This window comes from Pholcus phalangioides, unplaced genomic scaffold, assembly GCF_987345545.1.
Source record: "Pholcus phalangioides strain wild (caught in Gottingen) unplaced genomic scaffold, Ppha-v1.0 ptg000015l_1, whole genome shotgun sequence".
In the NCBI taxonomy this organism is placed as follows: Eukaryota; Metazoa; Arthropoda; class Arachnida; order Araneae; family Pholcidae; genus Pholcus; species Pholcus phalangioides.
The window spans coordinates 30,026,746-31,180,178 of NW_028301608.1; the positions used below are offsets into that span (position 1 = coordinate 30,026,746).

The following is a 1,153,433-nucleotide window of genomic DNA, read 5'->3' on the forward strand; positions in this document are numbered from 1 at the left end:
AACTAATATCATTTAGTGTTATGCGTTCACGCATTCAAAACACGTTATTCGCATATCTTATAAATATAGTATACAAAGAAACCGCAGCAAGAAAAATAAAAAAAGTGTAAGATGAAAATATATTGTCATAAAAACTATGAAACAACTATGCTGATTGAAAAAAAGTTCTTTAAAAAAATTGTTGGAACACTATGCATACAGGGTGTAAAGTTAAGTCCTTATAAACGAGTTAATTTTTGGAACCGTTGGTTATAGAAACACTTTCAATTAAAAAAGTATTCACATATACCGTGCCTATTTTATTTACGTCAGCCGTATATGTACTGAAATTCAAAATTTAATGTTTTATACGATCTCCCTGTTTTTCCTCTAATTATGGTTCCCTAATGTCCAACTAAAAACTTGTCCTATCTCTACTGCGCCCAACAATAAAAAATTCCACGTTTCTAAATGCAATATTCACCGAGATATTCCTATTTGAAAGTTAAGAACACATCTCAAAAAAAAATGTATAAAAGTTTTAATGCAGTAAACTGTAATTTTAAAAATATTTCGAATTTTGTGGTCTTCCCTCCCGGAAGTTTTTTGTCCCTTAAAATATTATGCTGACGAGGCGACCGTATGAAGAAATTAAATTTTGTATCTCGGTGCATGTACGACCTCTAGCAAAATGAATTTCATACCTAAAAGAGCTGGTTATTTGAAAACTTTTTTGTAATCGGAACTGTTTCCAAAACTAACAGTTGCAAAAATAAAATATGAATGAGGACATTACACTTTCAACCCTTTTTACAGGGTGATTCCGAATTCATGGAACAAACTTTGAAGGTGATATAAGATACCTAAACAAGCATTTTTGGTCACAATGTGTGGTCGAATCGCAATCTCAAAGGCGGTAGAGGGTGCTTTTAGAGTGCACAATAACACTTCACCATAAGCAAATATCATATTTTTCTGACGGATTTGCTGCAATAAGTGCAATCAACCATTCGAAAATATAGGGGGGGGGGGGGTTTAACATGGTAAGCTTCCTCATAGTGCGACCTGGGTAACGTAAAATCTACCGCAAATCATTGTACCGCCTATCACAGCAAGGTTCCAGAGAAGAGTGATGGATGTGATCACTCCTCCCAAGAGCTGAATAATGTGGAAAAAATTGCTGTCTCGTACTTTACAGAGCAATCAAACGAAGATGGTAGTTGACAGCACACATCACGACAAATACGTCAGAAGATGTTATTTTCTTTTGATGAAATGCTGTTGTGCACTCCCTAAAAACACCCTCTACCAGGTTTGGTATTGCAATTCGACCACACATTCTATGACCAAAAATGCTTGTTCAGGTGTCTTATATCACCTCTTAAAGTTTGTCCCACGAAGTTAGAACCACCCTGTATATAAAAACATTTGTTTGAGTAAGTCAAAATTTCCTATTGCAGAATATTGTGAATGACTATGACCTGTGATGCAGGCTGTTCGTGAACCTTTTCCCTGTCCATCATGGGAATCGGTTGCAAACCTTGTGCTTTCTCCACGTCACCCTTAGATAAACAAATAACTCGTAAGTTTTTCAAAATGAGTTGATTCACTTTATGCGATTATCAGAAAACTTCTAATAATTTGTATCAGTTATGTATCTAACGTTTTCGTTTCTATCAAAAATGCGATATAGAATGATTCATTGCTTCTTTTTTTTAATTGAATTCATGGTGATATAGGATGGCAAGTGACTCTCACCTGGTCGTAGAATTCTTGGAAAATGATCTTGACTGTCTCTTTCTGTTGTTCCCAACTTTTCGTGCTGGCACATAAGTCACAGGCTGTCATCAGAATCGCCTGGAGCAATTGCCTTTTTATTCCCACCAACGTGAATAAGAAGAAGAATGATGAGTGAAAACGCGTATACGTAATTATTAGAGCTTAGATTATATGCAAATGAATATGCACATATGCATTTGCATATTTTGGCCTTTTTAGCGTTAATACATATAAATGCATAAAATCAAAGGATTTTCAGAACAAGTGCATATTTCTGAAGGCTTATTAAAAAGCTCAATCACTTTTTTTAAATAATTTTCCAATTTTTTTCCTCACAGGTGGAACTTAGTGAATTAATAGAGAAGAGAAGATTGCAATATTTTCCAAATATCAAACTGATTTGTTATAACGCTATTTCTAGAGACAGCGTCAAAAGTGTTCAATTTTTTTTAGAAACCGTCGAAATTCTTTTGTCACTGGTATTTCGTTACTGAGCAACTACGACTAACTGAAAATTAAAAATGCTTAAATAAACATATGTAGAAGTTATTTGCATATGCAGTATATACGTAAGTAGGCATATTTTTTTTTTGTTAATGTGAATATGCACTAAAAAATTTAAAATATACATTTAAAAACATACCAGCTTTTTGTTTGCACATTATTTTCATAACACATTTTCTCATTTTCTGTTGTTTTTTTAGAATTTTCAACTTTTTCAGGATTTTAAGCGCATATTCTGTGGTTTTTTTAATGCATTAGCATTTTAAGTGTATGTTGGCATGTTTTTAGAGCATATTTCGCCACTTTTTTAGTGCATATAATAAGGGATCTAGTAACTATTACATGCATATATATTTTTTTTTCATTGTATGCAGTAAATCATAAATTTGTAATTTTTTTATGAACTCAAAAAACTAAATTTGAATTCTTTGAATCCTCATTAATTAAATTAGCTGATACTAACTTTCTCTTGTAAACACACGATGGGTGTCAATTTGACTCCACATACAGAGTGATTGAACTGTTTTTGTGAATGTAAAATTTTGCAAAATTTTTTTACGTTTTTTTTGTAACTGAAGCACGATTTTTTAAAATCATTATTCATTTGAACAAAAAATATTGAAGCACGATATTGTAATGACTCTGTTGAAACTACTAACGTTTAAAACGGCTTCAGAAATATATTCGGCATCCGTAGATGAAGATTACATACAAACATAACACGTGGATAATCATTAAAATGGAAAATTCACGCTTTTCATATGAAGCCCGCGTGTATGAGTTCTTTTTTAAGGTGAACATTTATGAAAATCTTACCGATGCTCCAGCGAACTCCAGTCGAATTTCTCATTCTTTACTATTTCTGCCAACTTCGCTTTGTAAGGGAAAAACTTCGCCAGATCCGTCGCTAAAATGCAATGTTTGATGTTACTGAGAACCTGAAAATGTGTAAACGAATGAAAGTTTCTCTGGTGGCAAATATGATAATGTTATCGTAGATGACAGCAAAACGTTTCAAAGATATCCCCATCTCATTTCATAAGTAACGAAAAAGTGCCAACGTATATAACGTTATCAATTGCGATAGCTTTCTTTTATGGAAAAAGAATTATATTCTCAGAATATATTTGTTATAAGTATATAATCGTCAAAGAGCTAATTATTTTCCTTTCAGGATTGCTCGGGTGAATCAGATTTGAAAGAATATTTTGAGAATCTGACCAGGTGATTCGAGAGGTGTTCTTGATCTATCAAACAATACAAAAAATACAGTGAAATTTCCCATAACGGTAACCTCTGAGTAACGACGACATATTCTTGGAACAGAACGTCCCATTGAATTAACATTAAGGTTAATCTCCGAATAATGGCTATTTTTGGACATGAAAATAGAAGAAAAATGACGTATATCATAGGAAAAATAATCCTTAATATTTGCTAAGAAGTTTTCTCTCCTCGAACTATAGGAATATTTAAATTAAGGAATTGGGTTCTACGTCAGTGGTTTTCAAAATATGGTAGTATATGGAGTTCCATAAGTAGCAGCTAGCGGATGCGCAAATCTTCATTCAAAATTTATGCATCTTGAATGCAAAACAAATGTCATGCACTGGCCAACCGAACGACGGCCAAGTCCACATTTCAAAATGTCATGTGCTGCAAAACAGCTTCTTTTAAAAAGTTAGAGCAGTGTGCACAGCGACTCCCCGGAGTGACAGTAAACATTGTGAGGGGAGCCGCGGTGAGCTGTCCTTATTAATGTGTGCCTATTCAATTCCATGAAGTGGTTCATAGACTATTCGCAAGGGAACCGCGGAAGACAAAAGTTAGAGAGAGAACCACTGAGTTACAGTATGGATTATACAGTGAAACCCCCTAGATGCGGTCACTCCCTCTTTGAAGGCCAAAATATAATTAGGTTTTTATCAAAACTCTTCAATAACAAACTTCCTTCTTTTACTGACTTTTTTTTGTCTCACTGGTGTCTGCAACATAGGGGATTTACTGCAATTTCACGTGCAATCAAAAAATTGTAATTTTTTTTTCTTCAGAAATACTGAACCTCTTGATAACGGTAAACTCTCAATAACAGTCATATTTTCTCGGTCCGTTGTTTAGGAGGTGTAATTGTATTTTTAAGTTACACTATATACAGTCGAATCCAGTTATAGCGAACTCCAAGAGACCGGAGAAATCACTTCGTTAAAATGAAATTTCGTTATAAAGGAATTCCATGTTTTTGCATTGTTTTTATGTAAACTTATCTGAAGGATTATAAAAGTGTTCGTTAAAACGAGAGTTTCGCTATAACAGTATTCGTTAAAACTAGATTCGACTGTATTAAACTATCTTCAGTTTTCCGATGAAAAGCGGAACTGAACAAAACTGAACTTAATTTTATGATAGGAAGAGAAATGAATTTTCGGACGTATGTATGTATGTAAAGCCTTTCATTTGGTGGTTCGACCATAAAACTAATCGCCTATTTGCCCCCCAAACTCATTAGTGAAAATTCGTCTTTTCTCTCAGGAAGATAAACATCAGACAAGACAGTGATCCTTGAGAAATGTTGAAAAATCGTGACTAAGCATAAAGGCATCTCTAGACTATTTCCGGTTTCGTCGTAGAAAGAAATTAGTAATAAATATTCTAGAAATAAGAACATTTTTACCAATCTCGGCGAAGAAAGTTATCACATGTGAGTGGGATTTCGTACCACAAAACTGAATAAATTGCTCACTTGCTTATAATCAGCAGATGTCAGATTTTTCAGAATGTTGTGTCCTTCATTCTAAATTTATAAAGATAAAATATAAATGTTCTTTTCTCAAACCAAGTTTACAACCGCATTCAACATCACAGTCAATGGATCTAAAAATCGAGTGTACCTGCAATATAGAGACTGTCATATTGAAATGATGATGTTCTAAAGTTGATGTCGTGTAAATAGCCGCTAGTGGTGAAGCAGACGTAGCGAGAAACTGGTTCGTCTTTCCTCGATGATCCAAATCGTGGCACAGGCATGCAACGAACAAAGCCAACTCCTATCGAACATAGATAAAAAGTACACACCTCATCGATTTAAGGTTATTTCGACCACAAAGGACACGTTTGAATCTTTATTTCAGTTTGCATTTCGATAGCGTTTGATTCTTTAGAGCTGGACTGTACAACCCTTTCAGTCCGCGGACCGGATATGCGATATTTCTACTGCTTTTGAGGACCAGAAACTTGTATATGTATGGTGACCAAATGGCATATATTTTACGGGGCATCACCATAATTTTGGTTGTCCCAATTTTTTTCATAAAAAAATGTCCCGTTTTTTTCTTTATTTTCAATGAAGCTTACTAGAATTTTTCAAATTAAGATTAATTTCATGACTCATATAGAATCTATCATGATTAATTATAGTTTTATAACTATTGTATATTCATCTTACATATTTGTCAAAAATGTAAGTTTTTTCTGTGAATTACATTTTTACCCATTGCGACTTACAGTAGCTCTCTCATTCCCACCAGTTGCGATTTTTCAGCAATTTTGGCGGTAGTTGGCAACTTTAATTGATTTGAAAATTCTTTTGGTTGCAATTGGTAACCTTAATTGACTTCGACTATTTTTTTGCTGTGATCGGAGACTTGATTTGCATTTGAAAATTTTTCTGGCTGTGATTGGCACCTTTACTTCCATTTGATAATTACTATTTGGTGATAATGGAAAATATCCCATATGGATCCCGATTCCTCCTTCCGGTAGAAAACTATTGATACACACAATACGATAAATACCTAAGCTGACCATATTTCTTTCATAAAAATACGAGTGTTATGTTTATTAATAGTTTTTTACCGGAACACTTTTCGCGGACTGGGTGGAACCCCTTGGCAGGTCACATTTGGTCCGCGGGCCGGAGGTTGTGCATCCCTGCACTAGAGAGTAATGAATTATTGATGATGATCACACATGGCTTACCTCAATCGGAGCGAATACGCCACTGCAATGTTTGAGCAGAGCGTACATAGAGTTTGCCACAGCGAATCCGTGCGCCCAGTTGTGGTACGGTACTCGCCTGTAATTCTTGCGTACCGTCAGCACGAACCGCACTAACGACTCCGCGTCGATTTTGACAGCACTTATGAAAGACAGTGAAAAGTTCTACTGCAGTAAAAACAGACAGGAATATATCTCAGGTAAAATACAGAAGACTGGATACGATGCGGAAATTAATTTTGGAAAAAAAATTCATATTCTTCCACATCCTGGAGCAGAGGACTCATAGGCTAGGATCTTCGGCGGGCCCGCAAGCCAAATTTTTCACAGGCCCCTTGCATAGTGAATTTATAGCATTGAAAACAAAAAAATGATGATAATTGCCTCTAACCCCAGGGCTGGAGCCCTGTCAAATCCACCCTTGAAGGGGAGGGCATGCATAGGCCTCGGCGGGGCATCGAATCACCATTCCCCCCGCATTTTGAGCGAGTGAGCTAAACCACTACCTCCTTATCAGATGTCTTCAACCCTTTTCTAGTCGCGAGCATTGCCTGTACCCATCATCAAAAGAGCAGCACCCTTAAGGCAAGTTTGATATACGAATGCATATAAAATCAGGATAATTTTAATCCTTGAATATAATTTGTACGAGGTGGTTTTAATCGGGAGGCTGATTAATGAGCTCACTGCTCAAGAGCACTAAATTAGAAAATTAGACACGGGCGTACCGTGGTGCTCGCGCGCAACAGGTTGAAGATGCCTGTCCTATATTCTGAGTCCTATTCTAGAATACAGGAGGTAGTGTCACTACGCAACAGGAAGCTGGTGTATTTCCCCTCCTTAGGGTCTATGAGAAGATATTGTGTGCATCTAGATCTTTTCGAATAGTTACAATTTCGATGCGGCATATGAGAAATACTACAATTTGCAAGGCTAGGTCAATTTGCATTGAACGCGATGTTAGTCGATTCATTCCATATTTCCATAAGACCATCTACTAGTAATGTTATATTTGAAAACAATGAAATAGCAAAATATAACCACTTTAAGGACATGAAATTACCTCTTATAGGAAAATAAATCAGTGGCCATCAAAATTGATGCGGTTACTTTCTCGTCTGAGCTTAATATAGATGGCGAGAAGTTGAAACTGAAAGAGAAAAAAAATTCAATAAGTGGAAATTATTCATTTAATCAATCAAATCATTCATCCACGAAGAGCTTGGTTGCACTTTCATTGCGAGAAAGAGAAAAAACACAATGAAAACAAAATAAAAAGGAACATAACAACAACTTCAATGCATGTGCAATAAATTAGAATGGGTAATCTTATTAACCCTTTACAGCGGCATTGACGAGATATCTCACCTAACTTAATGTCTTCTATTTCTACGATTCCAATATATCCTCCTCCTTAAAACCCTCTTATTTCTGCAATGACAAGCTCAGGTAGTGCGTTCTGGTTTTTTTACTGCCAAACATGTTTTCCATCTCCCCTTCCTCAACCTGTCAGATCAGCAGCCAATGGACAGAATCAGTTTTTGTTCAAAGTTTGATAACAGAAGGAAAGAGACGGTATTTTTTTTTCTTCCCCTTTGGGTTAATATAGTGATGTAGATGCAGTATAAATAACAGAAGAAGCCAGATTATTTCTCTTCCCCGGTTTTTTTCATAATTCTCGGTGTTTGGGAGGGGGGGGGGCAGGCACTATGAACTGCATCAAATCCTGAAAAAAAATTTCCTCTTAGAAAAAGGTAGGGAATTTCACACAGGGTTTAGTAATTTCCACTGTGCCAATTATAATCGTGGATCGAGGAAATTTCAAATGCTACTTAAAGGGTTAAGAAATTTTTAAAAGGCTTGATATATTTTAGTGCATGCGCCGGAGTACCAATCAAGTCTGATGGAAGGCGATTCCAAGTTATACCAACAATATACAATGGATCCAGTTTATAACGTTTTTCAAAAAACCGCCATAAAAAAAACGTTGTGAGCAAGGATACACTCCCCACTGAAATGATCTTCGATACGGGAAGGGGGGAGGGTGCTCCGTGACATCAAAAAGATTGAGAAACATTGATTTTAGGATAACATTACGAAAGGGGACATACTCTTGAAGTGCCTCCGGACGAATTGATGATAATTTGACATTCTTTATGGACTCGATTTCGTCTTCGGTGCTGGTGTTGTGGTAAGACAATATTTCCAGAGCAACTTTGTACTTTTGCTCTGACCGCCTTATCTTGTCGTACAGCTAAAAACAAGAAAACAAAATAGCAATGAAAGTACATTCGTTGAGCCTAAGATTAAATAAGTGAGTGCTTTTTTGTCCGCAACAGTTCCCAATCAAGGTTTTGTAAATTTTCCTTGCTCCTGAGATCAAATGTGGAATTCTTCTGCAAATTTTGTGTTTCACCGTGTCATATCACAATCGTGTGTATGTTGTTATAACTTTCATTTCCATAAGCAAAGGTTAGGTTCAAATATATTGTATATTTCAACAACAAAAAATTTTTTTTTGAAATTCAAGTAAAAATAGATGACAAGTTTTATGCTTCTAATTACCAAGTTTGTCAAATCAAGTTCTTTACTTTAAGCCTTTGACATACTGACGGTATCTGCATATTTAAATACAAATATACAAATACAAGGCTGTGTATATATTGTTTATAATTTGTGTTAATTGCATTTTTAATTGGGTTGCTGTATTTTTGAAATATATCACAACCATATTTTTATGGGCATCTTTTTATCAGCCACCTCGTTGGGCATTTTGTCTGTTGTGGCGTTGTATTTGTATTTGTACAACAGGCAAAATGCCCAACGAGGTGGCTGAAAAAAAGATGCTCATAACAAATATGGATATACAGCAACCCAATTGAAATGAATTATAGAAACTAAAAACAATATATATATAACATGATAAAATATTATACAATGCCCATAAAAAATATTTATGGTTGTCTTATTCTCTCTCTCTAAGTATAGATAACTTCTCGATCTACTCAACATGTTTTTCGTATTTCTTTTTAAACGTGTCAAAATTTACTTCCCCCGTGGATAAGCTATTTCATACATTAACAATCCTATTGGAGAAAAATTACCTGCCACTTCACAACCTAGAATTGTCCCTTACCAATCGATACTACTACTTTACCGCTCATCAACTCCAGTTATATACCACCATACGGCAATTTCCAACCAGTGGAGTTGGAACTTGCTTCTGTGCCCGGATTCGAACCCGTGAACTACCAATCGATACCGGTGTCCCCTTGTCAAAGCAGTCGATTGACGGCGCATTAACGTTTAAAGTACCACTTTCTTTTTAACCCCCGTTAAGACGCCTTTATATAAATGATACGTGTATATAGGGGTTCTAATCCCTGTAACACATCCCTTACGCACGCTGTTGGGTGTAGGTATTTTGAAGTATATAGGCTGTATAAACTTTACGATTGCCAGCGCAAGTGTGAGACAACAAGTTTTGTGTTAATTAATAAAATTCAGTTAGATGTGCTGCCTCAGTAAAAGTGTTTACCGCATTTGTATACTCTGCACTCCCTAACACACGTATGAAAGAAATTATAGTTTTCAGTGTATTAAAATAAATAAATATTCAAAATTATGTATCATTCAACATATTTGAATTGGTATTTTTCATTTTCATTGCAAGCGTATAGTACTGACGGTACTTCAAAGTACCAGGTTAATTAATTCATTGTGTACTAAATAATTTTTTAGACTTTAATTAGAACTAAATGGACAACCAAAACTCTTTTACGTTTTAATTATTTCATTTTTACATAATGTGACAGTTAAAGGATTAGATTTAGTAAGAAAAAAAAAATCTTACTCCTCTATAGCACTCACCTTTGCGTGATGCAAAGCCAAACCGCAGTACACTGCAAAAGTAGCGAAAGCCTCTTCGTCGTGCTTCGTAAATGAACCCAAGGATTTGTTAACCATCTCTACCACTCCAATAACGCTGGAAATAATCCACATACATTATAACAATGTTTACTGACGTCCGACTTTAGTACAGACTGTCTGTGTTTCGAATGTCCGTAAAATAAGCGAATTTCAATCTTAAATATCATTATCTGGAGTTTGAAAATAAAAACTACAATTTTAGTATAAATTCTAATGTTACATGACACAAAGCCAGATAAGGAGAAGCTACTACTATATGTTATCCTAAAATCAGCCAGTCCCATTTTGTCTAAAATTGAACATCTGTCTTCACGCAATTATTTTACTTTGGGTCATAGTGATGTGCGCAAATCGATGGATTTAAGGCGGAGGTTCTTAACCTTTTTCAGCCGCGACCCAACATCAACTTCGCGACCCATGGGACTGTTTGTTTTCAAAATTAGTATAACCAGTGACGCGATAAGTGCATTTTTAAAACAGGACTGTTAGTGGATTTGTACGACCTATCTCGGAAGTCCCTGTGAATCACGTTTGAATCGTGATTTATAGTTCAAGAATCCTTGAATTTAAGTGGCCGACCACTTCTGAGACCCCCCACCAAAGTTTGGATCATGACGCATAGTTTGAGAATTCTTGATTTAAGGTATCACTTACTTTCCTCGAATGAATATTGGCATGCATAAAAGATTCCTCGTTATGTAGCCAGTCTGTTGATCCACGCACCTAAACTTACGAAGCAGTGGATAGAGAATGGAAAGAAAAATTAATTAGTATAATTAAGTATATACTCGTAATCAAGATCTTGAGGAAAAAATATATTATCTTATCATTTGTAAAATAAGATTAAAGTACATACTAACATGAAAGTTTGAAGAAAGAACTAAATTGAGTCTTTTCCAAACCTATCTAATTTGGAATGTGGTTGAAATGTATTGCTAGTTTTTAGGGATATCTCTTCTACAGGGTTGTTTAAATGCATGGACTCACCCGGGCAATGCCCCGGGACCTCTTTGTGCAGAAGGAGCCTCAGATGAAATTTCAAAGCAATCACCATCAATTATCCAACTTGTAGAGGGACTAAGTGCATGGCTTGGCCCGATGGGGGTGCATGATGCTATTAATATGCCCCTGTTTTCGCGGCTAGGATAGGACATTTATGTGGGCCGCATTCAGCCTACGTACCGGAGACTGAGCAACCCTGCTGCAGGAAGTATTGGTAAAACTCGGATTGAATTTTTCCATGTATTGGCCGGCACTACTATTATTGGAACCAGTTTTTTGATCAAAATTATTCGTTTTACACACCAATATATACAGTACTTGTTTTTTTTTTTTCCTTTTAAATATTAGCGGAACTTCCCAGGTTTTTTTACAATGCAAATATTGAAAAACTTGAAAACATTAACAAACTATTGAATAGGGATCCATACAGTGCATTCAATTTGAAATTGAAACGATTTAATTCACCACCATTGGCAAATACCTAATTGATTTTTTTTATGTTATAAACGATCACAAAGACATATCTATTACAGATCATGTGTTTTTCACTGATGCAGCACAGCTTGATCTCAATGGGTAAGTCGGTAGGCAAAATAACCGAACAACACACATGAAACTCTGAAAATGCCCAGGACAACGGGCATTTTTAGAGACATAACTGACAACGCTTCTTTCCTCATTTATGCCGTTCTTTCCCAACTTTTCTCCAATTTTTGAATTCAGTTACCTCAGTGAATATTGCACTTAGAAACTGGAATTTTTTTATTGACCTCGAAAGAGACAGGGACAACAACATTCTAATTGGGTTTTTTTAGAACAGGGTGTCTATATAAAAATTTATATTGTTTATTTTTTGGCACTATATTTTCTTTTCAAAACTGGTAAAAGGTAATTTCTAAACACTTTGAGCACTTTTTAAATTGGAACTATACCTCTACGACGAACAGTTGATGAGATAAAGGCCGCATTAGGACTTATATGTATGCTATGCTTATCTTTTTTTATATATACTTCTAAGAAATTAACGATAAAAATTTTATCACCTGTTGAAACGTTCATCGTTGTACGCATCCGGAATATTCAGAGATTCACCTGTCATAGCAACATAACCTGCGATCCCTTTGCCAATTGGAAATCTGAAAGACACGTTTGAGTATTAACGATTTATATCCTACGCGTATACTCAAATTTATAGTTGATGGTGTAATAAAAGTGAACCCTCCTATATTATTCGAAGTAAACTTAATGTCTAAGTTATAGAACCTTGTTTTCCACAAGGTAAGCTACATTATTTATTAGATGCTACGTTCAATGTTTGTTTGATTTCAATGAGGCTGCTGATATAAACTCAAAGTACAAATTCTCCAAAGACTATTTCTATGTATGTATAATGAAGCAATATTACGTATTTGAAAATCTGTTTAGGTTCATTGAAACGGACGAACACAAAGGTTCCGCAATAGCCTCATAACCAAAGCCCGGCTGTTGTTGCCCTTAAAAAACTTTACAAAAAGCCCTAAAAACTTGATAAAATGCTTTAAAAATTGGGAAAAAATTCCATCAAATAACAACGCAAAGTTCTCTTGAAAAATCGGTTATGTTCGAATGTAGAAAGAAAGAGTTTTGACAGCATCAAAATCGTGCGTAAATTTTTTGTATCTTAATTTGTACTGCTCGGGAATTTTTGACATTTTCACGATATTTTTTCACTTTTCAAATTTTTTGGCTATGGAAAAGATTGAGAAAACTATATTAATACTAATTGCATTGAGCACTTATGAAAAAATATGCTTTTTGGCTTCTTAACCATAGGCATACACGAAATTGTCTCGGGGGAAGGGGGATTCATTTTCCGCTTTTTACTGGAAAAAACCTTATTCCCCCTCCCTCAGTCATGGCCCTCACATCTAGCAATAGGGCCCTCCGGTCAGATTCTTCACGGACCTCTCAATGGTGAATTTCTTGTGAAAAAAACAAGAAAAATATGATGAGAATCGTCTCAGGCCCCCAAGCCGGAGCCCTGTCAGCGAAACACCGGTTGAAAATCTGTGATGCATAACGTCAGTTTTAAATGGAACCTTTAAATCACCTTTCTGAATTTCGTAAAACATCAGAAAAAGAAAAGATTTCTTCTCGTTCGTCGCGTGTAACCCAAATTACGACCATCTGTTTTCATTTCACACGCATGGGTTGGAAAACCACACGTTGATTTATAATTGGATGTACGCGATCAATACGTGACCGATCCATCTTCCGCAATCAATACGTCAAAAAATGAGTAATTAGTATGCTATTAAATAATTTATTTCTTACGACAGGAATTTCAACTCCACCCCCATAAATATTATTGCTGTTTCGAACTGTTATGAGAAAATGAAGTTCAGTTTGGTTGGAGTAACAGTTGGCTAATAGAATTTGTGAAGTGCTCGTAAAATGGTCATCCTCGAATCAATAAAATATGTCTGGCTTTTTGTCTTTCTTTTTTTCCCTCTAAACACTAAAAATCAAATAAAGTGTATTCTTGAGTTTCTGGAACGGCACAATTTAGAACGATTTTAAAGTTATTTTTAAGTTTGTGAATCGTGCGTCAATAACGTTGATGTCTTTACCCCAAAGTGTTCTTTATTGTGTTTAATCCTCTAAACTAGCGTTTCTCAAGCTTTCTGGCCAGTAAAAAGTCAGAAACAACATGACAGACATATTACTTTCAGAATTACGGGGCATTCCTGTATTTTTGGTCGTTCCGATTTTTTTTATGCATCTGTCCCGTTTTTATAACGGTGCTTATTTGTGATATTTAATAAAAACGTGAATAAACAACATTTTCATAACTTGTAAATTATTTTATAATAATTATGGCTTTGAATGTAAGTATTCATCTCACATATTTGTCAAGTTCAACGTTATTTCCGCAATTTTTTAAAAAATTAGTTGGCGATTTTGCAAACTTCGGACATCTTTTTTGATGATAATTATTCATGTCCCGTATTTTACGATACTTAAAATTGTAGTTCCCCGTATTTTTCTCAATAAAATATGTGATCACCGTTCATTTAATTTTTTTTTTCGCCAAATACATTTTGGTTATTGCAATTTGTGTGTAGCTGCCCTTTATATTTCACACCCTTTAGCAATTGCAGCAGCGATTAGCAAATTTCTAGTTTATTGCATTTTTTATCTACAATTAGTGATACTGTATCTCGTATTTAGGATCGCAATTTTCCGCATTCTCCTCGATGAAGAATGACTAACTCAAGTATGAAGGTACCTATAGTTTTTGTTCCATATGAATGTTACTAATATATATCTCACAATTACAACTATTGAATATTTTTTTATTCACAGTTAGAATTAAATTACAAAATCTGCCTGCGGACTACCTATGCCATAGTCGTGGACCATAGGTTGAGAAACGCAGGTCTAAGAAACATTGGCGTGATATCTTTCCTCCTAAAAAGCCTCTTATTCGACAAGCCCAGATATTTTGTACAGTTTATTTCTTAATGGAAAATTACAGTTTGCACCTGCTGAGAAAACTTTCCACACTACCCCTTAGTTTACACCTGTTGAAATTCGGAAAAAGGCCTACTACATTGAAAAATATATGGAATTTTACAGAAGATTCAGTGATTTCTGTTAATCAGTGATTTCACAGTTAATCTATAATAGAAGATTTTGAGGGGGAGAACCTTATTTCCTCAGAAGTTTTCACGTCCTTTTCGGATTCCTCAGAAGCTTCTTGATCACTAACGTCGAATATGCGTGCGAACAGTTCGCCGGATTTGCCATCCACCAAGAAGAGAGAAGCCCTATCCGCTTCTACCAATTTCCTTGCAAACATCTTTAAGAAAAGAAGAGAAACTTTGCAACACTAATTCAATGGAAATTTCAGAGTAAAGATCATGTAGAGCAGCTGAGGTGAATCGTTAAATGATAGAATGCAAGTAAAAACTGGAAAGAACTCGGTGATGGAAATCAATAATACCATGATCTTTATGATGAGAGTGTCCATACTGACCATGTCTTGAAATATCGATCTGAGAAAGAAGTTCAAATAGAAGATTCAAATAGTTTTTATTCAGTTGATTGATACTGCACACACACATGTTAATGGACTTGATAAGTCATCTAATGATCACAATTTCAGAGTTTGTAACTTAACATTCAAAAGATATATTGAAGATACATGTACTTTAAAAATTTAGATATGACTTACTTCACCACATTCAACAAAAAACTGTTCAGTTCCCTTTGTCTTATCATGCTTCCGTACAACTGAAATTTAAAATATATAAAAAAGTTTCATCTCATAGGCAGTCAAACCGATGTTTTTACGGATAGTGTCAATGTGTCTGCATCGAATCAGGGGCGTTTATACGAAGAAAGCATTGGTGAGGAAAGCTATTGTTGCCAGGAGTTCCCTACATAGGCTGTTTCAAATTGTTTCCACAGGAGAAATCTGTGCGGCCGTTGTCTTTAGAAACATACTTCCATTTACATTTTTTTTTTTTCAAATGACCTGTGGTTACTTGAAATGTCTTAAATTTTCCTAGGGGTCATATACGTAAAAAAAATTGATAAATTTTTATGTGGACCTTGTGTGTGCTAAAACTTCCGATTAGCGAAATATGAATCCAGCTATGAAAAGTAATTTACAAGAACTCCATATTTTTAAATGTGATGTTTATCAAGGTATTGAAGAGGAAAAAATTACTATTTTTTGGTGATTTATTGCTGTGTTGATGGGTTTGAATTGGCTCAAAAATATTCATTTTTAGGAACTGTACACAAATGGAATTAAATCAAAGTATTCGTTTCTGTTCCATTTAGATTATTTTGTTGTGTTCGCTCACTGTCACAAACTTCTCATCTTTATTGAACATAGTTGTGAAATTAATTTTCCAACCTTTTGATGACCAAGAATTGAAAAAAAATGTTATAAAAAACCCATCTGTTGTAAATCTCTTCAGCAAATAAAAGCAAATGCAGAAATCATTGACAGTTCCAACTTGAAACCACTAGTCACCACAGGAGCAAAAATAAAGAGATGGTTGTGGAACAACTTGACCAGAAAGTCTTCATTATTAAAATTATTAAAGCATGAAGCCATTTTATTTTCAATTTTCAACACAAAATGTGTTCAAAAATCCCTCAGTTCCAGTTTCGAGAGTGAAAATACAGTCGTGTAAAAAAATAAAAATTCTAAATTTTTATATGATTTCCCCCCTCCGTCCTCTAACTTCCAATTAGAAATTTGTTGCCTTGTCTCAGATCTTAGCCCAACAAAAGAAATTCCATGTTTCCAAGTGCAATATACACTGAGGTATTTGAATTCAAAAATCGGAGAAAAGTTGGGGAAAACATCATAAACGAAGAAAAGAAGAGTTTTCCCTTAGTTTATGCTGTTCTTCACACCTTTTCTCCAATTTTTGAATTCAAATATCTCAGCGAATATTGCACATACTAACGTGAAAAAGTTTTTGTTGGCCTCAGGAGAGACCGGGTAACAACTTTCTAATTGGGAGTTACAGTATAAAAATTCAGATTTTTTTTTATTTTATGGCACACTCTATTTTCAGTCTTAAAATTTATGAAGACTGCTTCTTGAACAAATTTCGAGCACTTTTTAAATTAAAACCATACCTCAATTACGAACGGTTGATGACATAAAGGATGAATTAGGACTTACAGGACACTTCGTATAGTTCCATGCGTTGGATTGTATATGCGGTATTCATGAATCAATCGTTTCTCACTAAGTTTATCGGGGGAGCCTCAAGTAGCCTGCTTCTCCCAGATTCAATCATATATGATTTAAAATTATATCATATAAAATAATTATGAATTAAAAACTGTCTGAGAAAGAAAGAGAGAAGTGAGAGTTCCGTTAATTTTTGTTGGCTTCCTAAAGGTCATTCAACGCAAGATCGAAAAAGGGCAAAAAAGCTTTTAAAAATAGATGGAAGAGACCGATAAAAAAACGGAACACTCTTGAATATCGATCTGCGTTATAACGAGCCATCCTTAAATTACGTGAACCTGGTTGCATCGATTTGGATCCTTGATCACTAGTTTTCAAAGTTTAGTTATTTTTAGATTGTTTAAAAATAAATTCGACTTCCGCTGACTGATATCTTGTTTTTAGAAATCAGATATTTCCTCTTCTAATACGTTTATTCTGTTGTCGTCAAGTTTGAGTTTCCAAAATTTGTAGAAAGAAATAAAAAAACTAAATATTAATATCTCACCTCTGCGTAGTGGAGGGCTATTCCACCCCAAACTAAATAGCTGTTGACTATCTGCAAATAAACCCAATGAGTTGATTGTAGTTGATACGTATTTTGGCCAAAAAGTCAATAAAATGTATGCATGCACATTGTATACATATTTGTACTTGTGATATGCAGTACAGAGTGCTTATACACTTGATGTTCCCTTGTTCTAAGCTGGCTACAAACGTAACTTTCCATCAGTAAGCTATGAAACTTTGGGAACGTCTTAATGAAGTATAGAGAAGAAATGAATAGGAAAAATAAAAACCTCTTTCCTAAATTCACCACTAAAGGAAATTTAATTATGCAGTGTGAGAATAGGTGCTGATTTTTGCAACAATGGGTCACATGGGTGCAAGAAAAGCAACATCTGTGGAACCATTTGACCAATCTCGTCAAGCTTCATCATAAGAAGGTACTATTTAAACATCTTTCGCAGAACCGTTTCTATTCTTGTTTGTCACCAATAATTGTATTATGGCTTATTCGAAAGGTAATTACAGTTAAAATATTTCCATAGTATAGATGTGCAGAGTGTTCCATGAATTCAGAAGTAGTTTAAAAATTCATAAAAACTGAAGGGACTTGTTTCTTTCAATGCGGTTTACGAAGAAATTTATTCTCACGGTGGGGATTTTTTTTTTTTTTTTGGTATAGGAAAAAAAAGTTCAATTTTTCGTCGATCGATGGTGTGGCATAAAAGAAAACTACAGCATCTTTGAACTGAACGCTTCTTCAATCTCCTTTGTGTCCAAAGTGTTTGTAAAGCTTAAGCAAGAGACTCGTGGCTGAGATAAAACAACTTCACAAATAGTGTTTTATCCACCAATCTCAACATCTAGTGAAAACCTTATATAAGCGCCAATAACAGGAAAAATCATAAATGAGCTATTGGTCATACACTCTGCATTTTATAGGACTCTGATTTGCATACTTCCAGCAATTCGCTTCCTTTCAACAAGTGTCCGCTATCAACAAAAATTCGAGAAAAAAAATTGTATGTATCCAAAAAAAAAAAAACCTCCTTCTATGGGAATAACTTTTTGCACAAGCTGCATTCAAATTTATACCCATTTTTATGAATTTTTAAACTATTTACAAATTCATGGGACACGACAACCTGTATATAATTCACGAAAATTTAGAACCCGCAATACATTTTTTCAGTTTATTATTGACGGAAATTCGTCGATGAATTTTCCAAACAAAAAAAGTCTCAAATCCCCATTCGTATGATGGATTTTCACGACATTCCGTTTTCTTTAACTCTTTGCATACTACTTCGAGTTCACCTCAACGTAGGACCGCATCAGGAAACGGTAGTTCATTGTTATAACAACCCCATTATAATCAAGGAAGGCCCCTATGAATTCGACGTTTTAGCAAAACTCATAAGCTATACAAAGAACTGAAAAAAGAGGGAGAAACATCCACAGAAGCCATCCTCATTGCGGGGGTGGTTCTATGTAGTACAAACTGTACCAGCGAAGTGCAGAAAGAACCTCTGGATGCAAAAGGTTAAACTATTTTTATTGAGAACAGCTTCAAATGAAAAAAATAAATCACCTCCTCGTCCTCCTCATGGAATTCAGAATCAGTCTTGTTTCTATAAAGCTCTAAAACACCTGCGGGAAAAAACATAACCGTTTTTTAATAAAGCATCAGCCCTGTAATTATCATGATAAATACTGAAAGCTAATCTACACATACTGTCGTACCAGATAATTCTCCATCGGGCTGTAGGATCGGGTGGCAGAGTACGAAAGCACCATCGTCACAATTCATCGATATACCATCGGGAAATATCGAATCCTGCAGGTAAAATAAGTTGGTTTTTACTCCCGTATTTGAGTTTTAAATATGACGACCATTTCATTTCACTTCAGTGACAGAACCAACGTTGGTAAGGGGGGGGGAGATGTGCGACAGGTGCGGCCGCACCACACTTTGAAAGGCCTACACTTACGGTAACAGAAGTAAAAAATATAAGATTCTCTCGTTAACATTATTTTTCTTGTCTGGGCTAGAAACCTGTCGGTCTCTCCCTTGTGGAGGCAGACAACGGTAGAAAGCAGCAAAATGTTTTTCGCAACATTTTCGGACTCGGATCACAAAAAAGCTTAAGCCCGAGCCTAATAAAAAGTTGATAAATATTTTAATTACATTTTCGGCAGACTTGGTTCGAACAGTTTCCTTGGTCCTCGCGACGTAAGCTGATAAGCTGGCCGTTTCCCCTACTGGCAAATTCTGCATTTCATTACGTGAGCTACAAAGAAATCCACATTTAACGGTATAACACAAAAATTTGTTTACATTTATTTATCTCGTTAGAAATAACACTTACTTTCAATTTACCCTCTCTGTATCTCTTATTTACTATTATTAATCATTTATCACTGATTAATTATTTTTCTTTTGATCCGTATACTTACTTGAATTCGTTTACATCTTGATCGAGAGTAACCAGATCCTAGAACGAAACAAGAATGAAAATGAATTATGCAGCTTGGACCTTCTCCGAATCGGGTTGGTCATTAAATTGCAAATCTCTCCACCGACTAGATATTGTTAAATACTGACAGTTGAAGCCGGCTATAACGACCTTAGTTGTAACGACACCTTGGTTATAACGTCAATAATTGGCGGTTGTGACTAATTCTCATAGAGAGATTTAATGAACCTTGCTTATAACGTCAATGCAGACCCAACGTCCTCGGATATAATGATACATTTTAAGATGATAATACAACACGGCAACGGAAAATTTCGTAGTTTGACCTTTTTTTGATTTTTCTAATTGAAAAGAACCCCTTCTTTTCAATGAAGCTTACTTTTATTCATAACCATTAATGAAATCGGAGATGAATGATGATGCATCATTTGTGGATAATATTATGGTAATTATGATATAACTGTGAATATCTCACATATTTGCCATGTCTTGACCACTGCCGTCTTGACATGTGGGCTCACCCTGCCATGGTCCGGGGGAAGGGGGGGAACTCAAGTGCTTCAGAAAATGAGATGTGGTCAGATTTTCGACTGTGAGTATTAAAACGTTTTTAGTAAGTATTTTTAAACAAGTAGGGGGCAGAAAAATCGCTTTACCCTAAGGCCTGTGATGCAGTTAAGGTGGCCGTGGCAATGTTCAATTTCTTTTTTTCGTGAAATGCATTTTAAATCCCTGGCATACTTGCTGTACAACTGCGTTATTTACCAAAAGTTACTCATAAGAAATAGTTAGCGATTTGGCCGACAATTGGCAACATTTTTGATGAGAATCGGCGATGATCCGTGTTTATATGATACCGATTTCTCGTATTTTTCCTGATCAAATATGGTGACCTTAATTATAAAAAATAACAACTTCATACACACTATGTGATTGTACCTGATCATATTTTGTGTTCTTGAAGGTTGGGAAAAAGGCAATCTTCGTTATAATGGCACCTCGATTATAACAGCAAAATTTCGGGGAATCTTCGATGTCGTTATAACCAAGTTTGACTGTAGAAGCAAAAATCTCCAACAGGAAAAACTAAATATCTCATAAGGCGATTTTTATCAGATTTCAAAACTTTTTTCTTTAAAATTTAAGTTGATCGTCTCCTATTTTTTGAATTTCATCGATTTATTGAATAAATGAGTCTGTAGTTGACAATTATTGTGTACAGTGAGTAAATTTACTGTACTTACCCGAGAGTCAGAGTCATAAAGATAGAGAGTCCAGTTGGTGGCACCAACAGATGACGCAACTGTCCTCGAAAGCTCACTGAGGACGTGGGCCTTACTTGGACTGCTGTAAAGGCTATTGGTCAACTCTTGTAGCATCTCTCTCTTGTCGGCGTGAACGCAAAACTAATATTTATGCAAAAACAAAAACTACTTTAATGTGAATGATTCATATATTAGTTTAGTTTTCCTTGTCTTGAATTAACAGCAAACTTTTGATACAGTTTATTTAATAGCAACATTCGCAGTAATTTAATAGCATGGTTTTTTTAATATTGTGTGTGGGGGGGGGGGGAATCGAAATAACACGAAAAAATGAAATTTACCTTCCACCTCGACAAACTGAGCTTTTCCGCTTTCTCGTCTGTATTAAGAATAAATGATACATAAATTTCAAATATGTATAAATCAGACACATACATTTTTAAATTACGAAAAATAAGACAAATTTTAAAAATGGAGAAATCAGACAAAATTTAAGTATTGATAAGTCAGACATAAATTTCAAATAAAAATAAATCCGATGTAAATTTTAAATATAGAAAAATAAGACACAAATTTTTCAAATATGGAGAAATAAGATTTAAAATATGGAGAAATTAGGCGCGCCCGCGTGTGTGTGTGTGTGTAAATTTTAAAAGTGGAAAAACCAGACTTAATTAAACAGTTATTTCCTGGATATTATGTTGAGGTGAACTCGGAAAGAAAAGTCATCACGCCTCCGCCGGGACTCGAACCCAGGTCCTCTTGCATACCGGGCAGGTATGCTACCATCTACACCACTGGAGACATGGCCCTGCCTTCCTCATTTCACGCACTGTGGCGTGAGACACTGAAGTAGAGACGTACATGGTAGCATGCTTGCCCGGTATGCAAGAGGGCCTGGGTTCGAGTCCCGATGGCGACGTGATGACATTTCTTTCCGAGTTCACCTCAGCATAACATCCGGAAAATAACTGTTTCCTTGATATCTTGGGCTGAGAAAAAAAAAGCCATCTATCTCTCTCTAAATCAGATTTAAGTTTTAAAAATAGAGAAATCAGACTTAAATTTCAAGTATAGGTAATAGCATATTCATGTCAAAGAAACTTTCTGGAAATTATGCGAGGTGAGCGTTGGAAAGAAAAGTTGGTAAAATCTCCTCCAGAAAGAGAGAACCGAAGCAAATCCAATGGAATCCGGGCAATTGCACTGATCATTTGGCACGAAGTGATTTTAAATTTCATTTCACCTCGGCAAAATATCCACAATAATCTCTTTGATGCGTTGCATGGACTGAGAAAATCATCTTTATGCAGAATATGAATATTCTTGCTCACCTTCGATCGACTGGTCGATTTTGGATTTCCTCTGCATTTTCCGAATAAGCCATCTTTCGAGCAGCTGCAGGTCCACCTTAGACAGAATGTAGTCTTCGAGGAACTCCACGTTCGAGTCCAGGAACCCTTCGACTTCATTAGCACCCAACTTCCACGTCACTTTAGCTATAGGGTTCCCCATCAAAACAATTAAATTTAAGAAAATTATAAGAGATAAATTTTGTACATACGTAATTTACAGGGTGTTCCATAAATTCGTAAATAATTTTAAAATTCATTAAAATTAGAGGGAAAAAATTTATATATTCCTTCAAATACATCCTGGTATATTTTTGAATGTGGTTTGCAAAAAATTTTATTTTCACGCAGGGGGGTGATTTTTTGGTCAAGAAAAAATTTAGTTCAAATTTTTGTTGATAGAGGGCACGAAACTAAAGCAAATCAAGTTTGATTAAACCTGAACCTTTCTTCGATCTCTTCTGTGTCCGGAAGGTTCGAAAGCTTCAGCCGGTGATTCGTGGCTGAAGTAAGCCAACTTACAGCATAACAATGAAAACCTTATGTAAACGCCTGTAAAAATCTAAAAATAGGCTATTAATTGTACACCCTGCCCTGATTTGTATACTTCCCCAGTGAGTTGCTTTCGTCTAGTGCCCTCCATCGACAAAAATTCAAAATAAATTTTTCTATAGCAAAAAAAAATCCCTCTGTAATACTTTCAATACAAATAGTGTTCAAATGACACGCAGTTATTTAAAATCTCAAAATTCGTTTGAGGGGTCGTATACATAAAAAAAAATAAAGAAATTAACATTCTATACAGTCCCCGTGTGCTAAAAGTTCTCTCTAGTTATAGAAATGTAGATCCCTCTTCGAAAAGTCACTTGCAGAATATTTCATATTTCAAGTGCAATAGCCTTATTAATCGAGATATTAACCCTTTAAACGGTTTTTAAAGTTTTCCGCATCCGCATCATGACTGCCACATTGGAAATCACTGAGCCTTCTATAAATTGCTCTCTACCTTATTTTTAAAAATATTTTTTCCTGATCGCGAGCTGATAAATGCTTTCCCCCTCCTCCCCAACAAGAAAACTGACTCCGCCCATCACTTTTATTTCCCTCACTATGATACAAAGACACCTGTTGAAGTGTGCGGTTTTCTAAGAAGAAAAATACTTTTTTAGGAAAAAAAATTTTTTTTTTTGTATAATTTATATGGAGTGTATATTTCTTTACTATGCTGAAAGAAAGAGGGAAAAACACGTCTCTTTTTCTTTTTCTCTCCTTCTATTATTTAACTTCGAACAAAAGCTGACTCCGCCCACTAGCAGTTGATCGATTGGAGGAGGGTTGGAAACGTGTTTGCCTGTAAAAACAACTTCAACGCCTATTTAGGCTCGTCGATGCTAAAATAAAAGGGTTTCACGCTAGGGCGTAGCGAGGGGGGGGGAGGGCTTGGGGGTCTGGTCCCCCCCCCCCGAAATGTGAGAAAATGACCGAAAAAAGGGAAAAAGATGGCCAAATCCATTGTTCTGTCACTTTGGTCCCCCCCGAAATGAAAGTGGTCCCCCCCCCCCGAACGAAATTTCTGGCTACGCCCCTGGTTTCACGAACCCGAAATATTTCGGGGTGACTGAAATAAAGCAGATCAAGTTTAACGATATATCTCGGGATGCCACTGTGTACGGGTTAAATAAGCAAAATCACTATATTTTGCAACTTATCACTGTGTTGGCAAGTTTTCATTAGCTCAAAAGTTGCCAATTTTTAGGGACTGTACAGAAATAGAAGGAGCTCAACCATTTTGTATTATTTTATTCCACAGTAAATAGCAAATACATTTTTAGACAACTATTTTGACTGTTACAGAATTTTTGCAACTTTGAATTTAATTTAATTTTGGCAATTTGTAAACTATATCTTTAATCATTGGCAACAAATGCTAAAAACTTTGAGGTCAAATATCTCCGTTAATACTGCATTTAAAAATATGAATTTTTTTTGTATATGAGAGAGCCGCATGTATGTTTCACTAGTTGGAAGTTTTAGCATACAGGTTGTACATAAAAATTAATTTTTCATATATTTTTATGAACATGACCCCCTTGGAAAATTGGGCATTTAGAGTAACCGCTCATCATTTTTGAAAACTTTTTGTACTTAAAAGTATATTTCCTAAAATCCCTGTTGCGGAGATATCCGCTGTGCAAACAATTTAGGCCAGCATAACTGGTAACTCCTTGTCCAGTTGGTTGGATGCATTGAGATAAGGAAACGTACCTGTCTGGCGCCCCATTTTAGGGGACTTGAGGTCCCTTGTACGCTTAAAGTATGCGTCCAAGTAACCACCGGGTCCAGGTGAAGGCGGTCTGTCCGAATGGAAGCAATTCTTATGGTAGCGGCTGCATATCCGAGGACTGGACCTGATGAAATTCGAAGATGAATCTCTCGCTTCTTTCGGGCTGACGGACAGCAAAGGAGGTAGTCTCCGACCTGTAGACTTATACCTGGACATTGCCTGAAAATTTATGAGAAAAAAAATTTATGCCTAGTAGAATCAAATGAAATTATACAATTTAAAAAAATATTATAGCAATTATTTTCATGCGCACATTTTCTACAATCAAATCTCATCCGATTAAACGGGCAAAAAAAAAGGGATTATACCTATATGTACGACTCGATGCGATTGAGAAATTGATTGACAATTGCTGAGAATTTCGAACTCGTTAGAATACACTCAAGACACGAACGTCTCTGAACGTTTCGTAACGAAATGACACTTTTTCCTTTCTACTGGAACCACATGTTGCTCTTTTTCACCACTTTTGTTCATTTTCCCTTTTTTTTTTCCTTTCAATATTACGTATATTAAAAAAGAATACCTTGTCTTTTCTCGTGATGAATTTTTTCTTTATATTGGATAAGATTGAGCTCGTCACGCATATTATTCGAACAGAGAAAATCGATAAAGTGAAGTAAACAATCGAACAGATTGGACATGTACTTGTGCTCCACAACCTTCCTCTTCTTCTTCTTCTCTATGTTTCTTAAAACCTGCTATGATACACATTAAAGCTCTGTTATATAGCAAGGGCCTTAAAATAATAGCGAAGGTCTGGAGATTTTTGGCAATTTCGATGTCCCAAAATGTTTGAGACCATTTTTAGCCCGATTTCATGTATTTTGTGGAAAAGGGAATCGACATATGAGAATTAGTGTATCATTACTGAACATACAGGAATGCTGAACAATATTCATACAAAAAAAATTTAAACCCACAATTAAATGTAAATCAAAAGTTAATGGACATTTCAAATTATTAAAAATTCAGCACTGAAGATAATTCTAAATTATTGAAAGAAACAATTCCAAAAAACTAATGGCAACTTAAAGTTGATCAATTAAGAATAAAAAAAGAGAAATGATTTAACAATACTTAAAATTTCATTCAAAGGCCGTTTAATTAATTTAAAGAAATAATTCCGGAATTTTGATGAAAATTCAGAACTAGTGGCAGAAATTAATGGAAGAAGTAATTCCGCACCCCTGTGGAACACCCAGAGTGGCTCTGTTGTAACGACATCGAAGATTCCTCGAAATTTTATCGTTATGACCGAGCCGTCGTTTCAACGAAGATTTCAAGACCATTTTTTTTTGGAAAATTTAATCAGATGCAAATGCAATCAAATGCAGTATGAAGTTGTTTCATGATGAATAGAGTTAGTGGTTGGCTGAAGGTGGTTTTCTGTGGTTCCCAACTTCAAGGCGCGAATGCGAGCCGATCTCCCCTTTAAAAAGTCCCGCCACAGAGAGCAACATACCTACAAACAGTACAAATGTAATTCAATCATAACACATCACTCACTTCACTTCTAAAATATAGATGGCAGCACTAAAAAATCAAACAACACACTCACTCAGACGGTTAGGTACACATACAGTTACACTTCCTGCACAGCTCACTAGGTAGTAAATCACCCATAGATGGTGATAGACCTGAGTTGTGCTCGGTTTGAAAGAAAGAAAAATGAATAGAGTGACTATATTCATTTATGGAAAATGTAAGCAATTGAGATCATAAATACAGGAAATCGTCACTTCTCGCCAAAAAATGTTGCCAATTGTAAACGAAATCACCAAATATTTCTTTAAATAACCCTTTGGGGAAAAAATACAGTGCTGCAGAAAGTATGCAATGATTTAAAATAACGTTCACTGAGAAAACATTTTGAGCATTTCAAATATGTGAGATCAATATATATAGTTACATTCATTGTAATACAATTTATGAATAATGAAAACTATCTCCTTTCACCGTATTGAAATCAGCTTTGTTGAAAAACGGGGCGTTTTTTTGTAAGACAAAAGTCGGAAGTGCAGAATTACAGAAAAAAAATCAGGAAAAAAATAAACCAATCATATATTAAGTTGAGGTGTCAACACGTAATAAATCTTACTTTTAACGCCATGTATAATAAAACAACATGTCCTTAATGTGATGAGCTCGAATTCTAGGAATTCATTGGGAAAACGGAAGCAAAAACTCAATGAGATAAATGGCGTTATATCCGAAGCCATTGTGTTTCCATTGACTTTATAAGCAAGGTTCATTGACATTTCCACCATTTCATGTTTTTGAAATGGTGGAAACATGGAATGGTGAATATGGAAATGCTAATTCATTAACATTTCATGTTCACTAACATGATTCATTAACTTTTTCCACTCATGGCTCCCCAACGATGCACTCATCGTCGCAGATCATGTACATCTATGAATATTTATTGCCCTTTTATATTTGTTCTCTTGTTAAAGGGATGACGTGATCCGAGCATGTGCAGAGTCTGAAGTTCTTATCCACTACAAAGGGTCACAACGTGGCGATCACCGAGTTTGACGAATTCCGAAACCGTGGTAATACCGAGGTATGACTATTTCTAATAAGGGGAGAGCAGACCCGCCCTTACGGGGTGTGTGACCGGTGCAGTCGCATAGGGGCCCCGGAATCACGGTAACAATAATTCCTATCATAAATTCTGAATTTTAATCAATTTTCTGGAAATCTGCATTTTCATATTTCAAGAAATAATTCTGGATTCAGTATTTAAAGAAATAATTCTGGATTCAGTATTTAAAGAAATAATTCTGGATTCAGTATTTCAAGAAATAATTCTGGATTCAGTATTTAAAGAAATAATTCTGGATTCAGTATTTCAAGAAATAATTCTGGATTCAGTATTTAAAGAAATTATTCTGGATTCAGTATTTAGAAATAAGTCTTTAATTCCGCATTTTCATTTAGAAAAAAATAATTCAGGAATTATTTCTTTCATAAATTCTGAATTTTCATCAATTCTGAAATTATGTTTTATTTATTTTCTGAATTTTCTCCGATTCTGAAATAATTTCTTTCCGAATTTTCATGGTTTTCATTTTGTGAATTTTCGATTCCTCTTTCTCACAGGAAAAAAAATCTGGGGCTAAGCGGGACCGCTATTATTTTTTTGCACCGAGTCCCGCGTCTTTTAAGGCCCCCGGCCTGGGGGGGGGGGGGGGCAAGAGGTAGGGATAACTCTAATTTTTCCAAAATAATTACTGAAACTCCAAACGGTGTAGTGTAGAACCCTGGGATACTGTATTTTTTTTTTGGGGGGGGGATAAAATTATACCGAACTTATTAATAAGGCTATGGCCATCAAATAGCGTTTCACTGCACTTTAAGTGCATATTGTACCAAAATGAGGCAGAGATGCCATTATTCATAATTCTAATCTCATTCTCAGGTGTAACCTCGAGTGCAAAAAGTTTTAGAATGTTTGTACTTCAGGTATTTCCAATTCTTTTAAAGAAATAATCGAGAACAGCATTTCCGCTAATGTAAAATAAAATTCAACACAGTTAACGATAACAAGCGATTGCGTGATGACAAGATATCACTCTTTAAGTTCTCACGCCCATTCTCTACTCGACTATTGTATAGCATGAGTGAGCGAGAGGAAACCTTACGTCTCTCATATATTTTCGCTTCTCTTTTTTTGAGTAAACGATCCTTTTATTATTATTGATTCGCGTGTGACTCGATCATTTACGAGAAGATGGTTTCTTTTGAAAGTCACCTTCTCACTTTTTGCCTTGCTCACAATCCTTGAACATAATGAAGACAATCACGAACCGAACCCCCAACAAACCGATAACACAGATATTTTTTTATATTGCACCGCCAATTAGAAATATTTCACCACTTCTGATACCTCTGAACCCCCAGAAAACCAGTCGCGGAACACCGATAATATAGATGCCAGCACTGAATGCCGCTGTGCGGTCGTGTGGGCATCGTGCTGGACTCTTGTCCCGAGGATCCAGGTTCGAACCCCGTTGACGGCACAGTGGTGGTCGTCTGAAGTTGGTTTTCCAGCTTCAGGGCACGAATGTGAGCCGATCTCCATTTGAAAAAGTCTCTCCGCAGAGAGCAGGAAGACAGCCATACAACACGATACTCACAACACATGAAAATTCAAGCATTTCCATCCTTACTCCAGAAAATGGAAGCCAGTGGCAGCATGAACACGAAACAAGCGCAACTCGACAACATAAATACGTTAGGGCCAAGCATACACTCAGAACACACATTCCGGCACGTGCCGATTCGTTAGATCCGTTCGTTCGATTGTGATCGTCCCTGGGGGGGGGGGAGAGGTGTGCCCCCTACGCCATTAAAGAGTGGCCCGTGGAACGTGACAAATGTTTTATGTGGCCCTCGAGCGTAAAACGTTGACGACCCCTACTCTAAGCCACCGTCAAATAGAGTTCACTTTTGTAAAAATGAACTAAGCGGCACATTTACAGATCGTTTAAGTGACCCGTGGCACAATTCCAGAGCATTTAATCAGCCCGAGGCACATTCACACGCACAGAACACTTATACATAGAATATGCCAAGCGATCCATGGCATATTTAGAGATCTCTTGAATGAGACATGTGACACAGCTTTAGAGCACTTAAGAGGCCCCCCCAGTGCGGTTCCACATCACTCAAGTTACCCACGGCACAGTCCCAGATTACATAAATGATGCGTGGCACAGTTCCAGAGCACTTAAGTGGCCTGGACACATTTCCAGATCACTTGGATCCGCGAAATACTTAAAAGGCGTCTTATGAAGGCGCCTTAGCAAAACCCATGGGGGAAAGAATAACGTATGTAACGTAAATGTATTCTTTCCTCCATGAGCAAAACCAGTCATTCCCAAATGGTGTTGAAATCTGCGACAAAAGGCTTTATCGATCAATTACATTTACAATACATCTGGAATGTACAGTGCATATTAAAGGGGGGGAAAACACTAGCTCTCTGCTTCCTTAACAGATGAAACAAGTACAACTGCACTGTGTGCAAATATTCTTAGTTTTTTTTTTTTCGCCCATAGGCACGGATATTTACGAAGGCTTTATTGGGAAAAGGGTTCCCTGTTTTCGAAAACTTATTTTTTTTCCCTCGTTCTCTTATCGCCCCCCTTATGCCCATGGCCCCCACATCCTGGAGCGGGGCTCCTAGGCTGGGATCTTTTGCGGAGCTCCCGGTCAGACTTTTCATGGGTCCCTTCTGTAGTTAATTTATAGCGTGAAAAATCAAAAAATGGTGAGAACTGTTCCGGGCCCCAGGGCTAGAGCCCTGTCAGCCCCCCCCCACTTTGTGTGCCATTCTTATGCTCATTCGTAGCCCCCAATCACGTCTGTAGCTGGTATCGCCCCCTTGAATAGTCCCATCACCCACTTTGGGAAACACTGGAAAAGAAGAAAAATTGTCAACAAGATTAACTCGTGAGCTAACGCTCCTGTAAAGGGTGTTTCCAGCAGCTCTAGCAATATCACACCAGAAACCAGACTCGAACTTCGGGTGGGTGACGTCACAAACGGTCCTGAGCATGGCCCCCACAAGGGGTGGGCTGACAAGGCTCCAGTGCTGGGGCCCGTGAGGATTTTAATCATTTTTTTGTTTTTTCATGCTATAAATTCATCATAAAGGGGGCCCCGTGAAAGTCTGGGAGGTGGGCCCGTAAAAGATCCCAGCCTAGGGGCCCTGCTTCAGAATGTGGGGGGGGGGCCATGGTCCTGAGGCTTTGTATATAGGAGGTAGTGGCAGTGAGCAACCGGAGCTCCTTATCTAGTCGCCTTACTCCAGCCTAGTTACTGGCCTGAATGTTGCTCACCATCAGATATCGCAACGAAGAACACGCCATGCCTGGAAATTTGAACAGAGATCACACGAGAGCTTTTTTCTGCTGTAAATTGAGTAAATTGGAAGTTGCGGAAAAGAGAGAAGAGAGAAAGAGTGATTGAAAAAAGGGGAAAAAAGAAAAAATTTAATCTGATAATGATTTATTTTTTTTATCAGATATGAGTTAATTTAGACTTTTAACATTCTAATATGTGTCTAAAAGAAAATCTCAGTTTTTATATTCATTTAACGATGGCACATATGTACCAGTTCACGGTTAGTAATACATATTAGGCAGTAGACATTTAATAAGTTCGACTCGAATTTCATAAGCAATATCTACTTGGGACAAAAATATATTAGGCCGATCGATGAACCGTTCAGCTGATCCTGCGGCACTAGAAATGACGAGAAAACGGTGTAGCAGTAGTTAATTAATCCTCGAATGGAATACTTGTAACCAATTCTTATCAAGCTAATAGCTAGAGCCAGACTGAGTTCCGCGATCTATCCTTCGTACATAAAAGCTGTCATAGCTGTGACCACATCAGAGCCGAATTCATTCTCCTGAATGACTAGTGGTGGATCAGACAACAAGTCAGCGAAAACGTTTGACCACCCTGTCAAAATCATCTTGTGTACGGGAATATCGGTTTCACCACACCTCATCACGGCATCCCGATCTGTCCTGTCGATCAAGTTTTTTAGCAATTCGGACTTAAGCTTTCAGGACTGACTGCGGGAAATTTTTTCTCCCTGTCGACGACATCATAATTTTACTTTTAGCTTTAATGACAAGACGGTTGTCATTCTCCACCGCTGTTCTCAAAGCATTGTAGAGGTGTTGCGGACCACTGAACGGACTGTGACAGATGTACGGTGCCCAGTCGTGGTGTTTTTCGCTTATCACAAAGCCATCACTTCTTCAGTATGAGATCGATACCATAGCGAAAACACTCTTATCTACGTTCCTCGTCTTCAAATAGCAGCACGTCGTCGTCTGTTGAGGATCGGCTCCATTTGTTCCCGGAAATAACAGCATAAATGACTGGAGATGAGGTAGACCGTCAGGTATGAAAATCCTGCTGGAACACGACTTTTTGTGAGTTGTATCCAGTCGTGTAAAAGTTTTGATTTCCCATGTGAAATAGAAATTTCCTCCATAACAGCCTCGATCGTACTGTAACTTATAAGTTTTCATGTACTTATCGTTCATCTCGATTCACCTCAGATCATTCATGTCCCAACCAACGGAAAGAGCTATTTCGATACGCGTTTTTCGATAGATTTTGGCCCTATTATGTATCCGTGATTGATTAGCTAACGTAATTTCTATGGTAACGTGGCTTCGAATTAGAGGCTTTTTAACAGCTCCAAGCAGAGCCAGATCTAGAATCATGCGAAATACGCGGCCACAGAAGCCGCCACCTGAAGGGGGCTAACTTTTTAGGGTGCCAAACAGGGCCGTCATTTCAACTTTTCCCGCGGGGGGCAAAGCACATGTACTCAATGTATGTATATATACATATATAATTTTTAGAGTATTTTCAAAAGCGCCCCCCCCCCAGATGACGGGCCTGGTGCCAACTGAAAGGGAGAGGCGATTTTTTTATCACCATAATTTTTTTCGTTTACACTTGAAAAATGTCTAGAACCGGCCCTGGCTTCAAGTATGCGATGCGTTGCCGCTGTGGTGATCGAGTAGTCATAGTGACGGACTCGCGACGCAACCTGGGTTCAAACCTCCATCGCCACAGTGGTGGTCTCTCTGAAGTTGGTTTTCTGTGGTTCCCAACTTCGAGACGCAAATGAGAGCCAATCTCCCCGTTAAAGGTCTCGGGACCGAGAGCAACAGGCCTACAGCGGTACAATAATTCAATTATTACACTTCACTCATAGTTAGAAAAACTAATGATAGATGGCAGTACTACACATAACAAGCATTACGCAGAAACAAACTTCACGCTAGATTCAATGACACGTACACGCACATTCCAAAATGTACCGATTCACTAGAAGTTCCGCAGAGGAATATAGACGAGGCGTATGCGTGGTTTAGTAGTAGTATGCGATGCATTAAAGATACTTTGTGCATTACGATGTTTACAGACATTAAAAATCATTTCGACCACCGAGAGAAAGTAACACCGTAAAAAAATCTAAGAAATGTTTTACTAGGGCTTGAATTTTTGTGACCTAAAAAAAAAAATTATGACTTTAAAATTTAAAAATATGACATTTCATTTCTTTAGTCATTGCTTCTTGTCTTATTGATTTAAAAAATAAACATATAAAATACATCAATTTATCATTTGGATTAAAATTATCTCAGCAGATTCGAATGAAAACCACGGCTACCTTAAGCACAATAACTGTTTTTCGATACGTTCTAGAATCGCATATGTTTAAAAAAGTGTTGTTTAGTTTCTTCTAAAAAATATTTGAGGAAATTACTTTGCTAAGGTGCGTGTGTGTTTTTTTAATTTGATAAAAATCACCAGATGGATCAATATTCGAAGGTTTTTCTTAAAGCAGACGTCTAGTTACTGCAATCGCGGTGATTGTTCCTTAAGCTGAATTGTGATGTTGCTGTATATAAAATCGGTTTTGTGCTGGAACTTTTAACACACATTCAGAAAAATAAAATAAAGTTGGTAAGAACTAACCGGCATTCTGTCATTGGGAAATTTAGTGCCATTTCATCTGCTTTCAGATGTGAGTTTAGCCAGAAGTGTGCGCATGTTTTATATCTGACTGATACCTAATATGCCTCATCGTCTGCGTGCATTCTTGTGTCGTGCGTGAAGTTAGAACTGCCATCTGTATTTCGAATTGTAAGTGAAGTGTAATGCTTGAATATTTGTACAGTTGTAGGCAAGGCCGCATCTAGGGAACATGTGGGGCATAGGCGGAGATTGACTTGGAAGTCTGGGGGGGGGGCAAGGTCACTATTGCTGGGGGGGGCACGATGATGATGATGTCAATTCATCTATACATATATACATTAGATCAGTTGACTCCACGTTTGACTCTGGGCAGCCCCCCCCCCCCGTATCTCTGTCCACACTGTGGGGGGGGGGGGGCGAGCGCTGGACAGGAAGGACACTAAAAGTTTGCTTTTTGTTCGTTCAAAACTACGAAGATGGGATGCCCCGCAAAATCGGTACCTACTTGCCCGGGGTGTCAGTGTCAATTTTTTTTTTCGGTTACGACCATGGTTTTAGGATCTGTTGCGAGACTTTTCAACAGAGAGATATCTATTCACATTTCCGTCTGACCTGGAAAATGACAGAAAAACCAACTTCAGCCAGCCATCGCTGCACCACCGGTGAAGTTTTTTTGATGCGAATCATTTCATTATGCGCTCATGACCGCACAGCGGCTACCATCAGTGCTGGAAATATTCTTTCCCCAAAGCCATGGAAAAAATCCGAACTTATTCTGAACAAGGAAGGATATTTCCTGGATATTATACTGAGGTGAACTCTGAAAGTAAAGTCATCTTGTTTCCCACCGGGACTCAAACCCAGGCCCACTTGTATACCAGACAAGCCTGCTTCCATCTACACCACTGGAGACACGAACTTGCCTTCCTTACTTCACGCGCCTAAATACCCTTTAACGTGATCATGAGTAGCTCATAAGTACTCTTTAACGAAAGCTGTTTGACTCATCGACATGACTTGAACATGCAATCATTTTATGTCTCTATGATCATTTTATATTTCTATAATCATTTGCGTTATATACATAGGCGAACAGAGGGAAAAGCGGGGGTGGGGGCACCAGGGAAAAAGTTTTATTGGCATAGGCGGAAGTGGGTTCCCCCTTCACTGTACATATATGTATACCTTGGTCTCTCTGGGTGGCAGGGGCGTCGGAAATGTTTCGAACCTGTGGGTGCTCGTCTTTAGTTTTATATCGGAAATTTTAATTTCGGAATTAATTCTGGGGGTGCTCGGATCCATGCCACAAATTACCGTGGGTGCTTGAGCACCCACAGCACCCCCGGCTCCGACGCCACTGCTGGGTGGTCAGCGGTTATGTCTGTCTGTATAACTTGATGTACATATACATGTACTTGGTGATTTACCCAACCCGTTCGAGGAGCCTGTAATTATATCTATGTAATGATTTGCAATTTCTATATGTAATATTTAGAAATATATATATATAAATTTTTGACCCAACCTTCACGGCAGATATTACTCTTCAGTGACACGTCAGGATTGGGCTGGGTTTTCGAAGTTGAAATTGTAAGTATCGCTGTTAATCGAGCTGATGAATGGCCGCCTCAGCATCCCTTTCCAGAGAAATACCACGATTTTTTTTCTTTAAATTAAATAAAAGGCTATTGATACATTTCATGTAAAACGAATCATACAAAAAAGGGGGGACAAAACGTAATGTATGTTTCCATCAGACATGTGAGGACCAACGGTAGCTAGAGCAATGGTTTTAATGTGGTGACCACTAGGTGCAATTTGAGAATGAGTTTTTTCTGTGGAGGCTTGAACTTTTTCAGAACAGCCAACACTTTCATTTCAAATTCATACATTTTAAATGAATTTTAAGTGACTTCTTTCTCAGTACTTTAACACTGCCCTTTCGTTATTTTATTTTCCTCTTTCAGTGTGCATGTTTCTTAGAAAAATTAGAGCAAGTAAACTGCATTTTTGGCTTTCTCCATGTTAACTTTTGTTCACTTTTTGAATAATAAAATTTATGAGTCATGGGGGAAAAGGGGCGGGATCAGAATTTTACAGATGCTTGTGTTGCAGCATGGTTGAAAAAGTTGGGAAATACTGTATTAAACCGTGAATATACCAGCATTTCTCAAAACAGTTATGGAAAAAGATGACAAATATGGAAAGCTGTGGCAGATGAACCGTATAGATGAAAAGCGTGGCAGTCAGTATTAGTGTTATTGCTTGTTAGTATTTCATAAAAAAGTTCAAGAAAATTAGAGTAGAATGGAAGAAGGGCGACAAAACCATGAATTCATTTCTGGCTAGAGAGCAAAGGACAGGTAAAATGAGCAACTAAAAGCCAGATCTAGAAAGTGTGCACAAGTATGTGTATCAATATTTTGTACAGCTAAATTCTCGTGGCCTCCAAGCATTGTGTTCCACTGTTTATCTTTGGTTTATTGTTTCGTATCAGGTTGAGAGAGATGCTGTTTAACTGAGGGGGAACTCATCTGCCAGGTAGCTTGTTCTTTCTTTCTATCAAACCGAACACAAATCAGGTCTATTACCAACTATAGGCGATTTACTACCTAGTGAGCTGTGCCGGAAGTGTAACTGTGGGTGTACCTAACAGTCTGAGTGCGTATATGGTGTTATGTTTGATTTTTCAGTGCTGTCATCTAAATTTCAGGAGGGAAGTGAGTGATGTGTTATAATTGAATTACATTTGTGCTGTTTGCAGGTCTGTTGCTCTCTGTGGCGAGACTTTTTAAAGGGGAAATCGGCTCGCATTCGCACCTTGAAGTTAGGAACCACTGAAAACCAACTTCAGCCGACCACCACTGTGGTGACGGTGGGGTTCACCATCACTATGGGCCCGAACCTCGCGAAGCGAGTCCGTCACTATGACCACTCGACCACCACAGCGGGTCACTAGCTGGAATTTTTCCAGATACAATCACGTCCTACAGGACATTGTGCTAAAATCATTTTGATGACAGAGCCTGCTTCTGTTCGGTTTACCATGTTTAGCCCCCCCCCCTCCTCTAAAGGTGAAAATCAACGTCAATGCTCGCCTCATGGTGGCGACCAGGTGTTTGAGAGTGGAAACAGATTTTTTGCTCTAGTCACCACCAGTTTTCTTTCTGTATATGTAGCAATTGTACCCACATACAGGCTGTTGGCATGTGGTAAGATGCCGTCTTCCACCATAAATGTTCCCGTCAGGTCCAATCCCGGGAAATATAGATAACAATGTATTTTCTCTAACAAGTTTGAGGTGACCACCTATAGTAGATGGCACCTTCATTTCCAACCCAACTCGTTAATGGCAGTAAATTGCATATAGTGAGATGGCCAAAGTTGGTGTGTGGTGAAGTAGTTGTATTTGAAGTATCAGCAATAAATCTGAAAAAAAAAAAACTGGTTTCCCTGTTGGCATGTTAGCTCTTTCTTACATATATAGTAGAAAGATACATTATATGTGGAAGAAAAAATCACTAAACAGGAACAAATCGTTAAAAAATAAAATAAAAAACAGTTTCCGTTCATAGGGTTTTATTGAACCTTCACAATGATAAAGAAAGAGGTAAAAAACAGTGAGAGCTGGAATGAATTTCTTCCCTTTTGCCCTGGAACGAGATATCTCGTCCCTGACCGTTAATGTGTTAAAATAATTTTCTATAGTATAGTGTTTTTGGGAGAAAAGAAAGGCATTTGCTGAAAATAGGTTTTAACCAGTGAGTTAATGGAGATTCCTCACGTCACCCCCACCTAGGGTTGGCAGGTTTTGACACATGGAAGTTTTTGATGGTTTAAACTGTGGTTTAAAATGTAATTTCAAAATCCTTCCATCACAAAAATTTTCATCAAAAACTGTCAAAAACCTCAAATATTGCTTTTCAATGTAAAAGTTTGGATTCCACCCACATATTAATTAAATGTGATGTTTAAAGTGACTATGTTTTATGCTAAGAACCAATAGTTAATATGATTGTGAAATAATTTTATACTCTCTACAGAATTGTTTTGTGTGGGCAATATATGGGTTTTTTTTCCTTATAAAATATACAATTTGAATAAAGCATAACCGCTGAAGGGAAAATTATGGAATGATTTGATATTGTTCAATTCAAGATGATTCTTGACCTTCCAAAATTTCTTATATGCACAGCTTATATGTGTGTATTAATGTTAACATCTGCTGTACTATTTTTATAACAGGTATTAGGTATTGCAATAGGTATATATTTATATATTAGGTATTACATAATAGGTATTTATAAAAAGTTCTTTTACATCATATATGTAAGGTTGATTTATTACAAATTATCTAGATATTCACCGATTCTTAAAACAATGCCCTTGTTGCGCATAACATTAGAATATATCTAGCAATCAAAATACTAAATTATAGGACTAAAATGTCCTTTAATTTGGCAGTGGACTGACTTATTCTTAGTGTCAAAAGTAAGAATAACTAAGTTTGACTATGATATGGTGTATTGATGATTGTGCAAAAAAGCAATCATTGCAGTTTAGAAAATAAATCTTTTAGTTTTATTCCAAATTTAAAAAACAGCAAAATAAGTGCCATACTTTTGTATATAGAAAGAGTTAATTCATTGTTTGTGTTATTTCCAAGACCTGCTGAAATTTTAGGTGTTCAAAGTTTTATAAAATCATACCAAATTGAGGGAATAGAAAATAAAACTTAAGGTAACAGCTGTTTAATTTTGCTGAGTAAGCTTTTATCCGTCCACAGATTACAGGAAGATACAGGCAAACTGTATATTTTATCCTTAATTGGCCATTGTAACTATTAAAAAAAATCCCCTAATCAATTAATCAATTAAGTTGCTATATTAATGCATTGTTTCCATTAAAAATATGCTAACAGCACCAATTTACATATTTATTTGTAAAAGTGAATAAATTTCAATACATTTTCATGGGGGGGGGGGTGGACCATAAAGCATTAAACCAATTTTTATAGGAACTATAGTGAGAAGGTTAAACATACAGTATTATGAAAGTTCACAGGACACAAAATATACAGTTAAACTAGCTATAGTAAAAATTATAAAGAATAGAAAAACTAGAGCATAACAAATATAACTGAAAAAAAAAACCATTTATTAGAAATAAAAAAGAGCTGATGAGAGAGTATAGTAACATATATTCACAAATACAACTAAGGTTTGCAGTTTTGAAAAACTGTTTAATATGCTCAGTTCATATAACCAAGTCAAATATTACACAGAGCACTTCAAAAAAATATATTTGATCACTGAAGAAAAATATTTAATGTTAAGCACAATAGTTGCCAAAAGCATTGGTTATGCATTGACTAGAAATGCAGAAAAGCGTGATATATCTTTTCCCATATACACACATATATATACAAAATAAAACTACATGAATTTACAAGTAATTCTGGGGGAATATGCATAATGCTATATACAATACATGTAAAAAATACATTATATATTTAGTCACAATAATGATATAAAATCATTCTCTAAGGGATAAGTGGCTGGACATCAGAATCACTGTCTTCAAAATCATCACGATCCACAGCTTCAGATATGGATGAACGTTTATTTTTCACTATAGAAATGAAAAAGCTGAGAACCACCATCTATAAAATAAAAGACCATGATTTGAAAAATGAATTTATAATAGCAAAAAAAAAATTTTTTTCGTTGATTTTTTTTATTTTATTTTAGATAAAATTTATATATATATAATTTTTGTATCTCATTGATTTCAAAAACTTTTAAACCATTAATTTCTTTTGTATATAATAATTAAAATCTTGGATTTTCTTTCCTTTGAAATTCACTTATTCAATTTAGAAATTCTAGTCCTAATGTCTACCACATTATGAAAAATAGAATAAGAAGAAAATGAGATAATATAAATAAAAATATAAATACACTGATAATAATAAACAATTACCAAGCAAAGTATTTAGTAGGTAATTTTTTATGTTCTAATTTATGACAAAAAAAATAAATAAAAAATACTGTTTTTCACACAATTATTTGGTACATAACAAATTATCTAACCTGTTACATTAAAGTACTTACCATCAGTAGATAAAGGTTTAATGTGAAATAATTTAGAGTATGAAATATTGCACAGAGAGTTAGAATAGCAGAGAATTGCATAATATTCAGATATGAATTTATATACCTAACAGCTGTTAATTCACAGACACTGTGTATAGCTTGGGTAATTAAATATCACACATACAAGGAAAAATGTTTGATCCTCAATTAGCTAATCAGTATTTTGAACTGGACAATTCTGAGAACAAAGTGCTTGTCTACATTATTTTCTGCGGTTGTTTTGAATACCATTATAAGAATGAAATTTCTCTTATTCAAAAATTCACTCAATGAACTTGCCATTGCAAGCAAAAAGAAATCTTTGCATTCTAACTTATAAAGCATAGGTTATATTCTAAATTGGAAAGCAGATGATAGCATATGCAAAAAACTCACATGTATAAAACTCACAAGCTATCTACAAATACTAACAAGGCTCGACTTTTACATTGAGTGGCCCTGGACAAAAGCAAGAATCAGGGGAGGCTCCTGCCACTACGATAGATGATGTTGGATTTGTCTGTGAATATAGATTGTTTCAATCTTGGAGCCTTGGGCAAATGCCCGACTTGGCCATTCTGTAATCAGTGCTAGTATCTCAGATATATATAAACATAGTAGTATAACTAGTATATATAAACATATCCGAAAACTAATGATGCACGAGCGTGTGTGTGCATGTGATTCCTATATTTTTTCAACTACTTCATTCAACTTGTGTTGAAAAGTGCTTTTCAATAGAACTTTTATTTGAAAGTGAAACTTTACACAGAGATTTCACTGCTAATATGTCCGATGACCACATGCATAACTGTTTTAACTATAAATATTTTTTTTTCATAATTCTTTTTCATCACTAAAGTCATATTTTATGCGATTTAGTTTTGAAATTCACATATTCAACTTCCTTTTCTAATTTTACAGACAGACCTAAAAAAATACAAACTATGCCACACTAGCCTCTCAAATATTCTTTTTAACCTCATACAAATATATCATTCTTTCTATGAATGTATATCATAAATATTATATGATAGATGAGAAATTATTACCAAAAGAAATGCCCAGGTCATCCAATAGTAACAGAGTCCAAAAAACCAAGAATTGACAGCAAAGGCATAATTCAGCAAGAAAGTGCTTGCTCTAGTCATCACACATAAATCTGTATAAACAAAAAATTTTCACATGTACTAAAGAGGCAATTCTTTTTGGCAATATAAAAATAAGAATCATAATAAAAATGAAATTATAATTAACAAGAAAAAAAATAAAGCACAATAAATACAGGGTGGTCATGAATGGTACTTGTAGAACCATAAATGTTGGCACTGGGCGCAGACAAAGAAAAGAGATTTCACCAAGGGGGCTGGTGAGCTAACCTTCAGAGGGAAAATTCCAGCCGCAGAAATCTGATATGCAATGGCTGTTTCCACATGTTTCATTGTCTGCATTATGAGCCAGAGTTTATTTATGTTGCTACAGGTACCGTACCGTTCCAATGGTCTTCATGGTTTTTTACTGTGCCGATCACTTCACAATACATAAAAATGAGTGCTGTCATTTTAATTTTTGAAATTTTTTGCTCTGACTGTAACCGTAGCCGTGAGAACTAGGGTTTTGTTTTTCTCTTCATTCTTGAGCACATACTTTGATCCACCTATATCTCCAATTTAATTCACATTCCTTGGTTTATGCAGCTGGTAGGAGGCTTATAATTGGCAAAGATATTTAATGACCAACCTGTATATGCATTTGACAATTCTCAATTAATTAATTTGAAACAAACGTTTCCATTAATTTTAAGCAAAAATAATTAAAGTCAAAGAAATTGTTATAATATAAGCCTCATTGAGATTTTTCAGCGAATGAAATTAAGTTACATCGACAGCAATACTACAGCTACTAAACCACACATGCATCTCACAAGCATTCGTCAAATTAGTACATGTCGGAATGTGCTATGCATGTGTTGCATACCTAACATTTAATTTTTTTCTGAGAAATACTTGTTATACGTTCAAGAAATGCTACCATCTGCCTTTTGATTTCAAAAACAATTCAACTGCTTTTGATTGCCACACTCTGCAGGTTATTTTGCCTGTTCTATACATGAATTTTCATTGTTGTGTGCCTGATCACTCTCTATGGAGAGACTTTTTTGAATGGGAAATTGGCTCGCATTCATGCCTCAAAATTGGGAAAGCACAGAAAACCAACTTAAGCCGACCATCACTAAACCATCAGTAAGTTCCAACCTGAGTCCTTACGATGCCCACCAACAGCAATCCTGAAAATCATCAGCCAACAAATGAGCTACGTTTTAAAAACTCGATTATTTCTCAGGAAAAAAATTAAATTAAGCCTCTTTCTTCGAACACTAAAATTGCTTCATTTTTCCATATTTAGAGAATGAGGAAGCAAAAGAAATTCAGAAAATGTTTCCAATTATGTAAATTTTACACCAAAGATTGAAGTCTGTTTTTTAACTCTTAAATTGTTATCACTAACATGAGTTACCTTGAGATGCATCCAAAATGCATAATTAAATGACCAAAATAATTATATTGCTCATCAATTTGTTAATTTGTCCCAATAAATGAAAAATTACCTTTCGACACTGCAGGAGTACATTTAATAACTTCTACTGTTCCAATAGTTTCATTGTACTATAAAATAGAAAAGAATATTTAAAAAAACATTAGTTTTTATAATTTCAATTCAAGAACACTGTATTTCAATTAATGCAAAAACACTATTGTGGATAACCAGTCTATTTCAACATAAAAATACAAATGGAATCAAAATATTTTAAAATTAAAAATTTTCTCCAGTAAGAAAAAATAATACTCATTTGTTAAAATCTTCATATTCTAGATGGGGAAACACAGAGAGTAATGAAGAAAGACTACTGAGAAAATATTATACCACAAAAATATTAATTCACAAGGTAATTCTGGTAAGCATAATAATCAAATGAAATTTTAATGAATAAATATTACAATATCAATCAACTACTAAACCACACATGCACCTCGTAAACATTTGTTTGACAAATTTCTAGCAACTGATGCATGCCAGAAAGTTATGTATATGTATTGTGCACCTATAATGAATATGATTGTTTTTGAGGAATGCATGTTGTGTGTTCAAAAAGTGTATGTCTTACAAATTTAGAAGCAACAATTTGGCAATGTTATTTTGCCTATACATATTTTGCATGAATTTCAAATGTTGTTGGTCTGATTACTTTCCGTGTAGAGAATTTTTTAAATGGGAGACCTTGCATTCGTGCCCTAAAGTTGAAAAAACCACAGGAAACCAACTTCAGCTGATCACTATTGTGCTGTCTATGAGGATCAAACCTGGCTCCCAAAAAAAACATTTTTGACCATTGCCAACACCACTGACCAAGTTCTAAGACTATAAATTGACATCAAGTTTTGTGATAAAAATTAATTATTTTGTTTGAGTATGAGTTATCAAAGTGTGACTACTTGTATCAATAGAGATATTCTTAGATTAATCAATGTATCATGGCAACAAGGACAATACATAAAAATTTGCAACCTTAACATATTTCTGGTTTCCAAACATCATATACTGTGGAAGTGCGGCGTTTATGAGTACATTAAGAGCCAGAACAGTGAACATCACGATTGCACACAACATGATTAAGCCTTGTGGCTGAGTCTTGTGAGGCCGGATCTTGAACAACTGCAAAAAGAATAGCATTTTGATGATGAGAATGAATTCAAAACATTTATTGACCTTGAATTGTTAAAATATTGATGAAATAAATCATTTGGATGGCATTAAGTTCCATAAAGTAAAAATAAATCAAATAAAAGGAAAGTTTGATGGATAGACAGGTTTCAATTTGTGTGATTAAAAAATACTTCACGTTCTTTAATATCTCCCAAAGCATAGGATAAATGGAACTTACAACAATCCTTTTTTGGTAAACATAAAAGTCAACATACCCTAATGCAGAAGCACCATATTCCAATATGACGAACACCTGCTATTGTGCATGCAACCAAGAAAACAATCACCCCAAAGAACATGATGTAATCCAAGGGAAAAACCTGAGATGATAATGGTATAAATACAAATTCATTTTAAAAGAATGAGTTTGCTAAAAACAATAAAAATAATAATAATTCAGATTAAAGTCCAAAGTTTTCATAATCATTGTAAAAACTTCTGACTTTAAATCTGAATTATGATTAATGACATGATTAAAATTTTGGCATGATCATAAATTTAAAATTTCTTGAAAATAAAGTTATAATTATTTAAAAAATCCATAAATTATTTTTTAAGAAAATTATTTCTTCTTTCTTTATAGCCATCTTATTTTCAAACAAAAAGTACAGTAAAACCTTGGTATAACGTCATCTAGTCTGTACAATGTCGCTTTTAATGGCATTGCAGGCCAGTACAAGATTCCAGACAGCATAATCAGCGAATTGGGGGTTTACTTATTATTAAGTCATTGAAGTCATTTTTATTCGACTCCCAGAAATAGCACTATTACTGAGGTCTGACTGTACCTAATTTCATAATACATTTGAAAATCTCATTTTACAGTAAAATTATACAAAAGCTAATGTAAGAAATTTCACTATATTAGTTAATTCCTGCGAAAGAGATTGCAGTATTTGATATTCACATACCTAACAGTTTGTTAGATTTACCTTTCATGCATGATCTATTTAACATTATTTTTCCAAAGCAGTGTTACTAAATATGGCTGTAAAAAAGCCTTATATGCTTTATATAAACTCTTTTTTTTATCTTTGGCAACCAAAAAAATAGTTGATCAACAAACTGAAATTCTATATTTCACAATGAAAACTTACTGCATTTATACTTACTTTTTGAAGACGAACCATCATCCAATCTAAAGGATTCAGAATGTGGAATTCAGAAGCTATGTACCCATTTTTATATCCAAAAGAATACAGCAATTTGTTGATACTGAAGAACAAAACAATGTAATCACATATTACAGAGAAAATACAATATATAACCATAAAATGTTAAGCAAATCTTAAAAAAATCTGAATGCATTAGTATCTGATTTAAAATATTTTTTCAGAATTCTTGAAATATAAGATTATTTTCATTGAATGGAAGGGGGGGGGGGGACAATCTAACTTTTCTCTGCTGTGCATTCAGTTTAAAATTGTATCATGCTATATCCCAAGGTTTTTTAAACTTTTTTCATCCAGTGTGCCCTTTCCCTATTTAGCGCTCATCTGCAGCTCCCCAGAGCTGTTTAGCAAAGAATCTCTTCGAAAAACTTTTGTCCAAACCGCCACTTCATGGCACCCTTGACAAAGGTTGGATGAGCACCAGGGCGTAGCGCAGCACAGTTTGAGAACCCCTGCTATATGCAAAACATTCTTAAAGGGAAGAGAAAGCTTTTCTGCAATTTAAAGTTGGAAGCATATTTTCTTCTTTGAATCCTACAAATATAACAGTAAGTATGGGTTCTTCCCTAAGTCACAAGACTTTTTTTAGTATCATATGTATTCCACAATCCCCAAAGCAGAATGTTCTGCATTGTTATGCAACAAGCTCTCGGCTGACTGGAAATGTTCTACGGTAAAAATTCCCGTAATAGTATTTTCTACATTTTTCTTAAAATTCTTCCAGATTGTTCTGCAGTAGAACTGATTGTTTCTGTGATGTATGTTGCAGATTTCGAAATATTCTGCTTTGGGGTCCACAATCATATGCTTGCAACATTTTGAATGTAAAAAAAATATTGGAAGATAGTAAAAATTGTATTTAAAACTGAATTTGAGCTAGATGTTGAAAAAGAAAGCAAATTACGATATTAGAAATATACTTATATTCTAGTTTTTGAATTGTGTGCACTAGTTATAAAAATAATTTTTTTACAATAAGTTTTTAGCAAGGGTAAACAATTGTAGGTTGAAAATAATCAATTATATTTCTAGAATTGATTATGAATGACATTCTGTTCAAGCTGTTCCTAATTTTTAGTACTAATGCTAAAAGACCATGAAAATTACTAAAACTTACTTTGCTAGGAGAATGGACAGCCATATCATAAATCCCAGAATAATTCCAACAATGCCAATCAAAACACCAAAAAAACGGGTAAAATATCTGAGCTTGTACAAAGGGCTAGACAACTCTTTGTTTAATTCACCTTCCATTAATGTTATCAAACGTTCTTCTTCTTGCAATTTGGAAAGTGTTCTTCTATCTTTAGATGTCATACGACTTTCCTATATGAGAATCAAAATAAAAAAATTGTATGGAGTAACTCACCTCAAACTATTACCTATAAACATACAAAGATAACCATTATGAGAGAATTCAATGAAAACAGTGCTTAAGCGAACTTCAGAAATACACAAAAAAAATATTATATAGAAAGATAAATAACATATATCACAGGAAATCTTGGTGGGAATGACATGGCTGAACACATAATGGAGAGAAAAGCAATGGTTAAAAATATAATTACAATCAAATAAATTCCCATCACACACATACATGCATAGTGGTGTACAGTGTACAAAGCAAGAATCAACAATGCTATAAAAGACTAGGAGAGCAGAGGTTCCAAACAGTTATTGTTCAAAATGCAAATTTTCTGCAGACTTTAAACAGAGAGAAGTTGTAAAAAGTGGTTATTTTACATGAATTTTGTCACCACTGACCACCACCTACAAAATTGATTAGCATGTTCTGATTCCCACAAAGACAAAGATACAAACTTTTGTCAAAAAAATTTATCAAAAACTTCAAAAATACTAAATAACTTCATGTCTATATCACAATATCTATATACACTGGTGAAATAAATTAAGAGAATTTGCATATTTTATCGAATTTCCCGAAAAGAACTGAACTGAATGTAAAACCACTGCTTCTAGACAAAAATGCAAATCTTGTATGTCAAATACGTAAGCGTACACATGTGTATAGGCGGAGCCAGTAGAGAAACAGGCTTTATAAGCGTGCGTAAGTTAAGACGCATTTCGTTCACTAGCACACCTTTGCAAATTTCTTGGTGTTATTTTGCAGCAATCTGTTCATTTCAAATTGTAACAGTAAAATGAGTAACCACCATTTAGATGATGGAATGAGGTGGCGAATTGTGGGGAGGCTAGAAGCAGGCCAATCTCAAGACCAGATTTGTAGAGAGTTCAATTTAATGCCCAGCGTCGTGTGTAACTTATAGAAACAGTTCCAGGATACCGGATCCATTGAGAGAAAGCCTGGGCAAGGTCGTCCAAGAGCCACGACGGCCAGAGAAGATCGCCATTTGTCGATTATACAGGAGTGCTACAGCTTCTCAGCTCTCTCCTGATTTGTATGCAGCCACAGGAACCCATGTATCAAGGGTGACTGTTTCCAAAAGACTTCATGAGAGAGGGTTGTTTGCAAGAAGACCTGATGTTTGCATCCCGCTCACTTCTACGAACAGGAGAATCCGTTTATCATGGTGCAGAGAGCATAGAGATTGCAGTATGGATCAATGGGCGACCGTTCTCTTCACTGATGAGTCCCGGTTCAGCCTGAGCACCGATTCTCGCCGTACATTCATATGGAGAGAACCAGGGAAACCGCTACCTACCCTCCAATGTCCGCGAAATCTACCATTATGGCGGGGGAGGTTTAATGGTCTGAGCAGACATCATGTTGGATGGCCGCACACCTCTCCATGTCTTTGAAAGAGGCACTGTGACTGGTGTGAGGTATAGGGATGAGGTCTAAGAGCCCTATGTTTCCCGTTTCAGGGGTTCATTTTAATGGACGATAACGCGAGGCCACATAGAGCTCTTCTGCTGGACGATTTTTTAGAGAGTGAGGATATTCGGCGGATGGATTGGCCAGCCAGATCTCCAGACCTTAACCCTATAGAGCATGTCTGGGATGCTCTGGGGTGGGCAATTGCAACTCGCAACCCGCCTCCGGGAACCATCCAGGGAATGAAAACAGCGTTGCTGAACGAGTGGGACCAATTGACACAGGAAATGATAAACTGCCTTATTTCAAGTGTGAAATCACACTGTGAGACCTGTATATCTGTAATAAGGGACCATACCCCCTATTAAAACCCTTTGAGGGGCACTATATATAAAAAAAAATTTTTGGATGAACTAACTTCATATACTTGATACATAGGACTCATATAAATATGTTTTGCAACTATTATTTTATTTTTATCAAAATCCAGCAAATAACAGGTGGTCGCACAGTGGGGACACCGCACACCTAGAACACTGAAAGCTTCCCTAGGGTGTAATGCAGGAAAAGCAACATTTTGTTTGAAAAATTCCCTTTCTACCGATTTTGTAGGCCAAAATGATCAACATAAGCATATTGATAGCTGGTAAATCTTTTTCTATGAGATGGCAGTGTAAATTTTCCTTCTTGAGTGGCATATAAATTTATTCGAAATGCCAAATTTTCCATCAGTGGCACTGAAAAAAACAATAAGAACATCAAGATTGGCGATGTATCCGGCATTGGTAGAATTTACTGAGATGGTCCCACTTCTTCCTTGAAATCTGGGTTTTGGTTTTTTCTCCTGAACCATATGAAATTGTCGAGAGGATCCAGGCATTGGGCAGCGTATACATCAGCATCATTTTCGTGATAATCCATGCAGTAAGCTTTGTTTTATTTTCTTTATCTGGTGTATCATCAGATGCATTAGACTCCAGATCAGAGAGAGGCTCTGAAATTAGCATAATATTGCTTCAACTGTACTTAGGAATTTTATAGGCATTTCACCACCAATAAAAGTAATAAATTCCCAATAATCAGTTGTGAAGAGGGGCTCTTCATAAGAAGAACTACTCAAGGCAAAATAAATGCCAGAAAATAAAATTAAAGCAGTAGAGAGAGCATAGAAAGTAGTCGTCAAAAGAAAAAGCTGCTCTAAAACCACTAGAATGAAAGAATGGTTATGCGTGGGACAAAAAATAACATGTTGTGTCTTCCATTCTAACCTCCGAAATTTCCACCACAAATACACATCTGAGATGTTTCAACACCATTGCTGCTGTCACCCATTTTCTAATAAACAAGAAAGAGGGGAGAAAATGAAGAAAAACAAGGTCGCTTCGTCTCAAGAGAGGTGGTTTCACACTGACGTCACTTGGTGTATCTCATTGCTCTAGGTGTGCGGTGTCCTCAGTATGGAACCACCTTTTTAAAACTTTCATAATTTGATTTGAAACTATTCTTAAGTTTATTGAATGGCTTGATTTCAACAAATAGGGCAAAATCTATAAAAAACCATTACCAATTTTTGAAAAAAAATTTTTTTTTATTAGGAAATAAATTTTAAAACAAGTACCATAAAAATAGAGAAAATGGCGGATTATTTTACCAATTGCAAAACAAAACCAGTATGATGCTGCCATCTCTGACAGAAAATCTAAATCTTAAGCTATTTAATAAGATTTAAATGATTACTGTGCGAAAAGTAGTTATTTTTTGATGGAATTTTGAAAAGGTGGTTTCGCTATGGGGACACCGTGCCGGAAAGGGTTAACCCATCTATTAACCCATTTTTTTGTTTATTCTGCAACCGCTGTTTCATACCTTCTGACTCCAACGAGTGTTACGCACGATCATAGGTGTGTATTACAATTATTGAATGGTTATTTGTTTTGTATTGTATCAATGTATGTACATATCAAATTTCATTAAAATCGGTACAGTAGTTCTAGAGATAATCGACCAAGTCTGCAAATTCTCTTAATTTCTTACACCAGTGTATAATATCTATGTTTGTCCATTACTTCACAATTATCTTTTTTAGAGTAAAGATTAATGAATGCAATATTAACCTTCGCTTGCAACCTTGCTATACGAGATTCAATGTCATTTCTTCGAGTACTGATTCTTTCCCGCTCATCTGTCAAGCTACGCCAGCCTCTGATGCAGTTAACAGGATACACGGACAACCCCACACCCTAAAATTTTGATCAGGAAACAATAAAAACAATTAGTATATTATGCTTTTGTTTAATTAACACTATTAAAACAGAATAATAGAAATCCTCATACAAATAAATTCAAAGAGAATTCTCAAGATAAAGGGTTGTTATCGGTACAAGTTAATTTTCTTGTCATTGTTATCCCAAAGGTTGGAATTTCAATCAAATATAAATATATGTTTAGACCAGAGCATTCTTTTTTTTTTTTGAATTTTTAAGATGTTTTTGCATTGCTGATATTAAAAAAAATAAAAACTTAAATTTCAACAAATATTTATTTATTTTTTTCAAATTTTATCGAAAATACAGGACATAGACAAATGTGTAAAAATGTCACATGGTGTAACACTGATAAAAGCAGTTTGATTCTTAGCTCAATCATAAATTCATGTTCCATTTTTGGCATCTCGTCCTTCTCTTACAGCCTATATGTCTAAAACACCTAGCTAATATGAGATCATCTACAATAGCCCAATGATTAAAATTTACCTTTCTCTGCCAGCACAATTTTTATTCTGGGGTATTTAAAACAGCCTATCACTATGTGGAATCCGCGTTTTTTTTAAAATTCCATCTGTATTTCATGTCGTTCGATCATAAGTTTTTCGAATCAAATGCTATTCCTCTGTAAACTACAAGGAATGTAAACTGTTTTCAATCTTAGGATGCAAAAACTGTTCTGTAATTGAAAAAAATATATATCACCATCAAAAACTGCTGATCAGAAAGTTCAAAAACAGTTGCACTTCTGGCATAAAAATACAAAATTTAGCCCTTTGTGCATGTCGAAGTCTTGAGCTTTATAAATGAAGAAGGAATCATTTGGTTCAAATTTATGCAGCTAAGACGATACAGGACATATTATTAACAACCAATTATTTTACAGAATTTTATTGATAAATTTTATGTAATACATCACACTAAACCAGAGGCAATCTTGAAAAAACAGCAAGTTCAACTTTAAGTGCTTCACTCTGATGGAAGCCCCAAGGTTACAGTTCATATGTACCGTGTTTCTAACTCAAAACACCCATCTAAGTCAGAGCTTAAAGGACGTTAAAAAATATTTGGTGAGAGAAATCTTTAGTGAGAAAAATCGAAAAACATTCCCCCCCCCCCCACTCCCCAAATTGTACCAATAGGGCCTGAAAGGGTAATGGGGAAATGAACCATTTATGCTAAAATTTTAAGTGGGTTTTTTTGGATATTTCAATGATATTTGCTTATTCGTCACATTGAACTTCAAAAATTATTGAGAAATATTTCATTAATAAAAAGAATGCTATAGCATAGACAGCATAAATATATAAAATATTATTCAAAGGATATTATTATTTGTATTTTTGAATGATAAATCAATAATAATAGAATTGCAATAGGTTATTTCCTACCAGATAAATCACAAGACAAATTGTTCCGATAAATATCAGTATATTTAGCACAAACAAGAGACCAACAATAAAACCTGTAAGAAAAAATTCATATACAATCATTAATTACATAGTCATTTATACGTACAGAGAGCTAAACAATTAAAAATATTATAATTTCAATATAAAATAGCGATATAAAACAGGGGTTGGTAAACAAACTTAACTAGCAAGCTACTTGATGAGATTTTTTACACTTGATTCCAATATGTGAAGTGATTCCCCCAATATTTCCTCCTCCAATACATTATAATCAAAATAACTTAATTACTTAGCATTTTGTCTGACATGATGTGCCCATTGTAACCCACTTTTTGATTAAACTGAAAATATCTCTATGATTTATGGCTCATAAATTTTTATTGCAAAGATTTTCGAAGAAAAATTAACACTAAAAAATGGTGCTGTGATTAACTGGTTGTCGATCACTAGCATAAACCACTAGTAACCACATAGTATCAGAAATCACAATGAAGAGAAAGAAATATAAAATTCACACGTTTTTGTAACATCTAATGATACAATTTATCAGGTGGCATAAAAAAATAATGTTTTGTGAATTTAAACTCTATTGATGATTTATTACAAGTAAATAAGCAATGAGATTGGTTGAACAATTCTTTTTATGGTCAAAATGCATGAAATTGCAGTCTCAAAATTTCCATGTTCTGTATATATATTGATTCAAACAAATAAATATGGAATTGAAGTATGCAAATACAAAGCTACATACTGTCATTGTACATGCGCTCAAAGATATGATAGATTTCATCAGTCCATTTTGATACATCATCAGGTTTGGCTATTTTCTTGTATGGAATCAGTGCTCTATAAATCAAGAAAAGGTGCATCAAGTCAACTATCGAATTTTCAGAGTAAAAACAAAACAAAAAATCTTAAAGCAAGAAATTTTTGGTATGAAATAATTAAACTTTTGCTGGATAGCTTACTTTCATCTATGCAGGAGTAAAGCTTATAAGTACAAATTAACTGATAAAAGTGTTTAAATTTTTAAAAGAGATCTGAAATGGGAAGTTAAGCCATATTGTATGAGTGTTTAAGTTAAATAATAATAAATTAAATATTAATAAATAATAAAGTTAATTATAAACAGTCTTATCATACGGAAGAAAGTTGCAATGAATATAAAAAATTCATTCTATAATATACTAATTACATATATTCTATTACATAAACTACAGAAACAAAATGTACTTTTGAATTCATAGAATGGTAAAAGAACTCAGTGAATTCTAAGTATGCAGGGTTCAAGGAAAAGTTTGAATTCCCCCCTTCTACTTCTAAAGAAGTTCCTGTTGGGTAGGTCCATCTGTAATAAGTAAACACATCGTTTTTTGACATTCGTGGGGGAGGGGGCAGTGCTCTTAATACAAAAATCAACTACAGTATCTAACTTGGTAAGGAATTAAAGTAAAAAAATATATAAATCTCAAAGTTGAAGAAGTCCCAAATCCCAAAATTGCATCAAGAGAGTAATTTTGAAGGGAAAAAAATAATTCTTTTATTTGAACAACAATAGTCAATTTCTTCCTAATCGAGAGTTTGTAATTTATGTAATCACTAGCCCGGCGATGTTATCCACCCTGCAAAAAATTTATGTATGTATAGCTTATTAATTATTATAGCTTATCAATTATAATATTTAATATAATATTATATTATTATAATTATTAAATTATTATTTATTACTTAATCAAAAACAATTCTGCATCAAGTAAGAAAAAATTTCTTTTATTTTTAAATGTTTTAATTAAAAACTTCAGGCAGTCGCTTGTGGATACACAATATATTTGTTTTTCCCTCTGGTGTGTAGATTTACAATTTTTTAGGATTACCAACGCGTGACCAGGCGACGAAAAGCTGTCCATGAGAAACACAGGTCTCAAGTAGGTTGATACCTGCCACTGCTAACGACTGGCCTTGCGCTCTGTTGATTGTCATGGCAAAAGATAAATGAATCGGGAACTGTAATCGCTTGAAAGTGAATGGCATTTCTTCAGTGATAATTGAGATACATGGAATGAAGACGTCTTCTCCTTTGGCACAAATCCAGTCAGAATCGTTGCTTCAATGATGTAATTGTGCAATTTCTTCACGCAGAGTCTGGTGCCACTACAGAGTCTCAGTGTCTCTAAATTTTCTTAAAAGCATTATAGGTGCTCCGACTTTGAGGATCAAGTTGTGTGGTGGCACACCCAAAATATGCAAAGAGTTCAGAAATTTTGAAGGATACAGAACTGTCTGCGCTGTGTCTGTGACAGTATCAACTGATTTGTAAGATGTGGAATCTCCTGAAATAATTTTTAGGATTTTTCGTTGATCTTGTTCACACTGTCATTTTTTCAGTGCCAGAATCACTCTCACAAAGCCACTCATGGTTTCGGTAATTTTGTTGAATGTTTGGGAAGACTTTGTCTGCAAAGTTCTTCAACTGAGTTTAAAAAACTGGCAAAATCCATTTGGGAACGTAATTAGTCCAGTGCTTGGGTCTACAGGAATTCTTCCATTGCTAAGTTTGATCAACTGATGTGAAAATGATAGCAGTGCTGAGTCATTTTGCAGTTGAACTCGCATGTTGGTGGATAATGATAATTTTTTTTAACTTTGTGCCAGAGTGTTGATGAGCCCGAGTGGCATGGTGGTAAGATGCTCGTCTACCATCGTGAAGGTTGTTGTCAGGGTCCCGGGTTCGAACCCAAGGGAGGATATCGATAAGATATTTTCCCTAACGAACTCGAGGCGACCACTGATAGACAGCACCTTCGCTTCCAGCCCATCTCACTAATGGCAGTAAATTGCAATATATATACCGATATGGCCAGAGTTGGTGTTTGGTTAAGTAGTAGTAGAGTGTTGATGATTTGAGGCAAGCATTGAGTTCACCAGCTGGCATTGAACATTTTTATTCTCTGTTTTGTCATCGTAGTTGTTGTTCTCTGTTGTTAGTGATGTGATATGTCCAGCTTATGCAGCAAATATTATTCAAATACCTTTTAAGCATTTTTTAAATTGAAACTATGCCTCTACGATGGGCGGTTGATGAGGTAAAGGCTGCATTAGCACTTACAGGACACCCTGTATATAAGATAACAAAAATACCCAGTGCTTCTCGGGTTTTCTTCAATTACTGGGAGGATTGGAAAAGTGACAAACCATTATAACGAAATAAACTGTTATAATAGAAGCATTGAAGATGTGACAAACCATTATAAAGGCATAGACACGTCTGAAACACATTGCTAGGGAACCACAGTAACCAAAGTAAACATTCTGAAAGCGATTATTGAGGCCCAAAAACCATTGTTACCCATTTGGGGCATTTGCCCTGCTCTGATAAAATTTTAAATTAGCCTATGGTTCATTCCCGTTCCTGTTTGGTATATATGCAAAATCTGGCGACAATCGGTCTAAAACTGTAGATTTGTATAAAGAACAGACATACATACTTTCACATTTATATATAAGATATTATAAAAATATAGTCTTTTGCTGAACATAATCTACAATAATTCATGCCATTTTAGTTCAGTAAAAGAAAAATCTTGCAATCATTTCTTTTTTTGCATCAAGTGACTCTGAATACCATAACAAACATTAGTTTCATTTCCCAGAATTTATGTTTAAAATCCCATTTGTTTAAATGTAGCCTACACCTCAAACAAAAAATAAATAGTTAACTTATTCCTACTTACCCAACAATGAAAAGCAGTATACATGCAATAACAAAAACTATTGTGAACTTCAATGCTGACAGGAAACGCTATTGAAAAAAAAAAATTTTTAGCTTTGTTAAAATGAATAGATTAAGAAAGCAAATCAGAAAATATATTGATTTCATAAAAATAACATTCTTAACTATAATTATCGTGCTAGAAAAAGGATAAAATCAGCTGCCACAGGAAATTGATTACCTTAGCATTATATAGTTGGGTATCATCTTGCTCTTCATGAGCGAAATACACCAAAGGAAGAAGAAAAAATACGAAAATGCAGATGATTCCATAAAAGGCTAAAAACAAAAAATAAAAAAATTAAATCACAATTCAAGCAATACAACATTTTCTAATCTAAATGGCATTCTTTATGATTTCTAAAATAACATTACCAAATATTTAGAAACTTTAATATATATAATAGTAAGGGGGTCTCATCCCTTTGAAGTTGCTCTTGTCGTCTTGGCTCAGTGGGTGTGGTTGCAAATCAGGTGTGTGATGTTACTGTGCACTAGTACTTTTTAATCGAAGCACAACTCTTGAAATACCAGGGTAGCAAATGGCAATTAACCAGTTCTGTCAGGCCAATGACATCAGCAGGTACTTCCAGTTGTATCATGAAACTGCTCTTATTATAAGACATTGGAATATACCACATTCCCTGCTTTAGTTGGCGTATCACAAAAATCAAGGGATACTAGCTTTTTGAATGTTTCAGTCTAGTTCATTCCCAGCATGCCAGGATAAATAACGTTTAATAAGGATCACAGAATACATTCAAGACTGATATCAATTTAAGAATAAAATAATATTTCACTATAGAAAACATGTTTTGCCCATAAATTGGATAGCAATAGTAAAAAAATTTAGCACATTTACTTATTGCTCTGATTTAAATATCAACACCCTAATATGAAATGCAGATACTGTATTTTGCGCATTTTTACACATGTTGAAAGATTGTGCCAAGATACATGGTGTCACTTTTATATTAAATCATCGTGTTCTTTGCAGTATGGTTCTTCAATTTTTCACTCTATTTATTCCAATTTTACACACAATATCAAGTACTGCAGTCTACTTATACTTCCATTCGACTTATCCAATCCACGCAAAGGAATATTATTCATATCCAATATTTTTAATAAATCAAGATTTCTAGTAGCAAAAGCAAACATAAAGCTGGAATTATCAGAACACAGTTGTGAAACAAAAGGATCTCAAAAAAACTGACAAGGTTCAAATCAGCCAATTCAATGAGTTCTTATAGTCCAGGTATTTAAAAATTTCCTGGAATCTATGACTTGAATATCCTGGCATGCCAGAAAATATGTGTATTCCCGGTATGCTGGTCTCTATCACTGTTTTTGAATATGTCAGCTAATGCAGGGGGAACGTGGGTAATATGAACTGATGCCTCATACTATATTGGCTCTATGTAAGTAACTGTAAATAACTTAACACTGTATTGCTTGGAATAAGAGTCGCAGTGTGAAAAAAAAATTAAACACTTTTTTCCTACACATTAACCAGCATACCAGGAAACATGAAGGGAGAGCAGCATGTTGGGAATACCCATATTTTCTGGAATGCTGAAAAATTTGAGTTAAAGATTCCTAAAAATTCTCACACTAGAATATATATCAATAATACAGCATTATATAGAGATGATATAACAAATAATTTAATAAAAACGAAAAATGATCTCAGAAATATTAATCTGTGGATGACAAAAAAATAAACTTAAACTGAACTTAGTAAAACAAAATATCAATGCATAAAAACACGATGCATTCATCATGGCACTGACATTCACATTAAAATCCATCACTGTCACCCACAGGAACAACATAACTGTAATTGTGAAGTCATCAAAAGAGTCTACGAATATGAATATTTAGGAATAATAATTCAAGATGATCTAAAATGGAGCGCTCATTGCACCAAACTTGTCAAAAAAACTCTGATTTCACACCGTCATGATAAATAGATTGAAGTACCTAATAGAAGCAGATTTTCTAAAAGATATTTGCTATGCTTGGGTCTTTTCCATAATAACCTATAGCTTATGTGCTTGGGGAGGGGCATACCAAACTAACATTGAAAAACTAAACAACATATATAATAAAATAAGATGTATGGTAATGGATACATATCGTGAAAACAATAATAATATAAATAGTCATACTTTTAACATCAGACAGTTATATATTTACAGAATGATTAACTTCTTAACAAGAAACACTGAATGGTTACAGAGAAAAACAAATAGAACTGTGATAAGATTTAAACATGGATATCAAATACCAAAAACTAAAAACATCTCTTCCAAAAAGGTTTTTCCTTCAATGCACATAAAATAATGAATTTTTTCCAATCAGAGTACCAAACAACTAACAACACTAACAAAAAGTATGAAATATATCAATATGTAAAAATGTCTGAAATAATGAAAATATTCCCCCAGTATTATGAAATATTTTGATTGTTTTATTTCATTTTCACATGTCCTGTTAATAGCATACCTAGACACTATCACATAAATTATGTCTTGCACACTGAATCACCTACAATATATAGAATTTTGAACTTTTTGCAAAACCCCCCCACTTTTTGCATAGGCAATTGTAAAATTACAATTGCCTATTTTATATTTTTTTCTGATCAATTTCATCTCATTACTATATGTCTTCATGCAAATAGAAAACCTAATAACATTTTAATGTACTTTGGTTCAAATTGGCGGCTAAGCAAATAGAAATATTCGAAAGGAAAAAATATGTATATATATGTATCACTTATTATATATATATATATATATATATATATTTTTTTTTTTTTTTTTTTTTTTTTAATTTAATTATTATTTTTTTCTATATATCTTATTTTTATTCTCTTGCTCATGTAAACAGAGAAGATATCAACCTTGTAGGCTTCCTGGAAGGACAATTGTCCCTTGGAGCCACATAGATGTCATTTTTGTGTGTGCACTCAATTTCATGCATATTTGTGTATTGTTTCAATAAGGAAAAAAATTTTCTGCAGGTTGAATCTGCTAATTTGAAACTAGTCTGCTCTTTGCATTTCTGGAGCAACATTGCACGTTTGCTACAGTGAAAGCTATAATTTCATTCCAATTAGCATATTTCTTTCTTCTTTCTCTCAAACTGAGCACAATTCTAGTCTATTGCCATGGGAAATGTTATGTTCTTCGAGTAGTGAGCACTCACCATGACAAACATAAACAGGAATTTATTAATAAAAAAATTCAAATAAGAACGTAAACATGAGACAACGCTCCTACTCGATCGCTTTCACACACCCTTCTCCCTCCCTTTTTATTTTATAATGTCCATTTTTGTTTTTGCAAGCTCCCGTCTCCTGAGGCTTTTTTTCTTATTGTGCTCTGGAGCCTTATACCATATTGTTACGTCAGGGTTTTAACTGAGATGTACTGGATGTGTCCCATCTCATGGTGAATAGTGATGAAATCATCCTCTGTTCTGTCTGTAAACACTTTGATCCAGAAGTCCAATCCATAGGACAATTCGTGGGCAGACACGTTGCAAACCATCTTCCTGTCTTTGGATCTGTTGAATATAGACATCTTCCAGAAGACCTTCGTCATTGACTTCAATTTCAGTGAAATGAAAAACTCTTCAGCCGTCTTCATTTTCAACATCATCATATATTTCACTTTTAATGCCGGAGCGACGTTCACAGATGGCTTCTCTGTAAATTGCTTCACGTGGCCCATAATGCTACCCCATTGCTGGGCCCACGTCTCCTAAAATGCGCAGGAATGGGTCTGCGTTCTTGAATTTTGTCCCTACCATAACAGTTCCAGGGTTTGCACTGAACATAAACTTGGATTTGCTTGTACGCCGGCTTCACCTGATTCCACAGCTTGGACATGGTGTCTTCGAGTATGTCACACTCATATCTATCCTGCCACATAGATCTGGTGTCTTCAAAGTCATTGAGTTTCGTGGTTTCATTGCTGAGCTTCTCAAATTCCTAGAAATGTTTCCTGATGGGTTTACCGGTGATGTCTCTCCAAAATGTCCACAAATATGCCATTTCATCATAGTCGCGAGCTTCCACTATGATCCTTCTTAGATCCAGTTCCATTTGTAGGTTACGCTCTTTCGATTTGCTTCTGCTATCAGTTGTACTGCGATGGTGAGTTTCCCTGACCTTCTTGCATTTGAATTCACAGATTTTGGTGGTGGCGAAATACTCAGTCATGTCATTCACCAGCTTTGTCTATCTTTTGTATTTGTCCTCAGGCAAGGATGACATCTTGTTAGCTCTATCACAGGAGACTTGTGCTCTTCCCTTCCAGTGGGGAAGGACAATCGCTTATCTTCGTGTCAGAGGCCTTGCAAAGTAATCCATATACATTTGGTGGAATAATGCACTGTTCTCGAATTTTATCTGTTACTACAGTGAAAATTTTAACAGGATTACAAAAATCTTCGTTATTTCCTACTTTCAACAAAGCACTAATATTCACAAGTGATGCTCCAGTTCTTTCTCGAAATGCACTCACTAAGATGATTTTCTCTTTCTTAATTATTGGTTCCTGTATACAATCAGAATGAATCACTGGAATTTGACAACCAGAATCCACCAAGCTTCTGATTTTTCTATTATCTACGCAAATATCAACATAACGTAAAGGGTTCAAATCCAGATTCGATTCACTCGAATTAAATAATTCCGATTGAATTTCTGTGATCAAAATGTCATCTTCCGATTTCTCTTTTGTATTAGCCTTATATCTTTTGTCACAATCTCGAGCGAAATGGCTCAAACCACAGATGTAACACTTCTTTAGGGTTTTTCTGATATTCGTGTTTTTGGTCTTGTTCCAGACCTTATCGCTACGTTTCCGAGTTGTTGGTTGATATGTGTTCTTGTCGATGATCCTCGTCCTTCTCCATAACTGAAGTGTTGTTGCTGTGGTGATGACCTTTTTTTGAAGAAATTCTTCTGAATCTTGCCGATGTCTGCCCTGACGTTCTCTTAGTCGTCCAATTTATTAGCAAGGACAATTCTATGTCGGATCGCTTGAATTGAGACCACTCGTCAATAAAATGGTCTCGAATCTCTGACGGTACTTTCCGTTTTATCTGATCTGTAATGATCAGACAGTTCTTCAACTGTGGTCATCTCCAGGCCTCGGATCCATTCAGCAAAGTAGTTTCTGAGTTCATAAGCAAAATCACACTACGTTGCTTCCGATCATTTACTGTGCTTCCGATCATTTACTGTGCTTCATGAACATCTGTCGAAACCTCCCAGGAGTAAGCTTATATCTCTTCAGCAAAATGGATTTGACTTGGTCATAGTCATCTGTTGTTTCTTCATTTTCTCTAATTATGACTTGCGCCACATCATAAGGTAATAGTCCAATCAGATATGAAACCCAGAGTTCCCTTTTTATTTTTGCTCTTTCCGCTTGCCTCTCAAACAGCACTAAGTAGAGGCTGATCTCGTTGCTCTTTGGATCAAAATTTTGCAAAATGTTCTGTAGCTCTAGCCTTGCCATTGAGTTAATTGGGATTCACCTGCCGCACCAATGCGAATCCTTTCATTTTCTAGTTGCATTTTTCTGAGTTTGAACTCCATTCGTCTCTCCTCACTTGCTTCCGTCTCTTTCCATTTTCTCTTCTCAATTACGGTGTTAAAAAACTGTTCGATGAACTCTTTGTCATAGCATTCTACCTCCGTTATTGCGGATTTGAGTTGAAATACCTTCATATCCATAACATTTTCAAGTCCCATTTCCACAGTGACTTGCTGTAAGTCCTCTTTTTTGCCTCTAGCTAAGAAAGCCATAATTCCCTCAAAGAAAAGAAAAACTGTAAATTTTCTTATAAAAAAAACGCTCACCGCACTTCCCCCCTTCTTCCAACACTCTTCAAGTGCTCCCCGTATCACCTTCTCACGACGAAATTTCTCAACTTGCCTCCTCACGATGAAAGTTCTCCACTTTTCACGTCGCCTTCTCATGACGAAAGTTTTTCCATTAAATATTGTCTAATCTATTGCTCACTATCCTACCAGCTGCGCCAATGTAGTGGCCTTATGTTCTTCGAATAGTGAGCACTCATCACAACAAAAAATAAACAGGAATTTGTTAATAAAAAAATAGAATAAGAACGTAAACATGATCCTACTCGATCGCTTTCACACACCCTTCTCCCTCTCTTTGCATTTTCGAATGTGCATTTTTGTTTTCGCAAGCTCCCATCTCCTGAGGCTTTTCTTCTTCTTGTGCTCTGGAGCCTTTTATACAATATTGTTATGTCAAGGTTTTAACTGAGAGACGTGCATACTACAGGCAATTTACTACCAATTGAGTTGTGCCGTAAGTTTGTGCGTGCGTGTGTAGGTACCTAACCATCTGAGTGCTTATCTAGTTGTGTATTTGACATTTCATTGCTGATCTACATGTGAAGTGTAATAATTGAATATTTGTACCATTGTAGGCCTGTTGCTTTCTGTGGTGAGATGTTTTATACTACAGCACATGTAGATGACAACCCTACTCAAAGATTGACATCTAAAAATTCTACAGAAGCCATTTCTGGTTTAGAAATGAACTCTTGAAATTGATGTATTTTATTACCTCTGTGGGTGTTTTTGTTTTTCACCTTATATTATTGACTTTATATTGTTATATTCATGCAAACGATTCTTTTGTAATCGATTATTTAAATTGCAGTTTAATGTAAAAGCTATAATGTTTCAACTTTTTTTTTCAAATATGTCCTAATATTTGGTTGTCCTCAATTGAGGACACTGGGCACCCAGGACCCATGCTGCCTGTTGATTTATTTTAAAAAATCTCTTGCAATATTCTGAAGTTGTACACAATTTCAACAAAATATCCCAATATCAATATAGAATTCAAAGTGCATCAAGATGGGGGACATAAATGAGTTAACGCAAATGTAAAAAAAAAACGAAATACCAAAATATGCATAGGACACGCTCTGTTCAATAGCATCTCTTGTTGTATTTAGTTGAGCCCAGTCCTACAAATATAATAAAAAATTATGCATGAAAAATTTAAAAAGTTTCTTTTAACAAAAGGAAAAAAGAAAAGTTAATGCATCAATATCATAACAAAAAAAATCACCAAAATTTTGTTAAAGAATTAATATTATTGCACACTTCACTCAATAAATTTACAATAAAAACTTTGTTTTATCAGACAATCTTTACATTTTTCCAATTAACTCACTTCGGTAAGCTTAGTCACATACAGTTCAATATAATTTTTAACAGTCAATTTTAACCAAAAAGTCTGTAAGCAAATATGAAATCTGCACATAAAAATGTTGGGTTAACACAAAACAATAAAAGAATCAACAAGAACATATGCGATTTCCCTAATAGGATTTACATATTTAGCATTAATTGCATAATGCAATCAATACTGAAATAAATTTAATCGATTATTTCATGGCTGGCTCAAGATTAGAAATGAACTCTAGAGGATTTTGTGCCAAAGAAAAATGGTCTGTTAAAATTTTAACAGAAAGGGACGAAAAGATTTAAGAGTGCTTGCTGAACACTTGACTGAAAGCAAAGCTGCCATACTCTCTCTATTAAAAACTGATTTTTACCTCAACTGATTGGTCCATAGCCAGACATGAGCATGATGTAACTAAAATCTGACTTTTAGGGTACAGTAGCTTAGGTCAATAAGAAACTGGCCTAAAGTATGAAAAAGGATGTTTAGAGGTGTCACGAGTCCGATACCCGGTTCGTCCTTGCAGAAAACTCCTGACACAGGGGTACAACAGCAACGGTGACATGCCAACACAAAAGATTGCTACCACAGTGAGTCTCACATCGAGGGGTTAGTGCACTAATCTCTCTGTGAATATAAAAACAAGCCTGCCATTCAGAATCGGCAATAAATTGTAGGTGCCGGTCTAGTTAGTCCTCGTGTGCAGAAAATGACTGTGGTGCGACAAAAATGATCAAATCTGACTTTTCCTCAAACACTAATACCACTACAGCTTCTGCCATTTCTAGACACTTTAGAAAATCTCATAGACTAGGTTTTCATATCCACTGAGGATTTCATCACAAAATGAGGATGAAATGCAAGGACATTCCCTCCATGTCAAAACTTTTCAACCAAGAATCTTCTAATTTTAAAATACATTGTTCATTAAATTCTCAAAAATAAATTCTGAAATTACATCAGACTTAAGTATATTGTCTAAGAGACGTTACCTTAAATGTCCCATTCTCAGTCTTCATAAAAGATACGAGAAATACATCCACAGGCAAGAGGAAAGCTGTCAGCATAGCGATCCATAATCCAAAAGTTGCTACAAAAGCTGCAGGACGATCATATTCACGTGATTTCCAGAAGTATCGAATAAACAACACTGAAGCAATGAAGCTAAGCTAAAAAATGAAACACATTTACCATAAAGATATACGTAAATAATTAAAAATTTTTGATGGAAGATGTCATTATCGAAAAACGCTAAATAAAAAATTGATTAAATAAGATTAAAAACTGATAAAATCATGATGTGAAAAAAATATATATGTCCTGTTAATAAAATAAAAATTTAAATGTTGTTAATTAATAGTGATAGCATGTGATTTTGTTAATATAACCATCACTAAAGTCATAGATCATCAAAATTCATCTTCAGCCTGATATTTTTATGCAATGTTCACTTTAAGCTATGCAAGGAAATGCTTGTGCACATCTAAAATCAGCAAATGAAACCCTAATCTGTCATCATAAAATATATTTACAGTTTTTGAGCAATAATTCCCACCCACCTATTCTCTGGAATTTTTTTGAGATTTCCCATTAATGAAATCCTGATAAAAATTCCCGGGTGATCGTGGAAATTACTGTTGTGGCACATTAATATGGAAATAGAATATAACTGATTTTTTTTTTTAAATCGATGGGAATATTTGTTAGAAATTTAATTTTTTATACCTATTACATAGCATTGCTTGGGAAAAACTAGGGGGGGGGGAATAATAGAAAGATTGAGTAAAAAAACGTGGGGGTAAGGGGCTTCCAGTTTGTGTAAACTATACTAGTAACCCTGCCTACTATAAAATCCTAAACTACTGTTACGGGAAACACGAGAGATAAACAGAGATGAGATCTAAAAAATTCACATGGTTATGATTTCTAAATATGCAATAGCCTCAATAGCTACCTGAATTATTTTATACGTGGGGTACGTCCATTTCTGAAAAAGAGGGAAGCTCCCTAAGTCACATTCTAAGTCAAACATACATAATACTGTTATATTTTCCTCACTCATCAGCACCCCTTACTTTACGGCTTTACCTAAAGGCCCCCTTTTTTCTTGGAGAATAATTGTGTAATACGCTCCAATATTTTCTTACCTTTTTTACTCCCCCCCCCCCCGAAAAAAAAAATTTGATACTTAAAAACTTATATCCCTTTTGTCCTTTTCCTCTAACCACCTGCAAGTGATTGAGAAAAGAAGTCTTATGGATTTACACTGACCAATTTCATGCATGTGAATCCCTACTCTGGGAAAATTTGCCGTTCACAACCAAAGATGCATTAAGAGTAACTTAACTTCCAAGCAGCTTTGTTCTCAACTGACCCCTGTTTTTTAAGCAAACCTACATGAAAATAAAAAAGTGATTGTGTGGTGCTTTTTTCCTTCTTAATTTCAAGAGGGGCAATCACAATCGGCTTTTCAATCTGAATGGCTTCAAATGAGAAAAAATGTACACAAAAAATTACTTTGTACATTTAAAGCTACAAATCTCAACTGTTTGGAAGCAGTTTAAAACGTAGAATTCTAGAATGTTTATTTTGTGTTGATGGGTATGAATTATATTTATCAGTACTGATTAAGAGTGATGTGTAAGCATATGTGATCAGCATAATTGGAATGAAGCCATCTTAGTACTGCATAGGCAAGTTGGAATTTAAACTATACAAAAGGTAAGAGGTCCCCCTCCATTGCTAACTGTGGGAAAATGAGAGAAAATAAAATTTCATGCTGCGTACATTTAATTTAATCTGCAAGAGAAAAAGTATGAAATTGTATGTCTTTCGGAGCCAGGCCAAAGTACAATGAAATTTAGGACCTGGTGCTAGGCCCGTTACCAGGAGTCTTGAGTGCACAAGAACAAGTGCCAATTCACCCCTTTTAAAGCAAAGATTTCTAAACCATTTATGTTTACTGCATGGGGGGGGGGGGGTCCATCAATATTATAATAATAAAAGGATAATAATAATATAATAATATATAATCAATTGATTATAAAATTTAGGATTCGTGCCATGAAAAAATCATGTAATTGAAGTTGTACAGGACAAAAATGAAATATTTTAACTTAAAAAAATATAAAGAGTAATTGAAAAAGAAAAAAATGTCATAAATGTAGAGAGTCGGGTAAACGGGTGTTCACTGCAAATAAACGATTTTGGGAATTCCAAATAATTCTGGGGAAATATGATTTCCCGTTCCTGATGGCCTCAAAATGTCCCTAAACATATTTACAGAAATGTTTCACTTTTTAAAGAGGTGGAACAGCTTTCATTTGTTCTAAAAAAATAGAAAACTGGTTTAAACTCATCACACCTTAATAAATCACCTTATTTAAAGCTCGTTTCAATGATTTGGCTCTACCCAAAGACAGTCACTTTTATTTCCCTGTACAGTGATACCTTGGCTAATGAAGATGATTTGTTCTGTAATGTAATTGCATTCGTTACCCGAAATCTTTGTTAGCCGAAAAGTGATTTCTCGTAGGTTTCTATATAAAATTGTTATTTGTTTCAAATATAGCCCGAAATTCAAAGATAAGTTGCTTTTTTTTAAATACTAAGGAGTGCTATAAAAAAGACAAAAACTGACATAAGGCTAAGCTTCAAAATCGGATGAGAGAGAATTTTTACAGGAAGATGAGATACTGAAGATCATTTAAATTTAAACTATGTTACAACACAAACACCAGCTTTAGTCAACTAATAACTACATAGCTTCAGTCTACTGAAGTTGGTCCCACAACCAGTGCCATCTTAACGAATGGCTCTACCCGGGTCCTCAGAAAAATAAGTAGTTGAATTGCTTGAGAATTTGATAGGTAGGGCCTCAGCAAAATCACTTTCCTAGGGGACCTATGATGCTCTTAAGACGGCCCTGCACATAACCCAGTCAAGTTCATAGGTGTCGAATACTATTTGTGATTTGGTCAGCTCATTTCAGTGTCTGATACATGCAAATGGAATGGTGTTGTTACGGCCCAATGCCATACCAAACACTGCATTTCAATGTAAATGTTGTTTTTGAATAGGGGACTTGAATTTCACCATGTGATAATGTGCGACACTGACTCTTTCACCATTGTATGAGGTGAACCTTTTATTTTTCTTGAATTATGTGTTAAACACCAGTACGCAAAAACAAATAGAAAATTCCGTTTATAAGCTAACAGTAACTTCGAGGTAAGCATCACGCATATGATCACGATGCATAATTTTCATTACCCAATTTATAAAGAGTAACATTCATGTCCATGTTATCTAAATTAACAGAAATTAATTGGCAATTGATAAAATTTAGTGAATGAATTATATTTATTTCTCTATTACGTTATGAAATCGATAGAGAACGTGTCAAGGTTTTTATAAGGGTTCACAAGAAATCAAATATGAGTGAAAAACTCACAACAAATGCTACAATGGATGGAATTGCACCGAAAGCTGATACTTCTCCGGGGATATGCATTTCGATGGCTAATCGTTTCAATAACGACCCAAATGTTTCGTCACTATCCGAGGACGTCGTCATCAGACCTATTTATGACATCAAAACAAAACAACTCTTCAAAACTGTCAACAAATAATCTTGTGATAACTTTTTGTTGCCACTCAATGGAAAAATAAAATATCATTACTTTGATGGAATTCCATCGTTATTCAACATGAAAATATATTTACTTACTCACATTTCATAAAATTTTCTCAGATATTTTTCAATGAAAATCATATTTTTTATCGAATTTATTCCCACATGTGATTGATCAGGTATTGGAATGGGACCACCATCACTGATATTCTTACTAGAAATTTTCAAAGTGAAGCAAGTTGCGCGGGTAAATGCTTTTTGTAACGCTGGCTGTGTGTTGTTTATTAATTATTTAAAGCTATTTGTGTATTGTATGACTTTTGTCAAGTGAACTGCTGTGATTTAGTGAGTATTAGATTGAAATGTATGTTTTATCGATTAGATCCACAGAAAATATTTGTGGATTCTTAAAATTTTCGATGTTTAAATAGAGTAAAACCTCTCTTTGTGGACACCGGTGAAACAAAAACAATTCGTCTTTAAAAAAAGGGGGTGACCGTTGGAACAGCAACGTTATTGGTCATCGCCTGGCGATTTTTAGCGCCAAACACGTCCGACGGCCCGATGAAAGTTCGCCAAGACCGTCAGGAATAAATATCACCAGCTTAGAAAACATAACAATGATGAAAACTAACAAGCATATTAATAAGAATATCACTATCTAGACCAGTGATTCCCAACGTAAGTGTTAACGCCCCTTGGAGGCGATGGAATGTTCCAGGGGGGCGGTAGAAGCTACGAGTATAGCATAGGATTCTATGGGTTAGATTGCGTTGGGGGGCGCTGGAAGGAAAAATTTGTGAAGAAGGGGGTGATGGGACAAGAAAGGTTAGAAAACTATGATCTAGACCAAACATCAAAACAATAAGGTATCCGACTTGCGAATGACTTGCAAAGGGTTTCCGGGTTATTAGGGCATGGTCTAGGAGATTTTCTTCCTGGCGTTTTGCCCACATCTGTGGCAGGCATCATCTGAGGTTATTTGTATGTAAGTCTCCGTGGCAAGCAAGAAAGGCTTCGTACATCTATTGTCATTGTATGGGCGGAGATAGCGTGGGGGGCATTGCCCCCGAGTCAACTGATCTAATGTATATATGAAATGACATCATCATCGTGCCCCCCCCCCCTATACTTCCAAGTCAATCTCCGCCTATGTGTCATTGACTTTTTCTCTACATGCACCTCCGAGACCCGATTAGCCGCAGAAGAACCACACCGGTCAGCCAGTGTGGATGTATTGTGCGCTGATTGGCTGTCGAGGTCATTAAGGTATCCATTCTTTTTAATTAACAATGGTCCATCTGATTAGGGCATAAAAGTCTGAGTTCAGTCAGTAAAATAAATATCGAAGGTACGACCTGATAGAGCGATATCCAAACCACATACTCGCTGCATATGTATACTGTACGCACAGAAGGAAAGTGGGAAGGAAAGAAAAAACGTTTTTTTTAAATCATTCAAATGACCGCGGGAAAAGGGTGACATCATTTGTAAGAAAAGAGAAAGAGCTGAGAGGTGGCTCTTAGAAAGCCAAAGAGGAAACAGTAACTAGCGCCATTTGGATAAGGAACAGATAGGGCAACCCAGTGCCATTATTTCGGCTTTGGCTACTTATCGTCGGAAAAGAGTCTCCAAGGGAAGTGGTGACCAATATCGAAGCTGTTCTTGATGTTAATCAGGGGTTTGAAATGCAATCTAAGATTCCGTAAGCAGGGTTATGCCAAATTTTGTGATTTCAGTTTTCATGGTTTTGCACCTTGTCGACATAGATTTTTTTGCTTGCATAATATCACCATCGTGAAAATTAAAAATGCTGACAAAAATATAATTGCCAAAAAAAGGTTGTCTTTTTTGCACGCTATTACATTGCGAGGAAAAAAATTCTGGAACCATAAGAGAACCCATTGGTCATAGGATTTGCACTAACCTATTATGTTTGGATTTTGTGTTCCTATTTTAGCAAACCCAATGCCTACAGAATGTCTTGGCACAGTCACTGTTCTGAACCATGCTAAGGGCACATTTTGGACCAAAAAGACTATAGTTTATTTCGCTGGTATCACACCTACTTCTATCAAAAACGAAAGCGCCTAACTGAAGAATGTCATGGAAACGTTCAAAAACTCACAAGCAAAAAATGCATGATGATGATGATGAACAAAGCTTCAGCCTATGCTCACTAAATTTCAATGATAACAAACACGATGAGACCTAAGATGCTCATGATAACAGTGATGCTGGCGACAATAAGAAATGAAAATGATGGTAAAATAGATAAGGATAGCATGTTGAATGGAAGTGAGTTATTGTCGCTAATCAAAAATTTTGAAAGAGCCAAAGCAGCAAGGTAATCAGTTGGCAGCAAATAATAATCACCAAATTTGGTGTGACCCTGCTTATAGAATCATGGCCAAAATGCATGCATCTATTATAAGGGGAAATTATTGTTTATCCATAAAAGTGGTAAAACAACCAACAAAGTGGAAAAAACCAATATATTTTTGTAGGCTGGAATATATGTACCTTCGTAGAAGTCTAAATCAGTCATGTTTTCAGTCACATTATGGAAAACTACTGCTTTCTGAAATTTGGATCTATGGCTTTCTTGCCAGCAGTGAGCAGCAATGGTAAACGACAATGAATCAACAATCAACAACTCCCAATCACAACGCCATAGCTAAAGTTCATTGCGAGCAGGAATTGTAAGAAAATTCAAATAGACCAATCAGATAGCTCCATTTCACAAGCAGCCAATCAGGATGGTAGATAAGACCTGCCTGCAGGCTCTCAGCTTCATTTTGATCACAGCGTTTGATGTGAGCAGACGTATATTTTTCGTTCTGCTGAGCAGCAGAGAATTAAGGTTTGGTATTCAGTCCAAGCGGGACCCTCGGTAAGCAAGAAAGTTTATCCTCTGAGAACAACGCCCATAGCATGTCAAAATGCATAAGATGTTTTCGTAACTTCCTGTATTTGCCTTTTTCGTTGGTGAATTTTTTTTAGTGTTATTAGGCAAAGTATATTTATTCTTCCATAAAAGAAGTCTAATCCAAAATTAAGTATTCTGTCAACGTACTCCCAGGAGTAACTGAACTCAGTGAAGCTACACTGAAATTCTCAAAAGCTCCTCTAATAGCTGTTCTCTCAAATAGTGTTATAAGCAAGAAACAAGTTAGTGAAACTGTTTGACAACAAATGACTGCAGTTGTTTTATTTTGAATTAAGTTCAAAAAGTCGGGGGACAGCAAGTTGCCAAAAAATAAAATTATTTTCAAATGAAGGTCACTAAAAAAAATTCTTCTCAATAGATCACGCTCCAATAAAGCTTGCGAACCCACTACTATAAATCATCAGAATCAGGACACTTGCCATTCAGTGTCCAGATGGTCGAGATGTTGTTCTCAAGTTATTTGTTTTCCCTTTAGCTGCAGCAATTGATTAGTTCGATTTTATGGGCAGTAATCACAGACTATAACTTCTTTATTTTATGGAAACCCCCCCCACCCCAATAATATGAACAAACTGATCACACACACACATACAGAATGATTGATAGACATGGACCCCATTGAGCATGTATGGGAGGGGCATACTGGAAAAAATGCTTGTAGAGGCCTACATTAATCAATTAATCATCACTGTTATGGATTGTCCAAATGCTGTAAACTGCTTTTATTTAGAGATGAAGCAAATTCCCTCAAACCCCCCTCCCCCAAGTTGCTATACTTATCAAGTGCGTGTCTCAAGGTTTGTGCATGTCTCAGCATTGCCGTCTTTCAGAGGAAATGATTGACCATATCAAAAACGTTTTTCTGTTAATGTTACAATAAAATTATCAATTATATTTCTTTTCTGTTATTTGGTATGTATAGGAATGAACATTTAAAGTTTTCCCCACGAAAATTACTAAACTTTGATTAATGGCTATGCAAGCCATCTTCCTCTTTCTGCATACCTTATGATGTCCGTGGTTTTGGCAATGAAAATGTTCTTAAAACCACAGTTTTCATTAAATAAAATACTCTATCCCCTAATTTTTTCAGCAGGGTATTTTTTAAGATTTTGCAATATGAACCCCAGGAAGCAAGTAATTTTGGATCCATATTTAACAAAAATTTTTGTTAGTCTAGTTTGTTAGAACAAGATCTGACTCTATTTCAACATATAGGAGCTGGGTGTATGAGAGAGAAAAAATTGTCCACTTGATAATTGTATTTTAAAATTAGTGTTGAACACAAAATACAAAAGTAAGATCTGGAGTAAAAAAGGTAAAAATCTGTTTTGAATCGGTTTTTTTTTTCCCTTAGAATGCTAAACTTTATGATATATGGAAGTGAAATGTTTTACAGCCAAACCCTGATTTAACAAATAGGAAAAACAATTTTATTCGTTAAATTGGTGTCAAATAGATCAAGAGCGTAAGCACACTCGAAACTGCAAATTATAAAAGCTACTTACTTTTGAAAGAAAGTAAATGTAAAGAATTCTGTAAAAAAAAACTTGAATAAAGTCAGAATGTGCATGAAAAAACTGAGATAGAAATTTGTTTGATATGTCACAAATTTTTGTCAAAATCTAAACATGCAGGCAATGTTTTATGGTATTGGAAGACACTGATTGCTGAGACCTTTCCCACGTACACTCTGAATAGCTTTATTATATCCTTTACTCAAAAAGGAGCAGATTCCTGCAGGACTGGACAAATCACAGGTGCCAGGTCACCATCACGACTAAAAAAATTTTATTGGCACCCAAAATTTTCTTTGTGTAGTTACTAAATTGCAAGTTGATAGCAACACAAAATGTTTGGAATTTGTAACATTATATCTGCCACCATAAAAGAGGGTCACTATGCACTGAAAAGTCAAAAGAAATACTATTTTTACCTTTTTCTTCGGGTAAAAATATTTTTGACGCATAAAAAAATTTTTCTGGTGCCTAGATCTTTTTCTGATTTATCCAGCCTTGGATTCTTATACCCCCTTTTTTTTGTTTGTTGCTAAATGACGACTGAAAGTTAATGTCTTTGAAGTCAAATTTGATTATGGTTTTGAGTGATGAGAAATAAGAAAAAAAAATTGCATAGTAAAAAAAAATATTTGTTACATCGAGGCTTTTTTATTTATTAAATAGGAGTTTTACCAATATTTTCTCCTGAATTTCAGAAAAAAATTTATTAAATTGGGGTCAGACTTTTTTTTTTTTAAATATGCATCATGTATATATTATCAGGCCTGTCATATCTTGATTTTCAGCTATCATTTGAAAAATCAGCTAAATTTCATTTACCTTGATTGAGCATGAGTAGTCAAACAAAATTATAGACTAAGAAACTAAAATGTCTTTGTAACACCATGATATCTTTGTGCTTTTTAATAAACATGAATTATTTTTAACAGAATTTATTTAAAAAGTCTGTTAGATATTTATCTGTACAATATGTTTTAAGATGCATTCATGTTTAATCATTGTATTTTATTTTTAACCACAGATTTAGTAAGATGCTATTAAGTTCAGGTATCAGGAGGAAACGAGCCAGATTAACAGGAGAGCGTAATTTTGATTTCTATCCACATGGTCTTCAACTATACAAATATGCACCTGAGGGAGTGATCAGCTTGGAGGGGTTTGAGAAGCTAGCTTTGGAACGTTTGCTAGGTATTAAAAGAAACCAAGACATTACTGCTGTAAAATCTTTGATCGAATGAATGTGTTATGATGTAATGTCATAAAAAAGTCACTCAGAAAAATAATTCACACATTCTAACACTTCATTAAAGTAAAGTAAATTGAATTCAACATGTAAATCATAGGGATGGGGGTTGGTTTCCTTCTGAAGGATTAAAAAAGTTGAACCTAACAGCAAAGGAACTTTTTTTAATGAATTAATAATTCAAACTTTTGAATAAATTCCATGAATTTAGCCAATATTAATGAATTGAATTGATACCCTTTTACTTCAGTACTTCTGATGAATTCTAGTGAGTATGGATATTTTCTTTAATAAAAAGCCTATTATGATAGGCTAATAACTCTTTATTAAAACAGTTGAGATTTGACAAACAGCATTTTTTGCCTCCTTATAAAAACTTTTGTTGCGAAGTCAGAGAATTTTGCATATTTCTCTCAAATATAAAATTTCTAGTGTTACTGGAAGCGCTTTTTTTGATTAAATCTGTCATGGCATTGTTAATGTATTACCAAACGTTGTTTATCAGTGAGATCTGGTGAGTTGTATCAGTATTTGACTTGGCTACGTCATAAAATTTGTTGTATTTCTTTGTCAAAGGATTTGACTATGTTATATCTTCAATTTGCAAGCCCATTTCCAGGATTGTAATTAAATTCCAAGCTGAATTTTGCAAGCTGGAATTCCTAAAATTCCAACTTTTAAAAATTGTATGAATAAATATAACAAAGTTGTATAAAGCAAGGGATACCTGTAGTTTTAATGATTTAATTACTAAAAAAGGCAAAACTATTTATTGCAAAATTATGATAAAAAAACAACATTCCTGAAACAAAATTATAATTATAAAATGTTTTTTTTTTGTTTTTTTTTGGACTCCTTCAGAAATAATTTAGTCTCGATTTCTTTTAAAAATTGTGGAGATTACACACCTACTATCCTCTAATGTCCCATCAGTTAAAAAACCCCAATCTAAATGATACCTTATGATAATATTTCACAATTTGAGATCAATAAATCTATTTTAAATATACTATAGTTTCAAAGAAACAATATCTATTGGTGGATAAACAATCATTAAATACTACATCTTAACTGTGCATGTACCTCATACACATTCCTCTACGGAATTTCTAATGAAATGATACATGCCGGAATGTGTGTACTTGTTGTGAACCTTATATGAAGTTTGTTTCTGTGTAATGCTTGTTATATATGTGTAGTACTGCTATCCGCCATCAGTTTTTCTATGAGTGAAGCGTAATAATTGAATAATTGAACGTTGTAGGCCTGGTGCTCTCTGCAGTGAGACTTTTTAAAAAATCATTAAATACACTGGCACATGACTGAGTTGACATGATTTTGCCACTACATTGTATTACTGATTCTGAATCAGCAAAATAGAAACAGCCCTGGATCATAACACTCAATCCCTTTTCAGGCTTTCATTGTTGGAAAAAAGGTAGACTACACTGTACAATATATACTGTAACGTTTTTTGGAAATACCATTTATGCCGGTCATTTTCCTTTTCTTTCTTTTTTTTCTGCTCATTCATGTTTTCTGAATTTATTTTCTAACATTGAAAAACCTCCTGTACATTTTTTGTCATAGAATTTGGCGTGAAGAGGCTCATATTTTTTATCTTTGGTTGCTCAATTTGTTTTATTACTCTATTTCTCAGCTTATCTACTATGACCCAGATTCAAGGGCATAGCGGGGCCCCCGAAATGTGAGAAAATAACCGAAAAAAGGGAAAAAGATGGCCAAATCTAATTGTTCTATCACTTCCCCCCCCCCCCCCTCCAAACGAAATTTCCAGCTATGGGCTTGCCCTGATTCCTCTGTGGTGTCAATGACAATTTTTTCTTTTAACAAACACAATCTTTAAGAAATTGACTGAACATCATTATACAATATTTAACACTAGAAAGACGGATCGCGAGAGTATACCTAGAAAGACGGGATGGGGACAAAATGACCCCCCATAGTTTTTTGCAATTTTCGGATACCTTAATGTTTCAAATCACGGTATATCATTTTTAAAACATAAATAGAGTTATAACACAAAAAACAAAAGTCTGGCCTGTTAATATATTTTGATTTTATCTAGCACTCAAAGCATTCTGTACAAATCACCTCTCTCGATGCACATTTGCTGCACACTGGTTTTTTGCATTGCGTACAAGATTGAAGTGTTTTATTGAGTGTGCAGTTCCTTCTCACTGGGCATTTCTGTCATTTTTTGTCTCCATCAATAGGTGTTTTGCATCTTATCATATTTTGAATTGTAGTTTTCAAGTTGAAATACTCAGTACAGAGTTCTTCACATAACTGTAATATGTAAGTTCTCTGAGTGATTTTTTTCTTGTGACTTGTTTGTACAAAATTCAAGCATTTATCGCTGGCATATCCAAAATGTTAGAAAATACATGCATTGTCCACAGACGACTTCCAGTCTTGGTCGTGTATAATCGTAGCATTTGATCCACGATGTCGACTCCATATTTAGTTTCAGTATTATAGGCAACTGTTTCTGGGGTCTTTTTTTCGACAAGGTATCATTTCTCACGATTTTACGTTTCTTATTTCTCAATGGCGTTCTATTTTGTATCAATTGGATGCAGCATTGGAGAAATAATTTTATTTAGATTTAAATCTTCGTCATCAGAACCGCTACTTGCTTCTCCACAGTTCGGCATAGGGTAGATCTCATGCTCTACTGCACTTTCATCATCACTGCTTCTAGAGTTTCTCTCATCTAATCTTTGCAACTCCTGGAGTAGTTCTTCAGTAAATATGTTTTCTCACCATTTTTAAACTGTTTGAAATGATCACGTGCACACAAATTTTCTACGTCCCAGGACAAAATATTTATCAGATACTATGGAAAGAATGCTTGACAAAAACCAAAAATTACACACCTGTGACAGACACTTGCAGATAAGAATGGGAGGAAAAGAAAGGTCACACGGAAGGTCAAATGCAAAAAAAGAATTTCAGAAGGATTATAACCTACTTAAAAATATCTATTGTGACGATGACATCAGTATTTACCGCATAATGTGCTAGGATATAAGGAAGGGTCAAAATGACCCCCTTCCATCTTTCTAGGTATTATTCGCTCGTATCTTCGTTGTTAAAAAAGATAACGAAAAAAACTTTCGCATACAATAAGAACATGCTAATTCAGGAAAAGCCAGGTGGTTTGGTGTATTCTTAGCAAAAATATGCAAGCTTAAACAGTGTGCAGGGTCATAATGACCCCCGTCCGTCTTTCTAGTGTTAAATTTTATCTGAGCTATTCAGAAACGTTTTTGAGCATTTTGTCATTTATTTTGCAAATAGCCTACCATCTTGCAAAAAAAATAGTAATTACATAAATGTTTAATTTTTCCTTCCTGGAAAGGTGATGCCCTTACACTGATGCAGCTCATACACTAAAAAAACATTTTTTTTTATGCTGTAGTGCTTTCGACTATGCAAAAAATTCGCCAAGAAATACAGTGTATTTTTATTTCAATTTTCTAATTTTTTTCCAGCTCTTCGTATAATAGAAAAAGCTGGCGTCAAACATATGAAGCATTCTGATGATTATAAACAAGCCATAGTATCTGACCTGAAAAAGCAGAACTTGCCATTCTTTTTCAAGTTGGTAAGTTTTAACTACCATATTTATTTGAATCAAACATGTACCTTATTCAAATTTCTCCAATGCAAAAATACATTTTCTTTCTTTTTTTTATTTTTGTGTATTTCCACCAGTTCTAATGCACACCTGTATAAACAGGTTCACTTTTTGGATGGGAAAATGTGCTTTTGTTTCAAGTAAATATATATAATATTTTTTTTCCATTGGCAACACATAATTATGTAAATGTCTTCTATAAATAAAATAAAAATTTTGATACCTGAATGAGACAACATCTGTTATAATAACGAGTAAACTTGTTATTTTTCATTGTTTGTTAAAATTATTCTTATGATTAAAGTGATGTTAATTCTAAAATATTTGCATGATCAGTTAAACTTGTTTTCTCACCATAATTATTTTTTTAATAGAATGTCAGTGCAGAAAATGTCACAGATCAAATCTATGATGAAAGGAAGCGAGATCACATATCCCATTTCATCCTGAGGCTAGCTTATTGTAAAAAGTAATAATCTTTTACATACATTTTTTTAAAATCTTTTTTTCATTTTCATTCATGAAAAAAGTATACAAAACTTTAAATGTATTTCCTCGTTTCAAGTCAACATTGGTGTTGTATGGGAATTCTCATAAAAAGAAAATCAAGGTTTCAGTTCCCCCTTTTTTTTTTAAGCAAGAGCTTATCTTTTTGTGTATAGGTTATTGTTTTTTATAAATACTTAAAAATACACATTAAGTTTTTGATAAAGTTACTCAATATATTCAAAATTTTGTGTATTCTAAAATTTCCTGTTTTACTGTCGACTTGTGTTTAAATTAATATTAAGTAACATCATGCAAAATTACCAGTTATGCATGTAATTACCTTATATTGCATATAATGTATCTTCCTATTTGCTCATGCTGAAGGATCGATCCTTGGTACCAAATAAATCAAGAATGCCTGCACTATGTAATATTGTGTTGCTGGTGACTATAACTTCCCTTGTAAATGAAAATGTCTGCCCGATCTAGACACAAAACAATATCGGGACAGTTGACTTAACTGGCATAAAATTTCTCTGATCAAGCCACACTTTGGTTTGGCCAGGAAGAGATTAACCAAATTTGTCATTACAGCACTTGTAAGAAACTAATAGTTTTTAATGCAATCAAATAATAAGCCAGAGATATGGTTTCAGAAATGGTTGTACTAGCTGAGATCTGATATTAAATAAGTTTAAGTAGCTTTATGTTCTCATTCCATTTTATGGCTTAGCGAAAGTCTCAATACTATCATAATATAATTTTTTCCTCTCATTCCAGTGATGTATTGCGCAATTGGTTTCTCACTCAAGAAGTGGACTTATTCAAACTTCGTTTCTCATCTGAAACTACTGAAAACCGAAAGAATTTCATGGACCTCAATGATTTAAAATATAAACCAGTGAGTCTGCACTAATTTATATTTTGTTTGAACAGTTCTCTGAGGATAGCAGGGTCCATGACTTTATGGGGCTTTTTCTCCATACTCCCTACACATCCGTCAGCCCAATACAACAGAATCCTATGATCCATCTCATGGAGGCAAACCACTAAGCCATGCTCAAGAACACTCAAATTGTGATAATCTGTCATTATAGGGGCAGAAATCGATCTAACAGCTTCCCTACATATCCATTGTTTTATATAGGCACTGCTGACTACATCAAGTTATATTGATTGCTTGAATTTCTCCCTTATTCGCATACCTTCATCTGTACCAGTATGACCGCATCATAGAAAATTTCCATGGTCTGCCTGCGGTCCCATTTGTGTATCAATTTTTTTCCTCCATTGTGGCCTAAATCAGAGCATGGCCCTACTTCACACTTACAGTACAGCTAGATTAGTTGAATAAAAAACAATTCAAATTCCCAAATGATTTATATACTTGAATACATGTTTACATGATGCATATATCAACAGTAAAATAGATGCCTGTTTTAATAAGCCACACCATATTGAATTAGATCTACCTAGTGGGACGTGTATGTTCTCACTGTGCCCCCAGTAGCTGATCTGTTTGGAAATCAGTGGTTTAACTTATTTGCTCTTATTATTTTTTAAAAAATGAATGTCATTAACAACTTGACGGATACTCATGCCTTTGATTTTTCTTAGTGGAATTGTGTTGAGTTTTAAAATGTTATTTTTCAGATAGAAAATTCCGAGAAGATTAACCATTTGCATCAGCTGTCTGCCTGTACATACAAAATTACAGCTTCAAAAGTTGAAACAATGAATTATTACAAGGTAAACAAACTGAACCCATTGAATTTAGTTTTGCTGCACAATTCTGGACTTTTTAAAAAATTTCTTTCTACCAACTATTGGGGAAAAAAACTCTTCAAAAGCTACTATTTTGAGCAGTAAAAAAAAAACTTTTTAATCACTAGAAGAATCAAATTTTAGTTTTTTTATCTTTTAGAATTTAATGTGACTTATTTTAATTTTAGGTGCCCTTTACAGAAGTCTTGGACCTTGTTAAACCTAGAAAAGTGTACCTGAAGAAAGGTTTTGCTTACATTAGTGAACCTGATCTTGTGTCTCTTGTTGTGTCGGTTTACAGATGTCATCTTTCGCAAGCTTTGGCGGTAATTTTCAGTAATTTAAAATAAAAACATCAAATTCATTCTAGCCATCATATGTATTTTTATTCTACATGAACATGTGCTATTATGTGTTAAATAATTTTTTTTCACATGACACTGCACTTACAAACTTCTGTAACTGAAATTTTTTACATTTCCAATCGATTTTAATATTCCATACAGTAAAACCTCTTTTGCGGACAATTTTATTATACAAGGGGGGAAAATATTATTTGGCCGTAAAAGGGGGGTAACCACATGTGAGGGGTGTCTGTTAAGAGTGGTTTTACTGTATCTTCTATAAATTGAAATTCCAGAATCATTTCAAGATACTAAAGTTTGACTAATTTTGAACCACTTTGACAATTTTTGCATGCTATGTAGGAATTCTCACATTCTGTAGCTTTTTAAAAAAATAGATAAAACTTGCCTAAAGAATCTTGAGAAAGAACTACTCCACACCTATATGGCTTTTAAAATGACATTTGTGATGTTAAACGTTTTTTTTTTTTTTTTTTTTAAATTTTATTTTAAATAATGTTTATCAGCTGATTTTTTTTAAACTTAGCTCTGTTTAGATTAATTTCCAATTCTTATTAAAGTAACTTTTGTTTTCTTTCATTTCCCAAAGATAACTTCTAGGGCATTACCTCAACTCCAAGAAGATAAAAGACTTTTGAACATACTGAATACAATCCATCAACGTTATGTGGTTGCTGATTTCAATAGAAGAAAAATGAATTTCACCGGTGATGTGCATCCAGAAATGCTTGATGAAGTAAATTTGATAGTTTTATTTGCTTTTTTTAAAGTGATTTTTTTAATGAGAGGTTTCTTCATCTCTCTTCAATTTATCATATTTCAACATGTATAAGGAACCCCTTTTTACCAAAAATTGGATCCCAAAAATAGGAGTTTTTCATACATGGATAATGTTAAATATACATCTTTTCAACTTTTTTCCAAATTTTAAACCCAAAAAATCAGGAGGCTCTTTATACATGTTAAAATATGTGCATATATGTTACAGCCAAAGTATGATCGGTTTGCGAAGTGGATAGGAAGTGGCCAGATACTTTGCAAATTGCCCAGATTTCAGGCATTGACTGTAACATAAACATTACGCTCGCTTTCACTTTATTAAACTAAATTTCTTGCAGTGAACTGTAAATCAATAGAAACAAGTCCATGTTATTGTATCATCGTTGTTTAATATGCATGGGTCCCTCACTTTACATGATTAATTAGTTCTGCAAAACAGTCCCGTAAGATGAAATCATGTAAATTAAGTTAAATTTAACGTGGGAAAAGATAGGCGGGTTGGTTTTTTCAGAAGGATTAAGAAAATTGAACCCAACAGAGCAAAAGGGGCCCTTTTTTAGATAAATTTCAATTATTCAAACTCATTAATAAATCGAGTGAATTTAGCCAGTATGAATGATTTAAATTAATACTACTTCTGTTTTTACTATACTTCTCATTTATAATACCTCTGCTACTTCCTTGATTGGCACTGTGGTGCATATCAATAAAATACCTACTTATTACTACTTCTCATTGATTCTAGTGAGTGTGGATGTTTTCTTTCCTGAAAAGCCTGTTATGATAGGCTGATAACTCAAAACAGTCAAGATTCAGCTGACAAGCAGCATTTTTTGCCTCCTTACTTTTATTGCAAAGCCAGACAATTTTGCATATTTCTTTCAAATATAAAAACTCTAGTTTTACTAAAACCACTTTTTTTGATTGAATTTCTCAAAGCATTGTCAATGTGTTACTAAACGTTGTTTATAAGTGAGATCTGGCGACTTGTATCAGACATCTCTCATATCTGTCTCCACTACATCATCAAGTCCAACGTATTTCGTCATCAAAGAGTTTAATTATGTTGTCTTAAATTTGCAAGCCCATTTCCAGGATTAAAGTTGAAATCCTAACCGAATTTTGAAGGTTGGAATTTCTAAAATCAACTTTTAAAAAGTTTTATTATAGCAAAATTGCATAAAGCAAGAGATGCCTTAATTCATTCTTATTTTTTCATGTACATGGTTAATTTTTAGAATAATTTGCATATGAGAACTTTTGTCAGTTTGAATTACAATAGAAGGTTTCATGAATGCTGTTTTTTAATTAACATGATAAATCTTTGACATTTTCATGTATCAGATTTGTCTTCAAGTTTTTTTTTATTTTTTTTTTCAGCTTTCAAAAACATCTTTTCCACTATGCATGCAAAGTTTGCATGAAACACTTCGTAAAACACATCATCTGAAATATTTTGGAAGACTTCAGTATGGGTTGTATCTGAAAGGAATTGGGTTGACGCTTGATGATTCTATGAGATTCTGGAGGGAAGAATTTACAAAAACCATGGATCTTGACAAGGTATTTTAGTTATCCGTGTGTATGCATTTATCTAGGACTATTTGCAAAACATTGAGTTCTCAAGGAAGTTTAAACTGTTTTAGGGTATTTTTGGATTGCTAATTTCAAAACTGGTGTTACTTTTGCTGGGTTGGCTCTAGTTTTTAAATAATGCATATGCTTCACTATTTCAATATAGTCTGTATTATTATTGAAATTTGATTTTCACTTTATCTCAAAAACTGAAGCCAATCTGACAAAATAGGAATCAGCATCCCAAAATCACTTTTAATAAATAATAAATAATTTAAGAAAAAAAATCAGTGTTAGTAATATTTGATATCAGGCTTATCACTTGGCATCTCTTAAAATTGATGGTAGATGGCAGCACTACACAGAAACGAACTTCACGTTCGGTTCACAACACGTAGACATACATTCCAGCATGTACCAATTCATTAGAAATTCTGTAGATGAATGTGTATGCATGTGCAATTAAGCAATAGTAGTGTTATTGATTGCAGTTAAAAAATTTAGATGAGATAATTGACTTGATCACTCCGATTAACATTCAATTAAATAATTTTCATAAAAAATTTGTAATTTAACTGCATTTGCTTAACAAAGACTAGATATCTTAGAGTTCAGTGGAAGTTTCAGAAGATAGAACCAAAATTTATTGCTACAACTGTGAGGCTATTAAGTAATTTCCCTGTTGTGGCCCTGTTGTATTTGTATGAGCAGTAGTTTTTGCATCAGCATACAAGCACATCAGCATATTGCATGCATCAGCTCTTATCATCACATGTACCATTTGGAAGGAGTTTCTATGTAGGAAAACGAGCAACAGTATAATCAGAAGTAGTTTCGAAATCTGTGACTAACATAAAAGAACTGATTATTTTTTAAAAAAATTACAAGATCCAAGTGAAGTATTCAGCATATTAAATATCTTTAAGCGGGCAGCCTTAATTTTCTTAATTATATTGATTCCTATATTTGTTTACATGGAAAATGAATAAAATATATTTTTATAGCATCAATTAACCTTATATTGGTATGAAAAACATTAAATTAATCTGTTAAACATTTTAGATTAACCAGTTGAAAATTTTATTCGTTTCCCAGTTCTATCAGATAATAGTAAGACAACCATAAGTATTCTTTATGGGCATTGTATAATATTTTATCATGTGTATATATTGATTATAATTTTTGTTAATTGCATTTTTAATTAGGTTGCTATATTTTTGAAATGTATGACATCCATATTTTTATGGGTATCTTTTTCTCAGCCACCTCATTGGGCATTTTGCCTGTTGTGGCGTTGTATTTGTATAGTGCCCGAGTGGCGTGGTGGTAAATGCTCGTCTACCACCATGAATGTTGATTTTATGATCCCGGGTTCAAACCCAAGAGAGGATATACATAAGATATTTTCCCTAATGAACTTGAGGCAACCATCAATAGACAGTGCCTTTGCTTCCAACCCATCTCATTAATGGCAGTAAATTGCAATATAACGATGTGGCCAGAGTTGGTGTTTGGTGATGTAGCCCTATCAAATACATATAGATATAAAATTCCACATGTACTTTATAGAAAGTATCAAAAGGTTATATTTATTTATTTATTTAAAAAATGTCCTTAGAATCACGTACATACTTAAATAATGTTTTAATGGACTTTATACACATCTTATGCTTTCTGTTAAAAAAAAGTTTTGTTATACACTAGAAGATTCTGAGCAGTAGTTTTCATGTAAAAGACTTACTTCATGTTAAAAAAAAAATTGTTTTTAACTACTTTTGATTTATTGTGTCAGAAATTTTATAACTTCAGTTTTATTTTCTGCACAGTTCGAAAGGCAATATGCATATGGAGTGAGATACAATTATGGCAAAGAAGGGAAGCGGACAAACTTCACTCCTTACAGTTGTATGAAGATCATAACATCAAATCAGCCTGGTCCTATGGATTGTCATGGTAGGTAAACCTCTTCTACTGAGTATTATTTTTAAACACTGCATACTGAAGTTTATTATGCAAAATTATGCACCATTCAGTAGATATACATAACATTACAAGGGTAATAAAAACCATTTAGGAAAGAATTTTTGGGGAAAATATATGTAAAATATAATGACACTGGAGTAGCATAATTATTATAGAAGTGTGTAAATATTATAATTTTGAGTATTTTTAATGCTAAAACATTGATATCTCATCAAAATGTATAGCTGCCAACCTTGGAGAATATAAATTGGAGGAGATTTTTTTCATGCAGATCTGAATTACTTACAGAAAATCTTCCCAGACAAACAGTGAATCTACTTAATACAACAATATTCTGCAGACATGAGAAAAATATCATTGTAGAAGGCCTATATCGAGAGGCATCATAATCTCACCGTGCCACAGTTTTTCATCAGTATCATCAAAAATGTATTCATGAGCTCTTACTTTGCCCAATATCGATCTATTAATTAATTATAATCTATATATATAAAATTGATTTTCTGTGTATGTGTATGTTCTCTATACAAATCTACAATTTCAGATCGATCGTCACCAAATTTTGCACATATACCGTCAAACCAAAAGATACCCAGGCCACATCGCCATATTCATATATATCATTCAAGTATTACGTCAGCATCAAGGAGGGGGGGTTTCGGATTTGATGACAAGGGGGAGGGGAGGTTTGAAGATTGCTTATGTCATCAACCACCCTTTTTGAAGATATGAAATATTCTAAGCTGCTGACGAAATTTTGATGACAAGGGGGGTGAGGGGGTCAAAAATTGCTAAAAATCTGCTTACGCAATACTTGAATGGCCCCTTATTTATATCCTCTCAATCATGAAAATTAATGTCTCCGTATTGTCTTTTAATTTATTCATTTCTACGTTTCTTTAAATCTAGATTTGTTTCTGTCATGAGTCGCGCAGGAAGTCCTCATATTGGTTACCTTAGACACAGTTTGTATGTCCCTCAAACAGGGGGATATCACGTGATCCAAAAAGCCTCATTGAAGAAACCCGGGCAGCGCCGGGTATTATAGCTAGTTAAGTATATTTCTGATGAGATACTGACTGAAAAACTGAAATAACTGTGGCACGGTGAGATTGTGATGTTTCTCGATATAACAATATAATCCTTCTACAATGATATTTTTCTCTATATATTTTCTATTCTGTCTATCTTTTAAATTTTTAATATTAGTAAAAATTATGTAGGTAGAATTTTTTCGGGGGGAGGGTGTTCATTTGTTTTGTTACTACTTTCATTTTTTAAAGTGTCCGGTAAAGGGAGTCAAAAAACCCACATACAACTACAGTAACAAACAGTCAGATAGTGCTGCCATTCTCAAATAATGAAGTCTTCTCTGCATGCGGGACAGACAATACCCAAAGAGAATTTTTGGTAATACCAAAAAGAAGGTTGTTCAAAGAGCTAACTAATACTAATCTGTGGGAGTAGTCAGAAGTATAAAGGGGGGGGGGGGTGCAGAAGGTGAAAAAAGTCTGATAACACACCACAACAAGCATTCGGGAGAAGAAAACAGAAAAAAAAACGAGTTCCATAGAGACTCGTTAAAGAAAAGAGCTAAAAAATATATATATGAAAAATATCGTTATAGAGGTAGTTATCGTAGTTGAGGATATCATTGTACCAAGAAGAGTTTAACCCAATTATCACAAACAACTGCAAATTACCATCCAGAAGTTGGTCAAATTTTATGTTATTAAACTCAAACCAAATGAGCAAAAAGCGGAACCTGTGGTCATGTACATTTACAAGTCATATTGCCAATTTGGCTGTCAAGTGACTAAATGGGCATTGGCTTTTTGGCAAATTTGATTTTCTTTCACTATACTTGAATGCTGGTTATCACCATGATCCTATGACTTCTGAGAACAAAGATTGCATAATTGTGAATTTGATGTAATTTTGAGATTGAAAAAAAAAAAAGTGGCAACACGTTTTCTCTAAAGGTAAAGATTTTTTGCAGTTATGGTGAAAATTCAGGAGATATAAAAGTGTTTGGAAGTATGGGAGAGCTGATATTCAGGAGTCTCCTAGAAAATCCTGGAGGGTTTGCAGCTGGGATAAAGGGTATTAATATTGTAGGGGGAAATTTTTGTAACAAGGGACTGAAATCAATATTCTTAAGTATTGTATTATTAAATGTGATACATGCATTTTATTTTTCAAAGGTTGTCCTTTCAAGCACAATGATAGCTCTCACCTAAGGCAGAAGCTTGAAAGGTTACGCATTGGCAACACTGCATCCACAGAGGTAAGAGTTTGATGAATTTGACTTTAACATAAATTTAAACAATATGGAATCATTCATATTGGTGTTACACATTTAACATGTGAAAATCATAAATCTCAAAATGTTTGGAGAACTTATAGCTTCAACTGAAATTTGATTATCAGTATTTTAATATGCAACCATCCTGAAAATATTTCAGAGAAGTGTTTGTATGAAATGTATTCTACATCAATTCTATGAAATCTCATATTTAACAAAATGTTGCAATAAAGAAAACAAAAATAAGTGATTTTTATGGAAATCATCAAAAAGGTAAATGAATAACTTATTTTTTATTTCCTGTAATTTTTCATTGCATCTCCCATTTATGGACTTTTGATTTTATGAACTAATTATCAGAACAGGTTTGTAGAAATGAATGTCGACTGTATATAGTTTTTATAAGTTTTCATTTTTACTCAGCAAACTTAAATCCTGTATGTTGGAAAGTTTTCTGGACAAAAGGCTGTCTGCTGTCATCGGTATGAATTTGTTTCCCCTACACCAACCATTGACATCATCAGGAGGTGTCTAAGTCATGTAACTGAGTACTCAATTAGAAAGGTTTTTTTTTGTATCCAGAAGTCCAAGGGGCTTTTCAACAACTGACCAACCACTGATCATAGCGTGTACTCATTTTTTTTAGCCTGTCAGGCTGCTTGTTCTGATTGTCAAAGTAAATATTATATTGATGTCCCATGAGTGGAATCTTTATTTAAAAAAAAAAAAAAAATGTGATTAGACAAGAAGTCCCGAGCAATCCGATTAGTTATCTCTCTTATTTTATTGATGGCCACAGAAACCTTCTCAGTTATTGGTTCCTGTTTATTTATTTACAGATTATTGACCTGGCATCAAAAGGACACTATCAGTTAGCTTGCACACGATACTTTGAAGTCACCCATAATGAAGTGACTGTTGATGAAGGCATTAACCATCCGAACCAGTATTTTGAACGTAGTCGGAAAATAATAAAAGGCGAAGCTCCAAAAACTGTCAAGAGTGAGTAAAATTCTGCATCTCTTGTGGCTGTTGTCACCGACAGAGTTTAACTGCAATCCCAAGTCAAAAGATTAGAGATCTCAAACGGATTGGTTAAATTCTGCATTTTAACCAATCATTGTCTATCACTAAACCTTTAACCTGTGATTGCAGTTAAACTCTGATGGTGAATACGGCCATAAGGAACATGTTCTGCATGCGAAAATTAAATATTTAAAATATAAAGAAGTATAAAATTATTTCTTCGTGAATATTTTCTCACGGAAACTGTTAGTACCAAAATAATATAAAATATTTTTAGTTTTAACTTCACACATTTATTAATTTAATGAATAAATGTATTTTATATTACTGTATTTACTCACGTATAAGATGAAGTTTTTATCACGTTTATATCCTATGTATTTTAAGTTATATAGGATCAATTTTCACTGCTTCGAAAACTTCTATTTCAAGCACATTCTATATGTCCAAACGAAGGATTTGTTGCCTTTTTTAGTGCACAGCGCTTAATGTGATCACATTGGGACTCGAAGTCACATTTCAAATGCACTCAACGGATTGGAGAACAATGCTTTATGGAGTGGGAATGGAAAAAAAAAAAAAAGAGTTTTAATGAAACTTTCGAAGTAAGAGTCCACGTAGATGTGTGTGAAAGATGATAGCATTAAGAAAATGTGGTTAATTGCCTCAATACATGCATTTTATGTTATCTGAGAATAAACAAAAAGAGGAGTTATATTAATACACTCATTGCCATAAAAATTTGCGCACCCAGAAGTCGTCGAAATGAAACGAAATTTTACACATGTAAGTACTATGTTGATATAAGTAAGTGATTAGAAAATCCAAGAAAAAGGATCATTTATTGCAGAAAAAAAGTACAGGTGAACAGAAGTTTTAGTACTCTGTTGGACCCCCTCTAGCGTGAATGCACAATGCGATACGAGCGGGCATTGAGGCATACAAGTTCCGTATGATGTCCTGAGACATCTCGTTCCACAGTTGCTGTAAATGCGCCTCTAGTTCGACCAACCTCGTAGGGTGTCCAACTTGCCGTCCCAAATGATCCCAGATATGCTCGATTGGTGACAAATCTGGGGATGGAGCAGGCCAGGGAAGGGTGGTAATGTGGCGGAGGCAGTCTTGTGACATCCTTGCTGTGTGTGGCCTAGCATTGTCTTGTTGAAAAATGGCTCCTGGGAGCCCTGCCATGAGTGGCAACACATGTGGCTGAAGGATGTTATGGACGTACCGCTGGGCTGTCATTGTGCCATGGATCAATATTAGGGGTGACTGTGTATCGTAAGCAATGGCACCCCATACCATGACACCAGCTGTGGGAGCGGTGTGTCGCTGTAAAGCGAAGGCAGGATTGAAGCGTTCACCACGGGGCCTCCACACACGAACACGATTGTCATCACTGCTCAAGTTTAATCTCGATTCGTTGCTGAAGACGACCTGGTTCCATTCCGTTGCAGTCCAATCCCGTCGTGCTCAACGCCACTCCAAACGGAGGCGTTGGTGGGTGGGTGTCATTGGCAGCACACGTAATGGGCGCCACGATACCAGATGTCCTTCAGCCAGGCGCCTTGCGATGGTTCGGGAAGACACAGGGGCCCGTAGTGAAGCTGCTGCCTGTGTCTGGATAGCGGCCAATGAGGCAGTTGGCTCTACGCGTGCGTTTCAGATGATGTGACGGTCTTCTCGACGACTGGTCTGTCGAGGGCGTCCTGAACCAGGTCGCCGTGTAAATGACGTCTCTTCTGCCCACTGGTCCCAACACCTCCTCACAGTAAAATCAGAACGGCCTAGTTGACGAGCTACTCGCCGAGCTGACCACCCAGCTTCCATCATCCCGATGATTCTTCTCCTATCGAACTCTGACAACTGCTCATATGGTCTTCGATGGCGGGGTAATGGCATGTCTACCTCAGCATTTCCTTTGCAAACGATTAAATACACTCCAGCAAGCTCTGCTTACCTGTTTTATACTCCAAGGAGAACAAAGTTCAACGCCCTCTAGTAGCATTACGCAATGCACAATCACGCTGCATTTCTAATCATTTGCATATCTGCCGACATGTACCTTCAGGCCAACTTTCGTTTCGATCCCACAATTATTTCTTGGTGCGCAAATTTTTATGGCAATGAGTGTAAATTAATAATAATTAGTCTCTATTATTTTGATCTCTAAAATCATGATTTGTCCTATATGCAAGTAAATTTGATTTTGATTCTTTACAGTTTCCGTGAGAAATCAATGATTTTTATACTTTGTTTGCAATCTTTAATTTTAACATTACAAGTTACAGAAAAATTTGCATCAATTTTATTTCATTCACGAAATTTTCAAGAAATTATTCTTCACACTATAGAAAAGTAAGCCAAATAAGTTTAGGAACCCCTGTCTTGAATCGTTATTATCTTCATCGTTGCTTAAAATTGTAAGTTATACATAAGACATCTTATAATTTAATCTGTCAAGTTGAAATTGCAGCTACATTCAAGTCAAATCTTCATTAACCATTTAGAAAATGTATATGTAATCTTTATGTTGGACAGAAAGGGCACTTATGTCCATTTTCATAAATATTGGGATTACGCTATTAATTTGCATTAATTACACTACACATAGGCATAGGACATTAAGTCCTTTATTTCAATAAATATAACAGATATTGACTTTATAAAACAGGCTGGCTATGTGGAAAGACATTCTTAAAAAACCTTAACTTTCCCGTAAAATCCCTATTATGTAATGTACCCTTTACCTCCATCATACAGTCTGACCCCGATTTAACAAATTCTGATTCCACAAATTCATTCAGAATCATTCCTGGATTTATTTATTTTTTTGAAATTCTGGTAAAAATATAAGTAAAAACCACTAAATGAATTTAAAGTCTCGATATAACAAGTATTTTTCAACTGCCTAAAAAAAGTTCTATTCCTCATTACCCAAAACCACAAACTGAAGATTTGACTTTTCAGGAATTGACCTCCAGCCTTTCTTAAGAGGCAGACAAAAAAAAGGGAGGAACAAGAATCTGTTCCTTTCTGAATGAAGGTGAAAATAAAAAGCCATTCTCAGAATGTGGTTTCAGCAATTGGTGTAACACCAATACCATAAAGCATTATGCTGTCCGCTTCTTTAGATTCCAGTAAAAAAAATTAAGTTACTTTTAAAGTTTATGCCCTGTCTTGACAAGTAAAGAATGGGGGGTCATTGAAGAGAAAACGTTTTTCGATTAGTGAAAAAAAATTACAATTTCGAAACAGAATTTGATAAAAATGTTGCATGTATCAAACTTCTATCAAGCAATTTTTTCATACATCGTGTTCTTCACTTTATGGGGTTTTTTTTTCAATTGTTGTCGGAAATAAGTTGTAACAACAACCCCCCCAAAGTAAGTAGCTTTTAAATTTTGCTGTTTCTAGTATGTTTATACTCCTGATCAATTTGACCCTAATTTAACGAATACAATTTTTTTCTTCCAATTTGTTAAATCTGGGTCAACTGTATGTGTAAGATTTAGGAGACATAAAAAGCAGAACCTTCTGGAGAAATTGAGATCTTGTTTAGATATTTGATAATTGATCAGTTTTGGAAGAGTTCCATGTGAATTTTTTGACCGGGATACACACATAATGGCTTACCCTATGAATAATGAAAGTGTCGTTCTTTTAGACTTCGTGTAACTTGAGTTATTTCATTCTGAAATTGTATTATCGTAAAGGATGTAACTACGGATTGGAAGCAGGGAATTATTACTGGCGCAGATCCACAGGATCAGTTGTGCTGTTTCAAGACTCAGGGAAAACAAGTCCTCTGGTCATTGAGTGTAAGAGGGTGGTCCTTTGTAAAAATTTGAGCTGTGTGGCCCTGACACGAAAAAAAAATAATAGTGTGGTTGCAGTCAAACTACTATGTTGTACTCGATGAACAGCCTCAAACAGGACCTAGATATTAGGAGAGGAGTTGGGCTTGGATACATGGCTGGAAGACAAGATCATACTCTTGAAAAAACTATACTAGCACGGGAGGGATATGCCAAAGAAGTATTCAGGGAGATAGTGAACACACATGATCATGTAACTTGAGTGATACAACTCGAACCGTCTTGAGAGAAATAGCTGAGTTTTCTTTTTACCCTAGAATTTGTCTTTCCTTTTACTTCTATTATCAATTTTACATCACTTTTTTCAGGCTCTCAAAGGGGTGACAGTATAAAGAAATTTCAGTGTATTAGACAATGATCTGTAGGGCAGGTTACGAGTTCTGTGAATTTTATATGTATATTATTACAGTAACAGACCTGCCAACTTTCTGGATTTAGCCAGGTGATGTCGGATTTCACCATGTTTATGGGGCTTCTGAACTCATATAGCCGGGTTTCAATTATTACATTCAACTTTAATAAAAACTGACGAAAAGAAATATTGAATTCGCTATTTTCCTCTGTAACTATTTCTTTTTTAATTCTTAACAAGTTAAAAATTGCAGGTAGGGGGAATTGGGGGGCTTCTATAAACATCTGTTAATTAGAATGATTTCACGGAAAAAAACTAACATAACGATGTCCAGTAAATATAGAAATTTAAGGAATCTTCATTGAAAAAAAAAAAAAGAGCATTTCTTTAGAATAGTTCGACAGCAAATGATGAAAAATATTGGAATGTCCCGAAAAATATAGGTAATGTGATCACCTTATGTTCTTATTATGGCCATAAAGTAATTTGTATGCAAAGTACGTTTGCCAGATTTTTTTGTAAAGAAGTTTAGGATTTTTACTTTCTGAAGGTTGGCGGGTCTGCAGTGTTATGCTTGACCACAGATCACGTAGCCAAAGAAAATGGCAACGCTAAAAGGAATAGAAAAATGGGATAAAACCATTTGAGTATGCAAATTAGCTTAGTAACTCTACATCAGCCCATTTGCTTTGTGAATAAAATGGGCTGATATGGTTGTAGCCTAAGCCCAGTTTTTTTCCCCCCCCCCCCCTTCCCTTTTTCCTTCAAATGGCCGTGGTGGTTGAGACATGCAGCCGAGTTCATACAATGTTGATTTTCCAGATTACCAAGTCATCATGGTGGTCTATCGAACATTTTTTTTTAAAGGAAAAAAAATTAACATATCTAGAGGAAAAGAAAAAAAAATGTTGGCATTAACTACAACCATCTCGGTCATAAAGTTAATGGATAGTTATGTATGGGTGCTAATTTGCATACTCCAATTGGTTTGATCATATTTTCTTCTCTCCTTTTCATTTCATTGTTACTATTTTTTTTTTGGGCTAAGCAATCCAAAGTCTAGCATAACAGCAGTAACCCCCACATTTTATTGTGATGTTTGTAGACAATGAAAAGCCACGATATATTTCCATCAGTGATTGAAAAGTTTAAAAAAAAAATAGCAAAAAACTCCACAGGTAATAAAATTAATATGTTTGACCTTTTTTTTTCTTTTTTGCCATGAAGGTCAAAACATTGTTACGAAAAAGTCAGTATTGTATGAAAGCAGTAGTCAAGCTTCATCTATGACTGTTGCAGACAGTGAGGTTGCTGATATTGACATGGAGGACATTGAAGATTTATTGAAAGGGATCTGACGGACTGAAAAATTAATTTTATTTCATCTTAGAGTGCAGAGCATTACATGCATTACTCTGATTTGGCTTGCGCAAATAAAATTGTTGTGCCAAAAAGCTGCTCTTCTGTTCGTTGGCAACTTAATTTGAGGTACATTTTTTTGCTTATAACTAATTTTTAAACCCTTTCCACACAGGCATTTAGCGACAATTCAAACAATGTATAGCTGAACTACCAGTGTCTTTCTTAACATTTAGGAAATCAAAGAAGTGGATGTTTTCTATTCATACTATCCGATTTTGTTACAGTATTTCTTCCATCTCTGGCTGAAACATCTTGCCCTTGTACTGGAAGAGGTTAAATGAACTAATGTGCTTAAATACTAAAATTTGTCGTAATTTTTTTTTATAGAATCCACACTTTGATCCTTTGTGATTTTTAGTCAGTTATGCACTTAAAGTGCAACAAGGGCCTCATACAAATGATATCTGGTCAAATTTTTGGCAGCAGGTATTTTTAGCCAGGTAGAAGGGTCCCGATAAAAAAATCACTTTGCCCGAGGGGGGTCTCTGATTCAGTTAAGACAGCCATGTTTTATTTCCTTCCATCTGTGTTTTTCTATTTTAGCAAAAATTAGCAGCTATGATGATATCTGAAGTGAGCACAGTGGCTAAGTCTCCCGAATTTTTCGGGAATCTCCCGAATTTTATCTTCATCGCTCGATCTCCCGAAAAGTTCTTAAATCTCCCGAATTTTTACGAAAATCACAAAAATCCCTAATTGTCCCTAAAAATTCCCTACTTCATTAAAAAATCCCCGCTTATGAAAACAATCCCTAAGGAATTTCTTGTGGGGCATGAAGCCTCTTTTTTTTCCCTTTCGAAATGACGTCACACGTCGTAAATGGGGAAATTCCCTTTTTAAGGAAGTTTTACAAACCCTCTGATGGTAACAAGAAAGTTGTTTGTCTTATCGTGCAGGGAAATGGCTTAGCAGCCAATAGTCCTGGATAATAATTGAAGATTATGGTGATGCACATGTGGTCAAAATTACTTTTGTTGAAGTTACGTACGTGCGATATAACAAAGCATGAATAATGATAAGCAAAAACATATTTAATCAATTTTAAAGATACTTATTCCGATGAATTTCCTTTCATCAAACGTTCCAGAAGAGGGCCGACTTTTCCTTTTTGTACAAGTTGTGTTACGGACATAAACATCGGTCATGGAAAGACTGCCATCATCAGTCGTGAAGTGAAAAAAAAACATCAAGCAAGTGTCACAAAAAGTCAGTGTTCTTAAAAAATTGACGGTGTTTTCCTTCATCTTCCGATGATTTTGGGGTCATTCGCGCAGAATGTTTGTTCACAGCGTTTCTGATTGAACACAATATTTATTTTTACATCATTGAAGTTTTGGCCTCCAATTTCACTTGTTTTTTGAATTTTATTCCCTACGCTTTAACTTTTATGTTTGGAAAATCCCTATTTTATTTGGAAAAATCCCTATAGGGAGTGGTTTTAGCATAAAATACGGGTTTGCGCGAAAATCTCCCGAATTTTCATTTTCAAAAGTTGGCAGCTATGGATATCATATTTAACATAGATCGTTCCTCTAATACTTGAAAAATTCTAATTTCCATATTTTTCTGAGAAAATGTGGTCAGCCTGGGATTGCAATGACGGTATTTTCGTTCAAGTGAAGCAATATTTTTAGCTATTTTTCTATGAAGACAAAAAATTAGAAGAATCTGGTTTCCGACCAAAATATTTTAATAAGGCTAAAAAAAAATTGGAAGCATTAGTGCCTATGCAATTGCAACAGGACTTGACAAATTGAAAAAAGCATTAGGTCAGGATTACACTGTGAAAGTTTGATACCAATAAACCTATTGGTTACATTCACTCCAATACAACTGATAAGATTATTGGTTGTGCTTTTCAAGTTTTATAGAGTGATCCTGGCCGAAATAATTTTTCTAGACTTTTACAGGCCTTGTTGATGGGAACACACAAAGAATTTTTTTTGTTTTCCTGAACTTGCAATTTAGTCATTATGCATGTAAAATTTGAGCTGATTTTTTAATCCCCATGGCAACCTGGAATTTGTCAAACTCTGAAATACTTTATATATTCATCACCATATTTTATGTGTACAATACGACGTTTTACACAAAGGCAACTCAACATGTTTGAAACAAATTTGAACAGCGTTTTTATTTTGGGAACGGCTTGAACATTTCCAGGTAACACTAAGAGTATTTACAAAATTGATTTTTTTTCTTCTTTTTTTCGGCGATGAATTTCATTACTCCAAGAAAGAACACATGCAATGTTAAATGAAATGATGAATTGCTGTGGGAGAAAACCTAACAAAACTGAAAGAAAAAAGAAAGTTATATTCTAGCATATTGAAAAAAATATATTTATAATCCAAACCTTCAACATTGTGAAGTAATTTTTATAATTCTAAGCTATATTTATTTCAGGACACATTTTGAGACACCAAAGTTTGACTATATGTAACATCTTTCAAATATATATTCGCTTGCATGTTCAACACCAGGGCTGGACAAATCTCCAAAAATTTACATGCCCAGTCGGGCACGTGACTAAATAATACATGCCCAAAAAATGCTCCAAAATTACTTCATTATTAAAAAAAATTCACAAAATAGCTTCAAATAATAGTTATTCACATAATCTTAAAAAAAAAATCATAGTAAACACAAAATTATCTGTGACTGTTGATATGATAAGTAGAGTTTCCCCAAATCTTACTGCCTCATTTATCGGATTGTTTTTAGATTTAGGTCCCAAAGCAGAATATTTAACACTGTTCTGCGACGAGCCCTCAGCTAACTGGAAATTTTCTGCGGTAAAAATCCCTATTCAGGTAATAGTGTTTTTTGCACTTTTTCTTAAAATTGTTCTGTGACGTATGTCACAGATTTTGGCACATTCTGCTTTGGGGGATTTAGGGTCAATTTCTAGACTATCAATACTGATCCTCATAAAAATTTGTGCGGTCACCAATTGAAAATCTAAGATCAGTCAATTATTTCCCGTGCTGTTGGTGTCTGAAAAGAAGTCTTGAGTTACTGTTCAGTTTGCTTGTAGAATCATGACTGATTTGCGTTCCAGGACAGGTGCGAGGAACTGGAGCAACACAGGCTGTATAATATTTAGGGCCATAAAAATAAGAGATTTAAAATGCATTGACTATATAATCCACTGCAACCACCTAGCTGGAAATAAAATAACTATATTAGCTCCCAACAAACTTTATTACACGGCATGTCCAGGACATCCTTATTTAAGTCTTTTTCTTCTCAACCAGTTATTAAAACATACCTTCAATTGAAAAGGGTTCAAATGATGTACTCATCCTACATATGACATGCATTACTATCTCCCCCCCCCCCCCCCAATAAGCTTTCTAATCATGTTCTATTTGTATCCATAAGAACCCTCATATTTGCCTTATTATGCACCCATACAGTTGTTGTGGAGAGTCGTAAAATGATTGACCTTGCATCACCACCAATAAAAACACTGAAATGCTCGCATCAGGCATATAGGTTGAAAAAAAATACATGCCTGGTAGGAATTTTTTACATGCCTCGGGCAATAGATTTGTCCAGCCCTGGTATATACATTAGGAGACGTTCTCAACCTACATATACAAACTAAAGCATTGAAAAGTAGGAATCAATGCTAAAAGAAAGATTAAATAATTCTCACATAGGAACTGAAATTCTGAAAAGATATATACAGTGAATGTTAATTAATATGGTCATATCAGGGCTTCTTGGTTTCTTTCGAACATATTTATTCATGACCGGAACAGTTCATATAAAACTGATTGTAAAATTTTCAATTGTGCCACTACATCCACTGATTCTTTTGTTATTATTATACTGTTCTTAAATTAGTTTTTTTTTTAATCTTAAGCTAATGTCATGCCTGTTTTAATTGCGAGGAGTTAAAACAGAACTGTCTAATGTAGATTATGTGCATACATGTATCTGTAAAAACCACTGATCCTTTGAGGCAGCTTTCAATTGAGGAATTGTGGTTCTGGTCAAATGACAGAAACTGAAGGAAGAGGGGGGTGTTACCATACATATGCTCTCTATAGGAAGTCCATTGCAAAAGCTGCTCCACATGTACAGGGATCATAGCGGCTACTATGGCACATGATTAGGGCATAGTGAAATGAGTACAGAAATGTTTGTCAGTAAAGACCATCTGACCTCCTACAGTCTTGCAGACTGATAATGACGACTTATTGGAGCAAAAATTTCTGGTTCTATTTTACTTAGCATCAAAATATTCAAAAATAAAAGATAAAACAAACTGAAATTCAGAAAACTAACAGTTTTTGTTTGATACTTTGCAAAAGTGATATAACATCTGTTATTCTAATAAGTGGTTTAAGCTAGATAAAAAATTTCTTTAGCAAAAATGAAAAAAAAAAGGTTTAGCAAACATGCCAACATTGGCTTAAAGCTTGTCAGTAGTGATAAATGTTCAGCTTTGCCATGTGAAGGGAGGGCGTACCCCTCTAAGACATCATAATTATTTTTTATTGCACTCTCATTTTTTTTTCATTGAAAGTTCATTAAAAACAGCACCTCATTGGCACTAGAACCTAAAAGGCTCAGACCACATGTCCTCCCGAGGTCGCCAAGTTGATTAATATTTCATGTATATTCAATGCAATCCCAACCTGCATACGCCCTTGTGGGCTGTATATATAGACTGGACGTCTTGCAACCCTAGATACCATATATCTTCTTCTTAAGCGTGATCTACTTGATTCTACTAACCCTAGACCCACCTCCCAGTTTTGTTTTTTTTTATTGGAGCTCATGGCACCTATGATGAAACATCTTTTGCCACACAAGTTCACTTCACCATTTCGAAACCTCTCAAAACCTTGTTTTCATGAGGTGGTTTTGACAGAAAACAGGTTTTTGCGCAGTTGGGCATCGAATAGAGCGGCCAGTTAAGGTGCGGCTTTAAAGATTGCATACTGCACACAGACAAAACAGATCGGTTTCAAGTTTGTCTTCTCTCAAACTCTCCCATGTGTGCATATGAATTCATTGCTATGGTAAAGATAGATGAAATCTAAAAAAAATTATAAAAATAGGGGTAAAACACCACAAGAAATTCAAAAACCCGATTTTTTTTAAAATCAGATTTCTGTAGTATTGAGAGTGACTCCCTTAGCTTTGTACCGTAGCAGTTGGCAACTCTGAAAATGCTAATGATTGATGGATGGATGTCTACCCGTTTCTTACCTCCTGTAGGCATTTTTTTGCAAAAGTGGCTACTATTTCCATCGCATTCTAAGATTTTCTTTCACATTTTGTGAAAAATGCAACCGTAGCTTAAACCCTGCATCTACTGTATGTAAGCACAAAATTTAAGAAATTAATAAGTATTTCATGTGAATGGGTCAAATTGCAAAAAATATGAAATAGATTTTTTTGAATGGAGGTTTGCCTCCCCTACTATTTCTATAAATTTTTAACCATTTTGTAGAAAAGAATTATTTTCTAAAAATGGTTAGAAATGTTTTGATGTTTTTGTGTTAATACTCACCTGCTGAGCTAAAAGGTACTCAGATTCGTTGCGAGTGTATTACCCGATAAGTCCTCGTCAGAATCTTCTCTGACACATGAAGGCCCCCCGCCCCACAAACAGGAATTATTGCCCCAACTTCTCAAAAAATATATAAAGAAATATCGAACACTGTTGTTTGTGGGTGCAGAAAATCACCACAGTAAGATGAAAATAATGAACAAAATAATGATAAGACCCACAATATGATAAGCCTCTTATCACCTTCATTATATTTAGTACAATAATCTTAGCCGGTATGCAGTTGTGTGGGCATTATCATAGACTCCCATCACGAGGGCCCAGGTTTGAACCTTACTGAGGGCATAGTGGTGGTCGGCTGAAATTGACTGTGGTTTTCATCTTTGAGGCGCGAATCTCCTATTTAAGAAGCCTCTCCATAGAGAGCAATCAGGCCTACAACATTTAAAAAATTCATCCATGACACAAACAAAAAACAATCAGCTAATTTTCTGCTTCCAAATTCAGATGGTAGCACTTTTCAAGCAACACATACATGCACATTCACATTCCCATACATACCTATTCATTAGCCGTTCAGTAGAGGAATATGGAGAAGGTGCATGTGCAATTTCGTAGTACAGCAATCTCAGACTCTTAAAAATTTTATACCATCTTGGGTAATTAGATTGTTGTCATATCATGTACAACCCCAAAGCAGAATATTTTCTGTTCTGCAACAAGCCCTGGACAGACTGGAAGTATTTGGCAATAAAAATCCCCCATGATTCTACACTTTGTTTTAAATTCTTCCCCAACATGTTCTGCAGCAGCACTGGTTGTTTCCGTAATGTGTGTAGCAGTTTTCGGCACATTGGGGAAGTACATATAAGCTACTTAAATTAGATCAAGATCTACACTTGAAACAATTTGAATAGCTGTACAAAAGCCTCAATATCATTAGATGGGTTTTAAACAAATCAAAACATTTCCTACTTGAAGAATCCTATTGAGCATTTTTAGAGTTTGCATTAGAAAATTGCTATTCTAATTTATAGCAATTGATGCTAATTAATTTCTGATGTGTTTGTGATTTTAAGAGAAAACAATTCAGGCAAGAATTATTATTGAAAAATTCTGTAACATTGTGATAGCATGACATCAAAAATTATGTTATCATGTTAATTATTTGTAATATAGTGCTATGAATGATTGTGATAGTGTCACAACAGATAGAAAAGCGAGAGATAAATGCAAATTTTTTAAAATCCATTTCTTATTCTGCAGTACCGTCTAAATTGAAAAACACTCACTTTCCATCTGTGCCCACACTCATTACAGTATACAAAAGTTGTCATGGGTTCATCAGCACTCCTTGTTTGGACCTGAAAGAAATGCACATTGAAAATAATAAGAGAGCTCAATTGAAATGTAAACTGAAGAGCCAAAAAAACTGATACAGGCGTGCATATGCAAATAAAGAGATATGGAACCAATCAGAGTTCGGCGCTGCGGTCGACAATACCTATATAACACAACAAGTGTCTGGCAATAGTTGTTAGATCGGTTACTGCTGCTAAAATGGCAGGTTATAGAGATTTAACTGAGTTTGAACGTGGTGTTATAGTCGGCACACAAGAGATGGGACATAGCATCTCCGAGGTAGCAATGAAATTTGGATTTTCACGTACGGCCATTTCACAAGTGTACCGTGAATATCTGGAATCTGATAAAAAATTAAATCTACGACATCGCTGCAGCCAGAAAAAGATCATGCAAGAACGGGACCAACAATGACTGACGAGAATCATTAAACGTGACAGACGTGCAACCCTTACGCAAATTGCTGCAGATTGCCATCAACAAGTGTCAGCGTGCGAACCATTCAACAAAACATCATCGATATGGGCTTTCGGAGCTGAAGGCCCACTCGTGTACCATTGATGACTGCACGACACAAAGCTTTACGCCTCACCTGGGCCCGACAACACCCACATTGGACTGTTGAAGACTGGAAGCACGTTGCCTGGTCTGATGAGTCTCGGTTCCAATTGCTTCGAGCTGATGGACGTGTACGGGTATGGAGACAACCTCATGAATCCATGGACCCTACATGTCAACAGGGGACTGTTCAAGCTGGTGGAGGCTCTGTGATGGTATGGGGCGTGTGCAGTTGGCGTGATATGGGACCCCTGCTGTGCTGTGGTTGCAAATGTAAACACACGCTTCCAGGAAAATAGAAAACGAATATATGAGTCACAATTGCATTCTTATGTACATAGTTTTGTAAATAATTAGTTTGTACAACCCATGCTGGACAAGAGAGGGTACTGTTGCACTTGGGTCTGGAACAGAAACAAAAGCTTTTGAGAAAATGAAAATCTGTCAGTCACAATTCTGTCTGCACTCAACGATGTCATACATAGTAAAACCCCATTTTGCAGATACTCATGGGACTAAAAAAAGGATGACTATATCGGGGGGGGGGGGGTTCCCTGTTTAAACAGTGTTCTGTGTATGTTCTATCTTAACGATAACTGAAATGGTTCTTTATTTAAATATGAATGAAATTCTGACAATATGAAATGCATTTGAAGACATGAAAATACATAATTATTGCTCAGATAAACAATCAGTATTACAAAAAGATATATCATAGAAAGTATACATACCGAATTTAGATCTTTTAGAAAAAATGATCAATTGATGTTTAGTGGATTTTGTGATATGATTATTTCAACTCCTTCCAAATGTATTTTAAGTTGGGAGACTAAATCCAATCACTTTCTGTCATTGTATTTACAGGAAAATGTATTTAGTCAATGCATTTTTGAATTCATTTGCCAGAGCATGAACACGTATATTACATTTTTCACTGTGTACTTGATGACAGTTTTTTTTCTTAGTTATGGAGGGCAATGATTACTACAGCTGGCCACATTAAACAGCACAGAATAATGTAAAATATACGAGCACAACCAGCGATGCGTGATGTGACTATCTTCTTTTGCTATTTGCTGGTGTTGTATTTGTATTTGTTTATTTTTATAGTGTTTTGTGAATCTATATATATATATATAAAAGCTCAGATTTTCTCAATTAAATAGTCTAGATAAGAATTCTGAAAGATGCATTTTCATAAGATACAATTCAACCCTTAAAACAATCAGTAGAATTAAAAAAAAATAAATCTAATTACAATACAAAGAAAATTAAAAAACAGTCCACATTTGTTATAAGAAAGTATATAGTAATATATACTTTTAAAGTATATAGTATATAGAAAGTATATAGTATATATACTATAAGTTTATAGTAATCACCCTTGATCCCAGGAAAACAGGCATCATATTTATTGGGAGATTATATCGAGGCATTTAAAAAAAACTAGATTGTCAAGAAGACATATATATTTGGACGCAATAAAGAATTATATTCATATATTTGCTGCAATGTAACCAGTTGTAGTGAAGTGGTGCATCAGGTTAGAGAATAATAAAATTTTAGCAATTACATGAATGCACCTATGTGATTTCTTTCCTACTGATCTCGACAAAGTCAAACACGATTTTGGCAAACGAAAACACAGAATTTTTACTTTTTGTGTTGCAAAAAAGCACCAGGGCAGAGCTAAAATTAATTGCATTGAATGGCCTTTGAAGGCCAGTATTCTGGATAAAGAGTAACGTTGGGTGAATAGGAAAAAAATTGGGACTTTGTCATACCCATTGTTATAATGGTATGGTCGACTGTAGTAGCAGCAAGATAATCGTACCTGATTGTATGTGCAGTTGCTCTTTTTGCACTTGCCACATTTCAGAAGATCTGTCTTGGTGCCGCCAGTAACTGCCATTTGGTGGTCATTAATTGCCTCTTTAGTAAATTTCTGTCTCAAAGTCTTCATTTCATCACTGGCCATTTCCTTATAAAATACAAAATTTCACATCACATTTTCATTACAATCTCGATGAGCTTAAACTTAGCATAAATATTCAAGAAAAACATTTGGGAAATTAACAATAGGATAAATCATTCTAGCAATAAAAGCACTCTTCATATTCATGGGAATTACTAAATCCCTAAAGCGTGAATAAATCAAAGGGGCCAAGTAAGATAGGTGATCTATGTTACTTGTCCCCCCTCACAATGAAGTTCAGTGGGAGAGAGAAAACAATTTCATCATTAAATTGAGGAAATAATTGAATAACTGGAAATAACAAAACTGAGGTTTCACTGTAGGCTGTTCAAGGAATTATATCATGAGGCAGATATTTTCATTCTAGGTAAACAATTGTTAACTGCAATTAACAGAACAGGATACAAAAAAAACAGCATTTGACAACCTGAATGCCAATGACAGATCTGAAGTCATGCAGAGTAGTAGTTTTGTAACACAACTAAAAATGATGCTTGTAACAAACCCTTCTCCCCTGAAATGGTATTTACTCAGGTATTCTGCTACTGATACATGTATACACACTGTACTATAGTTTCCACACTGTACTGCCACATTTTTTCCCTCATACTTCTGACAGGTTACTGCAACTCATAAAATGAGAACTGATAACATAGCCATATGAACTGATAAATTTTCACATGAATTACAGGCAAGCAAAGTATGTGATGATTTTTAAAATGATTAAAATAATGATTTCATTCACAGTTTGCTCAAAATTTACATGAAGTAAATAGAAAATACTTTTTAATTTTTTTTGTTAAAACTATGCTCAAAATTAATGTATGACTGTGAATCTGTTGTTTCTACTAAAATGTGCATTGACAAATTAACTCTACTTTCATTTCTTACCTCAGCTGTCATTACAGCAATTTTCGAAGGTTCAATAATGCCTTTTAGCACGTTAAATTTCAAGCTTGGATTTTTTGAGTCCTTTAGATTTGATACTCTGCTTCGAATCCTGTTTTTATATTTCATGTTTGTGTCCTTGAACTCTTGGTAAATATGTACCATTGTTAAGATGAATAAAATAATTTCTAAACATAAAAAAAAAAACCATGCTGAAAACTTACATACATATACAAAAAAAAAATTATACTTCATTTTGTTGAATAATTTCTAACTGAATACTTGAGAAGAAAATGTGAAAACAATAAATTTCCTTCTAAAAATAAACAGATTCATTATGATTTTAAAATAATGTACAGCAGTTATGAAAAAATTTATTGTAAAAAGAGCTTGAAGATTAGACATAATGTTGAATCTGTGGATGAATTTTGAAATACTTGCTTCCAAAACATGGTGGAGCTACACAGTTTAGTAATTTTATTTTTTTTTTATCATTAATTTTTTTAATGTAAAAATAGCATTATATATGAGAAATTTGACTTCTTTCCAATGAATCATAATGATCATTTTTGTCGCACCACTGTTATTTTCTGCACATGAGGGCTAATTAGACCAGGACCTACAATTTATTGCCAATTCTGAACGGCAGCCTTTTTTTTTAAATACTCACTGAGAGGTTGGTATGCTAACCCCTCGGTACAGGACTCCCTACTATGGCAATCTTTCTTCATGGTCATATTGTTGTTACTGTGGTACTCCTGCATCAAGATACCTGTTTCTGACAAGGACAACTCAGGTATCAAACTCGCGACACCACTAAACAGCCTTTGGTACTTTAGGCAAATATCTTATCAACCTGGGCTACCTCGCCCTAAATCGCAATGAACAAACAAATCATATTAATTAAAATGCATGGATAATTATAACATGGTGAATGCATAAACTACGCATTCATTGATCAAAATAATAATGAAACAAAGAAAGGAAAATTATTAGCTCATAGAAAATTACACCCTTAATGAATTGCTAATTTGAGCCAACAATTTTCAAAAAGACTGAAGAAAATTAGCCTTATAAAGCATTTGCCGTTACAGTGGAATCAGATTTTATGTACACCATCACTATAAGAAAATTTCATGGATGAAAGAGTAATATTATCATATGGCTGTTTCACAGCAATATACCAACTCACTTAAGTTTAAAAAAAGTAAAAGTAGTTTCTGAACAAAAATGAAGGATATATTCTTCTATCTTGGCTGCGAGATCCTCTGGTTCACCAAAATCACTTTCAATTTCAGATGCTAAATTGTGACCCACATGAAAAAAGAAAGATAAAGCTCTGCTTAGTTTTAACTATGGGAAAAAATAAAATCACATTTTACAACATATTTTAACTCTACGTAAGCAAGAAAAACATATTGTGAGCAGATATTCTACTAGTGTATAGCACCACTACTTTGCACCACTTGTCACACATAGTGATATTGTATGCACTTCAACAAACTTTATAATGAAACTGTTAATGTGTATTAGTCTACATTAAATACACATTTTATTTAAAACAATGATGATGTAAAAAAAAAATTATACAATGAAAAAAAATGTATATTTTAATAACTACATTGTGATTGATAGAGAATATCAGTTTGTGCATCCAAAAATATATCTATCAGAATACGTCAATTTAAATCACTTTCTGGTTTAAATGATATTTGCATGTCATTGACATGTTGGTAAAGTTATTCATTAAAAGTAAGTATAGAAGATCTTTGGTAAATATAGATTCGAATTTAATTCAGATAATGCAGAAAGAAAGCTGTTCTGTTTCTAAATATTGTGCATGGAAAAATTGCATAAAAATATAGGGAGCTAAACTTAGATATAACTGTACTAAATATTTGCAATGCATTACAATGGAGGACTAAGGTTCTCCTGATTGAAAAAAAACAGAAAAATTAGTTTTTATTTAAAGCCTTAAATTCTATGCCCTGAAATTGCTGATTCAAAATAATAACAGATGCTGTACCAACATAAATATTGTCAGACTTTGCAATTTTTCACTTTTTGCATTAAAATTTCGAGTTCGCTCGTTTGATTAACCAAAACTCATTAACACTACAAAGACAGACTGGGTCTGTGTGACTCCCGCGCACTCTTTCTCTCCCCATATCTCAAGTAAGAATAAACCAAAACATTAGAAACTTCTTGAAATTTTCTGAATTATCATGTTCTTATTGTATGTACACTAGAGCTTTTTTTCAGCAATGGAGATACGAACGGATATACCTAAAAAGATGGAAGAGAGGTAACACTGACCCTCCCATATATTTTAGAACATGTTCATCATATAATACAACCAAAATTGCCACAATTGATTTCGCAAGGCCAAAAGTCTTCTGATAGTCTCTCTAACATGGTGAAATCCCCACTTCATGAGCCTCTTACCTTCATTCTTAACTGTGGGTGTCTGTCAGCAGGAGTCTCAGCTTTTGTTGTCAAGTACTTTTGTATATAAAAAGTATTTTGTCTGATAAATTGTTTGTTCTACAAAGTTGAAATATTCTGTGTTGATAATTTGTTGCATAAATTGAAAAAAGATGCAGATTCACCAAAGAGAAAACATTTCAGAAGTTGGCAAAGATTTCGTAAGAAAAATCCAGAAGCAGTGGTACTGGTGATGAGAATTCAGAGGAGAATGAAAACTACCCCAAGTAAAATGATTGTGAAGTAAGCAATAGTATTGAATATGGATGTGTGAATCAGAATGAAATTATACCTCAAACAATGCCTCAGCTGATACATAATGAAATTCTACTAGAAACAGTAAATGCAAACCACATTGAAGTCATCAATGAAAACCTTGTCCTATACCCAAATGTGAATTAATTCTCATAAAAATCTGAGATTTCAATAATATTCCATCTATCGGTTGTGAAAAAATTGCTGAAGATAAAAATGTATGAAATATTGTGAAACCTTCCTCATCACAATAGGATATCAAGGATTCCAAAATATTTTACAAGAAACTCTTCTTTACAGCTACTGATCTCACATTTCTGAAATTATGTGAATTTTTTCAAATCGAAATCAATCAACTTGGTTAAAACCCTTCGGAAGAACGTCGTCAGGTGCTTCCAGCTGCCAAAAAATGAAGCATGATCACACTCGTTGATCCTATTCAAAACCTAGAGGCGATGTAACACTATGTGAAATCCTATCGGGATTATAGAAAATAAACAAATCCCCCAGTCTCAAGTTTCCTTTACACTGACGCACATCTAGAGAGGTTGTTTGCAACATTCAAATTTCAAAAATGGCCAAAAACAGGTATGAGGTCACACAGATCCCCGCTCGTCTTTCTAGGTATAGTCCCCTGACCAGTCTTTCTAGTGTTAAATCTGTGAAAGAATAAAAATGTGTAAATTATAAAGCAACATTATACAAGTCCGAAACACATCACAATAAATGCATTCATCAATTGCACGAGAAACAATCTTGTCAAAAAGATTGTTTTTTTAGTTAATGGCCCTTTGATTGTACATGGAGTGAATCAAAAAACCCTGCACTATATGTGATACTGAGTTGGCACTACGCATTCATTTTAATGGGGTGGCTCATGAATAAAAAAGCACTTTTCTCGAAGAAAAATTATGATCCATGAAGCTACTCTGGGATCAGCGACCTTTCATGTTTTACATAAACACAGATTTTTGGTTTCATATTTTTTGCTTGTAGTTCATTTGTAGTTTATTCATTGATGCAGAATCAAATTTCTGACATTAAGTGAAAAAAACAGGTAAGTTATATGAAAATATGCATTCTTAATGATTAACAAGATTTGTTTTAATTAATAAGCAGTCAATTAATTAAAATTAATCTGATTTACATCTAAAAAATCTGATTTTTTCATACCCTGACATCCATGTAATTATTGGCAGTATAATTTCAAAAATATTTGCCTCAAAAATATAAGCAGGTATATGACTGTAAAATGAAAAACCCCAATCCGCATTGACACAGCAAAATAATCTAAATCTAATTATAATCTCTACAAAAAGCCAATGGTTGCTGGTTGCTAACAGTATGACTGCTAAAGGGCATGAATGATGCATGAGAAAGAAAAAACTAGCAGCAATATGGCAAAAACAGTCAAGGAAACTTTCAAGCAAGAACTTTTAAAAGATCTCACCATCCATCTTCATAGCACTAGCCAACATTTCTCGACATTTCAAGCGGACAGTATTTGTTGTGTCGGAGGGAAAAGTGGTTTGTTTGATTGGAGTAGATTTTTCTGCTGTCGAAGCAGTAGGCTTTGATGATGAATCTCTGTTTGAGCTTTTTGGAATACTCGCTGAACTGTTGCTTGTAGCGTTCTCTGACTTTTCACGACCCTGTGAGCCATTTCCATCATTTCTGTTTGCTGGAGCATCTGCGAGATAAATAAAGCATACAGATCAATGAGTCATTATCTGAACATAATAAAACTAAAACATAGTGTCTACCACATACAGAAAAATTTGAGTCCTGGACCCTTTTCTTCACAGAAAAAAATGTTTTCAAGCAGAAAACTTCCGAAACAGTCTTTCCGGAAAGTGAAATGCAGTAGAACGGTAGAAAAAGACATATCAAGTAATACATTGATTGATTCATGGGCATTATCACCCAGGTGGTGCTACCATCCATTTTTACGGTAAGAGTCAGTGTAGACACTCAGTAGAGAGGATATACAACTTGTGGCCTAGACGACAGCAGACCTATGACTACTGAAGACCAATGCTGACAATCGAACTGATGTGGAAGCTAGACAATGTTAAAACATGGATGACTGTGATTAGCTGATCCACTGCAATTTGAAATTTTATATTCATTATTGACAATCATTAGATATAGATTATTGACAATCATTCGATTAACTGACGATTGCTAGATTCTTTACGAGATGGACTACATACCATCATCTTGTTTATAATTTTGATTGCCCATTGGCATTTGTTGTTTAGATTTTAATTATCTGTTATATGATTTCAGATTGACGATCGTTTATATGCATATATTATTTTTTGTTGCCTTCATCTGAGGCGAATATGTTTTGTCATATATAATAAAACTTTCCGGATACTTTCCTTCGGAAACACTTGAATATCTCTGAGATGGGAAGCAGGGTTTGTCCAGTCTTCAAAGGTATGAGTCAGTGAGTATTGTGTAGACACCTGTACATCCAACACAGCACTGTGCCCTCTATTTGACTGATACCAAAGTTAGGTGCAAAGAGCACTCATATGTTCCTTCCCAGGGTTTAAGCTACGGTTGCATTTTTCATCAAATGCGAAAGCAGCAGTAGCCACTTTTGCAAAAATGCGTACAGGAAGTACGAAATGAATAGACATCAAACCATCAATCATTAGCATTGTAGCATTTTGCTAAAGTTTTTCCTCTCATTTTTGCTAAAGGAATTTTTTATCTAGCATAAACCCTGTTCCTCCCTCATAATTTGGTATGGTGAAGTATTGCTTCTCAAATAGTGTGGAAACCACAGTTTCTGAAGACTAGCCAGGGGTACAGCAATGTATTTGAGAAATTCTAATGTAGCATGAACATTGAAAGTTGGAAAAAATCAATATAGTAAGATTATCTAGCAAAGTGGTTCTTAATCTTTAGAATCCTACTGCCCAGTTGAATTGTTTTTTGAGTGTAAGGCAATTACACTCAATGCATTTTAATATGAATTACTCGGGTCTGGTACCTGTAAGAAGCCTCAGACGTAAACCAAAGTTCTACAATGTTGTTGCAAAGAGGATCAAAATCTCATTTTACAACTCAAAAGTATATCAGATGAGTTTTCATGCACGCTTATTGCAGTGCAAAAGAAACAGTGAACGGTATCACTAATCCGACCTTCAAACAGCTGAGTACATTATTACAGTGATACACATGAAAAATAACAGACTTTTCTCTGCAAAAGATGCTAAAACAACACCGAACTGCTACATGAACATACAGCAACCTTTTTTCTCTTTTTGTAACCTTCTCTTGCCTTCCGCGATCCTTCTATAATTTCGCGACTCTTTCTTGAATTTCACAAACTTTCCCTCCCTTTGCGACTGTTCTGGAACACCGTGACCTTTTCGTGTTTGCCGATATGCTGTAGAATGAAGACAGGATTTGAAACAAGGATGATCACAGAGTTTACAAACATTACTGATAACTATCATCATTCAGTACTTTACTTATCACCAATCAAGTCAAGCTAAGACTGCATAGAATCCTTGTTTGTATAATTTCAAGTCTATTGGGTTTGGGTTAGCTCCAGGGTTCAAGCTACGGTCACATTTTTCGCAAAACGCGAAAGAAAATCGTAGAATGCTAAAAAAGTAGTAGCCACTTTCGCAAAAATGCGTACAGGAGCTACGCAACGAGTAGACATCCAACCATCAATCATTACATTAGGGGTCATTCAAGTATTACGTCAGCATCGGGGGGGGGGGATTTCAGATTTGCTGACTTTTGATGACGGGGGGGGGGGGGGGGTTACGTCATCAACCACCCTTTTTGAAGATATGAAATATTCTAAGCTGACTGACTAAATTTTGCTGACAATGGGTGGAGGGGGTCAGTGTTTTGCTGACAGGGGGGGGGGTCAAAAATGGCTAAAAATCTGCTGACGTAATACTTGAATGGCCCCTTAGCATCGTAGCATTTTGCTAAAGCTTTTCTGCCCATTTTCGATTTTTTGCGAAAGGAATTTTTTATCCAGCTTAAACACTGGTTAGCTCTTACTCGTGCCACCATGAGTTACAGTAGAATACAGGCCTACCTTTAGTCACAGTGTTGGGTTAATTGAAACCATCCACACCCATATCTAAATTCATCTAAGAGTATGCCAAGAATGATTGAATTGTACCCCACTAAGCTAAGTATGGAATTTCGGGAAACATCTGTAGCAGCTGTTCTCAATCTTTTTTGACTTGTGGAGCCCTTTTTCTGGTATATAATTTCTATTGTGGAACCCTGTAGGCCCATTTTTTTAATTTATTCATCAAAGTTACTGATTTATTTTTATTATTAAAAAATATTCATAATTACTATTTTTTAATTTTCTTCGAACAGTTGCAGAACCCCTGGCGAGTGCACACAGAGTCCCAAGGGCTCCGCAGTGCCCAGGTTGAGAACCACTAATCTATAGGATACATATTCTTACATTAAGATCAATACTGTTTTTCATAAAGCTGGCCCAATTAATTAATCAATTGTTAATCACAGTAAAACATTTCAGTCGAGTTAATCAACTTGATCAACCTGATTAGAATTCAATTAAAAGTTTTGTTAAAAATTTATGAATTCACTTAATTTGTTTGAATAAAAACAATTAGATATCTCACAAATTATGTTCCTATGCATAAAATTTTGGATCTTTCAAGTGGCCATATTTAAAACTATTTGAATTGACATTTTGATCAAATTTTTTTGACAAATCAGTTCAATGAAAACTGATGATTTCAGTTTCAAATTGAGTTTGATGGGAGTCTTAGAAGACAAGACCAAAATTTATTGTCTCCATTATATAAACAGTAGTTTTTGTATTTTTGGAAATGTCAGCTCCTCTCCTCACAAGTACCATTTGGCTCATACAACACCGTTTAATGTTATACGGTCACAAAAAATATTTGATTAAAATTGGATTAACCAGTCAATTAAATGATTACAGCATTAAACATTTTTTGATTGATCAGTTAAAAATTTTAATTGATTCCCAGCCCTAGTTTATATAATTGAAATTATAGATAAATATAGAATATTTCACTGATGCGGCATACCTCCGGGTAGAAGCTTCTTCCAAGATTTTATGAGGCTTTTAGACAATGTTATAACCTCATCATCGCTTGTGGATTTGCGTAGAGAGTTCACACTCATGCCAATACGTGTTTTCTACGGGAGGAAAAATTTTCCTGTTTGGTTATTCAACACACTCATTTGCACAAGTGATAGTTATATCAAGAAAATTGTATAAAATATAGACATTTAACAGCGTTCATCAGAATCACAGATAATACAGTGAAACTCTTATTAAAGAGATGATCAAGGGACCAGAGAAAAACATTGTTGTACAGGATTTTTGTGCTATAAAACAGAGTATATACAGCAGGGCTCAAAAAATTAGAAAAAGTAGGATGGGAGAGGGTACCCCCCTTGGACAACATAATCATAGCGTTTAATTTAAAAAATCCCTAAAAAAAATTTCTCTTTAAATTTAAAAAAACAATTTTTTTTCATAGCAAACTATTTCAGTATCCTGTAAGATTGACCCAAGCCAAAGCAAAATGCAGAAATGACGGTAACAAAAACAATTTTTGGCCAAAATAGGGTACTAGCAACTACAGATAATTTTTCTGTCTCCCCTAACAATATATATTATATATATTTTTTTTTTTTTTGGTCTTCTACAATCCAGTCTGTCATATGTCTCTTCGACAATGTACAGCAAATTATGAAGACATACGCTTTTTAAGAATGATGCTCCTTTGGGACCACTTCCAAAAGCACACACTGCGAAATGTGTAAATTACAAGGTCCAATGTAAATAAGTCAAGGTGGACCAGATAGTTTTACCGCATTGTCCATCCCTTTTTTAAAAGGATTTGTTTAAATTTTAGTGCTCAATGCCAGTGTAATCGTTTTTGATAAATGAAGCACTTTTATCTCTAGGTCTTTGCTGAGCATTGTAAATATTGTTTATGCCCCTGCATGCCCTAAAAATACAGAAGGCAAAGAAATGTTATTGGGTATCAGTCATAAACCTAGAATAGGCCTATGTATCCAACTGCTCTGTAATGCAAACTGTTGTGTCACCTATACACAAAATTTGCACCATAATTTTGAATGATGAATGTTACTACCCATGACCATGAAAAGTAGTAAGTACAAAAATTTTTTTTCAACCAGGTATAGAAGTTTTTAATCACTACTTTATTTACTCAACCCTCAAACTAAGCAAATGAAAAATTAATAAACCCGCAATTGGTCCTTATACAACCCCCCCCCCCCTAAATACCCTAAAAAACAATACAATTTCTGCTTTGGCAGAATCATTAATTACAATCTACATCATTTGTATTATTTGGCATTATATCAATGATTCCCTCCTCAATTAAAATCAATTATATGAATTTTGTTGATAGGATTTGGTAAAAAAAAAATAGGAAAAGTAGGACAAAAACTAGAAAGTAGGACATTTTACCAAAAGTAGAAAAGTAGGATGAGTGGGAGCCCTGATATAGTCAAATCTTGATAAGTCGAATGTGCAGCAGCCGACAAAAACTTAGAGCTATCGTTAGTTCGACTTATCAAAAATTTCATGTTCAGCCATGTCTCTAAACGGGTTTTTGTTCAGTTCGGTGTGGCACTGCATTGCTGCTCTGGGCCAGGCTTAAGCAACACACACTATATTAGGAATTGAGAGAATTATTTCTACGTTATTTTTTTTTCAGAATGTTATACAGTACAAAAAGAAAAGCACTAATTTTGCTTTTCTTAATTTTTAATTAATTTTGCATGATAAATGTGAATAATATACAATTTACAAAAAAATTTCGATATGAGGTATGAGCACCAACATATTATTTTATGAAATCTAAGTAGGATTTGATGGGTGAAATTTTTTTCCGCATAACACACAATAATATCCACAGCTCACCTGTAATATATCTAGCGTAATTGGAAGATCTTTCAAAGTTTTCAAAAGATCCAAAGCTTGTTCTTGGCCCTATTACAAAAAAGAGAAAAATGTATTTACATCAATAACACTATGCAACAATAAAAAAAACCTTTTTGTCATTGGATAAAAATTGCAATTTCTGTGTTTGCTCTGCCTGAATAATCATGAAAATGGTGATTATTTCCCTCAAACTTTGCTTTTGTGGTGGGGAGATCGATATTTGTGAATTGGTCATTTACCATTGGCTGATTCGGTGACTGGAAATATTGAAAATGACAGAATAAAAACTTTCAGCACTAATAAAAATTTTAAAAAACTGAAAAAACGTTTAGAATATGAGTCACATACCTGGACTTTTCACAGAAAATAAAATAACAAATTTTAAAAATAATGGAACTTTTTAGATTTTTATTCCCATACACATTTCATCTTCACAGTTTAATTATCCCAGAAGTAATCTCCATGATATTTTTGATGTTTTCTCCCTTATATATATGCTCCAAACAGGGCCATAGCATGTCTTTTCCAGGACCCCAGGGGGGCAGACTTTTTCTTGGGGCTCCTCGAAAGGGTTATTATGTAAAAATAAGTGTATATTATTCTGCCCCCCCCCTTCAAATCAAGGCCCCAGTTGCCACAGCGTAGTTACGAACCTGGCTCCACGCCTATAATTCCTTAGTGACGGCACTCTTTTGAGTAAGCTCCCATGCTTTCTTTGCATTTTTTAAGATGAGCATGGAGGATGTGAAGTGCCATTTAGAAAAACATTGGACATTTAATTTTTTTGTGTATAGATTTTTACACTAGCTCAAAACGGTTTTTGATCCAGCGATTACCTAGGAAGCTGTTAAGCATGCAGACATAGATATTTCAAGCTTTTTTATCAGCTTTGACTTTTAATTTCTTGATAAAAACCCTTTTAGTCTTTGTCATAGAAAACCTAGGGAACATGCTGTAGTTGTTATAATGCTGCTGATTTTTTTACATACAACTGTGATTAATTGTAACACAATTGACACGTTTAAAAAGAAATACGATAAACATGTTGGGGTGAATCGAGAAGCTATCCATACTTAGAATAAGACAACCATTATGGGCGTTGTATAGTATTTTATCATGTGTATATATTGTTTATAATTTTAGTTTTTAATTGGGTTGCTGTATTTTTGAAATATATGACATCCATATTTGTTATGGGCATCTTTTTCTCAGCCACCTCGTTGGGCATTTTGCCTGTTGTGGCGTAGTATTTGTATTTGATAAACAATTTAATGTGACAAATTTTTTACTTAATTTACTTTACTTAATTTTTTACTTAAAATTATAATGGTGGCATTAATAATTTTTTGGAAATCAGTCATGTAAAATAACGAAAAATGTTAGTATTTTGTAAAATTTTAATATTGAAATGCCGACTGAAAAAAGACTATGACTGCAATTAGTATTGGATAGAGATGTAAAATTCTCGAGAATAATCTTTAGGAGAATATTCTCTGGAAGAACTATTATTATAAATAACTTGAGAATATTTTTATTATTCTTAATGAGAATATTCTCCTGTTATTTAGAATATAAATATATATAATATCCTTGATAATATTCTCTGGAAGGACTATTACAAATTACTGGGGAATATTTTTATCAAAAATGGTAAGGATTATTCTCAAATTATTTATAATAGTCCTTCCAGAGAATATTCTCCTCGAGAATATTATTGTTATTTATAATAGTAGTCCTTCCAGGGAGCATTTTCAAGAATATTTGTAATGACATACATTCTAATAAATAATCTCTATAGATAACTTGAGAATAATTCTTATTATTTTACGATAAGCATATTCTCTGGTAATTTATAATAGTAGTCCTTTGAGAGAATATTCTCTATTCTTCATCTCTCTTCCCGTCAAGAATACAGGGAATATTGAAGTTTTGTAGGCCACAAAATTGAAGTTTGAAAGCAAGAAAATGAAACCAACGTGGCTGAATTGCACAACTTGCAAAGAAATGTGAGTGATACAGAATTTAAGTGTATGTGCATTGAAGAAAACAACGGTTCTGTATCTTCTTAGAATTAAGGTAATTGTATAAGAATTATATATCTATAATTATATAATATAATATATAATTAATATATATATAATATATATATATAATAATAATAATATATTAATATATATATATTAATATATATATATTATATAATATAATTATATATCTATAAATATCCTTTGTCAATCAACTTTGAGTTTTACTCTTTGCTTTGAACTAATTTCTGAAAAAATTTATCTTATTTTAAATAACTTCTTAAAGTTTTAATCGCAAGGTTACTAAAGTCTTCATAGCCAAACTTTTAAACCCTCTCATCATAGGCATGAGAGGTTGGTAACTAAACAACAACTAAAAGTTGTCATTGGGGGATGATTATACCAAAAATTATTTTGTTGTAAATGTTTAAGGCAATGAAAAAAAAACTGATTTATATTTCATAATAAAAACAAAATTAGTAAAAAAATTTTAATTATTTAAGAGAAAAATGAATATTCTCGTTTATTCTCAAATTTTTACATCCAGGAGAATATTCTCATCTCTAGTATTGGACATATGTATCTGCAGTTTCGATCTCAAATTCCCAATTTTTTCTTTGATGCATCTTTGGTTTTGGTAATGATAGGTTATTAGACCTTTCTTGATGATTGATTGGTGGCGATTGCTATACGTCTCTATAGTTTCAATGAAATGTGATCACTTTTGGGTATCAAAGATTTGCAAGATTAATAACTGACAATTCTAGGGAAAAAACTACTATTTATCGCACAATATTTTCATGACATTTCCTTACAGTGCAGTCTTGCCTTTAAGGTATTTCATCTCCCAAGATAACAAAAATTTTGTCCCCCAGAATGCAAAAGCAAAGTTTAAAGCATTAAAAAAAAACGTATTCAGTCTTTTTTAAGTCATAAGCCATTGAGAAATGTGATCTGCCAACTAAGAACAAAAATTGTATATACATAGCAATAATAAAAGTGAGGTAAAAACATTCCATATCGAGTTATTCGAACATATTGCACCAAAAGGAAGACTGGATGACATTCACACCATAAAGTTAATTTTTTATCGTTGTCACGGTTGAACAGGGTTTGAGCACGTTTTCTTCTTTGAGGGTCTTGATTACCCTTTTTTCTATTAGTTAACATGTATTCAAATTAAAAGAAAAAAAAATTTTTTTTCACCCTCAGATTTCAACTGAATAACCACATGGGAAATTTTTGGTGTCACTTCTAAAGCCACATCTGCAGTGCAATACTCGTTTTTCAGGAGATGTGGAAGGGATAATAAATAAAAGCACCTGCCTTTGGCTCTTCTTTGTTTTTTTCATTCAGTCCAAGAGCTTCAGCCTACCGAGCCTGGGGTGACCACAAATAGATGGCACCTTCATTTGCCACCTAACTCACTGGTTGGAAATTGCTGCGTGGGGATATGACAGGAGTTGGTGTGTGGTATGATAGTTTTTTTTCCCATACATTGAAGTAGAATTGTTCGTCACTGAACAATTCCGGGAAGAATTTTGAGAAAAAAACATTTCTGTATAGAAAACATGGAACAGCTTTTTTTTCCTCTTTGGCGATTTCTTTTCGAGTCTGTTGGTGCTTTTTTGTTCCTCGTCGGCAACAATGTTCCCTCCCCTATTCACAAAACATACACACTCAGTGATTGCCCCCTTCCTCCTACAAGGAGCCTGCATCTGCTTATGGTCAGGGTGGCATATCAACATATCATTATATCAGGGTTTTGTAACCCTTCTCTCGTTTTACTCTAATATTCATTATTACTCATTCCTCAAATTTGCTGTCCATTTTTAGCCCTGCTCTAAATACCCCTGTGTGATAATACAAATATGATTATGTGCCATAATCAACAACTTTGGATACAGTGAAACCAAGCTTCAGCGATACTCAATAACGATAAATCCCTCTACAACGATGTTTCATCAAGGAATATGTGGAAATGTCAAGACTACCGCCTCTCGATATAACGATGGTCCCTGTACAACGATATTTTTTCTTCTCCTTAGTACGCAGAAAATCGTTATATCGAGATTTCACTGCATTTATTTCGTTTAAAAAATCACATGCGCACAAACTCATTTACAAAAAAGAAAAATTCTATTGTGTGATATCCACAATCTCCAAATTACGTAATGCTTTTATTCTCCTCTTGGAAATTTTTTTAAATATTTATAGTTATAAGCTTAGTGCACGTTAAAACAATGAATCATCAATGATATCAACAAGCTCTGGAAATACCTTTCTTCCCTACAACAATGATAAGTTTACCTGAGACCCGCTCGTAACCATCTTGTCCAACTTCTTGGCGATTTTCATCACTTCTTCTTCGCAACCCATGGCTTTTGTTTCTTCTCTCTTTCCCTCCAACTTTTATTTATTTCTTTTCAATTACAGGTTTCAAAAATATCGCTTTTCACCGTCGTGCGAATATCGCGTCACACTCACAACGGCCATCCGAATAACAGCCGAACGGTCGCACAGTTACGGTTTCGAAGCTTCTGTTTATTTACTAAACATTGAAAAAAAACGTGAAACATGATTGATTGATAACTAATTGAGAAAGGATGGATCTGAGAGCTATATAAATAAAAAATTTTATCATCTTCTTTTTTTCCGTTTTTTCTTTTTTCTTTCGAGTTTTTCTTTTTCAATCATTATCATCTAAGATCTGACCATATGACCCGTATTCCTCAGGACATTTTTCCCATTTTAATTTTTTTTTTTTTTTTTTTCTGTAAGTTTTGCCGTATTTCTTTTCTTTAAAACCGAACACAACTTAGATTTATCACCATGGGGAATTTACTATCTAGTAAATTGTGCCCTTGGTTCAGGGCCATAACTAGGCTGAGCAACCGAGGCACTACCCCTGGGCCCGGGGGCCTCAAGAGAAGAGGGGTCTCAGAAAAATAAGTAGTTGGATTTTTCGAGAATTTGCCAGGTAGATCCTCAGAAAAAGCACTTGGCCCGGGGGCCCGTGATACTCTTGAGACCGCCCTGGGTATAACCCCGCTCTTCTCTAAGCGATCCGTGGCACATTAGAGATCCCTTGAGTGACATGTGGACAGATTTAGAACACTTAAGCGGCACCCAGTGCGGTTCTACATCACTCAAGCTACCCGCGGCCCATTCCCAGATTACTTAAGTGATCCGCGGCATAATTACGGATCACTTGAGTGATGCGTGACTCAGTTCCAGAGTGCTTGAGCGGCCCGGACACATTTCCAGATCACTTGGATTCGCTAAACATTAAAGGCGCGTATCACTAGCGCGCCGATTGCATGATCCGCGCGCTAGTGTATACGCACCTTTAGAGATCACTAAAGTAGGGGACTTCTCAATAGGGAGAAAATTAGTTCAGGTGCCCATAAACACACCAGCGAAAGGGCGAAAGGTTTTCTCATTTTTGACACACCGAGTAAGATGTCATTAAGACTATTTCATATTTTCATGAAGTTGATGACGTAAGCATATTCCAACCCCCCCCCCCCCCCCCATCAGCAAATCAGAACCCCCCCCCCCCCATCGATGCTGACATAATACTTGAATGACCACTAACGTCCTATACTGAAATAGACATACTTGCTTACTTTTCGGTTCTAGACCGGACAATACCTACCCACCCCCACTATTTTTTCCGCGCTGACTATATTATTATGATGTTCATGTTAAAAATATCATCTTGTTGCACAGAACGACTTGGGAGGAATGATATTTGTGGCAGGGACGAGACGATGATTCACCAGGACCGGTTGTTTATTTACTTGAGAACCAGCGCAGTTCAAAAGAAACGCGACAGAACACAATAATACTAAATGCCTACAGCATCACATTGTTCACACGCAATTTGCTGCAATTAGCGATTTTAAAGGCCCATGTAAATTATTTTACATGTTATTTTATATAAAAAAAATTCGCATTAGTACAAAACCGGCATTTTTTTGTCACCCTCTCAGAGCTGGTACCCGGTGCAGGCCTCACCGCCTACCTATATCAGTGGGTGGGGGAGGTTCAGAGTTAGGATGTTTGGCGGGCCCTTACTGCAGTGAAATTATAGCGTGAAAAATAAAACATATCAAGAATCGTCTCGGGGACCCCCACTGCTAAAATGCTATTAGAAGAATCTCTTGTGGTGCCATGATTTCAATATATTTGGTAACTTTGCTGTTTTTTGGCATAATTTTTAGCGACAATTGTCGTTTTCTGCATTTGGATATCTTCATTTCAGTACTTTTCCGAGGAAAATATGGTTTCATTTCATGATAGGTGTAAGGATGATCTCGTTACTCATTAATTAAATTGTGACAATTACAAATGAGAATAAATAATCATCTTGCATATTTATTGTCAAATTCGAAGTTTTCTTTTCCAGAAATGCATTTTTGTTTACTGCAGTTTGCAACCGTCCTCTATTTCATTTCAATTTTGTGTTTAGATCAATAGATATTTCCTTTATTTAAAATTTTGAAACACAGTTACAAAATTTTTTATTTTAATTCAATTTAAGTCATAATTGCATGGGTGGAGATATAGGGAGCGTGCCTCCCCCCCCCCCCCAGCGTCAAAGGTGGAGTCGACTGATTCGATGTATGAATGTATATATGAATTGATATCATCATCATCATCATCGTGCCGCCTCCCCTCCCGACTTCCAAGTTTATTGCGCCTATGAGTGCACCCATCACCCACTAATAAGTGGGTGAAGTCACGTAATATTTTCGCATGATTTCTTCCATATCTTTCATACTTATCAACTTCAGTCGGGAATTACGCATAATTAACGGTGAAACTGACAAATGTAGGAAAATGTATCAAACTGCGGAATGTGAGAATTCTATGCCCAGTCCTGCCCTCAAGGCGATAACAGCGGCTTCCAAGGGGCTATCAGGCTGATGAATATATGTATCAAACTTGCCGAAGCGATTGGTGGTTATGTTGGCGGAAAGGGGGAGTAGGAGGATGACGGGCAAAAAGCTATACAATAGAACAAAACCATGAACCTCTCTGCTAATTGTACGAAGTACAGATTACTGGATACCAAGCGAAGATGATTGAAAAGTCATATTCCGCTGCGGGGAATCGGACCACCAACGTCGCACGTTCCGGGCGCGTGCTCTACCATTAAACTAGCGAGGACAGATATTTTCTTTCCTAAGAACACTGTATTCCTTTGTGCTGAACGGGACTGCACAATAGACAGCCTCCTAATGTGATTTTTCTTTCCAATTATCTTCGCTTGGTATTCAGTCATCTGTACTTCGCAAGCTATACAACAGTCTTGAAACATTTTGACATATGTCTAGCACAGACATTATGAATTGGAACAAAAAAAAAAAAATAGTAACGATCCGTCTCACCTTACTTATGAATTTAGCTTACCTTCTAGTCAGTTTTATTACTTCACCTGGAGCAGAGAGAGAAGGGGGGGGGGTTCTTTCTATACCCTCGAAAGTTTTTGTTTTATCTCTTTTTTTTGTTAAAGAGTTTTCTCTTTCTTTTTGTCAGACGAATCAGCATTGAGGGTTGTTTGCATCCTATTTTCCTTATTTATACACCGACTAGTTACCAACCATTTTTGCGTAAGGACAAATTTTCTAAAACGTAAGAGGAAGCTTAAAATGACACAAAAATGAGGACGGATGGTAACCGTAAACTAGAGCCCGAAAGTTGAGACCCCTAAATACGCAGACAAAAAGACACTAAAAATACTGAATTAGGCACTAAAAAGACATTTATAATTAATAGAAGAAAGAAAAAATTACTAAAAGCTTAAACATCATGAAAGCCGGAAACCGGCTGAAAAATCACTTGTAAGTACTCCATTCATCTACTGTTACGAGTATCGAGTAATTGTAATTATAATGGTTCAACTTGTAGGATAATGCAATTATTTATCATAAATTGTTTCCATGCCGAAAATGAAGTGTATTTGTGGTTCCTGAGTATTAGGTCGATTCCAGGACCACCGTTATCGGACACTGATGCAGTTGACCAATGGTTTCCAAAGTTTAGGTCACGACCCATATTGCCCGTCGTTCTTGGCGATAATTGGTGATGTCCCGTATTTGGAATCCCAATTTCACGTATTTATTTTGGGAAAATATGGTCGGCTTAGATATCCCGTGTCTAAAAGGCTTTTTCTTAGAATAAATATGGTAATCGAAAATTATCTGAAATCTCTTGTCAGGAGTCAATCCAAACAGCTATAACCCTGTATAATTGAATTCATGCTTAATGTTTGTTTGTTTGTTTACATTCTGCAGCACTAGAGCCATGAGTAAAGTGGGACAATTTCTGTTCGTCTTAGGCAAATGCGTAACCCCAGACTTACCGAACGCCGTGAAAGTCCGCGTTAGGCAGCCAGTGCTCGACCAACGCTTGTTGATGTACTTCACGGAGCACTTCATGTTCTACGCTTCGGATCCCAGCGGCCAATGCGAACCGGGCGACTATGTGCTGTTGAGGAGGAAAGAGGTCGGGGACAAAAAGAAAATCACGCACGCCGTCGAGAAATTGGTCTGCAAGCGTGGTTATTTCGTGGATCCGTTGACGGGGAGAAAGTGCGCGGCCACCGAATACATCGACGAAATCGAGAGAACCAGCGCCATATTCGGCATGAAACCTCCTTTCCTGGCTGCGGCTGCTGAACAATCGGATCACAGTAATAATAATGTTACCACGGATAAAAACAATTAGCCTTATTTATAGCCGTTTAAGACGTTGGAGATGTTATTTGCTGTGGATATTGCCAATGCATTTGTCAGAATGTAATAAATCCATGTTTGATTCAGGATCTATTTAAATGCGCTGTGAAACCTCTTCATAGTGTCATTCCTTTAATAGCACCCAACGAAATTGAAATACTTATCCAAGATTTGGTGATATTTGGCGTTTTATTTCCAACCAACACCATTCTTGTCAACCAAAATTTGGCGAAGTATTTAACCAACACAATTCCAGACAACCCAAACTACTTTTAGCGCAAACATTTGTTCTTATTAAGAAATTTTTTTTATTTAAATAATTTAAAGATACACGCTATCAAAAGTCTGTCCAAACTACCTGCAACATGTAAACCTTTTTTGTGAAAAGTAATAAGGGGCCATTTCCCAATCAAAGTTTCTTGCAGTGCAGTTTCACACTAAAGTGACTCGCAGCACACTTTAAGATCACCTAAGTGGCTTGCAGCACATTTACTTGAGTGGCCTATGGTACATTGTCAGATCACTTAAGTGGTTTGGGGCACATTTCAAGATCACATAAATTGCTTGCGGCACATTTGTATATCACTTAAGTGGCCCATTGTCAGATACACTACCCTTGCATCGAACAAAGCAGTTGACTGAAATATTTTCTTGTTCTTTGGGAATGAAAGACAGTTGATGAATAACGGTTCAAAATTTGCTCATTCCAACGAAGTGGGCATTAAACACATCAGTGCTATTTTCAGCTTCTTATCTTTTGTTCAAGGCTATCCATTAGTTGTGTGTGCTTCCATATTTGTTATTGATAAGCAGCATCTGAAGGAAAAGCGACCAGCGCAGTCATTCATGTTCCCTTCTTGAATGACTATATGATACATAGCCAACCCCCAAGTTAGTTTAGCATGAAATCAACTCTGCTCAGGGAGCCGTTGAATAAATATGGCCACAGATAATCAACACTGGCCACCGAACTTGACCAGCGAACTGTTAAAGACTTTTCCACTTGCCCAAGGTTGACTCTGATGTTGATGCAAAGCACTTTGATATTTTGTCTTTCTATGCGTTATCACAAAATCAGTTCAAAAAATATTTTGCATTCTTTTTAAAGAGTGAAACAAACCTGCCTGTTAAGTATATATATAACTACAAAAATCCTCATAATTTACACACATTTGCATTCTCTATTTTTTATACATGAAAGGTTGAAGTATATCTAGCTTCCCCCACCCCCCGAGATTTTCGAGTCCATCTTTGCCTGTGAGCGCCTTATTTCCCGCCATTTAGAAATTTTTATTTTAGAAATTTCAGTCGTAATTAGTGATTTTGTTCAACTTTGTCATTATTTTTGGCTACAAGTGACAATTTCTCGTGTTTCCCCCATTTGAGATTTCGAATTCCCGTACGTTTCGTGGTCAACTCAGTAATGCATATACTGCAGTTCTGACTGCCATCTATCCAGAAATTCGTGAACTACATTAATGAATTAAAAACCAGAAAATAGGACTGGTGCTGCTATCTACTATTTAGAAAGCAAACGAAAAACTATACATTAGTACTATTTCTAAACTATAGATGACAGCAAATTCATGTATATATTTTTTTTAACGCTGGTCAAAGCCGTCTATATTTTCATATGTCAACAAATGGGGCGGCCCGCAGGGGACGGTCATAGTAGCCAAAAGCCCTGTATAACTATTATTGTATTGTGTGGCGTTGAAATTTTAGCTGGAAGATGATCGAATTTTTCTGACGATATTGCTGCTACAAGGAACAGTCGGTTAAACAAAACTCTCCCTAAAAAGCGGCAGATAGGAAAAAAACTCTCATCTAACTCTAAAATAATCAAACATCTAATTTATTTACATAACTGATGTAAATATGATGGTGTTGACCAAAGCGCTTGAAGAGTTGACTTCAAGTTTGGTGTTGACTTCCTTAGTTTTTTAGCGAAAGCTGTACGGCTGTGATCTATATTATAACTTTATAGTGTAAAAAATATTTCGTTGATAGAGTGTTGTGGTACTGCCATCTAACTTTGAAGGATGGTACTTAATGTCTATGGTTTTCAAAATATAAATAATAGATGGCAGCAGCTGTTCCATAATCCGTCCATTTTCTCATGTTTTTAGTCTGTTGTTAGATGGAACCACAAAGTTCAGTTGTTGAAATATTCAAGAACTGAGCGAAAAGAAATTGTAGAATATTTGTAGAATGGCTGCTGGCACAAGGTGGGGGGTTGTGTTAGCTAAAATGCAAACTTTTATAGTAAATTATCAAAATACAGTTTAAATGACAAACAAAGCTTTGGCCAAATAGCACAACCATCAATGGTTCTTGAACTTTTTTTTCACGCTTGATTAGTTCAAGATTCATCTGCAGCTTCCACGCATAATCAAACTCCAGGCCGAATTTTGCAACTTGCAGTTTTTAAAATCTTTTTTAAATCGTGTAAATTGAGAGATTTCTGTAATGATGAACAGACTGTAAGAAATTCCGGTACTGGCATAAGCTAGATACTGTTATAAAAATTTTGTGAAAGCTGAAATTGGTTGGAAATTTTTTTCCTGGTGTAATGTCAATGAAACTGACTTATTCTCAATCTAAAGAAGGAATTCACACCTTCAAATGTTACAGATCAACGTTTTAAAAAATTTCAGACATTTTTCACTTCACACAGTATAAAATTGATCTCACACATACAGCAATGATGTATATGCGGGAGTCTGTTCAGCCTTTATTTCATATATATATAGGATCCCGTTTTTGTAAAAATCGTCTCTATTTTTGTGACAATGATCCTTAATTTTGTGAAAACGAAAAAAATTAGTTAATTTTGTGCAAAATAAACAAAATTTTCTAGTGATGGTTTTGTATATACAGGGTAATTGATTATAATTACAGTCCATTTTTACTCTGAGTATTTTTCTCAAAAAACTACTCATCCGAATACAGCAAAATTTTTTAGGATATGTTGATGAGAGATATTTATGCAATAAAAAAAACAGTTCAATTTTTGACTACCAGGTAAAAAGTTAGTGCTTTTTCATTTTTTCGCATGGTCCATATAGTTTATATACCAAGTTTCAATGAAATAGTCCCAGAATGGGCGCTACATAGGTGTGATCTTTGTGAGTATACTGATGGGTGTTACATTGGTCTGAGCAGTGTCAGAATATTGAAACTACTCAGACATATGTAGCGCCCATTCTGGTGGACATATTCCATTAAAACTTGGTATATATGCTAAATGGACCATGGGAAAAAATTAAATACAATAAAAAGTGCCAACATTTCACTTGGTAATCAAAAATTGAACTATTTTTTAATTGCATAAATCTCTCCCATTGCCTCGTTAAGATATCCTGAAAATTTTGCTGTATTCAGATGAGTAGTTTTTGAGAAAAAATAATTTATAAGTAGTTTTTGAGAAAAACTACTTATAAATTATGGGCACTTTAATTATAATCGCCCTGTATATAATAGGCTCATTTTTTCAGATCTACTATTAGGAAAAGGTCTAGAAAACAGACTCAAATTTAGGTTGGACATTTCCTGATATTGTGATTTTTTTTATATGCGCTGAGGCATTTCCACCTGGCACGCAATCACGAACATCACAAGCATTCAATGTCAATGTATCTCTCATGACAATATTTAGATAACAACTAGTAAAACTGATGTTTGCAAGCAATTATGAATCATTCAGCTAATCTTGGTAATAATTTTCCCATTATTAATTGATATATCTTTTCAACAATATGATAAATCATGTGGAAGTGTCCTGGCATTCTCGTTATTAGCTGCAAGAAATTAACTGAAGAATTACTGCATAAATGAATATTTTATTTCCTTGGAGTGTGGGGAGGGCTAAAATTAATTATTGGCTTCAAACTTATTATATTCAGCTAAAAGAGTATCATGTTATCTAAAATTCAAAATTGAAATTGCGTTATATTTCACTTTATAGAATAATTGAGAAAAACTCCACAGGTCTTTCATGTGAAGGGTGTATGTATAAGGGCTATATTAGCATGAGCCAACTTTGTTTTGACAATTCAAAGTAAATAGAAGCTACTTATTCTTCAAAAGTTTTTATTTTAAAAACAATAAATTTGATATTATATTTATAGAATTACTGTTGATTTTTTTCAACGTTATGAAGCAGTTATGCTTTGGGTGCAATAAAAACATCTTAAAAAATTTTAAATTTTAATATTAAAATTAACCGTAATATTCAATTCATGACAGATTTCCAGCTCAAAAATCTGCTATATTTGTAGGTGAAATATATTTATCTTACCCTTCTGGACAACAGTATAGCGACGCAGAAAAATAAACCATTGTGCATGGTATTACAGGCCATGAGAAAAGCTCATGTCTATACCTTTTATTGCCTTAAAGTAAGATGCACTAGATGGTTCAATATCCCGATTTTGTTTAATTAATGGGGGGAAAACTTTCATTCAGCACCAGTTTAAGCAGATAGCACTTGGCTGTGATGAAAATTTCAACAAATCCCATTCATATAATTTCCACAAAACACTTGCTTTTTTGATTTAGTTTTTGGTTGTTTATTTACATTTTTTGGAATATAATAGCACTGTGCTTATGTTTTCAAATACATAATTCTAGAGCTTGTGGCAGTTATTAAAATTATTTTTATATGCCCCCTTCTGCTGTATACTTATCTCACTATATTGGATAATAATAGTTTACTTTCGTTTTAATTTTAAAAATCTGAATTTACTAAGACAATCCTAAAGATAATTATTACTATCATCATGTTAATTTCAAATACCAGTTCTTTGATACACGATATATATTTATCATTTATTGAATCACTTGTGATAAGTACCCATTTTTAGATAAGAAGAAAGTTAAACATAACATCGAAGACTGTGGTTCATAACCCAATGCCGCTGATTGCATCATTATATTAAGCTCATTATACTAATTTCAACTGTATTTACTTTTTGTGGTGGTTTTTTCCAATAAATACGAGTACTATGATCCTTGAAAATTTTTCTTCCATCAACAATATTTTCAAAATCGAGAAAAAAAGAAGTGATGGATATGCTCAAATAACAAGAGACTAAAACATACATTCATTAAAACCGTTTTAAAAGTAAATGAAATATATGAAATTTCCGGACACACACACACACAATTAAGCTCAATATTAACATCCTGAAGATTTGCCCACATCTGTGGTGGGCATCTTTGACGATTCAATAATTCAAAAGTCTCTGTAGCAAGTAAGAAAAGCTTAAGTTCCAACTTGTTTCTTATGTGCATATCCGAGGTTTTGATCGAGTGCATGAGAGTTGCATTCGCTGGTTTGGCTAGATACATCCGGTTTTGATTGGGTGCCTGTTATGTCTGGTGGTGATGAGTTATTTAAGTCATTGTCTCACTGGTTCTGACCCCAATAGAAAAAATTTCATGCTCGTCCAACATCGAGCAGTCATGTAGTCAATATGTACAACCTCTGACAATAAAGTTCGGTGAATAGCCCTGTAACATTAATGTAGATGAAATGTTAACGAAAGTTATCTTACTGTCCTTCGAAATAGTCACCTCCCATTACTATGCACAGCTGAGATCTCCTATACATGTCCTGGAAACTTTGCAAGAAGTCTTCTTTTGGGATGGAGTTCAAAAGCCTCGTCACGTTTCGTTGGATGTCAGGAATATCGTCAAATTTCTTTCCTTTCAAAGCGAGTTTGAGTCGTGGGAATAGGAAGAAGTCTGGAGGATTGAGATCTGGCGAGTATGGTGGATGTTCAATTTGCACCACCTCCTTTTTTGCCAGGAACTGTTTGACGATATTGGCTGTGTGAGGGCGAGCATTGTCGTGAACAAGAAACCATGAACCTTGTTGTGCGTACTGAGGTCATACCCTGCGTAGACGTTTCATTAAATGGGCCAAAATTTCAATGTACCTTGCAGCATTCATCGTCGTTCCCTCAGGTACTTTAAATTGATCTTTTGTTCGTTCATTTTCCTGTTCTCAGTAAGAACCAAGCAACTAAACAAGCACTTTGTAAAACAAGTCTTCCACGGAACACAAACGACGCTCAACTGAACAACGGTGGCGGCAGATGGTCAGCACCTGCCGCTACGCATGTGCAGCGGTTTGCTTCATCAGTGTTGCCAGATCGGCCGTTCTGACTTCATTCACCGAACTTTATTGTCAGAGGTTGTATTTATCTATAAGTTAATGACTATTTATATTATTTTCTCAAAACATGTCTGATTTCAGAACTTGACGAATTTTAATTATAAAAATAACCAACAAAAAATTACAGAAATCGGACTGTCCGTTGGCAGTGAATTCAAATTGTGCAAAATATAAAAAGCATATCCAAACAACAACAATAACATCACATATAATAAACAAATAAAATAAAACCTTGCAGCATTATACATTTTTTCACTTAAATGACTGGTTTTAGTACCGGGTGAAGATCGACCCTGTTGTACTTTAAACTGGCGATGAATGAAACACAAAAGGAATGTGATCCAACAGTGTTCTATCTACAAATGAACAAATAAATAACTATACACAACTAGTTGGAGAAGAAAAAAACATGAGTTTTCCTTTCCACTGTGGAAACTAGAAAGTAGGACATGAATTTGGCAGAACATTGAGACGAGCAGCCATATCAATCCAATCAACTCTGCGATCATTTATAGCAATGTTTCGTATACATCCCAGGAAATTATCTCGAACATTTAAGACTCCTTTTGGTGCATCCTCTAAAAAAATAGACAAATAAATGTCAGTTGTATGTTAATATGTAATGGCAGATACAATATCTTTAATGTGCTACAGATAAGCTATGAATGCTGAGTAATTTACAGTACATATATGAAATAATGTACTGTAAATGACAGTAAATTATACTGAATATAATTTATAACTTCACAAAAGCTGTACAAAGTTGAATTCTGCGAAAAAAGGACAATAATTTTCTCAATTTCTTGTATGCTTAACTACTCATCTGGACAGTTAATTTCTTCTTTTTCTTTCTCTTGCCTTTGTTTTTGGCAGTTTGAAGCTAATAAAATATATTTTTTGATTAAATTTTTTATGAATACAGTAGACTGGACTATCCAGCATAATGTGGCGGAAAAGCAGGCCAGATAACAGAAAAGCTGGATAGACCAGAGTTCTATAAATACTCACTTGTCTTTCTCCTACCCCCCACCCCCTACCCCCCAGCTAGAGGGGGGTAGCTCAGCTTCTAAGTTTTTATTGAAATACTTTTGTTAGACTTTTGAACATAACCGGTTTTCAAGAACTTCATATTGTTATTTTGACGTATATTGCCATTTTTAGGAAATTCCTTTGGAGTTTTTAGGGCATTTTTATAGTCATTTTGTAGGTAGACAACATCCAGGCCTTGCTGATGATTATGGACATCTTACCTGCCTCCAGAGAATTCACATCACCTCATCGTTACATTATTTTGATTTGTTTCTGACAAATCCAGACAATCTGTGAATATCCACTGGGTCCTCACACGCATTTAAGGTATTATAATACAAAGTGCACTTCACAATTGGTGAGATTCTGAATCACAGCGGCCATTATAAACTCTTGCTACTTAAGCCAGACTCAGCATAGCAAATGGCAAAAACCATGAGGGGAAAACTATAAGATCATGGTCAGAGTCAGTGTCGCCAATTTACAAAATAAACATTACTTTGCTACAAATACATTATGCACACATCATCCCTTTTTGAATAAATCTCGTATACGAGGCATTTGTTTCATGAAAGGTCAGGCATTTTATCTATGGAATAAGTGAATTTACATGGAATAAAGAAAAGATAGATACAAAATGCATACCCGGTAATCCTCCAATATACAATGGATTAGAAGTCACAGGCTCTAAAGGAATATTCTCACTGAGTCCATATGACACATCAAACATGTCAACCTTTAAAGTTACTGTCTTATGAGCATACTGAGCTGTAACTGTATGCCAACGTCCATCACACATCTCATATTTTGAATCAAATGATCGTGTGGCCCTGAAAGGTTTCAAGGGCTTCTCACCATCTGTGAGAGCCACAGACACAATGACCTAAAAATATTATATAATATATAGGTATAATTTGACTGGTTACAATAAATTGTAGCACAAGTTTCAAAAATTAAACTTCGAATAATGATATACAGAAAAGTGATGGATTCTTATAGCACAAAAAAAAAACATTTTTTCCCATGGAATATTCATCATGAAAAGTGATTATACTCACACTTCCATTATACAACTCTAGTCCAATAGATGGCACTCCTGAGCTTGAGCTCATACTTAATAAGACACCATTTAATCTTGTTGTTTTGAACTCCATCTGTATATCCAGTTTTATCCCCAGGTCGAACTTGGTATCTGGAAGAAATAAAAGATATGGGGCACCACATATTGATGATTATGAGCAATTTTTCTACCTCCACCCATTCATTTATTTCTGTGCATTTATTAGTTTAAAAAAACTTTTAGAGGCAATAAAATTTAACAGTAATTAGCATACAGTTCCATAAAATATTTTTTACATTGGTTACTTTACTTAACTGAGATAAATTGCAAAAAAAAAAATGTAAAAAGAAAAATATTCTGGTTCCAAATGAAACTTGTTTACGTATCAGTGCCATACGAATTTATTACACACCATAAACAGCATATGCATCTCCGCCAAAAAATGCACCAACTTCTATGGTTGCAAAGCAGTGACTGACATTATGCAGTTCTCCACTGGCTAGGTCCAAGTAAACATCATTGAGATGATAATTTCTAATGCACCCTTTAAAGCTTTCAAGTACCTGAAAAATAGAATAATGCATAAATTCTGAAACTCAATTTTATGTACTTGGTAAGTTCATTAATCACATATTAATTACTTCTTGAGGAACATAATGTTTAGAAATTCTACTCTTGCAAAATTTCTTTATAAGCATATATATATTTCTTTATATTTTTGTTTTTAATTTATATACAGCAATGAACAAGTAACCGAAAGCCATCAATATCATCAATACACTACCATAATACAATAAAGATGTGCATACCACAGTACTAATAGTTTCAGTTTCTTCAGGGACACCTCCAACAAACAAGGGAGACCTAAGAGCTATTTTCCTTCGCACTTTCAAATGGGCTGCTCTTTTCTTATCGATCTTCAACACCATGTTTCGACCAGTTTTTTTAATGAATACCTATAAAAAGTGAATTATGGTTCACTTATGATACGTTTCCTATCATTTATACAGACTACAAAAGGTTTAAAGATGCATCATAGCATAGTAATAAATGAGCTCATAAATAACACTTTTTTACATAAACATTAATACATGACAGTAACAGAAAATTCAAATACACACATGCATATATACGAATGAAAGATATGCAACCTACATTGTGCCAGTTGTGATCATTAAGAGGAATCTGGCTAGTAGCTCGTCGTGCTTTTCTATCATAGGCATCAATAACTACTCGACCTTTCAATAGCATAACGGCAAAATGAGAAACTCCCAAGCCATTTGTCACCAAAGTCAAAAGTCCATTTGGGTATGTGGTTCGGAAGTCAAAGCTCACATTGAAACTGAAAAAAAAAATTTGGGGATTCTCTTTGAATGATAAAATAAAATTTTGCACATGTACACTGTGCTTGAATTAAAAACAAGATAACACTAGCTATTTTGCAATAAAACACTATAAGTAACACTCACTCATGGACAAAGTGTTTCCGACCAATCGTAAGTTTTGCATAACTATAAAGTTCATCACCAAAATTGACAGCTCGTTTTTCCAAAACGTAAGATGCCATTTCAGCACATCTTTCTAGAGGTTGAGTTACACCCATATACGGTTCTTCGGGCTTGAACCAATGTTTCTGACTTCGACCTATTCCTACTCCAATGAATTCAACTGGATGATTGAAATGAAGTAGCCTGAAGAGATAAGTTTAAAAAAAATTCAACTACTGTAAAACACCAATATGACGACTCTCAGGGAACTAGAGGTAACATATTGCTATAAAGGAGTTATGTTTATAGATGGAATATATTAACATTATGAAAAGTGCATCAAGACCAAAGAGTAATGTTATTATATAAGCGATTTATCATTATACAGGGTACGTTACATGATACATTATACTGTATTCAAATAAGAAAAATTGGTATAAAGTGGGTCTGCTATTACTACAACCTATATCAAAATGACCAGGTTCATTATTCTGTAACTTATTCACGTATATTTACATTCAGTTTAGCAGAACAATAAAAAACTTTTGACCTACTTATTATCAAAAATTACATCTTTTATTGTTCCAACCAGCTTCTCTTTGGTTGCAATCATTGCACCAGGGTATATGTTGTCTTTGAATCCACCGAAAAACAACCCTCTTTTATTGGGTGCATCAATATCTTTGGAACCTTTTGGCAAACGAGTGAATCCCACTTCTGTGTCATCAACTCTCATAGTAAGCCTGGAATCGAAAACAATAATTATGGAAAATATGAACATTACAAAATATCTTTAAATGAAAGCCTGAGCCTGTTTTAGACACATTTATTTTACTGAATTTTGCCACCTATATTTATCAATTTACTGAAACAACTTGAATTTTTTTTTTTAAATTTACAGTTCAGTTATCGCAAAAGATTGCTTAAACCAGAAATGCATAAACTCTAACCCACAAAAAGTGATTGTAAAAAAAAGTAATAATCCATACATGATAATACTAGTATGTGACCTGTGAGTACCCGTGTCCCATATCTGGCTTACTAGCTAAAAACATTGTGCACCCCTGATTTAATCTGAGTCACATATTAGAATTTTGGGGTTTGGTATTTAGCCCAGATAAGATACTCGCTCACAGTAACGAAAGATGCTGAGAAGTGTCAAAAGTTTCATATCTCACTATTCCTTGTCAGAATGTTTCCTGACATGAAGGTACAATAGAAACTGTAATAACATGGCTATAGAATGCATTGCTACTGCAGGGAAGTCCTCCAATTAAAGATTAGCACATCAAATTCTGAGAAAGACATGTGTATTTTTTTTAATGCCACCGTTCATAACCAGCAATAAACTGTAGGTCCTGGTTTAATTAACCCTTGCATGCTTGAAATGACAGTGCGACAAAAAGATAAAATATTAGAACTTTTTTTCATGCACCATGAAACATACGCCTTTGAAATAGTATCATTATTTCATTTACTTTTGTCTTTTTAATGATGACACAATCATGGCCTGTTCCTCATAAGTTTGGGCCCTGGGAAAATGTGAATTTCGGGGGGGGGGGGCTTATAAGTAGTCTTCTTAAAGCTTTTTTTAATGCATTAACTGGTGGGGTTTTTGGTAAGAGAAAAATGTTTCAGTAAAGAGAAAAAAGGTGATCTATTTTATTTCCGTCAATGATTATGATGTCACATTGTTGAATGCCCTTTCTTCAGATTCAGAGTGGTCCACCAGTTTGGATCTTAATAAAATGTCATGGTCAGAGGCATACACATTGCATTGGAGAACCGGTAACACCTGCTTCACATCTTTAAGAGGAGATTTTGAAGCATACACAGGGTAAAGGGGAATTTGCACAATGCCTAAAATACAAAAGGCTACCAATTTTTGGGCCCTGAAAATTTGTGAGCTCTAGGTCCATGCCCTCTTTGCAAATGTGAGAAATGAGCCCTGGATACAATAACTTAAAAAAATTCTGAATATAATACACATATAATGTTTATTATTAATTATATGAATATTATTACATATCCATGAAAAATTATGGATTCACTCACTTTCGATATTTTTTCAAGATCACCACAATATGATATAAATCATCATTTACTAGGACAGAAGAAGTGACGATTGCATCACCATTTCCACCATTAAACCTTGCCTCTAGACGTCCTCCCATAATTGCTACTGAGTAATAATCCTGGAAAAGTATTGAAAGATATGTTAAAAAATAATCTAAGCATCGCTGGAATTTTTTTACAATAACATTGCGAAAAGCTGTGTGAAACTATTTTTTTGTTCTCTTAAATAAGGATAATTACCTTTGATTTCCAATATTTTTTCTGAGCAGCAGAAAAATGAAATAAATGAGAGCCAATATGAGCAAAAACAAGTGTATAGATACAAACTTTGGCATGCACACTGATTTCTATAAAGGTATATATCAAGTCTTTTCAATGTATAAAATTTTAGGAGAAATTTCAAAGAAAATCTTACTTTCTTTGCTGCTTCACCTGATTTCCCAGTTTCAAATGTAGATAAAAGAAGAACAGCATTTTCTTGTTCAGATTTGAAAGTAAAACCAAAGCTGCTCTCGATCAAAAGAGGATGACTGCCTATTTCCAAGTATCCTTCACCAAGGAAACTTGTCACTTTAATGGGCTGTAAAAAATGAGAAAATTCATGGAAAAATAAGCATTAAATACAAAAATTAAAAAGGATTCGATTTCACAATAGAAAAAGAACTTCACTTTTACAAAAAAAAGTGAAAAAAAATTACACGTACGTCATCTTTGCAACCTGGCTCAACTCCATAAAAGCTATTTTTCAAGAGATCAATGGGCGTGGAATCTATTTGTATGTCTTTCATACATCCAAGAAACTTCTGAAATACTATCCCACTCCATCTAAGGAATGCAGAAATGTATGAAAGAAACCAAATCAGATTGTGATTTGATTTGGAAAACAAATACTACATTCATAGTACAAATTAATCATGTTGCAAAAGAATTGGATTTGCAATCTTCAGAATCACAAAATATACTGAGCAAACTTTGCAAAACATGACTTCTTTTTCACTGAATTTTTTAATATATTTTTTTTATAAGTTTTTCATTTGTATGTATATTTTATTTAGTTTAAGCCAAGCAATTTTAAGCCATAAATTTGAATAATCAAATAATTTACAATACCATAATTGCTACTTATAACTGAAAAACAACCTTTTTAATTCCTTTTAGGCTTACAATGAATGAATGAACGCCAGGGTCTCTGCCACCGGACTTATCCCGTTGCCGAGATCTCTTCCAGCCCAGCTTCGTGGCAGAGTCTGGAACAAAGTGAGTGTGTACACCTAACAGTCTGAGTGCGTTAGCTAGTGTTGTGTATGATATTTCAGTGCTGCCATCTATACTTCAAATTGTGAGTGAAGTGTAATGATTGAATATTTGTAACGTTCTAGGCCTTTTAGGCTTACAGCATCAATTGTCATTATAAAAAATATAGCATTCCATGCTTCAAGTTCTTGTAGAATGATGTTGTTGATAAAGTTGTAAAAAAATTATAAATAAAATTCCCATATGTTCAAACAATAAGAAGAAAAGTATGTGTCTTAAAATTTTGTAAATGTTCCGTACTAAAAAAAAACAAATCTTCTTTTCAAGAATTTTCTACGAAAACCTATTCGGAAACTTTAAGTATGAGCTCAAAATAAAATTAGAGACAGCTTTATGCTATTCTATAAAATAATTTAGATATCATTTATCTGAATAAATAAAAAAATCGGGGAAAAATTTATACGCACAAAGAATGGGTGAAATTAGGAGGAACACCTCCAAAATAGACAGAGCTTTTCTGAATCTCCATTTTTGTTGGACTTCCAACTGGCAATTGACCTTCTAAAAATTCTTCTTCAACAGACAACTGACCTTTGTATAAAAAGAATAATAGTTATGGGAATATGCTGTGAAAAACATTAGTGTGATACATAGTAAATCTGTATAATATCATAAAAAGATATGAAAAGATCATATATGGTGGACGCTTGATTTTACAAACTGCACGATTTTACAAATTAATCTGCTAGTCTCAAACAATGCACTATATACAGTGGAATCTCAGTAACTCGACACGTAGATAACTCAACATCTATTATTCCCTTGTGTTTGGCACAATACTAATTTCAATGTAGGGAAAAATCTTTAACTCAACACATGTTTGGTTTAACTCGGCTTAAGTCGAACTGAATCAAGGAATTACCCTAAGTATGAAAACTTTTTACAGAAAATTAGACAAAAAAAATTTGTGGATGTTGGAATGGATGCACAAAAATTCTGTTTTGGATGCTGTTGAAATGATTGATTTTACATGGAAGTCAGCCACAATTTGGAACTGCTTCCGTCATGTTGGTTTTTGTTCTGAGTCTGGAAAATGAAATTTCTCTGAAGATTCCTCTCAGATTGCATGTGGAGAAAGCATAAATAATGCTATAACGTTACAGGTGATTGTATCAAGGATGAATTTGTGAACATTGACTCTGATCTTGTAACTTCAGGACTTTTAGAAGACGACGATATTCTATAATCAATCAACCAAAAAACAAGTGCTTCATGTTCCGAAGAATTAGAATCACACAGAAAGTTCAGATGAAGTACAGTCGAATCCAATTATAACGAACTCCAAGAGACCAGAGAAATCACTTTGTTATAATGAAATTTTGTTATAAAGGAATCCTAGGTTTTTGAATTATTCCTATGTAAAATTATCTGGGGGATTAGAAAAGTGTTTGTTAAAACAAGATATTTGCTATAATGGTATTCATTAAAACAGGATTTGACTGTATCTGCACCATCTCGCCATGATGCATTAAAAGCTATAGATGTGATATGTCAATTCCTACACACTCAGGAAAAGCCAAACAATCGCTGGATAAACTGAATAGTATAGAAGAATTTTTGTTTTCTCTTCGGAAAGAAAAGCTAACAAATGTACTTGATTATTTTTCATGGTTAATTTTTTTTTATATGTTTTGATTTTATTATGAAACAACCCTGAATTAAAATTAATAAGAATTAGCACTTTATTTAATGGAATAGTTCGAATGTATATAATTACGTACACAAAAACGATCAAACAAAAATTTAGAGTGAAAACCAGCTAACTTGACATCAGCTTAAGTCAACATGTTTGTCGATACTTTTAGGGTGTTGAGTTACTGAGAGTCTACAGTATATTCCTTTAAATGTCTTTCCCATTACAAACTTTCGATCTTGTGAACTAGTTTTTCCCATCTGTACAGGTTTGTAGAAATGAGTATCAACTGTAGGTTTAAGATATGATAATCATATGATTATATAAAGATTTTGCCCAATAAATTACAGAAAATAATCATTAGGAAAGACTTGCACATACAGCTACTTCCCAATTTAGGAACAAGCAGAGTTCATACCTAGCGTAATTGGTAGATTCAAACTTTCATAAGTTGAAAGTGTGCCAAGGTTGCTAATTAAATGTATGATGGATTAAATGTAGACAAAAAATGTATCTTTATGAATGATTATGGTTTACGTTCTCATTCTCTGCTTTCAAGTTAAACTCTTTTGCCATATTCACAAGTTCCTCAGTGATTTCTCAAAATCACGTTTTCCCTGAAGCTCTTCAAAACCATTTACAGATTGTTTGAGAACTATTTCCACATAATATTCTCGCAATACTCAGTCACTTTAAATCATTCAAATGCTATGGTATGAATTGAATACAATACATTATACTCAATTTAAAATGTTTGTGTATAATTTTCTGTTGCTGCTATAGCCATACCAAAGGTGTTTCAAAGACGGTATGCTTGGAAATTTTTAAACTCACATAAAATATTGTAAATGTGTAAATAAATTTTATATCTATTCTTTAAATATCTAAACTTCTGAAATGGGCTGCAACTAGAGCCAAACAGGTCTGATAAAGAGATGTTGCAACAAAGTGACAAACTAGGACTTGCCAAGACGTAAATATTGTGGTTCATATTGATATAGCAAACAATTAGATATATTGCTTCCTTTTTAATTATGCTGATTTGAATTTTTATAATCGTCTTAGATGAAATCATGAATTTCAAAAGGGAATGTTAGATTAAGTTTAGCATAGAGTTAATGTTAATGAAAAAGTCTTGAAAATTGGAATATAATTTTTGTTTACACACAGGGAAGAAGAGATGAATGAATTGATATTTCGTTTTTTATCAACCAACTCTGTGCTTTCAAAACATTAACCATACTTCTTTTATCTCTTTTTTGTTATGGACATCTCAAACAATATTTTTCTGTAAGAGAAGGAAAAAAAATTCACACAACCTTGCAGTTTTTCCCTTGCAGCAGCAAGTCTAATCCAATTACCAGTGTTGTACTTTTTTGTGGTTTTCAGCATGGATCTCGAATGACTTCCCAGATGAAACTGGTAAACAACATAACCCTCTCTCAGCTCTATTGATACAAAGTCTCTCTGGATTTAAGCAGGAAAAAAATTTCATAATTAGTTATCAAGATGAAAAATCATGCTATTGTGGTACAGAACATCAGAATAGAAATAAACGTTAATTCATGAATTTTAGCTCCAAATGATGAAAAAAATTGTTATGCAATGCAAGATATTTTGAAATAAAACTATTCAGAAGGTAAAAGAATTTTAAGAAGGAAATCATTTAATCAAGTTTGAGATAAACAAACATATACACACAATAAGGCCAAAAATACAAAAATCATAATAAAGCAGGGTGTACAGTCAATTCATGATAAGTCAGATATCTGTCCAAAAATAATAATTTATAGCCACATGTAACTTGCAGTCAAGAGTGAATTTTGTTTATTTGTTAGTTGAGTACTACTGCATCAAAAAATAGCTGAGACAAAAACTTACTTCCAATTGCAAAAAATCGAGATGTAAAAAAAACTTTTTTTTGATGATCTACCATGAATATTAAATAAATGAGGCTGCATACTTAATTGATAGACACTGTGATATTTGACTATGTGTTTCCAATATAGTGCAGTATGGTTACTTATTTTAATTTTTACATTTTCATATTCTTTCACATAATATTAAACATGATTTTTTTTTTTCACTCCTTAGAGTTTGAAATCATTGGTGGTCCACTGGTCCGAGAACACTGAGAAAAAAAATTGTAGTGATCCATGGGACTAGTAGCAAAAAACTCTTTCCCCCCCCCCCCCTCTGCGCTGTGATATGTTGATCATGGGAGAATCACTGATGAACAGTGGACCAATAAGTTCTTTTATTGGTTATTAAATTTTATTTTTCAATTCTAACGCTACTCCTCTTTTAAAATGTATGTATGACTGAGCTGAACTGTACTACATCTAAGCAAGCTGTTCAGTTATTTGGATTTTTTATGGATAGGTATGAAGGGGTAAAAAAAAATTTTCAGTTCATTTTTCCTCTAAATATTTTTGAATGAAAAAAAAAATGCAGAAGCAATAAGTTTTCATAAAAAATAAAACAGCTCAAGTGAAAACTAATGAACTTACATTTTCAAAACTAGGGGCAAAGAATATCAATGAATTTTCATCATATGTCTTGAAACGAAGAGTGACAAGATAAGAAGTCTTTTTGTAACGTTTGATTTGAGGGAGAATTGCATAGCCATCACTTCTAAACTTATATGATGAGAAATCAGCTTCCTCTGTTGCTCTACAAAAAACAAAAGACAAACATGAACTTCCAACGAATTCCCAAAGCAAAAGGGCCGGAAAAACATTCAACCTTCATTTCTGATTTCATGTATGAAATAAAATATATATATATTGTGTCCAATTTTATTTAAATGATCTTTTGAGTTGACAAACTATTTCAAACTATAAAAATACTAGCAGTTCCAGTTCGAAATTATTGTATATACAGTAAATACATACATTTCTATACATTGTAATACATGCGTATAAATGGAAGAAAAGTATGTAAATCATTTTTTCACATGCAAAGTTAAACCTCAATTTAATGAATCCAATAAAAGACTGACATTTTTATTCATTAAATTGAGAAAAATTGTTACATCAGGGTTGAGATTAACACAAATATATACAGGAACTTCCAAAATATTTGTGAAATTAAAGTTTGTTATATCGGGGTCAGGCTGTATTTCACAGCAAGCGCACGAGTGCGCACACACACACACAAAATACTTTGTTATAAGTCTTTAGATTAATCAAATTTAATTGCAGCATCTACTAAACTCTTTATCAGATTTTCAGTTATAACCTTGAAAAATTATATGCTGAAAATATCACAAAAATTTAGTGTTTCTGAAAAACATTTAAATGAACTTACCCCTCCTTGCAGCCACTGCAACCTTGATTGGTTACAAAGTTCCATAAGCCAACTTTCTTGCCATCGAGTACTATTTCATATAAGCAACCAGCAAAATTTCTAGCTTTCATTTCTCGAGGAACCTGCAGATACATGGCACATCAATAATCAAGAGTATAATTTTTGCGATATTTGAAACTGTGATGAAACTGCAAATAACAGTACCACCTAATAGTATTGAACCCTGGGCATTTCTAGGATAATAAGGTGCAACACAATCTTTAGAGTTTAAAAATAAATATTTGATGTCTTTATTACATAGTTTTACTTGGGCACTTTTAATAGAATATTAAATTTCTGATGTGAAAATGCTTTGACTAAAAAATTTGAATTCTTCACTTTATTATTATTTTTATTACTTTATTGCTTTATGCTAGTATAGAAGTTTTTTTTCTCAAATCAGTGTTTAAACCCAATTATGAGTTTGAAAGAGGACATGAAATGAGATTTACTTTTTCTTTGTCTAAGCCATTTTAATTAATGAAGTTAAAACTGCTAGAGTTCCCATAAAAAATTTGCAAAACTCACCCTGTAGCCTTTAGGTGTACCTCCTACATAGAAAAATGAAGTTGAATCCAAATCCATTCTTGAATATCCAGCTGGAGAAGCATTGGTGACTTCATCTGGATCAGCTTTTTGACCAAATCGTGTTGGGCGAACACTCAGAGTAGCAACATTCCCAAATCTGATTAATAAAAAAAAATTAAATATTGACTCGCACATGACTGTGAATTTTCAGCTGAAATTTAATTGTATATAAACAATGAGAGACAGATAAAACTGAAATTAGAAAGTCCCATACAGAGAGAGAGAAATACAAAATAGAAAAAATTTCGAAGTTTACCTTCTGACTTCAATTTTGTACCATTTTTCATTTCTTAGCAATTGCTCATCATTATTCTCAATAACCAAGCTATGCTCAATGACCTGAGTACCTCCACCAACATTCCACAGGAAACGGATCTTGCGATTCACCATCTCAATTATCATGAAGTCTTCCTGTGAGGAGAGTAGAAAACTATTAGAATCAGTTTTGAAGAAATGATCATTGAACATACCATCGACAGATTAAAAAAAAATAGAGAATATTTTATAAAACATTTTTGAATTAAAACAATGTTCATAATCATGATAACTGTTTATGACAACACTAGTGAAAAGATGTAATAATATATTATACAGTCGACTCCCGTTTTAACAAATACCGTTATAGCGAAAATCTCATTTTATAACGAACATTTTTCTAATCCCCCAGATAAGTTTGAATAGAAACAATGCAAATACCTGGAATTCCTTTATAACGAAATTTCGTTACAGCGAAATCATTTCTCTGGTCTATTGGAGTTTGTTATAACGGGATTCGACTGTATTTGTATTTTTTGAGTAATTTTATAGAAATGAAATTACATAAATATTAAAAAATAAAAAAAATAAATAAAGGCATACTTAATACTTACTGGTTCATCCTTCCTAGAAATCTAAGTAGCATGTATAAAAAAAATATATATATAAGATATACACTAATTTATAATGAAATAGGTAAAAAAAGTTTGACCGCATTGATAAAAAACTAATTTTTTAGTTCTAAAACACTAATAAATATTTTTTTTTTTTGCCTGATTGAAATACTTTACTCTTGAACTGTGATAATAAATGTGCACAAGAGAAAAATTTGTTAATTTTTTCCCGATTCTCAAATTATCAATAAACTATTCAGAAGCCCACTAAGCTCATTATTTGTCATGGAAACAGTTTGGGGGTTTAAATACATCTTGGTACTTGTATCTCATAACATAGAAAAGTTGATTACTATATTAGCAATCTATAAAAAACTACTACTACTTAACCGTACATGCACCTTTAACACATTCCTCTATGGAATTTCTAACGAATTGGTATGCTGGAATGTGTATGTGCATGTTGTGAACATTATGTGAAGTTTGTTTCTGTGTTATGCCTGTTAGTGAAGTGCTGCCATCGATTTTTCTAACCATGAGTGAAGTATAATGAATATGAAGTGATTAATTGCACTGTTGTAGGTCTGTTCCTCTCTTTGGCGAGACTTTTTAACAGGGAGATCGGCTCACATTCATGCCTCAAAGTTGGGAGCCAAACAAAAAATTACTAAAGAAATGATTTTGATAGGCATAAGTGAACATTATTATGATTCAAAAAGCAATAAATTATTCTGGAAAATGCTTCCACATTTTATTGATACAGAAATTAATAAAGTGTTACATAATTACAGTAAATTGAAAAACAGATTTTTAAATTTAACTGAATTAATTTAATGAAAGCATTATTTGTCGTACAATAAAAGAACATGGAATGGTAATCACTTACAGTCACAGAATTGGCCAAGAAAAAAAGAAGGCTGTCTCTTTCATTGGTATTTATTGCATAATTAAGAACTATGTGATTAGTAGTGGATGGTTCAATATCTGGGACAAAAGAACGCACACAGATGCCAGCTCTATCTGCACTAAGAGACACTCTAACCTGAAATCCATAAAAATATATTAACTACATACAATTTCAACAGAGGCCTTATACATTTTAAGAAATTTCTAAGTTTAAGTGTATAATTAAAATGCATAATTACAAATAAATAGACAAATGTAAGTTATATATATGCTAGAAATGGAAAAAATTAAATTAAAAAAAAATTTTAAACAAGTTTTACAACCAGTTTTTAAACAATTTTAGACTAGTTTAAGCAATAAAAATGAGAGAAGTACCTCAAAAATTTCCCCTCATCTGTTGAAATACATTTGCACGCATTTTTATATTAATTTAACGAACTCACATTAGACGCTTTTTGTCGAGCTAATAAAATCTTGTTCTTCAAATTCCTGAGGCTTGCTTGCATATCATCATTCAGTTCTTTAACTCTTTCTACTCTGGACTCAGTGGCTTCTGCTTTACGAACTGCTGCTTTTGTGGTCAATTTGGCAGTATCAACTAAAAATTTGAAAAATATATAATAATCTTCTTCACTCACATGAATAACAGAGCACACCAATAAAATAATTATGCACATCAATACAAATGCATTTTAGAATATATGAATAACTTTTTTGTGTTTACCCACAACCCAAAAAATTACATTATTACACATCCACCCATTTGTCAATTTGTCTGCTGATCTGTATGCTGAGGCTTTTCTTAAGAGAAGGGTAACTCGTATTCATAGCTGAGAATTAAAAATCACAGAAAATCAACTTTAGCCAACACTAACTTTGCGAAGCCACAAGCTGTATAGCCTAACTGGTAATCAAGCCACACATTCACTCTTATGAGATAACTGAATAAAAACTAAAAGAAAGTGTTAAGTAAACAATAAATAAAAAAAATCAGTAAAATAATGCATTCTTAAAAAAAAAAGGTAATTTGCCATATTCTTTGTTTTTGTACATCTAAAAAATTTGAATAAATAAATAAAAGGAATACACAAATTACTTGTTTTGGCAATGGATGACAATCCAGCTGTTGATCCAACTTTTAAACGATCAAGCTTAGGATAAAGGTTGCTGTTAATCATATAAGTCATCTCATCAATGTTCTCGCTAACAAACTGCATATTTTCTTTAGTCTTTTTATGCTCGTCTTCAATATCATGCAATTTATCCCCAATATCTATAGACATACAGAAAAATAATCAGGTTATATTTTCAAGAAATTTAAACATCCCATGCAAACTTACTGTATACAAAAACACATGCAAGTCACCATAATTACTATAAATGAATATATGAATAGCTCACTTCGGGGAAGAACATTTATTTCATTGTTTATGGTTTTAAGAGTCTCTAGTCCATTACTAATATTTGACACAATGTTATTCAATAGAGTTCTTTTTTTCTTCAAGAAATCTTGCATTGCTGTAAAAACAAGAGTAGTAAAATATATATTGTTCAATATAATTATGTGACATAATATAATTTGAGAATTATTTGGATTCTTTTATGATCTTCGAAGCATCATAAATGATATGTGAATACTGACACTTCTAAATGACAAAAAACCTTTTTTCTTAAGTGAGTCTGATGTCACATACTTCAGATCATACCAGTGCAACATATCAAGCACACCGTAACACCATTTTTTTCAAGTAAAGGAAAGTTTCCTAGTTCATCATACCAGTGTGGGGGAAAAACATTCCAAAGACTTATTTCTAAATATAAAAAAGATTTCATACTAACAAAGTTTATTTTAGTTATTTGTAACATTTCCTTTTCTTTTCGCAATCTTTCACATACTCTAAAAAATCTTTTTTTTCAATGGTAATAATTTGATTGTTTCATGTCACATCACTGTCATTTTTTGCACATGACAACTAATCAGACCCAGATATACAGCAATGTGTAGTGAAATTGTTTTAAACAATAAAATAATCCAAGCAAAGAAGGACTGAAATCTTTCCCTACTCAACTATTCAATTAATCACGTTAAGTCCAAATTTTGAAACCTTTTCCCTTCTAATACATATAATGACCCTCATTCAGTTTAAAATCTACGGAAAACTCTCATAAAAATTCACCTATAAACTTACTGCACCTTGAACATCAAGCATTCTCTCCACAGCATCATCTCTTAAACCTTCACTCCTGCTCTTCATCCATGTGGCTTGCTTTGTCAAAGAATCATCTCTGTCAGGTTGTACCTTAAAAAGAAAAAACTATACGATATAGCCATATGTTCACATCACTTCAATAATTTTAGTTAATTTTGAAGCCATTAAGAGTTTACCCAAGCTTAAGTTCCTCCATCAACAAATATAATTATTGGAGAAGGAAAACATGAATAAGCAATAAATTACAAGCGAGTTGAAAATTTCTGACAACTTTTCCTTATAAATCGGGGGGGGGGGGGGGTTGCACAACATTTCCACTACACAGCAAGATATGCAAGATGGCTATTTTTTGAAAAGTTGATAAATCTCAACTCAAAATTATGTATGCACATAAAATACAAATGTATAAAGGACACAAATTCATGGTACATCGAAAGCAAACATATTTAATATGAAAAAAAATTATTTCACATTCACCTCATAAAAAGCTCGATCAGCAGCATCATAAGCCTGATTAGAGACTTGCTTAGCGATTTCTATCGTTTCAACAATATTATCATAAACTTTAGCAGCTTGTAGAGGAAACTGAGATGCATTGCGTGCACCATCTAATAAGCTTCAAGGGATAAAAATAACAAATTATTCAAACTGATTGCAGATGCATAGTTTTTTTTGTTATGATTATTTCAAACAAAAAAAATCTCAGAACAAAATCAACTTGGTTATTGAAAGAAAAAGAATCAACCCAAACAAATGAAACAAAACCTTATGGCTGTATTCACAGACAGAGTTTAAACTACAATAGCAGGTTAAAGTATTAGCGGTCAACACAGATTGGTTAAAATCCTCAATTTAACCAATCCATTTCGATCTTCAATCCTTTCACCTGCAATTGCAGTTTAAACTGTGTTGGTGAATACGGCCACTAATATTTCAATGAAAATAATATTAAAAATAAAAAGTACTGTTATACTTATATAAAAATTAATTTTATATGATATGATTAGAGGAGTGATAGGGTATTAATGATAATATGGGTTTAATATTTCTTGCATTGTCACATATGAGGAATATGTGACAAATAATTTTACATCATTTTCTGAAGTTGTTAACAATAAGAATTTTTCACAGTCTTATTGAAAAGATTTTATCCCTAATAAATATAAATAAAAAAACAAATATAAAATTCTAAAATTAACACACACAAAAATCAGTATCAAGTTGAAAAATTAATAAAACCTGAAAGAGAAGGTGTTTACAATACTAGAAAAAATATCTTTTGCTTCTCCGATTCTCTGCACCAACTTCTACAATTAAATCAAAATATACAAATAAAGTAACAGCTCAACTGCTTCAGAGAGAGAAAATTTTGAAAGAAAATGTGTATAAAAAAAATGATATACATATATTTGATTAAAATATTAGATTAAATATATGGTAGTATAAAAAAATTATACAACTCCCCACAAAATTTCATTTAAGTGACTATGAGCTTTTTCTGCAGCTCAAGCTGAAATTCTTGTTATAAGTACGATATAATCTCTCTCATCTTGACTCCAGGACCTAGGTGATTCCAGATTAGGGAATTTTTTGGATTATGGATCAAGTTTTGTTTATTTCCCAAGTTTTCATACTTAAAGCAGTAATGTGCCTCTTTAAACACTTTGATTAATGTTTTCATTTTAGAGAATCCACAAAGCAATATGTATGCATATGACAACAGCTAATTTGATTTGAAACCATAATTTATAACTTAAATATTGTTACAAGTTATCCATAGGAAAAAAATCTCTCTTTCTTTGCTTATTCTTTAAAAAAATTTGTTGGCATTGCTTGGATCTGAAAAAAAAACTGACAAAAAATTTGTTTCTTAAAATTTTAAATGGTAGATTTTTTTATTCCAATATTCTTCACACAACATTGGTTCTGCGTTCTAGCTTTTAAAGTCTAACTTTCTCACATATACACTTGAAGCATTATGCTTCTTTTTACAGCTTGTACCTCACACATCACTTGCCGTTTTTGTCATGTTTGTAAATACACTTGGATAATCACAAAAAATAATAAAGTGTTGGACAAGTTCTAACACTGAGGTTAACTGTACAGGGCAGAGAAATGAAATGAAGAAAAATAAGTTCTTCTGGTCAAAGATGACTTTTTGACTGAGGACATTCATTGAGACATGTAGGTGCCTTCATTCTTTATATTTTCCCAGAAGCCTGAAAAACAGAGTTGACACCAACAATACATTGGGGGTGGGGTGTAAGGATGGTACAAAAAATTAAAGTACTGATGGTAGAAAAAGCCAAAGCAGAATTTGGTTAAATAAAACCACTTAAGTCCCTGGTTGAGATTTAAAAATTGGCTGAAATATCTGAGTTATGGATCAGTCCAGATTATGAGTGTTTGGATTAGAGAGGTTCTATTGTAATTATATTGACATATGAAACTGATAAATAACCTAATAATTGTATTCTGAAAACATACCTGATTAAATACATAGATTGCTTGGAGAGATAATTAGCATGTTCTTTAGCTGGTATGACAAATTTCTGTATGTATCGCGGATTCAGTCTAGATAAAATCCCTCTGTGATATTCAACTTGCTCTGTGAGATTCAACAGCATAGCCTGAAGTGGGGGCAGCTCCTATTTTTGACGGTAAGAAGACACTCATTATTTATTATATTACATAATAGCTCACTTAGATAATTAACCATTAACAGAAATTCAAAAAGAAAACATTAAAAAAATTAAAATAAAAGGTCAAGTTGTAACTTTAACACTCTATTGTTATTTTTTTTAAACATTTAAACAACACCAAAAGTTTTAAATAATATTGATAATATCAAAATTGGTTTTTTTTAAATAAGAGAGACGAAGGATACATAAATGCAATATTGTGTTGTAATGGTAGGAAATACTAAAAACTGTAGCAAATTTTTTTGATGGAAAATAAGGTGCACAGAAAAAAAATTAATTATAATTAAAAGAAATACAAACTATGAGAGAACTTGAAGCATTTGCAATGATAAGTTCAGCCTTCTTCAATAGATCTTCAGCACTGATTAATGTTTCATTAGCAGCAACATTTGCTTCAGATGTGTTTGACATATAATCCTAAAAGAAGGAAAAGACAATTTTGAGTTTCACAACTACTGTTTCAGAAACCGATTAGCTCATTAACTGAATAGATTATTACGATTACTTTGGATTGGGAGAATAAATGGGAAAAAAATAAAAATTGCAGGTAGTTCCTTTCACGCACCTGGGTGACTTCCTCTTTAAAAAGATGAAAGTTATTTTGGTTTCTCATTTCTATTTCATTGAATATTCTACCTTATCACAGTTAATGTTGCAGTTGAAGTTGGTTTTCTGTGGTTCCCAACTTCAAGACGCAAATGCGAGCCGATCTCCCCGTTAAAAAGTCTCGCCACAGAGAGCAACAGGCCTACAACGTTACAAATATTCAATCATTACACTTCACTCACAATTTGAAGTATAGATGACAGCACTGAAATATCATACACAACACTAGCTACACACTCAGACTGTTAGGTGCACTCACTTTGTTCCAGACTCTGCCACGGAGCTGAGCTGGAAGAGATCTCGGCAACGGGATAAGTCTGGTGGCAGAGACACTGGCGTTCATTCAGTTAATGTTGCAGTTCATTTTTATATTTATAAATGCTGTTGCAGTGTGTGACATAACAGATTGTTTTAAAAAAAACGAAATTCTGTTTGTTCAAATCCTCCCAATATATTTGTTGATGATTCTGTAATTAAGGAGCAACTACAACTTATGAAACCTGAGAAACAGTTTCCCCATCTTGATAAAAGAAAAAAAAAATCATGTATTGTACAACATACAGTCAAACCTCGTTAATGAGTCACTCTTGGGAGAGCAAAAATATGACTTGATAAGCGGAGTGACTCGTTAAACGGAGTAAGCCATAGCTGTGCCAATTCCTGCATGAAGATAATTGGGACTTCCAAAAAGTGATCCGGTAAGCAGAGTGACGTGTTAACCAGGTGAAGCACTAACGAGGTTTGACTGTATAACATTGTACAACACGTTTAACTCAATAGGCTCAGAATTTACAAAATTTTGCACACAGAAAATTTTGATTACTTAAATGTAAAATTTTGCATACATACATATATTTGCTGTTCAGTAAGTCTTCCTTCTGCCGTGATATTTTCTGAAAGGACTGCTATACGTCTGATATTCCTCTCAATTAGTTTAACAACTTCACTCAATACATGATTGAGATGATCTACTCTGTTTCGTTGTCCAACAAATAAGCTGTGATCCATCAAAGCTGTTCTGATTGCATTAAGTATGTTAGTAGCTTTCCTAAATAGAAATAGAAATATCAATAAATCTTTCATAAGTTGAAATAATTGAGTTACTTGTGATAAAAAAAAAGCAAATAACCATTAACTTTGTTATTGAATGAAATGATACATATTTACCATTTGGGATATTTCATGGACAAAATCATAGAGTTCTCTCAAAATGTTTTTACCAATTATTTCATAACTACCACATTTTCCAAACAAACCGAAATAAAGTTAGCAGCATTGAATAAAATTTCTTTTATTTCATTGACCAGATAATAAAATGTTTACAGCGTCTGAGAAGACATATTTTTGTTATTATGAAAATGTAAAGCATAAGATTTTCAATTTGCTGTTTTAAAAGATTGTATTTTATCATTAAGATATTTAACATTGCATAGCAGAAGAAAAAGGTACCTCATTTCTCTTTCTGCTTCCTGTCTGAGATTGTTGAGGTCTCTCCTCTTTATCTCTTCTAAAATTTTTTCTGCTGTGCTAATTTTTACCTCAACTGCTTTCGATGAAAAAGTCAAGTTATTTCCTTGATTTTGTAACGTGTTCACAGAATCTGAAAAAGAACCAAAATAATTTTCTGATATTTTGATTGCATATATAATTATTTATATATTAATAATTTTTGATAACTATAGTAGCACATGGAAAATGTAATAATGTGGACATTTATTGAACAGAAATGAAAAACATGTATAACCCAGCATACAACACATAACAATACACAAATTGAATTCAAGATTCTGATCTCCCAAGGGCTATGTCTACCCATGTCTGGATCTACCCAGGAGAGATCCATGTAAATTTCACTGCAGAATTTATAATTTTATAAATTAATATAAAAAATGTGATGACACTGTTTCAAGGGATGATTTTAGGAGTTTTCAGGAAGTTTTTTTGTCATAAAAAATTATAGTATAAACTAAATTACCCAATGCGAATGAGAACTTTGCGAAGCTTTCTGAATGTCAAATATGCACCAATTTAAAGGTCCAGGGCACCATCAATACTAATTTTAATCAAATATACATTTGATAGGTATAGACAATTTAGTGATCCTTTGTTTGCTGCTGTTCCACAAAGCTTTGCAATATTATTTTCTTGCTGTCAGGAAAGGAGCAGGTTTCAAAATGTAAAAAGCTACCATTCCCTGAATTTTATAGCATGCTGGTAATATAGAGGAATGCACTTTGTTTAGAACTCTTTATTTTTTTATTCTCAAATAGTCAATTGAAAGGCTGAATATTTTTCTCAATTATTGTTTCTTCACTGAAGATATTTTGTGTTTTGGGAGAAATACTATTGCAAATTATGTTCTGATGCATTAAAAAGCAATGCTTAATGGTATTTTTCTTTTTTTAACAAGATTAATTTCTGTGGTAAATTATCTGATTTCACCAGATAATTTATCACATTATAAAACATAAGAACTCGTATTATAAAACAAATCATTATTATGATATGTTTTATATCATATCCATAAGAACTCAAATGTAATCAGTTTTTAAAATACAGTACAGAAATATAAATATATATCGCAAATGAATATCCATCACAATAGTGGACACGTTAACATACCACAAATATGTTTCCATGTTTTATCCAAAGTAGTCAAAAACACTTCAGCATCTTCTTTTGCTTCTAAAGCTTGAAATGCCATAGGACCAACTTTGATGTTGATATCTCTGGCCTGAAAAATATTGACAAGTATTACTTAAATGAAAAATATTGACAAGTATTACTTAAATGAAAAATATTGACAAGTATTACTTAAATGAAAAATATTGACAAGTATTACTTAAATGAAAAATATTGACAAGTATTACTTAAATGAAAAATATTGACAAGTATTACTTAAATGAAAAATATTTTATTATCTATCGAGATTACTGCAAGACTGAAAACTAAACATTCTTCCTATTTACATATTTTTAAGCATACTTATAAGAAGAGCAACAAATTCTTAAACAAAGGTTACAGAAAATCACTGTTAGAAAGACCTGAGTGCGTGTAGTAGAAAAATTATGAATAATCTACAAGGCACAAAAATACACATCTTTAGGAAAAGACTACTTACCCTGAGGTACATGAAATCAGAACGGGTTTCAAAATCATACTGGGTATTGAAGCATTCTGATATATTGAATGCTGCTGTTAATACATCTTTGTATCGCAAAACTGCATTCTGTAATACATACACATATATCAAATATAGCCATTAAGTTTATTCTAAAACTGTTGTGTCCATCATTTTTAATTCAATATACTTCGTTGAAAATATACAGTAAAAATACATTTTGCATAATGATCTCTCAAAGGACTAAACAAAAATATTGCTACTGTGACGTCCATCGAATCCTACCCCTTGAACTTATGTGGACTGCCCCGGCGGGTGCAGTAAAAACATATGCCGGTTGTAAACACCTGCTCCTGTAGAGGTAGTACGCCGTCGTCTAACGAGAGATAAGAACTTTTGAGAGAGAGAGAGACGAACCGAGATAGTGAATGGATGTGCGACCAACGTGGTCGACACTAAAGTATTTTAACTAAAATGTAGAATGTACATATATTGTTATTTAAAATTAAAAATCATTTAATCAAGAATAATGATTTGTTATCTCATTGGCAAAAATGAGTTCACCACTACGCTACAGCTAAAAATTTGGTGGCAGCGGTGGGATGTGTTTCACGTCGTTCTGATGTTCCTCTTCGTAAAAGTTTTTGACTGTTGATGTCTCCAACAGGAGTTTCGAATTCGGCCATCCGTGCAGTAGGGAAAGATTCGGCCATCCGTGCCATCGAAAGATTCAGCCATCAGTGCCATTGAGAGATGTGGTCATCAGTGCCATTGAGAGATCCGGCCATCCGTGCCGTGGAGAGATTTGGCCATCCGTGCCATTGAAAGATTCGGCCACCCGTGCCGTCGAAAGATTTGGTCATCAGTGCCATTGAGAGATCCGGCCATCCGTGCCGTGGAGAGATTCGGCCATCCGTGCCGTCTGGATAAATCTCGGAACTCTGGAGGAATTGGGTCATCAGCTCCGTCAGGAGAACAATAAGTGCCTTGAAGTAGAGTAGTGTGTAAACAGCAGTTTCACCCAGTGACTTTTGCGACAGTGATAGTTATTGTTGGGATCATCAGATCATCTCGTTAGGTTCTAAGTCTCTCCGAAGTCCGAAGGGGTAAGTGCCATGATTAAGGCAAAATTTTTTTTTTGAGGCACAGTATTGTTTAAAATGTACCACAGTTGATTTTATTTATTTGTGATAGATTGTATATTTTGATTATTCTTGAAAAATAGCTGAATTACTTTTATTTTGAAGTTAGTTTGTATAACTAATATTATCAGCTATGGCATTCCTTGCAAAAGCTAGAAAAGAAGATTTGAGGTTGTTAGCGGAAGAGTTGGGGGAGAATGTGAATGATAGAATGAGAATTTTGGATCTAAAAAGACTGATTATGAATTCAGCTGATTTTGAAGAAGAGTTTGTTAAGGGGCAATTTTTTAATATTGTCGAAGAGCGAGAGGCTAGGGAGGAATTAGCTAAGAGAAAACTTCAGGAAGAAATAGAAGAGAAACAGAAAAAGGAAGAATTCGCGAGAAAACAAATGGAGGAAGAGGCAGAAGAAAAAAGAAAAAGGGAAGAAAGGGAGTTTGAATTAGAGAAACTACGCTTAGAAGCAGCAATAAAAAACGAGGGTCGAGGTTGTTTGGATTTCGATATAAGAAGCGGTGGGGGAAGTTATGAGCTGACAAAGCTTGTCCCCAAGTTCGATGAAAAGGAAATGGATATCGCGTTGTTTCTTGCTTTATTTGAAAGGCAAGCCAAAAGAGTGGGAGTAGAAAAAAAAAGGTGGGTATCAGCCATGTTGGCTCTTTTACCACCCGACGTGGTACAACTTATAGCAAAGGAATCAGAAGAAAATTTTGATAACTTTGAACACATCAAAATGGTTCTCCTAAACAGGTTCAAAATGACCCCAGAAAATTTTCGTTTAAAATTTGTCAAACATCAGAGAAATTCAGCCAAGCCGTGGCGGGATTTCGTTTTTGAACTTTCTAAATATTTTGATGAGTGGGTGGAAGGGTTGCAAGTGACTGATTTTGAAGGGTTAAAAAAATTGATGGTCACAGATCAAATAAAAAGGCGCGTTCCACCGGAAATAAGAGAGCATTATATTGATGAGTGGGCGAAAATTATCACTCCCTATGATTTGGCCGAAAAATTGGATGCTTACGAGAATGTTAGAGAAGAGTCGAAAAACCCTCAGGACAAAAAGTATAGCAATAATAGATGGCAATATGCAGATAAAAAGTTCCCTAATAAATCTGCTCACTACGAGAAAAAAGACCTACAAAAACAAGAACATAGAGAATTTGAGAAACGTAGGTCCCTTAAATGCTATCAATGTGGTTCGCCATCGCATTTACGTCCGAACTGCCCAAAATTGAAGCGAACATCAGAGGGTACAGTTAATTATGTTAATGATGGGTCAAAAGATCTTTTAGACCCATATACAACCCTTGGTAGAGTAAATGGCATTCCTATGAAAATTTTGAGGGATTCGGGGGCCACAATAGATATAGTTTGTGAGAAGCTTATCACTCCTGATATGTTGACAGGTGAAAACATATGGCTTAAAACGCCGTTAGATCCTGATCCCAAGTGCCTACCCTTGGCACATGTTGAATTATGCAGTAGTTTTGGAAAAATATGTACCAAAGCAGCAGTCATTAGAAACGAATTAGATCAGGGGCGGTATCTCTTACGAAACCGTACGGCGGAATTATTGGAAGGGTGTGAGAAGCCTTGTCTTTTGTCCCCAGAGGCGTTGAATGCCGTAGAAACAAGGGCTCAAACGAAAGCAAAGTTTAATAAGGGGATCATCCCAGAAGAGAAAAATGTTGAAGTTCTCGGGGAGAGTTGTTTAGGCGCGCAAGAAAATGAAGAGGCAGGTGATGATCGTCTGTTATCAGATATTATTGTTGACGAAAGTGATAATCTTCAATTGCCAGAAATCAGTGAAGGGGCTGAGGAATTGTCTTTGTTGAAGGTTAGTTCTAAGAAACTATCTAAAATGCAGCAGGACTGTCAATCCTTAAGGGAATTAATGGCATTAGCCCAAAAGCCTGTAAATCCTACTGCGAAGAAACCATATGTTTTTGAAAACAATCTGTTGTTTAAGATGCATGAGGACCACCTCGGAAACATAATAAAACTACTACTAGTACCGATAGAACTCAGAAATAGTGTTAAGGCACTTTGCTATGAAAGTACTTCGGCTCATGTAGGAGTTACAAAATCAAAAGATAAGCTTTTGAGATATTTCTTTTGGCCTGGATGTTATAAAGAAATGGAGGAATATGTGCGTACTTGTGACCAATGTCAAAGAGCGGGAAAACCTAACGAAAAAAAGAAGGCACCTCTCAAATTGGTTCCCATTATTCAGGAAGTATTTTCAAAAATTAACATAGACGCTTGTGGACCTCTTCCAGAGACCCCAACTGGGAAACGGTACATCATTACAGCCATGTGTCTATCTTCTAAATACCCAGAAGCTATACCGATCGTTGATATTAAATCAGTGAGTGTGGTCAATGCACTACTCGAGATATTTAGCAGGACAGGTTTCCTGAAAGAAGTACAGTGTGATCAAGGGACGTCGTTCACGAGTGCTCTCACTTCGGAATTCTTTCAGAGATTTGGGGTTAAGGTGAGTCACAGCTCCGTGTATCACCCACAGTCCAACCCTGTGGAACGGTTTCACAGAACCATTAAACGTTTGTTGCGGTGTCTGTGTGAAGAATCTGGGCCCGATTGGGAAAAACACCTTCCGCTAGCATTGTTAGCGTTACGTACAGTTACACACGAAAGTACAGGGTTCACTCCTTCAGAACTAGTTCACGGGAAGAATCTAAGAACTCCAGAAACATTAGTGTATGAACAGTGGACACAGTCAGGGGATGAGGAAAGTCCTGTTACAGAATATGTTCTTAAACTCATAAATAGGATGAAAAGGTGTCAGGACTTGGCAGTTAGCAAAATGGAAGAATTACAGGTAACTAGAAAAAAATGGTATGATAAAAATTCTGTAAAAAGGGAATTTAAGCAAGGTGACGAAGTACTCATTTTTGCAATTTCTAAACCGAATAAGTTAGCAGTTCAGTGGACTGGTCCCGGTGTAATTCAAAATAGACTGTCCGAGACGAATTACATTGTTAAGCTTCCGGATAGAAAAGAACAAATATATCATGTAAATATGCTAAAACCGTATTACAAAAGACCCGAGAGCATTAATTTCTTGGATTGTGTAGGAAATGATGGGTACACGGACAATGATATAGATTTTCCCCATTTGGATACCAATCCAAATATTTTCAATTTTGAAGACATTGTCCAGAAAAGCAACTTGCTTGAACATATAGATCCCCAAAGAATTGAACAATTGCATAAACTGTTGAATAAATATTCTGAGATATTTTCTAACGAGCCAGGGATGACCCATCTGGTTGAACATGATATCACGTTGATAAATGATAAGCCCGTCAGAGCTAGGCCGTATAAGATTTCTCAACGACAGAATGGTATTTTAAAAACTGAAATTCAACGAATGTTAGATTTGAAAATAATTGAAGTAGGGGAATCAGATTATACCTCACCAATGATCTTAGCTGAAGCAACACATAAGGATCCCAGACCTTGTATTGATTATCGCCGGTTAAATGAGGTGATACGCACCGAATTTTTTCCATTGCCAAATATCAAAGAAAGGCTTGAATTAGTTTCATCAGCAAAATTTATTACCTTGTTAGATTTATCCAAAGGATACTGGCAGATTCCATTGAGTCCCACAGCTCAAAGATTTGCCGCTTTTGTTACCAGTTTCGGAATGTACAGGCCACTACGCATGCCATTTGGTCTGAAAAATGCTCCATATTTCTTTGGTAAACTTATGGCAGAATTACTAAGAGAATATGAAAATTTCGCTGTACCATACCTCGATGATATAGCTATATTTTCTGAGTCATGGGAGACACACCTGAAACATGTCGAATTAGTGTTAGAACGCTTGAAGGGAGCTAAATTAACACTAAAACCATCAAAATGTCGTTTCGCCCAAGATCATGTCAAATATTTGGGTCATATAGTTGGGCAAGGGTATAGGAAACCATGTGAAGCGAAAATTGAGGCCATTGAAAAGTTTCCTACTCCAGAAACCAAAACTGAAATCAGAGCTTTTTTAGGATTGGTAGGGTATTATAGTCATTGCATTCCTATGTTTTCGGTATTGGCTGCACCGTTATCAGAAGCTTTAAAAGGGAAAGAAAAGAAAGGAGAAATCATCTGGACTCCTGAGTGTAATGCGAGTTTCACTTGTTTGAAAAACAAGTTAATTAGTCAACCAGTGCTATATGCACCAGATTTCTCTAAGCAATTTATTGTGCAGACTGATGCGTCAAATATGGGAATGGGTGTAATTTTAGCTCAAGAGGATAGTGCAGGAGAAGAACATCCTATACTTTTTCTCAGCAAAAAGTTTTCTCAGGTAGAAAGAAACTACACTACTACTGAGAAGGAATGTCTGAGCATTGTTTTTGCTGTTAAACGTTTACACTATTATCTAGATGGTCAAAAATTCTTGATTGTCACTGATCATAATCCTCTCGTGTGGTTACAGAGGAATTGTAGCACAAACCAGCATCTGATGCGTTGGGCATTGTCACTCCAACAATATGACTTTCAGATACAGCACAGACCTGGTCGCAAAAATAGGAATGCTGATGTGCTAAGTCGTAATATTCCCGAATGACCTGCAATTTGTTGAATGTTTCGAAAATTATATGTATGACTGCTTTAATTTTTCTTGTTATTTTTTGTGTTATATTATTCCATTATAATTGCAGAGTTTAATGAAGAATTGTGTTTTTTTTGTGTGTTTTTCAAAAATTATTTTGAATTCGGTTATATATAAACCCAGAAAATTCTACGTATCATATTATTTTTTTTTTATTTTTCAAATTTACTTTTCTGTGATTTAATTGCAATGTATCGCGAAAAATGTTTTTTTTTAAATTTTTTTTTTGTGCCTCAATTTGCCTGACATGGTACTTCAGTGGTAATATACCCCTATATAAGTGTTAATATAATTTTATTGTAATCTTCTTATAAGCTTATTTGTGGTTAATTTAGATTGTGAAAATCCCAATGGAAATTTCTTTAAGGGGGGAGGAAGCTGTGACGTCCATCGAATCCTACCCCTTGAACTTATGTGGACTGCCCCGGCGGGTGCAGTCAAAACATATGCCGGTTGTAAACACCTGCTCCTGTAGAGGTAGTACGCCGTCGTCTAACGAGAGATAAGAACTTTTGAGAGAGAGAGAGAGACGAACCGAGATAGTGAATGGATGTGCGACCAACGTGGTCGACACTAAAGTATTTTAACTAAAATGTAGAATGTACATATATTGTTATTTAAAATTAAAAATAATTTAATCAAGAATAATGATTTGTTATCTCATTGGCAAAAATAGAGTTCACCACTACGCTACACTACCCAAGATTTATCATTATAGATGGAGTACATTAACACAATAGAAGTACGCAGTACTGGAGAGTGATATCATTATACAGGCGATTATTGTTATGAATGGACATTATTGTTTATACAAAATTTTCACTGCATATTTAGAATGAATTTGTGAGGCATTAAGTAAAATACAATTTTCATTCAAATATTAATCTATTTATAGTAATATCAGTGAATTATATCATTGGAGATCTGTCTTAATAAAAAGTTAGAACTTAAGTTATATTTTACAACTGAAGCATAGTGCAGTTTGAAAAAAAGGTTGAATTTTCCCATCAAAACCCAATAACTTCTTGTAAATAAGATGCTGGGATGTATAGGCAACATTCAGAAAAGTGGCTAGAGAAAAGAAAGTTTCATGGAAACACTCCAGCTTTACAGCATTCATGAAACTTTACAGCAGAAAACAAAACAGAATTTTTATTCAAGAGCTTATACAAAAATTGGATAAAACTCAATTTTATGTATTATTTCTATTGCACATGCCTTCTTCGAGAATTTTATGTTGCTGGATAAACATTATCCTGGAATAAATTATGTTCATAAAACTTCATTAGAATCTCTCTGAGTTAAAATGTCAGGGGAAAAAAGTTATTGGATAGGTCACAGTTTTGAATTGGTCACAAGTGTTAAACTTTAAAAGCTTCAAAGGCAGTGGCTTTATTTCAGGAGATTATGGTAACTAATATTCACAATATTGTTACAGCACTGTTGGGCCTCCATCATTGAAAGGTAATACAATAAAAATTTGTTTACAAAAATTTCCACACACCACATAAATTTATTTTAATCAGTCAGACAATATTTCATCTTAATCTAATGCACTCAATTCATATACATCATTATTTATCTCAGTGAATAATCACTATGCCATGTTTCCTAGATAAGCTGATTGAGCTGTTCTATACTATAATGTGAGAGCTTTAGCCACATATATTCATGTGAAAGAAATATTAATTATTTTGAAAAAAATTCTAAAATTATTAATGAACATTATCTCTCTTCTTACTTTCAACTATCAATTCAATTTAAAACATCATCTGAATTGCAATTTGGTATTCAGAATCAAAACTAATCATTCAACCCTTTAAGTGGTTTTTTAAATTTTCCTGATCCACATTATGACTGCTACATTGGAAATCACTAAACCTTCTACAAATTGCCACTTATTATCAAAAGTAATTTTTTCTCAATTGTAAGCTGTGATAAATGCTTCCCCCCCCTCCCAACAAGAAACCAAGAAAACTGACTCCCCCCCCATCACTTTTATTTCTCCACTATGATACAAAGACACCTGCCATGAAGTGAGTGGCTTTCTAGGAAGAGAGATACTTTTTTTTGGAAAACAATCTTTTTGTATTATTTATACTAAGTTTATATTTTTTTACTGTGCTGAAAAAAAGTGGGAAAACACAGTCTCTCTCTCCTTCTGTTATCTAACTTTGAACAAAAGCTGACTTATCCCACTATTTCACCAAATACCAACTCTGGCCAAATCGCTATGTTGTAATTTACCGCCATTAATTTTATATTATTTTTTATAATATTTTAATATAATAGAATTTTTTTTTTGACACAAAATAAAGCGTTCCGGAATCTGACATGAAGCTGGGCTGGAAGAAATCTCGGCGACGGGATAAGTCCAGTGACAAAGTTCTGGCAGTCATTCATGCCATTGATGAGATGGGTTGGAAATGAAGGTGCTATATATATTCTCCCTCGGGTTGGAACCTGGAACCAACCCTGATGACAATCTTCACAGTGGTCGACGAGCATCTTACCACCAAGCCACTCAGGAGCTGGACTTTGCCCACATGATCGATTGGAGGGAGAATGAAAAACATGTTTGAATGTAAAAACAACTTCAATGCCTATTTGGGCTTCTCAATGCCAAAATAAAAGCGTTTTAAGAACTCGAGATATTTCAGTGACTCAAATAAAGCATATCAAGTTTGACAAGATATCTCAGAATTGCTGCTATAAGGGTTAATATAATTTACCTGTTTGCAAAATTTAAAAAAAAAACTGATGCTATCTTAAAGTTAAGCTTTATCTAGGGAAGGTGAAACCCATATGTAAATCTCACAAATATTTTAAACAAATTTTTCTCAGAGTGGCACACACAAGTATGTGCCATCTATTTTGAGGAAACACTATACATTAACAAAGGTTCTTGCTTTTTTATTCATAGTAGCAGTTTTGCTGAATTTTGAAATTCATATCAGAATTATACAAACTGAAAATTATGGTACTTAAATCAGCTTGATCATAAATTCGAAAAAATTTCACATCTTACAAGTGAACATTTGTTACACTATAAACTTAAATTGTCAGTACCTGTAGTTGACATGTCTGGTTATCTAGTGTAAGCAACGGTATCCATGGTGGGGGATAAAAATTGGTCAGGTTTGCTCTTTCAACCATTGTAGTTAAATAATCAACATCATCTAGAAGTGGCGCTGTACAATTGTTTTCACAGCCTGAAAAAAAAATGAATAGAAGTTTTAATAAGCATTCATTATTCTTTGATACATTGATTACTCTAACATGGTTTAATGTGTACTAAATAAACGACTGCAAGTCTCTTGATTTGAAATACACTGTCAACCCTTCCCCCCCCCCTTCAAGATGAGTTTGAAAAATATATATAAAATATTTTTTACTAACCAAATTTCATATTAACAAATACAACAGCGGTTTGATAATGAAAAAATACTTGAAACACAGTATGAAGTTAAAGGATGTTCATATTCAGTGCCGTAACTAGGCAGGTGCAACGGGTGCACCCGCATACAGCTCACTTGGAAGGGAGGGGGCCCCAGAGAATGGACCATTCTGGACCCAAGAAGGGGCCCAAATGCAAATTCTTGCATAGGGCACAGGAATCTCTATAGATTAAATTAAAAAATAATAATAATTTCGAAAATTTGGAAATAATTTTTATGTTTAATGAATTTTTATTATTTAATTTTTAACCGTTAGAATTTCCTGCTAATGCCAAGAATCTTCTCCCATATTTTTGGCTTACATAATTCATAATTTATCTCCTCTTTAACTTCGATTAAAATATCATATAATCGATATTTACAACTTAGAAGAGAAATAGAGAAATCTTATATTTCTTCTCGATGACTTACATAAGTTTATATGTTGTGTATTCTTTTTTCCCCTCTTGGGAAAGTGAATAAATTTATATTCTTTAAAAAAAATATCATATAATGTGGCTCTGATCACAGTATTCGTAAGTTCTACCTGATCATCTTCATCCATCGTTACGAAAGCTATGAGCTTCAAAAAAAGCACTTCTCTGAATGCCAGATAAATAAAAACTTATTACTATTATTCTCCCGCGCGTTGTGCGTCTCTCTCTCTCCGTGGATTTGAGTAGACTGAAGCGCGCATGCGCTAACTGCACTCACCACCGTAAAAATTATCCAATGAGCGTCTACTTACCACTTATCGTGTGGACACTTTCAAGAAGAATCGGTAAAATAAAATTAAGTTACCAACTGAAGCACTTGTCTCGTGTAAACGGGCCTCAAGTCTATGTTCCTCTGTGGGTATGTGGTCTCCAAAACCTTACAGCATACTCCAGTCTAGGATAAACTAAGCCTCGAAAAAGCAGAAGAATAACTATAGGAGAACACGAAGAGACCTTTTTGAAAATGAAACTGAGCATTCTATTCAATTTTTTGACCACTGCTGAACAATGTTCAGAAAACCTAAGCCGCTCATCAATGAGAATTCCCAAATCAGTGACCCTAGTTGCATCCGGGATAGCGACACCATTCAACTCGTAAGAGAACCATGGGTTGTTCGAACCAAAATGAGCAACCATGTACTTGTCAACGCTAAACTTCATGCTCCATTCATTTGCCCATGTTCCAATCCTGTTTATTTGGGTCTGAAGCAACTCCCTATCGCTTTGGTTCCCAACTACTCCCATTAGCTCCATGTCATCTGTGAATTTGCTAACAATCCCATCGATATCCCGATCGAGTTTATCAATAATAAGTGAAAAAAGTATGGGGCCCCGGACAATTCCTTAAGGAACTCCACTAGTGACACCTATCCAATCAGAGAATTCTCCGTTCACCATAACCTGTTGTGATCTATCTCTCAACCACGATTCTATCCAATTCAGCTAGTTACCCCCAATCTCGTGTAAACGCTACAAGAGTTTATCATGTTGAACCCGATCGAATGCCTTCCGGAAATTAAGGTAAACTGCATCTACATTTTTGCCCTTACCCAAAGCCTTATTCACGTGATCATAGAAGCAAAGGGGGTTAGTCACACATGACTTCCCCTTCTTGAACCTATGCTGATTATCTGACAATACATCTATCATCTATCATTTTCATCTATCCACTTTACCAACTGCCTTTGATAGTAATTTCCAAAATTTTTGAGAGAGAGCTCGTCAAACTCATTGGATGATAATTGGACACAGCTTCTTTACTACCCTTTTTAAATATGGGAGCAACATTAGCAAGTTCCCAATCCCTTGGGACGATACCCTCAGCAACCTTACTCCTGTAAATCTGTGCAACTAGCCCCAACAATTCATTAGCACATTCCCTGAGGACCCTGGGATAGATATCATCTGGTCCTGGTGCCTTGCTTTTTTTAATTTTATTAAAACAAAAGGCAAGACAAAATCAAAAACATACAAGACAGAAAGACAAAAAGAAAACTACAAAACAAACACTATTCATCATGAAGTTTGGCGATGTAGTTTGGATGCCTATTCTCAGTGATTGTAACAAACCCCTATAAGTTTATGACGCATTTTGTTTTCAAGCTTAACCCCCATATATTTTCAATATCACTTCTCTGCACGTTACTCTCTAGCCTTCAAACATGATTTCATGTACATCAAGACTCCACCCTCTTTCTTACCCAATCCATTTCTTAAAAAAAGTATAGTATCTTGAGATGTGTAAGAAAGATTCATCCCCATCGTTTGTCCAAGATTCTGTAATGGCTCTAAGATCCAGGCCCTCCACAGCTATCATAGTTTCTAAAAATTCTTTCTTATTATCCAAGCTCCTGGAATTAATTAGCACACATTTTAATTTGCCTGGTGATTTAGTGTCAATCGAGAAGCCATCCAAGTCAGAGGTGGGCAATTCCCCGTCAGTACTGTTGTGATTATCATTAACTAACCCACATTCCCGACTACGTGGTCTAGAACTGACAAACCTGACCTGAGATTATCATAAACCTTCCAGACCCCACTCCTATTCAGATGAATCCCATCCCAACGAAGACACCTGTCGGTAAATGTGGGAAGCTCCAAGAATGTGACCCCAAGTGAGGAGCAAATGTCCTTTTTGCCTAAATTGAATTGGTGGATTCTACTCCTATACCCCCACCACCCCTTGGTAGTAGTGGAATCACTGCCACATCTGAACCCCCTTCCTGAGTGGATAATAGTAAGTCCTGGTACTCTGACAGAGACTCACTAGTATTCTCTCCAACCTGATTTGTTCCCACCCACAGGATTACCTGCAAAGGCAACTTTTGGCGATGAAAAAAATCTCAAACGATGCTAATCCCCCCCCCAGGAAGAGACAACAGTGCTCGGAACCCCAAAAATCCCTACCACTCTGTTCCCTAACTATAGAATCGTCGATGTGATTAAACCCCTATCACTATCCCCCTCTACCTCATCCTCGACCACCCATTTGCCCTCTAAACTGTCGTTGTTCGTGGAGATTACTTCTTCATCAACAGGTGGTTCAACGACAAGTGGCTCCGTTATAACCAGGCCCCCTAAAACCCTAACTCTTTCCCATAATGCATCGACCTTGAGTTCCAACCCTGCCCTATCCAAAAACTCCTTACACCTGAAACTATCAGCTACTACCTCTCAGATCAGGGAAACCTTCCATCACAAGTGCTACACAACACTAGTCAAGCCACCAATTTATATAGAAGAAGCGGGAAAAACACGAAAATGGTGAAAAATAAAGAACCAGATATTCCCTCCTTTATGAGCGTGTGAGCAAAGAAATTGATTATCGACAAAGAAAAAGTGATCACAAACGTGGTGAAAGTACAATGAAAACTAAAGAGAGAGAAAAAAAAGTTGATCGAAAATACACAAAGAAAAATTGTTTTAAACCAGGTTTTTTTTGTTTTAAATAGCATTAACATTAAAAACAATAAAATTTCTGAAAAATCATTCAAACTTTTAATAATTAAAATAAAATGTTTATTAATGTAATTAATACTTTATTCCCATATTTTAATTAATCAATAAATATTTCTTACATTTTAACAAAAACCAACTTTTGCAATTTAATTATTTTTGGCTCAATTCAATGGATTACTTCGTGTTTGAGAAAATTCTTTTAATATTATTAATCATATAATATAAAGATGTTTTCTCCAGTTACTTTCAGTATGCTTAATTAGGAAGCTATTTTGCAAAATCTATAATAAAAATTAGGTGAATATAATGTATTTAATGAAGCATAAATAATGCCGATTAATTAACGATGATTTATGATATACAGGGTGATTATAACTAAGGTTCTGATTTCAAAACACTGTAAAGAAAAGAAAAATTGTCAGAATGACTTGAAAATTGTCAGAATGACTTGAAAATTGACATGAATATTCCTGAAGAAATGGAATTTTATTTGGTAAAGGGGGAAAAAGTACTTAAAAATGGAAAATTAATGACATCATCCAACTCGTGGGGAATTTGCTCGCAGAATGGAAACAATAGTCAATCATAGCAAAATAACTTAATTATAGCATTGCACAATTTCATAATTCATGGAACATAACAAAAAATGAAATAATTGAACAAATAACTACAACTTACTCAAGAAATGTTAAATATGTTGTCCACCGTGTTCTGGCTATCAGGTGAAAGCACAAAAATTCTTGTTCAACAACAGATCAGAGTATACCATGGTCATGATGTGTATGCACTTGCAATTTACCTTTATTAAACCAAACGTGCCCCCACGTTAATATTCCTGAGGAACTTCTAACATATAAGGGATGCACTGGAGCTTGCAATTCACTAAAGTTTGCAATCCGACTACTGTTCATAACATTTTGAGGTACTCCCCCTCCCCCAGCCAGAAGTTGCAAGAATTAAAATCAGGTGAACTGATGGCCAACCAGGTGTTGTGCCATCATGTTATTGTCAAAATGGGTCTTCAGCAGCTGCTTTGCTGGTATTCCAACGTGCATCTTGATAGAAGTTGTTCTATCCACACACTGATGCTGTGGAAGTGCCAAAATGATGTGGTTGCACAAATCAGATTACACTGCTGGCCAAGTACAGCATCATCTACTTGCACATTTTGCACTATTTGCACTTTTTTTTTCTTTTGTGAAAGAAATTTTCATTGCTTCAGGAGTATCCATGCAAAGTCATTCTGACCAGTACTTATTGTATAGTTTTGGAATCAAAACTTTAATTCTAATCACCTTGTATATAGCTGATTATTTTTCATAAATCTGTTACTACTATACAGTAGAACCTTGATTAACTGGGCTTAACCATGAAAGTATAAAAAAAAACTATTGAATATTAAGACGGAGATATACAATATGAGATGTGCTACTTCATATGGGAAAAAATTAAAATGTCCGAGATAATGTAACTATACACACTAGCCTTTGTACTTCAAGGACAGCTGGTGTCTTTAATGGATTATAGAACCCCCTGCCCCTAGCATGATGGTGTCACTACCATAGCTGCCAAGTCTCCCGAATTTTTCGGGAATCACCCGAATTTTATCTTTATCGCTCGATCTCCCGAAAAGTTCTTAAATCTCCCGAATTTTTACGAAAATCACAAAAATCCCTAATTGTCCCTAAAAATTCCCTACTTCATTAAAAAAATCCCCGCTTATGAAAACAATCCCTAAGAAATTTCTTGTAGGGCATGAAGCCTCTTTTTTTTCCCTTTCGAAATGACGTCACACGTCGTAAATGGGGAAATTCCCTTTTTAAGGAAGTTTTACAAACCCTCTGATGGTAACAAGAAAGTTGTTTGTCTTATCGTGCAGGGAAATGGCTTAGCAGCCAATAGTCCTGGATAATAATTGAAGATTATGGTGATGCACATGTGGTCAAAATTTCTTTTGTTGAAGTTACGTACGTGCGATATAACAAAGCATGAATAATGATAAGCAAAAACATATTTAATCAATTTTAAAGATACTTATTCCGATGAATTTCCTTTCATCAAACGTTCCAGAAGAGGGCTGACTTTTTCTTTTTGTACAAGTTGTGTTACGGACATAAACATCGGTCATGGAAAGACTGCCATCATCAGTCGTGAAAAAGAACCATCAAGCAAGTGTCACAAAAAGTCAGTGTTCTTCAAAAATGGACGGTGTTTTCCTTAATCTTCCGATGATTTTGGGGTCATTCGCTCAGAATGTTTGTTCACAGCGTTTCTGATTGAACACAATATTTATTTTTACATCATTGAAGTTTTGGCCTCCAATTTCACTTGTTTTTTGCGTAGGAATTTTATTCCCAAGGGTTTAACTTCCATTTGTGTAAAATCCCTATTTTAATTTGACTTCAGTTTTTGAGTAGGGATTTTATTCCCTACGCTTTAACTTTTATGTTTGAAAAATCCCTATTTTATTTGGAAAAATCCCTATTGTATTTATTAGGGAGTGGTTTTAGCGTAAAATACGGGTGTGCGCGAAAATCTCCCGAATTTTCATTTTCAAAAGTTGGCAGCTATGCACTACTGTTGTTTCTTTGTGAAGGGAAAAAGAAACCCTGCGAGATAATACACCACTACATTTAGATGTGTGATGCAATCCTTATTCATGAATTTGATTAAGATAGAGCATATCAGAATGTAGCCAAAGGTTAAAAAATGGGGTAAGAATGAGAAATTTTGGCTTCTGTATATAACTTTAAATAACTAAGATACTTCATATGAAAAAAAAAATATATATATTCAGGCCACTTTTATGAGACTTTTTGAAAAAAAAACCACATATACGATCTTATGCCATTTAAAGATATACCATCAGAATGTACCCCAAGAATATAAAATGTGGTAAATATGAAAATTTTTGGCTAATAATGAACCAATATGATATTTTTCAAGGAAAAATTATATTTAGGCCACTTTTATTTGATTTTTTTGAAATAAAAAAAACCACTTGGTTTAAACCTATAAAAGTCAAGATCTATATAAAAGATATTATAAACTAACTCATGCATCCATTTTCTGTCAATATGTGTCGAGGAAGACACTGAGTGCAATCTCTTCCACCGATTCCCCTTCTGCAATGGCATTGTCCAGTCATTCTATCACATATTCTATCCAGAGATCCAAAAGGACTGCAATCACAGGGTCTGCACCTTCCTCCAGGAAAATTTGGATTCCCATAATAACCTCGACTACACCTGCCATGAATTTTAAGGAAAATAGAAAATTATTTATCTTTGAAAAAAGTAATCAGTTGTAATAAGCAATAGAAATATTTACAAAAGTCATAATCTTGTATTAATCACAACAAAAGAAATGTTGATATTGTCACCTTATAATAAAAATCTTGTACATCACAATTTTCTTTTTCTTTTTTGAAAATGACTTTTTGACAGTTTTTTTAGATAGAGAACATCATATCCCATCTATTACACCTTTTGAAAAAAAAAATGGCAATGATCTGTTCTCTATAGAGAAAAAAAATGAATCCCTTTGGTGTGTTATTCACTGGGCATCCCCATTCTTTTTTTTTCCTTTTTGTGCTCTTTCTGTAAAGTTAGGAATTTTTTATGTACAGAGGTTTCCATTATAAGGTGACAACGTGGTACAAGTGAATTGAATCAATATTGCTATAAATTATCAAAGAATAGGAATGTATCAAATGATTCATTTCAGAAAAAAATTTTTAAATGCAATGTGCTCTCTCTAAATATACAGTCAAGTACACTGACTCGGATATAACATGCTCCGTGGATATAATATATGGTTGTTTAATCCTTGGAATTTGGTCCATTTATTTTGGTCTATATATTTTTACCTCTGTTATAACACACCTTGCTTAAAACATACACTGTAGATGCAACATACCAAAAGAATGGTCTTACCAAGAAAATAATTCAGATATACTGCAATAACCTAGAAAAATATAGTCAAAAATATAGACTTTTTTGTACAACATTCATTGTATGTGAGTGATATCTTGACATTTTCTCACAAAAAGACTTAAATTTTTTAGATAAACGAGAAATTGCATTGCCAAAATAGTTATATTTCTCATCAACCAATAACACAATAATTTTTCAACTTTAGTGCTACCTGTCAGTAACAAATGTAATATTGGAACAATAAAATTTTTGCCATTTAATAACATCCTATTTTTCTGTACAAACTGCATCATCTATGCTTTTTGGCTTATTGAATTTTTACTTGTTTTTGGGACTTTGTAATCACTTTATGGATGATGGCGATAAAAGAACAATTCTTAAGTTAATTATTATTGGTCACTGGAAATTGCTTCATCATTTACTGCATTGTTGTCTTTCAGAATTTTACTGCCCGAACTTCTCACGACTCTCAGAAAGACTCAATCAGATTCTGCCATTATACGAACAAGTAAAACCTGTGATTCATTTCAAAAAAATCATGAGGGAAACATTTATGAGGATAACATTTATATTAAATTTTTTTTTTTTTTTCTAGACCACACCTTATTTTCCTTATCAAATTTTTTTTAAACCGAAATAACATTGTTTTAGTGGCATTATGAAGATAATAACCTCAAACTCAGCTGCTGAAAGAATGAAGCTACCAGGTGTGGGTTGAGAGAACAAGTCCACTATATAAGGAATGAGTCAGTTAGATCTCATGCGTATGGTACCAGGTTAACATATCTCACTTTATGATTTTTATTTTATGATTTCAGTGATGATATCTTAAGACAGGACCCCTTGTAAAACAATTTTTTATCGACAAGGTTTAATGTGATTGCTAAAAAACTTGCCTTTCACAGTTTTTCCCTTCATATCCTTCCTGGCAGTTTGTACATGCATGATCATTGATGTCCCCTTCACATGTATCACTGAAACTAAAAATTATTAATGTAATTATTATAGGATAATTGATTTAGAAAATTTACATTTTTGGTGCTAACAATGAACACATACAAATTATCAATATACATTTCACATATTTATAAAGTCATAACTTATTTTGTTTTTCTTTCAATCTCTAGAAAAATCACAATTTAACCTACCTATTTGTTATAAGAGGACAGGCACATGGTCGACAGGGACCCATGGCCGGATCTCCAAAGAAACCTTTTGCACAGAACTCACAAAATGCTCCAGAAGTGTTATTCCTACAGTTCTGAAGAAGAAATTTGATTTTAGAAGATTCATTCTATTCTTTTTTTTAATATTGTTCAAACTTCTTTTATTTTATTTAGATCAGCGATTCTCAACCTTTTTGACTCGCGGAGCCCTTTCAAATAAAAAGTTCTATGGCGGAGCCCCGTAGACCATTTTTTTAATTATTCATCAAAGTTACTGACTTATTTTTACTATTTAAAAATACTTATAACTATTTTTTTAAATTTTACCGATTCTTTTTAGTTTTCTTGATCGACCTTGGAGCCCCTGGAGAGTGCACAAGGAGCCCCAAGTGTTCCACGGAGCACCTGTTGAGAACCGCTGATCTAGACTATTCTATTTTTTTCTTTCCATTAATTATAAATTTAATAAAAATTTTTTTTTTCTTAATCTTGTTTCAATTTTCTAAAGTATTTCCACATGTTTGTGATTTAAAATATTTCTCGTGCTTGGTTTGCAGTATTTGAATAGGGGGAAAGTAAAGCATATATCATAAAGATAAAATCAAATATGATAAAAAAAATACATTCTAAATCCTGCACACACATTTATAAAAATAAAAGAGTACTACAAGGAAAGTGGTAATTACCATCTTATGGATAAACCATTTTAATTTCATAACTCACATGGCAGTGGCCAGTTTCTGGATCACACTGTTCACTTCTGTTGTTGCATGGACAGGGTGAAGCATAACCAACGACATCAACCAAGTCTGTGCTTTCCAAAAAGTTCGGCTTGAATTTTCTATAATATCCTTTCCCCGGATTCTAAAATTGATTAAACATGATGGCAATTAAATTAAAAAAGAAGCTTTCATTAAATCAAAGATAAAACTGTTATTAAAAATGTGAGGAGATTTCCATTGAATTGAAATTTAACAGAAATCAACATATTTAAACATTGAGTACTTCAAGAGAATTAGTCAAACGGGGCAAGCCAAATAGTGCTTTGAAGCTGTCCTTCAGAATAATTTAATTCAATAAAAGTTTTTTTTTGCAATTTATTACTTTGAATTATCATTCTCAGCTTACCAACTGGTTTCCTCATGGTAAATGGTTGCAATGAATTTGAAAGGTAGTGTCAACACACATTTTGAACTATTGGGGGGAAGGTTGTCTACAATCAAACGTTATTATTTATTGTCTCTCAAAAATATTTTACATAAACGAATCATACCTGACAAGATGTTCCTGAATATTCTGTAGGGCACTCACACAGCTCTACTCCCACAGCAACATAAGGCGAAGCTGGTGTAGGTGATACGGGCACAGCAGTTTCCAAGCTCACTTCACTGATCCTAGATGCACAAAAAAAATTTACATTACAGAGAAAGTGAATAAATACAAGAAATCTACTGTAACCAAGAATTTATTTGAAAATGGCTAAAATTAGAGTTTTAAGGCAAAAACTTTTATTCCAAATATGATCATATATATTTAACAAACTATATGGCACACAGTGCTCATTAACTGCAGTTAGTTTTCTGTGACTCCCCAAATATGAGCTCACTGCTTATTAAAGAAATTCGGATTTCTAACATTATTTTAAAAAACACATTAATCAAAATACTGTATTATATTCACTTATATTCTATTCAAAAAATAGATGAAAGGCAAACTTATGACCTATACAGAGGCGGATTTATTTTTGCTGCCTGTGGGTTATACGCACACATTTTGCACTTTACTTCCAGTCTAGACTAATTTTATATTGTCCACAAATTCCCCAAATTTTTCACAAGTTGAAACTTGCTACCCAGGACTTATAGCCCACTTTACACTTTACTTCCCCCCCCCCTCCGCTCATGTAAATGCGCCTTTGAACACACACAACACACACTTCTAAGCTGTACCTATTAAAACTTGAATGCTTCACCACTTAAGACACTTAGACAGCGGGAGTAAAACATTAATGAATCACTACATGCATCTCAACACAATGGGTTGTAAGCAGCTGGGAAAAAAAATTAAATTTGAAAATATTTTATCAACTATGCATATCTCTCAATCATTAATGTAAAACTATATAAACTAGATTTAAAAGTCTTACCTCAGTAAATTCCCACTTTGAATAAAATAAAATAAAAGAAATAAGCCTTTAATTTCACAAAGTATCAAAACATTCACAAAACTGTGTTCAGGATTATTTTATATACATATACATAAAATCTGCAGGCACTGAATTACTGACCTTGCTATTTTAACATCTGCTCCTTCTGTAGCCCGAATCATGATGTTCTGCACTTTCTGCAAAGCAACCATCATTGTTTTTCTTGAAATAGGCACTTGTGGATTTTCTAATTGTCGCCACTCATCCTGATGAAGTAAAGTCAAAGAAAATACTTTTAAGAATTGAGTAATATGAAGCAATTATGTCATTCTTGAATTGTTCATACAAAGTAGGAAATATATGATACCAAGCGGAGATGAAGTTTGGGTAGAAAATTCACATGCCACTGGAATCGAAGAGCACTAGCCCAGACTGAGAGAGGTTGGTGGTTCGATTCCCTACAGGAAGCATGTGAATTTTTTTTCCAAACTTCATTTACATCTCTGCTTGGAAATCCCAAAGACTTACTGCTCATAGAAGTAAAAATTTTAAGATGAATTCTTTGTTATTTCTATTAGATGAAAGGATATTAAATTATTTTAGGTGAACCTGAGATAACACAAACAATGACAAATCTAAAATCTATATCAACATAATACATTGAAGTATCTCAATATGATGTACCGAGATGAATTAGTGAGATGCTTACATGATGTAGTGAAATATAGTATATTTCACTGGGATTTATAAATATCATCCTTACAAAATTTTGCTTAAATAAACATACAGACATGCTTTATTTAGTCACACTAATGAACACTTTTCAATATATTTACCAGTATTATAACTAGTTAAAAACTATATAAATTCGATTTACTAGTTATAAAACTTTACCTCATGCATTTTTATGCTGTACGAGCCAGAAGATGAGGGCAAAAAAGGTGAATGAACGAGAACAATACGATGATTTCCTTGTAAAATGACTAGAGGATATTTGAGAAGCAAAGGATCAGGATAATCCCTAGCACTATGACTTTCGATATGGAATTGCAAAACTCCATTATAGGACTTGACCTTGAAGAGATAGGAATAATGAATCATTTGAAAAAAAAATTAAACCAAAAGATGTCAGTGATAAACTACAAAACTAAGTGTTGAAAAAAAAACTGTGGTCAACATATTTACATAATTAAAAAATCCTCTACCTTATCACCAAGAAACTGTCGAGGAAGCATCCAGTATACAGGTTTATCTATCACATATGGAATTCCTAGCTTCACATTTCCAGACTGTCCTGGAATCAAAATGAAGTTATGCATAGAAGCAAGTGGTGTGTTGCCCAGTTCAAAATGTACCTCTCTGATAGGCATGGTGATCTAAAAAAAAGAAAATTTGTAAATCCAGTCATCTCACAACTTGACAATCAGAAATTATTCTTTAATAGTTGGAAAAAAAATCCAAATTTTTTTAGAAATAACTTCAATTTTTGCTTAAATGTTTTTGTCAGAAAAATGAGATATTTCCAATATTTCTTAAAAACAAAAACTAAAATTAAATTCACTTATATTTCACGAGGGAAAACAAAGTTTGCTGAAACATAGATAGTCAAGTTTTTGATATACTATCAAATGTATATGGTTATAAATTTATTTGTACAATAATGTACATAAATTACTTTTTTTTTTTCATTTCAATTGTTTTACTTTTTCTCATATTAAATACAGAAGTCTACCTTTAAGAAAAAGAAAAAATATTAAGTTTACCTGAGACCAAACCATCTGAGCTTGCTCACATGATATTGATCTTCCAAAGCAGAAACATTCAAAACAACCTTTTGGATTCTCAAGAGTCATTCCAAAAGTTCCTGGGTTACATCGATCACACTTCAAGCCTTCCACATTGTCCTTCAGAAGAAAAATCATATAAGGTATAATAAAAGTTTGTTATATAACATTAGCTCACAATGATAGGGAAAAATGCTGTTATAAAAGGCTTCTTGTAATAAGCAATGGGTATCTTCAACATTAGCTCTTTGTCAATCACTTGCAAATCACTGAATAGTAAGATGCTAGTAATAAGTTGTATTCTTTATTCAGGTTTTTTACTATACATTGGTTTCTTTTCCTTTATTAGCAGTATTATTCACTAGAAATTATACTTCTCATATATTCACATTATCCGAAAACTTTCTTAGTACAAACTATTTTGATTTTTGTTGAATACATTGTTCTTCTTGATTCATAACCAATCAGTTGCTATAGCTCTGACAGAATCATTTCTATGATTTAACAGCTAATTATTGCTATTTTATGATAAGCTAAATCTATGAACTCTTACCTTGCAAGGGCATTGGCCGTTGTTGTCACATTGACAATGACCTTCAGCTGTACACTGAGATAATATTGTGCCATCATGACGACAACCACACTTACGGCATATGGGGAACTGGAAATGTGCAAAACGGCATTTGTCACACTGCCGACCTTCGTACCCTTCAAGGCAAAGACAATTACCATTGTCAACATCACAAACATCACTGGGTGAGCCTTGAAAGTTACAGTTACATGGCTAAAAGGATACATTAAAAACGATCAATTGTGAAAAATACTGAACAGTTACTCCCATTAAAAAAAACAGCAATGATAAAAATATGACAAAATCTTGATAGTACTATACTATATAAAATTTGGATTCTAACCCCCATGATTGTTTTGTTTTCAAAATGTGAAAAAAAAAAATTAAATTAAATGTTTGACATTTATCACAGCACAATGCTTTAGTTTAGTTTTCTTGATAGATGGGGGTACCAAAAGATATATGAAAGAAATAAAAAATTAATTTTCTAACCTTGCACCCATGAGAAGGATCATAACCCCATGATGAATGTGTACATCTTTGGCAAAATTCTCCTTCTGTATTCAGTGGACATACACAACTTCCTGTTATGTTATCGCATATGTGCCCAGAATCAAGACATGGCTCACATTCTATTAAAAAAAAGTTAACAAAACCAAAAACATTGATGACAGTATACAATGGAATGATACTATAATCGATTCATTACTATGATTAACACAACTATCATTTATAATCCTATTTAGCTCCCTATAAATTTAAATTCACTCCTCAAGACACAGAATAAGACACTTTGGTAACTTGGCACAAAGATTAATATGCAAAATGGCTGATAAAACTAGTAGATCCTATGAACTTTCTTTCATGTCTTAAGGTAGTTAGGGTCCCAGATGTCTAAAACAAGCAGTTTAGGGGGTGGTGGGCAGCAGTGGACAGGTACAAGCAGTGGAGGGGCATATGCAGAATCAATCTTAGAAGGGGGCACAAAATTTTCTTTCAGAGAAATGTGGAGTTACTACCCTTCAAAAAGCATTTAAACTAACAAAAACTGGTTAATACTATATAAAAGGTGTTTTCTTTCTATATTTTTAATTTTTTCGCAGAAATATTTTAAAAAAATTTAATTTTTGGTCGGCTTGGAGGAGGGGGGGGGAAACGAGCCCCCTTCTCCCCTGTGTATTCCTCTGGATGTGTGTGTTGTGCCAGTTGCAAGGTAGGTCACAAATATAACACAACTTGCAAAAAAGAGTGATTACATAGGGATGTTCAAAAGGTTTTTTTAAAGTGTGGGAATTGACTTTATCAATTTGCTGGTGTGTCATACAGTATTGGGTCAAGCCCCCAACACAGAATGTTTTGTGAGTTTTAGTGCTTCCTACACAGAAAAAAGTTTTTCTTTCCTTAAAATTTTTATCAAGATTGTTCTACAATGTACAATGACGTTTAGTAGTATTGGAGACCTTAGACGTTTTGTAGTATATAATGCTTGGGAAATGGGTTGTCAAGTATTTTATTCAACAGTGCAGACAAGAAAAGATTCTCACAGACAGAAATTGTTACTTAATATAGTGCTTAGCAAGTATTAATCGAATTGCAACATTGTAAATCTGCAGATCATCAATAATGAACATAAATAAATTCATAAAGTTCATAAATTTTAAATTGAACATTCTAAGAGGCAGAATTAGGATACATTCGGTTAGATTTTGAATAAGGCATTTTTTTTATTCAATGAGTGTACTTAATAATTTCTTACTTAATAACTTGATATAATAACTTAATACTTAATAATTTCTTAAGTACTTAAGACTTTCAATAATTATATAAAGTATATATTGCTTAATATATTTACATACTTTTGCATCCTTCCATAGACAGACCATAGTAACCTGGTAAGCAATGGTCACATTTATCACCACCAACACCTGGCCTACAACTGCACTGCCCATATAATTCATCACACAAGTTTATACTGACAGAACCAATTGGGTCACAGTCACACTCTTCACAACCTTTACCAGAGAGGAGGTTCCAATATCCAGGCTATAAGAAATTTTAATTTTAAATTAAAAATTTTTTTACAATTCATTTTTTTGGAAACACTTTTTGTTCTTAAGTTCTGTCGAATCAAAAGAACAGCTTCAGTGACTTCATGCATAAAACATTTGATTTTTTGTGATTTTTTTCCCCCTTTTTTAATATACAGAGATCCCTCAGTTCAACAAATTTTATTCTACAGACCTTAGATTCAACAGATAAAATTTCTGGAATTTTTTTTTGCTTATCGAAATGAAATCCAAAAAAAAAAGTTGTGTTATATATAGTATTAAGCTCTCAGAAGTGTTATTAACCTTTAATAATATAATGAGGTTCAGTGAAAAAAAAATCAATTACTACACAAGTGAAGATTCTGATATTGTATAAATGCTCACTTCACATTCACTGCATTTAATTCCAACCACATGTGGCTTGCAAATACAAGATCCTGAAGAATTACATTGGAGACTTGATGCACCATTCACATCACAACCACACCCTATGATTAAAAAAAAATTTCAATTTAAAATTCTGTGCTCAGATGGCAAAATGTAATAAGTCACTTTTTCAAAATTTCATGAGGACAAATTTGTAAACAATATTTTGTAAAGATGTGATATTGTGGCTTTTTGACTTATTGCAATTTGCCTCCATTTGTTTCTCATAAATCGAAAGAGGCGGACAAAATTTTGTCACCTTTCAAAAAATTTTCTTTACAAAATTCATCCATAAATATTTTCTTTCATCATTTGATTCATGATGATGTTGAGTTGTTGATACAATTATTTTGAATAATCTGAAATAACTGTAAAGGTCAATATAGTTATAAAGAGGAAATTTAAATGTAAATAAAGCTTTACACTTACATTTGCATCCACTATCAGAGAAACTGTAATAACCCTCCAGACAAGTATCACATTTAAGACCAAACACACCAGCTTTACAAGGACATTGGCCCGATATTGGATCACAACGTTTAGCTGTAGAACCTGTTTCATTGCATCGACATGGAACACACCCAAGCTCTACATTTCCGTGGCCATCCTAATGAAAAGGTAATTAAATAAATAAAAATATTCATATTATTTTACCTTACAACAATAAATATGAAAAAAATATATATATTTGTAAGTACTCATAAGAAATCCACCTCATGGAATTAAATCAGTTAATAAAGAAAACTCAATGTTACAACTGAAGAAAAGTTAACAAGACGCGTCAAATCCAGAACCAACATGAGTAAAGGAGGAAAAAATGTTTTCCTCCCGCTATTTGGAAATTATGAAAAAAAACTATGTGTATCTAAATTTAAACTACACGGGTTGAGCATATTTCTAACTATCAAAACAATTTTGAAACTGCGATAAAAGTGGCATAAAACTAGTTACTTGAATGTAATTTTCTACATAAATTTCAAACATCTGTTTTTTTTTCCTACAAAAAAGCTGCAGTTTATATTGCTTCAACACTTTTTGCTTTTGAGTCTAAATTCAAAAAGCCCACTGGCTTTCAAAACATTTTCAATTTTTGATTATAGATAAGTTAGTCAGCAAGGTGCTGAAACAGACCAGTAAGGAGGGGGGGGGGGGTGACTATGGGTATATAGCAGATTGAACGAGATACTAAAATTGTTTTTTTAAAAAGAGGGGTAGCAGGGCAAATACATGCTTTGGCCTAGAACAAGATTTTTGTTTAGTCAAAGAGAACTGACCTATTGCAATGACATTTTAAAAGTTTTCAAATCTCTCATGTATGATATGTTGCAAGATGGACAGTGGCATTTTTATGACTGATTTTCATATGGTGGTCAGTTTTCAATTCAGATTTTTTTTTGTATTAGGATTGGGTTGTGGCTTAAATGGGAATCGTCCAACAAACATTTGTCAAAGCACTTAGAGGACATAAAGACACATGCATTGATGGATATCGGGGCAGGAAGAAGCTATATTATTAAGGGCTGTTTATATCTGTCTACAAGATTGTCTATATCTTCCTCCACAAACAAAAAAATTTTATATTCTCCAAGAATGAGATTGTTTGCCATTCAGTAAATGTCTTTAAGAGCACATGACCATTCGCATTGCATAGATCTTACAGCTATAGTTGTATCATTCCGCTTATTTCTCTGTTATATTAATTTAATCTCTGTAATATCAACATTTTTACTTTGAAACTTACCTGTGAAAAAAAAAAGAGAAAAAATTAATGCAAAAGTTGTATGCAAAGTTTTAAACTGATAGTATGTGAGTAAGCACAATAAGTAGAGTACTGTTATACTGGAGTAGAGCTGTTGTTTAAGAAATTGATGTTGACAACATTTAATTTCATGTGTGTTTAATTCTTGAATGAAAATTATGCGCAGCGTAAATGAGTGAATGAAGCCTCTGCATTTCTATAAAAAAAAATTTCAGCCATCTTTCTGGAGAGAGAGATCTGGCTTAATTACCAGAAATTACAAAATACAATGAAGCCTTGCTACAATGATACTCGATATAATAGTAAATCCCTCAACAACTATATTTTTTCAAGTCTTGTTTGGAAATGTATATACTCTAATGTTAAACAGCTGCCAATTGATACAATGATAATCCCTCTATAAAGTTATTTTCTCTTAGTCCGCAAAAGTATTGTATCAGGGTTTCAATGTGTGTGTATATATACGAACTAACTATACTGGGGGGAGGCATAGCTTTATTAGAGCATAAACTTTATAAATAACATTGGTGTTTAAAAATTGATAAGCTTTTTTTTAATTTCCCAGATTTCAGCCATCTTGTTAAACCACCTTGGAGGCCACCATTTCGCCTGTTATGGCCTTCATCTCTTCATTTGTGTATACTGTATTATGCTGTTTAAATGACTTCAAGTATCATGCATTAATAGGTATTGTAAAACATTATATTTTATATGGGTACATTTAATGCAAATATTTATATATATGTTGTATAAATTCTCTTACTATACATCGATCACAATTTTTCCCAGTATATTTCAGTTTGCATTCGCATACTCCAGTTGCTGGATCACAGATGGAGCTTTCAGATCCAACGGGACTGCACCCACAGGCTGAAAGGAACCAATGAGATGTTCTCATCTGCAAACTGTCATAATTTAAAATTACCATCATAAGGCTGAGTTTCCTATCAGCAAAATTACCATGAAAAAAAAAGCAGCTCAAAATAAAAGCAACATAATAAAAAAAGCAAATTCACAGCATGTCTTAAAACATGAAATACTCGGCAGTTTATTTCATTTCTATTCTCAGCCTGATGGTCCTATCTTTACAGTGATTAATCAAAGAACAAGACAGAATATATAAATCAGTGTCCATAAAAGTTTTTTTTTTAATCATGAATCGCAATTGAAGTGGAATGTTTTTGCAACTAAAATTGAATATATTTTACACATTTTTTATATGCTTGGAATTTTCAAACCTTTCCTTCTTACTAAAAAATATGCATTGATATGAAATAAATATAAACAGTAAACCTCATTTAATTGGCATTTATTAGGATAAGCCAGCTGAGAGATTATCTGATTCAACTGATAATCTTGAAATCATTGCAAAATTAATTATGTGATTATGTATGTACTATAGTATGTTAAGATACTTCATAATGAAATACCAGCCCCCTGTAATGTCAATTTTCAACTCTAACCACACAATTCATCAAGAGCATCACTCAAAAGAATCATTGTTTTTTTATTTGCACTAGCTTTGCCTTCAGTAACATTTTATCAGTGGGAAAAATTCCAGACACACTTCTGGGATTTTCTCATCACTAAAAAACTCATAGCTGAGGAAACTCATCTTTTGATTGACATAAATTTTCCAGATAAGAGAGAGTCAACTACTTGACTTGACATGCACATCAGCGGAATTTCTAAAGATTTGTTACATGCACAAAACTGTGTTGCGTGTGTGTATATATATGCATGACTGTGACGTATCTGTGTTTTTAGAATTAAGTTTGTTTCGTGTTATACTGGGTTGCCATTTATGTCCCATTTTTTGAAGTGAAAATGGCAACTGCCAGAATTTTCATGTTATACAAGTATTGTGTTGAAGGTTTGCCTGATCAGAGAAGATCAGATAATCAAGATTGTGCTGGATTTAAATAATTCTGTTCAAGACTATTATTTGAAGATAAGTAAATTACAATTAAAAATTAGGTAAACTGTCTTTTATAAAGCAAATTAGAACTTAGCGAATACAAATTTTTAAATACATAATGTAGAAGCATAATAAGATTACTTACAGCATCAAGTGAAGAATTGGATATATTAAGGCCAGATAAAAGAGGTTATACTGTACATATGAAAATAGTAATGACAGCAAGAAACAAATAAGCTGCCTATCCCTCTATGTATATATGTGAAAACAAATTGCTCCTCATATTATAAAAAAAAATGTTTAAAATATTGTTCAATAATTTTTATTTAGGGAAAAATAAATTTCATTAATTACAGTGATCTTTCACTTATAAACCCTCTCACTTAGACGTTTCTTTCACTTATAAAAGATGATTTACTGCGCTCATGGTCAAAGATATAGGTAAATAATGCTATTCACTTATAGGCCTCTCTCATTTATGCAACTTTTTTTCTTGTTCCCTTGCACCGATACATAAGTGAGAGATCACTGTAATATTAATCCATATTTATAGGGGTTTTTTTTTTTTGATGTGATAACATTCTTTTTACTGGCATAAACATATATATTTTTAACTGATTTAATACAAAACAAGTTTACTCGAGAAAGACCTAGAAAAAATTTTGACAACAATAATTTCAGAAAACTCTCATCAAACACCCCCATGATCACACATACACCCAAAAATAAATAAAATAAATAAAAATAGACTTCTTTAAAATAATTAAATTGAAGTTCCTAAGATTCCCTACTTACGCCTGCAGTCATGATGATATGCATTGCCATAATGTCCAACAAGACATTCATTACAGTTCCATCCCCCAGTATTAGCAATGCAATCCAAACATTGGCCAGTGACATGATGGCAATAATCAGGGTTTGTCATATTGGCATTTTCTGTGCAATTACAAGGCTGACAATATCCTCCACGGACTCCAGGAGTTCCAAAATATCCACTGTCACATCTGAGAAAACGAAAAATAAAAAAATAAATAAAAAATAAAATATCACTTTAACATAACAAATACAGTCAAATCTTGATCGGTTGAATATGCAGCAGTCGATGAAGAACGTCGAGTTATTAGTCCAACGTATTGGAAACTTTGATTTTAAGGAGGGTGTATTTGTTAAAATAGCAATGGTATTTATGAATATTGGATTAGTAAACAAGGTTAAACTATTGGAGATAAAGATATTGACATGGATGAATTCAATGCAACCATATTCAATTGCAGTGTTGATTGAGATTATTTTTAAAAAAACTGGTATTTATGCTATGTTATGAGTATGGTTGCACACAGTACTTGTGTAAATAAAATGTATAAAAAAATAAAAGACAATTTTTTTTTCTATTTTAAAAAAAATTCTGTAATTTTATATTGAATTTCATTTCATTTCCATTTGAAAAGAGGCTTGCTTTTAAAACCATTCATTGGGTATTAGAGTACTTTGTGAGATTTGAATAACTTTTACATTTCATCACTAATTTGCTGTTTTTCTTTCAAGTCAAGACTTCTACCTTTCGCTTAAACATTTTTTAAAAATGTATGCATAATCAAGATTTGTAATGACATTTGAACACTACATTCATTCAAAAATGAAAGGGAAATGGCCATTTTAATGTGACTAGCGTGAGCAAAATATTCGCCAGCACAAGTGCCCAAGTTGATTGCCATGGGTTAGTTTCTTTTTTTTGGAAAAGCGGAGGAATGAAGGAAAAGCACTTTCGTGAATTATGTATGCCATACCTTTAATTCTCCATTGGGAAGGTAAACTATATTCTTCAAAATTCATCTAGTACTTGAAAACATCAACTTAAAAGGGAAAAACTTCAAGTTAAGGAGAAATTTTAACATTAAAATGATGTTGAAGGTTTTTGAGCTGAAAGAAAACTTAAGACTTAGATATTTCACTCATCAGAGTTTGATTTATAGTTATTTGACAGCAGTTTGTGAGTTTTTTAAATTTTATTACTTTTGTTTACACAATAACAATTATATTAAAAAACTAAAACCAAATATTTAGTTTTGCCAGAAAGAATATAAGATAACTGATAAGAGTATAGGGAAGAAATTTTCAATTGTTTTCTGATTTCGTGTAAATTCTGTGAACTTAAATAGGCATGAAAGTCTGAAAGAGCTATCTTGTATTACCTTTCACATTTTTTTCCAGTATAACCTTCAGCACAATCAGTACACATGTAATCTTTGGAACTATCAGATTTTATCACCAGCTCACAAGTAGGAGAAAAGTTGTTTTCTTTGTCAGTTAAGGGGCAAGCACATAGCTTACAATCTTCTGTGGTCCCTTGCCTTGGGTCACCATAAAAACCTCGCTTACAGCTCTGACAAAATATACCTGTTGTGTTGTGTTGACAGTCCTGAAAAAATAAAGGTCAGAAAATGATTAGTTGAAATAAGATGGAAAACAAAAAAAAAAATTGTCACATCAAAAATAAACATATTGATTTATAAAATTAGACATTTCAAAAAGTAAAGATTTTCCGTGGATTTCCATCAAAGTAATTACCATTTCATGAAAAATTTATGTATAACTTAAATATAACATAATGTATAACTTAAATATAACATAATGTATAACTTAAATATAACATAATGTATAACTTAAATATAACATAATGTATAACTTAAATATAACATAATGTATAACTTAAATATAACATAATGTATAACTTAAATATAACATAATGTATAACTTAAATATAACATAATGTATAACTTAATAACGTAATATGTAACTTAATAACGTAATATGTAACTTAATAACGTAATATGTAACTTGATAACGTAGTATGTAAGTAATATGTAATTTAATACATAAATATGTATAACTTAAATAAATTATACATATAAGTTATGTATAACCAAATTTATGTATTTTTCATCAGAAAAAACTCGATGTTTCAGACATGGGAATTTTATTATAATGTTATCAGGCTGACTAATGTGAGACATTATACACAGGTTGTATAAAATTATTTGTACATTTACAGGGTTTATCAAAATATTAAGCTATTAAAAGAGCAAAGAAAAAATTGTCAATTGTTTACAGGAAATTCAGAAAAAACTGATTTCATCTATAGATGCAATGTTCAAACATTCCTTTACTCACCTGGCAAAAGCCTGTAAAGGGATTACACGAAGCTGCATGGCTATTGCACCTGCAAGGTTCACATACCCCATTATGTAAAGTATTATTCACTCTCCTGTGCTTAGGCTCACACATCTGTAAATGGCGGAAACAAACTTTAGAAACAAAATTAATAAAATAAATTTACTACATGATTCATGTACTGATAGCTATTAAACAAAAACCTCATCCCCCCCATCAATAGGAAAATTAAAAAAAAAAATTGATAAGAGGATGAAGATTGATACAAGGTAAAGTGTTCTAAATCAAGACATTGGTATGATTTGATGGTAGTTATTGTCAATTTTCCATTAGGAATTCATACAAAAAGTTTAGGTTTAGAGATAACTTCTTGGTACCAAAACTGTTTAAGTTTGATTTTCCAGAAAAATTCATTATCACTTTTTTAATATCTGAGAGAGACTGATTTTTATCTAGAGGAATGAATGAATTCAAAGTGAATTAAACATACTTCACATGACAAGCCTGCATAACCAAGGGGACAGCTACATTTCTCTACAGATGACATCACTTTCAAGCTCTTTGATTCTGCCTTGGCAACTTCCATTTCTACATTGTAGAGACTAGAAGAATTCACAAATTTTGTGATATAACCCAATGAATAAAATTACAAGATGTGACTTTAACACTAAACAATGAAAGACAATCTACAATCAAAATTTGTTTTCTACTCTTTTCATAATTACACAAATTTTACTATACTATAAAATATCAGAAAATTATCTCATCCTGCACAGATTTATGTATTTGATGAAACTTTAATTTGATAAAATTATTAAGAAATGTTGAAGTTTGTCACAGTTGTTGAATATTGTTTAAACTTACACTCCAACTACCTGGTCTGAATTATATTTTGCCCGTATCATTAGACGAGTTACATTATTCATCACTCGTGCAAAAGTTTCTCTCGAAACGGCACGACTTCTCTTGCCTGCAGCTGTCACAAAGGACCACAATCGCTCCTGTAGTGGTAGCACAACTGAAACATTTCCTTCTAGTTGACGAGTACCAAAGTAATGCCCAATACGAGTATCATCCCCCTAAAAATAAGAAATATGAGCCAACTATTTCACTTTATAAGTGAAACAAACTTGGAGAAAAGTAGTAGAAAAAAATTTTCAATAGGGATACTCAGAGAATTTACAGTATCTTACATTATAAATTGACTACAATTACGACAGAGGAAAAACATCAGATTTAAAGTTAAGATGAACAATAAATGTATGTCCTCTTACTTCTACAACTATGCCAGGTGATAAATTCTGTTCCAAATCACCATCATCATCACCTATCACTGAATAGCCTAGAACATACCTTAATTCTCCTCCATATGAATACATCTGAAAAACATACAATAAATATATTTAAAAAAGTCCACAAATATAATGTATTATGATAAAAAAAAAATTCACTTGATATTCAAGTGATTGTAATCATAATTTCTACACTCATCCGGAGTATAAGCAGCATCATTAAAAGCCATCCTGAAAACTTGAAACTGTATACCCAGCTAGATAAAATGCATCAAAAATTAGTTTTCATCAGAGAATTGTTCTATTCAATATATTCATAATATGAATTTCGCAGAAAAAAATGTTTATTCTAAACTTTTTCCTATCATCCCTGCTTTAGCACCACTCATATAGCAGCCACACCCCTATACTACTTCTGATATAGACTCCTGTAGCCACATGGGTTGCATAGTCCTAGAGCTGCCCCTGTATGTAAAATGATATACATTTATACTGGGTACTTGCTCCCACTGTTGTTTGAAAGCTAATTCTGTAATCATGTCTTAGAGAAAACTTTAATTGCGAATAAAATTTCAAATGCTGTCGGACATGATTTTAGAAGCTGTTACAAAAAAATTATTTCTTGAGAAGTTGTGAAATTTAATTTTTTATATGGTACCTTGGTCTAAAAAGTCATGTCGAGTAAAATAATTTTTATAGACTGACATGCAGAACAACAAAAATTAATTTCATCTTAATACTAATTCCAATATTCTCTTGACTAAAATGAATCAAGTTACGAAACATTCACACACGGTTTTGTAAATAACAGACAAATTCTTCATCAGAAAGTCTAATAACAAGAATAATTTTATTAAGATTTCCTTCAATAGCATAACAAGGGATTTAAGCGCTTTGGGGCCTATCTCAGCTTATTGGAATCGCAGAAGGTGCAGTTTCTCTCCACCCCTCCCCCACCATTGACAAACATTTCCATAATCAGTTTACAATGTCCTAATTTGGTTGCAGTCACGGAGCTATGACCCATGTGCGTGTGGGCTGATTTTCCAATGAACTCCCTACAGTGAAGACAAAAAAATGTAATATTAAAAAAAATAATTAAAAAAAACTTCCAGCTTTTGGTCAGTTTCTTTCAGTTGGCTAGATTCACAGTTTTCTCCTGAAAGACTTTCTTAAGGGATCTATAGAAAGTACCTTACATTAAAAAATGTACATACCATAATTCATGAAACATTAAGCAGTTCCATTCTAACTTCTCACAATGGCTGAATAAAAATAAAATGTAGGAATTTAGCTTTAAGGGGGGGGGGGGAATATTGTTTTAGAACAACATGCAAAAGAGAAAAAAAAAACAAACAGACAAGACCAAATTGGTTTTACAATTAGTATTGTAGAAAAAGAAAGACAGAGCTGCCCCATTTTCATATGTCCTGTTCAACCAAAAAGGATGTATAGCCATTGTATTTGCTTCCAGATTTGTTTCGGATATAGTCATCAATCACTTATTGTTAACAGAAACTTTGGGTACCGATCTGATCATATTAAGCAGTGTGTACTGTATATGTATAAACAGTACACACAGCTTAATGTGATAGGTGTGTAGTGTATATGCATAAATTTATGACAAATAAAACTAACTTTTTTGCCGAGATAATCACGGGGAGCCACCCAATAATATATATCAAAGCCGAGCATAGCTTCATCTGTTATTGTCAGAGCACCATCTTCTGCCTCTGGTTCGGCAACATGATGACCATAGAAATCACTGACAGTCCATCCCTTTATGGAACTTATCTGCGACAAAAATCATGAAATGAATAAACTATCTCTTGAGAAAATATTTTAAGCATAATTTCATCGAAAATTGAATGTCAAGATCTTTCCTATAATGTCATTTTAGAATTGTAATTGTTTCTACCAAAATTATTTGACTGTAATTAAATTAAAATAAGAGTTTTCAGAAGTTAATTAAAGTGTTGATAAATGACGAAAATGCTGCAAAATTTGATGCTTCATTCAAAAATGTTAATTTTTAGCTGAAAGACATGCAGGGAACTTTTGCGTTTCGAGTAGGAATCAAATATCTGGTATAATCATTTCAAAGTATGTGAATACTAGGGTAAATTTTCCCATAAATACCATGCCATTCTCTTTGAGACCTTGTCACAGATACCCACAAATTTTGTTATGCATTAATTTAACTGTGTTATCTAAAGTGTTAAGTTGATTTTCATTAAAAATTTAAAACAAACATTTTAATTTTAAAAACATTGTTTATAAAAAATTGATTATGAACTTTTTGTAAACAATGTTAAATTTTTCAGTAATCCATGTATGTTGGGAGCATGGGCGGAGATACCGGGGGGGGCCCAGCGTCGAAGGTGGAGTCGACTGATCTAATGTATATATGTATATATGAGCTGACATCATCATCATTGTGCCCCCCCCCAGCAATAATGACCTTGCCCCCCCCCCAGACTTCCAAGTCAATCTCCGCCTATGGTTGGGAGGCAAAGGAGAAGCATGATATAATCAAGGACATTATCTAAAGTCTAATTTTTATTAAAAGTTCTCAACAGCGGGTCAAGTAAAACTTTTGAAATATATATTTAAACGAATACTAAAATCAAGAACTACTGTATCAACTAATTAAATGGCATTCAGTCATTCAGAATTTGTTCTGAATATTTTGCAAATATTTTATTTTAAATATATCTGACTGAAGAACATAAGAGAATAGTATTTACATGAAGGTATTAGATTCATGGAAGAGAACAGTATTTACATGAAGATTAGATTAATTTTCTAAAAAAGGTGGCAAATACAAAGATGTAATGCTTGTATTATGTCCACAAATATATGTTTTCCCCCCCACTATAGCACATATGCTCTTACGATGCTTATTTTAGAAAATACAGCATATTTTTGCTGTAAAAGATGGGAAATGAGTGAAATTACATTTACTCAAGTTATTTGACATGTATGTCATAGTAGAGGTAAGCTTGTAATACAGAACCTAGAAAGGTAAAATAAAATGCTAAAAAAATTTACACTATACAGTCAGCACTTGTTATAATGACCCCTCATTAAGGGGGCAGCATATTATTTGATCATTTTTGTCACACCACCGTCACTTTCTGCACACGAGGGCTAATTAGACCAGGATCTATAATTTATTGTCGATTCCAAACGGCAGTCTTTTTTTTATACTCATCGAGAGGCTGGTGCGCTAACCCCTCGATGGGGGATTCCCTGTGGTAGCAATTTTTTTTTCCGGCCATGTCGCCATTTCTGTTGTACCAGCGTCAGGAAAGTTTTCTGACAAAGACAAACCGGGTATCAGCATATTATTATCATTAATTAGCAACCATTCTAATACAAAGAAAGGTAAAATAAGTCCCGAATATTTTCATAGAATGATTATCATACATGTTTTACTTTTGATATAATGACCCTCTCAATACGATGACCATTTTCGAAGGGGATGTGGGGGTTATATTGAGTGTCTATTGTATATAATAATATTCATCACACACCCGACCCAGACCTTTTTTATACTGTACATATATAAAATGTATATCCCATACAGATATATTCATATATTCTGTAAAGGTTCCATACAGGTATATTCAGTAAATCGTACGCCACCATCCTACGCAGTACAGATCTGACTGGACGAAATGGAAATAGATCCTGAGTTGAGAGCCAGCAGAGCCAGATTCGAGGGGGTGGGTGCCACTCCTGTTAATGTCTGTCATGTGGTTTTTAGCTATAGCTACAAAGCTAAAGCCGCTGACCCCAGGGATCAGTACGACATACAACAAGAAGATTCATCACATCATATCAATCCAGAGAATCCTGGCCTGTCAACAGTAGGGTAAAACAAACCAGTCTCACGACAGTAAAAGTGTATATAATAATATGCAGTAATAATATTTTTTTGAACAAGCAATGAATTATTACATAATTTGTTTTCTCACCAACTTGGTTCCCCAATCACTAGGCTGGCATTTGTCTGTTATACCTGAACAGTAGCAAGGAGTGCAGCCATCTGGATTTTCTACATCTAAGTTGTAATGACCATGTTTACATTGATCACATCCAACTCCTTCAACATTGGCCTGAAATTTGCAAAAAAAATATATCCCTATTTTTAGTGCCCATTGAATTCATGCATGCACACATGCAATGGTTTTTTAAAAAAGGTACATGAATATTACAGCAAGCATTAGGTTGTTGTTGTGTGTTTTCTCTTTTTATTATGCGAAAGTTTATTTATATACTTGATCACAATCAAATATTGCGTTTATACACCATGAACATTATTTACTTAGTACATATTCTGCTTCAAGTCTTTTTACATGATCAAATCACTGTTTTGTGTTTTGTCAGTTAATACAAAATTTGGATAGTGCAAAATATTTTCAGTGTTTTGAATTCATCATAACAAGGTTCAACTGCGCTAACAACACAGCTGCCATGCTGCTTCACGAATCAAATAATGCATAAAAATTATTGTTGACTACAATCTTTTTGTTAGGTTCCCTTACTACCAATAACAAAATTGATTACTAGAATTAAAAAAAGTTAAGAATGATTTCAGCTGTTAAGAAGTTTCAGCATGATGAAGATATTTTTTCGATGAAATTACTATCAACTTTATATAGACCAGCAGGATAGAACATTCAAAATATTACTTTTTACTTTTCTTAATTTTCAGACACAAATTTATATGTAAACAGCAATGGTACTAATTGTATAAAATTAGATATATATCTAATACTAACCTTACAAATACATTGGCCTTCACAAGTAGTTCCTCCTTCTGTCCCAGCCCGATTACATGGACAGGGCTCACATACTGGATAATGTTTGAATCCTGGAGCACAATGATCACATTTACTGCCAGCAAATCCTTCTTTGCAGATACAGTCACCAGGATACTGTATAAATTTGAGAAAAGCCATAACAAGTTAGAAAATAGAGAAATAAGATTTTTTACATAATATTTTGTATGTTAGAATCACATAGGGACTGTTCAAGTGTTATGTCAGCATTAAGAGGAGAGGGAACGGTTTCTTGGATTTTCAGACTTAGGTGTTAAGGGGGAAGGGTGTTTGGATGATTACATCACCAACCATCCTTTATGAAAATATGGCATCTTAACTTAATGCTTGAAACTGAAAAGACAAGCTAAAAATATAGTGTGTTCAGTCTGTAATCATGTGAAAAATGATTCCTGTGCATAAATAGCAAAGTTCACTGCAGCAGGGTTAGACAGTTGTGATAATACTCATTATGTGTATTGCTGAAGAATCAGCCCCCCCCCCATGGCAATGGGGGGAGGGGGTACACAGGTAAAAACCTTTGGGGGGCACAAAAGGCTTTGGTGGGAGTGTGGAGCACAAGGAATTTATTAAAGCGAAATTTTGTTATTGGCCTTCAAATACCATTGAAATTAAAAGAAATTGATTATAATAAAATATTGTAAGAAAATACCTTTATATGTTAATTTAAAAAAAAAAATATTTTTTTCTGCAACAAAAATAAATTATTGATAGTCTTGGGGGAGGGGAGAGAATTTTAGCCACCTCCCCTTCCTAGGAATACACCTCTGATCCCAAAATGCGGTAGGAGGGGGGGGGGCAGAGCTTTCTTTGGCTGACAAAGGTGGGAGCTGTTCAAAAATGGCTAAAAATTCGCTGATGTAATACCTGAATGATCCCCCCTTAACAGCATTAGTGAGTTCGTAAAGACAAAAAAGAAAATTTGGACACATTTATTTTTGCTATTTAATGATGTTATACACCAAACCATGACCCCTCATATATGATGGAGCAGGGACCTTAGGGTGGAATCGTTAGTGCACCCCCCCCCCCCAAATAAGACTGTTCACTGGTCCTTCTAAAGTAAATTTATAGGATGAAAAAACAAAAAAAGGATGGTAATTGTCTCAGGTCTAGAGCCCATCAGCCCCACCCTTATAGGAGCCATGCACAGAACTTTAGAAGTTTTCTGATATGTAGGTTTTATTTTTTTGAAGTTACATTCTTTCCATTAATGTGAAGGAGAAAAACTCTGCAGAATACTTACCAGACCTTCATGGATATATGACTCATCTTTGAAACAAAATCCAGTTACACCTGGTCCTGCACATTTACATCGTCTACATGGATCAGGATCTTCACGTTTCACTCCTAGTGGCCTGTAATAACCATCCTCACATTGCTCACAATTGATTCCAGTAGTATGATGCTGTGAAAATGAATTCATCACAGTTCTTAAGAATGGAAATGGTCTTATTAAATCACTGTAACTAAAATTTATATATATCTATTGTTATGCGAAAACAGAAGTTTTGAAATAAATAAACTGTGTTTGACCATGCATTACATTAATGGAAAAAGTGTGTGCTAAATGCACCCTTTTTTGTAGACATGAAACAGTACTGGCATAGGCCTACACAAATTCTTTTTTTTCATTACTAATTTTTTTAGTGGAAAAAGTGTGTCACATGCTGGCAAATGCAGTTCCAAATAAGTGCTTTCGCTTCTTCTAGCTTTTCGCTAGAAGCTGCTTCTCTTCTAGCGAAAGAGAAGCTTTGCCCACTCTTTCACTTCTTTCTTTTTGCTTGTCCACTATCATCAATACAGAGATAAAGTTACAGCAGAACTACGGTGCAATGATGGTTATCGTAATAACTAATCAATCATTAAAAGTTCATTACAAAATTCATTTATTTGTCTATACTTATAACAATAATTTTCTTAATATATGTTTATTATTCTTTTTTTTACAGAGCTGCTATGCATTGTTGTAAGCAATCTTAATGAAAGCTACAATAATTTTTTTTGAAATCCTTCTCAAAAAATTGATTTCAATTTAAAGTATGTAACTCAATATGTAAAAAGTGGATTGATTATGTAGTTGAGCATTTCATGCTTGCAAATAAAGTTCACCAACATAAAAAAAAAATCGGAATTTATTAGTACAGATTTTTGACCATTGTATATTATTACTATTATTTGAAACTTTTTCAGAAAGGTTAGAATTAAAATAAATAATTTCAAAAAAATAATTTACACAAAATAATTCTTCTAAGTATCCGTAAAAAAGTGTCAATAACAGCCCCTGCTATCCTGTAACAAATCAAAAGGGGGGGAGGGACTGATATTTCAGTCAAATCTTGTCTGACTACTACTAAACCAGACATGCACCTCGTCCATATTCCTGTGGAACTTCTAACGAATTGGTACAGGTTGCAATGTGTGTGGATGCATTATAAACCTAATGTGTCAGTTTGTTTCTGTGTAATGCTGGCTATGTAAGTACTGCCATTAATTTTTCTAACTATGAGTGAAGTGTAATGATTGAATAATTGCGCCGCTGCAGGCCTGATGATCTCTGTGGTGAGATTTTTAGTGGGGAGATAGGCTCACATTGACATCTCGAAGTTGAAAACAAAACTTTTCCCTACACTCCTTAGTTGCCATCTGTTGAAAATTGGAAGAAAACCTACTTCATTAAAAAGAAATGGCATTTTGAGGGGGGGTTTAGTGACTTCTAATTGCTGCTTAAAGGGTTAAACTCGTACATGAAAGTAAAATTTCAGAGATATGTTTGTATTGCTTCAAAACTTACTCTGCATTTTACACAAACTCCACCGCCTTCATATTCACCATAGATATTCAAACTTGCTTTCTTGTCAGCAACAGTTTGGTCATAAAAGCAAGCATCAGCATGTCCATAACATTGGCACTCTTTAAGTAAAACAAGATTTTTTTCAATGCATATTTAGATATTTTAGAATTCCAACATTTGAGAAACATTCATAAGTTTCAGACAGATAATGGAAAAAATTCACACCAGATAACAAAAGGATTCAGTAATTTAATTCATTGTTTCTTGTAAGTGACAACTTTTAAACCGCCATCTGATTTATTTACGATCAAAGGGTTCAATGGATATTACACAACATTTCCTACCCCCATGCTATGATGAAAAACCAAAACGATCAATTATAAATATTGAAAAAGTATTTTTTTATGATAGTATTCAGTAGCATAAAAAAGGCAAAAAATATGTTTAAACTGATGAATAAAACATGAGGGGAAAAACAAGTTTCATACTTTCACACACAGCACCATCATTGTTGGTACCAGGCTTCCATAGTTTCTGCTGATACAGAGGACAACATTGCTCACAGGTTTCACCACAAGTGTTGTGTTCACATCTGCACTGGAGTAGCTAAAAGATAATTTTATAAATATAAGCTAAATAATCATTAAAAATTTCTAAACAATACAAATACATAATCTAAGCCAAAATAGGAGGCTGAAAGTATTCTTCAGCAAAAATGGGAGTCAAACTTGTCCTTGGGGAGAAATATCTTGTGCCAATCCATATGTTTATCAACTAAGTTATAATACCATTGTAATAGCAACCAATGCACTAAATCTTTGGTGGACAATCAGCAACTAGTTGGGACCTATTGGGATTAAGTCACCTCATTGGGCGTTTTGTCTGTTGTGTCCTTTGTATTTGAACATTAAGCTTCGAACATTCTCACCTAAAACTTTCGTTGATTTTTTATCGATTTGATATTTATTCTTTCGAAATGCAGTCTGCGCGTGTCTTTTTTTGAGGTCTTTGCATGACGTCACTTCGTACTCAATAAGATAATGGAATTTAAAGAAATCTTTGAACAAAAAAGTTTAAAAAAAAAACCAGACTTCCATAGTTTTTCACGATTCACCATGGTTCCATATTTTATAGTAGAAATTTGTAGAAACTATGGAAATTCCATAGAAGTTGGCAAGTATGCTAATGAATCCCCAACCAAATTTAATAAAAACAATAGTTTTGTAAAACTAAAAAAATAATAAAAATTAATTTGAAAAGTTAGGTAATATATATGTACAATACACTTTATCTAACACTCTTGTTTTAAGGAAATCAAAAAGATATGAAATCATTTTTCATTAAAAAAACAGTTTTAACATTATTCCATTCTTTTGTATCACCTGAGAATTTATCAGCTTAGTAGTGAAAACATGAAACAAAGAATTTGGGGGAAAAAATACAACAATCATGCTAAGCTGTAAACAAGAATCAAGAGTCAGAATTCACTTACTCTTGTTTCAGTGTTTAGAAGACAATCTTTGGCATGACCGAAACAAACACATTGTCCTCCGATGGAGATATCTTTCACCGAGTAGAAATACTGAAATAAAATGAACAAAATTATTTAATGTACACTAATCCACTAAAAATAGAAATTGCACATTTGTTGATACCACTAAACTGCACATACATCTCGTAAACATTCCCCTCAGGAATTTTTAAGATATTGGCATATGACTGGATGTGCTATAAGTATTTGTATGCTCATAACATTTATATTTTCTGAGATGTGTATAAGTCATAAGATCAGCATGTTATATTTGAACTACAACCATATATGGTACACATACACAGTAAAAATGTAATACCTAGTTCTTGTAATACCTAAAGTCTTGTGTTTTCCAAGTATCACATTGGACATTCTCTGTGGAGAAATTTACTTTGAATCTGAGAAAAACTAGTATTTTTGTGCCTCAAGTTGCAAAATCAACTCAAGTTGACCATGGGTCCAGTGCTAACATGCTTGACTACCACTGTGAGATTCAAATCTAGATTCTTATGATGAGAGACCGTCGCACTACCCACATGATTATTGGCACTAATGGTCATGCTGATCATTGATGACCATATTAGATTATTTTCTCATGAATAGTGTAATAGTAAAGGATTACAAAACTTGATTACAGTGTGTAAAAATGAACTGAATAAAAATGCAATACCCTTCTAGTTGTTGACTTGTCTATCTTATGAGGATCATCAGTTTGCAGAGTCATAAGATCAGCATTCAATGTTCTTATTTTCTGTAACCTTAAACGCACATACCTTGCAGTAGTGAATTCCTACACAGAACATAATGAGAGACTTTCAAGGAGAGTAAATTTTCAATGTTTATAATTTAAAAAATGTATAATTTTGATCAAATGAGTTTGACTATATTTATTACAATATATATGAACAATTTGAAAAACTACAACTGACAATGTTATAGTTTTGCAAATGAGTTGGTGCAATTGATGCAATGAGATGGAAATTTAGAAGCTTCTGTTATAGCATCAACAACACCAATTTCTCTTATAGATCTATTTAGAGAAACTGAACTATTCTTATGTATTAATAATAACTTTATATACAAGATCTTGTATTAACAAGTGGAGAGCGACATTCATGTCATAATAACTTTATAATTGCACATGCTCCTTGTAAACATTTTTCTCAGTTTTTTTCCTCTCAAACATTTCTCTAAAACATTTTTTTAATAAAGGACACAGAAAAGTCCCATTTTCTTGTCTCTTTTTTCTTATTCTTATGCTTTACCAATATATGCAAAGGACAAATGACTTTCAACTTTTGTTAATGTCGGATCCTGTTTGGTATATAAATATATATATATATATATATATATATATATATGCAAAATTTTGCAAAGATTGTGCCAAAATTACAGAGAGAGCACAGACACATGCAGACAGAAAATTAATTTTATATATAAAGACATAGATATGTGCATGTTTCCAGTTTTAAAAATATGCTACATGAATTACCATTAAATGATTAACCATTTCATTCATTGAGCGATATCACTGTATTGATATACAAATAAAATTTTTAGTTATGCTGTTCAAAGCGAGTTGGACTGTGTTTGTCAGTGTATGGCCTATTTTTCTTTGCACGTGAAGTAACACCATACATAAATGCACTAAGCTTACCCCAGATTACTTTTCAATAAGAATTAAAAATGAAAACATTGATGAGTTCAACATTAAAAAAATTATGCTGCAACAGAAACTAGATCAAATTTCAGAAACTCAAAAGAAACTTACCCTAAGAGTATCACTGGGACCCTCAGCACCGGGACGACCATTGACTAGAGAGGTGTGGATCTGAATAGAAAAGCAAACATATTAAATTGCTTTGAAAGTTGATATAACTAAGCTGTAATTTTATATCAAACTATCTGTAAATAGCAGCATTGAGAATGAATTTTATTTAAGTTGTTTACTTTAATGAATTTACTTCAGAAATTTTTTTCTCATTTATGTATTTCAAGTGGCATAAGAAACTTATACCTTATCTATTCAGAGTACGGAAATTTTCTCCAGTCTAATCTAATGAAAGAGCAGTGCTAGGATCATAGAAAGGATTATAATAATGACCTATGAAGAACTATCACTTTACCTTATATCTGAATGAAATTTTCATTACAAGAATCAGTTTGTAAGTAGTTAGATAAAGAATGTTCTTTGTCACTTATAAGCAGATCCTGAATATGGCGTGAAGACGACCTTGGATAAAAGAGGTATCAGGGATCTTTGTGATTAGGGTCAAAGATAGATATTCGATTAGTTCAGTGATTCTCAAAAGGCCTGTTTATTTTGCACATGTAAACAGGCCAAAAGTGTGCATTGTGGCTCCTAGAGGCATCACCAAGAATTGGTCTATTGATCTGTGCTCATTCAATGCTTTGAAGTGATTATTTTCTAAACTATTCTGGAGAGTCACGGATAAAAATTGGCAAGGCCAAAGGAGCTGTCAGCAGTAAAGGCTTGAGAAGCACTGAATTAATATATCATCCCTCGGATTCGAACCCAGGACCGTGACAGCAACCTTCACAGTGGGAGATGAGCATCTTACCATCATGCCACTCGGGAGCTAATACATGAACTGACATCATCATGTCATGATGATTCCCAGCAATCATCATTGTGCCCCCGCCCCCCTACAGACTTACAAGTCTATCTTTGCCTATGATCATACATTTCTTTTATCGATTTTCTTTATGCCCCAATCCTCATCATATAGCACATGGATACTTTTCCATGATAACAACATGAAAGGAAATCAAAAATATAATGCTGATTAAGAATAAGGAAAGTGTTTCTATTCAAAAAAGTTCAAGCAACTTTTGTTATAAAAAAGGGAGAGTACATAACCATTAGGATATGGGTTAAGAATAGAATGCCATAAGTTCAACGTAAATCTTTCATCACCTCAGCGTCTTCCAAAGGATTAAGTTTTGAATAATGAGATGTACAGATTATTTCATCATCACTCCTATATCGAGGTTTTCCGACAGTTGGGGGTATTCCATACACTTCCCAACATTCAGCGTCACTCAAGGCATAATATTGCCATGGTTTATAAGAAAGTCCATCTCTCGAATGTTCTAGAATCCAGTTTCCTGGACGAGGTGATATTGCAGTCTTTACAATAATATAGGCTATTTGGAAAATCTGGAATAAATAACAGCATGACCATAAATGTCAAATTACTGGATAAACTGGAATTATAGGATGATTTTTTTTATAAAATATATCAAGCTGATGAAAGAATAACAGTTGCATACCTGCCTCAAGTCCAACGTTATTGTCACCCATTCATAATTCTTTCCATTTTGTAGAGTAGGACTTTGCCACCATGAATTTGTTCCATCTATTGCATTAGTTATAGGGTGTCTCTGATCTGAGTTTGGACTTAATGCATCACAGCGTCCACATTGAGGTTCTCTAAATAAAACAAGCTTATAAAATTGAATTCAATTTAAACTGTGTGTGTGTGTGCTGTAAATGAAAAATGAAAGTTAAGCGTATGTGTGTGTGTTTTTTTAATTTCGATTTGTGAAGAAGCATCTCAGATAGGAAATTTAAGGACATTATGCACATGGCCCCTTGGATATTCTTTAGATGGATGAGATCCACTTTTACCCTGAGTGTTTTGGGAATGTTCAAGTTCCGAGGAACTTCGCTTGATGACATGGTATTTTCAGCAAGCTGATTTGCTGAAAGTCCCATTAAGGAAGAACTAATAAGGGTTTTGCTTCTCTGGACCCACACTCTGAATTTAGATTTTAAATTTGTAATATTTGTGTGTGTAAAATTACAGTTAGACTGGACCACTGTCCTTTATATTATATGTGTATGTTGTAGAAATTACAATTGTATTGTAATTACTCATTGATACTTCGTGTTCATCGGTACAGATCCACGGGATCTCTTGGTGAATTTGTTTTATTATTTTGTGCTATTTCATCGTGTTAAATAAAGTTCAAAAAAGAAATTATTTGAAGTAAATTATTTTTTTGATTGGATAGCATTTGTTCCAGATTATAAAATTGGTATCATTGAAATATTTTTCTTTTTTACTATTATATTAATGCAACTAAGGAGTTCTGTAAAAATTTCACAATGCAATTGTAATGATTTAATGATAAAATTTAAGTTGACTGTGAAAAAAAACATACTCTATGCATAAACTTTCATTTTCATAGACAGAAATTTAAATTGAATTCAAGACTGTATAAATAACCAATAATTATTTACACAGAATAATTTTGGATAATTTATATATATGGTTTTTCTCTTATAAAATATACTATTTGAATAAAGCATAGCATAGCATAAACACTGAAAGGAAAACTGCTGATTCAAGATGATTCTTGACCTTCCAAAATTTCTTCAACTGCTTATATATGTGCTGTGATATAAACCATCTGCTGTACTGTTTTTACAACAGATAAGTGTTTAAAAAAGTTTATTGCATCATATATGTAATGTTTATTTCTGTTATTAAATTATCTCTAGATAATCACTGATACTTAAAACGATACTCTTATTGTGCATAATATTGAGATGGATCTACCAATCAAAATACTAAATTGTAGGACTAAAATGTCATTTAATTTGCTGATGCTAATAGCTTGCATATGAATGATGCTAATAGCTTGTATATGAATGATGCTAATAGCTTGTATATGAATGATGCTAATAGCTTGTATATGAATGATGCTAATAGCTTGTATATGAATGATGCTAATAGCTTGTATATGAATGATGCTAATAGCTTGTATCTTCTCCAGTGGTGTAGATGGTAATACACTTGTTCAGTTTGCAAGAGAACCTGGGTTCAATTCCCGGCGGAGACCAGATGAGTTTTCTTTCCGAGTTCACCTAAGAATAATATTCAGAAAAGGTCTATTTCCTTAATGAAAATTAGTTTCATTTATTATTACTTTCAGATAAGAAATAAGACATTACCTCATAAGCACATGTTCAACTAATTTACAATATGTCTCTGGCCTCGTCTCACCACATGTGGCATTTGCACTGATTATTGCATTGGTTGCTAAATTGAACACAGATGGGAAAAGACCTCTTTCTATAATATAAAAAAATAAGGAAACATCACTTGAGTGAACAAAATCAGCATTAAAAGAAAAAAAGATTATCATCCATTGAATATAAAAGAATCACACAACCTTAAAATTCTTTCATACACACACACAACTGTTATTTTCTCTCTCTTATAAAAACAATGCAATTGATACCTAATACAAACTCATCCCTCCTGACAGAGATCCTAGTTACTTGTCTGGGCGTTCGGCTTCAGCGTTAGACATAAAACAAAATAATTTGTTTATTTTTAATCTGGGAGGGCTTTGCCCCATGATAATAAAATTCTATGGCCTGGTTTCAACTATGCCTCTGGTGCAGTACTAGGTTTGCATATAAGTAAAACTTCTATGAGGCTGTTTACCATTTTGCTCATTTTTTAATTTTAGAAAACAGGCATAACACTACACTAAACAAGAGGCTAACACCATCAGGTAACTTTAAATAGTAATTAAACACTACACTAACAGGCTAGCATTAAACAGGAGGTATAAAATTAAAGATTGTGATGCATGACTCCAAAAAATTTGCCAAGCCAAAAAAAGCGCCAAGTGGTATGGTTATAACGGAAGAGTATCTGAGTCAAGTCAAAAGAATGGAAAGGGATGACTTCAATGTCCCCACTACTTTAGTCTGCTGTACCAGACACCTCCAAAATGTTTTCCCCCAACCTAGTTTCAACTCTGCCCAATTCTGATCATTTTCATGATCATCATCATCATGACCAAATCAATTAGGGCGTATTCTACGTATAAATTCTATGTATAGTAAATTAAATTAAAAAATGGACATATACGTACAAGAGTAAAATTTGAAGGACATTTTTTATCCATTGAGATGCAATACTCCCCTCCCCCAAGGGTGAGGCTAACAGGGCTACACTCAGGGAAATCCCAGACAATCCTTAATTTTTTTTTGCACAGTAATTTCACTATACAGACTGAGACAGATTTATGGTTTTTTACGCCTGTGAACGACACAAATTTTGTCGTCTTTCTACCCTATTAATAAATTTGTTTTGACCTAGGCTATAGCCCACTTCCCTCCAGCCCTGTAAATGTATTTCAGCCTCCAGAGGTACATTTACAGTTATGCTGCCTGTCGGCTACATGAATTTTGCCAACGTTCTCTCCCATTCTGGACTACTCTTTCCTTGACTTTGCCATTTTGTGCTATAACTATAACCTGCTTGGCTTCCTTCTCCCCTCCTGCAAGTACACCCGTGTCTCTAAAGTCACTCTTTTAGTCATTCACATGCTTGTACATTGTTTTAGTCATTGGCGCTTCTGGCTATTCACTAATTTTGTCTCCCCTCTCCTCAGATCACTCTTTTGGTCACTCACATGCTTGCAAACATTCTATATCACTCATATGTTTGCATACTTTCTTGGCCATTCACTGATCTAGTCCCTCGCTTTCTTGGCAGAGGTGAATTACCTAATTTTGTTGCCCTTCTTCCATTCCACTATAAGTTTCTTTGCCACTCATTCCTTAAATTTGCCACCAGCTACGCTTCTGCATACAGGGGCTCTATCAAAAATCTCAGCCTGGGGGGGGGGGGGGCGGCATGCAATACTCATATTTAACTGCAGTTGAAGGAAAGAAACATTCAAATCCGCATATTTCATTGCAACACACACACGGGAACGGATTCGAAAATTTCAAATCCAGATATGAATGATTTCGAACTCCCAAGAGATTCAAAATTTGATCGGCATTCAACGGTATAAAATTGGTATGCAAGATGCAAAGCATTAATAATTTTTTTGCCAGTTTTAAATCCCGTTTAAATGTCTACAAAAACCAGGCCCATAACTAGGCTAGGGGTAGCAGCCTCTCAAAAAAATGTACACTTGTTCGGCATAACAATAACTTTTTCAGGTAGGGCTCCCCCCAAAGAAAAAATCTGCCCCAGAGCAGCAAACCTAGAGCACTGTTTGCCATAAACGTAATTTAGACTACCTAGCTAGTTTGCCACATTTTTAAACACAGCATCCTATTTGCTTTCTTCTTATTTTGGCGTAGAATCTTCCTGATTAGCTCACAAATACCGCATAGCAGGGGCGTAGCCAGAAATTTCGTTCGGGGGGGGGGGGACCACTTTCATTTCGGGGGGGGACCAAAGTGACAGAACAATGGATTTGGCCATCTTTTTCCCTTTTTTCGGTCATTTTCTCACATTTCGGGGGGGGGCCAGACCCCCAAGTCTCCCCCCCCCCCTGGCTACGCCCTTGCCGCATAGTGATTGGATGTGGGGCATAGAAATCGCCAATTCTGAGCCCGATCATTTCTTTTCCTCACAACGATGATAGTAGCACAAGCAGGGAATTTTTTTCCCCTAAATATTCTGAGGGAAAAAGGACTACTTACTGACGTCACAAGCAGACTGCAGAGGCCTTCTATCTCTAGGAGGTGCTCAAAGAGCTGCCCGGAGCCCCGAGGAGGCACGCTACGGCTTTAAAAACCTTTGTTTACACGTGAATGGAAGGCGCCATGGGGAAAAGAATACATTTACTATTCTTATTATCTAAGAATACGTTTATTATTCTTTCCTCCATGGGAAGGCGCGCCTTTTGTTTCGAATTATAGGGACGGCCTTAGCTCCTAAATTGATAAAATATGAAAAATTGCGGAACAGAAAACTTCCGGTAACTATCCGTCTCTATTTATTATTTCTGTAGCTCTTGTCGTTTGTAGTTTCTAGCAACGCTGGTAGATGGCAGCATAAGTCATCGTGTTAAAGCGCTAATTTTGAAATTTATTTATTTACACACCTCAACAGGCTGAGTACAATTACAGAGACGGGAAAAGTAATGGAAATCAATAGAAAAGCAAATAATAATAATAATTTACACGTTAAAGAAAAAATCATCAACAAATGTATAATACAAATATATGCGCAACGGAAGCAAACATTGTGAATTCAATATGAGGAAGACAAAACGACCAAAATAGATGAGAAAACATAAAATACATACAAATTCATATAGTACCTAGTAGAACACGGAATCCCTGTGAAATATATCAGGGAATTCACCCGTATTATAATGCTTGCATGCTCGCAAAATTGGAGAAGCATTTAAAATGTTCGTGCGTGCACGAGGTAAATAAAAAAAAACATTTCGGGAACTATGAACCCGTCACTCCCGAGGTAGCACGGAGATATTAATTAGGTTCGTCAAATAATAGTCGTCGATTCTGCCGTGAAGAACTTTGTGAAGGAATGATAGATGATCTCGCTTAGTACGTCTGCTATCGCGAGATGTCATCTTGAAAAAAAAAGAGAAGATCCGAAGTAGGCGCATCTGGGACGTACTCACCAAAAGTCTTTCGGAATAATGACCTCAAAAACTTTTTCTGTACACGTTCAATACGTACGTTCATCACTGCAGGAATATGGCCCCATATCACTGCGCCATACTCAAGTGAGGGCAAGACATACGCGAAATACAGCCGTACCATCGCTGGAACTGAGGTGAATGGCCCAGACGACCTTACGCGAAAGCCAAGTGACTTGTTGGACTTCGACAAGACACTTTCCGCGTGAGCGCTAAAGTTCAAATCACTCTTGAAAATTAAACCTAAATCCATTACCATGCTCTTTCTTTCTATAGCTGCTGTATCTACGGTGTAATCGTAATGTAATGGATGTAATTTTCGCGGAAATGAAACGACACTGCACTTTGAAACAACAGCCCAAGGTTGTTGTCACGACACCAATCATTCAGATGCAATATATCAGTTTGAAGAGCCAAGCAGTCTTCTATGGACTGAATTGATCGATGAAATTTTAGGTCATCAGCAAACATGAGGCAGCGGCTATTTTGAAGAGACAACGGTAAGTCATTTACAAAGATGAGGAAAAGTAACGGACCAAGATTGGACCCCTGAGGAACACCAGACGTGCTTGTATATGGTTTAGAAAGATGTCCTGATGGTAGCCTAACGATGTTTGTTCTGTCACTCAGATAGGAAGCGAACCAAGTTATAGATTCATTTGACAAACAAAGTTGCGAGCGTAATTTTGTTAAGAGTACATGATGATCTACGCGATCGAAAGCCTTTTCAAAATCTGTGTATATGGTGTCTATCAGTTCCCCATTGTCAAGAGCAACCGACAGATCATGGGTGAAGTTTGCAAGGTTGGTTACAGTTGAGCGTTTGCGAACAAAACCATGTTGAAACGGACTCAACGAAGGCGCAAAGTGATTATACAGTTTTTCATAAATCAATGATTCTAGAATTTTGACGAATGAACTTAGAATCGAAACTGGTCTGTAGTTAGTTACATTGGATGGGTCGCCCTTTTTATGAATGGGAACTATACTTGCCAATTTTCACGACGAAGGGAAGCAACCTGTACTCAATGACTTATTAAATATAATTGTTAACGGACGTGCCAGTAATTCACCACAACCTTTGACTACGTAAGCCGGAATACCATCTGGTCCGATGGCCCTGGATGACTTGAGCTTCCTTATAGCGCATAAGACGTCAGCTTCCCTAAACTGCATATGGGCGAGATGGAAGAGGTTAGTTTCAGTCAAAAACTGCCCTTGTGAAATCGACTGTAAAGAAATATTTCTATTCGTAAACACAGATTCAAAGTAATCCGCGAAGGCATTAGCGGTTTCTTGGCCAGTTGAAGCAGTGGAGCCATTAAAGTGCATAGTGCTTGAAATGACAATTTTATGTTAAAAAGGAGACAAATTAAAATGTTAAAAAGGAGACAAATTAAAATAATTTTTTTTCGCAATCACAAAAAAAGAAAAAACTAGTGATAAACACATTCATTTTTTCCCTGAATGCATTTGATTTAATAAATAATTTATTTATTATTTATGTATGTATTTATTTTCTCCATTTATTTTATTATTAATTACTAGAGCCCGGATTATATGCACTAAAAAGTGCCGAAATATGCAAACATGCACTTAAAAATGTAAAACATGCCCTTAAAATTCCGAAACATACATGAAAAAATTCAAACTATGCTTAAAAAAACCCAAAGTATGCACTAAAAAATCCCGAAAAAGTCAACAATTCTGAAATATGTACCAAACATGAGAAAATATATGCATTAAAAAATCACCATGCAAAAAAAAGCAGATATGTTTTTAAAATGAACATTTTCTATTTCTTAGTGCAAATATCCCTACATATTATGTATGTATACTTCCATAACATGCAAGGAACTACAGCCGCTCAGTAACGAAATATCAGTAACTTTTTTAAACTAAATTGCCTTTTAAACCTTCATTGATATTATATGATACTGAAGTGTCATTAAAGCATGTTAGCAAGATATATACACAGTAATAAGGAATTTTCATTTGAACGTCCCATTGTCCCCTTAATTCACTAAATCCCACCTGGGGGAAAAAGCGATGTTATGAAAATATTACATATAAGGAGTATTTATATTTGAAAAATTATATTAAAAAAAGTGATTTTGAGCTTAAAATAAAGATTCAAAAATATGCACTTAATCTACAAATTCTTTGATTTTATGCATTTATATGCATTAATGCTTAATAAGGCCAAAATATGCAAATGCATATGCACATGCATATAATCCGGGCTCTATTAATTACCATATATAAATTAAATTAATTGAAAATTTAGTTAGTTTAGCACTACAAAATACTTGAGAATCACACTTATAAACATAGGAATTATATAAATCCTGTAACTGAATGATTCTGTATTGCGTTAAAGAATTAATCAACATGTCACAAAGAAAAATTCAAAGGTTACTGTGTTCACGGCTTTTTTCTTTAAACCAGGCAAAGTTTTGCGCCTCGAGGAAAAAAACTACTCTGACAGCGATAGTTCTTATTTTGGCGAAAACCTTAGCTACGCGCATTATTATAAACACGATAAAATCACGTACAAATTGAAATTAAAAACGTCCGCGTTACCATCATTCTATATTATATCAGTGTTCTTCAGCTTTTTACACCTGCGAACCGAAGAAAATAAGTGAAAATTTTCGCACACCGATGGAATTAAGAGAAATAGTTTGCGGACCACAAAAAAATAAATAAATATGAGAAATAATTTAAGGATGGGTAAAAAAAAAGAATACATAACTAAGAGAAATAATTTTCTTACGAGTGAAAATGCTCAAATAGCGGAAACAATTTTCAAACCGACAAAAAGGACATTAATCAGAAAAATAATTCACAGACTGGAAAAAAAAAAACAACAATAACAAAAAACATCACAAATAGAAGAAATTATTGAAGAACAGTATGCGGACCAGTGCTGGGCAAATCTATTTGCCAGCCCTGGCAAAAAGTTTTGACCGGATGTGTATTTTTTTATATGCTCGACGCAGGCACATGAAAAAGAAGAAAAAGACTGAAAATTTTCGTTTTGTAAATTTTTTTAATCGTTCCTACACACATGCGGGAAAGTTCACAGAAATTCTTTCTTTGGAAGCCATAATGCAAATCTGTGGTCAACGTATTTTGATCTATTTTCAGAGTCCTGATATTTAGCTGCCCGGTAAGATCATGGGCTCTCATATACTGCACTGAAGCTCAAAATGGAATCATCTACTGCAATTTGGCTATTCTGGAAAATGGAAAGTCTCACTTCAGTACAGCGAAATAAAAAATCCTCGGTCGTTTGATCAGATCACTCTACCCTTGGTTAGAACTCCTTAATACATGAAGGCGTCTTACCCTTGGTCCGCACCTGCCGTCTCCGTATATCGGCTATGATTCTATAAGCGAGGTGAATTGTGACTTATTTTCCGACACCAATAGAGCAGAAAACTAATTAAAAAAAAAATTAAATAAACTAAAAAATAATAATTTATCACTCTCTATATTTTTTACGCAAATAAAATCAATTTGTTTTTAAAATTTTCTAAAGTAAATCCAGTGATAATATTTCTCGGTCATATAGATTCGGCCATTAGGGGTAGCACGACCTTCTCACAAGTCGAATTTTCAAAAAAAAGACTAAAAAATATTTCATTCAATTGCAAATAAAGTACTAAAAATTTCCTGTCAAACGGTTAATTTGTTCTTTGAAAATAAAAGAAAGAACTAATGAATTTAGTGTAAATTAATACAAGAAAAAACACTTAGAACGCGATGTTCTCAGATTGCAGTTTTTGAGCTCATTCGTAAGTTAAAAAAAACTACTGCATTAAACATCTGAAATGTTTATTCGACATGTGTTAGTAAAATGAATCACAGATTTATCAATTGACTAATGTGAAGTATTTTTTAAAAATGTTGAATTTTAATTTTTGAAATTTATATATATTTTTTCAAATTTGAAAAATTCATAAAATTCTAACGAAAATCTCAAAGAACGAGGTCTATTTTTCTAACACATATTGAATAAACATTTCTGCAAAATTTCAGAATTTTTGGTGTAGTAGTTTTTAATCGAAATTAACCGATTGAAGCGAAATTTTGTGCATTTTATTTACATTTGAATGAAATATTTTTTGAAATCAGTTTTGAAAATTTTTCTTCAAGGTCGTGACAACCCTTAAGTTACATGCCCGACTGGGCATGTACATTTTTGATTTTTCCAACTTTGTGATGTGTGGAATACATTTTATTTATTAATTCTAAAATTATATAGCGGCTACATGAACAAAGCGGAATGTTTGGTGGACCTCTGCGGTTGAAGACCACCGCATTACATAATCAGATATATAGTTCAGTGTCTATTCCGTACAGCAAAGTTCATGCCTGAATTCCTAGTTTTAGTTGATATTTTTTCGATATTATATTCTACGATCTTCTTTTAAATTTTTTTTTTAAAGCCATGTTATCATTTATTTTTATGCATCTTTAAAAAGAAGTTTCGTGTAAACGAAACAAATCTAAGTTTCGGGAAAAACAAATTGTCTCTTTTGCGATGCCGATCGTATTTTGGGTGTAACTGTTTCACACAAAATATGGTCTTTAATCATTCCTAAGGAAGACGCTTATTCCCCCCCCCCCTTCTTATACTTTAATGCAAGAGTATTTTATAACCTGTGATGTCGTTAGAGAGACCCGTTAATTTGTATATCATGGCGGCGTTGCCTTTCACGACTAGATATCCCTTGATGAGTATAATTGAGCACGATTTTCGGAACGAATGGCTGGTTGATTGGTTGGGCAGCGTGATTTACACTGGAAACTTGTATGTGGGTATTCATTTATCATCTCGAGTGTGAGACGATAGAGAGAGAGCAATAAAGGGAAAAGCGCTTCGAGAAAGTGCGAAGGCTAGTGATATAAAGGGGAAAATAAGTAGATCGAAAATACGCTAGGAATTCAAGGGAATGCTGTCATAGACAAAGAAAAATCCGACGGCTCTTCTCTCTAACTAGAGGCACCAAATAGCTCACTGTTCAGAGGGTGAGATAATTATACTTTGAAGTTTTATGGAAGATTTATTTTTATTAATTTTTTTTCCTGGCACAAAGGGAGGGAGAGAGACAGGATCAATTTTGAGGTATTTAAAATTACGATCGCAAGGTACATGGATTTTCTGTAGTTCCTGGGGTTGGGTTCTCAGATGGTCAAATGCTCAACATGATCGAAAAAAAAAATTGATAATCATCATCGCATGTTCTGAAATTCAGACATCATCACATCGCATTTCATGTTATCTTAGAAATTCACCCTGACATCACCTCTTCCACAGAAATTGATATACGTCACACAAAATAAAATATAATCAGCAAATTTTTAATTTATGGGAAAAATTCCAATTGACATAATTTTTTAAGTAATTAGTTTGTTGCGCATATATATTTATTTATACACAAAAAAGCATTATTCAGCCGAACCGAATATTCGGCAAAAGAGTCGAATAGGTCGAATACTGAACAGCAACCAAATATTCGTCCTATCTATAATTCCAAATAGCAATCGATGGAGGCAACAATATTTGGTCTAATTGTCTCGAATAGTATCATTCGAAATGCGCCACTATTGCAGACCGTAAGTCATTTTCAGAAATTCGACAAATACCACGTGTTAAATTCAAGAAACATCGCATGTCAAAAAAAAAAATCATGAATACACACAAATCGAGGAAGCCGTAAAAAATGATAATTTCGAAATTTATAAAAATGAATTATTTGCATTTATGCTTCAAAAAGTGACAAAATCCCAGAAAAAAAAATTCGCTGATTTAAAATCCCTGAATTTGCTTATTTAATATTGTTTCCGTTTTGTGTCATTCAACAATAAATTGACATCATTCTCTAGACTTGGTTAGTGGGAAAATAAAAGAAATGTAATCTTCATTTCACATGGGCGTTCCGTGATGTTCCAAATGAGACGTCTCTTCACGCGTAATTCTAAGAAGGGGTTATTGACTGGTGGCATCGTGGATAGTACGAGCGAAGATACCCATCCCATACATATGACATGGTGTTGCAATGGACACTAGCTCATATATATATTCAGCTGCCTTTCCCCAATCTCCAGACCAGTTCGGGGGGACGCTCTTTTCCTCACCTAAGATTACTCAAAGGCCATCGATAGGTTTACGATCGGCTCACACCTGCATATAACTAATTTTTCACGGTCATCTACGTTGAATGGAAGTGATGAGTTGACGTGGCAGGCTTTTTTCAACGCTTCTTTTTCTTCTGATGTTCCTGGAAAAACTGACAGTATGTTCTCTTAGACTGTAAATCAGATCCAAAAGATCAAGAAAAATAAATTGTATACAAGGCACAAAAAAAATTGTTTGTGGGAACTGGCATTACGCCGATTAGTGATTTTCACACAAGAAATAAAAAATGATGCCGTGGGGGGGGGGAGAGAGTGACATTTTTATGTTCATCACTTCAGGGAGCATAAGGGTAATAAAATGTTAATTTTTTTTATTGCTACCACGAATATGCCAGAAATGATATAAATGACATAGCTAAATAATTTTTCATGAAAGACGGTGTAATATCTCAAACTAGAAAGGCTGAAATTCAAATTAGCATTTTTGTAACATTGAGTGCAAATACGCATGAAGAATTATTAATAAGTTCAATTCATTCTAGTAAATTTTAGTAGTGAAATTCTTGTGGGAAGTATGTGATACGATTAACGCAATACACTGTGGTGTGGTCCTTAAGGTATCCGACAGCCTTTCTTGTCACTTTTCTTTAAAATGGTACTAGAGTGAAATTTAATAACATTTCTTTGGTAGAAAGTACCCCAAAATGATGAAAGCAATAATAAATTTTTCGCTACTTATGTTATTTTTCTATGAAAAAAGTCATTTTCATGTCAAATTTTAAGCAAAATTCATGTGATATTCCAAATAAGATTGCAAAAAATTCTATTAATGGAATGTTTTGTTATTTTCACAGTACATTCAGCTAGTGATGGTGCAGGTTATGAACTTAAATTTAAAAGATATGATATGCATGATATGCTTATAAGAGTAACATTCGAATATGTTGATGTACGTGTGAATTTTTAGAAATTTCATTCCTCATTTCGATATAAAACATTGCAATTAGACAAATACATATATTTGTTTAATTATAGACCTTAGATTTTAGTTCGAAACCTCGGCAATATATATCTAAGAGAATATCATATTAAAGTTGTATAATGATACAAAATGAATAGATTTTTAGAAATCGTGTTTCAAACTCAAGTAAAATGCCGAAAATAGCATTCTTTCTTAAAAGTGTTCAAAGTTTTTATTCACGCATTACTTGTACTTAAAAAGGCAACACTAAAATGGACGCAACTTCGTTTCTGAGCGTTATATAAACAAAACAAGGCATGTTTTAGAATCACAAAGAATAGAGCTTTAAAAAAAATAAAAAATAAAAATCGATTTTTTTCTTTCCCCTTCTAAAATGACGTTTTTAACGTAGTCGGATATCTTAAGAAATGAAAATTGGTTTTTTTCCAGAGTAACGTCTAATTAATTAGACTTCTAGAAAAGGAACAAAAATTATCGATGAAACGGAGAGAATAAAAAATAAAATAATGCAAATAAAATAAATGCATAAAAATGAAAATGCAATCAGAAAAAAACGCCACTTTTTTCACCTGGATTACGATATTCGTGAATGGCTCTCTTTATTATTAATACTTTTAATCTTTTTCTTAAGTACTTCTCTGAAACCAGAATTTCCGATAAGTCGAACTAACGATAAGTTTTTCGTCGGCCGCTGCACATTCGGCATTTGACTGTACATCGCGTATCAATAGTCATATCAATTTACATAAAATGATTATTATGCCTAACCTTTTAAAACACCTTATTCTGGCATTTTTATAAATTAAGCGCACTCTGTCGTATTTCTCCCCAAAGCAGAATGTTTTGCATTGCTTTGCATCGGCTAACTGGAAATGTTCTGCGGTAAAAATCCCCGTAAAAAAATAGTGTGTTTTCTACACTTTTCTTAAAATTTTTCCAGATTGTTCTACGATGTACTTCACAAATTTCGGCATATTTTGGTTTAGGGGAAATTTCTTCGATCTGACATGAATTGTACTTTTCTTTTTTGTCTTTTGCTTTTTTTCTGTTGAAATTTGAAAGCTTTTTAAGTTCAATATAGTCTTCCAGAAAATCAAATTTTCATACTGTGCCTAAAATTTTGGAACAGACTGTATTGCACCGAAATAGATTTTTATATTCAACTACTGTATATACAACGTTGTATGTAGGTCTATATGTTTCGGTAAATGTGATAAATCTGGTTATTATGCATAGTAGTCAGGCTCGTCACTGGGCTGGGACAATCGAAGCACTGTCCCAGGGCCCCCGAGCAGAGCGAGGGTTCCACAAAAATGTGCACTTATATTTTGCATAATAATCATCCTTTCAAGCGGGCTCCCAAGAGAAAGGTTACTCCGGGCCCCCGAGAAGGCATGTTACCGACCATTTCATTACCGACCATTTCGGAAAGTTTGATAAGTTTTCTCAAATTTATCACTTTTACCAGCAATTATGCATAATACCCACAAGCGTCGTTAGTAAACATGATAAATCAAACTAAATTCATCAAATTTGATGGTTATTATGCATAATTGCCATTTCGTATTAGTAAATATGATAAATCGGGCCATATTGCTGCGGAACAGACAGTATTGCACCGAAATAGATTTCTACATTTATTATTTAGATGACCGCACTTATGAGCCAGAATGAGAACCGGATATAGTAAACTTATTTAAAAAAACGTACTAAAAATTTTCGAAAGAGCCCCGAAATAACTCGTAAATATTCGTTAAATCGAAGAATTTGTTAAATGAAACTTCGTTATATAAGAGTATGTTGAGAAGACACCAACGAATAAGGCGAATACACGAAAATAAAAAGTCCTAATGCATTTCAACACCAATGGGTGTCGTCTTCAGAGGAAAATTTAACCACTGGTCACGCTGACCGAGTTTCCCACTTGGGTTGGTATTCAACCCAAGATCGTAAAATAGTTTAAATAGCAGTTTATTGTATCGGGGGTATGTTTGTAAAACTTGTTAAATGAGATATCATTACATCGGAGTACGACCGTAAAATTTGTTAAATAGGAATTTTTTACATAGAGGTCTGATTTTAGAATACGTCAAATAGGAGTTAATTTTAGAAATTCCGCAAAGAAATTCTTCCGAGGTGCATGTACGGTTAAGTAGTAGCAGTGCCGTCTTAACGCATGGGCCCACCCGGCACGGCCCGGGGGCCTCAAGCGAAAAGGGGTCTCAGAAAAACGAGAAGTAGTTGAATTTTTCAGGTAGTGCCTCAGAGAAATCATTTGGCCCGGGGGGGGGGGGCACGATGCTCTTAAGACGGCCCTGGGCAGTAATAGTTAATACTAGTTCACAAAAAATCAGCAGTCTTACCAATTTGGTACATTGGTATTCCCACCAATGCGCCAATATTGCATTTCTGTTCACAATTGACTCTTCTCCAGTAGTACGTACAGATACTAACCGAGACTTTCAGAACGCATATTTTCCATCTCAAAATAGGACTTATCTACCCATGTACGAAAATGTAGTCGTACTCGTTGGAAGACTTCACCGATGTAACCGATCCCTCATTTCTTCAAGGCTCACATAATTTAATTGAATATATTCAGGGAGCAGCCTATTTCTCTTTTTTGCCCCCCCCCCCCCATCTTTATCCAAATGTAATCGATGGTACCAGATACCACGATCCGAACGGAAATAATTTTGCTCTTGTCATTCCACTCCCTTAGAAGTTCTGAGTCATTTCCAGACATGCCTAGGTAAAAGTCCATGAAATAGCTTGTCTAACGAGTCGAGGAATACGCATCTTACTAAACATATAACGTAGGTTTTTCTTTATGCCGGTTCTTTTTACGTGTTGTTTGCTTGAGCTAGAAATAAATGCTCTTGTTCGACACGTTCGTTTGAATACGACTAGAAGTGGACATGAAAAGAAAAACAAATAAAAAAAAGAGGAACATGGAAAGGAAATGATGGCCTTGAGATGAGAATATGACTCCCCTCTCAGATATTTCATCAGATAGCCATCAATTCCCTGTACTTTTGATGACATTGGCCGGCCCTTGACAGCTTCTACCCACGAGACGTCGCTGGAAAATATAAAAAAATTCTGCACCTGCTCACCAAATGGCCCTTAAATTTTGTTTCATGAGCGGTAATGACTTTCATCAAAGAAAAAAGAAAATTTATTCGTCATGTTATCGAACTAATTTAGTTTCATGTTCCTTCCTGATGGTCGAACACGTATGTCGGGGAAAAAAACTCCAGTCACGATATAAAGCAATGAAACTAATTTTCAGTACCTTAGGCCTCCGATATTAATATCCTCAATTAGGATATGGTAATTTATCACTCATTCCTAATAGTTCATCTTCAATCTTTTGGAGTATAGTATATGATTCAGTAAATCTGCTAAATCGACGATTATCCGTGATTGCCGATTATGCATAATAACCAGTCTCGGCAAGTCTGATAAATTTATCATTTTTACCGGTGATTTTTCATAACACTCAAGCGTTGTTGGTAAATTTTGTTAATGCAAAACATTTTCCCTTTTAGCGGCGATTTTGCATAATACCCAAGGGTCGTTGGTAAATTAGATAAATGTGATTGTAGAATTCGTTAAATAGAGGAGTCTGTTACATGGGGGTCTGATTGCATACGCACAAAAACTTGTAAAAATAAGTTCACCAACTAAAGGATGTATCTAGACAACATATTGTAGCAGCTGTAGCATACGTATTGAGCAGCTGATAGAGGCAAAATACATCTGAAGAGCAAGAAACAAAAAAATAACTCGTAAATTATATGATGCATTGATGACAAATAATGGTTGACATTTTCTTAATTAGATGTAAATTGTAACACGTGTTAAAAAAATTTGTAAGTAATATTAAAATACGATATATCATAGCTGAATTTTAGTTTTAGTATCATGGCAATATAAAAATCTTTCAATCACCAGATTTTTCAATATTTATTTAAATGATAAATTGTACAATTAAAATTCTTTTTCAATCATTTAAAAAAAAATACCAATAATTTTATTTATATAATTGTGATGAAAACTGACGTTTGGCCACCGAATATTCGGTTTATTCGGCCGAATCACTAATCGTCCGATCCCTAAATAATATAATTTCTATTGGGAATACACTTATTTTTCTGTATCATATTCGCATTTTCGGGTCAGAGTATAACTTTGAAAACGATGCAATTTACTCTATTTCATATTTATAATAATGGCCATACGCGTTCACAAAACATGGATTTCATATGATCTGAACTGGTTTTTCGAGCTTCCTCGCATAAAAGCTCGTTATACGATACTAAATTATTATCTTTATTTGAAGGATAAAAAAACAACTGAAGTGCTTTATTCATGTCTAATGGTTTAAAAGACTCTCCTCATGAATTTTATCGAAAAAAGAAGAATGGTTGGAGAGAAATGGTATTCAGAGCTCCACCCTACCATTTTTTTTTTTTTTTTAATTTTATTGGCCAAACAATTTCAACTGTGGTACGTACGAGGAATATAAAAAAAAACGCCTACACATGAGAAATTAACGCCAATGTTTTATTAGCACAAAATCCCAATAAATAAACGTCTAATTGAATAATGAAGGGGGGGGGATAAGAAATATCGGAAGGCGAAATGAAAAAAACATAAGATGAACACCATTAACACAGGTGTATGTATCCATCTTTTTTTAGGCGTGGTCAGCACCCCACCCTGGCTAGAAATCCTAAAATTAACTATGAAAAACTGTCACGTGACACTCAGAAGCTATTAGTTAACTTTAATGCGATACTCCTCCGTGTCTCGTTATATACGGGAGAATCCCCTCCTTTACATGATGCCACCTAATTAATGTTAATGACAACTGTAAGAATTCGAGGAAAGAACAACTAGTCCCTGTTGATTTAGTGATTAGGAAGTGAATAATTTTGTCATAACCGAATGGTTATGTTAGGACATCGTGTACATGTTCAATCTCTTTGGCAAGTACACAAAAGTTTATCAACGTGGAATAAAATTCAAACTTATGCTGAACCGAAGTTCATTATGTGATGATTGATGAAAATCTCGAAACTAAGATGTCACCGATCAATTTATGTCTTTCTGGTTTCTTCTTCTAAGATACAACCACACAAATAACCCTTTACTGGGGTATTTTATGATTATTTAATGTTTTTCAGACGTGTCCAGTTCAACATGAACAGAAATTGGTTTTCTACGTACGCGGATTGAAAAATCCAAGGTCCCTTCAAGGTCTGTACGTACCGTCGGCTGCAGGAAGCCCACCTAGGGGAAGATTTATATTCGGGACACTGATACGTACTAATTTTTTCTGCATCCGATTAGATTAGCTTTCGGTCCCCCTGAAGCTCGAGGAATAAGTGAATTGTCATGGTTGTACCTGCATAAATACGGCCCCGGGTTTTTGCTGAATGGAGTATTTGAGCTATTGTATATTCTGGGACATGACCACCCTTACCGGACGCGGCCACTTTTCGGACAGTGGCGTCTTAACGGATAAGCCAACATCTGATGGGCCACAGGGCTCTGAATTAAACGAGGCTCCAAAATTTTTTTTTATGTGATTATCACATATTCCCAAGAGATCTTTACAATCTGTCCAGGGAATTTGTTAGTGCTAGTAGACATTCATGATCGAACCGGGATTCGAACCCAGACCTGCAGTGAGAAGCTAGCTACTTAACCACTGGACTGCCAGGCAGCAAATTAAGATTTTAATTAACTAAAATTATTGTAGGATTTCCACCAATTATAAAACTATTTCTTTCTCAAATTCTGAAATTATTTCTTTCTCAAATTCTGGAACTATTTCTTTCTCAAATTCTGGAACTATTTCTTTCTCAAATTCTGGAACTATTTCTTTCCCAAATTCTGGATCTATTTCTTTCTTGATGTCTGGAATTATCAAGCTCATTAACGTTTTAACGGCTAGAATTCTCGATTGGGAACATCGGATTTATTAGTTAGAGAAAAATATATATTTGTTAATGAGAAAGTACTTGATTTTTCTTCCTGAAATGTGAGATTCTCCAAACATTTTTTTTAATTCACAAAAAAAAATTTCATTTATTTCAGCACTTATGTCATAGATTTAATTTTTTTAAAAGATTTTAAAGGGAAGATTATTTTAAAGGAAGAATAAAATTTATTTTTTTTGTCTTAAGTTTTAATGTCGTTCCTATGAACACAGGCAAGTCCAGAAAAGATGCTGGGAGATTTTTTTCATGAATTTTTTGGATATCTCTAAGCTGAAAGGTCAGAAACAGTGTTATCAGAAAAAATAATTTTGTAATTTCACTCCCCTAAAAAATTTTAAGGGGTTAATTCTATGAAAATAGGGGTTTTTTTTAATGAAAAACAGAGAAATAACTGTATTAAAAATATTCCAATATTTGAAGAAGTATTTTCACTCCTCAACAAAATTTGGAGGAGTAAAATTGAATTTTAATGCGTGAATCACGCATCTAGATGCGTATTGGTGAACACCGGTCGGAAAAGGATACAAATGAAAAATTAAAATCAATTCAAATCTGAATTCACCTTGTGTAAGGTTAATTTTTCAATTATTATTATTATTATTTTTTTTGCAAATTTTCGACTTTTTTATTAATTCCGAATTTATATTAATTCTAAATTTTAATTAGTTCTTGAATTACTTCTTTCATTAAATTTGGATTTCCCGTCAATTCTGTATTTTGATTAGCATCAATGCTAATTTCAACTTCCGTGTATGATTCCATTAAAGCGGGACCCTCTTGAGAGCGGGGCTTGTGCAGCCGAATCTGTCGCACACCCGCTAAAGACGGCTCTGAGGAATAAAATTATGTTCACTCAATTTTATATAGCAAAATGCGGGCCATTTCGCGAACTGGCCAAACTATACATCTGATATTGACCTTCATATAGCAAATACAGGACTGTATTTCTATGTTATAGGAATCCGTGACTTATTAAAAAGTAAAAATCCAAGAACCTTTTAGTTTAGAAAACATTAAATACTGTAGTAACATACTTTCCATATGCATAAAAAAAATATTGGTTAAATGTTATAGTGGTGCATCAAGGATATGCAGTAAAACCTCTCCTTTACGGACACGGGACAAAGAAATTCCGTAAACTCCCGTTAATAGGGTGTTTAATCAGAAATGCACACTTTTATTATACAAGTGGAAATTATTATTTGGCCGTAAAAGAGGGGTGACAGCATCTGAGCGGGTGTCCGTTAAGAGGGGTTTCACCGTAATGCTGATATAGGTTTGCAAAATATCTGAGATACGAGCTCTACTTTGGAAGTGTTGAAATTATTTGTTTTTCAATTTTTCTTTGTGTAAAATTTGCTTATAACATTGTATTCGAAACTTGGAGATTTTGTGGATTTCTGGGGAATTGTGGATTTGGGGACTTTCTACAGATTTTTCTACAAGGCCGAGCAGCGATTCCCAAAGGGTGTGTTGGGGAAAAGTTACGCAAGCTTACCCCCCCCCCCCCCCCACTCACCCAAGGCGATCAAAAATTAATCATTTTATTTGAAATTATGGGAAATGAAATTGAAATGATTGTCTTTTATTAAAAAATACTTTTTTTCAGGTTATTACTGTATGTATTCCAAAATATCTCGGGGAAAGAGACTTCTCTCACTTCAATATCTACCAACCCGTTCGCTCATGAACTGATGTACGTACTTATCGTGCGTGGATTGTTGCTCTTTTTTTTTTTCTAACGCCTTCCACGCACGGCCGTCTTAATGCCTGAGCTCACCTGGGAAGTTCCGGAGGGCCTCTTGGTCCGTGAGGCGCCTTAGATGTCTTTGCATAGCAATTACCATCAATTTTGTCCAACTTGTAGGGGGTGTCAGAACATTTCTCGGCGCGGGAGCCCGCATGATGTGCGTGATCCAGGTGAACTCTCTTTGTGGGGAGAAATTAGTGACCCCCCAGCTTTAGGGGTAGAGGGTGTTGATAAATCTCAGATTGAATTTTTTCTCCTCAAAACCTGACCTGTAATTCTGGGCTTACCTCCCCCTCTCCCCCCCCCCACCACCAATATAGGAACGGATTTTGAACAAAAATACAGGGTTCTATCCTATTATACAGTATATTACATATTTTTCATATTATACACTTTTATCACGTAGTTTTGTTCCCAAGAGTGTCAAAAACCCAAAATTTTCCAAATATCTGCCATAAAATATTTTCTGATCCTTAATACTTGACAGAATATGGGAAAAAAAGTCAAGCAGAGAAGTAACTACAGTAGTAAATGTCGAATACATGTAATAATAAGTATGTGAATAGCTATTCAAAATTTTGAATTGGTAAATAGAAGATTTAACATACATCTATACCGGACGCGAGTGGCGTAGTGACCGATAGACTTATGGTTATCAGTAATCTCATACGAAATTTAATTATAATCATAATCTCATGAAATTACACAGTATTGAATTAAAAAAATATTCGATACGTATTTTCATTGCTATGAAGTTATGCTATATTGCTATATTGTTAGATCTTCTCTTTTTTCGCTAATAGTTCCAAAGACTTCACTGTAGCCCGCTATTCTCAAAAAATTATTTTTTTTTAGAATAAAAATATTGAGCATGGAGATTGTAACTTGGTCAAAAAAGATACAGGTACGTACACGTAACGTGAGAGTATATGTTCATGTTCATAAATCTCACCTTTTGCAATAAAAAAAAAATTCTCCACCTTTCTCCCTAATTAACAATATTTAGACAAATCGCTAAAATAACCAAAGCATTGAACAGTGATTTTGCTCATATTTAACTCTCTGCAGTACTGCGTATATTTGCATATACATTGCAAGTAAATAGTCATTATACCAATTTCTTTTCTAATTTTTTTTTCGGTATTTTAGAAAGCACATCTTTTAGTCTCATTTTTTTTAAATCTGCTGAAATTTTACGTGCTCAGAGATTTATAAAATCGCATAAAATTGGGGGAATTTCAATTAAAATTCAAAGCAAAAATTATTCAACTTTATGAAGCAAGATTTCTTCTGCTTATAGGTGACATTAAAATCAACACAAACTATGTTTTACTCTTAATTAACCATTTAGCTACTTAAAAAGTTCACTCTAATTAATTAAATTGCTGTGTTGATGCATAATATTAATTAGGGATGAATAGTGATTTGGCCGAATAATCGAATACCGAATATTCTGCTAATCATTTGACCGAATATCAATTTTCTTAAAATTAATCACAATTATAAACTGAAGAGCCAAAAAAACTGGTACGGGCATGCGTATGCAAATAAATAGATATGGAACCAATCAGAGTACGGCGCTGCGATCGGCAACGCCTATATAACACAACAAGTGTCTGGCATAGTTGTTAGATCGGTTACTGCTGCTACAATGGCAGGTTATCGAGATTTAACTTAGTTTGAACGTGGTGTTATAGTCGGCGCTCGAGAGATGGGACATAGCATCTCCGAGGTAGCGATGAAATTTGGATTTTCACGTACGACCATTTCACGAGTGTACCGTGACTATCGGGAATCCGGTAAAAAATTAAATCTACGACATCGCTGCGGCCGGAAAAAGATCATGCAAGAACGGGACCAACGACGACTGACGAGAATCATTAAACGTGACATACGTGCAACCCTTCCGCAAATTGCTGCAGATTTCAATGCTGGTCCATCAACAAGTGTCAGCGTGCGAACCATTCAACGAAACATCATCGATATGGGCTTTCGGAGCCGAAGGCCCACTCGTGTACCCTTGATGACTGCACGACACAAAGATTTACGTCTCGCCTGGGCCCGACAACACCGACATTGGACTGTTGAGGACTGGAAACACGTTGCCTGGTCTGCCGAGTCTCGGTACCAATTGCTTCGAGCTGATGGACGTGTACGGGTATGGAGACAACCTCATGAATCCATGGACCCTACATGTCAACAGGGGACTGTTCAAGCTGGTGGAGGCTCTGTGATGGTATGGGGCATGTGCAGTTGGCGTGATATGGGACCCCTGATACGTCTAGATACGACTCTGACAGGTGACGGATACGTAAGCATCCTGTCTGATCACCTGCACTCATTCATGTCCATTGGGCATTCCGACGGACTTGGACAATTTCAGCAGGGCAATGCGACACCCCACACTTCCAGAATTACTACAAAGTGGCTCCAGGAACACTCTTCTGACTTTAGACACTTCCGCTGGCCACCTAAATCCCCAGACATGAACATTATTGAACATATCTGGGATGCCTTGCAACGTGCTGTTCAGACGAGATCTCCACCCCCTCTTACTTCTACGGATTTATGGACAGCCCTGCAGGATGCATGGTGTCAATTACCTCCAGCACTACTTCAAACATAAGTCGAGTCCATGCCACGTCGTGTTGCGGCACTTCTACGTGCTCGCGGGGGCCCTTCACGATATTAGGCAGGTTACCAGTTGTTTTGGCTCTTCAGTGTAAAAAAATTGGTGCTTTGAATTAAAAATAAAAGTACTGGTAATTAATAAATGATTCATATTGAATTTTGACTATGCAATTTAATATTTAAATAAATATTTAAAAAAAAACTTTTTCTTTAAAATCATTCATTATCTGAAAGATTTTTTCAGTTGCCATGATAACAATGGTTGAAATTTTCTTAATTAGGTGCAAAATTGTAACAAGTGTTAAAAAAATTTTATTCCGTAATACAATATTAAAATACAGTATATCATCGTTAAATTTGATCGTAAGCAAAGATAGACGGCTTTTCTCAGCCCAATATATCAGGGAAAACAGATATTTTCTGGATTTTATGCCGAGGTGAACCATTAACTCCTAGATGTATCTAGGAGGTAATGAGTGAACTCCGAAAGAAAAGTCATTTGGCCTCCACCGTCCTAGAGATACAAGGTCTCCACACGGGTTGCCAAGATGGCTGTCTTCATGGGGAGAATGACGCGAGTGATTCGATACATGCGAGCACGGGGCAAAAAAAAAGGGGGCCACCTATAAATCTTTACTAACTTTTTCCGACACAACTCTGCCTCTTTTGAGGTAACGGAAGTAAGGCGCTTTGCATCAGTCCGGGGTGCGTAATTACAATCCCTACTTTCTTAGCAACACAGGAAGCATTAGCACGCCGGTGATTGGATACTGCGAGCAAAAAAGCCAGCAAGACGTGACGGGAGGCGGAGTAACTGACTTTCAAAGTTCATTAACGAACAATGAAAGCATTTTTTATTGAATCAGCAAATGATAGCTGGACGCTCGCTTCACGAGCCGTTACTATTGTCTTCTCGATGCACGTGAACCGCATTTGATTAAATCAGAAACAAAAATGGAAACATTTCTTAGTAAATCAGTAAATGATAGCAAAGGGGCCGTTCAAGTATTACGTAAGCAAATTTTTAGCCATTTTTGACCCCCCTCCCCCTTGTCAGCAAAATTTCGTCATCAGCTCTGCCCCTCTGAATCCTAACTCATATAATAAATTAAAATAATTTTCATAAAGGGTGGTTGATGACGTAAGCATTATCCAAACCCCCCCTCCCCCCTTGTCATCAAAAGTCAGCAAATCGGAAACCCCCCCCCCCCCCCCCCCCCCATCGATGATGACGTAATACTGGAACGGCCCCAATGATGGAAGAATGGGGAAAAAAAATTTGGATGGGTTTCAGACCGAATCGAACACACAACTTTCGATACGTGAGTCTCGTACAATTAAATGTACCTATTGTTAAAAGACGCCAGCAAAAACTTCATGAGTGACGTAATGGTTCATCACTCATTTCGGCAAATCACGATGCGCAAAATTTCTACAATGTAGCTAGAAGTGTAGGGATTGTTTATAAGCGTCCAGGGAGTTGTGAGCAGTTCTGTCTATCTATATATCTAGGGACTTCTACATATAGGAGGTGCTACTCGAACCCAGGCCCTCTTGCATTCCGGGCAATCATGCTACCATCTACACCACTGGAGATACGACCCAGCCTTCCTTATTTCACTCACTGTGCCGTGAGGCGCTGAAGTAGAGGCAGGGACATAACTAGGATTTTTGCCGCCCGGGGCAGACATGATTCAGTTGCTCTCCCCCCCCCAACTTTAAAATTCAATAATTTTATAACGGTGTTCTTTGTTCCCACCTAAAATTGCTGTCCCCCTAAATTTTGCTGCCCAGCCCCTCGTAGTTCCGTTCCTGAGTAGAGGCATTAGTAGCCTCTCTTTAACTTCAGCAAATGTCTCCCCAGGTGAGACGGTAGAAATAAAAATAGACGGCTTTTTCCTTAACCCATTTTATATAACGGAAATAGATAATTTCTGGATTTTATGCAGAGGTGAACTTGGAAAGAAAAGTCATCTGATCTCCGCCGGGACTCAAACAAATTTAAGTTACCAATAAATATGTTATTAGTTGAGAGTAAATTTTACTCCCAACTAGTAATGCATCACAAAATTTACGATTTATTTTCTTATTTTTCCACTCTTTAGATGTCCTTTGCCTCTTTCAGTAGCTCAATACATATCAATAATCAATACTTGTGAAATACTTATTATTGTATTGTGTTATTCATGCTCACTTCCACCTTATTGCTGTAGGATTCTATTTTCAATTTCACATTTTCCTTATCCTCGAAATTCACCCTGATATAATCTCTTTCACAAGGGGGGGGGGGAGAATATACACCATACAATAAAATATTGAAATATATAAAAACATAATTAAATATGGTCATTAAGTTTTTAATTCATGAGATATTCAAATTAATATGTATAATTCTTTAAAATTAGTTTTTGTGCCTAATAGCAGCCGAACATTCGTCCCATCTCTAATTGCAATTCTATATATGCTAACAGCACCAATTTACATCCGTTTGGGTAAAGTGAAAAATCAATGTTTTTATCGGGGGGGTGAGCTATACAGAGTTAAAACAAAAATGAAATATACTTTTCAAAGATCTTACCGAAATCGTAATCGTAATCCCAGTGTGATCTCCAGTCGTTCAACATGGTCCGGTTGTCGGAAAAGCGAGCGCAACCGATGCGTACATTTGCTATCAACAAACACGCGACCATCATGGACGATCGTGAGAAATAAATACGGGAAATTTTCATTTGCATCAAAAAAACTTTTTTCCTTCTTCTTTCGTTTGGCTTCAAACAAACTCCAGCAGAACAAAAAAATAATAATAATGAGCAAGTTTTCACAATAAGTTCAAGAGCTTCGTTGAATACACCAAGCGTATCCGGGTAAACTTCATGTCAAAACATTTAGACATTTTTCTTTCGAACTAACACGGTAACTATATCACCAACAACCGTTGCCTCACTGACAGCAACATCTGATGTAAAATCCCAGGTACCATTTGAAGAGTTAAAAAACAAAAATTCTTCACATAATCGAATAAATATTTGGATGCTGTAGACTAGTATCAAAAATGAGATTTAACCTGTTTTAAGTCATTTAATTATGGAATCGACTCGTGTAAATCCGATTAGTGAAAGTTGGCTAACAATAACACTCTCACTAACCGCTCATAACATCTCTTTTCCAAGTTTCAGTGATCAGAGCACAAACGTCCGCGTACGTTATCCATTGATAGATAAGCTAGGATTACGGCGGGAAACCGACAAAGCGCTACCGCCGATTTGCCTTCGCGTGTTCTGCAGCAGCAAGGTTAGGCCATGAGCCTGGACTGAATCCCTTTTAACTTCTCAAGGGATTTTTTGTGTCCTCTCTTTTTCCTCTATAATCGTCGATTACTAGGACGTTGAGCAAAAAAAAGTAGGTAGGGAATTTGGTTTTCTCTTTAGGGAAAATCTCGAGTGGACCAGAACGTTTAACATTTTCCCCTCATTTGGTCTCTTCTACCAGTTTTTTCAGCCTTGCTTTGAGAAAAAAAAAATTGCTTTCTATTTATTTATTTGAAAGCAGAGCACTTGAAATATCTAATGTTTTGCTAGACTAGGATGGAGTATTATATTATACAAGATGTCCGATTCGAATGCTCCTATTTTTTAAACAGTTCCTACACTTCCAAGAGCTTGAGCACCAACAGGCTTGAAACATTTCCGACGCTCCGAATCCTTCGAGAAACATTGATAATGCATCATTCTGAATATCTTATAGGAGGAATAAAGGTGCTTAAAGGTTATGACCCTTCTCTGCACGTGCACACATACAGAAGGCCATCACATTAGGGACGTACAGGGTTTTAAAGAGATTCTCTCTCTCTCCTTGAATGTTCAAAGTAGAATGTCATCCAGGCACTTGTCCGATTGGTCCGTGTTGAGGTAGAACAAAAAGATTGTGCAAGAAAAATTTTGAAATAATTTTTTACTATTTATTTATGATTGCTTTTTTCCGTTTGTTGATATTTTCAATTTTTTAAACATATTAATAATATATTTCTCCTCTAGCAAATAATACCCGTCGCTGTCAGGGTTTTCTCCATGTACTGGGAGCATTGAGATATTCTCATTAAAAAATTAAAAAATCTCTGAAAATGAGGGAAAGAACCACATAAACTAACGAACAAGTCCTTTCTACGCTTCACATGATTTCTTTCTCTTGTATTCAGTAGTTCTTTGAATTGAAATATCTCTCAGTGGATGTTACACTTAAAAGATGGAATTTCTTTTGTTGGCTCAGGAGAGACGGGATAACGACTTTCTAATTTGAAGATGGAGGACAGGGGACTGTATAAAAAATTAAATTTTTTGTATCACGGAACATACACGATCTATAATAAAGTGAATGATGTATCTAAAATGGAGACAATGTTTGAATACGTTTTCCAGTTGAAAGTATGTTTCTAAAACCGACGGTTTACGAATTATTTGAGGTGAAAAGGACAAATTTTCAGCGTGTGTAGGGATTTTGTAAAATTGTCTGGAAATGATCAAATCTAAGAGTGAATCTACAATATCTTCATACCAAGTGCGGATCTAGGGACGGGTGATATGGGGGAGGGGCAGGGCCGCAACTAGGAGGGGGGGAATCAGGTGGATCTCGTGCCCCGGGCGCTGTACCCGAGGGGGCGCAAATTTCATTCTGAAACCTCTCCTTCAACATTACAAGGGGGCGTCAAAATGCGTGCTCGCCCCGGGTGACCGAGCTTTCAGTTGCGGCCCTGGGGAGGGTGTGATCGCCTCTCTTAAGAACCGAATAATATGAGAAAAACTTGTCTGTCCCGTAAAATACGGGATTATCTGATGCACCTACACTATAAGTCGCTTCTCCGACGTATCACCCTGGATCAGCCTACCTGCACTCCATTAACCGCCTAAGATGCCCACCTCGGCATCATTCGTAGCTGAAGGCGTCTAGCTCAGCTTCATTCGCAGCTGAAGATATCTGCCTCTTCTTCATTCGCAGCTGAAGCATTTGTTGTGTGTCACGCGGATTCATAAGGGAGCGTTAGGAACGACCACCCCTTACTAAGAGCCGAATAATATGGGAAAATTTGCCTGTCCTGTAAAATACGGGACGATCAAACGAAGTTATACAATTGTCCCCTCCCATCACATCATCCTGGATTCGTGCCTGCTTCATACATGAAACGTTTAACAAATTTGGATCCCTGCATTGTCCCCTTTAGCCCAATGTGTATAAAAAATCTTGTACTGCATACGAGTGGTAATGAAAAATCTTACACAATTTTAGGCTGGCGTGTGACTCGGATAGATAGGTTGGCTCATCCGATCAGACACCATTTTTTGAATGCAAACATTTCTAATTTATACCAACATCATTCCCATTACAATCTTCATTTTTATTTTTTTTCAATTAAAAGTTTCAAAAATTTTTCATCAATAACCGGTATTAATTATTCAAAATTTAAAATGTCACAGTGCAATGCAAGAAACACAACGTTTTTTTTTCAAAAGCTTGTTTTTTTTATTCATTGATTTCGCAAAAAAACCAGTTTCCACCAGTGTGTATGTATAGGCTCAAAATCTTTTCATGTTCATTCATGCACCCCAAAAACACGTCGATACAACAGTAAAGATTGTATGCTCAGTATACAGGCTACACACAAGTCATGTTCCTGACGGCGTGCAAATACTCATGCTGAGAAGAAATTATAGTAAATGAATTTATAGGATATACACAATATATACGAACAAGTCACTTTCTATTATGGAAGAACGGAATGACGGAAACGTACTAAAAATTATTCGTGTATACACAATATAAAGCAATTTTAAATGAACAGAAAAATTGAATTTTTTTTTTGAGATTTCAAATCAGTGACATGATTAACTGTATGTAATTATTCAACACAGAATGAAATGAAATTGTACAGGTTGAATCGTTTATATGTAGAGAAGTAGTACGTAATAATGGGGGATAAATAAAATTCCACCAAACAGAATGCAATAAACCGGAGGAATAATTTGAGAACGTGCAAAAAATGCATAAAATAAGAGAAAGGATTTGAGAGCCGGCAAGAAATACATAAATAGGAAAAAAATAAATTGCGGACCAGGCAAAAATAGTTGACAAGAAATAAATTGCCCCACTACAAACAGGGTCTCAACTGGGGAGAGCAGGCGGGACTGGTGCCCCGGGCTCCCTACCAGAGGAGGCGCGAATTTCATCCTTTCACCTCTCCTTCAACATCACAAGGGGACGCCCAAATACGTGCTTGCGACGGCTGACCAAGCATCTATAGTTGCGGCCCTGCGTACTACTACTACTCTTGCATATTCCTCTGCGGAATTTCTAACGAATCGGTACACGCCGGAATGTGTGTTAGCCCTAACATATTTATGTGGTCAGAGTTGTGCTTAGAATGCCGCCTGCGTCTAAAAATCAGTTGGGTGAGAATGGCGCAGTGATTAGATGCTCGTCTACCACCTTGAAGGCTACCGTCAGGTCTGTGGGTTCGATCCCGGGAAAAGACATACAGTAGATAATTTCTATCCCTACCGAATTCGGAGTGACGACAAGCGATAGAGGGTGCTTTCTCAATATGCCCTCACAAACTCCCCCTCTATGTTCAAGACGAGTACAGAAGCATATCATGACGTTCTCTGAAAGGAAAGATTTGCGATCTTTACATATATCAGAGTCAGCTCTCCTCTTTGAATTACCCCCTTTTTTAAGTTGGCCCACTAGAGTATGAATTTATTATAAAATCAATTTTTATAGAATTATTAATATTTTGGGATCATGTAACAAATTAACGGGGGTCTCCATTATTTTATACGAGAAAATGTGCTTCGAGATGACTCTCACGAACGAATTTATCATTAAGTTGGTATTGTACTGAGTAGACTGAAGGATCTTAAATCCATGGCCCGCCGACGAAATTTTAGCTTCAAGACACCGAGTAGTTGAAAGTTAAATCAGCATTCCACTAGAGAAACTATGATAGCAATTCTTATTGATTTTGGGCATTCCTTCCATTGTGCGAACCATTGGTACACCTCCAGGTAAATTAAATTTTGACTAGAGTTCTTAATAAGCAGTTTCCACTTAAAATCAGTAAGAAAATAATTTATTAACAAGAATAAATTTGTTGAAGAATTTACTGTTTCAAGTTGAAAGATGGCGAGTTTTTTTTTCCCCATCAGACTAACTAATCCAGAGTGTTATTGTATAAAACTCTCAGGGTGAGTGAACTCTAAATTTGTCAAATTAATAAATAATTATCCTAAGAATTAATTATTGCTTATTGATTTATCATTGATAACTTTTTACTATTTTGTTTTTTCGCAAAATAAATTCACAAATTTCATCATGACAACCATAATTTTTCCATTGCATGGGTCACCGGGGGGAAGCCCAAATTCCCAACTAGTGAATGTGTCCCGCGTAACTTCACGAATCTATTGAAGCGGATGTGAAACGTTGAAGAACCCGAGAATAGACTGTCCACTTGAGCTTCAGCTGAAGGACATTTCTTCAATTTGAATGGCCGTCCGTGAATGGATATTGAGTTTGAAGATTTTATTCTCCTAGTATATTCATGGCGGAATATTTTCAATTACAGGCTGATTTTGATTTTGATATATTGCCTTTTCGTGTCCCACGATAACAAAATCTAAGGGAATAAATCAGTCATCATCAATCACGCGATGTATCCTGATTCAAATCGCGTTTTTTTTCCCTTCTCCATTCTCGCTCTATATAAACAAACACAAAATTCTTCTACACACTCGGGAAAGTTCTGAAATTGCACATTTAATTGCATTTATAGATAAATTAAACAAAAATAAGGAATTAAAATATTTAAGCAAAATTTCGGAAACCTTTCTTATGCACTATTTCCCAGCTGTACGTCGTACAGTCAAACTCGGTTATAACGGCATCGAAGATTCCGCGAATTTTTGCAGAGATTTGAAAGTATTTCAGGCTGGAAAAAAAAAAATTTAACACGGCAAATATGCGAGATGAATATTTAGTCATAATCATTATAACGCAACTCATAAATTACGAAAATTACCTCAATCGCCGATTCTAGTAAAAATTGAGAATTAAAAGTGAAAGCTTCGTTTAAAAAAAACAACCAGCAAAACGGTATATTTTCGCAAAAGAAAAAGTCGTAAATGCATGAAATAACGGAGGGGGGAGGGTAATGGGGTAATTTCCCGTATGTGGGACATGTCAACGAGAATCAAGTCGGGAAGTCAAACATGTAATAAGCTTTTTTTCAACATTAAGCGTCAATAGAACAATATACGAGCATTTTCTTAATGTGATAAGCTGTAACTCCGGGAATTTCTTGGGGAAACGCCATAAAAAACGGAAGCGAAAGTGACGAAAAATGTGTCGTTATATCCTAGTTAGTGTTTATTTCATCGACGTTGTAAGAGAGATTCCCTGACATTATTCTCTTCGGGAACCAGTCCGGATTATTGACTTTATAGCCGATGGGTCGTTACAACCAAGGTCATCATAACCGAATATTCTTCATTCTGAATATTTTTCGAACGGACCACGTACTATGAAAATAAAAAAATGAGATTATATTCTGCGTGTGTAGAAGGAAAACACCCAAAAAAGTGGTTGGAGATAAGAAAAATAGTTTACAGAAGTTTATGAAAAAAGAGGGCATTGTTAGTACACAGTTATCTCTCCACCTTTCCAAAAACCACTCTTGCCTTAGTTTAAAGACATAGAGCGAGTGAATGAGTGAGTGCACTCTTCTCTTCTCCCGGATTTTAAGAAATATGAAGGGAGCATCACGAACTTTACCACCCAACTCGAGGAAACCCAGGGAGTTATTTCAAGTTTTTATTGTAAACATTCCTCCCAACGTTGTTTACTTTAAAAAAAAGGGTGATATCTTCCATGCACAAAATTTTGAGGCGTGAGCAAGCCTTAAGTGATTTTCTGCTCCGACACGTATAGCTTCCATAGTATAACCATGATCGAAGAATGGCCCTTAACTGACGGAAGTAAAATTAATAACTATGCGTGGGCAGCAGTTTTGCAAGAAAAAAATACGCATATGTTACGGTAAATGTAATAAATTCGGTGATTATGCGAAGTCGCCGGTTATTATGCATAATCATCTAGAATTTTTATAAGTTTGATAAGTTTTGCGAATTTATCGCATTTACCGGTGATTATGTATAACCTTGTTCAGATCGTATTGATAAATACGATAAATCGTGAATGAATTATTTAAATTTACCACAGACATTCTGCTCAAACTTCAGTCTAGGATTGATGGATTCGATCCTCGATCGGTGATGTTGATTATGTTTAAAAATGTGGATAAATGGAAAGAAATTTAACATTACAAGATCGATAATAATCCATGTTTTTATCCTTATAACACTTATTTTAATTTAATTTTTATGGCAAAATATATGTGGAGTGCACCCATCTCGTACGGGAAAAACTGATAAAATTTGTTGATTTGCAAGTGGTAATTCCGTATGATTTCTTTCACATATTGATCATACTTACCAACTTCGTTCGGGAATTATGCATATTTAGCAGTAAAAGTGACGAATGTGAAAAATTTATCAAACTTGCCGAGACTATTGGTTGCTTATCATAATAACCGGAGATTATGGATAATCACCGATTTATCGCATTTTCCGTAACATATACACATAACGCGGATATACAGGGTGTTCTGTTAATGGACCGACAAACTCAGAGGGTTGTTAGTAGACATCAAGAAGAACTAAAGAGTTGCAATGGAACATGGTGTCGCCAACCACGCTGAGAGGATGAAAATCGCGAAAAACGCATGCGGGTTTCGACGTCACGCTGGAACGACAAAAAGTACAATAATAACTACAAAAAGTTTCATTTGATTAATTATTACAAGAGTTGTTGGAAGTGGCGGCCGCTGACGTCATTGCACAGCCTACACGACGTAAAAACGATTCCCAGCGTTAATTTACGTCGTCCGCAGCGCGAGATCCTACCCCAGCACACGTGACGCTGATTACGTCAGATATGGTGAGCGAACCCAGGAACGCATTCAGCGATCAACTGACATCCAACTCTCGTCTCCTCTGGACTCGGAGCCTGCACACGTTTTTCGCGATTTTCACCCTCTCAATGTGGTTTGCGACATCAGTTCCATTGCAATTTTGATGCCTACTAACTACCCTCTAAGTTTGTCGGTCCATTAACAGAACACCCTGTATAAATAAGATGGGTTGACGTTGAATAGATGGGACTTTGTTAGAAGTGATACACTCCAATAACTCTACCAGTCTATGACGATGAATATTGACCATATTTCTGGTTTGTACAAGAACAGGGCTGCCTGAATGCGTGGGCTCGTCCAGGCACGGTACTGGAAGGCCCTCTTGACGCATACACTATTGTTTAGCAATTAACATCAATTACAACAGGCGCCCGGAGCCCCGGTACACTACTCTACTCAGCAGGACAGGACAACTATTGTATATTCTTTTCCAGTCACATGCCCGACGTTGGCATATAAATTATTGATTCGGGGCATGCGTTATTTCAAGTCGGGCATGTAATTTATTAATATAAGTTCATAAAATATGGACATTTAGATTCTGAGAATGACCGAGAATGAGAGTACTTCCGTGTACACGGAGTTTCTGCTGCGCAGAAAAGAAATTTCTTATATTGTATGAGGATGTATGATCTTTTTTTTCATTCCACTCAGATATCGAAATTCTGTGCGCAGGGAAACAACAGGTCTGTGCAGGTCAAATTAAAGAGAATGTGCCACTATATGGAAAATAAAAAGGATCCTTTTTATTTTCCGGAAAAGAAAGAAAAATAGTTATTCAGTTCGGCAATATTTTTTCCTCATTTCAACCCCATTTTTCCACGAAATTCGAGCAATTGACAAGGACCACATAATTTTAAGCCCTCCGATGAAGGCTTTGCCCCCTTCCCCCTCAGGATGCGGATTTATCGTTTTGTGGCCTGTGGGCAATGCAAATTTTTCTGCAATTCATTCGTCCATTCTAGTCGTTTTTTTGACTAAGCATTCCCTCAAATGAGTCACCCTGGACTATAGCCTGCTTAGCAGCCCCCATGCTGTATATATGCCTGTGCGCCGCTCTCTTTCGCTTGTTCACATGCTTTCACAACCTCTAGGTCACTGTTTTCGTCCCTCGCTCACCAGGTCACTCACATACTTGAGCACTGTTTTGGTCACTCACATACTTGAGCATTGTTTTGGTCACTCACATACTTGAGCACTGTTTTGGTCACTCACATACTTGAGCACTGTTTTGGTCACTCACATACTTGAGCACTGTTTTGGTCACTCACATACTTGTGCATTATTTTGGTCACTCACATACTTGCACATTGTTTTGGTCATTCACATGCTTCTACATTATATACCTTAGACCAAGTGGTCTGGATTTTTTTTAACTCAACACTATCTCGTTAAAATTCAAAACAAAGAGCAGCTTTGCGAACATCGGCAACAAGAACGTTTTCTTCTTTGAAAGCTCTCCGGGATTTTTCATGATTCGTAGCATTTGATCATGCAGAACCCCCAAAACCTGTCACGGAACACCAGTTGGAAACGTCGTGAATGTACTTCGGAACGGAAACGGTCCCTGGTAAAATGAAAGACACATCTAAAATGTGCACATCATTTGGATACTTTTTCAATTGACAGTATGTTTCTATAACCAACGGTTGAGAAGAAAAAGACCTGAATAAGGTCTTTTTGGGCACACTGTATACACATTACATGTATCAATGACAAATGACCACTCGAAGTTTGCTTTAAATTTTCCGACTTCACATCAGAATGCCACCTGTTTAAGTGTATCCGCCTCATGAACTTCAAGAAGTTTCGACCAGCAGCGAGTCTTGCCCCTCTCTCTCTCTCTCTCTCTCTCACTGGTAGAAGGTCAACGGCATTGGCTTCTATAGAAGCAGGGTTAACCTCGTTGCTAAAGAATAAAGAAAGTGGAACGCCTACCCATGATGTAATGCGATCCGCGACACAAAATCCATCAGTGTAGATCAACTCTTTGAAAAGTGCGAAAGGAGATATACACTTCTCATCTTCTCTCTCTTCTCCTCTTTTAAAAATCACTGATTTCACAGAAAAAAAATATAAGGTAAAAATATTCCCACGAAGTAGCCGTTATCTCTGCCCGTAGTCTGTTACAAGGGCGAGGAAAAACTCATCGGAAGCTCAAAACAATTCTGATAGAAACAAGATGCTATATTTTCGTTCCAAGCGGGGAGGAGATGCGAGAAGTTTAACAGGACTATGGTATATATCTGACTTCTGCGGGAACACCTTGCTAAAGTACACCAATATTTTGATGGATGAAGTTTTCTAAAGCTTTTGTCTGAGCCGAGGATATTGTTCGAAGATACTTCAAAAAAAGCCATTCTCTAAATTTCCCACACGCATTAAGAAAAATGTTGAAACCAGATCGAATGTGCACGATCGACGCTTTGAGTAAACGTGATAACGAAGAGCCTAGAGGAAGCTTGTCGGCCTCTTCTCAAGTCAGACAAGTACTTTGGGGGTATCCTTATGGTGAGAAGAATGATTAATTAGATCAACGAGTAGATAATAAATTGCTAATGGAATCTGAGGCTGCAAAAAAAAAAAAACTTATTCCATAAAAAACGAGTTTTTTTCCCCTAGCTTTAGCCTGAATCTGAAGCTTTGGTGATTTCGTGACAACCGTATATTGTTATTATTATTTTTTTCATGGGAACCGAAGATATCGGAGGGGATGTATTAATTAAATGTTTTAGAAGAAATTACTTCCCATTGTCATAACCAAGGTCGGACAAATCTCAAAAAAATCTAGTCGCAGGAATAGAATTTTTAGGCTCCAAACTATGTTTACCCAAAGAAAAAGGTCCAAAATAGTGCTACTTTTTTTTGCATTTCATAGTGATCCTCTTTCATGTTGGTAGATATGTTGCTGTAAATTCCAAACATTTTGTGCTGCTCTCAGACTGCAATTTAGTAACTATAAAAAGGAAATTTTAGGCACCAATACTAATTTTTTAGTCACCATGGTGACCTGGAACCTGGGATTTCTCCCAAGCTTTCAGGATTTTTCCCCCATCACCTCCCTCAACTAAAGCCAGTCCATCTGATCTGAGAGAAACCCCCGTAACTTCTAGAGCTGTGCAGATCATTCCAGATAGATCATCATTAACAATACGAAAAAAGCACAGCTCTAACAACATAAATACGTTAGGGCCATGCATATACATACTCATACAAATGTTCCGACATGTACCGATTCGTTAGAAATTCCTCAGAGGAATGTGTACGAGGTGCATGTTCGGTTAAGTAGTGGTAGTAGATAATTCCCCCCCCCCCCTTCCTAGGGGCGATATTGTCCACTTTAGAAAACTCTACTCGAATGTACAACCGTAATTTTCAGTAAATAAGCCACAGAGATGTATAAGCCGAATTGAGAAAAATGGTCTAAGAAGGAATAATGTCGTAGAAAAACGCCACTGTATAAATCACACGTAATTTTCATTCAAGAACTAAAAAAAAAAACATTACGCCATCCAAATAAAATTAAACGTTACGGGATAAACTTCGATGTTTTTTTTGGGAATTTGCATAGTATCGCTTATTATAGTAATTGCGCATTATCCTGGAGTAAAAATTAAATTTTTAACTGCATCAGGGAAGAAAAATATGAAAAGCATTAGGCTCAGAAAAATTCCTTAGAATTCAGTCCAGCTAGAACATCTGGAAAAATGTATTTGAAACGGTTTTAAACTAGCCGCAAGAAGCTTAAAAATTAATCTTCAGAGTTTTTCAAATCGAGGCTTTATTACGGGAAATTACGGGAAATAACTAAGCCCAAATATATTTCTCCAGATCGAACTTGGACGGGGAGAAGGGCAAAGCAGCACCAAGTCGCAAAATACTAAGGGTTGCAAAACAGGACTAATATATAATCAAACTCGGTTATAACGAGAACGAAAATTCCACCGAATTTTGACGTTGTAACTGAAGTTGTGTTACAATCGAGGTTGACATTTTCAAGACATTTTATGGCCAAAAATATAATACCAGGGGCAATCAAATATTGCGCGTGAACGAAGTTTTTATTTTTAGGTTGACCATATTTGATCGGGAAAAATACGGGACATCGCACCAAGCATGCAAAGGCTTTTGCAATTCTCACCAAGCATGTTGCCGAATGTCGGCGAAAGTGCCAAATATTACTTATAAATAACCCTTGGCAAGTAATACAGCACTATAGCAAGTCCGCTAAAATATATCTCACGGGGAAAAATGAATTTCGCAAATATGTGACTTGAATATTTATGGTCATATTCACATTATAACACAATTTATAAATTATGCAAATCACCTCCAATCTTCATTCTAATAATTGGAAATTAAAGTGAGCTTCGTTGAAAAAATGGGACATTAATTAGGGAAAAAGTTGGGAAGGGCATTTGACAATTACCCTTCTGAAATTCCATCAGGGTAATTGCTAGTTTTCGAAGAATGCATAATTAGTGATCTGATCTGATCATATTTAGTGGTTAGTCGTAATCAATTTACCTCGCTCTTATGGCTTTTATTCGTTTCCTGAAAGTGACGTTATACCGAGGTCTGATTGTATATAGTGAATTTTCTTCCTGAAAATCGTTTGCAATGTTTTATTGCTCTTGATAAAAAAAACTATCAGAATGACCCTTAACGTTTGGCTTCCATGAACGGCCTTCATACAATATGGCTTCTCCAGACAGATTTGTGGACTGTTTTTAGAGCATTTAAAACGTTTTGGAAACGTGACGGGGTTTCTACTTACCCTATTAATTTTTTTTTTCTTCTTCTGATTCTGTTGCAAGAAAGATTGATTGACAGCAGTTAGCGAAACTCTCCAAGGGCGGAAACATTTACGGTACATGACCCGAAAAAAATTTAAAAATTCTGCTACTCCACTAACTTTTCTGGAGATCGGTTTGTAGATTTATGGGAACAGATTTAACAGGAAAAAAAACCTTTCAAAAAAATTTCTTAGCTTTATCTTCCATCTTTATGTCTAATTGGAAAATAAGTGCAATATTTCTACATAAGATAAAGGTATAAGACGAATTTCTCTCTCTCTCTCTCTCTCCGAAAATGTTTTTTATTAGAGGGGAAAATTTCGTGTTATTGCGATAGATAGTGAGTTAGAGATATCAAAAAACCTTCAAAACCAATATTGACTTTGAAACAATCTTTAATCTCTGTTGTTCATAAAATTTTAATTACTTAATTGTAAATCTCGGTACATTATTTTTTCGCACACATATACAGGAAGGTTACCAGAGATTAAATTCAAACTGACTTTTGAAGTTTTTGGAAGAAACATGACTACTTAAGATAAATCAAAAAACTTTTATATAAATACACTCCACCCCGCTTAATATGATCACATCGAGACTCGGATTTTTCTGATAACAATAACCGGATGATAACTGTATCCAAAAAGTCCCGTTTACAATTACGGTGACCACATATTCCTTTTGGTCGAACGGGACGTATGATAAACGGGTATTGGTAATGCAGGTCAACCATTTTCCTTTCCCACATAAATGGTTGAAAAACGTTCAATCGTCAATTTTTTCCCCATTCTAAAACGGGACCTCTTTCTTTTTTTAACTAAAAATATCTAAAATTTTGCATTTTTGTTAATCAGCCATGCGAGCCGTTAGAATGAAACTGTCTAATGTACAGTAAAACCTCTCTTTTTTGCGGACACCAGGGGGAACAAAAAACACATCGTTCGTGAAAGAGTGGTGGCCGTTAATCAGGGATTTAAAAAACAGTTTTATTATTACGCATGGGGGAAATTATCATTTTGCCGTAAAAGAGGAGTGATCGTATCTGAGGGGTGTCCGTTAAGAGAGGTTTTACTGTATATCACAAATTACGATATTTTTTTTATTTACAAAATACGTCTCATAGATCCCTTGGAAAAGAAATTTGAATCTGGTCAACACTAAAAGAATTGATCAAGAACCGAAGGAAGACACTTCACTATAGGAAGGCCTTTACAAAAGCAGCTCAACAAGTAAATGGTTCACAGCGAATACTATGGGCTGATTACGACATTAAGTACGGAAATGTTTGTAAAAAACGAAGGGGGAAAAGAATGAGCACCTTTTCTAGCCTCCTACGTACTCTTGCAGCCTGACAACAATAACTTACAGTAAAAAATTAAGTTTGGTTAAACTTTACCTTAAGAATGCGCAAAAAGAATTTCGTGCGGAAAAAAAATTGATAGCATTATCCGAAATCCCGATAAGGTGAACGAATTTTTCCCATGTTGTGGTATGGGTCAATTCGTTCCATGCAGAAGTGATAACAATATCCGAATGATCACATTATCTGTGATTTTAATAAGCGCAGTTACACGCACCTTGAACACACTCTTTTGTGGAATTTTTAACGAATTGTTGGTTACATACAAGAACGTGTTGCGTGTGTATATGCGGGGTTTCAAGGTATTTATGTTATTCATGTTGTGAAGTGAGAGTAACTGATCTGTTTAATGTACCGTAGGTCACTCAAATGATCCGGGAATGTGCCTCGAGCCACTTGGGGAACGATCTTGGCCTCAAATGAGGAAAATATCTTTCCTTTAAGGAACATTTAAAATTTTTCTATTCACTTTAGGCACTCAATTTTTGTTCTCAAATTCTATGCAATCTTTATACAATTTAACGAGAACATTTATGATTTTTGGTTATTTTTTTTCCCGAAAAATCACTGAAATTTATCCCTACTTTATGTAAAATGTCTTTAAATCATTTTGATAAGAAGTACTTAAAGTATGTAACACCTTAGTGTTGAGAGACACGCAAGCCATTTGAACAAGTGGTGATTGGAAAAATGTTACTTGTTACTTATCTGACGAAACACCCAGTTTTGAGAAAAAAAACATTTTAATGAAAAACATTAGCATACATAATGCTTGCCAGCAGTTTATATTAAAATTTGTTAAAAATGCTTCTGGTGCAGGTAGAGCAAAAACTCGAACACAGTAAGACTTAAAAATTTTTATAGTAGGCTACTTGAAAATTTTAAAATTCGAAAATATGTTTTTTAGAAAATTTGCGTGCACAGACCCCCTCCCCCCCAAACCATTCTCGACTGCATTTGCGCAACGCTTGGTTTTAATTTTTTTCCAATTAATTTTCTTACACATTTTTAAAGAAATTAACATTTTCGGAAATTAAAAGAGAGAAAGAGAGAATGAAAGAATGAGAGAGAGAGAGAGAGTCATAGTATTTGTAAAAAATGTGTTCCCACGTAGAAATTAGATTTTTTATGACTTTTCAAAAATTTTATCCCAATTTTCAATACAGTCGAATTTCATTATAACGGACACCAAGAGACCGGAGAAATCACTTCCTTATAATGAAATTTCGCTATAAAGGAATTCCATTGTTTCTATGCAATCTTATCTGGGGGTTTAGAAAAGTGTTCGTTGCAACGGAATTTTCGCTATAACGGTATTCGTTAAAACGAGATTCGACTGTATTTCTTTTTCCTTTTTTTTTGTCATGACCATGAACACAAATAACTTTTTTTTTTTAAATAAAGAAAAAAAATAGTTTTTCTTCTTTTTTTTTTTTTTGTCGCTTGTGTCCCGTCGGCTGAGGAAACACTGTCCTAATAAAAAGGGTTCTCAAACTGTGCATCGGGGACTGCCAAGAGATTTTGTGTTAAACTGCTCTGGGGAACTGCGGATAAGCGTTGGTTAGGGAAAGAGGCCCTCAAGGATGGAAAAAAAGTTTGAGGACCCCTGTTCTAACATATGGAAGTTGCCGAAAAAATGAATTCATGGTCGATACTACTACTTTTTCCTATTCAGAAAAAAAAGAAGTCCTAACATTTATCTATCATTACCTTACAAATTTATTCATTTTCATACATACTCAATTGAATTCTAGGTAAATAATTATCGATGCTGTCCCAGTATTTCCATGCAGTCACAAAATATGACCCAAAGACGTCACGCTGCTACTTTAATGTCATATACTGTATATGTCGTAGCGATTAGAAACCAGTCGGGATCCCTCCTGCCTATTCTTTATGCTGTAAATCTTGGAGATCTTATCGTTCGGCATGTGGAAGTGGTGGACTGCTGCTGACGAAAGTTTGTTTAAGATCAACACCGTTTTTGCCGTTTCATGAATAACACGGTTCTGAAGTGTTGATGTTTATCATTTTGAGCTTCTTTTGGAGGCCCTCAAGTAGCGAAAATAACAGGTGAGAGTCACCACTGGACTTTTTTTTTCTTCTCAAATCGGTACGGAGGAAATCAACGAAAATTGTAGGGTACGGGGCGAACTCGTGCAAGGGTCAAAGCTCAGGAGCTCGAATCAGGTTATAGGGGATATACATAATGGACAGGAAGAACAACAGCAAGAGTAGCAAACGCTGATTAATAGCTTCGCTTATTTTTTTTTTATTATCACATAGATTATTGCTCAAAGGAAGAGGCGGATTCGGTTTTCGGTTGAAAGTGTGTTGTTTTTTTTAACCGCAAAAGTTTTTCTCATTCCTCACGGAAATTTTCATAAAAGATTGGGAACGAAAACGAGTCTATATACAGGGTGTCCGAGATAAAGGTGCTAAAAAAAACGAGAAAAAGTAACGGCTTATAGTTAGAGAACCCCACATAATTAGTTATAAATTCAAGTTGCATCGAAGAGAGCAACTCCTCAAGTTTATTTGCGGGTTAATGAAGCCCAATTTGAGCACCATTGTGGCCAAGTGTTACTATTTAGTGGTATGTCGAGATTGGGTTCGGTTTTCAAAGTCGAAGCCAAGTCTTTAACAGCATTTGAGGCTTTATTAACTATTATGAGTGGACTTTAAAATTTTCCCTGATCTACATTATATCTGTCACAGTGGAAAACATTAAAAACTGCAAAATGCGATTTTTTTTTCAAGAAAAATACTGTACTTTCTTCCGATTTCATGCGAGTGCAAATGCTTTCCCTCCCTATTTAAATAGTAATATAAAATAAACTCCGAGGAAGAGAAATACACATACACGCACTCTGGTCTTTTCTATTATTTATACTGTACGCATATTCTTATGCTACCCCGAAGGGGAAAGAAAAGGAGCACCGTCTCTCTCTCCTTCCGCTATCAAAACCTTTGAATAAAAACTGACTCTGCCCACTGGTAGTTGATCAGACAGATTGGGAAAGGAGGATGGGAAAAAATTATCAGGGGAAGAAAATTTATAACACCAGGGCTCGGCATTGTCGGAATAAGACGTTATAAGGAAGCGAGATACCTCGAAATTTCCGAAATACACAGGTTTGACGAGATATCTCGTCATTGCCGTTGTACGGGTTAAATCAACTATTGCACACGCTGTTTTAAATCATGTGGGAAGTTTCACATTTCACTCAGTTCATACACGGCGTTAAACCACTACCTCCTATATACAGTATGTATATAGGAGGTAGTGGTTAAACTCGCTTCCCTGGTATTAAATTCAGCTAGGCTTATTGAACCTTATGTTATAGCGTCCACATGCTACTTACTACTACCACTTAACCATACAATACACTTTGTCCCTCTGGACGAATTGGTTACATGCAGGAACATGTTTTGAGTGCATATGCGTCGCCATAACTTATTTATGTTGTCAGAGTTTAGCTCGTTTCGTAATCTACTAGTGCTGCCATCTGAATTTTCATGTGTAAATATTGTGTTGAATGCATGCCTATTCTTTGCGGAAAGACCTTTTTTATGCAATAATTACTAAACCACGAGCATGTACCTCATAAACTGAGAAATTTCTAATGAGTTGGTACATGTCGGAATCAGCTATGTAGCATCATCGAGTTTGTCTCTGAGAAGTGCCTGTCATTTGTTCCAGAAGTGCTACCATCTACCTTCCGAACTCGGAAGCAAACAATATGGCAAGCTTGTTTGCCTGAGTATTAAATGTTGTAGTCCCGATTGCTACCCATGAAAAAAAATTTTACTTGAAATTTGCTCTCATTGGCTCCTTAAAGTTGAAAAACCACAGAAAACCACCTTCAGCCGACCATGGCGTCCCCATTCTGGCAATCAGCGCAACTACTCAGAGAGCAGAAATCGATAGTGCTCATGAGCGAACCTGGATAAAAAACTTGAAGCATTCCTCTATCGACGACACATCAATTTCGTAACTGAGCACGTGAAGTTCTCTCGGTATAAGCCATTACTTTCGATTTACCTTTAGCCCGGACACCTGTGTAGAAAGTGTGTCATGTCATCGTTCACCACACATGCAAGAAAATTTTCGTTATAAAATTGTTGTTATGTGCAATGCTGCCATCTGCCGTCAATTTGTCTAACTGTGAGTGAAGTGCAATGATTGAATAATTGTACCGTTGTAGGCCTGTTGCTCTCTGTGTCGAGACTTTTTAAGGGGGAGATCGGCTCGCGTTCGCGCCTCGAAGTTGGGAACCACAGAAAGCCAACTTCAGCCGACCGCATCTGTGGCGACGGTGGGGTTTGTACCCGGAGTGCCTACAGGCTATGATGTCAACCTCTACCCCCATGGCATTTTAGCTATGAAAAAAATTTTCAACATATACACAGGGCCGCAACTGAATACTTTGTCAGCCGGGCATTTTGGCACCCCAATCAATGTATAAGGAGCAGTTAGAATTCGGTGCCCCCTCTGGTTCAGTGCCCGGTACACCAGATTCTTCTGCTTCCCCCCCCCCCAGTTGTGGCCGTGCATGTATATACAGGATAATGCCTATAGTCCCTTGACCGCAAATCACTGGTGAACTGTTAATCTTAGAGGTATACTTCCAAAATTGAAAAAAGTATCCGAATAACACGAAAATTTAAGATACGACATTCATATCGCAAGGATTTGTATAGTTATTAAAATAAAAAAAATAGCAGTATTATGAGCTTTTCCGTTAGTGTAATAATACACTTACGGATATTAATACAATAATCGCATACATATGCGATTTTTTCCCTTATTTTCAGCGATTTTTGAATTCAAATATTGCACTTGGAAGCAGAAAAAAATTTTTGGTAACGAAATTAAAGGCAGAGCAACAACTTTATAATTGGGTTATTTTAAAACAGAGTGACCTGATAAGAAGTTAATTTTTTCATTTCAATAACTATGCAACCCAAACCCCTGGCAATATAAATGACGTATCTGAAATCTATACTTTATCTGGATAATTTTTCTTTGGTAGTGTGCCTCTAGGATCAGCGGTTCGCCAGTAATTCGCGGCCAAGGGAAACAACCTGTATATTACGATTAAATAATCGACGTTTGGGTTTACCCAACATTCCAAAACTAACACGGCTTTAGGAATTTTGGGTAAACCCAAACGTCGATTATTTAATCGTATTATCAAACCCAAAAGGTAATTTCTAACCTGTATATTGCTACAATGTGTGAATTTCCTACCATTGTGCTCATGTCGGCACTCAAAAGTGCTCAATGCTAATGTTCGAATTTATGATCACGAATCATTGATCCAACTCACCATTTAAACTCAATTCAAGCTGCATTCAATGAATAGCGTTAATGTTAACTTGAGTTAAAACACGACAGAGATGTTATATGAATGTTTTTTCCATGATCCTGAACGGAAAAAGCGCCCGTGACTCGAAAACTGTTGAAGACAACTATTGTAATTACGATACTGTCACTTGAACAACTGAAACTTTATTGAACATGGTGTAAATAGATTGCATTACATCAATTCTATCTGATCCAGTTCATAATTCTGAGAGTTCTGATTGACACGTACACGGTTCTGTGCTTGCCATCACCTATTTCTCATCTGTCCCTTCTTTTTCTTCAAAGCATTTGTTTCGCAGACCACGCACTTTCCAGTTTCATTTATCTTGATCCATTCTTCAAGACAATCGTCGTGCACGAAATTATTCTCCTCCGACCAAGTGACTTGCAATTTTTTGTTGCTTTTCTTGCAATTCTTTGCTTGTTGCTGCGCCGCCAGCTCTGCTTTTCTCGAATAGGCATAAATGCCTTGTCGACTTTCACCGTGACTGTATATGGACTTCGACGTATCGAATCCTTTATACAGCTGTTTAACCACTGGATACTCTTCAACAAACACTGAACGTCCTAGTGGTAACCAACGTTCTACTTGTTGGGGTTTTCTTAAACGAATGGGCTCAAGTGCATATTTCATGGGATCAAGTACATATTTCAACCTTTCCTGCTCTCTTTCGGCCACTGTTTGATGCATGTTTTCCATCCGTTGTTCTGCGTTCTTCATTTGCTCGTGATAATCGGCCAATTGTGTGTCCAAAATTTGGTGTTCCGCTTTGGTCATCATCTGTGGTATCACTGACGGGTCAGCTTCCACAACTAATTTACACTCAATCGTAGAGGCGGAATCCAGCTGTTGATTATCAGCCACTATGCGAAGTCTATCGCTCCTAGGCTGTTCCGTGTTTCGCACAGGCTCGTAACCATCAGTAGGATTTATCGCAGCAATCGGATGCTGTGTTACGGCCATCAGCTGTGGAGAAATCTCAGATGCATCTGTTTCTACAGTTGAAGGATGTTCATGTAGTGCCAATGCGTAATTCACACACTCTACTTGCTGCTCCGTTTCGGCCACTGTTTGATGTATGTTTTTCATGGGTTCATCGTTCCTCTCGTGATTATCGGTCAATTGTGTGTCCAAAATTGGGTGTTTCGCTTTAGTCATCATCTGTGGCATCACTGTCTGGTCAGCTTCCACAATTAATTTACACTCAATCGTAGAGGCGGAATCCAGCTGTTGATTATCATCCACTATGGGAAGTGTGCTACTCAGTTCTGAAGTACTCACCGACACATCAGCTTCCAGGACAAGTTCATTTTCACTTGGCATTGAGACAGAATTCGACTCTTGCTGCTGTGTTTCGGCAAGTATATGACGTGTTTCGATCATCGGTTCTTCTATTTTCTGCATTTGCCCATGATAATTTTCAAGTTGGGGTTCAATAACAATTTCAATCTCTTCCTTATCTCTTGAGAGCTTCTTTTCATTGGTCGTTCTATCGCCTATTAAAACCGATAGATGATCTGTGTCGGTGATCTCAACCGTGTCTTCTGCTTCGAACATTTTTGTTGCGTAGTGTTGTAAATGCCTTGTAAGCTTGTTAGTGGATACGACAACCCGAGTACTCTCAAAAATATTACGATCTCGAAAACAACTTCTTACTACTTTGACCTAATTTTGTTTTCCTGAAAATTTTAAAATTTAAAACTTGTATAAATGTACTAAACATTTAATTTTTTTTTATTTAGCTTTGTTATTCCCATTCACTTGCAATGTGTAGTTGCTGCAACAGAAAAGCTATTCCTATCATACGTCGAAGCAGTGCAGGTACTGGGGGGGGGGGGGCGGGGAGTAAGCAACTGCCCTGGTGGCGACAAATTTCAGGTGGAAACAAAGAACACATTACAACATTATCAAATTTTAACTTGGTGATGGCCGCAAAAAATTCTAGTTATGGCCCTGCGTCGAAGGGTTCAAGAAAGTTTCTAATTCTCTGATGATTAGTCATGTCTAAGCAGGTGTGTATATGCGACAATCGTAACAGAAGGATCAGGCAAATACTTATGCAGGAAGACCGGACTAAAATGGATGAACCGCCCAAAAATATGTTCAAATCCTTTCTACACGCTGATTCTTAGAACATAAAATGTACTTTTATTTTGAAATGACGTTGAGATTTGGCTGGAGTATGCTGTAAAGTTTTGGAGACCATACCTACAGAGGGACATAGACTTGGTTGAAGGGGTGCAGAGAAGAGCTACGCGTGCCCTTGTTGGCACACGGGGCTTGGGTTATGAAGAGAGACTTCTTTTTTTTCTGAACATGTTCACGTTGGATGAACGCAGGTGTCGGGGAGATATGATTGAAGTGTTCAAAATTTTTAACGGGATGGATAGGATGGACCATGAATTATTAATACGCCGTCAATCGACTACTTGACAAGGGGGACACTAGTATCGATTGGTGAGGGACAATTCTAGGTTATGGTGTCGCAGGGAATTTTTCTCTAGTAGTGTTGTTAATAAATAGAATAGCTTACCCCCGGAGGTAGTAAATTCTAACAGAATTAAGACGTTTGTAAATAAATACGATAAACGTGTTGGGGTAAATCGAGATCCATCCCAGCCACCTCGTTGGGCATTTTGCCTGTTGTGGCCTTGCATTTGTGTTTGTATTTACATTATATAATCAATATATAATCAATTGAACGGTATCACTCCGATCATGTGAACCAAAGAAGTAATTAGCGCGCAAATAATCTTTTTTCGCCAATCGGACTGAAATTCTTGGGATGTGAAAAAAGAATTGAAAGCAAATGTTGATAAATTTTGTTCATCTATGTTTTGATACTTTGCAGAAAACCTTTCGTCTTGTGCCGTGTTTTCACATTTTTCTGTATCCCAATGGAGCTCTGACGAGAAAGCTCTTGAGCTTTGACGGTTAATGGTTTTAAATGCGTTTTTTTTTATAATCGAAGTATATTGAATGCTTGCAGATCCCAGATTTTTTTATTTAAAAAAAAAACAACTAGTAAATCTTGGCTATTTACTGAATATCATTGTTTATATTCACGGGTCATTGTGTCACAGGTCTGTCGGTTCGCCACCAAAACTAAAAATGTCCTCTGTGTAGAAGAAATCAAGGCCGTAGAGAGAAGGGGGGGATTAGGGGGTACGGTCAACCCTTCCCCCGAAACACCAGTTATCCTCCTCCAGAATAAATTTCTGGCAACGGGCAGTCGCATTTATGGGTTTGCCGCCTGTGGGCTATACGAATTCTGCCGCCCTTCTCCCATTCTAGTCTGATTTCATTGACCACTCTTTCCTCGAATTCCGCACCCTGCACCATAACCCGCTTGCCCCCCCCCTCCCCACTCCTGCACTTACATCTGTGTCTCTGAAGTCACTCTTTTAGTCACTCACATGCTTGCACTCTGTTTTAGTCACTCACACACTTGCACACTGTTATAGTCACTCACATGCTTGCACACTGTTTTAGTCACTCACATGCTTGCACACTGTTTTGGTCACTACCATGCTTGCACACTGTTTGGTCACTCCCATTCTTGAACATTGCTTTTGTCACTCACATACTTGCACACGCTCTAGGCCACTCACTGGCCTGGTCCCTAGCTCTGTAGGTCACTCGTTTGGTCATTCACATGCTTGCTCAAGCCCTGAGTCACTCTTTTGCTCACTTATGTTCTTGCAAACTTTCTAGGTCACTTTTTTTGTCACTCACTGACCTAGTCTCTTGCTGTATGGGCAGAGGTGGATATATTGAAGGTTATAAGAATTTCGTCACCCTTCTCCCATTCTACTAATTTTCTTAGCCACTTATTTCTCAAATTTGCCGCTCATCTGAACTTGCCACTCTCGGCTATAAAGGCTGAAAAGGTCAACGACCAAAAACAAATGACACCGAAAAATGGGGAGTGTCTTGAGCATCACTTCGACAGTGGTGAATAACATTTTCCAACTTTATATTTTCCTTTTATTTGGGGGGGGGGGGGATCACTCATTGATGGATACGTTTATGGATATTTTAGGATGAAGAAATGTGACAACTAGTGCTTCAAAACGTGTCTATAAAAAAAACATATAGAACATCACAGGAGATGAAACTTATCCCTCAAGACAATCCACTTACCAGGACAAGTTTTGCTTTTCGCAATGCATGGGAAAGGCATGCGCTCTTAAAGTATACGTCTCCTAACGGTAGTTTTCTTCGATTGGAAAAAAAGTAGGCATTCAGACTATTTGAAAAGAAGGCCTCTGTCGAATGAAAGAAAAGCAATTAATGCCTTATGGTGCAAATCTATTTTCTTCCGGGCCATTATTTTCCCTAGATTTGTGAGCGGTGTCCAAAGACAAAGAGCCATTCTCCTTCATCATGACAATGCCTTTGTCGTGATGCAATGTCGAGCCAGAGCAGCCTTTACGGGTGTGTGACAGGTGCGGTCGCACCGGGCCTCGTGTTTTTTTTTTGGGGGGGGGGGGTCCCGTAAATTCTGAAAGTTCATAAATTCTGAATTTTTATCTATTATGGAATTCTGCATTTTCTAGCGAGAAATAATTCTGGAGTTCTTTATTTTACAAATTCTGAACTTCCACCACATCTGGAATCATTTTTTTAGATAAATTTTGAATTTTCATCAATTCTGAAACTATTTCTTTCATTATTTTGAATTTTCATTAATTCTATAGAAGTATATATATATATATATATCTTTAATTTTTTTCCCCATTCATTCATTTTCATCCACGTTTCTGCGAGAGCATATGCTCAAATGGTATCACATCCAAGGCCACAACTTGGGGAACGCGTGGGGGGGGGGGGCGGCTTGTCTCATGCTGGACCAGGAAGCGGAGCTGATTTTACTCTTTTTCCATTCAAAACTATAGGGATATGAGTGCCAAAATTGATACTTGCCCCGAATGACAGAGGGAATTTTCGTTTCCCGTTGCGTCCCTGATCACATCCCAGGCCATTTCATAACTGTTGGCCCACAAAAGGTTATTCAAAGAGAATTGGATTCCAGCACGCTCGTAAAAATGTGAAGGGCAAGCGAAAATTTGTCCAATGGCCTTTCTATCTCTTAACTGGTAGGCCAAACAGAAAGGCTAGCGGGCAAAAATTTCTCATCTAAACGGTACTCTGCGGTTAAGACTTGGACTTTTCGTTAACGAAAGAGTTTTTGAAAGGCAGACGCTTATGCATCCCATAAGATATTAATGCTCATACTGCTTTGCTTATGGACTTTAGGAAAAAGAATTGTAGACTCACTGATTTAATTCTTGGTTTTTTCACCATCTGTATCGAAATTTCGAGAAAATGAAGCGAAAAAAGGCACACAAGTACATAGTGTTTGCTTTTTTTTATTTGTTTTTCGGAAATTTTCAGGATGACCCTCGGAACTTGTTCCTCAACGATCTCTCGGAAAATGTTCTCCTAGTACTTATAAATGAGTTTCTGGATTACGTAAGGGTGGTATGCTGTTATTTATTCAACGGTTCTCATCAACACCTCCTAGAGATAGAAGGCCTCCGCACTCTGCTTGTGACGCCAGTAAGCAGTTCATTTTCCCTCAGAATATTCAGGGAAAAAAGTCCCTGCTCGTGCCAGTATCTGAGCTGAGCTGAATTGTGCTTAATTCGCCGGTCCCGCAGCACGATTTTTCATGGCCGTTCTACCGGACTTAATAAGGGGCCACTTAAGTAAGTGACCTATTTTGTCTTGTGTGCATGCGTGTAACTTAACGTGCGTGTAATGTAGTGTAGAAAAATTTGGACAAAATTGGGATTAAGAGCTCATTTCTCTGTTTTCTGCAGGTAAAATGCCGTTGTCTTCTGAAACAACAACTAAAGTGAGTCACGTGATCATACGCTTATCAAAGTGGTCAGGATGAGTCGTTCTGAAGCAGTCTGATGTTATATAAGAGGAAAAACATTAGTCTCGTGCTAGTATCATCGTAGTGAGGAAAAGAAATGATCGGGCTCAGAATTGGCGATTTCTATGCCCTACATCCAATCACTATGCGGTATTTGTGAACCAATCAGGAAGATTCTACGCCAAAATAAGAAAAAACAAAATAAGATGCTGTGTTTCAAAATGTGGCAAACTTGCCAGGTAGTCTGAATGACGTTTATGGCAAACAGTGCAGAGGCCTTCTATCTCTAGGAGGTGCTGTTCTCATAGCCTTCCATTCACACACCACTAGACATTCGCTCAAGTATCTAATTCTCACATCTTGAAAGTGAATCGCAGACATTTGTGATAATTAATGCTGGTGATTATACTCTCGCTCGTGAAGTCACCATATCAAACAGTCGAGTTGTATGAAATGAATGTATGAGAAAAGAGGAAAGATGATCTGATCGCATAAAGTAGTTTCTATACTGACGAAAAATTCTGAATTAAAATTTAACTGAAATCCGTTTCCTCTTTACTCCGTGTGCGTAATTCTTAACGGTTTTAAAGGTTTTTAATGATTCTTTTGACCTTAGAAATAGTTTTAGTAAAGATGTTGATCCTAATTAATTAATTATTATTTTTTTTCATTTTTAAAGAAAACTTTGCCATACAGTTAACACAAATCAATCGGATTTTTTTTTTTAATTGCCAGTTTCGGCTCAGATGTGAAGAGGTTAAGACACACGCCTGTAATAAGTACAGCATGCTTTAATATGGCTGCAATATTTATCATCGAATGTGTGCCCCGTACACGTTACTTATCCCAGGAGTGCACAACCTTTTCAGTTCACGGGCCAGATATGCAGTATTTCTGCCGCTTGCGAGCCAGAAACTTGTTTATATAGGGTGACTATATCACCCGTGATTTACGGGACCTTCCTGTAATTTTGGCCATCCTAAATTTTTTGAATTTCTCTGAATGCAATTAATTGGCATTTTTAATTGCCTTTACCATTTTTTTGGCTGCAATTTACAACTTTACTGGCGTTTGACAATTGTTTTTTTTTTGGTAATTGACAACTTTACTTACCTGTGACAATTTTTTGCGATACATAATTACTGATATCACGTATGGATCTTGATTTCCCGTATATACATACATGAAGGGAATATGGTTAGACTAAGCATTTATCGTGTTATGTGTATTGATACTGTCATACCGGAAGACTGGAGATTATGCACCCCTGACTTATCCCTTATACCGATAGCATCCACCCCTTCCCCATTCGCACTGCTTGAGAAATGCTAAGGAACAGTTACAAATACAAATACAACGCCACAACAGGCAAATTGCCCAACGAGGTGGCTGACTTAAGAACATCATGGATCCCCGAGCCCCTACCTACTACTGCTACACCACACATGCACCCCCCCGGAACCCCCCAACGAATCGGTACATGCGGGAATGTGCGTGTACGTGTAGTGCAACCTGACGTAAAGTTTTGTTTCTGTGTAATGCTTGTTATGTGTAGTGCTGTCATCTGCCCCCAATTTTACTAACTATGAGTGAAGTGTTATGATTGAATGATTTATCGTTGTAGGACTGTTGCTCTCTGTGGCGAGACTTTTTAACGGGGGATCGGCTCGCATTTGCGCCTTGAAGTTGGAAACCACAGAAAACCAACTTCAGCCGACCACCACTGTGGGGTTCGAACCCAGATCCTCGCATCACGAGTCCGGCATTATAACCACTCGACCACCACAGCGGCGTTATTTTTCACCATACCTAATATAATAGACATTCTTTTAAAAAATGAAACTTGACACATGTTTAAAATAGACATCCGGAAATATCTTTATTTTCAAAAATGGAACAGATATCGCCACATGGAAAAACAAGATAAGCATGCTTTCCCAGATATTCTGCTGATGGTAATGAGTTCCCTGGTTTCTGCACAATAGCTCCTCCCGGAGTTCCCGCCGACGTCAGCGAAATCGGTTACGTTACTGCACCGGAGGCCCCACTTTCCGTGTCCCGGTAGGGGGAATATTAATCCTTTTCTCCTTTCGGTCGCAGCGGGGCAGACCGGCTGCTAGAATGCACCGCTTCGGAACGGCTTTCGCCGATCCTCAAGGACCCATGTTCAACTGCTGTTCACATGGCACCCTACCCCCACTTGTATTTGCTAACTACCACCAATAAACTGTACAATAGCTGCTACCCAAGTCCAGAATCATTGATGATGCTGAAGAGTGATTCATCAGAGATCATGAACCGGGACAAATGCTGCTGATTCCAACGAATATGCTCATTACACCAACGTAATCTTTCTCGACGATGGCTCGAAGCAGAATGCATTTTATAGGCTTCCGTGCATATAATCGAGCATTGTTTGCATCAGGAGAAATGGTTCTCGCATATACGTGAGTGCCAGTAACGTTACGCAAATGCATTTCGTACATACGCGAATGCCAGTAATCTGTGGCCATTTTCCTTTTCTGCACTGCATATCCATCCTTTTGAAGTGTGGTGATCCTCCTCCGGCTTCCAGGATGCTTGATCAGCCGTTGTGCGGTCATGTGGGTATCGTGCTGAACTCACGTCCTGAGAATACAGGTTCGAACCCCGTTGACGGCACTGTACTAGTCGGCTGAAGCTGGTTTGTTTTCCAGCTTCGAGGCGCGAATGCGAGCTGGTCTCCCATTTCAAAAAGTCTCTCCGCAGAGAGCAGGCAGACGTACAACACGATAAGGATGAAACATGAAAATTCAAGGATTTCCATCTTTATGTCCAGAAAATGAAAGACAGATGGCAGCATGAACACGAAACAAGCGCAACTCGACAACATAAATACGTTAGGGTCACACTCAGAACACACATTCCGGCATGTGCCGATTCGTTAGAAATTCCGTAGAGTATTGTGTACGAGGTGCATGTACGGTTTAGTAGTAGCATGCTTGATTACACTCTCCAACATGCCCATTGCTGTGGCAACTTCAGTGACACTTTTCCTTGCCTTGAGACATCCAACTGCTAGACCACGATCGTATGCACCATCTTGACAAAGAACGTGTTTTAATCGATTACTACTTACCATCACAACCCATGAACGAAAAATATCAAAATTTGGGCTTCCATGCTCAACGCGGGCAAAGAGTGAGAAAGAGAATCGTCTGCACGGACAGAGAGACCCAGCGAAGGAGAAAAAAAACCGGAGCTAGAGATGGCGTGGAAAAAGTAAACCATCCTGAGTATGCGCAGATAATACAAGACGCGTATATTCCCAATCCAAGCGAAATCATCGCGATTCGTTGCTTGTCTGCTGATATCGCTTTCTCAAAATCATTTTCAGTGGATGAAGTTCTCTTACTTTCTGTGTCAGTCTTGTGGATGAGTACAACTGCGCGCGACTAGTTTATCGCTTCAAGTCGCTGCCAGTGGAAGACAGGCCTTATACTGATAACGGACCTTGCTCTACAGCTCCCTCTGCAGTTGCTTTTACTGCCGCTGTGGTGGTAGAGTGGCCATAGTGACGGACTCGCACCGCGAGGATCCGGGTTCGAACCCCACCGTCACCGCCGCAGTGGTGGTCCGCTGAAGTTGGTTTTCTGTGGTTCTCAACTTCGAGGCGCTAATGCGCGAGCTGATCTTCCCATTAAACATTCTCGCCACAAAGAGTAAAAGGCCTACAACGGTCCAATTATTCAATCATTGCACTTCACTCATAGTTGGAAAAAACTGGTGGCAGATGGCAGCACTACACATAAGGGGTCATTCAAGTATTACGTCAGCATCTGGGGGGGAGGGGTTTCGGATTTGCTGACTTTTGATGACAAGGGGGTTGAAGGTTGCTTACGTCATCCACCACCCCTTTTTGAAGATATGAAATATTCTAAGCTGCTGACGAAATTTTGCTGACAAGGGGAGAGCGCGGAAAATCTGATCATCAAAAATGGCGGAAAATCTGCTTAAGTAAAACTTGAATGGCTCCTAATAAGCATTACACAGAAACAAACTTCACGTCAGTTTTCACTACACGTACACATACATTCCAACATGTACCAATTCGTTAGAGGTTCCGCAGAGGAATAGGAAACGAGGTACACGTATGGGTTAGTAGTAGTAGTTGCTTTTACTGCGGTTACGAGGCTGTATGAAACGCAGTTTTGGATAAATTGGTTATTCCTTAGCATTTGTCAAACAGTGTACTTATCTCTCATCAACCGATAACACAACCAGCTCCCCCCTTCTATTTATATCGCTTATTATGCAATCAACTTCACTTCATTATAAGAAGTATGGAAGACACTTATTTTTGGATTTAAAATTTTTTTTAATTATTATATTTTTTTTGTAAAATAAAAATAGATTATTCCACAGAAGGGCTCAAACGCAAATCAAGAGCGACTCAAACACTTTGCCCCAGTAAACTCGGGATGAAATGGTTAGTTAGAGTGAAAAATATATTTTGTCTAATCAAATCAAAAAAAAAAACCAATGAAATCTCCAAACTCACCTGCATTTGGCTACCAAAATGAGCGAATTCCTAACTAACGCGTTAAACCAGGACCGACGAAATCAAGATTCTATGCTATTGCTTCACTGTAATGAACTATATTTTGGAGAATGGGTCTTTATTCAAGATATCAAACTCATTTTCTCTGTTGTATGATCAGCGGAGATATTGTTGATGGAAAGACATTGTTTTAGTTCATTCAGTTTATTGAACAGTCATGAAATTCTGACTTTTCATTAGAGACCATACTATGAGACCCGCTAGCTGTTCTGTTCATTCGGCAATTTTTTTCTGGTCCCGCAAAGCAATTTTTTAACTATGATTCTTTGAGAGTAATATTGTAGGATAACAGTGCTAAACCTTCAGGAGAGTGCCGGCCACTTCAGCGGTTTGAAAACGTGTGTCGCGGGCCACGTAATTAAGTGATGTGCAACAGCCGCACAGGTCACTTAAGGGATCTGTAGGTGTACGTCGGTCCGCTTGAGTGATCTGGAACTGTGCCGCGGGTCACTTAGGGGCCGTTCACGTATTACGTCATCATCGATGGTGGGGGGGGGGGGGTTCCGATTTGCTGACTTTGATGACAAGGGGGGGGGGGGTTGGATAATGCTTACGTCATCAACCACCCTTTATGAAAATATGAAATATTTTTCATAGCATCTTACTCGGTACGCCAAAAACGAGAAAAACCTTTCGGTAGTTTGTGGGCACTTGAACTAACATCCCCCCTATTGATAAGTGCCCTACAGAGCCACTTTAATGATCTGTAAAAGTTTCGCGGATCCAAGTGATGTGGAAATGTGTCCGGGCCACTTTAGTGCTCTGGAACTGTGCACGCATCACTCAAGTGATCCGTAATTATATGCCGCGTTTCACTTAAATAATCTGAGAATGTGCCGCGGGTAACATGAATGATGTAGAACCGCACTGGGGGCCACTTAAATGCTCTAAAACTACGTCACATGTCACTCAAGGGATCTCTAAATGTGTCACGGATCGCTTAAGTATTCTGGAACTGCGTCCAGGTCATTTAAGTGATCTGAAAATGCGCCACGGGCCGCTTAAGCGATCTGTAAATGTGCCGATTAGTTCATTTTTTTTTACAAAATTAGGTTTGAGGACGGCAGGCCGCATCAGATAATCCCTCGGGCCATATTTGGTCCGCGGGACAATGAAATTTATCATTGTATGGCTTAGATGGCAGGTCGCAATGAATTTATTAAAGATAAATTTTGCGATCATAGCCTTCAAATAACATTGAAATTAACAGAAATTGATTATAATAACATATAAATGTATTTTGTTAAATTTCAATTTAAAAAAATGTTTTTTTTGCATTAAAAAATAAATTTTTGATCGTGGGGGGTGGGGGCACGAGCCCCCTATGCCCCCCGTGTACGTCTCTGATCCCCCAATATGCGTTAGGATTCAGAGAGGCAGAGCTGATGACGAAATTTTGTGACAAGGGGGGGAAGGGGGGTCAGAGTTTTGCTGACTTTTGCTGACAAAGGGGGTCACAAATGGCTAAAAATTTGCTTAAGTAATACTTGAATGGCCCCTTATGTCGGGGGGGGGGGGGTCTTCAACCCATGCCCGCAGGCCAAATGTGGCTCACTGGCTATTTTGAGACAATAGCTATTTAACATTTTAAAAAAAATTGCAAAATTCGGCATCCAAAAAGCATAAATACTAATAATTACAGAATTTAAAAAATGCTGCAAAAAAAAATTAACGACGAAAATAATTTTATAATTGATGAAAATTTATGAGCAATGAAAAAACAGTTACGAAATTAACGAAAGAAATTCGAAATTTTACAATCATATTGAGAGGAATTTCAGAATTTTTAAAAGCAATAATTCATGAAAAAATTAACAATTCTTTTAAGAATTGGCGAGAGAAATAATTTCATAGTTAATGAAAATCTTTAATTAAAGGAAAAATACACAATTATCGGGACAAATTTCAGAATTATTATAAGAAATAATTAATAAAAAAAAAATAATCGATGAAAAATTTATTTCAAAATAAATAAAAATTCAAATTTAATGAAAAGAATAATGTCAGAGCGAATAAAAGTGTTCAATAAAGTTGGTTTAACCGGCGGTTTAACCGTTTCACCTTCCCCCACCCGATAATCGAAGCGCCGAATAATCGAAGATCTACTGTAATTGACAAATTTCTTGGAATATGGACTGGGTCGCAGTTCGGTTAGGAGATGTAACTAACAAAAAAACAACAGAAGTGGGCATTTTTTCTCTTAACTGGTGGGCCAAATAGAAAGGCTGGTGAACCAAAAACTCCACCACATAATATGTTAGAAAAAGTTTTGATGAAAGTTCAACCAAAAATAAACTCGTAGCATAGTTTTTTTTTTTTCTCAATGATTAAATACATACTACATTTATCATTTATGGTGGAATGTTCAAGTATGTGTATATGAAAAGGGTTTTTGCTATGGTTTCATTGACTTTTTTTACTTTGAATCAGCACACAGATGACATCTCAGAAGTGCTCTTTCACTCTCTCTTCAAAGAAATAATATTATAGATTTGGCATTTGTCCTGCTAAACAACAGCAACAAAAAAAGCTCTGCGGAAGTTGTGTTTGGATAAGAGAAGAAAAACTGTCCTTGGAAAAAAAAGGCAGACTGTCCCTATTCAATGGCGTCCCGGATACGAAGACCGGCCTTTATAAAATAAAAAAGTACAAGCCTGTCGATAAGACAACGCTAAAACGTTGTGTGGTGGCTGTAACGATAGTTAATGTTGTTAAAGACGAGATGAATGAAAGAAAGCCACTAAATTAATATCTGTTGGCATACATGCTTGTTTTTTCTTCTTCTAAAAACATATTTCCGATAACATCCATATCAATGAGATATAGAATTCACAGGGGAGAGATAAAATGGATCATGCCATGTGCTTTTTTGATCGTTTCCGGGGGAAGGTCACTGAACCATGTGTATCAATGTCAGAAGAAAAAGAATTATCATGCTAAATAGCAATGGAAACGATGATTATGTACTTTGTTAATACAACGGTTGATTTCGATGTGCGATTATGATTTCGATTTTTGATGGGCTATCTAGTAATAGTAGTGTGCATGAAAACACGTGGTATGTAAATTTTTTCTCAAATGAATCTTAGGCCGATCTGAAAAATTTTAATGTTTCTGCTGAGAAAATCCGATCTTACATGATAAAGATGAATCACACGGTGAACAAAGTTTTTACCAAAATAGTTTCTTAAATCCTGAAGGAGAATGAGGATATTGTAACCTTTAGGGTAGGTCTTATTCTAACCTTTAAATAATTTACATGTTTTTAGGGATACCTTTTGAAAGCATCTTCTTTGAGAGATCCCCTTTGATACATGGTCAAATTGAAATTATATCCATATTTCAGAGGACCCTTGAAAAGTTACATATATGATATTTAGAGAACCCTTGAGAGAAGTTACTCGATACCTAGAGAGATTGAGTTGATACTTAGAGAGGCTTTGAGAAGTTACACACAGGCTCTACAAATTACCTGAAAAATGTCCATGATCTAGGACAGAGGTTTCCTAAGTTTATGTTTCAATGGTAACGAGTTGTTCCACATCTAGCCGAACATGAGTATTTCGCTAATATAGGAATTGCGTAATGCAAAAAACAGCATTAGTCGCGCAGAATAATTTTCAGAAAACAACACGAAGCAGTGCAAAAACAATTTTCTAGCCTTTTTCTGAACAATTGTGAAAACTTTGCAATAGATGTCTTGCACCAGATACAAAAGAAGGATGGTTTTTTCCTACCAACGATCAACGACGCACCAAAGTGTAAACTGAAATTGTAAATGCCAAACATTCAAAAGGGTAAACCGTCGATTTTCTTTTTGCTAAATTTTTGGCATTTTCCATTTCAGTTTTTACTTTTAAAAAAGGCAAAACATACGCAAGACGCCAAAGCATAAACTGAAATAGGGAATATCAAAGTTTTTGAAAGAAAGAAAAAATAACTTATGTCTTAATGGACTTTTTGCATAAAGCAATTCAGAAGGTTTGTTTTTACGGCAACATCTTCGTTGTGAAGGTATAGCTCAAAAAAGAGTGACGGCGCTGTGGTACCTTTTTATTATTATTTAAACTCACTCTGGTTTTTATTCTTCAAAATTTTAAAAATTTTTGTGTCTAAACACAAAAGTCCAGGCAGCTGATCCTTACAACTTGCCGCCCGGGAGCATCGCATCCTTTGCACCCTAGTACAAGCCAGGGCCGTAACTAGGATTTTTTCCTCCTGGGACAAACATTATTTTGACGCCCCCCCCCCCAACTTCAAAAATCGATAATTTTATAACGGTGTTCTTTGTTCCCACCTAAAATTGCCCCCCCCCCTAAATTTTGCCGCTTGCGGGCGGCCACTCAATTGTGGAACTGGAATGCGGATCACTTTTCTGGATGTGTGAAATGTGCCGTTTAGTTCATTTTTACAAAATTAGGTTTGAGGTCACTGGTCGCATCAGATGACCCCGAGGGCCATATTCGACTCGCTGGCATTGGTTGAGCATATATGATTCAAATGCTCTATTTTACATCTGCTTCTGATCGATATGAAATACGTTATCGTTTCACGTTTCACGCAACATTGTTTTATTGATATATGTACTGCTTGACATGGTTATAGTATGTATAGTATATGCTTCCTTGACATGGAAGAGAACAAATTTTATTTTATTTTTGTGTGGTCATTTGTTTTGGCGCAGTTTCACCTAATTGGTCCTTACGCCAATAAAACCAAAATCCAATCCAATCCAATCGATATGGAATATAAAATTTGCAGCAACAGCAAGTGTAGTGCCAAAATGGAAAAATATTCGCTGTATCCCAATATTCCAGTTTGAAAAACACGGGTTCGTTCAACTCCTACTCAACAACTTTCCCCTTTATTTTCGCTCAGGAAAAACAAACCCTTCGCTTCTTGCTTACAAAACACTTCTCACATCATATCCTGCAAAATGTTCTTTTATTTTGTTTCCAGCAGAAGTAGGCTGCAGAGGTGTCTGTGCACACTCTGGACGAAAACACAAAGAACTCCTTCTTTTCTTATAATCGCCAGCGGAGAACTGAACTCTTCCGTTGTTCCGTGGAAGCTATTTCAATCGGAATCTTATCTCTAAAAAAAGAAAATGAAAGTGGTATTTTTTTCATTTTCTTCCATTTCCCCTTCCCTTCTTCCATAAAGACCCCGAGATCCGATGAAAGATAGTACTGTGGCCACTGAAGGGTCAAAAGTCGTAACGAGATTGAACAAATACAGAGCGCGTTCGTCTGGTAAATAAACCTACTCTTTTTTTTTCAATTTTATTTTGGTAGAGACCACCTCGGTACTTGCGATTCTGCAATGGATTCAGCAAGAGTTCCTTGTTCCGTTCATTCAACAAGACTCTTCACCCCATGTTGATGAATTACTTTGCTGGCTTGAACAAGCACTAGCTTCTGAGAACAGCAAACACATACACCAACTATGATACCATTTTTTTAAAACCTCTAATTTTTACAGTTGTTTATTTTCAATCATTTTTCTGCTCGTTGAAGAATCGTCTATTTTTTTTCTTCTTCTTCCATCTTCCACTTCCTTCCATTAAGTTTATTATTTTAGGGACAGTTTACAATTCGTCTTGTAAGCAAACCAATTTATGATTTGTTAAGTTATTGAATGGAATTTTTGCGCATACCAGGCCGATGAAGAGATTAGGAGTAGGCCTTTTTTTTTTTCAGCGTTTCCTCGAGGGAGTCATAAACTGAGAGATGGAAGGATGTTTATCGAAGAAAAACCCCATAGGAGTGGCACTTGTTGCAGAAGATTCTCTGGATTATTATTAGTAGAAGTTGTGGAGTCTTTTTTGTATTTCGAGAAGAGCGTATCTCAATTTGACCACATGGTCATGTTTTTCATGCTTCATTCTTGGTATTAGGACAGAGTTGAATAAACTATGTACTTTATAACTCTTTCTACACGGGAATATAAATTCGTGGGCGGTTTCGTGTAAACTCGGAAAAAAAATATTTTTATCTATCATCTGCAAACAAAATTGCATGCCAGAATTCCATCAATGTTATGCTGAACTATAGCCATTCGATATGGCTGAGCAAGTTGAAGTCCCAAACCAAATGATTTATGATGAGTGTCCTACTTATGGTTTTGTGGAAAATTAGTTGAAGAATGTGTCCTGTCATTTGGTAATTTTTCAGTCTCCTTCATTGGTGTTTTTAGAAAACGAATGATGTTTCTGGTCAAGCGGAACCCCTGACGGTTATGAAGCTGTTCGAATTAACAAATATGAATATCTCTTTCGCAAAAATTATGAAAATTTCGATAGAGCTTTCAAATACATTTACAACGCGGAACTCCAGGAGTTCCTAAGTCATAACATGAATAAAGCCAGAGATCTACAACGTACGGTCCGCGGAACAGATGTAACTTCTTGGTCCTTTTTACCGTGGTCCAACGACCATTTTTAGAAAATGACTATAAACGTTGAAAGACGATTAAATTAAAAGGAAATAATTTTATTTCGCCAGCAGGCTACTAACAGTTATACGGTAATATTTAGAATTGCGAGATGTTTTCCATATTCACCAGTAACGCTGCGAATTTGATATTAGGACCATCTTAACAAGTTGAGGGACCCTATATTTAAAATTTCAAAAATCGACTAAAGCAATCCGATTAAAATTTTTATTAAAAGTTTATAATTTATATTGATTTGTTTGACGAAACCAATTAGTCTTAAATTAATATTCCCAGACATAACATTTCAGATAAATGACCATATTTAAAAATATTTTAATCAATATTTTGATGAAACGCTTCGACATGAAGAAAATACAGTCAAATCCCGTTTTAACGAATGCCATTATAGCAAAAAAAAAAAAAAAAAAATCACGTTTTAACGAATACTTTTCTAATACCCCAGATAAGTTTATATAAGAACAATGCAAAAACCTGGAATTCCTTTATAACGAAGTGATTTTTCCGATCTCTTGGAGTTATAACGGGATTCGACTGTAGAAGTTTGAAAACTGGTGATTATTTCAGTTTTAAATTAGGTTTGATGAAAGTCTTAGACGACAAGACCAAACTTTGTCTCCTACGCGCACAGCAGTTTTCGTATTCGGGAAAAATCACCCCCACCCCCTTCCCCATTACTATTTGGGAGCAATTTCTAGTGAAAAAGTGCCAGTCAAAAATTGTTACGAAACCAGTGACCAATCAAAAGTGATTGATTTTCTAAAAAATGATAAAATCCTAGTGAAGAAATTTCATGATCTGGCAAAAATGTTCAGCATTGCTTTCAAGCCTGCAGGCTTCAATCTATTCTAATCTTTACACTTAGCGAATAATCGAGTGAAAAGAACAAAATATATTTTTCGTAGCATCAATTAATAAAAAAAAATTACCTAATCAAGCGTGTTATAAAGTAATAACATTTGAAAACATTCGATTAATCAGTCGATCGATTAAAATTTTTTGATTAACCAGTTGAAAAATTTAATCGATTCCCAGTCCTAGAAATGCACGATAATTACCATTGGGATGTGTGTGTATGGTTTCCGAAACAAAAACTAATGTATATCAGCTGAAAGCCCAGAATTGCGATATTAGAGCGGTTATGGGGTACTCGTGTTAAATGTTCGAATCGCATCAAGATCCTTGGAACGGATCCCGATTCCTGTCGTGGTTATCTTCAACCCGATTGTACAATACATCTGAAATCTTGACCCGGATAGAAATCCCGTGAATCTTCTCAACAGTATCCCAAAAAAAGTTGCGGCCAATCGATAGCGGCGTCTCCGGCTCGACGCGCCCGAATGTCGCGTCAGTATGTCTCTCGAACCATCGTGTCCGATCTTTTATATGCTTGTGAAAAGACGTGTATCTCTTTTTCGGGAACGTTTTCTTATATCTAATACTCTTATATTTGGATAAATAAATATATATATGTATAAATGGGACCGCGTGTTATCAAAATGTGTATAAATTTCAAAACCTATTAAGATCAATCTCACGCGATACCGTCTAATGTCCTCCTCTTCTTATCAGTAGCGTTAATTATTCAGTTTTCTTTCGCCCCCGAAGAATTTTGCAGAAGCATCAATTGATATCCATATTGAATCTCAAGTGGCTGGTAAAGAATTTCCGTTAAGTTGTTTATCTGTTAATGAATGAGCCGTAGCTGACATGGCTCTTTGTGTGTATTTCTTGTTCTTTCAAACTTTCGTGTCCCCATTTTTTCATATCTACGTCCATTTATTTCATCGAGACGCTTCTTTGTATTTTCAAACAGTTTTAACAACTGTAATTTTGAAATTAAATAGTCATTGTATGCTGAGCTGTCTTGACCCTTTAAATGGCAATGACGAGATATCTCGCCTCTATAAAAGCCTGTTATTTTAGCATTGACTAGCCCAGATATTTTGCAAAGCTGATTTATCAATGGAAAACTTTTTCCCCATATTCCTCCTGAAAATCAGAAAAGAAACTACGTCATTAAATTTAAAGATATGACAATTTGAAAGGGATTTAGTGATTTCTAATTTGCCGCTTAAAGGGAGGTGTTAAAAGCACCATGGATCCTGGCGCAAAGTGGTGTTCTGGTGACCCTTAATCTACCTGGAAATAGCTGCCTACCAATATGCAGTCATACCTTCGTTTAAGAAACCATGAATGAGGGAAATCCCCTCTATTTAAAAAACCGATGTCCCTTTGAATAAGGTCATTTACCTCTGAATAAAGGCACCTCTTTTCTCTCTTTTAAGGGGTCATGGAAGTCCCTTATTAAGAGATTTCACTGTACACATCTCGAAAATCATAATACCGAATTTCATTATCGCGGGGCTTCCTACGTTATTGAGGATCTTGGGACGTGCTAAATGCATTAAGACGTTCTGCAGTGGAAAAACTCGTGACGGCCACGTCGATTCATGTTATGTGTCGCTCAGACTTGCATTCCACGAGAACTAATTTGTGGAGCGTTTCTTTTTATATCTGCAACACATTATTTTTGATACAATACGCTCTAATATCAACGGGAAAATTAGTAAAATCACTTGAGTTGGAAATGTAGTCTTAGAGAGTTCAAATATCTAACATCAGACGTCTGCCACTGATACTTCCAATGTGGAAGACAGATGGCATCAATTCTTGAACACGAAACGCGCAATAACTCCGACAATCATAAATACGTTTATGACATACACTTTCCGGCATGCACATGTTTATTAGAAATGCTTAAGCCATGACCCGCTCGCAAAATGTCCCCTAAGTCCTATGATTTGGCTCGCGACCTCCAACTTAATTATGGTTTAAATGAACTCTCTCTGAGTGATTATTTATACTAGTACAGTTTGGCCATTTTATGATTACTCATTAGCCTGATTTTGGTGCTGCATCTGATTTTTGTTTAAATTTCGTGGTCAAACTCTACATCTAAGATAAATATTACAAAACCTGCAAGTTTTAGGAGGGTCAAATTTATTTACAGACATACATGTGTGATAGAACTTCACATTAACGTAGAGCAGTGTTTCTCAAGCTTTTGTCACCGGCTGCTCCCTGAAAAATTCATGATTTATCCTCGGCTTCCCAGAATGGTTTGGTATTTTCCTATATAAAGAGCCACTTTAATGCGTAAATAGGCTCAGAAATCAATATATCCAGCTCGACGACTTTGAGAAATTCTAACGGAGAGGTATTTAAAATATTAGCAGGGAGCCCTCCAACTCAATTCTATTTATTTACTACACATTAATTACTATTACTGTTATTTCTGCTACATATTTCTACCTAACAGGTATTGTGGAGATAGTGGGGCAAATTTCGGGGAAACATGTTCGTGGGTAAAATACAAGTTTACGCCTAAGCATCGCACATGCAATACTTTTAATCGCGAAATCAAAAGTACCTACTTCATGTGAAAAAAATCTATATATATAAAATTGATTTTCTGTCTGTGTGTCTGTGTGTTCTCAATACAAATCTACAATTTTAGATCGATCGCCACCAAATTTTGCATATATACCAAATGGGACCCGACTTGAACGATGGGGTACTTTAAAATTTTGTCAGAGCAGGGCAAATGTCCCAAATGGGCAAAAAACTGTCGGGCAACAATGGTTTTCTGGCCTTAACAATCACTTTCCGAACGTTTACTTTGGTTACCGTGGTTCCCTAGCAATGCGTTTCAGACGTTCATATGCCTTTACGATGGTTTGTCATTTCTTCAACGCTCTCAGTATATGTATAATATTTATGCCTTTATAATGGTTTGCCACATTTTCAATACTCCCAGTAATGAGGTTTTTGAATGACGTTATAATCATCATCAGCATCACTTTGAGGGGCAGGAAAACGGTGATCCTCATAGAAATCAGTGTTAAAATTGCCGATTTTACTGTAGAAATTCGGAAATTTGGTGGGGTTTTCTGTCACATTAATAACTTTAAAAATTGTATTGAATTCTCGATTTTTGAAATATTGAGTTCGCTTAGAGATATACGAAGCCCAGGAGATTAAATATGAAGTAATTAGCCGGACCTACTTTTGAGTTGGATATCCATGCAACACATTGATTTCAACTTTTTATTTATATCTTCTCAAGCATGAAAATTAATGTCTCCGTATTGTCTTTTGATATTCAACTGCATAAATTCATGTGGGTTAGGATATTTTAAAATTAATTATGGGCCCGTAAAAAGTACATCGACAATTCCACAACTTTAATTAAGCATTTTTGGAAGCTGAAAAATAGGCAGATGGATAACTTGAAGTTCAGGGGGGGGGGAGATCGAAATTCTTAGCGCCCTTGAAAAAGGAAAAAAATATTTTTTCATTTCTACGTTTCTTTAAATCTAGATTTGTTTTTTTTCCATATTGGTTAACTTAGACACGGTTTGCATGGCATGTCCCTCAAAGAAAGAGGGAGATATCACGTGATCCAAAAAAGCCTTATTAAAGAAAACCTGGGCAGCGCCGGGTATTATAGCTAGTAAATAAATAAAATGACTAGGCGAATATCTCCATGGCATTTTAGGCCGGATATAAATAAATAAATCAGCTGGATTTTTATTTCCCTCTCAATTGACACACATGACTTGAACACTGAGCAAATAATAGCCTATTTCAGCTTTCAAACTACAATGTTTTTCTAAATTTTCCGTTCTGAAATAAGTTCGTGTAATCTTGAGATATTGCTCTATATATATTATATATATATATAGCTACGTAATTATTTTACGAGCCAAAAGAAAAAATAGTGAGAGACGAAACCCTTTTTTCCTACAATTTTTTTCTATACTCATTCGCATCAATTACTAGCCCCGCCCTCGATTTCCAGTATCTGTTTAAGCTTCTTGCATGGAGAAAGGGTAGAAAGTCATTTCGTTCATCTCTCACGGATAACGAGATGATTCATCACGAAAGCATCGCTGTAATAATGATAATAATAATAATAATAAAATTAAAAAAAATAAAAGAAGATATGAGCTTTATGCAGAAAACAACTAAAAACGAATGGAGTCACGATCAGAGTTGATTATCAACACTTCCGGTGCCTCTCTATAAGAGAGAATATCTCTCGTTATTGGAACGAGGAAAATACTGAAAATAATGATAAATTTCCAACGACATAAAATGTGAGAGAGGAAAAATAATAATAATAAAATAATGAATGGGGTAATTCATTTCCATGTTTGGACAGAATTTTGCCGCAATTCTACTTTCACATCAATTCGATCTTAAAGTGAATTGCACTCGATAGATAAGTGGGGGTTGAAAGGACTTCAAATGTAGGCCTATACGGGGAAATAAAAAGAGTATCATATATTATGTTTGTATTCAATATTTGTTAGCTCAATACAATAAAAGACATTGTTCCATGACCTGTTACAAGTAAACGTTCTCGCAGCCTGTTTCGAGTACCGCGGATTTCTCCTCCCGGAAGGTCAAACATCTTATTACCAATGTGTACTATTTGTCTCAATATATGAGTACGTATCATAATATAAATAGCCTCTCTTAAATTGTTCACCCTCATGGAAACGTATTGAAAAAATACTAATTTTTTTTGCAAATACGGATGTTTGCATGTTTTTAATTGAAACAACACATCAACACAGCAATTTAATTACAGTGAATTTTTTTTATTTAGTAACAATGACCCCAATTAATGGTAAACTATACAGTTCGCCTTGATAATTATGTTGTCTATAAACAGATAAAGTGTTGCTTAGAAAAATTTAATAGGTGTTACCATGAATTTCATTTGCCAATTTCCTTAATTTGGCGTGATCATATAAATCACTGAAAACACATAAAATTTTTGTGGCTGTCAAAAAATGAAACCGACAAGGAATCAAGTCTTTTTAGATTTAAAAAAAAGTACTGTTTTTATATACAGGCTTTCTCAAATTGTTTGCACGGAGGATATCTTTGTAACCGTTGACTTCAGAGAAACACACTTTCAATAAAAAAAAGTTTTCCAGTGACTTGCGGTCATACAAAATTTCCCATGGGATCTCTATGCCCCCCTCCCCCATCCAATGTCTATTCACTGAGAAGAAGAAAATGGATTTTTCTGTCCAAAATGTGTCTCTAGAAAAAAACTAACGGACAACGCTTCTCTACCTCTTGTTTACGCTCTTCTTTCCCAATGTATCCCCAATTTTTGACTTTGAATATCTCAATGGACATTGAACTTGTAAACGTGGAATTATTTTGTTGGCCTCAAATAGACAGGGCAACAACTTTCTAATTGCCTAAAAGGACAGGGAGTCCGTATAAAAAGTTAGTTTTTGTATTTTAATAACTATACCACTCCTTGCAATGTGAATGACTTATCTGAGTTCTACACATTATTTGGAGTTTTTCTAATTCAAGGTAAGCCTCTAAGATCAACGGTTGGAAAGTAAAATGTGGCCGGGGGTGGGGGGGACTTTCCTTACTTATAAACATTCCTCTAGGTAATTTCTAACGAATTTGTCACATGCAAGAACGTGTGTGTGTGTACGGGGTGATTATAAAAAAACTATCCCGACATATGGGCCCCTAACAGTTACGGTTACAGTGAGAAAATTTCGAAAATATCAAATGGCAACACCAAGTTTTTTGTATTGGAATGCGATCTCCATACTGAAAAACACTAAATAGCGTTGGAATGGCACCTGTAGCACGAAAATTCCCGGAGCTAGGCAAGGAAAAAGTAAAAAGGACTTTTCCGTGCACCAGAGCATTAATGTTCGTTTCATTCGTCACACCGTTTCTTCGGCTGAGATCCCAGCCTGATTAGTCCTCCACAAGGTCGTGTGGAAAATTTGTGAAACACAATAAAATGCTTTATTTTATGCTGCTTCTCTGTCCTTATTGGTTGTCCTCACTTTTAGCCTATCTACCGCCGGTGATTTTCATGCTACAGTTGCCGTTCGAACGCTATTTAGGGTTTTTCACAATGAGATCACATTCCAATACAAAAAACTTGGTGTTGCCATTTGATATTTTCAAAATTTTCTCACTGTAACCGTAACTGTTAGAGTGACACTGTTGTTTTCCATGTCATTCGTGAGCGCATACATCAAAATACCTTATGCCAAAATTTCATTCAGTTTCTGTGAATGGTATGATAGTTAGGGGCCCATATGTCGGGATAGTTTTTTTATAATCACCCTGTATGTGCGGCCCTAATGTATTTATGTTGGCATCAAATATTTTACAATTGAAAGAGATTTTAAATTACAGCAGTGAGAGAAAACTCTCAAAAAAATATTCAAGAATTATGATCGTTAAAGATGTATTAATTAATTTCCATTATTCAAAAAGATATCAAATAAAGTACTTCATACGTCATTAATTAACGAAACCCGAGCTATAAATTTGAGATAAGATATAAACATAAAAATATCGATTTTATTTTCGTCGCTGGTGGCCATAAATCTTGTAGTTTATTTCCTGAGTATTAAAAGAACTACAGTATCTCGAATTCCATTTATTCTTTAATTCGACGAAAATTCGATAGAGACTCTTTATTTTGTTCCCGCCATTAATGAGCTCACGCAGTTCGATGTAATCGAATCTTAACTTCTTTCGATTGAACAAATACGATTCGGAAGTTGTCACCGATTAACACCGTAGAGATAAATATATAAGATAGAAAAAGAGAAGAGTTAAAAAAAAAAAAAAGGGAGGCACATGCCAGAAAAATTAATAGTGCAGTTGACAGCCTGACAAGCGCTTCGAAATCATTTCTTGCTAAGGACGGATCAGCAAAAAAACTGTCTCGTAAGATAGACGGAGGGAATGAGGGGACATTTCAATGGAGAAGTTCATTTTCTGTCTAGCTTTTTAAAAATAATTTATTTCCCGTAACTAACCTATTCTTGGAAGTTTCAAAAGAAAGAAAAAAAAAGAAAAGAAAGAGTAATAATTGAGCAAAAACGCAAGTCCGCCATCTTTATTTGAAAATGAGGACTTCTACGAAATCTTAGACGATATCTTTGCGATACCAGGAAAGGCCACACGCGCGTCTTTTTTGAAGGCTCGAGTTTAAGAGATTAAAAAACAAAAAACTAACTAAATGTTTCTTTTAGATGTACTAGTTCTGTTATCGAGACATTAATTTTGGCCCTTTTTTTCTTTTCTTTTCTGAAATGATGTTTATATCGGCAGTGACAGTTATTTGATGAGAGCGAGGGAGGGGGGTTTCTATTCTTGGCGACGTGAAAAACGATCGCTGAAATCAAATTCCGACTTGTCTGGAGGTCTGTCTTAGTAGAAGTTTAACGGCAAGGTTAAGCTGTGAACCAAGAAGAATCATCACCTCCCAGATACACCAGGAAGTAATGAAAGAGTGCCGTAGAACCTCTCCATAACGGACATCGGACCAAAAATTTTGTCCCTTTTTGTAACGGGGAGTGTCCGCTAATGGTAAGGTATGATATACAGTGGAACCTCGTTTGAACGACTTTCACATTCATACGACGTTTGAGTTGGTCGCAATTGTGGTTCCTATATACTACTACTCCACCAAACCCCAACTATACCTACCAACATCGTTATACTTCAATTTACTGCCATTAACGAGTTTGATTGGAAATGAAGGAGTCATCTATCAGTGGTCGCCTCAAGCTCGATAGGGAAAATATCTTGTTCTATACTCTTTTCCCGGTTCGAACTTGGGACCTAACAGCAACATTCACGGGGATAGATGAGTATCTTTAATTTGTTCCTGTACTGTGAAAGTGATACACCGGTGTTATGCATAGTCATCAACGTCTCGATATAAAGAAACTTTCGTTAAACTTCACTACACTTATTTTTTACTGGCGATTATGCATAGATCCCAAATAAAGTTGGAAAGTCTGATAAAAAAATGGGAAAAAATTATAACCATTCTTATCTTCACTTAAATCAATTGATTATTTTTACCGTACATGGTACGTGCATTACAAATATTTGTAATAAATATAAAATGAATGTGAAGCAGATGAAAACGTACATAGCAACATTATCAGTATTGTAAAATGTTGGCTTTATTCTCCCCATGTTATCAACAAACAAAACCAACAATACCATTCGAATTCGCCATCCTGGATCACAGTTATGTTCAGTTAATGAAGTAATTACTTGCAGATTTATCATAATTACCTCCATGAGATGGTGAGACGCCGTAATAGGCGATATCTCGAGTTTATGTGGAAATCATTAGGGTGGCCATATGCCTCGGTTTTTTTTAACATAGCGTTCGTACGTGTTTTCTAATTAAGAAAAATTTTAATCATTGCCTAACAAACATATACAGTGGATCCCGCTCTTACAACATCCAAACACACACGCTTTTCAAAAAACCATCATGAAAAACGTTGTAAGCGAGAAAACGCTTCAAACAGAAAATCTTAATGAGAATTGGTTAAAGTTGGGTCCACGAAAATAAGTTGTGCCAGGCGACAAAACGTTATAAGTGGGAACGTTGTAAGCGGGATTAACTGTATATAGACTGCATATATACAGCATCCTATAAGTCCTAATTCGGCCTTTATCGCAACAACCGTTCGTCGTAGAGGTATGGTTCTCATTTCAAAAATGCTCAAAATGTGTTCAGAAATCACTCTCTACCAGTTTGAGGGCGCGAGGGTGTTTTTTGGGAACGAAGATACATTGTGCCATAAAATAAAAAATCTAAATTTTTATCGATCTCTCGCCCTTTAATTTCCAATCAGAAAGTTGTTGGCATGTCGCTTCTGAGGCCAAAAAAAAATCCATGTTTCTAAGTGCAATATTCGCTGAGCTATTTTTTGAATTAGAAAATTTTTTATTAAGTAATCGGAAGAGTAAGTTTTACCGAAGTAACCGGCCCCGTTGCGAATTCACCAATTTCGAGCTTTGGCAGTACGGGGCCGTTCAAGTATTACGTCATCATCGATGGGGGGGGGGTTCCCGATTTGCTAACTTTTGATGACAAGGGGGGAGAGAGGAGGGTTTGAATAATGCTTACGTCATCAACCACCCTTTATGAAAATATGAATTACGATTCAGAGGGACAGAGCTGATGACGAAATTTTGCTAACAGCGGCGGGGGGGGTCAATGTTTTGCTGACTTTTGCTGACAAGGGGGGTCAAAAATGGCTAAAAATTTGCTTACATAATACTTGAACGGTCCCTAAGATATACATTTCAGTATAACAAGTACACAAGCCAAATTTCATTCAAATCCAATGTTTCCTTCTTGTGATGCGTTATTTGTTTATTCTATTTTTTTCACCGAGAGTAAGCAGGGTGTCCTGTAAGTCATAATTCGGACTTCAGCCGCCGCCCCCCCCCCCGTCCTCTAACCAATAACAAAGTTGTTGCCCTGTCTCTCCTTGGGACATCAAAAAAAAATTCCATGTCTCTAAGTGCAATATTCACAGAGACATTCACATTTGAAAAATTCAAAAATCGGAAAAAAGTTGGGGAAAGAACGGCATAAACTAACGGGAAAGCTCATTATACTGTTCCTTCCCAACTTTTTCCCGAATTTTGACTTCAAATATCTCAGCGAATATTGCACTTAGATATAATATTGCACAAACGGATAACGCTCCTTTCCCCCATTTAGGCTGTTCTTTCCCAACTTTTCTCCGATATTTGAAATCAAATACCAAGTGAATATCGCAGTTGGAAACATAGAAACATAGACCTCAGGAGAGACAGGGCAACAGCTTTCTAATTGGAAACTGCAGGACAGGAGGACCGCATGAAAATGTAGATTTTTTTTTCATTTATTTTATGATACACTGTATTTTCACTCTCGAAACTGGTACAGAGTGATTTTCGAACATATTTTGAGCATCTTTTGAATCGGAACCATTCCTGTAAGATGAACGATTGATGAGATAAAGGCCACATTGGGACTTGCAGGACACCCTGTATAAAAAAATAAAAAATATTGTCAGTCTTATATAATTTTGGCTATTTTGACATATATCAACATGTGCAAACAAAACCAACATTACCGATTTAACCCGTCATCCTATACTGAATTTTATGCATAGTGTGTACGGTAAATGTAATTTCATTGACGATTCATCATATTTACCAATACCAGCTGCGGATTATACATCGTCACCGGTGAATGCAATGCAATAAATTCGCAATGTATGAACAAAATTTATCAAATTTAAGGGGAGGGGGGCTGGGCGAATACCTCCTCATCCTAAGTGGAAATCAAGTCCACCTCACGTAAGATGTTCCCAGAAATTAACAGCGATATTCGAAGCATTTTTTTTATAGGTCTTTCTACTAATTAGTTGTTCAATGTGAGTCCTAGAAGAGTTGGAGTTAATATGTCTGTCTAAATTTAGTATCCTTATTGAAATGAATGGAATTCCTCTACTGGAATACAAATTGGGTCTCTCATGGGATTTCTTAAAGCTATAATAGTTGATGCACCGTGGTTCCACTAATTGGCAAAAAAACATTAATTTCAATTCTCTCTGAGTCGTATTCTTTGTTGAGAAACACACACAAAGAGTTAATTCTTAGGCCACGCAAGGATGTCTGAAAAGATGAACTCTATGCATGCGCATTGGGAGATGAAATACTATCAAAGGAAGTTTATTATGTGTCCGACAGAAAGAGAGGCTTTTTATTCGTTTTTCATGGAGAGACGTGACGTGAATATGTAATGCTAAACTTTTTATTTATTGGACGGGTATAAATCAATCTATCTTCAAAATCTAGGAATTTAACGCAGAATTCGATCACGAAATCTAGTTCGTTTGCGTGAAGCCCACGTGAAACTGTCAGAGTTGCAAAGACGACCACCTGGACGCTATCACTCTTTATAATGACTAAAATCGTAAAATTGTAATACTCGTGTGGAATCTCTGCCCTTTTTTTACTGCTGTTTTAGTACAGTATTTATACCAGTTTGTGAGGGTTCCCCCTACGAGTTTCTCCTATTTGTTTCTCTTTCTCTCCCTGCGAGCTTCAAAAAAGAGAAGAAATATACGTATAATATAACAATCTTATGTCAATGAAAAGAAAAAATCGAGATCAAAGGGACATTGAAAATATTTGATCATTTTTGTCGCACCACGGCCATTTTCTGCACACGAGGGCTAATTAGACAGGGGCCTACAATTTATTGCCGATTCCGAACGGCAGCCTTTTTTTTTATACTCACCGAGAGATTGGTGTGTTAACCCTGCGGTAGCAATCTTTTTCTGTGGTTATGTCACCGTTTCTGTTGTACTCCTGCGTCAGGAAAGTTTTCTGACAAGGACGAACCGGGTATCGAACTCGCAACTCTTCCAAACATCCTTTGGTACTTTAGGCGAGTATCTTATCGACCTGGGCTACCACCGCCCGTTGAAAATATTGGTAGGTTGCTTCAGTACATGTCACCGTCAAAAAGAAATACAGAAATGTATTAAATTTAATCAACAGTGGCTTTTTCGGCGAATAACAGTTGATTCCCTTGCGGTTTCCATATCCAGCAAGGCTCCCAAGCTGTGGGTCGCGACTCCCTGGCGGACAGCCTAAATGAGCTGGGCGGGGGTCACGCGAAAGATTTTCTAAAATTCAAACGTGCTGAAATAAATTTATTTTGTATATGCTTTCGCAACGTAAATAAATATATCTTGAAAAAATACACCTTAACACACCTTATCTGTTAGCTGAGCTAATTATTATCCATTTACTGACGTATCTGGATGTGCGTGCGTGCGCGCGCGCGTGCGTGTGTGTGGGTGTGTGTGTGTGTGAACGTCGGTTTTTCTAAAAATTCGAAAAATGCAGAATTGTTTATGAACATATGAATAGTATCGGTGCAGAGACATCTATCCATTAAATTTTGACTAAAGTTGAAAAAAGGGGGAGGGGTAGTCGAAAAAATTCTTGTTAAAAGGGGGTCGCGCTCCAAAAAGTTTGGGAACCTCTAATATATAGACTTACATGGTTGTCACCGATTCCACCAATTGCGTAACTTCTGGGTATTACTGCTGCACTGTCAAGCTCGGTTAAAAAGGCATTGAAGAATCAACGAAATTTTGTCGTTGTATCCGAGTTGGCAAGGTCAACGTTTTGTAGACCTATTTTTAACGAAAAATGCAAAGACAATCAAATACTGAATATTTTATCACACATATTTGTCATACTTTTTTTTTCGCGGAACTGCATTTCAACTGCAATTTCCAATATCACCCTCGATTACTGTTCTGTTGGGGATTTTTCAATAATTTCAACAATATAACTGGTGGTTTTGCTTTCTCATACCAACGTATTTTGCAACATTCAAGATCCCAGTTTTCCATATTTTTCCTTAATGAAGTGTAACTACCAGACAAAAAGATATTTTAACATTTTTGTCGTGAGAAATATTTTTTTTACTGCGATTTGCAACAATCGTTAATTTCAGCAACTTCAGCGGTAATTGGCAATTACATTAAGAATTGAATGATTTCGTCAACAATTAACGATATCCCGTGTATACGATCGTGATTCCCCGCATTTTTCTTGATGAAATATCGTCATCTTAAGATTGAGTCTAGTTCTTATATTTCAACCTAAGAAGGTATTACTCATATCAGTTTCACAATCGATAATTTTTCATTCAATTTGAATAATATTATCAAATCTGCTTGCACCTGTACCATCGTCATGGACCACCTCTGGTCCGCGAACCATAGGTTGAGAAACGCTGCATTACGGCAACGGTTCTCAAAGTGTACGCCACGGCTCGTTGGAGGATCTCCAACCTTTGCCGAGGAGAATATGCGATGTTGATGTGTACCTGTTCAGTTCTTTGAATTGATTCTGCATTATTTTTTATAAGGCGTAATATATAATTATTACGCTTTATTAAAACGCTCCACGATAGAATCTGAGAATACATTCACATTAATACAATATCTTATACATCGGGCTTAACGACACCTCAGTTACGAAGATAGTTTTATTGAATGTCATTATAACCGAGTTTACCTGTATTTAAAATTTGAAATGCTCAAAAAAACCAGTTAATATCGGAATCGATTCCAATCAAGAATCAGAATTTTCTGTATAGATAACGAATATATTTTGGATTCTCGCCAATATCTGGTGAAAGTTTCTAAAGCTCGTATTACATTCTCTCTCTATTCTTTATTCTCTTCTCTCTTTTTTTTTTATCACTCAGCCATTCTCTGTAATCCATCAGGTCAATTAAGTTGACATGGACCTGTTACTCCATTCTCCCTCTTCATCTTCCATGAAATTCTGAAATCTCTTAGCCTATTATTAGTAGTAGGAGATCCGGGAGAGGAAACCTACTCGAGTGAAAATTCGGTAGTGACATTGACTGAATACCTCAACAAGTCTAAATGAATTTGGGAGGATGATTAATTTTTTTTTTTCGAAAGAAAAATAAAGAAGACACACTCAATGCGAGTCAGATTACATGTTATGTCTTTTAATATCTTTTAATATATACAAGTCTAGAAGACCATTTCTGTGAAACAAGGGACATGGGAACTCATAGGGAGAATATATGTCGACTTATATAAAGACGTCCTCTAGTGAAAGAATTCAATCGATTTTGCTTCAACAAACGGATAAACGGATAACAGCGTAACTCAACATGACATTGAACTCTGTTTTTTTGTTCTCTTTAAAACTCTATAAGTTGTTTTTTCAATCTATGGTCGGCCCAGTGCAGGGACGTACGCGGAATCAACTTTTGGGGGGGGGGGCACAAAAAAATTTCCCCGAGAAATTTTGAGTTAGCACCCTTTAAAAAAAAGCATTTAAATTAATAGAAATTGATTAATATACATATAAAGCAGTGTTTACCAAAGTGGGCGATGGAATGGTCCAAGGGGGCGATAGAATCAACTAATTTAACATAGGATCCTATGGGTTTATTTGAGTTAAGGGGCGATGAGAGAAAAAAAAATTTGAAGAAGGGGGCGAGATGGAACAAAAAGTTTGGGAGACTATGATATAAAGGGTATTTTCTTTTGATATGTCAATTTTTTCTGAAATATTCGCCCCCCTCATTTTTAGCGTGATCGCGGGGGGGGGGGGAGGGCACGGGCGTCCTGAGCACCTCCCTAGGTACGGGGCTGGCCCAGTGTGACCACACCTGTCACACACCCCCTATGGATGGCTTTGTTCTTTTTCTACATTTATATGACCCATATTTTACGCGACACAGGGTCGCATTACTCATGCTGTATGTTAATGGTCCGTCGAATTATTTCAGACATTTTACTAGGCCTCGGGTTCAGAATGAGAAACACTGCTTTATTCTGTACTACTATTATTATCATTCTGAAAGTTCCATTCAATTTGTACTTCTACCTAGTAATTTTCGGCAACACGTTCCTCATAACCAGCTCATTAAGTTATAGGATCAGCCCTGTCTGGTCGTGTGAAAAAATGGACGTTTGTAACAAGATGAGGGAAAACACGCAAATCAAATGTCTTCTCATCAAGGTAACTCGAAATACATACTATTGTCCTACAGTTTACGGCCCAACTAAGAAAGAAAAAAATTGGCTATAAATGAGAGGTCTGGGAAAAATAGACAAAAGAAAGATGAAGGAGGCCAAATTAAGGTTGGGGCTAAACTATGGTCCCTTCAAGTGACCTTCTTCAAGAGCCGTATCTTGCAAGACTGTGAGAGAATAGGGAACGAGAGGAGAGAGAGCGAGAGATGTATATAAAAAAAGAGTTTCTTGTCAATGTATTATGTAAGGCATAAGAACTAATGGCAAGAATGCCAATGAGAGAAAAAATAAGAAGAGAAAGTTCAAAGCATGATAGAAAATTCTCTCTTGAAAAATAGAGATAGAAAGAAAAGAAATACCTGGTTGCAATGCCCTTTGTGAAGTTTATCACCTTCGAGAGCAAGTTGATTTTCTCCGGGGTCAGCGAAAAATGCGCAAAACAGACCCCACGCATTGCCCAAAGAATCTGACGGCGATACCTTTTTCCTAATTCCAGTTTGTCTCGTGAATCGATACTTCACAAGAATGCACGTATTATCACGAAATTTATTTCTCACTATATTAAATAATGATGAAGAGATCAGAGATGAGCAGGGCCGTAGCGAGTGGGGGTCGATTTTCTAACCCCCCCCCCCCCCACCCGAGATGTTAGAAAATCGCTGATTTTTATCGAATGACATGGTTAACATGAGTGAACCATCATGAATAACATCAGTTCCCCCCCACCCCCGAAAGAAGTTTCCGGCAACGGCTCTGGAGATGAGTACTGGTGCAACATAAGACTATTGACAAAAAATTAATCAATTTGTCAAAATGCGATGCTCATTGCCCAGATATTATACTCTTAACGGAAGAAACAAATTCTGAAGTAAGGGGTCCTTCAAGTATTACGTCATCATCGGGGGGGGGGGGGGGGGTTTCGGATTTGCTGATTTGTTGACAGGGTGGGGGGGGGTTTGAAGGTTGCTTACGTCATCAACCACCCCTTTTTGAAGATATATATTCTAAGCTGCTGACAAAATTTTGCTGACGGGGGGGGGGGGGGTCGAAAATGATTGAAAATCTGCTTGCGTAATACTTGAATGGCCCCTAAGTAAATAAGTCGCCGGTTAGGCGACAGATACGCACAACGTGTCTTTTCCCCATAAGTGTAATTTGAGGACATTACACACATTTTCCGCACAACCAAGCCCTTCTTAAATGTATTTCATTCCATCTCTACCCCTACTTTCTTTCATTCCCTTCCCTTAAGTGGATAGAAGTTGTATTGGGACTGCATTCATATCACATTGAAAAACTTGTTCAGCTTTTTTTTAGAGAAATTAACCGAACTTTAGTTTGCATCATATCCACTGTAAAATTGATACTTTCCACAATAAAACGAGTTCGTTCCACTTTGAAAATACTGTACTAAATCCAACCGTGTTTTTGCAACGATTGATTATCATTATTATCAATGTTTAATTACTTAATTAACGATTAATTAATTTATATAATAGCATAACACACATAAGTTTTCTCTCCCAAATTTGAAAAAAAAACGATTACCGCATCGTGACCGCGATATTTGTTTCTTATATGAATCGATTTAACGTAAAGCTGAGGCCGCTTACTCCCGTACTCCCATCTCACCACGTTCGTGGTTGGGAGACGACCTCCCAAACTCCTCCAACTAATAGTACGATAGTATACGTTTATAAGAACGGCAAGAAAGAATTGACTCAACTCTTTCAGTTTCAGCGGCAAAATTTAATGAGGATACACAACCCTTATAACTTCAGGCCATTTATGGTAGAGAAGAAAAGGAGAAGGAATACACGTATAGGGAGAAAAACAGAAAAAGAAAGGCCTATGTTTAGCGGAAGTATCCCCGAAATTCCCCAAGTGCGAAAATACACCGTGCGGATCTGTCTATACACCTAAAATATTATATATAAGTTAAATTACCAGTTATAGAAACAGTTCCAAACTAGTCAAACAGTTATCCAAAGGCCTGTTGACTAAGGGTTGCCACCCCTCTGATTATTGATATATTGCTTAGGGCTGGTCTGATTAATCGATCAATTGTTAATCGTAGTTAAAAATTTCAGTTGAGTTAATCGACTCGATTAAAATTCAATTAAAATTTTTGTTAAAAGTTTGTGAATTGACTTGATTTGTTTGAAAAAACCGATACGATATGGGTTATAAATCATATTCTATACAGAATTTTGAATAAGTGGCAATATTGAAAAATATTTGAATAAATATTTTGATCAAATTCGATTCAACGAAAACTGATGATTTCAATTTCAAATTGAGTTTGATTGGAGTTTCGGAGAACAAGACAAAAATCTATTACCTGCACTACGAACAGTAGTTTTTTGTATTCTTGGAAGCATCAGCTCATCTCCTCGCAAGTAGAATTCGAGAGGAGTTTCTGGTAAAACAAGCAACACACGCACGTGCGCATGCACATACACGAAAGATAAAAGTGAAAAAATTACAAGTTTTGGCAATTATTATGTGTTCAGCATATATATATATATATATTAAATTGCTTGAAGCGGGCAGCCCTAATGTCTTTGGTCGCCAGAAGATGTTTTTCTGAGGTTCCCAACTTCAGGGCGCAAATGGCGGATGGCAGCACTACACATAATAAGCATTACACACATACAAACTTCACCTTAGGTTCACAACACGTACACGCATATTCCAGCATGTGCCAATTCGTTACGAATTTCTGTAGAGCAATTGTACGAGGTGCATGTACGGTCAGGTAGTAGTAACAGTAATTTCTCTTAATCAGTTCCCATATTTGTTAACATCTACCGAATAGGTAGAATAGAATAAATTAATAAAAATAGTGAAATGAATAAATTATATTTTTACAGCATCTATTAATATTATATGGTCACAAAAAATATTCGATTAAAATTCAATTCCACTATCTGTCCAAACCGGAGGGGGGGGGACAAAATTAAAGTGGTGTCGTTATGCTATAAAAGCTGTCACGTACTTAACTTTTGGAAGTCAGTGTATATGAAGAAATGTTCCTTATGCACAGAAAAACCTAATTAATGAAACAGTATTTTTTCCCCACTCTTATAATTGAGCTCAGTCAAAAATCTGAAAAAAATTAAGCTCAAGTAAGCGCGTAAAAACATTATGTCGAAAAATAAGATTGTGGTAATGAAACTGATGGTTTACATCAGATGGAGGCAAGTGAATTTTTTTTTCGAACCTCTATGGTTGGCAAAGCCTGAGTAATGGTCACTATTTCTAATCGCTAGAGGGAGATTAACGTAAGCTTGGAATATAATAAAAATACATGATTGCGTGCATTGTGTATTTGTATTCTGTTTGACCTGTCACGTAAGGCAGGGAAATGGTGATAAGGATAACATTATGAAAAAAAAAGGTGTAACTGCAATTTCTTATGGCGGATTAAATTCCCTAATTCTGTATCGAAATCAAAGAATAGGGCAAATGAAGATAAATTGAAAGGCCTCGGTACATCATTAAAAATTATATTGTATTCGTGTTTTTTTTTTTTTTGGTTTTTTTTATTAGGTGCATGTGTGATTTAGTAGTAGTGGTATGTCTTCATTAACACACTAATTGATAATTTTTAAGGAATAATTCGTGATTTTTCTGACTTATGACAACGTTTTTTGGTTGAAATCGCCAATGCTCCGAATTGTACCGTTTAACCACTTCAAGATCAAGGACGTAATATTGCGTCAAAATGCCAGAAATAAATTCAAACAAGTTTTCTATGTTTTCTTCCTTTTTTAATCATGAAGTTTTGTGTAACTCTATGAAAAAATTTGTTCTTTTTACCTCCGTTTATCTCTATACTCCTATTAGAGATTTTGTTTTACTCAAATGATGTATCCTTCTACTATATACATATAAGGGTGAAAAAGAACAAGTAGGGTGAGGATGAAAAAGAAGTCTGCTACCTACTCTCTTATCTTCTTATCTATATTATACTGTTTTCCTTTCTTTTCTTCTACTTTTTTTCATCTCTTTCTTCTCCTTTTCTAAAGTGTGGTTAGGTTATGACAAAGTTACCATATTCATCACCGATTCGTCAAATAGAGATCACTGTAATTTCTTGCCAATAGCTTGTAAGGGAGGGGGTTGAAATCCGAATTTCCCGTATTATTAGAAATAAAATATGGTCATGATAGACTTTTTTTCTCGTGAAATACATTTTTGTTTACTGCAATTTGCAGCAGCTCTTTACTTCGTCGCCCTTCAGGAATTTCATCAGTAACTAGCAAATTACATTTTTTGGCTACAATTAGCGATCTTTGTACTTAGGATATAATTTCACGTATTTTTTTCGTTGAGTTATCCTAAGGACGAAGGTCTAATTTTCTATTTTAAACCATAACAATATTACTATACTTATTTCTCAGTTACGGTAATTGAACAATTTATCATTCCAGTTAGAATTAAATTACCAAGTCTGCCTGTAGACCAGGGCGAAACGAGGAAAAAATCTCCATCCGAGCGGGATCCTATTTTCGGCTTACCCGACCACGTTGTTTTGGTCGACGAAGCTTTTTTTCGCATTTTCAACTTAGGTTTGTATCCCCCGTTCGGCATAAAAAGTGCTTCTGCTGGTTCCGAAATATTTATCTTTCATTTTGTTTTGTAAAACAAACATCTTTTATCTAAAATAAATGTCTTTCATCTCGAAATATAGTATTATGTTATTTGAAGGCATGGAAAAATTTTATCTGACTGACACTGAAAAAGGACTTTATATCGGAGAATCCTAAGCGCCCTTTGGCCCTTATTTTCTTCTCTGTGAATGGGACGGGCTCGTGAAGAACGGAGAAAACTCAAAGTTTGTGTTTGTTCTTTAAGGCCGGGATTACACTATAAAAGTTTGATAAAAGTAATTTTATAAAACTTGTAAAATGCCACCAATAAGATTATCAGTTTCATTTGCTCGAATGTAACCTATGAACTTTATTGGTTGAATTTTTTGTTTTATACAAGAGATTTTATCAAACTTTTACAGTGTAATACCGGCCTAAGACAGTAATTTTAAAACTAATACATAGTACCATACGAGAATGGTACCAATAGTACCATTTGGAATATGGAATATGGCACCAAGTACCAAGTGGAGCATCATTCGTAAGTTTTCGATTATTTTACAGGAAAAATTCCGCCACAACATGTCTCCAACACTGTATGCAGATAAATAAATATTCCCGCCACAAAATAAAAGACGAGATAATGAGTTTAGAGCCATCTTGTGGCAATCAGCATAAATATAAACTCTCACGTTTCAAAAACATTTTGCTGGCATTGATGTATTTTACGTCTAATTATCTGAAGGATGAAAAAGTACAGATACTAGAATCTCTGTATGGTGTGATATAAAAATCGCAAGACAGAAAAAATAAAATGTGCTTCATTTTTAAAGTAAAAAATTGTTTTGGTTCGATGAGAGAGAATCCAGCACTCTCTAAGTCCTCTACATTTATCCTATAACAAGCTTGACTCACTTTTTTTATTTACTGACAGAGAGTCATTTTGACGATGAAATATTAATGTTGATATGAATCTGTTATCATGCATTTCTTTATGCCCGTATAGAAGTGAAAGCTTTACATTCCTCTTACAAGGTCTTTTTTTTTCTAAATCAGAGAGAGTTTATGATGGGGATAAATGCTGATGCTTTTACTTTTTTTTGAATTTAGGACATGACAGATTCAAGCAAGAAAATAACATCGAAAGCATTCCGTGTTTCCTTATTTTTATTTTTTCCTCTCATGATAACTTTTGAATTTATTTTTTATTAACCACAAAATTAAAATGCCAGTAATTTTTTTTTCAATTTAGCTGGTAAGCACAACTTTTTAGTTTAAAAAACTTATTAATTTTCCGAGATTCGCTGTAGAATGTATAATACTAAAATTCAAAGTGAAGACTGTGTCACCAACACTCTCTGGATTACTTCATATTCTCAACTAAATATGCAATTGTGCTTTTTTTTTTCATCACCTACAGCTGCATGTGGATAAGTTTAAAATGCATTTTGATATTTATGACATGAATGTCTTGTGACATGACCAATCAATCTTGTATTTTGATATTCTTTGTATTTACAGTAATAATAATATGAATTTTTTTTTTAAAAAGTTTTCAGTATGAGGAGTAAAATTTTGAACATAAAGAGGTCAAAAAATGAGAAACAATAAATAATCGGAAAACTCAGATATACATAAGTATTTTATAATTTTTTTTTTTAATTTTGGTCACTTAAAACCATAGTATTTGAAATTAATATGAGAATTTTTTTTCAAATTTATTTTCTAACTTTAAAAAAAATTAGTGAAATATATATTTTTACTTTTCAATTTTTTTAGTTTAATTTTATTCATTCAACTTTTTCTTTGCTTGCAGACTCGAGAAATACATATCCGAGATGAAAGCATGGGAAAATGTTTGTTCACAAGACTCTACCATGCTTTTATATCTAAATTTATAATATTTACATTTTTTTATATAGTAATTGAAATAAAAAAAATACGAATTCTGATTTTTAGAAAACGCTTTCTACCTCTTTCGAACTACTGTTCAAAACACTGAAGATGACCGCAATATTTTCTCAAGTTCGTACAAAACGTACGATTATTGATAATATAATAGTCAAAGCTTTTTAATGCCTATCAAAAATCATAATGATTTTACAACACTTATCTAAAACACTCAACTCCTAGATCAAAATTTACTTTATCTACAAGACCCTTCTCTATGATAAACGTATCAGAATATAAAAAAACATACACTTCATAGAAATATATTTCTTTTCCCATATCTTATTCCCCTAATCTAAAATCCCTAATACTAAAATAAATTTCAAAATGAAATAATACAAAAATTATTGTTAGGAAAAATCTTTTTTCGTTCAAAGCAAGTAAGTGAATTTAAATTTCCCAATTTAATATAAATCTTCACTTAATATAATTTTCATAGCTTTTTAATGCTTTCAAAAATTATAATGGATTTGGGACATTTGCGTAACACTTATGTAAACACTCAACTCCTGCATTAAAAGTTGTTTCCTCTACGGAACTCCTCTCTATGATTAAGATTATTAGACTATAAACATACATCATATAAAATTTTTTCTAATATCTAATTCTAAAATAAATTTCAAAACTGAAAGTAATTTTAAAATTATTGTTGGAAAAAGTCTTTTTCTTCGCTAAAACAGACAAGTTAACTTAAAAATTAACTTAAAGTTCATAGATAGACACGAACATAAAAATTGTACCATAGAAATGATCTTACGAACCATGATCTTCCTCAGGTTCATATTAAACCTTCACTTTTTAATACTTACCGAAAAAAAATAATAATGGTTTTACAGCACTTAAGTAACCTAAGTATCTAAATACTGAACTCCTCGATCTAAAGTTATTTTTCTCCACGGAACTTTTCTCTTTGATTAAGATTATAAACATACAATAATAGAAATTATATTCCTTGTCCCTCGTCAAATTCTAAAATAAATTTCAAAATGAGTGGAAAAAAGTGATTCGAAAAAAGTTTTTTTGCTGAAAACAGCCATGTGAAATGAAAAAAAAAAAATTGGACAAAAATTCCGGTAACTTCTTAAAACGTAATTATAAATTAAAATTTGTGTGACAATATAATCGTTACCTTTTCCGAAGACAGCGCTTATTCCAAGTAGAAAAATAATAGCAGTACCGCGGCTGGTCCAGATCATGACTATATCTGTTCCGTGATCAGATTCACATCTTGAAGATGATAAAAGAAGATGCTCTTGATCAAAGGAATCAGAAGCGGCATCTACTCGTGTCCGTTTCACTGCATGACAATGGCATGAACAAGAGTTGGACTACAAACTGATGGACGACAGCGGCAGCGGCGGCAATGCGCGAGCCGCGTGCTTATTTCTTTTAATAAGAGAGAGAAATATCATCTCTATTTCTCTATCTTCCACGCCATCTTTCTCTTTCTCTGTCTGTATGACTATCTCTTTTCTTTTTATGGATGTTCCGTCTCTTGCACCCTTCCCTGAAAATGCAGTTTCCTGTGGAGTTGATGAGGAGGAAAGAAAAACTGAAATTTTTCTGATTTCAAGTATGAAAAAAAAAAAAACACCTTCCCTTAAAGACCCAGGAGAAGGAAGAAGACCGACTGTCGACATCCGTTGATCCTAAAATAGTTCTTGGGTTGACATTTATGGTAAAATGTTTAAAACTAAAGAACGACTTGCGAACCTTCTTTAGATGTTTAACGTTGACAAGACAATACTTCTTGAAACATGATTAATCGACTGAAGATAATGAAAAATGCTAATGTGAAATTTAAAACAAAGTACTATACGCAGTCGACGCCACTTATTCGTTTATAGTTGTACTCGGGGAGGTACTTTTTCAATGGCCTTCCTATTGTGAAGGCAAATGAATAACAAAAAATAAAGCCCTTCCCTTCAGATCTTGATCGGTTTCTTTCCGTTGATTAGATTCAATTTTCTTTTTTCCGAAAGATTTTCTAAAGCGATATATGAAACATATCGTACATTAAAAAAGTAATTCACAATATTCAGTTTCATTCTAACGCCTCACAATGGCTGAATAAAAAAAATGCAGAATTTTAGCTTAAAGGAGAAAAAAATAAGTCCCGTTTTAGAATTTATAAAAAAAAAACAGAACGATTGAACATTTTGCAACCAATTATGTAGGAAACAAAACCGATTTGCCACGTATCACCAATATTTGTTTTTGTTTACCATACGTCCCATTTGATCAAACGGGATGCATGACCACCGTAATTGCAAACGAGATTTTTTTCTGATATATTTATCGGTTATTGTTATCAGAAACCCGGAGTTCGGTATGATCGCATTAAGTGGCATGGACGGTATCTATGAAAAAACTCAATTTTTAAATATGATTTAGAAATACTTTATTTCAATTTTAATTTTATTTATATTTGTATGATCAGTTAATTTAATAGCGATGGAATTTATATCTAGCAATGGAAACTAGCATTAGAGTAAGTATCATGCGCAATCACGTTAAAATATTATTAGTGAAGAAATCCGATGGTATTGGTGAATTCAAATGAACGAAAAAATTTTCGTCATTAATGCATGAAAAAAATAATTTCATTTGAATTTAAAACAATCAGAATTATCCAAAAGATAGAAGATATAACGTATTTTCTTTGCTGAATGATGTGTGATTTAATATTATCCACGGGGGAAAAAAAAAGCGACCAGCCAAATAGTTTTCTCTTATTTCCACTGCTTGAATTCAACCTTGAATGGGCTCCATCCTAATGTACAATAAGGATATTATTATTAACCTTGAATTTCCGATATTTAAATCAATATGGAATGAAGTTTCTTTTTTATAAAAATGCTAATTTATATCCAAAACCTATCCAATGTAATGACTCAAATATTGTGTGATAAATTCTTTGGAAATTTAGTTCGTAATTTAAAGAGTGATAGTAGAAAAAAAATAAACAAAGAAATAAATATAGAAAGAAAATACAGTGAAGGCCAACGAAGATTATTCGTTCCGGAATCATTCCTTAGCCGAAATGCGATTTCCCCTATGGAAAATAGTCTAATTCGTTCTAGGTACTGCTCAAAATTTAAAGATAAGTCTTTTAATACACTGAATGCTGAAGGATCGGACACACCCCGCTTCCCATCTCAAAGAGATATCGAAGCGTTTCTGGAGGATGGGTGGATCCAGAAGTTTTTATTAATTTATGTGAAAAAACAAACAATGCATTTCATGTATACAAAAATATCCTATTTTCGGACAAAGACATTCAAAATCGTCATGGCTTTCCATTCTATTTGGTATTCACACATGGTCCCCAGGACCGAAAGGTGGCCATATGACCCTTGGTTGAGAAACACTGATTTATTGTATTCGTAGCTTCTACCACTCCCTTGGTAAGTTCCATTGTTTTCCTAAAGTGAGTTTTTTTTTTTTGTGTGTACGTGCGATAACCCCCCCCCCCAAAAGAGGGAAGGCTGACGGGTGTAGGTCGATTGCCCTCACAATGAGTCCCCTAAATGATTCATCAGTAAAATTAGTGACGGCGCGTTATTGCCCTCGCCCAACAAAAAAGCCATTTGCTCTCATCCTAATTTCTTAACACGGAGGGTAAACCCCGTGTCTAACTTAGTTCAGCCAGACTATCCTTACTCGGAGTCGGACAGCAAACGAAACCGTTTCAATCCCCTTTCCCCCCCCCCCCCATTATTATAATATGTGACAGATGGTAAAGATAGTGATCTGGACTAGTTTCATCCGAAATTATATATAATCGGAGAAGAGACATTGTTTTCTCCGATACTTCACTATATCCGATTATTTTATAAGTGGGCTGACTTATCAAAATAATTAAGCATTCCGAAAAAAATTAAGAGAAATTAGTTTTTTTTGGATGAAAGAAACGATAGAAAATAAAAAGGTATCGCCAAAATCCATGCGTGTGATATCAAAAAGTGTCATTTCAAGTCAAAACTGTAGATGACGCTGAAAAACTATCTTGATACCTTTCCTTCTTAAGGTTCACAAAGTTGGTAGGGAAAATCGTATTAACCGATATTTCAGTGCATCCAATTTTGTTGCAAGTGGGCTCAACTTACAAATTTCTGAAATAATAAATTGCAATACATATTTAAAAAAAAAATAAATTGCTTTTTAGAAAAAAAATATCGTTCACGTACACATGCAATCAGAAAGTATTATCTAAAATTGACAATAGATGCCTCTAGTGAAGCCGAAACTAATTTTGATTGGAACGCGTAATTGCAGAAACCGAAACTTAAAACAGACATTATCACAGTGATAATGATTCAGTGAATTAGATTCAGAACAAAATAAATAAAAGTTATTTTAACAGATATTTCACTCCATCAAATTTCACTCTGAGTTTGCTCAAATAAAACATATTTTATTAAAATAATAACTTTGGATGTAAATTTTTTCAAAAAAAGAACTAAACGTATTGACAGAATGTGTATCAATTCATAAATCAGTGTTATAAACCAACAGCAGATGATTCTAGAAAAACATTTTTTTCATGTCCATGCGCATCAGCATATTTTGTTTTATTTTAATCGTTCTAAGTTTTTAACCAAATTGCACATGATTTTCAGATATGATTACTCAAATGGTATGTCTGAGAAATTTCAAAATCGCCCCCCCCCCCCATCACCTACGAAGACGAAAATCAGACCGAGGGCAATCAATCTGTAGCGGGAGCATTTGGTTCCTTGAGTCGTGCTCAGGCCCATCAGTTGAGAAGAGGAGGTCACAGCCCCCTTCCCCCCGGCTTTAAAAAACACACCAGAGAAATGGTATATATATATATACCCTAATTCAAAACTCAACGTACGAACTTTTAGGAGAGGTAGAAAACAAAAAACAAAACAGCATCACATAGGAATGTATGATCGGAAATCCCAACCTGATAAACTGGGGCATAAACGAAGATGCAGAAATGACAAGCCAATAATAGGTGGAAAAACTCTTTATTTAGTGATCCTATAAACGAGGGCAGTACGTGTACACGTTGTTTCACAACAAGTGCTCAAAGTTCTTACCGTCCACGTCACAAAAATCTCCGTGGCAGCTGCAAACGTCCGCGAAGTGCTGGATATTTTTGAAAGGGTTCGACAATCAATGCATCGCCGTTGTGAGGCGTGCATAACTGTGGATGGTAAGAACTTTGAGCACTTGTTGGGAAACTTAACGTGTACACGTACTGTCCTCGTGTAAAGTATCGCTAAATAAAGATTTTTTTTCTACCCAATATTGACTTGTCATTTCTACATCTTCGTTTATCCTCCAGCTGATCAAGTTGGAATTTCCGGTCATACATTTCTATGATTCTGCTTTGCATTTGCGTTTTCTGCCTCCCCTAAAAGTTTTTACGATCATCCTGTGATATATATACACTATGTATATATGCACACACACATTGAGTACATGTTCTTTGCCCCCCCCCCCCCCGGCTTGGTCGTGCTGTAGTTGCCTGCGGGAATTCCTGGACGGACTGATGCTGAAAGGTTATTCCAGCGTGGTCTATCCAACTCTATCCAACTATCCATCAGGGCCATGTTCTGGTCTGGTGTTGTGGCGGAAACGCATCGAAAATTCAAAGCTATTCATTTTGAGGGCAATCGACCTAGCCTGTCCGATGAATAATATCCATTATCTAGAAGATAATGATATTTTTTAGTACAACACTTTATTTAACATGATAATTTTAAACATTTAAAACCATAAAATTTAATAACTTGATATTTTAATAATAATTATTAAATGATTATTAATGATTAAATACGTGAATAATAATTCTTTAATTTAAATAGATAATTTCATACCTGACCAAAATCAAATTTTTTCCTATCATACCCGGCTATAACAGTTGATGGTGGGATTACAAATGGGCCGAGACAGGTCTATGAAGAAGAAAAGAGTAGACCATACATGCTGAATCTATATCTCGTAGGCAGGGCCGGACTTAAGCAGGTGCGAAGGGTGCAGTCGCACCGGGCCGCTAAATTTTAGGGGCCGCAAAACGAATTAAAAATACTTTGTTTACAATGAAGCAAATACGTTGATTGCATTGAGTTACATTTTGACTTCTTATCAAAGCAATATCTTAAGATTCTGTCCAAGACAAGGGACCCTCGAGATCTTGGATTTTGACAACCCCCCCCCCCCCCCTCCCGAACCCACGACCTGCAGTTCACGTCCTAGGCAAGAACTATTTTTGGGCGGCTCTTCTTTGAGGCAGAGACGTTGGGGAGGATATTGCCTGCAATGCAAAAAGCAGCCAAATTCTGCACCCGGCAAATTTTTGGGCACGTGCCCCATTTGCTCGGGGGCGATGGACAAGAAAGAGCACTGAATTCTCACTCTAACGACGTACTTATTTAAAACTACAGCGGGGTTGCGGTGAGGCAAAATGCGTGCTTTTCACAGCTGAAAGCGTATTTAGTTGTAACTCTGGGCATTTAATCCGTCGTCTAGCCCTAACAGCCCTTCCATTGTGATGCACTGTGTACAGATGTTGTAGAGATGGCACCCGCATTTTACAGCAGAATGGGTCCAATGCCTATATTAATCTCTGGCATAGGCATCGGAACCTGGGGGCTGAGTCTTATTTCAGCCCCCTCAAGGACCTTCAAAAATAATTTCGGAGGGCCGCAAAGCAGCTGTTTTCGCACCGGGCCACAAAATGGTTAAGCCCGTCCCTAGGTCAAATGTAACCCTAGAAGTCATTTGGTGCGGCCCGCAACCTCAAAACTAATCTTGTAAAAATGAACTAAGCGGCACGTTCTCAGATCACTTCAATGACGTGCAACATATTTTCAGAAAACTTAAGTGGCTTGTGCCACATTTTCGGAAAATTTAAGCGTCCTGTGGCCGTTCTCAGATAACTCAAATGACCATTGGGGCTGCTTCATATCACTTAAGTGTACCGCGACACATTTCCAGATCTCTCAAGTGACCCCGTGGTACATTCTCCGATCATTTAAGAGATCCACGGCACAGCTCCAAAGCACTTGAAGGATACCCTGCGGCACATTTTGAGATCACTTAAGTGACCCTTGACACCATGGGCGGAGATACGGGGGTGCGTGGGGGGGGCATTGCCATCCCCCCCCCCAACGTCAAAGGTGGAGTCGACTGATCTAATGTATAAATGTATATACGAATTGACATCATCATCGTGCCCCCCCCAGACTTCCAAGTCTATCTCCTCCTATGCTTGACACAGTTCCAGAACACTAACGCGGCCCGCAGGGAAAACATCCAATCTGGCAACCCTTAAACCGGGTTTTCCTAGGAGCAGATTTCCTGTGCCGCGCGCAACGTGATTCGCTCAGCGCGACACGCCGTCCACTCACCAATAAGAAAAGCAGTATGACGGTTTTCCTACAGAGCGCAATACGGCTCACGACAGCGCTTTACGTCGGGCGTGATTGGCCGACTGCTTCTGGAGGAGTCAAATGCGTCGTGCGCCGCGGTTTTGCCGATATTCTCTTCACTCTCTCTTGTGTGTTTTCTTTCCCTTCCCTTCAAACCGGAGCATGCAGACGACAGAGTAGCTGATGTCAAGGCCATATACTATAATATAACCGCCTTGATCTGATGCGCCGCGCTAGGAAATCACAAACGCGTAGCGTAATTATGTAACAAATGGTCTAATTCGGTTCACGCGGCGCAAGAAACCTATTCCTAGGAAAACCCGGCTTTATCTGATCAAGTTTTAACTGTTTCGCCATCTATCGGGACGCTTAAAACAACTCCAGTATTCTTCATTTGATAGCAGCAGCTTCGGATTTCTATTTCACCTAGCCGTTACAAAGCCTAAATACGTCGCCTACTCTCTCGCCTGAAAATTCGTCTTTTTTTTATTATTTTTTTTCAGTTCGCTCCGAATTTTTTTGGCCTTTACGTTCAAAGTGCGGTTTGGTTCCCACGATTTTTTTGTTTTAAATAATCGAAATTCGTTTATTCAACCTCGCATAAATCGAAATGGGAGTCCAAGTCGAAACAATAAAACCCGGTGATGGTATGTTTGTTAAAATTGCATTATTGGAATAATCCTTTATTAGGTAAAAAAGCCCTGTGCGTTGGCCTTTTCGCCCCCTCTTTTAACTGATATTATTCAATATCTGTTATATCGAAGTTTTAATATTTTTTATAAAGGGGCTAATTTGACCTTTTTATTTTCGGCAAGGGGGCACGCTTTGTGTATTGCTTTTATTGTTAATTTATATTTACAAATGCATTCGTTATAAAAATGCGGGCGTTTGCAGTGAAACGCCGGATAATTTAGGAGTGGCTCCAATTGCGGTTATTTCCTAAAATAATCGATTGCACTGACAATTGAGTAAGTATAGCCCAGTGTTTCTCAACCTTTTTTAGCCCATGCCCCCCCCCTCCCTCTTCTATTTTTTTTCTGGTGGCCTTCCTGTCTTATCCAGGACCCCCCTACCCTCATTCAGCAGCTAGACTCTTCTATAGTTATTTGAGTTTGGTCAAATATAAATTTATAATGAATAAAATAAATTTTTTATGCATAAAATAATAAATCCCCAAATTGAATCTCTGAAATCCTGTGCTGGGCACGGATCCAGGAGGGCATGGCCCTCACTGGGTGGCATGGGTCCACCCTGGCTGTGCCGCAAGAAAAGAGGTGCCTCAAAAAAACAAGTAGTAGAATTTTTTGACATTTTTCCAGGTAGCGGCTCAGAAAAATCATGGCGCATGATGCTTTTAAGATGGCCATGCACCATGGGCGGAGGCCCCCCCCCCCCCCCGTCAAAGGTGGAGTCGACTGATCTAATGTATATATGATATATATGAGCTGACATCATCATGTCCCCCCCAGCAATAATGACCTTGCCTCCCCCCCCGACTTCTAAGTCAATCTCAGCCTATGCCTTGCACTCCCCAAGAGCCAAATTATATGGTAAAAGAAATGGGCCAGTGTAAAATTACAATCCGAAGAACCTGCACGATAAATCACAAATCTCAACACATCACCCTGGGTCACGCCTACCCCGGGATTGAGTAAGCTTTCTTGTGGGCATGGCCACCTCAACATCGTGGGTTCCCCATACTTAGCTGGAAGAACAACTATTTACTTTGCCCATACCCCCCTCAAGTTATTTATACTATTTTCTTTGGTCTTCAGAGAGTGGAAAGGCTATAGTATAATCTCTTTTTGGCAATGTGTTTTACTTTTTTTTCTTCTTGACGGTATGAAAGAAAGCTAGATAAATATAAAATTGAATTTTTTTTTACATATTACTGCTTGAAATTATATATTTTATGTGTATTAATGTTGTACCCAGAATATACTCTCATTATCTTGTTTAAATTTCACTAAATATGGATTGTCATTTTACACTGAACTGTTATGCATCATGTCCTAAATTTCGGAACAGCTGCTGTATGGTCCTTCACTTGGTGGCTTTTGTTTTCGGCGCCAAACATATCTGATGGCCAGACGAAAACTCACCAAGGCCATCAGACACTACGGACGCCGAAAAAAAAAATCATTGGCGTGCAAAATATAATAGAAACCACCAAACATAATAGCAAAAAAAAACAGTATGAAACATTAAAACCCGGACACTTTTTTTAACAGATCGGAACATAAGGAATTCTGGGCATGAAAAATTTTCTGGGTTCATTTTAAATAAACTGATAAGACACAAGATATGACAATGGATGAGTAAGTAATAAATATAATGAAATAATAAAACTGTATGATACAACCTGACTAGTAGATAATAATCCAAATGACACAAGCTACAGGGGATAGAAGGAATAATTCAAGTGGCGCGCTGGAAATGGAAAAACGGCTGTTTTGAATTTTTGAAAAAATGCAGTGAACAGAAGAAAAATCCTGTTTGGCAAAGCTAGTGTCACCTGGTATCTCCCAGTAAAAACTGGAAAGATGTTGAAAAATACAGCAACCCATATCCCCATTTTAATGGTTTTGGCGACTTTTAAAAAGTTGCCAAAGCTGTTGCGGACCATACTGCATCTGTTCCGATACCTGGGCCGCATGGTGAGGTGATTTTTGCATTCCTTAAATTTTGTTCCATTCACACCTATATCTTTTGAAAAAAGGAATAAAAAGGGGAAGGGCATAAATTCCCACTTTTTTGAATGCATCAAATCATTGTCTGTTGTCTATTATGTTAATTTGAAAGCGTGGATGATAAAAAATGTAAGAAGTTTGATTTTTGGTTTTTTTGTACTGGGAGGCTGCAATTACGGCTGCTTTAAATAAAAAGTATTGTCATAAACCCAGCAGAACAATATATTGCGTTATTCTGCAGTAAAAATTCTGTAATGTTTTGCTCAAATAATATTTCCTACACTTTTCTTAAAATTTTTCCAGAGTTTTCTGCAGTACTACTGATTGTTCTGCAATGTATGTCACAGATTCCAGCATATTCTGCTTCGGCTTAGGGCATAAACTCATATGAGTAAAATCAATCCCATTTTAATTATGTGTTTATGTAATATATTCATAAATCGGATACATGCTCTTTAAACGAGGGTGAACCTCTGGTAGTGTGTATAGTGAATGAGGGAATGTTTGTTTCCGCCTAGGTCAGTAAAACAATTTCTTCACTGAACATAGGGCTCCCTCTATATTTGTCTATATGCATACATGTTCTGTATCTGCAGATATAGATTTTAACGGCCAGAGGGAAAGTGGCATGATGTCAGTACATTTTTTTCTTTTTTTGTTTATCCGTTTATTGTCCTTGAAATTGAATTGTAATTACTTGTCGATACTTCGTGTTCATCAGTACAGATCCACGGGATATCTTGATGAATTAGTTTCTTGCATTATTATGTACTATTTCATCATGTTATATAAACTTTTTAAAAAAATCAACGAATACGTATGAAATTTGAGATATAGGTGTTTAAAATTATGTTTTCAAGAGTGAATAGAAAAACAAAACTGTAGCTCAGAACACCTATAAAACACTTATACCTGGAATTTCATTTACATCCATCAATTTTCATAGTACACTAGGCGCTCGTATATCATCGGTTATTTTATGACCATCCTGTATGTATGTGAATATACAGTCGACTAGGGATAGGATAAATATCGATTTGGCTGAATTGACAAATATTCTGCTAATGTTTTGACCGAATATAAAATTGGTATTTTCATTGAAAATAGTTATTGATTTCATTCTGACGGCATGAAAATTTTTAACTCGCAATGCAGCAGTTTTATGAGAGCTAATGCATCCGTATCAACTAAAATATTTGTCAGCCAAATCTGCATTTTTTAGCTGAGGTATCAAAATATCTTGTCTAGATACATCCTTCAATAATGAATTTATTTAATTCATTCACGCTCATTTTCACCTTATTGCTGAAGGATTTAATTTTCAGCTTTACATATGAATTCCTATCACATATAAAGCTTTATATAATTCCTCCTGGAAATTCACCCTCACATAACCTCACGTTATACACCACACAACAAAGTAAACTTCAAATTCAAGCAAAAAATTCCAGTTAATATAATTTTTTAAAATTAGTTTAATGTATTCAGATTTACAGATATTAGTCTGGAAATTCGTCCCATGTCTACAGTCGGCCTACTTTTTTACGAACCCGTACGGACGTGAGAAGTAGTTCGTAAAATCAAAAGTTCACAAATGAATAAGACTTTTAAAGGAATAGTCTATTTTCCTGGACCAGAAGATTAGTTTCATAAAAACTTGTAGTTTGTAAATTGGAAATTTATTAAATCAAGTGTTGATTGCAATTGTAATCACAATCAATTATTCAATACTATCAGTTCCATCATTATGCTGGGAGGGGGCGCTTACCCACGAGTTTCCCCCCCCCCCCCATTCTTTTGCCCATGACATCTCTTCAGATTCCTGCAAAGATTTATTCAAACTAAAACTTCTCATGTTCATAGGAAAAACAAAACACATTCTTTGGAGGAAAACCAGGTTTCATGGGGATTTTGTAAAATTTTTGTATCTCGTCATCTGGAAACTTAGATCCTTAAATAGCCAACATTTGTTTAAAATAGGGGTGCATGTCCCAGTTTGGTCTCATTGTTATCTATCCACCCAAGTGATAAGTAAAATTTGAAACAAAATTATACTCCATTAAATTTTTTATTTTTATATACAGGGTGTTTCAAAAAAGAATCGTATGATTTTTAAAAAATATTAACTATTCAGCTTTTAATCTGTTTTGATCAAATAATGTATAGGTAGAAAGAGGGAAATCTTGAGTTTCACGCAGTTGCTGACAGGTAGCGCTAATGCACTTCCTTCGGCCGCCACTTCAGTGTTTGTCAAGATAGCGACTGCATAATAGAAATCATTTTGTTCTAACCTTCACGAAGTGTGAGTCTCTAACAACTGATCATCGTGCTTTTCGTCTACAACACCCTGATTTTTAACTATTTATTGCTCAAGAGCATTAGGCGATGATGTAAACAATTCCAAGATACAGGTTGTCTGTGTAAAGGGAAATCCCCTGGCCGTTCTTGCATGTCAGATGAAAATGTGGAGTGCATCTGACAGTTTTGCGCGTAGTCCATAAAAATCCACTTGCAGTGGATGCAAACATGTTCGCGAAAGTTTGGAACGGCATATATAGGCATATGCCATGCATCCCAAGGTGGACATATTGGCACCTTTAATTTGGTTTGTAAAAAAACTTTGATTAGCCATGTAATATAAAATTAATTTTAAGTGTATGTTCAGTATTTTTTGTAATATGCACATTTCAAATCTGGTGATTCTTTTTGAAACACCCTGTATTTCATTTGCATGTTAACATAAGTATCCTCAGTCTTTCATTTCTTTGTCTGATGTATCTTTTTGTTGTTGACAGGTCAAACTTTTCCCAAGACTGGGCAAATTGTAGTGGTTCATTATACAGGTAATTGTGCAATAAATTTATAGTAGGTTCTATGTATCAATATATATATACTGTTTTGCTTTATACAAAATTAATGAAAATGTTTTTTAACACGAGGATTCTCTCTGTAAAATAAGTATGGACATACCTCAGTTAACTTCAACTGGTCCTTTGAGCATGTAAATGTAAAATTTTTATCAGCAGGCTTACGGTGAGCCGAACACTTCATGGTCATGTGGCCATCGTGATGGATTTGCCTTGTTAGAGCCTGTGCTTGATCTCTGCATGTGGCACAGTGGTGGTCGCCTAAAATTTGTTTTTTATGGTTTCTTAACTCTTTGAGTTGCAAATGAGAGTCAGTCTTCTCATTAAAAAAATCTTGCCACAGGCAGTGCCGTCTTAAGGCATGGGGCCCACCCGGGCACGGCCCGGGGGCCTCAAGAGAAAAGAGGGCCTCACAAAAATGAGATCTGGTTGAGATTTTCGAAAATTTGCCTGGTGGGGCCTCAGAAAAATGATTTGGCCCGGGGCCCACGATGCTCTTAAGACGGCCCTGGCCACAGCTAAAAAGACAGCAAAATTTGAAAGTTGTAATCATTACTATATTCTTTTGTTGCCAGTATGGTCTTTAAAAGATGGGTGATAGCACCAGAGCACAAATACAGTAGGTCTCAATCTGATATGAATGAAGCTGAGGCCACTTCGGATTATCAAAAAACTCGAACTATCCAAAAACAATACACTATGATTTAAATGGTGGTTTTACTTTAAAAAAAAGACGAGCACATATGAGCAGTACTAGCGTACTTACTGTATTTGTAACATTTTTAATTGTTTCACTTCTGTCTAGTCTTTTTGTAGTTTCAAACTTAATTAGCATAGAAACAAACCTCCTTTTACTTTTATTTTTTGAAGTCATTTTGCATCATGTCAACAATTACAAATTAGTTATTGAGACAAATTAATTATTAATTGAGATTACAAACAGTAGAGTAGAGATCTTAGATGTGTATATATATAATGATAATCTTAAATTTAAATATTTCACATTTAAAATTGTCCTTTTTTCTTGGCTATTTGTCTCTGAGCAGGTGTTTGACCCCATCCCCACTGTCTACTCCTCTCCGATGGATACCTCTCTAAGTTGCAGCTGCCCTTTGTTTAGCCAATCTCAATTAATCCATCTGCCTCTTGTACACCTACATTTTCACATCTATCCTTTATCGAGATATGTAGGTTATGTAATTCACTTTTATTACAGTCACCATGTAATAAAGTCATCCATTCGCTTGCTGCTCCTGATATCCATTGTCTTTTGCTTCAACCTACTGCAAATCAATTATCAAAATGTGTGAATGGGAAATATATATACGCGATGTGTTTCAAAAAATGACTAATGTGAAAAGAGCGCAAAGATAAGAGAGTGATTGAGAAAAGTTATGGGTGGGACTGATGGTGAATGATGCAGGCACACTGATTATTTTCAACTGTCTTTCCAAGGATTTTACATAATTGCAATTAGAGGACAAAGCCGTTTCATGGGCTTTGTCCTCTAATTTTTTTCTTTTTTTTCTGATTTTTTTTCTTTTCTTCGTTTGCAAAGAATCTCGTTACCACTGAGAATTTAACAAATGTAATAAATCTAAAACAAATATACAGTTTATCCCCACTTATAACGTTCCCATTTAGAATGTTATAGTATGACTTATTTTTGTGGTCCCAACTCTAAGTAATTGTCATTAAGATTTTCCCACTTGCATTTTTATGGTTTTTTTAAAACGTTATAAGTTGGATCCACTATAATTAGAAGTTAAGCACACACATTTATATATCTACTACTAAATCAATCTATAAATTCCCTTCTGATTGTTTTCGATTTCATTATAAAAACTTCAGCTATTTCAACAATATCTTGTGATCAAATTTAAAGCAAATAAGATTTTTGGCAATTATCTTCTGATTCCCCTTATCGTATAAATCCTTGCGAAGCATTTTCCTGGTGGAATGATTTTTTCTCTTTCTAATGGTCCACCACTCTGATCTGTCACTTTAACTGCGACATATTTTCACACCTGAATGTGGGAGCTGTGTGCTTGTGTGCGTGGGCCCAGCATTTGGTGTGTTTTTATGTTCCGTAGGTGGTGCCATCTATCCAGGGCTGCAACTAGATACTTTCTCAAACAGGGCAAGCACGTATTTTGGCAACCCTGTGTAATGCAGAAGAAGCAGTTTGAATTCTGCGTCCCCTCTAGTCCAGAGGCTAGGGCACCAGACCTACCTGCATCTATCCTCTAAATTTGTTATGCGTGGATTTTAAATTTAATGTATACATAATCCTTTTGCAGGTCTGTGTGATCGTGTCTACCTGGGCTTTTTTTCAAAGGAATGGCCAACTCAAAATTAGTAAACCTTAGAAAATCATATTTTCAGCAGATTACCATTGCACTATCGCGGGTTCCAAACACGGATTTTCACAAAGGTGAGATCTGAGAATTATTTTTTGAGTGAACCACAATATCTGTGGAAGAAATCCTTGTGCCCTCCAAAAGCCGCTTCGGTGTACAAACCTGCAATGCAAAACGAATACCGCATAACACGGCATTTTCAACCCATTGCTCACGAGCATCACAGTGCTCCTTGAAGCACTTAGTACTCAATGCTCATGTTCGATTTCATGCTCACGAGAACTTGATCAACGTTCCAATTAAAAACCATGTAAAAATTATATTCAAGGACTGAAATTATCCTGATTTCATGCATTTGTATGGCAAACTTGCCAAAGTGCTCTTTTTTTGATGATGGGTACAGGCAGTGTCCGCGACCAAAAAAAGGTTAAAGACCTCTGGCATAGCAGCTAGAGATGACAAAACTGTGGATATTCAAGTTAGAGATTTTACAGATTTGGGTGTTTTTTTTTCTTCAATGATCTCTGAAAATTGTTTACAATTTGAATGGGGATCTTTTGATTAAAAAAAAAAATTGCATTCGCAATTGTGTAGTAACAAAGCAAATTTATGCCATTTAGACGTCTTTTGAATGCCGGTAGATAGCCGCAAAAGTACTGTAATTTCCGGTATGCAACAGGAAGGGAGAAAACCAGCAGGGAAATAGAAACCCTATAATTTTAAAATTCTGTATACAGTTCCTCATTCAGGAATGCAACCAGATATCCCTCATCTTATTCTTCAACAATCTGTGTGCATATCAATACAATACAGTAAAATGCTTCAATCATGATAGACGGTAGAAAGAAAAAAAAAGAAAGGAGAAACAGTTGCAGAGTTTCTCTTATTTTCTTCTTGGAACTAGGAAAGAACATATCCCGGGGGACATGCGAACCAAATTTTTATTAGTCTTTTTCTGACAGGGTATTTGAGGCACTATAGCGCATCAGTGGAAGACTGGTAAGAAAACTAATCCAACTGGTGATTTGCAAATATTTTGGGTGCAGTAGCCCAGGTCGATAAGATACTCACCTAAAGTACCAAAAGATGTTTAAAGGTGTCACGAGTTCGATACCTGGTTTGTCCTTGTCAGAAAACTTTCCTGACACGGGTACCACAGACAGTGACATAACCGCAGAAAAAATTGCTACCGCAGGGAGTCCCCTATTGAGGGGTTAGCGCATCAGCCTATCTGAGTACAAAATCAAGCCTGCCATTCGGAATCGGCAATAAATTGTAAGTCCCGGTCTAATTGGCCCTCGTGTGCAGAAAATGACAGTGGTGCGACAAAAATGATCAAATGAACATATATTTTCTGTGGTTCTTACATGTATCATTTATTGAAGTTCAAGTTTGTAAATAAATTTACTGTACTTTTCTGTTATTGCCATGCCACATATTTTCAACACCAAATCCGTGCATTTTGGCTTATTTCTTCTTACGTGTCTTGTTAAAAAATCGATGGACATCACATTAAAGAAAATATTTAACACTAAGCAAGAGGCATAAATTCGAAGAAAACTTGCCAAAACAAAAAAGGTGCAACCAAACGGAAGAGTAAGAAAGTTACCTGTGATCTTAGCACACTCATTTTTCATATTTGCCGGAATCACTTAGTAACCAAGAATCTTGTTATCCAAGTTGACGAGGTCCTATTTACATCATTGAAATTAGTCTTTTAAGATCACGGGTAAATTTGTTACTCTTCCGTTTGGTGGCACCTTTTTGTTTTGGCAAATTTTTTTTTAATTCATGTCTCTAATTTAGTGTTAAATATTTTCTTTAGTGTAATGTCCTTGAATTAGTTTTTTTTTTCCAAACAAGGCGTTTGGAAAGAAGCTAAAATCTAGTTATTTGGCATGCGATTTTGTATGAAAGGTAGAGAATGTGAGAGGAAGAATGTAGTCGCTATAGAAAAAATGGATATAGGTAAGTGCATGAAACCACTGTATTCATCCTGTAAGCAATGCTGACAGCTTGGGTTCTTTTTTCTGTGAATTTAGATAATGATTTGTTAAAGCATGTGAATGTGCAAAAAAAACACACTGAAAAGATTTTTCCTCATTGTAATTATCCCATAGCGAAGAAAAAAAAAATTTTCCATTTATATGAATATTTATGAACTTTATATATATATATATATTTGTCTTTTTTGAAATCTATTTTTTATTTATGAACTCTATAAATGATTAAAAAATGCATTACAACTACCTATGAGGGTGCTTGAAATAACATTAAAAAAAAGGATGTTTGGTAGCCCTCCCTGGTTTATTGAAATTTAGGAAAATCTAACTTAAAAATATAGCTTGTAAAAACAATTTTTCAACTTTTTTCCCCATATATTTACAAAGCAGCAATTTGGCTGTGTTAATTCAAAAATATTTTATTTTTGTAGGCACTTTAGAAGATGGTTCAAAGTTTGATTCTTCGCGTGATAGGGGAAAGCCTTTCAAGTTTCGTATTGGAAAAGGTGAAGTGATTAAAGGATGGGACCATGGTGTTGCTCAGGTATTCATATTAATCATTTTTGTGTGTACGTGTGCAAAATATTCCTGAAAACAATTTGAATTTTATATTTAAAATAGTGCTGAAACTTTTTCTTTCATATTCTTTCAATTTAAAATGGTTTTTTCAGAGGAAAAGTAATATTAAGTAATATAACCGTACATTGAAGAGTTCATATAAATCATGTATTGAAATACAAAATATCAAAATAATGACACAAATATGATCATTAATATATATATAAAACTATATAACAATAATGGAGGTAGGAATGTATTCAGTCTATATTGATGTAATGCATAACTACTCTTTATTATACTTGTAGAAAGAAAAATTGTCTAAATTTCTTTAGTTCTGGCAGTTCCTTTGATGTGCTAGGTGATTGCATTAGATACAACATCTGTGACGTTAATATTTGCTATATCTCAACAGGGTTCTTAAATATGATATTTTCAATTATTTCTATCAATAGAATAGTCTTCATATTTTTGATTATGAACAATTTGAGGCTTGATGTAAAGTAATAGTTAGAACATATCCCTTAACCTAAAAACATTTATCTGATATTTTCGATAAAATAATCAAGCTATTATATATTATGAATGTCTTCACAAATGGTGTAAACTATAAAATTTAGAACATTTCCAACTTTACATCAAGATTTACATTTTATAATTATTAATAAGATATTTTAAACCCTTTTTCACTCAACTGGAGAAGCAGGTTTTGTAAATATGATATTTCTGAAAATATCTATACTTTCCTGACTGAAAATATCAGGTGATTCTCGACTGAAATATCAGCCTATTTGTGGCTGAAAATATCAAACCATTCTCGGCTCAAAAAAATGAAACCATCCTAGGCCGAAAATAGCAAACCATTCTCAATTGAAAATATCAACCCACTTTTGACTGAAAATATAAAGCATCAGGCTGAAAATATATCAAACCATCCTCGACTGAAAATATCTGCCCATTTATAACTGAAGGCATGAGACTAAAATTTCAAGCTATTCTGGACTGAAAATATTAGCCCAGGGATTCTTAAATTATGCACCGCAGTGCCCTGGCGTGCCACTAACCTTTGTCAGTTGGTGCCATGGAGTGGTGGCCCTGACAAAGGTTTTACAAAGACTCTTTGTTAAATTGCTATGGGAAGCGTTAGGAAATGGAATTAAGAAAGATTAGTGAAAGGGCACTATATATGGGTGGAAAAGGTTTGAGAACACTTGAAAAGTTCATTGACTGAAAATATCAGACCATTCTCAACTGAAACTATTGTCCTAATGAACTAATTTATAATTGAAGAATTTATTTACCCATTAAAATATCAAATCATTTTTCCCTGAAAATATAAAAAATGTCATGATATTATGAAAATAAATATTAAATATATATCACTATCAATTGATTTATATCAACAAACCATGCTGATGAACAATGAAAAATATTTTCTCACCTCTCTTCCTAAAGAAATTCACTTAGTAAATACTTTTGTTGGATCCATCCCACACATTAAACTTTTTTCCCAACAAATTTGACTAAGAAATAACCAAATGTGAATGGAAGAGAAAAAAAATTGATATAGCTGAAATTTTTATAGGAAAAAAAATATAGAACTAAAATTCAAAATATAATTTAAAAGTAAAAAAGGAAGTATTAAAAATTAATGCAAGTTGAGTATTCCATGGTAAACTAAGAAAATTTCAAGTTTTATACTGTACCAACCAGGGTTGTTTGGTTTAAACCACGTTGTTTTTAACCAAGTGGGGTTTTTTTTTAAATCGCATAAAAGGAGCCTAAATATAATTTTTTCCCTTGAAAAATATCATATTGGCTCATTATTAATCAAAATCATTCATTCTTACCACATTTTATATTTTTGGGTATATTCTGACAGTACATCTTTGAATGGTGTTAGATGATATGAGTAGTTTTTTTTCAAAAAAATCTCTTAAAAGTGGCCTGAATATGAATTTTTTTTATATTAAGTGTCTTGGTTGCTTAAAGTTATATATAAAAGTCAAAATTTCTCATTCTGCCACATTTTCTATCTATTGGCTACATTCTGATGCTCTGTCTTTAGCAAATTCATGAATAAGGATTGCATTATACATCTTGATGTAGTGGTGTATTATCTCACAGGGTTGTTTTTGTTTTATCCTTCACAAAGAAGCAGCAACAGTAGTGACATCATTATGCTAGGGAACACAGGTGGTCTTATAATCCAATAAAGATACCAGCTGCCCCTAAAGGACAAAGACCAGTGTACTAGTAGTTACATTACCTCACACATTTTCATTTTCTTTCCCTTAAGAAGTAGCACATCTCTGAACATATATCACCCAGTTACCATATGCCACCATCAGTTCAACAGCATCAGTGTGTGGATAGCACAACTTTTATCAAGATGCACATCACAATACTAGCAAAGCAGCTGCTGAAGACCCATTTTGACAATAACAGGATGGTAGGACACCTGGCCGGCCATCAATTCACCTGACCCTTAACCCTTGCAACTTCTGGCTGTGGCGGAGGGGGGGGGGTAACCTCAAAATCTTATGAACAGAGGTTGAATTGCAAACATTGGTGAATTGCTATCACATCATGACCATGACATAGTCTGATTTATTGTTGAACAAGCATTTTTGTGCTTTCACCTCATTGCCAGATTATGATAGACAATATATTTAACATTTCTTGAGTAAGTTATAGTTATTTGTTCAATTACTTCACTTTTGTGATGTTTCCATGAATTATGAAATTGTACAATTGCTAACTAAGTTATCATTTTGCCCTGAATGGCCATCGTTCCCATTCTGCAAGTAAATTTGAGTAGGATGAGTACAGTGTTGTTAATTTCCCATTTTTAAGTGTTTTGTCCCCTTTTGCCATATAAAATTCCAGGCCTGCCAACTCTCCCGATTTAAGCGGGAGAATCCGGATTTTTCATCCTTCCTTCCACTCTCCAGATTTGTTAAAATTTCTCCGGATTGTGGCAGAAGATTAGATTTTACGAGAGCTTTCACGTTGTCGTGGTGTCAATAATTACCATGGTCGTTAGGGGAATCACCCATAGAGGACAGCCGTAGTCATTTCCATTGAGCAGCCGTAAGAAAAAGTCTCTGTGACCGCATTTAAGCAACTGGCAAAGACACGACTTTGTTTTCGTAGCATTTATCGGCAATCATTTATCAGGGGGAAGCCCTTGGTTGCCGAAATTTCTGTATAATCGTTATTGTATTCCATTAACAGCCGTGCGGTAAACATGTTTTTTCGTCCGCAGCTTTGTAATTCGAATTTTTTTAAATCGTTTCTTCCGATTAAACATCTTCAGAAAGAAAATATAAAACTTTAAGCTATATACAGCTAAATATAAAGCTTTTAAGAATTCATATACTCAAGATTATCAATCACTGATAGCATCCACAAAAGGAAACACATACTTTATAAACAGTATGTAGATGTGATTTCTCTATTCTGCATGGAAAGACTGGCATGGAATTATATTCTCAGGGGCAATGCAGAACCTGCCTTGAGGGGGGGGGGAGAATGTAACTTTTTCTTAATTTATTAAAAAAAAATTATTTTAAAAATTTTTTATGAACTGTCTGAAATTCCATTGCTTCAGGAATATTCATGTAAATTTTCAAGTCATTCTGACAATGGCTCTTCTACAGTGTTTTAAATCAGAACTTTAGTTATATATAATCACCCTGTATATCGTAAATCATTGCTAATTAATCTGCATTATTTATGCTTCATTAAATACATTATATTCACCTAATTTTTATCACAATTTTTTGTAAAATAGCTTTCTAATTAAGTATACTGAAAGTAACTGGAGAGAAAACACCCCTTTATATTATATGATTAATAGTAACATAAACTATTTTCAAGCACAGTAATTCATTGAGTTCAGCAAAAAATAATTAAATTGCAAAAGTTGGTTTTTATTAAAATGTAATAAATACGGGAATAGTGTTAATTGCATTAATAAACCTTAAATAAATTTTTATTATTAGAAGTTTAAATGATTTTTCAGAAATTTTATTGTTTTTAATGTTAATGCTATTTAAACCAAAAAAAAATCCAGTTTTTGGGTTTTTTACCAACCCTGGTACCAACGATCTTTTTTATTTCAATGTGCACAATGCTCCATTTTTTGTGAAAAATATTAACTTTTTCATAATGCTTGGTATTATTGAACGCTTAGTACGATTTATCAAGAGAATGTATAGATTATAATTATTAAATATAGTCCACTAAACTTGAAACGTTAAGAAACACTGCAAATATAAGAATGCTGTTATTTTACTTTGTGCCTACTTGCAAAATCTTTGTCAATGCCATAGACAAAGAGCTGAAACCATGTTAAGTTGTAAGGTTATGCGTTTTTAATCTCTTGCACTCCAAAAATATCAGCTATAAAGCAATACTGTCAAAACTATTTCAAGTGTTTCAAGGTTTACTGTGGTCAAGGGATACTACAGTTTCCCTTATTTCTGATATCATTCCTTTTGGGATCAATTTGATAGTAAATGATTCAAAAGTAGTGAAAACATTTTGTTGAAAAATATTTATCACGTATTTACATCATTTTATTTTCCTTGTATTAAATTTTTATATTTTGCAGATGAGTGTTGGACAGCGAGCAAAGCTCATCTGTTCTCCTGATTATGCTTATGGTTCCATAGGACATCCAGGAATATATCCTTACTTACATGGTTTTTTTTTAATTTTGCATGTAAATATTTTTGTGTATATGTGTATGTATATTATGTCATGTCTCAGCAAATTCTCGGCTTTTTTAATTGTTTTATATGGCATTCTGTCTGCATCTGAGGTAGATGCAAGGAGTAGATCAAACTATTGAAAAAATTCTGATACACAGCGACCTGCAAAGTCAGAGAAATGAAAACTCAGGGTAAAAGACAAACTCAAACAACTACCCACTGTATATATTAAAAAATCTAATAAAAGTTACACTTATTGAAGGATAGCCACATTACAAATGTACTAGATTTCATTGATGGCAGAAATACAGTAGGGCCTTCATTATCTGGGCTAATGTTGGGGAAGGTTATCACAGGTAACAAAACACTGTCATCTTTTTCCTGTCAGCCATTCTACACAGTTATAAAATGTACTACATGAATAACAAAAACAAGAAATAGCGCTGGTGCAGCTGATAAGCCATGTGGTCATGTGACAGATTCTAAGTTACGTCATTCTTGTACCTTATATCTCAGTTTTAATCCTAATATTGATTCATCAGTGAAGGTCAGTGTGAGAAAGGATTTTTCCTCCCGCTGGGAGGACCTGTGTTCTTTCCCCCCCCCCCCCATATTGCTGGGGGGAGAGGCATTAACAAGCTGGTTTTGTAATGGCAGTATTTTCCAGATAGTTCTGATTGTAGTATTCAACGTACAAGTTTACTGCAGGCTGCAAGCATGGCCATTTTTAGTACAAACTGTTATATATTGCAGGCATCACTTTTTGAGATTGATTTGTTCAACAAAATAGTCGCATAAGGCAAAATTGCATGAGGTGTTGAATATAACATGGGAAGATAAGAGATGGGGGATTGGTTTTCTTCAGATGGGTTAGAAGAATTGAACCCAACAGTGTCAAGTAACAAGTAACTTTTTTAATCAATTATTCTCTTTCTCCCAAACTTATGAATAAATCCATCCAAAATTCTGAGTGTATGTTGTCTTTTTTGAAGAGTCTGGCATGTTATAGGTTGTTAATTCTTTTTTTTATGAAACAGTCGAGATTCGACTGACAAGCACCATTTTTCATTTCCTTATAAAAATTTGGCAAACAAAGCCAGCCAGAGAATTCTACATTCTTGATTAAATTTCTCATGACATTGTCAGTGTGTTACCAAACGTTGTGCATCAGTGAGATCTAGAATTTGTCATATTTACCTCAACTATGTCATCAAATCCAACATATTTATTAATGAAAGGATTTAATTATGCTATATTTTCATTTTGCAAGCCCATTTTCAGGATTAAAGTTAAAACTCCAAGCCAAATTTTGCAGGTTGCAATTCCTAAAATCAACTTTTAAAAATTGTGTTATAGCAAAATCGCACAATGCAAGGGATTCATGGCAGAAAAATTTCATCAAGAAGAAAAACAGTACCGGTTCCTGAACTGGTAACACCCAGGAAAAAAGATTGCAATCACAAAGTTTATACATTGCTCACTCTCCGTAATAGTTATTTTAAGGTAGCGTGATAATTCTTGGTAAGTGTAATGAGTTTTCTATCTTAATATTCTTGGGCTAAGTTGATCAACTCTTCTATAGCTTTCTATCTCCTTGTGATTACAGATATGCGTCGAGCCCGGGGCGAATCTTCAACTACTCCAATTCTGATATTTTTCGTAACATAGCGCACTGTACTTATAGTACAGTTAAACAATCCTGGACTGGAACCTTCCTTTGAGGAACTGTCTTCCAACATGAAAATTGTTAGCTTTTGATATCACCAGAAAGATATCTTTCGGGAGTCATCTCCTAGCTTTTCATAGGTGGTTATAATGATGAAAACTCCATTGCATTTAGTTTTTATATATTGTCTTGTTTTTCCCTGCAACTGTGCAAACATTATTTTATTTATATATTTTGAGCCAACACATTTTTTTTTTAAACAGTGATGAACATTTTTTTCCCGTGTGTTGCCAGTTTTTCATTTATTCTGTATTTAATATGACTGTTTTCACTCGAAGAAAAAATTTTTTGCGTTTCAAAAACACACCATTGCTAGTGTTTTATGATCAACACTTTCTGCCAGAGGTAGTACTTTACTTTAAGGCTAGTCACACCAAGCATTCTGAATCTGTTTTCATTCATTTTATTTCTGAGTTATATTTCCTTTGCCATGTTTGTTTAAAGTATGCTCTTTAACTTGTCTCACTATTCCGCCAAATGCAACTCTAACTTTTGATGTGGAGCTCCTAAGATTGGAGTGATCAACTTCGAGGGAAGTTATAAGATCAACAGATACTGTCTTCTACATACCTGGAAAACCCATATGGAAATACATATTGTTTTGTCTGTGTCCTTCCTTTGTTCACGTTTCGGAGACTTTCTGTTCCATTCTGGTTTTGATTGTAGGCTAACTGGAGGCACATTGTTGTTACATATGCAAAGTCTAAAGATTGTTAATATTGAGAAAAAAGTAACTTATAAAAGCTTTTTTTTTTATTTTCTAATAAAATAAAACAAGAAATAACATAAATTATCTTATTTTTTGTAATCTTTGTTCGGCAGTCTTTCTGTTTGTCTCAGGTCTTAATGCACAGAGTGCTTCCTCACTGATTTGATTAACTTATGGTTTCCTTGTTTTGGACAAGTAATTAAGCAGTGTAATGTTTTAAAAGTGGAAATGGCTCAATACTGAATTGTAATTGTGATTGGTTATAGAAATATCATGGCTCAATATCAAGTTTTTTAAATTTATCTTTTGAGTAAAAGCATTTGTATATATGTATGTGTCTTCAGTTAGCTTCCACACGATGAAAAGTTATGTTGTGCTTTAATCTTGTTCGTGGTGCACTGAAACCGTAACTTTAACTGTAACCTGTCCATTTTTTGGTGATAATGCATGATGTCATTTGCCATTTACTGTAATAATGTAATAGTTTACTTTAAAGCTGGGGGAGTACATTGCTTCTCTTGCACGACAGTATGGATATGATTGCACTACAATCTTGAAAGATCTATGTTGTGTATACATATTATTATAGAAATAGATGTTTTCTCCCCCTTCCCCCCATATGTCAGAGGCTTACACATTCTATTATTGCACATGTGTTTTGAGTACGGGTTAGATGAAACGACGGTAAAAAAAAAAAAAAACTGCCGCTGTTTTCTGATTAAATGGCAATGCAGAAGGGGGGTATCTCTGAAAGCATTATGGCTTGGTTGTGTATTCATTCGGGTACAAATCATGATACACAAAATCTCGGCCTCTGTGGATTCATCTTCAGTCCTGCAAGTGTTATGATGTATTCGACCAGCTGATTGTTGTGTAGTTAAGGAATTCTTTTTCGGTTGATTTCCAACAAAGGACAATGTGATATATAAATATGAAACCTCCTTTCTCTGGGGCAGGAATGGAAATTCAACTATGCATCATTTACTACTGGTATTTATAGCGCTGTATATTTTTTAAATATCTGTACCTGGCTTTAGGTGTAGGTGTAAAAGTGTCTGAAAGAAATGCATAGCTTTCCCCGCTTTTATTCCCTTTTCTCCCATTCACCCACCCATTTGCTAAAAGTCAGTTTAATAAATGCAAGATGATTATTTCTTTCGAAATCGCTATTATGTAAATTTAATTACTTTTGTTGTTTTTGCTTATATTACTGTTTCAAACCCTGCATTCCGTTTAAATCAAACCAATCAATGCAGATTTTTTCTTATGTGCGGTGTGTGTGTATTTGTGTACAATGTAATATTGCTTAGCAGAGGTAGGAATAACCTTGTATGTTGTAGTTCGTAACTGCTGTACTCTGATGTGTGTATGTGATTACTTTGTGCTCTGTACCCTGCACATGCTCATTTTACAAACCAGCACTTCCAATCCTGTTGTAACTTGTTGCTTTTTATCTCCGTGTTTAATAAAAAAATTTTTATTATATATTTGAAAATTTTGACTGAGGAAAGAAGAAAAAACTTTTTTTTTCTAATGATGGATCATGTAATTTTTTTTTCATATGTTGCATCTTTTACATAAACTCGGTTCTTACAGTATTTTTTTGTCCTGCATTCTAAATAAAATATATCTAGTACAGTTTAGAGCAGTGTTTTTTTTTATAATCCCTAGGATGATTTTTGATTAGCTATGCTGGGTAATTTCATGCTAATTGTGCCAGAGCCTCCTTTGCGGGTGTGCAACAAGTGGTGTCACATTGGACCCTGCACTCATGTTAATAGAAGTGAAAAAAATTTATACCATTTTTGAAATATTGCAAAATTAACTCTTGTCATTTAAAATAGAGGGACCACAAAATAGATGCTTGCTCCAGGCACATAGATATAATATAACCATAGATCGCGCATGCAAGGTTGCTTTGTTTCCTTGTTTACCTAACCACGGGACGAGTAGGTACTTTCACGTGTGGTAAGAAATTCCTTGTTATTTCAAAAAATGGCCACTCCTTAGGTAGACACCGTGAGTGTGTAAGAAATCGCTTGATATGCCGAAATCCTGTTGTGCTTTTGGCTGCAATGTATCATTTATTAAAGGTGATACTACTACCTTCTACAGGCGAGTTTTCCTTTTGTATTAATATTTATTAATTTGATATTTTGTTCCGCGAAGTGTCCCACCGATAGAGGATATCGGCGCGAAATTTCGTTTCCGATGAAGCTTTTTTTTGCTTTGTTATACGTTAAAATACATCTAAATAAGAATGTTTTGCCATTTCATATTGATATAAAATGAATATATTACGATTAACATTTTTTAAAATTGATAATTTTGTCTTCTAATGAGATGTTTCGCGCTCAAAGTTGACGAGATTTTGATAGTTCATCAAATGTGTATATTCCGGGTATGGAATGTCCATGAAAAAATTAAATATTCAGCTCTTACGGCAAATTCATAGCCGTGGTTCGTCCTATTTTGATGTTCCGGCCATGGCCCGCAGGGTTTCAGTCCGGGAACCAGGAACATAATCTACATTTTTTTCTCACTTAAAATCACAAAACAGGGACTCATAAAAAAAATCTGGCCTAAGACCCCGGGGGTGTCATCGGAGGCTCTTGCCCCCAAGCCAACCAAAAATTAGAAAAAGGAAATATTTCGATTAAAAATATCGAAAACCTATGCTTTTAACAAATTTCTATTTAAATGCATTTCGAAGGGTGGTAGCTCTCAAAATGTCTAGGGAAGAAAATTTGCCCTTTCCAAAGGTTGATCCTTGTGTATTGGGAACCATGAAAAAAGGGAAAATTTTATATCACACAAAAAATAGAATTGCCGCATTAATTTTGATTAGGTGTTTCATCTGTGAAAGTTAGGTAGCGTATACTTATTGCTCTTGTATATCAAAATGTTTATTTCCGCTTTTAAATAAAGCCACGACTAACCTGAATCTAAATTTTCTTCACATTACAACGAATGTGTCGCCAAGTTATAGATACGGCAAATGCGCTTCTGACTGAACATCAAAATTACTCTCAATCTTCAAACCTAAATTTCTCGTTTGGTTTTAAATAGAAAAACTCAGGATGTGTGTGTGAAAAAACTTTAATTTGGAACTACCTTAGCACGAGTTTCGGAATTACTAATCAGGAAATACAAAATCATGAAATACAAATACGCAGAATACTGAATGGTAAATCGGGCTTTAGCGAGTAAGAAGTCAAAATATGAGAAATGATTTTATAAATATTAAAATATAACATTATTGTGAAGAAGTTATAAACAAATAGACTGTTTTCGATGACAAGAAATAATTTGGGTACTAGTTCATGTACGTAGTTGAGAATAATTTAAGAGAAAAAATTTGCATAGTGAAATTCTGATGATGACCAAAAAATCATAAGAAGCCGTTAGCCTCACCCAGGGAAGCAAGTTCAAAGGGGGGGGGGGGGTGAAATGAAGAGTGATTGCCCAAGAAAATTTGGAGAAGGGTGGCAAAATTTGAATGACCCTTAATAAATCCACCTCTGCCTAGATTGATAGCGGCTAGGTCAGTGAGTGGCCAAAAAGTGGTCTAGACAATTTGTAAGTGAAAAGAGTTACCTAGAGTGCGTGCAAGCATGTGAATAACCAAAAACGTGACCTAGAGAGTGTGGAAAAATGTCAATGACCAAAAGAGTGATCTAGAGCATGTGCAAACCTGTTAATTACCAAAATAGTGACATAGAGTTTGTGCATCAAGCATACCGATGACCAAAAGAATGACCTACAGAGAGGGACTAGGTCAGTGAGTGACGTGTGAAAGCTTTCGAATGACCAAAACAGTGACCTAGAGAGTTGAAAGCATGTCAATGACCAAAAGAGTAATCTGGAGCATGTGCAAGCTTGTGAATGACCATAGGAATAACCTAAAGCCTGTTTAAATGATCAAAAGAGTAGCCCAGCTAGGAACCATGTCAGTGAGCAATGAAAAAAGCGACTTAAAGCATGTGAGTGACTTAAAGAGTGTGAGTGAGCATGGGAGTGACGAAATAGTGGCTTAGAATCACAGGTGTACTCAGCGCCGGTCTTAGACCTGGTGGCGCCCGGTGCAAAAAACAGTAGTCAGCCCCATGCGCGAATCCAGAGTGATGTGTCAGAGGAGGCATTTTCTTCTAGTCATTACTGTCCCGTATTTTACGGGACAGATTCATTCTACCATATTATCAGACTCTTGGTGTGGTGATCGTCCCCCATCCCCCCCCCCCACACCTCTTGGTTGGATATTAAGGGACGAAGAATTCTGAAAACTTCTAGAATGAGATTACTGCTATTTAACTTGTAAACAAGCATAACCTCCCCCCCCCCCCTCCGTCAGCAAAATTTCGCCAGCAGCTTAGAATATTTCATATCTTCAAAAAGGGGTAGGTGAATACGTAACCAACCTTCAAACCTCCCTCCCCCTTTGTCATCAAAAGTCAGCAAATCCGAAACCCCCTCGATGCTGACGTAATACTTGAATAACCCCGAAGGTAAGGCGACTGGATAGGGACCCCTATTGTAGTGGCTATACCCAAAGGGAGTTCTAGCGCTATATAAACTGAAGAGCGAAAAAACTGGCACAGGCATGCGTATGCAAATAAAGAGATATGGAACCAATCAGAGTACGGCGCTGCGGTCGGCAATGCCTACATAACACAACAAGTGTCTGGCATAGTTGTTAGATCGGTTACTGCTACTACAATGGCAGGTTATCGAGATTTAAGTGAGTTTGGACGTGGTGTTATAGTCGGCGCACGAGAGATGGGACATGGAGTAGCGATGAAATTTGGATTTTCACGTACGGCCATTTCACAAGTGTACCGTGAATATCTGGAATCTGATAAAAAATTAAATCTACGACATCGCTGCGGCCAGAAAAAGATCATGCAAGAACGGGACCAACGACGACTGACGAGAATCATTAAACGTGACAGACGTGCAACCCTTCCGCAAGTTGCTGTAGATTGTCATCAACAAGTGTCAGCGTGCGAACCATTCAACGAAACATCATCGATATGGGCTTTCGGAGCCGAAGGCCCACTTGTGTACCCTTGATGAATGCACGACACAAAGCTTTACGCCTCGCCTGGGCCCAACACCGACACTGGACTGTTGAGGACTGGAAACACGTTGCCTAGTCTGACGAGTTTCGGTTCCAATTGCTTCGAGCTGATGGACGTGTACGGGTATGGAGACAACCTCATGAATCCATGGACCCTACATGTCAACAGGGGACTGTTCAAGCTGATGGAGGCTCTGTGATGGTATGGGGCGTGTGCAGTTGGCGTGATATGGGACCCCTGATACGTCTAGATACGACTCTGACAGGTGACCAGGGCCGTCTTAAGAGCATCATGGGCCCCCGGGCCAATTGGTTTTTCTGAGGCCCTACTTAGAAAATTCTCGAAAAATTCAATTAGTCCTTATTTTTGTGAGGCCCCTCTTCTCTTGAGGCCCCCGGGCCGTGCCCGGGTGGGCCCATGCGTTAAGACGGCACTGCAGGTGACAGGTACGTAAGCATCCTGTCTGATCACCTGGACCCATTCATGTCCATTGTGCATTCCGACGGATTTGGGCAATTTCAGCAGGGCAATGCGACACCCCACACGTTCAGAATTGCTACAAAGTGGCTCCAGAAACACTCTTCTGACTTTAGACACTTCCGCTGCCACCAAAATCCCCAGACATGAACATTATTGAACATATCTGGGATGGCTTGCAACGTGCTGTTCAGAAGAGATCTCCACCCCCTCTTACTCCTACGGATTTATGGACAGTCCTGCAGGATTCATGGTGTCAATTACCCCCAGCACTACTTCAGACATTAGTCGAGTCCATGCCACGTCGTGTTGCGGCACTTCTGCGGGGGCCCTACACGATATTAGGCAGGTGGACCAGTTTTTTTGGCTCTTCAGTGTATATAGCTGTGAAAATCGGGAAAAGGGACATTATTAAAGCTGCGCACAGGCATTCTATTTTTTTTTGAGTTTTCAAATATGGTAACACTGTGCCAGACACCTATCCATTTGTTATGTCATTGCTCGAAATCTATATTTCAAAAAGTTCAATGATTCTGGCTGCAAGGTTTAATTTTATTTTTGATCAAAATTTAGAGTAAGTATTTTAAGTAAATTTGAAGTATTTTAATTACTACCCCAAAAAAAAGTATTAAAAAAAAATTTGACTGGGGTTTTTTTTTTTTCATAATTTTATAAAACATATCTGGCAGCACTAATTTGAAAGCGTTTGTTTATTTTTTTTTCTCAATCGTCTGCTGTTGGTGCGAGAGTGAGCGAGAGAGTGTGTGTGTGTTTTCATTCATACGATTGTACGTAAAAAAATGTCAATTTTTTTTGCACATTTCATATTCTTCCCCCGATGAAATATTGATCTCCATTACGCATCATATCGACCAGTTATTGATTCGAAATTTAATTTTTAATTACTTATTAATCAATTTCAAATGACCACAAGTTTTTAACTGACATTGGCCGAATCTCTGAACCTTAAAAAAAAAAAAATAATCCTAGGGTAGAGCAAGATTAGAAAAAAAAAAATTGGTTATTTCATTGTCTTAACTCTGTTAATCGTTTTCGTTTTAAAATAATTTAAAGTTCCTCATGTGTTTTTTTTAAATATTTTCATTTATGTTATTTCTATAAATTTATTTATAATTACTGTATTCTTAAATTAGGTTTGCAAGTTAGATCATGGATTTAGATATTTTCCTTGTTTATGGTGTCTGAAATCTTTTTTGTTTTGACTTAATAATCTATAATTGATCAATTATCAGCACATATATTTTAATCCCATGCTTTGTAAAAAAAAAGATGAATTAAGTAATAAATCTAATAATAACAATCTAAATTAAGTCATTACAGAATGTAAATTTGTTTTGTACCTCAATGATTCATATGAAAATCAATCACAACGCAAAACCAGAGAATGCTTCAACACATTGTGTTCATTTTTGATATACAGTAATACCTCTCTTTTGCGGATATGCATGAATGGGACAAAAATTTGCCTATGAACGAGAGGATGACCATCAATCAGGGGTTTCAAATTAATACTTTTATTATGCAAGTGTAAATTATTATTTGAATGTAAAAGAAGAGGGTGACTGTATAATTACAGTGGAAAAAGGGTGACTGTTTAGATACACAGTAGACTCCTGCTGATTCGGCACATATCCGACCAGGGTGTGCCAGATTACTGAAATTGCTGGGTTACTGGAAATTTATTGAAAACGTCTATTTGAAAGACATAAAGAAATAGCTATACTATAATCCCTTATGGCAATTTTTTTCCTTTGGTGAGAAAAATGTTCGAAAGCATGATGAGTAAGTTGCCAAGATTGAAATGGAATCATGGTTTTGGTCATTTTTCTTGTAGAAGAAAAAAAATCTGCAACACATCATCAAAATGGAATAACACTAAACAATAACATTAATGGGTTTAAAAAAAAAAAACAATAAAAGCAATAACATTCTCAGTACATATAACATTCACAATATAGATTTGGCAAATGAACATTTTCAGTGATTTGCATGCGTTGACAAGAGACGGCTGCATTATAAGCTAAATTTTTATGACAATAATCATCAGAATTACAGGAGACGCTTCATAACCTGGTTTTGTGCTAATTCAGTGTTTTTATGGGGGTTCTCTTTGAGCATTTGCGAAGAAAAACAAGTCGGGGGAATCGAGATTAAAAGTACAACATTTCAGACCAGATACGGGACAAAAAAAAAAAAGTAAGGACTGTCCTGTGAATAATACAGCCATCCCTCCTGATGTATGAATAAATATTCTCTGGAACATAAATATAAACCCAAATTTTCTTTTAATTACAACTCAAGGTAAAAAAATCCCTCTTGGTTGAATAAAAATCTGATTGTGGGACCATTCTAATAGTTAGTATTCAAAAAGAGGTCCTTAGAAGACATATCCTGATATTCTTGACCTCACTAAACACAGAAGGCATGATAAAAAACTATAAAAAAGAACGATTCAATCTTACCTGACGATGATGGAGAAGGGTACACCACGGCTACTCATGCTAAAGCAGAACAGAGAAATAGAAGACCATTTTTAAACAATGCAGAGTAAACAAAGGATGGTCAAGGTTGGCACCATCTACAGTCTGCTTAACCTAAGCTTAATGACAGAGAAGAACTCATTTGAAAACCCCATGGTTATGGAAGAAGTATTCATACTAGCATCCCCTGCATCACAGATGGAAGGAAAGACATTTCTAGAAGGAAAGAAAGGAAACAGCAACCCAACACCAATAGAGGACTGGAGAAAAAAACGCCAGCGTTCCAATAAAGAACTCACCAAAAGACAAATAAGACAAAGATTAAAGTTGTTCCGGCATATACTTCTGCTCACAGACAGCAGTGACAAGTTTTTCTCTTCTATGCTCGGAAAAAACCTGTCTAAAAACGGTGAATGGATTACTGGAGGTACCACACAGCCGGGCGCACCACACTTAGAGCACAGCTGGGTTATCAAGAGTCTACTGTATGAGCAAATTTTGACTCAATAAATAAGTGACAATTCGCAATATGAGCAAAAATTTTGCTCTTTATTCTGGATCACAACTGAGCCAATGGTTCTTCTGAAGATGATACCACTCTCTATTATTAATACAAAGTGTTTTCAACATCTGGCTGATGTGAAGATGAATTCAGGAAAAAAAATTCAACTGCCTCTGCGGGAAACCAAACCCACATCCTCTGACATGCCAGGTGAGCATCCTAAACCATTACGCTACAAAGGCAAAAAATCTATTTCTGTAGAGTTTGTATGTGTTAAATGAGACTGTGTACATGTGGGCAGTCAAACATAACTCAACTCACAGCTCGCAGTTATTGACATTGTCATGGGACGACAACTTATCTGAGGATGATGCGAGAGACCGTATGTTCCATTTCCAGCAGAAGCAGTTGATTTTTCTGTCCTGAATTCATCTTCACATCAATCATATGTTAAAAACCTTCAATGATTTTTCACTTTCCATCCACACACACACATACTGTGTAATTATGCACAATATTCAGAAAACAACAAATCTCAACCTCCGAGAGTTTTGGATAAGTCATTTCATATTCATGCATTGTTTCAAGATTGATAAATCCTGCAATGACATCACCAAGAGTACCCAGAATTCTGCTTAGAGGGAACTGTTGGCCGATTGCATTATTTGACACGACTTTGAGGGGCTAGCTTGTGAATAGAAGCCACCATTTGGCAAAGAGATTGTATCCTTGAGGATGACCATGGGGACTGGAGGTGATTGAAGATGACATTCAATAACTAGTGGAAAAACATGGTTATTGATTTATTTTACCTGGCGAAACAATTGCTTGTTTAAAGGCCTGCTTGCATGCATTAAGTGATTTAGTAGTTAACTAAGTTTTAAGTTGAGTGCTCTTAAATCTGTCTCAACTTAAGTAAAATGAAATAATGAATACTCGTTGAATAATAAGAGACTACAACTGCCGGCACATGTGCATTGTGCCTACGTAATCAAAAAATAGCTTGGACCCACTAAACCTGTGTATATGGCCCATAACGTCTACATACATTTTAAAGTACTTGACAACGTAAAATTTAGTTAACTACTAAATCACTCGCTGCGTTGTAAACAGGCCTTCAAGTTTTGACGCTTGATATACTTTTATTATGTAGTGCCGTGTGATTACTCATATCATAATTCGCTACCCCCGCCGATTGAAAATGGGGTTCTGCCCTTTTTTTGGCTGATTTTTTTAATGTGTCCTTAATTATTTAAATTTCATTTATTTCATTGTGAAACCAGTGTGGTTTTTTTTTATTGAAATTGAATGTTGAACTTGCATCTTTATGGTTTCATGCAGAACCGATGGGCAATCATGGCTGTACCTATAGTAAGGAGAAAATTCATTGATATAGGGGCCAATTTAACAGGTGAATCATTTTTGCTCTTAAAGTACTAAATTGTCTTAAAGTACTAAATTGTATGACTGTTTGGCTCATATATTTTCCATTATTTTACAAAATATTGCACAAAATTTGCAAAATATTGCAAAGTACCTCCATGATTTTATTTTATACTAGTCGGTTATCAAGACAACAGCCAATTGGCAATGAAAAAAAAAAACAGCTGCACATTATGTGGGAATGGTTTGATGATTAAAAAAAAAAGCATTCTTGAATCACAAGTATGAATAAAAATGCCAGGCTTTTATGAAAATTGAAAAGCTTTCTAAATCTTGTCAATGTTGAAAAGTGTGTCAATGGTAGTCTGATAACTGATCAGTACATAACTATTTTTCTTATATTTTATGTTATCAGTTCTTGGTTTTATTAAGAACAACACTGTTTAATGCAATCACCCCCCCCCCCCTCCACAGCAGAATATGCAGAAAACTGTGGCATACGTCGCAGAGCAATCTCAGGAAAAACTTTGGGAAATAAATAGAAATCACTACATGGGAATATTTGCTGCAGAACATTTCCCATTAGCCTGCAAAACATTCTGCTTTGTAGGTGATCACATTGGGATTCTGGGTTTCTGATGATAATAACTAATTGATAACTATACCCGAAAGAAACCCAGAAGTAAATGTAATGACCCTGTATGAAAATGTGACAACTCTGTTTTTCCCTCCCCCCGCATAACTGGTTAAAAAATGTGCTATTGTGAAGTTTTTCACAATGTTCTAAAACAGGATATTTTTTCTTCAAGCTAAAATCCTGGGTTTAAAAAAAAAAAATAAATAAATATTCAGCCATTGTGAGGAGTTTGAATGGAACCTGTCTAATTTGTATTAGCGATAATTCTTTTAATGCATTGTACATTCATTAGATTCTTTGAGAAATTCTTTTGGCCGAGTAACTGTGAATCTGCTCAACTGAAAGAAACTGACAAAAAACTGAAGGGAAGGGCAGTTCTTTATATTTTGCTTTTGGCTCCACTGTAGAAAGGCAGTTACAAAAGCAACTGCACACGTACATGCATCATCGTGGCTAACTACAGCCCAATTAGGATACTGTGAACTGAGTATGGAAATGTTTGAAAACAAAAGAGAGAGGTGTCAAACTCAATTGGACCTTAGGCCATTTGCTTCAAAATTATATCTCAAGTAGGCTGCCAATTTTAAAATTAAAAATATATATTATTTAATAATGAAAATTTGTCAGTTAGTAATAAAAATGCTTGTAAACGTATTATTAACTGTTTAATTGCAATATAAACAAACCATAATATTAATTCTGGTAATTATCAACCAAGATTTTTATTGATCAACCTGCTACACATAGAAAAATTATGAAAAATATTCTCCTCTAAATGACTTTTGTGAGCAAATCCAGTTTACACCTAGAACTTGTCAATGTATCATGCATATGTGTTATTAAGTTATCTTTCACTTGAAGATTGTTAGTTAAGACAACGAAACAAATTTCTATGTGATGAAGTAGCACATCAAACTTGTTCTCCAAGTTTTCAAGAAATTGCAGGAATAAACGCTGCTTGAGGCCCCTGGATCAGGTGAAGTTCAAAGTATTCGTCACAGGCTTGAGAACACTGCTTATTTCCAGCTCTTTGCAGCAAAAACCTACTGATAAATGATGCAATGGAAAGATTGCAGTTTATAAGAATGCCGAATACATTTCCTTCAGTTTTGCTTGGAGTCTTGAAGCAAAATTTGTATTTTTTCCAGATATTGCTGGCATACCACTCTTTCTCACTGCTGCAAGTTTGTTCATAGGAAGTTAGTATTTTTCCTAAGTTAATAATTTGATACATTTTGCCACAACCTCCCCTGGTGCAGTTTCATGAATAGAAGAGGTTTCAAAAACTTCAGTGATGTACATATTGCTATCCCAAGCTTGAAAAAACAGTCATTTGAGCCATGTGTTGAACATCTGAATTTAAGTTGAGTGCTTTCAAAAAACCACTGTACATTTGAGGATATTACTTCCAACTGGTCACCAAATTATCACCTATGTCGAACCTTTCTTTCAAACACAATGCATCTTCAGTATAGAAAATATCATGAAACGCTCAAACGTATTTAAGACAGACATTTTCTCCAGCATTTATCATCCATTCCTTAACCAAGGAATTATCACTAAAAAGCTTGGAATTTTTTGTGAATATGTAGCTGATTTCATGTATTTAGTGGCTCTCACTGCTGATTCATTCTGTTTCATAATTTTTTGACATGAATTCTTCATGCTTTTTATTTAAAAAACTAATTTTTTTTAAATTAAATAAAATCTTTTTTGTTGGGACATTGTAGGCTCCTTTGGGGGTCACATGCGGGCAGCAAGTTTGATACCCCTACCTTAGAGCTTCAAGATGCTCAAAAACGGAGAAAAAAAATTGATAGCATAAACGAAAGTCCTGATAAATATAAACAAATTTTTCCCCCATGTTATGTTATTGGTCCTTACTTTGCAAAGACGATAACAATACTGAATGATAACATTATCCTGATTCCAACAAGTGGCGTCTGCTGTAGTAGATATTTGTGACTCAGGAGCAATAGTATATATTATGTTAGTGGTGAGTGGGGGCGAAGAGTGTTATAGGCCAAAAGGCAGAAAGTTCAGATTGGGTGACAAATTTTTTGAGACATGGCAAATAAATTTGAGTAGAGCAGGAGGAGGAAGGTGGCTACAGGTGCCCAAATACCAACAAATCTCTCTCAGGGTAAACCTTAGAGGTAATGTGTGTAGACATGTTTTTGGCCTGTGGGTGCTTTGCTCGAGCTTTGTGGTGTGATTTCGATTGCTGAATTTGTTATGAGAGAGTGCTCAGCACGATGCTAGCTCTCCAGCATCTGATTATTCACTGTTGTAGATGAAGTGATAAGTTTTGAACATGAAAATCCAAAAGACTGTCATGACAGGTTTTAGTGACATTTTTTTGAACATGAATCATAGATTAGTTGAGAGGATAATTAAGTTATACAAATAGCAATTAAAATTTGATGTCACTAAAATATTTGATATACTGTAATTTCCAGTAAGTAAGCCACTGGGATGAAGTCACACCAAGAAAAATAAGCAAAGGGGGAAAAATAGTTTGCATAGCAACAATAACTTCAATCATTTTATGCTGCTGAGATTAAAATAAATTTTTTGCAAAAAGCAGATATGCTGCTTTGTGGTCATGTGGCCTTCAGGATGGATTCTCTTCAGACCCTCTTTTTATGCAAACGCGAATACAAGGTCACAACACACAAAATGCCCAACAGGGTGTCTGAAAAAAAAAAGATGGCCATAACAAATATAGATGTCATATATTTCTGAAATACAGTAACCCAATTAAAAGTTCTAAATTTTTAACTATAAACTATATATACATGATAAAATGTAGTACACTGCCCATAAAAAATATTTATTGTCTTATCTAAGAATGGGTAGCTTCTTGATTTACTCAAATACGTTTACCGTATTTCTTTTCAAACATGTAAATTGTGGTATAATTCACTACCCCCGGGGGTAAGCTATTCCATTTACTCACAACCAATATAATATGACTATATAATAACTATACTATATGTAACTATATAATAACTAATATAATATAACTATTAGAGAAAAATTCCCTATGACACCACAACCTTGAGTTGTCCCATTCCAATCGATACTGGTGTCCTTCTTCCCTTGTCAACGCAGTCTATTGATGGCATAATTCATGGTTCATCTATCAATCCTGTTTAAAATTTTAAACACTTATCTCCTCCCGACACATGCTTTCTTTCAATGAAAACATTCAAGAAATCAGGTCTGTCTTCATATCTCAAGACTTGTTCAGGTTTCTGCACTCCCTCAACCAAGTCTATATCACTCTGTAGGTAAGGTCTCCAAACCCTTATGGCATACTCCAGTTCAGGACAAACTAAGCCCCGGAAAAGTGGAAGAATCGCTTTAGGAGAACGTGAAGACAACTTCTCTTAAGAATGAAATCGAGCATTTAAGAATGAAATCGAGCATTCTGTTTGTTGAACCCCCATTGTGAAACAGTGTTGAGAAAACCTAAGCCACTCATCAATAAGAATTCCCAGATCAGTGATCCTAGTTGCATCCGGAATAATAGCACCATTCAACTCATAAGTTAAATGTGGGTTGTTCGGACCAAAATCAGCAACCACGTACTTGTCAACACTGATCATCATGCTCCATGCATTTGCCCATGCTGCAATCCTTTTAAGTTGGTCTTTAGCAACTCCCTATTGCTTTGATTCCCAACTTCCCCCTTTAGCTTTATGTCATCTGTGAATTTGCTAAAAATCCCATTGATACACTGATCGAGTTTATCGATAAAAAGTGAAAAAAGTATGCGGCCATGAACACTTCCTTGAGGGGCTCCACCAATCAAACTGAAAACTGTATACTCATTTCCATACACAAAACAATTTTGTAATTCACAGGAGTTATAATATTCTGCCTGACAGTACTCCCAAAGGAATTTTTCTCATTTCATTGTATAATGAGACAGATCAATCTAGAATCACTGTCCTCTCTGAATTTACGCACACAAATGCCAATAGCATGGATGGCTCAGTTTATGTTTTTGCTTGATCATTGTCTTTCATTTCTAACTATTTCCATTGTTGAATTAATTTGAACAACACCATGCACTATTGAAAAATTCATTGATGAAAAACTGATGTCTTTCTATCATTTTTTTATACATTTCAAACATTCTGTTGGATGGGATATTTGTGCTTCACTGTTTAGAAAAAAAACATTTAAAAATTCATGTCTGCACATGTTTTTCTGTTCTTGCAATTACGGCCAAAACATCTTTTGGGTCCAGTTTATATAATTAAAGATTTTGTATATTTTTTTATAAATAAAACATGCAGTAATTTGGTACTGGACTCGCATTCCTGGACAGGCACAGCGGTGGTTGGCTGAAGTCAGTTTTCGGTGGTTTTCCAAATTTGTGGAGGGAATGTGAGCCCCCCCCCCTCCTCTATTTAAAAAAGCCTCTCCACAAAGAGCAGGCAGACCTTTAACATGATACTTACAAAAAAATGAAAATTCAGAAATTCAGTTCACGGTATGCCCCTTTCACTTCTAATGTAGGGGACAGATTGCAACACATCTCTAACACTGAACACCAAATTATGCTATCATGAATACATTAGGGGACACATATAATGTGAACACAAAACTTTCCATCATGCACTAATTCTTTATATATTCACCAAAGAAATGTTTACAAGGTGCATGTCCGGTGTAGTGGTCGTAGTTGTTGAGCTTTTAAATTAAAACCTTATATTCAACATTAGAACAGACACAGATTCAGGGGTCCACCCTCTAAGAGCTAAATAATATAGGAAAAATTTGTTTCTCCCATAAAACATAGGACTATTCAATGAACCCACACAATAAATCACCTCTCCCGACACATTGTCCTTGATCTGCACCTTCATAAGAAAAGATTTAATTTTCATTGGATCATCTGTGGTTTTTCCCATACTACTGTTATGAATAGAGACATTGACATTCTTAGCGATCACATCATTTTTATGTTGTTCCGGTATGTAAGAACTGACAATTGTCTTGACCAGGCAGACAATGCATTTTTCCACACAAATTGAGCTGTTATAAAGACTTGGGCATGAAACTATACTTTTGGCCTACTTTGGAGTCCTGAGCTCAACCCCATGGAGTATATGTGGGAGATGCATTGGAACAGAGATTGAAGTTCAAATCAACACACCCTGAGCTCAGCAACTGAATTTTTTCTTTATTATTCCTAATGTCTCCAAAAAAAAAAATTGATTTACCCAGGGACTAATTCATCTCTTGCTCATAATCTTGCTTCTCACCAAATGCATTTTTGCACTTCCATTTAAAACAGTTCAAAAAGTAATTTAGTTCATTTTAATGTTTTGACATTGACAATAAAAAGCTATTTTGAAAGATTTTTGAAATTATACAGATGATAGAGTGGATCGACTTTGCCAAAGAACATTAAGAAGTCACCAACGAATAAGGCAAATACACGAAAATACATAAAACTCCTAATGCATTTCGACACACAGTGGGTGTTGTCTTCAGAGGAAGTACTTATGTAGCAAGAGCATTAACATCTGCTCAGATCAGCACATGTTAGATCGTGAACTTGAAACCATCAACATTAAGATCATTGATAAAATAAGTAGAAAACTTGAAACCGGCATGAGGTACCACTTTGGTAAACATTATCGAGGCCACTCAAAGAAAGTGTAGTCATACCCTACGATCAGATATTCTCACTAAAGATCAAACTGATTCTCAATAAGTTTAACTTAACAACCATAAATGTGCCTACTAAAAATGTAGGTTTCATGCCCCCCAAAGATACTATACCACAGAATAAAAAAATTAACAATGGGGCATTTATTGCATTCCATGTGGTGATTGCCCTCTTCGTTATATAGGGCAGACAAGGAGACACATAAAAGCAAGATTAAATGAGCATGCTCACAGTGTTAAGAATCAGAAATGTGAAAAATCAACCGTTGCCACTCACTGTTGGCAAAAGAGCCATAGATTTAAATTTCAGGAAGTGAGAGTTTTTCACAAAGTCAAGTCCACAGGTGATTTAGATTTCTACAAAGGCATGCATATAATAGGGCCTTCAAAAATATATTGTTAAACGACAATAAATCTATATCATCGATCGCAACAACATGGGTTAAATTCATTACAAGCGGGAAGTCTAAGAAAATTTTTGTAGACCAATCGGGTAGCTCCATTCCACAATCGTCAAATCAGGACCCTGCATTAGTATCATATGCAGGCTCTCAGCTTCATTCTGACCACGACATTTGAAGTGAACAAACATACTTTTTTTTTCCGCTGAGCAACTGAGTTAAGATTTGGTATTCAACCAAAGTGGGATCCTCCGTGGGTTAAATTTCAACGTGATTAGTGGTTAAATATTTGTTCCTCTGAAGATGACACCCACAGTTTGTAGAAATGGATTAGGAGTTTTTGTATTTTTTGTTTATTTGCCTTATTCATTGGTGACTTCTTAATATAAAGGTGGTGCTTTATCACATGTAACAAAGCAAAAGGCTACTCAGATGCCATAATTGTCCATACCTTTTTGTTGGGTCTTATATAAGCAGTGGGTAGTTTTGGATTGGGTAATTCTTGCTGGGATTTCTCTTTCTCTAAAACAGAATCTGTTCGAGGGATGAACAATAAATTACACAATAAATTTATCTATAAATAGTTTTTTTAATGTCTGGATTCACTACCAGGTAAAACCCTGATAAATCTGCTGATGATAAATTTTACTACTGCACTTAAAACATAGTATGTTGAGTGTTTTTTTGTAGCAATGTCCATTATCTTTGGTCAGAAGTGAGAGAGAAATCAATCTACATAATTATAATTGCAATTAATTGGTAATACTATAAAATTTTCTCTTGATTTTGTGTGATTTGATCCATGTTTTCATATTATATTGGATGAAACGAACCAAATGATTGGTCTCTTGAAGTTCATTATATCAGGTTTTGATTGGATCATCCCATATTTTATGGGATGAATAAATTTTTCTTGTCCCACAGTAGTATTCAGCTCCTGGGAAGGGAGAAGGTTTGAAGGGTTGGATTTTCTTGAGTGAAAGAGTGAGTGCCTAGGATTCACTAGGGTGGGGATAACTGACAGGGCTCCTGCCTGGAGGAGGGATCTAGAATGAATTGTTTAGGTTTTCTACATTGTGAATCTTTTGTTGTGTAGCCCATGAAAAATCTTGGCTTGAGGATGTGGATCCAGCATGTGTGGAACCCGGAGCGGTTCTGTGTTGGAATAGGCATAGTCTGTCTATCTTCCCACAAAGTATATAAGATTTACAGTTATCCAAAGTTGTTAGTCATATTTTCTCAGTAGGTGGATTAAAAATTTAAAAAGAATCTTTAAGGAGTGCGGAAATACAGTCTACTCTTGTTTTTATGAACCCATACAGACTTAGAAAAATAGTTCGTAAAATTGAAAGTTTGCAAATGGGAAGGACATTTTAAGGCCTAGTATATTGTTTGGGCTAGAAGATTAGTTTATAAGAATGTACAGTTATAAATTGGAGGTTTGTAAAATCAGCGCCTTGTTTATCAATTTTCACCACCAGAAAATATAGATATAATATTTTATGCAGAGTTATATGTATGTTTATGGCTATGCACTGTTATATGTAATTTGGAAATCTTTATACCCCTATGGTGCTGTTATTATTATAACAATATTTTTCTGTGTAGATCCCATGTTCAGAGGCATATACAATGGAACTCGTAAACATGTTGATGATCTTCATGAGGTTTTGAGACGTGCAGTTGCCAATGGACTTGAACGAGTGAGTGCCTAATATTAATTCTTTAATTAGCAACCATTTAAATACCTAGAGGAGAAAAAGTTTGAGGGGCTTTATCAGGGTTGGCAGGTTTTTGACACATTTCAGTTTTTGACGGTTTAAACTATCATGTCAAAATCTGTCAAAACCTTAAATATTGCTTTTCAATATAAAAATTTCTGTTGAAAATACACACATTCATTGCATGTAATGTTTAAAGTCACTATGTTATACAAAGAATAAATACTTAATATGATTGTAAACTAATTTTCTGCTCTTTACAGAATTATTTTGGACAAAACATGTGTATTTTTTTCTTATAAAATATGCAATCTGAATAGAGCATAACATAAAAGCTGAAGGGAAAACTATGAAACTATTTGATATTCTTCAATTCGACATAATTCTCGACTTTCCAAAATTTTTTCACCTGCTTATATATGTGTATTGATATAAATCATCAGCTGTAATCTTTTCATAACAGATAGGTGTTTAAAAAAAAACTTCTTTTATGCCATATATGCAATGTTGATTTCTGTTATTATTAAATTATCTAGATAACCACAAAACGATACCCTTATTGTGCATAACATTAGAGTATAGCTAGCAATAAAAATACTAAAGTGTAGGATTAAAATGTCCTTTAATTTAGCAGTGCTGATTGCATGTGATGCTCAAAAAAGCTCCTATAACTTATTCTAAGTACAAAAGTAAGAATAATAACATTTGGACAATAAATTTTTGACTTTTAATTAGAGATGTAAAATTCTTGAGAATAATCTTTAGGAGAATATTCTTATTGAAAATAATAAGAATTATTCTAAAGTTATTAATAATAGTCCTTCCAGAGAATATTCTTCAGTTATAGAAATATTTTCAGGGAGTATTCTCAAGAATATTTGTAATAACATGTTTTATAATAAATAATCTCTATAAATGAGAATAATTCCTATTACTTTTGGTAAGAATATTCTCTAGTAATTTATAACAGTAGTCCTTTGAGAGAATATTCTTTGTCCCGGTCTCTCTTCCATCAAGAGGACAGGAATATTGAAGTTTGTAGCTGACAATTTTAAAGTTTGAAAGCAAGAAAATGAAACCAACATGGCTGAATTGCACAACTTTTAAAGAAACATCAGTGATACAGAATTTAAGTGTATACGCATTGAAGAAAACAACAGTTCTGTATCTTCTTAGAATGAATGTGATTATATAAGAATAGCTTCCTTTATCAATCAACTTTGGTTTAATTTCTTTTGTTTTGAACTCACTTCTGAAAATTTATCTAATTTTAAAATAATTCAAGGTTTTGATCTTAAGGTTTCTAAAATCTTCATAATCAAACTTTTAAAACCTCTCATCATGACCAAGAGAATAGAATATTCTCGAACTAAAAGTTGTCATTGGGGGGATGAATATGTCAAAAATTGCTTTGTTTTAAATGTTTCAGGTAATGAAAACTGATTTATATTTCACAATATAAACAAAATTAGTAAAAAATAACTTTAATTAGTATTAAAGCAAGAGATGCAAGATGTGAAAAAAAATGTGTCAAAAACCTTTTTGACATGACTTCAAGGAACTGCACTTCAAAGAACATACTATATTTATATGATTTACATAGATGTGAATAGTTTAAAAATGTGCCATTTATTGTTTGCCAACTTACTTTTCTATCATTGTTGAAGAATGTACAGCAACGTCTCCTCTACACATGGTATTTTCTTCCACAATGCCAGGGTCAAAAACCGTTCTTGCTTGGCTTGTCAAAAAATAGCAGACATGCATACCTTTGAGCTATTCCGCTGGTAATTATAGAAACTTCATAAACAGCTCACAAGTAAAAATTAGATGTTTAGGAGTTGCTTAGAAACATCAATTCCAAAGATAACTCAAAATATAAAATGCCTTTTTTCAAAAATATGAAAAACCATATTCCAAACCATATTCCAAAAACCATTCTTGAGAGCAACACAGCCAAATAAAGGGATAACTTTAAAGCATTGTGTGATTATTATTATTATTTTCATTTTTGAGTGTGTGTATAGTATGATGTAACTCATGTGTTTGTTTATTTGTTTGTGTACTGATATTTTATGCAGCCAATGCATACATATTGGCAACTTTTCCCATTGTTGAAATAAAATATATTAGTGCTTTGAAATTCTAATTGCCAGTTTCTCAAATGTAAATTATTTAATCATTATAATTTATCATTAACAACTCAAGAGCAAAAATAATTCAGAAATTTTGTTTAAAAAATCAATTAATTTAAATAACTTGCTGAGGCAGTTCAGCTGAGTCAACAAATTGCTCCACTACCTCTTTTTTTTCCTATGTAGTATAGCCATAAATTCCATCCCAAGCACCCTGGTCTTGAGCTTTTGTTGTAGGCAATAAGAAACAAGATTTTAAAAAAATAAACTAGAAAAAATACATATTTTGAGAACTTGTGTGTGTTTTACTGACTTTTAAAGATTCAATACGAATTTTATTGCAATGGTGGTTATATTGGAGAAAATAATTGTTGTCATAAAATATATAAATGATAGGAGCCCACTTCACACATACATATATATGCTAGTAAAATCCTCAGAAACATTTGCATTCTTTTATGAGATGAAATAAGGTTTGTTAACTGCACCATGTAAACCTATCTTCCAGTGCTGTGATAAATCATAATACAATACTTAAAAAAAAACAATTATCTCTTTGTTGTGTGTCCTAACCTTTTTATTCCATTAAAATTCTCTGATTTGCAGATATTTGTAACAGGGGGCAGTTTGGAAGATAGCAGAACTGCACTTGAACTCGCCAAATCATGTGGTAAATGCCATTTTATATTGAGTATTTAAATCTTCATTTCCTTGCTTTCTTATTTTTTTCTTAACCACTAGCATTAATACATTTTGATGTACTTGCAGGAGAGCTAGTTTTATTCATAATATAAAATGATCTATTTTATTTTTACTGTAATGCAGATATGCTGTACTGCACAGTAGGTTGCCATCCAACCAGGTGCTTGGAGTTTGAAGCGTGTGGAGATCCAGGTGGATATTTACAGCAGCTCAAGCTTCTAGCCCTTGAGAATCGTCAGAAAGTTGTTGCTGTTGGTGAATGTGGACTTGGTTAGTTGCATTCGTGTTTTTTTCCTTTAGTTCTCTCTCATTTTTTATTATTTCGTACATTTATTTAATTTTATTTCCAGGCTTCTTTTATTTAAATAAGCTGCTGGGATGTAGCTTTTTTTGGAAAACTCTGTTGAGGGGATAATTCTCATATCGAACAAAATATAAAATATAAGTTGTACATGTTAAATAAAGGTTTAAAAAATCTCCCTCTTTAACATTTTTCTTGGTGCTTCTAACAATATTTTTACAAGACTGTTCTTTAAATGTTTCCAAAACTTAAAATCTTCCAGGGAAAATTCAAAATATTGACAAAAGTTAGCTTCATTGCTGCGGTTTTTCCTGTTACGGCATCAATGAGTCTACAGTCAAGTATATCAAGAAAAAAAAAAACTAAAATTCTATCAGCCGTTGTTGTAGATACACCTACTACTACTACAGCCCTTGATCCACATGTCTCTCATGTAGGGTGTTTTTTTTTTCTGTAGGTTTGTTAAAAATGGTATGCAAGAGAGAGTTATGTATTGCATAACTTGCACACTATAGCTATCATTATTTAATTTTCAAATCAGTGAGGTATTATGAAAAGAATAAGTCACATCTTTTAGTATTTTTTATGAACAGTGAAAAAGCTTGGACTACAAAAACACTTTATCTGAATTTTTAATGGAGAAGAATTCACTAATGTAGAAATTAGAGAATTAATTAGTAGAGAAATTCAGAAATCTACAGTGGTGAGATTAATCGAGCTGACTGCTTCTGAAACTGAAGCGATGCCTTATGAAAATGATCAAGATTGAGAATTAGAAGACAAGTTCACTATGAGCAACATGGCAGAGGTTTTGTAAGTTGAAATTGGCAATGGATTGTTTCCATGAAATATACCCATTTGTGGTACATTTTTCACATGTGAAAAAAAAAATCCGTAAAGGAGGCCTTGTTGCTATACTCTAACAAATTAACTTCAGCGGTGCTTATTTTGCTTCTTTATCAGAGAATTGGGACTCATTTCTATCCAAGGAAATATCCATGGAGAGTAACATGCTTGCACCATTAACTGACTCCGTCGAGCCTCCAGGAGGTACGGCATGATTGTTGGCTGGCTCTCACAGCTCCACGCCAAGAACCTATAGACCAGTGTTTGGGAGGACACTCAAAACAACCAATTAACTGGAATTTAGAAGAAATGAATAACAGACATTATGGTGTTTTTTCCATAAAGCATCGCCTGGGATCACTGGACCCCTCTTCCTCACTTCTTTTGCACAAAGCAGATACAATAAAAATGAGATACTTAAAAAACAAAATTTTAGGGTTTCCGTTATTAGCAGATTTTTCATATTCACGGTCATCTATAGAGCGTAACTCCTGTGAATACAGAGGGATGACTGTACATTTTTTGATGTAATAAATTTATTTTGATTTCTTAGACTTGACATACATTGTAGGTTAGGTCTATCTCACATTTATTGATCCATATCATTTTTAATTTTTATTCATAAATTCTTGATCAAATGCATATAATGCAATGTTATTTTTATTAAAATTCATGAGACATATTGTATATCTTTATTTTTAAATAGATTATGAAAGGTTAGAGTTCTGTCCTAAAGAAACCCAGTTGAGGTAAGTGTTTTTTGAGGGTTAAATATATGTGATCTTAAATAAGTTAGTCATGTGTACTTTAAAGTTATCTGATACAGTAAAACCTTTCTTTTGTGGACACCAGTGGGGGAAAAAAATTGTCTGTGAAACATGGGAGACCAATGATCATGGGTTTGGATTACATACATTTATCATACTGGGGAAAATTATTATTTGGTCGCAAAAGAGGGGTGACCACATCTGAGGGTTGTTCGTTAAGGAAGGTTTTACTGTATTAACATACCAAATAGTAATTGTAAGTTGCACATGTCAAACATTTCAAACCATACACATTCATTTGCAGAGAATCTTTTAAGCAGCATCTGTTGCAACATTTTATTGGCAAAAACGTTAGAACAATACTCTATGGTTGAAAAAATAATCTCTCCACCCTAATGTGGTAGGAAAAATTGAAGTTTAATTTCATGACCCTAAAATAATTCTGATTGAGAGATAGATTTTCATATACATTTAAAAATCAACTTCGAATGAAATTCTGCTTATGAAATGCATAAAATGACTAATTTAATAAAATAAACCAATGGTATATTGGCTAATTTTTCTTAAGATTTTTATAATACTGATATCTCAAAACGGAATTTTGAGATGTTGCCATCTTGACCCAGCCCATCAATATGCATTAATTCCTTTTCTGTCGCCATCTTTTTTTTTTCAGTCATTATAATCCTATGATATTTACAGGTATTTTGAATGCCAATTTGACATAGCAGAAGCAACACGGTTACCTATGTTCCTGCACTGCCGCAATGCCTGCAATGACCTGACAACAATCGTGCGACGAAATCGCGACCGTTTTCCTACTGGTGTTGTAAGTTTTGGGACATTTTTCTATATTATTATTGTGGGAAAAAATCTGTTTAAAATTAAACACTTTATTAAAGTTACACATTTTTTAAATTTTTTTCCCATAGGTACACTCCTTTGATGGCACAAAAGAAAATGCTAAAGCAATACTTGATTTAGGGCTGTATATAGGAATAAATGGATGGTTAGTAATTGAAAATTATTAATTTTTATGAATACAGTCAAACTGGGTTAATTTGAAGTGCTAAAGAGTCCCCGGGAAAAAGTTTTGATAATTTATAATTATAATGACTGATCTTGGCTGCTACATTATTTATTCCAGTGTTCTGGAATCAGAATCACGCAGCAATCAGCATTCATGTAGAATTTATTGGCCATGTTCAAAGCCTGATTTATGGAAACAGTTCTTGATCATTCGTTACAAAATTAACGAATTACAATCTGAACTTTCCGATACTTTCCATACTCTTAATGATGAAAGAAAGATTCAGATTTTTAATGTTACACTTTGATCCTATAGGTTGAAAAGTATAATCAGTATTAAGTGGTACAAAGTCTTGATACACTCCAGCTGAACAATGTTAAAATGGGCATTAAATTATTTAAAAAAAAGTTAGGAAGAGAAACCAAAAATTTCTAACTCAGTCTTTAAAACTTTGTTTAACAACTTGGTCGAAAAACGAAACTAAATAAGATCATACAAAAATCATATTTTTTCCCTCCAACTTTGAAGTATTCATAAAATTAAAAAGTTTTAATTAAACAATAAATTTTAACATTAAATTAGTTAGAAAACTCAAGGAGAGTTTGTAAAAGTTTGAATTATCCAAAATTCAAATTAACCAAGTTCTTACTGTATTTATTTCTTATTTTATCACATTTAATTCAATTCTATTTATTTATGTACATGAAAAATTTGCAAAGCATAACAACTGATATAACTGCAGATACGAGCAAGAGCATTAAACAATATAATATGAATTTATACATGCATGTACAGTTGTACCACAAAGAAAAGGACATATAATACGAGCTTGGTAGACGATATGGAGGGTTGGCAAAAAACAATTAGGAAAGATAAATATTTGTGTTGAAAAAATGTAATTTTTACAACACAAATCTTAAAATCCTTTATCAAAAAATGTAATTTTTACAACACAAATCTTAAAATCCTTTATCAAAAAATGTAATTTTTTTCAATAAATTACTAAATTTTATGAAAAAATTTAAAAAAAAATACCAATCAAAAAATTTGAAGTTTTGAAATTTCACCAATTTCTCTTTCAGTTCTCTGAAAACTAGAGAAAACTTAGATGTTGTTGCTTCTCTTCCTGCTGAAAGACTGATGATTGAAACAGGTACAGACTGACTCTGCTATTTTTTTTTCATATATACTTATTATTATTCTCATGTAGCCTTATAATTTTTTTTTAATTGTACATCATTTTGTATTTTATTTTACAATACCTTAATTTAAATTCTTTTTATTCAAGTAAAATATTTAATAGTAGTGTAGCCTATTGGTTTGAATAAAACAAGCATTTTAATTTTTGTTAGATACTGATTAAACCCTTATATTTTAGGCTGAATTCTCTGCATCGTCCTGCAAAATCATTCGGAATATGTTAATTCTTTTCCATCCAGAAAAATTTCCATTGATGATTTTTCCATTTGTTTTAAATTTAAAACTGGATACATTATAATCATCTCTGATTCATGTCTATAATAATTAGCCTGTGCAAGCAGAAAAATAACACAAAAATATTTTAATTTACCTATACTATCAATCTTCTGTGGTGGTGGTGTCATTTTGATGAATTCCCATAATAATTGGATGATGAGAGTGGGATCTTCAGTTTAATGTATTTAACATTCTAGTTTATTTGTGTTTTTGTCTTCTAAGTATCTATAGTCCGTTTCAGGTTAACTTTGCAGTGCAGAGAAAGGTAGAGAGTGTATTCCTTCGCCGCAAAATATAGTTCCCATATATCGGAGGCTTACAATGATCATTTATGCAGAATATTTCAATTTTTTGAATGATTGAAAATGAATACTGAAAAAATAGTGTTCTGAATCAATCTTTATTCGTTTAAGAATTTTAAAATAGAAAAAAAATGATCACCATTATGCATAAAAAAAAGATTTTTCTCAGTGAGATTGGCGAGAATCAGCTATACCTTACCGCAACTGCACATCGATACATTGGTTGAAAGGCTTTCGTTGTCATAGCAACGTGTGATGCGGTTCCCTCGTAGCTTCCCTTTCACTGCAAAGTTAACCTGAAACGAACTATAGCATAGCTGCCAACTTTTGAAAATGAAAATTCGGGAGATTTTCACGCACACCCGTATTTTATGCTAAAACCACTCCCTAATAAATACAATAGGGATTTTTACAAATAAAATAGGGATTTTCCAAATACAAAAGTTAGAGCGTAGGGAATAAAATACCTACTCAAAAACTGAAGTCAAATTAAAATAGGGATTTTACACACATGGAAGTTAAACCCTTGGGAATAAAATTCCTACGCAAAAAACAAGTGAAATTGGAGGCCAAAACTTCAATGATGTAAAAATAAATATTCTGTTCAATCAGAAACGCCGTGAACAAACATTCTGAGCGAATGACCCCAAAATCATCGGAAGATGAAGGAAAACACCGTCAATTTTTGAAGAACACTGACTTTTTGTGACACTTGCTTGATGTTTTTTTTTCACTTCATGACTGATGATGGCAGTCTTTCCATGACCGACGTTTATGTCCGTAACACAACTTGTACAAAAAGGAAAAGTCGGCCCTCTTCTGGAACGTTTGATGGAAGGAAATTCATCGGAATAAGTATCTTTAAAATTGATTAAATGTGTTTTTGCTTATCAGTATTCGTGTTTTGTTATATCGCATGTTATAACAAAAGAAATTTTGACCACATGCGCGTGACTATAATCTTCAATAATTATCCAGGACTATTGGCTGCTAAGTCATTTCCTTGCACGATAAGACAAACAACTTTCTTGTTACCATCAGAGGGTTTGTAAAACTTCCTTAAAAAGGGAATTTCCCCATTTACGACGTGTGACATCATTTCGAAAGGGAAAAAAAGATGCCCCACAAGAAATTCCTTAGGGATTGTTTTCATAAGCGGGGATTTTTTTAATGAAGTACGGAATTTTAAGGGACAATTAGGGATTTTTGTGATTTTCGTAAAAATTCGGGAGATTTAAGAACTTTTCGGGATGTCGAGCGATGAAGGTAAAATTCTGGAGATTCCCGAAAAATTCGGGAGACTTGGCAGCTATGCTATAGGATTGTTACTTGTTGCTACTTGTGCAGAATCAAAATGACATTTCTAATGTCTGTATGCATTTGTTTAGTGATATCAATGAACAGAGAAAAAATTTTGGTCTTTTCACTCTGGTGTAACTTTGGAATAACTCTAGTGATGTCAATGAAAGAAGGGGTTTTTTTTTGGTAGTTAAACTTTTTCTCATGCAATCGTGTGATGGAAATATTTGAGAAAATAATCCAAAAAGAAAGGATTTCAGTCTATTTTCAATGCTGATGAAATTCGATCCTGAAAAGATCCTTTATATTCATAAGGGGTAACTAACGTTTATTTTTTTTAAGTCTACTTTTTTTTAAAAATTCCAACAAAACCATTGTCATTCGTGCAAAATCTCGAATTTTTAATAAATATAATCACTTGTTGTTTGAATTGTAGATTCTCCATGGTGTGAAATTCGGTCAACACATGCTGGTGCTAAACTAGTCAAAACTACTTTTCCTGGAAAAAAGAAAGAGCGGTTTGAATTTGGCTTCCAAGTCAAGAGCAGAAATGAACCTGCCAATATTGTGTATGTACATCAATGTATTCAACTATTGATGTCAATTTCAGAAAGTTTTTTATCTTTTCATTTCAATTTTCTTTAATTCCCACAAATTAATCATTTTAATTATTCTAATCTGTGAATGGTGTGAAAATTGCCTGAATTTCTTTCTTCTATAGTGTTGATGTACAGTCAAATGATAGCAAAAATATGTCTCCCTAAGCAGAGTAAGCCATGGCATCACTACCTCCTCTTCCCACTGATGAATTCCTGCACTAAAACATAAAACAAACTTAGAAATGCCTAACAGTGACACTATGAGAACCTGTCTCGATCGGAATAAAAATATAGTCTATTCAATGATTAGTGCTTTGATTGTCACCTTTATAAAATGTAAATATGTTTAAAACGGAATATTATTTCAGTCTCTTGACGTTCCGTCTTGTACAGGTTTCACTGTATCAAGGAGAGAGACTTCACTGGCTATTATGCTGAGGGCTAAAAAAAATCTGCTCTTTATACTGTTGCCACCTGGAGGCCATTTTCTGAAGTTGGGGAGGCTGTAAAAAGTTTCTACTTTATCGCTTCATGCTACAGTGTGTGACATAAAAAAAGCAGAGTTGTGTTTCTCATAGTGCATAAGGTAGTGCACTTGCCAGGATTCCAAAAGCACCAGAGTTAAATTCTCCGTGGAGCAGGAAAGCTTTTTTTTCCCCAAGTTCACCTTGGCATAATATATAAAAAACCTCTATCTTCGATGTATTATGGGTTTAGGAAAATCATCTCTCTATACTATATCTGTATACTTCCTTTAGCTCTATCTGGAACATAAAATGTATTGAATTCTATGTCAAAACTATATAAGTGTGTTCAAAAAAATCCATTCTCTCTAGAAAAATGTTTTTCCCCCCCTCTAGCCAAGTCCTAGAGATCATGTCGACCGTCAGAGGAGAAGACATCAGCGAATTGGCAAACGTATTGTATGAAAACACATGTAGAGTATTCTTCCCAAGGGGTAAATAATCTCATCCATTTTCTTCGTACTCGTAGTGGTACACTTACTAAAGAACTTGAGCAAATATGTTTGAGTCTCATTTCTGCTATGCAATTCGGTGTACTTGTTTAAAAAAAAAAAAAAAATCAACATTCAGTTTTATGTACATTCATAGTGCTGTGCAAAAAAAAAGAAAAAAAAAAGTCATTGTGTGCAAAAGCCCAAATTTTACAATAAACTATTGAAAAACCATTTTGTTGTATGTGATGACTGGACTATTATACAGTAGAACTTCTCTAATCTGGACACTTCTGTGAACTTTTTTTCTTTGCCAAAATTCTGTTTTTACTTTTTCTTTTTTGCACCACATTTTCCAAGTGTGTTTTTTGTGTCCATTGTGATTTTCAGATGTCTGGGAAAATAAAAACAATGGTAGGCACCTGCGTGTCTTGATGAATATGATTATTTCGAAATGCCAGCTTTGGTCAAAAGAACTTTTCTTTCTTCATCTCATTTCTCAGTACTGTACCTTCGTGTTTTAGAACTTTTCCAGAGCTCTCTATTATTTTGTGTGATTATCTAATTGAATTTTCAAATCATATGAAAAACATCAAATGTAGGGGGTTTGTGGCATGTATAATCTGCTAAATGGCAACATAACACTTCAAGTATATGTGAGAAAACTTAATTTTTGAAAAAACTAGGACATGAACATCAGTACAAATTTTGTGTGAAGAATATGGAATCAAAAATACCATCTTTTACAATCTTTGGGGGGGGGGGAAATAATGTTTTTTTGTTTTTTCGGATCTGTAGAAGGCCTATAGAAAATATGTTTAAAGAATAAATGAGATTTTTTACTAGTAATGCTATATACAGTCAAACCTTGATTTAAACGAATCAGAAGAAACCCACAATTTTAGTCGTTGAATCGAGGAAATCATTAAATCGGGGTCAAATTGATCAGGAGCATAAACACACTCGATACGTAACGTTTTAAAGGCTTCTTATACTTTGGAGTTGCTTCTGCAACTTATTTCTGACAAAAATTAAAAAAAAAAAACAACTCCAGAATAAAGTCAGGATGCATGAAAAAATTGTTTGATAGAAGTTTGTTTGGCATGTCCAATATTTTTATCAAATTCTGTCGAAATCGCCTTTGATTGGCTAACCAAAAAAAAAAATACTTTACTCTTCAGCAACTTACCATTCTTTGCTTGTCAAAACAGAGCACAAACTTGAAGTAACTTTATTTTTTTACTGAAAATCTAAACATGAACAGCACAATGTTTTACAGTATCATTGTATTGTAGGATAGGCTGCTGAAACCTTCCCAAACACACACTAAATGCCTTTATTGCCTCCTTTATTTAAAAAGGAACAGATTCATTCTCCTTTTTTTTTTGCTTGTCCTTAAAGAAGAGCTGAAGGTCAAACCCTGAGAAGTCAAATTTTCAGATTGTGGATTTGAAGGATGAGAAATATATAAGAAGAAAAAATCATTATATTCAGGGTTTTTATTCGTTAAGTAGGGGGTTTGACCTTTATTTTCATCACAATTTAAGAAAGAAATCATTAAATTGAGGGAGTCGTTGAATCAGAATTTGTTTTATTGGGGGGGGGGGGGCGGCTCAACTGTAATTTAGAAATTTCATATTCCCTTTAAAAGAAAATTAATAAGACAATATCTATGCATATAATAATTTAATTACAAACCATATTAAAATGCTCAAAGCAACACAACACATTACTGCTCCAAATAAAAAAAAACATGGGAAATAAACAAAAACTTGATCCATAATCTAGAATCTCCTAGGTCCTGAGGAGTCCAGATTAGAGAGGTTCTACTGTATTAATAATCATCTTTTCAGTTTCAAATTAAATGATACTGAAATGTGAATTATAATCTTATGAAAATGTCCCTTTTTTTTCATATGATGAAAATAAATGAGATTTATTAGAAGAAAAAAGTCAGTGTTTGGTAATTGAACTTTATGATGAATTCTGGGGACGACGACATTTTCTTTGAATTTCTTCATTTTTATAAAAGCTATCTCCAGATAGAGGCAGAAAAGAGTTTAAGTTAAGAACGATTATTCATAGCCTAATAATTTGAAAGGTTTGCCTTTATTCTACATGCAGGTGAATCTTGTTTATTCAAGAATTTCATTAGACTAGAGAAATTTAAGAAAAGTTCCATTGTTTTAAAATATGGAAAATGCATATATTTAAAGATGTGGGAACTCTGTCCAATAGTGTACTTTCATATTTTTCTGCGCCAAATAGCCAAAATACAGAATTTTGCTTCAGTATGCCCGGAATTTCAGGAAGAACGCCAAAATGTTTTTGTTCCTGCTTGCCGCGAAACGATTCTTTCCGAGAGAAGAGCGTGTTTTATATTCCTCTGTACTTAAATTATCGACCCCTCATCGGGCTTTCCATCGCGAAATCCCAATAATATCCGTGATCGTGAAACAGAAGATGGTTTGCAATGGTCTTTCAGCTTTAAAGCGCAAATGTGAGTCAGTTTCCGTTTTCAAAAAAAAAGAAAGAAAAAAAGTCGCCTCTGGGGAAGCAGCAGAAATTACTGTAGTCAATCGTCATTGCGCCAGATCCCGATGTTTCGTGGAAAAAATTTTCATTCCGGGGGTAAAAGAGCTTGTCCGCCGAATTACGAATGCTAATTTAGAAACTAATAAGAACCGAATAACAAGCGTTAAATCGCCAATGTTGCCAAATTACCAGTGTCAAATTGCCAATCTCGCCAAACAACGAGTTGATTGTTCCGAAATTCTCTCCCATTTTGCAACTATTTCTTTCCTAGTATAAAAAAAATTGAAAACTTACAGAAAATTTTAAGCCCATTTGAACTGCTACTGCTCCAGACAGCAAATAGTGCCCTTAGTAAGCAAAAATCACCTTCAATAGACTGGTGTGAAAAATTTTATGACAGCACCTGAAACACCAAAAACAAAACAAGCTGATAAAAAGATGTTTGATAACAAAAGACAGTGCAGTTGTTTTATTTTGATAAGGGGGGGGGGGCACTTTGTCACTTCCCACCCCTGTATATTGGTAGTAGAATCAGGGTTATTTCCAAATATTAATGTTCATGTACACCTCTGAATCAATTAACAGTGTGTCTGTTGTGCTGGGCAAGAATATGGTATAGAGAAGTTATCTCTGTTTATGTGAGCTCAAATCTCAGAATAAAAGAAAAAAATGGTTTCCCTGCATGATCTTTTTCTCCCCTCATCTTTTGTCAGAGAGAGTAGAAATTTGATACATTTGATTGACTTGATATTGATAGACTCTCTCTCAAAAGATTCCACTTTTGGCAACTTGAAAACATTCATGTAAAATAAAAATAGGTATATACACACACAACTGTATTTAACCACTTGTGACTTTCATGTTTTCCCCAAAGTACTGTTGAATATATTTTGCTCCAAATTTTAATTACTTCAAGAGAGAGGAAAAAATTATCAAAAAACCCTTGCCTTTTTCCAAGTAAGAGAAAAAAAATTTAAAAGTAGTACAAACATGTTTTGCAATCCAATTTTACTGGACCACTAGAACCATCTTTTAGAACTATTTGAACTGAGTGTGCAATACAATTTTACTGGACCACTAGAGCCATCTTTTAGAAAAATATAGGTATCCCCTGAGCATTGCAAAAATAATTTTGTGTTGAATATGTTCCTGTGTGTTTGTAGAAAGCACCAAAGTTGATACCCTTATAGTTAACACTGTCAAAAATATTGCTATAAGAAAACTTTAAAGAACTAAGTTTATGTATATAACCCCAGAGGTTCACTACTTGATATAATTTTTAAAAAAATAAGGGAAATACATTGTGATGCACACCTAATGTATCCTGACCTTAATACAAAACATGTATGATATTCTAAGGATTGAAAATTTTCAGTATGAAAAAATTTCTATAGATATAATCATAATTTTCAGGGCTTGCTATATAAATTACTATATTTTAATCGATTGGATGCCACTAGATCAGGGCTTGACAAATCCTAGGTGCCAGATCGCCATGGTGACTATAAAATCTTGATATTTTCTATATGCGATAGAGCTAAATTAGAGCCAGGATAACACTAAAAACAATTGACTTGATTACATCTTTTAATGATGGGAAGAAGTTATGTTCCTTCCCGATGAGTGGAAAAAAGAAATTTAGGACAGTCTTTTGAGCAAAAACTGCTTGGCTCTTAAGAAATTAAATTTGGCTGGTGTCTAAATATTTTTTTGATGTCAAGCTATGAACTATATATTCTATCATGCCAGAGGTTTGAAAAAAATACGCAAGCCTATTGCCTCGATTTTCAAACAGTTCAGGCATTTAGAATTGTTAAAAAGTTTTCTGGGTTTTTGGCTGACGTGTAGTGGTGTTTGTCTTTTGATGTTTCGTTGGCCACTCATGCGAACGAAACGACAAACTGTACTTCACGTTGGCCAAAAAACCCAAAAACTTAATTCGAATTTACAGGATTGCCACGAAAGCCTTTTGTTTCAGCTTCGGCATTTGCTAAAACTTTAACCACTTATCTATTGAAACACTGCATGTTAAAACTTTTGTCATTTAACAAAATTTTAATTGGAATAAGTTTTCTTTTTATTCAATAAGAGGGACTGATTTTTTGTTGTTAGTGGATAACAAAAGAACTGACATTCAATTCATATCTTTTCAAGTATTTTCAAAAATTAGTCTTTGCAAACTTAATGCTAGTAGGTCAGCTATAAATTATCCCAATTTTTCAACAAAAATCTGAGTGTAAAGGTTGAAATGGCCACCCGCCGTCAGAGAAGAGTCTATTCTGATATGGTTAGCCCCTTTATGTCATCCTTCAGAGATTTTACAATGTGTTAGTCTATATGCTATTCTAGCATTTTATTCTTGATTTACATGTATATGGTTGCATTTCTAATGATTGAATAACAACAAAGCCATCAAGAGATATACAGGTAAAAAAAAATCTAGATATGTTTTTATTTGACACACACAATGCATATTTCTTTTAAAATCCAAAATTTTATTTACAAAAAAAAAATCGACAATAAAACCAAAATGTCCAAAAGGCAATAGAGTTTAATTCAGTGAAAAAAAACAAGAAAATAACAGACAATGTAGCTTCCAGCGCTTAAATGGTATAAGTGCAATCAACAGTTAAGTGTGTTTATTTGTTTATATGTGTATAATTGGCATAGAGTTCATTCATCTTTTGGCATAGACTGCTGCAATGCTTTCGCTGATCCAGTTGTATGTTGTCATGGTATATTGCTGAAAAGCATCGACAGCATTTCCGGCAAATTTCTGCAAATTCTCGGCTGACAATGAACCCCTAAAAGAAGAAATTCAAAATTTATTTCAGTTTTTTTAGAAATTTAAGGTATAAAATATTTCAATTAGTGCAAATTCAAAGTTTTGAGAAACAACATTGAAACTAAGTACAATCTAGTGGTGGAGTTTATGTTTTCGGATAGATATCGAGCAGTTATGAAATAAAAATTTTCAAAATACTCTAGTGAGTGATATATGGGACAAAATTTGGAGAGCAGAACACATTTTTTTTAATCTTTTTTTCTGTTCTAAATCAGCAAAAAAACGAGGTCCCAGTCTAATTAGCACTCACATGCAGAAAATGACTGGCACAACAGAAATGATCAAATGAACATGCATATGCATGGATTTCTAAAAATAAAAAGCCAGTATCAGATTCCGCCTAGAGTTGAGTTGTTTACAAATATGCATTAATTTTCCTAATTCCTGCTCTAAAGCAGTTCAGTAAACGGTTCCATCAATGCTATTGGGCATTCTAATATGCTCCATAACTTTGTGGTGGCACAACTGTTGAAAAAAAAAAAGACTTTCCATATAAAAATTTGAGATACAGTATGTTATATACAACCTTTCTCTGACAGCAAGGTCAAGTTTTTCCATAGGATGACCAATGAGATCACCTGATCTCAATCCTTGGAATTTTTGGCATGAAGATTTCAGACATGTTCCTGATTTCATAATACTGATCACCCTCATTATGATGACAATGTTTTCTGAAAGGGTCGTTTCATTTACTAGTCAACACTTGCATTTTACAAACCTCTAATGAACATGTTCTTTATTACGAACTGGTCCTCTGTCCCAAACAACATGCCATAGAGATAATGTTGAAATCCTCTCTATTTTGGATACCCTCATTTCTATCAACGCTCTATTTTATGAACTCATTTTTCTTCCGCTATTCATTTTCCTGTTATTTTATTATTAAAGAGTTCACCAATTTGCCATTTACAAAATGAAAATCCACATTTAATAATTTGCAAGGTTGACCATACGAAGCTGAAGATACGTGTTAACGTAATTCACCCTTTTCTGCATAATAAAGTGAATAAACTGGAGGTTTGAGAAATGGTACAATATATGATGTATGACTGCTTTCTCCATCACAATTTCAACAAAACGGAAAACATTGTGATTGATGGTAGATGAAATTTTTTTACAAAATTAATATGCAAACCAAGACAGAAATTGTCAAAACGTACGATATCTCAAAAAATGCACTAAGAACTCTAATCAAAGACCATTTCTGGGACAAGTGCATCCAGTAACGTTCCGGAATCCCAAAAATATTTCAGAAAATCAAAATTTCTGAAGTTCGAAAAGCTACTGGTTGAAAAAGACACCGTTTGAATTTTCAGATATTACGCGAAGAAAGTGCAGCTGTGGATGTAACTGTCACCAGTAAATAGAAAGAAGGGAAGCTAAAATCATTGATTACTGAAATAACTGCTAAATATTACAATGAAACAAACAAAAATAAGTGATTTTTTTGGAAATTATGAGTAACCAACTCATTTATTTCTCATTTTTTTTAATTGTCTCTCCCATTTATGAACTAATTATAGAGTCTGCACAGGTTTGTAAAAACGAACATCAACTGTACTAGTTTTTGGAAAATTACCATTATTTTAAATTATCTAAATAAGTATTTACAGTAAAACCACTTCTAATGGCCACATTTTTTGTTAAAATCGAACACGTCCCACAGACTTAACATTACTGGTAACCTCCAAACAACAATTTCCGAACAATGACCACTTTTTACATGGAGTCTGGAAAAAAATATACATACTTTATTATGCAGAAAAATCTTCAAAAGATTCTTCTCTCTCCCCCCCCCCCCACCCCGAACTCTATGGAGAAAAAATTATGTATGCTTTCTTTTCCTGGTTATAAATGTTAGATAGGTACATTGAAGCAATGGGGGGGGGGGGGGAAGAGCCACTGAAGTGATCTATAGTTGTGCCACAGGCCACTCAAGTGATCTTTAAATGCACTGCAGGGTCACTTGAGTGATCCTAAATGTGCTGCAGGTCGCTGATATAATCTGAGAATGTGCCACGAGTCACTGATGTGATAAAAGAGAATGTGGCGCAAGTCAATGACGTGATCCGACAATGTGACGCGACAGAGGCGTAGCCAGAAATTTTGTTCGGGGGAACCAAAGTAATAGAATAGAGATTTGGCCTCCTTTTTCCCTTTTTCGGTCATTTCCTCGCATTTCGGGGGAGGGGGGAACCAGACCCCCAAGTCTCCCCCCCCCCCTGCTACACCCTTGTGCTGTGAGTCACTGATGTGATCTGAAAATGTGACTTAGTTCTTACACAATTCGATTTGAGATCACACAGGTTACATCAGATGATGTCAAGGGTCAAAAAATTTGATGCGTACGGGGGGGGGGGGGACATGCATGGTGCATATTAGTGATGGGCAAAGTACAGTTTGCCTAAAAAAATTCAATTAGAGGTTATTATCTGGCCCGCTACAAAATCTGCGGCACTTCACTTCTAAGTATAAAAATTTCAATGCAAAAATTTGTCCGGCCCCGCCAATTTTTTTTTTTCTGCTCCTAAAACTGTTTGCCCATCACTGATTGTGAGTGGGAATAGATAACTATTCAGGAATTGCTGGAACACTGTCTTAGTCCATATACAAGTCGTTTCTGTTGTGTTCTATCTCATCACTGCACATTAAAGATGCCAAATTTTAAGATGTCAAAATAACGATGTAGATCAATAAACAAGGCAATTATACAATTATGGTAATATATAATATATTGCATAACCAATTATGTAAATTATTCTCATTAATTATGGAACAGATTATCATGTTACATAGATAAATTCTAGTTTTTCAGAAATAAAATGGTCACTTTCCATAGCGACCACTTTTTCATGGTGCAGTTAGTGGATGTTGTTGGGAGGTTTTACTGTATTTAGTTTCCGTGGCTTTTTGTTGTGTGTGTGATCAGTTAAGCAGACCTCCCACCAGTCATTTGAACATTTAAAAACATTTTAATCATATTTTTTAAAACAATTATGTCTACCATTAACTTACGTAAGAACATTTTTGTGCATCCACGCAATAACTGCAGACGAATAGTATTCAGTGAATTTCAGGACAGAGTTCAGAAAGGTAACCAAATTCATCAGTATTCCTTCCATAGACATCGACAATGTCTGTGCATAGCCAGGCAGTTTATCACTGATCTGTGTGTGAACCAAATAAAACAACTATTTAACTTCAAAATCTTGCCTTTTCACATAAATGAAAATAATAACATTATACAGAGAAAACCCCATGAAACAATACCCTTTATAATGATAATAGCTTATACAGGTTGATTCAAATTGTTTGTCCATAGGACTAACTGTTGATTTCAGAAGAGTACTTCCAATTACAAAATGTTTAAATGATGTGCATTTTTTTAAATGCTGATTTTTTTTCCTTCGTGGGATTGATTGTACACATAAAAAAATAAAAACCAACTTTTTATATAGTTTCCATTGCAACCCAATTAAAAAGTTTTTGCCCTGTCCCTCCTGAAGTAAAAAAAAATGCATGTTTTTAAGTGCAATATTTGGATTCGAATATTGGAGGAAAGTTGAAGAACAGCATGAAGTAATGAGAATATGCTCCTTTCCCTTACTTATGCTGTTTTTCTCTAATTTTGAACACAAATATCTCAGCAAACATTGCACTTGACAACGTGGAATGTTTTTTTGTTTACCTCAACAGAGACAGGGAAACAACTTTCTAATTGGGTTGCAACAGGAACCAAATAAAAAGTTAATGTTCTTATTGGGTTGCAACAGGAACCAAATAAAAAGTTAATGTTTTTATTTTTTTAGAGATATCAATTCCTCAAAAAAAACCGCACATCATTTGAAAATTTTTTGTAATTGGAAGTACACTTCTGAAGTCGACTGTTACAGAGTTAGTCCTAAAAACTATTTGAATCACTCTGTATAATGATATTACTCCTAGTCCTGATGCACTTTTCATGGTGTTAATATGCTGATAACTTGGCTAATGAATGCCTCAGCTTAGGACTTTTTCGGCTAACAAACATTTTTGTTGATATGGATACACGAGTATATAAAACAGAGCTGTGTCGTGAGCTAAGTTTTCATGTCAGTCAAAATGATAAGTAACTATTCCTTGAGCTAGATTAATTTATTTCTATCTCAGAATCACTGTCCAGTCCTCTCTCTCTCACTTTCTGAAATATTTTGAGCCCACATGCATGATTAAGTTAAAAGAACACACATTAAAAAACCTCAGAATTGTATGAATGGTTTCAGTTGATACAGTAAGACTCCTAATACCAAACTGAACAGTCTGGATATTCTAGGAACTTATTCTTTCCATCTGCATGTGTGTGGGAGAGAAATGAGTTGACTATATCACATATATATAGCACACCACCTCCCACTTTTTTTTTCATTATGGCTCATGAACCTGACTGTATAATGTAAAATAAAAATATGTTCAGTTTTTCTCATCTTCCTTTGAATTCTCCTTTCACCCAATTGTCAAGTTATCTCAGTCAATTTGTATTTTTTTGCAGTTGTTCTTGGAGTCATATGAAAGTTACTTTGTAATTTTTAGGCAGTTCCTAGAACAAATTAAATGAATTTCCATAGAAACCTATGGAAAATTGTGTTTCGTCTAACAAATATTTCAGCTAATGAATGTAATTCTGGAACGAATTATCTTTGTTAGCCAAAATAGAGTTTATTTCATCTATATATGATAACTCCTTTATAATGGCACATTTCTCTGGTCCCTTGCATATCATTATATAGGCGTTCCACTGTATCTAAAAATACAGAAGAAAATTTTCACCTGTTTCAGAATGGGTGGAATATTTGTGTTTGCCCATGATCGCACGAACAGCGTACTGTCCCATAAGTAGACACACAGAGAAAATAACTGCTCCCAGAACATCTCTAGGTATGGACCAAAAGTCTGGCACACCCATGAGTTAAAAACTGGGATGTTGACTTCCAACCACCTGTAAAATAAAAGTAACTCAGCATCACGAGTTAAGGAATAAGAATCAAAACATCACTTGTCCATATTCGATTAGAATGTGTTACATATTCTTTTAAATGTAAGATGAACGCAAGTCTTAATTTGAGCTGTCTGGGAGGTCCATAGGACATTGATTCAGAACAGAGCCCAAATTAAAATATAGACAGTGACTATAGCATATGGGAGGCCTTGAATAATGTCCTTCAGTTTTATAGACTTTTGCAGATTGAATAATTTAGAAAAGAAAATCCTACTCATTAATAACTACAATTATTTTACCTAAATTTTGTTTATTCTTTATTGCACATATTTTTTCTCACCACTCATACCTATTAGTAAGATAAGTGAAAATGCAAAATAACATACTATACTCTATAGGGGGGACTTAGGGTATGAACATACTGCAACAGGCTTTCTGATTCTGAAAGTCTGTCTTCACAGATTGGTTTTATAATACATTCACTTTCAGAATCAGAAAACCTGCTGCATTATGTTCATACCCTGAGACAAATACAAAGAAACCTGTATGATAAATCAAGAGACAAACCTGTCCCTAGACATTGTAGGATACAGCTCTTTGCATCGGGGGGGGGCTGAATTACTGATATGTATGGTGAACCGGGAGGATCTTCCCCCCACCCCCCGATATCTCTACCCATGTTTTTCATCTGCAGTTGAATATATGAAATTTTAATGAAAAATATGTAAGCATACTTGATAGTTTTGCCACTAAAAACTGTTATTTTGCCCCAGGCTTGCTCGCATATTGCTAAAACACCAGCACTTTTCATAAAATCTGCAGTTTTTGAACCTGTAAATACAAGTTTTAAAATTTAAATGTTAGTTTAAACAGAACGGTGAAAGACAATGTCAAAATGCTTAAAACTTCAGTCCAAAAAAGACTTTCGATTTTCGTAATGACAACATTCATTAATACCATACGTGCATTAAACAGACTTTTAACACTTCACTGTCATAAAAAATCATATCACTCACTGATTTACATATCAATGAAACATTGTAAAAACTTAAAACATATGATAGGGGGTTATTAACAAAGATGAGTACTAACTTCCAAAAGAGCCATGTTGGTGGATATCACACGCCAAAATAGCACTAACCACAACCATTAAAGAAAATAAGAGTTTCATCCACGGAAATCTTTGAGCATTCATTTTATTTATAAGAGCCTGTGAAAAAAATGAAAAGTTATAGCTAATTTAAAGAGAATAATTAAAAACATCACACAGATAATAAATGGATGCAAATGTCAAACATTTCAGAATTTGTGTCACAAAACCAACAAAAATATCCATTTGCTTGGGCATTGAAGTTATCATTCTAAAATTTAAATACCTTTGAGGCTTTGATTTTATGAACCAACATTTTATGGACTAGTTCTCTGATCCCAAACCATGTTATTTTTTTAACATCTTTTCCCATTAATTAGTTCATAAAGTCAAAGGTTTTTGAGTTAATAAAAAACGCTAAATATATACACATATACTTTTGGTTTCATGGTGAAATAGATTATCCACTCTTGAAGTTAGCAGCCTCAGTAAAAATATGAATATTAGGAAGATAAGTAAATTTGGGCACGTTAGTACAGGTAGGTCCCTCAAGGGACAAGAGTCCGGGTCTTGTCTGGTAGTACAGGTAGATAAGATACTCGCCTAAAGAACCGAAGAATGTTTAGAGGTGTTGCGAGTTTGACACCCGATTCGTCCTTGTCAGAAATTTTCCTGATGCAGCGGTACAACAGATATAGCAACATCACCACAGAATGAGATCACTACTGTAGCGAGTTCCACACCGAGGGATTAACACACTAACTTCTCAGAGAGTATAAAAAGGCAAAATGTTAAGTGCTGCCATTTGGAATCAGCAATAAATTGTAGGGCATGGTTTAATTAGCTCGCATGCATAAAATAACTGTGGTTCCGATTGACAAAAAAAATTTCAAAACTGCAAAAAAAAAAATAATTTAATTTTCAAGGTAGAAAACACCAATTGGTGTTACAAGTTAAAAATTACATATGAAAATGAAGTATGTCATGGAACGAATACCCAACTTGCTAACTCGAAAATCTGAGGAACTACAAAAAGCAAAGCACAGTTCAGCATGTGCTTCATTATATTACAATTAGGCAACTCTCATCCAAACAGTTACTTTGGATAATAATCTCTTTAATAATAAACAATGTAAAAATATACTTTGTTCACTGTTAAAAGAAGTTTTCCCTCCACTAAAAAAAAACAAAAATGGGAAAACTCGTAACTATGAAGATGTATAAAATAAAAAAATGATTTAGAGCCAATTTCCGATGACAAGACCAGACTTGCATTTATTTCACAAATTGGTTAACTTACTATCTGTAACAGCTATGGTGATGGCCTTTTTTTCTCTATATACACGAGTTAATAAATAAGGCTCTCTATATAAAGGCAAAGAGGCAATTTACTACCACCTTACATCCTGCAAGTTAGAATTATTGTGAAACATAATTGCATTTTTTTTGCTTGGCTGCTTCAATAATATTGTGTTAGCATTGCGAAATATTTGGTACTCGGCAAACACATGGAGAATACAAAAACAAAAATTCTTATATTTAATACAAATTTTAATGTTCAACAAACTAAACAACTTTCTAAAAAACTTTCAAGATAAAAAATAGGGAGAAGCTATCAATTATTAATATGAACATTAGAAACAGCACAGCTTATATTAAACATTGCAAAAAAGTAAAACTTTATAACTTGACTATCTTTACGATAAAAATAATTGACACACAATGGATCAAACTTTCAAAAAACTTCATATGCTAAACCCTAAATTACTTCTTACTTTAAAACCAAGAATAACCATAATAGTGGAGAAAAACAATAAATTAAACAAAACGTACACCTTTTCACAGTTGGCCCTATCATTGCAATAAACAATTATTTGTTCGATCAAAATTTGATTAAAATATTCTGATTGAAACATGACTAGCTTTACGAGTATGAAAATCCAGTATAAGCTTTAAAATAAAAATAGCTTTCATGGCTGCTTATATAAAACAAATCATAAGGATTAATATTAAATTAAACCTCTGAAAATTGGATCTAACATTAATTAAAACAGTCAACTTTCATTTCAAATTTGAAAGATTTTTAGGTAAACAAAAATACTTTAAAATATTTAGAAAAACAACTGTGCCGAGTAACTTTTCTAAGCCGACATTCATAAAACAAAGGTTCTTCAAGGACGAAAAAAATCCACATCAACAGTCCAATTCAATTAGCTGTATTTTATCCACAGGCTTCTTAACATGCGATAGACATAAATCATTCTGCAGTTTCCCAGTTGAGTCGACAGGGATTAATTCGCGCAATATTTGTATTTCGTCGTCGATTTCTTTCTCGACAATCTCCACAGTTCCACGCTGATTCGAGGTCCCAGTGGTCCACGAACCGTCCTTGTCGAACTGTACCGTCGTGCACCAGCTGGACGTCTTCCTCAGCACCATCCGAAACAGGGAATCCACTTGCAGGTTCTCAAACCTCGCGGGTTTTTCGCAGATGGGGCAGTGCCACTTCGTCAAACTGCAACTCGTTTCTTCGGTCTTTAAGTACGTCGAAGCATCGAAACACTGGAGATGATTGCAGTGCACGGACCGGCAAGGCAACTTGATACGAACTTTACCGATAGGACAGAGCAGCGAAGCCCTTAGTACATCCACGAAGATACCATCATCTTCCCACTCCGCGAACTTTTCACGTACGATGGCCTTGGAGTGGTCCATATCTGATGTCGGTATATCTTTGCAATTATACTGCAGCGGTGCGCTATCAACGGGGACACTTGACATACTATTAATTTATGTATGAATCCAAAAATTAGTCAAACGTTCGCACAAGTGCAAAGCTGCGGAAGAAGTAGGCCCATTTCCAAGAGGGGTGGGAGCAACGAGCTTCTATATTACAATTAAGAACATCACATTATTCAAGAACAACAGCAGAACTCGATCGGAGGCGCTGAAGATTCGCTAATAATTTGCATATACAATCTGAATTTCAATTGGCTTTTACCTCTAGTAAGTCGACCTATGAACTCTCGCGATTCCCTTAACCCATTCCTGTTTTCTCCACACACACGTATTACATAAGATACCTTATTTTTGATTTTAAAAACTCGAATCCAATTATCCGCCATTATCTCTTGAATCGAATCTAACTAAAATCTGATTTTCTCTAACGAATTAAATCCCGATTAAAACATCAGCCTTAGAAATCAAAATGCATGTTAGAGACGTTTTAAAAAACTTTGCCAGGAAAAGTGGGGAGGGGGGGGGGATTATTAAACACTTGTTTTTTCATTCGGAATTTTCGTTAACTTTTCTCCAAATGTGAGCCTATTTTTGTATAGGTATTCTGTATATTTCAAATGTATACGTATACATATAGAATTTTTCCGTGTAGCTACATAAAATCGGATCTAAAGGGCCTCCAAACGCCTACAGACAACTCCGATGTTACTCGCTAACCTCGCGATTTTCTTAGCAGGCAATCGTATTACATGGATCCCGCTTTTTATACAAAAAAAAAACGTCATAAAAACGTTGTATGCGGGAGATCTTGATGACCATTAGTAGAAAATGGGACTAAGAATGATTTTCCGGTTAGTACGCCTAGTTTTCAAAAAGGGGACGTTATGTGCAGGATCCACTGTACTCAGGGCCGCAACTAAATGCTTGGTCACTCGGGGCAAGTGCGCATTTTGGCGCCCCTTTGTAATGTTGAAGGAGAGGTTTGAGAAAATTTGCGCCCTGTGGGCCGGGGCACAAGACCTGCTTGCTCTCCCCTAGTTACGGCCCTGACTGTACTCATGAATTGAGGTTTCCGGATTTTTCTTCAGTGGATATAGCACAGTCCATCCTCACAATTCGTGTTTTGAGGAAACTGAAATGATCGATTTCTACCTTTTCAGCATCCCCATCTCCTATAGCTTTGGAAAATTTCTTCGCCACCTCGGACCACGACGAGTCGCGATAAAAACACACTTCCTCGCAAAGCGAAGAACATTTCCTTAGTACGTCCGAAAACATCGAATCTATATACAAATCACGGAACTCGGATCGTTTCCCGCAAATGGGACAGAACCATTCGACATAGTGTTCGACCAGACCGAGGTATTTCACAGCGTCGAAGCATCGCAAGTGTGAGCACTCCACCGATCGACAAGGCACGTCGATACGAGCCTGTGAAACCGGACAGATCAGAGACACTTTCAAAATTGCCGCGGTGATGTCCTCGTCATCTGATTGCTCGAACACTTTCCGTATCATGGATTTGGACGAATCGGCCGAATTCGTTGGCAAGGCTTTGGCGTCGCGCCGCTGTATTCTGTAACTGGAAACCGGCATGACGGAACTTGCAACTCTATGTATATCAACCACAAAACAAATATGTATCTAGAAGACCGACGAAAACACTATCGTCTCATCTCAAGCAGCACAGAATTGGGTGTCGATTTGCAAATAAATCTCTTTCAAACCGGTTTGACCTTGAAAGTTTCAACACAATCGTTTGTTTACAACACGAGCTCACAAAGAGTGGAAAAGTTTTCACTGCTATTTCGTGACTCGGGTAATACGTATTTAAAAGTGTATATATGTTACACATATTAACTCTTTATACAGCACAGCAGAAATCACTAAACCCTCTTCAAAGTGCCGTGGTAAGAAGTAGGGTTTTTCTCTTCAGATTTTCAGCAGGTGCAAACTAAGGGATATAGGGGAAAAGCATTCCATTGCGAAATCAACGTTACAAAATATCTGAGTTTGTGAATGATAAAATAGGAGGCCCTTTAAGAAGGCGAGATATCTCGTCAATGCCACTTAAAGGGTTAAATACGCCATTTCGGGATCCAATCCTACATATTTCGAATCGGATGATGGTTTGCAAACCACTCTTATTTGCGATTTGGTTTCAAGAAATAAAATATAGTTAAAGCTGTTAATAATAAATAAAAATAAATAGATCAGCACATGACAATTTGTAGAGAAGTGCGTGGAAAGTGTAAGCTTCAGATTATCAAACATGCGTTTGAATATGTTAAACCATAAGCCCCCCCCCCCCCCCCACAAAGGAAAACGATGCTTGGTTGTGTGTGGGCTCGAAAATCAACCAACCTTATTTAAAAAATATAAATTTACAAGCCAGCGGAGATACGGGGGTCAAAGGTGGAGTCGACTGATCTAATGTATATATGAGCTGACATCATCATCATCGTGCCCCCCCCCCCCCAGACGTCCAAGTCAATCTCCGCCTATGCAGCGAAGTTCCACAGTTTAGACGGCGTATGATGGTCACGGGACTGTTCCAAAATCAAGCAAAAAACGAATATTTTTCCGAAATATTTTTTATCGCAAAATTTTATTACACTAATGACAATTCTACATCTTCTCAGTGCTCCGAAGAGTACACGAGTTGGAAACTTACGCCGTAGCTTCTCCTAAGCCTACCCACGTTGTCTATAGACTAACGAAACTACGAAATTATAATCCGCCATCTAGCTCCGCGTATTCTTTCAAAAATCTCCGATCGAACTCGAGCAACGATTTCGCACATGCCAATCACTCATAAATAAAACCCATGCATTTGGCCCAATCAATCATGCAACCTGTCAAAAAGACAGCGAGAGCAAAAAGATTTGGACGTCAAACAAGAGAATCTATCCCACTCATTGCTCAGCTTTTAACAAGGTTACGGTTTCCTTAAATATCATTACGATCAAGTAAGCACTTGTAAAACACGGGCATGGCCAATGATTGAAAAACATCCCTTATACATACCTTGATAAGGAGAGAAAATTTTGAGAATTCACGTGAGTAAGAATTTTTTTGAGCAGCAGTTTTTTCAACCCGCGAAGTGATGACGCGTACTCCTAGCACTCGCACTTATCGGCGCCATTACTGGTAAAACTCTAGAAAAATAGTTTGAATGAAGGTCAGCCGCCTCTGACAGATCGATACAGAGCAAGCGCACATGAACATCATCTTCACGGGGAACGTAAGCCACGTTTTCGTAACAGGAGAGGGGCTCCCCCATATGCAAGCGTATTATATAACACCGGTACCGCGAGGGGGGGGGGGGAGAGAAGAGAACTATTCTTGCATATGAGTTCATCACCAGATGCATACTTTCACAACTGAGGGGCACGAATCCGGATAAAATGTAGAATTTCATTCTTGAGCAGTTCTTTTCTCCAACAGCAATTGGTTCCGATTGGCAATAAGGTTCTGATTAAAAAACTTCTTTATACGACTTACACGGTACCTCAATTTTTTTGGAAAATAAAAAATTCCAGTTAGTGGGGAACCCTGTATTTAGGTAGGATTCTGTTTCAAGAGGTTTTCTTCGGGCAACTAGGACAAGTGGTTTGTGTGAACTACGATTTTACATCATTTTCACACTTTCTTTTTTCAAGTGCACGTGTGTACATTCTAAAATACCCGCCGAGTTGGATCACTTACGTCAACACACGGGTACGGTAGACTCTCGGTAATCCGGGCGTGCACTAGTCCGGCCCGTCCAGTAATCTGGCGATTTCGCTAATCCGGCACACCCTGGTCTGATATGCACCGGATTAGCGAGAGTCTACGTCTACTGTATTTGCCGGGCTTTGCTCTCCTATCCCCAGATAGCCCACCATACATTTCAATATAAAATTTAAATAATTAATTAGAAGAAAATAATATTGATCAACCGTCGGTGCGAAGTCATTCATGCTAAAGAGGTTGACTTCAAAGATAAATAATATATATTCATTCACTTACAACCGCGACTTTTTTTTTCCGAGCAACATAATAGGCCAACCGTAACAAACTTCTATACAGTCAAATTCATCTTACACATCATCCGAAACATTTTTTTCAAATATAACTTCTAAAAGAGTATTCCAAAAGAATATCAATGTAATACATTTTGCAATAAATTAACGCTAACATTCAACCATAACGAGGAACGATCCATGTTCATCATTCGAAGAATAGCATCCACAAGGCAACTTTGACATGTGCTCAGACTTAAATGTAAGAATAGAAGGGGCGTGATTAAATTATTAATCGTGAAAATTTCTGGAGGAAAGCATCGAGCGCTGCACTCCAGGGTGCTTCAGCGAGCATTGCGATGCCCGCGAGCGACGGGACGAAGGTATCAAATTTAAGCGATGAAAAAAAAATTATATGAAAACTTATAAAAGAAATAAATTGATATAAACCCTAATTTTTAAACCGGAATCGGGCAACGATTCAAAATTTCAAATAGTTTTTTTTTTCAAATTAAAAATACTTTTAATTGCATTAAAAATAAAATGAAATATTAACATTTTAAATTCGAGTTTAAAAAAAAAAAAAGTGAAAGAACACTTTCAGATTCTGGAAAAAATACCTTTTTATCTAAAAAATATTTAAATTATCAAAATCCCTCATTTTTTTGTACAAGGATAGGCTAATTTCACGAGAGCCATTTATCAATTCATGAATGAAAGAGATAAGGCAAGCAACAAACGTAATTTTTCAAAAATGAATTTTAGTATGGGTATGGTGTATACAAAGAAAAAAAAAATCGCCTTACTTCAACTATCGGATCATTATGTACTTATATTTGGCAGCGACGCTAAGCGAAACCCATGACTTTTCTGGAGATATTTACTTAAGCGTACATGTTGGAGAAAACATGAAAAGAAGAGATAAGCAAAGTAGAAAAAACTTCAGGCTAAAGAGCACAGCGCCAAGTAGTCGAACGGAAAAATGCTCGGAAAACGAGCGGCGACGAATAACGCCAAACTAAAAGCCTACAACATTCCGAAGAGCTTTAGCAACATTCACGCACACTTCTTCCCGCAAAATAATACGGGAAATTAACAGCAGCCCGAACGAAACAATGACAATTCAAAGCGTTTTTTTTTTTCAAGGATATCAGGAAGTAGTGAAGAAAGACTTTTTTTGAGAGAAGAAACTAAACTATAAAAAATAACTAAATCGCGTCGGAAACACGCGTGTGCAGTGTGATAGAGAACACACGTTCATCATTATTGTCTTTACGAAATAGGTGACAGCAATCACGAGAAAACGTGATAAGATCTGCTTTAAAGAAAAGTATCTCGATACCTTTCGATATTAAGATTAGGCAGAGAAGTCGGAAGTGTTTGCACTTGTGGGTGTTCGTCTTGAGCTTTATAAAAGAAATTGATCTCTGAATAGATTTATGGGGAAAGGGGGGGAGGGTGCAACTTCACTGATATAAAATACTGTTGTTACTCGAGCAATCCACGGTATCCCCCCGACCTCACTGATGTTCTGTGACAACATGCATCTGTCATTTAAGAAGTTAATTCACATGTGAAATTGATGGCAAGCTGCCGGATATCGACAGTGCGGATTAAAGTCGGTTGAGGCCCTAGGCGTAAAAGAAAATATTAGGCCCCCTTAAATTAGAAAAAAAGTGTGAAGTTTGGATTTTTGGGGCCCTTTCGAAGGCGGACGCCCCCCCCCCCGGCGTGCGCCCGGTGGTCTCGCCGTTAAATCCGCCTCTGACTATATATAAATCAGTGTGATTGTAAAACCTTTCCCCAATAAATGGGTCTTGTGATTTTCTTTATGAATTGATACCTGTTCTTGATAAAAGTATTTCATTTACGTAAGGCCATATTTAACGAGTTCGCGGGTATCAGTTTTATTTTATTGAGGTGGGGGCTTTCAACTTCCGTAAAAAATATCTTAAGCCGCAGAGGCGTATGCAGAGAGGAGCTCATGCCATACATTTTATGGACAGCTTTTGCAGTATAAGAGTTACCACGAGTCTCAACTAAAATGCGTCACGTAAATAACGCTTGATTGTGAAAAAAATTAAAATTTATGCTTTCTTATTTGTAGTTTCCATTAAAATAATAGAAGATTTTCACGTAGTTTTCAACATACTCTTACCCCGTTCATATTCACTGGTCAAATGCCAGAAAAAAACAGTTACCAGAATGCGAAGAAACTCAGCAGAAAAAGCAGTGGGTTAGTGAAAAAAAAGGATTCACGAGTTACTTTTTTTTCCTCTCCCCTCCTCTCTATTCTCATAAAGCTTACGTTATGGGTCATTATGACTTCAAAAAATGCTGATAGAATCGCATGATGAGGCTGTTCGTTTAAGCTTTAAATCATAATGTTCTTTAAAAAGTTTGAATCTCGATATTTGCGAAAGGTAACGTTCTAGTTACTCAACAAGTATAAATGCTTGAAAGAACTTCCCCCTGAGCTTTCTTTAGATCACTTTTCGGTAAACACACAATCGCATTCCTCTCTCTTGAGAGCGGCTGAAAACGGAACAGCCACGACTGCCATTTTTGCTGCAGTTTCAAGGTCTAGCGTTTTTAGAGGACAAAGAAAAGAAAAAATTCCAATAAAATCGAAGCATTTTTTAAAAGAATATTTTTGAAACTAATGATTCAATTTCATTCGGTCAGCAAATCAAATTCGTAAATTTACATTCATATCCATCCATTACTCACTGCTGAACACAAAAAAATACAAATACGGCATTAACGTTAACTAAAAGAAATTCTGGACCAATCGCATCCCCCCTTCAGTTATAAAATGGTAGGGGCACAAGAACAGCCGCCTTGAAAACCTCTTTGTAACAATGCGGCTATCGAATAAATGTAGCGCGTGATACGTGAGCCTGAAATGATATAATCCCGATTAATGTCACTCATCATGCTGCTTCATGACGATCATCCCCTCCCCCTTTTAGTGAAAAAGTTGTATTATTAGTGAAGGCCAGGCCATTTTATAAGAAATTTTAACTGGTGGGCCCCTCTGAAAAAAAAAAGACACTCAAAGACACGGGTTTCCGCGGGATGGGGGGGGGGGGGGTAAAACCTATTTCCCTCAAGCCGGCAAAAAACTTAATTTTTTTAAATGTTCTTGGATGATGGAGCCAACTGATATAATATACATTTTACGTTCGATTTTACGAACCTGCCATTCACGAACTAATTTTCTGGTCCGGAAAAATATACCATTCCTTTAAACGCTTTTTCTATTCACGAACTTTCGAGTTTACGAAATTTTTCTTAAAAAATGATTTTTTTTGAAGGCTGGTAACAAGAATTTTTTTCTCTCAAAGAAGTCACTTGTACCCCCCCCCCCCCAACCCAAAGGGCGATCCTGCGTACGCGCCTCAAAGAGGAATATACTTTATTCTTGTTATTGTAATGGAATAAGACATACATTCTTGTGAAAATTTGGAGTTTTAGGCAAGTACACGCCTTGACTAGTATCCCCGATTTTTTCAAAATTCTATTTCTCATATAATACTACACTCACATGCAAACTGATTTACTAAAACAGCCTACCCCAAGGATGTTCAACCTTTAGGAGAATGCGGGCCACTTTATTGATTTGAAAACGTATCGCGGGCCACTTTATTGATTTGAAAACGTATCGCGGGCCACTTTATTGATTTGAAAACGTATCGCGGGCCACTTAATTATATGATTTGGAACTGCACTTTGGTCAATTAAGTGGATCTGGAAATTTGTCACACAAGTCACTTATGTGATCTGGAATTTGCCCCGTGGGTCTTTCAGATGATCTATAAATGTGCCGCGGGTCGCTTGAGTGATCTGGAACTGTGTGCCAAGGGTAACTTAAGTGATCTCAAAATGTGCCGCAGGTCACTCAAGTGATTTGCAAATATATATATGCTGCAGATCTTTCAATTGATCTGGGAATTGTACCAAGGATCACTTGAAAGATCTGGAAATGTGTCGTAGTACACTGAAGTGATATAAAACAGCATCACATTGGTCATTTGAGTTACCTGAAAATGTGCTGCAAGACGTTTAAATTATCTGAAAATGTGGCAGAAGTGCCACACGAGCAGTGCTCTGAAACTATGCAGCATGTCATTGAAGTGATCCGAAAATGTGTCGCTTAATTCATTTTTAAAAAATTAGTTTTGAGGTTGTGGGCCACATCAAATGACTTCAAGGGCCACATTTGGCCCGCAGGCCATAGGTTGTGCATATATAGTCTACTCTTTTCTTCTTCACAGGCCTGTCTGGACCCGTTTGTAATCCCACCATCAGCCCTTATTGTTGGGCATGATGGGCAACAATTTGATTCTGATCGAATCAGAAATTTTAAATGATCTATTTCTAAATTAAAAAATTATTATTTAAATTAAAAAATTATTATTTAAATTAAAAAATTATTATTTAAATTAAAAAATTATTATTCACATATTAAAAGTATAACTCAACTCTAGGTTGACATTAAGTTATTAAGATCTCTAATAATTATTATTAAAGTATCAGGTTATTAATTTTACAGTTTTAAATATTTTAATTAAAATTATTGTTGTGCGAAAAAAAATTATTAGGTGAATCTCTGTACCTTGGGCTAGATATCCCTCAGACTAAGGCTCAGTCGACTGCCGTCAAAATGGATGGCTGTGAATTTTCAACGAAGCACCACCAGACCAGAACATGTCCCCCCCCCCCCCCCAAGCGGTTTAAACAGTTGGATAGACCATGCTGTGACACCAGCCCAAGAATTCCCACTTGCAACTACAGCATGGCTGAAGGAACTAAATGCTCCCGCTACAGATTGATTGCCCTCAGTTTGATTTACGTTATTGTAGGTAATGGTGGTGGTGGGGGGGGGGGGGATTCAAAATTTCTCAGACATACATATATCATTTGAGTAACTAGTAATTGGTTGAGAATTGAGAGCGATTAAAAATATGCTGATGTCCATGAATAGAAAAAAATTCTTTTTTTTACCAACTTTTTTTTACCTTTTTTTTTGCTGGAGATTTATGAATTGATGCACATTTTAGCAATAGGTTTGAGCACTTCTTTGGGAGCAATTTACATTGCAAGTTATTATTTTAATGAAATTTCAATTGAGAAAACCCAGAGTGAAATTTGATAAAGTCAAATATCTGTTAAAATAACTTTTATTTATTTTGTTCTCATGGATCTGAATCATTATCACTATGATAACCTCTGTTTTAAGTTCCGGTTTCATTAATTACGCGTTCCAATCAAAATCGGTTTCGGTTTTACTAGAGGCATCTATTGTCAATTTTAGATAATATGTACTTTCTGATTGTATGTGTACATAAATATATTTTTTTCTGAAAACAATTTATTTTTTTAAAATATGTACTGCAATTTATTAGAGATGACGTCACTCTCCGCTATCCATACAAAGGTTTTTTCAACAACTGGCTGATGCAAAGAATATATCTTTGCATCAGCCAGCTGTTAAAAACCTTTGTATAGATAACGGAGAGTGACGTCATCCTAGAATAAGTCCCTATCTGGTGGCATCGTCAGCGATTATGAGCTTTGGAATGAAATGTGTCCGACTGTCCATGTACGGTCCTGTTCAGTGCACACTAGCTCCAAGGAAAGATTGAGATGTTCATTGCCCGTGGTCTAGGCGTTCACCAGAAAGCGAAAGGATGTGGGTTCGATTTCCCACACAGGGGCAGTTGAATTTCCTCCTTCCAAAATATATCTTCGCATCAGCCAGATGTTAAAAACCTTTGTATGCAATTTATTATTTCAACAATATTTAAGTAAGTTGAGCCATCTTACAACAAAATCGGATGCACTGAAATATCGGTTAATACGATTTTCTCTTCCAACTTCGTGAACTTCAAGCCATGAAACCTGTCAGTGTCATTTATATCTTTGACTTGAAATGACACTTTCTAATATCACACATATGAATTTTGGCGATATATTTTTACTTTTAATTCTTTCTTTTTATCCGAAAAAATAATATCCCAAAAAATTTTCAAAATACATGACTATTTTGATAAGCCACGCCCACTTATAAAATAATCAAATACAGTGAGATATCATTTCTGAAAAATATCTTCTCTGGTTAATTTCGGATGAAACTAGTTCTGATCACTACTTTTACCAACTGTTGCATATTATAATAGGGAAAACAGCGATGAAAATGGTTTTGCTTGCTGTCCAAGTAAGGATAATCTGGCTAAAATGATTTAAATATAAGGTTCACACCTTCCATGTTGCGAAATTAGGGTGGGGGTGAGGGCAAACGACCTGCTTTTCATAAAATTGGGGTGAGGGCAATTGCGCGGGTTGTGACTAATTTTTCTCCCGCATGATTAATTGTGAAGACAATCGACCTACACCAGTCAGCCTCCCCCTTTTGGAGTTTTACCACACTCACAAAAAAAAAAAAAAACTCACTTTTGGAAAACAATGGAACTTAGCAAGGGAATGGTGGAAACTACGAATGCAATAAAAGCAGTATTTCTCAACCAAGGGTCATATGACCCTTTGCAGTTCTGGGGACCATGTGGGAACACCAAATGGAAGGAGAGCCATGATGATTTTGAATGGCTTTGTCCGAAAATAGGATGTTTCACACCCCATGTCCCCTGGCTGACGAATCCCATTCACTTTGTTTCGGGACTCAGAAAAGTCAATTGGCCCATGGGCCCATGATGCTCTTAAGATGGCCCTGGGAGTAACATACCAATAGAATAATAATAATGCTACATGTTACTGGGCAATCTAAAAAGTCTATTGGCAGGGACAGTATGTATCCACAATCAAAACAATATATTTGAGGCTCAACCTTTGGAGCCTCACAGCCCGGTAAATCTTTTGTGTAAGCCTGGTCATACCCACAACTAATGAGAAATTAATGAGTAAAATTAAACCGCGAATCACTCACGGCCCGGTGTGACTAGTGTTAGGGCCCAGTACTGAGCCGCAGCCCAGCGGATGAGAAACACTGCTATATATCATATAGCTATAGCCTCTTCTGCTATCAAAGTTCAGGAAACTTTTTGTTTGATCCTTCACCTGGCAAGCTCATTTTTTGTTTTAGTTTGACATTTCATAACCCTTCATGCTACCATCTTCTTTGAAAGCGTCCTAAGAAACATAGGTTCATTCACAGTGTGTAGAAATGGCTCTTAGAGGAAGGATGTATTGGAACAAAATAATGATATTTTATCAGTACTAAATGATATTTCCATACAATAAATCTGAAGCTGAGGAGACATAATCTTGGTTGTCAGTTTGCATTGTAATTTCCTGCTATATCTACCTAAGAGAAAGCAGTGATTCCAGAAGTGGCTGGTCTGAATCAAATAATACTGATGAAAAATAATAAAGATGTATTTTTTTAATTGTGTACTCTTTATAAATTAATTTGTAGTATATTTTTAATAGTGCCCCAGTTTTTCCTCAATAGTGTGAATTTACAGTGGCATAACAATATATGCTATCCATAGCCTGCGTGGACAACTAAAAAGTGTGAATAAAAAAGATTGGAATATACATATAAGGTGGTGTACATCATCAGAATGGAGCAATGTATGATGTGATGTAGATGCAATATTTATGTATCTTCTTTTCATGGTAAATTTTGTCCACAGTTGCCCTCTAAATTTTCATATTTAAAGTTGGAAAGGCATTTTATGGACACCCTGTATGCTTAAGAAAAGGTAAATTTCTTCAAAATTAAAAAATTAACCATGTGGGATAAAGCTTGTTATTTTTTATTGTAAAAATTTAGTGAGATTAAATACACTGCACTGAAAAGAAGCAGCAGTCAAACTAGCTGCCAATGGCCCTTCTAGGTATAGCGTATAATTCGGCCCTTCCAGTGTTAACTCTCCGTCACATTATTTGGGTTTGAGATTGAAGCCTATTGACAAAAATTATAGAAAAAAGGCAGTGGCCCACCAGTTAACATGTAATAAAAAGGCTTGGCAAAGGTGGATATTCACACCACCCCTCTGTTCAATATACACTCTCTGTGATTTGTCCCGCCCTGCACTAGGAGTATGTTCCGCTTATGGAAATTTTTCTACCGCGTTTCTGGGTATTGCAAGATGTAAACGCCACATGAATTTCCTATTCAGTGCACCAGTGGTTCTCAACCCCAACAGTTTTCGACCCAGGTTATTTCTTTTTTTGTGAGTGGAAGGTCCTGCCATTCACAAGACTAATGAAAAATAAATGGGTAAAAATGAAACAAACCACTCACAGCCCAGCGGTTGAGAAACACTGCAGTAGACGGTATGGCAGTGCAGTTACATGGGTATCTTGATGGCCTTTCATCACAACAGCTTGGACTTAACCCTGTAGATAGCACTGCAGCAGTCGGCTAAACTCTGGGGGTTGTTTTCTTGGTTGTTCTTAAACTTCGAGGAGCAAATGCGAGCTAATTTACCCTTCAAAAAAAAATTTTCACGAGAGCAGGCAGAACCTCAAATACGATTATTAAAATCTCAAAACTTCATACACTTGTTCCTTTTATTTCTAATTTGCACACCAAACACTAAAAAGATACCATATTTATACACTTTTTGATAGGCGCCAATTCATCAGAAATTACTCAAAGGAATCTTAACAAGACGCAAATGTGGGCTTGAAGAAGTAGTTGATGTGATGCTCATTGCAGGTTGCTGTGCATAGAGATTGATGCTGAAAACCATTTGTCACCAGATAATGATCCCTAAGACCGCACGTAAGTCTCTAACAGGAAACTTCACTGTGTTACTTGGATTGGGCCACACACTTATTGTTGAATATGGCCTGCCTTTCATCTCTGATACATCAGCAATCTTCCTCATCCAGCAGTGGTTCTCAAACTTATTTCACCCGCTGTTCTCTTGACCTAGTCAATGTTGAAGTGTGGTTTCCCAGAATAGTCTAACAATGAACTGCTTCAAAGCACCAAACAGGCAAGCATCAATATCATAGCTCACCACGATGCACACATTTTGAGAATCATTGCCATGCAGAATTTTGATATCTTGGCATTTTTGGAACAACCTGAAAGGGATGCTGGAAAAACCGGACACTCGTCTATAATTTTCTCTAGCTGCCTATCTCTCAATTGTCTTATTGAATGTAATCCTCTAACTTAATACGAGTTCACAGCAACCGTTCTGTAAAAGAATGGCTTCAATTTAAAAAATGCTCAAAATGTATTTATAAATCACTCTCTACCAGTTTCAGGAGTGAAAATACAGTGTCATAAAATAAGAAATCTAAGTTTTTATACGCCCCCCCCTTTAATTTCCAATTACAAAGTTGTGCAATGTTACAAAATGTTACCCTGTTTCTTTTGAGGCCAACAAAAAAGTTCCATGTTTAAAATTACAACATTCACTGAGATATTTGAATTCACAAACGAGAAAAAGTTAAGAAGAACAGCATAAACTAATGAACAATGCTTCTTTCCCGCATTTATGTTGTTCTTTACAAACTTTTCTCCGATTTTTGAATTCAAATATCTTTGATTTAAGCGGAAGATTTTTTTCAGCCCCACGACACATTAAATCATGAGACTTTCTGGGGTATTGTGGCAAGGTGAACTTGGGAAGAAAAGTTGGAGTGCGCTTGCCCGATTTTCAAGAGGCCCAGGATTCACTTCCTAGCAGTGACAACTAACTCCCCCCCCCCTCCCCAAGTTCCTCTCAGCATAATACAAAGAAAGTTTCATGATTTGATGACACCATCTAATTGTTAAAAATAATAATACTTTGAGCAATAAGGAGAGAAAATAGTTAGAATTAGTTGAACTTGCTTCAGGAAAAATTTCAACTGAAACTGTAAAATCAATATATTTGTTTGTTTGATATGCAAGCAATATCAAACTAAACTAAAATCAAAATTGCATAGGTTTTGATAGTAATTAGAAAGTACTGAATTTGCAAAATTTTAATTACCCTGCAAGCAGTAACACAGCTGTCAATTTCAGGTGTTCCCTTCTTTTGTCCTTTAAGCTCCTCATTTGTTACTTGGAATGCACACAGTGTCTCTTGCAAAAGTTTACGTGGAAATGTTGATGGCAGGCGATTCCATTCATCATGAAGATGAGTTATTAAAATACTGTAAGAAAAAGAAACACCAATGTGATTTGTAACATACAGGACACTGATCAGCTGTCTTACAAAATGTTATACATATTAAAATGATTAACTTCAAACAGAATTACAAGTGAGCAAATAATAACAAAAAAAAAAACAAATTGACAAATTGTTTCTTACCTGGATTGGATCAGATGCTTAGTGTAAAATTGTCTCCAAACACTATAACTCAAGTTATCTATTGCTAAGCATTCTACAAGACTGGACAGAACCTTTGATAGCAAATGAAATAAAAAGGTTTGACATCCTCAGAAAATAAGCATAATTACATTTTTAAGTACAATAAAAGTACATACAGTAGACTTCTGCTAATTCGGCACATAGCAGACCAGAGTATACCAGTGTCGGATTACCAAAATCACTGTATTACTGGGAGTTGGTTAATTGAAAAAAAATCTATTTAAATAATATAAACTTCTGCACACAGACATATTGCGACATGCTTTCCTATTATGTGATTGAAGAAACCACCCTAAAAACGTCAGATTACTGGACAGGACGGACTAGTGTGAGGCTGAGTTATCAAGTTCCTTCTTAAGTTTTTTTTTTCATGTAAGGTTTAATTTCCATGGCCCCATCTTTTTTTTGGCATGTAATAACTTTATTTGTTAAAGAAATTTTACTACTGATACCTTTATATTTCACTGTCTCTACAACCATGTATCAAGCGGGATCAACTGAGGTTTTTAAGTTATTCAAAAATGTTTTAGTTATAGAATTTTGATTTATGGGTATTTCACCACATGGATGACTAAAATTATGTCAATTTATAGAAGTTTGTATTTATTCGATATGTTAATATATACAGTATACTCTTTTTGAATAGGATCTACTATATTGATTTCTGAGAACTCTTTCAGATATCAAAGCTTGACTGTAAAAGTACAGAATAAGAATGCTTACTTCATTTTTCATAGCAGGGGAGCAACCAGGTTCTAATCGGCGAAGATAAGATGGGAAATAATTTCTCAATATGCTAGGTGGATCAGGTCCATAACTTAATGCCTTCATATAAAAAGATAGAAATTACCAGAAATGTTAAAAACAAATTCACAAAATTACATACATATGAATTAAAAATTAAATAAATCAAACAACCTCAGAAACATAATTTTCTCAGCACATATAATAATTAAAGCATTATATACAAGCCTTAGTATTATTAAAAAAATTTTCCCATTTCATTCTAACGTTTTCATTAGCATGCACAACTAATTTTCCTCTATATGAAGCTGATAAAAAGTTCAAAAAAGCCACAATTAAATATATACAAAAGTATCAAATTTCGAAGGAGATTGAAAGTTAATGTACCTTCAGCCTAGGATAAAGTGCTAGTAATTGCTTTTGGATGATTCCGGGCAAGCCACTAGGGGAGTGAACATGATCGAGAATCGGGAAAAGGTCTTTCACTGAAAGAATCGCCTTGTTTATTTTCTTAGGTTTGTGGCACCTGAAAGAAATATATATATAATTAGTTTTTTGATTTAATTGAATGATAATTGATTTCAAGTACCAAAGTTTGGTGGTCTTTTGCAAGAGATTTTTTTTATTTAAGCAATTTTATGGTGAGAAAATTCTTCTCACTGAGATGAAATAAATAAAATAAACAATAAAACAATAAATAAACATTATATTTTACACACATAAATAGATTTTGAAATATTTCCTATAGAATATATCTCCAGTAATATATATCCTGGATAACATATCCAATGTTGACACTTTTTTGTTGTCAGAAAAAAGTTTCACAGAAAAATTAAAAGTATGTACTGTCAATGTCACACGAGGATCCAAATGGGGGTGATCGCCCCTCCCAAGAGCTATGAATAAAAGGGCAAAATTTTGTGTCCCATAAATGTGGGATGATACAACACACCTGCACAATACATCGCCCCTCCTGACACATTGGGGGCCGTTCAAGTATTACATCAGCAGATTTTTAGCCATTTTTGCCCCTCCCATCAGCAAAACTCTGTTGTCCCCTTGTTTCCCCCTTGTCAGCGAAATTTCATTAGCTCTGCCCCCCCCTCCTTACGCATATTGGGATCACGGATGTACCAGGGTGGCATAAGAAAGATTGTGCCCCCAGATGATGAAAATTTATTTTTGATGGGGAAAAAAAAAAAGTTACTAAAAATTAAAATTTTGGAAGAAAATACCTTCATATATAAGTATAATCAATTTCTTTTAATTTCAATGCTATTTAAAGGCTAAGAACTCAAAATTCATTTTTAAGAAATTAACTGCGACTCACCCTCTAAGCCATGACCCGCAGACCAAATTTGGCCCTCAGGGTTATCTGATGTGGCCAGCCACCTCAACCTAATTTTGTAAAAATGAACTAAATAAACTGCACATTTACAGAACTCTTAAGTGACCTGTGGCACAATTCCACAGCATTTAAGCAGCCTGTGAAACATTTTCAGATCACCCAAGTAGGCCCATGGTACATTCACATGTGGCATGTGAATGTGCAAATTTAATGCAAAAATATTTTGTTAAATTAAAATTTTGAAAGAAAATACCTTTATATGTTATTATAATCAATTTCAATGCTATTTGCAGGTAAGAACTCTAAATTTCTTTTTAAGAAATTCATTGCGACCCACCCTCTAAGCAGTAGCGGATTAAAGTCGGTCAGGGCCCCGGGCACAAAAGAAAATATTGGGTCCCCTAAATTAGAAAAAAGTGAAGTTTGTGTTTTTCGGGGCCCTGGGCGCACGCCCACCATTAAATCCGCCTCTGCCTCTAAGCCATATATATATAAACCCTTGGTTTGCAGACCAAATGCAGCCCTGGAAGTTATCTGATATGGCCTGCTCCCCTCAAACCTAATTTTGTAAATGAACTAAAAGCGACACATTCACAGATCACTCAAGTGACTTGTGACATGTTCCAGAACACTTAAGCGGTCCACAGCACATTAGAGATCCCTTCAGTGACTTGTGGCACTGTTTTAGAGCACTTAAGCAGCCCCAATGCAGTTCTACATCACTCAAGTTACCAGCAGCACATTCCCAGATTACTTAAGTGATCGGCAGCATGATTACGAAGCACTTAAGCAAGATTCATAGGGGGAGGGGTAATGGGGGCGATTGCCCCTCCCAAGAGTTGAATAATATAAGAGAAATTTGTCTGTACCATAAATTACAGACTTACCCAATGCTCCTACACAATAAGTAAACACATTACCCTGGATACAGAATAAGTAATTTTTCTGACATATTGCCCTGGATCCGCCTGCCTTTGTGTAACATGACGACCTGGGATCCTTCACAAATTCCTTCATTTCAATATAATTCTAGTTTAGGCCTCAGGGACCTCTCAGTTACTGGAAAACACCTGAGGTACCGCTGGCATTACGGCTCGGGCCAGTTATGTTCACTAAGTCTGGCAGTCAGGGGACAGGGTCTCGTGCCTGGGACCAGAGGTCACGCTACCGATGTCCCACATAAATTCTGTTTACCCCCATGTGATGGATCCTGGAGCTTGTCATATCACTTTCCTCTCCCGATCTTAGGGTCCCACGGATCGCTGGTGGGAATCCTGCAGAGTCATCGTCTAACTCCGCAAAATGAAAATATTATTGTGCAATATCAAATTGTGATAAATGTTTTGCAATGTAATTATACAAGAATAATATGCAATGTTTTACCTTCATGCCATCTGTGGGCTGCGGAGCACTTCACAGTCAATAATTTCATGAGAATTTCAATGTGCAATAGGCCTATTGTTGCGGACCCTGGCCAGGTCTTCAATGTTTACCTTTTCTATGTTGCCAACTTCCATATGTCAAAAGTTCAAAACAGTGTTTTATTCTGTATGATATGTAAATGAGTTTTACTGTTTAGTATGTTAAGTTTTTACAGGCTATTGATTCTGCTGTCTGATTGGTTCTTGGAATATAGAGGTTTTTCCTTAAAAGCCACCACTGTGCAGAGAAAAACGTAGCTCTAAACAAACATACAAAGTTCAGCACTTAGCAAGGTGTCTCGCCTCGTGCAGAGTACGTCTTTATGTTCTGGTGAATCTACAGTCCAACTAGGGTGGACCAGCAGTCGTGGGATGATGAAAGATGGAACATTAGCTTTCTCTTCGGGACGTCAACTCTTCACTGACACATGGTCTAGTGTGCCTCACATGGAGAAGGGAGACCTCAACGGGGACAGCGGAACAGGGCTGATGTCATCATAGAACCTCCATCACATGAGATGCTGAGCGGACATCGTCTTGGGACTCGACTATTTGGAATACTGTCCAATGACGTCCACACAGTTAGAGAAGCTGACGCATAGGTGCAATGAACTCCGTCTTACAGATTGACAGATCGGTGAGACCAAATTCATTTTGATGTTCAATATTTACTAAAGCTAAAACTCTAAAAAATTGTTATTTATGTTTAATCCTTTTAACTGGTTAAAGCTTCAAGAAGTGTTAAAAAACTTTAATGTTAATAAATAATATTAGTGGAAAAAATATTGTTTCACTGTTGTCATTTGCAAAAGCTGATTTTATGTTGGGGAAAGATAAAAACAGAATCCAGGATGTAACATCGGCCAGTAGGTTACACTTGCTCCATTTGAAGCTGAAGAAATCCACCTCTGCTTCATTTGCAATCGAGAAAGCCTGTCTGGGCTTCATATGCAGTTAAAAAGTATTTGTAAAAGTAAAGTAATGTCTCATTAGTAGCTGAAGAAGCCTGCCTCTGCTCCATTCGCAGCCAAAGATGTCTGCCTTCGCTAAGGCATGGTTCCGGGAAGGGGTGGGGGTGATGGGAATGATCGTCCCTCCCAAGAGCTGAATAAACCATGAAAATTTGTCTGTTCTGTAAAATACAGGACGTTTCAACAAACTTGCACTATTTGCCTCTCCTGACACATTGTCTTGGATCCATGCATGCACTTAAATGATGTGCAGCACAGTTACAGAGTACGTAAGCGGACTGAAATACATTTCTAGCATACTTAAGCAGCATGCAACACACTTCTAGATCACTTAAAGGATCGGTGGAACATTTAGAGATCACTAAAGTGGCTCCATACAGGACTTATCAATAGGGTAAATGTTAGTTCAGGTGCCAACAAACTAGGGAAAGGTTTTTCTCAGTTTTTAGCACACTCAGTAAAGATGACGTAAGCATAATTCAATCCTCCTCAAATCCATGCTGACGTAATATTTGAATGACCCTTTACCCTGGATCCGGGCTTGGTCAACGCTCGATTTTACAAACTGCATGTTTTTATGAACCAATTTTCTGGTCCCAAACAATATATTATTTCTTAAAACGTCTTTCCCATTCACGAACTTTTAATTTTATGAACAAATTTTTCACATCCCTACAGGTTCGTAAGAACAAGCATTGACCGTAATAATATCTATTTTTCGGGCTTTTTTGCTGTTACCCCCCAGATCAGAGGACGAACAAATTTTTGTCATTTTCATTAAAAAATTCCTAGCAAACACTTCATGGTTGCAATTTCAATGATTCATGATACAAAAGCATTTAGTATGCTGCCTCTGGGTTGAGATAAATGCAGGATTTTGTCTCATTTATTGAAAATTTTTTAATGGCAAGTGAAGAAAAACCCCACTAGTCTTTTTTCAACAATACATAAAATTTCAGGAAACAAGTTTGCATAACAATCTTCTAATTTTTTGTAGATGAACAGTTAAAATTTTGGTTACAAATCATTTAGAAGAAATTAAGTAAAATGTCTGCTGCAAGATGAATTTCACAGTGTTTGTGCATGTATAGGTGGATAAAATGGGTCTATCTGAAAATATAATGGCACTCATTACTGAGAACTTCAAAGGGAAACTTTTTTAACTAAATTCAAAACATATTTTAATAGTAAAAAGGTTTTAACAAAGTGTAAAAGAATGTAAATTTTTTATGAGTCATCAGAATACTCAATGCATATATAGCTGTTAAATTACTTGACACACTGTAATTTGACTAACAGAAATTTGAGTAGTAGTAGTAAGTTAGTATGTTGGAGATCGCGTTTCATGAAACAAAAATTAACATATGTATCAAGCCTCAAAAATTATATTTATTCCTTAAGCACAGCAGTAGAGACCAAGAAATACTTTGTCATCTGTAGCTAAAATGCTAAAACTCACCAATGAGACAAAGCATATTTCTTTACACCACTCACAGTCACAGAACTTCAGAATATAACTTGATTCATACAAAAACAATAGGCCTACCATATAATTTTTTTGAATCTATTAGGCCATTCTACATCACAAGAAAACCAATGTTTTCCAGATAAAAATCTTCCTTTTTCAGAAATTTTGTCTACATTATCCAATGAGAAGCATGCACTAAACAAAGTTGTCAACATTAATGGGCAATACATAACACAAACAGGGGAGAATATAATTGTCCTTACTAACCATATTATGAAATATCCACACATTAAACAAAGATGCAGCAATGAGTGCTCACTGTATATGAGATATTGTCTACTATGTGCCATTTTAGTTATTGCATTTACATAGTTTTCAAACATTCATGAAATTCTTCCAAATTCTTCCAAATTCTTCCAATTTCTCCCTATTGCTTCAAAATATAGAGAAATTTAAAATTTCAAATGTACTCACCCTAAAAACTTCTCTAGATACTCAACCACATACTTCGAATACGCTTTAGTCCCCAACATAGGAAACATCACTTCTGCCCAAACTGTAAGAATTAAAAAAAAACCATAATTTTTATTGAAGAAATAAAAAACTATTGAGGAAAAGTGTTATCTATATTGTTGAACAAAAAATGTTTATTATAACTAGCAACCACATGCAAAAAAAAAAAAGAAGAGATATATGTGGAATCTTGCAATGTGTATAATCCAAATAGAATTCATATTAAATGTACATACCTCTAACACCGATTTCCAAATTCTTGAAGCCTGCTTGGCCAATGGCCCACAATACAGACAAGCAAACATTTTGTCGGTTTTGATGTGAATTACGAAGTTCAACGGCCTGCATACATAGAAAAAGAATGATCATGCTCATGAGTTACTATGAGCATTTTATGCGAATACATCTGAATGGTTTAAAAAGACATACATATCCACAATAACATGAAAAAAATTGTTTACCCTTGGAATGGATGTAATTACAGTGGATGGTTTTCCCTGAGCAAGGCACTGAATGCATATTCGATAACCCATGGTATTCAAACCTAACAAACAATGAATAGATCATTCTAAACATTTGAATTAATGCCTAGAAACGTTCAAATGATACTTAAATATGAAATCAAAATTTATGTTAGAAAAACCAAAATAATAAGTTTTGTGACACTTATGTGTTTGAATTTTCATGATGGACCAAACCTTTTAGTGAATCATACACCATGGATATCAGGCAAAAATCAAAGAAATCTTCTAACACTTGGGTTGAGCATTTATTGAACACTGTAAGTAGCAACTCTGTGATTTCTGGATTGAGCAATGAAATGGGATAGTCTAGAGAGAGAAAGAAAATTTATGCAAATGCTGCATTTTATAAATTAGAAAAATTAAATATCATAAATACATTCAACAAAATTTGTCATTTTAGAGAATATTTTAACCAGTCTAACCAATTAATTTTCCCTTCATGCTACCATGACAGAATTACATGTTATGGCAAGATTACTGGTTAATAAAGGAAAGGATTATTAAAAATGAAAATTTCTAACAGAATTATTTTCATGAACTGTTTTATACCTGTGGGTTTTGTAGAAAAAACTGGGTCTGCCAACTCTACATCCAGCTTCAAGTTCATTAGTGATGCAAGATCTTTCAACCAGTACATCGGTATATCAGGAAAACGGGCCTCACCAGTAGCAAAGCGATTTTTCATTTCTTCTCCATCCAGCTGCAATGAAAGAATTTACATAAAAATGCAAAATATACTACTGCTAGTGTTTTAATACAGAAATATAAAATTTTATGGTAAGATCAAATTATTCGCTAAGTAACATACAAATGAATAATGAGGATAAAAATGTATTTACTCACATTTTTAATGGCTTCCTCAAATGGAACAGCCTTGGGCTGAATCTTTTTCTTGTCTGGATGTTTTTTCTTTTGTTGATTTGAACTGTTTTTTGCTTTGTTAGCTATCCCATTGGCTTTGTTATCATTTTGCACCTGGCTCTTTTTATTCTTATCTTTGTCCTTTTCAATGAAAGCATCAAACATAGTTTGACTCTCTTGTATGGGAGCTAAAATAAATGACCAGTAATAATGACCAGTATTAAATAGTATAATGTCTTTGATTTCAAGATTCATAATACATGTGTTCAAGTTATTCAGCACTTATATGGGAAAATCGGATGAAACAAGGACTTCTCCTTGTCATACAGCTATTTGCCAATTCCCAACTTTGAGGCGCAAATGCAAGCCGATCCCTCCGTTAAAAAGCCTCGCCACAGAGAACAACAGGCCTACAACAATACAGTTATTCAATTATTACATTTCACTCATAGTTAGAAAAATTGATGGCAGGTGGAAGCACTACACACAAGCATTATTCAGAAACAAACTTCATGTCAGGTTCACTACACATACACACATTATATAAGTACCATGCGCCAATTTGTTAGAAGTTTTGCCGAGGAATATAGATGGGGTGCATGTATGGTTCAGTAGCAGCTATTCGCTAAAAACTTCTCGAAGCCCAGGGACCAACTCACAGAATTTTCCTACGTATAATCCATAGATTAACATTATAAAACGCTTCTAAACATGAAACACAAACTTCTGCTCTAAACCGCTGTTAGTTATTTAGTGATACAGTTGACTTCTGATTTGATACAGTTCTGAAACACATTTAGTCATTGTTTTTCTTTACACATTTTGGGTTTAATATCACCCATTAAGTAATTTATTTCTATCCTCTTACTGGTAATTGATGAGAAATATAGCTAAATGTGATGAATTATATTTCAGTATCATCAACATATCTTATTTCCTAGTTACTGGAGAAACTGTGAGACAGCCAGGCTCTGTTGCAAGAAGCAACATAAGCACTTCCGCCCTCCCGGGGGGGACCCAGGCATCTGCCAAGCCTGGGTCGTGTCTGTTTTGACAGGCATCTCCCAAGCTTCCTAGTTACTCAGGGGTAATGCTGTAAGGCCTCAAGCTTCCTGCCCTGCCATCTAACTGGGCATTAGAACTAACTCACTCATGGAGAGACCCTGTAAATATAAATTAACATCTCAAATACTAAATATCTTCACAACATCCAGTCTTCTGTATATCTTGTATAAATAGTATGATTATAAGAAGAAAAATTACACGTCAATTTATCCTGAAACCTATACAGTTTGCAGTACACCCTCTACTTAGAAGGCTCATATTTCAGCGATGATGAGCCCAGATTTTTTGATAAAACATTTTCCCCCCCTATTCTTCCTGCAATGCTGAAAAGATCATAATAAAGCCTATTTTTATGGAGGGAATGCTGCTCTTTACAGAGGCTTTAGCAATTTCTACCCGTTTTCCAATGTGGACCTATGAAATGAATTGTCAAAGAAAGGGTTCTTAAACCAGTTGTTTTTACATTATTCATGAAGCACTTTGTTTGATTCAAGCCATATTAGACAAGTTTCCAATTAGTAAAATTGCTCCATGGCAGCAACATCATGACACGTCACATCAGATGATTTTATTCAATTATTTTAAGTGAAGTGATTGTGCATCAAAAATAGCTAGTCAGCGACTGAGCTATTATGTTTCACTAGTCCTTCTAGAAAATAATAAAATTGTTCGACGTGACATAGTAAGCCACATCTATACAAAGTGGTGTAACAATTTAAGAACTCAATTCAGCAGTCACATGCTCCTCTATAATGAAAATTAAAAATAAATCAATGATTTTAGTGTTAATCTTATACACTGGAGTGAGATATATGTTACTATGAAGAGAATAATAGATTAATGTTTATAAAGGACTGAAATTCTACACTCTGGCAATATTCGATAAATATTTTAATTCAAACAAAGAAAAAATTTGGTGAGGCATTGATAGAAAAACGCCCTTAAAATGTACTAAAATGGCTAAGAATTTTGAAATTAATGGCTACAAAATGAAGTGCTTCAAGTGGTGTAATCAGCGATGAAATACCAAGCTGGAATACCCAGTCGCAAGTCATTAACAATGATTTGCATATTGTAACATTAATATTTAGGCCCTCGCAGAAATGGTCCTTATTTCTAGTCATTTTTTTGGATTTTATATTGTCTCACCTTTTTTGTTTCTGGGATCGATCGGCACGATTAAGATCTGTCGCCGATCGGCTTCAATGTTTACTCCTTCTATGTTGCCAACTTCCATAGGTCAGAAGTTGAAATAATGTTTTATTCCGTATGATATGCAAATGAGTTTTACTATTAGTTTTACTATTACTTATTTTATGTGGTGGAGTGCTGGTCCTCTTGCCCGGACATCTACCTCTTTTCCATCCGGAAACCTGGTCTTGTATGGTTCACGTGGGATCTCCCTCACAATAGCCTAGCTGAGCTGATGCCATCTCGGAGCTCGACCACCTGGGACACACAGTGGTAATACTTGTGCAGTAGAAGGAAGGAGGTACAGCTGACATGGAAATACTCGTGCAATAGAAAAAAGGTGCTGCTGACATGCAAAATGTGATTCTCATCTGACTGACAGATAGATGAGATCTTATTAATTTAATATGCAATATTTACTAAAGTTAAAAACTTAAAAAATTAGCCTATTGTATTTATGTTTATTTTTTTTAACTGGTTAAAAGTTCTAAAAAATGTTAAAAACTTTAATGTTGTAATAAATCTTATTAGTGGAAAGAAAACTGTTTCATTGTTGTCATTTGCAAATACTAGTTCTATGTTGGGAAAGATAAAAATAGAATCCGGGATGTAACGACAGCTAAGCAAGCAAGTACAGTTTGTTCAATATGAATATACTATACAATAACTTTGAAAGATTTAAAAAGAAGTTGTATTATTAAAACATCAAATAACAATAATATGAATTATTATTTAGAACCCGTATCCTCAATCAATACATTCAGCCACGTCATACATATAACAATTAAACAAAATCTTTTTAGGAGAGCATTTAGGTCATTCAATTCAAGTCACATGCTCCTATATAATGCAATTAACAATAAATCAATGACTCTAGTGTTGATCTTGTGCACTAGAGTAGTGTTTCGCAACCTTTATGTTGGGGACCCCCCCTTCATAATGAAGGTCAATGCCCCATGGAAAGAAGATTAATTTCGAATAACCCCCTTTGCCTATTACATCCAAAATGTTTTGTTTTCATAATTTGCATATCATATAAAATTGAAATAAATTACAATTTCACAACACTAAATTTGTCATCCATACAATGGTATAGTAAGTGAAAATGATCCTGCCCACCCCCTTACAAACTTCTCACTGCCCGGCAGAGGTCGGTGGACCACAGGTTGAAACACACTGCATTAGAACAAGACTTATCCATTATTACAGTCGACTCTCATTATAAAATGACTCCCATTATACCATCAAAAATAGACTTTATACTGGGTGGTCATTATATTATAATCATAATAATACAGTTAGATCCACTTATAATGAAGTCGGTAAAAACAGCAAAAAACTGTTCATCCTATGCAAACTTCAATATATCCGTACTAGCTTAAAAAAAACAGTGTTTGAGCAAAATGAAATATAATTTCAGTGCACGATACACATTTTTCAATAATCTGAGCATTCTAAAAATAGAGATTGATCTAATCAAAAGCGGTCAAAATTTTAATCAAAATCTTACATAATTAAATACATAAATTAAATTTTTTTATTTTATTTTTCCACATGATATGATTGCGAATGTTAAACACTTTGCGTTAAAATAGATTTTGCTTAATAATGCCTACATTTTTCTTATAACGTGCCCCAAAGCAGAATATTTTGTGTTGTTCTGCAATGAGCCCTTGGCTGACTTGATATGTTCTGAAGTAAAAATTCCCAACACAGTGTTCTTCGTGTTCTGAATCACAGATTTCAGCATATTATACTTTGGGGATAACATGCAAGATATGATTTTTCTTTTTACAAAGAGCCTGGTCGTTTCTTCGTCCCTTATTTTTGAACCATTTAAAAAAGGCTTCCTCTACGAATCCTTTTTTGTAGATTTGCAGTTTACCATCCAAAAACTTTTCCCTTCAATTCCTCTTTGTTCTTCAAAATCATGGATAGCAAACTTTAAGGAAACCTGAATTTTTGATACATAAGTTTTTTTCCATTTTTGGCTCCTAAACAACAGTGGGGCTTCAATTTTTGAAGCAACAGACGGTGTTTCTTTGCTTGAAATTCACAAACAAAGTCCAAATCTAGTTAAATTTGGTAAATGTGCACTAAAGGTGTTTTAGAGGTAAGATTCTTGGGAATCTAAACTCCGTATTTTTATTTCTGATAATGTTTTCTGCGAACAAAACAGGGTTTAACAGAAAAAAGTAAACAAAAAGTGAAGCATGAGATGAAAGAGGATTTCGGTTCTCAAAAATGTTCCACTAGAATTTTAGGGAAATAAAAGGGACATTATTAGTTATACCTACACATTTCAGAAAGGTAAATTTACCAATAATAAGATTAAAGTTTCCTAAGAGCAGGTTTTTCTACAGCGTTATTTCCCGTCATCAGAAACATGTAACTTTATCATGCCACGCATCTGTGTCATCCTGGTGTGACACATCATCTGTTATGTCTAAATATCCATGTATTTTTGCACAATAAAAGAGGAAGACAGAAAGAAAGGAAAAGAAAATGCAACGAAAACGAAGAGAAGATCCACAAAATGTGCTGCGCATGAGTCATTTGACTCTTCCAGAAGCAGTCAGCAAATCATGCCAGATATGAAGTCTTGGAGTGAGGCGTGTTGTACTCTATAGAAAAACAGTCACACCCCTTTTTCCTATTGGTGGGTGGACGGTATATCGTGCTGAGCACAGAAAACCTTCTCCTAAGAAAACCCGGCTTTAGATAAGATTACAAAGAAATTAGTCTTTGAAAACAGGTTAAAAATTTGTTATAACCATAGTTTGCTGAAATCTGTGTTTGTTATAAGCAATCAAAATAACATAGATAATCAATACGAAATTCACGGGACATGTGAAAACTTCATTATATGCAAAAATTTGTAGCATCTGTGTTCGTTATAAGCAAGTCCAACTGGAAAATGATTACCCTATGTTTTTGATATAGCATATTCATATTACAAAAACATTTGAGACTTATCCCATTGGTTGTTGTAATGAAACAGGGTCGCTGTAATGTGTGGTCATTATAACGAGCATCAACTGGTGCAAAAAGAATACTAGATCCACGTTTACAGAGGAATGAAATTTCACACTCTGGTGACATTCGATGAATAATTCCACCCATTACATTCATTCAAATATAAATTTTGGTGAGGCATTAATAGCAAAGTAAATGTACTAAAATAGCTGGAAATTATAAATGGCTAAAAAATTAAGTGCTCTAAGTGATCTAATCTGCTATGAAACACGAACTGGATCACATAGTCGCAAGAAATTAACAAATATTCGCGCATGAATATGGTATATAGTAACTTTGAAAGATTTTTAGTAAAGATTTATCATTAAAAAAAAATCAAATAACAAATGCAAATTTTTATTTTGAACACGTATCCTCAATGATATCATTCGCCACGTCATACATGTAACAATTCAAAAAACATATATATATATATATAACTTTTTAATATATCATACCAATCTCTTCTAATTTCGGCATGTTGTCGATATTCTTCTTGTTGAGTTTATTCGGTTTTTTGGAAGCATCTCCACTTTTTTTCTTCCTGTTAACAACTTCCCAACCCGACATTTCAAAATAGCGTTATTATTATTATTTCTTTCCCCTGGAGTAAACTATCGCTCTGGCAGAACAAACCAGATCTGGACGGCCGTAACCCTCATCATTCATTAAAGACGTTATCAAATAATAATAATAATTGGCATTCAATAATTATTTGATTCAACACTTAAAAATGATATATTAATTCGAATAAAAATGATTAAATAATAACATTCCTATTGTGAACAAAACTTTAAAATATGCTACTATTTGATTTTATCCAATGACACTCTGATCATTTTCAAAAATTTCTCCAAATTTTTTTACAATTTCTCACGTATTTTAAAAAGATTAATTAAATTTTTGGGAATTATAATTACTGTTTTTAAATTTCTTTGCGCTTAACGTTAATTTACCGTTCCCGATCCACGGCTTTCATGTTTGACACCCGATATGTGTTTTCCAAGAAATAATCAATAATTCTTTAATTATAATAACGTTGTTATACTACACATATAATACAAAGTCTCATTTTATCTCTCTTAATTATAATTATTTTTTAGGTTTGTTAGGCGTATCTAAATAATAAAATAAATGATAATTTTTATGTCCTTTTTAGCGATTAACCCCGTGAAGTCGCTCCGTGAATTCAACGGTGCAATAACCGTTGTTTAAAAGTATGGGGGATTGTTTTGTGTATACTTTAATGCGATCCCTGGGTTTGGATGCTTTTTCATTTCGGATCGTTGTTAAATTGTGCACCGGATAACCGCGAGGCCTCGGGTAAGTTGGGGGAAAGAGAGAAATAAATAAGTCCCGGGACTCATTTCGATGTAGTACTTTTAATATAATATATTTTTTTCGCTGCTGGAGTCTCGGTGTATAACCAAGACCCGAATTCCTACCCAAGATGGCGACTAGCGAGGAGAGCTGTGACAGTAATCCTAATTTCGCCGTTATTTGCTCTTTCATCACGAAATTCGGGCCCGAATGCGGCGTCAACGTGAGCATATCGTCTCTGCAGCAAATGCTGGAGGATACGAAAAACGGTGAGTTGTGTTATTTGTTTAATGTGAACTCTATTATTGCGGGTGCTTGTGTGTGTCAAAAAATTCAATTGTTGTAATAAAAATGCTTTGTTGTTGTTGTGGAGTGAAAAATTAATGTTGGCTCAGTATTTAGCGTAGTCATCTTGTTGACATTGTATAGATTTTTTTATGGCGCACTCCGTGTGTAATTAATGCCCCCGCGCATTCGTTGGCTTGAGTCGCTGCTGGTGTTTACCACCTTGATTGGCGGTTAAAGTGATATACCAGGATAAACAAACAAATCTTAAAACTGTTGCTCGTGAGGAGTGGTGTATTTACGTGGGGGGGGGGGCGAAAGCCCAGGATGTCATATTTTAGGAATGAGTGGTTAAGAAAATTAATATATAATCAGGGAAGGGTAGCGAAATTTTACAGCCCACCATGAATCCGCCTCTGCTCAGAGAGCGAGAGACTAGTTCTAGAGTTCTCAAGCATATGAGTGTGCGACAAGAGAGTGTGCACGCACGTGGGTGAGCAGAAAGAGTGACCTAAAGTAGGGGTTTGCTGGATAAAAAATTCCTTTCGCAAAAACGCAAAAATTGGGGAAAGAGCTTTAGCAAAATGCTACAATGCTAATGTAATGATTGATGGTTGGATGTCTACTCGTTTTGTACCTCCTGTATGCATTTTTGCGAAAGTGGCTACTACTTCTTTCGCATTCTATGATTTTCTTTCACATTTTGCGAAAAATGCGACCATAGCTTAAACCCTGACCTAGAGTGCGTGCAAGCATGTGAATGACTGAAAGAGTGTGTGCAAGCGTGTGAGTGAACAAAAGAATGTGTGCAAGTGCGTGAGTGAACAAAAGAGTGTGTGCATGTGCGTGAGTGAACAAAAGAGTTACCTAGAGTGTGTGCAAGCATGTGAGTGGCTGAAAGAGTGACCTATAGCTTATAAAAGCATGTGAGTGACAGAAAGAGTGACCTATAGCTTATAAAAGCATATGAGTGACAGAAAGAGTAACTTATAGCATGTGAAAGATTGACCTAGAGTGTGTGCAAGTATGAAGAATGGCTGAAAGAGAGAGTGTGTAGAAACATGTGAGTGAGCAAAAGAGTATGTGAATGACTGAAAGAGTGACCTATAGCTTATAAAAGCATATGAGTGACAGAAAGAGTAACTTAGAGCATGTAAAAGATTGACCTAGAGTGTGTGCAAGTATTAAGAATGGCTGAAAGAAAGAGTGTGTAGAAACATGTGAGTGAGCAAAAGAGTGACCTATAGCGTGCACAATCATGTGAATGATCAGAACAGTGTGCAAGCATGTGAATGAGGGGGGGGGGGGCAAGCATGCTATAGCACAGGCCGACAAATGGGTGATCAAGAAAATTAGACTAGAATGAAGAAGGGCGACATAATTTGTGTACCTCATAGGTGACAAAACTGTAAATCCACCTGTGTCCGCAAGCACCATGGCGTTTATTGAAGCCCATAGTTTTCCTTTGTCTGTGTTCAATTTGGTGCTCACGAGCACTTGATCAACATCCCAATTAAATACTTTGTACAAATGCATTCCAGGATTAAAATCATCCTGATTTATCATATATTTGCATGTCAAACTTGCTTTAAAGCCAGGGTTTTTCCTAGGAGTAGGTTTTTTATGCTGCATGCAGCATGAAGGTGGGGATTGGTTAAAAACTTGAGATTCAGGTTTAACATATCAGCATTTTCAGGTTGCACACTGTGAAGAAAACCTTCTTTTAGGAAAATCGAGCCTAACGGTGCTCTTCTTTTCTTCTTGGGTGCTGGCAGTGCTCTTGACTAGAAAAAGGTTGAAGGCTTCTGGGATGCATCGTGGATGAAGTTCATATTATCTTTGCAGCCAAATCTGTAGTCCAAGATGGGGCTGTCAATAACTCAAACATTAGAAGTTCATAACCTGGGAAAAAATAATTGCAGTTAAACCTCGATATAACGATACTCTGTGGACCAAGAAAAAAATATAGCTGTAGTGGGATTTATCATTGTATAGAGAATCATTGTAGTGAGGTTTCCCTCTGAAACTGTCCCTATGGGGAAAGGATATAAGCACAAAACTGAAATGTTTCACTATGTGATTTCTTGGAATCCCCTTACATCAGTGGCATTGGAACCGGGCAGTGCTGTGGGTGGGTTTTCAAACACCCAATGGTAATTTTTAGCATGGGTTCAAGCCAGGCGTATTTCTTTTGTACTAGTAATCACTCTTACTTTGTGGTAAAAATTTTATTTGTCAATATCAATTTCTTAGTCATATCGACCTGGTGCTTGGGATTTATCAAACCCTCATCCAAGCACACCCAGAGTTGAATCAGAAATCTAAACTTCCTATATAGAAATAAAGACGAACACCTGTAGGTTTGAAACACTTCAGACTGCCTTCCTTGCACTGATTTTCTAGTGAAAAATTCGTAAATATAAGCATAAATGTCACGCTATTCTAAGTTCCTGAAGCCAAGTGGAACAATCTGCTTATCAAACCCTTAAGCTGTGCAAATTCAGTTGAATTTTTGTATATAACATCTTCTATAACAGTGTTTCTCAACCAACAGGCCACTCTTCCGTCAGGCCCTGACACAAGTCCAACTAGGCCATGAGTGATTGATGATTGGGCTTTCCGGTCACAATTTTTTTTTCTTTTTTCAAGATTTGTCATGTTTATTTCAAAATATGAAAGACAGATGGCAGCACCCGCAAGAACAAGAAAGTTAGAAAAATTCGAAAGTTCTCATGTCTGTCCCCACACACATAAAATATAAATTTAAAGAAAATTATGCGCATGGTGCTTTCAGTTCAAGTCTGAAGAGATATCCCCCTACCCATAGGAAAATTCATAGTTTGCCAAAATTAGTTTTAAAATGTAGAGAGAGAGAGAGATCTCTATGTAGATCTAAATGTAGAGAGAAAAAGACATAGCACTGCTTCTTTGAAGAATTTTTAGAGAGAGATCTTTCTCTATCTCTCTGAAATTCTTCAAAGAAGCAGTGCTATGTCTTTTTTCACTGGCATAAATAATTAGTAAGAGAGAGAGAGATCTCTCTCTCTTACTTCTCAAATAACTTATTCCATAATAAGCAAAAATTATTTATGCCAGTGAAAAAAGACATAGCACTGCTTCTTTGAAGAATTTTTCTCTACTGAAGGAAGTAAACTATAAGTGCCAAAAGCGAAAACATTGGGAAATTTCAAAAAATTGTTTTTTGCAGTCTGTGGAGACATTCATATTTACAACCTCTTTTTGTGTTCTTTTGAACCACTTAGAGGACTACCAGGCATTTTTCAACCTTGACAACATTATAAAGCTTATTTATTTGACACTTCAATGCGGAAAACAGGTTTGAAGCTTTTTTGGCACTTACAGCATTTACCATTTTTACCCTTCAACTCCTTTTCAATATTATTGTCCCTTCGCTTATGTTTTCAGCTTAACATTCCTTGAGTTGCTTTGTAATAGGTCTTTATTATATTACTACTGATGTTAATGTTGTATAATTTAAGCAATAGTCATTTTTCTTTTTTTCAAGTTTCTGAAGAGCTGAAAGAATTGCACATTCATTTACTCCGTAAAGGAAAGAAAAGAGTGAATAAAGAAAAATGGGAAAAATCACTCATAAAAGTAAGTTTTTCTGTAAAGTCATGTTCAAACTTCCACAGCTGGAGTCCTCACACAACCACATAATCCTTTTGGGATGCAATCCAAAAGAATTGTATTGTGAAATTTTCCTACATCAAACACTGTGCTTTATACACCTTTTTTTTTATCCAAGTAGCATTCTTTACTAATATTTTGAAAAAGATCAGTGTAAAAATTTGATACAGAAATTTCATGATTGATTCAATCTTTTGTACCTTCATCTCATTAAGTTTTCTTTATACAGTTCTGTCATGAATACAGCAGCGTTGATGCATGGGAACTAGAGAGGTTTGGTTATAAGAAAGCAAAGCTTTCAGTGAAACTTGAAATAATTAAAGTAAGTTCAAAATTATAACATTCATTCACAGATATGTTTCACTCTTTAATTTAATTTTTTTTTCAGATGCTTTACATTGATATTTGTTTTTAATTATCTCTTGTAATTACTGTGTTTTGAAAGGGAAAAAAACCAAATGTTTGTTGAATTTCTAGAGAAATGCTTTATGTGTGGGCTAAAACTTCTCTGAGAGCTATCAACTATAATGATCCAGAGCTTTCTAATTTTTGTGAATTGTTATTAATTTATCAGTTTGTAAGCTGGTCCGAAAAATTATGTTATGCCAACTAAACTACTAAACCAGACATGCACCTTGTCCATATTTCTCTGCGGAACCTCTAACGAATTGGTACATGTTGGAATATACATGTAGTAAAATCTGGCGTGAAGTTTGTTTCTGTGTAATGCTTGTTATGTGTAGTGCTGCCATCTGCCACCAGTTTTTCTAACTATGAGTGAAGTGGAATGATTGAATGATTTATCGTTGTAGGCCTGTTGCTCTCTGTGGCGAGACTTTTTAATGGGGATATCGGCTCACATTTTGCACCTCAAAGTTGGGAACCACAGGAAATACCAACTAAACTACATAACATTCATAAAAACGAGAAAACAATCCAGGCTTTTCAAACACTAGGTACTAGGTCGCCATGGCAACTATAACAATTAATTTGCACCTAAAATTTATTTTCTGTGTATGATTATTAAATTGGAGTCTTATGGATGAGACAAAATTTCCTAATTTAATGACATTTCTTTTAGTATAAAAAAGATATACAGTTATTTTTCTTGAAATTGAAATCATTCTTGGCTCCTAAGAAATTTGGCTGGTGCCTAAAATGTTATTTTTTTTTATTTGTAAAGCCCTGAATGCAATACTATATGAGGAAAAAAAATTACCAAACAGCCAACTTGGCTCTCACCGTCACACCAGAGAAGACCCAGCCTCTGTTCCATCTGGGATGTTAGCCTTTTACCCGGTTGGGTTGAACCATGCTGGGCAAGTACTTGGCTCTCACTGGCAATCGCAAAAATGTCGAATAAGATGCATTGATTAGGTAATTCATCACAATTATAACAATCAATAATTATAATAAATGAAAGGGGAAAACCCCATTAAAAAAACACAAGCTTCTATACTGAAATTTGACTGTAACAGATGCTGCAAAGGAAGGATATTGCTGTGTACTTTATTATTTTATTACAATGTACAGTAGACTCGCTAATCCGGCACATATCGGACCATAGTGTGCCAGATTATTAAAATCTTTGGATTACTGGAAGTCAATTGAAAAATCCCATTTAAATAATATAAACTTCTTTGAAAAACATGTAGTGACTAGGGATGGGACAAATAATAATTTGGCAGAATAGCCAAACACCAGATATTCAGCTAATGTTTTGGCCAAATATCAATTTTCTTAAAATTCATCACAATTATAAATAAAATTGCCATTTTTAATTGAAAAGTTATTGGTAATTTCAAATGATTGATACTGAATTTTAATATATACAAATACAATGCCACAACAGGCAAAATGCCCAACAAGGTGGCTGAGAAAAAGATGCCCATAAAAATATGGATGTCATATACACTGCTGGCCACCCAAATTGCAACACCAAGAAAGACAAGAGATATCGCAACAATATTTATTTTGTAGATAACATGTTGACCAAGCATCAAATGATTAAATTTATAGACTTCTGTGAAGTGTGGTTCCTGCCAAAATCAGTAGCCAGAGTAGCCGCCATTGTTGGAGATCACCGCTGCCACACGCCTCGGTATTGATTCAAAGAGACTTTGGATGTGTTCTTGGGGTACATCAGACCAAGCAGCTTCCACGCGTTGCCAAAGTTGATCTGGTGTGGCAGCTGGGGATGTAATCTGGGTCAATTGTTGAGCAACCATGGACCACATGTTTTCTATCGGCGAAAGATCCGGAGAGCGAGCTGGCCAGGGAAGCAATTCAATCTGGCGATTGAGGAAGAACCTTTGGACAATGCGTGCCACGTGTGGTCGCGCATTATCCTGTTGAAATATGGCTGTGGGCAAGCCCTGAAGGTAAGGAAGGACAACTGGCTCCAACACCTCGGAGATGTAGTGCTGGCTTTTTAAAGTACCGGCAATGCATACTAGAGGAGTGCGAGAGTGATATCCAATACCGCCCCATACCATAATACCCGGTGCAGGACCAGTGTGGCGGTGCATAACGCAGCTGTTCAGCATCCTCTCTCCACGGTGTCTCCAGACTCGAATCCGACCATCGTGGTGTTGCAGACAGAAGCGTGACTCGTCAGTAAAGACAATTTCATTCCATTGTGCCGTCCACATCCTTCTTTCATCGCACCATTTTCGGTGGAGACGTCTGTGGTTCTGCGTCAAGGGTAGACAAAGCAATGGACGTCTTGCGGACAGACCACTCTGCTGTAAACGGCGTCGAATGGTACGCGCAGACACTGGATGATGCGGTACAGACTGAATGTGCTGTGCTATGGTTCGTGATGTGGCTGAGCGATCCGTCACTGCCATACGCACAATACGCCTGTCATCACGTGAAGTGGTGCACTGAGGTGGATGCGATCGAACACGTCGGTCCGTCGTACCCTCCTGCATCCAACGATCACATATCCGCATTACAGTTGTTTGGTTTCGTCCAACACGACTACCGATTTCCCTGAAAGATAATCCACAACCTCGGTAGGCCACTATCCTTCCTCTGTCGAACTCGGATACTTGATCAAAAGATGATCGCTGTTTTCTACGAGGCATAATTGATCGTTTTTTTGAAAAAACCACAAGAAAAACACAATTGCCGTACTTCAAATCGTCGAAATCTCCAAGCCTTAAATAGCGCTTTGAAGTGGCGCCACAGGCGCGCGTGATGTGCGTTTGCGCTGAAATTCTAATCATTTGCATATCTCACCTCCGCTAATGCATGTTGTAAATTTCATATTATTTGCATGCTTCCTTCAGGGTGTTGCATTTACGGTGGCCAGCAGTGTATTTCAAAAAAAAACAAAACAGCAACCCAATTAAAAATGCAATTAATAAAAATTATAAGCAATATATACACGTGATAATATATTATACAATGCCCATAAAGAATACTTATGGTTGTCTTATTCTAAGTATGGATAGCTTCTCGATTTACCCCAACATGTTTATCGTATTTCTTTTTAAACGTGTCAACTGTGTTACAATATACTACCTCCGGGGGTAAGCTATTCCATTTATTAACAACCCTATTAGAGAAAAATTCCCTGAGACACCATAACCTTGCATTGTCCCTCACCAATCAATACTGGTCTCCACTTCAGGGTTCGCACATCCTTACAAACTCCTTAAATACTCCTAACTTTTCATTTCCTTCTGGAAGGGCCCTTATAACTCCTTACTTTTTGCAGCCACGCCTGAAAAAAGTCTTTTTCTTTTTTTTTTTCTCTGAAGGGATGATCTTTCTTAGAATAGGCATTCCCCATGGTGATGAATAGCAAGCATTGCCTAGAAAAATGAGAGGAAGCTTCCCCGGAATATAAAGAGGAAGAAAAGAGAGAAAAAAAAACGCTCTCTCCCTTTGTAATAGGAAATGTGAAAGCAGGGGATGGGATTGGAACATCTAATGGTTGTGCATACCTGCCAACCGTTACGATTTTGTCGTATTTAGTAAATTAATACGATTATACGCTTTTGCTTCTAAAAATACGATTTTATACCGAATCGCTAGTTTTGACGTGTTTTCCTGCCTATGTCGCAAATTGGTCAGCGTTGGAAATCGATGGTCCGTAGAACGACATCACTTCGCTGAACCAGTAGCCGAAAATTCCCCCATGCCCAGTGGTGAGAAAGTTTTTACTAAATGCGGCGAAACGATGTCTCGAACCTCCTATATTACTGAGCAGTATACTGAGTGCAGACCTCGCAGCTTTCCTATTTTTACTACTATTTTCGTACTTTCGCCGCAATCGTCTTTTTTTTTACTGCAATTCTCTCCTACTATTCCTATTTTATCCCTCCTTCCCATTTGCTTACAGCCAATATCTCACTACGAAAATTCCGAGAAACCGCGAAATGTCATTGCTTTCACAGTTTTTTTTGACGTGTTTTATTCACATTACAACTCGATGCTGAAAAGAAATGAGTTACATAATGACGTTACGCATTTGCGTTTACCAAGCGTGGCGCATCGGCTCAGGACAGCTATATAGTATATGACCCTGGCGTCATATACTCTATCGGCTGCATGCTCCGGTTTAAAGGGAAGATACACAACACGAAAATGAAGGGAAGATCGCTGAAACGCGCGGCACACGACGCTTAACTCCTCCAGAAGCAGTCTGCCAATCACGCCCGACGTAAAGCGCTGTCGTGAGCCGTATTGCGCTCTGTAGGAAAACAGTCGTACTGCTTTTCATATTGATGAATAGACGGCGTGTCGCGCTGGGTGATTCACGTTGCGCGCGGCATAGAAAACCGGCTTTTAAAAGTGACAGCCACGTCTGGTTTTACGGGGGGGGCGGGCGATCAGCCGCTATAGCTGAACCCACTTTGTTTTTAGCTTCAGAAAATAACTTTCGGGTATCTTTATGTTAGGGGTCATTCAAGTATTACGTCAGCATGGATGGGGGATTTTCGATTTGCTGACTTGATGACGTGGAGGGGGGGGGGGGTGGATGATTCTTACGTCATCAACCACCCTTTATAGAAAATATGAAATATTCTTAATGGCGTCTTACTCGGTGCTCGAAAAACGAGTAAAACTTTTCGCTAGTTTGTGGGCACCTGAACTAACATTCTCCCTATTGAGTCCCCTACAGAGCCACTCTAGTGATCTTCAAATACTTAGCGGATCCAAATGCTCTGGAGCTGTGCCGCGCGTCATATAAGTGATCCGTGATTATGCCGCAGATCACTTAAGTAATCTGGGAATGTGCCGCGGATAACTTGAGTGATGTAGAACCGCACTGGTGGCAGGACCAATGCTCTAAAACTTTGTCACATGTCACTCAAGGGATCACTTAATGTGCCACGAGTCACTTAAGCGATCTGTAAATGTGTCACTTGGTTCATTGTTACAAAAATAGATTTAGGGACAGGCCACATTTGGTCCACACAGGCCGAATGTTTACCACGGGTCAAGGGCTTAGAGAGGTAGGGTCGCAATGAATTTTTTGAGCAATTTTGGGTTCTTAGCCTTCAAATACAAAAATATTTTTTGGATTAAAAAAATAAATTTTTGATCATCTGGGGGGAAGCCCCCAATTCAGATTCAGATTCCACCAATAAGCGTTAGGAGGAAGGAGGCAGAGCGCTGACAGGGGGAGGGTGAGAGTTTTGCTGACTTTTTCTGACAAGAGGGGAGAGTCAAAAATTGCTGAAAATTTGCTGTTGTAATACTTGAACAGCCCCTTATTTTAAAGCATACATGTGCTCAACACATGGCCTAAATGTGGCCTGCCTCAAGTGGCTCGTGGCAAATTCTTACTTCAATTGAGCGGCCCGCGGCACATTCCCAGATTGTTTGAGAGTGATTTCCGGGGGGGGGGGCTTTCTTTCAAACCAAGCACAACTCAGGTCTATTACCATCTATGGGCAATTTACTATCTAGGAAGTTGTGCTGGAAGTGTGAGTGTGTGTGCCTAGAGTTGCTGCAAATATAAATAATTTTGTAAGAAAAATCTTTGTCGGCTGTGGTTTTTATTTTGAATAATTGGAGGGGAAATGAATATCACTTTTAGAATTTTTATAATTTATGTGATGCTGTTATGAGTTATATTTTTGACTAATACTTGAAGGTTTTAGAACACTTTGGTGATGACAGAAAGCATGTATGTGGATTGATTATTTTATGAATTCTTATGATGCTGGGTAACAAATCAAAACTTGTAATTTTTGAACCACTTCTACATCTATATTTTTGAGAAGAGGGAAAGTTTGTTTGCAAATTAAAAATAAATTTGCGTATGTGCCCCGCCCCTTTTTTGCCGTAAAACTTGTAAGTTATGAAGTTTGCCATGACTCCTTAAAAACCGCTTGAAACTCCTTAAAAAGTCCTTAAAAACTCCTTACTTTTCATTTTGAAAATTTTGTATGAACCCTGCACTTGTAAAAGCTGTCGATTGGCGGTGTACTAAAAGTTCATGGTCCATCCTATCCAACCCATTGAAAATTTTGAACAGTTTGATCATATCTCCTCGACATCTGCGTTCATCCAATATAAACACATCCAAAAAATGAAGTCTTTCTTCATAAGCCCAGTGTGCCAATAAGGACACGCGTAGCTCTTCTCTGCACCCCTTCAACCAAGTCTATGTCCCTCTGTAGGTATAATATTACACAATTTATAATTTAAAAAAATATTAAAAACTTTTTCTCTTTTCTTTTTCAAACTGAGCACAACTCAGGTCTATTACCATAGGCAATTTACTACCTAGTGAGTTGTGCTGGAATTGTAAGTGTGTGTACCTAACAGTCTGAGTGCGTATCTAGAGTTGTGTATGATTTTTCAGTGCTGCCATCTATATCTCAGGGATACAGATTACTGGGATCACTTTTCTTAGCCGAAACATGATTTCCCCCATAGGCTTCTATGGAAAATTATTGGATTTGTTTCAGCTTCTGCTCAAAATTTAAAGATAAGTTTTTAAAACACAAAGAAATGTTATAAAAAAGACAAACTGATTAAAGGCTAAAATGAACAGCTTCAAAATGGTAAAATAAATACGAATATACAGGAAGGTGAGAGATACTGAAGATCTCTATTTTCCTGTATGTACCCAACCAACACCGGCTTTAGTCTTCTATAAAGCTCATGTTGACACAACCCAATCTAGGTCATAAGTGTTCCCATCCATTTGTGATTTGGTCAGCTCATTTCTGTGTCTGATACATGGAGAAGATAATCTCCCAGACTTTTCAGCTTGATTCTAAAAGTCTTGCACTGAAAGACCACATGCTCTGAAAACATAGGCTACCTTTTTTTTAAAATGCATTTTTCTGTTTTGGCTGAATCTTTCATCTGATATGAAATGATTCAAAAAATTTCCGGAAGAGTGTAGGTATATCTGAAAAAAGAAAAAAAAAATTCTGAGATGGACATGAGTTAACCGGGCCCTAGTGACAGTAATTCTGATGGTGCCCGAGTGGCATGGTGGTAAGATACTCGTCTACCATCGTGAAGGTTGTTGTCTGGGTCCCGGGTTCGAACCCAAGGGAGGATATAGAAAAGATATTTTCCCTAACGAACTCGAGGCGACCACCGATAGACAGCGCCTTCACTTCCAACCCATCTCACTAATGGCAGTAAATTGCAATATAGCGATATGGCCAGAGTTGGTGTTTGGTGAAGTAGAAGTAATTCTGATGATGATTGGTGCAAAAATTCAGCTCACGATGCAGCTATTTTATGTTAGTGCGTGCATCATATCATCAAAAATGCTCTTTAGCTGAATCTGTATTCATTAGCTGAAGCAGAAGAATCATGGAAAAATCTTCATTAGCCAGAAAATTCGTAAACTGAGGCATTCGTTACAGTCGAGGTATCACTTCAACAATTGTTATGATTTTACATCTCATTAAGAAAATGCCAATCGTTAGTTACTCTCAAGTATTAGGGCATTATAAAATTTACAACTTATTTTCCCACTCTAGATGTTCTTTATCCCTTTCAGTAGCTCAATAAATTTCTTGTCTCAGTACATCCTTCAGTTAGTGAACGTGTGTAATTCATGCTCACTTCCACATTATTGCAGTAAAATTCTATTTTCAGTATTATACTTTCCTTATCCTAGAAATTTACCCTGACATAACCTCTTACACAGAAAGGGATGTAGTATAGGTATACATCACAAAATATAATCAGTAAATTGTTAATTTATGTGAAAAATTACAATTAGTATAATTTTGTGAAATTTGTTTGTTGTGCTTAGATTTACACAGATATTAAGCAGAACCAAATATTTGGCAAAAGGGCTAAGTACAGAATAGTAGTCAAATATTCATCCCATCTCTAGTAGTGACATGTTTTTCCTCTTCTATGCTTGATGGAAACCCACCTAAAAAAAGCCAGATTAGCTCACAGCTGCATTACAGAGAGTCTACTGTACTATATTTCTTCCCCTGTCATGGATGGAAAACAACTAATTTTAGTACCAAAAGTTATGTCGTAAGAAAATGAATATGACTTTCATTTGTAGTTTTTAATTTAAGAATTGATGTTTGCTTAAATTAAGTATGAGCTCTATGTGTTGGTAATGATTTTTCTTTCTTCTTATTTGGCTTTTCAAATTTTTTGAGATATTTGCAAACTTTTCAATTCTAAGTTCTATGTTTTTCCATATTTTTAGCGCCTTCTGGAAATGCAATTCGATGGAAATGCAAAATTCAAAGCCGAGGTGAACAAACTTGATGCAGCTAGTTTGAGAGTTCTTCCAATTGGAAGGGACATAGAAGGGAATTTTTATTGGTATCAGCTGGATTACGACTGCAATATGCGGCTCTATAAACAAGATGCAGAGGATGAAAGTTCTTGGCATCTTTTGTGTTCGTAAGTAAGAGTTTTGTTTTTTCCAAATCTATCTTCACCGGCATGTTTGGTACTACAGGTGATACTTATAAACCTCTAATTTACAAATTGTAGTCCTCTGGTCCCAAATAATGCACCATTTCTTTGGATGCCTTTCTTATTTGAGGAGCTTATTTTCAAAAGCTAACATTTTTACTTTTGCTAAATTTACAGAAGTTTGTCTTACAAAAGTAGGAAATAGCCCAACAGGTAGCATATAGGAATGGCAGAAGAATATTTAAATACTATGTTTCGTGATTGATCAACATTGAAGGCAGTTATCTACACTTGAATTTTGGAAATGTTTCGTTTTGAAAGAAAATTAGGGGAAATGTTACCTTTTGATTAAAATTAGAGCTGGTGAAGTTTGGAAAATTAGAATTTTTTATGTCACCTGTTGATTCCAGGTGGTTTGACCTAGCTCAGGAAGGTACCCTTACTGGCCTCTCATCATTAACATAAGAAACAGGATCATTCTACAATGGAACCTCTCATAACAGACACCCCCAGTAACACACCTCCACTAATGGACGTTTTTTTAATTGTGTCGATAGGACTCAATGTATTTTACTTTACATTTACAGACACTCCTTGTTAGTGGACAAAATTTTTGATCCCATGGGTGACCATTATCAAGAGGTTCTACCAAAAAATACTGAAGTGAGCGAATGAGGTGGATATGTTTCCTTTTTTGGTAGAAATGGCTAAATTTACTTTGTAAGTTTTACGAAAAAATTTTGCATTGAAATAAATCCTATTATATGATCCGATAGAGCTCATTCCAATGATGCTGAAACTGTTACAAAAATAAATTTCAAAGAAAAAAAAAAGTGGAAATGTTCTCTTTTAAAAATAAGCTTTTCATTTGCAGACTAACTGTTCAAGTCCATATCAGTTTAAAAAAACAAGCATCAACAGTATATTCTTTCAGTTACATGGCATATGTGTAAGGAGCAAAAGCTATTGTTTGCAAATAATTTTTCATAGATAAAACACTCCTTTGTCATTTTATCTTTTGACTAAAAATGTTCATGATATTTTTCACTGTTATAAAATACTAAAAAATATAAAAAGATGAAAAAAATCAAATAATAGTTGTATCTTTTGAAAAAAATTTCCATTATATATATATATCAAAACAGTTCTATAAACATTCTCAATCATTGCATTGTTCTTGATAGCATATCTCTCTAATCTTGTTTTGTATTTAGTTGGATGAGAATTGTTGCCTGAAACAAAGTTTTTCTTTGTACTTTCTGATATTTTGTTTTGCAAAATAGTTTTGAAATTCCAGTTTGCTTGCTTCCCTCAATGATAATCAAATGAGGATAATTAAGATTAGATCAAGAAATTACTCAATATAAATAATGAAATTAATGAACCTTCAAGTTTCAAAATAAATCAAATTTCAATTTCCCATGTGTATTAAACATGTTTAGTAAGTCGGTAATAGAATTTATTAACATTATCTACCAATTTTCAATGTGAATCCTCACAATCTAAAGTTTGATGTTAGTTCACAGTCCAGGTTTTTTTACCTCTTTTTCAAATTCCATATTTGAAATTTATTCATCATTGTGAAAGTGCTGCAAACAGAAGCAATTTAAACTCAAAAGTAGTCCTCAAAGTATCACTTGGAATTGATCACAAACTGGTTATAGATGTGTTGTGTCATGTGCAGAATTCCACTGAATTACATGAGAATCGACTCACTCTCCAACAACTCACATTATCAATCAGTTCTTAATATGTCACTCTGTGTAAGCAGCCTTATTCGCAGAGAGCAGGCAGGCCTACAACACCGAAACTGACAAAACATGAAAATTCAAGCATTTCCATCTTCAGAAAATGGAAGCCAGGTGGCAGCATGAACATGAAACAAGCATAACTCAACAACATAAATGTGCTAGGCCAAGCATACACTCAGAACACACATTCCAGCATGTGTTGATTCATTAGAAATTCCATAGAGAAATGTGTATGTTCAGTTAAGTAGTAGTAGACTTATCACAACAAAGATATCATTTTGTTTTTAATCATACCTGGTGGTGAATAATGTATGACACATTCTATTGTTTTAACAATATTCCTAGTTCTATGACAAGTTTATGAATGTCCATTTCTTTTTGAGTTTTCTGTGGGAAATAGATTTTCTGATTGAAAAAAAAATTTAATTCTAGAAATTGTCAATTTAATCTTTCTAGCCAGTAACCAAAAATCATATTCAAGCAATTGAAGAAAAAGTTGTTAAAATCAAAAAGTAGTGCATATTGGCATGATTTGAAATTATTTTTGCTAAATTAATTTTTGATTGTATATACTTGATTTTCACAGCACCAAAGAGAGTTTGCGAGATCTTGTGTCAAGTTTAGTTAAAAAGTCCACAAAAGATATAGAAGAATTAGCAAAACTCAAATTTGAATCATTGTCCGATGGAAATGAAGTGCCTGTAAATATAGAAGATATTAAAAAAGAAGAAGTAAAAACAGAAACAGGTAAACATGAATTTCAATTTTAGCAAGCTAGTTCTGTAGTGGAAGAGTAGATATATATATAAACTTTGCCAAATAATACTCAGAAAATCATCAACAAATAAGACAAATACAAGGAAAATACAAAACTCCTAATGCATTTCGTCAAGCTATGGGTGTCGTCTGCAGAGGATAAAAAATATGCTCACTGAGGATCCCGCTTAGATTGATTACCAAATCATGTCATAATATTAAATGTTGTGACCGTCATGATATTTGACTCAGACAGACGTATATTTTTTCTTTCTGCTGAGCAGCAGAGAGTTAAGATTTGGTAATCAATCCTAGTGGGATCCTCGGTCAGCAAGATATTTTTTATCCTCTGAAGATGACACCCATAACGTGTCGAAATGCATTAGGAGTTTTGTATTTTCCTTGAAATGGCCTTATTCATTGATGATTTTTTGAGTAGTTCTGTAATGATAATTATTACTATAATAAATAATCAGTGTTATTTTTCTCCTTTAAATTGTTCATGCGTCGTCAAAGGTTTTTTTTTCTCTCCTTGGGATATATTTCCAGTGTCAGTTTTTTCCTTCAAATTTTCAAATTTAGACTTTGATGAAAGGTTAGTTGTGTGTTTAAAAAATACAGTTGGCGAGATTGAAATGAATTTGAATACTCTCTAGCAGCTAACCTGCTTATACATCATTTTTTGGTTATATAAGTCAAATTTTGAACCAGCTTTTTTGATTGTTCTTGAACCATTCAGAACCAACCAATTGTTGGTCTGAGGCCAGGTTTTCACTATAAAAGCTTGATGAAAGATCTTTTATAAACCTTGAAAAACAATCAATAAGACTTATTGTTCATATTCGCTCAAATGTATCCGATAAGCTTTTTGGTTGAATTTTTCTAGTGCAATTTTTCTTATTTGCAAAAGAGAACTTTAATAAAACTTTTATAGTGTAATCTCAGCCTAAGGTTTTCCCCACACAAGTTTGTCATAACTTGCCCTCTTGGGAGTGGAACATCAGGAAATTACAGCAGTAGACCAAGTTTTGCAATAGTTGGATGAGGTAAAATCTTGATCTAATTAGCACCTAAACCTGCCCTTATGACGTATTAAAATTAACATCTGGATATGGCAAAGTAAGTTAAAGAATACAAAATGCGTTCTAATTGGAAAGCATACATAAATATCAATAATAGACTGATTGTATTATATATGATGATTCTATTTCTAAAAGCACAAGCTTGTCTGGAAAAAGATTGTGGAACCAAAATAACTAGCAATACACATCTTGGCACCAAAATCTCTCGATCTAACACTTAGTTTTCTTTTTTGGCACTCCTATAGAAGAACAAATTATAGTGGGACCAAGGTTGTCAGAGTTAATGTAGACCAAACCTACCTTAGTTTATTGAAACTTTGATAAAACAATTTAGACATTACAAAATTTCAAGGTTAAATGAATTAGAAAATAAAAAATAGAAAAGCTGTAAAAATGGTAGATATTATATTTGCACAAAAGTTATTTTTAATGACTATAATTCAATAAAAATATCAAATAAAAAGAATTATAAGTTACATTAAAAGTAAATTGTTGTGGTGCATTTACAGCTTACAAAATTTCAAAGGTTATTTTACATTCAGGGCTTTGAAAAATAGTTTTTCTGTGATTCATATCGCAAATTAGTGTTTCAGTAGGAAAAATATATGATTTTGTAAGATCTTGTTATAAAAAAAACAATATTTTTATGGTCAGGTTTGGATTTGAAACATTTAAAACTTTTCCTTTTACACAAGCATTTTAAAACTTATTTATGCAAACAAGAATAAAAATAAATTTTACCTGAAGAAATTGTTTTCTTTAATCCTGGAATGCTACCCCAAACCACAGGTGGTTCCTCAACAAAGCATAATATTAAATATGAAAGAAAAAAATATTTATACTATTCATTAAAATCTAGGATATAAAATCTACTATAATTGTTTTAGCTTCAGAACAAATAAATCTCTTGCACATCACTATAATAAAAGAATTCTCATAGAAATCAAAAACGAGTCTCAATATGCTGCATGAAATACTGAGTTACCAGAATAGTCAATAAATCAACTACATGATGGCTGCACAATGCATTTTCATGCCTAATTTTGAATTTCCAGTTGACACTCAATTTTCCGAAATTCACAATCTACACATTTTTTGCGAACTAATCTTCTGGTTCCAAACTTTTGATTTTAAAAATTAGTTTTCACGTCTGTTTGGGTTCATAAAAACAAATGTCGGCTGTATTATTTAGAGTAATTTTGTTTTAAAACAATAATACATATTTTGCTACCATGAGATGCAGAATAAGAACTGTAGAATTTAGATTTGCCCAGGGTCATTTCGAGACTACCAAAGAAAGACTTTTAGAGAGGAAAGCAAAGAAATATTTCACTTTGCCCTAAACACTTGAAGCTTTCGTCACTTCATGAAATGAAGGTGTACCTCATTTGCATGACAGAGTTAAGTTCAATGTTGACACTTATCCCAAGAATATTATACATGTTTTATTTAATTTTTTGGATGATGCTGTAACTGCAGTTTTGCAAAGTTACTTCTTCATATTGATAAATGATTTTAATCTTCGGTTTGGCGCAATACAACTCATAACATGTTCGGGTGCAGCTGACTCATCTGTGAGATTAAAAATTTATTTTTTGCTTTTTCTTCAGGGAAAGCTTGTCAAACTAAACTCATCACTCAAACAAGGTTATATTTGAGTGAGGATTTGTCTATAATTGTATGTGATGTTGTATCACAAAATATATTAATATATAATGTTTTGTTTGTCTAGATGAAGAGGCAGTAAAGGAACATGAAGACTTGACGGCTTCCCTTTCTTTAACAAAACCATGTGCAATCATAATCAAAACCGAAAAGAAAGACAGTTCATCAAGTTCAAAAGAATCCCAGATAGAGGAGAAAATGGTTGTTAAAGCGCCTGCTGGCAAGGACGTTTTATCAGCTGAACAAAGTGATAAAACTCATGTGGACAATGATTTAAAAAATAGAACTGCATTAATCAAAACTATTGAACCTATGGAAGTGGAAATTCCTAAAGAACTTCCATCCGTTACAAGTGAAAAGTCCAAATTGTGTAAGTCACCAAGGAACTCTGTTACAGCTACCGACTTGTCTTCTAGCAAATGTGATAGTGATCCATCTGTTAAAAAACTGGCTGAGCAACAGGATCAGACTGTAACCAGATCAGATAACATTGATTGTCCAGTAAAGTGTGAATTATTATGTGAGAAAGCGTCTACTAATAAATCTGAAATAAAAGTGAAGACTTTGCCGTCAAAGCCTGCTGAAAAAGAGCCTTTGGTTTCTGTGTCTAAAATGGAAGTTGATGATAAAGAACCATCGATTGCTGTTACTAGACATGATCTAGAGCCTCATAGTTCTGAGCGTCATCGTGAGAAGCAGTCTAGCTTAATGCCATCTCCTCTTACCCAGAAAGATTTGATGAAAGGAAATCCATGTTCTTTATCCCAAGAAAATAGTGATTTCTCTGACATAAAATTCAAAGGAAGCAAAATAAAATTGTATCAGAAATGGCATGATGAGAAGAAAAAACTTGCTACCCAGAAATATGAAACAGATCCTATCTTCCAAGGACAGGATAACAAGTTGAATTTATCTCTTAGCATCAAGCCAAGTCAATCATCATCTTTGGAGAGCTTGCAGTCATTTGTAAATCAATTGCCAAAAAGAAACAATGAGGCAAAAATATCACCTGGGGAAAGTATTCTTTACAAGTCTGTCATCATGTCCAATTGCGGTGGTCTCCAAGTTGCTCACCAGCCCTCTGAAGATCTTGAAACCCCGATGGATCTAAGCACTGCCCACAGAAGTGTTAAAGCACCAGAGTATGCTGGACCGAATGTAAACAAAAGTTGCTATGCTGCAGATAAAAATGGTCCCAATGATATGCAAGATCTGAAACGCCAAGAAACTGATGAAAAAAGGTGCGATACAAGTATGAAAAAGAAAGTATCCTGTTCTGGAAATTCTATGCCTTTCAAAAAGAAACGTCAATATATTGAGGAATCCGAAAAACATTTTACTGAACAAAACCGCCACTCGGTTATTTGTGAGATCAAAAGTAGTAGACATTTATCTGCTAGTTCACTTGATACTGCCTTCACTGAGGGTTCTACACCAACAGAACAGTCTCTTGCTGTTTCTAATACCAACACTGCTCATAAGAAAGAAAATGACCTTTGCAGAGCAGTCAAAACGGAAGTAACCAAACACCAGACTGGTTCTTCTGAAATACCTACAGTGCAGAGGTTACCTGCATGCCATAAGCACACTTCATCAGTTTTAGCAAACAGTCCTGAGAAAGAAGTCAGTTCTGAGAAGTCTTTCTCTAACTGCTCAAGAGAACAAAATGAAAGTAATATTATGCACACCACTCTATATGACTCTGAGAAAGAAGCCACTAGTAGTGTTGTGCGTAGTAAGTTAAAAAGTGGAGAAGAAATGGGCTGTAAAGTGCTAGCTGAAAGTAAACATTCTGTTAAGCCATTTGTATCAAGTTTTCAACAAGATTCTGAGGGAAAAGATAGAATTTCAAAAAAAGAAGATACTCTTTCAGTTGATGATCAGAATAAAGCAAAAGTTTGTTTGCAATCAGAAATGAAAGTGCTTTCTGAAAACAAACCAGATATGAAAAAGCTTGCTGAAAATAAATCTGAAATGAAAAAGCCTGTTGAAAATAAATCTGGAATTGGAAAAATTGCTGAAAATAGATCTGGAAGTGGAAAAATTGCTGAAAATAGATCTGGAATAAAAAAAATTGCTGAAAATAAATCTGGAATAAAAAAAATTGCTGAAAATAAATCTGGAATAAAAAAAATTGCTGAAAATAAATCTGAAATGAAAGAACATTCTGAAAATAAACATGAGATGAAAGAACATTCTGAAAATAAACATGAGATGAAAGAACATTCTGATAATAAACATGAGATGAAAGAACATTCTGAAAATAAACATGAGATGAAAGAACATTCTGAAAATAAACATGAGATGAAAGAACATTCTGAAAATAAACATGAGATGAAAGAACATTCTGAAAATAAACATGAGATGAAAGAACATTCTGAAAATAAACATGAGATGAAAGAACATTCTGAAAATAAACATGAGATGAAAGAACATTCTGAAAATAAACATGAGATGAAAGAACATTCTGGACATGAAGGTGAAGTAAAAAAACATTCTGAACATGAAGGTGAAGTAAAAAAACATTCTGAACATGAAGGTGAAGTAAAAGAACATTCTGAAAATAAAGGTGAAGTAAAAGAACGTTCTGAAAATAAAGGTGAAGTGAAAGAACGTTCTGAAAATAAAGGTGAAGTGAAAGAACATTCTGAAAATAAAGGTGAAGTAAAAGAACATTCTGAAAATAAAGGTAAAGTAAAAGAACATTCTGAAAATAAAGGTAAAGTAAAAGAACATTCTGAAAATAAAGGTAAAGTAAAAGAACAGTCTGAAAATAAATGTGACATGGAACAACAATCTGAAAACAAAAGTGAAATGAGACATGCTGAAAATAAGTTGGAAATAACAAAATATGCTAAAGATAAATCAAAAATAAAAGAGCATGCTGAAAGCAAATCAGAAATAAAGGATTATGCTGAAGGCAATTCAGAAATAAAGGATCATGCTGAAGACAAATTGGGAATGAAAGACCATGCTGAAGACAAATTGGGAATGAAAGACCATGCTAAAAACCAATTAGAAATAGAGAAATGTGCTGATGGAAAATCAGAGATAAAGAAATGTTCTGAAGTTGAATCAGAGATAAAGAAATGTTCTGAAGTTGAATCAGAGATAAAGAAATGTTCTGAAGCTAAATCAGAGATAAAGAAATGTTCTGAAGGCAAATCAGGGATAAAGAAATGTTTTGAAGGCAAATCAGAGATAAAGAAATGTTCTAAAGGCAAATCAGATATAAAGGAGCACACCGAAAACAAATCAGAAATAAAGAAACATGCTAAAAGTGAACCTGAAGTGAAAGATCATGTTGAAAATAAATCTAAAACGAAAGAGCCTGAACCTGAATCTGTTTCATTGCAAGAGGAGGTAGAAAGTAGCAAAGTAAAAAAAGATAGGCAGTTAAATGAATCAGAGGAGAAGTCCAGTCAAGAAATAAAAAATTCTCAAAATTGTATTAAAGGAAACTCTGATATTTCTTCTGATACTTCAACCAAAGATCCTGTTTCCGTTGATAAAGATCTTGAAGAAAACACCAAAAATACCAATTTATATGAGGCAACCAGTGTTACAGAACAGCATGAAGTCACAGAAGAAATTTCCATTGAAAATAAGCATGATCAGAATGGGTCTGAATTATTTGTCAAAGAACCACTCACACTAATGAAAAAGATTTCACCTGAGTCAGTTCCTTTGCCATGTGAGAACAAGTCTCTGGATACAAATCTGTCAAAAAGTACTTCTTCAGAGATTGACAATGTAAATGAAGACACCATATGCCCTGAGAAAAAGGAAATTACTTCTGCAGACATAAAAAATGAAGAAATCATTGATTTAAAGAAATCTGAAGTTGAAACATCAAATGATAAGGATGAAGCAGAGCATGGCTTGAAAGAGATTAACAGTTGCTCGAAAATCACCAGTGATAGTGTGAAAAAGTACTTTTTGCCTTCTTGTGATGAAAAACACCCAGATAATAAAGATGACTCTTTAGTTGTCAGATCAGGTAATGAACCAATTAACATAGTTACTAAACTCCCTACACGAATTTCAAAAACGGAAAAACCCAAGAAAAATGAAGAACAAGGTACCTCAGAAATGAAACCAGTTAAAGAGGATCTAGTGAATGATTGTAATGATATTAAACCAAAATCATCTAAAAAAGTTCCTATCAAGCAATGCAAGAAAGATATTGAATCTTATCCAAATGAATCTGCTGTATCAAATTCAGCTGAAAATAAAATGATACCCCAACCAGTTGAAAAATCCAAAGACTCACTGACAACAGAACATTCAAGAAAAGCAGACAGTGTTACTCTGAAAGTTCCAAAAGAGAGCAAACTGGACCATAAAAAGAAAATCTACAGTTCTGATTCCAAGAGGAACAAGTCAGACGAATTTCAAGAAAATACCACTACTCACAACACTGATTTTCCTAAAAATGTTCAAGCTTTTGAAAATGCTGCAGTTCTTGAACCGTCAGGGACTTCATCTCTCGTTGACTCTGAAATAGTACTAATTATGAAGGATATCACCCAGAAAATTGAACATGAAATTTCTTTTGTTGAAAGTCATACTGGAGAGAAATCTTCCACCCAAGACAGCAGTCCAAAAAGTAACTCTACCTTGAAATCTGGAAAGACAAAAGCCACATCAAAGAAATCTTCAAATTCCGTGAATCTGCTCTCAGATACTGAAAAAAATGAAGTGAAACCAAGTAAAAAAAAGACTTTGGCAGCTATCAAGTGTAAAAATAGTGTTAAAGAAGTTAAAGATTCTAAAAAAGAAAATAGTGATGTAAAATCTCAACAAAAAGAGCTTGAATCTAATGGTCCTGATTCTATTACACATTGTCCAGCGATCCAGTCTGATGTATCTAAAATCGCTGACAAAAATAAAACATCAAATGAATCAGAAATTCCTCCAACTTCAATCAATGTAGAAGATGCCAAAGAAGCAGCTCCAAAGAGTATCGAGGCTGATCCCAATCCCCCAACCATCTTGGGATTGAAGTTCGATTATGAACCAGATTTTGAAGAAAACACCATGGAAGATAAAATAGAGGCTACAAAAATAAGTCTAGCTTCATATAAGGAGAATCGAGAGCTAACTGAAAATTTCAACTTAAGATATGTGCACAGCTGTTGTGAGACAAAATATGGCTATTTCATGCCTGCTTCAAAAAACAACTATTCTTATAAGCTAGCCCACTACCGCAGACTTGGCTTAAGCCTACCAACTACTCTACCAGTAGAGTCCATTCTGACAACTCTACCCGAAACTAGTCGGAAAGAATTGTCAGATGCTGAAATTGAAAGTCGTAAAACTAGAGCGAGAATGAGAAGTAGTGATGTTTCTAAAGAAATTTCTGACAAGAAAAATTTACCAGTTCCAAAGAGTAAGCCTGTACCTGCTGGCAAAGATAAAATTTCTTCTGCCGCAAAGAAAGGTGGTGGTAAAGTTTCATCTGCAGCAAAAAAAGAAAATGAATCTCAGCTACTCACTTCCAAACCTGGAAAAAATAAAGGTGTTCAACCTGTTAAGAAAAATAAAACCCAACAAGAAACATCTACACCAGCTAAGAACAAGTCAAATGCTGCAAAAAAGAAGGATATTTTATCCAAAGATAGCAAGAGTCCAGTAGAAGGTGGAAAATCACTTAAGACCAAGATTTCTGTAAAAAATAAACATAGTTCTGGTCCTTCTAAGGATAAGAAAGATTCTGACTCTGCATTGTCTCCTGCTATCGGTCGTTCAGATAAGGACAAAAATAAATCTTCAAATGCAAAAACTTCTTTTTCTGGTGAGAATTTAGTGACTGAGAATGCAAGCAGTAATAGTCAGATTTCACAATCATCCAGGGGTCGTGGTAGGCCAGCAAGGAAAAGAAAAGGATTGCAGAGAGGAGCAGCCACTGCAAAAAGTGTTGTCACTAGTGATTTCCCATTGCCTGAGAGTTTCTTGGAAATTTTGGACAGTAATAGTAAAGGAAATGAAAGAGGACCTGAAAAATCGGTTGGCAAAACTCCTGTTAGAGGAAAGGGTAGGAGCAGAGGACGGTCTGATGCTAAGTTATCTTTGCAGAGCAGTGAGAGCGAGTCTTTTCAATCATCCCCGGTGAAAAGAAGCAGGAGAATTCAAGAACAGCATCAGAAGAAAATGACAGAACTTGCTGAAGAGATGGAAAAAGAACACAGACGCCTGGAACAATTGGCTAGTAAAAAAACCGTTGCGTCACCAAAAAATAGTGTAAGTTTATTTTTACATTTCTACATTTATTACATGCCATAAGTGTGGATATTTTTTAAATAAGTAGAAGTGCTTTATGTTTGTAACATGGGAATGACAACTGAGAAAAAGAACAGGTGAACATTTATTATTGAAACTTCATGGCATAACACGGTGAAGTATTTTGATGAAACCAAAGATTTTGTATCAATAGTTTTAGAATCATATAATCACAAGTTTATCATCATCTCCTAAAGTAATCCTTCCACTTTTCAGAGGCTTAGTTCCTTCTTCACATGAATCACACGGTGGTGTGGTGATAAGGTTTGGAGACTAAACCTGTGCAGAGGGACATAGACTTGGTTAAGGGGATGCAGTGAAGAGCCAGGCGTGCACGCTCTTGTTGGTACACTGGGCTTGAGCCATGAAGAGATACTTGATTTTCTAAATGTTTTTACATTGGAAGAGTGCAGGTGTCGGGGGGGGGGATAATTTTTCAATCGGATTGATAGGATGGACCATGGGTTACTAATACATTGTTAATCAAGTGTTTTGACAGAGGACACCAGTATTCATTAGATCTCCAGTATTTATTATAGAATGTATTATTATGTACTAGAAAAGTAAGGGACAACTTTTCAAATGGTGGTGTCTCAAGGAACTTTTCTGTAACAGGTGTGACTAAGTGGAATAGTTTCTCCTCAGTAGTTGTGAATTCTGTACCACAACTGACATGTTTAAAAACAAATACGATAAGCATATTGGGGGTGAATCAAGAAGCTTACATACTTAGATAAGACAACCATAGTTTTTTATGGGCAGTAAATTTTATTTTATTGTAATCAGTAATTTTGTATTAGTTTTATTTTAGTGTGTATTAGTTTTTTCATGAATTGCTCATCAGTCATCAATCGACTCTTATTTTGGGTTGCTGTATTTTAGTGATATTTGACATTGTTCATAGGGATGGTAATATATATATATATGCAAATTTAGCATGAACCATATGGTATAATGACATTGAATTTCTGCAGGATTCATGTTGTTGTTTGTTTGGAATTCTATACTTTTGGGGTAAACTATGGGTGAACCAGACCAGGGTCAAAACAAGGATTTTCTGGGGGTGGGGCGTAATTTTTTTTAGCTGCCCCATTTGCTGCAAAACTTTGCTTTTACTACATTTTTCATGACAGGGTGTGTTTTTTTTTTTTTTTTAAAGTTATAAGCACGATCCACATTTTTTGGTCTTTATGAGTTTATCAGTAATTATGCTGTACTCTTTGTGAATTGTTTGGATTTTTTTTAACCTTTTCATGTGTGAACTAAAAACCTATAAAATATAAGAAGATATTCAGTTTATTTAAATTTAATTACAGCAAACTAAGCCAAAGAAACAGCCTCAAACAAGTTTTACACCACCTGATGAAGAAGATGCGTGCATGGAACCAACTGTGGAGGGCAAAAGAAAGCGTAGAACTCGAACAGCTGTGAATATGGCAAAACTGGTAAACTTTCTTCTTCTTTAACTGATGTTTTCACATTCATCGTCAATTAAAAGAGAGTTCGGGACAAATAGATATAGTTGGCACAAGTTCATTTTAATTCTAGTTTTCACAGTGCTAATGGTTGTTGTTAGTAAAGTTGTATTACTGAATTAGAAGGCTTAGACTAGGACTTATTAAACACTAAAACGTAGTATTCAGTAATGCAACAGCGATGATGCTGACATTTATCATTGAAGCATTGAGCAAATGAACTTGTACTAGTGCAAGTTTTTCGTCCCAAGAAACATTAAAAATTTTCTTTACTATAACTTTAGTAAGTGCTTTAGTAATGCTTCAGAAAATTGGATTTGTAGTATTGCCAAAACTCTGAAATCTTGTCTTTAAGTTTTTATTTAAGTCTAATTACTGTGATTTCCAGAATTATGTTGTGTATAGATATTATTAAATGTAAGCTAATCACACAAAAACAACCTTTTTCCAATTACTGCTGGATATATAATTTCTCCACTTGCAATATTTCTATATATATATATAAAATTGATTTTCTTTCTGTGTGTATGTTCTCCTCCATAGAAATATAAAATTTTAGACCGATCATCACTAAATTTTGCTCCAAATATACGAAACAGGACCCGACTTGAACGATAGGCTACTTTAAAAGTTCGTCAGAGCTAGGCAAAAAACTGTTAAGCAACAATGGTTTCTGAGCCTCAACAATGACTTTTGGAATGTTTACTTTGGTTACCGTGATTTCTTGAGCCCGGGGGAGATTTAAATGCAATTGCTAGTTTTCACAGATGTTTAGTAAAAAAAAAAAAAGTAACTTTTAAACTAATCATTGAATTAATTTGAAAATTTTTATGTTTACAAAATAACATCTTGTCTATAATACTTTACATATATATTGTATCACTTCTATTGTCTAAAAATTTATATTTCTAAAAAATTATATTGTTTTTCGGTGAAATTGTTTTTTCCACTGCCAAAAATCGGATTTATAACTTAGCCTCATTGCTGTAACAAAAACTACTATTTCAATTATACAGGGCATTTTAGTTCAACTGAGCTAAAACGTGCTCTTTACAATAATAGTTATACAGAATGTTTTTTAGCTCAATGGACTAAAACATGCTCTTTGTGATAATACCTTGGATCCCCACATGTTAAGCAGCAAACGTTCGTCACTCACAATAAAATATGGTAAATAAAAATATTATAACAGTTATGATTGTACAAAGTCATTCATATTCCTCTTTGCCACATTATTCCTCACAATGATACCAAACATGCAGAGATTATGAGATGATATAATGGGTTAAAAAATTAAGATGTGTAGTTGGCTTCCGCGAGATACTGAGTATCTACGATGGCAGCATAGTATGATGTGTGTGCTGGGTACGTAGGATGGCACAGCGGTTAACAATGTGTTTCAGAGATGTATATGCCTTTACAATGGTTTGTAGTCTTTAATGCTGCCAGTATACAGCTGGAGAAAAAACCCTGGGCAGTGCCGGGTGCTATAGCTAGTTCACTGTTAAAGAGTGGGTAAATAATTTGTATAAAATTTTTTACTCTTTTGAAAATATATTACCTGATTTTTTTTAAACTTTTAATATTTGAAAATCAATAAATTCTTTTGACATATGACAGATTGATGTTTAGGAAAAATATCAACAAAATAGATAAATATTCTACTTGCTTTCAACCCATCATGAAAATCTGATCATTTCTAATTAGATAAAATTTACAAGTGGCATAAAGAAATTTTGATTTTCATATTTAGCATGGATGTTGAGTTCATCAAAAAAAAACCGAAGTAGTTGAAAGACATTATTTCTATGTGGGCTACACGCGCACGTTTGTGTTTGCTTACACGTCTGACTTCACTGAATCAACATTTGCAAAAAGTATGCTGCATGTTCTATAGTGCATGCTACCCGGTCATGTTTTCTTGCTGCTGTTGATGTAGTTTGACTTTGATCTTTTTTTTTACACAATGTTACATTCATGTGACAAATCTGATTGTTTTTTGTCTGTACAGTTTCTCTTATTTAAGAGTATTTGTTTTATAACATAATGAAAACAATAATAAAGGGGACTTTTTTTCAGGCTTTGATGTATGATGAAGGCTCAAAAGATAGTGAACATTCCACATCAAGATCAACCGAGAAGTCGAGGCGCAAAAGAGGTGCTAAAGGAAAGAAAAAAGGTTATAAACCCTGGGATCTTTCATCAGAATCTTCCACAACTGTTGAAGAAATAAGTGAAGAAGAGGAGGAGGAAGAGGAACCTGAAGAGGAGCTTCTCGTTTTCACTGTGAATGAGGATGAGTTTGCATGTGAAGAGGTTGAAGAAGATGCAGAACCTGTGATAGTTAGACGAGCTAGAACAGCAAAGAAAGGTTTGCAATGAAAACTTGCATATTTATTTCAGAAACGTTGGTTAGTTGAGTTTAAGTTATGGTATAAAAAAAATAAAAACAAGAAAATTTTTTTTATAGATTAAATTTTTATATGAATGCGTGGGAAGGCCATTTTGTTAATACAAACTATGTTAAAATATGTAGTTTTTCTAAAGGAAATTTAATTTGTAGTTCCATAATTGATGGAACTTATCAGTGAATCTGAATTAATCTTTTATCAGCCGAATCAAGATTTGAATTGATTTTCTAATTTTTTTTTTCTGTTATTTCCTGTCCTGATCCTTTAGTTTAGAGATATCAACCATAAAGTTCATGAAAAAAAATTTTCTTGTATGTTTTCTGGACTTTCCCATGTCCATAGAAACAACATTAAAATCAAAGCAAAAAATTAAATTTTATTCTTCTATAAAAATTGCTGATTTAAAAATTGCAAATTTATGGATAAGTGCGGAAATGCATGAAATTTTTGTTTTGTAAAATAAGTTTGGAATCTAGTGCATTCAGGGGAAAAAAATCAAGTGCTTTCCTGTAAGAAAAATAATTGTTTTCAATTAATAAAACTGATGTTCCCAATTGTGAACATTGATGGTGAAAAAGTTAATGGATAACATTTTCATCCCTAAAAACTTGGTGTCATAATCAAAATAAATAAGTTAATAATTTAGTTAGTAGAAATAGAGTTAAGAGAAATAAGAGGCGTGATATTTTTTTGGTTGGTTTTGTAATAGAATGTTTTACAAACTTAGAGATGGTCATGGATTTGTTTGATTTACAGAAGATGATGGAAAAGAGTGTGTTGTAGATGATAAGCCTTGCTCAAAATGTGGGAAACATGATCGGCCTGAATGGGTAAGTTCTTAAGAACATTATTTTTTCAAAATTTATTAAGTTATTTAACAATAAAGTTTCTTCTTTCATGGTAAACTAAAATAGTTGCAGTTAAAAAACTTTATGAAAGTATTTGTTGTGTTCAAGTTGCATTCAAACACATCTTTGTCTTGTGGTGATATTTCATAACTTTACTCATATTTTGAAGTATTTGATAAGCTTATTTATCTAATTTAAGTTAATGATAATCCTTCTTATTTTATCTGAGTTAAGTAATGATTTCTCCTTTTTTTAAGAATACCTTGTTTCCATTTGATAAAAAATTCCTTAAACTTATTTTTACCATCAACCTGTGGTCCCTGAAAAGCTGAAATGTATAAACACTCAAATATTCCTGTGATTGTATATTTGCTAAGTTGTGGGAATATACAGTGAAATTTGTACGAAACAGAATGTCAACAGATTCCGTTTTAGACCGTTTTCCATTTTATAAAGCTGCAAATAAAAGCACTAATCATTGAACAGACTATATTTTGATTCCGTTAAAGACAGGTTTCACTGTGTATGTATATATTATGCTGGTACTTGAGAACTGGGCAGTTCTTGTCCATGGTTTTTTCAAATTAAGTTTTTCAAAATCAAACATGCAAATTGAAAGGGAAAGAATTTGAAGACAAATAATAGAACAATTTATTTTGAATGGCGCTCCACATCAGTTATTTTTGGATGCAAAGATTCTCTTAGAAGCCAAGCTCTCATAGCATATCACAAATTTCTTATCTAATTTTTCTGTTTTATGTCTAATAAAACAAGTGTTCTCATGAAAGATTTTCCCTGACTTGGTGATAGGAAAAAACATCATGGAGCTTATGAGCAGAATATGGTGAAAATGCTTACATATTGCAACTCATCAAAGGTGGGCAGTAAATTAAAATTGACAGTTTGTCCAAGTTACTTTTTTCAAAGCTGAGGATGTTATGAAATAGATTTTAAAATGTAATAACTATCTATTATCTTAATCAACGCATTTTAAGATAGCATCTTCGTGGTGTGAAAGGGGGACAGAGACAATAGACAGAGATAGAAATAAAAACTGGAGAAGACAGAGCTCTCTCTCTCTTCACTATCAAGATTTTCCTGTGTGTACTAGATGTACAGTTTGTTCAGTAGTGTTTAGTTTTGCTTTGTGAATAAATTGGTGTTGTCGTGTATTTAATCTTCATACCTTTACCTCATTTTGAGGACTTGGTTGCAAAGTTATTTGTAAAAACAGTTTTTATTAATATTCACTTATTTGTAGGAAAATTTAAATGAGGAGTCATACCCATTTCTATTGTACATATGCTGTGCATGTAATGTTTTCTTCACACATATTGTTATGTGAGTTAGCCTTTAAGGGAAATAAATTGACTTGCTCACTGAGTATTCTGCAGTTGTGATCTGACAAAAACAAATGTGATGTCATTGTTGTACTTTTTCATAAAAATTAAAAAAGACAAATTATGAATTTTATTGCTTTAATTTGATCACTCATTTTTTTGTATGTGTAACTGATCAATTTTTGTTTTTATGTATCCCACTTTATTTCTCAGAATAAATACTACATGAGCATTATCAGAACATACAGTAGCACTCAAAAGTCTTTTGACAAATGCAGTAATGTTTGTAATGCCAACTTATTTGAATGCACTGCCCTGACCTTGACATTTAAAGCAGAAGGAAGATATTTATCGACACTTGTAGCTGAAATTTGTTTGATTGGAATTAGTGAGCTTTTATTGTCTAATTTCTGTTTTTAGGTGGATCAAAAGTGTTTTGACAAATATAGTTTAATCACATATACAATAATTAATTCTTATTTAATATGAATTTACGGTAGGATTTTTTATGCATAACACACCGGGTTTTTGGACAGGACACACGGGATAAACTGTGTGAAACTGTCCAAAACCTCCAAGTTTCAAAATGTTATGTTGAAACATATAGATTTTCTTTTCATGATACTAAGATGTTTAAAAAAATACTAGCTGAGTATAAAGCGGTTTAACTAAATCAAAACTCTTTCAAATGGTGGTATTTGATTTTTTTTTATTTTAAAGTTAACTATTTCATTAATTCGATGGTTTTAACCCTTTACTGGTGTTGTAAAAATTCTGTGCATAACTGACAAAATACAATACTTTCTGAAAAAAACACAAGGACAGGTTTCATTGTAAAATTGTTATTTTATAACCACATGTTGTCTTTTATGAGGTGACACACAGCGTTATCATTGATATTCCAGCACAACCATGGCAGTAAATATAGCTCAAAATTTATTAGACATTACCCAAAGACAACAAAATTAGAGTTTTGTTGGTGGTGAAGTCAGTTATAACTGGAATGCCATCAAGTATTTAAGGACTGAGTTTGATAGATGAATCAGAGCCAGAAATTACTTGAATTAGATGATTTTTCAGTTTTTTGAAAAAAGAATGGGAAAAAATACCCACTGAGAGACCACACACATGGGACAAACTTATTGAGTCCATACTAAAACAGCAAATAGTTTTACAATCAAAAAGTTTTCCAATGAAGAGTTGACTTATTATACATGTCCATGACATGTCAAATTTGACTATTTATTAATTATTTGCTTTCTTTGTTTGTGTCGAAAGACTTTTGATCCACCATAAAAAGTGATTAAATTTTTTTCTGATTTTACAAAGTGTCGATAGACATTTTTTTGGTCATAATAGTTTGTAATGAGATTCAGAGTTTATTTTTCATAGCTCATTAAAAAATTCAATTACAAAATTTCCAGACAAATTTATTGTTGTCAAAAGACTTTTGAGTGTTACTGTAGCTTCCAAAATAAAACAAATTTTATCTTGTAATTTTTAGTCTGAAAGAAATCTATTTTCTTGTAGATTCTGCTCTGTGACAAGTGTGATGATGGGTATCATACAAGTTGTCTTATGCCTCCTTTGATGGCTATTCCTGATGGAGATTGGTTTTGTCAGCCTTGTGAACATGTAAGAAATCTTCTATATACATACGTGTTATAGCCTATATGCGAAGATCCGATACTTTTTATATTGTCCGTAAAATTATTCATAATGCACATACATGTACATTGTTTGACAAAAAGTAAAACATTGATATACACATTCCAAAAAAGATTGTGATGAAACATTAAAATTACATGTGAATTATGTTTATGGTAAAAAAACTTACAGCCAATCAAAACACACCAACACTACTAAACATCAGAACTTAGTTTCAGCAACACGGGATATAATTTCTTAGTATTAAAAAAATGTGATTGTAATCCTTATTGTATAATCAGTATAGATTAGCTGGGATTCCTTGGTGGATTTCATTCCTTGCTCCTTTTTTTAAGAATTATTTAGATCAAGTGAATAAATGTAAATGTGTGTGTGTGTGCGTGTGCACTGAAGAGCCAAAAAAACTGGTACACCTGCCTAATATCGTGTAGGGCCCCCGCAAGCCCGCAGAAGTGCCGCAACATGGCGTGGCATGGATGTCGACTAATGTCTGAAGTAGTGATCACGAGGGGGTGGAGATCTCTTCTGAACACCACGTTGCAAGGCATCCCAGATATGTTCAATAATATTCATGTTTGGGGATTTAGGTGGCCAGCGGAATTGTCTAAAGTCAGAATAGTGTTCCTGAAGCCACTTTGTAGCAATTCTGGACGTGTGGGGTGTCGCATTGTCCTGCTGAAATTGTCCAAGTCCTTCGGAATGCACAATGGACATGAATGGGTGCAGGTGATCAGACAGGATGCTTACGTACCTGTCACCTGTCAGAGTCGTATCTAGATGTATCAGGGGTCCCATATTATGCCAACTGCACACGCCCCATACCATCACAGAACCTCCACCAGCTTGAACAGTCCCCTGTTGACATGTAGGGTCCATGGATTCATGAGGTTGTCTCCATACCCATACACGTCCATCAGCTCGAAGCAATTGGAACCGAGACTCGTCAGACCAGGCAACGTGTTTCCAGTCCTCAACAGTCCAATGTTAGTGTTGTCGGGCCCAGTCGAGGCGTAAAGCTTTAGTCATCAAGGGTACACGGGTGGGCCTTCGGCTCTGAAAGCCCATATCGATGATGTTTCGTTGAATGGTTCGCACGCTGACACTTGTTGATGACAATCTGCAGCAATTTGCGTAAGGGTTGCACGTCTGTCACGTTTAATGATTCTCGTCAGTCGAAGTTGGTCCCGTTCTTGCATGATCTTTTTCCTGCCGCAGCGATGTCATAGATTTAATTTTTTACCGGATTCCCGATATTCAGGGTACACTCGTGAAATGGTTGTACGTGAAAATCCAAATTTCATCGCTACCTCGAAGATGCTATGTCCCATCTCTCGTGCGCCGACTATAACACCACGTTCAAACTCACTTAAATCTCGATAACCTGCCATTGTAGCAGCAGTAACCGATCTAACAACTAAGCCAGACACTTGTTGTGTTATATAGGCGTTGCCAACCGCAGCGCCGTACTCTGATTGGTTCCATATCTCTTTATTTGCATACGCATGCCTGCACCAGTTTTTTTTTACCAGGAGTGCTGTATTGAATTCCTGTTTATTATTACAAATGTGTCCGAATCTACAAATTTGCAAAATGAGTGTGTTGCTGAATATTTTGGTGTTGATGTTTGAATGCCAGTATCTTAAACTGTTAACAGAAAATCAAAGTCTTCTCTTTTGTCATAAACAACTGTTTCCCATTTATTGTTATTTTTGTATATTTTTATATCCAGGAACATTATTGTATTCTTTTGTGGTTTCCTTCAGAGAAAGCTCTTCAGGGTAGATATGGGGGAAAATGCTGTTAAAATTGCATTTGTTGAAAATGAATAGATCATCAATTTAATGGAAACCAACAAAGGGGGCTTTGACAGTAACACACAAAGTTTGCAAAGTGACCAAGAGTTTTGGCCTAAGTGTAAATTCGCTGCCTAAGTATGAAGTGATTCTGACTTTGGCTGGCCGTTTTGTGAAGTGGCTGGAGATCCCTGGTCAAAGCTTGATGTGCTGATGTAAGACGCCCAGTAGGAGCCAAATCCATTTTTTTAATCCCCAACGTGTGATATATTTCTATACAAAGCAGCTGTATTTCATTTGCACCGTGTGACGAGAGAAAAAGAGCAAAATTGAAGGGAAACTATAAAAATAACTATATAAACATAGTTTTTCTGCCAAATTTTGGAGAAAAAAAATGATTACAGCATTGTAATGGGCTGCTATAACTAACATGGACATAATTATGATGAAAAAACTTGCCTACTTGATGATGATCCCAAATCGTGTCCTTTGTTATTGGACTTTTGCCAGAGATCACTGACCACTTCTCGAACTGGCCAATTTTGGGCTTTGGCAGTAACATATATTTGTACAAATATATATTATATTTTCAAGCAGGTTATTCTCGAGGGTCTCCTTGGCATCAGAGTTTTGACGACCAATTTCAAAAGTTAAGGAAACCTGGCCATAAAAACCTGCCCATAATGTTATTCACCTTGCTATCTGATGAAAAAAGTTCTTGGTTCTTTCCTTATTTTGAGCCAGTAATTAACAATGTTTTAAAATGTTTCAGGCAATGAAAACTGAATTATGTTTCATAATATAAAAAAAAAAAAAAAAGAATATTCTTGATTATTCTCCAATTTCTACTCCAATATTCTTGTTCTCCGAGAATATTCTCACCTCACTTTCAGTTGGCACCTAAAGTTCTTTTTCAGTTGCCAAGTTTTGTGCTTCACATGAATCAGTGCATTAAGTAACAGCTTGTATCCAAGTCAAATATAGATGAACACTTTTGCATCATTTTGATTTTTTACTCTTACACGTTCATAATTTTTGCAGGTGTTTCTGTGCCATTGTCTTAATAAAGAGCTTTCAAAATTGGACCAGCTTTTGAAACAAAAAGAAAGAGAGGAATTAAGGTCTGTTAAATTTTGTATTGCACTATAAAAAGTTTTATAAAAGTTTTCTTATAAAACTAGAAAAATGCAACCAATAAGTTTATCAGATACATTCAAGCGAATGTAACCAATAAGCTTATTGGTTGATTTTTCAAGTTTTGTTTTATTTTAAAATGTCAAATATTGTGCAAAAAGATTCTAAAAAAATCACTTTGAAGCACAATGGGTAGATAAATACCTCAGTATGTCCAGTTTAAAATTGTACAGCACTTTACATTAGTGGTTTTTAACCTGGGCCAAAATGTGGCCTCAGGATATTATAAGGAGCTACGGGTGAAAATCGGGTAAAGGGAAGCTGAGAAAGGTAGTTAATCTTTTAAGAGACAAGATATCTCATCTCCTTAAAAGCTGCTTATTTGAGAATTGACAAGCTCAGATGTTTGAGAAGTTTATCTCTCAGCGGAACACTTTTCCCTATACCCTGTACTTTTCATCTGCTGAAAATCAGAAGTAAACTTACTTCATTAAAAAAGATATGGCATTGTGAAGGGGAGGGGAGTTACTGATTTCTGCTGTGCTTCCTTGCTTAAATGGTCCACAGAGAGCTGTGAAAAAAAATTAGGGTCCGAAGAAATAAAGCTCCCAAGGGAAGTATGATGGGAAAAAATGTGATCACTTTCAGAATCCAGCAGAGCTGCCCATAGAGACTGGATCATCTTAATGACTGGGGACGTCATGCTCATAGAAAGCTATGATGAGATCTGGTACTATGAACTCTGCGGAGTAGGCAAATTTTTTAAATGTTACTTCCAACTTAAGTACGTGGCTTCAGAACATCACTTTGCTCGGGAACCCCTATGTTGAGACAGCCCTGCCCAGAACTGCCACAAAATGCCAAAAGCAAGGCCACTGCACAAGGTGGGAACTGATTAAGAATCATATGTTGAGAGAAGCAATTCATTGTGTAGGTTTTTTGGATCTTTCATCCTATATTTTACAGGACAGACCTATTTTTCACATTTAAATTCAGCTCTTGGGAGGGTGATCGCTCCTTTCCCTCTGGATCATCTGTACTTGGCCCAGGGATCCAGATCGACCTTATTATTCATAGTTTTGTTGATTATAAATTTAATTTTTATTAAATTCAATTATAAGGAATATATAATGAATAAAAAAATTTAGTTTTGACTAAATTCAATGAGTAGAAAGAGTCTTCTAGATTAGAAGGAAGAGAGAGAATAACAAGAAGTTAAGAAACACAGATGCATATAATGCTTTTCTGGTGAGTACAGTTTAAAACGTGAAGCCATGTATTACATAATGCTCTGAGACCATCCAACCTTTGGGTAAGAGCACAAAGGTGATCTCTCTGGGTAGTCGGTGGCCACGCCTGTCTGTATTATATAATTAATGTGTAGTTGTAATTGTTGGTAAGTAGTGTAAGTTTTGGAAATAAAATAATTTTCATGAGAACCATTTTTTTTCTCCCTAGTCTTATTTAAAATATTAAAATACAATTTGTATGATTTTATATTGAGAAATATATAAAATTTACTTTATTTTCAGAAAGCAACGTTTAGCATATGTTGGCATAAGTCTGGATAATGTCTTGAAACCAGTAAGTAATCAGTTTTCCTTTCTTTGAAAATTACTTTTTAAAGATTTAAAATAGTGAGTGATAGTTGTTAAATCTGGGAGTTCATTGTTCTTTCTCACAGAAAATTGAATACAATTTTACATTTATTTATGAGTATTCCTCATTCAAGTAATCCTGCCACAAGTTATATCCCTTTCAAGCTTGTTAATCAAGCAAGTAAGAAAAACTCGTTAAAAGTCCCCAAGTTTTTATATATTTAATAAGTTGAAGTCAATAGCATAATAAGAGAGCATAAAATTTTGTGCAAAGTTTTGATACCTGCGTAAATGAAATAATATTTTTTTTCCTATTCATTTTCAAACTATTTATTTGTTACTACCAATTAAATTTTTTTAGGATAAGAAAGAATCTGACGATACTGAACAAGAGGAAGATGATGCAGATGAGGAAGAAGAAGAGGAAGACAGTGCTAGTGACCACAGACGTAAAGAGAGAAAAGTTCAAAAAGCTCTCAAAAAGAGGACAAAAGAAGAAAGAGCAGAAGAAGAATACAATGAAAAAATTTACAGTAAACGTTCCTCAAGGACACGTAGAAATGTGAATTATCAGTTCAAGGAGTATGATGAGCTCATAGCATCAGCTATTGGTGATGATTTGATGGACTACAAATGTAATTGTTTCACATATTTCATATTTTTTTAAATAACGTGATTTTCACATATTCCCAAGAGATCATTACGATCTGTCCAGGGAATTTGTTAGTGTTAGTCGACATCTATGCCCGAACCCAGACCTGCACAGTCAGAGACTTGTTCTCCTAACCACTGTACTGCCAGGTGGCCATAGGAAGAAAAGAGATAATTATATATTTTCATAATTTCGCCATTGATCATATTTGCAATACTGTTCGTGATTCTTTTTCATGTGAATACAAGCCAGTTTCTGATTTGAAAAAGACTGTAGAGAGCAGTCAGACCTTCAACATGATGCTTAAATAACAGTAAAATTCGAACACTTGCCATTTTCACTTTAAAATATAAAAGTGAGATGGCAGCATCAAAATATAACATTTAACAAGCATAACTATAACATAAATATGTGAAGGCCACGCATGTACACAACACATTCCTGCATGTACCAACTCATTGGAAATTCTGCAGAGGAATGAGTAGGAGGTGCATGTATGGTTGAGTAGTAAAAGTGTAAAAGTGTTCTGTGATTTCTTTCATACTATTTATGTATGACTAGCCCCATGTACATTGGGGGGTCACTTTGGTGATTATTATCTGCATGGCAACTTTTTTCCTCATGGAGAAAAAAGGAGGGACAGAGATCCCTCAAAAGAGGCCCATCTTTTTTGCGGAATAATGGTGGGCACTTTTGTTCAGCCCACGTGACTAGTGATGATTTTTGAAAAGGGGGGTAGAAAGAATACAGGCATAACCTAAATGCTATTAAACGGGTTCCAGCAAAAATCACTATTACCAGTAACTTCCCAGGATGCATAATTTTCCATGTAAATGGGGCTTATGAGCAAAGATTTGGGTTGAAATTATAACATCTTTTGTTAGAATAATTTAGGTTTTTTTTTTGGTCTGTTGAAAATGATGATTTGAACAACTGGAAAGATCCCATCGATTCTCATTCCCCCATCTCTGCTGAAGATGTCTACCATATATGTGATTAAATGTTTGAAACTGAAATTTCTTCTGGATATATAGTCTCTCTTTTCCTTGAAATCATTCTACCAATTTCATTTGCACTAGCTTATCTCTGATTATTCCTCATGCTCATTATATAAATTTAATCAAATCTGAGAAAATTGAAGCAGTATAAAAATTTCTAGCTGATTTGTAAAGCAATTTTTTCACCAATCAGATTTAAAGAAACATTCTTATTTCACGGAATTCTCGTGCTTGGTGAAAGTCTAGCTCTTTTGGCAGTTTGTACAGTGAATATTTAGGAAATTGTGGGCCAAAGTTTTAATTGGATTTAAAAAATATGAGACTTGAAAAGTAAAATGGTTTATTCATTATTTATTATTTATTTTCAGTTGAGGAAGAAGCCCCAGCTTTTGAAGCAGCAGCAAAAAGTGATGCTGACTCTTATGAAGCTCCCATTAGTTTTAGGAGGAAGAGACGATCAAGGAAATTGAATGATTTGGATTATAGTGATGATGATAGTGGTGAAGAGTACAAAGGCTTAAGGTAATAAATAATTGAGTGAAATTTGTAATTTCATGTTTGGGATAGTTTAATTTTTAAATTACAGAATTATGTTCAAAAAGTTATGTGTCAATTTTTATGAAACTTTGCTAAAGTATGTACAGTCAAGCTTCTATAGTTTAAATGTATGTGTGTGGAATTTATGAGTTGAATGTAAATATATGGAATTTATGAGTTGAATGTAAATATATGGAATTTATTAAAGGGTAAAGTATCTTCAATATAGAGTGTAATTATCCCCAAACAGTGATACAGCTTCTACAGTGTTGTTCGTTGCTGTTAATGATGACAATTGAAAGCCTACAAAAGATCTCTCAAACATGCTTGATGGGAGCATAAAAATAGGTGATAAATGATAGGTGCACAAAAATCTAGCTAGAGAGGCCAGTCTGTCCCATTCAAAGATTTTGTCAAAATTTAAGAAATATTAAAGTATGACATTGGACATAAACTCAACTTTAATATAATATGCATAAGAAATAGGTTTGTGCGTGAACAGCTAACATCAATTAAAAAAGGCCTGCCCTATTACACAAATCAAAGCAAGTCAGTTATATCATGCTGATTTCATTAGTTTTGCTCGTTCTGATTTTGCCCTGATAAAAAGTATTTTAAATCATACAGTAATCATTTGTGAAATATGGCCCACAAGCAAGAAAGTTTGTCGATTCATTGAGATTATAAAGGGATGGAAAAGAAATAGAAGGACCTGTTTTCATTGAAAAAATAATGCCTACATCAGGGGTAAAGGTCAAAGGTAAAGGTTTGTTTCCTAAGAATATGAAAGTCATTTGTGCTTTGGTTTTTAATGAAATAGTCAATGACTTTTACAGACCATTTTAAGACAGGAAAAAAAACCTAAAAAAACTGCCAATAGGTGGTGCTGGTGCCAGCGACTTTGATGGAAATATGCAAATGAGATGGTTATATGAACTTGCCCTCCTAATCCACAACCACTTCATCATTGCAAACCGTGTATGTAAACCTGAGTGTGAAGGATAAAGCTTTGTTGGTGAAGTTGTTTTACATGAACCAGGAATCAGCGACCATTGCCTTGCATAAATTCTGAGTTCAGAAGAATGCGAGAATTGGAAAAGGGCCTTTAACAGCAATGGGCCTCATAAAGCTTGTTCAGCAGTTTGAGGAAACTGGAACGCTGGAGGATCGTGTAAGAGCTGGACTACCATGTTTAAGGAAGGCAACGTTTGCCATGTGTTGCAGCTGAAATGGAAGTGGAGAACTGCCAGACGCTTGCGCTTACCACCATCCTCGGTACACAATATTCTTCATGAAATTCTTGATCTGTACCCATACAGATTGCAGTCGGGCCATGAACTTTTACCAGCGGATACCGTACATAGGGAAGCATTTGCGAGGTGGGCTTTCTCCAAAATCGAACAGAATTCCACTGCGGTCTTTGACATCTTGTGGACAGATGAAGCTCATTTTTTACCTCATGGCGACGTTAATACCCATAACTGTTGCATCTGGGCGACGTCTAATCTATGTGAGTGCACACAGAAACCATTGCATTCCCCAAAAGTGACTATGTGGTATGGGTTCACAGGTTCATTCATCATAGGACCCTTCTTCTTTGAAACGCAGTGGGTGGAAAATGGCTACGGTGAATGCGTTGTTTAATGCTTCGGCACGAGAAGGTTGTGCCATGTTTGCATGAAAGAGATGCTCTTTCTACCGTCACATTTATGCAAGATGGAGCAACTAGTCACACTGCCTTCCAGTGAAGGCATTCCTGATACAGACGTTTGGGGAAGACAAAATCATTAGCAGGTGTTTCGGGTTCCCATGGCTTGCTCAGTCTCCAGATTTTACACTGTCAGACTTCTGGTTATGGGGATATTTGAAATCCCAGGTATATCGATCCTGTCCATCCAATCTGTCGAAACTGAAAGATGTGATCCACCTAGAAGTGACATGTATACATTTGGACCTGCTGCACTCTACCGTTGCTGAATTTGTGACTCGCCTGTGTGTTATCCCCTGTGGTGGTGGTCATGTGGAACACATATTACTGTAATGATTTGGAGTCATTCTGTTATTTGCATATCTTTTCTTTAACTCGTGCACGCCAGCGCCATCTATCGGCTGCATTTTGAGTTTTTTCTGTCTTAAAAAAATTAAAGGGACCTAGCGATGTTAACCCTGCAAACCGTTTTATTATTTTGGTTATTTTTCCAGTTTTTATGAATTTTTAAAGTTTCTACAGACTTTTTGCCCACCCTGCATATCGCAAACATATCCTTTCTTAGATTAATTTCCACTTCAGAAACTATATGCAAAAACAATCCATTGTTTGCATTTTAGCTATTTATTTTTAATTTTTATTTCTTAAATAGTACTGATACTGAACATACGCCTTCGGAAAATACTCCGCCTTCAGTGTCTGAAAGTGAGGCTGGATCTGGTGCTGAATGGAAAGTAGCCAAATCAAAACCCAAACGTAAGCCTAGAATTTCTCAGAAACGGAAAAGAGGAAAATTTTCAAGCTCAGGTGATTTAAAAAAAAATTTTGTGTGTGTTTATATAATGAACTTCAAATATGAATCTCTTCATTTTTCGTTGTAGTGTACTATAATAATTGAAACTACCCTTTTTTTTATTAGTTAGAGGTACTATTCCAAGAGAAAAATATCTGCATTTTATAAATTTAATTATCTTGTGCACTATGATTGATTTCCTCCCAAGTGTGCGGGAGATATTTTAAATGTGATTAAATTTTAAGTAAATATAAATATACTTTTTGTTTATTAAGTGAGCAAATTGAGAATTTATTTGAAATTAAATTCATGTGTTGAATTTAATTTCAAATGTATTAATTTCAAGATAAGTATAAAATAAAGTGATTGAAAATGATTGTTTTAAAAAAAATTATTTTTTTAATTATGTGTTTGTCTAGTTCAAAGTTTTTTTTTATTTTTTTGTGAATGGGGCAATTGTGCACAGTGATATTATTAAATACAACTATATTAAAGTGTGGGTCTAATTTTTGTAATTACTGAAAAACGGGTTCTGATTGAATGAGAAGGATTCCAGTTTTATCAGCTCAAACAATTTGCAATGAATTTTGAAATTCCATTGAACACAGTGGAACACTTAAGAGTTAGAATATAAGAGATCATTTCCAAATACAAGATGACAAAAAATAAGTGTGTGCAAATTTTCTGACGCTCTGACTGGCAAAAGTTCAGATAAAAAAAATAACTATTGCCATAATATTACAAAGGACATATTTTTAAATATAATTTGTGTTCTTTCTTTAATTTGCTGCGTGTTTTACTTTTTGCTCGTTCACTTGTTTCAAGGGCAGTAAGTGATTTAAAGAGCTAGCTTAGCATGAAGATGACTATCCGGGTCAAGGAGGAAAACACACTGTCAACTCAACTGAGAACTACGAGCTCATAAAAAAAGGGTCATTCAAAATATAAGAGTCTCTATGAGAAAGTTCACCTGTAAAATTAGTATTAACCGAGAATCTGTGTGTATGATAGCAAAACAAAAGCTTGGACTGATGGCTTACAGATTATGAAAGTGTCAACAACTTGCTGATGGAAGTAAGTGAGTATGGTTAAAAAAATGTAGTGCAGTATATGTCAGACCACTGGTAGCCAATGGGAGAACATACTTTTCACAGATGGAAAGCTTTTCATGATGGAGCAAGCGCCCTATCATCAAAACGATAGACACTGGTCTTCAGATATTCCAGGACCATCAACCATTGTTCAATGATGTCAAAACTTTGAATCCGGAATCGTTTGGAGTGGAATTTGGCCGATGGAAAGACGACTCTCATTTTTGTAGGGAGGGGGTGGTGGATCAACATGTTTACCGGAAAGATATTTTGCAAAGCTGTTGTGTTTCGATGGTCTCAAAAGCATTTTGTAAAAGATGTTTGGACATTCCAACAGGATTCGGCTTCAGAGCAAAGGTTACCCATCAGTGGTGTAAGGCCCATTTTCCTTATTTCATCACATCTGCTGAATGGCCACTATATTCCCCCCTGGTCTCAATCTGATGGATTACAGCATATGTTCATTCATTTTGAAGAACAGGGTTTGTGCTAAGAGCTATCAAATTTTGGCATCTCTGAAAAAAGCTCTGAGTCGGGAATTGGATGAACTTTCCAGTGAAGAGGTGCGGCGTATAGCTAAACATTTTACAACACATTTTGAAGCTTTGTATCACAGCTAAAGGTGTCTACTTTTTATTCAAGTGAATGTGATTGTTAACAAATGTATTTGTTTGCATAAGGAATAGTCAATTTTTTTTTAAATTTTAATAAAAAGATTATATGGGAAAAATGTTGTATACAGTTATTTTTTGTCACCCTGTATCAGCTAATAAAGATAATGGAACATATGTACATAAAGTTCAGTTGAATGCTTCACATATAAGCAAACTTCAGGACCAGAAAAAAAATGGGTCATGTAGAGGTATTGCTCCAAAGAGATTTTACTATGATTTACAAAAGAAAAGTTATTGAGAAGTTAAACTTTTTCAACATTTCCAATCATTAAAGCAATAAGAAATATTTATGTGAGATCATGGAAATGATGGGGTAGAAGAGAAAAACTTGACTTTAGCTTTTAAAAATATTGCAAGAAAACTCATCTTTTGAGTTTAGGTAGGTTTCAATATGAAATTCTAAGTATGAATGTTGCACAGTTGTGTCAAATCTCTGCAAATTATTGATTGTTGGACAAATATATGAAGAAATTGTTAGAAAAATATTTTGAAGTAATTTAGCCATGTTACTAATAAGTAGGGCTAGGATTTTTGAGTTCTAAAAACTTCTCTATAAATATGCATTTATGCTCTTAAAAAACTGCATATATATGCCCTATAAAACGGAAAATATGTCCTAAAAATTTTTTCATTCTTATCTCAAATAACACTAGTTTTAGCAAAATAATAGGATAATGAGAAGTGTTGATGCATTCTAAACTATTTTGAACCATTACTTATTGTATGAACAGAAATTCTTCGTTCTACTAACCTCATCGAGACAAAATTTCCCTTTTTAGCAAGTTTTTTCCCTCCAAATTCAGAATTAATGTGCTATTATCTATAGGTAAAAATACCTAGCCAAGTGGTGTATTTAGCTTTAGAAAAGCACAAATATATATATATGTATATATATATATATATATATACACTGCTGGCCACTCAAATTGCAACACCAAGAAAGACAAGAGATATCGCAACAATATTTATTTTGTAGATAACATGTTGACCAAGCATCAAATGATTAAATTTATAGACTTCTGTGAAGTGTGGTTCCTGCCAAAATCAGTAGCCAGAGTAGCCGCCATTGTTGGAGATCACCGCTGCCACACGCCTCGGCATTGATTTAAAGAGACTTTGGATGTGTTCTTGGGGTACAGCAGACCAAGCAGCTTCCACGCGTTGCCAAAGTTGATCTGGTGTGGCAGCTGGGGATGTAATCTGGGTCAATCGTTGAGCAACCATGGACCACATGTTTTCTATCGGCGAAAGATCCGGAGAGCGAGCTGGCCAGGGAAGCAATTCAATCTGGCGATTGAGGAAGAACCTTTGGACAATGCGTGCCACGTGTGGTCGCGCATTATCCTGTTGAAATATGGCTGTGGGCAAGCCCTGAAGGTAAGGAAGGGCAACTGGCTCCAACACCTCGGAGATGTAGCGCTGGCTTTTTAAAGTACCGGCAATGCATACTAGAGGAGTGCGAGAGTGATATCCAATACCGCCCCATACCATAATACCCGGTGCAGGACCAGTGTGGTGGTGCATAACGCAGCTGTTCAGCATCCTCACTCCACGGTGTCTCCAGACTCGAATCCGACCATCGTGGTGTTGCAGACAGAAGCGTGACTCGTCAGTAAAGACAATTTCATTCCATTGTGCCGTCCACATCCTTCTTTCATCGCACCATTGGCGGCGGAGACGTCTGTGGTTCTGCGTCAAGGGTAGACGAAGCAATGGACGTCTTCCGGACAGACCACTCTGCTGTAAACGGCGTCGAATGGTACGCGCAGACACTGGATGATGCGGTACAGACTGAATGTGCTGTGCTATGGTTCGTGATGTGGCTGAGCGATCCGTCACTGCCATACGCACAATACGCCTGTCATCACGTGAAGTGGTGCACTGAGGTGGATGCGATCGAACACGTCGGTCCGTCGTACCCTCCTGCATCCAACGATCACATATCCGCATTACAGTTGTTTGGTTTCGTCCAACACGACTACCGATTTCCCTGAAAGATAATCCACAATCTCGGTAGGCCACTATCCTTCCTCTGTCGAACTCGGATACTTGATCAAAAGATGATCGCTGTTTTCTACGAGGCATAATTGATCGTTTTTTTGAAAAAACCACAAGAAAAACACAATTGCCGTACTTCAAATCGTCGAAATCTCCAAGCCTTAAATAGCGCTTTGAAGTGGCGCCACAGGCGCGCGTGATGTGCGTCTGTACTGAAATTCTAATCATTTGCATATCTCACCTCCGCTAATGCATGTTGTAAATTTCATATTATTTGCATGCTTCCTTCAGGGTGTTGCATTTACGGTGGCCAGCAGGGTATTTTAAATTTGATAAAAACTTAAAATTTCCCACAAATGTTAAAAATTCCCTCACCCCCTTTACTGATTTTAGCCAATTTTTCCCATCAGTTACCATTATGACACCGATTCAGATGATTAATCTATTTACAAGCACACACCAGTATTGTTAAAGGCTAGTATTTTTATGCTCTAATAATTGAATGGCATTTCTGATTGGTTGAAAGACTTGAATTTCAGGACTTTTTACCAATCAGCAATGATGTTCCATTTTTAGTGCATAAAAATCCTAGCCCTAAGAGCTCTCGTTAGAGGTGGGAACTGCAAAAACCTGTCTTAAGCAGAATTGGAATAATGAGAAAATAATTTACTTTTTATCATCATTAAATATTCAAAACATGCTATATCACATAAAAATAGCGAAATATGCAAAAAAATATGCAGAGACATAGAAATCCGATCCTTACTGGTAAGTATGTTTACCTTACTGATATCTGGATACATACTGATTAGTGTCAGATATCAAGTTTTTGAAGATTCTATCTTATTTATCAAACAAATGCTAATAATAAATTGTAGCATATAGGAATGAGAAGGTTAAAGTATATTGTTTGACGTTGTGTGCACTTATTGACAGCTTATTAGAATTTTTTATAAAATCATATTTTCTCTTGCTAATGAAAATAATAATTGTATATAATCAATATACAGTAAACTCTCTTGATATATATATAATGTGGCCCATCCAGTAATCCAGCATTTTTAGGTGGGTTTTTTTTCAGACATAGAGGAGCAGAAAACATGTCACTGTATGTCTGTGCTCAGAATTTTTTTTTATTCAAATGGGATTTTTACCCTAACTTCCAGTGAAATCTTACACATGCTGGTTTGAAAGCTGCTGGATTAGCGAAAGTCTGCTGTACCTTGATGAAACGTCAGAATGTATTGAAGTTTAATTCTATAATTTCATAATGTAAAATTAGTTGGTGTTAATGCAAACTTCATTGCGGTTTTTCGATTTTTCTAGAAGAGGAAGAACTAAGTGATGCTAGCAGTTATCGTCCAACCACAAGAAGAGCAGCCCAGAAAGCCATCAGTTACAAAGAAATATCATCGGAAGAAGAGTGGGGTGAAACTCCCAAAAAGTTAGTTATCTACTGTATATATTTTTAGATACAGGGTGCATAGGAATTTTTCTAACAGGTCGTATGGAATTTTATTGGTAAACCGTTGGTCCTAGAGGCATACTTCCAGTTAGATAAAGTATTGAAATAACATGTAGCACTCGGATATGTTATTCATGTTACAAAAGGTTGTATAGTTATGGTATAAAAAATTTACTTTTTATACCATTCCCGTGTGCCCAAAAGCCCAATTAGAAAGTTGCCCTGTCTCCAGGCCTGTCATTTAGGGGGGGGGCAGGGGGCCCGTTGCCTCCCCCGGCTTTCGAAAATACACTAAAAATGATATATATATATATATATATTATATATATGATATATATATATATATATAGATATATGATATATATATATATATAGATATATGATATATATAGATATATGATATATATAGATATATGATATATATAGATATATGATATATATAAATATATATATATATTTTTTAGTTGGCATCGAGAGAGACAACATTCTAATTGGTTTTTCGGTACATGAGGACCATAGGTGGAGATAGACTTGGAGGTCTGGGGGAGGCAAGGGGCACGATGATAATGATGTCAGTTCATATATACATCAGATCAGTCAACTTCATCTTTGACGCTGGGGAGGCACTGCCCCCCCCCCCCCCCCCGTATCTCCACCCATGATGAGGAAAGTGTAAAAGTTTTTTTTATTTTATTTTAAGAACTATACAACCCCTTACAACATGAATAACATATTTGAATACTACACGTTATTTGGATACTTTTTCTAATTGGAAGTATGCCTCTAGGACCAACGGTTTGCCAGTAAAATGTCATATGCCCTGTTACCCATGCATCCTGTATATAATATACTTATACAATAATAACAAATCTATTTTATTCAGTATGGACATTTTTCCTAACTCTCTGTGGCATTATACCGCATAATGTGTTTTGTTTGTTTATACGTTGTTAAAAGAAGGTGAAAGAGAAAATCTATCTTCCAAGAGAAGAGAGCGTGAGTTGGAATGTGGCTTCCATCCTGAAAGGCTGTCTGTTTTGAGTGTGCTTTGAAATAAAGTCGTCTTCGTTAAGGTCCATAGTTTTGTGTGTTAATTGGAAACCCCTCCAATATCAAGTGTCTAGGAATATTCCGCCTCCTCATTTAAAAGATACGCATTTCCACCCAACATTGGTTACAATATCTTATTTCTTGAAACATGCCAAAATTGAAGACATACATTTGTGAGCTTAATGTAAACACTGCATTGGCTATCTACTGCACCTTTTCCAAATGAAATTTAACTTTTATGTAAATACTATACTGTTTTCTTGTGTTCTACAAACAAATTTTTTTTGAAAATGTTTGCTATATGCTTAGAATTGATTCTGAATAGTTTATATGGAGTTTAATAAGTTGATACTTGAATGTTATACACTAGTCAATTTTTAAATTTTTTTTCAAAACAAAAGTTAGTGTGGGCAGCGCAAGCTTCTGAAATTATATTTTTAACCAATTTGGCTGCACAAATAGTTCGAATTATGCCTTTCTGTATGCGTAAGGAGAAACAAAGGGAATCATAAGAAAGAGGATTGAGAAAACTACTACACCCTTTATTTATAGACTCTATACATGATGGGAGGGGTTCAAGGGTTAAAAATATGAGTACTGCAGTAGATAAGCCAGAAATTACATTTTTTTTTTCAGTGAAAATATCTTATTTTTATAATAAAATAATATTAAAATAATATGATGCATATATGCGTAATGTTAAAATAACATTAAAATACTCAACATTAAAAAATATAGAAATCAGTGATAGGATAGACCAGCAGTTTTCAAACTTTTTTGACTCACAGAGCCTTTTTTAGTCTATAATTTCTATGACTGAGTCCTAGAAATTGATGGGCAAATATTTTCGGGTAAATGCAACACATTGTGATATAGCTCTATTTTTTTATTTATTTATCAAATTCGTAGGTTTATTTCACTATCCCGGAGTGGCCCCTTGAAGGTGCACAGGTAGTTCTTAGACCTTCACGGTGCACAGGTTGAGAATCTCTGGGATATACAATTACATTAGCATTACATAAATACACTACATGAATTATTAAATAATGATATCCAAGAAACACATTGAATATGAATTAGTGTGCTTGTATTCGTGGCATTATAATTACATGTTATACAATAGTCAATTTTTAATTTTTTTTTTCAAAACAAAAGTTAGTGTGGGAAAGTGCAAGCTTATGAAATTATATTTTTAACTCTTTGGCTGCACAAATAGTTCAGATTATGCCTTTCTATATGCGCAAGGGGAAATTGATTATTTATTGACAATGTTATGTTGTTATGATTAATCATTAAATAGATTATATGATCAGTAAGTGCAGGGTTTTCTGCATCAAAATGAGACATTTGTGATCTAAACTGGATGGACAATAACTTTCTTACATTAATTCCTTTAACTAATCAGTAACAACAATTGCCATCTTAGTATTGTCTATCCGGTGAAGATCCCAGATGTCTCATTTTGATTTTTTTTCGATTCTGACAGGACATTTGTTTTCAATACATGCATTTTTAAATAGTGTAATGGTATTCTCAAAGGCTGTAGTTTTCAATCTGTAAGGCACATTTCCTTGGGAAGCCATTTAAGTTTCATGAGGGAGATGTGAGAACTTCTAAATTTTCAAAGCTACCTATTTTAATGAACTTTAATTTTTATTGTTGTAAATTTTTTAATGAATTGAAAGTTTTATTTCATTACTTTATTTCTATTATGCGCAGGTCAGAGAAGAGGAAGAAGAAAAAAGATACTTCATCCGAATCTAGTGAAGCTTCATTTAAAGAACAGAAATCAAAGAAGAAAGCCAGGATCACTTCCAAATGGAAAGATTCCTCATCTGAATCAGCAGAATTCACCAGTGAATATGATTCAGCTGCCAGCGAAAGCAGCAAAGAGTCTGGTGGACAGTGGAAGATTGACAAAAAGAGTTCAGAAGGAGGTCGAATCAAACTTAATATCAATAAGAAACTTCTGGAAAGTGATAGCGAAGGCTCAGAAAAGAAAGAGGAGAAACCTCGAAAACGACCAAATAGGCTCGTATCTGATGATAGTGATGAAGAAGATGAAGAGGAAGATGATGAAAATGAACAAGACAGTGATGATGACGATGAAGAAGATGACGATGAATCAGGTTCTGGTTCTGAATCATCTGAAGAATCAGATTCTCAAAATTCTAATGTTCCTGATAGACCAAAAACTGAACCAGCAAAGAAAATTCCAGAGAAACCTGTGCAGAATGGGGCTAAAAATGCTAGTTTAAAAGAAAAAACTGATGAAAAAGATGTCAGTAATCAAAAACCTAGTACAGTTGTCAAGAGTACTGGCAGTGATGTTAAGCCTAAAGTTATTCCAGTGAAGAACCCAGAGGCTTCATCAAAAACTTTGCCAAGTGTCATTAAGACATCTGAAAAGTTACCTCCAAATGTTACGCCTGTGAGGGTAAAAAATCTTCCAGAAGATGTTGCTGCAGTATGCCGAGCCGTAGCCTTGAATCGTGAACATGCTTCTAGCAGTCAGATCGTTGTCAAAACTGTTGTGGTCAAATCTGTTCCCAAAGGAGCCATCAAAGAAATTAAAATGGTGCCTTCAAAGATACCGTACAAGGATAAAATAGATGGTAATGAAGCTGAAAACAAGAAACCCATATCAAATGTTAAGGATTCACCTAAGCGAGAGTCAACATCATCACCTGGTAATGGTAATGGTGGTGGTGTAGCAAAAGCGACTCCAATTCAAGCCACAAAAAATCCTGGACAATCTGTTCAGACGGCTTTGAAAGCTGCTCTTGTGAGAGGTCCAGCACCTATTCCAGTACAAGCTCCCTCTACTGCTGGGAAAACACCATATATATCTGCTACCAATGTACCATCCCCATCATCTCCAGTGCACCCGATTGCAGGGCCAATGAGAGCAGGTGTCTCTGCCAGACCATTTCAGGGTAACCTTACTCGACCACCACACCATCAGCCACAAATCTCGATGCGTGGTGCCCATCCAGTTGCACCTTTTCACGGCGCAGCCATGGATCCCATAGTGCGACCAGCTATTCCACAGCATATGATGGCACTTAGGGGCAACTCGCCACATCAGATGTATCCCATGATGGATCATCAAAATATTGGAGCCATTCCACCAAAGCATCATCCTAATACTCGCCTGCCATACCCAGAGCCACCAGCTAATGCTGCTGCTGCAGCTTCCGTGTCTCAGCCAGTTCCTGTTGCAAGAATATCTTCACCACATCCTGTCCCTCCAACAGGTATGCCACCATTGCGACCTCCAGGTGTGACAGCTAATGCCCCAGTTCCTCCACCTGTCGCAACTTCGAAATTGCAACCACCACAGTGTGGATCTCCCATGTCTCAGCCATCACCACAGTCTACACGGTCATCATATACAGGTTCTATTGTCGAACCCTTCAGCACTGCAGATATAGACCAAGGTTCAGATTCAAGAGACGAAATACCATTAGAACCTATTCCATGTGAAAGTGAAAGTGTACCATCTAGTACATTTCCTGGTAAGAGCACTCCCTATGACAAGGAAGATGAGTATCGACCCGCTAAAGAATCTACTAGCTTTCCTTACAGCGGCTTACAGGAAGAGAAGGGCTTCCCCAATTCTTATTCTCCATTGTCATCCCTACAAGAGTTCACATCACGGCCAAGCCCCTTAAAACCATCTCTTGTGGAAACTTATTCTGGAAATTCCAGTCCTACCAGGCTAACACCTTTAGACAGCTATTCTAGAAGTAACAGCCCGAAAGGTTTCATTTCCTTGGACTCTTATCCACAACCACGTAGGAAAGGCACTTTTGAACCTGAAATTCCTTCCAGGCCTGGGCAGTCATCTGAACCATATCAAGGTGAGAGTAGGTTCCCGGCTGAACCATTTTCACCCAGCAGTAGTTTCCCAAGACGATCTCCTACTGCTCCACCAAGAGACCCAGGTACACCTCCGAGATTGTACTCTCAGTTTTCAGATACTTACGCCCCTCCAAGATCTCCAGAGTTCTACCAGAATCAGCAGTTCTACCAAGATGAAGGTTCGCGACCAAACTACCAACCGAATTACACTCCCCCCGACCATGTCCAGTCATACACGTACATGCCAAATGCCATGCAACAGCATAATGATGGTTTCATGATCGACACTATATTGAGGGCTCGTAATGAGGAAGATGAGCTGGGCAACGTATCCGGCATTGTACAATATATAACGCAGCAGTAGAATGTATGTACATTACTTAATTTTAAACCTTTTTTTGCTTGCTTCAAAATTTTCTGTGGATGAAGCAAATATGACCAAGTTATTTATTTGAGTTGTTTGCAACTGGTTTATTGTTTTTTAGATTTAAATTTTATTGTTTCATGCTTTTTTAAATTATATGTTAATTTTTGGCTCTTTAAAACACTCACTGATATTTAAAATAAATTTATGCTGCGACAAATGAAATGGGAACTTTCAAACCTTCATTTCTTATGTGCTGAAAATTTTATTTGTAAGGTTGATTGTTAAATTATTTTATTTTTTCATATGTATTTTGCAGTAGAACCTCTTATCTGGCTTTCCCTTAACCAGCCTTAAAAATACTTAATGTTCTGATCTTCTTATGTATGACTCAGATATTAATGTATGACCTTATGTTACTATAGCAGGTCTATGCACAATATACTCTGTATAACAGAGGCTTTGAACTTTTAATTGTAATTTATTAGTTTTTGAATAGTATTCATATGATACAGTGTTTCTTGATGGAGTACCCAATTGACTTAATATAAAATTCATACATAATTAATTTTTCACTAGTTTTTTCCATCTTCTTCGATAGACCAGATTTTCTTTAAAAGTGCTGACACTTATCCCAGTTAGGTCGAGGTTTTACTGTACTTCTATCAACAATTGACGCATTTCATCAAATACAATTCGTAAAATGAAAAAAAAAGTTTAAGTATAGAATATGATAGTGCTATTGGTTTGATGCATTGTGCTTGTTTAAATTTAGAATTTTTTACCATTTTATTTATATGCGATATCATGTTCTCTAACATGAGATAGGGAAACGTAAGAATTTGTGTTACAAAATATTGTGCATTATCACATCTTGCCAACTGAAACAAAATATTTTCTTTCTCCCATTGTTAAGAACTAAAAACATATTTTTCAATAATTTTTCATTAAAAAAGTATTACAGATTTTTCTTCCGTACTGACCTGGTTATATTTTTTTTGTTAGACAATGAAGAGCATTATGGATATAGCTATTCAAGAATAGGAACTTAACCATTTTTCTTCATGAAAGTTCCATTTATTATGTAACTTGGACATGTAGAATTCAGCACTGGGATATACTATTTCACATTTAAAATTTTTGTAATAATTATCTGCCTATAACATAAAAAAATACACATTTTAAAAAAAATCTAAATTTTTCAGATTGGACCACTGATTATTACCTATCATTTTCTGGGGAAGGTTAAAACAAAAATAATTCTCAAAAAATAATTTCATCAAGGTATGAATTTGGGTAGAAAAATCCTAAGTTTTTGTAAAAAAAGATGTAGCCAACAAGCACTTCTATTCTTTAACATTTTAGTAGCGGTGGTACAGGTAACCAAACTAGATATTTTTTCATATGTAGTTTATATGCCACTGCATATTATAAGATAAAGTTTGTTTCTCAAAGTAGCAAAATTTGCATATGTGGATTATTGGCAGCTCAAACGTTTCACGAATGTTTTTTTATTGACTTTCTCAAGAAGCTACAATTCTGTGTTGATTTTTTTTAAAAAATGAATATTACCAAAAAATAAAGCTTAAATTGTATGTTATGCTCCAAACCGGTGATAGTTTTCTCTTTTATAAAATACAATATACTCTTTTTTCCATTGATAGTTACTAGTAAAATAATTGCATTCATAAAAGTATAGTCATTGAGTGTGCTTTCTATTCTCAAAGTCAATACTAAACATTCCTAGCAAAGGAAGTTCAAAATGTTTTTCGATCCAAGAAAATATTCTTAAACAAGATGTAGGCATTGCATATCTATTTTAAAGAAAATTGATTGAAATATTTGATTTTTTTTTCTTCTCAGTGTTGTAAACTAAATGTTAAATGACTTCAAATTATTGAACTCTTATTTAGAATGATATTTTACCAAAAACAGGAGTGCACTGATATGCATGTATGAATTTAAAAAAATGAATAAACTCTGTGATGAGGTGTTAATTTTATTATAAGTGACTTTCATATTTAAAATTTGAAGTTCAGTTTCATATATCTTTCAGATGTTTGTATTAATAAGTGAAAATCCTCTTGCATTTTTATCTTAGCATTTTCTTGTTGCAAGTGAAAGAAAAAAACTTGAAATGATGTTCCCTTCCCCCTAATTATTTTGTCTGTAGATTGTAGTTTTGTTTGATATTGTAGATTGTGTGCTAAAGACTTTTTCAATAGTATTTACAGAAAGCAAAAACAAATGCAGTGATTGTATGAAAGGGAAGAGGAAGGGGTAATTATATATATATTAACTAATTTATTTGCGCAGTATCGTAAAAGTTGCAGTTGTATATATATGCTGTTGAATTGCTAAAATTCAAACGTGTGCTGACTATCGCTTGTCTTTCTAGTAAAAAAATTTAGTAGCAAATTGTAACAAAGAGTTTACGCAGAAAATGGAGAGGTGTGAATTTTTGTATCATGGGCGTGTGTAAGTTTGTACAAATGTTGAGATTGGAATTGTATTTTCACGTTGACAGAAGAAAGGAAAAAGATGTGAATTTTATTTGTCTCTCGTGTATAGAAATTCACTTTCTTTGTGTTTTAATTTCCTCATTTGATATATATTTTTTGTCGTCAGATATTATGTCTGGCTCCGAAAAATATGGACATTGGTGTATTTAAATGTACTGTTTATCACAAATTCTTCATTGGTACTTTCATAAATACTCCAAAAAAGATGAAGAAAAATAAGCATTTGTAAAATATGTGGCATCATTCATCAAAAAAAAAGGAGAGAGATGTATACTATTTTCTCTTGTTATTAAAAGAAGAAAATGGTTCTCTTATGGACAATTGGTTTTTTTAATGTGCATGAGTGTAAGTTATTCCTTGTGTTTTTGGGGGGGGGGGGGGGAAAGAAGTATTTTTTCAGTATTTTTAAGATGTTTGGAAATGCAGTATAACATTAAAATATAGATTGAGATTCAACTGTTCCTGAAATTCAAAAGAATTCTTCTGAAAACTCATATTTTGAAGTAATTTTTAAAGTCATTTGTAAGTAAGATTTAATTCGTATGTGATTTTAATTCAATGTGTGTTACTTTCTTTTATTTATTTACACATCTCAACAGGCTGAGCCCAATTACAGAGATGGGAAACACACGGACATAAGAATACAAAAATACAAGTAATGAAAATTAATAGAAAAACAATAATTCATCAAATTTACACGTTAAAAATAAAATCAACAAACTTAAAAAAACAAAAGCATATACGCGCAACGGAAGCACACATTGAGAATTCAGCATGAGGAAGAAACAAATGAGAAAACAAGAAAATATATACAAATTCATAAAGCACCTAGTAGAGCATGGAATCCTTGTGAAAAATATCTGAGAATTCACCTGTATTATAATTTTTGCATGCACACAAAATTGTTGAAGCATGTAAAATGTTCATGCGTGCATGAGGTAAATAAAAAACATTTCAGGAACTATGAACCCGTTACTCGAGAGATGGCACAGAGATATTAATTAGGCTTGTGAGATAATAGTCATCGGTTCTGCCGTGAAGAACTTTGTGAAGGAATGATAGATCTCGCTTTGTACGTCTGCTATCGAGAGATGTCATTGAAAAAGGGAGAAGATTCAAAGTAGGCACATCTGGGATATATACACACCAAAATTTCTTTCAAACCGAGCACAACTCAGGTCTAGCACCATCTATGGGTGATTTATATGTGTGTTACTGTTAGGGCATAAAAAATTTAGCTTTAAGCAATTGCAGTAATCACTTCGAGTTAAAAACTTTGAGATTTAAGTGGGACAAAGTTTGGCTTAAAATAATCATTGTCTCTCTTGGTGTGGTTCTTATAAATACAAACGCCTAGAGATGTGATGCGAGAATATTCTCCTGGATGTAAAAATTGGAGAATAATCAAGAATATTCTTTTTTTTCTTTTATGTAATGGAAACTAATTTTACAAATTATGTTTACATTATTAAATATAACTTGGTTTTTATAGCCTAAAACATTTTGAACACAACAATTTTTGGCATAATCACCTCGTAATGACAAGTTTTAGTTCTAGAATATTCTGAGAATATTCTTGATCATGGTGAGAGCCTCCAAAAGTTTTTATAATTAAGATTTTGGAACCTCAAGATTTTAAAGATTAAAATTAGATAAATTTTCAGAAATTAATTCTAAACAAAATATAAAACCAATGTTAATTCACAAATAGAAACATTCTTATTATCACCTTCATTCTAAAGAAGATAGAGAACTGTGTGTGTCATTTTCATGAACATACTCTCAAATTTTTTATCACTCGCATTTCTTTGCAAGTTGTTCAATTCACCATGTTGTTTTTACTCTCTTGCTTAAGAAGTTTAATATTGTGGGCTGCATACTTTAATTTTCCTCTTCTTTCTGTTGACAATTCCTTTATGCTGTATGTATAAGGTTCTGAAAGCTCTTGCAACAATTTTAGAATGCAACTTCTGTCAAACTTATTCCAATACATGTTCCTTTCCACCACATAACAGCAACCCCCCCCCCCCCCATATCTCCACTCATGCCACTGATGGTACTTTGAAGTACCATGTTAGCTAATTTGTCATGTGCGAAGAACATGTGCCCTGAATCCTATGGGAATGGGGATATTTTTTGTATTGTTCCTTTATTTTTTTTTTTGCAGGAAAATAACAAAATACAGCTTCTCCCTCTTTCACAAATGTAAATACAATCAATTTATCATTATATTTGCTATTATATATATTAATTCATAAAAATGTAGCATATTATAAACATGTATATATTTCTTAATTTTTGAGACATTTATTACGAAGTAAAATAAGGTGAAGTTATTTATTGTAATTTCTTCCAAGAATATTCCCGAGAATCTTTTAAAAGATTATTAGAGAATTTTACATCTATAAAAATAACTGGAAAATATTCTCATTATGTTATTTAAATAATAACCGCCTTTCAGAGAATATTCTTTAGTATTCTCCTCTATGAGAATATTCTTAAGCTATTTTTTATAAAGAATATTCATTATAATATGCATTAAATATTCTTGAGAATCTTCTCTAAAACGGCTATTATAAATAACTGGAGAATATATTCTCAAGTTATTTATAATAGTGGTAGTCCTCACAGAGAGAAATATTCTCCTAAAGATTCTGGAGAATTTATTTTACATCTCTACAAATGCCACAGCAGGCAAATTGCCTGTGAGGTGGCTGAAATCCCCCCATAAAAATATGGATGTGAATAAAAATCATAGTCGGAATCATAGTCGTTATCAAGGGCGCAAACTTATATTGGGATGAGCACCCCCCCCCCCCTCCCAAGTATTTAAAATGACTTCTATGGTCGTTATGCTTCAGTTTAGACAGAAAAAAACACTTTTATTTGTTTAGTTACAAAGGTGAACTATACACACGAACACCAGGACTTCTAGAATTTTGTCTTATACTTTCCAAGACATAAGTGGATCATCAGGGCTTGTGTTCGTGGCCTTACATCTGAGGTAGCAGAATTCTCGGCTGATCATCAGTTTCTTTGACCAAAAAGAAAAATTCTATATTCTGAGCGTAAAAGAACTGCAAAAAAAGGACCGTATATAAATAATTTTATAATATTGATTCATTTTTGCATAACAAATTTACGTGTTGTCTTCATAAAGATTAATTTGATATCCAATTAGAAATATGAAAAGATATAATTGATTTCTAAAATTGAAAACAAAATGGCATATAACTCATTTTAAATTAATATGAAAACTCAAAAATCACGTGAAAGCTCCTATTGTGAAATATACGATAAATTCTCGAATTATTTTCGAAAATGTGTTGTTACATAACGCCATGGTGATCCAAAAGTCAATTAACATTTGAAAGTTAAATAATTTATAGATGTACGTGGAGGGAAGAAAACTGACACATGGAGTTTTATTGTACTTAAAAAATAATTACAAAAATTATCAATAGGCGGCGCTTCATCTGATAACAAAGGCAAAAATTAGCATTGCAATGTATCTCATTTAGGGAAGATTATTTTTTTCAATAAAAGATAGATTAAAAATCTCTCCTCAAGCGCCATCCTGTTGGCCGTTATTGGAATTATGATTTTAAGGTTTCAATAAAGCCCCATATCGTTTCCAGTGTTTTGTGTGTCAATTTTTATTATTCTGTAAATTATCGAACTTTCAAATGTGTTAACTGACATAGATCACTGTATATCGCTCTCGAAGCATTGAATTTACGAATGTTTTTCTTACCTCGAAAACTGCGGGATATTCGTAAGGCAATGTTGGAATTCATCCGCGGATAGCATGCCGTCGTTGTCGATGTCGGCTTCCTTGAGGATTTTCATGGCCAACTCGGATACCTCTCGAGAGTTCAATGTGTTGGATCCCACGAGAACTCTTATTAAATTGCTCAAGTCATTATGAGACAGGAAACCGTCTTCGTCGTAGTCTGAAAAAAATTGTACAACTATGGTGATCTATTTCTTTTATATATTTAGTAAAAATACCTGTTCCATATTTTGAAACAGAGCCGCCCTCAGGGGAAGTGCGATCGCACTTACGGTAACAATAATTTCTTTCACAAATTCTCGAATTCTGCTGTGTTCCATCTAGGAAGAAATAATTCTGGAACTCAAGGAAACAGTTATTTTTCGGATATTTTTGCTGAGGCGAACTCGGAAGAAAAGTCATCACGTCTCCGCCGGGACTCGAACCCAGGCCCTCTTGCATAGCGGGCAAGCATGTTACCATCTACACCACTGGAGGGTGGCTTTTTCTCAGCCGGAGATCTCGGGCTGAGAAAAAGCTATCTGTCTCACTAAACCGTCCCACTCGGGGGCCATTTTCTGAAGTTGAGGCTACTGCCTCTACTTCAGTGCCTCACGCCACAGTGCGTGAAATAAATTTCAAATTGAATTTAAACTTACCGTAAATTCTAAAAGCATACTCGGCCTTCTTTTTAACTGGCGTTTTCTCGTTAAAGACGGACACCATGTCCAAGAAATCGTCGAATGACCAACTGCCGTCATCTTCAGACGAAAATACTTTACCGATTCGGTCGACGAATGGATTGCTCTGGATGGAATATGAAATCAAAACTAGTTATATAAGATATCGTTCCTGACACTGGTAGTGAGGAATATTTTATATTTAACAATTGCAAGATCTCTTTATTAAAATTGTTAATTGCAATATAAAACGCACAGGTCCATCATTTCAACTTTTTCCAGGGGGGGGGGCGGTAAAGAACATACTCAGTATATGTAGATATATATGTTTCACTTTTCTTTTGTCTATTTCTATTGTATTCTTTAAAGTCCTTCCTGACCCCCCTCCCCTTCCCAACAGACGGACCTGAAAAAGCATTCTTTCTTGTTTTGTTGAAGGTAAGTCTACTTCAGGGGTTTTCAAACCTTTTCCTGTAGCAGCTTCCCTGAGCTACCACATTCTATACACGAGTCCCTTGAGCTTCCTGTATGTGTTCGCAACCCCTCCCCCCCTACCCCTGCCTTATTTTTTTAAATCAACGTACAGACAAATCTCGATGAGTCGAATGTGCAGCGGCCGAGAGAAAACGTTTTAAGTCTTAGTTCGCTATCAGAAATTCCAAGTTCAGAGTGTGTGTGTGTGTGTGTGTGGGGGGGGGGGGGGAGATTTAATAAAATGACAGCGGTATTTTCGAATGCCGTATTAGTAAAACTACTGGAGATGAAGGAATTCGAGACGATACATATATATAAGTTATTCCAGTTTAATCATATATTTAATTAGTGAATGAGAAATACAAATACAACGCCACAACAGGCAAATTGCCCAACGAGGTGGCTGACTTAAGAACATCATGGATCCCCACCAAGCCATTTTTTTTTTGGAGGCCCTACCTACTACTGCTACACCACACATGCACCCCGCCCGCGGAACCCCCAACGAATCGGTACATGCGGGAATGTGCGTGTAGTGAAACCTGACATGAAGTTTTTTGTTTCTCTGTAATGCTTGTTATGTGTAGTGCTGCCATCTGCCACCAGTTTTTCTAACTATGAGTGAAGTGTTATGATTGAATGATTTATCGTTGTAGGACTGTTGCTCTCTGTGGCGAGACTTTTTAACGGGGAGATCGGCTCGCATTTGCGCCTTGAAGTTGGGAACCACAGAAAAACAACTTCAGCCGACCACCACTGTGGGGTTCGAACCCGGATCCTCGCATCGCAAGTCCGTCACTAACCACTCGACCACCACAGCGGCTAGAAACTAGCGTTAAAAACTAACTAAGTGCGTACATACTGTGAACGCGATGAACCACTCCGCTAATTATATAAAGTACAATGACTGTAATTAAGAGTCGACTTGGAAATAGCTTTCTGTGAGTAGTTTAAACAATTTGAAAGTTCTCAAGCCTCTGTTTGAAATCTCTGATGGATACAGTACTGGAATATGTCACCATTTTATTTGTAGCTTTCTGAAAATGTAATTTCTCACTAGGGCGGGCCGGTTCTGGACGTTTTTCAAGTGTAGGCCCCCCCCCTCTCCTCTTCAACTGGCACCCTAAAAATCTCCCTCCTTCAGGTGACCCTAAAAAATTGGCACCTTTCAGTTGGTGCCTTCTGTGGCTGCGTAGTTCCCAGGATTTAAAATCCGGCCCTGTTTCTCACCTAAGCTTAAAAAATAAATTTTGATATTCATATAATACAGTAAATATCCATTTCAATTCCGTTTTTAATAAGTTTTAATTCGAGACCCCTATTTTATTTTTTATATAAACGGAAAACTTCCCATGCAAGAAGTTTTCCGGCTTAATAAGTGTAAGTTCCGTGGAGACGATTGATTTTCAGTGGGATCCATTTGTTCTAAGAAATTGCTGATACGACATACCATAAACTACAGATATATACTACTCTATGCGACGTACCTGTAATTCCGGGATGCTTTTAATGGTTGGAAATGGTATCCTAGCTAACTTATCGAAGTTTAGTTGATCCGGAGAAACATCCTTGAACCTGGAAAAAGCGCTGCAAAATAAATTACTCTTATTAGTCATTAACAACTTTTTATTTGACACGTTTGTGCATTTTTTCCCCTCCGTTTGCTCTCACGAAATTGCAAATAAATGTCCAGATCACTAAAATATTTTAGAGCAGAGATGCCCAACCTTCTTGGTTTACGTGAGATGTAAGTGATGGCTTCTCCAAACTACAAACTGGTGCACTTATGTATATAGACTGATATTTTATTTTAGGAACATCTTCATGGGCCGCATTTGCTCCGTAGACAGATAATAAATTTTATTTTGTTCTTTCTCTGTGGTGGACTCGGAGATTGCGCACCTCTGCTTAAGAGTGATAAAATGTGCACTTGAACGACATAATTGTTTTCAACCATAGTATATTTATAGATTTTTTTAACTTCGTTTTTTTATAGTGATCTCAATTTAGATTCTTCTACACCTGAAACACATAACGTATTTGTAATTGAGATATTATAAGAAATATATTTATGCTGTTATAAAATTCCTTATGACAATTTTAATAGTCGAATTTCTGTTTCAACAAGGTTTAACTTTTAAATCACACTGATGTATGAACAAGACTTACTGTATAATTTCGCTCTTCGTCAGATAAGTAAGTTCCTGCATAAAATGAAAACAGGACTTCATAATTGATCATTATTTTCAAGCATTATAATGTTATTATGATAAAGCATCACTTTATTTTGCCAATTCTAATCTCCTAGTTAAGAGTGAAGTAAAGAGGTATATCAAAAGTCTGAAAATTTTAAAAATTGATTCAAGAAAAATGATGCGGCTTAATAAGTTTGGAGTTTAGGCCCCCTTTGAGAGTAAAGATTTCATATACAGTCAAACCTCTCTATCTCGAAACTGACGGGATAGAAAAAAATTTCGAGATAGAGAATTTTCGAGAAAGAGTTTTTTTTAGTTAGAAAGAAAAAAAACACCAAAAAGGGCGAAAAATTCGACTGATAAAAACTAAAAAATACCGTACTACATTTACTACATACTAAAGAAATTTATCGGTTAAGTTTCACAACCAATGTTCAATCACACTATATGCAAATATACTGAAATACTTTCGATTTTTTTTTGTTCAATTCAATCTTATTTACGTATCTTATTTGAAATAACCTGTAAACTTTTATAGGGATTGATGCATATTTTTTCTGTTTGAGCCTTCAAAATTTCATCTATGCTAGCAAGAGAGCTGTAAATATTTTGGGCCCTATCTGCTCAGTTTCCTCTAGAAAAAAGCATGTGTTCAAGCATATTTCGCTGTTAATTTTTTTCTAATTCCTCTGCAGCATCTTCTGCAGTATTTTCGTCACCAGAGTCGTCTATAAATATTATTATAATTGTTTTCAGCAATAATTTCGGTATCAGTCAAGGTGCTCCAAGTTCGTAGTGAAATTTCCATTTCCACAAAATCGGGAAATGAAATTTCTAGCTTCCAGTGCTTTTTAGTGATGTTCTGAAATTCCATCTTAAACATTGTTCTGAGGTTCGTTGAAATTTGAGCGAACCACCAGATCTGATCCTTCATCACCTAGATAACTGGGTTCCAAACCTCGCAGCTTTCTTTCTTAAAGCAGTTTCGAATTGTCTGTTGGCTGATTTTTTGTCATGCTGAATAAAGCATGCACATTACGTCCACCTGTTCATTGCGTCCACGTCAATCATAGTATCCGCCTATGATTGATCCATAGCGACAAGATCCATCAGCACACAATGGGCGAATATAATACGAATAATCCTTTCTTATCAGTTTCATTTAACCACGGAGAAAAGCCAGATTTACGCGAAAGAAAAGCAATTTCCGTGTTTTCTTTTTACTATCATTGGGCTTGGCCTTCGAGATAGCGAGATTTTCGAACATTATTTCGGGACAGAGAGGTTAAAATGCATTGATTTAGAACAGTTAAATGCAAGGATTTTTTTATTTTTCACCATAAAGGTTTTTTCGAGAAATAGAGTTTACTAAAAAGAGAGGTTTGACTGTATTCTTAAGAATGGAAGTAGGCATCCAAGTGGTCATACTGAATGTATAGAAACGCTTAAAAATACCTGCACAAAAATGTACTCACACTAAATAATAATTAATGAAAATTCCGGATTAAAAGCGAATAAATAATTTCAGAATTGAAAAATTTCAGAAATAACGAAAGTCTTCAATGATATGGAGCCCATGTGCGAGGTCACCGTAACTATCGTCGTATGAATTTAGACTGATTTACTTTCGAAGAATACGCAGTGACATCGTGTAAACACCATTCTCGGCGCGAATCGCGCACTATTGATATCATTTTATTCATTTGTTATCAAATCTTTTACAAAATTTTAACATATTAAGTAAAAAAGAAAGTTTTCTTTGTTTCATTACTCCAAACGGGAATGGAACTTAAATAAATTTCATTGAATCATTCAAATTAAATATTTCATTATTGTTAAAAAACTACAGTATTTCGTATTTCCATAATCGGAAAAAGAACACAAACTATTTGTATATTCAGATAACACAGAGATTTCTGGAGTTTTACGTAACCGTGGGTGATTGGCTTGATTCTATATGGCAAATATCTATATGATTTCTGAATGAATTCTGGTGTTCAGACCGGTGGTGAATACTGTGGGTGCTCGAGCAATCCCGGCTCCAACAGTAATGATTACAAATGAATGGTAAAAAACTTGAAAAAATAGAAATTTCATCTATTTCAAGTTCTATCCATTTTCAAGTTAGCTGATCATTAAAAAATCGATAGCTCTTTAATTGTATTTTTTTTTTTACATAAATAGAGCACTTACCATATAATCGTACAATTCTTTTTTTGTGATTTCAGAACGGCTCGATGAGTTTCCCATGACTTGTCTCTTCAAATAATATCATTTCTATGTGAGTAGAGAAAAAAAACATCAACACAAACTCCTTACGTTGAAAACAACGAAAAATGTTCTCTTACAGCATTAAGAAAATGTTAGGATGACAGATATTGTTCTTTATTACATAGGGATTTCTTTTTGGAACACAGGATAGCTACGCATCGTACATTCAACTGTAGAGGTTTGTATAGTAGCAGCTGCTTCTGTGTGAGAAAATGAAAAGAGACGAGTTCTATTTCATTAGCGTCATGCCATTTCAAGAAGAGTGACAACCGTGTGTATGTGAAATTTCTATCACTCTCCGCAAAGTTATCGAGCTGTGGATGAATGATGCACATCCGAGGAACGAGAAAGGAATCCAACTCAGCTGCTGGTCAATTTTTTTTCTTTTTTGATTCTGAATTTTTTCTCAAACACATTAAATGACTTCAATTAAAGGAGGCTCACATTTCCGAAGGGCCAGTTTCTTTGACGGACGAAGGGTGGCCCTACTAGAGAGGTTTAACCCTTAAATGCGTAGCTTTGCGTATGTGCAAAGGGTTCTTTAAACGTTCATTACTGCAGTTAGTTTGAAGACAAAAATTCAGAATCGTCTTTGCGCATAAGGTGAGGTCATATTTTTATCCATTTTATAATTTGAATTGGCTGGTAGATGACCCAATTAATGACAACAGTGCTTTGTTTGTTGCAAAGTATGTAAGGCTGTGATTTCGCTAATTTGTCAGACTGTTTTGTTTGCATTTCTTTTTATTTTATCGTCAAGTTTGCAGCAAGAATTTTTTTCTTACTCTAGTCTGAATCGCAAAGAAGATAGTTTTATTTGAAACTAATATTACTTTAATACATTTATTTTATGTGCAATTTTTGACTCTTTGCACTACCAACGAGGCCCTATATAAATAGATTTTTTTGAATGATATTTCCGGATTTATATACGTGCCATTAACTATGAAAAAAATGACCAACTCGAAAAAAAAATTGGACAATTAAGAGTTAACTGTGATTCATATCAAATCCTGTTTTTTAGTGTAGTAGTATTTTAGCAGCATAGTGTAGTAGTTAAAGATCTCTCCACAGAGAGCAGGCAGGACCACGCATTTACACATGTAACAACACGTTCTCTGCGTATACCAATTTATTAGAAACTCTTCAGAGCAACGGTTCTCAACTGGTGCTCCGCGGCCGCTCGAGGAAAATAAAAAGAAACCAGTAAATTGGAAAAAAATATTTATTAATATTTTTGAATAATATAAATAAGTCAGAAACTTTGATGAATAAATAAAAAATAGGCCTCCGGGCTCCGCCATAGAAATTACATTCTGGAAAGGGCTCCGTGGGTCAAAAAGGTTGAGAACCGTTGCTCCAGAGGAATATTTACGAGATGCATGCACGATTATGAAGTAGTATTTAAAGAAAAATATGGATATATAAATACCGATATTGTGATTCCATTTACGTATATCAGTCATTTTCCAACATTTTGGGGTGGGGTACCTGGAGGTCCCCCCCCCCCCCCCCTCTGACTGCGAAATCGGTTGGTAGACCCATCGGAACCCTACTGATAATATTACGGAATAGAAATTACATTTATTTGTTACCTATCGGAGAGTCGGAATAGTGCTAAAAGTCATGTAAATTTTTGTACAGTTATAGGCTATATCTGCTATAACACTTACCAATGGTCTTTCAATACAATAATATTATAAAATATATTTATTTGATTCATAAAAGTTTTAATACAGCAGTTTCTCACCTTTCTGTTGTTTGGCGCTTTTCGGATCGCTTCAATGCAGAATTATTGGACATTATGTGTCCGGATTGAGAAACACACGCACCGTACGCCGAGGAGGTCAATACACCAATATCCAGAACCAGACCTACGTCTACAGTACTATAAAAAAAAAGAAATCAATTCACTAGATGCATAACGGAAAATAAAAATAATGATAAATAAGGGCACAGGAAACGGAAGAGATACCCGCTGTCCTTTCCGTAGTCGGGAAAAAGGTCTGCTTTCCCTAATGAGATACCAGATAATAATAATATCACTAAATAGACTAAACTGCGGGAATCTCGGTATGTATTAGAGATTATGGCTGAGCTGGAAACGTTTTTCGCCGCTGTGCCGGGTGAAGTGTGTGTGTGTGTGTGACGTTGCTCAAGATAAAAGTACGATAAATAAGATTTTATATCATTTGGTTGCAGTGTTATTACACGAAGGAAGGGAGAAAAAAATCATTTTACAAGGAGATCTTTGTAGTTCGCTTCTTCAGCGCATTTTCTCTCGTCGCCAACGAGCGAAAGTCGGGAAAGCCTTCACCCTGACAGAGGCCCGTTGTCGAAATGCCGGGCCTTGAAAAAAAAAAGACCCGAAACGTAAGACTTATCACTTTATGAATGATCTTTTTGAGCACAAATAAACGATGTAAAACAATTTTTTTTAGCAATTACCATTTTTATGCCCTCCTGTGAACAAATTTGTAATTTGGACAACTACGGGTGCATTTTAATTGCAGAGAAAAGGCAGACCTTCCACACGATACTTATAAATAATGTGAAAATTCAAGCATCTGCCGCTCTTGCTTCAAAATATCAAAGGCAGGTGGCAGCACCAGTGTAACACGAAACAAGCATAACTCTAACATTAATTTCGTTAGGACCACGCATATACAACACGCACAATACGTTGCGGCATGTACCAGTTCGTTAGAAATTCCCGAAAGGAATGTTTACTAGTTGCATGTGTGGTCAAGTGGTAGTACATTTTTAACCCCGTCACGATCACTGGTGAAATATCTCGTCCAAACACTAGTGGAAAAAACTTACTCATTCCAGCTATCCTCTGTATCCCTTATGTCTTTTCTTATCATCGCGAAATTTCGTTATAACCCCTTATTGAACGAGTTGTGTTGTTTTTTCTATCTTTCTATACTCCTGTTTTTCCTTTCCAATTATAAATTGTAATGCATCTCTATATATAAATGAGAGCGAAAAACAAGGAAAGAAACAATTGTATACATTCTGTCGAAATACTGGTGAATGAGAAAGAAGAGAGGGGAAGGACGAAAGGGAAACATTTTCCTTCTTCTATTTCCGAAATACAAGCAAGAGAACTAGTTTTATCACTGATACTTCTGATATAGATCATCCAAATTTGTTGCCAAACTGGTGTTCCGCGGAATCCTGCGATTCCGTGACAGTTTCTTTGGGGTTCCGCATGATCAAACGCCAGGGAATCTTTAAAAAAATTCGGGATCCTGGAGAGCTTTCAAAGAAGAAAACTTTCTTTTTATGCGCTGATATTCGCAAAGCTGTTCTTTGTTTTGAATTTTAACGAGATAGGGTCATGTTTAAAAAAAATCCAGACCACTTTGACGACCTAGAGAATGTGAAAACATGTGAGTGATCAAAACAGTGTTCAAGTATGTGAGTGTCCATAAGAATGACCTGGTGAGCAAGGGACGAAAACAGCGACCCAGTGTGTGTGAAAGCATATGAGCCACTGAAAGATAGTGACACAAAGACATATTACAGTATGGGGGGGGGGGGGGAGCTATGCAGGCTATAGTCCGAGGTGGGTAATTTTGAGGAATCAATAGTTGAGAAAATTAGACTAGAAAAGGGGTGAATAAATGGCGGCAAAATTTGTAAAGCCAACAGGCCATAAAGCGATGAACCCGCATCCGGAGGGTTAGGGGGGGGGGAAGCAAAGCACTCATCGGAGGGCCTAAATTTATGTGACCCTTGTTAGTTGGTCGAATTTCGTGGAAAAAAGAGGCAAGAAATCCTGCTGACACGAATAAAAATGTTTATTTCGGTGGTATCAAGGATCATTTTCATCTTCCAGATTGTGGCACATTCTATTTAATTTCACCTGCTTGTCTGTGCAGGTGAAATTCTCTGCGCACAGAATTTCGATGTCTGTACGGAATGAAAAATATATCATACTACTTCACATACAATACAGGGAATTTTTTTCTGCGCAGCAGAAACTATGTACATGGAAGTACTCTCATTCTTAGTCATTCTCAGACTCTAAACGTCCAAAATTTGTAAACCATTTATTAACCATGAAAAAATATTGCCTTTCTTTGTTACTTTCATCCATAACCAAAAAAAAAAAAAAAAAAAATGGGTAAAAAGAAAATTTTATCAGCCAAAATATCCCTTTCAGAAAACAACTATAGAGTACAGAATGTATTACATGGAGAAACATCATTGAACTAGAACCCCTCCTGCCACCTATCGAATAAAAAACACAACTGTTAACGGTCCTTTAATAAAAATTAGTAAAGAATGATGTCCCGCATATATATATATATATAAAACAATGGATACGTATCTTGATATTAATAAATATTTTCTAAGCAATAATATAAATTGAATTATCAAGTTTGCTACAAAACTTTAACAGTTCATGTTTGTATAAATCAAAAGCACGTTAGTAACACTTGCAGCATATTCTCGTGGTGATTATTGAATTTTGTATATACACATATATTTCCCAATTGAACTTGACCTGCATATGATGTACATTTGAAAAAGGTGTAAAAAAAAAAAAGAGCGAGAAGACTCTTTTTGAACTTTGGATTGTTTTGCTTACATAAAATTTGTCAATAGTAAATCCCCATTAATTTCTGATGCACTGAGTTGAAACAGAACTTTATTACCTATATTGCATTTTTGATGTTACAGCTGGGGTTTTTGCGTCACGACTCCCATGTGATGTTTTTTCCCCATTCCACTTCGAATATATGTTGCTAGCTGCAGATTGTGTGACCTGCTTCTGTGATGACATTTGCCTGCTTCTGTGAACTGTGATGACATTTGCCTGCTTATAGCCAGATCATGACTTTTCACCAATTTGACCAGTTCTTTTTACATACACTACACATTCATGCAAACACATATCTATCTACAAACATGTACACATTTTCTTCTTCACAGGCCTTCTTGGCCAGTTTTTATGCCGGCAGTTGGCCCTCGCGGGCTGGGAATCGGCTTAAAGTTCAATTCTGGTCTGGTCTGGTCTCGTGGTGATTACAATCGGAAAAAGTATAAAATCAAAACGAATTTTCACACATTCCGGTTTTACACGCTTTTCGATTATAATCGCATAAAACATAACATTTGCGAATGTTACTAACGTTATTTTACTGTACGCAAACATCAACTGTTGAAATTTCGAAGCACACTTAACAATTTAAATAATATTATTGCTCATAAAATATTTACTAATATTATATTACATTGTTTTTCTTCATGCGGCTCAGCAGTCAAAAACCGGTCACCCACTTCCAAATCGAATAATGAAAGTAGTTGTGTTTTTTATTTGATAGGTGGCAGAAGGGGTTCCAGTTTAGTGATGTGTTTCTCAATATAACACATCCTGTACTGTATAGTTATTTTCTAAAAGGGATATTTTGGCTGATAAAATTTTATTTTTACCCCTTTGGTGGTTATGGACAAACGTAACTAAGACAGGCACCATTTTTTCGTGGTTAATAAGTTTGCAAAATATGGACGTTTAAAGTCTGGGAATGACTAAGAACGAGGGTACTTCTGTGTACTCAGAGGTTTCTGCTGCGCAAAATAAAATTCCCTATGTGTATAAGATAGCATGTTATTTTGTCAATCTGCACAGATATCGAAATTCTATGCACATAGAAACAGGTCAGTGAAAATGAAATAAAAGATAATGTGCCCTCATCCGAAAGAAAACAGAGTTAGAGGCACATTTCATCGGTATTAAAATTTTTCCTTTCCCACGAGCACCTCTGTGCTCATCATGCCTCCCACCTCCTGGAGCCCCGGGACGGAGCGCTGCCAGTCCCACCCACTTGCAGGGGCCCATGCTGGGACCTCAGCTGAATAGGGGAGGGGTTCAACGATAAGATCTGACACAATAAATATGTATATTAAGAGCAGAGACCCCTACGCATGAGTTGGGGGGGGGGGGTGTTAGAGAGACCGTACGCCCTCTCAAGCCGACCAAAAACTAAAAAAAAGTTCAATATGTCTGTTAAAAAAATTAAAATATCGAAAGAAACATACCTTTAATGTGCTATTTTAACCAATTTATGTTAATTTTAATGCTTTTTGAAGGGTGGTAACTCAAAATTTCTTGGGAAGACAATTTTTGTACCCGCAAGTCTTTTGTGCCCCCTTAAAAGGTGGATCCTGCGTACGCCCTGATTAAGAGGTGGTGTCTAAAGTCCTCTTTCATTTTGCCCTGGGCCTATGATGCTGTTGAGACGGCAGTAGGGACAAACTTTTTTTTTGGATAAATATTCAAAAATTTATTTAAGCTCTGCTGAACAGTCTCATTATTTACAAGGGTTCCGCTGAATAATATAACCATCAAGGGTTATGCGAGAAACTGTACGTTAGAAACCTCTGCATTAGACTATAGACAGTTACAGTTCCAAACAAGATTTGAAAAAATATCATTGTAGGCGGATTTATCGCTATATCGAGTATCGTTGTAGTGAGGTTTCACTGTAAACGTGTTTTATGAGGGTGCTATCAACGCCTATTTAGAAGAGATGCCAAAAACAGCATAATTTTGAGAGCGCTGTTGATAATTCTACCTCTCAATATAACGATAACCCATAGGAGGAGTTGGAATTGAAAGTTTCTTTCATGCAATAACAGTAAATGCAAATGATTCCACGGACCTACGGATTTCTGGTGAAAAATACGACTACTACTAAACCACACATGCATCTCATCTACATTCAATGTGCGTGTACGTGTTGGGAATCTGATGTGAAGTTTGTTACTGTGTAATGTTTGTTATATGTAGCGCTGCCATCTCCCATAACTTTTTCTAACTACGAGTGAAGTGCAATGATTGAATAATTGTATCTCTGTAGAGGCATGTTGCTCTCTGTGACGAGACTTTTTAAAGAGGATATCGGCTCGCATTCGCGCCTAGAAGTTAGGAACCACGGAAAACCAACGGAACCCCCAACGAATCGGTACATGCGGGAATGTGCGTGTACGTGTAGTGAAACCTGACGTGAAGTTTTTTGTTTCTCTGTAATGCTTGTTATGTGTAGTGCTGCCATCTGCCACCAGTTTTTCTAACTATGAGTGAAGTGTTATGATTGAACGATTTATCCTTGGTCAACAACTGTTGCTCTCTGTGGCGAGACTTTTTAACGGGGAGATCGGCTCGCATTTGCGCCTTGAAGTTGGGAACCACAGAAAAATTAGATGTAGGCTCCATACGCCTGGAAACGGATGCATACATAATTAAATATGAAAGTATATTGTTCCTTACATGTTTCCACAACTTCTTGGTCACTATTTTTCATGGTCACAAGTAGCTTGCTTTTTTTAGTCACACTTTTTGGTCACTCCCATGCTTACACATTCCATTCTCTAGGTCTCGCCCGTGCTCACACTCTCCAGTTAATATTTTGGTCTCTCACCGAGCTGGTCCGTCTCTCTCTAAATCACTCTTTTGGCCATTCACATGCTTGCACACTGTTTTGGTTGGTCACTTTACTCTAGGTCACTCTTTCGGTCTCCGCATTCTCACTCTCCAGGTCACTCTTTTGGTCGTTAACATGCTTGCACACTGTTTTAGTCACTTATATGCTTGGAAATTCTCTAGGTCATTCTTCTGGTCACTCACATGCTTGCAAACTCTGAAGATCACCCATTTGATCACCCATCCCGTATAAATATGAAAGAATTATAAATAAAATCTACACAAGATTCTTTCTGTCAAAAACTGCAGTGATTTTTGACTGTCTCTGTCTTCTTTGATCTTCTTTCGTGAGAAAATCATTCACTTTTTGCAAGCAGGGAAATGAACCTGTCGAACTCTATTGCTAAATGCTGAACTTCATTGCTAAATGCTAGATTACCTGATTATGGATAAAATTTAGCGGCCGCACACAGACTTTTAAAAATGACTTTAATTCACATTTTGACTGAACAAAGCAATAGCTTGAAATATTGCCGAAGACTTGAAATTCAGAAACCCAAGATCTAAAATTTAGACATCTGAGATCCAAAATTATGTGTGTGTGTGAGACATCTAAGACCTGAAGTTCAGACATTGAACCCTCTGGCCTACGGTATTGACAGAAGCTGTTTTAGAGGGCCACAAAGCTGTTTTTGTACTGGATATGCAAAATACTTAAGCCCGTCCCTAGCTATCCGACATTTCTTTAATCCGGCCTGTCCTTCCACAACATTTTAGGCCAGGCATCTCCAAACCGTTGCTCGCGAGCACCACGGTGCCCCGTGAAGCACCCAGAGTGCTCGATGCTCGTTTCCGATTTTGTGCTCGCGAAAACTTGATCGATATTGTAATTTCATGCTTTGCACAAATTGCATTCAGGGATTGAAATCACCCTGATTTCATGCATTCACATGCAGTGCCGTTCTAACGTATGGGCCCACCTAGGAATAGCCCGGAGGCTTCAAGCATAGGCGGAGATAGACTTGGAAGTCTGGGGAGGCACGATGATGATGATGATGTCAATTCATATACACACATATACATTAGATCATTGGTTCTCAACCCGAGGCCATATGGCCTCCTGGTGCTACTGGGATACTTCAAGGGGGCCACAGAAGAAAATTGAGAAAGAGGCCATGGCAGGTGGTTTGGAGGGTTGCGCAGAGCTGAGAAGAAAAATTAAGATGTGAAGAAATAAAGCTTTTATATTAGTGACTGGACACTTATACAGAATCCAACAAAACTACCCATAAAACCCAGGGCATTTTATGGCATGGACCCACCCGGGACTCACCGCCTACATTCTGCAGCAGGTTCCCTAGGATGGGGTTTTTTCGCAAGGCCCCTCTAGATTAAAATTATAGTGTGAAAAAACAAAAAATGATGCAAACCATATCAGGCCCCCCAGGCTGCAGCTCTGTCAGTCCCACTCTTGTGAAGGGGTCATGCCCGTGGGTCTCAGGTCCATAAGTCACCCCACATCATGATATTTTGTATAGTACAATATTAATTTTGAAAATAAGTAGGAATATGTAGGTTGTTTATTTCCACCTAAGTGTGGGACTACCATAGCATCATTTTAGCTAGGGGGCCCATGATGTTGAGACGGCCCTGAATAGAACTCGGACTAGCGGGGAGCTCAATAAATTCTAACCCAGTGATTCGGAGTGATTGCAAAATTTTCGTTCAGTATAAATTCAATGAAAAAATCTAATACGTATAAAGGATCTTACTTCTAGATGAGGGTCGAAGACTCTGGGTAAGACACGGGAGCCAAGAGAAAAAAATGTGGTTCATAGGGGGCCACGGGCAAAAAAAGGTTAAGAAACAGTGCATTAGATCTGCCCACACCACTTTTGACGCTGCCCCCCCCCCGTATCTCCGCCCATGGCCTCAAGAGAAGGAGCCTCACAAAAAGGAAATCTGGTTGAAATTTTCAAGACTTTGCCAGGTAGGGCCACGGCCCCCCTATCCTGAAGCAGGGCCCCTAGGCTGGGATCTTTTACGGGCCCCTTTTATGATGAATTTATAGCGTGAAAAAACAAAAAAATGATTAAAATTCTCCCGGGCCCCAGGGCTGGAGCTTTGTCAGCCCATCCCTTGTGGGAGCCATGGGTAGGGCCTCAGAAAAATCATTTGGGCTGGGGTCCATTATGCTCTTTAAGACAGCCCTGTTCATATGTCAAACTTGCCTTCTTTTCATGATGGGTACAAGCAGCGTTCGCGACTAGAAAAAAGATTGAAGACACCTCTGTTTTTAGGCAGTATCGAGTATCCCGAAAGCAACAGCAGTTTATGAAGAGTTAATTTGTTTGTCTCAACTTCACTAGATGGCGCCACTGTTCCCGAAAGATGTTGTGAGAGAGAGAGAGAGAGAGACTGTGCATCCTGCATCAGCTTTTGGAAGGGGCTTCATTTTAAATGAGCAGCCAGAAACCGGCAAAAGAAGAAGGAGGAGGCCGCAGCGCGTCCCTCGCTTGCTTGCATTGTTGTTGTTGTTGTGATGACATGACGTCAGATTGCACTTGCGTCGCATCATCAACGTACGTTGTGCCGTGTCAATAATTTTACGGGCTCTTTTCACAATTCATTTTTGTTTTGTTTTTCTCTTATTTTTTTTTTGTAATTGTTGGTGCTTTTATTGTTGGACGTCGTGAGTGCTGTTCGTTCGCGGTCAATAATTGAATTGTGTGTTAACGATTTCCTCCGGGGGGGAGGAAAAAAAAGAAGTGCAACTGTCAATTCAACAGACCCTACCCAAGGGATCCATTCCCCCCACTTCTCTCTTCCGTCGAGAACCGGATATGTTTTGATCAAAATCTCAGCTAGAAAAGAAAAATATATATATACTTAATATATATATTTCTCCACCAGGAGGGGCTCCCGTATCTTCCAAACTGAAGAAATAAATCACAGAAAAGGTAAGGATTATTTTATGTGTCACAAACCGGCTAATTACTCATGATTTCCCGGGCCGGAAACATTTCCGAATCATACCATGTATTTATCATTGTTTCTCTGCGTATGGTTGTGTTTTGCACGTAAATAAGTGCGAAATATTTATCTAAGGTAGCCATTCGGTAGGGCTCCTAGGCCACAGGGCCACCTTAATAGCGGCATAGGCAGAGTCCGACTTGATGGGGCCCTGGGCAGAGGCGGAATTATGGTTTCGCCGCCTGTCGGCTATAAACAAAATTTTCCACCCTTCTCCCATCCTAGACCAATTTGCTTGACCACTCATTCCTTATATTTGCGGTCCTAGGCTATAGCCGGCTTAGTTCCAGTTCTTGTTAATACCCCTCTCCTTTGCCCTCTAAGTAATTTTTTGGTCGATGCCATGCTTGTGCGCACTCTTGGTAAATTTTTTGGTTTGTTCGCTGACCAGATTCCTCGCTTTCGTGGTCACTCCTATGCTTACGAACTCTCTATGCCAGCCCCATGCTCACATACTCTCTAGGTTCCTGTACTGGTAACTAGAGAGGTTTGGTTGCTCAGTGATCTGTTCCTTGCAGTTGCACTCTTCTGATCACTTGCACGCACTCTAAGTCACTCTTTGGCCCTTACATGTTTCCATAACTTTTTGGTCACTATTTCGGATGGTCACTGTCCAAATCCCTTGCTCTGTTAGTCACACTTTTTGGTTACTCCCATGCTTACACATTCTCTAGGTCTCTCCTGTGCTCTCAGTTAATTTTTTGGTCACACACCAAGCTGGTCCGTTGCTCTCTAAATCACTTTTGGTCATTCACATGCTTGCACACTATTTTGGTTGGTCACATGCTTGCACATGCTCTAGGTCACACTTTCAGTCTCTCCCATGCTCACACACTCTCTGGGTCACTCACGTACTTGCAAATTCTGTAGGTCACCCGTTTTGATAAATAAGTGATCTAGTTCCTTGATCCTAAGCAAATGCATGTTTATGGTTTCCTCTCCCATGACCTATAAAAATTTTACTGCCTTTCTCCTAGTCTACTAATTTTCTTGACCTCTCATCCCTCAAATTTGCCGCCCTCCTCAAACATTTTGCCCTGGGCTGTAGCTCGCCAAGCCTCCCTGTAAATAATATTCTGACCCTAGGCAAAAGAGGTATTGGGAAGGCTGCCTCTCCACTTGCCTGTGGTCGAAGAGGTTCGGAGCATTAGCAAATACACAGTACATGTTGTTTGTTAACAAATAAGGAAAAAAAAAGATGTTCAGTATTATAAATGGGAAATGTGAAATTCCCCATCTGAAATATTCTATAATAAACATTTTTTTCGCACTCTAAAATTAGCAAAATCATTGATAATGTCATCAAAATCTAATTTTTGAGTTATCTCAGCTTCGATACATAATAAAGCTTAAGATAGCAGTTTTTCCTGTAAAAGACTTGAGCGAACTGATGATTTTATCTTTTTTAATGAGAAGAATGATCTTTCTCTAGATCAGTTTCATATTGTCATCATTTGTCAATGATGATTCAATGCTTTCTTAACATTTGGATAAACGTCTCTTCGAAAGCTCTAGTGTTAATTTATTTAACATACATGGCATATTGTGTCACCAACCTGAACTAAGGATGAAAATTGTTGCAGTTCATCTGGAAAAGGTGTTTGCAAGATTCAAATGCATAAAGTTTTTGCAATTTGCAAAATATACATGAAGATTAAAGGATTTCACGGTGATCAAATTATGGAAACTTTCTTGTCATCGTCTCATAAATCATTACATACTTTTGTCGTGGAGTTAATATTGTAATATAGGTGCATTGTAAAGTCTATTATTGATTGGTATGATATTAAAATATATATTTGATAGGATTTGCTAATAATGGGCACTTTGGAAATAGCATGATGTGATTTAGGGGAAATTCTTTGATTTACTAAAATTGTACAAATTAAATTTATAAAAATTTGAGAGCCCTGTTCAAATGTCCATGCTTCCCACGTGGAAATTGGGCTCTGGTTGTAGCCCTCTGGGCAAAGCAGTGGCATCTTGGACAAAGGGCGTGGCGTGTTTTCTCACATTTCGGGGGGGGGGGGGACCAGACCCCCCAAGTCTCCCCCCCCCCGAAATGTGAGAAAATGACCAAAAAAAATGGAAAAAGATGGCCAAATCTATTGTACTATCACTTTGGTCCCCCCCGAAATGAAAGTGGTGCCCCCCCCCCAAACGAAATTTCTGGCTATGCCCCTGTCTTGGACCCACTCACAGGCATGGTCAAGGGGCCTCATGAAAATGAGATCTGACTGAAAATTTCAAGCGAGCGAATGTAAATTTGCAGGCAGATATTCTTAGCCAGGTAAGGGGGGGGGACTTTGAAGAGAGGGCCCACAAAGTTTTTAGCCATTTATCAGCCTGAAAACCCTTATTTTAGCTATTTTGGAACTATTTTTGCTTGACAGAGATATTTATTCATACAAGAAATAGGATCAGCCTTCTTTATTTCAGGTAAGAAAAGTTTTCTACTGACTTTGCGTACCGATATATCTTGCCATCCTCAAGGCAGAATATATGAAAAACTGTGATGTATAATACAGACCTGGGATGAATTTTTGGAGAACTCTTCTGTGTAGAAAACACCATTGTAGGATTTTTCACTGCTGAACATTTTCAGTCAGCCGAAGACTCATTGCATAATAATACAAAAACTTCTGCTTTGGGGCTTGTCATGCAACAAGTGGCAATTGCTATCATCAGTGATTTGTAATGTTTATTACAAATGTTGTTATTTCAATGTGGGTGCCAAAATTTTCAGCTGAATTCCCCTTGATTACACACCCTTATATAGCACACAACAATTCCAGCAAATACTGTCTAGTATTTTATATGGTACTATTCATATGCATAAAAATTTGGTGTGAACGTAATAAAATGTATTTGGTACCATTTGATCTTTAGTGTAATGAATTAAAAACATCAATGGGCTCTCTCACACTATTTTAACTGTTCTTGGATCATAGTGTAAAATATGCCATGAGATTCATGAATCAAATTTCAATGCCTCTTTTTTCTGAAATTTTGGGTATTGGTACTGTTATATCAAATCACTGAGCATGTTAATACTTTTGTGTGTAGAATGTGATATCCCCCCCCCCCCCAAAGCAGAATTTGCCAAAAACTGTGACATATGTCGCAGAACAACCTGGAAGAAATTTAAGAAAAGTGTAGAAAACACTATTATGAGTATTTTTGCTGCAGAACATTTCTAGTCAGCTGAGAGCTTGTTGCAGAACAATGCAAAACATTCTGCTTTGTGAATGATATGGGAAAATTATGAAGTAAAATGCAAACCTCATAATGAATGTATAATTTGAGATTATTTCTTTTAAGAAGCTGAAAATCTTCTCCGATAGGATAGAATATATGTCCTGAAATCAGAACTTACTGAGAGCATATATTACAGCATATATGTAACAGTAATTATTTTTAAACTATTTGTGCAAATAAAATTTTCCAAGTAGACTGTGGTAGCAGTCATCTGAGAGCATATAGTTGCACAACTCAGTAAGTTCAGATTTCAGAATATATTCTATCTGAGATTTTCAGCTTAAAAATAAATAATCTCGAATTACACATCCATTATGAGGTTTACAAGTGGAAAAAATTGTAGTCTTTGTTCATATATATTCATATAACATCTCAACAAGCAGGTATTGCTCAATTACAGAGATGGTAAAGAAATACAAATAAGAGCAATAAATATAAATACACTAAGACAAGCAAAAAATCATTAAAAAATGTAAATAACATGATACATAAAATAATACATAATTTGATCATGTAACTGTAATTCCATACAATAAAACATGATAAGCTAAAGAGATATATGCTGATACATATTTAACCAGTCATCTGACCAATAAATTTCTCCTTTTTCTTCGTTTTAAAAGTTCGAAGCTAATAAAATATATTTTCCTGATTAAAATTGCTTATGAATACATTGAAACTGACTTCACACACCATGTTCTCAATTGCATTTTTACAAAGTGTTAATCATTGGTTAATCATTGGCAAGAAAAAATTATAATAATTGCAGTAATTACTAATTATTTTAAAATTCAAATAATTTGACCAAAACTTATTTAGTTCCTCTGAGGAATTTAGAATTAATTGGTGCATGTAGGAATGTGTGTGTGTGCATGGCCCTAATGCCTGAGTTATGCTTGTTTCGTGTTATACTAGTGCCACTTTCATATTTTGAAGTGATAATGGCAAATGCCTGAATTTTCATACAGTATTGTGTTAAAGCCTGTTCTCAGCGGAGAAACTTTCTCAAAAGGGGAGACTGGCTTACATGCGTGCCTCAATGTTGGAAAACTGCAGAAAACCAACTAATCACACTGTGCTGCCAACAGAGTTTAAACCTGAATCCTCATAATGAAAGTCCAACATTATGCTCATACAACTGCACAGCATTTAAATTTCTGACTCTTATTTTAATGTGAAAAAATAAAACATTAATTTGAATACTTTCTTTAGAGAAGAAATTAGGGTTAAGTTGAAAGGATAATAATTATTTAATATTTATTCATTTCTCCATAATAAGAATGGGTTTCCTTTATCACGCTAAGTTTTACTGCAGCTATTACTGATATTTTGGTATTGTTAATCAAATGCAGGCTGGCATTTGATACTGGTGATAAAAATTTAAATTTTGTTAATAAAATGGCTTTCTTTTAAACAAACATATTAGTTTAATATACAAGGGAAACAACATTCGATAAACCCAAAATAAGAAGAAAACAACTAGACGTATTTCGGAATTGTATGAAGTTCAGAAACTTATAGCTGTTGTTTTCTTCTCTTATTTTGGATTGATCGAAGGGTTTTGGTTTATTTATTTTTTTTTTTGTGTCGTTAATAGACTTCAATTTAGCAATTATATAAAGAAAATTGTTGACGTCGATGCCAATTCTCTAGCCGTCGTAGTGACCTGGCGCCTAGGATTTGTAAAGCGCTGATGTAAAAGGGTTACTGAATCCCAGAATAGATTATTTTGAATCGTTTTCTCTGAAGAAAATAGGATTAGCTACTAAAGAATTAATTTGATTGTTCTCCCCATTTTTTCCCCCGATTTGTCAAACCTTGATATTTTCGATGTGAGGGTAAGGCATTTTTATGGCAGGATTCTCCCAGCGTTGGACCATCATAGAAAGTGAAGGAAAATGTTAACAAAAGTAAGGGAATGTGCACACATTTAATTAAAAGTCAGAGAAATATTATTTAAAAGAAAAAATGTTGGAAGATTAAGATTTTGAATCATTTTTCTTACTTCCGGAGTTTTGGTAAGGGAAAAAGTCGAAAAATTTCCTAGTTTTATCGGAGAGATGATCGAGTAGATTTTACTTGGAATCCTGTATAGTTTTAAAATTGCATGAAATTCATTTTTACCTTTGCCATTCGATACTTGTATGATGTTCTTTCAATGTCTTCAAATCAAAATAATTCCCGATGTAACTCCTGTAAATTTCGACTTCATGACTAAAACTGTAAAAAATGCATGTTTTACTCTTTTACGATTTGAGTGCAGCTTTTCACTCAACCATTTCTTTTATGTGTTCTTTTCTTTTACTACAATTAATTCTTTGCAGGAGTTGTCCAACCTATAGCAAGAAAAATTTTTTGCGGTCGTGTGTCATAAAACCTCACGTCGTAAAATATCATTTTATGACTCGGGAAATTAGTGGTTTCTTGTCGCTGTTATTATTTGATATAAAACTGGGTTTCTTTACTTTATGCTCATAATTTACTTTATGATCATTATTTTTTCTATTTTATTTTCCTGTTGGAAAAAAATACGCTATAGCGTGATCTCGCGTTTCCTGCTGCCCTTCTTATATATAAAGTGAACCACTTAACTTACATTGTACATTGGAGAGTTTTTTCCCACTGAGGGTCCCCTTTTCCTGTAGTGTGTGTTTGCCTACTCCCCGCGTATTATTTGGCGTCGTTCCCAGCCCATTGAATCATACCCCCCATACCGATCGATGATGATAAAAGAAATATAGAAAAAATTATAATAATCGGGAACATCTCTTACTAAGTCTATAAAAAAAGAAGTGTTTTTTGTTAAATTAAAATTTTGAACAAACTATGTCTGCAAATTCAGTAGCGCCATATAAATCTGACACGGTGCATAGAAAATTTTAACCCATATCCGGAACAACCAAAATAATTTTTCGTACGTGCTTGTTTCAAATGCGGTTCAGCGCTGCTAGGGCTCAATGTCAGTGGCATTTCGAGGTAATTCCTCTTAAGGTGATTTTGTTGGTTCATTTTGTTATATTTATGTGCAATTGCATAGCATTGTAAGACAAGTCAATTTTCACAAGGTTTAATCGTAATAATAAGTTATCGCTTATTAAAGAAACATTGTCTTGTCGGCCAATTTTTCTCTTTGCCTCTTATTTTATCATTTCGCTGATTAAGAAAACGGGGCAGTTTCAAGAACATCATGGGGGGAGGGGTGGATTGGCAAAGTGATGTTTGGGAGCACTCCCCCCCCCCCTCCCGAAAAATCATAGTACCAGATATCACTATCATGGGCCGCCAACGCACTCGATGCCCCCCATAGCACGGCTCCAGTGAGCCCGCGTGTTAAGTTTGAGACGGCTCCACCGGAGGTTTGTTGATTGAAAGAAATTGCATTTTTGTCCAGTGACATACAGGACTTGTGACGGTTACTCCCACTAGTCACCTGGGATCGCGATCGGTTTGGTATATCTAGGAAGTCGTGCTTGAGTCCGACCAAAGCTGCATTAAGAGTTCTTTCAAGCGGCTTTGGGTCCGACCGTTAAAGTTTCTAGGAGGCCCCAAAGGAGAATATGGTGAAATCTGCGACGTACGTCGCTGAACAATGTGTGCAACTGGGAGAATTTTAAGAAAAATGTAGAAAACGCTATTGTGAGAATTTTTACTGCAGACAATTTTCAATCAGCCAAGGGCTCGTTGCAGAACAATGCAAAACATTCTGCTTTGGGGCTAGGAGGTTCCTAGAGATTGTATCTAGGAGGTAATGGTCCCGTTCTGCTTTCACAGCTAGGACACCTTCCTTCGCTTTTGTCCGAAAGTATACGGGTTGGGTCTGTGAGACCTAACCCGTGCACTCACGGAACATTTTTTCACCCGTGCACTGGAGAGTTAAAACTACGTTTCTGGACTCTTGGAAAACTACGGGGTGCCTTTAATTTTTTTATTTTACTAGTGATAGTCCTATTCTCAAGACATAAGACTTCATTCATTGAGAGCAGTAGACGCTATGACTCCAGCTGGTGATGGACTTGACCCTCCTTGCATGATCCTCCAATTTTCTGCTTGTAAAAAATGTAAGACCTATGAATAGCTTATTATATCCCGCTGAAATATTTATGAATTCCATTGTATGTGACAATAAACGGTGCCAGCAAAACCATATACGTGTCTATAAAATATTCATGGAATATCAGGGGAGGAAATAAATGTAAAAAAAAAAGTGACGAAACGATGAATTTCAACTAAAAATCTCGGTAAATTAAATTGAATTTTTCAGATTTCTTGTCTTAAAGTATTTCACTGCTATATGAATGAAATGCGTGTAATTTTTTTTTTGAATTAGGAGAGTGCTTTCCAGATTATTATATCTTCAGTGATTTATAAAGTCTTTTTCGCAATCTAGCGATAATTATAATACGCAAATGAAATAGAGAAACATGCGTATTAGGTTTGTTTTGTTTTCGTTTTGTAAATAAAAGAAGAGATAAAATAATCTTTTATCCCAGTGCTGTCTTAACCCATTTTTGACTGACTTTGCATTTGCAAATACTTTTCATTACAATTTTTGCTTGAAATGAACATTTCGGGAAGTAAAAGGTCTAATGAGTGTCGTAGCATTTTTTAAAATTTGTTTACAATGAAGTTTGATTTTTTGTGATTTTTTAAAAATGAAATTTCAGAAATTTTATTCCTGACCATGAACAAAAATAATTTTTTTAAAAATAGAAAAAAAAATTTCAATTTTTTTGTCACATGGTACACGAGGTTTACCAAAATTCTAATTAATTATTTGATTGAACTAAGATAATTTACATTAATTAGAAAGTTAATTAATTAGAAATTTACATTATTTACAAAGAAAAACATGTTAAACTGATGTTCAATTTCTTGAAACTTCGAAAATATGTTATTTAAGTAGCCAGTCATCATATTTTTTGTGCGCCAAATATAAAATTGTGCGCCATTTAGACAGGAATTGTAAGAGTGATTAAAACTGTCTTAAAGCATGGCCCTTAAGTGCATAGGATTTACGTAAAATTCATCCCCACGCAGTTCACCGATAGAAAAATCCAACGCTGGGAAAATTTACCTACTGACAACAGTTCGTCACCAGTGAGTGAGAGAGTGATAGTATGAGTGATTAAGTAAGTGAATAACCATATTGGTAATCGAGCGAGTGGGAGAGTTCATAGGCGCAGATAGATTTGGAAGTCTGGGGGGGGGGCAAGATGATGATGTAAATTCATATATACATTAGATCAGTCGACTCCACCTTTGACGCTGGGGGGGGGCGTATCTCCACCCATGGGATAGTTACCAACCGAGTGAGTGACTTAAATGAATTGGTAAGTGAGCGATTGAGTGACCATATGAGTGAATGGGTGAAAGCCCAAGTGAATGACAGTGTGGAACTCTGAGTCACAGAGTGAGTCAGTGAGTGTCTCATTCACACGCTTGCTCAGCTACTCACTCATTACTGCCAGTACTTCACCGCATAACAACTCCAGTCATATCGCTACATAGCAATTCACCACCGATAGAGTTGAGGCGGAAAATGAAGGCGTCATCTATTGGTGGTTGCCCCATGTTCGTGGGGAAAGTTGCTCTCTCACTAACTCACTATCCTACTCATCCATTCAATCACTATATCACTTTGTCGATGAATTTTCCTAGCGGTGAATTGCGTTATGCTGAATTTTCCTTTCGGGGAATTTTTGTCTGTGAATTTTTCGGCTGTGAATTGTATGCAATGAATTTTCCGTACGAGTGCAGAGGGGCCAATTTCATGAAAATGAGATCCGGTTAATATTTTCGAGTATAAGCGTGTAAATTGAAAAGGAAAAAACCTATAGCCTGGTTGGGACCTCAGAAAAATTACTTAACCCGGGAGGGGGTGGGCATGATTCTCTTAAGATGGCCCTGCCATTGACTAACATTTCTGCTTACTGTAAACTTAGCACAGCATTGTTCACAAAGGCAATCAATTGCATTTTACGATACTGCTGAGTAATAAAAAAGACTGACTGACTTGTCAGCGTGTTTTTCATTTCGTGCTGGCGTATCTACGGCAATAAGCCCAGACGTGATCTTTTTCATTGACGGATGCGTATAAAAAAAAGTGGATGGTAAAATTGCGTGTCATTCACCTCAGGCTGAAATCCATTAAGAAAAAGGGGCGACAATTTTCCATGATATCTAATGCTACGGTGGCGACATGACATTTCTCTCTTCCCCCATCCCCAAACTTCATACATGCCTACCGAAAGCGAACTGTAGTTCTCAATGTTATCAGGCTATAAGACTCAGCAAATCGATAGGTCTAATATAGAGACACGTGGACAAGTAGATAAACACATTCTCCCGGTCCTTAATGAGGGCAGGAAAAGATATGACAGAGTGCAGAAAATGTGCGCTGTGTACACACACTGTTCGATTTTTCGCTGACTAGGTATACTCTTATTGGTTTTTTCCATGACGAGGTTTTTGCAAAAATCATTTTTTCGCTACATCCGTAGACATGTTTATATTTTATGCCTCAGATTCTCGGATCTAAGTACCTACATGTCCGAAATCATATTATCTTACAGGGAAAATGTTTTATGTGATCCTGCTCTCAATGTTCGCCTAGGCTGGAAATGTGAGCCTTGTTTTCTCCTCGTTAATCACAGTAATAGCGAAGAGTAAAGTTTTTTAATCAATGAGATTCGCAGAAAAATAATCAGTTTTCTATTTTTTCCCCTTCATTCGAATGGTCAGTTTGAACTTGAATCATTCAAGCGAATTTGACACTCTAAGACGACTAGATGTTTAAATGGATTTTCTGAAATTGTTAAGGGGCCTTGTGTGCGCAACGCTTGTTGCAGAACAATGCAAATTCTGCTTTCATTCGCACTTATGTGAATATAGTATCCGCGGAATATGCTTTTAAAAACTTTAATTAAAATTCAATTTTCAAGTGTGCTTGCGGGCCACCTAAAGCCGTCTTCTTGGATCGCAGGTTGAGGAAAAGTGAGGTACAAGAATTTGCCTTGAAAATAAGTATCAGATTGATCAGATAATCAGTTTTCCCAATTTTTTTATGTATATTATGTTTAATTAGACTCACACTTGGCAACAGGTGTACTCGCACTTACAGTTATAATAATTTTTTTCCATACACTCTGAATTTTCATCAATTCTAAAGGTATTTTTTCTCCCATTTTTTCTGAGTTTTCATCAATTCCGAAATGGGACGCTTTAGTCCAGGTCGATAAGATACTCGCCTGAAGTTCCAAGGGATGTTTAGAAAGTGTCGCAAGTTCGATTCCTGGTTCATTCTTGTCAGAAACTTTCCTGACTCGGGGGTACCACAGAAAAAGATTACTATCGCAGGGAGTCCCACACCAACCTCAGGACGAGTATAGGGGAAAAACCCATTCGGAATCGGCAGTAAATTGTAGGTCCCGGTATAATTAATCCTCATGTGCACAAAATGACCGTGGTGCGACAAAAAATATCAGATCAATTCTGTAATTATTTCTTTCCTTTATTCTAAATTGTCACGGGTGCTGGAAGTATCTCTGTCAGTTATTTTCATATTTTTCATTCATCAATTCTGGATTTATATTATTTTACAGACAATTCATTTCATTAGACCTTAATTTTAATTGGTTTTGGAATTATTTCTACCATCAAATCAAAAAAAATTTCAGTTCGACATTTTCATTAGTTTTTTTTTTTTTGTTAATGTACATTTAATTGTGTCTATTTTTTTGTGTATGTATTCCCCGGTCTTACAGAATATGTGAAATCGGGCTGAGAGGGCCCCTGAAATTATTGACTCCTCTCTGGCCTCGTTATTTTTGCACCGAGCCCCGCGTTTGGTGAGGGGGGGCCCTGATTAGACTGAGATTCAAAGTTCAAATTCGATTTTGGAACAGCGATTCTTCTATGCCGCACTATGGGGACTTAAATGAGCCTTAATGACGGACAACGACTTATTTTTTCAATAGTTTTTTTTACAACCATTTTGCGAATGTTTTAAAACCATCACTTCTTTTCAATGTGAGAATTGATAGCTATAACTTGCGAGAGCTCTGTTGATTCGGTAGGGGGGGGGGGGGGGGAAAGAGGAAAGGTAAATTCCCATGCGTTTTTTCACGTAACACGCATTTATTATGTTCGATTCCCTAGATGCGTGGGAAATTCTCGCGTGGTCAAAGGGAATTTTTCCTTTTTTTCCCGGTGATAAGGAAGATTTACCACCATTCAGTCTGATTCTTAGGTAGTGGGGGAAAAAACGGAGCCAATTTATTTATTTATTTTTTCCTCTCTGTGGGATTTCTCCACTAGCAGCTCCACCTTGGAGCGATAATTAGGCGTAAATCTGCCGTGAAGAAGACAACGGATGAAAGCGGGGCGAATGATTAATTTGAAACGTCCTTTCAACTCCCAGATACTGCCCGAACTCCGGCAAATAAGCCCTTGGTAATTAATTATATTTATGTCCCTCCCTCCACCCTAGCTGCCTAATGATCAGTTTTTGGATTGCGGAGTTAGTAGTTAACGTGGAAAGCAAGTGGCTTCCAAGTCCATACTTGATCATCGATTCCTAAAGGACTTTAAGAGACTAATTGCTGCCGCGCTAATTTGACTTCCTGCCAAATATCTCATTGGATTATGTAAGTGTTCGCTCTGGTGCATAGCGTAATTTTAATCCCTATGATTGTCATGTTCATGTGCGAAGAAATTATCGTATCCCACTTGTTTAGAGTTGGTTGGGAATTTCGTCACGAATAGGCCCGCTGCTAAGCAAATAAACTAAAAAAAAGGTCTTCTAGAGCCTTATCGGGCAATTTTCATTTGTGCATCTTTTATTAGCGAGACGGCCACAGAGTTAGATAATGAGGTCCTCTCCTCATTTCTATTAGTGGGTGGGCCCTCAACATGCGGATGTTCTAGGAAGATGAACAGGGAAGAGCGTACTTTTTTACACCTGCCTTCTAGAAAACTGGTTATATTTTTTATTTGTAACTGTCAGAGGCGTGAAGAAGTTATTCGATTAAATTCGCAAGTCGGGACATTCCAAGCAGCTGCTAGTTAGTTTAAATTAGCAATATGATTCCGTTTTCTTGAATTTCTTTTTTTTTTTGTTTTGTTTACAGGGCCGCTAGCGGGAGTCAATGACCCCTAATTGTCTAGATTGAATTCAAAATGATTCTCGTTGTGTGTGTGCTTCAACTTGGTAAGAACCGCTGCTGATCGAGTTTCTTAAACACGTCAACAATCAGACGTAGTGTGAGACATTTCACCTTATGAGTCGCACCTTAAATGCATCAAACGTTCTGGAATGTCAGGAGAGTGGGGGGAGAGGGGTAACTTATGCACGATAGATGCCCGACCAAATCTGTCTCAGCAGTCAACCGATATTCTCGCGGAGTTTCGCTGGGAAGTACTATAACACTTGTCCCACATTCCAGATTTACATCCGCTGTGCGGTCATTTGGGTATCGTCAGGTATCAAGGCCCCAAAGCAGAATAAGCTAAATATTGCGTAAAGTTCAGCTTGAGGCGAAACATCTTCACCAATACTTCTTTATCCACCAGTGTCAACATCACAATGAAAACCTTACTTAATCGGAGTAAGTAACAGGAAATTCAGAAATGAGCGTTTTATCATACACCCTGCATTCTATAGAACCAATAGATTTGTATTTTTTGAGATTTATTTTCGGCAGTCCCCTCTATCGAGGGAAAAATGAACTTTTTTTTCCTATGTCGTATTGTGCCATATTGGATTTTGGGTGTGTTGATTAGCGTTTTACTCGCTTTGAACATGGTCGAAAATAAATCTGGTGTTGTATTGTTATGGCGTAGTTCATTTTCTTTCCTGTTTACCGTAGTTGTCTGATTGATAGACGGTGGGCTAAAATTTGATACCGTTCTGTAAGTGTTTGAAATGCAACTAATGGCGATGATGTCGGGCAGGAATTGGGGTACATGTACGCCTTTTATATGCATTGAATAGGAGAGAGAGAGAAAAGTGGGGAATGTGCTCCTCTCCATTTTATGTCTGGTCTTGGCAACAACACCCAAGGCTCGTGTTTCTTCCCACCTTTTCCCCTAACCAAGAGCTCCTCTTCTCGATCTAAATTCACGCTTTTCTGGAGCATTTTTGATGGTCTTGGGTGTGGTCTCGTTTGCGCATTACTTCAGCCGAGAAAAAGCAATCTTGTCTGTTTCTGGCAAAAGTGCTGTAATGAAGTGTTTGCTTAGCACTTCTCTACCTTCACCTGTTTTTTTCAGGTGTGATGATTGTAGGTTTTACACTTGACCACCACACGTTTGATTTTTAATAATAGTTATGTGTGTTTTCATTTCCATATGCGTGAATGTGTTTTTCCCCACCAGAGTAGTTCATTAATGATTTTTAATTTCCACTGAAATTCTCGGAGAAAGGTTCAAGTCATCAGAATTCATACAGCGAGAACACTTCGGCTAGTCTCATGATTACATAGGGTCATGAAACTAGCAGAAATCACCCAATGGCTAATTCTCAGACTTCATTTCCAAACACAAAAATATTTCGAATTTTGACACGTTTGTTTGGTCTCTGAAACTACTTTCAGGGAGGGGGGTTGTCCACTTGAAGCGATAAACAAGCCGCGCACAGTGTATTCGCAAGACTGATTAATTTAGAAAAAGGACGAGATCGTCGTCCACTAGAAACGATCTTTTCGGTGACGGTAGCAGACACCCGATTAAATCCGAATAGAATGGGATCATACACGTCTTTGCCTTATCTGCGCTGGGGCGCAGTACTGTTTACTTTTTTTTCGCACCACTCCATTTTTTTTTTCTTTTTTGGTCGGTCTCTATCTACCTCTGCCCCTCTTTTCTCGCGTAAACATGAAAACTATAAATTTGATAATTGCCGTTTATGGGTTGTATGGTAAGTATTAATCCATGAAATATTATTAATTCACAACACGAATGCCTTCTCCGAGTTTGTGACAGATGTCTCAAGTATGTCAAACATCGAAAATGAAATGAAAATTATATTTAATTACAATGATCACAGTACTTAAGATATTTACTTTTCATTAGGAAATTTTGCGCCTTCTATTTGCTCAGCATAGAATAAAAATAAAGTAATTAAATGTACGTATTGAAATTCTCAAACGTATTTTTTTTTTTAATCTGAACGTAGTGTAACATCTTTTCCATTAATTCAAAATGTTTCATTCATTAAAAATTTGATGTGTAGGGGTTGATGTGTATTAATAGCTGACGTGTGAAGCGTAATATTCGATTAAACGGGAGAAAAGTCGTTGAAATTATCATTTTTACTAGGAGGTAATGCTCTATGGGGGAAATTTTGGTGCTGGAGGATTTCACCGGTTTAAGTGGAGTATCCTTTATCTCATGGGTTCTCAAACTGTGCGTCGCGGTGCGCTGTTGTACCTCCAATCGTTGTCAGGGGTGCCGTGAACACCCTGACAAAGGCTTTTCGAAGAGATTCTTTGTGGAACATCTCTGGGGAGCCAGCGGAGTTCGCGGATAAGCATTGTTTGAATAGGGGGAAGGGGCGTCGTGGGTGGAAAAAGTTTGAAAATCCCTTGCGTTATCCGATTAAGTGGGTCCGACTGTATTAGATAATTCAGTGTCTAGTCTGTCAACTTCCAGCATTTTCAGAGATAACGGTGAGGAACCTCCACCTATTTATCTATCCTACTTGGAAATCTTTATCGAGTTGCCGGCCGGTGTCTCTCCATCACCTCATTTCGAAAAATCTGGTTGAAACCAGTCACAGAGAAGGAACCTCGTGTCTTGCACAATCCGCCAGTGTTTAGTATTACGGACACGCAACACATGCGTATAAAAAAATTACTTTATAGAAGCTATTATGGAATGTTTCAGTCTCTTACTTATTATACGTATCACTTGCGTGTTTTAGGGTCTACTTTTTTTCCCCTTTTACTTTTTATCATTAGGCTGCGCTCAGAGAGGGTAGGCGCACACGCGACTTGGAGGAAAAAGATAAGGGAAGGTAAAAAAAGAGGCAAGATTCAAGATGTGGTCTAAGACTGAAATGCTGTCTCAATTCCCAAAGAAGAAAAATGCCTCCTCCCCACCACCAAATCTCGGTTTGTGTGGCTCCTCAACATTATTATGGTCCATTAGTCATCGAATTCAAAATTCTTTACGAATGAGAGCGGACGCATTGCTCTGCTGGTTTTTCTTTTCACCACTTTCGCTATTCACTTGCAAAATTAAGCTAATGTAAATACGGAGACTATATTTTTGCTTTTCAAATGAGAGATCATACTGATTGTTTTCTTTCTTGTGAAAATATAGACATGTTGGATACGAACCACTTCTTTACAAGATTGCTTTTGCGAATAATACAGTCAGCCCCCATGGATATCACCGGTTCCAGCACATAATATCCGATTAAGCGGAAAACAATTGTCATTTTACACCATTAATATAATTTTTAAAATGTCTTATATTTTGCAATGTCTTAATCCTCAAATTGTTCCTTTACTACCATCTGTGTAACCATCCTTTTGAAGCAGAAAAATTTTCGCAGTTTTCAAAATCGTTGACGATTTCCTCTGCTTTTTACCTAATCATTGCTCCGTTGATTAATGCATTTGTGGCTCAGCTTGGGTCTTTTCCGTTTTCCTGATCTAGCTTCATTTCTTTTGATAATCTCCTTTACTTTCATCAGAATTTTTCTTAATGCGTGACACCCGAGATTGAGAAATTCCATACTCTTTTGCCAGTTGCAGTTCTTTATATTGCATCCAAAACTTTAAATTTGTTGCACAAACAGAAATCCTTTCTTTTCGTGATCATTTTTTTAATTTGAAGACATTGCGTGAAGCCATGGCGTTGGTGCAGATTTTTACTTTTATTGAAAATGTTAGCGTCCTCTGTATATGGGCTCAACAGACAAAAACAAAATACAATAATTAAATGTACTGAAGACACTCGAAGCCCCGAGTATAGGTTTTCTATAATTCTCAACCGGTAACATAACTCCCGATATTCATCTAATAAAAATACGTATGTAGTGGTTAATTAATACTTGCAGTTGCCGTGTGAATCCCAATATTCGATTAGCGGAAAAATTTGCTAATATTCTGTTGAGTGGGGGAACTCGTCTCTATGGAACAAATTTTGGTTCCTGAGGATTCGTTTAAGCCGGGCTGACTGTGTATTCGATGATGCTGGTTTTGAATCGGTACCATTTTGTCATTCGTGGTTCCTTTGTCTTAGTTCCACTGCCTATCCGTGGTCCCCTAAAATATTCTAAAAACACTCGAATGCCCCGAACAGGAACTCATCAGTGGTGAATATTGATGCGAATATAAAATCAAGACTTGTTCTTGATTTTATGTATTACCTTATATTATATATGTATCTTATCTGCGTATATCTACGCTGATTGTAAATTGTGAGAATGGATTAAAAGCCGACACGGCCGCACCCTCAGGGCAATGTGCTTAAATTGCGCAAGCGACAGAGCCTGGCCGTATTCGGTAAGTAAGCAAGCTAGCTGGTAATTTCGACGTTCACTTTAAAAACCACTGACATAACGCATGGGGTCGTTCCGAAAGTCCTGGGTGTTTGTTGTTGGCACATATTTCCACTGCTGAGCTGTCTGTTTGTTAAATTAAGATAAACATTTTGTGAAAACTCAGGGAAGTCTCTCTAAAAGATACTTGCAGTCAATTTAAAAAAAAAATTGTAATCAGTATATTTTGATAAATTTCTATTGCGTGTTCAACCGAACAACGGCCCACTTCATATTCCAAGGAATTTCCGATTGATAGGCCCCCGGTTCTCTCTCTCAACATGGCTGAGAATTGTCATTTCAGCTTTTTGATGCTGCTCATACAATGGATATTCATGATGTCTATAGAGATAATGTGAATCAAAAATTCATCCGGGAATTTCAATCTAGAAGATGAGGATCGGAGTGGTTCAGACGAATTTGAATGTAATTGCAGCTTGGGCTAATGAATGTACTATGACCTTTAGTGACGTGCATGATGAATGCATGGTCGCTCATTTTGCTTCGAACAACCCACGTTTCACTTACTAGTTGAATGGTGGTGCCATTTTGGATTTAATTAGGGTCACTGATTTGGGAATTATCACTGACGAACGGCTTAGGTTTTCTGAACATTGCTTATCGGTGGTCAAAAAAGCTAATAGAATGTTCGGTTTCATTCTTAAAAGGTCACTTCGCGCTGTCCTAAACTAATTCTTTCACTTTTCTGAGGGACTTGGTTGACAGGGTGCATAGAAGAGCTACGCATGCTCGTGTTGGCACACAAGGCTTGAGCTAGAAGAAATATTCGATTTTTTGAATAGGTTTACATTCGAGGAACGCATTTGTCTTGGGTGGGGGATATGATCGAAGTGTTTAAAATTTTCAACGGGATGAGTACGATGGACCGAGTTATTAATACACCGTTGATCAACCGCTTCCAAAAGAGGACACCTGTATCGTTTAGTAAGGGACAATTCCAGGTTGGGGTGTCGCTGGGGTTTTTTCTTCAACAGGGGGGTTGTCGATGAATGGAATAGCTTACCTCCTTGGGTCGTGAAATCTAAAATAATTGACTCGTTTAAAAAGAAGTACGATGGACATAGTGGGATATAAATCGAGAAGCTATCATACTTAGATAAGACAACCGTAATCTTTGTTATGGGCAGTGTATTGTATAGTATTAATTATCAGTTTTTTCTCGTGATACATGCTCTTGTATTAGGTTGCCGTATTTTAGTTATATTTGACATCCATATTTTATGGGCATCTTTCTTCAGCCATCTCGTTGTGCAACTGACTGTTGTGGCCTTTGATTTTGTACATGTTAAGGTTAGGAATATGGCGAATAGTGATTTTGCCGAATAACCGAATATTCCGCTAAAGTTTTGGCCGAATGTCAATATTCTTAAAATGCATTGCAATTACAAATAAAATTAATGTTTTTAATTGAAAGTAAAATTATTGGTAATTTCAAATGATTAATATTGAATTTTAATTATGAAACTAATTATTTAAATAAATATTAAAAACTGGTAATTGGAAGATTTCTATTTCCACGGTTCTGACAATCAAATTTAACGAACGATGATATATTGTATTTCAATAATACTTTTTTTTTAATAATGCATTTTTTTTCACACGTTTTTTCATTAATATCCTTATTTACCCGCGGGGCGCGGTAGCCCGGTCGATAAGATGCTCGCCTAAAGTACCAAAGGATGTTTAGAGGTGTCGCGAGTTCGATACCCGGTTCGTCCTTGTCAGAAAACTTTCCTGACACAGGGGTACAACAAAAAACGGCGACTTGACCGCAGCAAAAATTGCTACCGCAGGGAGTCCCCCATCGAGGGGTTAGCGCACCAACCCCTCGACGAGTATAAAAAACAAGCCTGCCGTTCGGAATCGGCAATAAATTGTAGGTCCCGGTCTAATTAGCCCTCGTGTGCAGAAAATGACCGTGGTGCGACAAAAATGATCAACTTATTTACCCGCATACTTGAGTATGACATTGTAAAACATAGTGATGCTACTAAATGCAAATTGACATGAGAATAAGCTATTATATTGCCATCCTTACTGTGTAAAATATAGCATAAAAATAATAATTCTTATTTATCATGGATTAAAGTATCGCATTTTTATTTCTTATTTATCATGCATTACTCGCTAACAGAACAGAATTTAATTTATTTCGTCGTTTCCCAGCCCAGTGAGGCTGTCTGACGACTTACAAATAGCCTTTCTCAGGCGTTGTGAAGAAGAAAGACTAGTTTGTACATGTATATGTAAAGCATGAGTGTGTGTTTGTGTAGAGTAAACAAAAATCAAGTCCAACGTCATGTCCACAGTACAAATGCAGTATGTGCTCCGAAAGACCACAATTAGGGAAAAGATTACATACAAAACGTATCTATATATTATAGCGCATACAACATATATAAGATATAGAGATAACACATACGGATATAAGGTGAGTACCATATACTAGTGGCAAAGTAGATAAAATAGGATATTAATATATAAAATAGGATATTAATATGTAAAATAGGATATTAATATATAAAATAGGATATTAATATATAAAATAGTAGATAAAAATAGGATATCAATGTATATACGTTATATACGTTATGCAAATACGTTAAAAGGAACTTATTTTATATATTGTAATCTAATTTATAATTGTATTCTAACTTATACAGAACAATAGAAATGCACAATACTGTATATGTATACATTTTCTTTTTTTTTTTTTTTTTTTTTATTTCCAAATATTTATTTGTTTCCAAAGTTAAATAATACATGAAACAGTATTATTTAATTAATTTAATTTAATTTAATTTAATTATTTAATTCCCACTTTATCTTTTTTCCTATTCTTTTTTTTCCATATTCCTTTTTTTTCATTTTTCTCGAAAACATTTCTAACAAAATCAATATTAATAGAATACATAATTCTCTTTATAAGTTCAGTAGACCGTCCAGTCAGTATGCAATACCCTTTTTGGTCTACGGTATATGGTTCTTTGCTATGGGTCGTAATCATATAGATCAAAGATATATACTGCTATTATTACTCTATAGTCGTAATCCACTATCCCATTGAGATGGCCATATTCGGAGTTCTGTAGATTGTCATAGTGGGTTGTAGATAGCTCCTTGATGAAGTCCAGTACAAGGGGGTATACCCAGGTCTTTCCTGATGTCAGCTCCACGTATAAATTTAGTAGCCCTCACAAGAGACCTTATGATCTTGTTTTGCTGAGATTGTAGCTTTTTGCATGTTGTTACTATGACTTGCGTAGTCCAGACCGGTGCTGCATATGTCATAATTGATCGAAGTATAGATTTATATAGTATGACTTTATTCTTTAAGGAGAGACAAGCTTGAGGAAATGTCATTTTGGACAGCATGCCTAGAGCTTGGGTGGCTTTGTTCCTGACATAGTCATTCTCGCTTAATCCGAACAACTTTTTGATCAGAAATAAATATCATAGAATTTAGTTGACGATATTCTGCTGTTTAATTGTGATTTTTTTTTATATACAGGGTGTCCCATAAATTCCTAAATAGTTAAAAAATTCATAAAAAGAAGGGAAGGAATTGGTGTCTTTGAACTCGGCTTACGAAAAAGTCGAGGGATTTTGTTCAGGGAAGAAAATTAGTTCGAATTTGTCGATAGAGGGCATTGCACAAAACATCACAGATTTTCATAGAAAACTTGAAGCTCTTCTGTGTCCGAAACGTTCGTAAATCTTCAGTCGGTGATTCGTGGCTGAGGCAGTTTTAATTTTTATGAATTTTTAAACTACTCTAAATTTATTGTACACCCGGTATAATGCTCGTATGCTTGATGCTGGAATATATTTGGTCCCATTTGCTGCATATAATTTTTTAAATGCTTAAATAGTTGAATAATTTGTTGATTCTGTTATCCTCGGAATTTTTATAGATGGCTCACACTTAACGTTATCATACTAACTGTGTTATCAGTCATCTTTGATAAACGATGCAAGCTTACGCTATTTTTCGAGACGCTGCCTACCTGAGAGGGAATTTTTTAGTTTACGTAATGATGCGTCTTGTCGCACTACAAATTTTGTACAGCTGCGAATGGCTTCTGTGGGAAGTCAGTGTTTGGGATGCCATGCTGTATTTCTGAGTGTGTTAAGGGGTCTAGGACGTTCGTGTGTACGATGTTCGTCAGTAAGTAATATTTATATAACATTTATACAATATTGGATATAATATTATATCGCATTTCATAAGCAGAGAGGGATTTTTTTTCGGGCTGCAGTTTTGGGTGCTGTTGCAAGTGTAAAGAAATCATCTGTGTTGGAATAAATGGTTTTTGTAAGAATATTTCTTTCTGTTTTTGTCATTTTTGACGTAAAATCATCGTTTTCATATTTATGAGGTGTTTTTTGGACGTGCTGTCTTCTGGTGTGTGTATACATAGAAAACAATGATAATTTTTTTTTTAAATACTATATTTAAAATCATATATAGTATCATTTATAACTAATATGGTAATACGTACTGCATATAAATTCTACAGTTTTACAAATAAATAATTTAAAAATGACATTTTGTAGAATTATTCTATTGTTGATGTTTTATATGAGTAAATAAAATCATATATTTAGGCTAAATGTGAAATTCAAAATCCCTTTCCCCACAGAAAGAATTATGGTTGCGTTTCTTACTGTACCTCAGGCTGCGAAAGATTAGAGAAAGATAAGAGATTCATAGTGAAGCGAAGAGGTACGAATTGCAACGGAAGAAAAAATGCGTAGGAGTGGAGGAGGAGGATAGAGAGAGAGAAAATAGCAGGAGTGATTCTGAAATATGTAAGGGTAAGATGATGATTCCTCCGCAGAAGAGGGAAAGGAAAAAAAATGTGAGAAATGGATCTATCAGCAGATCGAGGTGAAAGCGAACAAGTTTGTTCGACTCTTGCACCTCGTTGAGTGGCCTCTTTCTCTCTTTTGTCTCGTTCCTCGAGTATGTGCCGTGTACAATATAGCAATACAGTTTTTTCGTCGGGCGCAGTAGCCCAGGTCGATAAGATACTCGCCTAAAGTACCAAAGGATGTTTAGAGGTGTCGCGAGTTCGATACCCGGTTCGCCCTTGTCAGAAAAATTTCCTGACACAGGGGTATAACAAAAAATGGCGACATGGCCACAGAAAAAATTGCTACCGCAGGGAGTCCCCCATCGAGGGGTTTAATATTATTTACCTTTTTCATTTTGATTCTAATAAGAAAGGCAAGTGGTAAACTGTTGTACGGAATAAACTTGAAATTTCATATGCGTAAATGTGTGTGGTTAACTACAGTATATTAATATAATCGAATCAAGAACAGGTTGGATATACCTAGTCCGTGGAGCAGACTATCTGCAGTCGTATTTACCGGTTGGGGGGTAGCCTTGGCAGGGGCGTAGCCAGAAATTTCGTTCATTGGGGGGAGGGGGGGGAACCAAAGTGATAGAACAATAGATTTGGCCATCTTTTTCCCTTTTTTCGGTGATTTTCTCACATTTCGGGGGGGGGCAGACCCCCCCAAGTCCCCCCACCCCTCGCTACGGCCTTAAGCGCAAAGTTCAGAGGAACGGTAAATTTAGAGACAAATCGAGATAAATTAGTAGATAGGGTGGCAAAACTTGTATACCCCCACAGTTAAAATCATTAATCCGCGTCTATCTGGAAAGCTGGGAGAGGGGTGCAGTAAGTAAATGACAAAACAAATGACCTAGTAAGTTTGCAAAAATGTGAGTGAACAAATGAGTGACCTAGAGAGCAAGAGATGAGGCCAGTGAGCAACCAAAAGAGTGACGTAAAGAATTTGCAAGGATGTGAGTGATTTAAAAAATTTGCAAACATACGAGTGACCGAGAGCAAGGGAGCACGTGAGTGATCAAAAGAGCATTAAAAAAGAGTCATCATCGACCTAGAGCATTTGCGAGTATGTGAGTCACTAAAACAGTATGCATTCATGTGAATGACGAAAGAGTGACCGACTAGTAGAGTTTGCAAGCGTGTGAGTGAACAAAACAGTATGCAAGCACGTGAATGACCTAGAGAACAACAGACCAAGTCAGTGGGTGACCAAAAGAGTGAACTAGAGTGTATGCAAGCATGTGAGTTACAAAACAGTGTTGAAAAATTTGAAAAAAAAAAAAAAAATTTAATATTTTTGAATAATAAAAATAAGTCAGTAACTTAGATGAATAAATAAAAAATAGGCCTACGGGACTCCGCCAAAGTAATATATACCGGAAAGGGCTCCGTGGGTCAAGAAAGGTTGAGAACCGCTAACCTAGAGAGAATGTGAGCATGGGATTGACCAAGAAAGTGACTTAACGAGCGAGGGACGAGGTCAGTGAGCGACCAAAAGATTTTCCTCGAAAGTATTTGAGTGGGCAAAACAGTGAAAAACTAAAATCATCTCGTTTTACACGAAAATACTGTGTGTAACGAAATAAAAAGTCTAAATTTTTATACGGTCCGCCTATGCTCTAACTTCCAATTAGAAAGTTGTTGACATGGGGTCACGACCCAAACTTGATTCTCAGGGGCTTCCGAAATAGGTAGTAGAAATCCACTTACAGCTAGGAATGGGTCGCTGTACAAACCTCTAGCGATTTCCTAAATGAGTCGTACAAATCCGCTAACAAGCCTTTAATAAATGCACTTATTGCGTCACTGGTTTCACAAATTTCGAAAAGTAAAGTCCCGTGGGTTGCTGATTTTGTTGTTGGTTTTGGGTCGCAGCTAAAAAAGGACAAGACACCCTGAATTAGCAATAGCTGAATGTTGTAAGATACCACGGCCAAAAAAAATGGAAGATACCATTTTCGGCGAAGGTAAGGTCCGAATTTTTTCATCTGAATTGGAGGTGGTGGTGGTATAGTGTTAATAAGATACAGCAGTTTGAGGTCATAAGCATGCATCGTGTGTGCATATCTCCATTTGATTCTGTTAATCTCAATACATATGACTGAAAAAAAAAGAAGAAAATAATAATGGAAATAAGTAGATAAAGTATTTGATCACGAGAGCGTGACCTCAACCAATGTTTCGACCACCTTCATCCTCACCGTATTACCGCCGGCGGAAGTCAACTCCCTCCTATCTCCCACTATCACGGTCATCCGAAGGGGGCAGTCACGGAAGCCCAATGTGGTGACCTCAACAGGTGCAATTGTTGCTCATAGTCGTGCTCGTGTCCATATTTTGTGGGTATTTTGTATAATTCTTGTTTTGCATGTATCGTCCGGCCATTGTAGTGATCTTGTTCTGGAGAGGTGAAAAAAGTACTGTATGTATGCCCCCCCCCCCCCCACCAATCTTATTAATTGTTGTTGATTTACCTTTACCCTCCATTCTAACGAAAATCGTGTAAGCTTTTCATCACCTACGGAATATCGGTATTTACATCAATACTCATCATTGCTCAGGCTGTTGCTCTTTTTCCGGACCATGATTCAATGATTCACCAATGAAGTCTTTTCACAAATCTTACATGCGGTAAAAAAAGCAGGAAATATATATGTTACGTAAATGTGATAAATCGGTTATTTTACATAATGATACTTACCTTGGTTAATAAATTTATCGCTTTTACCGGCGAATATGCAAAAATACCCATTTTGAAGTGGAAAATGGTAAATGTGCTTGAATTTTCTTGTTATGTAAGTATCATGTTGAAAGTCTGCCTGCTCTCTGCGAAGAGACTTTTTCAAATGGAAGACCGGGGCTTACTCTCGCACCTTGAAGTTAGTAGTAAAGGGAACTGCGAAATTTATCGTAAAAAACTTTGTGTCGTTAAAACCGAGATTGAAATTTTCCAGACATTGGTTTGAAACATACGGGGGTCCCATAAATTCGTAGATGGTGTAAACTTTCATAAAAATTGAAGCAATTGGTATATTTGAATGCGCCTTGCAAAACAGTTAGTCTCACGAAGGGGGAGGGATATTTTTTTTGGTTTAAAAAAATCCAGTTCAACTTTCTGCCGATAGAAGGCGCTGCACGAAAGCAAAACTAAGTCCTTTAAAATGCAGGGTGTACGATTAGCAGCTCATTTTTTAATCTTCCTGTTACTAGCGCTTGGATAAAGTTTTCATTGCGATGTTGACATTGGTAGATAAAGCACTATTGGTGAATTTGTTTCATTTCAGCCACGAATCGTCAGTTGAAGCTTTACGAACGTTTCAGACACAGAAGAGATTGAAGAAAGGTTTAAGTCCAGAAGTATGCCAATTTTCTTTCGTGCAGTGTGCTCTATCGCCCGAAATTGCAGCTACCCCTTTTTTTTACTCAAAAATACCCTTCGTGAGAATAATTCTTTCGCAAATTGCATTCGAATGTACGAATTCCTTCAATTTTTATGCATTTTCAAACTATTTAGGAATTTATTGGACAGCCTATATGCTATGGATACTCAAAAGCAGAGCTTTAAGAAAAAAAATTAGGTGCTAGTCAAATTTCTTACGAAAAACGAATCAATAATCATTTCTTTTCCTGAACTTAGTAAGCCTTTTCCATGTTAATAGACACGCTGACACGACTATATAAGTTTCAAATATTGTTTAAGACGGTTCCTTATTCGTTGCAATCCTGACTGAAAAAAAATATGACTGAAAAAAATATGACGCTTTGGTTATGTAGGCTACCTTTTTCTTTTATAATGCTTGTTTTCGTTTCTAAACTGTTGAGCTATTGTCTTGTTAAAAGACATCCGAGACTTCTATTTTGATGAGCGAATTCGTTATCCTCCAAAGCGCTTTCATTGAATTCTCTTCCATTCACTTTTCTTTTTTAAAACGTTACACCAGTCATCGCTATTTGTTGTCTTTGTTAATGTCTCGTCTTGAGGGCAATTACAGCAGATAATTGCGTGGTTTTGATGTCCTTCATTTGGAAAGAACAATCGTAAGAAAGTAAAAAAAAGAGAAAGAGGAAAACAGCATTCTCTCTGCTTTTCATCTTCCCTGTCATTTGCATCATCATCATTCCGCCCACGGGTCTGTGGAATTGATGCCGTCCTCCAAAGCTCGCTCGTGTACATTTCGTTTCATGCCGAGAGGAACTTATTGAGTTTTTGCCTCTTCTCCTTAGTGATGTGAATGTGTGCCGGGGGAGCAATTAGAACATAATAGCGGCTACACCTTTTTTTTTTTGTTCCAATACTCTTATCAGAATTTTTTCCTCATTTCAATACCGGACACGAGTTTATTTTCCATTTATAATCTGGATGTTTCCTCTGCTGATGTCTGTGTGTGTGTGTGTGTGATGCGTTGTCCTTCAACTCGCGGATGGTTTAATTAAATAACAATGGGATCAGTGGTGTAGGCGGTTGAATCTCTTTTGTTAGACGGGATGTCGGGGGACTTTTTTTCTTCCCTTTCTCGCTACTTTTAGCATGCTTCCAATCATGTTCTGACGAGTTTTGAATCTTTATTTTGTAGTAAATAATAAAATTATTTTTTGTGTGTTTGAGGGTTTGTTTGCCTAACTTTAGCACAGTTTCCAAAACTTTTTGTTCCATCGCTTCCTTCAACATTTTTTTTTTCATCTTGCCCCCAACCCATAGGATCCGATACTAAACCCATTGCCGCCCCCCTTGGAACAACAGTGCTTTAGAAAAATAAATAGAATTTTTTTCTGTCGTATATACAAGTCGAAGAATTTTGTTAACTTTTTAAGAACAATGCGCAGTGTGTCCCATAAATTCGTAAACAGTTCAAAAATTCATAAAATTTGAAGAAATCGGTATACATATTTGAATGCGGTTTGCGAAAATTTTCTCGTGAAGGTGTATTTTTATTTATTTATTTATTATTCTGATATAAAAATTTAGTTTAAATTTTTGCCGATAGAGAGCACTGAGCGGAAGTTAATTAGGAGTGATTAGACCTGAGCCGTTATCCGATCTAATCGGTGTCCGAAACGTTCGTAAAGCTGCAGCCGGTGATCCGTGGCTGAGGTACAACAACTTTAGTCATTTATTCACCAATGTCAACATCACAATGAAAACCTTATGAAGTGCCAGCAACAGGACAAATTCAGAACTGAGCTGTTAATCGTACACTCTACATTTTATAGATTTCTGATTTGCATATATCCGATGATTTACTTTTTCCTTCGTGCAACGCTCACTATTGAAAAAAATTTGAACTAATTCTTTTTCTTTCAAAAAAAATCTCTATTCATGAGAATGACTTTTTCGCAAACAGAACTCAAATATATCAATTCCTTCAATTTTTTGCGAATTTTTATATTATTTACGAATTTATGGGGCACCCTGTACATTTTTGTAAATCGTCATTGCTTTAAATATGTTACTTCCCTCCATATTTTTTTTTTATCACTCCCTTTTTTTTTCATTCTCCCTCCCATTCATACGTATCGGTCTTACTAAAGTATGTTATATAGCAGGAGTGGCCAACAGCTGACCAGGTGATTTTGTGCGGCCCCCGACAAGGTAAAAATAAATTATCAAATTAAAGTTAATAATTTACGAGGTGTTAAATCAAATTTGTTATCATTATTTGAGTTCTCGTTCCGTCAGCTGAAAATTACTTGCAACCATACTGCCTTTTAAAACATAAATTGCTCATAAAATTTGTCATGGTTTTTCTCCTATTTTTTCCGACACCTCGTTTGGAAAATTGCCTATCTTGCCAAAATAATAATTGAAGAAAAATTGGAATAAATGCTGCATTTGTAAAATTCCAACCAAGAATGGATTGGATGGAATAATTTGCAGAAGAAACTAATTTTTGATGTGTCACATCTGGCTGGGAACGCAACCAGGTAAACCATGGGTATGTTTATGAAGATAAAAGGGAATACAATGCCCACAGTGTAAAAATTTAGCGACCGACTAAATTACCCGTGTTTACCATATTACTTATGGCGTATACAATGTGCGGGTCATTTTACTGGTGCAGCTTATACACCGGAGTGACACCCATAATGCGGCCAGCGGCGCTGCAGCTGACCGTTGTGTTTGCTTGAACGGAAAAAAGTTGGCCACCCCTGTTACATAATATTTTCTTTTAAAATTTTTCCTTATTTCATTTTCGCAACACATCTGTCTGGCCAGACTTCTGATTTATTTGAATTCTTTTATCAGAAAACTTTAAAAAAGTCATTTTAAGAGACATTCTATTTTACTAATTTTAACCTTATTCTAATTTTATCGCCTATCCACAATGACTTTTTATATAAATACCTTGATGTATGGGTATTAACTTTTGAAAAATTTTATGACTACTTCAAAATTTAATTTTTTTGTTTGAAATAGGATTTTTTCTCCCCCACATGGTTTAAAACTCTTTTCACTGAGCTCAGTGGGTTACTCGGACGCAGCTTCCACCGCTCCCTTATTGGGAAGGCTTTATTAGATTTCGATGTCATCCTGTTGTTGAGATTTATGACTGTCCTCTACTGGATTCGATTAGTATTTTGATTTACGTTCCTATTTTTACCTATCAGGGGGTTCCTGGGTTTTGTACGAACCGCTATTTTTTATTCATCTAATGCTGTGGTCGGGATGGAATTTCAAATATTTCATTCGTAATGATACCGCTATGGGCCATCTGCGGTATTTAATATATATATATATATATATATGTATTTTTTTCAATTCATCTTATTTTCCTTCTCTTTTTTTTATGCGCACGAATTTGTTGCACCGCATTGAGACTGGGAAGCGTTATTCCGCTGTTTATCATTCATCTCCAGCGTTATTTCAGTTCATGAGCAAGCATTCCAATACCCGTAGTAGTCCTGATATCCTAAGTGAATACAGATTTCTCGAACGGCGTGGGGGGCGATTGCCCACCTCCGCCCTTGCCAATAATACAGTACAACTTTTCCACTTAACGGTAGGGGGGGAGGGAATCTGCATCTGCCTATGTATGATATAATTAACATTGCCGAAGGGTCTGGAGATACCATTTAACTAAAGAGCCTTCGATTAATGAATGATCTGGCATCATATTCAGAGTAAAAATAAATTGATTTTATAATTTGAAATTTTTTTTTAATATATACTACACTATTTTATGCAATTATTTTTCTGTTTTCTTAGAACATTTTCTTTATTCTTTTTCGCAGTCGAATTTGAATAATTCTTGATCATAGAAAGCTATTATATATATTTCTAAATTCCTTTGTTTACAAAAAGGAAAGGTCGAAAATGAATAATTTTACAGGCGTCCATAGCTTTATGCGATTAATCGCGGAAAGCTATGAAAGTGAATTTAAGATGGGAAAGGGGTAGGAGTAGGAATTTGGTTTTCTTCAAAAAAGGTTTAAAAAATGTATCCAACTTCTTTCTCTGGCAGCAAATTAATTGTTTTTAATGAATTGATCATTTTGACTTTTAAACAAATCTCGTAATTTAAGTTATATGGAATAAATTCAATTAATACTTTTTGCTTCTGTCTTCACTAGTTCTAATTAATTCTAGTGTGTGGATGCTTCCTTTCCTGAAGAGAAGAGCCCTATTGGTTGCGTTTTTCAAGTTTTGTAAAAGATCTTTTGTCAAACTTTTGTAGTGTAATCCCCGCCATAAGCTGATAACTTTTTTTTAATGAAAAATTCGAGATTCAGTTGAAAAGCAGCATTCTTTGTTAATGCTTTTAATAATTTGAAAACCTCATTAGCAAGAGAATTGCTGGAGAATTCTAAACATCCCTCACAAATATGGCAATTTTACTTTACCACATATTTCATTAGATTCTTTTTCTTTGATTAAAATTCTGATAGCATTGCCGATGTCATTGTTACATTCAAGCGAATGTAACCAATAGGCTTATTGGTTATTTTTTTTTTCAAGTTTTTTAAAGGATCTTTCTCAAACTTTTATAGTGTAATCCTGGCCATAGGAATTGTAAATAGGCCAATTCCATCTATGGAATTAGATTTGAGCATTTTGTTTCACATTTGTCTCATCCAGTGTTCGCCAATGCGTGATTCACGCATAAAAATTCAATTTACTTCTCCAAATTTCGTTGAGAAGTGAAAATACTCCATCAAATTTTAGCTAATTTTTTTTAATAGTTATTTTTCTGCTTTTAATGGAAAAATGCACCCTCTTTTTACAAAATTACCCCTTAAAATTTTAGAGAGGAGTGAAATTATTCTCTAAAATTGTTTTTTTTTTTTTTTTGGATAACACTAGTCTGATATCAATAATGTGGATAATCCAACGGATTTTGTCATTTTAACCACGTCATATCTTTAATTTGCAAGTCTATTTTCAAGATTAATATCAAGATGGTTGGCAAAATCTTGTAGGTAACGATTTCTGAAATCAACTTTTCAAAATCGCGTAACTAAAGTAAGAACGCGTAAAGCGAGGGAAACCTGTATTTTTCGGATTTAAAAAAAAAGAAAGATGATATGAATTAACATTCTACAGTACTTATTTAGTTCTCTTGCGCCCGTTATATTAATTTTAATGTTTTTTCTTCATTCCTTTTTTTGGGGGGGGGGGGAGTCTGTGTCAATCTCGTGTTTCAGATCATTAAGTTTCGGTCCATGTGTTTTTAATGAATACATCAGTGAAAAGAATTTCGTCTCCTCATCACCATCGGAGCTATTTTCATGGTTTGGGATATGAATTCTAAATGAATTTTCAGACGGAATTTCAGCTTTTCTCTTCTCTCCCTCCCTTCATATACGACCATTCCCTGTTATTGGTGTCAAACTTTGTTCATTTTTCCTGGGATATTTGTGAGGGTTAAAGGAAAGGTGACTCGGGCGTTGTCTTTTGTCCGTCCGTCCGTCGTTCGTAGATAGATTCCTAACACTCTGTCCACCGCCCCGAGATCGTTCATCAACCTCTCTGTCTGTATCTCGGCTAGTATTTCTTCTTTTTTTATCCATCCCTAGAATTCGGTTTCGTGAGTGCAATTTTAAGGGATGGCTGATTCTGTAAATAATAGCCTCTCCATCCCCTTTAAACTCATTTTATACGGCACGCGAACGATTTAGACGCATTAATCCGCTGGCCGGGCTTGTTTCTTCGAAGCATTTTGTGGTCTTGTAGGCCTGGGGTTGATGCCATTTGAAATTGACGCACGGAGAGGATTCCTCTGTGGAAATGGATTGGAATAGTAATGGGTTTGTGCAGTTCCTGTTTTTATGCATTTTTATGGCTGTTTGATGGCTCTGTTTATTACCTACAACACCCTTTCCACTGCCTATTAAAAGCTCTCTCTCTCTCTCTCTCTAGGTATACATATAAATTTGGATTTTTTTCGCTTGCACCGAAGATGATCACAGTTATTGGTAGCCTGTATTTATTTCATGTAGACCGGCTGGTTTTACAGATCACACTCAACCAAGCCATGTCTCATTAATAAAAGTTTTCCCGCTGCTTTCACAGAGAATGAGGGTAAAGAAAAACCTTAATGAATCTGACTCCAGGTTTCTGGCCTTTTGGCCGATGAAAATTAATTGTTGTATATCATGCAACATCCTTTGAATCACAAGACTAGTTTTTTGATAACTGCTCTTGATAAACGCTATTTAGTGCTCTCTGGAAAAGATTGGCGTTAAGATATGGAATTGTCTATAGATTAAAAAATGAGACCTCATTTCGAAGCCAAATACCACTCCCTATTTCTGTGTGTGTTCTGTGAAAAGAAGAGAAATATTTGGCCCCGGAGTAATTTAAAGTTCCTTAATATTTTATGATAGGCATCATTACGATGCAAAATTTAAACGAGAATGCACAAATTTCTGTCCCTACGTCATTTCTTCAATTGTAGCGTGTTGCCACCGTTATTTTCTGCTGCACATGCGAATTTCACTACTCTGAGAGGAAAAAAAAATTAACTCATCCGATGGCACATAATTAGCACATACATACATACATATTTCTGGTCATTATCTGTATTTCCCCTAATTAAATTTCTGGAAATGAAACAAATCAAGTATTTTCGAGAAAGAATGTTGATCGTCATCTGTTATTTCTAAAAAAATTATTCTTCATGAATTAATTTCAAAAATATTAATTTTTATTCTAACCCCTCTCTCAAAAAAGTTTCAGATAATGGTATTATCCTCACCGAAAATTCGGGTATATGCTAGCCTATGGACTATATACAGGAAATTACAGCATTTTACCTTTCATCTACTTTTTGCGGATCTCAAATTATCTTGTTTATATTACTTCAGTAAGGAAACAACAGTACCTGATGGTAATCAATGAGATATGTAAAATAAGTCGCCTAAAAATGATAGAAAATGCTTGTCGGTTCTTTTCTGTACAAGATTTCCCAAAAAGAATGATGTAGTGAAGTTTCACAATTAATTAATTATGAATGAATTGATGAATTTACTCTATTGTGAGTGATAACGAGAAATGAAAAATTTACATAATTTCTAATGTCATCACAAAAATGTATTTAAACCTATTTTCTTGAGATGAAATGATGTTTAGAGATTTTTTTTTTTCTGGAGCAAACATGTGATAGGAAAGACGACTCTTGTTTTTCACCATAAAAATATTCATTTTCCTTCATTCATAGATGATGCTGGCAGATGAACGCACTTATCCTCCAGACACCTCATTACCAGTGACGGAGAGTGGAGCTGTGCTGCATAATGGTTTTGATTCGCCCTATGATACTGGCCGGAGAAACAAGAAGATGGATAGAGCTAGAAGTAAAGTAGTTCCTTGTAGAGTTCGTATGCTTGATGGCACCGACTTTGAATGTGATGTTGAGGTAAGGGAGTGTTTTCTTCAGCTCAGTCCCGATTCAAATAATTTTTTTTTTCTCCAGCTGTGCTAGTATTTGATATTTCTTATTTATAACATGGTATACCAATGGGGGGAGGGGGAGAGAATTAGCGATCAACTAACAAGCAATTCTGATTTTCTTGTCATGGTGCTTGTCGTTTATTGCCAACAACTCTTTGTAATTTCTTTTATTTCAGAGGCGAGCTAAAGGTTGTGATCTGTTCAATAGGGTTGCCGAATTCTTGAATTTGCTTGAGCGAGATTATTTCGGGTTGACTTTCCCTGACACTGATGGGAGTAGGGTATGTATTCATTTTTTTACATTTATAACAAGGTAATTTTTTTTTTGATATAGTAAAGTCATATCAAAATCGGAACTTTTTTATGCATAATTATGCTGAAAAACTAGTTTTATGGATCAAGTGTTCGTATGAGGTGTCCCTTATGAAAATAGTAAATGCCATATTTCTTAGAATAAGTATCTCATGGGCATATCTGCCACAGCGCGGAAAAAAAACAAGAAGGAGGTACTGTTTGAGTTGCGGGCTTAGCATTTGCACATCAGTGTCGTATCCGCTGCACCTTTCTGGGATAAAATTGGATTTCCCATGTAATTCTTTTCTTCTTATACTCCTTAAACGAGCAGTTAATAGGTAATGCTTGCTAAATGCTCCTAATCAGTTCTGAATAGTTCAAATGTAATTGCTAATACTTTCTATTATACACTAATAATCATAGTCAATATCTTGGAAATTGTGTTTTTTTTAAACAGGAGTCAATGTAAGCATAGCATTAGTGTAAATATTGCAAGTCTCCAAAGTAAAGTTTCACACAACGTGAGCACCAATGCGGATAGACCACAAAGTATGGCATCACCAGTAAAGTTATTATCGGTTTCAAACTGCCTAGTTTTGATAACTTTTTTTTTACTATCTTAATATACATACAGTGGATCCCATATATAATATAAAAAAAAAAAACCCGTCATGAAAAAACGTAAGCAGGAAAACGCGTTGAACAGGAAATCTTGATAAGTACTATTAAGAATTGGAACCCTGGTAATATAAGTTGTGCTAAACTAGGGAAATGCTCTGACTCGCCTCAAAGCAGAATGCTTTGCATTGTTCTGCACGAGCCCTCAGCTGACTGGAAATGTTCTGTGGTAAAAATTTCCATAATAATCCCAATAATATCCGTAAAAATTCTATTCTGTGTTTTCTACACTTTTCTTAAAATTCTTCCAGATTGTTCTGCGACGTACATCGCATATTTCAGTGTATTCTGCTTTGGGGCTAACTGGGAGCGTTATATAAGTAAAATCCGGAAGTTTGCCTTCAGGCAAAATGACATATACATAGTTGCCAACTGCTAAGGATTGTCCGTAGTTTTTACGGACGGCCGCAATGAACTACAGAGTTACGGGAGACACTCTCAATACTACGGAAATCTGTTTGAAAAAATCGGGTTTTCTAGTTTCTTGTGGGGTTTTAATTATTTTTTATAAAATTGTGTGTGTATCGATCTTTACCGTAACGATGAATTTGTGTACGCATGTGAGAGAGTTCGAGAGAAGACAAACTCGGAGCCGATCTGTTGTGTCTGTGCGTGGAAGGCAATCTATAAAGCCGCGTCTAAACCTGCCGCTCTACCAACACTTTCTATAGCAGAAAGCCTCCGGTCGAAGCTCGTGACGTCACCGAAGTCATCCATTTTACCTATAGTCATTGCATATACTGCAAAAAAGGTTAAGATTTCGCATACGTTGGCCTGCTTTATCCAATGGTTGCTGGTGAAATGGACGACTTCAGTGACGTCAAAGCTTCGTGCGAAGGCTTTCTGTTGTAGAAGGTGTTAGCTCTACACTCTATGTCCAAACGCGCAGAAACTTGTTTTCCGTCAAAACCGTCCCACGCTGTGGGATAAAAACAGGTTTTTGAATGGTTCAGCGTGGACACGGCTTCATTTGCATAATGCATGGTCGAGCTCGCGGAGGTTGTGTCGGAAAGAATGTTTCATCGTAGGTGCCGTGGGAGCTTTGATACGAAGAAAACGGATATGGGGGTGTCTGGGGTTGCTAGACGTCCGTATATACGGCCAACAAGGGCTTATGCAAGTTGGGATCGCATTGAATATTCATGAATTATTAAGGGACTTGGCGACCTCGGACCGTTGTTTCGGGAGTTGGGGGGGGGGCTCATGTTACCTGAACCCTCTAGGTTCCAGTGTCACTCAGGTACTGTATTTAATGAACTTTGAATTAAAATTAAAAAAATTTTAAATTTTGAGGGATTTTTTAAATTGTTCTATGATTACTTTGTCTTGGGGGGGGGGGGGGCGCCCATGGCAAAGTTGAACATTCATCATTGCTGACGAGCTTTAATCCAATGTTGGCATGACTGCATATATGCCTTTTTTAAACTTTTTCCGTCATAAATGCCTATTTTAACATAATTTTAAGTCTATTGGTACATTTCAGAGGTCATTAAAAAATTGCCAACTCCCAGTATTAATTTTCATCAGAAAGTCCCCCCCCCTCCCCAGCTCTAGTTAAATGTGAATAAGTGATCTGAGAGATTCTGAACTTGGAATTCTCATGAGTTAACTTTGTCTTCACCGGATGGTGTTAGTATGACCCCCACATCCCACAGCAGAGCCCCTAGGCTGGGATCTTTTAGCTACTTTTTGGACCCTTAATACCTTTCTAGTCATATTTTCTTCCTTCTATGAATTATAAATGCCTTTTTAAGTGCCTATTTTAGGTATTTTTAGTTCCTTTTTCCCTGCCTATGTCAACCATTTTTAGTGCCTGAACTTCCGGGTTCTAGTTATAAACATGATCCATTGTATACTTTTTGTCACCATTTTCTGACAATTCCCTTCTTTGCTGACTAGCCATGCTACAAATCCAGTCAGATCTCTTTCAGGCAATTAGTTGCTGATAGAGTTAGATGGGAAAGTTGAGTAGTAGCAGCATGAATATGTCTACAGGACATAGAAAAATAATTTCCAAGTTATAAATTGCTCCAAAAATTTGCATGAAAAATTACAAACATATTATGATGCAAATCAAAGTGAATGTATTGAATACAATTAGAAGTGCAGGGTAGATGATCAAAATGTTTTGGGTTGAAAAATAATGAAATAAATATTTACAGATGTGGTTAAAACATATAGTGCATGCCTCTAGCTATCCGGAAATATAGGAATAATTAAATGATATAATTGATGATAAATGAAATTCACCTTGTTTGTTTTATTAAATATATTACATTTTGATAGCTCTGTATTTTTTGTGTGGTTGTTTAGAACTGGCTGAATAATGAAAAGAGAATAAGCAAGCAAGCTAAAGGTATAAATAATTTTTTAAATCCATCATATGCCTGTTATTTATTTTAAGGCAATGTTATTGCCCTTAAGGGTTAACCCTAAAATGCTCAATATTTTTTTTCGAGCAGATAATTCTTTTCATACTTAATGACTCGTATTGAATGATGGAAAAAAGTACATTTTGAATTGTAATGTGTATACAGGGCCTTATTGAAAAGGTGCAAAGCCTCAAAAATCACACATGAAATAAATGAATTGAAGTAATGTTACTTTAAAAATATATGAATACCTTCTTTGTGATTCAAAATTTAGTAAGAAAAGAAATCTGGATTGCAAACTTGAAGATACAACAAAAAAGAAATACAATAAAACATTTTAACAAATTAGTGAAATCACAGCCACACATGCTCTGCAACAAAGAGTTGTCATTGTTAATTGGGACATCTACCAGCAAATTCAAAGCATAAAATGGAAAGAAAATGATCGACCTCACCTTATGTTGCAAATACGATTCTGAATTTTTATCTTCAAACTGGCTGCAGTAATGAACGTTTAAAGAACCCTTTGCACATATTCAAAGCTACACATTTAAAGGTTAATATTCAGAAACAGAATATATATACAGTATATTAATAACTGTTTTATTATTACAGTCAATATTTAAAACATGTGTTTTTTTGTACAGTTCAGAAATATGCTTTGGAATAAGAAAATAAATATTTATTTAGTTGTTATGAACCATTTGTGTAGGAATAGGAAAATTAAATCACTAAATTAAAAAAAAAAAATGTGATGTATAGCTGAGTGCAACGAAATTACAATATTTCATTCATTCCATAAAGATGTATTTGAAAAACGTATGCAGCCTCTCTCAAAATTTTTTTGGGAAGATTTTTCCTGAATTAATTTCTTTCTAAGAATTTCAGTTTATATAGTTTAGTGCAATAATTTTTCTTTTTCTTTGCACTTACAATTATTTGCTAAATCTCTGTGGAATGAACCAAACATTCTTTGGTGTTAATGTTTAATCATAATAGAAATTTGAACTTTTCAGGACCTTTATGGGAATTTGGGTTTGAAGTAAAATTTTACCCACCAGATCCATCACAACTTCAAGAAGATATTACAAGGTATTAAACAGCAGTTTTATCCTCACTTAAATACTACATAAATAATTATTTTTTATTTTTGTTAAACTGGAAAAACTTGCTTTAATAAGCATGCATATTTATAAATGTCTATGTAAAATCATGATGTGTTTTTTTCCAGGTATCAGCTGTGCCTGCAAATTAGAAATGACATTTTGTCTGGGAAGTGAGTACTTTTATTTTCAAAAACAAATTATTCGCATCCCTGCAAACTATATAATTATATACTGAAATCATGTTGCATTGTGACTGGAATATTTAAATTTCCAATAAAAACTATTACAGTGTACATTTGAATGGAATTTTAATTTTAGGTTGCCTTGCTCTTTTGTGACTCATGCCTTACTCGGGTCATATTTGGTTCAGTCAGAGCTTGGGGATTATGACCCAGAAGAACATGCAAGCAATTACCTTTCAAACTTCAAATTTGCACCAAACCAAACTGTAGAGCTCGAAGAGAAAGTAGCTGAACTACATCGGCAACATAAGTAAGCTTAAATGTAGTTTTGTGGTTCGTCCCTTGATTTTCTCATCAGTTTTGATGGATCTTTTTCAATTTGTTTACCTTTAAAGCCATATCCTAGACATGTACTTGTAATTTCACATACTACACATAAGTTCATTTAACTGAAATACTGTATTCGCATTGCTGAAGTGTCTAATGCTTATCTAATCTGTGAACAATTCTGATTATTTCTATCATGGAATGCCATTTATAATTGAAGTAATTTAAATGTGTTTTTCCCCTTCTTTCAATGTACAGGGGTCAAACACCAGCAGAGGCAGAGCTTCACTACTTAGAAAATGCCAAGAAACTTGCCATGTATGGAGTAGATTTGCACAAAGCAAAGGATTCTGAAGGTGTTGAAATAATGTTGGGTGTATGCGCATCTGGTCTGTTGGTTTTTCGTGATCGGCTTCGCATAAATCGGTTTGCCTGGCCTAAAATATTAAAGATATCTTACAAACGTAACAATTTCTACATCAAGATAAGACCAGGAGAGGTAACCTCTTTAAGGCATTTAAGATATTTATGCACCATGTATACAGTGATACCTGGATAACGAATGCCTCAGCTTACAGATTTTTTTTTTACTAATAAATTTTTTTTAGTTTTTCTCAGTCAGCTAATGAATATGGATTTGGCTAATGAACGTGTTAGTAGAAATAAATGCATGCACTAACGTAAAACCATCTGTGTTGTGAACTAAATTTTTGTGCCAATTAAAATGAATCCAATCCAATGAGTAACTGTCACTTGAAATCAGTTTTCAGATACACCTCTCTTTCTCTTTCAGAAAGATTTTAAGCCATTTCATGTAAAATGAACGATTAAACGAAGAGAAAATGCATTTAAAAAATAGCCTTAGAGTTGAATGATTTCAGTACATACAGTAAAACACTCAATAATCATCAATTATCAATAATCCCAGGCTGGAAGCAGATTAATAGCCTGCTTTAGGGGTCCAGGCATCAGTATAAAAATTCACATTCTCGACTCTTAATATCAAACTGAACAGACTGGACATTCTAGGAACTTATCTTTTCTATCTGCATATGACTGGGAGAGAAATGACCTGACTATATCACATAGCAATCCACCTCACACTTTTTGTTTTCACTGTGGCTCATAAACCCGACTGTTTTGTGTACATAGTGTAGAATAAAAAATTTCCAGTTTTTGATCATCCTTTAAATTCTCCTTCATCCAATTGAGGGGCCATTCAAGTATTACAGATTTTTAGCCATTTTTGACTCCCCCCCCCCCTTGTCAGCAAAACACTGACTCCCCCTGTCAGCAAAATTTCGTCAGCAGCTTAGAATATTTCATATCTTCAAAAAGGGGTGGTTGATGACATAAGCAACCTTCGAACCCCCTCCCCCCCCCCTTGTCATCAAAAGTCAGCAAATCCGAAACACCCTCCCCCTTTGATACTGACGTAATACTTGACGAATGACCCCTAAGAAGTTGTTTATCTTGGCCTTCAGTTAGTTTCTAATTTTTTATAGTAGTTCTTACTGTTTTATGAAAGTTACTTTAAAATTTTTGGCAGTTTTTAAAACAAATTAAACAATTTTCCATAGAAACTGAAGCCAAAATGTGATTTTTGATAGTTTCTGTGGAAAATTAGCCAAAATCGCATTTTAGCTGAAGAATGTGATTCTGTAACAAATTATCTTTGTTAGCCAAGGTATCACTGTGTATAAAAATATATTGCATTAACTTTTATATACAAATGAAACAATATTTTCAGGAAAGAAGAAAAAGAATGGTTAAAAAAAGCAAATTTATTTTATGTATCAATATTTTGTAACAACTTCTTCAGCGGCATTCATGAGATCTTTCCTCATTTGATGCTTTGTATTTTGGCAGTTCTGAGATATCTTGCCGCCTCAAAACTCTCTTATTTTGGTAATGACGTGCCTAGAGAGTTTTAATATTGTCTTTACTCGAACATGTTTTCCATTTCCCCCCCCCCCCCCTAAACAGTCGATCAACTTCCAGTAGGCAGAGACAGCTTTTATTTTACATTTTTCTAACAGAAGGAAATAGCCGGTGTTTGTAGGGAAGTTCTTCCCTTCCTTGGTTTATTGTTCTTGGATCAGGGGATGGGGAAAGCATTATCACCTGCAGAAAATCGGAAGAAAGTCATCTTTGTGAAAAAAGATGTGGCATTTTACAGACAGTTTTGTGATATTCACTTTGTGATTCATAATGCAGAGCAGTGAAATTTATAAAAAAAAACTGTTTGAAGGGTTAAAATTTTGTTGTCATTAAAATAATACCAGTTTTTCTATATCTTGATATTCAAAGCTATACAATAGAATGAAATTCTGAGTCACAACTATCAAAACATTCATTACAACCAAGTCAAGAAAAAAGAATTAAATCAATTTTCTCTTGATCTTTATCCTGCTTGTAGAAAAAGACTTAATATGCCTTTTATTAATTGTTATCCAACTTGGTTATAACTTTGGAAATTTATTGTACTAGCAATTGTATTATAAAATTTAAAAAATTTTTTTCTTTAGTTTGAACAATTTGAGAGCACAATTGGTTTCAAACTGGCAAATCATAGGGCAGCAAAGCGACTTTGGAAAGTTTGTGTTGAGCATCACACATTTTTCAGGTAATATATTTTCAACTTATACACTCATATAAGCTTATTCATTTATATTTATACAACAATATAACTGTTTATTTTATTAAGTTTTCATCACTGGTTCCATCAGATCAGACTGGTTCCCTAACAGTTTTATGTGGTCTGCCCAAAAATTCTGGCACATTTTAGTGTACTGTAATGGCCACTGTGTGGTCGTGTGGGCATTGTGCTAGACTATTTTTCTGAGGATTCAGATTGTTGACAGCACAGTGGTGGTTGACTGAAGTTGGTTTTCTGCAGTTTTCCAGCTTGGAGGCGCAAGTACACACAAGCCGGTCTCCCATTTGAAAAAGTCTCTCCACAAAGAGCAGGCAGACGTAGAACACAATACTGACATAACATGAAAAATTCAAGCAGATGGCAGCATGAACATGAAACAAGTTCAACTCGACAACATAAATATGTTAACGCCACATATACACTCAGAACACACATTCTCCTGCATGTACCAATTCGTTAGAAATTCCATAGACGAATGTGTATGAGGTACATGTATGGTTAAGGAGTAGTAGTAGTATAATGCAATGAACATGTTATCATATGTGAGAGGAACACATAGTCTAGAACAAGGGTTTCCAGTGTAAAACTTCTCATGGAACCCTTGATAGATATAAGGGTGTTCCCCCAGAACCCTTGATGATATAATGAGGCTTTTCTACAGAACTCAGATTTTTGAATATTTGTCTAAAAAAACATATTTTTTTCAACTTATAATTATCTGATGAAACAGAAAAAGACATTCATGAATTTCTGCTTCAAAAATTTGATGTGGAAAGCTCTCCGGTTTTTTGGGATTTTTAAAGGTTCTGTGGCTTTTGATCATGAGGAACCCCAAAAAATCTGTCACTGGATCTTGTCTGGTTCCGCAACACCAGTTGAAGCCCATGGTCTAGAAAGAAAATTTTTAACAATGTTAAACAACCTATGTTGCTATACTTCGATTTTTTTCCCTAACATCTTTTGATGGTAATTTGCAATACATGAAATAGAATTTCTTTCATAATTATTAAGAAATTGAAAATTTTCTTTACATGTTATTGTTGCAGATTAATGATGCCAGAACCTCCTCCTAAACCAAAATTGTTCCTACCTCGATTCGGATCAAAATTTCGTTATTCTGGTCGGACCCAGTATCAGACGAGAATGGCAAGTGCTCTTATTGACAGGCCCCCACCTCACTTTGAGAGAACTCTCAGTAGCAAGAGGTTTGCTTCTCGAAGTATGGATGGAGGAATGTCCAGTGAGTGTTTTGGTTTTTTTTCCATCTGATATACAGACATAAATAAATCACTTGTATATGCATAAAATCTTTATTTCTACCATGCTATAACGTTTTCCCTACCATGTGAACATTTTGTTTTTACTATATTTACTGATCAGACTTGTCTATTTCAGTGAGTTGGAGTAATTTTTTTTAATAGACATGAATCATTTGTGTAACTCTTGATATGATAGAAAATTTTTACTTCTAACATTCGGAACTTTCTCCAGTAAATATTCACAGTACTGTTTTCAAGTATGCTATTTGATGGTGAGTTTTAGGAAACCTGAACCAAACATCAAGCATATTTGATTTCAGAGCATATAACTTGCATATTAATATCTTCTGTTCAGCCATTTTTAATGTCTCTAAACTGTGAGTTCTAGTTTAATCAGCTAATTTAATCAGTGCTTTGTGCATGTATGGTTTATTAGTTTAATCAGCTAAGCATAGTGATATTGCTATTAGTGCAAAATGGACATGGCAAAATTGATAAATGGTAAAAGTTAAAATAACTAGATTGTTTGTACTATCAGGAATACATAATATTTTATGGAATTTCTAGGCAAGAACCAGGGCTGTCTTAAGAGCATCATGGGTCCCCGGGCCAAATGATTTTTCGGAGACCCTATTGGCAAATTGTTGAAAATTGCTACCGGTTCTCATTTTTGTGATGCCCCTTCTCTTGAGGCCCCTTGGACTGTGTCCGGTTGGCCCATGCATTAAGATGACACTGGCAATAACATTTTGACAACTCTTTTGAAATACTAACAATGAAATAAAGGCTTCCGCGTAAAATCACAAATTTTCTTATTCATGAAACACCTATGATTAGTCATTAAATTTTTTCTCCCGCCTAATTTTCATGTTGATCATGAAAGTTATTAATATCTCCAGTATCATAGTCATTGTTATTTTAGCTCCCTACATGATACTTTCTAAGTATATAGTACTGTGAATCAAGAGTAAATAAACAATGAGTCTTACACCAGTGTATCTTAACCATGGGTCATTGGAGTGGTTTTATGAGAGGTCTGTGAGTTTGGAAGAGAAAGCAATCAACTTATTTTTGTACATAATTATGTGATAAATATATATTAATCTGTAAAAGGGTTCCTTGACTGTTATCACATTGGCAGACCTTCATCTTATTGACATAAAGGGTCTGCGGAACCAAAAAATTTGAGAAACGCCCTAACAAACACAACCTCTCTAAGAACACAAAAGAAATATTGCAACTTCCTTCAGCCTTGAGTTATTGAATGAATTTATTTTATTGATACTAACCGGTTCAACTTGTGATAAAGCTAATCAAGGATAACAAGAAAAAAAGGAACATAGCGAATGCTGAAGAATAAATTTGAATGTTTTTAATTCATTGTTTACCAACCTAAAGTTTTTGTAAACTCTCCCCTCCCTATAAAGGATGAACAGAGTATATTATTTTTTGCATTTAGCTAATATCAAAAATAAGAACAGTTGTTTTAGAGCTTATTTATTCAACCAAGATTTATTGACCTTACCTGTTTTGGTGCATTTTTTTGGGCCATGTATTTTAAATTTTGAATACTAGACTTATTATGTTCAGTAAAATAAATATCTCCCTCTGTAATAATGTTGCATCTGTCTTTCAGGTGTTGGTTATAGGAACAGAACAATGTCAGAATCTCGAGCTGACTCCCATAAAAGACATACCTTAGCCCATCCTCCGAGTCGTCATCCTTTAAGCGATGACTTTATGAATAATAGAGAACAGAGGTCATCATCTCCTCCTTCAAAACATTATGAAAAAGACAGGGATCAAAATGAGTATGAGAAGGTAATACAGAATATAGTAATGGAATGTGATGCGTGTAAAAAAGTAAAGTTCGACTTTTTCCATTAGGCAGAGTAATTTCTAACAAATTGTTGCCCAGGAAAATGTGTCTCGCTAATGTATTTATGATGTCAGTCAGTATTGTGCATATTTCATGTTCGAGAAGTGCTCCCATCTGTCTCCCATATTAAAACACTTAATGCACTGCATCTCAGGAAGGCTAGTGACATCCTGTTACAGCATTAGTTTGGTATTATGTTAATGATAAAATTTCTTTTTTATTGTGTTATCCCTATCATAATTTTTGACGTGTCTCTCTTTTGTCATTTTTTTCTCCTGTTTATATTATATAGCATCCTATTGGAGGCATTCCAGTTTTTCCTACTTCAGAGCACATTAGGCGAGAACAAAGACCACATTCAACCATTGAATTTACTGCTAGTTCCACAAGTATACCAGATCCCAGACTTGGCAAAGACCCTACCATTAGAAAAATTGAAGAGGTAATGGAACAATTTGAAATTTTTTTTATTCAGGTGCAAAGATATGGGTATCAAGAAAAGTGTTTCATTGAAAGATCAACTTTACAAAATATCTGGGTTTGTCAATGGGCCTTCTAGGAGGCGAGATATCTGGCCAGTTCTGCTTAAAGGGTTAAAAGTTACTGACCTGGCAAATTATTATAGATGAACATCACATTTAACAATTTTTTTAAGGCTGGCAATAACATTGGACTGCAAGTATGAAACTGTAATCAGTCTGCAAAAATGACAAATACAACACCAAGAGAGCTTTGGAATAACTTCTCTGAAAATCACAGCAAAGTTCTCGTCTTTGGCAACTTCCTCAGCTTATACTGTAGCTTCTCAAAAATCAATGTTGTTTAGTACATATACTGTTCTGATTAACCAAACAATTGCTACTTGATTATAATCCAATTATTGCTACCAGTTCAGCAATTATCCTGTGATTATGTCTGAACTTAAGAAATGTGCAATTTTCACAAAAAAAAATTGCATAACTGGGTTCATGTAACTCGAGGTATTTATTGTATTTCTATTTAATACAGTTAAAAATACCAATTTTTAACTACAGAATTAAGCCTAACTTCTAATCAATAATATTATGGAGCTTTCAAAGAAAGTACAAAATTCATTTTTTATTCAACTTTTAGTATTTTTTAGTTTTTGAATGGAAACTATGTAAGAATGTCTTATACAAAGTTTTGGTTTGTAAAAAACCACACAGTTCTACAAATTTTCTTCTCCCGTCATTTTTCTAGATATGTCTTATTTACTGGAAATTACAGTAAGTTTGGAATAAACTGGTTTAAGTAAACCAGGATTAGTACAATGAAGTAAAATGAAAAATCATGTGTGTCATTTCATCTGGCTGCAAAAAGTTTTAGCACACGTTATTTCAGCTTGAGGTGACTGAGTATGAATCCAAGCTATAGGATGTATGTGTTTGTCTATCAATTTAAGTGATATTCATGTCTCTATTTCTAACTGTGGCTTCAGTATATAAAATTATGATTGATGTGACATATATATAATCAAAATACAAACAATAAAAATCCACAGTTCAATTTATTGCAGAGAATGGGAGAAAAAATTGATTTTAGAGAAAAGAAATGTATAATGATTTTGCATGAAATAGCTGAAAATTGTATCATTCAGTATCAGCTGAATATTTTTGCATCAAGAACCTCATGAATGAATGAAGCTTAAAAGGCATTATAATTAACCATTGAATTTCTGGTTGCATATTTGGACTCCAACAAATAGCAGATGAATACTAAGATATGTTCTTATTATACATTATCATAATGTATAATAAGACCATATTATACATTATGATATGTCTACTATGCATCAATTATGAGCATAAAATATGTCCAAGTGAATCAGACTTTTCATTTCTATTCCGAACAACACAAAAAAAGATGTTTTTTACTCACAACAAGGATGGATCCTTCAGATATTTCACTTGAGTTGCATATAGCTAAAGATCAAGCTTGTGATGTACACCAGATTCAAAATAAGTCTTGTATGTTAGAAGTATCATGTTCAATTATAAATCATACCACTCATTTTGTTGCATCGATACCATTAATTCAACAGCTGCTTCTATCAAATATGATGAACCAAAATCGATTAAGGTGATAAGCCAAAATGGTCAGATGTGTAAGATAAGAATTTGGATATTACTTGGTGGCCACATATTCCGGTGATCTCTCTGAGTATGAAATAAATCATAAAGCTTCACATTTAACTGATCACAAACATTTCACTTTTAAGTCATGACTTTTTTTTTACTGTTTATACATAGTCACTAAAAAGAGAAAATGTTATTTTAAAATTGATCCTTTGGATCATTTTTTATTCATACAGTGATACCTTGGCTAATGAGTACCTAAGATTAAAATTTTTTCAATGATGAATTCTGTCATGGCTTTTGGACCCCTCTCTATTCCATAAGGAATACTAATGTGGGTATCTGTCTGGTTTTTCAAGCCTCTAAAGCTAAAAAAATTTTGGTTGATATGGATGCATGTTCTAACAGAACACAGGCACATTTCGAGCTGAATTTTTACAGCATTCATCGTCAGAACTGTCACTAAATTTATATCCGCCTTGGAATCACTCTCAAAATGTACCTCTATTCCCCCTTCCAGAATGCTTTTGATTTCATATAAAATGGAGGAAGCTAAGAGGAAACACATTAAAAAAAAAGCCTGGACTTCTTGAATGCTTTCATTGCAAATGTTAAGACTCTTATCACTGAACTGAACAGTTTAGAAATTCTAAGAGCTTATCTTTTCATTCATGTATGAGAGAGAAATGAGTTGACCAAATCTACTCCAAAAGGATACCTACGAACCTGTCTTGTTTATGTACATGGCATGAAATAAAAAACATCTCCAGTATTTGCTTTCTTTTAAATTCTCCTTCATCCAATTGTGAAGTCACTCTTCTCAGCCTTCAGTTCTTCATCTTTTTCTTTAGTGTTCCATAAAACTTGTCTCCAAATTTTGGCAGTGTCTAGAGCAAATTGAATTATTTTCCATAGAAACCTATGGGGAAATTGTGTTTCCTTAATGAATGTGATTCTATAAGTACAAAGAATTATCTTTGTTAGCTGCGGTATCGCTGTACTGTTGTTTCTAATTAGTCTTAGTAGAAGTGGTATTGTCTAACAATATTGCAATTGTTGTGAATGAATTATTATTTTGTGTTGTCACTGAGATGGAAGTGTTCATGCGTTTTATAATACTCATGGATCATTTCTTCCAAAATTGTGTGCATGGGGAAATATAGTAATTTTCTAACATTAACTGTTAGTGCTAAATTAGAGAGATTCATCCTTTTCTTTCTCTTATTCTTTATTTAAAGATTCTATTTTTTTACGGTTGTGGTCTTTTTTTTTTCTTTCTTTGCATGTGTTCTTTTGGGTATGGCCTGCTGCTTGCATGCACCTGCGGTGTCTGAAAATGCCTTTACCATTGCTTTGCCAATCTGACTTGTAAAGGAAGATGAGGTTGAGGAGTACCAAAAATTCTGGCCCTGTGATAAAATAGGACCAGTCACCAGCACACCATGCCTTGATGGTCCCCCATCTTCCTTACCGTTTGGTTCAACAGCAGAAGTACTGAAACCTGCAGAAGGATTTGAAGATTGCAATGGCATCAGTAAAGGTCAAAATGGCGAAATACTTTCACCAAGTACTCATGTCATCACAGCACCTATTCAACAAGAAGCCGTTTTGTTTTCTGGTATCTCTGTGCCAGATTCTCAGGGCCATGAGCAACAATATTATGTAGCTTGCAGTAGGAGTCAACCAAATGCATCCAAGTCTGCCTCAAGTTCATCATCTTTATCATCTGACGGGAGTATGAATGAATATGGTATCGACAGCCCTGCACGAAAATCAACTATGAGTGCTCCAGCTGTCAGTCAGGCTTCCGGCTTTTCTCAGAATAATCCTTTCAAAGGAATATCCACTCGAAAGGTGATCATAACATCCGATGGCACAGTTACTGAAGTCAATGATTTAGCCGAAGTCTCTTCTGAGAACACAACTAGCAGCGATTCTCCAATATCACAAGTTGATAGATTTGAAGGAAACTTATCCCCTTCATCAAGTAACAAGGTTCTCTTCTCTTTACCTGTATTTCTTACTTTGACTTTGTTTTATATAGAGATTCTGTTCATATTGAAGACTGTACTAGTGTAATATTCATTTATTTGATCCTCATTCGAATATTAGTCATAGTGTCTCTCCAGTCATATAAATGCATGAAAATTGAATATGCTTCAGTTTCTATTTTATAAATAGGTTGTTAGAGGAAAAAAAGGAATGTGTTAGAAATAAACTGGATGACGATGATAGTTAATCACAGAATCGTTAGAGATGTATTTTGTGTGTGTGACAAATTGATTTTGAATGATTTATAATTGTTGAGCATGCATCAAATATTGAATCTTAATGCATGAACTTTATGTAAAATACACGCTTTAAATTATTAAATTACTTGAAAATAGTTTATTTTTTTACTGCAGCTGGCTGTTGTAAATATTAACTATTTTGAAAGTATCAAATTTAGTCCACTTTGTTAATCTAACATTTTTCTTCAAATATTTAAGTATATTCAAAGGAAAATGACTGCCATTTTTGTGAAGCATGCACTTACACATGATTAACTATAAATACTACACTGATAATTTAATATTCATTTTATGCACTCTAATGGAAATGAAGTATTAGTTCAAAAATTGAAAGATTTTAAATGGGAGGTATATGTTTAAAGACACATGGCGTATTGTTCAGGACCAGAGAATTAGTTCATAAAAATTTGCTGGTTTGTGCAGGCGTTCTGTTTTTGTTTTCTTATTATTACTTTTTGAAAGGACAAATTGAGTAGTTTCTTATGAAATATGGGATGGTTCATTTTATAACCATAAATACAGATTGAATTTGACTTCATTTTCAGTAATCTACTACCATGAAGGTTGCTGTCATGGTCCTGGGTTCAAACCCCAGGGAGGATATAGATAAGATATTTTCCCTAACGAGCTTGAGGCGACCACTGATAGACAGCACCTGCATTTCCAACCCATCTCATTAATGGCAATAAATTGCAATATAGTGATATGGCCAGAGTTGGTGTTTGGTGAAGTAGTCCAAGTTATTAAGATAGATTTATATATAACATGATATCACTCTCCACTTGCTTATGCAAGATATACAGAAAACTGTATGTTGTGTGAAGATGCTTATTATTATTTTTTGGAAAGATTTTTATTTTTTAAAAAACCAACTTTCCAAACAAAAGTATCTTCTCACAACATCCAGTTTTCTATAGGCCTATAACTTGCATAAGATAGATTTCTTTTCCTCTTTCCCTTCCAGAATACTTTGAATGTGAAAAGATTGAGAATCTCTGCTTTAGACAATTTTTGTTATATTCAAAACTTCTTGTCTTTCTTCAAAATACTGCACTCAAGATCTTAGCAAGTTTTCATCTTAGTATTATATATTTTTTAATAGTCATTATTCAGTCTCACATCCTCACAAATACTTGTTTCATGCTCTGAATTACAGTCTGTATTTGAAAAAAAAATTTTTTTCCTTGCATGCAATAAAATCATTTTTCTGTTTCTTCAATTACTTATTTTTGTTTATTTAATTATACCATACATTGGTTGCAAACACAAGCACCCATTTTGAATAAATGCTGTTGGTATTCTAATAAAAAATAATTAAAGGGAAGAGAATAAGAAAGTGAAGACACTTTTTTAAAAGTGGATAGAGATTAAAAAATATTTCAATATAGAGTGCCTGAGAAATAATATTTTTTTTACAATTAACTCTGTTGAATTGACAATAAAAACTGATAAAATATATTTACTCTAACAAATTTCATATAAAAATGTTTTTCTTTACTTAGATTTTCATTCCTTTTGGACATATTTGTCTTGGATATTGCTGCGAAATCAATCTGTTCACAATTGATTCGCATTGTCAATTTTTTGATTAATCTGAGTGAATTCTTTTGTCCTATTCAAATATATCAGAATTTTCTTCAGTTAAAAAAAATAGGAAATTTTCTACAGAACTAACTAAGCTAAAAAGAATGTAGTTTTTTGTTTTTTAAGGAAACACAAGTACTAGAGTGTGTTATTTGAAATTAAATTTTTTTATAGATCACAGAAAACGCAAAAGAAGAATTATAAAGAGTGGAGAAGTCCTGGACACATTTTAAAAATTAGTGACAAATCAACCAACTGACATATAAAGGTGTGATCAGTGCTAAAATATTTTTCATGGCATAAAATTTCTTTTGATAAATTAATCAAATTTCACACTCACAGCTGGCTTTGAATTATTTCGTGTAAAACAAAAAACTCAGCATAAAATGCAACACAAACAGTGCATAATTAATGTTTATGGTAATGTTATGGTAATACATAAAACTACCATATTTCTCTCTCAACATGAGCACCCTTTCACCCATTCAGAAGTCAGCTCGAGGTAAAAAGGGCTCTCCTATTGAAATGTAATAGTTTTATGTAATACAAATTGTCATAAACATTAATTATGCACTGTTTGCACCATTTGTGTTGCAATTTATGTGTTATTCAATTTTTCTACTTTACTGTTCCTGCCACCTGTGAGTGAAATTTAATTTGAACTTTTTTTTAATTTATCAAAAAAAAAACTTCAGGCCATGTTAAGTATTTTAGTACAAGCTGCACCTTTTTTATGTCATATTATATTATACTCTCTTCTATATGCGTATATTCTTCAAACTACTATAGTAGTCTGAAATGAGACATGGAAAGACAAATGACAGCATCTCTTGAACATGAAACATTCACAGCTCTGATACATTATAAGTACATTAAATATTGACATATACACACACAATGTATTATGACATGCACAAATTCATTAAATTTCCCAGAGGAATGTTTACAAGGTGCAAGTATGGTTCATTTGTTTGTCGGAAATAAGATAATACACACGACTGCACAAGGAACCTTACTGTTGGAGAAAATAGCTGCAGAAAGCATATTTGATTAACTGGAATGGGATGAAATGACTAAAATTGCAGATCATTTTTCACAACAGCACATTATAAAATAAATGTATTATAAATTATGATTAGGCTCAGCCTGTTTAGATGTGAACAAATAAATTGAACTATGAAAAATAGGGAATGTGTCAGTGAGAAATGAACTGCTAAAACTACTTCATGAAGACACTGAATGATTTATAGTAGTGTTTTCCAACCTGTGCCCTGCAAGGCCTTTCAGTTCAGGAAAATAAAATAAATCAGTAAATTTGGTGAATAAAGAAAGAAAAAGGTTTAAGGGGCTCTGTGAGTCAAAAAGGGTGGGAACCACTGATTTATAGGATACCAAATGGTTGTGTGAATGCACCTATTCATATAGGAACAAAATAAAATAACATCTTTTCATAGTTATATCTGATAATGATACATAAAATGCATTTATTGTATAGAATAAAATATATATGCCACTGGAGCAAAGTGAAATCTTGTATTCTGTGGAATACCCCATGGTTTTAGACAATGTGCAATGCAATGTTTGTGTTTCAACACAAAATTTGTGATTTGTGTGTTATGTGATCAACCAGTTACTTATATACTATACACATATTAACAGTAAATAATGATAATAAGATGTACAGTAAATAACATTGGAAATCAGGCATTCTATATAATTGCTGGTAATATGTAGATTATTTTTCACTTCAGTTTATCATTTGTTTGTTTGAACAAATTTTTTTTCTGGTATATAGTTTTTTGTAGTAATTATTATCCAAGGAATGTTGGATCACGTCTCCTTTCATGTTTCAGAAGCTTTCAACTGAACCGGTGGTTTCGGAATCCACATCGACATATACCACCATTACCACCACAGAGAGCGTAGAAGAACCAGATCCTAAATCCCCAGACAGAACATTTACAAAAAGGACGAGCACAACTAGCGAACAAAAGACAACAACGCAGCAAGTTTCTAAAAGCACAAGAATCATAACCTGCCCAATAGAAGATATACAGGTCAATAAGCATTCATTTTAAAAAAACACATAAGACTGATATGGTGTATTATTTCACAGCTGTTTTGGACCTTATTAGTAGAAGGCCAAATGTGAAACTAAAACTAGTTGCTTTTGAGAGACAGCATTATTCTTACTTGTTTTGAATCATTACACTATTTTCCTCGAAAATAAATCTGCTGCATAACTCAAAAAACACATCTATAAGGATTCTTCGACAATAAAAGGCTGAAAGATAAAGAGAATTATAATTTTCTTCAAATTCTGCTTAAACTTCATTAAATTGTTTAATACCCAGGTTATATTAAACCTGCGATTATTAACCTAATTATCAAATTGATACCCAGGTTTACCAGTATTAATTTGATAATATTTTTGTATATTTTTTATATTGATAATAGAATTGTATAAATATTTAATAATATTTTTTCAAATTTAAAAATACATAGTCAGCAAGAATATTAAACATTTGGAATAATTATTGTGCTTACAGCCAGCCATCGTGAAAACAGAAACAGTTAAATATAGTCCTAACCACAGGCCTGCAAGTCCTCTTAGTACGAATTTGGTTCCAGTTGTAGAAACAGAAACACGCAAAGTGTACTACGCTGCAGAACATCCTCATTCACCTAGTGCTTTCAGCAGAGCTTCTTCAGCATCTCCATCGGCGATGAATTCTTCATTTTTGAGTGAGGATCTCGGGAATGTTACACCAGTTTCCAGTAAAACTAGAACAGTTGAAACCATCACAGTAAGTTTTTTTTGGTAGATTTTATCAGTCATAAAGTTTGTCAATGCTTTATCTGATGAAACGTCTTTTCAGCAGTTTTTTTTTACAGAAAAATTAAAAAAAAAAAAATTGATTTCTAGTATAAAACGGAGAAAGATGGAGTTGTTGAGACGAGGGTAGAAAAAAAGATAACCATTCATAGTGATGGTGATCCAATTGACCATGATCAAGCACTTGCCGAAGCCATACAGGAGGCTACGATGATGAACCCCAATCTTACAGTTGAGAAAATTGAAATACAACAGACACCGCCTCCTAAATAAAATTAAAACATGAGAGATTGTATTTTTCTATGTTCAGGTGAGTATTATTTTTGAATCTATTGAATTGGAATCTCATTTTCCTCATTTAAAATTTTTATAGCATATTTATTTACAAAATAATTTAAGTAAGCCGTAGAGAATTTTAACTAATATCTTCTATGAAATTACCTTTTTTTCATGAAAATACCTAATACTTACTATAAATTACACATTTTATAAAAACAAACCAATACCAAATTGTTTTTTTTTTTTTTTTTGGCACAAATGCGTTGCATTTTTAAACCTGTAAAGCTCTACTACATTATAAAGTTAGCCTCCATACAAAAAAGGGTATTTTGCTTGCATTAAAAAATTCCTTTTCTATCAATTTATTTTGATGAAGTTTGTTTTGCAATGTCCATAAAAAGACATCAATATTTTTCATGGGCATCTTTTTTCACCCACTTCGTTGGGCAATTCCCCTGTTGTGGCCTTTTTATTTGTATTTATGAATTCTTCAGTAGAGCCTCTTTATACCATCACTACTTGGGGATCGGAAAGTGATGGTGAATGAAAGAGGAGTGACTGAAGATGGAAGTGAAGAAAGGAATTGGTAAAGAAATATGATTTTAAGAATGGAAAAATTTAGCATCAATTTTTGAGGTCTTATCTCTCAAGATGGTTCACTTGCTTATTAATTTGTGACAGGTTTCCATTTCTTTTGTTGTTACAATTATTAACCTGATCTCAAGATGGTAATAAATTTCTTTAAATAATGTTCTAGGAATGAATTTTTTTTTAGCAAATGCTGTCTTATCTATTCTGATTTTTTTTCAATAAATTTTTCGGTATGTAAAAAGTTTCTCGTCTTGATGTTGCAAGTCTTTTGTAAGCTGCTAATCAGAAACTGCTAATCAGGGGGAAAAAAGTGATGACAGCAACAGAAGCAGAACCATAATTAGCAGAAGTCTGAAAAAGGGAGTCTTTTCTTGCACATGAAATGGGATGTAGGCCATTCTATTTGTACTTGGGTTTTTTTTCAAGTATCGTTACCAATCAAAAACCCAGAATTGTGATGTGATTGCATGATGATTGCCATCTGACATCATTTCAACCATCAGTCTTCATTCTCATAGAAAACTAGTCAAATCTTACTTCCTTTCAACATCTGGCATTGAACAATATTACTGATTTTCGGAGATGTTTCATCCCCTCCCTATAATTAAGAAAAAGTCCAGTTTCAGAACAGAAAAAGGAAAAAAAGTTCAACCTACTATGTGGAAATAAAAAAAACAGTTGTCTCATTTTACTAACATTCTGTGTTACCATGTATCCTGTTTTACCAAACCAGATGTATGGTCACTGTACTTACAAATGGGACATTTTTGGGATATATAGTTATTATTCAGTTATTGTTATCAGGAACCATAAGTCCAGATGTGATGACATGAACGACATGAACTGTGTATTGAAAACTGATGAAGGATCCATATTAATAAAGCTTCTAGAATAAATCAGACATCGAAAATGAAATTTTTTTAAAATTACAGTTATCGCAATAGCTAAGATTTTTACTTTTCATTAGGAAAGTTAGACCCTCTATTGGCTTAACAAAGAACAAAAGTAAAATAAGTAAATGCATGCATTGTAGGCAACTTGAATACTTGGAGGACAGTACCTGCTCTCAAATGTATTTATCTTAACCTAGTAACTATTTTCCATTAATTTCAAGTGTGTCATTTAATAAAAACATTATGTGTATAGTGGTAGATGTGTATGAACAGTTGACATGTGAAGTGTAATACTCAATTAAATGGAGAAAAGTTGTTGGAATTATCATATTAAACGGGGAGCTTTAGCATTGTCGCTATGGGAAAAATTTTGGTGTCTGAGGATTTTATCTGTTTAAGTGAGTATTCGTTTACCCGATTAAGCATGACCAACTGTAATGCACAGGTCATAAAATCTTGAAACTGCTCTATTTGTTAACACACTGTTTTTTAAAATGTGTTTGCATTGACCTTTTATTTGAAAAATCCATTTTCTGATTTCAGTTTGATTAAATGCACATTTCTTCTTTTTTACTTCTAGGTGCTTGATGTTGCATGACTAATGAACAATGCAGTGCTATTCATAAAAATAAGAAACATTTTTCTATTCCCTGTGGCGCAAGGGCTTCTTTGTGACAAAAGCCTTTCATTTTTCTTGACGATTTCATTGATGTTATTCTTTGTCTGTTATTTCCAGAATATTTCACTGCCTTTTTTTTCCTTCATTATTTTTTACTTTCATTTTGACACCTGTGAAAAGTTTTATTTATTAGTTTTTTTGCAATGCTTTGTTTTTGGCCTGAAACTTTTGAACAAGTTACTTTCATGTTTGTTCTTTTATATATGTGTGTGTGTTTTCATGTGTTTATTGCATTATGTGTTGTTTCTCAGTGTTTAATGTTTAAAAAAAAAAACTAAATCGTTGTAATTGTGTTGCCACATGAAAATTTCAGGGTATTTTTCCTCATCTGTATATTTGTTGGTAAAGCCACTAATAATACGTAATTCATAAAGTTCATTATGCACTTTTTTTTTGATTAAGTGTTTTTACACTTCAATGACTTCTCATCTAGATACTATGGAATCTCTCTTCATTTTTAGCCATGATATGTTGAGCATTGGGGTGTGGCACCACCGAGTTTTAAAATATTGTTCGATAGAAAATGCAAAAGTTTATAGGCATAGTTTAAATTGTTTTTTTTAAACCACTGTTATATTGGAGGATTGCTAACAGTATTACTTGTATCTAAACATTATTTGTGTGTTTTCGTTCTCCATTCACTGAGAGAGTAATAAATAATTATCAAAAACAAGGGTTTCTTATTCTAATCACATTAAACTTTGTGAGTCATTGAGAAGTTATAACTTAATTTTTTAAGTTATCATGGTTAAAATTATTTTCTGAATGTGTGATTTTTTTATTATTATCTCAAAAATATTGAAGCAATCACTTAGGCGAGGCAGATATCAGAATACTATATATCATATACCTAGAGGAATAGGATTTGTATATGAACCCATATCTGGAAACGTTATCATAAGCTGATAGGTGGTGCTGTTCATCAGTGTTTATAGGAAAAATTCCTGGTTTTCACACTTGACTGGTAGTCACCACCTAGAAAAGCTTGCATTGGTATACAAACATGGAGCTGGCAGACATATGTCCATGGTATAGAATGGCTGAGCTCAACGGATAAGCTGCACAATTAATTCACTGAGAATGCCTCCATATAGACATGTACCCAGATACCATTTGTTTGCATCTGTGTAATTATGGGCCCTCAGAGGTATCTAATACTCCATTTGCACGTGCTATAATTATGTTCAATAAATGTTTTCTCACTAAGCACTGTGTTGTGTAATTTCAACTTCTTGTGCCTGTGCTACCATATGCCCAGTTTACCAGGACATTCTTGATTTTTTGTTAATGAATGTGCTTCAATTATGTTATCAGTGATGAATGATACAAATTATTTTTTGATATTTGATTATCAGAACTGTTTCATTATGAGATTGAAAACTAATCTCCCGCCCCATACTTTTTAGCTTTGAATCTTGTGGATGGTGTCATCAACACATCCACAAGTTAGGACGGAATGCCTATTTTGCAGTTGTGATGGCACAGAGTGGGCAACCAAACTCAGGGTCACCATTACCAAAAACGCAGGGCTCAGTGCAAGAATATTTTCTGATTCCTTCATAGTTGTGGCCCAACCCCCCTTGCTTTAAAACACAAATTATTTTTCAACTACAGGGTGGGGAAAGTATTTTCTATTATAGCAAGTACCCAGTGTACTCACCATAATAATTTTAACTGCCGCCCACAATATTTTCAATGACTTTACTTCTTCATAGAAAAAGATTTGTAAACAACACAATAGCATCATGAATTGCTCATAATATAAAATGTAGACATTTCTCCTATACACACATTCACATACTATTCATCTCATTCTGTGTTTTTAATTTTTAAAAATATTTTAAAATCGGTTGATTCTTTGTGGATCCCCTCTAAAGATTTTTACTTGATCTATTGATTATCGTACATGTAGACTTTGATAAATATTTTTATATGATACATGTATGGTAAGTAGCTGTTCAGCTGTGTTGAGGCATTTTTAAGTTTTGATATATTTTTACTTACAGAGCAAAAATAAATTTCTCATTCAGATTTTTTTTCTCATTCAGTTTTCATTTTAAAGAATTTCTCGCGACGTGATTCCCCTCCCCAGTTCATCAACACTGGGGGAGGTGGGGTGGAGGTCGTGGCTCACACTATGGGAACCACTGCTTTAGATGATATCTTATCTCTCCTATACGCTCATCTCAATGTTTTCGAGACACTCTGTATGTATTTAGTTTTATATGAATACAAAGACCACTGTTGGAAAAAAATTCCAACGAAGATGATGATTTCTACAAAAATGCATTATAAATTCTTTGAAAATGGTTGTTTTACGTATGCAGGAATTTCAACTGAGAATATGTTACCAATGTGATCTGACGCAACATTTTATCTGAATGATGTAAATGTTTAATTTTTTTTCATATGTATCCTCTTGAAAGAAACATTATTGAAAACAAAATTTTTTAGACTTGTAAACTTTTTTTATGAACGTGAACTGAAAGGAATAATCATCATATATCCTGTGTACACACTGTACAGTATGCACAGTGATCAATCAATTATACATGTGTTGTAAAAATTCTGAAATTAATTTTCATTCTGTATGAGAAAGATTTTATTGTCTCTTTTGTTGTGCAGTCAATTCTCAATATTTTTGTTTTTAAAGAAAGGAAATTAATTAAAAAAAAACTGTCATAAAAAGTGACTTTCAGACAATAGCCACTAAAGGTGTTGACTTTACTTAACTTGAATTTAAATATTCCTTTCAGACCCAAGTATTCATTTTTTGGAGTTTTCGAGATGTTTTTGTATTTTTGATACTCAAAAAAAAAACAAAAAAAAAACAAACAAACAACATTAAAAACATAAATGTCAGCAAATTCTTATTTTTCAAATTTTCATTTATTTATTTTTTTTTGTGAAGAAATAATCCATTTTATTCAAATGTTTTTCAGCCAAGATGATGCAAGGTATATTCATCTTCCCCTATAGTTTTTTTTTCAGAACTTTATTGAAATTTTATGTAACAAATCACGTTTTTCCTGGACGCACTTTCTTCCCTCTTGAAGCCATCTTAAAATCCCCCCTGAAAGTTTAATTTTAAGTGCTGCCCTCTGATAAAATCTCCCACCAAAAATCATATTCACCATATTTCTGACTCAAAACTTGAACAGTCCTTTAAGTCAAAGCTTAACTCCTTGATGTTGAAAAAAAAAAATTCTCTACAATGAGAAAAGCAACCACCACATTTGTGGATGCAGGGTCTGAAAGGGCTATGAAACAAAACTCAACTTATTTGAAATTTTTTGTATTTATAAAATAGTGAGCTATACTATTCTTTGAAATGTGTTGATGACATTCATTGCTTTCTCAGATTTTAGTGCTGTCACTTTTTATGTTTTCTACCTCACTTGAAAGGTTTCCTCGAACTGCAATTTGTTGAATAATTTCGTTGGATTTCTGTAATTTTGAGAAACAAATGTATCCACTTCCCTTTTTTTTCTCCTGATGGTATATGAGAAAAAAAAATAATAATAATAAAAAAATAATAATAGGTGCCAGAATTTTAAAAGTGCCTTGATTTTAAGATTTCTGGAGCTCTGGTTGTGCTTTGTTTGTTTTTACCTTCTGCTCTACAAAGAGAAATACTTGTGTTCTTTGATGATAAAGTAAACCACACTCTTTCTCTATAGCAAGTTATTAGATGTTGAATAATTTATGCATTTTTGTGTGAAATGTTGTACAAGGTTGCATTTTGCCTTGCAATTAGATTATTTTTTCCACATGCTGGTTATTTTGTTCCTGAGAGTTAATTAAAAACTAATAATACAGTTTTATAGATGAACCTGAATATTTTTCACATCTCTCTAAGAGGTTTATGCTCTAACTTCTCTGTGTGAGGACACAATATACATTTGTTTCTGGGCTCACAGCAGTCTCTCTGCAGGAAGCATGCAGACCTTACGCAACACAAAAATTTGGACATCAGCAGTTTTCAATTCTATTATTCAAGACAGATGGCAGCACCATGATCAGGAAACATGCATAATTCTGACAGCATAAACACAATATGCCCACACATATACACACACACGTGCAACATGTTCTAGCATGTTCCAAATCATTATAAAAAATTCGGAAGAATTTTTATGTAGTGATGTGTAATTCATTCTTAAGTAGTGGTGTTTGTCAGGGCTTGCCACAGAGAGCTATCTGGCCAACAACATTACAACATTTACAATTCATGCCAAATACATAAGACAATAATCTGCGGCCTCGTTGCTTCCAAATTTGAAAGGCAGATGGCAGCTGTTCTAGAACATAGCAAACACACACATATTCATCAACAATCAACCATCATTACATAAACGTTTAAAAAAACTTTAATGTAAAGAAAGAATGTTTATAAAGAACCTCGTAAAGAATGTTTATGAGGTTCATGCGTGGATTATATATAGTAGTAGTTGTGACCCGATTTTCAAAAGTAAAACCAATACCTCTGGTCAGAACACACTTTCCACCATGTACGGATTCATTAGAAATTCTGCCGAGGAATGTGTCCAAGTTGCATGTTCAATATAAAAGTAGCAGCAGTACCTTTGGTCAGGAAAAGAATTTAACTAGTTCTGAGGGGACTTGCTACTCCTCATTTCAGAGAAACGTTAAAATGTGAAAAAAAAAAACAACTTCTCCTGGGTTAAAACTTCTACTTAGAGAAATGATTTTGGTTAATAAAAATTATATTAGTTGCTGGTCAACATTTACATCGATATGAGATTTTTTTTTTCAATTAAGTTTCAATGAAAACAAATATATAATGACTTTTTTTAAATGCAAACATGAAACACTATTGAGAGTTAATGTAATTTAAAGTTTGAAAATTATAAATTTTTGACTTTGAATGCCTGTGTGTAGGTCTGCAATTAATGAATGTTTCTAAATGCATATGCCATTTTTTTTGAAAGTTTTGTCATGATTTTTGATACTGCAATATTTCAATCAGGTTAAAAAACATATTTTTTCTATACATTTCTTGTTTTTTTTTTCGGGCTGGTGCATTATGATGATTTCATGACATAATATTTTTTATTTCAGAATGTTATTAATTATATCATTGCAAACCTCCCTAGTGAGCAAAAATTTAGATCTTAATACAATAACACAGTACATACCTGGGATTACTGTTACTCTAATGTTTCTATTAGGAACCACACTTTGAAATTTTCCTTTAGAAATTGGAATCCACATTTTCATACCATGAATTCAAATTTATCTCTTTTCATATTGTACAGTGCAACCTTGATAACTTGACATGCAGATAACTCGACATTTATTATTCTCATGGTTGACACAGTACTAAATTCAAGTGGGGGAAAACCTCTCAAACTCATGATGATCACATTCCGTTCAAGTTGGCTACCATTTATACTAAGCTATCACAACTCTTTTTCAGAAATCGCCCACGTGTTGAAAATGTGTCAGAAATCGCCATCCAAAACATTTTACAACATTACTCATGTGTGTTTTAAAAATTCTGGTTTATTGTTTCTTCCCTTTGTTTGTTGATTGATGCATCCTAGATTCTTCCTTTACACCTTTCGATAGGGTTACTTTCTGTTATTCCTCTTTTTGGAACCTTTTGGAAACTAAACTTGTAGACTACGAAGCCACAGATGGATGTGAATGATTTCTGACATTTTTGAGCGAGTGATGGTCAAGAGAGCTAGATCTCGAAATGCTCAAAGAGGGAGGAGGAAAGCTATTCTGTACAACTGCACTGCTCATTCAAAATAACAGATCTTCAGGCAATTGTATTTTCATAAAACAAAAAAAAAATATTCTTTCACCTAAAATTCATTCTTTTTTCACCTAATTCAGAATGTTATTCGCCATACAAAAACTTTTCACAGAAAATTGCTGATCAAAACATTTATGAATTTGTAGGTGATAGAGTAGCTGAATTATTCAACAATATACAAGCAGTTATACGTACATACATAAACACTTTTTAAAAATTGTTAAAGATAAATTAATAAAAAAAATCTAACTAACTTGACATCTGCTTAAGTCAATATGTTTTTCATTCTCCTCGGGGCATCGAGGTTCCACTGTATTATTATTCGTTTTTTACATGACAAAGTATGATTTATCAGGATCGCTGGCTCCCCTTGTCATTTTTACTTGAAGGGAAGTAAAAATATAACTTTCTAATGCATTTATAAAAACCAGATACATTTGTTCTCTCTTGTTTTTTTGAAAATATATCTTATCAAGGTTAAAATTATTGAGAGTTGACTGTTTTATTCTTCCATCAACATTTGTATTTGCGATCATTGAGAAAATGTTTTTGTTATTTAATCATTCAATTTCTTGATTTCAGACATTAATGTTGATTTTTCTTCATGAATTCCCTCAAATTGCATGATATGAATGTCTTTTGTTTTTATGTTTGCAATGCTCTTTTTGTGCCATGACATGAAATCTCATTGAAATTCTCGATATTCTTCAGCAGGGACAAGAACAATTTTATGTGATCTGAATATGGTGTTTCATGTTGTTTTAATGTTCGTGAATGTGCATGTTTTTTGAAGCTCTTTGCAGCAAGTATATGTATGTTTGTCTTTACTATTACTATACATGTAGAGTGGAATATATGTTGGTTCATTTTATGCTCTTTTTTTTAGTATTTTTACTTATACATTCCATGTATTTTATTGTTGAAGTATTTTTAAGTACTTGTAGATATTATTTCGTATGTAAGTGTACACACTGTTTAATCCCTGGTGCACTTTTCTACCTATTCGTAGAGATAGATGTCCTCCCTTAATCGCAATGAAAGAAGTAGTTTAATGCCATGGAATGTGGCTCTCTTCAAAAGCATTATTTGCATTGCCTATGGAATTTAAGAATGACCATTTATTTGTACCACATTTGTGGAGCATAATTAACTTTTCAAAAATTAGGTGTGAGCAATGAATATTTTTGTGCTAGATTTTTTTATAAAAATTAAATTAAAAAAAATTGAAAATTTGTTGAGTGCAAGGCCAAAAAGTGTGATTATAATGCCATATTTTCAGAGCAGTGTAAAGTAGTGCTATGATAAATAAATATAAATATATGCATAATATAAATATAAAATATATATTAAAAAATTATATTTGAAATGTGAAATTACATAAAAAAATATGAATTTATTACTATTTAGCAATTATATTTGAAAATAAAAAGTCTTATGTAGCCCTAGGAAAGATGTTTTAGATATTCTTTGCGATAAAAAGGAATCAAACAGAAAATGTCAGTAATACATTGTTGATGCGCAAAAACATTTTTAATTTGCTAAACATGCAAATGCTGTTTTTCATTTCTGAAGCACGAAAGATTATAAATGAGAATTGCCATTCAGTATGGTTTGCCAATGTGTACATACATAATAACCTAAAAACAGTATATGCCAGGGTATATAAATTTTTTCTTCATTAATTTACTAAAATAATGGGCGACTTGTTACATGAGCTACAGATGAAATTCATGTGAATTGATAAATCTGATTCTACAGTATATGGAGACATATGTTGAAAATATTCCGGAACTAAGAATCAATTTGTGGTCAACAATATGTTAATTTAGGCAAAACAAGGATATTTGACTATCCATAGATGACAATGTTACATTCCATTGTGATGAACGACTTATATTGTGAAGAATACGACTTTGCTTGTAAACGATATTATAAATTTATCCTAAAATTTTTCTCAAACTCAATAGAATTAAGACATTACAGTTGCAGTAAAATTTAGAGATTTAGAAATGTCATAATCCAGTTTTCACATTAAATATGGGAATACCAAACCAATGATGATTTCGAATTCATTGATGCTTATCAATTTGGAGCTAATGATGAGTTTATAGATTTAAAATTTTTTATTCATTTCTCTTTCTGAAAAATTCCTAATAAGACAAAAAGAAAAAAAATTCTTGTTAAATGCATAATGTTATTTTTTGCTCTTACTATTTATTTATTTTTATACATCGTGGTACCTCAACCTGTGTGATTGATTGATTCCTAAAATTTACATTAAAAAAATATATTCAAAATCAAATTTTTCCCATATATATGAAGCTATTAAATTCTAGTTAATTTGTCTCTGAGCTAAATTTTTGTGAAATTGAATCAGTTCTTTTTATGAAGTATTTTACGTCGTCAAATTATATAAAATTACAAGATGGATAGAGTAAATTCTTGTTTTAACTGTTCAAAGCTCTTGAGTTTTTATATGTTTAACACTTCATGACTGCTTTTCCTATGTTCCATGGTCGCCAATTCAGTATTTGCTTGCAAGTTTGTAGATTTTTAGGAAATCTTTTGTTTCTTGCAATTTGAATTACTTATAGGAAGAGACAGTTTCTTATGTTGAGGTTCCACCATACCTGACATGTTAGAATTGAGATATTACAAACATCATGCTCAGTTTGTGAAAATATTTAATAAAATGAATAAGAGTGAAGTTGAAATTGATCATTTTAAGTCTTTAATACTATGTTTGATATTAATTAATTCATTTCTTTTTCTGCAAGTAGAAAATATTTGTATCCACTATCCTTTCTTTTTACCAAATTTTTTATCTCAAAATTCATGAGAGATTTCACTAGGTGGTGATGTCCCATATGTTGTTTATCCATATGATTGTTAGATATGATCTAAACGATTTTTGAAAATGTTTATTCATTACTCTTACATTAATGTGTTATCTGCATAATCATAAAAATTTTTTACACAGAGTTATGATTTGGTTTCTCTCATTCTCTCAAACTGTTCACTTCAAGAGAATCAAAACTTTCTCTCAGAATCATACTTATTTAACAGATACAGTATTTATGTAAATAAAAAAAAAATTCTGAACTATCAGAATTTCTTTTTTTGTTATTGATGCTTGTGAAAGAGATTGCCATTTTCAATTTACTTTATGAATGCAATTTAAAATAAAGATCAGACTTCGCAAAACAATTTCTGGCATGCATGTATTTTTTTCATTATTTACTTGTGAACCAGTGTTTTCAATCAGAAAAGTATTTCTCTCATGAATCGGGAAACAAAAATGTTTTGGGAAAATATTTTCCAAATGAAATAACTTTTGCTGGTAACTTTTTATTAATGTTGCAAGAATTTTATAAGGGCTTATGAATAATCACTTTTATAATCATTTCAAGTGTCATTATTTTTAAATATATTTCCCAAAATTATTTTAAAACTGGGTTTCATTAAAAAAAAAATCAATAAAATCCCCCACTGAGTTCAATAGAGACTCAGTTTGTTCATAGTCTTTTTTGTGACCATTAATATTTATCATCACTTTTAATTTACCTTGGATCATTATACATACGAGTGTATAATAAGAGTGTTTTAGTGTTAACTTTTTAAGCATTATTTATTGTAATTTATTATTATTTTGCATACTTTTGTAATGACTATAGTGTGAAAAAATGAAACATAATAGACAAACAAGCTTCAGCAACTTCTATCAATAAAACATTGAATCAAAAAGTTTATTTTAATATAAAACTATATCAACAGGTATATGAATTAAATACATATCTATATTTAATCCATCATATGGTTATGTAACTATATAATTTGCACATTCTTTGCATTTAAAGTCCTTTGAGAATCGTCATCTTTCTCCAACCACAAACTCAAGTCAAAAATCTATGTTGAATGGATAATACGGGTGGTTTTTCATCCTAAAAAATTCAAAATTCATTAACATTCAATTAGGGATGAGACGAATAGTGATTTAACCAAATATTGAATATTCAGCTAATGTTTTGGCTCGAATATAGAATATTTGGCAGCTGAACAGAAAGAAAATGCCATGAAACTATTTTTTGTTTTATGTTTTCCATATTCTAGAAATTCATCGTGACACAGCCTTTTCAGAGAAAGGGATTCACACATCACACAACAAAATATAATCAGTAAATTTTTTATTATGACTAATTTTATATTTTATTTATGACTAATTTTCTTATTTTTTCCTCTTTGGCTTTACTTTACCCTTTTGTCTCTTTCAGTAGCTCAGTACGTTTCTTGTCTATGCATTATCCCGTTAGTGAACTTGTGTAACATATACAGCGTCCACAGGTAAAATAGGTAGGCATATGACATTTTACTGGCGAATGGTTGATCCTAGAGGCATACCTCCAATTAGAAAAGTATCCAAATAGCAAGTAGTATTCAGATATGTTATTCACATGTTTCAAGGGGTTGTATAATTACAGTCAAATCCTGTTAAAACGAACTCCAAGAGACCTGAGAAATCACTTCGTTATAAAGGGATTCCAGATATTTGCACATTGTTCTTATCTAAGCTTATCTGTGGTACTAGAAAAGTGTTCGTTAAAACGGGATTCGACTGTATTGCAATTAAATGCGGGTAAACCATTTTTAATGCTGTTTATTCCCAACTTTTCTCAGTTTCTTTGAATATCTTTGTGAATAATGCACTTAGAAACGTGTAATTTTTTTTGTTGGAAAAGGAGAGTCAGGGCAACAACTTCTTAATTGGGTTTTGGGGACACACAGTGACTGTATAAAGCCCCTTTTTTATTTTAATAACTATATTATTAAATATATTATTATATTATAACATATACTATATTATTTATATTAAACCATGAATAACATATCTGAGTAGTGCATGTTATTTGGATACTTTTTCCTAACTGGAATTATGCCTCTTAAGATCAACAGTTTGCCAGTAAAATGTGTGTCATACACCCTGTATATTCATGCTTACTTCCTCCTTATTGCAGTAGGATTCTGTTTTCAGTTTCATGTTTCCCTTATTTTAGAAGTTCATCCTGAAATAGCCTTTTTCAGAGAAAGGGATTCGCACATCGACGCAACAAAATATAATCAGTAAATTTTCTCTACCTCTAAGCTATAAGCTATGGAAGCAGATAGAATATTTATGTTGAATGGCTCCATATGTAGTGGACGGCAGCATCATTCCGCTAATACTTCGCAAATGGCATCAAGGCCACTAGATGGTGACGTATATGTAGAGAAAAAGACGTTCTCTCCTTTATTAATTGAATTTTTATGGAAAACTTTTTTTGAAGAAAACATCAATATCTCTTCACACAGCCAGTTTTCCGTACATATTGAATTAACAAAGGAGAAGACGTCTTTTTCTACGTATTTCTTAACATTGTTAACGATATTAACGAAAATATTGTCTTTGTATAGCGATAACTTTAATCATTTTCTTTAAGAAAAACTATCAAGAGAAAAATGTTCCCTTAGGGGCTCTGAATCAAAAAATCTCGTTCGGTTTGATGTCTGTATGACCCATGGAGGAAATATAAGTTATACTTTCAGACTTCTTTATATTGCCTCATAAAGCACTTATATTGAAAACTAACGATTCGTTGTCGTTCATGCAGTACTGACTGTAAACAAAACAAAGAGAAAAATAGCAACTGACTGTCGCAAAAATTTGGTTTTCGGTTCATATTCCACATTTGGTTACTATGAGATGTGAATTTCGTGATATTTACCTGCTTTTAACGAAGTAACGATGCTGAGGTCCGAAATTACTCAATAATTCCATTTCTTCATCTGTCATTTCAAAATGAAATAACTGAAAGGGAAATCAGAATTGTAATTTTTTTTCTTTTTCTCTCAGAAAACTCACAAGAATAGTAAAAGCAAACGATAATTGTAAGAGCTTTATGGAATCAAAAACAAATCTGTTCATGTGTTGGAGAAATGCAATACAGTGAAACTTCGCTACAACGATCAACCCCTCTGCAACAGACATCTTCAACGTGTTCCTCGCGAGCACCACGGTGCCCACTGAAGCACTCAGAGAGCTCGATGCTCGTGTCCGATGTTGTGCTCGCGAGCACTTGGTCAACGCCTCAATTAAATTACCTTGTACAAATTGCATTCGAGGATTAAAATCATTCAGATTTCATGCATACGTATGCCAAACTTGCCGTAAGGGTGCAATTCTTTTGATTTGAGAGGCAGTACTCGTGACTAGAAAAAGGTTGAAGACCTCTGTTCTACAACAATATTACGTAAAATCTTATATGGTAGTATATTTTCTTGGCTGTAGTCTAATGTTAAACTCCTCTCAATACACACAATGATATCCTTTACTACTGTAAATCCCTTCTATAACGGTATTTATTGTACCTTCTATAACGGTATTTACCCCCCACCCCACTCCCACAGACCAGATCGGCTCTGCTATTATTTTTCGCAATGGGCAATATCTACTGTCCGAAAGTGTCCGTGAAGATACTTCTGCGCAATGCACAAAAGTGATGTGAAGTAAACCACTTTATAGTGTGCTATAACTGAAATTCCGCAGCGGAATGTATACGAGTTACATGTGTGGCAGTGCTGTCTTAAGGCATGGGCCCACCCGGGGGCCTCAAGTGAAGAGGGGCCTCACAAAGATGAGATCTGGTTGAAATTTTCGCGAATTTGTTTGGTAGGGCCTCAGAAAAATCAATTGGCCCGGGGGCCCATGATACTCTTGAGACGGCCCTGATGTGTGGTCGAGTAATGGAAGAAATTGAATGTTACAACACTAACTGAATTTCATTAATTAATACAATTATAACAATTATAACTTTTTGTTGCGAATAAATGCCTATAAATGCATGGTGATATGGTAATACGAACAACGCCAATTCAGAAGAGATGTCAACAACAGCGTAAATTTGGTGGCGACTGATGATGCTAAATCTCGATATAACGCGATAACCTCTCTACAACAATATTTTTTCTTGGTCCGCACAGTATCGTTATATCGAGGTTTTACTGTATAATTGTACCGATTACGCAAAAAAAAATATATATTTTCTTCTTTTCACTGTGATTTGGGCGGTTTCATATCTCCCATTCATATAGTTGGAAAACGAAGAATATCGATTAATCTTACCTGTATATTTTTCTCGATCCTCTCCTTCGTGATACTTTTTGGAATGACGGCAACCCCTCTTTGGACCTGATATCTCAATAATATCTAGATAATACACATAGAAAACGAATTTGAAAAATCCAATTGATTTCGTGTGTGCGGCAAGAGTAATAAATCACCATCATAAACTAATATGCATAAAAAACCCGGTTATTAACAAACATGATAACTAGAAATAACTATTTTAAATAATATGATTTGCCACACTACTGTTTATCACTAATAAGAAACATGAATAGAGACTCACCTGAGCTGGTGTAACGTGATATTTGCTGGCCATTTCTTTCACTCTCGGATCATCTATCACGACTGGTCCACAATTTTCTGGGCTGCGCCAAAAAACACAATAAATTTCGAATAAGCGATGCTAAGTGTTATAAATATCTGCATTCTTGCTGCAAGTGTATCTGTCAATTACTTTACAGCCAGTTTAATTGAACAAATATTATTTTTGCTTTGTCATTATAGGGGAAGCCCACTAAATATCTCAGTCCAGGGCTCTAGATTGTGATGGTAGATGCTCACTCATGAAAAATGAGGGAAAAGAAAATTTTTATTCCTACACATGAAATGTTGCCCTCTAACTTTTTTTCCTTCCAGATAGTGGGTGTATTCTTTTTTATTTCACATACACAGACCTGTTGTTTCTCGGCACAGAATCTCAATATCTGCGCTATATGGCAAAATAAAATGCTACCTTATACAATTATAGGGAATTTTAATCTCCTCAACAAACCTCCCTGTGTACAGGGAAACATTCTCAGACTCTAAACGTCCATACTTTGCAAACTTATTCAAAGCCAAGGGAGAGTATGTTTTCACTTGCAAAAAATGGTGCCTTTCTTTGTTCAGTAAAAAAATGTGCATTCTAGAAAATATTGAAAATAACTAAACACAGTAAAGTATTACATGTACAAAACACCATTGAACTGGAATTACTGCTGTCACCTATCAGATAAAAACAACACAATTGTTGTGATTCTTCGATTGAAGTTGATGACCGGTTTTTTGATTGATGTACCGAATTGAAAAAGTCAATATAACATGATACTGATAAAATTTTTCAGATAATAATATTAGTTGAATTGTCGAATTTGCTTCAAAATTTGAACAGTTGTTGTTTATGTGCGGTAAATTAACATTAGTAAGATGCGCAAAAAAAGAAAGAGCAAAAAAAAAAAAAATATATATATATAAAGTCAGGTTCAATTCACGTCTGGGTAATATCCCCTTTCGATTATAATTACAAAAGCCGAAGGAGAGTATGTTCTTACCTGTTACTAATGTTAATTTACCGCACATAAACAACAACTGTTAAAATTTTGAAGCAAATTCGACAATCAACTAATATTATTACTCAAAAAATATTGCCCTGTGCCTCAGGAGGGACAGGTCAATATCTTTCCAATTAGAAGTCATAGGACAGGGAAGACTGTATAAAAATTTAGGCATTTTTATTTTGTGACACACACTGTATTTTCACTCTCGAAACTGGTATAGAGTGGTTCCTGAACACATTCTGAGCCTTTTTTTTTTTAAATTTGAACCATACCTATATTACAAACGGTTGATGAGATAAAGGCAACGTTACAGGACACCCTGTTTATGTAAATATACTTTAAAAATAAATGTATTATTTTTACACTCGCGTAGAATTAAAAATCTACTGACAGTTATCGAACTGACTCACTTTGGCCTTCCAGGAGATCCAAGAGGAGCAAATGCCGTCATTTGAATGCTGCGTTGACGGCAGAAATTCAACAGTTCCTTCTGGTTTAAGAGAGGATGACTTTCAACCTATAAAATTCAATCGATCGACAGTAAATATAACAATGGTTTTTACCAATAATATTATTAGTATTATTGTTTACCATAAAAGCAGTTTTTAGAAAGCTGCGGACATGATTCATGCCTAAATTATAATTATGCATGGCGATAGATATTAAGCTCTTTCACCTTCACGATGCAGAGAGAGAGAGATTCAAAAGCGTTAACTAACCGCTATTACAATACAGGTCGAGAGAAGGTCCTGGGCGCATTTTAAAAATAAATAACAAATCAACCAATTGACAAAAAAAAGAAGCGCAATTTATACAAAATATACTTATCATAGTATTTTAAACTTATTTAAAAATTAGAGGTACACACTTTATAGTTTAAAAAGTACCACTAATTTTTAACCCCCGTAACACCCCTTACATACGTTGGTGGCAGTTGGGATTTTGGGAAGTATGAAAGCTTTGTGTTTGCCTTATTCGTTGGGGATTTTTTGAGTATTATTAGGCAATGTTTACCTACTCATCCATATGATAGCCGTATAACTATTTTACGATTACCAGATCACAGAGGCATGGCCCCCACAAGGGGTGGGTTGGCGAGGCTCCAGCCCTGGGCCCGGGACGATTTTCATTATTTTTTGTTTTTTCACGCTATAAATCCATCATAAAGGGGCCCTACTCCAGGATGTGGGGGCCCAGTTCGATAAGATACTCGCCTTTAAAGTACCAAAGGATGTGTAGAGGTGTCGCAAATTCGATACCCGGTTCGTCCTTGCCAGAAACAGGGGTGTTTTTTTTTAACAACGTTTTTAACAACTTAAACAACTTTCCTGACACAGGGGTGGATCAGAAACGGCGACATGTCGACCGAAAAAGATTACGTCCCACACTGAGAGGTTAGCTCACCTACCTCTCATTGAGTATAAAAAAAGCTGCCGTTCAGAATCGGTAGTGAATTGTCGGTCCCGGTCTAATTAGCCCCCCGTGTAGAGAAAATGACAGTAGTGCGACGAAAATGTTCAAATGACCAGATCACAGCAAACGTTTTTTTTTTTAATTTGACGAAGATTTATGAATAATCACTCGCGGTCACATCATTGCAAGCAATTAGAGTTGCAACTTCGCAGAGGCGTAATACTAAGCAAATGCTTGCGGAATGCATATAATATTGTTTTTCCACTACTTCATTATTGATTCATATTTCGGTTCATGTCACCATTTTTCTAAAATAATGTGTGTGTGTACCTATGTTTTTCTTTTCAAATAACAATCAAATTTGTGTAACTGGTACTTATAAGTACCATTGGTACATGGTGAGATCGATTGTATGTAAACAATGGTGAACTCAGATGCAATTACAATTATAATTTTTCCTTTTTCTATATATATAAAATTGATTTTCTGTCTGTCTGTCTGTTTGTGTGTATGTTCTCTATACAAATCTACAATTTTAGATCAATCGTCACCAAATTTTGCATATACACCAAATGGGACCTGACTTGAACGATAGGCTACTTTAAAATTTCGTCAGAGCAGAGCAAATACCCCAAACGGGCAAAAAACTGACGGGCAACAATGGTTTTTGGGCATCAACAATCACTTTCCGAACGTTTACTTTGGTTACCGTGGTTCCCTAGCAATGCATTTCAGACGTGTGTATGCCTTTACAATGGTTTGTCACTTCTTTAATTCTGTTAGTATATGCATATATATATATATATATATATATAATAGTTTATGCCTTTATAACGGTTTGATACATTTTCAATCCTGCCAGTAACGAGGCTTTTTGAATAGACGTCATAATCATCATCAGCATCGCTTTGAGGGTCAAGAAAAGGGTGATCCTCATAGAAATCAGTGTTAAAATTGCCGATTTTACTGTAGAAATGCTGAAATTTTGTGGAGTTTTCTGTCACATCAATACTTTTAAAAATTGTATTGAATTCTAGATTTCTGAAATATTGAGTTCGATTAGAGATATACGAAGCCCGGGAGATTAAATATTAAGTAACTAACTGGACCTACTTTTGAGTTGGACATTCATGCAATAACATTGATTTCAACTTTTTATTTATATCTTCTCAAGCATAAAAATTAATGTCTCCGTATTGTGTCTTTTGATATTCAACTGCATAAATTCATATGGTTTAGGATGTTTTAAAATTAATTATGGGCCCGTAAAGTACATCGAAGAAATTCCACAGCTTCAATTAAGCATTTTTGAAAGCTGAAACAGGCATATGGATAACTTAAAGTTCAGGGGGGGGGGATCGAAATACCTAGCGCCCCTCAAAAAAAGGGAAAAAATATATATTCGTTTCGATGTTTCTTTAAATCTAGATTTGTTTATTTCATGAAGTCGCGCAGGAAGTCGCCATATTGGTTAACTTAGACACGGTTTGCATGTCACTCAAAGAAAGAAGGAGATATCACGTGATCCAAACAGCCTCATTGAAGAAAACCCGGGCAGCGCCGGGTATTATAGCTAGTTATATATATTTTTAGAAATAATAAATGAGATTTCGATATAAGGATACTCTGTGGGCTAAAAGAAAATCCTAAAAAAACTCAAAAAAAAAAAAAAAAATAATAATAGGGATTATCGTTGTATTGGGAGGCAGACCATCATCATCATCATCATGGTGCACCACCAGATTTATACTGTTCTTGATATATTTTCCAAATCGAAGTTATTAGTATCACCGTTGGTATTTATTTGCGACCAAATAAAAATATTATTAATATAGATTCACATTAATAAAATTCAAATAGATGTTTCAGCCGTGCTGCATTACACTTAGGTGTAATAACATACATACCCCCAAAATGTGTCCCCTTACAAATTTAAAAATGAATCAAATATTATGGTTTGCTTCGCGTGGTGAAATGAATAAATATTCCTGAAACCGCATAATTCAACATGTTTGAATTTTCATTTTTTATTTTTATTGTAAGCGTAGAGTGCGACGGTACTTTAATGTACTACGTCAACTAACTTACTGTGTACTAACTAACTAACTAACTAATTTTTGTAAATATATATTTTTTTGATTTCTAGGGCTTAGTCAGAACTGAAACGACCCATCAAAAAAATTACAGGATAATTATTTCATTTTTACATAATGTGGTACTGAAAAGGGTTGAAAAAAAGTTCAAAATTTCACGCATAAGTGGCGCTATAAAACGAAAAATTCGACATTATACATAAAATGCAACACATTCAATGCATACTTAATTAATTAACTATCACATTTCAATAACCATTTTAAGAATAGGGTTACATCTAAAGAGGTGAAAGAGTGCTCATGTTGAAATATGACAGTTTTATGAAACGCAAACTGTCATGAACATTGATAATAGGGGATTATCGTTAAATACACTGTTTGTGTTCCATTTTATGCATTATGCCGAGAGTTTTTCGTTTAACAGTGCCACCTGTGAGTGAGATTTGAAATTTTTTTTTAAAATTCATCAAAAAGAAATCTAGGCCATGATAAGTATTTTGTGCAAATCACACCTTTTTATGCCAATTTGCTGATTTGTTATTAATTTTTTAAATGTGTCCAAGATTTCTCGTCTGCCCTGTATGATAATCACCATTTGATTCACACTGTTAAAAAGCAACACTTACTTGCAAAACCGAGGGCCTGATTTCACAAGTATCGAGTATCCGTTGGATCTGTTCGCTGTTGAAGTTAGAAATTCCAATGGACTTGACGAGTCCCTGCTTCACGCAGTCTTCCATACCCTGTTGAAGATAATAAAAATTGATAAACAAAAAAAAAAAAAAGATTCAAAATCAATCGAATCTTAGAATTCTTAATTTTTTTTAATAAAAGCGAGCTCTCCCAGAACAAGTAAAAAGAGATTTTCACACTCACTTTCATTCAACAAACATCACACTCTTCTTCTCTTTTTAGAAAAATCTTAATCATATCTCTAAATCATTCATTGAAATTGATGTTTAATGTCAACTTACCTGTAGAAAGTTTAAATATAAGTTCCTAAATCCTGAAAATATCAAATTAGTACGCTATTAAATACTATAGAATAGTGTTATGCCCAGCATTTTAACACGAATATTTTTACTATCAATATTCAGTTAGTCAAATTTTAGGGGGGGAGGATAAGGCTCCCCAAAGCACCACTATCAGTTGAGCGGCCCATAAAAGACGTCTTTCTAGGCACTCCTTTTCTCAAAGAATAAACATTTTCTACCTCTTAACCTTCCAAAGTTGATAATTATGAAGATTAAATATATATGGGAGTAAACGCACGTATATGCGGGATATTTCACGAAGAATGTCCGAAACGAACAAAAATTCTTCGGTTGATTCCGAAATTAAAAAAAAAAGAGAAAATATCAACGATAAGAGTGAGCTGGGGTACAATAATTAGAAAAAAATTGTATGGCTTAATCAAAAAATAATCAATTTAGTAAAAATTTTTCCTTTTTTTACTGCATAAAAAACAAAGTCTATCCGTGACATTTGGCAAAAATTCACTGCGATGTAAATGATTGAAATTATTGATTTTCACACATATTTTACGTTTTTCTTATTTTTCGGACTTTCTTCGTGAAACATCTCGTGTAAGCAATTTTTGTACGGATTTGTTTCAATATTTTGTATGAGAGAGAGAGAGAGAGAGAAACGAATAAACGTCCATCATACTTTCCATGTTTCAACGTAGTCTGTGTATCCTGGAATGTACTGTCCATTTTCATCTGTTGGATATATGACGTCACCTTCCTTTCAAAAAAATTAAAACAAAGTACAGTTAGTATGCAAGTACGTAAGTAAGTAACACTACTGACGGGATTCATCTTTATTTTTATTTTTTTCAGTGATACAAATACAATGTTATGGTGGTAAGATGCTCGTCTACCATCGTGAAGGTTGTTGTCAGGGTCCCGGGTTCGAACCCAAAGGAGGATATAGATAGGATATTTTCCCTAACGGACTGGAGGCGACCACCTATAGACAGCACCTTCACTTCCAACCCATCTCACTAATGGCAGTAAATTGCAATATAGCGATATGGCCAGAGTTGGTGTTTGGTGAAGTAGCCCTGTGAATTTATTTCAGCGTGCAACCGTTCTAACAGTTGTAACGTACGGGATAATAGCACACTTTAGTAATACTGAGTTCGCGCCTTTGATTCACTGTGACGCAGATTTGCGTACGGTTTCTTCTTCTTCCCCAGGTTACATTTGCATGCATGGTGTTCTTTTTCTCCCGATGTATTTCAACAGGAATGCCGTTTTAACGTTTGCGGAGCGGCCGTTTCGAACCACGCTAGCGTGTTTGCGTTTCATGTTAGACCATGCATTCCTTGATGACAATTCTTTGTATTGGTGTGTACTATCATCTCTTAAAGTTTCACCCATCTTTTCTGAATCACTCTGTATAATGTGAATTCTTTAAAAATGTGATAAATCCTGTTAATGTGCATAATAACAGGTTTTGCCTAATCTCCGACCGTTTCGGTAAGTTTTATAAATTTATCTCTTTTATCGGTGATAATGAAAAAAACTCAAGTGACTTTGGTAGATTTGATAAATACTAAAAAAAATCACCACTCTTATCGGCGATTGTGCACAATAACCAAGCGTCGTTGACAAATATGATAAACCGTATTAATTTCAGCACAATCGATAAATTTCAAGAGTACTGTATTTATCAAATTAATTAGGTACGCTTGGTATTATGTAGCACAGGTGAAAATGATGTAATTTTTTAGTATTTATCAAATTTTTAACAAAGACGCTGGCGTGCATTGTACATAATCACCGGTAAAAGTGGAGAAAAATTATCGATCTTTTACTGAGGTGATCAGCAAATAAATCGCAATTAAAATTAATTATGCACAATAACAGATTTATTACATTTATTTAACATTATATACTAAAACATTTTAAGTCCTTTGCCTCTTCAGCCCCGCTTTCTCCTTTAGTGACGTACGTCACTAAAAGGAGACGTGATAGTGATCTATGCCTATGAGCGCAACGCCATGTAAAAATCCTATGTATAGGATGGAATAACGCACCCGGACACGGCCCGAGGGCCTCAAGAGAAGAGGGGTGCCTCACACAAATGAGATCTGGTTGAAATATTCGAGAATTTGCCTAATAGAGCCTCAGAAAAATCATTTGATCCGGAGGGGGGGGGGGAAGGGGGGTCCATGATGCTTTTGAGACGGCCCTGACTACACTATGTTCTAATTATTACGTAAGAGATGTTGAAAGTCACTGCGTATGAGCGAAATTACGAACTCTCGCGTTTGAATGGTAGATTAAGGTAACTTTATGCAGTAAATGTGATAAATCGGCCATTATGCTTAATCAATAATGGTCTTGGAAAGTTTGACAAATTTCACAACATCTATCACTTTTACCGGAGATAATGCATAATTCCCGCATGAAATAAGTAAGTTTGATAAATATGGAAGAAACCACATGGAAATATAATTTTAATTTAACTATTTATCGGTTTTTGTGCCGTACGGCACACACACACACACACACGCGCGCGCGCGCACGCACGCACGTATTTCGCCGCAAAACACATTCCGTCCGTCAAGTAAGGGGTTTCCCATGCCTTTGAAGTTGCTCTTGCCATTGGCTGCCCTAGTATTCAAGCGTGAGCTTGAAATACTAGGGTAGCCAATGGCAATCAACTGATTCTGTCAGGGCGATGACACAAGCTTTTACCAACTCCGGCCACTACGTCCTATAGGTTATATAACCTATAATATTTATAATAGGAGGTCGCGTGATTCGTTACTATATGGCAGTGGTTCAAGCATGCACGAAAGTGTAGAGTGAACCTTTACTTCAAAAAATATCTCTGGTTCATATTTCGTATTAAGTATAGCCAGGTATGGTTTTGAAAAAAAACTATGAATGCCTTTTTAATATTCATAATTTTGGTATCTCTTAATATGGTTAAGGTATCACATTTATTCGAGTTACATACCTGGTACGAATAAGGCCAGTGTATTAGGTACAGATCCAAATAATCTAACCCTAATTCCTCCAAAGATCTTCGGCAACATTTCGGCACTCGGTCACGATGATGATATGTATTCCACAGCTGAAATGCAAGACCAATATTATGTGGGAACATAAGTGAAGAAATTTGAAACAACGTATCGTATATAGTCTGATACTGGATTAATTATTGTTGGGAAGATTTTTGAGCTCCATAATTAGGGTAACCCCTTCACATACAAGTTTTTGGCAACAAATTTGTAGTAATGGTGATACATTAAAAAAAGTTTCCTTATTCGCGGATGTTGGAAAAAAAAGGAAGGAGGGGGAAAGAAAGAAATAGAAGGGAGAAGTCTTGCACCCCACCATCCCCATGTGTTCTCCCTCTATCTCTAGTATACAATATATGTATAAGAAAAAGATACATTGTATGAGGGGGGGGGGATCACTAAACAGAAGTATATTGAAAGAACGGGTAGGAAAAAACATGACTTTTTCCGTTCATAGGATTACAATGATGAAAAAAGAGGTAAAAAAAACAAGTACACACACACACACACACACACACACATATATAGCTAGAATGGATTTCCTTTACATGCGTTTGGACGAGATATCTCGTCTGTAATCGTTAAGAGGTTAGGGTATAAGGTAAGATGTTTTCAGGTAATAGTAACTATTTAATTGAATTGGATCTCAAAATCTGTCAAAAGTCAGTTACTTTGCTGGTAATGAAGAGTTCTTTTCTGGTGACATCACCGATGGCGATCTTCTCTCTTATGCCATCACCAACCTCATTTTCATTCTGGTAGCACAGAGCGCAGTCGAAATGTCTGTAGCCACAGTCTATGGCGGTTTTGACGGCTTCTCTAAGTTTGCCTTCGTTACCCTGGTCAGAGAAACGAAAAAAAAAAAAAAAAAAAAAAATATATATATATATAATACGTATATAAATAAAATATAAACATATATATCTTTCATATCGATATTTTATTGTTAATCCAGTTGCAAACTATTAATATTGATAAATTTATGCTTCACGTTTCTATAAAAATGAATGACTTTCACGCTTTAAATGTAAATTTCAGTCAGGAAGTGAATCTTACCAACCAAGTTCCAAGTCCTACTATAGGAATTTCATGCCCATCGTTTAGTTTCAGTTTCGGAACCTGAACGGACATGCTCCGTAAAACTTTAGAAAAGAGAAATAATAGAACGGAATGAACATTGATTAATGAACACGTTTGGAAAAAAAAACGGGAATATTACGAGTACAATGAAAATTGTAGAAGACTGTAGAAGACAAAAATTTCTTGTCATCAATTCACTTGGATCTTGAGGTCTTAGAAAAGTTAGTAATTTTATATTTATTTTCGCTGATTTCGAAACTACTTTTGGACTTCATACTGCAGCTTGTTTTATTTAGAAACTACAAAAATATCTAATTGTGGGTGTCACGCTTAAATGGTACTGACGAGCTTCCTGACCACAAAAACCGATGTTCACAGTGAAGACCAGAAATTTTTGTCTTGTCTTTTACAATTTTCATTATACTTAATTTAAACAATTTAGCATTGGTATCACCATTAGTTTTCGTTGAATCTAGTTGTATTTCCCCATGCTGAAAAATTTGATCAAAATATTGATTCACGCACCATTTCTTTTTGTGATATTCATTAATGATCTATGTAATTTGGAATTTTACGGTTCAATGATCACTTATGCCGATGATTCTGTATTAATGCATTCATGTGATTATCTTCACAGTCTTAAGAATCATATTAACCACGATTTGATATTAATTCGAAAATGGTTCTATGCTTATACTTTAAAATTAAATTTACAAAAAACAAAGTACGTTAATTTTAAACTCATGGAAAACAGGGTTCCATCTTAATCTTAAATTTTACACAATGGCTTGTGATTTGCAACCTCAATGTAATTGTGATTCAATTTCTCAAGAAGTAAATAGCATTAAATACTTGGGTTTGAATGTAGACAGCAATTTGAAGTGGAAATCCCATGTTCAGGAATTACTTAAAAAACTTCGTTTTGTTTTATATAATTTTTATGATATAAGTAATGAAGTTTCCGCTAATTTTTTAAGAAAAGAGCATTTATGGTGCAAAGCTAGATTAAGATTTCTATAAATTGTAGAAGATTGAGACTGTGTGCGTGAGACCCCGACTCAAATTTTTGAAAACTCTTTGGATTGAAAATAAAAGCAATGAAATAGTTATATATATATATATATATATAATCCTCACCCCATATAATTGCACAGCAAATCACGAGAGAATAAAACCATGCATAGTACAGGGGTTTTACATCGTAAAGGCCATAAAGGCTTACACAATTTAAAGGATAATGCATCCGAGCGAGCGAAGACCTCATTATTTACCGTATACCTATTTTTAGGAAAGAAATTGTTCGCAAGTATTTTTATTATTTAGCTCCGAAATTACATAATTCAATACCATTAGAAATACAGAGTATACCTACACACGTGGCATTTAAAAAAAACGTTATTTAATCTATTAATTGCAATAGAGGATGTAGACCAGTGGTTCCTAACCAGTGGACAATAGGCCTACAACGATAAACTATTCAATCATTACACTTCACTCATAGTTATAAAAACTGGTGGCAGATGGCGGCACTACACAGAAACAAACTTCACGTCAGGTTTCACTACACGTACACGCACATTACCGCATGTACCAATTCGTTACAGGTTCCGCAGATTATTAATTTCTATGAATTATTTTACTTATTGTTAAATGTCTTTTTGGCTATGGCTGTTATTAACTTTGGCTTCATTATTTTTGATAATTAATACAAAAACGAAATTTAAAAAAGTTCACTGTTTGAAGCGAATGTTTACCCGTTTACGATGTTGTTTTAGTGTCAACGACGTGCACGTTTGGTATTTTGGTAATTCGTTTTGGTGATTCTTACGTTAATTTGTGATAAACACAGATATGTGTTGTTGTGTGATTACCAGGCCCGTCTTGACATATGGGTCCGCTAAAGATGTTCCTGACGAATGATACCTAATCGTAAAACACAACAGATACACCACTTTCTCGCTGAGCGCAGATCTGGACGATATGTCGGAATGATTATTTACCAGTCTTTCTATCTGTTGATGGAGAGAGGGGCATTTCTCTCCTCCTCCCCGAATCCCTGCCTATTTCTGGGCTGCGAATGATTTCCATATCACACATCTGGTATTAATAAAGTCAACGTTTCTAAAAGTCATCAAATAAAACCAGGAAGACTACTAAAAATTATCACAAATTTCAAAAGATAATTCAAATTGTCTATCTCGAGTTGGCTTTCAAATCAACTCAATAAAATTAAACTAATGTTCGTATTTCAGTTGAAATGGATCCGAGAAAAGTATTCTTAGTGGAAGTGACATAGAAAAAATAACGAAGTTTCTTAATATAAATTTTTAAATTGAAAGATGTAATTCAATGAATATTCAGATACTAATCACAATAATCGAAAAGATAATTTTAGAAATCGTTCCGTAAAATGGGCAGTAATGCAAACTGCTTTTGTAATTAACAAGTTAGCAAATCGGGCGCATTCGGTTCTGTCAAAGCAGAGACGTTCACGAATTACATCAGCTGGTACCCACTCCGGAACGTCATGAGACAGACCTTATTATATAGTCCTGGGCTTATCCCAGCTGACAAAGTATATACAACAGTTACGACCCTATTCAAAGGCTCTACTGAAGCTTATTAATGAATTCTCAGGAACTTTATTCCAGCCTACAACAATACTTTCTGTGATCACGTTCTTTCTTTTGTAGTGAAAACGAACGTCATTTCATTTTAAGCGAAATTCAATACAGTCCCACGAAATATTACTTCAAGACAGTCAGTTAGTTATTTGGGCACCGTATGATACGGCGTCTCCCTTTATCTCTCTCTCTCGAGTTCTCTTCCTTTACAACCAACAATGCCTATTTTTAACTATCTACCTTTTCCCTGCTCGTGTAAATACTGTGGTGGATAAAGGAATAAAAAGGAGAGAGAAGAGTCAGAAATTATATAACATGGACATAGATGTTTGGCTCTGAGCATCCACTATAATAAGAAAACTGCTGATATGTCAGCTCCCTCGTGTATCATTAACCTGGATGATGAGTTCAACAAAAAAAAAAAAAATTCTGTTCTTACCTATTCTAAACTCGTTAGTCGAATGGTGTGAGTCTTCCCTATACGTTTTTCAAAGTTTTATGGAATCCGCACACGGAAATGGAATTATTGTTCTGTTCCGAGTGTGTGTTGAGATGGATATTTGTTGATGCAACTCACCCACCAAAGAACACTTTTCTACTCCCGTGTCCGTGAAATCTAAAAAAAGTCTTTATGGCATTTTCTTTCTTTTCCTTCTCATCGCTTCGAAGTGTTTTTCAGTTACTGTTACACGCGCTTAAACTTGGCGTTGGACGAACTCCATGTTTTCTAATGATACGCCTCCTGGCGGAAATTTTAAAAGCTTAGAATTACTTTTCTTCAGTGTTTTGTGTTCCCTTTGAAGAACATGCCTAACATTCTCCTTACATGTAAAAGTGTTTTAGTCTTGAAAATTTTGCTGTACTAAAACATCCCAAATGCTGACTTTCGACACTTGTAATTTAATGGGTGATCAGAAAATATCATATATCGTATTTCATCGAATAAAGAAAAATATTTTTTTTATTCATAAATAAAAGCATCATTCGTGAACCATATTTTTCCTTCCGTAAAAAACTCTGTCACAGTGATCCGCCAACGGTATGCAAGCACCATTTAGGTGTGGCACGAGTTGTTTTTGGGAATAAAAGTACACTCACAATAATAAATAATACGGTGAAATTCTCGTAACCAGTGCATCGTCAAAAATTTGTTTGCTAGAGACGGGGCCGCAACTAGATGCTTGGTCAGCCGGGGCAAGCACGCATTTTGACGTTCCCTTGTAATGTTGAAAGTGAGGTTAAAGGGTGGAATTTACGCCCTTCTGGTCCAGCGCTCGGGGCACCAGACAGTGCCGTCTTAAGGCATGAGCCCACCCGGGCACGGCCCGGGGGCCTCGAGCGAAGAAGGGCCTCACAAAAATGAGATCTGGTTGAAATTTTCGACAAGTTGTTTGCTAGGGAATCAGAAAAACCAATTGGCCCGGGGGCCCATGATACTCTTAAGACGGCCCTGGCACCAGACCCGCCTGCTCCCCCCCCACTTAGTTGTGGTCCTATATACACTCATGTCCATAAATTAAGGATAATTCAAAATCACACGGAAATCGAAATCTAAAGTAAAAATTTCACCTGTAGAATTATCACACACATCTGCAAGAATGATATGCAAATTTCAGGAGCCACCAGATGATGCCGATAGTACGTCACAATGACGAGAGTGTAAGGGGGGGGGGTATATAAGGAATGGTGGCAAAGAAGTAAAATTGTTCACAAGAGTTTTGTAAGGCGCTCAGTGCCATAAGCGAATAGTTATGACACAGAGGACGCATGTGGATGATTTTTTTACGTGGTAGAATTATCGGCCGCCTGGAATGTGGGCGTACTTAGATGGAAGTATCCGAGGAACTTGGAATTGCCTAAAGTGTCATCTCTAGGCTTTGGCAACGATTCCAAGATAACGGAAATGTCAGTAGACGTTACAGTACAGGTCACCCCCGAGTTACAACGCCGAATGAAGACCGGTATTTGGTAGTTACTGCCAAAAGAAGCAGACGGAGCACAGCATCCGACCTGTCTCGTCAGCTATCTGCAGCCACGGGTACCACAGTTTCAAGGCAAACCGTGTACAGACGTTTGGGAGATATTGGTCTATATGCTCGCAGGCCTCTCAGATGTGTTCCGCTCACGGCAACTCACTGTCTGCAGCGATTAACCTGGAATAGAGAACATGCAATGTGGACATCGTCACTTGGGGCTTGTGTGATGTTTTCCGACGAGTCCAGGTTTAGCTTGCAGTCTGATTGACGTCGGACTTTCATATGGAGAACGCCAGGTACCCGTTACCATCAAGACAACATCATTGAACGACACCGTTACGGTGGTGCAGCATTGCTCGTTTGGGGTGGAATTATACTGGGTTCCAGAACAGATCTGCATGTTCAAACAGGAACCATGAAAGCCCAAATTTATCGGGACATCATTCTGGAACAACATGTACGTTTGTTTAGGGGTGCCATGGGCGCAGAATTTGTGTTTATGGATGACAATGCCCGTCCTCACCGAGCAAACATCGTAAACGAATGCCTTGAATCTGAGGATATAACCCGTATGGAATGGCCAGCATTCTCACCTGACTTGAATCCGATAGAGCATGTGTGGGACATGCTTGGCCGACGAGTTGCAGCCCGTCAACTACCTCCTACATGTGTACCAGAACTTCGGAGAGCATTGCTTGCTGAGTGGAGTGATCTTCCCCAAGATCAGATCGATAATTTGATACTCAGCATGCCTAGGCGTTGTACGGACTGTATGTCATCGCATGGGAGACATACAATGTATTAACCATCATACCAACCATGTAATAGTAAGTGTTTGTAAAGGAGATATTTTTTACAATTGCTCCAGGGAGCAAAAATCGTAGTTTTTATGAATGGTATCATACATACACCATCGTTTTTGTTCTTTATCTTTTGTTTAATAAATGGGCTTTATGAATAAGTAACGTTTGTTTTGTTTCTGAACCTTTATGTGCCGGAGCTGGCATTATCCTTAATTTATGGACATGAGTGTAGAAATGGGATATTGGCGAAGGTGCCATGAGTGCGAAAGTAAAATGTTTCGAGAATTCCTAAAATCGGTGTTTTTTAAAATGTGCGTCATGGCTTCACTAGGGGAAGGGAGGGAGGTCGCCAACCTTTGAACGGTGAACTAGAGATATTGATTTGTGTGCCTATTTATGCTTTGATGTGGTTCTTTTATAAGGAAAAATATCTAACAAACTATTCTGGGTAGCCGTAGATGAACCATGAATTCGACAAATCGGGAGTGACAGAAGTTTGAGAACCCCTGCTCTACACAGATAAGGAGCCGTTCAAGTATTACATAAGCAAATTTTTAGCCATTTTTGACCTCCTCCCCCCCCTTGTCAGCAAAATTTCGTCATCAGCTCTGCCCCTCTGAATCCTAACTCATATTTTCATAAAGGGTGGTTGCTGACGTAAGCGCTATCCAACCCCCCCCCCTCCTTGTCATCAAAAGTCAGCAAATCGAGAAACCCCCCCCCCCCATCGACGATGACGTAATACTTGAACGGCCCCTAACGTTTCACTTTAAACTGTCCTGTTTCTATTCTTCGGTAGGAAACAAAAGGCTTCATAAAACTTTCGATAGAGGACGTGAAAGCCATTCACGTAGTGCAGAGCCGACACCCTTAGATAAGACCACAGTGTGGCTGAATAATTCTTTAAACAGCTTTGGACATAAGAAAGGCCATCTAACCTAGAAACCATCCCTAACATAAGACTAACGCCGATTTATAGGTATGACAACGGCTATAAAAGCATCATGGACCCTATATCTAGTTGGACGTACCTGCCTACAAATTTATAAATATAAAATGTTTGTACCTGACCCCTCGTTATCATGAGGTAAACCTATCCTTGAGACGACTCTGGATAACACTATAGCTGCATTTTAGAATAAACTAAAGCTGGCGTTGTTCCGTCTTTAGTTTATACCCATTTACTGAATGCCCCTTTGATGATCCACGCTATATCACGGCAATTGTACTTTATTTTCTATTTAACTGTTTGCCTCTCCCCACTCCGGGAGGGATGGGGGGCTCAAATGTAAATTGGTCCTCATGATAATGAGATTTAGTAAATAGGGACTTTTATTATAGGTAGGAGCCCCAGAACATAGTCCAAGGTGCTCTTTTAGAATGGCCCTGTGTATATAGAGTATTTTCATAAAATATATTTCCTCTTTTCTTGTACGGTTTAAGCTCTTTGGATTGAATTTAATTGGGAGCGTGAGTTTGTACTTATATATAATTCAAAGAATTATTCTTTCCATTTCGTACTGAAGCAATTATTATTATTATTTTGAAACTTTCCGATGTTTTAACAGCTCTAATTCCAGGCGTCTGAAGGATGGATGATGATGCACGTGCTTGGGGAAACACGAATTTCCTGTTTAAGATTATTTTAGATGAAAAACAACGATAATCTTCTTTAATGAATGACAAACAGAAATAAAGTGTAAACAATGTAACACATATACAATTGTGGTGTTTACGTACCCGTTTATAAGCTATCCCTGTCTGCATGTTTCTTTAATTCAAGGCCATGGAGTCGTTGACATGTTCTAAAATTGCCAGGTCTCCCCCTAAATCCTTCGGCGAGTTGCTTGATCAGAGCCCGCTGGACAGGGCTGAAGCGTACCTTCTTGGGTGGGGGAAGGGAACCCATAAAAAGGAAAAAATTATGCAAAATAAGAGTACATTTTTTATGAGGCCCCGGTTGCCCCAAATCTAGTTACGACCCTGCCACTGGACCTTACTATTTCTTTACGACAATTTTCTATTTTGATTTATTGATTTTGTGGTAAATATATTGTATAAGAAATAAAGAAAGAAAAAGTGGATCTCTCTCTCTCTCTCGGAGTAAAGGCTAGATTCCCGTAGGCCTATATCTTGAAAAGGTGGGTGATCTGTGAATGTTTCTCTTCAGCCATTTAGATCAGTTTTCTCAAATTTTGTATCTTAATTTTGACAAGGACGTCGCGTCGACCTGGAGATATTCATTTGCGTGCCTATTTATGCATTAAAGTGGTTCTCTTATAAGTTTGTGTGAATATTTGTATTAAACTATTTTGGGGAGCCGGACATGCACATGAATTGGGCAAGGGAGCCGCGGGAGGCAAAAATTTGAGAGCCACTGTTATTTATATATACATATATATACGGGTAAAACCCGGTGGCCAGTGTTGCCAACTTAAGTCATTTTCCAACTATAACTGCTATTTTTTTTCGGCCATTTAGTTGGAAAAAAAACACCCATCTAGTTGTTTTTCTAATCTTTTTCAAATAATTTTCCTGTGAACCAGTAGTCAATTATTAATTACATGAAAATGAGGGAATGTCCCGGGAAATACAGGACGTTTAATTTTGGTTATTTATGCCCAGTTTCTGGTTTTTGATGAAGAATCTGGTTGGGAAATTTTTTGACTGTTGGCAACACTGCCGGTGGCGCAAACTTTCCTGCTCGAAGGTCTATATTTCTCTCTGGCGGCTCTCTCGTACAGTGAAGGAAGCCCCCCCCTCCTGATTATTTCCGTTTGCTGGCCCGTGTCTGGTATGGGTGGTGCCTGGATACATGCCCTAATCGCCAAGACTCGAAATAGAAGATGGAATCTGCGATAAGCAGATTTTTTGCGCTTTCAGAAATTTGGGTGGGGGAAAACGATGATGGAGCATATATTCTTAAAACGAAGTCCTAATCAGTTACACAGTTGCTAAATTTTTCAAGTCATTGCTAGATTATAGGACAAGGCCGAAAATAATGTCTATTTGAAAAACCATGTCTTTTGTAACTATGAAGGGATGTTCGTAGACTCTGAGAAAGCATGATTTTTCTACTTAAAAAAAAATCCAACCTAAACTTAGTCATACCTTGTGCTACCCAAAATAAATAAAATAATTTAATACGAAATCTCCAGACGAACGTAAATCCAATGGTAATCAGATTTAAAAATCTGTAAATGTACTGGATCTACTATTTTCTATAGCATTTTTAAGTAGCATAACCCTATTTGTTTTAATTTAGGAATGAGGATTAGAGGGCTACATCTAAATTAGTAACAAAATTATTTTATTTTAATCAAAAACTGCCTACAAAAGTGACTGCGAATTCAAGAACGACATCAAAAAATTTTTTTTTCTTCCATTAAACGACTTATGTAACTTTCTGTGTGACCACTATTACCACTCACGTAAATCTTATCAAATTATTTGAGAACTTCCTATGAACATCTTAAAACACCAAGGTCATCTATCGCTTTTTTTAGAGCTAATATGTTTTTGCTAAAATACTATCTACAGTTAGAGCCGATTTCGGATTTTACATATAGACAGAACCATCTTAATTATGGGACCCCGAGACGAGCGAGCACTGGAATACCTACAATTATTACACCGTGCACGGGTGAGCCTATGCGGAAAGACGACACTGTACAAAAATATTCATAACTCAATAAAAGTAGAGTCGCACCTCCACAAGTACCGTTTTAACTCATAGGGAGAGTTAAGACCTCATAATAATGAGATCTGGTTAATAATTTCGACACTAAGCAGGTGAATTGGTAGGCAGAGGTATTTTTTCTAGTCAGATAGAAGCCCCATCAGGCTCGTCATTTGGGGGGGGGGGGCGTTGTCTCCCTGGCTTTTGAAAATACACTAAAAATGGTATATATATATATATAAAATTATAAATACATTTTGAGAGTACATGTTCTTCGCCCCCCCTCCCAGAAAAAGTTGAAATGACGTCCCTGGGGGGCCCCATGATGCTCTTAAGACGACCCAGACCTGTCGAATCGACGGTTACTTCAGAATGTATATTTTAGATTCTAAAAAAGCCACCAAAAATAATTTAACCACTCGCCCGTGTGCATGATACAGTGAAACAAACTATTTTCAACTAATTATTGATATATTTCATTATTGATTAATAATTATCGACCATGGTCACTATTGAGGGAAAACTCACCTTCCTGACGAGCCATTTCGCAATCTTCGAGGCAAAGTATTAATTCACACCTGTGTAGTAAATGTGTGACAACTCGGAAGTGAAGACTTCCTGGGACACTCAGGACGTTTTCTCTCTCGTTCTTGTTAAACACCAATTAAGGCAGAATCTCTTTTATTGATTCAGGTGTGAAAAAACCTCTAGAAAACAGACTTACACGATTCGAGCATTTATGAAGAAAACATTGTAGACTAAAATAATTTCGGTTTCTTTTTTTTTTTTGGAAAAGGATGTCGAGGAAACCGTTAAATTGCATACAATGTGCAAGATGGTCAACTAATTGTTTTTCTCTGTTCTGCTCGTAATATCAACTAATGGTTAGACAGATTATTTTAAGATTCGAGAAGAGTCGTCAACACCATTCCAGATGCGTAAACACATCCCTCATACCCAGGGTACAAATACATTGGCAAACGCTGTTCTTAATGAACTACTATATTCATTTGATCATTTTTCTGCACAAGGGAGTTAATTAGATCGGGACCAAAGGTTAACTGCTGAATCCGAAAGGCGCGGCGTTCGTTCTTTTTCCCAAATATCTCGCCGAGAGGTTGGTCAACACCTTCTAAAGGAGATTCTGCTTAAGGTGTTGGGTTGGTGCGCTAACCCTTCAGTGGTCGACTTCTCATCTTACCGGCATTTCCGTTGTTTCGCGTTGAAAGAGATACAAACGAGGACAAATCGGGTATCTAACTCATGAACATCCTTTGGCACATTACGAGAGTATCTGATCAATCTGGGCTACTGCGACCTAGTTGTTACATAACTAATTCATTAAATACACGGGAGTGGAAATTTGGTGAGACACTATTTGAATGAATTGATGTGCTTGGAAGAGAATTAGATTTCTACGACAAGCAGCACTTAATTTAACCATTTTACGATCAAGGACGTAATATTGCGCGTCTGCCTGTCTCTCTCTTTTTTTTTTCCTTCCTTTTCCTAACATGCCATTACGTCAGAACAAGGTTACCAAAACTTGTATTTATCGCTGATTCGTCAAGCGCTTGTGAGCGAAGCGGTTAACTCTAAGAGGGGTACTTTTCAATTTTTCGACAATATTTAATATGAATTTTCTACAATATTTATTTGATAAATGTAATGACTGGGCCTTATGAATGTGAAATTTGGTGAGAAATCTTTCTTTGCATCCCTCAGAATGGAGGTGGGTGGTGGTTTAGCTGAGTAACCACTGCCCCTGTATAACATGATATTGATGAATTTTCAAGATGTGTTTTACATCAAAATGATGCATCATCTATCATTAAAAGAGGGGATGATTATCATTTTAATAAAATACCAATAAAAACGAAATTTCCAAAATCTTTTACGTTATAAAAAAAAATGTAATGATAAATCTGGGATTTATTTTATTTTGCACAATTTTGTGTTTGAAAACCAGTACTCAGCATGAAAAAAAGTGTGCAAAATAAAATCATAACTTACAGAAACTTATCTAGAATTATTCAATGCAAATTTGTGTATAAAAAATTCATATTTTTCTATTCTTACTTTTATAAATCATGAATTTCTGAAAACCCATGTGCTTAATCTGTATAATCACATACAACATATATCATCATGTCTTAAAAATATATGTACTATATCTAGTAATTGTTCAGTGGGCATTTTCTTTGGTACTGCAAAAGCCACATCTTTGTGATGCACACTTACTGGTATATGGATGTTACCATTTCTCTCTTTACAAAAGGGCAAGGATACCAACCTCCCAAAGATATACTTGTGGGGAAACTGAAATGTGTATCATATTACACTTTAGAAACACCTAAATGAGGAAATGTTATGCTTCTTAGCTCTAAGTCACAGTGGTTTATCCCTGTGAAACCATCTAAAAACTTAGAGTATAAATTTACTGAAAAATATAGAAATTACCAATAATTTTTCTTGGTCTTATATTTAGCAAATATGAGAGTATGTAGCTGAAAAATGTTTTGTCCAAGTAATTGATTATACCTCTTTTACATAAAATTAGAAAAACAATTAATTTTTATCTTCCTGCAGTCAAGTTCGTTCTGTATGCTAAAGTTTGTTCACATACGTCAATTTAAAAACTATTTTTTGGTCTGTCATTTAATAGCTTTATTGAATGTTAGAAAACATTTTTTCTACATTGACCATGTGTAAATCACCACCCGTCAGAGGAAAATATTTTTGAACTACATACAAGGAAGTGTCCTTGGCCCCATACTTTTTATCGATAAACTCGATCAGGGTATCAATGGGATTTTTAGCAAATTCACAGATGACGTGGAACTAATGGGAGTAGTTGGAAATCAAAGCGATAGGGAGTTGCTTCAGACCCAACTGAACAGGATTGGAACATGGGCAAATGAATGGAGCATGAAGTTTAGCGTTGACAACTACATGGTCGCTCACTTTGATTCGAACAACCCATGGTTCTCTTACGAGTTGAATGGTGTCGCTATCCTGGATGCAACTAGGGTCACGGATTTGGGAATTCTTACTGACGAGTGGCTTAAGTTTTCTGAACATTGTGCAGCAGTGGTCAAAAAATCGAATAGAATGCTCGGTTTCATTTTCAAAAAGGTCTCTTTGCGTTCCCCTAAAGTCATTCTTCTGCTTTTTCGAGGCTTAGTTCATCCTAGACTGAAGTATGCTGTAAGGTTTCGGAGACCACATGCCCACAGAGGAACATAGACTTGGTTAAAAGGATGCAGAGAAGAGCCACACGTGCCCTTATTGGCAGACGGAGCTTGAGTTATGAAGAGAGACTTCATTTTTTGAATATGTTTACATTAGATGGCTGCAGGTGTCAGGGAGATATGATCGAAGTGTTAAAAATTTTCAATGGGATGGACCATGAATTATTAGTACACCATCAATCGACTGCTTTTACAAGGGGACACCAGTACAGATTGGTGAGGGACAATGCAAGGTTATCGTGCCGCAGGGAATTTTTCTCTAATAGGGTTGTTAATAAATGGAATAGCTTACCCCCGAAGGTAATAAATTGTCACACGATATTGACACATTTAAAAAGAAATACGATGAACATGTTGGGGTTAATTGAGAAGCTATCCATACTTAGATTAAGGCAACCATAAGTATTCTTTATGGGCACTGTATAATATTTTATCATGTGTATAGATTTTTTATAATTTTTGTTAATTGCATTTTTAATTGGGTTGCTGTATTTTTGAAATATATGACATCCATATTTTTATGGGCATCTTTTTCTCAGCCACCTCGTTGGGCATTTTGCCTGTTGTGGCATTGTATTTGTATTTGAAATATATGACATCCATATTTCAAATACAAATGAAATATGGATGTCAGGAGTGTGACAGGAGTGGAGATCTAGGGGTCCTTCAACAAAATGTTATAAAATGGAGGAATCACATCATTAATCTTGCCCTAGGCACCCTAACCGGGGGGAAAAATTGAAGGGGAAATTTTAATTTGTATTAATTTACATATATTTGCACAGCCATCCCAAAATGAAAAGTTCAAAGCAGCACCTTGTTTGGTTCTGTGTAGGTACTGTGATGGCTTTATACTTCGAAAGCCCATCCATCATGACTTTACAGTGGTTGTCGACTGATTTTATAGCACTGGGTGTGTTCTGCAGATCTTGTTTTAGTTATTACAGAAAAAGTGATGAAGGGATATAACACATAATGACATTTCAACAATTTATTGCAAATTCTTTTTTTCAAATGAAAAACAAATATTTCTTGTAAACTTCGTAACAGAAAAAGTAGTTCAAAATGAACACGAGGACAAAATTCTCCAAAAAGAAGAAATTGAATGCATTCCAGAATTTAAAATTCCAAGTGGAAAGGATAATGCGGATGGTGCTTCAACCTGGAAAGAAACATTTTGGAATCGCATTATACATAAATAAATTCACTTATGTGAGTCAAATGAAAACTTTAAACACATGTACCATCATTTTCATTAAATTCATTACTTATACGCATATAATTGTGCATCCTTTTTGAACAGATAGCCTTATATGTACCTTTCTAAACAATTTATAGAAAATTCACTGCCACATAATTCATGATAGAAAAATTCACAAATAAAAATTACAGCCAAAAAATTCACTGACAACATAATAAGTCATTGACCAAGCAATTGAGCAAGTGCATGAATGTGTGAGTGACGGACCAAATAAGTAAATAAGTTGGTGAATGAATGAAATAAGTTGGCCATACGAGTGGTTTATTTACTCACTTGCTCACTTTGCCACTAAGTTTTTCCTAGCAGTGATTTGTCACTTCAGTGAATTGTGTGGAAGGGGGGAAATCACCATTTTAGTGAATTCCCCCCCGCTGCATATATTGGCAGTCAAAATATTAATACTTCCAATTTTTTTCAGTGTTCTATAATAACTAAACATAACGTCAGAATTGAATTTTTGTTTGCACATTTAAATGAGTAGAATTAGTAGCAATTTTTTCAAAATCCTTAGAAGACGTCATCTTGGACCCTTTCCCTGTAAGATTAAACATAAGGAAGAAAGAATGTAATAAAACACTTATTTTCATTTCTGTTGGTTCTTAAATTTTTATTCCTCTATTTTTAAATATTTTATTATTTTATAATTTCCTTCTAATTAAAGAGTCATGACTAAAAAATTTTGAATACGAGACTTACATCACCTCACATTTAATAACTTGGCTAATGAAGGTAATTCATTCCAAAATCACATCCATTAACTGAAACACAATTTTCCACAGATTTTTATGGAAAACTGTTACAGGAACTGTACGTAATTTTATAAAACAGTAAGAAGCACTATAAAAAAAAAAAATCGAACTAGAAACTGACTAAAGGCAGAGATAAACACCTTTACAATTGGATGATGAATTTAAAGGAAGATGCAAAAAACTGCAGCTTTTTATTTTACACCATATAAGTTAGGCAGTCATTTGTGAATCATAGTGAAAAGTTCCTTAGTAGTGTTGGTTCTTTCTCAAACACACACATGCAGATGGAAAAGACAAATTCCTAGAATGTCCAGACTGTTCAGGTAAGGCATTAGATGTCTTACCTTATTGCACTGAAACCCAGTTTCATAACTAGGCAGGGGGTAACCGAGGCACTGCCCTGGGACCCACTAGAAAGCATACTATAGCTTTGCTGAATCCCCTTCCCCCAAATAAAATACATTTTAAGCAAAAAATTCCTTCTCTTAGCTTAATCATTTATTTTACATAAAATGGCAAAAAAATATTTCTGAGAGAGATATCTGAAAAGCGATTCCGAGGTAGAAATAAATTATTCTGGTGTGAGTGATTTGGGGCTGGATTCAATTCCTTCATTGGATTCAATTTGGTTAGGATAAAAATTTAGCTCAAAATGCAGCTGTTTTATATTGGTGCATGCATCCATATCAATAAAATGTTTGTTAGCCGAGGCAGAAAAATCGTAAAAATACTTGTGGAGGGTGTAACGTCAAGTGAGACAAAAAAGACAATAAAAAGTAGAAAAATATTTTCTTGACAGCATGATTACAACACAGCCTGTGGTGTACAAAAAAAAAAGAAAAAAAAAAGTAAAAAATAAAGAAAGTAAAATAAATAAGTAATAAATCTATTTACTTGACAGCATGATTACTAGAGCCCGAATTATATGCAAATGCATATGTGCATATGCATTTGCATATTTTGGCCTTTTTTAGCATTAATGCATATAAATGCATAAAATCAAAGAATTTTCAGTATAAATGCATATTTTTGAAGGTTTGTTTAAGCTCACTCAATTTCCTTCATAATTTTTCAAATAAATATTGTTCATAACATTGGTTTTTTCCCGCAGGTGAAATTTAGTGAATGAATACATTTATAAAGTATTTTACAAATATTAACCACTTTAAGGAAATAGTTATTTTCCGGATTTTATTCTGAGGACGGTTATTCTGATACTCGGAAAGAAAAGTCATCATGTCTCCACCGGGACTCGAACCAAGACCCTCTTGCACACCGGGCAAGCATGCTACCATCTACACCACTGGAGACATGACCCGGTTTTCCTTATTTCACGCATGGTGGCGTGAGGCGCTCAAGTAAAGACTAGTAGCCTCTCAACTTCAGGAAATGGCCGCCGGGTGGGACTGTTTGGAGAGAAATAGATGACTTTTTTAAGAAAGGCAGGGTCATGTCTCCAGTCAGTGGTGTAGATGGTAGCATGCTTGCCCGGTAAGAAAGAGGGCCTGGGTTCGAGTCCCGGTAGAGACGTGATGACTTTTCTTTCCGAGTTCACCACAGCATAAAATCCGGAAAATAACTATTTCCTTAATATCTTGGGCTCAGAAAAAAAAGCCATCTATTTCTCTCTACTAAACATTTTATTGTAAGGCTATTTCTAGAGATATGTCAGTGTTAAATTTTTTTTAGAGATAGTGTCGAAATTCTTTTGTTACTGGTATTTTCGTCATCGCGAGCAGCTACAACAAACTGAAAATTAAAAAATGGCTGAATAAAAAATATGCAGAAGTTATTATACACTGCTGGCCACCGTAAATGCAACACCCTGAAGGAAGCATGCAAATAATATGAAATTTACAACATGCATTAGTGGAGGTGAGATATGCAAATGATTAGAATTTCAGCGCAGACGCACATCACGCGCGCCTGTGGCGCCACTTCAAAGCGCTATTTAAGGCTTGGAGATTTCGACGATTTGAAGTACAGCAATTGTGTTTTTCTTGTGGTTTTTTTAAAAAAAACGATCAATTTTGCCTCGTAGAAAACAGCGATCATCTTTTGATCAAGTATCCGAGTTCGACAGAGGAAGGATAGTGGCCTACCGAGATTGTGGATTATCTTTCAGGGAAATCGGTAGTCGTGTTGGACGAAACCAAACAACTGTAATGCGGATATGTTATCGTTGGATGCAGGAGGGTACGACGGACAGACGTGTTCGATCGCATCCATCTCAGTGCACCACTTCACGTGATGACAGGTGTATTGTGCGTATGGCAGTGACGGATCGCTCAGCCACATCACGAACCATAGCACAGCACATTCAGTCTGTACCGCATCATCCAGTGTCTGCGCGTACCATTCGACGCCGTTTACAGCAGAGTGGTCTGTCCGGAAGACGTCCATTGCTTCGTCTACCCTTGACGCAGAACCACAGACGTCTCCGCCGCCAATGGTGCGATGAAAGAAGGATGTGGACGGCACAATGGAATGAAATTGTCTTTACTGACGAGTCACGCTTCTGTCTGCAACACCACGATGGTCGGATTCAAGTCTGGAGACACCGTGGAGAGGGGATGCTGAACAGCTGCGTTATGCACCGCCACACTGGTCCTGCACCGGTATTGGATATCACTCTCGCACTCCTCTAGTACGCATTGCCGGTACTTTAAAAAGCCAGCGCTACATCTCCGAGGTGTTGGAGCCACTTGTCTTTCCTTACCTTCAGGGCTTGCCCACAGCCATATTTCAACAGGATAATGCGCGACCACACGTGGCACGCATTGTCCAAAGGTTCTTCGTCAATCGCCAGATTGAATTGCTTCCCTGGCCAGCTCGCTCTCCAGACCTTTCGCCGATAGAAAACATGTGGTCCATGGTTGCTCAACGATTGACCCAGATTACATCCCCAGCTGCCACACCAGATCAACTTTGGCAACGCGTGGAAGCTGCTTGGTCTGCTGTACCCCAAGAACACATCCAAAGTCTCTTTGAATCAATGCCGAGGCGTGTGGCAGCGGTGATCTTCAACAATGGCGGCTACTCTGGCTACTGATTTTGGCAGGAACCACACTTCACAGAAGTCTATAAATTTAATCATTTGATGCTTGGTCAACAGGTTATCTACAAAATAAATATTGTTGCGATATCTCTTGTCTTTCTTGGTGTTGCAATTTGGGTGGCCAGCAGTGTATATAACATATATATTACTCTCTTACATACATATATATATATATATATATATGAGAGAATATTTTTTTAAATGTGAAATACATATGCATTTAAGGAATAGAAAAGATGCATTTTAAAAAACATCTGCTTTTTTTTGCGTGGTGATTTTTTTAATGCATATTTTCTCATCTTTTGTGCATATTTCGGAATTTTGGCCTTTTTCAAGATTTTTAGAACAAATTGAATGTTTAATGCACATTTTGGGATTTTAAATATATATTTTGTATTTTAAACTCTTATTTTTGCATTTTAAGTGCATATTTTTGCATTTTTAAGTGCATATTTTTGCATTTTTAAGTGCATATTTTTGCATTTTTAAGTGCATATTTGCATATTTTTAGAGCATATTTTGCCACCTTTTTAGTGCATATAATCCGGGCTCTAATGATTACAATATAGCCTGTGCAGCACAGTTCAATGCCAGAAAGTAGAGAAAGAGAAATTATTACAGGAGTTGACACCACAGGCTGTTGTAATCATGCTGTCAAATAAATGTTTTTTCTACTTATTACTGGCCTTTCTGCCCCACTCAACGTCACACCCTTCATAAATATTTTTGCAATTTTCTCCGACTAAGCATAGTTTGCGATACCATGTTCTATGGAAATTTTTGTTCCTCTTGATGCCTAATATTACCCTTCTGAGGTTGTCTCCACTTCAAGGCAACACCCTGTACACATCCCTTTCCAAGAGTTAGTAAAAATATAAAAAGGTTATGTGTAACAAACATTTTCATGGTTCTTCATGGATTTCATTGCAAGTTCAAGAGTAAATCAAGTCAATTATGCAAAATCGCCAGATGAAAGTTCTAATTATTAAAGCACAAAAAACCACATTAAAACTAATAACAAAAAATATATAGGTGATGTAGCATTATGATGTGAAAAATGAAGAAAGAAAATGAGGAATATAATTTCAGCATACCAATTCAGATGGCAATAACGGTAAGTTACACCAAAATTGTTCAGAAGATCCATTTCTTCTTTGGTGAGCTCGAAATCAAAAAGCTAAAATTAATGGAAGAAGAAAACTTATAATCCAGTGAGCAGCTGATATAAATTGCTTCATTTCATCTTCAAATTATATTGACAAAAAATCATAAACTAAAAATGTTTACCAGAAAGAAATTTCCCATAAATTACAAATCTGACAGTATTTGAGAAAAGGTGCATGTATGGTGTAATAGTAGAAGAGTTTGATAGATACAGAGTGGCTTTCCTTTCAATTCAATCTGGCTACTAAAAATTAGAGAAATCGCTACTGATTCTTCCAAGATACAATGGGGTCTCTTAATTAACTGTTCATGCTTAAAATTTCCAGATAGTAGAGACATAAAGGCTTAGTAGAAATTACAAAAGTAAAAAACTTTGTATTTTGCTAAACATTTGGGAAAACGTATCAAAGTCACAAGTCATTGCACCAGTTTCATGTTCACCAAAACTTTCCGATTTGGTATTGTGCTACAATCTACATACATTGATTTTTGAACCATACAATACTTATTGAAATTCAGAAGAATATGGTGATGCAAATTGAATATGAATAAAAAAATAAAAAATAGATATGTTTCCAGATTGACCAATCACTAGCTGAATTCAGTCATGAATATGCTTCCAATAATAATACCCACCCATGCAGCAATCTGTTTTCCAGATTATCAGTAAAAATCAACATGAAGCATTGACAGGAAGCCTTTTAGCTGAAACTTGCTTTGGTTCTATGGTATCTTTTATGACATTAAATTAGACCTCAAATTTTTTAAGGAGACGCATGCTTCCACACTAGCAAAAGGAACCACCTAAATACTCAATGAGCACAGGTGGAGATAGACTTGAAAGTCGGAGGTGGGGGGGGGCATGATGTCAATTCATATATGTGCATGAAGCTAACTGATCTAATGTATATATACAAAAGAACAGTTGGCTTCACCTTTGATGCTGGCATCTCTGCCCATGTTCATACGGTATATAACAAGAAATGACATCACAATGTTAATGTTAATAAGAAAACTAACCTCAATATTCTTTTTGATTCTTTCTTCAGTAACACTTTTTGGTATGACAATAACACCTCTTTGGACTTGATATTTCAATAAAATCTGTTAATGTAAAAATTGAAAAATTAACAAAAATATTTCTTTATACATTTGAATGGTATGAAATGATTAAAACAGTGTATATGTATCAGTCAAAAGTCACTAACTTTTCTGGACAAAAATTAATAAAACAACAATGTCCTTACTGAGTAGAAGTGATGATTAGTACCCATATTGTAGTATTAGTATTTATAATATTTACTAATGAACGTATGAATTTTAACAGACCATTTTCTGAAATTCTGAGTATTTGAAGTGATATATATTTGATGTTATATTATGTCAGTGACTTCACTGTGTATATGTTACTGCCAGAAATTGACCAATTCACGAATTGGCCAATTTTGTTGTAAATTGACCCAGCCAATGTCAGAATTTTGACTTTGGCCAGCCAGTTCAGTGGTTCCTCCAGTGGCTGAAGATCCCTGGCCAAAGTCCAAAAAAGGGAAGATTCAGGGATGGGGGGTCATTGCCGTTTGAAATTTTCTCATGATAATTATGTCCACATTAGCTATGGCAACCCATCATATCGCAGTCATGATGAGGTAATCATTCTCTCCGCCCCCAAACTTTGATCGAAAAACTGTCTATTATTATATATATATATAATAGACAGTTATATAGTTCATCTCTCATGTCTTTTTTTTCCTCTCTGGTATAGTAGCATAGAACTAATCCAATAAAGCTACTGTATATAGAAACCAAACATTGGCAATGAGAAAAAAAAAATTGGATTCAGCGCCTACTGGATCATTTTGTACCAGCACATCAAATATTGGTCAGTGGATCTCCAGCCACTTCATGAATTGGCTGGTCAAAGTCTGAATCATTTCTGCAAATCAGACTTTGGGTCAAAACTGCCAGTCAATTTGTGAAAATTGTGGCAGCATTTCAAGCTTTGGCAGTAACATACAACATTACTACAGAAAGGAACAAACAGTATACAAACACGAAAAAAAAAAAAAAAAAAATTAAAAACACATTCCGTTGTTAATCCCATAAAAACTTCACATAATTTAAGGAGAAAATTGTGATATATTATACTATAATATTAATGTTTTGCATATTGTGCTGCCTAACATTAACATACCTGAGCAGGAGTAACATTGTATTTCTCTGCAAGACCAGTAACATGTTTATCTTCCATAAGAGATGGCTCATCATGTTTCACCCTGAAGGGGGAAAAACAAAAAACATTGAAACATGGAAGTGGAAATCAATAATAAACTTAATCTCAAAAAATAAAGACCACTGATGCCTGATTCTGATAGAGATGCAATAATATACTGAATAAAATAGGAAAATGAAAAATTAGAAGTAAAAATTTGATGCAAAAATTAGTGGCTGCACACTGTATTGAAATGTTGGAAGTGTGCATAATCTTAAAAACTATAGCCAATTTGGCAGAACCAACACGTTTTAAAATCAGCAGCCTCAATATATCCTAAAATTGTTAAAATTTCCTTGGGAACATAATTTTTCTTTTGTTGAGCAGTGTTATTGTTCAAATAATTCAAAACAAATGGTTTGAAAATGTTGACATGGATACTTCTTTAAACTATTCTCAGTGTTTAACAATAATCTCCTGCAGTGAAAAGCAGCATATCAAGAGAAAAAACTGAATATCAAGAGAAACATTGCGATCAGATTATGTGCAAAACAGATTATTTCACACAAGCTTTGATATCTCATAATGCTTCCAGCAATTAATATAACTGAGTTATTGATACATTAACTTTAAAAAAATGTATATATATCACATACTGTAATTTTGGTTGCGTAACTTATGCAGCGGTTTCAATAAAGTTTTTTTTTAAATGTTCTGTAGGCAATAGAATGAGGTAGGCATGATACTTGTTATGAGAAGGGCATGCAGATTGCATTAAAAAAATCATTGGTTTGAATCAAAAAATTTAAAATTCACTTTTTCTTTGTTTAACTTCAAGGATAATGAGGTGAAAATAACCTATTATGATATGTATACCTAGTATGAAGCGTTATTGAAATGTTTCAAACTTCTAGGTTAAAAGAAATATAGATGATCTCATAAATTTTGACTTGAACGTAATTCCTAGATATAGTGCAGAAAGATGGCTATTCTGTTTCTAGATTTTGTGCATGGAAAAATTGCCGAAAAATATAGGGAGCTAAAGTTAGATACAGCTGCACCAAGTATTTGCAATGTATGACAATGGGAAACTAGGGTTCCCCCGATACAAAAAAAAAATTACTTTTTGTATAACGCCTTGAATTCTATACTCTAATTGATGATTTAATATTAGATGTTGCTCCAACATAAATACTGTTGGACTTGAAATTTGAATTCAAAAAGTGAAAAGTCTAGAGCTTGCTCGTTTTTTCACCAACTAATTAAATCTGTGAAGGAATAAAAATGTATAAATTACTAAGCAACATCATGCAAGTTGGAAGATCATAATAAATGCACCCATCAATTGTGCAAGAAAATCTTATCAATGTGTTTTTCATTTAGTTGATGCTAAATGACCCTTTGGTTGTACATCGAATGAATCAAGAGACCTAAACTACATGTGTGATACTGAATTGCCATCAAACATTTACTTCAAAACGGGGAGCCCTCATGAACAAAAACACTTTTTTCTACAAGAAAAATGTTAATCCACAACGTTAATTTGGGATCAACAACCTTTCATGTTACATAGATTTTTGATGTTCATATTTCTTTTTTGTAGTTCATTTGTTTATTTTTTATATTTTATTGCTCATTTGTTTGTATATTCATTAATGTTGAATGAAATTTGAGAGATTAGGTTGAAAAAATATGCATTCTTAATGATTAACAAGATTTGTTTCAATTAATAAGCAGTCAGCTAATTTAAATGAAAAAAAAAAATCATGATTTTTTCATACTCTGGTTACGAGACTACTATTGAACCCTACATGCAACTTGTCCATATTACTCTATGGAATGTCTAATGAATGAGTACATGTTGCAATGTGTGTGTACGTGTTGCGATCCTAACGTGAAGTATGTTTCAATGCTTGTGATTACCAAAAAGTGCTCCCATGTGTCTTTCAAATTCTAAAGCAGACAACTTGGATGGTTTATTGTTTTTTGCTTCTTGTGTCAAGCATGAATTTTTAAATGCTGTTAGGCCTGATTGCTGTTTGTAGTGAGACTTTTTAATATCTGTTCTGAGACTGGATAACAATTTTCAACAGATACATAATTTAATTTTTGCTTTACTTTTGTTGTCATATCCCTAGAACTCGTTTGGAAGAAATGGTAGATGTCTTACTGATATTACTTCACATTCTCACCCATCCACCCTCATTTCCCCCTGGAAAAGTTAAATCAACAAAACTATATCGCAAAAAAAAAAAAGATTCTCAACCAACCTATAATATACGGCAGTTTGACTGTATGTACCATAATTTTTTTGCATATAGCTTTGTTCCTTCAACTCTTCCAGAAATTGTTTTTCCTGCCAAGATTTCCAGGGGGGAGGGACAATGAAGTCACACACAAGTAAACATACTTGGGAACCACTGTCTTACAGACATACATCCACATACGCTGCTTTTGTGGTGTTGAAGATCTTTATTATCTGCAGCTAGACCTCACAAGTGGGTAGAAACAAGAAGCATTTATCACTGTTTATAAGCTTTAAGAAATCAGTAAACTTCACATCTCCCATTATGCATTCCTTGTCCCGCTAGTGTGATAATAATAAAAATTAAAGTTATCAGGGGAATTTGAAGATCAATCCTCTTATTTAAAAAAAATTTAAATACTATTTTCTTTATTATTTCATGTCCGGAGATCCAAGTTAAAAGGGTCAGACTCAATGAGGTTCTACTGTACTTGGAAAATAGCAATTTGATATTAAAGGGAAAAACACTCAAACTTAAGACTAACATGCATCAGATAAAAAATTAATCTGGTTAGTCGAGTTTGATGACAAAAGTATCACATTATAGTTGTATTAACTTATGTCATTTGTAAATTTTTAAAGAAATGAATTTCACATTGATCATTTGAGTCGCACCATGGTCATTTTTTGCACACGAGGAATAATTTGACCGGGACCTACAATTTATCGCCGATTCCGAATGGCAGGCTTATTTTTATACTCATCGAGAGGTTGGTGTGCTAACCCCTCGATGGGTTATTTTTTTCGAATTTTTTCAGTGGTAATGTGGCTGTTTCTGTTGTACCCGTGTCAGGAAAGTTTTCTGACAAGGACAAACCAGGTATCGAACTTGCAACACATCTAAACACCCCTTGGAACTTTTAGTATCTTATCGACGGCCGCTGTAACTCAGGTCGATAAGATACTCATCTAAAGTACCAAAGGGTGTTTAGAGGCGTTGCAAGTTCGATACCCGGTTTGTCCTTGTCAGAAAACTTTCCTGACACAGGGGGTACAACAGAAACGGCGACTTGACCACAGCAAAAAATTGCTAGCGCCAGGAGTTCCCCATCGAGGGGTTAGCGTACCGATCTATAGATGAGTACAAAAAAAACAAGCCTGCTGTTCGGAATCGGCAATAAATTGTAGGTTCCGGTCTAATTAGCCCTCGTGTGCAGAAAATGACAGTGGTGCAACAAAAATGGTCAAATGGTCTTATCGACCTGGACTACAGTGCCTCTGAATTTCACATGTGTATAAGTTACAATTGTTTATTACAATAGGACAATTGGCATATTGTTACTAGTTATCCACAGAAAAAAAAAATCTTTATTCTTCAAACATTTTTTGCAGTCCTCGCTCAGATCATAAAAAAACTTGAATACTTTTTGTCTGAGGATCGTAAAAAAGGTAGGTTTTCCCTTTCCTCCACACAATATTCATACTGCTGTTTCATGTTCTAGCTTTTCAAAAGGTGAACTTTCTCACATATACAGATTTAAAACATTGTTTTCTTTTCAGCTTGTACCTGCCAATCACTTGATGCTTGCAGCATGTTTAAAAATTAACTTAGATAATCATAGGAAAATAGAGTGCTGAACAAGTTCTAAAACACAGGTTATTTCTACAGCGTTGAAAATGAAATTAGAAAAGAAAAGCTCTTTTGATAAAAGCAGACTTTCTGACTAATCACATCCACTGAGACACATGGTTGCCATTGTTGTTTCCCAGAAGCCTGAAAATCACAGAGGACCCCAACGATAAGTGGTACAAAAAAAAGAAATACAATAATTGATTTATTTGAAAAGGCTAAAAGAGAATTTAGACAAAGAAAAAACATCAAAGTCCCCAGTTGGAAACAAATAATTTGGCAGATGTGTCCAGATTTGGGTATACAGTTTTACTGTACAATGTTTATACTTATATACCATATAATATCACAAAACTGTCAATTTTATAGTGAATAAATAATATTTCAGTGAATTTGTGAGAGTCTAGTATATCCCATTCATGAATTTTTCTCAGTTCAATAAGTCTTATAACAAAGTTTTTATTTCCCCCCTCCCATCTGACTATTACACACTTAAGAATTTCACCAGCTTAATATTGTTTGGTCCCACTGATGGTGCACTGAACGTGATGCACTTCATCAATGCAATTGATTCAAACAATTCAATCAAAACTAGCATAAATGTGAAAAAACTTACCAAGGTCTGTCAGGTGAGCCAAGAGGACTATATGCAGTGATTGCGATTCCATGGCCTTTACAGAAGTCTATGAGCTTATTCTGATTGAGATAAGGATGGCATTCAACCTAAAAAAATAGAAAATTATAAAAGAAATAATTGAATATTAAAAATAAATTATATCTGTACAATTATAAAAAAAAAATTTCGAAGCTGCTAAAAATTTCGAAGCAGCAAAAAATTTTAGAACCAAAAACAATCATTAAATGTAGTCAGTAATAATTTTTTCCCCTTCCATTTGGGGAGCCTGTATCCGCTTATGCTCTTCTGATGCTCATATTCCAATAACAATCAATCACATATTGCCTGTACTCAACAGATAAAAAGTAACAGACCTGTATGCTTGTCATCAAGTCCACAATTGGATATGCAAGAAACACGGTTTCCTGGTGACTGACCTATCAATTATTGCCTGCAAGCACCAACAGTGAACTTTGGGCTGGATCGAATCCTGAGAAGCAATAGCCTTGAGACAACCCTTTCAGACCTAAGCATTCATTTTTTAGAATTTTCCAAATGTTTTTGCATTTCAATACTCAAAAAATGCATTACTAAACATAAATGTCAAATCTTTATTTTTTCAAAGTTTTATTTTTTATTTTTTGTGAAGAAATAATTCACTTTGTTCAAATTTTTTCAGCCAAGATCATGCAAGGTATATTAATCTTAACATACAATTTTTCCAGAATTGTATTGCTAAATTTTAAGTAATAAATCCCACTTTTTTCCGGAGGCGCTTTCTCCTGGAAGCAATCTTAAAATTCTCTGAAAGTAAGACTAAGTGAAGGCCTCTGATGAAAGGCCTACAAAGTTCATATTTACCATATTTCTAACTCAAAACTTGCACAATCCTTTAAGTCAGAGCTAACTCTTTGAGGTCAAGGGAAAAAAAATTCTACATTGAGAAGAAACAACTCACATTTGCAGCACCAGGGTCTGAAATAATGGAAGATCTCTTATTGCTGCTTGTGATGGTTTCACAAAAAAACTACATGCAACGTGACTGTACATTGCCATGAATCTTTAATTTATTTATATGAACAGAAGAAACACGCTCAGTCAATTATCATTCAAATTCAACATCACGTTCAATTCGTTCAATTTTCACAAGCATGAAGAAATTTGCCATATTATGACAAATAGAAAATAAAAAAAAAAAAAAATTCTTTTCTGAGATTCTACTTTATTGAAGAAAAAAATGATAACCATGCTATTAAAAAAAATTGAGAAAAATGCAAAAAAAAAAAAAAACAACAAAAAAACATGCAAAGCAAAATCAAAAATTCAATTGTTGTTAGCCTGTGAAACAAATGAATACAGATTATTTTTTTCATAGGATGTCTAAATGAGCCATACAAAACAGTGTAAAGTATTTCTCTTCACATTGCTAAGTGTATTTCATTGTTAAAAGCATTAGAAGCAAATACAGTATTTTGTTGAAACTAGGGATTAAGATTACATAGAATCTCCATGGTATGAAATATAATCTTACGTGATGAACATTTAAAATATAAAGCAGTAGATCCAATGGCGAACATGACACATAAATGTTTTTTCATACTAGAAGAAATTGAGATAAGCGTAAAAAAAAGAAAAGAAATTGCATGAAACAGGAGAAAATTTATACAAAAATTCATGAACAAAATTCATGCACACAATTTATTTCCTACAAAATCATTTCACTTCAATGATAGCAGTGATTAGAGGTCTATGCAGAAAGGGGCACGGGGATCTCCCTACAAGCCACCCAAAAATAAAAAAAATGTTTTAGTAAAAAAATTTTTTATATGCCATTTTAACCAATTTCTGTCAATTTAAACACCTTTTGAAAGGCGGTAACTCAAAATTTGTTCCCACAAGCCTTTTGTGCATTCTCCAATGGTCAATTGTGCATACGTCCCAGCCAGTGATACTATAATATTTATAATACACTGAATCCCATCACAAGCATATGGTTTTCAAAGAATTTTTTTACTCTCAAACCATTCGAATCAAAAATCATGTCCATATGAATATCTAACAAAACCGATACAAACCACTTCATTCATAAAAATTTATCACATTTTGTAATAACCATGAAATAATGAATTAATTACCTGTAACATGACTGGTTTTATTTTAGAAATGTCAAGAATTCGCTTGATCTGCTCACTGTTGAAATTCGACAGGCCAATTGAATGCACCAAACCTTTTTCATAGCACTCTTCCATACCCTGAAAAATTATTTTCATAAGTATTTTCATTCGTTACACAATATTTATGCAGAAGCAGTTAGATAACAATTGAATCTGTTATACATCTGTATTTTTCCACATACAAAACTGACAATGTTCATACTAAAAGAATACTATAGTGGAACATGCTAATACCTTCCAAAATCTTTGAGAAAATGAGAGAGAGACAACTGATTAATTACAGATAATTTACATGGACTTACCCTCCAAGCATCCAGAAAATCAATGTCACTTATCAGCATCTCTCCCTTTTCATTTTTAGGAAACAACTCTTCTCCTTCCTATTGAAATCATAAATTGAAAAGAAAAACTGAAAATTTGAATTTATCAGGCCTGTGCTCACTGTGAACTGTTATAAACTAAAAATGGCACAAAATACATACTTAGTCTGGCAGTACAAAAATTTATAATCATTTTAGAACAGGGTTACCAGAAACTCTGAAATGCAGACGCATGCTCATGCCGTCATATCAACAACTTACTTCTATGACAGATGGTGAGCCACTGTTTTTGGTTAAATAACTAGTTGTTCAGAAGCGTCATAAAATTTTTTTGGCCTTTGACATCAAAATCACACCCACCACAGCCACATTGTTCATAAATTCATCTCTTATGCTTGAAAATTATGATCCACAATTTTCATCTTTTCTACTCCTTAATCTTCAGTTTAAGAAAATTTCGAAATATTATTAGTTGTAAAAGTGAAGGAACATTCAAAGTGTTGATAAATTAGATTTCAAGTTATCCAAAAGTGGTATAATGTACAGTTGAGTGAACAATGGTATTCTCAAGATAGAGATAATACGGATGATTTATGATAAATTTGTCATAGTGAAGGAGTTTTTTTATACTTTCCGCTAAATTTTAATATTTTTGTTGACAAATTTGGATTTTTATAAATTAAATTTTTACCCAATTAGTTTTTAGTCTGCTTTTTTCATTAAAAAAAAAAGATCTATTGGTTTATATGTATTGGTTTCCTGACATTTTCAGGTTTTGGACAGTTTAGTACAGTAAAATCCCCCAACCCTAATAAAAAGTATTAAAAATGCAAAAAAAGGTCTTTCAAAAAAAAGGGTAGATAATGACAAAAGCAAAAAAATATGGCATACACCAACTGAAAGACAAGGCTGTTGGCAAGAAAACTTACTTGATATGCCAAAGGCCAATGTATGAGGTAAAGATCCAGATAATCAAGACCAAGGGCGTCCAGAGACCTTTGACAACATTCAAGAACTTTTTCACGCCTATGATATGTGTTCCACAGCTGAAAGAAAAAATATGGTCAAATGAAAGAATACAAATATCAAAATTGAAGCAAGTACCTGTGAAAAAAAACAAAAAATAAACTTTCTCAGCAAAAAAAAAAAAAAACTGATCTTACTTTGCTGGTGACAAATATATCTTTCCTGGCAATAGCACCAGAGTCTATCTTCTCCTTGATGGCTTCCCCAACTTCATTCTCATTCTGATAGGCTAGAGCGCAATCAATGTGTCGGTAGCCACAGTCGATCGCTATCTTCACAGCATCTCTCACCTGGCCAGGTTTGGACTAAAGCATAGATAGAGAACTTAAAACTAAGTTCACACTCTCAAATTCTAATTTATCATAGGCTACTAATTTCTGAAACTATAAAAATATTTCTTGAAATCAGAAATCGGGGGAATTTTATTTGCAAATATAAACATACTTTTCACTGAGGAAAAAGTTTCGGCAAAAATTACGAATTTATCAACCTTTCCATCAGGAGAATTTTTCTTTGTTTAAAAGATCCTAGGTGCTTATTTTCAGACTTAATCAGTAGTTTGTCCCAGGATGAAACATTTCGTTGTGATGAAAACACGTTTTGCAAATAAAAGGTTGAACTGGGAATTTTTCAATGCGACCAAATGACTCATTTTCCCAGAGCATTCCTGTATTTCCTTTGGATCTCCTAACTTTTTTCCTTTTAAAAAACTGCTCTTTTCCATTCCATATTTTCAACAAAGCCTACTTGAATTTTTATTCTTCACTGAAATCAAGCTAATTATTACTACGAATATTCATCGCACACATTCGTCATATTGAAGGTCTATATACACAGACATCAGTCATGGCTCATCTTAGTCTCAAGGCAGTTTGAAAAATATTATTCTCCCCTACTGCTAATAAGTGTAGTAGTAGACGGAAATAGTAGAACGAAGAATATTTTTTTTGAACTGACATGAGACTAATGTGTGAGAATAGACCTTATACAAATAAATTTTTTTTTTTTGTGAAACTTTATCCATTTCCTGCCATTGACATTTTCTTTGGAGATTTTAACATTGATTGGAAACTGCTCAGTTTTGATATATTTGATGCCAATTAGTATTCTCCTGTATTTTTCTCGAGTCATGGCCAGTTTAGGACTAAGGAATTTTTTAATCTCTTTAAAGCACAATTTGAGGATTTTTTTCATAAAAATACAGAAAAGTTTGTTTTCGGCCTGGAAAATTTTGACAACGCTGAAAAATTAGAAGACTTCTGGGTATATTGGAAGCATTGGCACCTATAAGAGAATATATAGAAAACATTTTTCATGCAGTTCAGAATATATTCAGAGACGAACGAATGAAAGAGAAGAATTAACAAACCTTCCATGTTCCAAGGCCAACAATAGGCACTTCTTTGTCATTACTGAGTTTCACAGTGGGAGTTTTGGTAGACATTCTGTATCAGGAAGAGGAATATAAAATAAAGCTTGAATGTATTTGAAACTTGACAAATTGAATATAAATAAATTCGAAAAAATTTAGCCATCAACTGAATGATGGGCACTCATTATGTAAATTGAAATAATCTTCAAAGATTATTCAAACTTTCAAGTGAATTTCATTCCATTAATGAAAAACTAGATAAGCAAATATCTGTGGTGTTTTGACTTTTTTCTATGGAGAGATTTACCCCTATCCAAAATCCCAGGGGTGGCTTAAGTGAGGGTGCAAGGGGTTGGTGAAGTACACATAAACTGCCTGGGTGGCAGGTTGTAAGGGGTGGCGGCTTGGGCTTCAGGACACTAAAACTTTTAGATGTTTCAAATAGTAAAATCGCGCATGACAATGCTTTTGAGCCATCTTTGAGAAAATTTGAGGGAACAGACAGGTCCTGGGCTTATAATACAAGAAACAAGAATTTATTTTTTCACAGGGGGGGGGGGGGGGAAGGGCAAAATGTGAATCTTGATGTTCCCCATCCCGTAATTTTGCCGGAGCAGTCAAATAAAGGCAAAGAAAAAAAATTAGGTGTAAGTAATGATCATGGCACTCACAAGGACAGGGCTGACAGGACTCCGGCCCCGGAAAATTCTCATCATTTTTTTTGTTTTTTCACGCTATAAATTTACTATACAGACCTGCCTAGGGACTCTGCTGCAGGTCGCGAGGGCTATGGTAATAATGGGTCATCACTAACAGCTGTAATGTGGATCAAATTATCTGGTGTAATTAAGAATGGTAAAATAATCTTGGACGGAAATGTAGTCAGTTCCTTTAAAAGCGGGATGCATGGTCAAAGACTATTTGCTCAGTAAACAATGATGTCTGGCTTTGTACTTGAAAGAAAAAAAAAAAAAAATCAGGTTTGACCATGGTCACCTAGGCTAATGCCCTGTCAGTCTTCTGCCAGGTCATCTTTAGGGGCACCATATGAGACACTGCACTCAGGCGGCAGGTGAGCCTGAGCTGTCTCTGGTTAATCTTCTAAATTTTGAATAGGTTCTACCTTTGAAGACCGGACACACCCTGCAATTCCCATCTCATAGAGATATCGAAGCATTCCCGGAGGATGGGTGTATAATAGGTTCTACCATATATTCAGGAATGCCTCAATGTTAGGGTCCAACTGGGAATGGCCTGAAGGGTTTCAAGTACACAATTTACTCCACTAGGGCAGTTACCCCACTCTTAGCCTTGCTTCATACACAGGAAAACGTCTCAAGTGAGGAATTTCTGAACTCTTTTAATTTTGCCATGATATTGAACAATCTGTTGTTCGCCCAAATTATGTTTTACCAATGGTGCCAAACAGAACGCAGGCCTTGAGGCAAACAAGATATCGTCCAATTTGCGCATAGGATTTTAAAAATGTAAACTGAGCTGAAGGAGAAACTAATCCAGGAACGACTTAAAAACCTCACGAGTCCCTGGGCAAAACAATTTTTCTGAAGCGCTATCTGACTAGGAACGCTTTCCCACCAATTTACATGCTCACGCTATAAAATTTTAACCAGATCTCATTTTTATGAGGTCACTTTGCTTGCGAGGTCCCCAGGGCTGTATGTTAACTGCCTTAATTCTACTGCATTAACATGGCTCTGCATTTTACAGTTGACTCGCAACTATCCGGCCTAGATTAAAAATAATTATGTTTTGTTCATTTTGAAAGTTGAAGCAAGTACTGTATTTACAGTGAACTCTGTCTTTTTTTGTTATCTCGCCCCCACATTAGGCCGGACAGTCTGGAGTCTAATCTAACTAATCTGCTAGATATCACGAACTTCCAGAGAAGAGAGGACCATGTTGTGAATATTATATATAAATATTTAATTCTGATTTGGTTTTGTACATCCCAAGCCTTTTCTAGAAAATTCTTGAATCTTTCTTCCAAGTCATTTGAGGTATCTCTGATAAGAGATGACCTTGAAGAGCTACACACTACAACCACATGGCCTTTGAGCTCCCTTGTGATAAGATACTTCAAGGACAAAATTTCACTGTCTACACAGATAACTGGCACGAGAAAACTATCAACTCATATGCAACTTTTCTTGCCCCGTTTCTTAGAATTGAAGATTTTAGGAAACGGCTACAGTATAATATATAACCCCCCTTTTTCCTTCAAATAACTTCATGGACAAATTTGTGAAATCATCTCCCATGCCTTCCACCCTGGAGCCGGTCCCACGGCACCCATAAGGGTGGGGCTACAGCCTTGGGGGGGGGGGGAAGAATTATATATTTTTTTATGCTATAAATTTACTATAGAAGGGCCCGTGAAAAGTCAGGCTTGGGTGCCCACTCTGAATGTGAGCAGTGCCGTCTTATAAGAATTTCAATACTTATCTATTTCTTTAATTACGTTAACAGCCTAACAAATGAAATATTTTGCGTGAATGAAAAGAATATATTGAGAACTGGGGAGGGTTAACAAAATTCAAACACTCACCTATAAATTTTATTTTAAAAATAAAATTCTTAGGCAATTTCCAGAGAGTGAGGAATGTGCAGACGCCCCGCCGGTAACGTGAGGAGAAAAGAAATAAGAAGTTTTACACAGTAGTGATTCTTCTCTTTCTCCACAGAAAGTGTCAGATTACTTTGTTTACATTGCACTGTACAAAAATTCTCCATAGATGGCGCGAGTGACGGACTTTGAGTTCATTATATATATTTTTTTCATGCCCTTATAATGCTGCCATCTGTCGAATCACATGAGAACATCAAAATGACCAAATGAAAAGCAAGTTATAATAGAACTGCTATCGCCATCTGATGGATGTATTTGCAGTTTTTAGTCTTAATGTGGTTTTTTTTTCTAATGTTACGCAAGAGATGTGGATCAGAAAAATTTTAAAACCTTTTAAAGGGGTAAGAAACATTATGGTATTTAATTAATTAAAAAATTATAAAAAATAATTATTATAGCAACTTAATACTTAGCACGCCTTCACCCAGTGTCACGGACCTCAAATGCGAAGTAAGGCGTCATGATGATCAGATCTGGTTACAATTTTCTAGAGTATGTAAATCGGCAGATAGGTATTTCGCCTGGAAGCTGGCGTGGATCTAAATAAGCGATATGTTGTTTAGGTTCCTTGAATCATCCCGTATTTTACGGAACAGCATGGGTGAAGATACGGACGGACGGACGGACGGGGGGGGCGTCAAAGGTGGACCCTACTGATCTAATGTATATGTGAATTGACATCATCACCATGTTCTCCCAGCCATGGTCCCCACATTCTGATGCGGAGCCCCTAGGATGGGACCTTTGGCGGGCTCCCAGACCAGACTTTTCACGGGCCCCTTTATAGTGAATTTATGGCGTGAAAAAACAAAAAAATGATGAGAATCCACCCGGGCCCTGTCAGCCTCCCCCTTGTGGGGGCATGCTCCCAGCAATCGTCATCGTGCCGCCCCACCCTTAATCTTTTACGTCTATCTTTACCTATGCGGAACAGATAAGTTTTCCCCCTTCATTTTTTTGGCTGTTGTTCCTCATAAGCTCGGGCCTTGGGCAAACACAGTATTTTGAGGCCTTTATATTCTTTGAGGCGGAGGCGTACGCAGGGGTAGACGGGCATGGAGGGTTCGATGTCACTCAGGGCCGTCTTAAGGGCCATTCGTTAAGATGGCCCTGTTGTAACTATGTGAACAGAATTGTGACATCTGTGTGGAATGACAAGACTAAAACATACAGGGAAATTCTTCTGCGTGTAGGAACATCCATGAACATTGAAGTTACATTTCTATCGTGCATAGCTTGGAAGGAACATTGCTGCTGCTGCTGCCTATGAAAAACAATTGAAACTTAATTTGATGTTTTTGTTATGCTTTATTAAATGGCAGATCAACACCAATCATTCAGAACCTTTCATTTCTTATACAGGGTGTCCTGTAAGTGCTAACGTAGCCTTTATCTCATCAACCGCCGGTTGTAGAGGTATAATTCCAATTTAAAAAAATGTTCAAAAGGTTTTCAAAATTACCCTGTACCAATTTTAAGAGTGACACTACAGCATGTCACAAGATAAAATAATCTAAATTTTTATGTGCTCCCCTTGCTATCCAAATTCCAATTAGAAAGTTTCTGGCCTGTCTTTTCTGAGCCCCCCCCCCCCACATTTTTCACTGCAATATTCACTGAGATATTTTATTTCAAAAATCGGTGAAAAGTAGGGAAACAACAGTTGAAAGTAACGGACATCCTCCATTCATGTTTTTTTTAAACCGAGCGCAGCTCAGGTCTGTCACCACGGGCAATTTACCACCGAGTGAGTTGTGCCGTAAGTGTAAGCGGGTGTACCTAACAGTCTGATTGCGTATGTAGTATTGTGTATGATTTTTCAGTGCTGTCATCTATATTTCAGAAGTGAAGTGAGTGAAGTGTAATGTCTGAATACTTTTATTGTTTGTAGGACCATTGCTCTCTGTGGCAAGACTTTTTAAAGGGAGATCGGCTCGCATTTGTGGAAACCAACTTCAGCCGACAACACTCATTTGTGCTGTTCTTTCCCAACTTATCTCCGATTTTTGAATTCACTGAATATCTCAGTGAATGTTACACTTAGAAATTTGGAAGTTTTTGTTGGCCCCAGTGGGGAGACAGGCAAACAACTTTCTAATTGGAAGATAGAGGACAGGGGGACCGGATAAAAATGTAGATTTTTTTATTATGTGACGCACAGTATTTTAACTCTCAAAACTGACACAGGATAACTTTGAACGCATTGTGAGCATTTTTTAAATTGAAACCATACCATTACGACTCACTGAGGAGATAAAGGCCGCATTAACACATACAGGACACAATGTATAGTGTACTTAGCTCATGTGAAGTATTAGTGTATGTGGGACATTTTCAAGGGGAAGTGGGGGATAATTTACATATTTTTCTTTCAGGGGGCGTGTATGACCAAAGCCTCCTAGAAGTACAATAACAAGTAGCAATAAAAAAAATCGTCAATTTTTCTTTCCAATTGTAAAAAAATACATGTTGGTTGCGTGTTTTAAATGCGAAGCGTGTAGGCGGTAGGACCCGGGTTGTGACGTCACGAAAAACGAAAATATGTTTCAGGCTTGTAGTATCTAGGAGGTTTGGTATGACAGTGTTTATATGTGTGTGTGTGTGTGAAATGGTAAATTTTCAATATTCCTTAAAATCGAATCAAGGGCCGGCTATTTTTCAATATCTCCTCAAACATCACACTGACATGAGGTACAGGCAACCGCGGCTTCAGAATAGGGGGGGGGGGAGCGAATGGCCAGAAATAAAATGGAAAATAACAGTCGTGTAAAATACGGAGACTCTTGTGCCCCCCTTGCTCCAACTAACTTTGCCGCACAAATTTTGTTACAATTAAGAACTAAATTCTTTAATAAATTCAATAATTTTGCAGTTGCGCGACAAGCTGCTGTGCGGTCACGTGGGATTCGTGCTGGACTCTCATCGTAAGGATCCAGCTTCGAACCCCGTTTACAGCACGATTTTAGTCGGCTGAAGTTGGTTTTCTGAGGGTTTTCCAACTTTAAGGAGTGAATGCGAGCCGGTCTTACATTTGGAAGATTCTTTTCCCAGAGAGCAGCAGCCCTTCAACATGACACTTAGATAAAACGAGAATTCAAGTACCACCATCTATGTTTCAAAATACGGAATACCGATGGCAGCACCAGCAAGACCGCAGAAAAAGAACAACTCTGGCATCATAAATACGTTGGAGACCACATATACACTCAAAAACACATTCCGGCATACACCGATTTATTAGAAATTTCTCAGAGGAATGTGTACAAGGTGCATATGGGCAGTAGCCGATGTTACATACGTATGTAATGCTGTTAATGAACAAAAAAAAAAGTTCGCTGCTAGAAAATACTGATAGAAAATGAAAAAAAAAATCTAGATATCCACGAGTATCTCGATTATTATTGATATTCTTGAAATGAGGAAAAAAATGGTTTTCTTATATAGAGAGACCAATATATATCTTTGATTCTCAGAATATTGGAAGGAGTCAAAAATATACGACAGATTTATTTTTGGATTCAAAATCCAGAAGAAAAATCAAGGATAAACGTCGATTTTCTCCAGAGCCTCTAAATTCTGTACTCTTTTTCCCGCTACGATGCCGACAGCTAATCGTAGTAGTCGGTAACTATCTTCACACGACTCCAAATTGAACCGTCCGCAGAGACGCTGTATAGCATTCAGAGACCGTACGTGTTCAGAATACACGATAACCCATGTTGTGATATATATGTTCTATAGGAGAAATATATTTCATATATATATATATATATATTTCCCATTTTTTCATTCTTGCTTCTTACCATTGTCTTCTTTCTTGGTGACGGCCAGGAAATTCGGGCAAAAATCTTGCTGAGTCTCGAGAATGAAGAAGTAGTATGAGGATCTGTTCACGTGATCTAATTAAGGAGTTCGAAAAATGTAACTAGTTAATTTTGGGCTGTTTAATTATATTAATTAATTAATTAATATAATTAATTAATAAAATTTTTTTAAATTCCTTCGAATGGGTATGCAAGATCTTCATTTTCGTCATACTCGTAAAATATGGAGTTGAGGGCTGGTATCTCTCATATTAAATGAAAAGAAGCTTGGTATGATAATTCTTACACAGTTCTTTTGTTTTACAAATATGATCATTTATATTTTTCATTTTTTTAATAAAGGGTCCCGCCCTTCTATAGTGGCAATGGCTAAAATTGGCTAAAGGTGATAGAGGCTGGGCCATGTTCGGTTTGAAAGAGAGAATCTCAGTTTATTATATGCTTCATCTCATTTTCGAAATTCAAAATTTAGTCCCACCAGAGAAAAAAACCAGTCTGTGCGATTGTTACACGAAAGCTCATACTTTCAGATAGTAAATTTAACTATCTTGCTTCGCACCATAATGTTTTCACAGGGTATCGATGGGATTGTTAACAAATCCGCAGGTCACGTGAAGCTGAGTGGCGGATTAAAGTCGGTCAAGGCCCCGGGTGCATAAGAAAATATTGGGCCCCCTTAAATTAAATTATAAAAATGTGTGAAGTTTTTTTTTTAGGGCCCTTTAAAAGTCGAGTCCCTGGGCGCGCACCCGGTGCGCCCGTCGTTAAATCCGCCTCTGGTGAAGCTCTAATGGGGTAGTTGGGAATCAAAGCGATAGGGAGTTGCTCCAGATCCACTTGAACATGATTGGAACATGGACAAATGAATGGAGAAAGTTTAGCGTTGCCAAGTGCATGGTCGCTCATTTTGGTTCGTACAACCCACGTTTCTCTTACGAGTTGAATGGTGTCACTATCCCGGATGCAACTAGGGTCACCGATTTGGGAATTCTCATTGACGAGAGGCTTTGGCTTTTCTGAACATTTTTCAGCGGTGGTCAAAAAATCGAATAGAATAGATTGGTTTCATTTTTAAATTCTTCGCGTTCTCCTAAAGTCATTCTTTCGCTTTTCCGAGGCTTAGTTCGTCCTGGACTGGAGTATGCTGTAAGATTTTGGAGATCATACCTATGGTGGGACATAGACTTGATTGCAGAGAAGAGCTACGCGTGTCCTCGCTGGCACATGCAGCTTGAGTTATGAAGAGAGACTTCATTTTTTGAATTGGATTCATGCTTACATTGGATGAATGAAGATGTCGGGGAGATATGATTAAAGTGTTCAAAATTTTCAATGGTATGGATAGGATGGACCATGATTTATTAATTCACCATCAATAAACTGTTTTTACAAGGGGACACCAGTATCGATTGGTGAGGGGCAATGCAAGGCTATGGTGCCGCAGGGAATTTTTTCTAATAGGGTTGTTAATAAATGGAATAGCTTACTCCCGGAAGTAGTAAATTCTAACGCAATTGACACGTTTAAAAAAAAATACGGTAAACATGTTGGGGTAAATCGAGAAGCTATCCATTCTTAGAATAAGACAACCATAAGTATTCTTTATGGGCATTGTATAGTATTTCATCATGTATATATATTGTTTGTAATTGCATTTTTAATTGGGTTGCTGTATCTTTGAAATATATGGCATCCATATTTATTATGGGAATCTTTTTCTCAGCCACCTCGTTGGGCATTTCGCCTGTTGTGGCGTTGTATTTGTATTTAATTATTGTCTTTATTATTATTTTTTCCAATGTTCCAGATCTATTTTTAACATTAAATATAGGCAATATATCATTGTAGTAATATCGTGTCACAAGTAAGAACTTAATTCTTTTTCAGTAATTTTGCAAATGATGTGATATATATAATGCTGTTGATAAATAAAAGAAACTTCGCTGTTAGAAAATGCTGAATATATAGAAAAGAAAAAAATCTAGATCTTCTTCCCCTGAAATATGTATTTATTATTTTTAAAAAAATGAATTTTTCCTGTAGAAACCAATTTCTAGGGTTCCCAGAATATCGGGAAAAGTCAAAAATATACGAGAGATTTATTTTTGGATTCTAATCCAAAAGGCTTTGCATTTTTAAGGATAACCGTCGATTTTCTCCTGAGCCACTAAATTCTGTACCTTTTTTGCCCGCTACGATGCCGTCAGGTAATCGCTTCTCAGATAGTAGTCGGTAACTTTCATCACGGGACTCTAAATTGAACCGTCCTCAGAGACGCTGTATTGCCCTCAGAGACCGTACGTGCTCGGAATACACGATGGCCCAGTTGTGCTGTTCTGTTCCACAGGAATTTTTTTTCTTTTCCATTTTCATTCTTGCTTCCTGCCATTGTCATTCTTCTTTCTTGGTGACGGGCGGAAAATTCGGGCTAAAATCTTGCTGAGCCTCAGGAATGAAGAAGTATTATGAGGACATAGAACGGGGGTAAAGAGACGTAAGAAGAACGAGTGAAGTCTACCCACCACCAATGGGATATAGGAAGCGACGTCCGAATTTTTCTTTTTTGATGTTATTTCTAGGAGAAACCATAGAAGAAAATACGTTGAGTGACACACCAATTTTCCCTTTAGGGAATTTTTTTCGTGAAAGAAATATCAATTCCCTTTTTTTTTCCTTTCGGAATCTTTCCCAAAGGCTTTCACCAACGGCCAAAACGCTCCTATTTTATTTCTTATTTCTTGTCTTGATATCTTAAACGTTCCACAGGATAGGAACGTTGTCAGAAATAACGGGAAAAAAAAAAGAATGAAATTATATACGTCTTTTGTTCTGTTTTTCGACTTTTTTTTCCTTCTGGTCTAGGGCGATATGAAAAGAAGATAGAGGGAAAAATAAATTGGGATATTGATTGCAAAAGCTCCTCGTCAAAATCGGCGAAATGCCAAAATGATTCGATAAAAAAGGGTTTAATCCGACACAAGAAGACGATATACAATTTCTCTCGATGTCATAAAGTTGTGGACATAGAAAAGCTTCATTTTGAGAAATTCATTTACTCGCAGCGAAGGGGTATATAAAAGAACTCTGTTTTTTCGGTGCACTTTGCACTTTTATTAAATGTAATAAATGTTAGGGTGCAACATTGAATGTTTTTTTGCTCGAAATTCAATAACACAGTAATTGACTGTCCGAAAGAACGGACAATCGATGTTACTTGTCTGTCTAAAAATACAGTAATTTAGGTAGCTTCGCCTGGGATTGAGTAACTGATACCAGGCCATTTCATATGAAATTCAAACTGGTGAACAACTTTGAGGAAAGGGCAACCAACAGTGTGATGGGAGTCATAATCATTGACAGATAGGAGCATCGGAAGTGTTTCTAGCTTGTGGGGGCTAGTCTTGATTTTCGCGCAGGAAATTTCGATTTCTGAATCGATTCAGTGGGTGCTCAGACACCGCACCCATAGTATCCCCGGCTCTGACGCCACTGTTGACAGAAAAGCAATAGGTCATAGCCCACCAGTGAACATATTTTCTCTCTACTGATGGGCCAATTACCCTACCAGTCAACGTGTTAAGGGGAATAACCTTGGCTGATACTTTCGAAGTCGAATTGTTTGGTCTAGTACATATAATAGTTTGAGTTGAATTAAAAAACTTGAAGGGACGTCAGACTACTCTATATAAAGCAATTTTTCTCAACCTGTTTGAATCCATGACCGCTATTGTATCATATTTTCTTCTTGTGCTCCCCTGTCTTATCCAGCCCCCCCCCCACCCTCATCCAAGAGCGAGACTCTCTACTTTACGAATTGAATTTAATCGAAGTTAAATTTGTAATGAACAAGAATTTTTTTTATAAATAAGATCGATAGCTAGAAGTCTGAGCCAGACACGGATCCAGAAAATGGATCCGTGTCTCCCTCTCAAGAGCAGAATTATATAGGTAAAATAGGTCTGCGTTAAACACGGGACGATCCAACGAACCTATTGCACAATAAACCGACCCTTCCGATACAAGTCACTTGGGGTCCGCATGGCTCCCCACATCCTGGAGCGGGGCCCCTAGGCTGGGATCTTTTGCGGGCCCCTTCTGTAGTTAATTTATAGCGTGAAAAAGCAAACAATTATGAGAACTGTCCCGGGCCCCAGGACTAGAGCCCTGTCAGCCCCCCCCCCTTTGTGGGGGCCATGGGGGTCCGCACCTACTCGGGCCTGAATTTAGTTTGCTTCCTTCTTGTTGGTGGGAAGGGGGGGGGGTGTTCATACCGCTTTATTTGAAAAAGTAGCCACATTTCCCCCTTCATATTTCACTTGAAAGTTTATTTGCTTTAAAGCTTATTTCTCTCCAAAAGTACAGAGGTAATGCATTTTTAGTTCTATTTTTGCTGGGAATGGATGCTACACGTGCCGAAACGAAGAGCACTTCTCTTCTCGGTAATTCAATATCAACATTGTTCATTATACGTGGATAGAAAAACACCCATTGTGTAGGTGTGGATCTGCCTCGCCATTGAAGACACCTTCCAACTCTTTCAAACTACACATTTGTAGCTATGTAACAAGAAGTTCGTTTCCTGAATCCAAAATGGATTTGATTTAAAAGAACTGGATACATATAAATACTTTTATTACTAAGCTTTAATGGAAGCTCTGTAGTTGGGATTCATACTGTGTTTCGCTTATAGAAATCAATCTCTTTATTAATGTGAAGCAGAGGCGTACGCAGGAAGAGGGAGACATAAGGGGGCTCGTGTCACTCAAAAACGATCAAAAATCAATAACATTTTAAAATATTTTTGCAAAAAAATTCAAATATCGGAAGAAAAAATACCCTTATATGCATTTCTGTTAATTAAATGCTTTTTGAAGATAATTATAGTAATTCAAAATTTCTCTGGAGCAGATCCCATGTGCCAAAAGTCGTTTTGTGTACACCGTGATTTTGTAGCACCATGTGAGGGAGAGCGGACAACTCGAGTCACCCAGTCTCTTGGTATTTAGGCTACTGGAGATAGATCTGAGTATCCCCGTGTGAGGCGACCGCAGTTTTCCTTCATACTAATTTGCAATTAGTTAAAGGCCTTTATACTTATCTTACTACTGTTTCGTAAGTGAATGTAAGTCGTTTGGAGCCCTTGATGGCACTATGGTACTACTAAACCATACATACACCTCGTCCACATTCCTCTACGGCAGCGGTTCTCAACCTTTTTTGACTCGCGGAGAACTTTTAAGTAAAAAAAATTCTACGGCGGAGCCCCGGAGGCCAATTTTTTAATTATTCGTCAAAGTTACTGATTTATTTTACTATTTAAAAATATTTGTAATTATTTTTTTAAAAATTTTACTGTTTGTTTTTATTTTCCTCGAATGGCCGCGGAACCCCTGGAGAGTGCACAAGGAGCCCCAAAGGCTCCGCGGAGCACCGGTTGAGAACCACTGCTCTACGGAATTTCTAACGAATTGGTACATGATCAAATGTGCGTGTGCGAATTGTGAACCTAACGTGCTGCCATCTGCCATTAATTTTTCTGACTATGAGTGGAGTGCAGTTATTGAATAATGCACTATGGTACTGCATAACCTCTCGCATATTCAATTGTCATACAGCATTGAAACCGTTGTGATCGCACTACATTAGATCGCTCATAATAGAATTTGTTCTTTTCATTGCTCATGTGTCGGGAAGGAAAAGTCTATTTGCTTTGTAATAAGCTAGATATAAGATGCTCTGCGTGCGTCTGCTCTCATCGAGCTGGACTCTCATCGAGAGAATCCAGATTTGGATCCCGTTGGCGGCACAGTGGTGATCGACTGAAGTTGGTTTTCTGTGGTTTTTCAATTTTAAGGTGTGAATGCGAGCCGGTCCCCCATCCGAATAAGTCTCTCAGCAGAGAGCAGGCAGACTTTCAACATGATACTTACATGATATGGAAATTCAAGCATTTACCATCATCACTTCATAATGTAGAAGTTAGATGGCAGCTCCACAAGAAACCAAAACAAGTACAACTCTGACACATACGTTTGGGCAGTGGTTCCAAATTTTTTGAAGCGTGACTGCCATAGACAAGAATTTCATCGGCGACTGCCCTACATGGAATGACCATGTGTCTCGTCCGCCGCCATTTAAACTTTTTCGGGGGGGGGGGGCAAAGCACATGTACTCAATGTATGTATATACGGGGTGATTATAAAAAAACTATCCCGACATATGGGCCCCTAACTATCATACCATTCACAGAAACTGAATGAAATTTTCGCATAAGGTATTTTGATGTATGCGCTCAAGAATGACATGGAAAACAACAGTGTCACTCTAACAGTTACGGTTACTGTGAGAAAATTTCGAAAATATCAAATGGCAACACCAAGTTTTTTGTATTGGAATGCGATCTCCATACTGAAAAACACTAAATAGCGTTGGAATGGCACCTGTAGCACAAAAATCCCCGGAGCTAGGCAAGGAAAAAGTAAAAAGGACTTTGCCGTGCACCAGAGCATTAATGTTCGTTTCATTCGTCACACCGTTTCTTCGGCTGAGATCCCAGCCTGATTAGTCCTCCACAAGGTCATGTGGAAAATTTGTGGAACACAATAAAATGCTTTATTTTATGCTGCTTCTCTGTCCTTATTGGTTGTCCTCACTTTTAGCCTATCTACCGAAGGTGATTTTCATGCTACAGTTGCCGTTCGAACGCTATTCAGGATTTTTCACAATAGAGATCACATTCCAATACAAAAAACTTGGTGTTGCCATTTGATATTTTCGAAATTTTCTCACTGTAACCGTAACTGTTAGAGTGACACTGTTGTTTTCCATATCATTCTTGAGCGCATACATCAAAATACCTTATGCCAAAATTTCATTCAGTTTCTGTGAATGGTATGATAGTTAGGGGCCCATATGTCGGGATAGTTTTTTTATAATCACCCTGTATATTTGTATATATATACCATTTCTAGTGTACTTTCAAAAGCCGGGGGGTGGGGGGGGGCTGCTCCAGTACATTCTTTTCTTTTTTGTTAATGAACATACTTCAATTTTCGTAATGAAGAATGAATGAAATGAAATTATTTTTCGATATTTAGTTGGGAGAACTGTTTCATTATGAGAATTCAACCATAATGCTTTTTAGCTTTGAATCCGGTGGACGATGCCATCAACACAGCCGCAGGTTAGGATGGCAACCATTGCGATTCGTAAGTTATCTTGCGCTTCGTAATGGCGCAGATTGGATAATTTGGCAAACCAAACTCACGGTCACCATTACCAAACGCAGGGCCTAGTGCAAAAAAGATTTTCGAAAAGAGGAACGCGTACGAGTTGCATCTACGGTTAAGTAGCAGTAGTAATAGTATAGACCAGTGTTTCCCAAAGTGGGCAATATCGCCCCCTGGTGGGCGATGGAATGGTCCAGGGGGGGGGGGAGGGGGGGGCGATAGAAGCTACGGATTTAACATAGGATCCTATGGGTTCACTTGAGTTTGGGGGGCGATGAGAGAAAAATATTTCTGAAGAAGGGGGCGATGGAATGAAAAGTTTGGGAAACTATGGTATAGACATATAACTAATCCGTGGTACAAATGACACACTGCTTTGTGTGGCATTTCTATAGTCATGTTGTCACTGTAAAAGGAAAAAAAAAAAAAAATCAATCCTCATGTATGTGGATTCACCTTTTTCTTGCGACCTTCTCAGAAAATTAACGTCAATGTCATTCAATCAGGATTCTTTTTTATTCCCCCACGTCTGCGAGGATCTATCTACACAAGAAGAGCACGATTTCCTTAAAATGCTGCATTCAATTTTCGGAACGAGTGTACAGTGTTTCCATATTCGGAGCATGTCCCTCGACACGAATTAAGTCAGCGTGTGTGAGTATCAAAGATATACTCTCTCACTTCTTTTTCGAAAAAATAGACGTGTCGGGAATAGGCCCATTATTCGTTTCGAGGCGCGTGACACACACACATACACAACAGAAGAAGAAGACTTGCAAAAAAGCGCGATCAGGTTAACATTCAGAGCATCGCCATCACTGGGACACGCCCAACTCATGTTATCATCGCCGATGTACGATAACACCATAAATTATGTCGACGAAAAGCTAAATAATTATAGCTACTTCTCATTTTTTTTTGGGGTTATAAAAATTTTTTTTTTTGCTAAAAAATTGGATTTTGTCGCTGACATTGTGCATATTATATTTAAAAAAAAGGAAAACACATCCGGGTATCACTGGTAAAGGCGGAGTTAATATTTCCTGAGTGAGTTTTGATAGATACCTTCCCGGATTTTATTCCACGTTTTCATGGGAAACGGCTACGACAATCAAACGATGGTGTTTACAAGGGATTTGTGTTACACGGCTTCAATGGGAACTTGCCATTAGAAGTCACGTTACGGAAAAACCGTTCCATCATTCCGAACGTTACTGACATTTCATTCGAAAAAAACCCCAGAAAATTGCCTGAGGTATTTTGGGTGCAATAAATTTTGGTATCGACGTTAATGATTCGGAAACACTTGAATATGGAAACTATTAAATTATGGATATAATCTACGTTGCTTCATAAAAACACATAATTAAGTAAAATAGCAAAGATACAAGATAAGAACAATAAAAACCTGAATAATTAAAATAATTAATAGAACATTATTCCTAATTTATTGTGATTTCACAACAGTAACGGAAGTACCCAAACCAAATAAAACTTGTTTTCAAAATTTTTTCTTGTATTCAGCTCCTAAAATATTTAATTTACTTCCGCAATTAATAATTGAACAATCTTCATGCACGTCTTTTTTTTTAATATAAACTTAAAATCATGGTTCATGGTTGTTAACTAAAGAAAATTTAAACTATGTGTTTGATAATATATAATATAATCATTAATGTTCATGAAACTGTATCGCACAATATATATGAATTTTTTTTCCTTTCCTTTTTTTGTATTATTATTTGACCGCCATATATATAACGATTATTATTACTCGCAAAATAGCTTAGCTTCAAAATGTTATGTGTCTGTGTTTTAATTGAATGAATAAAAATAAAATTATCTTACCTTAAAATTATCTTACCTGAATAAAGAGTTGAAAGTTTGGTATTAAAGGTATGAAAGTTTTTAAATCTAAATTTGATTGCAAAGGAATTCAATAACATTTTGTTGATTTTTATTAGATTTATGAATTGAATAGCATTTTAATTCCGTACAAAGAGCCTCCCATAACGTACATTCACTATTAGCGTACATCCCCGGAATAGAGCAGGACAGTGAACGGATACACCTCATTAGTGTTTTGCTTATTTTTTTTACATAAAATTTCTTGGTCCCAATGAATGTCCGTAATCGAGAGGTTCCACTACGGCAGCACTTGGGGCTCCGTGTGAACTCCTCATGGGCTCCACGGCAGAAAAATACAAAAACCCAATAAATTCGGAAAAAATAATTTTGAGTATTTTTGAATAATAAATAATCAAACAGTGACTTCGATGAATAAATATAAAATAGGCCTAACACGGGGCTCCTCCATAGAAATTATATACTACTAGAAAGGCTCCGTGAGTAAAAAAAAGGTTGAGAACGGCTGCACTACGGTATGCAGTATAAAGCAAAAAAATATGAATCTAACCACTTATCATTACTCGACGTCTTTCAAATAACTTTGTTCATTTTTTTCGTTTGTTTGATACTGTATGTTGCTGTGACACTGTTTTCTGCGCATTGAAATTATAGGTTTTAAGGTTTAAGATACAGTAAATATTTTTTGAAATATGTTAATTCTCGTGGAACAATAAGACGGGATTAAAAAAAATGAACATTTTTTATTTGGACAGCTTAAAATAATGAATTCTTAAATTACATCAAAGTTTTTAGTTTATTGCATGAAAGCCAGTATTGTTTGAAACACTGTTGAAATACTGCGTGAAGATAGCTTTCATATTTTCTGAAATATTATGTTTTGGATGCTCTGAAATGACAACAAACACAAATATTCAGAAAATGTCTTTGAAAAATTTTTCATACCCATTAAAACCACTACTTTAGCCATACTAATGTAGCTATAATTTCTATCCTACTAATTACATGTACACAAGATAAAAAATTTAGATTTTGTGAATAATATTCTTTCAAATAAGCTAAAGAAAAAAAACAAATTTTTAGAAAATTTGTCATTTGAAGTTAGCCTCATGTACACAAGTATGATGTAAACAACATGAGTTTCATTAAAAACCAAGATTGATGTAATCATCAAGAAATGGCGAACACAAATGTTATCAGAAATGATAAATGCATAAATATCAAAGAGAACTGAATTGATAACGCTCGAATTTGTTCGTTTATCAAAACTCTGTCGCTCCATTCAACGAATGAACACGTGTTCTTCTTTTTGTTCATTGAATATTCAACAGCATCTCATGCAATCGAGGAAACAAAAGCTCGAAATAACACAACGTACAAAATACATATTTCAAAGCTCTTCATTGTTCTGTTTGTTCCCTCCCCGACAAACCAAACAACACGAGAGGAGAAAAATCTTTAAGGAATTGAACCACACAAAAGAATCTTTTGCTGAATTTTTATATTATCCTCAAGAAGAAAAGGTTATCATTCTTCTTTTTTGTTTCTTAAGGAAATCATTCTTTGATCTTAATAAAGGAAAACTGATATTGGAAGCGAGAGAGAGAGAGATGGAGATATATTTTACCTCCCACATGCACATGCATACACACGCTTTTACTCTTTCTTTTCTGAGCATGTCAACACACGCTGTCGTTAATGGCACCACCCCTTACCACCACTTGACATAGAATAGCGTAAATGGGGGGGGGGGGAGAGTTATAATGGTTATTATTAATGAGCTTCATAAGAAAAAACAATAACAAAAAAAAAATACACGTGATTTTGTTGTTGCCGTCAAGTGAGCTTGTCAGCGATAGTTATTCAAAACCTTGAGGTAATTTGTTTCATATTTTTCCTCTTTTTTTTTTAAATAATTTTTCTCCGTTCACGCAACTTTGGCTCGTAATTTGCTCTTTTTCCTTTTTAAACGTTGTAATTATCATATCAAAAGAAGAGGATAGAACTTTGGCAATACATAGTGTTGTCCGATACACCATTCAGGATCTAACTTCTTGATCATATCTGTATATAACGTCTGTTGGTTTCTGAAGATCACTTCCGGGTGCCATAAAAATATTATAAATATTTCTTGAGAGGTACTTAAGTATTTGTAAAAAGCTAATAGATCGTGTTGAAGATATTAGGTGAGATTACTACTCATGGTACATAACCTTTTTCCAGCCGTGACACAAAATCAACAACACGACCAGCTTTGCAACACATCCGTACATTTTTTAATCAGAAAAATATTATTTCCATTCAAAATCCTTGATTAAAAAATCGGCTTCTATTAGGCCCCCATATTATTACAATATATATTACATATTTCAATAATACGAAAATAATTTCTTTCATTAATTCTGGTTTCCCTTCGATTTTCATTAATTCTGGAATCATTTTTTTTATTAATTTTATATTATTCTCATTACGAAACAACGTCTTACCAGGTGGGACAGCAAGGCCTAAGTTTAGGGTCCCGAACGAAACACGAGACCTCAAATTATTGAAAGCTTCCAGTAATAGTGAAATAATTTCTTTCATAAATTTTGAAATTATTTTTCATTAATTATGGAAATGCTTTTCGTTAAAACTATTTCTCTCATAGATTCTGAATTTTCATTAATTTCTGTTCAGCGGGTTCATATTTTCGTATAGATATTTTTCATCATTCCTTTGAATTATGTGACAATGTTAGTTTTTTTTAGAGGCCGAATTCTCTCAAGAAATATTGCATATGAAATGATGAGGAAGAGGCCCTAAAATTTCTAGCCACCGAAATCGCGAAGACCTCCTTGAAACCAGTTGAGCAACAAATAGGTTTATAAAGGGAAGATATGTGGAGTTGTACGACCCATCTCAGAAGATCCTGCGACCCAAGTTAGGGTCACGACACACAGGTTAAGAACCTCTTGTGTATAGGTATACTAAATCCGGGCATTACAGTGAAACATCTTAACGGTATGGCTGCAAAAGGGGGGGGGCCTGCAGAACGTATTAGATAACGGTTAACCGCAGATGGGGTTAACGCTTTTTTACGGCGAAAAAATAATGATTAAGTTTTATTTTAAAGGCGCTCTTTAAGAACCCCCTCTTTTACTTTTGTATGGACAATTTTTTTCCCACCCGTGTCAAAAGAAGGATTTCACTGTCCTAGGGATCTGAACCTGAAAAACCAGACACATCCTGTGAGTGTGTAATCGTCCGGGAAAGTGATTGGGCACACACTGGGACAGCATTTCAGATGGCTCAAGAAAAGGTTCCGTAGGGTCTGAACGGAAACTAAAAATTGTTTATTATTCAACCCAAGAAGGGTTTTGGAATGAATTGTTCTGTAAATACAGAATACAGCAGCGGCAGAGTGGTTTGCAAGTCATTGTCTATCCACCATGGTTTTAACACTCAGAAAACTTCGCACAAAGTCGAAGCTCAACATGGCAATTGTAATGTACTACGTAATACGTATGAACAGTCTAAAAATAATGAATCGCTAAAAGTTGAAAATCACTTTGTGCTTTCATTTACTGAAAAAGAAAGCTGAAATTCTTGTCAGAATGAAATCGATCCCTAACTAGCTGTTTTCACAAGTTTCAAAACGCTCCTAGTGCCCTATTCACAATACGGATCGTGAGTGCTGCAGTAGTAAGATGCTCGTCTACCACCACCATGAAGGCTACCGCCAGGTCCACGGGTTCAATCTCGGAAAGGAACATAGATGTGATAAGTTCTTCTTCTACCGAGCCTGAGGCGACCATTGATAGATGGTACCTCAATGTGCTCTCGTCAGAAGACTCCCCTCTGTCCAAAACGAGGATAGAAGTACAGTATCCACTTTTGCCGACACCGGTGAGACAAAAAAGTTCTTCCGTAAAAGAGGGGAGGACCGCATTTGAGAGGTTTCCCTTAAGAGGGTTTTTACTGTATAACATAAATTTATTTAGATAGAAAGATTTCCGAACCAATTTGATCAGCAGTAAATTGCTGTATGGCGATATGACCGGAATTGGTGCGGGGTTAAGTAGTAGCAGTGCTCTATTTATAGGTATTTCATACATTTCAAAATTACCAGGAAGCAACTTTCAATACTAAACTTGGAGCGCTTTGGAAATCTTATCAATCTTTTTGTTGAAGTAAAGATGGAAGACATATGGCAGCAAGCACGAACACGCAACACGCACAGCTCGATAACATAAATATATTAGGGCCACACACACACACACACTTAGAAAACACATTCCGGCATGTGGCGATTCGTTAGAAATTCCGTAGAAGAATATGTAGGAGATGCATGTACTGTTAAGTAGTAGTAGTGTTTTTGTTGTGAACTTGAATTCTCACTTATAGCATCGAATTCATACTCGCATTTAAGAAAACACAACCAGGAAAGGAACGTCCAGCGTAAAGGTAATTATCTCAAAAACCAACCGCTATTAAGCAATTAGACTGGGTTATAAATTGTGCACACATACTACAAGCGGCTGCTATCATCGCAGAAACACCACCTTCCTACTCTCGACGAAGTCCTCTTTTATTCTCGAGGTACAATAAATAAACATATATATATATCAAGCGACTTACACGTGTGTTCAAGAGATTAGAGCACTGGAGCACTTTCAACGCATAGGCCGACATCAAAATTTCCAGCACTTCCCTGTTTCAGAACAGTTCTATTCCATCATCCTTGTTCCCTCGCGACTGGTGTGCCATCATTTCAAGTTGCATATACAGTACTGTATTATCCCATCCATCCCTTCCGTGTGTGTTCTTCTTCTTCTTCCACTCAATAACTCAATAACTAATTTCCGGAGTATTACCTGGAAGTTTTCCTAATCAAGTTTTGAATCAATGCTGTGATGACAAGAGCCGCTGTCGGAGAACTGCCTTTCCACTACCCTACCGGCCTCGGGTAATTTTGGTTGGCATCGCGGGGGGGGGGGGGAGGGATATTTGAGGGAGGTCATCATCATCACCATCATTCTTCTTTTGATGTGATTACACTTGATTAAGGGCGGAATACTCCATTCCATCCAATGATTATGGAGAGATAATTGAACATTGATTACGGGGCACAACGGAGATCATGATCATGACATCACGGTGGAAGGGAAGGAGGGTGAAGTTTTTCCTTTGGACAAATCCTCCTCAACCTCTTCTCATGTACTGCTTGATGGAGTTGGTACGAATTCTATCCCCCCACGCACTGCATTTCCCAACCATCCACTTTTCCTCATCTTTTCATCCGGTACCTTCATCTCTATAGAATATTACGGGAAGCGTCTTCGCTGAAGCCAACGATTCCGTAAATTTCAGTGATCGATAATAATTCGTGTTCGAAGGTTTAATAAGTTGGTTCTTTGAGAGTTGTAGATTGCAAGGGAGATATATCACTCACGCACTTGCAGATCGACCATCTACCGAGGAGGGGAAAGTCACTGGGATTCGTCACACACACGGAAACTTTCAAATAGCAAGAATTATTGATTTCCCACAAGATACTCGATGGGGTCATACTTATTGCATTTGGATCGATCGCAAAATCTATATGGTGGAAAAAGTTATTCATTTCTATTTCCTTCGATCAGAAACGTGTTGCATAAAAGATTTTATTTTACTTGAATGATGTAGATTGTAGAAATATATCCAGAAATAAATGTGCATCTCCGATGCAGTGTTAACGACCTCGTTGGCCTTGATGGGTCCAAACAAGTTAGGAATCTTGCAGGTCCGTAACTAGGGTTATTGTAAGGAGGGGGAATTTACGGAAAATTCAACTGCAACAATTCACCAAAATTCACTGACAAACAATTATCCGACGAAAAGGTCACCGTTAGGAAAATTAATAAAGTAAATTAAATAACTAAGTGAGTGACCGAGTGATTGAGCGAGTGAATGAATATGAGAGCGAGTCAGAGACTGGATGAGTTGGTTATTCAATTGCTTTGCAATCGAATTTAGATACATCAAACTTTCATACCACTTTATTGAAAAATTAAGCTAAGATAATTTTATTTTTATACCCTGTGTACAATCTTACCGTTTTCTGGCAGATACATTTGAAACTCCTCTTTACGGACCCCCTTTTTTGCGGTCAAATAATAATTTCCCCTTGTATAATAAAAGTATGCATTCAAACCCCTGATTAATAGTTAGCCCCTCTTTTACGGACGATTTCTTTTGTCCCGCTGGTGTCCGCAAAAGAGAGGCTTCTTTGCAAATCCTAAACGGTAGTTAGTTTTTTTTAGAGGTAACTTCCTATTACATGAAATGTTTTCATTGTTTCTCGTTTTTTCGGAATTTTTGATAGCCAATCAAATTAAAAAGTTACTTTCTTTCAAACTGAGCACAACTCAGGTCTATTGCCATGGGGAATTTACTATCTAGTGAGATGTTCCGGAAGTGTAAGTACTCGGGTCCTCGCAATGTGAGTCTGTCACTATGACTACTCGACCATCACACCGGCCAAAAAAGTTACTGAGAAAGTTACGAAAAATTTCAATTTTTATTACTATTCTCCCTGACTTTCACAAGTCTACTTGGTTAATTTTTCAAAGATTTGTGAGACCCCGGTCCAAGTCATTAATTACTGCTTATTCCATTAAAGATGATACATACGAAAACAAAAAATAATGCACGTAAATGTTTATTGAAAAAAAAAATTTGGTGTTTATAATAAACGCTTATTGGAAAGTTACTATCATTTTTGGAATCATCTCCAAAATCGGGATTACATTGTAAAAGTTCCATTAAAATTCAATAATAAAACTTGAAAAATTCAACCAATAAAATTATTGGTTACATTGTAGGAAATGCAACCGATAGTCCTTATTGGTTACATTTTTCGTTTTATAAATTAACTTTTATGGAACTTTTATTGTGTAATCTTGGCCTAAAAGGAATTTGATGAATTTTATTCGAATTTTTAGAATTTTATTATATCCGCGATTTTATTGTTCTACAGAACACACACATTGAGCCAAATTTCACAACACCTAGATAATATAATCACGAGATAAATCATTTGCAATAATTTCACAATATGGCTCTGTATGAAAATAACCTAGCGGCACTTTCGCCAGATGATACATAATTTTCCCACCGAGATTCTTTTTATTGCTCAATTTAAAAAAAAAATATACAATATTTATGATTTTTCTTGTTTCTTAAGAGCTTGTTTCTTGAATAATCACCTAGAACAGCAATGTTTCTTAACCTTTCTAAATCCAAGGACCGACCAGTAAAATATCTCAAACAATTCGACGGATCATTTCTATTCCCTATTACGGGGCATTCCAGTATTTTCAGTTGCTCCGAATTGTTTTACACATACGTCCGATTTTTTCAACGATGCTTGTTTAAATTTGTAATGCTTACTAAAACTGTGAATAAACAGCGCTTTCATAATTATCATGATAATTACGGCTATAAATACAAATATTCGTCTCACGTATTTTTCCTCAATTTTTCAGCGATTTGAATTACAATTAGAGTTTTTGCCAAATTGTGACAATATTTCTGATAACAATTGGCGACGTCTCGTATTTTATCGTAATTAAAAATCTCTCTCTCTCGGTTCCCCTTATTTTTCCTCAATGAAATGGTTATCCATTTATTTGAATGTTTTTTTTTTTCGTCAAATATATTTCATTTTGTAGCAGCCCTTCATCCATTTTTGCATTAATTAGTGAATTTGTCATAAATTACATCTTTTGGCTACAACCAGTGATATCCCGTATTTAGGATCGCAATTTCCTCGATGAGGTATGGTGAACATAAGGTACAATTTTCAGATATGGTTTTGAACCCATATGGATGGTTAGTAATATAAATTACAATTCATAACTTTTCATTCAGCTAGAGTTGAATTGTCAAATTCGTCTGCTGACCACCTCTGGACCCAGGTTGAGAAACACTGATTTTGGAGATACAGTATAAGCTTATAACTTTAAGTAGTATTTAAACGTATTTTACTCAATGTTTTTTTATATAAAAATATTTTCAAAAAAATTATTAATTACAGTATATATTTTTTGATCAATTTAGCAACAAATATATATACAGTATAGGAAATGATTTTGAATATACATTTTTTTGCTAACGAAAATTTCTAGCTTTTAACATGAAAAACAAACCAACCCCCCCAGAAAAATTTCACCATGTAAGGGGGGGGGGCAATTTAGTAAGTAACAAATTTGAAATTTAAATCAGCGATATTTTGCTCACCCGTGAAGTTTTTTATAACTGAACAGTCAGAGAAACTATATTATTTATCAGAAGCTTTTTTGAATTTCCAAATCAAATACAATAGTTTCCAAATACCTTCATAGATGGCGCCACTTATACCATTCACGCATTTCGCCATACGTGGTACACGGTATATCTTCATGTTCTATGCCAAATGTTATAAATGCAAAAACGAATATGATAATTTTTCAAGATAATAGGCACAGTATAATGCTTCCTCAGTCACAAATTACAAACTTGAAACTTTTGGCGAATATTGTAGAAATGCAATTTTTTTTATTAAAGGCAAGCACTCTATTCAGAAGAGTATAAAGAAGAAGAGCAATCAAATACACATACGAGAAATGAGAATACGTTGAATACAGTCAAAGCCCGTTATAGCAGTGCCATCATCTTAATACATGGTCCCACCCGGGCACAGCCCGGGGGCCTCAATAGAAGAGGGGCCTCATAAAAATGAGATCCGGTTGAAATTTTCTAGAATTTACCAGGTAGGACCTCAGAAAAGCCACTTGGCCCGGGGGCCCATGATGCTCTTAAGACGGCCCTGCGTTATAGCACCCCCCCCCCCCGTTATAATGCAAACCTCGTTTGGCACCACGAATTTTTAGTGAATAATAATTTTTTTTATTTTTTCTTGAAATTAGAATTTTGAGAATAATTTTTAGTACAAGTTGATTTTTTTCAATAAAAAATGGTTTCGGAATTTATAAATAGTTAAATTTTTAACTGCTGAAATTACAGTTTAGTAAATAAATACAGCAGTAAATTTCTTGGTAAATTCTAAATGGTAATCTTATTTAATGCATACGATTACCTTTCTACGAAGAAAAACGTACGTGGATATTAAAACATGAATTATAAATATATATATACAATATAAGGAATCAAATGAAGAGTAACCAAATATTTATACACAAAATATTATTTTCAGTTAAGGTTTTAAACACACGTGCTACGTAAATACATTTATAAAATACATCGAATCATTAATCTAGATTTTTAAACAGCATGTTAGGCAACATCAGAAATATTATTTCTATTTCGATGAAAAAGAATCTACCGTGAATTCTAAAAATATAGGCATCATCCTAAGTTTCGTTTTACGTTTCTGGTTTCAAATTAAACACGAAAGATATTGTTTTCCCTAAAGATAAATATTCCCCGAGCAATAAATTAAATTCAAAATTGGTCAAAATAAAGGAAAAAAAAAATGTATTCATGTATATTTTTAAAAGTAGTTTCCTTTTTCATATGCTGGTGGGGAAATAAATCCGAGAGGGGGAAAAAAATGAAATAGAAATTTCTTCATTTTTTTTTTGTAGATTACTTCGTGGAATTTGATTCTGAACATAATAAACAAAAATTCCAAGTCAAACAATCATCGGAATATGCATTTTAAATTAAAATATTTTTCCCCCTTTCTCTACCTTGTTACGAAAGACATGTAGAATTAAATTTAGCTTAATTTCAGTTTCAACGAAATCTTTTCATTTTATACTCTGTTGTGTTCCTAATACTCATCGTAGATGAGTCTGTCTTTATATATATATATATATAATTTTAATATTCCAAGTTATTTTATTTTTTTGGAAAAAGTAGAGTATAAGACAACTAGAGAAATGTAGATGATGTTTATTCAGGGTGGTGGAAGAGATGTTAGATATCAGAATTTCGTGGAAATTTTTTTTTTTTGATTTGAAGCTACCCTTATAAGATTCATGGGAAAAAGAAAGATATCAACCTAATTAAAGTTCGCTGATTAAAAAAAAGAACAAAAGGGGGAAAAAAGGTGAATGAAGTTGCTATTTTTTGTAATTTATTCCTAAAAAGAATAATAATATTATTTTTTCTCCTTGAAATCGATTGATAGAAGATGAAAGCAATCCTTTTCCAAAGAGATTTTTCCACTATTGTGTGAGTGGGATTAAGTAAACTATGATTCCGTTTTTTTTCCTTCCAATGCAAATTTAAAAGTATATCGTCAGAATAAATTCTGATTAAAAGAAAATTTTATTTTGATCGGAATTATATTTTGATCGAAGTTTCATTTTCGTTAACTTAGAGTAGAGAAAAATAGGTTCATTATTAGCATTTTTATTCACATTAAAATTTTTATGATACATGCTCTTGTGATAACTGTACATGGCAATTGTTGTCTTTTTTTTGTATTATAATATTTTATTTACCAAAGAAAAAAAAAAAATCAGTTATTATTTTTAGGAAATTATAAGTTTGTTTTCGAGCTTTAGCATGTTGCAATTTTTTCTGCATTCTGCGTATATGTTGTTTTTAGTTATTATAAGAAGCGAGGCATTAATCTAAGGTTCTTTAAGTTTCTGGCTTTGGGCAGTGAGAAACTCTAGACGAAATAATTTTTAGTAAGTGACAGTATATCACTGACCGAGCGAGTGAGCAATTGAGTGACCGTATGATGATCAAGTAAGGTTAGCGATTGAGTGATTGACTGTATGAGTGGTGAAGTGAGTGATCGTATGAGTTATCAAGTGAGTGGGTTAGTGACTAAATGAGTGAATAACCATATGAATGGGTTGAGCGAGAGTCGAGTGAGTGACCGTATGAGGGAGTGGCTGAGTGACCGAGTGAGTGAACGATTGAACGAGTCAGTGACCGAGTGAGTAGGTGAGTGCTAGTGGGAGTGATAGAGTGCGAGAACTATTAAGTGAGTGACCATATGAGTGACCCAGCCACTTGCTCATTCTATAACTCACTCGATTTTTTACTCTCTCACTCACTCACTTATTTGTTCATTAACTCTCTTATTTTCTCACCTACTCATTCACTAACGCAGTACTCACTATCTAATTCCTAATTGCTAAGAGCTTAGGCTCGTTTAAATTGAATGTATTGAGAAGGAAAGGTGATCTCTGCTGAATTTAGAATATGTTCACTTTTACGAACGTTTCATTGAACATCTAGTTTCAAATTGCCAAACATATTGATTTTTATTTTGCTTGAAGTTGAAATAACAAAAACAAACACGTTACAAAAACACTTCACACTGAAAACATCCCATCAAGTGAATGATATGCTCATCGGTAGAAACATTAACAGCATCCTAGACTCTCAATCAGATAATTGTAAAATTAACTTCGAAATCCGAAGTTCATTTTATTAAACATGGCGAGTAACACATTTCAGCAAAATTTCAGAATTTACGGGGTGGCGGTAGCTTTTTTTAATCTTATGGATGAACTCAAAAACATTGCAACCTTATAAAATCGTAATATAATTAACACCCACTTAAAAATTTGAAAAGTGTACACACAACAACAAAAGATGGAAAAAAAACTGGTTTACTTTCTCGATTGCATAGGGTTATATCATTGTGCAGATTAAAAAAACGCCAAGTTATACATTTGGTGTACGTTTGGTGAATTTGGTCGGATTTTTAAGTGACGTCATCAATTTTTAAAGCGTTATAACTCATTAATTATGGGTGAGATCAAAAAACGGTAAACACTTTTCCATATTAGTTTTTCACAAAAAATGTGTAATTATAGGGCGGTCGATAGTTACCACCCTGTGTATACGTAGATTATCCTTTGTTACACGATCCGTGACTTTTAACCTGGGGCCTCAAGACAGCAGTACCATGTACACAAATACTGTATCTCAGGCCTTTATTTGCAATAGAATAGCTTAGCATCCCACTTTTATTATTATTATACGAGGTAATACAATTAAAAATATAAACATGTTCTTAATTATGCAAGACATACCGTTGTAAAAATCATTAAATTAACATCCCATGAAGCCAATCTATTCAATATTTTTTCTATTCTTTTACTACTTTTACCTTTTCTTTCCTCTATAATAAAAACTATTTTAATAAGTTAATGCAATGTTATGATGAGTTTGACAATTATTATGGCAATACCTATGAATTATTATTATATTATACTGATGAATTTGATATTCAACAAAACACAGCTAATTTGATGTATTAATGTCATTATGCCGAATAATTTTTATAGAATCGCGTAATTTTCCAAGAAAATGTCAAATTCACGATAATCTACTAATTACAAACGCTCTCTAAGGTTAGTTGACTGAATATTTTATTTTCTATAAAAACACATCATTCATTAATGAAGAAAGAGAAAATAACTGAGAAAATACTGATTTTACACATTCACATTCTTTATTAAAATATCAAGTACTTCAGAATTCATTACGAATTTAAAATTCCGAAATTTTATTCTACCGAGACAGGATTTCGGTATTGAATATTTAATGAGATATGAAAGTCCATGCAAAATTTATGAGTGGGAGCTTGGTACTGGAAATTTTGGTTTGCCATGTTAAAGCTCATTCATTTTTAGGAGTCAGAGGGAAACTAAGTTTATCCTGAAATATTTCTCTTCGATCTCTTGCATAAAAAAAAAAGAATAAAGAAAATCAACAGAAAATACTAGCAATATTATGCAAATTACACCATACCCATGATTGTATTCTCGTTCTCCACGTGAAATTCGAAACAAAAACGCTCTCTTTCTATATATATATTTCGATTTCTGTTTTCACTTATCAAAGATTCATCTTTCTCTGATTCCGTATACATTTTTCAAAATCAATTTCATCTATGGTATGTATTAAAATTTAGCGATTCGCCGAAACTGAATTTTCTTCTCGAATACATATCGAATACAAATGGAATAGAAACAAAAAAAAAAAGCATTCCATATCGAGAATTTCACGGAAAATTAAAATTTTACGATGATCTCATGAATATTTGTTATTCAAAGTAACTGTATTTTCATCACGGAAGCGATATGACTTGCTAATCAAGTAAAAATGTATATTTTAAATAAATTAAAAGTTTTCAAAAGTATAATTTCGATGACAATTTTTAATTAAAGAAATGACATATTACTCACTTGATATGATAATTTCTCGAGCTATAATTTTCATATGCGATTACGTATGAGTTACGAAGAAAGTTATTCAGTCATGTCATAATCTTTTCCGAACTAGAAGACTTTGTTCGCTTGAAACAAATGTCATCCTGTGAACTTGCTTACATAAATAACATTTCTTAAATTGTTACAATATTAGGGATTACAATCGAACTCAATGAAAAGTTCATCGCAGCAACATCATCATGAACTTAGTTTGAAGTAAATAATAAACTCGACAGGCAAGAATGGTCTGACTTCATGAGTTAATGTACAATAACACTCCAGGTTTTGGTGATGATGCATCGAAAACAAGTTTGATGAAATAGACATGAACTTTAGTATGAAGCTTAAAACTTAAATAAGATTTCATACCTATCTACTGGGTTTCCTGTAAGTACAAATTCGGTCTTTGTCTCATCAATCGTTTGTCGTAGAGGTATAGTTCCAATTTAAAAAATGCTCAAATTGTGATCGAGCATCATTCTGTACTAGTTTCGAGAGTGTGCCAAAATATAGTGCGTCATAAAATAAAATAAAAAATCCAAAATTTTATACGGTCCTCTTTTCGATTAACATCCAGTTAGAAAGTTGTGGTCCTGGGTAAAAAAGGCAAACAAACAAAATGAATGGACAACGTTTCTTACCCTCATTTATGCTTTTCTTTCCCAACTTCTCAGACTTTTGATTTCAAATATCTCAGCGAATATTGCGTTTAGAAACGTGGGCATTTTTTTGTTGGCTTCAGGAGTTAGACAGGGCACCAAATTTCTAATTGAAAGTTAGAGGGAACCATAAAAAAAATTTAGATCTTTATTATATGACACACTATATTTTCACTGTCGAGACTGGTACACAGAGTGATTCTTAAACACATTTTGAGCATTTTGTTAACTGGAACAGAAACAAAAACCTCTGGGACTAACGGTCACTGAGATAAAAGCCGTTGAGGACTTACAAAACACCCTGTATATAATGCTTACAGTATTAAAGTCTAATTCAGGAATTTACCATTTTCTTCTCAATGTTTATGTGGGCATCTTCTGAACTCTCATCGTTAGGATTCAGATTCAAACCCTGTTGGCGGCACAGGGATGGTCAGCTGAAGTTGGTTTCCTGCGGTTTTCCAACTTCGAGGAGTAGATGCAAGCCGGTCTATCATTCGAAATAGTCTCTCCGCAAAGAGCGAGCTCCTGTTATGTCACGTTAGTGACATAGACCTCCAACATGATACTTACATAACATGATTAATCAAGCGTTTACCATCTTTACTTCAAAATATGGAAGCCAGGAGGCAGAACCAGCAGGAACAAACCTGCACAACTCTCCCAACATGAATATACGTTAGGGCCACACAAACACTTACAACAGACGTTTTGCATTCGTTAGAAATTCCGCATAGGAATGTGTACTAGGTGCATGTATGCTCAAATGGTAGTAATAGTGCATGAAATAAAAAATTCTGATAACACCAGGGTTGGCAAAAGCCCGGGTTCTTTCAGGATTTTTTGGTTTATTTCAGGGTCTTGGGTTTTTTTTTTAGGTTTATGATAATAGAGCACGAGGAAAACAAGTTGTATATGCTGTAGCGTACATAAATGTAATAGAACTAGTAATGTGTGGAAATTGTTATGTCAGTGGTGACTCATTACAGAAAATTCTGAAGGGAAGAAAATCATTTTGTATCTTATTATGACAAAGGGTTTATGAAATGGGGTATTCCAAGGGTTTCCTCTAACCGTATAATCTAAATTGCATTGAATACATAGATTTATTAAAGTATTTCCTCTTCAGAGAGAGAGTGTGACACTTCAATAACACCATTAGAAAGCAAAATGTTTGCGAAAAAGTGTAGTTTTGAGGTGTAATTTTTAGTTTTTTTTTTAGTTTTTCGGGTTGGGAAAAATCAGACCAAACCTGGATAACATAAATACGGGACGGTAATGCGCACGCACGCACGCACGCGCGCGTTTATATTTTTCTCACCTCTAAGTAGGTACAGGTGAGTACTTCATAAATGTTTGTTAGGTACTGAACTATTTGTACGCTTTAAAAATTACTTGATTAATGAATTAATCAAGAATAAAAATATTCGATATATTTTATTTTTTAGGATGAATTCATTTACGTATATCTTGATTGAAGGAAACATATAGTCACGAAGAATTTACAATATGATCACATACCGTACGCTTTTAAAACAAACAAAACGTTAGCGCAAAACGTAAGTTAAATTCTCACAAAAATTATTTAAACTTGTTTCACTTTTCATTCATAAATGATAACGAAAGTGTTACAAGGTAGATCCATGATGGAGTGGAAACTCAAAGTTTTTGGTTTTTTAAAAGTCCTTGATGTAGACGACTGATGGCTTCTGTCTTCTTAGCCCTCTTCCGCGATGCAAGGCCCCCTCTTATGTTCCTCCACTTACCGCTGCCAGAAAAGTAGCAACTCAGAGGCCCCCCGCGAGCGGAAAGCTGCCACATTTTGATAACGAGTGACAATAGACTGTCTGGGAAAATTATGCACATCACAGTTCAGAATTCGAGTTGTCAGTTATTGTCTGAATTGCAGTTACTAAATGCTTCCGCTGTGGTGGTCGAGTGGTCATAGTGACGGACTCGCATCTCGAGGATCCGGGTTCAAACCCCACCTTTGCCGCAGTGGTGGTCGGCTGAAGTTGATTTTCTGCAGTTCACAACTTTGAGGCGCGAATGCGAGCCGATCTCCCCGTTAAAAAGTCTTGCCGCAGAGAGCAACAGAAACAATTACAACGGTAGAATTATTCATTCACTCACTATGAGTTGAGAAAAACTCATAGTTTAAAAAAATTGATTGCAGATGGCAGCACTACACATAACGAGCATTACGCAGAAACAAACTTCACGAAATGTTCACTATACATACACACGCATCCCAACATGTACCAATTCCGCAGAGGTATATGGACGAGGTGCATGTGTGGTTTAGTAGTAGTTAATAAGTATTGGGGTTCGAGTGACAAATTACTCACCTGCTAGTGTCATGTTCGCAGGTTTTGATTCTGGGGATTAACAAAGAAAAGTTCATCCCTTATCGGACCTGAAGTGACAGATACCGATACATGGTGCCAATCTCAATTGATGCTCTTGCCGAAAGTCTCGTCCACGGTTAACACGAGGACGAAAGTATAACATGACTTTCTCAAGAGAGAAAGATTTTCGACCGAACTCGAACGTAGGGCTCCACGAAACCCCAGACTGACCCCCCCCCCACCGTGTTTGAGTGAAGTGTGGCGTTATATTATCACTATCGTCAATCGTTGTTCCCTATCCTGCTTTTCTTAACGATTAGACACCGCTTGGATCGACAAAACCTGTTTTTACTTCCGATAGAACAGTGGTTCTGATCATATCAACTAACCCAGATAGATAGAATAAATTAACTCATAAAAATAAAGACAAAATTCACTCATTCTTGTTCCCTCATCTTCATTTAATGGCGGTCCATCCGCTTAAAATTGAATTGATGAATTTGACACTGTAAATTACATTTCCGAATTTGAGAGGCGGTGAGTGAGGGGGGGGGGAGAGATAAAGCTACTTAGAGCAGGAAAGACTTTCTTGTTCGAGCACTCACACTACTGTGACCTCTGACTCCTATATATATTCTAGAAACCTTGCTACTCTGAAGCGGTCTCGGTGAGAACCGGTCTCATTAACCGGCACGCCACCAACACTACATGTTCTTCACCGAGTTATCTCCCCAATTTGTGTGGTTCTGGCGCGAATGTCTTTTGCGTGATCACGTGATCGGAGTCCTCTGTATCACTTCTAAAATGGAAGAGGATGAGTTCGTCGTTTTTTCTATGCTCCTTATTCGATCGATAGTAAATTGCTATGTGGTGATATGACCGGAGTCGGTGTGAGTTTGGAAGGTTAAAAATACGAGTAGAGTAACAGTCAAAAAGAATATACAAAAAATATATCGACATAAAAACAGTTCTTATACTCACAATAAAATTAAGCTTTCATGTTTTTGTGGTTGCTTATATTCTCCAAGGAAACATCTGTTAGATGAATGCCCAGAAACAAATTTTGAATGATTGAAATGGAATTAGGAGTATTTGAATGCTATAAACCTCGTTGGGCATTTTGCCTGTTGTGGCGTTATATTTGCATTTGTATAATATTCAATAGGTTTGATGGTCAACGTCTTGGATATTGTGTTTTTTTTAATAGTAAAAGTTAGAATAATCACCTCTAGCCTTCAGAATTTTGTTTTCAAAACGCAAGCTTTGTAGTGGATAGGCCATGCGCATAGACAGATAGGACAGTGTATAAAAAGACAAAAATAATAAACCTTCTGATCACTTGCTTTGAAGCTAAAAAGTCTGTTAAAGACTTTTTCAGTTTGAAATGGCAGTTAATAAAAATGCCTTCTTGGGCTAGGCTATTTGCGAGCTGTTCTTGACATGTCAATGCTTTTATGAATGAAAGATGATAAATATTAATCCCCCCCCCCCCCCAACCCCTTAACGATAAGGGACAAACGCAAGTGGAAGAAGCTCTCCAGCTGTTGCAGCTATTTCAGCTCCCCTTGTCTTTTTTTATTTTCTCAGAAGCTTTATTTTCTGCCACTCCCATTCTTCTTATACCTCTGTTTAAGTGATCTCCCCCATGATGTACATTTCTGCTAGTGTATATCAGGGGCCCTGAGGTTGTCGAGTGGTCGTAGTGGCGAACTCACATCGCGAGGACGTGGGTTCGAATCCCAGCGTTGCTAGAGTGGTGGTGGTCGGCTGAAATTGGTTTTATGTGTGTTTCCCCACTTCATTATACTTCATTCATGGTTCACACATAACAAGCATTACACAGAAACAAACTTCACGCCAGGTTCACTACAAGTACGCGAACATTTCAACATATACCAATTCGTTAGAAGAGTTTCCGCATAGGAATGCGGACGATGTGCATGTGTGGTTTATTAGCATTAGTATATATATATATATATATATATATCAGGGGCATATAAAACACATATACTTGACCTTGCACTTATACCCTTTGCGCTTTAGATCCCTTCATATATGAGAGGGAGAGAAAGAGAACAAACACAAAGGGGGGAGTGAGGAGAAAAGAGACATACTGCATTCTCTCACTTATACTGTTTTCCCGCTTCTATTTCTTTTCTTTCTTCTTTTATTCCTTTCTTTTTCTCCCCTTCTTACTTTTTCTAACATGTGACAAGGAAACCAGTGTTTTGAATTTTCACCGATAGTCCAAATTTGTTGCCGTACGTGAAGGGGGTTAACTCATTAAAAAGTAATAGAAATATTATAAAAAATCCAAACATTTGTTTAGAACATCACCAACTACTCTATTTAAAGTGACAACATTTCAACGATAGAGCGAAAAAAAAAAGCTTGATGTTTTCCGATATCGTAACTACAAAATGAAGTCAAAATTTGAAGAATAAATGGGAAATTTCATGTCTCGATACACAGGAAACCATAAAAAATTGCTCATATCAGATAGATTTTTCACTCGTGTGACACAGACATTTTTGTCTCCTTTATGGCACAACAGAAACTGCTGAGGTAGTCTGTGCAGTCGATTTCTTTATAAAACCCTCAAGATGGAGGCTGTTACGGTTTTTTTTTTGACTGTTCTTCACTGGAGCGGGGAAATAGAGTCTGAAAGGCAGGGAAAAATTCACGTGGAAAAGAAAATCTTTGGAATAAAGTTTAAGGGGTCAAAGCAAAGGTGAGAGAAAAATTCCCCTCTGTCTTTTCCATTTTTCAATTCAGCAACTCTCAAGTTGCCTCACATCTTGTTCCTTTAACACGGAGGGGGAACAACCCCAACTCCCCATAAAAACAGGGAGCGGCGGAATTCAATCTCGTGCCGTTTTTTTTTTACAGGCTGTGCCTACCTGCCAAGACGAAGGAATGGAACTGACGGCAAATTTCACGCGCCATTTACGAAGATGCTCTCCTACAAAATGAACTACATTCGCTTGGATGGTGATAATAATAATAATAAGAAAAAAGTAGAAATTTTTTGATACCGAAAAATAACATCGCGTCTAGTTATTGCCGTATAATCTCTTCTCGGTGGGGCTTAATATCACTCCTACGAAATCTGAAACAATGTTATCAAGCAATGAACCCTAAACGCCGCTCCATCATGCATTTAATAAATATTTTGAAAATTCTTGAATTGACTGGTTTTGCATGAAATAATATTTAAGATGTGAAAAAATATTTCGAACTATATCTACAAGGGGTTAATAAAAATTATAAATATACTATATTTTATAATATCGCTATTAAACGTTGAATATCACGGGAATTGTATAAAAGTTGTACATTATCTGAAACGATATGAGTAATGGACAAACTGTACATTTAAAAATGGATGTAAATTTTTTTATTGTTAAATAATAATTATACAGTCAACTCCGCTCATTAGAATCGCGGATAATGTTATCATTTGGGTATTGTCATCCCTCACCGTCTCCATAGGTGGTCGGCTGCAGTTTGTCTTCTGTGGTTCCTGATTTCGAGGAGCGAATGCGAGCTGATCTCCCCGTTAAAAAGTCTCGCCACAGACAGCAGCAGGCCTACAACGATAGTATACAATTATGCAATCATTAATCATTTGATCATTTTTGTCGCACCACGGTCATTTTTTTGCACACGAGGACTAATCAGACCGGGACCTACAATTTATTAGCGGTTCCGAACGGCACAACGTGGTTTTTTTATACTCACCGACAAGTTGGTGTGCTAACCCCTGGATGTGGGACTCCCTGCGATAGCAATCTTTTTCTGTGGTCATGTCGCCGTTTCTGTTGTTCAGTAAAGCTTCTGACAAGGACGAGCCAGGTATCGAACTCGCGACATCTCTAAACATCCTTTGGTACTTTAGGCGAGTATCTAATCGCCCTGGGCTACCTCGCCCTTCAATCATTACATTTCACCCATACTTTAAAAAATTGACGGCCGATGCCAGCACTCTAACAAGCATTACACATAAACAAGGTTCACGATAGGTTTATAACATATACACGCACATTTCCCAGCCTGGCCCAGGTCTTTGACCACCTGCTGAAATCCCTCCATTGAGACAGAATGGCGGACTATGATCTTGTCAGTAGGAGGAGGTATTGTTGTCACTTCTGCAAGGAACTAACCAATATCAAAATATGGGGAAAAATCCATTAGTTATCGGGTTTTCGGATAATGTTATAATTTGTTTTCTGTAGAAAGTTTATTGTGAACATTCTGGAGTTAAGGTTTAACCAAAGTTAACTTTTTTCTTGTAAGTTATCGTTATCAGGCTGAAGGTTATGTATGAGGTAAAAATATGTTCCCCCTTCCCTTGTTGACAAACATTTCCGTACTTAAGGTCGTAATCGGGCCGTAGTATTCGCTGTAATTCATATAGGTGTGGAGCTTCTTTTGCAATGGTTTTTCTATAGTATATGACGTAAAAAAAAAGCTTCTTATTCAGTTCTAAATAACTTATTTTGTGGTTGACTGTATTTCAAGTTTATTTTTGAGAGGGAATTGCTCGAGGGATCTGTGAAACATATTGTGTACTTGAAAAACATACCGTAATTTGTGATAAACGTTAGACAGTTCCATTCTAACGCTTCACAATGGTTGAATAACAAAAATACAATATTTTAGCTTAAAATAAAGAAAAGGGGTCCTAATATATATATATATATTTTTGTGTGGAGTAGAATAGTAATAATAAAAAAATGGAACGAATTTTGAATATTATTGTGACCCATTATGTGGGAAAGAATAACAGCTTGTCCCATTTTACCAATACCTATTCACCATACGTTCCGCTCGACTAAACGGGATGTATGATCACCGTACTTGCAAACGGGACTATTTCGGATAGTTATCATCCGGTTATTGTTATCAGAAAATTCGTGTCCCGATACGATCACATTAAGCGACGCGGACTGTACTAACAAAAATAATGAAAAATACAAACAGAACAAACAGTCCTGAAGTTCGTATAGAAGAAGAATCTAATTTCACTTTTACAGTACGACAACTATTTTCCATTTTAACTCGATAATTGAAAATTCGCATCTTGACGCAAATTTCGTTATGTTTAAAATAACGAAGAGTTCTCTTCAATTCATTCCACGTCCTCACAAGATTTAAAAAAAAATTCAATTAGCTTGGTACAGTCACGTGTATGCTGCGCAAAATAAAAATAGTTTTCCTCAAAAGACAGTGCATGATACAGTCAGACGCGATCAATGCTGGTTTCAACTAAATCAAAACACTCAACCTTTCGAGCCGCAATCTATTTTTCGCATGTCTTTTAAGCTCATAAATAGAATTGAATTAAATTTAATTATACATTTTGCTCAAAACTTGAATTATTTGTAAGTCGAGGTGCTCGCATCTTGAGGTTCACCGAATTGAGGTTCATATTGAATTAACTTTTTATAACGCGCATACCGATGTACTGAAATGTGTAAGACCGCATATTTCATTAAGGGTAAGCAGATGGGTATAGTATACAGCAGTGTTCTTCAATCCTTTTACAACTGCGGACCGGTGAAAATGGGAGAAATAATTTGCGGATCGGCAAAGAAGAAAATAAGGTAAAGGAAACCATTTTATGCATCGGAAAAAAAAAATATTAAAAAATATGTGAATGCGAGAAATAATTCGCGTGGACCGGCAAAAATTAAATACGTTGGTGAAAAAAGTTGTTTGAGGAGTGAAAAAAAATTAACAAATAAGAGAAACTATTTTTGCGGACGGGCAAAAATAAAATGGGGTAAATAATTCGCGATGGCTGAGACAGTAATCAGAATATAGAGACAGTATGGTATTTAACAAATTTTTAAAATTCTTTAGTGCCTTCATGAATTTGTCGAAATCTTCCATGGACCGACAAGAATTTTTCAAGGACTGGCACTAGTCCCAGAACCAGCTGTTGAAGAACACTGGTATGTATGTATGCCGTGTTCATTCTGGAGGTGTACGACATTTTTAACTGTTTTAAATTGATTTAAAAGGTTTCAATAATCCTTTTTTGAAGTTTAGAACTGAGGTACATATATTTATACCTAACACAAATGGTCAACTATTGGTCTTATAAAATATTAATAACAATAGATAAATTATTTATTTAATTATTATTTTTTAAAGTGCATTTCGACATACAATAAACACAAATTCAATCAAAAAAAGGTTTTTTTCAATAGTTGGTTTTGGCTCAGGTGGGAAGAGGTTACAGCTTGCATGACGCTGTTTTCACCACAATACTAGTTGTATTGCAGCAAAATTCTTCGCCCATCATTACAAGACATTATAATGTTATTCTAATGATACTGAAAAATTTCCCAGCTGCACAGTCTGACTGGAAATTTGAGAAAAATTTAACACTAAAAAAATCTGAGACAAATAAACAGTTTTGCGATTTGGGTCGGATAAGGGCCATTTGAAAATGAGAGGAAAGTTTTTATGACGGCTTTATAAACGAACTAAACAAAAACCATCGTGAAATACCCTGCCAATATAAGTACAGTATTTTAGTCTGAGCGTAGCCATGATTGAAAGCATCTCTTAAATAAGAGAACGAGTTAATGTGGGAGTGACGAGCGTAAGTAATTACAAGTCTCTTTCTCTCTGTAGTCTCACTCCTCTTTCAAGATACTTCATCTTGAATTCTTGAGAAGCTCTCTGTAGGTAAACAGCCTTCAGTCATTTCTTGGAATGAACCAACTTACGTTCATCGGCAAACTTGAATGCAAAAAAAAAAAAAAACCCAAAAAAATAGTGGGAGTAGAAGTGAAAGCGGGGATAGTCTCGGGTAAAAAGGGAGAGGGATAGAGACTATTAAATTGAGTTACATTAACTTCCCCGAAGGCCACTAAAAAAAAATGGAGACATAGAAGGAAACTCTTCCCATTGTTTGCGCCCGAGCTTTACTAAATGCGAACCAGAAGCCCAAACTTCCCATTTCTCCCGTTCAATAGTACAACGTGTGTAGTACTATTTTTTTTTTGCAACTGCAACATTCCACATTGCCTCTCACTTCTCTTCCGCGTTCCCCTCGCTTTTGTTAGAAAAATGGACTGAATTTACAGAAAGGCGTCCAGAAAAGTTAATAATAATAATAAAAAAAATATTGAAAGGAAAGATAGGAAAAAAAAGTGAATGTGGATGTGAACACTAACAGCTTTGGAAAAGGGTGAGTATAAAGTTTTCTTTTCCAATTTTCTATTTTTTTTCCCAGTGTTGTATTCGGAGGAAAGAGATGTTGCACAAAGCATTGTAAATGGATTTTCGTTCTCATCGTCATTACACTATTAAGCCTTAACATCAGGCTTTTGTGCTTTCGGTTTTAACGTTGTTAGGAGATACTATGTCCGCCTGACAATTTGATTAAGAACTAGGAAAGGTTTTTTTTTTCTTGAACTTTTTTTTTTTTCAATTCTTTCCAAGATACAAAGTCATCTTGTATTCAATCTCACTTTCTCTCAAACTTCATTAAAACAAGAATGTGTGAGAGCTTTTCCATCTACATTTTTTTTTCCGGAAAAAAAATTACAACCATAGAGTGAAAGAAACTGCAAGAAAAAGCCTGAGAATAGTTAGGAAGAGTATTAAAAAATGGTAAAACAAATGCTCAGGAGAGAAAAGATTTCACAAAAAATATTATTTAAACATACACTAGGGGGGAATCGAAAAGTAGTTGGAATGACAGAATAATAGCCGAATCAACAGAAGAGGGAGACATTTTATTGGATTACTCGATAGAATTCATTAAAAATTATTCATTCATTCATTCATTCATTATATTGTTTTGTTTTAGAAGTCACCATCAGATCAGGTGGAATCAAGTATAATGACTGATAACTATGCATTTCTTTTGAGTATGAAGCCTAAATGTTAATATACAACTATATAAAAAAACTCTTATTCGTTCAAGCAAATGTAACAAAAAAAATCCGAAATTTTTGTAGCATATACTTTATATACATAACAATTTTATTGTATTCTTTCATAAGGCCGGGACTACCGTATAAAAGTTAGATAAGAGAGTCTTTTAAAAAACTTAAAAAAACAACCAATAAACTTATTGGTTTCATCCGCTCGGATATAACCGATACGCTTTTATTGGTTGCATTTTCAACTTTTATAGTGTAACGCCGGTTTAAAAGATTTGTAAAACATGCAAATTTATTTTAGGATGGCATACTTTTATGTGAATATTCTTTCTCTCTATATCATTGGACGGGTAAAGAGTGTTGTAAGTCAACAATCCTCATTTTCTTTTAAATTTAAACAAACAAACAACAAATTACAAAACACAAACTAATACAAAATATAATATATAAATGCAAACATAAGTTACACAAAGAGAACGACAAAAAATACACATATATATGTTACATGCACTATTTAGCTCCAAGGGCATATTTCGAGAAAAAAGGTGACTCACTTTGAGAAAAATGTTTTAATAGAATTGGTGGGGGTCATAAGGGTTTCCATAAGTAAGTTTTAAGTTATTTAATTGTCAAAAAAGTAATTTTTTTTATTGTCAATAAAAACTAAAAACTTTTAGTTCATTATTCTATATTTTGTGTACTGTTCTTAAAAATAACAACTTTTGAGCCTAAGGAAATTCACCAACACAATGATAAGTTGCCATGACACGTATGCGTTATATGTTTGTATGCATTTATCTCGATAAATTTAAAAATATGAAGTTATTTGCAAAAACTATTTTTTAGAACAGGATATATAAGTATATTTTGATAATTGGGAGTTTTATCGCACGCGGACTCTATAAAAAGTCAATTTCTTTATTTTTTTAATGTATACTACCCCTCAGACAAATTTTGAGATTCTAAGTAACTGCACTTGATTTGAAAATATTTTATAATCGAAAGAGTATGTTTCTAAAGCCAACAGTGGCAGAGATATATGCTGTGCGAACAATTTAGGACATCCAGTATTACTTCCGATTTACAAATATTATGAGTCTGAGCAAGGCCGTAATTACACTATAAAAGTTAGAAAAAAGTTATATAAAACTTTTATATTGCGATTACGGTCAAAAACAAATAAAATTAGTTACACAATGTTTAATCACTGAAAAATTTATTTTCTCAAGTATATCTTTATATGCGTGAGGTTGCCGCAAAAGAATAGCGGTTAAACCACAAATGCTTGTTTTTTTTAACGCTACGGAAAAATCATTTCTCCTACATTTTCCAGAGTTAAAAAAACAACAACTGTTGAATTCCGGTAACAATGGTGTAAATGCAAGGAAAATAGTAATGCAGATAAAAAAAAAGAGATAAGAGAGATAAGGAGAAAATGGCAAAAGATGATTTGCGCAACCCACAGGAATAGGACTTGACAGTTTCTCATCGTGATCCTCATCTTCTGTCTGGCGACAACGTGACTTGAGTACAAGTACTCATCATTTACTGGATACAATTCACCTTTACTTTTATTTTTTTCTTTGACGACGACACTATCTCGAACGTAGACGTTTATATTTTGTGATTCTTCGTTGAACTAGTAGTGTATGTATGTGGATGCTTTTTCGTGTGCAGTTAAGTATTGCTATTCGAAACAGAATACAACCAGAGAACGAAAGCGGGTGGGGGGAAAAAAAGAAACATGTTCAGGAATATAAGTTTTACTTATTTTTTTTTTAGTGTTTTTCTTTGGAGGTCTTACTTTCGCTACGGGGTTGGTTCATGTCTGTTGAGCTCAATTTAAAAGTCACGCTAGTTCGAAAAGAAAAAGTTTTCTTCTTTTCCAACTTTGACTATTTCTGAATTTTTTCACATTCTTTTTTTTTGTCTCAGCATTTTTCTACATGATTCCATCCACGTTTTCTTCTAAAGAAGCTGTCGTTCGGCAGAATCTTTTCTTTTTTTTTTTCATTTCTGGTGTATTTAAAGTTGGGAAAAATCAAAATAACAGTAATAAAGAAACATAGAATATCATCTGTATTTGTAGCTTTTCCACAGAATTCCCTGTTCCGATTTGTTTCCAGTTGAGCGTACTTATCTCCACTGCACGACGCCTCGTAATTTTTACTTGGATATTTTTGAATGAGTTCTTGCGCCGCCAGAATATTTGAAGATCCATTTCCGGCTTCAAAAATTATTTGTATTGAGTGTGATATGAATTTGAATTCCGTGAAACCTCGCTGCAACGATGCTCAATACAACGATAAGTATAGTCAAATGTTAAACTCCTCCCGATACAACGATATCATTTATCACGATAAATGTCTATAACGACATTTTTTTGAGGTGATTTCGAAACCGCTGAAACGATATTTTTACATTTTGCTCAAAATAACCTTCAATATATTTTTTATTCCTCACCAGTTTTTGTTCCTTTGAAAGAGGTGTATAAAAGCAAAACGGCATTTTGCATCATCTACCCTGAAGCCCCGTTTATATGTATAAGATTGACATATATGTATAATAAGACACTTTGGTGATTATTACCTGCATGACAACTTTTTTCCTCATGGGGGAAAAAAAGGAGGGACGAAGATCCGTCTCAAAAGAGTCCCATCTTTGTTGCGGAATAATGGTGGGTGACTCCTCTCCCATAATCTCTTGTGCCGCGAAAACCACTGTAAGCTCCTTCGTCAGCCATCTTAAACCAATCACTTCCGTTCAACCCAGTGACGACTTCCGGAAAGAAGGGGGGGGGGGAACACCGGCAGGTATAAACTAAACGCCATGTAAACGGGTTGTAGTGAAAATCCCTGTTAGGGTAACTTCCCGGGATATTTTATTGCACATGTAAACGGGGCTTGAGAAAGTGTTAATGAACTTGACGTGAAGCTACTTTCTGTGCAGTACAAAAAAAGTATGAAAGAGTAAACTACTTTACTGGATCAAACAACTGACCGAATTATAATCATCAACAAATCAATTACAATTTTTGGCTGTGCAGAAACACTCACAAATGCATTTTATGCTGGTACTAACAACGCCAATTCAGAAGAGATGCCACCAACAGCATAAATTTGGCGGCATCTGATGATAATGATACCTCTCGAAGTAATCGAGAACCTCTCTACGACGATATTTTTTCTTGGTCCGCCGAGTATCGTGATATCGAGGTTTCACTGTAATTCATGTTTTGAGAAAGTGGAGAATATTTTTACACACGTTTCTTTTCAACAGGATACAGATCATCTGATGTGAAGTACAGAATACGTAACGGTGTTAAATAATTTAAACAAATTCCTAATTTTTTATGTGCCATAAATACAGTCGGCTGCACTTAATCGAGTAACGGATAATCCGATACCCCATTTACAGCGGTATTCACCGACATGGTTTAAACCATAGTTTCCCAACCTTTCTTGTCCCATCGCCCCCTTCTTCAGAAATTTTTTCTCCGAGCGCAATCCAACTCATAGGATCCTATGCTATACCCGTAGCTTCTACCACCCTCCTGGAACATTCCATCGTCCACGTTGGGAATCACTGGTTTAAACTATAGTCATAACAAGAGATCGACACGGATTGGCTGAATTCAAGTTCTTAATCAATCTAAATTGATCTCTTATCCAAAAATTGTAACTACAGTTTAAACCATGTCGGCGAATACTGCATTTACAGAACTAAATTATTAAACATGTATATATTTTTTTACTGATGTTATAATTTATAAACACAAATACATATTACGTATGTGAATACATATCAACTACTGCGTATATAATACTTGTAATGAATAAAGCATTTGAAATTAACATAAAATACATCAACAGTTAAAATTTATGAAAAATCTAGAATTTCGATAACCTATAATGTTCAGTACATTTGATTATTTTATAATATTTCTGTTCTTATTTAGCCCGTAGAGGGCGGTAACTTTTCAAATAAAAGAAAAATTCTTAAAAAATCTGCACAAACACCATGGTTCCATGTGATGTGTCTTAAAATTAGAGAAAAAATACGCAAAAAGAAATAATTTCTTTTTGTGAAACACATTGAAAGTTTTGAATGCAATAGTAATTTTATATATATCGGCGGTGTGTGTGTGGGGGGGGGGGGGAGGGGAATGATCGAAGTGCTTGAAATTTTCAACGGGATAGATAAAATGGTCCATGAGTTATTAGCCGTCAGTCGACTGTTTTGAAAACGGGACACCAGTATCGATCGGTAAGGGACAATTCTGTGGCGTCGCAGCAAGTTTTCCTCTAATCGGGTTGTGAACAAATGGAATAGCTTACCTCCGGGGGTCGTGAATTCTAACACGATTGACACGTTTAAAAAGAAATGCGATAAACATATTGAGATAAATCGAGAAGCAATCCATTCTTGAGATGAGACAACAACCATAATTTTTTATGGGCAGAAGAATATTAATATTTTATCATAATTATTGATTTCTTATTACTCCTATTGGGTTGCTGTATTTTTGATATAGTTTAGATATGTATTCGATATGTATATTTTTTATGGACATCTTTTTCCAGCTGGGCGTTTTGTTAGTTGTGGCCTTTGTATTTGTATAATAATATTAATGAATAATAATAATAAAAAAAAAAAACTCAAACTGAAATCGCCAAAGAGCATGGAATTTCTAAAGCTCGGATATGAAACATTACAAAACAATGTGGGTGAAATTGAAGAGGATTTTCGACAGAACGGAAACTTTTGATCGGGAAACGGGAAAAAAAATCTGATTTCACTCGATGGTGACGACTAATTTCTGTTGTGATGGTTTTACGTTGAAAATCCAAAAATTTACCAATCATCCTCTTCATGATTAGGTAAAAAACCACAGGGGAAATCGCCGAAGATTTTGAAAACTTTCAAAATATAGAAACATATAATATGATAAATATAATTTAAATTTGAAATTTCATTTCTGCTGATTTGTTCTCTCGGCATTGGTCTAATTTGCTTTTTGAATTCATTTCGTTCTATATATACAGTCAAACCTCCCTCTTAATGGCCACCCCCTAATAATTAATAAATTATAAAATAAATAAATTATAAAATTATTTCCTATTTAAATAATATATTTAAAACCCTTGTTGAACAATGCCCTTCAGATACGGTAACGGACACCATTTTCATCATCATTCGTTGCATTAGACCAGCGGTTCTCAACAGGTGCTCCGCGGAGCCCTTGGGGTTCCTTATGAACTCTTCAGGAGATCCGCGGGCGGTCGAGAAAAATTAAAAAAAACCAGCAAAATCTTAAAAATGTATTATAGATATTTTTGAATAATAAAAATAAATCAATAACTTTGATGAATAATTAAAAAATTGGCCTACGGGACTCTGCCATAGAATTTTTTTACTAAAAAGGGCTCCACCAGTCAAAAAAGGTTGAAAAACGCTGCATTAAACCAAAACATCTATACGAATACCAATAGTTGAAATTTTGGTTTGAATTATGGCCAATAGACGGCAGCAAAATTTGAATATTTGATCAACTTTTTTATATTTGGCTACTTTTGAATGAATTTTTGGCTTGAAGTTTGTTAATGTTTGGCACCTGTGATGTTTGTTTCGAATCTGAAATCATGTGTTGCTGATTGTTCTCCTATATTTTACATTATTGTCCGCTGTTTAATATGGCCAGCTCTGGTATGATAGTCGCTCTCTATCACTGAGAGAAAAAATTGATTGATCGTTGAAAAGATCTCAAATACAGTGAAAAACGGGGAATTGGAGTTCGTGCTCTAGCAAATGAATCCAATTCATCGATTAAATACATTTTCCTGTAAACGTAATCCCGAGGTTATTGGATTTAATCTTTCAGCTTAAAATACATTACGAAGGAGTCGAAATACTCAGCAAAATCCACCATATTGCGATTGAACAGTTTTTCAGAAAGATGTTTATTTAGTAGTACGTAAATTTTGTATAATATCTGAGTACTACACGTTATTTGGAAACTTTTAATAATTGGAAGTATGCCGCTTGCATCAACGGTTCACCAGTAAAATGCCATACCCTCGATTTGCTAAGCACCCTGTATATTCTAGCTGCCTTTAGTGCTGATATTAATATGCTATTATGAATACTGAACTTAAAATCTCATATATTTCTCTCAGACATAATGTGATAATTATATATACAATATATTCTTTTCAATATAAAATCTATACTATATGGAACTGCAATCTAATTATTCCCCGCATAATCGGATATTATGTGCCGGAATCGTTGATAATCGTTTAGGCGGGACCGACTGTATCTGAAATGACCTGTATAATTTTAATAAAAAAATGTATTTAACTTTGTTATTTTGAACTACCAAGTTCCTATGACTAATGCTATAAGTAATGAAATTCCATTCTGACGATTTTTTTCCTTTTAATAGAAGTGAATTCAAAATAAATTTAATATCTAAATATTTCTTTTATTCAAGACACAATTCAAAATCGATACGTGTTTTGTACATTCTGTACTCTATCTACAGCATTTATTTTGAATTTAATTATCAGAAAGGGCGAGAAAGAAAGAAATTGACAATACTGTGAGTTAAATGAGAATTGAATTAGAAATTAAAATGTTATTTCAAGAATATAAACTAATTACTTTTAGTTCTTCTTTTAATACTCGTAAGTTTAGGAGAGGCAAAGTAAAAATCGAATCAAAAACATGCCTATGTTAAAGGTTATTAACTTAATAGTTAAAGAAGTAGTGAAAAAATACTTAAACATCTATTTTAAATTCTGAAATGATTTTATTTCAGTAGGATAAAAAAAACAAATTTTTATAGCAATTATGAAATAACGTATTTAATAAGATAATATCTGCGGCTTGAAAGTTAACATATTAAAGCACAAAGACATATAACCTTCGTCTGGAAAAGCTTTATGCGTGATGCGAGTTAAAACTACATGCAAAATGAACTGGAAAAGAAATACATTGAACATTGAAGGACCGGACACACCCCGCTTCCCATCTCAGAGAGATATCGAAGCTTTCCTGGGGGATGGATGTATCCGGAAATTTATTAATTTATGTAAAAATAACAAACGACGATATACATATATACAATAAAGAATCTAGAGTAAAAATTGTGATCATAGCATCATCCACAGATAATCAGTCCGTAATGATAACGATACGGACTAATATTTAAATAATGAAAGAATAATTTTGTCTTGTATGCGGTAGAATCTAGAATTAAGTTTATCCAATCTAGAATATACCAATCTCATCAATCAAGCTGTAATAAGATATAAATGGACGTCTATATGGCCGGCATCTCCATTTCATTCACACCGGGGCGTAAATTATATCGATTATTATCGATAATTATAAAAGGAATATAGTATATGCAAAAGAAAGAAAATCGGTAAAACATTTGAATGTTTAAAGGACGACTTTAAAATATATTTTACTAAACTTTTATCATTTTGCATTTCAATACAAATCCAGTACAGTAAAGTATTTTCGTTCTCTATAGCTTCCACGACATATTTTAGATTCACTTATACTGATAATTAATATCCATACAAAATAAGATGCCCTGAAGAAATAAAAAATTTATGCTGTTGATATTTTTTCATGTTTATTTTAATTTTAGAACCAAAAAATTGTAGAACTTCGATTCTTTACGAACACTCCCAGTGATAAAGCCCCAAATATATCTATGGATAAAATTGTATTTTTACTAATTATGAAATAACTAATTTAACATGGTGATAGCTGGTGCTTGAAAATTAATATACAAAAATACAAGCAAATATACAACTTTTGTCTGAAGAAGATTTATGCGGGATGTGAATCAAAAATTACGTACAAAACAAACGTATGCAATGAAACGCTTTAATGAGAAAAAAGTACTTAAATTTAAACAATTAATTAATATGCAAAATGCTGAGTTTTTTCAAATATTTTAAACTTGTTCTTTAAACATTCTAAAGAGCTTTGCCGATTTTCTTTCTTGCATATTCTTTCTTGCCTCCTATTTCGCATAAATCTTCTTCAGATAAAAGTTGTATATTTGCTTGTATAGAAAAGTTGCACAGAAGAAGAAATATTATTTCTTCTCCTATGCAAGAAAGAAAATCGGCAAAGCTCTTTAGAATGTTTAAAGAACAAGTTTAAAATATTTGGAAAAACTCAGCATTTTGCATATTAATTCAAATTGCTTAAATTTAAGTACTTTTTTCTCATTAAAACGTTCACGATGCACATTCTTTTTCCGATAAGACATGCAGATGAAAAAAAGAGTAATACAAGACCAAAAGAAACGATGAGGTGATATATAGTTTGAGGTAGTATAAAATCCGTTAATTACATATCCGAGTTTAGAATAAATACGGTGTGTATCATTCTAGAAACCAATGTTATGTTCGGTCACCGACACACAGGATTTCAAATCGTCTTCATAAATTCGCTACCCATCGGAGATTATTCAAAACTTTATTTTAGTTGGGAACAAAAAAAATTACTACATTCATCAATGACCTTAAAGAGAAAACACAAAGTAATGTTGAAAGGTATTTAGAAAAATCATGTTATGGCATATATGGAATTAAATACTGCATATTATGACTTTCATTTCTTATTGAAAGTACATTAACGTGAATAAAAGAAACCTGTGAAATTTTTTCTTTCAATATTAATTCGAATTCACTCAACGACAAGATACGCAGATGAGAATGAAAACAAAAAACGAGAAATATGCTAGATCAAATAAAACGATGGGATGATACATGGTTTGATGATAATTACATTACAGTGTTTAGAATGAATATGGAGCATGTGTGATTTCCATTTCAGATTCAAATCAATGAAACTCCCAGGGTTGATGAAAACTCCTTGTTCTTCGAAAAGAAACTTCTTCTATGGATGAAAAGATGAAATCGTGTTTTTAAATTGATGTAAACGATTGCATTTATTTCAGAAACTAATGTAATATACACCGGATTTCAAATCGTCTTCATGAATTCACCCTCACATGGGAGATTATTCGAAATTATATTCTAATGGGAATGAAAGAAAATTACTACACATTCAGCGATGACCTTAAAGAGAAAACACAAAGTAATGTTGAAAACGATTCAAAAATCTCATGTTATGGACATCTACGGAATTAAACTGCATATTATGACTTCATTTTTTATTGAAAATACATAACGGGAATATAAAAACAGAACCGACGGAATTTTTTTTCTTTCAATATTAGCTCAAAGGCGCACTCAACGACAAGACACGCAGATAAAAAAATGAGTAAAATAAGACCAAAAGAAACGACGAGCTGACATATGGTTTTAGGTAGTGAAATCTGTTAATTATATATGAGAATTTAGAATAAATATGGTGTATATGTGATTTTAATTTCAGATTCGAATCGATGAAAACTCCTGTTGTTGATGGAATTTCCTTGTTCTTCCTCAGGACACTTCTTATATCTCTATATAGGGTGATTCCATAACTTCCCCTTTGCTGCATTTTACTGATGAATGTTGATCCTACAGGTATATTTCCAATTAGAAAACGTAACAAAATATCGTGTAGAAATCAGATAAGTTATTCATGGTGCAAGGGATTGCATAGTTATTACAATATTAAAATTAACCTTTCCACAGACACACTGTCCTCAAGAAGAAAGTTGTTGCTCTGTCTCTTCTGAGGCCAACAAAAAAAAAAATCCACGTGTTTAAGTGCAATATTCGCTGAGGTATTTTTAAATTAAAAAATCGGAGGAAAGGAGTTAAAAGAAGCGTCCGTTAGTTCATGCTGATTTTCTCATTTTTTCCCCTTTTTGAATTAAAATATTTCAGAGAAATTTAAAAAACTTAAAAATGTGGAATTTTTTACTTAGTTTCAGGAGAGACAGGGCAACAACTATCTAACTAGGGTTTTTGGGAACAGGGTGTCCGTATGGAAAGTTAATTTTTATATTTTAATAACTGTATAACCCCTTGAAGCATGAATGATATATCTGAGTCGTACACGTTATTTGGATATTTCTTCTAATCGGAAACATGCCTCTAGAATCAGCGATTCGTCAGTAAAATGTTGCAAGGGGAATCACGGAATCCCCCGTAGATAAAATAGTATTTTCCTCCATCGATGCTAACGACTTCATTCATTTCAGAAACCAATGTAATATTTGATCTCCGACACACAGGATTACAAATCCGTCTTCATAAATTCACTTCCACACAGAAGATTACGTATTCGAAACAACATTCTAGAGAAATGAAAGAAAATCCTACATTCAGCGGTGACGATAAAGAGCAGACAAAGCAATGTTGAAAGCGATTTGAAAGTCTTACGTTATGGGCATCTACAGAATTAATCTACATTATAAGAATTTCATTTCTTATTGAAAATACATAACGGGGATAATAAAAAAACCAAAAAACTCGGTGGAATTTTTTTTCTTTCAATATTAGCTCGAAGGCACTCAACGACAAGACATATGAAAAGTTCTTAGGTCGTAAGGGATTATTTCTGGACAGCCTTTCGATTGAAAAATCCCTCGATTTTTTTTTTGGCTGAAGTGTCCGGGAAGCGGAAGTTACGGAGTTTACTCGACAGATTAAACGGCCCGGAATGACTTTGAAAAGAAAAAAAAAAGAAGGAAAATCTTTTTTTAACGACACACAGCCTACAAGAAAAGAAAAAATTGTTCTAATTTTTTTCTCTTTCCTCTTAAAATTTTATTTCATTCGGCGGAAACTACTTGTTTTTTAAATATAAATTCTTGATCCCAACTTGTGTCCACAAACGCAGGTATTTTATTATTATTATTGCTTGTGTTTTTCTTTTGAGAGAATCTCGTTTTTTTTTTTTGGAAGATGGAGCATTATATGAATCTGAGTTTCTTGAAAAGAAATTTATGAATTTCTTATACGTTATGAAAAGAAAATCGGATGAGTTTTGGAACTTGAGTTTTTGTTAAAGTCTGTTGTAATTTTTTTTTTATACGCCTTTAGTGGGGTTGAATACGAAAAATATATTGCATTTTTTGGTAGGTTATTATTTTACAGGAAATTGTTTCATCATTTTGAAAGTGTATGTTGATATCAAGATCCAAAAGAGTAGACTAAAACTATTTTTTAATAATGAGATATTTTTTCTGCGATATGTATGCAATAATGCAAGTAGTTATTTCAGAGATTGGGTACATTAACTTATAAGTAGAATAGTGACCTTTGTTTTCTTTTGCAATTAACATACCTGTATTTTTCGTCCGAAGAGTAAAAAACAAACCACAGTTATGCCTAAGACCAGATAGACCTACCCAGGGAAGGATGAAATGCTCCATAGTTCAGCGGAGCTTGAGGTCAAATTGCCTACCATCCAGTATATGAGCATTATTAAATTTTTCATTTACTTTGAAAAAGCGGTGGTGAGGAACAAACTGAGAAGAGAGTCCCTGCCGCAGTATCTTAAGAATATATAAGGCCGTTATATTCTTTGTGAACAGATGCCTTGAAATAAACACACAAAACTGAGAATTTTATTTATTGAGAAATTTATATCCCCCCCCCCCCCGAAACGGTGTTTTTCACTGAATTTAATTCATGCAACCTGGATTCCTGCAGTAACCTGAGGGAATATTTTCAGAGGAAGGTGCATATAGCAAGGAAATTGAAACTTGATGACAACCTTTTCATCGACGGCCTGACTGATGGGTTGTCAGAAACCATGAGACCATTTCTGGTGCTAAATCCTCCTTCCAGCATGCGCGAATGGTTAATCAATGCCTCGAAACTGAAGATGAGAAAGGCATATGTGCAGAGAGTAACCCAGGCGGTCAGTATGCTGCCACCTAGAATGCGTCAGCCAGTATTTAATATAAGGAGAAAGGAAGAGGTAGATTTCATTGTATTATTCGAATGTACAATTGATCTAAAATGAACGATTTCATCTTGTTTTGTAAAATGAAGATATTAAAAGAAACTATTTCAAGTGATTCAGTAGATGAATTTCCCATAAATAAATAAGGTTACTAAAACGTTCTGAAGCAAAACTGTGGATGTTAGAAAAGAATAAGAATCACTATTTTGAAAGGAATATTTATTTCAATTCAGCGGCGTAAAAAAATTTGAAGCTTTAATTGTGAGTTGTAGTTAGAGAGAGAGAGAGAGAGAGTAGAAATGGAGATATATATAATTCTTCTAATTTAATCTTTTCATGAACATACTATAGTGCATGCCGCTTAATGTGATTACATAGGGAGTCGAAGTTTCTGATAATAATAACCGATTGACAGCTACAATACAAGCCACTTACTGCGATCACGTCGGGATTCGAGGTTTCTGATAATAATAACTGATTGATAACTATCAGAATTGATAAAAAATTCCGATTGTAAGCTCGATAACTATACGTCACGTTTTCTCGAACGGGATAAGTTCGTTTTTTTCCTACGTCACTGGTTTCAAAATGTTAAATCATGCACTTTTTAAAAATTGATGCTGAAATTGTGTGTGTATTACGAATTAAAATAACTTCTTTTAATGTATAGTATGCTCCATAAGTCCCTCGAGAAAGTCTCTCCGCCGAGGAACACTGTGAACGTGACCAGTTGGAAGAATCTGACCAAGAACTGAAGAAACGGACTTTTTTTTATCTTACACTTCTTCACTTCGTAATGAAATTGCAAAAGAAGCGTTACACGTATGTAGATCATAGCAGCTATTATGGCCCAATTAGGACATTGTGAACTGAATACGGAAATTTTCGCCTACAAGGGAGCCTTCTGACAACACCATCTATAGCAGAAGGCCTCCACGCAAAGCTCGTGACGTCACTGAAGTAGCTCATTTCACCTATAGCCATTGGATATTTGCTACAAAAAAGGGTAAAAATGACGAATGCTTCGGCCTGCTATATCCAATGGCTATAAGTGAGATGACGTTCTTCAGTGACATCACGAGCTTCGAGCGGACACCTCCTGCTATAGATGGTGTTGCTTCTGACCACCTAAAGGTTTATCGCCCCTTACCCAAGACAATTTTTTTTTCATTCATAAATTGTGAGTTAAAATGGGACTGTGTAATATGCATAACGAATTACAATATTACGACAATTTTCATAACGTACAGTACATTTCCATTTCATAGATCCCTTGTGAAAGTCTTTCGGCCGAGAAACGGTGATTGTGGTCAATTGAAAGAAACTGACCATGAACTGAAAAAAGGGACTTCATTTTTATTGTATGTGGATATACGATAAAAATGAATCACTATAAAAAAGCAATTGCAAAAACAGCGCTACACGTAGACAGATCAAATCGGCTATTACGGCCAGATTAGAATATTGCGAACTGAGTATGCAAAAAGTTTTGTTAATAAAGGCGCCTTTTGACATCCTAAATAGTCTTGCAAATTGGTAACAATAACTTATAGAAAAAAATGAGTTTGGATCAATACATTAGCTTCAAAATATGCAAGAAGAAAAAAAACTGGACCAAAAACAAAAATTTACACATAAACCGATGTTCTAATAAGTATAAACGAGCTTCTTTCCGTATTATGATATTGGTACCTTCCGCACTTGGCGAAAGTGATAACAATACCCTAATAATACTATCCGTGATTTCAATGAGCGGTGTTCACTGTATAAGCCTATATATACACTGCTGGCCACCCAAATTGCAACACCAAGAAAGACAAGAGATATCGCAACAATATTTATTTTGTAGATAACATGTTGACCAAGCATCAAATGATTAAATTTATAGACTTCTGTGAAGTGTGGTTCCTGCCAAAATCAGTAGCCAGAGTAGCCGCCATTGTTGGAGATCACCGCTGCCACACGCCTCGGCATTGATTCAAAGAGACTTTGGATGTGTTCTTGGGGTACAGCAGACCAAGCAGCTTCCACGCGTTGCCAAAGTTGATCTGGTGTGGCAGCTGGGGATGTAATCTGGGTCAATCGTTGAGCAACCATGGACCACATGTTTTCTATCGGCGAAAGATCCGGAGAGCGAGCTGGCCAGGGAAGCAATTCAATCTGGCGATTGACGAAGAACCTTTGGACAATGCGTGCCACGTGTGGTCGCGCATTATCCTGTTGAAATATGGCTGTGGGCAAGCCCTGAAGGTAAGGAAGGTCAACTGGCTCCAACACCTCGGAGATGTAGCGCTGGCTTTTTAAACTACCGGCAATGCGTACTAGAGGAGTGCGAGAGTGATATCCAATACCGCCCCATACCATAATACCCGGTGCAGGACCAGTGTGGCGGTGCATAAAGCAGCTGTTCAGCATCCTCTCTCCACGGTGTCTCCAGACTCGAATCCGACCATCGTGGTGTTGCAGACAGAAGCGTGACTCGTCAGTAAAGACAATTTCATTCCATTGTGCCGTCCACATCCTTCTTTCATCGCACCATTGGCGGCGGAGACGTCTGTGGTTCTGCGTCAAGGGTAGACGAAGCAATGGACGTCTTGCGGACAGACCACTCTGCTGTAAACGGCGTCGAATGGTACGCGCAGACACTGGATGATGCGGTACAGACTGAATGTGCTGCGCTATGGTTCGTGATGTGGCTGAGCGATCCGTCACTACCATACGCACAATACGCCTGTCATCACGTGAAGTGGTGCACTGAGGTGGATGCGATAGAACACGTCGGTCCGTCGTACCCTCCTGCATCCAACGATCACATATCCGCATTACAATTGTTTGGTTTCGTCCAACACGACTACCGATTTCCCTGAAAGATAATCCACAATCTCGGTAGGCCACTATCCTTCCTCTGTCGAACTCGGACACTTGATCAAAAGATGATCGCTGTTTTCTACGAAGCATAATTGATCGTTTTTTTGAAAAAACCACAAGAAAAACACAATTGCCGTACTTCAAATCGTCGAAATCTCCAAGCCTTAAATAGCGCTTTGAAGTGGCGCCACAGGCGCGCGTGATGTGCGTCTGCGCTGAAATTCTAATCATTTGCATATCTCACCTCCGCTAATGCATGTTGTAAATTTCATATTATTTGCATGCTTCCTTCAGGGTGTTGCATTTACGGTGGCCAGCAGTGTAGTTGAATGTGTGCCCTTGATATTCAATATCATGAAAAGAGCAGCACTATCTAACCAAATAGCTATATTTTTTTATCTATTATTTCTAGTGTTCTGAGTATTGAATTTTCACATACAGTTGAGTAACACGAATGCATCGTTTATCTTACTAACTATACTGGACCACAATGAAATTCCGTTCGACATGAAAATGTAAAATCCCCATTGATTTTGATCTGCTGAACATGAATATTACAGTGGAAAAGCTTTATTGGCTCTTGTTTTTGAGATATTAGCATGTATAGGGTGAAAAAAGCACTTTACGAGTGGCATCCGTGGACAAAAAAATGCGTCTGATATGAAAATACATGATTCTGAATGGTTTTGACCTGCTGAGCACGAGTCGAGTATCACTATGAAAAAGTTTTATCGCCCTTTTTTATCGGAGATATTACCATATTAAGAATGAATGAACTGTGATGATTTAATATATTTGTGTTCCTATGACTTTTTGTTTCTGTTTTCATATATTTTTGTTGTGCTTTTTTATGCATATTAATGTATTGTATCTCTATATACTTGGGAGGAGGTTTCTACATGCATTTATGTTGTTTTGTTACATATTTGTTGTTTTTTCTATTGTGTTTCTATGAATGTGTATTGTATGCATATACACGATCAAATTTTGAAAAATTCACTTCACTTTTTTTTCGGAGATAATCAGAGCGGGATTAGGTTGTCTTCAGAATGCAATTATCTTACATGCCTTACATGATTGTCACTAAATCCTTTAAATTCTATGGTAGTTTTTTCCTTTTAAAATAGCTGAAATACAATGAATTAAAACTTATTTTCAAATAAAAATAAAATGATAGAAAAAAAAATACTAACTCTTAAAACTGATAAAACACCGATGCAATTATTGAATTTCTTCCTATAAAAGCAATGAAAAAAAAAAACTACTTTTTTTCAGCTTCTCTGTTTTTTCTTTATGAACATAAATTTAACAAATAAAGATTTCAAATAAGTGTTTGAAATAAAACACCGCTTTTCTAAAGAACAAGTAACCAATTAGCGGATGGAGCTTTTAAACTTAGTTATGATGTCTAGAGACTTGGAAAATATAATATAAAAAATACAAAAAGTGAATTAAAAAAATTCATTAAAAAATGGGGTGCTATGAAATGCATTTTTTTTGTGTGCTTAAGTTATTCATTCATTTTTAAAAAGCATTTTAAATGGATTTTTTAAAGTATCTTTTTATCGAATATTTTTTTTTCTGTTTTGTTTCCCTGGTTTAATATCATTAGCCGGTACCACTTTACTGGCAATTTTATTAGGAGAGGCTTTGAAACAAAAGTAGTGTTGTTTTCATTTTGTTGGAGCTCATTAACAACAACAACAACCGTACGTTTATTTCTTAGTGACGCACAATTGATAAAGAAGAGAAAACAGAATGGCTAGCCATAAAAATCTTAATATGACGAGGCGTAATAGGAATTATTAAAAACAAAACAAGAGGAAGAGTGGCTTTGGAAAAAGCTAAGGAAAAACTTATTAAGTCTGTGTTTTTCTTTACTTTTACGTGAAGGTTATTAAAAGAAATCGAATTTCCCCTAATTTATTGAAGAGGAAGAAAAAACAACTTGGAATTTCGATAGTCAATGCTCTCTTTTGATAGGATGCTCGCTTTATACTTTGTTCTTCTCTTATAGATTATAAAACGCTCCAAAATTCTTTTAAAAATAAATTTTTGATAGGGAAAAACGTAATAATAATAAAAATTTCTGATGTTTGTTTTTACGATTTTTGCTTGAAGACAATAAATAAAGTCAGACAGATAAGATTATTATCACTTTTGTTTTATCTTTATAATTATTATGTTCTAGCATTTTTTTCCTGATTTATTAATAAAATATTTTATAGTTTAGCAAAACTTTGAGTAAGTAAAAAACAATCTATTTTATTACAAGATTAAAATGAGATAATTGAATGTTAGTGTAAAAGTGCAATGAAGTGCCGCTGAATCAGGGATAACTTCACTTCAAAGAGAGTGGGACCACAGATCGTGTCTTGATAACGGCTGACACACTGTCAGTTATGGACTGAAATAGCTAGAGTTCAGAAACGTGCCGGCTGTATTGTTTGCCAAATATCAGCTGCAGATGTTCATAATTCAGGCAGAATCACGGTTGTTGGAAGACGTACCGTAAACAAGGGGTTTCGTTGCACCGTTTTTGAGAGTTTATTAGGAAAAACCCATGATAGGCATAGCAAATATGTAAAATGATTCTGGAAAATGCTGATATATTCTAAGATGATGTGAGGATAGGTCGATTGGCATAAAAAAAAATCACTATTTTTTGAATTTGTTTTTATGAATTTTTCAAAATTGGTGCAAAGTACTCCATAGGAGCAGGTTACTTTGCCCAACCTTATATTATATTGATTATTTCTTACCAAGAGAATGTTTTGGAGCACTGTCGACCCATTTAAAATTGGTTGTGTTACCACATAGTATTACGGGAAACTCACAGGAAATGTTTTTTTTTATCTTGAATGGAAAAATTATCAAAACTCACAAAAATGCAACTCATTTCTTTTAACATGTGAAAAAAAGCAACTAACATGAATGAAGTTCGCTATTGTTTTGGAAAAAAAAAAGATACAAGAAAATTCGTTTTGAACGTAATAACATTGCTACTGAGCTGAATTAAGCCTAAAACGAAGTAAAAAAACTACTTTGGGTTTGCTTTACACGAATTTTTTTTTAGGTGGTGCAAAGTAGCCCCAGTTTTACTCAAAGCATTACCATCAAATTATTATCGAGCATATCATGACAAATAACAGAATAACAGTGAATTACAACTTAATAGGCATGATTAAAAAAAAGACAATTGTTTTCTACATATAAATAAGCAGAATTTATTTTTTTATCAAGTTGTTTTCATTGACAGAAAAATGTAACTTTTTCTTCACGAAAATTCCAGATGAAATCAACTCGCACAGATATGTTTTGCAAACTATATCCAAAATAGTGGTTTTTATCAAGTGTGCCTGCGGACCATAGGTTGAGAATACTGGTATAGTAGATATTTTTGGCGATACATAAAAGAAGCACTTGTTAGTATAAATAGGCACACAAATCAATATCTCCAGCTCGTCGCGATACCCCAGTAAAAGTGCTTCTACGCACACAATTTATGAAATTAATCATGAAAATTTCAGGAGAAAAATCTTTCCGAGGATTCGAAAAAAAGAGTCAGCGGGTGAAAATTTGAAATGTTCTCTCGACAACAAAACTATTTTTCTTTTTACATATGCACATATTTTACCTCGTTCGATATTTCCGTCAGGGAGAGTGAGAACGATAGGCATCTAGAATACACGCATTACTTCCATAAATATTAAAATTTTCGTGAATAAATACATTTGGGGTGAACCGAAAATAAATAAATAACCATCGATGGCGACGTTAAATCTAAAGCCTCTCATATTGAAAATAATCTATAAATATCTCTAAACGAAAAAAAACACACACACACACAAAGAGGAACGTATACACACAGAAGACATATAATATTCAATTTTATATATTACATTTTATAATACTATATACGTGTAAGCTGATTTCGTTAAGTGCATTTCATGATTTATGATTGTTGGGAAAATAAAACCATTAGAAGAATTCCATCAATATTCTGCTATTTATTTATATGAGTTTTAGTTTCGTTTAGTCTTCTCATTTTTTCATTTATTAATGAATACGCTATGTAACGATGACTTTCAGTTTTTATTTTTCACGCTATAATTGCATTTTTTATGGGAATTTGAAATTCAGTTATGAGTTTAATCTTTCTCAAATCTATATATAGGGCCATCAAAAACATTAACACAGTTAATTTATTACTTACTACTTTATATACGCTAAGATAATGTTAAAAATAATAAACATAATTAATATTATAAATCTTAAGTAATTAATAGAGAATGTAATCTGTAATTATACAAGTTGCTAATTGGCTATTCTGAAAAACGAAAGTGGTGGGATGATCGATCATGAAAGAGAAATATATCAAGTATGAAAAACCCAAATTTGTGAAGTTTCTGGGAGACCTATTGTAAACTAAACATATTTTGAATAAACAGAAAACAAATCCTATAAGGTGACACGATATACTGCACCTGGATTTATTGGCGAGTTACAAACGCTGAAAGATCGGAGATGTTCAAAATCGAATTGTTGCTGAAATTTTTAAGCGCTCTTCTAGCCACAATCTGCCAAGTTCCCCAAACCTTGTCCATTGCACCAGCTTTCGAAAGAGCCTACAGTAAACCAAATTGGTCATCTACTTCAGGAGAAATTTACTCGTTTGTTTGAAATACATCACTTAAATCAAGTAAATTTTGTAGGTTTTGGCAACAATTCGAATTTTCACTTCACCGACCTCACCGAGCACTTGTAGCTCGCCATTAAATACGGATATCCTATAGATAGAAGTAGCGTCACCTTATATAGGATATGTAGGATTTTTTGTGAAAAATCAAATTGTCGCCAAAATCTGTAACCTACAGTTCAGAATTTTTGTCGAATTTCTACTTCCAAAAACGCTGATTTCAGTGATGCATTGCAAACAAAAGACTAAATTTCTCATGAATTAGAACACCGATATGGTTCATTATAGGCTCTTTCGAAAGCTGGTGCAATGGAAAAGGTTTTGGAGAATGTGACTGATTGTATCTGCAAGGGAATTTAAGGAATTGTCGATAAAATTTTAGCGAAAATTCGATGTTGAATATTGCCAATCTTTCAGTGCTTGTAGTTCGCCATTAAATCCAGATATTCTGATAAAAATGGTCACAAATTATACGATTTTTCTGCTATTTCCAAATATGTTCTTTGTTTCTGCGTTAAATCTCAAAAATTTGTGTTTCTCAGGATTCATGCATTTTTCTTCCACAACCGATTATACACCATAACTTGAAAACGGTTCGAGATAGGATAGGGTTCGTAGGATGTTCCATGTTCCACTTCAGCTCGTCTATAACCCCCCTTTCGTTTGGCAGAATATCTCATGTACGACCTGTATACTATATTTTTATATATTTCTCACAGTATTTTTCAACCTGGAAAGAATTTTTAGAATTTGTTTCAATTCGATGAAATAACGGGGGATTCAATTAAATTTCTCATGAATTTGAATTTTTTTAAAATTGATATAAACTGAAAACTACATGAAAAACCATTCACGACGCACCATTTAATTCTGGAAAAACATCGTTTTTTTTAATGCTGAAACAATTATAAATTTTCATAGAGTTTTTATATTTCTGAATCTCCGTCCAAAGCTAAATTATGCATTTTTAAAGCGTTGGAAATTTCTAAATACTCCGACTAAGAAGATTCTATTCTGAAAAAGGATTTCAAACATTTCATGCACACAGCAACTTTGAGAATTTTCGATATCTGAATGCATCTTGGTACGATTTCGAGGAATTTCGAGGAACACAGCTCTATTACTACGTTTTATAGAAGTCTATTCTATATAAAATATTTCGTGAAAATGATTCATTGTGATTCAGTCCTCAGTGCGTTCTAAAATACCGGAACACACCATTTGGGAATAACTGCTCCAAATTTTTAGTGGAAATACATTAAAAGGAAAATAAACTGATTTTTCTTTCAAAAATACCTTATGCATCAAACTCCACTAATTAATAATCCTTTGTAATAACTTAAAATACACCTTGAAATACCAATACCACAAGCGAAAGATATCGCTTTGTTTAATACAAGGGTGCTCAAGCTTTCCAGTCAGTGGGCCAGATATGAGGTAATTCTGCCGTTCGCGGGCCAGAAACTTCTATACGTAGAGTGACCATACGACCTGTAATTTACGGGACATGCCTGTTCGTCACTGCTCTTTTTTATAAAAAAGTGTCCAGTTTTTTCCTTTATTTTCAATGACGCTTAATTTAGGCTTAAGCTAGTTTTTGAAATTAAGAATTGAGATTATTTTTTGATAACTTATGAATTTTTGAGAAATTTTTTGCGAGTCACAAATCCAGCAACGGCAGAGTGCAGCAGGTCCGGATGACACCTCTAGGCGGATTGCATCTTTCAGTTCTGACAGATTGGATGGACCGGATGGATACACTTTTCTTTGACATGTCTACGTCAGCGCTACCTATCGACTGTTTTTTGAGTTAATTGTTTCCCCGTCAAAAAAATTCCCATGACCTAGCGATGCTAACCTTGCAAACCGTTTTATTTTTCCAGTTATTATGCATTTTTAAAGTTTCTACGGACATTTTGCCCACCATGTATGTGTATAAGAAGAAGCTAAAATGGCTTGAAGCTACTCTATGTGTGAAATCCAATTAAGTTTTATGTACTCTGCGAATCGGGGGGAAACAAAGTGGTTTAAGCTGCTAGTGCATCTACCCCCAACGTCATTGCAATAACATAGAGGCTTCAACTTTTTTTATTCTTTTAAAGCAAATAAAATCAGTTCAAATTTACGTGTTTCGTAAAGAGTCTGGGTTAATAGAAAAGCCGCTATGATAAAGAATGGGTTTGAAGAGAAAGTTTTTAAGTGTTCGGGGTAGATATCCATCTCTAAGAGCACTATATAGTAAAAGAATCTCTCTTTATCCATTTTGGCTACTCCCTCTAGAGGAGAAAACAACAGAAGGGAACTGTGTAAATGGATTTGGTGCTTTATACCGTAAGCCCATTAAACATCTGATACAATTTTATTACTATTATTATTTTTTGGTTTTTTTCTTCGAACACTGTTTGATTTCACACGGCACTTAAATTTATCAAGATAATAGAAAATTTCGCGACAAAAAGAAATAGTAAAAAATCCAGTTTTTCCCCTATTTTATGAATTTTCATTGATGAAACGACTATTTCCGGCCACTGAAAGATTGTGAATAATAGATACTGTGGGTTTGTACATTATATTACGAACACGTCACAGCCGCTGTAAATTTGAGAATCAAAAGTTGATTTCGACTGTTAGGAAAACAAATTACCGTTACTAACACACGCAAGTTAGTCAAAAACGATATCTTAATTCTGTAACACACAGACATTAATATGTGAAAATAATGTGTAATACCAATGTACGTAAATGTGCCAAAAATAATCTGAATATTCTGTCAATAATGTGAATCTATTAAGAATAATCTGAATATTCTGTCAATAATGTGAATCTATTAAAAATAATCTGAATATTCTGTCAATAATGTGAATCTATTAAAAATAATCTGAATATTCTGTCATTAATGTGAATCTATTAAAAATAATCTGAATATCCTGTCAATAATGTGAATCTATTAAAAATAATCTGAATATTCTGTCAATAATGTGAATCTATTAAAAATAAGCTGACACAGAGTTAAGGTATGCTGCTCATAGAATATTCAGATTATTTTTAGCAGAGTAAAAGGTATCTTAAAAACAATCTGAATATTCTGTCATTAACGTACGCGAAGTTGTCAAAAATAATCTAAAAATTCTGTTACACTAACGTACGCGAGCTGTCAAAAATAATCTGTAAATTGTGAAGTTGACATGCGTTGACTTTCCAAAAAAAATCTGTAAATTCTGTCCATAGCATACGTTAATCTGTCATACGTAAATTTTGTTCAAAATAATCTGTAAATTCTATTATATACATACATAGCCTGATTACGTAAAAAAACTTTGGGTTCTTAAGGAGAGTTGATACCTTTAACATGATGAAAAACTATGTTTTAACAGAAATATCATTAAAAAAATACTCTATTTAAAAGCAATGCTTCATTTCAATTTTTTTACACATGTTCTTGATTGTATGTGCTATCCTATGCGAATATGCTGGTATGAAGTTTTACATATCTTATGATACTTAACTTTTTGTAAATTTTCACAAAAATGCATTAAAAACAGCTTGCGCACATGATAAAATACCATGACATCAATGTAATTGAATAAAAATTGATTCGAAATAAAGAAAACTGTTCAGTTCGTGAAATAAAGCAAAAGGTTGACATTTCATTGATTCTCAATGTTATTTAGAATTAAATTTAAAAGTTTTGAAATTTAAAATATTTTAATTTGCCAATTTTTTGGCTGTAAACGACAATTTTACTTGCTCTTTGCCGTTTTTTTACCTGTAACCACCAGCTTTACTTGTATTTGACAATTTTGTTGGTGATATGGCAGCAATTTTGTGAAAGAAATAAGTTCAGTTTAGATATTTATCGTGTTGTGTGCATCTATACTTTTATACCGAAAGAACGTGAGTGCGCTGTATGGAACACCTTAGCGAGCCACATTTGGCCCACTGCTCTATAATTTCCTTGCTGTATTACTTAAAATTTACCGTGGCTAGCACCATCAGAGAATACTTTAATTATCATTTAATAAAAGTCTTAACTTTTAATATACTTCAACACACATACAAGGAACTCGCCAAGAAACTGATAAAAATCCTCCACCCCCTTATGTTCCAGTCAAACCAAGTGAACAATCAAGTGTGAAACGATATAGCAATTGACTATACACAACGAGCTATTCTAGAACCGATACTTTGAGACACGAGCAGAGGACGCTAAAACGAATCAAAAGTTAATTAATTACTCCGAGAGAAATGGAGCATACAAAACTCCTACAAAGCGTCTTGTCGTTGTTTCGAAATTTATATCGGTTCCCTTCAAATACATCCGGGTTATTTAATACTGGCTCAATGCAGTTCAGCGTGTGTAACCCTATTCCCGTCTTGATTTATAGGGAAAACCGAGGTTTATCGAGGCACAGATCAGATCATTTGTTTGCCTTATCTATCACGGCATATCAAGGGCATTAAATATGCCCGGGTTATTAAGTTTCCCCTGATACTTCCATTCTGTTAACCCAGAGATTCAATGTCTGTATAACAGAGGAACCCGTTTAAAAATTGCTTCAGTTTATTGATTAAACGATTAAGAAGCGACCAGGATGGACGATCAGACATCGGGGTGAGATGGGCACGGAAGAAAGAGGGATGCAGAGTCTAAAGACGTTGCGAGGGAAAGAAAGAGGCCCAATATCCAACACATTGTTCGCTGTCCTTAAAACATTTCCTTAAAAGTCGGGGGAAAAGTGCGCTCAAAAGCCGACAGCCGGAGGTCGACACGTCATTAACCTCCTCCAGCCGGACATTTTTCAGCCAGCTTTCGTTGCCCTTTCGTGTTACAACAGCTGGGGCATTAGGAAATCTATCTAAAACTTAACGGTTCTCTCTCACATCTTTCAGTTACCCCGCTCAAGAGACATTAAGAAAAGATAAAAATCAAGATTATTAGGTATATATATAAAAGAAACTAATTTTTGACAATATGTGTGTGTGTGATACAGTTTGTTTCAGTCGTAGTATGATAAGAAAGAAATTTAACATCTGATGGTGATTTGAAAACGTTTAACGTTCAAAAAAAAAATGGAAGAAAGAAAGAAAATGAGGAATTTTGCTGAATATATACGATCAGCTCAAACGCATATCAAACGTGTACCTTGAAAAGTGTTCTGGACTTTTTCTGAAAATGAATGTATTTTAATACAGTCGATCCCGCTCATTATGTTCCCACTTAGAACGTTTTTCCGCTTAGTACGACTTATTTTCATGGTCTGATTTCTAACTAACCCTCGTTAAAATTTCCCGCTTATAACGTTTTTTTAATGATGGTTTTTTTTTGAAAAACACTATAAGCGGGATCCACTGTATTTTTTTTTTTGTTTAACTTGAGAAAAAATTTTTGATTTTCCTTGCAGTGGTCGATCTTTTACAACAACGTAATCAATAAAATGTCCCTGGGAGGTAATGCAAAAGTCTACTTCTGCATTACCTCCATTAGATTAATTTACATTTAAAGAATTTCGCTGAAAGAAATATTGGTTGAAAAGGAAGAAAATGCACAAAATAAACTCATAGCTTGCGGGCGAAATGTGGCCCTTGACGTCATCTGATGTGGCCCACATTTCCAGACCACTCAAGTGGCTCACGACACATTTAAACACCATTTAAGGTATCCGACTACGTTGGAGAGCATTTTTATATAAAATGGTACAAGAGAGTGAACTCTAATAACAATGTTTGATAGAAAAGGTCCCGAAATGGTGAAAAAACTAATAAATTTCGGACTACCTAATGACATTTTCTATGAAAAAGTCATTTTTATGTCACCCTTGCAATAGGCATTTTATAACAAATTCATCCGTACTTAAATGAAGTTACTCTTTCTCAGTAATTATTTTCATAATCTATAGTTCCCTGTCCAAATTTGTGGAAAGGAAATACTCAAGGAACCGACAGAAGTACCAATCAAGGAAGTAACAATTTTCTCTTCTTTTCTGAATTCAAATATCTCAGAGAATATTGCATTTAAAAAACTTGAATTTTTTTTGTTGCACCACAGGAGAGACAGGACAACAACTTTCTAATTGAAAGTTAGAGAACAGGGAGACGGTGCAAATTTTTTTTTTTCATTTTATTATACTCTGTAATTTCACTCTCATAACTGGTAAAGGTTAATTTTTGAACACCTTTTGAGTATTTTTTTAAAATTAAAACTATACCTCTACCACGGACGGTTGAAGAGTATAAACGTCGCATCAGCACTTACAGGACACCCTGTATAGGGTGAACGTGACCTATTCTGCCCAACGAAAGAGGGTGAAAGAGGGGGGATAATATAAGAAATTTTAAGTGGTGGGCCACTCGGAAAAAATGGCACTCAAAGATAGAGGCGTCCGAAGGGGGGGGGGGGAAACGGAGAAAAACGAGCTTCCTATCCCCAAGCCGATAAAAAATTTAATTCGTTTAAAAATAAAAATACGTCGAAAGAAAATGCTCTTTATGTGCAATTTCAACCAGTTTTTATTAATTTAGATGCTTTTTTGAAGGTTAAATTCCTTGTTGCAAGGACCGTCTCTCTGTGGTATAAGAGGCCATTCAAGTATTACGTCAGCAGATTTTTAGTAATTTTTGACCCCCCCCCCTGTCAGCAAACGTCATCACAACACTGATCCCCTGCTCCCCCTTGTCAGCAAAATTTCGTCAGCAGCTTAGAATATTTCATATCTTCAAAAAAGGGGTGGTTGATGACGTAAGCAACCTTCAAACCCTCATCATCAACCCGTCAGCAAATCGGAAACACCCTTCCCCCCTCAATGATGATGTAATACTTGAATGACCCCTAATGGTCAGTGTGCCAGCCCAATACGCAAGAGATCTTGAGTTCGATTCTTGGCGGAGAGGGCTGTGTTTTTTCAAATCGGCATAATATCCAGATAGAGTTTATTGATTTCATGTTTATCTTGGCGGAGCAAAAATCCTCATCCATTTCTAAAGCACATCAACCCTTTAAACGTTTTAAAATTTTTCTGGTCCACAATATATCTATCACATTGGAAATAAAAGCGTTTTTAAGAACCCGAGGTATTTAGGGGGTGATCGAAGTAACGCAGATCACGTTTGACGAGATATCTCGGTATTGCCGCTGTAATAGTTAAACTGCGCAAGTGAATCTGAACAGAAATCTCCATGATGAGACTTAACACCGGTCGTCATCATACAAGGAAAAAATGATCTATTTCACGAAATCGAAAGGGAAAATCCGATAAATAAAATCATTCTCCTTTATTAACACCAGGAAAAACTTTGCGAGAAAGATATTCATATCAGTAATAACTCCATCACTATTCACGGATCATATGCATTAAAAACGAATGGAAGAAACGCTAGGGGTAAAAAAACCTATAGCAGTAATAACAATAATAAAAGTGAAAAATATATCTACCCTCTTTTCACAGATGTATGTGCATAAGAAAGGATATTATTTATTTATGCGCATATTTTTGTCTAGCTGGATTTATTTTAGCGGGTGAAAGTGATACGGGAAAGATCCACGAAACACTGGAAACATGTCTGCCGCTATAGATATTCAAATTACTCATGTAAATCTGGAACGTGAATACATAAGTGACCCTCTCCCTCTGTACGCGCTTGTGAAGAGAGGTTTAGAATCTGAATCTACAATTTTTTTTGTACTGTATAGCTTGAAAAAGAACCGCAGGATTTTTTTTAGAGGTTGTGAGGTGGTTGGATTCCTGTAAAACCATGTGTATGATCATTCTCATCATCACATGCTCCTAGTGATAGAATTTGCATGAATCAGTAATTTCTGCGTAATGTTGGGATATTTTCTTCATTCTCATGATAATAGCGGAAGACATTTACTTTCCCTACATCATTTCTGGGAAGGTACCAACCTTTGAATATCATGGTAAAAAAACAACGATACTGTATTTATAGAATTCTTCCTTTTTAAGTTATTTATAGAGAAAACTCAAGCAATTGAAACCTAACAATTTTGTTCCATGAAAATTAAAATTTATATTAAATTTACAACATTCCCACACTGTGAAAGGAAAAGAAAAATGCTAGAAAATTCTAAGATATACAGTCGGCCCTTCATATACGGATAAAATTTTCTTGAGAACCAAAGTTTTTCCCTTAGGCTGCCATTACGCTATAAAAGGTTTAGGAAGTTCTTTTATAAAACTTGAAAAATTCAATTAATGAGCGTATTGGTTACATTCGAGCGAATATAATCAATAGCTTATTGGTTGCTTTCTTCAACTTTTGTAAAATAATTTTTCTAAAACTTTTATAGTGTAATCCCGACCTTGGGCTGGATTATGCTATGTGAAAAATTACTAAAAATTCTCTTATGCAAACGCATCAAATAAGCTTATCGGATGCATTTTCTAACTTTTATAAAGTAATTCTATTTCACCGACATTGCTAAACTCTTACCGAAAGAGCTATATTTTGTTAGGGAGTGCCGGGCCACTAATGGCCTCCCCAGTCCGGGTGGTGGAAAAATAGATTGTGTGAGTGTGAGAGGATAGAAATAGATTTTAAAATTTACAAAGAAGTTATTGTTTTACACTGGGGGACAAAAATTTTGTTGCATTTATACAAAAAAATTTCATAATTTTTTTAAGCATTGAATAATATTTTATCATGTGTATGTATTGTTTATAATTTTTGTTAATTGAATTTTTAATTGGGTTGCTGTATTTTTGAAATATATGACATCCATAGCATGGATCCATGGGCATCTTTTTCTCAGCCACCTCGTTGGGCATTTTGCCTGTTGTGGCGTTGTATTTGAATTTGTATTAGATCATACCTAATTCCAGTATGATGATTTCAAATCTGAATTTAGTTTTTCCCTGTAAGCTCTAGAATTTTTTATAGCATTTTTAGTTTTTTTCTGAATTTATTTTTTTCTGGTGCCTTGCAGGCAAGAATTTGCTCTTAGATCAGCAATAAGAAAATAACTTGGATCAGTTGAAAAATCTCATGCAACAGAAAACGAATAAAAAAGTTCCCCAGTGTCATTATTAGTCTAAAATCTCATTATACTGCATACTTCTTTTTTCGTTTTCTGTGTTCATGAGCGTTTTCAACTGATCCAAGTTATTTTATTATCACTGATTTCAAATCTGAAATCGATTTCTCTCTGCAAGCTCTAGTTTTATGCAGTTTGATATTATATAGGCCTACTGATACATGGCCAAAGGTCCCTCGGGCTATCGACCAATGACTTACAGTAGCTTAGTTGTTTCAGTTTAGTTGTACCTCTATATAGATTCACTAGTGTGTCAATTTATCTCAGCCTGTAGCATGTTTTATAAATTTACCGTACTTCCAGTCTCTACTAGAAGGCAGCATTTTTCTAGCATGTAGGGCGTGGCGTCAGGAAAACGCCATTTCAGTTGCGATAAGAAAATGTCATATTCTTTTTTGATACATTATATATATATATATATATCTAAATTTTTGTTACACGGAGCATGTGAATGAAACATGACCGTTTGCTAGGAGATCTAACAGAACCTGTAATTTTTATTTTTTGTCTGATCTAAACTCTAAAGCCAAAGCCATAATTCGTTTGACCGAGGAACCGCGGTGATCTTGTGGCACATTATAAACTCTACCGATTGTTTTTGCAGTTGTGCAGAAATTGCCATGGTGTGTGTAAAAAAGTTATTTTGCAATATTGCTGAGCGCCATCTAATGGCGAGTTTACACGTGAAAAAGTAGATAGGAAAGGGACCGGCCTATTGTCTCGAAGAAGGCGTATCCAGCTTCACCTCGTGAGGGAAGTGACCTAAGGCTGTGTACCCTTGAAAAAACAGCCTGATCATGTGATGCAATAAGAGGATAAGGAGGAGGGGGTGAATGATGGGGGGCCCTTATTTATGATGATGAATAAAGGATATGAAAAATTTTATGAGGTATGTGCCACTTCCAAAATGATAAGTACATACAATCTCAAATCAATTAATTATTTTCATTTTTTTTTCTTTTTAAAGGGTATTTTGACGTACAATAAACACAAATCAATCTTTTTTAACTAGAAATCTCTGATTGCACAGGATTAAAACTATAATAATAATTTAACATACATCTCCATTTCTTATAACAGAAAAGAAATTAGATCGAATAGTGGAACCAAAACCTTTCCCAAAATTATATATATAATAAAGCCATTCGCAGAAACTCCTGTTCAATTATATTTTCAACGTTCAATAAATTTCTCATTGTTCTTTATAATGTCAAACACTCGTCGTGGCATCGATTCAACAAATTTTTTTGGCAGTGCAACGGAGGAATATCTTGCCACACTTTGAAGATCGTTCGTTCGAGGTCTGAAACATTGTTGTATTGCCTGCCATTCCCATAAACTTTACGTGCCGCTGTAGCCCACGTGTTTTAATTCTATTGAGGTCTGGAGAACATACGGGTCAGTCCATCACTGGAATCCCATTTGCAAGGAACTATTTCCAGGTTGAATTTGCACTGGGGAAGGGTGCATTGTCCTGTTGAAATTCACGAGCCGCCCCTGGGTGTCATATATGTGAGTAATTGAAATGTGAATACCCAGCACTGCAGACGGAGGATTTGTTTCTTCGTTTCCCGTCACAGTGGAGGCGCTGTATATATATTTTGTATACATTGTGTATTTTGACCATTCTCAAATCTCCCCCACTTCAACATGCCAACTTCTTCTTCTTACTTGCCCGCAACTCTTTTCCAACACACTTCTTTCGAAATGCCAGGCTGCTGTCTCCGGCCCTTATGTGCCATTGGGCACACGTGCAATTTTTCTCCCTAATCACTGGGATTAGTTATACGTTTTAGTGAAATGGCTTGTACGTTGTATCGAGTTAATGGCTGTCTTCATAGGGAGAACGACGCGAGTGATTCGATACTTGCGAGCACGAGGCAAGGGGAGCCATCACTATAAATCTTTGCTAATTTTTCCGACACAACCCTGCTTCTTTTGAGGTAATGGAAGTAAGGTGCTTTGCATCAGTGCGTTGCTATGAGCGGTTCTATCTATCCTGGCTGCCCCTTTAATTTCAAATAATCAGAAACTACTGCTCGGGATCGGCAAATTGACTTTGCAATTGCTTGAAACGACAGCTTATTCCAATCCAATTCATCAATTTTATTTCGTTTTCGATCAGTTAAAGATATTCCTCTACCCATTATGAAAAAGACGCAAAATTAAATTCGACACAGAAAACTACGCATTTGCAGATAGAATAAAACCGGATTTTTTTTGTCCTCGCGTCTAGTCTAGCAGCGGACTCACTGCATAAACGCGGAGAAATTTGTATGATGGTGCGATAAACCTAGGTGGCATTTTTGGGACACTCTTTAAGAGAGAGAACATTCGTTAATTTTTTTTCACCCTTCGAAATTTCAACAGAAACGGAAAAAATTTAAGGCAACAGAAAATTGTCATGCATACAGGTGGATCCACTTTGGAACACACTTTATGAACATTACTATTGGCGACATTACAAACTATCTCTTTTCAGAACAGAACAGAATCAAATTGTTACCCCCCATGCCCAGCTCTTGGCTGATTGTGGGGTTACGAACGGGCCCAGTAAGGCCTATGAAGAAGGGGGAAAAAAATAGACTGTCAGTTTTGTAAGATAATTAGTGTGTGTGCATGTATGTGTTTTGTGTGGGAAAGAAAGCATAGTCAAATCCAGGTCACGGTCATAGCTATACAGAATTTAGCCTAAATGCAGATAAATCACTAAGAAAATGCCACCACAACTCTTCGATGACACGTCACTGCCGGATGGAGAGAGGCCCAACCCACATATTTATCTTAGTGGTAACTGCATGCGTCAAAGTGAACTCAATCAGAATAAAAGAATGGTGGTTATAATCCAAAGCTTTAATTTATACACTCGTCAAATTAAATGCCATTCGTCCGGGTGGCTTTTTATTATTTTTTTTCCAAGTTCCAATATATGTGCCTTATAGTAATTTCCATATGTACAAGGTGTTAATTAAATACGATAATTAGATGCGGAAAAAAGTGAATAAATAGGTGCCAAATAGATAAATGCGATTAAAATAGGTGCCACATAGATAAATGCGTTTAAAATAGGGGCCACATTAGTAGAGAATAAGCGTATATATATAATATTTACAGTCCTAATTATAGCCTAGGAGGCTTCCAAGTTATTCCTGCATTATCCAATCTCCTCCCAAGGGAGGTGGAAAATCTGCTGGGGTCTCCTATACACTGTTCGAGCCGATGTTTTTGGTGTAGGTGCTGAACTATAATCAACCAAGTCTTTGATATGTTGATGGCTGGAATTTTTCATTCTCTCAAATTGATTTTTATTAATTTCTTTGATATATTTGAATATATGAGGAATGCCCAGATCTTGGCGAATATTAATATTTCTGATGAACCAAGGTGCATTCAAAAATCTCCTTAGAATTTTATTTTGTTCAGTTTGCAAGATTTTAATATTGGTTTTGCATGCATGGGCCCATGCAGGTGAGGCATAAAGCATCGTAGGGCGAAGTATTGACTTAAATAAAAGAATTTTATTTTTAATTGATAGCTTAGCCTGGGGAAATGAAATTTTGTTAAGAGCACCCATTACATTGTTTGTTTTATTACGTACATAATTAATGTGCGGTAAAAATGACATTGTTTTATTTAAAATGCATCCCAGGTATTTTATTTTTCTAACCGGACTGATCTGGTGATTACCTATATATAAATGCCTATCCGGTATACCATGTTTCCTAGTAAACCATATAAATTGTGTTTTTTCACGGTTCAATACAATGTCCGACCTCTTGCACCAGTCCATAATTCCTTCTGTGGTTTCCTGCAGATTTTCCAGGGCCTTGGAGGGGTCTCGGTTATCACATAGTACAGCCGCATCATCGGCAAACAAGGCAAGTATACCCACTTGAGGAGCTGGAAAATCATTGATGTATATTAAAAACAACTGTGGACCCAAAACACTACCCTGTGGTACTGATGCTTTGATGTTCTTAACAGATGAATTAAAGTCCCCTATTTTTACCTGGAATGTTCTGCCGTTCAAATAACTGTAGAAGAAAAGTATAAAGTGTGGGGGAAAATTGAGATCAATCATTTTGGCTAATAAAGTGGGGTGGTCACATTTATCGAAGGCCTTTTTAATATCCAAAAAGGCGGCCACCACATAATCAGAATGGTTGAATGCATCGATTATATATTCAGTCACCCTAATCAATTGAGTGACACAGGAATGTTCCTGTCTAAAGCCATGTTGTTCTTTTCGAATTATGTTATTGTCATCCAGATATTTTTGAAATCTAGGAGCTAAAATCCTCTCGAAGACTTTCGAACAATTAGATAAAAGGCTAATGGGCCTGAACGATTCAGGAAGTAACGGGTCAGTTCCTGATTTGGGTATTGTTCTAATGAGTGAATGTTTCCATATCTTTGGAAAGTGGTTAAATTTTAATGCTGCGTTAATAATGTTCGTGAATGTCAAAATAATATGACAAGGCAGATTTTTGAGAGCTTTGTTACTTATACCATCATAGCCACTAGCTTTTCTGTTGTTTAATTTGTTTATAATGTCAGTGACTTCAGCCAAGTCTGTGGGTTCAAAGCTGGAAATATTATTATTAATGTGAACGTGTATATAACGAGCAACTCTACGACGGAGCTCAACTTGAGTCGTTAACGGTTGTACGTGATTGGGTGTAAATTGCTTTTCATAGGCGGTAGCAAAGGTTTCAGCTATTTCTTCTGCTGAAAAAACCAGACCATTGGGGCCTTGTATTTTATTGATTATACGAGTACCACCAGGTTTGCAAAGATTCCATGCTTTCCATATGTTTCCATTTTCTGAGGTAGCATTCTCTACAAATTCGGTAAACCTACCATTTACAAAATTTTGCACTTCTTCTTTAATCTCACGATTGAGACGATTTAGTGTAATTTTGTCTGAACGTCTACGAAAGCGTTGCCAATTACTACGTATTTTGTTTTTGTGTCTAATCTTTTGCATGATTTCTCTAGAAAGTCCATATTTATTTTCAGGCTGTAGCACTTCTGTAGATGAATCATTTAATGCAGCTTGTATTATTTGTGTTAAATGTGATACCGCCTCATCTATATCCTGAGCGTTGTTCAGTGTCAGCCCTGCTGTTTGATTTGTTTCCAAAATTTGTCTATACATGTCCCAATTAATACGTTTAATTGTTCTCCTGGTGCAAGAGCGAAGAAAATCCATAATAAAAAATACTGGATTGTGCGGTGAGCTGAGAATTGACTTTGTGTAAGTTTGAACGTCAAAGAGAATGTTTTTGGAGATGCTATGGTTGATATCTATTTTGAGGTGGTACATGTGTTGGTGTAGTGGATGAATGTATATTTAGGAAATTATCAAGGCAGAATTTTCTTAACACTCGACCACATCTGTTGGATTTTTTACTAAAGAATAGATCGTTTTTACTATTCCAATCGCCTCCTACAAAAATTGGAAGCCCTGTTCTGAATAAGTGTTTTAGTAAGGAAATATCTATGCAATTATTGGGGGGCTTATACATTGCACAGAAAGAAATGGGTGTTCTACCTATGTAAACAGTGACAGCAGTAGCTTCCATTTGAGTGGAAGGTGGAAGTTGTAGTTCTTGAAATGGAATATCAGACTTCACAAATACAGCTACTCCTCCCCCCCTACCATGTAATCGGTCTTTTCTGACGCCAGTGTAACCATTAATTTTGATTTTTTGTGAGGGCAATAACCATGTTTCTGATAGAAGTAAGATATCCACTTGATAATTGAATAATTCTTCTTTTAATTCCCTTAAGTTGTCTTTGAGACCATTAGCATTCCAGGCCATAATATGTAATGGCCTGGTATAGATATTTCTTGTTGTGCTAATTGTTGGGCTGTGAAAGAATGTCAATCAAAGCTTTATTTATTTGACTTATTTTGTCACTAGATATTCCAGCGGCACTCAAAACAGTGTTGAGTAGGTCATTAAATTGTAAAATTTCAGGCAGAACAGCTGATGAGTTGGAATTATTGTTACCCTTTGGTAAATTTGACTTACTCAAGGACTTTACCTCATCAATAGACTTAATTGTGTATGTGTTATTTGTGTTTGATTCCGCGTTCAGAGGATTGTTATACAGTTCTTCATTTACCTCTGTTTCTGTATTATTTCTGTTATCCATTACATCAACATATAGTTCAGAGTCAGAAGTAATATTGTGTCTATAAGTTTGTGTAATCAATTGATGTAACACATTCCTATAAATTAATCGTGAATGTGCTTCAATAAGATCCAATTTAATTTCTGCAGTTGTTGGGATATTGCCCTTATTTTTTGCAAATGGATGAGTTCCTTTCCTAATTGTGTTGTGTAGAATTGTTTGTTTTTCCAAATTCTCATTTTGAGATTGCTCATCAGAAATATTGTTATTTATAGTAATGTTCCATGATTTTTTAGTTGCTTGTGGAGTAATTGTAATTGGACCTATCCCTGTGTCCAAATTATCAACATCTTCATCTTCAGTGCGAAGATTTTTCTCAGTCAAAGGCACTCTCCTAATAGGAGATCCTTGCAGCCCTGGCGGAATTGTAGGAAGGAATAATCTTCCTCTATTTTTATTTAATGCTGGCCGGGCTTTACATCCAGAGAACGTCGATGTGTGAGGACCCCCACAGTGACAACATTTAATCATCCTTGAGTTACCTTTAACTCTACAATCTCTGGTCTCATGTGATCCGGCACAAAATGCACAGGTAGGTGTATTTTTACATCTATATGAACTGTGCCCATATAATTGACAGACCCTACATTGAATGGGTCCTTGAGCGCCTCTGTATCTTTCTATTTCTATTGGAATTTCAGCTATTTCCATAATATTAGCAATGTTTTTGTCAGCAATAGGTACCTCAACTAAGAAAAGGGGAAGACATCTACCAGTATGGTAATTTTTCATGTTTGACACCTTAACCGGCTTAAATTGTTTTTTTTCCAAATCAGCAATAATTTCCAACGGGTTCACATTCGTTGGAAGTCCCCTAATTACAAACTTTAGTGTTCGTTCCGAATGAGTGTTATATGTAAAGTATCGAAATTTTTTGTCATCAAAAAATTTTGTAATTTGTCGATGGTCTTTCTCAGTGAAGACCGGAAATACAATTGTGTTTTCCGTTGCTTTAAATTGTGGAGGTATTTCGCATATTTTCTTGGCAGCTGCAAAGTCAGAAATCCAGCTTCCACCCCATTCTGTGAGAATAATGGACGGAATATTAATTTTACGTGAGAAGTTAGGGGCATTTCCAGTTGGGTTAGAGATTGATATGTTTCCGTTGTTTGTCCCTTTATTAATGTCAATGTTGTAATTATGTGTCTTAGTTTTTTTCCGAGTAACAACCTTGAATCCCTTATCATCACTTGATTTATCAGATGCATTACTTATACAAGCGTTTCCCGGTGCGATTTTTTTTGCAGCATTCGTGAGCATATGCGCTTCAATGGGGTCCTGAGTGGTCTTATTATGTGTATTAGATGCATTTGTTTGTCCGGAAGTGCAAGGCCCAAGATTAACCGGGAAGACCTCGTTACTTGTTGTAATTTTATATTCGTGAGTGTTGGAGGGTGTTACCTGTTTCTTATTCAAATTACTTTCTTGTTTCTCCTGTGATATTACCGTTTGTGTAATTTCTACATCCTTGTTACCGCAAGAAGTAATATTTTTAGGGAATTTTGGTACAACATCAAGCTGTGTTTCGAAGGAACCATTCACAGTTTCTATCGTTAAACTGCAATCACTTATGGTACCAGTAGAAGTCGACTCATTACTACTATCACGATGGTTCAAATTTTGAGTAGATGATCCCGAAGTTGACTCGTTAGAAGTATTTAAGGAGTCACTAGATTTAACGTTTTTATCTTGTACAGGATTTTCATCCTCCCTACATCGACCAATTTTGGAGATGTTTCTATCAAAAGATTTACATAATTGAAAGTTGGAATTTCCATCATTGTGAATGTTTTTGGTCCTAATTTTCTTCTTTTTTCCCTTCTTCCCATTATTACTTGCACCCCCACTAACTGGAGTGGAAGTCACAGCATCTTTCCTGAACGTGAGTGACATTGCATGTCGACAAGAATCAAAATTTAGGGCGTCAAAAAAAGTAATTGAATTCATTACAAAAGATTCAAAAAATGTTTCCTTCTGCTTTGACACTGCATTTTCCCAGTTAATGAAATCAGCTAACACAATGAGATCGAATTCTCGAGCCAGAGTACACTTATCACTCGCATGGCTCAGGTTATCTCCCAAACGTTTTTTTTCCCCAACAAAGTCAACCAGTAATTTTTCAAACTTCTCTCTAGTGACACTACATTCTAAGGCATTACTAGCCCATACACACAAATTCTTAACCACCACCTGATTTGAGTTCACAAAAGGGCAAGTACGACCCATTTTAGACGCATACAATACCACTTACCTTGAAATCCAGTAATTTAGCAGCTAAATAGCCACAGAGATTGCACTCAAAAAAAAAAATTAAAAAGAGGGCAGACGTAACACAATTAGCAAGCGAAGACTCCAGATGACCGTTATGCCGCATTGCAGACATCCATTAGGCCAACGGTTGGTCGTTGCCGTAGACTTCCGTTATACTACTGACGGAGAGAAAACTATATGCGACCGATCGTGACGAAATCTCTGAATTTTTCTGGTTCTAAGTGGCTCATGTCACCGTAGGCATTTCAACTATCTCTTTTACAATCGAATATTACTATCAATATATGATTGCTTTTAATACAAATTAACAACTTTTGAATAATATTTTCATTAGACATACTATTTGAAATTAAGAGCGAATATATTCCCCAGTTAAGAATTGAAAAAAACTTAGACTTAAGATGGGGTATTAGTCTAGATGTATTCAAGTTTTCTTCAGTACTTTTAATTGTTTTTGTTCTCTGCCAAGCTCATAGAGGACGCTAACTTTCTCAATGAAAATTAAAAATCTTGGGTATTGCGATCACTGTGTGATTCAATATAATTTTCATTTCATTGTGATGTCTGATTTATTCCAGAGCCTTTACTCTCTAATATGTTGATCCATCATCAGTTTTCTATATACAAACTATGTTAATGGCGTTAAACAGTAAATGCATTGTTCTCCGTATAATCGAATACCCCGCCTAATAAGATATTATGCGCTGGAACTGTTGGTATCTCTCTCTCTCCGTTTAAGCGGGGTCGATTGTAATTATCTCGAATCTCGAAACATCCTTGGTCTGTTGAGGTAACCACAATGCGATGTTCGCATTACATACCCTTCTTATACAGCTTTCACCATCTACTGGTGCAAATATGCTATTTAAGACGACTTTTATGCAGATTTATGAAACTTTTGCTTCCATTTTTCAAAGCTCACACCCAAAGGGCTTAAAGAATTTAAAGTGCACTGTGTGTGTGTGTGTGTGTGATAGCCATGACAACGTGGGATCGTGCCTTCCCAGTATCAACACATCAACAAGATTTTTCTATATCATAACATTTTTTTTGTCTACATTTTTTCATTTACTAGATGTTCAGCATTATATTCACATACCAACATGTACTGTGTGTCTTACTCATATGAGACTCAGAACTCCAGGATCATTCACTTTTATCCTATAACTCCCAAGAAAACCGAAAAGAAAAGAAGCTTCTTATCAAAAGGAATCTTATCAGGGGCCCATTCGTAATATGTGATAACATATTTTTAAACATATTCCTAATTTTTAAATTATATAAAATATCTTGCTATTTATTAATATCTTATATTTACATCATTGCATACACATATTAATTATATTTTTAATACGATCATATTTCTATTTTAAGTGTATAAAACGACTCTTATCCGACTCCCTCAAACGACTCCCTCAACGACTCTTATCCCATATTATTCTTTTCACCCTTTGTGATGCTATTGTGAATCTTCTCACTACCTCATTGCATTGAGGTTTGAGTAAGTGTTTTCCATCAAGAATAACACTGAGATATTTTGCGTTTTCCACAGGAGCAATTCTAATGCCATTAACCTCCAGTGAGGCAAATTCTGGCATTTCATGTTTTGTTTAAAATCCACATGAAAATAGTTTTTCCAGCATTTAACTTGACTTTGCTATTCAAACACCATCTTTCAGTGCCCCTGGTGCATTGCTGAAGGCTGTCAAGCACCAAAGGGTTACTATGATTTTGAGCAACCACTCTGTCATCAGCATAAAAGGCCGTAAGGCCCCGAGCTCTTATTGAAGTTGTTCATATGATAGTTATGTAGGGCTGGGCCCAGAACGCTTCCTTGAGCAATAGAGGCTCTTATATGCCCCTCACTCGAAAGAGTGATTAATTTTGACCTGAAGGTCCTGCCTTCAAGATAACTTTTTACGAAGTGAATCAAGTTAGGAGGCAGATTCACGCTAATAAGCTTTAGCAAAACCCCATTGTGCCAGACTTTATCAAAACTTTTGGAGAGATCAAACATGGCTAATGCTACTGATTCTCGATTAGTTTTCGCCCTTTGTAAGTATTCGACAACCCTCAGCAATCGCGTGGTTGTGGAGTGTTTGCTTTTGAATCCATGTTGTTCAGGGATAATTATGATATGATTGTCATTATAGTGATGCAGTCTCTGGATAACTACTCTTTCATATACCTTCCCAAGAGAACTCAATAATGATATTGGTTTCCATAACAAGGCAAAAGTCAAGTTTGTCCTGCTTTTGGAACTAAAATATCACTATAGCAAATTTACATATTTTTGGATAGTGTTTGATTTACATTAATTTATTAAAAATTAGAGTCAGATAGTGTGTGATGTTTCACTTATGGGAAACTATAGTATTTGCCTAAGACTTCATGATTTTGGAAGGTCTTTAAAATTAAAATATATATACAGAGTGTCCTGTACACTTACGCATTTTATTACGATACGGCTTTTATTTCATCAGCCGTCCGCGTAGAAATATGATTCCAATTTAAAATGTGCTCAGCAGGCATTCAACTCTCACCTCCAATTGGAAAATGGCTGCCCTGCCTCTCCTAAAAAAGTTCATGTCTTTAAGTACATTATTCACTGAGACATTTGAATTCGAAAAACGGAGGAAATTTGGGAAGGAACACCGTTGCATGCGGAAAAACCGTTTTACCCGCATTTAACGCTGTTCTTTCATAACTTTTCTCCGATTATAGAAACATGGATTTTTTTTCTGTCGTCATCAATCAGGAAGAGAGCAACAACTTTCTAGCTGGAAGTTAGTTCTAGCTGGTTAGAAGTTAGTTTCTAGCTGGAGTACAGGGGGATCGTATAAAAATTTAGATTTTTTTATTTTGTTACTTACTGTATTTTCACTATTAAAATTGGTACAGTATAATTTTTGAACGTTTGTTGAGAATTTTTTAAACTGGAATCGTACCTTTACGGTGGAAAGTTGATGAGATAAGGGCTGTTTTAGTACTTACAGGACACCCTGTATATTCTCTGCTATTTTTCCTTAGTTGCTATTGATTTCTGCTTTGCCTTGGTAAAATGCTTTGCTCACGGCAAATCCTGTTTTTCATGATGTCTTTCGTAATAAAAGATATCGCTGTATCGGAAGGAGTTAAACATTGGAATATAAGCGATTCTGCTTTTCCAAAACAAGATTTGAAAAAAAAAAATATCGCTGTAGAGGAATTTATAGTTATATCGAGTATCGTTGTAACGAGATATCACTGCATTTAAATAATTCTTCCTTTCATAAGTTATTTATACGAAAAATTATTGATTGAAACTAACAATTTTATTTTTCACGAAAACTAACATTTATATCAAATTCACAACATCCCCATACTGAAAGAAAAAATATTATAGAAAATTCTGTAAGATATAATTCTGAACAGCATATTTTTCTACGGAATGTAAAACGCTGAACATACAAGTATAATCAGTGGAATTAAGAAGCGTCTCAGATAAAATTAAGAAAAATATTAGTGGAAAGAAAAACTTTACTAACAAAAATATATGAAAAGTTTGTAATATTTAATTACAATTTTCAGGAGCTCATATTTCTCAGATTCTTGGGAATCGCCTATTCCCTAGCACCGAATTTTTAAAAATATTTTTCCCGATAAGTCCGTTCAGGGAACATGAAATGTATATATGTTATAATTTTATCTAAAGGGGGAAAAATCACACGAATTTAATGGAATTCCTGCGATGTAATTTTAATTTTCCATTCCTTATATGTCATTATAAAATTCAAAAATATTAGCGTATAAGTTAAAAAATTTTATCTAGAGAAAAAAGACCTGAAATTAAAGTCGTGTTGATTATAAAAATGAAGTGAAAAATGTTCTTTAATTCTGTTCCATTAATTTGGATGAAATTTTAAGAGAAAATGGTGTTATTATTCATTATCATGAAATATTGAAACTATCGATTCATAACATTAATAGTTAGTGGAGGATTCTCTCTCAAATATAATTGCGAAGCATAGTTTTTTCCGCATATATCAAAATCATAGTAAATCATATACGGGGAACAAGAAATGCTTTCGCAATATTCGATATCCGTTATAACCGATACCCGATAAATACTCTAGTTTAATGAGAGGCATTCACTTGAAGCAGCATTTCTAAACCTATGGGTCCGTGAACTAGAGGTGGTTTTCGAAGATGGGAGTGGTAGGCCTTAGACTGACTTGAAAATTTAATTATAATTGAAATAATTATTTACACATATGTCCAGTCTAGTAAATTTGAATAAAAAAAATTAGACCTATATAACTGCGTCAGTGAGTTCTCAAAGTGTTCGCCACGGCTAATAGCAAGCGTCGCCAACCTATGTCAGAGGGAAGTTGTCAATATTTATGTTTCCCTGTTCAGGGCTTTAACCCTTTCACACAGTACTGCATTACAAAAAAAATTAAACTAATTATCATGAAAAGTTTTTGGTGGGCCCTTTTAGCTCTAAAATTAAGGCCTAAATAAATAAATAAATAAATAAATAAATAAATAAATAAATATATATATATATACACAGTCGAATCCCGTTATAACGAATACTGTTATAGCGAAAAAAATCTCGTTTTAATGAACACTTTTCTAATCTCCAAGATAAGTTTACATAGGAATAATGCAAAAACGTGGAATTTTTTTAAAACGAAATTTCGTTATAAGGAAGTGATTTCTCCGGTCTCTTGGAGTTCATTATAACGGGATTCGACTGTATAAATACATTTTTTTAGGAAAAAATATTTAGCACACAACGATTTAGTTAACCTAATAATAATGTATACATAATAAATAATGATGTATACATAATTACATAATGATGTATACATGATTACATAATGATGTATACATGATTACATAATGATGTATACATGATTACATAATGATGTATACATGATTACATAATGATGTATACATAATACATAATGATTTATATAAAAATATAAGACTAGAAACCACAACACAGGCAAATTGCTCAACAAAGTGACTGGAAAAAGGAAAAAAATAAAAATAAATACAGTAAAACTCCCTCTTAATGGACATCCCTCAGATGCGGTCACCCCTCTTTTACGGCCGAATAATAATTTCCAGTTGTATAATAAAAGTATTTATTTCAAACCCCTGATTAACGGTCACCCTTCGTTTAAGGACGAAGTTTTTTGTCCCGTCGGTATCCGCAAAAGAGAGGTTTTACTGTAGTACTAGAATAACACCCATAAAATTATGGCTGTTTATAGGTCTAAATACGGTTACCTAAAAATAATAAGCCAGAAAAAGTAACTATACAACTAAAATATCTGCCCATAGAAATAATAGTTGTCATTCGTTAAATATGGATAGCTTCTCGACTGCATCTTCCTCTTGAATATGTCGATGATGGGGGAATTCACGACATCAAAAGATAAGCTGTTTCACGCATTTACAACCTGTTGGAAAAAAACTTCCTTTGAGACATCATTGAAAAAACAACTTTCTTTAAAAATAATGAATATATAATTTTTTTTATTTTACCACGAAAAGAAAGCCATAAATATACATGGATAACGTGATAAATCTCGTACTCGAGTTTAATGAGAGGAATTAACTTGAAGCAGTATTTCTCAACCTATGGCCCGCGGACTAGAGGTGTTCCACAAAAATGGAAGAAATATATACAACACAGATTTACAAAAAAAAAAAAAAAAAAAAAAAAACCCGATCTATATACAGTAGGGATGGCATTTACGTTGATCCTAGTGGTATACTTCCAGTTAAAAAAAGTTTCCAAATTAAGTGCAGTACTCAGACATGCATCCATGTTGCAAGGGATTGTTTAGTTATTAAAAAACCCTTTTTATACAGTCCCCATGTGACCATAACCCAATAAGATATTGTTGCCCTGTCTCTTTTTATGCCAATTGAAAAATTCCATGTTTCTAAGGGAAATATTCACTGAGAAAAACCAGCTTTGAATATAAGGAAAAATCCTTTTAACCGCATTTAACACTGTTTCCCCCTGCCCCCCAAATTTCCATATCTCAGTGAATATTGCACTTAGAAACATGAAGTTTTCTTTGTTGGCATAAGGAAAGACAGGGCAACAGTTTTCTTATTGGGTTTTTGGCACATGGGGACTGTATGAAAAGTTTTTTAAAATAACTAAATAATCCCTTGAAACACATGAATGACATATCTGAGTACTGCACGTTATTTGAAAATTGTTTTTAATTGGAAGTATGTCCCTAGCATCAACGGTTCGCCAGTAAAATTCCATAACCCCCTGTTTGCTATGTATCCTGTATATTCTGTACACGGTGACGGGGGGAACGTTTATGAGTGTGTATTTGGTGAATTTATAATTTCTGCCGAGCTTGAAAGTTTCATGAAACGTCAGTTTTTTGTAAGCACGCATATAATCGAAGACTAGAATAATTTTCTCTCAGCATGGATTTGTGTTGGAGACCTGGTGTAGGCATTTACCTACAAAGGCTAAATATTTAGTACCATTTATGTGATCTTTTTTTTAGTGAAGAGTGTAATTTTGACTTTCATCTATTAGTTTTGATAAGAGCTTTCAGATTCCCGCGCTATGTATACCAGTATAAATCAGACGCAACTGGACGCCCTTTCAGACGCGGTACTCTTTTGACGATACGAATAGTTTTCTCTACCTTATACAGTAAAAATTTCCATGATGATCATTTTTTCAGGTCCGTAAAATAGTGTTTTTAGTGACGTGGGATCACGTCACATCATAGTAGTGCGTAAGCGGCCATTACATTATGTCAAAAACGAACAACAGTTATTGCCATCGCCATTATTCAAGAAAATAACGACTTATATTTGATTTCATATAGGCCCTCCTATGATTCCTGATCAGAAAATCAAACGTAAGAAAAATTCATTGGCATGTTCGTGTCTTTTCTCCACGAATTTATTTTAAAATATCATACGAAAGGTTTCAGGATTGCTTAGTTAGGCACACCCGTGAAGCATAACAATAGCCACAAAATAACGGTATTTCTATTTCTTCCATCTAACTCATAGTTTCCCCAACCTTTTTTGTCCCATCGCCCCCAACGCAATCCAACCCATAGGATCCTATGCTATACCCGTAGCTTCTACCGCCCCACAGGGGGCGTTAACGCCCACGTTGGGAATCACTGCTGACCCGTCAGTGGTTTGACGCGTTAAGGAGTTTGCTTGGAAATGAAGGCACAATCTCTCGGTGGTCACCTCACGTTCGTTAGCGAACACATTTTGTTATCTATACTCTTCTCCCGGATCGAACTTGGGACTTGACGGCAACCTTCACGGTGGTAGTATATGAGCTTACCACCACGTCAGCCGGGCACCTATGAACGCCACGAGGATGGACATCGGCGCCACCAAGCCGGAGGAGTGGTGGTCCAGCACCTGGGCTGGCCACGAGGATGGACATCGGCGCCACCAAGCCGGAGAAGTGGTGGTCCAGCACCTGGGCTGGCCACGAGGATGGATAGCGGCTCACCAAGCCGGAGAAGTGGTGGTCCAGCACCTGGGCTGGCCACGAGGATGGACATCGGCACCACCAAGCCGGAGAAGAGGTGGTCCAGCACCTGGGCTGGCCACGAGGATGGACAGCGGCTCACCAAAGCCACCAAGACGGAGAAGTGGTGGTCCAGTACCTGGGCTGGCCACGAGGATGGACAGCGGCTCACCAAAGCCACCAAGCCGGAGAAGTGGTGGTCCAGCACCTGGGCTGGCCACGAGGATGGATAGCGGCTCACCAAAGCCACCAAGCCGGAGAAGTGCTGGCCCAGCACCTGGGCTGGCCACGAGGATGGACATCGGCGCCACCAAGCCGAAGAAGAGGTGGTCCAGCACCTGGGCTGGCCACGAGGATGGACAGCGGCTCGCCAAAGCCACCAAGCCGGAGAAGTGGTGGTCCAGCACCTGGGCTGGCCACGAGGATGGACAGCGGCTCACCAAAGCCACCAAGCCGGAGAAGTGGTGGTCCAGCACCTGGGCTGGCCACGAGGATGGACATCGGCGCCACCAAGCCGGAGGAGTGGTGGTCCAGCACCTGGGCTGGCCACGAGGATGGACATCGGCGCCACCAAGCCGGAGGAGTGGTGGTTCAGCACCTGGGCTGGCCACAAGGATGGACAGCGGCTCACCAAAGCCACCAAGCCGGAGAAGCGGTGGTCCAGCACCTGGGCTGGCCACGAGGACGGACATCGGCGCCACCAAGCCGGAGGAGTGGTGGTCCAGCACCTGGGCTGGCCACGAAGACAGGAAAGCAAAACCGCGCCCCAGATGTAAATATCGCGAGAGCGGTTGTGGGGTAAAATTATGTACATAAATGTAAAAACTTAATTCTTTGAATAAACAATTTTCCGGGGGATTCTTGGGATCGGGTCTCGGTGGTTTGGGTGGGGGCGTCCCGGGCCGTCGCTCGTGCCTGTGGGCTCCTCCTGGGGGTGGGAGGTCTGCCCGGGTGGGGGAGATGCTGCCGCAGATATCGCAGGAAACCCTGAAGACCAGGCCTTGCGCTTGCAGCAAGGGTCTTAGACAGAGGGTTGGGGGTGCCGGGGGGGGGCGCCTTCCGGACAACCTCCGGTGGGCGTCCTGGCCCGGCTCCCCTGACTCTACCCAGCGCGACCCAACCCGCAAGGGTAAAAGGCTTACATCCCTGGAGGGACAGAGTCTGGGCCGTGACTGGTTTGTCAGGGCACCTATGAACGGAACAGTTTCTTTTATTTTGTATCCGTTTTGATTCATTTACATTGACGTAATGCTATTGTGCATGCACAAAAAAATGACAATAATGTTTTTTTTTATTTCTTGAAAATTGCAAAACAAATATGCATTGAAGACATGTAAAACATTCTATTGAACAATAGGATAGCATATGCAATCAAAAATATCGTACCAAATTTGAAGTAAATCAATGGATAAATAACATTTTCAATAATATTTATACAACTGCACATAGATTTTTCACCCTGTTTTGAGAGGTAGGCGACCCAATAATAAATATTTTTGCTGTCATTCCAGACACGAAAAGTAGAAAACAGGGCATAGAATAACACGCTGCTCATCGTCGAACTGTCGGAAACTTACAGACAAGAAGTACTCGTATGTAAACAAGAAAAAAAGAGTGATTTTCTTTGCATATAGAGTAACATGAATCGAAGAAAAGAATTTTTTTTTCCTGAGAGATGCTCCTGTGTGTGCGTCTCAGTTTTTGTCACTTGAGGGTGCAGTGAATATCATCCGCACTATGCCAGCAGATTTTCATTCGTCTGGAACATGTTCCGCTTTTGAATGTTGGGAAAGAAAGCCAGAGTACAATATGCACCGAAAACAAAAATCAGTTCTCGAATATCGAGGCGGAAAACACCTATATGTGCTCTTGTATGGAAAAGTAAAGAGTAGTATATATTGAAGAAAGATTTCAAGACGGAATCCTCAAGATCTTATTCGTATTCCGTATTTTCTGTCTATCAAACATACTAGAACAGATAGATACTGCTCATAGACTGAATGTATGCTGCAGATTTTGGAAATTTATCCCACTATAATAATAATTACCGTTATCTCCTACAGTAGAGCCGTGGCTTATACAGCTTAAATTAAGGGTTCCCTTAACATGGTGAAAAAAAATCAATGATCTAGTACAAGGGTGCTCAAACTTTTGGAAAGGGCGGGAGACTTCATGGGTTTGAAAATGTGTCGCGGGCCACTTGAGTAATCTGTAAATATGTTGTGGTCCGCTTGAGTGATCTGGGAATATGCCACGGGTCACTAAAGTCACGTGGAAGTGTACCGTGGGCCGCTGGAGTGTTCTGGAACTGTGGCGCGGGTTACTTAAGTGATGTGGAAAAGCACCACGATTCTGTGGAACCATGTCACACGTCAGTGTAAATGTGTCACGGGTGACTTTAGTGGACTAACTACCATCACTATCACGGACCGCTTAAGTGCTCCGGAAATGTGTCGCGGAGCACTTAACTTATCTAGAAATGTGTCCCGAGTCACTCGATGATCTGTAAATATGCTACGGGGATTACTTACAGCATAGTTTTTCCCCATTTTAAAAGATACGAGACCCTTCAAAAGTTATTTTTTAGCTTTTGCGGCTAATTCAAAGCCGAAGTTATTCAATAATTTTTTCCCCGATATTTTCACTCTTCCGGAATTTTAACAAGTTTCTAATACAATTAAAGAATAAATAAAATCAGTATTATCCAATTCTCAAATTTTTATTGAAAAAGCGAATTTATTTTGATGCGGTTCGTGCATCCCATATGTTTATTTACCAGAACATACAGTTAAAAAACGAAAATACATGATTTTAACTGAAAAGAAAAAAAAAAATATTGGCATCTGAAGAGCGCTTTTGAAATTTAACAATTTAATTTTAGCATTGGCATAGTAATAAACATTTGAAATTGGTATAATGCTATTTACTCCAACGAAATTAATTAGTTCCAAGTAAATCAAATTCATTCGAATGCAGTTACGAAAAGTCAAGAGAAACGATATTCTTAGAATAAATTTATACGCATGCAAATTAGAAAGAGAAGTACGTTAGACTGGAAAGGAAAAAAAAAACTATGCATTAATTTAGAGGAAAATGTTACATTCATTAAGAATTTATTTATTAATCGAAAAGCACCTGAGATGAAACTTAATGAGCTGAATCTTTAACATCGCGTAAAATAGAAAATGAAAAATGAAAAGGAAAAAATAAAGAAAGCAGTTTCAACGTAGGCAGTTCACATAAACAAGGCTAAAGACGATTAATATTTGTGCCCGAATCATATAAAAATGCTCTGCTTTGTTTTCTCTCTGGAAGAAGCAAAATTAATTATTCAGGAAAATTTCCGTAAAAGCTTTGTTTTATGCTGGTTTATTTTTAATTAATATCTGAGAAAAAGCCTTTATTCATTTCTGCAACGTGTACACGCATTAATGCTTTTTCATATACATTTCCTGTAAAATGATAGTGCTATTGATTATACATTTTTGTAAGAAGCTAAGTTTTTAGCGTTTTTTGAGGAAAAAAATATTCTGTTGCCTTGAAGAATTCAATATTTTCTCGATTTATTATTTTAAAGATAGAGTAAATGTCTGAATCGATGTTTTCAGAACAGAGATATCTTTGATTTTATGATTTGAAAAGAACATGCTAGATATATAATTGAAAGAAATGTTTTTATGTAAATTATGATAGTCACACATTAAGCTGTAAAAAAATTACACAGTTATAATAGTTTCTCAGAATTGTGAAGTTCCTTTGTGTCATTTCATTGTTTGCGTAGCCCCGAGCATTTCTGCACAGTTGGAGGATCTGCTCTACCTAAACCAAAGATATACGTCTTCTCTTGAACGATCGGCTATTTAGATTGGATTGGCCTATCCGCTCTTGTATAAGATAATTTGTGCTTGTTGGATTTTTATCAGAGGAGAAATATCTTTGGCGAATTGTCACCTGGCAGTCCAGTGATTAGGGAGCTAGCTACAGATAAATTTAGCCATCCGCGAAATACAGTAGTATATAGCCAGTTTCAGATCACTCAAGTGTTTCACGCCACCATCGCAGAACACTTACGCGACCATGGCATATTTATAGATCACAGCGACACAGTTTCAGAACACTTAAAAGTGATCTGTGGCATATTTACAGGTCACAGTGGCACACAATTCCAGATCGCTTGAGCAACATTTACAACACATCTACACACAAATCATTTAAATAACCTGCGGCGCTGTTCCAGCTTATTTGATTAAGTGGCCCACGACACGTTAGAAAATCAGTGAAGTGGGCCACTCTCTGTCGTAAAGGGTGGGCACCCTTATAGATCACTTAAGTGACTCATGGGAGAGCTCCAGATCACTCAAGCGACCCACGGCGATGTTCTAGAATCTAGATCATTTAAGTGGCCCACGACGCGTTTGCAATGCAAAGAAGCAGTTCGCACTCTACTAAAGGTTGAGAAATCTTAATCTAAACGAAAGATGTAAGTATATCTTAAGTATATCAAGTCTTCTTGGATCAGTTATTTAGTTTAGTTTCAGCTTCGAAGCGCAAATGCGAGACCTCCCCATTGAAAAGTCTCGCTACAGAGAGAAAGGAGTCTACAACCATGTGATTAATCAATCGTTACACTTCGCTCATTATTAGAAAAATTGACGGCAGATGGCTCTACTACACATAACAAGTATTACACAAAAACAAACTTCACGTTAGGTTCACAACACATACAAACACACATTCCGGCATGTACCAATTCATTAGAAAATCCTTAGAGAAATGTGTAAGAAGTGCATGTTTGGTTAAAAAAGTAGTAGTAGTATTTAGCGTAGTTTGACCTTTTAATCATTTTTTTTATGTATAAGACAATTTGCTTATTCTAAGCATGCTATTTGTGCTTGTTGCATTTTTATCAGGGAGGAATCATTTTCTCTGGAGAACTTTTCTATATAATATCGAGTTGGAATCATGTCCCATGTGACATGGGCCATGTCTGTCCCTTTTCATTAAGTGGAAAACCTATTATCACTAACTCAAAATACGTTAAGTTTGGTTATCAACAGTTTATCATAATTCGTGACCAGCTAAAAATAAATACAGGTATATCAATGACATGATAGATAAAACTCATTTTTACATGATTATTGACCAAAACAGACTGATCTATACCAACACCTTCTACAGCAGAAAGGCTCCGTGCAAAGCTTTGACTTCACTGACGTCGTCTATTTCACCTGTAGCCATTGGATAGAGCAGTCCGACGTATGCGAAATCTTCAGCTTTATTTGCAGTACATTCAGTGACTGTAGGTGAAATGGAGAACTTCAGTGACGTCACGAACTTCGCGCGAAGGCTTTCTGCTATAGACGGTGTTGGCTGTACCAGATGATCCCTGAACTATAAAAAAAAAGTGACTAATGGTAAGATTAAAGGTTTGTGCGTGTGTTCAAATAAGTAATGAAGAATAATGTATACATAAGAAAAGAAAATTGCAAATAATAAATAAATAGTTTTAAATGATAGGAAATCAATGAAAAATTAATTGTAAATAATAAAAGAATGGTATAGAAAGTTTTTAAATGCTGGAAAATATGTAAACAATTAATTGCAAGTATTAATAATAGTTTGTCAATGAAAAAAACAGTGAAATGTGAAGAATATGTGATTCAGACATTTAAAAAAAAAAAAAGGAAGAGTAAGAGTTTATTTTTTACTTAATACTAACATCAATCTTATAAATATGATAATCATCACACTATCAGGCATCGAACCAGAATTTCCTTAAAGTAAAATGAAAATATTTTTCTTCCCAATCTTGAATAAAATTTTGAAACAATCTTTTTTACAATAGTCTAGTTTAAAATGGACCGATTTTTTTGGGGCAAAACAAAATGGAATTCGGTTTACAAATTGAATAATATAGGAGCAAGAACAAGAAAACCCTAATTAATTGGAAAATTTTCTCATTCAATGACGGTTTTCTAAAAGAACATTATTAATGACTTTAATATCATAATTTTCATTCAGAATTATGAATTTATGGAGTAACATTTTTATATTAAATTCCATATATTTAATTTATGTATAATTAATATATTTTGTATTTTGATTATAATTAATATATTTTGTATTTTGATTATAATTAATATATTTTGTATTTTGATTATAATTAATATATTTTGTATTTTGATTATAATTAATATATTTTGTATTTTGATTATAATTAATATATTTTGTATTTTGATTATAATTAATATATTTTGTATTTTGATTATAATTAACTTACATTCATTTTTATATAGTAATTAAATGCATCATTATTTAGTGAAATTTATGAATTTAAGATTTAAGATGATGAAATTATGACGGAAAAAAAATGCATAATGCAGTTTAAAAGTATTTTTCAGCTCAAAATGTTTTCTTGGAAAGACAATATCAATGGGATTGTGAATTACTTTCTGCGTTTTTTTTTTGAAAAAAAAATTAAAAACCACTTTTATTATATTTTATAACAAATCAAATGTAAATTTGATTAAAGCCTGCAATCAAACATAATTTCAGCATCATTTTTTTTACATAGTAACAGTAAACCAACACAACTGCCTTTCACCCTTTGAAGGGTGGCGGTTTCGCTGCAAAACCACCAAAAACTTTGCCTCAGCCGAGCGATGGTTTAGAGGTGTTCGATTCGGAAAAAAATATGTTTTCTATGATTCAATAAAGCTATTATTGAATGAAGCTGTTATTAGATGGCAGCGCAAAATTATTTACATTTTTTATTGATATATGGGAACGAAACTTAGTTACAGGAAGATGAAAAGTTTCGGTTTTTCTCATTTAGACTCCGAAAGATGTGATCAATGATTTGAACAAAACTTACAAAATTTTGAGCTATATATATTCTTTAAATTTGCTAAAATCATAGAATCATAAAACCAAAAAAAAAATATTGGTAATTTCTATATCCATTTTTTTGAAGTTTTAAGTGGTTTCATGGGCGAATCCCCGCCTACTTAGATCTAAGAAGTGTGACAGTCTCTTATTGCTAGGCTATAATATGATATGCTTGAAAGTAGGGAGTCTGAATTATGTTTTTAAAAAGAGAGAGAGAGAGAGGTAGGATAGTCTTCTTCCTTTTCTGAAAAGAACAAGATGTAACATCCATGTATATATCATTAAAATGTTTTCCCCTTCTTAGTGCCAGATAGAAGCCCCACTGAACAAGTTCAGCACTGTGTGCAGTACTTTTGAAGCACCACTGCGTTTTTATCAGAGTGGTGTCGTACGTTTCACGATTTGTCAAAGTAAGTTAGATGAAATGTGTAATATGAATGAATTTTGTATACAAATTTTTATTGAATAATTCTCGATTTAACTTCCCGGTCTTTATGATTTTATTTCACACATTTTTTAATGTTCAGTATTGGTTGATACAAAATCGTACGAAATAAAATCAGAATAAGTACTAGATTTGTAATTATATTTTTTAATAACCTAAACTTTTTCGTAAATTTTCAGTTTTTATTAATACTTGTGTGGGCCAGTAAAATAATGAATAATTATCACTGTATTTATCCTTTTGATGGGAAACTAACATCTTGAAAGTTCATCAATATCATATTATACAGGGGCGTTGATTACCCACTAAACCACTAAACACCTTCCCTGACAGGTGTGGAAAAAATAAATATTCACATCATATGTTAGTTAATGATAATCACAACAGTACTGACGGGGAATTACCCACCTCTGACTTGGATGGCTTCTCGATTGACAACAAACCACCGGGCAAATTAAAATGTGTGTTAATAAATGCCAGGAGCTTGGGTAACAAGAAAGATTTTTTAGAAACTATGATAGTTGTGGAGGACTTGGATCTTATAGCCATTACAGAATCTTGGGCAAGCGATGGGGATGAATCTTTCTTACACATCTCCGGATACGATACTTTTTTGAGAAATAGATCTGATAGGAAAGGGGGTGGAGTGTTGATATACGTGAAATCATGTTTGAAGGCTAGAGAGTGTAACGTGCAGAGAAGTGATATTGAAACCATATGGGTTGAACTTGAGAACAAAAGACGTCATAAGCTTATTGTTGGGGTTTGTTACAATCCACCGAATAGGGATCAAAATTATATCGCCAAAATGCATGATGAAATTTCCTACATGTGTAAGCGAAAGAGGGTTCTCATACTAGGGGATTTCAATTACCCGGGTATTGATTGGGAGAACCTTTCATCTGGAAATCAGTATGAAAGAGACTTTCTTAAGTTGGTGCTCGAAAATTTTTTGTATCAGCATGTATCAGAAGCCACTAGGGGTACTGCTATTTTGGATTTAGTTCTTACTAGTTCTGAGGATCTAGTTGAACATGTTTCGGTGGGGGAAGAGTTTTCTTCCAGTGATCATCGTATCGTCAGATTTCTCTGTAACTTTTCCTCGGGTAAGGTTGATAACAAAAGACTGGTTCCTTGTTTTCGGAGAACTAACTTTGATGTTTTGCGAAGAAGATTAGCGGAAGTTTTCAAAGACCGGTTGGAATCAGTAGGGGTGGTAAGTCAATGGGAAGAATTTAGTACGAAGCTGTCCTCTGTTTTGCACGACGTCATACCCTTTGTTCGAAAAAAGCGTGTTTGTACATCACACCCTCTATGGTTCACGGATAGCGTGCGGAACCTTTATCTTGAAAAGAAAAGAGCATTCAGAGAGTATAAAAGTGGACGAGGTGACCTATCATTGTTTACTGATAAAAGAAGACTGTTGAAGAAAGCGATAAGGGATAGTAAAAAGCAAGTTGAATCTAGGTTGGCAGATAACATTGGCTCTGACCCAAAATCATTTTTTCGATACGTCAATAATGGATGTAAGGGGACAGTTGGCCCCCTCTCGATAGGAGGCTCAAAAGTAGAGAGCAATGTAGGCATGTGTAGTGCTTTCAATGACTTTTTCGCGTCGGTTTTTAATGGAGATAATGATATTCGATATACGGGTGTTGCATGGGGTAATAAAACGCTCAACGATATTCAAGTGGAAGACGTGGAGGTCCTAAATCTTCTAAGAAATGTATGTGCAAGCAAAGCACCAGGACCAGATGATATCTATCCCAGGGTTCTCAGGGAAGGTGCTAATGAATTGTTGGGGCCAGTCGCACAGATATACAGGAGTAGTGTTGCTGAGGGTATCGTCCCGAGAGATTGGAAACTGGCTAACGTTGTTCCTATATTTAAGAAGGGTAGTAGAGAAGTGGTGTCTAATTATCGTCCAGTGAGTTTGACGAGCTCCCTCGCGAAAATTTTGGAAATTATCATCAAAAGGCAGTTTGTGAAGTGGATAGACGAGAATAATGTATTGTCGGATAATCAGCATGGGTTCAGGAAGGGGAAGTCATGTGTAACTAACCTCCTTTGCTTCTATGATTACGTGACTAAGGCTTTGGGTAAGAGCAAAAATGTCGACGTGGTTTACCTTGATTTCCAGAAGGCATTCGATCGGGTCCAACATGGCAAACTCTTGAAGCGTTTACACGAGATTGGAATAGGGGGCAACTTGCTGAATTGGATAGAATCGTGGTTAAGAGATAGGTCGCAACGAGTTATGGTGAACGGGGAATTCTCTGGTTGGACAGACGTCACAAGTGGAGTTCCTCAGGGAAGTGTCCTTGGCCCCATACTTTTTTCACTTTTTATCGATAAACTCGATCAGGGTATCGATGGAATTACTAGCAAATTCGCAGATGATGTGAAGCTAATGGGGGTAATCGGGAATGAAAGCGATAGGGAGTTGCTCCAGACCAACTTAAACAAGATTGCAGCATGGGCAAATGAATGGAGCATGACGTTTAGCGTAGATAAGTGCATGGTCGCTCATTTTGGTTCGAACAACCCACGGTTCTCTTACGGGTTGAATGGTGTCACTATCCCGGATGCAACTAGAGTCACCGATTTGGGAATTCTCATTGACGAGCGACTTAAGTTTTCTGAACATTGTTCAGCGGTTGTCAAAAAATCGAATAGAATGCTTGGTCTCATTTTCAAAAAGGTCTCTTCGCGTTCTCCTAAAGTCATTCTTCCGCTTTTTCGAGGCTTAGTTCGTCCTGGACTGGAGTATGCTGTAAGGTTTTGGAGACCATACCTACAGAGGGACATAGACTTGGTTGAAGGGGTGCAGAGAAGAGCTACGCGTGTCCTTATTGGCACACAGGGCTTGAGTTATGAAGAAAGACTTCATTTTTTGAATATGTTTACATTGGATGAACGCAGGTGTCGAGGAGATATGATCGAAGTGTTCAAAATTTTCAATGGGATGGATAGGATGGACCATGAACTTTTAGTACACCGCCAATCGACTGCTTTTACAAGGGGACACCAGTATCGATTGGTGAGGGACAATGCAAGGTTATGGTGTCGCAGGGAATTTTTCTCCAATAGGGTTGTTAATAAATGGAATAGCTTACCCCCGGAGGTAGTAAATTGTAACACAATTGACACGTTTAAAAAGAAATACGATAAACATGTTGGGGTAAATCGGGAAGCTATCCATTCTTAGAATAAGACAACCATAAGTATTCTTTATGGGCATTGTATAATATTTTATCATGTGTATATATTGTTTGTAATTTGTGTTAATTGCATTTTTAATTGGGTTGCTGTATTTTTGAAACATATGACAACCATATTTTTATGGGCATCTTTTTATCAGCCACCTCGTTGGGCATTTTGCCTGTTGTGGTGTTGTATTTGTATTTGTATTTGTATTTGTATATATATATTTCATATCGGGCGCGGTAGCCCGTGTCGATAAGATACTCGCCTCAAGTACCAAAGGATGTGCAGAGGTGTCGCAAGTTCGATACCCGGTTCGTCCTTGTCAGAAAGCTTTCCTGACATAGGGGTACAACAGAAACGGCGACATGGCCACAGAAAACATTGCTACCGCATGGAGTCCCCCATCGAGGGGTTAGCGTACCAACCCCTCGACGAGTATAAAAAACAAGCCTGCCGTTCGGAGTAGGCAATAAATTGTAGGTCCCGGTCTAGTTAGCCCTCGTGTGCAGAAAATGACCGTGGTGCGACAAAAATGATCAAATATATTTCACATTAAAGAGAATAAAATTCACATTCATACGAATAAAAAATTACATTTATATCAAGTAATATCATTAAATAAACTGTAGAAAATAAAAAACTCCTATCAAAAGGGTTTAACAGGAGATAGAATGTAATAATAATTTTGCATGTGTGTGTGTGTGGATTTGGTTTTATATGATTATTTTAACTAATGTATATGTGGCAGTAATTTTTAAGGTAATAATAATCAAATAAATTGTATTTGGCGCAATCTATTTTGTGACCATAAAAATTGACCTAAAACTAAAAATGGACTGAAATGAACATCACGTTAATGAAATTCTATTAGAACCTAATGTAAGAACTGCTTAAAAATTTTAATGTTCCTGCTTTCAGAAATTTTTAAGGGAATGAAGAGGAAAAAAAACGAGTCATCCAAACTTTTACGCAACATATCGACAGTAAAGGAATAAGTAGAATTTTCTGGAAGACTCAGAAATGTGTGTGAAAATTACTTCACATAAGCTATTCACTAACATAACGTCTTCAATTAATGTGAAATGCCAGTACTTTTCTTGGCTGGTAATGGATCCGAGGCGATCGCTTTTAATGTCCGTCGTCTTTGTCGAACGCGTTCTTATTCTAATAGAGTGTGGCGAAGGGCTAAAAGCTCCTTTTTCCATTTACTTGGGACGACATCTTTACACGTCATTTGCATAATGTCATCCACGTCGACATCCAACACCGGGTAATGACGATTCATGGCGTATGAAATTTCGCGAATGAAGAGTCAAGATTCTCGAAGCTGATGCCGAGACGTGTTTTATTGGACGAGGAAAGACATCATAGGTGAAAAAAAAAATGAATACGGAGAGGAAACTCGTTACAAAATTCTGACATTTACATTTCATAGAATTTATGAATACACGGCCTTGACAGGTTATCTTTTACGTGTATTTGTTATGACAAAGACACGAAAATATACACTACATTACCGAGAGTGAAAGTGACTCACAGAATTTACGGCTGAATGTTTCAAATAAGTATACCACTCGGAATATTTGAAATTCAACAGAATGCAATGAGTAATTTTTTTCAATTTATAATTTTTATTTCAATAACAAATTTCAATTTATAACGCAGAGGAAATCGGTATGCAAATTGAAATTTTAGGAATTCTCTCTCACGTTTTGTAAACTAAATTAAATTCCAAATTAATATGAGCGTCTTTCTCAAAGATTTAGGACACCCCAGAAATTTATGAGAGCAGTTCATGAAACTTTCAATCTGGGAAGCCCAAATTAAGGATACGCGCGTGTGTATATATGTGTATATATATATATAAGGTGGGGTGCTCCTGTTATGGTCATGTTCCTGATATGACCACTCCCATAACTATGAATCAGCTAACCAAAAAATCCGCTGGATGATGTCAACATCCAGTGAGAGGGTCTCCTAGAGTGTCACTTGTTCATTTCCCATCCATCCATGCCGAGCAATGTGGCGTCAATTGCTGTTCTGTGTTTTTCATGAAACACTTCTTGATTTTCTCCGGCAAGTCTCCTTTGTTTTATGCACGTTTTTCAATGACTTTTTTCATGAAAACCACCCTACTCTATGCAGTTGTTAATGCTCATGCGATTGGTGTTGTGGTTGATGGTGCATCTTTTAAGAGTTGCTCATAATCAAACGTTGTTCGTAAAACTGACCATATCAGTTGTTCCTGGCCATATCAGGAGCAGGTCAGCTTTTCATCATCGTCTGATCCAGATGATTCTCTTGACGTTGGTGCTCTGTGTATGAATGGAGATGACCCTCTTGACGTTGGTGCTCTGTGTATGAATGGAGATGACCCTCTTGACGTTGGTGCTCTGTGTATGAATGGAGATGACCCTCTTGACGTTGGTGCTCTGTGTATGAATGGAGATGACTCTCTTGACGTTGGTGCTCTGTGTATGAATGGAGATGACCCTCTTGACGTTGGTGCTCTGTGTATGAATGGAGATGACCCTCTTGACGTTGGTGCTCTGTGTATGAATGGAGATGACCCTCTTGACGTTGGTGCTCTGTGTATGAATGGAGATGACCCTCTTGACGTTGGTGCTCTGTGTATGAATGGAGATGACCCTCTGTGCCAGGCATTGAATCATGCAGCAGCAAATCTTCCAGCTTTAATACACTTCTTCAAACGCCAAAAAAGAAAGAAAAAACACAAGGGTCATAAGACAAGCCATGAATGCGTGGGATCAAGTTGAAAAAAAAATATTCTCCAGCCAACTGAAGCTCAGCCGTCTGAACCGGAAAGTGGGCCAACCACGAAACAGCCGTTGACCAACAAGCCAAAGAACAAACAGCAGCAACTCAGCAAGAACAATACTAAAAAAAAAACCACTGAAGCTTAAAGTTGGTACTGTAGTCTTTGTCAGGCGGACGAAGTCAGGGACATGCGACTCTGCGTAGTCCGCGGGATTTTCTACCACGAAGAGTGTGTTGGCCTCATTGCTGCTGACAAAGACATTTTCATCTATCCCAATTGCGATAAATAATTTGTTTTAACAATCTCATTTTTGTCTTGCACTCATCTTTTGCATGATTTAGCTGACATCCATATTTTTATGGGCATCTTTTTCTCAGCCACCTCGTTGGGCATTTTGCCTGTTGTGGCGTTGTATTTGTATTTCACGACTTTGTTTTTAAAATGAATTGTTAACTTTTTTTAATGGAATATCTTGTATTGAATCCAATTTTGACTAACGAAAAGAATTATTTAGTATCAGGTTCACACAAAACTTATTTAGTTTCAGCAAAACTGCCCTATGAAATTTAAAAAAGTCACGATTCGTAGAGCCTCGAACAAGGGTGGCCATATCATGTGCATATGCTCCAGATATAACCACTTGGTAGACTACAGGATTTTCGGTTTTTGGACTAGTAAAACCATTTTCTTGGGGAATGTAAAATTTATTTTATGAAAGTCCATTAACTTGAGCACGATACAAAAAAATTTGGTTTTGATTTTTTTCGAAACGGCGTCTAGAAAAATTTTCAAACCTTAGCATGGCCATATCAAAGACCTTATATATATATGATTTGCATTTTCATCTTCCACGAAGTTTTTCTTGATAATATCGGTGGCAAAAAAATTGCATAGATTGAATGTTTCTTAACGTAGAAGAGTTGATCCACTTTGCCCAAGAATATTTAGAAGACACCAACGAATAAGACAAATACACAAAAAATAATAAAAGTCCTAATGCATTTCAACACCAATGGGTGCCGTCTTCAGAGGAAACATTTAACCACTAGCGTGTCAAATTACTTTTTCCTCTTTGTTTCAAATATTTAGAACACCACTAAAATAGTGACGAAGAAATTCATGGTTGAGGCCTGATCCAGATCTTCGCTAGATTCTTATAAATTCAATGTCTTGATGAATAAAATCCATGGACAAGGCCAGAGATGACCACAGTATAATGTATTCACATGGTATCAACAAGCGTTTCCTCATACTGTCCTAGCAAATACGGGTGTAATTTTGCGTTTGCAGAAATGCCCCGTTATTCTACCCGTATAGCAAACATTGAACGATTCTGGGTTTACATGAACAACGAGGAGACATAATACACGAATTCGATGGACGTAAATTTGTATGAAAATATTCATTTGATAATGCGTTTTAGTCAGATGTTCTAGTTTTTAGAAACAAAGAGGAAAAAGTCATTTGATACTTTAAGGAACATTCCATCTACTGTATGTGATTTTTTTTTCTGACGATATACTCAAGAAGAAACTCGTAGAAGATGAAAATACAACTGAAAGGCACAAATTACAACCGTAACGTTAATTTCAGCTTTCCAGCTTAAGCATTTGATGAACTGTTCTTGTAAATTTCCCGGGTGTTCTAATTTTTTTTGAAAAGACGTATGTAGGAGAATTTGTTGTACCCCCCCCCCCCGACCATAGTAAACCTTGAAACACTTGAATTTGTTTTGATAGTATTGCATTCTAGCTTATGTTTTTGGAGTACAAGAGATTAAAAATACATAACCCCACAACTAACTGTTGTTTCAGCTTTTGTCCGTGACTTTGAGAGAGATCTTGCAAGTAGTTATTTTTGGTAACAAAATTGTTTGCCGTTAATTCCCACCATTGCAAAAAAAAGTTTAGTGAGCTATAATAATTATATAATCTATGCAATCACGTGATGAACAAATCATACCAGCACTATGAATAAACTTATTGATATTTTTCACAACCTGTGGAACATCGTAAACCTTGAAAAAAAATAGCGTACCTTGAAACAGCATAAAATTTGAAAGTTTCCTGGTTTACTTTCGAATACTGAAAATGCCTCTAATTTTTAATACTTCTTCTTTTGCGTTCAAATGCAATTTATACTATATTTCTATAGTTTCTATATTTCTATATTTCTAGTTCTATATTTCTTTCCGACATAATCTCCACCAACCTGCAATTGCTCCTCTTCCATCCTCCTCTGGTCACTTCTTGATCAAATTTGTTGGGGAAAAACAAAAAATTTTGCAGTTGTACGTCCAATAAAACTTTTGGAAACCAAGTGAATTTTTTTAGGAGAAGTGAGAAATTACAGAGCTTGAACAAATGAATGACACGTTTTTAAAAACTTATATCTTTAAAACTATTTCACATAATATAATCTGTGATACATAAAAATAAAGAAAAAACATTCAAAGGTTTTTCAACATCGCTCAATAGATGGCAGCTCTTCCAGAGAACGCAGTGACAAATTGACTGAACTGTAAAAAAACTGTTTTTTTCAGTTAGAAATTTCTGAATGCATGCTGCACAGAAGTAGCAGAAAAAATCCTTGCACACACACATATTCTAATACACAATTTTTTTTTTGTCTGATTGTCACCATTTTTAACTTCAGACAGTGCATTTTACAAAAGTTATACACCTATTGAGCGATATGGAGAAGAAATAACTGAATGGTTTTGTTGGTTCTTATGCATCACAGATATAAATATACTTTCAAAATTGTGCCTTTCATTTGCACAAACCCTGCATTTTACTGTTCATCAGTGACATATATAGCAAATCTTGATATCTCGCATATGTTGTATCTTTATGAAAATCACCTAGCATCAAAGGAACTAACGGAACTAGGATTACTACTAATTAGGAACTAGGAACTAACGGATTTAAAAACATTCAATTTTCCTTCTACAAGTATAATGTAGAATAATTATGCATTTCATCTGCATAAATAAGTTCCTATCTCCACTATTGTTACTTTTAATGTATATATTAGTAAACATGTTTCATTATTTCAATATTTGTTATTTCAATGCATGATTTATATAAAAAAATACTCATTATATTATTTTTCTAGTAATATTTGTATTTTTTTGGTTTTGTAAATTCTCCCCGTTTCAAGGCACCAGATACAATCTATTGTACTTTGCTTATACAAATGTATTTATTATACAATGCTTATTTGTACTTTGGAACATTTTAACCCTCTCTAAAACGCATATCCTATGTTTATAGTAGAAGAGAAAGGTAGTTAGATTAAATACCACCTGATGTTTCATACAGTATACACATACTAAAAATGTATTAAGTGAAATTTAACGGTAAAAACTGACTTGGAGAAAAAATACACTCAGAATATTTTATCAATTAAAATGTTAAAAAAAATCGCAATTAAATCTAAATTATAGTTCCCCATATTGTTTTGAGCAGTGAATAAAAAGAAGTATGGGGCATTTAAATCATTATTAAAAGGTTAACCTAATTAATTTAACTGAATCCATGCAGAGAATAACTGAAATTTTTGATATCAGACTGTACAAATAACTTGGAAAATATTCGTTGCACGTTTTCACATTAAATGAGTACATGAAAATGAAAGTAATGGAAAAATGACACTCTCTTTCCAGAGAAGAAAGGGGAGGAAAAAAAGAAGAAAAAAAACAACACAATGTTATTTTTTAATACTCTTTGGTGACAAACGAAACCAATGAAATTTCCAAAAGTTAGTGACAAACTTATTACTCAAGTACATTCTATCGCTTTGAATTATTCAAACACCGATGTTTCAGAATCTGTGAAAAGAGCTTTTTCTATTCCTCGGTATAGAAACATAAAAGCAGCATGGTCTACTGGAAATGAAAGCAACGCGCACAAAAGTAAAATGATAACACGAAACAGGAAAAAAAAAGTGTTGAAATAAGCATGAGGGTTGGAGCTAAACTTTATTGTCTGAACTAGTAATAATAATAATAAAAGAAATGAAAGCAAAGGAAAGCAAAATCACCCTCGGGAAATTCTTGGAGGTGCCTGGCAAAAATGTTGTTTTAGCCGGAAGCGGAACCGAATAGTCTCGAGTGACTTCCGATATTCTCAGCAACGAATGCTTCATTTCAGTAGGAAAAACAAAAATTTTTCCTCCTCTTTCCTTTCACATTTTCCTCCTCATTTTCCATTTCTTATCCCTTATTTTTGTTGAAAAGAAGGAGAGAAAAAAAGGGGAATTTTAAACATTTTTGTTAAAAGTGCGATTTCGAGGAAACTGTTACGTTAGTTGATGGGAAAATCCGCAACATTTCGAATTTCTGCTCCTTTATTTTAAGTTTCCTTCCTAAATTTCGCTTTTCCTACTCCTTTTTATTCTTTATTTTCAATTCTTTGGTTAATTTCGCGTCTGAGAAAAACACATCTCGGTTATCGTTCGGACGCGTTTTTCCTGGTGCTCCTGAGTGGTTTTTTTTCGTGATTTTTCCCCACTTTTAAGTTTTCTATTTTTATTTTAAACGATCTAAGATTTTACTAGGTGCTTCATAATTTGTAACTATTTTTATCGATGAAAAGAGCGAAAAAATTAACAAAACGAATTATAATAGTTGTAACTGACATTTTCCAGAAACGTTGCACATAGTGGTATTTTTCCAATCTAGCTGGTAAAAAGTTCGCTTTAGAAAACGTAGTTGAGGCGGAAAAAATTAACTAGCAGTGAGAAACAAATAGTGAAAAAATTAACTTTCGCCATATATCGTATCTCTGTGTGATATAACAAGAACCAGACAAGTTCGAACTCTCTTGTAGCAGTAAACGTTTTATCTCTAGTATCAATTTGACTTTGTGACTGCATTATTTCAGTGTTATTTTCTGAGTTATAAATTATTGCAGATACTGAATAATTATAAATTGTAAAAGCCCACATATGTATTTAACATGAATTTGTTTATGTAAAATATAAGATCTCGTGACATGAAGGATACCGAATATTTTTTGTCAATTTTTATTGCTGATTCAATACGATAAGGAAGTTGATATACTTTCCGATGAGTCCGTTGATTTTCTTTACTGTAATTGAGCGCTCAAGTTATGTAGTAAATAACTTTGAAAAAATTTGCCGCGGAAAACAGCGGTTCTTAAAGATACGCAAATCTCTGTATTTCTATGAAGGATAACATTTTTCGGAGATTCTGAAAAAAAGTATAAATTTTTAACTTTTTTTATTTCCGGTCGTACATTCCTACGTGTTTCTGTTTTGTTTTTGTGTTTTCTACCTCCCCTGAAAGTTTGCACGTAGAGTTTTGAATTACCTTGCATACAGATTCATATGAATTTGATGTAAGGTACAGTGGCGTGTTATAACGGATCGGCAAACGGGCCCCAAATTAGTGAAGAACTTATTCTGAAATTTATTGAGAATTCAATTCGGATTTTTATTCTTATTTTCTTTTTGAAAATATTTATTTCATTAAATATTAATTTTCAATAATTCTGAAATTGTTTCTCTCACCAATTCTGGATTTTTCTCTCTTCTGTTACGTAATTCTAAAATTACTCATGAAACGAGAATATTTATAATTATGAAATTTGTTCTCTCACAAAAACTCTGAAATTATTTATAAAAGTAATTATGAAATTATTTTTTTCAAGAAATAAACTCTGAAATAAATTCTAAAAGTTATTATGAGATAATTTCTAGAAGTAATCGTGAAATCATTTCTAGAAGTTATTTATTATGAGACTGTTTCTTCACAGAGTTCTGAATCTATTGCTAAAAAAGCCAGAAATTATTCTATTAAAAATTGCTTTCAAGTCAGAAATTAATTTTTTCAATAACTCTAAGATTTGTCCTTGAAATTAAATACAAAATCATTTCTTCCAATAATCCTGAAATTATTTCTTTCCGCAGTAATATCTGGAATACTTCGGAAGTAGTTCTAAAAATACAGTAGAACCTCTCTTTTGGAGACAAAAAAATTTATCCGTGAAAGAGGGGTGACTTTTAATCAGGGGTTTGAAATGCATATTTTTATTATAAAAGTGGAAATTATTATTTGGCCGAAAAAGGGGGGGGGGATGACCGCATCTGGGGGGGGGGTATCTATTAAGAGAAAAGTTTCACTGTATTTATTTTAAAAAGTATGTCTGAAGTTATTGGAAATACAATAATTCTCTGAAATCAATCCTTCAAACAAGTAGTTCTGTTGTAATTGATTCTTAATTCTCAGTAATTCTGTTGTTGTTTAAACCATTTGGATGCTGGATTTTCCTCCCGAAATAATGTATGAAATCCGGGGTCCTCAAAAGTGTTTGGGGCCCCGAGCCCTCAGAATTCATTAGAACGGCGCTCTTAGTGAAGTGATCAAAAGCATATGTATTACTAAGTGATCAAAAGCATATGTATTACTAAGTGATCAAAAGCATATGTATTGCTAAGTGATCAAAAGCATATGTATTACTAAGTGATCAAAAGCATATGTATTACTAAGTGATCAAAAGCATATGTATTACTAAGTGATCAAAAGCATATGTATTACTAAGTGATCAAAAGCATATGTATTACTAAGTGATCAAAAGCATATGTATTACTAAGTGATCAAAAGCATATGTATTACTAAGTGATCAAAAGCATATGTATTACTATCATTTTTTTCACAAAATACGGAACGAACCAATGTCATAACTTGGGAAATATTCGTTCGGTGTTATCAGTTCTTCTCTGTTTATGTTATTAATTTTTTTCATTGGAAGTTTTTGTCGTGCACGTTTGAAAAATAAGGTTGATCAACCCGTTTTTTTCCTTATAAGTTATCGTTACCAACCTGCAAGACTGTGTACGAGGTCAGAAGGCTCTTTTGTTGATAAAAATTTGCATTCACAGTTCACATTATTCTAATCGGGTGAATTCACAATACTCTAAGCTAGCTGCTAATCTATGGTAAAAACTGCCATGACCCATATACGTGTAGTGCTGCTTTTGCAAAGGTTTTCCTATAGTGAAGTCTTGTGTAAGGTAAAAAGAAAAAAAAAAGTCTCTTTAGGTCTTGGTCAGTTTCTTTCAATTGACCATATTCACAATACCTCGGCCGTTAGACTTTCCTAAGGGTTCAATGGTACCTACCGTACATTTTGAAAAAAGTATAGCATTTTTGTGATACACATCAGACAATTTCATTCTGATTTCTCACAAATTCTCAATTAAAAAAAAAAAAGGATTTATAGCTTACTAGTTGTGTTACCTGCGGCTTCGCTCGCCTGGAATTTGCAATCTAATAATTGCCCCATGATTTCTTTTAGGGATTCATTTGAAACAACTCCTTTTAGGGATTCAATTCCTATTTTTAGCAGGGCTTGATTTTCGCATGGGCACAGTGGGCATTTCCGCAGGGCCCCGATGATTTAAGGGAGACCCAAATTTGAAATAGCATAGATCTTACACAATTTTTTTTATAAATTTTATTTGCTAAAAATCTGAAAAGTCAAAGAATTTTCCCTAGATCCCATAATACTATTTCCAAAGTGCCTATCATCAGCAAACCTCCTATTAAATATCAATTTCAATACTATGCCAATCAGTAATAGACTTTACACAGCATGTACATGCACCTATTGCAACATTAACTCCACGACAAGAAATGTTTCAATGTGTCACGGTTTTTTTTTTCGATTCCTCAATTTCACATCTTTTGACCTTGAAATGACGTATGAAACAATGACAACAAAGTTTGCATATTCCATCAACATGAAATCCTCAAATCCTCACGAAGATTTTGTATATTTGCAAAACGTTATGCATATCAATCTTGCAAATAATTCTCTGCATTCGATCTGCAACAATATTTGCATTCTTAGTTTAGGTTCAAGACACAACGCCAGAAATGTTAAATAACGTTAGACATTTAGAAGAGATGTTTCCAAATGTTGTGAGACAGCATTAAATTCTCACTGCTTCACCAAACATCAACTCTGACTTTGGTGAAGCAGTGTTGATAGCAATCTTTCATAAATGTCATTGAGGTGGGTTGGAAATGAAGATGCCATCTATCGACGGTGACCTCAAGCTCGTTAGGAAAAACATTTTATCTATGGTATCCGTCGTGTTTTGAACCCGAGACCGTGAAGGCAACCTTCATGGCCGTAGAATAGTATCTTACTACTACAAACACATCGAATCATCACTGGCAACATATCACCAATATAAAGCTATTTTAGAGAAAGATAAGTTTTATTTAGAAAATAAAATAATCAGTTTAAGTTAAGGATTTTCGATGATATCAATGATTTCGTACATACGATAGTGCCTAAAAAGGCATTTATTGCAAGATATTATATAACATTTCTCGTTCAAAATAATAGTGCATATCCTTTTTTTATGAGTTTACAAACAATATGTGCCTGTATTTGCTGACGTACCAAGAAATACACCGCAGGGGAGGGGGCCCAATATTTCTTTGCCCAGGGTTCCCATCAAGTCAAAGTCGGGCACAGCAGTGTCAGTCCCTACGTTATAAAATAAAACGGCCAATTTTTTTATATTCTGACGGTGGATGGGATGTATACGGAGCGCGAATATGGGAAATTTCTTTATTCTACATCAGCGATTTCAGCTCGGCGATGATGAATCAGTGAATCTGTCAGTCAGGACATGCTTTTTAAAAAGAGCATATGGTCATTGTACTTACAGTAGTAATCAATCGGTCGTTATCAGAAATTCCGAATCTAGATGTTCACATTGAGTGATCATATTAAGTAACGTGACTGGTTTAGTACGTGGAACTTGAATACCATAACCACATGATCACGCTATATCAGGGATTATGCAAAAACGTATTATGGAGAATGGCTTCTACCACTAACCATAATCTTCGATGCAGTACCGGGTATAAAAGAACTAAAACTATTTTTTTTTCCGAGAAATCACCGGAAATACAGCTATTTGTAATAACGCTTCCCATTCCCCGAATCCTCCCAATTATTTGAGCTAGCGCGAAGGATACGAATGAAAAATGTTTCAAATATGAAATTTGGAAAACTATTGATACTTTCACATTCCTGAAACAAAATGAATCGTAAATAAGTTATTTACGGGTTTAATTTCATCACGAATCGCAGCTGAAGCATTATATAGTACTACTATAACTCAACCAGCCCACACGAGACGCACTAAGCGTTTTTACATATATTGTGCACGACTTTCACACTAGTTAAAGATTTCATAATATATATGATGTCCATGAAAACGCGCAATCAAGTGCAGGTTTTTATAAACCTTGCGTAAAGGTGACTTAAGAAAACTTTATTTTCTTAAAAATCCTTTCTAACAAATAGCTTATATGTATAGCTGTGCATCGATCCCAGCCCTCATCCTCCCGGCAGTACACGCGAGAGCGCGTTTAGCACGGTGCAGACAACACCAGCCTTGGAGCACTCCACCTTCAGTGGAGCACCGTGCTCTTCACAGATAAATCGAGATTCAGCCTAGACATTGATTCTCGAAGTACACTCATCTGGAAAGAGCTTGGTATACGATACCATCCCTTCTACATCAGGGAAATGGATCACTATGGTGGTAGAGGTGTTATGGTCTGGGCAGGCATCATGTTGGAACCCATTCATGTGTTTGGCAGAGGGTCCGTGACTACTAGGAGGTATATAGAGGTCTTAGAGCCCTATGTTCGAACTTTTCAGGGGCGGAGTTGGCCCTCGGTTCCTGTTCATGGACGACAAACTCGTCCACATCGGGATCACCTGGTCAACGATTATCTGGAAAGTGAGAATATTTGGCGTATGGATTGGTCAGTCAGATCTCCTGACCTAAACCCTATAAAACATGTCCGGGACGCTCTTGGGAGGGCAATTGTATCTCGCCACCCCCCCCCCCCCGAGAACCATCCCGGAACTGAAAACTGCGTTGTTGCAGGAGTGGGACCGATTGCCACAGGGACTCCTCCACTGCCTCGTGTCCAGCACGCCGCCGCGCTGTGCGACTTGCCTGCCCGTGAGAGGGGACCATACCTCCATATTAGACTCATTTTCGGTTTGATCTCGCAACGTGGATTTTGGACATTCCCGCAATGATGAGCTTTGCTGACAATCATGCGTGCGTTCTATGACTTTTGTATAGAACATCTCTTTCTCTGTTATAACTGTGTATTCGTACCAAATTTGATTAAAATCTGTCCACTAATTCTCATAAATTCGACATAATGTGCAAATTCTCTTAATTTTGCACACGAGTGTATATTTCCTGTTGAATAATTATCATTGTGATTGCACAATATTACCGATAATATCGACAAGTATTGAGCGACATTCAAATGGGTTAGCGCATTGTCTTTTCATCCCTCACTCACACATGCCACTCTTTGTATCGATATCTGAAGTACACTGGTGAAATAAATTAAGAGAATTTGCATATTTTATCGAATTTCATGAACAGAACTGAACTGAATGTAAAATCACTGCTTCTAGACAAAAATGCAAATCTTCTTCTTAATACATAAGCGTACACGTGTGTGTAGGCGGAATCAGTAGAAAAACAGGCTTTATGAGCGCGCGTAAGTTAAGACGCATTTCGTTCGCTAGCACACCTCGGCGAATTTCTTAGTGTTATTTTGCAGCAATCGGTTAATTTCAAATTGTAACAGTAAAAATGAGTAACCACCAACGTTTAGATGATGGAATGAGGTGGCGAATTGTGGGGAGGCTAGAAGCAGGCCAATCTCAAGTCCAGATTTGTAGAGAGTTCAATTTAACGCCCAGCGACGCGTGTAACTTATGGAAACAGATCCAGGATACCGGATCCATCGAGAGAAAGCATGGACAAGGTCGTCCAAGAGCCACGACGGCCAGAGAAGATCGCCATTTGCCGATTATAGCGAGGCGTAACAGGAGTGCTACAGCTGCTCAGCTCTCTCGTGACTTGTATGCAGACACAGGAACCCGTGTATCAAGGGTGACTGTTTCCAAAAGACTTCATGAGAGAGGGTTGTTTGCAAGAAGACCTGCTGTTTGCGTCCCGCTCACTTCTACGAACAAGAGAATCCGTTTATCATGGTGCAGAGAGCATAGAGTTTGGAGTATGGATCAATGGGCGACCGTTCTCTTCACTGATGAGTCCCGATTCGGCCTAAGCACCGATTCTCGCCGTACGTTCATATGGAGAGAACCAGGGACCCGCTACCTACCCTCCAATGTCCGCGAAATCGACCATTACGGCGGATGAGGTTTAATGGTCTGGGCAGACATCATGTTGGATGGCCGCACACCTCTCCATGTCTTTGAAAGAGGCACTGTGACTGGTGTGAGGTATAGGGGTGAGGTCTTGGAGCCCTATGTTCGCCTTTTCAGGGGTGCAGTTGGCCCTGAGTTCATTTTAATGGACGATAACGCGAGGCCACACATAGAGCTCTTCTGCTCGACGATTTTCTAGAGAGTGAGGATATTCGCCGGAAGGATTGACCAGCCAGATCTCCAGACCTTAACCCTATAGAGCATGTCTGGGACACTCTGGGGAGGGAAATTGCAACTCGCAACCCCCTTCCGGGAACCATCGAGGGAATGAAAACAGCGTTGCTGAACGAGTGGGACCAATTGCCACAGGAAATGATAAACTGCCTTATTTCAAGTATGAAATCACGCTGCGAGACCTGTATATCTGTAAGAGGGGGTCCATACCCCCTATTAACCCATTTTTTTGTTTATTCTGCAACCGCTGTTTCATACCTTCCGACTCCAACGAGTGTTACGCACGATCATTCGTGTGTATTACAATTATTCAATAGTTATTTGCTTTGTATTGTATCAATGTAGTACATATCAAATTTCATTAAAATCGGTACAGTAGCTCTAGAGATAATCGACCAAGTCTGCAAATTCTCTTAATTTCTTACACCAGTGTATGAATGAACAATAGAGAAATAAGTTGAAAAATCCACAGTTCTATATACGTACATGTCTTATGTTGCTACTTCAAAATCCCGAAGATATACACATATATGTAATATTATATTTTTAATCGCAATAAAATGGTGGTTATCAGCCCATTTCGCTGGAGCCAGTTTATGGTTTTCATCAAATACAATTTTTTAAGAAACAAATACCGCATAAACAAATACACGAATTTTCAGACCAAAGACATTTAATTCGGAAGAGAAACATTTATAATCATCTGTTCTGTTAATTTCATGTAAATGATTAGCAATATTACAGCCACTTATGAAAAACAACACGAGGAGTGATGTCTTGGAATATAAATTGTATGGATGATGAAAAAAATGAATCACAAAAACTGTTGTACTATGAATGTTGTAAAAAAAACATGAAACAAATTCAACTGTGAAACAACGATCAAATATAGGGAGTTCCGTGAAGTATCATAAACAAAGTGTGCTGGTCATGATACGACAGTCAAAGCTGAAAAAGCACGACTGCCACTTGGTCGAATTTTTGTTCAAGTAGCCCAGAGGTGAGAGTAACTAGAAATCTGAAACAATAGCTTTTCAGGCCAAGTATGTCGTATTTATGCGCTATTTGAATCAGGCCCTTTGCGAGCTTAAGGCTTAACTTGACCAGGGTGCCTTAATATAGGAAATCTATCATGGACTTTACAATGCCGTACTCGAAATCGTTTTCTTCGATAACATTAATGGGATTGTGAAGGATTTTTCTGCCAGTATCTTCGACCCCCCAATTAGGACCGCTCTATGAACGTTGATGTCGATCCCGTTTTACCTGATTACCGAGTCTGGGTCCGTCCTTGCGATGATGTTTTGTAGTACGTCTACACGAAACGCCTCCGGACAGACGAACGAGAATCTCTTGTCCATTTCCATGACTTTCACGGTGCTGTGAGCGTACGTCACAGTCGTCTTGATGACTAAGATGTCGTCCAGAGCTACTTCATGCACTAAGACGTCTCTTTGCAGACCAAGCGTGTCCCCGTACCTGTTAGTATAATTGTAGAGAGCCCAGTCTTGTTCCAACTGTCTAATGATGAACCCATCGGACTTGCAGATAGAGATAATTACATTCGCATAGCAATTTTTTTTGGGGTTTCGGCACATTAGGAAGCAGGCAGTTTGTTGCTGGTGCTCGGCATCTTCTCCTCCGGGAAAGAGCACCATACTGGCGTCTAGATATGGTCGCCCTTCAACAAGACGATAGCACTTGCTGCGGCACGCCTTTTTCGGAGTCGCATCCACTCCTGATAAGTGCTTCAGTCTCCAGGCGGTGGAGAAAGATCCATACACTGCATCCTGCTGTTCGTGACGATAGTCAATCAGTTCCAAATGTCGAAAGTCCTAACATCAAAAATCCAAATTCGAACTGTGAACTAATCGAAAATTGTCCCTATATTTTCCACAAACGAACTCACTTAACTGTAGATTCGCAGCTGCGTGAGAAGATTGGCGAAAACGTTGTATAATGCGTGCGGGGATGAGTTATATCTAAGACGATTAAAGACTTTTTAATTGCTTCAAGTCTAGGCTAAACTCAATTTTTTTACGACATCGAAGATTCTGAGAAATTTTTTCGTTGTAACCGAAATGCCGTAATATCTAATTGACGTTTTCAAAATCTTTTTTTTTTTTACCAAGAATATAATCAAATATAATCTGCAATCAAATACTGTGCATGAAGTTGTTATTTCATTATCGTTACAGTCATAATTACAGTCATAAACGTATATAGACTGTATACCTATGATTAGAGTGACCATATTTGATCGATAAAAATACGGAAAATTGTTATCATACATACGGGACGTGGGCTGTTCTCCCTAAAAATGTTGAGAGGTGTCGGCGAAATTGCTAAACATTGCACTGTTCAACACTGATTTTGTTCTCAAAGATATTTCAGTGATTTTAGGCTGCTGATTCTGAATCTGTCTTTGGTTTTGCCAGATGAGCTCTAATTTTTGAGATGAAGTGAAAATTAAATTTCAGTAGTAATACCATAAGCAGCATACGAATCACACTAAAACTACTACTACTACTAGTCTGCACACGCACCTCGTACACATTACCCGACGGAATTTCTAATGAATCGGTACATGTTAGAATGTGCGTTTCCGTGTTGTGAACCTAACGTGAAGTTTGTTATGTGCAGTGACACCATCTGCCATCAATTTTTCTAAACATGAATGAAGGGCAATGATTAAATTATTCTACCGTTGTAGATTTGTTGCTTTCTGTGATCACATTTAAACTGCGTTGTGAAGAAATACAGTAAATTGAGAAAATATATTTCAGTGATTTTCGGGCGATTTTGGGGTGCTGAATCTGAATCCCATTGGTTTTGTTAGATTGGCTCTAGTTTCTGAGATGAAGTGCAAAAATGTAAAAATGAAAAGCAGCATAAATTAATGTCTTCAGACTACATTGCAATTTATTTATTTATTTAAAACCCAAAGTAACAGATTGAAACCCAATTACAGCTTGCAGCAGAAATAAAAATGAGCACAGAATACAAATAAATAATAAAATACCTAAAATACAGGTAAGGTAATGAAAACTAAAGAAAATACAAGATCTCTACACAAAGATATATACAACGCAATCGCAACAAAAATCTTCTAAAGTCGGTAGCAGAAGAATAAAAAACACCCAGTTGTTCAGACTAGCGATTACATAGAAGATATCTAGAAATAGTGAAGAATATGCATAATTTCAAAAAATAGAGTCAGTCCAGCAAAAGTAACACCAGTTTTGAAATCATCACCCCAAAAATGCCCTAAAACAGTTTTTTTTAAGCAGAGTTACTTATAAACAATCCTTGACAAGAAATACAGTGTCACAGCCAGCCCGTCGTGACTTAACCCTATTATTCAATTCAATTATTAACGCGATTATTTCTCTCCAGTTACTTCCGGTTTTTCAATTTTTCTGTAAAAACTCGTGGGGTATTTTTATCCGCTATGTATACAGAAGGATACAGCGTAAGTAATACGTGAAATGCGGTACACCACTAATAGTTGGAATAACTGATGACAGATGGCAGCACTAAACATAACAAGCATTATACACAAATAATCTTCACAACACTTGCACGCACATTCCAACATGTACCAACTCGTTAGAAATTCCGCAGGTGAATGTAGACGAGGTGCATGTCTGGTTTAGTAGTAGTAGTAGTGCACCCAAGAAGTCGCTATTCTTTGAAAGCACCGGGAGACAGATACCAAATAGATTATATTCTTGTAAATGTATCCAACTTATGTATCCTACGTTACCGAAATCACACACACAAATCTAGGTGCTACCCGGGGGCCGATGCAGATTCGGACCACTCACTGGCTATAAAGAGGTTCCAACTAAAACTCAGAAAACCTATAACAACAGGAAAAACAGCCAAGTGTAACGTAGAGAAATTACGAGACCCAGAGAAGCATAGAGAAATTCGATAACGGAGAAATGATCTGAGAATGTATCTGACACGGGAGAGGGGGGGGGGGAACTCGAAGAGTTCGGCTGAAAAAGGGGACGGGAAGGAAAAAGGGTATCAAAACAGCAAAACAGGGTATCAAAAACAGAAAAAGGGTATCAAGACGCACTAAGAGAGAAGCACACAAACCATGGATCACAGAAGAAATACTAAACTGGATGGATGAAAAGAGGATATACAAAAACAACAGAACAGACAGAGGCCAAGAAAAATATAGGACACTTCGTAACAATATTGAATGGGAATGCCCAAAAACGGGGGGGGGGCAAGGAACAGTGTAGGAAATAGAGACTCTTGACGGCCACGTACGCAGTTATCCAGCGTATAAATAGATCAAGACAACAACTCATAGAAGGAAAAAGAATGGAAAACTGGTTGACAAGCAGGAATAAAAATATCTGAGGCTCAGCTAAAGCTGAAACTTGGCACCGTTATGTGGGGAAAAGCTTTATGGTGACTCGTATGCTCAACAGATTAATATCGAGGTCCCCCGCCCACATCAATATTAGAACTAACCGATCTTGCAAAGTGAGTTCAAAGATGGAATAATATATGCATAGATGAAGATGTAATACCAAAACCGTGAAAGCGACAGAATTGGATTGCATTCCCGCGGAACAATAAGAAGAACGTGGAGACACTGTCAGAAGTCAGCTCTTTGAACTTGTTGACAATATCTATGAAACGGGCAAATGGTCTGAAGCACATTGCACGGCAGTTACCATACCAACACCAAAGAAATCCTCTGCTAAGAGGTGCAACGAACACAGACCAATCGGCCTTATCGATCACATCTCGAAAGTACTACTCCATATCATACGGAAACATGTGGGAAACTACAGAGAAAAATACGTAAATGATTCGTTATTCGGCTTTAGGAAGAAATTGGCGACAAGAGATTAACAGTGATAGCCGAGCACCTGAACACGGTGGGAAAAAGGTTGTATGTCTGTTATTACTTATGACAAGGCGTTCGATCTCTCATGTCAATTGGAGCGAATTATTCACAATATTACAAAACATTGGATGTCCAGAAAAATATTAAACCTAATTCGTGACCTATGTATAAGACAAAAGACAATTATAAGGTTAGAGAAGAATGTGACACCAAACTAGCTTGCATCTGTCGCGGTGTCCGACAAGGATGATTCCTACTATCACCAGGGTTATTTGATGTTTTTTGAGAAGCATTAATTCAGCAATTTCGATGAAATCAATGCTGGTATCCGAATAGGGAGCCGGATAGTGAAAACGATAAAGTTGCGGATGACTTTGCTCTATTGGCAGGATGCCCGGCAACGTTGACTAGATTACTCTACCGCAAGGTGCAGAAGTACGGGCTGAAAATAAATGTCGATGGGCAAGAAAACTCATCGCTTCACAACAAAAATTAAAGGTCAACAACTACAACTACAACAACAAGTAACATCGTTTAAGTAACTTGGGGAGCTTGATCACGGAAGATGGATACTGCAGCAATGACACAAGATCTAGAATCACCTTTGTAGAAGACTTCTTGTAGAATTTTTCCAAATTAAGTTTCCTTGTACATAAATCATGACTTTTTTCTTCAACTTCGAAATATCTCGGAAATTTGAAAAAAGATTTGAATTAAACAAGAAATTTTAGCATTAAACTAGATAGAAAAACCAAGGGAGAGTCCGTGAAAGTTCGAATTTCCCAAGTGCTACTGTACTTTCCTTTTTACGGCTACTGTTAACTTTAATTTTTTGCTTAACTTTTCTTTTTAAAAATAAACTCTAAAACTAAACTAAAAAAGCTATTGATTGATATTTTCCAAAATTAGGGAAAAATATTTAATGAATTGTTCTTCACTTATTGATTCTGCCGGTAGAACAATATAGATGATATGTAAGTCCTAATGTGGTCTTTATCTCATCAACCGTTCGTCGTTTAGTATGGTTTCAATTTTAAAAATGCTCAAAATGTGATCAGAAATCACTCTGTACCAGTCCACAGTGTGGAAATACAGTGTGCCATAAAAAAAAAAAAAATCGAAATTTCCATACGGGCTTTTTCATTTTCTGATATAAAGTTGTTACCCTGTCTCTTGTGGAGCTAAGGAAAAAAAATTCCAAGTGCATTATTCACTGAGATATTTGAATTAAAATATCTGAGAAATCTCAGTTTATGCTGTTTTTCCCAACTTTCCTCTGATGGCGAATATTGCACTTGCAAATATGGATTTTTTCGCCTCAGAACAGACCCGACAAGATTTTCCTAACTGAAAATTAAAGACCCAGTTTAGAAGTTTAGAAATTTTGAATCTTTATATTGTGACACACTGTATTTTCACTCCCAAAACCTTTAGAGAGTGATTTCTGAATACATTTTGGGAATTTTTTAAATTAGAACCATACTTATAAGGTGAACGATTGTTGTGACAAAGGCCGAATGTAGACTTACAAGACACCCTGTGCATATGTATGCTTCCCGTTCGATTAAAATTTCTGGCTTTTTTCTCCTGAGTAAAATACTCACGATAGTATCAAGACTCTGAGGAGATGTTAATAACCAGAAATACGAATGTTAACATCATTTCAATTTATCATCATATCAATTTTCCTGAATAATCTGTCAGCACCTGTCATAGTTTCCCCCCCTCCGTCTCTCTGGGTATAGGCAGCCCCCGGTTAAAGACCACTGGTTTAAAACGTACATGCTAATCCCATGATGCACGGGCAATTGTAGCCCTTAGAGTCATCTGATGTGGATCGTAACCTCGAACCTAATTTTGTAAAAATAAACGAAACGGCACATTCACAAGTCACTCCGGTGACAACGCAGTGCAATTCCACATCACTTGAGTGGCCTGTGGCACATTCCGACATCCCTTAAGGGAGCTCAGATCACTTGAGTGACCCACGACAGAGTTTCAGATCACTCAAGCAGTCACGATACACCTATAGGCTACTCGAGTGACCCACGGCATAATTGCAGAGCAATCAAGCGGACCACGGCACATTTACAGAACACTTTAAAATTGAAATTAAAAATTTTCATTCATCCCGTTCGTTAAGAGACCAAATAAAAATAATTGTGTTTGGTACATGGTAGATATGATTTATGTGCTTTTTTATGTTAATGGGTCATCCTTCCTTTTTATGAAAAAATAAAAACAAGGTGGGCAAAGTCACCCAGCACATAATGGGGTGCCCACCACTTGCGATAGGTATATATTACACTGAGTGTATTTAGGGCAACGTAACTAACACGAGGAGTCGAGTGAACCACAATGACATCAAAAATAACGCAAAAAAATGTAATTAAATTTTATTTTTAAAAAATATGGCTCAATTATGATTCTTCCTTAATGCAGATACACTAAATATTACGACGGAATTTAAAAACGCACACGTTAGAGTTCAAATTTGGTACATTATATATATATATATATATATATATATATATGTGTGTGTGTGTGCTATATAAGTTTATTCGTTTTCTTATCATAACGAATGGATTTTTAATGTATGTGAGATTTCTAGAAGATAGGAAATTTAAAATTAGAATTTCAAAGACAACGAAGAAAAAAAATCGAACGAACCAATGGTTTCACTGTAATATGAGTTACTATACACAAAAAACAACGTAACATGAGTCTAAACTACAAAAGCACCTATTATCTTTAGAAAATACACTAAATCTAATATTATAAGAGTTGGAAAGACAACCGGAATCGAAAGGAAAACATACAAGTTAAGGCAATAAAAGTTACAGGTTTAATGCTTCCCACAGAAATTTCACGAGTCCGTCCTGGAACAAATCATGAATAAAGTCAGACTATTTTCTGTTAATATTTGTTCTCGTAAGAGTCGTGTTTGAAATAAACTTCTGGTTCTTTTTTCAAGCGTTTCAATAGTTTCAATTCATATTTAAATTATAAGATTTCATCCATTTAATAACTTTAAAGTTGGTCCTCTGAGACAAGATGAGAGAATTATAGAAAGTGGGCAAAGTGACCCCTAATTTCCTGCAGAAACTGAGGCGACATTGCCGACTGAAATAAAGGTCCTCCGGTAAGGTGCAAAACCAAAACTCCAATTGCTTTATAATATTTATTACCTCTACTAATATTAATAACAACTGATGGGACTCGCCATTGAAAAGGCTGCACATATGAAAGTTTGAGGTTATTAAAATTTTTCTCGACATTGAATCTCATCGAAAACCGGCCTATTACCGATATCATTCATCAGGAAACGCCTCGAAACCTCAGGCCGTCTCATTTACAGGTAAATGAAATGTCTTGACTACGGCATCGCTGCAAAAAAACCAACAAAGTTTTATTTACATCGTCAGAAAACGTTTTTTTTTTCAGAACTGGGAAAAGTCACCCAGTTGACGGTAGTGCTGTTGGTCGATTTCAGTGTGTCTGATATTACAAAGGTTTTTAACAGCTGGCTGATGCAAAGATATATTTTGTTTGATATTAGCATTTTGGAAACAGGCATGATTGATGATTTATCATAAAATAGAGAAAATTATCAGATTACAGCCATTTTATCTAAAGTTATTTTATCATAAGTATTTATTAACCATGGAATTTTCGGAAATGTACAGTTAAACTCAGTAACAACGACACCTCGCCTATAAAAGTCAGTAATCAGTTTTCTGGGCTGATTCCCAAACATAACGACACATTATTCGTCGTTGTTGTTACCGTTTAAATGGCGTTATTCCAAGAAATTCACAAAATTATCGCGCGCATCATCATCATCATCAGCATTAATTTATAACACTGAGGAAATGTTTGGTCTTTGCTCTGTTGATACTTAAGGTGAAAAAAGTTTAAGGCTGCTGACCTTAAGGTTGTACTTGAAATTGAACACAAATACAACTTGAAATTGAACACAAATACAACTTGACTTGAAATTGAACACAAATACAACTTGACTTGAAATTGAACACAAATACAACTTGACTTGAAATTGAACACAAATACAACTTGACTTGAAATTGAACACAAATACAACTTGACTTGAAATTGAACACAAATACAACTTGACTTGAAATTGAACACAAATACAACTTGACTTGAAATTGAACACAAATACAACTTGACTTGAAATTGAACACAAATACAACTTGACTTGAAATTGAACACAAATACAACTTGAAATTGAACACAAATACAACTTGAAATTGAACACAAATACAACTTGAAATTGAACACAAATACAACTTGAAATTGAACACAAATACAACTTGACTTGAAATTGAACACAAATACAACTTGACTTGAAATTGAACACAAATACAACTTGACTTGAAATTGAACACATATACAACTTGAAATTGAACACAAATACAACTTGAAATTGAACACAAATACAACTTGAAATTGAACACAAATACAACTTGAAATTGAACACAAATACAACTTGACTTGAAATTGAACACAAATACAACTTGAAGTTGAACACAAATACAGCTTGAAATTGAACACAAATACAGCTTGAAATTGAACACGGTTTTTGCTGCCGTCTATCCTGGAAAGTCGTTTATTCCATTTGCACGACTGAAAATTAGCTGTTAAAAATTACGAAGAAATTCTACCTCTTCTAAAACCTTCGCATTAAATTTTTTTAAACTATCCTCGCATTGATCTTTATAAGTGGAATGTTCACTGAGATATTTGAACTCAAAAAATGAGAAAAAGTTTGAAAAGAACAGAATGAACTAACGGACACTCCCCCTCTCTCATTTATGCTGTTCTTTTCCTAATTTTTCTTCATTTTCTAGAATTAAAAAAATATTTCAGTGCAGTGTACGTAGAAACGTGGATTTTTTTGTTTGCCTCAGAAAAGACAGGGCAACGATACTAATTGAGTTTTTGAGCACAGGGTGTCCGTATAAAAAATAAGTTTTTATATGTTAATATCTAAATACAAATACAAAGGCTGCAACAGGCAAATTGCCCGACGAGGTGGCTGAAAAAAAGATGCTCATAAAAATATGGATGTCGAATATTACCAAAATACAGCAACCCCGTATAAAAGCATCTTATATATAAATGTGAAAGTATGTATGTATGTATGTATGCTCTTTATACAAATCTACAGTTTTAGACCGATCGTCGCCAGATTTTGCATATATACCAAACAGGTCCGGGATTGAACCGTAGGATACTTTAAAACTTCGTCAGAGCTGGGCAAATGCCCGAAATGGGCGAAAAACTGTCGGGCAACAATGGTTGTGGGGCCTCAACAATCACTTTTGGAACGTTTACTTTGGTTACCGTGGTTCCCAACAATGCGTTTTAGACGTGTATATATGCCTTTACAATGGTTTGTCACACCTTTAATTCTGCCATTATAACAGTTTATTCCTTTGTAATGGTTTGTCACTTTTCCAATTCTCCCAGTAATTGAAGAAAACCCTGGAAGCGCCGGGTATTTCTGGTACAGGACACCCTGTAAGTGCTAATGCGGCCTTTATCGTATACCGCCCATCGTAAAGTTATAGTTTCAATTTAAAAAATGCTTTAAAGACGTCTGAATAATATTCGCTGCACAAGCTGGACATATGACGTCGCTAACAACAGAGAACAACAACTACGACGACAAAACTGGGAATAAAAATGTTCAACGCCAGCTGATCAACTCAATGCTTGCCTCAAATCATCAACACTCTGGCACGAAGTTAAAAAATTATTATCATCCAAAAATATGCGAGTTCAACTGCAAAATGACTCAGCACTGCTATCATTTTTACATCAGTTGATCAAACTTGGCAATGGAAGAATTCCCGTAGACCGAAGCACTGGGCTGATTACGTTCCCAAGTGGATTTTGCCAGTTGTTAAACTCAGTTCAAGAACTTGCAGACAAAGTCTTCCCAAACATTCAACAAAATCACCGAAAAAATGAGTGGCTTTGTGAGAGAGCGGTTCTGGCAACGAAAAATGACAGTGTGAACAAGATCAACGAGAAAATCCTAAAAATTATTCCGGAAGACTCCACATCTTATAAATCGCTTGACACTGTCACAGACAAAGCGCAGACAGTTCTGTATCCTGCAGAATTTATAATCTCTTTGGATATTCCGGGTGAGCCACCACACAATTTGACCCTCAAAGTCGGAGCACCTATAATGCTTTTAAGAAATTTGGAGACACCGAGACTATGCAATGGCACCAGACTCTTCGTGAAGAAATTGCACAATTACATCATCGAAGCAATGATTCTAACTGGATGTGGCAAAGGGGAAGACGTCTTTATTCAACGTATCCCAATTATCACTGAAGAAATGCCATTCACTTTCAAGCGATTACAGTTCCCGATTCGTTTAGTTTTTTCCATGACAATCAACAAAGCCCGAGGCCAGTCGTTAGCAGTGGCAGGTATTAACCTACTTGAGCCCTGAATTTCTCACGGACAGCTTTTCGTCGCCTGTTCGCGTGTTGGAAATCCCAAAAATTTGTACATCTACACACCAGATGGAAAAACAAAACATACCGTGTATTATCCACAAGCGATTGCCTGAAGTTTTTGATTATAATATTTAAAAATAAAAGTAATTTTTTCTTACTTGATGCAGAAATTTTTGTGATTAAGAAATAATTAATAAGCTATACATATATTAATTTTTTACGGGGCGGGCAACGTCGCCGGGTATCAGCTAGTATATCATAAAAGATAAAGAAAGACGTATAATAAGTGATATTAATAAAGAACATAGTACGTAATATTACAACAAATATATAGAACCTCTTGCAATATGAACGACGTGTCTCAGTTCTACACGTTATTTTTGATGTTTTTTCTGATTGGAAGAAAACTTTGGGATCACCGGTTCGCTAGTAAAAGGGAGCAAGTTGGATTTAAGGAATCACCCTGTATACATACGTATGTATAAATACAGCTGTCGGTTTGCCAAGAGAGGAGGAATCACCCCCCACCTCTTTTCTGTCCCATTCGTAACCAAGGAAAAGAGTTCGAAATATTTCGGAAATAAATTTTCGCTATCTTCGGTTGGAATATATTACCACCCATTGATTTTCCTGTCGACTCGTGCGTGAGAAAGCAGCATTAAAACTGAGACGAAGCATAACAACATGGCCGCTAGTGAACTGCAAAAGAGTTCTTCGGTGGTAAAAGGGGAAGGTGGATGGCCCGAAAGAGAATATTCAGCGAAAGGCCATCCAAGTAAATGTCCTTATTTTAGTCTCTGCGTATGTGTACATGCCTCTTTCGCTCTCCCTCTTCCATGTGCAAATACATACATACATAGCGATCCAGACCCACGCCTCCCACCGAAAACATTTCCAATTTTGCGACATGGCGTTCACTTCGTTTGTCAGAAGCTCGCTCGAAGATACTACAGACGTAGAAGAATGGTTGGTTGGGAGAACGAAGAAATAGAGGTAGGAAGTAAAGCGTTTGTGAGGGACGAGTTACATTTATGGCCGCCAGGCACGATATGAGCATTAAAGGTGTGCTCGCCAAATGTTGCCATCTACTAGGAATAGCCCCCCCATCTTCCCACTTCTAGAGTGTGGGTGCCATCCTCACACTCTCCACGACTACTTTTAACGTGAAGGAGAGCAATATGTGCGAGTGAGATATGCATCGGGAAATCTCGATGATTCCGGATTCCTTAGAGCTTGTTTCGTAATTTATGCACTGGATGTTCGAAGCCCAGCAAGATTTCTAGCATTGGCTTTTGCACGTACGTATATATATATACATATGCGGTGCATATACTCGTACATAACTTCTCATTTCTCATCCAAACCTAGGTGATCTGTTTCGAAACGTTTATGATTTTGCTGCACGATGATGATGGCTGTCGGTTCTTTATCAATTCATGCGGAATGACTGGGGGATATACGAAATCTAAATCCCGCTATCGTGACAGCAAAACACATTCCGCGTGATTCAATGCGATGGCTATTTCTCCGTTACTTTTACGGGCTGGTTTCTTGCGTAACTTATTATATAGTAGTATATTGGAATGAATAGTTGCGAAAGTTGAGGTGGGAGTTGACCGACTCTGACGAAATTCGCTATGGATTATCAATCGATGGATCTTTTGGTCTCGTAAACTAAATCGAGAAGATGAGGCAACTTTACATTTGTGACGTTTATTGTTTATTCAGTCCAGGGCCGCTCTAAAGTGTGTGCGACAGATGCAGTCACGGTAGTGGAAATGTACATATATATATAGTAGAATCCGACTATTTGTCTCACGACTGTCCGGCCTAGTCTCTTGGCGCCATGACGCCGCCAAATCATCGGAGCTGTCATGAAATTTCGCTAAGCTTGTTGCAAATTTGGCGATCTTTACAGAGGAATGCGATAATTTTCATTTTTGCATTGGGTAATGAATATTTACAGGCAAAGCGTGGCATAAGAAATGATAAATAAAACTATTTGCGAAATTTTTGTAACAATATTTATATTCTTGGACTTCCTTTTTCTGAAATAAATTTTTCAAACATAAAATACAGTACATAACAAACATTTAAATTGTAATAAAATGTATGTATAAAGTGCTGATCTGTAACAAGAGCCCACAAAATATGAATAAGAGCGGTTTTTGGTATTAAAATGGTGTTTTTGATGGTATTGGTGGGAATAGAGGAAGTGAGCATTTATAGAACTCTGGCTTATCCGGATTTTCTGTTATCCGGCCTGCTTTTCCACCACATAGGCCGGATAGCTCAGATTCTACTGTATATTAGTATACGTATATAACAAATATTTTTTCTAGAAAATAATGTGTCTGAGCTTCAACTGATTTTATTCTCGAATTTTCATCAATTCTGGAATTACTTGCTGCGTGAATTCTTAATTTCAATACGTTCTAAGATTATTACTCTCATTAACTCATTTTCATCAATTCTGCTGTTTTTTTTTCATTAAAGCTAAAATTTTATCAATAATGGTATTTTTTCTTTGACTAATCCCGAATTTTCATTGGTATTTTATTATGAGAATTACGACAATTATTTCTCATTTTTTATTCATCAATTCAAATTTTCATTAGTTTTGAAATATTTTCATAATTTCAAAACATTCTTTAGCTCTGAATTTTCATCCATTCAAAATTTTCATTAATTTGAATCGATGAAATCTAGAAATTCATTAATTCGAATTTTTAAGTGGATACTTTTCAGCATTCCTGAATACAAATACAACGCCACAACAGGCAAATTGCCCAACGAGGTGGCTGACTTAAGAACATCATCGATCCCCGAGCCATTTTTTGGAGGCCCTACCTACTGCTGCTACACCACACATGCACCCCGCCCACATCCCCCCCCCGTGGAGCCCCCAACGAATCGGTACATGCCGGAATGTGCGTGTACGTGTAGTGAAACCTGACGTGAAGTTTTTTTGTTTCTCTGTAATGCTTGTTATGTGTAGTGCTGTCATCTGCCCCCAGTTTTACTAACTATGAGCGAAGTGTTATGATTGAATGATTTATCGTTGTAGGACTGTTGCTCTCTGTGGCGAGACTTTTTTAACGGGGAGATCGGCTCTCATTTGCGCCTTGAAGTTGGGAACCACAGAGAACCAACTTCAGCCGACCACCACTGTGGGGTTCGAACTCGGATCCTCGCATCGCGAGTTCGTCACTATAACCACTCGACCACCACAGCGGCGATAATGCATGCCACTCTCTGATAATGCATGAATCTATGGATGCCGATTCTCCTCCCCACAAAATATATGAAATCGGGGCTAAGAAGCCATGAAATTATTTTCGAACCAGACCCCGCGTCTTGTAAGGGCAGGGACAGCCCTGATTCAGTCTCGTACTTCAGAGCTAAATGACAAGATTTTTTTAGCTAGCTCAATTAGTAGTTAAGGTAAAGAGTAGTTAACTCAAATATAAAAATTTTCATAGCTGAGCATTTTTTATTTTGCCTTTCTTTCACTGTGTAATGTTTGAAACATCATAGTTTTGTACGAAAATCAGCTCGAACCATTCAAATCCCTAAACTAAGCTTCAGTTTTCAGTTTTGTAAGGTATAAGTGACTCAGCGACCAGGCCGGCTCAAAACAAAATATTCTAATATTCTCACACCGTACAAGAAATTTTTCCGGTGGCTAGGACCTGTTCCTCATAAGTTTGGGTCGTGCGGAAATATGAATTTTCGGGGCTCCTTACATGTTGTCTTCTTTTGGGCATGGGCAGAGGCATATACACATATACAGAGGAAAGGGCAAGTAGGTTGTGTCTAAATAAAAAAAATCAGCCAATTTTAGGGCGCGTAAAATTTGTGAGCCCTAGTGACGTGCTCCGTTTATTCATGCAGGAAACAGACCCTGCCGATGCTCTTTGGCGTATAAGCCGGGCCGGCAAATTGAGGTATTATAGACTTCAATAAAAACTCCATGAAATAGGAAAAAATCGCGAGTTTGTATACACTGTGTGTAGGTTAATGCTATGAACCATAACACAAGCAATTTTTCTCATCGTGCTCACAAATGGTTCTTACAATAAGTTCTTGCAATTGACCCCCCATTCATTTCTTCATAAACTGACAAACATTTATATCTAGTCGGTGTTCCCAGCTAGATGCAATGCATAAAAAAACTACAACTTTATCTGCAAGTTATTTCAGCCAGCACATTTATAGTTTGGATTTTTGCAGACGAAACGTTTTTAAAATTTTTTTATCTAAAATTATTTCTTTTTTCTCTTACCCCTGATTTGGCACCCTTCTTGTAGCGGCATCCCGTTCAGTTGCACAGCACCAGAACTCAACGAATTTGTATACCATATTCCTCATAGAAAATATTGTATAAATGGAATTCATTGTTTCTACGATATTAGTCATGTTTTTTTTTTTCCAAGATCAAATTCAGATTCTTTTCTTTTGTTGTTGAAGATTTGAATCATGAGACCACCATCCAATATTCAGTTATTTCTGCTCTTGGTGCGATTTCATTCATAGTCTCATTCAAGTCTTTATCCAATTGTCTTTGTCTCTTGGCCAATTGGCACATTTCTATTTCGGCAATCCAGTTTCACTTCAGGGTCTTGAATATTTTTATTGTAGTTGGAGGTATCTTTGGAATAGGTTCAGCGGTGTATGAACACATTTAAATATTTCGATTTCTTTCGCCTTCCTTTTTCGGACTTCCTTCTAATCCTAGATGGCATTCTGATATCTTTTTATGTGACTTTACATATTCGTCGTTGCCTTTGTTGTTCTCTGTCTAGATAGTCTTTCGCTATTTCTCGATGGTGTCACTGTTCAGCTCCAGGGTCATATGCTAATGACTGTTTTGTGACGCGGTGGAGTTGGTACAAGCTGACGTCATTGCTCAAAGAGTACTGAGTGCGCCCACTTTGATACCTTGTCAATTACGGTAGTTTGCATAATCCGCTGTACTGCCCATTTTACTGAATTCTTTTCAAAATTACCTTTCCGATTATTGTCATTAGTATTTGTATATTTATTAGCATGCTTCTTTCAACCATTAAGACATTTCAAATTAGAAATTTTGCATTTGCTTATGAGGTAACTTTCACTGAGAATATTTTTCTCATATCTATTTCAGTAGAATCATGTGCTTTAACTTTTATTTTGTTGATTGAAAGCCAACTTGAGACAGATAGTTTCAATTATCTTTGAAATTTCTGATAATTTTGAATTATCTTTTTTGTTTTCATTTGGTTTGAGTGCAGCTTTTTTAAAAGCCTTGGTCTTCGTTATTACCGATATAACTGCAGCATAAAAACATCGGAAGCAAATATAAAAAAAAACTCGAGATATACAAATTTTATATAGACATTTAATGTTTGAAGTCATTATTTTTGTCATTTTGAATGCTAATATAAAAAAAAAACCATCATTACTTACCAACTGTTTCTTGGATTCAATCCATTTCTTAGCTTATAGATTGTAAAAAGAGTATAAGAATACCCCACGTGCATATTTGTGACACTATAACAACAGCATAAACGGGAGATCACTAACTTAAAATAAGAAATTTATGTGAAAAATGTCACGTCAATTCACGTGTGCCGATGTCGTCAGCTAAAAAAATGTTTAGGCAGTGACGTCACGCAGTAGCTCCGAGACTAGGCCCACCGAACCAAAGTGGCAAGTGTGGTTTCAAAGGGATGAAATAACCCTTAATATAATAATGTCTTTATTGTGCATTAGGCCGGAGCCCACAGTGCAAAAAAGCTATTACAAAAGAGTAACGCTTGGTTGGACAACACAGGCGAACACCTAGATGCAGAATGTAATATAAATGCTTAAAAAAATACAGAGCAGGAAAAAACAAGAATCAGAATATGAATACGAGATGAACCATTGATATTTCTCATTTTGTGGCAAGTTTTAGTGTGGTTGTAACTCAGTTAAGATTACATAAAAAAAAAAAACTGATTAATGAGTTCCTTCCATCTTGTAAAATATTGGATAAATCACACAACGATAATGACTGAGAGCCAAAAACTGTGAAACGTTGGCCAGCAAAATGACTGCCGTTTGCAATGACGTGTACGGAATCAATTTCCCCATGATAATCACACCATTGACATCGGTTAGAGAAACGATTTAGGCCCCTAATAAAATTACAATGAGGTTGTAGTAAAATAGTCTGATATGCGGGATTCCTTTGAAAGTTCAAGAACTCCTCGGAAAGAAACTTTTAATATGTTTATAATATGGGTTAAAATTGCTTTCTTTAATCCTATTTCAAAAACTGTTAACAAGGGATGCCAACAAAATTTTCCGCGATTGTGTATGTGACAGATTTGAAATTGACATTGGACCACTCGGAGAAAGATGTAGATCAACCAAGGTTATTTATGACATTCAGAAGGACTTCAACGCGGTGTCCCCAACCCATCTTATGGTTAACACCGGGGCCCTGGTCTGTACAGTAGACGATGATTCTCGTCAATATGGAGTGAAGCATATCTTTGACGAAAGAAAAATCAACCATCAAAGTTCGATTCATCCAATAAAGAATGTTTGCTTCCTGAAGATTCAGGTTCGCAGCCCGTTGATGGGACAGTGGTGGTCGGATGAAGTTGGTTTTCTGAGGTTTTCCAGCTTTGAGGCCCGAATGCGAGCCGGTTGAAAAAGTCTCCCATTTGAAAAAGTCTCTCTACAGGGAGCAAGCAAGCACATCTACAACACGATACTGGCATGATATGAAAATTCAAGCATTTCCATCTTTACTTCAGAAAATGGAAGCCGGATGGCAGTATGGGCATGAAACTTGCGCAAATCGACAACATAAATACGTTAAGGCCACACACACTCTCAGAACACACATTCCAGCATGTGCCGATTTGTTAGAAATTCCATAGAGGAATGTGTACGAGGTGCATGTACGGTTAAGTAGTGGTAGTAGAGAATATTTAATAATTCAATTATATTACTTTCCCATTGCATGATATTCATGATCTTAAACAGTGCAAAAGCTTGTATCTACTGCTTTTGAATTTCGCTGGTTGTTTTCTATTAACATTGATTATTGAATTTTTGTATTATGTGAATGAAATTTTTGAAATGAAAAACAAGCGTATACATAATAACGTATAGAGCAGTGTCTCACAAAGTGTTGCCCCCAGGGGGGAGATGGAATGGTCCAGAGGGGCGGTAGAAGCTACGGATTTAACACATGATGCTATGGGTTCATTTGAGTCGGGGGACGATGAGAGAAAAAAATTCTGATGTAAGGGGCGATAGAACCAAAAGTTTGGGAAACTATGAACAAGAGGAATAAAAAAAAACCAGTGAAATAGTTGTAGGGTGATATAAAAATTGATATTTTTATACTGCCCTAATCATAAACATACATAACTAAAATTTTCTCCTTTCTTCATTGTATTGAAAAGATTTATCTCGTAACATTTGGATGGAAATTCATTGAGGTATCTTGATTTATATTTTAGCAATATGTTTCATGCATTAAAATAATTTAAAAAAATTAATACGTTGGAAAAGGGAAAAGAGGAAAGAAAATTTACAGTATTAGGCCGTATAAAAATTTCTAATTTTTATAACATTTTTCTATGGAGGAGCCACTCTCATAGTAATTTTTTTTTCTTATAATTTCTTATTTTATTTTTTATAATTCCCATTTTTATTTTAAAATCTACGAAAACTTTGAACCACTAATGGAAAAAATACTTTTGCAGAGTTGGATAAATTTTTCTACTGATAGTTTGTGTGTGTGTGTTGTTAGGTAAAAATCTACATTCAATCAACTTTAGTATTTACTTGAAAAAATACATCATCGGAAAAAAGTCATCAAATCACACCACAATACCTTGTGTGGAGGAATCAAGTACTAAGAAATTAAAATATTATTTCTTAATATAACGCTCCAGTTTCCTGCGTATACTGAAAAAAAAAAAAAGCCAAAAATACAGTATTTACTCGCTTAGAGGACGATCTCGCATATAGAACGAGGTATGATTTTAGAGGTGAAAATAAAGAAAACGATATATTTACTAACGCTATTCCTTATTTCGTTTATTCGCCGATAAGAGCATACAATGCACGCATTAAAACAAACATCCAGGTTTTACTAAACCTTACACGATATTGACACCATTGACATCCCGCCGAACTTGATGCTTTATATTTCGGCAGTTACGAGATATCTCACCTCCTCAAAACACTTGTATTTCAGCAATGACGAGACCAGCTATCTTTTTGAGACAGGTTTTATTCGCAAACGTGCTTTCCATCCTTCTTCAACCTGTGAGATCACCTGCCAGGAGTTGGAGTCAATATTTCCTCAAAGTTTGGTAGCAGAATAAGAGAGAGACGGTGTTTTTTCCTTCCCTTCAGGGTAGTATGGAATATGTGTATTGTACAGATAATAGAAAAGGCTAGAGTGTTTTTCTAGCCTTCTGGTGAGAAGTACTATCACCTTCTTAAAATCGGGAAAGAATTATTCTTGAAAAAAAGGTGTATCATTTTACAGGTGGTGTAGTGATTTCTACTGGCTTTTGAGGTAACGGAAGTAAGGTGCTTTGCATCAGTCCGGGGCTGTGAGCGGTTCTATCTATCTATCTATCTACTGGCTTTGGAGTTTCTTTAAGATATACCTATCAATCGGGTATTTTTATCATAAACTGCTATTTCTGATGTGATCATATTAAACGGCGTGCACCGTACTAAAAAAAAACGTGACGTATCCTTCGTTCGCGTATACGTATAGGACGACCTAAGGTTTTGAAGCAGTGAAAATTGAATGAAAACCTCATCTTATACGCGAGTAAATACGATATTAAATTGACTTCTAATAGTATATATAATTATTATTTTACAATATTTATATGCTCGAATTTCACGGGATAAATATAATTTAATTGGTAGAAACGTCTAATTTTATAGCGATATTAAATCAACAATTTCCTATTTATCAGAAGAAAACCTGAAATAAATAAAGAAAATCCGCTAATCATCAAAATAATAAGAAATAATAGGGGAAAAACATGTTATACATTAGCAAGTATATTTGTTCATCATGCAATTATTTTTCCGTAATTTTTTTCAAGATTTGTAGCCTTGAAAACATAGGGAGTTTTTCATAACAAAAAACACCACATTTGGGATAATCTGGAAATCCCTCAGATCTTGATAATATATTCTACACAGTAAAAGAGAACATTCTTTATTTAAAAAAATGCAATATATGCATTATATCTTAATTAATTACACATGACAAAAAATACTACGGGAAGGTGACACCAAACCAACATTATACACATGCACTTGTACAGAAGACGGTAGGATAAATGAACAAGTATTTTTTTTCCTCTGTCTAATCTAAGTATCATGCCTCATACCAATTAATTTTTTTCGTCTAATTTCTAGAAATTCTAATTTCCCGAAGGATTTCTAACAATCTAATTACTCACCGACGTAAGCTTGATCGGACTTTCATTAACCTAATTGTGTTTCATGATTTCAGTGTTTTGTAATTAACTTGCTATATACATCACCACATAAGATTTTAATGGAGCAGAAATGCATGTGTATAAAAGAAAGATTGGATTTAATTGGTGATCATTTTTAGTTTAATCGAATAAGAAGGTACCTTAGAAACGTTGGGACATGAATCCAATTACCATGGGTGAGGGAACAGTAGCGAACGGTTTTGTTTTTGAGAGTTTTTAAAATATGTTTCGAAAATTCTCTATTTATACATGAATTAATAACATGTGAATTAATATGATAAATATTTTTTTTTGAAATACTGCATTAAAAATAGTTGTTTGAAGTACTTATTATTTTCGAGTTTTGTACTTTTGTACTTATTATTTGAGTTTTGCACTTATTTATTTGATTTTCGTACTTATTGATTGAGAGTTTCGTGCTTATTTTATTTCAGTTTCGCACTTATTATGTGAGTTTAGTACTGTAAAATAAAATGCATCTCATCTTTATTTTTTTCCTCTTCCTCTATTTTTTTACGATTGTTTGTCACAGTCATAGCTTATTATATTTATTTTTCATTTTAAAATCATCGAAATCTTAACGTATCTGTTATTATCTCCCTTTTGGGTACGGATTTCTAACAGGGATTTCGTGACAGTTTTTTTTGGAGTTCCGCATGATCAAACGCCACGAAACCGTAAAAATATCCCAGAACCAGGAGATTTTTCAAAGAAGATAACTTTCTTCTTACTGATACTCGCAAAGCAGTTCTTTGATTACAATTTGAAAGCGACAGTGTCGTATAAAAAATCCAGTCTAATTTAATGACTAACCTATAGAATGCTCAAGCATGTGAGTGACCCAAAAAGATCACTCGGTGAGAGAGGGGGTGAAAACAGTGAACTAGAGGGTGTGAAAACATGTGAACGATAGAAAGAGTGAGGGACCAGAGACACATTTATGGTGTGGGAGGGAGCCAAATATAGTCCAGGGTGGCAAATTTCGAGGATGGAGTAGTCAAGAAAACTAGATCAGAGTGGGTGAAGGACGGTGAAATTTGCAGAGCCCACAAGCGATAAAATAATAAATTGTCTTCGGGACGGGAGAGGGGGGAGCCCTGACAAATCCCTCATCGGAGGGCCCTAAAATTATGTGGCTCTTGCAATTGCTCGAATTTTCATGTGGAAAAATGAGGCTTTTGCATATTGACACCTACTATAAATCATCTTAAAAATACAAGTACAAAGGTCACAATAGACAAAATTCCGAACGAGGTGGCTGGAAAAAGATGCCCAGAAAAAATATGGATGTCGGAATATACATATCTATGCTACATTAAAAATACAGCAACTCAATAAGAGGAATAAAAAATCAATAATTATGGTAAAATATAAATGTACTGCCCATAAAAAGAAATTATGATTGTCTCATCTAAGTATGGATAGCTTCTCGATTTATTTCAATATGTTTACAAAATATATCGATATGTTTACAAATATATTATCTATCCCAATTATTGTGGAGTGCCTCTATACACCCGAGCAGGTCCTCCGGGCAAATGGGTCAAGTTAGACGGCCCTGTGGTAGTTTGTTAAAGAATCAGGCAATATCTTCTTCTGTAATTGAGAAACAAACAAATACAAATACAACACCACAACAGGCAAAATGCCCAACGAAATGCCAAAAAAGTGGTTGGAAGAACGCTCGATACCGAATAAACAAACACTCCACGTTTGAAAGCGCCATCGTTAAAATGTATGCATATTATAAAAATCGTTCTGTTTTGGTTGGAAAACAAGTGTTGTTTATTGTTGGTGTAGTGAACACCATTTGTTGTAACACTTGCAAATAACATAGCCAAAGATGCTGGTGCATGCGCCCTCATGAACAAGTTTATGAATGTCTGGCAACCCTACTTAACGGTCTCAATCGCATGTTTAGTAAGTAAATAATATTGTTACGTTGGAACACTCTTGCTCTGTCATCTATTAAATATAAAAAGTACTAAACAACAGCCTGCTTAAAAAATAATGCTGAGCTGAATGAAAATTTTACTTTGGTTTTACCTTGGATCTCCTCACCTGCACATAACTGTTTCTTTGCTCACAGAATGTAGATATCTGTGCGGAATGAAAAAAATAACATGCTTTTCAATTTGGGAATCTTTTTCTGAACATTAAAAAATATCTGTGTACACAGAACCATTCCGTCTGTAAAAATCCTTATTTTGTAAACTTATTCACCATGAAAAAATGATGCCCCTCTGAGTTGCTTTTGCTCATAACCAATAAACGGGCAGAAATAAATTTTTATCAGCAAATAAAAATTATGCCTTCTAAAAATATTGAAGACGTCAATGAACTGGAACTTCATTTCTGCCATCTATCGAAAAAAAACTGTTTTAAATCTTCAGTTGGAATATGCGATTGGTTTTGATGAATGTGCTCTATGGAAAAAAAAATATGGTACGATATTAATTATATATATATACACTGAAGAGCCAAAAAAACTGGTTCACCTGCCTAATATCGTGTAGGACCCCCGCGAGCCCGCAGAAGTGCCGCAACACGACGTGGCATGGACTCGACTAATGTCTGAAGTAGTGCTGGAGGTAATTGACACCATGAATCCTGCAGGGCTGTCCATAAATCCGTAGGAGTAAGAGGGGATAGAGATCTCTTCTGAACAGCACGTTGCAAGGCATCCCAGATATGTTCAATAATGTTCACGTCTGGGGATTTAGGTGGCCAGCGGAAGTGTATAAAGTCAGAAGAGTGTTTCTGGAGCCACTTTGTAGCAATTCTGGACGTGTGGGGTGTCGCAGTGTCCTGCTGAAATTGTCCAAGTCCGTCGGAATGCACAATGGACATGAATGGGTGCAGGTGATCAGACAGGATGCTTACGTACCTGTCACCTGTCAGAGTCGTATCTAGACGTATCAGGGGTCCCATATCACGCCAACTGCACACGCCCCATACCATCACAGAGCCTCCACCAGCTTGAACAGTCCACTGTTGACATGTAGGGTCCATGGATTCATGAGGTTGTCTCCATACCCGTCCATCAGCTCGAAGCAATTGGAACCGAGACTCGTCAGACCAGTCAACGTGTTTCCAGTCCTCAACAGTCCAATGTCGGTGTTGTCGGGCCCAGGCGAGGCGTAAAGCTTTGTGTCGTGCAGTCATCAAGGGTACACGAGTGGGCATTCGGCTCCGAAAGCCCATATCGATGATGTTTCGTTGAATGGTTCGCACGCTGACACTTGTTGATGGCCCAACATTGAAATCTGCAGCAATTTGCGGAAGGGTTGCACGTCTGTCACGTTTAATGATTCTCGTCAGTCCCGTTCTTGCATGATCTTTTTCCGGCAGCAGCGATGTCGTAGATTTAATTTTTAACCGGATTCCCGATATTCACGGTACACTCGTGAAATGGTCGTACGTGAAAATCCAAATTCCATCGCTACCTCGGAGATGCTATGTCCCATCTCTCGTGCGCCGACTATAACACCACGTTCAAACTCACTTAAATCTCGATAACCTGCCATTGTAGCAGCAGTAACCGATCTAACAACTATGCCAGACACTTGTTGTGTTATATAGGCGTTGCCGACCGCAGCGCCGTACTCTGATTGGTTCCATATCTCTTTATTTGCATACGCATGCCTGTGCCAGTTTTTTTGGCGCTTCAAGTTTATATATATATAGTATTTTAAAAACACACAATATTAGTCACATTCACTTCAAAATTTCAACAGTTGTTATTTATGACAAGCAAAATAACATCAGTAAAACCGAATACTTTACACAAGATGCATTACAATTTTATTTCACAAATCGTACAAGTATTATTTTACCGTATTCGAATAGCAACTGTTAAAATGTCGAGGAAAATTTGATAATAAAAACTAATAATATTGCTTATAAAATATTAACTAATATCATTAAATTGTTTTTTTGATGTGGGGGCACATTAATCAAAAACCGGTTGCTAATTTAAATTGGAGAATTAAAAGTTTTATTCGATAGATGGCGAAAGGACTTCCAGTTAATGGATGTTTCTTACATGTAATATATAATAATGTACTATATAATGCTTTCATTATTTTCTAGAAGGCATATTTTTTTGCTGATAAAATTTTACTTTTACAGCTTTAATGTTTCTAGACAAAAGTAACAAAGAAAGGTGCCATTTTTTTCATGTTGTGAATAAGTTTACAAAATATGAACATTTAGAGTCTGGCTTCCGTGTATAAAAGTTTTTTTTTTTACTGTGCAGAAAAAAAATTCCCCATATCGTATGAGGAATTATTTTGTCATTCCCCAGACATCGGAATTCTGTGAGCAGAGAAACAGGTCTGCGCAGGTGAAATAAAAGAATGTGTCACTCGATCCCCAGAAAAAAAAGTTAGAGCGCACATTTTATGTCAGGCATATGTTAAGAATATAATTTTTTCTTTTCCCACGAACATTTCGATGCCCATCATGCCCCTTACATCCTGGACCAACCCCCCCTCCCAAGGCTGAGATCTTTGGTGGGGTCTCCCCTATAGCACATTTTTAGTGAGAAAAAAACTAAAAACACAATAAGATTTGTCCCGAGCTCCGCCAGCCCTACCCTTGGTAGATTGAGGCGACCATCGATAGACGGCGCCTTCATTTCTGGCTCATCTCATTAACGGCAGTAAATTGCAATATAGCCTTGGGGGAGGGGAAGGGTCGGATAATTGTGCTCACTTAAACTATTGAGGATAGATTCTCGATTTCGTACTTAAGATATATTCACAGACAACTCCGATGAACACCTTATGATTGAATGATTAGCATCACGAATCACAGGGTGATTCATTTCATGTTGAAGAATATATGTCAGAGTTCTTTACGGGAGCTTTTTCCTTCTGGTCTTCATTCAACATGAAATGAATCACCCTGCGATTCATGATGCTAATCATTCAATCAAAAGGTGTTTATGTGAGTTGTCTGTGAATATATTTTAAATAAGAAATCAAGCATCTACCCTCAATTAGTTTAAGTGAGCACAATTACCCGAGCCCCCCAAGGCTAGGGCTACTACTACACCAAACACCAACTCTGGCCATATCACTGCACTGCAATTTACTGCCATTAATGAGATGGGCTAGAAATGAAGGCGCTGTCTATCGGTGGTCACCTCAATCTACCAAAGGTAGGACTGGAGGAGCTCTAGCATGGGGGCCCGGGACAAATCTTTCTTGATTTGTGAATATGACTCCCAATGGGCTGACAGGGCTCCAACTTTGCGAATGAACAACCATGAGTTGAACTGATCACGACACAGAGACCTATGGCCCCATATTCCTACAGTAGGGTTCCTATTCTAAGATCTTTGGTGGGCGACCTGCTGACCCCTCCCCAGGTCAAACTGGTCACGATCCCCTCTAATATGAATGTGTAGCGTGAAAAACAAAGAGAGCATCACATTTGATGGGAATCATCTCGCGGCCCAGGCCAGAAGCCCTACTACTAAACTACACATGAACCTCGTCCATATTCCTCTGCGGAACTTCTAACGAATTAGTATATGTTGGAATGTGCGTGTCCGTGTTGTAACTAACATGAAGCTTGTTTCTGTGTAATGTTTGTTATATTGCTGCCATCTACCACATATTTTCGAAATATGAGTGAAGTGTAAAGTTTGATGATTTATCCGTTGTAGGTCTGTTATTCTATGCGGCGAGATTTTTTTAATGGGGGAACCTCGAAGTTGGGAACCAGAGAAAACCAACTTCAGCCGACCATCACTGCGGTGGGGTTCGAATACGGGCCCCTCTCGATGCGAGCCCATCACTATGATGACTCGACCACCACAGCGGCAGGGTAGGTGCCCTGAACGACCCATTCCCATGGGGGCCATGCAGGAACTTCCACGATAAGATCTGGTAGAACGATATACGACAATAAATATCCGAATTAATTGGTGGTGTCGAAGCGCTCTTTCATTTTGCTCTGGGGAAAAGATGTTGTTGGGACGGCAGTAGGGATACGTTTTTTTTTTGCTGAATATTCAAAAATTGTTTGAGTTCTGTAGAACAGCCCCATCATTATCAACGGTTCTGCGGAACAGTTTTATAACTATCAAGGATTCAGTGAGAATCTTCCCATTTGGAAACCTCTGCCTTAGAGAACAAAACAGTTTACGTTATACCTCCGGACACAATGATACGTGCTTGGAGCTTTGAACTACGTTACTTTGTTTTCTGTGTATATTAACTTATAATGCAGTGAAGCCAAAGGTTCAGTCAATTTTTTTTATTGGTTTTGGGCAAAATTACCCCATTATGCCGGGTGACTTTGCCCACCTGTTTTTATTTTTTTCCTAAAGAATAGGTGTGACCCATTGAAATAAAAACTGCATCAATTATATCTACAAACCACGAACCGAATCGAAAAATTTTGTTTTTGACTTTTAACCAACGGGTTGAATGATAACTGTTAATTTCAATTTTAAAATTGGGCAGTCACCTCAGTTGAAAGTGTATATTAATGGCATGAGACATTATTTTATATGTATATTTATACATGAAGAAGTCATGATAAATCAGTAAAATATTACCTGAATTTTTTTCCTCCTTATCCATCAATGAAAGAGTTACTTTATACTTGCTTCCTCCACATTTTTTGACTGACGTTTTCTTTGCATGCACCACTTTGGTAAAAGTATTTTTGAAGTAATTTTCACAACATTTTCGTAAGAAACGATTATTTTTGGAAATCAATAGATCTGATAAGTATTTTTACATATTTTTCTAAATTTTTTTACAAAGAAATGTAATTATTAATGAATTTTCAATAATTAAATTTTCAGAAACTTCATCCTGATTTTCCGTGCGAATTTTTTGTTGTCATAACAATAAACAGAAAAAGGGAAAAAAAAGTACTTCTTTCCAATATTTTTTGTCATATGGTACTTGAAATTTTTCATAATAATAATAATAATTACTAATTATTTTAATTTAATATACTAAATTAATTTCTGTTGACTAAAAAGTTGATTAACTGAAAAAAAACATACTAAATTAACATTAAATTTTTTGAAACTTTCTTACATATGTGATTCAAATAACTATGGATAAAAATTATGAGGAATTTGGGAATGAATTGGAGGAGCGGTGAAAATGGGCTAAGGGTTACTGGGGGTGATGGTTTCATTTTTCTTACGACTCCACTTCATACTTGTTCGACAGAGTAAGGAAAAGTAAATCTATGTCATGTGGCCATGGCTGGTGGCTTTATTTAGGTATCTCAGCTTAGAGTATATGAAAGACATGCATCTGAGCTATCTCTCTTCTTCTTTATCCCTTTATCAGCAAAACGCTTCATTTCTAACCCTATAAACTAGATATTTTCCTTTACTTCAGCATTATTTTCGTTTCTCTCTCTCTACGGCTGGAAGAGATAAAAAAAATCTCATACATTCGGAAAGGATAGATGAAAAAAGAGGGAAAACATACTCCACTCATCTTTTATGCCACTATTTCGAAAATGTTGACGAAGATATCAGTTTCTCAGATGCATCACCGATACTTCAATTGTGCATCGTTGAAATGCTGAAATCGGCTGCCTGAACGTGAAGAGGTTGAAAGAATATTAGAATATTTTGCAGGTTGAGTTGAACGATTGGCGTAAAATATTAGACTCCACGAGGGCGTAAAATATGGTCCATGTTTAAGATAAAAGATAAATAACAGTCGTCATAGGGTCGAGAGCATTTTACTAGCTTTTAGTTAATGCTGCCCAGCTTTCTTCATCACGTTATGAATTAGTTGTTCTACAGCATTCATTCAAATATAATTTTTTCTTTCTCTTTGCATTTTCTTTCAAATATTGTAAAATATGTAATTTAATTGTTAACTCTAATTTGTATAGTTCTATCGTAATTGGCTGGGGAAAAATAAATTATGTTACTATTTATCTGTTGTACGTGGTTGATACATAGTGATAAAACATTTCAGTGTTAAACATCCATAATTGTATTTTCTTGCGTATAATATGCAGATTGTACGTTGAAAGACGTCGGAACGGAACTTCTTGACTATAGCCCTACATTTTACCTGCAGATATTTTCCCCTCAGTGGTTGGCACAAATATAAATAATAAAAAAAATTAATTTGTAAACAAGGTGGGCTCATAGAAAACAAGGCGCACATTATCTCTTTATCATTCCTCTTCTGTCAGACTAAACTTTCTATCTTGAAGAGATATTCTAGCCCAACTCAGATAATATTGTAGCATTCCATATTACCCAACACACCATCTGTGAAAAAATAGCGTTTTACCTAAACGGAGAGAATCGGTAGCTAAAAATGAACACAGCACAAAAGAATGCAACACTTGTGACGCAGATTGTGCTTAGTTTCAGATTATTGCGCACACTTCAATAATTTGTAAAAACTTTTGAAAACTAGTCTTAGTAAACATCTAGAATGGAAAAACAAATAATAAAATATTCTCCTATACTAGTCGTGATGATAGTGAGAACCGTGGGATACTGACTTTACAGTCTAGAACATCATGGGGGACATTTTAAGTTGTTTATCATTGTTTCACTTGGGGGCCGTACATAAAGGCAAAGAAACCTTGCATTCCATATTACCCGACTATTATACAGGGTGTCCTGTAAATGCTAATGCAGTCTTTACCTCATCAAGCGTCAGTCGAAGAGGTATGATTCCTAGTTTAAAAAAATGTTCAAAATTAGTTCAAAAATTACGCTGTACCAGTTTTGAGCGTGCAAATACGGTGTGTCACGAAATAAAAATATCTAAATTTTTATACGGTCTCCTCGTTTTCTCACTTCCGAACAGAAAGTTGTTGCCCTGTACCTTCCGAGGCCAAGGAAAAAATTCCAAATTTCTAAGTGCAATATTCGCTGAGATATTCGAATTTAAAAACGAAGAATGTTGTTATTTCCCAACTTTTCTCAGATTTTTAAATTCGAATATCTCGGCAAATATTGCACTTGGAAACTTGGAATTTTTCTGTTGCTTTTAGGAGAGACAGAGTAACAACTTCCGAATCAGAAGTCCCAATCATAAAAATTTGGATTTTTTTTTAAATTTTGTGACGCACTGTATTCTTACTCTCAAAACTGGTACAAGATAATTTTTGAACATATTTTTAACATTTATTTTTCAAATTGAAACCATACCTCTACGACAACGGTTGATGACATAAAGGCCGCCTTAGCACTTACAGGACACCCCGTATATTACCCGAATGTACTAGACATCGAAAATTAGAACTAAGTCTTCATTCCCATACTTTTCGTTTATACTTTCTTCCCTGGAAACGGGTGTGGAGCTATCCTCCTCTTAGAAGCTACTTTTATGCTCCTTCGTATATAATGACCAAAAAACGTGTGAACGTTTTAACGACACCAGGCCGAGTCCCAATATTTTTACCTAGTAGACTCTGTGAAGAAACTATCGATTTTTTTTTCTCTCGACTTTCACGACACCGAGCGCCATCTGGTGTGAAGGAATAGGTGCGAGAGCTCCCTCACATTCTGTTCTCGCGGCCATCAGAATGACATGTGGTCTTTACCTTGGATGTTGGACAGAGCGAATTGTGGCACAACACCGATAAAAGTGAGACATTCAGGAACTGATTTGAAAAAAGCCGAAAAAAAAGTTCGACAAGTAGTATATTTTAGGGTTGCTTCTCGTAATACAACAATACATTTTTGTAGTTTCGAATTTGCAGATTTCATGCTATCATGAACGTCAAGTACATTGAATATTGCATGTGAATTCAGAATGAAAATACAGATTCATCTAGTACATGCCGGAAAATAAAAGCTAAAGTATAGCGGGACTCTGGATTGTTTTCTCCTCGTGAAGGATAATTACGTTTGGAATTCGAACAATAAATTAGTATAGATAATACTATTCACTGCAGTTACATTAGGATTTTTCTCCTGCTTTTTAACATTTAGAGGCAAACTGCAGATGTGTCATAGTAATTCTCCGTTCAAGTATTTTAAGTGACAGCCATGAGATGTGACGTATTTGGGTCCAACTTCCAGGTTGTGAGTGCCAGGCATTTCTGTGGGATGCTATTCGTTATTTCTTTCATTTCGTTGATGCAAGAGAGCTGCTGCTCAAGAAATCGTGGTCGTCATTATGGTACGTTGAAAACTTTTTCTAATAATTTCGTACATTTTTTTCAAGCGGGTTTCGATTCACGCATATTTTGGGGGCGATTCTTTAAAATGTTATGTTTATTATAATAAATTATAACAAAAATACACAGCTCAAACGTCAACTTTCCGTGTGATCACGAAATTACGAAATTTATCACGCAACAAAATATGAAGGAGAAATTGTACAGGGTGATTACTTAATTCAACTAGCCGCACTTTACTGGCGACCCGTGACTACAATAGCTACTTCCAATTAACATGGTATACTTCCAATTAGATAATTATCCAAATAACATTATCCAACATAACAATGCTCAGATACGTCACTCATGTTGCAAGGGGTTGTAAAATTATTAAAATAAAAAAAGTTAACTTCTTGTTTGGTCACCCTGTCCTAAAAAAAACCAATTAGAAATTTTTTTCCCTGTCTTTCCTGAGGACAACAAATAAATTCCACGTTTCCAAGTGCAAGGGTATTTTGAGGTATTTTTTTGAATTGAAAAAGTGGAGAAAAATTGGGAAAGAACAGAAAATACTAACAGACAATGCTTCTTTCCGCTATTTATTCTGTCCTTTCCCAACATTCTCCCAGAATTTTGGAATCCAAATATCCCAGTGAATGTTGCACTTGGAAACGTGGATTTTTTTTGTTGGCCTAAGAAAAGACAGTGCAACAGCTTCCTCATTAGGTTTTGAGCAGGGGATGTGCGTATGAAAAATGGACTAGAAGTATATGGACCTTTTGCATCAACGGTTCGGCAGTAAAATGCGACAAGGGGGATTAAGTAATCACTCTACATATTGTGTTGTGACGTCACATCAATAGAAACGAAGTCTGAAATGAAGCGTTCGATAATAAATAGATGTTTATCACAGAAAATGAAGAGTATGGGTGGTAACATGGTAAAAAAAGCTGATACATAATTATTGTGTTTGACGTAAAGATGTTATGATGTCTAGTATTTTTAAGGATAGGAATTTGAGATATTTTTACAGAAATGGAAATCTCTCATCCTCCCGTGAGAGTAGCCAAGCATTAGATATTGCTATGATATGTATATAGAAATTAAATTCGAAGGGGTTCATAAATCGCCCCTTGTACAGTCTTTTATTAGGTGAATTCCAAGAATTTGTTCTCGTGAACGGTGTTGGGTGTTGATGTATTGTATTATAATTATTGTTTTAAAACAAATCCTCGAATTTTCTTTGATTCTGATAATGTTATTGAACGATATCATGCTTGAAATGGTCGCCAATTTCGGTTCGAACAACCACGGTTCTCTTACGAGTTGAATGGTGTCACTATCCCGGATGCCACTAGGGTCACCGATTTGGGAATTCTCATTGACGTGAAAAGAGACTTCATTTTTTGAATATGTTTACATTGGATGAATGCAGGTTTCAAGGAGATATGACCGAAGTGTTCAAAATGTTCAACGGTATGGAGAGGATGGACCATGAATTATTAGTGCACCGCAATCGACTGCTTTTACAAGGGGACACCAGTATCGATTAGTAAGGGACAATGCGAGGTTATGGTGTCGCCGGGAATTTTTCTCTAATAGGGTTGTTGATAAATGGAATATGTTACCCCTAAAGGGTAACCTATGGTAAAGGTAATTGTAACACAATTGATACGTTTGAAAATAAATACGATAAACATGTTGGGGTAAATCGAGCAGCTATTCGTACTTAGAATAAAACCATAAATACATTTTATGGCCATTGTATAATATTTTATCATGTGCATATATTGTTTATAATTTTTGTGATTGTGTTTTTAATTGGGTTGCTGCAGTTTTGAAATATATGACATCCATATTTGTTACGGGCATCTTTTTCTCAGCCACGTCGTTGGGCATCTTGCCTGTTGTGGAGTTGTATTTGTATTTGAAATGGATTTATACGTAATGGTTGAACTCCCAAATTTTTTATACAAATGTTATATATGAACCAATAATCTTTATGCCAATGCATAGCATATTAAAAAAACATAGTCAATTCTAAAAAAAGCGTTTCCGGAACTTGCAGTGAAAAAACCTATTTTGAATAAGATGCATTATCTGCTTCGAGATTTTCGGTTTACAAACGAACAACAGTTATACCTTATAACGTAATTTTTGGGAGAGAGCCTTTCTAATCACCCTGATCAGCGGTGCTAAGTGATTCCGCATGTATCATTCCGTGAATTGGAAAAGCGATAATCCGAATATTATGCATAATGACCAATTCTGTCAAAAAGTTTAATAAATTTCACAACATTCATCACTTTTACTTGGTGATCATGTAAAATTCCTAGATGAATAGATTCCCTAGATATTAGATAAATATGGGAAAAACTTAACACTCTCATTCAACCGTTGATCAGTTTTGCCCGTTAGTGATACGTACACTACACGTGTTTCCGTATAAAAATGAAACGTACATGAAAATTTATGTTACCTTCTTTTATCAGTCTTGTAATGTTGGCTCTCTATACATTCATCAACATGTGCAATCGTAATTGAAAAATTTATCATCCTAGACCGAGATTCTTATCCGAGGTTCGCGGATCTCTTTGGAGGTCCTTGGATAGATTTCAGTGGGTCCGTGTGTTTGAATGAAAAAAAAGTTAAGTAATTTAAGTAATGAAAAAAAGTTAAGTAAATTAATTAATTTTACTAGAGCCCAGGGGAAGGCTCAGTCTCCTGGATCTTAAAGCCTTTAAATGATGCAGAATGTACAAGTTACAACTAACTACAGAACACACACACACAAAGCCCAAGACAGAGGGGTGATGGCTGCTCAATATGGGGACGAACAGACACCGGGGGGGTTCCGTGGACTTCATCCTGATAGCAAAAAATGTCTGTGGAGCACAAAAGGTTAAAATAACCTGTCTTAGACAGAGGTTTATGCACAATGTACGTTGAAGCTGATGAATTTATTGCCGATTTACTTTTTTTACCACTACAGGCTCGACATTTGTACTTTACCAACCGACAAATATGATAAGGTTTCGCTATAGCAACAACATTAGCAATCTTGGTCTGTGAAAAATGGTCAAAATAATAAAATTACAAAGACGGTTAGCTATTATGCGTAATCACCGATTTACCACTTTTAGAGTAACACATATTTACAGGGCGTAAATTCGCAAATAGTTTAAAAATTAATGAAAGTTGCAGTAACTGGTATATTTGAATGTCACAAAGGAAAATCTTTTTGGTATAGAAAAAATTAGTTGCAATTTTTTGTCAATGGAGGACGTAACACGCAAAAGATAAAAAAAATCACTGGAAATATGCAAATCAGATTCCCATAAAATTCAGGGTGTGCGATTAACAGCTCATTTCTGAATGCTTCTGTTATTGGCGCTTACATAAGATTTTTGTTGTGATATTGGCATTGGTTGATAAAGCACTATTGATGAAGTTGTTATACCTCAGCCATGAATATTCGGCTGAAACTTTACGAAAATTTCAAACACAGAAGAGATTGGAGAAAGGTTCAGGTTCAATCCAGGGCCGTCATTTCAACTTTTTCCGGGGGGGGGGGGCAAAGCGCATGTATTTAATGTATGTATATATATATATATATATATACGATTTTTAGTGTATTTTCAAAAGCCCCCCCCCTCTGCCCCATATGTGACGGGTCTAGTTCAATTACTTCTGCCGTACTGATGCGCAATCTCCTTCATCGACGAAAACTTGAACTAATTTTTTTCTTCTGTACCAGAAAAAAGAAAAAAAAAATTCCCCTTCTTGATCACAACTTTTGCTCAAACCGCATTCAAATATAGGAACTCCTTCAATTTTCATGAATTTTTATAATATTCACGAATTTACGGGACATCCTGTATATCACTGAAAAAACAGATTAATGAGAAAGCGTGAAATTGTTTTCTTTTTATGTAATTAATATAAATTTTATTATTAATATATATTCAAGTACATATGAAAACTTAATGAAGATAAAATGTTCAACTAATAAGCTGAATATTGCGATTCCCTAAGTAATGAATCATCTGATATATAGAATATAGCAGGAAGGATCACAAAATAAAAAGTAAATAATAAACAATAACCAATTTTTATGAGAGGATTTAGTTTTTCACATGGCTTACTTTCAAGAGCCCCGAGCTAATCTTCGAGGATTACTTCAAAAATCTCGTCTCTCTCTTTTTTGAAACTCATTATTCGAGCACCACAACATTAAAACTTTCAAAGTACCCGGATCAAGATCGACTGCACTTAATTTCATGGTTTGTTAATTGCATTAATAGATGCACCACCATTTTTGTTTTAAGAAGAGAACACTCACTTTGATATTAGAAATTTAGGGAACTGCGTTTCGAAATTTAATACCCGTCGCTACGGACGTTATTACTCGTACTTGAAGCTTAGTGTTTTTCCCCCCCCACAGAATTTAGGGAACAGTATTTTTTATGCAGCTGCTGTTGAAAGAAAAAGAGATTGTCTTTTTTTTTTCTTTATCCAAAGGTGAACTTTTTCGAGAATCCGAATTTATAGCGTATTGATCTAACTCATTCCGAGACGAGGAAAAGCACGGATAAGAATCTTTCCATCACGAGTTGAATTTTGAGAACCTGATTGGTTGTCTCGAAAGAAGAGTTCATTCAAGGATATCTAAGCATCAAAGTTTCCGTTCGACTCGAATTACTTTAAAATTGGAAAACCATGCTACGTGCTTCCCAGGCTTAAATAATTTGAGTGATCCATTGGCATTTTTTTTTTCGGATGCATTTTAAGCAAATTATTTGTTTTCGTATTTATAGAATAGTGATCCCGATCATACGTTATTTGCCATATTAAAATATGGATATTTTTGAACAATAAATTTTGACAAAGCATCCGAAACAAAAATGGTCATTTATTATACAGGGCGATTAAAAATAAACTGACACTAATCAGACGCATGTAGTGCCCATTCTGGTGGAGATATTTTGATGCAACTTGGGATATAGAATATATGGACCATGGGGGGAAAAGAAAGATCAATAAAAAAGTTGAATTTTTGGCCACCAGGCGAAAATGCGGAGATTTTTTTTTTTTATCTTACTTACTTTTTCCCTGAAATATACTGAATATATCAAGTTTCAATGAAATGCGTCCACCACGACGGGTGCTACATGGGTCGGAGTAATATCAGTATAATAATTATTAAGCTCGGTAGTGTCAGTTTACTTATACTGTCACTACTCCGATCAATGTAGCGCCCGTTGTGGTGAACGCATTTCATTGAAACTTGGTATTCCCCATAGGTCTTAACTCTACGTTGTTGAAACCTGTGGGGGGAAAAAGATGACTGTGATAAAATAGCCCAACTTATTCACCCGGTGGTCAAAAATTGAAACACTTCAATATCTTTGCGAGATGGGAAGCGGGGTGTGTCCCGTCTTCAAAGGTCAAAGTTAAAAAATTCAACTATTTTTTATTAAAACTTTCTTTTCCCCATGGTCCATATATCCTACATATCAAGTTTCATCAAATATTTCCATTGGAATGGGCACTACATACGTCTGAATGGTGTCAGTTTATTTGCAAATATCCTGTATAAATCGGTGTGCTGAACACGAGTTTCTCCGTAAAAAAATCTGGATTGGCTATGGTTTTCTCTGTAGTCCATATTTACTACACATATAATACAATACATTCAAATACAACATAAGTATATAGAGAAAAATGTACATAAAAACACACACACACGACATAAATGCATAGAAACGCAAATGAAGATTAAAATTGTTCATATATCGGCGTATGACACGTACTTCGTTTTGTACGCTCATTGCGCTTGTACTAGACATACGGTGTATCACTTACAATTGTCAAACATTAGTCATTCAGCATCGTGGTTAATCATTTTCCCTCTTAACATTGTTCTATAGTACTTACCATTTTTTGACCACAAAATAACGCTCGTAAAACACTTTTAACTGTTAACACAGTAATATCACGAAAACAAGAACCAATACAATTTTTTCATTGTGAATAGTCGTGTTCACAGTAGGTTTATATTTTATGTTTTCATGTCGGATGTCATGTCGGTGATATTTAGTTGAAAAAGTTAGTTGAAATAGTTGATAATAATGTTGTAATAATGTTGTATAATTAGTTGAAAGTGATGGGAATCTGGGAAGCATCGGGTTCTTTAGGTTCAGTAATTTGCTCCACATGCACCAATTATTTTAAACTCAGAAATTACCAATGGAAGAGGCAAATATACGGATCAATCCATAATTCCTAATGAATGTCTACACACAATGGGTGCCATGTACAGAGGAGAAATATAATCATAATCACGCTGACCATGAATCCCACTTGGTTCGATTATCACAAATACTAACTCCCGGTTGCTCAGCGGAAGATGATATGCAACTGTTCGCGTCATACATTGTGACCAGAATCAAGCCAAGTACCTGCACGCAAGTCTGTTGCAATGTTCTGATTGGTTGCTTTCGAAATGAAGCTATTCCGTAGGTCTATTTGAATATTTATTTTTTTAAATTCCCGCTCGTAATAAACCTAAGCCATGGCTCTAAGATCGGTGTGGTTGATTTATTATCGTTTAGTAATATACATGTACATGTTACGGAATATGTGATAAATTGGTTATTATACATACGTATCAATCGTTTTGGTAAGTTTGATAAATTTATCACTTTTACTGGCGAATATGCATAATTCCCAAGCGTCGTTGGTGAATTTGATAAATACTTAATATATCATCACTTTTACCGGCGATTGTGCAAAACAACCAAGTGTCGTTGGTAAAGTTGATGAATATTTGAAATGTATCGCCTTTACCTCTGGTTATGCGTAATACCCTAGAGTAATTGGTGAATTTTATAAATATGAAAAAAACTCCAAATGAGTCTTTAAAGCTCCATTTTTCTAATAGCGTTTTGAGTGAAAAAGAAATATTAAAAAATTAAAATCTTTGTTGGTGATAATTCATCTCAAAAAAGATGCAAATCTCGCAAAACACGTAAATATTTATTTATGTATGCCTTATGAAGAGACGAAAACGATGAGCGATAAAACACCAAAAAACATCCGATAGAATACATAATATTGTTTCTTACACTTCATTAAAATGCATTAAGTTATTGATTATTCATTGAAATTAAATTTGTATATAGTTTATATATTTACTGTCGCATACTTCCAATACATTACAGTTATTCATCAAAGTATAATCCCTTAGAGCAATTCATTAAATCACTACGGCAACATGTTTACGATTACTGTCACTTCATATTTTGGAACAGTAGCTTCTTTAAGAGAAAAATAATGAGAGGGAAAAATAAATAAATATATATATATATAAATTTAATTTATTTTCGAATTTTCATCGTATATAAAAATCTATCTTCTTGTTATTCGACTAAACTTATTTATGATGAAAATTTCTTCGAAGGTTCCCCCACGGGAAATGCCGTAGAAAAAACAGGAAATTCGCTGGGATAATGGAGAAAACCATAAAAAGTTGTTTTAATTAGTATGAGAGTATATAGCAGTCTTAAAAATCTTTAGAACGCGAAATCCCCAAGAAAATTTTAAAAGTGAACGTTTTAAATGCTGGGGGTAAAACTATCACGTTTCGCAAAATCTACTAAAAAATTCTAGTTTAAGTTGCGATGTTTTTCATCTTTCTTATTATCATTATTACAGTTTTAAAGAGAATATCTCAAAATGTTGCATTAAATATTAACGTTTACGTAAACTATATCGTCTATCCTTATTGTTTATTTTAACTATTAAAAAAAATTTAACTTTAGAGTATGAAGATTCACTTGCAGCAATATAAAAGGTGAAATATGATCATATTGGCATTAATGTATAGAACGATGTTGTTTTCTATCCGATGAAAACATGTGAATTGCAAATTCTATCATTAGGTTATAAAATTGAATGCGAGTATTTAATTTACTGTATAGATGGTATAATATAAATTTTTTCTCCCCAGAGAAGAAACTAAAATTTATTTTGAAGTATTTCTATTCTCTATGTTTTGATTGTCTGTTAGACATTTGAAATTAAACTGCATGTATAATTTTTATTCACCGTTTGAGGAAATTGTTCTTTGAGAAGTGTAACAAGAATTATAAAGTATGTATTTTCAACAGGCACATGCCCACCAATTTACTGAAATTAGAAGTGCAAGGATTATGGGATAATATTTTTACTTTTTTATTAGTATTCAGATTTGAAAGACAATATAAAACTGAAACCTGTATTCTGTTATAAAAATTGGATTCTTTCCATTGCATGTATACGACATGAAACGAAATAAGTTATGAAGTCAAAATAAATATGGTCAATGTTATAAGAAAACAGACGTAGGTTACATACACATGGGGAAGTTTATATATACACTGTAAAAGAGATAAGTTAATTTCATTAAGATTCAAATATATTGGCTGGATATATTTTAAAATTGCAGTGGAATTTGATATTGCCGAATCTTCTCTAACTTACATTTCTAAGAGTGGTAAATGAAAATTTTCGTATTACAAATATGAAGGCCACAACAGAAAAAATGCGCAACGAGTTGTCTGAAACAAGATGACCATAAAAAACATGGGTGTCAAATACATCTGAACTACATCAAAAATACAACAACCCAATAAAAGCAATAAAAAACAAATAATTATGATGATACAAAAATGATATATACACTGCACATAAAAAAACTATCCTTGTCTTATCCAAGTATGGACAGCTTCTCGACTTGCCCTAATATGTACATCACATTTCTTTCTAAACGTGTCGATTGAGTTAGAATTCACAACTCCCAAGGGTAAGTTATTACATTTATTCCAAAACCCTATTAGAGTAAAAAACTCCCTCCGATATCTGGAGTTGTCTTTTACTAAACGATATTGGCGTCCCCTTGTCGAAGCAGTTGACTGACGGTGTATGAATAACTCACAGTCCATCCTATCCATCCCGTTGAAAATGTTAAACACTTCAATCATATCCCTTGACACTTGCGCTTTTCCAATGTAAACAGTAAAAAAAAGCAAGTCTCTTCATAACTTAAGCCCGTGCGCTATCAAGAGTATGCGTGACCCTTCTTTGTACCGTCTATGTCTCTCTGTATGTATGGTCTCCAAACCAAAACGGCGTTCTCCAAGCAAGTATGAACTGAGCCCCGGAAAAGTGGAAGAATGACTTTAGGAGAACGCGAAGAGACCTTTCTGACAATGAAACCGAGCATTTCCTGTATAGTTTGTGTATATAATCGTTTTTCTACATAAACTATAATATTGTATATAATCATAGTTTTGTTGAATAAATGAAATTGTCTGATTGAAATTACAGTAAAAGTCTGTTTTAATTGCTGCTCACGGAAGTCCTACAAAATCATCACATAACCCATGTGTATATTAAGGAAGCCCAAAAATAAGAAGAAGGTGTTAAAACAATTTGGCTTTCTGTGTACATTCTTAGTTAGAAGAACCTGAGGGTAATTTTTACGAAGAGCATGTGCTATGATAAGAGTCATCATGTTTAATTCTTGAAGAGAGAGAAGGAAGAACTAGCATTTTCTTGCCAAGTTTTTTTTGACGCTGTCGCGAATGCTTCCTAATTACCAACTCGCTATAATCAAATATTTTTTGTGCGTATATTTGATATCAGCTATTCTGCAATCACTTGCAAATTACAGTAGACATAATGTGGCGAAAAAGTGGGCCGGATAAAAGAAAAGCCTATGGTGGTCGGCTGAAGTTAGTTTTCTGTGGTTCCCAACTTCGAGGCACGGATGCGAACCGATCTCTCCGTTAAGAAGTCTCTCGACCGAGAGCAACAGGCCTACAAACGGTACAAATATTCAATCATTACACTTCACTTATGAAATATAGATGCCAGCAATGGAAAATCAGACACAACACTAAATACGCACTCAGACTGTTAGGTACAAACACTTCCGGCACAACTCACTAGGTAGTAAATTGCCCACGGCGATAGACCTGAGTTGTGTTCGGTTTGAAAAAAAAATCTGGTTTTGTTCTGATTTCCGGAGGAGTCCTTACTAATCCAAAATAAGTATATTATTTAAAATTGATAAACATACATACATTAAAGAAGGAGTGTGATAACAAAATAATATATATATATATATATATTTATTTTGGTTTCATAAAAAAATAATTATATTATCTGATGTTATCACTAGCATTTTTCATGAATGCGGTCAAACCAAAATATCACGTTTTTCAATTAAGCCATAGCTATGCGATACGAAGCATGTATTATTTCTCCTTAAAATAATAACAATAAATAGAGAAACAGAGGAAAAACCCTGGAAATGAAATCCCATAAATTAATCGTTTCAGTCCCGACGATTTATAATCGGATTTCCACTTTTATCGATTTCGAGAATGAACTACATTTGATTTCGGTAGCTAAGACCAGCTCAAGTAGCGGAGAATGTCAATATTGTTTGATAAAGTAATATTTCAACGGAGAGGGTAAGCCTGATTAATGAAGAGACACGGGAGAAATTGAATTCTTCGTTAAGATATAAATTCTTTATATATATATGTATATATATATATATATATATATATATTTTATTTTAAAAAAATCGTAAGAGAATTTTATCAAGAAAAAAACGCAATATATATTTTTCCCATCTTGAACCTCCGGTACAAAGCAAGTTAGAATTTTAAGTTAATCTTTCTATAATAAATTTGTGTTAGGAAAGCCGAACAGATAAAAGACTGAAATCCAAGTTAGTTTTTTGTGGTTCCTAACTTCGAGAATCGAATGCGAGCGTTACTTACCGGACACGGCCAGGCTCTGTCACGTGCGCAATTTAAGCTTGGCCGTGTCGGGAAAATTTCATTCATTCTCTGAATTTACAAATAACATAAAAATTAATTCACTGATAAGATATACATATAAATAATGATATATGAAAATGATAGTGAAATGACATGAATAATCTTAACATGTAGACGAATCGACTAATAAAAAAACAAATTAGATAGTGTAAAAAATATTTTGGATAATGGATTAGGAGGGATACCATTAAGGAACCCTTTGACAGTAATCAATGCGCGATTCCGCAGAACTTATGCTACTCAGAATCGGAGTTCTCAGAAAGAAGGAGCTGTCGTTTTTCCATCAGTATGATGGAAAATCCCGATCGTCTAGGCTCTACTAGAATGGAGTTGGGCCTCCCCTGGTCTAGATCAAGCCCGATCATTGCTTTCTCCGGGTTATTTTCCATAAATGCCAACAGTGTTATAAGTTTCTTGATGGAGTCAAGTCGCTTTAGGACGTTTAGCATCCATTCCTTCTCTAGAGCTTCGATGGGGCTAGATAGTGAAATTCCTTTGCATTCTGGCAAGAGGTGGCGTAATGGAGCTTAGTTCCAATCTTCCCACAGCTGCAACGGTTGTTGGGGATTGATTTAAACCTTCTTAGGTTAGCGGAGGACGAGCCGTGACCCGTTACGAACATAATAACTTCTCTGGGCCAGTTGCTGTTTAGGTGTCTTGATGCGAGGAATAACCTTGTGGATAGATGTACCAGAGGTCTCTGGGTCGTCGCAGTTGCCTTGCCAATCGAGCATGCCATCAGAGTCTGGATTTTTCAGCGAATGCGGGAGCCTTCGTGTCGTTGGGGGGGGGGGGGTACATCTTTGGTATCTTCTTTGGCGGTGAACGCGAGCTGATCTCTCCCGTTAAAAAGTCTCGCCACAGTTTTATTCCCTTCGCTTAGAGCAACTGGCCTACAACGGTACAATAATCGACCATTACACTTCATTCATAGTTATGGATGATTCAGCACTATGACAAGCATTACACAAGAACAAAACGTCAAGTTAGGTTCACAACACGTACGCGCACATTCAAACACGCACCAGTTTGTTTGAAGCCTCGCGGAAAAATATGAATGAGGTGCATGTGTGGATTGGTAGTATTAGTAGTAGACTGTAATTTAACTGAAACTGAACTAACATAAGCACGGTTTAGTAGATTAAGTATCGTATTCCCTTCGCATTAGCCAACATGCCGTAAAACTCGAGGGACACGAGGTTTTTGAATGTCGGGGGGTCTGATCCGTTGCCTGCCGGGAAAGGAAAGGTTCGATAAAGATCGCTGTATGCATTAAGCGAGTTCAACGGTATTTTAGTGTAACGATATTTTTTTTCTGAATCTGTGATTCGAATTCCACGCATGCCAAAAAATACTAGTATTCCGGCATGCTGGCTTCCCTCCCTGTTTCCTGGCATGCCGGCAGATGCGGGCGAATAATGTATTTAAATCAAAATAGTGCAGTTTATGTAAGTAATTTACGTGTGGATCAAGATGGAGACGGTTGGGCGGGGGGACCTGGTAATCAAAAATCAGGAAAAATAATGTACCTGTCGCGCAAAAATACGGGCGTATAATCGTATAATGCATTTTCAGCGTATGGCCTTCACTCAACTTATTCATCCTCTCCATGATGCATCAAGTTGGAGCCACACGTGGTAAGTTTTACTAAACAAGATTTCATTATACAGGGTGGACGAGAAGATTCGGACACACAAATAAAACAAATCAACCAACTGACATAATGCGTGGTTTGCACTGAAATAATCATAGCCAAAAGTGTTGATAAATTAAGAAAACTCAATTTTATACTCAGAGGTGGCGCTCTAAAACAAAAAGCTTCACACCGGAAAATATCATGAATTTAGTACACGGTTTATCTTGTTTATCAACGCTTGGGGTTATAATATTATGCATAATCGTAGTTAAGTTTGATAAATTTTCAGGGAAATTCATCAAACGTACCAAAATGATCGGTGATTATGCATAATAACTACTTCACCAAACCTGGCCATATCGCTATATTGCAATTTACCGCCATTAGTGAGATGGGTTGGAAGTGAAGGCGCTGGTCGCCTCGAGTTCGTTAGGGAAAATATCTTATCTATATCCTCTCTTGGGTTCGAACCCGGGACCCTGACAACAACCTTCACGATGGTAGTTGAGCATCTTACCACCATGCCACTCGGGCACATGCATAACAACTGGCGATTATGCATAATAACTGGTGATCATGCGTAATAAACGGATTTACAAATTTTACCGTAACATATACACCTACTTACGAGGAAATCTTGCTACATATAAATAAAATATTTGTTTTTTTTGTTCCAGCTGCTTATTATTACATTGTGGACGAAACTCTAGTGCAGCAATATAAATCTCATGTCATTGATATGATATTACGAAACAAAAGAGAAGTTTGAGCAACCGCTGCATTCTGGTACGGTTAGATTACAAATACGTAGATACATATCTTAAAAAGCCATTCGATATTTTAAGTGTCTTGATGTTCCAAGTTGAAATAAATATATTATATACGTCTCGTGGAGATATACCTTTCATTATGAATGTAGGATTGTCTGTACTCATGAAAATCGAACGTATTCCGAGAGAAAGATTTCTGCGAATAACACTATTATTTTTTCCTTACTTTATCAAACAACCAGAGCTCGCTAATTCAAAAAATATATATATATAAAAAGAAAAACACACAATTTTTCACTTCTTCGGAAGTGTAAATTCTAGATTTCGCAGAATAAATCTAGATGGTTTTTTTCGAACTAGAAATGACAAGAAAAACCATCGATTGTACATCTTGTCGAGAAGAAAGATAGTTTCGACAAAATTATCCGGTAGCAGTTGAACGGATATTTTGAAATATCTTCACTGAATTTTCCGTAGTCACGTACAACGAACTTAAGCCTCCAGGGGCAAAAATATAAAGAAAAAGGGGAATCAAAATATATAAGATGTCGAAGAATTCGTCCTTATAACTCACTTTTAGAAGGTATAAGAAATAAAAAAAAAGACAAGTTTTTGGTTCTTTTTCTTACGGTTTTCGTATTTTCGAACCTCACGTACGGAAATAACCTTTTAAGAAAGCCTAAGCATGACAGGGTCTGACTCGAAAACAGGATACTCATTTATTGTTTTTTTTTAAAAAGAAAACTATTCATCTTATTTGATACGAAATATGAAATTTTCAACACGTTTCATATGATTAAATAATACGCGAAATATGATTCAATAATACGATTAAACGAACTTTTTTCGAAAAGGCCAAACACAAAACAAGATGTAGAGATAGACGGATTTTTCTCAGCCTAATATATCGAGGGGAAAAAACAGATATTTTCTAGATTTTATGGCGAAGTAAACTCAGTAAGAAAAGTCATCCGGGTCTCTGCCGGGTCTCGAAACCATGCCTTCTTGCATACCGGGCAAGCATGCTACCATCTACACCACTGGAGACATGACCCTGCTTTCCTTATTTCACGCATTGCGGCGTGAAGCACTGCAGTAAATCCGGAAAATATATGTTTCCTTGAAAACAAGATGTTCCTTGATGGCAAGGGGAAATCCTAGATCCACCAGTCTTTTAACGGAAAGGATACGCACCACGTGGGGGTCACTGATGCAGTATCAGGTGGCGCTCCTCCTAATAGAAAGATAGAAGAAGGGGAGAGTACCACCACCCTTAAACTCGTTGAACGGTCAGAAGAAAATGCGGGCGTGGATCTCTCAGATAAAGCGCCACCATCGGAATTTTAACTTCTTGACGAATACGGACGTAATATTACGTCAAAACTTCAATGGAATAAATTCAAACAAGTACTCTCTGCTTTCTTCATAGTAAACCCATCTACAGAAGATGTTTTTTATTTCCCGTCCTTCTTGCTATACTCCTGTTAATGATCTTTTTTCCTCACATATTATGTAACTTTCTACTATGCATGTAAGGGCGAAGGAGAACAAGTAGGCTGAGTAACTCCATCTCAATAATGATATATAATTATCGTCTTAATAAAAAAAAAACATATCTTATGAAAATATATATACGACCATGATAGACGAAGGTTTTCAATGTTTCCAATATTATTAAAAAAAGGCATTGCATAGGCTACATACACCACTAGAAGGCGGCAGCATTGTACGCCTCGTTAAGAAAGAATGAACGTGGGTGGAAAAATAGGAACCAACTTTCCTTTCCTGTAAAACCTCACGTAACGGAGAGATAACGATTCCAGGAAAATCCTTCCGGGAGATATTAATCACATTACTTATCATGCAACACCATCTATCGCAGCATTTCATACCGCCAAAAGCTGAATTACAAAACATCCCCCGAGGAAATTGAGCGATAGCAAACGAAGAAGAAGAGAAAAGAGCGATATGGATATGGTTTCGGTGGAAATTATTGCATTCTTCAACCGACCCCCCCCCCCATTATCAAGAATGTTTTAATTAAGAAATGAGGGCTATTCTCTAATTATAGGATCTTTTGCTGAGGCAACGCCATTTGAATGGATGAGAAGGCGTTCTCTCTCTCTCTCTCTCTCTCTCTCACTCTCTTCATTCTATGTAGAAATTAAAATAGAGTAAAGAATAGTGTGACGGGATAATTGAGTTCCAAAGATATTTCATTGAAACGACACATACGCCCCAAAGCGGTAAAAATATTAGATTCTGTCCTTTCGACTGATTCAAAGTCAAATTTGAGAATTAATTAATAAATTTTTTCGGCAAATTTTCTGAAAATCTTGGTTTTCACAAAATTGCGAATTCTTTATTCTAATTTTTGTCTTTTTAGGATATGATTCCTAACAGAAATACTGTATAATTGATTGCTCACAGCGACCCCACTCACCATCCCTTTGGGGGTAAGACTGAAAACCATCTCCAGATGATCTTTTTGTGCTGTCGGCGGTCATGCCTGTCTGTCTGTGTAGTTAATTAATTGCTATGTTCTTATTTTATGTAAATTTATCGATTGATTCGAAGAATAATTATGCAGAATTTTTTCACTGAGACATCTTTTGGCTGATCCAATTTGATGATAAACAATATTTAATTTTAAGAAATTTGATAAAGTTAGAGTGTTAGAATTATACTACTCGGTTTTTAGCTCAAAAGCGAAGTACTTTATTTTATTTTTTCGTTTTCAAATTAAATAAATTAATTTTTTTTTCTTATTTATGATTGAAATTAAAAGTTGTTCCCATATACAAAGTGTCCTGAAAGTGCTAATGCGGCCTTTATCTCATCAACCGTCTCAACATAGAACATTGAAGATTGAAGGACCGGAAACAACCCGCTTCTTTCTCCACAACGTTCTACAGCCGTAGAGGTATGATTAAAATTAAAAAAAAAATGCTCAAAAAACGTTCAAAAATTACCCTGTACTAGTTCTGAGAGTGAAAATACAGTGAGTCACAAAATAAAAAAATATAAATTTTTATACGGTCTTTTTGTCCTCTAACTTCCAATTAGAAATTGGTTGCCCCGTATTTCTTGAGGCCAACAGAAAAAATTCCATGTTTCTGAGAGCAATATTGGCCGAGATATTCAAATTCAAAAACCGGAGAAAAGTCAGGAAAAGACAGCATGAATGAGTGAAAAGAGCGTTGTCTAAGTTTTTGCGATTATATTTTATGCTCATAAGTTACACTGTTAATGCACTTGTGAAGTGTTTGAAATTTCTTTTCACATATCGTCTATAAAACATTGTAATTAGACAAGTACATGATAGACCTTAGATTTTCGTTTATAAACTCAAAAATATAAGCAGAATATCATATCAAAACTTCGTAATGATACAATGAATATATTTCTAGAAATCATGCTTCAAATTCAAGTAAAATGCCAAAAATAGAATTCTTCGTAAAACACGTTTACAGTTTTCATTCACGTATTACTTGTATGTAAAAACGCGACACCAAAGTGGACGTAACTTCTATTCTAAGCACCCTATAAACAAAAAAAAACAAGCCTGTTTTGGAATCACAACAAACAGGACTTTCATAAAAATTAATTTGTGAAGTGTGTCATAAACGTTTCAGTCCCCCGTATACTAAAATCATGCTAAAATATAATAAAAGTAAATATGTTTAGAAGGAAAATCGTATTTAGAGTTAAAACTTCAATTCATATATTATTTTGACTTTTTACAGATTTAAACTTGAAAAACATTTTATATGAGCATTCAAGTATTGTACATTATTTTTCCGTTTAGCTCCAAGAGCTAAGAAAATCAACTGTTTTTCCAGGGTCGGTGCTTTAAATTCAAACGCCGTAACCAGACGAAAAAAAAAAAAAAATCGGAGAGACTATTAAGGATATCTAGGTTTGAGCATTAAGCCTCATGGAGTTCACATGGGTCTCCGCATTAGGCAAAGAAATGGTCTCACATTCCAAGAGAAAAGAAAAGTTGTTTAGTAGAATGGTGGTAGTGTGAGAAGTGATATATAGATTACAATCGTTTTTGCTCCACAAAGTGCCCGTCTTGATGACTGTACTTCTATAACATTTGCGTGGCCTGACTCCCTGATCAATCTGAGTAGAATCGAAGAGTGCACTAGAGTCTTCTTTCTTTCTCTCCTGCACGCTCTTCACCTCCTGCTCACCAGCAACAGCGAGCAAACACTTTTTCGTGTTTCACTTGGCATCTACTTAATTTTCTAGCAAATCGTTTTTCCACAGGAAAACGTGAAAACAAGAACGAATATATAAACGTGGGCCATTGAGAAAGTCTCCGGTCATTAAATCCTTCGCTTTCCACAACTCTTGACTGTGAGGAGGGTTTTTTCCTTTTTTTTTGGGAAGTCTTGAGAAGAAAAATATATGAATACTGGAGAGAATAAAAGTGGAATCTACATTTTCTGGTGGGGAAAATAAAAAAAAAAATGAACGGGAAGTTATTTCTCGAAGATATACATATATAAACATGGAACGACTTGAAATCTACTGAAAATGGAAATCGCACATTTTCTTCAAAGTATAGCCCCATCTTGCTATTCCTAAATCGAGCTGAACCATTCCTGATGGCTTTTGTCCTTCTCCTGAAGATCTTCCATACTCTTTCTTTTTCCCCCTTATACATTCTTCAGAGGGATGGTCAGCATTACGATGCGTTCTTAAGGTAATGGCCTCACGGGACTGTCCCAATGCTCATGCTTCTTCTTGTCCTCTCATTGTTTTTCCATTCAGCCGGAAATATAGGATTCCATTTTCCGAAATACGAAAGTGTCGTTTTTTGTTTTTTGTTTTGGTGGAAAACAATTCTTGTTCTTTCTTGCAACATTGTACTTTTTTTTTTTCGTCCGCGTTTTCTTAAATCACTGCAAGTCTTGCGGGGAGGGAAGTTCTGATGCCACTGCGTTTCGAGAAATGGAGGGAAATGTGGACATTACAGTCATTCATTTTAAAGTATGAATTGCCCTAAAAGAGGGAATATATACGGGAAATGAGATCTTGGAAATTTCGAAACAATTTTTCTTGTGTGAACGAGAACCAAAAATCCCCTGCAACGAGACATTTTATTGAAATATTATTGCTTGTCCTTATAAAAATCTTGAACCTACTGCTTTGTAATTTTCATGCTCCATGCATCAATTAATAGAACAGGAGTCATCGTACTATGAGACAGATAAAAGGTTACTGACCTATAGAACAAATCTGTGAATCCTGCGTGTTCAACTCATGGTCTGCGGGTCAAATGTGGTCCACGACCTCAATCCTAATCTTGTTAAAATGAATTAAGGGGTACAGATGACTCAAACGACCCGTGGTGAAGTTCGACCATTTTCATTTGATTTGCACAACGCTTTGTTACAATTTTTTTCAATTAATTTTCGTATAAATTTCTGTATGTGAAATTCATATTTTTGAAATTAAAAGGTCTAATGAGAGAGAGGGAACCGTAGCATTTTAAAAAATTTGTTTACAAAGAAAATTTGTTTTTATGACTTCTCAGAAATAAATTTTATTTCCCCATGACCAGGAATAGAAATCAACTTTTTAAAAGTAGAAAAAAAAAGTAGTTTCTCTTCAAGTTTTATTTTGTCACGTGACACATGAGGCTATCTGAAATCATAATTACTAATTATTTAAATAAAATTTATATGAATAAAAAAGTAAATTTTAATTGAAAATTTACATTAATTACAAAGAGAAACATAATAAATTTATGTCCAATTTTTCGAAACTTCTCAAATATGTTATTAAGGTACCCAGTTATCATATATCAAAAGTTGTGCATTTTGGTCATGAATTGGAAGAGCGGTGTCAAAAATGGGTTAAGTAGCTCGTGGCACATTTCCAGATCACTTAAGGGACGAGAGCCATAGCTTCAGATCACTTAAAGAACTCGCGGCATACTTACAGATAACTTGTCTCCAGTGACATAGTTACAAAGCAAGTAATTCACTCGCGATACATTTACAACAATCACTTGAATAACCAGCGACACATTTACAACAATCACTTGAATAACCAGTGACACATTTACAACAATCACTTGAATAACAAGCGACACATTTACAACAATCACTTGAATAACCAGCGACACATTTACAATCACTTGAATAATTCATAATGGATACATTCAATTTCGCAATGCTTGAAAAAACTCACTTACAAGATTATGTGAGGACTCAATCAGCTATTAAAGTTTTTTTCTTTTGTTAAAATATCTGAAAACGTCTTAATCATAAAACCCACATGTACACAATTATGTTTTCACCCCCTCCCCCCTGTGATTTTACACCTTTATATCAGGGATGCAGAACCTTTTCAGTCCACGGGCTAAATATACTGTATTTCTGCGGCATAGATTATTTTCACAACTTCATAATTATGCTTTGCAAATTATATTATAAGTGTGATACTATCATAATTAATTATATAGTGTGTCACATATCATTATTCATCTCCCATTGTTTTTCAAACATATACGTAGTTTAGGGGAATCACATTTTGACTTACCAATCATTACCGGCGATTGGGAATTTTTCAGCGATTTCAGTGATACTTGGCAAACTTCACTTGCTTGTAATAACTTTTTTTCATGTAAATGGCAACTTTACTTGCCGTTCACAATTTTTTCGGTTGTAAATGGGAAATTTAACTGCCCTTGATAATTTTTTTTCGCCTTTGACTGGCAATTTCACTTTGCATCTGACATTATTCTTTAGGCGATATCCTGTATTTCATGGCCAGCTTAGGAATTTATCGTATTGTGTAGATTGACACTTTGCTACCGGAACATCTTTCGGGCCGGTTGGAACCCCTTTGCTGGCCGCATTTGACCTGCGGGGCGGAGGTTGTATCTCCGAAATAAGCATGAAATGTTATTGAAAAAGGCCCGGGTCTTATATACAGTCTAAAAATTGTATATCATGAATGTGACCTGACCTTTGACGTGAGGAGTCTCTGAGTAAAGCAGTAACTGGGATTCAAAGGAATTTGGGTGAATGAACGCATATTGATTAAATTTTGGGGCCCAGGGGTAAATGCTCGTCTAGCTCATGCAGAAATCGGGAATTAATCATGACTGTCGTTAGCTTCGTTTGAGTTTAGCTTCTATGACACGCGAAATCCTTCTAAAAACATGTCTTTGCTAGAAACTTTCCTTCTCAGTTTATGCTTTGGGTCATAGGGTGCGGCCCACGTTCCGTCAGATCTACAGGGTGAACCAAAACGCCATGACACATTTTAAAAATCGATATACAGCAAAACCTCTCTTTTGCGAACCCTGCACAGTGGTCCAAATCGTGAAATTAGCTAGAAAAAAATAAAAAATGAAATTCTTGCTTCGGAAAAAAGAAACCATATGGGTGTATGGAGAAATGTCGGGTGCATCTTGGGGTGATATTTGTTTACATCGGGGGGGGGGGGGGAGGAATCTCGGGAGTCAAAGCAGGGTAATGACTCACTAAGATGGGGCTCTCGCCGAAATGTGATGAAAAGCTTAACTTTCTTAGGTTGTTACTCGGTTGCGTTTGAATGGAACTATAAAATTATTTTTGCTATTCATTTTTATTTCTCTGTTCTTTTCGGTTCGTTATTTTCCGAGCTCCGAGTAGTGGAAATAACTTTCGTAATCCTCCCTTAAAATTTGGCTTATTTTTGAGTAGTTTTGAGTACAAAGAGTGAGTTATAAGAAAGTTTAACTTTGTTCAATCGTGAAATGTTTTTTCGGATATTCCACACATTGTTGGTGAACGTTTTACTTTATGCGTAACCATCCCCAACAGCCCCTTTTTACGTAAGAAATTTTTAAAATGACCTTATGTGTGATTCGTCTAGAGTTGTTTACGTTATTCGCAGTCAGCAGACCTGTTAATCCAATATATTGATGAAAAGTCATAATTTGAACATAGCCTGGAAGTCAAGAGTAGTAATTTTCGTCTGAAAATTAAATGTTTCATCAGTTTCTTATCGAAAAAGTGGAGATATAGTAACAAGATCCTGACACGTTTCCTCTACAAAAATTCAGCATGGCGATTTTGAATGTTCAATCAGTAATCAAGCCCACAAATCATAGATTTTGTTTATTTGCACTGTTTATTTTTAATGTTTTGTGTTATAAGAGAATAATTTATTATTTTTTGAGTGAAAATTTTGATTTTTTACATATTAAACTTCAATTAAATGTTCCCAAGTTTTCACGGCAATATTTTGTTTAGAATCTGCTTTGGTATTATTATAATTTTTTAAATATTATTCGTAATAAATATGAGTGCATTATTATTTTGACGCATTATTATATGATGCATTATTATTTTGGAGACAGAAAAGTAGCAAACATAAGTAAAAGTTGGAAAGATTAATTAGAAATAAGTAATTATTTCATTGAAATGGAAAGAATTGCAAAAATGTAGAAAACGTAGTAATCATGCGAAGTAGTTTTAAAATTACCAAACGTTATTATTATTCAATTATACTTCTCAGCTTGTGTGGATGCCTTTTTTGATGTGAAGCAAAAATAATTTTTCAAAAATAATCGTTAGTTTTCGAGAAAACATTTTTTTTTCTCCTAAATTCGCTATATTGAACACTGTGTGCCGGCGGGACCAAAGCATTCGTCCGTAAATGAGGGGTGACCGTTAATCAGGATTTGAAATGCATACTTTTATTATAAAATGGGAAATTATTATTTGGCCCTAAAGGAGGGGGTGACCGCATTTGAGGCGTGTTCGTTAAGAGGTGTTTTACTGTAATATCAACCGATCGACATATGGGAGTGTGGTCGACAGCAAAATGCTTATTATGATGAAGAATTTTATTTAAACAATAAAATGAAATTGTTAAAAATTTTGTTCACTTATTCTGCCGTGCATTTAGTTTTTAATTGGTATATATTGGGTTATATTCTGTTTACATTTGGTATATATTGAGTTATATTCGTTTTATAACCACATATTTGGTTTATATTGAACGCCAGCAGACACGAATAAGCAAGAAATCGAGACGAACTCAATCTATGTTGAAAATTGCATGGAAAAATCAAATCACAAATTTTATTCAGACGTCGCTGAAGCTAAAAATTGTAGTCGAGCTAAAATGGGTGAACCATAATATTTATGATATTTAGCGCATGAGTTTCTATGCCTAAATCATGAGTCTAAAAATATTTCCGGAAACTTTAATGTGACTAAATTGCATCGAGAACCCTCGAAATTATATATATTTTAAAAAATTCTTTCTTCCTCCTGAGTTCCATAACCGTTAGTGAGATAAAAATGAAAAAATGAAAAATAAATTAAGAGAGAGAAGAGACCAGGCAAATTTGTTTTCCCTCATAGAAAGTATAAATTTTTATTTCTTTTCTTGTGATCGTGAATATTTAACGACTTTTCATAATTAGTTGTAAATTGCATGTAGATTAATTCATGAATCAAGTGACATTAAGTAGTTGTTTTTTAATTGCTAATTTTTTTTTTTAAAGTGGAAAAAAAAATTGCAAGAAATAGTAATACATTATCGATGCTTGAAGATCATAAAAAAATAGAAGTGGAGGAAAGAGGAGGGGGTTAGAAAAAGAGACATTAATCAGTTTTAATTACGGGTTCTGGAATTGGGACAAGTTAGAAGTAATGCATGGAAAACCTTTACTTTCAAACTTGGGTGGTATTTTTTACATTTTTTTTTTTTTTAGTTTGTTTCGTGGAAATTTCTTACCATCATCAAAAACTGGCAATAAGTATGATGGATGATACTTGAGTAAACATTGCCATTTTTTTTTCTTAAATTTCTTAGTTTTTATTCCGATTTTTTTTTTTCCAAATAACCACTTTAGTTTGCATTTTCACAATTTTTTTTCTGTCTGCTTTTCAAATTAAAATTGTCTGACACCAGAAACGTATAATTTTTTTTCCGCTCAAAAATACAGAATACTGTATTGACTGGATTTTTTTCCTCCTTCATGCTTCAGGATGTTGGCTCTTTCCACCAAAGACCATTTTGTCCGTCCCAAGATGGTTTTTCCCTCCTCAGCTGCAAAAAATGATTTTATTTTTACTTATTTTTGTAAACACTTTGAATGGGCTCTTGAGAGACATATTTTCTTGGCGATTCGTTTCCCAACTGCTTTTTATACGATTTTTTTTAAATGGAAGTGCTATATAAGGCAATTATATCTTGATATCCTTGTATGGTGTAAAAAAATTATAAATGTGATGCTCAGTGAATATTCATGCGATGAAAAAATATAGAGGGTGCATACCAAATGTTGGGTAAACACAGCGTTAAATGCAAGTAAAACGTTTTTTTCGTATTTAGAGCTGTTTTTCCCAAATTTTCTCCTTTTCTTTCGAATTCGAATATCTCTGTGCATATTGAATTTAGAAACATGGAATTTTTTTTGTTGGCATCAGGAGAAACAGTGAAACAACTTTCTAATCGGGTATTGGGGCACACGGGGACTGTATAAAAAGTAATTTTTTTTATAACTATATAACCCTTTGCAATTTGAATGACATATCCGAGTACTACACGTTATTTCAAAACTTTTTTTCTAATTGGAAGTATAGCTCTAAGATCAACGGTTCACCAGTATAACGCCACACCACCTGTCTGCTATGCACCCTGTATAACTGAAGTAATGTTATCATTCCAAGGTGGTATTTATGCCTTTAAAATATTTATAAGAGTACATTAGCTCCGTACACATGCCTTTTACACATTTATAGAATATACGAAAGCATCCTATGCATGTGCACGGGGTACTTGAAGCATAAAAGGTCAAGAAATACTGTGAAAATGAATCGTACAATTTGCAAAAATCTGTTACTTGGTTCAATAGCAATCTAAATATTTCAAAAAGTACAGTTGAAGTTCAGATAACACAGAATCGAAAAAATAATTATAAGGTGTCAACATAGATTGAATCATGAAACGGATATTTATGAATTTATGAGAAACAAATCTACTTTAATAACACAATCGGATTTCTTTTTAATAGATCTTATGATTTCATGTAAAGTTGGTGAGGCTAGTTAGTTACTGTGTTGTTCCAATCCTACTTGATGCTCGTATAGATTGCTAAAACAAATAATCACCGAAATTGGAAATTGAAAGAACCACATGAAAATGAATAAATTAATAAAATGTGTTTTTTCAAAAAATGCGCGTTGTTCAAATGCATTTTGTGTATTTTCTCTCAGCAATTTTATTTAATTTTTAAAAAATGAAAATTATGAATTTCGACGGAAATAAATAAATGAATGAAAATGTTTTTCAATGTTCACCTCCATTTCAAATTTACGATTGATAACAAAATTGAAGTATATTTCTGACAACAGTGGGAAGTTGAACCCCCCTTTTTGGAGTTATAGATTCATAGTTTATTTGATACTTTTGATCATTTTATGCTCACTGGGGCCATTATATGGTAAAGTAGCTTTTGAACAGCTATAATTTCAAACATGTCGTCGGATGCATGATGGGCAGAGCACTTTAAGGTTGAATGATTATACTAATACCTTTTTTTAAAACTAAATATTGTTTATGAGTTGTAAAATTATATTATAAGTTCTATTTAATTTAGATTATATATGAGTTTTGTTAGATATTTTTATAAGATACCTATATTACTGCTACGGACACATAATTTTATGAAATTTTTGTACTCACGAAATACGTGTTTTGCGATACAAAATTCCTGGTAAATAAATCCAAAAATTATGGTAGATATGAAGTAACCCGAAATGAGAATGAAAAGAATAACTTTGATTAATTGGACTAATAATTAGACACCCAGAGACAATTAACCGAGAGACACCCAGGCTCTGTCACACTAGGTGATATAAGCACATTGTCCCTGGGGACTATGGATAGCTTCTCGATTTACCCCAACATGTTTATCGTATTTCTTTCCAACGTGTCAATTGTGCTAGAATTTACTACCTCCGGGTGTAAGCTATTCCATTTATTAACAACCCTATTAGAGAAAAATTCCCTGTGACACCATAACCTGGAATTGTCCCTTACCAATCGATACTGGTGTCCCTTTGTAAAACCAGTCGATTGACGGTGCACCAATAATTCATGATTCATCCTCTCCATCCCGTTGAAAATTTTGAACACTTCGATCATATCTCCGCGACACCTGCGTTCATCCAATGTAAACATATTCGAAGAATGAAGTCTATCTTCTAAGCCTCGTGTGCCAATAAGGACACGCGTAGCTCTTCTCTGCACCCCTTCAACCAATTCTATGTCCCTCTGTAGGTATGGTCTTCAAAACCTTACAGCCTACTCTACTCCAGGATGAACTATGCCTCGAAAAAGCGGAAGAATGACTTAGGAGAACGCGAAGAGACCTTTTTGAAAATGAAACCAAGCTATTCTATTTGATTTTTTGACCACCGCTGAAGAATGTTCAGACAACCTAAGCCACCCTAGTTGCATAACAGATAGTGGCACCATTCATTTCGCAAGAGAAACGTGGGTTGTTCGAACCAAAATGAGTGACCATACGCTTCTCAACGCTAAACGTCATGCTCCATTCATTTACCTATGCTCCAATCCTGTTTAAGTTGGTCAAGAGCAACTCCCTATCGCTTTCATTCCCGATTACCCCCATTAGCGATCATTACCCCCATCATCTGCGACTTTGCTAGCAATTCCATCGATACCCTGATCAAGTTTATCGATAAAAAGTAAAAAAAGTATGGGGCCAAGGACACTTCCTTGAGGAACTCCCTTGTGGCGTCTGTCGAACCAGAGAATTCCCCGTTCACCATAACTCGTTGCGACCTATCTCTTAACCACGATTCTATCCAATTCAGCGAGTCGCCCCCAATTCCAATCTCGTGTAAACGCTTCAAGAGTTTACCATGTTTGAGAAGGTCGAAAGCCTTCTGGAAATCAAGGTAAACAACATCTACATTTTTGCCCTTACCCAAAGCCTTCATCACGTGATCATAGGAGCAAAGGAGGTTAGTTACACATGACTTCCCCTTCCTGAACCCATGCTGATTATCCGACAATACATTATTCTCGTCTATCCACTTCACGACTGCCTTTTGATGATAGTTTCCAAAATTTTCGAGAGGGAACTCGTCAAACTCACTGGACGATAATTGGACACAGCTTCTCTACTACCCTTCTTAAATATCGGAACAACGTTAGCCAGTTTCCAATCCGTTGGGACGATACCCTTAGCAACACTACTCATGTATATCTGTGCGACTGGCTCCACCAATTCATTAGCACATTCCCTGAGGACACTGGGATAGATATCATCTGGTCTTGCTGCTTTGCTTGCGCATACATTTTTTAGAAGATTTAGGATGCTTGAATATCGTTGAGGATTTTATTACTCCAAGCAACACCCGTACATTGAATATCGTTTTCTCTATTAAGAACTGACGCGAAACGTCATTATTGAAAGCACTACACATGCCTACAGTGCTGTCTCCTCTACACTCCCCTATCGGGAGGGGACCAACTGTCCCCTTACATCCATTATTAACGTATCTAAAAATGGTTTTGGGTAAGGGCCTATGTGTGTAATTTTACAACCTACGTTAAATTGCACGCTATCCCTGAACCATAGGGGCGTGATGTACAAGCACACTTTTTTTCAACAAAGGGTATGACGTCGTGCAAATAACAGTTATACTTATATAAATACAAAGGCTGCACAACAGGCAAAATGCGTGATTTATAATCTATATCAAGCATAGAAATTTTACCAGATGCAAACCCATTGTAACAAAAGCACAATATAGTAGTATTTCCTGTAGAGTAAATCCTACAAATGGTGAACATTGACATTAATTTCCTAGCATTGGCTGGAACAATAATTGCATGCGGCTAATATCACAAAATCTCGCCCTTTTTATTGTTGTCACTCTGAGTCTTTTCAAGGGGAGTGTTAGAATATAGTAAAAGAGACTGGAATAGAATTAATAAAACGCAGTTGCGTGTTTCTTTTTTTGACACAAAACGGGAGAAGTATTGAAATCTGCAACTTCTGTGCAGAGCTTAAAGCCTTTACGTGACGAGGCTCGACTCGCGGTAGTCGGAAATGGACAGGATGTAACAAGGAAAGGAAAAAAAGAAGGAAGTAAGAGGAAAACCTCGAGAGAATTCATAAGAACGTCTGAAACACATCACACCTACGTTTGTGTTTCTGGCACAATTGTACTGTAATTATACCTATGGGAATATGAAAGTAATTGAATTTTAAATGTTACATGTGCCGAAAAGTTACATTGAATGATCGCGTCTATTTCTTTTCTGTTTTCTGTGAGAAAGGCAAAAAATATTCCTTTTTCTTGTTGTGTTTGTTGTATAATATAATACTTTCCATACAAAATTATGGTTATTTTTTATATATGAAATTCTAATGCATTATTGTAAAATGATGTAATGATATATTTTTTTAAAGTTATTATTACAAATTTATCCGTGGTTTTCAACCTGTCGTAAGCTCACCCCCGGGGTACGGGATGAATCATTCAGGAGGTGCACAAATATTTCTCAGCAATGGTGGAAAAACAATTATTCTAAATTTTGAAGTGAAAAAAAAGTTATAGCACAAAATACACGTACCATGGGATACATTGTGGGCATTTATAGTAGTAGACATTCCTCCCACAAATTTTCAAGCTAGCACGCATTAATGCGGGGGCGGCAACACCTTCTATATATTTCTAGGGGTTGTACATAAGTTCCTACTCATTTCAAGAACTACGTAATCCTCTTACTATTTTCAAAAACCACGTGATTCTTCTACTATCTTCAAGAATTACGTAGGCCTCATGCTATCTTCAAGAATTACGTAATTTTTTTACTCGTTGTAAGAGCTACGCCCAGCTCTCTCATATAGTCAGAGTTATGCAAGCCTCCTACGTAAAACTTGAAGCGTGAAAAACTGCATTTCAAGAGAAATAAAAGCCCTTTACGCATTCCAACGTGATACTTATGCCTTCAAAAGATTTATAAGAGGTACCTACGTAAGTTTCGTACGCATGCCTTTTCCACATTTCTAAATGTACGTTAATTCCGTACACATGCCTTTTCTGCATTTCAAGAGGTACGGAAGCATCTATCCCAGGGGGTACTTGAAGCCTAAAAGGATAGAAAATAATCTGAAATGAATCGTACAATATGCGAAAATCAGTTACATGGTTCTCGAGAAAATAACGACAAGGAATTAACATAGATTGAATCATAACAAGGATATTTATGAGAAATAACAAAAAAAAAATATTTCAATAACACAATCTCGTTTGTTTTTATTAATTGTCTTGATGCCACGTCACTTCAAATAAAATTGGTGAGGCTGTTTACTTACCGTATTGTTGGAATCCTATTTGATGCTCGAATGGATAGCTAAATAAATAATGAGCGAAATTGTAAATTGATACAATTACATAAGAATGAATGAATTAATTGAATATGTTTCCAAAAAATGTGCATTATTAAAATATATTTTGTTTTCTCAGCAATTACATTTAATTTTTTTAAATAAAAATTATGAATTTCGATAGAAATAAAATGATGAAAAGAATTTTCAATATTTACTTTGATTTTAAATTTATGGTTCATGCTAAAGTTGAAGTAAATTTGAATTATATAAAACATATTAGGATACATAAAGTGATTTAGGTTATGGGAAATATAATTTATATGAAAAAATTAACTGTGGTTGTTTCAATATTATAAAATGATGATTCAAGAAAGAAATATACACATTAAATGGTTTTAATGCCATAATAAAAAAAATTCGAATAATAATTTTTTTTCCTTTTTATATTTGAGCTATCAAAAAAAAATTATTTTGTTACATTAGAATGTGGAAATTTGTCGAAACATCAATAACTGAAATTCCCGATTTTCATTGAATTTTATGACTTTCTTCGAAGAGAAAGTTGGAGACTGGACTTCTTTTGAGACTGGACCATTTCAGTACGCAAAAAATGGTAAAACAAGAATTCCAATCAATCTTGATGATGTTAATTCAAATATAGAAAATAAAAAAATTATTTTTGTTTAATAGGGAAAGACGCAAATTTTAATAAACGGTGACTTTTCCGTAGGGAGCAAAATAAGAAATATAAATTTCATTTCCCGTAATATTCATTTTACGGAAGTTGAACAGTCACAGTTTTATTTTTCTTTTACCCCCGTTGATATATTTCGGTGTATAAATAATTTACATTTAATTTTGGATCTTAATTGAGGCACTGACATTGAAATGGGTGTAAGTCCCAAAAACCAAATTTTACAGTAGAAGCAAAAACCTTTTCGAAGCCACAGACCTTCGCGTTACCACCTGCCCCATCTCTTGACATCAACTGGAAATAAACTACATCGTCTATGAACTTGCACTCTTTTCAGCGCTATTGACCTAGGAACCAGGATTCTGTCAAGCGAAAAATTAGTTTTTCGATCGGACCCTTTCTAATGACAATGCCTCAATTGATATTTATTTTTGGTATCTAACATATATTTTAATATTCGATTGATCACATTAACATCTTCGCATCTAATATATTTATTTTTATATTTGATACAATTTATTTATCTTTACAAACATAATACTCGTACATAGCTTAATATTTAATTTCAATATTTATGGTTTAATAATTTAATTTAATTTTAGGATCCACTATGGAATTTTTATTTCTTCCGGACCCTTTTCGTACAACACCAAGTACATCGACATTTAAAAAAAGAATGAAATATTTTTATTATTCTTTAATCAACCATTCAAGCTTTTTTTTATTTGGAGAAGTTGGAATTTTACCATTCTGGTGAATGAAAATCATATTTCATTCATTACATATTTTCCATAACATATGAAAACTTTTGGAAATACTTGTTTTCTCAAAAATATTTTTTTTATAATTTCCCCCATAGCAGTACACAAGCATTAAAAAAAAACAAGTGCTTTAAAAAATAATAGACTTATCTTCAAATTTAAGTAGTCCCAGCTATAAATTGAATTTTTCTTTTACACATAATAATTGGAAATGCCAAGCTGAATATATACGAGGAAAGGATTTCCTCCTTAAGCCCTTAAAAATCAAAACCTGAGCTAAATCTGTATTAAAATTTAATGAAATCAATAGTCTTCTTCCATGAATACGCCTAAATATTCCCAATCTATCCTAATAGAACACTCATAAAATAAAAAGGGGTAGACAACGGGTTATTCAGAAGAAAATAGAGAAAACACAATAGTCTTAAGCTCAAAAGAAACACTTAAAATGCCAAGAAGTTAAATAAGCAATGCATACTGGATTAACTTCAAAACGATATCAAGGGAAGAAATCGAATAATAGGTTTTTCTTTATACTATAATGCGAAAAAAACCATCGTTAAATCTTTTGCTTATATTTTTTCTAATATAGCTTTCTCCTTGGTTTCTATTTTGGAGAGAAAACGGAAGTAGAAATCACATACATTAATTTTAATTTAAGAATCAATTATGAAATTTTTATTCCTTTCGGAACCTTTTCGTAAAACATAAAGTATTCGCTACATTTAAATTTCAAAAATAGGATGAAATAGTTTTAAATTATTCAATCAATCATCCGAACTTTCCTTTATTTACAGAAGTCTGAATTTGATCACTCTCGTCAAATGAAATCACATATTTTATTCATTCTATATAACATTCATATATATTCATTCTATATTATAGATAAAGTCAATTACGGAAATTATAATAGAAATAAAACAATTACGGAAATTATAATAGAAATAAAACAATTACGGAAATTATAATAGAAATAAAACAATTACGGAAATTATAATAGAAATAAAACAATTATGTAAATTATCATAGAAATCATTATGGAATGAATAAAATATGTGATTCCGTTTGACGATAGTGATCAAATTCAGACTTCTGTAAATAAAGGAAAGTTCAGATGAATAACAATAACAATACGGATTATAGTTATCTTCGATAATTGTTACATCTAAAATTTTTTATATCTATGATAATTTCCATAATTTTTTATTTCTATGATTAATTAAATAAGTGAAACAATCACTTAGTTTTATTTCTATGATTTCCATAATTTAAAAATAGTTTTCCAAATATTTTTAATACACACATATCTTTTCATAACTTTCGACACACTATTTCAGAGTTTTAGAAAAATCCAGTGATGTATAAACTTTTGACTTCGTATTCAAGTTAAAATAAATCTAACTATAAATCAAATTTTTCTTTTACACAAAAATAAAAATGTTGAGTTGAATGTATACGACGAAATAATTTTCTCCTTAAGCAATTAAAATTTAAAATCTACGTGAAATATCGGAATATAAATTAAAATTCAATGAAATCAATACTCTTCTTCCTTGAGCACATCTAAATTTTCCAGATTTTTCCTATTAGAACACTCACAAAATAAAAAAGAGATAGAAAATTGTTGTTATTCAGAACAAAAGAGAGAATTCACAAGTCTCGAGCTCAAAAGAAACCCTTAAATGATAAAATGCCAAGAATTTAAACGAGAATTGCATGCCGGATCAACTTTAAAAGGATATCAAGGAAAGAAATCGGATAATACGTCGTTCTTTTGTGCAATAATCCGAGAAAAAAAACCACCATTATGTATTTCCTAGTATAGATTTTCCCTTAGTTTCCATTGTGCGAGAGGAAACGAAGGTAGAGATAATTAATTTCATTTTACAATCAACTATGTAATTTTCAGTCTTTTCGGACCGTTTTCGTAAACCACCAAGTATACAGTACACCGAAATTCAAAATAGGATGATATATTTATTGATTATTCTTTAATCAATCATTCAAGCCTTCTGATTTCAATAATTCTGGTTAAACGGAATCATATATTTCATTAATTACATAATGTCCATAATGATTTCATTCTTACAATAATTTCCAAAATGTAGGAATATTTTTCTAGATATATTTTTTTGTATATACATATTTTAACATGATTTCCACCATAGTGTTACCTAAAGATTTACTGAAATATGTGATGTATATGATATTAACCTTATTTGCAAATTAACGTAATTCCAGCTGTAAATACAATTTTTCTTTTACACAATAATAGTAAAAATGTCGAGTTGAATACATACGCATTGAAAATTTTGCGTGTTGCTGAAATTAAAATTCAGACAAAACACCCAGCAGCTACAGCACTAAAAGCCCTAGTTAAATTGTATAAAAATATTACAGAACTTGAGAAAAAAATTGAGGGCCTAAAGTGTGAATAGGAAATTTTATAATGGTCCTTACACTCGGAGGAATTTCCCCAGCAAAAAATGAGAGCACGGAAAGCTAAAATCGCACACCAAGCTCTAAAGATATTAAAATTTATAACTTAAGCAAATATCGGAATCTAAATTTAAATTATAATAAAATCAAAAATCTTAGTCCATGAATGCACTTAAACCGTCCTGATATATCACAACAGGAGTTTTACAAACTGAAAAGATAAAAAAATTGGGGTTGTCCAGAAAGAAGAGAAAACACAATAGTCTCTAGATCAAAAGAAACGCCTAAATGAGGAAATCTGAAGAATTTAAATAAGCAATGCATACCGGATTAACTACTCACCTAGTATGGATTTTTCCTCTGAGAAAATTAAGGTAGAAATCATATACATTAATTCTAATTTTAGAATCAACTATGAAATTTTTATTTCTTTTGGACCCTTCTCATGAAATAGCAAGAATAAACTTCATTGAAATTTAAAATGGGGTGAAATATATTTTGATTATTCTTTAATCAATCATTCAAGCTTTCATTAATTCACAGAAGTCCGAATTCGATCATTCTGCTGAAACGGAATCATATATTTCATTCCTTCCATAATTTCCATAAAGATTTTATTTTTTTGATCATTTGCATAATTTAAAAATACTTTTCCAAATATTTTTATTATAAACATATCTTTTAATAATTTCCGACATACTATAACAGTTTAAAAAAAAAAGTTCTACTGTACAAACTTTTAGACTTCTCTTCAAATTCAAATCATTCCAACTATAAATTCAATTTTTCTTTTACAAATATTAATAAAAACGTCGAGTTGAATGCATACAATAAAATAATTCTCACTTAAAATATTAAAATTTATAATCTATGGAAAATTTCGATATAAATCAAAGTTTAATAAAGTCAATACTTTTTTTCCATGAATACACATAATCCTTCTAGATCTATCCTATTAGAAAACTCACACAAAAAAACCCTAAGAAAATTGGGGTTATATTCAAAAGAAAATAGAGGAAACACACAATAGTCCTGAGTTCAAAAGAAACACTTAAATGAGAAAATGTCAAGAATTTAAATAAGCTATGCATACCGGATTAACTTTAAAACGATATCAAGGAAAGAAATCGAATAATATGTCTTTCTTTTATGCAATAATGCGAAGAAAAACCATCGGGAAGTCTCTTGCTTATATTTCCTCTAGTATAGATTTTTCCTCAGTCTCCATTTTGTGAAAGAAAACGAAGGTAGAAATCATTAATCATTCGTAGCAGAGAAAGAGAACCAGTGAAAAACATCCGATTTTCCATTTGCTGTGATTTTGAGAGCTTATTTCTGATTCGTATAACTAATGGAAATAGGGACAGTGTTATTTAATGTAGGAAACGACGTGGAATACACTCATGGTTGGATATTCTCTAGGAAAAAAAAAGGGAAGATAGTGGGTAGAGAAAAGAGAGACAGAAGAAAGGCAAACACATGTGAATAATGTTCGGCGAATAAATCGTTACTGCTATAACAAATCTATAGCGCAGGAGCGTTGAAACATGCTGAAGATAAATATCTTGTCCGATGTTTATTCTTCCATTTTTCATTCGGGTTTCCGTGAGGCGAATTCATTTTCCAACTGAAATGCTCCCATACTGTTTTCTCTTCTCCTTCTTTAAAAACGCTAAATGGATTTAGAAAACTTTGAAATAGAAATCTTAAAGAATATGAATGTATTTGTACGAAAGAGATCTCTTAATGTGTAGGGAGTGAACAACCTTTTCAGTCCGCGGGTCAGATGTCAGATATGCAATAATTCTACCAATTGCGGGTCAGAAATTTTTATATATGGGGTAACCATATGACCTGTAATTTTACGGGACATTTCACTAATTTTCTCGTTGTCCCAACTTTTCTGTGTCTTTCCTCATTTTTAACGCGGCTTAATTGAAGTTTTGAAAAAAAAATACTTGTTTTCATGGCATATCCTCTCCGAAACTGAGCCAATACTAACTTTATTTTTTTTTAAAATTGATTTGTGTTTACTGTATATCAAAATGACCTTTCCAAAAGAAAAAAATTATTTGATTATTTAATTATTTAATTAACTGGTTATTTTATGGCCGGAAGAAACCATTTGGACGACCGCCAAGCCTGCATGTGCATTTGATCTTGAATAAGCGATTTCTGCTACTGCGCAATCGTGAAAAGTACCAATTTTTTTTTAAGTGGCATAAAATGTGGAAATTTTACTTCTTTGAAAAATTGTGTTTGAAAAAATGTAGAAAAGGTTTGCTTGTTCGAAATGGATATTTTCTGAAGAAACTATATTTCTTTGAAATAAAATACTGTATTGATATATTATGATGAGCAGTAGCATAAAATTCAAAGTTTTATTTTTTTTTTAGTATGTTGAATATTCTATGCGAAAGAAAAATAATTTTTTTGAACTGAAATTTTCTTTGGAAAACAACTCTTTTCCTTCCTTTTTCGACGACTTTCATATTTATTTGAAGAAATAACGATTTCTTTCATAAGTTAGTCTTATAGTGTAAGTGCATAACCAGAGTGATATGCAAATGTTCTAAAAAATTAAATAAAATTGCATGAACTGTTATTTTTCTATTTTGACATATACTGGATGGAGACTGGGGTCTGTTTCATCTCGAATTCCTCGTTAAGCGTTCTTATTTCAGACATGCCATTTATTTTGCTAGGGGCCAGCATATGTACCATGATACAAAATTTAATGTTTAAACGGTCCACCTGCCCCCTAAATTTGGACTAGAAAGTTGCTACCCTATTTCTCTTAAGCCCAAAGAAAAATTTCATGTTTCTAAATGCAATATTAGCTGAGGTATTTGAATTCCAAAATCACTGAAAATGAAGGAAAGAATAAGGCATGTTTTGAGGGATAAGTTAGTTTTGTGGTGTTTATACGCTGTTCTTTTCCTCATTTTCAGTGTTTTAGGATAAGAATATCTCTGCTAATGTTACACTTGGCAGCATGGGAATTTTTTCTTGTGCTCAACAGAGAGAAAGCAACAATTTTCTTATCACTTCACAAAATACCGACTCCGGCCACATCGCTATACTGCAATTTTCTGTCGTTATGAAGATGGGATGAAAATACAGATGTAATCTCTCGCTAGCCGCCTCAAGCTCGTCAGGAAAAATACCTTGCTATATATATTCTTTCCCCAGATCGAATCTGGGACCTAAAGGCAACTCTCATAGTGGTAGACGAGCATCCTACCACTGTGGCACTTGGGCGTTAACGCAACTACTTTACTACACACCAACTACGGTCATATCACCATACCGCAATATCCAACCAGTGGATTTGGGTAGGAAATTAAGGCGCCATCTATACTATATCAGTGGTTGTTCCAATGCTCGGTAGGTAAAGAACTTGTTTCCGATATTCTTTCGCCGAATTCGAACCCGGGGATGGTAACGTTTATGGTGGAAGACGAGCATCTTATCATTGCACCCCTCTGGCGCTAGGCTAAACACAACAAAAAATTAGAGAACAGGGTATAGAAAATTTCTATTAAAAAATCCAGCTTTGTATCTTGATTCACACATGTAGTAAAAGAAATGAAATATATAAAATAAACAAAATATTTGAATATTTTTTCTAATAGGAAGTATGTTTCTGTAACCTACAAATCACGGGTTATTTGAGCTGAAACGGACTTATGCATTTACTCTGCATGCTTTTCTGCTGCATGTGAGTTGATGAAAATGACCTGGCTGTGTGCTCTAACATTCAGATGAGATATATACTAGTGAATTTAGAAACATGTTATGAATTGAGAATGTCAAAAATATACTGATTTGTAATTAAAGAAAGACCAAGTGCGAAAACACATGTACTATGTTCGTATTAATTTATTAATTACTTTTTTTTTAAAATAATTTTTCTAATTTCATATAAATTAGCTATTTCAATTGTATTTTTATTTATATTTTTTGATTTTGTGCATAAGTAATACTATCTGTAAAAGGACGCAACAGGTAAATTGCACACAGTGATGCTGCTTAAAAAATAATTAAAAAAATGGATTTATAAGCACTATAGATGGATTTAAGGAAAATTAATGAATTTAAGCATTATATTATAGTTATAGTTCTTAATACCCTATAACTATAATATAATCGATAAGTAAAAAAATTGTTAAGTAAGCATTTAAAATTAGTATTTTCTTTTCTTTCAGCTTCGAAAGGCTGTCAGTTTCCAACACGATGGGCTGGAACTTGGTTTCAGAAAGGTGTACATCCCCATATAACAATCGAAAAAGACATTTTCTCATTCAAAGGAAAGTGTCACGATGCCAATGGTCATATGTTTTTCATTGAGGACTCGTGAGTATTTACATAACACGTTTTCTTGTAAAAAATTTACATTATTATTAGGCAAAAATTATTTTGGTGCAAAATATTTATCTTTTACAATCACATCAATTGAAAAAAAAGTGATTGGCAAATATTTTTGTTGAATTACGTAAGATTTTTAATTTAAATTTTAATCATATCTTCCAAACATATGTATTTAATTTTTATTTATTTTAAGAATGCTTAGCATATTGGAAAATGCTTATCGTGTACGTAAATTATGCTTCATTTCCCTTGAACGCATCATTTTCAAAACCAGTATGAGAATATAACGAAATTCGCGTATACAACTAAATGTTTCGCTTTTATTTCCAACTCCGTTCTTAGTGGCTCCGACTGTATTAGACATTTACACCAGTAATTGCCATGATTTTTCATTACAAATGAAATATATAAACACACACATAATTATATCGAAATTTCAATTTAAATATTTTTGAAGTTCCTAATTTATTGAACCGAGGAGGAAAAAAAAAACCCGATAAGAATTATTATACAACTTTCTCTACATCGAATTCAATTACACTTAAAAGATAGAAATATTCAATCAACTGATATGAATAAAAAACATAACTAATAAAAGTATTCTACGATTTATGACATATCGAGAAAAACAGAATCAAACGAAAATTCATCCGAATTTATGTAATAAGAAATATATTTCAAGTTTCACGAACAGTCAGAAAATGATGTAATAAATAAACAGTCTCACATGACATGACTGATGGGTTTCCAAGAGAATAGAAAATAAAAAAAAAGAAGAATATTTTTCCAAAGAAATCGAATACTTTTCAATGACCAGCAAAGCCTCAAAGTACGAATCCTTCATCCCTTTTCCTTGCTTTTTTCCTCCCTATATTTTATTTAAAAACCTTCCTCTCGTCTTTCTAACATACCTCTCTTTCCTCAATTATACTTTCCAGAAGAAAAAGTAAAAAAAAAAAAAAAGCAAAAATTCTCGATCTATTTTCCGTTCCGCTTTCAAAATTTCTTCTCTTAAAGAATAAAAAAAAGAAAGAAAGTAGAATAATAAGGAGGATAAGGAATAAAGTAAAATTTAAAGAATAAAATAGTAATATAAGAAAAAAAACACTTTTCCGTTTAGACGTCTCACTGAGTTTTCTAAGCAATTTCATCTTTGCTATTTTTCAATTGTTTCTTTTTTCTTCTTCTTCTGTTCTGTTGGTTTTGTGGTTCGAAGTAAGATGAAGAAATAACAATAATAAAAATTTATATAAAAGAAAAAATAAATTTTTTTTCTAGAGAAAATCCCCGAATAATCTTTTTTTTTCCCCTTTGTTTCGTTTTTTTTTTTCCTTCTTATTTTCAGTTTCCGATGAAAGTTCAAAAAATCCGGATCACGTTCACTAACGCGTGATAAGAAAATGCAGCATCGCTCTTACAATTTTCGAGTTCTTTCACCCTTTCACCAGCCAATCAGTGGATATACATTTGATATATGTATATATTTATATATGTATTTTCTTATACCCCTGTCAGCGCATTTGATAAGGAATTAAATCCAAGATGAGAAAAATAAGTGAAAAAAAAAATATTCGATGGTTTAATGCGCGAGTTGCATGACGATTCTTACACGGAGACCTTCGAGTAGCGTTCGATTCTTCAGCATTTTTGTTTTTGTTTCATAACGTATTTTATTTAAGAAATTTCATTCATTTTTTTTATTCTGTTTTCACTTTCTTCTTTTCAAAAATATTTTTAATACTTTTCGATTAAAGTATGTTTTTTTTTTGTTGAAAGACGTTGAATCTACGAGAGTTAATAAAAGTTATTCTTGAATGTTTCTCTCAGCTCTTTCGTTATTACTTTATTCAGAGGTTCAATTCAGTGGTGTGTGAAAACAAATGTACGCTATTGTTCGGTAGTCTCGATTTATATCAAAGAAGTTTATTTTTTCTATTCGATTTCCGATTTTCTGATGATATTGCTTCAGCATTGGTAACGTTATGATATAACTGATATCAATGGATATATGTATGTGTTACTGCCAAAACTCGCAGTGCAGCCAATTCGCGAAATGTCCGGCCGTTTAACGAATTTGCTTCACGAATTTTGTTTGAAGTTCGATTTTCAGAAATGATTCTGGCCATGGCCAGTCAATTCGTGAAGAGGCTGGAGATCCCTGGCCAAAGTTTGATGTGCTGATGAAAGACGGTCTGGTAGAGACCAAATTCATTTTTTCATTGCCAACGTGGCTATATATATATATATATATATATATATATATATATATATATATATATATATAGATTAACTAGATTAGCTCCAAATGACGAGAAAAAATATAAATTTGAGAAAAGGAGTTGTTATGCACGTATATTATAAACATATAATTTTTCTATCAAATTTTAGAAAAAAATGATTACCTCATTGTGACTACGGTTTGATGGATTGCCATAGCTAACGTGGACACATTTATCATGAAAAAAATGTCAACTTGGCGATGACCTCCAAATAATGATTTTGTTATCGGACTTCTGCAAAAGTGATCTCGGGCAACTTTGCGAATTGGCTGACCAAAGTCCGAATTCAGTTCGCAATTTATTTGACAGTAGCATGTGCATATTTATTAATATACAGTCGACGTTCGTTAAAATGAGCCCCCCCCCCCACCTTTCAAGGGAAAACATACGTTATATCGTGATATAAAACACCCAAAACAAAAAAAATTTAGAAAAGAATTCGAGATTAGACAGGAATTAAAAGTTATATTATTCATTTTGTTATGCAAGCAATTTCAATGAAAACGCATGCCTTCAGAAAATAATAAAATTGTGATAATTGTGTTTACAGCACGCACATCACTGTTCTGAATTCTCTAATATTAAGGGTGAATGTTAAACAAAATTTTAGCAAACAAAAACACAGATTTTGTACATTTCTGTGGCAGATCTGAATTTGAACGTCGTATTGGAGTGAATGGTCTTTGCAGGTCGTTATATTGGATGAGTAATGACGACGAATGTAGGAAGAAATTCGAGACTGATCATACCGGTCAGTATAATGAAATATTCACAATAACGCACGATCGTTATAACGAACGTTCACTGTAATATAATACACGGCTGAGTGATATTAACCAGCTGAATTCTGGTTTCCGAAACTCTTTTTTTTGTTACTAAGGATCTTTTCACTATTTATTACACTTTTTTTCGGACATTTGCGTTTAAGAAATTTGCAGGTTTGGTAGTGTTTTGCCCTCTGTAGGAATTAAAAATGAACTATTTTATTCTAAGAGATTTTTTCCTTTGATCTCTGAATAGTAGAATGGTGAGTGAGGACTCTCGATGTTTTTTTATTTCATTAACAAAAATATGCCTTCTACAAAATATTGAAAACAGTTATATAGTACAGTATTATAATTACTACATGTAAGAAACACAGACATCGATGAACTAGAACCTTGTGCGCCACCTATGAAATGAGACTGTAACAATTCTTCGATTGAAATTAGTGACTCGATTTTGATTAATGTACGCCATGGAAGAAAGCAATACGACAAAAAATGTCCAAAGTAATTCTTTTTTGGGCATAGTGATCCTCTTTCATGTTGGCAGATATGCTGCTATAAATTCCAAACATTTTGTGCTGCTTTAGTCCCTACACAAAGAAATTTTAACCACAAAAATTTTAAATACCAATTTTCTAGTCACCGTGACGACCTGGCACCTGGGATTTGGCCACCCTGCTTTACAATAGACTGCACCCTGGTCACGAGCATTGGCGTACGCAAGATCCACCTTTAGAGGGGCACATTGGGTTTGGGGGAAGCACAATGAATATCTCTCAGAGGAAGTTTAAGGTACTAGCCTTTAAAAAACATTTTAAATTAACAGAAATGGAAAAAGATAACATACAGTACACAAAAGTGTTTTCTTTCGGTATTTTAATTCTTTACTAAACTATTCGAAAACATTTTCAATTTTTGATCGTCTTGGCGAGGGCAAAGGGTTCCCACCTTACGTTCTTTTCTTGCGTACTACCCATCTGGTCACACGCGTATGAATTCAAGGCTGTTACTTCAGTAGAAAATTTCGCAGCAACGTATAAATGAAAAGGTAGGAAAACGTTCCTCTATGTAACGTGTGTGTAGGTAACATAACGCGGAGAATCACGATTTCAAAAACTAGGATTTAATGAGGAGAGCGATTCTTGGATTTTCAGTAAATTAATATTGCCTTTGGATTCAGAATAAATATAATTTAATAATTTTCATGTTTTCTCATAGAAGTACGGAAAAACTCGATTGAATAAGTTTTTTTTTCAAATTATTGTGAGCAAATTTTGTGTAGAGTTTTAAAACGTTATATGATATACTGGGTGTCTATAATTAAAAAACCGTATTTTAAAGTAGCCTACAGGTGAGACCAGTCATCAGAAAAGTGTGAAATTTTGTGGAAGACTTCATGAAGTAATGGGAATTTTTTTTTCAGGGGAAAACAAAAATTAGTTGCACGTCTCCACCAGAGGGCGTTTCGCTTTGAATACCTGTAGAAAACATTTAAATTTATGTGATGACACACAGCAGCTGTTATAAAACCTAGAAACATTCATGGAGATCTTGTTTCACAATGTTTTTGATGCTCACAGTGACGATAATTTACGAGATCACGCTTTCTTGGTTAAATCGTTTTACCAAAATAGCAATTCCACAGTAACTGCTCTACAGAAATATCGGACTTGGAATTATTTGAAAAGGTACAATGGATGTTAAAAACATTCGGAGTATGATAACGAAATTTTAAACCACAGGATCGTTGGCTGTTCGGCCTGGAAGAGGAAGAAAATTCGTTTGTATAGACGCAGTACAGGTTTTGTTTCAGGTGGAAGAGGACAGAGCTTCAAATTCTCGTAGTAGGCGTGTAGCACAGGCGACTAGTGTGAGGTGAGGCGTGTAGCACAGGCGACTAGTGTGAGGTGAGGCGTGTAGCACAGGCGACTAGTGTGAGGTGAGGCGTGTAGCACAGGCGACTAGTGTGAGGTGAGGCGTGTAGCACAGGCGTTGGATAGGCCACGTTTAACTGCCCCTAAATCATGCGGAATATACTCCGATATTATCCGTACAAACTTTCACTTGTGCAGCGGTTGCTTCCACATGATTATGACGCTCGACTCCAGTTCTCACTGCAGTTTTTAGTTCGCGTTGAGGTCGATTCAGAATGGCCTTGGAATATCCTCTGGACATACGAAGCGCATTTTCACTTGGATGGAGCAGGAATCTCAGCTCATTTGTGAACTAGCTGGCCAAACCACGAAATTCAGACATGGTCCTGCCAGTTTAAAACGAAAATGGCCGATTCGTGAACTGGCCATTCACTTCGCGAATCGGTCAATTTCGGGTTTCAGTAGTAACATGCATAATGACATACCACCGATTAGCATAGTTGCTTTAACATATATACGCTCTAGCGAAGGAAAATCTCTATCTCCTCTGTAGCTTAGTGGTCAGAGCACTCGTCCGGCAATCGAGGAACCTGGGTTCAACTCCCGGTAGAGGCAGAGATGAGTTTTTCCTTCCTTAAAAAAATTAACATCTCAAATACTAAATATCTTCACAACATCTAGTCTTCCGTATATCTTGTATTAACAAGTGAAGAGCGACATTCATGTCATATATGTAGCCATCTGGTGGCTCATCGTCCATGAGCTATTGACTGATCGGTTCATCATCCATTGCACGGCTCCGTTCGGCACATATATACGCTCTAGCGAAGGAAAATCTCTATCTCCTCCGTAGCTTAGTGGTCAGAGCACTCGTCCGGCAATCGAGGGACCCTGGTGAGTTTTTGCTTCCTTAAAAAAATTAACATCTGAAATAATAAATATCTTCACAACATCTAGTCTTCCGTATATCTTGCATAGTTGTGGTGATATCTTATTCGAATTTTAGTACTTTGAAGCTAACCTAGTTTATGGCTCCTGTTCTAGGAACTAAGAATCAACTTGGTACCACAAAAATTTCATAATAAACTCAGTAAAATAACTCTTATTTTTGAATAAAATCGAAATCGAAGTTTAATCACAATGTCTGCTTCAATGTTATGAAGTTAAAACTATACGAGTTTTCAGAAACTTGGTTGGGTCGATGATAATGTAATCGACATTCCTTGTGTGACTCAAATGATATATTTTGGATTGGTTTTATGAACCTGTGGTATGTAATGGCAAGATTTCAATACCTATTGAATATATATATTTTTTCCCTCTAATTAGTATAAGTTTGAAGGTAGACTTTGATTCATTTCAGGAAAGAGAAATGCTTCCGATGTGTTGTGATATACGAAAAGCATCCGAATGTGCTTCAGTACAGAGAAAGTAAGTTTTATGTGTCGTAATAAAATATTTTTTTACATGAATGTATGAGCATTTAACCTTTTAAAGCCAAATTAAGATTTGAATTGATTTTCTCAATTTTGTCAGTAATTTTCCCTTCTGATCCTTCTGTTTGGAAATATCAACCATAAAATTCATGAAAAAATATATTTCCTGCATGTTCTCTGGATTTGACAATATCCACAGAAATAACATCAAAATTAAAAACACAAAAATATATTTTCCCTTAAAATTAGGGGATTTAAGAAATTAAATCCATGGCATAAGTGCCGAAATGAATGAAATTTTTGTTTTGTAAATTAATTTTTGAATTTCGCACGTTAAGGAAAAAAATTCAAGTTCTTTTATGTAAGAAAAACGATGTTTTCTAGTTACTAAATCCGATGTTTGTAATTGGGAACATTGGCTATTAAACGGTTAATATGAATAGAACGTTACATGAAAATGTAGTTAGTTTTATTTCAGTTTAAGGGGCCACATATCCCCTTTAACATGAAAAAATTAAAATATTATTAAAAATACTATTTTTAACCATTAATTTATCAGAAATTTTTCCCACATTTACTATTAAACATGATATCATATGCCAGGATAAAATTTTACATAACTCTGATACTTAACTTCTTAAAACTTTTCAAAAAATACATTAAAGACAGTTTGCGCGCAAGATAAAATGACATGACAAAATGTAATCGTACAATATTGAAATTAAAGTGAAGAAAACGGTTAATTTTTCATAAATATTGGAATTTCATTCACTTATTCTTATTTGAAATTTACTTAAAATTTAATTTTTTTCAAATTTTCAAAAATGCAAAAGAAATGAACTTATTTTTTTAATATATCAAATATTTATTTATGAATCTGAAATCTTTTATTTCATTTTATGAAATAAACCGTTTTTTTTCATTTTAATTTTAGTATTGTATGCTTAACATTGATGCCATGTCATTTTATTATGAGCACAAACTCTTTTTAATCTACTTCTTTGAATTTTTCAAAAAGTTAAGTATTACAGGTATGCAAAATTTTATACTGGCATAGCATAACATATTTGATCAAAAATATGTGGACAACTTTTAATAAATCAGTGGTTAAATAGTACAGTCGACCCCCCGTATTCGAGGTTTCCATATTCGGGGTTTTATTTTTCCTTTATGGGAATTTTTTTTTTCAACACTCAAAAATCGTCAATCATATGTGTTTTGTTTACAAAATTTGAGTCGTGCATGTTTAGGATGACTCGCTAATGACATTACTGTCATCAGTAGAGCCGTGGCAGCTCCGAAGAGAGAATACTCACCTCGGGTTGGATTAACATTGGCCATAATGTACATTAAAGGACACAACCATTTCTACAGAGCCAACTGAGGAGACTATAAAGGACCTTGTCACGTTAGCGAAACAGGTGGGTGAAGAAGGGTTCAACAATATGGATGTAGAAAAGTCGAAAAACTAATTAATAGCAATTCAGTTATTGACCGAGGAGGAACTAATGCCGTTGACTGCCCCTGAAACTGAAGCGGTACAAGATGAAGAAGATCAAGATAAAGAAGTAGAAGACAAGTTCACCGTGAGTAACATAGAGGAAGAGCTTCGCACGTTCAAATCAGCCATAGATTGTTTTCATGGCATAGATCCCTGTATGGTACGCTCTTCACACGTAGAAAAATTTGTAGAGGAAGCCTTGTCATCATATTCCAACATACTCGGTGATGTGAAGAAGAAGAAACGGCAAACAGAAATTACAATGTTCTTCCAGAAAAAAATCACTGCACCCTCTTTTAAATTCCCTTATACCTCTGCGTAACCCTGCTCTTGCTGTTCAATAAACGAGATGTACAAGAGAAACTATGGTTTTGGTTATTCACAGATTTCTCGTATTCGCGGTCACCCCCAGAACGTAACTCCCGAGAATACGGGGGTATACTGTATTTTTAATGATATTTCGATTAGAGCATAGTTTTCTTCCACGTTAAAGGGTATGTCACACCACAAATATAATAATATAAACAGTTAATTTCATCTACTTATAATTTATACATGTATAAAAAAATTAAATAAGTTGAATATCTGTAAATGGTGTGCACACTCTTCTACACATATATAATGATATCTACAAACAATGCACACACTTGCTAAAATTACTAAGTTTAAAATGTTTTTAGCATCTCTCTGTTTCTATGAATGCCACGATTTTCTTGATCTTAAAAAAGTTACCCTCGAAAAGTACATAAGATAATAAATACCTTATCATCTTGGAAATTATCCCGAAGAAGAAGTAGTTTCAAAAGCGCACAGGCACTTTCATGAATTTCAAATCTACTTGAAATTAGTTTTCGAATGTTTAAATGTTCTTTCCATGACTTTGGATCATTAGTAATTCATTGAAACGTGGAAGAAAGTTCTCCCATATTTTCAAAGGAGTGCAGTACTCATGTATTTGTTTCGATTTGCAGCTTATTGCGATGGTTACAACTCATTGAAGCAGGCATGTTCAGTCCTCAGCGCCGATGCTGCTCTCTATTCTTTGTTCCGGAGTAAGTTTATAATATTATCTCAGAAACATTCTTCTACTCTACATTATTTATTACTTCTGTTACTATTGATTTAGAAGACGTTTTTTTCCGCATTTAAAAAGAAATACAGCAAATGTGTTTCGTAAAACAAATTCATTGGCATAAAACCATGTATATGTTATGGTAAATGGGATAAATTATTTATTATGCATTATATCGATTATTTGCCACTTCTACCGGTAGTTATGTTTAGTACCTAAGTGTCGTTGGTAAATTTGATAACTGCTGAAAAAATTATCACTTTTAGTGGCGATTACACATAACACCCAAGTGTACACGGTAAATTTAATTAATATTTGAATTTTAATTCCTTTGCCGGTTATTATGCATTATATCCTAACATAATTGGTGAATTCGATGAATATGAAAACGTATTCCAAATGAGTCTAGTATGTTTCATAAATATAGTTGGACCTCGATATAACGAACTTTCATTTTATGTATTGTAAGATATAACGATTAAAATCGTCATTTCATGAGAAAAAATTCTATTCGTTGAATCCAATAATTTGTTAAATGAGAATTCGTTATATCGGATTACGATCGTAAATTTGTGAAATATAAGTGATGTTATAGAGTCAGTGACAGTCAATTGTCACCATCATCACGGCTGCTATAAGAGAATATTTGTTTTTCCACTTCCAGAAATTTACATAGGCAAGTTTTCATATATTTTGTTATATATATATATATATATATAACCCCCCCCCCTTTTTTATTTCCTATAATTATTTTATTGTGTATCATTTATACTTTACGTTAGTCGATTTGTCTATGTATTAAATATCCAGTATGAGCCTTTCCTGGCTCCTTGGGTATAGCTCCTTCAACTGTACGTGTACCTCTTTTGCTTGAATTCTACAATAAAAAAAAATAAAAAATAGGCAAGTTTTCAAAATTGTTTATTATTACTATTGGAAATGTGCCCAATAATTTGAAACTAAGCGCAAATGTACATCACAAGTGTTGTATTTTATTGTGCTGTGCTCATTTCAGCTAGCGGTGTTTTCTCCCATTACATGGAACGCTATTTTTCACAGATGGTGTGTCAGGTAAAATGGAATATCGTAAGTACGTATTATCTGAATCGGGCTACAATATCTTTTCAAGATGAACAGGTCAGGAAAACAGAAGAAGAAAGGTCTAGAAATAATGTATGTTCTGTTCTCTGTCGGCTCCACCCTGATTGTTATGGGGCAGAATACGAAGATTGCATATGTGTCTCTTGCAAACAGGCTGGGACACCACCGCATTAACAACTACAAGAAACATATGACAAATTTTTCATTTTTTATTGTCACAGAATTATTAAAACTTGGATTTTGATCAATTTGAATTAGTTGTCTTCATTTGGAACACCCGATATATTCCATGTTGCCCTCTAGTCCATATTTTCCGACTAAAATGAATTTTTTCATATGCCTCTGTTCTTATTTATAATAGTTATTTTGTAAATACAGCACACTTATTAATGCAAAAACAAGAAACCAGATTTTATAGAAATCCAGCTTTCAGGTTTCTACTATGTTTCAGATTGGAATAATGGAGAAATTAAAGTACTATCCCATACCACCTGAATGCAATATACATCATTTAAAAATATATTGTAATTATTTGAAGACATTTTTTTTAGAATCTCTCATTTGAGACCGAAATCAATCTTTCATTTTATTATCAACAACAAATTTCTGGAAAAAAACTTCATATAAATATAGAATCATTCAAACTAAATTTCGACATGGAAAAATAGATTCTAAATATCACCTAAATTACCGAACTTACTTCTTACAAATATTTTTCCATTGGAAGTCACTTTCATAGCAATTTCTTTCTTCATTAAAATTGGTTCCACATGCAGCAAATAAGTTACTATTCACTACAATGGGAGTCTATCTTCGGAATTTCTGCAGGGAGAAAGTGAATCGAATCAGCCAGCTGCAGAAGAAGTTGCGACAGAACCGTAATTGAAACTGATTTGCTTCTCCCAACATGATTGTTATTGTTGGCGAACGCGGTATAAACTAATTACTGCATTCCGATACGAATCAAAGCCCATCGCACAAAGAAAATACACACTCCCAAAGGATTATTTTTGGAGGTTCTTCCAGTACTCTGTATGTGCGTGCAATTGAATATGATTTATAAATGAAACCCGAGGAAGAATCAACTCTCTTATTTAGGATCTGAAAAGCAACTATCCGATATTGTCAAAATCTAAGGACGCCAAAGCGTCTTATATATTTTCCTGATATAGTAGATATCGAAAAAAGAAGAATCCTTTCCTCGGATAATGGTAGTGGCAGAAAAGAGAACCAGAACTATTTTTTTATATATTTTTCTGGGCACCATTACGAAGACACTGAGATAAAAGAAATAAAGAGTGGGGAAGAGAAGAAAGGAAATATTGAGAGAAAACTCTATGGGAGAACGACACGTTCTTCCGTTAACCTGACATACAACAACATTGGAGGCCACCCCATCTACTCCACATTGGACGGGAGGAAAATAAGTAAAAAAACCAAAAAAAAAAAAAAATAATAATGGGACTAGAAAGGACAAGGTGATGGTGGGACTACAAATGACGCATCCGGAGGAAATAAACGAAGAGAGAAAAAAATGTCGTGTAATTAACGGAGCTTTAGCTAATGGCTTTTAATTCCGCAATACACGACAGCTGCCGCAGCATCAGATTTTCTCTCTTCTCTTGGACGACCGACCAATTTTCCGTTCATTCGACCAATTTTTTTTTATAGCTTTTGATGTTCCTAGGTTTATGTTTTTATTTTTCTCCCATCATCCTCTCTGTTATTATTATTATTTTTTTGACACAGTTTTATTCCTTTTGTCTCCAGAAGGTACTTCCGTAAACAGCCTGTTATTACAGAAATTGATTTCCATTTTTTTTATGGATTTACATTTTGTTTTTTATAGTGAATATCTTGATCGCATTTTTTTTTATCACGTAACATTACGTGAACATCGGATGTTCTTAAAGCATTTGAAAAATATAAAATTTTGCTTTAAAACCTCTTAAATTGGTTTATTTAAAAAAGTACAACGATACCAACGTTTAATAATCTTCTGTGGTTTACCCCCCCCCCCATGCAAACGTATTAATATTTTTTTTTTCACAAAAATGGATGTAAATTGGTGCTTTTAGCATACTTTTGACTGAAACAGCGAACGAACTTAATTAATTAGAGTGGGTATTTTAATTAGCTTAAACTGCTTGTGTTATATACCCTTTGCCTTGATTTTAATGTTATCAATAAAGAGATAAAATGTGGCTTATAGCAAAGTTGAATAGTATGTATCTTGAATTTTATTTCGAATATCTGGATCTTTGGTGTGATTTTATAAACTTCGGAACTAGTAAAATTTTAGCAGCTTTCAAAAAATGACATTAACAAAGAATCAATTTTTTTTAGATAAAAAAATATTGCATTTACATAGCCGTATTTTATATTGAAACGTCACTAAAAGATATACTTTTTAAAATACCAAAATATTTATGAAGTAAATAGGTATAATGGGTTTTTGACCATGTATTTGTAATGTTGTTGCCTATTCAAAATATACGGGACCATAGAGGGTAAAATATTCGTAGTGGACACGTTCAAAATTCAACGTGAAAGCTGCAGAAATGTTTGTCTTTCAATTTTTACAATGTTCATTTGAGCTACGAATATTACCTTTACACATGAATTTTGATTAAATTTCTGCAATAATCGGTTTTCTTTGCGATTTCCAGTGAACGCTGAACCAGTTTCATGTCAACTTCGTGGACCATTCACATTCAGTTATAGCCGAGGTGGTAGCGGTGAATGTAAATACCCGGTATCTACACTGGATTCGTGCACTGACTCTTCCAGATTATTGTTCAGATTTCAAGCATGTGCTGATGTGATATCGACTGAGAGTAGTGGTCAGTATTATCGTACTGTGTATATAATCCACGTTTTGTACGTTAAAAAAATCACATCGAAATATTTCTTTATGCGGATTATTTAAAACTTCGTTTTATTTGTCACTTTGATATGAGAAGCTGGAAAGAAAATAAATATCTGAAAAATAATTTTTTAAAGATTTATAGATGGTAGAGAAATCCACGTTTCCTCTACTTTTAAAGGATAAAGAACCCTTTCCATTCCTCGAGATTTCATTACTGGTGATTGAAACATCATGAGCATATTAAACAGCTGATACCGTATCTGTAGATTATAGCCACAGAAGAATGTAAGGGATTATGTTAGTGCAGGATGATTCATAAAGAATCATCCGATTTCAAAATTATATATTTTTGGAAACTAAAAGTACAAAACGATAAGTAGTAGTATGTGAATATAAAGGGACGGTAGTGTGCCGTTTATGAAGTACTTTTGGTAAAACATTTAAATGACGTCCAGTTCGCAATAAAGAAAAAAAATAACAAAAACAAAAAACACCGTGTTTTTTGGTTTTTTTTCGTTTTTAAGATGCCAGCATGTAATCAACGTTCAAGGTGCTCCCAGGTTACCGTTTGACTTGTGTTGAGAAAACAAATGTGTTACAAGAGATAAAAATTGCATAACTTACATGTTTCGAAGCTTAGTGCTGAGAGAAATTTCTGCCATTACATGCAAGAGGCTGTGGAGGCGGATAATGTTTGGCACCCGAATTTTATTAGATAGTGTTGTCCAGGAATTTCCATGTCGCCTTGACATAATACGTGTAACTAACACGTTCATGCTCTGAACTTACAAAAAACAACTCTATCATCTTATCTTTATACTTATGTATTACTTTTTCTTTCTTTAATTTGATAAAATATCACTTGGGAATGGCATGATTCTTTCTTAATTACCCTGTATAATTTAGTAATTTCCTTTAAGAATTTTTCACATTAATAATAAGAATGCCGATTACCTTCTTTTTTTATTTTTCATTGAAAAACTCATTGAAGCACAATTTTCTAAACTTATCTCAGGCTAGAAAATTATCAATACATTTTTAATCTAAAATTAACGTAAATTTCCTGTTATGACACAGAAAATTCATTCATTTAACTGAAGAATTAAAGTAGTCCCTGTGTGTAAAATTCTTGTATGCGCTTCTTTGCAATAATAGCATATATGCAGTAAAGCCCAAACCAAGTTCTCTTCTATGAAACGACTCGTATAGGGAAGTAAAAATGAAACAAGAATAAAACGATTCCTACAGAAAATAAGTTGAAAATATTCAATAATTTTATTCACTATAATTATATTCATAACAAATTTTATTAACGATAATTATATTCATAACAAGTTTTATTAACGATAATTATATTCATAACAAATTTTAGTCATGATGATAATATTATTTATACAATAACCTTCATTATTTATTCTCATAACAATTCTCAACCCCATTTTAAATATGAGCCAAAATCTTAATCCAAAATTAAGCCGTGGAGAGTTTTTCAAGTAATTTCTAAATCTGTTTAATTGAATTTTTTTAGTTGAAGAACTGAGCTGTTTGGCTTTGTGGAAAGAAGGATCAGCACACTATCTTGTCGGTAAAATGACGCATAAGAAGCGTCATAACCTTCCGATCAGTGACGAAAATGCTTATAGGTGTTTTGTAAGTGTTTCTGTTATGGAAATACATTTTTATATTTAATTAATTTTTGTTCACATAAAACTGTCACTATTCTAACTTGCTGTTAAATATATTTATAATAACTGAATGTTACATAAATGTTTGCCTGCATCTAATGGGGAGTAAGGTATATATTCCCCATTATTCAAATGAAAAATTTTAAGTGTATATGATTTTGATGGATCACACAATGAAGAAAAATACAGTTATCTAGAGAAGTGCAAATTTTTTTTCGATAAATTAATATTGATAATTAAGATCTAATTAATTAATTTTTTTCATCTGTACAAAATTGTTTTAAAAATTATTCGGATTAGCAATAGAAATATTTTCTTCCATAAAATGATTGCAAAATGTATTTACAATATTTGTCAATCTTTTAGCTGTCGATAATCAAGAGAAGATGTAAATAAAATTTATAATGACCAATTAAAATTGCACATTTTATAATACGCATAAAGAAAAATGAAGAAAGGGGAAAAATAACTAATTAATATTTTTAATGAAGTAAAATTTTATAAACTTTTTTTTCATAAAATTCTTAATGATGTTATAGTGATGAAATATTTTTAATTGATGTGCATTCAATAGAGTTTTTTTTCGTAGATGTTCGAGTTTTTGCCAGAGAAAGGTGAAATCCAGATGTCTCAAAATGCCGATGCAACGTGTGATGGTCTCGTGTCACCCTGGGAAGGGTCCAGAACAATGAAACTTGTCAAACGTGAGTGATGTTTTTTCTGTGGTCTTTTTTTTATGTGAATAAAATCCAATACAATACCAGATGATTAAATTCAATATGATTTAGAAAGTACTCGAATAAATCATTCAGAGATTCCAAGATCATGAAGGATGGATTGAAGTTGTATGATGATATTGCAAAATTATGTTTACCAATTCTACAATTCACAGAAAGTTTTGATACAAAGTGAATGAAAAGTACTGGACAAATTTAAAAAATTAACAACAAGTTAACCAACTGACATAAAAAATGTGGGATTTGAACTAAAATATTGAACCATGGCCTAGAGTTTTTCAAAAGTTAAAATTTCACTCACAGGTGGCATTGCTAAACAAAAAAAAAGACATAAAAAAAGGCAACACAACCAGCGCATAATCAATGTTAATGACAATTTACGTTACATAAAAGTACCATATTTCAATACGAGCACCCTCTTATTCGTTTAAATGTAGGTGTAGATAAGAAGGACGCTTATATTGAAATATAATAATTTTTCGTAAATCATCGTCAAAGATATTAATTATGCACTGTCTGTGTTGCATTTTATGTGTTATGTCGAGTTTTTCGTTTTACAGCGTCATCTGTGAGTAAAATTTGAACTCTTCTTTAGTTTATAAATAAAAAAAAACTATATTCCACACACACGATAAGTATTTTAGTGTAAATCAAATTTTTTTGTCAATTGGTTGGGAGAGATGGGAAGATGTCCTTTAGATGGAAGGCGGGATGTGTCCAGTCCTTCAATGTTCAATGCCAATTGTTGATTTGTTATTAATTTTTGAAATGTGCCTATATAAGACTTCTGGCCCACCTTGTATTTCGCCAAGCCAGTAATATTGTCTTTTTTTTTCCCCAACGTTTGTTTTTAGGCAAGCATCCAACGAGTAGCTGTCAGTTTCCTCCGTGGGTAACAACATTGCACAAGTGGCACAGTTTTGACGGCAAGAACTCTTATGTATTCAGCCACAAAAACTCGTCTTTTACGATGGTCGGTCCAGCGAGAGAGCAGAGCATCACCAAGTTCATTTGTATTGCTGAACTGGACGAAACTGTGAATTCCACCTTATTCATTACACATGGCATGGTCGGATGGTGAGTTGAACATGCGAGATTCAATCTAATAATATGATTATATTTGCAATGTCTAGTCAGTGTTATTAGCTGCTTCTACAATCGACATTATCTTCCGTACTGTAGAAAAATACGAAGACATACAATTTTATCATTTTATATTATTTCGATTTTAATTATTTCGGAAATATTAAAAATTTCCAAAATGAGATACTGTACAACTACACAACTACTGTTGTGTGTGGAAATTCTTTGTTTTTGGAAATTCTTAATATTTCCGAAATAATTAAAATCGGAATAATATAAAATGATAAAATTGTATGTCTTCGTATTTTTCTACAGTACGGAAGATAATGTCAATTGTAGAAGCAGCTAATAACACTGACTAGACATTAGTGTTATTAGCTGCATTTATGTCTAGTCAGTGCTGTATTAGTATAGTAATACACAACATATCAAGTATACACATATAACTACTGTTAACATTATTTTATCCTTAAGTATACACGTATAGAAATTATTTATGAACAAAATAATGATAAATTAGATAATTATTAACACTATTTGCAAAGTCAATTTACTTACTTTTTGTTTTACGAATAGAATATATAAATTCAGTATCACTTGTTTTGATTTGATCTTTTTTTTTAGTGAAAGCGGATACGTTTGCATAAAATTTCACAAGAGGCATAAACACGTCATAGAAATCCAAATGGGTAAGCTAATATTATTTTTGTATTTAAAAAACTGCATAAAAATCGAGCAAAAAAAAAAACAACTAACTTTTATTTTATAAAAAGTTTGCAAAAAAATAATTATACTTTTCTTCAGAATATTGAAATTAATTCCTCATAATATTTTCTTACGATTTTTTTAACCTGATTTTTTTAGGAAAAGATTTTCTCCATTTAAAATGTGTATGAAGAGAAAAAACTTAATTAATAAATTTCAAAACTTTGTCTTGTGAATGTTATTGGTCTATTGTTAAAGTTTTTAAGGATTTCTTGTTATTTAAATGGGTATCAATAAAATAAAAAGTATTCATAATTAGTAGTTATACATTTGTCATAGGCAAGATTGGCCTTTAAAGTGAATGAATTGTGCACAATGAATTAATTTATAGAGAAAAGGAGTTGCGTAACTTAAACAAACATTTAAAATTTTTGTTACGAAATTCAAAATGAAGTGGATTTTATAACAAAATTATTACGATATCCCTTAAGAGCGCGCGCATAAGGGATTTTCTTTGAATGTTTATTTTTTTATCCAAAGATATTTAGAAGTGCGAAGATTTTTTTTAACAACTGGCTGTTATGAACCTGAATTTTTGGAGAGAAAATTCAACTGCCTTTGCGTCACGTCCTTTCATTTTCTGGGTGAACGTCCTGACCACTAGACTACAAGAGCAACGAATCTGCAATCTTTCCATGAAGCTCGAGTGAACTGAACGGGAACGTACATGGACGGCCGGACCTGACTCAGGCCTATCTCACAACTGCTGACGTCATCCCTTGCAGCATAAGTTGCTATCTGGTGGCAGCGTCAGCAATTGTGAGCTTGGCCTTAGTCTCGGGTCCGGTCGTCAATGTACGGCCCCCTTCAGTACACACGAGCTGCAAGGAAAGATTGAGAGATTCGTTGCCTTTTGTAGTCTAGTGCGTTCACGCGGAAAGTGAAAGGACGTGGGTTCGATATCCCGCAAAGGCAGTTGAATTTTCTCTCTTTCCAAAAATTCATCTCCGCAACATCCAGTTGTTAAAAAACCTTCGTATGGTAGCGGAGAGTGACGTCCTCCTTTGAATATTTAGAAGTATTTTCAATTTTTCATTGTCATGGGGGGAAAACATGTCCCCATGACCCAACTCCGCCTGCATATTCCTCTGGTTAACGTATAAAGAATAATGAAAACCATATAAGACTAAATTTTAAAGATTGTGCAAGTAATAGTTGAATTTAGAATTGCGTTAACCCTTAGGCTGTGAGAATAGCTGTAGAATTGATTCTTTCAAAACGGGAGCGTAAAACAAATTTCCTTTTTTCAGTTCTCTTTTATGTAAGATAGATGACACTCAAACTCATACTAGAACTCTATCTAAGACGGACACTGTATCAGACGGAAACCTGTCTCCGATGGAATTAAAAATAGTTCCTTCATTGATTAATACGCTTTTGACTTTTATAAAACGGAAACCTGTCTAAAATCGAATATTTTTTCAGTCTCTTGTCGTTCCGTTCCGTACATATTTCACTGTATAATACAATCGAAACCTGTGATACAAACAGCGAACCTGGGTACGAACCCACAATAATCTAAAACTACTGAATAATGTACACCCATCCTACATAGTACAAGCAAATCTGTTTGAAAAAGAGAGAAATAGTGAAAAAAAAAAAAAATGAATAAAAGGAACTAGAATATATAGCGTACGCCATCTATACGGTATTTTAAGAACTTCATCTTAAAAAAAAAATTCTGAAAATCACAGGATGATTAATCATGCTACTACCCTGATCATCTGTGAATGATGGGAATATTCTGAGAATAAAAAAATATGGTTAATCCACTTCTATATTCAATAACCCGCCGAGCAACCAAGTTAATTCTATGATGTGATGTATTTCTAAAACTCAATTATAACTCGAGATGATTTCAAGTAATAAGAACATTATAACTCATGTGCGTGTCATTTCTCTTTTTAGGTCAGTTCTCTCGCAGTCCACAGGAAGCATGCCAATCTGCTTTCATTGATTATCACGGGGAAGAACTAATTACTCTAGTCGGTACGTATTGAAATGCTAACTCACCCGCATATTGAACCATGCAAGACATTTTTCACGTAGCTCTACGAAAGTTAATCGAAGGTTTTGAAATCCGCTCCGTGTATACAAGAAATGAATACTGTATCGCATTTCACAGGCGCGGAAATATATTGAGAGTTGCGTCAAACGATATAATTTTCTCGAAACTGCATCTGAGCCTTACTATTCATCACGCATGAGCATAATAGCGGTCGTCGTGTCACATTGCAGTGGACGTATTATGAACCTGCTACTCTGTTATTTGAGATGACGTCGAAGGGAAGACATTCGTGCGAAGCTGTTATGCATGCATCGAGATATATAAATAAATAGACAGTATCAGACACATTACTACAGACATTTCAACACGTATTGCCCATAAACGCATCGAATATATATAGGCTGTCTCAGATTATTTGCACAGCAAATGTCTCTGCAACTGTTGACTTTAGAGACAAGTGCTTTCAATAAAAAAATGTTTTCAAATGACGCGCAGGTACTTAAAATCTTAAAATTTGGTTCAGGGCTCGTATACATAAAAAAAAAAAAAAAAAAATAAATTACCATTTTATTGAAACGGAGATTCCGCTTTGAAAGTCATTTGCATGAAAATTCATATTTTTCAATGTAATATTCATCGAGATATTATACCCATAAAATCACTATGTTTTGACAAATTATCACTGTTTCGGCAAGTTTTAATTGTCTGAAAGGTTGCCATTTTTAGGGGCTATCACACAAATGGCGTAAACTCAACTATTTTATTTTTTTATTCACAATGGATAGCAATCACATTTTTGACAATTATTCTGAAATTACAAAATTTCTACAACTTTGAATTTCATTTACTCTTTGAAATTGGTGAACCACACCCTCAATCATTGGCAACAAATGTTAAAAATGCAAAATCAAATATCTCAGCTAATATTGCATTTAAAAGCATGCAATGGTGATTTTTTGTAAATGATGTCTCAAAGCCGCATTTACATTTCACTAATTGGAAGCTTTAGAGGACAGGGTCCATAAAAAGTAAGTTTTCCAATTTTTTTATGTATAGGACCCCTTAGGAAAATTTAAGACATTATGAGTAACCGCTCCGTCATTCGAAAACGTTTTATCATTGAAAGTATGTTTCCAAAGTCAACAGTTGTGCAGAGATATCCGATGTGCAAACATTTTGGGACAGCCTGTATATTCAGAGAAAGAATTCCATCTTTCAGGAACATTTCGATACCCCTCTGAGAGATGTGAAGTAGGATGTGTCTGGTCCTTCAACGTTCAATGTATATTCAGTGCCAAAATGTTAGGGACACCGTTAACTAATATTTTGATAGTGAGGCGGTAACTTTAGAACAAGGGGAAAAAAATCCTTGGCATAAAGAAAACTGCTTAAACGTGAATGGAAGATTTAAGTGGGTTCAAACGAGGCATGTGATCGAAGAAGGGTGAGAGCATTTCTGAAACTGCTGCTAGTCTCGGCTTTTCTCATGTAGCAATATTTCGGGTAACTTTGCAAAAGTGATTCTATCAATCCTTCTCGCAGTGAAGCGCGTCGTTTATACTAAAAAAACACATCGAACAATCGATCACGTCGGCTGAACAACCCGAATAACTTCTGGCGTTACGGAGGATGGTCACGAGAGCCTCAAGGCCCGTTTACACGAGGCAAGCGCTTTAGTTGGTAACTTAATTTTTAGTTGCCAAGTGCGATACAATGTATGCAGACGATAAAGGCCGTTTACACGGTTTTAGTTGACAAGTGCGCAAGTGCAGAAGTGATTTAGTTGGTAAGTGAGATAAGAACGGTTCTATTTTTTCCGGTTAAGTAGACGTATGCGCATGCGCCAGTGGGCGTGACCTGCCGCGCTGGAGGGGTCATTTTGCTCTCTCACGGAGGGGTTTATTTTGATCTCAACCGTGAACCTGTTCATACTTCGTCGTCTCCTGAAGTTTCGCTAGAATTCCGCCGAAATATTGGATGGTGAGGTGACCAGAGGACACAAGCTTCAAGTTTGTTGAAAAATATCTTCGCCATGAATTTTTGTTGAACTATAGAAATGAAAATTACCTTGTTCAAACAAGCTAAAATTATTCGATGTTGGGAAAAGCTATATTCTGTCGACGTGATGTCAGGAGTGGAAAAAAATTGAAGATTCAAAAATATATATCGGGTGGGGAGGATTTATATATTAAAAACTGGAGGGGGGTTTCGAATATTTCTCTCGTCCAGAACGAATTTGCTGCCATCTGTTGTAAAAATACATGATCAAATATTTAACATAAAGATGTCATCTCTACAGATTAAATTAAAAAATAATAATGATTTCGAAAATTTGGAAATAATTTTTGTTTAATGAATTTTCATTATTTAATTTTTAACCCTTAGAATTTCCTACGAATGCCAAGAATCTTCTCCAGTATTTTCGGCTTCAATAATTCATCTCCTCTTCAACTTCGATTAAAATATCATATAATCGATATTTACAACTTGGGCGAGAAATAGAGAAATTTTACACTTCTTCTCGATGACTTACATAAGTTTATAATATGTTGTGTATTCTTTTTTCCCCTGTGGCGTCATCTCTCGCCCCCCTTACGTGGGTGCAGAGGCGAAAAAAGGGGACAAGCGAACTGTTTCCCTTGCGTGACCTACTTCTTGCTCAGTGTGTTGCTCTCGCGCAAGTGATATAGTTTCCCCTTTTTTATTGAATAAATTTATTTAAGTGAATAAATTTATATTCTTTAAAAAAATATATCATATAATGTGGCTCTGATCACAGTATTCGTAAGTTCTACCTGATCATCTTCATCCATCGTTACGAAAGCTATGAACTTTAAAAAAAGCATTTCTCTGAATGCCAGATAAATAAAAAATTATCACAGTTATTCTCCCGCGCGTTGTGCGTCTGTCTCTCTCCGTGGATTTGAGTAGACTGAAGCGCGCATGCGCTAACTGCGCTCACCTCCGTAAAAATTATCCAATGAGCATCTACTTGCCACTTATACGTGTGGACACTTTCAAGAAGAATCGGTAAGTTAAAATTAAGTTGCCCACTAAAGCGCTTGCCTCGTGTAAACGGGCCTTTATATGCAGCATCCAAGGCAGGGAAGGCATTCGACGAATTGCCGCATGGGCTACATTTGGCCTTGCAGAGCTTCTTGTAGTTACTCGACGATCATTTTCAGAAAATGGTTGAAAACATTGGAAGACGGTTAATTCTAAAATTAAGAATTCGCCAAATAGGAGTTATTTAGCTAATCTTTGATGTTCGGGAAAAATCATTAAATTAGAGTTCATTGTAACCAATGGTTATTGAATGTAAAAAAATCATACACTGTGTGTGTGATATAATCACCGGCAAAAGTGATGCATTTAGTAAAGTTTAGCAAACTTTCCAAAATGGTCTGCAATTATGCACAATAGCCGAATCTATCGCATTTATCGTAGCAGTTATAACCAAATTGACCTACGCAGACGTATAGAAAGCCCGTTCTTGTAGATGCACTTCATTAAAAACTGGTACATGCATTACGCGGACCCTGGGGGAAAATAAAACTGCAGAAAAAATATTAGAGTTTAACTTTTTCGGGCACCATCAGGTGAAAAAGTGATGTATAAGGCCTACAAGAAAACGTACAACTCCATTTAATCACAGCATCTGTTCAATATGGATTCCATTTGCGTCAATCACATGCTCAAATGTGATTCTTGAGAAGTGCCCTCCTCAAGGCCTTAACTTGAAAGGTGTTACGAGTGTCCGTTATCGCGAACCTCTGCAGCAGTAAGTCATTCCCACCTTATAAGAATTCTAATCTTCAAAGACCACTGTCTTCATGCAAAACTGGCGACAAATGATGGAACTGCTTCGTGTTGAAATTGGAGATGCTTGGGTAATTTTGAGAAGTTCCCCGAATCGTCCCCCTCCCTCTCATTGCACAGACTTGAGTACCCTTGACATTTGGTTGTGGGGATTCTTGAAAAATCGTGTACACGGAGGAAGCAAACAGACTCTGTCTGAATTGAAAGCAAACATTACACGCTATGTTTATGCAATTACTCAAGAAACCCTTTCTGATACTGTTGAACATTGAACAAATGCTGTGATTTGATAAAGTTCTCATGGTTATGATTTTAGTGGGTTTTTTTAATACTTAATGCGTCATTTTCTTACCCGATGGTTGAAATATGACCAATTAGTTTTACAGGGGTTTTCCTTTGCCCCATGGTCCATATAACGCAAGTGTGTCAACATTAAGTAGATGTGTAGCGGGCCTCTCAAGTGATCTATAAATATGCCGCGGGTCTCCTTAATGATCTTGAAATGTGCCATGGATCAATTAACTGATCTGGAAATAAGCTGTAGGAGAAAGGTTGAAGACCCCTGCCCTAAGGAATGGAAACAGATCGATAGATTTTTCTTTCTTGGAGCGTGTGTATATATATGTGTGTGTTGAATGGCTCCGTATCTGGACGGTGGCAGCAATAAACTGATAGATAGCTATTGAATGACGTAGACCACCAGATGATAATGCAGAGAAAACTATTCAACATATATATACTCCCCAAGGAAGAAGCTTCTACCGGTTTCCATAGCTTAGAGGTAGAGCACGTGTCTGGCAAACGGGAGACTGGGGTTCGAGTAGTCCCCGTACAGGCAAATATTTTTTTTCTTAAGTCATTATGTCTAAATGTAACCAGTTTTTCGAGGAATCTCGTAAAGCATTAAATAGTTGAGGTAACAACATGTTTAAACCATACTGAAAATGTAATTTTCAAATCACGTGTGTTCCGTGAAGCGCAAAAGTTTTCAAATTATCTCTAACTTTATGGACTCCATGTTTTTACTATCACCAGCTCCAACTCCAGAAACTCACGCTTGTCCGACGTTGACGGAGACCAATGGATTGAGAGTTCAACTGGGCAAATCTGGTTGGTTCCGCAAAGAGTTATGCGATGATCCCAATCCAAGTATTGTCGGCTGCCAGTCACGTGACACTATGAGTTTCCTAATCACGTGCGCTTCATATACGGATGTCAAAAGTAAGAAGTATAATTCTCTTAATTCCGCATGATGAAAACGATTCATCATCACAAAATTTTTATTATTATTTTTATTTTCTTTCTCGTATACATATCATTAAGATGAAAGATACTGGGTACTACTACTACACCCCAGAGAATTGCGGAGTCAAATTAATGACTTTCTGTGAAAATGTTTAAGCGCCACATATTCTGGATACATTAATCATATGAGACTGAGACTTGGTTGGAATTTAATGTTTCTGATGTCTCCATGAATAAGCGAAATAAAAATCTTAATTGAAAATACAGCGAACCTCTTGAGTGGTTCACCCGGTTTATGCGTTACTTCGCTTACAGGGCCACTTTTTTTAAAAATCACGATTGCTGGTCCCTATTTCGTTCTTAGGCCGTTAGAGGCGCACATAATGCACATCCAAGGGGTTTTTGATTTTTCAAACTTGAATGGTCAAGATTTGTGAAGGTACACCTTACAAAATTTTCATTGAAATCGGAAACTCTTCATACAATGAACGAGAAGGTTCAAGTATCGGCGTCTTTTCCGTTATCTGGCAGAGCAGGGCACTTAAATGAAGAAAACTGATAAACCGGCCAAACTAAACATGAATTTTATTATTGTGTGGATTGTCTATACACCATAAATTTACCAATGAACCTCTCCCTGAAGATCTTTTTGGCCTAGGATTATATCTGTAAAGTATGAGAGCCCTGTCACATACACGCTCAATTTGAATATACTGTACACCGCTCCTCCACCACCCATGAGACAATGCGAGTTTCCTTTTGTTAAGAATAATTCTCGTTTATTTGTTGCATTATTTGGGGAAAATTCAACAAATAAACGAGAATTATTCTTAACAAAAGGAGACTCGCATTGCCTCATGGGTGGTGGAGGAGCGGTGATCAAAATCAAAAATTCATTATGATATTTTATAGTTATCATAGTTATTTTTATAGTTATTATAGTTATGTTTATAGTTATTTTCATACTCACCGTGCTTCATATTTTGCAGTGAAACAGATAACTAAGACGTATGCATCAAATGACCTCACCTGTCATACCACTCTGAGGGCGTGTCTGGTGAACTGAATCGAATACTAAATACCTCAAATAACTTGCCATGGTTGTTTGCAGTACATTTGAGGTGTAAAAATGAAATAAAATGACTCCCAATACAATATTGGCCCGAGGGCAAGAACCCTCTCAAATCCTGTACGGCCTGGGGGAAGCCAAGACTTCCACTGATGACCTTTTGGGACAGGGATCGGTCAGCAATACATAGACAACGCTGTACAATACATGAGCAAGATATGCTATAATGAGAAATAAACTTACAATTTTTATTTTAGCTCTCTCATACATAGCTGCGTTCGTCTAAAACAAAAACATCCATGTCCAGCACCATCCGGCCAAAGCAAACTTAATGCAGGGCAATGACAAGTTTTCTATCTCTCAGCCACTTGCACCTATTCGCGTTTAAATTGGGCTGGAAGGGTGGGAGGGGGAGGGATTTCTGATAATAATACAAAGAGAGAGAAATTTTAAAAACATCAAGTATTTTGAACTTTTCCATGCTTAAAATATACAAGATCTACCGAATTCACAAACTTAAAATAATGATGAAATTATCATTTATGGGGGGAAATATTCGAAAAGGGCGTTTTTTTGAGTTAAAAGTTCGAAAATAAAGGAAAAAATACGCATCTAAGACATTTTGCCTCAACTTCTAGGTTCTACCAGTGACTATTTACTTTTGATTTTAAGCTTTTATAAACCTAAATTCTGACTTGAACAAGGCGAAATCAATTAAAAAACAGCCTAAGCAACAAAAAACAATTCGCACTTAAACAATTAAAATTAATTGATTTTGTGACCTTTTCACATGAAAACGTAGCATAGAGAGAAGAATTACATAAATGAATAAGAAAAAAAAAGTCGTATCGAATAAACTATGCTGTGATTTCTTGCTGTAAGGAAAAATGAAAAAGGTGAGGAAGCAAAAAAAAAAAAAAAAAAAAAATTAATTCCAAGTATATCATAACTTTTCGGAATGAAATTTTATGCTTCATAATATAAGGCACTCATATAAAAGATTTATACAATACAAATATTTGTTAGAAAATTCCCAAAACCTATTGTGAATAGCTAATGAGTAATTTGTGCGGGATCGTGTTTTTATTAACACAAACGAAATTAACATAGATGCCACATCAGCGTAAGAAGCACCACTAAACAAGTTATGTTGGTTTTCTAATAACATAATCAATACGACGGATCGATAGATAGTGATGGTATAACAGATATATATATAAGTACAGCCCGGTTTATATGCAAATGCATAAGTGCATATGAAATTACATACTTAAAGACTTAAAGGCCAGTCGTAGTCCAGGCTCTGTCCCTGATGGGATGTAAGCCATTTACCCAGGAGGGTTGGACCACGTGAAATTACATACTGTATTTTAGCACTTTTCATAATTAGTGCATATAAATGCATAAACCCCCCAAAATTATAGAATAAGTTCGTATTTTTCTATTAATCGTATTGTACTAATGTTTGCGAGATCACACATTTTTAAACTTTTTCATTCTTCGAATTCCATCATATTTTTTTTTTACAATTTTTTCAAGAAAATACTTCAGTATTGAGTATAGCTATTTTTAGGCATTTTTAAATGCACATTTTTGCACTTCCAATGCATGTTTTTGCACTTCCAATGCATGTTTTTGCACTTCCAATGCATATTTTTTCACTTCCAATGCATATTTTTTCACTTCCAATGCATATTTTTTCACTTCAAATGCACGTGTTCTTCATTTGTTTTCAATTTCTATATTCATTACTATTACTGTGTATATTTTTCTTTTCTCTTAGTTTTTACCATATGTCAGTGCTTTTAATATGGATATTTTTGTCATTTCTTGTGCACGTTTTTTATTTTTAGGAAAATTTCAGTCTTCTAAATGCATATACATTTTTTTCAATTTCACATATATTTTTCAATATATTTGTAGATGCTCTTCGGGGCACACAAGAACTTTTAAGGAAACTTTTATTTTATACATATTTCGGTATTTTTAAATGCATATTTTCACAATTTAATTTAATTTTTTTTCCATTTTTCAACATTTTCAAATGCATATTTTTCCATTTTTGCGCATACTTTTCATTTTTAGTGCGATACTTCATGTTATGTTAAATGGATTTTTTTTTATTTTTTTCACGTATTTTTGATTTCATGGTATATCTCAGCATTTTCCAGTGCATGTTTCAGCGTGTTTTCAAGTGCACATTTCAACATTTTCAATGCACATTTCAACATTTTCAATGCATATTTCAACATTTTTAATGCATATTTCAACATTTTTAATGCATATTTCAACATTTTTAATGCATATTTCAACATTTTTAATGCATATTTCAACATTTTTATGCATATTTCAGCATTTTTAGTGCATATATTTTACCACTTTTCAAGTGCATATAATCCGGGCTCTATAAGAAACATTGTGGGTATTATAAATGGTTTTTATATTGCTAAGTTTAATTATTCAAAATTTACATTTTTAACTGAATGTACTGATACATATTGATAAGGCTTTTTCCAGTATTACGGTTTATTATTATTATTTATTAGCAAAAAAAGAACAGCTAAATGCACTTTAAAGACAAAACAAAAATCACACAGAAAAGACAAAACATTAATATACTGTATAACCATATTGGGCCGACTTGTATATATTATAACAGACTTGGGGGCCTCGAGGGAAACAACGTCCTCCCCGGCAGTCCTGTGAATTAAATTGTTAAATTTTTATTGCTGATTTTATTTGCGTTTACAATTTATCCAATTGTTATTTGTGTACATTCGCATGATTTCGAATACCATTCGTATGATTCAGCTCAAAATAATGTTGGTAAAAGTATAGGCTCATTAAATTGATTTTTATTTGCATGCAGGTTTCCGTTGCCATGGACATTGGGAAGAAAACGGGCGGAGTTACATCGTCACGAGTTTGAGTGACCACAAATATTGTTTTGTATGTTTCATTATGATTCTTAATTGATTGCTTTTGTGTACGCGATAAGTAATTAACAAAAAGAAGATCGTAAAGCCGCAATAGCTACAGAACCTTTAATATATGTAGTCAACATCACTTAATGCGGTCACATCGGGACTTGGGGATTCTGATAATAATAACTGAATGATAATTATAAGTGAAAAAGCCTCGTTTGCAAGTACGGTGACCGTGCATCCCGTTAAGACGAACTGGATGCGTTCGTCTAAAGAAAATTCATCACTGCCCCCACGGGGCAGTATTGACAAGTGGAGAGGACGTTTCTATATGCATATGGCCATCTGGTTGGCCTTTGTCATTCACGAGTTATTAGTTGACTGTTGACGCCGTCCGTGTACGGTGCCTTTCAACATATATATACTCTCCAAGGTTGAAATATTCTATCTGCTTCCATAGCTTAGATGGTAGAGCACTCGTCCAACAAGCGAGAGACCGGGGTTCGAGTCCCCGTGGGGGCAGTGATGAATTTTCTTCCTTCTAATTTTCATCTCCACAAATAACCAGTCTTTCGATGAATCTTGTATGGAAATGTTTGTCAACGAGAGGGGGTGAAAGAGGAGTAATTTTTTAGCGTCTTACATCGTCTTCTGGTTTGATAACGATAACTTACAGGGAAAAAAATAAGTTTGGTTAAACTTTAGCTTCAGAAAGAGCAAAAAAAAAAAATCTTTCGACTGAAAAAAGATATTATCCGAAGTCCTAGTAACTGTAAACGAATTTTTTTCCCAGACCAAATACCATGTTATCATATTGGTCTGTTCCGTTCTTTACAAAAGTAGCAAAAGTAGCAAAAGTAGCATCAATACAAGAATGATCACATTATCCATGATTATAATATGTCGCGTAGACTGTATTTCCAATTACAAACCAGTAATTCCAGATGTACAGTGTGATTATAATTAAAGTTCCCGTAATCTGAGAATTTTTCGTAGAAACTGCTTATCCGAACACAGCAATTTTCTAGGATATCTTAATGATCCCATTGGAGAGAGATGATTTATGAAATTAAAAAAAAAAAACTTGAATTTTCGACCACCAGGTGAAAAAGTGGAGCTTTTTAATGCAATTTCCTTTTCCCCATGAGCCATATAGCGTATATATATATATATGAAGTTTCAATGGAATACATCCTCCAGAACGGGCGATACATAAGTCGGAGTAGTGTCAGTATACTAAGTACTCAGACTATTGCAGCTCCCGTTCTGGTAGACGTATACCGTTGAAACTAGGTATATACGCTATATGGTCCATGGGAAAATGTAAAATGCAATAAAAAAGCATCACTTTTTCACCTTGATAGTCAAATATTGAACTTTTATTATTTCATAAATCTCTATCCCATGGTCTCATTAAGATATCCTAAAATTTGGCTGTATTCGGATGAGCAGTTTTTGAGAACAACTACTCGGAGTGTACGGGAACTTAAATTATAATCACTCTGTAGAACAGTCAATTTATTTTCATAGAAAAACATTAAATATAGTAGTTATATTGTATTTCATCGATTTTCGAAGAACGATAAACTGGTGCTTTAAAGAGAGACAGAGTTTTAGTGCAAACACAAACCCAACGTCAGGTATCTTAAATCAATCAATCAGCCTTTGGAAGAAAATGATTGATGATTGCGGTCGCTGGAGCGAGTTGTCTGATGCTATGATTGGCAGAAACGCAGCTGATTAATGTCCTTCACAGGCTACGGGATCATCAGCATCATCCCGAATGACGTTTATTGCAGCGGCGAATTCGAAAGCGTATGATGGATGGAAAACGCCGCAAACAAGCGCGTGCCGCGGCCAAGACCCGAGGTATTTAGAAAAGATTAGCGGTGCATTAATTATGGATTCCACCGAGGTTTAATTAAATATCATGGATATTTGGTCGTCCAATGAAAACGACGACCATCTCTTTCACTCTAAAGTTAATTTAAACTCCGTCGGAATTCGGAATGAAATCATTATCTTAGGATTTCGTGAGCATCACTATTCTCTTATGTATTTCAAAAAAATACCAACCAACGTAAGTAATTAAAATTTAGTAATTTGATTTAATTCAAGAAAATGCAAAAGAGGCAAGAAAACGTGGGAGTTTAGTAAATAAAACGCGTGAGAGTTGAATAGGACTAATTCTCATGCATAAAAACAAATCAATAGAAATATAATCAAGCCGCAGCACGGTAGAGTCGAAAAGGGATGGCTGACCGAGGATGTTCGTCACACTTTTTACATTTCAATTAATTTGGGGTATTGAATTCAAACCAATCCAAAAATGGTTGCTATATCAACATCAAGTTTGAACAATTGGCGTGCACTAGATCTTGTGCGAATACAGAAAAAATCAGTTTCTATGAAATATAAATTAAAAAAAAAAACATTCTTGTCCAGTAAATGGCAACCAACCTCATATACGGGGCAAGTTGTCACAGAACATTACTAAGCTTTGTAAACCTGATCATGATTTCCCTTGTGTTCAACTTTATTGTTAATCTGCCCAACTAAATGGGAAAAAAACCTGAAATAATTGTAATTTCGATTTAAATAGATGTTTTTTATGTATTCCATTATGTATCCCTCACTCTGTTGCTTGTTACATCGCAAATTATGAATGTTGATAATGTAATTAAACTGCAATCTTTTTGAATTTTACGTAGGACCGCTTTTGAACAGTTGAACAGATATTTTGGCTGTAATGGCAAGCGTTGCCACTTGTACAGAGGGGGGGGGAGGGAGCGGAAGTGGTGTTGCAGCGGGTTCGTACCACACGTAGTTAAACAAGAACCACCAAATTATTGAGAATTTTTATTATAATACACATATCCAACATTTTAAGTAGATATACTCAAGGAGCTCAAAAAAAAAAAAAGTTTGGGGGGTCCCCGTTTCCACAGACTCGCCCCTGAATTCAACGCTTATATTGAATCACTATATCAGAATGTTCTCTTAAACTGTAATTTCTCGGGATACATTGAAATAAAGTTGATGAATTCGCTATAGTATAGTATTCTATTCTTTCTTATATACTTACATATTCAAAGAAATCAACCAAGTGAAGGCACACTAACACAATATTATTCCCATTTGGGTAAGTTTCCATATGAGACAACTAACCCTGTTTAGTCTGAGACAACCAGACCCAGATCCACATTTCTAAAAACTTAATCCAATAACGATTGTTTTGTCAAGAAGGAAGTTTGCAACTCTGCAAAATAATAGCTTTATGTATGGAAAAAGACGCCACTCTTTCCTGTTAATACAACAGCTACGGAAAAAATGGCTGAATTCAGAGATATCGGTATTTCAGGGGTAGGAAAGTTCATTTCTCTGCCCTCGCGGGAACGATGATGAATTTTCCTTCCCTGAAATACCGGTATCTCTTCATTCAGCCATTTTTCCATATCTGTTGCACACAATAGCTTATACATTACTTTATAATATACATAGTCGATAAAATCAAAATCAATTAATAAAAGCAGGCCATTGAAGTAAAATAATAACCGGGACAACGAAAAATTACTAATCCAGTTAAAATTCTGAAAAATCTTTCTAAAAATTTACGAAAGTGTCTGAAGCAGAAAAAAGTATAAGGAAGATTTCCCTTAAGTAGATGCACAAACTATATCATTATGGGCAATGGGCACCATCTAAACTCTGGGAAATTCAGCGTGTGACAACCTGCCCGTGGGACTAAAGTCCCAGTATCCTCTACGTATTAGATTTTGTCTGAAATAATAAATTATTGCAATAAAATAAATCAATTAATTAAATTGACGTGTAATAACTATAAAAGAAATAAAAAAAATCGTCTCTAAAAACAATGGATTTTAATATATATTTGCTACTCCTAAATAACCAGTTTCATTAACCAAACTAGAGTGAGAGTAATTAATCAATTGAACTGATTAAAATTTTTCTGACGGCCAATATGAAAATAATACTTCTATGATGGACACCGGTTGCGTTCATCGTAATAAAATGAGTCTTGGATCATCACTCGTATTCTACAGATTATAATAATACTTATAATATATATTGGGAGATAAGGATAAGATAAAAATAATAAAAATCTGAGTTTTACTTTCCTCAAAATTTTCGAAGATCTTTAGTGAATTAAGCAAGTGTTACAAATTTCTGTCTTTTGTTTCAGGTCTATAGAGATTCGGAAAAAATGACACATGTTTCTGGGATCCACGACACCTGTCGGAGAAGTGTTGAACCAGGTATTTCTGGGAACTTCACTTTCAACATCTCATCAGCAGGTGAGATTTATTTTTCAACACTCTCATCTTTTCAACACTAAAACAAAATTACATTTACGGTATAAATGTTTAAGGCAAAGTGGTCCAAAAGTGTATCTTCTGTCCTACATCATCTTTCTCGTCTCAAAATGTTTTTCTTGTGACCCTTAAGAGATGGCATCGACCGTAGAATCATATTAAGAGTCCGAAGGCCATATCAATAAATTTGGGAATTTCCGCTGGCCACATTTAATGGGGTTCGGCCCAATCGCCCTTCTGGTGAACATGAAATCAGTCATAGGATACGAAACATTCTTTATTCTTTTTTGTGTCTGAAACGTTCATAAAGCTACTACTACTAAACCACACATGCATTTCGTACACATTCCTCTGCGGAACTTCTAACGAATTGGTACATGTTGGTATGTGCGCGCGCGCGTGTCTTGTGAGCGTAACATAAAGTTGGTTTATGTGTAATGCTTGTTATTTGTAGTGCTGCCACCAGCCGTCAATTTTTCTGACTATGAGTCTTTACTCATGCTTGAATATTTGTACCGTTGTTGGCATGTTGCTCTCTGTGGGGAGACTTTTTAACGTGAAGCTTCATCCGGTGATTCGTGGCTGATGTAAAACAGCTACACCAATAGGGCGTTATACACCAATGTCAACATCGCAATGAAAACCTCATGTAAGCGTCAGTTCAGGAAATTCAGAATTGAGCTGTTAACCATACACCCTGCATTTTATAGGACTTTGCTTTGCATGTTTCCAGATTTGCTTATGTGCAGTGCCTTCTGTCGACAAAAAGTTTACCCCTTTTTTCTGTACCAAAAAATATCCCTCTCTCCCCTGTGAGAATGAATTTTTCGAAACTGAATTCAAATTCTCTTATATCATCAAGTTATAAAACATGATTGATATCATGTACTTCAATTCACATCTTATTTAAAATTTAGAATTCATGTAATTGTATTATTAATGTCTGTGTGTCTGATGAGAGATTCAAGGAGAGTTCTGTACGCATCGTTTTTACTGCGAATTAGCGTTCAGATTTTACAAGTAACAAATTTTGGTATAAATAAATAAATGCTGTTGTAATGATGTTAATTTATTAATTTTGCATTTCCTATGGACAGGTGAATGTGATGGACTTCTTAACAAAAGCGTCCTGAGGAGGCCGTCGCCATGGACTTTTGGAATAACGCTGATAATGTTGATAATAGTGTGCCGGTGACAATTATTATGAATGTAAAAAAAATGGGATCTAAGAAATCAGTGCCTGAAGTTTTGTGAAAAGGTTTATAAAAGAGAATATATATATACATGTATCTATATATGTATGCGTACACATATATTCATATATGAGTGGGAGATAAGGAAGATGTCTTCATTTTTAGTATGATGACAACATGGGAGATAAAAACCACAGTTATCCACGATATTCACCATGAAACATTCCCGATGTATTTGCAAGTTTCCATATTTTTTTAGAGAATTAAATTCAATCATTTCATTCCTATATGAAAGATATGTTCGTGAATTGTGTTGAGGCTGTGGGTGCACAACCTTCAGCTCGCGGGTCAAATGCGGTCCGCCAAGGGATTCCATCCGTAAAGCTAATTTTTTCGTGTAGAAAAGTATTCAATATACTCACAACACGATAAATACATGGGCTGACCATATTTCCTTCATAAAAATATCGAAAAGCGGCATCCATACGGATTATCACCAATTATTGCTATCCTTTCCAACGACTGGAAAATGAATAATATTATTCCTATCCACAAATTAGGTCCACTTTCCAATCCCCTTAACTTTAGGTCAATAGTAATCACGTCCTCCTGCTGTAAAATCTTCGAACATATTGTAGCAAAAAGAAATTCGTATCAACTTAGATTCCATCAACTTTTTCCCCCCAACCAACACCGCGTTAGAAAATCTCTTTCTATTACCTCTCGATTGGCCCTCTTCATCCACGACCTCTCGGGAGCCATTGATAAAAACCTACAAACCGATATCATTATCCGAGATTTGTTTAAAGTTTATGATAAAGTTCCCCATGATAAACTTCTTAAACTCTCAAATCTTGGCCTCAACGAACAATTACTTAAATGGGTGGAGACTTTCATAAAATATCGTAAACAGATTGATCATTTTAGTAATCATAACTCCCCATCCGCCCCCGTAAAGTCTGGGACACATCAAGGATCGGTCTTCTCCCCGTTACTATTCATAATTTAAATCAATGACATCCCAGAACACCTCAACTGCGCCACTAGATTCTTTGCTGATGGCTATGTAATATACTGTATCATTCACCAGGAGTCTGATCAAGAACTTCTCGAACATAACCTGGCTTCCATCGCTGACTGGTGCTGCTTATGGCAAATGTCTATCAATATCTCAAAAACGGTCCACATGAAAGTTACCCGTAAATTACTTCCTCTTGAATACTTTTACTCCATCAATAATTTAACGTTATCTCAAGTTTCTCAAATCAAATACCTCGGTGTCATGATCTCAGCTGACCTACGTTGGAACAAACATGTTGACTACGTTTGCCAGAACTGTCTAAACAAACTTTTCTTCCTCCGCCGCAACCTGAAGCACTTCACTTGGGATATCAGACTACTCTGCCACCAAAGTTATCTCTCTCCCGTTGTTTCTTACGCCGCTAAAATCTGGGACCCATCTCCAATAATATAGACAAACTCGAATCTATCCAAAATAAATCGACCCGATTTGCTCACGACTGCTGGTCATCTTTCGTTTCCGTGTCCGAACTTAAAAACGAACTTATCTCCTCCCTCTCTGCACTCTTCGTCTCATTTCTCGATCAACCTTATTATATTTGATTTTCCATGGTGATTTCAACTTTGATACTTCTGGTATCCTAACCAAACCACCCTACATCTCCAGAAGACTCGACCATTCCCTTAAAATAAAACCTATTTTTGCTTCTACTGCTTTAAATACAGCTTCTTTCCTCATACCATTGGTGAGTGGAACAAACTTCCAAGCACTATATTGTCGAATCCCCCACTATCACTAGTTTTCCGTCCAAAATCAAACAATGTCTTTATCATTTTCGATCGCATCCTCTTGTATAGGCCCCAGGGCGAACGATATTGCATAAAAAAATTGCAAAAAAATTTTCAAATGCAAAGATAAGTTGACAATTATCGCAGAAAAGTTATCTAAGGCAAGTAAAGCGGCCAGCCATTTTTGCAAAAATGTCGAAGGTAAGTGAAGTGGTAAAGCCAAAAAAAATGGTCAAATCGAGTGAAGTTGCCATCCATCCCATAAAATTGCTGAACAATTGTCAATGGCGGGGAATAAAGGGTTACTGCAAGTCGCAAAATAGGTATAAATGTTTTGGATTTGCATTTTTGTGGCACGAGAACCATTCTGGTCATGATGTACCAATGAAAAATATGTGTGATGATTATACAGGGTTTGCACATATGAAGGACATGATTTTAAAAACTGTGATACATAAACATAGAAAAATTATTCAAAGTGTTTTCAACATCGGTTCAGCGGGCGCGGTAGCCCGGTCGATAAGATGCTCGCCTAAAGTACCAAAGGATGTTTAGAGGTGTCGCGAGTTCGATACCCAGTTCGTCCTTGTCAGAAAACTTTCCTGACACAGGGGTACAACAAAAAACGGCGACTTGACCGCAGCAAAAATTGCTACCGCAGGGAGTCTCCCATCGAGGGGTTAGCACACCAACCTCTCGATGAGTATGAAAAACAAGCCTGCCGTTCGGAATCGGCAATAAATTGTAGATCCTGGTCTAATTAGCCCTCATGTGCAGAAAATCACCGTGGTGCGACAAAAATGATCAAATGATCAAAGATCAAAACATCGGCTCAATAGATGGCAGTAAGCAGAACGCAGTGAGTGTACAAAAAGTGTTTTTCTTATTATCACCATTTTTAATTTCAGAAACTGCGTTTTACGTAAGTGCTGCCATCTATTGAGCCAACGTTGAAAAACAAACTTCGAATGTTTTCCTTTATTTTTATGTATCACAGATGTGTAATAGTTTTGAAACTATAAATTTTTTCATATCGTGCTATTCATATGTGCAAAACCTGTATTTAAATGACTATAATTAATTACGATGGCCAAAATTCCAATAATATAATTTATAAATCACAGAATAAACGTAATAATTTCAAAAATTCAAGTGAGCCTCGTTGAAAATAAGGGGAAAACATTTTATAAGAACGTTGTGACGGGAACCAAAATTACACGAATGTAACGTAAAATTTAGGTCATATATAGTCGCTCTTTATAAGCCCCGTTTACATATACAATATTGCAATATCATTGAGAGTTCTAGCACCCGCTTGACTACTTTCTTCCTTCGTAAGGAAAGAAATGGAGAACAGTCATTGGTTGGTGAAAATTCTTTTCTGTTCGGGCGACATAAATACCGCATATCTGGTCCGTGGACTGAAAAGTTGTGCACTCCTGGTGTTGGGTATTTTACTTTTAATGTGAAATTAATTTTAATAAAAAACCATTTCCGGGCTGTTGACTGTGTCAGCCAGTCTAAATTTCACGCCATTTTATTTCGAAATTCTCGATCGGAATTTGAGTAATTAGAAAAAAAATAGAGTCACACATGACGTATGATAGGAAATCGAGTGAGTCAAGTCAATGTAATGAATAATTAGGTTAAACAGACAACTTTTACGATTCAATGATGATTAAGTATAACTTAATTGAAACGATTTAAAATAATTACAAGATTTAATAACAGTTTCAAATATTAAAAACGACTGGCATAATGCTTTTTAAACTGTATCGATATTAATCAAGGGGAAATAATCCTTTGCAGGATTATGTTCTCTGTGGAACTTGAACAAATTATTATTTAACTTCATATAACCTTTTAAAGGGCCATTTTTTTTTTCTAGTAATGGTTTTCCTAAATATTTTTGTGATTGAGATTGATTTAACCAAAAAAGAAATTCATTTAGCTAATTAGATAAAATTTATTTAAAAATTAATTAATATTTAGTGGATTAATAATTTTTTTAAAATTATTTAGAAATTACTATTTTTATTGTTTCTGAAGCTATTATCTGATGGTAGCTCTCTTGAGAGGTGGTAAAATAGGACATGGACATTTGAAAATTTGGTGAATTTGTTGGGAAGCATACTTCCCACGGCCTTAGAAAGGGTAAAAGAGAAATATTTAAAACGCATAGAATTTTAATGTAAATCAGTACGCGACTACAATAAAAAACATCTAGTCATTAATTGTAACAAATTGACTGATCAGACAAAAAAAGACATTAGCCGAGTAAGAGAAAAAGTGAGCTAAGTTGCTGCAATGTTAATAATATAACAATAATGGATAATTTATTATTGTTCTATAATTGAAGACACTTATTTCTGACATTTTCAGCAGCACTAGCTAATGGAAGTCATTATATTACGAATTATATTTTTAATTTACTCGCAAAATGAATCATTTTGTCACACATTTAGGTTAGAGAGAGGTTATCATTTGTGACAATGTTATTATTGTGGTGAGAGAAAAATGTTTTACTAAAATTGTTTGTCTAAAATAAAAAAAAAAATACATGTAATTGTTTATTGCCGAGTGAAAACAGTTATAAAGTTTAAATTTGGTGGGAAATATGATTTGATGAGGGAAAAGTATGAAAATATGTCTAATAAAAAAACGCAAATTTTTTTGAATGATAAGAGAGAATTTAATAACTACCGTCGCAAAATTGCAATGATTAAATTATACAAATTGCATGAAAATTTATATTTTAACAACATTGGAAAATTTCCAAGAGTATAATTTTATTTCAGGGTATTGTTCGTATTTTCCCCCACTACGTTTCACCATTAAATGATGAATCTAACGTGTATATTTGATTATAATCAAATATGCAAGTAAAAAAAATAATTATCATTTGTTTATTATAACATATGAAGCTACTATAATTTAGAGGTCTCCAATTTCATAATATGATATGAGAAAGAATATATTTCATGTTCTAATCGCGAATTCGTTCGAAATATCAAATGAATGAAATGAAGATAAAATTGTATAAAGGTGTTGAAAAAGTTTCCATTATGAAAGAAAGAAAAAAGAAATTATTGAGTCCTACCTGTATTTATATTATGAATATACATATTATTCAGAAAATATGCTGTTGTTGTACAACTACAATAAAGTGAATACGGGAAAACTTTGTGCCTGTGTTTCTTCTTATGGTTAAATTAAATGAGTTTCTCTCTCATCTTGTCCTTTATATGCCCCAGATGTTCTTTCTGGCCCAGTACGCATGAGGAAAAATAATAATTGTGGTAAAAAGATTTAAACTATTATCTTCTTAGAAAAACGTGAAGTTACTGAAATTTGCGGCTATCTCTATTATACGAAAGATATTTTTTTACCCAGTAAGTATTAAATGTAAATTCCTTGCGATAATCAGGGATTTAAATTGATGATCCCCCCCCCTCCTCTAATTTTACATTACAAAATTACTGTCCGAAAATTTGAGGAGTTTTACAAGTCACGACAAGGCAAAAGTCAAGAATTTCAATCAGTGTGAATTTTATCAGCAAAAAAAAAAAAAAAAAAAAAAAAAAATGTGAAGTGATCAACTTTTTTCAGTGCAATAAAAGCGCAATTGTACCTATTGATTTTATTCTGTTATCAGAAGCCGTATAAAAAAATTTGGAATTTTTATATATCCCCCCCCCCCCCAAGTTATTATTTCACAAAAATTGTTAGTAACGCCGCTGAATTCCCACCTTTTTGCGGATTTTTTTACTTTTTTTGCTGTATTTTTATTCAATTTTAGAATCAATCTTATAATTTATTTTCCTTGAGGACACTTCCATGAAACGCCTTGTACACTACATTTGCTTAACAAGTTTGAGAAAGTCATGAAATAAGAAAAAAAAATTGTTTCGATTTTTTTATTTTTAGCAAATTTAGCTTCCACATCAGAAGTTCTTCGAGTGCATTAATTTATGTAAAATTAATTAATTTATGTAATTATGTAATTGTTGGTTTCAATTAGACAACTTCCTAACAGAGCATTAATGATCAATATCGTATAATGAAATAAAAAAAACCAAAGATGTATCGATATTTAAATACAGGATCACAACAGGCAAAATGCCCAACGAGGTGGCCGAGAAAAAAATGCCCATAACAAATATGAATGACATATATTTCTAAAATACAGCAACACAATTAGAAATGCAATTACAAGAACTATGAACAATATATATACATGATAAAATATTAAAAAATATTTAACTAAGATTTTGTGCTATATTTTCATGACAGATACACTAAAATGTACTTCTTTGCAAAGTTCTTTCATAAAACTTTGCTAAGTTTATTTTGAATATATTAGAATCTGTGAATATATTCAAGCACGTTTATATACAAGTGTGTAAATACATTATGATATTTTTAGTTCCGTCTCAAGAAATTTCATCAAAAAAATTATAATTTAATCACTTATTCATTCAACAACTGGTTCAGTGACGAAAATCTATTATTTGACAGTAATTAAAGGGAATATTCAATATTTAACTCCTTTTAGAGACAATGAAGAAAGCCTTCGAAAACATATGAATATGCATTCTTGCTTAATGAATTTTGTTGCATCAGCTAGGAGGTTTTAATAAAAATATAACTATAACATTATCTCCAATACACATACATTCATTTTTTTTCAATTTACAGTTTACAGATGCAGAGGAGTGAATATATAATCATAATCACAAGTCACGTGATTCTTTTTTTAGGAAATTTCATGCGTTCAATCTAAAAAAAAACTGTATCTACCTCTCTTTTGCGAACACCGGCGGGACAAAAAAAAATTCGTCCGTAAATTAGGAGTGACCGCTAATCATGGATTTGAAATGCATACATTTGTCATACAAGGGAAAATTATTATTTGGCCGTAAAAGTCGGTGACAGCATCTACGGGCTGTCTGTTAAGAGGGGTTTTAGTGTATTTCCAAATTTTCAGTCACTTACCCATCCGAAGATGATGACACTCTCCGTCGATCATACGAAGGTTTCAACGGCTGTGTGACGCTAAAATGAATCCAGGAAAGAAAATTCAACTGTCTTTTACGGAGAATCAAAAGAAAATCTAGGGGGAGAGGTTCCGTTGCCTTTGTAGGGTAGTGGACTAGTTCACTCATCCGGTAAAAGATAGGATGTGGGTTCGGTTCCCGGCAAAAGCAGTTGAGTTTTCATTCCTGAATTCTTTGCATCGGCCAGCTGTTGAAACCTTCGTCAGATACTTATCGCTTCAATATATTCATGTCCAAAATTCATAGCGTGCTCAATGAATACGAAAGGCGAAGAATGTGTGCAGTCGACTCCTGCAACAAGTTCTTCTCAATTTTTAAGAACTACCATACCATATATACATATATATTGACGTTTATATCATTTCTCGCCCTCGAACATGGTCTTGCTTGAGAAGGACTTGCTCCCTCAAAGCGTTAAGATTTATCCAAGTCGCACCTGAAGTATTTGTTTAACAACTGGTCGTATCTCTGAACCTCTGTATGCAGGGGCGTATCCTGTAGATTTCTTTTACCTTGCAACCAAATGAAATTTGCATTTATTATAATATAGTGTAGTATGATTGCATTGCATCCAATCAAACTTCTGTTCATTCCGCAATTTCTTGAAGATTTTGCAAATTTCTTGAAGATTTTGCAAATTTCTTGAAGAATATGCAAATATCATGACGTCAATATTCACATAGAATGTACACAGTAAGAAATGTGAATAAAACGGCAACAATTGCTAACGAAATTTGACTCAACAATTTTTAACAGTGTTTTGCCAATTTCTCTGATAAAGCCTTGGCGTTGCTCTAAAGGTGAAATTATAGCTAAAAGATGGCACAACTATATGCATACTAAAGGAATTATCGTTGGGGAAATTGGAAACCGGATTTGAATTCGTGATCAAAGTGTGAAGAAATGTGAAAGTATCTCAATGTAGCACGTCCAGGCTTGGCAAAGGCGTGAAAACACAGGAAAAATAAGCCACAGATTACTAACAGGTTTCTTATGAATTCTACGATAGAATACATACAAATACAAAGCTGTAACAGGCAAAATGCCCAACGAGGTGGCTGAGGAAAAGATGCCCATAACAAATATGGATGTCATATATTTCTAAAATACAACAACCCAATTAAAAATGCAATCATAAAAACTAAACCTCAGTTCAACACAACCTTCAGTTACAAGGGACTTCGCGTTTGTGAAGCTTTCAGACATAAGAGCAGGCAGTTTTCAATAGCTTGCTGTTATTCAACTCACCATGAAGCAAATATACGATTGTTATAAGAAGAAAAAAAACTAGGTAGGTATATTTAATAAGCCTCAAAAGCCATAATTTCATTCAAACTATCTAAATATGTTGCTTTCAACTTTGTCATTTGATGAAAATTATTTCTAGCATTAATACAGTATTTTTTATAGCTTATTGCGTTCTGTATGAGGAAACATTCGGAGACACGATGATTGAATAACTCGACTCTTACGAGTCACGGATTGGAAATTGACATAAAGTTTAAGACAGCGGTTTGCATATCACACGAGCCTCTCCCTCCGGTTCCTAAACCGTTTATATACTAACACAACAAAGTAACTAACGGCTCCCCGAGGTTCGACATCCTATTTGATATCCACGAAGCTGCTATCTCATCGAATACCTCGATCGTCTATGGGTATTAAGCAGCTCCGGGGAAATACTGGAATTACCGTAAAGACATTGTGGAAGTCGAACCCGCTATTATAGCAACCGCGGTGGGGGAGCAATATTTCGTCCATCACCTGACCTTATTATTATGATGCCAATACGTGGACGGACTGGGTTTAGTACTGTATATACGTTCGCTTTCGGAATCGAAGCCACTGTGTAATGTACAGAACGGGTGTGTTAGAAGGATAGAGAGAGAGAGAGAGAAGACGCCGGTGTTTGTATATAGTGTATTGGTGCAGGATTCGACTCCTCTCTGTCGTATTCCTCACTTACGTATGCGAGGGAGTTACCGTAATAGCAATTAGCCTCAAGCCATATCGATGGCGTTCTGTTACGTTTAATGCAAGGCTTTGAGCATTGGTATCAACGCGGGAACACTCGTTGCAGACTTCTCTCGACTAATGCACGTACGACGAGTTTCGACCGGCTGAGTATCGTTTACATACGAGGGCTTAAGGGCGTTTTCCGAAATTTATAATATGTAATTTTCCCTTATGATATACAAGAAATAATTCGTTTTGTGTGTACACATTATATTGAGATTTCTGAGTTTGATGATTCACCATTGTGAACTCACGCTCACTCGTTAGATGCCTCGACCAGAGTGCAAATTCCGCTTATAACGGGTTTTAACACTCATTACTTATATGAATACCATTTCTTAATATCCAAGTAAATACAATACAAAAGTACAAAACCCATAAGTAAGTTTGTTTATGACAGAGTAATTTGTACTTTGAATTTTGTGATGAATACCTTTACATGCTTTCGGTACACATAATTTATAGGTAAATAATTGGGTGAGATGACATGGACTAGTCATATAGTCATTAGCATAGCAGGACTTCAAGGGATACTAGGTAACGCTTGCATAGAGGCTAAAGGTGCTTCTTTAGTGAAGAATAATGTACAGGGTGGGCGAAAAATGCCCACCCTGTACCTATTGACATGGGATAGAGTGGTTTGCACTGAAATGCTCATCATAACGTGTTTTTTTCAGATAAAAGATAAAAAATGGTTAAAAATTCCAACACACATATGCCATTATTCCATGGAAACTCGACACTGTACATAAAAGTGACATAAATAGTGTCGGTAATTTCAATTCTTAATTTCAACACAGATACGTGGGTAGAAACTGATTATCGTTTTGTTGCATGTTCAGCTAGAAATGGTGCTTAAATTCAAATGTGGTGGTTTTAAGTAAGGAAAATCAAAATAAACATTAACAGTGCACTGCATATGTCGCATTTTTATGTGTTCTTTTCGAACCGTCCACGGCACAGGCAGGGCCGGATTAATCCATATGAAGGCCCTAAGCACTAAAGTGATTTTGGTGCCCCCCACCCCCATTTTTGACCCCAACGCGTGCTCCTGCCCGTGATAATTAGATTTGTTTACAATTTTCTAGTATATAAGTATGCAAATTTTGATAAGCAGATAGTTTATGGGGGGGGGGGAACTCAAAATAATCATTTTGCCCGGAGCCTATGATACCACGGCTGATGAGTAGCCTCGAGTGTCAGGAAGCCCTCGTGTCAATTTCATCTGGTTAAAATTTTGAAGAGAGTAAGTATGCAAATTGTGTGGCAGTGTAGTTGCACACAGGGTGTCTTTTAAGAGCTAGTGTGGCCTTTGTCTCCTCAACCATCCGTGGTAGAGATGATTTCAGTTTGAAAAATGCTCAAAAGGCGTTCAAAAATCAATCAGTACCCTGTACCAGTTTTGAGAGTGAAAACACAGTTCTTAAGGGGGGGGGGGAACGGGATTTCTATATGTCCTCTAACTTCTAATTATATAGTTGCTGTACGTTCTATCCTGAGGCCAACAAAAAAATTCCAAGTTGACAAGTACAATATTCGCTGAGATATTTGAATAAAAAATTCGGAGGAAAGTTGGAAAGGACAGCATAAATGAGGGAAAAGAGCGTTGTCGATTAGTTTTTGCTGTCCTTTCATAACTTTTCTCCAGTTTGTCAATTCAAATATCTTAGCAAATATTGCACTTAGAAACATGTAATTTTTTCTGTTGGCATCAGGAGAGAAAAGGCAACAACTTTCTAATTGGAAGTTAGAGGACAAGGGGAATTGAAAAAAAAATTTAGATTTCTTATTTTGTGACATACTGTATTTTCCGAGGATTATGTCACTTTCCGCTATCCATACGAAGGTTTTAACGATTGGCTGATGCGAGATGAATTTCGGAAAGAAAAAAATTCAACTGCTCTAGCTAGGAATCGAACCCACGTCTCGAGCTTTCCGGGTGAGTGCACTAGACTACAAAGGCAACGAATATCTGAATTTTTCCTTAGAACTTGTGTGTGCGTTGAACGGTCGGACCTAACTTAGGCCAAAGTTTGGTGCCAGTGACACTGCCACCAGTCGATGTACGGGCCTGTTCAGCGCACACAAGCTCTAAGGAAAGATTGAGATATTCGTTGTCATTGCAATCTAAGACGCTCACCCGGCAAGTGAGAGGACGTGTGTTCGATTCCCCGCAAAAGACAGTTGAATGTTCTTTCTTTCCTAAATTCATCCTCGCATCAGCTAAAAACCGTTGAAAAAAACACCATTTCCATTCTCAAAACTGGTACAGAGTAATCTTTGAAAGTATTTTGAGCATTTTTAAAATTGAAACTATATCGTTCCTAAGGGCGACTGATAAGATAAGGCTGCACTAGTACTTACAGGATACCCTGTACAGCTAGACAGGGGCCTCAGAAAAATTTGTTTTACCTGGGGGATGATGCTGTTGAGGTATCTCAGGGCTTACTTTATGGAAATAGAGCGAAATCTCTCAATCCAAAAACTGAGCATTAACGCGAGTTCTTGTTCGAAATTAACTTTCAGTTTCTCTGCTTTGTGTCGACCATAGGGCCGCAACTAGAAACAAAAATTTACTGTCGCTTGGGGGTCTGTACCTACATTATTATTTTATTATTGAGTATTTTGGTACTCCTCCACGTAATTTTTAATGGAAAAAAGAATAAGATCGACGCCCTTACTGGTCCAGCCCCCGGGAAACAGACCCTCCTCTGCCTTTTTTAATTGTGGCCCTGGTCAATCTTTCGATAAAGATTTTCAACTGTGCAGTTCAGTGCTCTTAAAATTTTAGAATTTCTTACCGGATGGTTGACGTTGAGAAAAAAACTGTGCATGAAAAGAAATATACTACATATTTGATAATTTTTTGTACGGCCCCTTTCCTGTCGATGCCGTAAGCACGTGCTTATTTTGCTTAATGGTTTATCCGGCCCTGGGGACAGGCTCCATCCATCTGTTGATACTTTTAATCATTGCCTCCCACATTGCCACATGTTGGACAGGCGATTGGGATTGTGTTTGGAACTTCATTAAAAAAAAGGAAAATGGGGGATTCACAAAGTTTTCCCCGTCAGTACTTTGAGGCAGCATCGAATAATTATGAAATACGTAATATTTATAAATATGAGATGCATAAAAATAAAATTGAAAGATTGGGTTGAGTAATTTAAGATTGTTTATGTACCTGCGCATATATGTAATATCGTTTTTCTACGATATAGGAGCATCTTTTGTGAGTGTTGAAATATTTTTTGATATATTCAAAAAAAAAACAAAAAAAACTGCACCATGATAAGTATGTTTGTGCAAACTGCACTTTTTTGTGTCTTTTTAAATTAATCTTTAAAATGCATCGCGGACTTTTCTCCAACTCTGCATGTCTTTATAATGTGTACTTTAAATAAATATCCCTGTTGAACCATTTACTGCTATATATTATACTAAGAACTAGGGTTTTTGAGCGGGAATTCTCTCCCGCTCGACAATTTCCCTTTCTAGAATTCGCAAAAATTAGGTCAGAAAATCGGAAAAATGGGTTTTCTAACCCATGTGTGTAATCCACCACAACTGAAAATATTGCTTTTAGAATTTCCTTCTCCACACCCTTATCTCTCTCTATCTCTTTCTCTGTTTTCGTTTTCTTTCTTGATTTTGCTTAGTTTTCTTTTTTGCTCTCTTTTATTAAAAATAATGAAAGAACAATAAATTCAGAGAAAAAAAATTTGACTTTTCCTTTCTTTTCTTTTTCTTCATTAATGGCTCAAATTTTACAATGCAGTACAGCTTTTTCGTTGAAAAGGCGGTTGATAGCTATCAGTATTTCAGCGTCATATATTATTGAAAAAGTTGAATTTATATGCTATGGGCGTTATGCTTCTAAAGATATAAGAGTAAACATAAAACATATCACTTAAAACAAGGGAAAAAATGAACAGAAAAAACTGACTTTCGATGCAAAATTATTCGAGATCGAAAGCCCAGTGCTCTAAGTATAAACCCTTGTTTATTGTTTTTCTGTTATTATTTTTTCAACTAAAACAAACATTCCAAGATTTTTTTAAACTGGTTTTTTTGGATAATCCGAATTTTCGGTAACTTGAGGCTGACTTGGTCTCATCCACCTCTTATTATCGAGACTGCACTGTATAGTATTACACGTATAGAATAACTATTACGGATTGAACAATTTTCAAAAATCATAAATTCAATTAAACTTATTTCACAAAAATTAAACTTGGTCACTTATGGCCAAAAGAACTACAGAGATATTTAGAGGAATATTGAACTGCTTATAGTATTAGCACTTAGATCTCCGAATAATACAAAGGCTAATATTATCGTACGCGAGATTGAGTATATCTAAGTGTATACCCTCTAACGTACAGGAAAATAAATAATTTTTTAAAGAAAAAAACAGATTAAAGGTAAAACTTAAGGACATGTCTTCCCCGCGCCTAAGTAATTGGGAAATTGGAGAAGTTTCTTCGTTGCCTCATGGCAACGCCTCTTTTTTTTTTCTCACTTGATTGCTGTGCTCTCCCCCCCCCCATCTAGCCCCTCATGAAAAAGAAGATAATGGAATTTTTCAAGAGCGGGACTTTTTTTTAAATTTACTCCATGAATCTCTAAAAAACTAGCATTCTGACCTAACAGCTCGTTTCGGGGATAGGGGGTATGTCTAAATGATAAATATGATTTCGGAAATACTCGAGAATTTTCGGGAATCACTATTTCACGAAAGTTCTAAAATGTCGGGAATTTGAAAACCCTACTGAACACTATACAGGTTTGCCACATAACTAAAGAGTATGTGGGAGAGATAGATGGATATTTTTTCTCGGCCCGATATATCAAGGAAACCGATATTTTCAGGATATTATGCCCGAGTTGAACTCGGAAAGAAAATTCATCTGGTCACACGCCAGTGTGAAATAAGGAGGGCAGGGTTGTGTCTCCAGTGGCGTAGATGGTGGCATGCTTGTCCGGTTTGCAAGAAGTCCTGCGTTCGAGTCTCGGTGGAGTCCAGGTGACTCTTCTTTCCGAATTCACCTCGGTATAATATCCAGAAAATATATATTCCCTAATAGAGTACGTATTTACAAAAATCGATGATATCAGAGCACTGCAGTTTTTATCCTTTTTTCAAAGTGTAAAAATCAACTTGAAATCATTTTATGTCCGAGTCACAAATTTTGGAACTATATTTTTGCATGGACATCTAAATACTATAGCTTGAAGAGTATATACAGAGTTTGGCTCCCTCTGTAGTTCATTAGGTATTTATTAATATCTCTTCCGCCCTCCTTTAATTGTAGTCAGTGTGCAATGCTGTGTGTTTATTTCATCATTTAATACCAAATTCAGTTCAATGTGAAAGCCGTTTCTCTCGTAACAACCCAAAATAATAATTTGGTTCATGTCGAGCCTAGTCCACAGCTATTACATGCAGGTTTATGACGGGGTCTGACTAACTTATGCAGGGGATGAGGCTGACTAACAGCGCAAATATTTATTCTGTTACAATAATACTTGGGCGAGAGAAAGTTTTATTAATGTAGCCGGCAAGAGAATCTATTTGGGAGGAAATGTAGGAAATAAAATATGCATCGCTGGTTTGAGAAAGAAGTCATATCATTTCAAAATATTGCTGTCCGATGTTAAAGAACGTCGCATGTAAATAAATTTCAGAAAATTAAGATCGAAAGATATACTGAAACATCGCGATAAGAGGAACTCGCAAGGTTTTAATTCCCGCCTTTACACTTACGATGGAGCTCGTTACGTTGCGAAATTCTGAAATTATGGAAATGGAAAAATAAAATAAAATAAATAAAAGAGACGAATCGATGCATCAAAAGAATCGTTACCGAGAAAACAGTTTTACGGTAATTTGCATAATCAGCGTCGAAATAGGACGAATGATTCGAAATGCACGTTTAAATTAGAAACGCATTCGAAGTTTTGGAAAAGAGAGTATTTGCTCAATCATTTTCTGAAGCTGCAAAACAGACGGTGGCCGTGATTTGCCAGGAATTACTATCAGAGAAAACATCATTACACACAGAACACGAAACTCATTAAGATCTTCTTCGAAAGAAACTAATTTCAATCTAATTGATAATTTAAGCAAACGGGAAAAACACTTTCCCTCTCCTTTTTAACTAATGTAAATGTGATACTAAATTTCGAGTAGATACTAGTATTCGGAAGATCCCATTCCGGCAATGTCAAGTAAATACTGTGGTTACCATTATTTTCTGTCTCTTGGGCGGGAAGCAACCTGGGTATGAATGGGAATGTTATTCGAAAATTATACTTAAGCATGCCTCGGAATAGTATGGGTGCTATAATGCCTATACTATTCCGAATACGCAGAAAACTACATAGACGATAAATTACTGAGGAAATGCTACATCAGGAAACTATTTTTCAACCAACCCACCTTTACCATTATAATAGTAGTAAGGAGGTTGGTGTAGGTTGGCAGATAAAAAGTAGGTTGGTGGAACAATACAGCTTGTTGATTTAGCATTTCAGTAATTTATTCCCTATGTAGTTTTTTGTGTATTCATTCATATTGGAGTCATATATTGTGTATTCATTCATATATGTTGCACACGTTTTGTGCATATCTTGTATCAACAAACTGGGTAAGATATCTTTCTCTTATATATGTTACTGTAAATGTGGTAAATGCATTATTATGCATACTTACCAAGCATTTATCACTTTTACTGACGATTATGTATGGTACCCAAGCATCGATGGTAAATTTGATAAGTTTTCTAAAATTTATCGCTTTTACAGGCGATTAGGCATATTACCCAAGCGTCGCGTCGTTGGTAGGCATGATGAATCATTCGTTAACTTACCACTATACGATATATTGTACATGATAATTCATACATGTATTGTTTCATTATGTTAGTGTACGATTGCAAAATTTTTTATAATTATATCGGGGTCCGACTATATTCATCACACATATTAGACACATTTAGATTTTTTTTCCACATTTATCAAATTTACCAACAAAACTTGGTTATTATGCATAATGGCTGCTAAAAGTAATGTTGTGTTCAGAATTTATCAAGTTACCAATGACGCTGGAGTATTATGCATAATCTTCAGTAAAAGAAATATTTTTTTAGTATTTATCAAACTTAAACGTATTTATCAAACTATTAACGACATTTGGGTATTATGCATATCCGTCGTTAAAAGTGACAAATTTATCACACTCACAAAGACGATTGGTAAATATGCACAATAACCGGTTATTATGCATAATAATTAAATTTATCATATTTACCGTAACATATCATCTGGTGGCCTAGGTGTCGTTTACGACCCATTAGCACAGAGATGCTCGCGCTTTTGTCACACGCATCTCCATTATCTTAGTAAGCAATCATAACCGGCTCCCCAAAAAGGTTCTTCTGACAAAGAACCCTTTCAAAGCACCAAACAGGCAAACATCAATATAGCCAGCTCACCGGGACTCTTCAGAAAAAAGTTGACGACACCTCTACACGAGCCGCGACGCACAATTCGAGAACCACTGCATTAGCAGATCACCGTCCGTCGCGCGGTACCTTTCAGCATATATACGCTCCAAAGCAGAAATCTCTCATTGTTCTACAGTGTACTGGTACTACGCCAGTGCAGACAGTGCTATTGCTCGAGTCACAGTAGACGCAACTAAGAATTTTTCGGGAGCGGTAGCCCGATCGATAAGACACTCGCCTACAGTACCAAAGAATGTTTAGAGGTGTCGCGAGTTCGATACCCGGTTCGACCTTGTCAGAAAACTTTCCTGACATAGGGGTACAACAAAAAACGGCGACTTGACCGAAGCAAAAAATTGCTACCGCAGGGAGTCCCCCATAGCGCACCAACTTCTCGATGAGTACTAAAAAATCAGCCGATCGGCAATAAATTGTAGGTCTCGGTCTAATCAGCCCTCGTGTGCAGAAAAAGAACGTGGTGTGACAAAAATGATCAAATAATTTTTCTTTCTAAAAGTTCCAGGAAACCACCAGTGTCCTGCATATCTCTTATTAACAAGTAAAGAGGACATTTTTTTCTTGCATAATCCCAGATCAGCATTTCTCAACCTATGGTCCGATGACATAGTTGGTCCGGAGGCAGACTTGATAAAATATTCTCCCGATGTAATAGATATGTGTAATATCCATATGTGGGTTCAAATAAAATTTTACCTTCATACTTGGGTTCACCACACATCATCGGGGAGAATGCAGGAAATTGTCATCATAAATCCGGGTTGTCACTGAAATGTTTTATAGAAATCGCAATTTATTGCTGTAAATGCAATTTCTTAATTACTGCTAAAATTGCTGAAGAGTGTGGAAGTAAAGGACTGAAAGGAATCGCGGAAAACAAAAATGTATTTCACGAAAAAAATATTCAAATGATTTGATGACCATATCTCATTGAGAAAAATAGAATTCGGTTAACTGGCGTTTTAAATATCAATTCGTAAAATATACGGAATATCATACGGAAAACGGTTAAATAATTTCATACAACACGATTTGGAAGTGACGGTATCTTTGTTACTGCCAAAGCCCGAAGTGCGTCCGATTCGCGAAGTGATCCGGCCACCCATACATCCCGCCTAACATCTTTCACTTCGCGAATTGGCCGAGTGTTTTGACCAAAGGCCGATTTTCAGAAATAATTCGGGCTTTGGCTGGAAAATTCGCGAAGTGACCAGTGATCCCTGGACAAAGTTTGATATTCTGATGTCAGACAATACGATATGCGCCAAGATACAAGTTTTGTGGCAAGAATATGGAATCAGAAAATCTAACCTATTCACGATTTTCAGGAAACAAAATCACATCCGGGCGATATGCGCAAATGACCATGTTATGCAGAATCTTTTTAAAGAATAAGTAAAGGGATATTTTTACTACTAGCGTTATGTGCAATTTATAACACTAGTAGTAAATCGTACTTATATGCATAATTTTTTTTTTGTGGAATTATTTTAAAAATCCTATATTTTATCTAAAGATTATACTCAAATATCCACTAAAGGTTTATTCACATGATTGTATTTAATTGTTGCTCATAACACAGCAAAAGAAAAAAAAAATACACTGATCAAAAAAATCTTATCACTATTTTTCACAAAGAAAAATCACTTATTTTTCTTTTTTTAAATATACTTTATAATATATCACAGCAACACTTGCACAAACACGGAAAAAAATATTGATCAAAGCAACATCTGCATTCATAAATCACGATATACATATACATGTATACCATGATATATATATACAAATACTCATTTAATAAAATTCCGGATGCACCCATCTTTCGGGAACGCTTCGATACTTCCTTGAGATGGATGGGAAGCTGGGTGTGTCCGGTCCTTCAATGCTCAATACGATTTGGTGTGGAACAAAAATCTATTTGACTGTTATTTGTTGACCAATTTTTAAAATTCATATTGCAATGGAAAACCCATTCAATTGCGCCTCTTTTGTGTAGAAAAAAATTGGGATGAAATTATTGCATCTGATTGAAAACATGGGAAAATTGTGAAAAACGGGTTTTTTTTCCGAGAAATTTCTGCTGAAAAAAGTTTGACAGAAATATTGTTTGGCGGGAATATATGCTTGCGGCTTCTTCCACACATCAGCGAAGAATCCTAAAAATATATTTGAAGTGATAAGATCAACGGTGTGGATTTGTACAAAGGACAAACATAGATACTTTCACATTTATATAATATAAGATGTCTCTCCAATTTAGACATTCATAGCAATTGTGTCTTGACGAGTCTCACGACACTCTTACATTGACTGCGTTTTCGAATGAGTACGGTATCATCGTGAATCTTTTTCCTAAGCTAGTGTAGAATTATTTGAAAACCCTATTAGTAAAATTTTCGCATTTGTCAAACTTCACAGAACCCATTTTGTCGATCTCGGAGTGATGTTTAGCTTCAGAGGAAATTCATACCTCTTTCATGGCTGATACACACCCACATAGACATACGACTTTCACGAGTAGGAGGAGGAAACATTAACTTACACGAGCCTTTTCCACGAGTGCTGCGTTAAACCAAATGTTGTTATACCTCTAGGGACAGAATGGAATACAAATTCGAGCCGATTCGAATGCCGTTTTGCAATAGTTAGTTCGTGATGTTGAATAATGCATGAGCTACTGTAAGCTTTTAGCGTCAAACCTAATTAACCATATTGATCGGAATAATTTAGGGTGATAATATACCGGACGTATATACTCGTACACACACATACTTCGGTGTAATTTTGAGCCGGAGGTGTTCAAAACTCCGGCTCCATGTTCGTTTTGAAAATTTTTGTACGGTTGTGGTAGCAGAAGTACAAATTTCCGGACGTTATGAATTTTTGATAATAGTTATATGCAGATTCGCGCAAATTGTTGAAGAAAATACTTATCGGAAGAGAAATAAACTCAGTTCTGTTATCCGAATGTACACCCGAAATCAACGGCGCTGTTATTTGTATTTTATATTTATATATATAACGACACACACATACATTGTACTTTTCCCTAGGATTTTCATTATTTTAGTTATTCAATAATTTGTTCTTAGTACGAATGTTTCAACAACTGGCAGCTGATGTCAAGATGAAGTGAGGAAAAAAATTCAACTGCCTTTGCGGCAAATGAACCTAGGTCCTCTCACTTGCCGGGTAAGTGCACGGGGACTGTACATAGAATGACAGACCCCCGTGTTATCCGAAAAAATAATTTTGAAGAGTAATGTATGTTCAATCCTCCTCAAAATTTAGAGTGGTTATTTTATAAAAAGAGGAGTATATATTTTTTATGGGCATGTAGATGCGTATTGGCGAACAGACTTAACTCAAGACAAAGCTCACAATTCCTGACAGCTGGCGACTTATTCGAAGATGATGTCATTCACCGCAGAATGCTTCAGTGCACACGAGCTCTAAAGGAAAGTCTTTCATTGACTTTGTAGTGTAGTGGTCTAGCGCTCTTATCCTTCAAGTGAGATGACGTGGGTTTGTTCACAGGGCGTTCACAGTTTGAAGGCAGTCGAATTTTCTTTCCTCACTTCACCTTGGCATCAGTCAGTTGTTAAAAATCTTTGTACTAACAATCATGTAAAACAAATTATTGAATAACTAAAGTAATAAATTGATTTATTAAAGAATGAAGTGACTTTCTTACCCGTATTTTGTTAGTGTGACTTCACTCAGTTGTAAAACACGTGGACGCATCGTAACGGAATCCCAGACCCATGCATGGTATGTTGTTTTATGTTGTGTGCAGCATAATATTTCGATTTAAACTTGTACCAAGTTGTTTTTTGTTGAGTTTCTTTTAAAATTATTTTCACATTCGGTGATAATACGGTACAAATTGCTTCAACGGTGATAGATTGATATTTTCAATGATCAGAAACTTACTACGGGAATTCTATATCAGCATGGCCCTAAAAGTGAAAAAATACAAATGCTTCAACCATATTTTTAAAAGTTCGGAGGAGGGGGGAGGGGGCAGCGGAAAATGTTCGTTTTGGTTAAACTGAAAAAAGCACATATTTATTTTAAAAAACCGAGAGCCTTACTAGAACCTATCTATGAAGTCTTACAGCAGTCGAATCAGAGCTGAGAGCTGCTCATTAATTAAAAAAGTATCATCCCAAAGTGCAGGCAGACCTTCAACACGATACTTGCATAACATCAAAATTCAAGCATTCCCCTTCTTCAGTTCAAAATATGGAAGACATATTGGAAGAACGAGCAAGGACACGAAACAAGCACAACTCTGACATCAGAAATGCGTTAGGACCACAGATACACTCAGAACACGTATTCCATCATGTGCCGATACGTTACAAATTCCGCAAAGCAATGTGCACGAAGTGCATGTAAGATAAGTAGTTTTAGTCGATTCAAAGCTAGCTCTACTGTTACTCATGAATGTATGTAGCAGTACTACTACTACTTAACCATATAGAGAGTATGTTATGAATGTATGTGTGATCCCCTAACGTATTCATGTTGTTAGTTTCAGCGGAAATTTTCTCCACTGCATAACAGGTGGAATTTTCAAGATTTTCTTGAAAATGTTCGCCACCCGTGTAAACGAGACCTCGGAGGATGAAAACTTTGCATCACGTCGAATTAACAATCCTAAAACCATGGATATTTGATTCACCACATTTGTTGAATAGTATTGCAATCTATTACATGATAGGAATCACTTTTTAGTAAAACCTTAAAAACTTGATACTAATAAAAACCACATCAATACGATACGAAGATACACAGTAATACCTATTGGCTAGTCGCAAAACTGGGTAGTCAAAGCAACCAGGAAGAGTAAAGTGAATTTAATACCGGCTGAACTCTCTCGGAGAGGGACCTTTCGCACATCCTGAGTGAGACGCATTATGCTTAAATTTCGAAAGATGAATTCGCGCTGACTTAAGTTGTCAAGAAGCGCCTCAAATTATGCGAAGCCGACAAGATAACGCGCTTATCTCAACGTGTAGTTTATCTCTTACAAGAACCATAACACGGGCGAGAGAGGTTTAAATCTGGGGGAAACCCCTTGATTCGGAAACGCAACAATAATTCAACTATACACGAGTGTGTACACAAAACACCAGTGATGAAGATCTTCGCAAGTCTCTCTCTACGTAACATCGTTGAACAACACATACTTAATACTTATATAAGACGTCAAAAGGAGAATAAAAATGGTGGGTTACGGCTAAAGGAGAGTAGAGAAAGGACGATGCACTGAAAGGTAATAGATTCTTGAAAAGGTAGAGGCGGCAAGGGAAATGGAAGTTTCTGCTGGCAATACTCCAGGCAAAACATATTCGCTTGTTTGGCGCAATTAGCTTATACCATACCTGCTCTCCCGTAGGCCTGCCTTCATAATTCATAAGCGAAGGAGGTAACAAATTACGCAGCAACTGGGTGCGGTGCAAATGAAATCGCAATCCAGGTAATGCAACCTAGCATTTGCTTCTCGGAAGCCCGCTGCTGCTTGGAATAATATATATCCCCCTCGTGCTGTTGGTGTTAGTGGGCATTGAATGATGCTGTCGGAAAGCAAAGCACGTCTCTATCTCCTTACCTACTAATCTCTCGAGAGTGAGAGTGGCAAGAGAGAGAGAGAGAGAGAGAGACACTGATCATGGTTGGTGAAGAGGGAGATGGAGAATGTGTTCTAGTAAATTCCATTATCCACCTTTTAGCGAGGAAGGGAAGGATGGGATGGCCAGAGGGAAAAGGAATTTATCGTAGGTTGTGTGCAATGTAGGGGGGGGGGGAGAAAGAAAACCCCAGAGAATGTCATCGTGGACTTCAAATACCATCAGGTTCAGGTAGGTGACGACCCCAGAACAATTTCTTCAGTTCGACTGAAGTCCATTAAGCTGTGAGCTGTATTGAACAGACCGAAATTGGCGAAACGTAAGAAGAAAAGCAAAGCTATGCTTTACAGTTGTAAACCAGAGCACCAATGCATCATCGGTCATTACAACCATCAAAGGCGAATTTATGGTTTCGTCGCCTGCGGGCTATGAAACGTTTTGCCACCTATTACCCATTCTAGTCTAATTTTCTTAACCACCCATTCCTGAAATTTATCGCTATATAGTCTACTTAGCATCCAGCCCTTGCCTCTCGATATCCCTATGTTTGTATGTCACTCTTTTGATTGTTCGCATACTTCCATACTCTTCAGGTCACTCTTTTGGTTGCTCGCATCTTCATCTTCTTGTCGTCACTCCCTTCACAAATTCAGAAAAAGTTGTTACTAGGTGGCAAAAGTTGGTCAGTAAAAAAAAAAAATGGTTGGTTGATAAAAAGTGACTATTAGAAAATAGGCAAAGTGACCCCACGTTTGCTATGGAACCTGGGATGATATTGCTCACCAAAACAAAAAATTTCAGTTAAGAGGCAAAACCAAAATTACAATTGCATTATAATTCTCATTCCATGAACTAATAATAATAGCAACTGATGGGACTCGCCTTCTTATCAATAAGGGTGCACAAATGAAGTTTTAAGGTCTTCTCAAATTTTAATTGAAATTGAATCTCGTCAAAAAAAACAACAACAGTTTATTGGCGATATCACTCATCAGGAAACGCCCCTAAACCTCAGGTCGTCTCATCTACATTAAGGCCGGTCATCCACTGGAAGCGACTTGAAGCATTAAACCAGTCGCACGGAACTGTATCCGTAAGGCTGATGCCATTGCTCAAAAAATAAGAGAACGTCATCCACTGCAAACGATATTGTGCGATCTACGTCAGCAAACGAGCGAGGAATTGCGATGAATCCGCTCAGTTTGGTATTTTCGCGTCTTGTATTATATGTGCATGCGCAGTGTACGATTGTTTTCCGGTGATTGATTGTCCGGCCGGTTTCTCCCCGTGCAGACGAGTCTCCTTCCTTCCTTTCCAGCGTGACGATGAAAGCTGATAATTTGATAATTGCTGTTCATGGACTATGATGATATATGTAGTAATTGAATAAAAGTATTTATTTCTTCATTTACAACAAGGAGGCCTTCTCCGACTTTGTGTCAGGTGCCTTATATAGTACCGACTAAATAAATTTTCTCAAAAAAATTTAGTTTTTAAATATTTCCTCAAGATTATCTAACAAACGCACTCGTCTGCATGGAGAGCAGTCGCGAACTGTATAGGTCGCTTTGGGTAGACGGCATCAGACGTCCTTAGTCGTCAGACTTAATGTCGGCTATTGCCGCTCTCGTAGCTTATCGCTTCCAGTGGACGACCGGCCTAAAAAAATGCCTTAACGACTGAAACGATGAGTTAAGCAAGTCTTACACCGCTGAGAGAAACATTTTTTTTTTTTTTACAAAATTGGTAAAGTCACCACAGTTGACGTTTTAACACAGGGGTGGCCAACATTTTTCCGAGTCGTGCCATAGTCAAGATTACTTTCGATATCCGTGCCATTCTACGTATTTTTAATCACAGATCATACGTAACTTTTTACGGGACGCGAGCATTCTTGCCATTCCTGCAAAATATTGTTCGGCTGTCGTCTTGTTTTCTTAAACATGCTCCGTTTGTTACGCTTTACTTCTAAATCGTTTTTATTTTTGAGCGATAAACTCTCTATTATCGCAATGTAGATTGTGCATGTATGTATGTGTATTGGTAGAATCCGTATTACTTGTACAATAACATGAGGATTTTGAATGCGCACAAAATAGGCTTTTGCGCTTTGTTTACCTCAAGAAGTTTCAAATTTTTGATATTCGAATTCCTGCAGACATACCCATGTCTACTTTTCACTACGAATCACCCGAAGTTCGCCGTCAGAATGCACTGATCCCCTTTTTTGTGAAAATTCTCACTTCGACTTGGTCGAAGTGACGACTTCGTCGTTCCATACATTTTAGAGCAAATTAGTTTTCACTGTAATAGCATCGATCTTCGTAACCGAAATCTCTTGTATGTCCCACCATACCGAACTAACGTGTTGGAAAATTCTCCTCTTTTCCGCTTCCTCAGGTGTGGAAGTTCTCGAGTGCTTTTTTTGTACACACATATGGTATTATTTGTATTATACTGTATTTATTTGTGTTATTATTATTGTGTGCCGTTATTATTTGCAATATTCTTTGCATTTCTGTATTGCAACGTGTTTTTTCTTCACTCCACTGTAATTAGGCATATGCCTATTGTGTGAGTTTATAAATAAATAAATAGAAGTCCATCTTACTTATACACCATGTTGGAAACACAAGGACACCATAGGAACCTGAGCACTTGGGGTGCTGCCCCCGCCCCATTCTCTCAATAACATATCTAAGGGAGCTTCTCCCCACACATCATTGAATAGAAATTCATCACATAATTATAAATTTAAGAGTACCTATCATACTAAATATTGGTTTGGCAGAATGCAAGACCATCATTAATAAGGCCGTGATTATACTATGAAAGTTCGATAAAAGATATTTTGAAATTCTTTAAAAATCCAATAATGAGCCTATTGGTTACATTCTGCCGAATGTAACCAATAGGCTCAAACCAATAAGCGACAGATAAGCGAATCGGTTACATTCGTTAGAATGCTGCATTTTCAAATTTTATAACAGAACTTTTACAAAACTTTTATAGTGTAATCCCGGAAAGAGAAAAGGATTGTTTAAAAATTCGAGGGAATTTCTTTGATTTAAAAAAGGAGAGAAACTTCCTTTGAAAGGCTTTCGCGTGGCATTCCTAAGACGATGGCGTGCCAATAGTGGCACACGTGCCGCAGGTTGGCCACCGAGGGTTTAACAGATCGCATCTTTCTTCTAAGCATGATCAATATTTCCAACGAACCATGAAATTACAAATAATCCCACTCAGAAATCAATCATTTCGATAAAAGTTTCTGAAACTTTGATCAAACAGACACTTGTCTAACCCTCAGCTTCCTAATAAGCATCTCGGGAGCTAGTATACATAATAGGCCAAGAGCTATTACGTCTCATTTAAATTTAATCGGATGCAAATGAATGCAAATCTCTTCACAATAACTCGATTTCCAACTTTATCTTCCGATCCTAAATTAATTATCCACTTATAAAAGTTTTCGAAGGGCTTACAGTTCAAAGTCTGCTCATTCTAATTAGAAAACAAATTTTATTTATACGTCATCCGCATATGCTGAGGAGGTTGACTTTAATAACGGGGTTTTAAATTTGAGATAATATTAAATGAATTTATCCCCTGGAAACACTCCTCCATTTCTCTTATCGAAAAACAGTTTGGAATAGGAAAACAATATTTATCTTAGCACTCAAAATTGAAATTCAAATAAAACGAATGTCCCAGTTGTATTCAAATAATAATAATATTATTATTATTATAACCGAGTGATAGAATTCTTATTAGAATATGAAGAAAAAAAACTTTTTTTTACGCAAAGAAAAATTTTAAAAATATTACTTTCTAAAGTAGAATATAATACAAAATATATTTTAAAAATGGAAAATTTCTGTCAGTTTTAATTAGGTAAAGTTGATTTTTCTATCCTTTTTCCCAGAAAATGAATTTTGTTTTTGAGCAGAATCTGTTTTAAGGAAAGTTTCTGAAACAAAAAAAAAATATGTGATGTTCAGAAAACGCGTTGTTTTTATGCAAATTAAAATGTCAGAAACAATACTTTGTGAAACCGTCACTTATATGCATGTGTATGTATGCGTAAAATTCACACGCGCTTGAATTTAGTTCGAGTTTTTGTACGGGTAGAATGTTCTAGTAACGTCTTTAATAAGGTTTTTTTTCCGATTTTTCTTTGTAAAAAAAAGAATTTTGAAACGTGAGTCTGTTTTTGAAAGATTCAGTTAAATATTAAATAAATTAATAATAACTAAAAATGTGTCAGTATTTTCCCCCAATTCTCGTTTAGATAAGTGTCTACAGTCTTCGAGTAAGAATAAAACAAGATTCTTCCAATATTTTGTACTTATTTCTGAAATGGAAGAAGATATAATCATTTTTGGTGATTTCTCTGCTTTCTGTGTATTTTTTGGGTATGTTATTTATTTTTGATAAGCAGTATAATGTGATTATGTGAACCTGTCATGTGTTTTTCTAAAAATTAGTTCCGTAGCAGTTTATAGAAACTTAACTTCCCTAAAATTTAGGGAATTATTTTTCATTTTAATGTTTTTTGTAGTTTTTCATTTTTGTAATACAGTCCGCGTCACTTAATGTGATCTCACACGAGACTCGGGGTTTCTGATAACAATAATTTCAGTAAAATTTCACTGTTTGAAATTTGACCGTTTTTGATATTGTGTATTGTGCTACTAATTTGGTAAAATTAGTTTTTGGAAAATAAATTTCAAATTGTAAATTGGAAAAAATTGGAAAGAACCAAATGATAATTATATTGGAAGACGTTCCGTTTGCGAGTACGGTGACCATACATCGCGTTTGGTCGAACAGGACGTATCGTAATCACGTATTGGTAAAACGGGAAAACTGTGTTTTACTCTTCCTCATAAGTGGTTGCAAAATGCTCAATCGTTACATTATTTTGCTATTCTAAAACGGCACTTTTTCGTCCTGGAGCTAAAATCCCGCATTTTTGTTATGAACTTGGATGTGGCCAACTGAAAGAAACTGATCCAAAACTGAAGAAAAGGGCTTTTTCTCGTCATACGTTTGCGTTCACTATAGGAAGTAAATCTCAAAAGTAACTCGACTCATGGATGACGGCGTATACTAAGGACTGATTATGACATTAACTACCGAAATGTTTGTAAACAAGGATGGGGGAAGAGAACACCTTCGAGACTCCTACATAGTCTTGTAGCCTGATACCTATAACTTACAGAGGAAAAAACCTTAAACTTAATTAACCCTTCGTTTACATTGGATGAACGCAGGTGTCGAGGAGATATGATCGAAGTGTTCAAAATTTTCAATGGGATGGATAGGATGGACCATGAACTTTTAGTACACCGCCAATCGACTGCTTTTACAAGGGGACACCAGTATCGATTGGTGAGGGACAATGCAAGGTTATGGTGTCGGAGGGAATTTTTCTCCAATAGGGTTGTTAATAAATGGAATAGCTTACCCCCGGAGGTAGTAAATTGTAACACAATTGACACGTTTAAAAAGAAATACGATAAACATGTTGGGGTAAATCGAGAAGCTATCCATTCTTAGAATAAGACAACCATAGGTATTCTTTATGGGCATGGTATAATATTTTATCATGTGTATATATTGTTTGTAATTTGTGTTAATTGCATTTTTAATTGGGTTGCTGTATTTTTGAAACATATGACAACCATATTTTTATGGGCATCTTTTTATCAGCCACCTCGTTGGGCATTTTGCCTGTTGTGGCGTTGTATTTGTATTTGTATTTGTATTAACCTTTTTAAACCCTTAGTCAATCCTTAGCTTCAGAATGGACAAAAAAAAAACGCTTTCGTCGGAAATAAATAACGTTGTCAGCATTCCCGATAACGAATTTTTCCCCGTGTTATGATATCGGTTCGTTCGTTATTTGTAAAAGTGATAATAATACCCGGATGATAACGTTGTTCAGGGTTCTAATAAGCGGCTTCGAGACTGTGTCAGGTGCAGCATGCCATGGATAATTTTGTTTATATAAATTTGATCGAAATAAATACGTTTTTTAATGGTAGCTTTAGGTTAAAAAAAAGTTAGAAGTATTTAAGTTTTTGATTCAGCGGTGCCTAAATATCTACACTCGGAGTATGTAATACGCGCTTGACTCGTGGCTCTTGAAGCCAACGATAATGTTAACAAATTTTTATGAGTTTTTCTTGTGAATGAAAATATAAATATATTTCAATTAGTGGTAAGTCATAAATTCTGGATTCCTCCAGTCAGAATCAAATGCCAAAGGCTCATTTTCGCCAAAACATGATGGTCCTGATCAGGCCGTCGTAACAAGTTTTCTGGGACTGGATATTTCTAGGAACACGTTACAAGTACTCTACTCAACCATACATGCACCTCATAAAATTACTCTTGAGAATTATTAACGAATTCGTACATGAAAGAAAGTGTTATATGTGTATGCGTGGATCTGATGAATTTATGTTGTCAGAGTTATGCTCGTGTCGTGTTATACTTCAACATTTTGAAGTCAAAATTGGGAATACGCGAATTTTCCTCTTATGTAAGCATCATGTTGAGAAACTTTTTCAAATGGGAGGCCATCTCGCATTCACTCCCCAAAATTGGAAAATCACAGAAAACGAACTTCGACCGATCACCATTGTGATCGATTACTGCTATATCCCCGTTAAAAAGTCTCGCCACAGAGAGCAACAGTCGTACAACGATAAATCATTCAATCATAACACTTCACTCATAGTTAGAAAAACTGGTGGTAGATGGCAGCACTGCACATAACAAGCATTACAGAGAAACAAAAAAAACTTCACGTCAGGTTTCACTACACGTACACGCACATTCCCGCATGTACCGATTTGTTGGGGGGTGGGCGGGGTACATGTGTGGTGTAGCAGTAGTAGGTAGGGCCTCCAAAAAATGGCTCGGGGATCCATGATGTTCTTAAGTCAGCCACCTCGTTGGGCAGTTTGCCTGTTGTGGCGTTGTATTTGTATTGTATTTGTATTAATTAAAAGTGCAATTACAAAAACGAAAAAAAATACATATACAGGATAAAATATGATACAATGTGCCCCAATAAAATATTTACGGTTGTCTTATTTTAAGTATTGGCAGCTTCTCGATTTACCCCCAACATGTTTATCGCATTTCTTTTTAAAACGTGTCGATCGTGTTAGAATTCGCGACCCCCCCCCCCCCGCCCCCCGGAGGTAAGTTACCTTATTGACAACACTTTTTCTATCTTTGTTTCATACCGAGAGATGCACTGGTCTATCGCCAATTTTTCCGAGTGAGTTGTGATGCAACTGTAAGTATGTGTACCTAACAGTCTGAAGGCGTATCTAGTGCTGTGTCTCTGATTTTTTCAGTGTCGCCATCTATATTTCAGAAGTGAAGTGACTGAAATGCAATAATTTAATATTTCTACCGTTTGAAGGCCTGTTGCTCTATGTGGCGAGGCTTTTTAATGGGGAGATCAGCTCGCATTCGTGCCTCGAAGTTGGGAACCACAGACAATCGAATTCAGCCGACCACCACTGTGGCACCGATGGGGTTGGAACTACTGACAATCCTATTATAAGAAAACCTCCCTGTGACACCACAACCTGGAATTTTCCCTTACTAAACGACGCTGGCGTTCCTTTGTCGAAGGCATATGGTCAATGTAATATAAATGACACATATAACATGGGAACGATATTCATATACGTTTATATTTCAAATATCTTTTCTAATTGAATGTATGTTTCTATAGCCGACGGTTTCCGAGTCATTTGAGGAGAAACGGTCTTGTATTTCCATCCTGGCATATTGGTAATCTTCAGGTTGGAAATCCAAAGGATATTTCTCACATTTAATAATTTTCACATGAGTGTGACATTTATTTTGTTGCCATCCAAATATATTATCGATCTGACATTGAGCTTTCTGTCGACGTGAAAATTACTGTTAAGGCGGAGCGTTATTTGAAAAATTTGGCAGGGAATCTCAATCTTTATAGGAGATTCTGGATCAGGAAGAGAGTGGAATCTTGAGGGAGAATCCATTATATTCAGGAAAAGACATTTCTGGAGTCTTCCTTGAATGTATGTGACAGTAAGAGGTATCTTGAACTCCGGCATTTCAGTTCCAAAGGGAAGCCGATGACGTGCAACATCTCGAGAAGTCACGAGCGAAGGAATTTCAATTCTTGAAGGGGAAATACTTCGATTACGCTCATATGTGCGTGTGAACGGAGTTGCATAAATCCGAATAGTGATGTTGTTCCTTCCTTGTGTTTATTCAAGTTCAAAAGGGATGAAAGACCCTTCACGCAACGTGTTTCAAAACATAGAGATTAATGTGCGTTAAGAAACTTATTGACACGGAATGCATCCGAAAGTACGATTTTATATCATCAAAAACGAAGTGATGACGTAGATAAATATAAATTACATTAAAAAAAAAATTAGGACAGTCTATTTAACCCTTAGCGTGCTCCCATCATCCAAGTATGATCAGAGTCGTAGCTTGTTCGATCGTTCAGGGATGACTACAATTTTTTATTTTCACATAAAATTCTTTAATTGACGTTCATATATAGATGGCGTACGCATATATATGCTACGGTAAATGTGATAATTCGGTTATTATGCATAATATAACCAGGTATTATTCATACGTATCAATCGTTTTTGTAAGTTTGATGAATTTATCACTTTTACCGGCGATTATGCGTAATGCCCAAGCGTTGTTGGCAAATTTGATAAATATTTACAATTTATTGCCTTTATCTGTTATTATGCATAATAACTTAGTGTAATTGGTGTAAACTTACGGACAACGCTTCTTTCCCTCGTTTTTGTGCTGTTCTTTCCCATCTTTTCATCGATTTTTCAAATTAAAATACCTCAGCGAATATTGCACTTCGAAGTGAGGAGTTTTTTGATGGCCTCAGCAGAGACAGGGCAACACCATTCTAATTGTATTTTTTGAGAACAGGGTTCCCGTATTAATTAATTAATATATAATTATAATATTATAATTTTATTATTATTTTTTATTTATTTATTTATTATTTTTATTATTATTATTATTATAATTATTAATATTAATTATAGTTAATTTTGATAACAATATAACCCCTTGCAAAATGACTGACGTACAAATACAAATACAAAAACAACGCCACAACAGGCAAAATGTCCAACGTAGTGGCTGAGAAAAAGATGCCCATAAAAATATGGATGTCATATATTTCAAAAATACAGCAACCCAATTAAAAATTCGATTAATAAAAATTTTTAAACAATATATGAATCGTATAGGAAACATATAGGAATCGTATCCGAATTCTACACGTTATTTGGATACTTTTTCTGACCGGAGTATACCTATAAGATTACAGTTCACTGATAAAATGCGGCAGGGGGGAATTATAGAATCATCCTGTACATACATTTTTCAGCATTCTTCTGCTATATATACAGTAAAACTCCTCTTAATGATCACCCCCTCAGATGCGGTCATCCCTGATTCACGACCAAATAAAAATATCCCGGCAAAATGCCCATATAAATTATACATTTCGAACCCCTGTTTAACGGTCCACCTCAGATACAATCACTGACACAATTCACATCATTCGTTCCATTGGACTAAACCCCCGTACGGACATCTATAGTTGCAATTTTGTACGAATTATGCTCACTAGATTTCAGAAGTTTAAATATCTGATAAGCTTTTTTGTATTTGACTATTTTGGAATGAAATTTTGGCTTGAAATTTGTTAATGTTTGGCGCCTCTAATGTTCGTTTGAAATCTGAAATCATATGTTCCGGATTGTGATCCTGTATTTTACATTATTCTGCGCTATTTATTATGGCCAGGTCTAGTATAATCGTCGCTCTCTATCACTAAGAGGAAACAATTGATGTCTCATATACAATGGAAAACGTAGAATTGGAGTTCGTGCTCTTGCAAATGAATTCAATGCATTGATTAAATACATTTTCCTGTAAACGCTATGACGGAAAGTCATTGGATATAGCCTTTCAGATTAAAATACGTTTTGAAGGAGTTGAAATACTCAGCAAAACCCACCACATTGCGACTGAACAGTTTTTCAGAAAGATGTTAATTCAATACGTAAACTTTGCATAATATTTCTTTTGTAATTTAAATTTCGCATGGCTGCAATAAGTATGCATTTTCATGACTTTAAACGTATCTCATATTGTGAGATTGTGAGAATTTCATTCAAATTCAAATAAAGAACCATTTCAGAGTTACTGATTACTATATATTACAATTAATACACAAACCCCTCTTTTACGGACCTTTTTTTTTGTGTCCCGGGAGTGTCCGCAAAAGAGAGGTTTTACTGTAATAACTTCACGCCTGCTGACCAAAAATATTGTACATAAATACTACTTTATGGTCTTTCCGCCTGGGGTAGTGACTACATTACTAACCTATATCCTTTGATCACTTTGCACAAAAGAATAATTAGACTGATTACGAATGATTATTGTACTCCCTCACAACAACTTTTCCATTCTCTAAACATATTACCTCTTCGACATCTCTATTTCTTCAAATCAATAGTTATTTTATATAAAAAACAACATTCTTTACCTTTGAATACCTTTCGTTCTTCTGCAGGAATCAACTCCACCTATTTACTCCCTAGAATCTATAAAACGATTGGTAAGAAACATTTTTCATATCTTATCCCCAAATTCTATAACTCTTTGCTTGATCAACTCCTTAACAATAATACTTCATTATTAGTTTGAAAAAAAATTAAAATGCTACCTGTTTTCAATAAATAATATTGAAGAGTTTTTTTGGGATGAATTTCCCACCTATTTCATCTTTTCCTCAAATGAAAAGAAAATAATGGTAATTTTTCCCCCTTTACTACATTTGGACTTACTTTACAAATATTATCACCACATGCCTGCGGCCACCATGACCTATCATGTTATATTGTGTTTAGTTTTTTTATGTGTGTGTGTGTGTGTGTGTGTGTTTTGTTTTCTTTTTACTTTCTGTTCACTCATGTTCTGTCAATTATTTTTTATTTATTTATTTTTATGTTTATAAGTTTCATATCAAATTGTAAATTGTGATTGCCAGTAAGGGTCATTTGGCTCCTTGGTAATTTTTTTTATCCCCTTTTTTCTGTATTCCTCATTTCTGACTAATAAAGTATTGTATTGTAAAACTTTTGGCTCAAGTGGGCGTCAAAAATGTCGAATTACAGGCGATCAATATCAAGACATCCCTGAAACCAGCGGTACAATAAATGAATTTATAATCAGATTGGAAGCAGATTTTCAAGTCCCATCTCAGACCTTGCGACCCCATAGCTGAAAAAATTCTGCTAAGCGATATAGTCGCACAGATATTGGAATATTTTGAATATTTCTTTTTTGCAAATTTTCAAACATTAAAAAACATTGTTCAATATTTTGCACCAACACCTTGAGCGCATGACAAAACTGCATGCCATCGATATACATGAATAAAAACAGACTAAAAAGAAAAGTGCCTTTTTTTTGTTTATTACGTGAAGGAAAATATCGAAATTTTCGATATTTTCGAATTCGATTTACTGAATTTTATTTCCAATTAAATTTAAAATTCAAATGTTGAAAAATTAAAAAAGTAAATGATCTTTTTTTTCCCCTTTTGCTTCAATTTTCCCCAACTAAACGGAAATTTTCTTTATTTTTAGTCAATTTGTATTCAATTATATTTATTTCATGCTCTTTTTTTATAAAAGCGCACAAGGTGTTATTGCGATATTGAACAATGTATTTTTCCCTTAGTGTTTGAAATTTTGCAAATTGGAAATAGATAAAAGGATAGATATTGTTTTTAGTGATTTAGTTTTACGCTCTACAAGAGCATAGATTTTAAGAAATTGACATATATTGAGCATAGTATTTAAAAAATTGACTATTGCACGTGAGCGAGCATTTTCGTGCAGAAAAATGCCTGATGAACACTTTCTACATGTGGCCACTAGATGTCCTGAGGAAATCGTGCAGCTGTTACGTTTCGCTCTTTTCAACCTGAGATGACCAGCTATCATGTGATGACTTTTTAAATCCTCACACACCACACGTCATGTCACCATTCCTTGAGGTGTGGTGGTTTCGTAGCAAAACCCCCGTTCAAAAACCGTTCAGAGTCGGGTGGTGATTTAGGGGTAGTTGATTCAGAAAAATATGTTTTCTAAAATAAAATGCAGCTATTAGACTGCAGCACAAAATTATTTACTTTTTTATTAACTTACATGTGAACCAACTTCAGCTGCAGGAACATGAGAAATGTGTGGTAGGTCTTCTCATGGATGATGCAAAATGAGTAAGGGGCCGTTCAAGTATTACGTCAGCAAATTTTTAGCCACTTTTGCCCCCCCCCCCTTCAGCACTGCCTCCTACCTTCTAACGCATATTGGTGGGATCAAAAACGCGCCCGGGAAGGGGGCATAGGGGGCTCGTGCGCCTCTCCCGCAGACAAAACGGACGTAAAAAATTAAAAAAAAAATTAAAATCTCGAATGAAAATACCTTTTATATGTTATTATAATCAATTTCTGTTAAGTTCGATGCTATTTGAAGGGTAAGAAGTCAAAATTTATCTTTAGAAATTCATTGCAACCCACCCCTTAAGCCATGTATGGCAAACTATTGACCCGCAGAACAAATGTGGCCCTGAAGGTTATCTGATGTGGCTTGCCCCCCCCCCCAAACCTAATTTTGTAAAAATGAACTATGCCGCACATTTACAAATCGCTTAAATGACCCATTGCATAATTCCAGAGCATTTAAGTAACCCGCGACACAGCTCCAGAACACTTGAAAGATCCGTGGCACATTTAGAGTTCCCTTGAGTAACTTGTGACCCAGTTTTAGTGCAGCTAAGCAGCCCCCAGTGAGGTTCTACATCACCCAAGTTACCCGCGTTATTCCCAGATTACTTAAGTGATTCGTGGCATAGTTCCAGAGCACTTGAAGGATCCGTGAAACATTTAGAAATCACTAAAGTGTCTCTGTAGGGGACTTATCAATAGGAAGAATGTGAATTCTGGTATCCAATAAACATTGAAAATACCGTCATAATAAATCTGTCATATAAAATTGCCGTTATCATGACGATCAAGGTGGCTGTTCCACCACCTCATGCCTGGCGCACGCCTGTGATTTTTGTGGTACCAGAAAGAAGCCCCACTGAACAATTACTATATGCAATAGTTGTAAATTGCCACTGTGTTCTTATCGTCTTCTTATCTTAGAAGTGTGTCTCATGTTTTAAAAAATTTGATGATTAGTAAAAGTGAGTAAGAAGAAAGGGATTTCTTGTATACAAGTTTTTATTTCATAAATCTAGATAATTTTCTGTAATTTATGGTTTTATTTCACACTTTTTTTAATGTTCTCAGTAGTGGCTGGTGCAAAATCGTACGAAATGTAATCGGATTTGGTAATAAGTACCAGATTTGTCGTTATATTTCTTAATAACTCAAATTTTTTAAAAATTTTCACTTTTTATGAATATTTACCAATGAAATCATAAATAATTTTACTATATTTACCCTTTTTTGTATAAAAGTAACATTTTGGAAGTTCATCAATATCATGGCATACATGGGAGATAAACCCCCATCCACCTTCCCACTCAGGAATGCGAACAACCTTTCCCACCATATTTCATACGTCCCAGACATTACATTTATCAAGTTATTCCATTAAATACTGCGGAAAATAAACGCGCACCTCAACGGGTTAAACAGGGTAGGGGTAAGCAGGATTCGATGCATCTAGCTATCATACTCAAACTCACCACCACTGGATACGAAATAGAATCGGGATTCCATAGCAATTCGACTATTCTTCTTAGTGCATTAAATTCTTAGTTGAGTATAAAAAACAAGATAATTCGGGTGAATATTTTACTTTTTTTTCCTGTAATGTCTTATATCCGTAGTATATTGAGATATTTCTCGGGTCAGACTTCTCATTGTTTTCGAAATTTTCATTTTCATAACGGATATTCCTCCGTGATATTTTTAACGTGGCACGTACTCTACTTGATTGTGCAGTACTTCCCTACATATATATTTCCCCCCTCTTTTTCATTTTTTCCCTTGAAAAATACGAAAAAAAAGGAGTCTTCAAGGCAAATATTTTTTCACGACAATTATTTGTAAGAGAAGATAGGAAAAAGAAAGAATAGAGTATTTCATCCTCTTATGTGCAGTCTCTTCAAGAAACTTTTTTATTTCCAGAGTTTATTTTTTCTCCCTATATTTCTCCAGGAAAAAGAAGGAGTTTTTGAAGCCTATACAGTTATATTTGAGGGAAAAAGAAAGAAGAATTGAAACATTTTTTTGCTTCCAATGAGGTTCATATCAGGAACCAACTTACAAAATAAAAACTTCTTCGTCCCCTTCTTTTTGGTTCCTGTCTCTATAATGAAATTAAGTTCGTTTTTTTCAAACCATCTAATTCAAGATTAATGAGAGATGATAAAAAAAAGAAGGAAAAACCAAATATATAAGGAAAATAAAGAAATCTTTCAAAGAAAATTCGATGATTGAAAATTTGATATTTCGGGGAAGGGACGAGTTTTTCTCGTTTATTTTCTTTTCCCATCGATGCTTTTAATTCGATAAAGAAACATTTTTATTTTAGAAAGAAAAAAGAAAATTGTAAAAATATTTTTTTTTTGTTAATGTCATAACAACAGCGGGTTGGTAATGTAGGCTGCATGCTTTTGTTGTAGAGGCTGATAGACTATTTTTGGGTCTTATCGTTGCCAAAATACTGATTTCTATATAACCGATCACTCAAAATTCTAGTGCAAATAACGGTTCCAATGGGAAAGTAATTTTGTAAACTTCATTCTTTTACGTCAACAAAACTATTTCCTGAAAAGTTATGAAATTCAAATTTTTCTACAGTTTCTGAGTAGTATAATTCTTTTTGAGTAAGGCTGTGTTCATGCGCTGAGCATGTAAAACAAAAACAACTGAAAGAAGGGGAAAAAATTTCTTCTACGAACAAAAAGACTCATCAAGTTGAGGCTAATTTTTGTTGAAAAATAGGAGTCATGCGCAAAATTATCTCAGAGATGAATGCTTTCAACTAATTCGATTTGTTCATTAGATATACGTTTACCTACAGTATCTAAAATGTTGACCGAAGTATGTATTATTGGATCAAAAAGATGCCTAAAATTCGTAAAATTCAATGCTCTATAATCTATATACTGGTCAGATTTTGTTGTAAAAAAAAAATTTTTTTTTGCATTACACGTTGGTGAAATTACATGTTGGTGAAATTACATGTTGGTGAAATAACCTGTTGGTGAAATTACATGTTGGTGAAATAACCTGTTGGTGTAATAACATGTTGCAACAACCTATAATAACATGCTGGTGTGAAAGAACATATCTTTACTGGGTATAACATAGGGCCCAGGAGCCATTTAATTCTTAAAAAAATTTCCAAACTATAATTAATGTAAATTTAGTAATAGAAAAAGGTGTTAATGAAAACATTATACCACTCTTTATTGAATGAAAACATACCAAGTACATACCAAGGTTTCATACAACTACTACTACTCAACCCTACATGCACTTCGTACACATTCCTCTGTGGAATTTCTGACGAATTGGTATATGCCGTTAGTTTATACGCCGGAATGTGTGTTCTGAGTGTATGCACGGCTTTCACGTATTTATGTTGTCAGAACTGTGCTTCTTTTGTAGTCTGCTGGTATTGCCACCTGTCTTCAATATTTTGAAATAAAGATAGTAAGTGCTTGGATTTTCATGCTATGCAAGTATCGTGTGTCTGCTCTCTGCGGAAAGATTTTTTTTTAATGGGAGACGGGTTCGTATTCAACACCAACTTCAGCATACCACTGCTGTGCCGTCGATGGAGTTCGAACCTGGACCTTCATGATGAGGATCCAGTACGATGCTTAACGACCGCAGAGTAGTAAGATCCCATACTGATTGTTATAATTAAATCAATTTATTTGCAATTCATTTTCCTGTACATGACAATTCAAAATGAAATTATTAACTAATTATTATTTAGATTTCGTGAATTTTCCACAGACTATTTTTTTTTTGGGTTTGGAAAGTTTTGGAGACGATTCATAACAAAATTTGAAACATTTTTTATGATTGGAAGTTTAAAAAAAATAACAGTTTATAGGAATAGAATATTGGATGGAGTAGACTCCCTGTTTCGGTCGTAGAAATACTATAATGTTTTTTTAAGTTTTAAAGAAATTTGTGAACCCTACAAATTAAGAAAAACATGGTCACAAGGGTCTATGGGAATCAGTCATCGAAACCCTTGGAACAACAGTGAAAAATAGTACCATCACAGAGTTCGAAATCACTGGTGATCCACTGGTCCGAGACCACTGATTAAACAGTCGGACCACAAAATCCCCCCCCACCCCAGTGACACATTGATCACAGGTAAATCTCCAATGAGAGAATTGCCGATCCTGAGTCGTTGTTGTCTATTCCATTTGAATGTCGAATTATAATCCATTATATGTTTTAAAAAAATATTTAGAAAACCGCGTCCTCTGCTGAAATTCAAAAATTTATGAGCCAAACAGATTTTGTTATGCTGCGTGTACACATGTACAGTATATATACAGTCCATCCTCGTTAGTGCGTCACCCGGTTAACACGTCACTCAACTTTCCGGGTCACTTTTTTGGAAGTCCCAATTGTCCTCAGGCAGGAATTGGCAGCTATGGCTTACTCCGTTTAACGAGTCATTCCGCTTACTAAGTCATATTTTTGCTCTCCCAAGAGTGACTCATTAACGAGGTTTGACTGTATATATACCATCTGATGCCTCAATCCTTTTGCATCCATTTGATGAATCGATATTTTTCCGGCATTTCCATGGCATCCTGATCTCTTATGCTCTCATAAATTAAATTGAAATTTTATTGAATTTTTGTCACAAAAATAGCATTGTATTGTAGAATATCAGTTTGAGTTGCGAATATCAGCTTATTCTCAATCCTTTAAAGATCGTTCTCATTAATTTTTTATCTTTTCTGTCTGGCAAAAATGTGGGTGGTTCTTTTCGCCCTTTATTCCTGAGAGTGCAGGGACAACACATTCCAGAGTCTTTTCTTTGTGTCTTTTCAGCCCTGATAGCTGAAAATGCCGAATATGCTGAATATGCTAAAAAATTAAAAATGAAGACGTGCATTTATGGGGGGGGGAAAGGTATTTTGTTTTAATTATTTCTTAATTAGTGTTGCCGTTTGGATCTTAGCAAAATATTAAGTATATATCTTCTCTTGGAAGAAAATATTCTTCGGCAGAATGGTTTTAGGAAATGTACGTCTCGTAATTTAAAAATTAATGCCTCTTTAAATCTCCACACTTGTTTTTCGATAAAGTCACAGCACAAAATCAACATTTGTGGTTTATCGGACCTGTCATGGTATCTGCTGATCAGTAGGTTCTCATGTCCGTGGGACAGGTGACTTTGAGTTTTTTAAATTATCTGCATCTCGTATCTGCATCTCGTAGATGCAGCGTTAGAACAACAACATATATCAACGAGTATTTACGTTTCTGGAATGACTATCGAAGACAGCACAATCAACGCTGAAATCATAAAAAAATATCAACCTGCGATGAGATTTATGGTGTTGTTAAGATTTTTCCTGTAACAGGGTGACTATGCGACGAAAAAAAAAAAATCATAGCCACTTCATTGGCTTTGAAAGCATGCCAGTAAAATTTTTCCAGAGGTGCGGGATACCATTTTCATCATGCAGCTCCTCCACCTTTTATTGTGGGTGATACTTTTAAACGGTATCAAAATCAGCGAAAAGCGTAATTTAGTTGGCATTCGTGAAATATTAGATGCAAAATGACTTAATTTACAAACATAATTACAATAAGGTGTCCATGGCATCTCATGAGTACAAATATACTCAAAAACATTTGTCCTCCATTTCATATGAACTGTGAAAACTAATCAAGAAATTCCACTTCGAAAAATATGATAAGAATTGTTTTACAAAAAATGAAACAACAAAAAAAAACAATAACACTTATTGTCTTTACTTCTTTCAAATTATATCCTCAGAAAGAGTGAGATTAAAAAAATATAGTAAAAAAATAAATATCAACAATTATCACGGCTACATAAATAAATGAAGATACTACACACAATACAATTTGTTTTAATGCAGTATACATACAAGAGGAAAAAATATTCTTTTTGAAGTATTTCATCTGTTAAAAAAACAGATTGAGTCACAAGAGGATTAGTTGAAGTGGGTAAACATTCAAATTCCAACAATGTGAAATTATACTGACAATATACCTGTTTTTTTTTTCATATGTAAAGTCTATGTTAAGTCAATGAGAAACATTGAATATTTGAATTGAGAAAAAGAGGGAAATGAAGCGAGTTTAAAGGATTCAAATATATCGTTCAGGAATATTCTGGAACTGATTTATATTGATGCTTAGGTGAGGAAAAAAAAATCTGCCATAAAAACACAATACATGAATGAATTACAAAAGAAGGAATTACAAAGAACGAATTACGATGCATGGGGCTCTGAATTCTGTTACACTTTCACACAAATTCATTAAAAAGTCATTTTTTTTCACTTTTGAACAGATTTTGACTTTTAACAAAAGGGTGAAATTTGCGTTTTTATGAGGTTTCATTTTCCTCGGGGATTGGGTTTTGGTCGTTCAAAAAGAGTTCTAGGGGATGATAAAAAGTGAATTTGATTGCAAAAGAGATTCCATTTGAAACTTATCGCTTTTTTTATTTTTATTTTGTTGAAATCCAATTCTATGTTGTGCGAAACACAAACATCTTAGAAAAAAAAAATACAACAAAAGTATCCGACATGATTCATTGAATTGCGCGCCTCTTTTGTTGGAAGCCATTTGCCGAGAGTTTTTCATTATCTCAATTAACATTTTTGTTTTTTCTAGACGATTAATTGCCTATTTGCCTCTTGTCTACAACGACATAAGAGCGACATAGGATATATTATACTGGTTCATATTCGATGCGGTTTATTATTAATGTTTATGGTGCAAGTGTGTTTCAGTAGGATGGTGTGACTGTTTACACTCGGTGGTAGAGTGATCATAGTAATGGACTCGCATCGTAAGAACTCGCGTTCGAGCCCCACCTTCAACACAGTAATGGTCGGCTGAAGTTTTTCTGAGGTTCCCAACTTCGAGTCACAAATGCGAGCCGACCTCCCTGTTAAAATGTTTTACCACACAGAGAATAATCACACTTAAAACGATACAATTATTCAATCGTTAAACTTTACTTATAGTTAGAAAAATTATGGCAGATGGCAGCAATGCACATAACAAGCATTACACAGAACAAATTCTACACTAATGTAAGAAATTAAGAGAATTAGCAGACTTGGTCGATTATCTCTAGAACTACTGTACCAATTTGAATGAAATTTGGTATGTACATACATTGATACAATACAAAACAAATAACCATTCAATAATTGTAATACACACGTATGATCGTGCGTAACACTCGTTGGAGTCGGAAGGTATGAAACAGCGGTTGCAGAATAAACAAAAAAATGGGTTAATAGATGGGTTAATAGGGGGTATGGTCCCCTCTTACAGATATACAGGTCTCGCAGCGTGATTTCATACTTGAAATAAGGCCAGTTTATCATTTCCTGTGGCAAGTGGTCCCACTCGTTCAGCAACGCTGTTTTCAATCCCTGGATGGTTCCCGGAGGGGGGGTTGCGAGTTGCAATTGCCCTCCCCAGAGCGTGCCAGACATGCTCTATAGGGTTAAGGTCTGGAGATCTGGCTGGCCAATCCATCCGGCGAATATCCAAACAGCAGGTCTTCTTGCAAACAACCCTCTCTCATGAAGTCTTTTGGAAACAGTCACCCTTGATACACGGGTTCCTGTGGCTGCATACAAGTCACGAGAGAGCTGAGCAGCTGTAGCACTCCTGTTACGCCTAGCTATAATCGACAAATGGCGATCTTCTCTGGCCGTCGTGGCTCTTGGACGACCTTGCCCAGGCTTTCTCTCGATGGATCCGGTATCCTGGAACTGTTTCCATAAGTTACACACGACGCTGGGCGTTAAATTGAATTCTCTACAAATCTGGACTTGAGATTGGCCTGCTTCTGGCCTCCCCACAATTCGCCACCTCATTCCATCATCTAAACGTTGGTGGTTACTCATTTTTACTGTTACAATTTGAAATTAACCGATTGCTGTAAAATAACACCAGGAAATTCGCCGAGGTGTGCTAGCGAACGAAATGCGTCTTAACTTACGCGCGCTTACAAAGTCTGTTTCTCTACTGGATCCGCCTACACACACACGTGTACGCTTACGTATTTGACGTATAAGATTTGCATTTTTGTTTAGAAGCAGTGGTTTTACATTCAGTTCAGTTCTTTTCATGAAATTCGATAAAATATGCAAATTCTCTTAATTTATTTCACCAGTGTATGTGAGGTGCACAACAACTTCACTCACATTCCGGTATGTACCAATTCTTAAAAAAAAACTATATTCTTAATATTCTTTGGCAAAGTTGATCTACTCTTCCATGCGCGTTAGAAATTCCATAGAGGAATGTGTACGGTGCATGTACGGTTAAGTAGTAGGATTTAGGACGCGCTCTTTACACGTTTTACATAATGTTTATAATACGTTTTACACTAATTTTACACTAAAATAAGAATTACTCTGAGATTAAGCGGTAGGTGCGACTAGACATTGCAAAATTAGACTTTGAACGCCTAAAACAATCACCCATCATATGAATCATATTGGATATTCAATCATATTGAAGCCGTAAAAATTATCATGAAATTCATTTTCATCCTTTGTAGTCACGATATATTTTTATCATTTTTATCTCTTGATAAATTACTTTAATTAAATTTTAATCAATTCGACTTATGTGTCTATTGATTTTTAAGCCCAAATGGTCATCATCTGTGCGTTACCAAGGTGAGTTTTTCCCCGGCTTCACCAAAGCCCACTCTATCGGTTTTTAACAATCACGACGAATCACTAGACGGCTTCATATCGGATCTAATGCATATAATACGATTTAACACCCAACTTTGATGCATACGAAAGCAGTCTTTCTGGGCAACCGTAACGCAAATGACTGTGATCAAAGACGGAAGGAGGATGGTCTAAAAGAAGAGCAATGACACTACCTAAGAGAAAACCATTCACCAAGATAGGATGTACAAAGAACAAAGATGGCGAAGGGGGCCAAAAGAGAGAGAGAGAGAAAAAAGGGGGAGTTTCTCCTCCCTAATGCCAATACATTATTTTTAGCTCCGGCCCTTTTCCAAAACTCATCAGACTCCATTATCTGAAATCGGAACGGCAAGAGGTAGGAACAGGACATCTATGATGCGCATTGGAGGTGTTGTACGAAGAACTGCTTTACGAAGAGAAAGAGGGAGAGAGAGAGGGCGTAGATGGAAAAGCGAGAAAATAGGACCGAAGAAGGAATGTGATGTCTGAAAATGACAGTCGTTAATAGTTACGAGGGGGGCCTATGCGAAGAACGAATGTGTATGTGTGTGTGCTCTGCCATTCCTCTTCGTCTATCGAAATTCTTCTTGAATATCATGATGATCTTTGAGCGAAAAATATCCTCTCCGTTCTCCTCCATTTCTATTCTTTATCTTTTATTTCGTTCTCTGTTTTTCGAACAGAGAGTGCCGGAGGTTCAGCGCAGCGATTGGATCAGGTGTGACAGATATAAAGAAACAGGGCGAAAATTGCGAGAATCAATGTGTTTGAACAAAAACAAACGACTATATAGACAAGGGGGTTCTTGATACTAGAAAGAAGGGTCGGGGACTGTACCTTTCTTTTAAAAAACGGTAGGGCTCTGTGTGACCCTACAGCTTATTTGCGGCAATTTTTGAATATTTCAATATTTTTAAGCATGATATAATATTTTCAGTAACAGAATAGAGTTATAACAAAAAAAGTGAAGGCCAAAGATTGATTTATATCAATTATTATATCAACTCTGAATATTATCAATTATTCAGTTTGTATACCATGCAGTGCAAACAACCTGTCTTGATAAGTGTCAGTATGGAGGGGACTGGAATATTTTTATTTTCTCCCCGATGTAGGATTTCAGTGTTACATCGTTTCTAGTTTTGAATAGCATCAGTAAGAATGTAATCTTGCTTTATTTATTTTTACTTTTTTTTGGCACGTAAAAGCAACTGACGATGAAATTTTTGGAGGGTTTCAGTCAAGCTTGTCGATTTCAATTAAAAAAAAAAAAACACGTAATTTTCTCCACTGGTGTGAAATCAGTATCTGTATGAGAAATGAGTTTCCTTGTAAAATATTCTGGAATCCTTGGCGTGCCATTGACGAGGATGGTCCCACCATATTTTATAAACTTTGCAGCAATTTCTTCGTAACCGATAGACGGAATATTATTTGGATCTCGGAAATTTTTGTGGAAATCAGTTGACGTTTGGGTGGAGTTCCGGGTTGTTTTTGTAGTTTTTCGATGCCGTTTCGCTTATCATTACCAGTAGCATTTTATTTTATATAAGTTGAGACACCGTTGGAATACATTCTGATTCACACACCCATCATCAATACTGTTGCTTACAGTAAACATTTGTGAAATGTTCTGCCTGGAGAAGTGAATTCAACCATACAATAAGATTTTCTTTTATTTGTTTCTTGTATCGTATCTTGTATATATAATATAACAAGTGTAAGATAACAAATGAGATGGCATGCCCCCCTCCAATTGATTATAAAATACACACAGTGGCTGAAAAATTAGGAACACCCCTCGCCCCCCCCCCCCGACTAATATCGTGTGGGACCTCCTCTGGCTTTGATGACCGCAGATATTTTTCTGGGCATGAAATCTACAAGTTGCTGAAACCATTGGGGAGGAATATTAGCGCCCTAACGAAATGGCGGCTCTTAATTCCATCAGATTAGAACGTGGTGCTTCGAAGCTTTCAACAGAACGTTCAACCTCGTCCCAGAAATTATCAATGGGGTTGAGATCGGACGACTGAGGGGGCGCCATTGCAACTCTGAATCATGTTCCTGAAACCAATCTGAGAAAATTCCAGCCCCGCAGGAGGGTGCATTGTCTTGTTGGAAATAGGCATCATCATTAAGAAACATTATGGTCATAAACGGGTGCACGTGATCAGCAACGATGTGGAGGTAGGCGCTGGTATTGACGGATGTTTCCAATGGAGAAAAATGAGAGATCTTTCTTTTTTTTTCTTTCTTTTAAACCGAGCACAGCTCAGGTCTATCGCCATGGACAATTTACTACCTTGTGAGTTGTACCGGAAGTGTAGCGTGTGTTTAATACAGTTTGAGTGCGGATTAAGTGTTGTCCCTGATTTTGCAGTGCTGCCATCTACATTCGAAAATTCAGAAAAATTCTACATTTGGAAATAAAAGACCAAGAGTATACCAAGAAAATCCTCCTCAGGCAGTGATTGCACCGCCACCCACTTGAACAGTTGTCATGTGGGATGCTGGATCCATGGCTTCGTGCTGCTTGCGCCGTACACCAATCCTGCCATCAGCATCATGGAGAAGACATCTTGACTCGTCAGACAACCATCTTCCATTCATCAGGTGTCCAATTTTCGCGGTCTCTAGTCCGGAAAACAAAAGCTGTTTTCTTCGGTTTTGCAACGAAATCAAAGGGGCTCTTGTTGTTCTCCGGCTATTAAAACCAATTTGTTTTAAGATTCTTGTTATACGGATCTACGTGAGCATACGGACATGCTTTACTATGATTCTGAGTTGTATTGCATTGCAATTTGTTGTGTTGTACCTCTTCTGTTGCTGCACACAATGCATGTCAGTCGCCTGGCACCTCTTTTGTTCACAAGCTATTTCAGCCCATTATTCAGCTTTCCGCTCGAAGTTTTTCAGCTGAGCTGTCATTCTTTGAAGGATTTGAGATACTGTTGTACGAGAAAAGCCAAGACGGTTAGCGGCTTCGGAGATACTGGAACCGCTTCTTCTGGCGAACAAATCCATGCCGTGTTCAAAGGCACTCAAATCTTGTGTGTCCCCATGAACAGAAAAATTGCAAAGTGAACTGGTGCTTCTGATCAGCAAAATCCGGTTAATTACGTCAGTGCACGTGCTGTACAGACGAGTTAAAGTTTGAAGGGGGACGGTGTTCCTAATTTCTGGGCCACTGAGTACATACCTGCATTCTAATATGTATATTCATTCTTCTTAACGAAACCTCGGAACTTTTCTTCAACTCCCAACCCCATCTCGTCTGTTATTGCAACAAAATTTGTTAATGGCGACAGAAACCGATTATCCGGACAAATATATTGCAAAATCTTTGTGTATGTTTACAATGTTTTTTATATCAAATTAAAGTGTTTTTTTCCAGACTCTGCCACGAAGCTGGGTTGGAAGAGATCTCGGTAATGGGATAAGTCCGGTGGCAAAGTTCTGGCGTTCATTCATTCATTGCCTGGGGTAGTTTTCGTCCTTCTCTGATTTCTCATGATCAGCATCACTTCTTCTGCGATTTTCTCATGTAATCTTTGCCAACTTTTGGAAAAGTTCCTCTTCAGTGAATCTGCGTCTTGCTGCCATTTCTACAACATTCATAAGCACACATGAGCGCATCTACTTATTTATTTATTTTTAATTAATTAATTTGTTTATAACTTCTCAAAACAAACAATCCATTGGACAAAATCACAAAAGTTCTTGACAGCAAAGGCTAAGACACTTGCTGACCGACATCTGCAGATAAGAATGAAAGTAAAAAAAAAGTCTCATGAATGGGATTAGCCGTATTTTAGATGCACATAGAGACTATGAAAAGAGATGTGAGCATACGGAAATAAATTGTAACATTGTTGACAATAGTAACATACTGATGATGAGGTACATCAGTTCGTATCACCGTTGTTAAGAAAGATAATAAAAAAAAACTTTGTATACAATAAAAACACAATAATTCAGGAAAAGTCCAGAATATTTCAAGTGTTTGGTTCATTCTTATTTGAGATATGGGAGCAGAAAGAGCGCGCAGGGTCACGCAGACCCCGTCCGTCTTTCAAGTGTTAACGTATGGATTGTGAAACAAAGTTGGATCATGGGGGGGGGGGGCTCCTGCATTTTAGAGGACCTCTTGTGCCACGATTTTATACACACTATTTTTAGGAAAAGTCGGCATCTTTCTGAATACTTCGGTAGATACAGAGAGCTTCAGACGTCATTTTATCCCCTAAATAATTTGGGGGATATCCATGGTCGGATTTTCTGGTTATAACAGGAAACACTGTCTTGCCGTATCCAGCATTCTCGTTCATCCTCATCAAGCATGACTATGAGAGTAACTGCCTGAGAATATGGTACTCGTAGCATACCCAATTGCGTTCCCCTTCTTCCAGCAATGCCGTTAACTGACGATATCTTGGTAGGTCTCAGAATGCAGAGTCAAAAAGACTCAAATCTGCATACTGAACAGCGAGTAACCCCTGCTATATAGGTTTTTAATTTTCAGTGGTCATTTTTTTTGTCAGATAGTGAAGTAGAACTTGATACAGTTCAGAAAAGCGTCTAGTTGTTGTTTTTTTTCATGTTTGCACTCACTTAAGTTGATATTGTTATTGCTACTAGATGAGGTTATTATAACAGAGTTTGGATGTACAGGGTAAAAACTCAAGTCCGTTTTACCTCAAATTATTCGTACAGCGTTTGCCATAGAAACTATACTTTCAATTAAAAAGAAAAGACATTTGCGCTCATCTTAGATGTGCCATTTATTTCGTGAAGGGTCGTATGTGTATCGAGATAAAAGAATTCGATTTTTATACACGCTCCCTTTTGCCTGTTCTTTAACTTCCTATTGGGAAGTTGTGGCCCTGCCTATCTTGTGCTCAACAAAAAAAAAATTCCATGTTTCTTAATGAAATATTCACTCAAAATGAGGAGAGAAAAAAAACCGCACAAAATAACAGACAGACTCATTGTACACTGAAGAGCCAAAAAAACTGGTAACCTGCCTAATATCGTGTAGGGCCCCCGCGAGCCCGCAGAAGTGCCGGCAGCACGTTGCAAGGCATCCCAGATATGTTCAATCACGTTCATGTCTGGGGATTCAGGTGGCCAGCGGAAGTGTCTAAAGTCAGAAGAGTGTTCCTGGAACCACTTTGTAGCAATTCCGGACGTGTGGGGTGTCGCAGTGTCCTGCTGAAATTGTCCAAGTCCGTCGGAATGCACAATGGACATGAATGGGTGCAGGTGATCAGACAGGATGCTTACGTACCTGTCACCTGTCAGAGTCGTATCTAGACGTATCAGGGGGTCCCATATCACGCCAACTGCACATGCCCCATACCATCACAGAGCCTCCACCAGATTGAACAGTCCCTTGTTGACATGTAGGGTCCATGGATTCATGAGGTTGTCCCCATACCCGTCTACCCGTCCATCAGCCCGAAGCAATTGGAACCGAGACTCGTCAGACCAGGCAACGTGTTTCCAGTCCTCAACAGTCCAATGTCGGTGTTGTCGGTCCCAGGCGAGGCGTAAAGCTTTGTGTCGTGCAGTCATCAAGGGTACACGAGTGGGCCTTCGGCTCCGTAAGCCCATATCGATGATATTTCGTTGAATGGTTCGCACGCTGACACTTGTTGATGGCCCAGTATTGAAATCTGCAGAAATTTGCGGAAGGGTTGCACGTCTGTCACGTTTAATGATTCTCGTCAGTCGTCGTTGGTCCCGTTCTTGCATGATCTTTTTCCAGCCGCAGCGATGCCGTAGATTTAATTTTTTACCGGATTCCAGATATTCACGGTACACTCGTGAAATGGTCGTACGTGAAAATCCAAATTCCATCGCTACCTCGGAGATGTCCCATCTCTCGTGCGCCGACTATAACACCACGTTCAAACTCGCTTAAATCTCGATAACCTGCCATTGTAGCAGCAGTAACCGATCTAACAACTATACCAGACACTTATTGTGTTATATAGGCGTTGCCGACCGCAGCACCGTAATCTGATTGGTTCCATATCTCTTTATTTGCATACGCATGCCTTTACCAGTTTTTTTGGCTCTTCAGTTTACATTTCATATGTTATTTCCCCTCATTTGCAGTGATTTTTTAATTCCAATATTTCAGCGAACACCGCACTTAGAAAAATGGATTTTTTTTGTTTATAAGACACAAGGCAAAAACTTTCCAATTGGAAGTTAGAAGACGGAGGAAGTCGTATAAAAAATTTATATCTCGAACATGTACTCTGCTCTTAGTAAAATAATTGACATAACCAAGATATAGGCACGTTATTCAAAATTTTTTTAACCTTCTAGGTCATGTATATATTTGAATATAAATGGAAAATGTATGGTCAAAAAACCCATAACACCTCTTTCTTTTCTCAGCTTTTTTTTTGGTATTATAGAAAACACAGCTTTGAGTGATTTCAGTATAAAATATATATTTTTTTTTTTATCTAGAAAGTTTATTCTTTGTTAGTGCCATTTTTTGAGAGCTGCTGAAATTTCACTTGTTCAGCGAATCATAAAACCGCACCAAACTGAGGGTATTACAAATAAAATTCAAGGTAAAAACGACTTTATTTAACTTTTGCTAAGCAAGAGTTTATCTGTTTATTAAAAAAACAACATTAAAATAGAGACAAACTGCATATTTTACTCTAAATTAAAATTTTAGCTATCAAAAATCCACTCTAATTAATTGAATTGTTGTGTTGATGTATGATTTCAATTAAAAATAAGACTAATATATCACCCATTTACACATCGTTATTTTCTATTTTTTTCCTTCAATACGTTTTTTTTTTGGGGGGGGGGTGATCCATTGAGAGTTAATACAACAGATATCGGCTACATGGAGGCATATTGATGTTGAGGAAAGGAAAGTTCTCCTCTGTCCTCGCGAAGACTCAAACCTCGATATTTCGAATGCTTGACGAGTGCCCTACCTCTAAGCTGCGAAATCAGGTAGAATATTCCCTCTTTTGAGCGTATATGTACTGAATGGCTCTGTGCTATGGACGGTGGCAATATTTCGCTAATAATTGGCAAATGACATCAAGGCTACTCGATGGCGACCTATATGTACAGGAACACGTCCTCGCCACTACAATATATATTAAGGAAAACTTGCTTCATATGTCTTCATACAGCCAGTTTTCCGTATATATTGTATTAACAAGTGGCGAGGACGTCTTTCTCTCTACGTATAAATAGAGGATTAATTGAAAGTATATTTTTATACGAAGGTTTTCAACAACTGGCTGTTGCGAAGATATATTTCGGAAAGAGAGAAAATTCAACTGCCCCTGCGGGGAATCGAACCCACGTCCTTTCACTTTTCGGGCGAACGCCCTAGACCACTAGACTACAGAGGCACAGAATCTCTCAATCTTTCCTTGCAGCTCGTGTACACTGAAAGGGACCGTACATGCACGGCCGGACCAGACTCAGGCCAAGCTCACAACTGCTGACGTTGCCACCAGATGGCGACTTTACAAGGATGACGTCACTCTCCGCTACCATACGAAGGTTTTTAACAAATGGCGGTTGCGAAGATATATTTGGCAGGGGCAGTTGAATTTTCTCTCTTTCCGAAATATATCTTCGCAACAGCCAGTTGTTAAAAACCTTCGTATGGTACCGGAGAGTGACGTCATCCTTGTATATATTTTTATAGCCAAGCTTAAAAGTTAATTGAGTTGAAACGCATTTGAGCTTCCACCCTGTATATCATCCCGTATAACGTTCATTTAGCATCAAGTTGCGAGATCAATCACAAAAATAATTGCAATTTGGACCAAAGATAAAAAGTATCAGCTGAGAAATCGGCGTTAGAAAAATTCCAAGGGAATGTCAAGGCGAACTTAATGAGTAAATTTCAAAAACCCCATCCCACATATAGTATTTTCTTTTTTTCTTTACTATTTGTACTTGGGTCTCGTGTTTTTTCTTAAACTTGGCGTAAGATTTTCCGAAGACGACAAGCAACGAAGCGACGCAACGTGAAACTTCAAACGGTTTATTGGATTGCTCTGGGAAATAAAAACCCGCCAAGTTTCTTGAGAATAAATCTCTTACCTTCTCTCCCAGTAAGAAAGAGAGAGAGAGAGAGAGAGATGGAGTTTCTAACGTAGACACAAGCTAAATCTCTTCTCTGAGCTAGAGTAGATTTTGTTGGTTTAGCCGAAATTGAAAAATATAAAAATAAAAACCTTTATATATATGTATGTACAAAAACAAAAATATAAAAAGATACAAGAATGTTGTTCTAAGGGGCGAAAAATTTCTTTTCATCCTTGTACTTTTCTCTCCGTATCCACTATCACCATTTTTTTTTTGTATTTTATTTTGCCAGCAAGGAACCACCAAATGTATATATACGTGTGTATATATACTCGTGTATATACCACAGCAGCGGCGTGATCTAAAGGTGGAGAAAAAAGCGATAAAATCAATCTTTGGCCTACGGATTTGACTTGATCAGAGCCTCCGAAATCTCGTGTTTGCTTTCGAATAAAAAGTAATATCGGAAAAAGAATGATAATAATAATAGTGTATCCGTGTGTGTGTGCTCTCTCTACACCAAAAACAGTTTGATACTTAGCAAAGCAATATCTGAGCCCATCCCTTTCTGAGAAATGTTAGTTTGTACTGCGTACGTAATTTTTCCTATAGCGTTGAATTCTCTCCGGAATTTCACGAGATAAAAAATTTTGTATGTCTTGTAACTTAGATGCGCTCCAAAGGATAAATATCATACCTGTCGCTTTAGCTTAGTCGGTAAAGCACTCGGCCATAATCGAGGAACCCGGGTTCAACCTCTTTTATCGGCAGAGGTGAGATTTTTCCGAAAATCAATATCATAATTAGCCAGGTTTTTCATTGTATCATTTATTAACAAGTGGAGAGTACATATTTCTCAAAATATTTAGGAATATATGCTTTATTTTGATGCTGCATATTATGTATGAGTTATTCAAGCACACACCCAATAAAATGGCTTCGAGACATCTAAAAGCAATAGCCGACTGTCGTAAGGACTTATTTATTAATGGAATCGTGATCTTGCTGAATATGAATGATCTTGCTAAGTAAATTTGACAGTGAGTGCAAGGATGTACAACCTCCGGTCCGCGGTCCAAATGCGGCCCGCCAGAGGTTTTATCCAGCCCGTTGAAGATGGTCTAGCAAAAAAGTGTCACACACATGCAATACGATAAATATCTATGCTGACCATATTACTTTCATAAAAATACGGGATACCAAGATCCATGCGGGATATCGCCAATTATTACAAAAACATTGTCCAATGCAAGTGTGCCAATCTCAATAAAAAAAAAATGTCAAAAGCAAAAAAAGTTGCCCTTTACAGCCAAAAAAGTTTTCAAAGGCAAGTACAGTTACCAATACTGTCAGAAAAATTATCAGTCTAGTAAAGTTGTCAACTATCGCTGAAAGTGCTGAAAAATCGAAAATGGTGGGAATAGAGGGCTACTACGAGTCCTAATATAAAAATGTAATTCACCAAAAATGTGCGAGATTAAAATATTTATTAGGCAACTAATTATTATTAATATTTATTATTAATTAATATACAAATACAACGCCACAACAGGGAAATTGCCCAACGAGGTGGCTGACTTAAGAACATCATGGATCCCCGAGCCATTTTTTTGGAGTCCCTACCTACTACTGCTAAAAAACCGTAATTTTTTTTTTTTACATTTTGTAAAAAAACTGGGCTAATGAATATTAAAGGACTGTCTCGTAAAATATGGGTCATATATATCTACGTTAGTGCCAAAGCCAGAAGTGCGGCCAATTCGCGAAATGTCCGGCCCCGTCTCGAAATGGTCAAGAGTTTTGGCGTAAGAAGTCCGAATTGCAGAAATGACTGCCCGACCATTTCACGAAGTGGCCGGAGATCCCTGGCCAAAGTTCGATGTGCTGATGTAAGACTGCCCGGTTAGGAGCCAAATTCATTTTTTTTAAATCGCCAACGTGTGATACATGTCAATTTATATCAACTGCATTGGATTAGCTTCATGTGACGAGAGAAAAAATGTGAAATTTGAGAAAAAACCGTATAAAAATAATTTCATAAACATAGTTCCTTCTGCCAAATTTTGGAGAAAAAAAATGGTTACCGCATCATGACCGGGGGTTTAATAAATGGGTTGCCACAACTAACGTGGACATAATTATCACGAAAAAATGCGCCAACTTAACGATGGTTCCAAATCATGTCTTTTGATTTCAAACCTTGGCCAGGGATCACTGGCCACTTCATGAACTGACCGGCAAATCTACGAATTTTGGACATTGGCTAAAATTTTACATGGCATCTTGTTTTAAAAAACTAAATTAGAAAGTTGTTGACCCCATCTCTCCTCAGGCCAACAAAACAAACTTCCACGTTTTTAAGTGCAATATGCACAGAGATATTGGAATTCAAAAACGGAGGAAATTTTGGAAAAAACACCATAAATGAGAAAAAGAAGCGTTATCTGTTAGTTTGTGGTGTTCTTTTCCAACTTCCCTCCGATGTTTCCATTAAAATGTCTCAACGAATATTGGCCTCGGAAGAGATGGGGAGAAAATTTTCTCATTGGGTTTTTAGGACAGCGTGTCCATATAAAAACTCAGATTCTTTAATTTGGGACGCACTGTATTTTCACTCTCTAAACTGGTGCAAGGTGTTTTTTGAACACATTTTGATAATTTTTCAAATTACAGCCATTCCTCTACGACGGATAGTTGATGAGATAAAGGCTGAGTTGGAAGTTACAGGACCCGGTATAATCAGTGGTTTAGTATCTTTGTTTGATATTAAATGGCGAATTAAAACTGCTGAAACTTAGTTCAAATGAGTTAAATAATTTCATCCCAAGGTTGAATTTGAAACATGAAATTTTGGTACATGAACTAATTTTCATGAGTTTAATGGCACTGATGAATGGCACTCATAAATGTACTTGATTATACAGGGTGGGCGAAAAGTGCGTTGTTATGTTGAATTGTCAAAATTCATCATAACGTTACATTAACTTAGAGAAAAGAAAAGATTATTATATTGAATAGATTTTTGCCTTATGTTTTATTTTTACAGCGAAATCTTGCATAATTAATCATTTTATTATACCTATATTTAATTGTATATATTATGGTACATATAATAATAATAACAGTGGAAAGCAAAATCTATTCAATAAAAAGTAGGCCTTAAGATACAGTTGTACACTGTACTGCTGCCTTGGGGCCCCAGATGAGAAACACGGACCGAATTACAAAGGGTTGTAAGAGAATGAAGGAGATGGTCATCGAGCCATATAAGGTAATGTTTGTTTTTCAGAGGGTGTGATTAAGGGTCCTTGGCGAGAAGAATTTCTCCGAAGGTCTTAACGGTCCCCTTAAGATTTTCCCCTTTCTCTGTTGTACCTCATTCCCCCTCTCTCCCTTCTCCGCCAACTGTAAATTAAAACGCCGAATAATTCCCTTCAGGACCTGTACTCAGTACATTTTCATATAGTTTTGTATCGCCAAGGGGCCTTTTTAACATACCCTCTGGGAAAATTCGCTCGGAGTCTCTTGAGATAATTTCTACGCTACTGTCGGAGGAGAGTTTTTGCTCTCGCTTGTAATTGAAGCTTGCCTCAAAGATGAAAACTCTCGATATCTTGCTTACTATGAGCGAGTTATATATGTTCGCTCGCTGGTGATTTGAATTTAATATGTGCCTCGGTGAAAATAATTACGCTGCCAGGAATGTAGTATTCACGACTCCTGTGATCTCGAGTAAATCGCGTGCGTCTACCGCTATGTGCTAAATAACGATTGTATGAAAGAGCAGAAATCATATGGATGGAGGGTCTGGATCAATGGCCATTCCAGCAATTACTATGATAGAGGAAAAGAGAACGGCTTCGCCTTCCAAAAGGCCGATAGTAGCCAGCTAGCGATAGTAGCCAGTAGGTGAGTGTCCCTACCAACATGTTCCTGAGAGGTGCTCTTAACAACAGGAGTGCTCCTACGAATCTGCTCCTGAAAGGTGTTCCTAACAGCAGGAAGGATTCCTAGCCGCCAGTGACCTGCAGAATACGTGGGAAAATAAATTCCGTCTTCATTATGGACAAACCTCCATGTTCACCTCTTCGAGCTTCAACCGTAGTCTGCATAAATAGACAGAACGATAATATGTAAAGTTTTTTATTTAAATCATTGTAAAGCGATATTGTTTTTTTTTGTCTCGGAAAATCTAACCTTCATTTGGTAGATGTTTACATTTATCTGTATAACCTTTTTAATTGTGAAAAGGTAGCTACCTACACCCACTATTTTCTATTGTTAAAATTAAATATCTTCTTTTTCTTTAAAATTTGACTCTGATTTACTTGCTCATGAAAGTGTTGTGTTGTTTTCTTTCATCTTATGGATTGCTTAAACCCTTGTCTTGATCCTGTAATATTTATTCGAACCTGGGTGAATTGATTCCAATTTTGAATCAAAGTAAAATACAAATTAAAGAAGAAAAGGATCAAGACAGCATAGAAATTTTAAAAATGAACGAAAACCGGAAAAATAATCGAAATAAAAAACGGTTTTGCGGGGTTAGCATCGCTAGGTCACGGGAATTTTTTTAAGACAGGGGGAAAAAAAAAGAGGAAAAACTCAAAACAGCCGATAGGTGACGCGGACGTACACTAGTCAAAGAAAAGATACGCAAATAGCGAACAGAATGCTTCCAAATCGTTTATTACAGCAGTATGTGGTTCACATGAACACCACCACAGGAATAAAACATTGCAAGCGAGCAGCAAGTCCAGAAACGGCAGAGTGTAGAAGCAGTGTGGTGGTGGTCATGAGGAACACATACTGCTGTAATAAATGATTTGGACGCATTTTGTTCGTTATTTGCGTATGTTATCTTTGACTTGTGTACGTCAACGCCAGCTGTCAGCTGTTTTTTAAGTTAGTTTTTTTCCTGTCTTAAAAAAATTCCCGTGACCTAGCGATGCTAACCTTGCAAACCGTTTTTTATTTCGGTTATTTTTCCGGTTTTTATTCATTTTTAAAGTTTCTACGGACTTTTTGCCCACCCTGTATTTAAACAACTTTAACCTAAAATTGTATTAATTTCCAATCCATTCACATATTTTTAGCGAATATGAATCAAAATACATCGGCTATAATTTCTAAATAAAATATTTCCCTTTGTACATAGAAAAAGGCCATTGTAAAGAAAATGTTATTCTCGGACTTTCCTCGAATAAGGTCACATGTCAGTCTCCGGAACCACCACAATTACTAGCAAAACCGAAAACTTTTCCACAAAAGAAGAAGAAGCGGGAAATATTTTTTTTTCCTTCCGACACATTTTCCAGCAAAAATAAATTGACGAAGTTAAGCTCCGAAATGGAATTCAATGTTTTCCTCGTGGAAAAAGAGCAAAAGAATATTTTTGGCCTTTTTTTTTCCTGGTGGTAAGAGGAACCTCTGATTTTGCTTTTCTTTTTTCGTTTTTGCCTCTTTCGGCCCAGAAATCTCGAAAGACGAAGAAAAGCCGATGTAATGGAAAACATTTCCAGTCCCTGCGAAGGCTTATATTTACCACTCCTTTATCCTTGGTTCTTTGGTATCAGGAGATCCGGCTTTTGTCTTTCGAGGTTTTCCCCATCTAATCCCTTATATCTCTTTATCTTTCCACCCACTTTGACATTAGTGTTGCGGTGGCATCAGCCAGGGACAGCAACAATCGCAACTCCTCCAGCTTCATGTTCATTGCCTGCTTTTTCTTTTATCGAGGAATATAGCCACTTTATGATACAATGGTGTATTCTGCTATTTCTTATTTTATGCCATTTATTATTGAATACGATGATTTCCCATAGAGAAAAAAAAGTTACATTCAAAAGAGAAAAAAAAAATGTTTAGAAATGTCACATTCTGTTTTGCTCGTGAGAGAATAATAATAATAGAAAAAGGTTTTTGTGCTCTTTTTTTGCTTAAAATAATGATATCTCAATTTCTCATTGGAAAATGGCAAACACTGTTTTAAATAATCATATTTCGATATATTTGTAAGACTACTTGTTATGAATGAAGCACTGATTTTATTTGGTAGTATTAGCATTGATTGATCTAATCTCTGATGCGACTGGAATGAACTTTCCGGTTCGTGATTTTCAAATAACAATTTTTATAAAGTTCTGAGTTATCTATTTTTAGCCCTAAAAATGGAAACTATTGATAAAGGAGTTTTTTAATTGTGGGGGAAAATAGTTACGTTGAATAAATAAATAAATCAAGGTATAAGTTGTGTCAAAACACTGCCGCAAGATTAAAAAAAACCTGCCATTTTCGGCCATAACTTTTGTTTTAAATGCTCGTCTCATTGACTTTTATTTAACTACATTCTTGTAGAATTTGCATTGTAAAATGAATACAACGGCAACTCACATGAGGTGATACTTACTTGACGGTATGCGCACCTTATACACATTCCTCTGCGGAAATTCTCGCGAATTGGTACATTCCGGAATGTGTTGTTTGTGTATGCGTGTCCGTAACATTATTATGTTGTCAGAACTGTGCTTGTTTTGCGCTCTTGCTGGGGCTGTCATCCAATTCCTTTATTTTGAAGTGGGGTTGATAAATGCTTGAATTTTTATGTTGCGTAAATATCATGTTTAATAGGTTGGAGCGAAAAATTAAAGTTTTATAACTGAAACACACTACCCCTCAAATGTCGTGTATTTACTGATATATCACTTGTGAATTTTTCCAAAATATTTCTGCTTCATCTTCATTCCCCGCAAGAGACTTGAAATTTGCAATTTTTACACCAAATTTCCATATCGTAGCAGAATATTTCAGTATGTTATTTTTTTTCAGTAACGCCGTAGGCGTGCAACAGTAAGCTGCAGAAGGAAACTTGCAAATATTTTGGTTAATTCTTGTTTTTCGATCACGTTGCGCAACCAATAATCATTGAATTATTAATGATATTTTAATTTATTTTACTTTATTGAACCATAAAATAAGCATAAAAAACGTTTTCGTGTCGATGGTAGAATTTTAACTTATATTTAAAAATTCAAAGAAAATATTCAATTTCTTGAATTTCCATGAACTTCAAGAAATTGAATATTTTCAATTGCGCGATTAAAGAGAGAAGATATCAACCGATTTTAAAATTTTTTACGTCGGTTTTTTTTTATAAAAGGAGGCAACTTTTTCGCACTATAAGAATTTGAAAATAAAAACTTCATTTTTTTCGACCCACCCTAATGAACACTCCTGGAACTCACTTGCAACCACCTCCTCGAGGTTAATTTTGGTGGCTCATTGAACCAGATCACCATTTTTTTAAAATCATTTTTATAAAGTAAGAGCCCACAAGAGTGTAATTAATTTAAAAAAGAAAGGTTAGATTTATTGAAAAAAATTTCAATATTGTACTATACCCCATTACAAAATTTCAAAATTGCAAGGCATTCTCGGGGAATGAAGTAGAAAAATTTTGGAAAATTTCACGAGTGATACATTAGTTAATACACAATTTTTGAGGGGTAGTGCTTTTCAATTACACATCTTTTAATTTTTTCGCTCCGTAATGTTAAAGGTCTGCTTGCTCTCTGAGGAGACAGTGTTTTAAATGGGAGATCACCCATAAGGTAATAGCAAGTTGGGGAGTGTGGGGGCTCAAGCTATACCGATTTTCAATGTGTCACACGACAGTTTTCATACTTTATGTTTGTGACACTATTATATTACCTCATGATGTCAACATTAAGATAAAACTCTTGTCATTAGAAACTTTGAATCTTCATTATTCAAACGAGATATTGAACTCTGTCTCTGGATGTGTTGTATAAAATTTATTTGGATTTAAAGTCTGACCTAACTTCGAGGCGCTCCAAAATCATGGTTATTTATAAAACGTATTCTAGTCGGAAAAGTATGAAAATTTCAATATAATTCAAATCAGTTCTTAATTTCCGATTACTCACAGTTTTGTTGTTTTATTGCGAGCACTAATTGATTTCGGTATGAGAGAATATAAAACAAATATATCTATAAAAATGCGTTGTCAGCCATTTAAAAGTCTTAATGTGTGATTATCATTTCTTCTTTGAATTAGAAAATTCGCAATCAGTAATTGAGGCCAAAAGTTATAAGAGGAAGTCCCGTCGCACGATCCGAGAAATGGCTGGTCAAAGAATTACTACAGGTCTGCTTGGGACTTTCCGCTTCCGAAACATCCCCGATTATGAGCCTTCCCAAGAAGAACTAGATGGGCACAGAATCGCTCTTAGGATGGTTGATCGCAGGAACAAAACGATGGAGTTGCTGAACCGCAATGCAGCGATGCGAGGAATGGCATGCAACTGTGGCCATTTGATGACAGTCGATTACATTGTCCCAGGATACACAGGTGAGTAAAGTCTCGTATTTTTACGAGGCAAACTACTCACAGTCTTTAAATTTGCATACAAGATTGAGAAAAACTAAAAAATTATATACAGGGTCCATAGGAAGGTATCTTTATCCCGGACAAACTCGCTAACCACTGACCCTAGCAGCATTTTGATTGGAAAAAGTATACAAATAGTGCTAAGATCTCAGCTGCGTCATTCATATTGCGAGATGTATAATTCAGCTTTAAGTCTCCTGTTGATATGCGAGATTCCATGACTTTATGGTATTTTCTTCATGCCTATACACGTCCATCAGCCCGATACAAATAAAAACACGACTCGTCAGATCAGGCAAAGCAAAAAACATTAAGCGTCCCACCCCCGAGGGCATACTCTAGTCATCAATACGATAGAAACGTTGTACAATGGCGGTGCTGGCAAGACCAGAGAGGACCATAGTTTTGTGTCTTGCATTCACTAAATGTACTCGAGTGGGCATTCTCCTCCGAAACAACATATCAAGGAGCGACCATTTTATACATGTCACATGCTGACACTTGTTGATGCCCCAACATTGGAATCTATAGTGATATGAGGCGGTGTTTTATCGACGTTTCACGTTTATCTCATGACATGATTCAAGTCAGCCTGAGGTGGTCCCGTTCCTTCTTTTTCGACCCTATTGCACCCGTCGCAGTTCTGTCAGCCATTTGATGGTTTTTATGATGGATAAACATTTACGGTACGCTCTTGCGATAGTTGCGCTCAAAAATCCAAATTTCACCTCTACCTCAGAAATGCTGCGACGTATCTCACGAGTGCTGACTGTTATGCCACATTCAGAATCACTAAATCACCATAACCTGCATTTTAGGGGTGGAAACCGATCTAACAGCTTCTCTAGCTTCCTGTTGTCTTATATAGACGCTGCTGACCGCATCGAATTGCGTTAATTGGTTACATTTCTTCTTTATTTGCACAAACGCTCTCTGTACCAATTTTTCTGGCACTTCAGTGGGCTGCTAGATGTCAGGGCAATGGGCAAAATTGCCTAAGCCTTTTCCTCTTGGGACACCAAAGATTGATGGTGATAATGAATGGACAAGCTTGTTTTACGCTTCTAATGCTGTTCATTCACTGATTTTCAGCTATTTTCTGAATTCAAATATCTCAGCGAAAATTACTCGTAAGAAACATGCACCAAACATGCAACTTTTTTTGTTAGGATCACGAAGTACATGACAACGAACTTCTTCTTCGGGGTTTTTTTAGGAAATAAAAAGTAAAGTTAACTTTTTTATTTCCTTCACTATGAAATCCCTTGCAATAAGAATGATGTACCGGAAGCCTACACATTATGCGTATACTTTCTCCAATTGAAAGTGTGCTTCTTGGATCAACGGTTCACGAGTTGTTCCGGGATAACAGGACTTTCCTATACATCCAGTATATTAGCCGCAATGAAACATAAAGGGAATTCTTGAATTTTCAATAGGAACGCGGCTGAAGAATCGTTCTCTCGTGGGACACCTCAAATGGCCGTGCTGCTTGAACTCGGAGAAAGAAGTGTTCGATCCTTCCGAACAGCGGATTTGTCCTAATTTGCTGAAACGAAAACCCATTCCTGTGGTTCCAGCCTTGGAGAGATAAAAGATTGACGGAAGGGCAAAATTTTCCCATCATTTTCTCGCAAAAGATTGTTCGGTAAAGAAAAGAGAAAAAAAAATTATTAGATTTAGATTATCTCAAACGATCATTTTCCACGAGTAGGTGTAACATGTAGAAAACATGTAGTGTAACATATTTATAGCTATACAAATAAAATGATCCATTGATTTATCATTTGATATGCAAGATTAAAATCTTTTATACTTGTGTTTGTATCAAAAACCGATATATACTATGTGTTTTATGGTTTTCAACATTGATTTCATCAATTTAAAGAAAGAGAAAGCAAAAATGATTTTTAAATAAAATACTTATGTTTTGAAGCAATAACACATACCCTCCTCTTCGATTCACGGTAGTATCATATAGCTGATCGAAATCTTCAGATATCAGAGTATGTTGCAACAAGTGAGGCAATATATACATAGTATCCATCCTTGCGCCACCCCAACAAAATGTTGACCCCACCTAATTAACAGCTATCACCTGGGGTTCGCCAAAGGCCAGCAACCTGAAAGAAAAATATTTTTCACTACCTGTTTTCACTGAATGAAAGAATGCCAGGACTCTGCCACTGGACTTATCCCATGGTAGAGATCTCTTCCAGTCCAGCTTCGTGGCAGAGTCTGGAAGAAATTGTGTACCTAAAAATCTGAGGGCAGTGTTGGACTGGTTGTCAGTGCTGCCATCCAGCTTTCAAATTGTGAGTGAATTGAATGTTTGTACCGTTGTAGGCTTGTTGCTCTGTGGCGAAACATTTTAACAGGGAGATCTGTGCGCATTCGCGCCTCGAAGTTGGGAACGACCTCTTTCCACCGCAGTTGAAGTTTTGTTTTTATGATCAAATCAAATGTATATCCTTAAAAATGATTATCAATAAGTGAGAAGAGCCTTTGAAACTTATGAAAATATTCATAACATGCATATGTATGAGAGAAAAAAATTCATGGATATTACAATCTGTTATAAGTGATATTTTTAACATTATTTCACTACTGCAGGCTCACTGGGACGGGAAAAAAATTCATTATAATAGATACCTCGTGATATTTGATTTCAGTGTAAGTGGCCCGAATGTACGTTCAACAAAACAATCGTTGGCAGCTACATGAATAAAACAAACATTTTCAGAGCCAAATAAAATAAGGAAAAATAACAGTCATTTTTCTTGTTTTATCTCGTGTATGAAGACTAATTGACTAAGAACTAAGTCATTTTTTTCTCAAATGATTACAAGAAATACAAGTCTTAATTTTCACAGACAGATCACAAAACATTGCAAAGTAAGAGAGATAGGAAAATGTATTTCAACGATATAAATATATACATCAGCTCTCTACGAAATATCTCCAGGCTTGTCATTCCGAAAACAAAAGGATTTCAAAAAGGCGACATATCTCTCCAATGCCCGTGGGAGGGTTAATATATTAAGAGATAATATCCACATAATTATCCTCAGTGATTGAAATTTTGTAATTGATAGAAAATGAATTTCTGTCTACCAAAATATTCGAAGTATCTTGCTATCAACTGGAACATTTTGCAAAAAAATTATTTTGCCCATTGAATTTTTTTTCCAAATTTCGACCGTTGACATATTTTCAGAATACTCTACGCCATTTTTGGATGCACGACATTTTTTAAATTCATCAAAAAAAGTTGATTTAATCTAAAAATAAATCAAACTTTCTCAGTGTCAACTACAGACTCAATCCATGTTATCCTATCCACAAGAAAACTATTTTCCAAAATGTAACCAATTAAATTTTGGCCCTACATCACGGATGAAGAAACCGCAAAACTCGGAATATTTTATGTGTATGCGGAAAACATCCAGAGGAGAAGGAGATTCTGTTCTGCAACAAGACGCTTTTAGAGGAAAACTCTTCTCGGAAGTTTTTGAAGAATCTTGAGTTGATGCTGCGACGCTTCGGGCAAAGGATCCAGAGCAAAACTTTTAAACAGACTTTCTCTGTCTCCTCAAGAAGAACTTCTAATAGTTTTGTATATTCACAAGTCTTCGATGCTCCATCGAGCTCATAAGCTTCTAACCAAAACACATTTCTATAATGTTTGCGCGGGTAAATCTCAGACATATTTCATTTTAAGACACGTTCCTGTCTATATTGGAATTATATTTAATCTATACTCACGTTTTCACGGTTTTCCACATCGTACGAATATTTTTAAATATAATACAGTGCAGCAGGGCACTTGCAATATCCCACGTATAATTCGCAAATGCGAATTCATCATTTCGCATTGCGAAAACATTGCGAAAATGTTTTGTGATTCGCATCATAATTCGCAAATGCGAATTTTGCTACTTTGTGCAAAATAGTTATCCCCATATTCACATATCGTACTTTTAGTCGTTAACTTAAACCTCGATAATTAAATCTTGAGCTTTTCAGTTTAAAAGGATCAGGATTTCAGCTTTAAAGGCTTAAAGACCCTTGTGCTGAAAGGGTTGACCTTGCGCAAAAAGGTTAGGACTGCATTTTTTCACTGTATAATTTTTTTGTTTCGATCTCAGGAAGATAAGCCCCGACGTAAAGGATTGTGTAAGTTTTGAGTTAGAAATATGATGAATATGAACTTTGGTGGCTTTCTTCAGACGGCAGCACTCAGGGAGTTTATAAGATGGCTTCCACGGGAGAGAAGTGCCTCCGGGGAAAATGTTATTTATTACATAAAATTTAACAATAAAATTCTGGAAAAAAAATCGTATGTGAATAGGAATATATACTGCATTATTTTGGCTGAAAAAAAATTGAACGAAGTGAACTAATTCTTCACACAAAAAAAATTAAAATTGAAAAAAAAATCGAAAAAGTAATGTTTTTCTTTCATTTATGTTTTTAATGTAGTTTTTAGTATAAAAAATGCAAAAACATTTTGCAAATTCCAAATATGAACGTTGAGGGTGTGAAACAGTTAAGGGAAGACAAGGTGCGTTCCAAAATGACTCAGAGTAAAATCATAAAAAAATCAAGAAATATAGTTAAAATGTTTTATTTTCAAATTATCTTTCCGCAGATGATATGCATTATTCAAACCACTTTTCAAAGCAAGTAAGAGAAGGCTTTTTCTTCAATCTGCCTCTGTGTGTACCCCGCTGAAATTCTTCCACCACATTTATATATGACATATTTTTCTATAAAAAACTATTTTGTAAATAGCAAAATCGGAATTTTTAGTTATTCATACCTAACAGGAAAGCACATCTGCTGGTAATATCTGGTCATCTATAATCCACACAAAGGAATTTCAACGATTTTTAACGTGAATGTTTTTACAGAAATGAGCTATCAATCGTAAATCCTGAGGATTCTGATATGAATATTTCCAGTGATTTGATTTAGCGCAGCGTCCTCTATCCACAGAGGATGAATACCAGTACTATACCGAACAGAAATCAAATCAAACCAAATAAATTTTATCTATGTATATAAAAGGTTAATAGAACGATGCCTTGTGCTTGATGAACTGAAAACTACCAAGGAGATGCGAAGGTCCCATACTGGTTCTTACAATAAATAAATGCAATAATAACACATTTAAAGATCTCAAGAACTTTCAGATAACCTGCTATTTAAGAACTGTGTATGATTTAATATTTTTATAGTCAAAGTAGAAGAAATTATCAGAGCATAAACATCAAATTTATATCTATGAAATACAGTGCATATTCCGGTAAATATTGGGAAGTAAACTGATACCATCTAGGATCCAGAAAAATGTCCTCTTCCATATGCCGCATATAATCATCCAGATGGAAATACAAACGTCAGGAGGCTGCATAGGTTCGAACCAAAACGTACATTCAGAACTAAAAAAATGTACATATCAGAAAAAATGGAAAACTCTACAAAACTTTTACATCAATCTAATGAGCCGTGGTTCCATTTCCAAATCCCAGATACATGCGCCTGATGTACGCGGTGGCTATTTATGCTCATAATACACATGCTTTCAATCAGGAAACTGTATCCAGTTTCCTTTGAAGTCGAGAGCAAGAGATATTTCAGGTTTTTAATATAAAGGATAGACTATTATCATTTTATGGCAGAACGTAAGAGTAAACAGGAGAGTTTTTTTTGGGAGAAAAAGTGGGTTCCGCAAAAAATAATGATCTCGTCGTTGAAAGAACGTGTATATGGAAAAAAAAAGTTTTTTTTTCTCTTTTGGTTCCAATTTTTTGCTTCATTTTTGCACAGAAAAATGTGGAAGAAAAAGGAACTTATAATAGACGTCGATGCTATTGTTCTGAACTCATAATAGGGGGAAAGAGACACTGTTCGAAGAAACTATAATTAGGAAAGAGCTCCAAATTTACATTTTTTTTTTGGTCTTTCTTTGTTCGAAATTTCCTTATTAAGTGAGCAAAAAAAATTTTTTTTAGTATCGATGCTGCTGTTCTGTTATGCAAGATGAAAAGAATGTAAAAAATATAAGGAGAATAATTGTTTTTTGTTGGAATATATATATCACAGTTGTGGCTTTTGGAAAACCTAAAATTTAGCGAAATTTTATTTATCTTCACTCAATATCCAGAGCGAGATTGATTTGATCAATTTGCGACTTAATTAGTAATCAGTGACAACTCCATTATAGTTGAAAATAAATACTAATTATATTTTTAGAAAGAAAATATTTATATATTATAAATTATATTTTACAGAGAAACGCTTTCTTTGTTTTCGAAATATATATGCAGGGCGATTCAGATCTGCCAAATATTTCCATTAGTGTCATGTACGTTATTAATTAAAACAGGTTGCGAGGGATTCCTTAAAATAAAAACGTCCGAGAAAGAAATTTATTTATTTTCTGTTATGCAAATAAAAATGCACCACAACTAAAATATGTCTTCACTCATTAAGCTACTCACCATGTATCATACAATGAAATTTTATGGAATCCTACTTGTACAATGATCAATATACCCTGTAAATATATTATCTTGATAACTCAAAGAGAATAATCCGACTTCAAAATCATATTTTTCTTTGAAAAATAAAACACGATAAAATAATATGTGACAATAAAAGGAAATTTCAAGTTTTATAAACAATACTGATGGTCGATGGTTTAAATGAAAAATCATTTTGAAATAGGATGATTCTTTCTAAATCACCCTGCGTATCAAAATCACAAAACATATAACTCGCTACACTTCCGTCTTTCATAAGGGCAGACTAACTACATGTGAATATCATCATATACGCAACATGCATCCAGAAAAGTGCTATTGGGACAGCGATTGTCCGGGCAACCGGGACAAACAGTCAACGTATGTAGGGGGGGGGTCGTCGATGAATTTCTTGTCAAAATGGGGATCGTGCCCCAAAATGTTTGGCAGCTACTACTGTAGATGATGATAATATTGTAAATTCTGCATATATTTTTATTATAGGAGGAAATAAAATATTAATTTCGAGAAAATGGTTATTTATTGGCAATTATACATTTTTTAAATTGAGCTATCCATTATTTCGCAATTTTGCAGACAACTGGTAATAACATTTTTGGCGATAACTGGCAATGTCTCGAATTCATGATCTCCATTACTCGTATTTTTCTTGCTAAAACATGTTTAACATAATCAGAATAAACTAACAACTTTTTGTATAGTACATACTTGATTGCATCTGATAATACAAGGTGGACGAGAAATCCTGGACACGTTTTAAAAATTAATAACAAATCAATTAGTTGGAATAAAAATTGTGGTTTGCAATAGAGAAAATTTATCACGACGTAATTAATTTTCATAATTTTTTTTTTTGACAAATTAAAAAAAAGTTCGAATTTCACTTAAAGGTGGCGCTGCAAAACGGAAATCTCGACGTAACTAAAATGCAACACATAATGCATAATTTAATTTTTATATGATAATTTGCGTTACATAAAACTACCATATTTCAACATAAGCACCCTTTGACCCGTTTAGATGTAGTCCGTGCAAAAAATGGCGCTCATTTTGAAATGAAGCGCAAACGTATTGTTTTATGTCACGAAAATAGTGATAAACCGATAAACATTAATTAGGCTCTATTTGCATTGCATTTTATGTGTAATGTACTTCTTTGTTTACAGCGCCACCTTTGACTGGAATTTGAAATTTCTTTTTTTAATTTATCAATAAATTAGAGGCCATGATAAGTACAGGGTTGTTACAGATTAACTGACACCATTCATACGTATGTAACGTCCATTCTCACGGAGGTATTTTGATGAAACTTGGTATATTTGATATACGAACCATGGCGAAGAGAAAGAATCAATAAAAAATACCACAGGTGAAGAAGTGGCACTTTTTTATCGCGATTATCTTTCTTTCCCCCATGGTCCAAATAACTTATATACCAAGTTTCAATGAAATACGTACAGTACACCGCAACGTGCGCTATATATAGATCGGAGTAGTGTCAGTCTATATATAATTAAGATGAATAGTGTCCGTTAAGTTAAGCTGACATTACTCCGACTTTTTTTACGCGAATCGATTGATTTGTTATTGATTTTTAAGATATCTCCAGGACTCCTTATCCACCTTGTATTTTTCATGCTTAAAAGGTCTGTTGCAACGATCCCTCGATTATAATAAGGAAATTTTGGAAAAAATTTTAAGAAACTAAAAAAAAAAGAAAAATTTTTTTAAATAAAAAAAATTAATGTGCAATATTCAATTTCATTATAAATGAGTTTGACTGTATTAATACGTAATAATGAGGGCTAACTGGCTGAATTTTCCTGGTTTTTTTTTTCATAAATTTATGCAGTATTTCTAGTAATCCGACTTCATATAGGCATTGTTTCATCGTTACAAATAGCGAAGATGTGGAGTTGATAGAACCTGGTTCGTGGTAGCCATCACAACCTATTTACCACATGGAAAATATTGAATTGAGTTATCGGTTATTCGAAAATGCAAACAGCGATGAATTACCAAATTCATCTCCAATTTCAAAATTACATAACTCGGGATATTGCAATTGTTACATCGGTTCGGAAGAGTTATCGGATTCATAGAAATATTGTCAAACTTTCATCAATTTTAACAGGGGGGGGGGGGAGTGAGGACGCATTTCTCGATTCAGAATAACAAGGCAAATCGAATCGGAAAAGGAATTTTCTCCCATGTTAAATTGTAGACGACGGTCACCACCGCGATCTCGAAATTGTATTCGAGTCCCGCTAGTTTGAAATGGTTCCATTTCAACCCTACCACTCCACCGCTATCACCAGCATCTGTCTCGGCTAATTCGCGTAGCACCCCTACCAGGAGCAGATGCAAATTCCATTAAATCGCGCCTGGAATCTGATAACGCAATAACTTTCGGCCCGAGTGCACTCAAGAATACGATGGAATTACATCCATCCATTGGAAAAGGTGGATTTCTGCGCAACGGGCCAAACGCAGAGAAGAGTGCGGTGGGTAAATGGATCTGTTCCGATGCATTAAAGGACAAAGTTTGACATTCCGAGTTCGAGAGGCTGTTCCGCAAAGTGGGGAGGGCGGTGAAAAGACCTAACAATACCAAATCCAGTCTTTGCATCACCTTTATTGTTATCGTGCTTGTCGGATATTTTCAATAGAGAATAACGGGGCTTCGTAATAGTAGTGGAAACCGACCCCACGTTTGTATTCACGCTAGATAATGATCCAACGTATGCAAAATAATCAACGAGGGATGATGTTATGAAATTTAATGTTTTTAAGAGCTTTCGGCTTGGCATTTAAAATAAGCAGCAAATTTCCATGAAGATTTTCCGAAAGGAATAAAACTTATAATGTTTGCTCAAAATTTAAGGGGATGTGGGACGTTCAAAACATGAAAATAACGACTTTTTGTACATAAGAAAAAAACGGAGTATGCCCAAAATATTTGGGGAGCTTATTTTCAAAAGGGAACATTTCCACTTTTGCTAAATTCACAGTAGAAGTACAAAACCTTTTTTTCTCCCTTTACAAAAGTAGAAAATAGCCTAACAAGTTGCAATAAGAAAGTGGTTTTGGAATATTTAAATATTATATTTCTTGATGAACATTCAAGAGAGTTATTTACATTTAAGGTTTTGAAATGCTCCGTTTTGAAAGAAAATTAGTGGAGGTGTCACCTTTTGTTTAAAATTGGAGCTGGTCATGTCTGAAAGTTTAGAAATTTCTACCTCATCTGATGCTCATTATAACGACCTTGTGTGACAAAGACCGTTCCAATTATAATGGTTGATACGACTAGTCCCAAATTTTCTCCCATTCATGATATTTTGTTTTCCATAACGACATGCAAATATCGTACAATACATTGAAACGTTCGAACTCAGTTGTTCTGTGCCTTTTATTTTTTGCAGAGGAATTAACTAAATCCGTCCTTAACCGTGTTCGAACTTCTGTACTTGGGCCTTAATTAAATTTTGTTATTATTTTCGAACCTGATGCGTTTTCATTGCTAGAGCTTATATTGTAATAAAATGGATATTTTAATTCTTTATTCCATCTGAATATTTATCCCATCTGCATTTTTTTAAATGATGTACATACAATGATTTTAAGAACTTTGGATAAAACCTAATGGTCTAATAAGACCTAATATAAAGGTCCGTTTCCCGTAGAACGATAGGGATCGTTATAACGAGCATCGACAATATCGGCGCATCGACAATATCGGCGAGAGACGCGAATTTCAGTTGTTGTAGTTTCTACCTCATGAAATAATTGGAAAAAATTATGAAAATTAGAATTTTTATGCAGTCTCCAATAGGAAAACATGAACTATTAAAATTTATGCCTATGTCTATGAAAACACCAAAATTCACCAAGAAGCCGTTCAATGCAAATTCTTTAGAAGATCTATAATTAAAATTCTTGTTTTTGACTATTTTTCACATTAATACAAATACAAATACAACGCCACAACAGGCAAAATGCCCAACGAGGTGGCTTAGTTGATTTGGTGACTTTCCAAATCAACTAAGTCTGAAGAGTAGTAAGAAGGAAGGAGCAACAAAAACATTTTTTTTATTAATATATTGTGATAAAAAAAGTTTAAATTGTTTTTAGTTGTTTTAATTAGGAGCAGTATACAAGTATAAACATTAAAGTTACCTAAATTAAAGAGAAAATTAGTTTAGAGGTTATACAACTACATTTCCCGTAGTTAGACACACGTCCTTCAAGGGTTCAATTCCCCGCAAAAGCAGTTGAATTTTTTCCAAAAATTCGTCTTCGCAACAGCCAGTTGTTAAAAACCTTCGTATGGTAGCGGAGAGTGACGTCATCCTTGTATATAGTCATATTCGCATCAAATGCCTGAACAAAAACAAACCAAAATAATTTTAAACTGGAAAGAAAAAAACGAATAGCATGTATTTAAACTTCACATTGTTCATACAACCGTACATTTTGTTAGCTTAACTTGTGTTTGAAGAATACCCTTCATAGCAATTCCCAATATCGATTCGTAGTAGACAATTACTTCATGAACAATGAACTTTCTATGAATAATGTGAGCAATTAATTTTTATGAACAATTTTAATTTAGGTAATTATTGAAATTATATTGGGACTCAGAAATATTATTCATCTAATTTTCATATATTGGAGGAAAAAAAAATATCTCCCGATATTCAAGAGTTGTAACGTCAAATATCATGCAATATGAACGCCTCATTAGACTTATTAATTCAAATTGATAGTATAAGAGGAAGAAGAAAAAAATCTGTTAATATTCGAGCAATTATCGGAATAACTCTATTGGAAAATAGCTCTGTGCAAACAGTTTTTTTTTTGTATTTGTTCATAAAAAATATCACATTTCACTCGATCTTTGAATTCACACTAAAGGAGAGAGAGAAGAGATTCATTTTCTTATGAATGCTTCCTCGTGTGAGCATTTTGAATTCGAATTTTAATGGAATTTAGAAAATTCACCGAAAAGGAAAAAAGACGATAAAAAGATTTTTCCTATGCTCCACTCAAAATTCTTTTCAGACAAGTTTCACTAATTGGCGTAAAAACTCTCAAGATTATAAAATAATTTTAAACTGAAAAAAAGAATGCAAAAACTCATTAAGAAAAATTTCACATTGCTTACACTAACGTAAATTTTTTGAGCTTACCTAATGTTTCAAGAAAATTCTTCCTTGCAATTGGTAGTAGACATTTACTTCATATACGAACAATTTCAATTAAAATAATTATTGAAATTATATCGGGACACAAAAATAAATATTCTTCATCTAATTTTCATATATTCGAAAAAAATTAATTTAAAAAAACACTTAGCAATTACTTCTCCCAAGTTTTAATGTCAAATATCGAGCAAGACGAAAGTCACATCAGACTTATTAATTCAGATTGATAGTGTAGAAGAAAGAAAAAAAATATTTCAGTTATTTAAAAGTTCGAGTAATTACAGAAATAACTTCATTTGAAAATAGCTTTACGCAAACAGTTTTTTTTGGTATTTATTCACCGAAAATCACACATTCAACTTGATCTTTGGAGTCACACTGAAAGAGCGAAAAGGTTTAATCATTGGCTTATGAATGCTTCCTTGTGTGAGTATTTTGAATTCGAATTTTAATGGAATTTAGAAAATTCACCGAAAAGAAAAAAGAAATTGGAAAAAAAGAGTTTTCTGATGCTCCATTCAAAATTCTTTTTAGAAAATTTTCACTAACTGCCGTAAAAATTATGGCTGCTCCCTCCTCTCTCTCGTAGAATACGTACATATGTACAGCTTCAGTACAGCTCCCTCCTCTTAATTCACTTCTCGCAACTTCCGTTATTATTTATGTCTCCCCATTTACAGAAAGTAATTTAACTAATTAGTGCAGCAACTATTAATGAAGTTTTATTGTGAATAATTTATTCCCTGCATTTTTGTTTCTTCTTTTATTATTATCTTTCCTCATTCTTCCTAATTGTTAGACTTCCACGGACTTGTAATGAAGATTGAGATGGTTGACAAACTTTAAAAAGTAATCTCGAAAGTCTTTTAAACTAATTTTTTGGAGGAAGAGTGTGGTGATGAGAGAGCGAGAAAGGACACTCATTCGATTCATCCATGAAAAGGAAACGCTGTCATGAAAGTAATTATAAAATGCCATAAAACATAATTTTTGATAGATTGTAAATTATTTTATTTTATATTTCCCTTCTTGATGTGAAAAATTACAAGGCTCCGATCGATTTATAAAAGAATTTAACATAACGGGATAGTTTTCTAATTAATGAAGCGCTTTAATGTTCGACGATTTTTATTGATATTTTATTCATTGGTGTGCATGTGTGTACGCAGAGAAATAATTATTGTACTTTTAATTATTTACGTTGTAATTTCCCTTGAGAATTGGAAATTGTTTGTTCGTGTATCATTTCAATTAAGATACCCTCCCCCTCCACCGACATCAAGAGACTTCAGTGCGTTTTTATGGTTTTATGACCGGGAAATTATTTCCAAACAAAACATTGCTATTGTCAAAACTTTTGCATTGATAAATGATAATTTAATTCAAATATTTCAGCGAAAGCAAAGATGAAATAAATGAGGTAATTGTTCGTGAATCCAGTTGAAAATATCCTTTGAATGGCCTAACTATTTTATTTACTTCTATAATTTATCTTAACGTTTATGATATTTTTATCACTGCCGGAGATGTGGGTCTTAATTAAAATGCTTTATTCATGAATTTTATTCATCTCTCAAGATCTTGGAAGAAAACGTGAAGTTGGAATATTTCTAAGTTCAAGTGTTAAAGACTATAAATGGTGTTATAATAATGCACGTAAATTTCCGAAAGGCTGAGGTTCAGAGGAAAATGTTATTCATGTAGCTAGTAATTAGGTGCCACAGAACGCATCTTCATGTGCTAGCTAGCATGTATTCACCCCTGTAAACCGCTTATTAGTTTTTTTTCAGGTCATTTGTGTGAATATCTCTATGAACCAGCAAATTAACGGGCTTCTCACCTCTGCAGAAGGCAGGCGGACCTTCAATACGATACTTACGCAATGAGAGAATTCAGGCATTTGCAATTTTACCCTTGAAAGTATAAGAGACAGATAACAGCACCAGTATAATTCGATAAAGCATAATTTTGACCTCATGAATACGTTAGGGCAATACATATATACACACACACAAAACACGTTGCTGCATGAAGCAGTTCTTTAGAAATTCCCCGGATGAATGTTTACTAGGTGCATGTACTACCACGGCCAAGTAGTAGTAGTAGTAGACATCTCACCTCATACAAGAACTGTAAGAATGTTCACATCTTCAGCACATGTCTGGATATGCATACTATTTTCTTACCATATTATTTTGAAAAGCGAGCCCAACACAAAACGTCACAATATTGGACTTTGGAACTGCAATATTGAAGCCTTGAGGATAGTCTCTAATCATAGTTTGCGTTTTGCACTAACAACATCCGTTATCAAATATCAATTTAATAAGTTTAATTATTTAAATTTTTTTATAGCAATCTTGTTGATGCATTTACTATTATTAATACTTTTATTGGTGTGATCAAAAGCTTTAGAAAGGTCTATAGTTATTTCTAGGGCCGGGATGCTGATTATATTAAAATTGTTTTTTGCATTTTCTGCACTTTCTTAAATGCATTTTTCCTAATTTTAGGGCATTTTTAAATTGTTTTTTCAGAATGAAAAAAGTTGAAAAATTATGTGTATGTGATTGAATCGGGTAATTACGAAAAACTAGAATTAGGCTATAATTTATTTTTTTATCATTCTTCAACAAAAATAGATGAATTACCTTCACCACTTAAGTTTTTATATTACTTTATAGATAACAGGCAAAGCTTAGCACAAATTCCAAGTAAATTTGGTCTTTTGTTAAAATTCCAAGCGTTGGCCGAAACAATAAATGAAAGTGAATTCAAGGAATTTCGATCCTAATGATTTTGATCATATTATTTTGCATGCATTAAGATTTGACAAGCTTTGGTGTCACGGGGAATATTGAAGGGAAGATGGCGTAGATAATTTTGTTTCTACCATTCAGTCTTTACAGAAAGAAGGCATGGAGCCTACTGATGCTATCGATAAAAGTAATTTTATTGTCACATATTATTTTATCGTGTTTTCTTTTTCAAAGAAATATATGATTTTGAAGTCGGATTACTCTCTTTGAGTTATCAAGATAATATATTTACAGGTTATATTTATCATTGTACAAGTAGGGTTCCATATAATCTTCATGCTAAGTGTAAAAGTATTTTTCCCCTTTTTTTAATTTCTCAATTTCTGCTAAATTGTTGAGGTAGGCCACCTTGCTATGAAATTTGACGAAATGATGATACAAAAAAAAGAATTGTAATATTTTCTAATGTCTTGACGGGAACGTCTAAAAGTTTTGAAATTGAAAGGAAATTAAATTTTGAGAGAATTTAAATTTTCATACGTTCCCTCGTCCTATAACTTCCTATTAGAAAGTTGTTGCGGTTTCTCTTCCAACTCCAAAAAAAAAAACTTCCACGTTTGCAAGTGCAATATTCGCTAAGATATTTTTGAATTCAACCATCTCTTAGTGAGAAGAGAGGAAAGAACCAACGGAGAGACAACGCTCATTTTCCTCCCATTTATGGTATTTTTTCCTTTTTTTTAATACAAATATCTCAGTGAATTGCACTTACAAACATGTACTTTTTTGTTGGCCTCAGGAGAGACAGGACAGGAACTTTCTGATTGAAAGTTAGAGGGCAGGAAACTGTATAGAAGTTTAGTTTTTGTAACTTTTTTATCAACATTATATATATTTTTATTTGAAAGACATTTATATATATATATATATATATATATATATAAGATGATGGGTGACACATTATTTGAAATTTTTTTTTTTCTAATTGAAAGTTGTCTCTGAAACCAATGGCTCAGAAAACAGCCATTGGACAACGGTAAGAGTGGACACCCTATATATATTGCTTCATGTTATCTGTAGTTTTTGTTGTCTTAGAAATTGGAATAGAAATAAATATTTTAAAATATTCAGTTAATTTTTTTTTCAAGTATTTGTAGATGGCGTATAGGTAAGAGTAGAAAAATCGTTTTTTCCCCTTTTATAAAAACGTGGCAAACAACCCCTTTAATACCTAAAGATTCTATTATTCATGAATGATTTATTCACATGAGAATATATTGCATATTTTTTCACAATTAATTATATTGCGGATTATGCGTAAGAAATTGCGATATCTCGGAGTAGAGATTGAGAAAAAACTGGAGAGTAAAGAGATATTGGTCGTACGAAGACAAATGAGAAGTCACTTTATTTGGCTTAAGAAAAAGCAGGAACTTTGAATACACCTGGGAATATTAGATATCCCATAGAATTATTGAAAATGAGTTATAAAAATCTTGGATTTAACTTTTTAGATATTTATGCTATTTATATTAGATAAATTTTCCAGCATTAGAACCTTTTTTTTCCAAAAAGGTTAAAATCTATTGAACCATTCTTTGAACGGAATCAGAAATACTCCCTTACTTATCCGCCTTCTCTGCTCACTAGCATATAAGTAAAGACAGTATTTGAAGTCAGAATTTCTACAGATTTTGCATTTTTCATCTCAAAATCTATATGAAATGCCTACAAAACTTGTTATCCCATATTCAACTTTACGAAAATTTCTTATATTTCATGGTAATAAATATACAAATTAAATTATTTCAAAAGATTTGGAGATACATTGAAACTAAATACAAAAGGAAAATTCATAATTTTTTTTTCACGTTATATTTCTAATGCATAAGCTGAACGATACCAGTTACTAATCGAATAACGTTTAAGGGATTATTATAGAAATCCCAAAACCATTCTTTCAAATATGTACAATGCGGTAAAGTTCCAGAGGGACGAATAAAAATAGATACAGTTTGAATACTGAGAAAAATACTTCCGTGCAAAACTTCAATAAAAATTCCTCAAAACAAATAAATACAAACGTGCATAATATATATCATGGCATGCATATGGTATGAGTATAATAAATATTCCGGAAATAAATTCCTTACATAAACATTATTTCATTTGCGAAGTCTCGTATATCGAAACACCATTTCGTTTCAGAGGATATATCTCTCTCTAATACGATTTATCAATACTGCTTTTCTCTCAGTGAATTATAGCTGAAAGTGAAAACGTGTTTCCTTTTACAATGCGCATGCTATAGTACACACACACACGTGTATATATATATTCTTAAAGCAAACAAGATTTGATCTACGGGACACCCGTACAATGAAAGCATTACTCACCATCCCAACCCTCTCTTTCTTTAACCAATAGCGGGTTTTCGTATTAAATTAAACAACCATCGAACCAAGTTTTCAGAAAATACATCTCGTGTATATGTTGGTTTAGATTATTTCGATCTCATATTTATCCATAAGAAAAAAAAAATGTATGTATGTATAGAGAAAGATGTATGTGCTTGCCATTCAACATGAGGGAGTGAAATGTATTTTATTTTTCGCTCTGTTGTTTGAGGAATAGGATAAGAAAGAAAGAAAAAATATGTATAAGGTGGGATCGAAAAAAAAGAAGAATAAGAAAGATTCCATCGAGTACAGACAGACACATTCCACATATTTGCGAAAATTCCATTAGGAAGCGCTAGAAATTTGAATTCGGGAGGAATATATTATTCAAAGCTGTAGATGTTAAAATAGGAAAAAAAAAAACAGAAAAGTAGATTCGTTCCTGTAAAACCATTCTATCTATTTACAGCATTTTCGATGTTTGCGCTGACAAAAGAAACATACTTCTCTCTCTTAGGAAGTTTCTTCAAAGAATTTTCTTCTGTTTGGATTCTTTCGAAAATATTTCTTTTTTTTTGAAAACTAGAATCTCCCACGTAAGATGAAATTACTTGCCTAGCTATACTAGATATTTCGTATAAAGTTACTTAGCAACTTTTCTCCTTACACAAACATGACAAAAGATTGTAAGTTCTCCAATCTCTTCTTTTAATTCTCTTCCAGCATTAACTGCCAAAATTAGATTTATAATAATGCGTTTGAAAGATACTCATGCATTCTTATGAATAATATTTGATACATATCTTACTATTCAGATGTAAATGATATCTAAGACGTAATGGGATATCTTTTGCTTATCTCGAAACTGAATTTGTTTTGATTTTCGCAGAATTTTGTATAAAAACTTCACATGAGCAGCACTTTTTCTTTGATTCGAAGTAAAAAGATTCAGAGAGAAAGAGAGAAGTATAATGATTCGGGAAGCGAATCACGTCTTGTTTTTATCTTAGCTGTTTCAGAGAAAATAATAAACAAAAACTTGAAATTTAATATATATAATATATATATTCTTTAAGATAGATTAATAAATTTGGAAACTTAAGCGAAAATATGCTTTTCATAACATCATGATTTATTCGCTGACATCTCGATGCTTCAAGTTATTAGCTTGTACAGCGGTTAAAAGGTTTGGTTCGCCTTTCAATGTGAGTTACCAGCTCCCAAAATCTTGAGAAGCCTATTCCTCAATTTTTGGAACGACTGAACCGGAATCGTACCAAATTTTTGAGAAAATCAGAACCTTCTACGTAAGATGAAATTGCTTTAGCTATAGTAGATATTTCGTGTGTGTCAAATCACTTGGAAACTGTTCTCCTTACACAAACATGACAAAATATTGTAAGTTCTCAATCTCTTCTTTAATTTTCTTTCAGCATTAATAGCTAGAATTCGATTTATAATAATGCGTTTGAAAGATGTTCTCATGCATCCTTATGAATTATATTTGATACATATCTTACAGTTCAAATGTAAAGGGCAACTACAATGGGAAATTTTTTGCTGAATTTGTTTTGATCTTCAGAATTTCGTATAAAAAGTTCACATGAGCAAAATTTTTTCTTTGATTCTGAGATAAAAGCTTGAGAGAGAGAAAAAAATCGAATGATTCGGGAACCGAGGCACGTCTTGTTTTTATCTCAGTTTTTCAAGAGGAGATAATAATGAACAAACATGAAATTTAAGGAAAAAATATGTTTCTAAGATTGTAAACAAATAAATTTGAAACTTAAGGGAAGGTGTACAAAGAAAGCATGGGTATATATATCCGGACACATATCGATGCTTGAAGTTATCGGCTTATTCAGCAGAAGCAAATAAGAGGGTTAGCCTATTTTTTCAGTATGGTGCCAGCTGCCGCAATCTTAAGAAAGCAATTACACAAATTTCTGGAATGTTTGAACTGAGCTCCATTTGTACTCCATTTTTTGAAGGGGGAGGATGAAATTTCTAACTGAGAGTTTTTTCAGTTACTGTAACCTTCAAAAAATATTTTGAATCAACAGAAATTGATTAAGATGGCATATATATAAAAAGGTATTTTCTTTCAAAATTTTAGTTAATTTACGAAGATATTTAAAACTGTTTGAAATTTTCTTTCTGATAGGGGGCACCGGTATATACACCACCTATACCTCTCCCTGCGTACGTGTCTGGGGAAACAACTACTTACATATAGCCGAGTATGCTAGAAATAAGGAGCCAAATCACTAATTCACTGGTACGTGGGGAGACTGAATAATGTGTTTTTTGGGGGAGGTTCGTGCCCTTCCCTTTTTCTAAAGAAAAGAAAACGTAACATCCACCTACCAGTAAAGGACATCAGAAAGATTTGCCTTTTGTAGAACCAAAGAGGAAACCCCACTGAAAAATCACTATGTGCAGTACTTTTAAAGTGCTACTGTGGTCTTATCAGAAGGGCGTCGCATGTTTTCTGAAATTTCGTGATTTGTAAAAGTGAATTACATAAAGTGAATAATGTGAATGAAGAATTTTGTATAAAAAAAATTATTGAATAATTTTCTTGAAAACTATCTGTAATTTATGATATTATTTCGCACATGTTTTACCTTCGGTAGGTACTGGCTGATACAAAATCGTACAAAAATACAAATCGTACGAAATAGAATCAAAATAGCAGATTTTTCGTTGTATTTTTAAATAACCTAAATGCCTGTAATAGTTTTAATTTTTTATAAATATTTACCAATGAAATGATAAATAGTTATTACTATATTTTATCATTGTCATATAAAAGTAACATCTTGAAAATCCATCAATATCATGCTATACAAGGACGCTAAACCACCACCACCACCCTTTTCATCTAAGGCAGCGTTTCTCAAATTTTCTGCACCGAATCACCAGTAAAATGCCTGAAATAATTCCATGGACCACTTGTGTCCCGTATTCCGGGGCATTCTAGTATTTTCAGTTGTTTCGAATTGTTTTATACATTTGCCGAGTTTGTTCAATGATGCTTATGTAAATTTGTAATGTTTACTGAAATTATGAATAAACAGCGTTTATTATGATAATTATGGCTATAAATACAAATATTCATCTTACGTCTTTGTCAGGATGAGAACTCTTTTTCCTAAATTTATAAGTGATTTTAACTAAAATTATGGATTTTGCCAACTTATGACAATGTTTCTGATGACATTTGTAGATGTCCCGTATTTTACAGTATTTAAGAGCCCAGTTCCCCCCCCCCCTTTTTCTCAATGAAATATCATCATTCATTCGTTTGAACGGTTTTTTATGTCAAACGCATTTTTTTACTACAATTTGTTGCCGCCCTTTATCCCCCCTTCACCAATTTTTGCAGTAATTAGCAAATTTGACATAAATAAGCATCTTTTGGCTAAAATCAGTGATATTCCGTACTTAGGATCGCTATTTCACGCATTTCTCTCGATGAGGTATGGTGAACCTAAATATGAAGATAAAATTTGTATTTGAACTTGCGTGGATATTAGTAACATAAATTGCAACAATTGAGTAATTCTTCATTCGGTTAGCATCGAATCAAGTCTGCCTGCGGAGCACCTATGTCATCGTCACGAACCATAGGTTGGGAAACGTTGCTCTAAGGGATGCGAAAAAAAAAAAGTTCTCACCATATTTCACATACATAAGGCCCAGACATTAAATTTCAAAAGTTATTTCATGAAATAATACAGAAAATAAGAAGCGACCCTTTAAGGGTCGATAATAGTAAAGAGATAATTAAAGAAATGAAAGATGATTAATTGAAATGAGTAATAACTTTCGTGCGACCAATTATTTGAAGTCTTTAAGAAAGTCACTAAACTTTCGTTAAGACAATTAAAGAGAAACATATAATTAGGAACAAACCAATTATAATCATCCATTATTTGATTTGAAAATAGTTTATTATTTCTTTCTGAGAGAACATGAAAACAACCTACAGCGGCCTTTGCTCTTCATTTAAAATCAACGTTTAAATGAAAATCTCAATGAGTTTTCCCAATGACCATAGTGATTTGCAACAGTCACTGGTTAAATCAAATCCATTAACGACAAATGAAGATATCTAGGGCTATTAGACCATCATGTGAATGAATTACAGCACTATGCACTGCATTAGAAAGGACTATCAACCTCAATATTCGAGCACGAAATTTTCACATTAATGGGCAATATAAATTTTTATTAGTCTGTTAAAAACTGATTAATATTATAGTTTCTAAACCAGCAAAGGAATATGTTGCAAAAGTTCGTAATTTGAAGTTTAAATTCAGATGAATTTTAACCGAAAGTGATTTAATCCTGATGCAGATGTTACCGCTTTCGTGACAACCACCACCACCACCACAAGAGCTGATATCATACTTTATGGTAGGCACGTCTCATCTTTAAGGACAGGGTCTTGTAAAGACATCATGGGTTGATGGACGGGTATAATTTGCCAGAATGAAGGTAATTCTATAGCTTGAGAATCGGGGACATCCTTTAAATTTGTCATCAAGTAGGTTACCGTTGAGCGTTCCAAAAAGCAGTTTAGTTGCTCTTAACGAGCTCACGAATAATTTAAGACCCATTCATATCCATGCCATGCCTCTCTTTTTTGTTCTTTTCTTTGTCTTATTATTATGGCCACGCCTTCGAGGTCGAGTCTTTGGGACAAGAAGTATGGCCGGAATTAGGATCGGAGAATAACCACCACTTAATCATCTTGAGACATTTTTATTTCTTCCATTATGAGCTTTTCGGTAGATCGGGGCCGATACCAACGAAATTAATCAGGTTTTTTTCCCATGCTTTTATTTTCTTTGAAGTTTTTTTCTTCAGCTTAAATAAAGATGACTTTATTAAATGGCTCCCCATTGTGTTCGAAGAAATGACTTTATGAATATTCCAGTGGAACATACAAAATGACCTATCCTTCTCGTACCATGCTTTTTTTTTTAACTAGTTAAGCAAAAGCCATTAAAACTCTTTTTATTTAGTAATATTAATGTTTTTAATTGGAACAATATTGGTATTAATAATAATCTTGAGTTACCATCATTATCTTACAGTACTGGAAAAAAAAATTATCCCCATAAATAAAATTTTATTCGGTCATAAAACATTGAAGGCACTCAGAGAGCATTCGTTCCTGGGCGCTTCTAATCGAAACCTGTGTATAAAAATTGAGCTTACAAAATTGTACATAATTAGCATAATCTAGAAGGGCATTGTACATCTTATAGGACAATATTTGTATTTATAACCTTTTCAAACCCGAGCATTTATGATGTGGAATATTTGAAAATGTTTCTGCATTTATGATGCTCAGAAACTGCATTAAAAACATAAATGTCAGTAAATCTTTATTTGTTTTTAGAAATTTCATTTTTTTTGTGACGAAATAGTTCACTTCGTTCAATTTTTTTTCAGCCAAGATGATGCAGCTTATATTCATCTTCAAGTACAATTTTTTTTATTTGCAGAATTTTGCTGCTAAACTTTTTGTAGTAAAGCACACTTTTCCCGGAGGCACTTTATTCTGGAAGCCATCTTAAAAAACTCCTGAAAGTTAAACTTTAAGTTCTGTTCTCTTACGAAATTGCTAAAAAGTTCATATTCACCATATTTCTAACTCAAAACGGACACAATCCTTTAAGTCAGGGCTTAACTTCCCTGAGGTCATTTTTTTTATTCTATGGTGAGAAATAGTAACCCGCACATTTGTGGCACTAGAGTCTGAAAGGGATATGGTGTCCCAATGGGTATGCAGCATCAGGTTATCGTTCAGCAATGGAAATGCGGGTTTTGTTCCGCTGCATTTTTTTATAGGGGAAACTTATAAATTTTAGCTGCACTGAATTTCTTTGAATTTTTTTAGTAGATGCAGCAGTTTATTTCCCGTACCCGCAGAGGTTCTATACATATAAGTGATATATAAGTTCTTACCAGGTCATCCTATATTAGTCTTAAGACCTTTTATTAGGCATAATTGATGTTATCACTATGATTTCATAAATTGGACTTGTGGTCAGATTTCATATCCTGTATACATATAAGAATGAAATTTTGCATTTTCTTTATTCGCATCAAAATTTCATGCTGGTGTCATTGTCGGAAATTACACGTTTTTTCGTATTTATTTTGTTTCTTCAGCCCAAAATAGCGATCAGACATTTATTTTGGACACGAGTTTATAACTACTTTACTTTACCGCACACCAACTCCAGTCATTTATGACCGGAGGCATATTATGGGGCGGATGAGATACTGAAGATGTACACGATCAACACCAGTTTTTGTCTACTAAAGCTGTAGCTGACACGAGATTTTATAAGTGTCCCCATCATTTGTGATTTGGTCAGCTCATTTATGTGTCTGATACATGCAGATGGAAAAGATAAGCTCTTACAATGTGTCCAGACTGTTCAGTTTGATGCTAAGAGGATTCCGTGTTCCAGAAACATAGACTTCTTTATGTTTTTCCAGTGCATTTTTTCTATTAGTCGAATCTTCATTTTGCATGACATGATTCAAAAACAATTCAGAAAGAGAAGTAGAGATGCATCTGGAAAAATATTCCAGAGGTAGACATGAGTTAATCGGGATCGAATGGCAGTTATTCTGATGACGATTCACGCAAAAACTAACATAACACAGCCATATTGTGGCTATGTTAGGATAGCATTTTAAATCCACGCTAACGGAAATGTTCATCAGCCGAATCCGTTTTCATTAGCCGAGGCAGAAAGTTCATTAAAATAAATCTTCGTTAGGTGAAAAGTTCGTAATCCGAGGTAAAGAAGTTTCAGCCGAGTTTCTCTACATTGTAGTAAATCAACCGTAAAAATAACTACCGGAGCGATCTATGAACGAAATCGACAATTTTCATCAAAAAAAGTTAGCTCATATAGCGTATGTTGTTTTCAAAAGCTCTTACTAAAACTCACCATTTCAATAGAGGAGTTTATAAACTCAAATTCTATACACGCATGTTTATAAGGATGATAAATGACTTATCCCTTATCCGAAGAAGTTCAATCCATTCAAACGCAAATCCGACTGATAGCGATGCTGAACGAAATTGAAATAGATCACACGCCATATTCTATCCAATCTGGTAGCTTCTCCGTTTATTGTTTTTTTTCTTTGATCCATTTAAATTCGAAGGAATAACGTTAGGACTAGCCATTAGGAGAGAGAATTTGAGAAATCCTTCTATACAAAACAACCTTAGGACTAGGGGGTTAGCGTGAGAGCCTTACGGGGATACGTATTTTATCGTGAGGAATCCCAAAGACTTTAGCTAGCTTGAATGATTGAAGAGAATGTGCGAAGAAGAGCTGCTATACTACATACATTCATATATATATATCGGTCTGGTCCCACCATGTGTCTGTGTGTGTCCGTCTGCCGATTCCTAAAACAATAAATCATTTAGCTGTCAAAAGATCCGCGAGAAAAATGAAAAGACTGTTTGGGTGTCGGTGGAGATTTCTCTCGAATCGAAAACTTGGAATAGGTTCCGAGTATTGGTTGGTCACAAGCAACACACATACATTGCTGATGCTTTCTATCCAAGAAAATAGATAAGGTGAAATAAATAAAAAAATCCATTTTTTCTCCTCTAAAAGACATGAAAAATGGTGCTACCTTTGTTTTTTAATAGCGGGAACACTGTTGCAGAAATTTTATGCAATGTTACGGTTAATGTGATGAATATATACCGTGAGTTTGCATAATCGCCGGTTATTATGCATTTGGTTAATACCGAAATTTTAATTATTTACTATTTACTGATCATTTTGGTGAGTTTGACGAATTTTGAAAATTTATCATATTTACTGGTGGTTATGTACGATCCTCGATCGTATTGGTCAGTATGATCAATAGAAAATGAATTACTTCAATTTATTGGACAACTTGATTAAGCTTCGGTATAGAATGATGGAGTCGATTGATGATGTTGATAAATGGAAGGAAGCCAACATTACAAGACTCATAATAATTTATACGTTTATACAGGGTCTCCTGTAAGTCCTAATCTCACCTTTATCTCATCAAACATCCTTTGTAGAGGTATGGTTCCAGTTTAATAATAGCCCAAAATGTGTTCAGATATCAATCAGTTTTGAGAGTGAAAACACAGTGCCTCACAAAATAAAATAATCAAATTTTATATAAAATCTTATGTCTTCTAACTTGTAGTAGTTAACTAATCTGTTGTGTTGTCTGCCTCTTCTGCGCCCAACGAAAAAAAATTCACATTTCTATATGCTAAATTCACTAAGATTTGAAGATTGATCTTTGCATCAAAACGGCCCTACTTGTATGGGGTGTTCAAGTGTAATATGAAAGAAGTAGGCTGCACCTTTTTAACCGAATTTCATTTTAACTTTATTTCTTCAAATGTGTATTTTTACCACAGCTCTCACAGTGGCTTTCTAATCTCACTTGTCGTGTCTCCTTCAACAGGATTTTCCCGAGAAGCCCTCTAAGAATACTCCATAGCTTCAAAGGAACTAACCCGGACCCAAAAGTCAAGGAAAAACTGGATTATATCGCAAGGTAGTTTCACACCATCATTAAAATGACAAAAATTTCGACAACAGTGTTGACACTATTAAAAAAAAGAATCCATTACATTTTTGATATGCAAATACAAATGCAACAACAGGCAAATTGCCCAATGAGGTGATGAGCATGTTGCTATCGCATGTGTGAAAACATCTCTATGCGATTTCCATCAATACCCTATGTAATTAAAAACGAACGTAAGAATCTAATTTACGATGTTTTTCTCATTTTTTTTCAGACAAAAAAAACGTATTAAAACATTGCTAAGTAATTAAAAGCTCGATTTGTTTACTTTAATTATTTTTTTTATCAACAAAATATATTTTTTTAAAGAACATTTAAACAAATTCACGCTGATAATTTCAGAGAAGACATTATTTTTTATTACCGCTTTCTCTCTTTTACACGTCCACTCGAATATACGTCATTTGCATTTTAAACAGATTCTGTGATTCTGTCTGATTAATTTGCGAGTTTTAGATTCAAGTTAAGCGGAAGAATATCTTTGTGCTTATGCTTTTTTTTTTTTTTTGCAAAGGAAATGGCCTTAGAATATTCATTAAAATTTTTTTCTGGATAATAAGCGAAATTCACCTGAAAAAAGAAAATTATTTTTTTACGAGTGATATTATTACGTAAAGCTCATTCGTAATGCGTCCTAATCTGTCATCTTAAGAGATATATTTAGTTTACTTTTATTATATTTTGTATAAATTTATTTTATTCGCATTATTTGGATCACATTCGAGCGAGAATAATTTGTGTTTCAATAAACGCAAATTTAAATAATTAAGATTATTTTTGTACAAAAAAAAAATGAACAGAAATAATCTCTTAGTGTGTATCTTCTGTATCGTTTCAAGGATATGGATTATAACAAATGATGTGGATACTGCACCTTTTATCTGTAGTTTTAATTGCTCTGGAGGTTTTATCTCTGTGGTGTGTATTCGGTGTTATGTACATTATACGTATAAGAACTGTCATGTCATAAGACATCTGTCACCCAAATATAAAAATGAAAATGCATAGAAAACTATGAATGGTTAATTAATGAACCGGCTGATTTTTTTTTTTTAAGTTTTTTTTTTAATTTGAAATGTATTTGGTTCCATCGTATTAAAACTTTAATAATATTCCGTAACTCTCTCTCTCTCTTTTCTTTCCGATATACGTTTGCAAAGGTATTCTGGTATCATTTTCGTACAAAAAAATATGAGAAGTGTCGGAATTGTATTATTTTAAGTCCACTATGAATGAATGCGTATTTCATTTGTAACTGTTAAATGTTCGAGATATGTTGCCATCTATCATTCAAATCGGAACCAAGAAACTGAAAAAATGAGCGATATTCATTAAATTTTAATTTAATGTAGGGAATCTGCAATTCAATATGTAGAAACTTTTTGAAGATTTAATCGGCTCACATTTATGCCTTGGAAGCAAAATCTTGTGAATACTAAAAAAAACAAATATAAAAAAATCCCTTTATTGGAACGCTAATCGTATAGAGATATGGCGCTACAAGATGCCAATTATGTTTTCGAGAACATAAAACCATCGAAATCGCGTAACTGATCAAATCTCTACATGTCTGAGATTCCTGTATAATTCGGCTCTCAGGTTCAGGGTCTGCTCATCAGTTTGGAGCGTCGTGCGAATATGAATTTTTGACGTCCTTGTATATATAGTAATGAAGGCAGAGGCCTACGCAGATGGGGGAGGGGCATTTGTACTGTGCCTAAAATACAAAAAACAGCTAATTTCGGGGTCCTGAAAATTTATGGGCACATGCCCCATTCGCTCATACAAAAAACAGACCCTACTCAGTAGGTATGACTACCCACCTTCTGGACCCGTGCCTGGTCTGGGGTTCCAGAGATCGATCATATTTATAAAATTGCTGCTTATAATCAATTTAGTTTTTATTAAATTCAGTTCTGTAAGTGGAAAGGGTCTCGCTCTTGGATGATGATAGGTGGCGTTAGATGAGACGGGAGACACACAAACGCAAAGAGAACATTGTCCATAGGGAAAGGGCACGGGCTGAAAATAATTGGCAGAACCACTCAAATAGCTTGCTGATTACTAAGACTTATTCATGCCCAAAATATACTAAAGGAATCTCGACAACAGACAGCAAAATTCCATTACCAGAAGCCATTTCTGCATCCAGATTTTTATACTACCTTCTCGTAATCAAATATTATAATAACCAAGTGATATATTCCCTAGGAAAGACGGTAAATACAGGAAATACAGGATATAAGCAAAATTGATAGCCAGTTCTTGCGTTGTGTGGAGGAAGCCCGATCTCATTTTTGTGAAGAGTCAAGAGAAAAGGTAAGGAAGAGAAAATCGCGGCACAGGATCCATTACGTGACTGGACGCCATTACGTTTTCTTCCAACTAATTACTGCTAATCTTTGTGCAGAGGTTATTGCTTTTCTTGCTCCATTCCTTTTCTTATCCTGAAGGAATATTCTTCTCTCTCTCTCTCCCATTTCTTTTCTCTCTCTCTACTCACTTTTTTTTCCTATCTGCTGCCCAGGATTTTTTTCCCATCCGTCAACGTTTGTACCACTACTACTACTACTACGTCCCGGAGCAACAATAGCCCCACGGGAACATCTGCTCCGAAGGCTCTTCTTCCTATGCCCAGGGGTTCTCCCGTTTCAGAATTTCTGGGAGCAGGAGAAGAAAAAATAAAAAAGTAAGACTCATTCTACAACTGAACGGAGTTGTCTCCTCGGGGAAGATTGTGTTTAGAGTATAAGCAACAAACACTATTTCCTCAGGTAAACGTTATGCGATTCGATTGCTTTGTCCTATGCCGAAGGAGAATCGTATCGTTGCAGAATTGTTTTGCGCAACCAAAAGTTGCAATCTTTTCGTTCATTCGCATGCGTATACTTACAGGAAATAGCAATGGTATTTTCAGAAATCGTATTTCGGTAACATTCATCATAATTTGAAATGACTGAAACGTGATAAACGTACGGAAGGACTGCATTTAATGAATAGGCCAAAAATGTTTCATGATACCTGTAGTCTCCAAGTTATTGCCTATTGAAACATTTAACCCTACATGGTTGACCTTCATGAAAACGTATTGAAATGTTTTATACGAATGTAAATGAGTTGTGTTAGCATATTTTTAATTGAAGCAATACATCAACTTTGTTTGAATGGATTTTTAATTAAGGTGGAATGAGTTATTGAGGGTAAAATATACAGTTTGCCCCTTGATTTCAATGTTATCTGTAAATACAGAAAAAATCTTGCTTAGTGAAGTTGAATAAAGTTTACCTTGAGTTTCATTTCTAATTCCCTCAATTTGGTGCGATTTTATAAATTTGTGGGTACGTAAAATTTCAGCAGCTCTGAAAAAATGGCACAACAAATAATCAAATCTTTCCAAATAAAAAAGTATTATATTTACATGGAATGAAATGACACTAAAATATGTACTTTTGAAAAAAAAAATTGAGAAATGAAATAGAAGTAATGGATTTTTTGACCATTTATATTCAAATATATACGGAACCATACAATGTTAACGTAACGTAAAGGGGGTAGCAGAATTGAGAAAAATCAGAAACGTTCTTTTTACTACACATATACGCCTTTCCGTAATCTGCATTTATTCGTGTAGGGAGTCAGGACCGGAATTTTAGTCGTCCCGTGCTGCAATCTTGAAAGAGCATCAAATTTTGAAGAAAACAAAGAAAATAGTCATAAAACTCATTGACTTTTAAAGTGAAGAGGGCAAAAAAATTACGTTTGGCCCCCTCTCCACCGCTTTCAAAAAATCCTAGTTACAATCCTGCTTACATGGATGTACTGTATGTATGTTTGCCTGAAGTCACGCCCATATATAAAAAGAGCTGTCTCATGACTCACTTTCTTTCAAACCGAGCACAACTCAGGTCTATCACCATCTATGGGCGATTTACTATCTAGTGAGTTGTGCCGGATACCTGCGTGTGTACCTAACACTCTGAGAGCGTATGCAATGTTGCGTTTGATTTTTCAGTGCTACCGTCTATATTTCAGAAGTGAAGTGAGTGACGTGTTATGATTGAATTATATTTGCAGTCTGTAGGTCTGTTGCTCTCTCGGGCGAGACATTTTAAACGGGAGATCGGCCAGCATTTGCGCCTTGAAGTTGGCAACCACAGAAAAGCAACTTCAGCCGACCACCACTGTTGGGACGGTGGGGTTCGAACCCGGGACCTCACGACGCGAGTCCGCCACTATGACCACACACAGCGGCTGTCATGACTCACTGGCTATTTCACCAAACACCAACTCTAGCCATATCACTATATCGAAATTTACTGCCATTAATGAGATGGGTTGGAAATGAAGGCGCTGTCTATCGGTTGTCGCCTCAAGTTCGTTAGGGGAAAATATCTATAGTCTTATGAATATCTATAGTCCCTCGGACTCGATCCCGAGACAGCAACCTTCACGATGGTAGACGCGTATCTTACCACCACGCCACTCGGGTGACGGAGTCGGTAGCTGACGTCATCGCCCTGACAGGACCGGATAATTGCCGCTGGCTACCATGGTGTTTCAGGGTTGCGTATAAGTATTCGAGCAATGACGTCATGCATCTGATCCGGAAGCTCACCCAATCAGCCAAGGTGGCAAGAACAACTTCAAAGGGATCAGGCAGCCCTTACTAAATAGCCCTGCCCGAAAGCAGGAATTATTTCGTTGAAAAATATTAGCCGAAAATGGTTGTGAAAACCATTAATTTTAAATCTGAATACTCTGCGATTATTTTACTTCTGTTTTATTCACTAAATACAGGCTAAAAAGTTTTTAGTTACAAGTTATATAAGTAAAAAATATGAAGAATAAAATTTGAAATTCGATACGAATAAGTCCCTTTCGAAATAAATGACACATCTATGATATGATACAGGTTGTCGCATCTGCAGGTATCCGAAAGTAATGTCGAGTGATGATTAATTAAACTTTAGTTGCATTAAAACGAGAAACTCCTTGAGTTTATTTGCAGGTTAATAAAGTGCAATGTGAGCACCATTAGTGGCTAATGTTTAAACGGACTCTCGATCTTTTGCCATGTGGTTAGTAACATTTTAGGTGTTATTAAATAAACTGCTGCGAATATATGCTGTTGATAAGGATGTGGGAGGCTCTCCACATTCCACTGAGTTTGTGTATGACGTTTAACAAGCGCGCAGATATATTCAGGGAGCCAAACAATGCACTGTACCTCACGTTATGATATTATCATGCTAACTACTACTACTTGACCGTACGTACAACTCATAAATATTCCTCTGTGGAATTTTGATGAATTGGTATTTGTAGGAAGGTTGTTTGCATATATGCGTGGCCCTAACGTATCTATGGTGTCAGAACCACACTTGTTCTGTATCATACTGGGTGCTGCCATCTGTCTCAAATATTTTGACATGAAAATGGCAAATGCCCGAATTTTCACGCGTTGCATGTATCGTGTTGAAGGTCTGCTTGCTTCTTGATATCTACGTTACATAGAACTGGCAGTCAGCGCGACTGCTGTGAAAAGGGTTCCAAAGCAGCTGTTGACAGTGCACATGCGTGACTTTGGGAGAAAACTTGAAGCAATACAATAAGCATGTGGGGTTCTCTCGGTACACAAGCTATTACTTTTGGATACCTTTATTCCGGATACCCTGAATGGTGGTATGTATCTACGCTTTGAATTAGATTTAAAAGTTACTCAATTGTCTTTTATAATCGGGTGCATTTTTTGGATCAGTGGTTTAAAAGTCAACGAATTAATAATGACTTCAGTTTTGCACCCTGTTCAACGAAACTCTATTACTGAATTCAACTAGTACGTTCAAAAAGTTTCGAGACTTATTGCAGAAAAATGAATACAGATGGAATATATTTGGTGTTTCTTTCGAAGTAACTATGTTGTGCAATCATGCATTTTTACCATTGTTCATACAAAGATGTAAATGTGGATCGCAAGTCTTTTTTTTTGGAAATTTCTCGTTTTTCGCGCTGCTCTCTGCACTTCTTCGGATAGACCTGTTAATCGTTGCTTCTTAAGCAAATTCTCTATCCGTGGAAAAAGGAATATACTATATGGTGCAAGATCAGAAGGAATAAGAGGGTTATGAAAGTATAGGAATGTGATGTTTCGACAGGTGATCTGATACCGGAGGGGGGGGGGGATCTGTAAATCCTTGAACATCCGCACGATTCGGTGAGACACAAGTGACCAGATCTTTGGTCGCCAAAGTCGGGAAAAAGTCATGGGTGCTCCATTACGATAATGTACCGGCTCAAAGGTCCCTCCTGTTCTCAGATTACCCATAAAAAAACGTCACATTCCGATACATTCACAACCCCAAATCTTACCCCAAATGACGTTTTCCTTTTTCCTCGAATAATGAATTTGCTTCAGACGCAACGATTGTCAGATTCTGATAACGTGCAGCGAGCAGCGATGAAGACACTATAGGGGTGACGGAAAAAAGGAATTGAAATCCACATTTGCATTTTTGTATGAACAATGGCAAAAATGCGTGATTGCACAGGGTAGTTGCTTCGAAGGGGACACCAAATAATCAGTTTTTATATTCATTCATTCTTCCATATTAAAATGTCTCGAAACTTTTTTCGATGTTAGTAGTAGTACAATGAATTTTCTTATATAACGAATTCAGTGATGAAATATGATGACTCGACTGTAACTAAATCAAGTCTGCAAAGACAGAAATGATATCCGTCTCATTTTGTACACAATAATTTGAAATATTTCTGATTATAGAACTGAATTCTAGAATTTTCAAAAAAAAAAAATTCCCATCATAATTCTTATTTAGTTTTAAATTTTTCCCCAATTTCTACCACTCCCATCCATTTTCCTGATGACGCTTTCACCATATAATAACTATAACTATGGTTTCACTTTACTGTACATCAAAAAGATGAAATAAACGTGAATCTTGAAGACGAAGAAGAAAAAAAAATTTTTTTTTCCAAAGTATAATATGACAGCAGCCGATAATTGCTTATCTAAAAAGAATTTAGTTTGACAGACATAATAATAATATATCATTCTTATGCAATTACGTTATCTGTCTTATCCACGATTCTACTTTGAATATCAACTTAAAACGTCGAAAATGTCTCTGAAGACATTAAATGCCAACGAAAAAAAGAAATCCATTATGAAAATGTATTTTTTTAATATATTTTTTTTGTATTGATATGTATGACGCAAATGGACATTAGTAACATAATTCGAAATTCGGGACGTATTAACTGTTCCATTAGCATACGTTTTATTGTTATGTATAGCATGTGCTAAATTATGGATTTTTCTCAGATCTCTCGAAGGATGCTCCGTGTAAAATAACCATACTAATTAGTCGCGCAAACATCGGCAATAAAAACGATGAATAATTAATGAAAATACCGTGAAAAGTTAAGTAAACATACTTAGTGTTATTTTTTTCTCCTCTGTTATTCTTCGATTATTAATCCTCAATAGATACAAAAACTGCATGTAGTTATTAATCAGTAAAAGCAGGCCTCAGTTTTACTTCAATATACGAAGCTTTTTCTTCAAGAACTTTAATAATAATTATTTTTTTTCTTCATTAAGAAGATTGGATGTTAATTCCGTTGAGGTTAGCTCCGGCCAAAAATGTTTTTTCAGACATTTTAGCAATTTTTTTTTTTTAATATTGAAAAAAATATCTTCTGAAAATCTTTGAATATTTAGGGACATCAAAGAAAATTTCAGTTTCTTCAAATTGAAGGTTCGGAAAAGAAAAAAAAATATTCTACATTATTTTACTCGGATTTTTTTTTTATCATAATTATAAATTATTTTTAAAACTTAGTAAATATATTTTTCTTTTTCCTATAGGTGTTCCTGCAGTGCGTGGGAGGAATTTAACGTTGAAAAATAATATTTTTTTTGGATATAAAATAAAGTATTCTGTATTTGATGAAAACAATTGACATATATATATATATATATAGTTCTTAACCTCTTCAGGTTATGAGTTTGTATGAAAATCAGCTTTTTTTCGTTTTTAATAATTTTCGTTTATGTTTAGAATCGTCTGACCATGACGTTCCAAATGAAGAGGCTGAATTATGAAACGTGTGGAAGCGCATTCAATATGAATCATTCGAATGTTGATATTAACCCTTAACCCCTACAGTAAAACTGACGAGATATCTTGTTTAATTTTATGGGCTTTATTTAATCAATCACGAAATATCTCGGCTCCTTAAAATCCTCTAACTTCAACAATGACAAGCCCAGCTATACTACGTTGAAGTTGTTTTTACAGTCAAACTTGTTTTGCATTTCTTCCTCTCCCCAACCTGTCGATCAACTGCCATTGGGTGGAGTCAGCTTTTCTGCAAAGTTTGATAACGGATGAGAAGGATATGGTGTTTTTCCACTTTCTTACGTAGCAATACAGGAACATTAAGAGATTATTTATTTACTTTGTTTTATTATTATTATTATTGGTTTTGGGGGAACACATACCATTACACAAAATCTGAAAAAAAAATTTCTTGAAAGTAGGTGGCAAGTATAGGTGGCATACTTTTAGAAGTTTCAGTGATTTCCTCTGTGACAGTTATAATGCGGTTCAGCACAAATTTAAAAACAGCTTAAAGGGTTAAGGTATCCGAATTACGTCATTTTGGAAGAAAATATCGATTATTTTTATTTTTTATTGACTCCATTTTTCGAGATTTCAAAACAGGTCTTGTTTTATCACAAAAATGAGAAACTTTGCCAGGTTTTAATTTATACAAAAATTACCACGTGAATTTATTTGTCTTAAAAACGTGGCAATTTTTGTATAAAAGGTTTTTTTTTGTTTATGTGACACTAAGAAGTTTTGCCCACTTTAGTGTTGTGTTTACACATGAGTAATCACTGAATAAAATCTTTAAATTTGTTGAGAAAAATGTCTTAACTTTTTGAGATTTTACTTGAGACTATTAAAAAACGACAAAATATCTATTAATCTATTATCAAAAAATCTATTATCATTACGAAATTTTAATATGATGTTCTGCCTACATTACGGTTACGTCTAAAGTATATCGCATGCATTTGTTTAATTAAAGTGTTTTATACACACGATATGTTAAATGATATTTCAAAAAATTCACAAGTTCATCAACACATTATCTATCAAAAGAATAAATATTATTAAAGTTCACTCCAGTACCATTTTGTACAGAAGTAGACCTACCCTGAGAAAGGTAGTTGTATACCTTAAAAGCAGTATAAAAAAATTCTCCTGAATTTGTATTGAAATAGCTGTACCTGTACAAAATGTTCAGATAGAACACGAATTAAATAGACTAAATAGAATACGAACAAATGGGTCTAAAACAGGTCACAATAAAATCGAAATTGATGCGAGTATCAATGGAATGAATAGTTAATCACACATTAATATTTCCTCTACTTTTAGGAATCACATGGAAGGGAGGAATGAATAAATAGATAAGAAATGTATATTTCCTAAAATTAATAAATAACATAAATCCAATCACTCTAGTGGAATATTGGGACGCTTTAAGTTTCTTGTATTCAGTGAAGAGTAATAGCAACGTTAGGTATAAAACCTTATTCTCGAAGATCAAATGGTACTTATCACAGGGGAAAAGAAATAAATAACATTGGGGGGAAAAAACAAAAACACAAGACATGCTATAAACAGCCACACGTCGGAACACTATAAGACTATGCATATAAGGATATACGAACATCACATTTAAAAGGAAACGCGATTTCATGTGAAGGGCGAGTGTTTCCACGTGAAGAGTTCCCATCAACCGCATGACACGACTGCAGCAGGTAGTACGGTACTACTACTACTACTTCTCCTCCCTAAGAGAAAACTGCTTTCTAAAACCTCCTTGATAAAACGCATTATCTCAATCCTCCTCCTCCATCTTTCACTGTTTTAAGCAGTTCTTTCTTGTCTTTATCTGGAGCAAAAGTGCTTCATGGTTACCCCCCAAAAAAAGTATATATATATATATATAAGAGAAGAGAAAATATATAGAGAGAGAAAAAATATATATCCGTAGAGTTATAGAAGAATCTTAGGAGGTGCATTTTCTGGTGGTTTTAAGAGAAAAAACACAAAAGCGTGTCAAAGCAGTCTGTTTGCTTTCCATTTCCACATTGTTCTACGAATCGCTTATTTATTTATTTATTTTACAAATAACGGCGAAAGCATTTCGCGCACAATAGAAATAATCCTCTTCAAGCAAAAAGCACTTTTGTTTTAGTCACAGCTGCACGTATACAGAGGAATTCCTCCAATATTACCGCAATTTTTACATGCTTATTTGTATATTTCTGTTACATGTATATAATCTCTCTTATATTTTGTATTTCGATCATATAACGCCATATATGCATCTAGCATACTGTTATGAATACTAATGATAACTAACATAATCATTGCTAACTATCAGTATGAAGCTCCCCCCCCCCCCGAATTTGAAGAAATCTCTCCGCAGGGAGTAGGCAGACATTCAGAACGGTACTTAGCCCTTTAAGCGGCAATGACGAGATATCTCGCCCACATAAAAGCCTCTTATTTTAGCATTGACAGGCCCAGATATTTTAAAAGCTGATTTCTTAATGGAAAACTTTCCCCCTTTAGTTTACACCTGCTGAGTATAGGAACAAGACCTATACTTCATTAAAAAAAGATATAACTTTTTCAAAGCGAGGTTTAGTGATTATCACTTAAAGGATGACGAGAAAATTGAAAAATTAAGCATTTTCACTTCAACATATGGAAGCCGGACGGCAGCACCATTATAATACGAAACAAACATAACTCTGACTACATAAATACGTTAGGGTCACGCATGCACACACGCGCGAGCACAACACGATGCGGCATGTAACCAAATCGTTAATTCCCCAGAGCAATGCTCATGAAGTGCATTGAAGGATTGGGGGAGGATTATTCAAGAAAATTTTAATGTCTTAGTGTTCAAAAAGTTGCCCTTAAATTGATTTTATGAGCATCTTAAACGTTTTTTTACTTTAATATTTTTATTTGAAACATTTTTTGTATTTTTGGTAGTCTTTTGGATGTTTGTGAGAGAGGAGCGTGCTCCTGGTGCTCCTTACCTGCTTATGCTCTTTTTCCCCAGCACCAAATGAATAACGAAACCATAATATGCTTTAAAATTTGGAATATTGCATCTTTTTAAAATAAAGATTGCTAGCAAATACAATAATATCTCGGTATAACGACAAATACAAATTTTTAACACCAATTTTTCAACGTCTTTGCCATCATAATCAGCAAATAAGGATTCGGCAAACTCGTTAAGTCCCTCGTTATTAAGTTATACCGAGATGTGTACGACTCTTATCTTTACTTCAATGATTTTCTTCGACCGCAATATTTTATTGAAAAAAATAAGGTAGTTAGATTAAAATGGTTATTAATGAAATAATAGTAAAATTTGGGAAAGTAATAATTTATCTCTTCATTACTCATCCACGAGCAAATGCATCAACATCCACCGTGACTAGCATAATCTCCCGACGAAAACAATGGAGCGAATATTTTAAATCTAACTATATACGCCAATTCCTAAAACCAATCGGGATTATAGAAATCAAAAGTGAATATACACAACGTGGGACAGCAGAATATAATTCGTATTGAGAATCTAAATTAAGTTCCAGGGAAGAAATTTTTCAGTAAAGCTTCTTTTGTTCATTGCCTTGGCACAGATTTTGCGCAATCGTCCGATAGTAAATCCGCGTGTCTGCGTTCAATTCCGCAAATGGAAAATAATAATAGCAGCAACAAAAGTAGAATCCTAATCGCTCTTTTGTGGAGCATATTGCGATGGTCTTATGGTAATAAGTGAAGCGGCATATACAACAAAGGGCGAGGCGAAGAAAAGATTACAAAGCACATGTTGCTTTCTCCTTTCTACACATAACACACACACAAAAGGAATGCTCGACTCTCTTCTCTTTGTGCTTCTCCACAAGGGAAAACACCGAGATAAGAACTGGGGAACGTGTGGTTATATTTTGTACAGGCAGAAAATCTTTTGTACAGCGTTAAGTGAGATTAATGAAATCTCCAGTGTCTGCATCATTTGTCTTTCTTATACCGCGTTTTGTCGCTGCCAAAGACAATGAGCTCTACAAACCATTCATACAAGCGAGATATCGACGTTTCTCCCGGTCTCTTTTCCAACAAATACACGGGATCTTATCTTTCTTGGCATTTCGTTCCCGTCTGTTTCTGCAATATATATATATGTATTGGAAGAATTCTTTTTTGCAATAATCCTTCTCTTCATGCATCAGTTGAAAAGATGGAAAAGGAAAAATTCCCACGAATAAATTATATACAAAATGTCAGAACCAATCATTTGTTGGTTTTTCGATATCAAAGGCTCTGCGCGAGATAACACAAGTAATATTTCGTTTTATATACGCAGCGAGCTAATTATTTGGTTGAAAATAATTACATTGATAAGGTATTAAATAACTTTATATATATAATATAATTAATTCGATCTACTTAATTTATTGTTTTATTTTTTACTTACACCAAAATTTCCTTTATTAGAAAAAATGAGGAAAGAAAATCAAAATTTAATTAGCGTTACATAATATAACGATTAAGCACAACAGGAAATTTCCCCCCCCCCCCCCAATTGCTCGTACTTTGATCTTATATTTTTAGTAGCCATATATATATATAGGATATACAGTTGAAACGTGTATGATATAAGCAAAAAAAAACCTTCAAAAATTTTAATTATCATTATTCTGAAATTTTATTTCATTTTCTTTAAAAAAATTTGCAGATATTAAAATATTTCTAATGTACCAATAAACTATGTATTTATGCATTGCTTGGTGTTTTGTAGGTTATAATTCGTTTTTTGACATTTCTTATTCAAGCACATTCACTTATATGGTGATGATAAAGTAACTTTGCCGGCATGCAAGCTCCCAGCGGTAGCAAAAAATGAAAGGATGCAAATGAAATTCGAGATATAAGTGTTCCAGAATAGGTGCTCGAGAAGTAGAAGAGAAACGAAACCCCCCTAGCCATCGTGGTTACGATCACAACAAAATTTAGAAAAATTCAAAAGGCAACACTCACTTGCGTGCATTGCTAAGTGATCACTTACTGGGTCACTCACTCACTCGCATACGGACTCAGTAGCTCGCTCACTAACGGACTGACTTACTCACGTATTGACTCAGTAACGCATTCACTCACTCCCTCTCTCACTGACTGAGTAACTGAATCGCTCACTCCCTCGCTAACTGACTCGCATCGAACTGATGCCGGTGAATTTTCCTAGCGAAAAATTTTCCGGCGCTGAATTGTTGTCGGTGAATTTTCCGGACACGTTACCCCAAAGAATTAGTCACATGATCATAGAAGCAAAGGAGGTTGCTGAAAAAGAACTTCTTTTTTCCAGAACCCATGATGGTTTTTCGACTACACGTTATTCTCATCTATCTACTTCACTAATTGCCTTTTGATAATATTTCCCAAAATTTTCGAGAGGGAGCTCGTCAAACTCACTGGACGATAATGCGACACGATTTCTCTATTACCCTTTTTAAATACCTGTAGCGCCATGAACGCCGGCGCAGGAGGCAGACAAAGAACATATAGCTAAAGGGCTGGTGCAACAAGCACTTACTAGCTATTTTTGAGGGGTCTCATACATTTTAACACGATCAAAAAGTAGAAATGTCATTAAAATTGTTATTTATGTATATCTTAAATTTTGTACTTATGTATTCGATTGTGTATCCTTTGCTATGTTAATCATATTTGCGTTGCTGTGCAATTTTGTGGGCATTCAAGGCTTTGCCGGCTTTACTTCAAAACATGGAAAACAAACAGCAGCACCAGGAGGAGTGTTAAACCGGGGAAAAAACGAATATTTGTTCAGAGGTCCATGTTGCTGTTAAGATGGCTCTGCACACAAGGAGATTATTTTGTCTCCTAATTTAACTTACTAATTTTTCGTGCTTGTCTTTAATTTGCTGATTAATGGCGTTACAGAAAAATTTTCCAATTTTATCCATCGAGCAAAACACTATGTTCATTTGAATTATCGGGATCTATTATGGTATATACACTGTAAATATAGTATGTACACTCTGGTATGTACAGACACATACAGAAGGAAAAAAAAATCGGTACATTCTTATAATTCATTTTCTGTCTCTAATACGAAATATTCATTATCTTTGCAATGTCGAAGCTAAAAATGATCATATTTGTGATCATTTAAAGGGAATACTCATCAAAGTTCGTTCGGACAATTTACGGTTCATTTACACGAATGGTAACAGCTGTAAGGAATTACTATTATTACTTTTTTCTTCCGTTTGAATAGCGAATACTCAAGGAATTGCATCATCATCCATCACTAATTGTGATTCGTTATCAGTTTGAGCTGAAATTTATGCACAGCGAGGACCGAGACTCCGATTCCCTAATGAGTGATTACCGAGCGTGAAATCTTGCAGATAAGTCGCTTTCCACCAGCAGAGCAAATTGACATTAGGAGGAAACGTCTGCATCGATTACAGAAACTGATTAGTACAATCGGCTGAGCGGAAACTGATGTGTATATGTGTGTGTGTATACATACACATAAACTAACACGTACTGAGGGCCCCCAGACCTCTTCCATTCGAACTTGCCTCACTGTGTGTTGACTTGACTGTCCAAATTCGGTATGGATGCAGTGCAAATCCAATAATTGAATTATTCATCGGTGACCTGCGAGGAAAGTGGAGAAAATTTCCCTGACGGATATAATAACTCGTTGACGCGATGTTCCTCCGTTCCGAAATATTGACAACGTGAAAAGAAAGGATTAGGGCATTCCTTGTGTATGGTGTGTATGTGAGTTTATATACATATATATACACGCAAAAAAAGGAAATTACTTGAAGAGTAAAAAGAATACAGGATAGAATTCATGCAAGAGTGAAATAGAACCTATGCAGGGGATCCACATGCATGGTTGGAAAAGAGTAGGTGTTTTCGAGGGGTGACAATATGGCTAATTGCATTAAAAATGCCAACCCTTGTTCCCCAACGTCTGATTTCTCAGAATCATGTTGGACAAAAAAAAATGGAATGAAATGTGGGTAAAAAAGATAGATAGACGGATAGAACCGCTCACAACCCCGGACTGATGCAAAGCACCTTACTTCCGTTACCTCAAAAGAGGCAGAGTTGTGTCGGAAAAGTTAGCAAAGATTTATAGTGGTGGCTCCCCTTGCTTGCAAGTTTCAGATTACTCACGTCGTTCTCCCCATGAAGACAGCCATAAACTCAATGCAACATACACGTCATTCATGAAGCATGAGTAAAATATATACAAAATATACAGAAATTACAAAGAAATTTTACAAAAAATAAATTAATAAAATCCAAAATGTCGTAAAAAATCACCGGACATACCTTAAGAGGGGGGATACATTTGTGTTGTTTTGAATGTAGTGGAGATGACGTTGGGGACAAGGCAGTGGGTATGCTGTAGCCAGATGCAGCTTTGGAAATATTGAAGGGTGCTGTTGTGAGAGAAGTTTGTTTTTGAATGAACAGGTAGGTGAGATCACCAGCGCTCTCTTCTCACATTCAAAAAGCTATTTCATCATACCTCTAGATTTTTCACACCATAATTTTTGTTCCTTGAATCTCTATTGAAGGGCGTATGCCACGCAGGAGGTAATATGTACTACTTTATATACTCATAAATTACTAGAAGGAAGGGGAGTAAAATAACGTTACCAGTAGTGCGACATTTGACCATCCTTGCCTCATGTGATAATTGAAAAGTTTACAAGCCGAAATACACTTTCATTTCCTTGACAGATCTGCCCTCAGAGCTATTACAACGGCTTATAGAAGGTTCGGCACATTTAATTCTTTTTCTTTAGCTTTTGTATACAAAAATATATTTTTTTCCTGTAAAATATCAACCATTAAAATTTTTTGAGCAAATTCAACAATTTAACTAATATTATTATTTGAAAAATATTTATCAACAGCACACGACATACTTTTTTCATGCCGCATATTAATTAGAAACCAGTTATCCAATTTTAATAGAACAGTTGCGATTTTTATTTGATAGGTGATAGAACAGGTTCCAGTTTAATGATGTTTCCAAATATAATACAACCTGTATATACTGTATAGTTATTTTCTAAAAACGATTTTTTTTTTTAGGAAGATAAAATTTTATTTTTACCCATGTGTTTTGGATATGAACAAAAGGGAAAGGCACCGAAAGGCTTAATAAACTAAGCCTTCGCAGTGAAACAGATCAGTGCAGCTGAAATAAAAGACATAATATGTCCCCATCTGGAAGAAAATAAAGTTACAGAGCGCATTTTTAATAATATATGTAGGAGTAAATAATTTTTTTCCTTTCCCAGAGCGAGCATTTCTGTGCTCATCATGACCCCCACCCACATTGGAGCCAGACACCCCATTGTTAATGATTAGAATCATGATTATTTCAAGCATTTTCATGATTATTTAAAGCACATGCTAGAGTTCTAGTACGGAAGCCCTAGTGATGGTTATAACCAAAGCTTTTAATTCAGAAATATGCCTTTCAATAAGATGACAATGCTCCAACCTCAATCAGGCACGGCATGGAGACCCATGCCCTCCCACTCCATTCTACAGTAGGGCCCGTAAGCTGAGATCTTTGGTGGGCTCCTAGGTAAGACTCTTCACGCCCCCCCCCCCCCCAATGACCTCCCAGTAATTGAAAACCCGGGCAGTGACGGGTATTATAGCTAGTAAATTATAATATTACCGAGGAATACGTCTCTCTCATCAAAAATTTGATTCCATCCTGCTACAGCTGTGTAATTTTCCAATCAACGTGTTAAGGAAGTGCTCTGCAATTCTTCTTCTTCCAAACCTGTAAGGGACAAATACACAACCGTCAAAATTCACGAATTTCTATGTTGTGTCTGATTGTATTGTCTTTCTTCAATGGAGGAACAATCAGCAACTAAAAGAAAGAAAAAAAAATCTATCTTCAATGTAAATAACGAGTATTTAAGTCTGCTACTACTGAACCATACATGCACCTCGTCCATATTCCTCTGCGGAACTTCTAACGAATTGGTACATGTTTGAATGTGCATGATCGTGTTCTGAACCTAATGTGAAGCTTGTTTATCGTGCTGCCATCTGCCTCCTATTTTTCGAACTATGAGTGAAGTGTAAGTATTTAAGACTACACAACATGAAATGCTTTCTACGCAAACAAGTCGCAAAGATAATTTGTCAAATTCTATGCTTAGTGGGTAAAGCTAAGCAAACATATCACTTTCAGCCATCTCGGAAAAAGTATCCGAAATGAACGGTTATCAAGTGAAGAAAAACATCGTTCAAATCATGTAATATATGCGCTATTTCCTTTTTCCGCTATATTTTTCAAAAAACAAACTTATAAATGGAGAAATAATAGCTTTGGAATTTCTTCTAGAAGAATCTATTTTAATTTAAGACCTAAAAAAATCCGATATATTTTTTTTTTGGTGATATCTCTTTCATATTCAGCATGTAATGAAAATTGACGACGAGGTAAAAAGAATGAAACTGTTCGAAGCAAGAGAAAGAGACGTTTATTGGGTTTATTTTCGACTGCGTTTGTTGTTATTTCGTGAAACACGCATAAATTTTCTGCTGTTTATATATGTATATGTTTTTTTTCCCAACGGTATGAATCAGTAAAAAAACCAAGAAAATGAAGAATTTTCCTGTTATAGAGAAGGAAACAGAAATATAAAAACTACGGAAAGTAATTTCGTTGATTGCAGGTAAAATAATGAAAGTGAAAAAAAATATTTTTTCGGCCACTAATCAAGTGCGGAAACTGTTACTGCTTGCATGTTGCATGAGAAGACACATGATATACATGATATTATACAATTTTTTTTCTCTCTTTGTCCTTTTTTAACGTCGTTTTATCCTTCAGCCATTGCATTTTCGGATACGCCCTCTGTATTATGATTTGAATTATTGAAGGACATTGTTATTGTTCAGAGAAGAGAGAAGACAAGGTAGAAATCGATTGTTTTGAATGAAGCGTAATTGCCTCATTCTTTGAGCTATCGTATCCTTGTAATGTTCCGTTCTGAGACTGGTGATTTGCATATTCAGAGAATTATCCCCATAACAATCAGTTAAAAATGGGATAAAGCGTGCAATAACAGCTGGAGAGAAACAGGTGCCGTCAATTATATAGTCGAGAATTTTGGACTGAGTGGAAATAAATTCAAATTTCAGCACCGTTAACTCGACCCTCTTCGAGTATATTTGAATGCACATAGCAAATACATGGTCAAAAACTCTTTATACTAACTTATTTCCTCAAATTTTCTAGTGTTTTTGAAATACAACTTTATGTGGTCATTTCAGTATATAAAATACGGCTTACAATACTTTTTTTTACCTAACTTTATTTCCTGCCGGTGCCGTTTTTTGAGAGCTGCTGGAATTTTTGTTCAGAGATATATGAAATAGCACCAAAAACTGGGAATTGGGAAGAACAATTGAAAGTAAAACTATTCAATTTTGCTAAGAAAGATTTTATCTGTTTTTAGCTAATAGTGAAATAAAGGCAAACAGTATATTTAACTCTTAATTAATCATTTTAACTAATTGAAAATTCCACTCTGATGAATTAAATTGCTGTATTGATACATTATTTCAATTAAAAATATGCCAACATCTCCAATTCACATTTGGCAAAAAAAAAAAAAAAAATAATAATTTAATTGTTATATAAACCAGAGATTTTTTTTTTGAGGCTGTTTTTTTTAAATACGCGCAACGGCAATGTTTTGGTTTTTGATGACACAAAAGTCTCGCATACAGCCAATATATTTATTCCATGTTACTCAGATGATAAATGGCATTATTACATCAGATAGCCATGACTTCTCCAATGGACTTGATAATCTATATTAATTGTGTGTTAAAATCTCGATCTTCAGGAACGACCGGTGTTTTTGCGAGCCCAAAATGTCTTTGCAAGTTTTTTGTTGCAGAGGAGGAGGAACCTGCACAAGTAGCGAGAATGTAGAATTTTTTATAAACTGAATTCCGTATTCTGTGCATCTGCATCTCAACAGAATCTACCATTCCCAATTCTGATCTCAGTTGACACGAATTAAGATCGATCAACTAAATTCGTAGGACATTCAGTTTAAAACTACGGTTTCACTAAGCTAATCCAGTGTTTCTTGACATTTTTACCGCCTTCGGACACCCATTTTCATCTCGTCCCCTGGGCTACAGTTCAACTATGGCTAAAAAAGGGACAAAACTAAGACTTACATAAAATCCAACATCGAGTACAATAGTGCATGCATGTATTGCCTCGTCTGAAAGCAATAGTAGTAACTGAACATGTGTCATTCCCGAGTTATTTTCTCCGCTTCGAAAAATCGGACTATTATATTTGCGTGTGTGGAGCCGTGGTATCTTTATGGTATTACATATTCCAATGTCCACAGACAGCAACACTTCATTTTGGAAATGTGCCTATTGCAGATCCGTGGTTGTGGAAGATTACACAACAAATTTAAATTCCGTTAAATTCCGGATGCATCCATCTTTCGGGAAAAGTAGCTCTTATTTATGGGGTTACTATGCGGTTTAGTAGTAGTATTAGTAGTTTATAACTGGTTTCTTTACTCGGGTATTTATTATTTCTTAAAAATGTTTGATGAAAGATATTGAATTTTGCTTTGAAAAACCTCTCGAAGTTATTATGGAATTTCAAAACTTATACTGAATAAAATGGAGAAAAGAAAGAGATGGAACGGAATTGCAAAACTTGAAAACTTTTTTTTTCTCCTATTTTTACAAAACCGATCACGAAATTACAGTCAGGAAACTTTGTTGTTTTAACAAAAGTTTCCGATAGAAATAATGATCAGTTTCATGCATTACTTAAAACACGGTGGGATCATTACTTTGATTAGAAAAACGACGCTCCCTCCCCCTCATAGTTTTCCCGCTCCACGCAACATAACCTTTAAAAAAGATCAGATTCTTACAGAGGATAAAAGATTTGGAAGCAAACAAGAATTCAAAAGGACGACGAGAAAGAATAAAGCAAATGTTTTCGGAGACTTGAAAGAATCTAATTCTAATTCGGAAAGAACGATGATGAGACGAACGAAAAGAAAAATCCCGGGACTCGAAAAGAGCTCGGATTTAAATGATTTGAATCATTCTTAGACATCCACGTGTAGGACCTGAGGGACGACTTTAATCCTTAGGATGAAGTGAATTGTCCTCTGTCCTACAGATCGACCCCCATCGGTCGTACTGTCGTATTTTCACGATAATGGCGTTTCCTAGACTGCCTCGATTTGTTTCTCCGGGATTACTGAGGATTGCAGCCCTGTGATGAAGTTGATTCCGTTGTATATATCTATGTCTAGCGAATCGATCTTGAGTCAGTCCCATTTTTTTGCTTTGTAAACCATATGCAACTGCTATATGTTCGCCGTGATTGTTTCCTTCGATAGATGAACAATTTTATTTATTCAATCACGGACAAAAAGGGCTTGCGAGCCTCGAAAACAGTAATATTCGTATAATAGAGATACAAAAATAAAAACCCACACATGCAGGATGATTCAGAATGAATGGGACACACTTGAACGGGTGTTGCTATTCGTGAAGTGCTATTGTGTTGTGGGGAGGGGAGGTTAGCCCCCCCCAGGGGGTGGGGGGCTCGTGATCGTATAGATTGAAATTCACTTAACCAAATTCATTAACACACACTGACACATACAGGAAGAGTCGGGAGAACGAAAGCTAGTTTGAGAGCATTATACTCTGGTATATATACCAGAATATAATGTAGTACTATACTGTCACATGATATGTATATCATGTGACAATGCAATTGATCACATAGTACTAGTTATTGCGATTAAATTTACTTCAAGAGAGAGAGCTCTTTATAATTAAATTACATACCCGACCTGCCGGATGAACTGGTGGTTTTTCAGTAATTAAAGTTCTACTCTACATGAGGGAGGCTCGTTACATCAGAGAATTATTCTTGAAGATCCGTCGCTATAACAGGAGTTGTATCGATCTTTGTGTCCATAGTCTGGAGGAACGATGAGGTTTCCCTGTAGTTCTTGTGGTAGAGACAGGTTTATCCGACAGGTTCCCGGTGGTAGAGACAGGTTTATCAGAGATCGATCCAGATGTCAAGTCCATAGTCCAAGGTGGACGAAGGCCATTTTTGTTTCCTAAGGTCCTTGACCATGGTGCATCAGATTACCGTGTCGTTTTCTCAGGCTCGTTGACCCATTCGCATCCATCATATTTGTGAAAAACGATTCTTCTTCCCGGAACTGATGAAATATCACTCGGGGCTTAATTAATTCATGGTGTTATTTTGACCTTTACTTGGTGATTAACGTTTAAGCATGATTTCGGGAGCTGAGGTGAAGCAGAGACCTCGCTCATTCGCAGCCGGAACCAGGAGAGAAAAGTTGCTCCCAACGAGCTGCTCCAAAAACAGGTTTTTCTCGCTGGACGGGTTTGGCGTTGTGTTGGCGAAGGAATGAAGGCACCACCGGTCACTTAGCGAAACGCTCACAACAATTGTACTCTCTCTAAAAACACCTCTAAATCCTTTGTTACTGCGATTCGACCACACGTTCCATGCCCAAATATGCTTATTCAGGTGTCTTGTATCACCTCTTAAAGTCTCTCCCATGAATTTAAAATCAACCTGTAAACAATTTAAAAAAATGAGTGGCAACAGGAATGGAATTAATAAATCATAAAAAGTTTCTTGTTTAGCCACGCATGAAAAGGAAATGCTGCTTTAAAATAGTGTGTACCGTGCTTATTAAATTATTTTTATCCTGACGATTTTGGCACTTGATTTTTATAACCAGCGAATCAAAAACTAAAAAAAAAAAATTGAAAATATACATTTTTAGCAAAAATTATCTAATAAGTAAAAAATAATGAATTTTTTCTATACAGATGAATTGATAAATTTATTTAAAAAAAAAGTTTATTACCGATTATTATATTGCACTTTTATTTAATGACTAGGGGGCTCTGCCCCCCTGCCACCTTTGGCGACCAATCCCCCCCCCACCACCACTTCTCTTCACAACATATATTGTTTATTTCGTCCCACTTCATCAGCGTGCTATGGAAAGGGACGTGTGAAAGCACCAGCTTACTGAAGAAGCGAATTTTGCAATAATAAAGCAACAAAAAACAAATGTGATTCATCAAGTACCGCCAGAAAACTTGCTCATGGGGTCACCAGACTCCAATTGGCTGAATTTTAGTGGGGGCCCCTGACAAGATTTATCTCAGACTACCGATGTGTTGCAAATTTTACAATGTTAAACAACAAAAATCAATGAGATTCATCAAAGGACACCCAAAATGAAACCTGTCAACATTTCCATGGGGCCCCGACCTGGAGGCTTGTCGGACATCTCCCCGGTGAAGGGCCACGGAAATTTTAAATTATTATCAATTTTGCAACGAATGAAATCCAGGGCCCCCATCCAGTAGCGGGGACCCAATACTCAGATTTTTAGTGGGGAATCCAGACTGGATTTATCTCGGTATTCCGCTGTTGCAAATTCTACAATGTTAAACAAAAAAAAAATAAATAAATAAAAAGAATCAGATTCATCCAGGGCCCCCAAAATGAAACCTGTAAACATGGAGCCCCCCGACTTGGAAGCTTGTCTTTCATCCCCCGCTGCGAGTGCCATGAAAATTTTTATTTGTATTCGTTTTACCAACGAATAAAATCCAGGGCCCCCAACCAATTACCCGGGACACCAATTCGCATATTTTTAGTGGGGCCCCAGACTGGCTTTCTATCGGGCTTCCGCTGTTGCAAATTCTGCAACAGAAAAGAATGAGATTCATCCAGGGCCCCCAAAATGAAACCTGCAAACAAGGGGTCCCCGACTTGGAAGCTTGTCGGTCACCCTCCCCCCCTTCCGCTGCGAGTGCAATGAAAATTTTTTATTTGTATTCGTTTTACCAACGTATAAAATCCAGGCCCACCCACGCAACTACCAGGACCGAATTCGCAAATTTTATGGGGGCTCCAGACTGGATATATCTTGAGCTTCCAGTATCAACGTTAAAGCAGCAAGAAAACAATGAGATCCATAACAAGAGCCCCTCGAAATGAAAACTTTTAACTTCCCCATGAAGGAATACGTGCAATACCCCCGGGTACCCGGACCCTGTGTGTTGGGAGCACTGGTGTTATACGTATATTATACATATACATACCTCTCGGCATGACCCCCCTCCCCCCCCCACAAGGGCAGGGCTGACATTGGCCACAACGATTCTTATCACTTTTTGATTTTTCACACTATACATTACCACAGAGGGGCCCTGAAAAGCTGGTTTGGGGGCTCGCCATCTAAATGCCAGCCTAGGGGTCCTGCTGTAGGATGTGGGAGCCTCTCGGTACATGCACATAACATGGTCCCGATGGGTCAAATAGGTCCCGAATATGCTAGAGTTAAATGAATACTTGACCCAAAATCGTAACCGACTTCTGTAACACAAAAACGTAACTGACTTCCGTAACACAAAAACGTAACTGACTTCCGTAACACAAAAACGTAACCGACTTCCGTAACACAAAAACGTAACCGACTTCCGTAACACAAAAACGTAACAGATTTCCGTCACTCAAAAACGTCACTAATTTCGGTTGCTTAGAAACAGGCCCTTTTCGAGTTTGTGATTTTATATTATAGAGTAGATATTGCATATGCAGTTTTTGCACAAATATTCTTAAAGAAATTATGTCACATTTTCTTAAAGGTTCGAATTTGCCTGTTTGACAGAGTCTCATCATTTTCTCAATATCATTCAAACTTCTTTTAAAAAGCTTTATCTACGTCGGTTGTCTCGATTTTATGATATTTTTGATATTTTATGATCCCAGATTTATAGAGTTTTTCTTCGACCTGTGCAGTGAATTTCTAACAATGGTGATACACTGGTACTGTATCCGGTTTAGAGGTTAAACTCCACATTTTACAGGGGTTTTTTTTGGGGGGGGGGTTCACTTTTATACTTCGTGTGTGACCCCTCGTGTGTTTTTTTTTTTGAGATCTGAAAATATTTGAAAACTGATTCCAGATCCCAAAAGTTTGACCAAATAACTTACAAGTTGCAATTTTCTTTCAAGTTCCACCCAGTTTCTTACTAGATAAAATACATTAAAAATATTTTTGATTTTCAAAAGCGGTGGCGCTGATTTTATTAAACAGAAATTTTATAATGTGATTGGTATTGATTTGATTTTATAAAGCGGCAGGTGCTGTATTAAATGAATACTAAGAAAATACTAAGAATTACATCACGGCATAAAACAATTGGTATACATTTTCTTGCGTTAATAACCGAGATTTTAAATTTACAAGAAAATATGCACATGAAGATTGGCACAATTGTGGCAGTAAATGGCAGTATTATGGGTGCTAAATACAAAAAGATTTTCTGTTGTGTTGTTTTCTGTGACAATCACTTTTTTACGGTGTAGAATATGAATGATATCTATAGTTCTTTTTCTACACCGGCAAATAGTACGTATAGGTAATGACCTGCTGATTTCTACCTTCCGAATTCGAGAAACAGATGGCAGAACATCTAGCACATTTAACGCATTTCTGGCAATAATCATCTTCACTTCAAATGCATAACACATGCACAGCGTTTTATGGTGTAAACCAATTCGTTTCAAAAACATTGAAGGAACACTGAAGAGACTTGAAAGCATATTAGCGCTACTAGCAGGAATGCCTAAATTTCCTTAAGAAGTGGCAAATCATTATACCTGGCTCCTCGTGATTCGAGTCCGTCACCATGCCCAATCGACCACCACAGAGGCTTAAGCCCCTGATCACTTTACTCAGATGGCAGACTTCGGATAGCGACTGTAATATACATTCAGAATTTTCTTAAATAAGTCAAAAATACAGGTTTGCGTTGATAGCTTACACGCGACAGAAAAATTAGTTTTACTTATCAGCAATTCAAAATCTTCACAATGACTACAGTTTTGAATTCTCATTCCAAAAACACCTCATTGTGAATCCTGAATAAATAGTATTTCAGTACCACAGAGATATTAAACTGAAGAGCCAAAAAAACTTGTACAGGCATGCGTATGCAAATAAAGAGATATGGAGCCAATCCGAGTACGGCGCTGCGGTCGGCAACGCCTATATAACACAACAAGTGTCTGGTATAGTTGTTAGATCGGTTAATGCTGCTACAATGGCAGGTTATCGAGATTTAAGTGAGTTTGAACGTGGTGTTATAGTCGGCGCACGAGAGATGGGACATAGCATCTCCGAGGTAGCGATGAAATTTGGATTTTCACGTACGACCATTTCACGAGTGTACCGTGAATATCGGGAATCCGGTAAAAAATTAAATCTACGACATCGCTGCGGCCGGAAAAAGATCATGCAAGAACGGGACTGACGAGAATCATCAAACGTGACAGACGTGCAATCCTTCCGCAAATTTTTGCAGATTTCAATGCTGGGCCATAAACAAGTGTCAGCGTGCGAACCATTCAATGAAACATCATCGATATGGGCTTTCGGAGCCGAAGGCCCACTCGTGTACCCTTGATGACTGCACGACACAAAACTTTACACCTCGCTTGGGCCCGACAACAACGACATTGGACTGTTGAGGACTGGAAACACGTTGCCTGGTCTGACGAGTCTCGGTTCCAATTGCTTCGAGCTGATGGACGTGTACGGGTATGGAGACAACCTCATGAATCTCTGGACCCTACATGTCAACAGGGGACTGTTCAAGCTGGTGGAGGCTCTGTGATGGTATGGGGCGTGTGCAGTTGGCGTGATATGGGACCCCTGATACGTCTAGATACGACTCTGACAGGTGACAGGTACGTAAACAACCTGCACCCATTCATGTCCATTGTGCATTCCGACGGACTTGGACAATTTCAGCAGGACAATGCGGCACCCCACACGTCCAGAATTGCTACAAAGTGGCTCCAGGAACACTCTTCTGACTTTAGACACTTCCGCTGGCCACCAAAATCCCCAGACATGAACATTATTGAACATATCTGGGATGCCTTGCAACGTGCTGTTCAGAAGAGATCTCCAACCCGTCTTACTCCTACGGATTTACAGCCCTGCAGGATTCATGGTGTCAATTACCTGCAGCACTACTTCAGACATTAGTCAAGTACATGCCACGTCGTGTTGCGGCACTTCTGCGGGCTCGCGGGGTTCCTACACGATATTAGGCAGGTGAACCAGTTTTTTTTGGCTCTTCAGTGTAATCTTTTCAGCTGTAGTAGTTTGTGTGAATAAATAATAGATTATATTGTTATAGATTCTAGATCACCCCCTCATCATAATAAACTAATTATTTATATTGACATTTTCTTTAACCACTTTGATGAAAAGGCAATGACTCCTACCGTCAACGCACCTAATGATTAGTAATGTTCAAAAAAAAAAATTTTTTTTTTAATCTAGACATTCTAAACAGTTCTTTGTTTAATGATGTAGAAATTAACGGCCATAACTCATAAACTCGGACTAAAACAATCTTAGAATGTCGCGTGCTTACGTCACGGAAAACAAAGAGAAATTTCGACCATATTAAATTACACTAATCATTTTTTAAACAGTAGAACATTTTTCCGACTATTATCAGCCGTTTTTCGGCTCAAAAAAACACGAAAGAAATTTTAATCTTGATTAATTGAATCTGACATAAATTCTCGAAAATATTGCATTTCTCCGTCGGACATGCAATCATTAATATCGTGAAGGGAAAAAGTAATTTCAGCTCCACATTCTCTCGATATATATCTCTTTTTTTTATCCTTTGGTAATTTTATGAGCTTTATGTACTACGCTTTATAATGACGTACAGAAGCGTGTGTATAACAACAAAAAAGTAAATACACGGAATGAGAACTACGTATAAAAAAAATTATCCGAAAATCAAATTAAAGTAGTAGTAGCAAAAAACAGGCTCCTGGAAAACGAAATTAATAAACATTAAAGGCACAAAATTAAACAAGAAAATAAAACTTCTTTGGAATTTCACGAAACTGCAAAAAAACGAAACCGCATGTCTTATAGTCTAACCATTTATTAACTCTTACTAATGAGAAATGAGGGATACTTAATACGAGGGGAATTCATTTCTATTTTTCTCACAGTAATGATCTTTTAAAAGTCAGTTTATCAGTTTATAGCAGAACTAAATTAATCTAAAGCAGTTCTTGCAAAAGCGTCTGCAGCAGTATCTTACCTTATCACCTTACATTTAAAGGGATTGAGAACAATATAAAAAAAATGAGTCAAATAATTTTTTCAAATATCTAATAATTAATCATTAAAGTTAGGTTCGATTGAAAAAGAAAACTATCATTTTTTCTCACAAAAATTAGACAAATTTCGAAGAATTTAATAATTATTTAAAATAATTATGATTGAAGTTATTCTGGATAAAAAAAATCTATATCCTATAAGTTTGGGAAGGACGCATTTTTCTCGTACACAAACTCAGTATCTACTGAAGCTAGTACCTATAATTGGCTTGACTGTTATATATAACTACACTCCGTAAGTGCTATCAGTACTTATTTTATAAATAAATTTATACTATTCGGAAATAAAAGATATTTCGAGAGAGCTTATATATATAATATGTATTATATATATAAGAACCAAATAATTTATTTAAAACCATTGTGAAGGAGGAGGGAGGTTTGGCAATGACATGGTAGCCCAGGTGAAAAACTTACAGATGAAGAGTGGAATGAAAACAAACAGTATGTCTTTACTAATAACGTAAGTTGCGTAGTTTTATCCATTAAAACGGCATTCAATCATCCATCAGTTTATTATTAGGAAACCAGACGGGGCTAATAGTCCCATCTCGTGATTATTATTTTACTCAACTGATGTACTCGTATCTTTTTTATCTAGCACACAACCATTTACATCGATATTATGAAGGAATTACAGTCAACGCATAACGAACCCTATCGTTCCACAGAAAACGGACGTTTTATTGGATAGTCATCGAAATATTCATAAAATCATACAGGTTTCTTAAGAAAATTCCAATTCAGAAGGAATAAATGTTACATTATTCATTTTATTTACAATGTAAGCAGTAGAAATGCAAATGCAACAGGTTGGAAAATAATAATAAAATTCAAATTAATTTAAAGTTCAAGTGCAATAGGTCAATCACAGTTGAAGACGGATTTTGTTAATTTCTTCACAAAAAAAAAAAAAAATGAGGCAGAGTTGAATTCGAACGTTGTAATGGATGTGTCGATATTTTCAGGTCTTTATATTGGAGTAAAAATATGGTATGAATAGGAAATCATTTGGGACTTATCGTAACGGGGGTCTTTGTAGAGCAAAATAGTTATAACAAACTTCGATTGTATTAATTTGTGAATTAATCAATATATTATTCACAATTTTTTTTTTGACACAGTAGAAAAATAAAGTTATTATTTTTGTCAATAGGTGGTGCTCCAAAGTATTCTTTCCTCTGATAGCAAGCAAATTTAATCCTTTTAAAAGATGATGGCATCAACAACTAGCTTATCGGCAAATTCTTCTAAGACAAAAGTGGGTGTGAATTGAATTACGTCTTCGTTGCATAACTATAGCCACTGGAATAAGGTGGTAAAGTAATAATCCTTATCAAGTCGCCTTAGCATAACTGTCTCTTTGGAAGACTGCGATGCTGGTAGAAAAGCCCATTCGGCTAAGTTGCCATAATCAGGATGTTTTACATGTGTTTCGATGACGGAAACTATCAGCGAGTTTTATTCCCCTTGATTTTCGAAAAAAATCCATCTCTTTTAACAGCCCAACCCGGTACATAGATTTGTTGATTTTTCATGATTTTTTAAAATCCGTACTCAATACTTCCTTATAGAGATAAGCAATTCCGTACATACAGTATAAGAAGTTTTAAATTGAAAAAAAATCATTGTTTATTTTTACTCAATAATTATTTGCTACAACACGCGCTATATTTTTTCTTTTAATATACAGCAGCGTTCTCAACCCTTTGTTATATTATTTCATGTGTTTCAAATAAAGTAACAATGACTTTTTCTCTAAGTATTTCGTTATATTTTGTCTTCATTTGCTCAGCATTTTATAGAATCTTCTCACAAAAAAAATCGTGAAAATCGTTTCGCAGTAAAAGAGAATGTGTAACGCAAACGATTTTTCTATTTTTTCTTTCTGTTTTCATTATTCTTTTATTCTTATCTTTTTTGCTGAAGAAGGGTATTCAGTGGGAGCGTCGCATTCCGTGACTTCGTACTGCCAATTGCGACGTGACACGTGTGGGGTTTCTCACGTAACAACGAGAAATTGTGATGCTACGATATTTACCTGGTGAACGTTTCTATTTCTAACGGAGACACACATCGGACAAAAAAAAAAGAAGAGAATCTGCAGCATCACATTCAATAATTCGTTCAGAGAAACATTTGTCGCTTCAGCTGCTCGACGTGTCCGATTGCTCTTCCGCCTGCAATACGATATTTATTATTATATCGCTATGTTTTTCGGATGACTTCATGGCCAACCGGGAAATAAACGACCTTCACGTAGAAAAAAATGAAAGATATTGATAGCTACGGACAAATAATTTCTCTTTGTTAAAACATTTGAATTACAACAATGACATTTTTAAAGAACTGATCAAAAGTTGTTTTTATAAAATATAGAGGGTGGATACAAATCAACTGCCTAATAATTAAACGCGTGATTCCTTGTGAAAAAATAACATCGAAAATTGTTCTAGGATCGGACGAATGTTAAGGGAGTAATTTATAGCGATTTAAATTTTGTCACGAGTTTTCTAACAGTCAACTACACGCGAAATTCCCAGCGAGAAAAAAAAAATTTGCTCCAGGCAGCGGGTAACTGCTAATTTAAAATAAACTGAAGTATTCAATGCCGTTAGAAGCCAAATTCGGTTATTTTCGTTCATGATTGGTGCTTTTTCTTCTTCGTGTAGAGTGATGTTAACCTTGTTGTCACGTGTCACTTTCGTCCCCCTATATTTCGCCAATATTTATCACCAGATATGAAGAGTTAGAAAAACAGAATCTACAGAAAAAAGTGTTTCCCAAAATCATCACTTTTTTGCAAAATGCGATAATTTTTTTTCCTTAAGAAAGAAACTCGTTAGTGAAATTTTCTGATGGAAAGGACAAAGAAAACTAACTAATTTGAACAGCTTTAGCTTTCTTGATTACTCTCAGGGTAATACCATTTACATCAGCTTAAAAACGCCAAGTTATACGTTTGGTGCACGTTCGGTGAATTTAGCAGGATTCGCAGTGACGTTATTAATTTTTAATTCGTTATAACTCCATAATTATTGGTCAAATCAAAAAACTGAAAATACTTCTTCATATTAGCTGTTTTCTCAAAGAACCACCACCACTTTTACAACAAGGAATTACATGTGTAATTATTGAGTGGTCGATGGTATCCACTCTGTATATTTAAGTGTTGTTGGAGAAACATTGACACTGGGTTCTTAACTCTTTATGTTTCATGGAACCTTTACGACAATGAGGTAAAAGCCACGAACACCTTGTGCCTACAAAATTAGCAACATAGACTCCCTAACAGAATAAATATCCGTCATATAATAATGTAAAAACCATTTGTTAATAGTTTCGCATCATAGTTCAAGTACCCACTCTCCCCCGAAAAATCTCTTCAAAGACCACCAATAAGTCCATGGATCCCTTGTTAATTAACAACCTTGATGAATCAGTTTTTTCAAAGTCGAAAAATGCTACCGAGTATTACATATATGTTTTCCTATTCTGATTTGTCTAGAGGCATAATTAATGATCAGAAAGCTATGAAATTTGGGAACGTCTTAGAGAAAGAATGAGGGAATTTTTCAAAATTATTCCAAAAACCGAAAATCTCGGATTAGCTTTTTGGTATGGAATCACAATGTTCGTAAAAGAGTTTATAATTATCACCAAGTATGTTCTTGTGAGTTCAATGTGATATTCATTAGTGAAGAAATAAAAATGTCAATAGTTTTGCTGGAGATATTATGCCCAGAAGCTACAGGAGTTGGGTTACTGAAATTGGCACGTGCTCTGATATAGATATGTACCCCTCTCGTAGTGTGGATGTCGCATAGGCGGAGATGGACTTGGAAGTCTGGGGGGCACTGCCCCCCCACGGCCTCCCCCCGTATCTCCGCCCATGGGATGTCGATCCTTATTATTTATCCCTCATATCTTGATGACGATGCCTAAAGTCACATGGTTTTCTGGTGCATGGTTGCAGTTGTACACAACTCAAAAAGGAAAATTACAGAGATATGGTATAAAAATTCAAAAACCTAAACGCTAAACACAATATATTTAACAAAAAACCTCCTGGTTAATTTGTAATACCAATCCTTACATTTTTAAACATTTTTAAACTATTTACGAATTTGTGGGACAACATTTATTTAGGCATTGATCTTTTTCTCTAAATATATTATACTAGGTTGCGGGAGAGAAATACATCTAACGAAGTAAAAAATTAAATGTCTTTCCTACGTATTAATGACAATTGCCTGATTCGCAAAGAATTTCTTATACTAGTAATCTGTTTGCATCTGAAAATGGTCCGATGCTTTCAGTCATCACGTTTAAAATTTATCAGTCAACAACTAAGATCGACTGTTGAAATGAATCAAAAGTCTGTTTCTTTTGTGAACAAAATTAATCAGGTAATAGCCCGAGACATTGTGTAATTAGAGTACCACTTTCCCAAAAAAAAAAAAAAAAAATCAAGAATACTGATTCAAATGCAGTTTGCTCCATTATTCATGAGTGTCTAACAGATGGTGAAATCACAGTGCTATAAGACATGTTACATAAGCGACCTCTGCAAAATTCGATCTTACAGTAGCATTCACGATAGAGGTTATACATATATATATATATTCTAGGGAAGTGTTTTTTAACCGAAAATGACTGTACTTTGATTTGACTGTTTTTCCCTACGCCTCCGCACAAAAGAGCGGAATATTATGATTTTACGTGAATCGCAAGCTAGCTCGAATGGTAATAGGGTCACTCTGTCAGAGAAAATTCAGACATGTTGTACATGGCATGGGAGTCACGGTTTCCACGAGAATTAGGAGACGTGTTTCTGCGGTTGAACCATCTCGCCAAAAGCGACGAAATTCAATAATCTATGCGTTCCTCTCGAGGATAGTAGAGAGGGAGCGAGTAACGTCTGTTTTGACAGGTGGTGAATGGTGTTTGTCTAGTTCTAAGAAATAGTAATAATCCTTACACACAAGGGCCATTGGCTTAGAAAGCAGTTCTCTAATGTTCTCCAATTTATTTTATCTTTAGTCCTCGAAAGCATAGTCTTAGAATCATAGTTCGGAATTAGCTTAGGAATTAATGCAGCTGTATTTGTATTTGTATTTGTATGTTGAATTGTCAAACTTCATCATAACATTATTTCAGTACTTATTAAAATATTTTTAAATTGTAGAGAAAAGAAAGATTTTTATTATGTATTGAATAGATTGGCTTATGTGGAAAGTTGGATTTTGCGTGTACAGCGGAATCAACCATAATTAACCATATGCTTATACTTATATTTAATTGTACATTTTATGGTATCATATAATAATAATATAGTTGGAAAGCAAAATCTATTCTATTAAAAGTTTAGGCCTTAAGATATAGTTGTACACGGTACTGCTGCCTTGGGGCCCCAGATGAAAAACACGGATCAAATTACAAAGGGTTGTAGGAGAGCGAAGAAGATGGTCATCCAGCCATATAAGGTAATGTTTGTTTTTCAGGGGGTGTGATTAAGGGTTCTTGGAGAGAAGAAATTCTCTGAAGGTCTGGACGGTCCCCTTAAGATTTACCCTTTTTTCTGTTGTACCTCAATCCCCTCCCCCCCTCTTCCTTCTCAACCAACTCTAAATTAAAACGCCGAATAATTCCCTTCAGGACCTCTACCCAGTACATTTTCATATAGTTTTGTATCGCCAAGGGGCCTTTTAACATACCTTCTAGAAAAATTCTCGGAAGCTTGATATAATTTCTACGCTACTGGCGGGTTAGAGTTTTTTTCTCTCTCGCTTGTAATTGGAATGTGAGTCAATGATGCAGGCTCTTGGTACTTAGATGAGCGAGTTGTTTATTTCGCTCGCTGGTAATTGGAATTTATAAAATGTGCTAGTTTAATTATTTTTACGCGGCCGGAAATGTAGGTTTTTCTCGTTTTAGCTCTCCGGTGTAGCGGAAGCAAAGAGTATAATGTGAAATACTACACTAATTCTAAGAATAACGATAACAAGTAAACAGTGCGGAGTCAAGTTAGTGTACAATGGTAAACTGGCGACCACATGACAGCTTACAGCTTTCCGAGGATTCGTCCACGGGGCATCTTGTTTGATGGTACGGACCATCGTCATGTAGCTATTCATAGAATAGCTCTGGTCTGGTTTTCACCTATCGCAAAGATACGTCGGCAGTTCTTGTCGACGTACACTGGCTTCTAATGGCGATGCCGCCACAAGTTCACTGCCAACGACTAACAGTGTAAAGACAGAGGGCTTCTTCAAAATGTGGACGAACCTGTGATTCCGGAGTGCTTTCCCGCTCATCTGCCATCACCCTCTATTAACTCCGAATTCGTCAATCGACTGGTCACCGTTTCCGGACATTAAAACCACCATGTCAACCACATTTAAGTAAACTCTTGAAATGAAGTTCGTAATCTATGCATAATCATCCGGTAGCCACCGACACCTTGGTCTTAATTATTTTAATTGTTAAAATTAAATATTTTTCACCTTAAAATTTGACTCTGATTTATTTGTTCACGAAAGTGTTGTATTGTGTCTCTCGTCTCATGGAATGGTTAACCTTGGCTTGGTCCTATAATACTTATTCGAACCTGGGTGAAGGGATTTCAATTTTAAATCAAAATTAATAATAAATTTAAAAAAAGGATAGGATCAAGACACAGCTCCATTGAAAGTTATACAGTGAAAGTCCATTATAAAGAAATTTAAAGATCACGTGGGATTTTCGTCAAAAACGAATTTTAATTTTTTGCTCTGTCAGGTTCTAAAATTGCGGCTTTATTTACATCAAAACACCCTTTAGATAATTTCGTTTTGATTCTAATGATGAGCAGAACTCTAGGTATGCAATTGATTTTTGGCCGAGCTATTGATTGTGCCAAAGCTATTTAGTCGACCACCCGAACAATTAAAAATTTCAATTATTATATACCTACAGTCGTGAGCCGAGTGACAAACATATGAAACATTAAAATAAAAATCATATACTCTCTCTCTCAATTGAAAAACTGAAACATTAATGTTGTGCCGCACATTAAGTTTCAAATTTTAAATACTGTACATCAAAATGTATTAAAAATCATTAATCAGTCATAATTAAACAAGCATTTCAAACAAATATACAATTGTGACTTTGCCGAGCATTTCATTAAATTAATTAATTAATTAAATGAATGATTCACAAATGTAAAATAGAGTATCGTAATGTGGAAATATATGAAATGCCACATACGCACAGAAATATATGGGACTCATCAAGGTACTGCTCACCTCCTGCTCCCTTGCGGCCAAAGAACGGCCAACAGGCACTGAATACTGCAATAAATTTACAATATTTTAAATTGGGTACCCTACACAAGATTCGTGAGCATCCCAAGGAACTACCTAAAACGTGAAGCCAACGCGCAAAACGACCGAAAAAGAAGTAAGAGTAACTAAGAGATACCTGTACGTAACAAAGAAATGTCTAACTTTATTGGCTTATTGAAGCGTGGGAATGGAATGGTATTTACGCCTATGTTTTGATGTCTAGGCACCATTTGGCACAAACTAAGTCGGGGCGCACCTGTTTTAATCGTGTGTATGAAACGGAAGAGGCAAGAGATGATGTAAAAGCGAAGAAAAGTATGTTGCTCTGTGATTAAAATGAGAATAATTCTGCCCATGCAATTTTAGAAGTTTAAATATCTTGATGGGGGAAAATGTTCAAGAAATCACTGCTTACTTAGCTGCTCGGACTCATAAATATTTTTCCGCCAATCGGAATTTTTTTATGACGTTTTTCTCAGTCATTCGGTAGTCACTTCAAGCTGTAAGTTCTGGTTTCGTGGTCTTTTAATCGCTATGCGGTCGTGGGGCGCATCGTGCTGGACTGTTATCCAGAGGACGTGCTGAAGGATCCAGGATCAAATACTGTTGACGCACAATAGCGGTCAGTTGAAGTTGGTTTTTTTCGGTTTTCGAGACGTCAATGCGAGCTGATATCCCATTTAGTAAAAAAAAAGTTTCTCCACAGAGAGCAGGCAGATCTACCACACGATACTCATATAACATGAAAAATCAAGTATTTAACCTTCTTCACTTCAAAATATGGGAGATGCATGGTAGCACCAGCAAGAATACGAAACAAGCCCAATTTAGATAACACAAATACATTGAATAATGCATGAATGATAACACAAATACACTCAGAACACACATTCCGGTATGTAGCAATTCGTTCGAAATTCCGTATACGAGTTGCATTCATGGTTTGGTCTCTTAGTCACTGGGAGAGACGAAAATTAAATAAAGAAAACACACAACCCATGCGTACAGTGAAGAAGTCTAAAAAAAAGAAAAAGAGGGGTTAAAACAATTTCACTTTTCTGTGACCATTCTTTGTTCGAAATACCTCAGAGTAATTTTTAAAAGGAGCATATGCTATGATAATTGTCATCATATATATACGATTCATTGAAGACTAAGAAGGAAAAATTGGCATAATGGCATTTTTGAGAATTTTTTGACGTTATAGAGCATGCTGCCTAATTTTTCATTCGATACAACCGAATATTTAGTATATCTTTAATATTAACTATTTGAAAATCACTTGCAAACCACTCGTTATTGCGAGATTCTTGTTATAAGCCGTACTCGTTATACAGGATTTTTAGTTTATTTATCACCAGACATCAAATTTTGGAGAATAGGAATCAAATTTTTGGAACTAGAAATCGAGTTTTATTATTGAATAGTGACATTACGGTTGCACATTCATTCTAAAATTACAGGGCATCCAATGAGAATATCATGAACGCCATATAAATAAGATAGAAAACCATTGCAAAAAATACGGAACGCAATATTACCTCGTCAAACGCGGGGTCTCAATAAGGCTCCCGGACACATAAATCCAGCTTTACTTTTCACATCTCTTGTACACGACAATAAAAATGAATAAAACCTCGATAGAGAGGGAACATCATTATATATTTGGACCATTCCGGGGAGAGGAAAAATAGAAATGAAAATAAACCAAAGCAAACCAAACTTTACAATTTCAGTTGCAAATCTCTTCATTTTTTGAGGACTTTTCAAGAAGGAGGAGGCGAAGGAACGCATTTTGGAAATGGTTTTTTACCGCCTCGAAAATATAATATCTCTGTCTCTTCTAAAGCAACCGTGGTTAGCAGGGCATATAACCAAGTTCCAGAGGAATGGGTGGTTATAACCCCACGTAAAACCATCATAAACTTGACTTCTACTATCGGACGTCAAGCCTAAAGCCAAAAGGGATTCCCTATCCCGCAATTTATAGACCCGTTTTATTACTTTTGTGTGAACGGCTAAAGCTCGCAGTTAAATTTATCGCACTCCCTAGACGATAGGTATTAACCCTAAAGGTATGTCATATAGATATTGGATTTAAGCTTGGGAAAAATCATACCAAGGAGCAGAAATGTTTGCACTTCGTAGACATGGAAGAAGATGAGAGTTTCATCTGCTTAAAAGGAATTATATTCGATATTTTTCTTTGTGTTTCTTATCCATTTTAAACTGCATGATCGCTTTTGAAAAATGAAACATTGACTTTTATATAAAAATATATATTTTTCCCCGAGAAAGAAAGACCGAATAACACTATTACCTGATAATAATAATAGAGAAAAGAGATTATGGGATGGTCTATATTTTTGGAGCTTAGAATCGAAATCGTAACGTTGATAGTTACGATATTTGTTTTGTGTATACGTTGCATTATTTCTTTGAACTTTTGTTTCATCTCTGACTGAGCTTAGTATTCAACATTAAGCTACATTTTTGAGCTAAGCTACACAGTCTCTGGAATGGTTTTCAGAAACACGGGAAAAAAAGCATTTTCTAATATATAATCGAAAGATGACACATGGCTTTTCTGAGCATGTTTGAAAGCGTTAAAGCAAGCTATTTCATGAACTGATCTCTAATGTACATGGTGGTTATAAATAAACTGACACTACTCAGACAATGTGTGGCGCCCATTCTGATGGAAGTATTTTGATGGAACTTGGTATATAGGATGTATGGGGCCATAGAGGAAAAATAAACATTCAACAAAAATAGTTCAGTTTTTGACTACCAGTTGGAAAACGTAGCGCTTTTTTATAGCAGTTATCTATTTCTTATGGTACACATAACATATATACCAAGTTTCAATGAAATGCGCCCCCCCACCCCAACGTGTGTTACGTAGGTCGGAGTAATGTCAGTATCATTGACTTGGTGACTAATGCGGTCACTCGCACACTCACTTGGTTACTCTTACAGCCACTCACTTGTTCGTTCATATGATCATTCACTCATCCATACAGTCACTCACTTTTTCATTCATATGATCATTCACTCATCCATACAGTCACTCACAGCAACTTACTTATACGGTTATTCACTTGGTAACTCATGAGGTCTTTCACCAACTTATATGGTTGGGGTGCATGGGATCCGATGTACTTACTTACCCATGGGAAAAAAAAGTAGTTATACAGTGTTATACGAAAAAATCCCTTTGATGAGTAATTTCACTCCCATCCAAAATTTTAAGGAATATTTTTACCGAAAAAGGAGTAATTTTTTCATGGGAAAACAATGGAACTAACTCTAAAAAAATTACCTGAATTTCCTCTCCTCAAAGAAATGGCGAATTGCCTACTGGCCAATACTGGTTATACATCATGTAAATTTCAATACCTTGTTCATTTGTCTATTACGAATGTTCAAGTAGATAAGCTCACGAATCTGTTTATAACAACATAACATAATTCAAATCCTAAGATGACTTTTATTTCATGTCATCTAAAAAAGACATTCATTTTTTTTCTCATCATATTTTTCCAATTCCATCGGAAAGAGTACGATTTTTATTTTTCTTGTCAAGTCCCAACACACACGAGAATATGGTACAGGTTCTGAACTCGATACGAGTAATTGATTCAAGTGTATGTCGTTTAGCATTAAAAGGGAAAAGTCTTTAATAGTGGGGCGTGGTTCGAAGAGTTCTTCCAAGAAGACCATCGTATCGTGATTCAGAAATATTAATCCGCTACAAAACTGTGCAATAACATTCGAATCCATTTCTTTTTGTTCGTGAAAATATATTTTTCTCGGAGATTTATTGTAGAACTTCAGCATGGCACAATGACAAAAGATACCGCGATAAATTCACTGGGACTATTTTGGTCTGAAGGCTAATAATCTATTTATTTGTTAGAATCCAAGTGGTTGGTGCCTTCCATTCTCATGAGAATGCTTTAAAACTTAACCACAACATCGTTCTAAGAACGCACACAAAGATAGACTTCACGTACCAAAGAGTGTGCGATTGTTTATGCTGTAATACCGCAGTAAATAATCTTTTCCGGTATTGCAATTAGTCAGAAAGTTTTCGTGAACATAGTGCATCAGGGAATATGGAAACCAGTTTCCTCAGATATCAAAATGCTGGAAACCACAAGGCAAATGATATCTCACATTCACCATTTCAGATTTTTACGAAATAATGGTTAAACATTGTCATGTACACTTTCCTCTCTGTATAATAAACTCGGTATTTTATCGAGATGTCTTAAAATACATCTCGATGCCACAAAGTTCTCTTGGAAAATGGCACATGAATTGTAAGTACCGTATACACGGGTTGGTTTGCTTTTTGGCCCATTTTAATATAAATTTTTTCATTTAATCTTATGCTAGAAAATAACAATTGAAAAATGCTGAGATTTGAAGCAATTTTGAAAAGTTAAAACTTTTCTCTTATAAAGCATAGTGTAACACACAAATCCACTTTCCATAATGTTTTTACGAAATTTATTTATTTTTATTTTGAGCAAAAGTATCCCATACGTTAGAATGACTTTACTCCACATCAAACATAATTATTTTAAAACACTGTAAAACATTCCTGAAATGATGGAACCCACTGGTATTGAAGAAAAATCTCTCATATTATCAACACAAAAATACACCTCATTTACACAGGTGCTTTTTTGTCAAAACAAAGAAATGTTTAAAAATCAATAAAGAAAACACAGAGAACTGAACAATTTTTATAAATTCAAAAACATTTTTCAATTCTTGGAAAAACAATATTCGCCGAAAAAAGTCATATTTTCAATCATTTTGGAGGCTCGATCACTTGCGCGATATTAGACCATTTGTAGAAAAGGGGGTCTTCTTTTCTGCCGGCCACTTCGAAGCCTTTTTTGTTGGCTCCATGCAATCCAAAACAGTGCTAGTTTCTTTTTCATAACCATACATGGAAAATGTTTTCCTTTTTTTCAAGCAACTACTGCAATATTTCCTTCTTACAAGATATACGGAAGACTGGATGTTGTGAAGATATTTATTATTTGAGATGTTAATAAGGGAAAGATGTTTAAAGGAATAAAAAAACTCATCTCTGCCTCGAGTCGAACCCGGGTCCTTCGATTGCCGGACGAGCGCTCTGACCACTATGCTACAGAGGAGATAGAGATTTTCCTTCGCTAGAGCGTATATGTGCCGAACGGAACCGTGCAATGGACGGTGAACCGATCAGCTAATAGCTCATGGACGACGAGCCACCAGATGGCTATATACATGACATGAATGTCGCTCTCCACTTGTTAATACAAGATATACGGAAGACTGGATGTTGTGAAGATATTTATCGCCTCTGTAGCTTAGTGGTTAGAGCACTCGTCCGGCAATCGAGGGACCCGGGTTCGACTCCCGGTAGAGGCAGCGATGATTTTTTTTTCCTTCCTTAAAAAAAAAAAAATTAACATCTCAAATAATAAATAGCTTCACAACATCCAGTCTTCCGTATATCTTGTATTAACAAGTGGAGAGCGACATTCAAGTTCATGTCATTTCCTTCTTCCTCTGTCCTTCGGAGAGGGAATGGGTTTTCACAGTTTTTGCCGGAGCTGATTCTAAGGCTCTTTTTCTTCAACAGATTTGTTCTTATTTTTACTACTACCTGTTCCCGGTGTTGGCCCGAGCATTTTTCGCTACATTGCCCAACTTTTTTGAGGCATGCAACCCATTTTTTGAGAATACCAGTATTATTTTTTAATCTATGCATTTCATCACAAAAGCCCGATAGTTCAACAAAATCATTTTATATATGCTTAATCAGAATGATATTGATTTTTGAAATTTGGTACCTTACCTTAATTGCAACCTATACTGGATTCCTTGCATGCACGAAAGTTTGACAACACCGTAACACGTGTACTTAGCAGGGTTATGGAAACAGCATTGCTGTGCAACCTAGCGGCGGATATTAGAACTTTATTGAGGGAGGGTTTACTTAAGTAGTGCCACTGCTTGGTGGAATCGCCGGCTACTATGCGAAACTGAAACAATCAGCTTGTGTAGCACCTGTTTTAATATTTTTTCTTGTTTTTTATCCTTTTTGGGACAAAGTAACACTCCAGGGCCAAAGTAGTTGGTGTTTACGGTATCGATAAAGTAGTATTTGGTAATTAATGCTAACTAATAGATGTTCAATTTCTTTCGAGCCGGTAATTTTTTTCATAATTAATAAAACTTATAGAAAGGGGCCGTTAAAGTATTACGTAAGCAAATGTTTTAGCCATTTTTGACCCCCTCCCCCCCTTGTCAGCAAAAGTCAGCAAAATGCTGACCCCCCCCCCCCTTTTCAGCAAAATTTCGTCATCAGCTCTGCCCCTCTAAATCCAATTCATATTTTCATAAAGGGTGGTTGATTACGTAAGCATTATCCAAACCCCCCCATCCCCCCTTGTCATCAAAAGTCAGCAAATCGGAAACCCCCCTCCCCCCCAACGATGATGACGTAATACTTGAACGGCCCCAAATCCAGGAAAATCATTTGTAAAGAATATTTCGAATTTCACTGCTTACACAGGGCTTTATTGAAGACGTGCAAAGCCTCATAAGTGCACATGAAATGAATGTATTTGAGAAATATTACTTTCCAAATATATAACTATGTTCTTTATGATTCCAACTATGGTAAGAAAAAAATTCGGATTGCAAATTTCAAGGGGGGAAAAAGAAATGCAACCAAAAAAACAAAAAAAACAACTTAACAAATTGGTGAAATCCCAGCCTCTCATGCTCTGCAAGAAACAAAGCATCGCCATTAAATTGGGACATCTACCAGCAAATTCAAAATATAAGATGGAAATAACGTGAGTTCACCTTATTTTCAAATTCTGTAATGAACGTTCAAAGAGCCCTTTGCATGTGTGAGAGGCTACGCATTTAAGGGTTATATAAAATATTTTGTTGAAATAAATATTTTTTTAAAATACATTATTACTATTTTATATAACCCTTTCAGATCGGAGCATTCATTTCCTGGAACTTTTGATACTCAAAAAATGCATTAACCCCTCCAACGTTATAAATCGTCTTAATTTTTTGAACGAAATGTATTTCATGTTTCTCTGAGCAGAAATTGGCCAAAATGAAAGATACGAACACATTAATGCACGGTAAAAAGGAGGAAAAACGAGTTGTCTACTTAGATTTTTTTTCCCGTGTGTGTATTGCGAATTCTCTCTCCAGTTTCCATGATGCTATATATGTGTGTGTGTATACAGGGTGCATAGCAAACGGAAATTACGACATTTTACTGGCAAACCGTGGATTCTAGACGTATACTTCCAATTAGAAAAAATAACTTTTTATACAGTCCACGTGTGCTCCAAAACCCAAACATAAAGTTGTTGCACTGTCTTTCCTGATGCCAACAAAAATGTCTATAAATTCAATATTCACACCGATATATTCGAATTCCAAAAACGTAGGAAATTTGGTAAAATACAGTGTTACATCTGGGTAAAACGGTTTTTTCTGCATTTTGAGCTGTTTTTTTTTATCTAACTTTCCTCCGTTTTCCTAATTCGAATATTTCAGTGTGAATATTGCACTTAGAAACATGAAATGTTTTTTGTTTGCATCGGGAGAGACAGTGTCCCAACTTCATGTTTTGGTTTTTGGGCACACGTGGATTGTACGAAAAGTCAATTTGTTTATTTTAATAACTACACAACCCTTTGAAACATGAATGACGTATCTGCTTACTCAACGTAAGTTGAAAACATTTTTCTAGTTGGAAGTGTATCTCTAGTACCAACGGTTCCGCAGTAAAATGCCATAATCTCTGTTTGCTATCTCTGAACGTCAGACGAAATATTAAATAAAACGGTGAATTCAAACATATACATGATTTGATTTTTTCGCAATCCCCCTGAACAACGGAGTCAAACTGTATGAGAGTAGGTACGTCAAAGGACATCATGCCAAAAATGAACATTTATTGTCATCACATATAATATTATTTAAGACAATAACGAGTTTTACTTGATTTTATATAATTTCTGAGATCAGAAAATCATACGTAGAGAACATGCAATGACATATGTTCGCGTTTTACTCCACGAATGTACTTAAAAATACATCACCTCAGACAAAGACGACAGAGAGGAAAAGATGATTTTTAGTGAAAAAAGAACGTGTTTAATCTCTCACACGAAAGATATTTAGGCGCTCACACGTGCCATAACGATAGCAGCGAAGCAATGCTGTGTTTCTATTCCTTTCCTTCTACTCCCGACGTAATATTACTTCAGAAACACTAGAAGGGGTTAAAAACAAATGCCATCAAATCGTAATTTTTTTAAAAATTTACTTCTTCAAATTTTCAATTTTTTTGTGTGTAAAGAAGTAACTCACTTTTCATTCAAATTTTTTTCAGCCAAGGTAAAAAAACAAGGTATATTCATTTCCAGATACAATTTTTTCCAGAATTGGAAATCGCAATTATGATTTATTACACAGTTTTATGTAATAAATCACACTTTTTTCGCGGAAGAACTTTCTCCATGAAGCCATCTTAAAAACCCCTGAAAATTCAACTTTAAGTGCTGCCCTCTGATCTCAAAGTTTGTATTCACCACACTTCTAACTCAAAACTTACACAATATTTTTAGTTAAGGGTTAACACCCTGAAATAAAAATAAAATAAATTATTATTTTAATAAAAATATCCTTGCATACAGCGTCTGAAAGGGATGAATATTCATTAAAACTTTATTATATTATTTTGTATGATTACTTTCAATTAGCAAAAAATAGTTATACAATACTGTCACCTTTTGTAGAAATTTATTCATTTTCACTGGTGAATAAATATTAGGGAAGTTTTACATTAGTTTTCTCTTGAAACTGCACCAAAACCTGTTAATATGAATCGCGTGAGATATTTGTATAGATGAATAGTTTAGGCTTGTTGGCCGCTCTAATAAATGCCTAGGATACATCTCAGACACAAATAATAAAAAAAAAATTGGAACGAAAGGCTCATTCATCCTTCAAATTCCTTTCCGGGATTGCTTTCTATACTTGAAATGATTCCTGCTTCCACGGACGTGAGCATTCATCATCTGCGCTGAAACAACATATTCTTATGCATTTCCTGCTGTTGACATGATTTATATGAGGCGTCTGCATTGGCTACGTACTTTCCATGAATGACGAATGAGAAAAAATCTATAAGACTCTTCCTAAGGAAATACTGAGGAAAAAGAAAGAAATTTCGGTAATATATAAAAAGAATGTATATTTCTTCAATTTTTCATTTTTAAATGATTTACTGCCTCAAATCTGGAGATTGGTGGCGAGAATTCCCATTTCTTTGATATTCAGGTTCTCGTATTGCCTTTTCCTTCTCTGTTTGTAGGAATATTTCGTTTCTGGATGTTCTTGATTCGGTAGCGTACTAGTATGAAAGAATTTATATAATACTGTATTAGGAAAAACAAAGAAAGAAAATTACGAAATTCAAATACAATATTTTCTCGACGTGTACCCAAAATTCCAAAACGAACACGGCTACCAAAAAGTAATTCATTTCTACAATATTTTCTCTCGATGAACTGTAGAATAGAGAATATTTGAGTGCACATAATTTTTTTTTTACAATAGAATAAATTAATTCCTTTTTTCAGATGATCTAGGTTTTTAGCAAAATAGTAATTTTAATTGATTCGAGCAAGAATTCCCATACATATTTTACTCTCGTCCCACCCTTGCCTCGAAAATGGTGTTAGAATTTTAAATATCTCATATCATTTTTTTTAATACAGTTGAACCCCGTTATAACGAATTCCAAGAGACCGGATAAATAACTTAGATATAACGAAATTTCTTAATGAAGAAATTTCAGGTTTTTGCATTGTTCCTATGAAAAATTAACCTGGAGGATGGAAAAGTGTTCGTTAAAACGAGATTTTTTCCCTATAACGGTATTAGTTAAAACTGTATTCTACTGTATTTCGAGACACGTTAGCAGCATTCAATAATATATAAATTAAGAAATCACTAATGTAATTATTACTTTTGGTATAATGTCATTCCCAAAATAAAATGTCTCACATTTCATTTATTTTTTACTGTACTCGTCTCTAATCATATCTCTTTAGGGCAATACACTATCAATTGGCTGAATTGGGTCAGAATTCGTTCTTTCTAGAGAAAACGCTTCTAGCGGTTTCGCATATTCATAAAAATTCTTCTGAAACGGGTACACATTTTCACCAAAATCCTTTGAAAAACGGCAGGGCCTGCTGGGGCAAGACGATGCATTCCCCCACTTGTCAGCAGTATGGTGCCGGATATTCCCTGATAAGAAGTCCTCGCACCTCAACAATAATGTCAAAGGTATGGATAGGTCTTTTGTTGACGATAATAGTTTTACTGAGTGTCCATGATAATGGTCCATGAAATTCATAGTAAGTTTTCCGTCAGTGAAAATCTTCATTTCCCCGTGTTTTTTGATTTCACTCAAAATGATTCCCATTTATATTGATTCTAAAAATTAAAGCAATATCACAGAATCAAAATCTGCTCTGATTTGATATTCATATAACATCGATTAAAAATAATTAAATTATGTATCACTATATTGATATATCTGATACGCGTATGTAAAAATGTATAAATAATAGCTGTAATTTTCCATGGTAGAGCGGCGTCTCATATAACTTTTACCTATGATTTTTAGCTCCAATGAGAGGCCAATTCTAGGTCTCATGGCCTATCCGATAATTTTTTTGTACCATAGCTTAGATGATTCTAATAAAATTTCAGGAACATTTTTACCTGAAGATATTGATTAACGTTCAATCGGTAATATAAAACTCCTAAATAAACCAGAGGCATGGTCTCCCACAAGTGGACTGGAGCTAACCCAGCTCCAGCCCTGGGGCTCCGGATGATTCTCATAATTTTTTTTCATGCTATAAATTCACTGTAGATGGAGCCCTTGAGCCTAGGGCAGCGCCGTCTTATGAGCCCACCCACGCACGGCCCAGAGGTCTGAGGTGCAGAGCCCCCCCCCCTCGTGAAAATGAAATCAGGTTAAAATTTTCGAAAGTAAACATGTCTCGCCATGTAAAAGGCCCCAGAAAAATCTCTTTGCCTTGGGGTTGCTTACGATGCTCTCAACGCAATCATGACCTAAAGACCTGGCTTCCGAATATAGAGAGCATATCCGAAAGTTAAATTTTTCGTGCAAAATTGAGTTTTATTCACTTTTTCTATCAGTTTTCGAATGAAAACTACTCGTTTGTAAGGCTGATAGGAAGCTTCTGTGTGTCGGTCGCGGTGTTCTACGAAACCTTTTTTTTCTTGGTCTTTTTTTAGAGACTTCTTACACATCCCAATGGTCTCTTCACAGGAAAACACGTTAATTGGTTTGAATATTTACGAGATTATTTCATCTGTTGATATGTGATACAACGAGTTTTCGTATCCGTACGATAAATTACAATACATTTTACTGAAGTTTTAGTCAGGATCATAATATCTAGCAGGAGAGATTAATTTCTTTTGTTTTTTTATTCCATTGAAAACATTATTTTCGATAATGAAGTAAAATATACATATTTTTTGCTTATATGGAAAATTCAGATCCATCAACAGAAATAGAAAAAAAATCAATACGATATGCAAAGGCCTTTATTCTAGTGTTTCCCAAAGTTTACGTCGTGACTCCTAGGGGCGTCACAAATACATTATTTGTATGATAATTTTTTTTAAATACCAAAAATGTTAATTTTTACTCTCTCTCTCTCTCTCTCTGATGTACATCTAATATTTCAAGTTGTTTCGACACATCTTATTATTTGGTGCCTTCGCACTGCCCTAAGACCGCCTTTGTATATCATTCACGGTATTATATCGTCACCTTTACTTTATTGGCACAAAGGATCCGTGAAACACAGAAGGTTTGGGACCCTGACTTTTTAATATTTTATTTGTTTTAGTTACAACATACAGTTTTAAAACATTCTTTCAATATTATTATAGACGCATTTTACAAAGTATTTTAGTGTGCTACAAAAAGCTGAGTTAAAAATAATTTTACTCAGGTTTGGTGTGCTGGTTCTCAACCTTTTTTACTCTTGGCTGCTGGCAACAAACACACAGCTCTCAGATCAACTGATAAGAAAATTCCATTTACTTTCAATACATGTATAGATTTATGGATAAGTCAATGAATAGAAGAATTCAGTATGTACTTGGGGGGGGGGGTGTTGTTTACAATGTGCTCAAAGGTTTCTGTGAAACGGTTTATCTACTACAGAGGTACACACCTATCTGACATTTTCCTTTTTTTCTCTCTCTACACGGCTAGTCACATACAAATACGGCTGTACAAAACCATTCCCAATTTAAAGGAATTCCAATTATCCGGATTATTTTTGGGATCCGCAATATTTTCTTTCAACACTGTACATAGAATATCGTTTTATATACAGTGTTGTGTAATATTAATTGCTTGCATCTCAATATTCTTCATTCTCGTGTTATTTTGCAACAATTAATGCTACTGTAAGTGGTAAATTTTTTTAAATATTTTTACTTCATAAGGCAAATTTTCGGTCTTTCAGGGCATGTTAATTTTTTATAGAGCATTTTCTATCAGTTTTTAGGTCATGAAAATCCTAGCCCTAGTTATAAGCATACTTTTCAACTACTACGGAATTTCCGTAGTTTCTACGGATTTCCACCACAAAATATGAGACTACGGTGAATCGTCAAAAATTACGGAAATATGTTTTTTTAGAAACTTCTTTTGTTCCAGGATTTCTTTGAACTCCATTATCCTACCGTGTACAAAACGTCACGCAAAGACTGCACTTCCAAAGAATAAATATCAAATTAATAAAAATATCAACAGTTGACCTAAAAAGGTGTGGTTTACACTAAAATAACTTATCGTGCAGGCGGGTAACTATGCTGGGGCAACCGGGGCCCTCTCTCAACTTGCTCCGTGAGAGAGAAAAGCTGAGAGAGCACATTACTGTTATTATATTTTTATAACAAGTTGCAACATTCCCCCCCCATATGTATTACCTCACCGTAATATTACAAATTATAATGCGATTGTAATTTCTATAATGATACAGTAATATCCCAACTTACGTTACCACGAGTTGCAAGTTTCTGATATTCAAACATAATCACGGGATTAATGCTTAGATACAGTGTAATATATTAAGTAAAAATCTCAAATAAGAGTTGTTTTATTCGATCAGAACACCAAACACCATATGTAATGAAACTACATCGATTTCTGAGGAGCTACAGTATAAAAGATGAAAAACTTTGCAGTGTTGTAAAGAAAACTATGGCTTTTTGCAGAAAAATGGCTGGTATCATACAAATACAAATACAACGCCACAACAGGCAAAATGCCCAACGAGGTGGCTGATAAAAAGATGCCCATAAAAATATGGTTGTCATAGATTTCAAAAATACAGCAACCCAATTAAAAATGCAATTAACACAAATTACAAACAATATAAACACATGATGAAATATTATACAATGCCCATAAAGAATACTTATGGTTGTCTTATTCTAAGAATGGATAGCTTCTCGATTTACCCCAACATGTTTATCGTATTTCTTTTTAAACGTGTCAATTGTGTTACAATTTACTACCTCCGGGGGTAAGCTATTCCATTTATTAACAACCCTATTGGAGAAAAATTCCCTGCGACACCATAACCTTGCATTGTCCCTCACCAATCGATACTGGTGTCCCCTTGTAAAAGCAGTCGATTGGCGGTGTACTAAAAGTTCATGGTCCATCCTATCCATCCCATTGAAAATTTTGAACACTTCGATCATATCATAAAACCCATTTTTAGATTTAGAAATTAAATCTCAAGGGTTTCATGATACCCGCCATCTTTCTGGAAAAAGTCATAATTTTCAACACACCCGGTAAAACTGTTGGGGTGAAGGGTTGAAAAGGGAAATAATTTTAAGGTAAAAATTTAAAAAGAAAATGTTTTCCCCTACAACGTAATGCGAAAACATTTTGTTCGCTAATTGATCATCATAGTGCACCCTCCGCGACAAAAATGCTAGTTACAGACATGGGGGGGATATGAAACAAGTAAGGTGTGACGGACCAGAGGTGCTCCAAAATACATGTTGTCGGTCTAGTCGAGCTTTTGGAAGCAGCCCTGACTGAATTAACTATTTATTGAATTCTTAAATGATACTCGAACTCTCAAGAATCGTTTAAGGAATATTATCAAAGACTTATAACAATAAATATTATTACAGTTATTGAAGAAATGTTAATTTTAGAGAAAGAAATCTTAATATCAATGAAATTTCTCTAAAGAATGTTAATTTTCAAAGTTTAAACTTGTCAGAAATATTTCTGTATTTAACAAGTGCAATCAATTATATTACTATGTCTCCGAAGATTTTTGTGAATATTATAAAAAAAGTACTCTTCAAGAAACGAGTTCTCAAAAACGCAGTTATATAACCATATTCCCAAACAACACACCCTTACATGCACAAAGAGATTTCGCTATTCAAGATTACTATAGTACATATAATAGAGAACACAGTGTCCTTTATTCACGTCTGCTTGCTGTATTATGTGTGCCAGTGAAGAGCTTCCTACAATGAGATCAGCATTACTGAATGCAGAGGAAGGAGCTTGTCAAACAGCATGGGTGACAAGTCTCAGACAAAGCAGCTTGGGGAAGTAACTGATCTGACCAGGACGTGTTGACGCGGCCTTGCCCGTTCTCTAAAGAATTTTTTCGACGCGACAACGCGTCTTCGACGGTTGAAGGGATAGAGGAGAAACTCTAGTGTGGCAGGCAATGAGGGGAACCCGTCACAAATATTTTTTTGTCTGACTATCACTCAATAAGCAAATTCGAAGTCCCTTCAAATGCTTCGTTAGTCGTCTCTGATTTCAACAGCTATTGCATTGGCAGTAAACAACCATGATACGGTAGTAAAGCATTAAATCATAATTTATAGCTTTCGCGCATTTACAAAATTGTTTTAAACTATAGACCTGGTCTTCCTGATAAAATATAAACAGATTATTATAAAGCAATCATCATATTTTTTACTTTTAATGGACTTGTGAAACATTCAAAAATAGTGTTTACATATATCGAATGAAGTTGGCTCCCCACAATATAAAGAAGAGTATATCCTCAAAATATTTCATTTCATATTTCATTATTTGTCATGAAACATTTTTTTTCGCCCATATTTTGACGTTTTTTGCAAATAAGATTCAGGTTGAGGTACGTAATATAATAAGTGATTGACTGCTATATCAAGTTTTGATTGATAACTTAATAAATATGCCAAAGTCTGTTTTCTTGATTTCGATTTATGATTTATCACTATTTATATCAGCATGCGTTCGAACATATATATTCATATCTTATCAATGATGAATAATATACACAATAGCTATTTGTATGTAAAAGAGAGTATATAAGAAATACAAAGTATTATTTTAATTGAACACACACACACGCACACACACATATACACGCGCGCGCGCGCGCGAAGGAGAGCTTTATTTTTATTTTTATTTAATTTGGTACACATAAAATAATTTAGTTCAAATTTTGTCGATAGACGGTGCTGCATGAAAGCAAATCACTGGAGATATGCAAATCAGAGTTATATAAAATGCAGTGTGTGTAATTATTAGGGCATTTCTGAGTTTTCTCTGTTACTGGTGCTCACATAAGGTTTCCATAATGATGTTGACGTTGGTAGATAAAGCGAACACCATCTATAGCTGAAAGCCTCCGCGCTAACCTCGGTACGTCTATGAAGTAGGCCATTTCACCTGTGGCCATTGAATATGGCAGGCTGACCCGTGTGACATCTTTACCTTTTTTTTTGCAGTATATCCAATGACTATAGGTGAAATGACCATCTTCAGTGACGTCGCGAGCTTCGCACGGAGGCCTTCTGCTATAGATGGTGGTGTTAATAAAGCACCATAAATGAAGTTGTTTTATCTACAGAATAAAAATTCTGTTTGCAATAATCCCAGTTGATAAGCGCCTGAGTACTGTATTTTTGCGACGAAGTTCATCCTGCAACTCGCCATTACGCAAGTTGAATATTTACTCGTAAGTCGAAGACTTTATAGTGTCATTTATTGTTCGTAACTCAGACTATTCGTAACTTCAGATAATGAATCTCATTTCACGTTCATTCTGTAGTGTGCCCTTGACGCTGCTGCCATTTATACTCATATCTGGAGAATTACTGTTACTCGGTTCGATTAACTCATGTCTATCTTAGAATCTTTTTCCAGATACACCTTCACTTTTCTTTATGAAAATTTTTGAACCATTTAATGTGAAATGAAAGATTCAACTAATAGAAAATGCGTTGAAAAAAAGAGAATTCAGAGCAGGCGTTCTTTCAGTGCAAGGCTCTTAGCATCAAATTGAACACTCTGAACATTCTGAGAGATTATCGTTTCGATCTGCCTGTATCAGACACAAAAATGAGTTGTCCAAGCCACAAATGGATAGGGACACATTGAACTTAGTTGAGTCAACACGAGCTTTAGTAGACTAAAGTTAGTATTGATTGTGAAAATAAAACGGACTTTCAGTACCTCATCTTCCTGTAAATTCTCATTTACCAAATTTTGGAGCTGTTCATTTCAGCCTTCAATCAGTTTTTGTCCTTTTTTGAGCGCTCCTTGGTGTTTAAAAAAAATTATCTTTAAATTTTGGACAGTATCTGGAACGAATGAAACAAATTTTTATAGAAACCTAAGGAAATCACGTTTCGACTAACGAACGTGATTATATGCCTTAGCGCCAAGGTATCACTGTATTTTAGAACTCAAAAGTTATATATTCCATGGTATTATAAGATTTCCACCATCAATGGATGGTCTGCAACTGTTATGGTAATAAGTAAGTATTCTTGAGTCTTGATTTACTTCAGTAAGTGAAGTGGAGCCATAAGGGGGTTTAGTATGGATATATTTCTTTCTCTGTCTTGCCTCTTCTTCCAGAGCACAGCAGTTGTTTTTGATGGTTCCTCGGATATAAAGATGCGTGATGTTTCACGAGATTACGCTACTGGACTCCAGAACTTGCGCTATGGAGGGAGAACCTTTTGCTGTTTTTTACTCTTTTTGCCACATCTCTCTCTCTCATACGCTAGAGATTTCTTACGTATATGTGTATGTGTGTGTGTGTGTGTTTATAAGTACGTTTGCCGACTTCGATTACCTCCACATGTCGCGGCAGAGATCAACTTGCATTAAGAGAGATAAATTTACGACAGTTTTATAACCGATTGCTAAGTCCAGCATAAACCGACCAGGAGTCGATTGGAGGTATGAGATGGAGCGAGAGAGGCTCCAGCCATGATTTGCTCCTGAGGAAATTGCCTCTGGTTAGTGCTACAAAGAGTCCCAGGCTGTGAATCGATAAAATTCCAAGCAAATATATATCGTGGATGGGCGTTAGGAGCAGCGGGTATTAAAGGGGCCGGGTAATTTAGCTTTCTTCCACTTTTTATTGCTAAATATTTTTGCCACGTAAGCGCGAAAACTTAGAGCCTTTATGCAAATTTTTCAAACTTCTGGTACGTAGTTCATAATGAAATTTCTCTATTTTTCGGAAATATATGTATACTGTGTGTATATTTAAGAAAAATATCGAACCTGAATCCAAAGAATTTTCAAGCGTGTATGTATTAATGTCGTCAGCGAAGAACGGAAACTAAATTAGTCTTTAAGAAATCGGAAACTTGACTTTTTCCTCGATAGTTATGAAAATGTCATTCAAAAGAAATTTATCAGAATTCCGCGGTGCTTTTCGAGCTTAAAATTCTTTGGAGAAAGAGGAAAAATATCGAAGCGTATTTAGCTAGCGGAGTTCATGTTGTTTTAGAAAGAACTCGAAGAATTTTAAAATATTGATTGAAATAAATAAGTTCCTTTTAGCTTTAGGTTAGCTTCTTTTCAATATGAAGAAGGGCGATTGGAACGAAAAGTTAAAAATTTCAAACAACATTGGAATCATGGATAATTTATATTTTTATTCGTAATTTATTTTAGGTCAGATATATACACGTGTTGACTTCAGACTTATCATCATCTGCATGGATCGTGTACATTGTACATTTCTTTGATTGCGATGAATATCACCAATTATGTCAGGTTATTTAATCCCTTATTCCAATTTCACCATTATTCCAGTTTTACTATCACGATCTTATTCCCGGCGATGGCTTTTCGGTTAGAAGTCCCGTAGGATATGGACCGAGCCATCACACGGTTAGTTAGTTAGTTAGTATTACGATCTTAGAGTAAAATTTATGTCTCTGTTCCACTCGCCTAATTTACATGGACGAATATGCTTAACATCTGACATCTTTATTAAAACTCATGATTTGCCTCTGCAAAAGCCATGCATAAAGCTCGAATTATCGGAATATGTGATGAATTTCCTTGCATTCCGGAAAATACCGGTGTTCCAGGCATGCTTGTCTCCCTCGCTGTTCCCCAACATGCCGGCTAATGCGGGGGAAAACGATCCTTTGAGCATAACATCATTGCAGCAAACACCTAGCAAAAGCTGAATAATTAACCATATTTATTTTAATTTTCCAGAGTTTCCATTCATTTTTATTTCGAAGTTCACGGTAACTTGGCGAATCTTAAGTACTACGAATCGGAAAATTCAGGTAATTTTATGCCATGAAAAAAACATATGTATGTACGATCCTTAAGACTTCTTTGCAGCTATAAGACATTGCTATGAATCACGATAAAAGAAATCGATCCCCCTTAATGACATAAAACTTTTACCGGGTTATAATTTAAAAATTTCGAAATGAATTCACGTTGAGTGGAACTTATGACACGAATCATTCCGATCAAAATGGCAGTAAAATAAGGCAAAAAAAAAAAGAGAAAAAAGTCAAGTCATTTTTACAATCGATTTGCATGATTTTCTGAAAGAAAACCCCCATGAAGTACAAACTCAAAACCATCTGCCATTAAAATATGAAAAAGAAAAAGGAAAAAAAAAAATATTTTTTTTACCTTGAATGAAAGAGTATGGGAAAGAATAACACACACACACAACACACAAAAGAGAATTTTTTTTTTTATTCTTCTCCTCTAGTGATCTACATAATTCAGAATTAAAAGAGTTGAAACTGTGGAAAATCTTATTGGAAAACTTTAATAAATTCCGGAAGCTTTTAATCTTGGTTGCGTGTCAACCAAAGGTTTTTGCGCTCTTACTCCAAAGAATATGGAGGGCTAAGAATTATTCTCAACGCTGAAAACATCGGATAAAAATGAATTTTTGAAGGAACGGGAAAAATAAGAAAAAAAAAAAAAACTTTAATTTGCGAAGAATAAAGGTTTTTCATCTTCCCTCATCCTTGCGGAAAATATCACAATCGATTTTAATTAAATTCTTCGAATGTCTTGAGAATTTGTAGCCTTAACTCTTAAGCTGTTCTTGAGAGTCATTCTGAGAAGAAGGAAATCCGATGCCGTTTGTTTTTACTCGTTCATTTTATTTATTTATTTATCTATCTATCTATTTATTTATTTATTTATTAATCTCCATCTCTCGTGAAATCGCGGATTTTTAAAGTTTCATCTTCCGAGGAAATAAGCGGTTTAATATGCTGATTCTTTGCTTTGCTTTGTGCGTTTCGCCGCAGGGTTGCGATCGATTTTTTGCGGTATAAGATGCCGGAGAGATATTAACGAATTTCATTCAAAGTGCTTCATTGTGGTGCTTGTGGAGTAGAATAGTGTTACACGTTCTGTTAAGTTGAATGCCGATGGCTAATCTATCCGGAATGGCTTTCCCGCGATGCTAATGATTTCATTGAAAAACCCTTGTATGCAATATTTGGGTATCTTAAATTCTCGGGGATGTTAGGAAGTTATATTCTTTGTGGAAATTTTGCTTTACGTATTTCGTGAATTTTGGAGTCTTTGTTAATACTCTACTATTGTAAAATAATCTTATCATTTTTTGTGATTGTTGACGGTAGTGCGCTTCAAAGCTCACGACCCATACTATGCATAATGACAAACTACATATAATATAATATGCAAAGGCAATTAATAAATATACAGACGCATATTATGTATAAAATGCATATTATTGTAAATACTAGCTATAATACCCGGCACTGCCAGAGGTTTTCTTCAATTACTGGGAGGATTGACAAAGTGGCAAACCATTATAAAGGAATAAACTGTTATACATAATACTGGCATCATTGAAGAGGTTACAAATCATTGTAAATGCATATGCATGACTGAAACGCATTTCTATGGGACCACGGCAACCAAAGTAAACATTCCGTAAGTCATTGTTAAGAATTACGAACCATCGTTGCCCGATAGTTTTTGACCCGTTTCGAGCATTCGCCCAGCAGCTCTGACGAACTTCCAAGGTAGCCTATCGTGCAAGTCGGACCCGATTCGTACATATGCAAAATTTGGTGATGATGGGTCCAAAATTGTAGATTTGTATAGAGAACATACACACACAATCGGACAGAAAATCAACTTCACATATATATATATATATATATATATGTATATATATATAAATCTCAAAATATCAATTAAAGCAACCTTATATATATATATAAAGTTGCTTTTTTGTCTGTCTGTGTTCTCTATACAAATCTACAATTTTAGATTTATCTTCGCCAAATTTTGCATATGTACGAAATTGGGCCCGACTTGCACAATAGGTTACTTTGGAAGTTCGTCAGTGCTGGGTAAATGCTCGAAATGGACCGTCGTCAACAATGCCATTGGGCAACAATGGTTCCCGGGCCTCAACAATCACTTTTGGAATGGTTACTGTGGTTACTTAAACTTTGGTACTCAGCTTGCTAATTGCTCAATTACGGCTATGCTTGTCTGTTGTTCTATCATACCTAACGCGCTAAAATTAATATTTATTTCATAGTGTGACGTCCGATCTTCAGATTGGCATGTTCCGTATGAAACAAATTTTAGCAGACTTGCTATGTTACTATATTTTTTGCTAAGGCTCATTTATTAGCAACATGTATTTGGTGATTTCAATTCTCGGCATTTTCAGCGAGAATTTACAATGTCTCGTATTTATGGTTCCAATTTCCCGTATTTATGATTCCAATTTCCCGTATTTTACTCAAAAACAACTTCATGATTTCCTCAAAAAGAGGTCTTCAAAATGTGATGACACCTCTGTTATAACGATAAAATTTCGTAGAACTTTTGATGTCGTTATAACCAAGTCTGACTGTATAATTTTTGTTCACGTTCAAGCACGAAATTAATTTCTAAAATCGTTTAGAAGCAAAAAAGATAAATTTTGTTTTCAAAGTATTGATGGAGAAGTTTCGTTTTTGGAGATTTCGATTTCCTAACGCAACGTCCGTTTCTTGTGAATGAACGATAAGGGTCGTTACAATGAACATCAACGATAATATGAAAAAGAAAAAAAAACACAACAAAAATGTATGTAGATGAAGATAATGATTAGAAAAAAAAAATTGCTGGCGCGCGCCTTTTTTTTCTGTCCCTAACTCGTAAAATATTCTTTGGAATAACTGCGATAATCTCCTCGGTGATAGTAGAAGTTAGAAGGAAAAAAAGGGTTTTGAGGGAAGATCAAAGAAATAGAAAATAAGGAAAAAAAGGGAAGAAAGAGGGAAAAGGTATATTTTTTTATACTTTTTTTTTTGGAAGGAAGGTGCGTCTGAGGATTTCTGAAAAGGAAGAGGACGAGATATATCCAGCCCCGAAATTTGCGATCTCTTTGCTCCAGTCCGATAAATCCTCGTGATTGATGAAATTCCCCAAGGTACATGAGAGGAAATAAGTCACACAGCCAAGGCAAAATTTACGATTTCCTCCAACGAAAAGGAAATCACTTTTGCCCGTCGGAAAAGAACTCTTTAGCGAAAGCGAGGACTCGACGTCGTCCCACCACCGACGTCCCATTTACTACTTATACCATACCTACCTGATGTGTGTGTGCGTATGTCCATTGAGAAGCCTCACTCTGTTCCATATTCCACACATGAATTTCACTGCATTTTTTTTCCCTTCCTACCTGCCTACCAACGCACGTTATTAACTGCAACCATATCATTTCCTGTCCATTTTTATACCTTATATGGGAAGGCATTCCAGTTTACGTCTGACTTTGGGATACGTGTATGCCTACATCCATCCATCCTACGCGCAAAACTAAGGAAAAAGAGAGAGATAATGCATATACCTGAGGCAAAGAATTTCATGGAGATCCCTGGTATAGTTTGCTGATGTATTTCTATTTGCACCGTATATTTCTACACGCACACGAATGCCACACGGAAATATTTCTGTGCAGATAGTCCTGGTTTCATTCATAAATAGTGCCACATAAGTTATAAAACATTTTACGTTTATCTAGCTGACCAAAAATGTTATTGGTTTGCGTTGGTCCATCGCGGTATAATCGAATTTGAACGAGTTATATTCTGTACAAAATGATGACATTTTTTTGAAGAAAATTCATAATAATTGGAAAAATAATTAAGCTGATTTAACTGAATATATTTTTGTTTTGATAATTTTACGGGTGTTAGTCTTTTTTTTCATATTGTCAGTGACCAGGGTCAAAACTAGAGAAGGGGGGGGCAGAGGATGCAACTACCCCGGGCGGAAAAATTTAGGGGGCGGAAAATTTCAACTGGGAACACAAACCACCGTTGTAAAATTATCGAATTTTAAAGTGGTTGGGGTGGTGAAATCATGTTTGCCTCGGGCGGCAAAACTACAAAAATCCTAGTTCCGGCACTGTCAGTGAATATGATTTGATTGAGTACTGGGTGAAGTACAAGCTTTCAACCGCTAGAGCAGTGTTCTTTAACTGTTCTAGAAACTCAACTGCTTTCGACATCCACAGACCGGTGCCAGTTTATGGGAATTTCCTGCTGGTCCATAATAACTCAGAATTTCTTGCCGGCACGACCACGTCCTCCGGTTCAATGAGCTTACATCGCGTGAGCGACAGAGTCTGGTCGCGTTCGGCCCGTCTATTCTGCTCTGCTGGTCCTTGAAACATTTCAACCAATTCATATAATCAGTAAATAATTTGCGTAACAATATCAAATGATTCACCGTATTTATATTGGGTCTTAGTCCGCGAATTATTTCTACTATTTACCAAACCGTATATATTTTTAGCTGTTACTTAGATTATTAATCTCATTTATTTGATTCTTACGAATTTACTTTCTTATTCTTACGAAATCCGAAAAATATTTCTCCCTTTTACTTTATTTTTAGCAAATCCGAAAATTACTTCTCCTATTTATTTTTTCCTGTCCACAGATTATTTCTCTGATTTAGACAGATTGTTTATGTTTTGACGGTTTACAAATTAATTCCCATTTGCGCCGATGCTCGAAATTCGGCTACTTTCACCGGCTCACGAATTGTAAAAAGGTTTAGGAATACTGCTCCAGGATATAGGTTTCCAGCCCCTCTTCTTGCTCAGGATATTTTTCTCATCACTTTCCCCACCTACCTATTTGAGCGATCCCATAGGATCCTAAAACGGACTCTGGGCTAGTGACTCAACTGCTCATGAAGAAATCAGATACCGTTACGATTTAGGGTTTCAAAATTATCCTAATTTTATGGGAAGCATCTATAAATACTATACGTAGTTGAGCGAGATTGTTTATTTTTGTCGCGAAACTGAGGTATCTTTTCGGTTCAGTCAGTGAATTTTATTTGAATTTTGGAAGCTTTAAATTACAGGCTTGTGGCTTATCACTTACATTCACAAACGGGAAAAATCAATATACATAGCCGAATCAATATACATTGGCCAATTTCGTTGTAAGTTGACATCACCAATGTCCGAATTTCGGGTTTTGGCCAGCTTGTTCGTGAAGTGGCCGAGGATCCCTGGCCAAAAGTCCGATAACAAAAGACATGATTCGGGGGGGGGGGTCATCGCCAAGTTTTCGTATTTGTTCTTGATAATTATGGTCATGCCAGCTATTGCAGCCCATCATATCGCGGTCACGATGCGATAACCATTTTTTTCTCCAAAATTTTACGGAAAAAACCTATATGTATATATCCCTGTTGGGCATTTTGCCTGTTGTGGCGTTGTATTTGTATTATATTATTAAAAAAATTTTTTTTCTCTCTTCTATATTATTATTTCTGTAGCTTTTTCTCTTAAATTTTTGTTTTTCTTCCTCTCTCGTCACATGGAGCTTATCCGATGCAACTACTATATATAGTCATGTATCACACATTGGCGATGGAAAAAAATGAATTCGGCACCAACCTTACATCAGCAGATCAAACATTGGCTAGGGATCTCCTGACACTTCGTGAATTCATGGAACAAAGCTCGAATCAATTCTTAAATTCTGACATTGGCCAAACCTCTCCGCACTTCTGGCTTTGGCAGTAACGCGCGCGTGCGCGTATGTGGTAGGCTGAAGTTTTTCTCTGATACAAAAATGGAAGACATTCATTTGAAAAAAAATATATATATATATATAACAGACACCTTACAACATTTTCAATTCTAGTCATACGAATTTCCATTCATCGCCAGTTTCCATCCTTACGAGATAGATGGCAGCATCTGAACAAAGTGGTCGGCTAGAGTTGGTTTTCTGTGTTTCCAAATTTCAAGGCGTAAATGCGAGCCGATCTCCTCGTTAAAAAGTCTCGTCGCAGACAGCAACAGGACAACAATGGTATAAATATTCAATCACCGCACTACACTTCGGAAATATAGATGGCAGCATTGAAAAGCTAATTATATATTAGACACAATACTATATATGCACTCAAACTAGGTGTGTATACAGTGTATAGTGTGTGTCACTACTATGCTGTAGAAGAAGATGAAATATATCTTCCATGGAGCGTTTGTATGATCACCGGTACCGTACGGCGGGCAGTGACAGCAATCGGCTAAAAAAAAAACGACTAAGCGGCGTGGTACTTAGATGCTCGTCTACCACCGTGACGGTTGCTGTCACGGTCCCAGGTTCGAAATCGAGAAGGGTATGAAAAAAATATTTTCCCTAACGAGCTTGAGGCGACCACCAATAGACAACGCCTTCAATTTCTTGGCCTTATTGGTAATAGGACATCTTAATATTACCCCTTCCTAATATGACAATCCACGAAGATTATCACTGTATTTTTTATATTACTACTACACCATATATACACACACCTTATCTATGTTCTGCGGAACTTCTAACCGATTGGTACATGTTGGTATGTGCGTGCCAGCCGAACGTGAAGTTTGTTCTTGTGTAATGCTTATTATAGTGCTGCTTTCATTCAAACCGAACACAACTCAGGCCTATCACCATCTATGGGCTGTTTACTACCTAGTGAGTTGTGCCGGAAATGTAACTGTGCTTGTACCCTAACAGTCTGAGTGCGTATGTAGTGTTGTGTTTTTGATTTTTCAGCACTGCCATCTATATTTCAGTAGTGAAGTGAGTGATGTGTTATGATTGAATTACATTTGTACAGTTTGTAGGTCTGTTGGTCTCTGTGGTGAGACTTTTTAAAGGGGAGATCGGCTCGCGTTCGCGCCTTGAAGTTGGGAACCACAGAAAACTCACTTCAGCAGAACCCTATTTGTTGTACTGAAAAATTTAATACTGATAAAATCCGATTTTTTTCACTTATTTCAATTAGGTGATTCATCTACAGCATTAAAAAGATATATCGCTTGAAATATTTCATACTATTATAGCGACGGGAAGTAAATATTTTTGCTCTTGGGAATTCGTATTGAACGTTAAGCCCCGCAAAGAAAAACCAAAATACATTCGTTTTTGTAATACCTGTATTTATTCCATACAAATGTAAAAGTTTCCAGTTGCGAAACCACCGAACAAACAAGTTACTCTAATACATTCCATTCAATTTACAGATGTTCCTCGGATTAATTTACATACTTCTTGCGGGATTTATTTGACTTATTTGTTTAGCGGTGTTTGATAACTGGCATCGCATCATTTTACACGTAAACCTATGCAATAATAACATTTCTATTCCTCCCGTCATTTCATCACGGTTTTTTTAGATGGTATTTGCATTATAATACCTAAATGTTTCGTAATAATAATAACTGCTTATCAGAATAAATGTAATATTTATTAACCTGTGCATGTGGTTCGCTCAGCTTGAAAAAAAAGAAGAAAATATTTCTCTTTATTTGTTCATCGGAATATGTAATTAGGGTTAATTGATTCAGTTGCGCGTTAATGTTACTTGTCCTCTTTTTTTTTTATTGGAATATGGTTTCATGAAACTGAATTAATCTCAGAATAATTCCTGAAGTAGATGCATTCAATTACGTGCGGTTCCATGACGAGGATCCCGATGCCGTTATTAAATTAATTATTTTGGTTACGTTTCGTGGGGGCGGGGGGAACTCGTATATCGAATAACGTTACTTATCTAAATAGATAAGAAACATACTTGGAAACTACTGTGAATACTTTGGTTTTGTTTCTGGGAAACAAATATATAAAGGAATTCGAATAGATCTGAATATAGAAGAAATCACAATTAGTTTTTATGGGATTTACTTACTCCAGAACACATATTGGAATTCGAACTAGAAAATGCTGGGTGTGTGTAATATAGCAGTAAATTCGTAACTAGTCTGATCTAACACGTACAACTTATATTTTGTTCGGATACGAGGAATTACCTCAACAGTGTTTTCCAAAAAAGAAAACTGGGATAAAGACACCAAATACGAAAACAGCGAATACCGAGGGCCGACTGTATATTTGGATGCGAAAAAGTTATTGCCCCGAAGAGGGATTTCAATTGGCATAGAAAAATATTTTACTTCAAAAGTTTGTCGCTAGAAGGGGCTGCAAGGAAATAAATCACTGGAAATATTCAAAGCAGAGTCTTATAAATGCAGGGTTTACGATTGACACCCCCCGTTTCTGAGTTTTCCTGTTACACGCATTTACATACGGTTTTCGGTGTGCTGTTGGCATTGGTGGATGAAGGAGCAATGGTGAGAGCTTGTTTTACTTCAACCACGAAACCCCGTCTGAAGCTTTACGAACGTTTTAGACACAGAAGATATGGAAGAGAAGTTCTGGTCCGTCTCCTCCTGATTTGCGCTTATGCAGTGGTCTCTATCAACAAAAATTTGATTTTTTTGTACCAAAAAATAACCCCCCATTCGTGAGAATAACTTTGTCGCAAGCCGCATTCAAGTATATTACCATTTTCATGAATTTTCAAGAAATTTACGAATTTATAGGACACCCTGTATATCCCTTTTACTTGTAATGATTGTTATCAATTATAGCAGGAGCTTTCAACCGTTGACACAGAGTAGGGCACATTTGATATTTTATTGAAGCCCATGAGTTATTAAGCTATACTACAGGAACTTTTGGTGACTTTTTTTCCTTTCTTTTAAATCTGTCACAATTCGCCGGCTGAAGCTTTACTAACGTTGCGGAAACAAAAAACATGGAAGAGAGGTTGATATCCAATCACTTTTGCTGGAACTCCGTGCAGTGCTTTCTATCGACAAATATTTGAACTGTTTTTAACCCCTTCTCCTTCCTTCTTCGTGAGAATAACTTTCCCAAACTTCCTGAATTTTTATGAATTTTTAAACTATTTGGGAATTTATGGGACACACCTGAAGAAGAGCAATCACTAGTGAGAATCTACCTTAACGTGGTATTTTATAAATTTATTTAGCTATAAATTAAAAAATGTGTAATTTGGAATATAAGATTTTTTGTGCCATTTACTTAAGTCAGATGCTTCACACACACACACACAAACACAAAAGAATTCAATATTTTAATTCAAAATTTGTGGTACGCAATTTTATGTTTTGCATGGAAATAATTGACGAAATAATGTAAACGAAAGCCTAGTCGTGGTTCTCGATTACAGGACACGAATTTCGGGGAGTACGAGGTGTTTTCAGGTACTTTACTATCCATATCGTATTTCACACACACACGCACACATATGTACATACATATATATATATATATATACAGGGTGATCAGCGAATAAGCCCTTATTTCAAAATTAAATATCTCTACAACAAAGATCAATAGAATTAGGCGGTAAACGGTATGTTTATTAGCAAAACTGTAAGAATGTTGTACAGAAATTTCGAAAATTTAGTTTTTTTTTAATTTTTTAAAATTAAAAAAAAAAACTGGAGATTTGGGTTTGGCGAATGCAGTGGTTTCCCTTCACACAAATGAGGATTTTCGGAACCCCAAAATCTCCAGTTTTTTTTTTAAATTTTAAAAACTAAAAAAAAAACAACTAAATTTTCGAAATTCCTGTACAACATTCTCACAATTTTGCTAATAAACGTACCGTTTACCGCATAATTCCATTGATCTTTGTTGTAGAGATGTTTAATTTTGAAATAAGGGCTTATTCGCACATCACCCTGTATATATACACAAACAACCTCTGACAATAAAATTCGGTGAATGAAGTCAGAACGGCCGATCTGGTAACACTGGCGAAGCAAAACGCTGCACATGCGTAGTGGCAGGTGTTGACCATCTGCCGCCACCGTTGTTCAGTTGAGCGTCGTTTGTGTTCCGTGAAAGACTTGTTTTACAAAGTGCTTGTTAAGTGCGTTGGTTCTTAACTGAGAACAGGAAAATGAACGAACAAGATACATTGAAATTTTGACCCGTTTCATGAAACGTCTACGCAGGGTACGACCTCAGTACGCACAACAAGGTTCATGGTTTCTTGTTCACGACAATGCTCGCCCTCACACAGCCAATATCGTCAAACAGTTCCTGGCAAAAAAGGGGGTGGTGCAAATTGAACATCCACCATACTCGTCAGATCTCAATCCTCCAGACTTCTTCCTATTCCCACGACTCAAACTCGTTTTGAAAGGAAAGAGATTTGACGATATTCCTGACATCCAACGAAACGTGACGAGGCTTTTGAACTCCATCCCAAAAGAAGATTTCTTGCAAAGTTTCCAGGACATGTATAGGAGATCTCAGCGGTGCGTAGTAATGGGAGGTAAGTATTTCGAAGGACAGTAAGGTAACTTTCGTTAACATTTCATCTACGTTAATGTTACAAGACTATTCACCGAACTTTATTGTCAGAGGTTGTGTGTATATATATATATATATATATATATATATATATATATATATATATATATATATATATATATATATATATATATATATATATATATATATATATATATATATATATATATATATATATATATATATATATATACTAGCTATAATACCCGGCGTTGCCCGGGTACAAAAATGGGAAATAAAAAACATGTTACGAACTTGTATAACGACAAAAATGAAAGAAAAACATTTTGCAACTTGCATAATTACAAAAATTAATAAGGGAACATGTTTCGAACTTGCACAATTGCCAAGGTAGAGGAATGCGGATTTGTATAATTACAAAAATGCGGGAGATAAATCTGGATGATCGATATAGATTATACCCTGTAATCTAAATAATAAGGATTTTGGCCAAATGCGCCTAGCTATAATACCCGGCGCTGCCCGGGTTTTCTTTAATGAGGCTTTTTGGATCACGTGATATCTCCCCCTCTTTTTCTTGAGGGACATACAAACCGTGTCCAAGTTAACCAATATGGCGACTTCCTACGCGACTCATGAAAGAAACAAATCTAGATTAAAGGAACGTAAAAAAAAATATATATTTTTTTTAAAGGGTGCTAGGTATTTCGATTCCCCCCTTTGAACTTCAAGTTATCCATCTCTGCCTGTTTCTGCTTCAAAAAATGCTTAATTAAAGCTGTGGAATTTTTTCGATGTACTTTTTACGGGCCCATAATTAATTTTAAAACAACCTAAACTATATGAATTGATGCAGTTGAACATCAAAAGACAATACGGAGACATTAATTTTCATGCTTGAGAAGATACAAATAAAAAGTTTAAATCAATGTTATTGCATGGATATCCAACTCGAAAGTAGGTCCGGCTAATTACTTGATATTTAATTTTCTGGGCTTCGTATATCTCTAAGCGAACTCAATATTTCAAAAATCGAGTATTGAATACAATTTTTAAATTATTGATATGACAGAAAACTCCACCAAATTTCCACATTTCTACATTAAAATCGGCAATTTTAAAACCTATTTCTGTGGGGCATCATCCTTTGCCTTAGGGGCCGTTAAAGTATTACGTAAGCAAATTTTTAGCCATTTTTGACCCCCTCCCCCCACCTTGTCAACAAAAGTCACCAAAACGCTGACCCCCTCCCCTTGTCAGCAAAATTTCGTCATCAGCTCTGCCCCTCTGAATCCTAACTCATATTTTCATAAAGGGTGGTTGATGACGTAAGCATTATCCAAACCCCCTCCCCCTTGTCATCAAAAGTCGGCAAATCGGAAACTCCCCCCCCCCCCCATCGATGATGACGTAATACTTGAACGGCCCCATACCCTCAAAGTGATGCTGGTGATGGTGTCTATTCAAAAAGCTCTCATTACTGGGTAACTGTTCTCATTACTTGAATAAAGTGGCAAACCATTGTAAAGGAATAAATATTATATATATACTGACAGCGTTGAAGAAATGACAAACCATTGTAAAGGCATATACACGTCTTAAACGCATTTCTGGGGAACCGCGGTAACCAAGGTAAACGTTCGGAAAGTGATTGTTGAGGCCCAAAAACCATTGTTGCCCGACAGTTTTTTTGCCCGTTTGGGGCATTTTCCCTGTTCTGACTAAATTTTAAAGTAGCCTATCGTTCAAGTCGGGTCCCATTCGGTATATATGCTAAATTTGGCGACGATCGATCCAAAATTGTAGATTTGTATAGAGAACATACATACACACACAGACAGACAGACAGAAAATCAATTTTATATATATAGATATAGATATATATAGAAGGGAAGAAAAGCAGGGAGAGGCAACAACGATTGCACTGACGTTACACTTTTGGCTCAAATGATGGCGGGTGAATCAGCCTGGTATTGCAGGGAGCTCTAACCTCAGATGATCGAGAGACCTCGCTGTTTAATCATCCGAACATATCGATAATACTTCTTTCATGATATGCTACTCCAGAATATCGGCATGGTGATTTCAAGCTATAGCACTTCCTGCAACTATATAAGCATAACTAGGAAAGAAAACACAGGATTCGTATATATAAATTGCATGGCACATATAGATGGAAGAGAAAATAAGAAGTAAGAAAATCAACAAAATAAATAAATAAATAAATATATATATATATATATATATGACTTTTTATTTTTTCTTGCCAAAGGGAATGACGAGGAAACTAATTCCTCTCAAAGCCGCACCTGTGCTTTTATTAGTCTTCGAACACTTCTCTTTATTGCGTTCAGGCCCGTGCCTTTTACTACTCTTATTTATTATTATTTTTTGATTCCTGGTTCGAACACCCATCTCAACTAACTCCTCCTTGTGCTACCTCACCGATAGAAGACATCTTCTCTGGTTTATTCCAGCAGTAGCTTTATGATCTTCGATATTCTTCCGAGGCCAACCCAACCCAACACCTTTCTGCCAGCCAACATATTGACTCTAAGGCTTAGAGACACTCGGGGACACCTTTATTTGATTAGAACTTCTTGCCGGACAACGGGAATCTCATGACAGGAGGTTATAGTAGAGTTATACTCTTCTCGGCTCATCGAAAAGTAATAACGGAACGCTGCTATTCGATCAGCGATGCTTTTACAAAAAAATGCGCCATCTTTCCATTTTATTTATCTTTTTCTTTCTTTGGCGATGCCGTAGTCAGATATGATTGGAAATAGGATATTATTCCCATGCTTATATCTTTCTGTATGTAATATTGCGCGATATTATATTATTATTAAAGGTGATTTTGCTTTTCTCCCTATGATATTATATCCATTATAAAAAAATATACCTTCCCGATGAATCCATGAATTTTCGATACACAGAGTGAAGGATAAACTGTACCATTGTCAACTATGGTAGGTTATGATTATGCAGAAATTGAATGTCTTTCACTTGCGTTTTTGGTCAGAAGATTTAGGTCAATAAGAAAAACGTGTAAGTTTACGTAAATTAATATGATACTGCTAAGTGGTTTTTGAAGATATTCCTTTAGAATTCTTGATCCTCTGCAAATTTTTTTGTCTCCAGCTAAATCTAAGCCTTTTTGTTGGTTGGTGCCCTGAGCCAAAATTCTTCAATTCTTAACGAATACCGTTAAACTTTTGATGAGTAATTATAAAGATAAGGCTTAGAGACACTCGGGGGCACATTTATTTGATTAGAGCTTCTTGCCGGAGAACGTAAATGTTTCGACAGATGGTTATAGTAGAGCTATACACTTCTTGGCTCATTAAAAATTAATAACAGGACACTGCTATTCTATCAGCGAATGCTTTTACAAAATAACGCACCATCTTTTATTTTATTTTTTAGCGATGCCGTACTCGCATATGATTGGAAAAAATATATTATTCATGTATATATATTTCTGATTGTAATTTGTGCGATATCATATATTTATAGATGAGTTTGCTTTTTCCTATGATATTGTATCCGTTGTAAAAAATAACTTTCTGATGTATCGATGAATTTGTGAAGTGAAAGATAAACTGGCTAAATGATTGTTTTGCATTCTATGGTCGGTTTTGAATGGGTATATAGAATTTGAACTTACCGATTTATATAGTACTCAATGAACTGATGAAATGCCATTTTACGTAAATTACTGCATTGAAACTATTGCTATACAGTTTGCAAAGTCATTTTTTTTACAATTGTTGGTCTTCTGTCGACTATTATTCAAGTATGCGGCCAATTATAATATTTTTCTTTTTGCTGCGTTCTCATAAATATTTTTTATTGTAGATGAGTACTGACGAGCTTTCAATTAGAAGTTACAAAGAAAAATAAGGTCACCGGTCGATTGATTGCATGGAGCAGTCATGACCATGATTTGCCACGGTATTTTCTTGACCAAAAAATGTTTAAAGATATTGTCTGCATCTGTGGCAGATGCCATAAATACGAAAACAAACAGAAAGATTCGTATAGCTTGGTGAAAAAATATGCTTTTGTCCAGATCCTTCTTATTAAAATGTGATAGATTGAATCCAGTTTCGTTCAAAAGCATAGGAGGTTTTATATTTAGTCAAAGGAATCTTCATTTTGAGATATTTAATGACTATAAAAAGTTTTCAAGCACTAATTGCTTCGATTATCATTTCAGATAATTTATATATATTCTTGTTATAGTTGCGGAATTATTAGGACTATTGGATTAATATCACTATGCAGTATCAACATGAGCACTATACCGTATGATGCTAAATATATTGTTTACCGTATTTTCATGATTTTAGTCGGGAAAATTTTATAAGCCGTAATACCGCTTATTCTTTTATGTTTGCCGCAGAACGTCAGCTATTACATTTGTTATTATGTTATTACAAAACGTTGTATTATAAAATAAAATAATTTTTTTCTTTTTTCGTTTATCCGATATAAATATTTTAATTATAATACAATCCGTTATACAACCTCTGACAATAAAGTTCGGTGAATAGATGAAATGTTAACGAAAGTTACCTTATATACTGTCCTTCGAAATAGTCACCTCCCATTACTATGCACCGCTGAGATCTCCTATACATGTCCTGGAAACTTTGCAAGAAGTCTTCTTTTGGGATGGAGTTCAAAAGCCTCGTCACGTTTCGTTGGATGTCAGGAATATCGTCAAATCTCTTTCCTTTCAAAACGAGTTTGAGTCGTGGGAATAGGAAGAAGTCTGGAGGATTGAGATCTGGCGAGTATGGTGGATGTTCAATTTGCACCACCCCCTTTTTTGCCAGGAACTGTTTGACGATATTGGCTGTGTGAGGGCGAGCATTGTCGTGAACAAGAAACCATGAACCTTGTTGTGCGTACTGAGGTCGTACCCTGCGTAGACGTTTCATGAAACGGGTTAAAATTTCAATGTGCCTTGCAGCATTCATCGTCGTTCCCTCAGGTAGAAATTCCTTGTGGATAATGCTTTGACTATCAAAAAATCGGCCTTCTCTAAAACGGGCGAACCACTCGTACACACACTTGATGGACAGTGATTGACTTCCATAAACACGTACCAGCATCGTGTGAGTTTCTTTCGGTGTCTTGCCAAGCTTAAAACAAAACTTTAAATTGATCTTTTGTTTGTTCATTTTCCTGTGCTCAGTTAAGAACCAACGCACTAAACAAGCACTTTGTAAAACAAGTCTTTCATGGAACACAAACGACACTCAACTGAACAACGGTGGCGGCAGATGGTCAACACCTGCCGCTACGCATGTGCAGTGTTTTGCTTCGCCAGTGTTGCCAGATCGGCCGTTCTGACTTCATTCACCGAACTTTATTGTCAGAGGTTGTATCTTACTATATTATGTAGTTAGCTCTAACGGAGAATAGAATATTTTGTTATGCATATTTTGTATTTCTTGCAGATAGCAATCCGTGCTTCCAGTGTAATAATAATATACTTTACGGTGAAAAAGCGTTGGACTACTGCTGCCACCTATCAAATAGATACAAAATTGATCTTACGAATTCTGAAAGGGAAATCGGTTGTCTAAATCAGTGCAATGTCAAAATGGACAACTGTATAGTATCACACCATAAACTATTTATTATAATGCTTGCGCTGATGTAGCATTTCACCGGTAACTATGTATTTCTGCTTGTCGCAGAATTTCAGCGAAAAGAACATCGTTGAGCTGGGACTCTGGGTGCCATCTATCCAGTGAAAGCAGAAATTTTTGTTAAATTATTCTCCAAATTCAACCAGCTTTTGGTTTCAAACCAGTGTGAAACATGAAAATGAATATATGATTATAATACCGGAAATTGTTTATATTTATGCAGCGCACCAGTGTGAATTTTATGCTGTATAATAATAGTTACTATATTTTCATCTTTTTCGCAGAATTTCAGCAATAAATTTTTGGCACTAGAAAATTTTAATACGAATTGGAAATTTTTAGTAGTAGTAACATCCATATATATATATATATATACTACATATACAGGGTGATCAGCGAATAAGCCCTTATTTTAAAATTAAATATCTCTGCAACAAAGATCAATAGAATTATGCGGTAAACGGTACGTTTATCAGCAAAACTGTCAGAATGTTGAACAGAAATTTGGAAAATTTAGTTTTTTTTAAATTTTTTTAAAATTAAAAAAAAAAAAAAAACTGGAGATTTTGGGGGTCCGAAAATCCTCATTTATGTGAAGAGAAACCACTGCATTCGCCTAAAGTTACTGCATGGGCTGCGGTATGCGCCAGAGGCATTATCGGCCCCTTCTTCGTGCGAGAAACGATTACTACTGAACGTTACGTTACAATTTTGGAACAATTTGTCAGCACACATGGCGCATACCGCAGCCCATGCAGTAACTGTAGGCGAATGCAGTGGTTTCTCTTCACACAAATGAGGATTTTCGGAACACCAAAATCTCCAGTTTTTTTTTTTTTTTTTAATTTTAAAAAAATTAAAAAAAAACTAAATCTTCGAAATTTCTGTACAACATTCTTACAGTTTTGCTAATAAACGTACCGTTTACCGCATAATTCTATTGATCTTTGTTGTAGAGATATTTAATTTTGAAATAAGGGCTTATTCGCTGATCACCTATATATATATATATATATATATAGATATATATACTACATTATACTTTTACTTTTTATTACCTGAAATGACGGAACAAATTTCTTTCAAAGTAATATAATTTTTTTTTTTTCAAAAGTATCGCTCTCTCATCCCGTAACAATGTATTCCGTATTCATGTATTTCTGTGTGTCTATTGTTTTGCAATTAAAAAGAAAATGCAACTCCCTAAACATGTAGTGGCTTTAACAGTTTGGGATTTTTTAAGCCAAGAAAATATTCTCCATTCCCGAATTACTTTATTAAAATGAAATAAAAAACACAAATTCCAAATACATACTAAAATTCTCAAATGGTGAAATGTATGATGCAAAACAAAGCAATTCCAAGCATGAAATTTTATAAATCAAAGGTAAAATTTTGAAATTCTCAGTTAATCCAATTATGTAGTTTTCTTGCGCATTGAACCAGAGTAACAGCTCTTTCATCAAAGCTACAAAAATCCCATAGATTTGATTTCTTACCTGTCTGAAATGATTTAGAGTGAATAATATAGAGAAAAGATATCTTTCACCACGGTGAATGGCAAAACTAAGGCGATTATTATCCTCCATTATCTACTTATCATTATTATCTCATTAATGCTTATGAGTTTCTCTTGTTTTGAAATATCCTCACTAATAATAATAACGACGGCATATGCATTCTCTTGCAGTTGACACTTTTGACGTACGGAAATTTCAAATTCTTCGCGTTCTTGTCTGCTTTTATGCTGCCGAAATGTCTCGACGATAGCATTTGATCATTTTATTCAGGAGCGCCTTCCGAAATATTGCGGGCAATCATTAAACGCTTTTCAGAGACTCTTTTCATTTTGAAAATAGAAAAATGGAGGAATAAATTTGAAAAGTTCACAACTCATTTATTTCCAGAGCTAGGTATTCGAGGAATTGTAAACATTTCAGACTTATAATGAATGCTAATGACGTTTCCATCTGGTCGCGAGTATTCATCAGAATACGTCCAAAACGATACTCCGGTATTCTATCTCTCGTGCTTGGCAAAACTGAAAGAGAACGTGGAATGTGTGTGTGTGTGTTCAAAAGCAAAAGTATTTTTCGTTAGAGATAGTGCTTGCTGCCTTGGAAAAGGTAGATGGAGGGTAAATGAAAGCACATTTATCACGGGACATTCATCGTCTCCACTTTCCCCCCGCTCTCTAGTTCACACTTTCCACTAATGCATTATTTGCATAAAGGAATGCTCGTTGTAATTACGGCAATTGATTTCAATTAGCGTCTCCGGTTCGTATACAGATGACGCGTCCCCTTGAATATTAAACGCGTTGAATCACTAATGTCGATTATAATTAAATATATATATCCTCTTTTACTGTAAGAAAAGAATGGAGAGAAATTCACCAGCGCAGATACTACGAAAACGAGAAACACTGACTAGTAGTGCTATAGGTCGGTAATTGATTTATTTTCTTGCGGTTTTTATGTTTTCTTTCTTTTTGTACGCCACCTTAAGGCAAGCAAGCATTAAGATCCCGGAACATCTCTCATTGGGAAGAAGAAGGTCGGTCTGCGGTTCATTCCAGCTCGGAAATCGGAAAGTAATCAATTAATCCGAAACTTTCTTTGGTTCTGCATCATAAGGGTCACAAAATCGCGAATAGTGGAAGCAATTGTTTTCTGTACTTCGGAGCTTTTCCGCCTTTCGACATCAAAGAGTTTCGAATACTTAACAAAGGAAAAAGTATTACACAAACGACGTATACACTAACTTGTTATGATTATTACACTAAATAATTGCTTATTAACCGAACATAATGGGATCTTTGTTTTTTGAATTTGCACATGCAACTACTTCATTTTTCTTACAAACAAAGTCGAAATGAAAAATATTCTTTTTAAACTATATTACTGTATATATGTGAGATTCCCTCCTTTTTTTATTTCACTTTCTTTATTTCTGAATAACATACAGTATTTATCAACACAAGCGTCATTTTGCCGTAATTATCTCGGCTATAGAAACGCGTTGAAAGACTTGAGGTGGACTTGGTCATCGACATGGTCACGAGTTTCCCGCGCAACGTGAATGTCTTTTACACCCCGTTACGGTACAGGACGGCAATCTTGATATACATACTTGAATACATATTCATTAATCGATTATTGTTTTATGTTATCTAACAATATCTGTTCGTATACCCACTAGTTTCGAGCAGTACCGCATAATTTATATTTTCGGGATCGTACAATCATGAGACAACCATTGGAAACCACCCGGACTTCAAACTGGAAAATGTGCTTGCATGAAAGGGGTTTCCTCATGAAGAAATCACGTACAGATGCATTCAAATTTACCTGCACCAATATTTTCATGATATACAAGTGTTTGAAGTATGATGGATGGGACTTTCATTACGGTGGAATACAACCGATAGCAACATAACTTGTACGGTATGATAATGGGATAAATCCGGTGAGTATGAATAATCACGACCATTTCGCTATGTTTGATGAATTTTGCGAATTTATCAAATTTACCGGTGATTATGCCGCCATTACCTTAGAAAATCGCCAATGAGAAGTATTTTTTTTTTTAAGTTGAATTTTTAGATATATTTGAAATTCGTTTTTTAAACTTTTGGAATTCTAAAGAATGGTCAGATATCGTGGACGTTCATTTTACTGGCACATGTCCTTCACTTCACTTTTGAAATATAGATTACAACACTGAAAATCAGTTACAATAATATATACGCACTCAGACTGTTAGGTAGGCTACTCACAAATCCGGCACAACTCACTCGGTAGTTAATTCCCATGGCGGTAGAGCGGAGTTGTGCTCGGTTCGAAGAAAGAATGACATGTCCTATATACAGTGCCGTAATTAGGCAGGTGCAACAGGTACCCCCTCACAGGGCCCACTTGGAGGGGTCCAGAATTGGCATAAATGGGCCCAAGAATGGGCCAGAAGGGGGTACAAATGCTAATTCTTGCACGGGGCACAGGAATGACTAGTTACGGCACTGGCTATATATATTCACAATAAGTGTTAGCAATTTTGGTGCTTTTTTTTCTTACTGACAAGTATTAAAAACTAAAATCTGAGAATATCGCGTTAAATTTTTTTATTGAACACTTTTACCCTGTCATGCATTTTTATTTTTTGAAGCCTTGTTGGTCCTGATAACTCTTAAGTGGCATAAGGTGTATGCATGCACAATGATTACTTTATACAACATGAAAGTACGTAAAATATGTTTCTTTTCTTGTCAAATGGACATGGACGAAACAAGTGAAAATAGTTTTTCTCAACTTATCGATCGCAGTTGAGCCATCATTTATAATTCGATTAAAGCTTTAAAATTGAAAAAAAAAAAACACATTATCACTCATTAGATTTCAAATCCTATGTTTTTCGATCGTTGCCAGCATTGATCCAGAATTCCAACATCAAGAGTCAATTAGCACTAAGTTCCACAATTAGATATATTTTCAACCGTACCCCGAAACGTCTCTAAAGTTCAAAGAAGAAGAAAAGCAAGAATCTAATCCAATTAATACACTAAAGTGGACTCTCGCAAATTAAGTAGGCACGGATAATTTCTGAAAAATAACGATCCAATGGCATAAGTTGATAAGTGGTGCACGCAAAAGTGTCTATCTAAAAGAAGACTTTGAAGAATTTTTCTTTCAACGGAATGTGGAGATTAAAGTTGAAGCGCAGAAGCAGCAGCAACCTTCTTCATACAGATAGAAATGCAAACTCTTTTCTGAAGTCTTTCCGAACTCGAAGCTTGAAGTTCGACACCGTAACGTGTGTGCTCTTGTCTCCTGTAATAAATGCTGTAGCAGAAGAAGAAGCAGCAGCAGCAACAACAACATTCTTTTAAGAACGCTTCATTAAACAGATAAACGAATCCGAGTTTTAAAGGAAATGTTTGAGCTAGTTAATTTTACGGGTTGGTAGCCAAGAGTGTGAGGAAAAGCTCTCAACTTCTTAAGGTAAAATTTTCGAGAGTTCTCTTTAATTAGATACGACACTCATGTGAAACTTGAGCAAAGAAAATGTCAGTTTAATTACTGGGTCGACATTTTGCCCGAGTAAGCTCCACGCGGTACGTGCACTAATTGCCCGTTTCGGATTTATATATACGTAGCTTATATAAGAGTTGGAAGATCGAAAGCAAGTACCTCGATTATTATTTGAAATATCTGTAAATTTTTTTCTCATAATAATCGCAGAACGAGACATGGTTGATCTTATATACATATCGCATAATATTCGGGAATGGAATACCAAGTTCATCCACTCGTTTGAAAATATAAAAAACTCGAGTTAATCGACGGTGTAATCTCGGATCAGTGAACAATGGCGGAACATATTCTCGATCCGGGTTTATACTTCGGTGAAAAATTAACTGGACTCGAAAGATGGAAAATAGTTCATGGTCGTTAAATAGAGAAAAATAAAATTGTCTTACTTTAGTTGCTATTTTTAGTAATGAAATGCTGAGTATCTGTTCTGAATATGTTTTTTTATATATTTCAAATTTAGTAGATAGCTTTTTCTCAAGTTAGTTTAGGCATAGAACTTCATTAAATTAGTTTTTGATGACTGAATTAACGTCAGTGTAGTAGTAATTCACGTACCACGAATTGAATGAATATTCCTCCCTGTTCGATAGCTATGACACACATTGAAAAAATTTAAATTTGAATGATGGCAGGATAAATTATGTAAATGAAACTTTAAACACACACATAAATGTGAAACTTTTACTGTTGAAATTTAACTTATACTATAACTTTTACTCCACTGCCAGAGTAAAAAAATTAACAGAAGACTTTCTTAAAAGATTACGACAATTTGTAAGAAAGTAAAAATAAATGCTGGCAAAACAACAAAAACTGTCCAGTGCTTAATGGATGTGTTAACAGGATCTTAAACTGGATATGATGATATCAAGGTGATTGCTGACTTTTTTTAGCTATCGAGTTAGTGGGTCCAAAAGAAAGAAACCAATTAACAAAATAGCAGAGAATGCTCTTTTGAAAATGCTGCACCAGATTAATGCACAGTTTAGTGAGTCCAGCGAACTGGGAAAAAAATTATTTGGCAAGTGTGATCTTATTTATTCACCGAAAATTAGGTAATTATGTGAAATGTGAAAAAAATATTTTTTGCAACGGTGATTAGCGGGAGCTCAAGCCGCTGTACTGTCGTGTGGTAACAGTGACGCATCGCGAGGACCTATGTTCGAACCCCCATCGTTGGCACAGTGGTGGTCGGCTGAAATTGATTGTTGCGCAACGAGGGTGAGGAGCACATGAGTCTATTTATCAATTTGAGTCGCCCGTCGTGATCAAAGGCATGGGTCCAGTTCTTTAGTAGATTTGGTAAGCGACTTTCCTCAAGTCCATTTCGTTCTTGACCACGGCGTGGATCTTGCCACCGACTTTTCATCAAATTCCATCTGGCAATCCCGTGGTCTCCTCGTGACAGGTCCCTCAACATATCCATCGGCTGTTTAGTGTAGTTACGACATTTTGTTTTGAGGTGTCGGTTAATAGAAAGGGTAGATAATTATTTTACATATTGTTTATTTAAACCGGATACGATGGTCAGGCGGACCTCACTCTGTCCCAGTACGAACAAGAAAACGGAAAAAGCGTCGTTCCTTTGATAGCTACTCCAAACAGACTTTTCGTCTGCCTGAACGAGCTTGGATTTATGTTGGCTACGGCCTGTAAGACGTGGCCACAACATTATCAATATATTTATTTTACTAGAAAAAATTATATGAATTACGTCCTATCAGTAATAGTTTAAAGAGAATCATACGTCAGAAGGCCATCTCTCTGGAACCGGGTTTCCATAACTCATCACATTTTCTGTACTCGTGCGATCACGTAACAAATTATTTGTATATCATCCTACGGAGGAGTGGTAATGCACAATGTTTGTTACCGAAATCCCATTCAATCAAAACCATTGTTTTCTTAGAATCGTCCAATAACCTATGAGCGACGTTTTGTAAATTTCAACATCTGGAGCTAGTACGAAGGTCGAATTAAGTTTTATATTTCACAAATTTTCCACATGACCTTGTGGAGGACGAATCAGGCTGGGATCTCAGCCGAAGAAACGGTGTGACGAATGAAACGAACATTAATGCTCTGGTGCACGGCAAAGTCCGTTTTACTTTTTCCTTGCCTAGCTCCGGGGATTTTCGTGCTACAGGTGCCATTCCAACGCTATTTAGTGTTTTTCAGTATGGAGATCGCATTCCAATACAAAAAACTTGGTGTTGCCATTTGATATTTTCGAAATTTTCTCACTGTAACCGTAACTGTTAGGGTGACACTGTTGTTTTCCATATCATTCTTGAGCGCATACCTCACAATACCTTATGCCAAAATTTCCTTCAGTTTCTGTGAATGGTATGATAGTTATGGGCCCATATGTCGGGATAGTTTTTTTATAATCACCCCGTACTTGGATATACGGACAGTCAACGGGGTGTTGACCGTCCGGATCAGGACTCCGTCCGTTAGGTTGATCACTTACATTAATCAACCTAACGGGCTCACGCGTAGACTCGGTGGCTCTAAATGAAATTTATGCCTTCTGTAGACACACGAGAATTCTTGTTCTGATGTCGTATATAAATGAGTTCGCAAGTCAAGTTTTGCTAGTATTCGGACGTCCGATCTTTCAAACATGTAAATCCTGATTTGATGAATTGGATTTTGATTTTTTTTGGTGCTAAAACAAACTAACAATTAAAAATAAGATAAAATTTGTTATTCTTATGTCAAGAGAAAAACATCTTTATGATATAAAAAAAAATGATTTACTTGCAGAGGGACATTGACTTGGTCGAGAAATTTCACAGAAGAAGCTGTGAAGAAAGTCTCGATCTTTTGAAAATATTTACATTGGAAGGGCGCAGGTGTCGGAAAATATGATTGAAGCGTTTAAAATTTTCAACGGGAGGGATAAAATTAACAAAGAGTTATTAATACATCGTCAATCAATTGCTTCGACAAGGGGACACCAGTATCGATGGGTAAGGGACAATTCTAGGTTGTGGTGTCACAGGGAATTTTTCTCTAATAGGGTTGTTAATAAATGGAATAGCTTTCCACCGGAGGTAGTAAATTCTAACACAACTGACGCGCTTAAAAAGAAATACGATAAACATATTGAGATAAATCGGAAAAAGCTGTCCATTCTTAGATAAGACAACCATAATTTTTTATGGACAGTATATTTATATTTTGTCATAATTATAGATTTTTTCATTGCTTCTATTGGGTTGTTGCATTTTTTATATAATTTTGGTAAATATTCGACACAAATGATTTTTATGGAGACCCCCCCCCCCCCCAACTCGTCGGGCATTTTGTTTGTTGTGACCTTTGTATTTAAATGTAAAATATAAAAAAAAAACTAGTCTTATATAAAAACCAATGAATGTATTTATTAATTTATAAAATTATTAAATAAAATAGTAATAATATAATATAAAAATATAGTATAGTAAATTTGATGAATTCAAAAATGCGAGATGCATTGCTGTGACCTGATAAAATTTTACGAATCGAGTGGCCGTGATCGAAAGCGGCAATGTTGATCGTTGATCATTTTGGTCACACCACGGTCATTTTCTGCACACGAAGGCTATTTTAGACCGGGACCTAAAATTTATTGCCGATTACTAACGGCATCCCTTTTTTTATACTCACCGAGAGGTTGGTGCGATAACGCCTCAATGTGGTATCATGTGGCGTCAACCCTGAGGTAACAATCTCCTGCTATGGTCATGTCGCCGTTTCTGTTGTATCCGTGTCAGGAACGTTTCCGACAAGGACGAACCGGGTACCAAGAACTCGCGAAACCTCTAAACATCTTTTCGTACTTTAGGCGAGTATCTTATCAACCTGGGCTATATACCGCGTCCCTCGGCAGTAAAGTGATAACGGTGATGCGATAACAATACCCAAATGATAACATTACTCGTGGCTCTAATAAGCGGCGTCGACTCTGAATTTAATATAAAATTCTTGCCGATTGCTTGTGTCGACTGGAATTCGAATAAATGAAATACAATTTATTCAACCGATATATGAGTTTTACACGATAATCTTCGTAACTAAATTCTTTAAGTTTGTTTTTTTGGGGTGATTTTTCAGTTAAAATTAACGTAGGTATGAGGAGACTAATGAGAAACGGTGTGAAGTAGAAAATTTGTTTTTTTTTCTTCTAATATCCCGATAATCTGGGGAAGAGATTATACCTCTGATGATATTAATAAAAAAATGCAATGAAAAAATTGGAAGACAGTGAAAAAAATTGATATAATAATGATAAATTCTAGTACTAATACAAAAAAAAAAAAGGTGAGAGAAATCCACTTCCTTTTCTTTCAAGAAACTTCCTCACTTTTACGGAAGTGAAGAGTAGCGACAAGAAGATCTTTTCAACAAGAAGTTTCTCTCCCAGCATCATCATGTACGATAATCTTAAGAGAGGAAATGTTTTTTATGAAAGGACAGCTCCAGGAAATAGAAGATAATAATAATAAAAAAAAAGGGACAGAAAAAATACATTCCTCGGGACGTATTAAAACACCGAAAAATATAATGAAAAAAAGAACGACGAACAAGGTTTTTGTCAACTTCCGCGAAGAAGAAGCGAAATAAGTTCATTTCAAGTTACTTTTTCTTGTTCGATCTCTACTTATAAGCTCTTATTAGGACCAGCAAATACTCACTGAGAGCTAGTTATAAGCACCATCGGCTTTCAAATGAGCCAATCAAAGTCTTTGGATGAAATACTCTAAGATCGGCTTTTTTAATATCTTTTTTTTTATTCTGCTTTCTTTTTTCTTTGTTCTTAATTTTTTCCCTCATCCATAATTGTCTTATATCTCGCTTCGGAAGACGATTTTTCAGGACTCAATAAAATTTTTCGTCTAGATAATACTTTTTTAACTAACTATAGATAGGTTATGAAAGAATTTCTGTCTATTATATTAGGAGTTAAAAGTAGTTTCAACCGCAGGTCGGAAGTAGAATTCAGTGTTTCCAAAGAAAACTGTTACGATAAAAAATCACTGTCGCTGTAAACAGGGGCGGCTTAAGCGAGGGTGCAAGGGGTGCGGTGTACCCGGGCGGCAGGTTGTAAGGGACTTCGGTTGGACACAAAAATGTTTTAAAATTTCCAACAGTGAAAATATACATGACATCACTCTTTTGAGTGATAAGCCATACGTTAGCAATGGAGGTGGTGAGTAAATTTGAGGAAAAAGACTGGTCCTAGGACCATAATACCAGAAACAAGATTGTACTCTATCATAAGGGGCAGGTGTGCATTTTAGTGCTCTCAAACAGTCATTTTTCCAGAACAGTCAAATAAACGCAGAGGAAATGATTCAGCTTCTCACTTGCCCGGTCCCTGGAGCAGAAGCGCATTTGAAATGAATTTCTTAATAAAAAAATCGCGTCGTTATACATCATCCTTACAGCATAAGTATAAGTAATGATGGCTCATGAATAAGTACTGTTCTGTGGATTGAATTATCTGGCAAAATCAAGAATAGTAAAATAATTTCGGGTGGATGAGAAGAAAAAGTAAGACTACACTGTCACAAAAGCAAAACATTTTTTTTTCAGCGGGACGTATGGTCACGCATATTTTCTTAACATTGGTGTCCGGCTTTTTTCTACAAACAAAATAGGTTTATCCTACGGTCCGCCAGGCTATAGCCGTATCAGCTCCCCACCGGGGTCGTTCTTAAGGGCGTCACATGAGGCTTTGCTAAGCCTCATGTCACAGCGAGGTAAGTTCGCGCTGCCCCTGACTGTAAATGTGATAAATCTGGTAATTAAACATAATCAACGGTTATTCTGTTAAGTCTTAAAATTTAGTGAGTTTATCAACATTTACCGGTTATTATGTATTTCTGCATGTCGTATTGGCAAGTATGACAAATCATCAATATATGAATTAATTAAATTTATAAGACACATTATGCACAAACTTCCTTAGTATGATGATCTCAATAAGTGATGTTAGTTGTGTTTGCACATGTGCGATAAATGAGAAGGAAATCAACATTATAAAACAGATACACATTTTTGTGCGTGTGTGTTTTCCCCCTCTTTCCCCTACTTTTATAAATTTAATTTTTATGGAAAAATACGTGTGGTGCACCCATCACGTATGAAAGAAACTGTCACTCGTTATAATAGTAGACAGATACTTTTCGTCATGAACCCCCACACCACAGGAAATATTGTGTCTGCTGATGACCCCCACTTTTAGTTTTAAACCGGTTGTCATGTACCCCCCATTTATAGCAGCAGAAACTAAACCAACTAACAGCGAGAATGTTCTCGAACAATGGAGGACATTTTATCCATGTCTAGTAAATATGATGCGATAGCATAATGCGATCCACTCGACTGCAAAAGAACTAAAACAACGTTACATATCGAGGGCTGTCGCCCAATACCGCTTTTGTTATATCATAAAAATATTACTACTACAGTCTACCAATGTTGCAGCTGCGCTTTTGCGCGTAAATTTAATGCAAACTTTTCTCTTAAAGTAATTTATTTATACATAGTTTTTCCTCAACTTAGAATTAATCTTTTTTATGATTACACAATTGGGTCGTGGAACCCCAGTAAAAATACCTTGGCTTCTCAAGGGTACATGGATCTCGTACGCATTCCTCTCGGTAGATTACGGAATTTTTTTTTATTCTGTATGTATGTGTGCCATCTGTATTCCATATTTTAAAATTTCGATAAATATTTTTACAACAAATGGTATAATATATATATATATATATATATATATATAGTAATTCTACATTTTTTCGATTTCAGATAAGTTATGCAGTCGGCTAAAATACACTACATGAATAAAGAAAAAAAGTAAAATAAAAATAAGTGTGACATGAATGTCGCTCTCCACTTGTTAATACAAGATATACGGAAGACTGGATGTTGTGAAGATATTTATTATTTCAGATGTTTATTTTTTAAGGAAGGAAAAAACTCATCTCTGCCTCCACCGGGAGTCGAACCCGGGTCCCTCGATTGCCGGACGAGTGCTCTGACCACTAAGCTACAGAGGAGATAGAGATTTTCCTTCGCTAGAGCGTATATATACCGAACGGAACCGTGCAATGGACGGTGAAACCGATCAGCTAATAGCTCATTGACGACGAGCCACCAGAGGGCTATATATATGACATGAATGTCGCTCTCCACTTGTTAATACAAGATATACGGAAGACTGGATGTTGTGAAGATATTTATTATTTCAGATGTTTATTTTTTAAGGAAGGAAAAAACTCATCTCTGCCTAATCCGTTCGGTATATATACGCTCTAGCGAAGGAAAATCTCTATCTCCTCTGTAGCTTAGTGGTCAGAGCACTCGTCCGGCAATCAAGGGACCCGGGTTCGACTGCCGGTGGAGGCAGAGATGAGTTTTTTCCTTCCTTAAAAAATAAACATCTGAAATAATAAATATCTTCACAACATCCAGTCTTCCGTATATCTTGTATTAACAAGTGGAGAGCGACATTCATGTCATATATATAGCCCTCTGGTGGCTCGTCGTCAATGAGCTATTAGCTGATCGGTTTCACCGTCCATTGCACGGTTCCGTTCGGTATATATACGCTCTAGCGAAGGAAAATCTCTATCTCCTCTGTAGCTTAGTGGTCAGAGCACTCGTCCGGCAATCGAGGGACCCGGGTTCGACTCCCGGTGGAGGCAGAGATGAGTTTTTTCCTTCCTTAAAAAATAAACATCTGAAATAATAAATATCTTCACAACATCCAGTCTTCCGTATATCTTGTAAAAATAAGTGAACAAAAATGTAAAAAAAAAAAAAAAAATCGCCGTGCATTATGGGATACCGTACGTATGAGATATTTTCTGTTGTCTACACTTTGCTCAGTAAAACTACGTTCACACATGCTTGTTCCGTTTCATGCTGAGAGGGGGAGAGGGTGGTAAATAAGTACACACGACTTTTGCTTTTCTTCTTCCTTCTTTACCAGCCCCATCGATTGGGATCGCATCACCACAGCCATCGCTATACAAACTCCAAGAACCGAAATGCAAATTTCCCTGATGCACCGACCATCGACGGATCATCGCAAGTACGAATTTCGTTGCTCGTCTCGTAAATCGTCGCAACTTGTCATCCTATTCACATACGACAGCTGTTTTTAATTTAAAGATTTAACTGAAGCAATGTTCCTAATACAGATCGGGACAGGGGAGTTTAATCATTATATTGACGGACACTCTGTTTTCTAAGTGATAATCCAAACTCTTTTGTTTCACAGACCGTGTTTATAAATGGTTTATCTGCGTTGAATAGCTATATAAATCAGTATAATAACTGCTTGTTAATGTCTGCATCAGAATACTGACAACACCAGAGAGCTTTTAAATGAACGGCTTTCCCATTATAAAACCACCCACATGGCTATGATTCGCATGAGAAAGATCGCTAATTGAATTACCATTAATTTCCAGGTCTAATTACTGATCTTATCAAAATAAGTCAGATACTGATTTGTAAAACTACTTTATTTATAAAGTATCGTTTGATGAGGGCATTCGTCTACCGGATCGGATGTATTTCCTAACAAAACTCCGTTTCAATGTAAATTGATTGCGATGCTGGAAGAGTTCTGTGCGAAAAGCTATAACCACAGATCAGTTGATAAAACAACGAATGGGCAGAAACTTTGCACTTGTTTCGCAAACGGTAAATAAATGACTGTACGCAGGCAGCCTTGAGTTTCGAAGTCGTTCGCTTCGAAGGATTCTTCCGAGACGGGGGAATTTCTTTGAAGAGAATCCTACGAAATTCAAACTAAATATTTAAACAGGAGGAAGATACCGAAAGAATTACCAAAGAGAAAAAGGACGACAGGGAAAAGATGTTTACTTGCTGTAATGAACATGTTCAAATGTTATTTAACCATCTCACTGATAATTATGCTCAGTGATGAATAGTTTTTCGACTAACCGAAACATTTATGCTTCCGTTATAAAAGAACTCACTTTTCTCTACAATCTAAGTATACGAGTTTTATGATTAAAAATGGGATGCTATGAGGAAAGCCTCGCATTTGAATTTTACCGATACGAATTTCTAATATTTTGTTGGAACGTCTTTGGCGCGAATTACAGAAATCACATTCGTTGTGATACAAGGTGCACAGGAAAGTCTTGTTATCCTGGAATAACTCGCGAACCGTTGATCCTAGAAACATACTTCCAACTAGAAAAAGTATCCAAATATCACGTGGACTTAATAAATATGACAAGGGGGGTTACATAGTAATTAAAATAAAAATAAAAACTTTTTATTTGGTCACCCTGTCCTCAAAACCCCAATTAGACAGTTGTTGCCCCTTCTCTCCTGAGGCCAACAACAACAAACAAAAATGCCTTATTTTTAAAGGCAATATTTTTTTAAGTATTTAAATTAAAATATCACTGAAAATGAAAAAAAAGGACGGCATAAATGAATATTACGTCTTTCATAGTAAAATGGTTAATTTTGGAAATTTTTTGGCGATACTTGGAGATGTCCTCTAATAAAACCGTGCATTGGCCTTGCTGCAAAGGCACACACATATGTGTACCTTTTCATTTTCAAGTGTTTCAAATGGTTTTAATGATTCTTTTTTCTAGTTAAGACCTGAACAACACATGTGTGTACCTAACGCAAATGGTCCTAACAACAATATCGACCCAAATTATCGAATTGATTGATCGATTAAATATTTGTTTTTCTTTTTAAGTGGCATTTTGGATCCCGGTTTCCCGTATTTTTATGAATAAAACATGGTAAGCCTTTTACTACTATTACTACTAAACCACTCATGCACATTCTCCATATTACTCTGCGGAACGTCTAACGAATTAATGTTTATTGGAATGTCTGTGTACGTGTTGTGAACCTAACGTGAATTTTGTTGTTGTGCAATGCTAATTATATGCAGTACTGCGATCCGCTATCGCTTTTTCTAACTATGACTGCAGTATAATGATTGAATAATTGTATAGTTGCAGAGGCCTGCTGTTCTCTGTGGTGAGACTTTTTTAACGGGAAGATTGGCCCGCATTCGCGCCTGGAAGGTGAGAACCACATAAAACAAACTTCAGCCGACCATAAGCTTTTCACTCTGGTGATACTTTTCTACCGGGAAACTTTTCCCAGCAGTGCGATGGAACCCTTTTGCTATACGCATTTGGCCGGTTGTGTACCTCTGTGATTTAAGGATAGATTCTTACGAAGACTAAGCGCGTTTCGGATTCATGAAACATCTTATGATGCACAAGGTGGGTCTCATATGCGCTTTTATTTATATGAACCATTTTCACAAACTTTTCATTGAATATATGTCTTTGTAAAATGCAAGTATATATTTGAAATGGAAATACAATCCTCCATGAGTACCCCTTACGAGAATTATCTTTGAGTCACTAAATAAGTGCATTCCGCTGAATAATATGTACTCCTTAATAGCACGAGATTCCATTGCGTTAAAAGTTGTTTTAGTCGCTGGATTTTTCTGTACAAACACATATCGAAAAATTCCTCGTCCAATACGTTCAATTCTTTCTAATGCCCCCACGCCATGTTTTTCTTTCGGCATTAATATTTATAGCTTTCTCTGTTTATCGTAGCATTTATTTTGACGGGAGGGACCCAACGTATATATTTATTTATTTCTTTTCTTATATTTTGTTACTTGTACACATAGATACACCTTTCCTCCCAAAGGAAAACTCGATATAGAAAAAAAAAATATATATATACGAGTTTGCCATTTCTTTTGAACAAATAACAGGAATTCTCAGAGATACGTACGATGATACGCACTGGGAACGAAATATTGAATTCCAGGTCGGTCGGCGATCAACAAATTCTCTGGAGAGTTTGTGTTATTTTTATGAGACCTTATAAATGATCTAGCCAATTTTGACATAGATGACTGAATCGAATATAAAATATATGATAAAGTAAGGTATTATAAAACCTATATGTGTCAAAACTGTATGGTGTCTAAAAGGAACAGAGAGACTATTATAAAAAAAAAAAGAAAAAGAAAACAGCCAATGTGCAAATGCAAAGGTTTGGTTTTGTATGACCTCCTAAGATTAAACAAGGCAAAAAAAGAGAACCGCAAAGTAGGCTACTGAAGGTGTGACAATTAGAAATGACCTGCTTCTTCACGTACTGCACGCCAAAGTGATCCTTTCGGAGGATCTGCAGAATATATGGCAGCAGAGGTGGGATGACAAAACCGAGCCCGGTCGATCAGCCTATAACGTTCTGCGACTGTTGCACCACTGAATACCGAAAGTGTGAGATAATGATGTTCGTAACGGGCCATGATTCTCTTCCTGCCAGGTTCAAATCAATACCCAGTTTTAAATGTTCGTGCTCAGATATTGACGTTCCTCTTCACCACAAAACACGCTGTGCCCCAAGGCAGCATTCAACTTCAGAAAACCATCAGAACATCTGTGAACACCTTGGGTTGAGAATGTATTTTGAAGTTGAAGGATTCAAAGAGTAAAATACGTATAGACCGGTCCGCTTCCTGCAGAAGGACCCTAAGGTTATCAGAGCCATAGCCCCGAAACTTGAGTCTGATAGAGAGCCACCTATGTCTTTTAAGAGATCTACTAGACATCAAGTGCACACAGAGAGTGACCTCATAGATCTGCTTAAAGAGTAGGAGGAACCATAGTAGCTGAGGATAGACACCGATTCATTCCCGAGAGCAACCCTCTGGGTAACCGAGCATCATATATCAGGTAGCAACAGCCAAGTCCTACTAGTGACTCTTATGTATGCTAGAGAAATGGAGCGAATCATATGATGCGGCACTGTGACTGGAAAAACCCTGCTTAAGGTTGGTTAAGTTATCATTAGGATGTCGTGAAATTGTGTATATATTGTTTATAATTTGTGTTAATTGCATTTTTAATTGGGTTGCTGTTTTTTTTTTAAATATATGACATCCATATTTTTATGGGCATCTTTTTATCAGCCACCTCGTTGGGCATTTTGCCTGTTGTGGCGTTGTATTTGTATTTGTATTTATAGTTATAAATAAAATTATCCCAAAAGTAGCTAATGGAAATCTTAGAGAAAAAGCTGACCTAACCTATCGAATATTTACATTCAGTGAGTATTACGCTTATAAGGGTGGAATACTTTTGTTGACACTAGGGAAAAGACAGGCCAAAAATTTTCTAATCCGATGAACAATGAAAAGGCTAAAAATTTCAAATTTGCTCACCAACCCCTAAGATATTGGTCATTTTTCTCGCCAATATAATTCCCGATAACTCCCTGGAAAAATTAACGAGCAAAAGCAATGTTTTTCGAAGTTCCAGCACGCAGGTCGAAAATAAGTATTGTGAGGGCGTATTGTAAGAGCTAAGAACATTGACTATACATGGACATAACTAGTTATTCATTAGGGACTCAATATCTACAAGAGCTTCCAATGATTCACAGCTAAGCCCATGGGCTTACCCAACAAATCCAATAATTCCACGTATTTTCTTCCACCTAAACAGACATGTAACTCCCCACTTTTTTCCTGGTATTTTGTTCCCCTTTCGCATCTGTCTCGTAAAGTGATAACTTTATCAGCCAGAAGAAATATTATTACAAAGAAAAACATCAAAATTGCTTAGGGAAGCGGAATAATGTCAAGACAATTTCCTTGCAAGAACAAAACGTTTCTAATAACAAAACAGTTATCGTCTTATCTCCTAATATGTCGATATTAGTGATAAGAGTTTTTTTTCCATTTTTTTTATATAGAATGTCACAACGATGCTCTATAATTCGGATTTTGAATGATAAGTAAAAAAGAAACATTTTGTTTATATTTGCAATGCAGTAAAACTAACGAATACATTCTCATAACAAGGTAAACAGGCACATTTGAAAGAGTAACTAAACTTTTGCCCAAAATCGTCTATCGATGTCTTACTCAGAAGTCACCAACGAAAAAGGCGTGTACGCGGAAACACATAATTCCTGATGCATTTCGATAGATGTCGTCTTCAAAGGAAAAGTACTGGGTGATTCAAAATTCATAGAAAAAACAAACTTTAAGAGATGATATGATTCACCAAAATATAAATCAGAAAATGAGTATTTATCTCCAGGTGTTCAAAAATGGGTCCCCCAGGGAGCTGTTTTGGTTCCCACATTATTTCTCATTTACATAAACGACTTCTGTAAACTGAAACTAAACGGCCGATTAATTTCATTTGCCGATGACAAAGCTCTGTACATAGAGGATGACGACAAAACAACTTTAATTTCAAAGACAGAGGATGATCTGAGACGTATTAATCAGTAGATGGTTGCAAACAAACTTGAATTTAACGTGCAAAAAACCATATATCAGATTACTAAAACGAGAGGCTTAAATTCCGACACAGAGAAATCCCCATTAAAATTCATATCTGTCATTCACAAGAACAACAAAACTGCACCTGCCAAAGAATCCAGAGTGCATGAATACGAATACTTAGGGGTAACAAAACAGGATGACCTGAAATGGAATATTCTTTGCGATAAAATAACAAAAAAAAATTCGATTTTACACAGCTCTTATATACAAGCTCAAGTATTTGATAGGGGAGGATTTTTTGAAAGATGTCTTTTTTACGCGTGGGTTTTCTCAATAACTTATGGTTTGATGGTTTTTGTGCGTGGGGTGGAGTATACCATTGTAATATCATGCAGCTAAGTAGCACATATAACAAGGTAAGAAATATGTTGACACAAGCCTATACTGGAAACGATAGAAAAATTAACTGTCACACACTAGACATCAGACAATTATATATTTACCGAACGATAAAACTTTGCGATAGAAAAAATTGGATTCAGAGAAAAACAAATAGAACTGCAAACATGATTTTGAAGTGCCGAAAACAAAAACAAAAAAATCTGTTTCAAAAGTGTTTCTCATTTACTGCTCCAAAATTTATGAATTTATTTCAGTCAAAAAAACCAACTACTAATAATACTAACAACAAATATATGCATAAAGCAATCAAAATTTATGATGGCATGTTCTGAAACTTCATAAAAAAAGCTAGATAAATATGAAATTAACAATTTTTTTTATACATATTACTGCTTAAAATTATATATATATTTTTTTGTATTAATGTTGTACCCAGAATATATATATGCTTGCATCATCTTGTTTAAATTTCACTAAATATGGATTGTCATTTTACATTGAACTGTTATGCATCATGTGTTAAGTTTTTTTATATGTTTCTTATATGTTTTTTTCTATAATTACCTTGCGCACTTGGCGGCTCACAATGGCGGCGAAAAAATGTAATGCAATTTCTTTTTGGATTCCTGGATGGACTTAGTATCCCTTGGGGCCACATAGTGTATGTTCGTTATATGTGCATGTTTTTTTAAATTTTTCTTTTGTATTCCTTTTAGTGTGGTATTGTCCAGTATTTGTGTAATGTGTATGTGTGTGCATTTGTTTACGATAATAAAAATAAATAAAAACAAGCGTTTTTGGTCATAAAATGTGCGGTCGAATCGCAATAGCAAGGGTGGAAGAGGGTGTTTTTAGAGACTGCTCAACACCATTTCAGGAAAAACAAATATCATACTTTCATATTTTTACTATGGATTTGCGAGTAGATATGTGCTATCAACCGTTTGAGGATGCATATGCAACTTCGGATTGGATTGGAGTTTTGTTTCTTATTGGTGCAAGAGCACTCAACGTTGTACTATGCCAAACAATGATGAAGAGAATTAAAAACTCGTTGTAGAATTTGCGTTGCACAGGTTGCACCATGCGAAGGTCTACTATTTGTACTACGCAATTGAACATCTCACCTCACACGCATTCCTCTGAGGAATTTCTAACGAATCGATAGAGCCTATTAAAAGAGGTTCCTTTAATAGGTTTGTTGATTTGTAAGACATAAGATTACCAAGTAAAAATTTAAAGAAAAACACGTAGATATTACCATTTTTATGATAAATACAAGTTGAAATATAAACTCTGTATCAAAAATTGTTGAGCCCATGTTAAAAAAAAAACCTCTAACTTAAGACTTTATAACTCTCTACTCTGTCTTGAAATAGGAAAAATTGAAGCGAGCCAAAGTGAGGCACATCCAAGGGTAACATTGGCCCAAAATGATTTGATTTTTTTTCATTAGCTTATATTAAAAAAATTAATCATCAACAAAAAATAATCAGTGAATAGTAAATCTGTTTTTTATTTACACGTTCATAATATAAGACAGCCTATTGACATAAAAACGGTTACCAGGTACCAAAAGTAGTACAAATATTAGCATATTGGAAAGTGAATGTGAATGTTTTTAAAAATGGGTCAAACTAGCCTGCGTTCAATTACCGGATTTTCTAATCGGCATGGGGTCTTCCATTCGTGTCCTTATCAGTATTCTTACTTTATCCATGCATTATTTTCTTCCCCCACATCAACGAGCCTTAAGAAGTGACCTGCTTGATCTTTTTAAAAAATTATTCTTTTCGCTGATTTTTTTCTTCTGAACTAATTATACAACCAACACTATGAACTTTTCACAAAAACTCAGATAAACTCCTTTGTTGGCAAAAGCAACTTTCCTTCTGTTTCATTAACTGTGATTAGTAAAGTGCTGCAATAGCAATGTCACATTAACAAATTAATGAATGGGAAGACAATAAATGAAATTTAAACAAATATTATGCAATAAAAAATTTAATTTAACCTGACCTCAAATTTTCTATATCAAATAAATAATTCGATAGGTAAATTTAAGTGTTAACAATAATTCGATTTGGTTTGTGGATAGTTAACATCAAGTGTATATTCTATTTATTTTAATTTTAATTTTTGTCTAGCTTTTTCCTCTCCTTCTATATTATTAAAAATTTGCCATTGAATTAAAGTGAAAAAAAAAACCGTAGCATGAAATTCTCTTATATCAACTTTTGGTTGCCATAATTCCCTCTCTAATTCAATTAATAAATATATTTACACCTATTGGGCCGATATACTTCGCTCTTTTTATCTTTCTTCCAGGTCTAAAGAAATAAGAAGATTTACGTGTATCGCAAGAACAGAGATGTCATAGGGTCGAGAGCATTTTACTAGCTTTTAGCTACTGCTCTCTTTCCTGTCTCAGCTTTCTTCATCACATTATGAATTAACTGTTCGACTGTGTTCATTCAAACTTTTTTCTTTCTCTTCCTTTTTTTTTTTTCAAATATTGCAATATATGTAACTTAATTGTAAATTCTAATTTGTATAGTATTCTCGTAATTGACTGGGGCAAATAAATTATGTTATGTTTACGGTAACTAAATCTTAAGTCGTCGGGTACTTTAAACTGTATGCAGATGTTAAGGGCAAAGTTTGTAAGTGATCAAGGGATTTTGTGGTTGAGTATAAAGTAGAATACTTTCGGTCTATTTTTCCGGTTAATTGGGTACTATGCGTATTCACCAGTCGGCATGGCCTCGTATTATCCGATGGGTATTCACTACTTGATTACGCACGTTGGGACAGTTTTTTGAGCACTAGACGACTGAAAATTTAGTTAACTACTTAATCATAAACGGGCCGTAAGCATTCGTGATTCTCTGAGTTCAAGCCATTATCTTTGAATATCTTTAATTTGGGCACCCTGTACTAGAAGAAACACTTGTTTGAAAAACAAAGTTTTTTCGTGAACGGCGGGTCTCAGTTTCAAACGATAGTACCAGTCATAGACACTTAGATTTCTTAACATGTTGAAACATAAGATTTGACTGTCATGTATTTTTTTTGCATTAAGACCAACTATACGTGTGAAGTTTATTTTCTCTTATGCACGCATTTTCTCTTTGGCACGAAAAATTAGTATGAAAGCGCAAAATTTTGAGCTATTTAAAATTTTATTAAGATTATAAATAACCTATTCAGCGAGGGTATTGAACATCGAAATACAAGGAGTTCTTCCAGTTTTTAATGAGATTAGTGCAGAGGATGTTTTAGTAGAAATTACCTTTTTAGAATGTTTTGTCTCGAAATGAAGGCGCAAACAACGTGTACAATTATTCACTTATCAATTTGTGAAACTCGAAACATTCCCGTCGTATAGAAAAGATGGAGTATAATCAAATATTCATAATTTTTCGATAATAATAAACGCGAGGAAGATTGAAACTCATTTTTAAGAGACATTAGTTTCCGCGAGTTTTCGCAAATTTCAATAAAGATATTGATAACTGTTTTGGAAATGAGCATTTGTTCACCGTAAATGGAGTTGATGCAGTTGGAACTTGTGCGAGAGAAGGGAATTGTGAAAAGTTGAGAGCGCGTGTGGCGTAAAATGGGCTCAAACAGTGTGGAAAGTCAATAGTGATAAGAGTTTTCTAATTGCTCGATTATTCGAACATGAAACTAAGTCATAAAGGCTTTCGAAAAGGAGCAATGTACAAATTTCCAGCTTCAACTATCGATACGCCCAAGAGCGTATTTAGCTTCTAAACTATGATTGTGAGGGAATGAGTGAAAAAGATTTTTATGGGGAAACTCATTTGGTAAAACACAGCGAATCGCGAAGTTTGTTTTGTGAAGCGTATGATGCAAAACCGGGAAAGCAACCCAATTCGAATGAAATGTTAATCAAATACGACGAAAAAATAGTTATTTTTAATAAATTTATCGTTTCTGGCATCAACATAAATTTTTCCTATCAATTTTATTTGCATAATTCTGTGTTTGATCGGTTTCCAGTATGTAATTATAATTCAAATGCATGAGTGTGGACGAATTATCATTTATTACCGGTAAAGAATCACAAAAAGTGGTGTCTGAATTGGACGGGCTAAAGATAAAGTGGTGTGCGAGTCACGTTTTCTTAATTTTCCAGAAACTGACATACCGTGAAAGGGACTGCAAAATAAATTCAGGAACAAACCTGTTGCAATGCTATCATATTAGGGAATATCACCTTGATTCTGACTTAACATAGAGGCTTGAATTCATGTGAATTTGTACAATAATTAAAATTTTACTAATGACTGAAATGGCTATATATTAACAAAGTCGGTGACTCAAACCAGTGGGGTATTTGTCAACAAAATGAACAACATAAAACACGCAACATAAATCAAACCAGAGAACCTCAAAGAAAGATATTCTTATTAAAAGTAAGTAATTGTGATTACAAATAGACAAATATCAAAGACTGAAAACATTCATTCATTATTGTATTATGGCTTTGGATCAACAGTTTCCAGAACTTACGATGGACGAAGATCATCTGGTGCGGTCTGTTAACTTTCAAGAGTCGTTCGAAGGGAAAGGAAAAAAAATCATGTTTCACTGGTGGCATGCGTTTCAAAAAAGGTCCCTCAAGTTCTTCTTCACTTCTGTAACTGGTCTTCTTCGTGGATACAACACATCTTGATAAACGTTCGCAAGAGATGATAGTCTACCAACCCTTAAGGGTCGTAAATTAAGCACGGAAAATGGCGCGTCATCATTTAATGCTTATTTATGCAGAAAAGTGTAAGGATGATCTTTTGAAATCCTAATCAATTTAATATTCAACCAATTCTGAAGTACTGTTCTCGTTTTTTTTTCCAAGTGTGATACAGTGTGCCAAGTTAGCAGCAGATTTAAATTTATCGGGTCAAAATGAATCTATTTTCTCTGGAATTTCAGGACTATACCAGTAATTCGTCAGGAGTATAGAAAAGTCTATTCTTTTCGTATTTTTTAATCGATTCAAATTCTGTTTCGTTTAGAAGTTAAGAGTGAACACTTAGTTAAGAGTGTTAAGAGTGAGTTTCGGCCTGTACACGCATCACTGTACACAATAACGTACTTTGGTGATGAAGCTCTTGATTCAAGATGTTCGATAATGCAAAAGCCAACCTCTCATGAGCCGCGCGAAGCAGTGGTTTCATCCCAGCAATACATAAACCCAGTTTTTTTTCTTAGTCCATGGCATCCCATATTGCAAATATACTTTTTCCGCTTGTAGTACGCAGTAGATGTGCTCAATACTGGGAAAGGAAGAGCTTTTTCTGGATCAAAAGTCACAGCATAGATGCATCCTCATTTCTCGCATGTCGGGCTTTCTCCACTTTTCCTTGATGAAGTTTCTTCTGTGTTTAGTTGTCGAATAATATCCTCGTTTCCACATGCTTTAATTTTCGAGAGTCATACGCATCACATTTACTGCAGGACTATTTGACTTACACCACTGTAACTCTAATTCGTCCACATATTGAAGCGTTTACAAACACTGAGGTGTACACGTCTGTCATACATTACTTTGATGATGAACAAAACGGAGCCGTTTCCTTTATTTTTTGAAAAAGTGACTTACACCACTGTAACTGTAACCCATCCAATTATCACATTTTGCACAAACATCAATACATAAAAGGTCAGGTCATAACAAAGTGTCGTGTCAATCTTAACGCGCGAGTGTCAGAGGAAAGAATGAAGAACTCCTTGTATTTCGATGTTCAATACCCTCGCGGAATAGGTTATTTATAATCCTAATAAAATTATAAATATCTCATAATTTTGCGCTTTAATACTAATACTTGTGTCTAAGAAAAAATGCGTTCATAATACTGAAACTGAATCTTTGGAAAACAGTATTTATACTTACGCGTGTTTGTGCGGAGATCATTCTACTGCGTTTTGGGTTTGCTGAAAGGTTGGAAAACGATATTCGACAGCTGTAGAGGCTTCAGATTTGTCTACTATGAGGACTCAGAAGTTGTCCACAGCTATGAAGGCTCAAAAGTTGTTTTCAGCTACAAGGGATCAGATATTCTGACCTCAAAATAGTTCTGAATCTATGAGATTTCAGAACTCTATACCATATTCTATAGCTATGAGGACTCAGAAAATGTCTACAGCTATAACTCTAAGAGATCAGAAGTTTTCTATTTTCTGTAGTTAATAGGCCTCAGGATACAGATTCAATTTTCAGTATTGTAGGCTCAGACGTTCTCTTCCTGTATAATAGTTCGCGACATATGTGAAAAAAAATGCGACATATGTATGAAACAATTCGGAACAACTTAAAATACAGGAATGCCCCTTTATAAGTATACAAAGGGTCCGTCGAAATGTTTCAGACATTTTACTGGTCCTTGGATTCAAGAAGGTTGAGAAAGACTTTCCGGCGCGGTGTCCTCATAGTGAAACTACCTCTTCAAAATTCCATCAAAAAATTAACTAATATTCGCACAGGAATAATTTAAATCCTATTAACTAGCTTAAGATTTTAATTTTTGGTCAGAGATGGCAGCATCATACTGGTTTTGTTTTGCAAGTGATAAAAAAATCCGCCATTCTCTCTATTTTTACGATACTTGTTTTTTAAAATTTATTTCCTAATAAAAACAATAATTTTTCAAAAATTGCGGATGGTTTTTGTTTTTAATAGATTTTTTCCTGTTTGTTCAAATCAAGCCTTTCAATGAACTTAAGAATAGTTTAAAATCAAATTAGGGACGTTTTAAAAAGGTGGTTCCATATTGAGGACACCGAACACCTAGAGAAATGAGATACACCAAGTGACGTCAGTGTGAAACCACCTCTCCGAGACGGAGCGACCTTGTGTTTCTTTAATTTCTCCCCTCTTTCTTGTTTACTAGAAAATGGGTGACAGCAGTAATGGTGTTGAAACATCTCTGATGTGTATTTGTAGAGAAGTTTGTAGAGAGCTTCCCTCTGATCCGGAGTCTAATGCATCTGATGATACCCCAGATGAAGAAAATAAAACAAAGCTTACTGCATGGATGATGACGAAAATGATGCTGATGGTGTACACTTCCTCCAGTGCCTGGACAATTTCAGATGGTTCGGGAGAAAAAAAGCAAGAACCAAAATCCAGATTTCAAGAAAGAAGTGGGACCATCTCAGGAAATTCTATCGATGTCGGATACATCGCCAATCTCGATGTTCTTTTTTTTTCCCGTGTCACTGATGGAAAATTTGGCATTTCGAACAAATTTACACATTATATTTGGCACTGAGGAAGGAAAATTTACAATGCCATCTCATTTAAAGAGATGTACCAGCTATCAATATGCTTATGTTGATCATTTTGGCCTACCAAAATCTGTGGGAAGGGAATTTTCTGAACAAAATGTTGTTTTTCCTGCATCACAAAGCTTTCAGTGTTCTAGGTGGGCGGTGTTTTCGCTGTGCGACCACCTGTTGTTCGCTGGATTTTCATAAAAATAAATAAAAGAATAGTTGCAAAATACATTTATGAGTCCTATGCATCAAGTTTATGAACTTAGTTTGGCCAAAAGGTTTTTTATATAATTCCCCCTCAAAGGGCTAGAGCAGAGGTTCTCAGCCTTACCTGACTCGCAGAGCCCTTTTCAGTGTATGACTTCTATGGCGGAACCCTGTTTTATTCGAGGAGCCCGTTTTAGTATATTATTTATATGGCGGTACCCTTTAGGCCTCTTTTCTGTTTCTTTATCAAATTTACAGATTTATTTTATTATCCTCGAGTGGCAGCGGAGCCCCTGGGAAGTGCACACGAAGCCCCAAGGGCTCCGCGGAGCACCAGTTGAGAACCGCTGGGATAAAGAATTTCGAAAGTACAGGAAGCCACATATTGATAGTCAATCCAGACAAACTGAACGAGAAAGCTATCCCCATATCAACAACGCGTTTCCCCGCATTAAATGCTGTTTTCCCTCAACTTTCCACCGTTTTTCGAATTCGAATATCGCAGTGAATATTGCACCTAGAAACGTGGAACGACTTTCTTATTTGCAAATGATCCAAACGCGAATGATGTTTCCAAAAAAAAACAAAAACCACACTAAAGGGTTCCATCCATTAAAACGAGCTGCTGCCAAAAATAGATGAGAATAAGAAATGGATACGCCATAAAAATATAGTTTGAGGCCATTCACGATACCGTAAACTGATAGCATTATACTTGCAAATACACTTCATATATATACAATACAAACACAAACAGTTACAGAGATTGAAAGAGTAAAAAAAAAAAAAACCAAATTCTGAAGAAAAAGAAGGAAAAAAACCTCATCATCGTGTTTTCTTTTCATTTTATTTTATTAACGTTCAGTTGAATTTTCTGAGAAATAACGCAATTTTCTCCAAAGAGAGAGAGAGAGAGAGACCATCCAATAAATGAATTTTCTTCGTAGAGACAATACTTTTCTCGCCAAAGTTGCTTCCACCGAAAAACAAATTCTTATTAAAAGGAAAAAGAGAGAAAATTAAGCCATTCTCTTTTCCCACTCCCTTGGGATAATTCAAACTTTCTCTGCCATAAAAGAGGCAAAATAAATTCAAAAAGTCCTCTTTTCCTACCATCGTTCCCTCCTTTTTTTAAATGCGTTTCGTTCGCTTTTCCGTGGAAGATAACGACATGGAACGGAATTAAAATGGGGCAAAAAACGGGATTCATATTCCCGGCAATGAGCCCATTGCGTGTTTCCTGCGACTACATTAAAGTCAGAAATCTCTCTCTCATTTTAAGAGCCTCTCCAACTTTAGAAGACGTTTCTCTGAGTGTGAATGTTCAAAGAAATGCAAAATACGCAAACGCCGAGTTTATTATTTCCTTAGAAATGTTTGATTTCGCCGTTATATTCTTCAAAACAATAGAGGATGGGATTTACATTAGATACCTGGTTAAGAGTTCATTTTGAACTCAAATGGTTACTTGAGACAATGCAAGTTTTCTCTTCTAGTGTGTAATGACCTAGGTAAGAGCAAAGTAAACGAAGAAGTTACTGCATATTTTTAATCGTCAGTCCAAAACAGCCCGATTCGGTTATAACGACCTCTATTGCAACGACTTATAACGTAAATAATTGTAGATCCGGGCTAATCCACGCAGAGAATGACATTAATGAAAAATGCTTATAACGTTGATGAAGATGCCCCGAATTAGGATATAACGACACGTTTCGTCGTTCATGGCGTTTTCGATATACCAACAATAAAATTTTTTTTTTTTTAAGAACATCTTTTTTCGTGCATTGATGCGCTTCTAATTAACATGACCCGTATACGGGATATTCTTGTATTTGGGATATATATATATATATATATATACTTATATTTTCACGTAATTTTTCCCTTTTCGCCTTTTTCCATTACAAAAATGTTCCATTTACTCCCGGTGTTTTCGGATGAAATTTACTTTAATTATTAATCTTTTCTATATAATTAGAGATGAAGATACTTTATTCAACAAACTTATTTGCCATGTACACTTTTTCCCATCCGTGACATACATTATAAAGAACACACTTTTAGAGTACTCTATATAGTACCGTATTATTGTGCTAAGGGTTATTCGTTAGCCATATTTGGTGACTTCTCATAAAAAATCAATGAATTGGTGTACCTGGGTGAGGGTTTGGATCATAAGTGTGCGAGAGTATATAGTGCACATTGATTTCCGATTAGTTAAAAGCTTGAATTTCAAGTTTGCTTTAATCCATCCGTAACGGTGTGGACTTGCAGAATCAGAAACCTGCGTGCAGCATGTTCGTACCCTGAGACTTCGGTAGCGTCGGATTTTTTTTAACAGCAGAAAACAAAATAGTTACAACTTTTGCCGATAGGTAGCGCTGCATAATGTTATTTTCCGATAATAAGCAAATTTTATCTCTTTGCTTTGAAAAATGATGGAAATCGACTGTTAGATTATGAACAAATTCTTCTAATGCAGATGTTTTTCATGTATTTTATTAATGAGGCGATAAATAAAGCCACCTACAGACAAGAAATTTAATTAATCATTTTATTGTGAGAGAAAAATTAGGCCCTTAGATATGTTTAAGGGCAAAACAGCAACTTGTTGACTTGTTTATGTTTTTTTTTTTTTTTAATTCGTTCGATTTATGGGACACACTGTAAGTTTCACTAAATTTCTATGGTTTGTATCAAAGTTTCAATAGTTAATGTTCCGCCAACTTGTTTTACTGCAGTACAAAAAAATAAATGTTTTGTGTATAATTTGGTTTGTGTATAATTGTTTTCTTCAATTTATATTTCATACTCTATTGTTATTATCGCGAGCGTGGAGCTCTGGGTACTGCCACACCCGCCCATTACCTTCTAGATTATATCCAAGAAATATCTAGTTATTAAGAAAGTCGCGACCTGCCACTCGCGAACTGGCGTGAACCTGTGGCCTTGACATTGTGTAGCTGAGAAATGTCAAATAATATGCACAATGTCGACAGGAATCACTTTGAGGATGAACTTCATGCCCTTTTTATACAAATATACAAATACAAAGGCCAAAATATATTAAATGCCCACGAGGCGCTCAAAAAAGATTTCCATAAAAAAAATATGGATGATGTGAAATATGACAAAAATACAGCACCCCGATAAACACTACAGACACACTAACGATACATTTGTGTTTCTGGTGATCAAAATTTGCAAGAACTCTTTTTGCTTACTTTATGTACCTGCAAAATATTTGCTATTAGAGATCACAGTCGTCAGTTTCATAACAGGCTGCGCCCGAGTGGCGTGGTGGTAAGATGCTCGTCTACCACCCTGAAGGCAACTGGAGAAACCACGAGACACCCAAAAACTTAACTGCTTAATCCAAAAACTTATAAATTTGGGGTAAATTTATAACCCTGAAGGCAGCTGTCACGGTCTTGGGTTCGCACCCGAGGGAGGATATATGTAGATAAGATATTTTCCCTAACGAACTTGAGGCGACCACCAATAGACGGTACCTTCATTCCCATCTCATTAACTTGCAATATGGCCAGGATTGGTGTTTGGTGAAACAGTTTCATAACAGACAGGCTCCCCCATGTATATCAGGGGAGTGGCCCATTACCATCTCTTCTGCAGCGTCGCGATATCAGCCGCAATATGATTAAAATTAATTGATTAATTAATAAATTAGTTTCATCACTGGAAATAAGTAGTTTGTTATTCAGAAAATCTACACAAATTTTATTGTTTAACGACACTTTTACGTTGTCGGGAGTCGCACAAAACCACTTTTCCCATATTTTGTGATCACCACAAAATATTAAATGCCTAAAAAGGCATCCTTGGGGGGGGGGGGGGGGGAGAAAATAGAGAATGAAAACTGAATCGCGGTTCCCAAATACTATTTTTGTCCTGGGCCACCAGGAAATTTTGGCGTCTGCCGTGGCCTCCCATTTACAGCAACAGAAACTACAGCCACCTTGAAGAGAGAATGTTTTCGAACAATGGAGGACAGTCTATAAAGTACTGATAAATGTGACGCGATAGCATTGCCATCTACTGGGTTTAGAAAGAACTAAAACAACGTTTTTTACTCCTATCCAGAGATGTTCCCCAACAAGTACAACTTGAGTCAAATCATTACAATATTACTATTGCAGTCTAGCAATGTTGCAGAGGAAATTTTGTGTGAAAATTCAATTAAACATATCTTTTTGAGGAATTTATTTATATTACAGTACATTATTTATTTTTCAAACAGCAATAATTTTTTAAATTTAATCTTAGGGCCTAAGGGCCCACGCAAACCCAATTGAAAACCATTGCACAAGGGAAAGGAAGAAAAAGAAGTAAAACGTTGAAAAAGATTAAATCTTTGACGAAATATATGTCATCCATATTTGTTATGTGCATCTTTTTCTCAACCACGTTGTTGGGCGTTTTGCCTGTTGTGGCGTTGTATTTGTATTATTCGTATCAAATCCTATTTAAGTTGGATCAAAAATCTGAAACGCATTTCCAGAGAAATAACTGACGTCAGACCTAATTCCTTATTGGGAAATTGTGTCGATCCCCAAGGAAATTTATTCGCTGGTATGACCAAATTTAATGAAAGATTGTTTCTAGATGATATTTATTGATTTCAGGAATAAAGAATTCAAATTTCCGAAATAAAAAAAAATTGAGCCACTCTTCAGAGCGGTGAAAAGGATCGATGGATTATTCAATGTAGAAAAATTCTTATCATTACCATTTCTGTGTAATTTACATCCAGATAATGTCTTGTATGTTGTCCATGTAGATGACTAAATTAGAATTATTTATTTTATTTTCAAAGTGGTGTGTAGGCAAGCCATTGGTTTAGATAAGTACACCCGCATCGAAAATGTTCCGTCTTAAACCAGACAAATAACTGGAAATTAAAAGCATATCAAAAGACAGGCTCTTTGAATCTTCCCCAATTCAATCCCACATTTAATTAAAATGTCCGCCGTTTTTCAGATAACGCTGAAATATATGTATTCACCGTGACTTCCCGATTGCTTTGATGCTTTAATCACAGAACAAATCTATCTTTATATTATACTTACGTAAATGATGCGTCAGTGTTAAATCAGCGTTATCGTTGCCCGTTCATTATTTGCATCCATTAAAAACCTTGCGTTATTTAGAGAAATCAAGAGCCCTCGTGAATCGATGTCCTCTGATTCCAAATGCTTAAGTGCCTCAACAAATTGAAAATGAAGAGGGTCTTGATGATAATACGTCCTTTTGTTGTTATCATCCATTATAAGTGGTAAATACAGTAATTTAACTAATTTAATTTTGATTTCGAGAATGGAAGTACCGGAATAGGTAAACACTAGATATATTGATGGCAGGAGGGTAAAAGTACGTACCTAGTTGATTTTTGATTATAAAAAAAAAACTTTTGGCGAGACAAAATCTCAAAAATTTTATAAGACGAGTTATTAAAACAGAAATAAATATACAAAAATGACAGAAGACTTCATAACTAATTGGTTATAACATTTCCAAAAAAAAAAAAAGTGGCGAATACATGTTCTTTCCCGTCCGCCGGGTAACAGTATGCAGTGTGTGTTGATTTCACAGTACTTGCAAACGAGCAGCTTAGTAACTAGACCATAACCACACTATTCTCCTTAGATATTCTGCTTGAATCCAACCTTCATCATAGGATTGTTTACACGCTGGGAAAATGAACTTCTCATTGGATTGTCTACCTTCACTGACAAAATCGGTTTTCTGGTGGGTTTTTGGAAATTATTTTTGTGATTACAGAGCTTTTTTGATCCGGTTACCCTTTTTATTTTCTATGGCTCTTTCTATGTCTTTCTTCAGTCAAGATTTCACCCCATTTCAAGAGGGAGAACTCACACTATTCTTAGCTGCCCAAGTATGGATTGGTTGCTTTTGCACATAGATAGTAACAACCAACGATGGAGCTATATTCAAACGTAACCATATTCTTGGTGGCTGGCGGGGCTTTCCTTTTTTCATCATGGCCCCAGTCGCCAGTCGTAAGGTGGCCTGCTTATATCACACAAGGGACAGAGAGGGGGGGGGCATGTTTGGTGTTTGCATAGCTTGAGGCCCCCATCAAGTCTGCCATCAAGAAAACGCGTGGATTTTCTCTGCATTCAAAGTCAACGTCTCTGTAAGTATGGTGTCCAGAACCTGACGGCATACTCCCGTCCAGGATGAACTAAGCCCCAGGAAAGTGGAAGGATCACTTTGAGAGAAAGCGAAGAGACCATTTTGAAAATGAAACCGAACATTCTATTCGATTTTTTGACCACCACTCATAACTACTTAAATCTTTGAAGCTCTAAGAAAGCTTCTATAGGCAAAAATAATTGAGGTGGCTTCACAGAAAAATTACATACTACTGTGACACGTAAAAAATCATATTTTACCTGATAAATTGAAAAGATAATGAATGCTATTAATATTGGTGGTGTCTTAAGACACTTCAAAGCATACCTGTTAACTTGTTCATAGTAACATTTACTCACTTTTCTGTCACCAGAAAAAAATTACAAGCTTACGCGGCTGCGTACTCTCTCACCGTTCTTTACTCTACAGGTACATGTACGTTAAATTTATACATCACATTGAAGTTTTTAAAAAAATGGCCAGAAAATGCATGTTTCACGAGACTGCGGTATTCGGATTTGTGAAGTTCTAAGTAATAGTTCTAATTATTATAATTGCTTACGGTTGAAGAGCAAATATGTATAACCTCGTGTCTAAAGACTGGAAAACCTCGTGAAACCGCGAGACACCCATTCTCTGTCTAAAGACTGACCAAAATTACTTTCACGGAAATCTTTCGAGAGTTAGACACATAAATCAATTTATTTGACTTAAGTGTTAATTTTACTGATAGGGACCGTCAAATTATTAAACCATACACCGATAATTATTCGATTCTGTAATTTTATGGATGTCCTTATCAAAGGGAAATCAGTCAAGTGTGATGCTCGCTGAATAAGTGTCTTCGGATTCAAGTCCAAAACTTTCTCTCGTTTGCTTGATGGTAGAAATATGAATTAAGACAGATGAAACATTAGATTTGTAAAGCTAGTCAAATATTCAATGAATACCTCTGCCTTGCTAGATACGAATATATCTGCGATTAGGTTTTCAGCAGATATTGCTTAACCCTTCGTTAACCCCTCATAAAAACGTATTAAAAAGTATATATTTTCTTACAAATGCGAGTGTAAATGGGTACTTTCAGTGAATTTCTAATCGAAACAATACATCAACATGAGAATTTTGTTAACGAGAGTAGGTTTTCGAATAGGCCAAAATAAATTAAGAGTAAAATATATCGTTTGTCTTTATTGAACAAGTGATCTATCAACTGATGAAATTTTGCCTAGCAAAGTTGAATAGGCGTTACCTTGAATTTTATTTCTGATTCCTTGGGAGTTTGGTGTGATTTTATAATTTTTGGTGTGATGATGTAGCCGAGTAGTGTCATATGGTTTTGAACCTGAATTTAGATAGTTATAGATATTAATATGGATTAACGAGGGAAGCTATTTTTCATTTATATTTCTTATAATCAACAAAAAGAAACTAAAATACTGTAAAACTCGAGTCACGCAACATATTCATGTTCAGAAATACTTGTTAATCCGTAAAAAATGAAACGCATCGTTTCTCCGAAGAGCCAAAACAACTCTCATTGAGAAACACGCAAGTTTGGGTGCGAAACAAAGAAAAAAATATTCGATGCATTTAGACTGACTTCGCAGCTTTTATCACGCACAGTCAGTACCTAGTACATAGGAATCAAGATAAAACAAATTTGGATGAGAATCAGTGGGTGTGGTGATCAGTCCAGCGGTTAGAAGGAATATTATTTGAAACGTATGCTTTCAAATTGATGGTTTTCATTCGTACAGATGTTTTTTTACGCTTTTCTCAATGGTGGAAAAAAGTTCTTGATTTTTTTAAGCTCTTTTTCTCTAAGATATCTCTCTTTGTTTTGTTTTTCACAAATCTGAGCAAGTTACGTAAAATCTTTCTCATTGAAACGCACGCAATGATAGTTTTAAGACACGTTTCTATAATTTTTTGGAATATACAATGCTGAAAAGCAGTTTTCGAGGTTTAAGATGATGCATAATGATAACCGGTTGGTGTAACAAGCTTCAATTTTACTTGTCTGGGATGGAAGTCTTACGAAATGAAAACGTTTCCTTAGAACCGAAATGCTTTCAAAGAAAACTGTGAAGCAAAATGACATTGAATCAAATCAATTAAATAATTAAACGTAATTACCAATTCGATTTCGTTGAAGAAGAATTGTACAATTCTTCCTCAAGAAACAAAAAGTTTTAATGACAAACTTTTTGACCACTTGCGTGGGTATACACAAAGACTCTCTTATTTCAACTAGACATCGAGATCCTCATGTCATGGTTCACCCGTGTCTAGAGAAAATTTCAGCACTCCCTTGAGAATACAAAGTAAACTCAAAACCGTAGACCAATTTCCATAGACGAAACAACCTTATAATCCATAGAAATTATGATATTTTGCCTGATGGTACTCCCGAAGCTGTAATATAGCCCATTTCATCGCATAATGAGACAAATCAATCTAGAATCACTGTCCTCTCGGAATTCACAATCACGAGTGTTAACAGCATAGAAGGCTGAATTTATGTGTTTTTGCTTAATTAATGCATTTCGTTGTCAAATATTTTATTGTTGAGCTATTGTAAACAGGTAACGCCATACACTACGGAAACATTCATTGTTGAATGACTGCTGTCATGTTTAATGTGTATATTATTATCTCTTTTTATAAATTCTGGAAATTCTGTGGGATGGGACTTTTATCTATCACTATTTGAAAAGCAAAGTATGTGAAAACCGCGTTCTTTTCTATTTTTACAATTTAGTGCCCGGGGATAAAGCATTTCAGCGGCTATTTCAGCTAAACTTTTGTATAAAGGATTTTACATATGCATAGCAATAATTTGGTCCTCATGCTCGACTTGGGTTCCCCCTTTGACCCACCAATTAAAACTTGTTTTTGGGTAGAGAGAAACGATGTCACTCTCCGCTGTTCATACGAAGTACGAAAGCTTGGATAACCAAGCAGAGATCGAGATGTAGTTCGGAAAGAAAATTCATTCCCGTCACATTTGCAGTCCAGTTCAGCATTCCTACATATGCTCTAAGGAAGGTCCAGACCAGACTTGAACATTTTCATTGGTTCCTAGCCTTTGCAGACTGTCTTCCAACCAGTTTTTCCTGGGATTGGCATATGAAAGAAAAGACAAGTTTGTGCTTGCGTGTCAGTAGTATAGTGAGTGTATGTTTAGAGAAATAAATTTTAATGCCAATCCAAGTGGGTAATTTACAGATTTTTGAATTCGGATCACTAATCACGAGAAATATTTGCTATATTCTGAAGAAACATTTATCATTAAAGGGGGGAAAAGTGTAGTTTGCGTATTGAAACATCCAGCGCTTTCATTTCGTCGACAACAATATAGGGTTTAGTGAATTTTTTTATTTTCAGCGTTATTGAGAGATTTGTAAAGTTCGGATGGTTTGAAGTCAAGAGTCATTTTCCGATGAAACACAACTAACTTATTGAGTTCATGAATGACTTCGTTGAGTTTCTTGCCTGTATCACTGTTTATGAGCTTTTATCTTTGCATTTCGACAGCTTCCACACATCTTTTTTTCTAATTCTTCAACAAGTTCAGATTCCGTTAACTGTATTTTGCCAACCCCAAGCACGTGCATATATTTGCGTATTTAATCTACCGGTCGTTGCAACACTGTTGGGATCACACTTTGTTTAACCCAAGGATTTGGCTTTGGAGATGAGACGTTTTCCGTAGATTTCGTATTATCGCTGTTGACATTTCTACTCTCAAGGACTGATCGATCTCTTGAATTTCACAACATAGGAAATTCGCGAAGTGATGGTAGTAACTTTGATATAAAAGTTCTTCCATTATCAACTGTGGGTGCAGGCTGGACATTTTGAATATGTTCTTGTGTGTAGAGCCCCACAGAAATAACACCTGATTTTGCTGGGGTCTCCTTTTACCAAACAGCTTCTAGTACGGTCCTTATTGGCACAGGAAGCATAGATGTACTGGTTATGGCAATAATAGCTTGAATGTTCGAATTTCATACAATTTCTGCACTGTAATGTGGGAATTTATTCCCTTTATACATCTGTATTTCGAAAAATTCTCATCGACTTCAATCAACTTTGCAATTTCTTTAGACTTAATTGGAATCTCCACCAGAAAGAGGGGTAACACGTATCCAGTTGCCTAACTTTTGAGGTTGCAAATTTTAATTACCTCATAACCCTTCCTTGAATAGTTGGTGATGTTGGAATGTTCAACATTTGCTGGCAGGGCTCGTATCACAAATTTCAAATTGTTTTCGCTATTCAACTGATAAGTATGATACACTAAATTGTTGTCGTACAAAACTTTTGTGACTTTCTGTGATCATTTTCACTAAAGAAGCCCAATAAAATGTTCTTATCAGTAGTTTTAGATACCTGGTGTCATTTCACACATCCCTCTAATTTCTCGGAATGTTGACAGCCAATTGCTTCCCCAGTTAGTTAAGACAATTTGAGATACGCTGACCTTCTTCCTCCTTTTATTTACTTGAATAGTCATCCTCATTGCTGTCGTTGTTACCAGAGAACACTCCCAGATCATCGTTTATTTCCTAGGAGCTTGACACCACAGCTGGATCGGACCCTGAGTCATGTTGATGCCCTGACGATTCAACAGCGGTTTCCATATGAATCTCGTGATTAGCAGAAGGCACACCGTCAAACCGAAAGATACCCACGCCACATCGCCATATGACAATATCGGCTCATTGTCCTCACGGACTGGATATACCTCTGGCAATTTATTTATAAAAAGCCATATTAAAAAATATATGCATTACAATCATAACAACTGTAATAAGTATAAAATCATAATCTAAGTATAAAATCAGTTGCGAGATCGAATCTACGTATACAATCGGAGAAATCAAGCATATATAATCCTATATTCCATATTAAATCTTAATTCGAACATAAAAATCGTAAATCGCATATTGAAGTCAATAGTAAATCAGATATACAATTCATAATCGATTTCATCCTCAATTTAAATCGTTTGATTTCCACGGCATTATATTCTTCTTGTGTCATCAATCAGTCTTCTTTATAGTTTATCAATTTCTTTTTACTTTGTGAACGGCGAGGTGGTGCAGTTTGAACTTGTGCTATTGGCTGATATGGCGTCTGTGGGATCACTTTGTCTTTCATCATTGTCTTTTATTTATCTAATAATTTTTTTTACTTTATTTATTATTATACTTTTATCACAAAAATTAGAAACTTTGCCTGGTTTTAATTTATACAAAAATTGAGCCGAAACGCATCGACCATTCGACCAATTGAACTTTATTTATCTTGAAAACGTGGCAATTTTTGTATAAATATTCTACTTTTGTTTTTAAAAATTTCTCTGATCCAGAGTGTGGCAATGTTAGCAAAGGGAACAGCCATGTACTTTAGATTTGCAGTTAATTTACATGTTGTCAAGGAATGGATGGGAGTGCCGATTTCAACACAAAGGCAATGATCTATTCCTCCCAGAAGGCATACCAATGTCTTCAGCATTGTTTGGACCATCAGAAAACAGCCACTTTCCTTGCCTTTTTCTTCGCTTTTTTTTTCCTGGCATTTGCTTTGAGACTTATTATTCAGTTCCCTATCCTGGCTGATGACCAAGTTTGGTCTTGCGTTCGTAATTGGTGGATTGATCACAGCATATGTCATAGCAGTCTGTGTATTTGTTGACATTTTTTACACTTTTAGGTTTGGTTGTAGGTGTGCCAGCAACAAGAATCCCATTGATACCGTTTTAAATGCTCAAATCACCCCTCCCAGATGCAGTATCTGAAGTAGAATCATGGGCAGCACTGACTCATTCGTATAATTTCTACCAAAGGGAAGGCATATACGCGATAATTTTGCACATACAAGAACAAATATTACCAGGACTGGTAATTTAACGACTTTAAAATCTATGCTTTGATTTCTGTCGAACCGGAGGTTCTTCTTCCAACACAGGGGTTCTTTCAGTGGTTCAAAGGCACAAGTCTTCAACCTTTCTGACTTCGCGGGACAAATCAAAACTTCCCACGTACCCTTCGAGCCAACAACTCATACTGAATTACAAGATGGACTCCATAATTTTACTTTACAAGTGTTATCTTAACATAAGGGCCAACGGGGTTCCCTGCGTTAAACAGGAGCCCAAAGTAATTTCCTACTTCAATAATTCTGAAATTTTCTTTTATATTAATTGCCAATTTTTATTAGTACTGGAATGATTTCTTTCACGAATTCTGGAATATTATTGGATTATTTCTTTTAATTATTCTGCAATTACTTTAAATTATTCTGTTGTTATTTATTCGAGTAATTCTAAAATTAATCATTCTAGTAATTGTGAAGTTATTTATTTCGGTAAATCTGAAATTACTTCTTTCAATGTAATTCACTATTATTTCTGATTATATAAAAGTATTTCTTTCATTTATTCCAAAAATACTTACTTTCAAAAATGTTATTATTTGAAATAATTTTATTTAATAATTTTGAAATAATTTCTTTCAACAATTTTGAAATATTTTCTTTCAACAATTTTGAAGTAATTTCTATCGCTAATTTTAAGAATATTTTTCAATATTTCTGAAAACAAATTGTTTAATAAATTGTTTCATTCAGTAAATTTGGAATTATTGTCCCATTTTATCAATTTTTATCAATTACGAAATAATATCAATAATTCCAAAACCATTTCTTTAACAAATTATGAAATTATTATTATCTTTTCATGCAAGTGTTTTCAGCATTTCTGACAGTTCTGTGAATAAATAAGTGTGCCCTTTTAGATGCCGTTTTTCCCGACTAAAATTCATAATATCTGGGGCCCCAAAAACTACATACTACTGTATTTTGGGCTCATGCTCCAGCAGCTCTCACTGACCTGCGCGGTACAAGAAATTTTTTTTTTCTCAATCGTCTTTCAATGTTTTTAGCTATTTTCTAAAAACGGCAGTTCACGTAAAAAATCTCTCAGGGTCAAATGCGGCCCACGGAACATGCGTTGACGAACCTTTCTCTCCTGTGGGCTGCACGAAATTTGCCACCCTTCTTCCATTCTAATCTAATTTTTTGACTATTCTTTCCTCGAATTCGCCACCCTGTATTGTAAGCCGCTTGGCCTCCGCGCAAGAACACCATGTGTCTAAAGTCACTCTTTTAGTCTCTCACATTCTTGCACACTGTTTTTGTCACTCACATACTTGCCCACGCTCTAAGGTCACTTACCTGGTCTGTCGCTCTGCAGGTCACTTACCTGGTCTGTCGCTCTGCAGGTCACTTGTCTGGTCATGCACATGCCTGCTCACGCTCTGTCACTCTTTTTCTCACTCACATGCTTATACACTCTTTTTGTCACTCATATACTTGCACACGCACTAGGCGACACACTGACCTGGTCTCTAACTGTGTAGTTGACTTGTTTGATAATTCAAAGACTTGCTCACTCAATGTCACTCTTTTCCTCACTCACGCGCTTGAAAACTTACTAGGTCACTCTTTAGATCACTCCCTGACCTAGTCTCTTGCTGTCTGGGCAGAAGCGGAATTATTGAGGGTAATACAAATTTCGCCACCCTTTTCCTTATTATATTACTGTTCTTAGTCACTTGTTCTTCAAATTTTCCGCCCCTCTGAACTTGCTGCAATGGGCTATAGCCCGCTAAGCCAACCCTTCCCGTAAATACGCCGCTGACCTTGAATGAGAAAACAAATAATTGATTTTTTTTTTCATTACTATATATTGCAATATTATTTTGTGATGGGGTCCGAAACATTAATTTTTATTGGTACAGAAGATAGATATATGGTCCTGATATTACTACCACAAGGATTGGGAGTGGGGTACGTAGAACACAAATGCTCAATACACACTACTCTACTTACCTGGTACGACAGATATCTATTTTTTCCCTATTTTTTTAAGAGGTTTAATCAAAAAGTAACCGATCAAAATTATTCCCTGGAGACACTTCTCCCACTTTTAATTGCCATTTTGTCTCAGAGTACCAAGTTGAACGTTATAAATGGATGAAATCTTATAATGTGAATATGAATTGAAAATATTCGAAAGCTTGAAGAAAAGAAAAATTGAAGTTTATTTCAAACACGGGAGATTTCACTCTCATAAGGACCAATATACAAAGAAAATAGCGTGACTCTATTCATGACTTTATTTATTCATCCAGGGCGTACTCATGAAATTTCTGTGGCAACCATTCCATTCGTATGGTTGCCTTTCGGTTACGAATATTTTTTTTTCAGTTCTTTCGAATATTAGATTTAACGTATTTTCTAAAGATAATCGGTGCTTTTATGTAGCTTTACATCATGTTAAGTTGTTTTCTTTGTATATTTTATTATATTATATTGCAGGGAAGCAAACTTGCTTTTTTTTTTATTTTCTCCCGTTTTCCCCCCGAATATTGAATTGAGATTCATCTTTTCAGAAAGAGGTTATATCCTTATTACAACAAATATACTTTTAATGTATAGAATTTATCCAAATTCAACTTTAACTCGCACGTTTTCGATTTATTGTAGGGTTTCGTGGATCTGCTTAAGGAAGGGTCATAATTGAGTCATGGTTTGAAAATGTAATTTAATAGTATTTTTTTGCATTATTTTGATTGTTATTGTGGTCCTCTTGATATCCCGTGATGGTCACATTGCCCTAAATCCACTCACATTCTTGCTATATACACAAATAATGTGGTGGGCAAATTCACCCCATTATGCCGGGTGACTTTGTGCACCATGTTTCTATTTTTTCATGAAAAAGGAGGTGGGGCTGGCACATTAAAAAAAAACACAGATTTAATCATTTTTCTCGTACCAACGGTCATTTTCTGCACACGAGGGTCAATTACACCGGGACCAAAAATTTATTGCCGAATACGAACGGCATCGTTTTTTATACTCACCGAGAGGGTACGCTAACACCTCGATGTGGGACTCCCTGAGGTAGCAATTTTCTGCTATGGTCATGTCGCCGTTTCTGTTGTACCTCTGTGTCATAAAAGTTTCTGACAATGACGAACTGGGTATCAAACTTGCGACACCTCTAAATATCCTTTGGCACTTTAGGCGAGTGTCTTATCGACCTGGGCTATCGCGATTATTCCCGATTATCTATCTGATTTACGCCCAAACTGCATAAATCATATCTACGAACCCATATACTAAACACAAAAATTTTCATTTCGACTCTTAACCAACCGGTTGAATGAAAAATGTTAATTTTAATTTTGAAATTGGACAAAGTCAATCCTGTTGACGGTATCTTGAATGCACCGTCTGGTCGATTGAAGTTAGTCGATTTATGAGTTTTTCAAAGAAATGAAGCAACACATCCATGGGTACTGTAGAGGGGGGGGGGGTTTCCAAAAAAAACCTGAAAATCAATTTTTCAAGAACTAATCATCACGCTTCATGTGATTACGGTATGAATTTACGTTCGTTCGTATGAAATATAGTAGTATAAACAGCGATATAAAATGATGGAAATCGGCAAGAAGTAGATGAAGCGAGAAAATATTTTCTTCTATGTAATTATACATGAAAAATTCGAATAAGAGTTACCCTCAAATGATTTGTTTGCGCCCATGAAACAAAAAATCGAATAATATTCAGTATACGCACAACTTATTATTATCGAAGTGATGGACGCGAGGCCATCATAATCTGGGATGCAGAATGCTCACTCAGTCAACGGCCCCTCATCCCATTCTCCCATAATGGCGTCTACAATGAGTTGGTTGTTGGCAGAAACAGAACGTGGCTCGTGATGGCAGCTCATTTCGTTTTTCTTTTTTTTTTTTGAAACTCATCTCGTTAAGTTCATCGTTAGATCATCAAAATAGAGAAATGCACTTTGGAGTTGAGGCTGAGAAAGGAAAAATGGCCAAAGTCCAGCAGAAATACGGAAATGAATGGCGTTCGTTCGTCTCTCCTTGAACGGAAACGAATTAGCGCTTCTTACTAGTCATAAATAGTAAATGCAATTATCATTAAAAGAACAAAAAAAAGATGATGGTATATGAAATTATCATTAGTAATTTTGGCTTCAGTTTACCTTTCTATTTCTGGATCTGCCAACTCTTGAAGTTTGATATATTTTCTGGATAAAACCAATCAAATGATCCTTCCAATCTGTGGGACTAAATGTAGTTACACACTTCATTTATATTCGTACGTTTTCCTTCTTTAGATCACAATATATAAATGTATTTATAGATACTATCTGAATTCAGCCATCAGTAAATGTATATGGAATACATAAAATAATTTTCATGACAAGATAATTAATCCTAAGATATATTAAATGATGCAAATGTTTCTATTCTCTCGAAAAAATGGTTACATGTATTAAGAAAAACTGTAGAAGATTCGATTATGAACATACATACTTAAGAAAACGTAATAAACAGCTAAAACCACGTCCATATTAAAATTTTCAGCAGAAACAGATTAATTTTATGCTGTTTTGCTGTATATTTACTTTAATTGATTGAAAATGCATTGTGCTAAAACATAAAGTACTGGGAACGAATAAAATGATTAGATGTTTAGTCGTCATACGTCAGACTTAAGTATTGCGAAGTAAGCCAACGTTTCTTGACGACTAGCTGATTATGCATGATATATGATTACGTATGTTACCTGATGCTGTCATGAGTCAACAGTTCTCCGAAAAATTTAAGTCACGTATTTTAATTTTTTGAAATGGCAAATTCAGCGGTAAGAAATGTTTTTAGAAATGGAATTTTGATTTTTGGGTGTACGTCCCCTCCCCCCCCCCCCGCAACGCTCGTGACGTCACTGAAAAAGGTCATCTCACCTATACCAATATAGGGAAATAGCACACCGACGCATTGCGCCATCCAATGGCTATAGGTGAGATGATTTTCTTCAGTCACGTCACGAGCTTCGCGTGGAGGCTTTCTGATATAGATGGTGTTGGCTGATGTGAAGTAGACGTTATTAGCACTGCACAAGAAAGGAGTAATTGCAAACCCCATTAGTAATTGCAAATACTGTAATTGCAATAAGGTTTTTTTTTTATTTTGTCATTAAAATTAATCGTGGTGCGACAAAAATGATCAAATGATCAAATTTTTAAGTTTAGTGATAGTGACGACAGTATATGTCACTGTATATGACAGTATATGGCATACACAACAGGCAAAACGCCTAACGAGGTGGGCGGAAAAAAGATGCCGATTATAAATATGGATGCCATACATTTCTAAAATACAGCAACCCAATTGAATATTATAAAAGTTGAAACTATATATATATACACATGCTAAAATATAATACAATGCCTGTAAAAATATTGATAGTCGTCTTATCTAATTATAGATAGCTTCTCGGATACCTCACAAAATGTTTATCTTACCTCTCTTTAAACGTGGAAATTATGTGAGAAATCACGATCCCCATCGGTAAGCTATTCCATTTATTAACACGGGTATGGTGCAGGGTATTGTAATATGGTTTGCCTTCTCACGGTGCAACATGGGTAACGCAAATTCTACCACAAGTTATTATACCGCTTAGTCATGGTTTTACGCAGAATAACCTTGATGGTCCTTGCACCAATAAAAAACAGACTCCAATCCGAAGGTGGATGTGCACCCTCAAATAGTTGATGGCACATATCCCTGCCACACCCACCCCGGAGCCATGAAGGGACCTCAGCTGAAGAGGAGTTTCAACGATAGAATCTGAATCTGGCACAAAGATCTATGACAATAAATCCATAAATTAAGAGGTGATGCCTAAACCTTCATACATTTTGCCCTGGGGCTACAATTTGGTCGAGACGCCAGCAGGGATACACTTTTTTTTGTTTGAGTGTTGCAGAACAGCCTCATTATCATCTAGGATTCCTCAAGAAACTTTTCGGTTTAAACCCCTGATATAGAGAATAGATTCAGATATACAGAAAATAGGCAGTCAGAAAAAAACATTACGGAGCCGAGACAGCACCACATTAGAGAAATTTATAGTATGGTGTTGGCGGAAGCATTTGTCGGAAAATGAACCAGGAATCCAAACGTGGGAAATTTGACTAAAGATGAGGAAGTCAATTGGCAAAATATTGATAAAGAGTGAAAATATCCTTAAAAAATAATATAAAGAAATGTTTCTCTTCACGATACTGGAGTAGTGAGGAAACAAGCGAGCCAAGTCATCAATCAACAAGTCGCGTAGGTCTCCTCTTCATTATTACTTCAATATCCTCGTATGAGGGGTATCATAGAAATACTTTAGAAAAAAGTAAAATAAAAATAAAATTGTACACCTTCTCTAAGAGAAATGCATGTGTCAAGTCACCTGGATACCGAGTCTTCCGGTAAAAAAGGATCATCAATATCCCCATGTGCGAAGAACCTATCACAGAAATCTTATTCCGACCTTTCTTAGACGCACGACATGCATTAATACAACCACACATATATCCACAGTCTTCTCACAAGCTCTTATGACCTATTCTTCAGCCGCCAGGAACTCTTTTCAAGGCAGGAAGCGAGATAAAAGTCAAATTATGGCATGATTAGTAAACGATAGCTATTTCCAAGAATAAAGAATGTGCAAAATTATAAGAAAGTCATCACGTACTACTACTAATACTTAACCGTACAACCGGCAAGCACCTCTTTTGGAGCATTTCAACACTGAAAAGTAATGTATTTATTCACTCAAACACTTTCTCTTCAAAAATTATTTCGATGTGTTAAAATTTGCGTGTGAGAATGAAAACACTGTCATAATATATGTCATAAAAAATGCCACTCATAAATAATTTTTGATTTTTACGGAATTTCTAACAAATCGGCACATGCCGGAATGTGTGTTTCTGCGCGTGTGTGGCCTTAAATTATTCATGATGTCAAGTTGCGCTGAATTCGTGTTCATGCTGCCATCTGTCTCCCATTTTCTGAAGTAAAGATGGAAATGCTTGAATTTTAATGTTATGAGAGTACCGTGTTGTAGTTGCGCATGCTCTCTGCGGATAGACTTTTTCAAACGAACGACCCGCTCGCATTCGCACTTTGAAGCTGAAAAACCACAGAAAAAACCAACTTCAGCGGATCACCACTGTGTCGTCAACGAGGTCCGAACGGGGGCACGATTCCCACACGACCGTACAGCGGCAGTCATTACGTACAGAAAAAGAAAACACGTGAATGTCATATAAATTACTTGAATATCATCAAGAAGCACAATTATACTAGTAAAAATCGCTATTAATAACAACAATGATGAAACTAGAATTTTCCAATACCTTAAAAATCCTAAATCCTAAATATGACATAAATACCTTAAAAACAAATATTCCGATCTTCTTTATAGTTTCAATATTCGAAAATAAAACTTCAAAACTAAAAGATAGAAACAACTTTTTTGTCATGAAAAGAAGTGAAAAAAGAGAAAAAAATGTTTTTGAAAGCTGGCAACGGGTCCCTGGAATAAACTTACACAAATAGTGACTGGAATAGAAATGTTTCCCACGATACATATTCGAGGGTCATCCGTGTAAAAGAAAGGAAACATAAAAAAAAAACAACCCCATACTGTTGCAAGGTTGTTTGTGTGTAACTTGGACTTTGAAATTCTATTGAAGTTTTTCTACTTTTTTTTGTAAATTCCCAAGTCGAAGAAGTAAAGTTATGATTTTTTTAAAGGGGAAAAAAAACAATTTATAAAAGTAATATTATGGGGAAGAGGGAAAGAATATATATGGATTGTATATAGTTCAAGAATTCTATTTTTCTTCCAAATGAACGCAGTATCCGAATATTGATTGAAACATTTCTTCCCCAAAGACAATAAAAACTTTACAATACAGATGGAAACAAAAGCACGTTTTATTGGTTTCTTTTTTTTTTTGGTTTCCGCGGTAATTTCACTTCAATTTCGCTGAATGTTTCCGAGCTGCTGATAATTCCTGGGATGTACATATACACGATCCCGTTATTGCTAGAATACACGTGAATTGTATCGTTTCGTGTTGTTTCACGTTTCCCTAAATAACATAAATAGAACCCTGCATTGTAGAAACAATCGAAAATTTCGGAGTGGGGAAAATAGACGTAATTGAGATGTGAATACAACATGTATCCTTTCGTGCGAATGTTCTTGTAAAATACGGTGTCCATATTTTTCCGCGTATGACGTCAGATTCCGTCTGTTTACACGTATTACCAAGAAATGTTTTCTACTTCCAATTATTTCCTGGAGAGTGAAATAGAATGGGTTTTCGGAATAGAGAATATTTTCATAATAAGTCTCTTCCCACTATCTAGATCGGCAAAAGAATACATAAATAGGAGCTGTATTTTAGTTAAATTTGACATTCATATTTTTTATGGGCATCTTATTTCAGCCATATCATTGGGCAACTTGCCTGTTGTAGCCTTTGTGCTTGTATTTGCATTTGAATGATAATTTGCAAAACTCGCAAAAAACACACATAAATGCACGCAGAAATGACTTGAGGACCACAAAAATATATAAATACGAAAATAATTTGCAGTCCAGCAAAAAAAGCACAAATAAGAGAATTTGCTGACCGAAAAAAAGAAGTGTTGTAATTTGCAAACCAGCAGCAATACACAAAGAAATACTTTGATTTGCAAACCGACAAAAAAACCTAAATACCTAAAACCGAATTAACAGAGACAATTTGAGGACCAGCAAAGCAGACAAAAATAAGCGAGATAATGTTCAGACTAGAAAAAAATACATAAGATAGAGAAATAATTTGCGCACCAGCAAAAAAATACATAAAAAGGAGAAATAATTTCAGGATCGGCAAAAAATAAATAAACAGTATGTACACTGTATTTTTCATTAAATCTAAAATATGATTTGGAAGAACCAGTGTTCTTTTCAGCCGTGGGAATTTCCCACGAACCAATGGTTGAGAGTCTTTGAAATTTTTATTTCACACCGCCCCACCCCAAACGATAAGCCACCCCATAAGATCCTACAATATATATGTAGCTTCTACCACAATTCCCCCCACATTGTTATGTCGCGGCTACATAAATTGGATGAAATTATTTACGGACCAGTACCAGTCCTCTGAGCAGCGTTTGAAAAACACCACTATAACATATAATCTTCCTTTCACAAACTTTTGGTGAAGTTTCACGGAGCACTAACCTCCTACGAATACTCGATTGCGAAACTCGTTCTATGAAAATAAAATGTTGAAAGAGAAATCGTTTGTCTTGAATCCAGAACAAAAATAATTTTAATACAGATTTTCATTGGCATTTATGCCGTTTTCAAAAGAATATACGGTACTATAAATTCTCGGAAACCTACAACCATTGAAATCTCATTTCCTGCAGTTTCATTTCGAAATTTACGTACTCGATAGCGTATTTATAACATCAAGCTAGGCTGATTTTCTATAAGCCTGTTTTAAGGATCACAATTGAAATCGAAGCTATGATCGTATTATTATCCATAACCGTCGATGAAGAATAAAATAATGTTTAAAGGATTTTCTGAGTGAATATAGAAGCTTTAGCCCCATGAGTTCAGTCATGTACGTGAAGATTATACGAATCCTGAAAGCTTCGTGGCTCCATGTATCGGATTCGCGTGCTGCAATGTGATGTCTCTCTCTCTCCGTTCTCTATACCTCCTTCGCTCACATTGACGTAAGCGCTAATTTGAACACGCAAAAGATTTGGCGTGGGCCTAGATTTGCGGCTCTCTACACGAAAACGCTGCGTCCGTCCCACCGTTTCAACTCTCAGGATAACCCCGGAGCGTGATATGCAGAGATATGCTTACACGGAATCAACACGGGTTGGTTTACATTCAAAACTTGTGACACAACGGGATGAAACGCATGATAATGAGCTCAGATAAACTGATGCCTAAATCATGGTCTTTCTGATACCGAAAGCCGATTGCGAAATTCGTAATTTACAAATACGATAGTGTGTGCTGCTGCGTTTCCTAACAAGAGTTCATTAACTGGATGCGAGCGAATATGTATAATGATATTATTTCATATCAACGAATTCGAAAGAGATGCGTTTTTGGTAATTGTATATTTTGAAACTCGTTAATATCGGAATGTTGAAACGGAAGCTTTCGCGAACCACTCTCTCAAACAATTCTCGATAATATATACATTGAATAGAGGAATTTGGACGTCTTTTCTTTCATCACATCTGTGCATATATTATTTTGTGTATAACTTATGAATATAACAATACCAGCAAAAATACCTGGTGCTTCCCGGGTTTTCTTCAATTACTGGGAGGATTGAAAAAGTGGCACAAATCATCATAATAAACTACCATACGTGATACTAGCAGCATCAAAGAAGTAACAAACCATTTTAAAGGCATGTGCATGTCTGAAATGCATTGTTAGGGAACCACGGTAACCGAAGTAAACATTCCAAAAATTGTTGGGGCCCAGAAACCATTGTTGCCCGTCGGTTTTTCGCTCATTTTGGGCATTTACTCAATTCTGACGAACTTTTAAAGTAGCCTATGGTTTAATCCCGGTCCCGATTTTTGTATATATGCAAAATTTAGCGACGATCGGTCTCAAATTGTAGATTTGTATATAAAGAACAAACACAAACACATTCACATTTATATATAAGATGTCACCTTGTATGTCCATTGAAGATTTATAATATTCAATCAATTTTTTAAATACAATCAGAGTTTTTTTCTATGAATGAGGATTTTAATCCCATTATAGCAGGTTTACTGTGAGTAAGTATTTCGAACCACGGACAGACCGTATTTTAAAAAAACCGTAGAATATTTAGGGTCCGTATAATATTTTTGTAACTCAAATAGCTCTAGCAAATATATTTAGCCAAATTAGTTGATTAATATTGAGTTTTGACTCAGTTGTGAGATGATATTATCTCATTCTCATTCTTCAGTTTCGATTAATAAAAAAATGTCATTATAATTAAATTTATTACTCTACGAAAAAAAGCTCAAAAATTTAATGTGCTACGTTAGAGGTTCTTAAACGCTCTTTTTTGGCTCCAAAGTGGAAACTTCTTGCTTTTCGCGATAATGTTGTGATCATGATTATGGCAGATTATTGGGAGTGAATTAGCGATAATATCTGTATGTCCCACTTTTCTTTCAGAGACAGTCAGTTGTCGATGACTATTTTGTGATTGAATAAAATAGCATTCGCACAATACAGGTGATACTGCGAAAATAGCATAATGCAAATTGGATAATCTTTTGAGAGATCGTAACGAATATCCGATAATATAATATACGAGTTCAATACAATATTGAGTACGAGTATTACGAATATTGAATACGAGAATAACGAATATTGAACATGAGCATCGCGAATATTGAACATGAGCATCACGAATATTGAACATGAGCATCACGAATATTGAACATGAGCATCACGAATATTGAACATGAGCATCACGAATATTGAACACGAGAATCACACATATTGAACACGAGAATCTCAAATACCAAATACAAGAATCATGAATATTCGTGAATCACAAGTAATTCATAAATTATTAAGAGATTTCCACATGCTCACGAGACCAGGTGCTCAAGACCATCACGTGATACACACAAATGATCAAGATATTTATTCAATATTAACGGATAATTACAATATTCACTATTAACAGATAATTACAATATTCACTATTAACAGATAATTACAATATTCACTATTAACAGATAATTACAATATTCACTATTAACAGATAATTACAATATTCACTATTAACAGATAATTACAATATTCACTATTAACAGATAATTACAATATTCACTATTAACAGATAATTACAATATTCACTATTAACAGGTAATTACAATATTCACTATTAACTGATAATTACAATATTCACTATTAACAGATGTTCATGAGATTCACAAAAGATATTATTAATTTATTATATCAATTTATAAAATACATCAAGATGTATATGTAACACATTTTAAAATTTATCAAATTTTTATCATTTTTTCTATTGATTTCCTGTGATAGTGAAAATTTATTCACAAATATCACACAAATTATATATATATGACATGCTCGCAAACATTATATTCGCTTGTTATTCACCAAAAAAAAGAAAAGATATTTACTAGGTGCAGTAGAACTTCTCGATAACGGACACCAATGGGACCAAAACTTTTGTCCGCTAACGAGAAGTGCCCGCTATTGGAGAGGTATGATTTACAGTAGAACTTCGTTTATACTTCTTTCACATTTATACTTCTGGCTTCGCCGCAATTAGTAGTTCCTACATGTTATAAAAAATTATACACCGGTTGTTTTGCATAACCATATATCTTCTCGATAAAGAAAGTTTCATTAACTTTCACTATATTAATCACATTTTACCGGCGATTATGCATAATTCCCAAATGAAGTTCGAAATTCTGATAAATATAGAGAAATTTATAAAATTTTTCTCTTGATTAAACCAATTAATTATTTTTTCCCGTGCATGATATGTACACTACACGTATTTTGCAATAAAAATTAAAATACGTGGGAAGAAAAATAAACGTTCATAACAACATTACCAGTTATGTTGGCTTTCTTCACACTTATCAACATGTGCAAATAAAACCAACATTACTATTCAGAATAAGCATCCTCTGGACCAAAGATATGTTCAGTTACTAAAGTAATTTAACTGACGGATTATCATATTTACCAAAACGAGGTTTAGATTATACATAATCACCACTGAATATGATAAATTCCCGATTCATGTACAAAAATTTAGAAATTAGAGTCTGGAAAAAAAATAGTAGAGTTTACCCGATTTTATTGTGGATTATTAAGGAGAGTGAAATACATTAAAACCCTATTCCACGCGACCAGGTACCAGAAACGTGTTCGTTAACAAGGGGTGTTTGCTAACGGGGAGTATCCGTTAAGGGAGGTTCTACTGTGTTCGGAATGTTTAATATATAATTCACTTTATATTCACAAAATGTATTTAAGAGATATATTACATTTTTTTTCTGAAAGAAATCAGCATATTCATTTAATAATACCGAAACTACTAATCATATCCACGTAATAATATAAAAATATATTGACGAAAATTAAATAAGAGCATTGAATCTCACGTTCTTTCTATCATCAAATAATTAATATAAACTAGTTTCGTTACCGATATCTTTCGAAAAATTTGAATGTCTTGTCTCCACGCCGTGAATATTGCAGCAAATATTTTCTTTGAAGATGAATATTCCATATTATAGAATTCTATATATATGATAGATTATAGTCCCTACTATAGAATTATGTTTATGAATTGAATTGAATAGAAGTAATAGAATCTACAACTTTGCAAAATTAAAACAAATATGATATACCAACACCAAAATGAAAAAAAAATCCAAACGAGATATACGTTTATCATTTTTAGACACACGGCAGACATTGGAAAAGAAATTGTTTCGTCTCCATACTTCTCACATTTAAAATAGTATAGTATATTATATATATATATAGTATAACTATAAATCAGTTTCTAATGGAAAGAAACTCTGTGCAATGGATATTTCACATTCCAATTAAATTCAGGTATTTATTTCCTCAAAGATTTTTAGTAAAAAATTAATATTGAAAGCTGATAGTGAAAATTTAAATCATTAAAGACATCACGAAGAGGAATAATTCACAATCGCGGATAATATCAGAAATAGGCATTTTTCACAAAGAGAGAGATGTCTTTATTTCTACTGATTCAAGTGCATATAGCTTTTCATTTTTATGTCTCAATGAAAATGATCATTATATTAGAAAATTTTTAACAAATATTTCACATTACATGTGATATACGAAAGAGGATTTATCTTCCATTTCTGTTAGTTCACAAACTTGATGAGAAATAGCAATGAGATGGATTTTATGTTCTTCTATTATATATCAAATGGACTTCGCTTTTGAAACTAACCATGGAAAATGAAGTTTTGTCTCTTTATTACACACACACACATATATATAGATACATATATATATTCGTAGATGGATCTATTGAAGTACTTTCAAGCACAAAAATCCTCTCACTTTTCAAGAAAGCAATACCAAATCCATTTACGAATGATCCAAAGTATCGTTTCCCCGTCTCTAGTCTCTCGAAACAATACTTTTTTTTCCCTCTATTTTTTTAAAGAGAAAAAAAAAATGTCATTCTTTCAAAAATAATAACAATAAAAGTACTGTTCGAATGGAGGGGGGTTCATGGACAAATCACTGTATATAACCGGGCTTTAGAGTTAGCGAGTAGGTTTGACTCGGATATAATTGTGTCATTACTGAAAAAAAAAAATACTTCCCCAAGTTTTTAATGGTGATGCTCTGCTGAAGAAAATACCATCAGCTGTGAACATTTTTCTTTGCCTGGCTTTCTGAAGTTTCTGATTTTTTTTGACATTTTGATGTACGTGTATACAGCTATTATATAATAGATTTTCATTAGGTTTTCACGTAAATTTTTAGTGATAGAAACTAACGATTTCTCATTTATACTTATATTTGGATTACAATACAAGATCTAAGATTCCTCCAATACTACTGAAATACGAAACTTGTTCAAAAAGTATCCGACCATAATTTTTCGCGCCTAAACCATCGCAGCTAATGACGCGTGGCTTAGTGCATATATGTAGGCAATCCTATTGCGCATCAGGGCTATATGATGAGAGCTGTCTCGTAACTTTAAAGTGGTTCTAGCCACTTTGACTCAGTGGGCGTGCTCTCAGATGAAGTGTGTGACGTCACTGCTGTAATTTTTTTTTTAACCAAGACGCGACCTTGAAATACCCGGGTAGCCAGGAAATTGACCGATTTTGTCAGGGCGATAACGTCCGCTGTTACCGACTCAGGCGCGTCATGAGCCATCCCTTATTATGTGGCTCTGAGCAACACCATCTATAACAAAATGCCTCCAAGCGAGGCTCGTGACGTCACTGAAGAAGGTCATCTCACCTATAGCCATTGGATATACTACAAAAAAGGGTGAAGATGGTGAATGCGTCGGCCTGCTGTATCCAATGGCTATAGGTGAAATGACCTTCTTCAATGACGTCACGAGCTTCTCACGGAGGAAGTAATCTGCTATAGATCGTGTTGCCCTGAGGGCGTATGAATGAAGTTTTTCTTGCCCGCAAAAGCTGACAGTCACCGTTAGACCACTGATGAGTGAGGGATGTGACGCCACATTTACGGTTTTCAGAAAAGTGACAAAAAACATGAAAAACGCTGCTGCATGAATCGTGATGGAGCTGCCAGTTGAGAGACGCAGAACCTCTTGGCAGTACTTTTCGAGATGGTTGTGCTTGATGGCGCGTACTTTAGCATCCCTTGAGTGATCTCCAAACGGAGTTGCTTCTGTTCGATCATTAGCAGCTCTGGCATGAAATTCGTTGAGAATCTGCTGTTGTGAAAATCGTCAGTGAAGATTTTATGCTGATGCTCGTCTTGTCTGGAAGTCATCGGCAGAGTCCTCATTTAGTCAATGAAGATTTCATTTCTGTATGTTGAGGGCCTACCAGAAAGTGCTTCACACTCCATTGATGACAGGCATCTTAAAAGTGGTTGTACCACTCCTTTATCCGTGTGATTCCCATTGTTGCTGCTCCGGGGGTCTGTTAGATCGTGACGAAACGTTTCAACTCGGAAATCACCAAGCTTCACACCGAAAATCCAATGCAGTAGCGTTGTTCAAGTTTTTCAGACATTTTGTCAAAAACTGAATATGTGAAGACGCTCACTTTTCCTCGGCGGTCTGTCAGCTTCTGCAGGAGGGAAAAAGTTCAAGCATTTGCGTTAGGATTGTTACCCACGAAAAAGTATGGTCGGATACATTTTGAACAAACTTCGTTGAATGAAAATCCACTCTCTTCTCGTATAATCAAAATACAACACAACTGATTCACATCCATGTCATTACCATGCGTTGGAACCATGGAGCACTGGTTGTCACGACAAATGTATATATTACCTACCGCCACTATAGTTTACGAACATGAAATTCAATGCATGATTTATGCCGTGTGCGTCTTTGAATTCCTTATATACAGTACATACAGGCACAATCGTAGCCTTTGACCTATCTTCTCATCTCAACGGCACATGAAGGCATTTTCCACTACAATTATGGCTTTATGCAGTTATGGCAGTAACTAAATTGTGTGGAAATGGCACATAATATGAACCTGCAAAGTTGCACAATTATCTGGATTCAAGCAGATTGAACATTATTCGATGGTTACTGTAAATTACGTTGGAGGGATCTACTGAATGAGCATGATGATGGAGTTGGTACCAAATGCATCCCATTGCTCTCTAGTTTGGCGGGGCATCTGGAGACCTCCTCATGTAAATGATTTGCAAGGAGGAATCATAAACGATTAAAAAAGCTTCCAAAAGTGTTAATATGCTTATAAAATGCTGCTACTACTACTAAACCACACATGCACCTGCATCTCGTCCATATTTCTCTGCGGAACCTCTAACAAATCGGTACATGAGGGATTGTGCGTGTACGTATAGTGAAACCTGACGTGAAGTTTGTTTCTATGTAATGCTTGTTATATGTAGTGCTGCCATCTGTCACCAGTTTGTCTAACTATGAGTGAAGAATAATGATTGAATAATTTATCGTTGTCGGCCTGTTGCTCTCTCTGGCGAGACTTTTTAATGGGGAGATCGGCTCGCATTTGCGCCTCGAAGTTGGGGAAACACAGGAAACCAACTTCAGCCGACGACCATTGCGGTGGCGGTGTCTTGATCCTTTTCTTCTTTAATTTATATTTTTCTTTGATTCAAAATTGGAATCCATTCACCCAGGTTCGAATAAATATTACAGGGTCAAGACAAGGGTTTAAGCAATCCATAAGATGAAAGAAAACAACACAACACTTTCGCGAACAAGTAAATCAGAGTCAAATTTTAAGGAAAAAGAAAATATTTAATTTTAACAATTAAAAAAATAATAGGTGTAGGTAGCTACCTTTTAACAATTAAAAAGGTCATACAGATAAATGTAAACATCTACCAAATGAAGTTTAGATTTTCCGAGACAAAAAAAACATCGCTTTACAATGATTTAAATAAAAACTTACATATTATCGTTCTGTCTATTTATGCAAACTACGGTTGAAGCTCGAAAAGGTGAACATGGAGGTTTGTCCATAATGAAGACGGTGACCAGTCGATAGACGAATTTGGAGTGAATGTAGGATGAGATGGCAGCTGAGCGAGAATGAATTGCACATTTGTAAGAAGCCCTCTGTCTTTACTCCGGTGGTCGTTCACAATGAATTCGTGGTGGGTCTCTATTAGAAGCCAGAGTGCTGGTCCGTGGACGAACCCTCGGGGAGCTGTCAGCTGTCATGTGGTCGCTCCGCAATGTACACATTTCACCACTTTACGACATTTCACATCATACTGTTTTCGCGACACCGGAGAGCGAAAACGTGTACATCAGTGGCGTCGGAGCCGGCGGTGCTGTGGGTGCTCGAGCACCCACGAAAATTTGTAAAACAGGTCCGAGCACCCACAGAATTGATTCAGAAATCGAAATTTCCTATATGGAACTCAAGACGAGCACCCACAGGTTCGAAACACTTCCCACGCCCCTGGTGTACATCGTACATTTCCGGTAGGCAAAAACAATCAACTAGCGTATTTATAATTCGAATTATCAGCGAGCGAACATACAACTCGCTCATAGTATGAAAAGTAGTTCACATCGTTGATTACAAGCGAGAGCAAAAACTCTCCTCCGACAATAGCGTAGAAATTATCTCAAGAGACCGCGAGCGAATTTTCCCAGAGGGTATGTTAAAAAGGCCCCTTGGCGATCCAAAACTATATGAAAATGTACTGAGTACAGGTCCTGAAGGGAACTATTCGGCGTTTTAATTTAGCGTTGGCGGAGAAGGGAGAGAGAGGGGGAATTGAGGTACAACAGAGAAAGGGGAAAATCTTAAGGGGACCGTTAAGACCTTCGGAGAAATTCTTCTCGCCAAGGACCCTTAATCACACCCCCGGAAAAACAAACATTACCTTATATGGCTCGATGACCATCTCCTGCACTCTCTTACAACCCTTTGTAATTCGACCCGTGTTTCTCATCTGGGGCCCCAAGGCAGCAGTATCGTGTACACCTGTATCTTAAGGCCTAAACTTTCTATAGAATAGATTTTGCTTTCCACTATTATCATTATTATATGTACCATAATATATACAATTAAATATAGGTACAATCAAATGATTAATTACGCAAGATTCCGCTGTCCAAATAAAACAAGGCAAAAAATCTATTCAATATAATAATCTTTTCTTTTCTCTACAATTAAAACTATTTTAAGATTAAGTTAATGTAATGTTACGATGAATTTTGACAATTCAACATAACAGCGGTGCATATAAAATGCTTCAATAAGATTTCACAATGATGTGAAACATCACTCACTCGTGCTTCTTCAGCAATGCTCAGAAAGAGAATCTCCATTACCTCATCTTGTTCTCTAGGATTTGCCACAGCCGCTGATCGTAACATGCCGTATAAATTTGTAAATAAGAGGCCAGATTTCCATACCACTATGTTGATAGAAGCCGTTTTCAACGAAGCAGCTTCGTTATCAAGGGCGCACATTATATTGACATCAATCCAGCATAGACACTTGATTCGTTATATTAGCTACTAGTAGTTCACGTCAAAAATAGGATGATATGGTCACAATAATGTGACAGAACTATTTCAGAGGAAAAGCAAATAAGATGGTTTTATATTTTGAAGAAGGGTTTTATTACCGTAACAGAAAAGGAGAAAGGGTCCAGAAATTGTTCCCCTTAAAATATTATGAAAATTTTTAAGTACATTCATCTAACCCGGAACCACATAAAAATAAAAAAGCAATGATAGCGAAGTGCAAAAAATGTAATATATATATTAAAAATGACAAGATTTGGCTACTCATCGTCTCTCGCACTTCTTGGTCATATATCTATTTAAAAAAAAAAAAAATTTTCACTCTCACATACATACCTAAATAGCTCTTCTTTTTCTTTGTCTGTTCTGACATTTGTGTCTGAAAGAGGTCACTCTAAGACTGAGTGTTGTGGGATTATATTAAATAAATTCACTCCTGCTCTCTATTGGTGTTAAAAATATTAAATTTTACAATTTTTTGAGTGACACAACAATTCTGCCGGGTTTTTTTTAAATATTTTTGAGCATATTTAAATTTGTAGAATCAGTGGCAATTTTTTGAAGACATCACCTCGGGACATTCCCGTTGTGAGTTTATGTCGAAAATTCTAAGAAAATCGTTGAGGATCACAATATTGTGGTAAAGGTAATCCACACAGTAATAATCTGAAAATACCGTATCCTACCCACCTGGACTTTTTCGCATCCACCTAACACTTCGCTTGAAATTCCCAGCCACGTTTCTTGGGGGGAGAGAGAGAGAGAGGGGGAATAAGCAAATTTCGTATAACTTAACTCTCGTTTTCAAATGGGCAGAGCCCAATCATTACAACGGAATCTCCATACACAGAAGCTCAACATACCTCCCCCCCCCCCCTCCCCAGATTATGCTTCGTTACTTTACTTCTATCCTCTATTATATTTGAAATGTCAGTGTTAATGTTTACGTATCCCAGCCATAGTTTTATGCGAAGAATTCATATTCGGCTTTGTTCAAATACAGCCATTCCAAGGTGAATGCGACGGAGCGTCGTTAATCGCAGCTCGTTCATACTTGTGTGTGTGCACATCCCTTAACAAAGCTTGAAATGGAGCAAATATTGCATACGCGTAAGACATAAACGCCTCAGGTGTTAATCTGAAAGCTTTGTAACGTTGCGTCTGAAAATTTCGTCGGCTGGTATTCATCCACGTCATGCATACGTATAAAGAGAGAGAGAGCTGCACACCGAATGTAAATTTTAAGATAATCAATTTCCATCCAGCTAAAGACTTCACCATAACATGCACTGTCTCTCTTTGATTATCCCTTGCTTTTGGAGTTTCTCTTTTATAATCCAAAGCTTAAAATTATATAAATTGAATGTCTGTTATACGGAGTGATACTCACATTATCTTGCAGCTTCACATTAAGACAATCGTTGTACAAATTACGAAACGTAATAGGCTGTATGGTTATTTCGATAATAAATAACTAGGATCATCCTATGATTGTGAATGCTCATAGTTATGCTCCAATATGTTTTTCGAGATATAATGCTTTCAATGATAATTTTAAAAGGACTGCAAAGAACGTAGTGTGTGAGGGCAAACATAGATATAGTCGGCCTCGCTTAAACGAATAAAATCCTCCGGCACCGAAATTTCTCCCGTAGAGGCAATGTTAACATTTCCCGCTTTATATGATAATTTCAATGACTTTTCCCGAATTGAATAATGCACATTAACCAGTGTACGCATGTTTTCGTTGAATGAAGCATATGGAACTAGTGTAAAATATGTTGCTTAGTTAAGATTTAAATAAATAACGGAATCACCATATCATTTGAGAATGGGCACTGGCCTCTAAGTATTCAAGTTGTCTTCAATACGTACATTTAATTATTTTATTTTTGTTCTCTGTTGAACCAATAGAGGACGCTAACTTTCCTAATGAAAAGTGAAAATCTTAGGTATTGTGATTACTCTGATAATATACAATTTTCATTCTTTTTTTATGTCTGATTTATTCGAGAAGCTTCATTATTATTGATTCTTTCATCAGTTTTTAATATAAAAATTATACTAATCTTGTAAGATGGCAGTTGAGTTGTTCCTCTTTATTGGACTGTTACTACTTACACAAAAATGTTCAATATGTCTACCGTGTTGTACTACGAGTTTGAAGAACAAAAATACATGTCCCACAACCGATCGGAGAGTGTGTTTCACAAAGATCAGGTGGAGCTACCTTAATAATGTTGTGTACAATGGTCAGATTGCGTGGCTGTGACTTGGGGGCCGTATTACGCCCCACATCCTCAGCATTACCAGTGGCACAAGCTGATTTGTTGTGGTGTGCGGTTTCACAATTCTAATTTGTTGCAAAATACGATTTATTGAACTTTTTTGTATAGGCCGTTACTTTGTGGCTTCTTTTTTGCGATATTTCCATGAATTATAGGAGTTTGTGATGTTACTTATAATTATTATTGTTTTTTTTACTCGGTTGACTTTTCTCCATTCTGCAAGAGAATTTCCATGCTTCACAATCACACACAGTGCCAGTTATCGATAAATTGCAAGGTGCTTTTTTTTCTTACTCAACAAAACAAAACCCTTTGCTTCAGGAGTATTCATGCAATTTTTCAAGTCATTCTGGCCAGTAGTTCTTATTTCATAGTGTTATGAAATCGCAGCTTTAATTGTAGTCGCCCTGTATTTAGTGTCGTCTATACGGGATTTAGCGATATTTTTATATTCATCTACTCACATGAACACCACAGGCAATGAATATTTAGATCGCACATAATCTCCTTTCTCTAAATATGTTGGGAATCACAGTGTCATCCCCCTCCTGTTCGCACGCTCAATACACCAGTGTGTTATACTATACTGCTACAGTATTATTTTCTTCCCAGCTCACGTATAAGTTCGCAAATGTCCACTAGCATCTACTAACGGGCAGCGACGCTAACGGTAGTGTCACACCACTATCTCTTATTTGAAATTTCAGGAACTGATCATGTTACAACATTTTCGCCTATACATACTATGTAATTGTAGAACTGTAATCGATTCAAAATCTTGGTGACTCCGGTCTCTAATAAGATTAATGGACGTTGTCGAAGGTCATCGGATCACTCCCGTCTCCTCTTTTATGTCGAGTGCACAAACGTTCCTTTGAAGGCCATCGCGTAGGGTTACTCTCGACTAATACGATTCTGGTATTTTCTAACTGAAAGCATTGGTTGAAACGGAAATTGACATCCTGATAGATTAACGGGGACACTCCCGTGAAAGTTCTCACATCTCTGATGACGAGCGCCTGCTCTCTCCAGAGAGAGTGAACGGAGCATTTGTGCTTGAAACGAATGACTTTCATGTAAAGTCTCGGAATGGTTGGGAGGGATTAGGGTATTATTTCATGATATCCTTATAATGGAGTCAAAATAAAAGGACGTGTCCATCGGTTGGATCTGTCAAGGCTGTGTTTGTGCAAGGATATTTTCTTTGCATTTATATTCAGGAAACTACTGGTTGAAATCATAAATAATCCATCCTTTCTTCGATTCAGGCTATTTTCTATTGTTTTCAGGCCTTTTGTGACCTCACACACACACACACTCTTCAGCGACTTGTACTGCAAAAGTAATTCCAGTTTTCTTCATAGTTTTTCCAATGTTTACTTTGGTGGCACCTGGGTTCATGGCAGAAGAGTGATTTGAACACCAGAGTTAAAAGACCTTTGTTTCAAATTCTGGTATAAATAGTGTGGAATTGGAACAATAAACAATAGGTTACTAATCCTGGCCATCCTTTGTGTGCATCAAAAATATAGTAAGGTGATAAACATGATCCAAAATCTCTGCAATTATTTCAAGACTTGATTTACTGATCTGTGCATCAGTATCTTCTATCAAGTAGAATAGTGAAGGGATGTAGGCATAAACCAAGGGTACTCAACCTGTTAAGGACTGCGGGCTACTTCATTGGTTTGAAAACATGTCGCGGGCCACATAAGCAACCTAAGGCTCTGTTCCAGATCACTTAAGTGATCTCAAAGTGTGCCGCAGACCACTCAAGTGATATGGGAATTTGCCTCGGGTCACTTGAGAAATCTGTAAATGCACCGCGTCACTTAAGTGATGTGATTATGTACCGCGGGTCACTTAAGAGATTTGTAACTGTGCCGCGGATCACTTAAGGGAAGTAAGAATGTACCGTGCGTCACTTGAGTGATTTAAAGCACCGTCCCTGGTCACTTAAGTGATCTGGGAACACGGAACCTGGACGCTGTTCTAGACTAAATCTCTTAAATGACCTGTAAATGCCCAGCGGGCCACATAAAATGTCTAGGGATGTGCCGCCGGCCACTTTAAAGATAATGTACTTAATGAAATGATTTGCGGACCGGTAAAAAATAAACTAATGGGAGAAATATCTAATATTATGCATCGACTATATGAATTGAGTGAAATGTTTCGTGGACGACAACAGTCTTCCGGTTGAAGAACACCGCCTAATCGACAGTTGCTTTAACTACTGCCAGTCGAATACTCCCGAATTCTGTGTTCATTGCGAAGAAAAGAGATTTGGCGGGTAAAGTAATTTCAGATGTTCGGGAAGACGTTTCCAGACGAAACTCTCGTCACCGGCTGTTCTGTCTGGCACGTATAGTAATAGAATAAATTGAAATCCCATACGGACGTGCGTCGGATTATAACGCTCGAATATATTCAGTACGCAAATATTAGTTGTTCCGCATCTTTAATTGAGCAGCAATACGACTCATTAGACGAAGGCTCGCGCGCGGAACAATTCCTGGAACGCATTACTGTTGACAAATTGGAAATGACAGTAAGGCTGCAGGCGGTTAACGCATTTCTCGCGATAGCCGATTGCTAATGACTAAGATTAATTATCCCATGATTGATGGTTACCCTGTTATTTCGAGAACGCAATCATTGTCTTACTAATGGATATAATCTAAATTGGAAAAATACTACCTTAAGCGCGATATTACTGCCTTTGATTCATTAGTTTTCTATAGCCGTTATGGTGATGATGATGATGATACTGCTGCTGTTGTCATCGTACCGTACAACCTTATCATTTGGCTAATTGGATCGGATCTGACAACACGCACATGAGGGGAGTGATGTGCACATAAGTGTCCATAACATTTGTTTCAAGGCATCTTTTCTCAAGTCTGATTGTGAAACACAATTCGAAGTTTTAATGGACATTTTTCTCGTCGTTCGAAATGCATTATACAATAATGTTCACTGAAAGATTAGACATTTCGCTGTTTACATTTTACATCCATTTCGTCGAACATATTATTTTATGCTATAAACTTACAGATTGCCTACAAATGATTAGATTAATGTCGCCATTTCTTTTTCTGTGTGGATGCAATGATGAGATATAATGATCGACTTTGGGTATCCAATGACCGTGTTTAGTGATCGAATATGATGTTGTATTTCTCTACTTTGGATGTCATTTTTTGCTTCATTCTCTAATCCTTTCTTCTTTTCCAGATGGTGCTTCGTTCCATTATTAATTATTTTGTCACAAAAAGGAGATGCCTGCTGGCATACAGCCCTGTATAGTTGAAGAAGGTAAGAAGAAATGCCTGTAGTGATTAGATGTTGTGATATTTTGTGCGTGCAGTAAGTAGATATAGCGATATTTTGTGAATGCATTGCAAGATATAGTGATCAAGTTTGTTGCTGCAATGATATAGTGTATATGTATAGTGATAGCGTTTCTGGCTGCAATGACTAGGTATAGTAATCGAGTTTACGGATGGAATAACTATATATGCAGGCATTTTGAAATTGTTCGCACAACGGATATCTCTGCAACAGTTGACTTTAGAAATGTGCCTTCGATCACAAAAAGGTTTCTATTGAACTGGTTACTCAAAGTGCCTCAAATTTTCCAAGAAGTCGGAAACATAAAAAAATAGAAAAAGTGGGACCTACATTTCAGCCATTGGAATTTATAGCAAACAGGAACTGCATAAAAAGGTTTTTTTTTTAAATATTTTTTATGTATATGACTCCTCAAACAAATTCTAAAATTTCAGTAACTGTACGCCATTTAAAAACTTTTTGTAATTGAAAGTGTATGCTTCTCTAACGTCAACGGTTGCAGAGATGTCTACTGTGAAAAGTGTATAGTGATCGAGTTTGTTGCTACAATGAATAAATATAGAGATCTTTTTTTGTGATTAGAGATATAGTGATTTTTTATGAAAGTGACAAGATATAGTGATCAAGTTCGTTGTTGCCATGGTTAGATGTAATTATCATGTTTCCTGCTGTATTGACTAGATATAGTGTGTGTTCGAGTGTGAGGCTGGATAATAACCGCGTTTGCGGCTATAATGACTAGATATACTGATCGAGTTCGATGTCACAAGTTATCTCACAAGATTTTCCTCGATTTTCTCTGGAGGGAACAGCCAGATAGTGCTGTTTCGTAGCGTATTCAGTAAAATGTCAGCCAATCAGCAAGAATACACAGTAGGTAAACCCTTCATCTAAATTATTATTTGGCAGATTATCCTTACCACGACAGCAAGAGAAACGTCGTTCATCCCTTTTTCACCCATTGATAATATGCAGAAAGGCGCAGGGTTTAATTTTCACATGGCAATAATAAAAAATGACTTTTTATGCCTTTGAGTAGAATTTTCTTCTTCTTCTTATATTGATCAAAACGTAGCAAAAATAGAAAACAAAAATTAAGAAAGAAAAGAAATTCAAAAATACACCAGCCTTATAAAGTTGAGGCACCATTAGGCAGTTATTAGTGAGGCGCTTTGATCATTTTTGTCGCACAAAGGCAATTTTCCGCACACGAGAGCTAATTAGACAGAGACCTACAATTTATTGCCTATTCCGAACGGCAGCTTTTTTTTATACTCACCAAGAAGTTAGTGCGCTAACCCTTCGCTGTGGGACTCCCGGCGGCAGCAATATTTTTCTGTGGTCATGTCACCATTTCTGTTGCAACCCTGCGAATTCGCGACAAATCTAAACATCCTTTGGTATTTTAGGACAGTTCCTTATCGACCTGGGCAACCGTGCCGCTGACAAACAATTATCTAATAACGCGACAAACTTCGTTTCGGGTCAAATAGACCCGACAATGCAGCAGGGTGAGTCAAAAATCACACATGATTTTTATATATTATTACTGGTTACTCAAGGTGGACTTGGATGGAGGGATGAAGGCATCATCTATCGGTTGTTGTCCCAGGCTCGGTAGGTGAAGAACTTGTATTCAGTGTTCTTCCTCGGATTCGAACTCGTAGACCTTGACGGTGACCTTCATGGTGGAAGACGAGCATCTTACCATTGCACCAGCATAGCGCTCATAACCGACTGAGTCCTTGTCGCAACGCAAGGGGTTTTGCACATGATTTCACTGCTCTAATTCTGTGGTGTTTGGTCAGAACATGATATCTAAAAAAAAATGGCTTTTTGAAATAAAAGTAAGTCATGCTAATTATAACTAATTAGAAGTGGGATAAATGCACAAATACGTGCGTACGACTAAACAACATGCCGTCGTATGATATTTTCATTTGTATGTGCGTGTATGTTTTATTTTTGATTTTTAAATGACAATTAAAATGCTTATGTCTCAAAAATGCGATTTTGGAGCTATCATGTTCTGACCAAACACCACAGAATTTTCAAAATCAATTTATTAAAATGGACCTTCGATAACCCAAAACTCGGTTAATCGTGTTTCGGATAACTGGTGTCATCAAAATAGTATGCTTACTAGTGAAACAAAACTCTCAAATAATTTCTAAACACCCTTTATAATAAATATTAATAATAATGCCTGACAATGCAAGACCATGATCTAAGAAAGTTCAAGGGAAAAATAAAACAATGTTACAAAAGATCAAAGGAATCGTCGTTGCTACCAAGAAAATGTGAAAACTAATCGTGTTAAAACTCGGAATTGACATTTCTCTTTGTCCAATTCAATTACGAAATGTTTGTAATTTTCTTCTTTTTGTTCCCAGGCTTGTGTACCGAGAAAAAGGAATCGGAAGTGTATTTTCTTCGGTATTTATTATTTGTATGTAATTCTTCGTTAAAGTCCAATGAACGCGTTTCTCAAGAGGAAAACACAACTAGCGTTATCTAGGAAGAGGGGGATGGTGTCAGTTTAATTGAGTGAACATTTCTTAATTTTTATGCCATCTGCCATAAAGTCACAGGTTTCCGATTCTTAATACATGAGCAAACCCCAAGACGAATTAAATTAATTACAACTGGTAAATTGGATTTTCCACATGGAAGAAAAGTTATTTCCTCGATGTTCGATGCGCTCTTCGCACAGATTTTCTCTCTCTCTCTCTCTCGTGTCATTTAGTATCGTATAATACATAAGTTCATACGCGGATCCAGAAACAAAAATTCCAATTTCCTCTCATTAACGTGGGTTAGAGAAAACAATTAGCGAAGGACATGAGATTTAATTGGCGTGAGCAAATATTTGCGCCGTCTTTTTCCTGTGGAACATTTATGTGTTTGAATAGCGGAATCGTATATCTCTTTTCTCCGAGACGTATTACCCTATATTTTAGCTCGCAGGTAACTTAATTTCCATGGATTTATTATACCGAGATTTTTTTTATTATATCTATTTTAAATTTGTGTATGGAACATTTCAATAAAATTGGAACTTAAATTGCAAACCATATTATATAGAGTGATCCAAAGCTTTTGGTATAAAGTTAAGGTGATACGAAACACCTGTACAATCTTTTTCTGTTACAGAATATGCTGTCAGACGGCTGTTATACTCCGTGACTCCTCCTCGATGCTCTCTCGCAGTGTGTTCATAAATGAAATTCAAATATACAAATAAGAAATGAGGAGATACAGTAAAATCTCGTTAAGTCGTCACCCTAATAAGTCGTCACTTCGGTTAAGTCGTCGTTTTTCTTCAGGTCCGTCTAGCTTTCATAGACAGCAACGTTATTAAACCCTCGTTTACTCGTCGCTAATTTGGTTTAACTCGTCACTATGAAAAAGTATGAGAGAGAAAAACAGATTAATTTCATGGCTCCCTTTAAAAAAAGAGCTTGTTAACAGCATTACCACATGCTTAAAAATCATTATAAGAAGCCTTATGTATCAAAACGGAACAGTTCAAGTAACGAAAGTTACGCTGGACAAGTCCATTTGAGTTTTTGAAATGTCCCCGAAGTTTTTGAAACGTTGGGGGGGACTGTTCGAGCTACAACTGATTTCTGCATGGGCCCCCACTAATGGGCCTTACGCCCCCCCCCCTTGTGGGTTATGGAAGGGTCCAGGGGGCGGTAGAAGCTACGGGTATAGCATAGGATCTTGGATTGGGGGGCGATGGAAGAAAAAGTTTCTGAAGGGGGGAGATGGGACACGAAAGTTTGGGAAACTATGTTCAGTACAAATACAGTCGGATCCCGTTTTTACGAACACTTTTCTAATCCCGCAAATAAGTTTACATAGGAACAATGCTAGGCAACCTGGAATTCCTTTATAACGAAATTTCGTTTTAACGAAGTGATTCCTCCGGTCTCTTGGCGTTCGTTATAACGGGATTCGACTGTATCTGTGTGAAGGTGGTGCTAGTTCCATCAGGTTTTGAAACGGTTTCCTTTGTTCATCCGCGTTTTTTGAAACGGCCTTCCATAATGGAGTATGTACATATCACAGTTTTTGATTATTTCGAATCGGATATCATTTGCCTCTCAGGATTACCGCAACTTCACCAAATGTGCATTTCCCACCATTTTGAAACACCTGGTAATGCATCAAAGAAGTAATTTGATTCGTACCAACATTGTCTTGGAATAATTTGTTCATAAATTGATTCCCTTGTCATTTTAAAGGGATTAAATTTGCTGATTTATCACAAATCTATCCGCCATCTATCGGCGGCAATTTTGACTGCTTTCTTTTCTTGCGTCAGAAAAAATATGACTGTGACAAGTATAAGGGAACAATCTTGACAATGGTATGTCAGTTTATTAATTTTTTTTTGATTTTCTTAATTTATTTGAATTTATATATTTAATTCATATTAGCGATAAATTTTTTATAGGCAAAGTGTCCTATTTATATAATATCGGTTAATTTATTAAATCCACGAAGTTATAAATTTAATGTAAAGAATGCTGCGAAAGGTGTTCAAAAATAACCCCAGGGTGAAACGGGGTGAAAATACTGTTTGTAACGAAATAGAGAAATCTAAATTTTTAATTACGCGGTCCTACTCTGTCCGTTAACTTGCAACTAAAAAGTTGTTGCCCTGGTACAAGTTATTTTTTTTAAGAATTTTTGAGCATTTTTTAAATTGAAACTATACCTCTACGATGAACCGTAGATGAGATGAATGTCGCTTTAGTACTTTGATGAACCAATTGAATCACCTAAGCGAGTTGATTCCTGGACACCCTTGATGATTGTGTGGTAGAAGAAAGTTCTCTAGTGTCAGCGAATAAATTTTTATACAGTGCAGAAGTGATAAGCAACCGTTAGACTTTAGAGACGTTTTTGTGGTATCTGCTATACGGAAAAACAAAGTTAAGATACACTACTTAACAGATTTGCCAAATAGCCTATATTGTCCCTTTTTGTTGTCTTTCAGTTTGTTTTCTTTTTACTTTTTGTAGCTGAATACGGAATAGCTGTTGCTGAGAGCTTGACAGAAGCTTGTCACACAGTTTCGCCATTGTGACACCCGTTAAGTGCCGCCAAAAGCACGTAAGACACGTACGATGCAAAAGTCAGAATAAAATCTGTAGTATAGGAGAAATGTGCCATATCTCTGTTCCTCATTCATTCCTATAATGCGAAATTATTTCATACTAAACCAGTTGTTTCTAAGGAAATTCGTCTTTATTAATGGCAATAAATAGAATTTATTGCCATTAATATAGATCGACAGATTTTTGCTTTGTTTTCACTATTCCAAAACAATGGATAACCAATCGAAATATTTAATACATCTACATCAAGTTTGAACAATTGGCATATAATAGAACACAAAAAATCACTCCTTATTTGCGGATACAAAGAAATCACTGTTTCCATGAAATATAAATTTTTAAAAATTTCTTGTCGAATGTAACAACCAACTCCATGTACGCGGCAAGTTGTCACAGATCATACGGTGCGTTGTCACAGAACATGAATTAGGTGATCACTCATTATAAAACATTGAAAATGAAATGGTAAAATTAAACAAATTTTATAAAATTGATCTTGAGTTTTCTTGTTGAACTCTATTTTATTTCCAACCTTCCTACAATTGAAAAAAACTGAAATAATTGATTACTTATGTTTATTATAGTAATTTTTATGTATCCCACTTTTTTTTACTTGTTACAATCGAAAATTACGAATGTTGATAATGTATTTAAACTGCAATTTGTTTAAACGTTATGTGCTTCTGAAAAAGTGATTTCTCTAGATATGAGACAATCACTATTTTATTTTTCAACGTGGAAAATCCACCTTTTATATAACAGTAACGAACAGGTTTTGAGAGGCAATGGTTGGTACATATGTAAATTAATATGAAGCTCATAAAATTTATATATATATAGTAATGGATTCAAGTGTGCCAGTAGCAAATACCTTAGAAAAGCGAGCTATTCATTAGTTTGCATGTGGGCTGTTCTAAAAATACGTAAGCCACAGCAAGAGCATATGGTATCACTATAAAATTGAGTCCTTATCTTACCACAAATTTCATATTTGATAAGTAAATATTTAGCATCTGAAGTGATATGCAAGTCTAAAGGACTTCTCCAAAAGTTTATAAATTGAGATCACTATTCAGAGTGTAAATCAGCGGGAGGTTTGGGGTGTGTGTATTTTTGAAAATAGTGGCTTCCACTCACCATTTTCGATGATGTATAGAATATTCTAGACCCAATAAAGCGGACTGTTTTCTGAGCTTCAGTACTGAATGTGATATCTTTTACTAATTTTTGAAGGGGATAAAGAATCTCGAAATCTCTAGGGTGGAATTCAGCTGTTCTGTGTATCTACATGTTAGACTGCTATTTTAAATATAAATACATGCGGCCAAAACAGGCAATGTCAAATGAAGTGGCAGAAAAGGAAAAAGTATAATGAAGGGAAATACATTCAGGATCAATCTAAATATTTATTAGAAGTTATGGGAATACTAACCTTTCCCATGGAACGCAGTTTTCAATGAAAATTATGTACTGCCAACTGGGGCTATTTTGCACAGTTTTAAAATTGAAATTATATTTTTTATTCAACCAGTTGATCAAAAGTCGAAAATAATTTTTTTATGTTTAGTTCATGTGGTTTGTAGATGTGATTTATGTTGTTTTTATTTTAATGGGCCACCCCTTCTTTTAATGGAAGATTAAAAACCGGGTGATCAAAGTCACTCGGCATAATGGGGTGACTTCGCCCACCACCTTATTTGTGTATATAATAAGGCTGATAGTAGATTTAGGGAGAGGTGATCAACCCGGGCTGTCGAGATAACCGAAATGACAAGAAAAATATGGCTGAATCATACAATGGAATTTTATGTTTTAAACATATGGCTTAAAGTGGGCATACGGAACATTACGATTAATTAGAAAAGTACACGTTAAAGTTGATATTAGGTGAATTATATGTGCATTCAAAATTCATTTGTTAAAATGATGTAAGCTTCCTATAAAAAATGAATTTCAAATTCGAATTTCGAAGAGAGCGAAGAAAAAATAACAAAAACATCGATTGAACCATTGTTTTTACTGCAATATAAATTTATATGCACAAAAAACAACTTAACTGACTTCAAAGCTCCAAGCACGTATTACCTTTTGAAAATACGTTAATGTCGAAATAATTGAAAATAAAACTCCAGAATCGAAAGAAAAACATATGAGTTAAGGTAGGTAGTAAAAGTTACAGACTGAATTATTCCCATAGAAATTCTTTTAATTGGGTTGCTGTATTTTAGAAATTGATGTTCCCATATTTGTTATAGACATCTTTTTCTCAGCCACCTCATTGGCTATTTTGAATGTTGTGGCCTCATATTTGTATTTGATAATTTCATGAGTCCACCCTGGAACAAATAATTAATAAAGTCAATCTATTTTATGTGTATATTATGTGTATATTGGTTCTTATATGAGTGAATCTTGTGTTCACAATAAACTTAAATTCATGCTTCGTTGCTCATATTGAGATCCCTCCATATTTATCACGTATACCATTAATATGTTTTTCTTTGTATTTGGGATACATATCAGGTATATAGTATGAATTCATGTTGATATTGTTAATACGTAATTTTATAGCACCTCCACCGTTGCATGTGATCCGTTATTACAGTTAAATCCCGTTTTTACGAATACCGTTATAGCGAAAATCTCGTTTTAACCAACACTTTTCTAATCCAACTAGATAAGTTTACATAGGAACAATGCAAAAACTTGGAATTCCTTTATAACGAAATTTCATTGTAACGAAGTGATTTTTCCAGTCTCTTGGAGTTCGTTATAATGGGATTCCACTGTATTTATATTACAATTTTATCTTTTGTTCATTCCCTTTTTATTATGACTTCTTTATCTTACCTACTCTTTCTCACCATATATCTGAAAATAATATTAGTGCACTGTATTTTATAAACCTATTTATTATTAACCTATTTCATACTGCATAAATAAAAATTTGATGTCTCCAGTTTTTTTTTTTCACATTGAATCGCGTCGAAAAGTCAGATTATTGGTGATATCACCTATTGGGAAACGCCTCCAAAACATCGTCTCAGTTGCATGAAAAATCGAAAGCCTTAAGGACTAGAGCGCCACGAACGATCACATGAGTAAATTTTATAGCACCATGGATAGTAGCGTATTTCTTGTGTAACGCAATCAGAAGTGAGAAAACAATTTTTTCCGACCTCATATTTCTCTTTTGACGTCTTAGTTACAAAAAAAAGTGTTTAGATGTCACTAGCAAATTACTCGAAATTTGAAACAAACTAAAATTCAACTTTGATGCAACTATGACCGACCACCGATCTGGGTATTCTTATTGATGAGCAACTTAGGTTTTCTGATCATTGTTCAGTGGTAGTCGAAAAATCGAGCATAATGATCAGTTTTATTCTCAAAAAGTTCTCTTGGAGTTCAACTAAAGGGATCCATCCACTTTTCCGGGCCTGAATGGCATACTTGAATAAGAACGAATTAAGATTCGTCCCAGATTCAAGCATGCCGTCACGTTTTCGAGGCCATACTTTTAGAGGGGCGTTGACTTGATAGACGGGGGAGGGGGTGAAGTATGCGTGCTTTTGTTGGCACACAGAGCTTAAGCTATGAAGGGAAACATAGTTTTTGAAAATGCTTACATTGGAAGAGCGCGGGTGGCGCTGGGGGAGGGGGGATATAATTGAGATGTCAAAAATTTTCAACGGGATGGATAAAATGGACCATGCGTTATTAATACATCACAATCAACTGTTTCGACAAGAGGACACCAGTATCGATTGGTAAGTGACAATTTTAGGTTGTAGTGTCACAAGTTTTTCTCTGATACGGTTGTGAATAAATGGAATAGCTTATCTCTGGGGAGTTGCGAATTTCAACACAGTTGAAGGGCCACAACTAGGGATGGGTATTTAAGTGGTGCCATATTTAACAATTCAGTGGTGGTGCCATATTTAGCAATTCAGTGGTGGTGCCATATTTAACAATTCAGTGGTGGTGCCATATTTAACAATGTGGTTATAGGTGGTTATAGGTAACAAGGTGGCCATAGTTAACAATGTGGTCGGCTGAAGTTGGTTTTCTGTGGTTCCCAACTTCAAGGCGCAAATGCGAGCCGATCTCCCCGTTAAAAAGTCTCGCCACAGAGAGCAACAGTCCTACAACGATAAATCATTCAATCATAACACTTCACTCATAGTTAGAAAAACTGGTGGCAGATGGCAGCACTACACATAACAAGCATTACAGAGAAACAAAAAACTTCACGTCAGGTTTCACTACACGTACACGCACATTCCCGCATGTACCGATTCGTTGGGGGTTCCGCGGGGGGGGGGGTGCATGTGTGGTGTAGCAGTAGTAGGTAGGGCCTCCAAAAACAAAAAAAAAGGCACGGGGATTCATGATGTTCTTAAGCCAGCCACCTCGTTGGGCAATTTGCCTGTTGTGGCGTTGTATTTGTATTGTATTGTATTGTATAATGCAAGGGGGTACTGGAAGGGATTCTTGTCATTCAAGCATTTTTTATTATTCCGGCTACTTCTATTCTACACCGAAACAGTATTTACTTATCACTGCTGTGCGGTCGTGCGGAGATTGTGAGGATCAATTTTCGAACCCCGTCGGCGTGGTGATCTGTTGAAGTTTTCATTCTGCGGAAACCGCAGAATGAAAACTCAACGAAATGAAACAGAATGAACAGAATGAAAACGAACTTCGAGGTTCGAATGCGAACCGGTATCCCATTCGGAAAATTCTCTCCACCAGGCAGACAGACCTTCAACATGAATATGTTTTTTGGCCATGAGTGTATCCGGTAATTTCATGTATCCGGTAATACACAATTATACTTCACGACTAATCGAAATTTGAGTTGCAGATGGTAAATGTTTGAATTTCCATGTGATATAAACATTGTGTTGAAGGTCTGCCTGCTTTCAGCGAAGTGACTTTATCAAAAACGGGTGACCATCACTAATTCGGTCCTCAAATCAGCACTTTCTTTCTTTCATATCGAGCACAACTCTGGTCTACACCACGTGCAATTTAGTAAGTGTCGGAAGTAAGCTTATTTTACACTAAGTGTGTATTTAGTGTTGCGTAGATATATAAATTTTCATATGTTTAGTATTATTTACCTGTGGATTTTTATATTGTGCCGCCATCTATATTTTAAATTGGGAGTGAAGTTTGGTGATTGGATATTTGTACCGTTGTAGGCATGGTGCTCTCTTTGGCTAGATTTTTAACGGGGAAATCGGCTCCCATTAGCTCCTCAAAGTTGGAAACCTCGGGAAACCAACTTCATCCAACCACCACGATGGCACAGAATGGGGTTTGAACCCTGGTACGAGTTCCTCACTCGACCATCACAGTGGTTACCCACTTCACCAAACACCAACTCTGACCATACGGCTATATTGCAATTTACTGCCATTAATGACATGGGTTGGAAAGGAAGGCGCTGCCTATCGGTCGTCACCTCAAGTTCATTAGGGAAAATATCTTATCTATATCCATCGTGAACCTTCACGGTGGTAGACGAGCATCTTACCGTCACGCCACTCTGGCTATACAGTAGTTAGCCGGCCATCACTGAATCATCAACAGGGGTTCGGACCTGAACTGCTACTAATCCGTATAAATTCTAACAATCTTTGCTAACAATAACCACAGATCCGACGTAATGTTGCCAATCCAAGAACATACGAAATAGTTCACGCGTATGATTTCTGTATATTTTTTGAAAACTCTCAATTGCTTTTCCCAGAACTTATTATCTTCAGAGAGAGCTTCAAAAAAACGTTTTTTCTGAATAAAATCCATCGGAAAATCACCAAAACGCAAACGAATAAAAATTTCTGGAAAAAGAACAATATAGATTGATCAATGTCATGTGAGAAATAAATGCGTTTTTATACCTATAATATTGTAGATATAAGAAAGACTGGGAAAGAGGAATCTTCCAGGGTAAAAACACTATTCCGCATTTGCGTATTGAGAGTTATAAAACTGGGAATACTACAGCTCCGGCTTTCTTTTTATACTCCAACTTCCCATGTATAATTTGAATTTTATGTCCCGAAACAAAGGGAACCGAACGCGAGTTCGATTCTGAAAGCAAATCCATGTAAAACACATGTTTATGACTATTCGCGGATATTCCTTTCCCATCTCACTCGCGTATATGAAACGAGATCTCAAGCGAAACATGTTGTGATCATGGAAAGAAGTAGAATGAAGAACGGGGATCAACCCCGAGACGAGGAAGACGAATACAAACTGATTCCAAAAGTAGAAATAAAAACGCTTGTATTTTCTTTTTTCTTTTATATTTTATTGCCCCGTTACTAAATTTGGTAGCGAGAGCGGGAAAATATAGGAGTATTCCAGTGAATTTTTATGAGTCCATAAGGCTGAAATGAAAATGCTGAGCATCACTTCAAAAGCGGGCTGTTTGACGTACGGAATTGATGATTTCAGCATCGAGCAAGACTCCGGTTAATTCAGGATCCATCGTCGAATATTATATTATATTTCGTACGAAATCGAATAAAAAGCCATGTTCCTCTGGGGGGATTTCATACGAAGGATTTCTCCACTGCATGTCATAAAGCATGTTCGTTTTCTCCTCGATGGAGAACCATGTATATTACTCTTTTTTTGCTGGTTTTGAAAAAAGAAAAGTCGTCGGAATATCATCGAATGATGTAATTATTGAATTGTGGTATTCAGATGGAAATACTTTTTCGAACGTTCTGTCGAGTTGACGGTAAAACCTTGATTTCATGTCCTGTTTTACATGTTGTCCAGAAAATAGCTATATAACTATGGAGGGGATTAACACTGCAGTTGCACTTTTTTCTACAATTTTTTATTAGATAGTTATATAAACCCCCAAAGTTGTTTTTTTTTGAATTACTCAAAAAAGTTTCCGATAAAGGACTTAGTGATCTGAGAAAGCAAATACAGCAGTCACGTAAGAAAATTCGTGGATTCCTTCAACGATATTTCTACCTGATGACCCCTATTCCCTACGATGACCACCCATTCATTACAGATGTAATGTTGAAGTTTTGCAATATTTATTTTTTTTAAACAAAGTCTCTTGACAAAGGAATACTCGAATTGACTAAGTACAAATTGAGACTAAGTACTATTCAACCGTACATGCGTCTCGTAAGTATTAATCCGCAGCATTTCTGATGAATCGGTACATGCAAGAACGTGTTACGTGAGTGTAAATGACAAATTCTGAAATTTGTTTACACGACGGGGCCGGCAATTTCGCGAATTGTCCAATTCCGTTAAATATTGACCCGGTTTACGTCCAAAATGCAGACATTTGTTGGGCAGTTCGTGAAGTGGCCAGTGATCCCTGGACAGTCTGATTCGGGATCATAGTCAAGTTGGTGTATGGTATTTTTTAGTGATAATTATGTCCACGTTAGTTATGGCAACACAGCTAACCGCACATTCACGATGCTGTAATCATTTTTTTCTCTAAAATTTGGCAGAAAAAAACATATATATATATGTATATTTATAAAATAATTTTTGTAGTGTTTTCTCTCGCGAATTTCACTTTTTTTTTCTCGTCTCCTAAAGGTAATCCAATACAGCTGATATGTATAGACATCACACATTGGCAGTTGAATTTGGCTCCTACCGGGCTGTCTTACATCAGCACATCGAGCTTTGGCCAGGGAAGTCCGATCAATTTGCCAGCCAAAGTCTGAATCATTTCTGCAATTCGGATTTTGGCCAATTCGTGAAGTGGCTGTATTTCGGGCTTTGGCAGTAACATATATATATATATATACAAGGTGCTAACGTTTTTATGTTCCCAGAGTCTTGCTTTTTTCTTGTTGTTGTTGGTGCTTCATCTGTATTTCATACTCTAAAGTAAAGATACAAAATGCTTGAATTTTTCAAGTCCCGGCTTCTAGGAGAATCGCCAACTATTGTCAGGGGTGTCGCGGTGAGCTATGGATATTGATATGTCGCGGTTCTGTACTTCGGAGTGATTCTGTGTTAGATAATTGTGGGTGGACGTAGACAAGAGGGGGGGGGGGGAGAACCCCTAGTTACAAAATTTTGAGAACCTGGTTCAGGAAATATAACCAGGCCACACTATACTGTGTATACATACAACATTATCTCTACAGATATTTAAGATTACCTTCAATGCTATCTCTAAACAAAATTTGCATCTAAATTTGAACATCGAACATAGTTGTATACCTTAAAAATTGCATAGTCTAATTTTCTGGACGGTTTACACAAAATTCACCGACAACTATTCATCGCCATGCAATTCACCGACCAACAATTCATTGACGAAAATTCATATCTGGAAAAATTTACCAACAAACAATTCACCGACAACAGTTTGACACGAGTCAGTGAGCGATGAATGACACAGTGAGTCAGTCAGTAAATGATGCAATAGTTAGTGAGTGGGCGAGAGTGTCAGAGTGATTATATAGAGTTGGTGAGTGAGTAAACCTAGTGAGTGGGCGACTTAGTGAGCGAGAGTCATAGTGAGCTACCCAATGGTATACTGAGTAATCTAGTTAGTAAGCGAGCGACGGAATGGCTAACCTAGTGAGTAAATGCGTGACCTGGTGATTGAGTAAGCAACGTAGTGAAGAGTAAATGAGCGACCTCAGAGAAAAGTGCGTGACCTACTTACTGAGAGAGTGATCGAGAGATATAGTGAGCGACATCGTGATTGAGTGAACTGGTAAGTAGTAGCCTAGGGTGTAAGGGGTGACCTAGGAAGTTAGTGATATAATAAGCGACTCACTGACTCATTTGCTCACTCTCTGATTTATCAGCTCATTTGCTCACTTATTTTCTCAATCGCTCTCTCACTGGCTGTATAGCACACTCGGCGACTCATTTTCTCACCCCCCCCAATGTCTCATTTGCTCACTCACCCGTTTACTTGTTCCCTCGCTCATTCATTCACTCCATCGCTCATTCATTCACTGCTTTGCTCACTTGATTATTCAGCCACTCACTCGCTCATTGCTTCACTCATTTCGAACCGTTGTTCATGAATTTCCCCACTGATGAATTTTGCGGTCACCCTGTCAGCGGGCTGCGAGTATATACCTCGACAATGAAAGCTGCCAGGGAAAATTAAACAAGAAGAATAGTTTCTTAGTAAAAAATCTCTTGAGAATAACAAAAAAAAAATTAATAATTTTCGGATTCTCTTATTATCTGAAACCTCTAACGTTCAAGACCTTGATGGTAATCATGTCCAAATGCTGAAATTTAGGAACAAAATTATATGAATTATATTAATGTTCACACAAACATAGATTTGGTAACAGAAAACAAAACATTAAAAATTCCTGAAACTCAAACAATATTAGAATTAACTAATTTACCATTAGAATATCAATCAACTTTCACTAATTCTGATATAAATTTCGAACTAATTGATTACCCGAAAGAAAGAGAGAAAAAAATGGTTTTTCGATCTGATTCTCGCTGTTCTATTCGGTTTCCTGTGGAAAATAAAATAACAGAAAAAAAATCAATTAATTGTCAATTTCCCGTTTATCGATTCCAACCGAGTAATGAAAAGTTAATTAAAAAGAGGGTGAGAACACACACACAAGGAAAAACTGTCAGGAGTGGTACTATATCCTTTTTAAGAGTGAGAGAGAAAGAGTCCTCTATTCCGATAAGGGATTTAATTATCGTCCTGTGGATTTAATTTTCCGTCCGCCCTGTTAAATGTAATCGAATATTCACCCCTCTATTTCGTCCTTCAATCCCTTCATCTATCAGATTTACCTCTTCTTTCATTCATAATTATGACATTTTTTAATGTTTTGACGTACAAGTTTTTGATGTGAATACGCCTTTTAAATCATCTGTCGATACTGGGAGCATTCGCAAAAAGTTGACGAAATTATTTAAACGTTCATATCTCAAGTACCATACGCAAGTCAAAAGCAATGATATCGTCAGATGCACACTTCAAAGCTGCATGCAATGATATTACTCCTGTTTTATTATCTCTTCCCGTCTGGGCGACAGGCCCGATGCCCTGATTCGCAACAAATTGTTTTCCGCTATATCTCGTGTAGTTCACAACGAAAATAGGCGATATTGGTGTCGTTTGTTAGCTATTACAAAAATGTGCCCAACTTCGAGGCGCAAAGGCGGGCCGATCTCCCCGCTATAAAGTCTCGCTGAATAGAGCAACAGGTCTACAACGATACAATCATTTAATCATTACACTTCACTCCTATTTAGAAAAACTGATGGCAGGTGGTGGCACTACACATAACAAGCATTAAGTCTAAACAAACTGCATGTCAGGTTCACTACACGTACACGTATATTCCAGCATGTACCAATTCGTTAGAAGTTCCGCAAAGGAATGTGGTGACGGGATGCATGTGGAGTTTAGTAGCTATTCGAAAAACATAATGACATAATTTCATTTGCCATTATCATTGGCATTGTTCGAAATACCTACCACGAAATTGAAGACACAAAAAACATATTCACGTCAATACTTGCGGCTCTGTCTATGACACAGCCTAACCATTTTTTTTTTCATTTTAACATGACAGTAAAATTCGTGGTAGGTATTTAACGGATTAAAAATTCCTGTAAAATTACAAAAAAAAAATATTTATCACTTAGGATAGGGGTGCCTAACCATTTGAATTTGCTGGTGAATCATGTGATATTGTTACCGCTCTCGGAAAGAATCTTGTATACATGGGGGTGATCATACAACCTGCAGTTTACGGAAGATTTCCGTAATTTTAGATGACCCGATTATATTGTTTTTGAATAAAAAAAATTCAATTTTGACACCTGTATTTTCAACAAAGTCATTATGTAGCTTAATTTACTGAAATTATGGATTGAGATTATTTTCACAGCTTAAAAATAATATTATGATAATTATGGCTAAAACTAATTCATTTAATAAATCTGGAGATAATTATGACAACAATCAGCTCAAGGTATCTCACGACAATTTTGCCTATAATTATAATGAGTAATTATAGCCGTGTAAATATTCACCTCACTATCTCGCGTAATTGGCAAATTATAATATTTTTGTGATTTACAATTTAATTCACTACAATTTTCATTAGTGCCTCATTTTCAGCAGATTGGTGGATTTTCAGTGATTTTCGTGATATATGTCAACTTTGCTATCTTTGAGAGGAGATCGTTATAACGGACATCGACTATTATGAATTTTGATCTTATATTCTTATCTAAGAAACTTCCATGGTCCAGGTGCGGGCCGAGAGGGAATCAATCGTCTCCACAAGTGCCCAATACTATGGGTAAATATCTTAAAACACGGGAAATCGGAGCCTTAATACACACGGTAAGGCATCCCCTCCTTGCAATATCCCTCTGGATTTGCTCTTGCAGGTCTTATAGAAAACTAAGAGCAGTTAAGTTGGACAGATCATTATTTTAACCCTTACATTCGTAGATTTAATATCCCATTCGGGCCAAAAATGTCTCCCACTTTTATTTCTTGGAAAGTTTCACCAATCGTACTTACTTTCTTGGAAGTAAGATGGCAACCCATATGAGAAATGAAGGATTGCTCAGGCTTCAACTTGCCAGAAAATTAAGTTTTAAAACCATCAGTGATTAAAAGCAATAAAAAGGTTAAATAATCCTGGTACAATTGATTGAAGATTGAAGAAGGATTAAAAAAAAACAGAGATAGAGAGAGAGAAAAAAAAAGTTTAAAATATTTATACGACATCTGTACATCGTTGTAGAAACTTCAAAGCATTTACGTTAATTGAAATCATCAGTAAGTGATCGAACTATCGACTTTGTTCAGTCTATGGAACGATGGGAGCCGTTCGAAGTTCAAGAGCGCGCGGTTGCTTCAAGAAATTACAGTAAAACCGCTCTTAACGGACACCCTCTCAGAAGCGGTAACCCCCTCTTTCACTGCCAAATTATAATTTCACCTTGTATAATAAAATATGCATTTCAAACCCACGACTAACGGTCACCCCCTCTTTTGCGGACGAATTTTTTGTCCCACTGGTGTCCGCAAAAGAGATATTCCCGATTCAAAATATTCAGTACTAAATAATTATATTCATCTGAAAGAAAATCCATGTGAGACATTAAAATTAACCATTATTGAAGTATTTTGATAAATAATATCATCCATTTAATACAAAAACGAAAACTTTATGATTAACAAGTATCTGAATCTATGATTATATATCATTGAATTTCAACATTGAAAATTTAATGCTCGAATTCATTTCAAGTCCAGTGTCTTCTTCTACTTTAAACATTAATTACAATGATTGATAATTGTAAACAAGGAAAATTTATCTAAAAAACCTTTTCTCCGCCATGAGCGCAATATGAAAATGAGATTATATTACACGACAAGAGGGAAAAGAAAAATATGTATGAGAGAAATCTCCTATATATTTTTTCCCCCGTAATAATTTGTTTTTTTACGGGAATTAATTTATCATAATAATTTCACGATGATACTCATTAAGGAAAAAACATAATTGGGGTATGAAATCTAATGATGGCATTAATAAAGTCTGAGAAATGCATAATTTCTTCTGTTTTTTTTTTAGAAAAAAAATTAATTGTTGCCTAAATTATTGAATTAATAAGCAGAAAGACTAAGGATCGAAATATGATGAGGCAAGGTTTCGTTAACAAAATAATATTAATTAGAAAATAGGAATAGGTTGTTTCGGATTTGTGATATTTAATTCTCAATTTATAATCTTCCTCACGAAGAAGATTTTGAATTTATCCTTTTGTTTGCTCAAGAATTCTGCCCAATGTAAAGAAAAAGGCAACGGTAATAACAGACTTAGGAAATGATTTCTTAATTTTTCTGCTGTTTATGTTATTATTTATATTTTTATAATTAAATTTAATCCTCGTCGTTTCTATTTAATCAAAATACTTGTTTTAAGGCTTATGGAAAATGAGTATATGATGGAATTTTATCTGTACTTTTCTATGATTAATCGAAATCTGTTCCAGGTAAAATAGATTTCGATTTCAAGATAATAAACATATAACTCCGAATTAAATATGTATGTAACGGTAAAAGTTATAAATCGGATAATGTATATAATAAACTGTTATTATACATACTTACCAATCATGCTGGTAAGTTTGATAAATGTATCGCTTTTCCCGCGAATATGCATATATGCTTTTAAGGCCGGGATTACACTTTGAAAGTTTGATATAAGTACTTTTATAAAAGTTGAAAATTGCAACCGATAAGCGTATTGTTGGTTACATTAGCTCGAATATAATGAATATAATCAACAGGATTATCGGATTTTTTTTTAAGTTTTATAAAAAATATTTGACCAAACTTTTATAGTGTAACCCCAGCTAATACCCAAATGTCATTGGTGAATTTGCTAAATATTCAGATAGTATTGAAATAAATATTAATATTACATATAAACATTATTATTTTTGCCGGTGATTATGAATAATAACCAAGTTTCACTGATAAATTTGATAAATAATTGAATTTTATCGTCTTTATCTGTAAATATGTATAATACCCTGATGTAATTGTTGAATTTGATGAATATAAAAAACATTCCAAATCAGTCTAATATGTGTGATGAATATGAATATTTTCTCTCCTATATAATGGTAACAAATTTTACGATCATACCCAAACATAATGATACAATAATTCTATGAATTGTCCTTGTATATTATATCATATAGTACGATTTATCATGTTTACCAACGACGTGACGCTTGGGTATTACGCATTGAGCCATACCTTACTGGGAAATCTCAGAGAGTAATTTTTAATGGTTGTAAATCCTCTTGTTATGCATGTGTGTAAATAATAAGTTGTATTTAAACATTGATAAATGTAATAAATGTAAATTTATTACCTATAGTAGGAGGCATTCTCCACTTATATAAGATTACAGTATTGATGGCCAATTAATTCTAAGGGTTGATTGTTTGAAGGATTTAGGTGTAATATTTCACACTTCCTTTTCATTTAACCAACATATTACTTATAATGTGTCTAAAGCAACCAGAAGTCTTGGTTTTATAATTCGTAATAGTAAGCTTTTTCACGATGTTGAAACTATCTTCTTATTTTTCAGTTCCTATCTTCGATCTGTTTTGGAATACTGCAACATAACTTGGAATCCACATTGCTTATTTGATATAGTTAAAATTGAACGTGTTCAAAATAGGTTTTTACGCTATGTGTATTTTAATAAACATCATTCATATAAGCATTACTTACCAAACGAAATACTACGCTCATCGTTCAGTTAGGATTCCCTCGAAACTCGTCGTCTCAGGGCCCTTACTAGGTTTTTTGTAAAAATTCTTCACTTTGATATTGATGCACCTGATATTCTAAACCTTATTACTTTTCATTGCCTACGAATTAATCTCAGAATGCAGTATTCTTTTTTATGTTCCTCCATATCGTTCTAATGTTTTGAGAAATTCTCCATTGTACCGATTTCTAAGATGCAGTAATACTGATGATGTATATTTTTTAATTTTTATTTTTGTATGTATATTTTTTATCTTTATCTTGTATTCATGCATGCAAACTGTAACTGGGCTTTTGCCTTTAGGTTGTATTTTTTTTAAATAAATAAATAAATAATCACCGGTAAAAAAAAAAGATAATTTTTGTACTTATCACATTTACGAAAGTCGCTTGGGCACTATGCATAATCGCTGGTAAAAGTGATAATGTTAGGGAAATTTATCAAACTTACCAAAATACAGTCAAACCTCGTTAATGAGTCACTCTTGGGAGAGCAAAAATATGACTTAGTAAGCGGAGTGACTCGTTAAGCCATAGCTGTGCCAATTCCAATTGGGAGTTCCAAAAAGTGACCCGGTAAGCGGAGTGACGTGTTAACCGGGTGACGCACTCACGAGGTTTGACTGCACTCGGTGATTACGTGTAATAACCAGGTTAGTGGTTTCGGATATTTTTATATATTTCTAAATATATTAGGATATATTTCTATTGATTCATCGAGTCGAATTTTCATACAGATTTCTGCATGCCACAGTGAAAATGTTTAATTTCCTTTTCACTGCAATTGATTTTTATCTCGCTGAAATATTAATAAATTTTACTTTACTTTTTCACGAGAAAGATTCGGACTACTTTGAAATTTTTATTCCAGCCTGCATGATTCACGCAGAACTTGGTCATTTTTTCAAATGGAGGTTCATTCTGGGGCGTATTTATTTGACTGGATTTTTATTTTTGTGGTACAAAGGACCAATTAAGTCAAACTGCGTCAAAACAAATGACCAATTAAAAATAATTGCGCTTATAATGTCAGGAAAGAAGGCGTATTTTTAAGGGGTAGATACCTCGGGACCTTCAGGATGTCGCCGCCCTAGGCACTACTAATTTTGTCGCCCCTTTGCTCTTATATATGTATTTCGTTTCTTAATTTTTTTCTGAAAAATCATGCTTATGCCCCCCTCCCAGCATTCATTTTTCAAAATGAAATCTGTATTTTTACTGTCTGTTGTTCCAAATTTGGTTTTGAGTTGAGGTTTATTGTTTCATACGCACATCCATAACACAAATGAGATGGCGTAAAAAATTTTAAACTAATTGTTAGACTACATCGTGACAGTTTGTAACTGTGATCGATTTCATTCATTATGCTTGGTCAGTGTTACTCAGTAAATTGTATTGTAGAATTATAATATAAAGCTATGATGCAACATGTAAATCTTGCAAAAGTTGTGAATCGGAACTAGGAAAAGCAATCTCATCTCAAAATTGTTTGAGATACTTTATTGATTTAAGGGGTGTCAGGACTCCTTGAAGTCGAATTTTCAAATATGACTTTAAAAAATATTTTATTCAATTGTGAATTAAAATGCAGAAAACTTCCTATCAATCGATTTAATGGGTTTTTTTCAAAATAAAATTAAAAATTAATGAATTATAGTGTAAACGTGAACGAGAAAAAACGCTTTGAACTCGATTTTTATAAATTGCAGTTTTTGCAGCACCATCAAAAATTCCGGAATTTTGTAAGAATATTTATACGGCATGTTTTAGTAAGATGAACCTCGAAGTTCGATATCTGATCATCCGCTAGAATTTTGTGAATATTAAAGTTTGAACAACAAGAATCTGAGAGTTAAATATGTTTTAAAAAATACTTAGGTAATTTATTGAAATATTTTTTGTTTTAAAAAATACTTCACGTTAAATAAATGAATTATTGTATAAAACAACATATCACGGAAATCAAACAAAAAAAATCATTTATTGTTGGGCTTGGAATTGCAATACCTAGTACCATCTATGTTCGATAGGTGGCACTATAATATGAGTCATATCACTAATATTATATAGGGAGATTTTTCCACGAAAGAATGCAAGTTCAGAACTGTTTCCCGACATATAATCCAATTTTTCTGCATATCATCCACATTTCACCATGTAATCCGACGGTTATATGTGAAAGATTTCAGAATTTCTTTTGCGGATTATATTCCACCGTTTTGTTAAATGCAGCTTTGTTTTATGAGCGGTTCGAGTAGAAATAATTGTTTCGAAAATATATATTTTTGAATTTTGTAGGTGGATTACAGATACGAGTAGAAAAATCGAAATTTTTTCCTACGCAACGCGACCAAGAGCCCCATCCATTTCATGAGATTCCAAATTATTGATGAATGAAATTTTCTCACGCAGTTTATTCAGTAGACCGGCATAGATTATAAGTAGGGGATTACGGTAGCCAATATATTATATCAAGTAATTCATTTTTTGGCCTTATAACAAAAATGAAATCTTATTTTATACATTTAAACACCTGTTTTATATCTTCTATGCGAACAAATGATAAATATTAGTACGCTCATTTGAACTCACCGAGCTTATTAGAATGCTCATTAGCATCGAAAAAAAACACCTAAATGCTTAATGGCAGATCCAATCTACCAACTTGACTACCGAAAAACATTACAATCCTGCCACTTGACTGCGTTAAAGTACCAACCCATCAAGTTTCGGTGAAACATGAAAAACTCAGAAAATCCGATATCCACCGGAACAAAACTTTTCCAAGAGCCGTACTCAGAAAAATGAGATGGCCATCTAAGGTATTATCCAGTTACGCGAAGAACGAAAATGAGCCTCGGCTGTTGTGGATAGCCGAAGCAATACACACAATGCAATCTTTCCCTTCGGTATCTTGGCACCTTTCCTCTTATCAATAGCGGAGAAAATTGGTAATTCTATCAATCCAGGGGGGGAAGGGAAACCAAGCCAATCACATATTGGTTTCCTCGCATGCAAAGGAAAAACGAAAATCCTTTACTAAATCAACGGACTCACTTTCGCCTCCAGAGTTTCCTGCAGGAGTTCGATTCTTCTTTGGATTACACGTGGACTTATTTATTGGGATTAGGAGAGACTGGCGGCGGCGCAATCTACAAATTAGTTATAATGCAGGCGTGACCTCGGTTTTTCCTTCAGTGAACGAAACTTATTGTAGACGGTGATGTGGAATCAACAGCAGTGACATTTGATTGCATTATAAGTAGGCACGATTTTTTTTTTCCAACGATGAAGAATGTGCTAGTTATTATCATCACGTATCATGATGATCATGTCATTCTTTTCTTTACCATGAGGAGATTATATAAGTTCTAAAAAGTGGAAAAAAACTCTCCCATCATATTCCTGATGGATCCTGTAAATATTCTGTTATGCTTCAACCAGTGACATTATAGATAGATAGATAGAACCGCTCACAACCCCGGACTGATGCAAAGCACCTTACTTCCGTTCCCTCAAAAGAGGCAGAGTTGTGTCGGAAAAGTTAGCAAAGATTTATAGTAGTGGCTCCCCTTGCCCCGTGCCCGCAAGTTTCGAATTACTCGCGTCGTTCTCCCCAGGAAGACAGCCATCAACCAATGCAACATACAAGCCATCTGACAAAAATGGGTGACTGAATCCAATGACTAGGGAGAAAAACTGCACGTGCGCCCAGTGGCACATAAGGGCCGGAGACCACAGCCTGGGATTCCGAAAGAAATGTGGAAAAGACTTGTGTGCAAGAAAGAAGAGGAAGAAGCTGGCAAGTTGAAGTGGGAGAGCTTTGAGAATGATCAAAATACACAATGCACAATGTATACAAATTACATATATACAGCGCCTCGACTGTGACGGGAAACGAAGAAACAAAGCCTCCGTCCACAGTGCTGAGCAGTTTTGCCTGTCCAATTGCAGAATATGCAATATACACACACACACAGAATTCACACAGAGCCTGCACTGCAACAGGAATAATCAAACAAAGCCTCCGTTGACAGTGCTGGGCATTCACATTTGAATTACATGCATACATTATTTACTTTACAAAAATTTCCCTTTTTTATACTATTGGGAATGCACAAAAACATTACTCTATGAAGGTAGTATTGGGCACAAATATCACCATGAGCTCATACAAATATATATTCAAGGTTACAAATTACTATCATACTATAAAAGTGCGGCGGGAACAATCAAACACAGCCCCTGTTCACAGTGCTGGGTGGCAGCGATCACATTTGAATTACCCACACATATTTACATAATATATTTATATAATATACGCTAATTACATAATATAAATTTCCCTTTTTATAATAATTGTTGATACACATAAACATTACTATGTACGTCACATATTCACAACAAATGCCATAATGAGCTCATACAATATTCAAGGTTACTAAACCACCATCATACTATGAAATTGTATATACAAAAACATTCATAAATTATACAGGGTGTATTACTCAAATGTTATGGTTTAGGAGCCCAAGTGCGCCCCTCTATATGGAACCCGCATCCGTTTCAGATTCCACTTCCGAATCACTAGTGGATTGTTCACTACTTCCAGTTATTATCAAAATAGTTTCTTTATAATTTATCAGATAGCCCAAGACTTGTTGTAGTTTCCTCGTTGCAGATCTTTGTAAAATAATTTTCCGTTTCCACAAGATCTCTCGTCCGTTCGGTGGCGCCTGTAAATGGTATCCCTTTGTGTACTCACACTGTGTCACATAGTGTATCACGCTTCCCGGATGGCCGCATCTACACGTACTGGTCCGGCTGATTCCGAACCTCCGCATGTATTCACCGAATGGACCGTGTTCTGTGAGGAACATTACTATTTCTCGCGGCATGACTTCTTTCATTTTACCCACTTTTGGTATTACGTCGAAGACTTTTCTTCCAGTTGTGCATATTTGCCAATGGTGTTGCCATTTCTCTGACGCTTCTTGCAAGAGCAGATTTTTAATGTAGGATGCCGGTAATTTCATTAGGTGGTTTTCATGCTGATGTTTTGTAGCCTCTTTTGCGAATTTACCCGCCATTTCATTCCCCTCAATGCCTACATGAGCTTTCACCCATCGTATTGTAATCTTCCTTTGGTCCATTAGTGTTTTTCTAATGTCATGCACTAGGCTGTAAGGGGATTCTACGTCTCGTATTGCCTGTATACATGACATGCTGTCTGTCTTTATAGTTGATTTTCCTGCACAATTTTTTGCATAACTGACCGCCATCCAGATTGCGTATAACTCTGCTTGAAATACAGTGTTGTTATTTAGCAATCGGCAGTTCCATTTGTCTGTTACTTCACCCATGTATATACTGATGTAGGCGGCCCCTACGCCATCCACGGTCTTTGAACCGTCTGTGAAAATAATTCGATGTGTTGATTCTTCTACATCTGTGGTCAAGACCTGTGTTGGCAAAATATCTTTCACCAGGTGATACGTCCATGGTGGATGTTTATGCTCTACATCTGTAGGAAGATATGTTACATTGTTTATATTAATCTCGCGCTTTAGCCTTAAATTTGCTTTCTGTACTTCGTTTTCCAAAAGTATATGTAGAGGAGGATTGTTAGTTAATACTTGTAAAGCACTGTTTGGTGTTGTGGAAAAGGCTCCAGTGATGAATAGCAGGAATTTCCTTTGAAGAGAGTCTACTTTTGTTCTTAGTTGTTGTTTGGGATCACCGAACCATGCGATAACACCATATGCTATAATGCGGATGGCGACAACTTTATAAAGCGTATTTCTAATTTTCGTATTAATGCCCCATGCAGGACCAGCCATTCTTTTAAAATTTTGTAAACATTTCTGTGTTTTCGTGATCAGATAATTCACATGTTTGAACCATGTCAGGTTTCTATCAAACATTATTCCTAAATATCTGATGTTCATATTGTGTCTTATTGGATTGTTTCGCAGTCTAATGGTTGGTCTTCCCTTTTTGTGAGAAATCCATAAGTAATTGGATTTGGAGAATTCGATTTCTAATTTATTTTTTGTGAGCCATGTATCCAACAATACCATTGCTGTTTTTGCGTGCTCGGTGACCTTGCGGATTGTTGAATCACCAATTACCATAGCAATATCATCCGCATACACTTGAATCTTTATATTTTCTGGCCAGTTTTTCGTAAGTAAATCATTTATGACAAGGTTCCACAGCATAGGCCCACTACAGGAACCTTGAGGGCACCCTTTTGTTTGAATTATAGTGGCCTCACCTTCATCCGTAAAAAGGGATATCTGTCTTTCTCTGATTGCATCAATCATTGTTCTTCTCACATTGTCCGGCATTGAGATGTTGAGAAGTTGCCTTACTATTGTTTTATGTGAAATGTTATTGAAAGCTCCCTTAATATCTATTGATATTAGGGCAACATCTTGTTTTTGGCTCTTAAATGTTTGTATGCTGTCATGAATCTTTGATAGTGCTGTCTCCGTCGAGAACCCTTTTCTGAATCCATGTTGTTTATCGCTGATCCACTTCGTTTTCTCGATGTAATAGTTGATTCTTTGTGTCAGCAACTTTTCGAGAATTTTGCCCACTGTGTTTAGAAGAATTATTGGACGGTATGAACTGATATTGTTCGGATCTTTTCCTGGTTTTAGAAAAAGTATCAGTTGCCCTTTCTTGAATGCTGTAGGGAAAATATTGAAGCTGAGGCATTTATTGAAGAGAGTCGGGAAAAAGAACTTGTGGAAAGCATGTATACTTTTAATCAATGCATTTGTTATTCCATCAGGACCGGGAGCTTTTTTCACATTTAGTTTATCAATTATTCTATTAATTTCTTGAATTGAGAAAGGTGGATCGTTTCTGGTATCAGTATTCTGCTTATTTCTTGACTGCATTACAGTATTTTCATTTTCCCCATTATTTTTGGGGAAAATTTCTTCTAAAATGTTTTGGGCAGCTTGCAAAGATGTTGTTGGATGATCAGGATTTACGAGGAATGTTTGGGGAAGAAATGAGCTTGTATTTGTGACGGTCTTGTATGCTTTCCCAAAAGGCTCCGTCGCCTTTTCACAAAATCTCATCCAGCCTTCTTTTTTTGCCCTGTTGATTTTCTTTTTGTATAATGCAATTTCTTTTCGATATAATTGCTTTAACCTTATTTGAGTGTCTGTATCATTTTCTCTTTCACACCTCCTCTTTAGTGCTCGCAGACGTTTCCTTTCTAACGTTAGTTCATCATTCCACCACGCGAGGTTTTGAATTGGTGAAGGTTTCACTTTTGGAAATGTCTGCTCACACATGTTAGTAATATATGTCATTAGTTCCTGGCATATTTGTTGGAGGGTTTTGTTGTCTTGACATTTCCTCAAATTGTATTGTATTGTTTCAATTACGCTTTTTGTTTTCAAGATAAAAACCTTTAGCTTCCTCGCTGTTATTTTATATCGTCTCTGTGGCTTTTGGCAAATAGTCACATTCGTTTGTATATAAATGTATTTATGTCCGCTGAGAGTCACTTTCTCGTCCACTTTCCAAGATGTATTCAGTAGTGTTGCATGCGAGTTCGTAATAGTCACATCCGGCCATCCTTTCCCATAATCCGTCTCGAAGGTGGGAGGAGAATTACTATGGTTGAGAAAATATAAATTGTTCCTATTAGAAAAATCAATGAGCTTATTTCCTCTAGTATCTGTTCTATGGTCTCCCCAGAGCGGGTGATGACTATTGAGGTCGCCGCACAACAATAAGTTAGCTTGTGTGGACAGTTTCAATAGTTGCTCCATTTCTTTAAGAACATTCTCAACACAATCTTTTGGTGAAGAGTACGCACTAGCTAATATTAGATCATGTTGAGGCTGTGAGATTCTAATCGACGTGATGTTGTTGCTCGTATGATATGTCATAGGGTGAATGTCTGGATTGAGCACCAGGATTGCCGCTTTCCCATTTCTGGACATCCATCTTTTCCATCTTTTCGGAAATCCGCGCAGTGGCTTCCCTGATATTCCTGGCTCCTGCAAGGCAATTATGTCAATCTTATCCTTGATTGCTGTATCTACAAGCAAGTTTATTGCCGCTCTAGTTCGATCTACATTTATTTGTAGTAATTTGAGATTGCCCATTGGAGATGGTGTCGTTGAAGAGCATTGAATTTGCTCTTGTCGACATAATCTTGGGTGTTTTTCCCGTCCGCTATTTTGACCTGTTATCCGGGAGTTGGCTATTGCGTCCTTGATGCTATCTTGAGGCATTGTATATCAAAAATGTAATATAAAAATAGTTATATATAATAAGCTACCTGACTTATATGTGTAGGAAAACGATGTGTTATCTTGTTATCAATTTTTCAAGTGTAACTTCAACTTGAAATTGTTCGCGACTGCCGAACTTATCACCTTTGCAGCCGACGAGTCTGTACATATCAAAGTGATTTGACCTCTATGTTCATCTATTCTAGCAGTAGCAATGAGCTCCTGTAGATTGCTGTATTTTAACTGTTCTTCTAAGTCATTCATAACTTGCTTGATGTCCTTTTGGTCAATAGCGTTTAATGTCAGTTTAGATTCATTGATATCGGCATACTTATGCACGGTATTACAAGCTCTTGAGGTTAGATTTCTCTGGTTAGCACAAGAGATTCCTGCATATGTAGTACGACTGCTTCGAATTTCACTACGATTCTTAAGATGACAACGATTGTAGAAAACCAAGCCGGATCCAAATCTGAATGCCGAAGAGGCCTCTCTCTTATAATTCTGTTCCTCGGATTCATAGACAATATCACCCAAGAGGTTTGGATTTTTCTGATACATTGCTGTTGTTTTATTATTGAAAGTACGTCCAAAGTTCTTGTTATTTGAAGTTTTAACCCCTGCATATGTTTGCGGTTGAGGTCGGTGCTGTTTAAAATCATCGGTCCCTGGGCACACAACATATATATACTGCCGGAGGCTTCGGTTGTTGAGTATAAATCTTTGGATGTTTTTACAGTCTTCTTTAGTGTAACAATCAACTGCCGTACCATTTCTAATATGTCTGATGTTGTGAATTTTTTTCTCAAATTTTTTGATAATAATTTGGTTGTTACTGTTACTTTGATGTGGTTGAGCCAATCTGTTCTTGTATAACAGCACTGAATAGATTTGCCGATTCTTGTTTTTCCTCTGCTTCTTCCTGTAGCTGACTTCTTGGTAAGGATTTTCCGTATTGGAAGAGATCTCGTCAAGTATGAAATATGAAGATGAACTGTCATTCAATTCATCTAAGTGATTTGATATTACAGAGTCCTTTTGTTGAGGAGGGGAAGGTATGGGAATTGATATCTGTGTGATTTTTTCAGAATTAGTCACAATGGGCAAATTCTTCTCTGCCGATTTTCTCGCAGTTCCATGTTGTTTTTCAAGGCATTGCCCTTGTGGTGATGGGGAGTCTGTTTGTGTCAAACCACTGAGTTCTTGTTTTACAGTCTCCTCAATCCATTCCACAATAGAATCTATCATAGAGTTGGTTTTTTCCAGTGACGCTGCAGGGAGGTTGTAATTATTGCTTAACCACTGTTCAAGTCTTGCCCGAGTTCCAACTCCAGAGATGTAGGTGTTGACAGCTTTAATACTAGTTGCAGTGTTAATTGATGTGGTTGCAGATGGAGATAATGTAACTTTCTCTGATTGTGGCAGATCATGCGATACTTCTGGAATGTTGGTGTTGACTCCAGCCTCTCTGTGAGTTTCTTTGGCGACATCTATTTGTGGTTTTGGAGGTTGTTGTGGTGCTCTGTTGCGCATCTCACCCATATTGCTAATCTGCTGTTGGAGAAGTTTCTCGATCTGTGGTTGAGCTGAGAGACGGTCTTGGTGCGACTGAGTAAAACAATGTGGTGTAGTCGAAGTGAGCGTTTGTTCCTGAGGAGAAGATATTTCTGTTTGGCAGAAGTTGTCCCTAGTAGATTTGAGGATGTTGTCTGCCCAGATATTGATTGCATCAATTATTTTATTGCTTCTTTTGCGTTGTTTAGCGGAAATGCAGAACCCTACATTTCCTCTGGCTTTATCACTTGTATAGGAGTTCAAAATTTCCCGAAGCTCCTCCAGGAGTACGTGTACATTTGGTTGGAGTGTCTTATGTGCTGAAAAATCACTTGAGATTGAAGTAGTGGCACCCATCGTTTTTTGTGCATATACTTGTTGACCGTTGAGTTTGGATATGACTTCAGATGATGCTTGTTGAGAAGGTAAGGTTACAGAATTATTTTTACTCAAATTATCACTGGATTGCATTTCTGTTATCAAACTGGGCTTGAGGAGATCCTCAGAACCTCCTTGACCCCTAGATATGGCAAGGTTCTTGTCTTTTTCCTTAAGTCTTGATGAACTTCGTCTGACAGGTTTTTCAGCTGAGTTGGGTGTTTCTAACCGACGAGAAGTTTTTTTGGTATTCTTGGTCTGAGAGCAAGGTTTGTCTTCATATTGAGTTTGTCTTTTCACCCTTATCTCAAGGTTCTCTTTTTTTCCCTTGGAGGTTTTTAAACTTTCTGTTTCTTGGGAAATGTTCATATTGGCAGCATTGTTCTCCTCACTCCTTTTCTTAACTTGAGACTTGACGTTTTGTTTACCAGACCTTTTCTTTTTTTTTCCACTCTTATAACTTTTGAAATTTTTATGTGAAGTGAGGTTCTGTATTTCTGCTGACTTCTCTTGTAAGAGAAAGTGGCTATTATCAAGTTTCTCTTTCTTGAAATCTAAAAAGTCAAGCATTGTCTGAAGTTCCTTGTCGTTCCCGGTGAAATCAATTCCCTCTGGTAGAGAATCCATATAACTGCCTTCATCCCATGATTCAACTGATGAGTCCATTATTTTCGAAGGAAAGTGATTGGGTTGTTGGACCGTCGATGTATTTAGTGAGAGAGAAGTTTCTTTCGAGTGAGATTCAGGGTCACAAGATATGTCAGTATTTAGTTTACCAAGCTGTTTGCGCCGACAAGAAGGTGGTGTGTTTGAAACACCCAACTGACTTTGGGAATCATTGTAATTGAGATCATCAGCAGAGAGGAGTGTCTTTGATTCACTGCCCTGTTCCTGTTCCCCGGAATTACTCGCCATTTCTTCTACAGAGGAAGTCTGTAGATCATGTAGAGTGTTATTATTCAATACTATTGAGGGTTCAGTTTTCGTTTCCGTTGTTTCAAGATCTATGTTTTGTGTCTTTTCTGTCAATGGGATTTTCACTGCTACTTGACTTGTAAATGTAATCGGTTCATTAGAGGCATCAGTTGCTCGAAAAACTCTCCTCTGACATTCTGAATCTTCTATGCTGAACTTGAGCGAGTCTTGCTTTTCTAGTTGTTCATTATGCACAAATGAAGATGTTTTCTGTATGTTGAAAATACCCATTTTATGTTTCCATTTTATCAGCTCTGCTTTATTCGAAATTAATGTTTGTGAGTTGCAGGAATTCAGTTTGTAGACCACGTCTGACGTTGACGACGAAGATGAGAGGGAGCCAATCGATGAGTTTGACGACGAGATTGAGACATCTGAGTTTTCCGATGTTACTAAACGGGAGCTAATATTGAAGGTTTCATTGAAAGACCTGGCCAAATTTTTAAAGACTTGGTGAATTTTGGAGGCTTTCTTGTTGATTGGATGATCTCTCTGGTCTTTTTTCTTTTTATCCCGTTCATTGTGCTCGCTTCTCTCAAGATCTAGTATTGGATTTGACGTGTTCATGTCCGTATGGAATGGGTGATCTGTACAGTCTGGTTGATTTGAAGTTCCCACAAGGGTATATTTTTTGTCCATGTTTGAATCAAAAGCTGGGATCCCTACAGGTGTCTTATTTGACTTATCCATATTCAGTACAAAACTATTAACGGCACTACCAATTATGAAGAATATTAGCACATGAGAAACGTATACGTGACCTGACTGAATGGTCACAAAATCAATCCGTTCACAAAAATTATAGTAAAATGTTCAAAAATGAAAATTCAGTCCAAAACTATTAACACCATTACCAATTATAACGAATAACCACACATGAGAAACATGTATGCGACCCGACTGAATGGTCGCCAAATGAAAATCGTTCACAAAAAATTATAGTAAAATGTTCAAAATGTTCAGAAATGAAAATTCAGCACAAAACTATCAACACCACCACGAATTATGAACACCAATTCATGACAAACATGTGTGACCCGATTAAATGGTCACCAAATGAAATTCGTTCACAAAATATTATAGTATAATGTTCGTCAAAAAACTTTTACCATGGCAAAAGAAAATCAGTTAAAGAAACAATTCAGGACATCAAACGCCAAACATGACAAAATGCAGTGGAAAGTCCAAAAATCATTTACATGTATAATAAAACTTGTCACCTGGTTCAAAAATGGCGAGTCATACACACAACATTAGATTCTTTTTACAAAATCATATCTCACCACTTATAAGAGTTATGGCAACGATTAACAGGTTGAATTATAGCAAATGTTCTGGTTAATGATCTCTGCTATCAAGTTTCAAAAATCACTCACCCCTATCATGTCCAGACTGTCCTTAAATGTAGTCCACCTTCACCGCTTGAAAACCACTGAAGTTTATATCCGGAGTTTGTAATCATACCATTCACTTCGAACTACTTGGAATGTTTGAATGATCTTCATACCGTTTTGAAACAGACATTCCCGCCGACAAATCAAATGAAAAATTTACACCGATTGTCACTGAAAATTTCCAGTCATTGATAGCGGAAGATGGAAACCGTCGCCCGTTGATCGCGACTGCACCGATATAGCACGTGTGGCATTAACGATATCCAAATTTTTTCCTACATCACACCACCACACAACTCCACATATGTGAACCCCCACTCCTACACTAAATAAACAATAGTTACGCATTTACTGCCTGCCATAACCTAATATTCACGTTTTAAAACAAAATTTTTAACGGAGCACGAAAATAAACAAACTGCCTCCATTGTGACTTGATACATACTCCAGTGACATTATACATTTCCATTATATATCTATTTTCAAATATTTGATTGTCATTATTTTCATATCAAATGAGTGTTGTAACACCATTTACAAACTCATACCTTGACTGACGAAGACAATTCGTTCCGGAGTCACGTTCGTTAGACAAAACGTGATTTTTTATAGATTTCTATAGAAAATCGTTTGATTCGTTCCACATTCTGGCCAAAATTTAAAGATAATTTTTTCAAATCGACAAGGATCGCCAAAATGAAAAAAATTAAAGTTTTGAATTAGGATAAATGAGAATCTACAGGCAGATGTGAGATACGGAAGGCCTTTTTATTTTACGCTAATGTATATAACTGACACAAGATTTAGTCTACTAACGCTGCTGTTGACACAACCCAATCCAGATTTGCTCACTGATTTCTGTATCTGATACGTGCAGATGGAAAAAATAATCTCCTAGAATGTCCACGGCGCTGCGGTCGGCAACGCCTATATAACAAAACAAGTGTCTGGCATAGTTGTTAGATCGGTTACTGCTGCTACAATGGCAGGTTATCGAGATTTAAGTGAGTTTGCACGTGGTGTTATAGTTGGCGCACGAGAGATGGGGCATAGCAACTCCGAGGTAGCGATGAAATTTGGATTTTCACGTACGACCGTTTCACGGCAGTTATTTTGGCTCTTCAGTGTATATATAAGTTTAACTTTCAGCATGCTCCATCATCTCAGGATAACCAGATTTTTTTCAAAGAACTTTTTTAATATTAAGCTCTAAAAATGACGTATAGATGGCGTACTCACATATATATACATATAGGATATATATATATATATATACCCCAGGATATATACAAGCAACCCTGTTATAAAGTAGAGGAAAGAAGAAAAAAAAATAACCCCAGGATATATATATATGTACATATCTTCTTTCTTCTTTCCTCTACTTTATAACAGGGTTGCTTGTATCATGCGGTATGATTGCGCATTGTCGACTGGTGGTAGAGCACCTAGCTTCGTTCGATCATTCCTTTGTTGGTCCTTCGAACGCAGCTTCTTTTTCCTTCGATTGTATTATATAATGAAACCTGTACGGAACGGAATCAAGAGACTGAAATAATATTCCATTTTAGATTTCCATTTTCTAAAGGTGCTCACGCACACATTTAAAAGCTTCAATCAATGAAGGGACTGTTTTTTGATTTCGTCGAAAACGGGTTTCCGTCTCGTAAAGTGTCACTGAATAGTGATACCTCGGCTTACGCAGTTTTCGGCTAACTAACGTGATTCCGGAACAAATTACCTTCGTTAGCCGAGGTATCATTTATATATTTCTATATTTGTAACGTATATTGAGTAAAATGTATCTTTCACAAAAGCCAACTGAAAAAACGGGAAATTTCTTTTTTATTCAGCTGTTTTGAGAGCAGAAATTTGGAGGCAATTCAAATTTCAATTAGCAATTCAATTGGTCCTAGGGGCTAATAATGAATTTGCTGATTGATATTTATATAAATTATCAAATTCATTATTTACCCCTAGGATGCTGGAATATGAAATGAAAAAAAACAAACATTTTAGTTATTTATGAGTCAAAAAAATGTTGTAATCTTGTTTGTTTCATTTGTGCTTGATGGCTTGCAACTAGTCATTCTCTGTCTGTTTCTAATGCTGCATTATCCTTCTTCATTTCTGACCGTGCCCCTCCCCCCAAAATTATCCTACGGGCTCAGGTAGAAAAATGTATAATAGAACTGGATATATACAGATTAATGACAGACGATATCGTCAGCTGTTCTTTTGATTTTCTTCTATCGAGAAAATTAATTTTTCAAATTATATCTGTTTACAGAAGAAACTGTCATGTTTAGAAAGAAAATTATAAAAGCACACAAGTCCAGTGTTACAAAATTATGTAGTTATCTCGTGAATGTATATGTAAAATAACAGAGAGTTTCTCATCAAAGAAACAGTGCCGATAATCGTAGAATACTATTTACCACACGTACTTTGTACAAACAGAAAAATCTCAAAGAAAATGTACCGGCAAAATCAAATGAAATTACAGGAACTGAGAGAGAGAGAGAGAGAGAGCGATGGTGGTTTGCATACTTATCCAGCGTGAGACATTTAAGTGACTTGCATCGCGGCACAAGTTTATTAACGACATCAGGTTGTGGAAGTAATTAAAGATCAGCTTGTTAAAGGTAACATTTCCCTAACCATATAATTAGCAATGGAAATGAGAGAAGGTTTCTTCTCTTTCCTGAGAATGATGATGATTGGTGATGAAGAGAATTGAACGAGAGCCTGATCTTCGTCTATGAAGTACCTACACTCTAATGGACGTGGAATACGAACTAAATAATTGCTTAAAATCACCGAGCGACGGGGACACTCTGTGCTTGCTATCCACTTTTGGGGATAACCAAAACAGCGAAAAACGAAAAGAGAGAAATTTCCCAAAGTTCCTAATACCACAGAGAGGGAGAGGACTTTTGTGTACACGTGTTGACTGTTTGATTAGTTGCTTAATTATTTGCTTTAGCTTCGAATGACTAAGGACTTCTCCAATCCAGTTAAGGTCGTTTTCTTCTTCTTATTCTGCTCCTCCTCGAGTTTAATTTGCATGGAGATTTTTAATTATGTTACTGTCAGCAGCTGCGTACTAAATAAAATGGGATTCCCCCACAGAGTCCCTTAAATACAAAAAAAATAAAATAAAAGAACGGAAAAGGATTTGGATAATCGAAACACATACGAAATGTAAAGTATTTTGCATAGTCTCTGTAATTTGAATTCTGCATCCGTGCGACGTGGAGAATATATTACCTCTTATAAAACAGAAGAAAAAAATGTTTGTTTAAAGTTTGTGTGGGTAGACAATAGTTTATTCACTATTATACAGTGCATGCTACTTAATGTGGGTCGCATCGGGACTCCAGGTTTCTTATAACAAGTGCTAGGATATTTATGAACTAAAATTCGACGGAATATGCTCCATAAAAAATGCATGGGTAGGTACCCTCAAAAAACTAAAAATTTGTAGTGAAAACGTAAAAATATGTCTTTACAAAAAGGCTGACCGTATTTCTTCGAGGAAATTACGCGAAATTGTCTATCATTGTTCAAAATCATGTCAGAGACACACATATATAACTGCCAATCGATCGTTGCTAATGTCATCTAAAAATCGTCAACTATTGCCAAAAACGACGGCAAAGGCAAGTAAAATTGACGATTATTGCTAATATCTTCGAAAATTGCCAATGAAGCTAGTGAAAAGTGAGATTAGGGAAAATAACTTTATTTTTCGGCTGAAATACGTAAAATAATCATGAAGAAATGCTTTAAAATTTCTGAAAATCGTGAAAAAAGTGCCTTAAATTGCATTGCTGAAAATCATGAAAAAATGCTCTGTTGCGTAAACATATCGAAAAATATACTTTTATATGGACCCTTGATCATTTTCAAGCAGATGTATTTTATGACAGGATTCTATAAGGACTGTTAAACATTTGAATGATGATTGGCTGGCTATCTTCCTGGTTTTTAAAGTTCAAGTTTCAAAACATTTACTACTTGTTTTCGAGTTATCCTCGGAGTCAGATTCTCATAGTCAAGCAGCGCTGAATTAAACACAACATATCTGACAACATTAATACATTCATCACTGTATTTAGCATTCTAGTCATTCAGAATAAGTTCATAAATGAGTATACTTTAACCTTTTTAGTTCTGACGGTACTTTAAAGTATCATTAACGAAATCTCGACATAAGGATACTTTAATCTAAATAACTTTAATCTAATCTCCCTGGACTAAAAGAAAATCAATCCTAAAAACATCTACACAGATGTTTTTAGGACTCCAAACTAAAACGACCTACCAAAAAATTACATGATAATTACGTCATTCTTTCATAATATTGCACTGGGTTACATATTTTAGGCTCTTATACAGATAAAAGAGCCACCGAGTTCTAAGACACGTACATAATTTACAATTTTTAAATTAAATTAACAGCAGAAATAGTTAGGTAATAATAATACTAAATATTTTGTTTTTATTACTGAAGTAAAAGGTGCTCGAGAGAAAGAAAGGATATTCCAGACAAGTACAAAACTAGAAATAAAAAAAATATATATATGTAAGAACAAACAGAATTTCGAAGGAAGGTGCTCAACAGTTCAGTTCTTTTTCTTCTTTTTTTTTTTGGTTGCTCCTTGGTGCTTCTTCTTTTGCGTCTTTTAAAGATAGGCTACATTTTATGCCTTCTCTTAGGCTTAGCGAAAAGAACTTTTCCTTAAAGCAAAGTTTTATCAAAGATATTTATGTTCTCTGGATGGAGGAAGGTTTTTAGGATACGGGGACGGCAAAAGAGGAAAAAAAGGTAAAGAATTGAAGAACATATAAGAAGAAAGAATAAGAAAGAGAGTAACATATGTTAGCGCCGTATATCAAAGGAAATGTACCAAGATAATTCAAGCCAAATCCGTAGGAGAAACAGTAAAATATTGCCTTGCACAACAGTTTCGCTCAAAACAAAACACCGTCCAGGATTCAGAGAAAGAAGTATATATATACGAAAAAAAAATAAAAATAGAAGAGAGAACTGTATAAAACATTTTATGCTTCGTGTACATAAATCAGCTTCTGTATTTTCTTTAGCCTTTCCTCGGATTTTATACTTTATATTTTTTCGTATGTGTGCTTCAAGTACCGTATGAAAAAGGGAGAATTATTAAGAATCGAAAGGGAGCAATAAAATTTCTTTCTTCTACTTTGAACTGCAGAGTAGTGTAAGAACTACTACAACCCACATATAAACTACTACAACTACTGCTCGCGTTTAGTAGTGGTGGTGTTGTTCGAGTTTACTCCCTTGAAAGTACAAAAAAATAAATAAATAAGTAAAACCTTAGATGAAGATCGTTACCAAACACTGTGGTTATATGCGCCGAAGGGAGAAGAGAGTAAAGTTACGCTTTGAATTGTCTGAGGTTGCTCGAAGCGCTCAACGTAAAAGAGTAAGTAATAAATAAAGTATTCACATTGTGGATTGCATTGCTCTAGTGGAACGCGATTCTTTCGCATACATAGCATTTCTTGGCCATATTTTAATATGCATATCTATATATTTTCTTTTCCACGAACAAAGCAATATATTTTATTCCAAAATTGCAAAATTTACCCTTGTCATTTTTACTGACTGATTTTCATTGATTCTTAGGTTGAAAACACGTTTTTCGATTTTATGACAAGACTGGGATATGTGTTGCAAACCATTCGACTTTGTTAAGAGAGATAATAATAGTATCTGAAATAAAAGAGAAAAAATAGTTTGAAAAATTTGATAGTGATCGATAAAACACCAGTGTGCAGCATTAAAGTGAAGAAAAAATACGCATCATACTATATGTTACTCATTTCGACGCTGTATCAGTTTTAAAGGAACAAATAATTTTACTTTCAGAATTGTAAGGATAGTTTTACATTTATTTTGATAGGTGGCAGTAGAATGCCAACGCTTTTTCATTTGTGTATAATAAATATACTCCCTTGCAAGAAATATACTCCCTACACGACAAATTGATCTATTGCCCGTTGGTTTTAGATGTATTTATGTTCGACACATTAAAAAGAATGGAATATATTTTTAATTAAAAATGCAATATAGCGCTGAATTACACTGAGGTAAACATAGAAACATATCAACACGTATCAGGCTTATGTTGTATAAAATTACAATGTTACAACATAGGTGGCAGCACGAGTCCCAGCTGAAATGTGTTTCTCGAATTGTATGATATGAGTCAGACTTTTTCTCCTATCATTAATCGTTTTCTCGGTACTGCAAACCATTTCTCCCTCCCATTAGCGCCGGTCCGTGAAATCGTTCAGTTAATTTCACTACTTCAACAACTTTGGCCATATCGCTATATCTCAATTTACTGACACGGGTTGGAAATGAAGGCGCTGTCTCAAGTTCGTTAAGGAAAATATCGACCGTGACAACAAACTTCACGGTGGTAGACGATCATCTTACCACCACGCCACTCGGGCCTTAGTTAATTTCACTGGTCCGCAAATATTGAAAGGTTAAATAATAATGATCTGCAACATTACTATGCGCAATTATTATATTACTATTTATAACTATCTTCAACGAACCCCTTACTTAGCGATGTCTTGGAGAACCCAAACGCAGATAAATTACGTATAAATCGATACTGTAACCAGAAATGTGACAGCTCCAACTTACATCTGCGAATCTCGTCCTAACAGACAGATGGCGCAACTCCACAAGTAACATAAATGCTTGAATTTCAGTGAAATATGATATGAAATTACGTTACGTTCTTTTTCTAGCAACATAAATACCAGCAATACTTTTATTTTGACAAGAAATTAGTTTAAACTGAGAGGATTTTTCTGCCACTGGTTTCTTTCATTGCTTCTTAAAAGAATGAAAAATGGGTGAATAAATACAAGACGCTAAGAAGAGAAATACGGAACGAGGAAATAATAACAGAATAAGATATTTGAAGTCAAGTCTGTCTTCTTTTTCCCTAACTCTGATGATACCATCGGACAATTTTTCTTTTAAGTTATCCAAAATTCAATGAGAAAGAAAAAAAAAGTTGGAAAAAAAAAATGCAGAAATAAAACAGTTTTATAACATATCCTTTTTATAGCCTCTTAGAAACCTCGAAGCTGGACAACGCCATGCCCATAAGGGTCATTCCAGGGACCATATACATCATCGTGAAAGCCTTGGAGTAAAAAAAAATATTCCAGCTATACGACCCGTCATAAAAGTCTAACGCATTCTCTTTATTGCAGGTGTGTGTACCTTCTCTCTATGTTTTTTTATAACATTTTAGAAAAAGAAGTATTGATAAAGCATCCAGAGGGGCAAAGTCAGACTTTCTTTTGGCGATCTCACTTTAATGCTCTCGTATATTTTCACATTAGTGCCATGCATAAAGCACAAAATAAACTTAGATGTATTTCAAGTTTCTGTGTAATAATAAAAGACAAATCTTTAAAATTGAATAAATGTGCCTTAAAAGCCATAATTCAAAAATAATTCCGTTGTAAAATTTCAAATAGTATAATAGAAAATTGAAGAACACAATTTCCACAAATTTCTGAAAGTCCCACGAAAAACATGAGTTTAAACGTAAAAAAATCAATTTTTCATACGGAAAATTAATATACATGTTATTATGATTGTTATAACATTTCATCAGCAGTGAAGTAGGAGCCGAGGTGCTGGGACTGCTCGTCCTCAACAGTGGCGTATTAGTTCAGAATGTGGGTGCTCGTCGTAAGCAGTGGGCATAGGAGCCAGAACTGCACTTATCAGTACTCATCAGCTGCATATGGGCCGAGATCTGTGGTGCAATTTCTCATGAGTTGCATCGAAGCCAGTGAGCGCAGCTGCAAGTACTAATTCTCAACAGTGGAGCAGGAACTGGGGAATGCGGTTGTTCGTCCTTGTCAATGACGTAGTAGCCCTTGGTGTGAGTGCTCGTCCTCAGCCGTAGCGTCGGGAGCCGAAGGGGTTGTTCGTGCTTGTTTTCAGCAGTAAACGATTTGATATGTTTTATGATATCGAGTGATGTTTCCAATCCATCAACATGAATGTCCTCAGCAGTGACGTAGAAGTCAAGGACTGCGGTCGCTCGCTTTCATCAGTACTATCGGAGCTGTGTTCTGTGATCATGTTCAGCAGTGGTGTCGGAGCCAAAGTTTTTTTTTGTTGTTGCTTCCTCCAGTGTTGTCGGAGCTAGAACTCGTAATCGCCCTTAGCAGTGGCGTCAGCAGTATTTGCCGCGCTCCTACGAGATCGAGGAATGTGGGATTTCCATTCATTTTCTTTTCAAAAAAATCCATTCCATCAATACCCACGTCTTCATCAGTGGCGTAAAAGTTTGGAATTGTAGTTGCTCGTCCTCATCATATTTTCGTGCGACAATAAATGTCATAGAACACGTATTTTATCCTCTGGAAATGAATACGGCCGTGAATACGTTTTGCAACCTTATTAATTTTTTTTCCGCATGTGTGGCAGCTACATAAGAACACATAATGTTAAATAAATATATCATCTCACCATAATTCTGTCAAGAACAAAAGCCGAAAACCAATGTCAAACTATTACGAGATATAAATAGAGGATAGTCCATTAGCAACGCGAAACACCACATTCTCCTATTCTTTTCCTACAATTTTATGTATATTTTATTTTTTTTAACGCTGTCAACGAATTAAAATGGATTCTGGGCTCACTATCACCAAACCGTAAATGAGAAGAAAATAAATAAATAAAAAAGACAATGTGTAGTGACGGGAAGAACGAAAACAACGAACGCAATTTAACGTGTTTTTTTTCTTCTTCATTTTTTCATGAAAAAATAAAATTGAAAAGAAAAGGAATTTGGATTGCAACGAGGCAAATTAAAACGAATGGAGTTCTCTTTGTGTTCGAGGTTCACATTTATAAAGAAACAAAATGCATTTCTCGAATTTAATTTCCCAGAAAATGAAAATTTATTCGAAAAGAGCCGCAAAAAACATCAAAAAAACATATATATTGTTTTTTTTATCTTTATTTTCTTTTGGCTTTTATTATCCTGAAGCTTAATTAAATAAGAAAAAACGATCACTAGCACCAGGTTATGGATATCTACTTTGGATGAGTTGGTGGAGGAAAAAATACCCTTTGTAACCCGACATACGTTCTCATACATAAAATACAGGATCAACCCAAAAAAAAATAAAAAAAAAATATATATATATATATATATGCATTAAAAAAAATACCAGAGTAGTTATCATCAATTCATTTTTGTTAGAAATGAATGGGTTTCAATTAATTTCTTCGTCTTCTTTGTTTACTTCTTGAATCTACTTTTTTCCCGTCCGTTTATGGCAATAGAATTTTATGTGATGTGGCGTCGTAAACTCAGAACTCATTTGTGGAAGACTCATAATTTTCTCCTATTTTATTCTTGGTAGGAGTACTTTTTTTTTACTTTTCCTGAAGAAACTACTTAAAAACAATGACCATATTTCATAGAATTCAACGTGTTTTATTTTTTCTTTATTATCGGGATTAACAATAGCTATGTTTCTTCAGCGGTGTCAACGATATTGAAGTGGTATTTCACTATTTTATTATTAATAGAAAATTACACAGGGTGACTCTGAATTCATGGAATAAACTTAAAGGAATGGTGATACACACTTAAACAAATATTTTTCGTCATAGAAGGTGTCGTCGAACATAAGAGTTTATGGTGCAAACTCATTGGTTTTACATTAAAACTATACCAATAGGAATCACGTGCATGATTCCTAGGAGATGGATTCGGAAGAAAGGAGTCAATGTATGATGGAAGACAGGAGCCATGTAAAGGGCTCGGCTTATCTAATATTTTGAAGCAGAAGTGTAGCGTTTGAGCTAATATAGCATTTTTCCCAGAAAAATTATGTCTACTTCATTATGTTAGAACCATATACACCCTCGGATGGTTAATAGCACAAATCACAGTAAATCCGTTGAGAAAATATTATATTTATTTACTGTTAAAGTGCTATTGTGCACTCTCTGAAAGCACCTCTAACGTCTTTGCTAATGCAATTCGACCATGAATAAAATATTTGTTTGAGTGTCCACTTGAAGTTTGTCCCATGAATTCAGGATTACCTTGTATAAAAAAGATTTTGAATTGCATTTGCAAGGAAATATGGTATTTCTCATTTTTGACATTGGTTGTTTACATCGATTCATGGAAAAGTGTGTAGTTTGAAATTATACCATTGTTAATAATAATTTATTCTGTGAATTAACTCAATTGTTTAAATAACCCCATAGCAAAATCATTTTTCTCTAGACTGTAACATATCTTTTTTTGGATCAATACTCGAACTTTTTAACCCCTACGAGAAGCATCATTGAATTAGGATTCCTGCTGCCACCTACGAAATGAAAATAAACCTATCTATGTGTGAATCTTGGAGTAAAATTAGTTGCTGGTTTTGAACGGTACTGCAGCATTGAAATGAACAACAATGGACGTATCCCCTTTTAAAAATAAGCTATCGATATTTCCAAAATCGACATTGGCATATTTTAAATCTATTTTCTAATCTCTCGGGATGTTCTTTATAATACCAATGTATGATTTGCTCCAGAGGCTTGAAACTTTGTTGTTTTTTCCTCAACCACGGAAGAATGACAGCAAAAGGTTTGGTACTCGAATTTTACCCATCATAACCCCAAAAAAAAAGCACCCTAAAGGCTCTACACGTGGCAGATAACAATGCTTCTGTTCACAAACAATTCAGAGCTTAGGATATTTGGATAATTCTCCACACAGAATTTTTTTTTCTTAAACACCTTGTTGTACTATCTGGAAATAATCGGTGGATGTTGGACAATATCATGTTTTTAGGACAGAAGAAATATTTCATCTGCACCCAATCAACTCCTTTGAACTTTACTGACAAAGAACAACTGCACACAGTTGAAATAGTTTTGTGTGAACATAAGTGAAATGTATTCTAATTCTATTTGCTTTCCCAATCCGATATTTTTGTATAGAAGAAAAATGCGTATAAAAATATTGATTGAAATAGAGAAACTTGCGATGCTGGTATCACTGGTGCCTCGGAGTAAATAAGAAAATAATTACAGCGGGCCCTCGGTTTTCGAAGATTTCATACTCGCTATCTTCGCATTCGAGGTCTCTTTCTCAGTTTTCTGGAAAGCACTGTTACGGTGATAATTATCATATCAAAATTTAAATTGTTTGTTATAAATAATCATTTAAAAATTCTTCCTAAAGGTTTTTTCTGGTGCTTCTTAAAGTGTTCCTACAAAACCGTTGTTTAAATGTTTCTAAAATGAAAAACTTGCAAGAAAAATTCGAACTATTGACAAATGTTAGCTTTTTTGCTGAGATCTCCCGTTGTTATGGTTTATCAGGGAATCTACAGTCTTCATTCAAAGTTTCAAAGGACATATGTCACTAAAGAAAGGAACTTTAAATTATGAAACAAAATTATTGTTTTTCTGTGGATGTGCAAAACTATAACCGACTTGCAAACTATAACCGACATGATTACATGTGCAAATCTTTGAGCGTTCGGGAAAGAAATAAGTCACAATTCTCCCAGTAACCAGTGTTTTTATGAACAATAGAAAAAAACTTGGACTATGAAACTATTTTTTCTGGATTGTAAATCAAGAAGGGTTCACTGATGTAGAGATAAAAGAAATTAGAGAATTAAATTAATAGCAATTCAGAAATTTACAGAGGGGATTGATCGAGCTGAATGCTTCTGAAATCTAAGCGATACCCCCATAAAGATCCGTGTGTGGTGCAAGCAGCGCGAAGCCATAGATAAGACATGCCACATGACAGCTGTTCAAGCGGGTTGCATCGGAATCATGGTCTGGGAAGCATTTTCTTGGTATACTGTTCCGCCAGGACCACAGAAAAGCAGGACCATTCCGTCCGTCCTCCCACATGGCTGGAATTATCTCAGATTGGTTTGAAGAACATGATTCAGTGTTTCAATCGCTTCAATGGCTCACTTAGTCAACTGAGCTCAATCCAAATGAGCATATGTGGGACGAGGATGAAAGGTCTGTTAATAGCTCCAAAACACCACCTTCTAATCTGAGGGAATTAAGCAGCCATTTCGTTAGCACGAGCTAATATTCTTCCTCAACGGTTTCAAAAACTTGCGTCCATACCTTGACGAATATCTGCTGTCATCAAAGCCAGAGGACGTGTCACACCATATTATTGGTGAGTAGCAGGATGTTCATAACTTTTTGGCGACGGCCTGTATTTTTCAATATAATTTCAAATTCCTATATCACAACCAATCACATTTATGTCACTTAATCACCATGAAAAATGGTTTCTTTGCTGAATATAATTGAATTCATGCTCTGGTGCCAACATGTAAGAAAGAATAAAACAATAAGACACGCAAAAATGCTGTCCCCCCTCTAAATGCTAGGAAACGATTGGAAAACACATTTTTTTTATTAATTTTCGAAACACGAGACTATGACAGGAACACAGAATACTTTACAAAGCTTTCGTGTTTTTTCTCACAAAACTTTGGCATCTTGACGTTAATAGTTTCTAGAAAACAACAAAGTTTTGGTGGTATATCACGGCTTTACACATTTTTGAAACATCACAGTTTAAAAATACTGACAATGTTTTGTGTATATGTGTATTTTGTTCACAAAATTCGCTCGTCTGTCTTCATCCATCAAAGTCAGTCACAAGATGTGAACAATGACGCAAGTTTCGAAGACAACAACGTGGGAAAAAAAAGGTCAAAGGGCCATTCAAAGATATCCCTATTTATATTCCATACTTCTTTAAAAAAAATATTATCATAGAGATACGTTAGTTTTGAGTTTGACGTAATATATAGGAACACATACGCCCATGCAGTTTTCCTTGATAACTCTCCCAAGATATTCTGTATCATTTTTCTGTACGAAATTTACATTCCTCGTAATGTCTTTGAAAAATACCGAACTGAAATTCATTTTGAAAATTTGAATTGAATTTTTCTTTAAAAATTGAACATCGAAACATACATATTTTGATGAGTTTGAGTACATTTATTAATTCACTGAAAATTAAGATGAATTTCTTTTAAAATTTAAATATTTGGAAATTTTGGACCGATTTCTTTCTTCAATTTACTAAAAATGGTATTAATAATAGGTTTTTGTTTTCATAATTTTTCAGATAATTTGTTTTTCTTAGATTTCTTAGATAATGGATTTAGATAATTTTTTCTTTATTTTTGGTCGGTGTTTTTATAATTCATATGGATTTCTTTCTCAAAATTTATAGGAATTTCTTTTTCTAAATTCAAACATTAATTTATAAATTTTCATTAAATTAAATTATTAATTGATTACAAACGGCAAAAGAGTTGTCAAATGTAAATGGCAATTCGAATATTTCTTTCAGAAATTCAAATAACATTTACATATTTGAAAATTCCCAAGCAATTTTTTTTTTGAAAAAATCTTGTTGAAATCATAACAAAAATATCAAATATCAGAAAGAATACAAATATGCCATCTTGAACTCTCAAACCAAAACAGTCGTTTTTCTTCAACACGTGAAGAAAATACATACAGTTGGAGCATTAACTCCACACCAGAGAACTTACTTTACCGCACACCAAATCCGGTCATATATCCTCATAAGGCATTTTCCAACCAGTCGAAATGGATAACAAATGAAGCGCCATCTGTCGGTGGTCGCTCCAGGCTCGGAAGGTAGAGACTTGTTTCTGATGTTCCTTGACCGGATTCAAATCCGTGGACCTCGACGGTAACCTTCAAAGTGGAAAACGAGCATCTTACCACTGTGCAACTCGGAAGTTACATCAGAGAACCAACCTATCGCAGAATTCAGATATAAACCTCCAATAAGTATCGAAATATAGATCTAAAGAAACAAAAAAAAATTGTCGCAGGAAACTACCACTCACTATTTTACAGAAAAATAGATGAACAGGTTTCAATAAAATCGAAAAGCAATCACCGTGAGCTTCTCTATGATGAAGTCTCATCGAATATTAAAAAGAAAGGAAAAAAAAACTTTTTCAAAGGTTCTCAGGATAATTAAATGTTTAATTAACCCTTAAATCATCATTTTTAAACCTTCTACTTAATTTCCATCATTTTCTCTCTCTCTCTCTCTCTCTCTTCTCTAATACATATATATATATATATATGCATATTTATTATGTATTAATCTAACGAGCCTTATACTTACAACGGTATTGAAATCACGAACTTATTTCGCTTTATCAGCAAATGTATCCTTCAGAAGAAGAGAAAGGTCGAAAAATAAGAAAAGTAGTATCCTTGGGAAAACCGATTCTTCCACCCACCCCCCTAACATGGCAATTAAAATTAATTATTCCTCGGAGTAACCAAATCCTCGTTAAATGAAACAAAAGCCTTTTTAATAATTGCACCAGGCCAAAGATAGAAGCGCCTCTACCTCTTCTATTCTCTCCCTCCCTCTCTCTTTTTCAAATTATTATTTCGAAATTTTTATAGAAAGTGAAGCTTTTCGTTTGTTTTGCTGAAATATTGCTTCCCGAACGAGAGTTTTATTATTTACTTATTTTTTCCTTACTTGCGTCAGAACTAACGGTACGTACGCATCAACTACGTGCCTTCTAATTAAAGCTTTTATCTTTAAATAGCAACACTTATCTGAAGTCATGAATTAAAAGCAGTTTCGAAAAAAAATATATATATATTTGTGAGTTGTAATTTTTCTACAGCTAGTTTGGATGCTGCAAAATTCAAAAGTTTCGCTGGTAGGTGTCACTGAAAGATCAAAATACTTCTGAGTATATACGTTATCATGAATCAATAGACGTTTCTCTCTTTCATTCTCGGAATTGAATTTTATCTTATAAAAATTGCTTTATTTTGTTTCTGCACTGAGTTTGGATTATTTTGTGTGATGTTTGTGGAATGTTTATTTATTTTTTAGTAAATTCTGGTTATATGGGGAAAAAAATACCAGTTTTATTTTTCCGATTATTCCAATTTGGAACATGGTAGAAATCTGAAACCCGTATTTTTATAGAATTTGCTTCCATGTCTTTGTATTGACAAGGGTATCGCATAGACAATAAATATTATAACTAAGAAAATAGGCATTTTTAAAAATCATCTTTGTGGGAGTAATGTGGAATGGGGACTTAGCATGGAGAAAACTTATTCGAATTGAACAAAAACAAGATTTAATGAGTCTGCGGCAACGAAGAATAAAAAGTCCATCGTTTGTTTTTGTAGTTGATAATGCGGTGGTGTCATAGTCTGTTGGTCTCTGTGGCGAGACTTTATAAAGGGAAGATCGGCTCTCATTCTATCGGAATCACAATCTACAACTGACACTACAAAATACAGGGTGTTTCAAAATGAATCATTCGATTTAAAAAAATCATAACTATTTAGCTTTTAATCCGTTTTGATCGAATAATGTATAGATACCAGGAAAACTTGCTCCCCCACCCGCATGAAAATGAAAGACTTAGTATTAAGAGAAGTGCATGAACATTTTGTATCACCGATTATTTTATCCGCTACTGAACCCTTCCTGAATCTTTTCCTTGAAGACGACTTTCTGGCGCACTGATTCATACTGGAAAGATCTGAGTGTGCAGGGTGATTCAAGAGCAGGAAACATTAGAAAAATATTTAATTCAATAAATATGACACGAAATAGGCATGGACAGATAATCATGATATAACGTGGTCTAATTTTGGAACAAAAAAAAAAGTCATTTTTTCTCTTTTTGCGTCAACATAGAGAGTTCCTCATTAACTTCCAAATATCGTGCCAAGAAGAGTGTCTTTCATAGAAAATGCCAGTTTTTTTTCAACAGGGAGACCGTCAACAAATATCAGTTTTCAAAGAAGAAAATATTTCAATTTCCAATGAACAATCATCTCAATTTTCAACAAGAAAAAACTAATTTCAATTTTCAATAAACAAACGCTCATTTCAATTTTCAACACGAAACGTTAATCTCAATTTTCAGTGAATAACCGCTAATTTCCATTTTCAGAGAATAAACACTAATTTCAATTTTCAACGAGAAATCTTAATTTCATTTTCCAATGAATAAAAACGCGTATTTTGATTTTCAATAAATAAACGCTTATTTTCATTTTCAATAAATAAACGCTTATTTCGGCTTATTATATTTTCAATGACGAAACACTTATTTCAATTCGAAACAATGCTGCACAATATAATATAAAAGAAATGACATCGTATCATGCAATCATGGGTAGAAGCAGGAAAAATATTTGCGGTTCCGATAACGTTTAGCATTTATATTGCAGTTATAACTGTTTTATGGATGCGAATGATCGCAGCTGCTGGAACAAATTCGCATTCGAAAAAAATAAATGAATAAAAACTAAAAAAGAACTATGCAATTGGATTTCGCAATGTGTAACGCCGTAACATTAATACTTGATTCCCATTTATCTTTCGAGGGGTATCGAAAAATATAAGGCTTGTTTTCACTTTGGGGCCACTTTCGTCACGTTTCTCTTCGCTCGTAGCTCATCGAGCCCCACAAAAAGGTTGTTCGCATCGAAATTGTATCTTTCCTTTCCCCATGACTTCTTTTTTTTTTTTTCATTCGATATATTTTGTTGTACAGAAACCATGGCATTGCTATAGTTTGAAATGTTTTAGAGAAGAGGCAGGAGAAGATGAATCGTCTATCACAAGGGTAGCCTATCATTACTGAAGAAATTCGGTGAAATAGAAGTGAAACGAGGCTTTTTTTTTTGATCACCTGATGTCCGTTGGTTGCGATGGCCGCTGGTTGAATTCGAATAACTCCGTATTACGTGAGATTTGACTCATTCTATTTTATTTCCGTAACTTTTTGATAAAGCTTTGGACGTTGCATAAAAGTCCACATATGATAGGGTGAAACAAAATTCACACACTTTGAGTTTTTTAAAATCGAAACCTGTCTTGAACAGTTTTCCCCCCCGTTGAACACAGGTTTCCGCTTAATAAAAGTTCAATTGGCATAATGTATAAAATTATGTAACGATCCCGCCCGAGCAATTGCCCCGTTCACCTCCCTCTAATTCCGGCCCTGCCCACCACTGCGATCACGAAAAGCAGCTCGCGTACAATTTTGTACGTCTTGCATATCATGTCGATATCCAACTTTTACCCAGAATTCTCCCATAGTAAAACCTACTTTTCGGAATAATTTTGTTACAATTTCAGAAAGTAACTGTTCCACTCACATGGCTTTTTAAAACCACAGCATGAGGTACGGAAACTGTTTTTGCTTATCTAAGGGTTCGTGAAGTAGAACTGACATGACATGACATGTCATGACATAATATAACATAACATAACATGTTATGACAAGCAAAGTTGGGGAAAAAAAGTGATAGAACACTTTTTTAACACTTTGTATGATATTTTGGTATATTGGACGCGAAAAAAATCTAAGTACTTGTGTGAAATTTTGCGTTAAGAGGGTGCATTTTTCCTTTCCGTTTTTTTCTAGTGCTTTTGCAAATATTTTCTTGCATTACTTTGAAAACAAAATTTTAATTTTTCTTAATATAAATTACTGGTTTCAGGTACATTGGTGATTTAATAATCTTCACCTACAACAACTTTTACGAAATCAGCTAGCAAGTTTATCCTAGCTCATTAAGTCTTAAAAAAAGCTAATCACAACAATAATCAAGCTGATTTCCTTGACTTAAAAATAAACATTGCTAACAATGTTATGGTCTTGACTGGTATCCACGACAAAAGAAAAGGCTTTAATTTCAAAGTCAATTTTCTAACCAATCCCAATTCAAATATCAGCAAAAATGTTTTCAAAAATATTGTATTTTCTCAAGTTTCTCGCATCAAAAATATGTGTAATAATACCAACGATTGTACAAATGCTTTGAATAATCTCAAAAAAACCTTAATATGCAATGGGTTTCCTCCTTACACCTTGGACTTACTTCCTCCTCACACCAGTAACTACTAATAACTGTTCACTTTGAACACAACCCGGCACACAAAGGAGTAGCACATGGTATGTACTAGCAACTTCTTGCATCTATTTTTTATATTTTATATATTTTTATACTGACTGCAACTTCAACTTGACAAAAAACATGTTTGGCTTTATTTTCTGATTTTTGAATTCAATGGTACTACAGCAGAACGTCGGGGGATCGAGCATCCATTTAGGCTTTGGAGGCCAAGAAATGCTATCTGAAACTTTCTGTTTCAAGCTAATGTCAGGGTGTTAGGGTGTCAGGCCCCCCCGATGAGAGCCCTACACATTGGCTATGACTTTTTTCATTTTTGAATTCTTTTTTGCATTTTACATTTTTGAATTCTTTTTTGCATTTTACATTTTTGAATTCTTTTTTGCATTTTACATTTTCGAATTCTTTTTTGCATTTTACATTTTTGAATTCTTTTTTGCATTTTACATTTTTGAATTCTTTTTTGCATTTTACATTTTCGAATTCTTTTTTGCATTTTACATTTTTGAATTCTTTTTTGCATTTTACATTTTTGAATTCTTTTTTGCATTTTACATTTTTGAATTCTTTTTTGCATTTTACATTTTCGAATTCTTTTTTGAATTTTACATTTTTGAATTCTTCGATTAATTTCTTTTTGAATTTTCATTGTTCATATTTTTTGCTTTCCAGTTCAAATAATGAATTTGTTTGAGATTTTTAACAATATATATATACAGTCGAATCCCGTTTTAACGAATACTGTTATAGCGAAAATCTCGCTTTAACGAACATTTCTCTAATCCCTCAAATAAGTTTACATTGTGTAAGTTTGTTTGATCGCTCTGTAAAATAAACGAGGTACAACATCTTTTTTTCGATATTATTCTTGTATTATTATCACTTCTTTGGATCCTTGCTGTGTGCAGGAACAATGCAAACAACCTGAAATTCCTTTATGATGAAATTTCGTTATAACGAAATGATTTCTCTGGTCTCTTGGATTCGTTATAACGAACGATTGATAGCACATATCGCAGCATATACGTAGTAAAAATATGTTATTTTCTTTTGGGTAAGTGCTCTTGCGCACTGAATAAAAATATCCTCTACCGCCTTTGCTATTGCGATTCGACCACAAATGTTTGTTTGTGTCTTTTATGACCTCTTAAAGTTTGTCTCATGAACTTGGAATCACCCTGTACAGTTTTCAGAACAAAACTAACCACGATCCTGAATGTTCGTGTCATACCGAAGTTTGATCACATGCTATCTCCCTTTTTCTATTTCTATTTAGGCATCAATGGCTTCTTTTATTCAAAGAGGATTCTAGAGATATGCCTTTTTCTTTCCCCCCAATCGGACGTCAACTGTTCTTTGTATAAACGTACAGTTTGTGTGTGTGTGTGTGTGCTATTGACAGGACAAATTAAGGCCGAATCGAACGAACTCTGGAGAAAGTTCTCTCTCAGAGGAAGATCTATTTCTTCTCCTTTTACTTTTACTGACAGTAGTAATGAGTGTCGTTGAGTTTGCCCTGACAGTGTACACGTCCGAGGCATCCGTGTTTGCCCGTGATCAGTTCCTCGGCGACCGCATTTCTTTGTTCTTCTTGTTTTTCTTATTCTTTCCGACCGCATTTCTATCGTTTATTGAGCAGTTTGTGTGGATCTCCTTCTTCAAACGAGAGGCCATTTTCATTAACCGTCCACCAACAACGAATAACAAAAATAACTGTTTTCCGAGCAATTAATTTTACTTTGATCGAGAGCAATCACCAGTGAGATTTCGGAGCTATCTATAATTCAATTATGCTCGACAAAAATAATTAGCGACGATTATTTATTATGTGTTATCAAACATTTGTTTTATTATGATTTTATTTCCAAGTATATAATGATACTTAGGCTGATTAATATTTATTGAACTCATTGATCATTTTTATGGGTATGTATTTCGTATAATTTTAGTATATTTCATACACATGGTCAACGCATAGCCCGCTGGCCAATATTGGCCTTCTAATTCATACGATGTGGCCCACGAATTCAAACCTCAATTTGTAAAAATGAACTTAGTTGGACATTTTTTTTACAGATCACTTAAGTGACCCGCTGTGCTGTTTCATATCACTTTGGTGGCCCGCGGCACATTTCTAGATCGTTTGAGTGACACGCAGTATAATTAGAGAGCACTTAAGCAGCATGCGGCACATTTACAGACCACTTGAATGACCCCCGGTGCAGTTCCATATCAGTTGCATATGACTTATATTACTCACGGCATAGTTCCAGATCACTTAATCAGCTCAGAGAACACATTTCCAGATCACTCCAGAATGAAGTCCACTAAAGTGAAGTACAAAAATGAATAAAAGTTTGATTGCAAAGGAAATGGTGATCCTTATTTGAAAGGATTGCTCCGAAGCTTTTGGGCTGGCATTCGGATCCGATTCAAATCATTGATAAAAACACAACAATAAGTGACTCAGGAAAGAACACGAATACCCGTAGTGTCAGCTACAAAATGCGCGCATGTGACTCTTTAATTTCTTTTTATCAAAATATTTCAAAAATTAGTTGTTATTCTCAGCAATCTCAAAAGTCACTCGCGAATCTGTAATTGAAATCAACCAATCTCAGCTGCCTGCATTCGTATCATTGAAAAAGATCGAAAATCTGTGGTCTAAGATTCTGGTCATCATGTTCGTGGAAGAGTTTCAAAAATGAGCTCATGTGTATTCAGAGTCGTACTGGCTAGTGAATAGGAACAGTTCTGTTGGGAAGATGATTAGATAATTTGTCGTGCACCGGACAGATTAGATGTCCAAAATTGTTGCTGTTTTTTTTTTATCAACAGTTACAGCTGTAGCAGCCATTGCGTTTTTTGACAGCTGGTTGGGTTTGAAGTACCGGAAGCATGCAAGCTCTCGTATTCTTCCTCACAGTTTCTCCATTTATTAGCGAATTAAATCAATCAATGTGGCAAGTACAGTTGAAGGGTCCAGGGGATAAACGACTTTACAGCAATTTCTTTTTTCGAAATTGAGATAGCAGTGCCATTTTTTAGCTTTCAAGGAATACTACAATATGTCCACGTGCATTCATTTTTGGGGTAGAACGACTTTAAATTAGCAACAAATAGCAATAAAGTTTTGGTTAAACTATTATACTCCAGACTTTTTTCCGAACTCGTTTTTCTCAAAATCTAATTTTTGCTGTAAAGTCATTTACCTCCTGGACCCTTCAGTTGCTTTAACGCTATCTGTACCATATTATGAAAAAAATTAAATAATTACCATGAAAATGTTTTGGTTGGTCATTTTAGTTCTAATTAAGGACTAAAATCATTTGTTTTGAAACAAAATATTATTTATTACAGCACAATTTAATTAAGCTCGTACTTGAATGTTTCGAGACAACGTCCTTCCCATTTCAGAGAGTCAGCTGCACATCTGCGAATACCTTAGCTTTAGTACATCCTGAGGCGTGAAGATTCGAAACGTGGACTGGTCCGTTTTCTAGAGCAGCACCCTGAGTATATCAGCGCTACCCCCCCCCCCGAAGCCCTAACCAGATAGAGAGCCACCTATGCCAGTTAGGAGATCCACTAGACTACGACGTCAACTACACCCAGACAGCGATCTCGTACATCTGTTTAGAGAAAAGGAACAAGAAGAGGAGCCACAGAGTAGTCGAGAATAGTATGATCCACGCGGGTTTATCGAGAAGCTGGATACAGGCAGCAACTGCTGACGAATGTCTTTGGAATAAATCAAACCACACGGTGCAGCGATTAGATCAACCCAGCAGCAGACAGGCTGAAGGTTTTCATTGATGTGATAGTAACTGATTCAATGAAAATCCCTGAAGAGAAGCAGATCAAATTTGATCGATTATGACGATTTCGTGATTTATAAGCTGTGATTTATAATTGTTATTTATTTACATGAATCACCATTTCTCATAATAAATTTATAAATAAATCATAAATTCTATGGTTGTTCACTGCCGCTCTGCGTAATGTATGCATTATATCCTTCTCAAGCTCAATAAATGGTTAGGTTTATATATCTGGGTACAATCGTAAATTTGTTAAAGGTTCGCCGGAGGCACCCGAGTCCCCAGGAACAATGTGCTTATATCACCGAGTGTGACAGAGGCTGAGTGTCTCTCGGTTCCTATCCGTATCACTTGAAAGTTTCATCAGCAATATACGCTTACAATAAAGATGGAAAATACCAATTCAAATGAGTTGAATAATACATATTAATGATTTTTTTAATTTTATTTTACCACAAAGAAAGTCCTAATTTTCTTATACATTTGTTAAGGAACATTTCGTAAAAGCAGTGTTTTACGGCATCACAATTTTGTGTAATGCAGTATACACTTTTTTACATGGGGTGAAACATCTAACTGAATTTTATTAATTTACATGCTTAGAAAAAACTAGTCTCACACTTGTGCTGTCACCTGGTAAGTGTAAAGTAATTATACAGCCTTTATACTTTGAAAGGCACGAATGCGAGAGCCGATCTCTCGGTTAAAAACTTTTCCCACAGAAAGCAACTGGCCTACAACGGTACACTTATTCAATCATTACAATTTACTTATAGTTTGGAAAATTGATGGTAGCACTATAACAAGCATTACACAGAAACAAACTTCACGTTAGTTTCACATACGCGCCTATCCAACATGTACTCATTCGTTAGAAATTCCATAGAGGAATATGGACGAGCTGCATGTGTGGTGTTGTAGTAGAAGCCTTTATTCTTCAAAATATCAACACTCAACAACGTATTTAAAGGATGTTACGGGGTATAAAAAGTTGCTGGTACTTTAAGTGCTGCAAAGGTTAACACTTTCATAGGTTTACGCCCATAAAAACGTATTGAAAAACTTTCTTTTTACAAATATGGATGTGAGGGTTCTGTTGGCATATTTTAAATTGAAACAGTGTATAAACATTATACAGCAATTTAGTTAATTAGAATGGATACTTCAATTAGCTAAAATGGTCAATGGTCTCTGTAGCGGGCAGTGTTTGCAAATTACAAATGTTTGTAATGTGCTTCGCGGAGAGAATTCCCATTCTACATTGTATTTTATATTGCGTCCGACGGAGGGTTAAATGTAAAATATATAGTTTGCTTGATTTTAATGTCATCTATAAACAAATAAAACCTTGCTTCACAAAGTTGAATAGTTTTTCAAATTCAAATTCAAATTTCCTTTATTTAAGATTTTTAAACACAGTTACAAAACATTTAGGGGCTAAGCAAGCTTGTGAGCCCACAAAAAAATATCTGATACATATCTGTCGGCATAAATAATAACGAGAGAGAAAAAGAAAAAAAAAACACACACACATATATATAACACCAAGAAATAAGTGGCAACAGGAATGGAATTGATAAACAAAAAAATTTGGCATTTAGCAGCGTATGCAAGATAAAAGAAGGTTACATTACAATATCAAACAGATAATTTAAATCTTCTTGAGTTAACAACCAAGATTTTAAATTGATAAAAAAAGATGTGATGTACATGAAGATTGATCTTTTATTAACTGAGGAAGTAAATTAAATATTTTGGGAGCTAAATAAAGGAAAAATTTTTGGAAACGAGTTTTATTTGGCCTTGGTACCTGTATAGTATGACGTCTAAATTGCATTCCAGACTTGTGTAATTTCAGATTGAGATGGCCACTTCTTTTATAAAACATTTTTAAACTTTTATAAACGTACAGATGTTGCAGAGGGAGTAGCTTTAATTGATTAAAAAGTGGAAATGTATGCGTGAGTCTATTTTTACTCAGAATGATACGGATGAAGGACTTCTGTGTGACAAAAAGTGAAGAAAGATTGCTGAAGTATGTCCCACCCCAACATGTAATGCCGTAACTCAATCTAGATTCTACTAACGCAAAATAAAGAAGTTTTAAAATGGATTGGGAACATTTATTCCTGATAAAATAAAATTTCCTAATGTTCCGATTTAATTCTACACTCAAATAATTAATATGTGTTTTCCAGGATAGTTTTGAATCTAAAAAAATCCCTAAATACTTAAAGGTGTCTACTCTATTTACAACTGTGCACATACAATCCGAGATGCAGCCATCTGTCACACTATGATATTTTAGGACACCAAAATCATCGAAAGTACCAGAACCAAATAACATATATTTAGTTTTATCTGTATTTAATTTTAAATTATTATTTCTAAACCAGATATTTATTGAGTTAAGATCATTTTGCATGTTATTCCTCAAGTTGATTGAAGAGCTTTCAGAGTAACAAAGAGCTAAATCATCAGCAAAAGCAGTGATTTTTCCTTTCAAATTAAAGTTACACAGGTCATTTATATATATTAGGAATAAAATAGGTCCAAGTACTGATCCTTGAGGTACACCAGATGTAATTTGTCTTTTAGAACTCAAAACGGAATTTACTTTCACACTTTGAACTCTGTTAGTAAGATATGTTTTGAAAAATTTAAGTGGCAAACCCCGAATTCCTGCATATTCTAGTTTGGTTAGAAGAATACTGTGATTCACGGTATCAAAAGCTTTGCTGATATCTAAAAATAATGACGCAACTTTACAATTATTGTTATCTGCTATATACACATTTGAGAGAAAATTAACAAGAGCGTCCTCTGTACTTTTTGCCTTTCTGAATCCAAATTGGTTCTCACTAAAAAAATTAATGCTGTCAAGAAATTTAATTATTCTGGATTTAATTATTTTTTCTATGACCTTTGAGAAGACAGATAATAAAGAAATCGGTTTGTAATTATTAACATTCTTTTTGTCCCCTTTCTTGTGTATTGGAGAAACAATTGCCAGTTTCAGGCACTCTGGAAATTCGCCGGTGATAAAACTTAAATTAAAAATAAACGATAAGACATCACTTACATATGGTGCAATGCACTTCAATGTTATGGAATTAATTTAGTCAAATCCTGACGATTTTTTGGAGTGTAAAGAATTTATTATACTCAATACTTCATGACTATCCGTAGGGTATATAAAAAAGGATTTCTCAAAAAAATTTAAATTTGATCAATTTAATGAATTACAATTATTAGGAAAATTTTTTTTAAATTGAATTTTATTTTTCCCTGAATTTGGTGGGTTTTTATAAATCTCAGAACACGTGAAATTTCATCAGCTCTCCATAAATTACACCTACGAGAAACCAACTCTTTCTAGATAAGAAAGTATTGTACTTTCTGAAAATATATATACCCAGAAAAAAATTAAAGTAAATTGGTATAATGTGTTTTTCGACCACATATTTTTCATGTATATTTAAATATTTACCAGATCATAGAGGGTTAAAAACTATAGGGAAACTTCAAATATAGACACCCTGTATGTGAGTGAACACTGCGTAAAAACAATAACGAAATACGTATTTTTTCTCCCCGCTGTACATCATTTATTCAACACTGTTGGTTCGAAATGATCAAGAACGACGCAAAATAAATACATATATATAAAAACACAAAACAATTTTTATGAATAACTTTGATTCTCCATAAATGTGTGAAAACCAACGAAAATAAAAAAAAAATAAAAATAAATCAAATAAAAAAAACTATAGAAATAAATTTATTTTTCGCAACTTGTCATTCTCTTCACATTAGACACGTTCGAACCACTGGAAACATTCTCCAATGCCTTGAGAAAATTCACGGGCGTGTAAAAAAAAAATACATACATAAAAGGACAGAAAAAAAAAAGAAGGTAAAAAGAAATTCGTAAAAGTAAAATATAAGAAGAAATTCTTGCGAATGCCACTTGCGTTACAGAAATTTCTCGGAAACATTGATTAATGATCAACGAAGCAATTTCGAAAATGTCTTTTAGCGAGAAAAGAATTACTGTTGATGACGCGTTTGTTTGTTTTGCTCTCTCTCTCTCTGTCTCTCTATATTTCTACACTTTTTTCCCCTTTTGAAGTGTTTTTTTTCCCCGTTTCTTACATTATTTAATTTCCAAAACAATCCTAATTAATGACGTGTTATTTTTTTTTTCCTTCACTATTTGTGAGTGTGTGTCTGTTTCTCTCGGCGCTCATCGTGTTTTGATTAATCACTTCCAAATCCATCCTGAGGCACGATGTCATCCCTTTTGTGGTTGAATCTTATTTTCTCGTTACAACGAATAAAAATTCAATTCAGGAAATCGGTGGTACTTAATATGTTTTTGCGTTATAGTAATACTCTTTCTTGATGTTTGTCTTAGGAAAACAGATTTATTTAGGATGCGGTATCGGAATACTCACTGAAATCATTATAGATATATATTCTATGGCTTGGATACGTATATTAACTGATTAAAATTATTTTTAATAAATTACGTAAAAATTGGTAAAATTCGACATCTGATTTGATCTGGGTTCAACGTCACGGAAATTTAATTGAATTTATACATTAGCGTTTTTTAATGTGAATCTTGTTGTCAATTGAGTTGCATATAGTTATCTTGTTTGTAATAAAATATGCATTATGTTTTGGATTTTTCGTGAATTGCGTAAGATATACGTAAATTTGAAATAAATTCATAATTATTGGAATTTTTAATGGATTATTTGCATTTATAATAGAGTTTTGCATACATTATTTTACGTGATGTCGAAAATGTATATTCGAAAGGGAAAAAAAGAAAAAAAACAAGGATATATGATACAACTTTAGCTAGAAACCATGCTAACTAGCATATAACAAGAAAATACTTGCATATAGTGTATTTATTTATATTTTTAACATCTACAAATCGTGTATCTTATTGTTATTTTGTTTCAAGAAATTTTGGAAATATTTATAAACATTTTGTTGATGAATTTTACCTTCTGCTATTTCAAAATTTATTCTATGATCTCAGTACTTTTTTTCACAGAATGAGTCACTTTTCAGAAATGTTATTACAATTTTATGAGAAGATTTCAAGAATTATCAATTCTGATGGAATTGTTTGCAAATTATATATTTTTAATAAGACTTCAATAACAATATCTGAAGAAGAAAAATATACAGACAACAGCAAATGTTCAGACGTGTACTACGATTTGGGTATTTTTTTTCCTTTTGAGTAAGGTACAATATATCTAAATCCTGTATTAACCGCAAATCACTCTTTACAACTCTTTAAATATGCTTCACTCATTTGGAGCCATTTGCCATTGGAATCCATTGACATGTCACGAGCCTTGAAACTACTCTAAACAATTTTTTAAAAATATTTATATTTCACAGAATCATTTTCTTTATAATAATATTTTAACTGCCATTCATTTACGCAATTTGTTTTAACTAATAAGTTCACAAAACTACTAGAGAGTAAGAAACTACTTATTAATTATTTTTACATGAAGCTGTTGAATAATCACACTGATTGCATATCTGTCCTAACAAAAATCGTTTTCATATAAAGTGTGATAATACCAGACTAAAATGTTTATTTTCCATCAATACTAATATTAGTAAATACTGCACTGTAAACAGATTTTCTGAATTTTACAATTTCCTCAGAATAAATAAGCTCATTTCTTTAATGGATAATTATGACTTCTTCTCGAGATAAATTGCTCTCATTTTCTCGATATAATTTTTTCATTTCGTCGATATCTGAATATTTTTCATCCGTCTATTAACCACTTTACGATCACGGACGTAATATTTCGTCCAAACTCCAGTGGAATAAATTGAAAAAAATTCTCTCTGTTTTCTCTCCTCTCTCTTCACCATTGTGAAGCTTTATAGTAACCCTATCAACTGAAGTTACTTATTCCGCCCTCTTCTATTGTTCTATGCTCCTGTTAATGATTTTTTCCCAAACATATAATGTGTGTTTCGGCTGTATACATGGAAAAGGGAAAGAGAAGAAGGTGAGGGTGAAAAGAGACTTTTAGAAAAAAAAGTTTAGACTTAAAAAATCTCTTACCTACATATCTATTATACTTAATATTTTTCCTTTCCTTTTGCTTTGTGTAACGTGTGGAAGGTTAGGTTAAGACGAGGTTACCAGATTTATCGCCGATTCGTCAAATAGGGTTAACCCAAATGTGTTGCCAGAAGCTTGTACGTGAAGTTGTCGATGAATTTAGAATTTTTTTATAGCATAAAGCTGTTTATATATTCAATTCCCATCTTCATATAGAATTTTTACATTATGTTTGCATTTGCGTGAATATTTATTATTTTATTCGTATTTGTGCGAATTAATACAATTTTATATGCATTTGTGTTAATTTTTATCATTTAATTTTGTATTCGCGTAATTCTTTATTCTGCAAAATGCAATGAGGCTTTAGTCTGCTATTTTGTGTTTTTAAATAAATAAAATGCATTTCATTTCATCAAAACGTGAACTTGAAACTGTATAAGATCACAAAAGATAAGCGAAAAACGTTTAAGTAACAGGTGGCGAGATAAGCAGGATATATTCAGTCAAACAAACACAGCATGTATGTAAACAGAATCTTTCCATAAAAGAACCAAAAGGAAGAGAAAAAAAAAAACCTGAACATTCAGACAACGAAATGTGGGTACATGTTTTCATAACCATATATTGAGGAACGTATATATATCAAAAGCAATATCTCTCTAGCCGTATGAAAAACAACGAAATGAAATCTGGCAAAAAAAAAAAAGGAAATAATAACAGTAGTAATGCAATATTCCACTGACTGGAAGCCACTTTTCTTCCGCAATCCAAAGGAAAAAGAAGTAAAAAGAGAAAGAGAGAAAGGGTAAAAAGGCTCTTTGCGAAAAATTCAACCCACAACCGATGAAATGAAGAACATTTCTACGTAAAGACATCTGCCAAACAGTATTAAGGCAGAAATGCCGCTTCTGAAATGTCTGTCCTCTTTCCACTCGTTCGGAAAAGAAAAGAAATAGAAATAATAATAATAATAATATAAGAGAAGAAGAAGATCAAGAGAAAAGCTCCTTTCGAAAAACTAAGGCCATTTCCATTCCACAACTGGATTGGTTTGGTCAGTAGTTTCGGTCTCCCTTGGAAAAGAAAAACCTAAACCCTAACCTTAAAACGGAAAAGAAAAGGGTTTTGTCTTTTTTCCTAAATTTTAGGATTTTATTTTTATATTGTTTTGTTGTTTGATAGAAGAAAAAAAAAATTTAACGAGGAAACTTCAAGGACGTAAGAGTTCTTATTGTTTTAGTTCTGGTGCTTTCTCGTGAGTTCAGAAAGGTGTTGAAAGGGTGATTTTACATGTTTCTGATTTTTTCTGATTATCATTGATCATTTTTGTCTCAAAGCAGTCGTTTTTTTTTTCAAGAGAGATAATTAGACTGGGACCTACGATTTATTGCTGATGCCAAATGACAGATTTTTTTTATTCTCACCTAGAGGTTGGTACGCCAACCTACCTCGGTGTAGACTCCTCGCGATAGCAATTGTTTTCTGCGGTCACGTCACCGTTTCTGTAGTACCCCGTCAGGAAAGTTACTGACAAGGACGACCCGGGTAGTGAACTCGCGAAATCTCTAAACATCCTTTGGTACTTTAGGCAAAAACCTTATCTTGTAACCTAACATTAACTTTTATTTTAAAAAAAATTAAAACCTATATTTACATCTACTGACTGTTTTAAATATAGTATCTTCCCTAATACCGTAGTTGGATGTAAGAAACTGCCCTCCTTGATTGTTGACTTTCCCCCTCCCCGATCTCTGATTTCTTTTTCAGTTACATCTATACCGGGTGTTCTGTAAATGGGCCGAAAAATTCAGAGGATTGTTAATAGACATCAGGAGGAATTAAAATTACAATGGAGCATGTTGTCGCAAAATATGTTGAGAGGATGAAAATCGCGAAAAACACATGCAGGATTCAACGTCACGCTGGAGTAAAGTACAATAAGTACAATAATAACTACGATAAAAAATTATTTGATTAGTTATTACAAGAGTTGTTGGAAGTGGCGGCACAGTCTATACGACGTAAAAGCGATTCCAGGACGCACTCGAAGATACCAGGTATGCTTCTGATGTCTGCCGCAGAGACGATAATCCGCGCTATGAGATCCTCCGGTGTGTCAACGATTGAATTATGGTGACCCCATAGGAAAAAGTCACACGTATTGACATCCGGCGGACATGGAGCAACGGCCAAGCAACGGGTCTTGCGCGTCCAATCTACCTCCTTGGGTATTTAACATCAGCTGGTACATCCACTTGGGTTGGTATATCCGCTGTGCGCTAAACGCCCATTTCCATTTGCTCAACCGTAAATCAGATGCATGCCAGCGTATTCCTCATTCGTGCATTCAGCCATCAAGACACTCATTGAAAGGGACAACTGCTACACGTGCTTACTACCACAATAGCGCTAATTTACGTTGTCCGCAACGCGTGACCCTACCCCAGCGCATGCGCAGCGTTTCGCGACGCTGTTTATGTCAGATATGGTGAGCGAACCCACGAACGCAGTAGCGATCAACTGACATCCACCTTCTTCTTCACTGGACTCACATCCTGCATGCGTTTTTCGCAATTTTCACCTTCTCAACGTGGTATGCGATACCATGGTCTATTGCAATTCTTGTTCTTCTTGATGTCTTTTAACAGCCCTCTGAGTTTGTCGATCCATTAACAGAACACTATATATCGGCCTCTAGGCCAACAATATTGCATGAATGAATGAATATGTTGACTTGTGCTATATACCGCCCTTCTGATTTTCATTCAACTAAATTCTTTTTCTTAAGTCACAGTAATTAATTGTGAGGGTTTTCTAGTTACATTATATATTCTGGAGGGTGGTCTTTTGTTCATCCGTAAGATTAAAAAAAACTACTGCATGGAAAAAATGCTCAAACTTTCCCAAAATATTTATTCAACATGTTTTAGTGAAATTAACTGCGAGCTTAGATATCAGACCAAATCAACAAGAAAAAATCAACGGATTGACATGAAATATTTTGCATTTTATTTGAAGTTGAGTGGATGAATGGATACCCCTTCAAAAAAAAAAATTACGTTTATTAATTATTTATGAATTAATCTTTGAGTGATAGTGTATAAACTAAAAATGTTCTAAAAACGAATGTAATTTACTTACTGTTCTGAATATATACGAATAAAAATTACGCTGAAACATATAAATGCATCAATCAATGTACAAGTTTCAGCACGTTTCCTGTATGATTGATTCACTGCGATATTAGATATTACGTAAGAGAAACAACATCCGCAATGAGATTTTTGTCTTGGTATTGTCAAGTTTCGAGGCTGTATAAAAGTGTGCATTGTTTCTTCGTCTTTTAATAACTCAAATTCTTTGTTCGTTGTGGTCAAAACATTAGAGCACTTTCCAAAAGTAAAAATAAAAAATCGATTTGAACAAGCTCGGCCTTCATTTCTTTCCCTTTCTTTCTTAATCGAAATTCACAGGTTCAAAAAGGCTTCTGAATACAACATGATTTAAAAAAAAAACAAAACGATAACAACTGAACAAGTTAGGTTCATTACTGGACAAAACACGCTGTCAATAAAGCAAAACGAATTGACATTTCTAGACATGGAAGATGCATCAGTTGTACGGACGGAATATCTGTACTAGAATGGAACGTCCGGTTGAGAACGATAGTTCTGAAATATGTTTAAAAAAACACAAAAAATTAGAAAAAGTGTTTTGTTTATTTTCCAATATTTAATAAATTATTGATAGATTTTTTTGGAAATAAATATCGTCGATAAAAAAGATTCGCGGTCCCCATAAAATGTCTTCAAAAGAATAATCTTTGTTCACAAATGGTAAAAATCGAAAAGCAATGAGTGAATTTTATTTTTTTTATCGAACCACCCCTTTTGCTTTTCTTTCGTAATACAGTAGAACCACTCAATATCGGGCATTCTTGGAACCAAAAATTTTTCCGCTAACGGGAAGTGTCCGTGAATAGATAGGAAAATAGATGGAAGCTCGTTACCGTAATTCAAAAGAAAAAAAGTTTCCGTTTACGGCAGGTGTCCGCTAATGGGGAGTGTCTGTTTTGGGAGGTTCCACTGTAGCTATACAAAAAATTATAAGCACACCAAAACTGATCTCTTTTCTTCTTTCCGCTTGGAAATTAATAAACTATGTGAGCTGAATTAAGTAAATTATTTTCAGATCCTTACCTTTCGGATGCTAAATAATAGAAGATGACACACATTTCTCTCAAACGTATTAGGCCGAGTGAAGTCGTGTTTGCCAGGAAAGAGATCAAAGATGTGCGATGAGAGAAAATTCAGAATGTCTCAAATGTCCATTCCATTCAACTTGCAGTTCCTAATTTGAGAGAAATTTGTGGTGATACTTTAGCATGTGAAAATAGTACTTTCTTCGAAAGTTGATGGACACGTCAAAAAATCATAACGAAAGATTATATCATTGATAGCCGATTTATCATCCGACAGGAACATTATTAAGGTGAGACATGGGTCGGTTTCATATTATCGAAATGCATCGCATATTTCTCAATATATGTCTTAAGTATTAGAAAGCACAGTCCATTATAGGTGGGTTTTACCGATGAGATTCCTCACGACTCATTGTGACAAACTACAAACACCGCAATCATTGAGAACAGAGTATTTCATAATTAAGAGGAATGTTGGAATTGCTGAGAAATATATTACAGGGAATGTCTTATAACATAAATATGGACAAGTTGAGAAATATGAAGAACGTGTTCCGTTGACCGAAACATTTCTCAACTCAACGATTCAACTCTTTCACCAGAAATCCTCAGATTTCCAAAACTCTCATCAATCAGTAAGATTTTATGGCTATGAAAAAAAAAACTTTGTACAGATTGAATGAATCACAACTGGCTAGTATGATCAATTAAGAGTTATAAGATTGTTATGTATGTCACCAGACTAGAATGTATGTTTTTGCCGGTTCTTGGATATGTCATCACGTGGCCTAAGAAGTGGCCCTTGGGACCCTATGAAGAAGAGAGGAAAGACGATTTTTGATGAAGGTGCAACTATGTAATGATTGTGTAGCAAAAACAGATAAATCAGATCAATAAGTCACTTACAAAATTAATGATGATAGGAACCCCTATAATCATTCAGTTTTCATTGGTTGTCAGTCAACACAGGTTTTGATGTATCCTTTGCATATACACAAGTACGAGCAGACGTATCTCGATCAGAATTCCATATTAATAGTGACGGTGCAGCGCCATCTATCGATGAAATTTCGAATGGATTTGATAAAAAGGGGTAGTCAAAAATATAATTCTTATCAAAAGGGTGTGGGGGGAGGGTCACGCATTACAAAGTTTGCGAACCCCTGTTTTAAATGTGACAATTCTCACGCTAGTAAGTGTTGATTTTATGGTCCTTGTCCCTAATTCATTAAGGCATGATATTTTGGAGCTCATAATAACAGTTTCCAAAGACAAACATAAGAGCGCACGCGTTAGAAATTCATTTGAATGAACCCATGGGTTTTATGGTGATGTTTAAGCAACGGTTTAATTCCCCACAATTTCAGTAAGGGGAGGGTTGCAATCACAGAATTATAGCACTGCCGTCCTCTACGCCCACGAAATCGAGAACGAGACAGACGGCATAAACAAACGTCCCACAGAATGATACGTGCGGACTATCAACAACTCACTGCCGTTACCATAACCTCAACGTCTTTTATAGCTTTAACTCGCCAAGGGCCCTGATTAATGCTGTCGCTCATTATACCGAGTACAACAACGGCAAAGCCATTCCCCCAAAGGCTCGGATTGAAAGAGGGAGGATGAGAAGGAAAGAAACAAACACTCGGTATGGGCTATCCGCCCTTCATTTTAGGAATGCTAATGTTAATTGCCTCTGTTAATTATGCGTAAAAGGATAATGAAGTGGAATGTGCTTTGCTTTACGCGAAACTCACTTAAGCGGCGTACGTATACGCGGATCGAACCTTTCCTCCCTCTCTCTCTGTCCTTCTTCATCCGCCAACTCGTATAATCTTCATATAGTTTTAGTAATAATAACCCTTGGGATTTTATACGAAACTCCGCTTGAGGTTTTTGAAAATCGCAGCGGCTGAGCCTCGAAAATTTCCAGATTTAACGAGAACTATGTATCGAGAAATGAAACATTTTATTCTGATTAGCCGACGTTAAAAGAGATGTTTATAAAGCAATTTATTTTTCTTAAATTATTATTCATTTAATTTCAGAAAGCTCTCCCGTCTTTAGTTTTCTTTAATAAAATCCTCACGGGAATCTCTTAAATACCTTGTCTTTTTTACTTGTTTTATCATGATAAAGATGGGTAGAATATATGGTGATGTCATGATCGCAATTTCAGTGATGAGCCATAGAAGTTAAACATGTCATCTATTAAACGACTGTTATTTAATGAATGGATTGAGATTAATGGGTAATTTTTTTTCATATGAATTGGGGAGAAAACCGCATTTTACATATGTTTCATTATCTGCATGTTATTTGCAAAAACTAAATTCAGGTTCATATAAAAATCGAAGTGGGTATGGAAAGAAACAAAAAACAAAATTAGTGTAAGATTGATTCAAAACTTGTTTAACAAACTTGTTGTCAAAACTGTTTTAATTCAAGTGAGTAAACAACACCTGTTATAATGATGTGGATAAAAATCGCTCGTTCCAAAACAACTGTTTTAATATGATATGTGGATATAAAGAAGTCTAACTCATTTCAAAGCACCGGTCTGTTTACAGGAATATTCTCGTTTATCCAACTGCAGTCTATTCTGAATCATCCACATCATATCAAATTTGTTTGCTTAGCGAGTCAGTCTTGTTTATCTACATCAGATCAAAATAGGCTTTTGAAGCAAGATCTAATTATATGCATCAAACAGAGAGAAATTTTTAAGAGAGTAATGTTCCTGATAAATTAAATCAGTTCAAAACAAGGTCTTTGTATCCAGACGGTCTTGTCTATCTTATTACACAAGCAGTCTTGATTATTAACATCAGATCGAAACTAAGGTTTTAATGCAACAGAATTAACTATCCATAATTGCAAATCATGGTCCAGGTATGTATGCAAACTATTTCCACGAGGTTTCAGAATTACGCTGATGACCGTCACACGATCACATTACTGATTTCAAAGATAAATTGAAGCCCCCTATAAGCAACCCTCTTTGAACATCTCACATGACTAATATGTTACCGCTGATCATTGCGCGGACTTCATATAGTCATTCCCCATTGAAAAAGTAGGCTTAAGCCATGTGAGTCAAATGTAGAGTTTTCGTCATGAGCCTCGCAAGCAACGCGCTGCTAACTGGTGTTCACAAATAGGATTCCCCATAACACCTCATTGCTACTACTAAACCACACATGCACCCCGTCAACATTCCTTTGCAGAACTTCTAACGAACTGGTACATAATACAATTGAACGACCGACGTTAGTTGACCCAAAATTGCGAAAAAGGAACCCCGGCTATACGCGTTTCGAAACTATATGAAGTTCCTTCATCAGTAGCAGAAATAAAGGAAGTATAGTAAAATACTCCTTATATAGCGGGAGTTACTCGCTGTTGTAGACAAAAGAGTCGAATCCAAAATGAACCGGCAACAAGAGCAGAGGAGGAGGACAGAAAAGAAAAATTGGTACATGTTGGAATGTGTGTGTACGTGTGGTGAACCCGACGTGAAGCTTGTTTCTGTGTGATGCTTGTTATCCCTGCCATCAATTTTTCAAACTATGAGTGAAGTGTTATGATTTAATAATTGCATCGTTGTGGCGAGACTTTTTAACGGGGAGATCGGCTGCAAACCATCTTATAGTCGAGGCCATATTACGGGTTCCATACGTTCACTTATAGTCAAGTAGTTTGACTTAAGCAACCTAAAACATATTTAAAAAAATATCGCCCAAAAATCCCCGTCTTTTCTATTTTTAAGGATGTGGAAAAACCACTTGTCTACAATGCTCACATTAGGCCATATTCACCAGTTTCCCAAAGTTTGGTTCCCAGTTTGGAGAAACTGAACCTAATAAAAATATCTACATTGTAGAAACATTCATGTTTGTTAGGGTTCCGAGGAACGGTCTCTTAAAAATCAAGAGGTCCACAAGTGGAAAACTTTGAAACTTATGATACATGCATATCGAAGCAACCTATTCATTCGACTTTTTTCACATCTCATCTTGTACAGCGTTTTATTGAAAGGAAAGCAATAAAAAAACGAGATAATCCCTTTATTAATATTATTTTTCATCGATTCCAATACCATTGTTTATTTGGTTTCCACGTATTTTCTATTCATTTCTGTGGGAAAGAGGGAGAGGGAGATAGAGCAATTTCTTACCAGGAAAACCAATCCAACCAGAGAAACGGAATTTATTCTGGTCGAGATTACAAAAGGTGAAAGGACGGAATATAATGCATAGGAAAAACGGGGGGGGGGGGAAGTGTTCCACCAGAGAAAAAGGAGGAAAAAGAGGTTTCCCCTATTTTATTTATTTATTTTTTACTTTCCTACTAAAGTGCAAAAATACGGAGCCAGGAATCTCTCTATACTCTTTTATTATATATCTTTTTTTTTTTCCATTCCGAGTTACTTCACTATTTCAAGCTATCACAAAGAGTATGGAAAAGAAGAGAAGGATCCTTCTCTTTCAACGATGGCTCTTGCCGATTTCTACTCTCTTCTCTCTCTCCCAAACTATTTGGCTATGAAAAGGAAAGAGAGGATGGGACGACAGAACAAATTTTTGGAATTCCTCCAAGTTTCGACCTTTTCTGTCAACGTAAATGGTAACTGTGTTAGCAAACTAATTCCTTTAGAAATAACTCTGGCTCCCGTCCCAGTATCGATTGCAGCACCCGAAATAGAGCACGAGCTATATATACTGAATACATATATATCCATGTATACATGCATCGGTGAGAGTTGGGGGTGGCTGTACACTCTAGATGTGTGTATGGAAACGGGGGGGGGGTTGGAAAAAGAACATTAAATATAGACGGAAGAAATGTTAGAAATGTATGAAGTGGAAAGAATTTTATTCTATTTTATTTTCTGGTATGAAAGTGGTTTTCAAAAGTGAAAAGTAGATTCAAACATTTCTTTATGATGTGAATGAGAAAAGGAGAAAAAAATAAATGAAATAAAAGCCCAAATAATATCGAAACCGGATGAAAATGTGAAAAGTTCTTATTGTTATACCGGAATGGAGTTATGAATGACATTTCACTTAGACGTAAGAGAAAGATATTAAATTATTTAGTACATTAAGGGGGAAGGATATCACATATAATATATGTTTCTATTTTTCATACTCTATATACATAATATTCATGGACAGCAAAATGAATAAAGATATGAGAAATATTTTTAAGTAATAATGTTTTGGTAATTTCTTTCCAAAAAAGTACACTATTATTATTTTGCACATGCGCAGTGTTTCTTGTCACCTTTTGCAAATGAAAAGACATCATTTTGAAACGCTTCGAAAATTTTTGCGTTTCTAGTTTAAGCTGAATATGTTTTGAGAAATCGAGCATGCCTACGACATTAAATAACCGAAGAGAGCGTGGTTGTGACTACGCATGCTTTCCGAGGTCTTCATTGAACATGCGCTCATTACATTATTACAGTAAAACCCTTCTGAACGGACACCCCTAAGATGTGGTCATCCCTCTTTCACGGCCAAATAATGATTTCCCTTGTATAATAAATATATGTATTTCAAACACCTGATTAACGGGCTTCATCTCATTCACGGACGTATTTTTTTTTGTCCCGTCGGTGTCCGCAAAGTAGAGGTTTTACTGTACTTGGGTCGTATAGAAATGATTGACATAAGCCCTCTCATACCGTAAATAAACTCCACGCGACAACACAAAACTGAAAAAAAGAGACAGCAGGAGTTGTGAGCCATGCGGAATTTACAAATGGCGGCACCAGCTGGTGTTCGTTTAAGGAGAGTGGCCGTTATTCCTGTCGCCATCATTGCAAACACAGACAACAAACATAGAAGGTGATTATCACAGCCACGAGTATGGACATTATGGTTTCTGTGTTAAGGGGGGTTTCAGGAGGTGATATTCATCCACATGTGGTGTCCGCGTGCAGATACAAAGCACCGGCAACTGTGTCCCGTTGGAAAGTCAAGTTCAACAGTGGACGGGAAAGTGCAGCCAAAGATGTGAGCCCCACCACCCACCAGATGACCTTTAACTGCAGCAAATGCTGATGCCGTGTAGTTTGATTATAGCAAACAGACGCATAGCATTGCACAAGGAAACAGGACTTGCTCGAGGAACATTGTAGTCGATTATTCACAACAATTCGTGCGAGGTCAACGAGATACTATTTAGCCGTACATGCACCTCGTCAACTTTCCTTCACGGAATTTCTAACGAATCGGTTCAAGCCGGAATGTATGTTCTGTGTGTGTGTGTGTGTGCGTGAATGGCCCTATTCTTTCATTTCTGACCCTGGTATTGCACTTGTTTCGTGTTCGTACTGCCATCTTTTTTTTCAATTTTCTGAAGTAATAATGAAAATGCTTGAATTTTCATGTTATGTCAGCATTGTGTTGTAGGTCGAGGCTATTTTCCGTAGATGGTGCAACAATACACACCCGGAAAGGTTCGCCACAGCCATTCGGAAATTCTCAGCCAAACCGCAAACGTGAATAGACTTGAATAGAGAGTTCGTCTAATTAATACAATATTCAGTTTTTGTGAATAAACTATTTTCTACCCCGTGACTGCATTTGTGCTAATCATTTCTTTGCAACCTAAATATATGTTGGTTATTACGCGCACATTACACAACACTCATTTACGCTTTTCCATCATTTATATCATTATGATTTTACATTCCACGGACCTCACGATTATTCTATCTTTCAGTCTCATTAATTAGGTTCGAAAAGGGTATTACGTATAATTTAACTCAATGTTCTTCCACCTTTTACTACTTGCGGCTCGATGGAACTCATTGAACTATTTCGCGGACCTGTATTAATTACACAATTGAGAGATAGTTGAGCTTAGGCAATTGCTGCCACCTATAGAATGAAAAAAAATTATCTGTCATAAATTGGAAGTGAAATCGGTTATTAGTGTGAAACCAGTATGTATGGTATGTGCCGTATATATTTATTTTCATACTGCACACTGGTGCAAATTTTAAACGTCATAATACCGGTTGATATGCTTTTATGTTTGTTACAGAATTTGTGCTGATATTTTATTTATGGTCTCAGGGCCCGATCATGACAAATCGGGGCCCTGGGCAAGGATACTTTTGGGCCCCCCCCCTCTAATCTAAAATAGATTTCTCGAGTGTAAAACGATATAAATTGCATATTTTTAGAATTTTTTGTCTGATCAAAAACTTTTGAACATAAAACTGAAAATTTAAACCATTTTGTTTCACGTGTACCCTTTAGTTATCAAGAAATAATAAAGTATGAGACAAATACTAACCACATCAATAAAATTACCAGTTGCGTGGCTAATGCATCACAAAAATGTTTTACTGTGAAGTAATTCACTTTTTTTTCTGCTTTTCATTTTCGCAAAATCAAGAATTACATTACTGAAATCCAATTTTTTTGTTACTTCTCCTTCAATGCAGAGTAATGCTAAAGAGCTTAGTTTTTCCTGCAGAATACTAGAGCGTATGGGAGACTTTAGACGCTTTAACAAAGAAAAGGATCTTTCACCAGAACAATTTGTTACTGGCAATGTTAAAAAAATTCTTATGGCACTATCAACATTGGAAAATGTCTCTTCCAGCTCTAAACATTTCAGTTTTTTAAACATATCTGCAATATTATATCCATCTTCCACAAGTGAAGAAAATTGCTGTAGCTCTTCAGGAAAAGAATCATCTAAATCCTGAGGGTAGGATTTTTGCAAAGAAATCGCTTTATCCATAAGTTTTGATTTCAACTTCATTTCACTCAGGCAAGCAAACTTTTTTGCTGTGCTATTATACGGCTCTTTACGAAAAGAAAGGTGTGAAATTAAAGCATCACAAACAGCATAATAAATACTTGATTTATAAGCTTCACGAGGTGTCAGGTCAACTTCACAGCTATGTACTGCATGAGGATCTTTGCTTCTTGGCTTTAATTTTTTTATTGCTACATCGTAATCAACATCCGGCTCACACATATCTCTTGCTAATTTTTCATACTCCTCAAAATTGTCTCTCACATATTGAGTAAATTCAATTAAAGATTGGTACAAAAGTGTGACACGCGTTAAATTCATAGATGATTTTTGAAGTTCCACACTGGTTTGATTAAGCCTTTGTAAAAGGGTATTCCATACAACGATGTTCAGTACAGTTTCCAACTTTTTCAACGTTTTCAAAAGGGATTGTGCCTCCAATTTTGTGTATGCAGTTTCATTTTCTTCTGTACCTAATCTGTTAAGAGTAAGTACAATGGCATTATAGTTCTTCCTTAATGATTTAACGGCATGAGCATCAGCACACCACCTAGTACTACTGCGGTTCTTCAATGTTGAAAAATCGCCACGTTTTTTCAGTTCTTCATTTAGTATCTGCCACCTGTGTGTTGATGAAGAAAAGAAAGTATATATTTGTTGCACAAGACAAAAAAACTGCATTGCACCACTGCATGACTCAACAGCATTAACACCAACCAAGTTAAGAGAATGAGCTGCACAAGGAACAAAATCAGCGGAAGGATTTATGCTTTTTATTCGGGCTTGTAACCCAGAATATTTGCCAGCCATATTTGATGCATTGTCATAGCTTTGGCCACGACAATTTAATACATTGATTTCAGCATCTTTTAGAGTTGTTAAAACAATTTCTGCTAGGGTTTCTGATTTATGGCTGTACATTGGAACAAATTTCAGAAATCTTTCCACAGGTTCAGCTCCGACAACATATCGAATCACAAAACACAACTTATCAAGATGAGTAATATCTGGGGTAGAATCAATAATAATTGAGTAGTATTTGGCAAGCAGAATTTCATCAATGATTTGTTTTTCCACTTGTTTAGCCATTATATGAATAAACTGATCGATACATGTTGAGGACAAATAGCTTACATTTCCTTTGCCAGGATTCCCATATCTCTCCAAATGTTTTGAAAGAAATGGATCAAATTTGGCTATCACTTCTAAACAGCCTAAAAAATTTCCATTGTGCCTAGATCCAACAGTTTCATTATCACCAAAAAAAGGTAGACCCCGTATAGCCAAAAATTTCACAACAGCAACAACTCGTTTAAGCACAGACATCCAATACTTCGTCTCCTCTTCATATTGCTGTACCAAAGATGAATCAACTCTTTGTGAGACATTTGCCCGGAGTGACAGATCCATCATGGCTTGCTTATGTGAAGAAGAGTTTTCATGCTCTTTTAATCTGGTAGCAGCATGCTTCCAGTCCCAAAATCCTTCAATTAGCTGACCTTTACATGAGCTGTTGCTATTGGCATGTAGCAATTTGCACACCCAACAAAATAACATTTTCGATGAAGCTGACAAAACCAACCATTTCCTTAAAAGTTTTTCACCATTTCTTTTGGTATGATAAAATTGAGAAATAGTGAGACTTCTCTTCACACCTCCAAAAACTCTTTCAGTCTCCGACAGCAAATCGGTATTTTGAGGAGGGGGATTACATATAAAATATTCCACCATTTCATTATTAATAACAGTCCACATTGCTGGGTCTGGATAAAGAAAATTTTCATTTTTCTCAGTAGCAGCTAGGATTACACAACTAGGCTTACTATCATCATCATCTTGAATGTCAACATTCCTCAAACATGCTCTGGAATTATCATATTCATTAATTATTGTTTCATCATCATCAGATTCAGCTTTAGATTGTTCATTACATGGCGCATTGACTTTTGCATGTGCTGCAAAATAATTTTTTAATGAACTAGCAATTTTTTTTTCCCCCTCATCTTTCTGTTTTTTCAACTTTCTCTTTGCAGAGCCAGATAAATAAGTTCGAGAGGACATAATTAAACTTATAATATTGAAGTTACCATTGAGCTATAAAATGCTAAACATGCTGAAAACAAACATTGTTTGCTTTTCTCTGTTATGGATTGTGATGCCTTTACAACGGCTAGCATCGCAGCACCGGTGCTTCTTCTCATCTGAGATTTAACTTTTTTTGGTATCAACAGAAAATTCCCTGAACCGACCAATCGGAACTCATTTTTCCTTTATTAGAAAAAGTAGTATTACAGTTGAATAATAGAAGTTCAATTTCTCTCCCAATAACTGTAAAAATATTTTATTAATGTAAAAAAAAAATAATATTTATAGTTTCTATTCTTTAAAAAGTTTAGATGCATTACAAAAACGAAATTCCTTTTTTTCTAAGTATTTAAGTTTTACTTAAAAAAAACAACTTTTCAGACTTTATTATTATAGATTTGGGGGCCCCCTTCAAGCTGGGGGCCCTGGGCAAAGTCCCGATTTGCCCATGCGATAATATGGCCCTGTATGGTCTAATTATGGTGTATATTTTTAAATTAAAATGATTTTATACCTTTGCTGTGCCGAATATATGCCGGAAATATAGTTGAAATTAACAGACAATAGGATATTTCGAGAGATGCATATATATTTTTATTTTTCTATGTATGCAGCAGTGGTTTCAGTGTAAAACTAATATATACATCATTATTGCACACAAAGAGAAGAAGCGTTGCACCTCAGTTGACATTTTCAAAATGAAATTATTTGTCATAATATTTCGAATCATAGATGTCGGAATTATTAATGAAATAAACAGAAGTATCAGGATTGACTGGAGCACTTTTGGCAAAAAAACTATGTAATTCTGAAGAGCCACATGAGATTATGACTGAAAAGAAAAGTTTTTAACCAGTGTATGCTACCAGCACTGACTTACGGAGCTGAAACATGGACACTCACAAGCAAGACGATAGAAAGGCTACAGACAACACAAAGGAGCATGGAAAGATGTATGCTAAGCATCACAATGAGAGATAGAAAACGAATCACTTGGATAAGGATCCACACAAAGGTATATGATATCATGGAAAGAAATAAACGTCTAAAGTGGAAATGGGCTGGACATATTGCAAGAAGACAGGGCAACAGATGGACCACAAGTATTCTGGATTGGTACCCACGTGGTGTTAAACGTCAGAGAAGGCGTCCCCACGCAAGATGCATTGACGAGATCAGGAAAGTATGGCTGGAGTCAACTGGATGGCTAAAGCATCAGACAGAGCAAAATGGAAAAATTTACAATAGACAATTCAACGAAATACGCATTTCGTAATCTGTAAGTTTTGAATAAGTTAAAATTTTCTAAATCTAACCGTTTTAAATTTTGTTCTATATGCACAAAAAGTAATTTTCAACATATTTTATAATATATGGTTCTAGCATGTAATGATGGCTTTCATCAAGGTAATCCTGATTTAGACTTTTGAGGAAAGAATATTTGTTCTTTTCGGAAAAATCTATGTTTTTACCAGATGAGAAACGTTTTCTTCTAATCTTACTTGGTCAAGTGTCTAGAATCCTGAAACTTTTTGATACATAGTTATTAGATGCTTTAACAAAAAAAAATTGTAATTGATATGATTTCAAGCAATTTCGCGGCTAAAGATATTGTTAAATTTTGGCGATTTCTGAAAAACAAATGCATGTCGTTGAAGTTAATATGTTTGGAAAAAACATAGCCAGCATAAGTCCCGAAAGCTCTCATAAAATTATACAAAAGCATTTTCACACAGAATTCAAGGAAAAGGAACTAAGTACCTAAAGTCAGTAGAAGAAATTTAAATTTTCCTTTGAAGACAGGGGATTTTCCTAATGGAAAAGCATAGGAAACCAAGTTCGTGCACAAACCCCTATTAGCAAATCAAAAAAATTATATATATATATATATATATATATATATATATAACCATAATATAAAAAAATATATGAGTATAGTCGTTAGGAGGAAAAATATTTTCGTGATTCATATCAATTACATCATCCGTATACGTGTGCGTGTAGTATCAATTAATGTAAATTAGAATTGAAAGTTAATATTGAAATTTGATGAGCGAATATTTTTAAAAAAATTACGATTTCTTCATCCAAAAAAATTGGAATGGGGAAAAAAATAGTTTGACCTTGTGTTAAAAAAAAAATGTAAACCAACGATTTTTTTCTTCACTTCAGTGAAATTCACGAGAAATTTCTAGAATTTTTTTTTTTCCTTCAAGATAATACGTTCAGTGTCTTTCGTACAACAGATTTACTTTTACGGCGAAGAATATTCGTTTTTTTCTTATTCTTCAATGTACATCCTAACATCTTGAAGCATTCCTCTTTTACCTTTTCTTTCTTGTTCGTCGCTGATTTCTTGGAAGTTTGTATCGCGTCGTCGTGCGTCAAATAACGACTAACGAATAGGACATGAACAAACAAAGTTAAGGAGAAGGCAAGAGAAAGAGACACTTTTTCTTGGAGAGTTTTTCCCGTGCAGTTGTCGACAGCCGGGAAAGACGAAGAAAAAAAATAAGAAAAGAAAGCTCCGTGCTTGGAAATTCCTTGATGGCATCAACAATAAGACAACTTTCCACTCTTTCTCTGTTCAACGATTTATTCTACAGAACGAATAAAGTACAAAGTTTTATAAAGTTTCTTTGCTTCGAGCCTGCGACCTCCCCTGAGCCTTACTTTTCCCTTCAAAGGAAATCTGGACGGGAAAGGAAAGGTTTCTTTCCTCACTTATATGAAAAGCAAATGCATTTTTTAAAAAATAATTTTGCACAAAGTAACATATAAAGGTGATTCGGGAACCTCTGGAACGAGTAGAAATGCTGCAGGAGTTTTGAAATTCGTCGAATTCTAAAGTATCTGCTCATTGCTGTCACTTTCGAGTGTTTGAAACGTGAACATGAGGAAAATATGATTGAGATATAACACCTGATACAGGGTCTGGACGTATCAATACTGAAAATGGTGGACATGAAATAGAGTGGAGAAGAAATTATGTCGTAAGAGAAATAAATTGCTAGAATTAGATGTATTACGAATGACAACATCAATGGAATAAGATTTCAGAAATAGTTACCAACTATGCCTAAAAGCAAAGAAATTACATGGTATACAGTCAAACCTCGTTAATGAGTCACTCTCGGGAGAGCAAAAATATGACTTAGTAAGCGGAGTGACTCGTTAAACGGAGTAAGCCATAGCTGTGCTAGTTCCCGCCTGAGGGCAATTGGGACTTCCAAAAAGTGACCCGGTAAGCGGAGTGACGTGTTAACTGAGTGACGCACTAACGAGGTTTGACTGTATATATATATATACATACATACACGATATAATTTCTCTTTTAAGGTGTAACTAACCTGATGGTCAGAACTGTAAGGAATGGTAGAACTCACCAAAACAAACAACTTTCACTATACAACGTGGGGTCGAAAACCAAGCGGCAAGTTACGAGAGGACGTTTTCTGTGAAGTTGATGAGACGTCTACTTTCACAGCACCCGTCATTCAGCTGCTATTCGCCCTTCAGAAGGTGTTGCCAAGTGATACCACGAAATATGCCAGCAAATCTTCGAACGATTATGTGGTTTCAGTACGACGGAACGCAAGCACATTTCCTCAAGATTTGGCGGAACTACCTGACATTACAACGGATTCGGAAAACTGGCTGAATGAAGAGATATCGGTGTTTTAAGGAAGGAAAATTCATCTCTGCGTTCACGGGGACTCGTATTCCAGTCTCTCGTTTGCCGGACGAGTGCTCTACCAGACAAACAAAGTTACTCGTCCGGTAGAGCATTCGTATGGCAAACGAGAGACCAGCGTTCGAGTCCCCGTGAGGGCAAAAATGAATTTTCCTTCCCTGAAACCTCGATATTTCAGCCAGTTTTCAGAACCTGTTGTAGGGAAAGTGACGTCTTTATACATACCAGGACATTGATTTCCCGAACGGATGGATTGGCCATGGTAGGGCTGCCACGCTCTACCTGCCTAGATTTTTTCTTCTGGGAACAGCTAAAAAAAATCGTTTACGAAACGCCCATCGAGTAACGAGAGGATCATGTCTCCCGAATTAGCGTCGCAGCTGCAGACGTTCGTGAAATGCCAGGAATCGCTCAATGTGTACGCAATTCATTCCGTCACCGATGCGACGCCTGTACTGAGACCGGAAGTCTCTCATTTGAGAATTTTTTGCAAAGTTTTCAATAATAAATATGTTTTCTTTATCATTCGTCTTCACCGTGCTTTTCATTTTCACCATGCAGGCGCCTTCTCGCGGCTTGCCGCTTGCTTTCCGACCCCCCCACTGTATGATTAATGTTGTTTGTTTTGACGACTTATATCACTCCTTGCAGTTCTGACCATCAGTTTAGTTACACGTGTATATTTTCAAATCATTTTCGTAAATAGTATATTTCGCAAAGAAAAAAAATGGTGATAAATATTTTGCTCGTTTTCATATTCTCTTATTGGAACAAAACCAGAAAACGCACAATATTTGTTTCTCGTGAAATGATGTGCTTGCGTTACTAAAAATGAAAACGGGGAAGAAATATATTTCAAGAATTATAATTTGCTATTCAAAAATAAATAGAGCGAGACTTTGGAATTTTATCAAAAAAACACCGAGACTTAGATTTCTTGTGGCAAAGCACCTTCAAAAAAACATGTATCTGTTCGAGCTTTACGTACTTTTGAGGTGACTGTGTGAATAACTTCACCCCAGAACAGAGCTCTTCTCTATCACTTTGCCTCCTATATTAGGATATTAGCTTCTTTCAAGGTATTTTATATAAGAATAAAATATTTTCATGATATATATATTCACATCGACTACTTTCTTTTAGTTTTGCTTACATCCTTCATTTTTCTTCTTACAAGGAGAGGGTCTCAAGGTGACGACTATCAAAAAGTTTTTTCTAAAAATTACCGCTGATTCTAGTGATTTAAGTGCGCACAGAAATATAAAAATATCCTGTAGAATTATTATGGGTCAATCAGAAAAAAACTAAATATTAATATTTTGAACGCCCACTGAGACTAAGAACGAACATAAAAATCCCACAACCCTTGAGTGTTAGAGTGGCGTTATTTAAATAACGACATGATGAAGTACAGAGCAGACAAAGAAAGAGAGAAAAAACGGAAATGACTAGCTTCTAGATCAAAACATCTGAAAAGAAAGGATAAGGAAGAGAAAATAAGTTTTTTTTCCATAGACATCGCCAATGAGCGCGAGAGGCGATGAGTACAAATACAAATACAACGCTACAACAGGCAAAATGCCCAATGACGTAGCTGAGAAAACGATGCCCATAACAAATATGGATGTAATATATTTCAAAAATACAGCAACCCAATTAAAAATTGGGTGATGACAAATGATAACAGCCGACTGTTATCATTTTTAACAATTTTTGGGGCTTTAATAATTTAATTTAACCTATAATCTTTTGTTTTTATTTGTTTCTGGGTGATATGAATGTACTCAAATATTTACATAATTTTTTTGAAGACGACCCTTTCCATGTTAGTTACGCTAGTTGAAAAACTAGCATTTCTAACATTAATTCCTAATTGACACCGATGACTGCCGAACTGTAATTGTTTGCATCAGGCAGAAACTATCCTCCTTGACATAAACCAAGATGGCTGGTAACTCCACTCTATTAACCATATAAACTGAAATACGTTCAGAATTACAGAATCGAAAACTTTCTTTGTTTTTCAAATCCCCTTCAGGAACGCTTAACGTATTTGGATATTAGTAAAAGCGAGATGTTTTCCACGTTGAGACTTCTTAATTAAAGGATCGAGATGTCCAAGTTCAATCCAGGGAAAACGGACCGTATCAGACAGCTCTGCTTTCGAACGGGGCTAATCAGGCAAAACACTGCCTGGGTTTTGTTCTTGTTTTGTTAGGCAAAAATTACCAGTAAAGAAAAAAAAAAGAAGCTCTACAGCGAAATCTTCTTCTATTTCCTTATTCCGTGTCCGGAAGCGAATAATTACCTTTTTATCGTATTTTCCGCCAAGTCCGTTCTTATTTACCGGCGAAACGCTGTAACAGCATTTAGCGAACTGGAAAAAGGAAGGAAGGGTCTCCCAAAAGAGGAGGTTATTCCTAATCTAACCGACAAACACAAGGACTCGGTTGAGTACCTGAAACAACCGGCAAAATTAAATAGAATCCGAAAGCATTAACGATAAGAGAGAGAGAGAGAGAGAGAGATGCAGGGTATACAGGGGTTCCGAAGACTCTTCTTGTTCGTTTTACCCCGAGTTTGTTGCTTGTGGTTTGGACAACTTTGTCTTTTTTGTTATTATTCTTTCCTCTATAGTTTCCTCTGGTGAAATTCTGTTGTGTGGGCAAGATTCTTTGGATTTGTGCACGGGAATGAAGCTTAATTAAATAGTTGTGTGGTTAAGGCAGGCTCATTAAAGAAAACGTTGACATTATTCACTCATAAGTCGAAGTTGGGGCTCTCTCGAAGCGTTAAATAATTCGCTCGAATGGAAATGAATCCGAAGTTACGCTTTTTTTAGCTCAGATATCTTTAGATATTTAATTCATTGACGTACGTAATTCATCTCGTATTTCAACGGAATGAATTGCGTACCTATCTCATTTATTATATATATTTTAATTCATTTCGTACATTTATAAGTTAAGAAAAAGAATCTATAAAAGCACTGTTTATTCTGCGAGTGACTCTTCTTATAAACAGATTATTCTTCTACTTTACACATTTTTATTTCTATTGAAATGCAGATGCTTTTTTTAATATCGTTTTAAAATACAGTAAAGCCCCTCTTTTGCGGGCACGCGCGGGACAAAAAATTTGTCCGTAAAAGAGGGTTGACCGTATTGAGGAAGAGGAGGAGCTCTTGTGTTATATAGTATTAACAGTAACTGAAATGGTTATTTTTATATGAATGAAATTCTGACAATATGAGATGCGTTTAAAGATATGAAAAAATACATAATCATTCCATAGTTACGAAATTAAAATTACAAAAGAATTATCATATAAAGTTTACATTCTGAATTAGCATCTTTTGAAAAAACTGATCGGACGCAGTGTGGTGAGTTTTACAGAATATTTCAAAATGTATTTTATGCTGAAAGACAATCCAATGACTTTCCGTCATTGCATTTACAGGATATTTTTATTTCGCAGTAAAACAGGGGTGCCTTCATGTGAGGGGCAACCGTTAAGAGGGGGTTCACTGTATAATATGGATTACTTTACTTTTTCTACATTTTCGAATTAACGTTGCTATTTTTTTTTCAGCTTTTATTATTCTTTTTGAGTATTTTGTTACTTCAAATCAACACGCGCGTCAAATACTGTAGTTCAGTAGTTAACTAAACTTTAAATCCTCAAGTGTGCTCAAAAAACCGTTCCAACTTGAATGATCAAGTAGTTTATGTCCAATGGATAATACAGGGTCGCTTTCACTCAAATTCACTGATAAAATTCCGGACATCTTGAAAAAGAAAATTCAGAAGCCATTAGAGATTCGAATTATAATTTAGTGGAGAAAAATTACCTATTCAAATTACTACTACTTCTACTCAACCTTATATGCACCTCGTGCACATTCCTCTACGGAATTTCTAACGAATTGGTACATGTCAGAATGTGCGAGTACGTGTTTTTTTTCTGTGTAATGTTTCTTGTGTTTAGTGTTGTCATCTGCCATCAATTTTTCTAACTATTGACACTAAAACCTTGGGCTATGTACGGTTCAGTTCGGTGTTGAATCCGTTGGAATTAAATGAACGTTTTCGAGAACCGTCATAAGTATGAAAAATAACTTGCGAACAGGTGAAACAAAAATGGAGGAAAAATTTCCTAAACTTCTTACTTAATATACTTCGTATTTTTATGCTTTGTTTTCATAAATATGAGAAACCATTTTTAGCAGGACCTATTGAATAAAATCAAAACTACAATTATACAAGATCTACAAAAAAAAAATGGTTGTTGATATTTAACAGATGTGTAGAATAAAAATGAACAAGATGTGTTATAAAAATACATATTTCATTTTTATACTACTTAACCGAACATGCATCTCGTACAGATTCCTCTACGGAATTTCTAATGAATTGGTACATGCTGGAATGTGTGTTCTGAGAGTTTGTCCGACCCTAATGTATTTACGTTGTCGAGTTGCGCTTGTTTCATGTTCATGCCATCTGCCTCCAATTTTCTGAAGTAAAGATGGGAATGCTTGAATTTTTTTTCTCATGTTTTGTCAGTATCGTGTGGTAGGCGGGCCTGCTCTCTGCGGAGAGATTTTTCCAAATGGGAGACCGGCTCACATTCGTGACTCGAAGCTGGAAAACCGCAGAAAATCAACTTCAGCCAACCATCACTGTTCCGTCAACGTGGTTCGAACCTGGATCCTCAGGACGGGAGTCCAGCACTATGCACACACGACCGCAAAGCGGCTCATTTTTATATTGCATGCCGGTGTAACTTTTATGCGCCACAACACCAGTTACTATGTTTTATTTTTTATGTTGACAGAAACGTATTTCAGCCGCAAATATATTAATATATTAACCAGTTTATTGGCACACAGAATGCACACCGGTATGTGGAATAAAAACACTATAAAAATTCTATTTGTTATCATATATACATATCATACATATTAGTCGTTTTCGTCAATAAAAACGGGAAATTTCTGAAAAGAAAAACACGTATCAAAAACATTCTTGAGAACAATGAGAAAATAAAAACTAAACAGCTCTCAAGCTTCAAAGAAACAAAATGGCTCTCATGGTCTAAATAAGCTGTATTGCTCTTGACGCAAACTATTATAAATAGAAACTGTTAAATGACTAAAAAAATTCGTGTTTTGAAGAATTAAGGATCAAAATACTATACATGATGAAAATCCAACGCGTTTTGAACTTAATTATTTCCGCGCATTAGCCGGCATATCGGGAAACATCCAGGGAGACCAGGATATGCCTGGAAATCTGAATCACAGATTCTGGAAAATTCTTAAATATCCTTATTATAAAAGACCCATTGAATTGGCTGAACGTAGGGGCTTACGCAAGATCGCCCTCTGGGGGGGGGCACCAAAAGCTTAAAGCATTTAATAAAAATTAGTTAATATCGTATGTGAAGTGTATTTCTTTTCGATATTTCATTTTTTTTAGCGAAATGTGTTTTTTCTTCTTTTTGATCGGGTGGGGGGGGAGGGGGGTCCTGAGCACCCTCCTTCCCTGCTAAAGCCTTTGTCTCAATGCGCATTGTGGTCTTTATTAAACCTTGCTTTTCCCCGCACGGCGGGAATGGACCAGACTCCAACTTAAAAAAATCTGGTGTCCCCGAATTTGTCATTAAAGAAAAAAAAATAGCGAGTGAAATAAAGAGGATAACGGCATTGACACCAGTAACGCGCGTATCTGTGGATTTCGTTAGGAAATGTTTTGAGTCCATCATCGTAGGTGCCACTGAAAGGGAAAAAAAAAACCGATGGTACCGCAGCTTTGAATGGATCGTGGCAAAGTGTACCCGAGCTTTCACAAGCGAGGGGAGAGAGAAACCTTCTCTTATAAAATGCAGGGAAAGGATAATGGCTGTCATTACCACTGACAATTTCGACATCCACAATAAATGACATCTCTTTAACTTCCATCTCGCACTTCTCTCTCGAGCAACTTCTCTCCCTATCTATCCCTTGTAGAGATAGCATCCACGTTATCTTTTCTACCTTTTTTTTTAAATATCTGAACCAATTTTTTTCCCTTGGCTCAGCTCGTTTACGTAGTCACATTGTAGTTTAAGCTTTCGTCTACCTAAAGTGTTGAAAACTACCGCTTTTTTTTTCTTCTGGGGGGAAAAGCATTTGTGTATCTGGCACCTGGCGTTACATCCTACCAGAATTATTCTCGTGGATTCTCTGGATATTTTTTTTTTTTTTGTTCTTTTGTGCCGTATGCGTGGGTCATTTCGAGAATCTGACATTATTATTCAAAGTGTTAATCACAGTAATTTCTATGCCACCGACAAACTCGGAACCTATCATTAGCGTCTCTTAATGCGTGCGGTGCAATCTATTCATTTGTATGGCCGTTAAGCGACCGATTAAGGAATTTTGCATCTCCCCCCCCCTTCATGCCCTCCCACGCTCATTTTAGTGATATTTACAACAAACGTTACGGCAAAACAACGCTCATTGTTTGTCTGTGACGTCTGGATTGTAAATAAACTCATGTATATTAAGAATATATGTGTGCATTAAAATGATTTGTGAGTACTTGAAATTGATACTAAACATATCAAGGAAAACACATTGCGGTACTTTTTGTATTTGTCTTTGTTTTGAGCAGGAAACAGTAGTTATGCATGAGTAAGAATCACCATTCCCAGGAACTGTGTCATAATATTATTAGCGAACACTCATGGGGCAGAAAATAAGAGGGTCAGGATAAAGAGATGAACAAAACATCATGTGTATTTCATGTCTAAGATCAAGAAAAACTCCTACATCAAAAGTAATTAAATTTGAATTATGCGCTTCTACTGCATAAATATATAAAATAGGAGATACTGCTACACGGACAAAATTCACATTTTAGTTTTCGTCAGCCGCTGGGAAACATATTTTCACTTAGTAAAATGCTCAGCTGTGCTATGTTCTAAAAACTCTTCTGAATAAAGTCATGTTTTTTTAATCTAAAATTTTGAATACTGGATGTTCAAAAATTCAAAATTTGGAGATGCGATTCTCGTTCTTAGGTACAAAACAACCTGATGTACCTACACGCATACACAAAATGTTTAATCAAGTTTTCTCTTCTAACAATCACAAGCACATTGTCGCCAAACAATTTCGTATCTGAAAAAAACAAATAAGTTCATAAACTTCCTTGCAGGACCTATAGCTTCTTTATAACTTTACAATCATGATTTTATATACGGTTTTTACAAAGAAAAAACACGATTTCGTAGGGAAATTTGAAGGAAAACAGAAAAATAATGAAGCACTAATAATAAAAATATACTTAAAAATGGCCAATGCACCTGTGGGCACAAACGATTGTGTCCGAAAATGCAACGCAAGTCATTTTATTTTCTAAAGAGCGATAAGAACACGTAAGTTGATATTTTATGATGTCTTTAAAATCAAAAAAAATAATCATGAAAACCTCGATAATAAACTATGACAATGACAAATAATCTTCAACAAATTTAGAGGGGAAAAGAAAAAAAAATTAAAGATGAGATGAAATTTCTTTTTTGCTTTGACCCTCAAAAAAAAGAGTGAAAATATTATATTTAATTATCTTGAGTCTTCCACGAGCCGGCTTCTCGTGAGCAACTGCTTATCACTAGTTTACAGCCGTTAGGAGCCTCCACCCTACATTCCCACCTGAATTTTAAAATGGAACGTCCGTAGGTGCAACTGTTCTTAGTTACAGCGCATGTTCTCCCCCTTTCATACAGAAAATCATATTTAACCCTTTAAGACCCAACGTCTATCTCAATGGACGTGACCTGCAAAAATGTCCACGGTAAATTTTTTCCTCGCGTGATAAAGCGCATTATTGACTTTTTGGTAAAGAAGAGAATCCCTTTACTGAATAAAATTTATATTTTTTAAATGTACATTGGTAATACTAGTGACAATGTTGCTACGATTTATGTCTGTGATCAGTGCTTTCTTGGCTTACACAATAAAGTTAGTTTTTATTTCTTTCTCAAGAAAATTCTTTTACATTAAAAAAATTTTTTTTTTTCATTTTTATTCATATTTAGGCATTTGCATGAATGTAATGTGATGTTCACTGAGATGGACGCAAGGTCTTAAAAGTAGCAAAACTTCTTCCTTCCAGCATTTTGTTGTCGCGTTCGTATGCTTGAAATTTTAATTATATCTCTATGGGAAACTGATTCTACAACAAAGAATTTTCGAAGAAACATTATTAGAAAGATCAGCAAGACATTGCAGCGGTTACATGTAATATACAAGGTGGGTCAAAAGTCCACGACTCATTAACAAAAAGGATATATGATATGATATGATATGATATGATATGATATGATATGATATGATATGATATGATATGATATGATATGATATGATATGATATGATATGATATGATATGATATGATATGATATGATATGATATGATATGATATGATATGATATGATATGATATGATATGATATGATATATATAACTGCCGTCTTATTTATAAAATTTATATTCAATTTTTTTTCTTCCCCCGTTTAAAATAATCTTACATTGCTCACCAAAACAGGTTTAGAGCAAGACTTGTGACAAAAAGTTTATGAAACCTGCGTATATGAAGGTGTTTTTCATTGCGATTAAGGGTGACCGTATTTAATCGAGATGAATATGGGAATTTTTGGGACCACACGTAAATACGGGCCATAGTGAATTCTCGTCAAAAAATTTTGCAAATTGTTGGCTATATTGCCAAATATAGCTTACAAATAACACATTGCGAGATATACACAGCTCCAGCGATTCTGCTAAAATGTACTTCAAGGGAAAAAGTAAAATTTAATATTGTTACACATTTTGTAAATTACGAAAATTATTTTCATTCTCGATACCAGTGCAAATTACGAATTTAAAGTAAACTTTGTTGAAAAAACGGAACCTTTTCATTGAAAATAAAAAAAAGTCGGGAAGGTAAACTCTATATATTTCAGGAAAGTACGGGAATATATATGGACCAGACCAATGAGTATGTTGGATGGTCAAATAAGAGACAAATATTGCCTCAATGTGATGAATTTTTATTCTATAAATTATTTACCTGAAAAAACCGTAAAAAAGAAGCAAAAGTGGCGAAAATATTTCGCTGTATAAGAGGTCGGTGCGTTTTCATCGATTATATGAGCAAGATTCATTAGCATTATTATCTATGAGAATCAGTCCGGCCAACCAAATACTGACGTTAAAGAAGAGTTGCCGTTACAACTGAGTTTGACTGTTCTTCGCAAACACTATGAGGAGAAACTGTGAAATTGCAGTGTGCCCCGTAAATACGTAAATAGTTTCAAAGTTAATAAAAATTAAAAGAATAGGCATATTTTTGAATGGGATTTGCGGAAGTTATTCTTTAGAAAAGTTATTTATTTATTCAATTATTTATTTTTTCGCCGCAGAGACCAACAAGCCTACAACGATACATTGACCATTGAAGTACCGAAGTTATCGGACACATCCCACTTCACATCTCAGAGAGATATCTAAGTGTTCCCGAAGGATGGATGTGTCCAGAAAGTTTATTAAATAACAAGTAACATAGAGATAGATTTAGGGCAGTCGGGCCCAATAACAATGATTAATTTAGAAATCTCGCATATAACATCCGTCGATCGTCTGTCGGCACCGGGAGCGTCTTGTGTTACTTAGCATGTCGACATTCCACTCATGGTTACATAGCCAGTTCAGATTCTTGCACCGCAGCTTACGCTGCTGAAGGGACTGGACGTCCAGCCGTCATAGTGTTCGTCGTCGTTTAGATGACAGGTCCTCATTCCTCTATTCATGTCACAAATAGACGCAACTACAATGAGCAGATCTTCTACTTTAGCGGTGGAAAATCTGGAATCGCAGTGGCATAATCGGGTATCGCGGTGATTATTGTAAATAGAAATATAAAAATCATATGCTGATTGCGTTTCTGCAGAAAAAAAATATATGTAATTACTGGATAATCTTATTGATAAAGATTACATATAAATCGTCTCAATTTCGAGCACGGTCAAGCCCAACGTATGCGACGCACACACCTAGCAACTGATAGACCACCGCATTCAGGCGCTCAGCCACAGCTACAACAACACAATTATTCAATCACTTTACTCAGACATAGAAAAATTGATGGCAGCACCACACATACCAAGAATTACACAGAAGCAAACTTCACGTCAGGTTCGCTATACGTATATGCACCAATTCGTTAGAAGTTCCGCAGAGGAATATAAATGAGGTGCATGTGTGGTTTAATAGTAGTAGTGTTCCCCACCTACTACTCTATGAAATGAAAATAAATAATTTTTTTTAGGTTTATTTTTCATTTACGTTTTTATCAATCGATTTTGACTGACTTCGCTTTCCCCCATAACACCGTTTTTTAATATAAAATTACTTAGTCACTAAATTGCGCTCACAATCAAAAATTAGCACCCGCTATACCTGGTGTGGCAATTCTTGAACAACTGCTAAAATAATTGGAAGAGCAAAGGTGCCACAAGAGCACCGTCAGGAAGATTAATCATGGCTGTTTAAAATGTTTTAGTGAGTAGTAAATGAATTAATTGGTTTTTTGCTTATTAATTACTGATTCCTTCAATATAAGTCTGAGAAATTTAAAAAAATTAAGAATTAGTTTGATTTTTTTTTTGTCATTAATCACAACATACGGTGTGTAAAAATTGTGCAATGCATCAATCGATCTAATTACGTAATATAATGCAATGTGATGTATAGAATCAGTGAGAATTATTAGCTATGCGCTTCCCGTGATTTTTTTTTTTTTCACGAGCAGTGCCCGATAACGTCGGCACTGCTCGTAATTTTATCTTGTACCATACATGTTCAACCCATGGGCCGCGAGGGCAGATGTGGCCCCCGGAGTCATTTTGTATTGCCCGTGATCTAGAACTTATTTTTATAAAAATAAACTAAGCTGTACATTTTCACTTAAGCCACACTTTAAGTGACCCTTGGTACAGTTCCGCATCACTTGAGTGACGCGTGGCATATTTCCAGATCGCTTAGCGCTCGTCACATTTACAGGTCCTTCAAGCGATCCGCGGCACATTCCCAGATCATTTCAGTTAATCACGGTTATTTGCTGGTCCCCGCGGCACAGTTCCAGAGCACTTGAGTTACTCGATGTACACTTCAGATCATTTACGCGATTCGTGACACAGCTGCAGGTCCCGTAAGTGCCTCGCGGTACCTTCCCAAATCACTAAAGTGACCCGGGCACATTCGCAGATCACATATGAGACCCTGGGGATCTTCCCAGATCACTTAAATGGAGCGCGAAATATTTAAAGATGACTTGGGAGACCAGCGGACACGGTTCCAGATCACTCAAGCGACCCTCGCCCAACACCATCTATAGCAGAAATCCTCCGTTCGAAGCTCGTGACGTCACTGTGAAGTAGACCCATTTAACCTGTAGCCATTGGATATAGCAGGCCGACGGACGCGGTATCTTTACCTTTTTTTTGGCATTATATCCAGCTACAGGTTATTGGCCTACAATTTATTCCTACAGGTGAAGTGACCTAATTCGGTCACGTCACGAGCTTTGCGCAGAGGCCTTCTGCTATAGATGGTGATGCCTCACCACATTTACAGACCAGTTAAGTGACCAGCGACGCTGCTCCAGATCACTTGTTTAAGTGAGCCGGGACACTTTTTCAAATCAATGAAGTGGCCCGCACTCTCCTAAAGGTTGAGAAAACACTTGTCGTATACTAAACGAGTAGAAACTAAAATTATAAAATCATACGCTTTTATAAATCATTTTTAACCTACAAACTATTAAAAACTTAAGATTAGGTGGGAAAAATGACAAGTATCTCTTATATTCCTATATAACTATTTCACAACATTTTCAGTTTTCAAAGCTAAGCTCCTTCTAGATAAGTTTTATACAATACGACTTTCCAACGTGAATTTCTACGAAGCAATAATAAATATATTTAATTTGAAAATTTCAACGGGAAACTAGTTATTATACGAAGAGACAAACTAATCCCTTTTATTAGCACAAAACGTAATTTACATGAAACGTAATTTCAAAAAGCATTTCATATTATTCATTCTATACAAATTTTTTGAATGCTGTATTCAGTATAAATACATAACATAATGCAATGTAATGTTATGTAACAAATAAATGAGAATTATTTCGTACGTGTTCCCTGTGACTTTTATAGCACTAAGCCCGGTAACGGCAACACTGATATTGCAAAATTATACTATCATGAACGTATAATTTATTTTTAACCTCTAAATTATTGAAAACCGAAGATTAGGATGGAAAAATCACGAGCATTCTTATATAGCATTAAATAATTATTTCACATTTCCAGTTTTCAAAGCTAAGAAGTTCCTTCTTGATAAATGTTATAAAATGCGCATTCCTAAGAAATAATAAATATATATTTGCTTTAAAAATTTTCACTGAAACACGTCGTTACGAAGCGATGAAATATTTCTTTTTTAGCAGCATTAAACGTAATTTAGATGAGACAGGCAGAAGTTGATTGGAAATTCAAAGTATCGGTTCTTCGAACACAAACAGTTAAATCTCATTAAGCACGAACGTGATTCTTTCAATAATTATATTCACTCATTATATATACGGTGGGAAGAGAATATAATCCTACGGTAGGATCAAAAAGAGCTCAAGGCGCAACATTCTATTCGTGTGTGACTTATACATTCTGTGTATTTCTCTCTCTCTCTCTCTCTTTTATGCTGGCGTTTATGGAATTCCCAGGGAGTTCCTTTGGCCATTGCGAAAGATGTATAATATATTAAAAGAAAAAAAAATGGAATCTTCTCACGTGTTTGTGAGCGAGAATTCGAAAAGGCGAACCGTTCTCCGCAAAGCCTTTCTGTGTGTACGTACGTACGTAGTATGATATATGCAATATTCATGAGGAGAAATGAGGTGCGAGATCAGTGTTAAATGGGCTTTATAGAATGCGTGTGCATCGCGGCCGGCCAAAAACCATCCATCCACACACACACACACAACGTAGCCTACCTACCTACTCTCCTTGATTCTTCTACCGAGCGGAAAAATGGTGATTTACATCGCAATTTTCTAACGTAAGTCGGAATAAAAAATGAAAAAAGAAAATGCTACGCATAAAAATATATTTATATATTTATTTGACAATTCACCTACCAGAAAAAAAATAATATATATATACTATAATAAAAATAGATGGAATTTAGGGCACGTGCTTTCATTTTATACGGAAATCCTGAACATACGAAGCAGATGTAAATATAGTGATACGCACGACGCTCGTATTTGAAATATATGCCTCGCGAATAACAATAATATGTAGAAATGAGTGCACACATTACATATATATATATATATATGAACTCATGAAATTTTCATATGACGTAAATTCAGCCAGCAAAGCCTCTGCGTTATGGCTTTGTCACGAGTGATCACTTTCTCCGGAATATGTCTAGGAATTCTTAAAAAACCAGGTGTTCACGTTAAAACATCTGTTGCATTCACTCCCCCCCCCTCTCTTTCTCCCCTTCTTTAGAAATATTTTTGTAGTTTCAGTTCCATTCTCGCTGTCACATCTTTCACAATACAATTATATATTTTATGCATAATAGAAGAACCGAATGAAACATCTCACGAATATTACGGGACGCAAACACGTTATTGCGAAACTCGCATGTCAAAATTTCTAGTATTACTCATACTCAAATTTACGTATTGTCTGAAATGCTTTATTGACAGTGCGTTATATAGATCCTTTAGGAATGAAAAGTAACAACATTTACATGACTGTATTTGGACAATATGTGAGACAGCTTTATGCACGATCTTTATTTTTCCATCTAGTGAAACCCCACGAAACGGAAGAAAACTGTGTTAAAAATGTCAATCTTCGTTAAGTTCAATTATATAAATGATAATAAATTCAATAAATAATTTTGGTGTGCATACATCCTCAAAATTTCACAAGAACTGAACATGTACAGGGTAACCCATAAATCCGTGAATAATTAACTCTTAACTGGCGCTGTGGAAATTCTGTGCGTAGCTTGCTTCGCGGTCCCATTTTGACCCCAGGAAGTGTTGATGCATTTTAAAAATCAACAAACGACATTTTCATAAAAGTAATGGGTTCTATAAAGTAATATTCTATATTAAATATCCCTATAAAGGTTCTATAAGTAATTTTCTTTCGAACAAATAGAAAGTTTGAACAGTTTTTCATTGTAAGTTTTATAGCATGAAAATATGTATACAAATTTTTCCTCTCTAAAATGCGCTGATTTTGGGAAGTGGGAGGTCAGCTTATATACGGGCTCTCAAATTATCGCGGTTTTGTTTGTTCGGGAGTGGGGGGGGGGATCGGTTTATACATGAGTATGTACGGAAACGTTTTATAGGAACACACCCTGTCCTCCAAAACCATTGGTTAAAAATTTGTTGTCCTGCCATTCCGATGGGAAAAAAATCCACATTTCTAAGTGCAATATTTGCTCAGATATTTTTGAGTTCAGAAAATTGGAGGAAATTTTCGAAAGAACAGTATGTATAAACTCTAGCAAAAAACACTTTTTTCCCTCGCTTATGCTGTTCCATAAACAAATTTCTCCATTCCCAAATTTTCTCTGATTTTGATTTTTTTCCCTCAGAAGAGAAAGAGGACAACAGCATTTTAATTGGAATTTTGAGAAAAAATGGTAACTTTATATAAAAAGTTATTTTTTATTTCCTCATAACTATACAACCCTTTGCAACATGAATGACGTATCGCAGTTCTACACATCGTTTAGAGAATTTTCCTAATTGAAAGTATGCTTCTCTCTCTCTCTCTAGGATCACAACGGTTCGGCAGTGAAATGCGGGAAGGGGAATTAAGTAATCACCCTTATATTACATATATAAGCGAGAGAGGAAGAGGGAGGGTGAGGGTAAGGTTGCTTGTGTAGAAAAAGATGCGAACATTCTAACATGCGAACTAGGAAACCATTGTTTTAGATTGATTGCCGATATCAAATACAGGTCACCCAAATTTGTTGCTAAAAACTTTTGCGTGAAGGGGTTAAAAGCTGGAAAGTACGGTAGATGAACTGTATTCCGGAGTAAAGGTGTTTTTTCACACCTTTACTTCACACCTTTAATTCGCATATATAGTTTGCTAATGACAATGGCCCTGTGAAAAATCCTTTATTAGTTCGACGTCCCTTTACCATTAAATTCACAACTATTTTTACTAGAGCGAGTGACCCAGGAAGAAGAACAAATCAGATTCATTTCTACACTCTTCGCTGAATACAACAACGATTTCGATTTTCCAATTCCGAAGAATTGTCCCGTATCGAGTTTTGTTGGAGCTCTGGCAAATTAGGCGCGTTGTGAAGGAATTCCTGCTCATTAAACTCTCTCTCCTAGTTATTATGCGGTGAATTCGTCATACACTGATATGAGGGGGGCATGACGAGTATTAATGTTGATTACCCAAGCTGTCAGTGGCATCAGCTTTGATTGAATGAATGCGATGCGTCAACATTACGTTAAGGCTCGCTGATGTTCACGGGTCACGAGCAAAACTGAAATCGTGCATTATCTAGTCTAAGTATCGCGATTTGACGTTGTTTGAATTTAATTTAGATACCCACCTAAGTTAGTATTTAGGTGCACGATGTAATAAAGTGCACCTTGCCAAAATTATGCCAATACTACTAAACCATACATGTGCCAAAAATATGCTGCAATCTCATAATTTCATTAACAGATAATTTGTGTTTTTATTCAGCAGGAAAAAAGAAGTAACACTGAGATGTGATATACTGCCATCATGAGATAAGTGTACTATCCTAGCACGTTATTATTTACAACTTGAAATAATATGTCTTGTCAGTATATGGAGGGATCCCATACCCCTGTTAGGTTCAAAACACTTACACGTGCATTTAGGCATGTATCAATTTGTTGGAAATTCCGTAGAGGAATGTGTACGAGGTGCATGTTCGGTTAAGTAGTAGTAGTAGCTCTCCGTACCATCTGCCTTTTCCTTCGATTTTCATCCGTGGCTGACTTATTGCATTACAGGACCACGTGTGGGCCATGAGACAGGAGGATGAGAATCCAACACTAGACTGTGTGTACTACTCTTCAAACGTTTTATTTAGTTCTTCGCTTCAAACTATAGTGTAGATTTCTGTAAATATAATAAAGAATGCATGATCCCATTACTACCTCCTTTAAATCGTTTTAAATGGTTTTAAATTGATTTTAATGATTCTTTTTACAAGGGAAGGTGTGAAGTATGCGTAAAGGTACGTAATGCCAATAGTCCTAGTAAAGATATCAACCCTACTAAATAAGTAAATAAATATGTTTTTAAAGGGCATTTTGGCATACAATAGACACTCATCAATCAAAATAAAATTTTAATGGTCAGCTTTGGCTCAGATGCGAAGAGCTTAACATAATAAACAATGAATGTTACGCTCGTGGGGCAACACGATAACTTTTAAATCTGACTGAGGTGTTATGGGAGACCATCTCGTTTAGAATGACCAAGAGCCAAAAACCATATGGATAGAAGTCTAAGGATACGACATGCTTACACACAAAATATGTACAAAGTGACCACTGATGATACTTTACGCCTGAGCCTTCTGAATATCTGTTTTATACAATCAAATTGGAAGCTACGTGTTGTGAAGCATTATTGCGTAGTGGTAAAGTCACTTTCGCCAATGACATAACAAATCATTATCCTTGATTAAATGATTTTCAATTGTAAATAATAATATCTGTACGTTTGACATTTCAGTTAAATACTTTAGTGCCGACCACATTGGTAGCATATCCATTCCCCCATCTCGAATCGTCTCTCTCCATCTCAGCTTAGTCTATGGAGTACTACTTCTACAGGAGCAGTTGTTTAGATTGCACCTACTACTACACTACTACTACTTAACCGTACATGCACCTCGTACACATTCCTCTACGGAATTTCTAACGAATCGGCACATGCCGGAATGAGTGTTCTGAGTGTATGTGTGGCCCTAACGTATTTATGTTGTTGAGTTTCGCTTGTTTTGTGTTCGTGCTGCCATCTCTTCCATTTTATGAAGATGGAAATGCTTGAATTTTTCATATACAGTGGAACTTCAGTTAAAGAGCGGTTCGGTTAACGATCAATTCGTATAACGAGCAAAAATTTCGAACAGATTTTGATTCGATTAACGAGTGGTGATTCGCATTACGAGCAAAAAAAATTTGGGCTTTGTTTATTTATTTTCACGTTATCATAACTGAGCTGATGGTTTTTCGCTTTCGCCCACACAAGTGCTGTGAATTGTAAGAAATGTACTTACCTACAGTCTTCGGTCGGCGTGCCTAACTCGAAAAATGAACACCCCTACGAACATGACTGTTTACGATATGGAAACTAGATGTAGCATTGTAACCACACCTATGTGCGCTTGAAGTTTTTTAAATTCCGCTTGTGTGGAGAAAAACTTTGGTCTGATTGCTTTATTGACCGTGACTTTGAGGGGCTAGCTCATGAACAAGCGCCACCATTTCTTAGGAGATTGTGTCCTTGAGGAAGACCATGAGACTGCAAGTGCATGAGCCATACATTCAAGAACAATTGGAGGAACATGATCATATCTACAGATGAACTGATGGATCTCCACTGCGTGCAACAACAAGAGCAAATGCACGTAGAGATTATTGGGATCTTGCTTATTATGATTAACGCGAGAGCTTATTATGATCTCGTCTTAGGAAGACGAAGAGAGAAATAAAAAGTCACTCAATTTAAATGAGATTAAGAGATGTGTAGAACGTGGGAATCTGTGCAAAACTTTGTAGAAGCGAAGCACCCCAAATAAAGCTGTAGCAGTGCGAACAATAAAGGATAGTGCGGTCTCCCATTTCCAAAAAAAGAGGCAAAAGCAAGTGTGATAGAGAGAGATAGGGTTCCATTTTTAAATCACACAAATAAGTTCACAGACGGTCAGTGCAGTGCGTAAGTCGTCCTAAACGGTTGTAATGCTACTCCTCTGTCTGGTCGTTTAGAATAATTTAATTTGTAAACATTATCGTATTGTATATTCATTTATGGTTTATTATTATTTAAATGTTATAGTATTTTATTCATCATATTATCATTATGTTGTAAAATTGAATGAATGAATGAAGTTTTAATTAGTCATTTTCATGTAAATGAATAATTGCGGAACGAATTTTCGAATTTGACATTATTTCCTATGAGGTATTTTGATTCCCATAACGAGCGATTCGATAAATGAGCACGATTGTGGAACAAATTAAGCTCATCAACCGAAGTTCCACTATAATGTCAGTATCGTGCTGTAGGTCTGCCTGCTCTCTGCGGAAAAAAAACTGTCTCCACCTGCTGGGACAGTCCACATAAGTTCAATGGGTAGGATTTGCGATGGACGTCACGACTTCATCTTGCATAAGACAGTTTTTCTAAGCCACTGAAGCCCTGGTACGCATTCACTGTTTCCGTGAATGCTCGTTATTTTATTGAAAAAAAACTCTGAAGGAGGGTGTTTGAATATATATGTTGTTTGAATCGACAGGTCGAATAATCAGTATGCACGCAACCTTCAACATGAGGAAATGCCCTCTCATGGCGTAAGATCAGAAATTTCTAAAATACTTTTAGATGTGTACCCTATAGGAAATCTTTGGGACCATTTATAGCAGTAAAAACTACAGTCAATCTGACAGCGAGAATGTTCTCGAACAAAGAAGGACATTCTATCCAGTACTCGCAAATGTAATGCGATAACAATGTACATCGGTAGACCCAGTTCAGAAAAAAGAACTTCAATAACAGCCAAGCCTAACATTTCTTCCATGTGTGTCATAAAATACCGTCGTGCTTGAAAAAAAAAGTAATATGAGTCAAAATAAACATTGAATAGCATTTTCGATTCCCAAAATGTAATATCATTGATGAAATAAACAAATGTCGCGAGCTATTGGATGCATCCGTTAAACATCCCGAAGAAAATGAACATTCCATGACAAGTGTTAGATCCACAGAATATACAACCGACCGACCCTATCATGTCATTTCACGACAAAAGAAATGACACGAAATTCTCAATTACGAGGAACTCCATTCCTTCGCAAAAATGAGATTGAAAGCGTCAAAATTCCATTCTAAAACCAACCTCGTTACAGCATTTCTGAAGGAGGAGGGGGGGCGGGGGGGATGCATAAATTCATGAAAAGGAAATGCTACCACCACCACCACCATCACCAACAACCACTACATTACGAATGATGATGGAATTTTCTTCCGCCAAGAATTGCGGAGCAACCTTCACAGAAAAAAATGGAATTTTACCCGCGAGGGGCGTCGTGTTCTCAGCAGAAGGGGCTGTTTGAACTTTGTCGTCTCTTAACCTGCCACCATTGCTTCCACGCTCCAACCAACCACCACAGGGCGACTGCCTTTTTCCTATACTTTCCTAGTTGCCTACGCCACTGTTACAAATTTTCCATAAAAGGGACACCGTGGTTCTTCTTCTCCACTCCTTCCGCTCTCCATTCAAACTCGGAAAATGCTCGACGGCATTTGTGCTTCTCATCCCACTACTGCTCTTCCACCTCACTCTCTCTCGACAAAACGTTGTCTATCTCCTTTTACCACCTCTCTTGCATGCAAATCAGCATATACTCAACTCTTCCCTCTTGAGAACTGAATATGAGAGAGAGAGATTCACGCTACGATTGCCAACCATCATTCCAACATGCAGACATCCATTCTATCTTCTTCCACCTACGGCCCAGACCCAGAGTCCCCGTTAATTAACTCCCACAAACCGTTAAAGCTCGTAGTCGAAGATCTCGACTCGTTATTCTCGATGGCAGGACATAAAACGGAAAGTGCACTTGGCCACATTGAATTGCCCCACTCACCCACTCACTTTACTTCCCGGTCCTGATTCTTAACTTGTAGTTTTGGGAGCAGTCGAGTCTTGTACCGCCGAATTGTTTCGAATTATGAATATGTTGTTTCCTTTCGGGCAAAAGCTTTACGCCGGGAGACTTGCTTAACGTAAATGACTTTGTGTAGACGACGACGATGTACGAGTTCCAATCGTTTTATTCCACGCTCATAGACATGCATAAAACAGCGGACAACGGAATAATCACGTTTCTAAATTGACCATGCTCCTCCGTTTTCATGTCCATGTTTTCCTCTTCTTGCGGAACTTGCTAACGGCTGTGAATAACATTGTTCGTGTAGTTAGTTGAGTTGAAGACATTAAAGGTTTATCTCCGTTTGTTTCATCTATAAATCTGATATGTTCGATCCATGAAATAGATGTGGTTTTTGTGATATAGAGCAAGGTGTGAAAACTAATTAAATAGCATTAGGAAATAATTACAATATACAGGACGAGTCAAAACTATTGCTCCAAAATTTAAAAGGTGATAACGCACAGCTGCATGATAGTATTTTGTAAAATAATGCATGATCAAAAATGAAATTAAAAAGTCGATCTATTGGATGACTTCATAACATGGCTTCCTAGGAGATCACTTATCTCTGATTATATTGATATATATACTCTATTTGCTTTTTAGAGGGCGTATGAATGACCCCTTTCTATGATACTCTACCCTGAATCCAACAAGGAGCTCAAATCAAGAATTTCTGTTTCTGCTGGAGCTGTGCTTGATATTCCTTCTAAAGTATTCTAGAATACGCACTAGTCAGAGCTGGAGCTAGAAGAAAGCAACTGCTGTGGGTAGAAAATTCAATGGTAAGAAATAAAAAAATATATTATCCTAAGCATAATGTGAAAAATTTGTTGCGAGTGAGTTTCAGCTTTGTGTTGACAACTAGTACGGCACTATATCAGTTCCAAATCGTTTTTATTCCACGCTCATAGACATGCATAAAATAGCAGATAATGGAATAAAAAATCACGATTGTAAATAGAAAAACGCCCCTTTCGTTCTCGTGCACATGTTTTCCTCTTCTTTTGCAACTTGATAACGGTTGCGAATGACATTGTTCGTTGAATTCAAGGCACTAAAAGTTTATCTCCGTTTATTTAATATATCAATCTAATACATTCAATCGATGGAATGGATGGGTTTCTGTTGTACAAAGTAAGATGTAGAAACTAATTAAATTATATTGAGAAACATACAGGGTGATTCAAAATAATTGCGAAGACATTTAGAGGTTTACACTATAATATTCTCGCTATGTCAAAGAATATATATATATATATATATATATTACATTTTTCTCGTTTGGGTCCTCCTACATCAATTAAAGTTTTCTCAATAGCTTTTGAATCAATTTGAATATTTTACGGTACGTAAGTGTACTATTTATGAGCACTTTTTGAACAAAATTGAGATGTTTCTAATCACCATTGTTAGAGGAATGTCAACAACCAGAGATCCTGCTAGATAGATACACGTAAACTTCTCCGATACCTCACGAACCGACTTATTTAAGTTATTTATTAGCGCAAAAAAATGTTTTCGAATCGGCATAGATATGATAAATGTACTATCAGCTGCGCTCAGGGACGATTCTCGTACCAATATCCAAGGCTACACAATTCTTCAAAAACAACTAGTTTCAACGATACACCTGTGAAAGTTCAGTAACCTCATTTAAACAATATAAAATGACATGATGATTTCATTAAAGTCCGTAAAAGATAGATTTCCATAAAAGGTTGCCGCTGTGGTGGTCGAGTGGTTATAGTGACGGACTCGCGATGCGAGGATCCGGGTTCGAACCCCACAGTGGTGGTCGGCTGAAATTGGTTTTCTGTGGTTCCCAACTTCAAGGCGCAAATGCGAGCCGATCTCCCCGTTAAAAAGTCTCGCCACAGAGAGCAACTGTCCTACAACGAAAAATCATTCAATCATAACACTTCACTCATAGTTTGAAAAACTGGTGGCAGATGGCAGCACTACACATAACAAGCATTACAGAGAAACAAAAAACTTCACGTCAGGTTTCACTACACGTGCACGCACATTCCCGCATGTACCGATTCGTTGGGGGTTACGCGGGGGGTTGTGGGCGGGGTGCATGTGTGGTGTAGCAGTAGTAGGTAGGGCTCGTATGTAGGGTAAAAAAAGGGTTCGGGGATCCATGATGTTCTTAAGTCAGCCACCTCGTTGGGCAATTTGCCTGTTGTGGCGTTGTATTTGTATTGTATTGTATATTTCTACGTACTTATCTGAGTACCATTTAATAATTTCGATCGATTTCCAAAGCAATCATTAATTGGACTAAAGCGATCAAAATCATCAGAATCAAGGAACATCCATGGGGGTCATTAAAAAAAATCCTCCGGAATATTCTCATCGTAAAAATGGATGCCGGAAGCATAAATTTAATCACGAAACTATGACGTCCCGTATATATATATAATCGAATTGCCTTTCACGAGAAAGAAAAGAAGTCGATGGACTTCGCTGTATTATTTATTGTATCAAGAAAAAATGAAAAAAAACCAGCGAAAAGATTCTCGTAAATATTTTTATGATAGAAAGTACAAAAGAGGTCTGATTCTGCGTTCGATGGCAAAAAAACTCATGAATATATAGTTTTATTTATTCGTTCGTTCATTCATTTCAATCTGTTTTAGTTGAAATTTAAAAGGTAAGAAAATCTGAGGGGACGCATAAATTTATTCTCTATTTTTTATGTGTAGATAAATTCACAAACGTTTTATGATCCTGTGAGAGCCCGGAAGAAAAAAAGAACAACCGCAACCGGACGTTTTTCAGAAGTCAGTGCCGGGGCCATAAACAGATATTCATCAGAAAATGCTTACGGCATCTAACCATAAAAGTGCATATTTCTCTCGAAGATGTTTTTACGGCCGCATGATAATATTACACGAGCAAAAATTTTTGCGTTCATACAAATTTTTATGATCATTACAGTAAACTCTCCTTTGATATCCGTCGAACGTCCCTCTCCTTTTTTTTACCAATATCCGAGCTATAACTCTCCTACGGGATTATTACTCTTCTTCTGACAGTAAAAAAAAAAAAAAATCCTGCGCGAATCTTTTCCCAACTCCCTTATGATGAATTTTCCATTACACCAGGGTATTATGTTATATGTACATAGCATTAACTACGCCGCTTTATAACTCGGTTTCTTTCTTCTTATACTCGTCGGCATTTGCGGTGATCCAGAGATAGCGAATCAGCAATTCATATTCTTGCATAATTTTGGGATTCATGTCGTGTATCGCTGAATTATCCGATGACGAACTTTTCCCGTTTATGTTAAGGAACCTATCAGCCTCTCATAAACATTTCACATCGGGTGGTTCATTATTCATCAAGGTATGGAATAATTATTTCCCAATGTAAAGAGTGAATATGATAATTCTAGTAAAACTAATCTAGTAAAAACAGCATAAATGGGCGGAAGGCATTTTTTGTTAGTTTATGCTGTTTTTCCCATAACTTTTCTTTATTCTCTTCAATTTGAATAACTCAAAGAATATTGCACTCAGCACCGTGAAATTTCTTGTGTTGGCCTTAGGAGAGACAGGGCAACAACTTTGTAATTGGATTTTTGAGCACAGGGTATCGATATAAAAAGTTGATTTTTTTTTAATTTTAACTATACAGTCCCTTGCAATATGAATGATGTATCTCAGGTCCACACGTTATTTAGATAATTTTTTGTAACTAGATGTGTCCCCTAGGATCAACGTTCAGCCAGTAAATTAGGGAACCAGCTGTTACCTAACTGCACCTAATCTGCCAAATGAAAGGGGATAATAGGCCAGCCCAAGTGAGACATAAAACAACATAGCAACCGCGTCCTATCTCTAACCATTTTCGAGTTATGGTGGATAAAAGATTATAAAAGGGACAAACACATATTTCCAGTGATGATAACAAAAACCAATTTCTCCTGAATTAGCAGACCGATACGGTTTATTGTACGTTCATTTGCTAGCTGAGAGAATGGAAAAGTATTTTGTGAATTTGACGGACTTTAGCTAGAAGGGTATTCGTGGAATTGACGGTTACAGATTTCGGTGACAATTCGATTTTGCATTTCGTCAATCCATCCAGTGCATGTAGCTCGCTATTAAATACAAATATTCTGATGAGAATGATGTCACTTTATAGGATTGTTTCTATTCTTTTTAAATATGTTCTTAGTTTGCGTGTAGGTCTATCAGGAAATTCACTAATACGGGGTTTTTTTCAGATTTGACGCATTTCCCTTCCATAATTGATTGTCTAGCATAATTCCAAAAGAGAGATAGGGCAGGGTTGGTAATGTATTTTATGTTCCACTTGGGCTCATCTATCACCCCTTTTCATTTGGTAGATTATGTGCAGTTTACCCAGCATATCATGAAGCACATTTAATGTCCTGCACCATATTTTTGAAGATGTTCGTTCTAATTCCCAATTGTACTCTTCGCTAAGAGGCTCCCATGACATATATAATTACTTTTGTTTTTTTCTGGCTGGTTCTCCGGTTGGAAATAATTCCGACGCGACACGCCGTCCGGGGTAACCAGATTATACAAGCGACCGACACTAGTCGTGCTCGGTTCGATCTGTAACACCACGGGCCGCTCAAGTTCTCTAGAACTGTGCCGCAGGTCATTCAGGTGACTCCTAAACATGCAGCGGGTCTGTTAAGAGATCAGTAAATGTGTCGCTTAGTTCATTTTTACAAAATTAAGTTTGAGGTTGCGGATAACATCGGATGACTACCAAGGCCATATTTGACCCACGCGATAAGGGAGGAGTATCTCTCAAATCTCGAGCCATTCTTAGTTTGTTGAGGTACCACAATGAGGTTTTCGCATTACATACCCTCCCTATCCAGCTTTCACCATCTACAGGTGCAAATGTGCTGTTAAAGTTTTTACTTCCATTTTTCAAAGCTCACACCCAAAGGGCTTAGGGAATTTTAAATGCACTGCAATAGTTGATATTGATATGATACATGATTTATTGTCATCTATAACTTCTGCATATATTTGTTACGGTAAATGTGATAAATCCGGCTAGTATGCATAATCACCGAGCATTTTGGTAAGTTTGATAAATTTCCCTAAATTTATCACTTTTATCGGTAATTATGCATAGTAGCCTAGCATCGTTGTTAAATTAAGTAAGTAGATCTACTAAAAAAATTATCATTTTTACCGGAGATTATGCATAATACCCAAGCATCGGGTCGTTGGTAAACATGATTAATCGTACTATATGATGTACTATACATGATAATTCAGGCATTATTGCATCATTATATCGGGATACGGTCCGGGTCCGACTACATATTCATCAAACACAATGGACTAATTTGGAATTTTTTCATATTTATCAAATTTACTAACGATGCTTGGGTATTAGACATATTCACCGGTAAAAGTGATAAACATATCAAACTTACCAAGACGATTGGTAAGTATGCATAATTACCTGTTATCGTGCATAACAACCGATTTATCATATTTAGCGTGACATACATACTTTTTTAATCTATGGCACGATTTCCAAATCAAATATTTTGATTTCTCTAAATCCACTATCATCGGTTTAAATCCGTCAAAGAAATAAAAAAAAAACAAAAAAAAACAATCGTATTCCTCAGGCCAATGTTAATATTTAATGAACATTTAGAGAAGCTAAGTAGTAGAAGAGTTTATATTTTCAAAATATCAAACAGAGAAAACATCTATGATACCCACTTATAAGTATTTAAATCATTTTACATTATAAATATTTAAAAAAAAGCAAATAATTTATTTTTAAATCCACAGAAAGAGATACAGCTTTTTTTCTTTTCTCCAAAAAAAAAAAAAAAAATTAAATAAATAAATAAACGAGAAAGAGTGACTTTCTACGATTTTGTTGATCGGTGCACACGAATGTTATACTGTTAGCACTGGCAAAGCAATACATATACATGCATACGAGTAAGTGAAGCCTGAAGGGACAAGTAATTCTGAAATAAATCCATTTGTATGCTCATTGCGAAAGCACTTGCTGGAAAATTTGCATAGTTCTCTTTAATAAAGTCATTCCTATACAAACAACTTGAAAGTCTTCCGCGTCAGGGAGTCCGTTCCCCGATTTATATTAACTCTGTTCGAGAGGCTAAAAGTTTCCTCTCTATCTAGATCTTTCTGTGTTTGCCTTTTTTTTTTCCTGGCTTTTATCGTTGAGATAAATCTTCAAATATGGATAAAAGTTTTTATTGGTTTTGTCCGTCCTATTTCCTGAATCATTCAACGTTTTCAGACGAAACTCGATTTCAATCTTGCAACGACCGGATATCGCATCTCAAATTAATTTATTCACTCGGATTAAGTTGAGATTTTTTTTTTCCCCTCCTCCACGAAATTTGATGAACGGAAAAATATCAGCCTAAAGTATCATTTAAAAAGAATCGGTAATGGAAGATACATTAGTCTTATATTTAGGTTTGGTTATTTATAATGACTTTTCGGTTTTAAGATCTTTAGAGGTGGCACCGATTTTTCAGAAATGACTTTAAAAATATTCTATTCGATTGTAAATCAAATGCAAAAAAATCAGTGTCGAATCGGTTAATTTGTTATTTCAAAATAAAAGAAATAAATAATGAATTATACATGATGTTTCATAAAAGACATAGTTTAGGCATACGATAGCAAACCAAAATCGCATAGGAACATATATGCGCAAATGACATCCGGAGACGCTACGGGGTGTTGTTGCGTCACACACTTGTAAAGCAATCCCGAACTCACGTAAGCGCGTAAAATTATTCAACGTTATTGCAAAAAGTTCTACTAGAAATTCTGAATGTTGTGTGTCTGTCTGTGCTTCCTCAGGTTCGGTTTCAGCACGACGCGACGCACCAGGCAAGTTCGAACACATCTGCAAGCCCCATTCTTCGAGCGTGGGATTAGTCTAGTGGACCAGTCATATGGCTACCGCTATCACTAGACATACATCGCCCCTCCCCAAAGATTTTTTAAGGACTCGTGTAAAAATGATTGTTTTCGTTGCCGCAAGATTTGGCACAAATAATCGTTGAGGCAGCGGTACGTGTTCGAAATAGGCCTGATATTTTGGAGAAGGTGTAGCAATCCATGCACAGCGTCGATGTAATGCGTGTGTCAGTGAGTCTGACAAAAAAACGTTGATCATCTACTATAGTATATAGTATTATTCCTAAATAAGTTATTGTAGAAGGACTCTTCTTCGTTATCTTTGTATTAATTATCGATTTTAAATGACGTCTACAGCTTCCAGACGGTGTTTGCGTTTGCGCATCTATGTTCCTATGTGATTTTGGGCTGTTATCATATGCCCGTGAATTGTCTTTTCATTTTGGCGATAATTTTCTTGAAACACCCTGTAGCGTAATTGTATGCAAGGAAAAAAATCACATTGAGCGTGTTTTTCTCAGATTGCAATTTTTGAACCGTAAGATTAAACACAAAATACTACACCAAAAATTCTGAAATTTTGCAGAAATTTTTATTCGGCATATCTTAATAAAATGAACCTCGAACTTGGATATCTGGCTAATCTTTAGAATTTTATCATTGTTTTTTTTTTTAATTTGAAAAAAATATAAAATTTTAAAAATATGAGAATCAACATTTAAAAAAATACTTAATATCACTCGATTACTAACTTGGAGATTCATTTTACTAACACATGTCGAATAAACATTTTCTGCAAAATTTCAGAATTTTTGGTGGAGTAGTTTGTTTTATGGGTGAGTTCAAAAACTGCAATCTGATATACAAAATCGCGTTCGATTATTCCACTTAAAAGCTTATTTCTTCATTTTTAAATTTTTGTTCAAAGCACTTTGTGGTCCCCTCAACCACCTGTCATGGCTCCCCATCTACTCAATTTCGAACCATGGCCCTTAAACTATCCAAATGTGTGCGTGCATCAGTGTCACTGCAGAAGATTAGCAGCGTAATATCTTTGAGTATATTCTTTTTTATATATCACTGCGGGTAACTGAGATGAAAAAACATTTCCGATTTCCCGACAAATTTTTCGGAAATCTTCAAAATTTAGATAATGGGGGGGGGGGGAAGAATCCTGGCTCGAAAAATTTAAATTGTAATGATTCATAGGAATATCATGTTCCGTTGTGGTATTGAATATGGTGGACATTCACCTTTACGCCTAGTAAGAATTGGTAATCTTCCCGGTTTTTCGCAGAAAAATATTCAAAAAATATCCAAAACATCTACTAGTAAAATTACACCCGTTTCGAGAAAGCAATCACGTAAGTATTATTTTTCATTCAAATGGAATGAAAATATTTTTCACCATGTGTTACCACAGGACATCAAAGTGAATTTTCTATTATTATTCTTTATTGAGAAAAAAGCAAAACTCTCGAAAGAAATGTGTAAATCATACTTTTAAATAAATGAATACAAAGAATTTCTCCTAAGATTTGTGAGAATAAACACTTAAGGTTAATAAAAAAACAACAACAACATGAAAATAAAAATTTATTAATCAAATAGATTCATTTCTTAGTAAAAAAAACAACAACATAAATATGAGATATTAATGAGAATTTAGCGTGATTACGATAATGTCACGAGGCATCTGTTTTATCGTAAATATCTGAGAAATAACTCATAGCAATTTTTCCTGTGAAGCTCAAAGATTAATGCCCTTAATCAAAATTGAATCATTTGCTTAAAAAAAAACATACGGTAAATAAAATGATAAAGAAAACCGATAATTGAAGGGCACTTAATTAATTTTCGGAACAGCGATTAATTTTAAATGAAAACATTTCTTTTATTTATCTTTTCTTAAAAAGATGTCATTGGAAATTCAACTGAAGGAATTGATAGCATTCGGATCGCATTCATTCCAAGAATTTTTCAATTTATTTTATGTATTTTATCGTATATATTTAATCTTATCTGTCACGCTCTTATGTGATTAAATTTAGTTTTAATTATTGGAAAAACCAACGTAAATTTTACGGAAGATACAGAAAGTTTTTATAATTTAATTGTAGGTGATGTCCCGATCGAAAATTTCGTTTTGACTATACTTGGACAACAATGAAATTGCGTCCGACGTGAAAATATACGATTCCGAATGATTTAGACCGACGGAAAATTAATATCTCAATCTAAAAGTGTTTTTGGATCATGTTTTTCGGGATATTACACTGTTGGCAGTTTAAAAGTGCTTTGAGAGTGTTATTGTATGGTGGAAAAGTAGTAAGAACCATTGAACAATGTTATCAGGGAAAATGGTCAACTTCGATGCTGGCTGACTGCCGTTGAACCACGCTCGTAATGTCCGGTACGAGCGCAATGCAAAACGAAGGAAGTGTCAGACGTCGATGAATGAATTAATTGCACTGTAAAACATTTTTATGTTTCAATGTATTTTTATGTTTCAATGTATTTTTATGTTTCAATGTATTTTTATGTTTCAATGTATTTTTATGTTTCAATGCATTTTTATGTTTCTATGTACTTTTGTTCTTCTATGTATTTTTATGTTTCTATGTATTTTTATGTTTCTATGTAATTTTGTTCTTCTATGTATTTTTGTGTTTCCGCTGTGGTGGTCGAGTGGTTATAGTGACGGACTCGCGATGCGAGGATCCGGGTTCGAACCTCACAGTGGTGGTCGACTGAAGTTGGTTTTCTGTGGTTCCCGACTTCAAGGCGCAAATGCGAGCCGATCTCCCCATTAAAAAGTCTCGCCACAGAGAGCAACAGTCCTACAACGATAAATCATTCAATCACAACACTTCACTCATAGTTAGAAAAACTAGTGGCAGATGGCAGCACTACACATAACAAGCATTACAGAGAAACAATAAAACTTCACGTCAGGTTTCACTACACGTACACGCACATTCACGCATGTACCGATTCGTTGGGGGGTTCCGGGGGGGGGGGTGGTGTAGTAGTAGTAGGTAGGGCCTCCAAAAAATGGCTCGGGGATCCATGATGTTCTTAAGTCAGCCACCTCGTTGGGCAATTTGCCTGTTGTGGCGTTGTATTTGTATTATGTACTTTTGTGTTTCTATGTATTTTTCATGTTTCTATATATTTTTCATGTTTCTATATATTTTTCATGTTTCTATATATTTTTCATGTTTCTATATATTTTTCATGTTTTTATGTATTTTTCATGTTTCTATGTATTTGTGTTGTGATTTTATGGAAATTAATGTTGTGTTTCCTTTATATAGAAATATTGTGCTCTATACATTGGTGAAGTTTCTATACATTTGTACTTTTTTTCTGTACATTTATTTTGTTTTATATATACAGTCGAACCCCGTTGTAACGTCACCATCCGTTCCAAAGAGTTTTGGCGTTATATCGGATCACGGTTGGAATAGAGTTTCACAGAAGCTCCATTACATAAATTCGCACGTTTATTATGAACTACTGTATCTGAGTGCCTTATTAGTATAACTACATAAATAAAATAACATATTTTATACGCATTCAATTTTAAGATGAGAAAATTTATGAAATTGTAAACACTGTACACAATTCAAGTTAACAGATAGTTTTTGTTTATTATGGTGAGTTGAACTCGGAAAGAAAAGTCATCTGGTCTCCGCGGAAACAAAATAAACAAATGGAAATAATGGCGGCATTGCTTTTTGTCACACTGACACATCAAAATGGCACATTGATTTTGTAAACATCCAAATAATATTTGGCGTTACAACGACTTGGCGTTAAAGGGGGGTTTTATATCGCAATATCTTATGAAAGATTTTTTCACTGTAAATTTGTGGCGCTAAGAGGGGTAAGCTATAAACGGAAGGGGTATTCTATAACGGGGTCCAACCGCACTTAAATTGTGTTTCAATGTGTTATTATGAGTGATTTGTGCGATTTGAGAGAAAACCGTGGTGAATTCAGCTTCATTAGGGCCATATTTTTACTCAGCACGCAGAATTACATGAGAAATGACTATATTCAGTCGTAGAAACGTTGTCAAAAGTTTTTGTTCAGTGTTGTATAGGATATATCTTCCAAAGTGTTATATACTATGTTTAGATAACCGAATACTTTGGAGAATTGTCAACTGAGCCGCAATATAGCAGTAGTAGCCAAAAAAATTATGCCTCTAGAAATGTGTGTGCCGATTAGCAGGTGCTGCCATCTTATAAAATATCCTTGAATGAATCAAATGCATTTTTCTATTGCTGTGAGTCTACCTTCTTTCGGGATGTAAGTTAATATGATTCTAACTCATATCTCGGACTCTACAGAAAGTCACTGTCAGCTGTCAAATTTTCTGCTTGACAAAAGTGATTTGGGCATGTTCTGCGGGCCACTAGAATGATCTGGCTCCAGGACAATTAAATGATGAGAAACTGCACCGCGAGTCACTTAAGTGGCCCGTAAATGTGCCTCAGGTTACTTTTGATTAATTGATTGAAGGACCTGTAAATGTGCTGTGGGTCACTTAAGTGATTTAGGAATGTGCCACTGACCGCTTAAGTGATTTAGGAATGTGCCACTGACCGCTTAAGTGATTTAGGAATGTGCCACTGACCGCTTAAGTGATTTAGGAATGTGCCACTGACCGCTTAAGTGATTTAGGAATGTGCCACTGACCGCTTAAGTGATTTAGGAATGTGCCACTATGCACTTAAGTGATGTGGAACTGCATCGTGTATCGCGTAAGTGATCTAGGAATGTTCCAATTCATTCATTTTTACAAAATTACGTTTGAGGTCACGGCCTACATCAGATTACTCCGAGGGTCATATTTGGCCCGCGAACTATGGGCTGAGCTTATATTTTCTATTCAGTCCAGTAACACTCCTATTACAAAGACGTTTCATATTCATTATGTATACAAAAGGTGAAGTAAAAAACAGTATTTTTAATGTCTTCTCACTGATTGATACTCCAAGGGCCACAGTTTCCACTAGAACAGAGTCAACTCGAGAGATTGCATTATTACGCCACACATGACGTTTGATGCGATATTGCTGTCTGATAGTCGTCGAGTGTGGTCTGACGATGGTCGTAATAAACGGTCTCGTAACATGACGCATAATATTGATGAATGTGTTACATGTCACCATTGTTGTGTTAATAATTCCACTAGCAAGTATGGTCATTCGCACCACGCGTTGAACGTACGTATTGAACGTATATTATGGTGGATCGAAAAGTATAGGAATTTTTTTTTTCGAAATTACTTTAGGCTTGGGGTGGGAAAGTTGTGTCTTGGGTGCATTAGTTTGGATAATTTTTTTAATTGAAATCCATTCATATTTTCTGGTGCCTCAAGCGCCCCAAAAGTAGTTAAAAATTCCCACTTTTATGAAAATGTATTAAAAATTGTAAATTAATGAAAAATGTTTGTAAATTTTGCAGAGTATTCAAGTACTAAATTATAAACGTATAAATAATAATACTTTTATAATAATACATGAAGCAGAAATTTAAAAATCAAAACAATAAATCATAAAACTGATAAAAATTGAGTGTGTAATGGCTTTTTTAATTGCATAAGTGTGAAGATTTACATATTTCTAAATGTTGCAATGCTTTTTGGTATTAAAATTTTTTATATGGCTTTTTTATTTCATTGTATTCAATATGAAGCCGTGTCTCTTCTCCGCACACATTTTCCGACGCCTCAGACACTAGGCGAATACATCTTTCAACTGCTTGGGTATGGCATGAATATTTTCACCATTCCTTCCAACTTTTACTATACTAAATAATTTAATACATTTAATAATAAACAATAAATGATTTTTCATTCTCTGCCTATACTGTTTTCCCTGTGAAATCAATTATTTTACTCTTTCATTTTTTTATGCAAAATTTGCATAAAAATCGATTTTTAAGTGTTAAAATATTTAAGTGTCTTCGGGCACCGGAAGAAATTAATTGAAGTTGAAAAAATTTTGCATTTATGCTAATATGCTTAAAAGACAACTTTTGCACCCCAAGCCGATTCTTTTATCCACATTTCGATTTTTCGATCCACCCTAATGTGTATGGCACTCGGGAACTTATCTTCATGTTAATGTTCTTATTTGAACCAATCTTTTTATACATTCGACAAGACCCGCTGCATTACACAATAAACAAAAACGTTATTCGAAACCAACGGGACAACTTCTTTCCAACTCACTGATGTAGTTGACGGTTTTACACGGCTATTTGCACGCTACCTCCAGATGTGTGTAAGAAAATCATGACCGCCTGATGCAGATGTGCAATTTTAAAAATTCGTGCACATTTAAAGTCTAGGTATTTGTTTTCATCATTTAATTTACATAGCATGGAAAGTATAGTTGGAAATCTTTTTCGAGGTATAAATACTGTAATTTTCATTAAAGAAAATTAATGGGTGTCACTTTTTGGAAAACCTTTTAGCCATCTCATTCCCGATAACAAATATAGTCGAAATTTCTAATTTTTCTCCACATAGATAATCCTATATTTTGTGGAGGATTGAGAAGGCCCGACTTCCACCTTGACAAGTTAGACATTATCCCTATGTTCCCACAATAATTTGGCCATTCAAATCTCCCACGCTGCACTAGCCACACCTCAAAACCGGTTATTGCGCTGCGGAGTTCTGCAGAGGTCTGCTGGGGTGGTCCCGGCTTTATATTATTAATATAAAGCTACTCCGTAGAAAGTAACAAGTAAAGTAAAAAGTCCGTAGAGTTAATCCCATCGTGTGGGATACATTCGATGGCAAAAAATACACATAATTGGACTATTTCATCCGTAATTCATACTTTGACTTCTTTGTATGACATATACTTTGACATTGCATCCCTGGAGGGATAGGATATTAACCCATTTTTGATCGCTCATCCAATTCATGATCAAATTGTGCAATTTTTTTTTTACATGATAACTGGTTAGCCTACTTGAATAACATATTTCAGAAGTTTCGAAAATTGGACGTCAATACAGAGTTTTTCTTTGTAATCAACGTAAATTCCTTATTAATTAATTAATTTAATTAAAATAATTGGTGATTATGATTTTGGAAAAGCTTAGTACCATGTGATAAAAAAACTTTTTTTTTCTATGTTTAAAAAATTTCTGTTCCTGACCATGAATAGAAAAATCGCAGGTTGAAAATCAGGATAAAATTTCCATAAAATTAGTTTTTAAAAAATCATAGCAAACCAATTTTTCTTTTCTAAACAAATTTTAAAAAATATACGGCACACACGTCTTTTAGTTTACAAAAAATGTTTTCATGCAAAAAAAGTATGAAAACTAATTGGAAAAAAACAAATATCAAATAATTCACTGTACAAACTCAACGTCAGTCAAAAATTGGTTAATTGAGCTCCATCACAGAACAAATATCTATCATTGGACATGGGTATTCTATGTTGAATCACTATTTCAACGCAATCAATCGAAGGAACTGAATAACCACATTTCAGAAATTTTCTTAACAACAAATTTCTTATACATCACTGAAATGATCATACCAATTTCGTTTAAGTATGAGTATTAATTAGAATATATTTATTTTGATGGACGAGATATCATCTCCGTATGAGAGATAGGGAAGCTATTTGGCTCAAGTTGGATCTCGCGAACAGAATGGCCTGACAATTCGAGCATAATACCTTATCCACGGGATAAGAAGAGGAGGTAGGATGCATATTCAACGAACGCATACCATATATATAAAAGATGAAAAACCACACCCTCACGTCAGATTCGTCTGGGCAAGCAATTTCACACGGGGGTTGAAAATAAATCGAAGTGTTTGCGAAAGATTTCAACGGGAAAAAAAGTGAAAATGCCCGAAGCATTCATTTCTTTTCTTTTTTTATCACAACCAACAGAAATCTCGTGAGTGAAAAGAGGTTTCCGTAACTTCTCTCCAAGTAGTTGTGTTCAGAGAAAGAAAAAAAAAAGAAAACACAGCGAAGAAAAGCATAATCTTGTCTGTCTTGAGAGTTTCTTATTCTTTTGTTGTCGAAAACTACGAGTTTTTCTTCTTTTTCTTTTCTATCACAGGATTGAAAACTTCTGAATTTCGGCGCATATCCTGCGGCTGTTTAATAAAGAAGAATTGATGCCCCGTTGCGTTTTTAATCAAATACCGCCTCCGCAACCGCCAGCATTTGTATGCGCATACATACAAACAAAACGTGTGTGTGTGCATACATGTAATTTAGAGCACCGCTGCTTTGTATTTTGATTCATGCGTCGCGTTTAATTTCGCGTGGGGCACATCAATAGTTAACCCGATTTAGGTCCGACTCGATTAGTTTTCTTTCCAGCGTTCTCGTTTATTTCCATATTGAATTGAAAGAGTTCCTGCTATCAATCATTTAATAAAAAAGATACAGATCCGGGAGAACTCGTATATTCCTCAAAAGTATGAGTAAAGCCTACAAAATGTTCTTGAAGCACCCATAAGTATTCGTTATTCTCGTGATCCTAGTAATTTTTAGAATTTTTTTTCTGAACCCTTCTTGCAAAGACAATACAGTAGAACTTTGATATAACGATACTATGCGGACGAAGAGAAAACATCGTTGTAGAGGGATTATCGTTATATTGAGAGGAACCATTATCACCAATTTTCATAAAATTTATGTTCTTGTCAGGTTCTAAATCGGCATAGTTGGTACCACTAGAAAATGCGCTTTCAAGTATTTATTCGTCTTCTCTTTGCATTGTAGTTGAATAGTTGATTAATAAAATTCAGTTAGAGAAGATCACTTTTCTAAACTTGTTTACCGTATTGTACTGTCATGTCATACACAGAAAAAGGAATACCAATCGCAGTAGACCATGGACTATTCGGCCTAATGCGGGCAAGCCGGATAACAGAAAAGCCGAATATAGGACGGAGTTCTATAAATACTTACTTCTTACCTCCATGAAAAACATCCTTTTTAAAGCAAAACATGATCTTATTCATATTTTCTGGCTTCTAAGTAGAGGCGAATACTTTGTTACGTACTTCTAAACCAGGTTCTTCCAACGTGGAATTGCTCACGGATCCCTTGTCGGTTATAACACTAGGCAGTGCAACCTTTAATGATAATGAGGCTGTTCTGCAGAACAAATTTTTTAATATTTACCATAAAAAGTTTGTCCCTACTGCTGTCTCAACAGCATCATAAATAATATCAGGGCAGAATGGTGGTGGTCTTAAGCACCATCTTTTAATCTGGGGCGTACGCAGAATCGACCTTTGAAAGCCGGGGGGGGGGGGGGGTACGGAAATTGTCTTCCCGAGAAATTTCGAGTTACCACCCTTCAAAAACTTCAAAAATCATTAAAATTAACAGAAGTGTTTAAAATAGCACATAAAAGGTATTTTCTTTCGATATTTAATTTTTTCAACCGAAATATTGAACTTATTTTTAATTTTTGGTCTGTTTGCAGGGGTCACGGGCTCTTTATCCACTCCTCTCCGCTTACGTCTATGCTCTTAATATACATATTTATTGTTATAAATCATTGTGCGTGGAACCCCTATTCAACCGAGATCTCCATGTGTCTCTACATGGGGGTGGGGCTAGCAGAGATCCAGCACGGGGCCCGAGATTATTCTCATAATTTTTATTTCACACTATAAGTTCATAATAGAAATGGGAGCCCGTGCAAAGTCTTACCTGGGAGCGCACCAAGCTTAAGGGCCCGTACTGTAGGATTGGAAGAGGGCATGGGTCACCGTGCCGTACCTGATTGAAACGCGGGAGATTGGAGTCCTATCACTAACGATCTAAGCCTATTTTATTAGGGCCAGTCGCACAGATCTTACGGGACTAGTGTTGCTGAGGGTATCGTCCCAAGGGATTGGAAGCTTGCTAATGTTGTTCCGATATTTAAAAATGATAGTAGAGAAGTTTTGTCCCCTTATCGTCTAGTGAGTTTGACGAGCAACCTCTCGAAAATTTTGGGAAATATTATCAAAAGGCAATTTTGGTGAAGTTGGTAGACGAGAATATTGTATTGTCGGATAAACAGCATGGGTTCAGGAAGGGGAAGTCATGGGTAACTAACCTCCTTTGTTTTTATGATTACAAATACAAATACAAATACAACGCCACAACAGGCAAATTGCCCAACGAGGTGGCTGACTTAAGAACATCATGGATCCCCGAGCCCCTACCTACTACTGCTACACCACACATGCACCCCCCCCCCCCGCGGAACCCCCCAACGAATCGGTACATGCGGGAATGTACGTGTAGTGCAACCTGACGTAAAGTTTGTTTCTGTGTAATGCTTGTTATGTGTAGTGCTGTCATCTGCCCCCCAGTTTTACTAACTATGAGTGAAGTGTTATGGTTGAATGATTTACCGTTGTAGGACTGTTGCTCTCTGTGGCGAGACTTTTTAACGGGGAGATCGGCTCGCATTTGCGCCTTGAAGTTGGGAACCACAGAAAACCAACTTCAGCCGACCACCACTGTGGGGTTCGAACCCGGATCCTCGCATCACGAGTCCGGCACTATAACCACTCGACCACCACAGCGGCGACGTGACTAAGGCTTTGGGTAAGGACAAAAATGTGGATTTTGTTTACCTTTATTTCCAGAAGGCATTTGATCGGGTCCAACATGGTAAACTCTTGAAGCGTTTACACGAGATTGGGATTGGGGACAACTTATTGAATTGGATATAGTCGTGGTTAAGTGATAGGGCACAACGAGTTATGGTGAACGGAAGATTCTCTGTTTGGACAGGCGTCACAAGTGAAGTGTCTTTGGCCATCTCTTTTCACTATCTATTGATAAACTCGATCAGGGTATCGATGGAATTTCTAGCAAAGTCGCAGATGATGTGAAACTAATGGGGGTAGTCGGGAATCAAAGCGACAGGGAGTTGCTCCAGACCAACTTGAACAGGATTACAGCATGTGCAAATCAAGAAAGCATGACGTTTAGCGTTCACAAGTGCATGGTCGCTCATTTTGGTTCCAACAACCCACGTTCATGTTCCGAGTTGAATGGTGTCACTGTGACAGATGCAACTATGACAAGTCACAGATTTGGTAATTCTCATTGACGAGCGGCTTAGGTTTTCTGAACATTGTTCAGCGGTGGTCAAAAAATCGAAGAGAATGCTCGTTTCATTTTCAAAAAGGTCACTTCCCGTTCTCCTAAAATCATTCTTCCGCTTTTCTAAGGCTTAGTTCGTCCTGGACTGAAGTATGCTGTAAAGTTTTGGAGACCATACCTACGGAGGGACGTAGACTTGGTTGAAGGGATGCAGAGAAGAGCTACGCGTGTCATTATTGGCACACAGGGTTGAGTTATGCAAACACCAAACATGACCCCGCTCTGTCCTTTGTGGGATATAAGCAGGCTACCTTGCGGCTGGGCCGTGTGGGGGGGGGGGGGGAAGAAAAGCCAGCCATCAAGACCACGGACCGAATGCCGGTCGACATTGTGCCACCAGACCTCCGATTCACGAAAAGACCACAAGCACTAACACCAAACATGCCCCCGCTCTGAAGCATATTACCTAGCGGCTGGGTAATGCTGGGGAAAAATGTGTCATGAAAATTTACTCATGATGTCCTGGACCGGCAGGCACTTTAAGCCACAAGACCTAACTACACCGGGCCCCCCCTCCCCATCGCCTCCGACTCACGGCAATCCTACCCTCGAAAGCCCTCGGAAACCCCCGCCGGCCGCCAAGGAGCACGGTCGGATCGCCCGCCGGCACCTTGCCATCGAGCAAGAGACCAACGAAAACATTCCGAGCCATCCCACGCCTTCATCACTGAACTGTCTCCTCAACCATCAGCCGGATGACTGTTTGTGACACTAACTTCTCTCATCTTGTCCTCTGTTGAAAGGGTTTTTCATAGGCCCGAATCTGAAAATAGAACATGAAAATAAAAACAAAATACGTGTACAAATTCACAGGTCCAATGAACTATAAAGGTGTAAGTGGGAATTATCGATATTCACCAATAACTGGTATTATTAATATCACAAGACTGATGGAGCTGGGGGACTTCGTTGCCAGTTAGGGACATATTTAGATTTGGATCTTATAGTCCTAATAAGGATCAAGTCTTGAAGAAATTTAAGTACACTTGAATATATAAAGTGCAGTTGTGCAATAGTAGATTCACCGGCGGTAAACATTCGAGAACACATGAATATATTGATGAATAACATTAATTATGGCGTTTCGTATAGCAGTTGAGAAAGTATGACATAATCTGATTATAAGCAGGTGTCCGGGTATAACGTCAGAGTTTTTGTAACAGATGAGCTCTGGGAATTATCTATACATAAAGCGATGCCACGAGACGTAAGATATAGGGAGTACGACATCATACATGTCGTCGTTATATACATGATAATGTATGTGTACATGTATGTATAATGTATGTGTACGTGTATGTATAATGTATGTGTACGTGTATGTATAATGTATGTGTACGTGTATGAATGTATGTGTACGTGTATGTATAATGTATGTGTACGTGTATGTATAATGTATGTGTACGTGTATGTATAATGTATGTGTACGTGTATGTATAATGTATGTGTACGTGTATGTATAATGTATGTGTACGTGTATGTATAATGTATGTGTACGTGTATGTATAATGTATGTGTACGTGTATGTATAATGTATGTGTACGTGTATGTATAATGTATGTGTACGTGTATGTATAATGTATGTGTACGTGTATGTATAATGTATATGTACGTTATATAAATGATAATACGGTGTAAACATTATATAACATATGCGTAGTAAATATACATGAAATGGGATGAAATATAATTATGAGCATATAGGACAACATCCACAAACTATGAATGATTCAATAGAAAAAATGTAATCAACAATTTAATCAATAATAAAAATGCAATCAACAATTCAGTCAACAATTGCGCTCAGCCCATCAAAGTAGAGTAGCAAAATTCAAACAAGGTGTTATTAAACATTGAATCTCTGAAGTATATGCTTCGGATAAATAATATATCACATATGAACATGAAAAGAATACAAATTGGCATCGCTGACAACCGTGAATGATCGGAGAATTCCATGCAAATATCACTATATATTTTGTAGTACATGGGGTTATGAAAGATGTTGCAATTAAATTACAAAGTCTGAGTCTGAATCAGAGTCGAAGGGATCTTCTCTGTCTTGATATGTCGTTGGTCTCAGGAAGATGTATAGTTCTTGATTGTTAAACTTAATACAAATTTTAATCTTATTATAACTACCAGGATCTTGAAAAACCTTCTACTTCCAATACTGTGTATCAGCAACAGGGAAGTGGAAGTCTTTGGTCAACGGGCAGGCTGTAGGGTAATGGATGACCGTGCCCTCCCAGCCGCATTTGCATTTCTCAGTTTCTCGATGAAATCTCGCCAGATATGCTGGGAAAGGACCATGTTCGGAAAAGAATATAACCATTTCACTGGTCCATTTCTTATATCTGTATCTAGCTGAGGGGAGGAGGGCATATATTTTCCTGCCAACTTTGTGTTCTGTCCGCCATCGATTTTGCCACTTATGCATCATTTCCTCAGATTAGATTTTCTTTGCCCATGACTTAGGGAAGAGCAGCGAAAAGTAGGCCGTCACCCTTGCTGTCGCAGCTTTTGCAAGTTGGTCTGCCTGTTCATTCCCGTATGTTCCTTCATGAGCTTTAACCCAATTGAGACTGATTTGAGGATTGCAACACAGAAACTTTCAGATTTGCCTAGCGGTAAGGTGTTGAGACAGGGGATTCTTGATTGAATGGAGTGATGAAAGTGAATCTGTGAAGAAGATAGATGTTCTTTTCTGGAGTTCTTCCGCTTTCTTAATAGCCACAAGTAAAGCAAAAAGTTCGGCTTGGAATACCGTGTTATTGGTATTCAATTTACAAGACCATTTGTAGAAGAAGTCGTCTTTCTGAAGGATAAAAAAAGGGGCTGCAACTCCATCTTCCGTCTTTGAACCATTGGTATAGATGTTGAAATAGGATTTTTTACATTGTTCCGTGTCAGCCGGTTCTGTAGATATTTGTCTATCATCAGGATATTCTGCCGTTCATCCGGTGATTTTCCTTTGGAGTTGAGTGTGACTGATGCAAGTTGCATCTTGTAGCTGGATATTGCGTTTGTTCCGAAGTGCCCCTTCGCTTCATACTCCACAAAGGACCAGGAGGCAGACCGGCTAAGATTTACAGGGCGTTTGTTGGTGACATCGAGTAAGGTTTGAGGATGTACAATAAACAACCATGTTGGATAGAATCAAGACGTCTACCCTGTTCCTCCGTTAATGTGATACCCCAGGCTGGGGCACAATATGCGATGATCCTCTCAGCCACTGTCATATATGATTCTTCGCATTGACGTGGTGATGCCCCATTCCTTTCCGTTAGAGCACCATAATCTTGGGATGAGGGCATTAATTTTGGTCGAAATTCTAGCGATATGGCTGTACCAATTCAGTTGGTCATCAAATGTCACCCCGAGAATCTTGATATTAGATTGTTTCTTGATGAATTTATCTCCAATATTTACCGATGGTGGTCTTTTGAAAGAGAGCCACGAAAAGTTGGTTTTATCCATAGCGATGCTGAGTCTGTGTTGGTCTAACCAATGATAGATTTCATTCAGCACCTGTGTGGCTAGTCTACCCGTGTGTTCTACCGTAGCGTCCGAGGCCATTACCGTAATGTCATCGGCGTAGGACTACCACTACTACTACTACTACTACTACTACGAAACCATACATGTACCTCGGCCATATTCCTCTTCGAAACCTCTAACGAATTGGTACATGTTGGAATGTGCGTGTACGTACAGTGAAACCTGACGTGAAGTTTGTTTTTTGTGTAATGCTTATTATATGTAGTGCTGCCACCAGTTTTTTCTAACTATGAGTGAAGTGTAATGGAATAATTGTATCATTGTAGGCCTGTTGCTCTGTGTGACGAGACTTTTCAATGGGGAGATCGACTCGCATTTGCGTCTTGAAGTTCGGAACCTCAAGAAATCGACGTACGACTTTATCCTGAAATTCTTCGGCAACCTCTTAAGGAGGATGTCATTAAGAAATAAGTTTTAAAGTAGTGGCCCAGAACACGATCCTTGAGGGCACCCCTTTGTCATTCTATGTCGAACTGTTCCTAATGGTGTCTGGATATGTACCACCCTGTGTTGGAGCATGGTTATCAGGATATTGGCTAGATTAGATGGTATAGGCAGATTAATCAATTTTTCCCTGATGATATTGCGATTGATATGATCGGAAGCTCCCTAGATGTCCAGGATAATTATTTATGACATTATGTTTTTTTGAATTTTTTGATTTTTTATCTCTGCGACAATGTCCATGAGAGCGTGATCTGCCGATCTTCCATGTGGAAATCCATATCGGAGGGGGCTGATCACATTAGATTTTTCCAAGAAGATAACTCTCTTGCAAATGACTTTTGGAACAATTTACCCAATGTGGATAACAAATGAACGGGTCTATATATGATTTAGTTGATGCTGGATGCCACTGCATTTTTAATTGGGTTGCTGTATTTTTGAAATATATGGCATCCATATTTGTTATGGACATCTTTTTATCAGCCACCTCGTTCGGCATTTCACCTGTTGTTTCGTTTTTTTTTTTTTTTTTCTACATGGCCTGTCTTCAAGTTGTTGGGGGGGGGGCGGCTGATGACCACAGAAATGCTCGCGGAGAAAAGAAACATTTATTTCCTACATGAAATGTGTCTTCCAACTTTGTTTTCCTCCAAATGGGCATATTGTCCTTTATTTTAGCTGCACCTGTTTCACTGGGCATAGCGAAGGCTTAATTTGTTAAACCATTTTTTCCGACTTTTTAATTTATTAAGCCTTAGTCGGTGTATCTTCATTTTGTCCATAACTAAAAAATGGGTAAAAATGGTTGTCTTATTCTAAGTATGGATAGTTTCTCGATTTACCCCAATACTGGTGTATTTATTATATTGGAAAACATCATTGCTCATGTGAACTTGCTCTGCCACCTATCAAATAGAAAAACGTAACTGTTCCATTGGAATTGGACGACAGATTTTCGATTAATGAAAAATTTTGGTTATGAGAAAAAATAACACATTGTTAGTAAATATTTTAAAAACAATAATATCAGTTGAATAAGACTGAAAATTCTAACAGTTAACTTTTATAAAAGTAAAATAATATAAGTAATAGCATAATGTATGATATCATAATTGTAGGTTCTAAATTAAGGGTGTAGTACTAGCAAAAAAACTGTTCTCGCGGTGTTTTCCGACTCGTATCATATGTACTGCCTCAATGAGAGGATCCCAGTCGAATGAATTCGCTTAAATAGATAAACAATAATTATCATGAGTGCTATCCTAAATATGCCATAGAATGACATATATATGCTTACACCTTGCGCTATTATTAATGTTAATTTACTGAATACAAATATCAATTGTTAAAGTTTTGCACCAAACTTGATAGTTTAGTTTAACAGCTCAAAAATACTTATTAATATAATGTTACATTGCTCTTTATGCTGCCTATCATTTTTACATCTTCTTTGAAGGATTACTAATAGTTGTGTTTTTTATATTATAGGTAGCAGAAGGAGGTTCTGGTTAAATGTTCTCAATACAATACATCCTGTACTGTATAGTTATTTTCTAAAAGGGATAATTTGGCTGATAAATGTTTTTTACCCATTTGTTGGTTGTCCACAATAACCAAGAAAGACACCATTTTCTAATGTTAATAAGTTTACAAAATATGGACGACCAGGAATGAGAGAAATATATTGACCAAGAATGAGAGAAATATAATGACCAAGAATGAGAGAAATATAATGACCAAGAATGAGAGCACTTCTGCATGTATATGCATAGAGTTTCTGCCGCTCAAAAAAAAATAATCTCTATACAAAATACAACAGGCAAAATGCGCAGCGAGGTGGCTGAAAAAAAGAAAAGCCCATAACAAATATGGATGCCATATATTTCTAGAATATTGTATATTAGGTAGAATGATATTTTTTTTTCATTTCGCACAGATATCGAATTTCTGTGCAGAGAGGAAAACAGGTCTGTCGAGGTGAAATTGAAGAAAGTATGTCCACTACCTGAAAAAAAAAATATATTAAGCTCAGCAGGTTTTTTTTTTCTCATTTCAGCCTCATTTTCCCCACGAAATTCGAGCACTTGACAAGGACCACATAATTTTAGCCCCCTCCGGATACGGATTTATCGTTTCGTGGCCTATAGGCAATACAAATTATATTGCCGACATTCGTTCACCCATTCTAGTCTAGTTTTCTAGATTTCTATTTCTACTACTCATTCCTCCAAATCAGCTGTCATCTGAGTACGGTGGACATCTGGCTTAGGTGGTCATGTTTCCCGGTTTTTCGCTATTTTTTTTTTCCAAACCGAGCACAACTCAGGTCTATTGCCATAGGCAATTTACTACCTAGTGAGTTTTGCCGGAAGTGTAAGTGCGGGTACCTAACAGTCTGAGTGCGTATCTAGTGTTGTGTATGATTTTTCAGTGCTGCCATCTATATCTCAGAAGTGAAGTGAGTGACGTGTAGTGACTGAATAGTAGTGACTGACTGTTTGTAGGGCTGTTGCTCTCTGTGGTGAGACTTTTTAACGGGGAGATCGGCTCGCATTTGCGCCTCGAAATTGGGAACCACAGAAAACCAACTTCAGCCGACCACCACTGTGGTGAGGCTCGAACCCGGGTCCCCGCGATGCGAGTCCGTCACTATGACCACTCGACCACCACAGCGAAATCCCAGGCTGCGGTCTCCGGCCCTTGTGTGGAGAGCATGTGCAATTTTCTCCCTAGTCATTGATATCAACTATCCATTTTAGTCGAATGGCTTGTACTTTGCATCGAGTTCATGGCTGTCTTCATGGGGAAAACGACGGAGTGATTTGATACTTGCGAGTACGGGGCAAGGGGGGAGCCACCGCTATAAATCTGTGCTAACTTTTCCCGACACAACCATGCCTCTTTTGAGCTAACGGAAGTAAGTTGATTTGCATCAGTCCAGGGTTGTGAGGGGTTCTATATATCTATCTATTATTTCATTGTTATTTTTTGCCATGTTAATATTTTATGTGACCAATGGACCCTAATCCCATTTTTAACCACTGAAACCCGTTTACATGTATAATATTGGGGGTTGGGGTTTGAATGGAGGGGGGGGGGGGTATTTGGTGATTATAAACCTACAGCAGTGTTTTCAAACGGACCCCCCGTGGGTCGGTGGGATCATTTTCATTTACTATTATTGCATGAAGGTGACATTTAGAGTTGTGTAATTGTAATTTATTACTTAATTTTTTTTATGATACGCAAATGTTGAGAAGCAACGCGTTTTGGATTTCATGGGCAAGAAGTGTGCGAATTGGCCTTTGCTACAGGGAGTCAATGGTGCCTTGACGGTCACTAAAGGAAGTACCACTGCATCAAAAATGTTGTGAAACACGCAGCTGTACAGTACAAATATAGTGCTCGTTTTTTCGAAAAAAAATTGAAGGACTCCTCATATTAAATTCTGGCTTTATCAGAAAGGGACTATGGAGAGCTCACTCTGAGAACACACATTCTGGCACGTACCGATTCTTTAGAAAACCAGCAGAGGAAGGCGTACGAGCGGCAAATACGATTTAGTAGCAGTATAGTTGTGGTACAATGGTCAGTGTCGTTGTATCTATGAATGAGGGGCGCGGTAGCCCAGGTCGATAAGATACTCGCCTAAAGTACTAAAGGATGTTTAGAGATGTCGCGAGTTCGATACCCGTTTCGTCCTTGTCAGAAAACTTTCCTGACGCAGAGGTACAACAAAGACGGCGACATGACCGCAGAAAAAATTGCTACCGCAGGGAGTCCCCCATCGAGGAGTTAGCGCACGAACCTCTCGATGAGTATAAAAAAGAAGCCTGCCGTTCGGATTCGGCAATAAATTGTAGGTCCCGGTCTAATTAGCCCTCTTGTGCAGAAAATGACTGGTGCGACAAAAATGATCAAATGTATCAATGAATGATTGATACTGTATTATAGACACCTAAACGGTTTAGTAGCAAACATTTCTGACTGGCTTGTTTTATTTTTATAAAGTTTGTGAAATAAAAAGAAACGGAAAAATTTTCAACCATGATAATTAGGCCTGGCAGCAACCGAATCCATCATTTTCAGATGACTGGATACAAAGTTTTGAAGAATTCAACGATTCAAGTATTTTCAAATCAGTAGAGGAGTATAATAAGTTTATTTATCGGTTAATAATTCCTTCCCGGCATTTATTTAAAAGTTGCACTAAAACTCTCTTCAGTCAAAACATCACCCTTACAATTTTAATTAAAATTCACCGAGATAATGGTTGTTTAAATTCTTGATTTTTGATGATATTCTTTTGAAAAAACGGGGGAGAATGATAATTTCAACCTTCAAAAATATGGCAAAAAATAGAAAATTCTAATCACCCTTTAGGGAATTAAACAATTTACAAGAATCGATCACAAATTTAGATATTACAAGAGAAAAAGCCAATTTAACAAAAACAAAAGTTTTAGATCGAGGTTATAACCCTGTTAAGTTAATGTAATAATTAATTTACAATTATATGAAGGCGTTATGTGAGACATATAACCTTACCTATAATATCTTAAAAATTATTTCACGGAAAATAACAGTTTTTCAATGATATTTTTTTTTACATAGTTTGCTTTAATTTTAGAATCAACTGTAGAATTTTTATTCCTTGCGGACTCAAACAAACTTCTTTTCTCCCACGAATGTTAACCACACTCGTTAGTCGACATCGACGGTGAAATGTTTCCACTGCGAAAGAATCCAGCCAACATAATCTTCATTCTTCACGGTCACGTTCATTCCTAAGGGAGGACTTTTGGCCACCAACACCATAGCAAGCAACAGTATATCCTTTGAGCATGGCGGATGAAAGAATAAAAGACCAAGTTCAGTGAGGCAAACATCACTTTTTCGAATGCCAAAAACTGAGAAAATAATAAATAAAGATGTAGAAAGAGAGACATTTTTCCGAATACAATGCCATCATCAATTTAATTTCGAAAACTTTTGCTACTTATTGCGAAACTTGCGACAATTTTCAGAAGAAAAAAAAAAAAAAGGAGAAAGAGAAAATTTTCTTATTCTTTTCTTTTTCTGGAAACATCAGAAACATCACGCATAATAATTATGAAGAAACCCTTCGGGGAATTGTTTTACTCATCAGGAAAAGTATCCGGGAAAGAGAGAAGAAAATAAATAAAAACTACCACACATGAAGAAGGCAAAAAAAGGCATTAAACCTGTCAGAAAATTTAGGGAAGTCGTTTACATTCTAAAGAAGATAAATGCATAAATGAATGAGAATTAGGGAAAAGCTGGAAAATTTTTTCCCTTTTCGAGGGCAAAAGAAAATACACATCAGGAAAAGGTTAATTTGTAGTTCAGCGTAATATTTCGCGGACAAAAGACATAATTAATAAACGCGTTTTTAAACATTTGTGCTCCATTTTTCCAAGCAAATTTTTCACTCGGTTAATATTATATATTACAACGATATTTATATCCTGTCGAGGAAGAGGGAAAAAAAAACCAAACGAGTATCATCAAAAAGCTAATTTTTATCAGCTAATTTCATTTAAAGCTACTAAGCGATGCGAATCCTGAACTAGTCTTGTAATGAATCCTTGTTGGAGCTAATAAGCAACGTTAACATTGGAAAATTGCACATTCAAAGCTCAGTACGTATTGCAATGTATGTATTGATGAATATTCCAATGACAAAGGTTTTTTAATCTTTCGACTTCATAAGTTGCTCACAAGTAATATCATATTAGTCCCTTTAGGTACAAACTTTAGGAAAAAAAAACTTGGACGATGTACAGTTTAAGTACCAGAGATAAATCTGAGTAACTGGTGTTATTGTTAATATAATAAGAAATGGCGGAGGGGGGTGGAAAGGTGAGAGGATCGTTTTCCTACTCTATCTCTGTTGTTTCTTCACTCGTAAAATCGCAGCGAGGGAGTATACATGTTGCTGAGAAAAAAATCCATCCTATACAATTTAGTTCCTCCGAAGATGAAATTTGGCGATGAAAGCTAGTTTGGCTGCTAAAAATGGCGAAATGGCGCAGACGATGATATTTTCACCAATAGAAAGCAATGAAATATTTCTCGGTGAACAGAAACAACTGAGAAATTTCTAACGAATGTTTGCATTGCAGAAATTGTTATATGCATAAACATGTATTCCCTCCCCCCTCGCGAACCTCCTAATGCATTTATGAGCGTCTGAGGTGAGCAGATTGGAAGGGCTAACATGCAGGTTTGTTTGTTTTTTTTCGAATAATAGCGTGGCAATTGATAGTCAAGCACAATATTCATAAACGGAACCACAATATTAAGACTTAAACAAAAATAATAATAATAACACGAACGCAACCACGTGCATATCACATTAACCATCCCACAACCGCCGCCATGGCAGTCAGCAAAGTGCGAACTCGCTCTCTTCTTTTTTCTGTTTCACTAACAGAAGCCCGCGCTCGAAGCGCCACCTATCGATATTAAATCGTTACAGGACTCTTGCTTGCTTGTGTAGAGATAATAATTATTTTTTAATACAACTAAGTAACATTTCTATTCGCTCCTCAGGGCCGTCATTTCAACTTTTTCCAGGGATAGGGGGCAAAGACATGTACCCAATGTGTATATATATATATATATATATATCATTTTTAGTGTATCCAGAAATGACGGCCTGTTGCTCCTCCAAGTTGGACAACTAACTACGACTGTGCGACGACACATCGAAGCTCGCATTTCAGCCTGGCTCAGAAGTGACTGTAACAGCATTGGTATTTGAAGTAGCGACACATTGGTGGTCAGATGAAATCAGTTCCCCTCCTGTTTTCCAACTGCACAAATGCGAACGGGTCTCCCATTTGAGGAAAACCTCTATCCAGAGAGCAGACAAACCTTTTCAACAGAATACTTAAATAGCAATGTAGATTCAAGCATTTACCATATTCACTTCAAAATATAGAAGCCAGAGGGCAGCACACGAAGAAAAACATAAAAGCATAACTCTCACGCGACATAAATATATCGAGGCCACACTTGCACAGAGTGCTTATTCCGGCAATCATAATAATTCAGTCGATTCCCGTTTCAACGTACACCGTTATAGCGAAAATCTCGTTTTAAAGCAAAATTTTCTATCTCCCAAATAAGATAGATAAAAACTTTGTAAAAATCTGGAATTCTTTTATAACGAAGTTTCGTAATTACGAAGTGATTTCTCTGATCTTTTGGAGTTCGTTATAACGGAATTCGACTCTATTTGTACCGTTTGTAGGCCTGTTGCTCTGTGGGGCGAAACTTTTTAACGGGTAGATCGGCTCGCATTTGCGCCTCGAAGTTAGGAATTACAGAAAGGAACTTCAGCGACCACCGACTACATGGTGACGGTGGGGTTCGAACCCGAGTTCTCGCAATGCGAGTCCGTCACTATTATCACTCGACTGTCATAGAGGCTGCTTCAAAGGAGACTACATATAAAGGGCCACGAAAATTGTATGAAATCAATTGTTGAAATCGTATTGACCCACGATCAGAACGATGGGTCTGGCTGTGGACCCCGACTTCACATCTCATACGAGTCTTCAAGATCCATAATTGCACAAGTCGTGAAAGTTCGCATACATGTATCATTGCTTACATGCTTGCTCGATAACCTTTGGGATGACAAATACAATCCTATAAGGTCGGTTTACGGAAATTTCGCATCCGACATTTCACCCCGACGTTTCGTTCCCGCTACATTTTGCCTGCCTTGACGGAATGGGTGACAAAGTGAATGACCAAGTAAGTTAGTGACTGAGTATGTGAGCGGGTGAATGAGCGTAAGACTGACCTAGTGAGTGGGTAAGAGACCACATCAGTGAATGGCCACATGAGTTACCAAGTGTGACCACATGAGTTACCAAGTGTGACCACATGAGATACCAAGTGTGACCACATGAGTTACCAAGTGTGACCACATGAGTTACCAAGTGTGACCACATGAGTTACCAAGTGTGACCACATGAGTTACCAAGTGAGACCACATGAGTTACCAAGTGTGACCACATGAATGACCAATTGAGTGGGTGAGTGAACAAATGAGTGACTATGAATAATCAAGTTAATGACTGTATGAGTAACCAAATTCATGAGTGTATGAGGGACCAAATGAGTGGCCGTATCATAGATCAAGTGAGTGGGTGTGGCGACATTATGAGTAATCAAGTGAATGCGTAAATGACCGTATGGGTGACCAAGTGAAGGGGTGAGTGACCGTATGACTGAACAAGAGAGTGCATTCACTCACTCGAGTGAGGGATAGTATGTGACCGTATTAGAGACCCAATGATTGTGGTAACTCACACGGTCACCAACTTTTTCACTCATACGGCCACTAACTTCATACAGTCAATCACACACTCACTTGGTCACTCATGCAGTGAGTCAGACAATTAATCACTCATACGGTCACTTACTCAATCACTTGATCATCCACTTACTTGGCCACTCTCTTTCGCTCACTCATATACATTCAGGGCAGGCATACATAAGGGTTGAAATGTCGGGGACGAAATGTCTTGAAGAAAAAAAACCCTTCCACAAACTCAGACACAAATCTAGAAACGATGCCAAATCATCGTCACGATGAAATTGCCCTAATTCCAACTGAACAAGTAGGCCTCGATTCCATTCAATGAATTAAAAGGAATAATTACTGGTATCGGCCTATGCATTTATGAACATCAAATGACACGAGTGATTCCCCATTTACTGTTTTGTGTTGTAAGTTGTAAAATCTTTAAATTCGAATCCATTTCCCGCTTTAAAAGTTCATTAAAGACGAATCAAGGATCCGTAATTGGTTTTCGCTTCTTTATTTCCTCATCCAAACTTTAATTTTCAGATGAGAGGAAAGCGCACGTGAATAAACCAACCAATCATTACGCGAAATTGGTTCGAATTATTCGGTGAGGATCAGAATTCCGTGATATAAAAGAGTAATCAAAGGTCTGGAAAAGGGCAGTTATTTTCCACGAATTTAATGAAACCTCCCGAATTCCTAAGAAAAAAGAAGAAGAAAAAAAATGGGGGAATGAAAGTCTCTTTATCGGTTCGTCTTAATGAAATTTTCCTGTTCACTTTGCGGGAACTAAAATATCCTCGAACTTAGCTCACTCTTAAAAGAGCATAAAATTAAAATTTATGGGCGAAGCGTGAACTTCTTGCGCGATATCAGCATCTCCGCAGTCAGCAAATAAACTTCAAGGGAAGAACTTATTGAGAAAAGTCGACCCGCAAAGGAATATTCATTTAAAAGGGGCCAAAAATACCTCGGGGAATTCTTACGTTAAAAACGGGAGAAAAAAAAACGCATTTTATATTTAAAAGAAAACCTTCCCCCTTTTCTGTACCGTTTTTCTTTTCCCTTTAAGAAACATCTTTTGTTCAGCGGACTTGAAATAATGTGCTAGAAATTTCTAGAAAAATCGAGATCATTTTTTTTTCTTTAGTGCATAGTCGAAATTATTCCGAGTGAGGAATGGGCTCGTGTAGAAAAATAAAGAAAAAAATAACTTGTGTAATACTTCTCTCGGGACTTGGTGTAGACTAAAGGGGATAGCTCAAGTCCGATGTAGGAAGTGTTCGCCTCTGAGGATTATATGGCGATTTTTCAAATTAGTTACGTGAGTTTTATACGGACCCCACTTTGTAGCTTTTACGTAGTGTTACGTTTCTATGTGGTTAAGGTTTTGATGTATCTCTTAGTATTTTTATTCGTAAAGTTCTTCGGAAAGTTTCAAAAAAATACCAATGTGTTTTCCAGCCATTACATACCCATTAAAAACTTAGTTATTAATGTTACTAGGGTGATTTTATCATTTTGTGCTTTAAAATTTTAGACACTCGTTTTGCCGAGCTTGGTTAATATTTGGATTGAAACATTATGCAATTTACAAAACTAATTATGTTCCAAATGTAGTTTGTTTTTTAGGTGCTTGAAATTTGTCATTGACACATCTTCAGGCGCATTCAAAAGTATTTTTAGTTGAATTTCGTTCAATAGAATTATCAGAAAAACTGTTAGACACCAGTTGTGAGAAACATCGTGGGATACCACTGTTATCAGAAACATCGTGGGATGCCACTGGTATTAGAAACATTGTTGATCACCATTGCTGTATTCCGAACTGTTGATGTTCATAAAAAAGTTACTGAAAACAGTGGAGTTCATCGGTGATTCCGATAACACTGCCGGCCAACCACGTGTCTGATATAACGAATATTTTCATCAATGTGTCCCACATATAACGCATATTCTCAAAATTGTTCTGATAACGCGATGGCAAAATTGTCTGATAACGTGTATTTACGGACGTTTTATACGGACCTCATTTTGAAGCTTTTATGTAGTGTTGCGATTTTGATGTATCTCACAATCTTAATAAGGGATGTTCGCTAGGAAGTTTCATTTTATATTATTATTATATTATTACCACACAAGTATTTTCAGTTCATTAAATACCTATCATGTTACTTGGGTTTATATTATTTTGCACATTAAAAAATTTTAGACACTTTTTCTTCTCATTTAAGTGAGTGATGATAAATTAAGCATGATAAATATTTTGTTTGAAACATTATGCAGTGTTCAACTAATTATGCTCCAAACATGTTTTTACGAACCTGGAATTTGTCACTGATACATCCTAAGGCTATTATCCCGTTTGGTATACATTAAAAATTTGATGACGATCGATCTAAAATTGTAGATTTGTATAGAGAACATAAACACATACACAGACAGAAAATCAATCATCATATATATGCATGTATTTTCAAAGAAAGCAAAAGATGACATCCAACTGGTTTACATTGCATTTTGATGAATATACACCACTGCTCATTAGTAGGTACGCCGATGGTGGGGTTGAAGAACGAGAGAGAAAGAAAGAATACACATCATTGTACTCTGGATTTGAAGACTGGAGGAAGTCACTTCGTTAGGCAACGGATCCTCAAGAGATTACTGTAAAAGGACACGCGCACACACACACACACGGTAACAACAACATCAACACGGACACAGTCACTCTTCCACTGGCTAATGGATGCTCCTGTCTCAAGTTACGAAGACGTCCTAACGAGTAACCTCTTCGCAACTTTAACGATGCTATAAAAGTTTCAAGGAGTAACTACACAACAGCTCTATTGGTACCCAGTGTTTAATACGTGTGCGATAATATGAGAATGCATAAATATGAATCATACTGCATCGATCAAAACAAAATTGTTTGTTTGGATTGTCGAGACTTAATTCAATGAGTTCTTAGTAAGGAATGTTGATGAACTTTTTCTATGGGAAAAAAATTATATATATATTTATTATATATATAAATAAATGATTTATATTATATAAATGGAAAGTTGCAACGCGTGCAACGTAATGTACATGTTTCTGTGTATGTGTGTGTGTGTGTATGTAAATAAATATGCACACAGCACACACTCTATATAAAGTAGTTTTACTGTACGTGCGTTCCGACGATTTGTTGGGTTTGACTTGTTTAATGTCAAAGCTTTCGTGTTGAATGAGTTTCTTGTCGTTACACACACATATATATATATATATATATATATATATATATATATTAAAAAATGATCTAAGTTGCAAGAAAATACTGGACTCGACTTTGAAATTTTGAAAAGGAACGAGAAGAAAGTCATTAAACACGAAAGCTCTGACATTAACCAAGTCAAACCCAAAAAATCGTCGGAACGCATGTGCACTTTACCTGTCTTATAAGCAAAACAACTTTTCACATTACATGGAACATACAATGTCGCATAATGTTAGTTGTCTTTTGTTCGAGTTATTAACCCCCCTTCCCCCTTCTTTTTTTATCAGGGACAATATATTTCATCAAAATGCCAGGAGAATGAATTCCATCCAACTCTCGCTCCTGGGTTCTTTCCTCTTCCCTCACCATCGCGAAACTTAATTGTAACCCCACGAACCGAAGCTTTTTTTTTTGTATGCTCCTGTTGGTGATTTTTTCCGATACGCTTAATGTAGCTTTCTACTATATAGGCTTGCATGCAAGAGCGAAAGAGAACACGGGTTTGGGTGTGAAAAAATCAATCCACTGTATATATATTCATTCTCTTATCTACTTATCAATTACACTGTTTTTATCTTTTCTATTTACATTTTATCTCCCCTTCTTCTTTTTCTAACCTGGGCTTAGGATAGAAAAAGTTTACCAAGTTTATCGTCGATTCGTCAAATATAGATTATTTAACCTTAGCCAAAACATTATATGTAAAAGGATTGATATAATATTTTATGGTAGTGGGATGACTTTACGGGAGAAAAATATTATTTTTGAAAATAGGTGGCAATTTCTACAAGGTTTAGTGATTTTCACTGTGACAGTTATAATAGAGATCGAAACATTATAAAAATCACTTATAGGGTTTACTAAAGAAGGAATCAAATATCTGTTTTTATTTATTTATTGATGAGTACGCCATCACTATTCCTTGAAAATTGCAACCACACAGTTGAAGGAATGTTTGGACGTCAAAGTGCTCTAGCTCGGGATTCTTATGCTGTTTGGACGACTTTTGCAATCGTACTTACTTTATTTTTCATGCAAACGAACTGCGTATGTTCTCATCTTAATTAATGCTCGCCACACGACATGGAGTGCGAGCTAACTTATGATTGGTCATCACTCAATAGTAGCCAAAATTTATATTTTCACTTTTTTTTCCACATCCTTGGGTAAACACAATCATGGAGACGTGTAAAAATGCATTCACGAAAGTTTTTTCGTACGGATGAGACTTTCTCTTACTCTGCGGTTGATAAGTGTTCTTTCCGTATAGCAGAGCGAAGTCTTTGATAAGTTGCTCACACGTAGAGCCAGATTTAGCCGGAGGATAGCCATCAATTTATTTCGAATAGTCTCTGCGTGCACATCTTTGCTCGAGGTCATCAAAGACGTCCATCATGGACGGAACGTTCAGTTACTTGCTTCCTGTGACTAGAAAAGTGTCCAAGCAAAACGATGGCATCATTTCCGTACGACTGGCATCCTTACTTCCTATAACATCTAATTTTCGGAGATCTGATTCGGAACTCATAATCGAGATAATTCAACGATAATATTTCAAAATGTGGTTTGCAGATGCAAATGAACTTCCAAATTTACTGGTTCAGGGTGATTTCAATAAGTACGTGGGAAATTTCATTCATCATACCCACATTTTCACTATCGGAATGTTATAATCTCAAAGTGAAAAGCCGCTAAAGAGAATTTATTTGGAAACTCTGGAAATGAAATATAACTTATTAATTCTCAGAGTCTATGAATTACCTAGAAAACGAATCTTTGCTGCGAACACACCTCGTGTGCTCGTGCGCCATGACACCGCCCATCCATCAACGCTGGAATAAGGATTTACCAGCGCTGACACAAAACTACAGCGGCAAGTAAATGCCTAAATAATGAATGCGTTTTCCATTAGACTTTCTCGCTTTACGCAAACTGGCGCGAAACAAGATGAATCGCCAACGCAGACACACGCTCACCTACGTACGAGGCGTTGTATGATTATGCTTCCCGGATTAAAATGTACGCGTGGATTTTGTGTGAATTAATGCCGGCTTGATTGAATGAACGTCGTATTTCTCGTTTTGATCACGCGTGATCTTAATTATTATTAATTGAAAAACAGGGAATTCTCTCGAGTTGTTCTGCGAGCACATTGAGATGGCTAAAAAATTGGCCAGTCGAACTATAAATATGGAAAACCTATAAAATTTCAAAATCCTCGGTTTCCGTTGATGAAGTGATAAATTCATAGGAATGCGTATGCGCCTTCCCAAACGGAAAACAAATCAAATGGATATGGTTCAAGCGAAATTCACGTGAATAGCAATATCACGTTACGATAACAACTAGTTGGTACCCACATGGAAGATTTATTGAAACATTTCGACGAATTTCATGAAATCTCACGCTATAAGCTCGTTAGGAAGACGTCAGTTTGGGAACATTTTCCCGTTTCCATTCAATTTTCCACACTCTTCATGGAAATGTTGGTAGTAAAATTGTGTGGAAACAAGATTTCATCTTTGAACCGAAACAAATGCTATGTTTCGGATTCTGTTGAATCCACTGACGTTTGGAGATTCAGAAATAGCCACGTAAAACTCGATTCGTCACAAAACTTAGGTATCTGATCATGGAATTAATAATTGGAGAGCAATTCTTGTAAAAGCTAATCGTGGTGTGGGGCGTATTTCCCGTGAATCGGCTAGTAACAAATCGTTCCTAAGTTCTCCGTTATCAGAGAAACGCAATTTTCAGAAGCGGTTCCCTCATGGTTAATAAATAGGGTCTATTGCAAGAAGCAACTGGAAGTAATAAAACTAAATATGACAGCTTGCAATTGCTAAATCGTTGAAATGTGAATCGTTTAATGTGAAAAAACTAGAGGTTTATCATAACAATAATCGATTGATAACTATGCCCGTAAAAGAATGTTTGTAAGTAGGATATTCACATGTCCCGTTTGGTCAAACCAGACGCATGGAAACAAAACAGCTATTATTTTTTCCAACATAAAACATTTTAAAATATGGAAGATTAGATAAGCTTTGGCGAATAATACTAAGAAATCACCAAGGAACAAGGCAAATACTATGAAAATACGAAACTCCTAACGCATTTCGACACACCACTGCTACTATAAACCGCGTCATATTAACCTCATATTCCTCTGTGGAACTTCTAACGAATTGGCACATATTGGAACGTGCGTGTCCGTGTCACGAACTTAACGCAAATTTTGTTTCTGTGTAAAGCTGGCTATGCCATCAATTTTTCTAAGTATGAGTGAAGTGCAATGATTTAATAATTGTACCGTTGCAGCCAGTTGCTCTCCACGGCGAGACTTTTAACGGGGAGATCGGCTCGTATTTGCGTATGAAGTTGGCAATCACAGAGAACCAACATCAGCCGACCACCACTGTGGCGACGGTGGGATTCAAATTCGGGTTTCGGTTGCTCCCATTGCATTTTGCAGGCACGTGATAGTACAGTTGCTCTTATGTAGTTGCACTTACATAACCGTAACTGAAGCGTATTGCAGATATATCCATCGTGCTGAAAAAAACAAACAAACGTGATTTACTAAATCTCGCATCAATTCAATCAATTCACATTACAGTCTCTCGCAGAACCCTTCAATCTAACAGCAAAAAAAAAAAAATCTTTCTGAACACACTGTACTTGATTTATCTCTCATAATTTAATTTCCTTTTCATATTGCCATTATTAAAACTGCATTCTTCAAAAAAACTTTCAAATTCTACTTTTTTTTCTTGTGGAATGAAATTCTTAGAAGTTAAAAAGGGAAAAACGCCTGTATATCATTGCGTTATTACCTACTTCGCCAGTGACGTGACGCATTTTGCTGAGCAAGTGCTGCGTAAATTGCTGGATGACTGGATGACAAAAAAAAAGACATGGAAAAGTTGCCAAAATCACTGGACATATGTCTTTTTTTTTGTTCCTTTAAAAATATAAGACTTGGTATCCATCAAGATTTTCATTGCTATTGGAAGCACGGGATAGAAAACGAAGAAAGAAAAAAAATAGAGAGAGTTTCTCATAAGAATCATGGAATGCCCGAGCATGTAACCTGTCTTCTTTATCCAAGGGAGTGTGAAAAGAAGCCATATATATTCAATTTTCGCCAGTTTCTTTTCGCTATTTTTATTCCATCATCTCTTTTTTACCCCGCTTCTTATAATACTTAACGTTCCGGGCATTGATTCGAGAATCGCTGTAAGGCCCTCCTTTTCCGCGGACTTGATTTATAAATATGATAAACTGTTTTCCGTCCCATAGACTCCAATGCATTCCTTACTTGGACCTAGGGTGGGATATTTTAGTGCGATCGTCTCTTCTCCCTGGTCCAGAGGCTTGACAGGATGATGAAGACGCGTTATTTCAAACCCCTGGCGTTCCTTGGTTCTTACTATATATATATATATATAGATATTTTTATTATTATTATTCGAGATATAGCCCTAGCTTCGTTCTAGTAGATTTTGCTAGAAGGTTGCAGAAGTATATATACAAAATTCAACGAAGATATGTTGCGTTGATACATGACATCTTATATATCTCGCCGTAGGTGTAAAATACGAGGGCGGTACCTTATACCTTTTATCTGTATACACATGTGCCAAGGTCGTGTTGTATTCCCACTGGCTTTTGATGGAAGCACACAGAAGGCGGAAAAAAAACCCCGGGGGAACGTTACGGGAATAAATTGTTTTACAAGACATCATTCAGCATAACATTAATTTCTTCTCAATGTCCATAATATTTTCCGCATGGTATACATTTTGCCATCTATTGTCAAAATATTAGAAGGAAGGAATTATTCTCAAAAGTGAATCGACAGTCCATAAATTCCATAAAGAGGGGTGACAATTTCACCATCAGGTATTCACTGCCCGAGCCAGGTGGGTGTTACAAATGAGAATACACAATATTTTTGTTTAAAAGGTTATCACAACGAGATCAATACATTTGCATTACCTTGACCGGCAATCAGTGCTGCTGTTCACAGCGTTGGTTAAACTTCATAGCTGATATTTGATTAACCTCACAAATACAAAACAAAGGGTCACGACAGGCAAATAGCCCAACGAGGTGGATGAAAGAACTATATCCCATAAAAAATATGGATGTAAAATATAACCACAATATAGCAACCCAGTATTAAAGCATATATCACAATAATAATAATAATTAATGCTATATAATTTGTTATTGGCTAATTTGGTTATGGATATCTTTTCGATTCATCCGATTAATTTTATCGTACTTCTTTTTAAACGTGTAAATTGCATTAGAATTCACTACTGCCGGGAGGTAATCTATTCCATTTATTAACAACCCTATTAGACCATTTTTTACCCACTCTAACTATTTGTAGTACAACAGCACAATTTTTTTATATGCGTTTACTGGCTACTTAAATAACATTTTCGAAGTTTCAAAAAATTGGACATCGATTTAGCATGTATTTCTTTGTAATTAATGTAAATTTTCAATTTATTAATTTTCTAATTAATGTAAATTTTCAATTTATTAATTTTCTAATTAATGTAAATTAATTGTCATAGTTTAATCAAAATAATTTTAGTTCATACAAAAATTTTAATGAAAAAGTATTTGAAATTTTTTTTAAAAACGAAGCATTCTGCAAATGCAACGTCGGTCAAAAGTGTGTCAGTGGGAAAAATCCCCGAGACACCACAACCTGGAATTATCCAATAATAAACAATACTGGTGTCCCCTTGTCGAAGCAATTGATTGACAGTGCATAAATAATTCAGTCCGTCCTATCCACCCCGTTGAAAGTTTTTAACACTTCAATCGTATCCACCAGTTGCAGTGGCATTGACGAGGCATATCGTCGAATTTGATACCTTTTATTTCGGCAATTACAACATATCTCACCTTCTTAAAACCCTCTTATACAAATACAAATATATATACTGTATATACTGTATATATATGTGAATGTTATTATTTAGCCATTCAGCCATACATACATACATATATATATATATGGCTGAATGGCTGAATAATAACATTCGCTGGTTATTTCTTTCAGGTGTGTCGCTCTGCGCGCTTCTTTGAGCTTTGCGACACTGAATATTTCTTTACATCATCCTCCGAATACTTAGTTGAGGCTCCAGCGTATATTTATTCCAGCTCACGATGAACCCTTCGTTAAACTTTTGCTCTTCCCCCCCCCCCTCCGCCAGTTGGATCAGTAGAGAGATTTAATTTTTGAAACTAACGCTCACATTTCTGGTCGTGGTCACGTGAAATTCTAAAACCGAATGCTGTTTGCGATCATGTTCATGTGTCGATACGTGCTTTTTATAGGGAAAATAATGGTTCTGCCTGATAAAATATGTAACACAACGCCAATGTACAACTTTTAGTCCCAATTAGTCGTCCCAAACCAAAAAAAAAGTTTATTTCAAAGCATTCTACCATTTTGTAGGTATTGACCCGTTTTATCTTAAACACCATTTACGTTTGCTTACGTTTAAAGGGTAAACGAAAAAGGTTACCAATCCTTTTTGAGCCCTGCCACATCTAAGTATCTTGTGAAATCTTGATGTCCCTTCCAAAAGCCAAAAGACAACCAAGACCATCGGAAATTTCAAAATTTTTTTAAAAATTAAAATATTGTAAAAAATTTAATTCGGTTTTAATCAATTTCTGTGATTTTTAAGCTCTTTTTGAAGGCTGAAAACTGAAAATATTGTTGGAGAAATTCTCTGTGGAATCTTGAAACCTCAAATAAGCATGTATGCTTGCTTTTCTCCCCAAAAAAAGTGAGCTTTCTTATATCCCTGTCCACTTTGCGTGACACGTAATTCCTATTATTCGAAAAGTAAACTTCTATCCATGGGTCTAAAGCAATAGTTTCTCCCCTTGTGGAGGAGAGACCATGCGGGCCGAAAAGCAAATTCCCATGAAGCCCAGTGACCAACAAGTTACACTGTATCATCTCGATTCACACAGTGGCGTCTTAACGGTTGAGCCCAGGTCTCCCCGTCAGAACTTTACTTATTCTGAGATAATTTTTTTTCTTTAATTAGGAATTTTCATAAACTGAAACTATATAACAGCATACTCTGAAATTTATCAGAAATTTATTTTCATTGATTTTGAAATTTTTTCTTCTCATAAAACACGGACTTTCATTGATATTTGAAATTTTTTCTTCTCATAAAACACGGACTTTCATTGATATTTCAAATTGTTTCTTCATCTCGGATAAGAATTTTATTAATACCTAAATTATTTTTCCATTAAATATGAAATTTCATTTATTCTTAAATTATTTCCTTATCATTTATCAGGCGTCACGTATCCAACCTGCAACGAAGATCGTCGCAGCCATTATAATTTATTATATTTGTGAAATATTAAGTTTTCATTAATTCTGAAATTCTTTTTACAGTATATTGAATATGAAGTTTTCGTTAATTCTGAGAAATTATTTTTTCATCAAATATGAACATTACTGTACCCTGATTGTTTCCAATAAAAATGAAATCCTCCTTAAAAAAATCATATTGCCCTCCCCAACGGCGCATGGGTCTCCCACGTTAGGAATCGTGATATTAGACAAATTAGGAAAAGTCACGGAGCAAAATATTGAAATTTGTAAAAATAGAGTTGCAATTGCCGATAAAAGTTCGAATGTGAATAAAATGACTGCTATTAGTGTTGAGCTTATAAAAAAATGTGTTTTGAGTTTCTCCATACTTTTGGAGAGAGATGGAATAGGCATGGGGGGGGGGGAGAACATACAGACATAACATGGGATCCTATGTGCATATATAAGCAAGGGAGGCGATGCTAATATTTTATTCTGAATAGAGGTAGTAAATTTCAAATAAGTTTGGGATATACTCCTTATAAAATATCATAGGCATGTAATTTCCTGCCCGTATTTGGCACGTACAAATTTCACTGCTTTAGGGGAAAAATCGACACGAGCACAGGCTATTCTCTGTTAGTTTTCTGTATCACCACTTGAGAAATCTTAAAGAACGAAGGAATTTGTTTAGTCACGTTTTTTTTATGAATTAATAACTTACTAGTTTAATACAGGGAATTTCGAATGTACAGGTAAGTTTATCGTATCGTATGATATAACTTTAAAGTTATATCATGAAACTTTTCTTCTGTAAATTGTCTTTTTTGAAAGCTCATGGAACCAAATAAATGACGCATTTGACCCAGCACTTTCAAGTTTTTCTCCAGATGAGCTTCTCCTCGGATCAAAATTCGATCGATCCATCAAATAAAGAGGAAAATCGAGTTGGAAAAAGACTACTAATTATAAAACCTAAATTAAAGCTACAGGAAAAAAAAAGAAATTAGAGAAAAAAAATTACCGAAAACTCTTTTTTTCTGCAGCTTGAATCGCAGTACTTTTCAAGCGAGTTCCTTTGATTAGGTACCGATATCAATGAGACGATGAAGGCTTTTTTTCTTCTCTCTTTAATATGAAAATCGAAGAGGAGAAAATAAAAGAGAGGACGAGCACCTTATGTACAGAATCGTTCCACTTAAACAACCTTTAAGGTACAGTAATAGAAGAGTAATTAAGAACACATTGCAAGGAAAAGGGGAAGAACGAACCCGAAATTAGTTGGTACTTCGATACTTCATTCATCTTGTAACAAGTACATGCACTCGTGCCATTATGATCGAAATTGAAATTTTCGGTGCTGTTGAAAGAGCACTCCTTCCTTCTTTTTTCTTTAGAAATATACAAACCCTATTCACTTCTACGAAGGGAAAAACGTGTAACGTATTAAAGACTTTTAAATTGGATCATCTTGGTTCCAGGTCTAATAGGATCTTGTTTTATTTCCTTCCTCTCTTTACGTTCCTTTCTAGTCTCCTCTCCGGCTGAAATTAGATGAACAGTTTTGTTCGAAGCGTTCTAATATCTTGGCCGGTGGATAGAGGAGATATATCTTTAAAAAAAATAATAATAATAAGAGAGTAAAGAGAGGATAAGAGATGGGTTCAATGTGGTCGAGTGCCATAACCGACGGACTTCATTAAGTTTTGAGAAGTTGGGAAGAAACCGAACCGTGAGGCAAAAAAAAAGAGAAGACTTTAGTGGTTCTTCAGGGATACTTGAATGCCAGCAATAAACTCAGACACACCGACAGGAATTCCTCTCTTCATTTCATCCGTTTTTGTGGACGAGAGTTCTCCTTCAAGATGTCTAATAGATACCATGAAGAGACACAGAGAGAGACTATGTGGCACTAGAATCTCCCGCTTCCTCTCAAATTACTTCTTCACAAGGCCTTAATAATTTTCTTGGGAAGAAATCTGTTATAGACCGTGGCTTGTTAGGCAGAAACATTACTAAATTGTTTCTGGATCTTCTAGATTACCGTTTCTTAATTAGAGTGCATCCGAGGAACCCCTTGGTGAAACAGAAGTAAGGACCTGTAATGACATAGTCGTTACGAAGAGAATTTAGTATAAATAATTATTATCGTTGTTGATGTGAATGATACATTGGTATAGGAGGTGCACAATCTTTTCTGTCCGCGGGCCAGATATGAGGTATTTCTGCCGCTCGTGGGCCAGAAACTTATATGATGAGTTAATATATAACTAAGTGTATATATAAATATATTTGATTTTTTTTTAATTTAAAAAAATATATTTGATTTTTTTTGAATTTTAAAAATATATTTGATTTTTTTTGAATTTAAAAAAATATATTTGAATTTCAAAAAATAGCTTAAAACTACTATTTTAAATTTTAATGGTTTGAAAAACCTTTTTTTTTTTTTTTAAACGTGCAAAAAACGTTATTCAACCCTTTAAAGGACTGTTTTTCTCGGTAATTAATGGGAAATTAAAATATTTTTGGGATTGAGATTGATTTAAGGAAGAGAATTCATTTACCTTTATTAGATAAAACTAATTTCAAAATATTTATTTATTTAGACTATTTAGAAAAGTATTAATTTTTTGTTGTCGCTGAAGTTATTAACAGATGGTAGCTCGCTCTAACAAGAGGCGGAAAAATAGCTAACCCCCCCCCCCCCCCATGTACATTTGAAAATTTATGAACTTGGAAAGAAGTATACTACCCACTTTGAAAACCACTATATTCTGGATTTTCCTACTTGTGTGTGAAAACCCCTATTCTGAATTTCATATTTGAAATACCAATAATACTGAATTTTAGACTCGAAATCACTATACTTTTTTGTATTTTCGTGAACTACCATTTTAGATTATATATCGTCTCTTTCATGCGGAAGCATGAATATGCAATGTCCTTGGGAAACAAGAAAAATTCGGCGTGAGAATCTCGCGTGATAGAATTGAAACTTATAGATGTTCAAGTCTGATTTAATATGACTAGATTCACCTCGCCTCAGACTCATCTTTTACTGGTCGCAAAATATATGGAAGCACGGGATCACACACTCCTTCCTTCCCCACCCTAACCCAATTTTCTTTTCTTCCAAACTAAAGTACATCGCCCATCTCTAAAGGGGACGTTCTACGATTCTAGCGGCGTCACGGGAGATGGGAAAGGTAATAAAATGTCTTTGTCTGACGCAAAACGCAAAATGGTTCTCGCAGCCGTTTTCAGGAGGAAAGGAAAGGTTACGTCATTTCCGTTCCTCCGTCTCACTTTTTCTGACGTGGATCTGAAAATTTACTACCCCGCCTAAAGAAGTTTCATTTCAAAAAGAACGGGCATGTTTGCTCTACCCATGTTACTCTATGGAAAGTTATTTTCCTAAGATGTTTCAATACAATACAAATACAACGCCACAACAGGCAAAATGTCCAACGAGATGGCTGAGACCTGGTGGTTTCGTAACATGTGTTTCAATAGGGATACACATTCTCGTTTCAGGCAGAACTTGAACAGCAAAATAAGGTATCCAACCCACTTTGTGTTGAAAAGAGAGAAATTTTGCACATTCGTGCTAGAAGCGTGAGTGTGCAAAATAAGGACAATAAAGGACGATTTGTATTTGAAGACCACTATTCCGAATTTTATGTTTGATAACAATATTCAGTTTTTCATGTTTCAAAACTACTTGTATTTTAGATTTCGGATTTGAAAAACCAAAGTTCCGGATTTTAGACTTAAAAAAGTCTGTTCTCTCACCAATATGAAAACAGAAGTTTTTCATATTGGAAAACTACTATTCTAGAATTCAACTTTTGATTTAATTAATTTTGTACGATCATGTTCATTGGCAATGTCTCAGAGATAGACTTTTTTTAAACATAAATTATCGCACACGTCATTGATTTACATTTATGTTGACAAGGGCATGGTCGCTCATTTTTGTTCGAACAATCCGCGTTTCTGCTATAAGTTGAATGGTGTCACTATCCCGGATGCAACTAGAGTCACCGATTTGGGAATTCTCATTGACGAGCGGCTTAGGTTTCCTGAACATCGTTCAGCGGTGGTCATAAAAATCAAATACAATGCTCGGTTTCATGTTCATAAAGGTCTCTTCGTGCTTTGCCTAAAGTCGTTCTTCCGCTTTTCCGATGCTTAGTTCGACCTGGACTGGAGTATGCTGTAAGGTTTTGGAGACCATACCAACTGAGGGACATAGACCTGGTTGAAGGGGTGCAGAGAAGAGCTACGCGTGTCCTTATTGGCACACGGGAAATAGAGACTTCATTTTTTGAATATTTTTACATTAGATGAACGAAGGTGTCGGGGAGATATCATCAAAGTGTTCGAAATATTCAACAGGATGGATAGAATGTATAGAATGGATTAGTACACCGTCAATCGGCTGCTTTTACAAAGAGACACATGTACCGATTTGTAAGGGACAAATCTAGGTTATGGTGCCACGGAATTGTTCTCTAATAGGATTGTTAATAAATGGAATATCTTACCCCCGGAGGGAGTAAATTGTAACACAACTGACGCGTTTAAAAAGATATATATAAACATGTTGGGGATGATAATCCATAATGATTAACAAATGATAATCCATATGACAACCATAAATACATTTTATGGGCACATTATAAAATATTTTAGCATGTATATAGATATATATATATTGTTTGTAATTGCATTTTTAATTAGGTTGCTGTATTTTTTAAATATATGACATCCATATTTGTTATGGGCATTTTTTTTCTCAGCCACCTCGTTGAGCATTTTGCTCGTTTTGGCGTTGTATTTGTATTTATGTACAGCCTCCAAATTTATGCTTATCAAACTGTAAGTACCACGGCGAAAGTACAAGGAGTATAGTATTTAGATATGAAAATGTTTATTATCAATCTATAATTTTCTTTTATGTAGCAATTGCAGTGGCTTTCATCTAATACAGTAAAACCCCTCCCAACGGTCACGCCTGAAATGAGGTCACTCCATTTTTTTTTTAAATTTTAATCGCGCATCTGTGCAATAATTATGTACTTCTATGCCTTTAAATGCAACCTCATATTGTCATATATTCATTCATATGTAAGTAAAAACCAATTTCAGTTATTGTTAATGCCGTATTTTACAGTTTCAATGGTAAACTTTTCTGATACGGTCATCCCTCTTTGACGGACGAATCTTTTTGTCCCGCGAGTGTCCATAGAGAAAGGTTTTTACTATAATTAAAAGATTATAGGCTCACATTCTTGCTTTCATATCTTTTTTGAGAGCTTCAAACAGCGCACCCTATTTCCGTTTCCAAAATTTTTCATCTCTCGGGGGAGTGAAATATTTTCCCTGGAAAATTCATCAGTTTTTTTTTGACGTATAGTGTATTACGATTTTTTTTTCTCCAACAAAGTACATTATTTTATCAACGTACAGTGTGAAATTGCAGGGGCACGACCGAACGAAAATTCACTGAAAAATATGGACACTAAAATATTCAGAGTTTGGTTCAAGTATTTAAATTTAAAAGTGTTCCCAAAAAAAGAAGAAAGAAAAAAAAATTTACAATAATTTTTTTTTTTTATTCCTGGAATTTTTAACCCAGGATATATTAGATGAAGGTGTTAAATAAGTGAGTTGGAAGCACTTCATATAGTGCAGACACGGGAGGTGGTGTTTTAAAACACTTTCTGGGGGGGCTTTTTCTCTCGGAAAAGTGTAGTTAAAACAGAAAATTTTAAGCCATCCGCTAACTTTGTCAATAAACTTTTCAAGAATTTCTCGCACCCTCCCCTCACTTTGGAAAGCTTCTTCCGTGAAGCGTTTCCCGAAAACTTTCTCACGTTGCCGTAGACTCTCATTATCGGATTTTCTAAGGAAAGGAAAACAGGATTGGGATTTTGCATAGAAACCTCCTTTTTAAAAGACTACCTAAAACTGGTTAAGTGTAAACAGTCGCAAACTTAACTGAAACAAAAAAAGAGAAAACCTCTCTTGGAAAATGAAAGGTTTTTTTCCCATTTTACCGTTGAAGAGAAGCGTAAAAACAATATTTCTTGATGAAATGTTTTCATTATTTCGAATAGGATGATCAAGAAAGTTTTTTTTTATAATAGAAAGATCTATAAAAAATACTTTATCACATAGTATAATAAGTATGCATAGGATGGCCATATGATACGCATTTTACACGGAACATTTCAGTACTTTCCTGTAATTTTCATCATTCTGACCTTTTTTTGACTGTCCCGTTTTTTTCCCGTATTTTGCAAGCAGATTACTTGAATTTGTAATATTAACTGAAATCATTCATGAAGATCATTTTCGTCATTTATAAATTAAATTATTATAATTTATGGCTATAAATATAAATTTTCACATGTCACATCTCATCACATGTTACCTTTTCATTACATGAATTTCATGATTGCAATAAATGAATTATTCACTGGCGCTGATCTTCTGGTGCTCTAAATTTGGAAAACAGCAAAGAACATCAAGAACTGGGGAAGGAGAGCAGAGCTCTAGACTGGGAACCAGAGATGAATCCCTTTTTTACTATTAGACTAAAACGTTCTTATTGGGGGGGGGGGCGTGAAAAATGGCCTGTGATATCACCGAAGATCTCAGCTTATGCGAGCCCCATCTACAGAATGTGGGGCGATAAAGTTGGATGAACTGTTGGCCCATATAGTAGCTGGATGCCAAGATATAGAGGGGGCGAGGTGGAATAGATGTAAAAGAACTGATATTTATCATTTGAGGATGGAAACGGTACTATCTCCCTGAGCAGATGAAACGGGAAAGGGTGAGACGATACTATCTCGCTGAGAGGATGAAAAAAGAAATGATGAGACGGTACTATCTCGCTGAGAGGATGAAAAAAGAAATGATGAGACGGTACTATCTCACAGAGAGGATGAAACCAGAAAGAATGAAACGTTTCTATCTCGATGAAACGGTAGCATCTCGTAGAGAGGATGAAAAAAAAAGGATGAAGCGTTACTATCTCACAGAAGTGGATGAAACGGTACTATCTCGCAGAGGGGATGAAAACTAATAACGCTTAGAGAGGATGGAAGGCATGGGCGGAGATACGGGAGGAGGGAGGGCGTGGGGGGCAATGCACGCCCCCCCCCCCAGCGTCAAAGGTGTGGAGTCGACTGATCTAATGTATATATGTATATATTAACTAACATCATCATCGTGCCCTCCAGCAATAATGATCATGGCCCCCAGACTTCGAAGTCTATCACCGCCTATGGTGGAAGGAGGAAGGATGAAGCAGTACTATCTCACAGAAAAGATGAGGAAAGGACAAGACAATACATTCTCGCTGCACGATTGGCGCAGTGGTAAGAAGTCCGTTTATCACAACGAAGGCTACCGCCAGAACTCCCAGGTTCGATTCGGAGGGTGAAATAGCACCATCTCACAAAGGGTATGAAATGGGATATCACTTTTGTTATTATGTTAATGCGTGCATGTCTATAATTTCTTTTGTTGGAGAAAACATTTCGCACAATTGGACAAAGTTTAAAAGCAAACTTTGTCCAATCAGTACTGGAGACGGCAAACACAATAAAAACTAACTCTCACAGAATTTTAATCACCATTCGTAGATTTCTACAGCAAGAGACGTTTCTAGAATTTATCGAATTATATAAGGTTGCTATGATAAATGACAATCATTTTATGCCTTCCCACCGTGTTTTTTCCTTCGTCGTAATTGTAAATTAATATTCCGTGATGTATATTAAACAAAGTGCTTGAATAACCTGGCTATAAACCAGGGTGTGGTGCATTCGTAAATACTGTGCGGGAGTGTCGTTTTCTGGAAGCGATGCTCTCAAAGCATCTACGGGAAAATACTATTCCATTTGATCATGTTACTGCTCTTGTATATACATTAGCGCTAATTCTCGTAAATAATTCATCTGGTATACACCAGAGAGTGGGTCTAATATTTTTTCTATGTCTGCTCTGCTGTATTCATTATGAAAACCTCGTTAAGTAACGTTCAGGATGAAGACATTGGTAGAACCTACCGTATTATAATCAAGGTCAGTTTCACGTAAACTATCTAGTATTTGATACATCTTCATATCAAAGACTGCATTGAGCATTGCACAAATACAAATTGAGGCTCCTATTTTATTGAAATAGATTCAATCACATGGACTCATTATGATAATTGCGTGCATCTATTAAACTTGTTCCACGTGGTAAAAATAGTAATCACTGAATAATGAACGAAATGCCATGAAAAAGCGGGACTTTTAAATATTGATTTCTTGATAGATTCCTGAATCGTACTTAATTCAGGTGATTCCGATCCTCACTGTTAAGTCTGTATAAATCACCCCCGTGTTTGTACTATCCAAAGCGATTCGGAAATATGCCAAACGAAAAGGGTTTCCACACATTTTATACTCTCAAAGCCAACAGCTATGTAATTTCCCTGATCTCAATACCCATGTATTTTCTTTCCGTAAAATGTATTATGTATTTTATACCATTTTTTTTCACTGTCATTTATTGACCGAGGCGTGGTCGTTTAGTTTCGCCCAACGGATGACTTATATACGAAAACATATTATAACAGTTTTGTGTGGTCAAAGCCAATTTTCCACCATTGGTAATAACATAAAAGAAACACACACTCACACTTATTCTAAAAACACACACACACAAAAGTGTTTCCTCTTTCCTCCTTCCGCCTTTTTTCAGTCTATTCTGTGCGCGACCACTTAAATAAATGGAATTTACGACCTTTACTGTACGTTTCGATGGACTCGATTCTTTAATATCATCGAATTAGGGCTACCTTCGGGTTTTTTTTTTCGGGGCGTAACGCCTCTTCTATCGCTTCCATTTATTTTTGTTCTCTTAGTACACAGTGTCTGTGCATTGCGATGACTGTTTCTTATTTGATGAACGCGGAAAAACTAAATAAAAGTATATTTTGAACGCTCACTGTGAAGGAGAAATGAATGCGATAAAGTCTTCATGGCCACATTGGACATTGCGAATTTCTTTATCCCGAGACGAATCAGACGCGTATTTTCACTAAATTTGGATATTTTTAGATATTGTTGCGCAATTTTTTTTCCGAGGAATAAATTATGAAATTTCGTAGTCGTCATTGAGGTAATTTAGTAGGGCTACCCTTGAAAAGGAGTACGCGTATACACTCGTATACGTAATATGTGCTTGTGTGACCGATCCTCACTGATCCTCCCTCCATTAATGCTGTTAGCTGTGGTCCAATTTGTTCTAGTGTGACTCCCTAGAAAATTTTAGGTCATCAAATTAATTTATAAATTTTATTAATCCATATAATTATACTACTACTACTACTACTACCACTTAAACGTTCATAGTCCTAACTTGGTCCTAATTTATTCATGCTTGTTTCGCGTTATACTGCTCCTACTGCTTCACCGCACACAACCTCTCGTCATATTGCCATGCAGAAATTTCTGATCGATTTTTGTTGGAAATGAAGGCGCCATCTATCTGTGATCACCTCAGGATCGGTAAGGAAAACATGTTTTTTTCGTGTTATACTGGCTTTGCCACCTGTCTTACATACATTCAAGTGAAAAATTCAAATTCTTAAATTGTCGTCGTCTTTTGTAAGTATCGTGTTAAAGGTCTGCGGTGTGTCTGCTCTCTGCGGCATTGAATTACTAATATTTGAATGGATTAAAATGAAATTAGGTATGAAAAAATTAAAGTGTTAAATATATTATAGGGAAATTTTTTTTCTTGAAGGACTTCCACTTTTTAGATGCGTAACTGAGACTGAATATATCTCCATATCGTGCATTTCTATAATTTGTTCAAGCTCGATGGTCAAGCGTCAAATAGGGAGCTTTGGTAATTGGAACGTGGAGAAGAAAAAAAGTGTTGGTTGGTTACACAGGTTATTATAGCTCTTCAAGCCGCTCAGAAAGTAGTGCCCACAGTAATTAATCCCGCAATCTGTGTTACAAATTACAATTATTGTTCATCCCTTTAGGTAGGGTGCCGCGGAAATCAATAAACTTCCCTTCAAAATGTCGTATATTTTTTAATGAAGAAGTCTTTCTTTAGATCCAGCAGATGCAAACTATATGGTATGAGGATGAAATTGTTTCATTGGGAAATCAACATCACAAAATATCTGGGCTTGCCAATTCTAAAATAAGAGGTTTTTAATAAAGCGAGATATCTCGTCAAATCCTCTTAAAGGATTAAAGAAAAATATGATTTTTTTTTCACGATTTGCAACACGTGTGTCGATGACAACCACGGAAGCTAAGCAGTGATTTTCGACGTTGAAAAATGTTGGTTTTTTTTTGTATAGATGTAATATAAATATAATTTTAATCGATAAAAGTAGCAGATTCCCGCTTTCATAATAGTAGTCAAAAATATTTGGCACCACCCAATCAGAATTTCAAGTGTAGAGTCGTTAATGTATAATGGAAATATACTGCGGCTCTCCTTAAAAATTCATTGCCAGCAAAAAATGCAGACTTTTTTTTTCTACCTAGTCGTAAAATCGTGTGATCATATGCCATATATATAATGAACCTATAATAAAATTTTAAACTGCTCAAATTAATTACCCCCTGTGATTCAATGTTGTATGGGAAATTTATCTCAAAACTTTGTAAGTCATGTTTGGCATTCTCTAACATATATAAGAGATATATGAATTTTTTAGATTTTTTACTTACATTGAGAACAAGACTGAATATTTCATTCATTGATTAAATTAATGACTATTTTCTTTTCAGATTGAATAGTCAATTTTTTCTTTCCGATTGCATGTGTTTGACGATGTGAAAACTAAGTTCCCACGTCTACATGAACACATGAGCCTGGAATGATTTAGAGATACTTATCTGCGGCTGTGACCCACATCGTTGCAAATGAACCCGCATGAACCGTTGCCAACTTAAATATATTTTTGTTGAATATAGCAGTCTCTGAAAACTTCGCTTCCTCGACAGTAAGTTATTGTCACGGCCCTACATCGGGGGGAGGGGGGACGCTGAGAGTTTTATCATTGCTGTTTTACATGCACGCATGCGGGCTGATTCATTTGGTTTCACTCGGAAATTAAGCAATATTAGTTCGAGCCAGAAGTAGTTGATTGGAGTTATATGCTGATATTCGATTTATATAGTTGAGTTTCCACTGAACTAACGATAATTTTAATAATTTATTTTTTCGAAGTTGTTCTTTGTTTCTATTTCTCACTTTCAGATAAAACAAGGGGGAAAAACGGACATATTTGGAAATTCCGGAAATGCGAACCATTTTATTTCACTTCGGTCCGCGACAGGTTATCATTGAACTCAAGTGAGACCCACGACAGTTAATCAAAAAAATCCTTCAGTGTTTTCCACGCTCTTTCAACCGGTGTAATCACACAAATGATCTAAATCAAGTTTTATCATTAGACGAGAACAAACGGTAACAAAGCAAGAGCTATAACGATTAGTAGTTTTCCTATATGCAATGTATATGCATATATAGTCTGTTTCAGGTTAACTTTGCAGTGAAGAGAAAGGTAGAGAGTGTATTCCTTCGCCGCAAAATATAGTTCTCATATATCGGAGGTTTATGATGAACCTTTATACAGAATATTTCAATTTTTTCTATGATTTTGAAAAAAATACTGAAAAAAAATCGTTTTGAACCGATGTTTACTTGTTTAAAATTTTTAAATTATAAAAAATATTGGTTACCATTATTAAAAATCCATAGCAACGCAACGACACTCTGGCGCAATATCCTAGAAATTTCCCCCGCCAATATCACTGTCGTGTTTTTTTTCGTTACACAATTATATACTGTATATATACATTTTTTTTTTCGTTATTTGGTTGAATTTTCCATAACGATACAATTTTTCATTCAGTTTCACATGCAGTTGTAGGCTTACATAAAAACGAATATTCAATCAGTTTTATTTTCTCCTAAAAATAGGCTTCAGTGAGTTCAGATATTAACTCATAGATTACAAGAAGTGTTTCTCTTCCACGAGAGTGCCGATACTATTGTGACTTGTGAGAGGCCCTCTATGGGTGCAGAAGTTTTGGTTATAGGTCCTCCTTTTTTTAATTATTTATTTTTTGCCATGTTTATGGGATAGTTTTAGTTTCCGATCACGGAGAGTGTTGACAGAGTCGCGACTTCCACTCACACGAACGGACGCCATCTTCCACCCACCTGTTTCTCCTCATGCCCCTTGCCTTTAGCGTCTCTTCAGATACAATAAATGAGTGGGGGGGGGGTCCACATTGGTTTGGGCTTTCATCTGTTATGTGACAGTTGTGTCTTAATTTTCACCAGAGATAGCCACGCTAAAGTTCTCTGCTCTTCCATTCCTGAATACTATATTTTTGGTTTTTGAATATTCGTTGTATATATTCTCCATAATAAATATTCTGTAAATATTCTCCATAAGAATAATCCGTAATAACCATGAGCAGCACATCAACCGTAACAAAAGACTAAAGCTGTCGGGAAAACAAGTGGCATCGACGTATACCGTTCGGGGAAGTGGGAGGTCGAGTGACGGAAATTTCGGCAAGAAAAGTGAGTAAAAAAATTCTAAACTTTTCCGTATCATTATTATTATTTGGTGCTATTCCTGCATTTACACGTGAAAACAGAGTTAACCTGCTTCTTCTTAATTTATTTAACATTAATTTTTTCCATATAAATTGAAGAAAAAATTAAAAATCCCCAAGTTTTTGAGAGCCATGGTTAATATACAATATTTTAAAATTACACGTTGCTTTCATAATATTGTTTAGATTTTTTTTTGGAAATAAATTTCAGCTGAGGGAAGGGAAATATTGCAGAAAAATATATGACTTTTTTGAAATTTTTAATGTTACTTACGGCATATCAATGAAGAGTAAGTGACACGCTGATAGAAGATAATTATTTTTTTCTAAATTTTAAAACACTTTCTAATCAAAAAACAAAACAAATGATTTCAAAAACCTCACTTTAATTTCTGAAAGTATCGGCAGTGGTTTTCTTTTAATTCTATAATTATTACTAATTTAACTGTGCAATTACGTTACACGTAAAAAAAGATTTTTATCAGTGAGATTGGCGAGAATCGGCCATACCTTACCGAGGCCGCGCATCGATACATTGGTTAAGAGGCTTTCGTTCCCATAGCAACGAGTGATGCGGTTCCCTCGTAGCTTCCCCTTCACTGCAAAGTTAACCTGAAACGGACTATAGTAACATGTCCTGACTGACTGATTCATCATCGCCGAGCCAAAATGGCTGGAGCTATATTTACGAAATTTGGTCAGTAGTTGTATTTGTCTTGAAATAAAGCTACACTGACGTGATTACGCAAGGTGTTTTAGACTCACTAAAGAGCATATTTTTCAAAATTCGGCACCTAAAATGGTCATGAGAGAGCTCGAAATTGATATGAGGCAATCATCACTGAGCCGATATGAAATTCGGTCGGTAGTTTTTAATGTTAAGAACTGACTGACGAGGGAGTTTTCGAAATTCATGCTGTAAGGGTGGGGGGGGGGGGAATTAAAAGTTATATGGGGCAATAATCGCTGAGCCCAAAGAGCTGGAAGCTATAAATATGAAATTCTTTCAGATTATATTTTGTAATATAAGAGACTCGCAAAGACGGGATTTCTAGAAATGCAACCCCCCAAGGGAAGAGGGGGGTCATTTGGGATTGAAATGTCATTGGAAGGAATCATAGTCGAACAATTTTCAGATTACCAAATCCACTCGAGCGAAACGGTGGGTAGCAGCTAGTAATTCCATATTTCACGTCTGGTCGAATCTGAAGAAAGCCAAACAACTCGAAATGTGAGTGTTTGGCTATTCGCGTTAAGTTTGTCCATACTAAATATTAAATTTTCTAATTGGATATTTTATGGCACGTTTTCAAGAAATTTTTAAGAGAAACTCCAGTTCTCAATTATTCTCTAAGAGCAGCTGAAGTTTATTTTCATCAAACATATTTGAGCATATCCGGTTCACTAGAAACAGGCCTTAAGGCATGCATAGTTAGTGGCGTCAAACGAAGACCAAAATTATCCAAGAATTTTATTAATTTTGAATTTTCATTTACAGTATTCTGAAATTACTTCTTTCCTTAGATATAAACTTTCACCAATTACGAAATTATTATTTTTTTATTAATTCCAAATTTTCGCTATAATTTTTAAAATTTCATAAATTCTTAAATTAGCTTTCTTTGTCCTAATTATTTTTTTTAATATTTTTATTTAATTCTGAAATATGTTTGAAATCTTTTTTTAGTTCAAAATTATTTTTTGAATTTTTTTCAACTCTGAATTATTTCTAAAAAGTAATTTATTTACCGAATCGAATTATTTTTAAAATTATTTCTCCCCCTAGTTTGAATTTTTCATACTTTTATCTCAGACTTTGCACGAGTATGATATTTAAATATATTCACAAAAATACTTATAAAAAACTATTTACACAAAATTTGTGTACATTTTTGTAAATATTTAATTTCTGTAAATATTTAATGTTTTTGTGGATGCCTACTTTATCCTCCCAAATTGCAAATGGAATTATGGTCCCAATACTGTTTGGGCTCGACTAAATGTTCAAGCGAAATACTTGCATTGCAAACATTAAAATTTACGAGCACCAAAGCGATAATATTCCTATATAATTTTCGGTATCTATAGACCGACTTCATTTGAGAGTTATGCATGATCGCTTGTAGTAATGATAAACACAGTGATATTATCAAACTTCCCCAGTCAATTGCTGATTATGCATAATCATCGGTTGAATTTATGGCTTTTTTGCGGTAACATATATGTATGCAGCGATTTTACTGCCTTCGGGAAAGTAGGTTGTTGTAGGCGGGGGGGGGGAGAGAAGGGGGGTCATAATGGCTCGTTAGATCTAGCTCATCGGAGTAAGTGTTTTTTTTTAATATGATGCGGTGTAGATTCATCACTGCACTATCATTAGTCAATTAATCAATGACTTTTGTACTCCGTACAAAATATATAAATATATAGGCAATTTTTCCAGCGAGGTGGCTAAAAAAAAAAGATTCCCATAAAATATGGATGCCAAATATAACTAAAATACAGAAACCCATTATAAGAGCATGCACCACGAAAAAAAAACAAATGAATAATTAATACTATGCAATACACTGCCCATAAAAAAGATTATGGTTGTATTATATAAGTATGGATAGCTTCTCGATTTATCGTATTTCTTTTGAAGCGTACCAATTGTGTTTAGAAGTTACGATTCCCGGAAATAAGCTATTACGTTTATTATCAACAATATTAGAGAAAAACTCCATACGTCACCACAAACCTGGAACTACCCCTTACAGAATGATACTGGTTTTTCCTTGTCAAAGAGCAGTTGATTGAAGGTATATTAATAACTTATGGTCCTTCCTATCCATCGCGTTGAAAATTTTAAACACTTTGATCATATCCTCCCACAAACACACACCTGCGTTCTTCCAACGTAAACATATTCAAGAAATCAAGCCATTCTTCATAGCTTAAGCCTTGTGTGCCAACAAGAGCACATGTAGCTCTTCTCTGCACCCCCTCAACCAAGTATATTTCCCTCTGTAGGTATGACCTCCAACCCTTACGGCCTACTCCAGTCCAGGACGAACTTGGCCTTGTAGAAGCAGAAGATTGACTTTAGGAGAACACGAAGAGACGTTTTTAAGAATAAAACTGAGCATTCTATTCACTTTTTTTTACCACTGCTTCGGAAAACCTAAGGCACCCATGAATGAGAATTCCCAAATCGGTGAAAGCATTTACATTGGGGGTAGTCGGTAGTAAAACCATTCAATTCGTAAGAAAAACGTCTGTTGTTCGAACTAAAATGAGCGCCCATACCCTTGTAAATATTGAAGGTCATGCTCCATTTTAGCCCAAGCTGCAATCATATTCAAAATAGGCATTACATGCAATACGCAATTCCATACTATTCCATATTAACATGCATAAATATCGGTGCACATTCTTCTCGCTTAACATTTAAAAGAAACATATCCGAAAAATAATTTCACCCATAAATATTTTTCTATGCAGATCCTTGGAACTCAGAGCTTTTATTTCTATTCTTCTTTTACTGCAATCAATCAGATTCGAAATTTTAGCTTCTATAACAAGGGCCTCAAACTACGTATGAAAATCCAGCGCTTCCACAATCGCCACCGTATAGGCAGAATCATCCCGTAATATGGAATACAGTCCCGAAAGGATTCCAAAATATTCCTAGCCCTGATTGAACTCATCGGAATCGGTTATCGAATTCATGGCACGATTCATCTAAAAAATATATAATATAAGAAATAAAAAAAAGAGAGAGAAGGCGGAGAAAATTTTCGCCATTGGAAATTCGTTAGGTGCGCTGTTATGTATATTTATAGATGGACGACGATTGTAGTGTTTTGCCCCGGCCGGCGTACTGTAATTGCAGTCATTTTCTTTTCACCAAGTCCGTTAGTTGCGTACGTGCTTCCGTGGAAAACCACGTTTCTTTTGTTGTAAAGAAGAAAAAAAAAAGAAGAGTTCATGAGGCTATATTGGAAATCTATCTATTTATTCAGAACAAGAGCGCTGTGAGTCCAATTTACTCCAATTTTTTTTCTATTTCATTTTTCCATGCCCTGGAATAAATATCATGGCTGCGAATTTATTCGGAAATGAGTTTTCATTTTGCTTAGAAATTCACAGCGCGTTATAACTCGCAACTTCTGCGCGCGATTAGAGTGTATTTCCAGTAATAAATTCCGGCCCCCGGAGTTTTCAAAGAGTCATTTCGTGTTTCGATTTTTTGGCCATTGAATTTAGTGATGGAACGGTGCTCGCTGCTCATGATTGGTCTATCCCGCTGTCTCTAATGTATCGCCTTCACAAATTGTTTTGGGAGCTTTGTTGGAAACAACAATGATGGAAAAACCACTCGGTTGTACTTTAACGTGCACAGATATAGCAACCGTGATAATTTCATTCAGTAAGTATTCAGTCGTTTTTTTTTTTTAGTAAACTAGGCCCACTCAAATCAGTAGTAGGGCCTAAGCCAAATTACCAACAAAAAATGTTCGATAAAATGCTTCGATTTAAAACCATGAAACAAACGAGAAATAAAATCGGTTTTTTCACATACGCTAATTCGAGGGGGTTTTTTTTTAACGTGCGTTTGCTGTATTACGAAGGCTATTGCGAAGATGCTTTTTTGGAAAGAGAGAAAATTCAGCTGCCTTTGCGGGGAATCAAACCCACGTCCTTCCACTTGCCGGGTTGTTAAAAACCTTCGTATGGATAGCGGAGAGTGACGTCATCCTTTCATAAAATACAGAAACCCAAAATAAGAGCAATTATTACGGGAAAACAGATACACAAAAATAAAATACACTGTCCATAAAAAATTATGGTTGTCATACCTAAGTATCCAAAGCTTCTCGATTTATCCTAATATGCTAATCGTATTTATTTTTGAACGTGTCAATTGTGTTAGAGTTAACTACCTCCGAGGGTAAGTTATTCCATTTATTAACAACCTTCTTTAAGAAAATTCTCTGTGCAACCTGGAATTGCCCCTTGCTAATCGAAGCACTATTACTTCAAAATTCTGCAATGGATATAAAGTAAAATCTCTTTTTTACAGACACAAACGGGACAAAAAAATTCAAACGTAAAAGAGGGGTGACCTTTAATCAGAGGTCTAAAATGCACTTTTTTGTTATACAATGGTAAATCATTATTTAAAAGCAAAAGAGGGGTAGCCGCATCTGGGGGGGGGTCCATTTACGGGGGTTTTATTACTACAGGTTGAATTTTTGGTTCATAATTTTGGCATCTTCGAACGAACTCCCAATATTTCTAATATTTTAGGAGGGAAAATGTTCTTCCAGATACGAATTTATCAACAAGAGTAACTCATCAGTACACGGTTTGTGAACATAAATCGTTAAACCCAGAAAATATGTGAGGTAAGTATTTATATAATCATAGTTATCATAATATAATTAGTTATTTAGGGGAATAATTTTAAACCTCGATTTTTTAGTATAAACAATCCCAACTTACTTACGCAGGCTTCGCTGAAAGTACGAGAAAACAACTGGACATTTCGGTAAAAAATACGTCAAGATGAAGACCGAAATTGCGGGAAAAATCGGGAATGTCCCGGGAAATACGGGCCACATGTTCATCCTATGTATCTGTGTATAAAGTAAGAAAGCTGGTCATATTTCCTCGAACAAAAATATAGGAAATCAGGATCGATATGGGGCAGGTATCACCAACAAAAAAATTTGGGTTAAAATGTATTCGTCAAAAAAATATTTATTTTACAATATGTGAGATGAGTATATTTATGACTAATTAATTATAATTGGTTTTATAATTATCATAATATGATTCAAAAGTCGAGTTTTAAAAACTATAAAAAACAGGACATTTCATAATTGGGGCTACCGAAATTACGAGAATGCCCTGTAGAATACGGGCATATATGGTCATCCTATATATATATGTATATGCACAAGTTTCTGGCCCGTAATCTGCAGAAATACTACGACTACTACCTAACTACGAAACCACACATGCAACTCGTTCACGTTCCTCTGTGGAACTTCTGACGAATTGGTTACATGCTTGAATGTGCACGTCCGTGTTGTGAACCTAATGTGAAACATGTTTCTGTGTAATAATTGTAGTGCTGCCATCTGCCACATATTTTTCGAACTATGAGTGAAGTGTAATGGTTGAAGATTTTACCGTTGCAGGCCTGTTGCTTCTCTGTGGCGAGACTTCTTAACGCGGAGATCGGTTCGCATCCGCTACTCAAGCCGATCTTTCCGGAAAAACGGACATATTTTAAAACTTCGGAATTGTGAACCATTTTGCAGATTATGCAGAAATACTGCATATCAGGCACGTGGACTGAAAAGCTTTAGCAACCCTAATACTACTAAACCACACATGCACCTCGTCCATATTCCTCTGCGGAACCTCTAACGAATTGGCACATGTTGGAATGTGTGTGTGTACGTGTAGTGAAACATGACGTGAAGTTTGTTTTTGTGTAATGTTTGTTATGTGTAGTGCTGCCATCTGCCACCAGTTCTTCTAATTATGAGTGAAGTGTAATGATTGAATAATTTATCGTTGTAGATCTGTCGCTCTATGTGGCGAGACTCTTTTAATGGGAAGAACGGCTCGCATTTGCGCCTCGAAGCTGGGAACCACAGGAAATCAACTTCAGCCGACCAACCAACAGGGGGCTTGTGCAACCCTGCGTTACATGAATGAGATCATTTGAATGTCACGCATTTTTGCAAATTTTTCAATTTATAATTAATTTCAGCATTCATATATAAAGGCGAATTACCAATTAAAGACATAACGTGTTATTTTTAGAACTTGAAACTAAAAAAAATTTTATCGCTCACTTAACGCAAGAGCCGAGGGGGAAAAAAATCCAATTTGAAACATTCAAAAAATTAAGTCTTTACCTTTAAATAATTTTCATTAAAATTCCTATTAAAAGAACCGAAAATAAAAAATGTTCTTCAACGTAAATTCACGGTTGCACTCGTATTAGTTAAGGAAAAAAAAGAGAGGGGAAAAATTATGTACTTATATATATAGAGAAAAAGCAGAATTAATTAACCAAGAATTAAATACTTTTTTTTTTATTTTCACCACGAAATATAATTTCAGTTATGGGTTTTTAATATAAAGCGTTTTTGTTATTTTTATTCGAAATTTTGAGAACTCATATCGGGAACTGAATAACGTAAAATGTGAATTCTTTAATCCATTGAATTTGCATGAAATGTTATAATTCAAAAGGTATCTTAACCATGTTTTTCTACCATCTTGGTGTAATTTTTTTTCTCCTATCGTGTTCTATTAATGGAAATTAAATATTAGTTTTGTAAAGGGTGTTTCACAAAGGACTCCCCGAATTTTTAAATAACATACCTTGGAAACAGTGATAGGCATTCTTCTCTCACCAAGCACCAACTCTGACCATATCGCTATAATGCAATTTACTGCCATTAGTGAGATGGGTTGCAAGTGAAGGCGCTGTCTATCGGTGGTCACCTCGAGTTCGTTAGGGAAAATATCTTACCTATATCCTCCCTTGGATTCGAACCCGGGACCCTGACAACAACCTTCACGATGGTAGACGAGCATCTTACCACCATGCCACTCGGGCACTAGCAGTGATAGATAGAAAGATGTAACAAGCAGTTCGTTTTAGTATTAAGTCTGGAATTTTATCCAAATGCGCCGGTATAAGAAATTAGTCACTGCTTTGGCCTATAAATGGCGACACAGCCTTGGTGCTATGCCCTTTAAAGTATGGGTGGTGTTGTCTTTTTGCATGCATAAGTCAAATTACATTATAATGGATTCGAATGGTCTCCTTGCCTAGCAATTATATTACAAAAGTGAAGTTTTGAGCCATTTTCCCGCAGTGCCTCAGGGATAAAATTTTTAAGCCGATACAGCGTTTGAGGAATTTTGCTGCGCACAATGGCCTTCAAATGGCTACACAGAAAGAAATCGCAAAATTTAAATGGCGTCACAAACATATGGTGCCATCTATTGGTTAGAACTTTAATTAATTTTGCAAAACGTTGCGTTCAAAACCTTAGATCTCTCCGTCAAAAAATGTAACACTTGTTTCATTTTTCTATCCCTATTTTCAAGTTATGCCACTTCAACGTTAAGGAGTCCTATCTGAAACACTCTGTACGAATTTCTAAACCGAGATCAATAATAGGCTTTCGTCATTATGGGCAATTTACTACCTTTCGCAAATTTTCAAGGGTAGCCTACATACATCTTGTAGTGTGTGCGAAGTACCATAATGCGGATATCATTACACGCGTGATTTAGCACCGACGCTCTGCGCAACGCTGGATAATTAATTCAATTCGTTCACAATGGTCTAATTGCTGAGGCTAGTACTGTTGGAAATCGTCAATTTCAGAACCTCTGATATCAAACTTTGTTCGGGTCGCACATGGTACAATGATATACTCAAACACACACCCAACGCTTCACAATCGCAACAAACACGCATATGCACCAATTCGTTAGAAAATCTCCAGAGGAATGTTTACGATGTGCATGTACGATTTAGTAGTAGTAGTAGTAGTGTGTGTGCGCGCGTGCGTACACAGGATGATTCAGAATTCATGGGACAAACTTGAAGGGGAGATAGGATATACGTAAACAAGCATTTTTCATCATCGGGATGTAAGGTTGAATATGAAAGGTTAAGATGAAACTCGGTAACAAAACACATTCATGACATATTGAAGGTGCTAATTTTGGCGATGAGGTCCCCGAAGCTGTCCATAGGAATCACGTACACAATTCCAAGGAGATAGACTCGCAAAAAGAATTCGAGAGGGACGAGATATGGCGGGAGGCTGGGACCACATGTGGGAATATTGGGATCAAGCCAGGAGTCAATGTGACCCCCCCCCCCCACAAGGTCATACGGCATCAGCTTCTTGGATATGTTAATTCCTCAGTATAATTGGTTATTGATTGAACGGTTGTGAGCTTAACAATGCTCTACAAGATTCTATTCTGCTTCTTAATCTGAGCAATAGCTGAAATTTACATCAGTCAATAGAGCCTTTATCGTGTACAAAAAATTCAAAAATAAAATTTTCACGATGCAGTATACAAATTAAAACAATGTCTCGCATAAAACTGAATTCACAGATCCATGGTTTTTGCCGTAAATTGAATTATGGATCAGTATCCGTTCCATTTAAAGCTTACTACCCTTTAAAGCTTTAGTGCCCGTTACCTCTAATTCTTTTGAGGGAGATCAAGATTTAAAAAAAACGCAATGTTTGACCGAAACATTAGTGATTGAAAACGCGCCTCATAAATTTTCCAACAACAGACCTGGATTCAATTTCTAAAATCTCCGGAGAATATCAAAAGAAAAGCAGAAAACAGATAGAACCAAATTGCCCGAATCCCAATCCGAAGTAAACGAATGCAGGGACGTATAGAGGGAAAACATTTCGTAAAATAAAAACGACGACTGCGCGTCGTTCCAAGAAGGAAACTTCGAGAAGATGATGCCATCGAAGTCAGTACATGAAACTCGAATCCCGAGTAATGTATTTGGACGACGCCCGCCTCACATTCATGAAGCCAAGACCCAAAAAAAACCCCGCGTGCCGTTAAAGAACAAATGAGCCGAGTAGCATCACGTAAAACGGGTCTTGTTCTGCGTTTCAAAGGATTTAAGATACTTTTCTATTATATGGAAGCAACTTTCAAAACAACATAGGGCCCCCCCCCCCCACCCCGATCCCCAAAGTTTCCTATTCTACGGAGCAGTACAGTCTTTCTGTACTGACAAAATGCTTTTAACTTGGAATCGGGCCCAAAAAGCATTCCCTTATTCAACGTCACCATAAACTTCCATCCAAGACCCACCGGAGGGAAAACTGAGTGACAAAGGAAAGCCTCTTCTTCTTATTTCTTAGCGTTTATTTATTTTTTTTCCCCCTTGCTGTTATTGTCTCTTATAGTAAACACCTTTTGGCAAACTACCAAGTAAGCTATCGTTGTTCAACCATTCCTTCTCTTTTACACTAATTTTTTTTCCCCCTTTTATACGGATTTTTATATATATAACGTTGGTTTTGGTTCTGAAAGGTGTTAGATACGAAAGGAAGAAAGATGATTTTTCCTTTTATAAAAGAAAAATAAAATGAAATAAAATGCTAGTAAGAAGATATTCTTTTGATTTTTTTTTGTATTTTGGCTCCCCTTTTTATGGAATCACAAATATTTGAATGATCTTTTACTAGGGAAAAGGAACAAAAAAATGTGATCATTTCTTAGCCAAAATATTTCTGCTTTTACTATTTGATCCTTAAAATTTTGCGAAAACAATCATATATTCTTCGCGAAATATATCTCCTATAGGAAAACTATATCTTGGAGGTGTTTTTCGATAAAATATCCGTTCTTTTTTTGTGGGGATAAGAGGACTGTATTTTTGATGTGACTTTCATTTTATGAATAATTTGGCTGTTGAAGTTCAGGAACTGTTTGAAACTCCATCTACTCGACAACTTTTTTATAGACACTTTGGGATTTGAATTACATTAACGTTAAAATTGTATTTTACCGTAATGTTTACTTTACTTGGCTTTTCAGGTTCCATCGCTTCAACTGTTATAGTGAATCGCGAAAGATTTGCTATATTCGTATGCGACATCTGTGAAGTGGATGTTATGCTATTTGAGCGAATCTACATTTTAAATTTCTTTCATACAAAGTGGTAGACATCGTGTTTATAGATCGTGCACTGCTGTGGACTTTGAGATGGGTAAAGATAGATATGTTACTCCCGATTTTCAATAACTTTTGTAATTGCGAGTTCAAATCTCACCATAGTGCGGTTAAATTTTAAATATATAATTTTCCGTTCCAAAATATAGTCGGCCCTCGGTATTCGCGGATTTCGTATTCACGGCCTTCTGCCTGGATTTCTGCGAAACACCGTTTCAATGCTAATTCTCGTATCGGAGCAAAATATAAATTGCACGCGTTAAATAAATGTTTTAAAAACCCATCCAGAAGTTTTTGTTACTGCTTAAGTCCTCTATATGCCTCGTAACCCCACATCTAGCATTCAGCAGCTTGCGAATATTTATGGTTTCGCTATACACAACACTCTCAATGATGATTGTGCAGGTATTCGAAGATGCAATGTAAGTAACGTCTTGAAATCATTGATGAATTTCACCAATGCCATTAGCATCATTGCTAGAACTGTGGAATGTTTAAATATAGGGACATGTCTTATTGGAAGAACTTTTCACCGCAATGTGTGCTCGAAGACACATCGATTTTTACGAAGCCAGCCGAAAAGGTTATGAAAGGTATTGTCTCATTAGCGAAGCCGGTGGATGGAGGAGGGTTAAATGAAGTGGGCATAGAAGGAAATTGAAGAATTAATTAATAGCAATTCAGAAATCGACAGAGGAGTGATTAATTGAACTGACTGCACGTGAAACCAAAGCGATACGGTACGATAGTTCAAGATTAAGACGTTGACGACAAGTTCCATTATAAGCAACATCTATAAGTTTCAGTTTCCTATTTTTAAATCGGCAATGGATTGTTTCCATGGCATAGACCCATCAATGGTACGTTTTTCCCCTGTAGAAAAATTGTAAGAGGAAGCCTTGTTACCTTACTCTTTCTTTCAATCCGAACACAGTAAAGGCTTTATCAAATTTAGCTAATTTTAGCCATCGCCCCTGTCGAGGGATGGGACCGTGTAAAAAGTCACTATAACAAACTAACTGAAATGAAGAAGAAACGGCTGACGGACATTATGATATCCTTTCAGAAAACATCGCCGAGAAACATTGGGAGCCCCTTCTACTCCTGCCGCACAAAACAGGTATAAACGAGACGTCTAAAGAAAGCAAAAGTTTATGTCATGTGTATTCGCAGCCCCCACTCGAACGTAACGCCTACGAATACCGAGGAACAACTGTATAGACCATAAATGGTGAAAATCTTCAGGTATATTGCTTTTATCTTTTTTTAATGAGATTTATCAATTTTGAGATTAAGGAAATATATTTTGGACTAGTATGGATTTGTTTCCATAATCGGTATAATACTATAGTAGCAGTATAGTAGCTAAATGGAATAGACTAGTGATTCCCACGTGGGCGAAGGGAGAAAAATATTTCTCAAGAAGGGGGTGATGGGACAAAAAATGTTGGGAAGCTATGTATTACACGACCGACCTCCACAACAGCTACATCCATGGTTGCAGCGTCACTTGTTAAGACATTATCTGTCAGTATTGGGTGCTGAAGGTTCCACGTAAAGGAACTGTCCATCTGAATACCACGAGGTACCGGTAATCCAGAAGGGCAAGATTAAGGTGGTGCCATTACGTTATATAAGCCTTCGCGTGTTTAACCTTCGGAAGTCTGTTTATTATCTGAAATCGGTGATCCGAGTTTCCCAACGTGATTGTATAGCTATATTCCATCCGGAAAATACGGATATTACCAGGATCCTGATCTTTTTTGCTGTTTCCACGCATACCGGCTTATGCGCGAAAATAAGGTTATTATAGCATTTGTTGTGGACATCTTTTTCTCATCCACCTCGTTGGGCATTTTGCTGCCGTGGCTTTGTTTTGCATTTGTATGGTAAAAGAATGGTCCAGGTACATACAAGTACAAAATGTCTTTCGTATAGTGAGTAAAGATTCCATAAAAGTGGTTAAACGTCCTTGTAGCGAATATAACAAACTGATTTACGGTAGCCTAAATACCATATGAAGCCTTAAGATACAAAACTTCTTAAATTATTCACTATATAAAGCCTGATTTTTGCAACACATCACATCACATACTTTTACTACAACACGAATTCGTTCATCCGAACATAGTATCCGCTCACCTTGACAGATATCTCTCTGGCTCGCAGTGGTTGAACACTGAACATAGCGTGGTAGTATGTTATTGAGTCGACGGCGGGGGGGTCTTATCTATACCATAGTAAGTTTGATAACCCAAGATAAATACCTATATGCATATATAAACAGTAAAGCGTCTCTGGTAAAAAGTACGCCTCATTCAAATTCCCAATACATAGCTACAAAATATTTAAAAGAAAAAAAAAAAAGCGTGAGAGAGACCCTCTCTCTTCCTCTCTCCGATATATTTAAACACTAACTTCAGAGAACGATTCGCTCGCCATCGCCCATGTTCTTTTCGAGCTTCTCTTTCTGTGTCCCAGAATTTTTTTACCCCATTCCTATATACGTATCCGGGACCGCATAAATTTCAATTTTTAATACGAAATTTCCAGGCAAGAAATATAAGTCGGAGAGATGCTCTCTCTCTCTCTCTTTTTTTCCTCTGTATATATTTTTTTGGTTATTTGTTCGTGCTCATTTTTTGTGCATGAGCATGTCCCAGGGTTTTTCCACGAAATGCTATTTGTTTCCATTGAACAAAAAACGTTCTTTCGTCCAAACAAAATAAGTATTTCGTTTTTTTTTTCTTCTTCTTTTATACTTTCACAACGTAGTACCGAGGATATTTCTTAACATATCTTTTCTTCGCTTGAGCTCTTTCCATTGAAGGGAAAATAGCAAAAAAATATATATATTGTTTCTATTTTTTTGAAGGAAACTTTTTATAATCAATATTTATGGGTTTTTTTTCCTTTCCGTCGTCTTGATCAGTACCGAAATACATGGTATGAAAAAACCGTATATATGCCTTTATATTCCAAAATACATATAAAGGTTGATACCGGAAATAAATCCGGGAAAAGGACTAAAATTCGATGTAAACATTTTACTTTGTATTAGTGTACGGCGGTATCAAAACGATGCTGCATATGTATACAAAATGTATATAAAATACATTCTTCATTTCATTTGCATTTTCTCGTAGAAACTAGATATCACTCTCCGCTGTTTTATTATTTTCTATTACGGTATTGCCTGTTCTTGGAAAGTATGTCGCAGAACGAAATGATACGTACACGTCGGTAATATCTTTTTTTCTGGATCATAGGATCGGCAACTGCTATTGGAGTTTTTATACGTACTGCATACACTGTGTAATCGAATGCGATTCCAAAATATTCATTTTTTTATTTCCTTCTTAGAAAAGTGAATAAAAGATTCTTTTTATGTAATATCAGATAAAATATGATATTATGGATACGGAACGATTGTTTGTTTCGGTGCGATATCTTTATAAAAAATATGTGTATGAAGTATTCTCTCCGAAGCGAATCCGTTTTTAAGTTGAGCGAGTTGGAAATGTTGAGAAATTTTCTACATCGATGTTAAATCATATTTTTTTCTCCGTAGAAAAGGAAGAAATTGCGATTTTTTTTCAGAATGATATGCGTAAAATGAATGTCAGAAAACAAATATATGTGGTTAAAAAGGTATTTAGTCTTATTAGACATTCTCAAGCCTTGAATTTTATTTTACGTCGAGTCAATCAAGTATTTTGTCGTGGAATATATTCCTATTTCTTGATGTTCATTTACTCTACATTCTCTAAAAATTAACGACATGGGAATTTTCACTAAAAGAAAAAATCGAGTTCTCTAAGTAATCTCTAATTTATGCGTCGGTGCAAGGGAACAAGAAAAGAATATGCGTAAGTGAGAGAGGTGTATATAAAAAAGTGAAAAAAAAATAGCATTAGTTACCTATATCTTTTTTAAAATGGGAATGCAGGAAATAGTCTTAGTCCGGGATTACAGTATAAAACTTTCATAAAAGTCCTTTTATAAAATTTGAGAAATGCTACCAATACGGTTGCATTTTCTAGAATGTAACCAATTATCTTATCGGTGACATTTTTCAAGTTTTATAAAAGTACTTTTATAAAACTTTTATAGTGTAATCCCGGATTTATATAACTAAGAGAAACGTATAACTGATAGGATATTTAAGTGAGATTCACTTTTCACTTATTACATATAGTGTGCTTTCACTTATCGTTATCGAATAGTCAATTCTTAAACCTTTATATAGTAAAGGGTGTAGTTTCTAATACAAAAAAGTCACCATGCATCATCTAAATTAAGGGTCTTCAACCCGTGGCCCGTCGTCGCTATTTTGGTGGACCGCCAAAACATTTCGATCGATTGACGCAATATCATTCAAAAATATTGTAAAACGAAGATTTTGACAAAAAAAAAAGTCACCCAGCTTCATATAGACTTATAACTGATCAGTGTCCAGTATTTATGTTCTTAATAAGGCCTTTAACGCAAAAGAGACCATACCATACACTTCACCATGAATAACTTCGAGTACATCCCATTCTCCTTGAGTGGGAGAAAGCAGTAATGAACGGAATTTCCATGATATTGTTATTTCTCGGGTGCATGGTTGGGAAAGGAGCAGATGGATGTATGCATCTTGATTGGTTGGAAGGATTTGTACAATATTGGTACAGTTAGTTTACTTGTGTTTTTGGTCTTTGAAACCTTTGATCAGAAGCCTTTAAATGAGTGCATGGTGGCGAACCGTGATAGCGAAAAAAAAGTAAAGTTGAAGAAAAAGTGAGATTCTTTCAAGAAAAAAGTGGTCATCCCTTTATTTCTTCGTCGAACACAAGGCTGAAGCAGTTTGCCTCATTTGCATTGAGAGCATAGCCATGATCAAAGAACAAAATATTAAGAGACATTAAGATACCAAGCATAGTGTGAAGTATTCTGGATTGGAGGGAAGACGCGTGGAGGATCTGCCAGCAGATGCATTCAAGACATTCAAATCCAAATATCAGGAATTTTTTTTTTACTCAGTAGCTATGGATGAATCGACGGATGCAACACAAGCACCCATTTTCATTCGTGGTATTGCCAAAAATTTCAAAATTGTTGAGGAGTTAGCTAGTGTCGTTGCACTTACGGATACCGCACGAAGTTCGACTTATATTCAAGTTTGACGGAGACATTCGCCAAATGTGAATTGGAGTTGGACAATATATCTGCCATAACTACAGATGGTTCTCCCTGTGACCGGTCAGAAGGCGGGGTAATCACATTGATAAAGCCAGATACCGAAAAATGCGTAAATACTAAGGTGATGGCTTTCCACTGAATGAAGAATACGAAATCAAAAACTAGAACACGTCTGACCGATGGGCATTTGGAGGATACTTTACGAATAGCAACACCACAAATTTTACCTAACATTGTGTTTGCTTGACTAAAGCTTCACAATGTCAAGTTTCGCATTCATTT

The 1,153,433-nt window shown here is 35.4% G+C and overlaps 17 protein-coding genes and 3 non-coding genes across 26 annotated transcripts in view; 10 read left to right on the forward strand and 10 right to left on the reverse strand.

Moving 5' to 3' along the window:
• The window catches only part of LOC149075786 (putative 3',5'-cyclic phosphodiesterase pde-5), a 27,605-nt gene extending 2,338 nt beyond the window's left edge, over window positions 1–25,267 (reverse strand). The window contains exons 1-24 of the mRNA XM_089245457.1: window positions 25,181–25,267; window positions 24,794–25,031; window positions 22,511–22,675; window positions 21,518–21,555; window positions 21,156–21,317; window positions 19,892–19,929; window positions 19,623–19,725; window positions 19,178–19,271; window positions 19,026–19,084; window positions 17,436–17,486; window positions 15,404–15,462; window positions 15,173–15,224; window positions 14,877–15,028; window positions 12,231–12,323; window positions 10,840–10,908; window positions 10,126–10,240; window positions 8,367–8,509; window positions 7,319–7,405; window positions 6,238–6,397; window positions 5,151–5,306; window positions 5,003–5,053; window positions 3,079–3,200; window positions 1,738–1,849; window positions 1,461–1,541 (exon numbers count right to left, since the gene is read on the reverse strand). Coding sequence (XP_089101583.1) covers window positions 1,461–1,541; window positions 1,738–1,849; window positions 3,079–3,200; window positions 5,003–5,053; window positions 5,151–5,306; window positions 6,238–6,397; window positions 7,319–7,405; window positions 8,367–8,509; window positions 10,126–10,240; window positions 10,840–10,908; window positions 12,231–12,323; window positions 14,877–15,028; window positions 15,173–15,224; window positions 15,404–15,462; window positions 17,436–17,486; window positions 19,026–19,084; window positions 19,178–19,271; window positions 19,623–19,725; window positions 19,892–19,929; window positions 21,156–21,317; window positions 21,518–21,555; window positions 22,511–22,675; window positions 24,794–25,028 — 2,397 coding nt within the window. The 5' untranslated portion in view covers window positions 25,029–25,031; window positions 25,181–25,267. The remainder of the gene's footprint in view (window positions 1–1,460; window positions 1,542–1,737; window positions 1,850–3,078; window positions 3,201–5,002; window positions 5,054–5,150; window positions 5,307–6,237; window positions 6,398–7,318; window positions 7,406–8,366; window positions 8,510–10,125; window positions 10,241–10,839; window positions 10,909–12,230; window positions 12,324–14,876; window positions 15,029–15,172; window positions 15,225–15,403; window positions 15,463–17,435; window positions 17,487–19,025; window positions 19,085–19,177; window positions 19,272–19,622; window positions 19,726–19,891; window positions 19,930–21,155; window positions 21,318–21,517; window positions 21,556–22,510; window positions 22,676–24,793; window positions 25,032–25,180) is intronic.
• A 13,352-nt stretch (window positions 25,268–38,619) lies between these two features.
• LOC149075787 (putative lysosomal cobalamin transporter) lies at window positions 38,620–66,593 on the reverse strand. Its single transcript, XM_089243294.1, has 15 exons — window positions 66,415–66,593; window positions 62,954–63,130; window positions 61,677–61,740; window positions 54,893–54,990; window positions 54,674–54,741; window positions 51,694–51,788; window positions 50,922–50,995; window positions 49,381–49,506; window positions 45,587–45,795; window positions 44,410–44,512; window positions 43,513–43,617; window positions 43,100–43,246; window positions 42,141–42,198; window positions 40,585–40,694; window positions 38,620–39,060 (listed from the first exon to the last, which is right to left on the reverse strand). The coding sequence occupies exons 1-15, from the start codon at window positions 66,535–66,537 to the stop codon at window positions 38,941–38,943; spliced, it is 1,677 nt and encodes a 558-aa protein (XP_089099420.1). The 5' UTR covers window positions 66,538–66,593; the 3' UTR covers window positions 38,620–38,940.
• Window positions 66,594–66,789: 196 nt separating this feature from the next.
• On the forward strand, window positions 66,790–91,946 carry Prim2 (DNA primase subunit 2). 3 transcript variants are annotated; one of them, XM_089243296.1, is made up of 13 exons: window positions 66,790–66,841; window positions 72,086–72,252; window positions 75,826–75,938; window positions 76,346–76,440; window positions 77,241–77,361; window positions 78,114–78,209; window positions 78,413–78,550; window positions 79,179–79,325; window positions 80,750–80,932; window positions 82,771–82,897; window positions 85,132–85,214; window positions 86,072–86,234; window positions 91,716–91,946. In XM_089243296.1, exons 2-13 carry the CDS (start codon window positions 72,096–72,098, stop codon window positions 91,844–91,846), a joined length of 1,554 nt encoding a protein of 517 aa, XP_089099422.1. In that variant the 5' UTR covers window positions 66,790–66,841; window positions 72,086–72,095; the 3' UTR covers window positions 91,847–91,946. The 3 variants fall into 3 exon arrangements, with proteins under 3 accessions (XP_089099422.1, XP_089099421.1, XP_089099423.1); XM_089243295.1 differs by having other exon boundaries at window positions 66,822–66,939; window positions 91,716–91,945; XM_089243297.1 differs by lacking the exon at window positions 72,086–72,252 and having other exon boundaries at window positions 66,831–66,939; window positions 91,716–91,945.
• A 2,072-nt stretch (window positions 91,947–94,018) lies between these two features.
• TfIIS (RNA polymerase II elongation factor) lies at window positions 94,019–116,644 on the reverse strand. The gene is made up of 9 exons (XM_089243298.1): window positions 116,270–116,644; window positions 111,915–111,983; window positions 110,038–110,149; window positions 106,413–106,652; window positions 103,461–103,524; window positions 102,227–102,377; window positions 101,195–101,341; window positions 98,733–98,804; window positions 94,019–94,205 (listed from the first exon to the last, which is right to left on the reverse strand). The coding sequence occupies exons 1-9, from the start codon at window positions 116,336–116,338 to the stop codon at window positions 94,197–94,199; spliced, it is 933 nt and encodes a 310-aa protein (XP_089099424.1). The 5' UTR covers window positions 116,339–116,644; the 3' UTR covers window positions 94,019–94,196.
• Window positions 116,645–120,225: 3,581 nt separating this feature from the next.
• On the forward strand, window positions 120,226–120,801 carry mRpS17 (mitochondrial ribosomal protein S17). The gene has a single exon (XM_089243299.1). It carries the CDS (start codon window positions 120,233–120,235, stop codon window positions 120,692–120,694), a length of 462 nt encoding a protein of 153 aa, XP_089099425.1. The 5' UTR covers window positions 120,226–120,232; the 3' UTR covers window positions 120,695–120,801.
• A 6,164-nt stretch (window positions 120,802–126,965) lies between these two features.
• Window positions 126,966–279,732, reverse strand: LOC149075791 (laminin subunit alpha-1-like). Its single transcript, XM_089243301.1, has 67 exons — window positions 279,574–279,732; window positions 196,875–196,995; window positions 195,188–195,347; window positions 194,832–195,074; window positions 193,665–193,724; window positions 192,564–192,683; window positions 191,855–191,944; window positions 190,851–190,968; window positions 190,363–190,481; window positions 188,815–188,976; window positions 187,509–187,664; window positions 186,702–186,842; window positions 184,360–184,515; window positions 182,704–182,808; window positions 182,294–182,508; window positions 181,920–182,031; window positions 181,430–181,543; window positions 180,451–180,677; window positions 179,054–179,262; window positions 177,104–177,210; window positions 175,011–175,188; window positions 174,540–174,643; window positions 173,964–174,150; window positions 172,600–172,739; window positions 172,090–172,320; window positions 171,516–171,656; window positions 170,958–171,128; window positions 170,647–170,826; window positions 169,894–170,018; window positions 169,753–169,767; window positions 168,880–169,000; window positions 168,330–168,470; window positions 167,589–167,701; window positions 167,337–167,420; window positions 165,560–165,753; window positions 158,683–158,825; window positions 149,833–149,940; window positions 149,334–149,445; window positions 148,161–148,311; window positions 147,561–147,759; window positions 146,406–146,522; window positions 145,891–146,051; window positions 143,881–144,019; window positions 143,388–143,493; window positions 142,595–142,711; window positions 142,290–142,466; window positions 141,637–141,791; window positions 141,174–141,329; window positions 140,288–140,308; window positions 139,675–139,829; window positions 139,359–139,515; window positions 138,792–138,913; window positions 137,993–138,155; window positions 136,802–136,949; window positions 134,257–134,380; window positions 133,240–133,360; window positions 132,951–133,115; window positions 132,776–132,796; window positions 132,515–132,654; window positions 131,014–131,202; window positions 130,442–130,663; window positions 130,128–130,314; window positions 129,782–129,928; window positions 129,385–129,535; window positions 128,971–129,104; window positions 128,558–128,795; window positions 126,966–127,461 (listed from the first exon to the last, which is right to left on the reverse strand). Exons 1-67 carry the CDS (start codon window positions 279,638–279,640, stop codon window positions 127,319–127,321), a joined length of 9,516 nt encoding a protein of 3,171 aa, XP_089099427.1. The 5' UTR covers window positions 279,641–279,732; the 3' UTR covers window positions 126,966–127,318.
• LOC149075792 (uncharacterized) lies at window positions 151,042–155,568 on the forward strand. Its single transcript, XM_089245361.1, has 2 exons — window positions 151,042–154,342; window positions 154,571–155,568. Exons 1-2 carry the CDS (start codon window positions 151,108–151,110, stop codon window positions 155,566–155,568), a joined length of 4,233 nt encoding a protein of 1,410 aa, XP_089101487.1. The 5' UTR covers window positions 151,042–151,107.
• A 6,560-nt stretch (window positions 279,733–286,292) lies between the features above and the next one.
• Window positions 286,293–304,966, forward strand: Fkbp12 (peptidyl-prolyl cis-trans isomerase Fkbp12). Its single transcript, XM_089243302.1, has 5 exons — window positions 286,293–286,497; window positions 291,336–291,383; window positions 296,202–296,314; window positions 300,947–301,020; window positions 303,239–304,966. Exons 1-5 carry the CDS (start codon window positions 286,461–286,463, stop codon window positions 303,291–303,293), a joined length of 327 nt encoding a protein of 108 aa, XP_089099428.1. The 5' UTR covers window positions 286,293–286,460; the 3' UTR covers window positions 303,294–304,966.
• Window positions 304,967–309,746: 4,780 nt separating this feature from the next.
• Window positions 309,747–333,307, forward strand: LOC149075794 (deoxyribonuclease TATDN1-like). Its single transcript, XM_089243303.1, has 11 exons — window positions 309,747–309,824; window positions 313,381–313,450; window positions 321,757–321,851; window positions 324,611–324,674; window positions 324,830–324,976; window positions 326,560–326,602; window positions 327,323–327,449; window positions 327,553–327,629; window positions 328,733–328,803; window positions 331,164–331,296; window positions 332,187–333,307. Exons 2-11 carry the CDS (start codon window positions 313,396–313,398, stop codon window positions 332,290–332,292), a joined length of 918 nt encoding a protein of 305 aa, XP_089099429.1. The 5' UTR covers window positions 309,747–309,824; window positions 313,381–313,395; the 3' UTR covers window positions 332,293–333,307.
• A 4,042-nt stretch (window positions 333,308–337,349) lies between these two features.
• Window positions 337,350–374,570, reverse strand: Tmem214 (Transmembrane protein 214). The gene is made up of 16 exons (XM_089243304.1): window positions 374,389–374,570; window positions 368,642–368,847; window positions 368,348–368,498; window positions 367,973–368,104; window positions 367,736–367,818; window positions 367,511–367,616; window positions 367,236–367,317; window positions 361,941–362,079; window positions 361,533–361,634; window positions 360,750–360,841; window positions 360,429–360,591; window positions 343,729–343,846; window positions 343,371–343,467; window positions 342,468–342,636; window positions 340,677–340,828; window positions 337,350–337,620 (listed from the first exon to the last, which is right to left on the reverse strand). The coding sequence occupies exons 1-16, from the start codon at window positions 374,498–374,500 to the stop codon at window positions 337,494–337,496; spliced, it is 2,031 nt and encodes a 676-aa protein (XP_089099430.1). The 5' UTR covers window positions 374,501–374,570; the 3' UTR covers window positions 337,350–337,493.
• Window positions 374,571–375,005: 435 nt separating this feature from the next.
• Window positions 375,006–429,897, forward strand: LOC149075796 (uncharacterized). Its single transcript, XM_089243305.1, has 17 exons — window positions 375,006–375,519; window positions 379,062–379,153; window positions 379,416–379,508; window positions 387,849–388,048; window positions 390,401–390,561; window positions 393,385–399,560; window positions 400,916–401,044; window positions 403,154–403,445; window positions 404,242–404,315; window positions 407,204–407,308; window positions 410,176–410,255; window positions 411,801–411,852; window positions 412,228–412,501; window positions 413,885–414,038; window positions 416,414–416,568; window positions 421,644–421,761; window positions 424,552–429,897. Exons 1-17 carry the CDS (start codon window positions 375,381–375,383, stop codon window positions 427,058–427,060), a joined length of 10,803 nt encoding a protein of 3,600 aa, XP_089099431.1. The 5' UTR covers window positions 375,006–375,380; the 3' UTR covers window positions 427,061–429,897.
• Window positions 429,898–432,443: 2,546 nt separating this feature from the next.
• LOC149075797 (calcium and integrin-binding protein 1-like) lies at window positions 432,444–441,111 on the reverse strand. The gene is made up of 8 exons (XM_089243306.1): window positions 440,950–441,111; window positions 440,725–440,862; window positions 438,897–438,980; window positions 436,678–436,712; window positions 435,996–436,095; window positions 434,014–434,161; window positions 433,337–433,535; window positions 432,444–432,659 (listed from the first exon to the last, which is right to left on the reverse strand). Exons 3-8 carry the CDS (start codon window positions 438,951–438,953, stop codon window positions 432,638–432,640), a joined length of 561 nt encoding a protein of 186 aa, XP_089099432.1. The 5' UTR covers window positions 438,954–438,980; window positions 440,725–440,862; window positions 440,950–441,111; the 3' UTR covers window positions 432,444–432,637.
• A 7,783-nt stretch (window positions 441,112–448,894) lies between these two features.
• Window positions 448,895–506,832, forward strand: cora (erythrocyte membrane protein band 4.1 like coracle). 4 transcript variants are annotated; one of them, XM_089243310.1, is made up of 17 exons: window positions 448,908–448,991; window positions 481,785–481,982; window positions 482,194–482,298; window positions 485,303–485,345; window positions 486,378–486,453; window positions 486,593–486,637; window positions 486,786–486,959; window positions 487,235–487,475; window positions 489,505–489,602; window positions 490,682–490,875; window positions 492,531–492,715; window positions 493,066–493,215; window positions 496,244–496,864; window positions 500,598–500,801; window positions 501,294–501,551; window positions 501,671–501,890; window positions 503,924–504,018. In XM_089243310.1, the coding sequence occupies exons 2-16, from the start codon at window positions 481,785–481,787 to the stop codon at window positions 501,851–501,853; spliced, it is 2,775 nt and encodes a 924-aa protein (XP_089099436.1). In that variant the 5' UTR covers window positions 448,908–448,991; the 3' UTR covers window positions 501,854–501,890; window positions 503,924–504,018. The 4 variants fall into 4 exon arrangements, with proteins under 4 accessions (XP_089099437.1, XP_089099436.1, XP_089099435.1 ...); XM_089243309.1 differs by lacking the exon at window positions 448,908–448,991 and adding an exon at window positions 449,234–449,369; XM_089243308.1 differs by lacking the exon at window positions 448,908–448,991 and adding an exon at window positions 470,275–470,435.
• A 6,707-nt stretch (window positions 506,833–513,539) lies between these two features.
• LOC149075799 (aldo-keto reductase 1B-like) lies at window positions 513,540–536,627 on the reverse strand. 2 transcript variants are annotated; one of them, XM_089243313.1, is made up of 11 exons: window positions 536,515–536,627; window positions 526,881–526,966; window positions 526,496–526,663; window positions 525,761–525,877; window positions 523,457–523,534; window positions 522,415–522,531; window positions 518,693–518,799; window positions 517,250–517,331; window positions 516,964–517,047; window positions 515,567–515,649; window positions 513,540–513,748 (listed from the first exon to the last, which is right to left on the reverse strand). In XM_089243313.1, the coding sequence occupies exons 1-11, from the start codon at window positions 536,528–536,530 to the stop codon at window positions 513,706–513,708; spliced, it is 981 nt and encodes a 326-aa protein (XP_089099439.1). In that variant the 5' UTR covers window positions 536,531–536,627; the 3' UTR covers window positions 513,540–513,705. The 2 variants fall into 2 exon arrangements, with proteins under 2 accessions (XP_089099439.1, XP_089099438.1); XM_089243312.1 differs by lacking the exon at window positions 536,515–536,627 and adding an exon at window positions 529,968–530,255.
• Window positions 536,628–540,213: 3,586 nt separating this feature from the next.
• Window positions 540,214–559,780, reverse strand: LOC149075800 (aldo-keto reductase family 1 member B1-like). The gene is made up of 11 exons (XM_089243314.1): window positions 559,628–559,780; window positions 557,059–557,134; window positions 555,827–555,994; window positions 555,593–555,709; window positions 554,646–554,723; window positions 554,305–554,421; window positions 552,170–552,276; window positions 547,661–547,742; window positions 546,490–546,573; window positions 545,400–545,482; window positions 540,214–540,399 (listed from the first exon to the last, which is right to left on the reverse strand). The coding sequence occupies exons 2-11, from the start codon at window positions 557,131–557,133 to the stop codon at window positions 540,357–540,359; spliced, it is 954 nt and encodes a 317-aa protein (XP_089099440.1). The 5' UTR covers window position 557,134; window positions 559,628–559,780; the 3' UTR covers window positions 540,214–540,356.
• A 136,719-nt stretch (window positions 559,781–696,499) lies between these two features.
• Window positions 696,500–772,791, forward strand: LOC149075801 (uncharacterized). Its single transcript, XM_089243315.1, has 14 exons — window positions 696,500–697,107; window positions 733,888–734,035; window positions 740,334–740,401; window positions 742,879–742,959; window positions 746,750–746,923; window positions 748,478–748,599; window positions 749,224–749,338; window positions 750,226–750,448; window positions 751,079–751,143; window positions 753,128–753,208; window positions 758,082–758,267; window positions 762,230–762,309; window positions 766,489–766,600; window positions 767,716–772,791. The coding sequence occupies exons 1-14, from the start codon at window positions 696,975–696,977 to the stop codon at window positions 767,811–767,813; spliced, it is 1,686 nt and encodes a 561-aa protein (XP_089099441.1). The 5' UTR covers window positions 696,500–696,974; the 3' UTR covers window positions 767,814–772,791.
• On the forward strand, window positions 762,735–762,806 carry TRNAV-AAC (transfer RNA valine (anticodon AAC)). The gene has a single exon. It is a non-coding gene; the product is annotated as a tRNA-Val (tRNA).
• Window positions 772,792–818,280: 45,489 nt separating the features above from the next.
• Window positions 818,281–818,354, reverse strand: TRNAF-GAA (transfer RNA phenylalanine (anticodon GAA)). The gene has a single exon. It is a non-coding gene; the product is annotated as a tRNA-Phe (tRNA).
• A 74,844-nt stretch (window positions 818,355–893,198) lies between these two features.
• TRNAA-GGC (transfer RNA alanine (anticodon GGC)) lies at window positions 893,199–893,270 on the forward strand. The gene has a single exon. It is a non-coding gene; the product is annotated as a tRNA-Ala (tRNA).
• A 138,022-nt stretch (window positions 893,271–1,031,292) lies between these two features.
• Window positions 1,031,293–1,059,142, reverse strand: LOC149075805 (zinc finger MYM-type protein 1-like). Its single transcript, XM_089242144.1, has 2 exons — window positions 1,057,250–1,059,142; window positions 1,031,293–1,031,430 (listed from the first exon to the last, which is right to left on the reverse strand). Exons 1-2 carry the CDS (start codon window positions 1,059,140–1,059,142, stop codon window positions 1,031,293–1,031,295), a joined length of 2,031 nt encoding a protein of 676 aa, XP_089098270.1.
• Window positions 1,059,143–1,153,433: the final 94,291 nt, after the last annotated feature.

Coding starts and splice junctions, on each gene's coding strand:
- LOC149075794 (XM_089243303.1), top strand. CDS start 313,396: ATGGCTGTACCTATAGTAAGGAGAAAATTCATTGATATAGGGGCCAAT. Junction 313,451..321,756: donor TATAGGGGCCAATTTAACAG/GTGAATCATTTT, acceptor TTTTCTGTGTAG/ATCCCATGTTCAGAGGCATA. Junction 331,297..332,186: donor AATGAACCTGCCAATATTGT/GTATGTACATCA, acceptor CCCCCCCTCTAG/CCAAGTCCTAGAGATCATGT.
- Prim2 (XM_089243296.1), top strand. CDS start 72,096: ATGCTATTAAGTTCAGGTATCAGGAGGAAACGAGCCAGATTAACAGGA. Junction 79,326..80,749: donor ATCCAGAAATGCTTGATGAA/GTAAATTTGATA, acceptor TTTTTTTTTCAG/CTTTCAAAAACATCTTTTCC. Junction 86,235..91,715: donor AGCTCCAAAAACTGTCAAGA/GTGAGTAAAATT, acceptor TTTGCCATGAAG/GTCAAAACATTGTTACGAAA.
- Fkbp12 (XM_089243302.1), top strand. CDS start 286,461: ATGGGAGTCCAAGTCGAAACAATAAAACCCGGTGATG. Junction 286,498..291,335: donor AACAATAAAACCCGGTGATG/GTATGTTTGTTA, acceptor TGTTGTTGACAG/GTCAAACTTTTCCCAAGACT. Junction 291,384..296,201: donor TGTAGTGGTTCATTATACAG/GTAATTGTGCAA, acceptor TTATTTTTGTAG/GCACTTTAGAAGATGGTTCA.
- mRpS17 (XM_089243299.1), top strand. CDS start 120,233: ATGTTTGTTTGTTTGTTTACATTCTGCAGCACTAGAGCCATGAGTAAA.
- Tmem214 (XM_089243304.1), bottom strand. CDS start 374,500: ATGTCGGGTTGGGAAGTTGTTAACAGGAAGAAAAAAAGTGGAGATGCT. Junction 367,819..367,972: donor GGTGTATGATTCACTAAAAG/GTTTGGTCCATC, acceptor ATTGTTTGTTAG/GTTTGAATACCATGGGTTAT. Junction 337,621..340,676: donor ATGCACAAAAATGTTCTTAC/GTAAGTTAATGG, acceptor TTCTTCTTTTAG/GGGTTCATTGTCAGCCGAGA.
- LOC149075791 (XM_089243301.1), bottom strand. CDS start 279,640: ATGATCTGGACCAGCCGCGGTACTGCTATTATTTTTCTACTTGGAATA. Junction 146,052..146,405: donor ATGCTTCAAGTTCTCTCATA/GTTTGTATTTCT, acceptor CGTCAAAAATAG/GAGCTGCCCCCACTTCAGGC. Junction 132,797..132,950: donor CAGGTGAAGCAGCAAAGAAA/GTAAGATTTTCT, acceptor TCTGCTGCTCAG/AAAAAATATTGGAAATCAAA.
- LOC149075792 (XM_089245361.1), top strand. CDS start 151,108: ATGGCATTCCTTGCAAAAGCTAGAAAAGAAGATTTGAGGTTGTTAGCG. Junction 154,343..154,570: donor GATTTCTCAACGACAGAATG/GTATTTTAAAAA, acceptor TTACCTTGTTAG/ATTTATCCAAAGGATACTGG.
- LOC149075801 (XM_089243315.1), top strand. CDS start 696,975: ATGAGATGTGACGTATTTGGGTCCAACTTCCAGGTTGTGAGTGCCAGG. Junction 748,600..749,223: donor AAAATGCTTATAGGTGTTTT/GTAAGTGTTTCT, acceptor TTTTTTTCGTAG/ATGTTCGAGTTTTTGCCAGA. Junction 749,339..750,225: donor AACAATGAAACTTGTCAAAC/GTGAGTGATGTT, acceptor GTTTGTTTTTAG/GCAAGCATCCAACGAGTAGC.
- LOC149075797 (XM_089243306.1), bottom strand. CDS start 438,953: ATGGGAAACTCATCGAGCCGTTCTGAAATCACAAAAAAAGAATTGTAC. Junction 436,713..438,896: donor AAGAATTGTACGATTATATG/GTAAGTGCTCTA, acceptor CATTTTATGCAG/GAACTTACTTATCTGACGAA. Junction 434,162..435,995: donor AAAGCATCCCGGAATTACAG/GTACGTCGCATA, acceptor TATTCCATCCAG/AGCAATCCATTCGTCGACCG.
- LOC149075796 (XM_089243305.1), top strand. CDS start 375,381: ATGGCGACTAGCGAGGAGAGCTGTGACAGTAATCCTAATTTCGCCGTT. Junction 399,561..400,915: donor TTGCGTCACCAAAAAATAGT/GTAAGTTTATTT, acceptor ATTTAATTACAG/CAAACTAAGCCAAAGAAACA. Junction 416,569..421,643: donor AGGAAAATTTTCAAGCTCAG/GTGATTTAAAAA, acceptor CGATTTTTCTAG/AAGAGGAAGAACTAAGTGAT.
- TfIIS (XM_089243298.1), bottom strand. CDS start 116,338: ATGGGTTGCGAAGAAGAAGTGATGAAAATCGCCAAGAAGTTGGACAAG. Junction 103,525..106,412: donor TAGTGCTATGAAGATGGATG/GTGAGATCTTTT, acceptor GTCACAATTTAG/CATCTGAAATTGAAAGTGAT. Junction 102,378..103,460: donor GCCAAGATAGAAGAATATAT/CCTTCATTTTTG, acceptor AATGGTACATAT/TTACCAAGAGTTCAAGGACA.
- LOC149075800 (XM_089243314.1), bottom strand. CDS start 557,133: ATGTCTACCAAAACTCCCACTGTGAAACTCAGTAATGACAAAGAAGTG. Junction 555,710..555,826: donor ATATATTTGTCACCAGCAAA/GTAAGATCAGTT, acceptor TTTTTCTTTCAG/CTGTGGAACACATATCATAG. Junction 552,277..554,304: donor TAAAACCAGTCATGTTACAG/GTAATTAATTCA, acceptor CTATTTTTTTAG/GTTGAATGCCATCCTTATCT.
- LOC149075805 (XM_089242144.1), bottom strand. CDS start 1,059,142: ATGTTATTTTGTTGGGTGTGCAAATTGCTACATGCCAATAGCAACAGC. Junction 1,031,431..1,057,249: donor TACTCTGCATTGAAGGAGAA/GTAACAAAAAAA, acceptor TCCACTTTGAAG/GTTACCGTCGAGGTCCACGG.
- LOC149075787 (XM_089243294.1), bottom strand. CDS start 66,537: ATGACGACGTCCTCGGATAGTGACGAAACATTTGGGTCGTTATTGAAA. Junction 63,131..66,414: donor CATCCATTGTAGCATTTGTT/GTGAGTTTTTCA, acceptor TTCATTTTTTAG/CTTAGCTTCATTGCTTCAGT. Junction 43,247..43,512: donor TATGGTGCTTCTGCATTAGG/GTATGTTGACTT, acceptor TTCTTTTTGCAG/TTGTTCAAGATCCGGCCTCA.
- LOC149075799 (XM_089243313.1), bottom strand. Junction 522,532..523,456: donor ACTACGTTGAAACATGGAAA/GTATGATGGACG, acceptor TATCTTCAACAG/GGTATGGAAGACTGCGTGAA. Junction 518,800..522,414: donor TCAGGCCCTCGGTTTTGCAA/GTAAGTGTTGCT, acceptor TGAATTTTATAG/GTTGAAAGTCATCCTCTCTT.
- cora (XM_089243308.1), top strand. CDS start 470,343: ATGGCTTCTGTGGGAAGTCAGTGTTTGGGATGCCATGCTGTATTTCTG. Junction 486,454..486,592: donor CTTCAAGAAGATATTACAAG/GTATTAAACAGC, acceptor GTTTTTTTCCAG/GTATCAGCTGTGCCTGCAAA. Junction 490,876..492,530: donor TATGGATGGAGGAATGTCCA/GTGAGTGTTTTG, acceptor TCTGTCTTTCAG/GTGTTGGTTATAGGAACAGA.